Source organism: Chlamydotis macqueenii, chromosome 5 (genome assembly GCF_036417535.1).
Source record: "Chlamydotis macqueenii isolate bChlMac1 chromosome 5, bChlMac1.mat, whole genome shotgun sequence".
NCBI lineage: Eukaryota > Metazoa > Chordata > Aves > Otidiformes > Otididae > Chlamydotis > Chlamydotis macqueenii.
Genome location: NC_141560.1, coordinates 43,355,817 through 44,394,394, shown reverse-complemented (window position 1 = coordinate 44,394,394; position 1,038,578 = coordinate 43,355,817). Strand labels below are relative to the sequence as shown.

At 44.5% G+C, this 1,038,578-nt stretch overlaps 26 protein-coding genes, 1 long non-coding RNA gene, 1 other non-coding gene and 1 pseudogene across 96 annotated transcripts in view; 16 read left to right on the top strand and 13 right to left on the bottom strand.

Annotated features, from left to right (window-relative positions):
- CELF1 (CUGBP Elav-like family member 1) overlaps positions 1 to 19,826 on the top strand; it is a 66,988-nt gene extending 47,162 nt beyond the window's left edge. For 13 of the 17 annotated variants that reach the window (XM_086748069.1, XM_086748080.1, XM_086748078.1 and 10 more), the window contains 4 exons: positions 1 to 97; positions 270 to 455; positions 1,317 to 1,460; positions 3,182 to 4,566. The exon at positions 1 to 97 is cut by the window's left edge. In XM_086748069.1, the coding sequence (XP_086604195.1) occupies positions 1 to 97; positions 270 to 455; positions 1,317 to 1,460; positions 3,182 to 3,309 (555 nt within the window). In that variant the 3' untranslated portion in view covers positions 3,310 to 4,566. Of the gene's footprint in view, positions 98 to 269; positions 456 to 1,316; positions 1,461 to 3,181; positions 4,567 to 4,654; positions 6,547 to 9,453; positions 12,444 to 14,043; positions 14,207 to 19,721 lie in introns of those variants that run through there. The other 4 variants (XM_086748066.1, XM_086748067.1, XM_086748063.1 and 1 more) reach the window with 4 other exon arrangements.
- RAPSN (receptor associated protein of the synapse) lies at positions 16,689 to 27,059 on the top strand. 2 transcript variants are annotated; one of them, XR_015258611.1, is made up of 8 exons: positions 16,689 to 17,258; positions 19,722 to 20,060; positions 21,383 to 21,541; positions 21,884 to 21,982; positions 22,081 to 22,203; positions 25,139 to 25,192; positions 25,828 to 26,128; positions 26,751 to 26,854. XR_015258611.1 is itself a non-coding variant. In XM_086748081.1 (8 exons), exons 1-8 carry the CDS (start codon positions 17,043 to 17,045, stop codon positions 26,821 to 26,823), a joined length of 1,263 nt encoding a protein of 420 aa, XP_086604207.1. In that variant the 5' UTR covers positions 16,689 to 17,042; the 3' UTR covers positions 26,824 to 27,059. The 2 variants fall into 2 exon arrangements, 1 of the variants encoding a protein (XP_086604207.1); XM_086748081.1 differs by having other exon boundaries at positions 25,828 to 26,027; positions 26,751 to 27,059.
- A 172-nt stretch (positions 27,060 to 27,231) lies between these two features.
- Positions 27,232 to 35,785, top strand: PSMC3 (proteasome 26S subunit, ATPase 3). The gene is made up of 12 exons (XM_086748364.1): positions 27,232 to 27,465; positions 27,584 to 27,664; positions 31,357 to 31,482; positions 32,248 to 32,352; positions 32,434 to 32,496; positions 32,907 to 33,044; positions 33,162 to 33,305; positions 33,524 to 33,672; positions 34,181 to 34,277; positions 34,426 to 34,571; positions 34,766 to 34,847; positions 34,967 to 35,785. Exons 1-12 carry the CDS (start codon positions 27,439 to 27,441, stop codon positions 35,075 to 35,077), a joined length of 1,269 nt encoding a protein of 422 aa, XP_086604490.1. The 5' UTR covers positions 27,232 to 27,438; the 3' UTR covers positions 35,078 to 35,785.
- A 1,083-nt stretch (positions 35,786 to 36,868) lies between these two features.
- Positions 36,869 to 47,893, bottom strand: LOC104475390 (transmembrane protein 178B). Its single transcript, XM_086748365.1, has 4 exons — positions 47,500 to 47,893; positions 40,571 to 40,684; positions 39,190 to 39,327; positions 36,869 to 37,356 (listed from the first exon to the last, which is right to left on the bottom strand). Exons 1-4 carry the CDS (start codon positions 47,876 to 47,878, stop codon positions 37,112 to 37,114), a joined length of 876 nt encoding a protein of 291 aa, XP_086604491.1. The 5' UTR covers positions 47,879 to 47,893; the 3' UTR covers positions 36,869 to 37,111.
- Positions 47,894 to 52,715: 4,822 nt separating this feature from the next.
- SLC39A13 (solute carrier family 39 member 13) lies at positions 52,716 to 71,953 on the bottom strand. 3 transcript variants are annotated; one of them, XM_086749286.1, is made up of 11 exons: positions 71,884 to 71,931; positions 66,415 to 66,521; positions 64,908 to 65,207; positions 64,364 to 64,477; positions 62,543 to 62,664; positions 61,112 to 61,264; positions 55,350 to 55,439; positions 54,931 to 54,981; positions 54,569 to 54,701; positions 54,336 to 54,435; positions 52,716 to 52,874 (listed from the first exon to the last, which is right to left on the bottom strand). In XM_086749286.1, exons 3-11 carry the CDS (start codon positions 65,173 to 65,175, stop codon positions 52,799 to 52,801), a joined length of 1,107 nt encoding a protein of 368 aa, XP_086605412.1. In that variant the 5' UTR covers positions 65,176 to 65,207; positions 66,415 to 66,521; positions 71,884 to 71,931; the 3' UTR covers positions 52,716 to 52,798. The 3 variants fall into 3 exon arrangements, with proteins under 3 accessions (XP_086605412.1, XP_086605413.1, XP_086605411.1); XM_086749287.1 differs by lacking the exon at positions 66,415 to 66,521 and having other exon boundaries at positions 52,716 to 53,237; positions 71,884 to 71,953; XM_086749285.1 differs by lacking the exon at positions 66,415 to 66,521 and having other exon boundaries at positions 71,884 to 71,953.
- Positions 71,954 to 106,068: 34,115 nt separating this feature from the next.
- Positions 106,069 to 126,146, top strand: SPI1 (Spi-1 proto-oncogene). Its single transcript, XM_010125154.2, has 5 exons — positions 106,069 to 106,357; positions 112,753 to 112,846; positions 120,405 to 120,592; positions 124,499 to 124,655; positions 125,339 to 126,146. The coding sequence occupies exons 1-5, from the start codon at positions 106,313 to 106,315 to the stop codon at positions 125,653 to 125,655; spliced, it is 801 nt and encodes a 266-aa protein (XP_010123456.1). The 5' UTR covers positions 106,069 to 106,312; the 3' UTR covers positions 125,656 to 126,146.
- Positions 126,147 to 137,028: 10,882 nt separating this feature from the next.
- On the top strand, positions 137,029 to 201,347 carry MYBPC3 (myosin binding protein C3). The gene is made up of 35 exons (XM_086749894.1): positions 137,029 to 137,155; positions 146,094 to 146,360; positions 149,014 to 149,109; positions 149,369 to 149,455; positions 149,620 to 149,768; positions 150,682 to 150,799; positions 153,242 to 153,290; positions 154,549 to 154,593; positions 156,933 to 156,989; positions 157,366 to 157,368; positions 161,983 to 162,006; positions 162,758 to 162,924; positions 163,755 to 163,887; positions 164,119 to 164,121; positions 164,560 to 164,684; positions 165,308 to 165,413; positions 169,480 to 169,646; positions 170,035 to 170,200; positions 171,146 to 171,252; positions 171,571 to 171,600; positions 171,769 to 171,905; positions 173,506 to 173,583; positions 174,819 to 174,978; positions 175,721 to 175,825; positions 179,389 to 179,577; positions 181,629 to 181,763; positions 182,951 to 183,118; positions 184,470 to 184,558; positions 189,513 to 189,708; positions 193,326 to 193,465; positions 194,815 to 194,974; positions 195,528 to 195,664; positions 198,108 to 198,294; positions 199,413 to 199,455; positions 199,951 to 201,347. The coding sequence occupies exons 1-34, from the start codon at positions 137,131 to 137,133 to the stop codon at positions 199,421 to 199,423; spliced, it is 3,816 nt and encodes a 1,271-aa protein (XP_086606020.1). The 5' UTR covers positions 137,029 to 137,130; the 3' UTR covers positions 199,424 to 199,455; positions 199,951 to 201,347.
- A 9,965-nt stretch (positions 201,348 to 211,312) lies between these two features.
- On the bottom strand, positions 211,313 to 287,863 carry MADD (MAP kinase activating death domain). 14 transcript variants are annotated; one of them, XM_086749217.1, is made up of 37 exons: positions 287,828 to 287,862; positions 272,208 to 272,400; positions 269,983 to 270,597; positions 266,953 to 267,256; positions 266,519 to 266,650; positions 265,151 to 265,264; positions 264,337 to 264,417; positions 262,497 to 262,553; positions 261,574 to 261,752; positions 260,332 to 260,567; positions 259,802 to 259,958; positions 258,751 to 258,854; positions 257,687 to 257,880; positions 256,746 to 257,026; positions 255,935 to 256,074; positions 254,741 to 254,842; positions 252,755 to 252,814; positions 252,195 to 252,297; positions 250,978 to 251,164; positions 250,653 to 250,803; positions 247,994 to 248,200; positions 243,065 to 243,118; positions 239,887 to 239,984; positions 239,462 to 239,545; positions 238,202 to 238,360; positions 236,388 to 236,496; positions 235,771 to 235,833; positions 235,259 to 235,379; positions 233,982 to 234,087; positions 230,938 to 231,048; positions 229,676 to 229,783; positions 229,428 to 229,592; positions 228,211 to 228,283; positions 226,232 to 226,338; positions 219,580 to 219,649; positions 214,598 to 214,644; positions 211,313 to 212,860 (listed from the first exon to the last, which is right to left on the bottom strand). In XM_086749217.1, exons 2-37 carry the CDS (start codon positions 272,267 to 272,269, stop codon positions 212,753 to 212,755), a joined length of 5,049 nt encoding a protein of 1,682 aa, XP_086605343.1. In that variant the 5' UTR covers positions 272,270 to 272,400; positions 287,828 to 287,862; the 3' UTR covers positions 211,313 to 212,752. The 14 variants fall into 14 exon arrangements, with proteins under 14 accessions (XP_086605343.1, XP_086605356.1, XP_086605348.1 ...); XM_086749230.1 differs by lacking the exon at positions 219,580 to 219,649 and having other exon boundaries at positions 287,828 to 287,863; XM_086749222.1 differs by lacking the exon at positions 235,771 to 235,833.
- Positions 287,864 to 292,281: 4,418 nt separating this feature from the next.
- NR1H3 (nuclear receptor subfamily 1 group H member 3) lies at positions 292,282 to 322,821 on the bottom strand. 5 transcript variants are annotated; one of them, XM_086749888.1, is made up of 9 exons: positions 322,623 to 322,821; positions 304,306 to 304,553; positions 301,162 to 301,428; positions 298,047 to 298,255; positions 297,618 to 297,797; positions 297,113 to 297,212; positions 295,544 to 295,657; positions 294,618 to 294,712; positions 292,282 to 294,228 (listed from the first exon to the last, which is right to left on the bottom strand). In XM_086749888.1, the coding sequence occupies exons 2-9, from the start codon at positions 304,421 to 304,423 to the stop codon at positions 294,082 to 294,084; spliced, it is 1,230 nt and encodes a 409-aa protein (XP_086606014.1). In that variant the 5' UTR covers positions 304,424 to 304,553; positions 322,623 to 322,821; the 3' UTR covers positions 292,282 to 294,081. The 5 variants fall into 5 exon arrangements, with proteins under 5 accessions (XP_086606014.1, XP_086606015.1, XP_086606016.1 ...); XM_086749889.1 differs by lacking the exon at positions 322,623 to 322,821 and adding an exon at positions 321,974 to 322,079; XM_086749890.1 differs by lacking the exon at positions 322,623 to 322,821 and adding an exon at positions 320,820 to 320,916.
- Positions 322,822 to 323,176: 355 nt separating this feature from the next.
- Positions 323,177 to 332,907, top strand: ACP2 (acid phosphatase 2, lysosomal). 4 transcript variants are annotated; one of them, XM_086748921.1, is made up of 11 exons: positions 323,177 to 323,363; positions 323,448 to 323,543; positions 323,614 to 323,700; positions 325,865 to 326,017; positions 326,377 to 326,475; positions 326,635 to 326,724; positions 329,129 to 329,261; positions 329,337 to 329,425; positions 330,427 to 330,533; positions 330,752 to 330,927; positions 331,011 to 332,907. In XM_086748921.1, the coding sequence occupies exons 1-11, from the start codon at positions 323,253 to 323,255 to the stop codon at positions 331,145 to 331,147; spliced, it is 1,278 nt and encodes a 425-aa protein (XP_086605047.1). In that variant the 5' UTR covers positions 323,177 to 323,252; the 3' UTR covers positions 331,148 to 332,907. The 4 variants fall into 4 exon arrangements, with proteins under 4 accessions (XP_086605047.1, XP_086605050.1, XP_086605049.1 ...); XM_086748924.1 differs by lacking the exons at positions 323,177 to 323,363; positions 323,448 to 323,543; positions 323,614 to 323,700 and adding exons at positions 323,808 to 324,760; positions 325,109 to 325,178; XM_086748923.1 differs by lacking the exons at positions 323,177 to 323,363; positions 323,448 to 323,543; positions 323,614 to 323,700 and adding an exon at positions 323,808 to 324,760.
- Positions 332,908 to 333,242: 335 nt separating this feature from the next.
- On the bottom strand, positions 333,243 to 347,255 carry DDB2 (damage specific DNA binding protein 2). Of its 2 annotated transcripts, none has more exons than XM_086748916.1 (11): positions 347,120 to 347,255; positions 346,007 to 346,190; positions 343,030 to 343,160; positions 342,099 to 342,290; positions 341,097 to 341,242; positions 338,066 to 338,165; positions 336,510 to 336,687; positions 335,917 to 336,062; positions 335,484 to 335,648; positions 335,128 to 335,173; positions 333,243 to 334,451 (listed from the first exon to the last, which is right to left on the bottom strand). In XM_086748916.1, exons 1-11 carry the CDS (start codon positions 347,195 to 347,197, stop codon positions 334,207 to 334,209), a joined length of 1,611 nt encoding a protein of 536 aa, XP_086605042.1. In that variant the 5' UTR covers positions 347,198 to 347,255; the 3' UTR covers positions 333,243 to 334,206. The 2 variants fall into 2 exon arrangements, with proteins under 2 accessions (XP_086605042.1, XP_086605041.1); XM_086748915.1 differs by lacking the exon at positions 341,097 to 341,242 and adding an exon at positions 339,230 to 339,396.
- Positions 347,256 to 351,570: 4,315 nt separating this feature from the next.
- Positions 351,571 to 373,442, top strand: PACSIN3 (protein kinase C and casein kinase substrate in neurons 3). Of its 4 annotated transcripts, none has more exons than XM_086748918.1 (12): positions 351,571 to 351,987; positions 363,977 to 364,060; positions 365,552 to 365,652; positions 366,091 to 366,247; positions 367,018 to 367,253; positions 367,664 to 367,819; positions 368,483 to 368,658; positions 369,483 to 369,603; positions 370,071 to 370,207; positions 370,777 to 370,842; positions 371,351 to 371,511; positions 373,125 to 373,442. In XM_086748918.1, exons 3-12 carry the CDS (start codon positions 365,599 to 365,601, stop codon positions 373,238 to 373,240), a joined length of 1,380 nt encoding a protein of 459 aa, XP_086605044.1. In that variant the 5' UTR covers positions 351,571 to 351,987; positions 363,977 to 364,060; positions 365,552 to 365,598; the 3' UTR covers positions 373,241 to 373,442. The 4 variants fall into 4 exon arrangements, with proteins under 4 accessions (XP_086605044.1, XP_086605045.1, XP_086605043.1 ...); XM_086748919.1 differs by having other exon boundaries at positions 351,973 to 351,987; positions 363,977 to 364,056; positions 365,555 to 365,652; XM_086748917.1 differs by lacking the exon at positions 351,571 to 351,987 and adding an exon at positions 352,261 to 352,292.
- On the bottom strand, positions 356,395 to 384,194 carry LOC147600562 (uncharacterized). Its single transcript, XR_015258683.1, has 2 exons — positions 384,055 to 384,194; positions 356,395 to 357,196 (listed from the first exon to the last, which is right to left on the bottom strand). It is a non-coding gene; the product is annotated as an uncharacterized LOC147600562 (long non-coding RNA).
- On the top strand, positions 383,583 to 393,961 carry ARFGAP2 (ARF GTPase activating protein 2). 2 transcript variants are annotated; one of them, XM_086748912.1, is made up of 17 exons: positions 383,583 to 383,740; positions 384,004 to 384,122; positions 385,074 to 385,146; positions 385,670 to 385,801; positions 385,890 to 385,970; positions 386,808 to 386,910; positions 387,866 to 387,922; positions 388,504 to 388,548; positions 389,654 to 389,706; positions 390,144 to 390,280; positions 390,827 to 390,958; positions 391,447 to 391,575; positions 391,656 to 391,784; positions 392,166 to 392,292; positions 392,414 to 392,504; positions 392,623 to 392,741; positions 393,168 to 393,961. In XM_086748912.1, the coding sequence occupies exons 1-17, from the start codon at positions 383,609 to 383,611 to the stop codon at positions 393,186 to 393,188; spliced, it is 1,680 nt and encodes a 559-aa protein (XP_086605038.1). In that variant the 5' UTR covers positions 383,583 to 383,608; the 3' UTR covers positions 393,189 to 393,961. The 2 variants fall into 2 exon arrangements, with proteins under 2 accessions (XP_086605038.1, XP_086605040.1); XM_086748914.1 differs by lacking the exon at positions 388,504 to 388,548.
- A 585-nt stretch (positions 393,962 to 394,546) lies between these two features.
- CSTPP1 (centriolar satellite-associated tubulin polyglutamylase complex regulator 1) lies at positions 394,547 to 470,443 on the bottom strand. Its single transcript, XM_086748759.1, has 9 exons — positions 470,347 to 470,443; positions 465,905 to 466,007; positions 447,379 to 447,509; positions 409,602 to 409,686; positions 403,765 to 403,850; positions 401,061 to 401,256; positions 399,890 to 399,999; positions 396,590 to 396,653; positions 394,547 to 396,119 (listed from the first exon to the last, which is right to left on the bottom strand). The coding sequence occupies exons 1-9, from the start codon at positions 470,399 to 470,401 to the stop codon at positions 395,939 to 395,941; spliced, it is 1,011 nt and encodes a 336-aa protein (XP_086604885.1). The 5' UTR covers positions 470,402 to 470,443; the 3' UTR covers positions 394,547 to 395,938.
- Positions 470,444 to 490,413: 19,970 nt separating this feature from the next.
- On the top strand, positions 490,414 to 573,520 carry LRP4 (LDL receptor related protein 4). Its single transcript, XM_086749615.1, has 38 exons — positions 490,414 to 490,792; positions 530,521 to 530,667; positions 540,762 to 540,878; positions 542,926 to 543,039; positions 543,483 to 543,599; positions 546,049 to 546,177; positions 546,517 to 546,636; positions 546,768 to 546,893; positions 549,180 to 549,305; positions 549,752 to 549,886; positions 550,055 to 550,180; positions 551,317 to 551,547; positions 551,846 to 552,002; positions 552,371 to 552,588; positions 552,926 to 553,102; positions 553,624 to 553,746; positions 554,435 to 554,643; positions 555,277 to 555,358; positions 556,032 to 556,137; positions 557,117 to 557,318; positions 557,644 to 557,833; positions 558,085 to 558,216; positions 558,922 to 559,062; positions 559,812 to 559,898; positions 560,112 to 560,283; positions 560,366 to 560,528; positions 560,767 to 560,992; positions 562,403 to 562,706; positions 563,037 to 563,255; positions 563,565 to 563,699; positions 563,928 to 564,036; positions 564,361 to 564,505; positions 565,023 to 565,136; positions 565,438 to 565,561; positions 566,870 to 566,937; positions 567,567 to 567,654; positions 568,168 to 568,309; positions 570,112 to 573,520. The coding sequence occupies exons 1-38, from the start codon at positions 490,414 to 490,416 to the stop codon at positions 570,445 to 570,447; spliced, it is 6,036 nt and encodes a 2,011-aa protein (XP_086605741.1). The 3' UTR covers positions 570,448 to 573,520.
- A 364-nt stretch (positions 573,521 to 573,884) lies between these two features.
- Positions 573,885 to 629,177, top strand: CKAP5 (cytoskeleton associated protein 5). Of its 3 annotated transcripts, none has more exons than XM_086749518.1 (45): positions 573,885 to 574,899; positions 585,247 to 585,338; positions 585,878 to 586,071; positions 587,149 to 587,355; positions 589,869 to 590,040; positions 591,065 to 591,197; positions 591,543 to 591,646; positions 592,022 to 592,135; positions 592,370 to 592,474; positions 595,127 to 595,216; positions 595,324 to 595,488; positions 596,294 to 596,422; positions 597,341 to 597,523; positions 598,490 to 598,603; positions 599,810 to 599,920; positions 601,149 to 601,241; positions 601,851 to 602,036; positions 602,526 to 602,620; positions 604,026 to 604,083; positions 604,166 to 604,291; positions 604,634 to 604,770; positions 604,932 to 605,106; positions 605,639 to 605,752; positions 608,008 to 608,136; positions 608,786 to 608,980; positions 609,631 to 609,766; positions 610,546 to 610,634; positions 611,459 to 611,569; positions 611,850 to 611,975; positions 612,683 to 612,832; positions 613,283 to 613,486; positions 614,737 to 614,872; positions 615,700 to 615,893; positions 617,653 to 617,825; positions 618,965 to 619,138; positions 619,577 to 619,697; positions 620,376 to 620,555; positions 621,025 to 621,212; positions 621,615 to 621,690; positions 622,473 to 622,661; positions 622,751 to 622,888; positions 623,414 to 623,497; positions 623,590 to 623,749; positions 625,432 to 625,586; positions 626,759 to 629,177. In XM_086749518.1, exons 2-45 carry the CDS (start codon positions 585,282 to 585,284, stop codon positions 627,008 to 627,010), a joined length of 6,222 nt encoding a protein of 2,073 aa, XP_086605644.1. In that variant the 5' UTR covers positions 573,885 to 574,899; positions 585,247 to 585,281; the 3' UTR covers positions 627,011 to 629,177. The 3 variants fall into 3 exon arrangements, with proteins under 3 accessions (XP_086605644.1, XP_086605643.1, XP_086605645.1); XM_086749517.1 differs by having other exon boundaries at positions 573,886 to 574,899; positions 626,756 to 629,177; XM_086749519.1 differs by lacking the exon at positions 611,459 to 611,569 and having other exon boundaries at positions 573,886 to 574,899; positions 626,756 to 629,177.
- LOC147600561 (small nucleolar RNA SNORD67) lies at positions 619,747 to 619,857 on the top strand. Its single transcript, XR_015258854.1, has one exon. It is a non-coding gene; the product is annotated as a small nucleolar RNA SNORD67 (small nucleolar RNA).
- A 1,365-nt stretch (positions 629,178 to 630,542) lies between the features above and the next one.
- Positions 630,543 to 639,277, bottom strand: F2 (coagulation factor II, thrombin). 2 transcript variants are annotated; one of them, XM_010118141.2, is made up of 14 exons: positions 639,184 to 639,277; positions 638,085 to 638,248; positions 637,048 to 637,072; positions 636,790 to 636,840; positions 636,173 to 636,278; positions 635,963 to 636,093; positions 635,027 to 635,323; positions 634,548 to 634,661; positions 634,145 to 634,271; positions 633,474 to 633,641; positions 632,987 to 633,160; positions 632,642 to 632,820; positions 631,241 to 631,311; positions 630,543 to 630,828 (listed from the first exon to the last, which is right to left on the bottom strand). In XM_010118141.2, the coding sequence occupies exons 1-14, from the start codon at positions 639,260 to 639,262 to the stop codon at positions 630,685 to 630,687; spliced, it is 1,830 nt and encodes a 609-aa protein (XP_010116443.2). In that variant the 5' UTR covers positions 639,263 to 639,277; the 3' UTR covers positions 630,543 to 630,684. The 2 variants fall into 2 exon arrangements, with proteins under 2 accessions (XP_010116443.2, XP_086604848.1); XM_086748722.1 differs by having other exon boundaries at positions 638,085 to 638,251; positions 639,184 to 639,272.
- Positions 639,278 to 646,706: 7,429 nt separating this feature from the next.
- On the bottom strand, positions 646,707 to 649,753 carry ZNF408 (zinc finger protein 408). The gene is made up of 3 exons (XM_086750011.1): positions 649,488 to 649,753; positions 649,156 to 649,409; positions 646,707 to 648,695 (listed from the first exon to the last, which is right to left on the bottom strand). The coding sequence occupies exons 1-3, from the start codon at positions 649,727 to 649,729 to the stop codon at positions 646,771 to 646,773; spliced, it is 2,421 nt and encodes an 806-aa protein (XP_086606137.1). The 5' UTR covers positions 649,730 to 649,753; the 3' UTR covers positions 646,707 to 646,770.
- Positions 649,754 to 654,906: 5,153 nt separating this feature from the next.
- ARHGAP1 (Rho GTPase activating protein 1) lies at positions 654,907 to 679,828 on the top strand. Of its 2 annotated transcripts, XM_086748877.1 has the most exons (13): positions 654,907 to 654,928; positions 655,161 to 655,344; positions 656,161 to 656,253; positions 667,662 to 667,749; positions 667,986 to 668,117; positions 668,565 to 668,651; positions 669,284 to 669,382; positions 670,105 to 670,212; positions 671,444 to 671,520; positions 674,300 to 674,377; positions 674,918 to 675,046; positions 675,239 to 675,342; positions 676,019 to 679,828. In XM_086748877.1, exons 2-13 carry the CDS (start codon positions 655,206 to 655,208, stop codon positions 676,196 to 676,198), a joined length of 1,314 nt encoding a protein of 437 aa, XP_086605003.1. In that variant the 5' UTR covers positions 654,907 to 654,928; positions 655,161 to 655,205; the 3' UTR covers positions 676,199 to 679,828. The 2 variants fall into 2 exon arrangements, with proteins under 2 accessions (XP_086605003.1, XP_086605004.1); XM_086748878.1 differs by lacking the exon at positions 669,284 to 669,382.
- Positions 679,829 to 682,493: 2,665 nt separating this feature from the next.
- Positions 682,494 to 707,477, bottom strand: ATG13 (autophagy related 13). Of its 8 annotated transcripts, XM_086748832.1 has the most exons (19): positions 707,008 to 707,471; positions 706,267 to 706,385; positions 702,648 to 702,729; positions 701,753 to 701,833; positions 700,986 to 701,105; positions 699,230 to 699,276; positions 698,515 to 698,655; positions 697,400 to 697,440; positions 696,763 to 696,859; positions 696,315 to 696,413; positions 695,487 to 695,577; positions 692,958 to 693,056; positions 690,948 to 691,058; positions 689,587 to 689,720; positions 688,285 to 688,402; positions 687,463 to 687,540; positions 687,041 to 687,157; positions 686,456 to 686,584; positions 682,494 to 685,560 (listed from the first exon to the last, which is right to left on the bottom strand). In XM_086748832.1, exons 3-19 carry the CDS (start codon positions 702,714 to 702,716, stop codon positions 685,483 to 685,485), a joined length of 1,650 nt encoding a protein of 549 aa, XP_086604958.1. In that variant the 5' UTR covers positions 702,717 to 702,729; positions 706,267 to 706,385; positions 707,008 to 707,471; the 3' UTR covers positions 682,494 to 685,482. The 8 variants fall into 8 exon arrangements, with proteins under 8 accessions (XP_086604958.1, XP_086604957.1, XP_086604959.1 ...); XM_086748831.1 differs by lacking the exon at positions 706,267 to 706,385 and having other exon boundaries at positions 707,008 to 707,470; XM_086748833.1 differs by lacking the exon at positions 706,267 to 706,385 and having other exon boundaries at positions 690,948 to 691,031; positions 707,008 to 707,469.
- An 88-nt stretch (positions 707,478 to 707,565) lies between these two features.
- On the top strand, positions 707,566 to 712,395 carry HARBI1 (harbinger transposase derived 1). 2 transcript variants are annotated; one of them, XM_086748840.1, is made up of 3 exons: positions 707,566 to 707,714; positions 708,120 to 708,851; positions 709,441 to 712,395. In XM_086748840.1, exons 2-3 carry the CDS (start codon positions 708,182 to 708,184, stop codon positions 709,815 to 709,817), a joined length of 1,047 nt encoding a protein of 348 aa, XP_086604966.1. In that variant the 5' UTR covers positions 707,566 to 707,714; positions 708,120 to 708,181; the 3' UTR covers positions 709,818 to 712,395. The 2 variants fall into 2 exon arrangements, with proteins under 2 accessions (XP_086604966.1, XP_086604967.1); XM_086748841.1 differs by lacking the exon at positions 707,566 to 707,714 and adding an exon at positions 707,880 to 708,022.
- Positions 712,396 to 712,792: 397 nt separating this feature from the next.
- Positions 712,793 to 852,841, top strand: AMBRA1 (autophagy and beclin 1 regulator 1). 7 transcript variants are annotated; one of them, XM_086748498.1, is made up of 20 exons: positions 712,793 to 712,900; positions 715,713 to 715,875; positions 722,769 to 722,889; positions 724,106 to 724,361; positions 724,617 to 724,675; positions 725,412 to 725,595; positions 726,263 to 726,435; positions 727,214 to 727,280; positions 727,860 to 729,319; positions 747,157 to 747,243; positions 754,444 to 754,626; positions 770,325 to 770,408; positions 770,961 to 771,061; positions 799,254 to 799,364; positions 808,158 to 808,346; positions 808,769 to 808,923; positions 823,631 to 823,770; positions 840,819 to 840,911; positions 842,528 to 842,721; positions 851,250 to 852,841. In XM_086748498.1, the coding sequence occupies exons 4-20, from the start codon at positions 724,227 to 724,229 to the stop codon at positions 851,738 to 851,740; spliced, it is 3,906 nt and encodes a 1,301-aa protein (XP_086604624.1). In that variant the 5' UTR covers positions 712,793 to 712,900; positions 715,713 to 715,875; positions 722,769 to 722,889; positions 724,106 to 724,226; the 3' UTR covers positions 851,741 to 852,841. The 7 variants fall into 7 exon arrangements, with proteins under 7 accessions (XP_086604624.1, XP_086604623.1, XP_086604629.1 ...); XM_086748497.1 differs by lacking the exon at positions 722,769 to 722,889; XM_086748503.1 differs by lacking the exons at positions 715,713 to 715,875; positions 722,769 to 722,889 and having other exon boundaries at positions 712,804 to 712,900; positions 727,860 to 728,006; positions 729,165 to 729,319.
- Positions 852,842 to 869,186: 16,345 nt separating this feature from the next.
- Positions 869,187 to 884,233, top strand: CHRM4 (cholinergic receptor muscarinic 4). 2 transcript variants are annotated; one of them, XM_086748726.1, is made up of 4 exons: positions 869,187 to 869,296; positions 880,608 to 880,649; positions 881,194 to 883,626; positions 883,690 to 884,233. In XM_086748726.1, exons 1-3 carry the CDS (start codon positions 869,242 to 869,244, stop codon positions 882,669 to 882,671), a joined length of 1,575 nt encoding a protein of 524 aa, XP_086604852.1. In that variant the 5' UTR covers positions 869,187 to 869,241; the 3' UTR covers positions 882,672 to 883,626; positions 883,690 to 884,233. The 2 variants fall into 2 exon arrangements, with proteins under 2 accessions (XP_086604852.1, XP_086604853.1); XM_086748727.1 differs by lacking the exon at positions 869,187 to 869,296 and adding an exon at positions 875,719 to 875,796.
- Positions 884,234 to 884,528: 295 nt separating this feature from the next.
- On the bottom strand, positions 884,529 to 889,221 carry MDK (midkine). Its single transcript, XM_086748989.1, has 5 exons — positions 889,086 to 889,221; positions 886,152 to 886,235; positions 885,892 to 886,053; positions 885,621 to 885,782; positions 884,529 to 885,237 (listed from the first exon to the last, which is right to left on the bottom strand). The coding sequence occupies exons 2-5, from the start codon at positions 886,228 to 886,230 to the stop codon at positions 885,212 to 885,214; spliced, it is 429 nt and encodes a 142-aa protein (XP_086605115.1). The 5' UTR covers positions 886,231 to 886,235; positions 889,086 to 889,221; the 3' UTR covers positions 884,529 to 885,211.
- Positions 889,222 to 894,573: 5,352 nt separating this feature from the next.
- Positions 894,574 to 936,898, bottom strand: DGKZ (diacylglycerol kinase zeta). Of its 5 annotated transcripts, XM_086748399.1 has the most exons (33): positions 936,629 to 936,898; positions 929,190 to 929,288; positions 915,408 to 915,516; positions 914,605 to 914,700; positions 913,744 to 913,821; positions 913,341 to 913,397; positions 911,110 to 911,178; positions 910,591 to 910,662; positions 910,179 to 910,295; positions 910,015 to 910,086; positions 909,639 to 909,734; positions 909,278 to 909,360; positions 908,706 to 908,766; positions 908,185 to 908,298; positions 907,632 to 907,772; positions 907,048 to 907,126; positions 906,700 to 906,755; positions 905,535 to 905,597; positions 905,231 to 905,304; positions 905,035 to 905,146; positions 904,556 to 904,755; positions 904,165 to 904,265; positions 903,944 to 904,023; positions 903,253 to 903,297; positions 902,923 to 902,992; positions 901,041 to 901,081; positions 900,334 to 900,524; positions 899,749 to 899,780; positions 898,937 to 898,980; positions 898,433 to 898,553; positions 897,866 to 897,899; positions 897,474 to 897,573; positions 894,574 to 895,119 (listed from the first exon to the last, which is right to left on the bottom strand). In XM_086748399.1, the coding sequence occupies exons 1-33, from the start codon at positions 936,811 to 936,813 to the stop codon at positions 895,003 to 895,005; spliced, it is 3,009 nt and encodes a 1,002-aa protein (XP_086604525.1). In that variant the 5' UTR covers positions 936,814 to 936,898; the 3' UTR covers positions 894,574 to 895,002. The 5 variants fall into 5 exon arrangements, with proteins under 5 accessions (XP_086604525.1, XP_086604526.1, XP_086604523.1 ...); XM_086748400.1 differs by lacking the exon at positions 903,253 to 903,297; XM_086748397.1 differs by lacking the exons at positions 929,190 to 929,288; positions 936,629 to 936,898 and adding an exon at positions 916,328 to 917,398.
- A 12,187-nt stretch (positions 936,899 to 949,085) lies between these two features.
- On the bottom strand, positions 949,086 to 996,279 carry CREB3L1 (cAMP responsive element binding protein 3 like 1). 2 transcript variants are annotated; one of them, XM_086749843.1, is made up of 12 exons: positions 996,035 to 996,279; positions 971,730 to 971,958; positions 966,800 to 966,960; positions 965,054 to 965,132; positions 963,933 to 964,093; positions 963,185 to 963,334; positions 962,325 to 962,383; positions 960,348 to 960,416; positions 957,836 to 957,935; positions 952,505 to 952,625; positions 951,782 to 952,028; positions 949,086 to 951,389 (listed from the first exon to the last, which is right to left on the bottom strand). In XM_086749843.1, the coding sequence occupies exons 1-12, from the start codon at positions 996,140 to 996,142 to the stop codon at positions 951,353 to 951,355; spliced, it is 1,521 nt and encodes a 506-aa protein (XP_086605969.1). In that variant the 5' UTR covers positions 996,143 to 996,279; the 3' UTR covers positions 949,086 to 951,352. The 2 variants fall into 2 exon arrangements, with proteins under 2 accessions (XP_086605969.1, XP_086605970.1); XM_086749844.1 differs by having other exon boundaries at positions 963,933 to 964,090.
- A 9,161-nt stretch (positions 996,280 to 1,005,440) lies between these two features.
- LOC104476775 (adipocyte plasma membrane-associated protein pseudogene) lies at positions 1,005,441 to 1,006,670 on the top strand (annotated as a pseudogene).
- The last annotated feature ends 31,908 nt before the right edge of the window (positions 1,006,671 to 1,038,578 follow it).

Sequence of the window (1,038,578 nt, the reverse complement as noted above, 5' to 3'; positions counted from 1 at the left end):
TCCAGTAGCAGCTCCTCCGTTAATCCAATGGCTTCTCTTGGAGCATTGCAGACGCTGGCAGGGGCTACAGCAGGCCTCAACGTTAGCTCTTTAGCAGGTAAGCCACGTGTTGTGGTGGGCTGGAAGAATAGCTGATTATCATCCTCAGGCCATGCTAGTTCTAGAAGCAGCAGCTCCCTGCTTTTTGTAATAGTGCAGAGTATTTCAAAGGTGTTTGATCGGGCTCAGTGGAAGTACTCAATCATCTTTATTTCTTCTTTCTTGTACAGGAATGGCAGCCTTAAATGGAGGACTTGGCAGTGGTGGTCTCTCAAATGGGACAGGTAGCACAATGGAAGCCCTCACACAGGCTTATTCCGGAATCCAGCAATATGCTGCTGCTGCATTGCCCACACTCTATAACCAGAGTCTCTTAACACAGCAGAGTATTGGCGCAGCAGGAAGTCAAAAAGAAGGTAGGCAGAAAGTTGTAGGGACAACTTGAGAGGGGCTTTCTAAAGGGCAAGCTCAGCTCTTGCAGCTACCTTATCTGCAGAGCTTTTATTTAGCATCATTTTTTAGAATCCTAGAGTTACTAAAAATAAAGAAGGAAAACCTGTGAGGCCTTTCTGTTAAGGGCTGTCCAAAGTATTTTTGTACAGGAGGTTTCTCCCAGGATTTGTCTAGTCTTAAATTCTTAGCAGTCATACTCCTCCATTTTGTTAGAGGACAGGAGAGTAGGAGTCTGCAGCCTGATACATCCCACTGTCAGAGAATCAGTTGTGGTTTTGTTAATTTTGTTTTCTTGGTCCTTCACCTCTTCCCACAGATACTTAATGCTTCACTCTTCAGATTCAGATTTGATTTAACATGTAGTGTAAAGTAATGAAGAATGTAGGAGTAAGTTTTCAAGAGAATGTAGGATGATGCTTAGAAAAGAATCTGTCAGATTACAAGTAATGCAGTTACTTCGTATTTGTGTTGAGTTTCTTTGGGCCATGAGTTTTGCATAGCCATTTTTTTTTTCAGTCAGCATCTGGGGCTCAAACTTATTGTTCAGCTTTCATTACAGCAAAGATCTGTGAACCAGTTTTCACACAGCATGGAAATTACAAGCAAAAATGCTGAGAAACAGCTAGAATTATTTGAATAATCAATCCCAGCAAAGGGTCATGCTGATTTATTCTAGAATCAAGTACTCTGCAGAAGTGCAAACAGCAGTTTAATTGTTTTATGTAGAAAATTTGGCTTGAATGGCTCTTTAACCTTTTTTTTGTGAAGTAGGCCTATGTTATCCATGCTCTTTCTGAATTTGTATTCCTACTTGTTGTTTGAAGGTCCAGAAGGAGCCAATCTGTTTATCTACCATCTCCCCCAGGAGTTTGGGGATCAGGATCTCCTGCAGATGTTCATGCCATTTGGAAATGTCATCTCTGCCAAGGTTTTCATTGACAAGCAGACCAATCTAAGCAAGTGTTTTGGTACGTTACATCTAAAAATTACCTGTAGAAAAGTGGGAGAAGTATTAGAGATTCTGAGCATGTGTGTTTAAGATGCACGTGCACTTCCAGTGGGATCTACACTGAAGTATCCTCAAAGAAGAGCAAAGCTCATGTGGGGAGAAAAGTCTAGTCAGGAGGAAAGGAAAATGCACTCCACAGATGACATCTTTATAGTAATCCCTTTTCCAGTGTGTTGTCTAGTGTAACTTTTAAGTCAAGTAGTGACACTTGCTCTGTATTACTAAAAAATAAATAAATCAATCTGAACTGTTCCAGCAGTGAACTGTATTGTTCCGATTTTCATTGTGACTTTTTGCTTTTCCTGGTTTCATACTATTATGCCTCATTATACCGTTTTGGCCCTACATAATTCACTATGATTCGTGTTTGCAGACTGTAATCATGGTATAGTTTCTCCTCTTCCCCTTTTCTGTCTTTTCACTAATTGTTTATACACTGTATGTACTACTTACTACATTATGATTATGAATTATTTCTATTAATATTTTAATATGTAATTATTACAGCTACCATATAATAGAGTAACATTTGACTCTAATGTTCAGTAAGTGCTCTGAAGGCAATTTTTAAAGCTTCATCCTAATTATTGAAAATTTTGTAACGGTAAAACTGTTTTAGCTGTTGTTTACTACCTAACTTTGGTTGCCTCTCTTATCCTAATATTTCTCTGCTTGTTGTATAGACGGGAGGCACATCAGGAGGGAAGTGTATCCTAAGACTATAAATCAACCTGTAATGCTACTGTTCCTATCCAAATAGATTCTTTTCACTTAACTACTAAAGTCTATGATGCCAAAAGAGCAAAGAATGTATTTTTCCTTATTTTGTGTAGTATGAGGCTGTGCATGTGGACTGAAAGATTCATGGTTTTATCTTCCTCCCTTTGAAGCCCCAGTGCAAACAGTTGTAGCATTTTTGTAGTGCTGTGAGCTCTCGTGACTATTTTGTTAGATGGAGATTTATTGTGATGGAATAGGAGATGTGAGCCTTTCTCTATGGTTTTGATAGCTTTGTCCTATTATTTTTTAGTATTTCAGCCAAAAGATGTGGACAATCTATAAGAACACAAAAATATCAGACTGCAACACCTGCATGTGGAATGATCCCCCCAGGCACTGATGCCAGGCATTGACTTCAGTTATTTAAAATGGGTTCTTTCAAAACCCTGGAGAGGTTTATTTTATTTATCTTTCCCTGGAATGATATGCAACTTTTCATCCAAGAGAAATCTAAACATAATAGTGGTGCAAGTGCCACACTGCCTTGACAGCTACTTCAGTCCCAATAAATCTATTCCCATAATGTAAAGAGGGTGATTTCAGTCTTGTGTCTTTAATGAGCTGTCATATATAGATTAAAATTTTCTAGATTTGGTTTTCTCACAGGTATGAGCTCTTATGAAACAAAGAGCAGTAAACATTTTTGTTGTAAGACTAGAAAATGTTATTTTAATTTCCTGCATTTTGTATACCTTTTCTCTAAAGTTCCATACATCAGAAAGCAATGCTTTGAGAGCCCTTAGTAATAAGCGTTAATGAAGAGTCTAAAACAGTTGTGAGCTTTTGAAAATGGCATTTCATGCAAGCCTCTTTTACCTTCCAAATACCTGCATTTCCAATTGTGAGTATCTGTTCTGGACAGCTTTGGCATGGTGTAATTATGTATTTTCCTTTCTTCAGGTTTTGTAAGTTACGACAATCCTGTCTCTGCACAGGCTGCTATTCAGTCAATGAACGGCTTTCAGATTGGCATGAAGCGTCTGAAAGTACAGCTCAAGCGCTCTAAGAATGACAGCAAGCCATACTGAGCGCCCCTCCCCTCCGGGACTGGAGTGAGAAGGATCTTCTGGTAAGTTGGAGAGGAGCGCACTTAGTGATTCGAAGCCCTAAGGCTGTGTTTTTACAGTCCTGGAAGCTGATCCATGCCTTCTATCTGGCACATCTTCCCCTGAAGATTCGGCTGCAGCCTCTGCTGAGAATCCTGCTTCAGACGGAGGACAAGTTTGTGCTTTTGTTTCCAGTGTTTTACTTTGGAGTTTAGGTGCCATATCGCTGAGGTGTTTTGTTTTTTTTTTTTTTGGTTTGTTTTGTTCCCCCCCCCCCCCATTTGAAGTTTGCTGTGTTTGTAACCAGTGTGCGTTGAGAAGGACCAATGCCAGTTCCTTGGGGGTGGGGAGGGAAGGTTAAAGGGAGCAGCAGAAACTGACACCACACTGCCTTGGGGTAGAGAGGAGAAGGGGAAGCAGAACTGACACCACACCACCATGGGGGAGAGGAGAAGGAAAAGCAGAAGTAACACAGAACAGCTGATGAAAACAAAGTTGGAGAAGGAGAACTGAGTCCATCCAAGTTTGGGTGAGCAAAGAATCAACTCCATGTAGCCTTTGTCATGCCCGATCCACTCTTTGAAATTTTCTTAACTGTATGCCATGGTGGGGATTTAGTAAATAATCTCTAAAGCAGGAGACAGGTTAGAAGGGTGAACACATTAACAAGCCAAAGGAAAACTGCAGTGATTTTTTTTGCTGTATATAAAGTAGTGTTTATATAGCACTGTGAATGTACACAGCACTTTATAAAATTATTAGATAATGTCCCTGCCTAGAAAATTTCACTGTCCATTTACAGTTGCACATTAATGAGATGCAGTGAATTTCTCCATATTTAAGAAAACTTACCGTATGTACTTTATCTAGATTTTGTAGAAAGGTATAGAGAGAGACAGCTTCGTCTGGATGAATGCATCTGGGGCTGGAAACAAGTAACTCTTGGTCCTTGGTAACCTGCAGAATTTTTTTGACAATTTTTCTTCTTAAGAGTTCATCACATTCCCCATTTTTGTGGAATAATGTCCTTTTTGCAGAGTATTACTTTGAATTCATTCTGATAAGTATAATGTCAGTGCTGTTTGTTTCTCTATTAAAATGACTGTTAAATTGAGATACAAAGCCCAGAGTTACTGTAACACAACTCTTGAGGCTCCTGTTTCGTACATGTTCTCATAGGATTTGATTTCTCAATCTTGTCTCTGTTGCAAAGATAATTTCCCTTGTTGTGTTTTGTTTTTTGTTTTTGTTTTTTTTTTTTTTTTAAAAGAAACAACAATTTGTGCAGTGATTTGGTCTAGTAATTAGGTATTTCTTTATACTGCAGTTTTCCTTTAAGGTGGTGTGTACCAGTGCAAAACAGGCCAACACAGGAGCTGTGGAACCAGAGCAGAGCATTGAGCCATTCAGTCTTATTCTGCCTTCTGGTACTAGCTGTTACCTTATATATTGAAGGAAAATTGAAGACACCCCTTCAATGAACACACACTTTTTCTGCACACTTGTGAAATTGCTAATGTGTTGCTAAGGGACTTTGTTATACACTGGTTTTAGGGGGCTCAAAGGACTTTTGACACTCTGGCCTGAGTCATTTTAAAAAATCAGAGTAGAGTCCCATTTTATAACCATCAAAATCCACCTCTGTCACAGGAGGAAGTTTACAATTTCTGTGTGTCTTTAACAGAAGTTCCATTTACCTCATATTTTCTCATTTTCCTTGTTTTCTTTGTATTCCTGGTTTGTGATGCTGTTTCCCAGGGCACCAGCTAATACTTCAATCTGGGAGCCAGCTGCTAAATAATGAAGTGTGTGGGTCAGACATAGGGTTGGGACTTTCTGTTCTGCTCCAGCAGGAGGAGCACCAAACCCATCGAACCTGAGATCACGTTCAGAATCTGCCCCCATGTGCCGTGGTCTGTTGGGAATGTCGGGCGTTCCCAGGGACTGGGTCCCCTGGGATCTCAAACCTCAGAAGTACGAGGCCTGAACCGTAGCATGCAAGAAGAGCCCTTTCCTTTTTTAAATTGAAAATAAAAGAGTTAGTTGATGAAAGTCTGTCTATATTGATGGCAGACAGGTAAATCTATCAGTATTATGCAAATCATTTTGTTGTGGCAAAGGTTCAAAGGCCAGACTGCCAAATTTCCCAGTTACGCTGGCATGTGGTACCCTTCTATGTTAATTATTTGAATCTCTTTAGAAACATAAACATACACTTAAGTGAACCATGTACACTTGAATTCTGCACGATGGGAAAGATGTGTCCTGGTTTTCTGAGGAAAGAGTGTTGGAGTGTGAAGGCCTCCAGGGTGATAATGGGATTTTTTTTTTTTTTATAAATAATATACTTTTCAAAAAAAAAAAAAAGAAAAAAAAAGAAAAAAACATAGTTGGGAGCAACAGCTCCAAGTGCAACCTGCTGTAACCAAGAATGTTGTTTCTATTTTTATAGAAGTTTTATACCGCTCCAGGGTGGAGAATATTTATTATCTAAATTATTTCACTGGAAAAAAAGGCCAGGGTTTTGTAGAATCCTGAATGTGATTGTTTTACACACATAATGATGTGCATGATCGAAACTACTGATTTTCAGTGGCCTGTTTGCAGCCCAGCAACTGCTAAATGGGGAAGCCGAATGCTGTGAACCAGTGGAGGAGAGCACTGTGCTCTGGGGTCTCTACAGTCACTCTTACCTTCTTTGCATCCTACCCTACTGTACTATCTGAGACCTTTGTCCTGTTTTTCTTTTAGCGTGATGCTCTGGCCCTTTTACTAGCCATTCCAGTTGCCAAAATTAGGTATTTTATCTTCTGCATCCTATAGTGTGTCCTCAATACTGTAACTTATGGATCAAGCTTGGCATTGTTGCAAATAGGTGCAACTCCTATTGGCTTTAGGAGATTCACCAGTTTACACTGTGGCTTAGTTTGATCAGTGACTCCTCCCAGATATAATCACCTTAAGACACATAGGCTAGCTCTTGTGCCTTACTGGCATAATAAGTATTGCCGAAAAGAAAAAAAAAAATCTATGCAGGTTAAATTTTAAAAGATGTGATCCTCAGATGGTTTGAATCAGTGCAGTTCTACTCTCCTCAGTAGAGCTGCATAAACTTCCACCAGCTGAAGATGTTGCCCTTTTTGTGTACTTGTTTCAGATTTCCCTTTCTTGGTGTATAAATGTATATGTTGCCAAAGTTAATAAATGTATCAAGTTTGTGACTTGGGCAGATTTTTTTCTGATAACAGAACTGGTCAGATAAAGTCAACATTTCTGCGTCTGTTTGGCTGCTGCTGTTGACTCTGGAGATTTAGGCTCTTCTTCCCTTCCAGTCTTAAGCCAGTTTTCTTCCTCACTCATTGGCAGGAAAGTCTGGGATTCTGGGGACTTGGGGCTTTTAAATTTTTATTTTATTTTTAATTCCTATCATGCTCTCATTCAAGTGCAAATCAAATCAATGTCAAATGTTTTATTTCCTAGATAGTGTGATAAGATTTCAAACAAACTGCAGGAGGATTGGCTTAAGTAACTACATAGACAAAGTATTCTGTATGCTCATAAACCAAAGAATCTGAATTTTCTACAACAAAAGCTAGTAGGACTTCAGATGAAATGGAATTCCATATTACATGTGCCACCAGGAAGTACTTAAATATTTTTAGAAACAAGATGAAAATTGTCTACTTCATGGATTTATTTTTTTTCTCGGAAGACTTTTGAATTTACTAGGTATGCTATAACACTTGTAGTTTAGTTTTTTCCTTCCAGTAATACAAAGCTTGCATTATTAGAAAATGCTTTTGATATAAAGCAATTAAATTGTAATCATAAGCAGAATGAGGACTGGAATTTTTCAAAAGTATCTAAGTAATGATGTTGAATATCTTTATATTTTAATGGTGAGACAGTTTACTAGCTGTGGGCACTACTACCTGGAAAATAGGTGCCTCAGAAAATTTCTTACTGGCAAATACATCTCTAAGGAAAAAGCTTTTCACCTCAATACTGAAGGTCGTGTAGAATCATATAACAGTTTGGGTTGGAAGGGGCCCTAAAGATCATCTAATTACAGGGCAGGGACACCTTCCACTAGACCAGGTTGCTCAAAGCCCCATCCAACCTGTCTGTGAACACTTCCAGGGATGGGGCATAGCACAACAGATTCTGCTTGCATGATAGAATTAACTGTTAATAGTTGTGAGTTAGGGAAGAACAGCCAAGCAGAATGAAATTGTTCTTACTTCATTTGGAAATAACTTAAAAGCAACTCGAATAAAGCAAATTGCAAATGAAGGGTGCAACTATGAACACATAAAATGCTTTGAGAGCTTCTTGTTGCAAACATTTAAACATAGGGATGTTATACATCCCAGAGCATATCTACCAGAAAATATAAAACACAGAACGCAGCATTATCACAGTTGTGAAAATAAAACAAGGACAAATTGGAATAACTTTCCCCAAGTCATTAAGTTCTTATCCAGCATCTTGTGGCTCTGCTCTTGTAAGCCAGTCCTTCCTCAGAGCTTTAATTAAACTTAATCTTTCTCCTAAAAATTGCTGAGGGAAATATTTGAAAAATCTCTATCAAAAAAAACTCCAAACAAATCACATAAAGAATTTCTGTGGCACATGCTTAGATGTCACTTGCTTTCACACCTCCTCTTGTTTCTCATGCCGCAGTTCATGATGAACTTTCTAGTTTACGAGTGAAACCTTACAGCTATCTGCAAACTATCTAGAGTATTTCTAGAACTAACTGCAAGAGTTGCATTGTACTCTGTTTGCTGGAGTTGGTTTAAACTCCATACTAAGTCCTTTCCCTGAATTGGAAAGTATGAAGAGCAAATTAATGTCAGGAGTTTTAGTAAGTGGAGTGTTTCAGGTTTAGTGGACCATGTGTTTCTCGTTGCTTTAGAACTAGAATGCAACACTTACTGTTCTCAAACATGCTGTAAACGCCATGAGATAATATAATATGTGAGTCTCACTTTGCTCTAGTCTCTAACCAGCAGCTTTGAGATGTGCAGAAGAATAAGGCCACAAAGAGGAGATAAAGGGGAGTCGGAGGCAGGGTCAGGGAAGGAGGAAGAAAAAAAAGAAAAAACTTGCTGCTTCTCTCCTTTATCTCCCACATTCTTCCCAACATGTTTCTTGTCTCTTGCAGTTCACAAGCTGAGGGGAGGAAACACAGGTATTTATATCACTTAATTTAAAAATTATTTTAATTATAAACTGTTCAAGAAAGCTTCAGGAAACACATCTTTTCTGTTCATCAAACTGGCAACAGTGACTGTAGAGCTTCTCAGAGCTCAGAATCCCCTCCCCATGAAGTCAGGGAGCTGGGGGCTCTTTATATGAAAGTTTGGGAAAGGAAATCCCTGTGCAGGTCTGATGGTATGAAAAGTGCTCAGCTAGGACAAGTCTTAACTTGCAGTCAAGTCTTAAGGAATCCTTCCCTAATGTGTGGAGGTTTTGGTTCCACTTCTTTGTCTTGTATAATGTTCTTCCCCCTGCCCCCCCGTCGCAACTCACCCTCAGTTTCATGGGCTCCTAGGGAATGAGAAGGGACTGTAGCTGAAGGAAAGAACATGGGTTTCCTGGGCTACCACTGCCTAAGAACTTCCCATGTTAGGATGCAAGAGAAGTCTCTGCCATCAAACCACCTGTGAATCCCTTGTGTCCTCTGTCTTGTCTCTCATGATCTCGATCTCTGTGGGCAAATGTTAGCCCTGGAGCCATATTTTTTGGAGTCTGTCTCCTGCAGGGGGAGCTCGCTCTGTTCTCCTAAACAGAGCTAGTGGAGACACTGGGCACGGGCAAGGTGAATACATGCTATTCAATGTGTCACTAGGCTGTGGAATGCTCTACAGACTGGATGTTGAGAGGGTAATCCAGGCCTCTGCTTCCATTTGGTTTCTGGCAGTTTAATGTTTACTTGGTGTCCTTCATGTACTTCAACTTTTACTTGTCCATCGTTGGCATGTGCTGCCCTTCCCTGTCAACTCCCTTCCCTAGGAGATCTCATTGTACAGTGCCCATTCTTGTTCTCTCTCTCCGTGTTTGGATGTACTGCTCTGTGTAACTCAGTGGGTCTCCCTCTTTCTGGTTTGTTTTTTTTTCTAGATTCCTGCCGTTTGTTCATCGTTGTGCCTAAAGCATGTCGATGTGGCGTTCAAGTACATCGTCCAAATCCTTGTCTCTTCAGCTTCTCTGATGCTTGAACTCTCACCTTTGACCTTGTGTTGACCTTTGATGCTGATGTGTATTTTTATTATGTTTGTTTCTTTCTTTTTTTTTTTTCTTTTTGTGCTGCCAAATTGGTTTTGCTAGAAAGACTGCTGAAGGGGAATATTTAAACTTGCATTTGAATATAAAAGAATTTCTATTTTTCTAGACCTTCGTAAGATAACCACTTGATTTTGTGAATTTGATTCTTTGTAATTGTCTTCAGAGCAGCCTTGCTAGCATACCTTGTGGAGTATTTGTATTTCTGTGAACATACAGCCAATCACTTTCTAGGCTTAGTTTTTTTTTCTGTGTGCTTAGTTTTAAAAACACAGTTTCAAAGAAAAAGTCAATTATATGGTGTGACTCAATCTTTCAGGAGACTTCTTAGTCACATTTTGCTGATCTGGTTTCTGTGCTTGAGGAGACAGCATGTGTTTTTATGAGTTCAAACTTGTGACTTGAGTGGCATCAGCAGAAAACACTTGAACTACATTTTCTTCTGATTGTAGCTACATTTTTGCCCTGGCATTTCTTGATTTTTGTTGTTGTTGTTGTTGTTATTATTATTTTTATTTTTTCCCCTGCTTCCCTGTGTGATTATCAGTCTGCAGTGAAAATTTGATCAAAGTTGATGTTGTATTTTGTTAAGCCCCAGCATGCTTGGTTTTTTTTGTTACTACAATCTCCTCAGCAAAATGTGATGGTTTTGTTTTAATCTTTCAAACTAAGATAGTACCCAGAAATGTTCTGCATGTTTCCTGCTGTTTTCTTCACACCCTCGTATATATCACCTTCACCTCTCTGTTTTCTATAGTTTGTGCAAAAACTGAGCAATTTAATGGGTTTCAAAGGTATCCTTTAAATTGGTGTTTTTGGTATGACAAATATCTGACCAGAAGCCACCTGAGGGCATCTACCTGTGCACTTAGACTGTCTGCCTGACAGAGCACCTGGACCTTGTTCCATCTCTAGTGCTGTCAGAGGCTCCCTGGGGGCTTGGTTGCACTGTTCCTGTAGTGGAAGTTTTGGTGGAAAGGGATAGCTGGGAAGCAGGAAGGTGGGGGAACTTCACAGTATTTCTCTTTCCAAAGTTATCTGAAGCTAGGGCTCCTCTGAAACACTCTTTACGAGCATTTTCTATAATTCAGGGCACATTTTTGTGAAGTCCAGCCCCGGTTTAGTACCATCAGTCAGACATTGGTGGCAGGATCCTGAAAGGATCCTAGGTTAGCTCTTGAAAGAAGGTGTTTTAAATACCCCAGAGAAAGCATTTGTAAACCTGGTCCTACAACTGCTGGCTCTTTTCCCAAGTGAAAAGCACAATACAACAGCCTCTGAAGCTGTTACCTGAACAGGGTACCATCCCCAGCTCTCTTCTCAAGGGCCTTAGCTGGGGAATCTCTACGGAGATTTTTTAGTTTTTGTTTCGTTTTTAATTGGGTAATGAGCTAAGCAGTTTTTCTGGCTTGCAGGATGAACTAGAACAGGTTACTGCTTTCTGGGTAGCAGGCCTCCCCTATCCTACACACCATTTGCACAGGTAGAAACTGGGATGTAGCTGCTAGATGAAGGCACCTGAAGAGTGTGTGCCATGATGAAGTTTCCGTCAGAAGGAGAAGCAAGCTAGTGTAGGTATCTTAACAGTTGAAAATAATGTGAAATAAAATCCCAGAATAAGGAGTTTGGCTGAGAAAACAAATCATGTTTGATTGGATAGAAATCTTAACTCTGTCCAGTGTTTGGGACAATACAAAGATGCAAAAGGATTTTTTTCTATCCTACTCTTGAGTTGGCTGAGGATGCTATATTCTCAAGGCTAGACTTGTGTAGACAGTCCTTAATCTGCTTATAAGACAGAACGGATATGGAGTGAAGCGTAAGGCTGGATGAAAAAAGGACAGAGACTTATTTATTTGGGAGGTAGGGTTGTGGGCTGGCTGCTGTTAGTCCCACAGTCTGAATGCACAGGGCTGTGTGTCAGTGGGGGGCACTGATACCCTGCAGTGTATTGAGAACTGCCAGTACGTTTCTGTACATGCACATTTGGTTCCATAAGGAACTTTGGGGAAACCTGTGGAAAAATATCTGAAGAAAACCAAAATGCCAAACGTTGGATGTTTCTTTCCTTTCTTCTTTCCTTTTCTTCCTTTGGTTGTTTTAATTGTTCTGTGGTGGTTTTAATGGATTTGAGACAGTGGAGCAGCAGCTGCCTTTCTGATTTTTGGCTGCTTTTTGTGAATAATTTAAAAAGAAAATTTACATTTTGGAGACAAACCTGTGGGCTTTTTTATTGGTACAAACATTGTATTTAACACTAGGGGTTTTGTACAGTTTTTTGCCTTTTCTACTAGAAAACATGTAAAGTGATTCACAATGTGATGAGAAAACAAATTGCCACTATGACCAAATGTAGAGTCTGTTCTGCAGTAACGGGATTTAATCAACTCAAAAGTCGTGGTTCAGTCGTAGAAATGCTTTTCTTTACCTTGTTTGAGCTGTTCCTTTTTTTCTTGTTTTGATTTGCAAAACAAAATGTCTTTTTGTGTGGAATTGTGTTGTACTCTGTAGAGAAATACGGATTTTACTTTAATGGTTTAAAAAGCAGAGGAGCACGTGTTGCTTTTCTGATCTGATCGCAGAGTTTGTGTAGTGGATTTAAAAATGAAAAGATTTGTTACAAGTTTGGAACGAGCGAGTATGTGTTAAAGGAATTTTCTTCCTTTTGTGTGTGTGGGTTTTTTTTGTTTTTGTTTTTTTTTTTTTTTTGTCCCAAAGGGCAACTTAAAGCTGTTTTAATTGCACAGACACACCGACAACAAGTCATTTTGTATATGCCAAGTGTGGTACCTTCCTTTGTTTATTTGCTATTAAACTGTTTGAGAAGAGTCTTTGTGTGTTGTATTTGTGTCTTAAACTTGAGGTTCTTTTTGGGTCCAAATATGGGAAGATGAGGAGAGAGATGAGAGAACTATTTTCCAGTTTCTTAGCCGTGAGCCACAAAAATTTTCATGGCCCAATACCACTTGTCCTGTATGTACAATATAGCCCTGGATTTTTACCTCTATGTACATAAGCTACCTTGAGTAGAAATGGAAAAGGTTTTTTGGTTGTTTAGCCTCCATTTTGTATCATTTGGCATTCAGGTCCTCTTTAGACATTAGATGCAGAAAAGCTGGGAATCTTGAATAATGAAATATATGATACAGTGGGAAGTGAGGTGTAGGCATATCCAGCCTCACAGAATTGATGCTGCAAGCTGTTTGCCTGTCCATGGACTGTGCTTCATGGTGTTTCTAACTTTGACATAACACCAGATTTCAGCTATATAGGAACAGCATGTGTGCGTTGGTGGTGTGTGGGATTAGACAGGCGCCGGCTCATACCACTCCTGCAAGCCCCAAACCAGCCACTGCCTCCTTACCCCTTCCAGGAACACTGCCAAGCTTGCCAAACCTATCCTGGTTCTGCAACATGAAGGTATCTGCAGTCCCCAGTGCTCCTGGTCCTGGAAATACTACACAGGGAAACCCCAAAAGGGTTGGGATTACTTACTAGCTCAGATTTTGTGATAAGCAAAAGTTACCTGCTTTGTTTTTAGAACTAAGATATGTTAATCATTTGAAATAAAATGAGTTGGGGAAAAAAGGTGTAGGCAAAGTGTGATTCATTTAGAAACTTGCCATAAATTTGACATTAATATTGCCTCTCTCAGAAGGAAAGTACCACAATGGCCGTGACTTTGCCACATTTCTGAAAGCCCCTAAAATTTAGTGATGTTACTCCTTCTTTCTGCTGTCTTGCATCTCAGAGACTGCAAGCATTTTCAGGGCAGCTATGTTTCTCCTCTGTGTCCTTTTCCTCTGTTATTTGGCATACTCTGTTTCACCCCATTACTTCCTACATGATTGTAAATCTGAGAGCACTTGTAAGCATCAGGATTCAGTGCTGCATTCCTTTCCCTGCAGCACACCAATTGTGAAGTGAGGCACTGAGCCACCTGTTGCAGAGTATGCTGGGATCCCTGCAGTTAATTTGCAGCTGTTGAGGAGGGAGGCTGGTGAGATTTCAGTTCAGATATGTTTGAGGTGAAGGATGGAGACAAACAGTTGAATCACAAAAAAGGTTTGTTTAGGTGGCATGGAAGATTCCCGCTTGTGCGAAAAGTTGTCTAGCCTCATGCAATCAAAACTCTGTCAGTTGCATCTTATAGAGCTGATACTAGATCCCTCTGGGTAGGTGGCTTTTTTTAAAGGTTTTTTATTTAAATTTTAAAGGCCACCACCAATCAGTAGACAATTAAACTACTAATAAGAGCCAGTGTATTAGTCTCTGAAAATAATCAGCATTTCATAGGAGTTGTTATATTTATCAGCACCAACAGGAAATACACAAACCTGTAGATTAAGTCCTGATGTTGAATGTTTTAGGATGAATCTTTTTCCTCTCACATCCGCCTCCACATTTCACTACTTATTTTGACTCCAGTCTCCAATCTTCCTGACTTCACCAGCCATGTTCTGCTGCTGTCTTCATGTGGCCAGCACTCACCAGGGATACATTATGAAGAGCAGTGGTGACGAGGACAAGCAGCTCAGTGTGGTCACTCTGACGAAGTGACTGCATTATTAGCTACACTGCGTGTATAGCTTCACTGCATGACAGGTGAGATGCTGTGATTTGGTGTTTCCATGCACCTTGCAAGCTTGCCTATCTGCAATTCCTGAGAAGAAACTCTGGATCATTTACTCTGGAAGCTGTACCTGAGCCACAGACTCAAGCCTGCCATTGCTTTCTCAAAACAGCACAGGTAGTCAGTGTCTTGGTGATTCTACCCATGTACCCCTCCCTATTTAGGCAGCCGTATGGGGCTCAAAGTGGTATTTTCCATATCAGAGTATGTTTCTGCTTTTGAAAATCACCACTTTGAGCTTTATGGTTCTAGCCTGTGTTCTATTAGGATAAGTTTTTATCTTAGTACGTGAGTTTTGAGTTAATTCTTAGTGACTAAGCACTGTTTTGTAGGAGAACTCAAAAGCAAGGAAGTACCGTGTGATCAACAAAATGCAGGACAGATAATTTCCCTCCTGTTAGATGGGTTCTGTCAAACTGCAAGGCATTCTCTTCTCACTTTGCCTGTTCTTTCTGGGATATGAGAGTGAACATTGAGGGGAGGAGTGCTTTGGTGAAGTGATCCGAAAGCATCAGGATGAGTTTGAGTTACAGGCAGGTTACTTGTGGACGGTTAATTTTGCAAAGTAGTCTGTTCCAGCAAAGAATGATGTATTTTTGGTCTCCCTCTTCTTGACTCCTGGCTTGATTCTTTTATGTAGCAGACTCCAATGGTTGCTGTCCCTGGCCTCTTCTCCAAGTCCAGAAATCTGATGGCCTCACCATTATCAGTGCTCACTATGGGGATCTGCCTTCTGCATCTTGTGTCCATCCCACCACGCACCTCCACGGAAACATAATAATTACTGCAGGGAGGAGAGACTTCTAATTCCAAAACAGACTTTTATGGAAGCCCTAGAATCTATAAAGTACCTAGATAATAATTTTAACAGTGCTGCTAAAGTGACTTTTGCACATTAGCCAGCTATGCCTCAGCATTACTTTTCTTCAGCTTTCTCTTGATTTTTCTACAATTTCTATTTTAAAGTTTCAGAGTACACAGAGCCTGTGCTGAAACATCATCTAGCACATTACTGCTCCAAAAAACAATGCTAAATTAAATAATGCAAATATTATAGAGTATATAAGCTTTCAAAAGAGAATCAGTTTGATTGTAGCAAGACTTTTCTACTATTTAAAATGCTTTTCTTTTAAAAATACTTTTCTGAGGAAATTTTGGATAAAGATACGGATGGAATCTCTTAAGATCATGACTTCTATGATTTAAAGCCTCTGGGTAGACTGTGGTCCATTTTTCTTTTGTCTTGCTTTCCCTAGGGATATTACTTTAGGAAGGCTCCCTTGGGTTTGTGTTTCCTTAAGCAGCCATGACATAGGCCAGGGTGGTCCAAGTGGTGGCCCCCAAGATGATTCTGTTGGTATTTACCTTTGCTTGGGGAAGAGCTGCCACCAGCTTCACACAGAAGCAGAGAGGCAGCTGGAGACATGCCTGCTTCTGCATGTGGATCTGTTGTTAAAACTCTGAATTGCTGTTTCTTCTCTTTGGCCTATAAAAGGATTCTAAAACAGGTGTCTGGGACTTCTGTATCTGAAAAACATTAGGCTTCCCTGAGGTGTTCCCCTGCTAACCCTTGCCAAGTGTGGTATCTCTTCTTAGGGAGGACAGAGTAAATCTATAGATAACCAAGACTGGGCCCATTAAGAGTGCAGCACATCAGTGGGAGCATGAAACTTGACTCCTAGAGGAACGAGTCTAAGTTTTAGTCTTTCAAAGGTGTTTAGGAAAGTTAAAGCTATCTTCTAATTGGGCTAACAATCCCCTTATCAATCAGAAGGTGTAGAAATCTGTTGCTTTGGCTTATTATTGTCATTCATCATGAAAGATCAACAAGTTCTGGATGCAGAACTTCAGCAGAGCCTTTGACAACTTTTGGAAGACTGTCACAGGTATCCAATGGCAGTAAGCAACAGTCGGTGATGAACAAAATTTTTCAGGATGGTTAGCTTCTTGTTGTCCCTGAAATTAAGAAGTTAGTGCCATATTTGCAGTAAACCTGTGCCAGAGCTGACCTGTGTCCACAGAAACAGTCTGTATTGCCAGCTGAGATCCTCAAAAGGGAGGCTGAATTTTGTGCCTGGCAAAGTATCCGGCACATTGTTGCAAGTATAATACTGCAGATGTCTACATGCTGGAGCCTTCTAGTTTCATACCTTACTTTTTAAGGCATATATTGTTCCTAAAGCTACTATCCTAGCTGAGGCTGCTACCTCCCAGGCTAGTCCACCACCACCAGTGCTTGTAAAACGGGATGGCCAGAGAAAGAGGACAGAGACAACTGAGACATAGCTGTGACTGCAGCTGATTGTCTCTCCCTGAGGTATTTATAAGCTGCATACTGGTGGGCAGGGATGGGTAGTTGGCTCACCGTGACCTTGGGAGCTGGGGAGCCTGACTAGCATTCCTGGGAGCCACGTGAGCCAGACTGGCAGGCGCAGCTGTAACCAATGAGGAGGAGACCAACACTGGCAGCTCAGATTGAGTTTCACTCCTGTTGCTTGAGATTTTTCTCTTTCTCTCCCTGTTGTGCTTTTCCTCTTTGTTTACGGGATTGAACAGGCGAATGCACTGATGGAGTCCTAGCGAGCAAGACGTTTGCCTAGTGGATTTGGGATTCTGCCTTCAGTGCTGAGCAACCACTTCTTGCCATTGTCTACCACAACTGCAGCCCCCTGATATGGCTGGGCTTTTACGGCTCCAAGCCTTCTGAGCGCACAACCTGCCCTCCTCCATAAGGGCATTTTATGTTGTGTTCTCTTCTATGCACTTCCTTTTTCCTGTCCTTAGAGGTTAGTGTATGAGGCTTTTTAATGCATGGGAGATGGGTCAGGACCAGACAAAGCAACAGATAGAGAAAGGACTCCGTCTTTACCAGTCTAATCAGACCGAAAAGGCCCTGCAAGTCTGGATGAGGGTTTTGGAGAAGTCTGCGGATCCTGCTGGCAGGTTTCGGGTTTTGGGGTGCCTCATCACTGCTCATGCAGAGATGGGCAGATACAAAGATATGCTGAAGGTAAGGCGAACTGGAGATGAATGCATGCCATTGTGTCGCACCACTACAGAGAGTGGATGGAGACTAGAATGTGAAATCGGGGGTTTTATTTTGTATATAGTAGAACATAGCGGCTATTGAGTGCATTCTGTGGGCTGTCGTAATCACTGCGTTGACCAATAGCTCCAGCCCACAAGATACAGAGAATACTACTTTGCATTGAGTCTGGTCCCTCAGGATTCCCAGGTTACTGAGGTTCTCCAGTTAATCATGGAGACCTCTCCTGATTTATTCCCCACGTACAGACATACTGTGTTATCAGGCTTCAGAAAAAAGTATGAAAACGAGGCCTTTGCTCCGCTTAAAGCTGTTTATAGTGTGTATGTCAGTGTAAAAAGAGATCTCCACGTAGATTCTCTAGAATAAGCAGCAGTCTTCTGGGGACGTGTCTGTTATCTTGTTGTTCAACTGCTGTTTGATATTTAATACAGACCTTACATTGCTTTTAATTACAATTATTTGTTTGCAAGGGGGGTGATTAAGAGTGGAAAGAGCAAAAGAGGATGCTGTTTCTGGCAGGGGCATGTAGAGATGTTCCAGGAGGGGTCTGACAGTTGAGGAGAGAGAGGGGCTCCCAATTGCCAGAATGACATGGAAGAAAGACAGATATGGGGCTTGATGGAAGAGTCGTAAAAAGAAGCTGAAGTTACATTTCAAGAGCATGAGGATAAACACGTTTGATTAAATGAACAAAAAGAAGCTGACGTGTGGATCTGAGAAGTAACAGGATGCATATAGAGAACAGCAGACAGCGTTTGGGATACTGACTCAGTAATCTGGAAGGCGAGGCAAGAGGATGTTGTAATAGTCTTAAGAAACTATCTCAGCCTGAAATAGGGTCTTGCTAAAGGGTCTCGATATTCTTGTCCTGGTGGTTTTGGTTGCCTCTTACTAGACTGGTAATCATTCTGCATTTAGCACAAAACATGAAGGGGGTGCTCACATCTTTTTGAAAAGGTTTTGGTAGCTCTGCTTAGAATTGGGGTGGAAGGAGGGGCAGGGAGGACATCTTACTAGTAAACCCATGCACATGTCAAAGCCCTATCTTAAAACCACATACTTAGGATGAAGAAGAAAAGAGGGGTATTATTACACTTGGAAAACATTTGAAGGAAAAAAAATTCTGATAAGTGATGTGGAATTAGGTGGAGGGAGAAACAACAGGCTGATTACAGATGAGAGAAGCAAAAAAGGTAAGAAGGAAATGCTGAAGGCTTCACGTAACACGAGAAACAGGCAAAGGAGTGGGCTCAGTACACCTAAACCTTAATTTGTTATCTGAGAAGAGAGCAGAAAGTGGGATCACAGGAGGTGAATTTTAGTGCTTCCCACTATTAAGAAGCAAAAATGGCTTGAGTCAAACTGAAGATTTTACACCACAAGCGATCAAAGATAGAGGGAGAACTTCAGCAAAACTTTGAGAGAGGAAATAACAGGAGAAAAGGAGTCAGAATTAAAGGCATGAATTAACTGTGATTTAAGAAGGGTTATGATGCTCCAACCTGTTTTGGAGAGAAAAATTACTTCACACCAAGAAAAGAGGCTGTGGCAATCAGGAAATAATGAAGAACTTGTACACAGGTAAGGGAAAGTGGGGAAGCATGAGCTAATGCACATTACTGGGTCCACATAACAGCTTTCCTGAAGTGCTAAGGAAACTGAGAAACATACACAATTTATGGTTGGTTGGGGTTTTTTCATTATTATTTTGTGCAGAATGTAAAATGTTCTAGTAGCTTAAATTATTATGTGTTGCCATTATACAAAAAGGAAGCAATTGGTGCCTTTGGGAATTGTTATCCATAAACCTAACTGCTAATCTCTAATGAAAACACATTCTGACAAAATTTCTAAATATTTATCATCACAAAACACAGAGTCTCCGCTCATAAGAATTTGCCACCTAAAAGAAAAAGACTTCAAATCATTTAAGAGAACTGTATGCAATGAATCCTGAAGGTTACAGAACAAAAACTGTCAAGACTGCAATTTGTTAGAATAAAATTGGTGAAAGTAGTTTACTTACTTTCTTTTTAATAGAGTACTTTAAATCTTAAGAATTCCAAAGAAAGTGGAATAAATTGCACTGAGTGAAAGAAAACTGAGCTGCATTGTGTCAGATGTTTCCTGCTTCTCTTTAGGGCCATTTAACAGCTTTTTTGTGCTAATGGCCAGACTGGTTCATCTTCCTTGCCCCAGCGACTGTGTGGAGAGAGGGAGAGGTTTCTTCATACTGCTCATAGGCCTTTTAAACCACCAGATAACTGCTCAATGTATATGATAGTCCTCAGTCTGTGCTGCTGAGCTTCTCTGCCCTGCTGGCAGATGAGCCACTTCTCCAGTATAGGGTGCTACTCAGTGAGTGTTTGAGCTGTGTTTAAATAAACTACACACTCTTGTAAACACTGTCTTTTCTACTTGAAGTTTGCAGTGGTACAGATTGACACAGCACGGGAGCTGGAAGACCCGGATTACCTTACAGAGAGCTACCTAAACCTGGCTCGCAGCAATGAGAAACTGTGTGAATTCCAGAAAACAATCTCTTACTGTAAGACGTGCCTGAACATGCAGGGTACCACTGTAAGCCTGCAGCTGAATGGCCAGGTGAGCCTCAGCATGGGCAATGCCTTCTTAGGCCTCAGCATTTTCCAGAAGGCTCTGGAGTGCTTTGAGAAAGCTTTACGCTACGCACACAACAACGATGACAAGATGCTGGAGTGTCGGGTCTGCTGCAGCCTCGGAAATTTCTACGCCCAGATAAAGGTGCGGTAACCTAAGGGACGGAAGGGTGATTGTCTCATTATGGATTCAAGAAAGACATGGAAATGGTGTGAATTTCAGCTCATTTCTTTGCTTTAGAAAGTGAAGTACTGAGAGAGCGTTGTAAGCTAAAATCTCTTCTCTGTAAAATCATCGAGTACTCTCATTCACAGTAAGGACAGGAGGATTAGTATAATGTTTATATAGCATAGCAGAAGCAGCTGTGAATATTCCTGTGTGTTGAAAAGATCAAACTTGGCTTCAAAGACTATCACATCAGAGGAGGTCGTGTCTGCACACAGGGCTGGCAGCCAGAACTCATAGATTCTCTATTTCTACCACTATCTCAAATAGGCAAGTAATAGCAAAAAAGCTATAGGCAAATAGCTATTTATAGGAGCAAAATCAGGCAGGAACTGAGGATGAGGGTGATTTGCCAGTTCAAATTTGTATTACAAACAGCAACAAATATTTTTTTTCTCACAAAGTCTTGATATTTTTATTTTTATTTTTTTTTTACTAATGGAAGACTCACCAACTGAAGTGTTGAAAACTCTCAGTAAACTTCCCTCACAATACCAAAATTAAAGAAAATAACATTGTGGTGGATACTTTTAAGGTATGAAATAAGAAGAGAGAAAGGAAATTTTAAAGTTGTGGTTTCCTTCATGTATCTTGGAGAATTAGAAAATATGAGGACTTTTTCATTTGTGCAGTCTCATGTAACTTACTTGTGAATGGTTTTAGATATGTAGATAATAGTTTTTACATACTTATTGTAAAATAAGATTTCTTTCTAAAATGCTTTTAATGCAGAAACATGCTTAAAAATGAAAATATGTTGTATTATTACTTCTTGTGAACTTGGTGAGGCCATGATTTTTTTTATCCTGTTTCCTGCAATGATGGATAACTGGCCTCTTAGACATCGTGACTCGCCATATGGAGAACATAAGGGCTCCATGTAGATATTGAAAGCAGAGGTGATGTAAGAGCAGAGAAAGTTTTCAGCCTTTGGTTATAGAGGAGCGTAAATGGTTCCTGGAGATTAAAGCTGATGGCACACTATATAAAATTAATTTGCTGTGTCATTGTCCAAGTGTCCTGAACCTAGAGAGTAATATGAATTCAGTATATAGCAATTCCATCTTCCACAGCTCGACATCCAGTGAAATAGGGCATGTGGAAAAGGAGCAGCAGGGGTTGAAAGGTGTACAGTAATCTGCTAGCTGTTGCTGTGTTAGTAAATAAAAAATGGCTGGTTTGGGTTTTTTTCTTTTTGCTTTATTTTTGCTGTAACTGCTGTCCATTTGTCTGCCTTACAGGACTATGAGAAAGCCTTGTTCTTCCCATGTAAAGCAGCTGAGCTGGTGAATGATTATGGAAAGGGCTGGAGCTTGAAGTACCGTGCAATGAGCCAGTATCACATGGCAGTGGCCTATCGGAAGCTGGGGCGCTTGGCGGATGCTATGGACTGCTGTGAGGTATAGCCTGCAGGCAGATGCAGAGCTGTCAGAGGTCTCTGCAAGGGGATCTTGCCTACAGAACTGGGAGGAAGAGAGATACCATGGCATTCACGCTTGACTCTAGATGTTCTTGGTGCCTCCTGATCTTAGAGATGTGGTTTCAGTAGCCCAGGGATCCTCAAAAGTTTGGGTCTATGCATAGCCCTTGGCTGGGAACATGTGAACAAGACTTCACTTGCCTTAAAAAGACTGTGCCATTTCTTTGGAGCTGACCTTTCAGTGGCTGGAGTGCACAGTCCCGGCCCTGCTGTTTTGAACCAGGAACAAGCTCTTGCACTGACCAAAGACAATTTCTTTCAGGAGTCCATGAAGATTGCACTGCAGCATGGTGACCGGCCTCTGCAAGCACTGTGTCTGCTGTGCTTTGCAGATATCCATCGCAGTCGCAAAGATGTGCAGGTACAGCTCTTTCTTGCCAGGAAGAACAGAGGGTATAGCAAGAGGGTGTGAAAAGCGGGCCATGGCAAAACATTGTGTTTTCCTCCCTGCTTCTGCAGACAGCCTTTCCTCGGTATGATTCCTCCATGAGCATCATGACAGAGATTGGAAACCGTCTGGGCCTGATCCAGGTGTTGCTAGGAGTGACTAAGTGCTGGATGATCCAGAAGGATCTGGACAAGGTTAGTTACAAACTTGTTTCTACAGAAGTTTGTTAGACAGGATTGGAGCGTTCAGTCTTTTTCTGAACCGTACACCCATCAAAGTGCAGTAGAGACCTGTACCCTTTGGTTCTGCCAACAGGGTCTGTTGCTTGTACAGTTACGTTTCTATGAATGGTCCCTCTCAGCCAGGAATCTGTTACAGTATGAACATCCCTTCTGAGTCAGACTGCTAACTTACAAAATTGTCTCCTTAGTCAATCCTGATGACTTTAAACACTACACTGAGAAACCAGCACTGAGGGAAGGAAGCCTATTCCTGCCATTGTAGGCAATCAGCTTGTGCATATGCTCTGAAATAGATTCCACTGCCTACTTTTTAGCTATATGACCAAGCTCATCGTTGTGATAATGATGATGTGTAGATAGCGCTACAGCTCCACCATGTGCTTTGCAGACAATTGTGGCATCAAATTCCTGGAGAAACTTTGAAGGTATATAAATGGTGATGTGAAACAGAAATGAGAGCAGAAAATCTTTTGGGACAACCGCTCAATACAGTACAAGGGGGTGACATTAGTTGTTTTGAGAATGCTTAGGCAGTGTATGTGTGTTAAAATCCAGATTGCACTAGACACAGCAGACTGCACAGCAGGAACATTTCAGGGCTGCAGAATGAGATGGTCAAAGGTTAGGCTTGAACTAGTGCTGAACAACCTGGAATGCCTGCACAGGGCCATGTCAGGATGCTGCTTTGGGTGTAGATACAATGAAGATTCACTCTTATCACTCATATGAGACACAAAGAATTTTAGCTCAAACAAAGCATCCCAAGTATTAGGAAATCAAGTATATGTCTGTCAGAAAAGACAAGTTTAAGGTGTTGTCAGCATCTGACTTGCCTATAGCAGGGAATCAGTTGGGTGAGATACACTTTGCAAGCTTAGTAAGAAAACACTATATTTGCAATGGAAGAAGAAACTGTGGACTTAAAAACCTTGCTCAGTGTAATCCCTTCCCAGCCTTATATTTCATATTCAGAAGAATGGGACAGGACACAGCAGGTAGGCCTCTGCATAAAAGAATATTCAGAGCACTCATCAAACCCCTACATCCACTGACCCCACCTCCAGCCATTGCCACTCTGATTATCACAAGCAGTTCTCGCCTCTCAGAGCCTGGTGAGGGCTTTGCACAGAGCCCTAATCCTGCCAAAACCCACAAAAGAAGAGAACAAATAGATGAATTTTGTATTCTGTTCCACCCGTTAGAGGGAATTCTGCCCTGGTGGTCAGGGACTTTATGCCCATTGCCCCAGATGTGACCTCCTGAAATGTCACAGCCCTGAATATTCCCCCAAGCCTGCTTCTCAACCTCCCAGTCCCAGTTTCCATTTCTCGTGCTACTCATCCCAGTATCAGTCACCTAATAAAGCAGTTTGCTCACTTTCCACTTGCAGATTCCCTGTTTTTGTCCTAGCTTCCTCCATTTTCCCAGTCCCCTTGGTCAGTTAGTTAATTTCCTCTCATTTGCATGTATTTGATACTATTGCAGATCCTCCCAGGCTGCTGTCACAGCCTGCTTGCTCTTGTGCAGTCTCATATTCCTGTCAAAGACAAACTGTCCCCTGGACATCACAGCATTGCCTACAGAATCAGAATCACAGAAATATTATCAAGATTGGAAAAGACCTAAAAGATCATCCAGTCCAACCATCACCAATACTTCTCAGCTAAATCATATCCCTCAACACAACATCCAAACATTTCTTGAACACCCCCATGGTCGGTGACTCCACCACCTCCCTGGGCAGTGCATTCCAGTGCCTGACTACCCTTTCCGAGAAGTAATATTTCCTAATGTCCAGCCTAATGTCCAGCCTAATGTCCAGCATCTCTTCCCCCACCCCATATGCTTCACTTTGATTTGTAGTCCCAGTCCTTACTTTCAGGGTTTTCCAGTACACAGTCACTCTTCCTAGGCACAGTTCTCAGTTATGTTCTACGTGCTGGCCTTCAGTTCCCGCTTCCCTTGTCCTAGGCTGTTGTTGCCACCACAGGTCTAATGCCATCTCCTCCGCATTCAAAATTCATTCTTTCATCTCATCTGGTCCTCTTCTCCTGGAATAGCAGTAATGCCAAATTATAGGGTAGAAATTTTATAATGTTCCTCCTGAAAAATACTGCATCACGAAGGAGACCTCTTCTTCCCATTGGACAAATCTGAAGCAGATCTCGATGGTTCTGGAAAACAGAGACTGATGATCAGAACAGTTAGGAACACTATGGCATCTAGGGTGAATTAGGGACTCATTTGGTATAACAGCTGTTATGCTAAATACTTCCCTTCAGATTGAAAAAGATGGATAGCAGTACACTCCTACATCACACCATGTGTAAGTAGGACAAAGTGGATATATGAACAGCAGGGAAAAATGGAAGAGCGTGGTGCGTTGGTAGTGCTGATCCCTTTGCTCCCATCTTGTACAAGTGGAACTGCAGCTGCCCAATGATTATTGAGCCTTCAGGGTAGGATGGGGAGAAGGCTTGCTTTGCTTGTGCTTTATCCCAACCCTGATGACCATGTGTGACTGAGTTTAAATAAGTCTGTATTCTCTCTGCTTGGAAACACCAGCCTCTGCCATCATACCCCTACTCTGCACAGTGTGGCTGGAACAGAAACATAGCTCGTAGATTACTGGGGGTCTTTCAGAAGCCAAGCTTTTCTTATGGATGAACTTTTGGGACAGGAGGGAAATCTGCCAGACAGCTATCTTGCATCTCCAGAGTTGCAGAGATGCTTGTTTATTCAGGTTCTACTCTATACCTCTTTACCTCTTTTTTTTTTTTTTTTTTTTTTTTTTTTTTTTTTTTAAATAATTCCCATAGGGCATTCATACAAGTCTGGTTTTGATATATCAGACTGAGAACTGATGATGCATCCTCTCTGTTCACAGGCTCTGGAAAGCATTGAAAAGGCACAGGAGCTGGCAGAGGGACTAGGGAACAAGGTAGGATCCTACAGCTTCTCTTCAGCGCTGTCTGTAGTCTGTCAGGCAACTTAAGAAGCCAAGCGTTGAGGTATCCAGACTTACTATTGCTGATTAACGTCTCTATATTAACCAGCTGATGCTTGGGACTCGCTTTATGAAGCGCTTAGTTGTGGGCAGTTGAGCAGATGATTGTCAGTGTGCAAGTCTGAAAAGTGAGGGAGAAGTCACAGTGGGATAAACAAAGGGGAATTGGAAGAAGTAAAAATGGGAGTATGAAACAAGCAAAGAGCTAGACAATTAGTGGCCTCTTCCTGAAAAATATTACTGCCCTGAGCAGCAGCTGAACTGTGTGCTGGCTGGAGGCAAAAGGAAATAAAGTGCAATGTGTCTTGGATAGCTCAGTAAAACCACCTTGGTGAAAGAGCTGCAGAGTGCCTCAAACCTGGTGTCCGCCTTTGTGATACAGAGAAGTAGGGTTAATGGCAGGAAGTGCTGAGAGACCAAATGTCCTTATGACTGATACTGTCCCTCGGGCAACTTTCTGTGCTAATGCTTCTCTAGCTGGCTGATGGGGCTGTAGTGGTTTCTACTCCTCCTGTTACTCATCTGTCTTCACCTTGTTGTTCACTTTTGCTTCTGCTCTTCACCTGCAGCTTGGCCTGCTGAAGCTCCACTGCCTGTGTGAAAGGATCTATCGCACAAAGGGGCAGCAGAGAGAATTGCGTGACCATGTAGTGAAGTTCCATGAATGCGTGGAGGAGATGGAGCTGTACTGTGGCATGTGTGGAGAGTCCATTGGGGAGAAGAATAACCAGCTCCAGGCGCTGCCTTGCTCCCACTTCTTCCACTTAAAGTAATGAGCTGGAATTACTAAAGATCCTTGTCATGACATTAGCCATGGGAAGGAGCTGTTCATGCTCAGAGCAGGACTGTCCTATGCATGCTGCTCCCCAGGTACTTGTCCTGCTTAACCTGTGCCCTGCAGGATCCCATTGCACTGTCGTGAACCTCACGGCCTTGAATGGTGAGATTTAGCTGTAATATCCATCCAGCTCCCTCTTGTCCTCTAAATGATTGTTCACTGATACCCTCACTTTCTAGGTACTTAGCCCAGTTCACAGATTCTTATTTAATTCTTATTGGGGAGTCAGTTCTTACCTCCCAGGGGCAGTTTGGAACTTTCCCCTGAATCCCTCTACTTTCTGTCTTGTCTAGAGGTGCACTGAGGTGAAGGTGTTCAGTCTGTTACGGTGCTACTGCTATGAAAGAAGTTAGCTGTACCATCATTTTATTTTTAGAAGAAAAATGAGTGTAACAAAGCACTTAGTTCTGAAAACGAAGAATTTTAAAACAGAGCCTTGCAGTGGTGCCAAAATTAGTATCAAACTACTGGGCAGTCAGGGATGTCTCCAGAAGTACAGGACGTCATTTTGTAGAGGAACTTGCTGAAGTGCCTCCATAGAATGGGTGGAAAAGAGACGGGAGGGAGCTTTATCTTATGTTAGGTGGTTAATATAGAGAATGGCAAGGGCAATGGTGCGGAGTTCCCCCCGAAAACGACCTCCTCCCTTTGCAGGTGCCTCCAGACCAACGGGACCCGGGGCTGCCCCAACTGCCGCCGCTTGTCGGTGAAGCCTGGCTACGTCTGACCGCCCGAGGGGCCCGGCCTGCGCCGCTGGGACAGCTGGGCCGCGGGGCCCCCCGCCGCTCCCGGGGCCCTTCAGGCTGTGCCTGGCGGCCCCCGGCGGCCGCGGGTCTGGGGTGGGCGGTGGAGGCGTCCTCGGTTCCCCTCCACATGGCCGGCTCGGGCTCGGCTCGGCCCCCCCCTTCGTTCCTCTGTACGGGGATCGACTCTAATAAACGCTACTGGTACTGCCGGGAGAGCGACCCGCCTCTCTCCGACACCGGGCCCTGAAGTTGGGGGTGTGGGGAGAGGGTAATATTCGCCGGGCTCCGCCCCTGCCCCGCACCAAGATGGCGGCGGGGCCATCACTCAGCAGATTTGGCCGGCGGCACGTGACCTGCGCGGCGGCTTCCCCCTCGCCACCCCCCTGCGGCAGATTCGGCAGATCCGTCGGGACCCTGTCCGGGCGGTGGGGGCGGAGGGGTCGCGGCCGCGGCGGGGCGCCGAGGCAGAAGAGGGGTCGCGAGGCCCCCGGACCGCCTGCCCCGCTCCTTCCCGCCCTGCTGCCGGGGCGAGGAGCGCGGAATCTGCCGCCCGGAATCCACCGCCCTTGTGCGCTCGCTCGCTTCCTGGGGGAAAGATGGCGTCGGTGTGGGATGAGTCCGAGGTGAGGGGCCGGGGGCCGCGGGCCGGGCGCGGTGGCGGGGCTGGGGGAGCAGCCGAGCCGAGGCGAGGGGCGAAGCGCGGGTCGGGCCCAGGGTGACGCTGCCGTTGTGCCCCCCCAGGATGGCGTCGGCGAGGAAGTGCTGAAGATGTCCACGGAGGAGATCGTGCAGCGCACGCGCCTCCTCGACAGCGAGATCAAGGTACCGGTCGGGGCTGGGGCCGAGGAGTGGAGCCTGGCCCGGGGAGCGGGGCCTGGGCCGGGCCAGGCCGTCTGCCGGCAGCGGGGCCGCCCTCCGGAGCCCTGCGCTGCTGATGCTGGGTGGGGGCGGGCCTAACACATCCGTGGGGGCAGAAACGAGGGCAATGGAAAACAAGATGCAGTAGATTGGGTCGAGGTTTAGTAGGCTGAGGAACAGTAAGCCGCAAAGGTAGGGCAGAAATAGCAAGTAAAAGAGCTGTGGCCCGGGGAAGCCGAGGGGACGGTTGTTCTACAGAGCCTTAGTAGCTGGGAAGCTTTAGCTAAAGGTACACAAGTCATCCCCACTCTCCTAGGCACAGGGGAAGGGGGGAGCCTGTTCCATGGCCTGGGTGAAGTGGGATCATCAGGTAATTCATCTTGGAAGGGACTTCAGAAGATCTCTAGTCTGACCTGCTGCTCGAAGCCGTAACCCAGGCTGCTCTAGGCTTTATTTGGTTGGATCTTGAAAGCCTCTAAAGACAGAACGTCCACTTCTCTGGACATTCTGTGCCACTGCTTGACTGTCTCTGTGAGGATGGAGATTTGCCTTACACAGAGCCTGAACCTCTCTTGTTTCAGTCTTTGTTGTCTCATCTGCCCGCCACGCACTGCCGTGAAGTGTCTGGCTCTGTCTGCCTTATACCTTTCCTAGTGGTACTCTTCTCCAGCTGAACAAGCCCACTTCCCTCAGCTGCTTCTCACAGGGCCTGTGCTCCAGCCCCCTGAGCATCATAGTGGCCCTATGCTGAACTCAGTTCAGTTTATCAATGTCTTTGCTGTATAGGGGGGCCCAAAACTGAACAGATAGGATCTAACAAGTGCTGAGTAAAGGAGGCCGATCACTTCTCTCCAGCTAGTGGCTATACTCTTATTAGTACAACCTGCGATGCTGTTTGCCACCCTTCCTGTCTAGGTACGTTGCTGGCTTCTGTACAGTTTATTGTCCATGGAGATCCTCAGGTCCCTTTCCACTGAGCAGGTCCCCAGCCAGCCTACTGCCAGCCTGCGGCATTGCAAGGTGCTCTTCCTCCTCAGGTGCAGGGCTTTACATTTGTCCTTTAATTTTGTAAGGTTTCTGTATGCCTGTTCCTCTAGTCTCTCTTGAGTGTCAGCTCTGCCCTTGAGCACAGGGTCTGTGCCCACCAGTTTGGTATTATGTGCAAACATGATGAGAGTGCACTCCATCCTCTCATCTATGTCATTCATAAGGATGTTAAATAGGCCAGACCTGGGTAGACCTGTCCCAAGGTAGACCCATTTCACATAAAAGAGCACTTTCAACTTTAGTATAAGTTTGTCTCTACTGCTTGATGTTAGCAACATTGAGATAAATGATTTCATAAATTCTACGGAGCAACTTCATCCCACTGCTTCAGGTTTCACAAGTCATTCGGACTTATTAACATATTTTCTCGTTCTTTAAAGACAGCAAAGATAAATGTGTGTCTTGTTTTTAAATTGCAGAATACAGTAAGGAGTAAAAGCAGCCTTCTCTATTTTATAGTAAGAGCATCATAATTGAGAAGCATTTATTAGTGCTCTCCCTTCATGCAGTTTTCCTTGAATGTTTCCTAGACTGTGTTTATTAAATAAACTTATTAAATAAGATTTCTAAATTTTTTGCATTTTTAGGTAAGAGATTCTGTACTGGCTCCTGTAATAGTTCTGTCCTATGAATAAGTATGTGTTACAGCACAGTATTATGCCTAGGCATCAAGAGTTTTTAAAAGATAGTTTTTTAGAGAAGAGTGGATTTCCCCATTAGACAGAATCTCGTAAGCAAATTCAGATGTAGCCAGATCTCCTGAGACCGTTTGGTGCTACAGTCACTTCAGCGGGGATCACAAACTATGTGTTTTCAAACCGCATGACTAACCAGGAAAGGGGGGGAAACTGTGTGGGCATCAGCCAGACAGCACTGAGAAATACCTGTATTGGCCACGCTTCTTTTGATGCAGCCCAGGATGCGGCTGGCTTTCTGGGCTGCGAGCACACATTGCCAGCTCATCTCCAGCTTTTCATCCCCCAGTGCCCCCAAGTCCTTCTCCTCAGGGCTGCTCTCAATCCCTTCATCCCCCAACACGTATTGACCCCTGACCCATGTGCAGCACCTTGCACTTAGCCTTGTTGAACCTCATGAGGTTCACATGGGCTCACTTCTTGAGCTTGTCCAGGTCCCTCTGGATGGCATCCTGTCCCTCAGGCGTGTCAACCGCACCGCACAGCTTGGTGTTTTCGGCAAACTTGCTGAGGGTGCACTCTATCCCACCATCTGTCATTGATGAAAACATTCAACAGTACAGGTCCTGGTACGGACCCCTGAGGGGCAGCAGTCATCAGTGATCTCCATCTGGACATTGAGCTGTTGACCACAGTAGTAGTAAAAACTTCAGAAAAGTTGAAATTATATTAAGATGTAGGAATTTGAGCTTTCTGTCGTGCTACTAATATATGTTTGATTTGTTTCTTTTTTTTTCCTGTAGAAAGGTTTTATGTCTTAACGAAGCCTAGGCCAAGGTTAATTCAAACCATAAATTACTGGTCATAAATTGAAAAAAATTAGAGGTTTCACAGGGGTATGAAGGTGACCTTGTCACTGTGAGGGCAGTCTGACAGTGGAACAGGTTGTTCTGGAGAAATTGTATAGTCTCTTCCTTGGAAGTTTTCAAGATTCAGTTGGGCAAAGCCCTGAACAACCTAGGGAAAGCCCACAGCTGACTCTGTTCTCAGCAGGAGGTTGAACTAGGAGACCCTCCGAGGTCCTTCTCAACCTGAGTTGTCCTGTGAGTTCCGCTATTTCCCAGAGGACCTGGCTAACCTTTGTGGGCAACAAGTACTGGCTGTTACTCCAATGTTGAATGTTTTAAGGAAAAGAAAAAGTTTTTTTTCCCCTACAGAGGCAGTTAATAATGTTTGTTTCTCCTGTGTACGTCTCTGATCTGTGGTCTTGCAGAACAGAACAGTTTTACTAATATGGCACCTCTCTTTCTCTGTGTTCCAGTGGAAGCAGTGGTGGTACATCTCTTTGCAAAGGTGCTGCTAGTGCCACTGCTTTCAGTAGACATAAGCCTCAGTTCTGCTCATACTTTCAGTTTACTTTGATTCTGTACTGTGATACTTTCAGTACAGGGTTTTTCTGTTTGTTCCTGTGATATTGCATGTCATCACTTCAGTGTTCCAGCACACAATTCTTTTAACCCAGCAAAACATAACTTTAAAATAGGTGTGTGTATATGGATGCATCTAGATAGGCACATGTGTATGTATATCTAGTTACCTGTATATCTGTACATATTAAAAAATAAAAACCAAAACACGGGTGCCTTATCTAGGTCAAATCCTTATCTAGGTCATATTGCAGCCCTGTAAGCTGATGCGTTTATTAGGCTACGGTCATCCAGTGACACTGGGAACAAATTACTTAGGGATATTGATCAGTTGGAGACCAGAATGGACTGTGTAGCCTTGATTCATAACCAATTTGGGTTAATTTGCTGGCATTTCCTCTTTTTATATTATGTTTCCTGTTATACCCACTGTTTCCTCAGACATATGTTTTTATAACTGTTTTACTTTTGGAATAATGTATTAATTTTATCTTGCCTTAATCTTCTGATATTATTCCTATCTCTTTCTTCTGTGTATTGATACCAGATCATGAAGAGCGAAGTACTGAGAGTGACCCATGAGCTTCAGGCCATGAAAGACAAGATAAAAGAGAACAGTGAGAAGATCAAAGTGAACAAAACCCTGCCGTACCTTGTCTCTAATGTTATTGAGGTGAGTGCCACGTGCTCTTCTGCAGCAACATGAGAAGCATGCGCAATACATATCGGGAGGGAGAAGGGCAGGGGAGCTCATCAGTAATGTGAGACATGGCGTATTCTCAAACTACTGATGCTCCTGGAGCCAGGACTTTGAGGTTTTCCTGTTGGTTTTGTTTGTGACCTGGAAGTGCACATCACTTGCCCACTTCTTGTCTGGGTCTTTGCTTAGCTCTTGGCTGCTGTTCATCTGTGCGTAACACGGTCATCAGAGGGTGACACAGCCTTGCTTAGTGTAGACTTGGGGATGGGAAACCTGGTACGTGCTTTCTGAAACTTCTGACACAGCGAATGGAAAGCAGTGGCTCTATTACTGTATCACATTCTTTTTGTAATCCAGTAATTTTGCCAATAAGCCAAAAAATGCTGATAGTTTTCTATTTTTTTTTAAAAAAAAGGAGTTTGGTTTGTACTAGTCTTTTAAAACTTAATAAACTTAAGGCTTAATGTGAGCTACTGTAATGAGAGGAGAGATCGGTGCAATTAGCTACTACTTTGTTCTGAAGTTTATAGTGTCTTTCTGTGTGCTGTTGTGTGTTGTTTCATGAGGTAAGGAAGAAATGAATTTTTATAGGAGGGCTTTCATGCTTTCAGGATTCTGCTGCTGATGGATGGTGGGAAGTTTTATTTCTCCTACTGCATGTAATTTAGAAGCATTAATCCTGGGGTCATCCTGCTAGACTGGTTACATCGTCATGAAATCTCTCACTCTGGTTTTCAGCTGCTGGATGTTGACCCCAATGACCAGGAGGAGGATGGAGCAAACATTGACCTGGATTCCCAGAGAAAGGGCAAGTGTGCAGTGATCAAGACCTCTACGCGCCAGGTAAGATCCATGTGCCCAGCGAGGTGTGAGGAGCGCTGAAAAGTACGGCTGGTTTTGCTTACTTTGATTCCTTTCTTACAGACGTATTTCCTGCCTGTTATTGGGTTGGTTGATGCTGAGAAGTTGAAGCCTGGAGACCTAGTGGTGAGTGATGCTGTTGTGGCTGTTAGATACGATGTTGGCCAGAAAATTGTGTATGTCTTGCCCTTTAGAAAAGAGACAAATCTGTCCAGATTTCTCCAAGACCATCTCTACAATAAAATTTAAATTAAAAGATGTTATGGGTTCATATTTGTAGTACAGAAAAGTAGTTTGGGGTGTGTGTTCTTCGTACATACAATCATACAGTTAGGTGCTGAAACTGGACCCCTCTTTCTCTGAAATGTGCTAGGTTAGCTGTGACGTTCACTCTGCCAAGCTGTGGTGATTTGATGAGTGCCAGTTTCAAAGCTGGTTATTCAGGCATCCTTGAGGTCTAGTGAATCATCTTGGATTGTGTGTTTATTAATTGCTGTCTGAAGGGCCTGTTAAAACCAAAGGACTTGTGTTTACAGGGGGTGAACAAAGACTCTTACTTGATCCTGGAGACTCTACCTACTGAATACGATTCACGAGTGAAAGCCATGGAGGTGGATGAGAGACCCACAGAGCAGTACAGTGACATCGGGGGGCTGGATAAACAAATCCAAGAGGTGATACTTTATGTTTCGTTTCTGGTGTGACTGAGGACAACGGTCTTTAAACTTCAGCTCAAAGCAGATCTGTGGAGGAGAATGGGTTTATGTATTAATATTTTTCTTCTGCTGTAGCTCGTGGAGGCCATTGTCCTGCCAATGAATCATAAGGAGAAATTTGAAAACTTGGGTATACAGCCACCCAAAGGAGTCCTTATGTACGGGCCTCCAGGAACAGGGAAGACGCTTTTAGCTCGAGCATGTGCTGCCCAGACCAAGGTAAAAGGAACCTTTGAAAGCGAGAACTGCTGTAAAATAGTATCTGAAAAAGAATAAGAACACCTTCAAGGGGAGAAGTGTTATAACTGGTGTTATAAAGACTGGGATTTTCTTGTCTGTTTGCTTCCTTGGTTGTTTTAATTAATTAAGGACTTCTTGTAGTACTCAGAACTGACCCTATTGAGAAACAAGGCACAGGATTTTCTTTCACTTCCCAGGCTACGTTCCTGAAGCTTGCGGGTCCACAACTTGTGCAGATGTTTATTGGCGATGGAGCTAAGCTGGTACGTGATGCTTTTGCTTTAGCCAAAGAAAAAGCTCCTTCCATCATCTTTATTGACGAACTGGATGCCATTGGCACTAAAAGGTGAGGTGTAGGTCATGTTGTAAAGCTCTTGGGAGCTGCCTAGCAGCCCCCTTTGCCTGTGCTTATGAGGGAAGCCTATCTTAAAGCATGGCCTATTCAGAAACAGAGTGTAAAGCCAGTCACAGATAGATAGCAGTTGTCACAATCCTTGGGCTCCTGAGTGAAGTTCATGAGACTTAACATCTATCTGATGGTTTCCTGCTGTATAAAACTGTTTTCTGGTAACTGCATCAGGCACATGGAGATGTGCACCCTCATTTACCACTTGAGCCTGGACAACACTAGCCCCATTCAGCCCTAAGGACACAATAAGACTTTTAACTGCTGCTGACAGTTATTCTGGTCGCAGTCCTCATCAACATAGGTTTTCCTGTAGTTTCAAGGAGGAATCTAAGACCTTGGCCAAGGAGTGTGAGCTGCAGTCATTCTGTCTTTTTTTTGTGGTTAAAAGCATAGGGGTAGGGTGGTCAGGTTCACGTTGATAGTTTTCCTGTTGTTTCCTCCTCAGGTTTGACAGTGAGAAGGCTGGCGATCGAGAGGTGCAGAGGACCATGCTGGAGCTGCTTAATCAACTTGATGGTTTCCAGCCCAACACACAAGTCAAGGTTGGGATCTAGCAGAGAGTGCTACTGAGGTCCAGGGCGCTCTAGCAGGGGATGGAAAATAATGTCCAGGGAAGACACTTGGTGGATCCTTGAGGAGGGGAGGCCTGTCCTCCAGGTGCCTCATACTGATGACTCTGCTTCTACTTAGGTGATTGCTGCAACCAACCGGGTTGATATCTTGGACCCAGCTTTGCTCCGCTCTGGACGATTAGATCGCAAGATTGAGTTCCCAATGCCTAATGAGGAGGCCAGAGCCAGAATTATGCAGATCCATTCACGCAAAATGAATGTCAGGTATGGAAAAGGCATGGCCTTCTGGGGCTATGTTTGTCACTCACGACTGTAGCTCAGGGCTGTGGAGCGGTAGGCACTCCCTTTTGTTGAGAGCTCACTGTTGGGTTTTTAGAAGCTCCATACCTTGCTTTTTGTATTTGGTACATGTTCTCAGACTTCTTTCCCCCCCCACCCCCCTCTCCCACTCATATCAGCCCTGATGTGAACTATGAGGAACTGGCTCGCTGCACAGATGATTTCAATGGAGCCCAGTGCAAAGCTGTGTGCGTTGAAGCGGTAAGTTCCCTACATCAGCCAGCGCTGGTGGGAGGGAAATGGGAAAGCTAGCATGGAGTAACTACTTTGAACTGATGTGGTGCTCACATGCCCTCTCTAAATACTGTCTCGTTGGGCAGGGGATGATTGCCCTCCGCCGTGGAGCTACAGAGCTCACCCACGAGGACTACATGGAAGGAATTCTAGAGGTTCAAGCAAAGAAAAAAGCCAACCTGCAATACTATGCGTAATCTCTGCCCAGTCAAGGTTGTGGCCAGGACTAGACCGGACTTTACCAGTTATTTTCTGTCTGGAAAAAATAAAGCATTTTTTCCCTCTAAAAACAAATCTGTGATGTATTAGGGCTGTCACCCTTGCTTGGTGGTTCTACAAAAGGTTCTTACCTGCAAAAACGAAGGTGACAAGCTCCTGTCCACAGTGCCCATCACTCTGCCTTTGGAGCCTCCTCCTGCTAGAACTGGATTAAATCCTGCTCTGCTACTTCTGGATGAGGACCAACAGGTTATACTGCAGTAAGTATACTTTGAAACTGGTGAACTGTAGCTGACACAGCATCCCCTGTTTTTTACCTGTGCAGCCAGTGAACAGACTGTTCAGCTTTGTCAGAGTCTGTGAAACTTTTGAACTAATGCTCATTTTGCAAGGGAACAATGAACACGATTCACACGTGAATAAATGATGTTTTAACTTGGTCATTTAAACTCTGGGAGCTTTAACACCATGATACATATGTGAGCTCTCTGGTGAATCAGTCTGGTAATTAGTCAGAAAGAATGCAAGGTTTCATCCACTGAGCAAGTCTTTCAGTACTTTTAATGCCAGTTGAGAAGTACAACTTCCATTTAAAAATTACACTTTTCATAAATACACTGACTTTAGCATTAAATATCTTACATGCCACTGTATTGTATTTTAAATACAATGTAAACATCTCCAAATGCTGGCCATCTCATCTTTACCTGTGCAGTTTTTGGACACTTGGGAGAGGGGCGGGGATGTGAGGGAAGAAAGAATAGATGAATGAAAGAAAAATGCACCCCAAAGTACTGTGGCTGATGTTCCTGAGTTAGCCCTAGTACTTGCACTGGTTCCAAGGTCCTTACTGCTCATTTTGGAGAGGGAGCTTGTTCCAGCAGAGCACACGTGTTCACACCCTGTGCTCAGGGGGCATTTGACATGAGAAAGGGGTGAGTGGTGAAGTGAGCAGAAGCCACGCGTTCCTGAGGAAAATACACTGCGGTTCCTTTGGACGTTAGTATTAGAGGGGGCTGTATATCTGCCATTTTAGCCGTGTGGCTATTTCAGCTTAGGGAGAAATACTCATCTCCTTTCACAGAACAGAGGTTGCACCCACAAGTTAATTGGCGGGGGGGGAGAAAGTTGATCCCAGCAGCTCAAACTATGACGTGCTTTCAGAAATATACCCTGGCCTCGAGTGGAATAGTTATAAGCTGCACGTTGTATACATCTCTCCATTATATATGTTAGTTAGCCAAATGAGTACCCTTACCTGTATAAGAAGCTAAGGAAAACTTTCCCCTCCCTTCCTAAAGCCAGAAAGAGTTGGGTTTTTTGGTTTGTTTTTTTTGTTTGTTTTTTTTTGTTTTTTTTTTTTTTTTTTAGAGCCTGGCTGCTCAATTCCAGCAAGCTCTTTTTGGAAACAGCTTTAGTAGTGAGCAAATAGCTGATACCACAGCATGGAATAGCACAGATTCCCGATTTAAATGAATTAATACTAAGAATGGGCTAATTCTTTGGCCTAAACCTCGGCTTCGATCAAGGTTCTTTTGGGAAATGATGGCCTGAGCCAACACTAGACACGCCTGTTGCAAAAGTGTTCAAGCCAACTTCATGTAGCTCCTTACCCTAATTTGGGTCTGAATTGCACAGACCTGCAGCAATAGAGTTGGTGCGTAAACATCCCTTACAACTGGACAAGAACAGGACCATGGAGGTACAGTTCAAAAAACAGCACAAAAAGAAAAAAAGCCACAGCCTTGGACTTAATCCCTTGTAAACAGAAGAAAAAAAAAATTTAAAAGAACTGTCCCCCTTAAACCATCAGTGAGAAAATTGGCAATAATTCAAACCTGGAGTTACTTGCAATGTCTGTCCACGACTGGAGGCTGTAGCAGCATCCCATGGGCTGGTATTTCCACAGCGCTGGCACTGCTCTCCACACGCTGACATGCCACCTCTTCCTGGTGTTAACCCACAGCTCTGCCCAGGCTGCGCTTTCCAGAGTCTCTCCTCACTCCCTCAGGTCACACGGCCCCATTTTCTTGTCTGGGTTTTTGTACGGACGCCCGAGAAGTGTTGAGTGACGGGGCCAATGTGCAGAGGAACCCAGCCAGCAGGGTGAGGCCCAGGCCTCCCCAGGCACAGAACATGGACCAGCCATAGCCATGACTGATGTCCTCCGGCAGCCCGTAGACGTAGCGAGGATAGCGAGAGAGCTCAAAATTGATCCCAGCTACGCATGTGCAGAGTGAGATGATACAGCAGGTACCTGCAGGAGAAAAGCCAGAGGATTCTACACTGCCCTCAGACAGGTTAATTATGTGCTGGGTCCGCCCCCCCCCCCCCCCCCCCGATATTTTCAAAGTCATTAATTTTCAAAATCAAGAATTACTTTTTTTTTTTTTTTTGGTAGTCTTACCAGTCACTCTTCTTATACAACTGGGAAAGAAAAGGAAAAAAGAAAAGGCAAAATCTGTAGGACTACAGGATACCTCATTTCACAAATAACCAATATTGCCCTACCAGCCTCTGCTGCTATTTCAAATTCAGCCAGGTGTCGTTCATCATGCTTCAATTCTGCTGAGACTTCATTTATTTCCAATGACTAAAGTCATCGGGTTCCTGGCAGCACTTGGGCAGTCTCTCCTATGGAAGGTAAACAGCTGAAGCCCAGGGCTGCGAAGTGCAGCATTGCTTGGTTTCTACTAAGAACGTGCCGGCTCCTGCCAGCTGTAGCCTAGGCCTACAGAAAATGCCCAGGGTTTTTTTGTCATCTGCTATGCTTTCACTAAGCACCTCTACAGAGGAGCAAAAAAGCTGCAGAAACTTACACCACAAGGCACTCTAGAATGGCTAATACACGCTAGTACACTAGACTCAAGGTCAAGGTGACCACTTTCCAGCTCTGGATCTGTGTCTAAATACTAATGACAGCTCTTAACTGCTGCCAGCACGTCCATCATGGTAAGTGCAGAAGCACTCGAAGGGGATGCACTCTGCCTGTTCCACTTACACTACTCTCTTACTGCTGTGCTATAAAGAAATGAAAATGGTCCTAAAGGAAACTGGAGTTAAGCAGCATGTAAGATGATCATGCACAAGCCTAACTTCCAGCCTTTCTAGCATCACGTCATGTCAGCAGGGTGGTTTGCTGTGCAGCTCCTCAAAAAAAAAAAACAAACCACCCCACTCTTTGAGAAGGCTCACCTATGGCAAGGGACGATTCACCTCACCCTACTCCAACAAGCGGCACCGAACGAGTGTCACACCTACCTGTTTAATTGGTACTGATGCTGGTTTATCACCAGGTTCCTTGCTTGCAGCCATTACAGATGTTGACACTGGGCCTCTAGGGTACCAGCTCTGGCTTTTAAGCAGAGCCTTATTTCTTCTTCATAATTGAAAGTTGCCCATGTACTGCTTGCACTTTGAGAGTCCCCATCCTTGACGCATCTCAGTAGCTGACTCTTTTGGTGTGTTTGTTGCTAGTATGCCACTTTCAAATAAAAACAAAGCACTGCCCATTTTTGAGCTGAACCATCAAAGGTCAGAAGACCTTTAGCTACACAGAAAGTCTGCTCCTAGCCAGGGGGAACATATGTAACACATGAGCTCGGGTCCTTACTGCTGGGCCAGGGTTCTCCATGCTTGGCTAGGTTGGGACTTCGTTGTGACCCAAAGATGTGAGCATGTCTGAGCAGCAGCAAGGTGCTCTATACTGGTTTGTTTTTTTTTTTTTTTCTCTTTGTTAAGATTTGCTAGGGCAAACTGAGTTGAGCTGTCTGCAGGAGCTACAGGGTCCATATACTCAGAGCAGGCAAGGACTGTGCTCATCACACACATGGTCCCTGTGGCTACACACCAGCTCTCCAGAGCAGAAGGCTTGTGTACATTCAGCAGAGTCTACTCAGCAACATGCAAATACCCATGCCAGGACAGGTCCTGCTCGGTGCTGGAAGTGGTAACTGCACTCTGCTGATGGTTTGCTGCACTAAGAACTGCTTCACGTGTTTGCTACGGGCTGACTTCACTTTTAAAAGCACCTCCCCAGCCACCAGTGCTGACTGTGGTGACTTCAGGAGTAGAAGCAAAAGGCTCTCACCTCCCATTAGGAAGAGCAGCCCCGCCACATACTGCATGAGCTCCTGCTGCTTGCAGCAGCCCAGCACACCAATGATCCACCCAAACAGGATGATGGAGACCGCCATGCCAATGAAGCCAGCTGTCATCCTCCGAAGATCTGAGGAAAGAGAAAGGAGAAAAGAAAGAAGACCATGAACATGGCGGCACCCGACAGGACAGCTGGGGAGAGTCCAGATAGATTTAGATTTGCTGGTTCTAAAGTTTATACTTCACGCATGGATGACTCCTGTAGCTTCTCTGAGGCAGACACTTTGCCCATTACACTGAAACAAAGGGAATCCAGCTAACTTGACTCCCTCCTGCTGTACAACTAGTAAGCATTCCTGTCCCCATCAAGAGCACTACTGGCCAAATACTCCCCAACACGGGACAGAAGGGATGCATTATGAATTCGGCAACGATTTGTAAATGTTAGTACTGCACGGGCTTTTTCTTTTTTTTTCTGGCAGTGTGCTGCTTTGAGATGGGGTTTGTTGGGTGAGTGTCTGCTGAAAATAGAAATAAAAGAAGTGAGAGGGGACGCTGAAGAGAAGTAAAGGACTAGTGCATGGAAGGCAGGCAGTGTGAACTGGAAAGAGGAATGGTGGGAGGACCGAAGCAGACAGCAGATCAATACAGGATGATGGGGAAAAACTCCAGTAAAGCTCTAATAAAAAAGCTTGGGCTCCAGTGATACGAACAGCACTTTGCCATCCATAATACAAGTTCTGTGCTTGTCTCTTCCTAGTTCAGTCTCTAGCTGGGGTTCCTCAGCACTGAGGCTCGCATGACAGGGGCTCGGCAGAATTATGTGAGGCAACAGAACCAGAAAACAAACACAGAGAAAAGCAGGAGCAGAAAAAAAAAAACAATTAAATCACTGTCACTGACAGGCTACAAGTCAGTCATCTGTGCGGGAAGGACTTCCACATGAGGCAGCTTGTGGGACAAGAGCTGGTCACAGGAGGTTGCAAAGACAAACCAAGATGTTCCCTAAAAGAGCTGCACCACGTCACTGGTGTGCACGCAAAAAAATGCAACATGGTCTCCTATACAGGCTACACGGTGATGCAGCACCTTTGCTGTAAGCCAGCTAGGCATTGTCGGTCCCCAGATCCACAATATGATGACATTTGCAACACACTACACACACACCTGTATTCCTGAATTCACTGCTTAAGCCCCTCCAAATCTCATGGCCCCTTCCAATTACACCATCAGCTGCTTGCCCTTCCTCACTAACAAATAGGTATTTATGCTTAGAGCCCAGTGACGGCAAGCTGATTCAGAGCCCTCACCTGGCATTGCATTCAGGCATCAAGTAATCCATAGAATCTTGTACGCCGCTTGGGGTTACTTACGGAGCGCATGCCACTCGTCCTGCCGGATGGTGTTGGTGATGTTGATGGGTAAGTTGCGAGGCAGAGAGCTGGAAGTGTAGTGGTACTTCACAGCAGTGCAGCGCTGAATAACTCCTGTAAAAGAGACATCAGTGTGAAACAGCACGAAACCCCTGCGCCTTGCACTTGCTGCTGAATTCCTGGCCCAGCAGAGTTCACACAGAGGAAGCCTCAGTTCAGGAACAGAGCAAAGGGAACAAAAAAAGAGCTGTTCGCTTCAAAGTCTTCAGGCATTAGGAGAGGAGGGAGCCTTGCTACAAATAGACACCGTCAAGGAGGGAGCAAGGGGCTGACCCAGGCAGGCTCCAAGAAGGCAGAGCTGAAGTTAAACAATAACTGGCAGTCACCAAAAACGGCTCCAGAAGCTTCCCAAAGGAACTGGCATGATCTCTTTGGGATGACTGTGGAGACAAGAACACGGCCAAGTACCAACAGGACGGCTTTGTCTCTAAGAAGACAGAGTCCAATCACTTGAAATTTGGAATGAAAGCTGGGAAGTGAACTGCATGGGACAAAAGTCTGAATTCACCCGAGCAGTCATTGGCTCTTTGAATAATAGCACCCAAGTAGGTTTGTTTGCATTATAGCTTAAAGAAAGATGCACCCCAGATGCAAATGCTCACTCTTCTTGAAAGGGATTTTTAGATTAGAAAACAACTGATAACAGAGAAGACCCTAGAGGGTGAACGGAGAGGAAGGTGCCTTGCCCTCCCTGTTATGAATAAAGCCGGGGCCCAGCAGGAGAATAAACGTGGATGGTGGAGTGGAAGAGAATAGCCAGAAAGGTAAGAGAGCTAAAAAGCACAAAAAGTTCCCCTTAAACAATGGCTGTGTGCTCATTACTGCTATTTGAATGCTGGGGCAGAAGAACCATTCAGACACAATCAGGTGGCCAGTGAGCTGATTAAGAACAATCACTAGCAGGGAGCCGCAGAGGCAGTGACCAGCTCCGCAAAAGAGCTACAAAACCCAGGAGACAAATGGGCTTTATGCTGCCCCCGCAGCAATGGGAAGCATGGTTTAGTTCTCTGACAATGTTGGCTGGGACTGTACTGACCTGGTTCCCTCAAGGACCTGCGAAGAGGAAGCCCCTGCTTCACACGATGAGGAATTGCACTCGAGAAGCCGAGCCAATTCCAGCCATCAGGCCAGGGAGGGAAAGGTGATCTGAACTGACCCACACGAACAAAAGAATGACATTTATTTCCGAGTGGAACAAGCAGACATGTAACAAGTGTGCCCCAAAAGGGAGGAACTCAAAGCTAGAGTTCCAGAAGCCTCTGAGCAACAAAGCATTTCAAGTGGGTCCCTGTCCCTGTCTGCGCTTCCCACCACCTCCTTCAGTTCCCTGCCGCCTCCCCTGACACCACAGGGCGCTGGCAGCGATACACCCCTGACACACAGACTTGCTGCCCTTCATCTTCAGCCACTCGCCCCTGACCCTGCGGAGCAGCGCACGCTCTTTGTGGTTATTTCAGAACAAGCCTGCAGTTCTGCCTGAGCAAACGGATCAGCAAGACAACCCAGTATCAGAGGAGGCCAGCTCATTTGCAAAAGCTCCGTAAACATCTGAACTAAGAACTTAGGCCACATACAGCACATCACAATGTCTAACTAAATTTCACCTCTAACTGTTGACTGAATTAAATTTCAGTGTTGGCCTGACTTACGTGTGTTATTGAACATGTCTATGCTACAAACTAATGACATCAGACTTTAGATTACAATGCACTGGATTCATTAAAAGTCAGATCTATGCACTTACATATTCTGATGATAAGAGTACGATACATGAAGCAGTATTTCATATAAGAGCAAGGATTACTACTTTTACAGCTCATTAAAGAAAAATCAAAGACTAGAGATGTACATCCCTCATGATCAAAGCTATGGACTCCTCAGCTAAAACGTCACTGAGAAAATCTTTGCTCTGTCTTATTACAAGAGTTTAAATGGAGGCTAAAATAAAACCTCTCCACCTTCTTATACAAATTTGGTTATTTAGAAGTTTTCAAATATCAATTTGTTCTGCCTCTGGTTTAAAAACTTTACTCCTAATCCTTTCTTCCCCAGAGTTCAAAGTGCTAATTTTATGTAGGTGGCACATAAAGTTACAGTAAAACAGCAAGTTTGCAAAACTAATAGCTAAGGAGTTAGCTCATTTTAGGGTTTATGCTCAGCTCTGACCTCTAATCCATGGGCTTGGTGACAGCCTTTGATTACACCATAGCAAGCCATTTTTTTTGGATAAGATTCCCATTTCTCTGAGAGCACAGGCTGGACCTGCTCTGGTGTAAGCCACCGTAGGCTAAACAAGGGAGGTCTCTCTTGGTAGGTCTGCTAGAAAAGCTGAAACAGGTAGGCAAGGGGATGAGGGAAGCAGTGAGGGTGGCCTCTCAGCTGAATACCTCCCCACTTTCTCCCAGAAAATTATAACATGCACCCAGGCAATTCTGAGTAGCCAGATTTTGCATCTACAGCCACTTGTTCATGCTTCCCATTTCCCGAGTGAATCTCTAAGTCTAATTTGCAGAGAGACAATACACTCAAATATAGCCAGGTGCTCCATGAGGCTGCATTCAGAGTGATACAACACCTTGTTCTCTATGTACTCAAGAAAAAAAAAAAAAGATTAAAAAAAATCAAAATCAGGTTTGCAGTCTCAAAGTTATCACGAAGTCAAAGGTATCTCAGCGTTACTCCAGTAAGTCCTTTGTCCTAAGCCCTTACCTACCTTAAACCCCAGTCTATAAACAGGGGCAGCATCCAGCCCTCCAGTTCAGAAACCTGCTAGCAACGGGATTTCACTCTTCTTTGTGCACAAGCACCATTACGAAAGCTGGCCAAAATTAAAACCTTTGCTTTCAGGCAAGTGCTTGAACAGAACGGAGTCATGCAGTGAACAGCAAGTAAGCGAGCGTTATCTTTTTTGGCACGCGAGTAAGTTGAGAATACAGGACAGAAGGGGGCAGGTGCTCGTGTCATTAGCTTACCACGAAGCACGTGTACAAGAAAACGGTCGCACAGGCAGCCTGATCCGAGCATTTCTTAGGGAGTTTAAAAGAACACTGTGCAAGTTGCACCATGTGTGCAATTTTCTTGATTAAAAAAGAAACGTCAGAAGCAATGAACTGCATCTGGCAGTGTCACATTGACACGTTCATGGCCAAGCAACACGCCCTCCCACAGCCAACATTGTTGCTCACACCTTGTCCTCAGTGTGTTGGGTTTTTTTTTTCCCTCAGAATTGCAACTGCAGGTAGGTTCCCTCCCTGTACCCTCTCACAACCCTTGGGACACTGCATGTCAGTGTCCCTGGACAAGTCCTTTCTCCTGACTGAATATGAAGGCTGGGAACGATCAGAGGATGCTGGCTAGTAAGAGTTTCTGGACCTCCAGATACTCAGGCAGAGCACAGGCCCCTTGTGCCTGGGCTGCCAGACACCTGGAAACACAGATGCAGGCCTTCTGTAACACGTTCAGTCTGTAATCCTGGGCTCAGCACACCCTGAGGTCTGGCCCTCCCCTCTCTCATGCCCCAGGAACAAGCGGGCACGGAAGCTCCCTGGCCTATTCCCACCATTTCTGCCCAGGACTGTGGAGGGCATCACAGCTGTAGGATCACTCTGTCCACATCGTGACCTAAAGGCCACCAGAGCTGGTAAATCAACCCTCCTTTAAAACACCACAACAACTCTTACAGAGTGTATTTACTAAGAGATCGTACTTACCGATGGCCATGATCAACCAGACTGAGTTTATTAAATATGCCACTGCAATAGATGCCCTACAGACCTCACAGTCATTCCTGTAACTCTCCCAGTTTGTTATCACTTGGAAAGGATGGGAAGCACAGGCAGCAGGACTGAGCAGTTTTCCCTCAAGGGCCTCATTACTTCCACAAGCTGCTCTGCTCCTCTCCTTAAGCGTCCAGTCGTTCTTCTGCCCAGTATACGTGAGACCTACCAGTCCCAGCTCAGAGCCTTTTCAGAGCAAGCTTGAAAAGCAATAAAATGCCCAGTTCATGAACGGTCATAAACCTTTTCTTTTTTAACTCCTTCAATTTACCCACATTAAATGTGTGTTGTTCAAATGAACCCACCAAGCCACCCAAAGAAGTCTATTAGAACAGATCTTTCCCAATTAATCATTTTCTACTGTCACCACTTTGTAACACTTTTTTCATATTAATAGAGAAGACCACTAGACAGCATATAATAAATCCCGGCAGGACCACACTACTTAAGAATTCTCCATGCAAAATGTTTTCTGTGGCAGCATCAGTTACTCGATGTGTAACCCACACAGCACAGGCTCTGCAAGACAACGTACAGTGCTCAAATTCTTACGCTCACAGAGTCCCTCCCTCCACACACAGATCCTCTGTTTCCCTACCAAGTGCTTCAGTTCTTTAGCTGCTGTCTTCGACTGATTGCTAATCTCCATTTCCCCATTTGTTTAGTACATAATTTCTTCTTTTTCCTTCTTAATTGCATTTTTTAAATGAAACTATCTATTTTTTCACAGCTCCAAAATAGTGATTTTGCATTTTAAGAGAAATCCCACACATCATTCCCCTCTTAGATTTAAACATTTCCCACCTCTCAGTTTTGCTCTATATTTTTTATTCCTGCTTCTTTCTTTTAAATATATAAAGCAAATATATTTTACATATTTTTAAAAAATATATATCATATATAAATGTATGCATGCATATGCATCATCAGCTAAAATGCTCAAGTATGAAAGTTTCCACAGAACTTCTTTGGAATAGTAGCAGTAGATAAATACTGAATTAGAAATCCTTGGAATTATCTAAATGGATACAAGCACTTACGGACTTACTTAGTAATTTATTCAGAACTCAAGAGAGACCCAGAAAGGAAATAAATCTTATTCTAGAGGTATTAGAAAATGAAGAGTACAAACCCTAATCAAAATGATCACTAGACTCTCACCAAAAAAAAAAATCCCTATTTATTCCTCTGTCACTAAAAGTCTATAAAAATCTCTAGTTTCGGGAGTATTTGGAACATAAGAAAGCATCATACATCACTAAAGAGCTAGCTGAAAACTTACTGCAAATCGAGAAGAAAGAAGGACTTTCAGAGGTGCACAGCAGTAGTGATCTTCAGTTCACATTAGGAAAAAAAAAACCCCACCTATTTTTTCCTCTTTGGAAGCCCCAGATGTAGGATGGTGCTTGAGAGAACAGCTCTGCCCCAGCCACACCTGACCACTGGCCAGAAAAGGCTGCTTCATCACAGCTGGCAGAGCAAAGATAGACTCAGCGGGAACAAGGAAAGGCTGCTAGTAAAACAGGTCAGGGGAAGGGATACGAACAGAGCCATATCTATTTAAAGATCTGACTCTGTAAGAACTATTGTTAATAATTTCCCTCTAGAAGATAACGCATAAATCTCTGCAGTAGCAACTGCAGACCTAATGGGCAAAGAATATGAGGGAAGCAAGGCTCGTAGGGAAAGGCAAGCTCTTTTATTAGAACAGCTGAAGAAAAAAAAAAAGAATGTAGAAGGAAAACCTTTTGGATTCAGAGTCCCTCCCGTTTTATCCATCAGACGCTGAGGAAGATCATTCACCACCCTGTAACGCCCTCACGCATGCAAAATGCAGACTCTGGCCTCTCTGTCCGATCGTTGTAGTGTTGGGAAAATACCCCAGAAACAGAAGTACTGGAGACCAAACTAGTATTCTTCCCATCCCTTCCCCTAGCCTTCGCTAATCTCAACGGAAGCTGAAACCATCTGGCTTGATGTGAAGCAAAAAAAATAGATAAATATTTTACATGACAGGCACAATTAATAGAGAGAAATTAACGAGCAGCCTTTTAGTGAAATGAGATCAACACAGAAATAAAAATGAAAATGCATAAAATGGATCCTAGGAGACTAAACAGAAAAAGAAGCTAATCACACAGCACTAGAAATTCTAAAAGAGTCGCTGCCGTGCATGGGGAAGAACGGACAAAGACGAGCTGAGCTTCACAGTGCCAGTCTATCCATCCTCTGCTGTGCAGGACTGGCGTCACAGTTGGAAGCCACACTGAAGAACTGCTCCCACTTTCTTAAGATAGCATTTCCATTTTGTGCCTCAGTGGAAGCACTTCTCCCAACTCCTACTCTCCCTGTGCTAATATGTACCTGCTGGAACAGCGAGTCCTGTTATTTATCGTTAACCATACACGGCATTTCTTAGCCTAAGCTTGTTTTAGATGTCATTTATGTTGACTTAGTGGGTCAACCCGCTACATTATTTGTACCATCCGGTCCAGGAACTGTATTCCTACTTCGTGAACTGCTTAGCTTTGTGCTGTGCGCCACAACAGCGGAAGATCCGCAGCTTTCTCTCCTGTCACCCCCGGAACCCTGAATGACATCTGCCACCATGAAGGTCTGGCAATCCACTGCAGCAAGGGGAACTCCCCCACGCTAGAACACGAACAACAGGTCACTTTCCTCTTGCTGCAAGCATCGCAGAGCTACAAACAGCACTGAACGTTCCTCAGTGCTCAATAACAAGAAGGTGTCAGGGCTGGGAGAACGCCCACCAAGACCCTGCTCGAGTGTCGGGCCCCGCACCGAAGGGGCTCTCCCCGGCCGCGGTCCCACCCAGCACTGCAGCTTTTTAAGCGCCAGGGAGGCGCACGAGACCCCGGCATCGGGGAAGGGGCCACGGTCGCCGCTTCCCGCGGCCAGGGACACCCGAAGCCACCGAGGCCGCGGGGGGCTGCACCCGCGCCCTCCCCTCGTCCGCTTCACGCCGCCGCCGCGGCGGCCACGCTCAGCACCACGGACAGCGGCGAGGCCCCGCTGCCACCCCGCCGGGGCCGGGGCCGGGGCTCCCCCCCACCCCCAACTCCCCCGCCGCACCTTTCCGGATGAGCTCCTCGCTGTCCGGCTCGTAGCCCGCCCGGTGGCAGCGCCTCCAGAGCCCAGAGACGGTGGAGTTGAAGCGGCGGCCGCAGTGCGAGTCCAGAGCGGCGGCGGCGGCGGCCGGGGCGGGGGCCGGGGGCCGTCCGGGCAGCAGGGCCCGCGGGGGCCGGGCGCGGAGCGGCAGGTGCGAGCTGGGCGCCGACATGGAGCCGGGAGGGTCGCTGCGCTTGTGGCCGAAGCCGCGGCAGCGCTCACGGTGCCGCCGGGCGTCCGTCTCGTACCAGGAGTCGGTGCCGATGGCCACGGCCAGGAGGGCGAGGGCGGCGGCGGCCAGGAGCAGCCCGGAGCCGCTCAGCGCCTGAGCCGCAGCCGCCATCTTACCGCGCCGGGGGCGGCAGGGGCGGGCGCTTCCCCTGCAGCCCGGCTGGGGGCCTCCGCCCGCCGCGCCGCCCCCGGAAGGGAAACGGGGCCAGTGCCCCCCGATCCTCGACGGCTGGGGCCCAGCTGTGAGCTCGGTCCTGCAGGGGTCCCAGGGCCGCTCGCCGCCCCCCCGCCACAGCCGGGCAGCCGGGGGGCGGGGGTGCCCGCTCGTAGGGGCCCCTCCGACGCCAGAGCTGCCCTCCGGGGCCGGCCTGCCCGGAGGGGAGAAGGGCAGAGATCGGTCCCGCTAAGGGCGAGGGGCCGCGGGATCGAGCAGTTCTTAAAACGTGGATGAAACACAAACACCACTACCGGTCGCTTTTGTTGGCATTTTGCTTACAATTTCTCCTCAACCCTTCATTATCAGCTAATGGAAGATAAGGCCTGAATTGCTGAAAAATGTCACTCCATTTGATGCAATGAGAAGCAGGCTGAATCCAAGCCATTAGTTAAATGCAACATTTCCAAGGGCACAAAATCCCTTTTGATCCCGCGTGTTCATCAATGGGACTTGTGCCTCCAGCCGCAGCACTGTCAGGCCCCGCAGCCGGTTGCTGGGGCATTGGCTTTTCAATTCTGGCCTCCAGCTAAAATGATCTAGTGATATGGTAAGTCTAAACTACAAATTTAATGTCCAGCTTTAACATTCTTTGTTTGGATTGTTAAAAATACTTCAAATTGTCTCCCAGGAGCAACTCCTGAACTGTAGGAGCTTCGGATCCTTTCCCATCCCCCTTCTTGCTCCCGGCCACACCGAGCACAACCCAAACGCCCTCCCCAGCACTTCGCCCAGGCTCCCTGCCCAGAACAGAGTACTCCTGCTCTCCCCAGAGCACTACGCCTGGTGGAAGCGTGCAGCAACCACAGATAAAGCTTGTTTTAACCACATTTCAGCATGATCCCCTTCAGCAGTGCGCACTGGACAGATGGGATTACCATCCATGCAGCTGCGCATTAGTGCCTCCAAGGCAGGCAAACTGAAAGGGCTGCTGTCAAAAGAATTTTCTTACACATACCAGCTCAATTATGTCTTTCACATCAAGAATGAAAAATAATTTTCAAATACAGTCACTGCTCTAGATAACATGGAAAAATCCTTCAACTGGAACAGCGCTTTCCTGGAAACATACAAATATTCACATTTCCTAAATCTGCAATCCTTCTCTCTACATCAGTTCCTCAGGCTATAGTTTCAGAAGACATGGGCTTCGGCAAGACCATCACCTTAGAAAGCTCCCATGCACAAGATTCCTTCCAATTGTCCTCCCGTCTGTGCTACTGCAATTGCGCCAGAGCCACTCTTTGTGGAGCCTGTGAACCAGGCAGCTGATTTATCTATGCTACTTTTTTATTACTTTTGAGAAGGAAAAAGGGATGGGGGAAGGAGGCTCACAGCCCAGCCCCAGAGGCAGGGGTATCCGCACAACCAAAGAGAGCAGCATGACAAAGCCAGCGACAGAGACTCCAAAATGTACACTGCTGGCAAAGCTCCCAGACCATTAAATCACGCCCTTGATCACCTACCCATCTTCATCATCTGCCAGCTCTGGGGTTATGGTTTTCCTTCTTCTTAAAGAAGACTTCCGGTAAGAACTGGAGCCCTGTCCTAACATCAATATTTATAGGCTGAAAATCTTTCAAGTAAAGAATGGGATAAGACATGCTCTGAACTCGTGGTTTTGAAGGGTAGAGAAAATCCCAGCATCCTTTCTGGGCAATTCCTACATACAACGTTTGATGAGCTTGCCTTTGTCCCACACGGCAGGTAACCCCTGTAGTGTTAACTAATATCAGATAGGCCTTGAGGTTTTTAGATTAAAATAAATAAATAAATACATCACTAATCACAACAAAATATGGTTGCAAAACTCTCTGGACAGTTAGTTACCATACAAGCTCTCCCCTCCCTTTTATTTCAACTGTGAAAGCCTGAGGAGTAGAAAGGAGGGCAAGACAGAGCCCATACTTCTTTAGACCAACCCAGAGACATTGCTCTGTAATTCAAATGAAATTTGAATTGGATTTGTAATTTAATGAAAAGTAGTAGCTTCAACAAAAAAAAACCAAACACAAACCCACACAGAAAACCATTTATTTCATCTCTATTGTCTCCATGCAGAGCAGACCAATACAGATGAAGGGGGAAAATGCATAAGAGCAGCTGAAAAAATAGAGCTAGAAAATATGATTCTCTCTGCATTTCCAAAAGTGACGAATGTGGTGGAGTGATGCTCCATTTCCTCTCCATCCTCAGCCCTAGGGTTGACGTAGGGGAAAACTAATGAGCCCCTCCCTCCCACAAGCCCCGTGCTACCTCCTACCAGGGTATCTTCCCAAGAACCGCAGACTGTCCAGCCCTGTGGTAGCAGCCAAGAGAAACAACTCAGAAATTATTTCTTCGGTGTCATCCACTTTGCATTCCTGAATGCTGAGCACAAAATCCCGACTGTGGTTTTCAGTCTTGGCACGGCTCAGTGCTGATGCAACAATGCCAGCTCATGGGCGCGCTCACCTGGCAATGCCTCAACTCAAATGCCAGCCTCATTTTGAGAAAGACATCTTGGGAAACAGCAGGCACATCTTTCTGTGCAAACCCACTTCCCTCCAGAGCCCTACTGCAGGGTCTGCTTAGCTTCAGTTCCTGGGGAAGAGGTGGGGGGGGGAACACCCCAAAACTAGAACTAGAGGGTCAGCATACTCCCCAAGTCCCTGTAGGCTAATCAGATTAATCTTCCTTCCAGGAAAGCAGGAAGCAGATGCTACCTTCAGGCTTTGTGACAACTGAATGGTAAAGAGAATAGTTGGCAAAGGAAGGCAACTTTGTAAAGACGAATAAAAAAACTACACTAAGCCTCCCTCATTGTCGCAGTGAAACTAGTTACTGATGTAAGCCTGGGGTAAGGAAAGATGAAAAAAATTTAGACAACAGTTCCTGGGCAGAGAGAACAGCAAGCATGAGCTCTCCAGCACTCTCCGAAAAGTAGGACAGGAGCTGTCATAAAAAAAGAACTATGTCAACAGTTCAGGAATCTCTTAGGGAAGTAAATGCCTCTGCTGTGGGCAGCATACCTGCCTCCTTGCTCTGACCCAAATCGCCCTTCTCAAGGGACGAGCCCTCTTGATAAGGCCCTGTGCAGACTGGAAAGCTGAACTGATTTACAAAAGCTGTTTAAAGACAGAGCTGAGTTGGTGCAATTCACATTGTGGCATCTATTTTGTGTCCAATGACTCCGTTAGTTCAATCAGACCTGTTTTTAAACAGATTTGAGCAAAGCGAGGATAAGCTCTGCGGAAGGGATGATGTAGTGATTGTGCAGATCTCTGTGGCAACAAAACATCCCTGTGGAACGATGGCCTGGTTGGCCTCATAAACTGGGATGTGGGCACAGCACTAGAAATGCCATTTATTTTTATTGGTCTCAAATTGCCAAAAATTTTATCCCAAGCATCACACAACAGAAAATTCCTCTTAAAGCATACCTATGTCACCCTTTCATATCCCTTTATCTCCTTACTTAGCACACAGCTTTTCCAGACTCATTTAAAAAACAAACAAAAAAAAAAAAATCTTTTCACCAGCAGTTCCCATTTCAGCCCCTCTCCAGTACTCTTTGCTGCTGTGCCCCTTCCTTTAAAGGGCTGTCCGTATTATTTCTTATACAATCATCCCCAACAGACTAACTCCACTGTGAGGTAAGAAGCCCACAAATGGGCTACCATCTTTATTTTTGGTTATAGCATGCTCTTAAATAGTCTACACCAAACAGAGGAAGAGCTAACCAGGAGTTATCGGCTGCTGACCAGCCTGTAGTGTTCAACTATTGCCCAAACTGCCCAGACCTCTGCCATGACAGCCCAGGGCTGCTGCAGCATGCCAGGCACTGCTAACATGCTACACCCTCAAGAGAGCTCTGAAACGTGGTGTAGGGCAGATGGTGGGCAAGCTGGGTCTCGAGAGCAGGCTCAGAGCCATGTTCAGCTAATGGTTATGAGGAGAGGAAGCTCAGTCACAACAGCTACATGGCTTTCCTTCTTGATGTAGATGAGCTGGTAGTATGGCAACAGAATAAACATTTAACAACCATTTTTCAGATAAGAGTTAGCAACCATTTTTCAGATAACAGTTAGGCTGTGCTGGCTGTTGGAGTGGTTAGGACTGAGGCAAGTAATCTCCAAGTGGAGCCATTTAATTGCAGTGATCTATCCTAAAGTGCCTCAAACTTTTGGCTCCATTTCAACATAAAACAAATGCAAAATAGACCAAAGAGGTGGACTGCTGAGGCTATTACTACCTTTAGGAACAAGTGATGTCAATGAAAAGCCAGAGATCAAGTTGGAAAGGGTCCTCTCCCCTCTATCTCATAGCACCGTAACTTCTCACAGGTAGGGAGTTCTGGCTAAAGCTGTTAGTTTATTGTTGCTTTGCCATTCCTGTTCTGCCTCCAGCCCTTAAGAGTGATAGGAAAAGTCCTTCCTCTTCATCAGCTACAGGAATTGCTTCAGTTGTCTTCACACAAGAGCTTGGGAGGTGCAGTTCCATCAGAATGAACCAAATGAAACATTGTCCATTCGCTGTGGAGCAGGTGTTCAGTTCATTTCTGCTCACTGTATCTTTTGCTCCATAAAAAAAAGCCCCCAAAAAAAAAAAAAAAAAAAAAAAGACGAAGCCCTGATGTGTGGATTTTAGCAGAACAGGGATAGGAGAGCCAGGGAACAAAGTCCAGCACACCCAGACCTCTTTCTCACCTGCTTCTCATACTAGCAGCCAGATCTGCACGCACACACATGGGAAGTAACATTAGTGTTCCTTATTGCTTTGTAACAGCTCAGAGTCACTGCGGTGGCTCTGGGAGGTGTCATGAGGTCTGCGCAGAGGTCACTCAGTTGTGAGCGAGAGTAGCACCATGACTGTAATGCCCGTACACAGGAGCAGAATTTGCTGCAGGGAGTTCCTGGGAAAGAAACAGCAAAATTAGGAGGAGCCACAGACCAATCCCAACAGGCAGCAGTGTAGAGGCTCACAAATGGTTGGTTCTTTGCCCTTCCAAATTTACCACAAGGAGAACACCACAGCTGTATGAAGCCACCAACACAGCTGAGAAGACCCTTCTCCAGCAGCCCAGGGGAAGAAGTTGTCTGTAAACCGACAGGTGTTTGTTCCACTCAGCCGCAAGGCCCAACTTCAGGTTTCAAAATCAATTTTAAATGACTCGGTCATGCAGCTACCCGGATATATATTCCTGTCCTTTCTCTCACAAGACAGCCAGCACTTGTGCAGCATGTTCACAGATACTTTAGGGACCTCATCCAGCTAACTACACTTATGAGAGAAAAAAAGAAAAAAAAAAAATAATAAAAGAAAAGCTGATTAACTTGGCTGCTCTTTTAGCACCATCTGAGGTTTTTGCTGGATTGAAGCGACTATGCACCTACCACCTCTGCATACTCAGCCAACAGTTCTGCCAGTACAAGAAGTTACCAACCCAAAAGCAAGCTCCCAGCTGGTCATAAACATTTCTCCACCAGAGGTTCCTGCCTCCTCAGGTACAATTGTGGAGCTGTTTCAAGCACTTCCTTAACTGTTTCAGTCAAAATGAACTAGCTGAGCCACGGCCTCTTACTTAACCTACTGAAGTCACCTGTCTCATTACGACTGAAATAGGAGGGAACATTCAGGGGTAGCTCTGCCAGCAGATCTGAGACAGCCTTTACTGCGGTACAGCTCAGGAAACTAGAATAATACAGATGAGGGGAGGCCAAATATACCAGAATATATATGCACTAGTGTAAAAGAGAGATGACTGAGGTGGGACACAGTAACAGATGATGAAATGCTGAATGATAAAGAGAAGAAAACTATCATTTTCTACTCAGATAGCAACACAGCGGCATCTAATCAAAATTAATAAGCAAGAGGCTAAAAAATAAGTAATAAGAAGGATCATTTAACACAGTGCAGTCAAACTATGCAAACTTGCTGCCAAAAGGAGATCACAGAAGCCTGAAGGAATGGATACGGTCAAAAAGGGATGAGAGAAGCATGGGAAGGATAGATTCACATGTGGTTACCAGACACACACCCCTCTACAGGGCCCTGGTTCAGACAGTCCCTAAACCAGTACATGTCAGAAGCTGACAAGACAGACTGGGGAATGGGTCACCTTACTGGACATGTTTCTGAGCAACCTGCTCTATCTAGCTGCTCATGCCACATACTGCGCTAGCACAATCTTTGGGAATGACCCAGTTGAAGGTTTTCATGTTTCATAGGGTCTTTGTAGTCCCATAAACGCAATAGCTAGCACAGCAGTCTATCTAGATTCCAGCCTTGCCCATGCAATTTGGAAAGCTGCCATTCATGTGGTCCCAGAACAGGCATGGGGTTCTGCAGCAGAACAGGAGGGAGCACTTACCAAGGATTCTTTTCCTCCAGAAGATCAGGCACAACATTTACCAAGGCAATATATAGAAATCCTCCAGAAGTGAAAGGGAGGATCCAGGCTACGGTTTCCCCTGCATGAATACAGAAAGCTTTTTGTTATTACTGAGGCAAAGTCATGGAATAGACAGAGAAGGGAAAGAAGATACACACATGGAGACAAAAGGTCCCCTCTCCTATTCCTACAGAGGTCCCAGGGACCCTTACCTGCTCCTTTTGGTGACTGAGCACATATTGCAAAGCAGGCTCCTAGAATCCCCCCCAGAGCTGTGGAAAGCTGCATCTTGGCTGCGCTCCAGCGGTCAAAGCCAGCTCGAAGCAGGATTGCAAAGTCTCCAACCTAAAAAACACAAGAGTTGACAGTTAACAAATATGAGTATTCTCAGTCACAAAGGCCATCCATAACAAGATCAGTGCTTCAAGACTGTTTCTAGTTTTCCATGCTGCCAGTCTCCCAGAGGGAGCAGCTTTCAAAGGGACAAGAAAATGTTAACCACACCCAGACGACTTCTTAGTAGATGAAGCACCCTTGTAATCCCTAATGACAGCAGAATACAAAGCCCTCTCACCTCATGTGGGATTTCGTGCAGGAGAATGGCCATGGTGGTTAGGAACCCAACCTGTAGCAGAGGAGAGATGGTGATTAGGAAACAGTCCCTGCTCTGAGAGATGAGACTTTCATCAGCACGTCAAGGCCCCTTTCTCCAAGTTAAGACTTGTTACTCAGAGTTAAGAGCTATTCAAGAAAGGGTAGATGAGCTAACCCTTCCCCTACTGCCAGTACAAATGACTAACGTGTCCCAGGTTTGAAGAAGCTCTGCATTAGAGGGTTAGGATAGGGTTGCTTTTTATTGTAGTCTCCATTTTCTCAGGAACTTCCAGAAAACAGGAGGGAACTCCTGACATCTTTGGGTTTTTTTGGCACATTGCATCAGACTTGAGAACAGGTCTCTCCAGTTCAGTACACAGCTGGTGACAGAAACCTTACCTTTCTGCTGACCAGGAAGCTGGCTGCTACTGCCAGGCCATGTGTGAAGTTATCAATGGTGTTGGCCAACAGATTGAGGTATCCACTAATCTGCAAAGAGAAGGAAAGGTCTGTGATAAAGGAAGAGACATAACAAGATAAAAGAAAGCACATGGCTTAGACACAGGTTATACAGAGTCATGGTCAGATGGGAAAGGTCAGGACATATCCCTTTTCATTAAGACCTTAAACTATGTCAATGCACAAGTACAAATGAAATATTACGTTCAGTTTTAGAGTAAACTAGGTTTTAGGGTAGGCAAGCATATTCTGAAGATTAGGATAATCAGCTTATGCAAATGACAAAGAGCTCTAGAAACAGAAAAAGAGAAAGGAAAAAGAAGAAAGCCAAAATGCAAGAATATATCTGATTCTAAATGAAACTAATTTTAGATAACACTGACCAATTTACACAGACGACTGGTTTCAGGTATGCCCTGACCTTTTTTTCTAGTCGTGTACTTTAATATCCAACTGTTAAACATCTCTTCAAAAGTTGGCAAGAACAATGTAACAGAACAAATGCTGCTGACATTGCTTTTTATAACTAAACAAATCTTCAAGCATTGTACTAAAAAAGCTTGTGCTTGTGGGTTCACTTTCCCTTAACAAAGAATAAAAAGAGAAGATAGTGATGACAGTCACCAAAAAAACCACCTACTAGAAGGCTGGATAACATGTATATGCATTTGCATATAAACAGATTTCTAAAAATTATAAGCACCTTCCTTCCTCACAAGTCCATCTCCATATTAGACTTCCCTATCATGCAAATGATGATCATCTCCAGACAAATTCTGAGTGAACTGACCTAAAGTGATTTATGAAAGTACCACCCCAGCTCTCTTGCTTACAGGTTTTGGGGTTCTTTTCCACCAGATTTAACAAAAACTACTGCATGGAGGTCCTGAGATACTGCAGTTCACTATACAGCATTGCAGTTTAAATTATTATCAAACCAGATGTCAGTCAATACATCAGGCTGACTCTGGACTGCCAGAACTAAGCTGGCGCACATTCACTGCAGGTACAGGGCAGCATCCAGCGAGCTGAGAGGGGAGACTGTCTAGAAACTGTGAGGTATTAACCTCTTACTTTACCCCAGCATCAGGTGCCAAAGTTCACCTGGCAAAACACAAGTGCTGATGGGTTTCATGAGCTCTTCTTGGTCTTCTGCTCTTCCCTCTTTCTATCAAACTCTTGATAGAAAAAAGATGCTTGCAGCATCTTTTCTTCCTGTCATCTCTACGCCACAGCTCAGGTGGGCCTTTCTGTCAAGTCTCCCTCTCCAAACCATCACCTTTCTGCAGGGCACTTCTACTGCACTATCCCAGGACATCCCTACAGTTTCTAAACTTTTAAAAGTACATTCATGATTAAATATGAAAATAAACAATTAAGCAAATTCTAACTACAGATCACGTTTAAGTAATAATCTAAGTAGCATCTTCATAATGGATGCAGAAGTACCTCCCTGCATGTTTTTGTAAAAAGGGGAACAGAAAGGGATGCATGCAAGGAGACCCATAAACACAGCAGTTTTACTTCTCATTCCTCATTTCCAGACAAATATGACTGTTTAAAATTTCTCCTTTTCATGCTGGGATTTTATGTGATTGCATTTTCCCCATAGGCTAGTAATAATTATTTGCATAAGTTTTACACAAAAATGCTTTCCCGTAGCACTGTATAGGGAAAAAATAGACTTCATGATTAAAACATTATGACTTTTTCTTGTCAGTGGCTTGAGCAAAAGCTGTCACTGAATGAAGCAAAGCCTTGGAGTGCTCAGAAATAAATTGGGTTGATTTGACAGTTATGAGCCTCTGACATTTACATTCTGTGAATTCCTAATAGGATGTTCTCGTTGCTCATAAAGAGCACAGCCAGATGAAGTGTTTATGTTCATGCTTCAGAATTAATATCACAGTGCAATAAAACATACTTCTACAAATCAGCAAGGACCTCATGTGCCACAGGGAAAAAGAAAGAATAAGCTACAACGTTTTCACTTCTTGAGGGAACAAAGGCTGCAATGCAGGACAGAACTGATCTATGTTTGGGTGCAAAGGAAGCCTTCCACCTGCAGTTTTCAAATTATTGCAGCAGCAGCTGAAGAGCAGAAGTTCTAATATACATGGACAAAGGACGTCTGATGACAGCCTACTGTACTGTTAAGCCCTGAAGGGTGACTTTGTTTAAATAGTATCTTTCCCTTTTTTGTTTTCTGAAAAAAAGAGGAGTTACCGAGTGAATAGTAGAAACCAAGGAAGTCTGGCTTGCTGTGGCTTTCTCTTTTCTTTTTAAGCACCTACTTTGCTCACTTCCAGCAATGCGGTTTCCCTGCATGTCCCCTCCCCACTCTGCACTGCATGACAGCCACTTCCCCCCCAGGCAAGGGCAGTGGGACTCACCTGCTGACTGCCAGCCAGGCAGACCTCTCAAACACCATGCAGCATCTAAGTTTGGCCAGGGTTTTTCAACACAGCCTTAGTTTGCACTCCTCCTCTACCGCCACGCTGATTTTTATGGAACTTGCAGAAATTTGATTACCCTCAAGACTTCTATCCTCTCTTGAACTCGAGTAAAATTAATTACGGGTTCAAGAGTTATTGAAAATGAAGGGCAGAACAGATGGACAGACAGATGGAATGACTGCTTACATCGTTGCCTAAAGAAACAGGCTAACAACGCGGGAATATCTTGGTAGTTTTGGCAATTTCCCCCCTACCAGAAAGACTATTAAAATATTCAGATTATATGCTCAGAAAGTAGAAAGTTAAAACTACACACGTTAACTCATTAGCTTCTATTTCATGCATATTGACAACAGTCTATAAGACTGAACAGATGTGTTTGTTAGGATTTTAAAGCTAGAAGGGCTCTCCATGGTTGTCTAGACCTTCTACGTAACACAATCGAAAGAATCCCATTCAATTTCTGCACGAAGTTCATTGTTTAAGCTATAGCATACTTTGTAGAGAGCAGCCTAAATCACAGCTTAAAGCCCACAAGAGACAAAGGATCTACGACATCTCTAAGGTAAGTCGGGGCACTGGCAAGTTACTCTCAGTTACAGAGTTGTCCTTGATTTCTAGTCTGCTACTGTTTGGAATGGCTTTAACTATTCAAATTCAGCCGTGCCTCTTACATGGGCATTTGTATACTTTAAGTCATCCCTGTTCTGTCTTGTCTACAGAGCTAAAGATTAAAGAAAACCACTTCTTACCACATACTGCAAACCTAAAATAATTATCTCAGCTCTTTTCTGACCCCTTTACAAATTATCAGTACTATTTTGGATACTATGAAGAACACTACTGGAAAAAGGCAGACAGCTTTTTCATTACTGCTATATAGAAAGAAGAACATTTTCCTCTTCTCTTACACATTATTTCCTACTCACCCATCCTCCTGGCTGTAGCATCACAATGGAAGAATGTATTCAAACAATCTTCTACTGTGATTCTCATACCTTTTTCCAAGGCATTGACTTCCTAAAAACTGTCCCTATCTTGTAAATATGATCTGCATTCTTTCTTAATCTATTCCTTAATATTTACATGATCAAAACATGTTAAAAATTCAGCTCTTTTGATGAAGTTAGTTTAGCTGATATCACTGACCTCACACAGCCACAATGTGCCATTTAAGTAATACAGCAGTATCTTACAGTGGTCTTCCAGTACCTAAAGGGGGCTTCTAAGAAAGACAGGGAGAAACTCTTTAGCAGGGCCTGTTGTGAGAGGACGAAAGGTCATGGCTTTAAAATAGAGGGAGGCAGATTCAGACTTGATATAAGGAAAGACATTTTTACCATGAGGGTGGTGGAACACTGGAACAGGTTGCCCAGAGAGGTGGTGGATGCCCCGTCCCTGGAAACATTCAAGGCCAGGTTGGACGGGGCTCTGAGTGACCTGATCTGGTTGGAGATGTCCCTGCTCCTTGCAGGGGGGTTGGACTAGATGACCTTTAAAGGTCCCTTCCAACCCTAACCATTCTAGGATTCTGTGATCTACAGATGTGAACATATCCTGTTTATATAAACAATCACTTAGAAAAATCATAAGTCACCAGTGAACAGATTTGAGGGGGAGGCCTCATTAATCCAGTCCCTGTTGATAATATAGAATAACTGATTTTTAATACAGCTAGTATTAACAAAGTTGATTTAGTGCAGTACTAGTTTTATCAGAATGTGGGAGAAAGTTATGTTTTATATACATTTGCCAGTGTAATTACCTTTATCAAACAATGTTATGACCAATAAAAGGCAGGGAAAAAATGTCTTGTTGATAAGAATTTATCTTCCATAAGATCATATCAATTAGCATGAATACATTATTATTTTTTACATTAGGACCAGGCCCTGAGCAACTGTGTCCCCAATCAGTGTTTCATTTCTACTTGAAATCAGTGGTAGACTAAACATCTTCTAAGTCCAAAGTTCCTTATATAAAGCTTTCTAAAATAATGGCACAATGTTTCATAACCCAGTAATGCTGGTTTCTTCACCACTGTCACCTCTAGAAACACCAATGCGGCACTTTGCAGTTCGTACAGCGTTCTGTACATACTACATGAATGTGACAGATACCAAAAATATTCAGTGACCTCAGCATATCTTTCACATTGTTTAGTAAGAGCTATAAAGTTACAGCAAAACAAATTTAAAATAGAAAGACTGGAGAGCCTCTGACTGACCACATATGCAGGTTTGGGCTAGTTCATGCAGCCACACTGTGTTCATAGTTACTCTCCTACAATCTCGCACATTTCTATGGGCTTTCAAACTCAAATTATAGGTCCTCCTTCACCAAAGTGGTCCTTTGCTCTCTTGCTTGTAATGTTCACCCAGACAGGGGTTTCCGCAGTCCAAAGATAGTAATATAAAACTGAAAGCATAGCCAATCTAAAGGTTAGCCACTGCCCAATGGTACAGTACTCCTTTTCCCTCCTCCACCTCCAAGGCTATGAGCTTGCTGATCTCCTTTATCTCAGCATTACAGGCTGCCTGTCAACATGTCAAGCTGATTCTAGAAATTAAGTTAGGAGAGAAATAAACTAGGGGGGCAGGGTGCAGAGGGGAAGAAAAAAAAAAAAAGAAAGAAAGAAAAGTTAATTCTTTGCCTGTTTAGTTCCCTGAATAGGCTCACTGTGGGGTTACATGAGGTCCAGTGCAAATGAAGTGATGGCAAATACAGGTCTGGAAGCAGAAGTGAACAAGAAGCCCTTTTTGACAGCAGGTATACTGCTCATCTGAGAGACTGAACTTTTACAGCGGATAGCTTCAACTGTCAGAATGCTTCCAAGAGCTGCCTTAAAAGGAAACGTGCAGCTCACAATCAGTACAGTGCAGGCACTAAAGAATTGAGAAATCATGGCACAAAAATTTAGGCAAAGAAAGACATAATGACTATAAGATATAGAGTAACAAAATGTGACAGTACTGTACTTTGGTCTTAGGATTCAGCCAAAACACACATCATCACACTAGTGCCTTCACATTAGTGACTCTGCCTCTTTTCCATAAGCTGCAGCACAGTTTCTCTCCAAGTCCACTATGTCCTCCCTGCTGTGACCTGGACAGACACTTTGACAGAGCAAAATTAAGCACAACTCACTCAAACAGTTCTTTCCAGAGACAACTCACTCTCCTGCTGAATTTTAAAATATATGCCCCGTAAAGATAAGATGTGAAAGTCAGTTTGTGGGTCTCTTACCTTGATTCTGTTGTCTGTTGGACAAGACTGGAGAGACGAGCCATTACACTGAGTTGAATGTGTTCCTGCTCTTTGGGATTGGCCTGTCACCTTTGGCAGGGGGTAGCCACTTCCATTGGGAATCTTTCCAGCTGGTGGTTTGGAATCACAGCTCTAAATTAGTGGAAAACAACTTGTCACTGCCTTTTTGTCAGTGATGAATGAGCATGAATCAGAGTCAGAAATCCAGTCTTCACACTTAATCCTTTCGTCCTTACAATGCAAATCAGCAGCTTTGGTACCCTAGTTTAATAAGGACAACTGCCAGAAAGAGACAGATTTCAGAGAGCATTGTGACATTTGTACTGAGACAACAAGACTTCCCCAATCACCAAGATAAGGAAAGTAGAAAGAAAGAGGAGGACTTGCAGTCACACCCCCTTGGCATGAGCCAAGTTCTACTGGAAAGACGAGGGACTGGGCCTGCCACTTCTGCTGGCAGCTGCTTCCCAGAGAAACACAACTCTGTCTGGGCAGGGGATGGGGCAAAAAAGAGTATCTTGCTGTCCCCAATGAATCAGAACAACTAAGTCTAGAGAATTATTCTATAGCTGCAATTGTCAGCTTATAACAACAAAATGCTCATCTCAGACTTCAGCTTCACTATAAATTAGAAGATTACATTCCTTTCAGGCTTTAAAGTCTCATGTTGAGTCGAAGTAACACCTAATTGCTCTTACGCAGTGCCTGACCTGCAGTTTCTCTCAAAAGTCATGATACTGCAAGGACTGAACAGTCTTTAGGAGTTGCTGCTAGGAGTTGTGCAGATGTCTGAAGACTAGCTGCTCTCCTCTATCTTGGAATTACCTTCTCATACCTCTGTCTACACTGCCTCTTTGCAGCTGGGTGACCCTCCTCTGAACCATCACTTAGTATTACCTGGCCAATCATAAACCCCTTCTGCTACACAAAGTTACCCAAGCAAACACAAGGTATGGTCTAGGCCATAACCAAGAAGACTGGGCAGGGAGAGAAGGCTCGTCTTTGTCCCAACTGAGGACCCAGAAGGGGAGTGAGTCATGACAGCTCAGTGGAACATGCATCAGTGAGCTGTCATCCCTCAAAGCTTACTTGAGCAAAAGTCTCATCTGCAGAGTGCTCCAGTTACCAGTCACCGTAAGAGGGGAGCTCTCTTCTACACATACCACATCAAGAACAAAACCAGCCCAGAGGTGAGAAATCTGAGCTAAAACCACAAAACCAAAGCCTGGAGATTAAACACCTTCTTCTAGAGCCCAGTGTCAAAGAAGTGGCAAAAAGGTCATGAAGGGCATTGACAAGCTACTCACAGCTCCAGGATCATTTGCTGAGCCTGTCAGATAGGGCAGATGAGGTGTTTAGTACAGCTTTCCAAACATAACAGCACTCCCTCCCCTCTGGCTGCTAACTTACCACACCAGCACACGCCTTCTCTTCTTTCTCTAGGAAGATCTTCTCTAGCACCAGGAAGGTCAGGAAACCAATGATCACCCAGAGACCCAGAAGCTTCTGCTGCTGAAAGCTCTGCCCTTCTCCTGAGGGACAAGAGAGAAATCTTCATGTCACTATCAAATGCACGGTGTTTCCCACATGTGAATCCATGCCTGCCCCACAGTTTAAGGAGCAGTTCCAAGACAAAAACAAAAACAAAAACAACCAAGAAATGACAAAGGAAACACTTCCTGTGAGGAATAAGGAGAAATGTATCTCAAAGCAAATAAGTTTAACTTGCTCATTCTTGATCTAACAGATATCCTCATCTCAGGATACTCAGAGTAAGAGCCCCCACCCCTTTTGCTTCAATACGGCAATCCAGAATATTCCTGACAACACTGGGAATTCCCCTGAGCTCCAGAGGCAAGTGACATTTACATCAACAAAAATCCTGCAGCTGTATCTACTAAGCAGCAAGCCCTGACATGAAATCTGCCATTAATGGAGCTACAGACTCACCTTCCCCTTTCTGCCACACCTAGGCAAGTTATTAAGCCCAAAGCTATAAACTTTCTTTTCAATTACAGGCAACCTTGCGAGATAATGATCCATTCAGCCTGGCTGCAGAAATGGAGATTGCATTGCAGTGGAAGAGCAGAATGACTTTGTAATGGGTCAAGGAAACCTTTATGCTTCAGGACAGTCTGGCAGAAACAAACTAGAGCAGGAAGTCAGAGTCATTTAGGAACCGCTGTGGAACGGGGAAAAAAGGACAGCAGGTTTTGCTAGCAGTGCTAGAGCCATGAAGAAGAGGAGGACCAAAGGCCCAGCAGATCTGAAATCCCAGGACATAGGTGCAAGGAAGTCTGGGAAACCCAGGGCATCCTTTTCCCTCTCTGGCATTTTCAGCAGGGAAATGATTCATTGGTTTCTCAACAGGTCAGAGGGAGCAGCACTTGCCTTCTATGCTATCAGTTTGCTGAAGCAGAGAGATACAATCACAGGCTTCAACAGCTCTGGCTGTCTGAGGGGTGAAGGAGATACACTGACACCACAAGCTCTATCCCAACCTGACCAGTGTTTAGATTGCTGGCGAATACAGGTTTCTGTCACCTGCATTTCCTTTTTCTCCCCTTGCCTGCCACCCTGTCTGAGTCATGGCTCTATGGACAATTTTCCATGACTTCTCCTTGAGCAAAAACTGAGAGAGCAACCCATTTGGGCTCCCATAGATCAAAATACCCAGCAGAGGGGCCCCAGTTAGTCCCAAGAAAGAGACTCTAGGAGTAACACTGCTATTGGGACAGATTTATAGGCAAGATGCATCTGATGGGGCAGAATGTCCACCTGAGATGGTGCATATGTTCATGTACCAGACCACACACACATTCATAGCTTCCCATTAGGTTAAAGAAGCATTCCCTTTCCTTACAGGGAGGACTAAGGAAAATCAACAGAGATTTACAGGAGTTCAAAGCAAGATAGGAAAAGTTGACAGACAAGAAATCCATTGCAAGTTACCAAACATAAAGAAACCGTGGCCAATTCAGGAAGCCTCCAATCTCAAAATCTCTGAAAGACTGCAGAGTACAAAGATTAAGTAGTTCATGTGTTTTTATTGTTCTTATATACCTCCCTAGGCATTTGCTTTTACAAACTGTTTGAAAGAGAATACCAGCCTAGACCAGCTGTTGGGCTGACCAAGCCTGGCTGGTCTTGTGTTTTCAAGACAGAACGGACTCACAGTATGTAGCAGTAGGCATAGCATGGAGCGCTTCTAGGGACATAAGGCTTTCATACCTGTCGTTGCACTGCATGTGTAGGCCCAGGCTTCAGGAAGCAGGTGCAGAAATACGTTCCCCAGTAGTCCACCAATTGCAAAACTCAACAACTGCTTCAAACGATGTGATCCAGCTAAATAAAAAAAAAGAAACAAAAACTGATCACAACTCAGCCAGGAGCCAAAACATCTCCAGCTAGGATTTTGCACAAAGAGGCCTAAATTGGAAGCATCTCCAAAGCAAGATTTCAAAGGAGAGAGCACCAAACAAATAGCTGGAGTGCAAAAAAAGCCTTTGCACCACTTGGCTGTGAGAGCAATGTGTGGGAAGGTCCTGGACAAAGCACGGTGCGAAACAAACAATAGTCTGTACAAGCTCCATCCAGGGCTTGCATTTGTTCAAGGACTCCATATCAAACCAGCAGGTATGGACTAAAGCACTGGAAATGGACTGTCTATTTGAGAGGACAGAATTTCTGTGACAAGGTCCTGTTCATCAGTGTGCCATTCAGTCACAACCCAGGACTTTTGGCTTCAGAAAGGCTAATGCAGGTAGAGACTCACCTTCTGACCGCAGCGCGGCTCCTGTCTCAAATGGGATCACCAGCAAGGGGAAAACCCCACTCAGCCCCACCATCAATGAACCGATGAGGGAACAGATCCAGGCATCCAGCCGCTCGCTGCTGAAAAGGTTTCCCCAGGACTCTGCTTCCTTCTCACATAGTGGACCAGAACTAGCAGCAACATGACTTCTTGGGAGCTGCTGAGCTTCACAGGCCACGATCAGAAACAAGGAGAGTGTCCCATCAAGCAGAAGCTTTTGTTTTGTCATCGCTAAGTGGTCTCAGCCAGGCTGGCTGATCTCTGAAAAAAGCAGTGGAGAACAGTTCTGAGAGCATGTCCAAGACTTCCTCCCACCACCTCGGAGGAAAGGCCTCAGTCACACCATCCCCTCCTTCAGCATCTTAGCACAGGTATGTATCCCCACAAGGAACACCTGAAATTTTTCCTGATTTCAACAGAGCACTGAAAGACAGAGAGGCTGTTTATCATTGGGTGTATGAAACTGCACATGGGACATCTTGTGAAAGAGTCTGGATTTCAGCATCTCTCCTCAGGTGGGCTGGACAAGGACTCCAAGTATCCTTGTCCTTGCCCTTCAGTGTCCCGAGGTTTCAGAGAAAGATTATTGACCAGAGATGCTACCCAGATAAATCTTCTCTGCCGTGGAACGGCATCCATGTAACAAATTAGGATGCAAGATGGGCAACACGACAGAGGTCTGTAAAATCATGAGTGGTGTAAAGATGGTGAACAGGGGTAGATTATTCACCATCTCTTCAGACAGAAGTGCTAACAGCAATCACATGAAGCCAGTGAGGGTCAGCTTCAAAACAAACAAATGTGACTCTTCATCAGATGGTAACTTGTGTGGTAGTACTTCTCCAAAAACAATGGAAAATTTTACATGGATTCAACAAAAGACAGGACAGGTACTAGAAAGACAAATCTATTGATTGTTTAGGGTTAGACAGCTCATATTAGATTCAGGAAATCCCCTTATCTGAAAGGAGTTGGAGGTTGGAAGAGTAGTTGGAAAATACCATATAGACATGTCCTATTTTTATTCTTTCCTAGAAGGATACTGGGTTAGATGGTCTCTTAGTCAAAATCAGCACAGCTGTGACTAAAAACTCTTCAGTCACAAGAAAACTGGAGAGAAGCAGGCATGTTAGAAGGGGAAAATAAAGATAATTATGCTCTTATTGGCAAACAGGAAAGGAAAGCAAATGATGCAAAGGCTGGAGTGCAAATGCTCCTTCAGTCTCTAGATGAAAAAGTGAAATGTGACAAGCAAAATTAATTTGGAAATCGGAGAAAAGAGTAGGTTAGAAAAGAATGGCTTAACAAATGTTCACAAAATAGCTGTAGATTGAGAGGGAATAACAGCATTCACCTGAAAGCATGTAAGAAACCAAAGTAACCTGTGAAGCGTTAGTGACCATCTTTGAAAATTTACAGGAATATGGGAAGGCCACAGAAGGCTGGAGAAGCATCATGCCTCACCTACCTTTATAAAAAGAAAAAAAAAAGGTGGGAGAAGACTTAAGTTACAGACCAGTAACTTCAATCCTCTGAAAGATTCTTGATCAAGTTAAATGATCAGTTTGCAGTTACCTATAAGATAAGAAAGTGATAAAGATAGCAAAGCATTAAGTAACTGCCAGACAGAAAGGGGCTTGAAATTATCAAGACAAAATTCAGGGTATTGGAACCAATCTAAGGGCTCACTGCAGCTGAAAAGGACGGTGTTGGCCCTTGTTCCCCACCCCCTCACAAAGCATTCCCTCCCCATGCTCACTTCTGACTCAGTGACTGAGCAGGGTCAGAACAAACTAGCAATAAAACCTTTTTTTTTTTTTTAAGGCTGGCCCTTTTCCAATTTCCTGAACTAAACCACTGCAGGAGGAAGGTCCAGTTGCAGTGAGCAATCAAAAAAGAAAATTAAAGGACTGGGTCCCGTGGCTCCTGTGAAGCTCCAAGCACAGTGACCACGGACATAAGGAGCAGGGAGGATGCAAGAAGGAACCAGTGAAGACACTGCCTTGGCTTGGACAGCTGTGCAAGAACCACTAACACTTTTTGTAGCAAGATAACGTCTGATCAAGTGTAAACTCTACTGACCCATTAAAAAAAAAAAAAAAAAGTGATGGGTTTTGTAACAAGAAAAAAAATCCCTCAATATAGCAAGTTCAAACAGGCTCAGGATTTTGCGATGTTTTATTGCAGTGTTTTGATCTGACTGCAGGAACCCTAGACCTACCTATGGCACACTACCACACCAATCTCGCTAAAGATCAGTACAAAACAGTATACTAAGAGGGAAAACAAAAATCAAACAGACATGACCAAACAGTAACTCCGATGTGCCACAAAAAAAACCCCAACCAAACAAACAAATAAAATCAAAGGCATATATGCATTACATTGACTTAGAAATTAATTCCAAGCCAGCAGGCTTATGTTGCCACAAAGTAGACAAATGACATTCTGGGACACATTAGTAGCTACACTGTAGGTGTGACACAGAAGCAGTGATTCCATTCCACTCCACACACACGAGACTTTAGCCAAGGGACCGCACACAGCCTCGCATACTCTTCTTTATAAAACAGACGCAAAAATCAGAGCCAATGCAATGGAAAGAAACAAAAATTAGAATGTAGAAAGCATGACCTGGAAAAAAAGACTGAATGATCTGGGTGTGTTTAGTCTTAAAAAGATAACGCTGAAGGGAACAGAACAGTCTGCATACATTAAAAGTCACAAGAAAGGGGGAAAGTGCTCAACTCTTCTTCTACATTGTACCAGCCGCTCAAATGGTAAACAAGATTCAGCCTGGATATGAAGAAACAAATTTATATAGTGTCAAAATGGTGGTAACTGAAACAGGTTGTCTGTGATGCAGAATCTCCAGCACTGTTGTTTTTTCTTTTGAGAAAAAGAATAAACATCTGATGCTATTCGCTATTTCATTGCAAAGACCAGATCCCTTCTTGAAGTCCTTCCAGTCCTACACCTGTAATTTGATGTAAGCTGGTAAGATCCTTGTTCTACTGGCAGGACCCTAGGAAAGGGGGCTGGTTTTCAGCTGTAAATCACTACTGGCACAACCACTTCAAAACAATAGGGAAGGGGGGGAGGCAGCAAGGGACATTTTAATCTCTCACAGCACTCCATGCACCAATTCAACTTAGGCACCAAAGTGAAAAGGCCCTGGGCTGATGCTCAGAGCACTAGTAAAAACTGGGAGAAGAGCCTGATGGCCAGAGATGCTGCCCTCTCTCCAGCTCCACCGCACCAACGTACCTGGGACACTGCCAGGCCCTCAGGCTCCCCTCACTGGGATTCAGGCTGCCCCTGCAGCTATGCAAACAGACACACAACTATGGTAAAAATACAAAACAGAATCCCCTGAATTTCTCCGTGAAAACCACCACAACACAAAAAGACAGGAAGCTCTTAAAATGTTAGCTGCCCCCTAACTGAACAGAATTTCTTCTGTCCCGAGCACCCACACAGGCTGAAGCCATCAGCCACAGGGGCCCCTGCGCAGGGAGGTGATAGGACTCCAGGTAGGTTACACCAGCCACAGACTTCTCTCTGCTTACTAGCTGCTGCAGAACAACTTGCAGCTAGAGAATTTCCTGCTTTAAAAAGAACGGGCACCCCTTCCAACCCCAGAGCACATCTGACAGATGTCTTCTTCCTTTATGACAGGATTAGACCCATAAAATGTCTGATAACAGCTTTTTTTTTTTTTTTTTTGTGAGGAACAGAGAAAAAAAAATCAGGATTTATACAGCCATCATATGCCTGTGAAGAGGAAACAAACACACACAGCAAAACAACTGCTCTCCACAGCTCGGCAGTGATGGGAAGCGGCACAAACTGGCCCTTTCTGCAACACTGTCGTCACAGCTTTTGAGAATCAGTCTGGAAAAGTAATCACTGCAACTGATCCAACGGGTCCATTTCTTCCATCTCGTTCTCCACGTTCATGGACCTCATGTGCACCAAGGGACACTTGAAAGGGCCTTTGAGACTAAGTAACCAAAATCCTGGAGAGAGGCAGACAGAACAAAGGGCATGTCCAGGACTCTGAAAACAGGCTGCATACCTGGCTTCATTGTCCTTCTTCCAGCAGCAAAAGGGACCAGGTTCCTCCAAAAAGGGGTGGTGGTGGACAAAAAATGGGCATAAAGAGGTAGAAAAACTGATTCCACTAACTCACACCTGTGTCAGTCAACTGTCTGTGGTCCACAGGTCTTTCTGCTCTTGTTACTCACACAAGGGAAAACCAGTACATTTCTTTACACTTGTGCTGCCTGACTGTCGTTACCTTGTGGCTCAAGAACATCTCCCTATATCATGCAATAAATTCCATGCTTATAAAACATCTATGAGGAACTTGGTGCACCATCCAGGACATACCTGAACTGATCTTTGCGCCCGGCTAATTATTTAGAGTATATTCCCAGCATTTGCTTCTTCCTAACATGTCGAAACCACTTGCTCAAAAAAAAAAAAAAAAAAAAGGCACTTTCTATCTCTATAGCCCCTTCGCTACTCTCTCTCATTAGTACATGCTCCTCATGAGACATTAAGCTTACCTAATGTTTGTAAAGTCTCTAAATTCAAACTAGCTGCACCTAAGACAAATATTTAAGAGGAAGAAAAGGAGTAGTCAAGATGTAGTCTTAGAGAAAAAAAAGCTCAAGAGAGAAAATAATACCCTGCCACTACAGATGCAGAGGGTAGAAGAAGTCTTTACCCACCCCTAATTTTAGACAACAGTGTCTGTTTTAGGAATCCAGCTAGAGAAGGTCTTGAGAAATTTCTAGAGAAAACACCTGCAGGTTCTCAGAGAAGTCTGCGGTCACTATGAGGCAGAGGCATAACAAGGTTTATAGAGATGTGATTTCCTCAAGAAGGGTATATGACTTATTTAAGAACATGCATGGGAGAGAAATAGCCAGTGCATCATTTACTCGTCAGATTTGATGACAACATCATTTGGGATCACAGCTCCTAGTCGTGCGGGACCACAGCCTGGTCACTATTACCACTGGCAGCACTGTCCAGAGCTCCATGTGTCCCATGCAGGTCTCTAAGCCGAGCATTCAGGAGCCCGATTTGCTTAGCTCCTTCTGCAACAGCCTCAGGACTGAAATAACCAGGAGATCTTCCCAGCTCAGGAAGAACAAACAAATGAGAATTTGCCATTTACACACCCCTGAGCGGGGGCACGGGGAGGCTGCCCACCCAGCCAGGAGAAGAGCTCCTGCCCTCCTCCTGGGAGGCTCCCGGGGCCTCCCCCACCTCACAGTGCTCACTGAGCACCTCTGTAGCAGGCAGTGCCTGAGAAAACACGGACGAGCAAAAACCTATTGGAAAAGAGAAAATAAAATATTGACACAATGACAATTTCTGCAGCAACTCATCTCCTTCCCTCCTAGACACTGCCTTTTCAGACCACAAAGCTTCACCTCTGTCTTAGCACAACTGCTCATTGCCACACAATGATGTTTTAGATGTTGCCGGGGGAAAAAAAAATGAAAAATAAAAGGCTTTTTCACAAGTGTTTTCCCTGGAAGCCAGCTGCCTGGTTTTACAGCTGCAAAAGAGTACTGCATGGAATGGAAAAAAAAAAGAAGTTTTTTTTTCCAGGAGGAAGCATAATTTCCAGCCAAAAAAAAATTCTCAACAAGCCACCTCCCTCCATTAGCCCTGTGGAAAGCTTTAAATTCCTCCTGGAAGCCTTGACCTTGGCAGAGGCACAAAAGGTCTCCACTCTCCCGCCCTCACCCCGAGCACTCCCTTCTCTCTCAGTCACTGTCCCTCTTTAGGCAACGCACTGGTCTGGCGGGACCCTTCCCCTTTCCTCCATCCCTCTCCTAAAAACCCGCTTTGCACAGAGCCTCGCGTTTCTGCAAATCACGCACATGACAGCGTGCGCAGCTGAAAGCTGGAGATGCCCAGGATTAAGAACAATGGGGTGCTGCAGATCAGCACAGCTTACAGACCCCGGGCAACCGCACGAGCTGGCAAGGAAGGCAGCTCAAACGCACATCGAGCGCTGCCGTCGTTCGGGAGACACCGACTCCCTCCCCATCCCACCCAGGATGAAAGAGGAAAGTTTGCGGATCAGGTCACAGCGTTCACACCCTCGGGGCCAGGTGGGATTTCTATCCCCCTACCCCCCAGCCCCCTCACCGTGGCAGCCCGAGGGCGGGCAGACACACCCCTCCCCCCCCGCCCCCCGAGCAGTCGCTCGGTGCTGCAGCCCTGATGGGGCAGACAGCGCGGGTTTGCCGTTACTGGAATGCCGACCAACGCAAAGTGAGGCGTATTTGCGGGAGGAGGGACAGTAATTAACTCTGTTCACGCACCTTACCGGACCAGGACCTCAGTTGCCCCCCCGGGCCCATGTGCCACCGTAGCCGCGCAGACCCCCCCCCGCCCCAGCCCGGGAAGCCGAGCCCGGCCACCCCCTCGCGCCGCGCGTCCCCGCGGGGGAGGCAGGGAGCGGGGCAACCCCGGTGCCAGGACCTCCCTGCCGCATCAGCGACTTCCCAAACTTTCTCCGCTGAGTCCCAGAGAGGCTGAGCTCCCGCCTCGCTGAGCCGGGATGGACCGGGGGACGCCGGTCCCGGGAGCCCGGGGAAGGAGCCAGGGCCCCGGGAGCGGGCGGCGGGGAGCCCGCGGTCTCGCTGGGCCGGGGCATAGCTCCCCGGCCCGGCCCGGCGCTGCCCCTCGCGTCTTTCCCAAACTTGCTCCGCGCTCGGCTGAGCCGGGCAGGGCCCCGTCGGTATCGGACTCGGCTCCGCTGCGGGCAGCGCTGCCCGCCGCCGCCGGCCCCGCTCACCCCGTCCCGCCGCTGAGCTGCGCCGCCGCACCCGGCCCCCGCCGCCCACCCCTCGCCACCGCGACAGCGAGTCGAGTCCCACCGCGACCCCGGGCCCCGAGCCGTCGTTACCGTGCGCCGTCGCCGCCGCCGTGCCCCGGGCCGCCGCTGCCATCCAGCCGCAGCTCGGCGCGGGCCTGCCCCGCCCGGCGGCCCCTCAGCTCCGCCTCCCCCGGCCGGCCACGTCGGTCCCGGCCTCCTCGGCACCAGCGTCGCCGCCCCGGCGGGGATCCGCCGCCCCGCGTGCTTCCGGTCGCCGCGGGGAGCGGGGGGGGGCTGGCGTCCGGTGCGCTTCCTGCCGGACGGGGCGGAAGCGGGGCTCGCCGTGCCGGCCCGGGCCCCGCGCGGTTCCCCGCCCCGGAGGCCCCGGCCGAGGAGGAGCGGCCCGAACTCCGCCGCCGGGGCCCGCGGTGCCTCGGTGGCCTCCCGAGGGGCGCGTGCCGGGACAGAAACACGCGTGCTGCGGCAGACCTGGCCTTCCAGAATGTGCTTACCGAGAGCTTTTTACACTTTTTTTTTTTTTTAATCTGATTGGATCATAAATTCTTTGGGCTACCGGTGTGTAAAGATGGGCACAGTGGAAACCTGGTTTTACACATAATTTCTGGAAGTTGTTGGAATAGACCAAAGTACAGCAGCCTCCTCTAGGACTTACCTTCCGAATGGTTTTAAGAGACAGAATGACTTTTAAACACATTTTCCTCCTCCTCACAGGTTCATTACAGTCTTCCTGGTGAGCCTTAGGTAATCCCAGAGCTCCACAGGCACTGGGGTCCTGACTGTTAGTGGTGAAGAACACCCTCAGTTCTTAGACTGATGTGCAGAAACTGCATCTGTTCAAGAAACTAGGTCAGAAGAGAGCAAAGATGATTAACTTTTATACAAGCTGAGCTAGTTTGGAGCTATATGGGTTCCAATACAGGCACTTTCCAAAATGTACTGACGCACCTTTTACTTCCATCTCTTACCATTTTCCCTGAGACCCAGAACTTGTTTCTCACTCTAACTTTCGGAATGAATCCCGTTCCCCAAGGAGACGCTGCTGACGCTGACGCTTTCTGTGGTTTCGCCGTAGCCTCATTACATCATACCAATGTCATGCCCTGGAGCAGGAGTTAGGAATTAGGTCAGCCACAGTCGTCTGCACTGGTTTAGCTGCACTCTCTGCATTCATGTAACGGGAACACAACCCTACCTGCTGTGGCACTGCAAATGCAGTTTAAGAAAAAGTTTTATCTTTTTCACTTGCAAGCAGAATGTTCATATAGGAAGGTGAATTCTGAAAGTGAATTTTGAATGAAAAAGTGCTGTTATTTGGTTCTCAATTTGTAAGATTTATGGTTCCTGTGTCCAGAGCCACCTTCCTACTGCCTGAACAACTATCATCAGCCTTCCTGAGCCTTGCTCCAGTGGCACGGTTCCCTGCCCTGATGGATGATACCTGTGATATCTACAGCAGGCACCTCACCAGGCAAACCAAGCCACACTGAGAATTTCAGACTATTGCAATCAATAGCAGTATCGTGATTTCAGAGAAATGACCGGAAGTTTGCTTTTGACTTTAGTGGTGTAGGATTTCACTCCAAGACTCGGGTTTTATGACATTCTGCCGTAAACCAACACAGGAAGAATTCTGGACAAAATGTGCACTCAGTAGCTTGTGTCATCAGGTGGCAGCAGCTAATGCACTGTGCATCAAGTAGAGCTTTTTCATAGTTGGTGGCTGTATAATGAACTTTCAGTGATAGTCTAGAGATCAGTATGGCAAAATCAGAGTCCAGCATGCTGGGTCCAAAATGCTGGTATTTTGGCACAATAGCAACTAGGTGACTGGAGCAGGGATCGGGGACTTTCTCCTGCCTCCCCAAGCCACAGAGCCGCTTCAACCTGATTTCTCTGAAATTCTCTGTATTCTTTATGGAATTATTTCCTCAGCTGAGGAGAAAAAAAAAAAGCAGATCACTTTTGAAGGCAGACTAGCAAAACCACTCACCCTATATTCAGTTCTCTTAGACTCATAACTGATGTTCTTGCCTCTCTAACATCTTTACTTGGGTATCTCCCAATGCTTACCCTTCTTTACAATCTTTTTCGTCTCTTGTGTCTTTCTTATCAGAGTGGAGCAATGATGGAACTTGAGCAGCTTTCCAGAAAAAAAAAAAAAACAACTAAACCTGTTATAGCCCACTGGCACCCATGAAGACAGAGCCATGGGACGCACCTCATGCACAGCCCCTGAAGGCTGGGCTGTTGTGCACCCACAAAAGCTGAGAGATATCAGTGGAGCTTGGCACATCTTTTGTGCAAATAATTTGTTTACTGAAAAATTCAGTCACTCAAAAGTATTAATCAATTAGTGCCAAATGCTGCAAACAGATTGATTTTAAAAGCACTACTTTTTATTTTTGTGTTATTATTTTTTAAAGTCCTGCTTTGATTGATAAAGTAGTGTGTTACTGGCTGGGTCACCAATCTGAAAAATCCGTTTAGAGCATTCAGGCTGGGGGGGAAAAAAAAAAAAAAAGATGGAATAAACGTAAAAGGAAAAACGGGAAATCAGTTACTCTCTCACGCCTAATTGGTTCTGGAGGTTTCTGGAGCTCGTAGCCCGCACCGCCCGGGAGCAGGCTGCCGCCGCGCCGGGCTGTACTGCTGCAGAGACACCGCACGGAGGTGCTGCCTGCCCGCACAACGAGACCGCGGGGCCCGGACCCGCTTCCTCTTTCCCTGCCCGGGTTTGAGCTAAAAGCAAACAGGGAATCTCACCAGCGCCAGGGCGGGGAAGGAGATCTAACCTGGTAGATCTGATCTTTCACAGAGTTGCTGGGCACAGGCAGTTAAACCCACGGGTAATACTACAGGAGTGGCCTTTGTAAAATACCCAGATGCCGTGGGGAGTTCGGAACACGGCACCTTACAGGGAGAGCTCGGTAATGACTTGTTTTGCCACGGCAGTTTACAGCTCAGCACAGTACCTGGGCTTTGTGTGCAGCCAGGGTTGGAGAATGAAGCTGGGACTGCTGGTCACCTCTCCCCATGACGATGAGGGGGTGTGCTGGCAGGACAGGAACACCGCAAGCCCAGGGATGGTGCTAAACCTTCCCTCAGTCACTCTGGTGCTGTGGAAGACTTTCCTTTAGCCAGGCACAGCCTCAGTGGGAGTTAGGCCCCAAGTGTCTCATGAAAGCCCGGTGAGCATCTGCTTTGGTTGAAAGAGGGGACCTTCAGGAGAAGTCCAGATCCCTAGCTGCCACGGTGGGGGGGGGGTGGGGGGGGGGTGGGGTGTTCTTTCCTAGGAAGACATTTTGTCAGCTGAATTTCCACTATAAAACTTGCTACTAAAGGGAATCAGAGTGGCTTAGTAAATTCGTGTTTCCTCACACTCTGTCCCCAGATGTTCTCAAACATATCTTTTCTTGTACAGTCAGAAGCTCGCTTTTTGGGGAAAAAAAAAAATGGGACATGAATGGTGCCCTGAAAGTGCACTAACTGCAAAGAGAAGGTACCAGAGCCTCAGCAAAATCTCTGGAGAGCACATAAAAACATCTCTGGAGGGACCACATGTATAAAACTAGATGTTAAGCACTGACAGATGGGGCACGGGCAAGCAGAGAAACAGGGACAGACCATGAATGTGGATAAGACAGGAAGATTTTTAAAAGTTCTTCCCCATAAAGGCAGTCAGGTGCTGGAAGAGATGTCCAAGGTTGCTGTGGTCTGTGGTATCTCTTGGAGATTTTCAGTTCAGCTAGCCTCGGCCTTCAGCAAGCTGATCTACTTGTGAAGCTTTGAGCAGGAAACTGGACCAAGTGACCTCCAGAGGTCCTTTCCAACCTAATGTTTTCTATGATCCTACAACTCAGAAAAAATCAGTATCAAGGGGTAACAAGTGAATCAGAGGGAGAGTCCTCTAAGTGTACAAAAGTAGCTGTGAGGCCCCAGCAGTAGGCATTTTTGCCTGCTGTTTGGTGGGAGCCAAATGCAGTAATGCTACTGCCTGGAAGTCCTGCTCTGACTCATCCCAGGACACATTTCTGCAAGGCACGGCAGAAAAGGAGAAGTGACTGCTGAGCCCTGAATGGGGGGGAGGGGAGCTGGCCCCATGGAAGCTCAGAACAGGGAATTTTAGTCTTACTCATCATATTATTTTTATATTTGGTTTTTCAGATGTAAACCTCAGTGTTTCTGTCAGCATATTAACTCTGTGTGCTCCACAAGTTGGTCTGCTAGCCCCAGTGACTCCTTTATGCCTGCCTCCATGCACAGATGCACAACTTCCAGCTAGGAGTTCAGTCTGACCTGCTGCACTTTACTAGTGTTTGTAAGGAATAAATGCACTGCCTGGTGAGTGCTATTTAATTTGGGCAGATTTCAGTGTTGTGCTGCAGAAAGGAGGAAAAAGGTGGGTCTGGTCTGGGAAAGATACAGCCAGAGAGCAGATTAGGGCAGATGAGTGAAATATGGCAGGTGAGCCATAGAGGATTTACAGAAATTAGAACTGAGATTCATCCTGAAAAAAGTGCTCTGCCTAGTCTTACCAAGTGTGAGAAAAGGAAAGGAAATCTATATGATCATGAACAATGAATGGTGCTAGAAGGTCTAGCAGAATCTAGACCTCTAGCAGAAGACCAGCACAGGTTTGTTCTTTGCTAAGGTTTCAGACTTAAAAATAATCAGGCCACAATATAACCCTGCCAAGCTGGGTATCAGTATGTGTTACGTGTTTGATACATGGTCTTTGTCTTATAAGTAGATTTAGTTAATGCTGGGTTCAGACCATGAAAGAGGGTTTTCTTATGTTCTTCAGTAATGAAAACCCTGATTTCTACAACCTAATGCATCTTCTTCATATCTCCAGGGTACGCCCCAAATAACGGTTCCTGCCCTTCAGCTGACAGAGGACAGGCTGCAGTTCAGCATGCATGTTTCAATATCAGTGTTGCAGACATACCAGTACTTTATTACCAACACTCACACTTTCATTCTCTGCACAGAGGGAGATCTACATCCCTCCCTATCGAGGTCCATATTCTGAACAGTAGTCCCAAGATTCACACTCTCAGCTATTGCGAGTAGTGAGACCTGTGCTGCCACTCACCCTGAGTGCTGCAAAGCTCCAGACTGTACAGTGCTACACACTCTGTAAGTGGACTGGCCATCATTTGGCAGGGTTGTAAGATTAGTGTCTACACTCTAAGGCATGGAGTCCAGACAGGGTTAAATACCAGGCTCCTGTAATGAAGGGGTTTATGGAGTGCAAACGCATCTCCAAAGCAGTAATGCTGTGATTCAGAACAATACCCACCTCAGGCCATCAGAGACAGAATTAAATTCTCCAGCTTCTTAAATGCAGGAAGATCCATTATTAGTACTCCATTCTTGTGAGACCCCACCTGGAGTACTGCGTCCAGTTCTGAAGCCCCCAGCATAAGAAGGACACGGACTAGTTGGAGAGGGTCCAGAGGAGGCCACGAAGATGATCAGAGGGCTGGAGCACCTCTCCTATGAGGACAGGCTGAGAGAGTTGGGGCTGTTCAGCCTGGAGAAGAGAAGGCTCCGGGGAGACCTTATTGCAGCCTTCCCGCACCTAAAGGGGGCCTACAGGAAAGATGGGGAGAAACTCTTTAGCAGGGACTGTTGTGATAGGACAAGGGGTAATGGTTTTAAAATAGAGGGAGGCAGATTCAGACTTGATATAAGGAAAAAATTTTACAATGAGGGTGGTGGAACACTGGAACAGGTTGCCCAGAGAGGTGGTGGATGCCCCATCCCTGGAAACATTCAAGGCCAGGTTGAACGGGGCTCTGAGCGACCTGATCTGGGTGGAGATGTCCCTGCTTACTGCAGGGGGGTTGGACTAGATGACCTTTAAAAGTCCCTTCCAACCCAAACCATTCTATGATTCTGTGATTCACCATGCAAATTCTAAGACCAGGTATTAGAGCCTAGTCTGGTTTTCTTTTTATGAGGAGGCCACAATGGTGTAGAGGATCAGTAGTTTACAGTCTCCTTCCAAGACTCTTAATGAATCTATGCAGTCTCCATTTGGGTAAAATACAAAACTACTCAGCAGGTTGGTACAAATAATTCTGTAAGAATATCAAGGAGAACATCTCCTGCTATGTTTCCATCTGATGTGTTGCATTATGGAATACGTTCTCAAAGACGGAAGAAAACCGTGAGATTAGGGTTTTTCCATTTCTATTTGTCTAAGGTGACAGAAGTTGTATAAAGCTGGCACTAAATAAAGTGCAATTGATGGCAAAGTTCATCTGAGGTACTTCAAAGTAGGTGGGGGAAGCCCTTTTTATTTTCTTTTCTAGTTGACAAAGAGGCCCAGGACTGGAGCAATAGCAGGAGTGCCACAGGCAACACTGAAACTCAGTGGCAGACATTATTGTGGAGGAGGATTCAGAACAAGAATAACAAAAAGAATTGCCACTGAAGCTCAGCTAACACTCACTGTTACCAGTCCTCTGAGAAACTTGAAGTTTTGGTTAAACAGAACAATTCACACGCAACGTTCAAGATGAGCAATCCAGTGCAGAGTGATGGTTTCCTGGTGCTATGATCAGTGATGAAAAGTTGCAGACAGAAGTAAATTTAGCAGACGTCAAGAATGATAAGAAGGAACCAAGCAGCCTGCGGCAAGAAAGATTGTATAGGGATCAACTCAAAGTAAGTCTTAGGAGGAGAAAATTGGGATGCAGACATAGCATCTCAAATATGAGTTCTAGAAAACCTGATCTTAGTGTAGTTGGATATGGACGGTATCAAACACAACAGTTACAGAAAAAAAGATAACTGAGAAAAGTTGTGAGAGACAGTACTGCCAAATCTTTTTTTTTCCCCACAACTTGACACTGTTTTGTATTTTATCTTTTGTTTTGTGTTCTCAGAAGCCAAATCCCTCTGCACAGTGAAAGGTCCAGTGGAATCTCAGTTTCTCTTTCTTTCAGAATTTTTTTATCATCATGGTCAGGCAGCTTGAAAAAATTGAAAATGTGAAACTGACAAAATTGAAAAAATCTGCACACACACAAACACACACACACACACACAGAGAGAGAGAGAGAGCGCCCCAAATTAATATTGCAAGAGTTTAAAAATGTTTTAACCAACCATGACATTTTTAGGTTCATCCTGTATTTTTTAGCTTCACAAATTTTGCACTATCAGAAAAACAGGGTACACTCTGAACAGTGCATGTTTCCTTCAGCACAGGCATTTACTTAGACCGAGCAAATGCATCTGCTGGTTGGCAGAGCCAGTGGCTCCACAAAGATCACAGATCCTGAGTTTGAAAGCTTATCTACCACCCTCATTTCTTGCTATTGCCACAGACCTCTTCTCAGCAGTCTGGGGCTTTGCTCCCCTAATGCTGGGCTTGTCCTACACAGCTGCCCACCCCTGATAACACAGCTGAGGAGCCCAGAGGAAGTTGTACAAGATGCTTTTGTCAACACCCCTTCCCACATAGACCATCTCCCGTCTCCTTTGTTACTGTAAATTGATATCAGAGCTGCTGAATCATGATACGAGAGTCACAAATATGTTATTTATGCTGCAGAAACAAGGCCTCCTCCCTCTCATTGTTTCCTGCCTGTGTCAAAATGGAGTCACTGATTTTTGTCCTAGCTCCTCCTGCACAGGCGCGTTGGGTGAAGCAGGCTGAGTTTTCCTCATTCAGGCTAGAATCAAACACATGTACAGACACAACCAAGATTGGATTCTGGCCTGCTACAAAGCAGCCTTGCTGAGCAGACACTGTCTGGACAGTTCACCACGAAAAGCCATTTGGAACGAGTTGTTAAAAGATTTGCCTACAAGGTCAGAGCCCCAGGGGAGTTTTTCAAATGATACACTGCACATTTGAAAAGTTGGCCTCCCACACGGAAGGCTTATTTACACTGCAAAAATGTTTTGTTAAGGTGCTCAGTTACAATAGGCTTTATTCCTAAGCCTGTAGATGGAACTGAACTACAGTTCGCCTTTTCAGCAGTGTAACCGGATTCCTAACAAACCAGTGTTGAGGAGAGAAAATGGTGCGGTACCTGGAAAGGAATGGATGGAATAGAATGACTTGGAAAGCATTAGACAAGATAGAAAGACAAAAGAAGGACACAGGAAAGAGAATAAAGAGGCAGAGGGAGTAGCCATGCTTATAGTCAGGGAGACACTGATGCCCAGAGACAAGAAGTTACAGAGAAATGAAATACTAAAAATATACAGGGAATGAGGGTAAATTATGTCAAAGAGGAAGTCTGAGAGGCCTGGCAAAACACAAGGAAAGGAAGAGACTATTATCAAGCCATCCAAAAAATTTCATAATGATCAACATTTTCTATGTATAAAGTCATAAGTATTTAAAACTTTAATGTGCAGATAAATGCTTTTTGAAGCCATATTTTCATAGCCCAGTGAGGTTTAACTTTCCTACTTCAAGCTAATACATAGACTCCATATAGATTTGCTAAAGTATGCAGGAGAAACTTTCAGACTTTGACTGTCTAAACAAATTTATCAGGAAAAGATATCTATAGATCCCTTGCAGAAACTCAATTTAAAACTGTGACATCAGTTAGAAAAATCTAGTAAAATTCATAAATGTGAATAAACTAGTTTCATTCACAAATTAAAAGAAAGATGTATTTCACTGGAATACTGTTCCTCTGCTGTTCCAAATTCTTATTTTACAACCAGCTAACAAACAGAAAAAGCTGTACTCAAAAAGAAAATATGGAAAAGCAATAAAGATTTCAGTTCTTCATTTACTGACAATCTTCCCTACTAACTATGACTCACCCTAAAATTATAAAAATACATAATAAATTCAAAATAACAAGCTACTCTGGAATTAGGAAATAGTGTAGTTGATACAAACAATTTATTTCCAACACATTACAAAATTGTTATTTTTGCTATTATTTCAGTAGTAGCTGTGAACAACATTCAGATGAAATGATACATGTGTAAGAAAAGTCTTGTAACTTAACTTGAATCAAATGCAACAAATGAATGACAGAATCTGTAGAAGAAATTATTGGAGAGAAAAGAAGATAAATTTTAAAAAAATATGGCTAGTCACTTACATTAACTGTGTGACTTAGGTCATGTGAAAATTTTCTTTTTTAACAACAAATGAAATCATCTCCCTTGCTCAGTTCAACTATCATTGTTTGGCTCATAGCACACTAAACCAGAGTACAAAATTAAAAATCCTTACATAGTCATTACTAAGTGGTTAGTGAAAAACAGACCTTAAAACTCTGCATAAGCTTCCCTATCATGAATCTCATAGTTTCAAACATATCCATCCCAATTCTATTGAGAAAACAGCCTGCCGTACCACTATTACATGAAGGCTTCTAGAACTGTGCTGCAATAGGCTGTTGAACTGTCCTCCCTATGAAATCGTTAGCATATGCTTAGTAAAGACGACACCACTTTTGGCACTATATTTCCATTACATGTAGGGCAGATTCAAGACCAAGTAGGTTATTTATGCCCCAAAACTGATAGAGGGTAACAGCAGTAACAGTGGGAGGAAATCCTTCCCTGTATTTTTTTTTCCCACACCTATATGGATGTTACGCTCTGTAGCACAGTTTCAGCTGACTTTTCTTTGTGGTAGTAGCATTTAGTGCTTATATTGTTTCTTTTTTTTAATCGACAGATCTCAAAACACTTTACTCTTCTTAAGACACAGTATTTTACTTCAAGCAAGACACCAAACATCCATGATCAACAGGGAAAATAAAAGCGTAGGGTATGCAAGTTGCTGGCTAATGAGTCAAGGAGCCAGAAAATTAACCCAATATCCTAGAATACAAGCCAGACCCCAAACAGTGGATCATACTCTCCTATGTTAGCATTTGCAGTTCCATTTTCTTCTATGAAATCTACCTTTCCACAAAAAAAGTTATTTGGAGGTTACAGGTAATTAAAGTGACATTTTTGCAATATTTGAGGATTGAAAGAGAGCACCAAATGTAGTAGGATGACAAGAGGGAGGTGATGAGGAAAAGAGCATAGCAATGTGGCTTTAATAAAAAGACAGGTAAAGGCAAAGGAAAATTTTGGGAGTTTGGAGAGTGATATTATTGGAAGCGGCAGATTAGTGACCTTGCATGTTGGGGAGGAGTTATTTATAGCTCTTTGTTTTCCACATGGTTTGCTGTGGGACTTTGACAGAAAACACATGTTTTTCTATGTTTGACAAGATGGAGAAGATGACAGACTGGGCTTAAGAACCAGACGAGACTTCAGAGCTCTTATTTTGCCAATGCAATTAGCAGCTTTCCAGCTGTGGCTCTTCAAAAAACTTCCATTCAGTATCTTTAGTAGTTCGTAATAGGATAAAGTAAAATGTTTTAATTTTGCACAGAATATTCTTGGACACTGAATAGCCATAAATGTATCCAGTTACACATGGAACATTTACTTTGGATTTTTTTCCTCAGAATTAATTTGAAATTGGTCAGATTATCAGCGGAAAATCAGGATGACCCAAGTACAGACTTGTCTCTAAAATCTGAACTTGTGTTTATCAACCGTGTAATACTCGACATTCCTAAGGGACTGAGAGGATAAGCAGATGGTCTGCAAAGCAAAACTATAATATTTGAGGCTTGATGGGAAATGTGCATTTTGGACAAAAGGCATGTGCAATCTTGCCTGCAATTTATTTCCTCTATCATTTAAGACACACATCCATCACTCAACAAATTGGCTGCAAAATAGGTGTTCCTAGTCATCCTGTGCCTATCCCAGGATGGGCCTTGCCATGTAATTGAACTTGCTGTAGGACAACAAAGGAATAGTCAGTATTTGGATAATAGAGAGCAAACTGGTAGTTTGACAGGTCTTTCAAATACAGAGGATAAACCTATTGCTGTTGCAGGATGGACACAAGTTCAAATTAGAAAAGGTGAGGCAGAGACTGATATTTGAAAAGCCTTTTTCGCTGAGAGATTATTTAAGAAGCACAAAATCTTAAAGTCAGCCATATCTATCATGAAGGAGCCGCTTTTACAAAGTCTGCTAAAAGGGGGCTGGCCCTGCTAACAGGCGAGGAGATGGTCTCAATGCACTAATGGTTCTTTCCATCCAAATTTCCTGTGTGTGTCACAGCTGCTGGTCTGTGCAGCTGTCTCTGTTGGTTTGTGTTTTGTTTTTTTTCTTTTGCCTACCCCATCTTGCGTTTATAAATGGCTTACCATTTTATGTTGCAGATTAGGGAGACAAAGAGTAAGAAATACTATTCTGATTTCTGCAACATATTGATCACAAACCCTCAACAGGCAAACATCTGTCCTGTTTGTTAGTAATTCAATAGTAAATACAAACACATTCTTACTCAGACAGACTTTTACCCTTGGGCTTTAGATTTTCTTTTGTTTTCTTTTTGTTTTCCAGGCACACAGGCTCAGAGATTTATCTCCTGCTAAAGGCTTTAGAAGGCCTCACGCCTTGTGAGCTCCAGTAAGCACCAGTCTTCCATCTGTAGAGATGAATTACAGGAAACACAGAAAAGAGTACAACCAGTTTCCCTGCTTATTCAGGGGGTTCAACAAATTTCAAATCAGATGTGGGGTGATGTGACCTTTAGTGATGGAACCTTATGGGAGCTGCCGCCAACCTCTGGGTACAATGAATATATCCCCCTGGGGCATGGGGGACACTGGTTTTAGTCATGGGTGCCTTCCGGCAGTCTGAAGCAGGTGCTATCACCCTCTGATTTCTTCAGCTTTCTCTCATTTTATTCAGCAGTTGTTAGTCAAATTCGCTTCTCATCACCTAGAGGCAAAGACAACATCTTGAGACAAAAAGAAATGACTAATGACAAGCCCATCCCAGCCACTCCAAAGCTCACACATTGTGGCAGGTCATAGATTGGCACTAGTTTGTAAGAGTATTTCTCCATAATTGTTAGTCCTCATGCTGCCCACCCATCTTGTGTTCCTGTCATCCTCCTTTTCCCTTTCCATTCTTTGGACTGATAGACCTCAGTTGCTGAGTGTTGCTTCAGTGTAAAATAACACGTGGTGCTTGTGGTGTGGGAAGGAAGCTGGCTGTGAGAGATAAAGCTTGAGGTTAAGAGCAGACCGACTGTTATGCTCCTGGGGCTTTGTTGCTCTTTGTATAACCTTGGTGTGGCTGAGCGATACAAACCAGCACTACCTTTTCTGATAAAATCAATCTACCAGAGGCAAGCAGCAGCCATACCTCCACATCTTTTTGTAGTTTATTACAGCCCTGGTGTTCCAAAGGGTCTGGATGGGTCAAAGGTTAGTTTTCCATTATATTACTGAAAGAGGGTGACCAAGTTTGGTTGGGGCTCAGAGACTTAGGGAAGAAACTAAAGGAAAAAAATATATTAGAGGAGCTGCAAGACACAAAAGCTTTCTGGGAAATTCCAAGGTTGCTACAGAAAAGAACAGTCACTGAGAATGTTTGTGCAAAACCACCATCTTCTCCTTCCTTCCCACAAGGACTAGTGCAACTCACTTTGAAAGAGAAAGAATCAAGAGCGCAAGAAGCATTTCACCCAGCTGTCCCACTCTGCAAAGCTTTACTTCATCCAAACCAGCAGGCAGGCAGAAATGCAAAATCATGCCATTTCTGACCTACAAAAACAAAGTTCAGTGTTTGCATGGGTGGGGGAGAGATACAGTCAAGCTTATCACCAACTGGAAAAAACGCAGAGTAGAAATGTTCTGGTTGCTTCATCTTTTTTTCTTTTCCCTTTTTTTTTTTCCCTCCATGCAAACCTTAATTATTTATCTTCCTAGGAAATGCAAATCCTAAATGAAGCCCAGCTTTATTGCACATAATCATAGACAGCAAGATGGATGGGTTTGAAGGCTAGAGACTGAAACTAATGGTTCTGAAATATGCTGCACCAAAATCAATCTTTAGTGGAAAACAATAATTTTTTAAAAAGACAGGACGCATTGAAAAAAAAACCAGAGAGGATCTGAGCTGATCTCCTCAAAGTGGTCCTTAACCCATTTTAAGCAAAAATCTTCTACCTGATCTTCTGAAGTTTTATGCAGTAAGGGAAGTTCTGACATTCCTGAGGGCTATAGGATAAGCAACTGTGGATTTACCAGGCAGATCTTTGGCAGCTGCAATCTCTCACCCTGCAATGTCCAGAGCAGAACAAACATTGTCCTTGGACAACCTTGTCCAACCATTCCGTCATCTGATTCAGACTCAAGCTGTCTGCTCAAAGGAAAAAAGTACTGTGAGCATCACATACTTGAAACCTGGGACAAGCATAATTTTAAATAAGGATAAAACCACCAAAAAAAAATTCATGAAGAAGGGAAACAAAAATCTGCTCTTTCTCTGAGGTCAGCTCTATCCTGAAACCAGCTCTAACTCTGTCACATAATACTGACATAAGGAAGTTACTCCCTGTAAGAAAATTTGGTGGAACCAGAATGGAATTGGCAGGTAGAAATCCTCTGTCTTTGAAAATACACAATTTGCATATTTTAGATACCTATTTTATTAAAGCAGAGCTAAAGCATTTGCTTTAAGCAATAAAAAAAAAAAAAAGCTAATGATGCTTTATCATTTAAGGTCTCATTACATCAAGAAAAGCTTAAAGTATTTTTCTCCACTGGTTTAGCTTCAAAAGTACTACTGATCCTTTAAAATACTTTCTAGCTCATATACAGCTCTGAAGAAGATTAAATTATTTATTGGTAAAATACCTAATAGTCTAAATGTTTCAACAACTGCAATTGAAATCAAGAGAGCTCAGGACTTATGAAAATCAAGTCTGAAGTGTGTAAGAGGAGAACAAATTGTTTCCTTTCCACACTCTAGATCAGAGTTTTAATTAAACAAAATTATGCCTCAATTAATATAATAGAAATGTGTTTTTACCTAAGGTTGAAGTGAGAAATATAAAATATATGTTAGTTTCAAAGTGATGAAACTGTGTTTTGAGCTTTCAGCCTTCCTTTCATTTTTCCCCTTCTCCATCACTCCAATTCTTTTTTTGTCTGTCAGTTTGTCAGTTAATACAAGCAAACAAACAACAAAATAACCAAATAAACCTGAACCATAGTTCATGAAATCAGTTCCTAAGAGTTCTAGCTTAGCAAAATCAGGTTATGAAGTGCTAAAAGAAGCTGATGTCTGCTGAAAATACAGTAGAGATACAGAACAACAGAGTGATTACCTTGCCAGTGAATTTAAGAGAGCAAATGAAGGGACAGTGTGAAGTGTGCAGAATAATTTTCAAATTAAAAAAAAAAATCAAACCAGATGGTTCTGAAGTAAGAAATGTGTTTTATAGGATGGCTACTGGAGAAATTATGCTTCCCCTTGTTCTCAGTGAAGACCTAAAGCGACGCATTTATGGTCGTTACCTGCGGCCTTCTGTAATCTGGGTAACAACAGCTGAAAGGAAAACCAGAGGAGCCAGCCCAGAGACTGCCCAGGCAGAGTCATAGGCAGGAGGGATAACAGCAGCTTGGCATTTTGAAAAAGTTCTCTGAAAAAATAGTAAGAAATAATTGATTTAAATGTAATCAAACGTAACTAACCTAGCCTCCTGTAGGACAGATTTGGTTCTTCAAAACACTGACCATGCCCACATTTTAAAGACTGCTTTCCATTTTCCATTTTCAAATCTGCACCCATGTGATGCAGTTTAATACAAGTTACACCTTTGTTCACAGAGGGTGAATTTTCTAGCTTAAGGGCAATTTTGTACCTACTTAACTTGCAAAGGGCTATGCCAAATCCAACCAATCAATGCTTTCTCCTCCAAGAGGCACGGAAAAAGTCTTTCTGACTACAAGAACCTCACAGCTTCCTAAGCACTTAAAAGTCACTAGTCCTGAACACTTTCTGAATTCATTTGCATAAAATGCACCCCTTTCCTTCTATTTCTTGCCTCACACATTAGATTATTTTCATACTGCATATTAGACCACTAATAAGGTACAAAGTTCAGACAGCATGATCTAATGTAACAAGCACATAAAGTTTAAGAGGACTGAAAGCCCCTGGTTTCCCTGATCATCTTGATTGGCTCTGTGTTTTAGTGCAATGAAAATTAATGATAATGTGTGACTTTTTTTCCTCTCAGAACTTAAATTTTTGTCTGCAGAAGTTAATAATACTCAGTTTGGGTAGGTCATAAGGAAAAAAAATCAGTCTCAATAAATGTTAAGCTAGAAACAGGTTGAGACAAATCAGACCTCTGGAAAACATCTGAAAGCAAATTGTGAGTTGTGGTCAAAGTTGAATAAAGTAATTTAGGAAGAACTGGTGGAATAGTTTGTTTCTGAATGTTTGGTTTCCAAGTTGGATTTTCACAGTAACAGGCATGATAAGGACTTCTTCCTTGCCCAGGACAGGCTATTTTTCACATGTACATGGCCACGAGATGGAGTCCCAGAAGTCCAATCGTAAGTGCATGTACAATATTCCCAGAAGGACACAATTCTATGCAGACCTCAAATTTAATTGAGCTAGTGATTTTTTTGTGTGTGTGGATGCAGAGTGGTAAGACATATCTTGGAGTTTAAGGATATGATGATTTGTCCACCAAAAAAAAAAAACATTAAGCCCTCCATGGAAAATCTATGACAAGTGTGTGAATTGGGACATTTTACTAGAAACAAATAGGATCAGCCACATATTTTGCCTAGTCTACCACCAAGAGAAAAGGATAACTCTACCATAGTTTTCAGGAGAAAAGACATGAACAGCACAGCAGTATTCTATCCAGTAAACTTCATGATTTTATCAATACTTTTAGAACTTTAAAAACAGCCAACAGACAGAATAACCAGGAGGAAGAGTGAGATGGTAGATCAAAATGAAAGAGAATATGGATATGTTAATATTGGAACTAGTCATGTTGCTAATCTCTGCGCACACTTGAAATGAAAATGTATTTAATGGCAGGGAAAAAAAAAAGCAGTTATGAGCTTTAGAAAAATTCCGAAGTGTGTGCTGTTAAGAGCGTTAATGTAAGGAGGGGAGTTACAAGACAAACTGAAGTTGCCTGCTGAATGACTGTGCAAAACAGAAACAATCTGTATAGAATGTGTTACTTCAAAAGGAAGTATTATGAAGTTTTCATCTCAGATTAAGTATTTTCAAAAGTAAGCTGTGCCGAAAGTGTTATATACTCCATTCTAAAGCAACCTGGAGAACAGAAATCTGGATAGAAGACTCCCCATAGTAACAGCAGGAGGTAAAATATTCAGTTTATTTTTAGTAGAACTGCATTTCCATTTGCCGTAGAGTAAGACCAATTGCACTGCGACAGAGAAAGAAGACACTTAGGAGCTAGTGCCAAGAGACAAAGAGATAAAGCACTTATCCACTCTGCTGAATAAGATATATGTCTGTAATCCACAGCCAGGCAAGATCACTCAAAGATTCTATGTACAACTTCACTGCTTTAGTAATAATTGGGAATAATTGACTTTTACTGGCTGAATCAAAAAAGAGGAGGGGGTGAGGGGGTTGGGGGAAAGCTAGGGAATTAATTTTCACCCTAAATAATTTTTAGAATTTTCTTACAAAAATGGAAATCGCCCAAGATTTAATTATGAGTTGAATGAAATATTTATTTCAAAACAAAATTACATTGTTTTTCATGTCAATTTTTGTTAAATTTAGAAACACAAAAATTTCCAGCTTTCAAAAGTTTCAACTTTTGACAAAACAATTCAGAGAATTTAACTAGAATTTACAAATAGTTTGGTTTCCAGGACCAGATTCTCAAATCTGCATTTATTGGACAAATGAAACATCTAGCAGAAAAATAATGCTTAGGTCTAGTCTCAATAGCTAACATCATCTTACATTCCTGATCCTCTCCTGCTTTCTTACTATTGCACTTCTTTTGCAGCAGCTTCTCCAATTCACAAATCCTACTTTTTTTTTTAGTTTAAAAGCCTCTACTAAAATTTTACTTGCCCATCATCCAGCATACAAATTTGCATTTTTTCCCCTTTGATTTTGCAGAAGATTATTTTAGTACCCAAACACAATAAAAAACCTTCTCAAATTTCAAATCTTTTTGCATGTTGTATCTCTCTTGTCTCTTTTGCTTGTTGTGGAACATCCTGTTCTTCTCTTTCAGCCTTTCCTAGTTCTATTCCATGCCTCACAGGATCCCCAAGGAATGGAGTTTCCTACTTAGAGCAGTTTCACTGTGCTCCTCCTTTTATATGCAGAAGGCACCTCTGTTCTCTGAAATGTTATGGTACAGTCCTTTCTCTGCAACCATGAGAGTAAGAAATATTTTTTCTTGTCTAATATGAAAAACATCCAAATCACAAGATATACATATAAATCTCCACCCTAAAAACACCTGTTTTTTCCATGTTGTCAAGGAAATGAGTACATAGTTAATCATGATGAACTAAACAGTCCTCTCCACCTTCTCTATTTCTGTCTTTCAGTCTGTCGGCTGTCCAGACAAGAAGCTTCTTACTGCATTTCTGTACAAATTTTGTGGATGAAACAAAATAATTAAGAAAAATACTTCACATTCTGGGTAAGAGAATCCTACTGTAGGGGATTCAAACTGCAATGACTGAGAAACACAAGACATGTTGGTGACTGAATTAAGCTACAGGTCTGAGAAACCAAAGCCAGGAATTGCACAGGCACCCAAAGGTCAGCAGATTTCTCATCTCTTTCTCTGTGTACCCTGCAGTGTTCTGTTAACATTTTGCAATAGGTTCAGCAGCTAAGTTTTTGGGGTGGGTGTAAGAACGCACCACTTCCTGTGGTGGCCGTTGTGCTTCCTGTTTTCTCAAGGCTGATGGAGACGAGCTGGCGGGGCTGCTGATTTTGAAACAGGGGCAGCTGCATGATTGTCTTGTGAGAGCTCAGAATGAATCACCATCCCATCCTTATAGAAAAATCCCGAATCTTTCCAGAGTTGGAACTCTAACTCTGGTGGCGTTGTGCTACCTCCTTATGCATTTTGAAGAGGGTGGGGAATGCCCAGAATGCCAAACAGTCAAAAATCAAGAACCAGACCACAACAGATCATGAGATTGGTTCAAAAATCATACAACTTTTGGAAAAGATTTTTTCTGTTCACTTAATTTCTATTCTTTGAGATACAGCCCATTCTCTGCAGTAAGAGAAAGAAATATTTTCTTTTTTTAACAAGAAAAGCACAAAGTATCATGAGACTTTTAATAAAACCACAAGTCAGTAACAGTAGATGGACAGGAAGGTTACTGAAACACAGAACTGTCTTTACACAGACTTCTGACCAATAAACATTCAAACCATTGGAAGATTCAAGGATACACTAAATTCAGTTTGTTGGTAAAAGAAGGGAATTTTTTGGTAAAAGACAAAAAAGAAAGGGAAAATAAATTGACCAAAAAAATCTTCTAATGTAGGATAAAAGATGCAGAATAAATGTATCGTATTACAACTTTATCTAGTTATTATTAGTAAAACTTTCAGATCAATATGAGATATTCCCCATACCTATTTACAAATAACTATGATATAACTAGGATGATGGAACATGCTTCCCTGAACAGGACACTCTCAAAACTGAAATTAATATTTGAATAACCTGCTTGCAAGATTAAAAAACCCAACAAAAAAAAAAAACCCACAAAAAAAGTGGTTAAATTCATACTGTACTTTGAGCTTCAGATTCATATCGGCCCCTAGATTGTCTAGAAATCTGAGGCTAACACCTGTTATGCTAATAAATATGCTGGAGAAATCTTGCATAGACAAGGCAGTGTGTATTTTACCGTGCACTAAGCTCACTGAATTAAATATCAGGTTTTTCTCTATGATCTAAGTTACCCATTGCAGCACTAGACCTTTTTTAGCCAAAGTAACATGATTTTTTTTTAACCTGTTTCCATTCAGATCCAAGCTCCCTAGCCTGCTCCAGCTAGTTTCACGATGAAAGCCTTAATTCATTGCTGTTGTCTTCAGTGCCATGTCCACAAACAGCCCAGGTCTACATTTTGGAAGCAAGACCTATGCAAAATGAAAAGGAGACAGTGAGAAAATAAGAACCTAGAAAATCTCTCTTAAGGCAGAAGGAGCAGTGATAAAAAGAATGGGTGGGATCCTCCTGGGGAGATACGTGTGGTCACTCCTGACATTTGGAGCCAGCCCAGAGAGAAAGAGAGATGACGATTTAAACCAAATAGCTCTGTTACAACTTGATCTTATTGTAAGTCTTATGCCTCAAAGTGATTGTATGTTCAACCTGACTGACTGCCAAATGTTTATATTGTGCTGGATGCATTTACCACACATACTAGAGAATGCGTTTATATTCCATTATCTGTAGGCTAACACCTCTGCTTTTAACCATCTATTTGAATCATATGTTACATTGTTTAAGATACTCCAAAATATTTGCACATCATTTTCCACTTCCTGGACCTTCACACCCTCCTACTCTTTCCTGCTCCCCCATAATCTTAGACTGTGTTTTACATAAATATTCAATATGGATGAACGTCCCTTGGCTTTCTGAATTCTTGTCATGGGTCTGCCCTGAGTTTTCACAGAGAAGTGAATACGAAAGAGATTGAGTTCCTCTCCCCACACTACATTTGTTTCACTTTCTCCTCTTTTCACTCACTGATTTAATCTGAAGCGCTCTGAACTCAAGTGTAGAGTTCCTGAGTTTCTAGTTCATAGGATGAAGACATTGGTGCTGCTGGAAGATGCAAGAAATGAGGACACACTGTTAGATATCTTCCTGATCTGCCTCAATGGCTCTGCCTTCAAGTGTCCATTTCTTTACTGACGTTCTTTCCTGAAAATCTCATCAAGCCTGCTTAACAATATCTACACAGGGTTTTGCATAGAAAACACTCGAATAAGAAAGGGTACATCCCAGTTTCCCTACCATACCACTGAGCAAAACTCTTCTGAGAATCGGTCTATGGTGCATTATAAGATAACTTATTTATTTCTCCTTCCTGGGGATTGCAGAATGACTGCAATCTCCAATCACATACATCTTTGGCAGTCTGGCATGCAGGTCAGTTTGCAGCAATATGGAGCTAGTATGGTTCTTGCAGGGCAATTCTCTTATAACCTCAACTGAGCTGTTGACAAACTGGAGAAGCAGTGTAGAGAGGTGAAGATAGGTCTTGGAACTTGAAGGAAACACAATGCTAAAAGACGTGGAGGGTGGTAAAATGGACATGGATGGTGGTAAAAAAAAAGACAAAATCTAGGGATATGTCATCTAGGGATTTATCGGTGTCCATCACGTTGGGTGACATGATGAATGATACTAACTTTCCTAAAATGTCCAACAGTGTTTTCTGGAACTGAACTAACACAGATGATCAAATCATACATCACTTTGCAGTTACTGATGTACAACAGCAGCTCCAAAACTTCCGCATGAGGAAGCAGGCCTTTGCAGACCTGTGTGAGAAACCTGCCCAATCCTTTGGAACCACATGCCATGAGTGACAGAGCCCATACTGACCAGGGAGGCAGGCTGCTGTCTGGAAACTGGCTACCCAAGACTGCTACGAGTCCGTGGCTAACCATCAACTCAACTGTCAGACTGCTAGGTGGCGAGGGTGGGGAGGGGGGGAAGGGGGGTTGCAGTGTTGTTATGAAAGTTGGTTATCCACTGATTATCAGCAGCAAGAAATAACAGCAGGCTTTTACAGAAAGAGCCTCTAAATTGCATTATGGTAACAGATGATGCACTGCATCCATGGTTTGTGCTCTAGCAGAAGCCTGTGAATAAGTTAAGTAAAAACAATCCTTCTCCTCTCTCCTTCAAGGCTTGATAAACACAGAGTGATCAACACGAATGTGGACAGCACTAGCAAATTGTGGGATGTGACAGTTCCAGGGAAATAATACATATGCAATGTTGGGCAATCTGGAACCTTCTTCTTTCCCATAGAGATAGTTATCAACACAGTCCACTCCAGACACTGCTAGTCTGCAGTCTTGTCCTTTCACATAACATTGGTGTTTTCATTTCAGATGGTCAGCTGCTACTAGGCATGAATACAAGCTTGAGCTTGTAGCTATCAGTTAGATAAATCTTAAGTCTGTTACAGAGGAAAAGTTGCGGTGACAGAATTTCCCAGAATTTAACAAATTCATATCACTGCATAAAAGAACATATTTATGAGAAGTTGCAGGGCTGGGCTGGATGACAATTTAAAAAGACATATTCAGGAATTCAGGGCCCGATTCTGATTTTCCAGGTAACCTTTTTTCTCTGCTCAGGACTGAGACCATGTGTCTATATCAAAGCTACAATTTTTAACATTTTGATTAAATGGTACAGAGTATGGAAGAAGAACAAGAGCTTCTATTCTTATGTAAAAGACCTGTAAAAAGATACTACTACTTTTTAAAAGAAAAGTCCTTTTATTCATCTTGTTTTCACTCTTGCTTTTCAGGTTCCTTTCCTGATCAAACTCGGAGAACAAATAATATGCCCTCAACACTGTAATAAGAAACTACTAAAAAAAAACCCTAAACCTTTCCTAGCTTGGCTGAAACCTCTTTGACTCCCTTCTATGTGGAAGATTCTATATATGAGCATAATCATATGCTGGAGACAGATACAACCAAAGCCACTGAAAAATATGAAAGGCGTATCAACAAACTTGGAGCAACAAACTGTTCCAAGGTATGTTTTCTGATTGTTTTGTGAACAGTTTTATATGTAATTTGAAGAAACTGGACCCAGGGGAAAAATTACTAAAGAAATACTTAGTGGAAATTCCTTACATTTCCAGTGCAAATACAATCAACATGCTCCCCTGAAATATGTACACAAAATCTAAAGATAAGTCATCTATGGATTTATCAGTATTCAGAGAAGGAGAAGCTCTATTGTAAGAAAGAAAATTCCTCACCTGTGCAAGGCTGATGAACATAGATCATACTTGTGATGCATGTGTATGTGTGAGAGGTCTTAAAATTTGTGCCAGTAATTGGTACTGAATAGGATGTGTGCAGTTATACAGCTGGAAAAAAAAAATAAAGAAAAGTAGTACTGTGTCCTAATAGCCATACGTTCCACAACAAATTAAACTTCTCATTGGTAAAAGGCATATAACAAATGCAAAGGAAGAAAGTGGCTTGGGGATGTATGTGCTCAAAAGCAGAAGAACCACCAGACCCTGCAGAAGTACACAATCACTTTAAATCCACTTCAGGTACTTTGTTCATATTGATTTCACGTGGGTTCCTGTTGACAAATTAGCAATTTCTGGCTATGAGGAAGATGACCACTGGAATCTTCACTACAGATTCTGGAAGAGGTCTCCCGCAAATCTAATATCTAATCTGTCAGTCAGGTCACACAGTAATGTAATGCAAATGCAATACATCTAAGACAGGCTGAGAAAACAGTTTTAGCCTCAGTGGAGTGTGCTAAAATGCTAAAATAAGAGGAAGGTTCTGCTGGCTGACAGGATTTGTGCGAAAATTGTCCTAGGATTGAGACAAATTCATAGAATCATAGAATGGTTAGAGTTGGAAGGGACCTTCAAAAGTCATCTAGTCCAACCCCCCTGCAAGGAGCAGGGACGTTCCCCACTAGATCATGTTGCTCAGAGCCTTATCCAGCCCGGCCTTGAACGTTTCCAGGGATGGGGCATCCACCACCTCTCTGGGCAACCTGTTCCAGTGTTCTACAACTCGCATTGTAAAATTTTTTTTCCTAATATCCAATCTAAATCTACCTCCCTCTATTTTAAAACCATTACCCCTCATCCTATCACAACAGGCCCTACTGAACAGTCTCTCCCCATCTTTCTTGTAGGCCCTCTTGAGGTACTGGAAGGCTGCTATAAGGTCTCCCCGAAGCCTCCTCTTCTCCAGGCTGAACAGCCCCAACTCTCTCAGCCTGTCCTCATAGGAAAGGTGCTCCAGCCCTCTTATAATCTTCGTGGCCCTCCTCTGGACCTTCTCCAACTGGTCCATGTCCTTCTTGTGTTGGGGGCTCCAGAACGGGACACAGTACTCCAGGTGGGGTCTCACCAGGGCAGAGTAGAGGGGGAGAATCACCTCCCTCGACCTGCTGGCCACGCTCCTCTTGATGCAGCCCAGGATGCGGTTGGCCTTCCGGGCCACAAGAGCACATTGCTGGCTCCTGTTGGGCTTCTCGTCCACCAGCACTCCCAAGTCCTTCTCCTCAGGGCTGCTCTTGATCCATTCTCCGCCCAGCCTGTATTTGTGCCTGGGATTGCCATGACCCAGGTGCAGGACCTTGCACTTGGCCTGGTTGAACTTCATGAGGTTGGCACAGGCCCACCGTGCCCCAAATTCTCTGGGGGAGATTTTTTTTGGTGTGTTTTAAACAGTTACAAAGCATGTCTACCTTGAATAATATATTATTGTGGAGAGATCTTAAAACTTATGCATGGGGGAGATATGTAACATATGGTGGCATGGCCAGACCCATGTCTGAGCTGAAGTTTCTTCTTACTGCCTTACTATGTAGGTATACCAGTTTGTCTGGAGGATCTTGAAGATGCTGCTACTCTCTGGGGTGTGGATATTCCTACCGTGGCCCTCTAAACTAGCATTATTCTGAGAATAGAAGGCCCTCAATGTCTAAAGTGTGTGTTTAGCATCATAACACATAGGAATAAAGCTTAGGGAAAAATACTGAGAGATTGTAGACTCACTGGCATTGAAATTAGCAGCTATTTTAGTTATTCTTGTTTGAGGCTTTATTGTCACAAGATCACCCTGTAAGGAGGATCTGTCAAGACAGTGTATTTTCAGACAACTCATCTTTTCTGAAGTAACAGCAACAGTAAATAGTTTTTGATGAAAAGGTGGTAAACAAACAGACTATGACAGATTTGACAAAATTTGACTCATCAGGTCTTCAGGTTTCCAAAATGGAGGTGGTTCTCTATAGGAAAATAAACATGAATCAGACTTAAGAAGAATAAAATGTCTTTTAAACTTACAAGGACTACAAGCTAACATAACTCGTTTCAAAAGTTAAGTCTTGATAATTTCAAAAATATAAAGAATAAAGATTTTTAAAATTGATCTGGCATGGTTTAAGACTTGACTTGAAAAAAATACTGACAATGGTTTATATTTAATTTTCTTGAAACAGCATGATAATGACTTCCTGATTTGGGTTATTTTTTATACTCCAGTCAAGCATCTTTAATCAGTGATGTTCCAAACACCAAGCCAGATGTAGTCCTTCGAGGTCAAGAAAACTTGTCCTTGTTTCTTTGAAAGCGTATCTAGACCATTTGGTGATGACTAACCATGAAGGTGTTGAGGATCTGTTCACTATTCTTGTCTCAGGAATGATGATTTTACGGGTAACTACAACAGATGTATCCAGTTTTTATCTTTCTAAGAACTGATAGGATCAGGAGAATAAACATAAAAATATTTAGGAATCTTTATTTCCATGACAGCAGGAAGATGGCTGGGAGTAATCCTAGGCTTGTGCACATTGCAAAGGAACGAAGTGTATTTGTTGGATGGAAAGAGACACACAGTGTCTCTCTCCAAGCCTACACATACCAGCCATAAAGAAAAGCCTCATCTCTCCTGACCTCATGCAAAATGGGAATGGAGAGAAATGGGGAATATTCTCTGAAGGAGATTCTGAGGAAGAAAACATGTCCATTAGCCATCCTTTCATCATCAAGAGGTAACTTGTGAAAGGAAGTAATTTTAGTGTTGACTCTTTTGATGTTACTGTTTCAGCAAGAAAAAAAAAATAAAGAGCACTGCAGATCCCACTACAAACTCATAGCTGTTTGCTACATATAAAGGACTCCGGCAGCAGAGCTGAAAACACCTTGGTAGATACTGATATCTCAGGCACTACAAGCAAATATGCCAATAGATTTGGTGCCAAAAAGTCAATGATAAAGGGAAATGAATCATTATTATAAAGTCTGGGTGCTTAAATAACCATCTTGCAACTACGATCAGCATTTTAGCTGCTGGGAAGTCATGGGATTCACATGTTCTGTTACTGCCTTTTGCCTCCAGCTTACAGAGGTGAGTTGGCTAGTGTTGTGATCCCTACTGCAACAACACAGGTTGATTGCAGATTAAACATGTCCACCGTTTATCCTCAAGGATCGTGCCCAATTCTTTTAAGGCATGCCAATGGCAGCCCTCTTCCTATGACTAGCACAGCTACTGAAACAGATTGTGCCGTCTTTGTATGGTTTTCATTTCGATTCTTTGTGTTCAGATTCAGAGCAATGAACGTGCAGAGGGCCTCTGCCAGGTACTTCTTTCAGGGAGTTAACTACACAGTGTAACACAAAATGCAGTTAATCTGCAGAGCCCCTAAGGTCTTTCCCTCTGCAATATTTTCTTCTTCCTGAAGTCTTCTGACTAGTTCTACAAAAAGTTAATCCCATCTTAATTGAAATACACATAATCAAAGCTATGATCCCAGAAGGACACATAATAAAGGAGACTTTAATCCATCTAATTTTAATAATCAGCCTTTCTCACATTATTCTTCTGCTTTCTGAGTTTAGCTTTCCAGTTACACTCTTCCTTTGATGTAGAGCATCTTCCATCACCTGGCTTAGCACTGGTATTAAGACCCAAGATATAACCTCACAGGTGGCTTGCCTTCTGGCTAGAGAACTTCTGATCAGGTAGACTTCCTTCCCAAAGTGAAAGGAATCAGTCTGTGCCCCAGTCCCCAACTGAGCTCTTCAAGAGCACCCAGTACAAGACAATGCAGTCAATAGTGCCTTAAATGATTTCCTGCTCCTGGTAGTTTGAGGATGAGAAGCAATCTTTCACTTTTCATAGGACAAGAAGAATAATCAAGTAAATCCACAGTTTGAAGTGGATGACAACATTAGGAAACAATCTCAAGAGAACAGCTCAGTATATCGTGCAAAGGAGGAGTAAAATGGCAAAAGCTGTTCTAGTAAACTTCTATTTACTGGCATGCTATTGAGCAATAGTTTGGTAACACAGTGTGTATTCATACTTACATATACACAGATTCTCAGATGTATGCACAAAAACATACAGAAGTCCCTTAGAATGTGATTTGCAGGTGGTGTTCAGAATGCGATAAATATTGTGGGGCTCTCAGTTTGTGAGATTATCGCTGCTCTTCACAGCACCCTCAACAGCAACTTAGAGCCAAATCTATTTAAAAACAGTAAAGGCAGAGAAGTGAAGTTGCCTTTGGTTGTGCTTTTTTTTCTCTTTCCCGTTGTAGCTTCCTCTTTCTCTTCACCAGCTCAGCACTGCTGGCAGCTTTTTATAAACCACGATTCCTACTGCTGTCAGCTTGTTTGGAAACTACATGGTGAGCTCAGTCCAGCAGCTATTGCTGTGGGTTTGTGTTTAACTGCAGACCGGATTTGCTTTAAATTCTGTACCCAACACCATAATTTTCATTCCAAAACACTCAAAGAGCTCTGCATATTCAAGAATATTCAGTACAAAGCAGAATTTTGCACTAAACATGTGCAGTTATGCAGCATAAACTAAAAATTGAAATGCATTTCCATAAATAAGTAGTAAAGGACTTCTACACAATGCATCTGGGAGTGCTGGCCTCTAGAAGGTTAAACCATGGCAAGGCGGTGGGTAATGCTGGGTTATACTAGGTTGACAGTAATCTGCACTGAACACGCAGAGTGGTATCACGACCAGAACAATAGCTGTGAAGCAAAAAGCAATATTCAGAAGATCTTAATTTGCAGAGGAATCTTCTACAATACCTCAGACATCTTTAACACCAGGGACAGGGTGGATGGGTCAGTAGAGTGCTGTCCAGAAAGATCATTATTATATCAATGATTAGGCATAAAAGAGTGAAAAAGCTTAATCTAGCCATAGCATCAAGGAGAGATTACTAGGAAAGTAGGCAGAAGCAACAACAGAGAGGACCAGGAGCGGGACTGAGGAAACACTGTGGGCTGGGATAATGAGAAAAACAGCACCAGCATTCCTGAAGTCTTTGTCCTCAGCCTGCTGCTCCAAAGGCTAACTTTGTACTTGGTTTGGTGGAGACAAATGCTTGGGACAAACACTTTATATTTCTTCTTACCACAGTAGAAATCTTGCAGCCACTTAGGGACTGGGGTATGATGGCAAGATCTTGGATGCAGGCAAACAGGACTCAGAAGAAAAGCTATATAAAAAAAATAAAATCAGAGGTTCCTCTAGGTCACAGAGTTAAAATACTTTTTTACTTCCAGATCTCTAAAATGCTTCCATGTAGGTGCAGACATACATGCAATTTACATGCTCAGTTTAAGCCCACTAAATTTAATTTCTGTATTACTGAATTAAACGAGAACAATGGTAATAGCATCCTGCAGCTGTAAACACAGTTAAATTCAGTAACTGTTTAAACTACACAATCCAATATTTGAATTAAATTTTAAATAAACAGTTAAGGCTTTGTATGTAGGTGAGGTCTGTGACCAAAGAGGCAAAAAACTTCAGTAAGTCCAGGGGCATAGTAGTGGGAATAAGGTGACTGCAGAAGAGTTGAAGCTCCATTTATTAGGAGAGCACATTTTATCAGCAGCTTTGCCTGTATTTGCCCATGCTGTACAGAACTGCATGTAGCATTCCTAATAGCACTGTAACTATCTCAGCCCATTGTGTTATCAGTCACAATGGGTCACAATGGCTACTGGCAAGACCTCCCTCAACAGACAAAGCCATTGGGAAAGTCTGTCCCCTTCTCAGCTGGCAGGAATCCTGCAATTGGGGGACAGAGTCAGCTGAGTTATAAATACTCAGCCTTGGCTCTGTTTTGGTGTCTACTCCTCTGTCTCCTACCATCTCCTACTCAGAAAAGAACCATTTCCCTTTTCTTAATGACCACTAAAATCATTTAGGGAATTTCCAGCACACAGTGTACAGATTCTGATTCACTTTAACCCCAGAAAATGTTTAACTCCTTCTGCGAATTATTGTGAATTGATCCCGTCCTACAAACTAAGATATACAAAGTTCCTCCTTCCCTTTTTGCCTTTCAGCTGTACACAAGCACTTAGCATCCAAACTGTTCTGCTCCTCTGCACCCCTCTGTCACTGCAATGAAAGTCACGAGACCTTACACTCTCCACACTGTTAATTGGGTAAGATTTATGGAGGTCTATTCTCCTAAAATGGGAAGATAATTTCATTTTTCTCATTTTCTGAGATACATATATATACCTCTTAGCTTATTCTTCTGTAACGTGCTTTAAAATATTTCACTAACCTGGTCAAAACAAAACCTCTCTGTTTTCCTTCCCTTCTACCTCCTCCTTTTAGCAAAGCTATTCTTCTTACTCCCGCTGTCACATGGGTGCTGCCTCTGACACTATGCCAATCTATACAAGCAGGCTTTATCAAGGATGTGCAGCTTCCTCTTGCAGGACACCTGTAAAATCTTTTTTTTTTTTCTCCTTTCCTTTCATTGCCTAAACTCTTACCCACCATGGCCTGAACTAGAGCAGTGTCCTCTCTGGCCTTCCTGGCTTCAGATTCTTTTCCCTTTCTCTCCTTTCTCCAGTGTAAGGGGGGATCAAAATACTGTTCAAATGCTCTTTTTTGTATTTGTCCACTATATTCCTCTCAATTACCACATAAAAAACAAATTTTGAAGTCCTTTTAAGACCCTTCACACAACTGGTCCTCCATAGTCTTTGTTTGTTTAATGTATAATATAATACAGTAATGTAATTGTTTAATGTTTGATGTAATACCTCTGGCACAAGAAGGAGAGTTAAATACAGTCCAGTACAGTCAAATCCTGGACTGTAGGTTCAGAAAATTGCTTTTGTATTAAAAAAAACAAAGATTGCAAAATTGAAAGACCAATAACCACAGTTGTGAGAACAACAGGAGGGAGGAAATAAAGTATCAGCCCATATATTGTTAGCAGAACAACTTTGCAAAAAATAATAGTGACAAATATAGAGCAAAACAACTGCAGCCAAACAAAAATATCAACTCCTTTAATGGACCTGCAGTCTTTACATGGCTGGTGTAGCATTTGTCAAAGCAGTAAGCAAACTGTGCTTCTAAAAAATTGAACAACTTAAGATGGAGGTACTTATCTCTAGACTGTTCATTTTTTTTTCTACCAGATTAGTAAAAGATGTCAGCTTTTTACCAAATCCTGCAGATTTCAAGGCACCCTAAAAAACCCACAGGCAAGAAAGGAAAAATGAAGACTAAAGAATCTAACTGCATGTAACTTATGTAGTAAAGTATGTCTAAGGTTACAAAAGAATGAAACATAATTAATTCAAACACAATTTTTCTTATCAGTAACTACTTCTGTAAGAAAAAAAGTTTCTATAGATAATATACTACAGTGTGCCATACCTGTGTCACACCTGTCCTAGTCATACACATAAAGCTGTGACATAAGGCTTACATGCATGCTTCACCTCTTATACAGCCAAATGTCTACTGTGAGGATGCATAAAGAGCATAAGGATGCATACTTCAGTTCCTCTGTTTATCCAAAATTCCAGACACAAAGTCCTTGTGAAAGTGGTGGCAGAGAACAGGAAGCACAGTTAGTTGTAAACCCACTGGCTACCTAAAGAGATTCTTATTTGTGAATAATGTTTTTCTCTTTAGAATTCTGAGAGATTACTAAAAGATACAATCCTAATAAGGCACAAGTCTGGAAAGTATTATTTACATTAGGAGAGCAAGACTTCTTCCTAGATACAGCTGCACTCTCAAGAAAGAACTGCTGCCTAAATATCCAAATCAAACTCCATACAGCAGAGGTATTTGTGACACAGTTTGGCGGATGTCCCTACAGACCCAGGGAAAGAATCCTCTCTAATGGTGGGTGTAGATCAGCAGCTTAGTTCAGATCATAAGTGCACTTCTAAAATTAATCTCCTGATGCTCTGCACTTACTGTACTTTAATTTGCACCGCATAGCAGCATTAGAGCACACAAACGGGGTTCTTTTCAGATGAAACTGAAGATGTGGCTCAGGACTCCAGCTGCAAATGGGAATTCAGTCCATGGCATCAGACTAGAGCCAGTCTGAAGTGACACCTCCCAAAGGAAATACAGGGAGGTTGTCGAGCCTTCAGCAACAACAATTTTTTTTTTCTCTACAGGTACGCCGTTTCTGAGCCATATCTCAGATGCACCTCATCCTTATAGTTTAATTCCGACTATTAAAGTACCTGATTTGGGAGGAGGGACATACACCTCAATTGGGCTGCAGGTTCACAGCACAACTCTATGAAGGGGTCTGAGACAATATTCTTACATCTTACTGGTGCTACTGACTCTAGGATGTAGACTTCAAGAGTAGATGGCATTAGAACACTCTTCCATGTTAATTGCTTGAAATGATACAAAAGTTTTGAGAGATTGAATGACTGTAAATGAGCAATGTGTAAATTGAAAATCTATTGTCTGCAGAATCATAGAATCATAGAATAGTTTGGGCTGTAAGGGACCTCTAAAGGTCATCTAGTCCAACCCCCCTGCAGAAGATCATTAAAAACTGACATCAAATCTTACAGCTATTTGAACATGCCTTAAAGCCAAAACAAGTTTTTCCAAATACAGTCAAAAATAAAATGTAGCTGAGATGTAAACATGTAAATTGCTAAAGGGAGATTTTCTTTGCTGCATTCTGCTTTATGGATAGTTTAAAAGTTACAAATAAAATGAGAAATGAAGTGTTTTTCATTTCTGTAAGGGATTGTGTATCATAATGGTTCTTTAAAAATCTGCAAGGCTTTCTGGATTGGTACTGACTCCTCTTCCTCCTGGTGAAAATGATTGTCTTAATTCTGATATGGATTTAGTCTAGTCTACACTTGAAAATCTTTGCCAATATAGTGAAGTTAGTTAAGACTGTGATATTTTAATGACATTTCGCACTGGCAAAAGTCCTTGTACAGATGCCCTTACATAAAACTCAGGAATTCATGAAAGTTGGACTGTTAAAAGCACTTTTTTTTTACCACTAGGAACCTCATCAACTCTAGGAGGGGATGCAGACACAAGGAGGAATAGTCTTTGTTCAAATGTAGCCATGGCAATAAACCTGTGGGTATCACAGGAGAACATCAGTGAGTAATAACTTATCACAGTGGGAAGAGGAACACGTATTTCAGTGGAGTCTACATTCAGAGTGTTAAGGATCCTAATGTGAAGTTCCACATGAGAAAAAGTGGTAACAAATTATTCTCAGCCAGTAACTTGCAGCAGCCATTTTCTGGCTTCTACTCTCTCATGATGGAAAAAATGCAACAAAGATATTCCAACTCATAACTTCAACTCAGTAGCAGTATATATAACAAAGAGTTAAATGCAGAGGATTGTGCTCTAGAGCTCCAGACCCCACAGATTCCAGTCAGAGAGATCCATAGGCTCTCTTAAGAGAACAGATCAGACTCCCCCATGTTGCCTGAATGGATATTCAATGTTAAAAGATGGTATACAAGACCCACAAGTCATATTACCTCTAGATAAAACAAGTTCAATGAAAAACATAGCTCTGGGAAGAATATGGAACGTACAAGGGAATCCCTTGCTTAGAGGTCTTGTTTTACTGTTAGAAGAAAACTTGTTAGCAGAATCTATGTAAACACCTGTTTCTGATTAAAAGACTTCAGCATGAGTGATGTTGTTATGTGGTTTTAGTAGGGAGAAAAATTACCTTCCAAGCACCGAACAAGGTTTGAGGTAACGGGACCTCTCTGTGATGTGGCTGTGAGTTGAAACTCTTTTGCTTTGGTAGCTTGTGGTTAGAAATAGCTTGAAGAAAAAATGGGTAGAGGTAGGGGAAGCACTGTTTCAACAAACTGCACTCAGATTAATATGAATGCTAAGTGTTTTCTTCAGTAATCTTTCAGAAACTTAAGCTTTCAACTCAGCAGGTTTTTCTCTAGTTCTCCAGATTCCCATCATGGAGAAGGATCTCTACCCTACTTCAAAAGCCTTTCTGAAGGTCACATTACACTCTGTGAGTAGCAGTTCACATCATATGCCTCTGGAAATCAGTTCTCTACTATACAATTGTTTGGTAACTTCATCTCTTTACTGCATGTAAGTCATCTAATAAGGTACTGCAGGGATCTGGACCAAAAGTATCTTCTTCAGAAGACCTTCCTTAGGAGTGAGAAGATTCTGTGGTAACAAATACAGGATAAAACACCAGCTATATGCAACAGTGAGAAAGTAATCTATGTTGAATTTTATCAAGGTTGTTACTAGTGGTGTCCCTATACAAATATAATAGTGTAAACAAGTATTTAATTTTGCTTTTAGCATTTCCATTTATGGAGATACTCTCCTTCCTAGGAAGCTTATACAACTTCTGGACTTTCTGCTGGTCCTTAAGCTTCATGGCGTATTATTAGTTCAAATTCATCATACAGAGAATAAATATCATTATTTATATTGATAACCTTGGTGTGCTAATGATTACTCATACATTAAACATGGTTGATAATGTTGGTAATCTAGCATTCCCTGAGTGCAGTAAGGCTGGTGTAAAATATCTATCCTTATTAGGTAATGTCCTGTGCTAAGAGACAGAGCAGAAATATCCTCCAGCGTATGAAATATAGTTACATTCCACTGTAATAGAGGCCTTTCTGGGTAAAACACTACATTTTTTAACTTTCCAGTAGCTGCTTGATGTATCTTTCAGTGTACTATGACTCAGATAGCATATCTTCTTTGTTCTGAATAGGCTTTTAAACATACACACAATTCCCACAACTACTTTTATCACCCATTATCCAATTACCCACTTTAAGATTTGTGTATGCTATTGTTCACTCCCTTCTCCTCTGTTTGCACTGAATTTTATCATCAGGACTGTACTTTCCTTCTCTCCTTTTCCCCCAGGTTGTTCTGATGACCTTCAGGCTGGTATCCAAGGGAGACTTGAGAACCATCTCAGAGATACAACTGGGCTGTTTAGCAGCTTGCTTATTTCTAGGTTGAAGTAAAGATTTCACAGTGCGAATAAAATACGAATGAATATTTGTGTATACACTGATGCTGGTGAAATTCAGTTTGGGGCTTCAAGAGTTAATCTCCCATCATGTTCGTGATCTTATCCCATTGCTAATATGGTTTGCTTGTTGAGTTCCTTAGGGTGGAGAATGAGAGGAACTTGTGAGTGGCCTCTGGTTTTACCAGTGTACGAGGGAGGAAGTCCGTAGTGGCTGAAATTCCCCCTCACACATAGACCCAGGTGAGTGGTGAACAGGCTACTTTCAAAAGCAGAACCTGTGGCACATGGGCATAGATTGAAGGGGAACAACCCAGACAAAGAAACTTCACTTTTCCAAGACGTTACTAACTAACTGCAAAGCAAGAAGGCATTTTGCAGAATAAGAGCATTCTCCCCTTGTAGCAAGGCCTCACCCTCTACATCCTGCCCTGTGGCCCACTGACCCCTGCCCCTGCCTGAACCTCAGTATGAAGGGCACTTGTTCAGAGGAGGCAAATGCACATAAAACAGTGGGATAAAGAGAGGGGAGAACACCATGTGAAAAGAGCTGAAGCAAAGTCTCTACAAGAAATTTCAGCACCTGGCTGTTTAGATACAAGTCTACAAATCTTGTTCTCTGCTCACTGTTGAAGGCACTCTTCTGAGAGAACTGAAGTAATTTCATGGGACATGTAGTACTTTCTCCTTTTCCACACTTGCTTTCTCGTTGCAATAGCTAGGAAAAAAAAAAAAGAAATCACAAGAAACAATAAGAAGACTAAGTATCTTTCACTGAATCATATTGCTCTATTGCAAAGCTCATGAAGAAAATCTCATGGGCTTAACTTCAGTGTTTTGTAGAAACGTAAGACTGTATATTTGAAATTGCATACTCTTTTTTTTTCCTTTCTGTGAAGCATTGCCACCTAATTCCAACACAGGACTATTATTAAAGCAAGTCTGTGCCACTGCAGTGTCCTTATAGAAGTTGTCAGACTGTATCTTTATCTATGATACCTCATTAAACCAGAGAGCAGCACCTTTGCTATTGTTCATCTACAGTGGGAAGCACATAGTCTTCCACAGAGCACTGCACCCATATGCTTGTTTATTGGTAGCAGGCCCAGGCTCTGGGTTGCTGATTATACAGTAAGCACCTGCCCATGGCAGATCTGGCTGAGGGCAGACTTCCTGTTACAGCGCCGCAGCTCCCTGAAATGAGATTTATGCAAACTGTGATGTCACAGCGCACTGATAGACCCAAGGGCTATCTCCCTTCTACAGACATTTGATAAAATCAGGAACTTCACATACAACTCGGGAAGAAGTTCACCTCAGAACCTATTAGGGCAAACTATGAAAACTTGTTAGGGTCCTTCTCCTGTCCTGAGATCCATCACTGCAAAGGGACTTCACGGAGTCCGAGGATCTCACTTTTTTCTTTTTCTTCTTCCTTTTTTTTTTTTTTTTTAATGTGATTTTTTTCAAGTCAGTTATTCTGGATGTTTGAAAACTGAATTAAGAAAAATTCACTCAGAAGTTGGCTGAATGTTGCAAGCTTGCAAAATGGAAGGATTTCCCCTCATTCCCCCTGTGAGTATATGGGGTTTATTCCTAATATGGATCATTGGGTTCAGTAAAAAAAGGCAAAGTAAACTTGGTTTTCTTATTTGAGAATATCTCTGGTTTGGTCTGTAATTGTAATGCCAGGAAGCTGGGCTTAGGTCAATACATAAAGCTAGTGACAACATTGCAATGAATGGGAAATTAACATTTCCTCCCTAAACTTGTATCTGATTTTGATCTCCATTTGTTTTCACAGATTAAATGTATGGTATCTTTGTATAGTATGTGTATAGCAAGTCAGTACTTTTTTTTTTCTTCGATGCTGGCTTTGTGATATAAGGCCGAGTCTTTCCTGAGGTTGTAATTCTTAATAATCTGGAGTCTCTGACATAGTTTCTGTATTTAACTATCTATCAATTTGTGAGAGAAGAGTTGCTGAATGCTGATTTTACATGTTGCAGGTTTTAGGACTCTGTGCTCCTTGCAATGATGGCATTTTAGTTTCTAACTTCAGCTTTTCTTGAACTGAATTCTCTTGAATTCGCTTGCCATGAAAAAGCAATTGTCGAATGAGAAGAAAACCCCGTAGCCTTTAATTGGGTCTTTCAATGTTTACTCTAAGACACAATTTTTTTTTTGTATGCCTATGAGGCTGTTTCTATCCTTTCTTTAACTCTGAAGCATTGTTACACTGAGGTAATTTATCGTATGGTGAGTTTGGAAATTATTATTTATGAAGAATGTAATGTCACTAACCTATTGTTCAGAAACAAACCTTAATGGGAAATCTCTAGGCAGAATTGGTAAAGGAGGACCAAACTAGATTTTATTAAGTTCGCAGAACCTGAAGAGACTTTCTGCCACCCAGAAAGATGGCCCTTTGAATTCCTTTCACATTTGGTATCCGTGTTGATGGAAAAAATGTCTTCTTTTCAAGAGACCTTTTATTTTAGTAGTTTATCCTCAGTGTCCCTGAAATCCCCTATCTACCCAAAGGTTGAGAATACCGTAAAAATCTTTTTTCTTTTTCTTTTTCTTAAATACACCAAGTTGTCCAGTGGATCTACTGTAAATGCATCAGGATAGAAATCTGAAAAGAAATTGAGAAAATGAAAAAAGTACACAGAGATTTCTCAATACGTTACTCATTGGCCTTTAAAAAAAAATTTAAAAGAAACCCAAACCTTGTGCTCAACTACCCCAGAAACCAGTATCTCCATTTTAAAACATACATAAAATCGTTAATTTTCTATCCACTAATTCACTCATAGGCAAGTTTTCTAGACTCTTTTTTTTTCAGTATTGAATTCCAGTACATACATTTAATAAATGGAGTGAAAATCTAACACAGTCTGCACAATATTCTAAATTGTATTGTAGTTAATATTCTGGCTGAGCTCTGTGAGGATGAATGATACAACAGGCAGTGAGAATACAATTACATCTCACCGGAGCACTTGACAGGGCAATTTATTTTTATTTTTGTGATTAAAATGTCCAAATGTTAATAATTTTGTCGTCTGTACTTTCAAAACTGTTTTAAGTACTCTTAGAGCACTGACAGTTAGAGCCCCGCATAGCATGTCTGTGCCTCCTGGGACTTTTTCAGAGGGGAGACATGAGCCTGTTTCTAGACAGGGGGTTCTGTGAAGCAATACTTCCCTCCTCTGCCCCTCCCCTTTCAGTTGAGGGTGGGTCAGTAACTGCCCCCCTCCTGACTACGCTAGGAAACTCTTACCCTTCATTTGGAGAATGCTGCTCAAATGGTTTAGGAGAACTTCTCTGAAGATTAGGAATTTTGTATTGAAAGTTCTGAAACTGGGCGCATGTCTGTCAGTGCATGATAGAATCTAGTTGTGCTACAGGGCGAAAAATTAAGTCAAATCCTTTGCCTAAAGAGACCCTCAGTTATATGTGAATCCCTAAGTAGCCACCCGTAGAAATCACAGCTTTGAATGGAAGTGTATTTGTATATAATTATTTGTATATATAATTATGTATATATATTATAATACCCCACAGAAGCCCTCTGTTCTGTATAACTGCATTACTGGCATGGTCCAGTGAGGCTGGCCCAATGAGTGATCATGCTAATATTTGTACTTATCTTTTCTAAAATAGTTATACTGTAATTTTTTTCCAAGGAAATATGGTTAATCTCGGCCTTAAAACCTGTCTCAGCAGTATATCATTGGAAACTATGTGGAGTATTTTTGAATCACATGCCAGTGAATAGTTATGTCAGGATAACAAAAAGAGATCAGCATTTAGTGAATTTACAAGCACTTGGAGTCACCTGACAAAGTCTTGGTGAACAACAAGAATTTTCAGACTGCTATTCAGTTGAGTCCCCTATATGTATCTTAACCAATGCCAAACAAGCTTTCCTCCAAGTAGTTTTGTGGCTTTTCCCTTGATTTTCAGGGCAAAGAAGGAAGATGGAGGCAACTATCCATTTACCAAAGTCTGTGACAGATAAAGTATTGTTTGTTGACCTTTTGCTTGAGGTTGGAATATGGTTTTAGATAGCATACTGCACCTCATGGCATGTAGGAAAGGAGATATCAACTTCAGCCCACAGCTATGAGTTGCTAACAAAGCTTTCTGTCATTCTTTTACATGAAAGCAATTGATAGAACAAATGGCCATTGACATCAGTTAAATATTAAATTGTAATGTAAGCCATTCTTAGCTTTTTGTCAGGGGAAACAAAACAGTTCAGTGTCATGCAAGTGCTATTAGTAAGTAAGATGATGAAATGGGTGTGTGGGTGGGGATGTTCCAGAGAAGGATGGGGCAAGTGGGCAAAGACTGGTGCAAGAGGCAGCACCAGCACATGGTGAAACCTCTTCTCTCTAACTAGAGAAAAAGCTCTTAATAAAACCTAAAAAAAACCCAGAGAGAGATTAAAAACAGGTTCTTGGAAATAGTTTCTCTAATGAATAAAGGAAAATATACCTAATCAGAGAGAATCCATGCTTTACTATCTCCTTTGACCATCATCTGAGTAAGTTTATTATACATAAACTTTTAAATATTTAATATAAGTCTTCTCGTATTAGTTACTGTACCCTTGAAGATCAGACACCGAGATGGAAAGTGGTGCCAGTTTAAATCCTTTGTGTGGGTGGATTGGTTCAGGTTGCATGAATTATCAAGGATATACACATACATATTTTATCAATGGATCACTGAGCAGAAAACCAATTCAAGGAAGAAAATTCCCACAATCCATAACAAAAGAGATTTTTAAGTCCCAGACTTTCAAAACAAGAGTATGTAAAAAAACAATGCTATATATAAAAGCAGATGTTAAGCATCTGTAACTCACTCTGCAATCGGCCAGATCTGCAAATATTAAGGGAATCACTTTTTTAAGAGTCTATTTGACACACCTTCCTTTAGCTGTGGTTGTTGAATACACATCTGAACTTGTAAAACTAACTTTTGAATGGTAGAAGTTCTTCATTCTCAGCTCTTAAACTGTGAGACACTATTGCCTGTTACACTTTATTGGACCAAAATGGGGGAGTTTGGAAAATCTTAGGGAAAAAGAGACAACAAAGGAAGACTACAACTAGGAAAAATCAAACATTCTTTCCCATCCCTAAAATTTGTATTGTTTATCTGCTTTTGGACTGATGCTTGGCCTTCCTGCCAAGCTATACTTACGTAAAGAAGTGAGTGATAGAGCTTTTGTTGTAGCAGTGGAAATTTTATACACAGCAAACTAAGCCTATAGTGACAGGACACTGATTTCTTTGGAAAATTGTTTACTTTTGGCTAAATATTTATCAGAGCTACAACTTTTGATGTATTTGAATATAGAAAATTTTTATAATTTCAGTCAGTTTCTAGTATTTTAGGTGAAAGGAAACAAAGATTTTTGTTTCAAATTATATATATTTCTGTTACTTTTTAAACCATTTCCCCCAACTAGTATGATGCATTTTCCATTTTGTATGTGGCAGTCTCTCCTTTCACAGAATATGAATGTTTTCCTTTGAGTTATGACAGATTAACAATTCTGAATATGGAGGCAGAAAGTTCATACATAATTCAGGTTGACATGGTTTAACAGGACACATATATTTATGGAAAGGAAATGGAGGAGTGAGGTGAATTAATTTGCAAAGATAATGAAAAGTAGAAATTCCATTCAGGACTTTATCCTGGAGAAAGAAAAACACAGTCTCATTACTTTTTCTTGTCAGAGATTAGAATACACACCACAGGTTTAGGGAATGGGTATGAGTGAATGCATATAATCAGTCACAGTTAGACAGAACACAAATTAAATAAGTAGAGGAAAACCAGAAACATCGGAGAGAATCCATTCTGTACTGTCTCCTTTGACCACTCCTCTGAAATCTAGAAAATAGGTTAATATTTCCCGTTAAATCTCTGTGTAGATGAAGGGCAATTCTATTGGAATCATATTGATTTGGAAAGGAAGACTGTACCTACATCCTCTGGAGACCAGAAATAAGAGAAGTCCCTTCACTGATATCCCGGCTGCGGATACAATTAAATGATGATTTATTCCTTTTACTTAGTCTTTCCCTTAGATTGCCTTTATTGTGGGTTATCATTTTCTCAATATTTCCCCAAAACAATTATCCACCACTACAGATTGTATTGGGAACTGGCAGCCAGACAATGGATTTGCTCCCGAGGCTCTGAATATTCCATGGATGTGATGCCCACTTAGTGTATATTCTGGAAGTCATGACATTGTATGCAATCTTACCAGGGCATTTTAATATGATACGCTAATAAAGCACACAGCTGCTACTAAGAATCTAACAAGGTCCAAAGTAATTTCTAAAAGTATTTTCTGTTCTTTTGTGTTCTGATATCTTAAACCTCTGGGAATAAGTCCCTCTTTTTCTTTATTTTCTTCAATGTCATCATAGAAATCACATGCCTAGAAAAGGACAATCTTTAAATCCCAAAATTCAAACAAAATGAACTGAACAAGTTAACTAGAAGAATTAAAGAGTAGAGTTAATAAGCTCAGATGTAGTTTTCACCAGAAAAAAAAAAATCTTTTCCTTTTGCCAGCTGCTTCTCTACTAGCTCCATCTGGATTTTAATGGCAGCAGCTGCCTTAGGTTTCATGTTCTCGAGCAGTCCGAAGCAGGAAGAAAAAGAGAAGCTTGGCTGCATTTCTGGCATGCTGCCACCATATCCTAAGCTTACAAAATTCCGGTGTTTCAAAAATGAGAGGGAGATAAGGATTTGGGACATACAGATAGGCATATGAACATATAAACACGTGAATATAAAAAATACATCCCTCATGTAAGTTATTATGTTGTTTTAAATATTTATCCTTTTCGCTAAAGTTATTAACAGAAGAAAAATGTTTCTGTTAGTATCTTCTAGAACTAATTTCTGTTCAGAACAAACAGCAAGAAGGTATTTGAGTTCTACATTGCTATTGGCACTGTACAAATTTGTTCAGATTGGAAGAAAATATTGTAACGAACTTAATAGGACAAAAGTTGAGCAAAGCCCCGTGAAGGATGTTGCCCCGCTCTAACTCTTCATTCTGGAAAAAAACAACACCAAATGTTAAATGAAGCAACAGAATTGTGCACAACTAATAATAAACAGACCACCTTTATTGAAACAACATAAGACATTAAACAGTATTGACACTGGTAGTGGGGAGGGACAGTAGCAACATTGAAGTGGGGAGGAAGACAAGTGGGAAAGTTGCCCTATGTCACCTTGTTTAAGAAGGTTTTAAGAAGACAGAGAGGACTTTAATTCTACAGCTAAGGATGCAATAGGTCACAATTCAATATCTGCCCCACATCTGGACTTTTAAAGTCTTCTCTGTGCATACCTAACAGTCCTGTGCAGCTGATTTGAACCAACAAACTTTTGCAGTTCATCTTGGACAAAAACCGAGAAAGAAAACCTTTTTATGCCTTCTGTCAATGTCATTGCCACCACTTAGTGAGAAATATTCAGAATACCATGCTCAGGCAAGACAATCTTCTGCTTTCTCTTTTGTGTACAGGAGGAATAATAATAATAAATGTCTGGCACTAACAAAGAAAAGGTTTTCCTGCTGTGCTGGTGTGATGGCATCTTGGCTTGGGCCTGATGTCCAAGATGATAGCTCTCTGAGTAGTATCTGCAGAAGGTGGGAGGGCGGGATATCAAGAACTTGTGTAATACCACAGGAAAAGTTCTGCTACACAGACTGAGTCTAAGGAGATGTACCACTTTTTTTTTTTTTTCTTTTGCAAACCACTGCTTGGTGTCAAGCAACAAGAACTTGAAGCCTCCCCCTTCCTTTCCCTACACAATATAAAATATATTGGCATCTCCCCTTCACTAACTATATGAATAATTTTCAAGGGATTTGTGTAAGCTTACAGTTCTAAAAAATCGTCTTCTCTTTACAGCCCTCTGAAGACATGGTATCCTATGAGTCAGACCTCTACCGACAGCCTCATGACTATTACCAATATCTCAACAGTGATGGAGAGAGTCATGGTGGTAAGTTAAAAAATATCTCCTTGGAGTGTAAAGTCTCATGGGATACCATAGGAAAGAGATTTAGGACATTCAGGAAAAGAACAAACATGTTGCTGTGATCTATAATGTATAGGCACATACTTTCAAATCAGAAACAAACAATATTTTATTCTGCTTAATGGCACTGTTCCAACCCAGCAACTGCAACACCGTTTCTCAGAAAGAGAATTTTAGAAAGCACTAAATGATGCAAGGAGCTTCCAGGACATTCAGTGTACTGTCAGGAAGGTGAGATCTCATTATCTCTATCGTTCATTATCTTCACTGTATTTTTACTTTCCTCTGCAGATCAAAAGCACCCTGCCTGTTTCAGAATTCTTTGAGGGCATGGATTTGCAATGCTGTATTTCTCTTCTTGTGTTCCCATCTCCAATTCCTGTTTGACTTAGGTCCTAAATAGTTTATTTGTGCCATCATTTTAATTATATTTCTTTGCTGTTTGGCCTTTTAAAACTCCATATATTTCTATCTTTCTGTTGATCTCTTTTGCATGCTGCCACACCTAGCTTTAACTTTCACTCTTCCTCCAGTACACCCAAGTACTTCCTTTCTCTAAATCTATGTAAAACTTCCTTGTAGCTGTTTGTAAGTAAACCTAGCTTAATATAAAAACCCTGCATGATTATTTATTCCTTCAGTTTATCTGTGTGATTTCAAAGTCTTGATGTCTTTATATTTTCATGTCATCTGGGCATTGAACTCTAAATCAATGTAGAGGGGAGAGTCTTGTTTTATTAATTTTGTCTCCTGTGCAATACAATGGTCCAGCAACACCACCCTGGAAATATCAGAGTCAATATTGACTCAGGAAGGAAAAGCACCGTTCTACTGTATCACTCATGGCAGTCCCTTCAGATCCTGGAGTTTCCCTAAAAGACTCCCACTGATAGAGCAACTAGAGCCATCACTGCTTAATTTAAGACATCTAACAACTTCAGAGCATAGCACTGTTTTATCTGTGGCAGAAGCTACCTTAAGGGACAGCAAATTACAGAATAGGATTGTTCTGGGTGTTTAACTGAAAAATAGTCCTACCTAAATTTGTTCTCTACATTGCATTCAAGAAACACCTATGATATTCTTAACACCTGGAGACAAAGAACTAATTCAGTTTTTAGAAGTTATCTCATGGCATCTGTCAAGTCACATTAATCAAACCCAGCAAATTCCATGTGGAAATTCAGGGTTTTTACATTATAACCTGTACCTGTTTACACACCCATAAAATGAGGATAACATTTATGATCTCAAAAGGCAATTGTGACAATTAAACAATAAATATAAAAGATGCCATGTAGGAAAAAGCACTGGGAAATAACTTTTCTGTCATTAAATCTAGGCTACCTCAGGCAACAACATCCCTTTATCTTTCATAATTTTATCATCCCATCTGGTTTACTACCCATTTTTCTGTTGGAAGGCCGTTCCTAAGCTACACTGCTCAGACCATTAAAACGTTTTTACTCATCGTAATGAACATAACAAAAACTCAAAAGTCATCTAGGCTGGTAATGGCCTAAGTAGTACCTAAACACTCACTTTGAGCAGAATTTTGTCTCTTCCTAAATTTGTGTTGCACTTGTCCTAAAGACCCCAAACCTCATTGTTTAATGTTTTAACTCTTGCAGTAAGTGGTTATGGAAGAGGCAACTTAATCCCAGCCTGTACATTTCAATCAAATTTTTATTTATGAAAGCACTTGTGATGTAGCTGGTTGTGTCTGGTATGCCCTATGCTTTCCTGAATTGCTCACAGTCCAAAAGAGCAATGAACAACCAAAGAATACATAGGGAAGTGAAAAACACGAATTAAGACATTTTGCTTCTTTCCTACAAAAATTGAGAAACCCAACTTTGGCTTTTGTTTTGTTAACATGACAAAAGTAGTGGGTCTTGAGAAGAGGCGTGGAAGAGCAGGAAATGGATGTCACAAACTACTTTTAGAAATATGTACTAAGTGTTCAGAACAATGTGGATAAAAGCACAATGATTTAAAAATGACAGAGAAAATGGATAAATAAGGTGCTGCAGTGAAAGCAGTGAAGTGAAAGAGCTGAGAACATGATTAGATAAGAAAAAAGAAGAAATAAGTGGGACAGAATTGTGAGAGAAGAGTTCAGCTTGGGGTACAGTGAGATTACTGGCAATACATAAAAAAAAAACCAAACAATTTTGCAGGTCTACTCAATAACACTATGGACCTCAAAGAAAAGCTACCAGATAAAGCAAATAGATGCTACAAGACAGAATACTTCTGACTTTGCTGATAAGGGACTGCCGAAGAAGTAGAAAGTCTTGCTCATGTGTGAGACTACCTCTCTCTCACTGCTGGCAAATTAATTTTGTGAAAGGGAGATGGCAATAGCTTAATCTGTAAACCTGTGCTACATGCATTACGGTCAGTTTTTTAGAACATAATGCTGAAGGTAAGCCTTACTCCATGTTTACATGAGTAGGCAGTAAAGTGCACAGAACAGTGTGTCACTAATTTAATATGTAAGAGATCATTGTCAGTAAGTGAACACTAAATTTAAGAAGCAAAAAGACACCATAAAAATATCCATATGTTCATCACAACATGCATTGTTTGCATTTATTTTGCATACTGTAGTTTAACTATTTTGTAAATATTGTAATAAATACAGAGACACAGTCATCCAGGACAGAAGCTACTTCAGGAGATCATGCATCTGTCCATCACCCTTACCCTGAGCTTGTATGCTAGTAAGCCTGTAAATGTAATACAGCATATTTTGTAACACTAATGCAATCTTAGTAATTACAAAATCCCACTTTGCAGCTTTGTCTCTAAGTGATTACTAAACATTACTGGTTTAGTAAAAATCACTTTTTGTATGAAGCTGAATGTTGACCTTGTTAACTCTGTTGCTAGCCTCATGGAACTTACTAGATTTCATTATCTGGGATTTTATTTTCATCCTACCTTCTGGAGTAATACGATCATTTCAGAATCTCAACTTTGATTTTATTAGGATTTTAGCGCACATAAAAGTGGAGGAAAGTCCAAACATGTGAACCTTAGTCTTAAATGCTACATGGAAAATAGAAAGAACTCCAAACTTCATTTAAAAATCCCCTCACTTCAAAGCCATTCTTACGATTTGGTAGGGCCTGACTCATAGATTTTAAAACACTTAGCATTATTGAAATTTTGGAGGTTGTAAAGCGAGAGCTAATGAGATCCTACTGTCATGATAGAGAAGAGTGCTGCACTGCCTAGGAGCACAGCAATTCACTCAACAGAAGGTGATTCTGTAGGGAATCAAGACATACATTTTCCAGTGTCCAATATTTTTCTCATTTCCTCTGTGGGTTTTTTCTTGACTTCTTTTTTCAGGTGAGCGAAACAAAGTGGGAACATCTGAACTGTGCGATGTGGCACTGTGTAAGAAACCCTCTCCTAGTTCAAAATGAGTTGGAAAATCTGTACAGCACTGAGCAGAACCACTCTAGCTAGTGTCTGAGCTAGTGTCTAGAGACACTAGCTCAGACCTCACAAGTACAGCCATGTCAACACAGTCGTCTCCTTAGACTGGACAGTGTTGTGCTGACAGAGTGCTGGCTCATGAATTTCTGCATGGTTTTGCACGGCTTCTGCATGGTTTTGCATTGCATGATGCAGATGTAGTCTGTTACTCCACATTATTTATTTATTATTAAATACCTTCCTTAAGTCTATTTCATATTCTAACTGCTGGCTCTAACTTTATCCATCTATTAAAACACAAGCCAAGCCATTTACATTGGTCAGAAGATGACTGAGAAAGCTCAGTTTTGTTTTCCCACTTGTAGAGTGAGAATCTAGCTCCATGGAACAGTAACACAATGCCTTTAGGTCCATTATTGCTTCCCAACAGGCTAACATCCTCTCGGTCATGGGAGGGAGTTCAGAATTCGTGATTGTCCTTCCTCTAACCTTTCACTACATACAAGACCAAAACAAACATGATCTCCATGTCTCTATAGGAGAGAATTTTTTTCACATCCTCTTTCGCTTCACATGAAATTTCTCATAATGACTCCATTGTGAAGCTATAGCTTGGCTTTTAATGACATTTTTCTTTACCCAAAGAATAGACACTTTCCATTTCTAGAATTTTTCTCTCTTTTGTCTTCCTTCCACCTTTACATTTTGGAGACAAGAACAGAATTGCTATGTGTTACTCACATAACACTAACAAAGAACATTGCAGTAAATAGCTACTGCTTCAGTGGAAGAATACAGTACTTTTCCAGAGAAAAACCTTCCTAGCCCTCTTTTAATTATAGAGTGGTTTGGGTTGGAAGGGACCTTCAAAGGTCATCTCGTCCAACCCCCCTGCAAGGAGCAGGAAAATCTCCAACCAGATCAGGTTGCTCAGAGCCTCATCCAGCCTGGCCTTGAACGTTTCCAGGGATGGGACATCCACCACCTCTCTGGGCAACCTGTGCCAGTGTTCCACCACCCTCACTGTAAAAAATTTCTTCCTTAGATCAAGTCTGGATCTATGATAACTCTAATAACTGCAGACACAGATATTTAGATTTTTTTTCATATTTTATGTGCAATGACTTAGCCAGGATGGTTAACTGCAGAGGGGCTTGTGGAGACAGAATTTGGAATTTCTCTTTTAATGTAACTAAAACAATATTGTTTTTCCTAAGTATGTCTGTGAAATTATAGATAATTTTGAAAGAAATAAGGACTTTTCCTCCTGTCACAACTTGAATATTTGGACATAAGTTCATGTTGAAGTAATTTCTGACATAAATTTATTTTGTAATGTATTAGTATTATGTGGTCACTGTAAGTCCCTAAATGCTGTGCTATTAGTACTATTCTATTACAGCATTTTTACAGCAGCATCTAATTCCATAAAAAAGGAATTCAGTAGTGACTAGGCTAAATATTACATAGTGATTAACAGGAATATGCATAAATAGTGTTCCATAGGTTAATTTATTTGTCAAGAAAGAGTTTAAAAGAGCAGTTCTGGAGGCAGCAGGAATCTTGTCATAGGCTCCAAAAAACTAAAAGGTATCTTGAAGTATAAAAACATGAGTGCTGATAAAAAAAAATGTCAGAAGACTCAAAGGCAGACCAAATGCGCAAATACGTGTGTTGGAAATACACTGTGTTCTTTCTTGACCACCATAATTACTGCTAGTAAAAGCTGAAGACCTGCCAGTGACAGCCTCAGAGAGTTTTGCCTGGGCTTTGTCATCCTCACAATTATGCATTGATCTCATTTGCTGCAGTAGGTAATCAAAGACAAGGGGTCTTTAAGAATATACACTGCCATCTGACAGAGAATTTTCTGCACAAGGAGCAGAGTCAGATCATTCTAAAGAACAAGAGTATAAGTTACTCCCGCAATGTATTCTCAACAATTTATTATACAGGGCTGCCCATGGTATATGGGGCCTCCACGGTTGGCTCTACTTAGAGAAATCTGCAGTAATTTAACCCGGAAAAGGCATGAGTCACTGTGGCTCAGTCTTCCAACTAACCAAAAAAGTTTCAGATTGAAAGGGCCCAAAGCCTCCTACCAGGACACAGCCGTAGACGACCTGTGGATTCAAACTCACACACACTCTGCCATTTCCTGGGTTGGACCAGATGTGAATGTAAAAGTACCTGGGTACTTTGCACCCATAAAAACCACTTTTTTACCAAACCCAATTTTTTTTTCCCTAGCACTGCAACATGAAGAAGTGCTACTGTGCATTATAATTACAACTTTGGGCTATAAAATCCATACATAGCCCAGAGAAAGCGCTATACAAGGCAAAGAAATTACAAGGCAATGCAGCAGCTCCGTGGGTGCTTTTATAAGCACCTTTCCATTACTTTCACATGTAGTGACATGGTTTATCATGAAAATCAGAAAAGCAGGAAGGACAAAAAAAGTAAGCACTGGTGTAGTAAATAGTCTGAGAGAGCCTCCAAATAAATTTCCACAGTCCTGAGCCATAACAGCAGCTAAGAGAGCTAAGAGGTACAGTTATGTTTGGTATAAACATAACACTGAGTTCCTCTGAAGGAAGCCATATTGGAAGTCACTATCCCAGCTTTCAAATCCTCAATGAGATTAGACCTAATTGTTTGAAACATAGGTGGGGAAGAATGAGGAGATAGACACTGAGAGAAAGAATGAAACTGGTATCTGGAAAAAAATATTCACAGCACATTAGTATCCAGATAATGTTGTAGAGAATAACATCAGATTTCAGAATGAGACAATTGCTCCTCTATAAATTCAGTGCTACTACACTTGGAACATCATATTCAGTTCTGTCCATCGCATTATCGGAAGGATATCAACAGCTGGGAGGGAGCTTGGAGAAGTGCACAAGTATGATTAACGGAGTAAATATACTGATTTCTGTTGAAATACTGAGAGCTAAATACATGCAGCTGGGTTAAGTGATAATTAAGAGTAGGTTGTAAGGGTACATGATAGCAACCCGAAAACATGTGAAGGGTAGGACAGAAATGAGTTATAATAATACAAGGGAAGAAAACTTGGAATAGTAAGATATAAATTAGAACTGTTACACTGAATATCACAAAGAAATATTGGCCATGCATAGAAAGATACATGAAAAGTTAAACAATGGAAGATTAGTTCCTAGCTTGGTTAAAGCAGTGGATGTGATGTTGACTTTGATTTTAAAAAAACAGAGTGCACACAAATATGGAGGATTTTACTAAAAAAAAAAAAGAAATCTAAAACTAAGAATTACATGGACTTTAACTTCAAAAGTAAATGAATCAGGAAACAACATAATGGTTATCTGAGTACTTTTTTATGTTTTTGAAAAAATCTTAATTATCACAGACATTTCAAACATACTAAAGAGATTAAAAAGGTAGAGAAAGAGTCTACATCAGAATTTAGCTTCACTGTAAACAGTGAACACGACTGACGCAATAGTTTATCCTTCTATCCTCTAGTATTGGTACTGAAAAATGTGTGACATAACAACAGATGATTACAAGAAATATCTAGGAAATTGCCATGTCTTTTCTGCAGTATTCCTGAAATTTTGCTAGCAGATTAAAATAAAGACTGAAGATAATTGCAGAATGATCTATATATTTCCTTCATCTCCTCAGTTCCATGCCATGAGGAAGAGTGTAATGAGAATATGACACTATGTGAATCAGTAGAATTTGTTGCCTAAAGAAAGAAAATGTAAATTTGTTATGGTCTTTTCTTGAGAAAGGTACGAGCATGTCTTTTGCATCTTGTGCTAACTTATCATTGAAATCCATCTCTCCGTCTAAGAGTATTCTCCTAATTAAAGTGGCCTAAGTATTACTTTCCAGCCACAGGCATTTATGAGATTAGGAAAAGAAACTTTACAGGGCTCTATATAGATCGTCACCAGAGACAGACAGGGATGGTGTGGAGAGGGTGAAAGGACAGTGACAGGAGTAGGAACCAAGGAAAGACAAGTAAATGCCATGTTTCTTCATCCTGTAATGACAGATGATCTCTTTTTATTTTCTTTAGATCATTACTGGGAATATCATCCACATCACATGCACAGTGAGTTTGAGACCTTTGGAGACAATCACTTCACAGAACTGCAGAGTGTGCAGCCTCCCCAGCTGCAGCAGCTGTACAGGCACATGGAGATTGAACAAATGCATGTCTTGGATTCTGCAATCCCAACCACACACATCGGACTCAACCATCAGGTATGGTAACCAACCCTTACTCAGAATGTAGGATGATAGTTAAGGGTAAGGAAAATAATGCATCAGGGAATGCATACTCTTATATGAGAGAGGTTGCTGAAATGAATTATGCAAGTTCTCACTGCAGAAGCGTTAGATAGAAAACTCTTCATTCTCAGGACTATGTCATTTCTGCATTCTTCTTATCCGGATAATGAGGAGTCATGTTCTTCAAAGTGTGCCCAAAATGATAATTGCATTTTGTGGAGGTTGTTGAAATGTCAAAATTTTGTTTAATTTGGGATGAAAATCAACTGTTTTGAGATTCTGCAGAGGAACTGGACCTGAGAAGCTATGCATTGTCATGGCAAGGGTATCCAGGACTACTGGATAGCAGGGAAGTTTTTAAATATTTCCAGGCAACCCTGACAATTCTACATGACTCGTACAAGAAATGCTAACAAAGACAAGTCACTGGTAATTTTACCACAGTGAAACAGGCTGAGGACAACCTACTTGTATTTTTCCTGAAAGTAAATAAGCCATGAGCCAAAACACACTGTCTTGTCTATGCTCAGCTTTTACATGAAGCTAGTCATCTCCTTGAAAAAAAAAAAAAGATACTCCATTGTACAGTAATCACCAAAGTGCCAGTGAATTCTCACTAAAGCTGGAATTACAAGAGATTCCATGGTACTGCAAAGATACTAAGCAAAGTGGGTGTGGAGATTACTTTTAACTCTTGATCATACAAGAATATGCCCAAAGTCATTACTGGGAGCAATAAGAAAGCTAGCTGATCTTGTGCTAGGGAGTTTCCCAAGGCAGGCAAGCTACATACAATGTGCTGAATACAAGAAAGAGTTGCATTGAGGTCAGAGAAATAAGTGTTTGCTGATTACAGTGCTTATATAATGGTGCCATTCCTGAAGTTTTGTGAGAGAAACTGCATGCATAGAGTTGTCATTTTGGGCTTTTTTTTTGTTCAGAGCAAACTGAAATTTTATACAAATACTGTATTAATCAAAAAAAAAAAGATGGAAAAAAGAGAGTGAATAAATTAACACGTCAACAGGAAACTGACTGACTGCAAGCTATCAAACTTCTCACCTACTACTTAGAAAAAAATCAGGAATAGAATATAAGATGTAGATACAAACAAAGAATTAGGAACAGAAAGTTACAAGTATAAAAAAATGCTTCATGGAACAGCCGTCTGTGGGAAGCTTCAAGTTGTTTCAGTTGCTCACTGCAACTGCTAATACGTAATGACCAACTGTTACCTCCAACCAAAGGCAAAGAATAAGAATTAGCCCCATTATGGATGTCTTTGGAAGCATCACCAAAAAACAAGAGAGGGTGCTTCTGCTTATCCCGCTTCATCCTACTCAGTTATCATCTTTCATTTTAGGATGAAAGGCAGAGGATTAATTTTGTTGCAACTTTTGATAAAGAGCACTGTGCTCTCTCTGCCCCACCCCATACCAAGCTGCAGAAGATATTAGGAGGTAGAATTCACCACTACCCTCCTCTTCCTTCCTGGCTGGGGATCTTTGGCTTTTTGTTTTAACCTACAGTAGCTCATGCAAATGGTACTCAGCATGTTCTGAGGTTCAGGCTCTGGTGTTTCTCAGCCACAGTCCCAGGCAACACATTCTATTATTCAAGGCATTTTCAAAGAAAAAGAAGCAGGAAGCAAGCTTTAATCCTCTGCTGAATTTGCAAGTTACTAACTGCACCCATGCTTGCTGTGCAATATTAGAGTTATAGCTTGCAAATAAAGGAAGAACATGTACGTTCAGATATTTCTTCTGTTTTCTGTTGATACCACATTATTTTGTGAAATCAAATTTGAGGGTCAAGATGTCCAAATCTTGGACAGGATTTCTTTAAAAAAAATTGTTAGCTTGCCAACAGGTGGTCTCACCAAATAATAAATTAAGAAAAGAATAGTCATTCTGCAGGAAGAATGAAAGAAAAGGTTGAAAAACTGTGAAGAGCTCTAGGAAGAGGAAAATCGCAGATGGATGCCACAGACCCTGAGACAACATCAGAATATGGAGAGCAGCTAGCAGTTTCTCAAGCTTTCTCTCTCCAGAGGGAACTTTAACTGTGTGATAATGTATGTATTGACCTATGCTGAGTTTCAGGTGCAAAGCAAGTGCAAGCAAAAATACAGCAGATAGGGAAAGTGGGGACAGCATGGGGGAAGCTTACTCAACTCCCCAGGTTGGCCTCTGCAACTCCCTTTGTTTGTGAGACGCCATTCCCCCTCCCTGCTCCACAGCAGTCTCCCACCATCCCCCTCCAGCCCCAGAGGAATGGTTTCCTTACTCCCACATCACCCCCACAACGCACTACAAGTTTCCCCAACCTTTTTTTCCCTGCAGGGGCCCCCATCTCTGTTCCCCTCCCCTGTAAGACGTGGTCCCACCTTCTCATTCCCCTTCCCCCATGGCAGAGTCTCTCCCTTCCTTCCTACCCCTGAGGCCACAGCTTTCTTAACTGTAAAAGGCTAAAGGTGACTCTGTGGTGAGGGCTGAAGTTTCGGTCTTGGGGATCTGACAGGAAGCTTACACACTCTTACCCAATCCTGGCCTTCCTGCCAGATCGGCTCCAGCCAATCTGCCAGCTCATTAACCGCCAGCTGCTGCACCCCAAAACCAGCCCTTGGCACACTCCTCTTTGGGACATTTTAGGCTGGTCCGAAACTGATCTGAAAAGCACCACTCGGCAAAGCCCGACTTGGGGTGGGTGGTGTGACTCATGAAGTGAACACCCACTCCCCGCTTCAGCGCCTAAGGTCCCCTGGGAAGGGCGTCAGGCTCAAGACATCCTGTCTTGCTGGAGAGAAGGAAGAGCAATTTAAAAGGAGGTCACCTTCCAGGACTGTTGATCTCACCCATTTCATGAAAGCCATGTTCTATATGCTGCTGGGTTTGGGGGTTGTTGGTTGCTCTTTTTTTAATGTAGGAATTGGGTTCTTACTCCCTGCCCCCTCAGACAGATCTGTTTCTCATTCTTAAATAAGAAGCTGCAATAATTTGTGGCAACTGGTCATGATTCCTAACAAACTAGGCTGCAACTGAGCATTTACAGAGCTGCGGTATATTCCACACAGCTCCTGCCAAGACCTCTATAGAAGAGCAGGAGAATTTAGCACAAAAACTGGCTTGCTAGCTTTGCAGATGAGAAATCCCCATTAATGGGGAATTTTTAGATAGCCACTTAGGAAAAGAGAATGTGAGCCAATATAATGTATCCTTTATCTTAGTGCTAAGGCTATTCTCTTCCTCATGGCGGAGACTCAGGAGAGGAAGCCAACAGACCCACGTAACCCCATCTCCGGAGCTGGATCCAGTTCTGTAGGGATTCAATGCTGTCAGAAAGTACTGTGTCTGAGAAAGGAAGAGGACAACAGAGCCAAAGCCAGTCAAAGCAGCCATGCTAGGGCAGAACTGTTCAGCTTTTTCAAATTTGAAAGAGTAGTTCCAGAAGGTCTGTGTTAGAAAAAAAGTTGTTCTCAAAAGCAATTTTACACCCAGGACAGGCAACAGGGATCAGAAACTCATTAGGAAGGATGCTAGCTTTGGGGAGATACGGGGGAAGAGGGGCAATATCGCTTGCATAGTATATAACATATGGGAAAGTTCTGACTTTCACAACTTTATGCCTCCTTCCCTCTTGTAAAGATGCATCTTTGTACATGTGTAAGAGTTGACTGTTAGCTGGAAGTGTTTCTTAATGGCATAGTATTTATTATAAATGTCAACAGCTAAGTCACGCGGTATTGCCCTAAACAATCTCATATAACTCTTACTTTCTCCTCTCTTTTCTCTGTATCTCTCCCATGACGTTTCCTTCTTTTATCTCGATGCCTCACTCTCTACCACCTCCTCCTCCCTCTACTACTCTTTTCTCCCAAAGGTGTCCTATTTGCCCCGGATGTGCCTACAGTATTCCTCTCCACCGCAGCCGAGTTCTGATGAGGAGGACATAGAGAGGCAGAGCCCCCCACTGGAGGTATCAGATGGGGAGACTGATGGTGTGGACCCTGGGCCTGGAATTATACATGGAGAAACAGGTCAGTGAAGACAGAGGGACTTTGTCAAGCTGAGCAGTTATTACATTACCATGATCATAATTAATTGAACTGTAGAACTGCTGTGCTGGTATTTTATCCCACTGCCAAAGCTTCACTTTCCCTAACTCCTTGCACTCTCCTGTCCTCCGAATCATTTATGACCATAACTGTGTCCGTATCTCAAATCTCATTTCTTCATGTACTCCCATATCCTCCTTCTGCCTTGCCTATACAGGCTTCCTGAATGAAAATGGCTTTTGCCATTTCTACTCCAATTTCCAGTAACAGATAGAAAAACCAAGGCAAGAAGGTCAAGGAACTGATTTTTAAAAATATTTAGCTCCGTTTGCTCAGTACCTGAAAGTCAAGTTCTGTATAACCTGCCCAAATCAGATTAGTTTCAAATTAGCAATGTTTTTCAGTTAGCTTCAAATTAGCAAATTAATTTCAAAACAAGGCCTCTGAAATTGCTTATTCTTGTTTTTTCTTCTTGGTACGTCTATCCACATTATGTCCTCACAGTGTAACGCTGTCTATTGTTATAAGTGTTACAAACTGAAGAAGTTATGCGACTGACAAGCTAGCTGAAACATTTATATAAATTACATACATTCTGCTGTTTCACCAGGAATTACACTCTAATAGTAATGCTCCACTGCTTTTCTTCTCTGACTCTTACACAGGCAGCAAGAAAAAGATACGTCTGTATCAGTTCCTTCTGGACCTTCTTCGCAGTGGAGACATGAAGGACAGCATCTGGTGGGTGGACAAGGAAAAAGGCACTTTCCAGTTCTCCTCCAAACACAAAGAAGCATTGGCGCATCGCTGGGGCATCCAGAAAGGCAATCGCAAGAAAATGACCTACCAGAAGATGGCACGGGCTTTGAGAAACTATGGCAAGACAGGGGAGGTCAAGAAAGTAAAGAAGAAGCTGACCTACCAGTTTAGTGGAGAGGTGATGGGAAGGGGGGTCACTGATAGGAAGCATTATCCTCACTGAGGCCATGGGACCCTAAGCAAGAAAAATATTCAGACCTCCTGGCTGGATACCAGCAGAGGAGATGGACGCATCTTTCTCTTTGCTTCCTGTGCCCCCTTCTCTGCCTTTAAACAGCCTTTACCATCAGATGTTTCTGGTACGAATTCCCTTCTTCAGCATCTGAGAATCCTAAACGTGACAGAATTCTTTGCTTCCATCCTACAAGTTGGACAGAGTTGGGAAATTTAAACAATGTACAAATATATTATTGCCAGGAAATATTTCTGTGATTGTATTGTAACTAAAGAATACTGCTGATGAAGTTTTGCCTTCAAAGGTGGTGCTGTGTCATTCACAGTGACACTGCATTAGCTTACAGCTTTCAAACTAGCATTAATACAGGCTCTGCCGCAGCTCTCAAAGCTAGAGAGAAGTTTGCAGATCTTGGAATGATACTCGTTCTTTTAAATAGTAATAACATGTACATATTTAATAAAATTTGATATAATGAAGTTCTGGTGTTTGTATAATAAATGATTACTTCATAAACACATTTTGCATGCATTCAGTTATGCAGATACAGCTCATGTGGGGTACCTGAACAAAAAGCACACTGGGTTATGGGCTTTTATCCATCTGTCACTACTTTTTAATTTACTTAGAAACATCATCAATGCTGTCAAACTAAGTAACAAATATAATAGATGAGATACATTACTGTGAAAGAAACTACAGTTCTGAAGTAAATTTTAAAATACATATTTGTATCCACCATTATTTTTTCCTGTGCAAATGAAGCCCTGGCAGTTGAATAATTTCTATTCATTTATACCAAGAAAGGCATTTATAACTCTATCCAGTTTAGAACATAACAATTAAACATATTCTTTTGTGGTTGCACTCATTTTCCTGCTCCTGTTCTTTCCTCTTGCTTGCTTTCCTCCACAGTGATATCCTGATTTTAGCTTATGAACCTTTCATGTATTTAATCATGTCTTTGCAGAATTCTAGTACAAAAGGTTTTCAGGCTTTGAACTGTGGATTTTAGTCTCTACTGTAAAAGAATTAAGAGTAACGAATAACTGCATTGTATAGATTACACTCAAAATGCAAAATAAAAGATAATTCAGCACCTGAGATACCGTGGTAAAGTTACCCAGTACATCTAAACACAGAAAAGAAAGTCAAAGCCAATCAACACTAAGAAAATTAGCATTTTGACTTGTAATATTATTTAACATATCTCAGCTGTGTTCAGGCACTCAGAAATCAGGAAATATCATCATGACTCTTCCAAAATAGATGAGGTGAAATGAGATAGGTCTAGAATGAAGAGAAAAGTTTTGTTTAACAATACTATAATGTAGCAGAACATGCCAAATATGACAATTTGTTAGTCATAACTAACTAACTTGAAGCTTTTCAGAGCTTGCTCCTCACTGAAATCAGAAATAGTTAAAAATGATGGGCTTCTTACAGACCTGAGTTCTCAAAATTATGATAGAATCATAGAATAGTTTGGGTTTGAAGGCATCTTTAAAGGTCATCTTGTCCAACCCCCCTGCAAGGAGCAGGGACATCTTCAACTAGATCAGGTTGCTCAAAGCCTCATCAAATTATATTATACCTAAACATAGTCAGTTTTATCTACACTAACAATCTCACTATAGAAGTTAAAAGTCTGGGTACATCACCAGGCTACAGTGTCTCCGTGGAGCCAAAGAGAAAGAAGCTCCTGCTTAAAAAAGTCACAGTGTAGTACTTCCCAATTCTTCTTCCCAGTTTGTGAACATGATAAATAAATACATCAATCAATGCCAGAAATTAACTGAGAGTTAAAAGCAGGTGAAAGCTTCAGAACTTGCTCTACCCAAGACAAGAATAATAAAGATAAATTATCTTTCAGTCTTATAAAAAAATCTTGCAACCCAGCTTTTAGTTACTGTTCTTTGAGGATCTTGTATATCGTCCTAGTCAAATATTTTTTATTCAATTAGGGATACGTCAAAGCTTTAAAGCAATTTAAGAAGATATTTTGTTTCTAAAATTGTACTTTCTAGAATTTACTTGCTATAGGACACAATGTAATATTCACTAAATTAGATTCATAGAGCCTCCATCTGCATCCATATTGCAATTGTAGGATGGATGCAATGGTAGCTCTCAGAAGACTAGAACAACACTCAACACTGACATGATTAGGGTTTCTTCGGTGCTGAGCTAGAAACTCAATACTTTTCTGCTTGGCACTGATGAGGACTCTCCACTGCTGACTTGCTAGTAGAAAGAGATAAAATACATTTGCCCTTATCAGACTTGCAGACTTGATATACAAGAAAACTAGAGTATTAATTCCCCTCTCCATAAAAATATCTTTATCACAAACACAGCTTGAAAAGCAGAACTGATCATTCTCTGACACTGTAATTTGGAGAAGAAGGATTATTTCCTCTTGCAGGAAAACTATGATGACTGAAAAGAGCTAACTGGTGAGCTAATTGTGGAGATGTGAAGGATATCACCAAAGCCATTTCAAGCTTGTCAAAAAGCCTTCCTGGATCTCAGAGACCTAGTTTTCCATTTTCCTCCCAAGTTTTGCATAGAAAAGAATTATATACTGGAAAAATAACACAAAATTAAAATAAGCATTCAAACAGAAACAACATGAACCTTTACATGAGTCATTTGAGCACTGTATATTACTACAAAATATTATTTCAGAGCAGCTATTTGTACTTGAATTGAAAAATTTGCATTTTACAGTGGTTTTGACCACAAGTAATATGTAAACAGAAATGGAAGAATCTGAGGAAAAATATTTCTGGGGACAGTATTATTTAGAATCAAAACATTTTTAAAAATACTATTGAATATACTTTAACAATCAAGTTTAAAATTTTCTTTATCAACAAAGTTGAAATCTTTTTCTCTTCCTCTTGTTAATGCTTTGAAATACTGTTTCTAAAAATATTCACTCCCCATCTGTTTCTGGTTCGGTTTTTCATCTGTGGCATAGAGTCTGAATAATCATGTGTTGCAGCTGTGAAGGAGACCAAATGATGATGCTTCTCCACCACAGTACCGTTTGTATCCCATTCAGTCACACTGGTCTGGATAGCAAGCTGTCAAATCAAGCTCAATTATTGCCATTCAGTTGCACATGCAAACAGAAGCTCTTTGGCTGTTTCAGAGAATAATACCAAAATTAATGTGACAAAATCACAGGTTCAGGAAAATTACAGAGAAGCAAGCATTCGATTTTCTCTGGAAGTGGCCAAGTACCAGACAGGCAGACGTACTGGAAAAAGGTAGACTGGGTCACTATCTGGAGAGATGACCCATGATTAGCACAAATTTATTGGAACATTTTGCAGCCCACTGCTGTTAGAGATCATCAATTCTCTTTCAAAGCAAACATTCATACTACAGCTGGATATTCAAGTTACATATGACCTTTGCAGCCTGCTTTAAAAAAGCAACCACGTTTATTAGCTGCTGACTAGTTCCTAATCAACTATTGTGGAAGGATATTATTTCAGAAGACTATTGCTGAGCTAAATCCAAAATACTGAACCTCTGACAATATTTTAGACTCCTTACATCAGAGGTGTAGAAGGCAAAAAAATTGCACTGACTGTACTGAGGGATAATCTGCTTAAAATAATTTACAGAGATAGCATATATTTTTTCATTCTACCCAGTCAAAAAGAGTTTTAGACATTTCTAGATCTGAGCTCCTACTCACCTACATCAGACAGAACTGCAGTTAAAGGTGCTATCATTTGTTTTTGCCTGACAGTTCACATTTATCGAATCCCCCAAACTTCCTGAAAAATATATATGTACATATCCTAATATATTTACCATGTTTTTGTCTCCTCCTTCATTAGATTTTATCCCCACAGCCTCATTTTGAGATCTATACACTACCAGCGTCATAATCTGTTTTTGTCTTCATCTTTTATTACAGCAGAGCTTATGCTCTGAACTTCGCCAGGCTTTTTTGCCTCAGTAAACCTTCTGCCTCAGTTTACTTTTTCTACTTGTATCCCTTAATCTCTTTTTTTTTCTTCTATTTCTTTCCAGTTTTTTCTCCCTCGTTCAAATCTCTGCATCAAAGCTTAATTCAAACTACAGTGCCAACAAGTACATATATCACATGACAGTTCAGTTTATTTACTCTTTTGCTATTGTTTGATATTCTAACTGCACATTGTAATCTCATAGCAGAGACTTTATCACTGATGACAATACAATAAGTATTTTTTCTTTGGCAAAGCCCATAACAGCCCATAGAAATCCCACTGTTGTGTACTTAAAATGTATGATTACTGGTAGAAAAGACTATGATATGACACAGACTCCATGAGTACCAACTGCAAGAATTTGTATTTATTTCAAATTTATTTCGCGTGTTAATTTGCTATCTTACCACCTTTCCTTGTTCTAAGCAATATTCAAACCAGATTTACATAATTTCACATACCCATATACCTAAAACACTAAAAATGTAACGCTTGTAATAAACAAAGCTACTGTAACAAACCCACTAATCTCGTACTACAGTCAAGCAGACACAGAGCTTTGCTCTTCGAAGCAACTGTAACATAGCTAAAACTTCACCAAGTTTCATCTTTCCTCTCCAACAAATTTGCATGTTGCAATTCAGTTGGTTCAGTTGAGCCTGTGGTATTAGCAAGGTCTGTATACAACCCAAGTCATCCAAGTCCTGTTCCAAGAGCTGGAGAATGTGAACTTCCATGAAAACAGCAATAGGCTGCAGATATTCATTCTCATTTTCTCACTCATAACTCATCTGTGTCTGCTTTAGCCCCATTTATTTCTCTCACAATACCTCGTATCACCACACAGGATCACAGAATAACTTTGGTTGGAAGGGACCTTTGGAAGTCACCTCATCCAACCCCCTACTCAATTAGTAGGCCAATTAGATCAGGTTTCTCAGGGCAACTTTCTTTCCATTCTCTCCATTCATCCAGCCACATCCCCCTTCTTCATGCCTTCAGTTCCCCCCAGTGTTACTTTTTACTACTGGGGAGCCAAAGCAGTATGTGAGAATGAGCAGAGCAGTCTATGGACAGGAGGAGAATGAGGATGTGGTAGAGCAGATAAGGTTTAGCAGGAGGTGGTGGAGGAGAAGTAAGGGTGGGAGGAGGTGTTGGGGAGACCAAGGTTATGCAAAGGATTGGGGAAGCGGCTTTGTGGTAGGAAGGAATGCAGTTTCTGTGCTTTAAGGGCTCCCTCTGAGCTTTTGTTTTAACTCTCCAGCAGCAGAGCAGCAGTGCTCTTAATTTGAGAAGCCCTTTGACCACTGACACCTTTGTGCAAAATGCTCCGATGCCTCTGCCTTATGCAAAGTGAAGAATGTTTGGGTGTTGAGCCGGGTATTTGCATATACAAATCAGTTTGCATTTCTTTTAAATTTAACTAACTAATTTTCTGAGGTTTGAGTGTTTGCTTTTAGAAACATAATTCTGGAATTCTTCTTCAAGCATTTTCTCTTCAACTTTTTCCCACCCACCAATACTCTCTACTTTGTTCCTTTCTCAACCAGTCCTATCTATCCACTCCCAGCTCTTCATTTAGCTTTTCTCCATCTCTTGACTCAGCCACCAGACACCTCTATATTTAGTAGATCCCATTTGCTTTATTGTCAATGTCAGGTTTCAACTTTTGCCCAGCTAGTCTTATTTCTTCCTCTCAGACCAACTTTTCTCACATATGCCTCCAGTCAGCTTCTCTTTATGTGAATGGTTCTCAGTTCCAATATATTTGTTCAGCCATTTATAGTTTTCCCATCCCACATCCTCTTACAGTTTCAGTCTTATCACCTACTGACTCCCAGTTCTCTTCCCTCACTTCCATTTGTACCCCAGCTCCCCATTCAATATTCTTGTCCTTTGAGGATCTATTTCAAACCCCTCCCACAACCTTTAGCCTCAGTTTTCTTCTCCCCACTCATACCCTTCAATGACATAATTTTATTTCCTTGTCCCACTCTACTTGATGTGTCCCCTTCTCTCTCTGAAGGTCCAATTCTTTGCCCCTCACAGCTCTCTCCTCCATTTTGTATGCACCTGAGGGAGATGCTATTTGGAACACAGGACATCCATTCTGTTTGCACTTGGTTCAAGTGTGTGGATTCAGCCTAAGCCCCACAGTAGCCCAGAGAAAAACACAGAGAAAGTTCTGCTGACCCCTACATTGGACGCAACGGACACATTCAAAACTTCTTTAGAGGATAAAATCTAGAACATTGTCACTGAGCATATGTAGACTGCACTTTTTTCTATAGTCTAGAATGTGGAGCAACTCAGGTTGGTTATCATGAAGCCAGTTGAAAGCACATCCCTAAAATGAAAGTAAGCTAACTGTCTAATGTCCAGAAAGTTCCCAAATATGGAGTGTAAAGTGTAGGAACACAAAATGGTTGTGCAGAGGGAAGCTCAAATAAGCAGGATCAGTGCTACCCAGATCTCGTAAGCCCTTGTAACCTCAAGTTCTGTCAGTGAGGCCAAGTGCCTTTGCACTGTACACCCCAGAACTCCGTGTTTCAAAAGCACAAAGGAAACAGCCAGCCCAGTTTTGTGGGGTGCGGCACTTCAGTGTATGACTCCCACTGCCCTGTGCTCAGCACTGGGCCAGCTCAGCGATCCCACCATTCATACCAGTAAATCTGCAGCCCCTGGAACTGGGAGTTAATTATACTACCTTGTCCTCAGAAACTGCTGAATCATGGAAGTGGTGATATTTTCACAAAACAAAACTAAGAGGCAGAGAGACAAATAACCAGAGACAGAGACAAGAAATCAAATGGCATGACAGAAACTCAGGGCAAAAAAAAAGCCCAAAGTTGAAAAGTAATATAAGACTTTCCACCTGGATAGCTACATTTGGGCAAAGTCATAACCATCTAAAAACATAGCCTTTTAGTAGGAAGTTGGATAGTCTTACTAGAAGGAGGTGCTGCTAACTTTGTCTATAAGTAATAAATCCTTAGGTTTGTCTGTATAAGCCATGCTGCAACTATCCAAAATCAGGGACATACATCACACAGGCTGTCACTGCAGGCCACCTATTAGTGTCGTTTTTGAACTTGACTTTGAACTACATGATGAAAGCCACTGTCTGAGGCACCAAACAATAATTTCACACTTACAACATAATTTCTCTGACAAGGAAGGACACCTTTCCCCCCTCTTTCACTTTTTTAGCAAAGCCACAGGGACATTTATTACGTGTTACTTCGCTATGTTTGTACATCAAGTTCATTTGAATATAAGATGAAACTTCACACACTTTCTAAAAAATTGTCTAATGTTGCAGTGCACTGGTAAGTAGTTATCCACCACACATCTATTTTGAGCCAGTATAGCCATTGCTAACATATATTGCATTTGCATAGCAGTTTTGTTATTAAAAATGGCTACATTTAAAAAAATATAATTTAGAAAATGCTAGAAAAACATTTACTATTACAACAATGCTGCCACCTGGTAACCAGAAGTGTAATAGCAGAGAAAACATTAATTTTGCTCTGACTTGAACATACAGACACTATTTTAAATAACATTTAAAATCACAAAAGCTGCAAAATTATAACTGGAATAGGATCATTTCCTGCATGAGATTAAATCATTCTCGTGACTTTCAATGTGGGGAAGAAGTAACTCATACCCTCCCCAGAGTAAACTCGATTCTGAATCCTGGAAAGTATCTGTGGAGAATAACCAGCTAAGGGACTGACTTACTACAATACTTGAACTAAATATGCCTGATTTTGAGCACACATAGTCAGAATTAAGTTCACGTTTGAAGTTATTAATGAATTAAAACTATAACACTAAATGTTTACAGAGAGAATCAAATCTACAGTGAGAAAGATATGGAATAGATAAAACGAAATCGTGATAAAAGAGATTCAAAGAAAATAAGATGTCAGGTGTTGTCATAGGTGGAAAATCCATTCATGAAAAGGAAAATGCAACAACCACATTAAATAAGGAATACTTATTTAAACAGAGGAAAAAACATATCTTAAGGCTGGGAAACATTAAATGCATTGGGAAAAGGTTCCCAGTCACTTAAGAGAGTCCATAACTCTTCAAGTCTAAAATAGTTTCAAAGTATCTGTGATAAATAAGCAGGAGAGAGTAAACAGAATAAACTTATTTACATGATCCAAGCAAGCATTACTGCGATGAACTGCACACTGTACTTCCTCATTAATAAAGAAACGCAGAGTATATCGTCTAGCTTTCCTTTATAATACACTGTGCAAATGCTTCATCATTTTATTGTATATTTTTAGTGACCTATTATCCTAGCATATTAAATTTTTTAGATTAGCATAAACTTCTTTCAAATTCCCTAGGAGATAATGGCTCATAGACAGCTACTGAGATTATTACCCCCAAAAAACACACCCTTAGAATTCAATCTAATGAATGACTGTATCTCTTTTGAACGGTGACATGGTTTAGATAATCCCATAAATTTTGAGAGAAACATACGAATGCAATTATTCTGCAAGCCATGCGATGGCAGGATGAACTCCCCATTTGCCCTGGAGTAACCAGGACCCTTCCATTGCCATCAAAGTGATGGAAGTGACCTCTTACAGTCATATGTCATCAGACACATGCCTGACAATTTTACAGACAAATACCTGACAACAAGAAAGTGGCAAATAAAGGAAAATTCCATATATATCATCAAGTTTAGAAGTGCTTTAATGTAGATTTACACAGCTGTACTTTTTGTCCTAAAAAATTGGAGGTGGAGGAGGGCAAAAAGTATAGAAAACAATCAACATTCAGACACTGAATGGCAATTTCTGTTCTCCCAGAACAAGAAGATATTCAAATTAAAAGTTGGAAAATTCAGAATCAATAATAGAATTCCTATGTTTACAATGTGTATTTCAACAGTGGAATCAGCACTACTGGAAAGTATTGAGTCCAAGGAGTTAATGTCATTTTAGAGAGAAATGAGCATTTAGGTGAATCAATAATATTAAGAGTTCCAAGAACTTAGAAGTCTTTAAGATGTATTTAAGCTAATATCTATTAGCATTAAGAATTAGTTCTGTGTTAGATATGCATTATCTCATGTTTAATTATTCCAAGGTTCTCAATTCTTGCTTTGAAGCATCTCCTACAGGACACTCACAGAGAACAAACACAGGCTTGGAGTATACGATAAATACTACATGCTTGCATTTTAAAGAGTTTCTATATAAGTATGTATTTCCTTTAAACCCATAGAAATGGGTTTATTTCCACTTATGCTATTTTAGTTAATGGTAATAAAGGCCTATGGTGCTAACAGTAAAAAGAACTGCACAGAAATTCAGATTTGGAACTGAACAACCTTTTGAATCCAAACCTAACATAACATGTCAGCATGCTACGTATTTTATCAAACCAAGAACCTCAGAAGACAGCATATAGGCTTTCAGTAAAAATAATCATTTGCTAATAGGTGAGGGAGAAAGAATGAAGTGGCAAAACTAAATTCTCTAGGCAAAATGATTCCTGAGGAAGATTAGTATATTATGATGGCAATTACAAGAGGTTCATGTTTTAAATATTGCAGAAGTGGCTTCTGGTCAGTTTTCTTTGTAAACATTACTTCAAGGACACATACTAGAGAGGCAACTAGGTTGAGAAGCAGCGTGGTTCTGATCACAGTCCACCTCTGGATAATCTGCATAGATTTTTTCTTCTTTCTCCATATCAGTCTGTAGTAGCTCTGCCGCCTGTGGCTTCTATTGTCTAAGGGTGCAGGGGGACAACTCTCTTCCCGGAAGGGATCTGAATGCAATTCCAACAATGTGTTGGGGATCAGCTCTGGAGAGAAGGAGTTAATGGCAGCTCTGTAGCAGGGAGAAACATTTAAGAAAGGAATAATGATCTTCACTAGTCGAGTGACAGATTTTTCATACTGTAGGACCCAAGTCGTTTAAAAGAGTTGAGGCCAAAGCAAATAGCCGAGGTTTCCCGAGTCCCAGTGAAATGCCTCAGGCACAGGACAGTACGTTAAAAACATACAATGCTAACTAGAAACAGGCAATGGAAAATGTACGTAAGTCTCATCCTGCCCGTCTTCCTCACTCATATGTAAAAAATTCTTTCAGGGGAAGGGGAGGAAGTACTTGGCCCAAAATCAAGAGAGGTAGCAGCAGTCATTCTTCCATGTTCACATTTGTCCTACCAGTCAACCCAGAAAGTCAGATGCAAAAGACAGGCACAAAGTACAGTGACTGATGGGCTGCGTGCACACTCATCTATTCCGAGTTCCTTGCCAAAAGCAGAAATACTTTACATTGAGGTTTTTACAGGCTAGTAAAACTGGACAAATTGAAAACCACATTTTTTTTTAATTCTTTTTTCAATACTAATGGTAGCTAAAATGTGCTAAATGCTTGGCCTACAGAGTTTCTCTCAGAAAGCTCAAAACTCAAAATGAGACAGACAAAAGTGAGAGGAAATGCATACACCACCAAGTCAATAAGGAGATGATTGTCCACGGTTATTATTTTGACATATGCTAAATGTATGAATAAATAAGAAGCAATGACTGGAGCATGAAATGGAAATACCAGAGTAATTTTCTAGTGAGATTCCCCCCAGGCCTTTTCTATACAATTAAGCAGAATTAAAACTTCTAGAGGTATCAAATAAGAATGTTGGAATTATTTCTTAAATGGCACTTAAATGAAAAAAAAAAAAAAAAAAAAGACTTACTAGTTTCCAATAAATATATGTTCCAGATCAAGGGGGTGGATGGGGAGGGAGGACAGAAACTATTTAAGTAGTGTAATGCTTTCCAGTTGTGACTGCAAAAGTCAGTAACACATAAGTGTCTAGTTCTTTCCTGAAGATTCACTTTTAGTTCTACAAATATTGTCTTTGGTAGACAATAAAAAAAAAAAAGAAACAAGAAAAAAGCTCTCTGAGAAGCTGTTCAATTCTAACCAAATGACAACAATAACAAAGACTGAAATAGGTAGCTAGAATGCATCAGATACATACTTGGAGTAAATGCAGAACCAGCATTCAGGAGATGTAACTATCAGATGTAGTTTTCTGAATGTGCTATAAACATGGCAGTGTAGGAATTGTTAAAGCAATACACACATGAAGCTGGAAAATGTACTTTATGCATGTGCAACATCAAGTTGTGCTCTGCTTTGTACCAAGAGATCAGTGATAGCCAGACTTGGGTGGTTTGAGCTCTCTGGCTCCTGGAACTTGTCTATATTTATCCCAGCTGATGTAGCCTGTCAAGTGTCTCCTGCTGTTGATAAGGTGCCGTAGTTGACAACAGTGGGGGATCAAGGGGGAGGAGCAGGATGGGGGCTTCCACCAAGTGTTTCTTTAGGGGGTCAAAAAGCCCTGCAGTCTCATTCCTGTTTAGCTCAGACCCTGCTTTCTAGATACAACTGGGAGCTTCATCAAAAACAAAGTGAAGATGCCAGAGCCTGTAAAGAAAACAGGTAAGGATCATAACTGACAGACAAAATCTAAGAACAGCTTTAAAGAGAAAAATGTGAGTAGCTTTTGTATGCTAGAGAAATGAGATGCCTCTGTGGAAAAAAAAATAGAGAGGAAAAAGAGATAGTATTTTTTAAAGTTATAGATATAAGAGATGTTGAATGATCTTGCAGAGAAATCAGTAACTAGTTTGAGAACCCTCAGCCACAGAATTTTCTCAAGAGACTTTAGATGAGGAAAGAATAGAAGTGAAATGTGTTTAATTAGCAGATTCTTTTAATTCCCCATTTCCTTTCCCAGTCACCTTTAGGACTCTGGGGAAAAGTTTGTATAGGCAGTATAAACCTCTCCTGGTTTTGTTTTTTTCCCTGATGATTTCTAGGAAGAGTAAACGGCAAACTTTGATGGTATTTGGTGTTAGTGAAATCTCTGTGAAAATGAAAGCAAATGGCACCTGGTTCAGAGCTTACTCCTTCTAGTTCTTCCAGCCAGTGACAGTAGAGGTCTAAGAAAAAAGAAGACATTGTGCTGTAAAGAATATCTGTGTATTTCTTTTGACTCACCCCCCTCCATCCTTTTCCCTTGAGCTAGAAGATAACTAGCCATTTTCTGAAAGCCAAGGTCACAGAGCCTATTGCAAGTCCTGCCCCACTAGAAAAACATCAGGAAAATATTTTAGATTTAGGAAAGTTCTAATTTAAAATTGAGAAACAAGAAATCACTCAGAGGCTGCCCACATAGGAAAGAAGGGGATGCCTAGGATGGGGTGTAAGGTGCCATGAACCTCTTTGTCTGAAAAGGAGGAAGAAAGACTGGGAAGCAGACGTAGGGAGAGTTTAGGACGCTTGCGTGTGGGTATAGGAAGATGTCTCAGGAGCACTTTGTGTCCACAATTAAGTTTGGAGAAAAATATGTCAAAAGCTGAAGTTATGATTGCTTGAAAAGTGTGCACATACCTAATATACAAGGCTGGAGAAAATTGTACTAAATCTCAGATTCTTCACTTTTAGAACTCTCACTTCACTGATGTCAGTATACCCAGAATCACTACTACCTGAATGTACGGTACAAGGTGCATGCTTTTTTAATAATGTGCATTTTCCTGAGTTAGTCAATAATAGCTGTTGATACCTAGTAATGTAGGCCTTTGTGCTTTGCAAGGGACTGAACAGGCATCAGTCTCCTGTTAGGCTGGTCCATGGGAAAATCTCCTGTGGTCACTACAACAAAAGAAGAACTTATCAAGAAGAACTTTCATTTTGGTCAAAATATTTGAAATCGGCCACTGCCAGAGGCAGAGCATAAATCCAGGCTGTATCTCCCATTAACAACTGCAAAGTGCTAAACCACGATTAATTCCAACAAGATTCTCTAAGTTCCCTCTACACGGTAACTCTAAAGCAACAGTGGTGTCACCAATCCTTCAATTTTATCAGAACTATAACATCATTTGATGTTCTTAAAGCTCCAGTTTCTGAAATCAGATCGAAGTAAATTGTATATAAAAAAGAAGCCTATACCAGATTTTGTAATTGTAGTTAAAACCTTGAAAATATAAGCTGTAAAGGTTCAGCAATCACCCCAAAATAAGACATCCATAATTATATTCTATTTTTAAAGTCACATGACTTTTGAGATTCATTGAAATGTCTAATGCTTGTGATTGACAATGCTGGCAACAATAAAAATGATGGAGTAGACAAAATTTGTCCGTGTGATCATGTAGGCACTGTGACTTTTCATTTCTAATAGTTTAATTGCCTTTAAATTAACATTTTCAGTCTCTGTGGATGAGAAGCAACTTCTGTGTTTGTGAACATGCCCCTCTTTGCTAGATAATGGTGAAGAGAAACTCTATTCCAGATTATTTCTCCAGAGAAATCTAAAGGTGTCTAACATCACTAATTCTACACAATTCCTACGAACAAGCCAGCCCAAACACTGTGATTATCGCAGCAGGGGTAAGAAAACTCCGACTGAGACAGAACCAGTCACATGCCCCATAGCTTCTAGAGGGGATCTTCTCATTCTCCCAAGAGACATTAATCCCTTCGGGTTTCTATTTCATGTTGTTTATATAGCTCAAGTCATTTCAAGATGCTATAACGTTGAGCATAATCTCAGGAGGGCTGAATAATCATCTAGCAATTCACACAAAGGAAAATGCTTCATGCCAGAGAATGATCAGGGGTATTCTATCTATATCTGCTGTTTTAACAAACCTTTTAACATGTTAGTTAAAAAAAAACCAAAACCAAACAAAACCCAAAACAACAACCAAATAAAAACCCCATAAAACATGAAAGAGTGAAGTAGGTTTTCCAACAGACATTCTTTTACTTTCAGCTGTCTAACTAAAATATTTCAGAAAAAGGCACTGCCCTATTTACAGAATACCAAAACAACTGTCATACCTTTCCAGAAAATCTATACACTCCCTAAGAGCAACTGGATTTAGAAGATCTGTAGCAAGTTAGTGTCAGAGCAAAGAATCAAACATTGAAAAGCATCATTTTTTGCAGGGTTCTGTTGCAGAAACTTTATGTTCTTCTCCCTCAGATTTAAACATTTTGCAGTTAACCTCTGTTCAAAGGCTCGCTTTTTCAAAAGTTTTGATCACTTTTTTTTTGTTGTGAAAATTCAGAAAGGTTAAAGAAACCCCAGCCATTTCCCTAATAATATTTTGCGACGTTAAGAGGAAGCAGCTGAGCTTTTAAATACAAAATTTAGTACATAAATGGGACTTAATGGGAAACGCGTGCATTACTACATCTGGAAAAGAAGTCTGGTACTACTCTGAAAATCAGTCAGTTTTTATTCACATATTTTATAGATTGAGGAGTCTAGATTTTGCTGTTCAGGTTAGGAAATTTTGTCAAGGATTTATAAATAACCTGGCTTGCAAGTACGTAGAGGCTTTTGTCATTAATAATAATCATCAATGATGCATAATGAAGGGTAGACTGTAGATTTTTGGTTTGAATATAAGCTCATCATTTTACATTTGCAAGCACCTGGCACAGTAAAGTACAGCTCCATGATAATGAACTTCTGTGCAGTACAGTAGTACAAAAATAAATAATAATAATTCATATAGATATATTTTCCTCTTTTGCAAGTTAAGATTCAAAGCAAGCTAAATATTATTATCTCCATTTTATGGAAAGTATGATGGATGCATAGAAAGAGAGGTGACTACACTTAGTGAAACTATTCCTCGCCTGTTGCTCATGTTACAGGAATTTACAATCTCAGCTGCTGAAGTAGGCAAAGAATGATAAGATTGAGTCGTTCAATAGCTTTTGGATCACAGAATGATTAAGCTTGTAATTGCAAGAAGCCACTTAAGTCCTGACCAAGGAATGCGTAGCATCTTTATATAGTTCCTCAGCAAGGAATTTACAAGCTCTGTACTGGTCTGCTTATCCACAGTTTGGCAATGGAAGAGCAAAGGCTGTAAAAGGAAAACTAGATGCCAAGTGTAAGTACTAAAGCAGAGATAAATTTTCAACATGAAGACTTAACAAATTAAGGAACACCAAAAGCTAATACTACTTTTGTAATATTAATTCAATACATTGGCCAGATACATATTTTAGTACCAAATACACAGAATGTGCAGGAAGATAACTCAGCTTTCTGAGAGAAAACTTGTCACTTTATTTTTTCTAATTACACTAATCACAGATTTCTGCTGGAGTTTGTAGCATGTGCATTCAACCAGATATGTTAGCTTCTCCCTCCTAAAACATTTATACCTTTAACAGTTTTTTTTCAGAAAGACAGAAATATCATTTGAAAGCCTTATCTAACATGCATTCTCCTTCAGTTATTATCTCCCTCTCCTCCACGTACATATCACAAATAACAAATGATGAAGACCTGAAGTCAGAGCTACCACTCTGAAAAACAGGATGAAATAAAAAACAAAACAAAACAAAACAAAACAAAACAAAACCACAAGAGAATGACTGTCCTCTCTCATTCTATCTAGTTAAAATCACTCTTGTGGAATCCACACTTCTTCCTCACTTTCATTTCACATACTTCACGCATACTTGAAATTCAGTGTTTTCCGGAAAATTGTTTCACCTTATGCTTGTGATTCTTAACAAGCATAATTATTTAGAGAATGTGGCTAGGAACTGAAATTATTCAATTTTTTAAACATTATTTTAATATCCATCTCATCTCCATTTTTATTGACAATAATCAAATAGGAATGTCTCTTCTAGGTTCTCATACTAAATTTTATTCTTATTAGAGATATAACAGTACTTAGTAGCTACTTACTAACAATTTGATGCTGTACAAAGACAACAGAAAAACACTTACAAAATAAAAGCCCAGTAAACAGTTCAACAAGAGAGCAAAGAAAACAATGGTTAGTACAATTAATAGTGACCTGGGTGGTAGCTTAGCCATTTTCTAGGCTTTTGTGTAGGAGAGTGTGAAGAGGTTTTGAAGCAGAATAGCAAACTATTTTGATGATGGATATTAGGAGATTGCTTCAAAGCAGGTCAAAAAGTAAGGGAAAAAGCATGAAGGTGTTAGTATGAAGATTTAATAAATGGCAGCAGTAGGAAGGCAGAACACTAGTTTTATTATTTTATTTATTTTTTTATTATTATTATTTATTTTATTATTTAGGTGAAAAGTGAAGGAAATTGGTTTTGGAACTTAAATTATTTCATTCTAGTTTAATCTGGCCAAAAGCAAATTTATTTCATATTTCTTCAGCCTCCTGATTGAAAGACTTATTAATAAATTATTATCAAAATGCAATCTGATCATGGATCTCCAAATAGAGCTTTTTATTTCTAATTAATGAAGCTGTAACTCATATAACATGCATAACTGCACACCTGAGGTGTACATCTTCAGGTGTTACAAGACTTTTAAAGGATGGGTACTGCATGCAAGTTCCAGCAGCAGCAGCATTAGATACCAAAACTGCAAGACTACTGCAGACCACATACAGCCTGCTTCCTCTTCTGCCTGGGGTAGAAATTTGCTGGTTTACATTACTCAGAAGTTATATGAAGTTCTTTGCATTGTGGAAGCTAGAAATGCTTAGGAAGGTGTGAGATACGAGAAGTGAAGTGCTGAAAAATGAGGTTAGTACAAAGTGGCTCTAGCCTAATTTTCTTTCATTAGCTCCACATCCCTCTTTTCTCCCCATGTTAACTCCCCACAGCAATTCCAATTTCATCCCCACAAAACACACACGCGCGCGTGCACATACACACACACAGAGCACCCATTGCTCTCCTTCCCTTCAATAATTCCTGTCATCATGAGCACGGGTAACTCACGTGCACCTCTGCCCTCTCTCCAGAATTGCTATAGTATGTTAGTACTAATGTCATCTTTCTCTCCCTTTGCGCAGGGTAGGTTAGAATTTACTGGGAAGCAGAGAGTTAACAAAGTGGGCGGCAGAGGATGTGGGCTACTTGGTCATCAGGTGCCCCAGCCCAAGTGCGTGTTAGTCTGGAGTCTAGATAAACATGTGATAGTGCGTGAGATCTGTCAGTGCCTGACAGGCACAAGAGCTGTAAGACATTCCAAAACATCACATGAGAGGTGTCACAGTCGTTGGATTTTCCACAGCCTGATGGTGGTGGTTGTATTCAAGAGTGTTTTTAGTATGGGATGAATATATGGAACTCAGAGGGGCATATCTGGGTAGAGGCCAAATGTTGAAGTGAGAGAGATTGCCAGACGTGTTCCTGACAAAAGCAGACAAAAGCAAGGCTCTCAGGACAGACAAGGAGTTTTGAATGGTAGTGTTTAGGAACATTCCTAATGAGGAAAGAGCTGGATTAGACTGGTATAACCGCATGAGAAAGAAAAATCTGCTGGTGAATTTGGACTTATGTGTTACTTAAAGTAGCAGCTACAATGAAGGAGACCAGGAATATCTGATCTCTCACTTCTTGTTCTTCTGTTAAGCAGCCCATTTCTCCCTCAGAAGAAAAAATGATGGCATTCTCTTCACATGCTTGTTCAGCAATCTCTCTTCTGCCACAGAGTAATTTCCTGTAAAATCTCCAGCACTACATTGCTACTTTTCCTTTGCAAATATGAACGGTGAAAGACGAAAGGGAATATAGATGGGTACAGAGAGGCACTACCTTGGACACTGTCACCCACTGACTCACAATTTCAAGTGCAGGAAAATTATTCTTAGAATCTCCTTTACCTGTGAAAAAGTAGATTCTCAACAACTGTTCCTGCAGCCTTTAATCTCATGGAGATTTTGGGGTTTCCTGGTTTTATGCTTTAGTGAAAGTATTCACAATCATTTTAAGTCAGACAGAAAGGGAGAGAGAGGAAACAAAAGACGACGAGGCTTACTTGTAAATGTTTACTTATGTATTTAGTTTTCCCAAAAGTCAGAAATATTATGTGGTGGGGGAGATTTCTCATTGTGCATGTAGTTCTGGCCAACAATCTGTTTTTGTTGAGTCATCTGAAGTAAGTGTAAGAAACTTAATCACGTTGTAGGGTGTGCAGCAGATCAGAGAGTTACTTCCAATTATGCACGTCTTAAAATACTGCCATTTGCAGGCTGGAACCTTTACAGACCACATTACTGTTAAGTAACTAATATATTTATAGATTCTTTTGTGCTTAAATAGAAGAGTGATGATGATAGCACACAGAGACAAAAAAATACCCCATGTCTCTTAGCTGCTTTATCTGTAGCACCCAGGGAGAGGAGCCAGATAGTAGGTATTTCAGGAGCGGGTTCCAGAAGGGACCTGACTCCCCGGTGTGCAGTAGCTTGGCCACCTTTACATGTCTTTTGACTTCTGTACATCAAAACTGCTGTCTACAATAACTGTCTGTAATTATTCATGATACACTGCACCAAAGTATACCCTGCTGTGTTATTTACTGAAGTGCAATACCATATCAAAAGATGTGTAACTGGTAACAGGCATTTGAGTATTATGCTATAGTAGAGCCCTATATTCTACACAGTACTATGTTCTCTTTCAGAACAATTACATCACTTACAGGCCCGAGGTTAGAAATAAAATAAAAGCATGCAGGGACATTCCACTCCCAGGGGAAATTTCACACGCTTAGACCTTACCATGGAAGAAAAGCATGCAGAAGAATACAACAGGAGCTCAGTCAAGGCTACTATAGGCTCAGTGCCAACCAAAGTTGTTTTTTCATCAAATATATAAAATGTAGGGGAAAAAAGAATAAGAAAGAGAAAAATGTAATTTAGGTTTTTTATATAATCAAGAGAGGCAAAATACAATACATACTAAATTCTAGAAGTATTTGTAATTGATACTTTAATTGATGTTTAAGCAGCTTTGAATACTTTGCAAAACAATGCAAGAAACATGAACTCTATTATGACTAAAGTCCAAAGGCCATCAGATGAAATCTTTGCAGATGTAACTCCACTGAGGTCAATTAATTTATGAAGTCTGAGGACATGCTACAGGAATAGAGATTTTGTGCAATGAACAGATGGTATTATTAGTAATATAACCATTTATACTAACTAAAGCACCTGTTTGAATACGAATAGAAATAATTTCCTTTAAAGTATTTCTCTGCCATGTTCCCTTCATTTTTCTAAAGCAGAATCAAAAGTTTAAAAGCTAATTATAACCATTGTTGCAGTGTTTGGAAGAGTTCTTGTTGCTGCCCAAGTAGAAAAGCCATAGACAATTTGCCACAGAGGTGACAGATATAACTAAATGTGATGGAATTATTAATATTTTATAAAAGCGTGGTTATGCAGAGGTAAATCAATAAAAAGTTAACATAATGATGCACAAAACCATTAAGTGTATGAATCAGAATGTTAATTGCTAGTATTTTATACACGAACATAGCACATGGCAATTAGGAAAAGGTAACAGATATCATTAAGATCAAAACATGAGCATAAAATGAAAAACTTAATTCAAAATAAAGTTTAAGAAATCTAAATAAATAAAACAGGGTAAAGAAATCAGTAAAATAAGTTACTTTATTAAAAGCTAATGTTGAGAAAGATTAGGATACTCATGGACCAAAATCACAATATATTTCTTGCTTTCCAAATTCCTATCTTTTGTGCTTCTTTGATTACATGAGATCCAAGACAGATAATTTGGTTTATGCTCGATCACCCCATATATTAAGAACTTAATTAATTTTCATTATAAGCATCATAAGTGTTTCTTGACACATAGAGGAAACATTTTGATCCACCTTGTAATTAATTAGAAAGCTAGTTGTTGTAGAGTGCTACGTAGGCAAGTACTTTAATTTTTAATGCTGAACTAAACAGTTGAATGCAAACAGTAATTAATATTATTTTAGCTGGGATAAAATTACAGGGGCCATCATAAGAATGTGCATCTCTTTCCACTAAAGCCTTAATCAGTCAAAACAGAAGGGCTAAAGAGGAACCATTAATTAATTGTGGTATGTTAGGACACAGGTTACTGCACAAACTGCAGTTTTGTCGGACGAACCAATCCTGATCCTGTTTAACAAATATATTAAGAAAGTATTAGGACAGACCTAGTATTTCTAAATAAAACTGGATGGCAGATTAATGTAGAGAGCTTGATATGGAAGAATACATATCATACCATTTTGTCATAGATCAAAGCATTCACTTATGAAAAACCAGAGCTCATTACGGGGGAAAGAAAGAGGAAGACGGAAAATGAGATGAATTTGCTATCCATTCCATTTTATTTCACGACAATATGGAGAGGATATGATGTCTCAGTCAAAGACAGAACTCGATAAACACAAAGACAATTCCACAACTTCTCTGTGGAAAGTGTTGTAATTTATATCTTGCATGGGCAGATGGGAGAAAAAGGAGACAGCTGTTGCAGCCACAACAGCTGACTACGCCAGATATGCCATAATTGCAAACCAGATTTTAGCAAGCCCTCTCTCTTTTTTTAGTTTCTGCATTTACCAAGAAGCCAAAGACAACAGAGGTGACAGCCGGAAGCACAGCTGTGTTTGAAGCAGAGACAGAAAAAGCCGGCATCAAGGTGAAGTGGCAGCGAGCTGGCACAGAAATTACTGAAAGTGAGAAATATATCATCAAGGCAGAAGGAAACAAGCATTCACTGACGATCAATAATGTAGAAAAAGAAGATGATGTGACATATGCTGTAATAGCTGGAAGTTCCAAGGTCAAATTTGAACTCAAGGTCAAAGAACCAGGTACTGTGTTTCCTAAGCAATTCTAATTTCATCAGTATTTCCAGTCTCACATGCAAACTTCATGAATGAGGTCCATGGAAATCATCCTAACTTAACACGGTAAAATTTATCTACCAGCATTACACCTGTTTTGTGCAGTTATTTGAAGCTATTCATTAATATTAACTTGAGGAGAATCACAGAGAATCACAGAATCATTAAGGCTGGAAAAGACCTCCAAGATCATCAAGTCCAACCATCAGGAGTACCTTTCCTGTGGCCAAGACGTTCATTTCCAGATGTCAGAAGTCTATACAGTGGAGAGCACTGAGGAAATCTCAATGCACATCTTTTTCTGTCAAGCTTTTCAACTTAACTATTGAAAAGCAAAGAAAAGTTAGTCTAACCTAACCTGACCTAAACTAAGAGGCCTGCATCTTAGGTCTAGAATTCTAAAATTCTTATTATTTTATTTAAATACAAAATTGTAACAATCAATGAGAAATTTACAAGTTATGGTGTAATGTTTTTAGGAGCTCATACTTTCCCAAAACCTGTCTCAAAATGACTTGCTAATAAAATATATATTTCAAGAGGGACTTGAATACAAAGAGTAACCTTTGTATTATTTGTATATCATCTATCGTTACTACCTCTGTATGCATTAAAGGATCAGTTAGAAATTTCCTTTAGAAATTGAAAAACTTCCCCGGGCTTTTCTGGGGAAAAACTATAAAGAGCCAAATTCTCTGGAATTTTCTCAAGAAAAATGTCTGAAGATGCTGAGGACAGATGAAATCACTTGATTTTTGAAACATCTTGACCTTCCCGATCCCATTTTTCCCCTCCAAAATGGTCCCCATTTACTACTTCTGGTATCTTAATTTTCCTTTTTTATTTTGGTGAAAAGCCTTAAGGTTAGATACTTTATTAGCACCTCCTCTCCTCTCCTCTGCTATCACTGCTTATTCTAGTAACATGATGGCAGTGAGATATTCTAATCAGTTGAAAAGATACCGGTGAATATTTAACAGGAGACAAGACATCCTGCTCCAGAGGAAAAGACAGAGCATGACAGATAATGAGGAAGGGGAAATCCTAGTATGGATTAGGACAATTTAACAGCTGTCAGAGCATATAAATTATGATCCTTCTGACTGTCTTATCCTGAAAGTAAACAAGTACACATTATACTACTTATATCTTCCTCATTTTCTTTCAGGACAGTTCCACATAGAGCCTACTACAGGCAGACATCCTACAAATAACAGAGTTACTGAATTTGGAAGTGCAATCACTACCTAAAAGCAATAAAACTCTGACAAGCACACACTGGTGATGGAGATATTAGGATGCCAAAGGAGAGACAATTTTCCTGTATATATGATGTATTGATGCCTCAAAATAAGCCTCTTCTAAACAGCTACACGTCCAAGTTATGGGAGCATCTACACTACATTAGTTAGAATAAGGTCAATTCTTTCCAGTAAAAATTGAGTTGAACTTTATTTGGACAAGATTCAATGGGTTACCTTCTAACAATGGGAGTGGTAGAATTTGATACTTAAATATTAAAATAATACCAATTTAAAATCACATTGTTGTCTTTCAAGACACAAATACAGTTTGGGGCAAAAGGGATACATTTTCTGAGAGTGGGGTTGACTCATGTTCATACGTTCACAGATACTTTCATGTTTTTCAGACCTCACTAAGATTAGATTGTTAAAGAGTAACTGGATTACTCATTATTACTTTCACAAACAATAATAATTTCAGCTCTTCATTATAAAAAAAAAAAAGAAACTGACACCTAATGTGCCCAGATACAGCCACCTCCATTTGTGACAGAGGAGCCGCTCACATAAGTCATCACATGGTACAAGAGGGCCAAAAATCTCTGGTGGAAAAGACATTGCAAACAGCTGGAAAACTGCAGGTGGGACTTGTGTGAGAGGTAGGTGAGGCCCTTTGGAAGTGGCTCCACTACCAATGGAAAAAAAAAAAAATCTTTCTGATCTGTTTCAAGAAATTCTACCTCCCTCCATCTGCCCCAGTTGCTCATTCCTACTCCCCTTTCATACATTTCTATCTTCTCCATTGTGCCAAATGCATTTGCCTGAATTTGTTTGTGAGGTCATGGTTTAATTGAGATGCCTTAAACTTCCATGAGCCAGAGGAAGAAATGATAGATGGATTTTTAAAATACTTTCTCCATATTAGTTACTAGCAGTGTCTAGAACTTTTCCCAAGCTGCACACAACAATACCATTTGAAACATTACATTCAACAGCAGAGTTAAACAAAATCTAATGAATATGCAAATTGTTTACAATAAATAATTGCATAATTTTTCATTACCGTTTCTATTTAGGCCACTGACGTTAACATTAAATAATAGTGTTACTCATCAACTGACAAGTTGCTAAACATCAAGACTGCAGAATTTAAAAATCGAGGCATCAGTTCTTTCCAAGCTCAGTAAAAGAGCGAGCCTCATCATCCAGCTTCAGAAGGCCCCTTCTCCTTCCAGCACATCTTCTACGTTCTAGAAAACCACAGCTAATTTATCTGCATTTCCTAACAATACATTCAAAGCTGTTCTTTTGCAAACTTCCTTCAGAAATGAAGTAGAAACATGACTTTCTCTAATCTTGGCTTACATTCATTCCAGAAAAGAGTGAGACAGTCACTCCTGCTGAAGCTGTTCCAGCCCCAGCTGCCTCGGAGTCGCCTGCTCCAGCAGTAGAAAGCAGCCAGAACACAGAAGGTAATAGAGAACTAACACATTGTTAACTAACTCATTAACAGAAGGGAAGAACAGGAACAGGGAATCCTTAGAGTCAGTGAGGTAGAGACAGTAGCTGCAAGCAGACCACTAGTGATGAATGACAGACAATAAAAAGTAAGGAATCTCAGAGACGGAAGAAATATACTGAGATATTTTGAAATCACTTAACAACTTTACTATATAGGCTGTAACAGAAGCTGATGCAGAAAGTTCTAACTAGTAATTCTGTTTATTTCAGTTGCATCTGCTGACACTCAACCAGAAGAGCCTCTAGACCCTATAGGGCTCTTTGTGACACGACCCCAGGATGGAGAAGTTACCGTTGGTGAGTAAAAAATGTGAGTCAGGTGATATTTGTAAACTGTACCTGTTTCTAGACTATTTAGTTCTCCATGTACTGGACCACAGCAGTGATAGAACAGATAAACACAATATATAATCTTATTTTAATATTATTTTAATATTATTTTAACCTACTTCCCTTACAAGGTGGAAACATCACGTTCATTGCCAAAGTGGCAGGTGAGAGCCTGCTGAAGAAACCATCAGTGAAATGGTTCAAAGGAAAGTGGATGGACCTGGGAAGCAAAGTGGGGAAACACCTTCAGCTACATGACAGTTATGACCGAAATAACAAGGTACAATGGCAGAGTAACGTTCTCAGTCTTCTAGATACTAATCTTTAATCTGGGTGAAATAGAAGCTAATATAGGAAGATTTTGATATTAAGGTACTCAAAGCTACATACAATGCTATAGTTATGAATAGAAGTCTATGTTTTGACCATGCAGATAAGAGACAAGCACTACATACAGACTCTTGCATACCTTATCTATGATGAAATGAGAAAATGTCTGGAGGACTAGGGCAGCAGTCTATCTACTGCAGGATACCCTCCATCTTCCTCTCAAGTAATAGATGCTTGTTATATTTAAGAGAAAACAATAAATCAGACAGATATTTAAGTATGGTCTATCTTGGTTTTAATAGATATTCAGCTATTAGTGTTTGAATTTATTGTTTTCTTGCATTGTCTAGACTACTTAAAATAGTGGAGTAAGACTCATTTTTACCCTAAATGCATTCAAAGATACACAAACAGGAATACAAGAGCCTGCACCATGACTATTCATCCTGTGTGGTATACGAAACACTACTACCCTCTCCTGGATGGAACAGAACAGACTTGCTCACATTAGCCACTCCTTTTGCTGCATTTTCAGATGTACTGTATACATTCTGGGGAGAGGCTGTATTTGTTTAATGAAAGCTCTATTCTTGTTTCCAATGTACATGCAATTATTGTATGTGATGACTGCACACACCAGTACACCAGCACAGTTTGCTAATACAACATTTTATCCTCTGGAAGACCTGTACTGATAATACTCTTCAGCTGTTCCTACTGATCTGGGGGAGTATATGTAATTTTTATGACAGCAATGAGTTACACACTCAGGCGGTTCTCTCCATGCCTTAATATGTTGCATTCTCTCTATTTCACCATCTCATTTTCTAACTTATGAATTGTATCATTGGTGTCTGTTCTAGGTGTACACCTTTGAAATGGAAATCATAGAAGCAAACATGACTTTTGCAGGAGGGTACAGATGTGAGGTGTCTACCAAGGACAAGTTTGATAGTTCTAATTTCACCCTGACAGTCAATGGTAAGAGGAATTCCTGCCACCTTCTTTCTTCCTTTTATTATTTTGTTTTTACTTCCTGTATGCCCACCAACAATTCTTTCTGGTACATAGTGGCTACTGGACAAGCATAGATCTGAAGTACAGATCTGAAGAGCTACAGCTACACTTACAGAGGCCCATAGATGAGGACTGGGTTGGCAGATAGAGAGCATTAGAAGTAACACTTGGATGTCACTCAACTCAGAACTGTGATGCTCTTAAAGAAAGCGTACAGCAAGATGCAAATCAGCCCAACTTTTATCTGGCTTTATTCTGATTTCAGTTTCATTCCTTCATGATATTTAATGCCATTAGAATAAAAGAGAGGTCCATTCTTACTTTGGCAAAAGCGCAGTACTAAAAATGGATACTTGAAAATAAAAAAAAAAAGAGGGAGGAAATGGAAAGATTTAGACATCTGCCACTATTCCTTTCTTCCCCATAAATTCAAGTCATGTACACTTTGTGATATAAAATTGCTTTAAGATTAGATGACTCATTTTACATAATGCATGGTGCCAACCTCGTAACTGCTAAATAGAAAAGCTTATCAGCAATTGCAGGAAGTACATTTTAACATCAATTCCCCCCTAGTGTGGAAGAGTTAAAGTAAAATAGTATAAGCATGGACCACATGAAAGAGCTGAGCATTTGGACTGTTCTGTGTTTCAGTGGTTCTGTTGAAGGGACTGCAACATTAATTTGGGCCCAGTAACCAATGACCCCAAAATGCAAAGACAAAAGTTTATTGAATATACTCAATCAGCAGTGTTAATGTTTAAGTTTCGCTAGTTGTGGGACTCATAACACTTAGCAGCTGTGACTGAGAACAGTTTATCTCCCAGAAGTAGCAGTACACCTATTCATACCAACAGAAGCTTAGAACAGTGATAAAGTTCTGTCTATGCAACATCCTCGATGGTGCTTCTGTACATCTCTACATATTTAGAGGAATTTACCTTTGCTTTCAGAAGATGGTTAATTTATTAGCAGTATTAATATTCAGTTATATCCAGTGGTTTTCTCTTCTGGGTTTTGTTGCAGTTTAGCCCTTGCTGGGACCTAAGCACTAGGCAGCTGCTTGCTCACCCTCCCCAAGGCAGGGAGAGAAAATACAATGAAAAGCTCACGGGTTGAGATAAGGACAGGGAGGGGAGAGATCATTCAGCAGTTACCGTCATGGGCAAAACAGACTTAAATTGGGGAAAACTGTCTTAATTTATTAACAATCAAACCAGAGTAGAATACTGAGAGATAAAACCGTATCTTAAGAACACCGGCCCCCCACCACTCCCATCTTCCCAGGCTCAACTTCACTCCCAAATTCCCTACCTCCTCCCCACCAGTGGTGCAGGGGGATGGGGAATGGGCGTTGTGGTCAGTTCATGACACGTTTCTTCCGCTCCTTCTTCCTCAGGGGGAGGACTCTTCACATTCTTCCCCTGCTCTAGCATGGGGTCCCTCCCATAGGAGACAGTCCTTCACAAACTGTTCCAGTGTGAGTCCCTCCCACAGGCTACAGTCCTTCACAAATTGCTCCACTGTGGGTCATTTTCCACAAGGTGTAGTCCCTCAGGAACAGACTGCCTCAGAATGGGCTTCCCACAGGGCCACAGCTTCCTTTAGGCATCCGCCTGCCCTGACGTGGGGTCCTCCATGGGCTGCAGATGGATCTCTGTTCCTCTGTGGCCTCCATGGGTGGCACCACGGGGTGCAGGGGAACCTCTGCTTGGAGTGCCTTTACTCCTCTCCCTTCTTTTTCACTGACCTTGGTGTCTGCAGGGTTGTCTCTCTCACATCCTCTTGCTCCTTGCTCCTCTCCTCCACCAGGTCAAGCCAGACCTAGAGAGCTGCCTGGTGGGAGGCCACGGGTGAGGCCCGCATCTCCCACCTCTCTCCCTGTACTGATGCTTTGTTTTCCCTGTCTAAAACACGTTATCACAAAGGTGATACCACCATCACCGATGGGCTTAGCCCCAGCCAGCGGTGGGTGCACCCTGGAGCCGGCCAGGTCCACTGGACATGGGGGAAGCTTCTAGCAGCTTCTCACAGAAGCCACTGCTGTAGGCCCCCCACGACCAAAACCCAACGTAGGTTTAAATACTCTGTGAAGCTAGTATTGTAACTAAAATTTACCAGCAGGAGAACTGACAAACAAGAGATAAGTCGGATCATCATGCTGCAGGTTATTATGAAGCATGAGACAGAATTCAGTTATACACGAAACGCTGGATGTTGAAAGCCTATTAGTGAAGGCTACGTGTTTAAAGATGGTGCTTCAATCTTTCAATATGCAGTTGATCACAATATACAGTTTAAGAACTTTAGAACAGAAATGTCTGCAAAGGAAAAGCTTTAGAAATAGCACTTTCCATTATTTTGACTTACTCTCCCATTCTTGTTTCTCACCTTTTGTCACATCAGAAGCACCAATAACTGGAGACTTGGATATTCGTGCTGCCTTCCGACGCACGTGAGTATGTACAGTAGAAACTTATGTAGATCAGATTATACTTCTGTGCAAAATTTATTACTTTCCTAGACAAAACTAACTAAAGGCAAAGCTGGTGTACAAACAAGCACAAAGATAGGGATGTCTACTTAAAAATATTTCTATTAAGAAAGTATTTCTACTATTAAAATACTATACAACTAGAAATCACCTAGGAGAGTTTAGACTTCGGACTAGCATAACAATCATGCTTGTCTTCAGTTATGCAATTGATAATGTGTATAATTCTACCAAGAACTTCACCATTTTTTTCCCCAGACCTGTAAAGGGCACTCCAGACGTAGACCAATAAAGAAGGAAAAGATTCTGTGTAGTGCTCAGTCTTGACTTGGTCTGGCTTGAGGAACTACATGTACCTTAATACAAACATTTGCTAAACAAAGAACCAGAGTTTGATGTGAGCTCTTTAAGCAGCATATAACTGATAACATTAATACAAACACTGTGATTGTATTTGTTTTCATATTCTATAATTATCTTAATTGAATGAAGATGATACTGTAAGTGTCTGTGTAAAAACTCAGGTATATGTAGGTCTTAGATATTAAAGACTGCAAGGTATTGCACTGGTGTGACAAAGGCTCTTCTCCCCACACCTGTAATACCATCTGAATTGACATACGGCTTCATGGAATAATGGTCCCTTCTATTAGTAAAATCAGGTTTTTCAAATTATTTAGATATTAACAACATGTGGTTTTTCACTGTTGAGTATTTCTTCACCCTTCATGTAATTCAATTTCTGTTTCAGTTTTTATATATTTTTGCAAAGTTACTAGACCAAGAATATTCCAACAGACATCTATTTCTCTAACAGGAGGCAAATAATCTGTAGCAACTCCTTGAATTTTTCCCTATAAGTGCTATTTTTATATGAGATTGTTGGTTTTTTTTTTTTTTTTACATTGTATGACAAAGTACTCAAAAAGGCTTGCAGAATTTATCTACAGTCAAATCCATCTATAGGTAGCTGACCAGCCTCGCTGTGATGCCTATGAAATAGAGGACACTCAGTGCATAGCTGCATTGTGTTACTTCACTGGAGTGAATTTGGGCTTCAAGAGTTTCTCTTCTTTCTAGCACAACTGAAATAATTTAGAATCAGTTCAGAGTGAGCAGCTCTAGGCTGTCCAGATTTTCAGGCTTTTTGTAAGAAGGGAGCCAAATTTTCAACTCAACTGTTTAAATCTGAAGCTTTGTGTCTGATACCTTCACTCAGGAGCCTGGCAGGAGGAGGGAGACGGATGACTTCAGCCTTTCTCAGGTAGGCACTGTCTACGTCAGCAGACAAATCCAAGTCTAACAATGAACCATCTCTCTGATTAGGAAATGAAAGAAAAATCCACAGAACTTGGTGCAGCTTAAATTCCAAATAAATAATTGTTTATAGTATAGTATTTATATGAGATGAATACATACAAGTAAGTATTAATGTAAGATGAGTATAAATAATGAGTAGTTTGATAGTTCAGTGAGAGGCAGATACATCTACAAGAATGGCATGTGCTTGGCATCTTCTCACCACTGTTAGAAGAAAAAAAGTAACTTCAAATTATATGCATAATAATATGCTCTCTACTGAGCATATTCTGACTAAAATTGCCACTGCTCACAGAAATGTATCAACACACATATATACAAAAATCTGTTGTTTCCCAGCACTCTCTTTATCCTAGTATCATTAAATTTCTTACCCTATCCCTTTTGGTCCCAATGTCTTCTACCATAACGAAAATAGGAACTCTGAGATTAGACTTAACTCTAGGCATGTTAAAGCAATTATTAGGGTCTTATTCTTCAGAAAAGCTAGACATTGATTGCTGGGCTTTCCTAAAAATCTGATTTAAGTACCCACCTTGGAACCAATAAAGGTGACTAGTTATTCTCCTAGCTGTAAATTCTGATTTCCTGAATTCAAGAAGCCCTTTTCAAATTTGGCCTTATACTAGTGATTTTTTTGGTGCATTTTATGCCTGCAAACATTGCAAATACTCTGAAAGCAGGGGGAAAAAAGTGCCCAAAAATACACCTTCCTGTTTGAGCATTATACCCAGAAAATTATTCTTTCCAGTACTGTACTATCTTGAAAGTAATCATAGAAGTAAAAATAGTACTTCCTTAATAAAAAGATCTCTTCTTAAAACATATTCAAAATTACACTGATTCAAAACTTTTACTTATACTCACTCACCTTGCATTGTTAAGCAGCATAAGAATTTTGGCACTCATTTCTCTTCCTTTTTATTAATAGTACTGTTAAAATGCCCATCATTTATCTATTGATGCCGTTTTCTTACTTTTTAAAATTACTTACTTTTTCCTGCAATATTGAGTTTTCCTGACATTCTGGTTTACTCTTCTACAGACGGACTGATTTTCTCTGACGCAACTAGCACTGTGTATTGACAGCATTATGGGCTACCACTACTGCCAGTACAACCAAAAAGAATAATTTCTGTGTATAAAACAATAATTAAATGTAAGGTGTTGCTGCTGTAAGAATCGGAATGCTCTGAGATGGCATTACCAGATTCTTATACTTAAGAAAAGAGAGATGTCAAGGAGCAGCTGAACATTGACAATGGGAGCCTGACTGAGATGAAGAAAACCCATTTATACTTTCTAAACCCTGTCTGAATAAAAAAAAAAAAAAAAAGACCTTTTTTTTGGCTAAGTTGAATAATCAATAGTCATTGAATCCAGTGTGTCTCTCAATACTTTTATATCAAATCCCTGAAGTGATTTTTTAGGAATTAAATCCAAATAAGTTATTTTAGTGTTTTTATGCTAAGTTTTCAGAGTAGATCTGTACTTCAAGTGTTCAGAAGCACAGCTAAAACACATGTCATTCAGAACACCAAAAATAACACTGTGCATTCCATCTGAGTTCACCATATGTAACAGACAGAATTACATATCAAAAAACTCCTGCTTGTTGCTTCTTGTTCTCACAAATCAACTCATTGCAACATTGCTTGCCATGATGCTTGTTGAACAACTGCATACTGAACCTCATGTCAGAATCGAAGTCAGATTACAGAAGTCCTCCTTTAACTCTCCCAAGCACCAATGATGTGACATTTTTTTCAGTACAATGAATTCTGGAATCACAAAAGCCTTAAGAAACAAGTACAGCTGGGATAATACTAGGTTAAAAAAAAAAAGTTAGATTGTACTTTAGATTGTAAGAAGTCCCACAAAAAGGTTGGTTAAATACCATCCCACACTATAAACAGTATCCACATCCCTGGAACTACAGCTTTCCAAAAGCGCTAATGATTCTAAAGGAAAGCTTCTGCAACATCTTTATGATAATGAATACATTCCAGATCAATATGACTACCAAATTAATACCCTGTAAAACTTTATCCATAATCAGTACAGAAAAATACAAGTTCATTAAATATATTTCTTAAACCTAAATTAAGACCAATATGGATGAAGAGCCTAATTAACTCTCCTTCCATGTCAGTGCACATTCTAAGTCATTTTAAACCCATCTACTACTCCCCTACAAAAATATATCATCTACATAATTATATAGTCTAACAAGCTATTCAGATTTCTTTCTGAAACTAATTATAGTTTTCTGTTACTATACAGTGCTGAGGGACATGAAGAAGGTGGAGAGTTTAATTTTAGTGCCCTACTGAAAAAGAGGTGAGTAAAAATCCATAGACTTAGAGAAATAAAATAAGCAGCTTCTTTTGAACAACTCTGAAAACACTAGAACTAGAATAAGTGAAAGTTTCATAAAATCAGAATCCTTGTAGTTTTCATAAAGCAGCTCTAACTGGAAAAAGGATGACAGGTAATTATGGCAACTTCCTCAAATACTCAGCATTTCCTGTGTTTTTGCTAGGTTTATACTGAAGAGGAAAAAAAAGAAAAAAAAAATCAATCTTTCCATAGAAAAGGCTGGGACAAGGGTAATTACATGCTTCCACCAGCACTTTTCATCAATTTACAATACCTGTCTATAATGCTGCCTTATTAAGAATTTTCTGTCCTTAGTTTTCACAATACTTCACATCAGAGAGTTGAGAGGAAAAGTATTTTTATTAGATGTCTAAATGTTACAATTCTATTATACAACTATATATTATATAGCTGTTTATTATATATATAAAAGGATATTATATATTGTATAAATATTGTATAAATATTTTTTACTCTTCTGATTCTAATTCCTATTTCTTGCTTTCACTTTCTTTTTTTTTGGTGGAATTTTCTCTCTCATTCTCGTCCTTCCTTGTCACATCTGTTTCCATAACCTGTCTGCTTATGTTTTTCTCTTTTTACCACCATCTTAATTTGGATGTTCTGGATTCCACCGTTGCCAACAGAGAGTAAGATTTCTATTTCATTTTATTATAAATGCATGCAGCAGATTGAATTTAAGAACCATTTGGTTTTAAATAATGCATACATCTATATCTTTCTTTCGTGTAGCATGTGACAAAAATTAGATAGTATGAAAGAAAATTATCAGCTGCCAATTTCGAGACAGAAATGCTTTCAAACAATTAGTAGAAGTTAAGGGTGGACCATTCAATAAAAATCAATGTATTTCTCTGAACGTCCTTTGGTTTTCACCATCACTTTATTTTTTAAGCAGTTTAAAATTGTCCTTGAATTTCCAGATTTTCTCAATAACCTGCTGCTTTTAATTCCTATTGTTATAGAAATTAAAATCAGAAAAATAATATGTATAATATGCCTGCCGATGTCTACCAAATATGCTCTGAAGTTTTGTTCCATCCATCCTTAAACATGTTAAGTGAAGGTATTACTGAAGTAATTTATTCCATAAAGGTACAGTCTTCTCTGTTACAAAACATTTCTTTTTATTCCAAGTAAAGTTTCCATTGCTCATTACCATCCCATTATTCCAAGCACGCTTCTTTCTCTTTATGGCCCTTGGCCCCTCACTCTCTCTTTCCAGCTCCTGAAGTTACTCTAAAACCTTGTCACTAGACTCATGTTTTGCAAATCTAAACTTACTCAGTTTAAGTTTTCACAATCAACTCCTGGGTGAATGTTGTTGTGAATCTGGGTTCACTCTCTGATCAGGTATTGGTATCACAAAGTGTACAGGATCACATAGACATCTGAAGTAGCTTGATTACAGAAGGCAACAATAGCCTCATGTTTCACTCAAGTTAACTCACCCAAATTTCAGTGAGCAAAAGTCACATAGGTATACAAAGTCCTGTATAATGCAATCTGCAATGTATCCAACTAGAAGTGAATTCTGACTTTGCAGTAACACTACAACCAGAACTCTCAAGGGCGCCAGCTAGACAAGACAGAAAGTACACCTATCAGACTTTCTATAGCTGAAATTGGTATCAAAGTTTCTTGTTTCATCATGAATCCCAGAGAAGTCTGGAAAGAAAAGTGCATTAGAATTTTTTCGTAATTCTAAAGTAGGGAATATATGCTTTCTGAATAAGGGCAGTAATAAAAACTGTACGGGTTTGAGAGCTCAAATAGAGTAGTTGTATACACATTCTAATTTCTATAGAAAATGTACGGCAAAAAAAGAATTGTTGATATCTTTTTAAAAATTTCAAATAAATGGAAGTCAAAATGAAAATATTTGCATAATTTCATACAGGGACGGCAGCTGGAATGTAGTGCTAAGTACTATGAGCCCCTCTCCTAGTGCCTTTCTCTTCTGCTTTCATAATTAGTTTTGAGCAGTGACATAACTCTAACAAATAGTAAAGATTTTCAGCATTTCCAGAAACGTTCAATTTCTGGGTTTAACTATTCATTATTTGTTACACTAGAAATATAATTCATTAGAAGACGTTTATACATTTCGATACATTTTACCGTTTTGACCTTTCTTGACTTACAAATCTCTGTTTAGTGAATTTAAGCATACTGATAAATTCAGTGCTCCTGGCTGTTTTCACAGCCACTTTAGAAGTAATTTGTGGATCCTTCAGGCTTTGCACACCACAGGCTGAAGACCACTCCTACATTAATGAGAACAGATAGGTATAAAAACTCCTAATGGAATGAAAGTATACTTCATTAAAATAGAATAGAAAAAGGGACCTTATGCTGAGGAACTCTGAAGAGCTAGGCACAGTCAAATAGAATTGAAGATTATTCTTTTACCACTTCTGCTCTGTCTCACCTAATTTACAAGTGCCCCTCAATCCAGAGGTAATGAACATTCCCACTACAATAAAGACAGCTTAATTTAATACTGTATCTCCTATGGCTGTAATTTAATTAACTGGTGTTGACATGCAGATGTCATGGGCCAAGGAGAGGTCATTGAGAAGAGGAAGGGAACAGCTGTCACAGAACTATTAAACGGAATAGTGAGCAGAGACCTTGAAGGAGGTGACAGCTGACAGGGTCCAATCAGTTGACAGTAATGGGATAGGAAAGAACCATCTCTGGGATGTACAAAACTATTTTTAACCCCTCCACATATGTTTAAAACATATCAGCTGCATATTCCATTTACAGCAGGTTCACTAAGCTGCATCTTAATGCCCTCAAGTACATAGTTAACCTATGAGATGATCACTCTGAATAAGAATCCCCAACATCAAGGAGAGTAACATAAGGGTGGGAGAAACTTCACGAGTCCAAGTGCTCTGTTACTTTTCATACACTGCTTAGTTCCTGTTGGTAGTGAAAGAGTACAGCCTAACTGTGGAAACTCTGTGTCTTCACAGGATCAAAGTGACTGTTTTAACAAATACAAAATAACAAAAAGGAGTACTGGGATGGGAAAACCTTTGCTCAGAGGCAGAGATTTTTTTTTCTTTTCTGTTTCACAACTCAATTTTTAAAACTATACAAATTACAACCTTTAGCTTTTAGTAATATTTTACATGCAACTTATAAGTCTTTCCCTGTAATTAGAAAATATTTGTATTTCCAAGAAAGTGACTATACTCTTGCTTATGATCAACTTTCTTGTATTTCAGCTTGTATGCCCCAAAACAGTCTCACCAGATACAACAATGGGATGACACTGAGTAATGGAAAAGCTAACACAAAAATTAAGGAAGTCTTCTCAATAGTGAGATACAGTAGACTATGAAATTGCTTCCAAATTGGAAGATTTTTCTCGTTATGTATTTAAAAATAACTCAAAGTATTTTTAAAAAATCCATGAATAATCCTACTTGCAAATTTTCAGGTAAAGGCATGTATACAGATGAACATACAAGTAGGCAGATAGGCAGAAAGATCACTAATATTTATATAATGTCCAAGGGAAGATAATATTTGAAACTGTTAAGTCTTTCTTATTTCCTAAGATCTTGTATTTCCCTTTGAGACAAACTTTGCTCCACAGAACATTAACAGTACTAGTACAAAGAACTCAGTACATATTAGAAATATTATATATTCCTAGTTTTATATACTTATGTATCTATTTCAATTTATATGTATTTAGAAATATTTTAAAGTTGCTCATTGATATGATCAGAGCAACTAGCCCAAGAACTGCTTATGTTAAAAAAAATCTTGTTGTATTTGGCAAATTGGTTCAATTGTCCTGCCTTCTGCTAGGCAAAACTACAAACCATTTGTAGCTGCCTGAAACTAAATAATAGATATATAGAGAAGAGGAATCCTGATGAAATTTGTGGGTGATGTTGATGCACTGTTATGACAAAGAAAATACTCAGTAAGCTGCACTTATCACTAAGAGTCCAAACGTCAGATACCCCTATCAATTCAGTGAGCGCTAGCGAGGGCTTAGTGCTTAGTGAGTGCTAAAACACTCCAAAGATATAAGATATTGCATTCCATATTTCAGCTCAAATTTACTGAGCTGAAATCCTCTTCTCTCGCTTTCTTTCTGTTCAAGAGCTCCAAGGGTGTGGAAATCCCAAGTACTGCAGTACTTTAATAAACATAGCACTCTCTTTACAAGCAAGCCTTTTTTTGGGCAATAAGAGGAGTACCAGAAAGGTTTGGTTATACCTGCTGTCTAGACTGACTACAGTCATGCTTTTTAAGTAGTAATATTTCTCACAGACTAATAAAACTGTTCTTTTCCTGAAAAAAAAAAAATATGGAAATACACCAAATAATTCTCCACTTTTCTCTGCATTACCTGCTGCGTAACTTGTCTGCTTGTTGGGGTTTACCACTGAATATGGCTTCATTATAAGGGTGTGTTCTGCTGGACTGGAATCCGCTTGGTTCTGGTGATATCAGAAACAACAGCCACAGGAAGTTCCTCTTCCTAAGGAAATTTTTAAGCAAATGTTACTTCTTTCATCCTTTCTTTGTTTACCAAAAGGCAAACTATGACAGGCAACAACTCCATGACGACAGGGCAAAGTAGAGCTATTTGTTTCCCTGTAAGGCAACCAGCCATAATTAGGAAAAGCAAGAAGTGCTTACACTTATAAATGGCAGAGTGGAACTGTAAAAAGTGTGGGAGTGAGTTTGTTTTCAATATGGAACAGCATTTTTCTTAAGCCTGTTTCAGAGCTTTTACATGAGCTCCTTCATCTCCCTGCTGCTGAAGAACAGGCATGTTCTGCTAAAGGTGAAGATGACATTCATGGTTCTTTTGTATTAACACACAATGCCTTCTTTCTTGCCCATGGGGATGCTGCATGTTTTTCCAAACGGTTCTCTGCATCATTCTGGAGTACAGCAGCTTCTTGCGCTCAGTAAATCGGTAAGGTTATGCCAATTTCTTTTTCTATTTATGATCTTCTAAATAAAAAACACAATGATGGGAAAATAATGCCTTTCTCAAAGCCAGACAAACAAAGGTTCACTTGGTTTTGCTAAACCAAACATTAATTCTTCCATAATCACTAGTTCTTTGGTAGAACTGTAAAATAAGTAGCCCACTGTAAATATTGTCTTGTTCACCACTTCTCACCAGTCTATGTGGCTTTATGTTTTATAGATTACTATAGCAAACAATTGCCTTTACAACAGAAGATACATATTTTAATAATCCATGATTCATTTTAGTGAAAAGAAAAAATGTCCTGAGTAGAAAATGACTTGTTTCTTATTAACATAAACCCACTGCCTTGTTTCTAAGGTGTTCTCAGGATATCAGTTCAGTGCCTTGCTTTGCCACATGTTTTGTGTATGACCATGACAGGAAAATAAGTCTCCTCGTGTTTCCATTACCCATCATTAAAGGGAAGTTAATATTTATTTACTTTGGCTATTAGAAAGTAAAACCTTCAGGACGATTAGATTTTAATCACTGTATATATATAAATATAGGTAAAACTAGTCAACAGGTTTATTTCTTTATTTTTTTTTTGTAATAATATAGTAAAAAATTAGACTGATTTATTTTTTACTAAGAAATGGCTTCATCGAGGTAATACGTAGCTTGGCAAGCCTATGGCTGTTTTTAAATCCTCTCAATAGTGGCATTCAGATACTCTAATCCTTTTCTGCAGAGGTGAAGCAAAATCTGAATCACAGTCTGATGTTGATGTCTGGGAAATCCTGAGGAAAGCTCCTCCTTCTGAATATGAGAAAATTGCTTTTCAGTATGGTATCACAGATTTGCGTGGGATGCTGAAACGCCTCAAACGCATAAAGAAGGAAGAGAAAAAAAGTACAGGTTGGTGAGCTGCATTTATTCCAAATATATGTGTCGTCTTCTTTGGGAGTTCTTCAAATATTACCATCAACTGGACGGCAGACAGATACAAGAGCAAGAGAAACAGGAGTTTCCTACTCCAATTGTTACACAGTTTCTACATATGAAATGCTGATTACGGAAGAGTAAAGCTACACCTAAAGCTCTGAGCTACCTTGCTCTGAAACTCTGGTTATTCTGAACCAGCTCATTTTACTAGTTTCTTCTGCTCTGCCCCTTATCTTTCCCTGAGCGTAAAACACCATCACACCCTCCGCTACCTCCACCCCCAACACTGCTCAGTATGTCAGGCATCAGTGATATATCTAAAGAAATTAATTTCCATTGGGATGATACTTTTGGAATTCTTGAGCCTTTTCTAGTCTCATGAAGTATTAATTACCTAATTTTAACTAATTTGTTTTAGAAGTCTGAAACAGAGAAGGCAAATTGCCATTCATTAGTACTGAGAAGATCAGTATAATTTCCCTGCATAGGGAGACATAGCTGTAACTTTATTTAGGATATGTTGAAGTACATATTCACACCTGATTTAGAATATTCTACTTTGGTTTTTTAGTTTATATCCCATGCTTTTCATCCTGTGTTAAGGAAAAAACAGAAAACAGAACAGGATGAATAACAGACAGAAATGGTAAAAATGCAAACAGGGATGCAGAAAAGCGGGGAAGGTTTAAGATGATGGTAAACAACATAAAGATTTCTTTTCCTGACAGAGAATGTAAAACAAAATGTTAAGTACAACATGATTAAGATATTCTTTTTTTTTTTTAAATAATTCTTCATCATAGCATTCCTCAAGAAACTGGATCCCGCTTACCAAGTGGACAAAGGGCAAAAGATTAAATTAATGGTTGAAGTTGCCAATCCAGATGCTGATGTGAAATGGCTGAAGAACGGACAGGAGATCCAAGTGAGCGGCAGGTAAACTAGAAATATGGAAAATCCAAAAAGGAATGAGCTGTAGCTTGAACAAAGTGCAAAAACTAGCTTTTCTTAGAAAGAAAGGAATATAATGGGGAGAATTAGAGATGAGAAAGAATCTACATAGTGCTTCAGCTTAGGGTCAGTTTGCTGTTCTGATGACTTTTCTTTTTCTTCCCTCTGCTCTATGTATCCACACATTGGACTGGATGCTTACATCTACCTACTTAGCAAGTAAGTCCTCAGATTATATTCTGTTCTTTATGTGTATGTCCGGGGTTCAAAATTATTTTCTCGTGATACGGGATATACTTCAGTGTAGCTTGTTTGTAAACCAGTTTCCTATGATTTTTTGCTGAAGCCATGACAAAGAATTTTTAATGGTAGTCAGATTTGTTGTATGGGTAGATGTTAGAAAAACTTCCAACACCATTCACAGGAATTTTTATGTCTCACACTTGTATGAAGATTTCTCCATCATTTCCTACGCTAGTTTTCCAAACACTACTGCTGTTCACTGCACCAGGACAGGGATACAGGGCTTGAGTCTTAACAAACCTTGCCACTTGTCAGAAAAAATGTAGAAAACTTTTTCTCTGCCAGGCACAGGAAGACAGTGACTAGGACCAAAAGAGCTACTCTCTGATAATTACATTTAGATTCTCTTTTCAGATATATTTTTGAGGCCGTTGGGAATAAGAGAATACTGACCATAAACCACTGCTCTCTGGCCGACGATGCTGCATATGAATGTGTGGTAGGGGAGGAGAAGAGCTTCACAGAATTATTTGTAAAAGGTGAGCAATGGTAGCGAAAGGAAAGAGATCTCCCCTAACATTTAGCATTGAGTTACTGTCACCTTTTCTACTCTCAGATTAGTTAATCTTATAGGAAAGGAAATTCTCAAACATATGAGCAAATTCTGACATCTATTGAAGTAGGTATTTTTCTTACAGTTAAATGAAGGAAAGTTTTCTCTATAGCTGCAACTAAGAAAACACAGGAAAACAGCACCGTAATAATTACCATTAATTCTCATTTGGAAAGGGTTTTACATCTTCCCAACAACAGGGCTAGACACTTACTTTAAAAATTTTATTCCACTCAAGACAAACATGTGCCTCAAGTTCTACAAGCAGATCAAGTAGTACAGAAAACTAATGCCTCCAGTTTAGAATTTCAGAATATACATGAAAAATGATTAATCCTGTGTTTGTATTCTGTCTCATGAAGCAAAAACCAAAAGTCATTTGATAATATTGATAACTTGATCCAGCATAGCAAATTGAAAGTTCCAACATAGAGAGTATCATCATGTATTTGGCCAAGGGTTCTTCCCATGGAGTGCAGAGTGGTGAAATCTACCTCTGGTGTTCAGTCTTTCAGAATACTGTTTTAACAAAAGTCTCTTCATTTCCAGAACCTCCAATCCTGATCACTCGCCCACTGGAGGACCAGATGGTGATGGTTGGAGAGAGAGTGGAGTTTGAGTGTGAAGTGTCTGAGGAAGGAGCTACTGTGAAATGGTAAGGGAACAGAAAAGGGAAAAAAAAAACGCCAAACAACATGAAACCATATGGCTCAATGGGACATTATAGGACCAGTGTTTCTGGACAAGAGTTGTGGAATAAAAAGGCAGAAGGCATTTTACATGAATGTTTTCAAGAAAAGATTAATCCTCCTCCTATATGTCAAACACTGAGAAGCTAAAATATGGCAGAAAACAAATTAAGTATAGATATTTTAAGGTGCCTCTAGAATGTCTTGTTCAGTGCTTACAGGATGCTACTGACTGTACCGAGCTGTTAGCTTTAAAGTTTTCTAAAGAGTTGATAGTAATGTCTAACTATAGTCCAGATTAATCACATCTGTATTGTGATGAGTTTGCTGTACTTTATGGAAACTTCTGGTCTTCTCAAGTGCAGTGAAGTTGTTTTTTTAAAGTATAAAAGGTAAAAAGTTATTGTCTCTTGAGACAGAGAGGCAAGGTCATTGACTTGTTTTAGCATAGCTGTTGTGGTGATCCTGCAAAGCCGGTCATTATGCATATGCAGCAAGCAGGATTAAGATGACAAACATTTAGACCATAGACTCTATTTTATTGGGCATTCCAGCTGAGCGGAAGCTGGAAGGTTCATGCTGCTTGGGCAGACAGAGCAAGCAGCACTCACATACCAGGTCTTACACACACTGTTCTCACTTCATTTCTCTACCAGACGAATTTCCCTTTTGCTTGTTAACAGCTTCAGGCACGTGGTTATCAACTGTTCCCACAATGCCCATTACATTCCTGGAAAGTGCCAAGCACTCATCTGCTCTCCCAAAGGAAGGAACTGAGAATTTAAATAGAGCCCAAGAGCTAATACAGCGTATGCATTACACTATTAAAGCCACATGCACAGGCGCATGCATTTTATTGTTCAGGAACTGCTTACAGATGCCTGGTCAGAAAAAATGGGGACAACGAGATCTGTCCCCCAGAGCACAGTGCAGCTGCCACACTTTGATCCTATGCCTTTGAACAACTCCCATACATCTTGCAGAGCTGGTATCTGTGGGATGGGCATTTGGCGTGACAAGAGCAAACCAGCAGCTGTCTCATCCTGAAATGCAGCAAGTGGTCAGAGAAACTCTTCAAATCACAGCAACAGAAAACCGAGCAGTTAGACATTTACACTGTATTTTACTGGTTTTATTATGTGAGAATCAGTCGATGCTCTTTGACAACAAAGGGAGCATTTTGGACAACAGAGAGAAGTGCCCGGGGAAAACATGAAACATAGTGTGGAGAAAGAATTCCAGCTTTATGGCTCATCAGGGAAATGCTCAACAGTTTAATCTAAGTAACAGACACTAACTCAGGGCACCTGTTAGAGCTCTTGCACCCTTTAAACTTGAGATATGAAATCACAAGCACATGAACAAAAGCAACTATGTGACTTGCATGAGACAGAAATAAGGCTTACAGCCTCTTAGGCATGGCCATCAGATGAGGACTTGGAGAATTCATTATCTGGGTCTCTTCATCAGGAAAGAATGTTCTCTTGATCAGCCAGAAGAGTCTCACATTTTTATTATGCAGTATTATGGAATGGTTATTTCTAAACTTCAGATGGTCTTGAAATAACATAATCCTTGAAGAAAAAGATGTTATAAAATACACGGTTTTGACCTGATTTTTCCATCTCTGAATGCTGGAGGTATCATCTTCTCAGCTCCAAATGAAAGCAAACTATAGTAATGTAATAATAACAATAAACCTGTGTCCCCCTATCATCACAAAGTACCTATATCAGTGATATCTGAGAAGATGTTAACCAGTTTATCCTTAGAATCTAAATAGGAAATAGGAAAGCATTTCCAGACAGAGAAAAGAGGCAATGAGTGGCAAAGCTGAAGAAAGATATTTGCTCTTGCAGATGTTCAGGACTTGGATAGACTAAACCATGGCTGACCTACCAATTTTTGCACTAGTTCTGTTTCAAGTGTGAGGCTGGACCAGATCACTTCTAAACCAATACTTGTATGATTCTGTAAAATCCTCCACTTACACTTTAATATCAGCTGATTATTCTACTTTGTTGCTCTAGTTACCAAAGGAAGGCCTGTAATATTACCTTATACAAGGTTGTTCACTTTTCACTGCAGCAGTGTATTATTTTAAGAGAGTTCTTTTTTTGAAGTTTACAGTTTTATCACTCCACTATTTGTCAGTACACCCCTCTGCAAATACTCTACTCATACACAGCATCAGCAATGTGCTAGCGTCAATAAAATAAACACAATTTAAGTATGCTATTCCCTTCCCAGGGACTTAAGACACTAGTCATTGCAAATAGCCTATTTTCATTATTTCTCTTTCTTACCAATGACTGAATAGAACATTCAGATATCTTTCATGAGCCACATGCCAAAATACATCACCAAAAATAATTTAAAAGTCCAGCTTTGGAACACTAGCCACAGTGCATGTGCCTGGTTTTGCCATAGCAGCAAGTTGAACTTGTGGATTACAGTACATTCTCAGTAGTTCAGCAAAGGTTTACACATTGCATTGTAGCACTTGTTCCAGAATTAATCTGCATGAATGAGAATACCAGCCTTAGGAGAGCATCTTGCATGTGGCCTCAGACTCTTGCCCCCAGCAAGAAGAGGAAACATTATCCTGACAAAACACTAAGCGCTGTTTCATGTTCTTGTTACAGGCATCCTCTGTTTCCTCCCTTACCAGTGTTGTAGTCCTGTGATCTGGAAGGGAGGCCAGTGTTTTTCTAAACCAACTCTAAGTTCCAATAAGCTGTGCTGTAAAAAACAGTTAGGAAGGAGCAACCTGTAGGTACTTCGAAATGCAGTTGCAGGAGGTACATCTAAGTCACAAACTGTAGGATTCCTGTCTCTGCTTAAAGTTTTGATCTTGTGTTTTACTTCAGCAGACTCTAACAGAGGCAAAAGGGTTTCTTACACACATCTACTTAGAAATTAGAGCTATAGTATTTTAATTAGTCCCTAAGTAGGATTTCAATTTGCTATCCTGTAAACTCATTTGTTAAGCTGAATAGTCACTGGTGACAAATAAGGGAAATAACACAAGATAGAAATAAAATTCTTACTCCATTAAGAGCATAACATCTTTTCTATTTCTTTTTCCACATAAGTATCAAAGAGAAAAAAAAACTTTCATTTACAAACTGCAGCAGTATTCAAGTAACATAGTATAAATATATTCAAATAATAATAATAATGAAAAATATAAAATGCTACTAAAGAAGTAAGTTGAAAAATTACAAGTTATTTTCTTGTAGCCTATTTATGTTATTTAGGATTAGAAACAGAAAATCTTTAAAAAATCTTCTGTATTTTTGTGTGACCTTGACTAAACAGCATGAATCCTCTCTGCTCGTTTTCCCTTCATGATGACTGGGAATTACAATAATTAAATTTCCTCCCAAGCTCAATGGTGAAGCTTAATTTAGTAATGTCTTAAATATACTGTGGCATCCTTGAATGGAAAGGCCTACAAAATCCAAAATACATCTTTATTCAAATCTGTCCTAAAATATTCTTCTTTTACTGATGCCCACAAACCATGAATTTATAATAATTATAATTCACATCATAGAATCATAAAATAGTTTGCATTGGAAGGGACCTTCAAAGGTCATCTAGTCCAACCCTCCTGCAGTGAGTAGGGACATCTTCAACTAGATCATAAAAATTATGACTTTTAAGCCATTTCCCAGCAAGTACCATTTACATTTTAAGATAGTAAATTCCCTACTGGTGAAGTGTGTCTTCATCCCTGTATCTTCTACAGCGTTTTACATACTTATATGCTATAGATATATACATGAAAATAGTAACAATCAATTTCTTGTGAGTGAACCCGAAGTCAAATACCTAGTGAAAATTAATGATCGAGCTAGAAGCATTCTGATTCTGGTCCCATTAACATTTGTGCAATGGTCTCTTTTTTCTAATCTGAAATGCTACAAACATTGGATTTATCTTGTGTCTTTCAATCTCTAGTAACATTGATCTGACTCTTACTCTCCTCTTCCAACCATAGAAAAATGACACTATTTGGCATTGCAGGGAAAAGGATGGAATTGAGCTGACACGGGAAGAAACATTCAAGTATCGATTCAAGAAAGATGGAAAAAAGCAGTATCTAATTATTAATGAGTCAACCAAGGAGGATAGTGGACACTACACTGTGAAGACCAACGGTGGAGTATCAGTCGCTGAACTAATTGTACAAGGTAGGCACAGGTAATATTACAGAACCAGAGAAGCTGAAAAATTAAAACAGGCTGAAGGTAACCTTTGCCAGGATAGTGTATAAGGGTAGCATAATCCTCACGCCAGGGAAAAAGACAACTTAATAAGAGGCATTAGGTTTGATAATAAAGGCCTCAAGGAGAACCGAGACCTGTGTGCCGGATGTAACAGATACTCTGATACTAACAGGTGCTTAGCTATCGGTCCTGTTAAAGCCCTGCATGCTGCGGATTTCCCTTCATATTTCACCCTTTCACAAACAGCTTGCTCAGCTCTAGCCTTTTCTACTCAGTAAATCCACACCAACTCTTTACTTACAGAGCTATTCTGATCTGTTGATGTGTGTATCGATTATTCTCACAATATCAGAAAAAAAGCTGGAAGTTTATCAGAGCATTGCAGACCTGACAGTGAAGGCACGTGACCAGGCAGTCTTCAAGTGTGAAGTTTCTGATGAAAATGTGAAAGGAATCTGGTTGAAAAATGGAAAGGAGGTTGTTCCAGATGAAAGGATAAAGATCTCCCATATTGGCAGGTTAGTCTTGTTTCAGAAAGGAAGTACAGGCTTGGGTATTGCATTGCAATCCCCAGGAACTATTATCTGAGGAGACAGGAATATAAAACAAGACTTTGTCCTGGCTCCAGCTAAAAGGAAAAAAGTTTAAAATCTTCTCATACCAAATGAACATATAGTCACGGACTTGCTTTGGTATGCATGCAGTCTTTCTGTGTTGGTATGTTTTGCATGTACGGCATCAGTGGTATATAAGTAGAATTCATTCTCAATTTTCATTAGGATTTTATATTTTCTTGGTATTCAAACCATCTAGAAAGCACATTGTTGATAACTTTAAAATTAGCAGTAGTGTTTAGACAGATTAAGACAGCACATATGTATAAACCCCTTCAGAAAAACTAGGATTTATTTTAACACATACAGTTGTGCAATTCTGCGCTTAAGTTTCTTAGCAGTCTAACTACTACTGGAAATGGAGATTGAGAAGATTCAGAAGATATGTAAGCATTACAAGTCAGGTAAAGTCCTCCTTGGTACTCCCTTTCTGTATTCTGTTTTGAATTTACAATAATACAGGGATGGAGCATCAATTTTTAGCTTATTTTTCCAGAATTTATTGTAGTCACAATCTGATCAAATGAAACCAGTCAGCAGTGTTACAACTACACTTGTAATGGTAAAGGACTGGACTGAAGCAGAGAAACTGCTTTCTCTATTCGGACTAGACTACGCATCTACCTTGACAAGAAAAATCCATTCATAGACAACACGCTGGATTTATTTGAATACTGAAAGTAGGGCAGTCTACAGCCCTGGTGGTTGTTGACTTGATGTAAAGGAAAGGGGAGAAGAAATACTAATGTCTGTTAATACCCTGTAGCCTGCACCTTGTCTCTTGAGCTAGCCTTCTTTCTCCTGGAGAGGTAAGGTAAGAGAGTGGAATATATTTGTTCATATTTCCAGAATCCATAAGCTAACTATTGAGGATGTAACACCAGATGATGAGGCTGATTATTCCTTCATCCCCCAGGGATTTGCTTACAATCTTTCTGCCAAGCTTCAGTTTTTGGGTAAGTTATCTTAGAACATGTAATGGAAATTCCAAAAGATAAAATGATGGCATTAGTCATGGTTATACAAGGAAAGAGTAGGCAGAATCTCTTTCCTCAATACAAGCACATTGTTTTTCCCTGTTATTTTATATTCTCATTATCACATTGTTTTACAGAGTCTGCTTTCTAGTTTATTGCATTAATCTGTTGATGTGTATGCCTTATGAGGTTTTAATGATTAATAGTTTTAAAATTACTTTTTGGGTGTAAATGCTATGTAAATTCTGTTTTCTGATCTATTTCTCCTCCCCTTTTCCCCGCCCTTTTTTTCCCCAGAGGTCAAGATTGATTTTGTACCAAGAGAAGGTAAGAACAGCAGTCGTTATTTATATGCAAGTAAACATGTTTTCAATAGCAAAGGAAGCAGTGCTTTTTTTCATGTTTAATTTAATGCAGGAATATTCACCTTTTTTTTTTCTTCATACAGAATACTCAAACTATATTTAAAACTTATTTTCTCTGCCTTTGCTACAGAACCTCCCAAAATCCACCTTGACTGTCTGGGCCAATCTCCTGACACTATTGTCGTGGTGGCTGGGAACAAATTGAGATTGGATGTTCCCATATCAGGAGATCCAACACCGACTGTCATCTGGCAGAAAGTAAACAAGGTAATGTGTAACTTAACACAATGTCTGACACAAGGGAGTCTCAACAGGAAATTTATTTTCTTTCTCAAATCTTACTTTGACTTACAATTCTTAGTTACAAAGATTTTCATCTTCCTTTTAATTTTATTATTTTTAAACCTCAAGAAAAAAAAATAAATATCTGCAATGTAGCTGTTTGGGATTTAGCTGTTTTTGTAGGAGTCATCATGAACTGTTCTTTTTCTGAACTGTCACCTGTTTTTCTGTTCCAAAAAGACAGGGCTGAGTATATATGAGTAGACATACGTGCATGCAGACAGTAGGATACCATACACATTTATTCTGTTCTTACCTCAGAGAGGGAAAAAGAAAAAAAGAAAAAAGAAAAAAAAAAAAAGAAAAAAATAGATGAGTCATCCCCATTACCTTCACCTGATAGGATGGGCATGTTCTTGAGATGGCAGCTTCTTTTTTAATCTTTCTCAAGAATTCAACAGTCTGTGAAGAAAATGTCTTCTTTGCAGACTGCTGGGGTAAAACTTTATTTGGTATAATGAAAATAGAGGACACTTGCTGTTTGCCTTATCAAAGCAACTACAAAACATCAAAGAAAGAATTTAGAAGCTAGACACAAAATGTTAAATAAGCTTCCTTTCTGGCCATCTCAGATCATTTCCACCCCTCACCATCTGTGGGCTCTTGAACTGTAACTCAAGACACAGAAATACATTGTATAATATGCCACAGCATCATTACGCTTCCCGTAGGTGTAGATACAGACAAAACAATATTGCAAATTATATTAATTTACCCAATCTCATTTCTTCTTGATTCTGTGGCATTCTTTGTTCAGGTTAGTGTATTTAATAACCCTCAGGACTTTTTTCTGCAATGAAGAATTAGTATGGAAACAAACAAAAAAAACAAAAAAAACCCAAAACATTTGTCTCTCCTCTGGGAACCAAGATAAATTAACTCTCTCATACACAAGCATCTCTGATAAAATGACAACTGGGTATTAGACAAACCCTATACAGTGGTATTTCTAAGGTGTGAAGTTTCAACATATGAGTAAAAGAAGCCAGTCTTGATTTGAAGAATGTATAACATACACTTACTAATGAAATCCTAAACAAACAGTAGTACAGCTTCAGAATACATTGTTTGATGTGCGTTACAGACCTGCTGTATTTCTGAGTGTTTAAACACTTACATTGGCTTACTATCCCATTGTGACAGAAAGGAGTAATCCTTATTTTTGCGGTTACACAAGATGAGTAACTACTACCACAGGACACAGATTCACAACCAGTTACAATTCTACTGCAGGAATGTCATTCACCTTAGTTTGTTAAGCTGTAAATTTGGTTTTTGCTGACTTATCCTTCCCTTAATTCACTGCAGTGTGATACATCTATTTCCATTTCTGCTTTTTAGTTTTGTATCAGTTGATTTCCTTCCCAGGTCTGCTTGCTGCCTCATTTTGCTCTTCGCTTTTCTCACATCTCCTTATTCAATCCCCCTAACAAACCTATGGACTCTTCTCTGTCTTGCAGAAGCAGCTTTACTGCTCTGCTCGAAGAGGCTTAGCTGACTTCCTCTGGTTTCTTTGCTTGTCTAGAAAAGTGACCTTATTCGAAGCAATGATGATTCCATGACTCCCTCAGAAAACAGCAGTGATTTAAATACTGATAGTAAGGTAAGTTCCTTATTATTTAGGCAGACACACAAATTGTTTTCCAGATAAAAGGTCATATTCAGAAGGAAATAAAATTAAAAAGTCAGTAGATATTAAAATTGTTGAATCAGGCCCAACATCCTGCCTTACAATGGTAATTACCAAACACTTTGAATGGGCACAAGAGATCTGGTGAGTAATTTTAGAGTAAAATGTTGGTTGAGGAAATTTCTTTCTAATCACCATCACATGGTGGCTGGATTACAAGGAACCAAAGCAGTTATTTGAAAACTCTTTTTAATATATTTGTGAATATTTGTCCCTTTTTTCCCCCCACTAACCTGTAAGCTTCAACAATAACTAGAGGGAAAAAAACTAGCACAAAATCTTACAGGACACAGGGAAAGATTACAATGGGTCAAGAGAGAAGACTAAGTATGTACAAAACAGTGAAAGAGGAGTCATCTTCCAGCAAGTTTCCTTTTCATAATAAGCAACTTTTTTATTTTGATAGAGTAAAAAATATTTTACATTTATTATGGAACAATAAACCTTTTTAAGTGTTAAGATTCTGCTGTACCAGTCACTATTCAGGCACATATGCTTTCTAATGGTCCCTGTTCTAAGTCTACAGATAGGCTGGAACATGAAGAAAGGAGTGTCTTATAAGTGTATAGCAAAGTTGTGGTCATTATTTTGAGACCTCACCTCAGAGAGGGGCAGAAAGTTAGTGACAGAAATCACACTGATACCATTAATATTTAAAAGAAACATGGTAATTTTTTTAGAGGGAAATTGTTCAAATCCATGTTATCTGATGTCAAATGTAGATACTGTGGATCAGGAATGTTTGCTCAACCATCTGAATTTGAATTTGCAAACCTTCTTGACTTTACACAGTACCCAACTGATACCCATGAAACTCTTTAGATTTATACTAGCAGCTGTCTGAAGTAGGAATTTGTGGAAGTACTTAGCAACTTTTTTGAAATGTAACTGGGTATGTGTAACTAGCAACGAATCTTAACAACCAGCAGATTTTCAGAACCAGTTTTCCCAAATGTTATTTATGTGAGCCACTTAGTCTATATTTTCTCTCTTCTACATACAAATAGAACTTGAAAAACTTTATACCTTTTCAATAATTTTTAGAATATTCAATGACTTGAAGATTTTCACCAGCTTACATAAAGGCTCATTAGGTTGTCCCTGGCACAACTTAAAATGACTTTATCTGTTACTTTCACTGCCCACAGCTTCTGTTTGAATCTGAAGGCAGAGTTCGTGTGGAGATGCATGAAGACCACTGTGTCTTCATCATTGAAGGAGCAGAAAAGGACGATGAGGGAGTATACAGAGTTATAGTTAAGAACCCAGTGGGAGAAGATAAGGCTGATATCACAGTCAAAGTTATTGGTAAGTGAAGGAAGGAAACAACTAGAGCATGAAAGCCTCTTGAGTTCACTGAAACTCACCCTTCTCTAAAACTGAGGCAAGTGCTGACTTTATGATCCTTTTCTGTTTTTCTAAATGTAAAGACAGGAATACTCACAATCACAAAATTTGGCAGAATTATTTTTCACAGGTAGTTGCCTTCTGTGTGAAAAGGTAAGAGAACAACTCCCAGTAGAAATCCAGTTATTTCCTTTTTATGTGTTTCAAGTGATCCTGTCATTTTATAGATGATATTCCATTCCAAAGTATTTGCTTTATGCTTGTCTGAGATAAGAAAAACTTCCTGTCATTTTGTTGTGATTTATGTTTTTAAGCAAAGATTACTTCATTCTATGAACAGTAAAAGGTTAATGGAATAAAGAGACATAATGTATTGATATGAGATAAACAGATTGCCACTATGAGCTACAGAAGAGCTGGGGGGAAAGTGATTTTGAGTCATTCATTTTTATAAAATTGTTCATAATATTTAACTTATTTATAACCTGCCAGATATAAGAAAAAAAAAGTCAGGTTATAAACACAGTTAGAAATTATCAAATAAAATTGCTTTTAGATAATCATACAGTCTCAATTGTACATACTGTTGCTATCTGACAAAGCTGTATCAACATGATATGGAAAAAGTGTTAAAGAAAAATATTTCATTTACTAGTATACAGAATACTCTTGAAACTCTTATTCATGCTCACACTTTCTTCAGATGTTCCTGACCCTCCAGAAGCTCCCAAGATCAGCAACATCGGAGAAGACTACTGTACTGTGCAGTGGCAACCCCCTAAATATGATGGTGGGCAACCAGTACTTGGTAAGAAGTGTTAAAATATGAAGTCCCCAGCAACCTTCCCTGTATTTTTTGCTGCTCCTTTAAAACGGCACAGAAGAATTCTCCATGGTTATTCACTCTAGGAAGGCTGACCCTCAGAAACTAACTACTCTAATATGGCAGACCTTCAAACTGCTCCAGTCTGGCCATTCAATTTTAGGGACAGAGTGCCGCCTACCCATGCTGTTTGAATCAGAGAAACATTTCAGCGACTAAGTTACCAAAGCAGAAGAAGGTGATACCAAAAATAGTTAATGCTAAATATCCTCATTGAAGACTGAAATTCTAGGTCAGTATGCAGGCCTTTGGACTTACCTAGGAATACCAAAACAGATCTCTGGCCACCTCAGTCATCAACTGCAGTTGTCTGCAATCTCAAGCACTTATGCAATACACATTTCTTTTCAAAAACTTTTTCATAATTCTATTTCATTTACAACCATACACCATGAGTCACAAAACATTTTTCAGTCATTTTAATGACTTTAAAATTTGTACTAAAAACTAGAGGCCAAAGTTATAATGTGATACAGAAAATGAGCAGAAGCAATCAAGAATATCACTGATACCACTTTAAGTTCCTTGCAGAGCACGGTGGTTTTTAGATAAAACTCCCTGTGATCCTCAGAAAGAAAAGAAAATAATGCAAGGTGTTGTCCAGTTTTAGGGAAAAATTCCTCCAGACTCCAAATCTAGCAATTTGTTTAATAAAGATCACTGGAGTTTGAGTTTCTTTAAAAGAAAAAATAAATAAAAATACACTGGAAGCTATATGGACTCCCATGGGGATGCTAGGGCTAGAAATGTTCTAAAAATATTTTAACCACCTGTATAGTATCGAGAGGAGTTTTTAGTTGCTTTTGGGTATTTGGACTTCATTCACTTCCACAAGAACAGATTAATCTCATTTAAATCAACAGAAGTTATCTGTGCAGGAATAAATAAGATACTACTGGGCCAGTCCTCTGTGGTTTCATCTGTTCTGACAGGAAGCAAGCAAGAAGTTAACAATTTAAACGATTATGTGCAAAGATAGGTACCACCAGCTGTCCCATTACCACAGCCAAACCCCACCCTTGAGTACGCGAAGCCCATGATTTGGTTTTGTAGAGTTCTCAGGATGCATATTTTGAAAAGTTCTTCATTTTGTTTCACTATTAAAAGAACGATGTTGTTAATGTTCCACTAACAACCCTTTGCACTACATGAGGAGGTTTCTTCAGTTAGCACAGGACTGTACTACTAGTACAGCTAGAATAAAACGCTTGGCAGGGGGGAAGCCAAGATACAGCACTATTCAAACAAAGCTTTAAAGGCAAGTTAAAAAGGCAGGGGAAAGGGACATATGTATTCTTATTCGTCTTCATATTGTTACAGATGGCTTTGTAGGCAGTCTGCTACAGTCTTTATTAGCTATATCCACCAGATACAGAAAAGAAATTCACACTTCATCTTCACTGTTACACAAACCTTACATGGGGTCTCATGTATGTTTTATATTACTAAAGTAATATCTTTATCTATCACACATTCTGTGCATTTGGGGAAATAATCTGCTTTACCAAATGGCACCGATAGTACCAGTATTGTCTTTTTACCTTTTTTTTTTTTTTTTAATTGCAATTCTGGTATGCCACAGTGAAGAAGTGTCTCAGTTCTGACAGGAAACTATGCATATCTACAGTGGCAGAAAAACAGAAACTGAGATGCTAAAGCTTCACTCAGTCTCACAAACCCTAGTGAAGAGAGAAAAAAAAAAAAACAGGAACATGTCAAAGGAACCATAGGTTCTTCGCTACAGCATTTAATCCTGTTTAAAAGCTACTGAAAACAAGCATGCCAGGAGTAACTTTATACATTAGAAGTGATGATACAACCCATCAGCTCAAATGTCCATCAGCTCATTTCCCAAAACATTCTGCAGACTCCCATGCTCCTCTTGCAACTCAGTGTAAACAGGAGAGGGTGCTGATGCATGATGTCTGTGCGTATATTATGTCAGCAAAGATGCCTGTTGTTCTGCACCTCCCATCAGACAAAGTGTGAACTATACTTCCCAGGTATACCAAAGGGACATTTGCAAGCTTGATTGCCACGACCTTTGTGAGCAGCAGGTGACTGACCTATACAACTCAATTCATAAGTCTTTACAATGTGTTTACACTACTGTAGCTGACCACTGATACAGACATAGCCTCTGTAGACCATGGGTAGAAACAGACATACAATACACACAATGGTACGTGTAAATCACTATTCAGTGTATTTTCTGATTATTCACTCCATAGTTAAAAGATTAATAGCTTTTAAAACAAAGTCTGTTTAAAAGAAGTCCACATGCATCACATCCAGGCATACTATCTGCAACACGGAGAATGAGCAGAAATTTAATATAGCTTAGATGGAAAGAAACAGTTGATAACTCCTTTGTAGCAAGTCACTGGAAAATAACTTACACAAACATTTCCAATGTGATACGCAACCATCCTTCACATCAAGGATCAAGAATAACAGATTCCATTCCCAGTTTTGGGAAATGAGAAGTTCATCTTTTAAACTGACAACCCAGCCTGACTTAGTCATCCTGAAAAACAGCACGGTAGGGTGGGAAAGGCTGTGGATGTTGAAGGGGCAAGGGAGATTTACTAAAGACCTGGATTCCGGGCATACAGACTACATGTAAGCTATTCTACAGATCTGTTCTGCAGTGCATCCAGCTCTCTTGGTTCTCTGTAATCATACAGGTTCATTTTCCTTCCCAAGAGAATCAGAGCAAGAAAAATAGTGCGTGGCCAGGACTTCCTCCACTCTAGGGCCGAAGCAGACCTGGGATCTGCACTGTCTGGGAAGCACTCTGCAATTCTACCACTTAGCAATGGACACAGAGATCTAACATAAGTTCTTTGATAAATAATTTTTAAAAACAAAAACAAATTTAAAAAACCCAAAGGGAAGCATCAGACTGTTCTTCCAACTAATTTTTTGCTTTGGGATTTATGCTTTTAGTCAAGATTAGTGAGTTGCAGCAGAATATAAGAAAGAAATTATATATTTAACTCTGTGTTTCATCTTACACATTTAAAGGCAATTTCTCTTCCACTGAAAGGGCTTTCTGTTGAACTGCTGTCTCATGCATTTCTCTGCTATTAGGAGTGAATGACTGCATTCTCACCAAAAAGGATGTACCATTTAAACCAGCTCTGCTAGTATCTCTATTTTTCACACATCTAAATACCTTAATAGCACTGTATAGCATGCAAAATGTGCTTATAGCCTAATACCAGACATAGACAACTCTAAATAACTTCTACTCTAAAAAGTATAATTGTTCAGGTAAGAATGTCAGAGAGAAGGAAAGTAATACAAAAAGAAACCACAGGAAAATACCAAAGCTTCACACAATTCAGTTATATAGAATAATTCTGAATCACCTTTGGCTCTTTTATGCCCTTGGGGGGAAAAAAAAAAAAAGGCCATTTTCTTTTTTCCTGCATGTGAGATAATGATTCGTAGTTCTTTTCCACCATAAGAGCTATCCTTTTCAGGCTATATTTTAGAGAGGAAGAAGAAGAAGAGCTATCGATGGATGAGACTGAACTTTGACCTTTTAAAAGAGCTAACCTATGAAGCCAAGCGAATGATTGAAGGAGTAGTTTATGAGATGCGGATTTATGCTGTGAATTCTATTGGCATGTCCCGGCCAAGCCCTCCCTCGCAACCCTTCATGCCAATTGGTGAGTTTTACCACACTCTATATTATTACTAGGATAAAACCAAGACAGGACAATTTTCACCTCTTCTCTTCAACTGCCCTTATAACTAAAAACAACATATTATGAAAGAGGCTATCAACAATCTCTATATTCTGTATTTAATAAACTTTTTCCTTTGTAATCTTCCTCTTCTCTATCCCTCATTCCCCTTCCCGAGAAGCACAGAGGTTCCAGTTTCATGAAATTGCTGATGAATTTTTAGTTAGTATAATTAGAAGTGTGAGAGTCAAGCTGGATCTGGAAAGGAGGAGAACTAATTGAGAGAAATTTCCCTGTCCCTCTCCGCTTCTCCCATTCCCTCATGGGTGCAAATATCACAGTATCCCACCCAGTACTCCCTTAATCCTGGCCCTATCCACAGCTAACAGAATAGCTGATTAAGAAAATATTTGAGGAATGATTTTCTATAAATAATCCTTCCCAACACAGCAGTGCAGCATTTCCTGCAGTCCCTGAACAAGGAGCAAACTAAAGGAGTCCTCGGGAAGCCTGCCTGCTAAGAGCTTTAGAAAGAAGATCCACAAAAATACAAATAGCTGGAGATCAAAATGACTAGAGTTGATGAATCTACAAATATCAGTGAAGGGGGGCAGGCTGCTGAGGGAGATAATGTAAAAGCAGGTGATGCAGTGAAGGGGTCAGAAGGAAAGGATGAATTACAAGAAGGGTCTCTTAATTCTGGACTTCAAATACACAACGGCTGGTCTGCAACAAAAGAGGGCAAACGAAAACCATCAAGCGGAGCTACTGAAAAAAAAGGTCCAAAGTTTTCATAGGATAGGCAGAGTTTTACTTGATTAAGGATAAAGTTCATACTTACTGCTTCAGAGAAGAGGTTTGGGGTTTTGATTGTGTACTGTGTGGTTGTGTATGCTCTCAACTGCCTTTGCCTCCTGTGTGCTGTTCACAGTCCTTAGTGCCATTTGAATATGAAAAACTTTGATGCAGCTACAGAAAGGAAACTGGGTGATAACTTTTAAATTTTTGTTTGTTTGTTTTTACAGTTACTTTGGAATTAAGATTAATTTCAATCAGTTGCACAATTTATAAACTATATTTAACTTACTTTATATTTAATATTTCTAATACATAAAATCTGTTACATATATTCAAAAGATGTTCAGTTTATAATACATATACACAGAGGATGCCAAACACACATTTCTTTAACATGATTGCTTTAATGCCACATATACTAAATGTTATGTTCCAGTACTCTAAATGTTATTTTGGAAGAGTTATCTTTCTGTTTGCTTTTTGGAACCAATGATTTCACAGTAGCATTCGTGTGTATTTGAGATTCTCCAGTAAGGGCTTTTTTTGATCATTTCTTAATTAGTAGACAACAGTCATGCTTAAGATGACTGAATTTAGCTAGTGGTCTTTGTGAACTATGGATTTAAAAAGAGCCATGACACTCCTGTTCTGAGAAGATATGAAATAGCTATACCTAACTGAAGTGAAAGTTTTTCAGCCCCCAAAAATGTTTCTCAGGCATGTCTCTATAACAAATGCACAATTCAGAACTAGTGTTTCTGTAAACATATAGTTATAACTTTTGGTCATTTTCTCCACTGCTAGAGGAAAATGAGTGAAGTCAAATTTAGCCACTGATTAATTTGGTCTGTCATGTGACTTTTGTCTAATTACAAACAGGATGTAAGTACAGCATACAAATTGTATGCATTTTTATTTCTAAACTTTTCTGCAGGCTTCTGCTGACAATTTGACTCCCTTCTTTTTTCACTGGCTTTTACTCGTAAGGGAGCATAGGTGAACAGGAACTACTATTTTAACCTCTTGTTCCCCTCCCTGTTATAAGAATCTTATATTGCACTTCTATTACATGAAATATGAGGTGTTACATTTTGCAACTGAGTTTCAGCTAGATTTATTTTATTGAAATGGATAGTGGTATATAATTCAGCTGTTAATCACTCCTTCTATAGCCTTTGAATTCTCACAGTTATATTGCTATTTCTCAGAATTTACTTCTACGTATTTCCTTATAGCTCCTCCAAGTGAACCAACCCACTTTACAGTGGAAGATGTTTCTGACAGCACTGTTGCCTTGAAGTGGAGACCCCCTGAACGGATCGGAGCTGGGGGATTAGATGGTTATATTGTGGAATATTGCAAAGACGGATGTAAGTAAGCACAAATACTAGGCACCAACAACTGAACATTATTAAAATACTACAATTGCAATAGCTACACTGCAATATCACAATAAATTAAGCATATCCAGTATAATCAAATTTGAATTCTAATCTTTGACTAACATCCTTGCCGACCAACACCAGACTTACCATGACCTGACTGTAAAACCATAAAAGCCACATGCACCATAACATCATCTTCACAATCATCATAAACATTAACACAGAAAAGTACTACAAAAATAGCAGTCCTGTTCTATTGTCACTGCTGTACTTTCATAGCATTCACCAATTGTGTATTCCTTAAAACCAACAGAATAACATGACTGCAACAACAGTCAAACTTTCATTTAATACTTGTGGTCTGAAAATAAAGAGTATAACTAAACCACAGCTACAATACTCAATTTACTGTGATGCTACAACATAACATTTATGTCATAAAAATGAAACAATTTTGTAATCATTTCAATCATGAAATTTTCTCTGACACTAAGCTCATCTGCCATATAACCTAAACTATGGTTTTTACATGGTATAATTTATCCAGCAATAATTTATAGTCATTAATGAGATATTGTCATGGTATTACCAGAATCCCTATGGCATCATCACAGAAGAATTATTTTATAAGTCCTACTTCTGTGTCATTAGACTAAATAAGGAAACCCTAAGAACTCTGTTCTACAGTGTCAGTTGAGAAGCTAATAATAAATTCCAGCAGTTATGTACTCTACTATCGTTTTCAGCATATGTGGCTCTCAGCAATCCATTTGGAAACCCATATGAAATACAATTATTGCAAGAAAAAATTAAAGTTTCACTTTCTTGCTAAAAACACTTCCAAAATTCTCTCCCCCGCCTTGCTCATAAAAATAAATGCAGAGAAGCCCACAGCTCTAAGCTCTGTAAAACAGAATGTCAAAGGAACTACACAAAGATGATTCCCTTACCCTTAGCTATTTTGAATAAACAAAGTGTATACATTCCTTAATAAACTCCATGTGTAAACACATCTTCTAGATCCAGAGTTCTTTTCCCAGCTTAGTTTACTCCCTTTTAAGTGTGCAATTGCATGTTAAATTCGTTTTACCCCAACATAAATTTACTTTCAATTGTAGACAAGGCATCAGTTTGGAAAAATATATTACAATATGCAAATCCTGTACTTGCAGCTACAGAATGGATTCCAGCTCTTCCTGGTCTAACTGAGCGCACATCTGCACTGATTAAAGACCTGGTCACAGGGGACAAACTTCATTTCCGTATAAAGGCTATAAATTTGGCTGGTGAGAGTGGAGCAGCAATAATCAAAGAGCCCATTACTGTTCAAGAGATCCTACGTGAGTATCTAGACTGAATAAGTCTTTTTAATGTATTTCCTCTGGTCAAAATTCAAATCATGTACCCATACAGAGAAACTCTGAGACTGAAAAACCTACGCTGTCTTCTGAGAATAACACCCAAACAGCTCTTTCCCTTTGACCAAACGCCCAATATTTTCTGATTCTGAGAACATTACTATACTGTCCAGGTCTTAAATTTCTAAAGCATAGCTTTAATAACAAAATACTACTTCTTACTTTCAAAATATGGCCATTTCATCTCTTATAATGTCACTATCAGCATTTAAGAGACATATTTTTCAATATTTAGCTCTGTGCTGGAAAAGCTGTTATATTACTGCAAATTGACCACATTGGCTATGGCAAGAGATCCATCTAAATAAAAGCAGTTATCTGTACTTGACTGCCCTAGGTTATTAATTAACACCCTGTGTATCACCCAACAGCAATGGAGCCCAAAAGATATCAAGAGCTGCTAATAGTGGATTTCTCAACCTTGACTCACATGCAGTGTCTCCCAGAGTCTCACTGACAGTAAAATTACTCAGTGCAAATGAAACAAAGTTGTAGTACCTCTCAAAACCAAATGAAGACAGATACTCCAACTGTATGTTAATAAAACATTTCTGTAAATGACAGGGAAAAGAATAAGGCACACATGGAGAACATTGAAAGTGAGGTAGAGGAAAGCAAGGTCTAGATAAAAAAAAAAAACAACAACATGCACTAAGGTTGTCTTTTTGTTAGTGAAAAGTAAGCTGCTACAATGAGACTCCACACCTCAAAGAAAGAACTATTCATTCAGTTGAATGACTGTAGAAAGATAAAGGAAATTCATTGATTGCTGTGCTTTCTGAGTAAGTATGTATATATATATATTGCCATTTGGAGAGATATATATATATATATCCAAATAGCAATTTATAAGAAGCTGCAGTATCAATATAGCAATAATCATAGTCTATAATCACTCTTTTACTCCAATACAACCTTTGTCCCATCCCTTCTACTGAACTGATAAACTTCTCCAAAGAAACAAAGTCCACATAGAAGGAAGTCACCTAAATCTGGCATTTTAGATGCGACTGTTTCACTAATCCTGCTGTCATTGCAACCTGCTCAGTTGAAAATATGTAACTGAGATTTGTTACTAAATTTGTATCCAGTAGTCAAATATATTTGAAAGTTCTTAGAGAATTAACTACCCCTTAAGTGTCTAAACAGTGTTTGCACAATTTCCTTATGCTTACAAGTATCCAAGCCTTTGGTGTTTCGTCTTATTTGTGCTATAAGTAATATTTCAAATTATCAAAAGCTTTGTATTTAATGTATTAATGCTTAACTGCAGAGCGTCCCAAAATCTGGTTGCCACGCCATCTTAGACAGACTCTGGTGAAGAAAGTGGGTGAGACAATCAATATTGTGATCCCTTTTCAGGTATGTATTTGTTTCTATTTTGTCATGGTTATTTATCATTACTTACCTAAAGTAATTTCCCTTAAGCAAGTTCCCATTGCTTCACTGGTTAAGCAGTACTACATTAAAATGTGGCTGATGCTTTAAAAAACCCTCGCAAACATTAAAAAAAAAAAAAATCACTCTTCTTTCAGTCATAATTTTTTACAGTCACAGTTTCTTCCATAATTCCTCCCTTTGGGGAAAAAGTGTTGTAAGTGCATACAAGCCCATTCTTGCTTATTGACCATAGGATGCACCTTAAAGAGACAAGTACACAAAAGTTTAAGAATTCAACTAACTACTCTTCTGGAGCCAAGGTACATGATGTTACCGGGCAACTTCTTTACCAAAAATGTGTATGTTCATTTCTGAAAGGCTGACTACAAAAATTACAGTTTGTACATAAACAGAATATCATAATTGGCCTTATATAGAATCTGTGTGTATACAAAAAATAACTTGGGTATTACTGTACATGAGCTCAAGGTGTAAAAAACATAGCATGCCAAGGATTACCAAGAGTGCATGCACGTAACTACACGTGCTGCTATGACATGCACAAAATTGCTAAAATATACACACAGACTGACCGAACCAGTTACCCTCTCTTTGCATTTCCTACAGCTGTATGAGCAACTATAATGGCTATTTTTAAAACACCACATGCATTTTTTTCAGATGCAAGACTATAATATCAACACAGTGCATGAATTTGTGTCTGAAAGGAAAAGGTTTTCTGAGTGAGACATAGGAAAAGAAATTGTAAATTGCAGATTCTGGATCTGAGAGATATCCTCAGTAATAATAGATATACCATTTAATCTAATCCTCATTTATAATTTGAAGAAACTAAAATTGCTCTGCTGTCCAGGGTTGACACTAACGGAAATATAGTCACTGTTATTAGTGAAGAGTTTTTAAGTTCTCATGTAAAAGATGCTGGAGATATGCAAAACATTTTTTCAGCAAGGGAGACACATATGCACAAATTACCTATATTCTTTTGTTTAGACAGCACCAGCAGTGACAAAAAAAAACAAAACAAAAAAAACCCAAAAATCTATATGAGAGCAAAATCTATGTAAAATATAATGTCTTTAGCCCTGTGGTTACTGGGTTACACGAAAAGTTGCTTTTTCACTAAGATATATCTAATCAGTAAACAGTTGCAAACCAGTACATGGAGTAACTGCCTTGAATTGCGTGCTTGCACTACTTCAACGTAATCACATGCTTATTTTTTTCTTTCATGTTTCTTATCTCTAAAATTGCTAAAATGGCCCCTTCACTGAGGCCTAGCCACATGCAAAATTCAAGATTTTACATCTGATATTTCTGAGTTATGTAAGTCTTAAAAAAAAAAAAAAATGAAACAAACAGATATTGCTGCTGCTTTTATGTTTGAGTTGAAGAAAACGTGCACAAAATTGGCAAGCTGTCCCATCAGTAGAAGAACTTATAAAGTTTGGCATTTTATAGATTTGTGCCTTATGTCCCTATATCACCATTTTTCCAGCATAAAAACCCATCTCCTTTGCTTAGAGCAGCCTCATTGCAATATTCTGAGATTTGCCAGTTCTTTGCCCTGCTCCCCTAGGTAGTCCTAGCTGACACATCCTCAGTTTCCCGGGGACACAGAAAGTACATGTAGCAACTAATCCAGACCTTCACATATCCTGCCTGATCATTCAGCTGTTGCCAAATAAAATGGACAAAGATCAAGTCTTCCCTGACTTTTCCTCAGTGGGGACACTAACTGAGGTCTCAGTATTTCACCCTGTCATCAGTTTTCACAAAAATGTACTAAGGTAATCTTAAGGATTTCAAGTGCACTGTCAAATTAGCTGAAATGAACCAATTGATTCAAAACTCTTATCTCCTAAACGGTAAGGCTAACAAAAAAAAAAATGCTAAAATCTATTCACCAACACCAAATTTTAGCCTGAGAACAAAACCAGAGAATTTTAATTCAAGGGGTATTTTTTGAGTGAATTAAATTTGTAATAGTGTCGAATTGCAGTTATAGCTACAATTCTTAATACCGCAAAAGCTATTAGAATATGCAGAATATCTAGAAAAAGCAAAGGAAAAAGAACATTTCACTTTGTATTTTGAAAAAGTTTAAATCACTGACTATTTCTACTGAAGAAAAACACTCTAACTAGATATGACTGTAACCTTCAAACTGCAAAAAGGCAGAATATAATCTAACTAAAGTGTAAGTATTTACAGTTTCAGTGTTACCCTTCCAGTGACCTCTGTAGTCACTATTATGTCATTTAAACCTGAAATTCTATTAAATACCTTGTCAAGGTATCCTAGGCTAAATGCTATTTGCAAATCTATTCAAATCTTTAGATTAAAATGTACAGAAAAGAACAAGTACATTATTATTACTAACCCTTTTTCTATTGAGTGCATTAAGCAGGTGGGACATGGGACATTCTGCTGAAAGGAAGGCAATCAACACATTATTGTTTCAAAATTAACTACATATGCACACATATGCACAGGATTGAAGCGATATTATCTGCCATTAGTGGATAAAATTCACAGTATTACTGAGCAGTCTTCTTGCCCACCATGTATGTATGAATATAAGCATCTAAAAGCATTTAAATTCTTTCTTCCCTGGCAGTAAACTCTCTGAAATGTCTCTAGTGTGCTATTTACCCACTCTGTCACTCACTGTTCTTTCTCAGATTATCTATTACACATCGCAGAAATCCAATCCTCTTGAGATATGTATTAGGAACATGCTTTCTATCTGTTTATGCCTTTCACAGTCTATAAATACAAGAGTATATGAAAACCAACACTTCGAACACTTGCAGTCTTTCACTGGCACTTATAGCACCTCAAAAAAGGAGGTGCTGTGAGTGATCATGTCTGATCAACCACACTAGAACACTAGTAGTAGCAAAGCTTGATTTATAGTCAAGACATTTCTTATGATAAAGATAATGCTATGGTTTCTCATGCCCATTTTTGCCAAGATATTTAGGGCCAGATCCTTGATTCACCTCATTACTCAATCCATCAAGAACTATTAAATATTTTAATCAGTCTGAAAACCTAGCCAAGTATTTGCCTTGACAAAGTAGAAATTTAAATAAAATTTCCATATAATTATATCACTTTAAGTGGATTGTTTTTATTTTGAAAGCATTCCCCTAGCCAAAATTTTCAAGCAGAATCTTCATATAATTTTAAAATATACACATATTTGGAAAGTAAAATAGAATCAAATCTTGTCAAGTTCACCAATAACCAGACTTGGACATGGCGGGGGGTGGGGAGGGAATAAACCCAAGCCACCACGTCCTTTTACTTCTTCAAGAAGTTCTACTATACCTTCCAGATGAAGAAGGGAAGCTATGTCTTCCTCTAACAGGTTTTTGTAAGGGTTCTATGAAATGAGACCAGGGTGAAAGTACACTGGAACTGGACAAAATAATCTTGTCTCTAACATTTCAGAGCTACAGGCCTGAGGTGACTATATTCCTTGGCAGAGAGCAGTAAGAAAATCAGTTACCAGATGGGGAAAATGGAAGATCCAAACACATTCCTCATTCAAGGTTTAGTATGAGGCGTGTTGTAAAATCAATTATAATACATCCGATGGTTTAGATGCAAGAGAAAAGAGCACCTATTAAATAATAGCAATTTCTAGGCCTGACTCTTATAAAATAAGGGTTTTTTTCCAATACCACAGAAAAATGAAACTATGCTGCACAGACTTTCTGAGCAAATACCAGACAGATAAACCTGAAACACAGGTGCAGCAAAGCAAAAAGATTTATTTTTATTCTGCTTCCCTTTAGGCACCTAAACCAAGAGTCTGAGTATCCCAAGTTTCCTCTGTAGCCTAAGGAAATACATACAGTCTTACACAGTGTGTTCCAGACACCTACTGAATTGAAGCGCCTTCTAGAGGTGCTTTTTCTGCTGTTTACTGGAGGCGGAGGGCAGTATGTGTCCTAATTTCAGTGCCTGAGACTTCAGGTCCAGGGCAGTCTAAGCAAACCTGACTGCTGGACTGGATGGTCTTACTTTCCCTCCCCACCCATCTGAGCTGCTCCCGGCATCCACCTAGCCTTGTGCTTCAGTGTTCCACCATGTTCATCTGGCAGAAACCTAAAAACCCCACCAAGTTATTTTCTGCTAGATTGACTATAAATACAGTTAATAAACATGATATGGCCCTTTTCTGTTTTCTTGGTTGGGAGCTCTACTGTGGAAGTAGTACTCAAACAACTTTTGAAGAACTAAATATTATCTACCAGTTTTCCTGGAAATAGCTGAGTGACACTGATATAAACCACAGATATCTTACTGATTAAACAATGTCATCTTCCATGGGTGTAGCAACACTGACTGCTTAGGTTGACAGTCATCAAAACACTTTCTGCAATGCAGAAAGAATTATACGGTAAGTTTCACATCCCAAGACTTCAAGATTATAACAATTTTTCAAAAGAGCTTAGAAATGCCTGGGTACAGAGAATCAAATGTTTTATGAAAGGGATGAGAAGGGGAGGGGGAGTTAATAAACTCCTCAGATATTAAAGACTTCTGTTACTTAATAATAATCAGAGCAAGTCAGATCAACTGTTGGCTTCACAGATGCCTGGAAAGAGCACCAGACCATCACAAGTGTATTTTCTCTGGATTTCTTCTCAATATAATTTCAGTCTCTAACTATAACTAAATGGCATCCTCGGGGCATGGTGCCACTAAACCACACAGATGGGAGTGAATATTTGTCTGCAAGAAAATAGAAATTGGAAAGTATTTTGACAGTTTACTATCTCAACTCTGCATATTAAATTAGGCTTTCTAGACTTACAGATCACTAAAAACCAGAAAAATTAAAAAAGGAAATCTTTTCTAGCCTAAAAAAAAAAAAAGAATAATCCTGTTTTCTCTTCAGGGTAAACCAAGACCCAAAATCATTTGGATGAAAGATGGTCAAACTCTAGACTCCAAAGATGTGGGAATTCGGAACAGCAACACAGACACAATCCTTTTCATCAGAAAGGCAGAGCTTCATCACTCAGGAGCATATGAAGTCACTCTTCAGATAGAAAACATGACTGATAAAGTTGCAATAACAATACAAATCATAGGTAAGAACCTGACAACATAAAAACTAACCTTATACAAAACAAAATAGCGGCTATAATGAGGCAATCCGAAGATCCAGTTACCTCAGTATCCCTTCTCTGACAATGGCTGACAGCAGATGACTAGGACAAAGCTCAGAGCAGGGCTAGTGTGTCACTTTATTTTCCTAGTATATTTTCGCAGCTTGAAATGATCTGTGTCCTGCAGACTTTCGGAAGAAGAGGGATTATTTGTGTATCCATAGCTCTTGAGGGATTTTCATCCAGTCAGTTTTTTAATCTAGGTCTAGTTTCAGAATCCAAGCATCCTTTTGTATGGAATTTCAGTTTAAGTGCATGTACAACTACCTATTTGGTTTCTTTTAAGTCTTTCTCCTAATAATCTCATTTGATGGCCATACAGTTTTGTATCAGAAAAAAATAATAATAATCATGTATTGACCTTTTCCATGCTACTCATGATTTTATAGCCTTCAGTCACACTCCCCTCCTCAGTTAACTTCCTCAAGTTTTAGACTCTGTTTGTTTCTTTTCAAAAAGATGTCATTCCATGTCTTTGATCATCTTTATCACCCTTCTTTCTATCACTTTGGGAGTGACAGAAAGAATTTGAGACTTCTAGTGTTCTTGAGAATCACAGAATCATTAAGGCTGGAAAAGACCTCCAAGATCATCAAGTCCAACCATCAACTTAACACCACCATGTCTACTAAACCATGTCCTGAAGTGCCATGTCTACATGTTTTCTGAACACCTCCAGAGATGGTGACTCCATCACTTCCTTTGGCAGTCTGTTCCACTGCCTGACCACTCTTTCAGTCCTCTCATCCTATCACTAGTTACCTGGGAGATGAGACCAACACTTGCCTCCCTACACCTCTTGTCATGTAGTTGTAGAGAGCAATGAGGTCTCCCCTCAGCCTCTTCTCTAGACTAAACAATCTGCATTCCGTTAGCCAGTCCTCATAAGATTTGTTCTCCAGACCCTTCACCAACTTCATTGCCCTCCTCTGGACATGCTCCAGCAACTTAACATCTTTCTTGTACTGAGGGGCCCAAAACTGAAGACAGTATTCGAGGTACAGTCTCACCAAGTATACAGGGGCATAAGCACTTCCCTACTCCTGCTGGCCACATTGCTCCTGATACAAGCCAGAATGCTGTTGGCCTTCTTGGCCACCTGGGCACACTGCTGGCTCATATTCAGGCAGCTGTCTACCAGCACCCCTAGGTCCCTTTCTGCCAGGCAACTTTCCAGCCACTCTTCTCCAAGCCTGTAGTGTTGCATGGGATTGTTGTGACCAAAGTGCAGGACCCAGCACTTGGCCTTGTTGAACCTCATACAATTGACCTCGGCTCATCAATCCAGCCTGTCAAGATCCCTCTGCAGAGCCTTCCTACCCTTAAGCAGATCAACATTGTCCTCAACGAAGAAAATACAAACCCTGGAATGGATATACTCTTACTGGGTTTCTTCAGCAACTAAGGACAGTGAAGATAAAATCATTGCACTAATATACTCTACGCTTCCAAGAATTAGAAATGACAACAAGACACAGTCCTATGAATTTGGAAGATTCATATTTAATGCCTTAATCTGTTAAGAGTGTCTGGTTAGTTTGAGGCTTAGTGGAGGCTTATTCTCCATTATACAATTTCTAGTTTCTTTTCTAGTGTCATTTTGAAGGAATGACCTGCCGAAGTCTCAGTAACTTCGCTTGGGATATTGTGAGATATATTCTGAAGTCTTGCTTACTCAGATTTCATTACTGTTCAGCCAGAGATCTTCTATTTCTTCTCATTATAGCTCTATAAAACATTCTTGATAATTGTTTTTATTTCTCTTACCGTACACTTTCACACTGTCATCCCAAATTTCCTCCAATGTATCAACACATTTTTAGAATATTTTTTTTGGCACAAAAAGAGTACTTAAACATAACTCCTAATGCTTTGGAACTAAAGCTAAAATGCTGACTGTATTCTGCTTAAAATTTTACAAAATAATGTTGGCAGAATGGGTATGCAGTGGTGCCAACAGCAAAGAAGAAAGGCATAATAAATTGAAACAAATATATCTTAATACCACCAGCTGCTTCTGCTCAAGAAGATGCCTGCAGTACTGCAACAGCAAAATAAGTAAATGGCAGCTAAAACAGATTCAAGACAACCCCGAATACATTTCCACATCTTCATAAGCAAGGTTGTTCATTTGACAACACATTGCCATTCCCTACTTCAGAAACAGGGAAGAAAAAGAAAGAAGACTTTACTGTAAGTTGGCATCTCTTGAAAAACACAGAAGATGGCAGCTTTTTCTCCAAAGTGTTGCTCTAAGAGGAAGGAAGAGGCTGATAAATGGAATGAGAGCAATGCATTCCATATTCCTTATTGAACTTCATGTGGTGTTCTAGTTGATTCCAGTGTTTAGCAATCTGAAGGAGGATGAAAAGGGTTAAAGCTAATTATAAAGCAGTCTTTGATTCCAAAGTATGTCAGTGAAAAGAGAATTAGCACTTTACGCTTTGACATAGAAAGTCATAGTTCCTCTAATAATAGTCAAAGGCTTGGTTATTACTAGTTTGCATATTCTTCTTTAAGGAATTAAATTACAAGCAATCTATAATTACATTCCTTTGTGCTTTGCTCATCTCAAACCTACATCTGTCAGATTTTCTTCATTTTTCCAGCTTAGCTACAAAAAAAAAAAAAAAAAAAAAAAAAGGGGAGATAGTTTCCATTCAGCTATCTAGAATGATCCCAAACTATCCTTCACTTAATCACAAGACCATCTACCCAGGCCTAATGGTTGTCTCCCCAACAGGCCCTGTAATTGTGAGCAACAATCTAAAATATCAAAAAGGGGAACTAGCATCTTCAAGTTAAAACAGACATAAATATTACTTAATAAATCTAATCTTACTTAATAAATCTAATCAAATCAGCATTTGACTAAATAACATTGGTATAAATATGAATGATCCTTAAAAGAAGGAAAAAAGGAAATTATAATTTTGTAATATATATTCTTCTATACATATCCAGGTATCTTAAAATGGACATAGACTTCTTTACCTCTTTGAGAGTTTGTTCTTTTTCTAGTTATTACAGAGAAATGTCACTAGTGGGCAAGCTAACAAGCACCGAGGCAACAGGAAAGAGTCAGGTATATTCCCAAATGACTGTCCTTCCTTAGCTGAGAAGAATATATACCCAGTTGCCTTTGCTGTTTATATTACTCTAAGTGCATCTAAATGGCTGAGAAATTGCACTGGGGTAACAAAGCAAGTAATAAAACTGTAGTAAAGGAGTTAATCACACCCATCCAAACAACACAAACTTCTTACTCCATTTTAAGGAAGAGTTTGTCTGGTTCCTATGTTACTAATTCTACTGTGTTGTCTATTTCTCAGTAGGTTTCAGGCCTCTCAGAAGAGTATTAAGAAGGTATTTGAAAACTTCCCAACTTTCTGTTTACAGCTTCAACTTCACATAAATGAAGTGTATTACTATGGAATAGATTGCTATCAAGTTCTATTTTTTCCCTGCATGGAAGGAAATGACAAAGGTCTTAGATCTTAAACCAAAAGCTAAGGGTTTTTTTCACGTCTCCTCTGCAGACAAGCCTGGTCCTCCTCAGAATATAAAGCTTGTAGATGTTTGGGGATTTAATGCAGCCCTAGAGTGGACACCTCCACAAGATGATGGCAATGCACAGATATTGGGCTACACAGTCCAGAAAGCTGACAAAAAGACAATGGTAAGAAATTGCACTGAGTTAGTGACTTTGTATGAAGTTTAAACTACTACCTGCCCTGGGAGCACAGAGACTTGAGGAAAAGAGCTGAATTCAGGACTCTATTCTGTGTCCAAGGTGTCCTATGCTATATTGGCTGCAGTTAAACACTGAAGAACAGAACTTAATAAGAACCGAAAGGCTAAGTGTAGAACTGAATAAAATGCCCAGTAAAAAAATGTAAAAAGAGAGACCTAGTCTGTACCGTCTCTGGTGGTGACTGGAGAGACAGGTCTACTCAGAAGGTGGAATTATATATTTTTCATAAATGCAGGCAAAAACTGATGGGAAGGAAGAGTTAGACTTGAACTCAGATGCTGGGCATACTAGGGTATATACAGAGAGAGGTATGTATGCCAGTCAAACTGGAAAAACCTCTTTCTCGTGGAAGTTCCCATCAAGTAGTCATGTTTTGAGGACACATCTTGCATCAGGTTCCCTAGATATGAGTAGGGCTAAAATGTACAGAGGGTTTTTTTTCCTCAAAATGCATGTATTCATACATCTATCACACCAGTCAGAAAATAAAAGTAACAAAAATTAATCAGCTGATCTTCACAGGAAGTAACATAACATTCATTTTGCAGGCTAGTGTCAAATACCTGTCTACCTGTCTTTTCCTTGTAGCAAGAAGGATCTCTCCATACCAAAATTAGCTCCATGTATGTGGCCAGCAGGTCAAGGGAGGTGATTCTCCCCCTCTACTCTGCCCTGGTGAGACCCCACCTGGAGTACTGTGTCCAGTTCTGGAGCCCCCAGCACAAGAAGGACATGGACCAGTTGGAGAAGGTCCAGAGGAGGGCCACGAAGATGATAAAAGGGCTGGAGCACCTCTCTTATGAGGACAGGCTGAGAGAGTTGGGGCTGTTCAGCCTGCAGAAGAGGAGGCTCCAGGGAGACCTGATAGCGGTCTTCCAGTAGCTCAAGGGGGCCTACAAGAAAGATGGGGATAGGCTGTTTAGTAGGGCCTGTTGCGATAGGACGAGAGGTAATGGTTTTAAAATAGAGGGGGGTAGATTTAGATTGGAAATTAGGAAAAAATTTTTTACGATGCAGGTTATAGAACACTGGAACAGATTGCCCAGAAAGGTGGTGGAGGCCCCATCTCTGGAAGCGTTCAAGGCCAGGCTGGATGAGGCTCTGAGCAACCTGACCTAGTCAGGGATGTCCCTGCTCCTTGCAGGGGGGTTGGACTAGATGACCTTTGAAGGTCCCTTCCAACCCTAACCATTCTATAATGTATAGCATATTCCAGACTATCTTCTTCTATGACCTCTCATAGCATCTTTCTAAACAGTACAGTCTTCTTACAGGAATGGTATACTGTTTTTGATCACTATCGTCGCACAAACTGTGTAGTGTCAGACCTGATTATGGGAAATGAATATTTTTTTCGAATCTTCAGTGAAAATTTGTGTGGATTGAGTGAAACTGCTGCAGCCACTAAAAAACCTGCCTATATCCAAAAAACAGGTAATATATTCTTCAAAACAAAGATCACTAAAGCTGCTAATACCAGAAGTAATACATTGGCAAATGGAAAATACAGTACTACTAGATGTACCACTAGAGATATTTTCATTACTTAGTAACTAGCACTTATAAAGTATTTTATCATCAAAACCCCTTATCCTGTACTAACACAAATATTTTAAAAATATTTAATCACACAGTCTTCCTAAATGGTATTGTTTTCTTAAAATAATACAACTGGGGGATTATATTTACATTCTGAGGTTAAAAGTTTGAGTTGTCTGCGGTGAAGACTTCCCCTGTAGACATATGGTTTTTGTATTTTTTACAGAAGCTGAAAACCCAAACCCACAATTGTCAGGACCTTTTACTTTAAGTAAAGCACTAAACATGAAATGTGTTTTAGTATGAATTTAAAGATTTGTTACATTATAAATGCCACAGTTTTCAAGCTTCTCTAAATGATACAGGCAAATTAAATAGCAAATAGATTGTACATAAGTCAACAGAATTGAAAACATAGTGCTTACTATTTTGTTTCTTTGAATTGCAGGCACCACTTATAAGCCACCTAGTTATAAAGAACATGACTTCTCCGAACCTCCTAAATTCACTCACCCTTTAGTAAACCGTTCTGTGATTGCAGGATACAACACCACTCTCAGCTGTGCTGTAAGAGGAATACCCAAGGTACAGATTACATCAGCTGTCATTGATACCATTGCAACAAGCCAAGATGCTGCCTTAGAATTCATGCCAGTTCAGCATGACTGGAGTGTAACGTGATAATTATAGTAAGAAAAAGTAAAGGTCACCCAATTATCTCCCACCTCACTCTTAACTGATGCTCAATCAGAATGCATGGTGCAAGTGTTTGTGTGGTTGTGCGTAGAAACAGTGGGGCAATAGAGTAAAGGAAACAGAGGAAAGGACAGTCATTGCTTATGGTAACACTATGGCATTGAAAATGTACCTGTGTACATAAAATCTACTCACTGAAGAAAGTAAACAACAACAACAAAAGTACCTTCTCACATTATGTATTTTGTTCTCTTCAGCCTTTCAAGAAAACACTAGCTAATGTAATAGACTGTTACATTAACCTAAACAACAGATAGGAACACCAGTTTTTCTGTTTGTTGATACATCCACATAAATTTTTAAGAGTCTGAGTTATTTTACAAAATTAACTAAAATAAGACCTGCTGTTGTGTGTGATGTTTTGGGGCTTTTGTCTTTTATTTTTTTAAATCTCACAGGAATATTTTCTCAGTCTACATGTATTTGTTGAAGTATCTTCAAAGAGTACAAAAAGATGTACATTTTTGTTAGTCAGGAATAAGCAGTAAAAACAGTATCAGCTAGGAGCTAAATTTAGGTTTCTCAAAAAAGGGAAATAGGCTTTTTGTCTGCAGTGAAGGAATTTACCATATTATGACATAACCCCGTCATAAATTTAAATTAGTAAAATCATTAAAAATGCAGTAATGTTTGTCCTTCCCCTTCTGGATGCTTATTTCCAGCTCGTCTCCCTTCCTCATGCCTGCACAAGCATAGCTACACAACAGAACATGTAAGATAATTGTTCAAAGGTCAAATTAAGAAGAACAAGCACATTACAGAAGAAATACCAGCAACTGTAGGCAAAATCCATCCTCCAGTAGCCACTTCAGCTTAGATTCATCATGAAGGGACAGTGTTACTAATGATATCCCCTCTTGTTCAACTGACCTTTTTGTACACCTGTATCCACTTCATTCAATTTCCACAGTTTTAAGAAGATTCTAAGAAAAACTTTGTATTTTACAGCTGTCAAACACAGTAGTCGCAGGCTTTTTAATGTGAGCATGCTAGCTCTTCCTCCCACATTAGCCTGAAGGATACAAACAGTCCAAATCCTTCAGTACACCTGATACTCTTAAAGCAGATTTTTCAGATATATTTCTGTACTTGCATTGCCCAAATTAACCTTCACAAAAAGTTTCTGTACATACAGAAACTCTGCAACAGGTCTTTTTCACAGAGAATAGCTTAGGTTGATAGGGCTTTCCAATTCTGCATAAGCATAGATGACCAAGCACACCTCAGATACGATCTGCCTGGCATGCAAAAGTTGCCACTTCAAGCAGAGAAAATATTCATGCCCTGGTAGCAGCACTGAAATACAAGACACATACCCAGAAAGATAAAAATGCTATAGAAAAACAAAAAAAAAATTTGAAGTAGAAAAATCCAGTTGATATCTTTAAAGAAAATTAAGCACGGCAACTGGCATGCACCAAACTGTGTATCACAGGTCAAAGACACAACTGATTGAATAGATCTGAGTGCACTCTATAAAATGGTGCAGCAGGTTGGGTTTTTTAATGGACGAAGAAACAGATGATGTTAATTCTGAAAGTAAAACAGATGAATGCAGAGCTTGATCTTCTACTCTTAAAGCCTGTTTATTCACAATACTTATTAACAAGTTTGAAATAAGCAAAAGTAGCTCGCTTTATATCAGATTTTTCATTTTCAGAATTTCATTTATAAAAATTAAAGGCACATTTTCAGGTACTGGAAACAAAACACAATGGCTTGAATTGGTACAGAGCCAACCACTTTATTGCTCAGCTGAAGCCAACAGGAACTTTATTTTTAAATTCTTGAAGTTGCTAAAGGTACGCTAACTGGTTTGGAAAATCCTTCCCAGGCTCAAACCTTGGCATCCCAAGTTGGCCACTCAGCACCCACTGCTCTTTATAACACTTCTGCTCTAATAATCTGTGTGGTTTAATTCCCCTTCTGTAAGATATTTGAAGCATTCAAATATATTTTAATAAGCACAATTAAATAACTCCTGAAGGAAGGGATTTGTATTTGGTTTGTAAGTTGTTGGGTTTTTTTAAATTGCAATAAAATAGGGGACAGGCCTACATTCTCTACATGCTATTTGAGAGTTAAAGAAAATATGGAACATTTGAATTATTAGTTTCATAACTTTGTTCTGAGTGAGAGGTTCCTTGAAAAACTATTAACACTGCTATGTAATATACAGCCCTCATAATGCATAAATATTGGATGGCTAAATTAAAGCTGTAAGACCAGCTATAAGTCTTCCATTTAAAAATTCTTCTTTTGTGTTCTTCAGCCAAAGATATTCTGGTATAAAAACAAAATGGATCTCTCTGGGGATGCCAAATACCGCATGTTCAGTAAACAAGGTGTGTTGACTCTGGAGATCCGGAAACCCACTCCATTTGACAGCGGCTGTTATACCTGTAAAGCTGTTAATGAGTGTGGTGAAGCCGAAATAGAGTGCAGACTGGATGTCAGAGGTAATCAGATTAATCTTATGGATAACACTAATACTGCAATGAAGAAAGAGTAACCGATAGCTTAAAAAAAAAGTCATAGTTCTCCTTTATCTAATCTTGACTTCTTTGGTGTTATATAACAAGTTTGTTAATCACACGCACCAGCAAGACTGCGTTTTTCATTCTAAACTGTTATGATAGAATTAGGTTACTTGCTAGGTAATACATGTTTGAAGGTGGACAATTACTACACTTCTAACTTAATATTTCTAGAGAAGATACTTAACACAGTGATGGAGGTCTATCTACAAACACTGCATTGTGGGTAATTTTATTGTCCTTTGTGTCACACTCTGTAGTTTAAAGTTTTAAATTAAGTCATGAGCTGTTAGACATATGTAAAAGGTAGTGCATGTTACATCACAAACATTTTTCAAACATAAGTAATTTATTTCATTTGTCAAAAGCACCAGGGAAAAAAAAAGCCACGTGTTTATAACACAGTAAGAAATATTGACTGAGTATTTTTGGTAAAGCTGCTATTATTGTATCTATTTGTCAATACAAACCTAGATAGCAGGTTTACAGCAGCGTCACTTTAAATGCTCATTAAAATCAGAAAAAGCTATGGAACTAACTCCATAACAGCCATTGATGGAGATCTGTCTTCAGCACAGCAAGCCTGAAGGTATTTCTACACAACACAGAGTTCAATATTCCACTCCGTGCTAAGTCAGGAATGTGTTCACAGTAGGCCTTGCAGTGCTGGGCATGGATATCCTCACTGGGGTCTTTGCAGCAAGCCATTTAGCTGCATTAGCACGATGATGAACTCAGACTAAGAACTCTGAAATATCTAGCTGATCTATGCAGCAGCTAACTAAAACACACTATTTCCAGTTTGATGGCTAGCTCAAGTATTTCTGTTCAGTGCTATACTGTACAGTGTAGACATGGCTCAAAGCTTAATATTATCATCTTCTGAAGCTTGCTTTGGGAAGATTAAATCTCCTTGGAATCACCAGATAAAAGCAACTGCTATACAGCTTCCATATTTTACCTTCAGCACTAAGTCTCAATTTAAAATTAGCATCCTTAAATGTCTGATAATATCTTAATTTTTTTTTCCCATTCTCCAGCACCTCAGTAAAACCCTGAATCTCCATTCATCTGCAAGTCAAGGTATGAATCAAAATAATTCAGCTGGATAAAGGAGCAAAGGCTGTTTGCTTAGATATAAGATTAAACAGTCGTTAGATATTAATGTTAGAGAATTTCTGGAATTTTTATAATGGTGGGGAGGGCTTGCTTTGATTTATGTTTGTTTTTTCAATCATACCTAGATCATGTTCCTGCAAAGTGATTTATTTGGTTTATTTTAAAGTCAGGAATTCATGGATCTCAACTTTTAATACGCTGCGCCAGTGTAAAAATCTGTAAGGATAACAGAATACTTTGTTGACTTTTTTTCTTAACTCACTACAAGCACTCCCTCTAGGAGACTGCCATTTTTAATATAGAGCTAACTAGTATCAACAATCCATGTGCATTACTTTAACCAAGAAGCAGAGTTAAAATTACAATGCATCTAGAAGTGTAATGTACATTTTAGACTTAAAAAAAATAAATAGCTATAATAAACAATCAGTAAATCCTTCTCCCCATTCTCTGTCTCAGCATTGGAATGGAACTTGAAAAGAAGAAAGCTGAAGAAATTAATGAAGGATAATTTCAGTTACATTTAGGAGTCCTGCTCATCTTAAAAGTCATTTAGTATATGTGTACCCCAAGGCAGCAGTGTCCTGCTTACTCAGCATGTTTTCAGACATTATTTCCTCTTTTCATACATCTGTTTTAGTTACGTTGCCCCTGTCTCCATGTGAAGAAATTCAGTGAAATCAAGATAAAACCTTCTCCCATTACATACATAAGATACATCTGAAAAAAAAAAAAAAAAGTTACAATTACATGCAAATGCACTCCATTCCTAATGTCTGAAAGGAACATAAATTCCCCACTTCTACACTTCTCTCCATTTTCTCTTCTCAGAATTCTGACATTCTTCATAAAAAAAAAAAAAACAAGTAGCTCAGAATAACAAAACACTAACAAATTCTTTGTAATATTTAATCACCTTTGATTATACTGATCTCTGCACAAGACTAAGGAACTTTTATTCCTCCTGCTTTACTATCAGTGCTTGAAACATCCACTTCTGTGCTCTTGAGCAGATCTTTGCAGAACCGTGTCCAAAATACACCACTTGGGAATCTCTGCCTAAAGCTACTGTTCTGCTTTATATAGAAAATAGTTTCTTTGATAGTTACTCACAAGTAGTTTTCTAGCTTTTAAAAAGACACCAGCATAGAATTCCAGTTATTAGATGTTTCTGCAACCAATCATAGACAGCATACTAATCTACAGAGAAAATCTGGTATATCAGATGAAACAGTGAAAGATGTAGCAAGGAAGATTATTTGCACATAAATAAAAATTTTCAAAACAAAAAGCTTGTGAGGAATGCAATAAACTTACACTCATCAAATATTACTCAAGGCTTTTGAAAGTCTATGAATGGTATGTATGTAATTTTTGCAATTTTTTTTTCCTAATCAAATGACACAATAGCTTTTCTGGCTTCTCACGTACTAGTTTGAATAGTATTTGCGGTGGAGTTTTTTTGGGACCTGGCTGTTTCTGGCTGTAAAGTACTTCTTCATGATCACTGTACCAGAGAAGGTGGGAAGATGAAATTAATCCAGGAAGCATTGCTTTTTGGAAGAATCAGCCCTAGGAAACTGAAGTAATACTACTCTCCTGCCTGCAACATGCCAGTTGAGATGGGAAAGCATGGCTGACACAGCATGTTAGATGTACTAAAAAAACAAACACATCCTCGTAATAAAAACACTGATGATAAGAAGATGTGCATTTTAATTATTTTATGATAGTATCAGAACAAAGATGGATTCTCCTCTAAAACCAAAGTCAACTTATCCAAAGTCAACATTTGTCTGTTGCACATTGTCATTTTTCGACAATTAAATAAAACACAACAGAAAACATGCAAACAAGTTTACATTGTTTTGTACTTTTGTTTTCTGACCAACACTATTATTTAAAAAATAAGTCACATATCATACATAAAAGTGAGAGACGTTCTATATTATAAAGAGCCTATGACCAGAACACAGTGGACCGAGAGGATCATCCCAGTATCTGTGGGACAATGTCTGTTGAAAAGCAGAGACTGAATTGCAAGAGTTTAGATTACAAAGGACAGTTTACCCTAAAGAGAGTTAGGTGCTATACTAAATACATTCTGTTATCAGAAAGGTGTTTCACAAACAGAATAGACTTTCATGCTGTAACAGGATACAATACTGAAGGAGCACAGAAATAAATCAAGAGTCACTAAGAAAATGGCATTTTCTGCTCAATTCTGAGCTATTCAACATGAATACAACATTTCTGGGAAGAGCAGTGCTTTCACAAGTGAACATTTCTCTGGAGAGAAGAGGCTCCAGGGAGACCTTATAGAGGTCTTCCAGTACCTCAAGGGGGCCTACAAGAAAGATGGGGAGAGGCTGCTCAGTAGGGCCTGTTGTGATAGGATGAGGGGCAATGGTTTTAAAATAAAGGGAGGTAGATTTAGATTGGATATTAGAAAAAAAAAATTTACAATGAGAGTTGTAGAATACTGGAACAGATTACCCAGAGAGGTTGTGGATGCCCCTTCCGTGGAAACACTGAGGCTCTGAGCAACCTGATCTAGTTGGAAATGTCCCTGCTCCTTGCAGGGGGGTTGGACTAGATGACCTTTGAAGGTCCCTTCCAACCCTAACCATTCTATGATTTATTTCACCTCTCAGCTGTGAAAAGCAGAACACTGCAAACTGCTGTTTTCACTAGATGTTAGTCAATCATTTTTTTCATGAAATTTCATTGTTCAAATGGTCTTGTACGAACTTCTACCATATATATATAAAATAAATTTCCAGTGCTCATAAATTTACTTCCTATTGTTTTGAAATCCTCAAACTAATTATAATCAAAGAAATGCCTCCTCAAAAAAACTGGCTGAGGTACTGCTTCTGGAAGTACTTCATGCAGGGTACTGCCAAATAGTCAGAATCTAATTCTACAGTGACTTCAATGATAATGCTGTGCTTCTACATGAAAAACACAAATTAGTCTTAGCTTCGAGAACTTTCAACGACAAGGAGTGAACCAAATCAAAATCTGAATAGTTACCAAAAAAAAAAAAAAGTGACTTCTGAAAATTCAAACTGCTCACCCCTTCTCACACACTGAAAAGAGAAAAAGGAGGAAGGTGCACCTGCAAGATCTGAACTTTCTGTGATTAGTTCTAGAAGGGTCTTTAGAAAGTTGCAGGTACTTATTGCTGTTTTGCAAGAATATAGTATTGTCATTTATCTGTTCCATGGCTGATATTGATCTTGAATTTGCAGTACACTAATTCTCCATTAATTTCTTTTTTTTTTTTAATAAATCAATAAATTACTTTCATCCCAATCTACATAAACAGAACAGTTTCTCCCAAACCTAGCTGGCTAAGAATAACAAAGTACCTCACAACTGTTCCCCATCACATCTGAAAGACTACTTGACAAAAGAGGTTTTAACTATCTTTTCCCATGTGGGATCTTCTCTGATGTAAAAATCACACAAACTTATCGCTAAATGTCATGGCAAATGTTCTTACCTTGTAATTGTTAAGTACTGTCAGAAAGAAGTGTGCAAGGTAAAGATCAATAGTAAAAAAAAATACTAACATAGGCCACAAATTTAAGAAATTCTTATCTACTAGCATTCTCTTTCAGCATATTAAGTGCCTTTCACAGCTAACAGCAACTATCAAAAACAACAGACCTATTGATGTCCTTTTAGTAGTTTTCCCAATACAAAAAAAACCCCTCTGTTATTGCTTAAGTAGAAGATCCATCCATAACTCAGACAAATACAACCTCTTCAGGCCTATCATTTCTATTCAGTTGGGCAGGAAATTAACTTTTGATGCTACCACAATTTCAATTTAAAACCTATCAATTCAGCCTGCTTGCTGCCAGTTCAGCATATGTGCCTTTTCTTCAAAGCAATTACTACTAACTATATACTGGGAATTGAGACACTTAGATGCTTTAATTAACGTATGTAAGACTTAGCTGAAGTGCAAGGATGTTGCAGAGTATTACTAAAAACACAGTATCATGCAGCAGAGAAATGGTCAAGCTACCTCAGTGCTTCACTTGAGCCAAGATACCACTTACAAGAAACATCAACTAACCCAAAAATACTAAGACAACACATAACACTTCCAGTATTCCTGTTAGCTCAGTTCTCTCAGTGTGGTATTGCCTCCTAGCCAAATAAACCCTCTTCTGACACTTTAGCCCAGGGTAACACATATTTCACACCACGACATCAATTCTGCTGTATTTCATCCTGTATTTGAGCACTGTTGTGCAAATATTATAAGCAAGCAATGTTTACTTGCTCCTGGCAATGGGAAGCTTCAGTTAATGCTTTTTATAAAAGCCACAAGATGGAATTAAACTGTCAAATACAAGCAAACTATACCAGAACTCCTTATTTCTCTTAGTTTCTTGAGATTGCCTTGGTGCTCAAATCCTGGTCATTAGCCTATGGGCAAAAAACAATAGCAGAATGAGTTAATAGTTGACTAATACCTCTTAAAAACCAACAACAACAAAAAAATCAAACCTGTATCAAAACCAGCAGGAAAAAAAAATCAAAAGCTGAAGTGTAATGCATATTAAGAAAACAGTAATTTTCTTCAAATGTAATTATAAAATTGAGTAAACTTCTCAAAGAGGAAAGAACAGCTACATCAAGCCTATATCAATTATTTTCTTATTTACTAATCTGATTTTAAAACATTACCCAAATCTTACTTAAAAGGCACAAAACTGAGCTTCTCGTCAGGATGTCCACAGGCTGAACTTCAGAGCACTGATGGGTGGGGCTTGCCTTAAATGCCAACACCCGGATTTCGGGTACTGGCTGCGGCAGGCTTTGAGGAGGGTTTAAAATCCACTTTCTTCCAGGGCTAGAGGTGGTACTCGGTTCACTGCTGGCACAGCACTTTCACCTTATGTAGCCGCTGCCTGGTTTTGCCCCTGTCGGGGCCCAGGGATGCGGAGGGGGAACGAGGGAGGCCCCGGGGCCCGTTACCGGGCCCGTGAGGCGAGGGTGCCCCCGGCGCTGCGTGATGGCGGCGCCCGGGCACGGCCCTTCCCGCCCCAGAGGGACGCGGCCGCCGCGCGCCAGCCCCGCGGCCGTTGGGCCGTTGCAAAGGGCCGGCTCGCGCGTCGGCAGCAGCAGCGCTTCGGGCTGCGGGGTGAGCACAGGGGGTTAAGATAATGCGTGCTGGGTTTCATCCTGTGCCTCCTCCAGGTTTCACTCAGCGGGCTTGTGCAGAAGCTGTCGAAGTGAGTGAACTAATGGTTCCCCCCCGGAGATAACGAGCTCTTCTTAGTAACAATTAGAGGTGGATCAGTTAGAGCTGAAGGAGTGAGACATGCCCACACTGAAGTCACAACAGTGACTGCACTTGGTGGAGCCTCTCGGGTTGCAGCCTATTTTGTGTCTTGCTATCATAAATACGCGACTACTGGTTTAAAACTAGAAGGAATATCCACAGTAATGGTGGCAGAATAAACAGGCTTATTGTTTCTTTCCTGAGCATTTGACTTCTGCCTGGTTAATAAAAATGCAGGTAGGGTTTCATCCCCAAGCCACTGTAAATCAGGTACATGCTCCAGTACTAGAGCTGCTCTTGTGGAAAGGGTGCTAACTGCTAAATACATTTTTATATCCTCAGTGCAGGTGGATCCTTGTGTAAGCAAGCAAACGTAACCTGTGTAATAAGAACCTATGTTTCCATCCATGTATGTCGTTGGAGATTAGGTACTGATGCATTTTATTTAGATATTCAACTTAGGATTAACTACACCAATCAATACCCATTGTTGTTACTGAAGGTGCACTAGCATAGTTATGCTGATGCCAATATCCTAAAATGAAAAAGTCCTACATTTTCACACATTCGCAGGTTTGCTAATAAATCATTGCTTGGAAGATCATTCTAATGCTAGGCAGAAATCAAAGTAACACAATGAAAACGACTCTCGTTCAGTAACGTAGAAAAACCTTGCTTTCCTTAGTAGCTTGTAAACTCTAAACGTTGTCCTTGAAGGATTGTTTCAGTGTAGATGATCACTTCAGTCAATCCATGATCTGGCTTTAGCACAAGCTGATGGGCACCTCTCCTATGAGGACAGGCTGAGAGAGTTGGGGCTGTTCAGCCCGGAGAAGAGAAGGCTCCAGGGAGACCTTATAGCAGTCTTCCAGTACCTAAAGGGGGCCTACGGGAAAGATGGGGAGAAACTCTTTAGCAGGGCCTGTAGTGGTAGGCAAAGCATAATGGTTTTAAACTAAAAGAGGGTAGATTTAGGCTAGATAAAAGGAAGAAATTTTTTACCATGGGGGTGGTGGAACAGTAGAACAGGTTGCCCAGAGAGGTGGTGGATGCCCAATCCCTGGAAACATTCAAGGCCAGGTTGGACGGGGCTCTGAGCAACCTGGCAACCTGAGATGTCCCTGCTTCTTGCAGGGGGATGCGACTAGATGACCCTTAAAGGTCCCCTCCAACCCTAACTATTCTAGAATTCTATGATCTGTACCCCTGCTTTGCTGTTTAAGTTGCCATACTTAAGTGATACAGTGGGGCGAGATGAAAATTAGACAGATTAAGCTCAAACTGTCCCAACAGAATATTTAAAATGGTATAAAGTGCCTTACCTGTCATGAGCTTATCTTCCTGTTCCCTCCAAAAGAGGGAACAGTTATCTTTATTGACTTTTTCAGATAAGTCTAAGCTTATTATATAAAATTACATGTAACATTAAATTCTACTTGTTGAAAATTACAGTGAAAGGTCAAGAGGTTCCCATGTATTATTGTAACAAAGCTTTTCAATTCAGGGCAAGATAGATATTTAAGATAGCTTCAGTACACCTCACCTGCAGGTTTAATTCCTTCTAAAATGCATTGTTGTGCTAGCTATTCCAAGGGAGATCTGCAATTGAGTAGAATGAATAAAAATACAAGAAAATAGTAGTTGATAGCATTTTTTCCTTAATTTAGTTATACAATGGCCATTCAAATGTATGACAGCAACGGAAAAGAAGTTTCTGGAAATCAGAAAAGTAATTTATGTTGCTTTTATCAGAGAATTTCTTTGAAATAAAATCTTTGTATGTGTTTAGGAGAGAGGTTTGCCCCTAACATATTGTCTTGGAGCAGGTTTAGAAAAACAAGCCATTCCTATCTCCTTACGAATGAATTTTGTAAGAACAGTCTGGTGAGATTAAAAATAGCTGCACTGATACCTTTCAAGTGCTTCTGAACTACAGAACTCTATTTTAGGGAAACAAAAGCTGTCAGTGAGATATCCTTTACTTGTCTTTGGGCAGGGTCCACACAGCAGTCTGCATAAGCAACACATCCTAAAACAGGTTGAACTGGTGAAAGTTTAAAAGAAACAGATAAGAACAGCTTCATTTATTAGGTGTTGATATGGAAAAAATAGTCTAGCATCTGCTTTCTCTGCCAGACAGGAATGTTGACAATAAGCAGCCCTAAAATCACAGATTACTGTCATAGCTGTATAAATGTTTCAGTCATAATTCTGTATTAGAATAGCTTTACAAAAGATAAATAATAAAAAAAAAGTTACTAATCCAATATATATTAAATATCAGTGGATACGAAAATGTCTCAAAATGAGATAAAGCGGAAAAATGAGTGGTAAGTGTGCCCCCTTTTTCACCATGGATAATAATCTGAACTTGGTTTTATATTCATTATGGTTTATTTAACAAACATAAAAATACCCTACATTGTTTCCATTGTTTTGCTTGGAAGTACAGGTTGTGGGACCCAAATATATGAACCTAGGACACAGGTGAAAGTAATGTAACCTTCAGTGAGATTGCATTTGCTTGATATCTGTCATAATGCTAATAATTGCCCCAGTAATCCAGAACTACTCCAGGAAAGTATGACCAGAAAAAGACAAATTAGTAATATAACTCTCAAATACAGTTTTGTTGTTTACTGCTGCTTTTCATATACCAAACCCAGAAAAAAGTGGCGGAAAATCCAAGCTTTTCTTCTGCTTTGTAGGTCAGTTCATGTATATGTTGCCTTAAAAAACCCCAAGTATAGTAGATTTTGATAATTGGAAAGTCCTCAAAAATTTCCACCTGGAAACAGGACTTGTTCTTCCCCAGAGCTGTAAGGGAGGCTAACAGTACTGTGTATTTACAGACCATGGTATTTCCTTTTATGCTTTTTTTTTTTGTTTCCTGCAGCACTCAAAACTTTAACAATTTAGACAATTTGTTAGGTTACAAGTCTAGTTTAGATGAACTTATTTATTTTGAATATCAGATTAAATGGTTAAGCCATTTCTAGCAAGGAATGTAGGGAAGAGCTTCTGCTGGGAGCTATCACAGAACAGCAGAACTAAGATTAGAAATCTTTCCTGTTCTCTCTATAGCACTCTTCAGCACTCTACCAAAAATAATTGTATTTAAATGCAAAAGGAGCAAGAGTGGAATGAGGCTGAGGGATGAATGAAGATGACAGAGAGCTTGGTAAGAACAGGAGAGAGGAAGATGACAATGACTGGAAGCAGGAAGGGAACAGAGACTGGTCGAGCAGGAGGGAGACTGGGAAGGAGCAGAGGTCTGAACTGTTTGGGCAAAGAGGCTGGAAAATGATGATGGTCAGAGAGGTGACAAGAACATATTAAAAAATGCTAAGGGAAACAGATGGAGATATCTCATGAGAAACTGAGGTGCAGAACTGAGCCTGACTGGCTGAAGAGAGTGTAGGCCAAGGAACTATGAGAAAACAGTGAGAAATACAAGCAGGGAGCCAGGTAAAAAGGGAAGAAGAGAGCACTTTGATACCAAGAGCACTGTGGATAGACTGGCACTCACTGGAGTTAATAAGAGAAACTGAAAAGGCCAAAAAGAGTGGAAGGAATGGAAATACAGAACTAGAGTTTTCGTACACTTGAAGGAAGCAACTGTTTAGAGTTTTACTGCTGGTGTTCCTGCCACCGTTTGTTCCTTTTTATGTACAGCTATTTTGGGAGAAGGGGATTTCTATTTCTATGTAGGTTCCTAAACCACGTTTATCACTATAGTAACTGCTGCAAATAGAAGCAGTACTGTTTGCCCCTTGCTGTTGTATAAATAATTATTTGTTGCACGAATGCTTTCAAACAAAATTAGTCAATGCTAGAACTACTATGCCGCAGAAGTTTCCAAACATTGTACACAAGTAAACATAAAATTAAGTTACAACTGACAGTTATACTGAGCACATATAAACAGAAATTTCACTTACAATTTTACTAACCGGGGTATAAACGTTGAGCTGATTTTTATCATATCTGAGCACAGAATCTGCCTCACCTCAGAGGCAACATCTTCTGACTTTCATCCATTTGGTAATCAAGGGGACCTGGGATGTAAATATTGCTTTGTGAGAAGCTTAGCTTCTGTTTTCTGTTTATTTCTGAATTCAGTGGGAACAGGAGCCTATGCCTGACACGGGGGCAAGTAACTGGTTTGTTCCCATTCTAGGCAACTGCTTCCTCATTAACAATACACACTCAATGAGAACCATGGCATAAGCAGCATGGTTCTAGAAATATCTTGAGTATCTTTGCAACATAAAGGTTCCTAAGAAGGCTTAGGATCATAGCCACATTTTTCCATCCACTCTGATCACTAAGAACTTCAGTTGAAATAAAAATTATTCTTGATTTACATTTACTAGCAATTTAGCTTTTGAATGCCCAGACGAAATTTTATCTTACAAACTCTGCTGTCCTGAAAGTGTCAAAGTAGGAGGGTAAGGATTATCTGAAGCTAGTAATCAGGGTGTAGGAAATTTTTACAATGTTTTTCTTAAAGTAATGAACCTGTTCCTTCAACGGACATCTTCAAAGTTTTTTCCAGAGATACCTTTAATAAATATCACTTAATTAGTACCATTGTTGTGACACTCACTGATGTTAAAACCTTTAACCTTTAAAATGTGGATCCACTCATATTAGAAACTGACGCTGCATTCACAAACAAAACAAAGGCATTTTTTTGGAACATCACAATGAAGATCTGTGATCTAGAAGACATAAATTAGTAACCTTGGTTTCACTTTGAAAACTGCCAATAAGACTAGTCACAAACCACAGTGTTTGCGGAGAACACCTAATGGTCATTTTGAAAACCAACTTCCACAAACAAGGAATTGTAGCAGAAAAGGAAACTTGTTCAGGATAAGCAAATACTTTAAGTTTTAAGGCAAGTTCATGAATCTTTATCACAGTTGTTTAAGTGCCTTGGAAATATCATAAGGGTTAAATTAAAAAGGTTGTCATCTTGAAATACTTAAAAACTAAGACACAGGCTCCTCCTAGTGGTAAATATGGAAGGATTATTCATTTTGTTTTAAGAATCTTCTAGCATTATTTATTATTACCAATTATTCTCAGTTAGTCTTACATTTGGTTTTGGAAGGTTTAGAAGCCTCTAAATTCTTACTGCTGTTAAGGAATTCTTATCTAAAGATCAAAGTAAGTGGGACATGACAAAACACATGCAAATCACTGTAATTTTTTTTTTACCCCCTCAAATTAAAGTTTATGTACCTATCACTGTTCAAGAGTGATGAAGTGAGGGTGGAAGGGATGGAAGACTGCATTCCAAAAGACTTATGCTTTTATACCCATTTTAAATCCAACCTCCAGATATGCATTTGGCATCCAGAGAACAGCCCTGTGTATTTAGCACTGCATGGCATGCATTTGTCTCAGATGAATATGCTACATTCCCACAGTTAGCAGAACACAGAACACCTGCCAAGTCGCCATCATCAAGTACAAGAAAGATTCTGTACATTTCAAAAATTTCTTCAATTTTGAAGCCAACTCAGTTGTTCTGAACTAAGGAGCAGAAAGCCCAGTATCTGAGGTTGTTACTGATTCTTCCCTGGCATTGAACATCAAGTGCTCTAACTATTTAGCCACACCTGTTCTTAAAAAAAAAAAAAAAAAAAAAAAAAAAAAAAAAATTTAAAAACGGACAGAGGGTCATTTTTATTATCAGGTCCTTTAAAAATCTTGTTCTGGACTGAAGTTTCTCAGCAGTCTAGAGCGTGCAGCACTTTACATAATTTATTATTTTAAGTCACAGAAAAAGATACTTGCAAAAATATAGCTTCTACAGGCAGGGGAAAAAAGGAGCTATATTTAATTATTTTAAACTCTAATCTTCCCCTTAAAATTTTAAGTTAGCTGGTTTGAATACATTAATAGGCCTGCTAACATAATATTTACAATTTAAAAGTTAATATTGTCTACTTGAGTGGGACTCGGTATTGCAATAAACGGAAAATCTATTGTAGACCCAAGTGTTTTCAGTCTTAATTGTACTTGTAGTATAGTAGTATCAAGAATAGTACAATTGCTAAACATTCAGATATTGCTGTAAGAAAATTTACATTTTCAGAAGATGAAAGAAAATAAATTAAGTAAGTACAAAACAGGCTAATTTCAGCATTTGCCAATTTCAGTTTTGCCTTTACATTACGAAAGGATGAAAAAATCCTTTATTTTTTGCTTCTATTTGCATGTGTGCAAAAAAATTTCAGTATTTCAGATGCCTGTTTTCCCTATTGATGTTTTTCAGACAGTTGCGTTTTTTTTTTTAAGACAAATTACATGGATGTTATGATAGAAGAAAAAAAAAAACAAAAATCAGTTTCAACTGCTTATGTGGAAAGAAATGTAGATTTTCCATTGATAGTCTTCTCTTTTTCATTATTTCATATATATGTATGATGTATTTTGTGTATAGCTACATTAATTTTCAGAATAAATTGCATCAATAGAAAAGCACAGGAGGATGAAAACCAGTTGCTGGTTGAATGACATTTTATTTTCACATTCAGACAGCTGTACAGTTTCTATAAATAGATGTAGTACTATAATATTTACATCATTTCCTCACCTATTACTAGTGTATTTCATTCAAAACGGTAGACACCCTGACCAATCCAAAACCAGGGTTATTTCTGGGTGCATTTACTCAGAATTCTATGTCAAAACATACAATACATCAGTTTGCATCAGAGCATTTTTCCCAGTATTTTACATGTAACATTATTTTCTCTAGACAGTCTCTCCTCCTAGCATCCTAAGAGCTTTCCAGACAAGTGCAGTACAGTTCAAGAACAAAAACAGGATGCAAAAAAACATTCATATTCGGCCTACTTAAATAAGGAATGTGATGAATAGTTTTAGCTGTGGGAATTTCATTATATGTTAGCACAATATTTGCAAGATTACTTGATATACAAGTACAGATTGGAAAAAAAAGCAATAGCTTAAAAAATTTGAAGACAGCATAATCTTTTGGGCTTCTGAACATGTTCTACAGATTGCTATAGAAATATCCTGTGTATAGTTACAGACCCAAAAAGACATGGATCTTCTGTGTGCTTCTGCCCAAAATGTTTCCAAGTTCTACATTTCCTTACTCATGTTCTAATCTCTGTGATTAACTGCTTTAAGTAGTGCTCATATGTATCTGTTAACTCTACTGCTGGGATATCTACAAAAGTTACCTGAACTCCCACTTGAAAATCCACACAATCCATGAGGTGTCAGGGTTTTTTCACAATATACTGTGAAGTTTCTCTCTCCACTTCTTTTCCCACTTGAGAAGCAGTTGTCTCCCCAGATGGACCAATTTAATAGCCAAATTTCAACTGTTGCATGATATTTTAAGACTATGGTAGCTAAACTGTTCATCTCTGCCAAAAGGGTCTGAAGAACTAGGTGACAAGAACACCATATTAATGGGTAAAAATGAACAACGCAGAAGGAAAACAATAAAAACACTACGTTTAAACAACGTGCAAGACCAGACTGCTTCCACTGTGCACATACCAGAGAATTTGAAAGCAGAAGCCTGCAGTTGCAAAGTGATTAATCTGTAACAAGTACCACCAGAAACAAACAAAAAAAAAAAACAAAAAAACACAACTGAACTCAAGCTGTTAGTCATCTTAAGAAAAAAAGGAATTCCAAAGGAATGGCCGGAGTAGGTCACTCACAGCTGGATGCTGATGCTCAAAACTGTCTGATTAACAGCTCATATAAAAACTCCATTAAGGATGAATTCAGGAGACTGAGCAGTGAAGTCTTAAGTTTTTCTATGGGGAAAGACTTGCAGGGTCATACATGAATAATCAAGTTCTCAAAGAAGACAGTAAAGTGAGCTCCAGTAACTGCAGTAAAAATAGGAGTACTGCACATCAACGTGCAAAGGGTAGGTATTTCCCAATATTGTGATCAACTGGAAACTGGTCTAGGTGGCTTGCTTTTGTTTTCGGCCTCTTTTCCACGAATGGCAGCCACATAAGAGAAGAGACACAGCACGGAGTAGCAGATCTCATGAGCCTGTAAGAATTTAGAAAAGGAGATAATGAAATTCAGATGATTTCGTATTTTACAAAATCCACAGCACATTTTGTATTTTGCTGCATGGGATAACTACTCTGGCTACCGACAAAATGAGGAAAAAGTGTCCCATACAACCTCACAACTGAGATGGCTAGAGAAGAAAAAGCCTTATAACAAATAAAAAACCTCCTGTGGGATAAAAACAGTAGTTGCTCGATAGTATGATTCTAATAATTTTTTAAGGTCAGTATGCTAAGCTAGAAAGTTGGCTAGCTGGCTTTAGAAAAAAAAAAAAACATCCTACGTATTTGCTTTTGGTCTGTTGTATGAAGTTACAAGAAATTTTCTGGGAGGGGCTGAAAGACCTAAAAAGACTGAAACTAAACATCCAGTACTGTACCTTGACTATTCAGATGGTGGGATTCTTCCTTATTCACAGCTATCTTTTTATGCTCAAAAGTATAAGGACTGGTAATCCTTGCAATTTTTAACCAACACTAGTGAATCCACAGATAATATAAGCTCTTTTTTTTTTTCTTTTTTTTTTTCTTTAATTAAAAAAAAAAAAAACCACAACCCAGCATTGCATGTTTCTTATTTTTGTCACTAGCTTAAAGCAGAGGGTTTCACATAGCATTAGCAAGATTTACAGCTATTCCTTTTACCGATTAAGTGCGCTATTATTTAACAGAAAATCCTCTTTTAGCATGGGACTGGCAGCGCAATTCAGTGAAGGTAAGACTTAAAGTTAGTTTGTATCCTAGTTCTAATACTGGCTATTCTAGTGATCTTAAAAGTTCTTGTCCTGTAAATTTCTAATCTTTGTACAGGTAATAAGCATAACAACAGGTTTTGTTATATTTCGGTACAAGCTAAAAACACTTATGTAAAATATAATTAATTTTCATTAAACTGGCTTTTCTTATTAAAAGATAGAGCCATCTGTTTCTTAAATGACACATATTCTAAGCATTTTGTTTCTAAAACATTTCTAGCTTCTTCAAATAATTTCTCTCTCTCTCTCCTCTTGAAGGACTGTGAGTTTCCATGCAATCACCAATGTACACACTGCACTTCAGACATAAAATAACTGAAGAAATTTATGTTCTGATGATAATCATTGGCTTCCATTTCTTCCTCATACATGCATATAAGCCTGATCATTGAACTATTATGTGTAAAAGTGCTAAGTATCATTATCAACTGGTATTCAAAAAACGTTACAAAAGCTGAACACTAAACCACAGCAATACCTCACCTATATGGCAGGAATCAGTACTTAACACTGTTCTCTTGCATCTCACTGCTCACTTTCATGAGGAAATGGGAATTTTTCATAAACTCAGTTAGCAATCATCTTATGCCCAGGAACTAGTCTCCCTTTCCATCTGTTCTGTGGATTAAGGATTTTCTGCACTGTCTTAAATTTAACAGTTCCACTAGCTCTTATTGTGCTAAAGTTCATGCCAAACCAGCTACCTTGCATCTTTATCTATCTTAACAAAAGAGACCATGCTTTCTGCACTACTTGTGAGTTCCTCTTGTTTCACAGAAACAACAATCACCAAGTTTTGTTGTCTTCCCTTAAGGAAAACTATCATAAAGGAGCAGCTGGTGTTTCACTGCAGTATTAGCATTGCAAATCCTGCAATCTCAATGTAATTCTTTTTGCCACGTGAAAATGTAAAGATATATCCTCTAAAGAACTACCAGAAGGCATCACAGTTGACTCACCATTGGCGTCTTGTACTTGTGGCTCACCACTTCTTTAGTTTCAGGAACTAAAACCGGACGGGCAAGAGACAAAACAAAAAGTTCAAAAAACGAGAGGAAAAGGGGAAAGAAATAGCACAATGTTCCCATAGGAAAGGGAAGGGATGCACACAGACAGCAGGTGCAGGTACAGGACACCTCACTATCCCTCACTTCTAGATACTCTTCATTCCCTTCATTTACATTACCTATGTCCTTGAAGATACTGGTAACATCATAATAAATTACTCAGATTGGCAAAAATATTTCATGGCCTCTGGAAAACCACAGTAGATATTTGATGGCTCTTAGTGACTCTGGCTGTTCTCATACTACTTATCCCTGCTAAACAGCAAAATTAATTACAAAATATGGTTAATGACAAAATATGCCCAATGTCTACTACGGTAAAACATAAATCAATAATTCCATAGGAATTTGTCAGTATGCGATTCCCAAAGATTTTAAAGATTTTCTCCTTTACATGTTTGAATCCTTCTCTAATGAAAAACAGATCTCAAAAGAACTGTTGCACACACTGCAGTAAGTTAGTGAAATCCAGGGGGAAGAAAAAAAAAAAAAAAAAAAGGAGTTGAGGGTGAAAATTTTCTAAACTGGAGGACTGTTTCCCAGTTCTATTTCAATAGTTTCTCAAGACATTCTTTCTCCTGTCTAGAATGTGTGTGATGGTATTTACTTGATATACTCACTGAAAACATTAATTGCTTTTGAAAAAGTTGCCTTAAAATAAAATACTGATTTTAGTTGCATATATTCTTAAAATAACAAGCTTGCTGATTTCTAGAAGATTTTATATATAAAGAGGATTAGAGCACTGATAAAAAAAAAATATCTAATATCCAGAAAATTTCATTTTGCTCCCTTGCACTGCCTCAAACTAAGAGAAAGGAAACGGGGGTAATATAGCTAAAGAAAATTTGGCTTTTGTTCTCATTGTGGAATGCATAAAAAAGCAAGCTGTAGCCATCCCATTAGTGTGCATTGCATCTGAACTGTGCCTTTGACCCACACTTGGTCTACAAATATTGTTGTGAACAGATACCATGAGAAATCACCAGGAGAGAACAAAGACCACACTAAGAACATGCAAATGGCAAATTTAAAATGTTAAGATCAGTCAAATACCAAGACCAACTTTGAATACTTCCCTTCCAGAATAGCTGAAATTTGCCATGGAATTTCTGTGTCACAACAAAAAGATTTAGAAGCAGCAATACAGAAATAATGCAAAACCAAGTCATACTAGGTTCAGAGAGGAAGGGTAAATGTTTTATTACAGGTAGTACTAGTGACAAGAAAAGAAACAGAGGTAGATGAGTTCAGTATGAATAACTAGGAAAAGTCCACAACAAAACCTATCCATGCAGATGTCATCTTTTCAACTATGATATGACACAGCTAAACGCTGGAGAGGGAGACGGATCACACTCTAAGGGGCCGAAAGTAGGCAGTGCAGACTGGGTTTGAGAAAGTACTCTAAATAGAAACCAGTGCCTACTGATTCTTGGATGTCATGATACTGTCATTCTTGAAAAAAAAAATCTACTGAAAAGTAGAGAATATTATTTTTAAAAGTAATGTCATGTTTTTGTTTATTTTTTCAATTCTCTCTTTTCTTGGAGTTGGCAGTTATATTACGGTCTGAGAAACAGGGGAAGTGCACACCCAGGCTGCACTGCCCCAGTGATACCAGTGACTAGAGTCACTGGTGACTAGAGTTGGGGAGATAAGGAGGTGCACATCCAAGCTGCCTTACCCGTTGGCACCAGATGTTCCAAATTAACTCCATGTCACCAGGGGATAAGGGTGGGAGTGAGGCTAGTGCACAGCCAAATAGGGTAGGACTTTTACAGCTGTGTAAGTCTCACTGCCCACTGGATAACATACACCTGTTCATATGGTCTTCAAAAAGCAGGAAGGGAAAGCTGTAAGGACCTTGTGCCACAATGGAAGGAGAGAAGGGAAGCTGTAAAGTCCTGTATCACAATTGAGAATAGAAAGAGAGGGAACAGGAGAGCACCTATGCAAGGTACTGTCTCCCCACTTCACAGTCAGTAAGGTGCCTTGTCTTTAAGTAAAGTTCTCCTTCACAGTCTTTCCAATGGGGAAAATTCTCCCGAGAGGACTGAGTTAGAAAGAGTAAAGAGAGTGGTTTTGGATTTCCACTCAGAGAAGTCAAAGCACTACCACTGCAGAATACAAAGGAAAAAAAAAAAAAGAAAAAAGAACAAATAAAAAAAAGGAAGGAAAAAAGACCCAAGCCTCAAATTAAGAGATTAGCAGAAGCACTTTTCTTCTAACATTAAAAGTTAGTCCTGATGCTGTTGAACTAAGTGGATGAAGGAAGCAAATTATTGAGCACCATCCTGCAGCCTTTGGTCCTGTGAATGAAAATATGGCGCTAGCATAGAATGAGTTTAGGGGACATCACTTTACCTGCTGGAGAATGAAGGTTTTCATAGCAGCGGCGGTGAAGGGGCCACAAGAAAGTAAAGCACAAGTACACAGCAGTAACTCAAATTCCAGAGGAAAGAGCCTTACAGTTCCTCACTTACTTAAATCTCCACTTCCATTTCTGGGCAACAATTCCTGAACTTCTGCTTGCATCCTGCTCTGAAATCACAATTCCAACTTTCATGCTGCCATCTAAACCCAGCGTTAAGACAAACACATCTTTAATTTCCTGCTGCAATAATACTATATCACTGAACTTGGAGCACTCATGCTTGACAAAATCAAATAAACAAAACTTGCATTGAAGTATTTCCCATCAGAATGGGGTATGCACGCTTACCACTCTCTACCTTTCTAAGAGGAGACAGTACTTCAGTATACTCCCTCTATAAGGAATCTGATTGCAAGGTTCACAATGTTTAACATAGCTAAATAACTTCATTCTTAAGAAGTCCATGCAAGGTTTTGGTGAATGCTGTTAGTTTACTATTAACAAATTAATATGTTAATTTCTCTTGAACAGGAGAGACTTCTCATCTTTATAACAATTTAAACAGCAGCTCTGGGCAGTCTCTCATCTCCACACAAGAAGAAAGGTTAGCTCCCCTGCAACATCTTTCTTCCTTTCTTCTTTATTAGCTGGATGGGCAAATTGTAAATCTCATTTGGTACACTTTAATTGGTTCTTGTCTGTGACCTCTACTTTGGGAGGAGGGTATTTTTAATTTAATTGGTTTAATTTCTCAGTTTTTGCTTGTAGTGTCCAACTCCCAGTTTATTTTAATTACTTCTTAAAACTACCCTTCCTTTCATAAGTTCCACATCACAATTCTAGCTTTTGCAATATGCCTTTGATTACAAAATTTTCTGTTAAAAAAGTTATTTTCCTTAGAGTTATTACAGTCATTATTTAGGGGCTAAATGCTGTATTACAGAGTCATCAATAGCAGTTGAGTGGAAATAACTAAGTTAAACACTGTCTTTCTTCTTGTGCAATATAAACAAACTATTAAAATAAATACTATCAGTTAAAACCTCTCAAAAAATGATCCAAAATTCATTTCTGAACCAAGTAATTTCTTTTATGTTAAAGATTTCAGAAGATTAAGCCATTCTTTAAGGTAATTTTATTGTTTCTGAACTCTCATCTTTGTAAAACTCATCAGTAATCTTTTACAGCCTTAAGCAATTTCTGTAAGTAGTAAAATGAATCATGCTCACAAGGGTGAAAACATGGGATCAAAGGAATATATAACCATAAAGTGCAGACAACTTCTGAACATCTAAACTATTAGAAATTTTTCAGGGTTTAAATACACTGATCTGATTATGAACAACATTTTCAGAAAATGGGAAAAAAAATTGTTCACAAATTCAAATCCTAACTTCTGGGAGATTAATTTTTTGCAAACAACAAGCAAACTGCAGTAGTCAGAAGGGCTTTATCATTTTAATACCTTATAACTTGTATCACTGAAAGGAGACAACACATTATTATGGACAAAGTCATTAATTTCAGCAATCTCATATGAATTGTCTTTTCTATTCTAAGAGAGAATCACTCAGCCAGATCATTCTATTCACAACACCAAAGAACAATGAGAGTCCTGGTAAAGGGAGCTGCTGATTTAGATTAACAGCCAAAGTATGGATGCTGATCTACTATAAAAAGAATCTTGTAAATTTTATGTTCCTCTTAAATGTTTCATACATACACTTAAGACCTAGACAAATGTCTCACAGATGGGTGAAAGAATAAACCAATATGAGTTTAGGGACTATTTCAAGAGAAACATGTGGATCACACTTCTGGAGAGCTGCATCTGAAGTTACACATTTTTTTTCAGAGACTAGTTAAGTATAGTGTGACTGACACTAACACTGAATAGTAACCTAGCGCTCTCCCAAAACTAGAGTGTAGGCAAATTATCTAATAGCAATAACTGACCAAAATAGCACAAATTCCCTATTCTCCTTAACCTTTACTTTTCCTCTCTTTACCAGTGATGCTCTGAAACAAAAACCACAGGATAAATAAAGTGCCACCTGACAAAACATCTTCTGTTCCATACAATAAAAATGAAATTCCACATAGAGCAAGGAGGAAACCTTGCAATTAACAGCAATTTTTTGTAATGAAAGCATCAACTCTAAGTCCTGCTTAAACATGTGGTTCCTCAAATGAAGAGGAACATACCAAGCAAAATTCCTACACACATCCAAGTTTAACTGTTGTTTTGTTTGCTTCAGAAGACTCAGAACATCATCTTTGTCTAACAAAAAGCACCTAGGCCACAAATCTTAGTATGATGAAAACTGATGTGTAAATTTTTATGCCAAGTCACCCATCTCTCAGTTAGGCAACTTCTCACATGCAATCTACGTTTCTCTCCCATCTTTGAAACTGCAGTGCAACTCTGAATCTGAAGACTGGAAATTTGAGTTACTGTCATGTGAGTACAGACCTAATATCAAAATAATGTAATTACCAAATTCCTCCAGGACAAAGACTCCTCGCACAGTATTGCACTTTTTAATGTGATTCAGCTCTATGAAAACCTACAAAAACAGGAGGAAAAGCAACATAAAATTAGTCAGGTTTTTTTTTTAAACTAAAAACCAAAATGAAACAAAAACATCATCACAGCAGATACAACCTGAACTGTTGTAGCATACACTACCAGTTTATTTACAGTTTAATATATAAATAAAGGGTGAAATAAATATTTGAAAGACAAACTTGCCACAATGCTAGAAATCAACAAATAACTTAAAAGTGCTAAGAAGCGAAGACAGCAGAAGATGAAGTACCTTCCGCTCCTTGCAGGAGGAGAAAGCATGGAAGAGAAACGAAGGAGTTAGTAACTCTGACATATCCAACATTGCTACCCCTTCAGGCACTCAAATGAGTTATTGCAAAAAGAATACCAACACACCTGAAATACAACAGAAGAGGGGGACAAGGCAACAGCTGGCTCCCAAATTTGGCATGATTTATAGCTTCTGATCCATCCCAGTTAGTTTCTGCCCCTCCATGCATCCTCCTCCAGCACAGAGGGCAGGTAAGGGGCACTACACTTCCCACCCTGACACTGATCCTCCTAACCTGTCCAGTAGTTGAATTTAATGCAGGGAGGAACCACCAATCATCCTTCTCCCTGAGAGCCTTGCCGTTTAAGATTTTACTGAAGTTTGTGATACATAATCTGCATACTTACTCTTGGAGCTGTCTCCTTTAACAGTCAGTATCAGTTTTCCGCTTTAAGCAGGATGGGAGAGTTCAGACTCTTCTCTATTTTTTACTCACTTCACATATGGCTGCTGCCAGCTGAGCAGTCACTTAGAAAATGAAACTGCTTTAAACCCATGTTTTTACATACGTGAATCCCAAAAGACAAAACAGTTGAACTACATTACTTTTTTTGGTCCAGAACCAAGATGCCAAGATTGCATGAATAAAAAAGTTCTCTGAGTACAAGGAGTTTGTTCAATATCCAATATATTTCAAGACCAAAACAGTCCCTTCTTATACGCACATCTCCAAGAGTACATAGACAGTACATAGTCAGTACATAGACATAAGAATCTGTCGAAAGTGCTATAGGAATCAATTCCATATTCCAGTTTCTAATATACTTGCTTTTTCAAGGCAAGAGAAACACTAAGAGTAACGTTGCCCTAATATTCAGAGTAAGTCTACGTCCGGTACCTTGCAGACCCTTGCAAGATTATATTACAATATCCTGGATTGGTATTTTCAGTGCCTATACACTTATGACACTGAGATCTCGGGATCTTTTTAAAAAAAAAATGTTACTAGAGAAACTTCATTGTCTTGGAAAGAAGGAAAGGAAATCTCTGCAACTCTTTTGAATCCAATACTAGCAACACCCATGTAATCATAGATGATATGCTACCCAAGAAAGGCATAGGAAGTCAACACCAGAAATCGTCATGTTTTTTTTTTTAAGAAACAGGCTTATCTGTATCAACAGAGATCAGTAAATGCACTGTACATCTGAGAGAAGTCACGTTGACCTTCAAGTCAAAGGGGTTTTATTATTATTTCTATTAGCAGAGAACTAACAAACAGACCCAGGATATCTTTTTGCTCAGTAAAAAAGCTAAAACTTCCACTTAATCAGAAAATCTGAAGCTTGCTTTCTGCACTCAAGGAAAGGAGATTTAATCACCTCTTTTTTGTTTGCCTGTTTTCGCCCATATTCTATGTCATTGAGACAGTTAAAAATATTTTATTTTTTGAGGAACAGTTACAGAGTAAACAAGTCAATAACAGAACACTTTATTGCACTTAGTTTCCTTTTTCTGTAGTATTTTCTATGAAAAGTTTTTGCTACAAGTCTAAAGTACAAAATTGAGAAAGTCAATAGAAAGGCTCAGGCGAAGCATTGGTTGTTTTATATGGTAACAGTAAAGCTGCCTAAAAGACGACTGCCTCAGTTGCTCATGATCTGAGTATAATGTTAAGGAGTGCTGCATTTCCACACGAGTTATGAGTGAGATGAGAATTTATCGAGTTTGTCACGATTACAGTAAGTTATCAATTTTCAGTAGACATACGAGTCTATGGGCAATTTCTTGTTCTATCGTTTAAGGGAAAGAGATGCTCTTCTCTCACTCAATCAGAAAACAAGTGTAAAGGAAATAACAGTTACTTACCCTAGGAAAATTGGTTCTTCAAGACAGAGCATTCAGTGTGGATCCTACTGTAGATGGGGCATGTGCCTGCTGCATTTTATTAAACTTCCATCTATTTTTAACACAGATGAATTCATAATGGGGACAGAGTTACTGAGGCCCAATATTATAATTTGTAGATGTAAACTCAGAATAGTCTGCCAATGCCACAGGTACACTTGATTCCTACCTGTTTCAAAGGACTTCCTCTGACCTGCTAGGCACAGATGGACTTGAACATTTTTTATTCTTAAACTGACACACGCTGGCAGCATGGTGAGACAATTTGTGAACACTAAAGACGACTCTCGCGTTATCACTAATAGGTTGGCCCACCATACATCCAAGACATTTCCTGAGGAATACACATTGCAAATCAAGAGCTTTCAAAAACAAGTTTCATGAAAACAAGCACCATTCTAACACTGAAGCAGTATGTTTAGTCTTCTCAGGTAGGACAGAATAGACTCCACTTGTCTTTTTTTTTTTTTTTTTAAAAAAAAAAAAAAAAAAGTGGAAACCTCTCTTCCTATATTCTAAATGAATTATTTCTATGATGTCCAACCAAACAGAGCAACATAAATCTCTTCTTTTAGTAAGCTGCATTGCTGAAAAGAGTACTTGGAAAGAGGGCCAAGAACAGAGCCTGTATATGTAGTGAGGAAGGGAAGATGAAGAGAAGCTGTCCATTCTACACAGACTCTCAAATGACAGACTTTTGATATCTACCTAGTGCTCTGTTTTGATGTGGGGGGAGCGCTATGGTGGTAGCTTCTGTAAGAAGGTGCTAGAAGTTGTTCTCCTTGGTCCAGTGCACTCACCCGGGCCTAGGACAGACCCGCTGCTGGCCAAGGCCAAGCCAATTGGTAGCAGAATGTTCCCTGATAACGCCTCAGCGATAACGTATTTAAGAAGGGGAAAACAGAAGAAAAAAAAAAAAAAAAAAAAAAGATGTGAAGGTGCGAGCCTTGTGGGCCCTGCAGGCCTCACCCTCTGGCCTCCCGCTGGGTGGCCGACTGGGCCCGGCCCGGCTGCAAGAAGTGGAGAGGAGATGAGATGTGAAGAGATTCTGAGAGGCGTCTGCCAGCCTGTTGTGAAGAACTTTTCTTGTGAGAGGAACGGCTGCAGTCGCCAAGGTCAGTTCAGAAGGAGGGGGAGGAGTAATGCGGCTCCTGGCCAAGATTCCCCTGCAGCCCATGGTGAAGACCATGGTGGAGCAGGCTGTCCCCCTGCAGCCCATGGAGGTCCACGGAGGAGCAGAGATCCACCTGCAGCCCGTGGAGGACCCCACGCTGGGGCAGACAGATTCCTGAAGGAGGCTGTGGCCTGTGGAGGGTCCGCTGGGGCAACTGTTCCGGAGTGACTGCACCCTGTGGAAGAGATGACCCACGCCAGAGCAGTTTCACGAAGGACTGTGGCCCATGGGAGGGACCCCACGCTGGAGCAGGGGAGGAATGCGAGGAGTTCTTCCCCTGATGATGAAGCAGCGGCGTAAAACAACGTGTGATGGACTGACTGCAACCCCCATTCCCTCTTCCCCCCTGTGCCGCTCAGGGGGAAGGTAGCAGAGATAATGTTAAACTCGGGAAGAGGGAGGGGTGGGGGGAAGTTATCTTGTTCTCATTATCGTGCTTTGGTTTTAGTAATGAATAGTTTTACCCAAGTTGAGTCTGTTTTGCCCGTAACGGTAACTTCAAGGATTCCTCCCTGTCCTTATCTCAAACTTCGAGCCATTTTTCCTTATATTATCTCCTCCTATTCTCTCGGAGGGTGGGGGGAGTGAGAGTGAGACTGCGTAGTCTCGTCCCAATCTGGGCTAAACTACGACATCTAGACACTGTTTTGAGAAGGAAAACAAGGATATGTCTTAAATCCACATGGTACTGAATGCCTCTGCCAGCTAGCAATGTAAATCTAACAGACCAAGAATTAAATATATTGAATAAATTAAGTATATTTGCCAGAACTGTACTTGTTTCAATATCTATCTTAAGTAATGCAAACTGCTCTGGCTACAGCCTCATTGGAAAGGTGATGAAGAGGAGGAACAATCTTTCAGGTGAGGAAGACAGCTGGCATATTTTCTGGGTCTGACCTGCACAGACTGTCTTCCAGAAAAGATGTAGTAATTTTCACCATGGATAGCAAATTACAATACCATTCTCTGTAAGGAAGGACATGATAAAGCTGGTACTCTAGGAGTGCTAGTGGTAACACAGGACTCAGTATCTGTGGTACAAAATTCAACTGGTAATAGTCTGACAGTCATAGAATCATAGAATCATAGAATCACATGGTTGGATGGGACCTATAAGATCATCTAGTCCAACCGTCTTCCCACTACCATTGCTGCCACAGCTACTAAACCATATCCTGTAGCTTCTCATCAAGCCGCCTCTTGAACACTGCCAGGGACGGAGACTCCACCACCTCCCTGGGCAGGCCGTTCCAGTGCCTTACCACTCTTTGAGAGAAAAAGTTTTTCCTCAAGTCCAATCTAAACCTCCTCTGGTACAACTTGTGGCCATTTCCTCGGGTCCTGCTTGTTGCCTGGAAGAAGAGGCCAAACCCCTGTTCATCACAACCTGCCTTCAGGAAGCTATAGAGTGCAATGAGGTCTCCCCTGAGCCTCCTCTTCTCCAGACTAAACAATCCCAACTCTCTCAGCCGCTCCTCATAAGACTTGTGCTCCAGACCCCAGTCATGTAACAACAACCAGTACTAGGTTTCTTTCAGAATGTCATTCCAGTCTTTCAGGGGGGGAAAAAAAAAAAAAAAAAAGAAGGCTTGAATTTAAGGACAAGGATATGTTCTAGGATTTGGAGTTTTTATTTTGGACAGACGCATATGTGCTCACTATGTGCTTAACACTGAGTATCTTTGTCTTGTGAAGATGCTTGTTACTCTTAAGAAACCATAATGATGATGATGTGGCCACCTTCTTATCTATCTGTTCTTACTGCAAATGCACATATGCCTGGGTGTTCTTTTATGAAATAGAGTCATCTCCATAGACTGTTAAAGAGCAGTGTGAGCTCAACATCTTTTTGGACTTCCGTCAGAAGAAGAAAAAGAAGGAAACAGAACATTCCCTATGGTGTGTCCTTACCTTAGGGCAAATTAATTTCTATTACATCTGTCTAATGATATCAAACTGTTGCTTTGAGAGTGGGGTTTAATTTTCAAAGTCTGTAGACCTGTCATTTCCAGTAACTATGAAAATTCATTCTGTACTACTAATGAGTTCCTCTTGCAGTTCTTCATATTTTGGCGTATCCAATAAAAAGTTAAAACCTGAAACTAAGTCATACAGGTAGACTGTTCCATCATGGAATAGGTTTGAAATAGTACAGCAGTAAGCTGCAGTCCAAGTTCTACCCTGGTAATAGACAGGAAGGAAACTGAAGGAGATTCACAACTCTCCACTCCTTGTACTGGCACATACAAACTCAGAGGCACATGGTGCTGCTGTGACCTTGGGAGAAGTATTAGAGATTCTGAGCATGTGTGTTTAAGATGCACGTGCACTTCCAGTGGGATCTACACTGACGTATCCTCAAAGAAGAGCAAAGCTCACGTGGGGAGAAAAGTCTAGTCAGGAGGAAAGGAAAATGCACTCCACAGACGACTGACAGAAGCTTTTCTTTCTCTCTCTCTCTCACACACACACACTTTCTCTCTTTCTCTCTCCCTTAAAAATCAATTCTACTGTCTAGCACAGCATGCGTTTAATATCATATGCAAAACAAATAAACACAAAGCAAAATAAAAAACAAGAATCAAAGGAAGCAACAGAAATAACATTCAGAGAAAGGAAGAAATGACAATTCTAGTTGTGTTTCCTCTATGCCCGTAAGATCGACTACTTGGAAGGAAAAAAGAATCAGTAATTTTTTCTTATTTTTGTGAATTATAGGAAGAGTCACTTTCCCATTTTATTTTCATACTAAATTCTACAGATGATTTCTCAAATTCTAAAACAAGACATTAAATAGATGCAGAAAGTTGCCCTCTGTACGTGCATTATTCAAACACTGTATCCTTAAGGTTGACTGCTTATGCCATCAGCACAGATTCACAGTGTGATGCTTTATACCAGTTTTAAATTACTATTGATCACTTTTTCTGCCCCTTAAGATACTGGCTACCATTTTTTTTTTGTGCTTAAACATATCAGACCAACAGAAACAAGAGGCTGAAACTTGTATTCTTGTTTTCTTCAGGTGATTATAGTTTTCCTGAGGATATTTAATTTCAGTGCATTTTTACATACATATATATATATATATATTCCTGTGTGTTTGTGTGTAAATATACGTATGTTTTTTTACCCCCATCACACTATTCCTTGTCCTTGTTGATATTCTGGGAAGAGGAAACACACATATAGGCATGCTGCAAAAAGCTTCATGCTCACAGTCTTCTCACAGATTTCCCTCATACCTGACTGTGCATAAATTTCAGGTTAATTCCTTCCAGCGTGACCTGAAGAAGACCTCCTTCACCAGTTTTCATATCTTGCACAGGGAACTCGCCACCCAACTCAGGGCCTGTGACATGTTAATTAAAAAAAAAAAAAAAAATCAGAGAGAGAGGGAGAAAGAACAGAAAGCAGTCAGGCAAGTTATGATATGTGGAAGAGAAATATAAAACAATAAAAACATAATTTCCATTTGATGTGCATAGCAAGAGGACACTACTAAGAACAGCAGGCCACATTTCAGTAGAGTCCCCTCACTAATGACAGAGAACCACTAGACTTTTAAGTATCCTAACAAATTTCAGGCTGGCCACATGAAGAGACATCAATGTCAGCTCAGTCTGTATTCATCGTAATTCATATCGGGGTTTTGTTGGTTTGTTTTAAATGCCACATTTCATTTCTGCATGGTAAGACACTGCAGTTACGTAACACCACAGATGGCATAGTCTTATGTACAAACACATAAGCAAGTAGAAACTAAGCTTGCATTTGTGAGCTTGATGATTTTGTATGGCATTGTTTTTTGCTTTCAAAAATGAAAAAGTCAGCATGATTACAACAGTGATAATTTAATAGAAGACATTAATAGATTAAAATCTAGACATTTTTATCTAGTTTCTTTTATATCATTCAGTTCAGCTAGAAAATGCTTTCTTATAATTTTTTTTTTGAATTATCATTTGTGCAGAACCACTGAACTCTAGAGAATGGCTTTCAAACACATTTTTAATACTATGTTATTGCCCAATTCTTAAAACAGCTTTCAAAGACACTTTTGCCTCCTCTACCCTCAGTGAAAGTCCAGTCCTTCCTCCCTCTCCTCAATTAAATTGGATTAATGGTATGAGGATGAAAACGGTGGCTCTTCCAAGCTCCAACAGCTAGCCGAGGGTTGAACACTTAGGATGCTAGATTTAAACAGAAGTCATTTTCTCTGTCACGCTGATGCCAGTTATCAGTATAAAATGTAGATCCCTTAGATTTGGCATTAAAACACACCTAAAATAGGCTTGTACCTCAAAGCATGGCTCCAAGAGTCCTAGTATCCACTTGAAAACAAAGAAGTAGTTGCAACAGAAATCAAACTTGAAAACATGAAACCACAGTGATGTTACCCTGAACCTACAGACAGACTTCAGCAAGGGAGAAACAACCGTCTTATGAAAGTATAAAATAAGCCACCTTCATGTTTGTTACCCAGGTACATACAGCACCTGCTGCTCTCTGGGGACTAAGAAAAATGGAAAATTGCCTTCTCAAGAATTCGGTCTCCCAAAACTGCAAATCCACTTTTCTAGGTTTTTTGACTCAACAGGAAGAGGAAAGGGGTGTTTGCCAAGACAAGCTTCACCAGTATAATTATACTATCCTGCCCCAGATGATGATGCTCAACTCAGAAGAACCTCTACACCAGAGAAGTTATACTGATATAAGGACACTGGGTTAACTCCACCTTTTGACTTGCACCAGTACGAGACTTTGCAATATAGAAAAGGTTTGTGCATTAAAAGTCTGCAGGAAGCTGCAGATTCATCACTGTAAATTCACTAAGACAAACAAGCATATTTATTAGCCTCCATTCTCAACACAAATTGGACAACATAGTTCTGCATCTCAGTCGGGAATATAACAAGTGGCTAGCCAACCATGAACAGAAAGTAAAGCTGAAGTTTCATAGCCTTTTCTTAGTTATTATTTTACTGGCAGCTAGTTCTCCTTACATATAGCGCTTCTTTATACAGGTGTTTTCGATTTTGTTTTTAGAGTGAGGTATATGGGGTAAGATAATGATAACACTATGTCTGCTACATACACATGGATGTACAAAGCTACCCTCAGATTTCCAAGTAAAAGGAGATTGTGTTAAAAGTTACTAATAAAAACATTTTGTTGATTGCAGATTAAAGAACAAATGTTCCCAACAAGCAAAATCTTGTACCTGGTTTAATGCTTTGCTGTCTTGCTGCTGCTCGCTCCATACTGTCTTTTACACAGTAGTATAATTCCCGACACTAACATATAACAGAAGAGTAATACAATGTTATTTTTCCAAATTACTAAGTGAAAAGAACAGCAAGATTCTAAGATTCTACAAAAACAAGTCCCTTGTGGTGCATAGTGAAAAGAAGCTTATAAAAGTTCAACCACAGCTAATTATGAGATGGTATTTGTATTTATTTTTCAAGTTGACCATTTCATGTCACTTCATAGCACAAACTAGTGAAGAATTACGGCTTGGCACATGCTCATGAGCAATCTAACCAAGTTTACTCAGTTTCCTAGTGTAGAAAAGGCCTCAAAACAATATTACAATCCCTCTCTTTCTTTTTACTTCCAGCAATCAACATCACTGGTCGTGCGCAGATGATCTATCTTATCATATCAATTTCCTTATGCCATATTCTTCTATTCGTCTTCCTCTCTAAATGAAAAAAATGTTAAACTGTAATCTCAGAGTAAAATTTAAGAAAATTTTCTATCTGAAGCCCAAGATACACACAATTAGTTTTCCCAGTAACTTCTGTAGCACACTGCTTTTGTCCTCCTTCCCTTTGTAGTACACCTGCATTCTGATGACCTCATCTATGTAAAATGAATTTTTTGAAGCAGGAATCCAATCCCTTTATATATCTCAAAGAATATAACCTTTCCATATTTGCTATTAATCATAAGGAGAGGAAAAGGGCTTTCATATTAATGGGGAATGTAGGCATATAGGCAATAAAACCCAAACATGGGCCCATGGAGAAAAATTTTTATCTATTTTGTCAGTTTGCGTTTGCCATTTAAAAAACTACACAATTAACTCAATTACTAAGACATAGTTTTATTTAGGTTTTTCCCCATGAATCTGCTACAATATTTTTACTACCTTTATAAGCCTGCAAGATAATGCAATATTTTGTAATACTGATGCTTTCCTCCTTCTAACCAAAAAAAAAAAGTAAAAGCTACTACATGTAATTTCTTAAATTACATCCTGTTATACTGTCTTCAGGTAAATAACAAAGCATAATGCCAGCCTCAGATGTCAGTGCTGTTACACAGCCATTGCGGTTCAGTAACCAGTGCTGGAGAGAGAAAACGACACACCAGGGATTTGTTTGTTCTATGCAGTTTTCCCTCGGTATTGTGTGTGTTAGACAAGATGCATACCTTCTTTGTGTAGAACTTGTTCAGTTGTGTCTCCTGACCATTCCTCCGCCAGAGGCACAGCACTTTTGTTTTGGGACAGTAAGTCATGTTGATGAGTTTCTCATACCACCAACGTTCATAAACAGTTCCAATGTTGCTTCTCAGCACAATGCAATCATCACATACCTGGGATCACAAAACATTATATAAGATATCTAATATTATTTATTGAATGCTACTAGTTGGCTTAATATTATTCTTGTCTCTACCTCCATGAAAAATATGTCTCCTGTTGTGTCTGTCCCAGCATGTACCACAAAAGTCTGCTTCTTGATGTGGCGGCTGCCACTTGGTCTCACAGGGAGCTCCCGTCCATTCTAGAGGGAAAAAAAAAGAAAAGCAATCATTAATGAACTTTGAAAGCAATTCCTCCTGGTTTATTGAAAAGAAAAAAAAAACAGCAGCCCATTAGGTGACACTAGAAGCATTTTCAACATACGAAAGAAAAAAAGTATTTTTAATACAGCTGATTGGAGGCAATTTTGGATAAAGTCTTAAGCAAGATAGTCTAGTAAATTTAGTTTCAACAACATGACAAGTTTAGTTTCAACAAGTATGACTACGAGTGTTATCAGAGTATACAATAACAGTCATGCTGGTCCCATACTCATTATGGGATAATGAGGTATCTGGGTTCCAGTAACATTGCAGTAAATTGGTCTGCTTTTTCCCAATTAATTGTAAGATAATTTTCTGTACTTTCTGTGCATAAAACTAAGTTTCAAATGTAAAATGCTTTGAAAAATTAGGTTTCAAAGGGCCTAAGTTGTATCCACCCTGGTGATGATTGTGTTAAAAGCTAGCTAGTTTTATTAATTTCAGTGTTAGCCTACGTTCTTAATAAGCATTATAGGATGTAGAATCATAGAATAGTTTGGGTTGGAAGGGACCTTTAAGGGTCATCTAGTCCCATCCCCCTGCAAGAAGCAGGGACATCTCCAACCAGATCAGGTTGCTCAGAGCCCTGTCCAACCTGGCCTTGAATGTTTCCAGGGATGGGGCATTCACCACCTCTCTGGGCAACCTGTGCCAGTGTTCCACCACCCTCTCATTGTAAAGTTTTATTCCTCCTGGCAGCTGACAGTGGAAACAGTTTTGTATAGAAAGTGATTGCTACAAGTCTTATAATGACCTAGAAACCAATGGAAAACTCCTTACTGTCATTGTCAGAATAAAGGTTCCTGCCCACAAAAGTGATGTTACAAAACCATTAGGGTAGCATAGAACTGTGGTACTGAAGTGTCGTGTTTATACGTATTTGTATTGCAGTTCTAATTGATAACTGCATAATACTGTAAACAGGGTCATACAATCACAGTCTTTGTTCAATACCTGTGAAGGCAGTGTTTAATAATGCAATTTAATTATTTTTAATATTTTCAAACTAGTGTTGCAGAGCATTTATAGAAGAATTTTCAGATAATTTTTTCTTCCACTGTAGCTCCCACAGGTACATCACTGTTTTACTTACCAGATTGGCAAGTTTGTCTAGAACATCATTTATTTGCTGGCTGTGTACCAACCCAATATGCGATTTTCCCATTAGACGACGCACCTTCTTCCTAATATCATTCTTGTTCACCTAGAAAGCAGATATCAAGACAGTTACATACTCTTCTCTATTCACAGGGAGCAACTCCTATCTCCCAAAATCAACATAACTTGCTTTCCATTGCTAAGACAGCAAAACAAGTGATCTCCAGCTCAGTCATGCTAGGACCTCTTTAGCCCAGCAGTACAACCAGAAGTTCATAGAATCACAGAATCATAGAATGGTTAGGGTTGGAAGGGACCTTCAAAGGTCATCCAGTCCAAGGAGCAGGGACGTGTCTGACTAGATCAGGTTGCTCAGAGCCTCATCCAGCCTGGCCTTGAAAGTTTCCAGGGATGAGGCTTCCACCACCTCTCTGGGCAACCTGTTCCAGTGTTCTACAAGCCTCAGTGTAAAAAATTTTTTCCTAATATCCAATCTAAATCTACTTCCCTCTATTTTAAAACCATTACCCCTTGTCCTATCGCAACAGGCCCTACTGAGCAGCCTCTCCCCATCTTTCTTGTAGGCCCCCTTGAGGTACTGGAAGACCGCTATCAGGTCTCCCTGGAGCCTCTTCTTCTCCAGGCTGAACAGCCCCAACTCTCTCATAGCCTGTCCTCGTAGGAAAGGCGCTCCAGCCCTTTTATCATCTTCATGGCCCTCCTCTGTTGGCCTTTTCCAACTGGTTGCACATATGCCATTTTTCCCAGCTACTGGGCAAATGACACTGCACACAAATGACACTGCTTATTCCTGCACAACAGAGCAGCAATTCTACTACCCTCCACTTCCAGCTACTGACATCAAAAGCCTCAGTTCTCCATGTTGCCGCTTATGTGATGGGTCTCATCTGCCAGTTTCTCCACCTCTTCCTCTGCAAAGAGTTGGTTTAGTCAACTGTGGAGCCCTCAACACAAAAAAATATTAACACAATCTTTCAGAATCCTCAGTCTTTCATGACCTGTTTCCTGGTCACTAGGCCAGGGCTCTAAGACATTTCCAGACAGTCCTCAAATAGCAGCAGGTTCCTCCTGAAGAGGAACTACGAGGAAGCTCAGAAGCAAAACATTTCTGCCCCAGGTGCTGTTTCAAAATACTGTTATAGATGTCAGCCATTGATACTAAAGGCTTCAAGATGGTACACTCATGCTTGAGCACTGACTTCAAGCTAGAACAGACATTCTTTTTCATCATATTGCAATTGTGATCTTAGTGCTAGGGAGCATTCAAAACAAACTCAACCTGCCTCCTTCCTTTGGTAAGAATTCTTTGAACTTGAAAGAAAGTATTGTATTTTTCAATCATTTTTTAGTTAAAACTACTAGGCCCTGCCATCCCAAAACAAGAAAATAAATTAAAATATGAAGATGTTGGGTTTGGAGGATTATGCTTCCCGTGACAGCTCAGAATTCACCTCCCTAGTAACAGACGGCCTTCCAACTTTTCCGTTTCTACTAGAAGCTGCCCTAAGATGAAATACCTTGGTACAGTCTTTAGTCTCTTTAAGCCTTCACTCTAACTGCTTGAAAAAAATCCTGTATACAAATAATATATACCAAATTCTAGATCCAGCATCTTTTATCCCAAAAGCGATAAATGGTGGGGGATCAGGGGGGGAAGTAAGCACATAAATAATGAAAAAAACCCCGACATCCCACAACTCTTCTTTTGCCCAGTTCTTCATCCCGTCCTCACTCTTAGCATCTCTGAAAATGCACTGAAAGTAACAAGATTTTTATCACAACTCTCAGATCCCCTGTGTTCCCTTTTCATCTATATAACCCATAGGCCCAGAGTGATATAAGTTTCAAAGGCATAATATCCTGTTTGGCTTCTTATCCCTTTCTCACAGGAAACTGTTTTCTTGGGGATCTGATTATTTTCACCACACCAAAAGACACTCTTCTCCTCTAGGACTAACTCTGTCAACATCTGCCATGAGATAGCCTTTTGAAACCAATATTATTTCATCTCCTCTTTTGCATCCTGTGATGAAAGCTACTGCACTCATTATTATTACTTCAAGTATTGCAACAATGCATGTCCTAATGGCCAAATTCCACAGTCTTCTGAAATAAACTCATTCCAAATATACTCAAATCCCATTTGAAAACTTACCTTCACATTGCATTTATGTCAGGAAAAATCAATACCTCCTTTCTCTCTCACGACTCACTCTCACACCCACCCCCTGCCTAAAAATAACCACTACACCCCACATTACATACAGTAACTTCTTCCACTGGTTGGGTATCAGACATTCTTTATCTGTGGAATGATGTCTCACGTCCAAGTTACCAAACTATCACCTGCGTACAGCTATTCTTACTGTCAAGCTGTTGCACTGGACAGCACAGTGTGTCAAGTCTGTTCCAGGTAACACCATGCACCTAAGCTGGTTCTAAACATGACAAATGTTTTAGAAGATTGATTTTCCAGTGACTTTGAGGAAGGATTTGTACTATCTTAGAAATTCTTCAGACTAAAAGAAAGATAATGCTGTAGGTGGCTACCAGCAATAAGGTGCATGCAGACAGCTCACTGAATGAGAAAAAAAAGGGTTGCTTATTACTAATGGCAATTTTCATGTTAAGTTATTAATATGCATATTCAGCCTGTCCATGTTTGGAACTGGCAGCTGTCAGAAAATCAGATTAGAAGACACTCTCTACTTCATTTATAACCCATACTTTGAAAAATATGAATGTCCTCTAAACTTTCTAGTACAAATAGTAAATTTCTATTTTAAAGGGCAAGGTATATGCATACCCATGGCACAGAACTGTGTAAACTCAGACAATATCTCTCAAAGAAACTCCAGGTACTGAAACAATTTTTTAATTAAGATAAGGAGATGTTTTATAGCAATTTTATATGTTGCTGTTCTCAGCTCTGTGAAGAGATGTATGGTTTCAAGACAATAACAACAAAATATTTATGCTTAAATCTGAGCAGTGATCTATTAAAAAGAAAAAAGTCACCTTTATCATAAGCATATAAGCAATCATATTATGCAGCAGTGTAGCCAACAAGCGGTCCTCATCATCCTCCAAACGCTTTCGATCATGTTCTCCAAGGGAAAGATACCTGCAAGAAGAGCTACATCTGAAGCAGACTCACAGACATTCTTCATCCCGCTCACTAAAGCACTAGCAGAGGACTGATCACTATTTGTAAAGCGTACAGCAAATAAAACCTCCAACAACACTAAGCCAAATGGACATTTTCCAGTAAAACACTGTGATTGCTAATTAAACATTGCCATTAATCATTAACTAGCTGAAGTAAATAACATCTGCTCAGTGGGAAAGTTCTCGGTGGTCCACGAGGCTTATCCATGTCCTCTTCTCTGCACTCACAGCTCCATGAGAATTACAACTGCCAGAAGAGGAACGTATAACTCAGTACAAGAGCTACCCGCCTTTAGAGCTTAAATGTAGCTGCAAGGCAGAAGTAAACTGATGAAGGAAGTGCACAGGCACCCTCTTTTTCCAGAAAGGTAGGTAGTTTCTGGAAAAAGAAACAGTTTTCAAACTAGCATCCCACAAACGAGTTCTTATTTTGGCTACCAGATCCCACGTTACATGATAGTATGGGTGTAGGTGGTACGGCTGTACGTGGCAGACAGAAGAGAGAATGATCAGATATTAACAGAGCTGAGGAGAGGAAAAAAAAAAAAAAAAAAAGTGAGCAGGTAGTGAAGACTGACATCTTACAAGCAGTCTAGCTTTAGGCAACCATGCAGATATTTCTACATACATGGTTCCCTCATGTTTGTTTCTTTTAACTACAAACTGTAAAGTAAAAACACCTGTAAGTGACTTTGCATTTTGAGAAGGCTCAAAATGAAGTTTCTGAAGACTTATAATTCTTTCACTTTATGCAATCACACTTATATCTTCCTTTATTCCAGAATATAATCATTTTACCACAGAAATCTCTTGCTTTATTACTCATCTAGCCTATTCCATCTGTTCACACTGTGATTATGCTTATGTTACCCATTTCTCTGGAAATATCACCTTTCCACAAGAGTTAAAAAAAAAAAAAAAAGTCACAACTGAATACAGTATTTCAGTATCAGGGGACACTGGCCAGTACAGAGACAAAAGGCTCACTTTGGAACAGTCAGGTATAGTAACAAGGTTTACAAAGTGACAGCAGCATGTTCAGCAGAACTAAAATAATTTTTTTTTTTTTACTATTTCAGCCTCAGGTGAACCAATGAAGATGAAAGAGGTCTGTTAAAGAACTTTACCTGTCAATCATCTCCTGAGGTCCCTGGTCCATTCCCATTCCTTCTCTCTCTAACATCACAGCATCCAAAAAAGCGTCTTCCCAGAACTGCATCTGGTCCCACAGAGTTGAACGCTCTTTGCCTATGCAATGTATATAAAAATTGAACATTTATTCCATTTATTCCAGTCAAATACGTCAAGATTAATTCCTGTTCCTTCCCACTCCTTGAAAATACCACAAGCCATCACACAATCCATATTAAAAAAAAAAAAATTAAAAAAAGGTTACTTTTAAAGAACAAGCAATATCACAACTGAAGAAAAGTGTAAAATAGAAGAGAAGACATAGCTCTAATTCTAATTCATGGCATAATCTCTTCAAACCCTTACACAAAAATACCTCTCATCTCTATTCTTTAAGGAGTATATCTTCTTCCATATACTGTTAACACTGCCCAATAGAGACAGGAATATCTCACACAAACACAGATCATGGCAAACACACAGAGAAGTGGAAAGATAAGATTATTACTCAGAGAGAAGGTTTCCATTGCAGCATCCTCTAACTGGTCCCAGACAGATCCTTTATCCCTACCTGCACCATTCCAAGCAGGTGGGAACGATAATTGGAAAGGATGAAAAACACAGGAAGAGAGCTCTTGATTAACAGCCAGATAAATACATTTAAAAAAAAGCCAATATACTCCTAATTCAAGGATATAGTTGAAGGCCGGTAGTATTATCAGTTTAGTAGCCCTCTGTTTAATGACTTAAACTTCAGGATCTTTTCTCAAGATCTGTGATACATTTTAGCACTCCACACATAGGTAAGAAAGTTCCTTCTCCTCTTTTTCTAACAGTTTAAAGAACTTAATTCAAGAACAGCAAGAGACTTGGACAAACAACATTTTATGCAAACTACACCACTCTCGCCCATCTCCTCTTACTCTTATTCAATCTCCCCAGCAAATATTTGGCTTTATTCAGAATGGCCTGACGTGCTCCCCTATTCTACCAATATGGACAACAGTAAGTGGTTAAAAACAGTCTCTGCGAATATAAAAATTGCAGTCTGCCCCAGACATGACTCCAGCTAAACTTCAGGCTAAAAGATCCCCTCCCATTAAAAAAAAAAAAAAAAAAGTTTACCCAAAAGTCCTTCATAGAGATAGACACGTTGGTTCCCATCCTCTGGGCCTCTCCCTGGAGTACTGCCTTTGCTATCCTTCACACTCTGCTTCAGGTTGTGAGACTTGGCCTGAAAACAAGACAAGAGGTGTCAGAAAATTTAACTCTGCACCCTGCAGGGCTGTTTCTTGCAGTTCACTGTTGTACTTAACATATGCAGTTTGCAAGCTATACTTCATAGATGTTTCTCCCATAAATGTTCACAAAACAAATAAATTACTCTGTTCAAAGAGCAAGGGAATAACAAAGGGAAAACAGACAAATGGAGAAGCTGAAACACTGAGAAAGATAAATGCTTCCCCATAGGAAAACTGAGACAAAACAAAAAATGCAAATCACAGACTAAAGGAAAGCACAGTTAAACCTTCTCTGTCATCCCCCACATTTCATGTTTATGCATAAGTTTGCCCAAATTACAACAGTAAATCTTTCCCACTGTTTAGGAAATAGCTGAATATCGCTGTCATTGTACCAACTATGAGGAATGGAAGAAGAAATATGCAGCCTTCTCAGGACTACACAGAAAATGAATATTCACAAGCAGAAACAGATTACCTGAGCTCTATCTTACATTCAGACTTTACAGGTTTTTCTTTAATTTACCATTCATAAAAGGTCTGACATTAAGCAAATGATTACATATCATCTGGTCTGAAGAGCTGTGTGCTGCTTCCAGCCAGCAGGAACTGTGATAATAAAGGTGGCCCATCTGTTCTCTACCACCAGGTAAACTATGGTGCGATACTTGACATTCATTGTACATCATGTACATTCATCATGTTTGTTCTGAATCTGTTGCAAGGGTTCTTAAAACTCCATTTAGTTTCATTAATCAAGTAGAAAAATGCAGAAAACTAAGCGTTTGGAAAAAAAAAAAGTCTAACTCTTTAGTAACTGAAAAGACACCCTCTTGCAGTTAAATATGCAGACGTGGTTACAGTCATTTTCATGCTTTTAGAACAAATCTGCAATGAAGCACTACGATTTTGTTTGCTGCTTAAAATTAGATGTAGAAGCCTTGTAAAGGTTTTTACAATCGTATCAGAATTATAAAATAATGAACACAGTGAGACCAATCTTAAGGCATTGCAAGTTGTTTTCATATTTGGCTGACAGTTTGATTTAGTCAAATTGAATATATAATTATTGTCTTCGTAAGATGTGTATTAGATGTTATACCCAATAATCAAGGACTTTAAAAAACAAAATTAACAAGAATGCTCTCAGATCATTTGAATTTTACTGCATACAGATCTTCCAACTAGGAAAATATATTTAAAAGTTATGATTACCCTTCAAATAGGATTAAAGTAATATTTTAAAGAAACAGAACAGCTGCTAAATTGAAAATGGGTCATCTCTTTCCTGTATCAAACAGCTGCTCCTACGAAACAGAGGAATCCATTCCTTTTGGTTAGGTAAGGTCAAACAATGCCCATGGATGTTGGTTTTGGCTCTGAAGGGCAATTAAATGTCCATTTGGTTGAGAGAAATACTGAATGAGGGGAAATTAAATATTGCTAGAGCCTGAAACATGGTGCAATATGTGAATCTACTATTCTCAAAGAACCATGTATTGTACAGGAAATGAAGAAAAGTATGCGGATCCATACAAAGTTATATCTTTAATATTTTAATGTTGTAAGTTATCACTGAGTAACTCTTAGAAAAGAATCAGAGATCCTCTTCCACACACATTGAAATGATTACTGGACAAGATTTAATTTAAAAAAAAAAAAAAGAAAAATAAAAAAGGAAGTCTGCAATGCCCTTACAAAAATAGAGCTAGTAGCAGAGTTTGTCTCGATTTCACTGTCTGACACAGTGCCTCTGGATCCTGTCAAATTGCCACCATTTTCCACACTCGGGCCATCACCAGCATTGCTACTCAAGTCACTGTCTGCTCCTAATGTCTCTCCAGAACTGTTACTAACCTGTGGAGAAAAATAAAGCAGTTACTTTCAATAAAGACACTGTGGAGAGAAAAGTTGTAAAATTTTTCTTAAGGCACAAAATAAGAAGCAGTACAACTGAAGGCCACATTTGCCTTTTCTCCTTCAGTAACATTATCTTTTGCATCAAATCCTACTCTGCAGAAAAAGATTAAAGAGAGACCCAAGAAGCCCTTCAGAACAATCACAGAACTGTTTAGGTTTGAATGGATCTGTTAAGATCATCTATAGACAAGCCTCCCCGCTCAAGAGCGTCAGCTGGACAACATTGCGGAGGATCATGTCCAGGCAGGTTTTTAAAATCTCCACGGAGGGAGAATCCACAACCTCTCTGGGCAAACTGCTCTAGTGTTTGACCACTCTCAAACTAGAAAGTGTATTCTTGTGTTCAGATGAAATTTGCTGTGCGGATACTACTGAGAAGAGTCTGGCTCCCTTGCCCTCATTCCCTCTCACCTGGTATTTATACCCATTGATAAGATCCCCCCTGAGACTTCTCTTCTCCACACTGAAGAGTCCCAGCTCTCAGTCTCTCTTCTCATGAAAGATGCTCCAGGGCCTTAATCCTGATTGTAGCCCTAAGCTGGACTCACTCCAGCAAGTCCTTATCCTTCTTGTACCGGGGAGCCCAGAACTGGACAGATGCAGCCTCACTGGTGCTGAGTGAAGCAGAAGGATCACCTCTCAACCTTCCGACAATGCTCTTGCTAATACAGCCCAAAATATGGTTGGCCTTTTCTTACATTTTTAAGCTTCTGTTCTTTATAGATGGTCTATACACAGCCAAGGCACATTTATACAATTATTGCAATCCATGAGTTCCATAAATACACCAATATATAGGAATATGTAACAGCAACAAGCACCATACATGAAGGATACATTCTGCTAATAAAGCGCTATGTATGTTCTGTCAGACACACATGCTTGCCACTCAGAGGCTCTGAAGAGAGAACTCATTGACATACATTATGCATGCATGACAATATGCAGCCATACCTCCTAAAATTTAGGCATAAAATGCCCTCCCCGATTTTATGAAGCAGTGAATCACATCAAGATTTCACTTTCAGCATATCCTACCACTGTGCTAACTTCAGAGTCCTGGCTTGTACTTCGGACCATAACTGCTGGTCCTCCGCTGGGAATGGAGTCGAAATCGCTCTTCTGTAATCAAGACATATAAAGGACAGGAAGAAAAGTCACATTAGCTTTTATCATAAGAAGAGAAAATCACTTCCCATTCCTTTGGGATCTTGAATTACAGACTTATGCTTCCTTGGTCTATTTAGGCAGCCAAATAGAAACTACTGCCTGCATATCAAGATCATGGGGTCATGCAATTAAGCAGTTCGCAAAGATCAGTCCCCTACAGGAAGGGGGGAAGAAATTTTACTGAATGAGCCTTTCAAGAATGCTCAAACCCTAGAAGTCTTTCCACAATTAAGTAGTGAATAGAAGAATCCTCTCGCTACCATATACATAAAGCAAGCATAGGAGCTACTGACCTGAGAACCTGAGGCCAAACTGAGGCCACTGTCTGCACTGATTTGAGATTTTTTCTCATCCGTTTCTCCCAAATCAAAGTGTTTCACACCTTCTGGCCCTGAACAAAGGAAAAAAGTAAATCATTATTGTACCAAGAAAAAACACTATGGCAGAAAGCGGATCACAGACTGAAAGCAGGAACAGTACCAAGCAAACAAATTTGCTTTCTCATTCCTTTGATTTTTTTTTAATTCCTTGGTACTGTAAACAACAAGGACAGCAGGACACCTCTGCCATTCTTCAAATGTTAGTTTGAATTTCACATACTCCAAAGGCATAGTCCAGGAGTGACTATCACTAAACAGTACATTTGTTAGCCATTTAAGAGAGAAAAGAGGACAGACAAAGGTCAAGTAGCTTCCAGTTACAATAACACATGCAGAGCAGTTGCCATTGAACTCTAGGAAGCCACTTCCTTTATTTTTGGTAAAATACAGGATAGCTATTTGCATAAAGTGAGAATCCTTTTTTTGAACAGCTTGTTTGTTCAAAGTCTTGGACTGAGTTTGTTAGGTTGCCCGCAGCAACTATTCAGGCAAAAATCAGGCAACACATTACAAGAACATAAACAGTGACAATTGGTGTTACACCAGTAGGAATTTCAAGGAAGAAGCTTGTATGATGCTGTACTTCACAACACTCCCCATTTACATCAACAAATGGCTCTCCAGAGTTGGCAATCACATAGGTCAGTAGTGAGAGAGGGAATCAGCATTAAGTCATGCATTCATTAACCCGCCAATTTGAAAACAAAAAAGAGGGGGGAAAAGGACAAAGAACTTTATGTTAAATTTCCCATGCAGTTCTAGAATCATATAATCTATTGTTCTCTGATGGGATGGCAGAAGGAAAAGAGAATGATGGAGAGGTAGAGCCTGAAAAGAAATTTGGATAAGCACTGAATGAGGTAAATAACGAGGCAAGAAAAGAATGTGTTATAGACCATACACAGAATGTCACTGCTCTCAGAACAGGGAAGAGACTGAATGCAACACTTCTGCCATATCCATATCTGCCAACTATTCAGTAACAGGAAGACATGATCAGCAGCCAGAATATTCACACTATATACCCTTGACTCTATCCAGTATCTCTAAGCAAACAATGCCACTATCTCTTATAACCACTGATCACAACAACCTGGGAATTATGAACATGTTTGTATTTTATGTAATATTAGAGAGGGTAAGACAGTGAAAAGGATAGAAAAAGGGAAGGGAGGAGAGAGAGAGAGAAGGATAATATACAAAGATTTGTGGGAGTGAGTTTGAGATGGTATGTAAACTCATGAATAGCAAAGCCATAAGCAGGCTGTGCAGATCATCCCACCTTACTATTCAACCACCAATTCTCCATGTGAAGTGTTTTACAGAAAGTGTTCTTCATTTGTTATAGGATTCTGCCTCTAAATCCAAATGCCTTAATTACCATATATCAAATCATCAAAGATTCTAACAAAGAGAAAGTATAAACAAAATTTCCAAAAAAGAAAGTTAACTAAAAATACCCTTTTAAGAATTTGGAGTCTTATTTTTCACTGAAGTATACACTGCTCACTTCTAGGGGTCTACTTCCACTCGTTCAAATGGCCACCATTTCTAGTTCTGAATAATGATGCAGCAAAAACTTTCGTATCTCATTACTACAGCAAGAATACTAAACTTTAGCTATGTGTTTTAAGCAATTTAAGAGCTGCCTGTCCCAACACATAATTCAGATATATTTCTGGCAATTTGACTTTTAAGGCAAGTGAAACTGACTGAAGCAGTTCAAGTATTTGATGGCTGTGGGCAATATTGGTAACTGAGTTTAAGGAGCACAATAACCACAATCACATTGTTGTCACTAATAATTTACAGGCACTTAAAAACCTCCCCTTCCCTTCTTTATGGAATTGTATGTGTAATACACATCTACCACTAAAACCTCAATTTATCCCTCCCAATGTAGGCACGTACCTGAAAGGCCCAGTTTCGGAGAGCAGGTGCGTGCATGTGCTATATGTCTGTCTCACACATACTTCTACCTCAGCAGAAAGCAATTAAAATCTTAAATGTAGTAAGCTGTACTGCAGAGATGCCCCATTTGCCCCTTTCTCCCTGACCTAACTGCAGATGCTCGCTTATACTTTGCTAATTATTTAACTGAGGAGCCCAAAACTAATGTAGCAAACACAGACCTAGTCAGAATGTCAGGAATTTTCACACATTCATTTTAGTTATTAATCCTCCCCAACCTTCAGTCTGTAAAAGGGGCATCAGCTCTGCAAGGTAGAAACCATACTTACGGTTAGGAAACACCTACCACATCATGGTTATTATAAACTAGCTATTGTCCTTATGTCATACATCCCTATTTACAGCAGTGGCAATCAAAAGAGCAAAACCTTGTACTACACCTGCAGACAGTATATATTCAATATTTTATTCAGTTATCATATTTCAATAGATGTTAAGATTTGTGTAGGTTTAGACTTCTATTTAGATTCTGCAAACAGCCTCAGACTATTTCAATTTATTAACATGGGATATAAAAACCAAAATCAGGTTGACTCCGTATTATAAGGCTATTCTGTACAGCCACCACTAAATACAATTCTTCACATACACCTTCTCTCTCCCCCTCAAAAGCATTGCTTGTTGCAGACTGAATGCAGTCATAAACTGTTCATGGTTGACTCCAGGTAACAAAATTTGCCATACTACATCTTGAAAGAACAGAGAATTCTTCATTCTAGTAACATTCAATCAATCAATGTATTCATATCAATGACTTGTTAAGCAAAATTGGTATTTAACTTTTAAGAAAGGAGATGGAATATCTTAAAATCCTTTCATATATATCTGATATGGTGATGATGCAGAATATCTGCTTCCCCTTCTTTGAAGGAGGCAAAACTCAGGGGTGGAAAAAAAGGAATTAAAAAAAAAAAAAAAAAAAAAGATACACTTGAACACTATTTCCCCAAGGCAAATTGATCTGTTTGGTCTCTTCTACAATGCAGGTTTTCTTGATAGACCTTTGTTCTTGTGGGCATAGAAACTGTGTGCCATAGATGCAAGCTCACTCTGCACCTGGGGAGTTGGCAGTTATGGGGAGGCTGGAGGACTCAGTTTCTATGTTTTTTAATATCCTTACTCGTTTTTTCCAAAGCTTTTTGCTTTTTCACTTCCTCGTGCTTGTTCCACAATTCTACCCAAGATGCATTGGAAGCAGGAGAGAAAGAGAAAGAGTCAGTGGCTGGTCAGACAGGTGAAAATTGGGGAAAAAAAAAAATTGAAACAAAAAACCCACCCCTTCAACTCAAAAAAAAAAAAAAGCAGAAATCTATGACAACTACTGAGTGAAGGGTTAATTAACACCACTTTACAAGAAATCAATGTTAGGAATCGAGCACTGCAGCATCTCTCATATACGGAATTCAAAATGTTAGAGAGGACGTCATACAGTGATCCAACTAAGGAAAAACAGCTATTGTGAACACATATAATGCAATCAATCACCTTTCCTGAGAAAAGCCTTTAAGACTGTCAGGTATTTATTCCTCCAAAACGTAAGCATCACAGAAGCTCTAATTAACAGAAACATTTTAATGTCTCTAGTTTATATAATTGAAAGGAAAAGGCATAAAAACATCACCAGCAATTCCAAGAAAATGAAAACTGTAGGTTAGCACAATATTTAACCAATATTGTATCTTAAAAATTATCACAAAGTTTACAAATACAACAAGTTATTTTTGACCTGACAGCATTCTCAGTAAATGCTTGTCTCTGCCTATCAACCAAGCCTACACGCAAAAAGCTGAACTTCTCTGCATCCACTTGTTTCTATCAGGGTATAAAGAATGGAAAATAGGGAAGAAGAAGAAAAATGAGCAGTATATCAGTCATGCTTAATGCCAACTTCCAAAATGCAAATTAGGTCACAGCACTCAAAGTCACAGAATTCCATAAGAGGACACAATGCAGAGAAAAGGAAAAATGTCTGAAGTCTGCATGGACTCTTTTCACTTGAAGCTTAGCCCTCAGACAAAATAGTGATGAGGCACTTGCATTTCTGTATCACTCACATTCCTCAACCATCTGAAATGCAGTCATCTTTTCTGCTCAAAAACATCAGATCATTCCAGGTGCTGGAATGTACGCCAAAGGATACATTACAAGCTGACATACTGAACTGACTCTGAAGGCTGGGCACGGTCCTCCCTCACTAGCATGGTTAAAGCTGGGAATGCTACAGAGGAAGATACTCTTAGAAAAGCAGCAAAGGCAAAGGGAAGGAAAAAAGAAGTACAATGTTCTTCTACTGCTCTTCAAGGATACTTGCTAAGCAACTACAAGGCCACTTGAAGTGTGTCAGAAACCCATCCCACCCTGTAAATGGCAGAAATTAGGGCAAGACATGCTGTAAAAAAAGTTCTATTTAGCAAAACGTCTACTGAAAAAAAAAATTTAAAAAGATAGTGCTACAATTGAGGAGGAAGGCTCCAAAGTATGATCATTAAATGTATCAGGAGCAAAGCAAATGCTGCAAGGGAGAAAAAGCTAGAAAGACAGCTGCTAACCAACTGATTTCTATATCTGCTTCATGATTGATGGATGTTCCTTCAACTTTTATAAGTACACAGATGGAGAGGCTAAAATTGCTTATGGATCCAAACAGCATCCTATAGGCTTATCTAGCCAAGCACACAGTGACACAGATAACAGTCTCTAAGATTTCCTGAATTTGTTTGTTAAAGGGCTTTGAAAACACCTGGCCTCTTCAGTGCTCGGTCTATATGGCTTTACTTTAAAAACCACCAGGCCGAAAGCTACAATACCTGCCGTTAAATCACTTTTAGCTGACTCGCCTGTTAATTCAGGGTAGAGTATATCCTAGCACATTAAAAACAGCCTAGATTTTACTCTCAACTACTTTGTCAAAGAAGGAAAACCTCAAATAAACTCAAGGGGCATAAAAATAGTATGCTTATGACTTTGTAACATGAGCCTGAACTAAACTGGGCAGCAGGTCCAGAAAGGATCTGATGCAGACCAAGTAAGTAGCACAACCTTTTCTACTTCAAAAAACAGTCAAAATAAAATGATCTGCCAGCATTAAACAACTATTCTAGAACTAGTAATGGAAACTTCATTAAGGAGTGACTTTTTCATCAACGGTTACTGCAAGTTTGCAATAAAACCAAACTAACCACAAATGTAAAGGGGGCAAATTCTTAACTATCAACTTTAAAGCCACCAGTGTCCTAACAAAAAGGCCAACACTACAGGTCATGACCTTGGACTCTGGAAAATAAGAGCCCCAGGAATAAGCAAATAATTGTGGATCTTTTAGGAAACAAAGTATCAGAAGCATCATCTTCACAATTAATTTCTTAGCTAAGCAATTAGGTATTAAAGCACAGCAAAGATCAATCTTCAACCGATAAAAATCCATCACTCTTCACCTCAGAAATAAGAATTTTGAATCCAAACAGCCTTCCCTATTACAAGAGAGCATCCTACATACTTCAGAGGTACAAAAGAAACAATAAACTTTCTTAAAAGTGAACAAGAAAAGTGGGTCAAGCAGGAACACAGCCACTCTGAACTTTGGAAGACTGTGAACCTCTAGCCATTGTTCCTGTAGTACAAGAAAACTGCACACATTCAGCTACCATGCCTCTAGATCTCGGAAATGCAGTTTAAACGCCATACTAACATACACTTTATGCACGGCTACTGCAAACAGAGCCGTACATTATTTCACTCCATCATGCTGATTATTTACTTTTCATTCCGGTATCTTCTCTTGTAACTTTTCTCTTCCACCTTCCAAATTTCATAGAATCAAGGAACTGCTGAGGTTCAAAGGGACCTCTGGAGATCATCTAGTCAAATCTCTCTGCTCAAAGAAAGGTCAACTAGAATAGGCTGCCACAGGACCATATCCAGTCAGGTGTTTACTGTCTCCACAGATGGAGAATCCATAATCTTTCCAGACAACCTGTTCCAGTGTTGGATCATCGTCACATAAAAACATTTTTTTTCTCATGTTTAAATGCAAATACTTAAAAATACTTTGTTATTGCAGCACCATGTAAATATTTACCAAATGCTTCTTCCCTAAATAAGTTTCTTTGAACGAGAAAGTCTGCATTTCACTACCGAAGGAGTTTCAGCCTAGCCACGACTAACTCTGGTCCTCTATATCCAAAGTATTCTCTTATACTGAATCTTCCATAACAGAACATAAAGGAAGTATAAAAGCCAAGCAGCTCTAAATTATCTTCCTGCAACACAAGAGAAATTCCCTTTACTTCTAGATCTCAAGAGTTAGATGAACATGGATACTACATTCTTTTTACAGCAATTTCTTAAAGACTGACTTGCATACTAGCTCATGGTTCTTGGTGACAGACAAAACCAGTTAGAAAAAAAAGTCTTCAGAAAAATATATTAAATTATTTTGAACTTTAATCAGCTTTGGAGACACCATATCCTTTTTGTAACTTAGTTCCACAGAAGACAAATGGAATCATTAGAGCATCAGAACCACCAATAAGAATTTACCTGTTGCCTGCCCTTGAACATTGTGCATTGTTTAAGGCTAATATTCTCACAACAGTAGTTAACAGTAGTTAACAACTACAACAACATATTCTTATGATGCTTCACAAACATAAATTGTCTGATCTCTATCATTTCTGTTTCTTTGAGGCTTTAATGTCATCTGAGGGAAAGGAGCAGTCTCAGCAATCCAATCAAAAGATCTCTCTCCATTCTCTAAAAGAACACTGGCCTAGCATCTGTTTTATTCTTAGTTGTGTCAGAAGCACACTTTCCTTTCTCTCTTTTCTACAGAAAAGAAATTAACTACCCAGAGCAAACCAAACCACTAAACTGAAATGCTAGAAATCGGAATCTCTTTTAGCTCCCTCATAGTTTTCAAATAGAGTGCAAGACTGGTTTCTGAGCAACAGCCTCCATAGATTACCTCTTGAAACAAGAAAGCAAATCAAGCCAGAGGGGTCCAGTATCAGTTCAGAAGGACTCGACGCCACTCAGCCTGCAGCTGCTGTGTGGGTATAAGAATAAATGCCTGCACTCCTGCCACAGAACTGCCTAATACACACATTCCCTTGTCTTATGGTACATACTGCAGGTACAGCCTCACAGTAGCACACTGCTTTCAGATGATTAATCTTTCATACAATTATTCCATTAAAAACTTATTTTAAACAGGCTATGAGAAGCAATGGCTAAAATTTAACATGACGTATTTTTGGAGTTGACAAAGAATTTCTCTCATATGCCGATGGTACTTTTCTCTTGTTTACAACTCAAAGCAGGTTGGATCCAATGAACACATTTTTTTCTTTCCCTTTTTCCCCCCCCTTAAAAAAATCTGTAAAGCCCTTTTTAGGTAAAACAGTTTAAAGCCTACCTCTAACTTTTCCCCAGAAATCGGGAAAAGCTATAGCAGCTAAGAAATTAGACTTGGAAAGTTTCCAGCGACTAGCCTAGCAGATGCTGTTTAGAAGGGCACTCGTTCTATTTGCTGTTGCATAGAAGGAAGATCCATCAGTCCTGCTCACTGAAACTGTAACACTACAACTGATATCTCTTTGGCAGTTTTTATTACTAACAATCAGCAGGTCCTGGGAGCCACTTCTATCAGGATGCAATCTAGATAATCCACAGGTAGTCAGCAATGATTAGAAAACTTTTGTTTCACATAGTACCTTCCACAGTTGCCCTTCCCAAAGTCCTGCTGGCCCTGTATCCCTTTTGCCATTTCCTGTTGCTTGAAAACATCAAGCACAGAACATAAAGTAAAAGTTGTTTAAAGCATAATGAAGTTCAGAAACAATTAAGATTAGAAAGCTTCTGGGAGAAAACTGCCCTGGATAGTTTATCCAAGCATACAGTGAGAACATATATGATTGTTCCTTGTGATCCAAAGGGTAAATGAAGCATGTTACAGCAGCAATGTAGTGTGTCAAAAATGGAGAGAATGCAAATAGACCCTAATGCCAATCTAGAAGTCCCTCCTGCACTTCACATGCACCTCAATACACACCAATGGAAGCAATAAAATTTTCTTCTTTTAGACTCCTTGTGTCAAACTCTCTTGGCCCTTTGTCTGCAGGGCTCGGTGCCTTTGGCATCAGCTGAGGTACTGGCAGCTGCATCGCAGGTTTTAGCTCCACTCTTGGGGATGATGCAGGATCCTTGCCAACTGGGGTGATAGATCCATCTGTTGGACTTCGTCTTCTCTTTTCTGGTTCTTTAAACAACAACAAAAAAAAAGTGTTGGGAAAAAAAAGAAGAGAAAAAAGAAAACATAAGGAAAAAGGAAATGAAAGCAAGAAAAGGAAGATGAGACAGATGGTCTCATATAAATCATTAAGCCAGGACAGAAACAGCTCAGTCTCACATTTGTTCCTATAGGTCACCATGGCTTGCAGTTAGTCTGACACACTGGTGGGAACAGTAGAGGAGAAAGCCAGAGTGCTGGTTTTGGGATACTCAGATTATCTCCTTCCTGTATATTTGAAACCTAGGAATCTTCTTTGACACAGTAACTGTAGTATCTCCTCTGCTGAGTTACGCAAGATTAAATAATTCTGCCTTAAACTACCAAGAATGTCACTTCTAGAATTTAAGCAAGCTCCTCTTACAGTGAAAAGATGACAATCATCTTTGATGGGTAACACTAAATAAAACTTCATTTAGGAAAAGAAATCAAACGCCTATCAGCTATAGCTCTTCCATCTTTCTCTTCCTATAATCATACGTCTCAAATGGCAGTTTGGATTATTTCTCTCTATCAAACTCCACAGTTTGAATTACAGCAAAACCTTCAGAATTGAATAATTAAAATTAGGTTTTCTGTAAAGAACGTCCTGCTATCCTGCACGAACTGTTCCAATAGCCGATGAGGCTAACAGTCAAAATTTCATATCCTAACATCTAAATTTGTTGTACCACTACACCTTGTGATACCTTTGACCAGTAGATTAAAGATTCTGCTATCAGCAACACCTTTCCATTTAGATAATAACTGAAAACAATCAACACCTAACATTCAACAGACTGAACATCTCCATCCTTCAGAGCAAAAGTGTTTTCCCAATTCCTTGTAGGTCTTTTCAGAAACGTAAGTTTTTCAAGATGTGATGAAGCACTACCTTAGCTGTGGGTCCTGTTAATGACATATCCAGAGACAATACAATAGCTGCATCCTAGATCTGTATTGCCAGGTTTACACAGTGTCCCCCTCTCCAGTTTTTACAGACACACAGTGGGAAGTTCACACACAGTTGCCATTTTCAGAGACAGTGCTTCCTAGAGCATAGTTCCCAATCCTGCTATTATTGCCAACTGTCATAAACACAAGTCCTTAGTTTGGCCATATTAAAATAAATTAATCACAACCATGCTTTATTAACATTCAGCTTTCTCTAGACAAATAACCTATATCCATCATGTCCTGTTCAAACAGTATGCATCAAATGCAAACTGAACAATTTTAGGATTACTAGGTAATTATTATATGTTAAATAACATGAAGATAAGCACTAACCTCTAGAAAACATTTCGAGAAATATCTAGATCAATTAATTGAAAACAGGTAAAATATACTAAACAGCTAAAATTTGACTACAAATCAAGATGTCATGCAATAATGAGAGAAGTCCTTTGGAGATGTATCAAAGCTTTAAAAGTTGATAGCAAATTTTGTCTACTGTGACCATAATTAATTTACTGGGTACACTCTACCACTCTGCTTACCATCAAATTATGTTATCTGGCATTACATTAGCAAGATTTCACCCTAAAACCATTGAGTTTTACATCAGCCACTCTATAATTTTGCTTAGGATCAGCGTCAGACTAAAAGGCTTATAATTACCAAGATCAGCCTATTCTCCACATTCAGGACTGTTACTCTAGCACAGCCTTCCTCATCTTCCTAAGCATTCTAACAACAATTGGAAATGAACACCTGAAACCCACAGGGCATCTAAGCCAACTCATAAAATCCCTGATGCAAGCCACCCAGAACATCAACTATAAAGTGTTTAGCAGATGTTACTCCTCTGCTACAATGAAATAAATAGCTTTTCATCATTTAAGATTACAGCTGAGTCAGATATTAAGCAGACAGGTAGCTTTTTGTCATCCTTTGCTCTTTTTCCTTATGCACGCATTTTCTTATTTTGCATTAAGAATCAGATTTTATGGAAAAGCTGAAAAAGAAAGAGGTATTTTCAGACTTTCCTCTCCAAGAGTATTTAGTGATATAAGAATCATTGTGTAATGCAAGGTGGTTGCTGAGGTATCAGTCTCATATGGTTCCACATTAGAAATATTTCCCTCCCTATCCGGGTTGTCTGCAATAACTTTCCAAAACCGTGGCTGGGATTGTGTTAGCAGAAGGTCCCCACTCTCAGAATTTCCACCTCATCTGTAAAAGTCCCAGGTTTTGTATCTTGCTGCACAGTTTCCACTTTCAATCAAATATCAGTATGGCTATTATTTTGCTTTGGTCCAGTTACAAGTGTGCAAGGGAATGGTTTCAACTTTGTATGGTTTCAGTAACAATGGTACAGTTCTCACCTGTTTTGAAAGTGTCATAAAACCCCTGAAATATCAGAAGCCACAAAACAGCTACCTTCACAATAAGGATCTTGTCTGGTTCATAAACGTTGTATTCTCATAAACACTTTTCTTACCTTTGTTGTAATAGTGAGTATGTGCTATCTCTAGCAGGCCAAAAACACTGGCCATGCCTCCTAGGCCAGCATTTGCATATGACTGCTCCAGGCTCAACACGGTGCACTTCAGCAAGTCCAACATGCCTTTATAAACCTTGCGGCTGATCTCCTGCAATTAAAATCCTGTTAGTGTCACTGTTTCAGAAGTGAGAAAGTAATTCAAGAAGATAAATTCCAAAACTGCTGTAACATCAGCTTTTAGACGGCAATTTAACAAAAATTTTCTATGAATAGAGCCTCAGCAGACGCCAGGTACGAGGACCCTGCTGAGTTCAGCACTGACCACATCCTGTATGACATCCTGTCGAGCATCTTCTTCTGACTGGATTGCGCGATTCAGCTTGCTTAGTACAAAGACACGGAGCTGCTCACTCTCCAGCAGTCGTCGGACTCTCTTCATGTTCAGCCAGCCAACACCTTGCCCATCGAGAACATTGTGTACCACCTCCTTCAGGAACTGCTGGTTCTCACTGATGGATTTAAGAGGAAGCAGGTAAAAGTCAGCCCCCTGCTTACCTCAGCTTGCATGGGAAGAAAGGTATGGCCAGAACACACACAGAAATTCATTTCCTATCAAAGCTGGGTTTACAAGAAAGGAAGTTCAAATACAGCTATGCCTGCTGCTAACATAACTGCACACAGCCCAAGATCTGTTCTAGGTTCTTTTGTCTGTTATTTCCTACAGTAAGCCATAAGCAGATTTTCCTCCAGTCTCTCTAGCTACCGCTGTACTCACCTTCACAGCACTCCTCAGAATCCATAGGAATCCTCTACACCACAACCTTCTCCCACACTCGCCTTGCCTGACCTGTAGGCTTTCCTTAAAAGAGGAAGAGCTGCACTACTAATAGCACTACTACAGCAACCTTGGATGTGTACTGCTTCAGCTTGTTTTGCCACAGGGGAGGGAATGGTAAGAGGGGATCTCCTGTGCAATCTGTTGCATTCTCCAGTCTGAACTGCAGTTATTGTTCTTGTCTCCCAACTCAAGTAGCTCAAAGTAAATTTCACTCTACTCATGACTGCTACGTAAGAAAGGGAAGAAAAAGCACAGGCACAGGTCAGGTAATGTTTACTTGCACCGTTCTGAGTCCCTTCCTAAGGCTGAGAAAAGCATTTCACATGAATTCATGGAATCAAACCACTTCATATGACTCAGCTGATCTCCTACATGGTGTATTAAAACGCTGCTGGCTAGATGACCTTGCTCAGAACAGAGTCAATTACAAAGAATAAATACTGAGTTAAAGTAGGGACTTAGAATTTTTTTTATCTCAGATAGAAAGAGGATACATTTCAGATCACAAAAAAAAAATACATGTGTGCTACTCTCTGTAAGACCATCCACACTGAATCTTCTCAGACAAAAATACGTGCAAGCTTAGGTCTGTAGAAAATTACTATTTAGATTTCAGCAGCTAGACTTCTGAGGAAACATTGGCTAAGTATGAGACCACTCTAACAACACTTTATACTTAAAAAGCAATGAAAAAATATTACCTGGAATTGCTAGTTCGTCCCTGAGGCGACGGAGATTCTCTCTTCACTGTTGGGCTGTGCTTAATGACTGAAGACTTTTGATCCACAAGGGCTCGTCTGTTTCCTAAACAAGTGAGGAAACAGGATGAGAGGGAGGGGTGGGAGGAAAACAGTCTGATCTCAGGACAGCTACAAGCAACGCTAAGGTTGGCTAATACACCTATTTGGATTACAGGTAACAGACTTCAAACAAAATGGAAAACTCCAAAAAAGCAGCAGCATATATCATATTCTAGCATCACACATCGGCAGAAAACAGTAATGGGAGTAACGCAGAGAGAAAAAGAGATGGTAATGGGAGCAGGAGGTGAAAGGCAGGAAAAGTTTGGCTGCTCTGCATGCAGTTCCATGACAAGAACCATCTTCAAATTAGTCACTATATGTAAAAGCATAATGTATTGGGGGTGACTAGTATAGATCATGTGGTACTGGTTACCCAGTGAGAAAGGTAGCCCAAAGTCAGGCATAGGGAATGCTGGAAATTGTTGTATCATGCACAGCTCATGCTGTAGGGAACCCACCTTCATTGCTTACTGGGCCAGCTTCAGTAATAATCTCCATTATAGTATTTAACCCAAATACTGGGACACAAAATATACAATTAGTAGGTGTACTACAATATCTACACTCCCCACCATCAGCATCAAAAAAATCCAACTACTGTCTTCTTCCCAGCCCTCCCTCAAAAGAAAACCCAAATGACGCTAGAGCAGGAAGGATGCTTGAAAGCCCAAGACAACAAGGGCCAGTATAATTAATCTCAGAGATAGTGCTTGACTTGAAATTTGGCACCATGGAACCAATGTACTGTATCTTCAAGGACATTATGGCACATACTGTATTTCAAGGGCACTATCAAAAACACCTGGATCACTGAGGAAAAAATATCAATGGATGTGCATGAAATAAAAATTAAAAAGGAAGATGGAAAGTGGTCAAACAGCAGCAATGAGATGGAGTCCCAGCATCATTTCCCATTACAGTTAGAAACACAGGGTACTACACACACTTGGTAAGAACAAGTTAATACAGCAATTTTATACCTGTACAACAGAGACAAAAACGTTTAAAAAACAGTGAAGTGCCCAGTGGGAATCCCAGTGAGCCAGCGTGCACACGTAAATGAACACAAACCACACACACACTTGCACATGCATAAAACAGACTGAGCTACTCCACAGAAATTCCATCCTCATATCTGCATAGTAACATTAAAGGCTCCTACAGGATTAGTCAAGAAAAGAAAACTAAAGTGCAGAAGATGAGGCGCAAAGCATGAACGTGGAATGGCAAACCCCATCACTGTTTTCTTCCAATGCATGGAATCAGTCATTACGTTTACCCATGGAAATAACCCTGACACGAAGCATGTTTCTTATCCAGTACAACTGGACATGAAAACATAACCAACTGGTAAAAGGTTGTCAAAAACAGCTGTGCAGAGTCTCTGCTAGTGTTTTCACCATACCAGTCCTGTTCCTCCTCATTTTACACACAGGGAATTATTACTTGTCTCCTAAACAAAGTCCAAAGCAGAAACACAAAAACTAGCTTTTGGCCTTTGTTTCTACAAGGTCAAAGGTCAGCAAAACATCATACCAACCTTCATCCACATCCCTTCCCACTTCCAGATTAAAGTAATCTTTACCGATGAAAATGATGAGGAGGAAAAAATAAATGAAAAAAAAAAATCAACATATTAAAACAAAAGTAGAAAGTTCTAATCAGATAGAATAACTCAAAAGGAAAATAAAACGTTTCCACAGTTTAGCAACTGAAGAAATCTCAACACTAAAACATCAGCACGTGCTCAGTCACCTTTCTGTTATTACATCTGGTACAAGGACGACCAGGCTGCCTAACTCCCCACAGTAAGAGGGTCATTTCTCTACTGTCCATTCAGACATATTATCTAATGATACTCCAGACAAACAGGAATTTCCAATGAAAACACTGTGCACGTAAGTTAGGGATCGATCTTCACTCTGAATGAGCTCAAGTATGATTATAATTTGATTTTGATCAGAAATTTTCTATTTAGTGAACTGAAAAGACTATAAACACTTTTGAAATCCACATAAGCTGCTGTCTTAATGGGAGGTTGGCGTTATCCCCACTTACAAATGCAGCATCATTTCTCTAACAAGCTACCTAAGGCTAATCATTAAAATAGTGGCAGTACAAAAGTAGGACCTACCTCTTGGTTCCCAATTCTTTACATTAAATACTTAAAAATAAAACAAAACAAAACACAAAACAAAACCAACATTCACAGTATATCCATTAACACAGTCTAGACTAGCCAGTCTCCCATCCCAACTCAGTCCAATTGCTGGTAAGAAATCTTACTGAGAGACATCAAGACAATTAATTTACTGTCAGTATTTGGGTATTACCCGAACTACCAAAATGTGTCACCCCCAGGATTCCTGTTAGAGATTAGATCTCAGACTGCCAAGTCACAAGAACTGTAAAGGCTGTTAGAAGACAAAGGGAAAAACAATTACCTTTCAGGCTGGGAAAAGGAGTATTCTTGTCTCTCCCAACTTTGGTCGGCAGAGCTAAGTTGGACAGACTGAAACTTGTGCTGTGGTTTCTGTACAGGCTGCCTATGACAGAAGAAGAAAACAATTAAGTGCCTATGCTCACTGCACACACCTGAACTTACTAAACTTCCTGTAATTCACCTTCTTATTCCAGATCCTTAATGATTAAGTCCTTCTTTATTACCCAAAAGTCTCACAAGCATAACATCATGTCATTTACATAGCAACCACATTTGTAACCAGATTATTCTAAACTGTATAAAAACATATGTTGCAACCACTGCTGTTGTATCTGTGAGTCTTAAATGTAACAGCAATATCACCTGTCTTCCTGCACTTGTGAAACACTAAGTCTGCCACAGAAGTGTGCTTTAAAATAGAATCTTTCCATTTATCAGGAGAAAACAAAAGTTCTTCCTAATACAGACAGATCTTAAGAACACAATAACATCGTCATCTGGTTAAGCCCATAGACAGCCTGAAAGCACCTCATGTAGATCAACGAGCTGATTAAGACTTCAAGATGTTAATTTAAAATGTCAGCATACTATTTCAATTTGCTTTGGTTCTTTTTTTTTGCGGCCTTCTTTCAGTAACAACCATTTTACCAGAAACATCCAATATCCCTTCCCCACTGCTGCAAAATTCTTACACTGCTCCCCACTATAGTGCAAGACTCAACTGCCCATATGTTCTTTCACTCACTAAAAACTCTAGATTAGTTTTCCACACCTGTGGATTTTATTATTAAAATACAATTGAAAGTAGGTGAGAACAGACCAGAAACTGAATTTAGCACCTAAATAGACAATATGATTTTTATAGATATAGGAAAGACTTTTACATAAAGTTCATGAAATTGCACAATTTTTTGTTTAAATGAAACTGAAAGAATTTCTGATCTGTGTCCTAAAGTGCCGTATAATTCAAGGGCTTAACCACATAACCAAAGTCCCTCTTACTGAAAAATACATAAAGCAGTAGTTATCAGCAGTGTAAGTTAAATAGGTCCTGTGGCTCCCAACGTAACTTCTGGAGAGCTGGTAACAATTTGCCGACCAAGTCATTCTCTTGACTAGCCATCCCTCTATTGTATATCTCTGTAAACTCTAATATAATAAATAAAACTAGTTTAATGAATGCATTAGTACGTACTTGCAAAAGACATGATGCCTCCAAAACCTTCACTGCTGTTGTTGGAGACAGTAGAGTTTGGGGAGCTGGCCCTGGAATCTGAATCTGCATCAGAATCATTGGCCAGCTTTAAACTGTTTGGACGAAGTAACTTCTGAGACCTTTAAAGAAATTAAGAACAACTGTTATTAGCTTTCCCCCTTCCCGAACCAAATCAACACATTGTATGATTGTGTAAGATCGATACTGGTCTCATTCCTCATCAGTTTCCACGATGCTACCCTTATCTTGTGGGAAAGAAAAAAAAAAAAAGAAAAAGAAAAAAGGAAAGAATTTAAGCATCTTTACATTCAGGCTTTTATTACTTTTCAGGGTATGCTGAAAATTTGTCTGTAAAAGGGCATTGGTGGATTTGAGGGTGAAAGGGGTCTGCTTTGAGAGCAATAACAAGAAAACCCAAGGTCAATCACTATAGTATCTTTTCCCCAAAAGACAATGCTTCACAAAAAAATCGTTCAAAAGTTTCCAGAAATCAGTAGGTGACACACTAGAATGTTTCTAGGAAGAAATAATAATAATAATAATAATAATAAATAATAATAATAATGATAATAATAATAATAATTCTGTTGGCTCCTACTGCTTACATAAAAGCAAGGAACACAGGGACTGAGCAAGTGCCATTTCCCAAATTGAAAGGTTTACAGGATTTCAGTATTAAATGGAAGTGATCAACAATATATTTCATGAAATGAATGAACATTAAACTACATGAAGAAGACAGAAACCCCAACAGTGCTATACAGAAGGACAGGAGACAAGGAGGACTCACCTGCTTCCATTGAGATTCTGATTAAATCTTGGGGTGTAGCTCTCTTCCTGCTCATCATCTTCATCCTCTGTAGGAAAACCATACTGTGGTTCGAAGTACGGATTGTCATACTCTCGCTTCCTCACCATACCTTCTGAGGAGCTCATGCTGCCAGCTGCGCTGTCACTCTCACGACGATCCAAGCTTATCTTGGGAAAGCTTGGTTGCAGTGGCAAGGAAGTGAGATGGTTTGAAAATCCAGCAACCAACTTCTCTTCCATTTCTGCTGAATCTGCTGACTCCTGTGGACCAGTCAAATCATTGATCTGCTCGCTAATTTGCTTTACATACAACTGAAGGGCAGGACAATAACAATTATTTCAATCTGGGAAGTCTGCAGGGTCCTTGCTGTTTCTTACCGGGCCCCCAAACCCATCCCCACTATCCATGACTGCAATCTAGGATTTTATATAGGCTGCAGCATTTCTGCATTGTTCTAGGGACTTACTCCCCTGTAAAACAGATCTTACTGACAAGTCTTAGCTCAGAATAACAGCTCTCCATTACCCTGTTTTGTGGTTATGCAAGCAACTCCTGTTCTTCCTAAATGACCACAGACTCTTAAGCTTCCCCTCCCCACTCCCTGTTCCTCTAATGCATCAGGTTTTTCCAGACTCTGTAAAAGCAATTCCTGCAGTCACAACTTAGACCACTGCTCTCTGTTAATGCCGCATTTTTCAATGAGTGGGAGCTTTTATGTACAAGAATGCTCTATCCCAGCATAAGAGGGTACCGGTAAATTCCACTTTGCTCAGAAAGTCCAGAAACAGCATGTAATTTAATCTGTGCATGGTTTCACAGTCCTATTAGCTTTTGCACTTCTCAGAAAGAACCACGAGCATTCTCCCATTCTTTATATCCTAACACGCTGATCTTGGGGCTGAACTCATCTCAGTACACACATGATTCACTCCATGGATGACAGTGCTGGGGCTGCTACTGGCTGTAGTACTGGAACTTGAACGAGGCTGGTTGTTCTCCTGGGAGTTTTCACTGTCCATGGCCTGTTCATCCGGATCCCCTGAATATTCTTGAAAATCATCAAATTCCACTTCACTAGCATCACCAAGGGCTGCGTGAGTCAGGGGGTCAACACCTGCAAACACATCATTTTGCATTAGAGAACACTGCCTTCCTCAGCCTATCTAAATAAATATCCCTACCAGATGAGGAATGCTCAGTAGAACAAATTTGCATAAAAAAAATTTAAGTTGTAAAGGGCTTTTGGAGGTCATCTATTCCAATTCTCTGCTCAAAGTAGATATAACTTCACAGTTAAAGCAGGTTGCTCGGGGCCTTGTCCCTCTGAGTTTTGAAAGTCTCCAAGGCCTGACAATTCACTGTGATCCTGGGAACTTGTTTAACTACAGGAACCATGAAGACCTTCTCCTCATGTCCAAGCAGAATTTATTTTCTTGCAACTTATGATTATTACCTCTTGTCCTGGGGACATCGGAAATGTGTTGGCCTTCCTAGATTTAGTTTATTGAAGAAAGTGAGACTTTCCCACTCTCACAAGAGAAGTTATTGCTGCAGCCTACATATAAGCCACAGAGAACGTATTTTCCTGTCCCCACTAGGATACAGTGACTCATTAAAGCTAGCACTGAGAACCGATACGCAGGGACAGGAGAAACCTTGTACTCTGCTGCCCATATTGCACAGTATCTACTGGCAGCAGCAGGTTGTTTCCAGATCTAGTGAGTTAGTTTTGTTCATCAGCACCTATTTCTGTTCTTCCTCCTCCAGTATCCTTTGGAGGACATTGTTTATAAGCAGGAGAAATGTCTTTTTTCAGTCTATCCCTGGATATTGAAGAGGGAGTATAGAAGACACTTTTACCTCAGAGCAAGACTACTTTGCTCTGATTCAGGGACTTGGGGGAGGCATTTTTTCCCACAATGCAAATGAATAGGCAAGAGGAACCTATGTGGACCTTGTGAAAGTACAGCTCAAAATTACTCACTTGGGGTATCGCCATTAATGTCACATTTCATCATCTCACTGACAAAGTCACCAAGGGAGGAGTAGGAGGAACTTGAGTCGTCATAGTCGACGCTGTCACTGCCACTGCCACAACAGGTGAGAGAGAGAGATGAGTGGCAGCATCAAAGCAACAGCAGAGCCTGATGTTTCAAAGAGGTGAATCAGCACTGTTTTCATGGGCCTTTTAAAAAATCTCATGACATTACAGTTTCTACAAACAAATTTCTGGTGAGTCAGAAGTCAGCTTCATGAAAGGTCAGAGCAAATGAAAAAACTTTGTGGTACGTCAGGAGACATATGGGAAGACATTTAAAGGCTCTCAGCAAAGTTAATGAGGTCAAGCATAAGTGAGCAGGGAGAGTGAGTGAGTGCATGTGTGTGTGCGTGCGTGTCTGGAAGTCACAAATAAAATAATTCCCTTTTTATAATAATAATAAATCCTGCTCTGTTAGGAACACTGGTGCTGTCTAGAACGTAAAAGTTGTGCAAGTCCAGGCCTGAAAGAAGGAAAATAAAACTAGATGCAAAACTCTGGGAGATATGGCCAAAACTACTATAACAAAAAATTTTATATTCTCATTTTACTGAACAGACAAGGAGGTTTCAGGCAGTGGGTAGTACTAACAAGCTTTGCATAACTACGTGCACTGAGTAGAAATTTGAAGAGTGGTAGGATGGGTGGGAGTACTTGTAGTACTGCAACAGAAATAACCAGAAAAAGAACAGCATGGAAGAAAAATGCATTAAGGTGGGAGGAAATACCGAATGTCAAGTGGCACACAAGTAGCAAAAGAAAACAGAAAAAAACAAATGGAGATTCACATTAAATGAAGACTTAAGAAACAGGGTTAAGAGGTTGCTGTGATGACAGAGCAGTGAGACAAATTTACTTCACCATCAGTATTCTGCCCAGAGAGAAGAAATGAAACAGCAACCTGGCAGGCTAGAGAAAAAGGCTGCAAACAAGAAGCAGGAGAGGCCCAGCAATCTGAAGTAACTGCCATGTGACTAGGGTTATGCCCCACACTAACCTGTCATCAGTGGGATCAGAGTCTGTTTCTTTCTCTACTGGGACATTCAGCGCTTCAGCCAGCTGTGAATTACTGTCATAGACACGATAGTGGATGGGCTGCAGCTGGTGAGCATACCACTTCGGTTTGTCACCAATCAGTGCTGGGTCAAACATGTCTGCATAACAAAACAAGGAGAGAGTTAACTGAACTCATTTACTGGCGTCAAAGGCTTCGTCCACAGTGAGGCTATTCCCTGCTAAGTCTTGCACAAAGGAAGGGACAGTCTCTGCTCTAAGAAGCCTACAAGACTACTTCGCCATAACCAAACAAGACAAGAGGTAAAATTAACTGGAGGAGTGAGTGGCTAAGAGCAGGGCTAACTTGGTAGAAACAAGTACATACATAAAAACAGAACAATGTTCCTTGAACTGGATTTCCCTCCCCAGCAGGAATACTATGGTATAAAACTAAGTCCTTCCCCAGAATCCCTCTGTTTTCAAAGTTCCTGCATTACACCCAAGTGCAGGAAAGACAAGACCAAAACTTACTGTTATGAATTCTTTGGAAAGCATAGTTAGTAGGGTTGAGTGACCATTCTCCAAAGTATTCTACTGCCTGTGTCCTGGAAAGCTTATCGGCAAAAGGTGTTTGCTTCGGCCTAGAAGCAAGGAAAGAATTTGCCTGGAAGGCCACCACTGGTCGTGGGAAGAGACGAAGAGTGCGAGTATGCATCTGGAAACCTTGCAAAACATTTGGCGAGTTGAAGAATCTCACCATAGCAACCCTAAAAAGAAATAGAAGACAATACATCAGATAAAAACATAGAACCCAACAGAAAAGAAGACTGAGAGCCTTTAAAAGGTATACAGTAGGCAATGTTTCAAAACTTTGAAGAATGGTATCTCAGCATGAAAAACTACATCTTCTTAGAAAATAGCTGTCTTTAAAAAGAAAGAAAAGAAAAAAAAAAACCACAAAAAATCGCTTTGTTTTAATTTACCACCTCAACAACAAGACCCACTCAATGAGGGACATTGTTATCATATCTGCTAGCTGAGGTGATGACTAAGTCTCCAGCTTTTTTTGTAGTTCAAGGCTTGTGCTTTAAGCTAAGGATACAATATCAGACTGACAAGTCCAGGTAAAGTGGATAATTTACAGGCTCAGAGAGCTGGGGCTGTTCAGTCTGGAGAAGAGAAGGCTCCAGGGAGACCTTATAGCAGTCTTACAATACCTAAGGGGGCTTACAGGAAAGATGGGGAGAAACTCTTTATCAGGGCCTATTGTGATCAGACATGAGGGGTAATGGTTTTAAAACAAAGGGAGGCTGGACATAAGGAAAAAATTTTTTACAATGAGGGTGATAGAATGCTGGCACAGGTTGCTCAGAGAGCTGGTGGATGACCCATTCCCTGAAAATCTTCAAGGTCAGGCTGGACAGGGCTCTGAGCAACCTGATCTAGTCAGGGATATCCCTGCTCCTTGCGGGGGGGTTGGACTAGATAGCCTTTAAAGGTCCCTTCCAACCTAAACTATTCTATGATCCTACGATCTACAGGAAAATGCAAGAAATAAAACACCTCCTCAAGATACATAGTTACATTCATGCAGTTAACAGATCCGAGATAATCACTGTAAATTTCTGCGCTTTTTTTCCCCATGATGTAAAGTAGAATCTGCAGTAGAACCTGGAAGATGCTGCTTCCACCACAGGACCCGCAGAAGTGTCTGTGCTGCCTTCAAGTGCAAACTTTATGAAGATTCAACACTACCTTCCTGTTCAGCCTCACCTGGTAGCCACATCCACAGAGTCCACATCATTTCCATAGATCAGAGGGTTGAATTCTGTGGAGGGAGTAGACTGCAAATCATTCTGCGGTCTTCCCAGCAGCAGTGGTACCTCCTGCCCCTCATGGAACTTCTCTAAATTAAGAATGGGCTGAGTATTCAGACTCATGCTGGCCAGTGCCTAATGAAGGACAACATCATGTACACATTCAGCAAGTTATTCAAAGAACAAGAGTGAGATCAGAGCTACCCTGCCCTCTAGGCAATTACAACAATTCTGCATGCTCCATCAGTTTGTCTTAAACCATCTCCTACCTATGCTGAGTCAACAAATAGCTCCAGGCCATCCTTTATGTGGATTGTTAAAACGATCTCCTCAGTGCTGAAACAGTCCTGAAGGCAGACAAGGGGTAGTACAAATGTCTGCTTTGCCAGATCATATATGACAGGAAAACAGATAGTTCAATGAACCACTAGTAGTACAGCACTATGTACAACTTACTGTAGAGTTATTCCCATGTGTAATTTGAATATATCTTGGGACCTAGAGGCCTTGAAACTTGCCTTGCAACTTGGCCATTCAACCAGTGAGTTTGATATCCTAGGACTATGTGGAGACACCTTTACGCATACATCTGGCTGTATCCCTGCAAACCTACCCTTCCCATCTGAATGAGGTCTTCATCCAAGCTACCATCCTCTTCAACCCTCCTAACGTCTTCAAGGATATGCACTGGAGCAGTGCAAGTGGTAAATCAGTCCTGGACACCCAGACCTATACTAAATCTTCCTCATTTCTCCCATTTGCCCACTGAGTCTTCATCTTTTTATTTAAAAAACAAATATAGAAAACAAAATAAAAACCAAAATTCCAAAGGAAAAGGGTAAAATGGAAAATTCTGGGGAAAAGAATAAAATAAAGAACCTTGTTGTCAGGAGTGAGCAGCTTTTTCTGAGTGATTGCAGTCATGCTAACCAGACACTGGAGGCAAGATAGAAGATCATATGATAACACCAGCAGCCCATCAGAGCCAAGACGAACACATGACCACAGAGAAACAGATGGAAGGAAAAAAAAAATCTATTACTACAAAATATCACAAATGACAGGAAATAAAAGGGACCACAAAATAGGCACATCTTGGGAGAAAGGTGTAACTGCCCCACCCCCAAACATTCACATCTGGCCACTCTGGAAAGTGGAAAGGCTGCTGTCCTTATTGATGCAGCTAAGAACTTTCTAGTGCAGTTTAAGAGCAGATATCCTGAATTTTATTCATTGTCACTAAGACCCAAAGGCACACAGGAGTGTTACCCTTAGTGACAAGGGCCACAATTTAGTCTTCTCTACTTTGTACAGCAACCAATAGCACTCCTTCTCTTTTGCCAACGGTCAACTCTTGGTGATAATGTGTACAGGAACAAACGGGGATGTAACCTGAATTTGGTTGAACTCTCTGAGAATTTTAAATATGTCTTCAAGGAAATCACAAATTGTTGTCTGATATCTAACTTCGCCCTAGTGAGAGAGTTTTGCTGAATAGTGCTTGAAATTGCAAGGGGGTGAGGCAGAAGTGGGGGGAAGGTGGATGTAACGAAACTCCAAGCAACCCATCGCTTCTATCTGTGCTGAGAGCAGGTACTGGGGTATCAGAGGTTACACACTTTGCTCTCCCGGTCTACAAGGAGAGAGAAAGAGCGGAACCCATCATACAAATAACACACTTTACCTTTAGATACTGCATGCAGCGTGCATAAGGAAAACAGAAATAAAGAGATAAAACCTGCTTGACATGATCAGCCAGGATGACCCAAGCTGATTAATGGCTTAGCAAGACCTGACAGGAAAGACTGAGACCTCACACACAGATCTGTGAATGGAGGGGAAATAAAGATGATCATAGCTTGATGGATCAAATCAGAGTTTAAAGCCCACATGGCAAATGTAAAGGAGGAATCTAGAACTTCCTACATCAACTGGAAAAAAGTTAGTTTCTGATTTTTACTGTTACTTGGGGCTGTCGCGTCCTGGAGCATTTCAAATTAACCCTCACTTGACTAAGAAATTAACTGCAGTTACAAGCCTCAGTGACTGCTTACTTTTCCGAATTAACTCTCTCCATTAACATAGAAAAGCAGCAACTGGATACCTACCACTTGACATCTGTATCAACTGATACTGCTTTTCAAGCTCAAAATACTGCTGTACTCTAACATGGGGGATGTCCTAACTGGTCAACTATATGAAAAAGGCATCTTAAAAAGGTTGACAGAAAATTCCTAGTCCTGTGCTTCCCCTATAAATGACAAAGCTGGAAGCAGCAGAGATAGCGAAAGATGAAACAGGTAACAAAAATTACAATGAAGTCCTCTGGAGAAACTACCGAGATCTGAAACAAGATGAAAGTCTCAGATTTACCTTAGTCAGACAATGTTAGAAAGTCATACAGCTAAGGGAGCTCAAAAGAAGACACCCCTATAACAGTGTTTAATCAGCCACTCTATTGATTAGCCCATCTCCACATTCAGAGAAGTAGAACTCTCCATCACAGATCAAGGGGCACTTTCTTGAACAAAAGTGTTCTAGTAGTCTGGTGCGTTTTCACATCCATTGGATGTGCCAGGATACACACCCGCTTTTAACTTATTGTGCTTTACAGTGCAAGAATGACTTGCATTCTTGTCCAGTATAGCAGAAGAGCTGTGCAAGACTACATCTGCTAAGTTCTACTGAATCTGAGTCCTTTCCCCAAAGTGCTTATTACCTGTTTCAGATGCTTTTTCAGCTCTGAAGCTTCTGGTTCTGGCAGTGCTGGCAAAGATTCTGCATTTGTGGGAACGATCACCTGGAATTAAGCACAGCAACAGACTAAAAATTTCCCAGCTGTAGTAATTTTCAAAACAGAATCTCCTGCATCTCCACCACTCCAGAGACTGATTAATGAAAACCATAAAGTAAAACAATTAATTTAAGAAATCCCACAACACAACCCCCACACACAGACACCTGCATCAATACTTTGATTTGCACTTTTTTATGGTTGTTATTGTTTACAATATCACAAACAGTGGGTTTGTGGAGGAGTTACTTGATCATTTATCACAAAAAAAAAAAAACCAAGAGAAGTCTGAATGAACCAACACTCATCCTTTGGAATTTCCATCAAGTAGAAGATGTTATACACATTTCCCTTTAAATAGCCTTGCTCATGCCCCATTAGAAAGTGGGATTCATAGTCCCATTTGAATCATGACAACCAATGCTGCTGGAAGGCTCTTATCTGATTCTTACATAGGGCTGTAAGAGACAGGGTCACAATTACTCAAAAAAGACAGCTTTATAATTTGTTTGAGGATTTATCTCTTAATGATACAGCCAGATGGATTAACTGAAACAGAATGTCTTATGAGCAAAAGAAATGGGGATCTTGAGACACAATGAGGAACGGAATCCTAAAGTGTAAGACAGTAGTGGCAAAGGCAGGCTGAGGCCAGGCATTCTTAAATTCTCAGTGGTTACATTGATGACAGTGCACAGTTGCCTGGAAACAGACACAAGTTCTTATGGGCACCACTTACCCTATTGGTATCCAGGTCAATAAGCCATACATCATCGGGCATTTTAAAATCCAGTTTGTAAAGGAAGAAACTTGCTGGAACACCAATGATATAGGGTGTAGGGGCTAGAAGCAACTGAGAGAAAGAGAGACTTTAATAAGGACAAGATCTGCCTTTGATATCACCATGCTCTTTCCAAATACTTATTAACTACAGTATGTTTATAGCAGAGGAGGCAACATACAAGCATTGATAAATAAATAATTAATTCCATACAATATAAACTTCTTTTTTTTTTTTAGGAGAAAAAAAAAAGAAGAATAAGAGCTCCTGCTCAGAGAGCTTCAGTTTTCATCTAGAAGAAAACAAATTTCTGCCTCCCGTGCCCTTCCCCCAGGGATGTAACTTATATGGCTGCATGGCTCTTTGGAAAATACTTAGCTAATCTAACAGCTTGCCACATCTATCATGGACCAAGAAAAAAGATATTCAAAAGAGCATAACTAGAGAAGCAGCAAGTCACACATGAACATACTCTCAGCTCAAACTGAGTCTGTGCCATTGTAAAAATGGCTTTACCCTTGCAAGGGCTTTACACTTACCCTTGTAATGGTAATTTGGTTTCAAAACAATAACATCTCTAGGAAGCAGAAGAAATAGACAGTTTTTTTCAAACGTAAGTGGAAAACCTAAGGAGAAATTCAGGTTGTTTCCAATAAGGGAATCAGCAGAGAAAAAAGGTTTAAATCAGTAAGGCATGCAGCAGCTTGCGATCAGTGGCTTGGGAGGCTAATTTGTTCTTTAAATCTGGAACAGTTGGTCACCTCCAAGGGGCAGTACAAGAACAAACCTGCAGCATCAGCTGCAGGATAGCACTGTAGTAAAATGGCCTGAATTCTATCTATTCAAGCAAAATAATGAGCTCCTGTAGAGAGCTGACTATTGGTAAAACCCAGGTCCCAGCTGAAGTAACTCAACACTTCATATTTCTGAGGAGAATAAATTGCAGTCAATAGTTTCTAAACTCTGAATCAAGAGCCCTCAAGCATCCTAAATATTACCCTGGACCCTCCCCAACAAACCTTAATACTCAGTTAGGGTGAGGGGGTAAATATCATCATAATATTGTGGATCTATGGCCTTTCTGTCCATTGCTTGTGAACTACTGCTTTGAATCACACTATTCACTAAGCATACTTTGAAAATATCCTACATAAGTGGTGTCACCAACAATTTAAACAGTGGTGCTCAAAGCATGTTCTTTGCAAGGCAGACTTTGCTACAATCCATGAGGAAACAGCGGGAAAGGAAACAAGAATTATTCTTATATAAGTTTCAGACATCACAGAAACATCCTTCGCAAAAGACCAGCAAAGGGAAAATACGTACCTGTTCTGCAGAGGCCATACAGGTAGGAAGCAGAGGGATCACTGGAAACATGTACTCTAATGGGTAGATCATAGCCACAAAGGCCATCACAGACATTGAGAGTGCATTATAATCTCGGGACTGCAATACAACCTGCAATCAAAGAAACTCAGGTTAGCACTGCAGCACCTATTCACTTCTAATACTCCCCCCAAGAGTACGCAAAGATCACAGCCTGCAGGCCTCTGATTTGATGGCTCTGAACTGAACGCTTTTTTGAGTGAGAGCAAAAGTTTTCAAAACAGAAAGCTCAGAAGGAGCTATTCCTTCCCCCCACAGACAAATTGATTCCAGGCAGTGCAGGAGAAAGCTGTTCTACACATCCAGCCTACCCTGGTTTCAAAGAGGGCAGAGCTTCCTACGTACCTATCAAAGATCAACTCTTCGCTTCTCACCTTGTGCTCCAAAAGTATGCAGGTCAGCACCTGCAGGCAGGCATCCACCCCCAACAACTCCAAAGGCAGATGTAATGGAAAATCCACCAAGGTGAAGCGGGATGGATCAGGAAGAGCAAAGGTCAAAGCTGGCTGCAACTCATGCGGCAAGACTTCCACATCCACCCTCTTCTGACCAGCAACAGGCATCGGTGAACGGAGCAGCCGGTATATCCAGGCTTCAATCTCCCGCAAATCGTGTAGCAATGCGCTAGACTTTTCTTCCACCAGGAGGGAGCCTGTGAAAATCCGCCACATTGTATCCCTGTACAGGAAGAACAACGAGGTCAGTACTCCAAGAGCTTCACTTGACAGCTGTTCCACAAGGCTCTTCCACGGAAAGAGCAAATCCACCCAGAATTAAAGATACTGCTAACAAACATTTGGTCATAGAGAGGAATGGAAGGTAGGGATTCGGGCTTACTGAAACAACTACTGTGGGGAAGTATAAATCTGTCTGTGGCAGGAATCAACACAAGGATGCCGCTGTCGGGAATCAACACAAGTATGTTGCTTCCACCTGGGAGCTCATTCATTCATTTAAAGAGTTCAGTTAGGTCCAGATCTCTGAAGATCTCTCCTTGCTCTGGTGAGTGAAATTCAGCACACACATAGGATACTCTCATATCCCATTCAGAACTGTGGCAGACTGATTGATCGTAAGATTCTGCTTCCAGCAGTCCTACAAACCTCTGCAAGAATAGGAACTAAATCTGAGATAATAAACATATGCCACACCAAGAACTCCCAGATGTTTTGGCATGATAAAATACTCTTTTTCATCCTATCCTAAACTGCATTGTATCATTCTTAAGAGCTGAATAACCCATGGCACAAGTGGATGCATTTAGCTGAGAATATAAATTTCTGAAAGCTGTCTAGAAAACTGTACCTTAGCAAAATAAGCAATTTTTCCATGCCCTAAGCTAGCAATCTGCAAATTGGTAGCTCAGACAGGCTGGCCCAAACACATGTACAGCATTGCTGAGGGCCTTCAGAGCTTCAGAACTTGAAACTGGGTCGGACAAGGGAAGCAAAGTGGCTTGTACACTTCAGCCCTTAATGTTGTAGCAGAGTGAAGGCTGCAAACTTGCTGAAGCCATTCTGCAAAAAAACTTCAGCCTGATAAACATCATCTGTTACTGTAACAGATCCCTTAGAATGGTAGAGGTTCAAATTCAAGGTTCTATCTTAAAGTTCACAACTTAAAAAGAAAAAAAAATTAAAGAAAAAAATATTATGACACTGAAGGCTTCAGAAAGGAAGGGAAAAAAAAAAGAGAAATTTGCAAGCGTCAAAAGAAGGGCAATTTGAGATTATGCTGGGTAAGTGATAACCTGTCAGGAACAGGGATGCTTCTCATCCTCCATGCTTCCTTGAGCCATTTGTAATGCACAGGACAGAAGGTTGTTAACAGGCATGCTCACCATTTTGCAAGCTGTAAGGATTCAGTTTCACCTTTATTCTGCCACACTTCAAAACTATTCTACTTTTCCAGGTCACGCCTTGCAAAACACATGGTACTTCAAACCTCCTGCTTTACTTTTCCCAGAGGTGTACGCTCAGCATTCCTTCTCTTGCCCTCCATCTGTTACTCAGTTCTTCTCTTTAAGCATTATGACCAACAGGAGCAATTTTTTCAAATACCATACGCCATTCAAACGTTGGAACACTTCAGCACTCCTTTCAAAAATCAGATGAGCTCACGGAGTTAAGGAAAATCATGCAAGGCTTTTTTTCTGCGTCTAATTATCAGACTAAACCAAGTGACAAAATAAGCTCCCTTAATATATACTTCCAATACTTCCATAGGGAAGATTAAAAAAAAAAGTTTTGCTCCAACATAATATTTCTTCCCCAACAGTCAGTGGACTTAGGTAGTAAATCTGCTAATGCAGGAGTCAGTCATAAGCCCAGGACACTCCCCTAGAACTATTCCAGGGCAGTAACCCAAGAAGTAGGCTACTGCTCTCTGAATGGGATAGATTTCCTCTTTCATGCAAAATGTAAAAAGCTTATAAAGATGAAAATTATAGATGTCCTGTCATTTTTTTTGCTTTTGACAAGTTTAATTTGGAATGTACTAAGCTACTTAACTCACATTATGAGCTATCTCACAGCCCCATCTCTCTTACTACTGAGATAATCCCCTCCTCCTCCAGAGATTCATTTTGTATTTTCTCTTCTCAGTTAATGTATTGGAAAGGAAAATATCATCCTGGAATGTAGGTGTCAGGCACAATAGCACAAATATACATCCACAACTGATATACATAAAGACATTGTTCCTTCTGTACCCTACAGTGCAACTGCTTTTGTTACACACCCAACATTCTAATAGCAGATATGTAAGATTACTACATTAAAAATACACCAAGTTCCTGTTAATTTGCTATTACCAATCCCCAGTCCCATATGCTTCTTAGACAACTCCTCTGTTTTCTACTTCTCCTCCCTCTCCCCTTCAAATATTGTACTTTGATCTCTTTCAGCCGTTTCTGCTTCTCTAGTCTTTTCTCTCCCACGCTGTAGTTCAGATTGTTTCATAAGCTCATTAAGCACACTTTCATCACTTCCTTCTTGCCCCAAGTGGAAATTCTCTCTGTTATTTCTTGGCCGTTTCTAATTTGCCAGAGAATCAGTCCTGACATACACTGCCATGGAGCTTATATGCCAAAGCAACAATAACAGCATCAGTGCTCAGCTTCAGAAAAGATCATGCTCAGCCAGTTGTTAGCAGGAGAGTGCCTCCTTAGGCCTATCACAAATGAAAATCATAACATGTTACAGAACCACACAGAAGTTTTAAAGAAATAATCACAAAAATTTCCTTTTCCTACTGTGATCCTGGGTTAAAACAGCAAAAAGGCCAATCGTTGGTGTCGGCTGCTTCTGCAACCACACCTGTAGCCACAATTTACCATGCAGACAATTGCAGACCTGGACACAAACGGTGGTAGGAAAGAGGTTCTTTCTTCCCTCTCAACATACCTCTGCACCCCACGAGGAATCCCCAACTTCTTGCCCAACAATCTCTCACTACAGCAGTCCACAAGTCTCTTGAGGGTGTAGAGACACTCACGAAAGGTGGAAAAGAAGGGATAATGACTAAGGATGCACAGAGAAGTCAGAGTGCTGTTCCGAGAGCGATGGCTGCCTCTGGCCAGACGCTTACTGCGCGGTGATCGATTCACATCTGGGGTAGACTCTGTACTCGGAGCCTGCAGTGAAGAACCACTCTCCGAACTCTCCGTGCCCACTTCCTCTTGGGGTACAGATGAATCCCCAGATTTAGGGATTTTCTGTCCCTCCCGAGCTCGATGCCCTCCTGTGCCTTCTGCCTTCTCCTTGGGTACTCGCTTCTGGAAGGAGCGGTAGAAGTTGACACAGATTCCATAGCGAATGACACCGGTATCCTTGTCTGTGAGCGTGAAGACAAAAGAAGTGTCATCACGGAAGCTCATACGCTTTTGCCGCACGCTCAGGCATCCTTCTGGCTGGCAGAAGAATACAACATCAGGTGGTAGAGGAAAGTCCACGTGGTCTTCTAGAGGGTACCGTCGCAGCAGTTCAGGAGTTTGAGCAACGCTATCACTACTTGGCTGCCTACAAAAAAAAAGCAAACAAAAAAACCATGCATAATTGACTAATGCCAATAAAAATCTTTCGTATAACCCTACTAACATGTCGGGAGCCTGTGGGCTCAGCTTCATCCTTGTTTCTTCTCTCCCCTACTACCCAGGGAAAGCACAGCTTCTCAGTCACTAGTCACAATGCTCAATCACTAGCACAAGGCCACAACTGCAGAAAGGTTAAATAAAAAAAGTCTATACCATAATTATCAAAGCCCAACAAGGAGTCAGTTCAAATTTGACCAAGAGAAGGACTTTCAGGAGTATATTGTTCCCAGTAGAACTTTGTATTGTCATGTTTCTCTGACTTTGATTTCCAAAATGAATTTAACCGCGCAGGTCTCTGGGCAACACTTGGGTAGGAAATACACTGTCCTCTGCAAATATACAGTCAGACGAAAACCTTCTGGAATTCACCTATTTATGAACAAGATGAAATATTACATGAGGAAACCCAGTGTCAATTCCTAACTGGGAAAACCAATAATTTAGTAGCAAAGGACTCAGACAAATGGTGGAATGATATGGACTTAATCCTGTAAAATATTCACTAAAAAGTTCTGGCAACCATATATATATATATATATTTTTTTTTTTTTTTTTTTTTTTCCTAGCCAGTGACACACACATGGAAAATCAGGTTATTTTTCTACAGACAATAAGTAATTAAACTACTAAATCATTCTGTCCATAACATAAAATAATAAAAATAGTTATTACTTAGGACAATGTCATTTCCTCCACTTAGCCTATTTAAATATTGCACTCAAAGTATTCTGAAAAGAAAGCGGGAGGTAAAGCAACAGGTTGATGCACATAAACCACTGATATTTAGAAATGAAAGTAAAATACACTTTGGAATACACCCATTAAATAGACTAGCACAAAGTTACTGCACAAACTTTGAATAAAGAAAAATAACATTTACTAAGCACCTGTGTATTTGGTAAACAGCACAGGTATCAACCCCACATTTCATATATGCTTTAGGTAAACAGGCATAGCATTTTATCTGTTGATAGTCAATAAGACTTTTTCTTTTTAAAAAAAAAAAAAAGAGCTTTCCTGTCCTTCCTATGAGGATAAATGAGTATTAGAGGGAGAATAAGTCAAGTAAGGCAAGTTCCAGATTGTTTTTTTTAATTGAGCTTACAGACTTAAATAGCTAGAAAAGTAACCCCAAAGTAGTATTTTAGTTGCATGTGGCTTTCAGTATTTTCAGTTCATGAATCCCTCTATCCTGATGCCAGTAGAAGCAAAGAATTCAGATACATAGGCTACCAGGGAGTCATACATAAATCGGCTATTCTTAGCCACCCTTTGCAGACACTTGAAAAGGAGTCTAAAGACTGCAAGTTAAAAATCTTTGCCTGCACTACTGTCGTGGTTTTGTTAGTGAGGGGGGGGCTAAGTTGAACTATGACAACTACTATCTTTCAAAAAGTGCCCTGGCCAAAGTAGATGCTCCCATTACGGTAGCATTCCAGACAGCGCTTCCTCAGCACTAAGCAAGACTTCATCAAGGCTATTTATCCCCACTCTACTGCCCAAGCAAAAGCAGAGCTGAGACTATTTTTACATTACCTGGCTCCAATGATCACAAGATAGTCGAGTAACCGAGGGCAGATTTTCTTTTTCTGCACCATTGTCCTTGACACCCCTCCCTATGTCATCTCAGTGAATTTCTGTTCATTCATCCACTGGTCAGTTATCGAGTCAGCCGTGATTGACTGCCTTGGAGAACAGAATCTGCTTGGAACTGTCTGGCAAGACCAACCTACGATGAAAAAAAGCAAGAGTGTCAAAGGCACAATCAGGAATATCAAACACATACAAGCAACGTCATGATCTTAATTACATTCCCAAAACGCCTCAGTGTTCTTTGCAGTCATGGCCATACACAGATCTCTCTCTTCATCAGTATAAAACCACAACCTCATGCCCACAAAAGCGGAAAGAGCAGCAAAATACACAAAAAAGTACAAGAGAACCTCAAGAAAGACCACAAACAAAGCAGCGTATCACTGGCAAAGAACTATTCATGAAATGGGTTGAGGGAAAAGTATTGCTTCAGCAAATGCCTGGCACTCCTACAGTGCTTGGGAAAGCAGCCTTAATTGGCAATTCTGTACCGTTAAACATGACTGAAGAAAAAAATGCAACCTGAACTTTATCTGTCTGATAAACAGAATAACTAAAGAAGGGGTAATACCCAGAGAAGTCCAATTTGATATAACGCACGTCACCCTCCCAAACCTGGATGTGGCCTAGAACAAGAATGACCTTCACCATCCCAAATAACTGCAATCTCTAACCCTTTTTCTGTGAAGATACAGAACTGCAGTTCTATAGAATTACAGTTTGCAATAGCAAAAGTGCTTCTTGTAAATCATACTGTTTCTTTCACTTATTTAATTCAATTCCGTCTATACTGTGTATCTTCACCATTTACTCTTGATACCCATGCCTCCTACAGCTACTTTCTCTGCCTATTTTGTCATAGAAAAATCCTCTTGGCACAACTGGTATTTTACTGCAGCATTACTAGCTGTAAAATTGTTCTTTCCAATCTCATCATTCATACTTCATTGAATTCACGAAAGAGAGAAAAGAAATAATCTTAAAAAGTAGTCAAGTTCTACATGTCAAGGTTTCCTACCTACATTTGAAAACAACATTAAAGCAGAAATTTTCTGAAACAAGAAGTTCTCGGAAGTTCTAAAATCAGAGATGCTCAAACTGTACTACATGCTTAATGAGCATCCCAATGAAAGAATTAATAAAGTTATTTTATATTAAAGAAAATTAACCGCTTGCCTTTTGGGGCATATTCAGAGTAAGGTTTCTATTTCAGTTCATGTTTGCATCCTAAAGCTACCACAGAATTCAGAGAATGATTATTACTGTACTAAAATCTTTCCGTTCTGCAGCATAAAGTTTAGGTTTTATTTATATAAAAGTATAACAGACTTACTAACGATTTGTAAATCTCAGCAAAATTAGGTAAATTTCTTGATGTTTCTCTCATTACTTCACAACCAGAAGTTAGTTAAAGGCACTGTAATCATCAGCATCTTGCAACCACGTTCAAAATCTAGCAACATATTTGCTTTTTTTCCCAGCCCTTCACATTCCAGGTACAGAGTTGGGGAATTTTATTCATCAGCACTCCAAACACCACTAAAAACATAAATGCACAAAAAAAAGTATGCATACAATTTATCAAAAAAAAAAAAAAGGAAAATCATACTAGTCAGTAAGTATTAATTATTAAATCATAAACTGAAAGGAACCTTAACCCTCACACACACAAACCCCCACATTTTGAAAGACTTTGTGGCACGGTTTTAGAGGATCCTCAACTACAGTCGCGGTAGGTTCCCAAGTGACAGCACTATGAATCACCTTCTCTGAGCAGCAATACTTGTATCAGTTATCATCTCTGAACAACAAAGAAAATACAGACATAGGAAGTAAAGCTCCTGTTTCTTCGTTTTAATGATATTGTTGAAAACATTGTAGAATCTGTCCTGCAACAGCTCTCGATCCAATATATTCTGCAAATATCTTGGCGCGGATAAACTTGAGAGGAACAAGATGAAGTTGGGATGATCAAATGTATCTTTTTTACTTCCGTTCGAAGAAATACTTTATCTGTTTTCTTTTCAAATAGCTTTACCCAGAACTCTTTTAAGGAACTCACTGTTCAGTTACAGATATGGGCATAGAAGAAGTAACCACGAGGTAACCTAGAAGTATGACTTCGAGGAACTTCTGCTACTCAGTGGTAACCAAACATGCAGAGACTATCCCACCATCTCAGTGAAGGCACAGAAAGTAAACTGCATTTCCAATGGAATAAAAACATACGCAATGACTACAACAGTAACTGAGAGGCTACAAGACTACAACCTTAGCTTACTTTTCAGTAATTTGTCCATATCCTGTGGTTTTTCTCTAGCCTGGAGAACATCTCTTATGACTGCAATTCACTACACATCTTTCCCACAGTTCTGCAAAGGAGCTAGGCAAGGAATGCAATATGAAGACCTCCATCAAAACCATAAAATTTTCAAAAGAGTATCCGAGCAGACCCATACAAGGAAGACATGCAGGGCTTCCAATGTCTCTGGAATAGCTGAAGCTGCATCCCAGTGATGCCATACATCAAAGTTTGTCCGTTTTTTTAAAAAAAAGATCTGAGTGCTTTCCAAGATTTCTGATTTCTACTGCAACACAGGGAGACCAGATTGATGCAGTTATTCTGCAGGGGCTTCTAGAGTCTCCTTTACTTGCTTACTTATTCTTAACAAGGCCATAGTTACAGTGAGACATAAGAGGATAAAGGCTTAATTTTGGCAGATAAAGTTTTGTTGGACTGGAGCAAGAGGTAGAAAAACTAAAACCAAGTTCAGGTTTTTTGCCTTCCTCTATTCAATCTCTTGCTTCTTCAGAGCTCTAGTAATGGCTGATGACAGTAATGAAAGAGCATTACATCAATAGTTGCTGGAACTCACCTTCATAATCCTGGCTGGAATCAGACACCACAGTTGATAATCTGTACAAACCAATACAAAGAGGCATTACAGTCCTGCCTCTCTCTCCCTATCTGCCAAAAGCTTGCCTTCAGGCCAGTGTCATCCCCTCCTCCGTGCTGGCAGAAGTGCTCGAGCACTTACATGGTGAACCAGATGACGGAAATGATATGAACTAAAACTAACACCTCTCTTCTCCTCCCTTGCCACTTTTGTTTCTACTAGGTAATTTCTATGACTTGGTTCACCAAATGGCCACACAAATACTTATGCAGGCACAAAGAAAAGGTAGGAGAGAGCAGCTAAAGGAATTTGGAAAATTGAACATAATACGATCACAGAACTACAGATGACAGCTTCTCTACAGGCAATAGAGGTAAAGTAGTTTGTTTCTCAGAGATTTGCTATCGTCCTTCCTCTAAGCTCCTACTTTTTACAGACTAAGTACGTTAGAACAGAAGGAGAACAAACAACCAAGAGACACTTCCATTTCTCCTCTTTCATAGAATCATAGAACCATATAATAGTTTGGGTTGGAAGGGACCTTCAAAGGTCATCTAGTTCAACCCCTCTGCAAGGAGCAGGGACATCTCCAACCAGATCAGGTCGCTCAGAGCCCCATCTAACCTGGCCTTGAAGGTTTCCAGGAATGGGGCACCTACCACCCCTCTCTGGGCAACCTATTCCAGTGTTTCACCACCCTCATTTAAAAAATTTCTTCCTTATATCCATTCTGAATCCTTCTATTTCAAAACCAATACCCTTCATCCTATCACAACATGTCTTCCTAGAGAGTTTCTCTTCGTTTCTCCCATAGGCTCCCTTTAGGTACTGGAAGGCTGCTATAAGGTCTCCCTGGAGCCTTCTCTTCTCCAGGCTGAACAGCCCCAACTCTCTCAGCCTGTCCTCATAGGAGAGGTGCGCCAGCCCCCTGATCATCTTCATGGCCCTGTTGGCAGTTGGGCCTGAACTGAGAAATTATCTTGACTCCGAGATGGTACAGGTTTTGACATTGATGGCCTCTTCTCTCTCTCAAGCTGCTTTAACTTCAGGTTGCTTTTCCTGAAGAGGTCTTCTGCAGTGTGTGTTCTCTTTGCAAACGTCTTGAAACCAGCCCTTTGAAGGTTGAATCCTCAAGCAGTACTTAAGAAAATACTTCCTATAACTTCAGCTCAAGAAAAGAAGAAAAATAAAGAAGTGAAGGCCACCACAGAATCATACTGCACAAACATATCACATATTAGAGAACACCATAATTCAAACAAGCACTCATATGGATGGTGAACAGGTTGGTGAGAAATAACACTACCCACGTACTGTAGCAACTGTCAGCAGTACTCACGAACTGGTAGAAATTGGCACAGTAGCCTAAATGCAAAGACAAAGGCCAGAGCCAGCACTAACCCACGGCCTAACAGTAACTGAAGACAGAGAAGTGTTCAAAATAACACTTCTATTACTGGCACTACTCTACATTTCAAAATCCCCCAAACACCCACATTTCAGCTTGTAGCACAACCTCTTAGAGGACAATCTGCATAGTATTCTGAAATGTAAAGTCCTCCCAGAAATAAAAGTCTGTATAAACAGACACACTCATGAAGAGCACCACAACACAGAATGGATATAGTAGCGTGAAAAAAACTGCAGCACTTTTTATCAGTTTAAAGCCATTTGTGTCAGACTAACAGCCAGCATTAGTCCTGAGAGACATGAATTGTGCCACATCCCTGTCTCATCTACCCCTCGGAGTCTTCAGTCTTTTTTTTCTAGACACAAAGCTACAGGAAAAAAGTCATTCAGTCAAAGAATAACTTGAACATAACCAACTGATAACCCAACTTAGCTCACTTACAGTTGTTCTCCTCACACAGAAACTTCCAGCTTTGATAGGCCAGCCTTACACTCAACTCTACAACAGTCAGCAAGTATCTAAATCATTGCTTGAAAAAATGATATGAAGACAGTACAAGGTTTTTTTCCAACAGGCAGATGTTAAGCCCTGCTTCCCTTGCTACTCTTCCATAGTTTAGGATGGTACCAGAACGAGGCCTCTCCTTCCATTACCTCCAGCTTTTATGTGGTACAAGGATCATATTGCACTTTTCAACAACGCATGGGTACCTTTAGAAAACAAATCAGTGTCATGCAATTAAATTTAGTGACTGAGCAAAAAGCATACAATAGGACATTAATCTCTAAGAGAAAAAAAGAGGAAGTCACAAAGGAGATAGCAAGAATCACAGGTCAGAAGCCACACGAATTCTGGTTCACTGAAATCTCACCTTGTGAAAGACCAGATTTACAGCCATGTCCAAAAGGAACTAAATTTTCGGTTCTAAAATGTCCTTGGAACATCTTGAATTTCTATTTATTCTCAGCCAAGACAGTCTGTACTTAGTTCAGATCTATAGCCACTATGCCTGACCTCAGTGCATTCTTTTCTGTGAACTCAAGATCCATACCAATCAGACTAAACTGAAAGCTGAAACAAACACAAATAGAGCCAGGAGTTTCAATGGTCACGTTTTGGTTGATTTATGTTTCCTTTCCTCACATTACACACCTTGAGTATGCTGAGACAGTTATCTGCTGAGCTATGAGAAATACGTGCAAGTACCTCAGGACCAGCCAACCTCACTCGTGTGGTCAGGAACCCCACTCAAGTCACTGCAGAACTGGAATCAACACAGTCTGAAGCACAATATAAACTATGCATGGTAGCTTTGACCCATCTTCATACATTTTAATAATCTTTATGTGATCTTTACCACTACAATTTTGGTTACTTCTTTTTCTGAGTCTGGTTCAAGTGATTCCAGCCATTATCTCTGGTGTAGCACATACTATTGGATCACCTTCTCCAAGCTCAGGATGCACTTCCAACAAAGAAGAAGACAGGCAAAAATGCCAGGAGGCCTGCATGGACAAACAAGGATCTCCGAGACAAACTCAAACACAAAAAGGAAGTCTACAGAGGATGGAAATAAGGGCAGGCAGCCTGGGAGGAATACAGAGAAATTGTCTGAGCAGCCAGGGATCAGGTTAGGAAAGCCATAGTCCTGATAGAATTAAATATGGCCAGAGATGTCAAGAGCAACAAGAAAAGCTTCTATAGGTATGTCAGGGATAAAAAGAAGACTAGGGAAAATGCAGGCCCTCTCCAGAAGGAAAAGGGAGACCTGGCTACCCGGGATATGGAGAAGGCTGAGGTACTCAATGACTTCTTTGCCTCAGTCTTCACCAGCAAGCGCTCTAGTCACACTGCCCAAATCACAGAAGGCAAAGGCAGGAACTGGGAGAATGAAGAACTGCGCACTGTAGGAGAAGATCAGGTTCAAGACCATTTGAGGAAGCTGAAGGTGCACAAGTCCTTGGGACCTGTTGGGGTGCATCTGCAGGTCCTGAGAGAACTGGCAGATGAAACTGCTAAGCCACTGTCCATCATATTTGAGAAGTCGTGACAGGCTAGTGAGGTTCCCACTGGCTGGAAAAGGGGAAACATAACCCCATTTTTAAAAAGGAAAAGAAAGGAAGACCTGGGGAACCACAGGCCAGTCAGTCTCACCTCTGTGCCTGGCAAGATCATGGAGGACATCCTCCTGGAAACCATGCTAAGGCACATGGAAAGGAAGAAGGTGATTGGTGACAGCCAACATGGCTTCACTTAGGGCAAATCACGCTTAACAAACTTGGTGGCTTTCTGTGATGGAGTTACAGTGTTGGTGGATAAGGAACAAGCAATTGACATATCTATCTGGACTTGTGCAAACCAGTTGGCACTTCCTGCACGACATCCTTGTCTCTAAACTGGACAGGCATGCATTTGACCACTCAATGGATAAGGAAGTGGTTGAATGGTCAATGACTTGATGTCTAAGTGACTCAGTGACGAGTGGCTTTCCTGAGGGGTCAGTTTTGGGACCAGTGCGGTTTAACAACTTTGTTGGTGACATGGACAGTGGGACGAAGTGCACCCTCAGCAAGTTTACCAACGACACCAAGCTGTGTGGTGCAGTCAACATGCTGGAGGGAAGGGATGCCATCCAGAGGGACCTTGACAGGTGGGCACATGCAAACTTCGTGAAGTTCAACAGGGCCAAGTGCAAGGTCCTGCACATGGGACTGGGCAATCCCAAGCACAAAGACAGGCTAGGCGGAGAATGGACTGCAAGCAGCCCTGAGGAGAAGGACTTGGGGGTACTGGCAGATGACCTCAAGAAAGCTCAACATAAGCTGGCAATGTGGGCTTGCGAACCTCATCCTGGGCTGCATTAGAAGAAGTGTGGCCAGCAGGTTAAGGGAGGTGATTCTCCCCCTCTACTCTGCCCTGGTGAGACCCCACCTGGAGTACTGTGTCCAGCTCTGGAGCCCCCAACATAAGAAGTGCATGGATGTGTTGGAGCAAGTCCAGAGGAGGGCCACGAAGATGATAAGAGGGCTGGAGCACCTCTCCTATGAGGACAGGCTGAGAGAGCTGGAGTTGTTCAGCCTGGAGAAGAGAAGGCTCCAGGGAGACCTTATAGCAGCCTCCCAGTACCTCAAGGGGGTCTACAAGAAAGTTGGAGAGGGACTTTTGACAAGGGCAGGTAGTGATAGGACAAGGAGTAATGGCTTTAAACTGGAAAAGGGTAGATTTAGATTAGATATAAGGAATAATTTCTTCACTGTGAGGGTGGTGAGGCACTGGAATAGGTTCCCAGAGAAGATGTGGATGCCTCATCCCTGGAAGTGTTCAAGGCCAGGTTGGATGGGGCTTTGAGCAATCTGGTGTAGTGGAAGGTGTCCCTGCCCAGGGCAGGTGGGTTGGAACTAGATGATCTTTAAGGTCCCTTCCAACCCAAACCATTCTATGAGACTTTTATTCTATTTTGCTTGTAATAAGCTTTTAAAGAAGCAGAAAAGTAGTCTCCTTTTCACATGAGCCATTTTACACTTTCTCTGCTTAACAGCTATATTAGCATTAAACACTGCTAGTAGTTTTATACTTTAAAATAAGCAACATTCTTGGAAGCCCATTATCCCCATTATCCAGATACTACAGCCATTCTACTAACACAAGAAACACAGATGACTGTGCAGACGAGTTGAGAACACCCTCCCTTCTCCAGACCTTCACGGAAGAGCTTGACAGAACATGGAACAATTTCTGAAGTCAGATCTGGATGGACTTGCTATACTGGTGCAGCTGCTTTCTGTGTTACCATCCATCTTGACAAGGCTGCAGTGCATGCCAATGCTGTGACTGCTAAAAAGATACCAGTACTTTGGCACAAAAAAAAAAAAAAAAGGGAGGCATTTTCAAAGCATTGCAAGCATGCCTAAAACAGACATCTATCTAGTATGGTTAGTCTGTAATATAGATGTGGTTCTGCGAAATGCCTAGAGATAATTCCAAGCATAAGAAATCACCCAGTAGAGAACAAGACTGCAGGCAGGTTCTGAAAGCATCCTCCCTGGAGCACACACACATCACTTGAGTCAGTAACAGTTCCTTACGGATAAAACAGAAGATGCTTCCCAACTGCTTCCACTTTCCACCTATCCATTTCCCACAAAAAGGGAAATGACAGACTAAATCAGATTAAAGAAAATTAGAGAATGGATTGTAAAAACAGTTTTTGGCAATACAAAATGATATCCTTGGGAGCCCTTCTGAAGAATGGCAATAATGTAAAGATTTGTTCCTTTCCTACTGCGGAATATTATCATCTCTTTCCTTTCTGGAAGCAGTACTGACACAGCCAAACACCTTTAGCCTCCACATCTGTTTTCCAGAGCAAAATGGAGGTAACACGGACAGGGATGCCGACAGACAGACTAAACAGGACCAGAGTCAGTATACAAACAGAAGTACGCCACACTGACAGGAATCTTTTTGCAGCATCACAGAGTGAAGCTGGACTGATTCAGGTTCTCGGTTGCTATAGGAACAGATTTCCTGGTCCTTGTCATATGCTGGCCCTTCAGCCTTGCCTCCTCTCTCCCCCCTGCTTCAGCCAAATGCTTGGCTAAAGCAGCCTGCCATACATGCAAGACCATGCAGCCGCCACACATGCACATGCTGTGAAAACAGACCCACAGGTAATCTGATTCAGATCAATCTCCATAGCAACCCAATCTTTAGTCCCTAGATCTTAGCCTGTCGGCTCTATTTATAGAGCAGCTGCAGCGCTCCACCTCCTCCGCTCCACCACCAAAGTTCCCAGCACTGCCCACACTACAAACAAGCTTCACCCAGGCACAAGGACTGCCTGCAGCCAACACCGAAACTCACCCCTCCTGGCACCTGCCGGCCCCGAGCTAGATGACAGCGTAGTATCTGCAACATGTCAAACGCCTCCCAGTCAGTGAGGTTTTCCATATCCATGAATGCTGCAAATATCAGATGTTGTTACTGCTCGTGGAAAGCTGAGTACCAACGGCAGCTGACAAAATCCGCTTATCCAGCTACCTGCAGGATGCTTCCACAGACATCCGCTGCAGCAGACATTCAGTTTTGCGCCAAAAGGATGTGCAAGCTGTGCTAACACAATCCTAACGGGAACTTTCAGGCAGTGGAAAATGCAAAAGAGTGGTCCCGGCAATGCCTGTCCCAAAGCTGTACCCACCAGTAAATATTTGAAAAGCAGGTGGCTTGGACATTCATCTAGTGATTGGGTTTTGGTTTTGTTTTGGTTGGTTTTTTTTTTTTTTTTAAAAAAAAAAAAAAGAGAAACAAAAAGAAAAATCAAGACCTTGAATAAGCTATGAAAGATAAGCATGTGAGAAAGACCAGTATGCGAACACTGTTATCCATTTTATTCTACTACACTCCTGGGGAAAACCATCAACAACAAACTAACGCAGGAGAAGCACACACTTTCACAGCACTCTACTTGCTAATAGGAAGGAGATGGCAGATTTTAGCCTCAGCCCCAGTTCATTTCACACTTCAATTTAGGTTAAAGACCTTTTTCTCTTCCTCTCCTTCATGGCCTGAAAACACCTCTCTCGTGATCCTCCCTGCAGCTCCTTATAGCGCAGGGCACGCAGAGCACCACTCACCAGCTTCTCACAGAACATAAATTCCAGCTTAAAAACCCTTTGCCAACCTGGCCAGCTCTCCTGCTCTACACTGTTCAAATTTAAATTAATCTTTTACTTAAAAATAATCTCCAGAGATTTGCATGAGAGAACAGTAACACAGGAGCTTTGACTCCCTGCCCTTCACTCTTTTCAAGTCTGTCCTTTTTTCCCGTACCTTGTGCAACATCACCATCACAAAATACAAGAGCCTTCTCAGCAATTTCAACTTTGTCAGCTTTTCATCAACCCTCAAAACTCCAGCAGCAGCCGCTCATACACTTTGCACAGGGGGGAAGGCAACCCAAAACCTCAGAACCAACACAACGCCCCCAAACTGAACTAGCCTCACTTCCTGCACCCACTCTGGCAGTACATTCTTTTCCAAACCAGACCTGCTTTCAGCTCAAGTTTTGAGCCAAGAAACTTTCTCTCTCCTTTAGAGAGAAGCCTAGACCCCAGCACCCATGAGATGCTCCCATTCTCAGCCCTCTGCCCAGTTCCCGTCTGAGAAGCAGGCCAGAGTTCCAATAACACGGGCACCAGCAGGCTTTGGTTTTTGGTTGTTTTTTTTTTCAAAAAGCCAAACAATGCAAACAAAAAGCCATAAAAAATTAACAAGAAAGCAACAAAGCATGTGACATTTAAATGGAGGGAACTGCTGGATGCAGCTGCAACTGCTAAATTATTCAGTGCTCTGCTCTGCTGCGGCAAGCAGCTCCCAGCCAGGAGCTCAGAGAAGAGACTGGTACGAGAGGACCCCAGGTAGAAAAGACACAAAGCAGGCCAACAGTGACGCACGCGTCAGCAACAAGCGGCTTCCTCTCTCACATAGGTTTCAAGCTATTCACCGACTCATTTAATGGGTGACCACTCACAGCACCACCACCACCAAATACAGGCACATTCAACTCTCTCTCCTGGAGATGGGCCGCACAGGGACAAACGACAGGCTCGCTGGGATCCCGACAATAAATCCCAGACATTTGTAAGGCAGAAAAGGGGGCCACTCACAGCCGGTGTTGAAACACTGAAACATTGCTCAGGATAATGAGAACTGGAAAATAAAGAGAAGTATTTTAAATAATCCAGTTATTGGGCTGTTGTTAGCACCACAGAGCTGATACTCAGAGCCTCACATCTGTTTTGCCTCATCTTAGAAACACTCAGCCTGCTCCCCATGTTGGCCACTTGCCTTGTTATCCCATCTCTCTCCATTACTTCCCTTTCTCTTCATCAACACTGTAGAAGATCAGAAATTTCTACTCCCAAACTGATCCTACTATTAATTTTGGTGGTAAATCATAGTAGCAGCTGGTGGAAACTGAAAGGAAAGTAAAGCAAAAAGCCCGTTTTTTCCCTTGCTAGAGCTCAGGGACGTGGGAAGCGTGTGTTTGGCAGACTCACCCACACGTAAACACTTGGGGAAGCAAGCTCAGAGTGAAGAAGGGATAAGAACCACCTCCAGCGAGCATCAGGGCCAGCGAGTGACAGAACAAGGGGTCCTGAGAGGATCTTCCAGACAACGGCAGTCACCACAGCAAAGGAGAGAGGGAAGACACAACACTTGCAGGGTACATCTGAAAACTAATGAGGGAAAGAAGCGAAAGAGCAAGCACATCCAGCTTGCAGCTCTACCAGACCCCAGTTCAACCACTATCAAGCGGAAACACAGACAGACACGGCAGCAGAGTGGCTCAGTGCTCTTGGGTGAAGTGATTTTGGTGAATACCAGTTTCAACTCTTAATCATCTCTATCACAAAAAGCACTCCTCCTGCTATCTGATGCAGAGGCAAAACTCTCCATCTCCTGTCACAAGGGCCTTTCCAGAGCCAGTACAATAGATCTGGGCAAGCAGAAGTCCAGGGAAGCTGGTGTCAGAGCTATGGGCAAGAAGACGATTAAACATTTGATACTGGCAGTGGTAAATTGTTCGATCGTAAAGGGAAGCAGGACACAACCACGGCACTGAACTCAGAGACATGGCAGAGGAAAGGAACAGATTAAGAAAAAAAGGCTGCTCTGCTTGTAAGATAACGCACAGTTTCTGCAGGTTATCAGATGCCCAGACTGACAGCAATGTATCTTTGTCCCCTGAGTAAAAAAAACAAAGTTGATTTCCTGATTCTCACAAACACCACTTAGAACAGCTGGTTAGAAATTAGTTACAAACGAAACCAAAAGGAGACATCTGACAAACACTACGGGATACATCAAAGGCAACGTGATGACCAGCCCTTTTTTGAAGGCTGCTGCTGCTATGAAACATTGAAGGCGATGGAAGAAACAGAAAACCATGAAACTTTGTTCCTTGCTGCTACACTGATGCATTATTTCTCACATTGACCTGGAAACACAACAGTTTCTCATTTAACTGCAACGCCTAGGAAGACTGCACAAGAACTGCCTCAGCACAGGTAATTTAGGCATATGCGAGCAGCACTTCTTACTTTTAAATCACTGCAAGGGTCCTGCCAGTAGCAGTGACAAGAAGTAAACACAGCCTCCCACAATGCAGTGGCTTCTGGGTACCAAAGCCACAGCCTCTCCATTTGGGAGTTCTCTGCTATGAAGAGATTTTAGAGCTCCTGGTAGTATGTGGGTCATTTCTTCAGAGTTTCACTGGGTTTGGGGCTTCAGTTGGTTCTTCTGGTTCCAAGAGACAAATCAGGAGCATGTTTCTCCATCATCAACAGTAATTTTCATGTGGTCGTGACAGGTTTAAAGGCCTCCAGTGACAGATAATCTAATCAGTCTAAAATTATTTTCTAGCTCAGACAGTAGAGCAAAGACCAGCTGAATTATACAGGCTCAGTTACAGAGAGTGACCAGTAGGTCATTGTAACAGTTTTTCATAGCTTGTGAGATGGAGAAGGAAAAGCAGCAAACCCTTCCGTCACCAAAAGAAATATCACAATTATTACACAGATTAACAGATTATCCCACTAAAGAACATTCCCTTCTAATTGATGCCTCATCCTGCTCATTTTTATTTCATTTTGCTGTCTCATTAGGTCACTGACAATGCTCTTCCTTCATGAAAATTTATACCTTGAGATAGACGGAGACTGCTTAAACCAGGGAAGTTATATTAATCGTGCGTATCAAGCTCTTTCACTCTTGTTTCTAAATCCTTTCCTCATTGCTGCAAATCCCCAATCAGTAGCTACATGCTGTATTTTCTATTGCACTGACTAACTACGTCAAAGCCTTTCTGCTAAGGGGCTGCCCAGAAATTTAATGCACTATATCTTAAATGCAGGCACAATAGGGCCAAAGGACATTTGAAGGAATTAATCTGGGTTGTAACACATGCATCGCCTGTCTCCGATTCCCTCCTAATGGAAAGTAAGTGAAATATTCAACTCTGTACTTGGTTTTAATCAAAAAAAGTATCAATTTCAATCTTGTAAGCATGATGGCACTACCCACCTAGTTAAAAAGCTACAGTGTGATATGACAGCCAGGTCACTAAATGTTGCACCATTTGTTATCCGCTTTCATGTACTAAATCTCTAACAGTATTTTTTTTCTCCAAAAGAAGAAAATTGCTTCTCTAACAAACATATCTGGGAAGAAGAGAAAATCTGTTAGCTCAAGTGCTGTAAACTAAAAACTGTGAACAGATTTGTTCTCTTAGAATTCAGCAGTACTTGTGACTCGCTAATTTAATACCAGAAATTTTCTGAAATATTTGATTTTTCAACTGACTCAGTGCAACAGACATTAAATAGACCAGACTGAAGATCTTTCCAGAGGTATGTCTAGTATAACCTGTCTATACGTAACTTGAATATTTGATACAGCTTGAGGTGAGAGGGGAAAAAGCTAGAAATGATGAGCCTCTGTGACCCTCGTCCTAAGGCAGAAAAAAATCAAAGCCAACATTAATTTAATTAATTTAGGAAGATGATCTGAACAAGTGTTTTAGTAAGATGCACTAATGCCTCTACTATTTCTACTGAACCACCAATCCTGATACACTAAAAATGAAAAACCTACTTTGGCTAGGTGGGCAAGGCTTACTGTTAAAATTCCTTGAAACTTTTATTTCTCCAGTTCCAAAATCCTTCTGAAACAGACTGAAGTTGGATACCCTGTCTGCTTTGCAAAGAATTACAGAATGGTATCAAGGTTGGAGAAGAGGTTTGCCCTCCAGGACATTTACTTTAGGTTTTTCCATGAAAACTTTAAACTGGATGACCTATTTTTTTGCCGCTTGCCACGCAGCCTTTGGTTCATCACCATTCACGGCTTTGGCACATAACACATACACAATCAAAATATATCTTGGCCATATTACACATTTTGTATGGAAAACATTCTTTCAGCACGGACATTATTTTCCTTTTTGCAATCCCGTAAAACTAGAACTGTTTTAAAAGTAGCAATGATGTGGAAACTGATGCTGTAGGGCTCTGAAGCATAAGGCTTGCAAGCTGTTAATTTGGCAAAAACACAGAAGTCCAGCCTTGCAATACAACTGCAGCACTGCTGGACAGGCACGAGCAAGATCTTTTAGTGTGGACAAGGCTATACTATTTTCCAAACAAAAGTGTTCTAGAGACTTGCTGGTAATTTTGCATGTTATTAAACACACAGCAAGATGCTTAATTAGTGTATAATTAATTCCAGGGTATATTAAATTGGGCCCAATAGCTATGCATTTTCTAACAATACAACACTAAAGCAAAATAACTATTTTCTAGCTAGAATGATCGACCACTTCAGTATTGCATAACATGCTATGAGGCGATGGCCAGATTAGGTCCTGCCAAAACTGCATTTTAGCTATGTTTGATGTCTGAGGTGCTCTCTCTGATGTGTTAGAATTGCTGTTTTCAGCACTAACGAAAATCTGCAAGTACTTCTTGTGCCCATCCAAAACAGTTCTCAAGGTTCAAGCAATGTGAAGTCCAAAAATGGAGACACTTCCCAAATAACCTATATTTGGATGACTTTGTTTGGGTTATGTCACCCTCAGGATACCACAATGCATCTTCCCTCCCCTTGCTTCTGTCTACCAGTAACATCCTTTTTGCAGATAAGTGATGCTGCAAAGAGCACAGCAAGGACACCAAAAGAAACGCTGACGGAGAGTTGCACTGAATATAGAGAAAATGGCTGGCTTGCCTAGGAAAAGCACAACGTATTGCCAGATTCATGGCTCTACCCCATCCCCGTGGGGCTCAGAATTTAGAACACATGCTATTTTGTGTACGTGTGAAAATAGTGTGGCATACAAGCGCGTCTGGGGGCGGGGGGAAGGGAGAGAAGTAAGCCAGACCACAAATCAATTTCTTCCAAGGCTTATCATTTCTCCAAGCACTTCTTTATCATGATTCCATACAAACCGTAAGGCAGACCAAGCTTTCGTCCCCTCCTCCGCCCGAAAATAAAAGTGAGCTACACAGTAAGGCGATGACTCCCATTTCCAAGAGGCAAATGCTCCCGATTTATAGGTTACTTCGTAATAAATTGCCTAGTACGAGGTGGATTTCCTATTCTATTGTCTCGGGGAGTAACAGGATCTGCTGTTTACCAACCAAGGAGTACAAGCACCTCTCCAGTCACATTTCCGCCGCAGCCCCTTCACACCTCACCTCTCCAGACGGGATCCGTCCGTCCTGCGCCTCCCTTCCACCTGTCCTGACTGTCCTGCCCGCTTCCTCCCGGCCGGCAGCCAGGAAAACCCGCTGGGAGGCCCGGGCCCGGCCCTGCCCGCCGGGCCCCGCGCCCTCGCACCCGCCGCCGGCCGAGCCCCCTCCCCGGACGGCCCCGCCGCCATTTCCAGGGCCAGCCAGCCCCGGCGCGCCGCGGCCCCCGGCTCCGCTGCAAACCCGCAAACGACACCCCTCGCCCCTCCCCGCTCCCGGGGCTGCCGCCCGCTCCCGCCCCGGGGACCGCTCCGCCACCGGCCGGCAGAGCTCCGCGGCGCACAGCGGGCAGCCCAGGCGAGCGGTTCCGCGCAGCCCCGTAGCCAAGAGCCCCCGGAGGGGCTCGGCCGGGCCACCGCCTCCGCCCCCTCCTGCAGTGACCTTGCGGAAGGGCTCGCCGTACCCCGGCATCACCGCAGCGCCCAGCCGGGCGGCGGCAAAACCGGGGGCAGAGCGGGGGGGCTCCCGCCAGCTGTCAGAGTGCGGGTCGCCCCGGGCAGCGCGGGCCGGGCTCCGCGCTCCTCTCCCCGCTGGGGCACGGTCCCCGCTTTTGACACGTGCAACACGCACACGCGCCCCGCCGCCTGTGTCCTGCGTGCCGCTTCCCGCACAGGGACCGGCATCCGCGCCGCTCTCCCGCCCGCACGCACCTTCCCCGCCGCTGCCGCCGCCGCCGCCGCCACCGCCCCCCGGCCGCTCTGCGCCGCCCGGCCAGTTCCGCATCGAGCGCCACGAGCGGAACGCGCCACCGCCACCAGGCAGGGAAGCGAGGGGAGGAGCAGAGCGAACCATTTGCAGCCACGGCGGGGGGAGCCGCCGCACCAGCCTCCCCGCCAGGGGGCGCTGCAGCCGCTTAGTGCGAGAGGAGGGAGCGGGAGGCGGCTCGCGCCCCGCGGGTCTGCCCCGTCCCGCCGCGCTGACGGGAGCGCCGGTCGCGGCTCCGGGCCGGGCCTGCGGGACACGCGAGGCCTAGGCCTCCCCCAGGTCCCAACCGCCACCCCGGTGCTGTCACCCTCCGCTGTTACCCGGGCCGGCGAGGGGCAGGCGGCTGGCTCAGGGCAAGATGGCAGGAGGGGAGAAAAAGCTGCGAAGGCACAGGTGTGCAGATCGGGCTGCGGCCGGCCCGGGCTGGGTAAAGATAACCTGGGTTCTGCAATTCCAACGTTTCTGCCACATGAAGCGTGGAAGTTGCCAAGCCACTGGCCATCATATTTGAGAAATCGTGGCAGTCCAGTGAGGTCCCCAGTGACTGGAAGAGAGGGAACATAACCCCCATTTTTAAAAAGGGGAACAAGGAGGACCCGGGCAACTACAGGCCGGTCAGCCTCACTTCTGTGCCTGGCAAGGTCACGGAGCAGATTCTTCTGGAAACCATGCTAAGGCACATGGAGAGCAAGGAGGTGGTTGGTGACAGCCAACATGGCTTCACCAAGGGCAGATCGTGCCTGACCAATTTGGCGGCCTTCTATGATGGGGTGACGGCATCGGTGGACAAGGGACAAGCAACGGATTTCATCTACCTGGACTTGTGCAAAGCTTTTGACACTGTCCTGCACGACATCCTTCTCTCTAAACTAGAGAGACATGGGTTTGATGGACGGACCACTCGGTGGATAAGGAGCTGGCTGGATGGCCGCACTCAGAGAGTGGTGGTCAACAGCTCAATGTCCAAGTGGAGATCAGTCACGAGTGGCATCCCTCAGGAGTCTGTGTTGGGCCCGGCCCCGTTCAACATATTTGTCGGCAACATGGACAGTGGGATAGAGTGCACCCTCAGCAAGTTCACTGATGACACCAAGCTGTGTGGTGCCATCGACACGCTGGAAGGGAGGGATGCCATCCAGAGGGACCTTGACAGGCTGGAGAGGTGGGCCTGTGCCAACCTCATGAAGTTCAACCAGGCCAAGTGCAAGGTCCTGCACCTGGGTCATGGCAATCCCAGGCACAAATACAGGCTGGGCGGGGAATGGATCGAGAGCAGCCCTGAGGAGAAGGACTTGGGAGTGCTGGTGGACGAGAAGCTCAACATGAGCAGGCAATGCGCCCTTGCAGCCCAGAAGGCTGCATCAAGAGAAGCGTGGCCAGCAGATTCAAGGGAGGTGATTCTCCCCCTCTACTCTGCCCTGGTGAGACCCCACCTGGAGTACTGTGTCCAGTTCTGGAGCCCCCAACACAAGAAGGACATGGACCAGTTGGAGAAGGTCCAGAGGAGGGCCACGAAGATTATCAGAGGGCTGGAGCACCTCTCTTATGAGAACAGGCTGAGAGAGTTGGGGCTGTTCAGCCTGGAGAAGAGAAGGCTCCAGGGAGACCTTATAGCGGTCTTCCAGTACCTCAAGGGGGCCTACAAGAAAGATGGGGAGAGGCTGCTCAGTAGGGCCTGTTGTGATAGGACGAGGGGCAATGGTTTTAAAAGAGAGGGAGGTAGATTTAGATTGGATATTAGGAAAAAAATTTTTACAATGCGAGTTGTAGAACACTGGAACAGGTTGCCCAGAGAGGTGGTGGATGCCCCATCCCTGGAAACATTCAAGGCCAGGTTGGATGAGGCTCTGAGCAACCTGATCTAGTCAGACATGTCCCTGCTCCTTGCGGGGGGGGAACTGGATGACCTTTGAAGGTCCCTTCCAACTCTAACCATTCTATGATTCTATGAATTACCACTTTCCAACCTCGTCCTGGCAAGCAGAAGGTGAAGCCTCTCAGCAAAGCTGGGCTGCAGGCAAGCGAGACCCTCGTGGGTAAGGAAACGCTGCCTTACAACAAGGAGATGCAGTGCTGGGTACTTTCACCCTGGACGTATCGAGCTACTTGCTGATTTGCTACTGGCTTCATAAGATTACAAAAGAATTTGGTTATTAAAAGCTTGAGAAACAGCTTTTTAAATTCCTTCCAAGCTCCTATAAACCAGTATGCTGCACAACCAGATCCAGCTGTTAACAAAACCAAAAGAACTAAAATAAACAAAAAATGCAACCAAAACTACCACAAGTATCCTAATGTTTTGAAAAAAAATACAAGGTACAAAATAGTAAAATACTTGATTTGATATTCTACAGCTATACTCCCTACCCATTGTAGAGGAATTGGGATTTCAGAAATTCAGAAAATCTTTTCTTCCTCCTCCTGTTGATCTGGATAGATTGTGAGCAAAGACAGCTGTTGCATGTGAGTAGAGCCAACAGGGATCACCACCTGAGATTGTAGTTCAAGCACCTCACAATTTCTCCAGTGGCCAAGTTAGCAAAATTAAATTGAAACAGATCAGGTACAGAGACTTGGAGAGACACGACTGAGTCTCAAGCCAAGGTAGCATTTTGCAAATACTAAAAGCGGGGAAAGAACTTTCCTTGAGAGCAGTGGCCCTTTGTACTTTTAATAATGATTACATAATGAAAAGGGATGGAGAAGCCGGAGCCAAGGAAAGTGATCATTTTCACAGCTGCCATCAACAGTAACATTACGGGTTGTGCCTTGAAAATTCCTCAAGTTTACATGCAGTTTTTCTCTTCAAATTAATAAAAGTGAGATGCAGCTCAAAAGGAAGACAATGAAGCTAAAAATGAAGCTGCAGCTTCATTGCCACTGCCTCTTCTGACTGTTGACAGCCTCATTCTTTAGTAAGTCCTTGGAGTAGGGCCCAGCCACTCTTTAATCCACCCAGGGCTGGCCTGATCTCTCAAGCTCTGCTCATTACTCCCCACCCCGTATCCCGCTGCAGTCTCCTATAAGCCTATTCCTATTCCCTCTTCCTCTAGTTTAGTAGTTTTCAATTTAAATTTTATACTCTGAAGTAATGCAGAGGTTTCACCAGAATAGGCTGTGGTGCCTTGCTGAATCGACAATTGGTTTTGTTTCCTTTCCCGTCGTAGCAGGAATTTTCAAGTGCTTAGGAAGCAGCTAATGCTGGACAGCTCTCTGCTTCCCCTGGCTGACCATTCCTATTCCCGTTGCTTCTCCTACGCAGATCACTTCTGATGTAGTCGTACCAGGTATCAGCTAGGAACCTGCTGAAACTGCACACTGGACTCCTATTTCAATTTTGGTGAGCCACAACATGCAGAAAATGGAGTAGAGCACATGGAATAAAAGGGGTGAATTCTGAATGTAGCTGTACAAATCAAGGTGAGGTGTCTATGGATAATTAATTCATGGTCTTCATGACATGCACTTAATCTGCTTCACCTGTTTGCCAGCTCTGGCACACAGCAAGCTGCAAAGCAAGCTAAAATCTCATTCTAGGGACCCATAGGAAGTGCCTGGGGTTGCACTGCTATCTCTTTTTCACCATTTCTTGCTTCTCCCCAATCTATACACTCACTTTCATATCACCTCTGAGCTTATTACATCAAAAACTTATTCCACTTTCCTCCAGTCTAATGACAGCACATCAGAAAATGTCAAAATCCTGTATTAGGCTTTATTCTTTTATATAAACATTAACATTTCTCAAACAGATTAGTTAAAAATACAGATTTAAACAAGAATTTTTGCAATTGCAATGAGTTATAAAAAACAACAGATTATTTTACAGATTGTTACAAGTGCTTTACAAAGGTGCAGAGTGAAGGCCAGTGGCAGGGGACCAACCTCAAGTGCAAAATGGACACGATACCCTCACCACGGGCATAGCGCTCAGATACACAGCCAAAAAAAAAAACCAACCAAATAAACAAACAAACAAAAAACTGAGCCATGTGAACTTAGGCTCTTGGGATGCTCACCGGGCAAGCAAACATAGACCCCTACGACAGAGAAGACTCATGAGACCAAGCTACCAGGATACTTAAGGTTACATCTCTGAGATCAGCTGTAAGATGTTGTTTTTGGAAAATAAGGAACATATTTTACAATAGTATATTTCTCTTCTGTCAGACAAAATATTGCTGTAACTCCTAGAATACTTATGGATGTCAATACTTAAGAACTTGAGGCATAAATCCAGTGTGGATCTCACAGTGCCCAAAGTGAAGAAAGGATACAAGACCCAAGTGTCCTTCTAAAGCAGCTGGCACTCCTCATACAGGAGGGACCTCCACATCCCATGACCATCACTAAAACCTTGAGCAAGTACCTTGGAAAGACTTTGGCAAAAGGAAGAAGACGCAAGTGGATCTGGTTACACCCAATATTCCTGTAGCCCGTGATCTGAGAGTTGTGCAGCCCATAGCTTACGCAATGCCCACCTATTTCACTAAATGCAGTGTGTCCTCTCTCCTTGACCGATACATCTTCACGCTCACTTTGGAAAACATGCCACATGCTCCAAATTCTTGGAAGTTTTTGAGATCCTTCCACCACACCTACCTTGCTTAGGTAACAGTCCTTCCCACCTATCTTTCTTCTATTCCACGCCTAAAGATAAAATCTATGCCCTGATTTGTTTTGAACTAAAGTTTTCCAGCTGTTATCAAATCCAAGGTAAAGCAAACTGGCTGAGAACGACCATGAGATAAAACTGCAATGTATGACATTAAAAATACCACTAATTTATGCCTGACATCTTTCTGATGTACTAATGTTCCCTACCCAGACAGCCTCCTTGTTAGACAAAGGGCACTACACATTAGAGGAATTCTTTCTCCAAAGGAGGGCCAGAATGAAAGGGCAGCTCTAGAGATGAAGTCTCATAATAAAGTAATAACAGCTACTTCTCTTGGAATTGTTGTAAAGGGCAGCACATACAAGAGATTTTATTTATAGGAAACCCAGTGAAACCCCTAGAACATCCACATTGACTTCCCTGAGCTCCTCAGATCCAGGTATACTGGGGACCCTGCAGAAGCCTTTTGAGCTGGGTTACTCTCAATAGAGAGAGTTTGGCAAGTTCCTGCAAATTCATTTTCGTAATCAACAAGAGAGAAGATCAATGGGCAAGCCCTCAGGACATGCTTAGAGAAGAGAAAGACTCTGGAGAAAGAGGTGTACATGTGTGTGGGGAAGGTCTTCATTTCTACCGTTTGCAGATGTTTCACGTTATTCCTCTGGGGTATGGGCACTACATCAAAACCAACCCCCCCATCTGATCTACCCCAGCTGCCTCCTGCATAGTCTCATGACAACATTGAAATTCCAGGCTCATCACTCCCTGCACTGCCTAGCCCAGAGTTCAGTGCTTTAGAGAGGGAAGGCTGGCTTCTCGTTAGCAAAGGCTGGGAGGTGGCATTATGTCAGCACGTCAGTGCTCTGGGAGCATGCGGTCACTCATGCACATCCCAGATTTCTGAGAGCAGGGGAGGGAGTTTCTTGTCCTGCAGCCGCAGGGCAAACACCTGTTCAGAGTGGACACTACTTAGTGTCCGAAGACTGACCAGCTTCATTAACATCCGTGGAAACATCAGGCGGTCCTGCAGAGTCAGACAAATAGACAGTTGTTAAAGTCACACTAAAACTTTGTTAAAAAAAAAAAAAAAAAAATACTGCACCAGATGACGTTGTAACCACAATCCTGACTTCCTCTAAACTTGTATTCTCCAGGAGGCGGCAGTGTGGAGAAAGACAAATACCACGTCCCAAAACTCTTAAGACTTTCCACGCTGGCTAAACTATGGGGCATGATACAGGACAGCAGGCTGTGACAGCTCACAAATCCTGCATTTACAGCTGCTACCAAACAGCCACAGAAGGGAAGAGCATGACAGTACAGGCAGCAAGAGACCATACTGCAAGAACCACGCCTGCGTAAACACAAAATCAATTTGTATCATTGCTGGGCATTTTCTGGTCAGGCACTTACATTTGGTCTGTTGATGCAAATGTAAGAATGAAGGGCTTCCACATAGGTGTGCTGCAGCCTCTCCACCAAGGACTGGTCCTGCACATTCGGTCGGTCTGCCAAAAAGCAGGTTAGAAGTAAGCAGACTGCCACAGGCAGCTTCACTGGACTCGATATCTCCCCCATCCTTCAGTATAGTCTCTCCCCAAAACTTTATCTAGTATTCACCCAGCAGAGCTGGCAGAGTTATCCATGACTGCAGCAGCTACATCAGTTTTCTGTAACTGTTCTTCTCAGTGACGTCTACTGCACATTGGGAGTCTGATCTGACTCCTAGGGAGGTGGAAGGTCAGAGAGTCCAAACAGCACACTAAGGGTGCTTGGTCTCACATATCTGCCCCAGTGAAGATGAGAAGCTGCCTATTCAGGAGGGAATGGGAAAGTCCCTTCAGCACCTGAGCCAGTTCGAAAACAGGAACAAAGTTGGGTGGAAATAATCTTTTAGGTCACAAGACAGAAAACAGAAGTAAAGAGTAGAGGTGGCTTCTTCGCAAAGCCCTGTCCAGGCCCAGAGCCATGCTGGTTCTCACATCCAGAGGATCTTTACAAGGCCACTAGGTGTCCATCGTGCTGCATGACCAGCATAGCACCGGAGACATGCCAAGTGCTAATGCAGTAAAACAGCAATTTCTAAGTGAGGAGGATAAATACTGGCTGATTTTTCTTTACACTTTTCCAGCAGTAGGGAATCCAATTTCCTCTGGAGGTGGCACTAGAAGACTCAGAATATAATGAATACTCTAAGCAGAAGTAGTAACACACTCCCCTTTATCACCAGACCCTATACATCCTCTATTACTCCTCTTCAGCTTGTGACCTTCCTTAACTCTACTTTCTCTGCCCTTTGACTCACTGCTGCAGCTCTTCAGATCTCCCTGGCTTTTTACCTGCAGAGAAAATGTTGATGGCAATTAAAAGTGCATATTCAGCATCGTTGAGCTGTAGCTCATTCATTCCCTTTGAGAACTCAAAGATGGGGTTAATGAACTCAAACTGCAGACCTGCAACAAACAGAAGAGAACAGGGTGAGGCAATGACTCTGTCTCCCTCCCTCTCATGGAATAAGCTGCCAGAAACCCACTGCAGTACACCATGGAATAGGGAAGACAGGCAGGGAAAAACCCTTACATTATCTTCCAAGCGTGGCTGAAACCTCACTTTACATACCAGCACTACTGGTGAGCACCAGCAACAGTGGCTGAGGAGTTGGGCTCTAACCGTAAAATGACACTACTTCTGGGTATTCTTAGAGCCTTAAATGCCCCACAGCACATTAATAGGCAATAGCTAAAGGAACACAACATCAGCTATCAGATAAGTCCGTGGAACAGTCAGAAGCCCACAGCTACACTTTCCACTCTCTCACTATCACCTTCTTCAAACCCAGCAGCCCTCTTGCTTCCAAAGAAAGCTTTAATCCCACACTCCAGATTCATCTAAGTCTGTCTGAGTTGAAAATATATAGTCCCAAGAAGTCTGAACTACACAATTTCCTTCAGCTTAAAAAGCTTGGAAAGCTGAGGCAGAGCCTGACTTAGGCTTCCAAACACCTCCTTTGAGAAATGCAGGCAAGCAGAAATGCGTTGATATTTATTGTCATAACATAGAGAGGCCACTGTCAAATCAAATCTCTTTGTGCTATGTGCTATTCAATCATGCTGAAAACTTTAGGCCTTTCCCCCAAAACAGTATCTGAGTTTCTACTTTCCAGCAGTACAACTGCATCTCAGAAACAGCCATATCAAGCATAAATGGTTAAACAGTTACCCAAGGAATTTTAAAAATAAAAATAAAAACTGCAGTCAAATGAAGGACAGTCAAAGTCTCGTTTTCAGAGATGCTGAAGATAGACACTTCCTGTTACTTCATCTGAAATTACAGATCCTCATTGCTTCTGGAAAAATAGACTTCAGAAATCACACCACCACAGACCATCATATACTGAGCTGATGACATGGCTAAAGCACTCTGTGGGGATCTTCAGTGCACAGTATAGACTTCATGCCAACTGCAATGTAACCTCGCTAATGTCATCGCTCAAAGCATGCATCTAGATTAGCAAGTTATATACTTGCAAATGAGAGAAGGCTGGAGTTTGATTTGTTGTGATACAATAAGTCTCTAAGACCACATGACCACGTCAGATCCCTACCACCAGAGAAGTTCACACCAGCTGCTAGCCCTACATGCACTCTTACCAGTAGGATTTTCATGTTGTAAGAGTCCAAATTTTCCAAAGCAAGTTCATATCTAAAAAAAAGGCATGAACTGAGCTAGTATCACATGTTAAAAGCAAAAACACATTTGTGGAGCACTTAGTCTGGTCCTATTCTAACCCTCTCACCTGACTTCAGCTGTAAGGTTCCACATATTATTCCCAGCAGCCCATATTAAAAAGGAAAGGATGAAAGAACACAAGACACAGGGAAGGAAGAAACACCTGTCTAGTGCACCACCTGCTTTGGCGAAGTCATCCCGGTTATAGCTCAGGTCCTTAAGAAAGGTGATGCTCTCAACCTCTGGATTGTAGCGCCGAGATGTCTCCAACAACATCACCTGAAACCAGAAACAGATATATTTGATTTGAAAACAGGAAAGAACGTCACAACAGTAGTAATTTGCTGAGTGTCAGAGCATCTCTGAAAAAAAAAAAAAACCCAAAAAAGCCCCTCCCAGCAGTTTCTCTTAGAGGGCTTAAAAATTCCAAGGTAAATTCTGCTGCATCCTTTGCAGTGTCTGCTTCTGGGAAGGGCAAAAATACCTGCTTGCCACTACCAAGGCTCTTGCCTCATTCTCCTCCACAGTCCTTTGCCATTATAGCCTGGCACTGCAGTAATGGTCCCATAGCTGAGGTCCTTCAGCCTGCCATCCCAAAAAAAGGGATGGAACCAGTTCTCCAGGTGGGTACTCCAAATTCTTTCATCTCTGCTACCACGTATTGTGGTGGAGCCAAACTCTCACCTCTATGGTAGATGTCTTCAATAAAGCAATCTGATCTTCCCTGGTGAGCTCCAGGAAGCCAGGTAGTTGCTTGGCAAAGTCCACAATCTCTTGCACAGACATAATTGCGAGTTCTGTAAAGTGAGCAAAACGCTGCTGCCTTGCTTCACGGTTATTGGGGTCAGGAACTTGGGGCCATGGCTGTGGAAATGGGAAGAGAGAGTGTATGTATGTGAAAGATGGAGCCAGGGCAGAAAGATGAGAAGATGAAGTCAACAGAGAAAGAAAACTAGATACAATGGAACATCATCCTTTGCTATTCTTTACAGAACTTCAGCCCAAGGTACAGTGCCTAAAGTATCTCTGTTCTCCCAAATAATTTACCCACAACCTCAACTCCCCAAACTTCAGTTTTTCTTTTTTCTTTGGGTACACTGGTAGAGTTTTTACCGTCACTTTGAGCCTGTCTGTGAATGAGCGCTGGTTGCACTGCTGCTGAGCGGCCACAAGCTTTTCTATCATGCTCAACTGTTCAGGCGTCAGTTTGTGGGAAGGGCTTGGTGGATTCGGAGGGGTTGGATGCACCACAACTGTCCGAGCCTGATCATCTTCCTGCTTCTTCAGTTTCTTCAGTCGGATCTGTTCTTCAGACAGAACATCTAAAGCAGGAATAGCCAGAGATCAATCATGACATAGGAGCACACTGGAAACCACACTAAACACAGGGTAACGTGCTGTGGATGAAGAGGCAGGGATCACAGCTGCCTGTATCTGGTGTATCAGAGTGTACACAACATAGACAGCAGACAGTGATACTTATCATTTGTTTCTCTGTCTTTTCCCCCCTTTAAGTTGTTCCACTGCCTTTCTTTTAATCATAGTGTCATGCAAAGAAGCTCCCTTCATGATGACCTGCAGGCCTCAAAGACAATAGCAACTTTCCCCAATGAGCAATTTCCCAAAATGTCATGTTATAACAGATTCCAACAGGTGCTCTCTTCACGTGCCATGGTCCATCCATTGTATTTTATATTATCCTGCTGTTGTGTCTTTTTTTGATATTGCTAAATTAACAGCTTGTGTCATTTCATCTTCCTCTTGAGCGGTCAGAGTCAGTACCAGACAAAGTTAGAAAGTGAAAGGACAATCCTCTACACAGCCCACCTGCAGCGGACTGTACAGTAGTAACATATCACAAGATGAATAATGAAATAATAGCTTTGCATAACATGTACTGAGGACTGCAAGTCCTTCAGGAGAAGGGCTAGAAGTCTTCAGTTGTGAAGTCAAAGGATATGCCATTTAGATGTAACCTCATAAGGAATAAAACAACTCTGAGGCACGTGTTGTGAAAAATATTGGACCAACTGCTCATTGAAATACAAAAAACCTGTTAACAACTAAGTTAACTGAATAATTCACTGATTTGAATGTAGAGGAGGGTTGTTGTTTCCTTAAGTCAAAGCTGAAAAAAAAAAAAAAAACAAAAAAAAAAAAAAACAAAAAAACACTATCTGCAAGTTGCATCCAAAAAAACTACCAGACATACGTAGATTCCAGGATTATCTTCAAGAGAATCATCCTGTGAGTTAGTGATGAACAAACAAAAAGTGGAAGAGGGACTGACTGGAGAAGAATCTTTATCTTCAGGAACAAAGATTTAAAAAAATAAAGCTTCACTTTGCACACAGGATTTAAGAAGTGCTGAAAGATTCTTCGGTCCTTTTTTATGCACAGGTAAAAAGGAAACATAGCTGCTACACAGGAAGGCAGGCCCCAAGACTGAACAAATATATACTTGCACTTCTCAAAAGAATCATGTTAAACATGAAGACAAGAAATGGAGAGCTACTGTGAGAAAGCGTTCTGAAATGGACAGTCCACAGGACTGGAGGGAAAGATTAAGAACACAGCACTTTCCAGCTGAGAGTAACCTTTATCCCTCACTTCCAACAGGGAGGACGCATGCACAGGTACACACACAAAAATTACAATTCTAACAGCAACGACATTCAATACAATTACCAAATTAAGGGGGACCTGTAAGATTAGACAATGCCAGTCACAGTGGCAGTTTAAGAAGGGAAGTAAGCGATCCAGGCGATTACAGTCCCTCATGTTGGGACTTAGGTGCACGCAGAATTTATTGCCGAGTAACAAGTTACCAGATACTACTGAATCTTGAGAACTGCTTATGTGCAAGCTTCTAAACCATGCTAAATTCAAAGCGATCCAAGTTACTCAGTTTACCATGAAGAAATGATTTAACCTCATGGCTCACACTGGCTTAAGAGCAATAAACTGGCCATGAATAACTTCAGTCTGGGAATGAGAAGAATGTTTCCAACAATTAGTAGAGGGAAGTTCTGGAATGACCTTCCAAGTGAAACCACTGTAAGAAAAAGCCCTCAGTTTCCGTCAAGATTAACAAGGCAAATTTGCAGTGGGGATTACAGTGTCAACAAGAATCACCAAGCACTTGATCATAACAACCCAAAGATTCATTTTGGCCTAATTTTCCTGAGCTGTCTTCAACATAAGACGAGTAAATGCAGAAACACATTGAGGCTCTCTAGTATCTACCAACAGAAGAGTAGCAAGTGGACAGGTAGCCTTGCTATGCAGCTTTTCAAATACATCTGTTTTGTAGCTCTCAGGAGCAGAGGGAAACGGGGCAAAGACAGCATAGGTAATGCTGATGTAAATCAGCGTGACAAAGATACTGATTACATACGTTAGGTGTGTCATGTTTCACACTGAAAAAACTGAACATATTTCCTTGATGCAACTCAGTAGGACTTACTTTTTGCAGAAGTATTTTTATACGATGTTTCTGAAATACCCTCTGTTCCTCACTGTTTTGAGTGCTGCATGTCAGAAAAGGAGACTTCACACAGATTTAATGTTAACTGAGCATCCACTCGGTCAGTCTTGGCCAGCAAAGGGAAGAAACCCAGATGCTGTGGCAGAGGAGGGCTGTTTCTGCTATGTGAGCAGGAACATTGTTGAATATTCAGAAACAGCAGTCTTATGGCTTCTGTGAGAAAAATAGCAGAATTCACTAAAGCGAGCAACAAGACTGGGTCTGCACAAACACAGCTGCAGTACTGTGGTGCTGCCCTTGACCTCTATGACAAGCTCACAGCATAAGGCAAAGGAAAGCGCCTGTTGTTGAAGCAGCACGGTGACCAACCTTGCAGTCCTGATCACAAGACAGGCAGAAGCCCAAGTTTACTGATACAGTTGACAGCATACTGAGGAAAACATAAATGTTAGATGAGAGTCTTTCCTCTGATGTCATATTCCACGAGTTCTTACAAAACAGCATGTTCAAGGAATACAGCAGGGCTAGAGCTCTCAGCACACCAGTGTTGTTCCAGTAACAGCCTCACCTCTCCACATGATCCCTGCTAAGCTCTCTGTGACTTCCCACACACATTCCAGCATGCAGCCTGCATGGCTCACACGTGAGCCCCAAGCACTGACATTGCCCCCTTCCTTACATCCATCAGCCCCCAGCCACCCCCCACACTCCTCCTGTCCCAGCACCATTTCCTGCACTCACACTGCTCCCGCATGCCCGCCTCCTGGCACTTGCGCAGCCGGCACTCCTGACACTTGCGACGCATGTACATGTCCATCTCACACTTGCCACCATTCTTGCAGACGTACTGTGCACCCTTGATGACGCTGCGGCGGAAGAAGCCTTTGCAGCCTTCACAGCTCAGCACGTTGTAGTGGAAGCCGGACGCCTTGTCCCCACACACGCTGCATACTTCATTTCCCAGCATCTTAGGGGCTGGGCCCTTTTTCCGCTTCAAGGGGGGATTTTCTAACAGAACAAACAGAAAAAAAAAAATCCACACACATGAGGGAAGCACGGTGTTTGCAGCTGACTGCCCCATTCCTTACAAGGACCGATGTCCTCATTCAAACCCACTATCTCCCAAACACACACGGATGAAAAGATAAAGTCTCCAATTTCACAGACATCCTCCTTCTGGGCAAGCATATCTTCTGCAACAAACCAACTATTGACATAATCCAGAAAGCTTCAACTTAACTATATAAGTAGATATAGCTTCATGCTTGTTCCCCTCGAAAATAGTGTGAAAGAGCTAAAACACACTCAAGGCCAGGTGTTATTCTGCACTTCCCATCAGCAGGAGTGACAGTTAAGTCAGGAATGTGAGAAAGAGCTGCAAAAGTGTTGAGCTGAACTCCAAAATTGCGCAGAAAGTAATTTTCTTCAGAATTAACTCCAGTGCTTTTACTTCTATTCTCTGCCATACTCACACACAAGGATAAGGAAAAAATGGTTCAGCAGTCAAATAGTGACAGAAAAACAGTGCTGAAACGGTGACCCTACAAAAAGCAGACTGAGTAGGCAATCCTTGTAACTGGAACACTTGGGGAAACTATCAAGATAGAAGACAGCAGTTTTGTGGAGTTAGAGGCATACACAGGCAAGCAGCACACTGTACAAGCTCTGTGAACTTCTGGATCCCTGAAGCCACCATTTCTTCAAGAAAAGCGCTCCCCACTCATAAAACTGAAGCACTCTTGTACTGACAGTTCATTTACTAAACCTTGTTATGCCACCTGAAACACTGGGCCTTCACTATTGCCTCACACTTCAGATGGTCTTTTGTAGCACCTCCGAGTTCTTCCTATGTCATTCTGACAGATCATAATCCTGTTACTGGCTGTGGGTTCTGAAAACACTTTTAGTTTGCTCCAACGCATGTCACCACCTTAGGCATTCCAGCAAAATGCTTGCCAATGTTATTTGTATATTTGCCATCTCGCTTTTCATTCCATTACTTCTAGCCATGTTGCCATCTGACACCTCCTTCTGCACACTTCAGAGTGCAAATATTCTTCTGTATGTCAGATATTATGGATTCTTCTATGGCAGCTGTTCCCAAAGATTACTAACAGCGTATCTTGATAAATCTCCAGATTATGTTTAGATATTACTGGAAAGCCTTTATACTGGAGTTATTTCATAGGGATTGGTTTGCAGTACAAGGCTGCGGCATTTCCTGATCAGCATCAGGGTTACAATGGCACATGTCATTTTCATATGTATGGTTTTAATACTTCTATCTTTACCCCCAGTTACATTTACTATTCTGCCCAAGTTCCTGGATTGGTAATCAGTTTTAGGCCAGTCTCAGAAATTATTATTAGTGTTCTTCACTACGTATTGGTTTTCACAGTCTTAAGTGTCTTGGTGTTGATTTTCAGTCCCATTGACTTTACAGAGGTCTGGAGGTCACTCGTTTTGGCCTGCACTTCTCATTGCAGATCGGACAGCAGGAAAATGTCATCACAAAGGTTAAGTCTCAGATATCCCCCTCTCTTGTTCTACTGTATTTCTCTTCACACAATCTATTACCAACAGGAACTTATGCAATGTCTACAGTTATTTTAAATTACTTAAGTCTGCCACTACATATACATTAACTGATACAACAACTTTGCGGAAGCTGCAAGTGACATTCCTATGATTTTGAGGGACAGCAGAGTAATCCAATGACTTCCACAAGATGGATCTGTCCACCTTGTGGATTTCTTAACTGTCCTTAAGAAGTTACACAATGGTCTGATTACCATTCCTATTACTGTTTTATTGAAACAGATAGGCTTATCCTTTGATCTATGCAAATTATTTTCCATCTCTGAACACTAACTGTTTTAGTTATATAGCTTATTGTTTTAATTTTCTGTAGTCAAAGATAACACAGAAATAATCTGAGATGTATCAAGCATGAACGCCATCTTTGCACCTTTAGCTCTCAGTAGGGTCCTTCTCCTTTGGTAGATCCTGTACTCGGGTTTTTTTTTCCATATTTGGTGTATTTTTTCCATGATTTTTGTAAGGCATTTATCAATTGTTTTCTTCTCCTGTCCTCAACTCTGTTTTAAGGACTTTTATTGGGTAAAATCTCTTCACCTTTCAACTACTCTCTTGGTAGATTGCCCATTGCCTCCCTGTTCAACAAATACATTTATTTGTCATATTTTCATTAAGTTGCTGATACTACACTAGACACCTCACTTATGTTTTCCTTTTTTCCTATTACCTGTTCAGAGGTGTTATACTACATCTTCTTACAGTTTGAAAGTGTAGGATTGTGTATGTCAGCAGCAATTATACCTGCAAGATCTCAATTGTATTTCCTAATATCCTTTTAACCTCAGTTCTCTGTGGCAGATTACTCTAAGTTTGATTCTGCTGCTTGTCGTCTTTTTTTACTGCATGTAGCTTCAGAATATCACGACAGAATATGCCTCATTATTGTGGACATATACATTCTGGAAAACAAATTGTGTAGAGGAAACTTCCACTGTCTTTCCATTATATGTATCCACAAGAATCTATTATTTCCTTCCATCACTAATCCCTGTTGGATTGTCACCTGTAGTAAAACTTTATTGTTCAGGAGCTTTTGATAAGGCTAACAAAAAGAAATTCATTTTACTGCCGTGAAGCTACCCTTCAAATAAGTCCAATATTCAATACATTTATCGCTTGGATAAACCCAGTCATCTTCAACTATCAGTAACTGATTCTATTCTTAGACATTCTCTCTGGGTGCCTCAAGCACAGCAGAACTCACCCTAAATTTTTGCCAAGTATCAATTCTGCTTGCAGCTGAAAAAACGGATAGCTTACACGGATTTAGTAATAATTTTTCCATACCTGCATGCTCAGGGGGGTTCTCTGAGCCAGGGAAGAGCGAAAGCCCTTCCTCCTCCATCTCAAATACACTTGCCACCCTCTTCCCATGATCCTGTGTGCTGAGTTGAGTGGGACCCATGGAGGCCACACAGGAAGGGCTCACTATAATCTCATCGCTGCAGCATTGTTACTGCCAAGCAAGGGGCTGAAGGCGTCTTTCTTCAAGGTCTTCAGTTTCTCTCTGCTACTGAAAGTCAGAAAGGAAGTATCTGTGCAGGAGAGAGGGGAGAAAAAAAAAAAAACCCACACACATGTAAGAGAGGCAAGAGTGAAACTACTGAGGTTATCAGCTCCCAAAATCTGTTACAAGCTGTATCACAATTTGGGTAAATTAACCCCAGCTGTTAGCTAATTAGTTAATTATCCCAGCTGGGTGCCCCAGCCATAGGGGCTACCAGCTCAGGTGAATATTAACTCTATCCTAGCCAGAACCAGAACAACAAGAAAGCTTCAAGACTTTGTTCCCTTATTGATTAAAAGGGACAATTAACTTTGTTTTATCAATGTTTACTCTCTCGAAACAGAGTATTTTAACAAACTGTGGTAAAAGGTACAAGATTAGCACACCCAGGCACAAAACTGTCTTTTTATTGCCAAAATATTTATCAAAGCAGGACTAGTCTTCATTACTGCTAACACCACCTGGGGACTTCACCCTTGACCTCTTCAAGTGCATAAGAGGGAAATTCCAGACTTTACAACTGGTGGCCTTTGTTAAAGCTTCCAGTAACAAATAGCTCATTGCTGCCAGCTGCCCTGGATTTTGTGGCATGTACTTCACAGCACACAGAAAATTGTAAAAGACAATTTTGATACAACGATTCAGCAAAGACTACAAAACACCTAATTTCCCTAATAATATCAGTAGCTGTGCCAAAGATAAATGATGTATCATAGATGAGGATTACAAATCCTCCTCACCTACAGCAAGAAATGGAAAGCCAGCATCATACCTATGGGAAACAACAGTTATGCCACCCTTAGGTAATAGATTGATCACCCTGAGGATACCCTTCTCTATAATCTGGAAGTCATACTGAAAACCAACTTTATTATACAGCACTAACTCCACTACACAACCCGAACCTTGAAAGCAAATCAAATCACTTCTTCCAAGAAGTCCCACCTGTACAAAAAAAGGCCTGACTGGTTTGATCGCATAGACCTAGTGAAACTGATGCAAACTGCTAAGGTAAACACCTCTAATCTGATTGAACACGCATTTGATCAGTTGATCTTAACTTAGTGATCTACCAATGCAAGCTAAAGGCATTAACTGATTTAAAAAGTAACTGCGTTCAAGGCCTGTACCAGTTTAACTTGAGCGACCGAGTTCAGAATTGGAAGCCTGCCACTCTCTGAAAGACAGGAGGTGACAGAAAGCTGTGCAGCAGTCCAGGTACAAAGCATCCAGGTAAGCATGGGCATGCCTCACACGCTGCAGTGCTGACTGGGAAGAAGCAGAGGACCAGAGTCTCAAGTTCCTTCTTCCCTCCTGGGTATTTGGACCAGACTGTGCAACTTTTCTTAGAGTGCCAAAGATGAAAGCAAGACTTCCACAAACCACCCCCCTCCCAGTACTCTGAAACAGTCATCAAGCATAAATGCAGTCATACTGTCAAGCCTGCTGAGCTCCTGCCATCTCCCATTACGTTGTGGCAGGTAGTAGATGCAGGTGTTAAAAACCACAGGGCATATTAATTCATGTGACCTTTGGAAACACAGCCTCAGACTGTTTAAGGAATTCAGAGCTCCCTTGCCTTTGGTGCACGCAGTCACTGAATTGCTGGAGAAGCAGACTATTGAGGATAAAAGGAGTGACAGCAAATATTAAACTCAAAGCCATGAAGTCCTGTTGTGGGAGTCTACAGCCTAACTGATGTGATTTGCAACCAATTCAAAGAGACTCTCAGCTCTCAAAGGAACAACATGGCTATCACAATCAGCTTTTTTAAGTTTCCACAGTACATCCTGCAGCAACTGAAAATTTTGTGGAGAGGCATAGAGCACCAGATGGAACTACACTGAAACAACCCCAAACTCTACTTCTATTCCTAGTCCCATGTTAAGCTCTTCAGTGATGCCAGTATCGGATGTCTCTGGACATGTTTGGGCATGAAACAAGAAAGCTAAGTGTAGTGTCTCAGTGTACCTCCACATTCCTTTAAACCACGCAAAAGACTCACTCAAACATTAATTATTGTGCAGAATGAATCACCAGCAGCAGCATCACGGTAATTTTTCAAAGGAAAAGTTTGATCTCCCAGCTGAGGGACTGAGTGACAGTGCTTAGGCCCCGCTACCTACCAGTCACCCAAACTTGCTGCATCCCAGCCACAACTGCAATGTATTCCGGAAAGCAAAAGAGGAGGGTACAGTCTGACAGGACTTTAAAACTGTGTCATCCGCCCAACCATGACTGACATTGCAAGAGCAAAACTCGCTGTCAGCAAGACATCTGGAGCCCAAAGGGGAGCTTCTAAGAGAGTGCAGACGTCCTGGCAATGTCTGAGAAGTCTGCAGCTACCAACAGGGAGGGTTGTATAAATCCATGTGCACAGCCAGGACACAGCAAGGGGTAAGGCCTACCAGCCTCTCTTCGCATTGTAAAACCAACTCACATGTTCCTACTTTGTGCACCAGCCCCGAGCCTTCCCAAAGTAGAATAGGAGATAGGAGAGGCCTTTTCTTGTCTGCTTCTAAGACCTAGCATGTTTTAGCTTTGTAGATCCAGCAACAGTTGCAGGCTGTGGAAAACTGACCTAACTACAAATAGCAGCACTGTGATGCTAGGTGAAGAAACCTAAACTAGCACTTTCCCCACAGGCACACAGGTGAGAAGCTGTATGACTAGGCCTGGGAGTTAATTTTCACAGAAATACATGAGGATTGTTTTCAAGCAACTAAAAATCTTGTTGAGTTTTGTACTAATCATCATGTCAGAGGTTCACATCTTCTGATTTGCATCACCACTTCAACTAAAAATGTAGAAGACTGACGCAAACTGCAACTGCAAGAGGGAACAGTGTCTTCTTGACATAATCTGCTGTGCTGCCTCCCACTGTCTGAACTCTGTCAGTTTTAGAAAGCAGGACCTGCCAAGCAATAAACGATGAAGCAATCACATCTCTCTAACACGGCATCTAGAACAGAGCAATCTGATGAGCAGACATATGCCAGTGAGGATGCACATATAGATGAAAGGCTAAGGGAAACTTTTTTCTACCAGCCCTTGCCACCCATGTCTCAAATGAGACACTAAACACTTCTGAAACATGTTGCCACCAGCTTCGCCCTACTCCACTTCTTCCCTCTCCCATTATTTTCTGAAATAATGGAACCAACTCTGATACCGACGGTCTCAAGATCAGTGTTTATACAACAGAAAGTACTGTTAACAGCGACTAGAGGTGGCAGCCCTGGCTCTTGCACCTCATGCTAAGTGCCAGAAACCTTCATCACTTCCTCCAGCAATGATCTCATCTCATCCCATTCCCTCAGCTGAGTCCTCTTCCAAGCCCAGCTGAAGCACTTATGCACTCTTCTGGAAGCCTTTGATCTGAACTGTCATCAACCGACACAAAGCTACAGAATATGCCTAATTTCTGTCCCATATTCATTGAGGACAAGTAAAGGAGATGGCATTGGGCAGCACAGCACATAAAGAAACGAAATGAGCAGGATGCAGTTACTGTGACAATTCTGCTAAACAGGTATTCCTTGTTTGGTGCTTTCTGTGAGAAGTTTAAGGATCAGGAACCAGACCAGATGCAAGTACATTTCTGAAGAAACTGTACTGTGGAGTGCAGGAATAACCAGAGGAATAGCACAAGCAGCCCTTTACGTCCACATACTGGATGTTCAGATGAAACGGTAGCTTTTTAGGAAGTTTGCACAAGTCTCTGGGATCTTTCAAAACAGGATTTATTGGTCAGAGTTCTGATCCTGTAAATTACAAAATCCTACAGCCTTCTGCCAAGGGAAAATATACGGTTATGTTTCAGTTCCGTAGTGAATCACAAGCATGCACTCTGCAGCACATCAGCATCAGCAGAAGAGACCTTAGATTCATTTACTTATGTTAACATGACTGTGCTCACGTGTTACAGCTGTGTGCCAACACAACGGTGCCTTTGTGCATAGGCCTAACAGGCTGTTGGTGAATGTATCTGATAGGAAGGGCAATCTTTCAGAAGTATCTGAAGTGGGGATATAATTTGGTATTTCAGCTTCTAAATCTGTTCTGACATGCAATACCAGTGCCAGTACTCTATTGGAATCCACCTCTGAAAGCTGGTCTCACAACAGTCTAAATGCACAACTCACATAGAAGTGATGCTACCTTGGGTGTCAAAAGCTGGCTGCAGATCTAACTGGTCAAGAAAAAAAAAAGAATAATAAAAAAAAAAAACCCACACAAAAAAAGCTGTTGGACTGAGATTTCACAGGACTCTACAGCACCAGCAAAGAACTAAGCCACTTAGGAGACATCACTGTTCCAAACCGTTCGTAAGGAGTAATCAGCATTTTGTGACCTAATGCTCTTCCTATACCATCTCTGGTGTTAGCAGCCAGAGTATTTTCACACAAACCTCCCCAAGGGACTTGGTACTACCTTGTACCTGTTTCAGAGAAACAAAGGTTATTCCTAGCTCATGTTGGCTCATTCCTCTTCCTTCCCTCTGCATCATCACATTTCTAAAGATGTGCTGGAGCAGCTAGTAGGTCTGCAAGCGGGACAGAAGTACACATATAACAGGTTTCAATTAGGAAAAAGTTGAAAGAGATGCTTGTACCTTTCAGGGCAGAAAAAAAATAATCCATTTCCTGGTTTCAGCTAGGATAGATTTAATTTTATTCCTAGTAGCTGGTATAATGCTGTGTTTTGCATTTAGTGTGAGAACAATGTTTATAACACACTGACGTTTTAGTTGTTGCTAAGTAGTGCTTACCCTAAGTCAAGGACTTTTTCAGCTTCTCGTGTTCTGCCAGCAAGAATGCTGGAGGTACACTAGAACCTGGGAGGGGGCACAGCCAGCACAGCTGACCCAAACTGGCCAAAGGGATATTCCACACCAGATGATATCATGCTCAGCATACAAAGCTGGGGGAATAAGAAGGAAGAGGGGGACGTTCAGAGTGATGGAGTTTCATCTTCCCAAGTAACTATTATGCACGATGGAGCCCCACTTTCCTGGTGATGGTTGAACACCTGCCTGCGAATAGGAATGAATTCCTTGTTTTGCTTTGTTTGCATGCATGGCTTTTGCTTCACCTACCAAACTGTCTTTATCTCAACCCATGAGTTTTCTCACTTTTACTCTTCAGATTCTCTTCCCCATCCCATTGGGGGGAAGTGAGTGAGCAGCTGTGAGGTGCTTAGTTGTCAGCTGGCATTAAACCAGAACACCTATGGAAATCTGTCACTTTGAAAATGAAGTAATGTTACATGTGAAAACTGTGAAAACTGTTAAAACTCATGAGGAAAAATAATCAACTTCAAATTGTCAATGGGAGGGACAAACCATGAAAATGAAAGGTGGGAAAAACAGTGCACCAGGACAGCATAAAGAATGATTCTGAACAGTATGTTTACAAAGAATGGAAAGAACTGTTCTGTAACTCAGGGAACGGAGACTAGCTCTGTGCCCCTGCTGTAAATCTGTGTCTACAGAGACCTGCAGGGATATGGTTTGAAGTCATATTATCCATTTTGATCTCTCAGAAGCATAAAGACAACCACCGGAAGGAGTTTGCAAGTCACAGTTAGTCCCAAGCTGATTTTAAAAAAGCTACAGCCTCCTGATTGCTTTCATTTTCAAGTGTGCAGCAGAGTCCTGCCAGTCACTCCTGGCTGCACAGCCTGCTCCTCAGGGATGGGCAGCTGCACTCTGGTCTCTTCCCTCTGAGTTAAGGGTCTTGTTCCCACCTCTGCCTCTCTAGCTCTGAGTTTTAGAGCACCCCACCTCCTCTTACTTTGGCTTTTACTCCTGCTGTTGACCCACTCTTTTATTACCCATGACTGCTGACTTCTGGCATGGCCTACACATTTGTCTCTTCCTTTGAACTGGTGCATCCCTGAGCTTAACTGGGTTCTCACTGCAGCACCCAGCTCTCACTGTGAAGACTTCCTTTGGCTTTAGTCTGGTTTCAGCACACAAGGTACTGTCTCCTGCCCAGGTCAGGTATGGATGCCATGGAGGAGTTCAGAGAACAACAGCAAAAGCAACTAACAACTGAACAGATTAAAATAAACAAACATGCGTCACTTGGCTGAAAGAGTACTGGGAAGAGAAGCAGGAGGTGTAATGATGGCACACAGCAGGATTAAAGGCATCATTCTGGAAGATGGTACACCTAAAAGGAAGAGAAGGAAACAGAGGAAGGAAAAATCAGGCTATTACAGAAAAACAACCTAAAGGTGAGTTCTGGGAGATGGAAGGGCAGCCTCTAATTTTCCTTCCAAAATGCGACTATATTACAACAGAAATGCAAAGAGGTCTGCAGACATTTCTGAATCTGAACCTAATAAGACTTAGATGCTCTTGACCCACTGAATATGCTATTATAAACAAACAATGGCAGCAACAGAAATTCCAAGCCAGTTCCACCTTACCTCAGATAAGAAGGAATAGAGGACTGAAACAAAAAAAAGAAGTCTCTCTCCACTGAAGAAATTGGTTAGCAAAGTGAATTAGGATCATAAGGCACAACTGTACTACCAAACAGAATGCAATAATTCAGGGCAGAATCAGCCCAAAGTACTTTTGCTTTGCTCCACATAAAAAACACAACCAAATTCACTCCTTGGCTATGATCTTCAGAGCAGGATTCATTTCTTTCCTACACAGCCTGTGGATTCCTCTGTTTTGGGAATAGGGCTGCCCAAATTGTACATCAGATGAAGACAGAATGCGCTGACTCCAGTCCCACCCAAGAACCTACAAGCTCCGCAAAGGAACTCCTCATTCCAACAGTAACTGTTTTGCAAGAAGTCAGCTCTTCTGTTCACATGCCTCATCCAGCAGGAGATGCTCCCGCACCTCTCACCTGCCTCTCATTAGTCCTTGCCTGTCAAAGGCTGAAGTTTTGGCTTTGCCGTTGTCTTCACCTCCTGGTTTCTGGCTGATCAGAGTGCCATGTGAACACAAGAAGCAAGAGGAAAATAGAGTGCGACCACTTTTCAGGGTAGGCAAGATCCTGAAATGTGCTGTGTCTTTCTTTTTCTCCCTCCCAACTGCCAGATCCTGCAACTGAAAGGAGGAGAAAGGAGACGAGGTTACTGGAGTTCACTCACACTGCACACAGGGCTGCTCTCGCCTCCCTTCCTGTTTGCATGGAAGTATCAGCCCTTCTGACAACAGAAGAGAGAGAAGAAAGAGGCAGAGAGGGAGGAGATGATGGTAAGAGAGGATAGACTTTTCCCTGGTTAACGAACTGAAAATGAGTAAAAAATGATATCAGGAGTGATGTGGCTACCTTGCTGTCATGAAATTCCTTTAAAGGTCATTGACACAAGTTCCCTTGAACTCTGGAAAACAGCACAAGCCAGGTCTGCGTAACAAAGCTCCAGTCCCTTCCAGGCTTTCTACTATCACCTCAGCTTTCAAGTTTCTGGCTAACTTACAATATAACCACCTCAGGAAAGGCAAAAACTAGGGCATGCACTGGGTTACAGCAAGGAAGATGCTACAGTAGAAGCATCCCTCCACCTTTCCTTCCAAGTTGTTTTGTAAAATGACAAGTCATCCTTTCTCAGCTCTGTCTGGCCAGATAAGCTGTGAAGCCAGTGGCCTGACATGGGGAGCAGACAGAGCACAGCCACTTTGGAGTGACACCAACTTCTGCAGCACCATGGGGATGAACACGAGCAGAACTTGCCGTTTGTAGCTGAACTGCAATAATCCCCCGAGCTTGATGCTGCTATCAGCACCGACCTTCAGATGGCAGGAAGCACAACTGCGGTTTTGACAGGGGCTTCCAACAGGAAAAATTCCATCTGTGCTCCTCCCAGGAGGATGAAACACACAAAGCAGAGCAGCTGCCCCCTACTGCTAGCAGAGGAGCAAAGGCCACTCATTGCCACTCTTTGGGAAGAAGGGGAAGGGACAAGATCCAGCCCGGAGCCTTGTCTACAGAATACGTTTGTCAGCATCAGCTATAATAGCAAACTCTTCCTATGGAAACTCACTTCAAAACAGCAACAGCATTCTTTTGCCAATACCACTCACAGTTTTCCCAAGCAAATTAAGCTATCCTACCAGTAAGTCTTTTTGCCCTTGCACATCTAAATGTGTCTACGCAAAGGTGGCTTGGGTTTGCACGATTGTTTTTATTCCTGGGGTCTCTGTACTGGCTAATGGTGTACTTTTTTCACACTTCTAACCACACCACCAGACACACATACACACACACAAAAAAATCAAATGTGAAAAGTGTTCAAGCAACCTAGAAAACTTCCTACTGCAAAATAACCTGCTAACTAGTAAGACTCTGCTTTGGAAAAATAAAGTTGAGATGTTTGCAGCTCATTATTCCTGCTGCTGTACTGGCTCTTACACAGCCTACGTGCAGCAACAGCTCATCACGTCCTACCTGAAGGCTGAAAATGAGATCTGACCCCACCACCTTAGTTTCCTCATAAATGCCACTGCATGGCAGCATGGGAAACATGCCCACAGACTCCATTTCTTTCTGCATTTCTTCTCTAGCTTCACTCAGCCATCAATACCTTGTTCTATATAATTATACATAGCTATCCGAAACATAATAGCCAGCCATTCTTTGAAGCAACAGTTCTAAGACCCAGAGCTTCTTTAGTCTTCCCAGAGAACAGGGTTTAAAAAAAGACAGGCAATGCACAGTGTCATACAGAGCAGAGGTAATGGCAATAACCAGCTAGGTTAAAAAAAAAGCTGGTTTTTTTTTTTAAAAAAGGGGCTTGCATGGAAGGGCGGGGGGGGTCGGGGTGGGGGGCATGGGGAAGAAGTTAAGCAAGCCTCTCTTCAATCACTGAGGACTTCCACGGGGGCACCACATTACAGAACAAAAGAAAACTCTGCCTTGGATCATACATCCCTCCTTTATGATCCTCAGTCCCACAGATGTTACAGCCCTGCTTCAGGGAACACAAGTCTGACTCATGGTGGACTTGACATGTCATCCCAATGCCATCTCCAAACTGAAGAGAGAGATCAGAACTTAAAAAAAAAAAAAAACCAAACCAAAAAAAACCCAAACAGTATGAGTACCCAAAATAATGTACTGATAGTGGAGATTCCAGGGAAAAGAGTTATACCTAGTCTGTGAGCAATAAGAGAAACAACTAGACAATGCCTAGACAAATAGCACTGCAGGCCTTTTTTCTGCATGTAGAAAGTGATAAATAATCACACAACATACTGTTTACCACGTTTTTTCATTGAAAAATAATTTAAGCTCCACAACATTATGCAGTCAGGGAATAACATTTCATGACCCATGCCTATTCTAGCCAAGTGTCTTTATCAGCTAGCATCACGAAACAGAAATCTGCTTAGCTCCCCAGGTTGTCTCAGGTCATCTCTTCAGCATCAGTTTCACAAACTGCTGTTTACTCCTCTAAGCAAGAACACAGCCCAATCCACTGTCAGCACTGAACTACTGAAAGAGGTAAAAGCAGTAAGAAGCAGCAGCTGTATTTCACCAGCAAGACAACATGACAAAGGACATGTAAAGCCTTAGGATGTATCACAGCAAAGCCAGAAAGAGAACTTAAGAGCCTTCAACTCCTAGCCCTTGTCCAGACCACCTTCCCTTTCAAATTGGTCTTCTCTATCCTCTAGCAGCTATGAAAAAAAAAAGAAAAAGAACATGAAGACTAGAGGCAAAAGAGAAAAAAGAGAATAAAGAGGAGGGCTGTTTATGGCACAATTGTTCCTTCATTTTTCCAATTTCCTTCTTTTCTCCCACTCAAAGAGTACTTTCATCAGCATGCTGCATATCACCATAACTAAAACAACACTGTTTCTGGAAAATAGCCTTTTTATAATATATCTATATAGCACTCAGTATACAAGCATTATCCCACCTAAAAGCATCAATCAAAGCAAATACTACTGCTCACAAGCAAAACAGAAATACAGTACTGGATTGCAAAACAGGCAGGAAACTCATTAAGATTCCCTTAATGGCAGTAGGGGAAAAGTACGAGTTCCCATTCATAGAAATATCATCCCTAGATGTAGCACAGAGGTCAAGAAGAACACATCAGAAGGATACTGGAATGGAGTTTTAAATTGCTTCAAAGTACGCCTGACTGTTAGTCTATTCCCTGCTCGTCCATTACCAGGGATATATTTTGGCAGGTTTTGCTACCACTGCGCTTAGAAGAAGAGGAGAAGAGAGGCTGGGATTCCCAGCCTGCAGCATATGTATCTAAAGCTAGATCGGCCAGAAGACTGCAGCAGAGCAAGAGGAGAGATCAAAAGAGCTGCCAAGAAATACAGAGAATACTGGCAAAGAGGTGCAGGTCAGAATAAAGGACTATTAAGAGCTCTGTTACAAAGTAAATTTGCCCTGCTTTTGACTTTACTATTCTGGATCCTGGCCTGTATGGTCTATTCCTGCTTTGGAGGTCATTGCAACTGAACACTTAGAAGGTACAATAACAGCAAAATAAGGAGGAGGGATTTTTCTTTTTTTTTTTTTTTTTTTTTATATACACTCACAGTGTAGAAGCTAAGAGGGAAGGGTTAAAGGTCTAAAAATGAGAGAAAGAGGATCTGTGTGACAGGAAGGGAGCATGTGAGAGGGCGTGTGACAGGCTGTGCAGCAGAATGTGTGTGTAGATCTCATTCCCTCCGAGGCTCTTGGCCAAATGTGGAGCTGAACTTTCTGCAGACTTTGTCCTGCCAAGTCATGTTCCCTTCTCACACTGCTTGACATCACCACAAATACTCAGCTGGAAAACAGTCCAGAGCCGGACAGAGTCCACTGCTCAAACACCAGCCAGTGAAATGGCTGCACTCACGGCACACCCACCAGATGGGAAACCAGAGCCATCAACTCTCCTTGCAGGTCATCTCCAAGTGCCCAGGAGGCCGCACTCTCGTCCATCCAGAAAGAGTCCTAACAAGGCACAAAGATCAGAGGTGCTAACAGACAAATGCTTTTCTATTGCTCAAATAACATAGCCCAGAACTGATTTAAATTCTGCACAAAGGCTCCAACAGAAAAAAAGCAAAGGAACGGAACCATGAGATTGTCAGGGTTTGTCACAATCAACGTGCTGCAAGGAGGCCACTCCATTCCTAACTCCAGCGCAACCTTGCCACGAGAAGGAACCCATCACACACGACCCAGGGACAAACAAGGAGCCAGTGGTTGTGCAAAGACTGACACTCCAGCATAGTCTGCATGAAACAAGCAAGCAAACATTATATTGTCAGAGAGCTCCTGTCACCTGACTTCTAAGAGATAGTTGCGAACCCAAGATCAGTGCTGAAAAATGCAAGCACACGTACAGTGTGTGGGAGTGGGCAATGGGGTTAAGTTAACAACTGTCTGGATTTCTTATTTTGATCCTTGTATCACGGGAGAAGGGTGGGGATGGACCGTCGATTCTGGGACACTGCTAAAGGCACCACCCAGAGCAAGTATCAGGGAGTAGCAGTTGGAGGTGATACTGAAAACAAGGGAGGACAAAGTCTGCAGTCTCTTCTTGGTTTTTTCTTCAGCCTTCATCCTCAGCCTCTGCTTAATGGCAGCATGATGGAAAACGCCCTCAAAGTACAGGTGATAGGGAGAAAATTCATGTTTTCTTCAGGCAAAGGTTTCTGCTTTCTCCACTCCTGTTCTATTTCTAGGAAAAGAAACAGCAACTTGAGAGCTTTCTGCAGACCAAGGGGAAAATTTTTCTTCAGTCCCACATAGCCCAGAAAGTTAAGTTCCCTCTTCTCAGATGCACCTAGATAATGGAAGCTACATTACATGATCTATGCTTATCAGTATTTTACATTTTAAAAACACTCCTCACAACAAAAGTTCCCTCTTCCTTCGATAAGAAAGGGAGCCTGACACTTTTGTTAAAGGTCTAGCAGTGCAACCTTGCCTGTCCGCATGCTATATGGACCTTAAATCATATCCTTAGGGATTCCTGCCCAGACCCGCAGATGCCTGAGAATCTGTCCCCTGCACAAGCTGTAAACATGGACGCCATCTTTTTAACTTCTTTCTGGCCCCTTCACAGAAACCAGAATAAAACTTCTCTCCTACAGAAAACAGCCAAGGGTGGGAAGCAGGCAATCAGAAGACCAGATTCACAAAGCTGGCATTTAAAGACAAGGTGACAGCTTGTCCTTCTACTCTCAGAGCACGCAGCCGGGATGAGCTGCCCTGCCTTAGTGGCAGTACTCATGCAAGCTAAAACACGCTGGTGAGGAGGGCTAGCCACGGGACTCTGTGTGTGTGCACGCATGTCAAGGCAAGCGCCCTCAGAGCAAGTCTCAAAGGCTGTTCCAGTGCAACTTCATGTGCCCAAACAGTTGCACATGGGTTCCTGCTGCTAAGTGCGCAAGAAGCCACCACACGTGCTTATCAAACAGCCTGACTGTGTAAAATCCTTCAGGAAAATTGACTGGCGTGGTATGTGGCATCCTTTGAGGGCTGGCACATTTCTGCATGTATGTCCCTGGTAACCGAGATACACTACAGAGCTGTTGCAGAAGCCTGCCTCTTTGCCCTCATTTCATAAGGGCCCTAGATAGACTACTTAAATTCCAAACATCTTCCTTTAAATGGATTTAACACACATTTTTCAAGATTGCACTCATTAAATTTATTTTCTAAGTTAATGACAATTTATGATAAAGCCTAAACCAGTCACTTAGACAAGCAAACACACACCCTATCCAAGCAGCACATGGTTGCTAGAAAATGTTTAAAGAGTACAATTCCTAAACTCGGGAAAGTCACTAAGTCTGCAGAATCAGAATCCACTGAAGTATCAAAGAAAGATTTCTTAAAAAGGCAGAAGGATTAGTTTCTTCAATTCACTTATTACATTAGTTCAGTTCACTCAAAGCTGGGGGAGGCAGCATAACATGGGAGGGAGGTGTTTCTCTCTTCCAATCTCTGAGTAAAAACAAGACAATGGAGGATGAGTTATGCTTATTCTAAGATCTAGAAGGACGCAATGACCAAAAACCACCAGTTCATTTTGACAAGTACAGATAACACTACCTTGTTAAAATAAGTCAGTTTTCATAGCACACACTCCAGCAAGCATATTTTTTCTTATGTATCCAGTGTATAATTGTAGTCCAATTATTAGCATATTTAATGTGACCTTTTTATTCAAGTGTAGTTTTGTACAAGTCATGAGGAAAGAAGTTATTCACCTAGTAAATATAAAAGACCATTCTCTAACGTAAACATTTACTGGGATAGATCACCATAAATGAGTGTATGTAGATACACTGTATCGCCCTGTTTAGCAAGTAGTAATAGATGAGCCTAACCAATTAGAATAAACTTCCTTTTAAGAAAATATCAAACACAAAACAAAGCTTAAATGAATTAGTTAAATCACCAACTTTAATCATTATTTAAAACAGCAAGTGGGAAGCCTTGATTTAAACCAACCAACCTTGTTTGTTTCATAGTTGTGGCAGGACCAGCGGGCCAAGACTGCCCCTCTCCCTGGAGGGAAAGAGGATACAACTTCCGTGCCCAGGCCCTTTCAAGAAATTTTACTGGTTTGTTTGCCAATTTTTTTTTTTAAACCTTAAAGCAAACTAGAAAGCCTTACATGCCAGGAGACACCTACTCTCTTGTCAGTCATCTGCTTTAGCAATCAGTCTGATACTCGCCTAACGTCTCTTATTTACATCTCAGAGAGGTTTCTGTGCATACACAGTACAACCTGACTCTGCAGCACAGCTTTTAAATTGCTTCAGTCCTCGCATCCCACGAGATAGTTCTGCTGCTTAATCCTACAGACACTGGTTTTGGTCTGTTCAAAACAAAATTAGATTTGTCATTCTCTAACGTTGTTCTCTTCATTTCTTCATCAGCTTCCCACTAAATAAATATTTATCTTTTCCCCTCCCTTAAACACACTGGAAGGTCTGCAGTGCTCTGCTCTCTCCTCTGTGCACTATCCTAATCAGCCTCTGTCCTCCCCAAATAAGATACTTTAATGCTTGACAGTGTTTACTTCAAAGCTATTTATGAAATTATACAGAGATTGAGTACATCACCTTAACATTTTCTTTTGGACGCTCAATAAAGCAAGTAATTTTACTTTACAGGAAATTTAGTTTTGAGATCTCCAGATCTAAAAGTGCAAGCTACACTGGGTCCAGGGGTGTCTCCTTTTTAGTGAGGACACAAGAAAGGAATTTGTCTGTGCTCCAAAAATGGAAAAAGGTATTTTGTCCTGAGCAGGAAGTCACAGAACAACAACAACAACAAAATCACATAGGAGTACTAAAGTAATCCATCGTACCACTTCTAACAGAGAAATTTTTAAGTTCTGCAAGAACATGGACAGCCTCATCTAATTTAACAACACTACACACATCTCAAACCCAAACTGACTACAACACAGCTCCTAGCTGCAATAACTGCAACGAAAATGCTAAGTCAAATGTTGTGCTTGTATATCAGCAGAAGTATGATCTAATGATCAAGTTCAACCTATTTGCAAGTCTAAATGCAGACCTGTACCTGTCAGCAGGAAGCATTCCCCTGAATTCCCTCCTAAGGTGAAGTTCCTTTCCACCAAGACAGTTTCCACAGGCAAGAGGATGTGATTCTGCCTTCCTAAATTATTCCACTGGGACAAAAACAAGGTAACACATCCTACCGCAGACCAGCAGAACATTCTCCCCCAGTGAAACAAGGTATCTTCGTATAGAATCACAGAATGGCTTGCCTTGCAATAGGCAGGCAAACCTATGACAGGTTTTCACTTCAGTTCTGAAACACTGTTTTTTCTCCAAGCTTGTCAGGTCTGCGAATCTTATTACTTGGAGAGGGGGTGTGGGGGAAGGGAAGGAGAGTGACATACAATCTGATAAGCTTTCCTATTCAATAGGCAAAGACCCACACATCTGCAACAATGAGACTTTCACAGCAGCTGCTTCCAGAGCAGAAAGCAGAATCACCCTTCCAGACAAAGCACATCATATTCTATACTCTTCCCTAGGCAGATGGGAACATGACTTCTGAAAAACAGCAACAGTTAAAGACCTTAAATTCAAAACTCAACATTTTAAAAACTGTCAATCTTGATAGTCATACAATCACAGACCAGATCTAATTACAAGAGACATGACTTTTGAGGTCTGAGACGATCACCACTGGATCAAACATTTAACAGCAAAAAATTCATCCTTCTGTTTACCACAAAATGAGCATGCTGAGTTGTGAAGATTAATCCTAGAGAAAGCATCTTTCTTGGAAAAAAAAAAGTCATAGCAATCAAATGCACTTTAAAGCACTGGAAACATGGCTCTTCCTCTGGGTGTGAGATCAGGAGAAGGCAGCAAACTCACGCTCTGTACTCGTACGGCTGCATGCCTGTTCTTCCGCACACCCTCTGCCTGCCTCCTCACTGCACAGCCAGCTGGTAAAGGAAACATGCTGACAAGGTGCAGAGAGCTGCGGCAGCAGTAACTGGAAACAACCCACGACGGTAACCCAAGGCACACAGCCAGGACACACTAATTCTGCGATAAAGTTTCCTGTTTCTTATTTTTCAGATTTGGCAATTTATATATACAGTCCCTGCTATGGTACTTCTCCTTGCATCCTTCACAATAAATGTAGCTGCAAGTTTCCTCCAACAGCTGCAGAGCTCCCAAGGAGCTCCATAAGAGCTCATGTTCTGTCCTGCCCGAGGCTGGTTTCCATTTATTGCCCCCACCTTTTACTTCGGGGGGTAGGAGGGAGGAGGCTGTTAATTATTTTCACCCCTGCTTTTCTCCTGCAAAAGCTGGCCTCCTTGTAAGAAGGAGGATGCATGGGCGCATACACACATGAGAAAGAAATATCACTGAACACATTGCTACATTTCAAAAATTTCAAAAATCTACACTAGGAAGTCAGTCTGCCCTCACAGATCTTGCAGCAGTGCTAATCTGGCAAACGTGCCACAGGTGTGATAGCAGAGAAGCATGGCAAGGCCAAACTGCCTCATCCTGGCACAACGCCTACGCTCTCTTTCCACAGCTCAAAGGAAAGAAGGGCTGAGCTCAGCAACACTTGGTTGAAATTTTCAAGCTGCATTTGCTTCCCTAGCTAAAAGCTAAGACATTTTTTCTGTTTCTCCCTCAGCAGGGGCATTATGTCTTGATTAAGACTCACTCACTCCACAAACCAAGTCCACCACTCACAAAAGGAAGTGGAAACCATATTTTCCTTTTCCTTCTGTCTGTTCTCAGGTATAGCCTTCTCCCTGACACCTGGGGAACAGCAGATACTCCACATACCTTGGAACATGCAGCAGAGCTGAGAAGACTCTTCCCTACAGACAAACATAACCTGCAGTCATAGCCAGAAACTGGCTGGCACACAGTGATCCAAACGGTTAGTCAGAAACGTGACTCAGTGTCGGAGACTCCCTCAAAAAAGCCTTGCAGTGAAGAGCCCAGCTGTGCCTTTAGGAAAAAGAAAAGGAGGGGAGGAAGTTTCAGCAGACAAAGTCTCTCTCTTTCACTGGTGATCCAAGGTTTGCTTCTGGCCCATAATTAAATACTTGTTGTGACAGATCTGTGGACCTTCGCACAATGAGCAGTAGTGAAATGGCACAATGAAGAGTCATCACCAGTGTAAGCAAAGTTACCTTTTACCAGCACCACGCAAACTGATAGCTGTGCAGACAAGTCTGTGTCCTAGAAAGCTCGCGATCTGGGTTGACAGGATGCAACAGGTGAATGAGACAGAGAAACGCAGAGCAGAGGAGACAAGGGAAGACGAAAGCTAACAAGTTACCACAAAGTAAGTAAACATCTCCACGCTGCACCTGACAGTATCTCCGGAGACAGCAAACAGAGATCCGGGCTCTTTGGATGCACAACAGCCGTGAGTAACCGACATCCCCTCCCTAAGCGCCTGCTTTAACGTGCCCGGTCCCTCCATTTGCCGTTGCTGCCTATCCCCCTCCTCCTTACCGGGGGGACCATCTCCCACGGCGCCGCTGCGCAACCGCTGCCCGCAACACCGGCAAAACACGGCCGCCAGCCCTCGGCTCCCCATCCTCGCAGGAACGCGGCCCCCGCCCGCCGGGTCCCGCGGAGCCCCCGCGAGAAACGCGCCGCCGCCAGCCCGGCCCGCACCCCCGCCAGGCCCCGGGCGGGGGCCCCTCTTCCTTCCAGCGCAGCTCAGCTCCGCTCGGCCCGGCCGGCAGGACCAGGCGGGCGGCGCTGGGCCGCCGGCACCGGGTCCCGGGAAGCGCCGCAGCGGCTCGGGCCGGCTCGGCCCGCGGGGCCGCAAAGCCGCTGGGCGGGAAAGAGCGGCCGCGTCCCCGTCCTCCGCCGTGAGTCACGGACACGCGGGGCGGCCGGCCCGACCCTGCGGGCAGCGAGGAGGAGGCGGCGGCGCCCGCCCCACCGCCCCCACAGCCAGAACGGAGGAGAAAAGTTACCGGCAGGGCCCAGCCCGACCCGCGGCGATGTGCTGCGGCCGCCGCCCGTGGCGGAGGTGCCGGCGCCGGCGGGAGGGGCGGCCCGGCCCGGCGCTGTTCCCGGCGGGGCGCCGCGGCGGAGTTACCGTGATGTCACGCGCGGCGCGGCCCCGGGTCACGTGCAGGCGCCGCCCGCCCCGCCCCGCCTCCCGTTTCCCGGTCCCGCCCCCGCGAACCCGGTGGGAGGCGGAGACCAGCGGGCACCCTGCGGGGTCAGACCCGGCCCGTTACTTACCTACGGCAGCCCCGAAACGGCGGCGGGATTCAGCCCCGTGCCCCCCTGCGCGGACGTAACCCCGCTCTTTCCTAAGCAGCTCGGCACCCTCAGACGCCGGGCACCCAGCTCCCGAACGCTGCGAACCACGAAGTTCCCAGCAAACAAACGGGCAGACTTTCGAGCCTCTGGGCTTCGCGACTCTAACATTTCTTTGCAGACGGGAGAGCCGCGTTTCCTTTTTTTTTTTTTTTTTTTTTTATTAAGAAAGCGAAAGGCGAGAACCCCGTGCAGTCACCTGTCCCTACGCCCCGGTAGTCGGGGAGGGGGGGGGGCACTACCGACAACATTCGTTTAACCGCCCGTGATTTTTCGCTCCGCGTACGGGGCACCTACCAGGCCCTCGCGGGCGATCCGGCAGACGCGCACCCGGCCCCGGGCGCCGGGTTTCCTCAGGCACCGGCGCGAATTCCGCCGAGGCTTGTAAGGAGCGGCCAAATCTGGGGACGACCCGCCAACGACAGCCGCTCCGTCACAGAGGCGGCGGCAGCAGATGTCCGTTTACCACACCGGTGCCCTTAGGCTGACCCAGCGACCGCGGGCCTGGGACAGAGGGTTCGGGTTCCCCACGCCGTGACACGGCCGGACCCTCGCGCTCTCCACCCCGCGGGGACGCCCCCGCACAGCCGCCCAGCGCAGGCCGCCGTTACCCGGCCGGGCCCGGCCCGGTTTTATGCGGCTTCTCCACGGGCACAGGCGCTCCCGCGGGAGGCCGGCGGGCTCAGCGAGCCTCCCCGCCCCGCCTCTGCCGTGTCAGGAGGCGGGAGCAGCAGCGGCGCCCGGCCCTCACCTTCGCCTCTTCCCGCCCCAGCGCGGCCGGGCCGCGCACGCGCCCTGCGCCGGGAGTGGCGGCCGCCCGAACCCGGCCGCGGCTCTTTCCGGTGTGCGCAGGAAAACTGTGTCCGTGCCGGGGCCCGCCGTCGGCGGCGGCTGGGTTCCGCGTAGCGGGGGTGAGGGGGGAGCGCCATGGCGGCCGATCCGGCGAGGTGCGGCTGGGGAGGCGCCGTCCTGCTCCTCCTGGCGCTCTGCCTGCAGCCGCCGCCCGCCCGGCCCCGCAGCCTCCGCTTCGTAACGCTGGTGAGGGGCAAAGGGGGCGGCGGGAGGGGGCCGGGCCGGGCCGCGGTGGCGGGCCGGGCCGGTGTGACGCGGTGCCGCCCGCAGGTGTACCGGCACGGAGACCGCTCGCCCATCAAGGCCTACCCGCGGGACCCCTTCCAGGAGGGCGCCTGGCCCCAGGGCTTCGGGCAGCTCACGCAGGTGCGTGCGGGGCCGCGGCGGGCGGGGGCCGGGGGGCCGGGGCTGTCGGTAACGCCCGGTGCCGTTGCAGGTGGGGATGCAGCAGCAGTGGGAGCTGGGCCAGGCCCTGCGGCGGCGCTACCGCGGCTTCCTCAGCGACAGGTACCGGCGGCTGGAGGTCAGTGCCGGCACCGCGGTTCGGTGCGCGGAGCGGCGCGCTCTGCCGCCCGCGGGCCGCGGCGGGGAACGCTGCCGGGCGGGGGCTGCGGGAAGCGCGGCCCTCGCCGCGGGTGGCTTCGTTCGGGGAGGGCGGTGCTGGGTCTCCTCAAAGTGTTTTTGTTTCCTGCGCTCCCCAGTGCGCTTCAGGTGCGATCTCATGGCAGCCTGCACGTACAAGCGGTAGTTACTAACCAGAAGTGACCTTCTTGTCTGGTTCCACCTGTAAAGTATCGACGGCTTCGGTCCCCCAAAGCTATTGATTTTCCTCTCTCTCTCTGTCTCCAGGATGTTGCCACACTTTATAATAGTTCTTGAGAAACTGGTAGGTTTCCTGTGTGAAAAGTTACGGAGCCCGTGTGGAACCATGTGCTAAACACGGGGGGGAAACTGAAACATGAAAAAAAAGTAAGGAAATAGAAAATCCCTCCAAATACCCCTGCGGGTTGATCAAAGAGGTGTGAGTCAACTGGAACATGAGCAAGCGTCAAGATGAGAAGCGTGCTGTTGCGTGGTCCAGATGGAGAGTGGGCAGTCAAGACCCCCTTGTCCCACTACCGGCTCTGCATCAGTTACTTTGTCTGAGCTCACTTACGGTGACTGCCCAGGTGGGGCAAACTGAGGGTCCCCATACAATTTTCTGTCTTTGTTTCCCCCTTTTTTGGGCTCCCTAGTAAACACCCAGCTTGCCATAGTTCAGATTACATCCCTTCTTTGACATTTGCTTCATCAACAAAACTTCCAGTATCAGCTCAAGCACAGATCCTTTAACCTTCCTCAGTAGTTCCTTTCCAAACACACTTCACTCTTATAAAGCTTTTACCAGCTGAAACTGTTTTCCTTCTCTTGCTTGAGAGGAAAAAACAAACCAAGGCATATGCAAACAAAAGCTGTTCTGCTAACCAAGCCCGAACCTCTGGTCGAGTTGAGCAACCTCCCTCTTATAAGAAGTGTTGCCTCTGGGTGACACCATATGACTGTCTGTCACCTGACTCAGCGACAAGCTGGAGCCCTGGCAAAAGGTACTGAAGAAAGCATGTCTGCTCAGGGCTTAGATCCTTCTCTTTTGAGATATTTTCTTTCTATTTCTTCGGAGCTTACTGAAGATGAAAGCAATCCTGTCTAATGAGTACAGAATCAATTGTTTTCAAGCCACAGTTAAGAAGTAAAAGTGGTTAGAAATTGTCAGATAAAAGACAACTTTTTTTCCCTTCCTTATGACTGTCAAGTTTTGAGATACACATGGGAGATGCTATACAGAATGAGCATATGTATTTTTCCTTCTGTTTCTCCTCATTTAACATGTAAAAAAATATCCAGATCTTGACATTGTATTTCATTCTTCTGGCTTTTTATTCTTGTTGTTTCAGATTCAATATGCTGTTCATGATTTCCTGTGTGTTCCTCTTGTTTTATCACTAGTTTCTCTTTCGTCTCCCCGTAAGTGTTTTCAATACACAGATACCAGAATACCAAAGTTTTGCCATTTTGACCTTCTGAACTCTCTTCTGCATTTTTCTCATTTTTCTTTTTTCTGACTCGGATCTCTCTGAGGTCTGGCATGCTAAGTCTTGGCCCGTTAATTCCAAGAGCCCACAGTGATCAAATAAAATCCCAGCTCGCCCTTTTCTTCCTCTCCTGTTACATCACTTTTGTCTTCATTTCTCAGATGGAAAATGTGAGGCTCAGAGAAGCTGGTTTTTTTTTTCACGAGCACAGCAGGTCCTTCCTAGAACTGAGAACTAAATGCAGGAGTTTGCCCCAGCCCTGTCCTGTAAATATATTGCATTTCCTATCTGTGCCCATTGTTATCTGCATCTCTGTCTTGCATTTCTCTGACTCTTCCTCATATTCAGACTCCTTTCTGTCTTTAATCTCTGCATGGTGCATCTGGCTTTTCCACTGATCCAAAACAGACCGCTCTAGTATTACATGCCAAATTGTCTTTGGGTCCATCCTTACAGTTTTGTCCAGGCTGACATCAGCAGGCTTGGTCACTTCAATTCCTGTTGTCTGTGAGCAGCTGCAGGGACTTGGCAATGTTCCTCAGTGAGTGCATCATCCTGTGCCCAAGCATCGCTGCTTACGGTAACATTACTAATGGTGTCCCATCCCTGTCCTGGCAGATCTTCACCCGCAGCACAGACTGTGATCGGACGCTGATGAGCGCAGAGGCAAATCTGGCAGGCATGTATCCCCCAGAGGGACAGCAGATATTCAACCCTAACATCTCCTGGCAGCCTATCCCTGTGCACACAGTGCCCGAGTCTGAGGAACGGGTAAGTTTTTCTCAAGGGTTTGTATTGTACTGACTACTCAAGGAGTGTGTTACACTGACTTCTCCAAAAGTCTTCGCTTTGGTCTCAGTTCAGATTGTCTTGAACTTCTCCTGGGACCTGCTTAGGAAAGGTTCTTCTGTTCTCAGAACAAGACGAGAATTCAGGACTGTGTTCACTCAACGCATTAGCTGTGCCACCTCAGCAGACCCCACACGATCTGGAGCATGTTAGAAGGCAGTACTTGAGGCTGTTTACAGATGCGTCCCGCTAGTCAGGGTTTCATTACAGTTGCGCGTGTTAAGCAAATTCTGTTCTTCAGTGTTCCTGATGTCCTAGCTGCTCTTCTTGTCTCTGCCCAGCTACTGAAGTTTCCTTTGACCCCCTGTCCACGGTATGAACAGCTACAGAATGAAACACGGCACTCAGCAGAATACATAAATAAGACCAAAGAGAATTGGGTAAGTGATTGTTTGCATGAGGTAAGGTCTTAGGCTTGTAGTTAAAGTTCTATCACCTCTATATAATCAGAGCTCTGAGGAGACGGTAGGAATGCCTGTGCATGTGATATAGTATGAGATTAGAACACTGAAGGCCTTTCTCTTTTCTCATACCTACAGCAATTCCTGCAGATGGTGGCAAACGAGACTGGGATCCGGGATGTCTCTCTCGAGAGTGTTTGGAGTGTCTATGATACGCTGTTCTGTGAAGTAAGTTTAGCCATCATGTTACAGCTGCAGGAATTTGGTCTTTAGGGCTCCCTGCGTTTGGGAGAATACTATTTTGGAAAATCCCATGAAACAACTGTTCACCATTCCCACCCTACAGTTAGAAGTAATGTTTTAATTTAGGAATAATAACAGTTCCTACTCACTAGAGGCATGTGCCAAGAATTACCTGCTTTTGCACCCTATAACCTTCTGCTTTGTAGCTTAGATATATATCGTGCCAGAGCCAGAAAAAGTCCCACTTGCATAATAAATACCTCTTTTGAAAGTCACTAGAAAGTAACTGCGATTTGAAATCTTTCTAACTCTTTGGACAAGTCTGAGTTAAGTAAGGTAGAAATGAGATCTCTGGAAACTGAAGCCACATTAACTTAAAGCATAAAGTTTGGAGCTTAAATTAGGATTATTCCTGGTTTTACCTCTCTGTTACTTTAGATCAATCACATTTTCTGTGCTTCTGTTTGTGCCATCTCTGAAAGAAAATAATACTCTTCTAGGTTAAGTAGAGTTCACCTGTCTCTGTTTTTTGACCTGTTATAAGGTCCTTTGTCAGAGAAAGACTAGAGACAGATGTTACCCTTTTACTGTCTGGAGTGAGGCACCAAACTCTGTATTCATGTGGAGTTTTGTTGAAAGCACATCTCATGAAGGCTTAAACAAAATAAAAAATCAGGTTGGCTGTGCTGTGATAATGCTGAAGTACAGGTCACGTATCCGGAGACTTACAGTTTTTGCACACAAGTTCACGTATGTATAACTATTGAACAGTGAAGTAAATTACAGAGATCTTTCATGTCAAACTAGCTAATTGTGGAAGAAACAGTAAACCCAAGCATTTTGACACTGTGTCATGCTAATTCTATGGAGGTGCAAGGCTACTTGGCTTGCTCGCAGTCGTATACAGTGGTGTGCACTATTTTGGGGATGTAAAAGATAAATCTCCATGGAATTGCACTTTGCTGTGTAAACCAAAGCAGCTTTTGTTGCTGCAAGCTGAAAATATTCCAATCCAGAGCCGCATTGCACTATGTAAATTTGCCCTTTGTATCACAGACCCAATCTCCTGTCCTGTAACAATCACAGTGAAGCAACTTCTGTCAGTAACAAAAAATCCTTTGGTCAGAGAGATCAAGAATTTCAGATCTTCTTCATTTTCAAGACTCAATGAGCTGGCAAGTTGGGCCCAGAAGGCCATCTGGCAACCAGTATAATCCCCAAGAACTTGGCAAATAGCTCACTATCCCAAAATAAAACCAGAACGTTTTGACGAAGGGGAGTTTCACTCTCAAAACTGTACCTTCAGGCTGATCAGCCTCTTCAGCTGCTTTGGGCTTCCTCCTTTTTTCTCGCTCTCACAAACAGCGCCCTGAAGAGAAGGATTGTTTTTCTCCCCTGACCCAGTAGATTCATTCTGCCATCTGGATGGACGGTAGAAACGAATGAATTAGATGGTAACAATTTTTTTACAATGAGCGTTGTAGAACACTGGCACAGGTTGCCCAGAGAGGTGGTGGATGCCTCATCCCTGGAAACATTCAAGGCCAGGTTGGATGGGGCTCTGAGCAACCTGATCTGGTTGGAGATGTCCCTGCTTCCTGTAGGGAGGTTGGACTAGATGACCTTTAAAGATCCCTTCCAACCCAAACTATTCTGTGATTCTATGATATTCAGCCTCATCTTCTGCCTGTTCAATGGGATGTGGCATAGCAAATTGCTCTGAGTAGGGCCAGGAAACCACAACTGCTGTTTGTCTGCCAACATAACTAATCTTTTTGTGTAACGGGTTGGCTGCAAAGCAAATTCTTCTCTTGGTTCCCAGATCTGTGTATTCTGTGTTTGAGTACTAGGCTTTGTCAGTGGAGCATCCCAGTATTGCGTCTGCAGAGTGCTTGTTAACTTTCGTCAGTATCCTTCAGCGGCCTTCAGAACCTCCGGGGAAATTGTACTGCAGACGCACCAGAAACCTTGAGTTTGTGCTTCCTCAGTTTCCTCAGTTTTTTTGGGTTTGTTTTTTTTTTTTTTTCTTTTGACTGTGTGCCATCTGCAGGGCAGAATCAGCCACACGTAAATGCCTTAAGATTATTGTATCAGTGTTACGACATAACCCTGCGCTCCAGTTGTGCTTTCACAGAAATGTAGCTCCTAGACTTTAATCTTTATGTTCCTCATTATTAGTTTCTGAAACAACATTAAAACCCACATATATTCTTTGTCTGCAGCACAGCAGTGTGAGGACAGAAGCATAAATAGAAAAGGGGCATATTTAAAATAATATAGGAAATCAGCGGCAGTATGGGCAGGACTCCAGACACCCTGACTCCCATTCTCTGATTAATCTGCCGTTAATGCTACCTGCAGATAAGTATTCTGTTGTTTCTCTTTCTAGCAAGCACACAAAATGGATTTGCCTGTGTGGGTGACAACAGATGTCATGGCTCAGTTGAAGCAACTAAAAGACTTTGGTTTTGAATTTCTGTTTGGGATCCACAGACGGGTAGAAAAAGCTCGTTTGCAAGGAGGTGAGTGCACCAGGGAGGGAGCTTCATACTGCTGTGTCTAGTTTTTGTCTCTTACCAGCTGTTCCCTTTCCTCAGGGGTCCTGCTGGATCACATAAGGAAAAACCTGACCAAAGCAGCAAATGTTTCTGCCCACCGGAACCTGAAATTACTTGCCTATTCAGCGGTAAGTCAGAGCTTGGGGGCTAGCTTTTATCCATCTCATCCTCCTCACAGGGGACTGGTACTTTTAACCCTTTCTGGCTTCTCTACAGCCCGTGCAGTGATCAGGACATGCGTCTTTGCCTCTGGTTGGCTGGGATGTGCAGTATCTGGCATCATTCCTCTGGGGCCCCTGAGGAAGATTCCCAGCCTGTGCTTTGTTCCTGTTAACTCAGGCTTGTGGATGAAACTGGCAGACTTTGGGGAGCCATGGCTGTGTTTATTTGATAGATGGGTTGATGCTGCTCAGATCATAGAACCATAGAATCATAGAACAGTTTGGGTTGGAAGGGACCTTTAAAGGTCATCTAGTCCAACCCCCCTGCAAGATGCAGGGACATCTCCAACCACATCAGGTTGCTCAGAGCCTGATCCAACCTGGCCTTGAATGTTTCCAGGAATGAGGCATCCACCAGCTCTCTGGGCAACCTGTGCAAGTGTTCCACCACCTTTATTGTAAAAATTTTTTTCTTTATATCAAGTCTGAATCTGCCTCCCTCTATTTTAAAGCCATGACCCCTTGTACTCTCACAGCAGGCCCTACTAAAGAGTTTCTCCCCATCTTTCTTATAAGCCCTCTTTAGGTACTGGAAGGCCCCCGCTCTCTCAGCCTGTCTTCCGAGGAGAGGTGCTCTAGATACGGTGTTTCAGCAGTGTAGATAGAGAGTCATCCCCTGTTTCCAGCAGTCTACTGACTGGAAAATCGAGTATCTCTCCCAGATTACTCCCTAGAGATTAATTCTTAAAGAACAATACAGGATATATATGGTTGTGTTTCATTTCCTCCCCTTCTCTGGCACCATCACGGATCACTATTCTAGCAGTACAGTTCCTCTCCCTTCTTCCAGATGGAAGTTACAAAGGTGACATCCCCTCAGCACTGCCCTGTCTGTTACTGGGATGGTCTGAGCTGCCCTGACGCATCCATAAGGGTAACTGATTCGGTTTTTTTTCCCTCTTCCTCAGCATGACACCACGCTTGTGGCACTGCAGATGGCTCTAGATGTCTACAACAAGATTCAAGCACCATACGCCTCATGTCATCTATTTGAGCTGTACCAAGAGGATGATGGGTGAGGGCTGCAGTAAAGACGTCTGTTGTGATTTCACCTCAAGGGTTAGGTACCGAGGCTAGGCTCCACCCTAGGGGGATGCAATCTTGCTCCTAGTGGCACTCTTCAGAGGAAAACTACCACCAGAATAAAGGAAAGGGTGTGCACACTGAGTTCTTGGGAGGGGATGACTTTAGCTGGAGAAGGAAAACCCACATCTAGCTGTGTTTTGTTTTCAGTAACTTCTCTGTGGAGATGTTTTTCCGAAACGAGAGTGGGAAGGAACCTTTCCCACTAACAATCCCTGGCTGTCAGCATAAATGCCCACTGCAAAGATTCTTGGAACTCACAGATCCTGTTGTTACCCAGAACTGGGAGCAAGAATGCCAGGTAGCAAGCAGTATCCATGACACAGGTGAGCCCAGGCTGAACCAGAGCGTGGCAGAAGGGGAAAGCCTGGATGATACCATGCTGACCACTTGTTTTTTTCCCTTGCAGAACTGTTTGTAGGTCTGGCTGTGTGTGGATCCATTCTCCTTCTCCTTATAATCCTCCTCTTGACTGTAATCTTTCGCATACAGTCTCAGCCCCCCGGCTACCGGCATGTTTCCAATGAGGGAGAAGAGCAGGCCTGACAGTTGCTTCAACTCCTTCCCAGGCAGTAGAGGAGGGAGCAGTGTTGCCCCTAAGGATGATTGGGCACCTTCAGTTACTGAGCGTTCTTCTGCTTGGGCCATTGCTTCCCAGAAGGAAGCTAGACTTGATTTTTGGATGCTTTCTAAAGGTGACGTCCCAGAGATGACTGAGCTACTCAAATGGAAATGACACCTTAATTCTGAAGCCAGTATACTGTGTGGTGCCCCAGTCCTCATACAGCTTACCTAGTCTGGGATTCCCAACGTGGCCAGTTGGAGCTGGTCAAGAATTTTCCTCATTTCAAGTGATTATGAATGTTACCACTCACCATGACTATGGGAGCTGCGACATCCTGTGCAGCCAGGAGTTCCATCTCTCTTCAGGGTCAACCTGCTTTGAGTGCTTTTCTCTCAAGCCATTGGGCTGATGATGGCAGGAAGGCTGGGCTTGGAGCAGAGGGCCCACCTCACCAACAATGCACAGAGACTCATCTACTGTCCATGGAGAGGGAACTGCTGCAGATGATGGCAGCCAGTGAAAAGTGTTTCTTGATGTCGCTGCTAAGTAGTTGCTGCTGGCAACTGGTCTTTTTTCCCCTCCTCACATTGTGGTTCAAGAGAGAACTGTCCTGGAATCAGGACAAGACTGAAAACCAGGCTGTAGTTTCTAGGATTCAACTCAGAGTAGGTTACATGTGATCCAAAGAAGCTCCAAGAGCTTCATTAGAGAGATGAATTCCTGTGACCATAGCAGAACCGCACCCAATTTCTTGTGCCGTGTTGGCTCTAGAAAGGAGAGTCCCCATAGATAAGAAACTTGGGCCCTGTCTAAACGTTCAGCTTCTGAATTTGACTTCCCGACCTCTGAACTTCAAAGTACCTACTACAGGGAATACCCAGTACTGTAGGCAGTCCAGATTTCAGCTGTGAGCCCAAGGAATATGCTGTACCAGCAGAACGTTTTTATGCTGTAATTAAAAAGATGTAGCAGAGCTGTTTACCTAAGACTAGATTGAATGCAAAGTTATGTAGTTTTTCTTCCTATCTTCCCTACTGGATGGACAACAAAGAGCCCCCAAGGATGAGAGTTTGCAGGTGACTGTGGATCCCCTTATTTGCCACGCTTTGGCATTTTGTCCAAAGTGCGATTCTTTCTCCAGGCTGGCCTCTGTGTGCACTGCAGCTGCTGCAGGGAACTTCACGCCAAGTGCTCACCACCTGTCGTGGCGTTTTTGGCAGAAAACGAGACTGCAGCAGAGACCAGAAGCACAGGCTTTTCACATGGTGATGCTGCACATTCACTTCCCGCTTTTACTTCCTTTTCTGGTGCAGTTCCCTTCCCCTCTTGGCGGCAAAAGCCAGTCGTTAGTTACAGACATTTCCTTTTCTTCCCCTATGGAGTACCGTGGGGACTTTTCCCTACACCATAGTCGGCATCTGCTAGCCTGGGAACTCTTAAATCAGCAGTAGCAGCTTGCTGTTCTCAGCATCTTCCTCACCTTTTTGTCCTCTGAAGATCTGACTAGGTCCTCTGCACAGCAAGACAGTCATAAAGGAAAAGCTACTGCCTGTGAGAACAGGCACAAGAAAGAGGTAACAGTGCATTTAGGAGGACCAGACCTGTTATTTTTAAAGGCAGCAAATTTTGCACACACAGAGGAAAGGTTTCTATGATGATTTAGACATTTTGACTGTGAATGACTTTCTGTAATTGTGCCAATACATTTCCTTTTCATTATTAAAATCAAATTCGCACTGAACTCTACTTTTCTTCTCCAAGAGTTCACAGGGCTAGCACCAGTGTGCTCAGTGTTGGAAAAAGAAAGCAGAACTTACCGCACTATACCCCCACTATCCCACTTATATGAGAGTGAAAATTGAGATAAACTCTTTTTTGACTGCAGCAACCACGCGGAGAAACAGGTTACAATGCAACCCATCCAACTTGGAAGGGTCTGTTGTGGACACAGGACTATGACTGATGTCTCCACCGCTGTTCTAGGTCTCTTAGCCCTCCTGCAGAAAGGTCAATAACTTCTTCCCCCAGACAAAAGCAGTTGAGCAGAATGTTCAAAGCAGCCACTGTATCAAAGAATTTCAGTTTAGTACAAAACTTTATTAATATCAATGCTGCGAAACTATAAAAGTGAACATAGAGAATCTGAGCAGGCCTGGAGCCTGTCCCATCCATCAACCTCTGGGACAGCAGCAAGGCCCCAGGCAGCCTTGTAAACAAACTAGAAAAAGCAAAACTTTTCAGTTTAACAGCAGTCAAGATTTGTCTCCGAGCAGAGGTGTTTGGAAGAAATTCCTCATTTCTGCTCTACAGCACTTTTAATCCAACTTTCTGAAGCAAGTAGGCATGAGTGAAAAAAACTGCCTAATCAGTGGCAAGAAAAAGCCTAGAGCTCTGAAAACAGAAACCACAGAATCAGTAGGTTCCCAGCTCCATACCGCCCTTGCATCCCACGAGGCAGGTAAAGAGCTCTGGCATTATCATGTTCGTAGTCTAAATAGCTGCAAGCACAGAATAGGCTAAGCCTGAGGTCTTGATAGATGCACATTTTCCAAGCCGCTTGCACACGGGAGAGGTTGGTGTTCCCTAGGCTACCCAAGCTACCCATCGCCTCACCCCCGTGAACATTCTACCTTTCCAGGATGTTAACCTTGTTAGCCAAGGCTTTCTCAGCTCAGTTAAGTACAACAGGCTGGGCACCCTGTCACGAGCTGCTCCACAGCAGAGTACAGGAGATGGTAACCTCTGACAAGTGATGACAAGCAGCTGTGGCAAGCTGGAAGCAGTAACTTCAGCGGGGTCTGAGAACATCTTTGAAGTTTTCCTAGTGCCTAGGAAAATGAGTGGTAACTCCACCTGGAGGAGGAACCGCGTACTGACACAACTTTCTTGAAGGGGAAGCAATGGGAATCAGGGAAGCAAGAACAGATCCAGGGAGGAAGGACAAAATAGAAGTCTAATGCCCTGCATGGCTTATACTGCCCATTGCCAACTCTGAATTTGTACCCTGTGATCCAGAAAGGATCAAAATAGTAAATCAGTTCTATAGGTCCTTCCCTTTTCGGTTCCTTCCTTGTGACTTTGAACCGCTGCTTTTTGTTCTCATCTCCTCCAGCTCCCAAGACAGTAAGTTAGCTTTGAGTTTGCTTGTCCCAGGGTTTGCCTGCCTCTGCCCTCCACGTCTGGACAAACTCCAGCTACCAATTCCCTGTTCTGTCATGGCTTTCAAAAGATGTTCTTGCTTCTTGGCCACCATCTCCTCCCGGCTCCAGATCAGAATATTAAAGCCTGAGAGGAAAAATTAAACACTGTGCATTAGAAACTCTAAATCAAATATACCTTAGGCTATGTCACTTAAATGCCAGAAATTCAAAATATTTTGTGTGTTCTAAGGTATTTCCAAGGTACAGAAGATGCAAAGATATTTATTGCAGACGTTATCTCCACACAGCCATGGAAATTTGATCTAATTAAGAAACAAGTAATTCCTAATCTCATCTGTTACAGGTCTAAGACCTAAATCTATAGCCAGTTCCCTTAATCCAGTATATCCTGCAAAAAAACGGAGTAATCTTGGCTCCACAGCCTAGGAAGTGAGGTAAATTAAATGGTGAGGGTACGGCCTAGCAGGAAAAGGCCCGCCCCCCCGCCACCGTTTCCTGCTGCTGCCACAGGGCCGGCAGATGGCAGCAGCTCCCTGCTGCGGGGAGGCTTCTCCCTCCGCCGGACTCCGCGCTCTCGGGAATGTTAGGCAGGAGACCACCAGCAAGCAACCTGTTTTCTAACCGCAAAGGTGGAAGACTGAAAAGAAGGTCTTGATCTCTTTCACAGAAGTAGGAAATTATAGGGGACCACTAGCAAGTGGGATTTGGGAAACCGGCACTCACAACTTGCTTTAGTCTGGAGAAACAAGCCTGTGACTGGAACCCACCCGTGCTTAGTGCCCCAGGTTTGCTTTACTTACCCATGCCAGAAGCCAGGGTGTCTCCCATAGGGTTAAATTTATTGAGCTGAAAATGGAAACACAATCGGAGTTTGTCATAGCATCACTGCTTATATAACAGAGTCATAAGAGCACCATGGCTTATGTAACAGCAAAAAACCATCTGGAAAACCCAGTGTTCCCTAAAGAGCATCCCAGAAAACCCATGGATGACCACAGACCAGCTCTGCTCGAGTCAGCAGCGTTAGCCAGCAGCCATAGCCCCACGAAAGCATGAGTCGGTCACAAGTAAAGCGGATACTCCTATTGTTCTAGTCCCTAACCCGTATCCCTTGGCCGCGGTTCAGTACGCAGCAGTCCTTTTAACACCAGCTCACCGAGATAATACCAGAAGCATTTGGATCATGGAGCTGACAAACCATCTCCCCGGTGTTTCCATCGAACACATCAACAGTTCGTAGCTCATTCACCGTGTACCCTGGGAACTTAGGGTCTGGGTAGCGACCTGCTACAATGAGGTCATAGCGAGGATGCCACGTTGCCTAGATATAGAGCAGAGTCACGGGGAGTTAAAATAAAGGGACAGAGCTCACAGTGACACACACAACAGACAAATTACAGTGCGAGCAACAGTTTGTACATCCCACCCACAACCTGAGGAACATGGGTATCCTCAGAACAGTGCTCTGCTGGGAGTTGCAGCAGCGTGAACATCCACGCACCAATGTAGTATCCTGACTGTAGTATCCTACAGCCGGGCTGCTAGCACCAACCGTGATACTCCTCTCACGCTGCACTGGCTTAACTCACCTTAATAGGTGTGAGGTGCTGAAACTGCCGGTGTGGATGTGGGATCACGTGCTGTGGCTTGGTCCAGTCTGAAGAGGAATAAACCCTGATTTGACTGCGCTGGTCTGTGCTCAGGAGCTTGGCACCATCTGTTGGGCTGAAGTAAGCTAGGAGCAGGGGACGATAAGGCAAAGAAAAGATCACAATGCTGTGAGTGACAAGAAACATAGAAGTCACTTTTCTCTGCTGTCTGGACTTCCATGAAATGGTAAAACTGCACTCAAGAAACAGAGGTTTGAGTCCCATGCTCTGCTTTTGTCAAAGGAACCGCCCCAATAAATTTATTTTTCTAATCTCAGCCATTGCTGATGCTTCCACATGCACCTCTTGAGGCACACTGCCACCATTCTTACGGCAAGTCTAAGACTGTGCGGCAGCTGCCCTATCCACCCCCCTGCCTCTGGCCACACATTCCCACTGCCTTCCTTGCTTCAACACTAGCTACTGCGCAACTTTGAATCTGAGCAAAAATTAATATTACCACAACAATAAAAGCTGAGCTGAGTAGACTCTCTGCAGACATCCATGCAGAAAAAATCCTTATCTCAACTCACCTGCATTGACAGGTTTGTCATGCGGAAGCAAATGAAGAAAATTCATTTTGTTTTTGATGTTTCTGAGGTCCCAGATTTTGACTGTCTGATCCACAGACGCTGTGGCCAACAACCACTCACATCGGGAGTTAAACTCCACATGAGTCACTTTCTTCTTGTGCAATTTTAGCTTCCAAATCTGCAGCAGAGGAAACAGAAAATCACACAGAAAAAAAAATAATCACGGTCTGAAGCAAAGAAATGGAAAAAAAATCTACTAGTGCAGAATAAAGAGGTCAAGCATTTGCAGAGTAACAGAACTCCTAAAATACACCAAGAATTTATCCACTGGAAACAAGAAAGAAAAAGAATGACCTTGGGAACTATTTAATTCTAGGAGAACTCTGATCTACCAATTTATTACAGCTATGAGAAAGGAAAACGCAATCCCTGGTTCATGGAGGGAAGTATTAGTACCACTGTACAAAGCAAGATCACATTTGGAATACTTTATGCAGTGCCAGTCTTCCACCTGCAGACCAAACTGCAATAGGCACAGAAAATGCGCTGCCAAGATAAAAATAAGAAAGAAGGACCTGTTTTGTGAGAGAAGACCAAAACAGTTTGCTATTTTTATCTTAGTGGAAAAGGTGAGAGGAGATATAATTGGCTTCTAGAAATACATCAGCAAAGAAACATGAGGGTAGGAGAAATATTTCAATTAACTAGAACAAATGGATACAAACTGGCCATGAATAAATTTCTATCCAAAGCCAGATTATTTCCAATCAGAAAGGTGAAGCTGGCCCACCCTCCACAATAACGGGTATCTCCCAAGTGCAATAAAGACTGTCACATTCTTTCAGGAGAAGAAAATGAAAGGAAGCAATTAACCTTGGATAAGCACAGATCATTTGGAGGACTCCTGACTCTGCTCACTAATTTACACAGCTGCTCTGGCCACAGCTCATTGGGTGCAAACTCATACAGATGTTACCCTTACAGGCAGGAGAAACGGTAATTCTGGCATGACGGTAGAGCACGCTCTGGAAAGCAGGGCTGACTCCCACTGCTCTCTGTATGTTTCTGTACTACCTCAGGCTCGAAGCCTGCCTTTGCCTGCCCTCTCCTGTCTAATGGCAGCAGTGCAATTTCTGTCCCAACTTTCGCTGAATAACTGGACCTACTCCAAGGTCACGGAAGGGTATACAGCAAAGCAGTGTCTCCAAAATTACTCCTGTCAGTGCGCTAAGTTTCTGGAAGCGTGAAGGTTGTTGGCAGAGGGTGCTCACATCTTCAGGTTACCCAATAATTACTCTGGCCAGTACCAAATACTCTTAAGGCAGCAGTAGCACACAACACAGAACTCGTCTGGGAATTTTTACTGTTACGCACAACAATGTGAAAATGTCTAATGAATGGCAGAAGCAGAGGACTTCTCACCACCTAGACAATGGGTGGACTCATCTCCTGAGCTGCAAGGTACTTGCTCCTCTTTTCAGGGTCCTTGTAGTGCAGGAAAGCACATGAAGCATGAAGATTCCCATAGAGGAGATGCTGCATGGAGCCATACAAACCTCTTCACCAGAAGTGCTGAGCAGGACCACGTTGCCCACATTATCACCTGTCACCACTGCACGGCTGCTTGCAGAAACATCAACACTGCAGTACCAGCAACTAGAGGGAAAGACACAAAAATCAGTGCTGCCTCCCACAGGCAAGTGAAGGCAGTGGAGCTCTGGTCCACATCTCGTCCCCCACAAAGGAGACTGCCACAGATTGTAACTGCAGTCTCCTGCCTGACGGTGCGGGCCCGAGTATCAGGAAGGGAGACTGCTTATCAGCAATGCTTTCTGTTGGTGACTGAATATGAAATAACTTCCTAGTCATTTGTGAAATGCTTATGGGACATAATAGAGGCTGAAAAGCCACTTGCTGCCTGCAGATGGACACACCTTGGGAAAGATCAGAACACCCCTGTGACATTGACAAATGTACAAAAACAGCTTTAAAATTATGTTTTCCACAAAACACTGAAGCAGCAGTAAAGAAAATACACAAGCTTTGGACTGGAAAGTTGCACATCAAACTGTCTCAACTTCATGCTCCAGGAAACAAAACTGAATAGGGACTTATCTGATAAAGACATACGTCTTAACCCCAGCTCTGCTGGGAGGGGAAGGGCAGTGAGAATAAAGCTGGGGTCATTTGGAAACTTGTTGGGAAAGTTTCACTTGTGAAGATAAATTATTCTAGAATTCAAGGTCATGGAAATTAGCATGGTGAGCCTGAAGCCTCCAGAAGGGCAGCAGGGTAAACTCAATAACCTGAAATTCAGATTGTGTAGGAATGTTTTGTGGATTTCCTATGCTACCTGAGCTGCTACAGACAAAACAGAACACTGATGACAAGTTATCCTGCTCTTCTGACCTCACACTTTATGAAGTGAAAAGCTGTCATAAGCAAGATAAGAGATGGCATCACCAGAAAGCAACACCAGAAGCTGCAGGCAGCACGCTCAGCTACTGTAAAAGCTAAGTGCCCTGTGGCTGCCTAGCTTGTCATCCACCCTGCAGTGCTACAGTCTGGACCAGGAGCCTGTCTCTAAGCTCCCTCACAGGACCAATTCATACCAAGCGTGTCCTAAGACTGGCAAAGATGAAGATGCTAGAGAGCACAACAAGCAGCACAGCATTAATGCGAAGGAACATAAAATCAACTTTGCGGTGCTCCCTTCTCACCAAACATTATGGTACTCATGGCCACAGTCCGGGGCACGGGAGATCACTTGCACTGCTCTGCCCTCAAGGTCCTGCAGACTTAGGGTGCCATCCCCTGATGCCACATAAAGCTTCACTGCCTCATAAGGACTGAACTTCATGTCTCCGAGAGAATCTCCTGGCCCTTTCTGCAATACACACAAAGCCAAGAGGCATCAAGGTTAGAGCAAAAGACAAAATCTTAATACAACATTCATGTCCTGGAGCACACTGCCGGTTTCCCTAGGTACAACGCACCACTTTCTGACAGGGCACGGACGTAACTCTATTTTTCTAATCTGTTTCCAATCTGAGCACCTATATTCTGAGCCTGCAAGTTCAACACCAGCACTTTGTGCTGCAAACCTCAGCAGCAGCATTGCTGCTTCTGCTACGGGGCTAGGACTAATTTGCAGTGAACCACCTGGCTCAGACCAGGCTTAGGAGATCACAAGCAAAACCAGCACCATTCCATGCAGAAAACGTAAAATCTCATGACAGCCCTGCACCAAGCTTTTCTTACAGAGACTTCATTCACCAGTTCCCTACAGGCTGCTTCCAGTGCTGTATCTGGTCTTTCTCAAGATACCAGCAGGCAGGACAAGAGCGGTGCAAGGAGAAATCCTACTGCTCACCCCATAGCACGGGAATCTTATGTTCTGTGTTATATCATTGTTATGTTAATGTTGTTTTGTTGTTTTTCCCCAGTCTATCTACTGAGGAAACACAGAAACTCTACACAAAGACAGAAAAGAAGGATGCTAGGTGGGAGTCCCCAAACTCTTTGATACTCAAGTGCATTCCATCTGCTGTTCACAGAGCAACTGCTTAATAAAGTCTTACTGTAAATACTAGATTTGAAGATGCCAATGAAGAAAAAAAAAAAGTCCCACCCATAGAGCCTGCCTGTCCTCACAGCAGTAGGAGGATGGTATGCCCCTTCAAATCCAGGCATCATTGCTGTGACAGGCATCCCCCTGGGATACGAGATCCTCATGTCCCAGGACCAAGTCTATCCCTCCTTGCTCACCTGGCCAGTCATCCCAGCACTACTTGGGTTCACCTTCTGCCCTATTACAAGGTTGCAGCTGGATCAGCCAGTTTGGAAACCAACCATGAAAGCTGCCACCCGGAAAGAATCAGGTGGGGAAAAGTAAAGAGGAGGCTAACTCAGATTCCTTCACTTACCTTTAAGCACTGAACTGAAGTAACTAATTGAAGAGCTCAGGCTTCCTCATAAATCCACAGAAAAAGCAACTCTGAGAGGGGATTCTGAGCACAGGCAGAGTTGCCTCTAGCAATTCATCTCCTCTTTCCGCTCATTACTGAAGGAGCCCAGACTCTTAATTTTCTTATTTTAGATAAGCCCTAAAAGTTAGGCGGGATGAACTGGGGTGATCCTTATGACACACACCACTTGAAGTCAGTGGCATTTGTGGAGAAGCACTGAGGGGACTATAAATTGTCCTGTAAAAAACATCTGACAATGAGCAGCACTGCTAACAGGTGAAGAGGTTAGAAGGTCCCTGGGGCACAGAGGTTTAAGAAGAGACAGCTGAAAAAAAATCCACTGGCACCCCCACACTCTCCCATATATAACAGGAAATAAGCAGCATCAAAGAGCCCCTCCCCTTCATGAAGAAAAACTCTCTCCTACCCATCACCCTATTTCAGGGAAAAATAAAAAGGTTGAGCCTCCCTGGAAGAGAGAGGATCCCTGAAATTCAGAGGATGTGAAGAAGAGGAAACCCAGCTCCCACAAATCAGACACAAACATCTCTCTCTCTCTCTCTCTGTAGCGTTCCTGCCAGCAGGACACAGAGGCCCAAAGCATTACTGTATTTCTTACTCCCAGTCCTCGGTGCTGGTGAAGACCCGGACCATATTGCCATTAAAATCCTGCAGGGTGGTAGTGCCGGCAACTGACGAAGTGTACAGCTGACTAGGGTTAAAAGGGTTAAACTTCATTCCTGTGATGGCCCCTCCAGCTCCCATCTACAAGGAAGGGGATGAACAAAAGAAAAATCCACTGAGTGATGGGGAAGGAGAAAAGTGTGTTCTCTAAGTCTGCATTCACTGCTATGTCCTTAACAGCAACAGTGAAACACACCACAGCCCTTCGAGGACGCAAAGATAACCATGACTTCCCACAAGATGGCCGTCTAGACAGCTGCCCTCCTGGCGGACAAAACTGCAACTCCTTCAGTCCCCAGGCAATGTATTCCCTGGCTGGCTGACACCGCACTGTTTACAAGAAGGGAAAGATGACTGGAATTTCTGGAGGACAGACCTCCTCCCAGTGTATATCTATGTTAATTTAGAAAGGGGATGAACGTTACAGAGTCTTTGAGCCCCTGTTGGAATGGGCGTGGCTGAATACAGCAACAAGGGGCCGTGCCAGCTATATCAACCGTTCATCCTACCTTAGTTTCTCACTTTAGATAAAGGGACTTTGTTTCTCCCCACTCAAAGATGTTTCCTCATCTGACACAGAATAAAAGGTGAGCAGAGAAAGATCAAGACCTAAAACAGACAGACCTTCTCTGCCTACTTTTTTCTGGCATCCCTTTAAGATAACTGTTTTGCCAGTTGCTGTATTATCTTTCCACTGAGCACACACCAAGTACTGCTTCATTATAAACTTAATCAACGCGCCTCAGTTCTCCCCACGCTAGAACCGTCTGGGACTTGGGAAGAGACATCCTATTGCATCTCAGTACTGCCCCATAGCTGGCTACTCCGCAATCCAAGACCCTTATGTGCTTCTTACAACAGACCTCAGTTTTGATCTGCAGTATTTGGTGGTACTCCAGGTTTCCCTCCCACCCATTCCACGCACCCAGAGGCTTACCCCTTTTATGAAGCAGGTTTTAGTAAGTACTTCATAGTCCCAAAGGATGATGTCTCCACCTTTAGAACCAACAGCTACAGTACTGGGGTGTGTTGGATGCCATTCCAGGCATGTTACTCTCCTGTCAAAGGGACTTGCTGTTCGAAACAGGCGGTATGAGGCGAGAGAACGCAGAAAGGGCAGCTGCAGACACTGTTCAAAAGATAAAGAGAATTATGATTTTTGCAGGGATCCACGAGATTCTCTGAATGAGGAGACTGCCATCAGTGTTAGTACATTCACACAAAATTCTAAGCCTCTCTGTAGAATGAAGGGAACACACTGTCCCCAAGGGAAATAACCTATGACCAACAAATCCGTATCAGCCACCGCACTCAGAAAGCAACAGAGAACTGAGAGATATCACATTTCAAATGATGTACAGGGAGTTCAGCCTCGTGGGCTGAGCTAAGAAGGCAGGATAATTAACATTAACAAGCAAGGAGAACATGCTTCCATACCAGTAAAAGGTACTTATGACCACCTATGTCTTTACTGAGCATTCCAAAATGTTACACATCATCCAGAGATACAGTATTATGGTCCTCCATCCAAACTGCCTGCAGCTCAGCTAAACAGCATAAGAGTGAACAGAGCATTCGAAATAGTGAATGAGAAACCATGGCATGATTGCATTGTTACTCAGCTGAGGAAGCATAGAATTAACAGAGAATAAAATGCAGAGTTACAGGGCCAGGTCAACCGAAAGGGAAAGCCATCTCAGCTCTTGCATTTGACAGAATTAAAAAACATAAGGATGCGCCAGACTTGGAGCCACAAACTGTGCCCATGAGGAACTTTAAGCCCCTTTAAAATTTCCCTGCTTGTGTTGAAGATGTTTTTACGTAGGGACATGAGGTGTCGAACAGGTCATGAAGGAGAAACTCCTCACCTGCCTGAGCTGTGCCCGAATGGAGCCTCCCAGCATGTTCTGGTAGACATAATGAACAATGCTGCACTGCCGCTCCAGCTGATGAAAAAGGACTCCGTTGTTTCTCACCACAGACCCACCTCGATTCCAACCTGCCAGAGAGAAAAAAAACCAGTAAAACTTACTAAGAGCCACCACCTGTCATGCTCATCCAATAAAACACATGGCAAGACATCTGCATTTGCTGCCACATCCATGAAAAGCTTCAGCCCCAAGATAAAAATCTCTAAATTATTCTTACACGTCTAAGGTGCACCAGCCTCTGCAAGCTCCAATGCTTCCTATAGTATGACAGAGCTTTGCGTATGCTTCCTCTTGTTAAACCTTCCTTCTCCTTGCCAAAGACTTATCAAAAAGACAACAGGAGAGGACTAAAGCAATGCCACAGGTGGTGCATCTCTTGGACAGCGTACAATTTGTACACTTCATACTCAGAATACAATAAAGCTATCCAAAGCCCCAACAACTCGGAAATACACCATGGGAGGTGGTAAGCCCCTGGGTACAGCAAAGGGAAAGTCAGACATGTGACTAGCAGAAATGTTAACACCTGAAAATTCCCCAAGCGTGGCAACATGAGTTCCCACACAGCTCCTGAAATGCTTGCTTGTGAATCAGAATTTTCGATCTGCTTGTGCTTTAGCCCGTACAGTCCGCCTACCGCACCGCGAGTTTTGTTTTTGATAATAGACCTGCTGACGCCTCATCGCCTGAAAACCTTTCTGTTCAGAGTGATTTTTGCTGAGAGTACAGCATGCTTCTACGTTTTGTTCATGTTCCAAGTTTTTATCTTCAGGGACCTTTACATAAAAAACGGATCTGTTTAGTCCCGCGTCTGTGATCTAATCAGCCCCACGGCAATGGTATGTAACACTCCAGGGGATCTAGACATCAAATGGGAAACAAGCATTTCTTAAGAAACAGAAGAACTATTTTCATTTAAGAATATTTAGAAAAAAAAAACCAGAAAACTGAAAACATAGCGATCACTCTATATGATCAGAATCTAAACAGAATCTTTCTTTAATGCAACGCTGAAGCCTAAAATGCATAAGTGTGAAACTAAACATGTCTACATAGTGCCAAGACTCGTCATACCTGTTGAAATAGGTAAAAAAGTATTTATGTTTCAATTCCTTTTTTTCACAGAAGAATTAGCATCCACAGTTCCTTATTCAGACTGGATAGAAATGGAGGTATTTTTCCCAAATTCCGTTTTATTACAGAGGATAATTTATTAAGAAACAAACTTTAGGCCTTTTTAGAATCTGCTGGAAGAAATCCTTTTAAAAGATCTTTCAATTGCAAGAAACTGAACCCATCCTGTACACCTCAGGAGAAAAAAAAAATTTTTTTCAAAACATATAAATATCAAAACTGGAACACAGAATGGAAAAGCTCAAATACAAAAGTCTTCATCTTAAAAAAAAAAAAATTAAGGGAAGAATATGATTGGTCTCATTTTTCCGAAGTATTAGCTCTATCCAGCTCCCTCTGAATCTTACAAGAACTGCAGATGCTCACCAAAGCTGGAAATCAGGCCATGAAGTTACTATGAAAATCATGCAGCTAAATTAACTACAGAAGATGCTTTAACTATCCACAATTATCCACAGGCCTCCTTTCAAACAGTATTTTGCCTCCATGTCCACTGTTCACACTGCCAACTGCTCCAGGTTTGGAGTTATACGCCAGACAACGGAAACAAACAAAACTGTAGAATTTGTGTACTGCTGAAAAACACTTCAGTAATTTCTGGATCCTTAAAGCCAAAATTGTATGGAAAGTGTGTAGTATTTCCACACACAAGGCAGTAACGCCAGTGACCTCTTAAACAACCAATGGAATTAAAGGTTTTAGCTGAGAAAACGAGGCTAAGCGGAGACCTTGTCAGTCTCTACAACTACCAGAAAGGAGGTAGTAGCAAAGTGGGTGTCAGTCTCTTCTCCCAAGTAACAAGCAATAGGATGAGAGGAAATGGCCTAAAATTGTGCCAGAGCAGGTTTAGATTGGGTATTAGAAAAAATTTCTTCAGGAAAGGGTTATCAAACATTTGAACAGGCTGCCCAGGGACGTGGTTGAGTCACCATCCCTGAAGGCACTTAAGAGATGGGTAGATGCGGTGCTTACAGACATGGTTTAGGGGTGGAGTTGGCAGTGCTAGCTTAATGGTAGGATCTGATGATCTTAAGGGTCTTTTCGAACATAAATCATTCTGTGATTCTATGAAAATAGTCCTTACTGCAGCTGAAGCCTACCCAGCTTTCTTGATAATGCAAAGCATTAGCCTTTCCAGTATCTTAGAACTTAATCACCTCTCCTTATTATATCAAAAACCTTTAAGGGATTTTTTTTTAAGTTACATATTAAAGGAAAAAAAATGCACATGAGGAGAAGTGATTTGTGGAAAGTCTGACTAGTCTAGTCTAAACATAGAGGGAGAAAGTATTCTCGCTTACTGTCGCAAAAGTTAGAACATGCAAAGAATTGGGTGGAAATGCCACTTTAGACTGCACGCTGTAGGACACCAACCTTACAACTATGAAACTGCATTAAGAATTGCATGGGAGAAAAAACAATGTATTACCCTGACTGGTCCTACAATAAAGCACATGTCTGGTAATTCAGGAATTCCACAAAATTTAAAAACCCTCAAATGAGCTGTGACAGTGTCTTCAGTGAGCAGGCTTCTGCCAAGGGGTGCGGAGTCTCAGAAATGAAACACGCATGCATGCGCACACACGCACACTCTCCAGACACGTAACTGAAGGATGTACTACCCCAATACATGCCTGCGTATCACTTCAATATATAACCCCATCTGAACACTCTCATGTCTGAACACGCTTCTTGACATTCCCCCTCTTCAACTAGTTGATGTCTGTCACTTAGGGTAAATCTGATTGGGAGAAACAGTAAGGATCTGAGGAAATGTTACCGATTTTCTCAAGGGGTTTGGATGTTTTTCTCACAAACAACCTCTTTGCTTGTGGCTCATTCCCTAGTTCCTCGTAGTCTGGTTTCCTCTTGCCAGCTGATTTTGCCTCTTCTGGCCAATGCTCATGAGCCCTCTCACGCTCCTTGCTCTTTGGCTGGTTCACTGGAGCCATTCTGTCTGACCACTAAAAGCAAACAAAGCATGGAAGGTAAGACTGTCATATGCTTTTAACTAGAAGACAGAGAGGAAAACGGGAATGACATATTCCAGTGGTGTGAAAGTAGTGATTATACCTGTACCCTCTTTCATCAGCATGACTCTAGCTTTTTGTTGTGTGCTGCTGGAGAGGGAAACAGGTTCAATAAACTCTTCTTTGTTCCCGTATGAAAATGGACGTATCCTAAAGCATTAGAATATGTTTAGACAGATGTGCTTCTACAGAACTTTAAAGCTTAAAACCCACATATCTGCATAAAGCACATCTGTGAAACCACATAATACCCTAACTGTTTCTGCAGCAGCTCACACTGAGCTCTTTAGATTCAGCTAAGAAAAAGGTCAGAGCTTTTACAACGACAGCCAGGGCTGACTGGTCTTCTACCAAATACGCTCTGAAGGTACTTCCTATTTAACGGCCACTTTTCCTCACAACCACCACCTGGTATTTGGATTGCGCTCCCACACTGGCTGGCAACCACACTTGAACTGCTCTTCCGACCAGGGGCGGGACGCAGCCACTCGTGTCTCGCCTCACGACCACCAAACGGCTGCCCAGCCCCCGCGGGCAGACGCGGGCCTGGCAGGGCCTGCCCGGCGCGGGCGGGCGGTGCGCCAGGCGCCGCTGGCAGCAACGGAGTGCCCCCCAGAAGATCCTCCGCCAAGAGCCTCGTACAGGCTGATCCCGTGCTAGCGCTGAACTTATTTATAATTCGTGAATGCCTCTCACGGATATCTGTCCGGGTTAAATATAGCTCAGCAGGCACGGCGCAAGCTGCCCCAAAGAGCGCCCGCTCCGCGCCTCCGGGCTTCACCCGGCCCCGCGGCCGCGGCCGCGGCCCCGGCCCCGGCCCGGCTGCCCCGCGGCCTGGGCGGGAACGGCCGCCCCGCTCTCACCTGCGCTCCAGCGGCCTCCGCTCCCCCGCCGCGGCCGAGGACGGCGGGCGGCAGCCGGCCCCTCCCCCACGGTTTCATAACCGGGGCGGGAAGCGGCGCGGGGGGAGCAGCGGCACCCGGCGCGGCCCCGCGGGAAGGCCCGGCCGCCCCTGGGAAGCGGTGCCCAGCCCGCGGGCGGCGCGTGCCATGGCCGCCGCCGCAGCCCCTTCGCCACCGAGGGGCAGCGGCCGGGGGAGACCAGGCAGGGCCAGGGGTGCCTCCCCCCGCCGTGCTTACCCCTGCCGGGCTCCCCAACGGCGATCAGCAGGAGCAGTAGCCCCGGCTCCGCTGGTGCGGGAGGGGCACGGGATGCGGCGGCAAGGCTCACGCTCTGCTGCGCCGGTGGCCTGGCCCGAAACACAGAAAGTCTCTGCTGTGTCCTTTGGCAGCTTACTGTTGTTGGGTTTTTGGCACAGGACTTATACTCTTACGTACTTTATTAGTTTCCAGAGCACTAAACTGGCATATTAAAGCTGTGTGATAATGGCCCAAAATACATCAACCAAGTGGCAACCAAAAAAAAACCCCACCAAAACTATTTCAAAACCCAACTTCCACAAGATGCACCTGGTGTTGGAACTCAACAGAAAAAAAAAACAAAACACACTTTAATGGCTGATAAAAAAGTCACAGCAAGCTCAGAAACTACCAGCTCTTACGCGATGAAGCAGATGAGAATGGGGAAGGAAGAGCCCTGCCACCACAGCTGGGGGCACCAGCGCATCCCCCTTCACCTGCGAAGGAGGCCACTCTGCCGGCCATGTCGTGTGAGGAACCTTCTCTGCGGAGCAGCTGGGTCCCGTGCTTCAGAAGGCCTACCAGTAACTGTGCTGAGTAACTAAGGTCCAGTCATCCACACGGCTGGCTATGAACACAGGTCCTAAAATATCTATACATAACCACTCTTGAACTGTGGGGCTTTAGGGGTTTGGTTTTGGGTGGGTTTTTTGGGGTTGTTTTTTTTTTTTTCAGTTTATAGTTACCTCTGCATTTTCTTACATAGTAAGAAATGCATAGAAAAGCTACTAAGAAAAACAACAAAGACCCAGACTCTATGCTTTTCTCCTGAACTGTAACAACACTGTATTAGTTGCTGCCGTCCTGCATATCAGAATGACATACACAAAAATCATAACCACTGACAGACAACACGGTCTGGTCTGAACACACACGTCAACTTCATTAGCAAATCTGAAAGTCTTATCAACCACTTCTGTAATACGCTACATTCTTCTTAGAACTGCACCCATTAGTAAAAAATAGCAAGAGGAATAATTGAACGTAGCACTTCCCTTCTTCCCCCTGAAGCCTGGAAGGCTTGATTTCCAGGGAAACTACTACAGAAAAAGATCCTTCTTGACAGTGATCAACAGGTTCGTCTATAGGTCTGCAGAAGTCATCATCACTGGAGACAGAATATATGCAGCTCATCAGGAATCACCAACAAAACACCAAATTACATAAATCTTAATATATTTTGTTTTTCATATGCTTTAAAAGGAGTACATTTCTAAATTTGTAACTGAAAAGGGGGCCCTGATACCAATGTTCTTAAACTAGACTGACAGATTTGTATTGATTCAATGTTCTATGTATTAATCCTAAAGAAAACTCTGACACTGTTATCCAAGTTATCTCCAGCAAAGATAAGCACTTTTGTCCCTGCTCCGTTCATCTCCCAGCAGTATCGTCCCTGTGCAGAGCACAGGCACATCCACCTACGTGTTTCCCTCTTGGAACTATCACGCTTGGCATTTGAATAGAATAGAATATTTCAATTGTAAGCGACCTACAACAATTATCTAATCCAACTGCCTGACCACTCAGGGCTTGTCAAAAGTTAAAACACATTATTAAGGGCATTATCCAAATGCCTCTTAAACAGACTTGGGGGATCAACCACTTCTCTAGGAAGCTTGTTCCAGTGTCTGACCACCCTCTTGGTAAAGAAATGCTTCCTAGTGTCCAGTCTAAACCTCCCCTGGCACAGCTTTGAACTGTTCCTGTGCATCCTATCACTGGAGACCAGGGAGAAGAGATCAGCACCTCTCCACTTCCCCTGTGCTTGCACCTCAGCCTCCTTTTCCCCAAACTAGACAAACCCAGAGTCCTCAGCCTTTCCTCACAGGACATTCCTTCCAGCCCCTTCACCAGCTTTGTTGTCCTCCTCCAGACGCATTCAAGGACCTTCACATCCTTCTTAAATTGTGAGGCTCAGAACTGCACACAGTACTTCAGGGGAGGCCGCACCAACACTGAATACAGTGCTAAATACAGTATGGTAAATACCGTAATGTTATCAATTACTAACACCAAGTTTGATTTCCCTCTAGAGAATCACCAGATATTTTTAAAATTATTATTCACTAAAGACAAGAATAGCTGATAGTGCACAGATCATGCACAGAAGAAATGCCACTGCCCTGGGGTGCCACAGCTCAGTGTCTGAGCAAGCCAGAGAAAAAACAATTTGAAAAAAATATTCTTGTATGTATTTATAGTCTCACATTCTTCGAACTACAGTATGCAGCGAAGTCAGAGGAGTATAATTATGCATGGCCAGGATATTAGGCTTATTTTTATGATGCCTTTTGTCTGATGTACAATTATGTTGAGGCTCTGCCTTAGTTACGGGGTGTGGTTCTCCACTGCAGAAAAAAAGCTGTCTTGTCACCGGGACTGGTAAAGCTATATTGTGACTAAGACCATCATCAGCTTCACGGTATTTGTAATACCATTACGTATTCTGCCTCCTTGTCACCAGGATCTTTTTCCAAAGCATGAGTATTTTTGGCTACTTTAGTCTGACGACTGATGTAAGGAGTACCATTACAGCAACTAGAGTTTGGCCTGCCTGCATATGAAAACAAGCCTATATTCCACTAAAAAGTAGGAAAAAAATAAATAATCCTAAAGAGATAAAAGAGAAAGAGTAAATATGCTGTTTGACCTCCTATCCCATGACCATTACTAAGCTGCCCTGCACCAGGAAAATGAACAAAAATAGCACTATTGTAAGGACCTTCTTTACCTGAACACCCCATTTTCCCTAAGCCATTCCAGCCTTGGAGGAAGGGATTGCAGCAGTCATGCTATGCAGTACTCTCACCTTGCAAGCAGTATTGGGGGCAGCCAGGTCCCCAGTGGAAAGCACCTACCTAGGATGCTCAGCACGTGGGACATCAACATCAAAATCAGCAGGAAAACATAATACAGGGCAAATGGTGCATATAGAATATTAATATATGACAGATGTTTGCCTTCTCTGTACTTCATTAACATACATTAATTTGACAACGGAATTAAAAATCTCAGAATTGAATTGAATTAGCGAGTATCTATGCCAAAGAGTCAGGTTTGGTTTTGTTTTAGTAAATTCAGAGTTGAAGCTTATACTCTTAACTATGATTAACCTTGAGGACAAGATAAGCATCTTGCATCACTTTTTGAAAGGATGTTCACAGTAACACCACACCCAGTGACCTGTCATGGGTGCCCACCTTCCAGGGTCTCCATGCAGGTAAAAGTAAACAGAGGACTGGTCCCAAAACAAATTAAGTGGAATGGTTTCTAACATCTGCCTTCCAACACAGCAATTCATCGTATCTGAAGAGTATCAGTACAGTTATTTTTCTAGCTCCTATGAAACCTGAAGCAGTTGTAAACAGACAGAAAACATCCTCATACTGCTCCAGAAAAGTGGGAGCACAGATTTACAGCATGCTCTTTCCTCTCTTCCTCCTGCAAGGCTCTCAGTCTTTCCTTTCTTCAGCGACTGAATAAACATCACTGCAAACCCACAGCTGGTCCTTGGAGTTGTGTCCCAAGTCACCTGGAGACAGTCAAGAGGAGACAGGCCAGTGAGGCCTCTCAGCTCTCCTCCTGCGAGCCCTGCCCCAGCGTCACGGGGAATCATACCCGGGGCCTGGCATTAGAAATGGAAACTCTGGCAGCCAAACTTCTTGGCATTTAGAAAAAGCTGGTTTCAACTAAGAGACTCTGAGGACTTAAAGATAAGGCCTGGATTATTCAGCTAAAGGTTTTCAGAGGAAAGGGAGAGTGACGGAACAGAGTCAGTGGGATCTGGGTGAAAGACACCAAGCCGAGGCAAGGTGAAGCTGCTCCCGAACCCCAGGGAGTGACCGATGCCATGCTCAAAAGCGAGGGCGCAGCTCTCTGTTTGGTGGGAGTGGGGCTTGGGGAACCTGCTGGGCCTCCTGCTCCAGCACAGCAGGCTGGGCCCGGGCCCCGCTGGCCGGTATAGCACACAAAATAACTTAACTAAAAACTAACTAAAGCCCTAAACCCAGTGGGCAACATGGAGAAGAGCCCAGCTCCTCCGGGCTGGGCGGAGCATCGCCCGGGCGGGAAGCTCCTCTCAGGGCCGCCTCCCTCCCCCTGCCGGCGCCCGCCATGACGGGGGGCGACCCGGCCAGGCAGGCCTCCCCCCGGGAGAGGGCAGCCCCCAGCCCCCTCCTCGCTGTTTAGAAACGGCGCTCCGCGCCTCAGGCTCGACCCCAGGCTCCCGCCGTGGAGGAGAAACGGCGGCGGGAGCCGGCACTGACCCCCCAGTCCCCCCTGCCTGGGCAAAGCCCGCTCGGTGGCGGCGGCCGCCCGTTAATTGGATCAAGAGCCAGGCGGAGGGGGGCGGGGAGCTGCCCCGCCGCCACCGGAGTGCCCCGAGCGCCTGGGCCGGGCCCGCCCCGCCTCCAGCAGCTCCCGGCGGGGCGGGAGCCCCTGTGTCCCCCGGCTGAAATAGGGGGAGGGCCCGGCCCGCTCCGCTTCGCTCCCAACCCAGGTGGCCGTTGCCGTGCTGAGCCGCCTGCGAGGTAAGCGGCGGGGTCATCTCTGCTAGGGCTGTGGGCTTGGCTCCCCCGGGCCGAGCGCCCCCTCTGCTGCCGGGACGCCTTTCGAACCTGTTCCCCGTGGGGTGCTGGGGGTCCCGGCGGCACAGCCCAGCCCGCTCCCGCCGCCGCGGGCAGCGCGGCTCGAGCGGCGCTGGCGGTTGCGAGGGAAAAGTTTCCTCATGGAAAGGGGGCGGGTGGGGGAGGCGGTGCCCGGCCGGGTGCTGTCTGTGGGCAGAAGGGGCTCGGGAGGCGGCTCGGCGCGGTTCGGTGTGGAGCGGAGACCCCCGGTAGGCGCGGGGGACCGGCGGTGCTGCGGGACCGGGATGGGCGGCGGGTCCGCGGTCCCCGGCAGATTGTTCGCGGGGGGCTGGGGGAAGCTCCCGGGAGATCTCCGGTCCCCTCGCGTCCCTAGCAGCCCGGCCACCAGCCTGACCTTCACCGAGTGCCCCCCCGCCGGCCTCCCTGGAGCCAGCCTACCGCCGTCGCTGGGGGCTGCGGAGGCTCCCCCTCCCTCCGGGGCCAGCGCCCCCGCTCCGCAGCGGGGACAGGGGCCCCTTTGTGCCGGATTCGTCTTGAGCCGCTTCCCACTCTGAAACCGGAGCCGCGGGGGCTGGCACCGCTGCTGCTTGAGGGGGGTCAAGCGGCTTCCCAGGACCCCCCTGGGCGAAGGGGCCTCGCTGGGGCCCAGGCTCGGGGGGCTGCACCCCCTTGTTTCAGGAGGTCCATGTTGTCGGTCTATCAGCACGACTCCCGACGACCGGAGTGAGGAGTAGGGCAAACGGGACAGTCCTGGCTTTGCTCGTCCTCTTCCTCTCTTCTGGCCGCCGACAGCAGCCTTGGTATCGGGGAGGGGAGAGCAGGGTATGGGGCAGGCCGAGGGGTGCTGCCTGCGGCCGTGTCGCCTGGCCCCGGCAGGCTGCTGGGGTTACCGTGTCCTCTCCGTCCCAGGGCAGGAACAAGCTGATAAACGTGGAGGGTATTAGAAGGCCTGAACATCCAGTGCTTGAGAAGATATTCTATGATTTGTCACTGTGCGGGAGGAGGGATCTGCGATCTCCGCAAAGCTATCGATAAGCGAAGCTAGCGTGGCCCAAACGCGTTAACCAGTTTCACCACTTTTTGTGCCAGCTATGCGTTCTTTGCTTGCCTCAGTTCTTCAGGCCTGCTGAAGGCTCAGAGCTTGGTGGTGAGGGGTAGGTTAGCTGACCTCTGGGCACTTGCTCCTGGCATTTGGAAGTAGTCTGGCCTTTTTATTCACTATGTAAACCTCCATACCCAACTGGTGCTCCCTGCCTCCTGAAACAGGAGATGAGCTCTTCCCCTTCAAATACACTGCCAGTCTAATTTGTACAAAATAATTTCTGATCCGATGGTAACTGATGGCAGTACAGAACCCTAGCAGAGCCTCCCACTCCTCCCTGGAATTCAAATGTCACCAAGAAGTCAGAGCCTTACGACAGCTTAAGTCATTCTCAGTGCGTAATGGGAGCAGAATGCACAACTGTAGTGTGTGGGCTAAAATGACAGGGTCCACGTACTCCTTGCTCCAGGTGTGAGCTGGTCTCTGGGTGGAGTCGAAGTGGAGCTTCTCCCCATGCATTGCATAACTGAGCACATTCTTTCGGGCAAGGATTCACCTTTCTGTGAAGTGCACAACATGTTATGTGTGAGACAGTCTGTTCTGCTCTGACAGTGTTTTGTGTTATTAATGGTATTTCACTAGAAGTTTCCTGAAATATTGACTAGATTGTCCTTCAGCTTGTGGCTTGGAACAGGATGAATGTGTGAGCTGCATCAGCTGCTTGCTGCCTTCCCTATTCTGTGCCTGCTGTATTGTATTGCTTTATTGGCGCTTCTTCTTCTGTTTGTTTCTTTTGACCTAAGAGTTTGAGCTTCTCTGGCTTGCCTGTGCTTGTTCAAGTGAAGACTGTCATCTTCTTGGGCTGCAGAAAGTGGTAACTTCACTGTGTCAGCTGGGTATAGGCCTGAGAATGACTGCCCACCTGGAACTCCATTATCAAATGTCAGTGAGTAAATAAGGGTTGTGCGTGACTGGGCTGTGCCAAAATGCCACAGGTCCTTGGCACACTGTGTGTGTAACCAAGTTATAATAGCCTGAAAAATCTTATGGACCCAAATTAATTTCTTTACAGGGCAATGACTGGTGCTTTTAGTCATTTTAGATTATTGTGGATTATAAAAGAACTAGCCTGAATCTTCTGGGCTTTGCCTGGATGAATGTGAGTTTTAAATAAATACATACGTTTATCTTTTTGTATTCAACAATACAGTCAGGTATATTTTAATGTGACTGCTTTCTTAGGAGATGATTGCAAAAATGTGAAAACACATTAGTCACTGCACCAGGGGCAACATGAGCTTCTGTTAGAAACTCATATGATATCACTGAGTGTGGCAAATACTGTATATTCTTTATTCTGGCCATCTTGAAGGCTGGAAATTATTCAGTTGTTTGAACTATTTGGTCTGTATGATGGCTGGCATCCAGGGATTGAACTGGGGACCTCAAAAGCGAAAAGTATCTGCCCGTAGCCTGAGTGGAAAAACCTATGCTCTTGATTGGAGAGCATTAATAAACTGTCTCTATTTTTGCCGTCAGCTGATCAGTGATGTGTGAATTTGGACTGCTCATGAGAGTTCATGGGGAAGTACCTCAACAATAGGAGAGCTGTTTAAGCCCTTTGAGGGACTCTTATCTTTTTTAAAACAGACTTTCTGATCAGGCAAGCTATTTTATCACTAGTTACTCAGAGTGATGAGTGTAGAGGGTACTGTATGATAGGGAACTGTGTCAGATAGATTAAAAAAAAGAAAAAGCCTTAATATCTTAGTCTAGGGCCTTAGTGGGTGGGACAGAAAACAGCGACTACTGTATCTGGAAGTTTCAATGAAGAATTTGGGATTTTGCTCTTTGAAGAGTAACAAAAGAACTTTGCATCTTTGGAGCAGTTAAGAAGCTGTTCAAGAGGTAGCTTTTTGCTGCTACCTCGCAGCATGATGACCACTGTAATTTAACATCCAAATGCGCTCTGACTGTTTGGGCACACATTTTTCCAGCAGCAGAAAGTGTAACGTCAATGCAAAGAGCCTGGTGCATCCTCTGCTGTAATCATCCAGCTTTGTTTCAGTGACTGGTACAATAGTTTCATGTTCCTTCAAGCTGAAATGTGGGCTGAAGCTGGGCACTGCTATAAGGCAGTATGTGTGACTGGAATCCTAATCATATTTCAGCCTTCAGTGGTTTCTCCTTGCTGTGAATGGCACGATGGGAAAGAGCCTTTCAGACTTGCGATAGTCAGATTTTGTGTGTTAAATCTAGTGGTTGTCGCTGAGCATTGCAGTTTGAATAGGCATGTGAGAAGTCTCCGTGGTACTGGGGGCTTGGATCCAGAGGCATTAGGCTTGTGTGGGATTTTATGCTTGCTTAGTAGGTGACTATACTAGGACTCTGTTTATCATGACCTGTCAGTAAGGTGGGGTTTTTTTGTTGTTTTGTTCTGGGTTTTTTTCAGGCTAGAGGAGTTAGAATTGCTGCAGGCAACCCATAACTAGCAATGTTAGCAAGTCTTCAGCCTCCTCAGTCCTGTCCATGCTATGAGCTTGCCTAAGCTGTGTCCCTTCTGTTTGCAGGAAGGGATGGTATTTACCTCCTGGGCTGTTGAGGACATGGTCAGTCTTCTCAGTCACCTATATGTGATTATCTGTTGGCAGTAACTTCCTTTTCCTTCAGTATCTCTGCTGCTGAGCCAAACCTCTCCCGCTCCCGCGTGTGCTGAGCTGTACCAGCTGCAGTACTGCAGTGTAGAGCTCTGAGGTGGGCTTGCTGCCTGTCTCTAACAAGGGCAAGAGGCTTTCATGGAGGATTGAGAGAAGATGCAGCATATTTAAGTTTTTTAATTACTCTAGATATTTTTTTTTTTTTTGCTTCATGGTGTTTTCAGTCAGCTCTTCCTTGTACTACGACTGCTCACCTGTGGAAACGTGTGAAAGCTTGCTGTAGAGTCCAGCAGGCTTCTTCCCCAGTGCAAACAAAAAAATAGGGTTTCGAGGTGTGGGATAGGAGCTGCTTCAGGAAGCCATTGGGGGGAAATAAAGCCCATTGGATTGCTCTGTTTGTGCTTTCTGTTTTTAAAAAGCCTGCCAGTGTTCTTTCCTCTCATGTCAGGTTGAGTCCTGAGGATCAGAAACTGAGATCATTGCTTTGGGCAATGGGCTGAGAAAGCAAATGACATTCCAGTGATGCTGAACAGTTAAAATCTGTTCTGTAATGTGTGCCCTTTGGGCTGGCTGCCCCATTTGCTTGTGTTCTCCTGGACTCCTGTGGATAACACCTGGGATATCAAGTAATTTATATTAATAGTCCTGCTCTTCAGCTTGAGATCCAAAAATTTATTTAAGAGGCACTATTGTTACCAAAGAGCAGATTCTGTGCATAGTATGAAAGTAGATAAAAGTTGCTCTGTGACATACAGGATAATAAACTTCAAGAAGAATGTGTGAGGTATGAATATTCATGGAGCAGGCCAGTTCCTAATGGCTGCCCTACTTCAACCTTGTTATCTGTGTGTATCTCTGGGAAATATGTCAGAAAGGCATGTGGCTGTCTTTAGGAATGAAGTACCTACAAGAGTAATTGAATCTGCCAAACTCCTTTTTGAACCAGGAGATGCCACAAAGGGAATCTTAAATTACTGAATATTCTCTCTAGTCCACAGAGCAAACGATGCTTTCTTGTTACATGCCTGGTGCTATAAAAGACAGTGCAAAATGACGCTATGTAAAATCTGGTCTACAGTCCTGCCGGTTTGTATGGCACTGAAGTCTGTCTTACAGTTGCAGTTGTTGTTGATGTTGTTTAGATTTTCCTGTGAGGAAGCAAATGAGTAAACCTAGCTCTGGTGACTGAAGGATGGCAAGGCTCTTTGTTGACAAAGTGGAGGAACCGACCACAACGTGGAACAGAAGCAGTGGCTGTGATGCTTTATCTCGTTCTTCTTTACCATAAGAGATGTCCTAGCAGTCAATCTTACCTTATTCAGCTCTCATTTCAAGCTTCGTTGTACTACCTTCTGCAGCCTGTTCAGGACTCAGAATTGTGCAGGGAACTGGATGAAGTTCAGAAACACCTTGATGATCTTCTTTCAGGTTCTTGTCTGCATTAGATGAATATCTGGAAGGAAAGTATTCACATAATAAACAGTTTTAGTATATCAGCTTTTACCAAGTAAAACCAGAAACCTGTTTGATCCAGCCAGAGGTAAAGAAATGCAGTACTTTGAATTCATTGGCCATATGATTGTTACACACTTGGTCTGAATACTGACAAAATACTTGCCAACTCTTATCTCCCATTCCCCCTCCCTCAAAAGCCAGCTAATGGAAAAGACAACTATTGGTAAAGTAAAGGCAGAAGTGCAGCTGAGTTAAAAAACCACTGTGACTTCCAAATGGGAGAAAGGGGCAGAGAAGGCTGATTGGAGACATCTGACTCCTGTGCAGTCTAGTGAAGCAAGAAGCCACTAGAAGCTCAGTGTTAGTGGGGCTCACTGGCTTATGGCTCCTCTAAAGGTTGTTTGCATTGATTGCAGTCTGCTCCCGTAAGATTTCTTAATGCATTCAAGTAAACTTGATCCCTGCTGTGCAGGTTACAAGGTGATTCAATCACAGAAGGAGAATATTCCATTGGCAGGGACCTACATGAGTTTGCTGCCTTTCTTCACACTGTGCCCCCCCCTCCCCAACCTCCATTACTTCTTTCTTCTTTGCTCAGGGCTGGATGCGGCTGGGGTATTTTCTTCTGTTTGGATCACTGCTGTTCATATAAAGACCAGAACAAAACAACCTTCTTTACTCAAAGCCCGGTTGGAAGTGGGTGGACTGGCTCAGCCTGCTGTTGTGATGACTTACCTTTACTAAGGTATAGCAACTGTGTTACAGGATGGACTACTGATTTTGTCTTGCCAGTCACGGAGTTCAGAAAAAAAGTGACCAGTTGAAATGTAGATTAAATCTTGGAAAAAACTATTTGCATTCAGTGCAGATTGAGACTGCTGAGGAGGAGTATAATGGCTTTGGCTGGAGCTTTAAATACCTATTTATCAATGATTTACAACGAAATAGCTTCCAGTTGTTTGGCATCCCTTCTGATTAAAAGGGAAGTGCTGATTGCATGTATTTGCTGGCAAGCTTGGTGTTTATTTGCAGAGACTGATGCACAGGGTAGGAAGTACCCTGGGAAGTACCCAGCATGGAAGCAAGCAAGTGAAGAGGCTCAGGGAGCAGGACAGTAGAGATTATAGGATCTCAACATCTGCATGGGGTAAACAAAGGAGGGTGAGAACTGGGAAGTGGGCACACTGACTGGTGTGTGGAACAAGAGCTATGCTATTCACAGAGCTAAGAAAGGAGGCTGGTGCAGTGCTGTTCCTTTTTGTAGCTGCCTGTTAAATACATAGACAAAACACAGATGTCAAGATTATTCCAGCAACCATCTTGAATATACCTGTTCAAGGGCCTGTTGGCCTCTTAGAGTATGATGCCCCATAGTCCAGAACTAATTTCCTTCCTCCTTTAGCTATGTGGATATTTGAGATTATAATAAAAATTTTCATAGGAAGAACAAGTAGAGAAAAACTAACAGACCTTGAAAGCCCAATATATTTCTTCAACATTCTCATTGTTGTGCTATCCAGGATAGATCTGTGTTCCTGTAATACTAAAGACCTCCTACATCACATTGGAAAAGAAAGCAGAAATTTTCCTTTTCTTTATGAAACAATTTCTGTCTGGTAAGCTGTGTCAGTCAGGAATCCTAACTCTTAGATCAGCAGCAATGTGTTGGTAGAACCCTGTCCTGTAGCCTTAACCTCTGAGAACCTGACAAGGAGTAGCTAATGTGGAAAGTATTTAATTCTGAACGAATGTTTTGAAAACAACCTGGGGTAATGCATAGGGAGATGTCTGTCTTCAGTATGTTAGCTTGGTCTGAAGGTGAAGATGACCAATATAAAGAAGCTGTGATCTGAAATAAGAGAGAACAGTGAAGCAGCACATAGACTCAGGAGGTCAGCCCTTCTAAGTGGAACAGGATTTTGTCTGTACTTTAGTATAATCATGGAGAATTTTGCTAGTGGGCAGCCACAGATCTCTAGAGAATCACTGTCTGGGAGACAGGCTTCTGTTACAGGCTTGCATGCAGCTGAAGTGACCTTTGTGTGTAGTTACTGTTCTGCCTGATGTCTCCCTGACCTCTCCCTGGCTGGAGAGATAGCTGAAATCTTTCTCGAAACTGTGTAAGGCAGCCCTGGCAGGCTTCCGTCCTTAGGGAGCGGCTGGGAAACACTGTTGCTTAGTCCCTTTCCCAGTCAGATGACTACTGAGGGTGTGACCAGAGCAATAAGATAAATATCTCTAAGGGAAGTTTTGGAGGATCTTCATGTTACTTGACATCCTCTCTAGCTGTAGAGAAGAACTAGCCCCTCTTCAGAAAGGAGAGTACATCTGTAATATTGGTCCTCCTATATAATGGCAGTGGAGAGCACGTTACTGGGCATCATTAGTCACTAGCATTAGAGCTATTAGATGTGCACTGCCAGAGATGGTGAGGCTGGAAGGGACACTGTGTCCCATGTCCCATTTCATTCTCTCCATCAGGGACCTTCCCAGCACTGCTGTACAAGCAGCAGTACAGTTCATTACACTGCTGGAGTCATGTGGAACCTCCTGGCTCTAGCTCTCTAGTTCCATTCTGACAACAAGTTAACAGAAGAAAAAAAAAAAAAAAAATTAAGAGTTTTCACATCCCTTGTTCTGTAAGGGGAGGGAGGCTGTCATCCTTTTGTGTATTTGGATTGTTCCCATTGAAATGTTTATCTGCAACCTATACCAGAAGTACCCTGGAGTGAAAAAAATACCTTCACCACTGCCTGCTGTACAGAAGAGTGACTCTAGGAATCAAACAAATTGGTCACAGAAATCTCACATTGCTGCCTTGTGGTGTTAGTTGTTGTCTTGAGGTGGATATCACCTAGTAGCAGCCCATTCCTGATTAGAACTCTTGCTTAGCTTGGCTTTAAAACCTATATAGAAATTGGTCCATAATAGAAATGTGCCTCCACCAAAGCCCCAGTTACTATTACTAGATAAATGTAACTCAACTTGTTCCTACATGTGTCTGCATCCAGTATGTGGAGGCTGGAAGTATTGGAGTGTGGTGTAGAGGGAAGATCCCTGTGGCTTACCTGCCTTAGGGAAAGGTTTCTGAACATCAGACAAGGCCCAAGTGTACAAGCTCTGTTTCCGTGGATGAATTCCTGCAGGGCTGCATGCACCAGCCCTTTGAACATTTGTCAAGTTCAGAGGCTTGTTCTTGGCAAAATTAGGAAAACAATTGCTCACAAGGAGTTTGAAGAGGCAGTCGAGCAGTGCACAGAAGTGATGCCTTAGGCATTTGGAGGCTGGAAGTATTGGAGTGTGGTGTAGAGGGAAGAAGATCCCTGTGGCTTACCTGCCTTAGGGAAAGGTTTCTGAAGTGGAGAAGAGCGATTGCTGCTATCAGGTCTAAAAGTTTTATCTGTGGATCAGGACCCTGTTGTACTCATGTTGTGCAAACAGGAAACAAAAAGCCATACCTTGTAGCGTGTTGCCAGATTCACACGTGCTTTGAAAGGGAATGTTTTAGCCTGACATCTTGGCCTGAGGGCAGGGATCTGTGCTCTGAGATGCGTGACTGACTAGAGCAGGGGTGAGATTAACAACATGGTTAAAGGGGGAAACAGCTCTGCCATGACAAGCCCTGTGGCATTTCCCTGAGTGGAGCTCGGTACCAGTGAGGCAGTCATGAGCAGTTCTACCTTTCTGCAGCTGAAGAGCAAGAGCCATTTTTTGATAACCTGATAGGGAGTTGATAGCAGGTGTGGCCTAATAACTATGTTGGTCATAAGTGGGAGCAGGTATTTAGGGGGAAGGAGGTGAGTACCTTTTCAACACTACTAGCAGAAAGGGTTGTAGCTGTGCAGAAACCTCATTTGCCTGGTTCAGTTTATCTACTGGACACTGGTGGTTATAGTGGTGTCTGTGATGCCTTTGTCCGTAGTCCTGTGGAGGTGTGAAGTGAATAGAGGTGCAGTCACTCTCTCCCTCATTCTTCAGAGAGCTTGTCTTGCAGGAGCTGCAGTGAGGTCTCGCGTAGCTCTTAGCTGTGATAGCTGAAAGAGGAAGGCGGGAGGAAGGTAGGAATAAACATTCCTTTGCTCTGCAAATACAGTTTTTGAGATAGCCTCCTCTTAGCAGAAGTGGCAGTGGCATCGAAGTCTTGTATGTGGTGCTGACCCACATATAGCTCCAGTTGACCCAGTACAACTCCAGCTATATTGCTCACACTGTGCAGGCTCTGACAGCCCTCTGCAGTCATGTGGTGGCTCTTGCTACGTCAGGCTGTCCACAGGGTAGCCCTGTCATCTCTACTTTGCTGTAAAAAAACCTCCAGGCTTTGGCATGTATAACGCATATATTTGCTTTTCCTGGCAAACTCGAGTTTCCCCTGGTCTTAAGCTCTTGGTGGCTCACAACACATGCCATGTTTTGGGAATAACTAGGCATGAGGGGGTGGAGTAGCAATCTATTTGCTCTTCTAGGGCTCAGGGTGACAGCAGCAGCTGTTCTTCAGCCCCTCTGTGCTGTACTAAGTACCTTCCCTATGTCTGCGTGCAGATCCAATTTGATCTGCTGACTGACACGGACTCATGGAGTATGTAAAGTCCAGAAAAAGCCTGGCAGAAAAGGGTCCTTCTTATTCTTTGACCTTTTTGCTTCTACAGGCTAGTTTTTTTTCTGGACTTCTATAAAGTCTATACAACTGCTATGGAAATACGTACTCGACTGGCTGCTACTCAGGTCATGGAGATTAGCTTGTAGAAATATTATACTACTTAGTTTTCTCCCACCTAGCCACTGTGCCGATGGCTACAGTATAGCCTTAAGCTGTGGGATGCTTTGCCACATGATACTGTGGATGCTGAAAGCTCATGTGGGTTCAAAAGTAGATTGGAGAAATTAATGGAAGAGAGATCCACTGAGTGTTACTAAATTCATAGGTGCCACATCCAGCTCAGGAAGTTCCTGTCAATAAATGGTTAGGGGCTTGGAGAGCACGCATGTATGCTTGCTCTGTTCTCAAATGAGGGAAGGTATCTGCTTTTGGCTGCTGTCTGCAGAGGCTATGAGGACCCTTAGTCTGATCCAGAACTGCTACTATTATATTTCAGAGACTGTTGATCTTAGTGATAGTAAATAAAGTTATTTAGGTTTGTAACACCAGAGAAAATAAGTAGGTATAGCTCAAATTTAATGTGGAAACTGCAGAAAGAATGGATTTAGTGTGGTTTTTTGGTTTGTTGTTTGTTTGTTCGTTTTTTTTTGCTTGACTGTCCCTCAAATGAACAAGCACACTCTCACACACAAGAGTTTTCCACATTTGACCCCAAATTCTAGCACTCTGTAGTCAGCCTGAATTGGAAACCCGAGATGGGAGGCATGTTTGTGATTCATTGCTTCCTGATAGAGTGAGGATGGGAGTGTGGGGTGGAAAAAGTGATATAGCCTTCATCTGTCATATTTAATTGATCTATATCTTAATCAGGAGAAAGAAAGGAATAATATGGGGCAGGTTTAAGTATATTTTTACGTAACTATTCATGAACTTTTTTATTCTTAGCAATTTCAGGAATGTGTAGTCTGGTTTTACTGGGAACCACGGGGAAGTCTTTGAAGGTTTATGATGAGCTATAGCTTTTTAAGCAGTGACCTGGATCATGACTCTTCCCATTCAAAGGTCCCTGGACTGTTTGCAGTAACCCAATCTGCTTTTTTTTTCTTTCCTCCTGTTTTCCTAATGTATTTCACTCCTTCTCCAAATCTTAATATCTGGCTAAAAATCCCACTTCCTCACAAGTTTTGCAGTTTCTGCACTCAGCTGTATTAACTCTCAGTTGCCTTAACCTTCCAGCCTCAGCTGAGTGGATATTGATGACTGAGCAGAAGGGTTTTTTTGCTGGTCTGTCTTTTGAATAAATAGACTTTTGACATTGAAGTAAATCTTCAGGGAAGTGAATGTGAGGTAAACAAAAATGCCTCTTTCTGCCCTCACTTCCCTTAGTTTCTGCAGGTTTTTTACTTCCCTTTCCTCTGTGGAAAGTTGATGATGGCTACCTATACCATAACGGCAAAATAAAGTATTTCTGAGAATGTGATGGGGACAACTTACAGAATCAAGGGACAAAAACCACTCTACTGATAGAGAGCCACATCCCACGAGGGGAGTGCTAGTTGCTCTGCTCCTAAAAGGACTTGAGGCCTCTAGACCAGAACATGCATTCTTGTGAGTTTTGGGTTTTTTTTTTTTTTTTATATGTAGAGTTATCAAGTCCTTTGTCTTGTATATAAATCATCTTCATTTTCAGTAAAGAGACTGGAGAAAGTGTGTTTGTGTCCTTCCCTTTTTCTCCCAATGCCAGCTGTGTGCAAAAGTGTGGGCAGCAGTGCCTGGAGGTAGTGGGGTTTGCTAAACCGAACACTACAGTGAAAGGGGAGTCCAGGCCCCACATATGGTGCCTGGGGACCGTGCTTATTTTAGGCCTTTCTGGCCCGAGTTGTTTCCTTTGCTCAGCTGTTGTGATGCTACCTTTCCCGCACAGTGCTGTCATACCGCCCCAGTGTTCCTATTTTAACTCTCTCTGGGGCTAGATCTTGTGACACAGGGATTTGGCATCTCTCCTACGTGCTGGAACGTGGCATCTCAGGAGGCACAGTGGCTGCAGCTGCTATATCAGAGGGTGCCCCTCCTAGTAGCTGGCATAAGGGGAACACCCCTAGGATTGCAGTGCATCAGAACAGGCAGCATCCCCATAAAGGAGCGGCAGTGTCTAACTGTGCCCATCTCTGTCTCCTCCAGTCTTTTTCAGGCAGTTTGAAGAGCTTGGGACACACTTGCCAGCTGCCTGCTGCTCCCCTGCGGCATCTCGCTTTCAGCTTTCAGGTATGTAGTTACTGGGGACAAGAGTAGAGTTGTGTGCCCTGGAGGCACATAAGATAGCTTTGCAGCTTGCTGAGAAATGGTGGGGAGGGAGGACAAGGATAGCTGGTGGCATGGGTGGAGGTATTCTTCAGGTTTTTGGGTTCATCACCCTGAGCGTCATGTCCCATTTAACAACTTGCTTCTGCGACTGGAATTCAGCACTTTCAATCTTCTGGAGAAACCCAGAGGAACAGCATTAACATACTCATGATAGTATCCATGCGATGGAACTGGGCAAACAGAGCCAAATTGTTTCAAGAAGAAATGGAGGAAACTCCTGTAGTCTGTGTTGGGGTGCTTCACCATGTGGCTCTTGCCACTGAGAACTTGCAGGAGGTGGGAGATGTGACTCTTGACCTGATCTTCATCTCTGCTGTGTGCTCTGTGGGCTGGCAGAATGAGCAGATACCTCTCTGGGGCGTGAGGGAAGCTTTTTATAACTAGGAATGTGCAAGAGGAGAAGTGGCAGCAAAGGACATCTATGCTGTGTTAACCCAGGCTTGCCTAGAATGGAGTGGGTTTGTGTGTGAGTGGCTGGGCTTGGGCCTTTTTCCGTGACTCCCTCTCTCATTCCTGCACAAGAGCAACCCTGAACCTCTCCCTAAGGAATTTGTAGTGCCACACCATGTCAGGAACAAACTGGCAGCGCAGACTAGCGGAGGGGAATGGGCAAAAGTTGTGGGACAACAGAGGATGAGGTGAACCTTTTACCTTCTAGCCTAGATTTTGAGCCTAATGCAGTGCGAGAGTTGAGTGTAACGAGAACACCAGCTCTACAGGGATGTTTCTAGGGAAGGGGTGCTGCTGGGTAACTGGCACTTGCGCTGCAGTGCCGTTTGGCTGGGGATGCCCCAGCGTGTTTCTGTAGTTCTGCTCAAGCCCAGCTCAGCTGGTGGGCAGCTTATAGGGCTCCTCCCCATTCAAGACATGCCTGCCTGCTGACTGCTCAGCCTTGTTTTCTCCTGCCAGTTGTTGTAATCCCATAATCTTGAGTCATACTGGGAAGCTGGAGTCATCTCCATTGACAGAAGACTTATTTGAAGTCTTTCAAGGCAGATTTCAAATAGCTTTAGCTACGTCAGTTTCTGTAGCTTTTGCTACCCTCTTGAGGGCCTTGGTTAAGAAAGGAACCTCTACAGAGATGTCTGGTGCTGCTGAAGGGTGCTGGATTCACTAGCATCTCCAGTATCTGTACAGCTGAGGTTTGGCAAGATTCTTCTACAACGTCCTTTTCCATCGTGCTGCAGGTCTGTCTGCAGGGAGGGAGGAGGCAGGTTCAGTCCTGGGCATCTCTGCTGGATCTAGCCATCTACTGCTGGAGGTGCAGCGATGCCAGTACTTGCCTGCAGGGCAGTAAATTGGGCTCCTCCAGCTCCAAGAGTCATGGAGAACTGTGCCATCTGTGAAGGTGCAACCAGTGCTATGCTAGAAATCACTTTTCTCTCTTCTCAGCTTAACTGAAATCTGCAAAAATTCTCTGCTGCAAGAAAACAGGAGTGATGTCATCAGAAGATGATGCTGGCGGGGAGTCTCCTGGAGGCAGTTTCTGGGAGGTAAGGAAGGATAATCAGAGTGTGAGGGAGGTAGGAATGTCTTCTTACCTCCCGCCTGTGGAATTAGAGGATTGAGTTTCAGGTTCCTGGGTGACATGTTGCTCTTGGGGAGTGGAAGGGAGGAACTGTGGGGAGGTTCAGTAACACGCTCTGTGTTACTTCAGGGAGGAGGTGACCCTTTCCTCTACAGATGCTGTGGAATGAGAGTTCCTTGTTCAGCTGACACTGGTCTGAGCTGTGAGAGAGGCAAGCCAAGCATCTTGGCTTCTTCCTTCCACTGCTGTGCCTGCCTGAGAGAGTGCCAGAGGAGGGTCTGAGCCCAGCTGCTGGCTTCAGAAGGGCCTGTGCTCCCCCCTGTGCAATGACTGACCTGCTGCTTTCTGTTCTGAAGGAACACAAAAGTCAGTACAATATAAATGATGATGTGTGACATTTCAGGCTGGAAACTACAGGCGGACAGTGAAGCGTGTGGATGATGGGTACCGGCTCTGCAATGACTTAATCTCCTGCTTCCAGGAGCGAGCCAAGATAGAGAAGAACTATGCCCAGCAGCTAACAGAGTGGTCCCGTAAGTGGAGGACCAATGTTGAGAAAGGTAAAATTGGCAGGTTGGACGGGGAACAGGATGCATTCATAGTGCCCCTTACTGAGGGGATGCTGTTTCCTTTGGGGGCAGGCTTCCCTTCTCCAGGAAGGGGGTGACTTTCTTGGGTGTCTTTGTGTGTGTGTTTTTGTAGCCAGTCCTCTGATTCCCTTGGAGAGGTGTTCTCTGCTTTGCTGGGTGTTTGGTTACAAAAAAAAAAATTATATCTATTTGTTTAGTTTGGCAAGTCCTTGGGCAGTCTTAAGTCTTAAATCAAGCTGCAGATCTCCCTTTTTAAGGGTGATTTGGCTATCTCTCCTCCTCCTCCAGTCAGAGAATAACTACTAATGCTGTGATTTAGTGCCAGTGGGCTCAAACTGATAGTGGCTTATGTAGTAATGGGAAACACTGGGACAGATGTCCCAAAAGACCTACTGGTCTGTGAAACAGAAGCGTAGCCTCAGTCATGAAACAGTATTTCTATCTCTCCTGAAGCTCAGGTCAGAGCTGTGAAGAGAATTTTCTACAGGAACCTTTTCCTAGCAGGCACCATCTAGGGCAGAGAAGGCTGCCCAGAAGAAATGCCCATCTTGGCCAGCTGTTACAGCTGGCCTAGATGCTGCCTGTTGGGATTGTGTGGAGACCAGTAGATGCTGACTTGTGTGATGAGGGAGAGTTAAGGAAGTGACTCCATACTGATAGATGTATGTAGGAGGAAAAGAATCTGCCTTCCCTTCTGTAGGCAGGAGGTGTAAGAGCCCCTCTGGTGCTTGTTCCTGCAGGTCCACAGTACGGTACTCTGGAGAAGGCCTGGCATGCTTTCCTGACAGCTGCAGACAAACTGAGTGAAATTCACTTAGCTGTCCGGAACCACCTGGCTGGCGAAGACTCGGATAAGATCAAGGCCTGGCAGAAGGATGCCTACCACAAGCAGATGATTGGAGGCTTCAAGGAGACAAAGGAGGCAGAGGATGGCTTCCGCAAGGCCCAGAAACCCTGGGTGAAGAAGATGAAAGACGTGAGCAAAGCATGAATGGGGAAGGAGGGATAAGGACAGTCAAGTGGCTGCCTGCTTGTGAGAGCCACTGGTCAAACAACCTGTGTTTAGCCAAAGTAGCAGAGAATGCCAGAGAGGGCAGGATGTCCTCATGGTCTCTTGTTCTTGGTGGGTTTGTAGCTTCCTTCCCATGTGGGAAGACTTTGGTAACAGGCTCTGTATTCCTGCATGGCAGGTGAGCACTGATAAAGAGATCATTTGGAGGTACCTCTTCCCTTTGGAGCATGGTTTGCTAAAGGCCAAGCTGGCATTCCTGTTAGGTTGTCCTGAGATAATTGGTGCTGACTGTAACAGATGTTAACATGCCATCTCTGAGTAATTGAGGATCAATTGGTCAGGATCATGGCTTTCTCTGCATCTTCCTCTTACAGGTGGAGACTTCTAAGAAAAACTATCATGCTGCCCGAAAGGAGGAGAAAACAGCACATACAAGGGAGAACCATGCCAAGGCAGACTCGTCTGTCTCCCAGGAGCAGCTGCGCAAGTTGCAGGAGCGTGTAGAGAAGTGTACTCAGGAGGCTGAGAAGGTGAGTGTGTTGTATGGATGTGGGTCACAGATACTTCCCTTGAGGAAAAGGCACTGGTTATAGTGTCACCTAGTGAAATGGCTCCTGCTGAAGCCTGTAAGAAAGCGTGAGATCCCATTGTCTGAGGTTTTAGTGAGTTAGACTGAGATTTCAGTAACTAAGCCAGTCTAGATGCTGCCTGTTGGGATTGTATGGAGACCAGTTGATGCTGACTTGTGTGATGGAGAGAGTTAAGGAAGTGACTCCATACTGATAGATGTATGTAGGAGGAAAAGGTCTCTCTATCTTTGGTGTTGAGTAAGATCTGATTTATAAGTAAATTAAAAAAAAAAAGGGGGGAGGAGAAACTTGGTAGAGGGAGTGGGAGCTGCAGAGTTGAAGACTTGGCTACCGAAAGTGCCTGGTTTGCCTGCCCACAAGAGTGAAAGTGTGGAAGGTCCTCTATGGAAGAGAGTGGCAAGGAAGAACAAGAAACTTGCAAGAATATTAGAAGAGCAATGGACTGGGATACCAGCTGTGGGATTTCTTCTTTCTGTGGTGTATTTGTTCAGCAGTGCAAGGGGGGAAAAAACTTGTCAGTCCCAAGCTAGAACAGGTGGAATGTCACTGGTTTGACATCAAGGCAACACATCTCACCATTGCTGTCCTTCTGGGTTGATACAGTGCAAGGATCAATATGAGAAGATGCTGGAAGAGCTGAACCGCTACAATCCCCGGTACATGGAGGACATGGAGCAAGTGTTTGAGGGCTGTCAGGAAGCAGAGCGCAAGCGACTGTGCTTCTTTAAGGAGATGTTCCTGAATCTGCACCAGCACCTCAACCTCTCCACCAGTGAAAGGTACCGGCCCTGACGCAGGAGGGAGGTCTGCCAGCCTGGGACGCCCTTGGCTCTGGTGAGGGGTACTGATTCTGGAGTCTGTGAAAGGGAGCTGCCTGGTTGCATCAGGCACATCTCACTCCTCCCCCTCCCAAGTGTCTTTAGAACTGGCATTTGGTCCCTTTAGGCTGAGCAGTGCTGGTGTCTCTGATCTTGGACAGTGCCAGGCTCCTCAGAGAGGATTCTTTCTGCCTCTGAACCCTTCTTCCACTACTGTCCAGTACTGTCCTGTGGGTGTGTTTCAATTCTGTGAAATGCCTCCATGTTGCTGTATGTAATCCCAGTCTGAGGAATGTGGCTCTGTTGCCTTCTAGTATCTATAGCTATTACACCCCATTCTGCCCTCAGTGAAGAGATCTTTTGTGAAATAATGATAACTGTAAGTCCACAAGTAGCACTTAAGTAGGAGTCACCTGGGGGAAATGGGTGCAGCCAAAAATCTTCTGTGGTCCTATACTTCAAGGTGGAGGCAAGAAATCTGAGCCACCTCCCTGTATGCATGCAAGAATGTGCCAGGCTCTTTTCAGTGCTCATTTGATGAGCTGTGCTGAGAGCTGGCAGATGTTAGCCACTGCCACTTCAAACAAGCCTGTCCTGTTTGCCAGGCTGACCCTTCTGTAAGGGTGTTTCTGTTTTTCTAGGGCTGAACACATGCTGCTCTAGCATCCTTAATCCTGTGGGACTTTCAATCTTATGTAATTGGGCATGAGTTTATGCTCTTCCTTCCTGCTTGGCTTTTGTGAAACTGCTGAGGACTTGATGGTTCTGTCTGTTTCTGGTCATAGCTTTCAAGCATTGTATCGAGATCTCTACCAAGTCATCATGGCTGCAGACAACCAGGAGGACCTGAAGTGGTGGCGCAACACTCATGGACCAGGCATGGTGATGAACTGGCCTCAGTTTGAGGTGAAGTAGCATTCTAGAGTGTATTACTATTTCCAGACATTTAGCTGTTTCACTGAAATCGGTGGATTGCTAGTCTTGTGTTGGAAAGACCATGTCTTTGGTTGGCAGGCTCAGGATGTTAGGGTCTTCTAAAATTTTTGTTGTATGGCAAGGTCTTTGGTGCCCAAAGGGACATGTGCAGCCCTGCCAAACTGCAAATACTCCAGCCATCCAGCTGCAAGGCTGAAGAACAGGAGCTGGTGGTCAGGGCCTTGGGACAAGTTCTTGTTATAATTTTCTTGCAGCTCCTCTTGTATCTTGGGTCTCAACAGGAGTGAGCCTGCTGTGCTAGCAAGGCCATTTGGCTGACCTGCGTAGCCACAGCTGAAGTATGTCTTGGTGTTCTGTCTTTCTATGTTGGTCAGAAAAGATGCACAGAACTCTTGTATCTGAGTGGCTTGATGGTGTTACTGCTTTTCCCTGAACAGGAATGGTCCCTCGAAACACAGCGGCCAATCACCAAGAAGGAGAAGAGTGGCAAGGTGGCTGACGATGTCATGCTGACCAGCATTTTGCCTGCACGGGATGGTGTTGTCTCACAGACTCCTCTGCAGACAAGGCAAAGGTAAGGGCTGAAGTGTGGGATACATCAGGTTAGGAAAAGTGCAGTCCTGCCTAGGGAATGAGTTGGATTAATAGGAGTGATCTCTTCCTTAACTTCCTATCTTGCCTGTGCCACTCTGGAGAAGACCATAGAAAAGGGGAGTTTAGGCTAAGGTAGCTGCATTTTTTTCTTTCCTCTTCCCTAGCATGCACTGCCTCACAAGGTGCCTTCCCTGTAAAGATCCTTCTAGTGATATCTGGCCCAGTCAGACTAATGCTGTGTGAGATTCTGGCACGCATTCATTTTCTTCCCAGACAGGGTGAGGGGAGTTGGGAACTGGTAGCTTTGCCAGTTAGCTGTACTGTTCCCTAAATGCAGGCATCAGATTTTTTCCTTGCCAGGAAGCAAGCGGGGGAATAGGGAGAGGCTGAAGATGCTCATGTCCTGCAGTTCCAGTAGCCGTCCTGCCTTAAAAGGTGAACTCTGGCCTAAGTGAACTGGGCAGAAAAGAATGAGGATATAGAGGTGTCTCAAGGCTGCTACTGTATTTCAGTCTACTGGATTCAGGGGCCCTATTTGCCAATCCACAGGTTTTCCTATGAAGAGGAGCAGAGCAGCCTCTTCTATGACAGCCTGAGGGCACCCAGCCATGTGAAGTTAGTATGGAACATAGCCTCCTCAGGGACTTTTGGGTTCCAGGTGCCTGTCCTCTGCTGTTCTTCCTCTCTGCTCTTGTTCCTGACTTGGAAAATGGCATTCCAGACATGGTTCTTTGGGATGGGAGACGTGGCTTCTCCTGTTTGTCTTACTTTTGGCTGGAATAACTCTGGACACAGCTCTCCAGTTAGGACTGGCCTTCCTTGTGTGAGAGGATCTGCTAGAGTAGGATGACGTCATGAAGAGTGTGCATGTGTGAAAATACTCTGAGAATGAGTTACCCTCCTGGCCCTCAGGGCTCTAATGCTTGGGTGCTTTCAACCAAATCTGGTCTCCTGGGACCTCTCTTCCGTGTTCACCCTCACTTGGCTGTTGGGCCTCTTGCACCTTGTTCTATAGCATAGCAGTCTCGGGGGGAGTCAGGGTGGTGCATGATTCAGGAGGAGGTGGATGAGAGTTGAGTCTCCTAACAACCATCTTGTCCCCTCTCTCCTTCCACGTGCAAAGCGGAGGGAAGGAAGACATTTCGGAGTGGTCAGACGAGGACACTCCCAAGAAGTGCCTGGATGCCAATGGGCACGAGGAGGACATAAAGGTACCAGGTGTACGGGTACGAGCGCTGTATGATTACACAGGACAGGAGGCTGATGAGCTGAGCTTTAAAGCAGGTACAGAAGCACTAATCTCTTACTAACCTTTTGCTGTCCTCACTTGTGCTGACTGCATGATTGAAACACTCTTTAAGAACTGGATGTCCTCTTGAAAAGTGATCCTTATTCTTCTTCCCCTGCTCTGATCCATTGAGGTGGATGATACACTGGGCAGTCCAACCTGTGCTAGACTAAGAGCCACTGAGGCCACATAAAAAGAGACTGCCTAGGCCTTGGTCACAGGGAGAGCAGACCCCAAGTAGTAAAACAGATTCTTCCTGCCTCCTCCTAAGGCATTTATTCTGCATTGTATCTTGAAACTTTATTAAATGCTTCTCCCTTGTGCCATTGATACAAAAATTATATAGGTGGTCTGGGTTGTCCTTTGAAGTCACCAGAAGATAGATGTTTTGGGAGAAAATTCAGCTGACTGACATGCACTACTGAAGGCAGAGTTCAACTGGCAAAAAACAGCTATGCAGACTGTTGCTCAAAATGGGTGTCTTGAGAGTGGAGATCCTGGCTTGCAGCAGAGGACTGAGAGAGAATGCTGGAGCAGACAGACCCTTCCCCTTTTCTTCCTTCAGTTAAATTTAGTTTGCATGTGCCATCTTTTCCACCTCCAAGAGGACATCTGGATCTTGACAGTGTCTCTAATCTTGCTTGTTTAGAGTCTTACATGGTATCTCTGTGCTATACCTCTCCAAAATACACGCATTTTAAAAAGTCACTGAAGGCCTTCAGTAGCAGGGCTTGTGCCTGAGGCCAATATCTATGCAGCAGTGTTACTGCACTAGTAAACTTCCTAAAACTAACTTGCTGCTTTGAAATATCTTACGATATGGGTGCTCTAGAACTTGACTCTTTGCACTCTCTTTCCTTCCACCCAGCAGATGAAATGAGGCATGACTGGTTAGCTTCAGTCATCTCCTTTTTTTTATTCTCCTCTGAGCAGCATGCAGCAGTAGGGCTTAAGCTTAACAGCGGATAACTTTCTGAGCCTCTGCCGGTGTGGGATGTGCCTGTTGATGCAGTGAGACCTCCCTCTCTGGCAGAAGTATGACCTTCTACTGGTGGAGAAAAGGACCCTTCTGCCCTTTCCCAAAGTAGATGTGGGAAAGTTAAAAGCCTTTCCTGGTCATAGTCTTGAGATTCCATGGCTTGCTGGCCAAACCAGACACTCCATCATGGAATAGTCATTTTGGGTCCTAACAGCCAACCCAGAGCTTAGCAACCTCTTACATGTTCTTCCCACCTGCTCCAGAGAAGCCACTAAAGAAGAAATCTGCGATCCTTCTGATCTGTCTGGTTTGTAAGCATGTTTCTCTGGGGGCAGGAAAGCAGGCAGAAATATAGGGCACAAAAATATTTCTGGTGTTGAACAGCAAAAGTGAAGGTTTGTCTCTAAGTTCCTTGGCCTAGAGGATGGTACTGAGCATAGATACTGCAGAGGTCAGTACCTCTGGCTTTGATCCAAACTGTGCAGTATGATACAGAGTGTGATAAGGGGAGAAAAGTGTGGTGATTCAGACCCCTCGGTCTTGCTTTTTTATCAGCTCTTCTCAGGTGGGGAAAAATGCCATGCTGCATTTCCCACGGCTGCTTCCTAATGACTGTTTTTGCTTTTTTAGGTGAAGAACTAATGAAGATTAGTGAGGAAGATGAGCAGGGCTGGTGCAAGGGCCGGCTTCTCACTGGCCAAGTTGGACTGTATCCTGCTAACTATGTCGAGAAGGTTGGATCATGATTGCTACTGCCCTGCTGGTGTCTCACAGCCATACCAGCATCTCCTGCAGAGGTCACTGGGTCACTGCTGGCCCCAATGCACCTTTGCAGTATATCCAGCAACTTCTGGACTTTGAGGGCACGTATTCCATGTAACTAATGCTTCATTTTAAATGCCTAGGCCTGTAGGGATTTTCTAATAAATAAACAAGGATGAGTAAAGACTTCTCTGACTGTGAGCACTATAGGAGTGTAGGAGTGCAGAAAAGAGTGGATCCTCTTGACTTGCACTCAGTGAAGGGAGATAAGTGGCACATGCAACTAACTCTTCAGAACAGAGAAAGGAGGCTTCCTTAGCCTCAGTGCACATGGATCCATAGGGTGCTGGGGTCTGCCCTGCCCCCAGGCTTCCTGTTCAAGGAACTTTGGATGTGCAGGGCAATAGGGAACTTGTAGTAGTGCTTCCCCTTTTTTTGCTCAATCAGGCTGACTGGCGGAAATCTATTTATTCTCCCACATCTTTTAGAAGTGTTCAGTATGCTTCACCTGCAGGCTTGTTGGCTTCCCTGGTAAAGCAGCTGGTATAAGTGATACAGCTTCAACAACCTGGATGTCCCCTTCCACTGCCCTCAGATTTACTGGGATAACACCAGGACTTAATGATGGTATAGCTTGGAGACAGGAGAAAGAGGCTTCTGTCTTGCAGGATGTAGAGGCTCAGACTAACAGGTTGGGAAGAAAACTATTTGGCAGCAGGTTGGAGTTCACTCAGTGTTCCCTGAGGTAGAATGGGCACTGACACACACTGAAGGCTGGTATTAACAAAGGCAGCCACATTCCAGTGTTGTTCTACTTAGGACCCCTAAATGCACTAGTATTTGTTGGAGTTTCTAATGCTTCTAGGTCACTCTGGCTGTACTTTTCTCCGGGGACACTCAGTGCACAGCAGAGACCATCTTTTTCCTTCTCTTACATCTTCTTGACTTCTGGATCCTAGAAGTGCACTCCCTGCTTTGCCAAAGACCACTGACACTGTGATTGAAGGGGAGCAGAGTGTGGAAGCAACCTGCTTGTTGTCACATTAGCCATAGAGGGATGACTCTTCTTTTGGTCCTGAATTGCTGCAGGTGTACATCTGTGCAGTTAAGTGCCATTCAGCAGGGAGGACCTGTCAAGCCTCTTTATCTGGTCTGTCTTTCTGCCCTTGAAAGCCTGAGGGTGCTGAGACAAAGTGAGGCCTTGATCCTAGTGCTCTGTGTATTCAAACATGAGGACTGATAGACATGTTCTGTATAGGATAAGCCCAAGAGCTTGAGGGAACAAAAAAAGGCAAGCTTCCATTTTTGGAAAAACAGGAAAGCTCAAACAATAGTTTAAAACCTGTTTACTTACTACATATGTCTAAAACCATTGTTGAGATGCACTCTGAGTTTATAGTAGCCTTCTGTAGTGCAATTCTTATTCTGGGTCTGCACATGTGAGGAACTTGGTTAAGCCACACTCACAAAAATCAGTCAAGCCTCCACCAACCACACCGAGGTGAACTGCTCCAGAGCTGTTTGGAAAAGGGGTGATACAGATAAAGAAGTCTGAAGTCATAGGTGAGTGCGTGGGATTAAGTGACTGCAGAATGTTAACGGCAGCTAGTGAACCAAAATGGATGTTTACCGATTGTAGGCTGAAAAGGAGGGGGGATGGACAGATTCAAACACTGTTACCTCATGAGAGATTAAAGTACCACAAACATCTTGTTGCCTGCCTGCCAGAGAAAGCAGAAATTAACCTTTTACAGCACACTGGATGCCTTGAAATGTAGTCAGTCACAGACAGATCTGAGACTAATGCTATTTAGTGCTCTTGTAAGAGCACAGAAATACACAGAAATGCATCAGCTGTTGATATCCTCAGCACTGTGCTTCATGAATGGGTGAGGGGGTTGCAAACAAAAAAACCAAGGCTGAAGCATTTTGTTCTGAATCAGTAATGTCATTTCTCAAGAAAAGAGAAAGTATTTCCAAAAGGCAATTAAAGGTCTAAGCCAGAGACATTAAAAATGCCTGAATTTAGCTATGAATTTACCTATTATTCTAAGTCTAAGACTTGAATAAACCTCTAAGCTTATGCCATGCAATTAGAAGTGTTGGTGTATAAGCACTTGGATTTATTTAAAGATCTAGTCTCAGCTTTTAGTGCTATGGTCCAGGTGAGGGACCACAGCACTAAAACCAGTGTTGTACAGTAATTGCAAGTGTTCCATTTGCTGACCCACAACTCAATTGTTTGTGGTTGCTTTGTCTTTACACACATGAATGTGAAGAGAGCATGCTTGCCAGGCTTATGAAATAACAGACAAAAACAGTCAATGATAAAATGACCCGAGATGTGCTATAATCAATACCGAAATTTCCCTTGCTAGCCCGGGTATTTTCAAACACTAACACTAGCCTTTCACATAAGGTAAAAAAATTCTAGAAGGGAGTTACGAAGGATAACATGGAGGCTTAGCTTCAATTCCTCTTCTGAGCTCTAGTCAGGCTGTAATTAGGGATGGAGTTAGGTGTGGACAGAACCTGCTCTGAGGACAGAAATGTTCAGTGGACAGAACCTCTGATTACAGTACAAACAACCTGAAATTCCACAGGACAAAGTCTGTTCAGGCTTGTTTGTCCTGGGAAAACACGACCACCTGATCATAATGGGCTGCTTGAAGGTTTCCAGAAATAAGTGACATACTGCAGCTTATGTGAACAAGTTCTCAAAAGGAATGTTTGCACATCAGAAATTATTGCCAAGAGCTGAAGGAGACAACACATTGAGAATGAAGAATTGCTTGGCTGGACTGTACCTCATAAATTTTGGCATGGCACTTCATCCTGGCTACCCAAACCCAAATGGATTAGTAAAAGAGAGCCTGTGTAGTAAAGAACCAGCTGGGGGGGGGGGGAGGGGGAGGGAACAACCCACACTCATCTAATGATCTTATATTAAACTAATAGCTCTGCCTGGAGACTTAGTTTTCCATAGAAGCAAATGAGGCTTTGTTAACCGCAAAGGCTCTAGTTGAAACTTGTCATCTATTCCATGCCAAAAGTTTTGTGTGTGAACAGAGATGCACACATGAACCAAATGCTGTGCCTGAATTCCAGAAGGCTAGCAAAGCCTGTTCTTTCTCCGTGGCTTCTGTAAAAACATCTAGATGCGTCTTTGCCTGATGGGCAGCACAGTGAAAACTTTATCTAGTCATATGTTATTTTTTTAATAAAGCCGTTCCTTGTGGAAAGCTTGTACATCTGTGGTTGGCAGATAATGAATTTGGTTCTGGCATCTTCCTGGAAAAGAATTTCTAAAGCATCATGTAAAGCTTGGATTTCCTGTTGATAACGAGCTTTCTAGGAAGAGGAAGTTAAAAGATTCTCTATGATGGATCACACCCATTTCCCCAAAGCAGCAGCTGAGCTTGCTCAGCCCATTAATGATGTTTCTGCCTGTTAGGCAAAATCTGGGTCGCAAAGCCCACATAACAGCTGTGCTCTCTGATGGCAGCTGAGAGTTGTGGCTAGCAGCTAACTCTTGGTGGCACTTCCACAGCCCTGCGTGGAGTCTGCGGCCATTGGTTCTTCAGTTTACTTTCCATCCCACTTCCCTATCCCATGCGTTCTTGTTGGGGCTGGTTTGCTTGGCACGAAGCCTGGAGGCAGGTGCGAGTATGTGGCAATCCTGCAGAGAGACCCCTCAGTGCTGTTACAAACTGTCCTGCGCTCCCTTTGCTCCTGCCCTGTTTGCAGATCCAGCCCCAGGCCACGGCTGTGCAGAGATCAACTCTGGTGTTTCAGGCAGGTTCTCCCTCACTGACGTGCAGGCTGTGCATGAACTGGGGCTGCCTCAGCTGCATTTCTAGAGCTGCAGCATTACGCTTCTGGGCAGCGGGCTGCAAAATTCCCCTCTGCTTGTGAAGAAAGCTGGTGCTAGAGTTCAAATGGGCTTCAACACTCCACTCAGACTGGTCGGTGATTGCTTCTAGGGGTAACTGCATAGAGACTGGCTGCAGACTGGTCGTGGGGCTGAACCCGAGCCAAAGCTAGTGCCACATACTCCATCTTGATCTATGGAAATGTGGTTGGAAAATACCCGCTACAGGCTGGCAGAAAAGGTTGTGCAAAACAAGCAAGAACAGTGAGGCTACGTGATATGAGGCAAAGTGTCTTCACAGGGACCTTGCATCAAAAAAAAAAAAAAAAAAAAGGAGAAACAAAAAAAGACTTACAACCAAGTTTTGCACTGCTGCCCAGGTCCAGCCTACAAGGAGCTGGAAAACTCAGGGGCTGCAAGGGAGTGAGACTGCTTACCAAGCTCCCTAAGTTCTTAGAAGATCAAAGAGGATGAATATGAGACGATGTTTCTGGAGAAGATTAACAAATCCTTACTGAAAGGGGAGGAGGGGGCAATGAGGTAGGCTCTGTAACTGGAAGAAATGGGCTGGTTTTCTGTTGGAACATCTTGACTAAGCAACGTGGCTCCAGTGAACTTTTCCAAACCAAATTTCAGGTCAAATCACCACAGCTGCTTTCAGCACATCCATTTTACTGGCTGTGTCCTCCTGTTTTTCATCATCCAGTAACTCTGCTTGCAGAGGTTCCTGGTTTGTCAGTCTCTCTGCTTAAGGCAATTACAGCTGCAGCCTGAGACTTCCTTTTTCTGCAAGCAGTGTAGTGGTGGTCAGCACCTCTTTCCCCCAGTGTGGGGGCCCATAATCTTCCCCTCTTCAGTCTCAGCACTCCCACTGGGTACAGCTATTTACAGATCCTGTGGCCCCTTCCTCCCCCAGTTTCCTTTCTATCCTACCAGTGCTCTCCCTCTTGACTTCACTACCTCTTTCCTTCCTGAATGTATTGTTCCTGCTTTCAGCAGGAGGCTGACACCAAAACAGTCACAGCCCCCAGCTGTGGCAATGGATGTTTGTCTCACCAGTGGCCCTGCATCCCCTCTTATATGAGCTGAAGCACTGCTACCTACTCCCTCTGCACCCAAATCCCTCATAATAACCTGTTTGACAGTGGTGCTTGCACTCCGATCATCATATGTTTTCAAAAGACCTTCACAGTAAACAAACAGCTTTCTCATCTTGCCTTGCTTACCTTGCCTTTCCTTAGCTCAGCCTGCCCTGCTTTCAAGGGTCACTGACTTCTGCTTTAGGGATGCTCCCTACGCGTGTTGTAGGGGCTGCAGGCAGCTGGTTCCTGCACTAGTGGGGTTCAGTTTAGAAAACTCTGGAGAGTGGGGTGATATGCAGGGAAGGGATTACATGTCTGCTGGAAAATGTGGAAGGGTCACGTGTGATAGGAGGACAGCCCTGCCAGCTCTGACTCCAAGCGAGTGCCTGTGCTGTGGACTGCCCTCGAAGCAAGGTGAGGTAGCTCGGGGCCAGCTCCCTGCCCAGTCTCTCCACTTTGCTTCCACACGGTGTGATAAACATGACTTGAAGCTATACCTCACTTGAGAGACTGTCCCCTGCTAAACAGCCTGCTCCTGGCAGGGACACCTGTAACATCTCCAAAGTGACCATTACAGCAAGGTCTAAAACTTGTCCTCAGATGTGGGAAACCCTAGGGCTCATCTGCCAGCTCACCCCTGCTTTGGGGTATCCCCAAAACTTCCCAAGTCTCGAGCACCTGCCAGGCCAGTCAGAGGTGATGTTACCAGACGTTTGAAAATAAACATTTGATTGTAATATTGGAAATGGAGTTACAAAAGAAAAGCCTGAACGTATACACATGCACAGACTCACTTAACGACTACTCAGAAGCAACCGGGAGCAGTATGCTCCTTCCCTGGCCCCACCCTCCAGTTACACTTTCCAGCAAACCTCAGTAGTTTTGCCTGACAGCCCAGCAACATCAGCTGGCACACCTGAAAGGGACAGTCCTCTCTTCCCCCTTTCAAGCCTTCCCAGCCCCTCCCTGACTTGCTTCAGCAATTGCACAAGCAGGAGGAGACCAACTCAGCAATGCAATGACAATCAGCATTTGAGTGGGGCTAGGGACGTGACTTGGCCCACGGCTGCCACTTCCCAAAGTGGGTGCAAAGAACAGCATGCACAGCAGGACCAGCCTTTCGGCTGCAACACAACCCCAAATTGGATCAAGCCAGCCATGACTGCGCTCCTCAGTATCTCTCGGGTTACCCATCTGTTGTGTTCCTTAATATGTATGTTCCTTCCACCTTTGCTGGCTTTTCTCCAAACCACAACATTTGTAAGACTGCAGGAAAATTGTGTAAGTTGTAAACCTGAACACAATATTCACTCTGCACGTAGTGTATTAGCTCCTTATCTTAGATCTTGCTGGAAGCATTGCACGGCGTCAGCGTGTGACGTGGCTGCCTGCCTCAGTGCTATACTTTTTCCTAGTGAGGCAGCTACTCATTACACTCCATCTGTCACACTGGGAGGCTGGTCACCCACGACCCTCAGCTGGCTGCTCCCCTTGCATCAACCCTAGCAAATACACGGCCCTGTGGGAAGCAAGCTGCCCTGACAGAAACCTAACTCACCCAAGGAAAAGTTTTCTATATGATCCATGAAACAACAGGCAATTGGAAGCACCTTCTTACACACTCCAGGAAGGGACATACATGCTGAGAACCTGTTCCTTGCTCTAATGCGAGGGAGAATGCTTTCTATCTGATTCTCCTTTCCTCCTCTCTTCCATCTGTGGTTATGCTTGCTCTTTCGACCACTGAAAACAGCCAGGCTGCCCTGAAATATTGAGCAGAGCTCTCTCCCACGGTTACTGCCTATCCCAGGGCAAATAATGTGGATTAGTTAGTGTTTGTAAACTGCTTCGTAAGAAAAGAAAAAAAAATATTAATAGACTTGTGGTAGAAATTACTCCTCTCCCCAAGGCATCATTGTAGATTCCTGGTACCCCACGACTCACACTGTGATCCATTGGAAACTGTATCTTCCAGCTATTTTTCAGGTAGTTTACTGAATTTGCCAGCCCCCTTCCCTAATCTTCTCTTTCAGGAAAAGCACAAAGCCAACAGGTCTGAGTAGGAGAGCAGGACTCAGCCACCTCATCCCTCTCCTGCACAGTCCTTTCAGTCGCTCAACCTCATGCCCTCAGACAACAAGATTTCTGTACTGAAAATGTGTCCCCAGTGGTATGGCAGACTCCAAAAACAATCCTGGTCACCATCCTTTGCTTTCCTTTGCTCTCTTGAGTGATGCTGGGGACTGTCTTTTACTGACAGAGGTGGGTAACTGCAAGTCAATCTCTGATTAGGAGGCTACATCGGGCTCAGGGTCTGGTGTCACAGCAGTCAGGAGGAGAGAGGCAGACCTCAGATGTGGTGTAGATGGACAGGGAAGCTGAGGGCCAAAGAACAGGCTGCCAGCTCAGAGCTCAGAAATTCAGCACCAAAGCACATGAGATGCAAAAGAAACAGATGCAGGAAATAGCAAGAACTGTGCAGTGACAGCACGCGCTCGCAGGGAACAGTCAGCAGCAGGAGGTCTTTCCTGTACTGACAAAGGCAACAAAAAGAAGCTGACTATTTCTCACACCAGCAGCATGCGCTTCCTGCTGCTTTTATGTAAAACTGATGGACAGGATCAGCAGCCTTGCCAGGACTTGGAGCAACTAGCATGGGCTGGAAGGCCTGCAAGGGACCCAGCTGAGGCAGAGAAGCTTGAGCAACCCTGCTGTAGCAAGCCTTCCTAAGATACAGCACAGTGGACAAAAACTGTGCACCCTCCGCGGAGGAGAGGAGCCTGCACTGTATCTCCCCACGTCTCTTAGCACAGACAGGCAGAGACAAAGTGTGATACTGACCTGTTGGCCTCTGAGGCTGCCTTGGCTCCACGGGCACATGCCATGTCTCTCTCACAAGCCCCAGCAAGAACAGATTCTGTCCCTCCTGACCCCTGCACAACATCTCCATTACACAGATCTGTAATGATCACATCTGCCAAACACAGATCTAGTGAGAACAAAGCCAGCAGAGGAGGGGAGCAGCACCGCACAACAGATGGTGACAAGGCAGGAACAAGCAACTCATGTTGAGACTGTTCGAGCCAACATGAACACCACCACCTGCGAGGCACGCTCATTGCCTGAACTTGCTCCTCTACAGGACAAGATGCAGCTTACACACCCTCCACCCTGCCACCATACATTACCTTTCCCATTCCTCTGTCTAGCTTCAGCTGTCAGGGCCCTGAACGCACTAACAGGCCTTAATTGTCCTGAGCAGCCTCACCTGGGGCTCTATCCACAGCCCCTGCCCATGGGTGTGAGGGTGGGTGTATTTTCATTTAAGCTCAGCCCAGAGCTACCAGTCCATATCCAAGCAAAGCTGGATGAGTAGTGTTCTCTAGCTGTGCCTTGTTGATCCTGATCTGAAGGCTGGCTTACCAGCCTGACCTCAGAGTTGCTTTGCTTTGCTTTGCCTTGTCACTGCAGACATGCAATCACTGGGCCTGGTCCTGACCTGTGGATTGACTTCCTAGCTTGACTGCTGACTGCCTCATCACCCTGAGCTTACCTGGTTATGTCAATTCTTGGTCAAAGATGGCCACCACCCTGGGCCTGCCTGGCTCTCCTTGCTCAGGTATTGTGGGGATGGACCACGGCTGATGAGGGCCCAGGCCTGCTGGCCTTGGGACACCCCCCTGCTCCCCCTGACAAAGCTCCCCTTCTCCTAGGGTGTAGCCAGCCCTTGCTGCAGCCTGACATCAGCTCTCCTGGTACGACTGCCAGGACAGCTGCACCATGAATGGGATGAGGGAAGTCAACTGTTTTAAAAATAGCTGTGAGGAAGAAGGTATCGGTTACTTTTACCTGAATTGATTCCCCAATACTGTTTGTGCAATCTCAGAAATGAACATACAGGTACAATTAAGGTAGCAGCATAAGAGCAAGAGATACCAGGGGCTACTTAAGACAAGACTACTGCCAAGAATGAGCCCCGGCAGGGTGGATAAGGCTTCACTACCCAGTTCAGAAGCTCATCCTGGAGCTTGAATCAGATGCGTCAGCCGGAAGCCTCTCATCTTACTGTAAGGCAATGTGCCTCTCATATCAGGTCTCACTCTGACCATGTAGTTAGAGCTTTGCTGATTCCCAGAACCCAAGACTTCATACGCCTGCTAAACCTGCAGTGGTTTTTCTCCAGGGTTTTTTTTTGCCCAACGTCTCAGTTGGTTTTGATTGCATGTGTATGTCCCAAAACTTTATGGATCTTGCTAAGATCATGGGTCCTACGTTCCCATTGCAATGAATTCTACAGTCCACCTGTAGCTTTTAAATTTAAACTGAAAGTTGTCTTGTCCAGACATTAGTACATTTAACTGTTTATTTTAGTGACAAACTGGTGCTACAGAGCAATCTCCCTTCGGGGGTAAGGACACCCTTTGGGGATAAGGACATCTCGATCTATTCCATCTCGGTAGTACCATGCTACTGATTAGCTTTTGTTGTTGTTGCCCTTCTGAACCACTCATTGCTCTGCAGTCACTGCTTTTTTTTTTTGGGCTAAAGCATGAAACAGGCTATATGCCGTTGACACTTAGTTCAAAGCACAACCATATCTTTTCCTGTTTTTCTTGCATTATAACTGAATGACTTTCTAGTCCATTCCCTCCTGCTTCCAGGCAGGTGATATAGCACTTTAAGGCCCTGACACCATGTTTAGTCTGAAGTAACAACTTCCCTACCTTGATCACTGCACAGGGTTAGGCAGTGCTGCTTGCTGCTCTTGAGAAGTCTCCAGCTGACTAAATAATTTCTAAATCTGTTCACTTGTGCTAGTGTACCAGGCCCGCTGTCCTTAGGTCCAGCTGCTGCAGCAGCCTGTAAGCCCTCATCTGAGCTTTTTCTCAGGCAGCAGCTGACTCGAGGTGGGCATTGCCCCTTCGCTGCTCTACAAAGGCTCTCTCTGCCCAGGCCCACGGAGGCCCCTCAAGAGGCAGGGCCCAGCCTCCCCTGCTGCCTGCGCCGTGAAGGGGCTGAGGGAGCACCGCCAGCAGCCAGAGCTGACGGGGGTCTCGAGCGTGGAGACGTCCCCGTTCCTGTGTAGACTCAGGGGGCGGTTTGCAGGGGACGATGCCGCGAAACCAGAGAAGCGGCGGGGCCGGTAGGCCGGAGCTGTGGAGGGAGTGATGGTGGGGTTGCCGCAGGGCGCCGAGGTGGGGCCCTGACCCGAAACGCCCACCCCTGGGCGCGGGGGCCGCCCCTGGGCCCGGGGAAGGCGGGGACTCGCGGCCCCCAGCTCGGCGAGCAGCCCGGCAGGGTGCGGCGGTTAACGGCCGAGCGGTCCCGCGCCCCCGCCGTCATGGCGACGGGGCCGGCAGTGGCTGAGCCCAGCGGGGACCCGTACCGCGGCCCGGCCCATGCGCAGATTGGGCCCGGCCGGCACCCGTCGCCGCAGTGGTGTCTGGGAAGGAGAGATCATGGCGGCAGAGCCCAGCAAGACCGAGATTCAGACTCTCTTCAAGCGGCTCCGGGCAGCTCCAGCGAACAAGGTAGCGGGGCGGCGGCGGGCGGCCTCACACCCTTTCGAGCGGGGCTGCTTCCCTGCGGCCGCTGCCTGGGCTTGGGCCGGGCCCCGCTGGGCTCCAGGCCGCGCTGCGGCGGCGGGGCGGCCGGGTAGGGGACTCCGGGGGCGCGGGGAGGGCCCGGGGAGAGCGGCCAGGCCACGGGGGACGGGACCTCCGGGTTGCGGCAGGGGCTGGAGGAGCCGCAGAGCCGCCGCCTCAGCCCGGCCATGCCTCTGCCTTCGCTTTAGTCGTGCTTCGACTGCGGCGCCAAGAACCCGAGCTGGGCCAGCGTCACTTACGGGGTCTTCCTGTGCATCGACTGCTCCGGCGTCCACCGGTCCCTGGGCGTGCACCTCAGCTTCATCAGGTGCGTGCGGCCCGGGAGCGTGTGCGGTGGGGAGCGGGGGGCTCCGGCCCGTGGGTGGCCACCGGGCAGGCCTGGAGCAGCTGTGCCCCCTCGGTGTGGGAACACGCAGGCACTTGGCGAGAAGCGTTATCGCGGAGCGATTGCCTCGGGTTTTGTGCGGTTGGCTCGCTGGAGGTTGTAGGTCACTCAGCCCTTCTAAGATGGAGTTGCCAGAGCATCTCAGTGGAACATCAACATGTTACTTTTGCCAACCTTGCAGAAATGCTGTCTGGACTCTCAGTTGTAGAAGCTGAGAGTGTGGTGCCTGAATCTTGCCAGTAAAGCAGCAATATGGAAGGCTTTCTTGTAATGCTAAGCAAGGCAAAAAGAGGAATGTGATTTAGTCTTTTCTGTATCAGCCTAGTGGGAAAGATGATGTTGGTTTTTCAGCCCACTGTTCGTACTTTCAGTACTTGTAAAAGGTAGCATTTTAAGTAACAGTGACCTTTATTTATTCAGAGATAAGTTGAGTAATTGGTATGAGACATGCTCTGTCACCTAGCTTTACTTGGCTGTTTTCTCAGTTGCTTCGTCATGTGTTCTGGCCGGATCGGTGGGACGGGCTAAATACGAGTGTCTCATGTTGCAGTGAGATCACGTATAGAACGAAGGTTGTTGGCTGTGCCTTCCTAGCTCGAGCTCTGTTCTCTTAAGCAATACAAGTGAGAGATCCTCTAAGTTTGGACACTGTTATTTGCTGTGAAGCTGAAACTAGCTTTTTTCCCTCACTTTAAGAGTTCAAAATTTTTTTAGGGAAGGAAAGGAAAGGAAAGTTACCAAGATGTTCTTTCCCCTTTTACCTCCGACATTCTGGGATAGTACTGGGATATCTGACCGTTCTAGCTCAGAGATTGCTTTTGGAATTTGGCACGCCTGCACATGATTAATAGAAAAAAATTTGTTCTTGCACAGGTCCACAGAGTTGGATTCTAACTGGAACTGGTTTCAGCTGAGGTGTATGCAAGTGGGCAGCAATGCCAACGCGGTGAGGAGCCTCTGTAGGCATTTTGCTTGCTTTCCCTCTTGCTCTGTTTCTTGTCCCTTTTTTCTGTGTGGCTTTCTGGGTACCAACCTCTCCATCTTTTTTGAAAATGTGTGAAAAAGGGCAGGTGTTTGTCAGGTGTGCTTGGAAGTCAGACTATGACTTTTGAATGCATTGGTTTCTGATGTGCAGATCTGGCATTTCCTTACATCTCATTTAAATGAGAGAGAGAGTTCCCTTAAAGGAAAGGAATTAGTAATACTGATCAGTTTGAAAGCTCATGCTCAGCACTGTGACTCAGAAGCATCCTTCTGTGGGGGACAGGGATGGTTTTCTTAGCCCTCTGGAGTCTGGAGTGAGACTTCCTGGAGAAAGCTGATCAGTGAATGGTTGGTTCACGCTGTGTGCTCAGTATTATATCCTCTGTCTCTGGGAAGTTTCTCATTTCTGTTGAGTTTGAGTTATGTCTAAAGCTTGCTTGAGGGTCATCTAGCAGTCAGGAGACTGAATAGTCTTCTCTTTCCAGACTGCTTTCTTCCGCCAGCATGGCTGCACTACCACAGATGCCAATGCCAAGTATAACAGCCGAGCTGCCCAGATGTACAGGGAGAAGATCCGGCAGCTTGCAAGCGCTGCCATGGCCAAGTATGGCACTGATGTAAGTCTGAGCTGCTCTGTACTGTTAGACGTATAGCGCTGGATGCTGAGTCTTGTAGAATATCTCATTTTTTTCCCCCTCTCTTCAGCTGCTTATAGATGGACTGAGTGGAGCCCCTGGGCACTCCCCTGACAAGAGTGATGCTGATTTCTTCATGGAGCACACACAGGTGAGAAGAACTATCTAAACCAGACAGCCTTAACAGCTCTCGAGTAGCCAGCTGTTCAGCCAGGAGCAGTCCCACGTAGTTTGGAAGGACTCTAAGTTGTATACGCATTCAGTACTGACATGGAAGACATAGTCACAGGTCTAAACAGTTCCTCGTGAGGCCTGTAATATCTATGTCCTTTGTTTTTGAGACCATCTTTATCTTCAAGGAATACTCAGAGCTACCAGCTTCTCCCTGGCAAACGCTTTGTGTACTGCATTAATGCATAGTCTCTTTGTACCGTTAAAGCAAGGACCGGTTATTACTTTGAACTTCTGGTTTAGTCAGCTTTTCACTGCCTAGACTCTGGTAAAGTGGATTTTGGCAACTGTTTGCACAATGCTAGGCAGGCTTTCTCAAGTGAATAGAGTAATGTGAGCATTGGCTGTTTGGAAATAAAGACAGTGGAAGCAAAGAGGTTTTGGGTTTTTTTTTTGTTTTTTTTTTTTTTTCCCCAGGGAAACTCATTCACACTCTTTCTCCCAGATTTGAGCTCCTCTCCTTAACCTGGGAAGTCCTCACAGTAGCCAACTCTTGACACTACTGTCGAGTGATCATGTTGTTCCTCCTGGTCTTCCATTCAGCTTAGCTTCTGGTTTCTTTCTTTAATTTTAGTTCCTGCTGAGGGAATGTGGACTTGTCCATATGTTGCCTTATCTTCAACTAAGGCATAGTCTGGAGTTTGGAAACCATTTCCCTTGGCATAAAACTGAATACAGATCACTAAGCCTGAAGTAAGTTCAGGATTGTTGAGTTCATTCATCTTCTGCAAATCACTGGAATGAGATCTCCTTGCAGTCTTCCAGTACCTGGGATGTAGCAGATGCCAGCCAGAATCCTACGCAGTCTTCCCCGGAGGTGGAAAAAGCAGCAAAGTCATCAGAAGACAGTGAAGTGCTGAGTGAGTTCCCTGCTGAATAATTTTCCCAAGAACCTGCCTTTGTTTCCAGGAGCATACACTTCTGTACCGCAGTTGGAAGGGCTGAGCTTTTCCTTTGTTTGGTTCAGGCCTGAAGGAGTGGAAGTTCTGTGCACTGTGTGGTGTTTAGTTAAATTAGTGGACACTTCTAAAAACACTGCTCTGTTTAGGATCAGTTCTCTGCCTTTCCTGAAATGCACACAAAACTGTGTTGGGGCTTAGCCGCCCCATTTCTCTACTTCCAGACATAATTATTTGTTTAAAGACTCTTTTCTATCCCTTGAATTTGGGTCTGGAAATGATCTATGAATATAAAGTAAAAAAACCTGTTTCTAGGGTGAATGACAAGGAAAGCAACAATCTAGGGGCACTGCTGTAATTTGCAACAGCTTTGTGTATTCCCCTGCAGAGTGTTTGTGGTTTTTTTTAATGTGTTAAGGACACTGCAGAGGGAATAGAATCATCATAGAATCATAGAATCACATGGTTGGATGGGACCTATAAGATCATCTAGTCCAACCGTCTTCCCACTACCATTGCTGCCACAGCTACTAAACCATATCCTGTAGCTTCTCATCAAGCCGCCTCTTGAACACTGCCAGGGACGGAGACTCCACCACCTCCCTGGGCAGGCCGTTCCAGTGCCTTACCACTCTTTGAGAGAAAAAGTTTTTCCTCAAGTCCAATCTAAACCTCCTCTGGTACAACTTGTGGCCATTTCCTCGGGTCCTGCTTGTTGCCTGTGGAGATAATAATTTGCTCTGTGAAGATGTAAAGTCATTGTGCTTGGGAAACTGCATGTTTCAAACTGCAATTTATCTTGTTTAGGGTAGGGGCAGAGGATGTAAAAGAGATGCAGTGGAACTGTGAACACACTGAAAAGAAAGGGGTTAAGAATCTCTCAGCTGAATGTCCTCTTCTGGTTTTGTGCCCACAGATTCCAGCCAGGGCCCCTCTATTGACTTGTTGAGCACATCTCCTAAAGCTCCTCTAGGTAAGTAAAACTTTTCTCTATCTCTTAGATCACTCTTACTCTGTTCAGTAGTGAGCTCAGTGGAGCTGGAACTGATGAGCCAATTTCCAGAATGTCTAAAGGAGCTTACCTTCCTGTGGAGCCAGTACTGAGAATCTCCCTGAACCCACAAACCAAGCCACAGTTTACTGGAGGTTTTCTCCTGCTTTGGATGATCGAGTTCAAAGCTGTCACCTTTCCAAAAGCTTGTTTTCATTTTTTTGAGCTTTGGACATAACTTGGCATTTGCCTACCTTGCACTTGGCTGGTCGAGGCCATGTGGCTGTGGTGGTTGTTTTTTGGTGTTAGGTTTTTTCCCTTCCTCCCCCTCCCTCGCCCCCCACCCCCAACCTTTGGAGGTAAATTAATTTTTAGCTCCCAGAGTAATAGGGATTTGTATCTGATTCTCCCCTGCCGTCACTGTCCTGGCGGCCCACAGAGCATCTAGCTGGAACTTCTTTCCTTACTGTGAGTGTTCCTAGCCCACAGTGTCTTCATCTTGGGTGGAAAGCCTGTGTCCTCAAGCGTCTATTCATTCCCCGTGTTTTATATCTCTTCCTCAGACATGTCCATGTATCTGTCAACACAAGTGCCTGCTCCTGCCAGAGGTAACTGGCTAACAGCTGGCCTGCGCTGGCTGCTTGTGACAGCTCTGCTTGCCCCTTCTGTGATTCTGCCTTCAACTCTAGCTTCCTGTGCTTGGAAGGAGAGAATGAGCCAAAGCTTACATGTACCATACTGGGATCTAAACCAGCCATTGCTTCTCTGGAAAGGGATCTCCTTGTCATTTCTGTTAAATGTTTCCTGACAGTAATTTAAAAAAAAAGCCAACCAAACAACCCAGAATCAAATGCTAGGAACAGCAAGCTGAAAACAATTTTGGATAGTGTGAATGTTTGAATGCCCCTATTTCAAAAACATATGGTAAGACTAGAAAAGATACAGGAAAGGCTGTCAAGAATGATAGAAAGTATGGGTTGACAAAAGTTATGTGGGTGTAAAAAGTAAGGAGACAATTCTGTGGAAGAAAAGCCCAACAAGGATGATAAAAAATTTTGGAGCTACATGTTTGGAGGCTGGGAAAATGAGCAGTCCCTCTCTGCTCTGTTCTTACGCTTTTCCCCAGGCATCTGCTGCTTGGCTGGACCTTGGCTGGTTTTGCAAGTGTGGCATGCTTCATGCCCTCAGAGTGACAGGTTCCTGGTGCAAGGTGTTGGGGAACCTGTTGCTTTTACAGCTTGCTGCACTCTAGGTCCATTTTGTCATTGATCTGTTCATGTAAACATGACTTTAGAGTTCTTGCTTCTTTGTCCCTAAGGCATTGGTGAGGCACTGACCTTCATATGGCTCTGAAGCTGCATTTTCTTGGATTTATGTATGGAATAAATCTAGTCTTTCTCTAGCTACCCTGATCCCTACTGGATAGGGTTACCAGCTGCATGACACTTGCAGTTATTCAAAGGTCTTTATTCACTTACAAGTGTCTCCAGCGATAGACATGCTTCTCTAGGCCACCAGCCTGCAATTGTGGAGCTTCTAAGTGCATCTTTCTTAGCTGGGTGAAGTCACACAGGCTTCTGATGTGAAACTGCATGGTGTGCCCTGGACTCTATAGCAGCTGGTCTGGGGTGGATGTTTGTGTGGGTTGCTGACTAATTTTGGCTTCTCAAATTAATTAACTTCTGCTTAATTGCTGCTTCCCTTCTCTTGTAGAACTTAAATCCTCCCTCATTGGAAAGAAGAAGCCAGGAGCTGCCAAGAAAGGGGTATGTCTGAGCTCTTGTTTTATGGAGAGAAGGTAGAGCATGTCTCATTACTGCTGTCCTTTTCCTGGCCCTTGCTTTCCGCCCTTAACCAAGCTGCGTACTGAAAGATCCAGTTCTGGGGAAGAGAGAGCTTTATTATATCGCTGCTTATTTTGAAAGACAGATTGTATATTAATGCACAAAAGCAATTAGGCTTTGGATCATTACTCGTTATGGTCTGAAGTGTATGTGGCTGATCTCTTAGCACTGGCCACTGGTGGGTTAGCTCTTGAGTGTTCTGTGTACTCTGTTGCAAGCTCTATTTGGTCTGTAGGTTGTGACTACACAGGGAGACTGAAGGCTTAATCAGTGCAGCAGGAAGTAGAATTCTGGCCTTCTTCTAAGATGAACAATATAAGGTGAAGAAATTACAATTTTTTTGGTTTTTGTTTTTCAAGTTGGGTGCGAAAAAAGGTCTTGGAGCCCAGAAAGTGAGCAGCCAGAGCTTCAGTGAGATTGAGCGGCAAGCTCAGGTGGCAGAGCAGCTGAGGGAGCAGCAAGCAGTGGAGTCCAGGAAACAAGCTGAGGAGTCCATGTAAGTGCCCTGTTTGGGCTGAATACCTTGCATCATACATAAGGCAGAAGTAGCGAGGTAAATGCTGTTCACCCTGGGACCCCCTAATGTGAGTACAGAACATCTTGCCCAATAGGATGAGCAGTAGCTATAAGCCAGTATGGCCCTTAAGCAGGGCAGAAGTTAAACTCCTGTATTTTATTCAAGTGAGCATTCCTGGAAGAGTTTAAGGTGCAGATATGGGAGTATTTTGTGTTTCTGTTGACCTTTGGACAGAACTGAGAAAAGCCAAAGGCTGAACTGGATGGGGCATTCGTGTACTTCTGTCTGAGGGATGGGGAGGCAGTACGTCCAGTATGGAAATCATGATTAGCCAAAGAGAACTGAATCCCAGTGGAGGCGAGATGGGAGTACAAACAGTAGGTTCTACGCAAGGATTTTTGGCAGACCTGTTGTGGAAATGGGTGTTTTGATGGGTTGTCAGGGTTACTCCCCGCTTTGTACTTCCACAGCATGGTCTGCTGGGGAGGGTAATGAGCTGGTACCCACCACAGTTCTTTTCTTTAGAGTCACCTCAATGCGACTGGCTTATCAGGAACTGCAGCTTGATCGGAAGAAGGAAGAGAAGAAACTTCAGAACCTTGAAGGGAAGAAGCGTGAACAAGCCGAGAGGCTGGGCATGGGCTTGGTGTCCAGAAGGTACTTGGCTGTGGATAGCATAGGATAGACAGGTGCCTTGGAAGCACCGTGCTCTGGGAAGGTGTCCCAAAGGCAGTAGCTTGCTGCTTTTGTAATGGATAAGGAGCTGATTTAAAGCGCTGGTATGCTGGACTATATCTAAAAATGCTTCAAGTCCCAGAAGGAATGGGCACTCTGTTCAGAGGTTCTAGTTCTCACCTGAGCTTTTCCGAAGATGTGTGTGGCCTGAGAGTGTCTAGCCCTAGAGCCCTGCTGCTTGACAGATGTCCTCCTGCAGAATACTTCCCTTAAGGAGGTAGCTCAAGGCTTCTGAGGGAGTCAGAATAAGCTAGATAAGAGGTGAAGGGGTCTGGCACCCCAGCACTCTCCCTCAAGACTTGTGGCATCTGCCCTGCCTGTGAAGGCCAGCTTCAGTTTTGAGGCAGACTGGTTGTGGGGGCTGGGTGCTGTCAGACCCCTTGTCCCTGACTGCCTGTTTGTTGTGCTAGTTCTGTTTCACACTCAGTGATGTCTGAGATGCAAGTAATTGAGCAGGAGACACCACTGGCTGCAAAATCTTCCCGCTCCCAACTGGACTTGTTTGAAGATGCTGGAGGCTTCACATCTGGACCCCCCAAGTAAGACTCAGCTTCAGTGTGGTCTTTGACTTATTCCTGAATTTAACATCTGGCCTAAAGTACCTATTTTTGGTACCTAGGTACAAATATAGTCCCTTCTCATTCGAAGATGCATTTGGCTCACGATGGGAAACGGACTCTTCATGGGGTATGGACAAAGAGGAGGAACCTGAGGTGACCATTTCCAGTATTCGGCCCATTTCAGAGAGGTAAAGTGCCTGCCACTGCTACTGTACCTTCCTTGTGTGGGAGACAAAGGGGATAGGCCTAGGAGCTGTGGGGAGGGATGTTGCTGTGTTATGACAAGAGCCATGTGCTGCAGAAGATAGCTTGCACGTACAAGTCCAAGAAAAAGGGCCTTCAGTGAAAGAGGTCTCAGGCCCTTCCTTGCCTGTTCTGTCCCTAAGTTTGATACAGCCTTTATGGTCATCAGGCGCTGGCTGTCCTGAGGTGGGGAGAGGAGAACCCTGATGGTAGCTAGCACTTGAGGATTTGTTGCTTTCCTTTGATCAGATGGGATCTGAGAGAGAAGTCTGTTTCCTTCCTGTGTTGGTGAGCTTAAGCTGAGATGTCTCCTCTCCTTTCCTCAGACCCACCAGTAAGCGGGAGACAGAGAACAGGACATCAGTTGTGGAATCCAATGAAGCTCGTCAGAAGTTTGCAGGGGCTAAAGCCATCTCTTCAGATATGTTCTTTGGGCGGGAAGCAGATGCTGAGGTAGATGCATTCTGCAGTGCTTAAGCTGGTGCAGCTCTGGCTTCATCTCCTCCTGTTTGCTCAGGTCCTGCTTTGTCTCTTCCTTTATAACCTTTCTGTTTGGTTTTGTTTTCTGCTGCAGTATGAAGCCAGATCCCGACTGCAGCAGCTCTCAGGCAGCAGTGCCATCAGCTCTGCAGACCTGTTTGGAGAGACTGAGAATGCACATTCAGGTTTGTTAACACTCAACAGGTTGCGGAAGGGGGCAGCTTTGGAGGGCCTAGACTGGAGGGGGTCAGGGTGCTCTCTGGAGCGGGGGGACTCTGGGCTAACTGCTGCTGGTTCTCATAGGTGGTGTGTCAATTGGAAATGTCCTGCCTGCAGCTGACATTGCACAGTTCAAGCAAGGAGTGAAATCAGTTGCTGGCAAGATGGCTGTCCTAGCCAACGGGGTGATGAACTCCCTCCAGGTGAGGTTACACTATGGCACCTTCAGACAGGATATCGTCAGGGACTCAGGGACTTTCACCATATCCTGGCTTCTGCTGGAATTATCGTCTCCTCAAATTTTGTGGAAAGTCCCAGGTAGAGACTTGTCTTTTGTAGCTGATGACTACGCTACAATAGCTGAGCAATTCCAGGTGGCCAGTGAACTCTACTTGGCCAACCTTAGTCTCCTGCTGAACAGGACATCTTGTTATGTCAGATAGGATTTGTGGGAAAAAGCCTAAGTAAACTTAAACTTTAAGGCCATTTTACTTCCTACCTTTGCATGGTGTACTGACTAGGTAACCTCACACTGCATTCCAATCCCTGACACCCCAAGACCTTGTTATCTGTCTCTGGAGTTTGCATGAAGTGTTGTAGCGTGACGTCTTGGTGTGTTTCCTCCTCAGGATCGTTACGGCTCATATTGATGACGCAGGGACTGCAGCTCGCAGGGAAGCCAGCAAGAGGCACTGATGCCACCTTTGCCTGGAGTAAACTCTGCAGGATTGTCTTAGTTGGTCTGTGGTGGGTGGGAAGGGGAGGAGGTAAGCAGAGGGGGTCAGGACATGGCTCTGCCCAGGCTGCTTTCCAAATATCTCTGGATTCCACTCTATTAAAATTCAGTGTGCCCTCATACCCACTGCTATTTACTAGCCAGTGGAGACAAACCTTCTCGCAGGGTTAACCTCACTGCTGTAAAAGACGTGACAGGAACTTCCGGGCTGCCCTCATCAGTGCTCCTGTCCTTCTTGGCCCATGCATCAGCTCACGCGTGACAGAGGATCGGGAATGCTGTTTTTCTGAACATCATGTTACCTGGTTCCCATGGACATGACTGGTTGGTTTTGTTCTGCTCAGTGCTCCCAATCCATGGTGCTGTGGAGTCCTGTATTTGCAGGGTCTGACTTTTACCATGGGATAATCCTTTTTACTGTCTTGTAAACCAGCATATATTGATGCAGGAGAAAAAAAATCAAACAAAGATTATTTTTTTAGCTTCCAATTACAACATCAGCGAAAAAGGCCCAGGTAAAGAAGTACTGTAAAAATATTGACTGCATCCATGGTTATTTTCTTGCCTGGCTTTGGGCCGAGGTCAAAGTCCTGAACCTCAGGCTTCACCATGACGTGAACTTCTGCTATGCAGCAGTGAGGGATGCCTGTCGGGTTAGTCCTGTTCACCTTGGCTCTCTGCTCCTGACCGTGGTTTTAACAAGAGTGTGTTTTTTCTCTTCCCTGGGCGCTGGGGTTGAGGACGCGGCAGTAAGAAGTAGGGGAGAAGGGCTGGTTTCACACTAACTGTTACCAGGAAGAAGCTTCTCTGCGGCTGTCAGCAGGCTGGCGCTGCTCCTGTTCCGCCGGCGGGGCCAGGGGAGGAAGGGTTACGGTGCTGCTGGACGCAGATGTCCCCCCCGCACCGGGCGCTGGAGGCGGCGGGGGCGGGGGTAACGGCTGGGCCTTCCCGTAGCTTTACCGCGCTGCGGCTGCGCCGTAACGGCCCGCGCGCCGCCGGGGCGCTCAGAGAACGGCGCGCGGGGACGCAGCGCGCCCGTGCCGCGAGGCGGCCATCTGCCCCGGAAGCCGTACCCCGGGGCGGGGGGAGCTGCCCCTGCGCAGGCGCAGTGCGGGAACCCTTTGGGGGGCGCGCCTCCGCGTTCCGCGTCCGAGGCTGGCGAGCAGGGCTCGCGCCTTGCCCGTGCCCGCCAGGTAGCGCGCCCAGGGCCGTGACCCCCGGCAGCGGCCTGAGGAGGGGCCGCGGCAGCCCAGAACACCCCAGACGCAGCGGTGGCCTTAGGCGGCGTGCTTTATTGCCGGGCTGTCCCAGTCACTCACTGACCGGGAGAGAAAGCGCAGTTAGCCAGCACGTTAATAAATAAAATAACTTACAATAAGTAAGTAACCCCTCCCCTGCCTCCGCAGGTGGGGCTGTGGTGCAGACTCAGCAGCAGTTACGGGATGAGGCTTGAAACAGCGCCAGCATGGGTTGGATCCACTCAGCGCAGGGCTGCCGTGAGCTCTGGGCTACGAGCAGGCAGTAGCCCATGCTGCAGCATTTTACGAAAAGAATCAATAGAAACTAAAGTTCCCCAGGAGGGAGGGGAAAAAAAAAAAACCAAACCACTAGTCCATGCAAGCTGAGGCAGAGGAGCTGAGCTAGACAAAAAATTTTCAGGGCTGTGGAAGCCAAACTGTGTCAGTTACTGTTAGCGCAATGAGACATTACTGCTTTCTGTAGTTGTAAGGGCCACTCTGTGACACTACAGCAATGCCAATATTTAAAAAAAAAAAAAATACCTGGGACATCTTTGATAACTGCTTCCTCCTCCCTTAGTGCTTCTGCCCACCCAGCCCCAGCAGATGCGCTATACGTTTGCAAGCCACACCACCTGTGGCCAAGGAACTTAAAGACTCTCTCTCTCCTCCAACTTCTCCTTCTGAAGCTTGCTTCTCCAAAGGACCTTACCGAGCTGTTGGAGCAATGGGAGGCCTCACAGAAGGGAACTCAGTACAGCAGAGGAGTCAGACAGCACTATGCAGTACTTACTGCATTCTAGCTTATTTATTTGCTTTGGCAAGTCTTGGGCACATGGAGAAGGAAGCAGAGACAGGTGGCATGGCAATATCTAAGCCCTTCTTTTCTAGGAACTTTCTCTACGTTTGATCATATGCAGGTGCGGCTTTACCAGGAGTAATTACAATGGAGCACAAGCGAAGAGCTGCTGCTGGCAATTTATCCCCTGTGCCGCCTAGGCCGAGCCCGAACACAGCCACACCACAAAACACTGGCAAGCAGCCTGCGCTAGCCCTCCCACTGCGCCAGCACCTGCTGAACCGTGAGGGAGAGCCCCGGCGAGAGAACACCCGGCTCTTTCCAAGGGGAGGCAGAGCTAGCGCCTGCTGGTTTGGCTGGCGTGCCAGCAGAGGGTAGCACAACTCCGCAGCTGGAAATAGCTTCTGCGGGGGAGCTGTTCCCGCACGAATTTGGAGCTAGGAAAAAGGCAAGAGTTCTTCCTGGGAAGAGACGGGTGGACCTGGCAACCGGAACTGGCACAGCCACACACACACTGGTGATGTGGACAGAACCCACCGTCGGAGCAGATGCTCTGGGAGGTGAGGCTGTTCCCTCCGTGGGTTCTGGGGAAACGCAAGATGGGAATGGTGCCCACCCTCACAACCTTCAGTTTTCAGAGGAGTCTGTCTCTTCATTGGAGCCTTCACTCTCAGCATCCATTTTTCGCCGATGGTGTAGAGGTTTCCAGGGAGAGTTAATCCTGGGTGAATTACGGACAGGAAAATTAGCTGTCTCCCCACTGGAGCTGGTGCGACCAGAGACGGAAAGCCCTGAAACCTGAGCTACCCTGAAAGAGAAAAAAGACAAATGCTAGGCAGCCTAACTTATCATCTCAAACCTTTCCTGTAGCAGTTTTGGAGTGAATCTGGGAGGACTTATTCACAACTAGCTCAAGGATGCAAAGATGTTCATGGCACAGGGTGGGACCACCTTGCACTAGTACCTACCAGACTCAGTGTGTGAATTTTTCTTCCTGTTTAAACAGATCTTTCTTCTGGGCTGAGCCTGTCTCCTCCAACACTCCTAGTTTTCACCATCCAAACAAAATTTCCTTGTTCATTAGAGACTGCTGCTTCCTCTAGATCCCTCTTTGAGGCACCCCAAAGAAAGAGGCCCACTCTGCTCAGGCTGCTCTGTTAGCTCCTCTATTGTTTCATAATAGAGCAAACAAATAGGGACAGTACTTTACTAAAGTCTTCCTTAGCATGCTTCCTTTAATCTGTTGCTTTACCTTCTACTTTAGGCAACTCCACTTACAATTTCTCAAGTTCCTGATCCATGGCAGGGTCCAGAAACAAGTCTCCTTTATCTGGCAAAGCCCCTGGAAAAAAAACCCGAAGGAAAGTATCAGAGCAGAGTTAGGTTATTAATTCTTAAAGAAAAGCGCTCAAGCCATATCAGCATCCAAAATCTGTCCTGCACGACAGAGGAGACTCCTCCTTATACCTATTAGAGAAACAGACACTGAATGTTGAGGATCATGGACAGATAAAGAATGATGTTCCATATTCTGTGTCCTTCACATAGGCTGTGGCTGAGCTCAGACTAAACGGGAGGCACTCTTAGTACTCTCACTTCTCAGACTACTTAAAGAGCCCTAAGGATTGGCAGTTTCCATTCACTATACAAAACTAATGAGTACTGACTGTCAGGGAGATGACAGATAATCTGTCAGCTCTGCTAGTTGCCTTATATAGTCACCAGTCCCAGATCCTATCAGAGCAATAGATATGTTGTTGCCTCTGCCACAACTTGAAGCGTGTGCTATACCACCCAAGGAGATGTATACTTCTGTGCCACCTGCCTCTCTTGTGGTGCACTGAGCTTGGGGATCAAAACTCCCCACAGATGCAATACCATTGCTTTCCTTGCAATTCAGGAAAGTCAGGCCTGACTCTGGTGCACATGAAGTCTACAGGAGTAAGTGTGGATGGACTGTGCTCTAGGATTCCTTGCTGTCTGGGTGAGAGTGTGAAAGGCTGGGCTGGTAATTGGGTACCCTCTCTCAGTATAAGTCAGCATGCTCCTTTTCATGTTTGAAACCCTATTCAGCATGAAGGACATGGTGTAGTTCAGGACTGGAACAGCTGGTTGATCATCCTTGCCATTCTCTGAAAGGACACCGGCACCTTAGGAAGAGCCCAGAAAGGAAGATGGGACTCTCAGGAAAGCCCTCTTTCCTAATTCAGTAACAAACTCCACCTTGTACAGGGGTCATGGGAGGGTGTGATCAGCAGGCACAGAGATGACAGGAATTGCCTACCAGCCTGGATAGTGCCACTGCACACCAGGAAAAATAGACCTGGAAATCTGTAGCAACAGTGCAGTGAGAAGTGCTCTTCTTTTTCAGGAGACCCAAGTGCTACATTCAGTATCTTTGAGAAGGGGCTCTGTATTCACTTTGGGGACAAAAAATCTGATTTCTGGCCCTGGCACCTTGCTCCTGAAGGAGGGGCTGGAGGCAAGCTGGCAGCAGTCATCAAAAACATATCAATTACTGCCTAAAAATTAGAAGCACTTTAGACCAGAACTACCTCTGCCACTTCTTCCAGTTCTGGTCTTCCCCTCCTGCAAATGAACAGGAAAGCCTACCACCACAACTCAGAGTGTCAGGAGCTCCAGAGAAGTGCCCTAGTCTGCTCCCTTTCATGGCCTTAATTAAAATAAGAAGCAGCTAAAGCTTAACTTGTTTCAGCATTTGTAGAATGCACAGTGAGGTCTCTAGGGCATAAGAATTACTTGTGAGAGTCAGTAAATAACACTTAAAGGATTCATGAATCAACAGTGGCACTGGAGTTAGGCTGCAGATTCCAGTCTGCCTGACAAAATCATCAGCGCTGCCCCAGCCTGAATGAGCCACTCTGATCCCTACCCCTGTTCCTCAAGGAGGGGTACTGGCTTTGTGAGACCAGAGAGAAGACAAGCATCCTGACTGAAAGCTCCTTTGCCTGAAACTGCTCTTGCTGAAGGGCTTTGGGGAACTTGTGATTCACTATAGACCAAAGACTATTGAAATCACCCTTCAGGAGAGATTAAAAGACACCAGGAAAAGAATCCTCCTTTCCTTGCCAAGATGTGAGCACCTGTCAGACTTGTGGCTGCTGCCCCTCCTCTGAGAGAGGCCTCAGCAGGAGGCTGGCAGAGGGCCAGGGGATGAGCCCACATTAATGGAAACGAAACCCCACACACTTTGTAGATGGCACAATGGAAGCTGTGGGCAGGATTTTTTTCCCCGCCCATCTGTTTTTGCACTTGACTGGAAGTGGATTTCGTAGAAAGATTTTGCTTGGTGCAATCCAGGCATCACCTTCCCCAGTGAATACACTGCTTCCTAAGCCTGTTTGCCGAGGGGATTGCAGGGCTGTATTCATGCACCTTTGATATATAATCTCCATCTTGCTGCATAAGCAGCCCTGCCCCAGAGCAGCATTAGCAGCTTAAATGGTTTGCTGTAAGAAGGGGCTCAGCCAGGGAGGGGACACTTTTACTCTACTATGACACACACCTGTGCAAAAGAACAAGTCCTCAGGCAAGGTACACCTTTTCACTGAGGATTGTCTTTGTAATACCGGGACTGGCAGATACTCAAGCCTAGAAGCAGTGGGAGAGGATACCTACCCAAAGATAGAAATAGCCTGCTCTCACTGGCCAGATGATTTGCCAAGTGGAGGTGAGTGTTTGGGCCTCCACACGTTTAAACGTACCTCCTGGATACAGCCTTGTCAAACACAAAAAGCCACTTCTGTTCCTCTTTGCAAAAGAAGAAAGAGCACAAGCAAGGCATATGGGGGCAATATCTAATTGGGAGTCTGAATTATGTATGGATTACATACTGTCCTTTGTCCATGCAACACTTTGCCTCCCTGTTGTACAACAATATTGACCAGCATGACATAGAAACAAGCAATGAGATACTGCTTGGTAACCCCTCTGGTTTCCAGAGCAGTCTGGTACAGAATTTTGTAGCAGTTTGTGTTTTATGACACCACCAGATTTTCAGTAGGCCACAGATTAATATACTAGTGAGATCACATTGCCTTGGGGGAAGATGGGGAAGAGGTGGGAAAGACTGGGCTTTAAGTCTTTGAGCCAAGGAGGCAGCAGAGCTTTTCCCATTAGGTGTGCCTCCTTTTCTTGCGGATGAGAGCAGTCACTTACAATCTGTGGGAGAATGAAGGGCTAAAACATAGGATGGGACTTAAATTCATTACCATCCAGAGCAGTCAGCCACCTTACCTGTCTCTTGGCCACCTCTGTCCAACCTGTATAGCCAAACATGTTAAAATGACAGCTCTGCTAAAATGATCAGCTATTGAAGAGGTAAAACATTGCTATCTTAGGGCAGCACTTCATATCTAATTTTAGGGTTGAAGACACTTCAAGCAGACAGTAAGGCAGTGTTATGTTTTTAAAGTTTAATTCATCAACAAAAAGATGAAAAACTTTCCCTCACTCTCTTCCTGATGGTATAAAATCTGGGGCATAACTACAGAGGAAATTTCACAGTAATGCAGAATGACTGAAACTCTAGAGCTGTAACACTCATAGGAGTCTTACCTAGGGCTCTATTGATCCCCTGATCCTTTGCAAGTGCCATAAGGAATCCATAGAAGGTGAGTCTCTGTGCACTACTCAACATTTCTTTCACAAGAGCAGAAGGTGGACAGCTAGGAAAAGAGAGACAAAGAGGTCATCTTGTCTTTTAATTTTTCTTTTTCCAAGATCCAGCTCAAACCGGAGAAATAAGCCCTTTTACATGGTTTAACACTGTCAAGTTGCCCTCACTCAGTCTAAAACAAATAGCTTCCAGCTTGCTTATTTAGCTTTGCATCTGCTCCTCATTCGCTAAGCAAGATTGAGCTGGGGCACATCCCTAGGAGCACTCTTACCTACCTCCATTCCAAGGACAGGAAGAAAAGCCTAGATTCATACACATGCCAAATCTTAGCATATTCTTTAAAAAATCAAGTGGGAAATCCTTTCTTTTAGAATAGATAAACTTTCATGAGGGTTGTTACGTTGTCATCATCCTTTTATCAGCGACAGTCATCCAAGGGGCAGGAAAACCTCTCCAATGATAGCCTAAATTTGTCAGAAAACAATATTTAGGTCAGGACTAAACTGACATGTGCCCTTCTTTTACACTCACCTTAACCCCTAGCCCTGACTTCTAAGCAATAACATCACAGTGATACTTGCTCTTGCCTAATACTCCTTAAAGGATTTCATGCAAAATAAAACTGCCTCATAAAGAGGAAGTGTTGAACAGTCTATGGTGTAGTGGCACCCCTGGGAGATGTGGGTGTAGGCTGGTGGTCCCTCAAGCAAAGGTGGTTACCAAAGCCTGGCTGACTATTGAGCTACTGGATGAAAGGCTGGGAATGGCTCCCCTCACAGTGCTGTGCAGAGCTTGACCTACCAAATGGCTTCATAATATCCTTCCCAGCTGAAGCTCTCGGGACATGCAGATGGTAAGAAGGAAAGCAGAGACCCAAATCAATTAATTACTTCAAGAATCAGCTCAAACCTTGTGCTTCTTAGGTCTATGAAATCGTTTATCCCCTTTGGTTAAAGCAGTTTGGTTATGATCTTGCCCTTCATACTTCTCCAATAAGATCCACTTGGGAGTTACAGCTTGTTCAAAGTCCTGTACTTCTTCACAGCCCCAACCTTACAAAGGGTCTCCAAAGACACAGCTTCAGATCTGTGCTTTGAACTCTGTTCATACCTGTATTTTGATCTGTCACACAAGGACTCTAGGCACTGGTAGAAGAGAGATGCCTCTACCCCATCAAGTGGGCTGCAGTCATTTGGGGGTTGGCGCTGCCGATGTTGCCCAGAGGATGACGTTGGCACAATCACAGTATTTGGATTCTTACCAGCCAGTAGATCTTGATAAATGGCAGCCACACTTTCCAGGAACTCTGAAAAAAAACAGAAAGCGACTTAAAACTCAGGGCTATAACCAGCAAAGCATCCTCCTGACCTACCAGACCTGGGATTAAACTGTCATTCCCTGCTCTGTGCTGTACGTAGCACCAACAGGAAACAAGCACAACACTACGGCATCCTGCATATTCCAATCAGATATTATGCAGGCACAAACAGCTATTTCCATATAAGTTGCTGGCTTCTTCCTGTCACGATGATTATGAGAGGCCACTCAACTCGGCTGAACAAGATTCTTCAGGGAACAGAGGCTAGCTAGCACACCGATGAAACAGTGGAGCATGAAAGCTAACGTCAAATACAAAACCAGTTAGCAAAGTCTAAAAAGTTTTCCTTCTCCATCTAAGCTCATCCAAGTTGGGAACAAACTATATGGAACTGCAACAGGAGCAAAGGGAGCAAGTTAGTCAGGCCTCTAGGCCGTATCCCGGCTTGTCTCTGTGCTGCTCCAAAGTAAATATAACACGGGATCTAGAGGAAGGGCCAGGGCAGGTCAGGGCTAGAGTTGGCAGAAAGCCTCTCCCCAGGCTCCTCATACTACCCACTGTTTACTGCAAGAATCTAATTTTAAACAAGTTTGTTTATGGATGTGGTCAGCAGTTTACAAATCTAGATTCCATGTGGAGTGGTTTGCATGTGTGTGGGTTGGTGGGAGAGCGTACGACAGGCTGCGTGTGTGTGCTGGGCCTGGGTGAACAGGACAGAGATGGGATGTTTGAGCGTGTGTACACAAGGGTGGGCTTGCGAAGACTCCAGTGGCATTAAAGTCCTGAGTGAATGGAAGTGTAACGCTGTGCGTGAGGCGGGTAGAGAGGAAAGGCAGGATGTCAGCAGGCCCTGAGGCTGTGCTGAGGTTCTGCAGCTCAGTGGAAATATTTGTTTTATCAAATAAAAACTTTCCAAACACATTTTCTGTCCCTGGCTAAAGGCATGACAAGCCTGATTCTGCCCAATCCAAAAATCACCATTTTGAACTGTTTTTCTTTGATGAACTGTCATGGATAATGTTGTGATATGCACAGAGGAATTACAGGGGAAGTATACACAGAAAAGTACTGAAAAAAAGAGACTTTCATATTAGCGATAGCAGTTGACTCTTAACTGCTAGAAAGATGGGAACTGACAGGTTGGATGAGAGCAGCAGGCCACCCAAGTCTACTCTGTGACCACAGACTATGCTCCACCACAGCTTCTTGCCGCTGTCTCCTGGTATCCAAACCTGGCCCCTTTTGCCTGGTCGAGGCCAATTGTGAGCTATGTCCATCAGAGGGAGCTACATAAGTGTGAGTGGACAGAGATCCATGAGCTTACGTTGCCTTTAGAAAGTGCTCTGTGCTGGGAGATGATTAAGCGGCATCCAGCAGTCTCCAGTGCTTAGGGCATATCTAACTTTAATAAAGGAAATGCTTCCCTCTTTTTGCCCACTTAAGCAGTTCCCTGAATGAGATTCCCTTTCCTCAACCACATTTTAGGGGGGCTAGGACAAACAGGTCAATGTATTTTAAAGCTGTCTCCCTGTACGGAACAAGCACCTAAATGCTCATCCAAGTTTCTCCCCCTTGTCACCTGAACTTCAGTTTACAAATAACCTGGGGATTTTTGCAGAGGTATATGTATGGGTGAGCATATGTAAACATACACACACACAAATGAATATTATTTGATTTGTACTTTTCTTGTCAAGAATTTTAAAAGAAGTACCCCATCTAGTTAAAAATCAAACTGGGGGAGAGGAGTAGAATATGATAAATGACCAATAATATGAAAAAAGTAGATGGGGATTAACTGCTCGATTTGCCTTCCAACTAAGGGCTCTCAAATCAAAGAAGAGAGGTTGTTCTTAACAGGGCAGGTGTCAGACCTGTGCAACTCCTTGCCAAAAGGTGTTGTGGAGGTTACAAGTGTACGTGATTTCAAGGGGAGGCTGGAGAAGTTCCTGGAAGAGCAGTCCACTGGGGGTTCCTAAACTCATGGAAACTATACCCAGTTCTGAAACTCCTTGAGCTGAAACCAGCTCAGTTGGGTGAGTATTAGGAGGAAGAATTGTATCCGTTTGCCCTGTCTATTTTCCTTTCAAGGCACCAACTGGTGGGCTTTTCTTATCCTGTCTCCAGCAAGGACCAATACTTTAGAGGCAGAAATGCTGTATTAAGGAAAGGAAAAAAAATATTCTGGTAAAAGTTAATTGTTAGATGCTAGCATACTCTGGATAAAGCTGGAAATTTAAGTCTCAAGACTAAGACAAATACATGCATAAGCCATAAAGTTACAGGTATCTTATTATTCACAAAAATTTGGAACCTCCTTATGAAACCTCCTAATCTCTTGGCATCAGTGATGCCTTTCATTAGTAGATTCTATTGTCTATATATTTTCTGTGAAAAACCATATCCTTACAAGTTTCAAAAAAGTGCAGGGATTGGGAAGTGGTAAAGTTGTAAGGCTAGACTAGTGGGTGAAGTCAGCAGCTTCCCAGCATTTACCTGAGTAGTAGAACTGGATCTGGAAAGCAAAGAGGAAATCAGAAAAAGACATCAGGCAATCCATAGCATCATCCATTAGCACAATCCTAGAATAAAAGGAGAGAAAAAGTTTAGCATCTGCAAAAAACCTAAAGTCTGTAACCAGGAACGCCAGATCTAGAGAAAGTGCAGCTAGGGAGCTACGTGCAACTGAGGATTGCTAGTGGCTTGGTCCAGTATAAGAGGTTAGGAGAGAGGAATAGGAACACCCACTGCTACATGGATGTGGACACCCTAATATCAAATGAAGGCAACTTAAGAACATGCAGCGAGAAAATCCTGAATGTCAATGTTATCATACACTTCAGCTACAGTGTGAACAGAGCAATGTGACACAGATGTCAAGCATTCAAAGCCTCGTGGACATGATGGAACAAACACTGGCATAAAAACTGCAAGGCTGCCTCACAAGGCTATACAAAAAGTGCCACAGACAAGACAGTTACAGGAGTATTAAACTGGTGTAAGCAGAATGAGACTTATGCTATTTCTCTGTATAGAATCATAGAATATTTTGGGTTGGAAGGGACCTTCAAAGGTCATCTAGCCCAACTCCCCTGCAGTGAGCAGAAACATCTCCAACCAGATCAGGTTGCTCAGAGCCTCATCCAACCTGGCCTTGAATGTCTCCAGGGCTGGGGCATCCACCACCTCTCTGGGCGACTTGTTTCAGTGTTCCACCACCCTCATTGTAAAAATTTTTTAAAATGATGTCTAGTCTGAATCTACCTCCTTCTACTTTAAAACCATTACCCCTCATCCTTTCACAACAGGCCTGGCTGAAGAGTATACCAGAGTTCATTAAACTAGGATATTTTCAGATTTGTAAGGATAACAACAGTTATTAATTCCCAATCTATACTCAAACAATCTCCACTTGACTACAGAGGAAATAACATTGCACCAACAATCAGCTTTCTAATTACACGTTGTGAACATCATATCCTCCCTTCCCAACGATCAAATCAGTGTCTTTTCATATCTATCATGTCTCTCCTTTGACTAGGAGGTCAAATTTCACTGAAACAGAAGACTTATTGGGCCAGGGATAATGTCTTCTTTCTCTCTGCTAAGCCCCAGGTGCACGTAGTGAGCAACATGCATCCCTGTTTTGAAGCATACTTCATGAATATGGAAAGTATCAGCCACAGGACATAAAGATGAAGCAGAAGTGATTGCAAAGTCCAACTCCTCATTTCATGAAAAAACTCTGGATTTCAAAAGTAAGTTAGGGCAAAAATATTCATAAAAATGAAAACAAACCAAATGCTCTGGTCACTGCCACTACCTAAGGATGAAACAGTCAGTCTCTGAAGTAGGGAAGATCAGACTTTGGCTGATCAATGACAGCTCAGACTGGAAAACAGAAGGAACTACTCTGCTTTGATGGGAAAGAACAAAGTATTTGGATAATGCTAAAGAAAGGTAGTTGGTACTTCATTTCAGCTGTGTGCGGGTCTACTGACCCTGTACAGTCAGTATCTGGCACATCATGTCAGATGAGAAGGATTATGAGTTCATTATAGCCAAAGTATGGGTCAGCCTGTAGGACCCTTTTGAACACAGGGCCAAATGCAATCCACAGACAACTCCTGCAGCATCAACGCTCTAAACACATTGCTGGGGAAACACTGTTCTGTCTCATGTAAAAGACTCCAGGGAGCTGTGTGGGAGGCTGACCTAGAAGAGTTATAGGATCTTGCAAGACTTCCCTGCCACTCAGACCAGTTCTGTTCACTGTGGCAAAATCAAACATGCAGAGCAGCTTGAATTAATTATCTCGAAGAAGAAAGACTGGGGCTAAGAGGGTCCCCAGGAGAAAAGCCAGTATTTAAAACAAAACCCTTTGAAGATGTCAAAGTGCTTCTGATTTATTTATTATGTTCCAGAAGCCGCCTCCTCCTCCTGTCTAAAGAAGCAGTAGCTTCAGTTCTTAATTCTCACTAATAAGCATGTTACTGAGATTGTCAGTGGCCACATCAAGGAAATGGCTTTGAAGCTGGCAGGCAGAGCATCTTCATCTCTCAGGCAATACTGCTCAGCCACTGGTGTTTCCAACCACTATTTAAGCACTGGAAATGCAATGGGCCACATCACTGATGAGCTGCACTCCCTCCTTTGAAATAATGGTCTATCTCCCAGATACCCTCAAAGGACAAGCTCCAAAGCTTTTGCTAGTGCATTTCTCCATCCTGGAGATGCAGAACAACAGCAGGGAGGGGTTTTTTTTTACGTATTTGTTATGCAGAGAGACACCATTACATCACCTTCATAAAAATCAACTAATTTAACTTGTTAAATCTAAACTATGGTCAATGGCTTTGCTCTGCAGCACCAAGTCCCAGACTCTTACTTAGAGGAGAGCACAAGGAAGTAGGCAGAGTTCTGAGAACTCGCGGGACATTTCTTGCTGTTCAAGACAGCAAGGAGCCTCTAAGGAAGACTGTACAGCACATATGTGACAGAGGAGTGTCTAAACAGAAGCAGGTGCACTCTGGTGCTGGGTTACTGACTCCACTTGGCCCAGGAGTCTGCACTCCGGAAATGCTGAGAAGTCTTTAAATCCGATACAATCATTTAGGAGGAGATTGACTGCAGCTGGCTATTTCCCCACATAGCCAGCTGACTGAGGAGTCAAGGAAGCTGGGAGAGCATCATATACAACGTATCTGCCCCTTTTCCCTGAAATATCTGGCAAGGAGATAAGCCTAGCGATGGACAGCAACCCAGACAGCAGGACCAAAATTCAGGACAAAATCTGAAAGTCTGAACTCCAACTCAAAGGAGTTTTTCAGGTAGCTGATATTTCAAGGGATTCTTCATTCATTCTTTCTTGTCCAAATTAGACTTCAAGCCCTGAGGGGCACAGACTTATTTACAAAGTTAGTAGTCAGCACTCAATGAATAATGAAAATCAAGGAGAAACTTTGGAAAGGAATGAAGAAAGATGCCTACACTTGAGGGACTCTGGTAAAGGGTGTCGTGGTCTTTCAGGGTTCAAGTGGGTTTGGCTGGCAGGAAAGCCTTGCTACTGTGCCAATGGGGAAATGTTATGCTGATTGCTGTTAGAATTTCAGAAACACAAACTAGACAGGATGTCCCCAGGACAAACTCTAGACCAGGCAAGTTGAAAGGACTTTTATTGTTCTCTGCTATCATTAAAGGCTAACTGACACAATCTGTATTAAGGCCAGGCTGGCTCAAATGAGTCTTCAGAGACTTGGTTTGTTTACTGGTATATGGGAGACAAAAATAAGCGGAACATACAAAAAGGGCAAGATCTGCACTCTCAGGCAATCTTTTAACAACAGGGGTACAGACTTGCTAGCCCCACTTCCGTTAGCACTGATCAGTGCAACATGAGCTCCCATACCACATAAAACAGCACAGGATCTGTGAACTACTCAGCCCTCACTACTCAAATGCGGCAGCGAGTTCTTTGCGTTTCTGTTACAAGAGAAAAGGCACTGCTCAGGTACAGATCTTGAAATCATGGCATCAAACCAGAAAAATCCTTTCATTTTCTGTCCTGCAATTTCAAGATTCAGAAAGCCAAAAGGTGCCTCTAAAGATCAAAGGCACCTCTGTAGATTAAAATCTTCAATCTGCTAATAGCTATAGCCCTTTGAAGAAAAAAACATCCAAGAAATCTCACAGACACAGATAGCCTAGTTCTTTTTTGGGTATGACACTGCATTTGTGTGGCACCATGAACAGAAAAACTGAGTTCTCTGGTGTCATGCGAATAAACCCTATATTGTTGTAGTCTCTGTTCTACTCTGACATTTCCTGATCTTACTCCCAGTGTTTGTTATCAGTGCATAGCAACAGCTCCTGGATGAGTGGAGCGCACCATGCTGTGAGATCATCTCAGTCATGCAGCACTGAGACTACAACTACGACTGCTCTCTATCGAAGAGCACCAATAATTATACAGGTCCTGGCTGTATCAGTGAATGCTGTGGCTACTCCTGCCGCTACTTTATTTAATTCCTTTCCCAAGCACATTAGCAACAAATCTGCTGGGGGTGTACAGGCTGAAGGAGGAACAGTTTGCATGGGACATTCAGGCTCTGCAAGGATTCAATCAACCGGTGCTGGAAGACAGCCTACAGACTTCAGCCTTCTAATTGGCAGAGACCAAGGAGGACAATGGGAAGTAGAGACCAGAAAAAGGAAAAAAGAGTGAGAAACAGTTGGAAGGAAAGAGAAAGACTGTTTAGAAATATGACAGGTTTTATTAAAATTGTCCAACCAGATTAGCTTGCAACAGAATAATAGCAATGTGAAAGTAAATCTCTAGCCAGCCAGAAGTAGGAGTGAGGTCATCCCCACCTGAGCCCGGGTGCCTCTGACAGAGATCTCATTTCTCTACAACACCTGCTTCCAAAGCCTGCTCGTCTGTCTCTACAGCACACGCAAAACAGCGCAGCCGGCCCCTGAATGGGGCCTCGAGTTTACAACAGCCTTGTGGATTAAATTCCTTGACAGAAACATCATAACATGTGTAGATATGCTGAAGTCTCCTTTCATGCACCATCACAAATTCCTGCTCAGCTCAGCTGGAACCCTAAGAACGCACGGGACTGGTGCTTTTGTACCTCCGTGAACAGAAGCAGAGATATATTCCTGCTACAGGGTTAGCATTCTTTCTTAGTCTGGCATTGGAGGCCAAGCAACTGTACTCTGTGGAGCCCCAAAGGCCCACCGATGAGCCAGAGGGAAAAGTGGCACTCAACTTTTAGTTTTAATTGAAACAAAACAGCTTTAACTGTTTTTTGTCCAAATTGAACTGCAGTTCAATTTGGACAGCAGCACATAGGAGCCAGGGAAGAATTCAGAGAACTGGTCAAGTGGAAGTCCTAGCAGATGGATAACACTTCTCTTTTTTACCTTCTTAATATAATTTCCGTGTAGCTCTGATGCTAAAGACAGACAACAGAATGACAGATAGAAAATCAGGATCTTTTCATTATTTAGGTCCTGAACAACATAGGCAGCAGCTAATATCCTAATAATATGTCTGGATCCTGTTTCCAAATATCATATCTAGGTCCATGAAAACAATTAAATTTCCATGCCCGCTCTGCTGAGATGGCTAGGAATTAGAGCATTTATTCAGTAACCTTGCTGTGGTTCTGTATGTGTGTGTGTGCACGCACTCCTACTGAGATCTGAACTGACCCCCCACCCGAACAGATGCATATACCTTATTAACATTTTCACTATCAGATAGTTAATAATCAACTACCTGCGCCGGACTGGAACCAGCAAGCACTATCAGTAAAAACATTCATATCACATTATCAGTGCCATCTATCTGCTTTAGGCCTTGCCTAGATTAAAATAAATTTCAAACAGATTAGTTACCATGTTCTTAGCTAACATACTTTAAAACACTGGCAATCCTTCAGAGGTTAGTACCTTTCAAATGTGATCAACCATAGGAAGCTGGGGTGAGGGGGAACACATTTTAAAGACAGTAAACAGTATTTGAAATAGAGTTTCAAATCATGGCAGTTAAAAACAATTGGCTAACATTCATTTATACACAACTCATCTTCTAAACGTAAAGCCAGCAGCAGCATTCTGCACTGATATTTCAGTCCCTGTATACTTAAATATAAACTCTTTCTCATTGCTACAAAAACACTCTGTTCTTAACCTCAAAACATGATATCTTTTTTCCCCAAAATCTTAAAAGCTGAAGGTCCCTGTCCATACCTTTACCTACAGATCTAGTTCCGAAGTATGTGTGTAGGACTGATCTTGCCTTAAAAGAGAGGATGAGGACCCACCTTGCTGCTTTCTGAGTGAGTTCCATTGGGAAGTCAGGGCAGAGCAGCTGCAGCAGGCAGTGGTATTCCTGTACTGTCAGCAAATCTGCAGGAAAAGAGAGGTGAGAACATCGTAATTCTTTTACAGGCTGTTCCCTCCCTTTGGTACCCCCCTAGGAAAAAAACCTAATATTCCATTCTACTCTCAATTCAAGTAGACTGGACACTAATGATGATATAACTGCTCACTAGACCCTGAGAGCTGGGCTGCTTAGATGGGGTCTCCAGGAAAGAGAGAAAGAAACTTGGATAAAGGGGAAATCCTATTGAAGAGGCTGCTGCAGAGAAACCGGTAACAGGTAGTAATTGAAGAAATTCCCGCAGAGAAACTGGTAACAGGTAGTGATTCAATGTGAAAAAGAGGTAACAAAAACAGGGCAGTTTCAAGTGAGAACACAGTTTGGTTGGACCTGAATATAACAATGTGGAAAAAGGAATCAGTTCAAAGTTGCTTAAATTTGCTGATATTCACTGGCATAATGACATTCACCACAATATGCCTGAAAACCATCCACAGAACATCTGGCAGCAGTAACAAAGGCAAACAACGTTTTTGGGTTGTGTATGGAAGGCTACAGAGTATAAACCACAAACGATATTACTTTGACATTTGGTAAGGCAGCTGGATGGTCTCTTCTAGAATAATGTGTACAAATCTGGTCACTGTATTACAGGAAGCACAGAACGAAGATCCAAAAAACACAAGAAAACAAATAAAATTATTCAGAGAGCAGCTTTGTGAAAGACTGGTCAAGAAAGGCCTCTGTGGTTCAGCAGAAGGAGTCTAAAAGAGGTGACTCTTAGGGAAGCTTATAGGATCCCAAGGGAATGGAAACATACTGATGTCAAAAAGCCCTGCATGATTGTATGTTTGTAGTCCAAAAGGCTGTGGACAGGAGTTAAGGAGAAGACTAGCTGAACAGCAGCAATTTTGTAGTACTTCTATATACAGAAGAATGCAAAGTATGGAAGAAAGAGCCAGGGGTGGAAGTAGAGCCAAGCAGTATTCAGGGAGGGGATCCAAAGGGCACAGGCATTAGGACTGAGGTAGAGAGCATGAGTTCTTTTGCCATAGGTTCTTTCGCTTAATGCCACATCTTAGCCTTCCTCAGGCTCCAGTCCAAATAATCAACCTTCTCACAGGAGATAGCCACAACTTCTCCCTATCTCCACAACTCCACAGCCTGTGCAGAACTACACCACCATTGCAGGGATTTGTGCAACATATTCCACTGTAGGGATAAATACATCAGAATCTCCCTTCTTCCAAAACTTGAATGCTGCACTGAATTAAATTTTTGTGACTGCACTGAAATCACAGATGTCTGGGAGAATATGGGGAGCACTGTAACTGTTTTTGTATTGCCATTTCTTACTAAAACACAAATCAGAGGCTGCTCTCTATTGCAGATACCACCTTGGTCCTTAAGACAGTGTATATGTGAGCCTGGGTTAGTGATGGTATCCAGTGGAATGGTGGGCTTTTCTCCCATAATGTTAGCTATTCAGTTCCTTGAATGTCATCAAGGAAAGTATCACCAAATTTTATGTATAACTGCAAAAGCACTGCAGAGGAAAGAAAATTTTCTTCTCTGTTATTTTGTTAGATCAACAGTCATTTACAGCAATAGAGATTTTGGTCCTAAATTCTTAAGAAAACTATCTGATCATGTAAGGTACATGCAAGTTTCATTAAATTATATTCAACAGGCTCAGCATAGGAAGCAGGTTACAGGAAAACAGAGAAGTTGAGCATAAAAAGGCTCTTTCAAAACAGACACTTTTTCATAATGGAACCTCTTACAACTCTCCAAGGCTTTCTAAATCTAGCTTTGAATAATGCTGTACATTGAAGTTCCAATCTTTGTCTTTAAAGTCTACTTGTTGGTCTGAAGGAGTCACACCATTTGGAAGCTTTATACAATACTAATTTTACATTTTTTGTTTGCTTAAGTTCAAATTCCTATTTATGCATCCTTATGCCACTTTCTCTCCATTATTTCTTCCTTTCATTTGTCAGCAGATCCATATAATAACCTTCTCTTCATACTGTATCTTATTCAATCTATTTAACTGATAACTATATTTATTTAAAGTTAAATCTGTTTATCTTACCCTCTGCATCCCTCCCTACCTAGCCCAGTCATATCTGTTGCTTTGCTTTGATCGTCCTTAGATTTTCACAGCGTGGTGTCCAGCAGCATACGAAGCATCACTCATGCACTCAGAACAGACAGGCTCTAGGAGGATAATCTGCTCACTTTCATCAGCAAAGCCCTTTTTCATTAATTCTGAATCTTAGCTTTCTCTTTTCTCCCCCTGAAGGTGAAGGAGTTTAAATTTTTTTGAAGGATGAGGTTTCCTGAGGAAGCTGGGTTTTGTTCACAGTCCCTGTCAGGTTGCTAGGGAAAAGCAGCCTGAGAGGGTAACTAGGCCCTAAGCAAGCATTAGTTTTGAGGCATAAATAGAGATCTCACTTGCTGGAAATAATACACTTTTAAAACATCTAATAATTTACCCTGTCTTTTTCTCCTTCCTCTTTGTAACAACTGACAGCATCATCCTTACTCCTCCGTCACAAAACATAGAGCAAGAGCAGAAGTCTGCTTAAAAATACTTGGGGAATGGGTGGCAAAGATCCTCTCCAGCCAGCACATCAGGGGGTGAAGTTCATTCTCAAAAAAAGTGGAATTAATTACAGTTTCAGTCTTTGAGCAAATGGTCTATTTAGAAGGGAACTGCACACAAAGCTGAAGTGGTGCAGAGAAGTTCCTTCTCTAAAGAAAGAAGCCCTTTGCTTCTTATGCCTGGAGAAACAGCATCAAATCGGTCACTTCAGTATGCAGGCAGGCTCTCTTAGGCCATAACACAACTCAGCCTGTAGACACCCCAGGCGCCTAACCAATAAATCATATCAATTTCTCAGACTACAGATGGGTACCTATTACACAGGAAGAAGGATCGCCGCAGACCCTAGGAGGTGTCTACAGTTCGCTGTGATGACTGTTTTCCTATTCCCTGTAGCAAGGTCAGTGAAGACCATGCAGAAAATTACATTTGCCCATGCACCATATTGTCTGCCAAGAGCTGCTTGGAATAAACAAGGGCAGTTTTGGTGCATGACCACATTGCTCCTTCCTGTCTCCAGGCCACAGCTGAGTAAATAGTGTTCAACGCTGCACGATGAAGAAAGAAATAAAAGAAGGAAGGTACCAGTCAGAATGAGTGAAAACTGGAATCCACAACTGCTACTTCGGTTGCTACCACAAATTACTGCATCTCAAGTTCCAGTAACAAATGAAGCAAATCACGGAGAGTTTAAATCTGACCCCATAGCATAGGGCAGTGAGCTACACGCACTCTACCATGCTGTCGCAGTGGAACAAACTCGATCATACCATGTGCTTAAGGATGGAGAGAGACTGAGTGCAATCTGCATGTTAACCATGTTTGTTTACAGCTGAGCATAACACTTTGCTCTTCTCCTGCAAAGTTGCTAATAACAAATTCCACAGTGATCTTAAAACAGCAGTACACTAAGGAGGGGCTGGGAGGCTTCCTAGAATAAGTACAGAAAATTAAAGTGGGATGGCTAGAGTTGCAGAAGTAGTAGGTTAACTGTTCAGTCACAATTTTTGCTGTACTGGTCTTCAAACTCCTGTCCAGTCTGTACTGCTACCCTGCCACTAGCAAAATCCAAACCCTTCTCTACAGATATCACCGTCTGTGAGTAGTTTATTGTCATTTAGTGCCTGAGGCAGACTTCCTCATGCTTCAGAGGCATAGTGGAGAGGGAAGTTTGTGCATGTGGTACAGTCTTAGAAAACAAACACCATGTTCTGGATAAAAATGGCCTACCTTTGAGAAGCATGAAGGCAGCTGCTTCATATTTCCTTGGCTTTTAAAATACAGATTGTTTCTACCAGCTTCATTTCTGGTTTGCATGTGGTTGATGGGTGGCACCTGACGTGAAGTGACACAAACTCTAGGAATGTTAAATGATGCATTTATGTGGCTGTCAGTGTCATGAGTGAAGTGTAGAGGCACCTGACCTATCTTCAAACTCGCTATCTTTCATGCCGACAGCAGCCTAGCCACAGGAGCCTGGAGCTCAGTGAAGGCTGTAAAACCTACCCAGGAAGCTAATAAATATTTAGGACTTAGCCTGAATTGCAGTCATTGCTGCTGTATCTAGGCTGCTTTCAGCAAAAGAAGTAGCTATATACAAAGCTGTCACAAAACTGTGACAACTATAAATATGCCCAAAGCGGTAGGAGAATATTTACTGCAGTTGGTATATGAAATCTGCCCCAAAAGGTCATATAGTAACTCCTCAGAAACACAAGGACTGCTTTGATGAATATACATTAAAGTTCCCTATTCCCATCATCTTTTATGCACAACCACAGGCTGGAGCCCTGGGGAGTGCAGTCTTCCACTTTGGATTATGGTAGGACACACAATTTCCACAGGTTGCTTTTCTACCACAGTCATGAAGTCATTCAAGAATCATAAAGTCATAGAGCTGTAAATCAGCCTCCTGGAAATATAACAGAGAACAGCTTAATAAATAATATTTTAAAAAAAAATGTTGGGACAGTTTTTCTTGGCCTTTAGTTTTTAAGGTTTCTGGTATAAGTATCACATCCACAGGATTCTCTCTATATCCATGCAAGCTTGCAACCTTGTAGAAAAGAACAAAAACAAACAAAAGACCCTAAAAAAAAAAAGTCTAGGTGTTCTTGTGCTGTCTATAGGAGCTGCAATTTAAAAAAAAAAAAAATTAATATAAACTTGAGTATTGATAATACTGCAACTTCACAACTCACATCTGTCTAATAGGCTATGTTCTGCACATGCCTTGTTCACAAGATACCATGAGATATTAGCCTCATTTCCTCATCTCTCCCTGTATCTAGTGCTAGTAACAAACAGAAACCCAAGAATTGTAGAAAAACTAATCCATGTGTAGGACCTAAACAGCAATATACAGCTGTGTGAAAAACCCATTTCTTCCTCATAAAACATTCTACTCTTAAAAAAAAAAATCTTCCTTTTCAATTAATAATTTATAAAATTTTGCATTGAGAGATTTTATGACCTGTCCTGAAAAAGATCTGTTCCTGTTACTTGAGAGAATGGTTGTTTAAATAAGAATTTGAAACAAAATAAAAACGTTCAAGAGCTGTTTCTTTGACTAATTAGCTTTTTCCACTGACAAGAAGATATATAAATAAACAGAAAACAGATCCAGAATGTGCATTTGTCTAATTTCAAAAATTGATTTTCCTTATTTTTCAACAAACAAAAAGCGAAACAGCAGGTCACATAATTATCCCCATAATTTGAGACGGAATGTTAAATAAATTAAACAATAAAGAATAAGCACTCACACACTTTCCCTTTACGTGAACATGCTTATACAACTTAAGATGTGTACAGCAGGACTCATTCTGCTCTTGAAGTGTACAGACAACTCCCACAATCATTAGAAAAGAGGCTGACGAGCACAGGATAATAGGAAGAAAGCTGAGACACCCCTAGTTGTTACTTTTAAGCAACAGGAAAATGCATCAGAAGTCAAATATTTCTGCCAGGTTAGCTCTAAACCAACTTCATTTTTTAAAGGAAGGTTTTCTAGTTAATAGTTTAAAGAGGGTAATGGTCAAATCTGTTTCATGGATCAACATAAGATCCTGTGCTTTACATGGAGTCTTGGACATAAGTAGCTTTAAAAGACTATGTGGCTTTGTACCAACATTTGGCTCAATCTCATTAGATACTAACAAAAAAAATTATTTTCTTAGTTTTAATATCTGGATGCATTACCTCTGCCTTCATGATGGTGAAGTTCAACAAGCAGCTAACAAACTTTATTTACTACATGTGCACCAATTTTGTCCATGCAGCTTTCTTTAACATTTGCAAAGATAATTCTGTCCATATTCTGAAGCATACGTAATCCTAAAGATATGCTCAGCTCACTGAGCATGATCCAAAAGGACACCTAGCCTTCTCCAAAGGACAGAGGCCTAAAGCAAAAAGAGGCTAGTTTTGTGGACTACAGTATGAACATGACTTCCCCTCATGTTTCAGAGGCATTAAAAAGCCTCTGAAGTAGGCTTAAGTAAGAAACGTTAAGTAAGAAACGTTAAGAATGTCCTAACATCTGAAGTTAAGTGTGATTATAAATATGCTGTACATTCTTGGGTAACCCTAAGCCTGCGGAAGAGCAGAGATCACTCCTGGGAATCTTTAGTCTGTAGGTAGCTATAAAGGAAATTACATCAAATAATAAGAGGCACTTTAATCTACCAGATATAGGCATAGCAAAACCAAACCAAAACAACACAACACAAGACTGGCTCTTAAAGACAGATAAACTAGAAAACTTGAATTAAGGTCCAATTTCAGAGTACGAGTAATTTATAGCTGAAATGCTGTGACACTTGACGTTCTTCATATGTGTCGACTATGAAACTGTTTTTTACTTTCACTGTAACATCACCAAAGGTGTAACTAGCCGATCTTCCGTGCAGTAGGTGAACTAATAGATTTAGATGGCTTCTATCTTGTTCAACAGTTGTTTTTTTCCGACTTCAAGGAGTTTTCAGTCACTCATTGAGAAAACAATCAATCCAATGCCAGAGCTAATTGGTCATGTAAACAATAAGGAGTAAAAATTCCTGTTGGAGTTTTGGCCATCTGGGGGGCAGACTGCTCAACCACTTGAAACAGGACCCACAGCAATCTTAATAGTGAAATACAGGAATGCCGGCAACACTTGACTGGAGGGGACCATCAACATTTCCCCAAGCTCTCAAACAGCAGCAGTAATCTTTAGACAAGATGTGGATCAGCCTCTATTCAAGAAAACAAGTTGTCATTAAGCTTAAGATCTTCAAAACAACTAAAGAATTCATAGCTACGCGTCACGAGATGGGCAGAGTAAATGGGCAGGTGGTATGCAGCTGCATCTCATGCAGTACAGGACCTTACATACAACCCCTCCTCCCTCAGATATGTACTAAGTCTAGTGTCAATAATGGGACTATGGCCAGGGAGAGGCACACAGTCTTCAGTCACTGTTTGGTATTTCCTTTCTGCTTTGGGAGCCCCAAGAAATACAGTTAGCTGGCAGACAGCTCATCTGTGTCATGCACACAGGGTCAGGGAGCAGAAGAAAGCTATGACATTGGTCTAAAAAGAAAAGGAGGTAGAGGTCAAGGAGGACATACAATGAACTATGGAAATGCTATGAATGAGGACATACAATGAACTATGAATTGCTGTAGCAACCTCTGATCAAAGATCTCCTTGACTTCCAGTTTCTTTCTAGCCTGACTTTTCCAGAAAATATCAATCAAAGGTTCCAGTGAACCAGTTCCAGTAGAACTGGGTATTTTCAAATGCCTTGAATCTCCCAAGTGTTTCACACTTCAATGTGTCATGTAAAAACATAAAGTGCAATGGTCAACAATTTTCTCAGAACAATGAATGAAACAGAAATGTTTTGGACTTCTCTCTTTTAACAACTGGTTTGGATCAGGCTTTCAAGAAACAGCATAGTTGCTACAAACACTCCATGGAAAACAGACAAAACATTTCAGCATAATTTAGGTAACGATCAAGGATAGCTTTCTGTCTCCACCTGTCCCTGCTTCACTTCAACTCTTAAATAATCGACTACAAAGTTTTGAACAGTTAATTGCACTTTCATCAACAGCTGTCATCACAGCAGGCACTCTGATACTGCTTCTCTGAAATGTGTCCATCATGAGCCCAACCATCCAAGAGACAAGTCCAGGCTTGTGAAGAATGGAGAATCCCACATGCCACCAAGAGTGACACCAGCATGCAATTACGCAAAGCAGTCAACTCCTGTGACTGAAACTCAAGAAGCTGGTTGTGGTCCACAAAGCACTGAATGGACTAGCACATCTTTCTCTGTGCACTTGTGTTCACCTGGAACAATTTGACTACCAGACTTAAACATGAATCTTTCAAGAACTGAAAGCCATTCATTATCCTGGCCATTCTTTGACTTTACTGCACAGTGTATTTATATATAGGTTTATATACAGGCTATGCAGTATAATCCTAAGAACCCAGACTGTAGGCTAGTTTTCTCCAATTTTCTTTTACAAACTGTAATGCTGAGGAAAGTCTGAAAGGAAAGGACATTGGTTTTAGGAGCCTTTTAGTCAACAGTTAAAGCCTCTATTCATAAAAATAAGTACTGCAGTATCCGGACCTATGCTTGGGCAGTGTTGTTCGGTCACGTAAAATGCTCTCAAACACACCGATCCTGAGTCTCTGAGCGTAAAAACTGAAGGAGGAAACTAACCTCAAAGCAAGCAAATCAATAACAGAACTGGCTGAAGGAAGGTAATCTGGTTAATGACAAGACTGAAGAAGTCATCATTAGTTATTTAGAAGGAAATGCAGTGGAGCATGTAAGCTCCACAGAGAAGGTTTGGAGCCCATTACAATATCAATGAACTAGATTAATGATTATAAATGACCACCACTACAGAACTGGTCTGAATGCAGAACAGAATGAATGCACTAAGCAAAACCTGAAACAACAAGGCATCCAACTATCCCTTTTAAGGGTATGCTTTTGGCTAAAGTTCTGTAATGGCTCTTGATTTTAACTCTTACAATACCGTAAGTTCTAAAAATAATAATTTCTTAAAAGACTGAGAAGCAGAGAAAGAAGAAAATAAGTTAGTTTTCTCCGTATTTTACGTGGAGAAATAAATGTTTAACAAGAATTTAACACCAACATTCAGTTCTAAAAAATGAAACAAAGCCATTTATTTTACATTCTTTAAACTTCAGCCCATCTTCAGATGTCCATTAATCCTGGAAGTTTCTCATGGACATCATGCATCTTTGTCAAAGTTTAACTTAAATAACACCTATTTAACAGCTAAATACACTTCCACGGACTATCTACCATGAACCACAAGTTAAGAATATTTTCGTGGATGAAAGTTCAGGCAAATGCCCTAAATCCTCCAGCATTATGCACTATGCCCTAACGCTGATGGTATGCATATATTATGGTAATCAGGGAAGTGTAAGAAACTAGACAAAAGAGCAACTCTTGCTGTGGAAGGAAAAAGGACACTTTTTTTTTGTTGCTGCATAGAGCTTTCTAGAGGAGGGGAAAAAAGGCCATCTACTGGAGGACAAATGTAGAGAAGAACCCATACTGTAATCCTTGCTTGTAGAAAGTGAAAGTAGATAGAGTTCCGTTGTTTAATCTTTTTCAGCCTCATTTCATAATGAGGTCTCTTCAGGACCTTTGTAAGGATCATTATGGCAGGAGCAATAAAAAGGAGTATCACTTAACTGATTACTGGTGGGATGACAATTTAGCATAGTGAGCAAATTATTTTGACCAGATATGACATGCAAGTGATTTCTCCTAAAGGAAGCATGATCAGTATTCTGTGGAAACTCCTGGATGGATTGGTGCTGTGATGTAGGCTACTGAGAAGACAATAAAAGAAAAAAACAAAATACAACCTCTAAGAGATGTAGGACTGTCCTTGCTTGGAATAAAAGATGGCAGGAGTGCTAAAACCCCAAATACAGTTACTGCTGACTAACCCGTTAACAACAACAGTGAGTCGTCCATAGTGAGATCATCCATAGTGCGTAACACTGTATTAACCTCTACTAGCAGCTGGGGTCTCAGCTACCTTGTTTTAACACAACTGTACTCTTTGTGGTTTCAGTTACATTTTTCATCTCCTATGCAATAATATCCTGACTGTTCAGCAAAAAAACCATCATGGAAATGCAAGTATGATACACCCTCAGAGTGGGAGTCAAGATGAAAGCTGCTCTTTAAGCATCTCCAGCCATTGAAGACTCACAAAACACATGTTCCTTTTATTTGCCGCACCATTTGCCCTTATTTTCCCATTCGATGTTGAGACTTATGGAGCAAGTCTGAAAATCAGATGGTGCAAACCATACAGCAATAGAGCTTTAAGAAGTACTTAAATGTAATGTATTTCAGCATATGTTCTTGACTTAAAGGAAATGCGCCGGATCTTTCAAAGCAAAGCTTAAAAGCTGAGGTCCTATTTGCTCCATGCAATTATAAATGTTTCTTAATGCTGCCCTGTTGGGAAAAGAATTGCTTCCTGGTGTTTCTGGCAAAAGAACTGTATCTAAATTCACTACATCAGATGTAGCTGCATTCTAGTAGTACTCTATGTGAAGTGGATGCTATAGAAATGTATTAATTCATATTCCCCTCACTTTCATAACAGGTTTAAAGGTAACATCCATCCTTACAGTTGTCTTTCACATGAGTTATTTCCTGTCTGGATCTGTTTCAGGCTCTGCTGTTCCAAGTCCCCACCTACATGCAATACTAAAGGCTCTGAAACTAGTAATGCTAGCTCTTAAGAGATTCAAGATTAAATAAAATTATTAACATACAGGGGATCCCAAAGGAAAGCAGAAAATATCTCACCTCCAAAAAAGCTCTGAGGTCTTCAGCAGACAAACACAAGAAACAGCTCTTCAGTCGTTACAGAAATAGAGAAGTGACTTTCTGGACTTGAGATCTGGGTCCATGTGCCAAAACAAGACTTTACTTACCAGCTTCTGGAATCAGAAACTCTGACATGAAAAATAGGGGCCTCGAGGATCCATGCTGGTGGGCAACAAACAATGCTGAAGTTCAAAGTTTCTAAATTATCTCCACTAAATAGGATATGTTCGGAAAGTCACTTTACATGACATGTTTATCAAGGGAAAAAACAAATCTTCTCATTATTTACTTTTGCTCTTTCCTTTTAGAAGGATGTTTTCTGGGGTTTGGTAAAGAACAAACAGATGAGAGCTGCAAAGGGAAATAGACTGAGAGCCTTTATGTGTACAGTTCATTTTCACTTGCAGCTTTGTATACACAGCTGTGACCAGAACAGACTTCTGCTGAATGAAGGACACGCAGTTCTGTGCCCACTGCCACAGCAAAAGGAAGATCATCATTACTTGCTTTGCCGTTAATGTTTGAAATAACAAATCAGTGAATTATTTGGGAATGTAGCGATCTTTTCTTCCAATTTCCTTCTGTTTTTGAACTGCTCTCTGTATCACTCTGAAGTCTTTCAACAAATACAGTGTAGATTTGAAAGCTTTTCAGTGCTAGATAGATTAGAATCTAAATTTCAATGTCTGCCTATTCTAGATGTTAAAATACTTTCTAGTATACCTATTAGGAAATCAAAAGAAAACTGCACTACTAGAAGTCCCTGCTATAGCAAGAATATGTGGAGATGCAGGAGTGGAGTTTGTGGCTGCAATAATGTGCCTTTGGATGCTGAACAGGAATAGGGACAGAAGAGTTTTGACTAGATAGAACTTATGCTTTTTAAAACAAGTATAATTTATTATTAATCTTTCCAGTATTTTAATTTTTGTAAATGCAAATACTGCTGCTCAGCAGCATAAACAAGATTAGTATTTAGTGATATCAGCAAATGGCCATATCTGACTTAAAAACATCAGACCCAAAGGAATGTTCTAATTCAGGGAAAGGGATTGCAAAATCAGGAACCCAGCATGCATTGAGAAAAATCCTGATTATTCCATCCCGCATCAGGACTGAAGAAGAATAATACCTACTATTACACAAGGAAAGTTCAGCAGTTTGGCCAGTCTGGTAACTGTGACACTGCTTACTTCCCACTGTGCACCTGGTGATGCTGGTGTGTAGCATACAATAGAGGTCTTCTCATTTCTTTACGTGATGAATCACAGAACTGAGCATGCAGTTTTACCTTTCTTGCTCTCAACGTCAGCTAGAGCTGAAGTACAACCTATAAGGCAAAGCAACTTCTTTCCTCTTATTTACATAAGACAGGCACAAGCTCATCCTCTTCTCTTAAATTATGTCCCCCAGACTTTTGACTTTCAAAGCAGGAGGCCTTGGGTCAAGAGAGGCTCTTCTGTCACAGAATGCCAAGGGAATTAGAGGACCTAATGTAATCAGAGACTCAGAGATACACTATTGTCCTTTCGGTACAGAACATCCACGGGACAGTCATGCATTCAGTCAGCTACCCAACTCTAGCTAAATCCTTTAGTTATGGGTCTAGTCTAAAAATCATGTTGAATATTTTCTTCATTAATTTGGCTGGGTAGATTATCACTGAAGGCCTAATTGTGCATTATTGCTAACTGAATGGACGAGAAACAAATTAACAAAATCCCCAATGAAGAGATCTGAGAGCACTGTGAAGCAGACAGTCACTAGTGTTCTAAACAAAACCTCTCTTTATTAAACTCGTGAATATTTACATTTTTAAAATATAAGGACATATGTGTTTCTATTTCTAGGGTTTTCCTTGTTTGTTCCAAGACAGACCATCCTGTGAAATTGGAGCCAAACATCAGCTGTACAGAAGGAAGGTCTTTAAGTGATAGTACATGATACCACATTTAACAGTGTTCCTGTGCCAGTCTGCATAATGAGTGGGGGATGAAAAGAAATCGTTTTTCTTCATGTACAGCTCAGTGAGGACAGTTCCAAGCCTGCCACACAAAACTTCTTTAATAATGCAATTCAGTGCCTTTGATTTGAGGAACACGCAAAAGAATAAACAACCTATTAATCTAAATTTTCTCGTTTGCTTGAAAGTACAAAGCGGCAATGAACAAACCTCTTGGCTACATCAAGTGTACTGAAATGCAAAACTGCTTCTTTTCTCACCCTACAGTTACTCAGGAAAAAGGAGGGGGGAGAAGAGGGAAAGGAGAGAACAGGGAAGGGAAGCAGAAATAGTTTTAATATAAATTGCTCAGTCAAAACATCGGGCACAATGAATTCTTAAGAAGGCTTTCAAGTATTGCCACACGAAGGCACTTTAATACAAGTGGATATGCTCAGAAGATGAGTGCAAGAGATAGCATTACTTAGTAAAGAGCAAGAATCCTCAGGCTAACCAGATCTCAATTGAGCTGGTACTGTCAAGACGAAGGAACCACTGCTAGTAGCTTGATGAATGTTTTCAGTGGTTTTGTTTGTTTTGGGAAGCTTCAATACAAAATACAGATGAACACCTTGATTAATGTTAGCCTCCTGAATGTCTGCAGTGGTTTGCTTAGCTCTATTATTCTAATGTACTTGCAGTCAGCGCAGGTGCTTTCATTATCCATCCACAGAGTTTAACATCTGAAACAGAATTATTCTAGAAGCACTGTCAGTCTGACTCAGACCGAGTCTGCTGTGCCCGAGCACTACGAGTGTGGTTGGAGGGTATGTTTAGGTATTTGGCTAAACAGATTTGGCAAATGTTCTTGGTTCCCCTACAGCCTTTTTCACAGCTTGAGAAGGGCAGAGAGATATTAAAGTTGCTTGTCAAAGCAGCTTCACTACATCTATGATTCAAGTAAAACACGCATAGTTTCTCTCAAACTGCTCTCTGTATGTATATCAAATTATAATGTACCTCAGAGAGTTAGGAAAAAGGAAAAAGCTACTTCATTGGCTGTAACATAAGAGGGCTTTTGGAAAAAGTCGAAAAAATATCCTGACAACTTTGGGATGAGCAGAAGAATCATAAACTGAGAATGGGATAGGATCTATACCATAGAGAAATTAATATCTGTGGGTTAAGCATCCATAATACTTTTTGTATTGAAAGTTCAGGAAAAGGCTTGTAATACCTGCAACCAGGCTATTTTCAGTAAAATGTTATTTGAGTCAATATACTAGTCATCCTTCTGCTTTGGCGCCCACTCTTCAGCACATAGTTAAAACCAGACATGACAAATTTAGCAAGCTGTTGATAGCTTATGCTACAGTTGTAAACAAGAGATCTGAAGTTATATATAAAATTGTTTTCAGTGGAAGAGAAGTCTTATGGTGCTAAGAGCAAGTTTGGCCTGCTAGGCCCTTTATATCACCACCAAGTAAAGCTGTAATGCAAACACAGATTTTATACTTGGTCATCTACTGAAAAGGGGAGTCTTACTCTCCTCCCTACGTTTCATTCCTATCTTCTCCATTGTGCCAGCACAGCTGCCTGTACAGCCCTGTTGTGAGTGGGACAAGAAACTGATTAAACTGCAAAGTACCTTCTTTTTTTCAAGGTTATTTTTTGTTTGGATCGGCTCTGTGCTGTCTTCACTACACAGCCAGCTGCACCCCCACAAAGAAAGAGAAGAAAATTAGGAGCAGAGAAGAGGCCCAGAACTACTCCTTCCCTCACCAGTGCCAACCTAAAAGTGCTTATCTAGCCACAGGCTTAGTTGTCTTCCTTGGAAAGAAGCAGTTTCCTTGCAAGCCACCTTGTAGAACAGCTGGCCACAGGACTCTCAGTAAAAATCTCTTCTTCTTTCTCCAGCATCTGAAAGAAACGCACCGCCTTCCTCAGAATGCAGTTCACAAAATGTCCCTACCTTCACAGCAAACAGAACAGAGTCACAGGCAATATTTTACAAATTATAGTACCTGTGATTAGAAAAGGCAAATGAAATCCACAATATTCCTGGGTGTTTTTTTTTTAAAAAAAGTCAACACTAGTGAAAAAGCAGGAAATTAATATCTTAGAGAGTAAGTTTAACTATCTCCTGCATCACGCAATTCTAAATCATTCAGGAAATAGCTTATGGTTATTAAAGCTAGAGAATTAAAGGGATAAATCATTCTGAATTTATCTACTGAAGAATCTCTCACAAGAGTAAATTCTTGAACTAAAGTTAGTGAACAAGTGCCATGTGCCTCTAATTATATTCTCCAGTAGCCACCATCTGAAGAAATTTAGGGTCATTTTAATTAACGACAAATGAATCTTTAACCAGTCACTTTAATCCTCAGCAATGGTGTATGAGCCTCTGTTTTGTAGCATTCAGAGGCTGCATTTTAAACATTTTTATTAAACAAGATAGGAACATCCCTTGCTCTGGGCAAAAAAGTCATTAGATGCAGCTAGTTCCACCCTGTTTCTCTCATGCGTTTGTATTTGACTTGGAAAGGTGCATCTTCTTCAGAAGTGCCATGTCTGCCTTAAGGTTTTCCAACCAAGTCAATTTTCTTTCCTAGTCATGGGAGTACCTACCCTTTTGAAGTTGTAGGGTTTTTGGGGTTTTTTTTGGGTTTGTTTTTTTTAAGAATTATTCATGATTATCAGGTGGTTGAGAAAGTAATAATTAATTTTAAAATTTCCAGATTAGACTTCTCTGCAGAGAGCAGGTTATTAACAGCCAAAGAGTTCAAAATTCAGAAAATGCACGCACACTTGGACTGACATGCCAACATAAGGCATATTTTGCCTTTGCTGTCAGTTTCTATCACTGTTCAGAAGATTTACTATTCAGCTTTATGAACAGCAAACAGCATTACAGCAAACACTCTAACTTGAGTAAACTGAAAGACTTGCTTTGGATCTTCAGTTTAAAAATCTGTTTTTCCACTCTGTAGCATAAAATCAGGATGACCAGGGATCAATCTATTTATAGACAACAACCCTTTCAGAAACTTTACAGCATTGCTTAACCATTGAAATTTTCAGCCTATGTTACAATGTCCTGTTTCAAACTGAAATTTTCCCTGTGTACGCCTTCAGATGTTTTAAAAGTCAGGCAAAGAATATAACAAGGGTTTGTCCAAGCTGTTACCTAATTTCATACACAGGTTATAAAATGAACAAAGAAGGACTGCCTGCTATGGAATTTGTTCACTACATGGAATAGGAAGGCAGTTGGTATTAATGAGTTATTTCAGAAGTGTGAGATCTTGTTTATCTCAAAAGACGCAAAGGAAAAGCCATTTAAAAACATGACAGTAATACAGCATTATTTTTGTATGGTTAAGCATTGTAAACGTCATAAAATGCTAAAATTAAGAATGTGTAGAAAACTTTGTCTACCTCAAATCTATATATCATCATTTCCTCCATTATGCGATACTACTCTTAAACATTATAGTATTATAGCATTTTTCCCAGTTTCTTCATAACATCTACCATTCTTGCATACTTCATACAAATTTCTTTGTCACACTGGTGCCAAACATCTTTATTGATGGATTTTTGTATTATTCTTTATTTGAATGGAATACCACATATTTTCCTTTCCAAAAGGTGCACACAGCCTATCCAAGATGAAATTCAGATAATAAGAGAGATTAAGTTCTCTGCCACACAGTGACAATATTTTAACTACCTTTCTAATATATTTCAACAGGAAGATTCAAAACTCATCCAGTATCAGCATAGATATCTCTCAGACTCCTCAGCAGTATAAAAATAAATAATACAATGTAAAAGAGTCTGACAGCAGTGAATAATAGTAAGAAGCCAGGAACCTCCAGAAAACTGAAAAGAGAAACAAAATGAAATAGGTAAAAAAAAAAAAAATCAGGGGATAAAAAGACAAAGATAATGATATGCATATCAGGAGAAAACTGTAGTAATGATAATCCTCTTGACATTTTGCTCCATGGGGGAAAAATAAAGTAGTGTTCAGAAAAAGCGTATGCTATATTTAATATAGAACGTATCATCCTTCTTTTTCTGCATAATCCAAACCATTTTCCATTTCAGTGATAATTTGGGAAGATGTCAGTAGTGGAGTGGTACTTAACATATTAAAAAATTAAAAGCAGATGTTCATAATTTCTGTCAGAATATTGAAGAGGGTTGGCTCACAAGCTCTCAGCACTGCTGAGAATTGATTTTCAGAGTCTGAAGCACCTGGGAAATTTGATAGGACTAGAAAAAAAGCTGAAGTCGCATTAGCACTTTAAAATTATAAGATCAGAGACTTACTCTGACTGAAGAGTCAAGTCAACAAGACCATGCAGTATACCAATGAGTGGAAGGATGGGGTTGAAATAAGGCCTAAAGTGCTACCATCGGTTAAGATAACCTACGCATCTGCACCATGGCCAGCTTGACGGTATTCCCAAACAAAATATTCAAACAGGAAATACTGGACTTCATTGGTTAATTACTAATAGCTATCAACCATGAAAAAAAATTCTTGGTGAATTAAGTAATCTTTTCAAATGGGAACACAAGTCTAGAGGTAAAAAGCATCAAATAACAGTTAGGCTTTGAGAGATACTACACTTTCTAGCGAACAGTGCTGAAATTTAAAAATTTGAATTATTCAAAACAACCACCAAACACGTTAATAGGATAACTGTTACATCTCAAAATGAGGAATCACTACTTAGAAGGTGTATTTCTCCTGGGATCCCCAAGAATACCCCCTTAGTTCTACATCCTGAAGCAATTTTTCAATTAATGGCCTAGAAAACAACAAGAATTAATGATAACATTTGTGAGCCATACAGAAATTAAGAAAACACTAAAAAATTGAAAGGAATTAGTATTGACACAGAAAAACCTCATTGACACAGTTGGCTCACAGCTACCTTAGAGTATCCTCATATATTAAACAGTATATCTCTAGAAACAAAGAATGCAGAGGGCTCCACCTGGGTAAACAGTTTCTATGAAGACAAGTGGAAAGGACGGTGACCACAAACGCTCAGAATAATGTAATCAGGAGAATAATATGGTCCTCAGATAAGTAAACACAGCAACGTCAAGTAGAGAGGCTGAGTTACCAGCATTCGACCAATCTGAAATACCTGCAACTCAGGAATGATGGTGAGAATTGAAAAGGAGTCAGAAGTGCTGCAAGAATGATCATGTGCTTGCAAAATATGCCTCACAGAAAGAGGCTCAAGGTGATAATTTACTAGGTTTATCAAACAGAATGATAAGAAATTTACTTCAAAATACAATTCAAATACTTAAAATAACATAATTTTCATACACTTTTAAAAAATATTTTTTTAAGGTGAAGATAATCATATCGTTAATGACTGCCACAAGTTGAGATTGTAGTAGCGTGTTCAGGATTCTGATTTCAGTAGCCCCTAACGATACTTTCAACTTCAAAATCAAGTAAGTCTTTGTAAATTCTGACCTCCAACAAAACAAAAGGTATCAAATAAACAACCTTCCTCCCCTGTCAGGACAGTTTCTTTTTCACCTGGCCCTTCTGTCTTCACAAGCAACCGTTTTCTCAGCAGCAGCAGTGTGGAGCGTGCACACAGGCCACCCTACCGCATGCCTGCAGAACTACTACCCATCGGTCAGGCCTCCTGCCTGTGTGCTAAAGCACGTGCGAGCACACAGGAAGGTTTCCAAGAGCAGGCTATTTCTAGCAGCCCTTCTTCCCATGAAAACTCAGGACTGCATGGGGACCAGGCTGCAGGCCAGCCTAATTGCTCTGGCAGCACCGACAGCTGACTGCTTCCTCCCACTATTTTTCCCAGGGGCCCTTCGGCCCCTTCAGGCTCACATGACTTAATCAAACCTGAATACGCTTCTGGAAGATATGCAAATTATTTTTCAGTTGGACAAAAGTGTTTTGGCTCAATACTGGTGTTACTAAGTGAAGTTTAATGATGTGCTATACAGGTCAGACTACACAGCCTAATGGAACTTTGCGGCTATAAAATCAACAAGTGTATGACTCTCTAAAGGAGGTTTAAAAACAAAGTGTTAGTATATTGCATGATATTATGTAATTAGACTGGGTCAAGTGTCAATACGATGCAGTATGATCTGTACTTTAGGGCCAAGTTTGTCAGCACTGGGATTTTTGCACTTACAAACTGCTGGGCGGTTTGAGTTCGGCCATGGTTGCAGAGTACCACACTCTGCAGCCTGCCTCTCGTGTGACCTCGCACTGGCGCGTTTCAATGTGCTATGCTGGCAGAAAACTAACTCAACCAGCAGTGGTACTGAATAGTTTTCCACCAGTTTAGTGTGCCGAGACAGATCAGCACGAGATCAGACAAGTGCCGGAGCTGCCCCAAGAAGGATGTGAGAAGGCAGTATCTCACTAGCCAGCAATTAGATCAGGTTATGCTGGCATGGAACTGCAGCTTTAATTAAGGCATTAGTGAAGTCTTGGATGCACTCAGGGAAGACAACAGCTTCGCTTTATGATTTATCCTAGGCATATGACCAGAAACAGGTGTCTCTCTCCTGTTACGCTCTTACCACAAGAACTGTATCACTAGGATATCCTTCTCTTAAATATCCAGCTGAAGCTTTTTCCACTGCAAAGTAAGATAAACCAACTATGAGTGTTTCACAGCCACGTGAAGCACGGCAGTCAGGTTTTGAAGACATTTTAAAACATTGTGAGGAAGACAAATTATGTTGCTTTCAAGGCAATGAAAGTACAATGTCTGAAAGAACAGGTTTCAACTTGCACTATTCCATCTTGCCCCGGGCAACCCATCCACACTGCATGGTGGAGCATACAGTCTTGTGTATTTCCTTTATTTATACTAAAGATACAGCATGGGTTCAAAAAATGCGTTATAGGTGACAGCACGTAAATGAATATTGGACAGCTCCACAGGACACATGTACTTTCTTCGTTCTCTTTCACCTGTTAAGGTCAACTCAAAAAATCAAGGACACTACAGGCAATGCTAAGATAAAGGTAGTATCAGTTGTTCTGTTATAATCAGGCTTCCGGGATAAAGTGGCAAGCATATCACTGGGTGCAGGGATCAGTTCTTTCTAAACAATAATGGTGTCTCTACCTTATCCAGCCAGCTGCATGTCCTTGAAATTACTGGAATTAATACTACACAGAACTCCACATAATTTGTTGTTTATTTACAACCGCTCTTCTCACATGCTAATGAGTGACACCAGCTCTTCAGAGGGAGAATTTGCTTTTCTTGCCAATGCACCCTTGGCAGACTCTGCCCTTGAAACAGAAGATTTCAGGGAGGAACTGAAGCCAACAAAGGGGAATGCAAGGGAGGATAGTATGATATCAGAAGAATGTCTGCAGTTTTGCAGGGAGAATACCCAGCTGCCAGTTACTCAGATGTTTCAACTCACACACAGATACTAAGCTGTTCCATCAGCAAAAGGTACACACTTACATACTTAACTGCCAGAAAATGCTAGGGAACAGGTGCTCCCCTGTGCTCTAACCTGCTTACATATTTATAATTGAAGATGCCTGCATTAAGAAATAATGCACCATAACATGCTTTCTCCCACTCCCTACAACAAGGAAAACATCTCTACTACAACATCTTCATCTCCATGCCAGACAAAGCCTACACAGATAATGTAGTTGGTTACCAGGCAGCTTCTTCAAAATGACCTGTGACTCAGGTAAAACATGCTGGGGTTGGGACTTTACTTATCTATGAGCAAAAACTTGAAATCCCTCATAATTTTGAAACTCCTTCAAAAACAATGAAGTCATTTGCCTCATTTTTTTGTCTTCCTATCAACCCATAATTGTGCTTTTGGCTCTTTCCAAATCACTTGACACTACTTGGAAGCAAGGGAATTGCATGCTCTAGTTTTATAAGGATATATCTGTTCAGTGCATCCAAAGCATCCAGTAAAGTGCGTACATAATTGAGTTTAAAAGCAATTGAACTATCCTGATGTTTTAGTGGTCCCTAGACTTTTTTTTTTTGGCATTCAAACATGGAAGTCACATGCTAAAACTGTAATAGAAGAGAACCAAAGGATTTCTTGTAGAAGTAAATTCCAGACCAAGCTAAAACTGCAGAACACAGTATGTCTCCTGTACACTAGCATGATTCGGAAAAAAAAAAAAAACCAAAAACAAAAGTATAGTTACACATGCAGAAACAGGAGAACAAAATCTGCAAAAAACGTCAAAGCTGCTGAGCATATAACATATTAACTGTAGTGGAATTTGAGGTACTTCAGTTAAAGCCCAAACTGAATTTTGCAAAAATTCACCCAACTGATTTTGAACTCATCCCATTCATCCAGTGGAGTCTGATCCACTGCAAGATTCAAGAGAAGTATGTGTACACACTGATCATCTTCTGGTGGTTTTAAAAGAAAGAATGGTAGTGTGAGGAGCTTGTTCGTATTGGTAGCCCACCCAAAATCCAGCTTGTGAAGCACCACACCACACAAGTATTCCCTCCCCAATTTATTAATTTTCATTTCAGCATTATGAATTAGTCAGTAACATTTACTGCCACTTATGCCGAAACCTCCTCAGTTTCTGTCACAATCATCTTTATAATGAACAAGCTAATTGTATTTTAGACATCCATCAAAAGCTACTTAGCCTAGTCTGGTAGGCAGAGGGGAGTTGTAAACCAGAATTAGTTTTAATTTATAACTATCATAGCAAGGAGAGGTAGAGTATGTTGGTTAAAATAACTGAATGATGTTTTAAAAAGTATTAATTAAAATCACATTTGTATTTTGCTGCCTGCTTTTATATTAAGGTACACAGGCATCAGGACCAGAGACAAGTATGAAATTTCATACAAATACTTTTTGTTTGTTTTAAAAAAAATCAGCCAAGAAATGCAAACAACCATGTTTATATTCTAACAAGAATGAGCTGAAACACACATGGCATTCAGTAGAACAAAAGTGTGCCTATTTCATCAGGTAGATTTCAGTTTGTACACTGAAGGTGGAATATCAATATTTATTTCTTCGGTAGCAAAATTGACAATTTGTTGCCTCCACTTGATCCCATCATAGTTCACTGCTCTTTCAGTTTGACAAATCAATTGTTTGAGGGGTTGTGTTATAGATCTGATTACTGAAGTGATCAGAGTTAAAAATAATCTTAAAAAAATTCAGTACAGCTGTGAAAGTATAGAAGGAGAACACTGTACAGAGTATATCTGGATAATCCCTCAGTTCGCAAAGGGAAAACAAATACTTGTGCAGAAAAATCAGCAGCCTGCATGCTGCTCTAGTTGCATTCAATGTCCCACGTTCTGCACTGCATTTCCTATTACAGCAGATGGGAGCTGGTTTCAGAGGCTAAAACTAAGGTATTTTCTGTGAGTTGTTTTTCCTTACAATTATTTCTCAGTGTTGTTGCTTCTACTTATTTGGTTTTGTTTCTCCTCCATATCATCACAGAAAGCAACTAGAATGCTAATTTTTGTTGTATCGGAATCTACCTTGAAACCATTTCAAGTTCAAAGTTATCTGAACAAGGCTCTTGAAAAGTAGAAAAGTCACTCCTGGATATCTCAGTAAGTTAGAAACTCAGTATTTTGAAGAAAACTCTCTTGATATTTTCTTTAAATCATCTCTTCTGCAGACATACAAGCTACTGCATCCTGGATTTATTTATTTTTGCTTGTATTTTCTCAAAAAGCTACTATAGTCTGAAAACAAGATTTTAGAATAACTTCTGGTTATAACTTGAACAATGATGTTCCTCACAGGTTAGGTTGTAAGGAATATGTTGGATGACACAGTTAAATCCCTGATAATTCACGGTCCTCTACAATTAATTACTACTACACTCTGGTTTCAAATGGACCATTGCTGTGGAACTTTAGGAGTTCCATAAATTCCTTTTGCTATGTTGTGTGCAAATGGTCTTACGAGTCAAATAAATAATTTTCTAAGGAGACTTAACTTAGCAGCAAGCAAATATCCAGTGTTTTGAGGCCACTTAAAACACTAGATTAACATAATACTTACATAAGCCTCTTCTCAAAATACCTTAGAGCCATTCCTTAGATGTGATTGAATATTGATGTCTGTGCCCGGCAGAGTAGTCATAAGTCAGTAAAAAGTAAAATTATTCCCTACCTATATCCACGTTACATAAAAAATGCTCAAAACATAAAAGGCAATTAAGAAAATCGATTTGCTTGTACAATGTGACTTTCATAATGAGCTTTTATGTTTTTAATATGTTCCATTTGTAACAATCAGAAATAGAATCATACAAATACCCACAAATTATCAGATGTATTTGACCAACACCTAATGTTTTATGAAACATTTATCAAATGCTCAAATACAAAGAGACTATGAAAAGTGTCAAGGCGAGGCAACAAATTTTAACTATCTGCCTAAAATCAATGGTCCACCCCACCTCTGCTGAAACTATGCTAAGTCTGAAAGAGTTCAAGATGATTGTGTACATCGCACTTGATAAACTTCTGCAACCAAACCGCAACAAACAGAGCTGCCACTTTCAGATTTCCTCTCTGCAGGCTTGGTTATTTTTCACATAAATAGATACAGCTCTTGAAATCCAGTTCTATCATGAAGTCTTTCCTTCCTTCCTCCAGAACTGATTTTAGTATCATCCAAAGAACTGTTAAAAGACAGAAAAATTCCCACAGGAAAAAACTTCTGAGTTTGAATTGGCAAAGGGAGGGTGGGGAAAGAAGAGAAGGAAGATTGATATTAAAGGTTTTTAAATTTCAAATGCTTATACTGTTTTACTTACTCTTTTTGTGTATTTAAAGAAGATCTAAATTATTTTAATGGAAAGAAGCTTCAAGGAAGTTTATATGCATCTGTCTAAAATTAACTGCTTACCACTAACAAAAAAGTGAGAGTTCATTAAAGCCTTGATTCCATCAAATTTTATCTATACGGGTATCTAAGTAGTCTCAGTTTTACCTATGCAGCCAAAACTGGTATGTCTAAAAACTACTTAATTTAATCCAACAGGTGGAACTGCAGGTTATAAATAGAAAAATAAAGGTACACTGAGATTAAGTGATTTGCCCAAGACACAGATTAACAGGATTAGGATTCGGGAGTTGCCAGTTTGAATTTCTTTGCTTGTCTCACATTTGCTGCAGCAGACTAAGCACAACAAGGAGCGTGGAGAAGGGATGAAAATGCTTAAATCTTTCACTTCGCATCAACAAAAAAATGCCAAAACCCTATTCAGTATCAGCTAATTGCCTACAGATTCACTTTGCATACACCTAAAGCGTGCCTATTATAAGAAATACTATTTTGAGTACGCAAGAACTAATCAAATTTATTTAAAATCAGCATAAGATCTTATAAACAAAGCTCCAGACTCTGTGCATGCAAGAGTGTGTAGAGGGATGTTGTAAATGCATTCTTCTAACACAGAAAGCCAAAAAAAATATGAACAAATTTTTCAGTAGCTGTATTACTACTTAAAAATCCTGCTTCCCTTAGTAGCCATGTTTAATGGCTGCATCTGCTAAAGCTGGCAGTGTTTACTTTCTGAGAAACAGATAAATAAGATTTAACTAGTTTTTTTTTCCTTTAAAATTTGTTCTGCAAGATGTCTTAGGTAGGATTCAAAGGAAATACAGAGACTACAAATTTTATTTCAGTGACTATTGATTTGTTTCTTAACTCCTCTAGTCAATAAGATTTAATATGGTATTAACTTTCCTTTGCTTTGGGGATACTTCCGATACAAAAGTTGTGGAAGGTTTGTAAGCAAAGAAAAGCATCATGGAATAAAATCTTTCCTACTTTTGTAAAAGGTTTATTCATTAGCATTACAGAATAGTGAGTGCCAAACTAAAATGAACTAACACAGCATTGTTGGAAAGACACATATTGCTAAGAGTTTAATGTATTAATCTGGAAAACAGCACATGTTTGAAGCGCAGTGGAAGGGTAATTTTTATGCTGCCTAACTTCAGGCACCAAACTTAAGTCCTCAATGAAAATGCTGCCCTACCTAAACACCCAGTATATTCAATGCAGAGACACATTACCAGATAGAGATTCATGGCTAGGATCCCATCTGAACTGTTCAAAACTGTCCTGTGGATCAGACACTCTCTACTGACTATGAAGAAGAAGCCTATGAAAACTAGATTTCTAGTTTGGGCATCAAACTTGTATACTCATAGGACAAGACATGATGGACACAAGCTTCAACACAGGACAAGCTCCAGCAGTTACTCTTTAGCTTTGGCTTTAGCTACACCAGTGCACGTACTCAACTTTCCCTTCCAGCAGGCTCTTTAAAGCAAATGCCAAAATCCCACTTTGCTGGGTTTGAGATCCAAAGCTCGGCTTTTAAGCCTGTATTTCCAGATAATAGCAAGGCATAACATAGCCAAATCAGGTTCTAGGCTTCTGCATTTCATTACTTAAATAAAAGAACTCAGAAGATGGCGCATCACAGAACAGATGTGTTTAGGAAATCTTTCACTAGACATGTGGAACTCGCCTGGCAGACCGGACCTAAGGGAAAAGAACAGTGTACTATTTTATAAGGTGGTCCCTTGAAGAACAACATGTTTGAACAGGACTCTACTAGATAGTACTTTGAAGCTACAGGACAACAGCAAAAGACTGCAACCTCTATATAAAAGGGAAATATTCTGAATTTACAATGAGGGAAGATGAATAAAGAAGATACTCCAGCATATAAAGTAGTTTCTATTTTGAGCTCCTTCAAAAGGGAAAATCTCTTGCCAATTTTACATTAGAAGCTAGCAACTTCTATACATGGTGATTGGCTTTCTAAGGGATACAGTTACCAGCTAAATACCGGAACACTTATGAGCCAAGGTACTTTCAGAGAGGGTATACATTACTAAGGCACACACAAGAAATTACCTCCCCCTTCCCAAAGAGGGAAGGATTGTTGTGGAAGTGGTGCTGAGCATGTGGTTCTACATGATGACAAATGTTAACTAATCTGACTTCTATGTTGTGCTAGAGACTTTGGCTAGAAAAGCAAGTAGTGAAGGGGGTTAGAACATCAAACTTAAAAAGAACTAAAAATACATCCTACATCACTCCATGTAGGTCATGCACAGTGATCTACTATTCTGAGTAAGGCAATGATTACTCTCAAAGCTTTTAAAAAGAAAAAAAAAAAGAAGACAGATTCTTACAAATAATTTATCTAAACAATATTGCTGTATACTAACATATGTGTGTTTTCCTACTTGTCTCATGGTAAAAGAAACCTGTATCTGTAAGAGAAATACAATTTTAGCATATAAAATTGAATTCACAATACCAAAAGGCCAGACATCTCGATTTTACCTCTGACTCTGTGAACTTCAGCTAGTCACTTCATTTCTTTCTCACATTCTGCAAATGTAAAGTGAAAATAGAATTGTCAAGGTTTTTGGGAAGCTTCATTCCTTAACAGCTGTAAAATACCTGGAGATCCTCAGAAAGCAGGGACAGAAAAATGTCACCATTAACCACCATTCTGAATTTAAGACATCACATTTGAGGTTCTGTTCACCACAGAAGAAAGCTATGATACACTTCCCAGTACTTTAAGGACAATTACACTTGCTCAGTCACTTCAAGCGTTTGATAAAAGAAGTTTCCAATCAGAGCAGACACAGAAATTAAAATTCTTTCAGGAAGAAGCTGCAATATTAACTGTTTGGTATCCTAATAATGTTGACTAGTATCTGCTTTGCATTGTAACTTTGCACAGCACAACAATCCCTCTGCCACCGTTGGCAGAAACGAAGACATTATTAGCAGCATGAAGAGTGGGGATGAGAAAGAGGAAAGCTTTGCTTCTGACATAAGATAGCGATGCAGAGATAGCTTCACACCAAAAGCACTGGCAGCTTGATTTTCTTTCAGATAGTGTATAAGTTATTCTGGGAATTATATAAAGGAAGTTTGACTGGAAGGTAGATGAGAACTTTGAATATGCAATAACTTAACTCCAGCAGAGACTAAGAAGAAAAGTAGTAATACATAACCAGACACCACGGCTAGAAGGAAGCAAATATTTGAAAAATGGATGATCAAAACAGGTAAGCTCAGGACAAGGATAGTATAATGATACAAAATAATAAAAACATAGGCAGGTAAAGAGCTCACTAGAGGAGGGGGTGAATATAGGGCACAAATGAACAAAAGAGGAAGGGTTGAAATTCTATTGTCTGTAGCTTTTGGCTAACTAAAATTAACTGAAGTCTAGGAAAGTGTGAACTTCCATGGAAGCTTTTCCTGTGCCTGAAGCATTTCTAAGGTCTTTATCTTTATACCTGAAAAAACATTTCATGAAACTTTTAGGAGTATCTACCTGGCAAAAAGCAAGACCATAGCTCTGGATTTCAGGAGAGCAGACTTCAGTCTCTCCAGATATCTGCTTGGAAGAATCCCATGGGATATGGTTCTAGAGAGAAAAATGGGTCTAGAAGAGCTCATTGATATTCAAGTATCTCCTCCTCCAAGCTCAAGAAAGTTCCATTGTGCTAATGGAAGTGATGAGATTCATGCTTAGTAAGAGCGTGGAATGCAAATCACTCTCAGATCAGCTTATAGAATCATAGAATGGTTAGGGTTGGAAGGGACCTTCAAAGGTCATCTAGTCCAACCCCCCTGCAAGGAGCAGGGACATCCCTGACTAGGTCAGGTTGCTCAGAGCCTCATCCAACCTGGCCTTAAACGTTTCCAGAGATGGGGCCTCCACCACCTTTCTGGGCAACCTGTGCCAGTGTTCTATAACTCGCATCGTAAAAAATTTTTTCCTAATTTCTAATCTAAATCTACCCCCCTCTATTTTAAAACCATTACCTCTCGTCCTATCGCAACAGGCCCTACTAAACAGCCTTTCCCCATCTTTCTTGTAGGCCCCCTTGAGGTACTGGAAGACCGCTATCAGGTCTCCCCGGAGCCTCCTCTTCTCCAGGCTGAACAGCCCCAACTCTCTCAGCCTGTTCTCATAAGAGAGGTGCTCCAGCCCTCTGATCATCTTCGTGGCCCTCCTCTGGACCTTCTCCAACTGGTCCATGTCCTTCTTGTGTTGGGGGCTTCAGAACTGGACACAGCACTCCAGGTGGGGTCTCACCAGAGCAGAGTAGAGGGGGAGAATCACCTCCCTCGACCTGCTGGCCATGCTTCTCTTGATGCAGCCCAGGATGCGGTTGGCCTTCTGGGCCGCAAGGGCGCATTGCCTGCTCATGTTAAGCTTCTCATCCACCAGCACTCCCAAGTCCTTCTCCTCAGGGCTGCTCTCAATCCATTCCCCGACCAGCCTGTATTTGTGCCTGGGATTGCCACCACCCAGGTACAGGACCTTGCACTTGGCCTCGTTGAACTTCATGAGGTTGGCACGGGCCCACCTCTCCAGCCTGTCAAGGTCCCTCTGGATGGCATCCCTCCCTTCCAGCGTGTCGACGGCACCACACAGCTTGGTGTCGTCGGCGAACTTGCTGAGGGTGCACTCTATCCCACTGTCCATGTCGCTGACAAAGATGTTGAGCAGGGCTGGGCCCAGCACGGACCCCTGAGGGACTCCACTCGTGACCGGTCTCCACGTGGACATTGAGCCGTTGACCACCACTCTCTGAGTGTGGCCATCCAGCCAACTCCTTATCCACTGAGTGGTCCGTCCATCAAACCCATGTCTCTCTAGTTTAGAGAGAAGGATATTGTGCGGGACAGTGTCAAAAGCTTTGCACAAGTCCAGGTAGACAATATCCATTGCTAGTCCCTTGTCCACCGATGCCGTCACCCCGTCATAGAAGGCCACCAAATTGGTCAGGCACGATCTGCCCTTGGTGAAGCCGTGCTGGCTGTCACCAACCACCTCCTTGCTCTCCATGTGCCTTAGCATGGTTTCCAGGAGAATCTGCTCCATGACCTTGCCAGGCACAGAGGTGAGGCTGACCGGCCTGTAGTTACCTGGGTCTTCCTTATTCCCCTTTTTAAAAATGGGGGTTATGTTCCCTCTCTTCCAGTCATCAGGGACCTCTTATGAAGGAAGGTATCAGACTGTACATTATCAGAATCATGTACCTGCGACAAATTCAAAGTGGATCAAGCCTAATTTATAAATATTACCAACTACATCTCCTAACTCATTTACAGATTACAGATTTTCCATAGCACTACCTTATCCCATTTCACAAAGCAGTAGTAGCATATCAAAGTACTAATCATGCATGGAGATAACTTCTACTAGATATTCATCCAGTATTTAACATCTTTGTTGATGACATGGACAGTGGGACTGAGTGGACCCTCAGCAAGTTCGCTGACAACACCAAGCTGTGTGGTGTCATTGACAGACTGGAGAGAAGGGATGCCATCCAGAGGGACCCTGACAGGCTGGAGAGTGGGCCCGTGCCAACCTCATGAAGTTCAACCAGGCCAAGTCCAAGGTCCTGCACATGGGCTGGGGCAATCCCAAGCACAAAGACAGGCTGGGCGGAGAATAGATCGAGAGCAGCCCTGAACAGAAGGGTGTGCTGCTGGTAGATGAGAAGCTCAACATGAGCCGGCAATGTATGCTTGCAGCCCAGAAAACCAACTGCATCCTGGGCTGCATCAAAAGAAGAGTGGTCAGCAGGTTGAGGGAGGCAATTCTTCTACTCTGCTCACGTGAGACTCCACCTGGAGTACTGTGTCCAGCTCTGGAGCCCCTAGTACATAAGAAAGACATGGATCTGTTGGAGAGGGTCCAGAGAGCCACGAAGATGATCAGAGGGCTGGAGCACCTCTCCTATGAGGACAGGCTGAGAGAGTTCAGCCTGGAGAAGAGAAGGCTCACTGGAAGACTGCTATAAGGTCTCCCTGATCTGAAGGGGACTTATAGGAAACATGAGGAGAAACTCTTTAGCAGGAGCCTGTTGTGAGTGGATAAGGGATAATGGTTTTAAAATAGAGGCAGGTAAGTTTAGACTGGATATAAGGCAAAAATTTTTCACAGTGAGAGCGGTGGAACACTGGAACAGGTTGCCCAGAGAGGTGGTGGATGCCCCATTCCTGGAAACCTTCAAGGCCAGGTTGGATGGGGCTCTGAACAACCAGACCTGGTTGGAGATGTCCCTGCTCCTTGCAGGGGGGTTGGACTAGATGACCTTTGAAGGTCCCTCCCATTACCATTCTATGATTCTAAGATAATGCTTTCCTCAGTTCAGACATTTTCATGTCTCAGGCAGGTTAAGAGTCAACAGTGGGTTGGAAGCAGACATGGGCTTCACACTTACTTTCCTACAACCTCTTTGCAGAAAGTCACAGTATAAGAAATCACAAGAAAACAAGATTTTAACCCTCTTTCTCTACCTCTCTCCCTTTCATCATCTTCACTGCTGAAGAGTAGACCAGAAATATCAGAGCACATACTGGTTAATAAAGCTAATGCTTCATAGACCTTCTTCTGGATGATTGCCTATGCATATATAGCATGCAGATCATCTCTCAAGACTTGTCACAAGTGAGAGGACAGACCAAGTTCATTCAATGTAAGAAACATGGAGCATTCAGAATCCCAGCCCAGACCACACAACTTACAACTAATTTTATTCCAGAGAACTTCCCCATAATTTGGAATACTAACTCTTCAGGCCCATATTGGAATGTAAATAACTCTTAATTGAAAAAAATACATTTCAATTGGTTTCAGTAAGAATGCTGTCATAGGGATAGGAAACTTGCCAAAACACTGCAAAGCAATGGTAATAGTAACCACCAGTTGAAATTTGGATAATTGCTTAGCAGAATGCAACAATGACCACTGTACATAAGCTTATTTAAATGTTTCACTCAACTGGGACAAAGAGTAAAGAATATATTAATTTAATTTGCGAATGACACAACCAGTGAAGAACTGTCAAAAGACACAAAATAGCCAGAAAACATTAGAAAACAAACACAAATGCTTATTAGTGTTCCAAAAAAAGTTCATTTAGAGAGATATAAATCTAGAGTATGAAGTTGAAAAACCATTTGGAAATTAAGATGAGCTGGTGCATGTTCAGAGATATAGCTGAAAAGGAAATGCAATACTGGTCGGGGGGGAACACCCCAAACCAGATTAGATAAGGAGGACTTCCAGTGTACTCTATTTAATTTCACAAACTGCATTGACAGAATAGTATGAACTAAATTCTGGGATAGGCTAGGTGAAGACTCCATCACTGACCCACATGCTACTACTACAAATGATTACTGCAATGCATTTTAGATTTATGTAATGCAGGTGCTTTAACTTATAATGCTTGCAGATATAGAATCATAGAACTGTTTGGGTTGGAAGGGACCTTCAAAGGCCATCTAGTCCAACCCCCCTGCAAGGAACAGGGACATCCCCCACTAGATCAGGTTGCTCAGAGCCTCATCCAACCTGGCCTTGAACTTTTCCAGGGATGGGGCATCCACCACCTCTCTGGGCAACCTGTTCCAGTGTTTCACCACCCTCACTGTAAACAATTTTTTCCTAATATCAAATCTAAATCTTCATCCCTCTATTTTGAAACTATTACCCCTAGTCCTGTCACAACATGCCCTACTGAACAGTCTCTCCCCATCTCTCTTGTAGGCCCCCTTGAGGTATACTTCACCATCTCTAAAATGTAATCCTCTATTTCTGCCCAGCTTAAGAAATCCTTTGTCCTGATATTCCAGAGCCATCAGTGGTTCCAGGGAGAGCTACGTTGATAAATTATAAATAGCAACAGGTATAACTGTAGGACAAAGGAACTGCGAAGTGAAAAAACGCTGGAGATCAATCATTTCAGCCAAGGCTATTTCACTGCAGAAGGAGCTTCCAGAGAACACTGTATTAAAATCCATAGCTTACTTATCTTTAAGACATACTGAGAGACCTTACTGATTCATAAAAACTTTCCTACAATAACATAGTATAAAGATCTGGTTTGGTTTTAATAACAAAATTGAAAGGGCAAAAGATTCTGACATTTGCTGTGATCATCACTGTATTGTCCATGCATTTCACTAAACAGAGATCAGCTAAGCTACAAATGGAGATAGCGTAACAGCTTACAAGGGAGGGAGTCAAAAAAAGAGGGAGAAATTTAATATAGAGAGTTACATGTGGAAGCATTAGAATGACAATAGTGAAAGAAGGAGTTTTGAAACCTCAAGAAACCAGTTTTGTCAGTAAAATGCATTAAAATAGCATCTTTCAAAAAAGAACTGGGAGGACAGTGGTCCTTCTACCTCTCCTCAGTCTCCAAGTTATATGAATCATATGGATATGGCATTTTAAAAATGTTTGTAAGGAATCTAGCCTTCCTGGCTAAGTCAAGAAGAACTAGTCAGAGAGACATACCAGTCTTCTCATTGCGTGACACAGCTTGTGTACTATGTTGTGATAAGCCTTCCTTCCACAAGCTCCAAGGGTAGTTAAGACTTCAAATTTCCTAATTCAAATGTGCAGAAGCAAAGAGGCAGCCATTACACCACGCAACGAATGTGAAAGACACAAGACAAGTTTATAAGATATGGATCCTTACCCAATATAGCCCAACACACTTTCTCCAGCAGTTCTATGCTTCTGTGGTGTGGGCATCTAAATAAAGTAACAATCAACCCTGAGTGGAAGGAAAAGATCCTGTATCTGGTGTTGGACCTTTCCAGGGCTATATCTAAGCTATCAAATAGCAGCTATTTTTACCAGAAGCAATTTTAAATTGAGGGGAGAGGGGAAAAAAAAAAAAAAAGGGGGGAAGAAAAAAAAAAAGAAAAGCTGTTGAAAAGCACCACAGAAAGCTAGGGCTCTAGAAAAAAGTGCCAAGAGTCCTAACTGAACTTTCTATTCACTTCTCAATACATCAGGCCTGGAACAAGTTTCTCGGTGCAAAATTTCCCTAATTGGCTGGAAAGCATTTAAGAAAAAAATCTTTTTAATTAAAAACAGAGAACCAACAAGACATGAAAGCCGTGGGGGTTGGGAGAGGCATATGTTGACCTTATGAAGCTTCACAGCAGAACTCTGCAGGGGCTGTTTAAACTGAGAAAGCACAGTTTTAATTAAAGAGTCCTGAGGAACAGACAATTCAAAAGAGCAGGTCAACTAGATTCCAAGAGGTCAATTTAAACATAAGCAGAGGGAAAAACAAGACTTCTGGTCATTTTGCCTTCCTCTGGAAGAAATCTGTTGCTAACTGAGCATTATGCTCTGTGCTTCTCAACACACAAGCTAGCTGTCCTCTAACCACCTCTATGGGTGTTGTGTATCATTGGTGTTTAAGGGAGGGAAGAAATTTTGTGAACTCCACCTCAGTTTCTTGACAGTGGATTACATTCTAAAATAAACCTCTTTTTTTCCCCCAGTGCATGGAATCCCAGATACTTGAAAACAGAACACTGCATTTTGCTAAGCTTCTAAAAACAGCAGCAAATCCTGTAAAAAAATAGATGCAGCATATCACCAAATAGAATTTATCTTTAAAAAACAAACAAAAAAGCTAGTCATTATTCCTTGCTATTTGGAGACAAAAGGAAAAATAAATCTAGCCTCCAAACAAAGGAGTTATGAAGGGCAATATAACCAGAACCCATCAAGTAGCAGGGCTAACATAGAAAAATGTAACATAAAAACTGCTGCATTTCTCCATGAAGAACTACTTTCCAGTAATTCAAAAGGTTAAGGAGTTAAGTAGAAAAGTAATATCTACAGTAATTTCCCAAGAGAAATAGTAACGTTAGCGCACTTCAATTAGTGTATACATGGTTCCGCACATATATTGATTGTTACGTGTAAGTATTACTTCTGTTCAGATAGATTTCTCTCTTATTGGCCCTTTGAGAACTCATGGTTAGATGCATCTGCGAACAAGGTGCATATTCCAAGTCAAGGCACAGTTATTTCAAGACTAACAGGCAAAGCAGTAGATTTCCCCATATGAAGGGGGAGCAACTAGCAGCCAGATTAAGCAATCAGTCCATTCATTTGTGAGAAATTGTCTACTTTTCTAAAATCCCAGTGAAACACACAGAAGTGGAAAGGTGGGGGGTTTTGTCTGTTTGGGGTTTTTTGAGTTTGTATAAGCTTGGAAATTGCATTGTCTTACATCTTTAATTTTATTCTCCCTTGCTTCCTCCAGCCAGGGTGCAAGCTTTGATGCAAGTTCTCATTAATTACGTTGACCTATATCCTCACAGTGCTGGCTTTTATACAGTTTATCAGAGATATCCTCCACAGATGGACAAAACTAAGAAAAAGCCATCACTCACTCCTAAAACAGAAATTCAAATCTAGAATGAAACTTAAAGTAAATGAGACAGGAAAATGGCAGTAAACACTTTTATGACAAAGGAATAAATAAAAACAAGAACATACTGGGAGACACGGAAGCTAGTGAATGTAATACTTTTGATAAAGGAAGACAAAAGATGCCTTTATAGTTCTTCCCAGACATAAATCAATGACAATACTGAAGCATGGAGCAATCCCTGGCCAAAAACAAACCCAGGAGATAAAATTGGGACACAGGAGAATCTTGCTGTAGAAGGTAAAGGGCACATTTTCACCCCTTTCTGCACACAGAAATTCTCTTGAAATAAAAAGGGCGTTCGATGAATAACTCTCCATACACCTGACATAGGGTACCAAATGCAGAAAGATACTAGTTCAGGTCTCAAAAGCAGTATGCTAACATTAATCCAAGCTATAATGCTTCTGCTTTCAGAAGCAGAAGGTTGTTTGTCCCATGCTCTATTGCACAGGTAGGATAACCAGAATTTCTTACCAGGACTCTGTAACTTACCTACCTCCCTGTGGCAGGCTGACCTTGGCTGGACACCAGCTGCCCACCAGGCCACTCTATCACTCCCTCTCCTCAGCTGCACAGAGGGAGAAAAAATATAAAGAAAGGTTCGTGGCTCGAGATAAGGGCAGGGCGATCACTCAGCAACTACTGACTCAACTTGGGAAAATCAGTTTAATTTACTGCCAATCAAATCAGAATAGGATAATAATAAATAAAGTCAAATCTTAAAGCACCTTTCCCCCACCCCTCCCTTTTGCCCAGGTTTAACTTTACTCCCAGTTTCTCTACCTCCTCCCGCTGAGTGGTGCGGGGGGACGGGGAATAGGAGTTGCAGTCAATTCATCATATGTTGTCTCTGCTGCTCCTTCCTCCTCAGTCTCCTCCCCTGCTCCAGCACGGGGTCCCTCCCATGGGAGACAGCCTTTCACAAACTGCTCCAGCTCGAGTCCTTTCCATGAGTTGCAGCCCTTCAGGAAAGGGTTGCTCCAGCACAGGCTTCTCCATCCAAAGGGTCACAGGTCATGCCAGGAGCCTGCTGCAGCGCAGGCTTCCGACGGGGTCACAGCCTCCTTTGAGTGCATCCATCTGCTCTGGCATCAGGTCCTCCATGGGCTGTAGGGGGATATCTGCCTCACCATTAACCTCCATGGGCTGTAGAGGGACAGCCTGCCTCACCATGGGCTGCACAAGAATCTCTTCTCTGTCTTCACTGACCTTGCTGTCTGCAGAGTTGTTTCTCTCACATATTCTCACTCCTCTCTTCTGGCACGTGTTGTGCAGCAGTTTTTCTCCCTGTTGTTAAATATGTTATCACAGAGGTGCTACCACCATTGCTGATTGCCTCAGCTTTGGCCAGTGGTGCGTCCGTCTTGGAGGTGCTGGCATTGGCTCTATCGGACATGGGGAAAACTTCTAGCAGCTTCTCACAGAAGCCACCCTTGTACCCCACCACTACCAAAACCTTGCCACGCAAATCCAATACACTCCTGCACATACAATGTTCCAATACAATGTTTAAATTATATCATCATAAAATGAGATGCTGTAGCAACAAACTATCTGTAGGTAGAGTCATGATTCCATGCAAGCTTATATAACTGTTTTTAATGTGATAAGTACATATTGTCTTGGGTTCTAGTGCAGTGATGATAAAGAAACAACTTAAAACTAATTTCCGGAATAATCCAATGAAAAGATGTACCACCAGCCACATTTCTAAAGAAAGCTCTAAGTTGAGAGTCTTACTTGCTTTGGGCATCACTTAGTCTGACTTTTTCTGTTGTTAAGAGGCTCATTGTGTAGTTCAGATCACCAGTGATCTCACTTCTGATTGCTGCTATTTGTTGTGTAACGTGACTTCTTCCCACATTCATCTAAAAGCAATGTATTTCAAGGAAAGAAATCCAGGTCCAGTCTATGCCTGAGTGTGGTAATGACCATATTTCACTCACCACGTTGCACAGTTTCAGCTTAGCAAATGAGTTTAGTTCTTAAGAGATCATGAATTTTCCAAGTTCCCCTATGACCAAGTAGAGCAGAAAAATCCTATAGCAAATAAAAATGAAATTAATAAAATCAAAGTTCTAGTCTGTAATTACTGCTAGAGAATCAGAGAAATTGGACTGAGTGGATGAAAAGTAGCAAGTTCTCTAAAGTAATGCATTTCTGCTTCTAGTTAACGTAAAAAGAAAATCTATACAAATATATAAATGTATAGGTAAGCATGTCATATTTGCTTAGACTAAGAAGTGCAGCCACTGGACTTTAAAGTAAAAAAAAAAAAAAAAAAAAAAAAAAAAATTGAACTCTTAAGACCACAACCAAAGCATAGTAACATCCACCTGAGCTTTTGTTCCTATGCTCCCCCTTCCCCTTCAAAGTACCTTGGTGACTACATTTTCTTCCACAACCTTTTCTATATTCACATAAAACTGCTAAAAGTAAGAGAGAAGGGAGATATGTAGCCAAAACTTTTTGGGTCTTTCCAACAAATCCAGGTACTCATCATCTGGCTGCAGTCAGATGCTAGATAGAGGAAGTCTGATGAAAACTTGCATTGAAAAATATAGCAGTGGGTATTTTCCATCAGACAGTTGCTTCTCAGTTTGTCAACAAGGTTCACCACTGCCAGCTGCAGTTCTGGTGGATGACTTCTTCACTATAACCCTCTTACAGAAATATGTTCTAGGAGTCTACACTTTATCTTTCCTGACTATGACCTGACCTCAAATTAGATAGGTCCTCACTGCTTACTGGTTAGGTTAGTACCATACAGTTAACATGAAAACTTAAAAATATAATCCCTGAACTAATATAAATTATTTGGAATGCAACAAAATACCTATTACTGGGAAGAAGGTGTTACAGACAGCGTAGTCAGTCACTCCAGCAGCTAATTACAGATTTTGTCATGTTTAACTGCAAGTGTCTAATTTCCAAGGATCTAAATGGCATACGTCAAAACCGTAAACTTGTTATGCATAGCCTTGCAAACTCTGTTCATCATGAGTGGAAGTGTGGCAAAGCTTAGCCAGAAGGTCAGGTTTTATCTAGGTTCTAGTCTTCCCTGCAACAAGAAGGGAGGCTGAACAGCCTGAAACAAGTGAGGCTTATAGTACAAAAAAACACCAAAATTCGTGTTTGTACAGCAACATTCAGTGTATTTGCCTAAAATACTAAATTAAAACTAAAATAAAATATAGTTTTAGTTGCATGTAGTTACATAAGTTTATTTTGAACTCTGGCCAGTTCTGTAATACCTACCACACCAAGTGCAGTATAAGAATAGCTAGACAAGATAGTACAGTGCTGAATAGTTATTTTGGCATTGGAGCTTTTTCCTTGTGGGCAGGGTTGGAGAAGAGGTCATGTAGTTGTCAGTTGTCAGATCCCTTCCACAGCCATAAGGATCCTGCAACATCATCTACGAGATGTGCACAGTTTGGGTGGCAGCATTCACCACCCTACAGCCCAACACTGCTATATACTCTACTTCCTGCACAGCTCCTAGTCGAAGCACTCGGTATCTTAACTGTCTGATAATCTCAGCACCTACTTCCCTCATGCTCCATACCCTATATTCTAACCATCTCTAGGTCTGCTACCCTGCTCACATCCAGTGATGCCAGCACTTTTTTTTGTTTTTCCCCTATCCATCCCTATGCATAGGCCCACAAATGTCCACCTTCTGATGTATTGTTGCTTGACATGCTGTCCTGTAATGGAAGTAGCACTGACAATAAGGAGCTCCTATGCTACTTTATGCTGAGAGCATTTTTTAAATATTCCACAGGCAACTGTGATGGTGCCTCCCCATTAACAATGTTAGAACATCAGAACACAGTGTGAAGCATCAGTATTTGTACACCATTAATAGCCTGGCTAATTATTTTAATGACAAGGTAACAGGACAGCAGCAGATGCTGGAATACTTGCCTCCATTTTTCCCCACTGTTCGGAAACACCTCCAGAAGGTCCGAAGAAAAGATGCCCTGTTATGAGGGGTAGCTTGAACAAAGCTGAACTCACGGAACAAGATGTGTGTCCCTTGACGCACGCTGTTAAAACTGTAGAGAAAAAGTCAAAACAAGAGAACGTTAGAAAGCTGAACCGATATGAATGTTCTGGGGCCAGCTGGAACAGTAACAAGAAAACCACTGGCAGTTATATTTTGTGAAACCAAATCTCCAAAGTCTATACCCATCTGTTCTCTAGAGAGAAGACTATTTGCAAAAACCACACATTGGAACTTAATTATAGGAATTAAAGGTTTGTGAAAATAAAATTCATTCTAAAGAATCCCAGCAAGGGGTGTCCAAGAGCCACTTATTTGAAACCAATCCATTGGAAATTGCCTGGCCAACAGTAACTGTTGTTTATCTGACCAGAATATGCCCTTTCTTTTAGTACCATTTGAACTTCACTGCTATTCTCACCACAGTTTTCTGTGAAACCACAAAATGAAACAAAAAAAAAAAAATCCTCTTTAAGAGAAGCCTCAAGATTTCATTTCTAGGTTACTGAAACTTGACTGTATTAGATGTATAAAATCTACTTCAGTTGTCACGAAAAGCAGATTGACACCTCACTAAACCACACTTTGCACTAGCGCATTTTGGAAAGAGTAGTTGGTTACTATGATGAATAGCGAATTTGATATTCACATTCTTGTATTTTAGTACAATTTTCTTATATCTGAGTTATAAGCAGTTTAGGCTAAATTGTTACAGTAAACATTTGTCTTAAAAACGTTCCTCTAAAGTGCAAGAAGCTCTCCTTTGGGCATGGTAAAGCTCCACGTGCAAGAACAATAGAAATGCAAATACAAACCTTATATACCAAAACGTATGACAGGGTTGCCTCAAAGATAGATTTTGTGCATTTCACTCTGCATCACGCAAGTGGGACAAAGCTTTCAAACACTCCAGAGAGATCATTAAAAACATTCACTTGGGACAGCAGCTTAACACTCCCGCATAAGAGAGAATTAATGAAAAGATAAAAGTTTACTTTCATCACAGCAGAACCTCTCCATAGGTAGCATCTCTACAACAGTCAAAATCCAGTGGTCAGTGTAAATCCTCTCAGTTTGCAATTTTAAATAATCTCTTTAAATATAAGTAGTTTAAATCACTTTGTCCTTCATAGTATATGGAAAAGGGTCTCTCATTTGAAAGAAAATTATACCAGACAGAGTTAAGCAAAATTAAAAGATCATGTAACAACTGCAGGGTGTGTGGAGAAAAGCCAATTCATTTTTTTTTTTCCAGAAAATAATCACAATTTCTGTTTTTTAATGTCCTGATTCTCAAAGACAAGTTAATAAATGATTTTTTTTTTTTGTCATGTGTTGAAAGCTAGGTGCAGAACATTGTTTCTAGTCCTCTTACCCAGGAGGAAATGCAACTCAAATAAAATAAGTACAATAACTTATGATTAAGAAACACTCATGACTCTTGAATCCTGGAATTAGAGGCATTCTTTCTGTAAATATAATGGACAAATATTTTGTATTTATGAAACCATATTCATAAATTAGTGCTGCACAAACCAGAAGAAAGCACAGACATTGCCCCAAGAGATTAAAGTAAATAAATAAATCATGTGCCAGATCAAAATACACCAAAATTACAGGAAAGGGCTCCCATGACTATCATTGTACGTAAAGAGTATTCATTACAAAGTGCTGTAGCTCACTGCCTTAGACTGAATGCATTCACAATAAGGGAAAGTAACTTGCATAAAGTCCAACAAGATGCCTGTGACAAAGCTGGAAGTGGGATTTCAGATCTTCTCATCCCAAACCATAGCTTGTAAGACTTTTTTCATTTCTGATTTGCATTAAGTTTGGTGATGATTTGACAGGGTGATGGAGAAGAGAGGGATATGAATGAAAAAGAAATTTGGTGTAATAGGAGAAGGCAGCTTTCAGAAAGTTGGCACATATAAGAGAGATGTTTAGGAAGAGCAACAAGATGAAGGCACAATGATTCAACTAAAGGCACCAAATTATTTTGCTCAGAACTACAGCACATGCAACATCTGGAAGCAGATCCTGGCAGAACTGTAATGGAAAGGTCCAGACATGAAGCTAATATACTATTAATTCACAGCAGACAGCCCTACTATATTACTCCATACTTTTAACAAGCAAAAACTCAAGGCACTTCCATTTTCAGCATGGGATGGCTCTAAACCTAGCAGTTAGAAGGGTATGATATCATTTGTTGTTGCTTACTCAGTTAAAAGAGTGGGTGGATGTGCTGGAACATCAGCACACCTGGATGTGCTGACAGCCAAGTGCCTCCAGCTAGCTGAGTAACAGAGGTACAATATTTCTTTCATTCCTCATTTTTTTGCAATAAGATTTTGTTTAACTATACAATGGAAGGATTTTTTCCCCAAAAGCTCAAGACTGCAAGCATGGGAGTCAGAATTTTATCCCAGTTAAGATGCTGCATTTCAGAGACTCTACTTCATAAATTCCTTTTTGTAAGTTGTAAACATTCAGCTCAAAGAAACCAGCCCATGATGGAGCTATCCAGCAAGCAGCCCAATGACAAATCAACAGATTTATTCTCAGGCAGGGTCAAGATCACTACAAGACAGGAACACTATACATTTTGAACTGACTATGTATTTTGAAGTTACTTTATCACATGTAGATAGGCAGTACAAAAATAAGTTGGCCACCTTTTCCGTAATAATTGCCCAGAGGTGATGTTGCCATTAATGTGGCAAGTAGTAATGGTTTGCAGGTAAACCTTTCTGGAAGAAAAAGAAAAAGAAATGGTGATGGCCCAAAGCTGTTGCAGGTATTCCAACAGCACGTAGGGAGTATGACCAACATCTTACCTATGATTTTTATATACATGCAAACAGATGTCTTTTCCAGTTTCTTTTGAATGCAAAAATAAAACAAGGTGCAGACTTAGAGAAATGGCTTAAGTAAGCAAGATATCGTCAACAGCAAAGCAACAAACTTATCCCAAACATTCTCAGCAAGTTTAACAGCTGCTGAGATTCTTCCCTTAGGATTGCTCAGTCTTCCCTTTATCTGTCCTTCTCTCACTGTACAACTTACATCCTTAGGAAAGTTAGGTGGCCAGAGCTTATCAGCACATTTGCAGGAGAAAGACTTACGAACAAACTAGGGTATCTCAACAAGGAATTAGGTTGTCCTCAATCATTTACAAATGGGTTTGTGAACCTAGAAGCAGGGAAAATAATTTTTCATTTCTCTGGTTAACTTCTCCTTTCCTCCGTTTAGGCGTTTAGTGCAGCCATCTGCAAGAGATTCCTTAAAGAAGAAAGTTTTCAGCAACTCTAGAAAAGTCTCCTATTGCAGACCTAATGGTTGCTCTGGCCCTCTACCTTACCAGTAAATAGACAGGCAAACTAGAACATTAACTAAAGTTACTAATGGCGTGATTTTTTTTTTATTGGTCTTGCTGAAACTGAGACTAGAAATTAAACTGAATGTTCATTAGTTAACACCAGTTCACCGAAAACACTCATATTTCACACAAGAATTGTTACACAACTGGATACTCTGTTAACAAAACAGCTTTTCCCATTCACTGTGAAAATATTCTAAAGAAAGATGAGAGAAAGATAAAGCAGTGTTCTTGCTTCATGGGAAGGTCTAAAGAAACTTTTGCAGTAGAGACTTCAAAATGCCTCCTTTTTCACTCCTTTCCTTTACATGCCCCAGAGCAGCCAAACTACAGAGCAGAGTCTCTTCCAGTGCCACTGCTGAGAAAATTGCGTCTTGCAGGACATCCAGTCTACACTTGTTGGATGTCATGTGCACAAGAGAGGAAGACAAAAAGTTTTGGGAGGACACTGTGATAAACCAGCCGCAGCTCTCAGAAATGGCAATCTTGGGAACTCTAGCACTCAGGTGCTGCTTCTCTGAAGAGAGCTGCTTTCAGTACGGCTTTGTCTTTTGTGTAATTACATTTCGGCAACTTGCCAGAGTTCAGAAACTTTCAAGCACTCTTTTCAAACCTTTGGACTTCTAAATAGATTGTAAAAGTCCCAGGATGCTATGGTAACATCCCAACTGAAACTCACTATAGCACTTAGCCTCTGCCTGCTGAACTTTGGCAAAGCCAAAATATGCACAATGCAGAGAGAGCCCCAAGTCCCTGAGAAGGACAAAAGAGTGCCACAAACCTGCTGCCCTCCTAGCAGGTGCCTCCTTTGGTTACCATCCAAAGAGCTGAACGAGTTCACAGGACCCCTCCTCTACTAAATGGGAAACAGAGAACAAGGACTGTTATTCTTTAACTTACAGCATTACTGCCTTAATTTTCCATCAATAGCATGAAGAAAAACTGAATTTGAAGGCTTATGCTGCTTCTCCAGTGTGAACAATTTACACACAGACAAACACCCCCTTTTCTTCGCAGTTACAGAGGTATCTAAGTCATTAAAACACAACTGAGTGTCTTAAGCAAAAATAAGTTAGTCTCAAATGCAAAGTTGCCATCAGAGGCTATGTCTAGACTGACTGAAACTTCTGTACAGAGAAACAGCGCAGAGGACGTGATGTCAACATTATGGGTATCTCAGGGTCTGTTTTTCTTGAAACACACTCTGGACTAGCTCTAGTCTGGTCCCATGGGCTGAATGTTCATTTGCAGTTAGAACACATATTCCAGTTTAGTTTCATCTGAAAGGAACCCAAGTCGCAAGCTCCAAGACTGCTTCATGGTGTGAACCAAAGCACAGTAAGTAAGTAGGGATAATCAGGAGTATTAGGATTAGAGACTGTTGTACAATGGGTAACAAAGAACTAGCTCTAGCAATAGAAAACACTGACATTCAAAAGGCTTTAAAACCCAGGCAATTTCTGTTGTTAAATAACTCATCCACACACAAAGCATCCCCAAGCGACTAATCACACTTACTCCAAGGCTATGCTCTGAAATAGCAAAGTCAGGCTTACCTAGCTTGGAACAAGCCCCGAGAGGGAACACTTAAACCTGTAGGGACTATTGGGAAAAAAATACCAGTTCCACTGCTGTGATGAATAAATTAGTGCTGCATGAATGTAGTTTAATTTAAGATCATTCTATTCTTCACTTATTGGTTTAAGTGTACTACACTACTTGCAATATTCAGACCAATTATTGGATTGTTTCTTTAGCTATCCCCCTCGGAAGGTAAAGTAAGAGCATTAGCATTCCTCAATTTGAAGCTGTTATATCAAGTGCTTTTTAAAATTCCATGCATATTAACATTTGGGACAATGAAGTCAGCCTCAAGGAAATCACCACCTTCCTCTAATGAAATTAGCAGTGCCTTTTAGGCACTTCCTCTGAAATGCGTTAGCAGTGTTAAGACAAAACAGATGCTGAAAGTTATTCCTGATGACTGGCTGGAAGGAAAAATCCTTTTGTAACAACCAGGCAGATAGGAAATCATTAACACTCAACATTTTGGCAAGACTGGGTGATGTAACATCGCAAACACAGCGGCTGGATTTTTTGAGATCCTTTCTATCTCAGCCACTCAAGTTTATTTCAGCTGGAGGGTGTGGAAAAAGGGAAAGGAGTAACACAAATTTGAATTATTTGTTTTCAAACTTCTTGGTACAGGCTCCAGAATCTCTGTATTCACGGCAGAGTTAGTACAGGTGGTGCAGAGATTATCCCAAGTACTGGTTGAAAGGAAATGAACCACAGCACCTGTGACAGCTCAGGGCAGGCAGCGAGGAAGCTTCTTATGCTGCTTTGTAGCAAATCAAACCCTCTGAGACCAGTCTACAGATTCTGGAGAAGGAAAGGATTAAAGGAGTTGCTGTGCTTGCTCTTTGTTACTCAGAATCCCTTTATCTTTTTTAGAGTCCCTCTCCCTTGATTTTTCCTATGCTAGGTCAGTAATTTAACACCTTGAAGCTTTCAAATCAAAAGCTAAAATGACCCTACCGTGTTGAATTATTAGCCCAGGATTAAATTAGGAAAAAAAAAAAAAAAAAAAGCTGCAAACAGGGCGGGGGAGAATCTGTAAAAACAGAGGCCTTTTGATCAGAGCAGCATCCTGCAGTTTGCTGTAACTCAAGCTGGCCATTCTTATATAGTAGGAATTACGGACTCCCCCTGCCAGGCAGGGCCCTATTAAAACACAATAGCTGTTTGAAAAGGGTAAGCAAGTTGATATGGATATAATAGGCCACATATTGGGGCCCCTTTCTACTCTGAAATAAAGCTTCCCCTTAGAGTTATGAGCTGGGAAACCTAGATGGGAAAGGGCATACAATGGAAGACGGTAAACAGCCCTGCAGAAACCCTCCAAGGTGCTTAAGGGAAAAGTAAAGAAGCCTTCAGAGATAAGCATCAGTCAGCCAGGACTAGCTCTTTCAGTCTCATCAGGTGCTATTTCAGATCACATGGTGTTTCAGTGAGTCTGGAAAGGCCTTGCTGATCTAAACAGAAATTTAGTTTTTACAGTAGAAAACACAGCGAGTTGCGCACTCCAGAGACAGCTGCACGAATACTATTATAACTAGTTTTATGGAGACCATTGCAAGTTGTTACCCAGCTTCCCTCAAAAACCCTGGCCCTTTTCCCCTCAAACCTAAAATAAATAAATAATTAGATAAAACAATCCAGAACTATAGCTACACAAACCAAGTTGCTAACTCTCCAGCTAATGTGTTCAGTATTTGTTCAAACTGGTCCAACTAGACATTTTGGGGCAAGAAGCAAATTCATTACTGAACTGCTCTATAGCCTCCTGTATGCTGAGGGAAGGGAGATTCAAGTCCTGTACTGTCACACAGACAAGATCTCTGTTTTTTGGCTTCCTTTATTAACCAACAGATGTATTCACAACAGATGTATTTCATGGACGGACCTCTCGGTGGATAAGGAGTTGGCTGGATGGCCGCACTCAGAGAGAGGTGGTCAACAGCTCGATGTCCAAGTGGAGACTGGTCACAAGTGGAGTCCCTCAGGGGTCCGTGCTGGGCCCAGCCCTGCTCAACATCTTTGTCGGCAACATGGACAGTGGGATAGAGTGCACCCTCAGCAAGTTCGCCTATGACACCAAGTTGTGTGGTGCCATCGACACGCTGGAAGGGAGGGATGCCATCCAGAGGGACCTTGACAGGCTGGAGAGGTGGGCCCGTGCCAACCTCATGAAGTTCAACCAGGCCAAGTGCAAGGTCCTGCACCTGGGTCATGGCAATCCCAGGCACAAATACAGGCTGTGCAGAGAATGGTTCGAGGCGAGCCCTGAGGAAAGGGACTTGGGAGTGCTGGTGGACAAGAAGCTCAACATGAGCCGGCAATAGGCCCTTGCGGCCCAGAAGGCCAACCGCATCCTGGGTTGCATCAAGAGAACCATGGCCAGCAGGTCGAGGGAGGTGATTCTCCCCCTCTACTCTGCTCTGGTGAGACCCCACCTGGAGTACTGTGTCCAGTTCTGGAGCCCCCAACATAAGAAGGACATGGACCAGTTGGAGAAGGTCCAGAGGAGGGCCATGAAGATGATAAGAGGGCTGGAGCACCTCTCCTATGAGGACAGGCTGAGAGAGTTGGGGCTGTTCAGCCTGGAGAAGAGAAGGCTCCGGGGAGACCTGATAGCGGTCTTCCAGTACCTCAAGGGGGCCTACAAGAAAGATGGGGAGAGACTGTTCAGTAGGGCCTGTTGTGACAGGACTAGGGGCAATGGTTTTAAAATAGAGGGAGGTAGATTTAGATTAGATATTAGGAAAAATTTTTTTACAATGAGGGTGGTAGAACACTGGCACAGGTTGCCCAGAAAGGTGGTGGAGGCCCCATCCCTGGAAATGTTCAAGGCCAGGTTGGATGAGGCTCTGAGCAACCTGATCTAGTGGGGGATGTCCCTGTTCCTTGCAGGGGGGTTGGACTAGATGGCCTTTGAAGGTCCTTTCCAACCCTAACCATTCTATGATTCTCATTCTTGGCCCTCCTTGTCATGCTGTGGAATTCATTCACCAGCTGAAAGATGCAACGGAAACCATATAGTGAACCTGTGGCGAGAGCGAGAGGATGGCAAAAAGAAGAGAAATCTTATTAAAAATACAAGCAATAGAAGGTAGTGTTCAGATTTCCTCTAGTCTAACAACAACTCTGGAAGTAGCTATGGAATCGACAAAATGTCAATGTCCACTGAGGGAGGAATATGAATTTGAAAATTCAAATTCAAAATTCAGCCTGCTTGCTCCATTCTGCATGTAGTCTCCTATATCTTTTATTGAAAGACTATTCCATGTTTCATAAATTAGACTTTTAATTATTTTAAAAGGTAGCAGCACAATCACATTATGACTGTGATGATCCGGGAACTGCTGAAATATAGCTGACTGTTCCAAAGAGATTCAATACTGGTGCCATGCATGCAGCTCCCATATTTGCTCTTTTCAGTCTTTGTTAGATTGGAGAATTTCAGAAGAAGAAAAAAAGTATTTACAACTAATACTCTCTCACCTATTCAGTTGCCTTGGCAAGAACTACAGCAGATCAAAAACTGAGCAGCTTCCAGTATTTCCATCATGGCAACAAATGAACCTTGCCAAAATTCTTTAACATAGATGAAGCTTCATCATTTGACATTAGTGCTAACTCTGCATTTAGAGATTGCTTAGCCAAACCACTTCGTGCTCAGTACAACTGCTTGGCTACAGCATTGACCAGCTACAGTTTGTCTAATTTATCTGAAGACACGCAATATGATTAATTTTGCAGGACATGAGGTTACTGCAAGTCTCTAACACAAAAGTATTCTGGATTCTGTACAGTTTCAATGATACACAGCATAGAAAGTCTCAGGTTCTCCGGAGACATCTAGATTTCTAGAAATTAGACTTTGTTTTTTTTTTTAAAAAAAAAAAAAAAACAAAAAAAAAAAGGAAGATAAACCCAGTTTTAAAAATGCATTTTTCAGGCAAGCTACAAGACTTTCAGCAGTTTGCTACTCATGAGGATGCAGAGACAGTTAAGGGATTTTATCCTGTAAAGGATAAGGAATCCTATTATGGGATCTTATCACATTCATTGCTGCGGGTATTTGCTGATTTTCACAGCTTGGCATATCCAATTTAGGAGAAATTTTACATTTGTTAGCCTTGTCCACATTGGAACATATGTATTCTTAGCAAGGCAATTAGAAATGCTCAAGATTTTCTGTGACACCACAACATTTTACAGCCTAAGAATGAATACAAAACTTGTTCCAACACCACAAAATTCCCCAAAAACCCAACCTCAATTCTGATGTATCTTTTCTTAAAGATCTTTCTGGGAAAAATAAAGCATTCCTCAAACTTACACTACTTTATTCCAATTTAATACGAAGTCTTATAAGCTTAGACAGATGGAAGCCAAGATCTCCTCTGTAATTGATCTCCTATATGCATATAATAGTCTAGACTTACACGAAAATGCCTAATTAAAACCAGAACTAAACCATATGAGTTAGTAATACAGAGAAAGGTATAGGTATTGATGAAGCTATCATGTATTCAACAACGGTTCTCTTACAGCTTAAGACATCAAAAACTTTACTAGAGGAAATAGTATGTCAAAAAAAAAAATCCCAACAGAGTAGGATAAAACCATGCTTTGTAATTCTTAAAAATAAAAACCCCATATATTAAGGGGAAAAATACCAATGGGTACCAAACTTCCTAGGTTATTATGTTTTTCTAAAGCTGCTGTTCTCTAGTGCATTTCTACTGAATTCCAGGTGCCAATTTCACATTAGTAAAACCATTTTCTTCAAAACATTTACAGCAGCTGCAGGAAATCAAATCCTTACGGCATGTGACCAAGCATGAAAACATATTATTGCTTTATACACACATTGCAGATTGTATGCAAAAGACTGTAGATAGTCTCATTCTATCTGTTGTGGATATGTTACCATTTATCTTTCTCATTTTTTCCTGCATATTCCAACACACTGACTCAGCAAGCACAGTTGAGCTGTTTTCCAGAAGGGTGGAGAAAGATGCTTGTGAAACAGCGATCTCAGCATCAAATATCTATTTTGCATCATAGCAAGCTCTACTACAGACCTTTCCTCAGTGGAAGACAGACAGTATAAGATTGCCAGAGTTCACCAATTCTGACTCGAGGGCCCTTTCACTTCTGCAAGAATACAAACTAGAACAGGTCAGAGATTTGTGATCAGCAATGCAAGAACAGGGATAATGAAGTAACTACCCAATACCACAGATATTAAGAACAAGTAGACTGATGGAGAAACTAAAATTAAACAAAAGATCCTGTGGCATCCCAAAAAGGATATGATGAGCACTATGAAATACTCAACTGATGACATCAGTTATGGCAAAATAACCGCAAAGAGCATACATACAGGAGGCTCCTTAAAGACTTTCTTAGGAACAACAGTGACTTGTGTACCTATTTTGTTGTACTGCCAAATGCAGACGGTGCAATGGACTGGGGAGAAGGAAAACTCTATCAGAAATGCACACAACCAAGAAAAATTACTTCTCTCTGACCTCCTAATCAAGATCACAGAGATCAGTTTTCAGCAAACCCTAGGATTTTGTCCTTTTCCTTCTCTCCCTAAACTATCTAGGCTTGTTTCAATAATAAATTTACACATTTGAAGTGCGTCACAAAAGTCTGATTTTAACTCTCAGCTGGGGTCACATATACATCTCCAAATCTGTAGTAGTAACATTAACAACTATAATGAAAAGCAATAAAAAAAATGGGAAGCATAAACAGAATTACACTAGACCTATGAACTAAGAGTAGACAGCGGATAGTACATTCAGCTCTAGCCCAGAGAAACAGCACAAACACAGTTAACTGGGATACATATAGTTCTAACACTTCTACCATTTGCCAGGCTTCTGGACTTGGGCTTTCGGAAAATTTCAAATGTCTGTTTTCCAGTTTTATTAGCTATTAACACTGTCTATACAGAATTGGTTTTAACCATCGTTAAAGGAAGCTCAACTTCATGGCAAATGTGTTGCATTTCAACAGTCAAGGCTGTAAGAAGGAATACAAATATACCCAACTACATAATGTCTCCATAAAGTAGTCAGTCCACTTCTGCTGCAACGGTTCTGACAAAGATCACAAATAAATATGTAGTTTCCATGATGTAAAGAAACAGGAAAAAAGTGGGCAAAGACTGCACTGCTACACCACTGAATACATACTAGAAACATCATAATCTGACCACACTGCATATAAAAGTTGTGATTAACAGCAAAAGCACACTACAGCTCAAGTCAGCGTATAGGCAAGTGAAGGGTTATCTATGGACAACTATGCTGTGCTGACAAGGTGCTGATATCAACTGCTAACATTCATATGCTATGGCAAGTTCTCTAGATTTTTGTGTCACCAAAACAGTATTATAAGATTCCTGCATGGAGTATATTATTGCACGCAGTATTAATGGTAAACGTTATCTTTCATGTTCAATTCTATGTTGCTGCTTTAGCTATAAACCTTCTGAGTTTGTTCTGCTTACCAAAAAGCTTCTTTACCTTTTCCCTCCTCCTGTATTTCTTTGCAAGAGTTTGGATTAATCTGAGTATCCACTCACCTGCAAGATTCTCAAGTACGTGGGAAGAAAACATTACGTTTTCTAATATATTGGCAACATGTACAAACTACAGTGGGAATCAGTGTTATTTCCATTAATATATGCATTTTTCCAGCTGTTTACTCAACAGCAGTCATCCCAATCAGCATATTTGTCAGGCTAGGACTTGTTGCAATTTCTTTGTTACGAAGAAACAACTCTGGGAAAATGAGGAATTCATAGATCCTACCTGTCAGATGAAGATACTACACTGTTTCTGCTGTCAAGCAATTCTATAACAAAAACATCGTGTTTCAGGTGGCAGATCTGCAGGTTCTGGACAAGATTCACATAATTTTAATCACAAATAAATCAAATTATCCACATGCTGAAAATCTTCCGTAGCTCTCATGCAAAATGCATACCCCATGCACAGTAGACAAGGGGTACTGAAATTCCATTTCTAATATGGGTTAGAAAAACTTAGATTACAAAGAAGAGACTTCCCCACTCTGACAACTCTTCCGTGTAGAGGTAAAACCGGAAGGCAACAAATAGACTTTAACAGAAAGGCTTTGTTTCCATTAGCAACACTCTAAGTGGAGAAATAGGTTCCCCAGAAAGATTTATCAACAAATTCAGTCCTGCAAATGCATCTACTCTGTGGAGAGAGACTTTGGAAATGGCTCTCTCATAGCAACTTATTCACATTAGCTGCAAAATCTACTCCTCGGAGCTTCTGGCACAAGTGCTGCATCTGAGTCCATATATTCATTCTCTTTTCGCTGACCACTGAGGAGCAAAGGAGAGGCAGCAGTGTTCTAAGGATCAAGGAATCTCAAGTAAGAGCCTGTCAGGAACCATCAAGCACATTATCCCAGCTGAAATTTTCAGCCCAAAGGACTGCTTCACAGCTAGGTCACTGACAGCAGCAGCTTCATACTGATGGCTCAGTATGGCATTGAATGTGATAATTTTATCCTTTTCTCTCCAGAGCAGAAGATACGTAGGAATCCTGACAGTATTTGAGGAACACATGAAATATTATTTTTGCAAATGCTCGTAAGATTATATCAGAGATAATATCAACATTTTTTTGTTAAGAATCTGAAAGTATTGTTACTTCCCAGAGGCTACTGAGTTGCTCAAAACCAACACACACAGAACTAACACTAAAAAAAAAAAAAACAACCCCCAAAGAGTCTTACTGAGAAATTCTAATGAATAGCTCCGTCTCTCAGAAAGGGAATCTGACACAACCTGTTAAAGCCCTAAGGACCTTCTCACTGCTATTTGTGCTGTATATACTACAGTTGTATAACGCACAGAGACAACATTCTACAATGCTAGATGCTGTAAAGTACATGCAGTACAATATCATTTCTGTCTGGAAGAGTTTACACTAGCCTTGCAAACAAGACAGAACAAGTTACTGTGAAGAGGGGAAAGATGCAAAGTAGATGACAGCAAGATGACGACAATGATAAAGGCCTACATAACACAAAGATTAAAAAAAAAAAAAAAAAACAAAACAAAAAATAAATTGATGGCTCTAAGCTAGCTCTAAGAATCTCTCCTCTTTATAAGCAGATAATTCAGCACATTTCCAGTTGCCAATTAAGGCTGTCTTCAGTGAGTGGATTATTTCTCATGGGTATCCCATCTGTCTCGTTCCTGGCCCTTCCTCCCTACCCTCCCCCACAAGGGTACTGAGGCCATTTTAAAAAGGAGGACATTGTTTACTCTACAGATTTATTTAGGTAATATTGCACAGCAGTACAGGACTGAACAAGCCAAAAGTTTTTCTGATACCAAAGCCTGTGTCACTGCTATTGCCAGAGAAAGCCAAGAGAGTAGTATCATATTTGTCCCGAAGGAATGAATTGAGCAAATTGTTCCAGCCAATTCAGACTGCAAGAGAAAATGAGGTACTTTCATTGCTAGAAGTTGATACTTCTCACCACGATAACATCTTCCTATCCAAGGATCTCAAACTATATAGCACTGGCAGCCCCATTACTCTGAACAAAGCAAACGTTCCTTTGGGTAAAACAGGGCTCTACACTGCGCAGACCTGGTATTTTGAATGGCGAGGCACACAAGAGATCTAAAAGCTGTGTCCGACCCTTGATCCCGCCCAAACACACAAATCACAGACACTTTCTCAGATAAATATTATCCTACTGTGACACAAGGTCCAGCAGGGGCACTACAAGTTAGAGCCAGAAGAAACAGCCTTTACAGAAAAAAAAAGAGATCTTAGACACCAGTTTGCAGAGCCCAGTGGAAGTAGTGCTGCACCTGCAAGCTGAAAGTAAGATGTCTTTCTCAAACATGCTCCAGCTGGCAGGTGGTCAGAGAGATATTTCACCAGAAACAAAAGAAAACAAGAAGTGTTCTGGGAGGAGAACATGGACCAAAAAAAAAAAAAAAAAAAGCACACCTTTTCCTGTGTCTCCAGTTCACTTGTGTTTGTTTTATCAAACAAACTATAGAAGTGATAGGAAGAAGTTTCCTGTCCAAGGTAAGTTATCACTGGTTAATATTTCTGAACTTTCCACATAGTCTTGAACAGAGCAGCACATCTAATTGCCAGCTGAAAGAGAAAGTTTCAAGCAAAGGGTTAGCCCAGAAGAAAAGCACAAATTACTATTAGTAAAGTCTCTTGGTCAATCTTTTTTCGCTGCTTCTTCCAGCTGAAGTGAAAAAAAAGCCACACAGACTCCCTTCAAGATCCCAGAAAATACAAAAGGGGATGCTATGCACATTCCCTCTGCGTGATCAAATGCATTAGCATGGGGGCCCTGTTCTTCTTCAGTACAGGAAAGATCACGAAAACAGAATGATAAATAATGTATAGGAGGAACATGTCCCTTTAAGATATGTTGGCACAGAAGTTAGGCTGGAAGAAGTAAAGCAGCATTAGTGTGTAATTACACAGAGGGCTTTCAAGAGTCTGCATTTCATGGAGATTCAAACGCAGAGCAGAGATTTCTTGGGTTTGTAATGAACAAATAGCAGTAGCATTTCAGCGTATCTATAAAATCAAGCCTAGTCCTAAGAGAGGCATAATTTTACTCATTTAGCTAAAACATGTGGATTAATTGGCAGTAGAGTGATTGATCCCCATTCCTGTAAGAGTCAGGAGTGAGTCAGATGAGGGGAGCCTCAAGGAACTCCCAAGATTGAAAGCAGATGTCCACATGATTTGGACAAATGAACAATGGAATAAAGTGGGAGAAAAATATCCTTGAAGACCAAAAATATTCTGTAAGGAGGCCTGTCGCAACGAAGGTCAGCCCTCTGCAATCAGCAATCCCGGTGATAGGCTGTGGACAGCAGTGGAATACATACCCAGTTTCATTTCCTAGAAACACTCATTGCCCACAAAACACTTACTGCTTGATCCATACAGAGCTACATGACCACACAGTTTTCAGGTCTGAAATTTCACTCAGGTAAGCTAAACCCCCACAAAATTTTCTTAATTACCCATAAAAGTAGTTGTTGTAACTGGTGCAAAGACTTCAAGTGACTCACGGTGAGTGGGGCATTGCAACACATGACGGAAAGGCCGTGATTGCTCGTCGGTGCTGAATCCAGTGAGAGAGGTCTATGGAACACCACTCTACTGTATTGAACTAGATGACCCTTGCAACCGAAGCTATTCTGTGATTCTATGAAAACTGTGCCCTCTGAGAAGACTTTGGAGAATATCTAACACTCATCCATAACACAGTAACTTCATTATTTCTGAAAACTGACAGAAGCAATTATTTTATCCCATATGCACTTAAAAAAAAAAAAAAAACAAAACAACAACTCATTTGCTTGGTCCTACCTGCTAGCTTTATAAACCCTGGGCTTGGTCTTTAATTTTAAGTGAGCATAAATAGGGAAAGCACAATGTGAAAAACTGGACACCCTAATATACCAAGTCCCTTCATCTCAAAACATTGCATCAAACTCCAAAATATGCACATTATCAGTCCTCTCACTTAGAATAACCTGGAACCAGGAAAACACTGGGAGAGTGCACACAAACTTTCTGGAATGTCACAAGTTATCTTTGAGTTAGAAGATACTGAGATTAAAAATGAAAATCAAGATCAGGCTTATTTGCCTGGCAGAGCAATACAAAGGCAATGTAGCCTTCAAAGCACAGCCTGAACAAATGCGGACATTTGTGTGGATGGACAGAAATCTACTGGCTAGTGAGGGTTCACCACTAAGCCCTGGGAGCCAGGACGTATGACACTTTCATAACAGGAAACTTCATATTCTGAGTCTACCTACACAGCCATACTGCTGATCATTTATTCTCCACTTTAAATAAATAATCCCACATTTCAAATCTTAAGAGTTTCACAGCTCTCAAAATTACTACGCCTGTTTGTGCTTTGGTACAGGGACACAGTTTGATCTACTAATCTCCAGACACACTATAAGAGAACAAAAATAAAAAGAAAAGAGGGAAAAAAAAAGAAAATAAGAGATAATAACTAGTTCTATATTACTCACAGAAAAAAAAAAAGAACATGCAGCCTTTTCCTGTCTTTCAAGACATCAGAAATTCCACAGAACACTCAGTGTGAACAAAAAGCCACTGTAGAAATTCACATCTTTCTTTGAAAGTAAATAGGAAAAACATGATCTCCAACACCTAAGTCAACCAGAGGGTTGTGCTCTATGGTGACAGGTTTTTTTGTGTTATAATGATCTTGAATTACTATTTTTTCTTTCAAAGGTAGAAGAGGAATAGGAAGTTAAAAGAAGGTGGTTATCATGTCATGATGAAGAAATACTACAGAGAAGCAACATGAGTAGTTTCAAAAAGTGTGGAAGAGCTCTTTGCTCGCCATTTAATTTTTTAAGTATATATGATCAGAAGTTTAGAAAAGGATCTAGGGTGTCAGCTTGAAAACAGGTGCAAACCAAATCCAGTCTGGAGAGATGCCTGAACAATGATTTCAGCTGCGTATTTCAGAGCCACCTTGCCTTCAACCCTGGTAAAGAAATCCTGTTGGTGGGTGGAGGTCATTGTAGTCACAGTCTTTATCTTTCCTCAGCTCTTGTTCATTGACTATTTGTTCAGCTGACTAACCTCAGCATTACTTTCTGTGGAAACTCATCTATATCAGATGGAGTATCATGATTCCCAGTCACATCAAGCGCATAGGTTGTAGCTTCATTTGTCCCAATACTGACTCTCAGTGATTAATCCCCAGCAACCCTCACTTAACAATGACCACTGCAACTTGCTCAGAATGTGGAAGTATACCTCCATGTTCATTGATTTGAATAGTAAGAGTTTCATTCCTGATACTATGCATTTTTTCAACTTTGGTAGTCTACAAAAGTTAATATATTTTGAAAGTTTAAGCTACTTTATAGATAACAACAAAAAATATCGATCTCCTTATAAAGTCCGTGTCGTACCAAGTATTATTTGCTTCTGAAACAGATTTCTGAGGTCTTTTAAAGTCAGTATTCATTCTAGTTACACTAAGCTACAGAGAAAGGTTAACAGTAAAACTAAACAGCCTTGATAAACTCTTTGATTCTTCTAACAAAATTGCCTTTATATTGTCTTGCATTGGTCTTCCAGATTTTGCAACATGGATGATTCACGCCAAGTGAAAGCTGGAAGTACTTTGTTGAGAGCAAAAGAGATAAGGTACTATCAATAAACCATATTTTCTTGTTACAATGCCATCTACCCAAAAGATCTGTTATATAAACAGATGTAGCAAGGTGGCCCATATTTTACCTCCTCTGCCAAGACAGTCAAAACCACGCTAGCATTGAACTGCTTGTTAGTCTATCTCTAAAAAAAAAAAAAAAAAAAAAAAGCTTTACGAATTTCCCCGTAGACTTGCTGCTGTATTTATCTTAGCTACTCATTTACCAGTGAGAATCTCAATTGCTTAAAAGCTGAAAATGTACATGGGGCAAGGAAATATAATGCAAATTGTCCAATCAAACCACCAAGTTAGATCTCATTTGGAGATTAGATGGGCACTGATGTGCAGAAAAAACAAAACAAAACAAAACAAAACAAAACCCACAAAAAAAAAACCTGAAAGTGTGGTCAACCAAGAAAGCAAGCTACTCCCATGCTTTGAGATCCCCTTCCACTGCTGTAGTACAGAAATTGTTGTGAAATACTCTGCACATTGATTTGCCTCAGAACAAGATAACAGGAAAGGAAGCAAGCAAGGAAAGATTTTCAAATCTGCATCAAAAGACAGAAATATAACCACTGCAAGCACATGCATTACCAACAGATCTTTAATGACACTGCCTGGAAGAGTTTTAGACATTGTGCAAGATATCATCAAGTTGGCAAAACATACAGCAATCGGCTGAGTCAACATCAACAATACTGAAGACCAGCACACAGTTTTTCTCCCCTAAAAATCTCTTCAAATTAGTAGGAAGAGATTATCTGTATCAATTATTACATTCATTATGTAAGGACTTAGGCAGGCTATAAGGGAGGAAGAGGTATTCTATTCAAGCATTCAACAGGACAACAATGACATAAGGAGACAAAACAGTTCAAATTCACACTCAGAAAAGAGAAGAATGAGTGCTGCTGAAACCAGAAGCAGTCTCTGCTTTTGATACCAATAGCCCTGATTAAGGGAAGCAGAATTTGTTTTTCTATACGCTTTTAAAAGCTCTGCTCCCCAAAGTGACTGCTCCACATGAATGTTTATAATAGGAGAGGTACTAAACTGTATGAAACCCTTGCACGTTTCTGAAGCATGCTCAGGCAGCCTTTGGCTAACCCAGTGAAATCCAGCATTTACAACATAATCACCATGTGTCCAGCTCCATTCTCCATGTACCCTGCCTGTTTCCAAAAGCCCCCCTCAGACTGGCCCTATTGGCAGCATCCTGATGTACTTACTATTCAGTGAAGAACCTGGCAATGCCATACTGACTAATATCTTCTCTGTTCTCCAGCAGCTGGCTCACTGCATCCTCCATATACGTGAGGACATGTCTTTGAGCTGCAAATAAAAGACAGCAAGAGACAGAAATTAGAATACAAGGGGCCTGCAAAGCCTAGAGCCAGACCAGCCTAGTTCTGTGCCCTACACCACAAGCCAACAAGCATTTGCTCCCTAAGTTAGAGAGTAGAGGTTTCATTCTCCCAGATATGGATAGTAAAATTCCTCACCTAAATCCTGCTTTCTTTCCTGGCTACACAGAGTAAGTCATTAACAGTGCTGACCCTTTTTCAAAAGCCCCTGAGATTCTGGAAGTGAAGGAAGATGAGAGGGAGCTGTGAGACTGCCTCACTGGAAAATGCTTACTCGAGGAGTTCCCGATCTCTGTTCTGAGTCACAACCATCTTTCATTACAGATGGCCAATGCTGTATCCATGGAGCTGTTGCAGAGCTTTAGGTGTTCCCTGCCCTTCCCTCCTTACTAAAGCCAAGTAGCATTAAGGTTGTTCCGTAAAGTTGTTTTTTTTTTTTCCCCTAAAGGGGCAAATAAGAGTACATCTGTTTCCACACAAGCATCAGTGAATGTTCTTGGAGTGGCAGGTGGGGAACAGGTCTCAATGCCAAGAGAGATTTATATTGCTCAACAATCATTCTCAAATAACTGCCTAAACAAAAAATTTCAGAAGTGGTGGATCTGCCAGTACCCAACCACAGAATGTCACTCACTTATAAGACTTCTGAGTAAAGATAGTTTGGTATGACACAAACCATTTTGCTGCTTCTACAGGGGGCAGGATCTGTACAAATCAAGCATTTGCCAAGGAGGAAGCAGCACAGATTTGCCACTGAGCCCTTTTGATGTTTTTGGCTAGAAACCAAGTTGGAGCCATAAAGAGCTGAGTCTGGGGTGATGCGCCAGCTACCAAGCAGTAGACTTTCCAAATTTACAAGTTCAACAATCAGAAGACAAGTCACAACGAATTCAGGAAAATCATTCCTAACCTGGAAAGCACACAAACCTTGTTCCCAAAGCATACACCTCCATCCTAAACACATACGCTACTGCACCTTTGCAAGTAGTGTCGTGTCCTAAAAGGAGCAGGAGAAAACCCTTAGGGAATATAGGAAAGGCAAAGGCTGTTCTTGCTCCTTGCCAATCTGCTCCAGACTTGGCAGGATCATCTTCTCACCAGCAACTGGCCAACCTCAGATCCACATCAACATTCTTCAAAACATTTTAATTTGTGCTTAATATCCTGGTAAGCACCAAGCCTGCACCACTTGATACACAGTATGGAAGTCCCTTTCATCTTAGTGTGGGGCAGGTGGACTTCAAGAGAGGCCTGGAAATGATTATTCCCAGTGGATACAGTGATTAAAAGTATGTATGAACATTGATTGCTATCAGGGGATTTCTCTGCCTAGAACACTTTTCAGGACAATGGTAAAATTGGTTAAGCACACCCTGGAAAATACCTTGCAGCTGATAGCAAAATGGTGAGCCAAAGGTTCAAAGATATTATCTGGCACTAAAAGATACAGGGTGTAGCTTTATTTAATTATTTTAATGCAAAGGAATAAATTTAATTTATGTGAGTGATTAAAGAAAAATAGCTCTGCGCACCTGTGTCCCCTGAGGGAGGAATGAGTCGTGCAGCTCAGTCACAGGCTCGATAACAGCAATTGGGTAACTTTTTTTTCAGCCCATCCTTCCTCCTTGTTCATTATGCAGCCCATCTTGCACTCAGAAACCATCTTCCCAGGCCCCTCTTGAGCTGCCAGCGTACAGTACCAGCAGGCAGGCTTCCACTTACCTCAGCCTGCAATAAACTTCTGCTCAACTGCAAAACCATTCTCAAAATTTTGTAGGGAAGTATACACTTCTTTCATAGAATAGCTCCTATCAATGAAACATATTTGTGTTATTTTGCTTCTTTAGAACCATCAACCTCTCCCCTAAAAGCCTACAGGAATAGACAGTCATGGTCTCACAGTGCTACACGGTACAATGTGGCTGACCTCTATAAGAAACGCCTTTGAGTCTGTTCCTGGAGAACACATTAACTTTCAACACAGAGTTTCAGAAATTTCTGTCACCCTTAAAAATATACACAAATAGATATGGGTCACTGCTGAATACAGTTGCTGGTAAAAGGATATTTCCGGTAAGCTTTGTGTTGCGTGGCCTAAGGATCCTGGCAAAGAACCTCTCTCTCTATTTCCCAGAAGATAGGTAGAGGTGTGGGGGAGGGAAGAAATTGGTGAGTGGAAAAGCTGACAGAAAATAGCACTTCCAATTTCCTTCAGAAGTCTCTCTCTTTGGCTCTTTGGCTGCTGTGCTGTTTTCCAGGTAGCAGAGTTCACACTGCCAAACCAATTTCCAGCTCTACCTTCCTGTCACTGGATGCCCAGTTCCATGGAATGGTACAAGTTGTATGTTTTATAACCCACCCAACTGTACCCTACACAGAAAAATTACAGAATAAAATTTAATTTGCAGGCAGGTTCTAGCAGGCCAGAGAGGCAAAATAAAGTGCCAGGAGTCTAGTTATAGCAAAACAGTAGTTCCAAAATTTCTACAAATGGTACTTTCCATAACAAACACTGGAATCATACTGGAACATTCACTATTTATGCAAGTAGTTAAATATCCATGAGGTCCTGTGCAAAACAAATAGGACGATTCAAATGTTTTTAACAGTTTCAATCTCTTTGAAAATTCAGGGAGATAATAGTGTATTGCTATACATGTTGCTCATATTTTTGAGGCTCACCTTGCAATAATAAGGCAGCAAGTCCAATTCAGAATGTAAAGCCCAAACGCTCACGCAACTGTGCTATTACAGCCTGCTGTGTCTACTCATTTTCTTCCTGATAGAATTTCAGTATACTGCAGCTTCCACACAGGAGATACTACAACAGGTTATCATCCTCAGCATTTATTTGTTTATGGCTTATTGCAACAAAGGCTCTCCTCCCTACTCATACACAACCTTCCAACATGGTTCATGCAACCCACCTTTGCTAAACTCTTCCCTGAAATTCCATGCAACTACTCCAAACAGTGAGTAGCTGTGCCTGCCACAGTAATTTGGCAGGTGCTACCCTTTGCTGTCAGGCAAGCTTTGCTTCCAGGCCCCTTTCACAGAAAGATCTAACAGTGCAAGTTCACAGAGGAGTCTCTGGCAGCCCATAACCTGAGGTTAAGTAGATACCTTCACACAGAGCATCTTAATTCTTATCACTAAACCACTAACAATGATGTTACACTTGCAGCCTCTGTCCAGTGGTAGCAATGTGTACCACAGAGCTCCTCCAAAGTCAGCTACTGCAGCACTGGAGTCACCATCCCCGGAGGCGTTCAAAGAACGTGTAGATGTGGCACTCCAGGACATGGTTTAGCAGGCATGGTGGTGTTAGGTTGACGGCTGGACTTGATGATCTTGGAGGTCTCTTCCAACCTTAAGATTCTATGATTCTATGGTATTACCACCATGTTCACAATCCAAGCATGGCCAGACCAGGTCATATAAATCTGTAAGTACTTACATATGAAAGGCAAAATGAAGATTGCATCTGCAGTCAATGCACGATCTCTAAAGACTTCACTACAGCAGATTAGACAATCATAACTAAGTCCATTTAGCCATAACTGCATCACATAATCTTGCATGTGTATTTAAAACAGTAAAAATAGTCCTTTTATGAGTCACTGAATGACTACTTTAAATATTATTATGAGAAAAAACAATCTGCTAATTCATAGGTTTGATATTAAATATTGGAAGAATAAGCCCTGATATTTGAAAAAACTTAAAGGAAAAGGAAAATTTCATGTAAATAATACCACTGCATGAAACAGGATACATGCACAGAACTTCTCAAAGCCAGAAATTCAGGAGGAAGGAAGGAAATACATGTCACCTTTAAGTAATTATATAGCATATATGTAACATTTTTATTATCAGCAGTGCTCAGGAATGGAGACGATTAAGAACTTGGAAGTGCCACAGTACTGTATATGTCAGCTACACGATACCTACTTCAGGACATACTGGCAAGCCAATCACATTAACCATAATATTTTTGCATAGTAGTTCCCTAGTTTTACAACTTAGATGCATCTCCCTAATACTACACTGATAAGAAGCTTCTCTTTCCACCAAGTTTGCCTTTTCTAAAGGCAGAGAAGAAAACCTGAAGATCAGTATATCAGCACACTTACAAAGAAGTGATGCTGCATGTCATACTTTAATGGAATGGCAAATATGGGATGGCCAGAAGATGCTATAAAAATGGCAGCAGATGCTGCAAAAGAAAAATAAGTGCACCAAACGAAGTGAAGAAAGAATATGATTGGAATAAATTGCTACACGATAGCAAAACACGTATCACATACCTTGCTCAAGGAAGTAGCAGAACAGAGCTCTACAGCAGAGGCAAGTCTTTATCATATTATTGTCAAATCAGCTAGCTACATTGTTGCTCAACTCTTCATGAGGGATGACTTCTGGAACATGAGCTGTCTACCAAAACAATTTGTATTGTACGCACATAAGAGGGCTTTATTTTATTTTATTTTTTTTTTTTTTTAATGGCTGGTTCATTCCTGGCATAACTGAATATGTTAAAAAATCAGGAGTGGGAATTCCTGGATAAGACGACCAGCTTTTGTTAATTATTTGCCTCCTCCTCAACTGGAGTGCTGAAAATACACACTATTTGATGCAATTAACATTATAATTCACTTCAGTTATCAGAAGTTCAAGAGCATAATCAGCTTTAATGTATTTGGAATATTTCTGGCATTTTTTAATCTCCCAGAGTGTATAAAGTAGCAGCTAAATACCCTTTCAGTATTTATTCTAAATTGGAGCTTAACTAAGGACACTGCTATATTACGCACAATGAAAAGACACATCTATAGTAACACAAAATCAATTTCATGCAAATATTACCAAAACAATTAATGATGTGAGAGGAAATTAGTAAGAATACCAACTGCAAGAACAAAGTCATGTAAACTCTGGAAGTTTTTCCAGCATTAATGGTCTTTCAGGATGCTCTTTTTAATATTTTTAGATATCATTAGGGATTTAATCTCTTCAGATATCTTTAAGGAATAGCCTGAGCAAGAGAAGTATGTAAACAAAACAATCAATTTAAAAGCTAAATCACTGTACAGCTGTAGTTTCTTCCAGCTCTGCACAACTTAACAGTGTGATTTCCTATTAACCCTCAAAAATATTTTTTTGAGGGACAGAACATGTAATGAAGTACAAGCAGACCTTCTCATACCAGAGATAACACTATGATGCGAGCCACGCACTGTAACTCAGGAACACATGCTAAGTGGCCACGCAGCACAACTGTATCGTATTTTGTATGTTCACAGTTTCAAAACTGCTTGCAACAAAAAATTTAAGAAATGTTTCAGTTTATAATTTAATCTTGACCATAACTGAAAATTTGTTTCAAACAATTAATCAGCATATTAATCACAAACCACGACAGAGTGCTCTTTCAGTTTGCACTCCTGAGGCTGCACACAGACAGACTTAATTGTCCAAGTCCCTTCAGCAGACCGCTTCCTGCTAGATGCCATACAGCTGCTAGAAATCACCACCTCGCTAATGCAAAATTGTTGAGGTTTTTAGAAAAAAATAATAATCTGAATTTATGCAGTGTATTAGCATTGTGGAAATAATTGTCATTCAATCTTATTTTAAGGGTAATAAGTAGCCCAATGGTTCCCTACCTATTAACACTCAAACACAGAAGGTCTGTGTACTCTCCAGTTCTGGAAATCTAGCTAGATCAGGCTCAAATGTTACCCATTACCTTCAAGTTAAGGTGGAAGTCCTGTAGTGCAACAGCATGTGTGGGGATGAAATCTCCATCTTTTGGAGGAAGTACTAGACTGAGTCTAAGAAGTCTCAAACATACCTAATATTTCTACAAGCAAACTCTTACACATCAGTAAGTCATTCATATTCCACATTATAGTTCTCCTATCTGTACAACTAAAAAATAAATAAAATTAAAAAAAAAAAAAGAAAAAGGCATTCTCTTCTCTTTTTAGACCATAAGCTCTTTCAGCTGGAGTGCCTCACAGAAGCTCATCAAATATCTAGACTACCAGGAGACTCAGTGTCAGCTGAGATGTCTGGATAGCAATGTAACCTAATGTTCTGGTTTTGTTTAGCGAGGTGGGGCCTAAGGTGGTAGCTTCTGTAGGAAACTGCTAGAAGTCGCTCCCCTTTGTTCAGTGGACTCGGCCGGGCCTAGGGCGGATCTGCTGCTGGCCAAGGCCAAGCCAATTGGTAGCAGAATATTCCCTGATAACGCCTCTGCGATAACATATTTAAGAAGGGGAAAAACAGAAAAAAAAAAGATGATGTGAAGAAGCTGAGTGGGAACAGGGAGGGGGAGGGGAGGTGCAAGCCTCGTGGGCTTTGCAGGCCTCACCCTCTGGCCTCCCGCCCGACTGGGCCCGGCCTGGCTGCAAGAAGTGGAGAGGAGATGAGATGTAAAGAGATCGTGAGAGGCGTCTGCCAGCCTGTTGTGAAGAATTTTGCTTGTGAGAGGAATGGCTGCAGACACCAAGGTCAGTTCAGAAGGAGGTGCAGTAATGCTGTTCCTGGCCAAGATTCCCCTGCAGCCCGTGGTGAGGTAGGCTGTCCCCCTGCAGCCCATGGAGGCCCACGGAGGGGCAGAGATCCACCTGCAGCCCATGGAGGACCCCACGCTGGGGCAGGTGGATGCCTGAAGCAGGCTGTGGCCCATGGAGGGCCCACTGGGGCAGCTGTTCTGGAGGGATGCACCCTGTGGAAGAGATGACCCACGCCGGAGCAGTGCCACAGAGGACTGTGGCCCGGGGGAGGGACCCCACGAAGGCACAGGGAAGGATGTGAGGAATTCTTCCCCTGATGACGAAGCAGCAGCGTAAAACAACGTGTGATAAACTGACTGTAACCCCCATTTCCTCTTCCCCCCTGTGCTGCTCAGGGGGGTGAAGGTGGTAGAGATAAAGTTAAGCCTCGGAAGAGGGAGGGGTGGGGGGAGGTTATCTTGCTCTCTTTCTCATTATCCTGCTAGTTTTAGTAATAAATGAATAGTTTTCCCCAAGTCGAGTCTGTTTTGCCCGTAACGGTAACTTTAAGGATTTCTTCCAGTCCTTATCTCGAGCCTTAAACCTTTTTTTTCCTTATATCATCTCCCCCTATTCTCTCAGAGGGTGGGGGGAGTGAGAGAGAGACTGCGTAGTCTGGTCCCGATCGGGGCTGAACTACGACAGCTATACATTGATTATGCTGTTACAGAAAATGACTGCACTTGGACATTCCAACTCAGTATTTCTTAAGACTGTTCAGAAGAAGAGTAAATCCTAGGTATCTGCAAAGTGTCTACACAACTGAAGTTATCTGCTGGAAGCGACTCAGTTTTGTAAAAGCACCACCACCATGAATGTTCTTTCTAATCACGAAGCTCAAGACTTCTTACAAGAGAGATGAAGAAACATGACCACATTTCTGGCACTTAATAGCCCCCTGCTTTACTGATAAGGCACTTCTCTAACAGAGTATTTGTGTCCTTACATGTCTTACATTGGCAAAGGAAGAAAAGAAAGTATATCCTGGTGTTGGGGAGTAGAGGGTAGGAGAATCCAGAGAGAAATAAAATTTGCAATCATCTACTGTTTTTTCTCCGTAACAGGAAAGGGAGTAGAGGGAATACAATTTGAAGCTTCAGAGGACAGCTGCACGAGCAGAACAATACACCAAGTGCTCCATTGCCTGCTATAAATAACTGAGCAATCACCAGTTATTAAACCATAATGAGGAAGGCATGGCAAAGTGTCTCAAATAGGCCTCATTTTGCCTACTGTAGTTCCAGTCTCATCCATCAAATGAGAAACACATTTTCATCGCTATCCCCAAACACTAGATGTTGTTTATTCAGTGAAAATGCTGTTTAAAACGTCCTGCTTGTGACAACATCTTCACTGTAGCCTTTCTGCCAACTCTGCAGACCTCGTCTCCTCTCCTGTTCACTAAGTATCAGTCAGCTCTGCTCTTCGACCTACTGTCTCACAATCACTGTGGCATGAGACATATTGCCTTGATTTTTATTTTCCAGGAACTCTCCTGTACCAAAGCTTTGCAATTACTTTTCATCTTAAGCGAATGCTTAATTCTCTTCCTTTTCACTTCTATTTTAACTCACAACTGCTTTTATTTCCCTCTTAGGATCCAAAACTGGACGTGGAAGAATCATCTCAAACAGGAAAAAAAAAGAAAACAAAATGCAGCAAGTAGATGTAATGTTATTTTGGCCACACGTTTTATTTGTTGACCTGTTTTTTATCTTTAAAAAGGAAAAGGGGAAAAATAGGTTAGGTGAATCTTTCCCATTCCAGGTTAGGGAAGACAGTGCCATATGAACTGGGAGACTCAGAGAATACCTTCTGTGGCAGCCTGGGGCAACACAACTTCAGAATGAAATTACAGAAAGTGAAACTTATCACAGTTGCTTACAACTCCACATCAGACAATGACGTTAACAAGACTTTGAGGCCCACAATAGAACAAATTCAAATAATGGTGATTTCAGAATGACAGGTCAATTTAGAAAACATAAAAGCATCTTATATGAAAATGTGTGGGGAGGTGTGTTTATTTAGGGGGGAGGGAGTTAGGGTTTTGGTTGGCTGGTTTTTCACCACTTTCTTATTGCTAATGCACAATTCATTCAGTGTGATCTATGAGCAGCTTGGTAAGTTACAAAGTCTCATGAAGACAAAAACATCCTTATTGGTAACATTTACGGGTAATAACAATACCATCATGTAGCACACACTTTTTCTCCTCTAATAGACAACAGATATTGCAACCTAAACAGGAGGCTATACCAAGTGATCAACAGAACAGGCTCTTACCCAAGTTATTGCTCAGCCTGACATGCTCACACCTGTGTCTTTTTCTGACCCCAATGCCAGAATAATTTAGGAGGTTTTACAAAATGAAAAGGGAATGGTAGATCAGCATTAAAAGGAGGCTCACTTTAAGTCAGCTCATAAAGCTGCTTGTACCTAACAATCTTGCACATCTCTCAGAAGTCTCACTTCTCAAATTCAGATATGAAACAGAAAACTAGTTTATTCTTACACTTTAAGAATTTTTATTCTGCTTCCTAGATTGTTTTGAGTGATTCAGTCCTTACTGACAAGTTTCACACAACTAAAAGTTAAGTGCCTGTTTCATTAAAAACAATTAAATGAACCTAAAACCAAGTTGGCTCATTAAAAAAAGAAATTTTGCAAGTTTCAGCCTAGAGCAACTCTGGAAAAGTTATGAGTCTCTCTATTAACGCGTAGGTTGAAAATGCTGACGTAGTGTGACAGAGTAGCACAAAACCAAAGGGTGTACCTACATGGCACACTGCAATACTGTTCTCGATACCTGAACTAGCTCCAGAATTTAAATCGGCAACAAGAACTTCAGCAAAGTGAGCCTCCTGAGAATCACCTCAAACAGAGCACTAAACAAACTCTAATTTCTGCCTTCAGTTTCCTTACCATGGAATAGCATCACAGTTACACAGCTATGCACATAGTATCCTACCAGCAGCCTAGCAGCAACAGCACAGAGATTCTACTCTAAAATGAATTAGATCACTCCTTTGCTTAAATACTTCATCTCTCTTTAGTCCTATGACGTGCTTGAAAGAACAGTCAGGTCCCTCCTCATTGACACTACTCCTAGGCTAAATCAACTAAGCTCCTTCAGCCTCCTCCCCGCAAGGCAGGTTTTCCATTTACTAGAAGCCAGCAGTGTTTTTCTAGTCTTGTTCCATTTTGACTTACCAAAGAAGCCAAAGTCATGGTGGAACAAGCAGCACAAACCAATTCATGCCATTTCTGACCTGTCCTTATATAAGAAAGCCACAGTAAATATATATGTATACCTTTATAACAGTTATTACCAAACAACCTCTTGGGCCTAGAAAATAATGGCTGAAGAGTTTAACTTCAAAAATACTGTCTTTAACACATTCCAAAAGCTTACTACGTGTAAGTAATCTCCTCTTCAGCAATTAAATGATATTGTTAAAGTCATATTGACTTTATTCCATCCTAATTATTTTTATTTGACACATTAACACCACACCACTTTGCTCCTTAGCTTCCTGGAACATCAAGCAGTAAGACAAACTGTTAGAGCCAGCTTGAGAGGATGTAGTCTGCAAGACAGTGGCTGCTTTATAAGTTAAAAGATTTCCATTTTATGTGGGAAACATTACTAACATTACCTTATTTCAAAAGAAAAGCTGACATTGGAACCACCTCACAACGTAAGAACAGCACTCCTTCCAGTGTCAGCAAGTGAGCATAAAATAAGGTTGCTCACAAAGACGTGTGAGCAAAACAGGTTGGTAACAGGCTAAATGAGGTTACACTCTGCCTTTGAGCAGCTTTACCTTGCTTGCTACTACTCACACCGTGCAAATGAGGCAAGGCCGCAGATCACCCTCCTCAGGCCAGTACTGCTTCCACGGAGACCAGAGCTAAAGGCACCGGAGGGGAGCACCAGAGGGCCCAAAAGGGCCCCGCAGCACCCCTGCCTCAGGGGAGCACCCCGAGAAGCGACGCCCTACAACACTGACCTGCAGCCCCCTCCCCAGCCGAGAAGGCGAACAGGGAATCACTCCGACCTGCCTCGGCCCGGCCCGGCCCGGCCCAGCCGAGGGACGCGCCGCAGGCCTGAGGCCGCTCGCCCCTGTCCCCGGGAAGGCCGGGCCAGGCCGCACCCACCCCCGGCCCCCCCAAGCCAGCCCCATGCCGGGCCGCAGCATCACACAGGAGACAGGGCCGGCGGGACCCTCGGAGCGCTGCCCTGCCGCGTCACCCCCGCTCCTCACCCAGGTACTCGGGCCCCGGCAGCGAGAGCCGCTCGGGGCTCAGCATCCTCCCGCCGCCGCCGCCGCCGCCGCCGCCGCTCCCTCCCGGCTTCCGTCCGTTTCCAAGGCGCCCGACGCTCCCAGCGCTCAGGGCCCGGAGCTGCTCGGCCGCTCGCCCCGGCTGGGAACACGCCCCTCCGCCACCAGCGTTCCGCGCTGAAAACCGCCCGGGCGGGCGCGCCTGCCAGGCCTCAGCCTCCGCCCTGCCCCGCTGCCTCCGGGCAGCGTCACGGCAGCCTTCCGCCGTCAGCCCGGTCGCTTGGGTTGCGGGCAAGGCAGGGAGGCCGTGAGTGACCTCGTGGGAAGGGTCTTTGGAGGAGCGTGGTGGTGTGGCAGCCTGGCCTTGAGAAAGGGGCTGTGGGCAGCATGGTGGCCTGGCTGTGAGGAACGGGCAGTGGGTGACGCCCTGAGCAGTGTCCTCCAGGGCCAAGGGACACCTGAGAGGGAGAAGAGCTTGTGAAGCTAAAGAACCAAAATGCTATGAGGAGATGCATGTGTAAAGTCATTCTGGTTGGATTTAGGTTGGGAATCAGAAGGTGCCTAATGCCAGGAGCTGTTGGGACTACAGCTGTGGAGGAATGACCCTAATTTTGAGGTGAATGGTAATAAGTTAATGAAGAACATTGCATAACACTCTTCTCCCAAGGAGCAAGGACTGAACAGGCTGACCAAGGATGTCCTCTAAAGCTGTGCCCTTCTGTCTGTTCCACTCCTCTGTTTTTTTTTTTTTTGCTCTGGAGAGGAAGGCATGAGGAGCATCAGGAATCATCCTTTGTTCACATGAAAGTAGAAAATAGCAGAAAAATCCTGAGCCACAGGGCTCTTTCTGGGAGCTTTTCTGGGAATGGCCCTTGTCCTGGGGGTGTAGGAGAGGCAGAGCTCTTTGCATGGCTGGAAGCAGCCCTGCTGGGCTCCTCTTCCTCAAGAGCTGATGAGGCTAAAATTCCCAAATTCTTTGCAGTTTCTTGCATCACGATTAGAAAAATTCCAGCCCAGGATATAATACCAGAGTTAAAAAAGAGAGGAAAGAGATAAGTGTGACTGTTGGCAACTCAACTTTAACCTATACTGAAAGGACAGCTACAGTTAAGAAGGGCAAAGAGGATGTTATAAGTTACCTATTCATATCCCCTAACTCCCCCCAAATGGCCTGGACCATTCCACTGGTTCTGTCTTCAAAAGAATGTAGCTCAGACATAAAGATTTCAGAGATTAGTAGTGAGAATAAATTAAGAAGCAGACAATGAGACACTCCCGTGTGAAGAATGATTGAAAAAAATCTAAGATTGTCTTAAAGAGGGTAGGCATATCGTATAAAATTATGTTATCTAAAATTATTTGTGCTACAATGAATCTCCTTAAAAAAAAACTAGTTTATTTGTTTGGTTTTGCAGTTCGTGCATTTGGATATAGGCTATAAATTTAAAGAAGGGCATTTTTTGCTAGCAGATACAATTAGATTGTAGAATACGTTGACACAAGATATTTTTGAGGCCAGGAATTCAGCAGAATTTAGAAAGGAAATAGATAGTTTCATGCAGAATGAGAAAACACAGGATTATGTTGTTACATATGAAAGCACAGGGAAAAAAGAGCAGAACAGCTGTAGGAATATGAACTATCCTGCTTCACAGTGAAGCCAATTATCTGCCTAATGGAGTTTTGGGGAACATTTTTCATAATATGATGTCTATTACGGAACTGCTCACTTTAGGGTTTCTGGTACTTTTCAGTGAGGTTCTTGGCCACTGTTGGAGAGGAGACATGGAATTTGATAGGTTCAAGAGCACAGTTCTTGTGCTTTTCAAACTAGTGTCAAGATCTGTATTTTCACAAGCAATCCTTTACTATCAGCCAGGCAGTTTCACTGGTGTTTAAGGGACAAATCTGAAAGCCTTTCCTCTCCCATATTGCTGGTCAGCTGAACAGGTAGGAGCCTTCCATAGGTAGTGAACTGTTTCTTTTTTGTTGTTTAAACCGTTTCTGTAAACAACAATTTATCCTTGATCAGTATCTGGAGCACTCGTTTACAAGAAGCCTTTAAAGTCCAGTTTTAAATACTACATTCTAATATTTCTATTTTTCATTCTCTCTGGTTTTTTTTTTTTTCTTGTTGCTATCTGGTCTCTATGGGTTGGACTTTGTTATTTCTTTTAAACCAGCTAAGGGAATCCTTTTGGACACTGAACCCATTTGTGGTTGTAATAATGATAAGTTTCAGTAGTAGTGGCGCCTGACTGTTAACGACTCAAAGAAAACTATATAAAAACAAGATGTCATTTCTGGAGCCATTTATAGACTTCCCTGTTTACTATTATTTCTCTCTGGGCTTGCCAGAGCCAGGATTAGGTGACATAACAGATCAGCTGCAGCACTCTACCTTTTCTCTCATACTCGTGACCTGAAAAGGGAGAAATGCTGCCAGTGTGGGCATAGGTATTAAGTTTGTTTTCCCATATTGATTTTAGAACCTTAAACCAGTGCATTTTAATCGATTGAGAAGGGTTTTCTGGGTCACTGGAAAACATCTGCAAGTTTAATAGCTGCCCCAAGAGGGGCAAATCAAACAGGGGCTTAATGTTCTTTCGGACTCAGCTGGAAGAATGATGGTGAAAAAAATGTATTTTTCTCTGTCACAACCCCTTGGTAGATTATCAGAGGTACAGGTCTCACTTTAGGGCAAGCCTATGGAGTACACTTTTAGGGTCACCATCTGCCCTGGTAATCATGGTGGTGCTTACATCTCTTAACTGAAATTGTTGAGTTTGTCCACCAGGTACATTTGGGAATCCAAATCAGTCTTTCAAGAAGGATCAGTTGGACTACATTGATACATTTTGTGCACACCCTCTTTCAGAGTTAAAGTGACCTTGATTTTATTTAGCTTAATTCACTGCTAAGTGTGGTTTAAGTAGTCTTTCAAAAATCATACTTTTAGGTAAACTGGGCTAAGTTGCTTGTATAAGAGTCTATGTGAGCACAAATAGTCAGTGGTGTAATTTAAATTATATGATGCATGGACCAAAAAACTAATTTCTATGTCAGTTTTATACGTGTTTCTCAGCAGTTTAGCTTAAATCAGATTTTTGTTTTCTGCCGTTCCCACACACTTTGCTCCCACTATGTTAATTGCTTAGCTTACTCTTTACTGGTTTCATATTCACCCTCCTAAATGATACTATCAATGCTGAGCTGAAATATTTTCCTTTTATTAGCCAAAGTTCTCCTGAGAAACGGCTTCTCTTTCAGAGAGAGTATTATATAGAATAATAAACAGGACATATCAAGCAACAAATTCCAGAGGAAATGCCTTGTTTTAAAAAATCCATTTTGTCTGGCTTCTATTACTTTTTATTGGAATTAAATATTTTATTTGCTTAGAATTTTAACAATTATTACTAAAGTAGTTACAATAAAGTCTAGACATATTGGAGGAAACTTAACTTTTCTTTTTTCTTTTTTCTTCAGGTGGCACTTGGAAATGCTATTGCTTTAAGCATTACAGCTATACCGTACAAAGAACTAGGCTGTGGGCAGTCTTCAGTCCTGTTCCGTCTGATTTCTATGGAATTAATGTAAGCTAGTTCCACAGAAACACTAGGAAACGGTCTCTAGCCTTTCTTGTTCATCCTTTGAGTGTCCAAAGCCTCGTCCTGTTTTAAAACAGTTAGCTAAGAGCTTCTCTTGTGCAAGACTTTTAGATTTTTGGGCTTTGGTGATGCTTTGTATTTTTTGAGGCTTCCCACACGTTTGCCAGCTGAGCTTTACCTTGTTCATGAGAACTAATAAAATTGCAGATGTGATAACAAAATGTGTTTATCTTAAGACACCTGAAAAACAAATCATACCGAGAGGAGAAAAACATTGAGTTAAAGCAAACAACTGTCAGTCTTTATTGATAATCCGTTATTTTGTGCACCATAGCAGAGATATGTTTTGAGGAGAGATCTGAAGAAATGGAGAATAAAAGCTTCACATGCTATTATTTATGTAAATTATTGGAAATCTTGTAAATGGAATTAGGATTCTATTATGCAAGACATTGTAAAAATCAATGGTGCTGAAGCGGGATGATTCATTTATGAGTCAGTTGCAAACCTATAAAAACCTCCCATTAAATTTCTGATTTAATAATTATTTTTATGAATTATGACCAAAGTCTCTAAACACATGCACTAAAAATAAGATTATCTTAGATAAAAAGGTCAGCCAAAATCACAATGAAATTATTTGATGAAATCCGTATTTTCATGTTGTTGATTCCTCAGGAGACATTTACAGAGAAAGATCCAGTGCTTCTACTGCTTATCCTAGTCTGAGCCTTCTCAAGCTGAATGAAGTGTTCTTCTGGTTCACATGCAGCACGGTGGTTTTGCACAACAAGTAGACCAGTCATTTTCCTCTAATAATGCAGTATTAATACTGGTTTACCTCTTCAGGTAAAACCTAGACAAACAGATAAGACGTACCTTGTTCTTTAAGCTCAATGGACTTAAGAGAAATAAGGTTCACAAAGTTTCTCACTCCTAACATCTGCCACAAGATGAAGTCTAGAAGCAACTATATGTTTTCCAGCTGGTGGTAGGACATGATGACAGGAGCAGCTCTCTTAAGTAGCTGGTATTTGTACCATTAAAGGGCTTAAATTTGACACCTGTACCTGTAAGTCTTAAGGCAAGAATATACTTAACTGATAAGATGTCATAAACATGCAGAAAACTGTGCTGTGAATATTATGCCATCATTATTTATTTTTTATTTACTAGTTTAGCTGCATTTTAACCTGGATTGCTGAGATTTTCTTTTCCCGCTTGAATTGGTGGACAGAAAGAAAGTAAGCAGAGATCTGATCTAATTTTGAGGTCTCTCTATAGTCATGAACTTTATGTTCACCTGAGGATTTACGTCTAATCAAGTTCACAGATCCTTGTATTCTAAATATAAGTTGTTAGGAAAAAAAATTGAAACATTCTTCTACTCCTCAGTCAAAAGAGTACTTCTAAACTCTGGGTGATCTGCTTATGAGAAGAAATAATATTGTTATTGCAGGTTCTGTGGCTTATGGAGGCCACATCTTCATTTTAAAATCAAGGATAGCTGTAAGTTGTATGATAGATTCCTGGCATGTATTAAATGCACTGTCCAAATTCTGGTCGGTTTTGAACTTAGTGTTAGCAAGCAAAGTTGTCTTTTTTGTAACAGCAAACTGTTGGAAGACTCTCCTTCAGTTTTTGTTCCCATTATCTCGTCAGGAAGGAAAGGACAACATCTTTTAAAGTACTTAAGTACCAAGCGAGTGACCCTTCGCTGCTGGAATGCCGCCCTGCTAATGATGCAGAGAAGAAAAACAGCCATTTCTGGCAGAGTTTGCAGGATCTCTCATGCCAAATGAAAAAGTCTAAAATGCCTGGTAAAAATAAATATCACTATGAAATTCTGGCATGGGAAACATTTCTGACAGCCAAGGCTTAGCTCATCCTGGGGGGTAACCCAAGAAGGCCTGCAATTTTCATTCTTCATTCCTACTCATCGAATGTTCCTTGCAAAGTTAATCTGCCAGACCGTGTTATCTATTAGACCAGGTGTCTATGTGAGAAAATTATAATAAGTAGATGGTTCTGTGGGTGTGCCAGAGAGTAGGCAAATCTGCGTGGGAGTGAGCTATTGCTTCTTGGACTGAAGTGAAGCAGTAACTCTGATGGCCAGCTCTTGCAGGGAAGTTACACAATTTTCTCTGTGCAGTATAGAGATTTAGCACATTCAAAATAGCCTGGAAGTATTTTGTCTTATAACATCTACAGGGAAAAGCAAATGACGGAAGCAAGGAAAAAAAAAAGAAAGAAAGAGAACATCACAGATTCATTAGAATTACGTAATTCTTGCAAAATTCTTCTTAGTTCTGCTTACTAGGTACACAAAAGAGAGCCTGAGTATTTATTAGGGCTATTGTGAGAGAGCACAGTGGAACCCTGCAGCTATGCAAAGCTGAAGTCAGTATTTTTTTCTTAGTGCAGGCACACATTGGTATCCCAGTTACTCACTCAGTAATATAAGCGGACAAAGTGATGAATGTTCTTTCCACTACAAAATACTCAAGGTGTTTTCAAGAGTAACATCTTTGTGGAGTCACTTGAAGAGAAGATAGAGACCAGAAAGATAATATAATGGTTGGATTACTTAGGAAGAGAAGTTGAGGAGTAGTGGATGGGAGATGGAAAGGGTAGTATGCAATTCACTTACTGAGAGAGAAGGTAAGCCAGGGGAGACTGAAACAGCAAATGAAGATCATGGCAATTAATTCTAAACAGAACGGAGGGAACATGGAACATTTTCCTGAATATAGAAGCAAATGAAGACATTAATTACATTTTTTTTTCTGAGGAATGTATTTAAATTTCTCTTTTGGTTTGTTAACTTTATCTTGTTAGTTTCCAAACCACAGCAAAATGGATTGACTATTCCACATTTTAAACAGATAATAACACGTTAGATAGTAAGAAAATGTCCTTAAGATTCCAACTCTTTATGTGTTAAACTTTACATGGTGTTAGTGAAAGAAGAGTTGTTCCTTGAACCCTTAAAGTTTAGATATGGATCAGAGTTTCTCTCAAACTCTGTGACTAGAGTCCATTTCTCATATTTACTAAGCTTACTCAGTGTGCTCTAAGTTATGTGAAACAGAAACCTGCAGTCTCTGTGACAAAGTTTTCACTGTGCATTAAAAGCATGATTTTGTGCTTGCTGAAGTTACCGATAAAGTTTGCATCAATTCTGCTGACCTAGAATGAAGCATAGATAGAAATGCAATACAAAAACCTGCCTTACCTTGAGCTCTCATATTACGGATATGTTAATGTGCTTTAGTATCCTAAAATTGCAATGACATGGGCACAAGTATATGTGGCTAGGAGGGAGGTTAGATGTGTGTGCGTACGCGTGGGTGGCTGATCTCAGACTCATGTGGAGGGTGTGTGCAACTCTGGATCTTGCTCCCCCCCTGTGCTTTTATTCAAGTCTCATTTAGTGCTGGTAAGAAGCAATTAATTTGTTCTCTTATTCACGTTTATCAAGAGCTGATATGAGAGAGGGAGAGGTGTTAAGAAGCATCTCTGATTCAGCCACCTGATAGAAAAGCAGATGGTTGACATGCCGTATCTCTTATCAGAAAGACTCAAGGGTTGTATCTTGTGTGTGCTGGCAGTACTTGCCTAACCCATCATGCCAGTAAAGTATTAGAACTGAATCATCTTCAAGAAAGAAAACAATCTTTATCTGTCTGTCTACATTTTTACATGTCACTCATCTCCATAGTGGCAGGGCTCCTGCAGACAAGATGGGTTTGTGAGCTGAGGGAAAGATATGTTTATGTCTTTCAGATCTATTCCCATTAGTACTTGTTTCTCTTACGGGCCCAATTCATATATTCTAGTTTTTTGAGAAAGGAAAACTCAGCCCATCAGAGATATTCCAGACACCGAGACATAAGGTCACCTTTCTTTCTAATTGTGTCATTGATTTCTACCACAAACTTTTTATACAGAGACTATTGATCACAAACTACATTAATAGCTTGAAGCCAAAGAAAGACACAAGTCTTAGGTCTTCAGTTCTTTGGAAAATGCTTCTCTCTGAAGTAAAAAATTAATTTAGGAGCCACAACTTGCTACTTACCCATTTGAATGTGTTTGGAAAATAAAGGTGGTGAGGCTTCTGTCTTCAAACTGAATTCTTCTACAGCTAGCTTTTAAAAGAACATTTTCCTTTTATGCTCTTCCTTTTTTCTCTTCTTTTTTTTCTGTGCCAGAGTCAAGGTATTAAACTGTGCTCTTCCTAAGGCTAGGCCACAGGCTACCTTTGCAATGTAGACATTGTGCAAGGCCTGGGTAATTGCCATTTCACTGCAGGGAGGAGTCTCATCAGGAATAGAAGAAGGTGTATTTGCATTATTTTTACATAAAGGATGTAAGAAAACTGACAAAAGAAGGAGTAGAACCAGCTTGCAAGACACCCAGGAAGAGCTACCATCTCAAAAAAAATATGAAGAAAGGTTTGGTTGGGGTTTTTTAGTTGTTTTTGTTTTGGGTTTTTTTTTTTCTCCCTTGTTTGAGAGTCAATTTACTTAGAGTTTTTTTTTTCCCCAGAGTGGAAGGTTGAACAGCCTGGCAGGTGGGCTTCAGTCCCACCTTTCAAACACAAAAAAAAAAGGAGGAAGTGTCAAATGAATCTGCACTTTGGTCATTAAATTACACAGGGCCTTTTGCAAGGTTCTTCATATCTCAGCTTCTGAATGTAGCCATTTAATGTAATCTTTAGTTTTTGCTGTTCTGCACTGCAGGGTAGAATTAGTGGTGGTCCATGAGATTATCACAAAGTTTCTCCAAATAAATGTGCAATTGGAATGCTTCGAAGGCAGCAGATAAATTAAAGGTGAAGAAAATGAAGTAACACATACGCTCTGACTTGTTAACCTAAATTTTCTTTTGTTGTGAATTAAAACAGTTGTGGTAACACTGCAGAAGATGGCACATGGATTATTGTTTTCTTAACAGTAAGTGGGTAGTTACTTAAGAAACACTGTAAAGGACAATACTGACAGGATTTGAATGTTTATGACACCTATGAACACAGTTGGGTATACAGTAGTAGTGGCACTGCTTAGAAAACTTAAGGGAAAGCACCAAGGGAAAAAGCGACAGTATAAAATATAAATCAGTGCTAAAAATGTATTTAACATAAAGACCATAATTTACAAACTAGGTCACCAGCTGTGGAAGCTATAGGTCCCTGAGCTCTCCAGAAAATTAAACTGTTTCTTTACATGTCCAACGGTGAATTTGGAGGCCCAACTGTATAACTGCATCTTCCTATGTATGCGTAAAATCTTTTAACTTGCCTGGCATTCCAAGCTACCACATCTTTGGTTCGCTGGTGATAGTGAAGAGGGAACCGATGTGGGTAATGTAGCAGTGGAATGATGATAGAAATTAAAAGAGCCATTGGAAAATCTCGTAGTCTGATAGCGCGGAACCTGTGATTTTATCTGGAACAGAGAGATCTGTTGGGAATAACTTGCTATTTTCCTGGCTTTTCTGTTTAGTTGGTGGAGCTCACTAATAATTCAGAATTTGATTAACCGGAGTGCTGAGCCTGTAATGATCTTTCCAGTTAGAATTTTCTGAATTGCATCCCTTGCAGAACTTAGGTTTGGAAGGGGTCCCAAAAGATCACCTAGTCCAGCCTGCACTGCATCAAGACTAAATATATCGAGGCTAGTACCAGCATGCTTATCAAACTTTGTTCTTTAAAAATTCCAGTGGAAGAGATTGCACAGTCCCCCTAGACAGTCTGCTCTAGCATTAAAAAATCCTTAGTTGGAATGCTGATCAGCAAAATCTTTTAAGCATTTCTTGTAACAAATCTAGTTGACTCTTTTAATGTCTTTCTACTGGAGCCATAGAGAAAAGCTGATCAACATCTCTCTAATGAGCTTGTATGTATTGAAAAGCTGCATCTCACTTAAAGCTTTTATTTTCTTGACTAGGCAAGAACCCTTTTTCTCAAAGGGTTTGTTTTCTAAACTTCTTGTTGTTATTTTCTTGTTTCTCTTCTGCTGTGTTTCTGTTTATAAGGTGTTCAGCCAGGACCAGACCCAGTACACCACTCAGGGCTTCAGTACCATGCAAAGTTAAGAAATCAGACAAATTGTCTTGTATATGACACACCTGTTTAACACATTCCGGAATTAAATGCATTTTTTTGGCAGCGGCACTGCACTGTTGATTTATATTGTTCGTTATCTCTACAACCCTAAGATCTGGTTTTGGTGTATTTCTGTCTAGTCAGGAATTCATTGTTTATTGATGTCTGTTTCCTAAGAATAATATATTTCTCATTACTGATTTTTTCCTTGTTGGTTTTTGGACAACCTGTCCAATTTGTCAATAGCATTTGTGGTGTCTGATCTAATCCTTCCTAGTCTTTGCAGCATTCCCTGCCATTGTTTTGAGGTTTTTTAGCACATATTTTACAAGCATAAATATTGCGATATCTGAGTTGTCAGTGAACATACTAAACGAAACAGAGCTTAGGACAGACCCTGCAAAGTGTCTTTCTCAGGTGCTTTTGCATTTTGATGAATAACCACTAATGACCACTATGGTTTTCTTTTATCAGATGCCTGTACACCTTCCACTAGTTGTATTTAAAATATCGTTCTGTGGCAGTGTCTTGTGAGACAGTGCCAACAGCCATGCAAGATGTATCATGTTCATTCCCTTCTGTTTACCCAGTGAGTTTAACATTACTTAAAAAAAGGGAACTGCATTTAGCACAAATGCATTTTGCCCATTTTCAATGTGCTTTTTTCATTCTATTAAATTAATTCATTCTATCTCAAATATTTAGAACACCATTGTTCCAAACCTTTCTGAACATAGCAGTTAGGCTATGTGATCTGTCATTCTCTTCTAGGAAACTTCAGGTGTGGAGAAGCATCTTCCCAGGGGAGGACCCATTTGAATGCATTAAAAATACTTTGACAGGTAAGACAGAAACTGCCCATTCCTTTTTTTTTTTTTTTTTAACATCTTCTTAAAGTCTTTGCTGTTTTAAAATAGTTAAAGTGCATTTTCCCTAGGAATCCTACCTTGTTCTGGTTCCTTTCTTTTTTCTTTTTCCAATGACACCATTTCTTTTGTTCTATTTTTCCTGACAGAGTGTTGCTATTTAAAATCACTCTGAAAATGATGCTAACTTTTAGTATTATTTCATATTAGTTATTTTCTGTCGTTGAATTGATTTATTTCTCCAATGTGTCTGTTTGGAGGGGAGGGGGGAGAATTATGTCCCAAAATGGTTATTATGATAGTAATTTTCTCCCTGCTCCCTTTATAATGTCTGGCATGTCTTTTTTTAGTTAAGCATGCTGTCATGTAAATTAATTGATAATTATATTTTAATTACTTCTCTCTCATCTTTCTTACAATATTTGTGTTATATATCACTTATCAGTGATCTATAAATTACTACAAGTTACTTAATAATGTTCTTCATAGCTGTGGGTAAAGGGAGTACCTACCTTCTGCATGGGTTGAAGTGCATTCTGGTATTTACACAGTCTTTTTTGGAGTTATTTGGTCTGAAAGAGGCAAGTCCTAAGCATATGGTTCAATTTTACCAGCATTATTTAGCAACCCTTCTAGTTTTCTTTCAAGAAAAATATCTATTTTACATCGCATAATTATATTTTGCAGTTGTTCCCCAAAGATCCCCCGTGGAATCAGGGCTGTATTCATAGCATTGTATCAACAGGTAGGTAACTGAGAGGTTTATAATATAAATTTCCATCTGCTCAACTGCAACCTATTTAGGAGATTGTTGTGAAAGACAGTACTATGTGCTTCTCTAACATTTCACTGGGGGATTTCAAAATGATTTATAAGACAGAGATATAACTATAGGGAAGTTGAGCTTGGAGAGGAAAGTGATTTGCCAGAATGCAGTGCAAGATGCAGAGGACAAGTAAACACACTTTGACGAATACAAGTGGGTAAAAACATTTGTTCCCTGGGGAGAGAAGGACTAAAAAGCTAACGAGTGAATTTATTTGTGTTTAGGACAATATTTTCAAGAGGCTTTTGTTTCAAACACAGGAAAATAGTCATCTCAACTGCTGGAAGACTGTTCCATGACCTAAGTATATAATTATCAGGAAGTTCTGGGCCCTGTGTCTGTGCTTTATCACGTTCAGTACTTCGGCATCTAGACTTCTTACGAGCTTCTGTGAGCCTGAAGTCAGCAGGGCTCCTCTGATTTATATTACCTGAGGATCTAGCCTCAGTAGAGGATATAAACTTAAATGAATCCCCCCTGCATTTTAGGGGGATGCAGTAAGGGGTTTGCATGCTAGCCAGTCAGCCAGCCCGGTCACAGTGATGTTAATGTTTTCTCTCCCTTAACTTCAACACACTGTTCCCAACTGTTCCACTTCACTCATCTTAAACTCTGGTATCTTGGAGTTTATTCCTTTACAATAATTGCATATTCTTGCTGTGCTGCATTCTGTCACTGCTTCAGAGTCAATGTTAGCAGAGAGAGGTTTTTTAATCTCTCGACCTCAATCAGTCCCTCTCGGCTACCTGCGTTCATTGTTATCTTCTGCAGCTTTGTACACTTGTCTATCAAATGCCTGGAGCTCAATGCCACAGTCTACGTGCTATTGCACTTGTGCTATGTAAAGTGGATCTATTCCTATCTCGGAGCAATGATTCTGCATATAAAGCAAAAAGTCTGTTTTTTTTTTTTTTAGTTTGGGGGCCATATATTGTAAATTTATGCATTATTTGCTGCTCACTGTTTCTTAGGGTGTTCCTGCTCTTGGGAGTTCTCCTCCTGAGTTAAGCTCTGTGTTGAATTATTTCTTTCTTTACATTAAGCTCAATTTGTCAAGAGTCAGTCTTTGCTTTAATTTTATGTTGACATTTTTAATAATATCCCTTGTCTTCACTATTTTACACATAATTAGTAGGAACAGCAGAATTGGCTCAGTCGCATGTTGTGCTGTTTACTTGCTCTTGTGACTCTTTAAAGGAGAGGGTTAATTGCAGCTTCCTCTGGGTTCATCTACGTGAAAGCTTTAAGTAAGACCGTTCCTTATCACTGGTCCTTTGGTGTCAGTTTGACAAAATTCCTATCTTCCCCTGTGGTCCAGGGTTCAGGCTATCTGAATCAGGTTTCCATTCAAGTTAATACTTTGAAATCAACCGAGATTAATTATTTAACAACAGTTTCTTGCATTGCCAACCCTATGTATTAAAATGTCAGATCATGCCACAGAGGATCGTAAAATTGGCTTTAACGATGATGTCCAGTGAAAGCCTGTCAGCTTTTTAATGCAGCTCAGAGACCAGAAGGCGCATAAAACAATTGCCCAAGTGTTAATTTCTACTCCTACAGGCAACGACCCTGGCTCTTTTTTTAGGGTAGCCGAGATTCATACATAATCAGCTGTCTCCGGACACGGTGGCTATAAAGAAAACAGCAAATATCAGAACGTTTGTCATGAACGGAGGGGAAAATCAGACGTTTCTCTTAGATAGCAACATGTATGCTGGGCGAAAGACTCGGGAATGAGGTGCTTAGAGGCTTTTAGTTTCTGAAGGGTGTTTGGCAAACAGGGATGGGACAGGGAGAAGGGGCTCTGCCATTTGTCCTGGGTACAGGACAGCCGGCACAAGCCGGGAACCGGTGGCAGCGAACCGGGGAACCACTCAGCCACCAGAGGATACCGGGTAGGCCGGGGCGATGCTGCAGGGGCCGGGACAGCGAGAGCGGGCACTGACAGCGGGAGCCCCGAGGACCGGGACCGCTTTGGGAAGGGCTTCCCCGCCCGCAAAGAGGGAGCTGCACCCGCTGCAAGGGCGAAGAGGGGCCGGGGGCTCGGGGCGAGCCCGGGAATCTCGGTGCGATGCCGGGCAGCAGCCCGAGGGGGTGGTAAAGGAGGAGGGGGATGAGGGGAGGGGGTCTCGCTGCGGAGCCGCGGCCCCGGGACCGCCTCTGCCGCGCCGAAAGTTTGCGAAGCGCCTCGGCGCTGGGGGGAGCGGGGCGGGGGCTGCCCCGGCGGGGCTCCTCCTCCGGGGCCGGGCCTGGGCCGGGGCCGGGCGGAGCGGGGAGCGAGCCCCCAGCCCCGGAGCTGCCGCGGCTGCGGAGGGAGCGAGCAGCGGCGGGGCCGGGGTGCTGCGCGCAGGAGGAGCCCGGGACGTGGCTGCGGGCGGCCCGGGCGCGGGGCCGGGGCGCTGCCACCATGAGGCGGCGCGGCGGGGGCTGCCTCTTGCCTGCGCCTCCCCAGCTCCTGCTGCTGCTTCTGGGAGCGCTGCTCCGCGCTAGAGGTAAGCGGCTGCCGCGGCGGAGGGGTGGTCCGGTCGCCGTCCCGGGCTCGGCGGCGAGGAGCCTTGACCCGGGCGGAGAGCCCTGCCCCGCCGCGCCGCTCACCTGCCCGCGCCCGCCAGGCGGGGAGCCCTGCCCTGCCCTGCCGCTGGACAAAGCTCCGTGCCCCGTGCCGCGCCCGGCCGCGGGGCTCTCGCCTTCTCCCCACCCCGGTCGCGGCGGGCAGGAGCCGGCGGGGTCCCCCGGCAGGCCGGGGGCGCGGGTCCCGGGGCGGCCGCTGCCCCGGCCGGGCGGCAGCGGAGGGTCCCCGCCGCCCACGCGGCCGCTGCCCCCCGCGGAAGTTTGGCGGCGGCGGGCGCGGGCTTTGTTCCCGCGGTGCGAGCGGCGGGCCGGGCCGGGGCGGGCGCGCAGGTTGCCTCGGAGGCTGCCGTGCCCGGCGTGTCGGGACAGCCGCCGCTCCGGAGCAGGAATGCAGCCGCGCACCCGCCGCCACGGGCCCCTTAAAGGTACAGCCCGGCTCGGCGGCGGCGCCCCGGGCTACCTGCCTCGCCTCGGCGGGGAGCGGGAGTCCTCCCGCAGCGCCCTGGCAAGAGGGGGGCCGAGGCAGGAGTGGTACCAAAAATAGTGGCGAGGGGACGAGGGGAGGGGCTGGCTGCCGTCTTCGCGAGCAGGGCAGCAGTTCCATGAAGTCTCGGCGGTGAAAACTTAGCTTTGTGGTTGCTCTGTCAACTGAAAAGCAATCGTCGTTTCTTCCTCTGGTGCGGCAGTGCTTTATTTCACAAGTGCGCCCGGTGGAGGGAAAAACATCTAAAGGCTTCGCGGAATTGTTTATAAAGAGTTGGAAGGCTTTTGGGGGAGGGGTGTGGAGAGGAGATGCGTACCTCGTTTCTCTCCTTTCGCTCCTTTGGCAGCTGCTGTATAATTTCACCCATTCGTTTTCTTGTATGCTACTCTGAAATTACAGGAAGCGTTTGCAGTAGTGCTGCTGACCTCCATCATTCTACAAATATTGCCTCTGGGGCACAATCACATGGGGCTTGGGTTTCAAGTAATATTATTTCTTTTCTAACAAGAAACCTAGTTGCAGGCAGCCAGCTTTTTGAGTTGGTGCTCAACCAGCTTGGAAAGGCTGAGTAGAGGGCTGCAGTTCTGGGTATCAGAAAATCTTAGAAACCAGAAGTACTCTTAAGTTCCCAAATGCCACACAGCTACTTAGCTGCAGTCTAGGAGCGACAAGGATCTAAGGCACAGATCTTAGTGTAGTTGCAGATCTGGATGTGTTTTATTTTGGCTGTTACCCAGGTGCTTCTAGTTAATGTGTCTGGGCTGTTAACAGCCATGTGGGGGACGTCTGATTGTAAAGTGCAGGTTTGCTCATAGGTGGTTGTGCCTTGATGTCTCCGGGACACTTTTTATGACGGTTTGTCTCTCTTTCAAGTAGTTTTCCCATCAGGGCACTTTCCTGTATCCTCTTGTCAAGTGAACGTGAGTTTATGATTGGATGTGCCAGCTGCTTCCAGAGTGAGCAGAAAGATAGCTTTGCAATGAGAACACAATTCCTGAGCGATGTTTGTCCTGTTTGAAGCAAGGAAAAGCATGGGGAAGTGGCAGAGAAGATGCCAAAGTTTGTGATGTGTTGAGGTGTTCTTCCCCTGAGCTAGAAATTTTTCACCATTGTCCCTTAGAAGTACCTACGGGGATGGTGTGCAGCTTAACAGCCATAAAGCAACCACGGCCACAGGACTCACAATGCCAGACAGGTAGATTGTTAGAAGCACTTGGTCATTTACCACTGTACCTCAGTGCAGGAGCAGGTAAAGCAAACAAGTCTGCAAGGTTGACCTTTGACCCTCTTTTGGTGGATAGTGTCAGTTAAAACTGGAGAAGTCTGCCAGAAAAAAAGGTCTGCAAGTTTGTTGAGCTCTTGGAAAAGTGTGTTGCAGGTAAAAACAGGTATATAGAGATAATTTAAAGCTAATGGCATGCACTGCTGGTGCATGGTGATGAAGAAGGGCCTGATGTTACAGTGGTCTATGTTAGCATAAATACAGAATGTCACAGAACCTGTCTGGGTGATGTGATTGCCTTTCTGGCTCCTGGAGCTCTGCCAGAAAAATACATGGCTAGTATCAGAGTTTCACTCCCCAAACATCTTGACTACATTTTAGAGTCACAAACTTGAACATGATACCTCTATAGAAGTATAGTTTGCAGTGGGAATCACAATCTCCGCTACGTGTACCTGGCATTGCTGTTGGTTCTGTAGGTCTCAGACAAGTGCAAAATGCTCATTTTCTTTCAGCTTGAAGCTGATAATGTTCTGCTTCCTGGGTGTGCTGAGAGCGCCTGGGTTTACTGTTGATCAGGTGGATGATATTCACAGATCTCAGGATCACTCGGAGTAATCTTGACTGTTTGTTTTTGTCAGAGTGGTGACAGCACTGAGTAACATCCCCACTCTTCTAAAATGAAGACTAAGATGCTGCAGGAGGCTGACAAGTGATGGTGTTGTGGGTTTTTTTTGTTTGTTTTGGTTTTTTTTAAACAATTCCGTGTATACTAAAACATAGTAATATGTTATTATAATTATAATATCTAATTATAATTTCATTTATTTAGTGTAGATAAGCAATTTTCTTTTATATTCTTTTTTTCAAAAGCTTTCAGTTCTATGCTTCAGCACTGTTTTCTGCAGAAGAGAATCTCTTCTTGCAACCTGGGACTGTGGGTGTATGCAGCAATCAAATTAATAGGTGCTTAGTTACGTAAAGTGCTTGCATTTCCAGAGTGTCCTGTGAACCTTCAAGAGGTATATGCTGTTCACGTGGGCCACAGAATGGGATTTCAGAAAACTTGGAACTGTTTCTCTACATTCTGTTCATTGAAGTTACAGAAGAAAATGTGGTTGGAAATAAACATTATCCAGTTGTTTGTAGTTCAAACCAGAAGGCAGTACTTGCTATGTGTTAACCAGAAAAAGAAATTGAAGTGATTTGTATTTGTTTTTACTCTTAAAAACCTGTAGTTCTCCAGACTGATGAAATTAACATTAAAAAAAGAATTAAAACAGTCATTCTATGAGAATGATCTGTAGTCTGATAGTCCTCTTGAATCTTCCTGCACTCTTGTGAAATAGGCAAATATTATCCTTGTTTTGTAAATGTGGGAAGTGAAGTAGAAATTGTCTTGCCCAAGGCCAACTCCATTTGCCCTAGAATGCAACTTACCATTGAACACAATAGAATATATACTTCATAACACTTATAAAAGCTGATAAAGAGATATTATCTTGAAAACCAGTCAAGGTTTTAAAAATAGATTTAAAAAGTAAGTGCATGTCCTACACCTTCCTTGAATTCCTCTGCTGCTTGTGACTTTTGTAGCTATTTCTCTTTTTAATAACACTTCTATTTCTCTTGGTGATGATCAAAAGGTTCATAAAAACCACAGAAATTTTACTGGCTCTCTGTTTTAAAGGGTGACTCGGTAAGTAAAGTATTGTTAAATACATAAGAAAAGCGGATACTTTACATCTCTAGTCCTCTGTTATTTCCACCTTGGCTATCTGTGGTGTTATCTCAAAGGGGTTTACATGGTAAGGTTATATGTATGCCCACACACATAAACGGACCAGTTTCTAAGACGTCTGGCTTTACCTGACACAACATCCAGAGCTGGAGCTCTGGCATGCAGCAAACCCACTCCATTAATTGGCATACTGTATTTAGTGGCTGTCTGTGTTTCACACAGATCATGGCAGAGAACGCTAATTGTAACTGTCGTCCATGAATCCAGTGTGCTTGATGCTTACACCCTTGCTTTTTGCGTCTGTAGTGCCTGTGGTTCTTTGCCATGGCTGTTATGTTAGGCATTACTCCTTTATGGGATTTTGTTCTCTATTCTGTGTGAAGACTGGGCACTGTAATGCTTCTTGAATCTCTTATTTCTGTATCATCTTCCCTGTAGATTTCCATTTCCCTGTAATAAGGATAGGTACTATATGGATCCAGGGGCGTGTGATTCTGTAGGCTTGTGGTTTAGTCATGCTGTGTATCTGGTCGCTCTGGGACTGTTACCTTGGGAGTATTTGGCTGCCATCTTGTTGTGGATGAGTTCGTGTTCAGGTTTTTCAGCTTTTCAGGCTTTTTTTTTTTTTTTTTTTTTTTTGCCTCTGTTAGCAGAACTGCCTGTTAAATGCTGAAGTATTCCAGCCTGTGTATTTAGTGTGAAAGACTCTTGAGCTGCAGTCACTGTTTCGGTGAGGAGCAGAACTCCTTCTTGGCTGCCATGAGCCTGGATGAAAGGAGACCCACTATGCAAGAACGCAAAAATAGGTTTTCATAAAGACTTTATTAACATCAAACGGAGTGGATGTTTGTAGACTTTTGCCCTCCTAAATTGTGGATGACTGATACTCCCTACATCAAGGGATTATGTTTGTTGTTTAAAGTAGAAAAAGAAAAAAAGGAGGTTGGACAGTTGGGAGCCCGATTCTGATGGTGTGGGATACATGCCTATAGCAGGATGCTTAATGTTAGCACAGCTCTGGGTTGTGAAAAGTAATAACAGAAGCTTCTGTTTTTCATGGGGTTCTTCTTAACTCATTAGATTTTTCTGTATTCAGCCACTAGTCAGCAAGTCACAAACCATTAAGATTAATGCACAGTATTTTATATGCATATTGTTTGTACTGCAAACTGCAGTTTTGTAAAAAAGTGTGTCAGAAGACAGTGTAGACTGTTGTTTCAAGTTGCTGTAGGTCAGTAGCAACTTTCTGATGTTGCCATACTCAGAACTAAGAAGCACCAGGTATTCCCCCTGAATGGGTTGGGATGAGAATGTAATTCACCTCCCTGTGCTGTAGCGATGAGGTTGTTTAAAGAAATATTGTTTGGCAAAGCTTCCAACAGAGAACGTGTTAGCCTGAAAACGGATCCCATATTCTGTAGTGTCAAGGTGAAGTTTTACTCCTGGAGTTAAATTTAGCAGCAGTGAGACCTTATCGTGACTCCAGGCAAGGAGAACCCCTCTCCTGGCTACCAGCATGGTGACTTCCTCCGTATGCCCTAGCAGGGCATAGTCTTCTGTGTCTCTTTGTTACTGCCTGACAGCCCCTCCCGACTGCTGGAGCTTTCTGTTTCTATTGCATAGCAGCAGTTCTTTAATCAGAAATCTTGTTAGTATTCAAGGATAATTGATCCGACTCTCTGGTAGGGGGTGGGGACCCAGCCTTGCATCCTTCTCCCACTTGCCACCCCCAGTTTGACCCCTGTTGTCTCTTTGTTTTCTCCTGTTAGGTTTGTGCCAGTGATGTGTGTGTGTGCTGTTTTTCCAAGCAGCCTGAAGTTGGCCGTAACCAAGAGCAGCAGTTAAATAGAGCCCGATTTCCCCGCTTCCTGGCGTTTAGTTGTTCAGCTCCATTTTCTGGTCTTCTGTGTTTTTGATTTGCAGAGAAGGAACTTACTTGGTGCCCCCGGGCATCTCTTAAACCCATTAGAACAAACTCCATTATTTCACTGTACTTAGAAATCCTCCTCCTTTAGTCCCAGCATCCATAAAAATAATGTATTCTCTGTAAGGCCCTCTGGAAAATGTTTAATAGGATCTTTTCAGACTCAAGGAGAGTTCCAGTTGGGAAGGGGGAGGGGAGAAGGCTAATGGAAGATCTGACTGCGACTCGCAGTAAGCCTGAACTTGGCCTGTGTCAGCTCTCCTTTCACCTCCATGCTGAGGGAGTGCTGAACAGAGCGGATCCAACACTGGGATCAAAGCTGGAAACAAAAGACTTTGGGAGAAAAATTTCCCGTCTGGCCAAGAGGCAGCCACACAAAGGTGGTGCATAATTTATCATTCGAGGTTTATTTCTGCTGTGTTTCTTCTTGGAGAGGGAACGAAAAAAGAAGTGACTCTCCTGCTGTTTTGAAGGGGATAAGTGATGGCTTTGGAGACTTGAGGCAGGAAGGGGATAGAGATACCATGGAAAAACTTTTTCAGTGCAGTCTGTACCCAGCTCCTCTCTTCTCAGACGTGGTCAGACATTATTTCTTCTGGGGAGGAACTCTATTCTTGCCTTTTGAAGTTTCAAAGAGTGAGTACTTTTAACTTCTGTGGTCATTCCCAAGTCTCATCATATGGAGTGGCGCTGCTCTTGGCAAACTCAAGTTCCTTGAATTTCTGAGTTATTTTTCTTACCTTAAGGATCGATCTAAGTGCTGTGGCTCTGTGTAACATGGAGGAAGAGGCTATGTTTGCCCCAGAGGGTTTGTAGTCTAAATTAGGCATCTGACATCTGATAAGGATTAGGAATGTGATAATTCTGGTGGGACAGATAAGGTCCAATATTAAAATAGCATAGCCTTCTAATTAAATTTCCTTTAGCTTTGGTTTAATGGGAAAAGCTTCTGAAAGTTTTTCCTTCCAATCGCTTCTTAGTCAAGGATAGAGAGGGGTTTTGGGGTAGGAGCTGGCCTCAAAGACTACTGAAAGCTGGTAACTGGGGGAATAAGGATGAGGAAGCAGATGCAAGGGTGGTGTAAACCATGAGAAGAAGGGAAGGGGATATAGGAGTACAGGTATTAACAGAAGCAAAGATAGGCATTTTGGAAATGAGAGCCAAAGACCTGGGCTGGCAAAGGAACAGAAGAGCCGTGTAAGGAGATCCAAGTGGAGTAATTATATGAGATCTGATGGCAGGAGGAGTTGTTAATTAGGTAGTATAAAAGATGAAGTTTTGAAAGTGAAGATGAGCACTGAGCAGAATTTAACTGCTGAGAGAGGGAAATAATTATTTTAGTAATGCTTCAAAGGAGAAGCAGAAGGAGAATGTGACAACTTGTTAGGGACACTCAACAGTAGAGTCCCTGACCTAGTGGACTGACTTTATGAAATATCAGGAGTTCAGCAATGGGGCCAGAGGTGGAACGGGAAACTCATACTGGCGTAGTGCTGAGATGCTGAGCCCGTAAGATCAAGGTGGTGGTGATGGAGCTATTTGCAATGGTGGAATGTGGGACCTGTCAGGCTTAGGAGCACATACAGCCAGAAGGATTTTTGAGTGAGATGTCTGGGAAGATATTTTGGAGGACAGTCCTGTCTGGAAAACTTTATGAAAAGGGTATGAAATGGGAGGGCAGAATTGAGGAGAGAAGCTAGGAAGTTGGAGATGATTGCCTGGAAAAAGGCGTAATGTGGGAATAGGAGGTTACTCTGGGTTTGGACAGGAGTCTGGGTACAGAAGCAACAAGACTGGTGGCAGAATATAACACCTTTCCTGGAAAAGAAGGCTACTTTTCTTTCTCTTCTCTATTAAGAATTGCTATGTGAAGGAGTGTTACTGGTGAGAAGTGTTAAACAAGTGATGGTCTCAGCCTCCTCTCTGAAAGGCTCCTGGGAAGCATTGTGTGACTAGGGAAGAAAGTTAGAGGGAAATATGCACTCTGCTCCTTCAGCCTGAATCTCCAGCTCCGTCGGTTCATTTGACTTGGTGACAGCTGGTAGTGTCTGGGAGAGGTTCTTGCCTAAGGTGTAGCCATTCACTGTAGCAGAACCGTGTCTTATGGGATCTAGGATTAGAATAAAATAAAGGCACACCTTCATTTTTTTTCCCTTAGTGCTCCCACCCAATTTTAGTTCTGAATTTGCATAAGTGCTGAATAGTCAAATCCTTTCTTTGCAACTCTGAGGGCAGGGAAAAAAAAAAAGAGAAGTCTCAGGATTGTAATTTCCTGCTTCTGTTCCAAGCTCCTGAGGATGAACCAGGAGGTGGGATAATTTTCTGAATTAAAATTGCATTTGTTAAGAGCAAGCCAGCTTTACTGCTGTCCTTTCTTTGTGATTCAGAGTTTGCAACTTCTTCAAGCTTGACAAATTTAGGAAATGAGGTTTTTGAAATCGTGTTCTTCTCACTGTGATTTTTGAAGCCTGTTACTCTTGAAAAGCCTGAGTTGAGTTTCTTTCTTACGGCTGGAGGACATGCCCCTAATTTGTGCGGCCTTTTTAAAAGGGCCTTGATCAGCATAGCACCTATTATGGTGAGGAAAAACATAATGGGTCTGGCTGTGAGAGAAAACTGGAGAGTTTGTGGCATAGGAAAGGGAGATAGATTGGAGGCTGCTATTCTGGAGGCTTTAATAGCCAAGGAGCAGGAGAGGATAGTCATTGGCAAACAGAAATGCTAGTGGCCTATCTGCGTTTTTTGTCAGAGATCTCAAGCAGAGGTATTTGGTGTCTAAATCTTAGCATGATGTGGGAGTAGGTGGGAGACTAGGTCGGGTCTCCTGACAAGGGCACTAGTCATTGCCGTGCAGACAGGCAGTTTAGTACAAGGGCAGAGCAGGTTGAATTGAGAGCTGTATCCATGTGGAGTCAAAATGGGGATTTTTCTTGCGCTTTGACTTGGAAACAGGGAAGGACTGAACTGGGCTGGTTGGTGAGGTTACTGCCCTTTGCTATCTTTGCTAGACCTTAGGGAAGGCTGCCCCTGGGTCTGACTTCCTTGCTGTACCAGTGAACAGCAGCTGCAAGAGGGTGTTGACTCATGAACAGCTGATTCATGAGTGGTTAAGATGTCTGCACCGCAGGAGTGGTAACCTCGTGTGTTGTCCCAGTTCAGACTGTCACTGCTCATGAATCAACACCGTCCGTAGGCCTTTGTTCACGGCATTTTTGAGTGCGAGGAAAATTTCAGACCTGCAGTCAGCATTACCATAAACAACAGAAGGTATTTAGGCCTTTTGGGTGTTTTTGGTTTGGTTGATTTTTTTGTGTTGTTTTTTGGTTTTGGTTTTTTCCCCAGGCCCAGGGTTCTTTTATCCGTAGAGCAGGTGGATGGCCTGCCTGTGCCTCAACTCCTCCAGAAGGGCAGATTTGTCAGTTTTGCATCTTTGGCAGTTACGTTGGGTAATTTCTATGCTACCAGTACTCTAGCAGGAAAAAAACAACCTTGCTGATCCCTGCCTTCTGCAGCCTTCCACTGCAAACTTCTTTGACTTGAAGTGGCTCATACCATCACAAGAGAACTCCATTGTTTCTCTAAGGTTTCTCTTGTTTGTGACCTGCTTCCTGTGAACTGGAAGCTGAGGAGCTGTAATCTTCTGTAGCTTAGTGCAAATTCCAGACGAGAACAAAATAAACTAATTCCTTAGGTTAAGTTTTCATGTCAGTCATCCCTAGAAAATGTTTTTTCATACTTTCTTGCTTGTTATGGTTAGTTCTTCAACTAGAAGTCTTCAGAAGTCTGAGATCAAACACTGAAGCTGGAAAGCAATGTCAAAAAAAAAAGTGATAATTCCTATGATACTTTGTAGTAACTTATTGTTGGTTGGTTGTGATGGAGAAGCAGACTCTTGATGATGGTAATATGTATACAGGAGGAAGAAGAGAAGCTCAGATTATTACTTTCAGAGAAATGACCCATGAGCAATTTTTGTGATGCAGATGCTTTAGAACAGACTGGCAGGGAAGAGGGGGTGGCAGGCACTTGCCTGCTTTAAACGCTTGGCAAAACCCTCTGATTAGCTTAATCAGGTATGTGAGGCCAAATACAACACAGTCACAGTATAGAATGAATGGGAGATACAGGGCAAATTAAACCTATGTATACTCTATCAATTGTAGGATAAAACCAAACAGTACTCAGACAGAAGCCTTTGAGCAAGGAAGGGAGTGAGGCAGAGATGACAGCTTTGGTGTGTACATCTTGACTTACCCGCTCAGGCGAAACAGCCTCTGAGCTCAGGTGTCCGATTGACTGGGACAGCTGCCAAAACACCTACATTTGCTAGCTAATATATGCAGTGCGTTGGTCCTGCAGGTTAATCTGGGAAAGGGATGGAGTGATACCTGGGTTTGTTTTGGGCTTTTTCTTGAACAATGTCATAACTACATGCTTTGCATCCTGTGTGTCAAGCTCTTAAAAATAAACATGGTGGGGATGCTAAAACTACCTATTACAATGTTGTGAGGAAAGAGGGCCGTTGGAGTTGTGCCACAGAAGACCAGATATGCCTAGGGAGCCAGCTTTTCTGACCTTGCTGGCTGCATCCCAAAGTCTTTAAGGTATGTGCTGCATGGCTCTGTGCCCTTTAGAGACAGGCAAAAGGGGAGTGGCTCACAGGAGGGAAATGACAGTAACTCCATTGGGAGAGAATTATTCTATGGCAAGATGGGGCTGGACTGAGGTGGGCATGCAGCAAGATCCCTTTACAGCCCCACACTCACCAGCGTCAGCACCCCTTTGCATGCCTAAGGCACTGTGCCAGTGTGGCTGTGCTGGCTATGCAGTGGCACTAGCAAGTAAGACACATTTTGACTACTTAGACCATGAATATAACACTGAGATTTTCCTTCTATACTATTTGGCGGCAAACTGAACAGTTGACTCCCACAAGAATGAACTGCAGAGCTCTGTATGTTCTTACATTGTCACCAGAACAAAGTTACATTTTTATTTTTAGATGTGCAAAGGCATGATAGAACTACATCTATGAAATCTTTGTAGTGATGGCTGCAGTGTAGAACTGGAAGGATTTCCATTGCTGATCTTTGCATAAAAAGAATTGGTTTTGGTGCTATCTCAGCCAAAGCAGGAAAAGCTCTCTCCATCTAAAAGTACTAGAGAACTGTAGACTGAAACCAAATGAAAATGCTGTCCATTCCTACTAGCCAACTAGACTGCCACAAGTTATTGCACCAAGTTATTATGCTGGCAGATAGTACCAAATGAAATGTGCAAAATCAAGTCAGACTCTTACCAGATACTGAACTGGCATGTGCAACTTTGAGCTGGATACAGGGAGAACACCATAAATCAAACAGTAAATGTCTAGGAAAGAGAAGTAAAAGGAGAGACTGATGAGGAGATTTTGTAATCCTGTGAGTAAAATATAAAAGAAGGTTAGAGAGAGCAAGAAAGAACTTATCTTGCTAGAAATAAAACATTATTCCTTGGAATATTTTCATTTCTGTTGTTGGACTCCATGCCATTTAGCCTTCTCTGTTGAAACCTCTGTGGAGGCAGGCGCTTCATATGTTGAAGCCATGTCTGGGAGAAACTCAAGTGTGCTGTCTCTTACATGTGGGTAACACTTGCAGAGCTTGTTTTGCCAATAAAAGCCTCTTTGAATTGGCTGTGGTGGGATGTGGTGCAAGTTATGATGCAACATGAGGCTCTTTGTAAGTGCAGATTTTGATGAGAACTTGTCTCTAAAATCTAGTAATTTTATTTTCTTGTTGCTGTTGTGAACTGGCTCCTTCCTTTCTGTGGTCCATTGTTGTATGGTTGATGTTTGAAAATGAAATGTCTTCCATCTGGTTAAGAAATTTGATTTATCCTTGGAGGCCCAAACTACTGCTTTTCCTAGTAGGAAATAAACAATGTTCCAACTGTCCTTAATTATCACCCACTTGCCTTCCTGCAGATCCATGTCTCTTGCAAGGGCACTAGAAGAAATGACTTATGGATCATGAATTGCACTTTTCCTGTCCTCTTATTCTTTCATCTCTATCAACTTAGTCCTCTCCTCCTGTTTAAACTATGTAAATTAAACATACTACTTGAAACAATTAAACAGTGGGCTAGACAGTGGAGATGTGGCTTGCCTGGAACACAGTCGGCGGCTTGTTTCAGGTGACATTAGGAATATGACTTAGAAGGACATGTTACTGATTCACGGGAAATGGCTTCAAAATACAGTTTTAGAATAATAGAAAGCCCGTGTTTTGGTATATCAGAACGAGAGGAATTTTTGTTCTTGCTGCCTTGTGCTTTCAGTAGACTTGATATCTCTCTGAGAGAGAGAAATTTTTTTGGTGAGGGTGCTAGGATGTTGTCACTGCTGAGGATTGCTCTCTGCCCGCAATATATTTGGCTTGGCCTCTGGCTGCAGGGCTTCCTTGACGCATGGGGTGTGGTTTCATGTTAAGCCTAATCTAGTGTAACTCTGGGTTGCCTCACAGGAGCGGTCTCGCCCCCTTGTCCCTTTGATAGGTCTGTATGTGTGTCTGCTGGATGAATCGGTTCAGCTTGTTGATCTGTCACGGAACCGGCCTGCAAAATGGCGAAACCAGTGACACCATGGGTTGTGTGGTATTGGCAAGCTGAAGAGAATTGCTCTTCAGTGAGCTGATCAGTATACACCTGATAGAAAGATGGAGGGAGGCAAGACCAACCTTCTTTTGGCACTGGCTTGCTGCTGCTTTGCTTTCCCTTAACAGTAATTTGGAAAGACTTTCCTGGAAACAAGGGGAGGTAAGAATTCAAGCCCAAGATTCAGTTTCTGTAGCTTATGTAAGCATAGGCCTCTTTATTCTGTATGTCAGTCTTAGTGTGCATTAGTGTCAAAGTGTGGTGAAAGATCAACCTACAGATGTTGCAACTAGTGCAGTACATTAATTGGTGATGCCTTTTGTGGTGGAAACTTCTGTTCATTAAGACTGGAAGTGAACACCTACTATCTTGTTTTACTTGGGCTAATGCAGACATATGTTCTGATTTGTTGCCAGAGAAATTGTCAATCTAAATATGAAAAGCTTTATCCCCTTGCTAGTGCCTTGACTCTCCTTCCTTAATCTTGCCTTTTAAATGACTGATGTCTAGCAAAGAGTTGTTTTTTAACCCTTATTTGCAGAATCTGAATCTGAGTTTTGCTTGCTCTCCCCACCTCTCTCCACTGATGCAGTGGTGCGTCGTGGTTTGACAAGCCTGACCTGGGCATGCACACAAAAGGAGGCACGATCCCACCCTCCTCCAGAGCTGATGCACAAATGGCCGCGCTGATGCTAAGTGTCTGGTTAGTCAAAGGAAGACAGAGCTAGCTGTTTGGAAACATAAGCTGCCTAAATGGCCATTCCTGTTTCTCCCTGAATGAATATGTGGCAGGCTGACGGGGAAGATCTACATGGGGTGAATGTCACACATGAATTGTCAATTGGATCATGTAATGATTCACTCTGATGGAAATCAAAGCTTCACAGTGTTACATGCAGTGTGTGCATACAGTAAGGACACTCCCTACTCTGAAGAGTTCAGAATTTCTGCGTGTAATAAATTGACAGATGTATCAAATAACAAGATAAAAAGCTGCAATAAAATACTGGTTAACATCATAAATAGGGGCTCCACTTAAATGCTTTGCCTTTTAGTCTTTGTGTTGATACTTCTTGTCCTGTCCTCTCCATCCCCAAAATATCTTTCTGTCGAAGCTGCCTTTCTCTAATTATTTTTTCCCCTCTGACATGCTGCATGCAATATTATCACAATTAAGTGGACACATTTTGTTGTGTCTGGGGTCTGATACTGGGAGAGTGGAAATTGTTCTCAGATGTAATGCCCTTCTAAGAGGATCTAGTTGTTGTTTTCATCCTAGATAGTGCATGTTCCTGTTATCTGCCAGCATGCTCATTAAATAGTTAGCATTAGTCTAATGAAGGGTGTCATATCTGAATCCAGCTCACAAAGATCTCTTCTACCTTTGTGACTTTTCCACCCTTTCCTCCATCCTGCCCATAGCAGCTCTTAGGGTGGACTGCAAATGGATATTTAACCATGTAAATCTATGATTCTAACCACAAAGGTCAAGAAATTTGAGCACAGAAGCATAACTTGGACTTGGTTAGGAATCCAAGTGTTAAAACCTGGATTCCTGACTTGGGATAGTTTAGCTGTGGCCAACTTTAAATAATTATTGTTGAATGTTCCTTTTTGCTGCTTTATAGCAGCAAGCTAAATTGCTGGGTAGAATTCTGTAAATACGTAATTAGCTTCAGTGGCCATATTTACTCAATAGCTTAAGTGTTTTAGTGTTTTTTCCCCATAACCTTTGGAGATCATTTTAAGAATTTAACTTGGGAGTGGTTTTTTTTGCAAGCTGTGACATAAAGGTTCCTTACGATTGTTGGGCCAGATGTCATAATGTTTAGGTCTTTTTTTTTTTTTTTTTTCTCTTCTCTCTGTTTCTCTAAGGATTGTTGACAACTTGGTTTTGGAGTCTACAGAATTTTTTCTTGCAAAGGTAAAGAACTGAACCATGATGACTGGTTGCTTAGGAGCTGTTTTTTTTTTCTGTGTACTGAAATGAGTGGCTTTTTTCCCAGATTAGAATGTTACATTTTTAAAAACACTTACTGTGCTCAAGTGTAGAATGATCTAATTCACCATGTGTATTCCTTGTCATAAGAATTTTCAGCACAGTAGCATGCCTATCCTATTTCTAAATGTACAAACACTTGGTAAACAGACTGTAAGCAGAAAATAACTCTTCAGCCGCTGTAGTGTGTCTGTAAGGCTTAAACAGGAAATGACCCCAGCTTCTTCTGTCAGTTTGGCTCTGAGGCCGTGGCTCTGCAAGCAGTGAAGGAAAGGGAGCACTCAAACTGGGCTGGGTGAGAAGGAGTTGGAAGATCCTTCAAATTTGCATCTTTTCATTGCTCATCGCCCACTGGACCACTTTCCCTGATCTGTTTTTTACAAGGCTGCACAAAGCTGTGCCAGCTCACAGGGGTCATGGGACTGGGAGAAGGGGAAGGAGGGCTGGGAGCTCTTTAAGCTAGCACTGCTGATGAATGTGAAACCACAGTGTTAACGTTTCTTTCCCATTTTGAGTAAGTATCAGTGTGTTTCTGAAGGACCCGAGAGCTGTATTATCACTTAAACAGTCAAATCAAGGCTGCTTCCTATTTCTTGCTTATCGTGCACAGAAGAAGGTTTGTTTTGGGAGGATATCTGGCAAAGAAATCAAGAAACTAGGTTAGAGCATGAAGGGCAGAAGATTTTATCTTCCCCATGGAAAACAGTCATGCTCTTCTGAGGACATGATACCTAAATCATCTTGTATGTGTTTCAGTTTGCCAAGTGTTTGTGCGGTCATAAGGAGGGACATGGGAACGATTTCCAGAATGCTGTTGCTATTTGTAATTCCACATTGTTTGATAGTGTACAATAAAGAAAATGGAGGGAGGGGAATGAACCTCCAAGCACAGTTCTCAGAATCTGGAATTAATGGACCACATTCAGCCTTGGAATAAAGGACCAGGAAATGGGAAAGCTAACTGAGCTCAGCCTCTGAGGTTGAGATGTATACTGTCATGACTGTAATGGTGTGTAGCTTAGTGGTGTACTGTGACTTCAGTAGATCTGATCTTGACTCATCAAGGCTTGTTGGCTGAAGGTCCAGATGTACCAGATGTTCTTACTTAGAGAATAATCTGTAGAAATAAATGTTATGTTCTTACAGTATCTGGGAATGGCAGTGTATGGTACCAGAAATATTTAGCAAATTTAGTCAAGATACAAACTGCACACTAAGGCCTTTTTCCCCACCACAGAAATACTTTTTTTTTCCTCCGAACTTAAAAAAAAAAAAAAAAAATTATTTTACTGCACAATCATTAAAATGGATTGCTACATTACTCTTCCACTTAGGAGTGAAAAAAGAGGAAAAAGGTCTGTGTCCAACTGAAAAAACCTCCCAGGAACTTCTCAAAGTAGATTGTAATTACTGGAAATAAAATTCAACTATGAATAGAAGTATCTAGATGAGTAGCCCTGGGTTCTGCTGCATCTTTACTGCTATCCAGTCATTTTAGGTAGCATTTATAGCACTGATGGGCTTGGGTCGTTCTTTGATCAGAGGAAGTACTCTATACTTGGTGAGTAACATCACTTCTTGCAATGCCCACAAATCGCCTCAAAAGCTTGGTTCAACTTGATTTGCCTGTTGTATCCTACTTCCCAAAGTACAGTGGAATAACAGAAGGAAAATGGCTCTTGAGTCATCGCAGTAAATGTATTTGTAAGACTGAACAGAAGACGCCACACTGTCTTGTCATGGTTTTTGGTCCTGAGATCATGGTTCTAGCAAAAGGCAGTATGCCTGCATGTAGGCTGAACTTTTCCTCTGTAGGCAGAAGAGTTTAAAAGGCTTTTAAAAAGTGTCAAAAATTCTTCTTCTGGGGCTGAATGATGTGTCTGCTGAAATGGTTTGTGGGTGTTGTGAGGAATCTGTGTCTTTTGTCTAGATATGCACTTTGGATCCTGGAACTTGGTCCAGGATGTAGTATCAGCAGCAGTTTTTAACAATATTGTTAATACAGACTTTTCATGAGAAAAATTAGCAGACATTTTTAGCCTGCTTTTGTATGGAAGCAATGGTTATTTCAATATACATGCATATCTTCTCACCCGGAAAACTGGTCCCAGAGAATAAAAGTTTGGTGAAAATGGGCAGCACAATAAAGGGAAGGCACCACAGAAGCAACTTGGCTGTGAGTTAAGATTCCTCGTGAGTTTGCATTTTGTTAAGACATGAAAGAACTGCCTCCCTCCATTTGGCAACAGATGCACCAGAATTGATTATTAGAGATAAATTCATCTGAAACTGGATTTGTTAGTTCTGCTTCTCATGTAGCTATTGAGAGTAATCAGATGTGCAAGCTGGAGTCTTGCTGGACATAAGCCTATTTCCAGGTTCCCAAGTAGTGACAGTGGTCCAAGCAGTTAGTTCACCAAGCTCAGGAGATACTTAGTCCTCTCTGGTTAGGATGCAGAAGTCTTCAATGGGCTTTAATGGGGTTGCACTTTAGGACTGCTCAAAAGCTTTGGCTGGTTTAGTATGTGGCCACTTGGCTGCAGAGTGGTATTGCTGGCGAGAAACATGTTAAACTCGTGTTCTGAGCTAACTGGCTGCTGGATGGCTCTCAAAGACGAATGAGAGGTTTAGGGTGGGGTTTTGTTTTTTTTTTTTTTTTTTTTTTTGGTTTAAACTCGTGAAATTTTTGGACTGGATGTTATTTGTTAAAGTTCTGATATTGTGCTCATCCCCAGCTTAAGGGTCCATGGAGGTTGTGCTCTTTTGTGTAGCAAGAAATTTTAACTAGGATATCTGAAACTGCTCCCAGTGATCTGCCCTGTGCCTCTGAATGGCTGATTATGAAGTAAAATATTGCTGAATGTCACAGTTTACACCCTGGCAACTTCCATTTATTTTAGCCTGCTGGATTATAAACTGGTGCTTTAGGAGCTGTGCACAACTGTCCTGAGGTAATATGTTGCCAGATAGATCCTCTGGATTGCTGGGTCTAGTTTGATTGAACTGGAAGGAAGCTGCAGGCGTGATGCTCTTTTCCCTCTAGAGACTTGAATCTTTTGGTCTTCAGGCTGTGTGCCACAGCCTTAGCCTGGCCAGGGTAGAAGCTAGCTGAGGGCAGGGAAAGGAAGGAACGATGTCCTGTGTGCTTCCAAACCTCCTCAGCGTCTTGGAGCATAAAAGAGACATTTTTTAATGCAAGTTGAACCAGTTCTGATGGTCTTCCCTAATTAGTTACATCAGAAAGGCCAAGGATCTTTACTTCTTTTACTAATTTTTTTTTTCTCCTGCCTTTTTTTTTTTTTTGGTTGTGTGTGGATTTTATTTTTGGTTTTTTTTTTTCCCCCTTTTGTCTTGCTTTCAGTTCATCCATCTGCATCTGGTCTTGCCCAGGCAGCTGCTCCTCTATTTGTATGTTCCCTGGGGGAGCTCTGGTGCTCCTTTAAGATCTCCTGTTGCTTTGGGAATTCACCTTTTAGCCATGGTGCTTCATTAGCCTCTCATTTATTTAGTAGTGTGAGAAAAGATTTCCCCTCCCAAAAAGCAGAAGAACGAGTTTCCAGCAACATCTGCCCGAAAGAAGAGCGTCTCTATGTAAATAGAGCAGGTTTTAAAGCCTCTTGCTATTGGCAAAGGAGCGGCTGGGGAGTTTTTGAAGGAATATTGTTTGACTGGGTTGGCACTAGGAGGCCCTTTGGAGACGAGGGCTGAAGAATTCCCCCATGCTCTTTCTCAGCCAGGGAAGGTTCGCACGTCAGCGAGTGGACGCGCTGGCCCTGTGCATCGTTGTCCTCCTCCGCTGCCTCGATGTCGGCACAGTCGCTCCTTTTTTTGTTGCTGCTCGTGAGACAAAAAGAGCCATTTGGGATTTTTCGACCCATCGAGTTCTGCCTTTCCTCGTGTTTGCCTGCCAGGCATTGTGGGAGAGTCGTCCCCTCTGCAGGCGATGGTGGGAACGGCCCCAGCCTCACTTATCACCAGTGACAAATCAATGGCAGCCTTCAGAAAGCTGGGCCCCAGGATCCCCGCTCAGCCCAGCTCTGGAGCAGTGGGAGGCTTCCCTGGCAGATAAAGGGCTCCTTGCAGCTCTGACTTGTTGCCTTAAATCTAACTGAGGAAACCTTTTCATTCTCTTCGGCAGCGGCCCCCTCCCCTCTCAATTTGTCTTGGGGAAGGTAGTGGCTGGTGGAAGGGGGGCACTTGGGGAGGCGGGGGAGACAGGACTGGGGGAGCATTGGAGTTTGTAACGGTTTTTCTGTTTCCCTTTCACAATGGTCTGGCTAGTGCATGCAGAGCTGGGCTCACAAAGCCTCCCCGAAGTGCCCGGAGTCCCGCAGGGCTCCTCACAGTGCAAGTTTGCTGTGTGTATTCCTACCAACAATACGGCTAGGACCAGCAACAGGCTCCAGCTTTGGGCAAATATTTCTGCAGCTTTTCTTAATTGCTTTTGAGGGGAAGAAGTTGAGATGGGTTTGAGAGGTAGGAGGGGGAAAGAAAATTTGTATGTGCAAGGGAGAGGAAAATAGATGGTTAGAGGGATTTATCTCTGGATTCTGTGGTCCAGGCTTCTAAGCGAGCCTTTGTCAGCATTCAACATCCATGCTAAAGCTAGAGAGGGTTTGGGGGGCATCAGTGTTGGATCTGAGGGAGGAGGGAGATTTAGGCAGACAACACACAATGGTTTGGGCTCAGCCAGTCTGCTTTTTTTTTTGTTTTTCTTTTAGTAGAAGACATTAGCTGACAAGCCCCTTCTGGGTGGTTTCATCCAAAGCATTGGTGTAGGCTGAAAGCACAGCCTTTTCTTGTGCTAAGTATGTGTAGCTTATTTCTGCTTAACTGTTGTGTATGTTTTTATTCTTCAGATGTTCCCTCTACTACCTGTGAATGATCTCTCAATTTCTAGTTCATTTGATCTGGGTCCCAGCTGCAGGTGTGGAAGAAATCAGAGAAGTGATGTCTCTTTTAAAGCAAACTATTGCAACTTGACCGTCTGATAGGTTTTGGCCTTGGGAGTTCCCTGAGCCTGTTACTGTAGTCTTGGGATAGTTGGGTTAGCTTGTATCTATGTGCTGGTTCCTCTCCCCCCACCCCCTTACCCCCTACCCGTTCTAAAGGTGCAGTGGAGCTATCTAAACAGCATGAAACTGCTTGATTGTATCAACAAGAGATCATATGAGCCCACTTCTCTCTAGCATTATAGAGAAAAAGTAACGAGGCCACCTCCTTTAAACATTCCATTCCATCCCTGCAGGACTGGCAGCAAGCTTGGCATGGCCACAGTTTGGGGCTAAGTTCTTATGTTGGCTAAGCAGTGTTACATGCATTATTTGCTGTGTATTAAAGACTGAAATGTCATCTTAGACGTGGTGCTCTTGTTATAGTAGGAATGATGCCAGAAGCATCATCCTTGTTCCAGATGTATCATGTCAGAAAGAAAATTTGGGCAGGAGATGCTTACCTGTGTCAGTATTCTCCCAGAGCAGGGAGTACTTTTGCTTTAAGGTCATAGTTCCACAGATGCTTTATGCTGAGTGTAGCTACGGGCAGCACATATGGAGACTGGACTTCCTAAACTCTCTGGCCAAGACTCTGGCTCATCTTCCATTTCCAGTCAGTTAAATCCCAGCAAAATTTCTAGATTGAAGCCAGTCTCTAGGTGATCAGCAGAACTTACTCTCTGTCAGTGTGTGGGAGAATACACAGGATGAGGGCAGGCAAGACTGTTGTGCTATAGTAAAGCTCGCAGTAAAGTTCTTAGCGTGCGTATAGTAAATGCTTTTAAACAAGGGACATCCTTGCCTCTCATTTAGAGATGAAGGTAGAATAAGATTCCTTCTTTGTAGGAAGAAATTACTAATATTCCAAATACAGACCTGGGTCAAAAGAATGTACATAACTGTCTTCATGGAGATTTTCAACCATGCTTATCCTCACTGGTATCTGGTGACTGGCCCTTTCTCCTCTATTATTAATGATATAATATTTGTAGAAGCGTTCTATCCTTAGAGCATCACAACTACAAGCGAGGCAAGGTTTGTAGGGAGAGAGAACAACTTCAGTTACACCGGCTAATATGGCTGGAAAAAACAGACAAGCTTTCAGGAGCACTCTTTCCTGAAAATTAAAATAGAAGCCCAAGTCTTTAAATTAAAGTGCAAGTTGAGAGCAGTTACTGTGAGTTCAGCTTGACTGTGTTAGTGAATTAGAAATTCAAGAGAAGGTTCCTAATACCCCTGGAGTAGAAGGGGATGATGTGCGGGAAAGGAGTGGTGCCACAGGGGCCAAGCCTACGCCAATCCCTACCTGATTTTCGCTTTCTTTTCGATTTATTAAAATTTGGCCAATTTCTAACTTTCCAGGCTGAAAGTTGAGGGAGAGAGAGAAGAGTTTCTGCTTAAAACTGTCTATGAAAGTTTAGGTAGAAATTATTCATTGAGTTCGGAGAGATAAGGTTAGAGAGAAAATGGTTTTAGTTGGGTTATTTTTCTTTTTCTTTTTCCTCTTCAATGTTTAACATCTTGCCATCATACAGAAAAGGTTGAGAATGTTTGTTAAGCCTCTCATGTTCCAAAAATACAAAAATGCAGAAGGCGCTTAAAGATTGTTTGGTTTCTTTGAAATTCACCTATGCATGGTGGAGTTGTAAATATTTGAAAATTGGTACTTGTATGTGCTGAGTAGGAGTTAAAAAGCCTGACTGCAAAAGCCTTTTTGACTGTCCCTGCAAGGGACATTGACTGTCCAGTGTCAGGCTTGAATTGAACTGGAGCTCTGCTCCGCTTGTTCCCCCAAGCGAAGGGCTGCAGAGGAACTGTAGTCTAGATAATGCTTTCTGAAAGGCTGCCCTCTGGGCTGAGTGCCCCTTTGCTGGCCTGCAGGCGGTGAGGAGGAGGAGGAGAAGAAGGCTATTTCTGCATGATGCGGTGCAGTGTTGAAGATGGTGTCGAGTCTGTCATCCCACAAGGCCGTAAAGTGGGTGCGCGCAAGCAGTGCAGCTGTGTGATGCCAAATACTGAATAGTACAACCTGTCTGCCTGTTCAGATTCTTCCAGGTAATTTTGAAGGGTTAAGTTTTTGCTAGCTCTTTTCCATCTGGATCTCTTAGCACCTGGCTTAAACTTGGGTATGTTGCTCAATGGGAATAGAGAGAAAGGTGACTGTGTTTGCAGCTGATTTGGATTAAGTTTGAATTTCTGGACATTTTTTTGTGAGGGGAAGGAAGACAAAAGTTCAGGAGGAAAGAGTAGCAGAAGAGAATTGGATTATGGAAGTAGGGAAGCTTGTTAAGAGACAGAAGATAGATGAGGGAATGCGGGCAGGTGGAAGGAGGGTTCTGGGTAGCAGGTGTGAGATGGGAGACTCTGCCTTGCACTTTCTTTTTCTACATCTAGCCTGTCCATCTTGCTCCCAAGTCTCACTTCTCTGTGGTGGCTCACCCACAAAGCAACCTGTGTCTTTCAGATTCTTTTCTGTTGCCTTTTCTTAGAAAAAAGAGACATGGAAGTTTGAGAGGCTGGAGGCCCATCTGTTTGGCATGGTGTTTTATACCACCTGTGTTGCTCCCCCTTCCTTCTGCTGTGTTTTACGAGCATCCAACACTTCAGCAAACCATTCCTTGGCTCTTCAGGGTGGACACCTAGGAACAGAGGTTTCTGGCTTGAGACTCTGGCTGTCTGAGAACTACAAAATGTGTGTGATGAAACCATTCACAGCAGTAGGATGTGAAGATAAATGAATCGGTGTTTAAGGACTGCTCGACTGTTATGGTGATGAATACCCTGTAATAAGTTTACATTCATTTCAGGACTTTGTGCTGCAAGTAATGTGGAGATTGTGTGGTGTCATAAAGTGCAAAACAGGCCTATTAAAAGCTGTGCAGGTGAATTTAATTCCGGGATTTCATTAAATCTTTTTTAAACTTATAATAGATTCTAAATGTTCTGTGTAATCAATAGCAGCTGGATTTATTTTCTTCTGAGGCACGCTGTGTAAGATCCTATCTTTGCCAGACTGTTGCTCAGTTCTGCGTAGCAGGAAGCAACGCTTGTAAATTCACACCTATAAAAGTAAATTTACTAAGATCTTCCAGGTTCTGTAATACCAGACCTGGTCCCTTGTTTCTCTTTCTGAGAGAGCTGATGTTGGGGAGTCACAGTGTGTCTTTTAGCGTACTGTTTACTGCTACCTCTGTGGTTAACCTGTTCCGCATGGACCTGACGCATTTCCCACTCTGGCGGGGAATATACGCGTGCGCGTGTGTGTGTATATATATGTATATGCTGCAATATTATTTTTTCTTTGGAGTTGTCCCACAGCATGTCCCTTCTATATCTGCTCCTTCAGGAAGAGGAGTCTCTCCTAACACTGTGCTTACAGCCTCTTTCAGCCTCTTTTGACCCATTCCCCGGTGAATGAGAACATCGAGTAAAGGCCACGGGTCTGCACACAAAAAACACGGGAACATGAGTTGAGATCCATGTTAATTTCCCCCCGGAAACTGCCTCTCTGTAATTACAGTTCCAACATCCTCCAGAAGAAAAGGGGACTGTCCCCCCTGCAGCCCCCCTGGCAAATTCGATGCTCCTTGCGGCAGGGAAACCAGGCGTGGAGCGGAGCAGGTCAGCTGGGGCCTGAGAACGCTCCTCTTCTGTGTCTTCATGGCAGGAGGGGGGTGGGGCCTGTTCCTCTCCCCAGCCCCCTTCTTGTGCCTTCCCCCAAATCTCCCAAGTAAATACAATTTTATTTTATTATATTGCTGCTGATCTGCTGTTGTTTTTCATACAAAAAAGGTGGAAGGGGCAAGAAGGAACGAAAGAGTCTGGCGACACGAAGAGATGAATTGCTGAAGAATGACACTGGCAGGGACTATTGTTCATTTTAACGCTGGAGCAGGAGCAGAGAGAAACGTTCACACGCCATTCTTGGGTATCCTGCTGGGCAGGCAAGGAAAGGGGCATTCCAGCTGGTCATGAGATTTGGCCAGACAGATTGAATTGGGCTGAATAGAGTGCGCGCTGTTTTTTATTATTATTTTTTTTTTCTTATAAAGAAACTCACTGATTAATTGCAATGGAACCTGATTGAAGGGAGAGCCTGAAACCCACATAGACATTACAGACTTAAAGCTATCAGCCTACCAGCATGAGATAACTGGGCCTTAACCCTTTACGAGGCTCACGGGGGAGGGACACGTTCACCGGAGTCAGCATCACCCAGTCCGTGTTTACATGTTTGTGTGAGAGGGGGCTTCTGTCATTTGGGGAAGGAGTTGTGTGCACAGCAGGAGACTTGTAAACAGATTGTATCTCATGAAAGACAAGTGCCTGAAGAATGAAAATAAGGTTTAGGGGTATTTTGTTTGTGGAGAGGTTGTATGGGGATTTGCTCAAATGCTGTTGGCTGTATTTTAGTAGTTTTGCAGAATTTACCAGCCCTTGTCCGTATCTTTCTCCTTCTGTGCAATCCTGAATACAATAGGAAAAATCTGCGAAGAGAACTGTAAAGTTCCACAGGCTCCTTGAGGATTGTTGCAAACAAACTCAGTAAAAACATTAAATACCCCTGTAGTGGCTATAACATTAAAAAGGAGGTAAGTATTTAAAAGAATGCTGTAATCTGTGTGAGAACAAAGCTGTAGTTCAGCTGAACTTGGAGACTGATTTGGAGATTGAATGTGGATGGACAACTTGAACGTACGTTATCTCAGCAGTGATAGGATGGAATTTCAAGATGCTTAGAGACCTCTTCCTATGAGTGAAAACCCTCATTTTTATTACGTGTTGGTTTAATTTCAAATTTGTAGGTAAAAAAGTCCATGTTATGATACTTTTGCTTTTCTTTAACCTATTTTTTTACTCAGCTGATTTAGTGTCTGGACATGGTTGAGTGCCCTGTGCCCACTCTTGCTTCTTTAACATCATATTTGTCATTTACTTCCTCTGTTGAGAAGCACAGATGATTTATTCAAACAGACTCTTCAAGCTTTGAAAGGGGTTACTGTGTCGCAGTGTGAGGAGATTGGGGGGGGCAGTAAACACTTTTGCCCCCCAGCAATGTTCGGCTTCAAGTGTGACACAGTAAAGAATGACATGTAAATCTCTAATGAGTATGCTCTCCAGTCATTTTATCATGTTCTATAGCACTCTGCGCACATGTGCGCCCACTGGCTTGGAAATGTTTCTGTAGAGAGGTGGAAAGAGCGGAGATACGGTTGGAGGAAACAAAGGTCCTTTGTGGACCCTGGGAAGATGATAGAGGGATTGCTTTTTCCTATCTGAAGTTCCTCATTCCTTACAATACATCTCTCCAAGTGAGAAGGGTTTGTGGAGGCAGTAGGAGCTTTCTGAGATGGAATTTGCTGATGTTCCTTTTTGTTGTCCTGCATCTCTGGTTGCTTCCATCAAAAGCTACCAATGCAGGTTGTGTCCTCACTGGCTTGGCTTCACAGGAAGCAACTGTCAAATGAGGGAGTCTTCATGGTCAACTCCTTCCTATTGGGAAAAGGAGAGAAAAGAAAAGTAAAAATGGGAATATCTTTAAACTCTCTCTGCATAGACATTTGTATTTAAGTGTTTTAGTATTAATGGGAAGAAGGGCATCGTGCTAAGTTCCTAAAATTCATCAGTAAAATGGAGAACAGCGTGAACAGGTAGGACCTTGCACTGTTTTCACTGCATCCTCTTAATGAAAAGACAGCCTGCTCCTGCAGGCAGCTATGTACTGCTCCCTCCAAGTACATGGGATCTGTCGAGATCCCAGCCAAGGAGACTGGAAATACCTGGCTGCTCTTAGCTGACCAAGGGTGAGAATAGAGTTTCATGGTAACTCGGCATTGACATAGCCAGCGACTCAGGAATAACAGTTTCCTGAGATTCTCATTCTGTATTTTGAACGCAGAGAGAGGAAGGTAGATGACAACCACTGTAGCTGCAAAAAAACCTGTGAGCAAGTGGGACCTAAAAAGTCTGCTGTTCACACAGCTAAGTGGGAGTTGGATGGGAGAGTCACTTCTGCGCAAAAATCTTCTTACTTGTTGCTCACTTCCCATGTCTTGCTTCTTCTGTTTGTGGCTTCCTCTCCTTCCTCCCTGCCACCTACTAGCCCTGCTGTAGTCCTTTCCTGCAGCTCTGTTAACGTTTAACAAATTTCCCTCCAGTTCCTATGTTTCTTTTGGCTGTAGCTCAAGGCAAACTCCCCAGATCCAAAACTAATTTAGGGCTCTGAGCAACAGTAGCATTTAAATGTTGGCTTTGTGCCATCAGGCAGGCAGCCTCTTCACTGAGAAGAAATCTAATTCCAGTGTTTATTAGATCAACAGTGGCCTCAGGGCTGGACTTCCTTTAATGTTGGCCTTTTAATAACTGTAAGGCTAATACAGGAACTTGGGACCCCCAGGATGGTCTCAGGAGCCTGGCTCTGACCTTTTTTTTTTTGGGAAGCAGGACTTGGATCCAACTTAATTTGGGTCAGGGAGCACAGGGGAGCAAACTGGTGAAGTGGAGCAGGAGGTGTTATTTTGACTTCCTAAGCAGTGTGTGTAAATCCTTCCACATTTGTGCAGTAGTGACTTTGATTTCCTGCAAGTTTGTTTTAACGAGCTCTCTGGGGCAAGGACCTAGGTAGGGCTGGGCAAATTGTGCCCTGGTTAAGAAGTGGATGGGGACCGTGTAGGATCTGCATTAATTTCTCAGTTTGGCCACAAGCTCTTTGGGAAGTCACTTAGGGCTCAGGTTTCCAAGTATGAAGAGTGCCTGTGGTGGGAGGTATGAGTACTTTGTAATACTGAGAGTCAGGTCTAAATCTGTTTGGCCAGATGTGTAATGATAGTTAAATGTCTAATTTTCCACTGATTTTAAATGACTTAGGCACACAAGTACTCACAGATCTGTGCTGTTGGGCTTCCATTTTCAGCTTCTGAATTGAAGATAATACTTTCCAGCTTTTAAGAGGTGCTGAAATTGTTCATTAGTAGAAAAAAAACCACACTCTGACACTGTAGTGGTGGAGGCCACACACATATCTAGAAAGATGTGGTTCCATAATTAGGCCATTTTGCTTTCTGTGTATCTTCCTCCCCCTGCCTCAGTGCTGTTGCTGTTATTTCATTGAAGGTGAAGGTGGAACCCAATGTGAACAACATGAAATTGGCTGTAAGAGACCCTCTGGTGCTTTTCACTGTTGTGGTTAATTTTTCTGGGATATGAGTATGAATGAACTGTGGAGCTTGCAGGTTTGTAGAAGCAGCACCTGAGATTTCCAGTTGAAGCAGAAGAATTTTGTGACCACTTTTTAAATGTTGCAAAGGAGTCTGAAGTCCAGGTGCTATGGGAGGTGTTGGTTGGTGCTTCGTGAGCTGCCTAGAAAGCAAACGAATGTGGGTGGGCTGAATAGGGTCTGATGTACAACATAGCTGCCTTGCAGTAATCCCAACCCTGATGTTCTTGTTTCTCCTGTTGGCAGTTCTACTGGAAAGAACTTATCCCATCTGAGCCCATAAAACGTATTTGCATTAAGTTTGTGTTTTTGAATGCACTTGTATGTATGTATATATATGTGTGCATGTGTGTATATATGTAAAAAACTAAAAAAAATGTTACTGGTAAAGTCTTCTTTTTTTTACTTTTAAGTTAATACTGTTCTCTGGTAAGGCTGCACAGTCGCTGTGATGTCTCTGTGGTTGTGTGGTACATCTCTATTTGCCAGCCCAGCCCTGTTCTTCCAGCTTAGTCTGGCCAGTTAATAATTGCCCCTTTGCTGCTCATCGTCTGAGGGCAACATAATATCATATGTAGGGTTATTTTTTAGAAAACAACATACAGAACAACTTTCTTTGTCCCAAGATAGCTCCGTTTATCTTGTGGTTTGTGCTTTTGAAGTCCTCCTGCCTGTGGGATTGCAAAAACAAGCTTCTACCTCCTTATTGCCACAAAACCACATTGTGTATCCTATCCCTTCCCTGGAGAACTCCTCTGCTAAGCAGAGCTGTTGTGCTTGGCTTCACAGTCTCTTGTGTGGCAGAGAGCTGGAAAGCTACAAAGCTCTGATGCTCCACCGCTAACATGATGGCCTTTATAGAAGACTAAAATAAACTCCTTAAATTGACTCTGTAAAAGAACATTCTCTGTTTTGTCCAGGAACCTGGCCTTTTCTGTATCATGCCATAATGATGGGAAGAATCTGACTGCAGCCCACAAAAGCCAAAATGGGCTTTTTTGGAGGCAGAACTCATCTCCTTTCACTATGTGCTTGGACAACTGCAGTTCAATTAGAACATTAAGTTCCCTGAAAAGGAGGACTTTACAACACTTGCATTTTTTAGCTGCTGAAAAGAAGTATATGACTATCCATGTTGATGTGTTCTTGGACTGATCAAGACAGAGGGACTTGGCTTTTCTCTTGAATGGGTTAAATGAACAAAAGAATGCTCTGGGTTCTGGTTTGGGAGAAAAGTTGGGCATATGTTCTGAAGGGCAGAATGTCCTTACAGCTAGTCTAGTGCCTGGAGCATCTGAAATATGAAAGAGGCTGGCTGATAATTTCCTGTGGGACAAACTTACTTAGCATGTTTTGGAGGGCCAGTGCAGGGTGAAACCTTGAAGGCCAGGTCAAAAATGGCTTCCAGATGTGTTGTGAGCAAGGTAATAGGTGCTTTGTAAATTCAGAGAAGAGTGGGCATGCACTGATGCAGTAATTAATTAACAAAGATCATAAGTGGTGTGGGAGAGGAAGCTAAAGCACAAGAAGCTTCTGAATCTAAAAAGAAAGGAGAGAATTTCTTAGACAATCTGTGGTAAGGAGGTGGCTGGATAGGATCCTTTGTGTTCTGAATTTCCCTAAGTACATTTTCCAGGTTTTAATCCTTGCAACCAAGATTAAAAAAATTGCGCTTTCGGTTTTTCTTGATTCCCTAAAGCCTCTGGGCACTATTTTTCAAGCAAAGATGTCAGTAGTGTTTCTTCATCTTAGCTGTCCTCTTCTGACCACTCAATTTTCTTAGCCTGCTTTCCCCTCACCTCAAGACAGCTTAGCTTCTTGTGAAGCTGCAATTAAACAAGTGCAGTTCACAGACAGTAGATTAAAATAAATTGGCATTAATTTCACTTTTCTTTAATATTGCGACCTGTAACTAGTTCTTCAGTAGCATTTGCCAGAGTTGAAAGCCATTACTGTTCAAGAGTATATGCAGACAGGATGATGTATAGCTATCCTAGATGAAACTGAAAACAGTAGGTTTTTGTTTGCTTATTTTTTAGCCCGAGTCCATGCACAGTGAGATGACAACTATGTCTTTCTTAGATGTTAATCAAGGGATTTGGTGAAATCCCAAAGATGCTGGCAGCTTGGAAGAGGACATGACAGGAATGGGTACAGAAACAGAGTGAATATTGGAAAAGTACTGAAAGTTTGTTAGCCTTAAAAGTTAATACTTGGGTTACTTAAATTAAGGGAAGTGAAGTAGAAGAGGGAGGAATACATGGATGCAAATTAAACCTATTTTCAGTTACGAGTGACATTAGGTGTTGTAGGCTGCTTGCATTCTCTATTCAATAAAGGGGAAGGATTGCAAAGCTTCAGAATTTCTGAAATAGCTCTGACTTTTGATTATTCCAGGTCATTTCCCAGAAGTGACAGAGCATATCCATGCTGTGACCGTTGTAAATTTTGGGTGCTCCTGTAGCTGAGGCTTACTGTAGGATAGTTGCTTCAAGTATTTACTCTGCTGCTTTTGTTGACTTTTGCAGGTGGATTGCAGCTCTGTGCTTTTGTGATCTACTGCCACCAAAGCCCAAGTTAGCTAGTTTAAAGCTAACTTGAGTAGATTGATGGTACGTTTTAGGGACAGCAGCAATTGAAGCAAACCTTTTGCAAAACACTGGCTGTAGCAGCAAGAGTAGGGGTCTGTTTGTAGGGACTTAGTGAGAGCCTGCTTTGCCCAAATTCTTCCTTCTGAAGGCTGTAAGTAACAGCATTTGATTAAAGTGGCGCTTTGCCTTTAGGGGAGTAGGTACACTTTGGTTGTCCAAATTTTTTAAAGCATGGATATGGATCTCATAGTTGCCCCAAATTTATACATCAACAACTGTCACAGAAATATCCTCTAAGATGCATATGAATTAAAGCTGCTTACATTTTTCCTTTTGGACCATTCCTTGTATTCTTCAACAAATGCTGATAATGTTCATATGCCTCTGTGCCTCTTTCCTTTTGTTTCCTCGTTTTAATTTATTTGCAGAAGAGAAGAATGGGAGAAATCCCTCTGTCTATGAAGTAATTGAAAAGTTAAAGGAAAGCTTAGGAAGTTAAAATAACAACATTTTCTGTCCTGTAAGTGGGAAAACAAACTCCAGTGTTTCACTAGTCCTGATCAATGTCCGTAGCTTCTCTGCATGAACTTTGATACAGCAGAAGGATTTCTGACTGCTCAGTAAGCTTCATTCTCAAGAACTGTCATGCTGGTGAAACTCTTTGGTGACTGAAGTAGGTGAAATAACTCAGAACTAGCGTTTTTTTATGGATTATCTCTTTAAAACAGCAGGCTGCTTCTCTAGCTGGCACTTAGCAATCGTCTGGTATTGTGAAGGTCGTCTGGCAACGTTTCTGCTGGTGTGCCATTATTTTGTAAATTTTAGTGTCTACTGTGTGATTCATGATAAATTAGCAGTAAATTGTTCACAATCCTTATGAGACAGGAAAGGATAGAGGTTGTTAGTGTGTGGTTTAAAAAAAGATACAGTGAAAGAAGTGGGAAGCTATGTGTGTCATGTTGCTGAGGTGACAAATTCTTGCAAAACATGATGTAGGCTTAAGGTAGTATTTTTAAAGTGTTCAGTGTGTTTGTATTCTGAAAGGGTTTGAGTCGCGTAGTTCTGCCTGCCAGGCCCTGGTGGTCCAGCTAAACATTCCGCACTGTTCTAGAGCAGATGATGATACATCTGAATGACGTTATGGAACAGCAACCTTTTATTATTCTGTCCGTTGCTGAGTAGTATTTCATTTCTGTTTAATGTACTTGAGTGGAATGGTCTTGCATGACAAGTAATTTAGTGTGTGGTTGAGCGCTTTATATCAGTCCCTTGGATTCTTCACTGCAGTTCTCTATTGACGTGCAGTTGCACAGGAGCTTGCAGCCACATAAGGAAGCGGCGCTCCAGGCTAAAATCAGCAAAGCATGTTTCTTGATGGCATCCTTCAGGCATCACTCTGCACTTCATAATACAACATGGATTAAATGCTCTCTGCTTAAGAGAGAAAATCTACAGATAATGAAATGCCAAGGCTGAAGGAATACTTTTAACAGTAACAGGAAGGAAATTTCACGAGGTGGGAAGCATAATACTCTTGGTCCTTGGAATCCAAGTTTATATGTAGGAAAAATTAATTAGTCCACAGAGAACATGTAAATACATGGGTTAAAAGGATTTAGGAGGCTGAATCTCTTCCAGTAAGGGCCTTGGAGGTGAGAAGCAGAACGTCAGAGATGCAGCTCATCTCTGCAGCTCATGACTTTCTGTGGTCTCTGTTTTACCAAGAGTCTCTGAAGGTGAAAACAGATGCTCCCACTATGTAATGGTTTTGAACACACTTGTAGAGAGATTGGGAGAACCACTCTCTCGAATTGTGATATTTTGAAAGGCTCAAAACCCTTTCTAAAAGATGTCTATTTGTATTGATACTGGACATGACACCAGAAGCAGGCTGATAGGATGCCTGGTTTCTTGGACGACAGCAGTGACTGGCAGGCATGCGGAGGTGCAGAACAAAACCTGCATTTTTAACTCCTCTGCCAGCTGCTAATGTTTCAGGGAATCTTGTAGTTAGGGAAAGCGGGCCATTTGCCATTTAATGGCAAGCAAATATGCAAAAAGCAGGACAATATGGTCACATTTCAGTCAAAAGACCTAGAGTCAAGGTGTTTTACCAGGTTATTACAGAGTAGTTCTGGTGTTACCAGGAAAGAGCCGCATAGCAATCTGGAGAGAGGGTCCATGGGGAAAGTCACTGGGATATGGTTTTCTCCTCTCTGGCCTTGCCTGATAGGATTCCTCAGCTGTTTGGAAATAGTTGTCATCTATCTGATACTTCTTGTCTGCCTTTAGACAAGGACTTAGAACTGATATTTTTATGTGTTTGACATCAAAAAGATCGTTGAAAGGTTCCTGTTTCTATACTGGGACTTCAGGGGTTGTCCCCCATGAGCTATTTCCATAGGCAACTGAAGGGTTGCTCAGGAAACAGGGTAATAAAAATCCTGGGTTGTTTTTTTTTTTTTTTTCCCTAAAAACAAAATCACAGAATTGATGGTCATTCCCTTTTGTCTGATTTCAAGAACTAAGTAGTCAGCAGGGGTAAAAAAAAAAAAAAGCCATGTTGATTCAGACTTTGAATAGAATCTGTTTGAAGTCCTGAGGGCGCCGTGTGCCCTAACACACCTTTGATAAACACTTTGTTGCTGTGGTAGAATATGTTGCTTAGTTTCTGTATCAATCTCAGTGTGGAACTCAATCTTATACCTCAGTTCTGCACAGTCTTCCTCCATGATGTGACATTTATGCATATTTGGCCTAAGGTAGTTTTTTGGCTGCCATCTTGTGTCATAACATAAACCAATGGCTAGCTTGTCTTTTATTATTGCTCCTTGATTTCTCCAGGCATTGCTGCATCCCAGATTTTTCTTTACATTTGAGTATCTGTTCCAAATTGTTTTCCACCAGATGCACTAGCTTTAAAAAAAAAAAAATAAAAAATTTTAAAGATTGAATCTTAATTTCCTGTCCATAATTCTAATATTCTAAGATCCCTTCTATATTATTTTTTTCCTCTGTGGTGTTTGTAGAAGAGTATTTCCTATTTTGGTATCATTTGCAGGCACCTTTAATATGATACTTATTTTCTCTTCCAGATCATTAATAAAGTTATTTAATGGGACTGGATCTAATGCTTATCCCTATGATACCTACTAGCCATCTCTACCCCTCCAGCTTGGCTTGCTGCCGTTTCTCATTATCTTTTGCTTATGGTCCTTCAGCTGACTTTTTTTTTTTTTTTTTTTTTTTTTTTAAATCTGTGTGTGCTGGTAGCCAAGCCAATCTGAATTAGTTTTTGAGTGGGATTTCGTGGCAATAATACTGTCCTTTCAGCTGTACCTTCTGTTAAAGACTCTGGATATATAGAAACATACATTAAACCTTAATACACTGTGCCGACATGATAGCAGTATCCTCAGTTCTAGAAGGGGAGGAGTAATTTTGTCAAATGCTGTAGAAGATACAGACAGAGTTAGGATGAGTATCTAGAGACCTCGGTTATAGTCACGTGGTTTATTGCAAGGTGTTCATTTATGACTTGAAGGATTTGGGAGAAGGAACTGTAACAATTCCTTCTTGATCCTCGAGTCTTTTTATGTTCAAATCAAATCCTTCTTCAATATTTCTTTTTCAATACTTGTTTCTATAAATGCTTTCCTATTCCCTGGGTGCAAGGTGAGGTTTTCAGTGGGGTTGATAGTCTTTACTTCTGTGGGATCAGAATCGAGCAAATATGTTTTCAAAGGCCTTGTATCTCTTGCCCCTTGCAGTATTTCTGAAAGTATGGCTTCTGTTCCTGTCTCCCTCTACCTTGTGCATACACCCATTGCACCAAACACTTAACTCAGTTTGCACTTTTGTTGCACCCCTTATTTTCTTTACGTCCTAATTAGCAGACGCCCTTTGGAGTTTCTCTTCCTTATGGTTGAATACAACCATATGGTTGAATACAACCATTCCATGTGGTTGTATCAAGTGTAACACGTTTTCAGGTCTAACCTGTGTAGCTGTGCGGTTTAATATGAGTACTGAAGGGCTGTTGTGCTTGGTAGCGCGCCTCTTCATAGAACTTTGTTCAGCCACATGTTTAGTTGAGAACCAGCTGGTTCAGGACTGAGATATCCCTCCTTTTGCAAATTGAGAGGGTGGGTGTCCTCTAAGCCTGGAAAATTTTCATCCTTGCTTGGAAACTGCCAAAGTAGACACAGTAGAGAATTACCAGAAAGCTGTGACATCTTTGACCTCTCTTCTCTGGCTGGTGTGGTTTTAGAATCGTAAAACAGTTTTGGTTGGAAGGGACCTTTAAAGGTAATTTAGGCCAACCCCCTGATAAGGAGCAGGGACATCTCCAACCAGATCAGGTTGCTCAGAGGCCTCATCCAACCTGGCCTTGAATGTTTCCAGGGATGGGGCATCCACCCCTCTCTGGGCAACCTGTTCCAGTGCTTCACCATCCTCATTGTTTCTGGGTTGTTTGTTTAGGGTTTTTTTACCTTTTTTTTTTTTTTTTTTTTTTTTTTTCCCCCAAACTTAATACTGTCAGATTCTTCCTCAAACAAAACTTGAAACGGTTCTGTTTAAAGCTTTGAAAACTTTTGGATTGCTCTTCCTAGTAAGGTTAATTTTACTCTGTGCAGCCGTCAAATACTTGGAGATCATGTGGGTATCCGGTCAGAGCTGCTTCAGGTACTTCCATAATGGGAGTAAAAAAAGAAAAAACCCTGTTGGCTTTTATCAGTGTGTGGTGCCCCTTCTGACATCAGACTGTTATGCTGTAATGTTGCCTTTGCTGTGTCTGCCAGCAAAGCTCTAGGCTTAAACAATGGTCAGCAAATCCCTCTTCTAAAGCTGGATTAACTGTACTTTCCTTCAGTGGAAACTGCTATTTGGGTAAGAGAAGTCCAAAATTTTCATTTTCCCTCAAGATAGGCAAGCAAAGAAAGCTGAGCTGCTTTCTTATAGAAACACTCCAGGAAGTACTGGATGAAGAAGGAAAATGTATCAACTCTGAACCGTGTTCAAGGTTTGACCTCATCAAGGTGTGTATGTGATGGGAATGCAAAAGTGAATCTGGCCTGGAAGTGGAGAAAAGAGAGCAGATGGTATCTGACACGGACCTTCTAACAATGTGTGTGCAAGTTGTTAAAGATGCTATTGAAGGCTATGCTGCAGAATTCACTAATTTTAACCCTGAATAAAGAGTCAGATGCTCATGGGTTCTTAAAATACAGAAATAAGAAATGAAGTGCGTCTGTTGAAGCCAGGGTAAGATATTCTGATGCTTAGTCCAAATTTGTTCAAGAGTGCTTCTGGTGATACCCTTCCACAGTTCCTCTGAGGAGAAAAAAAAAATCATAGCCTATACCTGTCACTATTAGGACTTTCTTTCTCTCATTTTTCATTTACTTCCATTATTCATATTCCAGTTCTTCCACACAGTCCTGGATTTCTTAATCTTTGTCACTGTAACTGTCACATATTTAGATTGTATTTTCAGACCTGTTCAATATCCACTTAAACCTTCTGTCCTCTGCCAGGGATTTTATATGGTAGGATTAAAATTATAAAAGCTAGTACTGTCATATTTTTTATAGTCTGCTGTAGTAATGAGGTTGCAGAACGATCTGTGCCTTCCATTGAAGGTCTTCTGTAGGCCATGGAATGTAGAGTTAGGTGCCTGTCCATGGAGGGGAAGGAACCCAGATCCATGTATTACTCAGTCCTGGACCAAAAGAGTGATTGTTCTTTCCAGAGGCTTCTGTTTCTGAACTGAACAGTCTACAACTGTAAATCATGCCAAATATTTGCGTAGTTCTGGGTTTTCTAAACCTATTGTTGCTATTTTCCTTGCAGTATAGAAGAACTAAATGGACACTCAGCTGTGGTTAGCTACGCTACCCCGTGTTATAGGAAGGGAAAAGATGCAACTGACAGGGTGGCATGGAGTGGAAGAGTCTCTTATATAGTCCCTTCTTGGTACCTGGAAAGAAAGAAAATGTGGAAAGACAGCATGATGTTGACCATAGATGCCAGGATCTTTGGCAGTTGTTGAAATTTTTTTACAATAAGAACAATCATTCACTGGAACTACCTGCCCAGAGACTTGATAGCATCCCCATCAATGTAGATTTTCAACTGAACGGGGTACTAGATAATCTCATCTAGGCTCCCTTTCCCATGAAAGATTCGACCAGGTGATCTTTTGAGGTCCCTTCCAAATTGGGCTGTTATGTGATTCCATGTTGAAGCAACAGCCTGTAGAAGGTTGAATGAGCTGCCATCTGTCATTATTTTAACTGAAAATAGAATAACTTCTCTCCTTTCAGAAAAAAAAAAGCATGCCATTAGGACTTAAAAGAACAGTGTTTTCACTCTCGCCTAGAAATCTGCTGTCCCTAGCCAAACAAAGGCGGTGGAGTTCAGTTTGGTAATTATTCTGTCTACTTAAGCTTCATTTATAACGTCAATGTTTCTGTGAATCTGTAGCAAATATAGGACTGTTATGTAATAGCTCTGAGGGTTGCAAGTGACCTCATCAGCAAAATGTAGTTTTGTATATTAGGTTTTTCTTTATGGGCTATATTATTTGGCCTAATGAAGAGTTGCGAAGGCGAACTGGGGTGGGAGGGAAGCAGAGTAACAACTTATTGTTATCCCACCCACCCCTTCAAAAAAGATGTGCAGAAATAACAGGATGATTGTTGACTTTTGCTTGTCAGGCAGAAATGATGTAACTGTTTTGCCAATTTTAGACATAAAATTACAAAGATACTAACTGTCATTTTCAGGGTGGTGGGGGGGAACCCACCCTCCCCACCTCCCTTGGCAGATGTTTCATTTTTCAGATAGACATGAAAATGGGGAGGGTGTTTGGAGGCAATCTGAAGAAACTGAGCATACCATGCTAAAGTTAAGGTGATGGCAGAGGTTAACTATGAGGCGTGTGTTTAGACTGACTTGCTGTTTTTAAAATGTGGGGGCTGTTTGTATAATACTTTGCAATGAAAACTGTTTGGTTACTGGATCCTGCTGCTGTTGCATCTGGAGGGAACCAAACTGCAGACAGTGAATATGATTTTTTTTGGTTGCTTGTACCCGTGAGCAAGTGAGACAGTAGGAAACTTGTGTGGTGGTCACATGAGATATCAGGAGAGGCCAGGGAAGTTGAGTAATGTCAGCTTGGCACCTGTCCATACCTTTAGCTTTTGTGTATTTTTTTGTATATATTGCAGTGTTAAAATATGTCAAGTTTTTGCCTCCTGCATAAGTTAGATGACTTGAATATAGAGGGTTGGTAAAATGTCCAACTCTGCAGTGTGATGAAAAGTTTTAGGAAAAATGTTTTGTGATGACTAAGCCTAGAGGTACCCATCATTGTTCCTGCTCCAGAAGAATGTGCAGAAGTGTAAGTAGATATGTCTGCTTTGATTGCTGGTCCAGTTGCCTGAACAGCAAGTGCTGACTTCCTTCTTCTTCCTGGACCCATGACTAACTGGGATTGAAACGTGACACTGGAGGTTTATGTTCCACCCTCATGAGCGCTTGGTTAGTCTTCTGTCTCATACTCCCTATGTTTAATGAGAACTCGATGTTAAAGAGTAAGTCTTCCATTAAGACTTCTCACACCAAATGCACTACTTCCGCTTGTCTTCGAGGGAGCTGGAGAAAAAATGCTTCTCATCCTTCCTGGCCCTCTGCTGTTACAGATACAGTTACAGGGTAATGCCATCGGAACTCTGAGCACTGGGAAATAATCATGGGATGCCAAGGGTGAAATACTATCCCCATCGAAATCATTGAGAAAATTCCTGCTGTCTGCAGGGGGTCCCAGATTTCATTCAACCTGTTCTTTTTGTTGGATAAAGACTATTCCTCCAGGATTGGTTCTTCTGATACTGTTTATAGGTTGGAATTAGTGTGCTCTCTGAACAGTAATGTGCTTTGCTTGTCCAAATGTAAGACTAGGGTAAATGATGGTTTGTAAAATGCATCATTATAATAATGAGGTTAGTTACCCTAAAGGTCACAAATCACAAAGGTTATAATTTGGACCAGTTAAGCAAAGTGTGCTTACATAGTAGTGCTACAGATACAGGATAGCGCATATGAGAGTGTGTTGGTATCTGGGTCGTAACATATCCTTTAGCTTCCAGCAGTTTCTATAGCATGCTAAAAACACAAGCCAGAGGTTGAACATAGCAACTTTAATGAGGTGGGAAGAATAAATTTAATACGCACGTGTGTGTGTGTATATATAACCTGATGTTAGTAGCAGCTTTTGAAGATAACTTGTGTGTGTGACAACACAGCAGATTAAGTTGCAGTTTGGGACAGCTGCGCTAATTCTCTCTGCTGTTGCAGCACTGTACCTCCGTGCTGCTATTGAGGAGCTAAAATAACTTGCTGTTACTTTTCTTCCCTGACTATCTCATTTGTGCTTATCTGGAACCAAATTATTAAATATATTCCCCGAGTTTAAGAATTGGGTGCCTTGATGTTTGATTCTTTCCTGTTGGTGACCCTAAGACACGGTGGAGCCTGGGCAAGATAGACCCAGTCACTAGTACTCTCCTATTTGTCTTTTTCTGGAGGTGATGAGGATGACTATCATCTTGGTGTGCTCCAACAGGAAGGGATCTTGGAGCTGAAAGCAGTTGGAATAAGTGCTTTGGGGTACTGTGGAGGAATATGGTAGAAAAATTGCTTTGGAGAAGGTGATTTAAACAGCGGCTACCTTGCGTACAAGATACAGATAGTTCTGCCTTTCTAAATAGCGGTAGGCAGCAGCACAAGGTGGTTTGTCCTGCATGTCCTGTGCTACCAGTTTGAAGGAGCCTGTTTGATTTTTTGGGGAGGTTTGTGGTTCTTGTGAATTTCCTTGTGTTTATTTCTAATAGTCAGATATGTTACATAGGTGATGCATTGCTTTTCCTTAAGGATGTCTGCTGCTTTTTTTTTTGCCCTCTGACTCTACATCACCCACTTGCTGTCTTTTTGGGTCAGCCTTTGCCCTGCCCATACCTGGTAAGTCCTTTGAGACACTCTGCTCCCTTTCATTTGACTTTGCTTCTTTCTGTTTTTTGTTCACTGTATTTTCTTCCTGCCTCTATCCCTTGTTGCACCAGATACTGGCTACATTCTCTAGTGTCTACAGTAGTGTCTTGAGATGCACTTTATCTACTAAACCTTTTAAAGATAACTTGTAGTGGAGATGGTGGAAAGAATGAAAAGCTCATTGCACCCATGGCAGTCTGTGAAGGGAGATACAGCAACTGGTTTGGTTGTCCCAATTTAGCAGCTTGTGGATGTGCTTGGAACATAGTTTGTTGCAAGGCAGAGTAGCAATGGGAGCAGACAGCAGAGGCTGGCAAAAACCTCCTCAGCCAATTTTGTTGCAGAAGATACTTACCATGGAATTGCTTCTCAAGGAAGAAGAGCATCCCCTATAAACTTAAATCTTAGTTTAACTTGGACAAGTGGATATCTTCACTGGAGGGAATTCTGCTGTTGAGAGAGCCTGTAGAACAGTTGCATAAAATCTTTGAGAAGCTGCTTTTCTCAATTAGAATGGAAAATAATGAAATTATGAGACTTTTTTTGTTCTTTTTTTTTTTTTTTTTTCCCTTTATAATTTTGTGGCTAGGTTGCTACAGCTCATGGTTCATCACAGATATACTAGGTGTATCACCTAGATCAGAAAGTCTGCAGATAGTTCAGGATGTATGTAAGTACTACTTGGGGCAAGTATCCCTCTGTACTTCTTTCTTTATGATCTATTGTTTAATCTGATGGCTTTAGAAAATTGCAGAAAGAGGGAACCATGCAGAAAAAGAATCCAGTCACAGTCTAGCCTGAGGGCATTGTTGATTGATAGAATAATAATTTGTTTAACAGTGATATTGATTATATAAATTGTCTAGATAACATCAAAAGAAGTTCAGGCATGGCCTTTTCCCTTTTGAGAGGTGGGCTGTTGCCTGTTCTCTCTCAAGGCAGAGATTTCCTAAGAGATTGTGTGGGGTAACATCGTAAATAGTTGCATTTGCACCGTGCTGAGAGTCAGAGTTGTGCAGAGTATTGTTCTGTAGCTGTGAGAGGGGAGCTCCTTAAGGCTAACTTTAAGGCTGGAAAAAAAAAATGTTCTTATCAGATCATATATTGAAATTTGAAATTCATTTTCTTGTGGTCAGTTTGTAGTATTGAAAATCCTCTTCTGCTTTCATGAACGTCTGTTATGCACAGGATAATGTCACAGTTTAATCTCTACAGATAAAAAAGGATTTTTTTTTTTTTCCCCCCCTTTTGCTGGAGTCTGAGATGTCTAAAGCAGTGACGTGTAAAAGCTATGCACCTAGAAAGTTCAGGATCTGCATAAGGCCCCAGATAATTCTCTGAAGTAGAATCTTTTCTGTCCCTTCTGCTGTGGTGGCAGAACTGAGTAGAGCAGCAGCAGCACCGTGCTCTAGAAGAAGACTGAGTTTGTAAAATAAGACAAATTTTCTGATACCTGGGATTCCTTGAATTTGATTGTGAATAGTGCTGAGTTACTTTTCAGCTAACTGACTCCCAAGTCTCTTTTTGGCAGGTTACTATTTGCTGTTGCCTTCAAATAGCCCCATTCCAGGAAACTGTGCATAGTACTTGATCTCCTATTTCGGGGGGGGGGAGTGGGGGGGGTGTGAATGTTTTCCTTTGCAGTATAGTATGTGTTCATACGTGTAATGTGTACATGGAGAAAAATTGTGATGTCACTTTGTATTTAATGCATTTACCCTAAAACAAACAGTCTTCAAAATACCTTTTTTTTTTTTTTTTTTTTTTCTTTCTTTCTTTGTTCCTTTACAGGTGTTACAGGTAGCACGGAATGCTCCTGTGGACGTAATCATTTTACGTGTGCTGTCAGTGCTTTTGGTGAATGCACCTGCATCCCTGCTCAGTGGCAATGTGATGGAGACAATGACTGTGGGGACCACAGTGATGAAGATGGTTGCAGTAAGAATACCATTCTTGACTTGTGTTTTTGAAAACTGAATGTCTTAGCTTTTTCTCTGCAGGTCCTTCTTTGTTTTACAGGCACATCCTAGTTTTTGTATGACAAATGTTTAAGACTGTAGATGACGTACTTTTGACTGACTTCAGTACTCAGAGTCTAACAGATCCAGTGGTCTACTGACATAAAGCACAGTGAAAGCCTGGCTCTGCCTTTCGCAGTTGGTTTTAGATGGCTGTTAGTTGAGAATGTTTTAGAGGAAGAGGGACAGAGAGAAGTACTGCTTTGTTTCCCACCCTTGCAAAAGTGCTCTCTGTGAACTAAATTATATGATTTTGCTATAAATATTAATGGAAAATAAATAAGCAGTGTGAAGAAGAGTATTGGGGGTGTCTGCCCTCTTAAGTAACATTCTAATTTCTGTCCTGGCTGTCCTATGAAGGTAGGCAAGATACGCACTGTAATCAGCATTCATTGGTCTTGGGAGCACGTTGAGAGAGTTGAGAGCAGTTGCCTTGCAGCTACTGTGTATCTGCAGAGTGTCAGCATCTGTGTGGCTGAGCCCACCTACATGAGAACTGGTAAGAAGTGTCACTCTTAGTGGGTTTAGCACGATACAGATGAATAGAGAAGGCCTCTTTCCCTGGAGCCACAAGTAAGTTGCTTTCTTACCTCATCTCTTTGGATTCCACAGACGCTGGTAGAATTGAAGGGTGGGAAAAAAGGCCTGTTTTCTTGCAACTCCTTTCCTGAAAGTTTCCCTAGAGCTGAAGATTTAAGGTTCCTGTCAGTGAACATGACTGAGGAATTTATCTTCCTCTGTTGGATGTTTTTCTAGCCTTCCCTGGATTCCACTGTTGACTACTGTAAGGAAAGGAGCTTTCCTCATCTTTGAAATATTGTTTTGGAGAATGTCTTCATCCTTAAGTGTAGAAGATCTCAACCTAGCTTTGTGAAATTTGTTTCCTTCCCACTTCTTGTTTCTCATAATTTTGCAAATAGTGAGCAACGTGGAAGACCTTGGGTGAAAAACGGAGTTTTGAAAAATAGGTTACGTGCACACTGAGGTGATCAGTGTTTGGTTTAAAGACGATTAGTGAAAGGGTTATTGGGCAAAGAAGTGACCTTAAGTGAAGAAATCGAAGAAAGTGGAAGGAAACCCTGCATCTTTACATTCAGTGATGAAAAGTGCAAATTGAGAACTTGCCATGCTCAAGAAAGAGGAGATGAGGATCTGGGAACTGAAGAAATAGTATTAAAAGAGCGGGAGAGAGTACTCAACTGCACAGGCTGAAAAAGGAGAAGTTGAGCAGGAATAAGGGGCTTGGGGAGGTAAGGCATATCCAATAACTAAACTGGTTTTGCTGGTTTCTTACTGAGCACAGAGGAAGATGATTGATTTTTTTGGTGGGTTTTTGCAGGGTGGGAGAGGTTGGGTGGTTGTGTTTTTCTTTTTAGGGAGAGGGTGTTGATGTGTTGTTTTGGTTTTGGGAGGGGGGTTGTTTGTAAGGGGAAGTCATGCTTCACAAATCTATTGGAACACTGTGGAAGAGTCAGTAACAATTCAGACAAGAGATACTTGTTGGTAAGGTCTACTTTGTACTTCAACAAAATCCAGCAATGAAGGTTTTTAAACTAAGTAGACAGTGGTAGGATTGGGAGGGGGAGGGGCAAGACCTTCCATAGGAACTAGCAGCAGATGGTTCAGAGCTAAAAAGAGTTGCTTGTTCATACAACATGTGCTTAAGCTGTGGGTCTCCTTGCCACAAAACATTGATTCTGAAATTTCAAACGTTCTCAGAAAGCAAGCTGACAAGTTTATGGATGTGAAATCCACTGAGGGCTGTTACAGATGAATATGCCACCTCTTGTTTGGGAAGCCTTTGTGTCACAAATAGAGGCAGACTTTGTCTTCTGAGGAAGAATGCCTACTTGCATGCTATGATCTTAACACTCTTCTCTTGGCATCTGCTGTCACATCGTGTCTCTCTCTGTGGCCCAGGTGAGAGGAACCTTTTGGTTTTGCACAGTAAAGCTGTGGTTATGGAGTATCCCTAACATATAAAGGAAATCTGGCCCATATGGATTTGAACGGAAGCTGCGCAAAATAGGGAGTATTAGTGAACTGTGATCCATCTGCTGATGCTCTCAGGCACTGGAGGTTGAGAAGTATGTAAAGTAGAGGCAGACCACCAAGTGAGGCAGAGAATGTAGGAACTGGGTTTAACTTCTGCTTTCTTTAATTTACAGTTTCTAACAAGGCAAAAGGAGGAATAAGACTGAAGCAAAGGAAACTGTGTAGAAAACAGCATGTTTAAGATGGCAATGTTTAAACATCTCATTCAGAATACAACTAGTGCTGTAGGTCTCTGCAATTTAGTGAGAAAGGCGAGCTTGCGTGTACAGAGAAGGAGAGTAGATTAGACAAGATGTGAGGGCAGACAAAGAGCTGAATTTATACAGAGTAGAAAAGTAACTCAAGGGGAAGGACTAGAATATGAGCTGCCTTTTTAAATATTGCGCTGTAGTAGAATAAATACGAAGAGGAGAACTTTTTCAGCTGACAGCCAGACGTTCTTGGAGTGCAATTTAGTGGAAAGAAGAAAGGCAAAATAAAAGCTAAGCGATGGGGTTAAGAACTCTATAGAAATGTTAAATGCATGGCTTCAGCACGAGATTGCAGTGGAGGGACCCTAGGAATACTTATTGCATTAAGTCTGCTGAATCTTGCTCCGAGTAGCTGCTCATTACGAGTTCAAGTACGTGATGCTTGCACATAGTACATGAGAATGGTCAGTTCACAGAACCTTGGGTCCTCAGATTAAAGTCTAATGATCTTCTGACTGATCTAGCCAGGCCCCTTTGAGCCCCGCAGTGGGTGTCAAAAAGACTGTTGTGGTTTAGCTCTAGTCACCACACAGTTGCTCACTCTTCCTCCCCCTCTCCAGTGGGATGGAGGAGAGAATTGGAGAGAAAGGAAAACTTGCGGGTTGAGATGAAGACAGTTTACTAGAATAACAAATGAAAATGACAATAATAACAAAATATAAGGATACTAAAATAGACAAAACAAATTATGCACAATTTCTCACCACCCGATGTCTCAATACGAGTACAGTCTGTCCCGAGCAGCAATCCCCAAAATGAAACTGAGCAGCAAGCAAAGGAGCAAGAGGAAAAGATACCCTGCCCTGGCCAACCCCCACTTATATACTGAGTGTGATGTTTATGGAATGGAATACTCTCTTTGGACAGTTTGGGTCAACTGTTCTGGCTATACCATTCCCAGCTTCTTGCACCTGCACATCAGTGAGACTTGGAAAGTTGGGCAGTGTCCTTGGTCTCATTAGCAACAACTCATAACATCTGTGTGTTTATCAACATTCTTCACATGGGAAATCCAAACCACTCCAGCTACTGAGAGGAAAATTAACTCCATCCCTGCTGAAACCAGGACAGTTGTCCTGATGAAATAATACTACAAGCCTCAGATATATTAAAGGCCTAGTTAAAAAACTAGTGAGATTCCTCAAAAACCTTGGGGCTGGTCTTCATGCTGAAGTGAGCCCAGTGGTTTGTTCTCACTCATGAGCCTAAGTCTGTGCAACCACTTATATGGACCCTTCTGAGATGCTAAAGCTGTCAAGATTCTTTTTCAGCAATGTATGGAAGTACAGCTCTGAGTTTTAAAGAGAGGAATTATAATATCATCAAGTAGATGTCTGTGATCCGAAGAATGAACAAAAGTGATTGCAAGGAATCCCACATTTCCACTGGTCTACTGCAAGCTAGTTTTACAGAGTTACAGGATTTTCTCTCTTCTCCTGTGAATGTCGTAACTTTCCAGAGAAATAAAGCTGCAACCATGCTGGTTTTAAGGTCTACTTTTCCTTCAGTGTATCTGCTCGTATGTATATTGTAAGCTGATACAATGACAAGAATGAGTTCCTGAGAGAGTTCTGTCTACTTCCTTGAGAAAGGGAGAGAAGAATAGGAAGACAATGAACTGCTGGACTTCTAATAAAGCAAGAGAGTGAAACCTGAGGTGAGGGGAAAGGTGAAAATTACTTCAGCAAGTCAAGATTCAGTCTTGCCTCTGTGTCTGTATAGCACTGCATGGGCTTGAGTAGTTGATTGGAATTTACTACATTTTATATTAATGGAATTTTCTAGCCTTAAAGTGTAATCATTTCAAAGAATGACAGACAACTTGAAATGCACTGTGTGTTTAAAAAAAAAAAAAAAAGCAAGATACTTGGCAGTGAGTGAGAGGAGGAGTTGAAGCTATGAAAAACAAGAGCAGACGCAGGGAACATTTCTTCCTTTTGAGAGAGATTTTCAGTTTTGAGATAAATTCTTAAGATATTGTATGTTTGGGGTTTTGAAAGGTTTTATTACGAACTATAACAAATTCCCACTTTTTGAGTCAGTTGCACTAAGTTTTTTCCTCAACAGTTACCCTTTCTGCACACCCCAGACATTTTCCACTTGTATTGGTTTCCTTGGAATGTCTGCCTCTCATAGGTATTTTCCCATAGTTTCAGGGAGGGCCCTGCCTCTGCTTACCTGGCTGTGACAGCAACTGTTTTCCTTGCAAATCTGAAGCCCCGCTGTGATGGGAGCCAGTTATTCCGTGACATGTTTGCTTCCTGCTCTGGATCATGTTTACAAGCCAGAGTGCTGTAGTAATAGTAGTAATAAGCAACCTCCCAGCTGTCGTGCCAGCTTCATAGACTTTCTCTGGTGTCAGCTCTCTGGCTTGCTGACAGTGTCTGGCTTGGAAGCCCTTGCTACACAGGCACAGAGTAGCTCAGCTGCCTTCCTGCCTCATGCCAACAGAGGCTGCTTTGGACTGTCCCTAACGAAAGCCGCATGCAAGCGGAGGAATGGTTTTCATTCTGCCCTCCTGCATGCACTTTGAAGTCCACCGTGGTGTGAATGAGTCTTACTTCCTGTGGCAAGGGTGAAAGGACAACTGAGTAAACTTGGCCTGAGGATTGATAAATAGTTCTGTTTCTTGTAAGATCTGCCAAATCCCCTCGTAACCATCCCCCAGTAGAGCCTTCTTACTCTGAATTGTGCATCTGTATGATACCTAATCAGCTTGTAGATGTATAGCCCCTTGGGACACAGTCTTGCTTGCTTAGCTCCGTGCACTGTTGTACAATACTTTTTCATTTAAAGGAACTGAGGAAGAATCTACTCCTTTTACCTTGCAGCTTACTGAAAGTGGTCTGCTGTTCCTGTCTTATCAGGAAACTTAGGCGGTTCCTGTTGAGCTACAACCCATTCAAGCCCAGGAGAGGGTATCTTCTTTACCAGGAACAGGGCTATCAGTATAGCCTGCTTATCAGGATCACAACAAAAATTTTTGAGGTTATGTGAGGACAAAAATCTCACAAGTCTTCTGCTAAAGTTAATGGAAGCTTTAAAAGATTCATCTTTCCTCTGCCCTTCACTTAATCACCAGTGTTGAGCTCAGGTGAAGCTTCAGTTTTAAACTTAAAGTTTTACTAATTAGGAACTCCTGACAAGAATTTTAGTTTCTCTTGAAAAGACACCTGTTCCCTATCTGGAATCATATTTCATCATTTTATTGATGTGTATGTGTTTCCTTTAAAAGGTATGAGAATTAATGCAGTGCCCCCTCAGGCAGAGCAGTTGTGATCAAAGGACTGTGAAAGATTGGATGCCAATACTCTTTTGAAAAATTTATTTATTTGTTTTTTGTCTTTTGCCCAGCAACATCCTTAAATACAGTTCAGCAGTGCCACTGGAAACATTTGACGTTATTCTGGAAATAGATTTTTCTGAAATGTCATTAGTAAAATGGAGTGTGTCCTGTTTCTTCCTGAGAGTGGACTAACGTCCTTCATTCCTGTTTCTGGACTATCTGCCCACTGTGCTACGGACCTCAGCAAACAGATCGATGTTTGTGTGTATGCATGCGCTCATACATATGCATTGGTGTGGACATAGCTGGGGATCAGTTTGCAGTTGTCTGTAATGTAGATAGCATTAATTTTTTTTTTTTTTTTAGTTTATTTTTTTTAAATTAGCTTCTCATTCTTCACATGACTGAGAGTTTATGTAATTAAACAAGCAGTATTGTTCAAACAACTGCACTCCAGAGCTCTGGACACCATTTGCTTGCTGTCCTTGGGTACAAAGCAACCTGCTCACTGCAGGCAACAGGGATAAAGTGTTCAAAGGACAGTAGGACGTGATTCAGTCTGCATTTCACCTTATAAACTTCCCTTTTCCCCCCGCCCTCCCCCTTCCCCTTCTGCTCAGCCATAAAAGAGCGCCCTGTGTAATAGGAGTTGGGAGAGGGGGAGGAACAGCAGGCTTATGATAGACCTAGCTTTACTGAAACCTTGGATGATGTCCAGTGTGACTTGTGCAGAGGGATGAGCTCAGGGAAATGGTTGGAAGTTCAAAGGCCTTTTTGTATTGCTCGCTGTCAGTTGACAGATGTGCTCTCTTGCCCAGCCTGGCTCTTCCCACCAGCTCCCCTTCCTTGGGCTTGTTCCCCATCCTGCATCTCTGCTCTGCCTAGAGAGACAGGCTAGTCCCTGTCTGTCTGGGCATTTGTCTGTCTTCAGCTCCATCCTAGCACTTGCCTTTGCTCATCTCTTTTAGGAAAATATGTGTCTTTGCACAGATATGGAGAGAACAAGCTGGAATTGAGCAGCGAGGCAGGGGATGAGGCTTAACAGTGTTTACTGTTGCATTACCTAATATTGCTATGAGTAGTGGTGAAAGCATGTTAGTGCAATCTGTGATTACTTTCTCGTCAGTGGAAACTGTGCCTGTGAAGGACTTGAAGCTTCCTTTGGAAGTAATAAATATCCTTCATTTCACAGGTTGGGGAAGTAAGGTTAAAGAGACAGAACTGTCCCATCGTCATGTAAGCATCCATATCAAGCTGGGAAGAGAATATATAGGGATTCTGTTTCTAGTCTTCAAGATGCTAATCCAGCTTCTCTAGAGAGGTCTTGCTCCATCTCTGACAGCAGAAGGAGTTCTTACTGCTTGATTTGTATTGCCACGTACTCTTCTTAAGACTGTTGTTGGAATAACATGGAAGTGTGGCTTTTAAAATGAGTTGAAACAATAAAGTATGCTTACCAAATTGTATAGCTGCTCCATGTCAGCACAAAATATAGCAGAGGTTGTCTGAATGTCCGAAGTGTGACCTATTAACTTTTGAATTTCCTCTTAACTTTAAATTTCCAAACACTTCGGGTATATTTACAATGATACTAAACATTACCTCTGGGCTAGTGGTATGCCCTCAGCTTTAATTCCATAGGAATAAAACTCATCAAAATACAAAATATAAAGGACCAACAGAAGGGCTGAATAGCAACAACCCTGAAGCAAAGGGCTGTAGGATGGAACTGAAGCCTGGTGTATTTACAATGAATAGAAGGAAACACAAGAATGTTTCTATGTAGGCTTTTTAATGGGGACCAAGGGATCGTGGTCTGGGAGGGCACAGCTGGGAAGACGGGGTTAGGAAGGGACTGCCCCCGTGTGAAAGATGCTACCAGAATCTCTTGCATTTTCCTTTCAGGCTTCTGTTTGTGACCATTATTAGATTCAGGTTATGAGTTTACATAGATCCCTGCCCTGATCCCATTGGCAATTCCTCTGCTCTAGGAGACATCAGTCTTCATTCATTAGTTTGGGGGCTTTTTTTTTTTTTGTCTTAAGTGGGTTTGTGTTTTTTCTTCCTCCTTTAAAGGAGAGCTCCTGTAGAGGGGATTTATCTCCCCCCTGGTGTTGTCTGGGTTGGCACACACTTGCTGTCTGCTGGGGTGGGAATTAGGTCCTCTTTTGTATGTGGCAGTTTCTCCCTCTTCCCCCTGCTCCCCCTCCCCATGCTTGAAGCTCAATTTTTATATTTAGGGGGAGTATGAAATTGGCTGAACTGCTCCCTGTAGGGGTGGAATTTCATTTTGTGTCGTTACCTCATGAAAGGGATGCAGCAGTTCAGTGGGATAATGGTATCGGCTCTGAACCAGCGCTAATGGCCTAACCCTCCGGGAGCCTGAAGTATTCTCCCCTGGAGAGTCAGCATGCAAATTCCCTTCCAGGCGGCTCCTGTGCAGTCCTTTGGTGATTAGTCACGCTGGGACTGAGGAGAGCAGGCAGAAAAGCATATGCTGGGGGGATGGTCTTCGTCCTGAAACTGCAGCTGAGGCCGGGGAAGGTTTGCTCAGCGCACAACGTATGGACGTTGTGCCTGGGGGAGAGAGGGCTGGTCTGTAGAATGGACCCTCTGAATCAAAAAATCTGTCTTGGTTTTGTGTGGGAACTGGACTGTTTTCGCCTTCTGGCTGCCCTGGGGAAGAAGGGGAAGCTCCCTCTCTGTTTTGTTGCAGCAGCACAGGGGTGCTCAGAGACAGTGCAGTGTAAGGAAATGGGTCAGCCATTGAAAGACCAGGGTGCTGTCAAACCTATGGGGTGAAAATACAGATTTGTATGCTTCCATCTCCTTCATACTTCTCTGGGGCCTAGAAGTGGCTGGATCTGACCTGGATGTATATCTGCATGGGGCATCTTGAACATGATAGGAAGAACCTTTTCCAAGGGCCAGTGACAGATTCTGTATTTTGTAACGTAGTGCAGGGTTCAGCATTCAGAGCAGTGACATCTGCAGTGATATCCTCTCAGATACAGAGATGCCTACACCTGACATGGTGCAGGAATGGCCAAGAAGATGATCTGAATTTGTGGTTAGGAAAAGAGATGTTAGAGAAAGTCTGAATTTAACTGCACTATTATGTGCTTAGGATAGGGGGCTTTTAGGACAGGAGGCCCTTGGTGAGAAATGGTGGAGTACTTGGTGTAGAGAGCTGTGAATGATTCTGTGTAGCGCAATCCATGCTGCTTTCACAGGACATTGGCAGCAGTCCTCAGCCAAGGGGAAATGGAGGGTTGAAGAAGCTGGAAAAGCTGAAAATGTGACTATTTGTCCTTATTAAATCCTCCTCCTTGTGTATGTGGCTGCTGTCTTCACCTTCTTCTTTTACCCCCTCCCCCCCACCCTCCCCTCCCTTCACGCTCCCACCTCCAGGATAGCGTTGGCAAGGGAAGAAGTAGCAGTATAGCAGAAGAGGGCTGGCCTGCGTGGTGACAGATGGGAGATACTGTCGGCAGGCTGGGCTGGGATGAAAGGGTTTTGAGCAGTAGCCTCTCCAGCCCTTGTCCCTTTGCATTGCTGAGCTAACCTTATTCTTTCAAGAACACACCTGTCAGGAACAGCCTTGTACAGCCCCTTCCCTACCACAGCTGGCAGCACTTAAAAGCATGAACCTCCCAGGGCTGAGTGTTCCTCTCATCTGTTGGGGTGAAGGACAGGGCTGATGCTCCTCCTTGAATTCCAGCTTTGTGGCTCCAGGCCTCTTTGAACACTATGGATTTGTGGTTCCACTCCATTGGCAGCAGGCTCCTGTGTAGGCAAGCATCATTTGATGTCTGCCCCCTTCCTCTGTCCCTTCTGGAGACTTCTAGCAGGGTTTAGACTCTGTTGCCCATACCTGAGGCACAGTGGATTATCCCCAGCAGTGGATTGCTGCCTCTAAGCTTCTCCTTGCAGGTGTTTTAGACAAAAATACTGGCAGAGTCCCCATGCTGGAGCACACACTGTAGCATGTACCTTGCAAAATCTTGTTCCCAAAAACATTGCTTCTGATAGTTCTCACTCTAAAGAACTCACTATGTGATAGAAACAGGATGGACTGTACTGGGAAGCATGCTGGAAAGATGTTGATAATGAAATTTTGCTTGTTATGAAACAAGTGCAGTTATGGGAGGACAGCAGCTCTGGGATGAAAGAGAAAAAAGGAACTCAGTGGGGGCATTGTGGCAGCTACTTTGTTGTGGAAAGGTCAGTGCTTCTCTGGGGAGGAGAAGCTGCCAAGCTACAGATCTACCCTGGGCCCCCATCTAAGGGACAGCTCTTCCTCATGACTTTAAACTTTGTCTTTTGTTTCTAAGATGTGTAGCCCTCCTCCCTCAGGAGGGAACTTCACTTTCAGGAAGGAAGCTGGCTGCAGCTCCATGAGGTGTTTCTTTGCTATTGCAGTGTTGCCCACTTGCTCCCCGTTGGACTTCCACTGCGACAACGGGAAGTGTATCCGCCGGTCCTGGGTCTGCGATGGAGACAATGACTGTGAGGATGATTCTGATGAACAGGACTGCCGTAAGTCACCTCTCTGAGAGGAAAGGGTGGGTGCAGTGCCTGCCTGCCACGCTCGGGGAAAGTTGACCCTTTTTATTACAGGAATGCAAGAGTGTATCCACTGAATCAGACCTTTGGCTTGTAATAAGATATATCCTGCCTCTGACAGAGGTGTGTACCTGATGTCAGTAAGCCCTGCCGCCTTGGCACCTGGCTTGCGCTTCAGCTGCCTGTCCTGGGGGAGGGGATGCTTCTCTGCAGCTGGAGAACCGTTTATGCCCTGCAGCCTTGTAAGTTAATGTCCCATAAAGCACTTCCCTGAGCTGAGCTCTTTGTGTCCTCGCCTGTTCGTGGAAACACCTAACCTCTGCCAAATCCTACTGAACTGCCTGTCTGGCTGACTTCCTGTGGCCTCAGGTTCCACTGTCTGACTTTACTGCTGTCCCCAGCATCCTCTCCCTTCAAACAGGAGAGGGAGGTGCTGTAGGGATGCTGCCCATACAGAAACAAGTTACCCTGAAAGGTGACTCTTTGCTGCCATGTGAGGCATCATCTTCAGAACAGCTGCCATGGCAGGCTGCTAGCTGTGAGCACTGCCGTTGTGCCTCTGCAGATTATTACAATGGAGAGAATTTCGCCTGAGTCTTTGGAGTTCGGTCCCCTCCTTTCCCTTTGTGTTGAGGACAAGGGTTACTTGTGGTTGGCTTCCATTAGGCAAAAGGTATTCAGGGATACAGTTTTCCTTCTCCACCACAATTTGTCAGGTCCATACTTCGCAGCACATGCGAGAGAACCAGCGTGTTATGTGGCACTGGAGCTTCAGCTTCTCTGAAACGATACTTGCTTCTAGGGCTGGCATCAGGCTGCAGTCAGGAGTAGAACTGTTTTGCTGTCTGGTTGAGATGGTTGCAGCTGCTTAATAAGCATCAGTCTACAGCCCTTGAATTCTACAAAAGTTGTGTGTGTGGTGCTCCGGAGTGGCTCTGATGGAAGAACCACATCTCAAGAAATGCAAAAATAAAGCTCTTGGCTGTAAAGTATTCCATGTGCAATACTTGTGGGAAAATGAATTCACTTTTTGATCAGTATGCTCCTGATCTTTGCCTGCCCTTTTGGGCAAAGGGCTGGGAAGCAAGGTTCAGGAGTTTAACATCCTATGTGATGCTCTAGATCACAGGACTAAGCGCAGTTTTCCAGTCTCTATTCAAAAATTTTCATGAAAGAAAAGGTAGGTCTTGATCTGTTTGGTCTTCTGTTTGTCAGAAAAAGTTGGAATGCCCTCATATCGAAGACAACAATGGAGAAGGGCGTGATCAAAAGATTTGGAGGCTAATGAAAGGAGAAACACAAGATTCTGTGAACAAGAGACTCCTAGGAGGTTGTTCAGACTAACGCATAACCATAGGAGGATTTCTGTTGGATTGAGGTCCTCAGGTGCTAATTTTGCAGTCCATTTCCTTTCCTCACTAGTCTGCAGATGAGCTTCCTTAGAAGACTGGCAAAGAGAGTGGAACGAGGCTGCAAATTACTGAGGCGTTTGGAAGAGGAAGTTTAAATTTTCTCTCTCCTCTTTCAATGAACTTTTCCTTTCCTTTGAAGGTAGCTTTGGCATTGTTGTGAAAAGAAGGTGGAGATATAATTCTGTAATTCTACCGGTAATTATTTTTTAAATGATGATAGAGCCTATTAATTCCTTTGAAAAGGGACCTGGGTTGCTTTTTTTTTTTTTTTTCTGTGCAGGGATTTCTTGAGCCTGGCTTCGGGCTGTGCTAGAATACCAGCACAGGGTAGTTGGCTCCATCTCATTGTTGCAGGTACTTCCTCCAACCCATGTTCTCAAGTTTCAGTGTGCTATGCTATTGACTTGCAGATGGAGTGGAAGAGAGAGACTCAAGAAATCTCACAGTGGCCATCCTGCTATTGTTAGAGGAAGGGAAATCAGCTCTCCAGTATTGCAGGTGTCCTTGGAGGACAATGTTGCTTGATTTGTAACACATCACAGTTTTGGTGTCCTGCAAGGTAAATCTTCTTGCCTTGCCTTCACCTTATCTCCATTATGTCCCTGTAGCTCCACGGGAGTGTGAGGAAGATGAGTTCTCATGTCAGAATGGATACTGCATCCGCAGCCTGTGGCACTGTGATGGTGACAACGACTGTGGTGACAACAGTGATGAGCAGTGTGGTGAGTGATGTGGCCCTACAAATACTGCCCTGCCAGTGCTTTAAAAGTGGTTGCACAGGCTCCCACCTGTGGAGTTTTAGGATCACCTGCATGGCAAGGGCTTCCAGCTGGCTTGTCTGGGCTGGGCTTGTGTGATATCCCATTCCTGGGGCTGGTTGCTTGGGATCTCAGGCTGTGTGGCCTACCTGCCAGGCAAAAATCACTTGAGCCCTGTTATTCCTTGACATGCCGTTGTGAAGTCTTGTAGATCTATTTTGAATCCAGTGTGCTGTGTCAGTTAAATGAACAATGATGATTTTGTTCAGGCGCTGCTGACATGCACATGTATGGTTTAATGAGCAGTCTTGTTTGTGGGTACCCTAGGAGCTTCAGGAGTATGGTGCAGTTGTTTCCTGTGTACGCTGAAAAAAGCCAAGGCTTTGTTTGCATTGCTGTCCCTGCAGATATGAGAAAGTGCTCGGAGAAGGAGTTTCGTTGCAGTGACGGTAGCTGTATAGCTGAACACTGGTTCTGTGATGGTGACACAGACTGCAAGGATGGCTCGGATGAAGAGAATTGCCGTAAGTGCTCTCCTTGCTTTCAACCACAGGAAATAGCCTTTTGGACCTGCTCCTGTCTTGGAGTTTGGCACATTTTCTGCAGCAGAGATCAAAAAACAAGTTAGTCCTGCCTGTACTGGCAGCTGTGTTGCCTACCCCAGAGGGCACAAGAGGATGGTGTATCTCTTGTGTTACCTCACAGGCATATGTTGTCAGTGCCTGGCTGCCTCTCTGTTCCTTCCCATGGCTGTGTGACCTTGAGTCAAAGCAGGAGGCTTATGCTTCACTGAATACAGCTCTATATAAAACTGTAGGAGTTGGGGGAAGGGGAGAAAACTATTCCCTTCTTTTTCGTTTTGTCTGATTCCTTTCTGAAATTTCTGGGGAGCTCTGCCCACTGACAGCGTCCTCAGGAACTGCACGTCCCCAGCTGGAACACTGCAGGGGCTGCCTCCCTGACCAACCTCTCTTCACTCGGTTGCTTTATGTAGGACGTCGTGCAAAAAGGGTTGATAGGATAAGTTAGCTGGAAGCTGATTTGACTGACGAGGAACGGGGACCATAAGAGACCACAACAGTTGTTTTCTTCTCCACCTTCTCACAGACTTGTAGCAAGTGGGGCAGGAGTCTATTATGTCCCTTCCTGACCCCCACCTCCTCTCTCCTGTGTCTGTGAGTGCTGTTGGTGTCTGTGGAAGTTGCAGCGGTCCCTTCCCCCACCCTGCTCTCAAAGGCATTTTGCAGAATTTGTTCTAGATAGCAGGAAACTTCTGGGAGGGGGATCAGGGCTGCCAGCTCCTGAAGGGCAGGGGGAGTGGATGCATGGGGGAGTTGTCTTTTTATCTCTCCAGATAATGAGAGTTGGCAGAGAGCCAAGGGCTGCAAATGTTTCTAAGCCAGGAAAGGGCTCTAAGAGGAAGCCAGCCTCTCTCTTCCTTTCTCCCTCTCCCTTTCTCGCTCCCTCGCTTGGTGCTTCCCTGCAGGCCATGAATAGGCCTGGGGAAGGCAGGGGAGATGTTTCAACCTTGCCTCCTATGGGAGTGAAGGGGCTCCCAGAACTGATGCCCCTGCTTCTCTGAGCTGGAATGCTTCTCCAGTCCTCTCTGGCAGTTGTCTCTATAAGGCATTTTGAGTAACTCACTAAGAAGCTCAGTTTGGCTGCTTCCTTTTCTCTTATCTTCTTGCATGTGGTTGTCATCTTTTCCTTATCTCCAGCCCTGCTTGTCATTTATCTAGGACAAGGTGGGACTACATTGGTTTGTTTTTTGTTTTTGTTTGTTTGTTTGTTTATTTTTAATTTTTTTTGTATGTTTCTTCTGGGGGGTGTGTTATAGCTGAATCACACTACATGAGAATTTAAGTCACTGACTTCATTTTTTCCTCAAGGAGATCCAAACACTGCTTTCAGGTTCCTTTGGTGAGGCACACATTTATACACATTTTAGTATCCAGCCACTGGATACTCACTGAACTAAAGCTCTTACTGCATGCCTGCAGGCTATGCCCACTACATCAGGTTGGAGAGGCAGACATAATTCACTTCCCAGACTGTCACTCTTTCTTTTCCCTTTTGTTTAATGGATTTATTTTCAGAGCTTCTCAGCTGGAAGACTGATATCCTTCTCTGGGCAGTATGAGAAGAGGTGTCAGATTCTGTTGTGTGAGACTCAAAATATTTTCCATCCCTTTCTACATAGTGTACTGTTGAACAGAGAACAGTGGACAAATCCTTAACTATAAGTTCGTCGGGTTTTGCCCAGGGTCATATATCTGGTAGTGCTCCTTGCTGATAAGGCACACTTTGTTTTGGTGACAACTTGAGAGGAAAGGGAGCGGGGAATCCTCAAAGGTCGGATGCAGACCTGGGCAACCTTGCTGCTTGCTTGCTTCCTTTGGTCTTCAAGTGCTTATTTTTGTGAAAATCTTGAAGAAATCATTCCATACTTTAACCTTGCATTCTGACATGCCTCAATCCTTAGTATAGAGCTACCCCAAATGGTATCTTTATTTTTCCATCTGGTTTTGTATCTACTTTTTTCATGTTTAATAAACAATTTAAACACTTTCTAGAGGGCACTAAGACATAATGTCTCAAACATAAGACAGGGGTGACACTCTTGGATCCTTTTTGTTGCTTTCCTGTCAACCCTTCCTTTTTTGTATCTGTTTCCATCTCTAGAACTTAATTACTCTTGAAAAGTTAGTGCTTATAGACTAACGTTCTATGTATTTTTTAAAAAAATATTTTATTTTTAGTGGATTGTCTGCACAAGTGTCTTTATATATATAGCTTTAGCCTGCCCCTCAGTGAAGTTCCTCTCAGTAATACAAGTCATGCAGAGACAGGCAGCAGTAGCTAGTAATTTCCAACATTGAGTACTTGCTAGTCCATTATTAGACTGAGAAGGTTGCATCTAAACTGGATTATGCCCTGTCACTTCAAGCATTTTTTCTTTGATTCACTTGTTAGCATCAGATGTTCCAGCTGCCACCTGCAGCTTGGAGGAGTTCCAGTGTGCATATGGACGCTGCATCTTGGACATCTACCACTGTGATGGCGACGATGACTGTGGGGACTGGTCTGATGAATCTGACTGCTGTAAGTTAGTGCAGGGTGATACACTGATTCAAGCAAACTTAGATGGATTTTGCATTGGCTGGAGACAGGTTGTAGGGTAGACAGCAATCTAATTGTTCACATGTAAGCGGACTCTTTCATGTTTTTATTATTTCTTTTTTTAACTTGGGAAAATGAGAATGGTGATGGGAGTCACTGTGTAGTCAGCACATTCCTGCATACCGAAATTAAAGCAGTTTGCAGGAGAAACCTATTCAGGATGAAGTTCCACAATAGTGGAGTGTAAGGGTAGTGGTGAGGGGCTTTGGGGATGTTATTTTGGTCTGAGATTGCTCTTTATGTTCTTTATCATCTCTGCAGCATCTCACCAGCCTTGTCGCTCTGGAGAGTTCATGTGCAACAGTGGCTTGTGCATTAACGCTGGCTGGAGGTGTGATGGAGATTTTGACTGTGATGACCAGTCAGATGAGAGGAACTGCAGTGAGTGCTGGGAACTGGTGCAAGTGTTCAGTTTCTGTGGATGCAAAAGAATGTTTGGGACTGTTAGATTTGAAACTGGATCTCTTCTGATACTTCTTGCTCATCTAATATTCTGGTTTTTGGTCCCTCAGCTACATCTATGTGCACAGCTGACCAGTTCCGCTGTAAATCAGGGCGCTGTGTCCGTTTGTCCTGGCGTTGTGATGGGGAAGATGACTGCTCTGACAACAGTGATGAGGAGAACTGTGAGAACACAGGTTTGGCCTGCTGCCTTGCTGCTTATAACTAATGTTTCCAGCCTGGAGATAATAGGTAGTGAAGTTTCTTTTGGATTACTTCACTGAGTTCAGCCTAGAGTTTCTGTCCTTCCCAAAGAATGGGATCTATAGAGTCTTACATGGTTGCAAACAGGTGCAGGTGTGTGTGCTTAAACTAACTTAAGTGATGGTGTTTTCTCGTCAAATATCAGATCTCTGTATCTTCCTATCCTATCCCTACACTATGAATTACCAGAGAGCTCTGAGACGATTCCATTCAGACTTGGAAACATTAATAGTGTGCAAAGTTGCTACCTTTGTCAAATGGACTATGTAGAACTCATGCCTTCTAGATAGTTCTGGATAGCTTTCACATTGCCTTGTGAAATTGCCAAGCAGTTCTAGAAGACAGCGGAATCAAAAACGGCATTTTGTGGAAGTGAAGGACAAAGCCTTTGTTTTAGAAGTTAAGGGTGTAATCTTCCCCTTAGATATTTGCTGGGAGTCTCTCTTTCTAGTAATAATTTTCCAAATAACCACTCTTCTCGGTAATATTGCTTATGGGGAAGAGGAGGGTTTCAACAGTCCTTAGTGTTATGGTAGGATTCAAGGAACGTCTAGAATCTTCTGTTTTCCTTAAACCCTTTAGGATGTCTGTAGGCCTTGTTGAGGAATACTGTGTACTGGTCCATTAATTCTTCTCAGTGAGTGGAGCCCAGCTGTGTATACTCACCCTTCTGGATCAGTGTATTTTAAATAGTGGGTTTAGGAGTGACAAAAGGGATTTATGAAACTGTACCACTTGTGTGAGTCTGTTGAGGAGGAGAGAGTGGGTGTTCTACAAGGACAGATGAGCTCAGAGGACCTTTGTAGCCACTTGAGAGCAGCTGCTCTAGGTTCATCAGTGTAGTGTGCAGAGATGGTGGTGATCCTGAAAAAAGCAGTTGTACTTAAAGACAAGCCGGTAACCCTGCTTCCTCATCCTGATAACAAAGATATTTGGAGGTATTGAAAGAACAGTTGTCACCCAGAAGCCAAACTTCCAGACCCACTGAAATTCCTCAAATCTCCACCTCAAACCAAACCCAAGGTGGTTGAGTTATAGCTTTTGTTACTGTGAGGTTGGTTGTGCAGTTCAGCATTAGGTCTATGGTGATAGTCAGCAGGTAAAAATTAACTCAGGGGTTCCAAGCAGAATGTGTACCGGCTTGTCTAAGTGAAGTAGTGTGTTGTCTCACTGTCTGTAGCAAGAGTTAAAATTTTGTGTCACCTCTTGGATTTAGAGCAGAATTATGTTTTTATTGGCCATAGATAGAAGATTCCTGGAATACTAGGAGATCAGCTGATATAAGGATCTTTGTTTCATATGACAAATGCAGTGTAAGTTTTAGAATCCTTCATAAAAAGCATTCCTGTGCTTTGAAAAGTGAATCTGCGTGTCATTTGGCTTTATGTTCCCAGTTGGTGTGTCTATTAGTTCTTATTTGTACTTCTTGTCAATCTCACAACTACCCTTTTCCATGCTGCTTATAGGCAATCTGCCAATCTAATTGTTTCTTTGCTGATAACTGTATTGTCCTGTTGTATTCCTAGGATTATCAGAGGGTGATAATTTGAAAACCTCTAACCAATTCAGCTTAAGAGGTACAAGACATAAGAGGCAACAGGACAGTGCAGTTATTGCTGAAGAAAAAAAATCAGATTGGCAAAGTCCCTACAAACAGCATTACTTTACTTACAAGAATTCTGTAGAGCCTCCCTGCCAACAGCAGTAGTTGAAGCGTGTAGCTCATGTGTGAAATCCTGTTGCCTGAGCTCAGATTTCAAGGATGGATGTAAATCTCATTCCAAGTCCATCACTGTGCAGTTAGGGCTGGACAAGGCGCCCATTCCTAGGCAGGTTTAAGATCCATAGCCATACTTGGATGACATATCAGATGATTAAAGTGAGGAACTGACTCCTCTCTTGCACTTACTGAGTAGGGTTGTGGAATCTGGAGCCAGTACCTTCCAGTCATTCTGAGAGAAACTAAATAGCTGAACTTCCCAATAAAGCAGCGTTGGACTCAGTCTGGTGGAGAGTTCACAAGCTGCCAAATCAGCATAAAGATATGTGGAGCAGTAAAGAGTGCAAGATGAGCTGAACTCAGTGAAAGAGTCGTGGATTTGTGCTCATATGTAAAGTTTGTAACAAATCTTTAGAAAATGTTCTGTATCCATTTCTTCACCATGACTTGTTCCATCAGTAAGCTGTGGTGTGCTTACTTTCTCCTTCTTCTATTGCAGGGACTCCTCAGTGTGCCCCCGACCAGTTCCTGTGTGGGAATGGGCGTTGTATTGGCCAGAGGAAGCTGTGCAATGGTGCAAATGATTGTGGAGATGGCAGTGATGAGAGCCCGCATCAAAACTGCCGTAAGTTCTCCAAGCTCAGTCTTAAACATAAATAGAGGAAGTGATGTGTGGGAATCTATCTGGTATTGCTGAAGCATGTGTGTAAGGAAGAAAGCCTGAGTTGTGATAACGGGAGAGAGTTGAAGACTGAGGAAAATTACCTTGGTAGTTTTGTTAGTTAGACACTGCAGACAAAGAATAATGAGGAGAGGATTATAATCTCAGGTGTCAAAGTTTGTCTGCAGAGATAGTGAATCCTAAAAGCACGTTATTTGGAGTTCTGTTGTTCAGTTTGGTTGTGGCCTGTAGTGGAGAGTTCTAACTGCAAAGAGGCAGCTTCCAGCGCAGCCTCTGTCCTCCCGCTCTTGCTCAACCTGTTCTGAAGGGCAACTGCCGCCTAACAGCTGAGGACACAAGCAGCTGCCTTGTGGTTTCAGCTCAGTTATCTTCACGTGTTCCGTTCGCAGGTCCACGAACAGGGGAGGAGAACTGCAATGTCAACAATGGTGGTTGTGCTCAGAAGTGCCAGATGGTACGAGGGATGGTGCAGTGCACCTGCCACACAGGTTACAGGCTCCTGGAAGATGGCCGATCGTGCCAAGGTGAGTTTTTGGAGCAGTAGCATCCTCCCTGCTGTTTTGATGTACTTGAAGTTGATGGCTATGATAGGGTGCAAATCAGAGCAAGAAAGCAGAAGCAAACCATCAGTGAGATTGCCTGGCTTGTTGATGATCTAATGGTAACTTTCTCCCTTTGTCGGTAATGTGCAGATGTAAATGAATGTGCTGAGGAAGGTTACTGCAGCCAAGGCTGCACCAACAGTGAAGGAGGTTTCCAGTGCTGGTGTGAGCAAGGCTACGAGCTGCGACCTGACAAGCGTAGCTGCAAAGCTCTAGGTAAAGAAGAGTTCAGCCTTATTCTAGTGTGTATGTGTTGGTCCGGTTCTCATAATTTTGTCTCAAATGCTTCATTAGCAGCATTATGTTGTTCACCGAGCCAACATGAGGAAAGGGAAATACTTGGATTTGTATTAGATATGCTCAGGTTGTTGGAGAATGCTTGTGAAAATTTTGTGTGATATCTTTTTACCGTGGGGAAGATACTTCAGTGTTTCCTTTCCCTGCCAAGGGCAGCCCTTGCCTTCTTTTCCTAGTCCCATGCCATTCCTGGTGACCCAGACCCGGAGACAAAACCAGTTGCTTGCCTCTGTCTCTGTTCAGGAGGTGTCTTAACCTTTCCAGTTGGTGAGGTTGTATCACATCTCCCTGTAGTTTGATCCTTGGTGCTGGTCACCAGTCCTGGATGCTGTGAGTGGCTACTGTATGGACATCTGCTGTTTCTTAAGGGCATCTATACACTTGCTTAACTTTATTCCTCATCTCCTCTAATGTGGGAGCTGAGGAGTTAGAAATTCCATTTAAAGAATTAAGATTTCATTAGGAATTCCCCTAATGAAATCCATAAAGGATACTGATACTGGGGAGATTTTGTTGGGTTGTGTGTTTTTTTTATTTTTTATTTTTTATTTTTTTGTGGTGGTGGTGTGGTTTGTTTTGTGTGTGTTTGGTTTTGTGGGTTTGGTTTTTTTTTTTTCCCTCTCCTCCCCTCTGCGCTGGAAGTGCCTACTGAGTTTGTATCTGGCTGAGGCAGATTTTAACTGTGTCTTGTCTGTGATAGAAGATGTGGTAGAACATGTGTGTTTGTATGGCTGAGAGATGGATATAGGAAAAGGAAACTATAGTCTGGCTGCCTACTGGTATGGTTTCAGAGGCTGAGATGAGGCAGGCTTAGGTGGGGCCTGGAATAATAACTTCTTGCTGAGTGAATGTTTGCTAGGAGGTTTAAAACTGCTCATCTTTGAGTTAGGACTGTGTATTGAGGATGTGAAAACAGCTCTCTGAAGTGTTTTACACTTGGGAGTTGATTTCTTACTGCCAGTACTGCAAAACTGTGTTCTAGGACTTGGTGCAGAGGGAATAGTAGGCAGAACCCTGTCAAAGTATTGAAATGCTGTCTTCCCCTATATTCTCAGGGCCAGAGCCAGTGCTGCTGTTTGCCAATCGAATTGATATCCGACAAGTGTTGCCTCATCGCTCCGAATATACGCTGCTCCTGAACAACCTGGAAAATGCCATTGCCCTTGACTTCCACCACAGCAAGGAACTGGTGTTTTGGTCTGATGTCACTCTTGATCGCATAATGAGGGCCAATCTGAATGGTAGCAATGTGGAAGAGGTGGTTTCCACAGGGCTGGAGAGCCCAGGTGCGTCACCACAAAAAAGGCAAAAGCCTGGGGACTGACCATGGTGTTAGAATAGGGGTGGGTGAGTGGAGAAAAGTGGGTACCCAGAATTCAAAATGGAGTGCATCTCCCTAAGCAAGGGGATGAGTTGGATGGAATGGCTATGGGATCAGTGGCCCCCTGGAATTAATTGTGGCTGATGGGGGAAGAGACAGGACTGAACTGGGCCTCTCCTGGGGCTGAGGGGGAAAGAGAACTATTTTTATGAGCAGATCCTGCTCCTGGTTTCATTCTGTGCTTAATTCTCCCCTGGAGATAGGTGGACTTGCTATTGACTGGATCCATGACAAATTATACTGGACAGACTCTGGGACATCTCGAATTGAAGTAGCAAACTTGGATGGCACTCACAGGAAAGTGCTTTTGTGGCAGAACCTGGAGAAGCCCCGAGCAATTGCCCTGCATCCTATGGAGGGGTGAGTGAAAACTTAGAACTCCGGTGTGCTCTCCATGCAAGTGCTTCCAGGTGAACATTAAAAAAAACCCCGTCCTTGGTCACAAAGGCTGCCTCTGGGCTCAAGCCTTCATTTGGTACTGCCAGTTTGGGGAACCTGGCAATGCTAGAGACCTTCAGAGCCTTAATCTTATTCTGGGGTCTTCAGGTTTCACCAGCCTGAAAGTGCTGGGTGTAACCTTGTTGGCTCTCACTTCTCCCATGGCTGAGACCCAGTCTAATGCTCGAGGTCACAGGACTGATATTGTTTTGCCCTGATAGGGAGTGATGCATGTGAGTGTAGTATGTGAGGCATGAGTTTTCTAGCCTGTCTTTCCCTGCCTCCTCCAGCACTATCTACTGGACCGACTGGGGCAACACTCCCCGCATTGAGTATTCTAACATGGATGGCTCTAATCGGCGCATCATTGCGGATACTCACCTCTTCTGGCCCAATGGACTGACCATTGACTATGCAGGACATCGAATGTACTGGGTGGATGCCAAACATCATGTCATTGAGAGGGCTGATCTCGATGGGCGGAATAGGAAGGCTGTTATTAGCCAAGGTGAGTAACAGGGCTATGTACAGGGAGTGCTCTCTGCAGTAAAGAAGACAGAGTAGCACAGTGCTGCTCTTGAGTTTCAGAGACACTGGCTATTGCTTCTGTGCTTGTCTCATGTTCTTTCACTGGGGGATGAATTCTGCCACCACTGAGGGATGGGGTTTGCTACCCAGTCTTCAGTGAACAGCAGAAAGGAATTGTCTGTTACATTAGTGTAAGGTGGGTTTGAGCAGGTTGACTGTGGCAAGGCCTAAGGGGCAAAAAGAGCTTTCCCTTGTTTCCCTGCTAGCCTGAGTCCTCCTGGACCTGATTATATCCCTGTATTGGATGTCTGTTACAGGCCTCCCGCACCCATTTGCTATCACCGTATTTGAGGACAGTTTGTACTGGACAGACTGGCACACCAAGAGCATCAACAGTGCCAACAAATTCACAGGCAAGAACCAAGAGATCATCCGCAACAAACTCCACTTTCCTATGGACATCCACACACTGCATCCTCAGCGCCAGCCAGCAGGTAACTGCAGGATGGGTAGAGACCCGTTTGAGCCAGTAGAAGACCTCCTACCACCTCCACCTCCGTCCGCAGCTGCCACAGAACTTGCTCCATCTGGCAGTTCAGTTTGGGTTCCTCAGCCCCGGTAACCGGGTGTTAGATGTTACCACAGCTCCCCCTGCTGACACCTGGGAGTGGAGACTTTTCAGTGAGAAATACTTCTGGCTTGTTCGTGCAAGAGCTGTTTCTTGGGAGGGGTGGGAAAAAAAAATCGTAAGTGATCCCTGGTAATGACTGACACCTCCTTTATTCCTCTTCAGTTGCCATAATCTGCTCTAGAAGTGGATTTAGTTATATGCTTTATGTTAAAATTGAGTCCTACAAAAGGAATTAGTGCTTTAGTTTGTACGTTTCCTTATTCTCAATTAACTTTTAGCTAGACAAATTCTTATCCATGTGGGTCTTGACACCTTGGCTGGTGTTTTTCCTTTTCTTTACTCTGCTTTATGCGTGGTTGTTTTTGTCTTTGGCTACTTGAGCAGGGAGAAACCGTTGCGGGGCCAACAACGGGGGCTGTACTCACCTCTGCCTGCCAAGCAGCAAGGATTACACCTGCGCTTGCCCCACGGGCTTCCGCAAGACTAGCAGCCATGCCTGTGCCCAGAGTAAGTGAGGTGGGACCACAGCCTGCGCGCTCAGATGTTCAGCGGGTGGCAGAGGGTTGGCAGTGGGAGTAAGCAGCAGCAGTTGCTTCCAAGGAGATGGATAGACTCAGTTAGTGGTATTAAGGGGTCTGCCAGAGGATGCTTGACCTTTTTAATGCATTCCCCTGTTCTGCGTTCCCATTGCCCTCGCTAGGCTTGATGGGTGGGAATACAGAGAAAGTCCATCCTTGGGCCCTTATTTCAGGGCTGCTGGTGGTGCCGTGCTGCCTGTCATAGCTGATTGTTTCCCTAAAGCTCCCACAGGAGCTGTGTCAGTGGTGAAAAAAAAATTCAGTCCTCTTGATTGCCACAGTTTCTCTTGGTTTGCAACCATGTGGAAGTATTAGGCCAACTGACTCCTAAATTCTCAAAGAGATGTCATACTTACTTGATTTGGAGCAAGACCTATGCCATTCTTTGAATAATATGGTTGAATTTGTTCCCTCAGACAACTCCCTATTACTCTTTTCCCCCTTGCCCACCCACCCCCCTCGGTAATATTTTCCTACCAATAAAATCCTGGGCTGTGACCTGCCAGTGAGAGATTATGTAAGTGGTTAAGGCTGGATGTAGCAGGGAATTGTCTGTGTCTATCATTGTGTTGTTGAACTTAGAGAAATTAAAAGAAGACCTTTCGACCTTTGATCAGGTCTTGACAAGTTCCTGCTTTTTGCCCGAAGGATGGACATCCGTCGGATCAGCTTTGACACAGATGACCTGTCAGATGATGTCATCCCCCTTGCTGATGTTCGCAGCGCTGTGGCTCTAGACTGGGACTCAAAGGATGATTATGTCTACTGGACAGATGTTAGCACTGACTCAATCAGCCGAGCAAAATGGGATGGATCGAGTCAGGAGGTACTATGTTAACTGTGTGTGGAGGTCATCTGGCCAGGAGACTCCTTGAGCATCAGATTTGAGGCCCCTGGGATACGGTGGCCTTCTAAGGAGTTGTAGTTCATGCTGGGTTTGTAGTTCATTAGTTTGCCTAGTTCTGACTTAGAAGAGCCCTGAGATCACTAAACACTTCATACACAAGTTTGGTGTATGTTCGTGCTTGCATGAAAAACCTTGAATTGGGACGCGAAGCACGTTGATTTATAAGCTGTGGTCAATTCCTGTGTTATAGCCCTAAAATCTGAAAGGGAGAAATATGAAATTTTCTGTTATGTAGTACGTTTGGAACAGGAGCCGTGCTCCATTGGAATGCTTTTTGTATGTGCTGTTAGGTTAATGTTGCCATAAATGAGGGGAACAGAGTTCAAAGTTTGGAGTTGCTATTTGAACAGACATGAAAAATAGATATTTCTCTATATGTAATATCTATTTGAACTTCTAAGTCAGTAATGCTCTCACTTGTGTTGCATTGCTCTGCTTGGACTTTTACTCTTTGAAAGTTAGCTTTGTTTGTGAATGGGTAGTGCATTGGGCAAGTGCTTTCCCTTTAAGGTGTAACCTCACTAAGAATTTTTTCTTTTTGTTTTTATTTAGGTTGTGGTGGACACTAGCCTGGAAAGTCCAGCTGGACTGGCAATTGACTGGGTCACCAACAAGCTATACTGGACTGATGCAGGTACTGGGATCCACTGCTTTACATAGGCTTCTGTGTTCCTTATTAGTCATGAAAATGGAAAAGCAGCTGGGTAGTTCTATCTGCCTCATTCAAAATTTGTCTGTTTCTGTCTAGCAAAAAATGGAGGTTCATCTCATGTGCTTCTAACAAAGTGGGAGTTGAGGTGAAATCCTTGGTTTAATTCTCTTTGCAGTATCCCCAGTACGAATTCTGTAGAAAGGTTCATAGTAGGAGTCAAGCACCACGGTTGTCTTGCCACAGAGCTTGTGATCGTGGGTGTTTACATATCTTCAAACAGTGTATCTTGGGGTGCAGCAGGTAGGATGGATTGGAGGATGTTCCCTCCCGGAGGATCATAGTTCAGAAAGATGTAAGGAAAGTGATTCTTTTCTAGCTATTCCCTCATGCCTACGGAGATACCTTGGGAGCTTAGGAAGGAGCTGGTTTGTGTTCATACAGGACTCAGCACCAGTGACAGACACAGGGGTGACTTGAGAGATCTAATGGAAGGTGACACTTTAAGCCACATTTCATACCTATTTTCCAGCTTGAACAGAGATGGACAGAGGGGAAGAATACATTGTTGTATGGATGTTTTTTTTTTTTTTGCCTTAGCTCTTGTGATTCCAGAGATCTTCAATCTCTCTTTCATTCTTTCTCTTGACTTTTGTAGGAACAGATCGGATAGAGGTCTCCAACACAGATGGGACCATGAGAACTGTTCTAATCTGGGAGAACCTAGACAGACCTAGAGATATCGTGGTGGACCCTGTTGGAGGGTGAGAGGTTCTTTCTTCTGAGATGACATGGCCATTCTTCCACATCTAAAGATGTTTAGGTTCTTTGGTTTTGTGCAACTGTCTTTCTCTTGGGTGCCGTTGTTCTACATCCTGCCAAAGACTGAAATTAGAGACCTGATTTTGGATGCTAGTGGAACAAGATAAGCAGGGATAATTGCCTGTTGTGCTGTAGAGCTTGCAGGAGCTGGCTGGTGTTTTCATTTGTTTATCCTGGGGACATAATAATTGAAGATGTGATTTAAAAAACATTGAGAATGAGGCCATCTAGATCTTTTCTATTTCTTTATTTCACATCCATGTTGAATTTGTATTGAAGCTTTCTGCTTCTCAGCCACAGTTCAGTCAGGAGGGTCTCCTTTGGTAAATTACCGCTGGTCTCAAGCAAGCTGTGATGTTGTGGTCTCTTGACTTCAAAGCATTGTGTCAGGATATTGAGGGATCAACTGTGCCATGGAAAGAAGACCTGAGTAGAGTAACAGAAACAAATTGTTTCAATAATGGGTTTTGCTTCTGAATCATAAGACTGTGTGGAGCTGAGGATAGTGTGGACCTGAATAAGCTTGCCAGCCATTGCTTTAGAAGCATTTAGAAGGTCTTGCATAAAGCTGTGCAATTCTTTTTTTGAGTAGATTACTGGAAGACCACTGCAGCAAGAGTATAAAGGGCCAATGGTGGAGACTGGTAAATAATTGTTTAATTTTTAGACCTTGAACTGTTACCTTGAACTTTTTGTTCCATGTTGTAATTAAGCCAACACATGCGCAGTAGAAGGTACATAAATCTGAGTATGATCTTGGGTACATTACAAGAACCCAAGACTGGACATGAGTACAATGTTAGTCTAAATCTACTTCCTACTAGGGCCTGAAGGCACCAGATTCTCTTGCTTCTCTGTAATGCTGCCTGGCTGTAGTGGCAGTGAAGGAGTGTGAGCATTCATTTCTCTGCTTGTGTACAGGTTCATGTACTGGACTGACTGGGGAGCCAGCCCAAAGATTGAACGTGCTGGTATGGATGCCTCAAACCGCTTGGTGATAATTTCCTCCAACCTGACATGGCCTAATGGCTTGGCCATTGAGTATGAGTCACAGCGCTTGTACTGGGCAGATGCAGGCATGAAGACCATCGAGTATGCCAGTCTGGATGGAAGCAACAGAAAGGTAAGGAAGCCGTCTTTGAGGAGGGGGTCTGGGAGCCTGACGTGTGAGTCCTAGAGCACAGAGTGCTGATGGCCCCTGCCTCTCTTTCCAGTTGAAAGTGAAATCTCCAAATCAAGAAATACTGAGCTGCTTTCACTGGGAGAGAACTCCCTTTCAGTTACAAACTGTGTATGAGGGAACCTCCTTTTGCGGGCTAACATTGCCCTATCACTCTCCTTTGGCTGTGACTGTACATTGTGATGTTGAGAAGGGGGCAAGGGAAGCCTCTTCTCCTTAGTGACTTCTTAGTAATGTTTTTTGGGGGGGCTGGGGGTAATCTGACCAGGTGCTGATTGGGAGCAATCTGCCTCACCCCTTTGGACTTACTCTTTATGGCGAGAGAATCTACTGGACAGACTGGCAGGCCAAAAGCATCCAGAGCGCAGATAGAAGGACTGGGCAGGCTCGGGAAACGCTGCAGGACAATCTGGAGAATCTTATGGATATTCATGTTTTCCACCGGCACAGGCCACCAGGTACAGAGCTCGCCCCAAGCCGCGCTGAGCTGAGAGCTTGCTCAGGCTCTGGTGTGTGGCACAGCTCTCCTGCAAGGAGCTGACCTATCTGTCAGCTCTCACTGCCTTAAATCTCAGGATTGCGTATGAGAGCATAAGAATAACTCTCAGCTCGGTATTTAAGGGCATTCTAGAATGCATTTCTATAGCTGTTGCACCTCTTTTTTGTGCCTATGCTACTAGCTTACAGATTTCTCACCTCTTTCCTGTAGTACGTACAGCGTGTGAAGTTAGCAATGGAGGCTGCAGTCACCTGTGCCTTTTGGCACCTCTTCCAAAAGGTTACAGCTGTACCTGCCCTACTGGGATCAACCTTCAATCTGATGGCAAGACCTGCTCCCCTGGTGAGTCCTCTCTGTAGGATCCTCTTTGCGGTTTTGTATCGTTAACTAACAAGTATCACAGCTGCTCTTTGCTCTTGCCTTGTTAGAGAACAAAATTCACTTTTATGTACTCATTTATGTACTTACCTGCTCTACACTTTGAAAAAACTATTGGATGCCTGTACATTCAATTTGAGTAGCAATTACTGTGAAAAAACTTACTGATAACTGGTATATATATATTTTATTTTTTTTTAATTATGTTGGGCGCTAAACCAGATGTCACATTTTTCCCCATACTTTTGCCTTAATCTTGAGGTAGATTGTTTTTAACTATGAAGTGCCAAATTCTTTAATAAGTCTGTACACACTCCTCCTGTGGACTCTCTTTTTGAGGATTGTGGAAGGCACTCGGCTTCACGCCATGGTACATCTACTTTTTCTCCTTATCAGGAAAAAACCTGACTCCTAATTCCCATTTCCCACACATATTAGCAGAAGTAACTCTTCTGTGAGTGCGCTCCTTTTTGACTCGGATGTAAAGAAGCATTAAATAACGGTCAGTAAAGCTTTTGTACCCAGACTCACCATAAGCCACGATCTGCCTGAGGCTTCCCCTTTTCCACTGAAGTGGATGTCATCTCCAGAGTGTTCAATAAATGATACCTACAGTTGGCTGAACTTGTTCCTCACTGATATGTGTTCACTTTCAACTTTTTTTTTCAGGAATGACCAGCTTTCTGATTTTTGCCAGAAGGACTGACATCCGAATGGTCTCTCTGGATATTCCCTACTTTGCAGATGTTGTTGTTTCAGTCAATGTCACCATGAAGAACACCATTGCAATTGGAGTAGATCCTCTTGAAGGTCTGAACTTCTTAATGTATCCAATTGTCTGGTTGAAAGGCAATAAATGACTTCATATCTAAATGTTTAAGTAAAGACCCAGATGCAGATCTTGCTGTAGTTTGTGAATCTGGGTAGATTTTTTTTTTTTTTTTTTTTTTTCCTAATATGTGCGGCAAATATTCCTTTCCAGTCAGGAAAGGAATATCCTCACAGGAAAGCAGAGAACCCCTACTATGTGCCTGCTATACTGACTGAGCTTCCTGTGTGTTTTGTATTTAAGAAAGCTTTCCTCCTGCTGAAGCCTTTTACAGCCGTAGACCTGAGACTCTGGCTGTTCATGTATAATAAAGATCTGGTGCTGTGCTGAATGTAAACCCACAGGTAGATAATTTGATTGCTGTTCTGTAGGACATTTTGAGAAATCAGATGTGGGACTCTATGCTACTAGCTGATAATGTGTTATGTGTTCTCTGGCCTTGTATAAAGGTCAGAGTGCCAGTGCTCCTGCATATTTTGTGGAGGATTGGAACAAGATAATTTGTGCTGTTTTATCACTCTAACTCAGTAGTCTCGTGTTGCTGTTATTCCTGTGCAGTCAGATCTATTTTAAATGGTGTCACTGGTAGTCGGAGACCTGAATCTGTTTTTTAAGGATTTTGCTCTTTGGTTGTTGGAGTTTGTGTTGGTTTGGTTTTATTGTAAGCTTTTTAAAAGTAAGTTTGTTTGTTTGTTTTATTATTATTTTTATTTTTTGTTCTTCCATCCAGGAAAGGTTTACTGGTCAGACAGCACACTGCGGAAAATCAGCCGGGCTGCCCTTGATGGCTCACAATTTGAGGACATCGTCACTACAGGTAAGAGCAATTTTGGCCTGGGAGCCTCTTGCCTCCATGCAACATGAAAAGAGAGATTTTTCCATACCCTGGTAGAAGAACCTTTAGATTTTTGGAGGAAGGGCAAGCAAAGCCTAAAGCAACTACCTGATGAGGTACACAAGGGGAATACCAGGAGTTCCTGACTAAGCTGGGAGGATGTACAGTGACCGATACACCTTTCTGTTTTCTCAGGTCTGTTGACTACAGATGGGCTGGCGGTGGATGCTATTGGCAGGAAGATATATTGGACAGATACAGGAACAAACCGGATTGAAGTGGGCAACCTTGATGGCTCCATGAGGAAAGTCTTGGTCTGGCAGAACCTGGACAGCCCTCGGGCAATAGCTTTATACCATGAGATGGGGTTAGTGTTGTCAGCAGGCTATCTAGAGGTTAAAACAGGACTTCTGACCTCATGTCCATAATACTTACTGGCTTTTCCCTAGGTATATGTACTGGACGGACTGGGGTGAGAATGCCAAGCTAGAACGCTCTGGAATGGATGGCTCGGGACGTGCAGTGTTGATCAGCAATAACCTGGGCTGGCCTAATGGACTGGCAGTGGATAAGGCTGGGTCCCAGCTGCTCTGGGCTGATGCACACACTGAGGTCTGATTCTGTTCTTGTTTGTTATTTGGTCTTTGGTAGCCTGGAGACTATTTTGAAGCTCTTGAGCAAGCTATCAAAAGGGCAGGGGGAACATAAGCTTTTCTGAGCATATGGGCTATGGGGAGGGTGGACTTGAATAACATCACTTGCTTAGGCTCTGTTTCCAACTTAATATAGTAGTTGATAGCAAGGAGAACAGTGTCTTGAGTGTGGGGCTGATGTTTACTTCTTTCTTCAGCGTATTGAGGCTGCAGATCTCAATGGTGCTAACCGCCGCACCCTGCTGTCTCCAGTGCAACATCCCTATGGCCTCACTTTGCTGGACTCTTACATCTACTGGACTGACTGGCAAACTCGCAGCATTCACAGGGCTGACAAGGACACTGGTGCCAATGTCATCTTGGTGAGGGCAAACCTGCCTGGCCTCATGGACATTCAAGCTGTTGATAGGGCACGGCCTCTGGGTGAGTTGCTAGGCTGGTCCCAAATCAGCGGGTGTCTGTGGTGACTAGGGAAGCCCTTCAGGGCTATCATTGAAAAGAGTCCTTTGGTGTAAATCGTGAGTGATAGAGTAACTTCTTAAAAATCAGCTTTTTCTTTTCTTCCCTCTTGTTTAAGTATTTTTGCACTTCTCCCTGTTTACCCAGCTCCATAGGTCTGTTTTATTTTTTATTACTGCATGCCTTTTGACCCCCTTCGTCCCATTTCCTTCACTGGATTGCACTGACAACCTCATTCTCACACACATCAGAGCCACTTTCTTAGAAGGACTGAATGAGTTATGCCCTATTAGACTTCAGCAGAGTTTACTGGCATTTGACAGTTTCCCTTTTTTGACTCCAGAAGGTACTAATTCCTCTTAAGCTAGCTGCTGAAACTTTATTTCAAGTTCTAGTTGGTTTTTTTTTTTTTTCCCAACTATTGCAAGCTTTGCCTTCCTGTCTACCACTTTGCTCTACAAAACCTCTGTTTCTTTAGTTGCTCTTAATATATCATGCTCTCAAACTATTCTGTGCCAGAGTCAGATTCCTTATGTTACTCTTTGGGGATCCTATACAATGTCATCTTGCCTCCTTTCTCTTCAATGGGAGTTGTTGCTTTTGCTGTGGCTTTGTTTTCATGGAATTTCCCCAATACATACTTCTACAGAAAACTCTGTGCTGCTTCTTCTGTGGTTACTAACAGAACTTTGCTCTTGACGGTATAACTTTACAATATAACTTAAAGCTAACCAAATCTCTAGCCGTCATATCTCCGTTGTCTTCTTCCCACTCCCTGCACCTGTCTTCTGGGCTTATTCCCTCCTAATAAATATATGCTGATTTTTTCAACTTTTTTTTTTTTTTTTTTTAAAATGACCCTAATATGTCAGGCACTTTCAGCAGGCTTCTCTGATGCCTTTGTTTACTTGCTACTGTGTGCAGCTAAGTTGAAACAGAAGCTTCTTTGTCAGCCTGGCCTCTGGTGAACTGTCGCATTGCTTCCCCACAGGGCTGAATCTTTCCATCAGCGTTACCATTTGCAGCAATAATAAAGTTAAACTGCAGTTGTGTAAATCTATCAGCATTTGGCTGTTCCTTTTTCCATGGGAAAACTATGATTATCAAGGAATGCAGATCAAGATTTTGCTCCTAATGCTCCCCATTCTTCTGTGCCTTCCTGTTCTCTTTGCCCCAACCATGCCCATAACCCCCCTGAATCTTGGAAGGGAAGGAGGTAGTCTCTGTATGAACAGCTGTAGATCCCCAGCAAGGCTGGGATGGTAAGGATGAACTCAGCTGTTAGCAAGTTGTGCATGTATGTAGCCTTTAAAATAAAGCTTTGGTCTGTGGGACCACCCTGATCCTTAAACTATACTTTCCCTATTTCTGAAGGCTTCAATAAATGTAGAATTCGTAATGGTGGCTGCTCCCACCTTTGCTTGCCTCACCCCACTGGCTTCTCCTGTGCCTGCCCCACTGGCATCCAGTTGAAGAGAGATGAGCAGACGTGTGACTCTTCTCCAGAGACCTACCTGCTTTTCTCTAGCCGTGCTTCCATCCGTCGTATCTCGCTGGACACCAGTGACCACACAGATGTGCACATACCTGTCCCCGAGCTGAACAACGTCATTTCTCTGGACTATGATAGTGTGGATGGCAAGATTTACTACACAGATGTATTTCTTGATGTCATCAGGTGGGTGCCAGTCATCTGCTTGGCCAGTGCCCAAGTCACCTGGCTACTTTTGCTGGTTGTGTCACAGTGAGCTATGGAGTGTGCCAGTAAGTTGGGGAGACTGAGATGCTGTCAATAAACCACTGCTTACACCTTGTCTTTGGTACACACCATCATATGTATCACTGAACTAAATGCTTAAGGCGTGTTTAACCTGTTGGAGACTATGGGGAAAAAGGTATTAGGGAGGTAGCAGTATGAAGCGACCCTGTGGTTGATGAGAATGGAGGTGTGAAGGCTTTCTGGGAGCTACCTATTCCTCACTGCCATTTGTCATTGATTTCCATCCAGGAGGTCTGATCTGAATGGCAGCAACATGGAAACTGTTATTGGTCAGGGTCTGAAGACTACAGATGGCCTAGCAGTGGACTGGGTTGCCAGGAACCTCTACTGGACAGACACAGGACGCAATACCATAGAAGTAGCTAGACTGGATGGAAGCTCCAGGAAAGTGCTGATAAATAACAGCCTGGATGAGCCCCGAGCCATTGCTGTCTTTCCCAAGAAGGGGTAGGTATGGAGTATTGGTGGCAGGGAGAAGGGCTGTGCAGGGGCAGATTGGATGAGGAGGTTGTGGGAGGAAGAAGAGATGTGCCATGTGAATCTGCAAGGGTACCGGCAAGGGGCTGACTGTAAGTAACAGATGTAATAAGGCAGACAGTGAATTTGAAGGTTGTGCAGATAGCTGGGAGAAGCAAGTTACAGACCACATGATCTTTTTTGAACCTGAATAATCTGGCAGTTTAATTCATAACTAAAACTTTCATTAGGCTAAACGAAATGTTCTTTTCTTCTTACACTTGCCTTTTATCTCTTCAGATACCTCTTCTGGACAGATTGGGGTCACATTGCTAAAATTGAACGTGCCAACTTGGATGGCTCTGAACGTAAAATCCTCATTAACACTGACCTAGGATGGCCCAATGGCTTGACTTTGGATTATGACACCAGGAGGTCAGTGACAGATTTTCTTACAGTTGCACAGGGCTAAGGGATATAATGAATCTTTTAGCCTTCTTAGCTTGATTTATTGGAGTAGCATTGTGGGCTTGGGTTGGGTGTGGGTTTGTTTTTTTGGTTTGTTTTTTTTTTTTTTTTTCTGATCCATCTTGGCTAGAGAATGAATAGAAAGTAAAGAGAGATTGTATGGATGGAAGCTCACCTCTTTCCCTGTTCCTCCAGGATTTACTGGGTGGATGCGCATCTTGATCGCATAGAGAGTTGTGATCTCAATGGGAAGCTGCGGCAAGTGTTGGTCAGCCAAGTGTCTCATCCCTTTGCTCTGACACAGGTAAGATTATTTTCCTGCTGCTACTGTTCTCCCTGGTGTGTTGATGAGTTTGGACAGTGGAGCCTGGGGACAGGGAAATTTTAATAGTCTGAGGAAACCAAGATGGCTGGGAGGATAGTACTTAACTCTTCTGAGGAGCTAACAAAGGAAGTTTCTCTGAACTCCTCAGTGGGGTGTAGACAGTCATCTTCTTATGGAGAAGGCGTTGAAAAGGCCTTTGTTTGGGTCCTTCTGCCACTGCGATGTGGTTTTTATGGGTATCCTGTGTCTACATGGCTAAACATGCTAATGGCTGTGATTTTTCTTTGCTGTCTCCCTGAGCAGCAGGATAGGTGGATATACTGGACTGACTGGCAAACAAAATCTATCCAGAGAGTGGACAAATACTCTGGGCGGAACAAAGAGACAGTCCTGGCCAATGTTGAGGGACTGATGGATATCATTGTGGTTTCCCCTCAGAGACAGACAGGTAAATAGGAGGACCTTAATTCAGGCAAGTGCTAATTGTAGACAAAAAGAACTCTGGAACCACTCTGTTACTGTAGATGGCAAGTGAGGTTGGCATCCTTTCTTATACTCAGACTGTTAATGCATCATTCTTTGTCTGTGGCATTTCAGTCAAGTATGTCTTAACAGTGTTCTGTTACAGCTTTGATTAGCAAATGTCACTTTCTGTGTTGTATGTCTGACGTTGTGTTAAAACAGAAGAATGTGAGCTTTTTGTTTTTTAATCTGTGCAGCTTTGTTGACTGGGCAACAAAACAATCTAATGATTTCCAGTACCTTCCTTTTAGGACTGCCCTAATTCTACCAGTGTCTGGCTATTGCCATCACTTTCTTAGCAGTCAAATGAAGGGTGTGTGCCAGAGCGTAGTAACTTGCTGGATTTCTAGGAAAGTATCTGTCTGAGCAGGAAAAAAGGTTGTTGCTCTGAGCTCCTACCTGGTCAGCTGCAACGTATTTAGAAAATTGCTTGTTCCTTTCAGGTACTAATGCTTGTGGAGTGAACAATGGAGGCTGCACGCACCTCTGCTTTGCCAGAGCTTCTGACTTCGTCTGTGCGTGTCCAGATGAACCAGATGGACGACCCTGTTCTACTAGTGAGTTTACTGAGTGTCGCTTGCATAGTATCTTCCATAAGTGAGCCACTACCGATACTTATCCAGTGGCAGTGGCAACCAGAGCATCTGAAGCTCTCCAGTGTATAAAAACTTACGCAGAGCAGTATACTGAAAGTAAGGTGGTTGTGAGTCATAAAGCCTTCTTCTGTCCTTTCTGCTGACAGACTGGGTTTGAGATGGGAAAGCTGCTCGTAAAGGCCATTTCAGAAACTCTTTATAGCAGACTTTTTCGTCTGCCCCACAAAGTTGGAGTCCTGCTTATTTTTCTCTATTGTTCTAGTTCCTGGTGTGGTGCCCCCTGGTCCTGAGCCCACCACTGTAAGTGAGAGAAGTCAGGCACCACCTGGCAGAGTAGGTACCTCAACAACCAAACCCCTCACATCTCCGGAAGCAGTGGAAGGAAAGTAAGTACTCTTGTTCTTTTGGAATTTGGATGCGAAGGTTACAGCTTGTGCAAGGTGCAACATGCAAGCCTCCTCTGGTTGTAGTCATGCAAATGTACCTCTCCCTAGCCAAAAGAGGCTATTCCAGCTTCATGTTCATAATGGGGAAAACAATTTTGACAAAGAACGCAGAACACTGTTGAGCTCGCAAGAAAGAGCTGCAGAGATCTTTCCATCTGTTCTATTGAAAAGTGTGTCTAGGCTGGCCGTGCTGAAGTGTAAAAATCCTCCTGAGGCCATGTCACTCATATGACTGACTTTGAACTCCTAATTTTCAGAACTTCTGAGAGGAGGAGGGGGAAGTCTGTTCCTTTAATTCACTGAGCCATCTCAGACCTGACCCAGACATCTGAGGAGAGGGGTAGCTTGTTTGGGGCAGAACAGAACCTTTGCAGCACTGACATTTAAATTACAATGCAGGGAGTAAGAGACTTTTTTTTTTTTCTGATAATTTCCTGCAGAACTGCTATTCCTTCTGCCCGCCCCCCCCCCCCCCCCCAAAGTATATTCTATAATACATGGCTGGGTTACTTACAAGGCAAAACTTCCACTTTGTTGGAAGTTTTCCCTACAGGAAAGACAGAGAAACCCTACAGGAAAGACAGAGAAAAACTCTTCAGTAGGCCCTGTTGCAGTAGGATTAGGGGTAATGGTTTTAAAATAGAGGGAGGTAGATTCAGATTAGATATTAGGAAAAGAATTTTTACAATGAGGGTGATGGAACACTGGCACAGGTTGCCCAGAGAGGTGGTGGATGCCCCATCCCTGGAAACATTCAAGGCCAGGTTGGATGAGGCTCTGAGCACCCTGATCTAATGGAAGATGTCCCTGCTCCTTGCAGGGGGGTTGGACTAGATGACCTTTAAAGGTCCCTTTCAGCCCAAACTATTCTATGATTCTATGATATGTTGGACAGAAAGATCTTTGTGCAGACTTTAGGATGTTCCGATATTTGCTTCAGCACTGATGCCGAAATTTGTGTTCTGACGGATAGATATATGTGTGGACTTGTGTACCTGAGAGGTGAATCTAGAATGCCCCAGATACAAAGATACTGCAGACCTATAATTGATATATACATACACACACCCCATATATGTGTGTATGGTCCTCTCTCTTCTGGATATGGCATACTGAGGAGGAGAAAGGAAGGCTCCTGTTGTTGAACTGGCAATAGAAGGGAAATCAGTGCTAGCCTGTCTCGTCCTGTCTTTTAATACCTTTGATACTGTTGATACTACTTTCAGTAACTGTCTTTCTGTCATTCAGCTGCTCTGCCAAAGATGCTAGGCAAGGCTTGTGTACCCATGCCAATGAGGCAGTGTTGGCAACCATGGGTGAGTTCCTTTTCTTTAACTCTTCTCCACCAGGGTTGTTCCTCCAGATGTGCCCGGGGCACTCCAGTCTGTAGTGCTTGAAACTCAAATTTCTAAAACTCAGACTTGAATTACTCAAATTCTCTCTGAGCAGAACGAAGTGTAGCTAAGGATGAACATCAGTCATACGCATTTAGTAGCCTATGTGGGGAGTTTCCCAAATGATGCTTTGGTCTGAAGAATAATTCTGTTTTCTTTCATCCCATACTTCATCCACTGGGCTCTTCCCATGAATTATACTGTTCTTCACCATCCCCTTTGTGTTTAGTTGAAGGTGGTTGACTAGGGTAATTGTTTCCCACTGCAGGAGTAACCTGTCAGCAAGGGGGTCTAACTCATCTTTATCCAACCTCGTTACAAAGATCTTGATGCTCCTTGGTTTGCTGGGGCCTGGGTGGGAGGAAGTATTATCATATGTTTGGTTTCATGTGAAGCCAAAAAATCCCTCTGCTAAACCTTGGTGTGCTGACATTTTACTTTACATACTTCTGTATGGTGGAAGACCTCTGTATTAGGCGTTACACTGAGGTCAGTATTATCCAGTGGAAGTTAAGGAGAGTGCATAAATTATCCTTGCTGTTCATTTTCAGGAGAAGGACTGCATGTCAGCTACATTATTGGAGGTCTTCTCAGCATCTTGTTTATTTTGCTGCTTATTGCTGCTTTAATTATATATCGGTAAGTGATCTTCTTCCCCCTCTTCTTGGACAATAGTAAAATCTAGGGTTGTAGGAGAAAAAAACTCCTGAAAGTACTTCATCTGTCTTCATTGTCATTAACAATCCCTTTGTTCTCCATTGGAAGCAGTGTGTGATTATTTTATTTGCCTTTGAAGGGCTGAGCATGCAACTCTATTATTTGAAACCTTGTTGGCTAAATTTCTGCAAAGAGCTGATGTGTTATGGACAAGGGTGTGAGATATGAAATATCTCAATAAATGTGTGAGCTCATGTGCTTTCTGCTAGATAGCTTTACCAGTTAGCTGACAGTATAGCTTTTGTGGTTACATGACAGTGCCTTGCGGTACTGGTAGCTGGTGAAGGTACTGGTAGCTGAAGAGCCAGGTGAAGCCAGCATTCTCTCTGTGAGGGACAGTGAAGATTGCTGGAGCTTTACACTTGCTGAGCACTCGGGAACTTTGGATCCTGGCAGCAGGGCCCTGTGTCTCTTCTGACAGCTCTGTCCCTCTAGGCATAATAAGTCCAAGTTCACGGACTCTGGCTTGGGGAACCTAACCTACAGTAATCCCTCATATCGGACATCTACCCAGGAGGTGAAGATTGAAGCGATTCCCAAACCAACCATGTACAACCAGTTGTGCTATAAGAAAGAGGTAAGAGCTGCTACTAAGGATATGGGAGCCCAGCTCAAGCTGCTCTTGAGTATTGCAGGCATTAGTATGTGAAAACGTTGCAACTCGTCACTGTTTACTTCTAGGACATAGGAGGACATCTTCAGTGAGTTGCTCAGGTTCCTATGGAGATAAACCAGCAGCACTTCTTCCCCAGTGTGCTGTAGTGAATTAGACCTGTCTTTAGCTCTCTGCTTCTTCCCTGCTCCCACGGTGTCTTGTATTTCATTTGCATTGGGTGCTGGCCCTCAAAGTACAGGTGTCAAAGGGAATTGTCTTCCCTGGACACAGTCCTGGTTAGTGACTGTTGCACCAAGGTTGCTTTGGACAGTCACCAGGGGAACCAGTCAGCCAGAAGAGATTTGGTAACAAGAACGTGGCTCCTGGCTGTGCACTGCCTGGAAGGGGTGGGATAGAGAGAGAACTGGAACACTTATTAAATGCAGCATTGTTAAGGCCGTGCAGAGGTCCACCCTGCATGCCACAGGATGGAGAGGGTTTAATATGATATCTTGCAGCACTTAGTTTCTCCTCTGTTTTCTCCTCAGAAGCTTTCTTATCACTCAGATAGCTTCTCATCTTCCCTCTTCTGATTTCCGTCCACATCCTCACGTCAGGTATCACTAGTGTATGTTATGTATGTGTTTGATCCTGCCTCCCTCACTCAAGCTCTGTTGCGTGGCTCAAGCGCTGTCCCATACTAATTGCTCTTTCTTGTTTTTTCCCCTGCTTTTATGTCCTTAAACCAGCTCTACTGTCTGTCAAGAAAGAATAGGTAACTTCCCGTGGCAGATCCTTTGGTCTTGGCTTTGGCTACTCATACTCAGTATGTGAGATTTGAAAAAGATAATTTCCATAGGACTATTTATGATAATCTGTTAGATCACCTAGTTCCTCTAGCAGGGATCACAGCAAGACTTGTGCAGAGGAGAGTTTTCCTGGGCTTTGTTTTTCAAAGGTACTATCCAATAGATTTCCCAAACTTTCTTGCCATTTTAGCCTTATTTACTAAGGATAAGCCAGGATTATTTATCTGGGTATCTAAATCCTTTCTACTTTACTCTTAATTCTGCTTCTCCTAGATACATCCAGATGTATATTTCCCTGCCCTCCCTCTACTTTCTCCTCAGGGATAGATCAGATGTTCTAATGCTCTTTATTTGTCAGTAAGCCAAGTTAGACAGATTTCACTACTTTAATCTCAGTGTGGTCCCTTTAGCCTCTGATCATTTCCGTTGTTTCCCTGTAATCTCCTTCCCCTGTATCACTGTGGGATTTGGACTCAACGGTGGTATTCCAGCTGTGCTTTCCTGAAAGGCGAATTTAGAATGACTCAGAGAGGAAGGTATTGCAGACCTAGAATCAATTCCCTGCCTACTTTTTACCATAAAATCTTCTGGCTCTTACTGCTTCCCATTTTGGTGGTGTTTTTTTTTTCCCCCCTTCCTTTTTAGGCTCAATGTTGTTCTTGCTCCCTGCTGTCAGGGAATATATATATATAGTTGAATTAGAAGAGCCAGCTCATCCTCATTCCTCTTCCATGATTTGAAGGCTCCTGGAGTTTGGAATGAGAGCTCTTACAGGGAGGATTATCTAGGGGTGGTGAAGAACTGAAGGGAAACTTAGAATGGGATCTGCCATTGTGACAGTCAAAGCCAGTGGCTGTTTACATGGAGATCCAGCCTTTTGTCTGCTTCACTGTCTACATTCCAGCTCTGCTTTGCTCTTTGCCATATTTTTCCACAGATGTATTGTTTTTTTAAATTCATCTGTCTGCTCCGTAGGCTGGTCCTGACCACAGCTACACCAAGGAGAAGATCAAGATTGTGGAGGGGATATGCCTCTTGTCCAGTGATGATTCCAAGTGGGATGACCTTAAGCAGATTCGGAGCTCCCGAGGAGGGATTCTCCGGGACCACGTCTGCATGAAAACAGACACGGTCTCTATCCAGGCTAGTTCTGGTTCACTGGATGACACCGAGACTGAGCAGCTGCTACAGGAAGAACAGTCTGAATGCAGCAGTGTTAACATAGCAGCAGCCACTCCTGAGCGGCGTGGCTCACTCCCAGACACAGGCTGGAAACATCAACGCAAGCCCTCCACGGAGAGCGAGGTCTAAAGTACATGGGACTTTGGAAATGCTCGTACCCTCCCTAGTCTCTGCTCTGCACAAAAAAGACAGGACTCTGCCTGCCAGGCAAGGAAGGGCACAGAAACCAGCCTCTTGCGAGAGGCCCAGAGACTGTGACAGCCTTTCAGCAAGGAGCTTGGGCAGCTGTGCTGTTGTGATTGGAGAGGGAGGATGGTGGGTTGGAACCCAGAGACCCTTTTGGCTCATTTTCACTGTCTGTGGTTTATTTATATGTTCCTTTTTCCTGGAAGCTGTCACGTTAACTTTTGCAGTGACTCCTCTGGCCTGAATCTGATTCAGATTCTGTGTTCTCTGGCACCCTGCAAGTCCAGTGCCACCCAGCTCATGGTTGATGCCCATGAAGAGAGCAGAGCTGCCTCATTACTAGCTCCTGGTCACAGAAGTTCCCCTAGTCATTCCAGCACTAGCAGCGCACTTTGAGACTGTGTTGAGGGGTCGCTGACTTGAGAGAGGTCTTGGAATAGATGGGGTATATTTTGGGGCTCAAGGGGATGCTGACACAGCATCAGGGTCACCTTTCAAGGGCATAAAGAGGGTAACCACACTTGCCATGATTCGCTTCATGAGAGGATCACTGCTTACTTTCCCATCTGCTAGTAAAAACTTTAAGGAATGCTCAAATCAGAGCACTGTGTCTGTTGCTGGCAGTGGACACTGCTCCTGTTCTCTTTCCTGTTAAAACATGTTTCTACTCTGGAAAAACAAGAGTCAGCAAATGGCGCTTTCAGAACTGCTCCTTGTGAGTACTGGAGTCAGAGTGTTGTACTTGAGGAAAGAAGAGATTGGTATTGTTCTTAGCTCTCCAGAGCTAATGGGAGGAAATTGATCTCAGCAAGACCTACATTTTACTCTTGTCTTTGCATAACTGACATACAAAAAAAAAAAGAAAAAGAAAATTTGCTAAGTCCCCACCAGTCCTGATTTTGCAAGATCCCAATTCTCTTGGCCTTTAGGACCTTTGATTACTGTAATGAGGGAAAAGAGAGAATTCCTAGGTCAAGTCATTCTCGTGGGAACGCTCAGTTAGGAACTGCTTTATTACTAGGCTCAGCCCATTTGACCTAGAATAGGAGACAATAATCGTGGAGCTGTAAGGGCCATTTTTAAATAGTTGTTTATCAGATAGAATTGCACTTAAAGTTCTTCTATTACCACTAAACAGCTCTCCTTGCAAAGTCATTTTTCCCATCAGCTGCATGAGCTTTAGTTGTTCTCTGGCCTCCAAGGCCTTTTCCCTCCAGGGGTGTAATCCTACCCTTGCAGTTACACCCCAGCAGCATCTGGAGGAGCTAGGGCTTGCATGCTCCCATATTCTTCATATTCTCTTGACTTCTCTTGTCAACTATTTGTTCAGAGGGAAAAAAGAGAGAGACAAAATATCTCTTGATGTTTCTTCAAAAATAAGATTTATATTGACCCCTCAAGTCATATGGATACCATCATGGTAAAATATTAAGTGTTAAGACAGATACTTGGAAGCAGAACTTTCCAGTGAAGAATTTCTCATGGCAAACTCTGTAACCTCTTTATCTCCTGGGAAGAGGTCAAGTACATTCCCATCTGTGGTGTAAAGAGAGCAAAGAATACACTAAGAGTATGGCATAGAGGTGTGCAGAGGGTGCATCTCATATGTGATATTTTTCCAGCTAGTTAAAAAAAAAAAGCCACCAAAAGGAAAATCCGTCCTACTCTGCTCTAACCTTGTTCATATACTAACAGTCCTGCTACCCCTGAAAAACATGACAGTTGCCAGCGGGTCGGCTGTGCTTTTAAGAGCAGAGGCAGCTTTGCAGAAAGGGGAAAGTTGCCACTTTGACCTGGGTAGGTGGCTTGAACCTCTGTCTGTAACGGCACCATTGGGCTGACTGGTGTATATTCCTGTGGAAAATGAACTGGAGCTAAGGCTTGGAAATTTCACTGTGTTAATGTGGGACTCTTCCCTACTCCCAGGGGGATGGTTTTTTAATTTTTAATTTTTTTTTTAAATTAGATTTTTATTTAATTATTTATTTGATTGACTCCAGCCTGGGAAGCATTGTTTTTGTTGGGCAGAGGCACTTTTGGATTGAGGCGTGGACCCAGCTGAGAACTGAGAAAGGAGGGCGTATCATTGACATGGACCCTGCCTGTCTAAGCTGCCTCCTGCAGGGATGACACCGGAGGACTCAAGCATAGGAAAGAGAACAGATTTGAACAGAAACCACCTGTAGGGGCAGCGGCATCAGAGCTGGGGGTGGGTGGATAGGGGAAGAAGGCCCTGACTTCTAGGAGAGCAGGGTTTCTTTGGGTTTCGGGGTTTGTTTTGTAGTCGGGGGGGGGGGGTGGTTTTGTTTGTTTGGTTTGGTTTGGTTTGGTTTTTTTCCCCAATCACTTATGTGAGTGTGCACCAAAATCCTGTGCTGGGACAGGGGTGAAGGGAAACATCTGCCCAGACCTGTCACTTGAGGTTCAGTCAGCCTGCCAAAATAATCCCTGTCCAAGTCGCAAGTGCAGAATAGAAAGGAAAACCCAGTCAGTCTTTTCAACAACTCGTGGTGCTTGCAATCTCCACCTTGATAAAAATTCTCTGCTGCTTCTCAGGAGGGACCCTACATACTGCAGCCTAACAAACATTCAGAACTGCTCTCTGCTCTCTTCCTCAAATGATTGTGGTGAAAAGGAGCAACAAAATGTCCCACGGCCTCTCCTCTAGCAGTGAGGTGGGCAGAAATTGGTTTCTTTTTCCTAGAGACAGCCCCAGTGAGATGCTGCCTGGGGGCTGCATCAAGGTTCCCCGTTCTGGGGAAGACCCTCATTGCACTTAGGGTGTTAAGAATGTAGAAAGGCCACTGGAGGATGATCTCTTGAGCACTGATTTACTATGTAAAAAGCAAACCTCTCTCCTGTCTGTCCCGAGCTAACGTCAGTGATTTCCGTGTGTTCCTGTGTAATGGTTTTAACGTTACTCACTGGAGACATTGGACTTTCTGGAGTTATTTAACCACTGTGTTCAGTATTTTAGGGGTTTATAATTTAATATAAATTTAGCTTTTCTTAACCACTCTGTCTGGCTTGTGGTTGTGAATCCTGCATGTTACTTGGACTCCTTTGAAAGAGGAGCTCCCAGACCTCAACTTTGCTTCATTTGAGAGGAGCAAGAAGGTAGGAATGGATCTGGGTTCTTGGTAATCTGATTGTAACACATGCTGCTTCTGCCACTACAGCTTTGAATCAAGGGCCAAATTTACACACTCACACAGTTTTACAAATTCCTGCACACACATAATACCTCTCACTCTGCCCCCACCTTGCTGTTTTTCCCTTTTTATTACCATTTTAACATGGCAACAGCAGAAGAGGATGTTCCTCTTTTTTAAGGACTAGGACTACAGCAGGCTCAAGCCTCTGTCTAGTGGAAAATAAGTGAAAAAGAGGTGGTTTTCTTGTCTGTACGGGGTTTTATTCAATATTCTGTGGCATTTTTTGGTAACAGTTTAAACGGTGCAAAAGGCTGAAAATGAAACATTCAGTAATAGCTGACACTGCAGTACTGGTGCTAATCTCATACCCCATTCTCTCCCTTTCTGGGGAAAGAAGTGCCAAAAACCTCCAAAACATTTTTGCTTTATTCCTGCTTATTTCACAGCTGAAGCACAGTGCAGAATTATTTCACTGAGGTCATGTAAAAAAAATATAATCACCTCACTTTAAAAAAAAAAAAAAAAATCTGTGAGGCTTACACAGTGTGAGGGGGAGTGATGACAGTGTAAGATGAATTGCAGCTGTGCCCATGGCACCTTCCTGTCCCTTGTCTTCTCTTCTGCTTACCCCTAAGAACTGCGCTTGCTTCAGCTGAAGCGAAGAAACAAAGGATGGTAAACGCGCTGTACTCCAACTCCACACAGCTACTGCTGGCACACTCAGTGCTCGCATTGAAGACGCTAGAGAAGAGAAGGCCCCTTCTCCTGTAACGGGACGTTCCCGAAAGCCGAGCGCAGCCAGCTCGGAGCTGCCTCAGCCCACAGCGAAAGGCGGCAGGTTCAGCGGCCCAGCGCGGCTGCCACCGGCGCCAGGCGTAGCGGCCTCCTCCTCCGGCACGCCTCGGTGGTCATCGAGCCGGAGTGGGCCAGGCCGCGGGGGCCGGGACGGTGCTGCCAGAGGCCGCTCCCGTCGCGGTGCGCTCTCCCCGCGGCCTGGGCAGACCCCCGGTACCGGTAGCGCCCAGCGCGGCCTAGCAGCGGGCGCCTCAGGAGAGCGCGGAGCACGCGTCGTAGCTGCCGGATTCAAACGGACCAATAAAATGAGCGGGTGCGGGCGTGGGTGGGGCCGGCGCCGGCCAATGGGCAGTGAGGACACTGGGAGGTGCGGGCGGTGTTAGTGATTTCAAACCCCGCCGAGGAGCGGCCGGACACTCGCCGCGCCCGACCCGCCGGGGCCCAGGTGAGAGTCGCTGTCTCTTTTTCGGTGGGGGCTCTATCCCTTCCTCCGCTCTGCTGCGGCTCCTCGGGCCCGCGGGAAGGCGGGGTAGGCCTCCCTCCGGCGCTGGGCCTCAGCCTCTCCCGCCTCTCCTGGGGACTGGGCGGAGGCGCGGTCCCGAGCGGCGCTGACACCTCTCTACGGGAGTCGCCCGCATTCGCGGTCTTCGCCTGAAGCCGTTCCTGTGGCTGCGAGGGGGGCGGGCGCTGCGACCGGTAACGGTGAGAGGCCGCGGCCTAGCACCGCGCCGCGCTGTAGAAGCTTAAGGGGCGCCGCTCGCCTAGGCCGCCTGCAGGGCGGGGGGGGGTCTCGGGGCCTGCAGGGAGCCGCAGCTCGGGCTGCTCTGCCGCGGTCGACTTCGTGTCATCGCTGTGGGCCCGGGCGCGGCTGGGAGCTGCTGGGGCTTTGCCTGGGAGGCGGCCAGCTGAGTGGGCCCGGAGCCGGTGAGGAAGCCGAGCTCGGCCCCTTCCTGACGCCCCTCGTCGGGCCTGGCGTCTTCTGTGCCCTGAGCGTGCGTTTCGGGAGGCTGCGTGCGGGATTGGTTTCTCCTCTAAAATGACTTAGGGAAAATGTTCCCTGAGGGGATTCCGATTTTGAAGCGAAAGGCGTGAGCTCATCTCCATTTCTACAGCTCTGCTGTTGGGCGCAGGTGTTAGTCTTGGATCTCCAGGGTCCCTCACCAGGAGGTGCTTTGCTTCCCGTTGAATCTTCTCTAGTGTGTGTGAAGAGGGTCTGGACAGGAACGTGGGTGCCATCGTCCCCCCGCCCCTTTCTATTTCATTTGACTCTGTTTCTGAATCAGAGTCTTGTGATCCTTCTTAAGATAGTAGCTTTTAGGTTGGCGTGTATGGGGTTTTCTTCCTGAATTTGGAACCCTATCAGTGAGATACCCAAAGTGTGTGTAGCAGAGGCTGAGGAACAAAACTTCTGTGCATCTTAAGCTGACGTGGTCTCTTTTCTAAAAATTAAAAAAAAAAATCATAAACTGATGTGCTGTAACTTTGTAACTGATTTGTGTTTGGTGTGTATCAGCTATTCAGTTATGCTGCATTTTTCTCTTTTGCTGATTTATTATTTTGTGTTTAGTGTTACATCTTCCTATACTATTGCTAAACTGCAGTGCTGTTGAAGTTGCTGTCTGCAGATGAGAAAGGGATGAGTAGTTTTCAGGATGCTGGGCTGCCAGCTGTGAGAGGCTTTCCTTATTTATTACTTCTGTATGCTTTAGTATTGCTATAGACTTCCAGTGAGCACATCTGCTAGTTTGAAACTGTAAAGATGCATATTTCCAAATACTGAGAGTTTGAAATATTGAAGTATTCTAAAAGGCTAATCATAAAAACTTAGAGATGCTTCCCCCCCCCACTTCAAGAGTTGTAATAGGGTTGAACTTTTAAAGCAAGATCGAGTGTGATGTGTCAAAGCAGAATCCATGCAAAATGGCCTTCATGTACAATGAACTGGTTCTAAACAAATTGTGGCAGATGTATTGAAGGTGATTCTCAAAAATACAAAGTTGGGAACATTAATTAGGGGACTTGCTGTAGAAAAAATATTTGTGATACCTGCATAGAAATAAATGAGACTTGGATCTCAGAAGCATTGGAAATTAGTCAGACTGCTTTACATCTGTACTGATGCAAGACTTCTCATTCGATATTCTAATATTAAAAAAGTGAATGTGTGGTAATGGAACATGATTCCTGATTCTTGTACGTGTGTGACTTGTATCTGATGGCACTTAACTTCCACGCTGGCTCTTGTCCTTTCCCTGATAGGGACCAGTTATGTAACCTGGGCCTGTGTTTCTGAAAACCTGCTTTGCCACGCTGGAGCTGATAATCTCGTACCGATGTCTGTTAAATCAGTACGGTCCTGTTCCCATTTCATAGTCAGTTCAGCAAACCTGACTTCCAGTGTAATGTTAAAAGTTGTTTCTCTCTTCTGCATCACTGGGTGTGTTAGGTGATAAATTTACAGCTGAAATTCACTTGGTGTGTTTTAGGTCTTTCAGTCAAATTTTTTTTTTCCTTCTTGCTACCCTGATTGTGTCATCTGCAAACTGTAATACCTCTGTTCACTCCTTACAGATCACTTATGAGCATCTTGAACAGTATGTACAATTAGAACTGCTCTGAATGTTTTGTGGAGTAGAGGTAACTGTCTCTCAATCTTGACTCTAATTTTTAAGATTTTGTTGTGTAGGATGTATGACTGGAAGGACTCTTGAATGTAAATACTCGTAACCTGTCTGAGTAGGATTTTCAAAATCATGGTCAGTGATCATCTGACCCGTCCTCCCACCACCGCCACCCTCCCTCCTAGCTCGCCTCTGTTCCATGGTACTGGTCAGATGTCCTTTTCTGGTTTTTAAAAGAAATGTATAAACTTGTATTGCTAATTTGTTTGTAAACTATTTAATGTAAATGGTTTGTGAAGTCTCTGCCAGAGTAGGATGGCATTAAAGCCGTTTGCATGTGTAACGTAATGGTTGGTATCAAGACAGCATAGTCCAAGAGTAATATGGTGTTGCTGCTGTTGCTGATGCTTTATTGCAGACTGTTCATCAGTGGTTCATCGTACAGGGATTCTGAAGTGTGACATGGGAAAGCCTTGTGCCCTTGTGTTTAGCAATGTTGTTGTGGTTTGATTGAATAAAGAGTCTCTTGACCTGAGCAGCTGCGTGTCGTTTGGGGTTGTCTCTGTGACAGCTTGGTTGCTGTGAATGTCAAAACACTGAAAAGCAGAAGCTGTTGTGCATGTTCATGCCTCCCTGGTGTGGAGGGGAGGGTTGAGATGGTAGAAAAAGTAACCTGGACAATTATTCGGTGGGGAGCGTGGCTGGTGCTGCAGTGCCTAGAAGAGGTTTCTTTCTTCAGCTAGCTAAAAAGATGTCTGAAGAAACACAGCCTTGCATCATATGGCTTGATGCTTTTCTCAGGAGGAAGCTATTGACACCTGGTTTCCACCATATGAGCTTCTTCGGTTGCTATTGTCACTGTAGAAAAGACATCTCAAAATGTCAGGCGATGGGCTAGAGAGATTGCTGATGGATCAGCTGTGCCGGAGCACTGTCATTGCACATCTTGCAGCAGAACGTAAAATGCAACGATGGTATGGTGCCGGGCTATTAATTCATACCTCCTTTGGTATGAAGGTGAAGGTATTGCGTTTCCTGTTCTTCACGGCAGGCCTTGTTCCTCCTGTCCGGTTTCAGAGCTGCTCCCTTCTTCAGTTAGGGATCGCTGCGTGATGGTGGCCTGGGGTAATGTCGTCTCCATGCTCAAATATGACCGCGGCTACCTCAGTTACAAGGATAATTGTTCTGACGGGGACGGGCGTTCAGAGCTGTGACTCATAAGAACAGCAGGCCTGCCCGGCCACCGCGCTCCGGCGGCCCCTGCCCAGCCGCAGGGCCGGGCGGCACCGGCGGCGCTGCGGGGGAGGGAAGGGGGGGTGGGATGTGCCCGGGGCTCCCGCGGGGGAGCGCGGCGGGGCCGGGAGCCCGGCGCTGCCCTGCCCTGCCCGCCTTTGTCTGGCCCCGGCGCGGTCCGGCTCCCCCGCCCAGGTGCGGCCGCGGCGCCCCGAGCCCCGCCCGCCGGCGGGGAGGGGTTTGGCCCGGCCCAGCCCGCCCCGCCGCTTCCCGCCCGCTGTCGCCGCGGAGCCGGGCCCGGAGCTGTCAGGGTGAGTGTCCGGCGAGGCGCGGCGGAGGCGGGCGGTGCGCGGCGGCGCTGGCGGGGCCCGGTCCAGCCCGGCCCTCGGGCGGGGGCGGCGGGCAGAAACAATGCCGGGCGAGCGGCCTGTTCCACCGCGGCCTGTACCAGATTCCCGTTCCGTGGCGGCACCGGCAGCTGGTAACCTCTCCGGGCTGCGGCGTGAGGGGGAGGAGGACGACATCTGGGGCAGGGGAGCGGGCAGGAGTGGAGGGGTGCCCTTCTGGAAGGTGCGGGGGTGGGAGGGGAGGGAGGGCTGTGCTGGGGGTGCTTCCCTTGGAGGAGGGAGCTGGTGGTCGGTCCTGGGGTGTGATGTCTGCGCGGGAGCTCTCCATCAGCAGTTCAGGCCATCCTTTTAAAGAGCATCATATGAGCCTTTCCATGTCTCAGTTTTGTAAACACCGTGAGGGATGGAGGAATTTGCAGCTAATAAGTACGGCCTCGCTGACATTTTTCACTCCAGCTGGCCACCCTTAGAATTATGTCAGTGCATGCAAACTTGCCCGTGGGTTGCCCTTTTCCCTCTCGCCCCTCTCTGCTCTGTAAGACTGGCTTTGCTCCAGGCTTAGCCATGCAGTAAGAAATAGCTTTTGCTCTTAGGTGCAGCAGAAGGTCAGTTTATTTTGCATTGTCTCTCTATTTTAGGTGCATGGAAAAGGACAGCCTTGGTTACTTTCAGAGGCCATGTATTAAAACATATTCTCACAGAGAAATTAAGTAGCTGTCTCCCTTACCAACACTTGCCATTTGTGCTATTAAGATGTCACTGAGCAGAGTTAGGACATGTGAGTTAGAGCAGAACTTAATGCTGTTTATTCTTGAATGCCATTTCATTGCTGCTGAAGCAGTACCCTCTTTCAGCTACCATCTACTCCACAACCTGCAAAACAATTCTTTTTTAGCATGCATTTCTCCTGTTTCTTTTTTGTTATTCTGAAGCCCTGCTTTCCTTTCATCAAGAGTCTGTGTATCTCACAACTTCTAATTAATCTTTTAATTGAAAATGCCAGCCTTTAAATCCTAGGAAATCTTTATTGCCTAAGCAGTAAACTATCTTCTGTGGGTTTTTAACCTCTCTTTCTTTTTTCTGTCATCAAAAGATATGTGGACTGAAGCTGGAAAACGTGTTTACAGTCTGACTGAAACTTCTTCTGACTCTTGCTAGTTTTGCAGGTATCTGTAGTTCACGATTGTTAGCTGGACTTCAATTTTCATTTTGATTATGTGGAATTTACTAAAACAATGGCCTTATTTCACTGACTGATTAGGCTATAGTTCTTAGATTTGTGTACTCTTCCAAACACTTAGTGTGTCTAGGTGTTGTTTAAAATAAAAATTTAACTACTTTATGATTACTTGAATTTTTCAACCTTTTTTCTGAGCTAATTTGTTGTATCTAATGAGAAGGTTTAGCTGGCAAATACTGAAAACATGCTGGGCTGAACTTCTAAGAAAGTAAAACTTCATATTTTCCAAGCCAAAGAGCAACTATGACCCAAAACTGCCATTAAACAAATTCATTAATACAAATTCTTTCTGCTAGGAAAACTGTGGGCTGCACTGACAGAGAACTGTCTACTGGGAAGTATAGTTTCATCTGAAATGTGACATACAACTATACCCTCTCCAAGTATGTGCCCTATTTCAAACATTTTTTTTTCCTTTAGAAAGGCCTGTCTTGCTTTCTCAGAACTTACTCTTTTGAGTAGTTTTTGAGAAGCTTTCAAAATACCAAAATGTTTGATGCTGTTCTTGTGCAATGGTGATGTTCGTTAGGTGGAAGTGAGTAGGGTGAAGTGAACAATCAATGTCCATAAACATCTGGTTTTGTTTAGCATAAAATGGCTTCCTTGTTTGCCATTGCCCACTTTCTGTAGAAAATAGTCTGGAAGCTGAAATTTCACAATAAAATATAGTGATAGGTGATAAATGTATGCTTCAAAATCAAACACATTTCAGGATGTTTACAATGAAAGGATTTTCTTTAGCAGTACCCCATACTATGAAGCTGTAAAGCTGGTGCTATTCAGCCTTCAAAAATTGTAGCAGAGAAAGCATTTATTTAGAAGCTGAGTAGGAACTGCTCAGAGCAGTGCGTGGTTAATCCAGACTTCCATGTATTGACACTTTCCCATAATCTCTTAACGTCTTGATAAATTTGTTTCCTAATTTTTTTTTTTAATATTCAGTGGGGAATTCTTACCCTTACATTTGCAATTCTTGAATTTCTGCTGCCTTGTAAATATTTTTTGCTTTTGCTGCTGTTGTGTGATCTCCCTTTGAAAGTCATCCTAGTCTTCTTTCCTTGATGGTCTTCGTTTTCTTACTACTCCATAATATAAGAACTTGTCCTGCCAAGAACGGTCAGGGAGGATTTGTTACTCATCTCCATTGCAGATTCCTCAGCTGTCTTGCTTTCGGAAATGTTATATTGACCAGGTTAATAACAAGCCTCTCTCACAAACCTTGCTTTGGTGGTTCAGTCACTTCGGAGGTCTTGTTTTCTGGATTCTACCAAAATAAATATTTGTTACTGAAAGACTTAAATCTGTTTGTTCTGAGTTGTGGTAACAAGCAAGCTATGTAGGTCAAACACTTCATTGCTGCAAATTCACTAGTAATAACATAGTTTAGCTGCATTATTGTATAATGAGACTACTTGCTATTGGGATGTTGAGAAGTAGTAGCTGGAGGTTTACATGTCTTTGCAAAATAAGCTTTTTTTTTTTTTTTTTTTTTTAGAGAAAACTTTTTCTCAAATGTGGGATATTCTATGAACATACAGAACGTAGTGACTTAATTGAAGGGAGAAACAACAGTCTTTTTATTATGGTAAATGCAAGATGTAGACAGTACATTAGACATTAGGACAGGCATGAGCAGTGATGAAGTGAGAAAGAAGGGATATTTAAGGAGCTCTCCCTCTGTGGCTGTGGAATACTTTCTGATAAACTGTCTGTTCTAAAGGGATTTGTAAGTTATTGGGGGGAAGGGGAGGGAAGTGTAATTTTATCACTATTTTTGGATGCCAGATTCGGCACAGAAGGCAACTTAACCCATTTTATAATTGAAGTAACCACTGTAGATGTTATAACTAAAAATAGTAGGAGAAATGACTTGACCAAACTGAAAAAATGGGTGAGAAAATAGACAGTTTCATTGTCGTCCATCTTCCCTCCCTGTGTCTGTCCTGTCACGTATTGTCTCCCTTCCTGTTCCCCTGCCACTGGCTGGGTGCATTGTGATGTTGGGAAAGGAAATCCTAGATCCTTTTCTTCTAGATTCTATGATGTACACTAGAGTATACAAACAAGATGTCACACTTTGTAGCAATGAACTGTTGGATACCTGTAAGGGTAAAAAAATATTTTAAATCAGTATCAGCCTTGCAATGGACAAGCCTTTTTAATAGAGTTGCTCCTGACTTCAGGGTTTGAACTGATTGTAGTGAGGTAGTCACTGTCCTATAATAAGATTTTCTTTGACAGAACAGATTTTTGTAAAGAAATGTTTCTTTTTGTTGTTGAAGTAGGAGGTTCATGCTACTGATCATTTTCTGAATGACCAGGGTGTAGATGGGGGTTTGTCTTAGTACAGGTGTCAAACCTCTTTATTCTGATATTTCTGCTGCTGGCAGATGTGTTACTGCTTTGCTTCTTTTTCTGTTTTCTTTGTGAATAACTGTTGTCCTTGTATTGGTTCCTTATGTTTTACTTAACAAAATGATATAGACGTGTAATGGCTTGAATTACCTCCAAGTTTCTGAGCAAGATTTGGAACTACCTAATTTCCTATTAGGTTCACTTTGCTTGTTCTTGGCAAAGGCATGTGTGAGTTTGAGAAGAGATCGCTGTATCTGTTTGTCATCTGCATCCACAGTGGGGAAATACCCCATTATTTCTGTAGCGGTGCCTTAAGGTGAAGATATTTCTAATGCAAACACAGCTTATACTGGCAAAGCTCTGTCTTTCCTGATGGCACTTGGGTACAGAACTAACTTGAGTGACAGAAGGAAGTCTGCTGCTGCAAGTGTGTTCACATTAGGGCAGTCACGCATCCTTCACTAGGTGAACTATGTGAAAAGTTTTTATTATGAATGCAGTCTCATTTTTGCTTTTGAAGAGGAATCATCACAGTCATAAAACCAGATATAGTTTTACCCCCCGCTTCCATGTTTGCAGTGAGTGTCTTGCTTTTGTGCGTGGGATGACTTTTTTTGGTTGGTTGTTTGGGAGTGTATCTGCTTTTGTTTTTTAAATAGGTAAAGTGCACTGAATTTGAACCAGGAGGCTGTTGATTTGTATAATTTTGAACTGTCTCTTTCAGTAGGCTGAAGGAAGGGATAAGAGAACAAATGAGAGATTTGGGCAGAGAAAAAGAAAGCAGGAGAGTTTTGGAAGAGTTTGAATAGATGAAAGCAGGCTCTGTTGCAAAAGGCTGGTGGGCCTTTGCTTGCCCTGTTGATCTGTTATGATTGGGTTTGGTATGGCATTTTAAAGCTTGAGTTTTACTTTCATTGTAACTTTTAAATCAGAGTACTTTTTGTCTTGTCAATTCCGAACATGGAAGAACAGTTTGACCAGCTATGGAAAACCATAGCTTTTTTTTTTTCCATTTCAGCAAGTTGTACGCTTAGAAAGATAGTACATCAGAGTTAACAGTTCAGTAGAAGGGGCTTTAGATAGCCTAATTTCTGTATACTTCGTTTCTTGCATAATGAGCAACGTAGTCCTTTAATTCTCAATGGTTTATAGTTCTGGGGGTTAATTAAGTCCTCATCTTTGTCCCTCTTAATGATTTTTTTTTTTTCTCCTCCCCGCCTGCCACCTGAAACAGCAGACTTTTCAGTACCACTGTGCTGATGTCAAGAAACTGTGCACATCACTGTTAGTGAAATAAGGACAAACGATAATAATGCTTGAATACCTTTGTTTATATGCGTAGTCAACTTCTGTCCTGAAGTTAACTTTCTTTATCTTGCCATTGGGCAAGTCAGTAAGTTTATGCAATTGTAGGGAGATCACTATTAACATCCATAGGAATGTATTGATATTTAAGGTAAGTTTAGTGTAGTTTGGTGGGGACATCTGTGTTTGTTGGTAGGTGGTGGGGATTTGGGGCTTGCTTTTCTTTTTAAAATTTTTTTAATATTTTTTTTTAATTATGCGGGATTTGGGTTGTTCTTTTTCTAAGTATCTTCTAACTAATCCAGGAAGGAAGGAAAAAAAAAGATTGTTTTTACTGTAGACTGTTACTGGACTTATTTTGCTGTCAGGTTAGCTGTATATTAGTGTTATGTGGCTGTCAGAAGGCTTTGGATAACTTGCTTATATTAACTCACACCAGTGAAATTACACCCCTGATTCTAGGGGTTAATTTTCTGCAGAGAATCTCTGTGCGTTAGGTGAAATACTTTAATCTACAAAGTATGCAGCTTTGCTGGCATACACTGAATTTGCATTGGGAATATTCTGTTAGTATGGTGTATTTATGTGCCTGTAGTAATAAATTATTGTATATACTGGCCAGTTTTTAGAGTTTTGGTCATCTTTGCCTATGCATTTGAACTGGTATGCTGGAATGAGTTATTCCTTATCTGGTTTAATTTTGTTTGTTAAATAACGTTGGGAGGCTTCTCATTACTGCTGCTGCTATTTTAATTTTGCTGATCTCCCTGCTTCAGGCATATTCTTTTGTTATTCTCTGAGCAGTCAGGTTACTTGTACAATATATCTGAGATGGGCATCGAGCCTGAGGTCTCATCTCTCATACCCTAATGGTCAGTATTTCTGTTTTAATAAAAAGGAAAAGAGAGGGGGGACAGGAGGAAAACACTTAAGAACTTGAATGAGTAAGTATTTGAGCCCTACATGTGGTAAGAAATTGATCTCTTGTTGACAATTGCTGACGCTAGCTCCCTTAGAATTAGGGCATAAAGTGGCCAGCTTGCAAAAATGGGTTTTGTTCCTCTTGCAGTACTGTTGATTTCAATTGTGCTGTTTGTAAAGTTGTTAAAATGGCTGTCCTTACACTGGCACCCGATTATTTTTCAGCACTGATTCATGGCACCTGTTGCTGAAAGCATGTGTCAGTAGAAGTCAGTTTTCCATTGTTGATGGGTACTCCTTTCATTTTAGCACCTTAGCTGTAGTATGTTCTTCCTCAGGCTTAGATGAGGCTATGTTCTGTATGCCACCTTTACTTGCTAGAAATGTCACAGATCAAGACTTCTGGTGTCTGAAATATTACGAATTGCTCTCTTCTTTAATCTTTAATGGCTTCTGGTAGCCTTCCAGGGCTAATAGAATAGTGGTTGGGTCTTAGTGCAGATCTGAATATAAGTACGAGCTTGAGAGAGCACATTGCACGTTAGCAATAGAACTACTGCAGAACTGTCTGTCTTTTGTTTGGTGTGGAGTTTTTGTTGTTGTGTGTTTGGGGTTTTTTTTTTTGTTTGTTTTTTGTTGTTGGTTTTGGGGGGGGTTGGTGTGTTGTGTGGGGTTTTTTTTCTTTTTTTTCTTTTTTTTTTTTTAGTAGAAGTATGTTGTAGGTAGCACCTCATGTATTTCTGTGTTCTAACTTGTCTCGCTCTCCACAGGAATTTCTGTAATTATAGAGAGAACCTGAATTACAATGGGGGATGACAGTGAATGGATGAAACTGCCCATTGACCAGAAATGTGAACACAAGGTAAGAGATCTTGTATTTGGGTTAGGCTTGCTGTGTATCTCTGCTGTGGTGATTCTGTGGGACTCCTCTAAGTACATCATAGTTAAGTAATTGCGACAGCTGCATGATGTGCATATAATTGGTCTGAAACTGCATCTATTCTGGCCAATCTAGAGGCTTAATAGTATTTATTAAGCAGAATTTAGTAGCATGATAGTCTGTATGGTGTAAGCTTGTGCGCTGAAAGATCAGGGCACTCATTCATTTGGAGAAATTACTCATCTGTAGCTGAAACTATTGTTGGGCTCCCACCTATTCATCAATGATTGTTAGAGCTTATGAAGAGCAGCGGCGAAGACTAGCATCCCTCTATCCACATCACTTTTGGCAGGAGAAGCGTAAGTATTTTGTCCTGTTGCACAATATTTTTATAGTCATTGAAGAGAAATCTTGCAGATGCCAACTGCAGGCACACTTTAAATTATGTTGAAGAATTTTGGAAAATTAGGGAGTTAAGATTGTACTACCACAACACTTAAATGTCTGATTTCTGCTTCCAGCTGTGGAAAGCCAGATTAAATGGTTATGAAGAAGCTCTTAAGCTCTTCCAGAAGATAGATGATGAAAAGAGTCCCGAATGGTCCAAGTATCTTGGATTGATAAAAAAATTTGTGACAGACTCCAATGCAGTGGCTCAGTTGAAAGGACTGGAAGCAGCACTCGCTTACGTTGAAAATGCTCATGTAGCTGGGAAGTAAGTATCCTTTACTTGCTATTAGTAGCCTGCTATGACAGTTTAATGTGCTTCTCTGAGAAAAGCTGCAGATAAATTGTACAGTGGCCACCAGCAATTCTGATCTTTACTGTTGGGAGCAGAACTTGCTTTCTAATTTAGAGAATTTGGTTGTAGATAGCCTTCATGTGCGTATTAACTTAACAGAAATTGCCGATAATGTTCAAAGAAACTATTAAAGGCAGTAGTAAAGACTTCTGAAATGGCAGAGAAAGTGAATCAGTAATTTGGTGGCATAGCTGCTGTGAACTGGAATCCTTGTTCTTGTTTGACCGAAACAGTACATACAGGGAGCCTTTTTTTTCAGGGAGACATTAGCGTAATTCATTCATGTAATAAAATGTAGTTATGTTTATGTGGTCTTGCATCCAGCTTAACCAATATGAATCTTCATACCTGCAAATTTCTTCACAAGGTGTTTGTTAGTATTTCACTGATGTCTAGCCCATAAAATAGCCTGTACTCCCAAAGATAAAATAAAAGCACCTAAAGGACCAGATCAGTGCATTGGTCCACTGACTTTGTGACTTGATGAATAAGTCTTATTTAAAACAAACAAACAAACTGAAGGCTTTGTTTGAAAAATCTAACAGCCTTCTAAAACCCTTGATTTAAAAGTGGTGTAGATTTAGTTGACTGGAAGTGTGTGTGTGTGTGTATATATATATATAGATGTATATATAGATAGATATATAGATAGATACATAGATATATATAGATATAGATATATACTAATGTATATTAATGAATACCCTTTTGAGAAAATGTCTACTATATCCTATCTGGTGTAGTCCAGTATTAGGAACAAGTTAACTAACACTTAGTCTGCAGGAGTTCTTTTGATTAAACTAGAGGTTTAAGTCACTTCTTACAAAAGGTTGTTACCTTCAAAGTTAACTTAGAATTTAGTCCCTGTTGTATGAAGACTTGCTGAGTTTTTAATATTTTGGGTGTTGTGTGTGCTTTTGTCTGTGGATAATAGTGTAGAACACCTAATTCACTTAAATGCTCCAAAAGTAACACTCTCTCGTCTTTCAGGACAACAGGAGAAGTAGCGTCTGGAGTTGTAAATAAAGTGTTCAATCAGCCAAAAGCCAGAGCAAAAGAGCTGGGTCTAGATATATGTCTAATGTACATAGAGATTGAGAAAGGGGAGGCAGTACAAGAAGAATTACTGAAGGGTCTGGACAACAAAAACCCAAAAATCATAGTAGCATGTATAGAGACACTGAGAAAAGCACTAAGGTAAGCTTTTAGTTTTCAGTTTGTGGTTTGGTTTTTTGTTTTGGTTCCCCTTTCCCTGCCCCTCACCCCAGCCAGCAGTATGTAGAGCCTGATTTGTTGCTTAAGTCTTTTTAGCAGGCCCTTGTTATTGTTGGATAGAATATGTCTTATTGAACTGGTATTTTTTGACACCAACAGTTGAGAGTATCATGGGATTTGTTAGATGTGAGAGATGCCTTTGTTGTACAAGCCTCATCTGGATCACTTTAGTTCATGGCAACTGTTTACCAAACTTCCATTTTCACAATGGACCTCTAAAAGAAGGATTAGTATGTCTTGTTCCAGACTGTGGAGCTTCTCTTCTGAATAGCTGAAATAAACTCACTGATGGGAAAACTAAAATGTAGTCCTTCTTTTAAAAAAGCTTTTTTTTCTTCACTGTTGTGAGCATCTTTAATTTGGTACACTGTATGTGGTTTTCGAAGAAAGGAAAAAAGAAAAAAGCTAATTGCACAGTAAGTTTCCATTGTCCATATAATAATTTCTGTATTAAAAAGAAAAGCTGATAACTCTCCCTAAAAATCAAATCCAATTTAATTAAGATGGAGTAGTTTGTTTCAAGATTAGATTTGGAACTTTTTTTATATTCTCCTTCAAGTATGTTTGCCACTTTTGAGTTAAGTGGAAAATGCTGGGGTTTTGTTAAATTCTTATACTTGGTCTATGTCTAATTCACTGTCCATTAGATGTGGTGGGGGTTTTTTTAAAGGAAAGATAATTTTGGTATTAATGGACGGAATACTCTTTTGTGAGAAAAGTGGTTCATGTGGCAACTCTATAATATGGATGGAAGGTGTCTTATGCTCGGTATTTTTTAGAGAACTTGCTGAAGCATGTGGGTAGATGATCCTTGTTAAACTAATTGTTTTGGGCTTCTGTTATAGAAGTCAAAATAAAGCATTGGGTTTAGCACACTAACAGGGCTTCTATTAAGTGAAACTACTGCCCCACATTTAAGAATGTACTTTAGCTGTTTTAAATTGCCTTATCTAATCAAATGCTCTTTTAACAGTACAGTGTAATTAGAAACCTGCATAACCTTCCTTAATATCTTTCAACTAACCATGTCTATAAAATGTGCCACATCCGCCTATTTCTTTTTTTATATGCAGTATTTTATTATCTTTGAAATAGCAAGATCAAATTCTTTCATGGAGCCCTATTGACTTAACCTTCATCTTCTGCTTCTGGGCTGTGTTGCAACCTAAATTGGTCTTGTGCTTTGACAAGGTTTCTGCATTGGTAAAAGAAATTGTCTATGTTGTATCCAGGTAGATAGCTTGAGTGCAACAACTAGCTTAGCTTCTTGTGTTTCTTGTGCTAAGGTTTCTGTTCTTTCTTGTGTTGCTGCATGATCTAGATAATATTATATGAATTAGATAAGTATAAGAGAATTTGCATAGGCATTTTTCCTAATAACGCCCTTTCTTGAGTAATGGTAGAAAAATAAAAATCTTGGGCAACTCATTTGTTATATTCTGGTTTTAAATTGTGTTATTTCTAAGACTGGAGCCTCTTTTGCAGGTTTTAATAGTTAGTATTTCTCAAAGTAATCTTGGCAATAAAATGCTTAGTATTAGAATTTTTATCAAGTGAGACATGTAAACTTTCGTTCCTGAGCAGCCATTTTTAGCTTTTTCATGTGGTACTTGACTGGAGGGAAGCAAAAAAAAAAAGTGTGATTGGAAAGGTTAATTCAGAATTCCCAAGGAAAAGAAATGTTTTTGAATTAAAAAAAAAATTATGGCTTCTGAGGTGATTTAGATATGCTTTAAGAACTGTAGCAGTTAACTTTACAATGAGTATGAAAAGAAAGGTCTCATGTTCTCATTCAGGAGTTATTGAAAAAGGAAGTTTAGTCTATTAAGTTCAACAAGATGTAGAATCTGCTGATGGGGAAGGGTGATTGGCTGGGGAAACTTGTTTTGTGTGTGCTTTCAGGAGCACATATTTCAACACATGTATTTTCTGTGAAGATGATCCAGGCTCACTATAATTATCTGGTCCAACAAGTGGAAAAGTGACTAATGCTTTTACTGCAGTTTGCCTCCAAGGATAGACAAAGGAGATTCTATTCTGATAAAAAAAAAAAAAGTAGGTCATACAAGTTTTGGTCTAAGGACACTTTCTTTTTCTCTTCTCCACTCCTCCCACTACAGCAAGGGAACAGATTTAAGCAGCAGATTGGATTAAGTGCTTTGAAGTAATTTCAGAGGCCTGATTTTGTAATTTCAAGCTGGGTGTGGAGGGTAATCGTGATAGGGCAAATATTCTTTAAATTTTACAGTAGCTTGGTAGTTTCACAAAATACTAGCTATAATAATGATTTGGGTAAATGACACAATCTCTAAATGTACACTAGAAGCATTTCACAGACTATTTTTGTTTTGTTTTTAAAATAAATCGGTTGTTATTTTTTGATCACTCTGGTTTCTACCTGGGCACTGATGATGTTCCATGTCTTTAACTTTCAGTGAATTTGGTTCAAAAATAATCTCACTGAAGCCAATCATTAAAGTATTGCCAAAACTTTTTGAGTCTCGGGAAAAGGCTGTTCGAGATGAAGCCAAACTTCTTGCTGTGGAGATCTACCGTTGGATAAGGGATGCTCTGAGACCTCCATTACAGAACATAAATTCTGTTCAGGTAAGCAGAATGTAATTTTGTATCCAAACATTTGAGAAAACGTTTCCCTGATCCTCACCCTCCCTGATCCTATGGTGTTGGGCATTCCAGTCAAAGCTGTAATTTTTCAGTAACAGCAACATCATTTTTTTAACTTCCTGTAACTTTACCTAAAATGTTAGTCCCCCTTTGTTATTTCTAAAGAAACTGTGACAGTGTTCTGTTGCTCTGAATATATGTGAACTTGCAGGGGGAAGTATCATACTGAAACTGAGGAGGGGATTTGAGAATAGAATATTTCTTGGAGACCTAATCCTAGGGCACGTGGTTACCCTTATAAAAGATCCCTGTGTTCAAAGTCTTCCAGTTGACTATTTTCCTGCTTAGTTTTCGTTTTTCCTGAAGCTTTTTCTTCTACACAGACCTTCAGACTTGTTCTGGTAGTGCTCAGGGTGTGACTGTTACACTTCAGGAAGTGGCATTACATTATGATAAATAACGATGCTGTTGGAGATGGTACATTCTGTTACTTTAAAACCTTATAAGTTATTTATACATCCTTCCCTCCTACCCACTTGAGTTAATTGTGTTCAGGTGGAAAGCAGTTACTTGCTGGTAAAAGACATGATTTAAAAAAAAAAAACTGTCTCATAAAACAAGCATGGTGAACTACATTTGATTTTAGTTTCAGTGTGTAATAATAGCATGGCTGTAACAAAAAGATCTTCCTTCATGCTCAGCCTTTTTTTGTTTTAAAGCCTCTATAGAGGGGACACATGATCCTGCTATAGTTTTGTTGTTATGTAAATGCTTTGCATTGGTACTTTTGTTGGTGATATTCTGTTCTGTGGATATACTTGGTCAAAAGCTTCTGAACAGTGAATGTGAAGAGGAAGTCACTACTTTGGTGGCAGAAAAATAACTTGAAAGGTACCGCTACCTTGGCTTTAAAGCGGGGAAAATTCCATTGCTTTCTATGAAGCATTGCTTATCTTGGGGTATGTCTGAAATGTCTCTAATACAATGGTTCTTTTCCCTTTGGCAGCTAAAAGAACTGGAAGAAGAGTGGGTCAAAGTGTCATCAGCTGCTCCTAAGCAGACCAGGTTCCTGCGTTCCCAACAGGAGCTGAAAGCAAAATTTGAGCAGCAGCAGGCAGTTGGAGGAGATGCAGATGGAGGTAAATTATTTAATCTCTGAACTCCACTGGAAAGTATATCACTGGTATATCACTTGTGAAGGAATGCATTAAATTGTAAAGGTGCTTTTACTTAAACTGGTGGAAAACATGTGGGCTGGAGTACACAACAAGAAAATGTGACTGGGGCAAAAACTTTATATCAAAGAGTGTCTGTCCTTTGAATAGCAAAATCACAACTGCTGACTTTTTTAAAAGCTACTTTTTAAACAATGAGGTGGTGGTGTGGTCAAAATTTCAGTTGTGACTCTGCTTTTATATATATATATATATATATATATAAAATATATATATATATATTTTTTTTTCCCTCTCTTCTGGTTGCAGGAGGTGATGATGAGGAAGAGGCAGTACCACAAGTAGATGCGTATGAGTTGCTTGAAGCTGTAGAAATTCTCTCCAAGCTTCCCAAAGACTTCTATGAGAAAATAGTAAGCATAGACCTAAAAACTAACAATTAGTTCTATGACATGTGGAGCTAATGAATCTTAAGACTTACTGGTGTTCTGCAATGTGTGCTTTACACTAGTCTGTTATTATCCATGTACTAGTAAGTAAAATGCAGACTATCATAAATAAGTCTCAAAACCTGATTTGCCAGCAAGAAGGCTTTTATTTTAAGGAGCTGAGATGTGTCCTGGGAAAGGACTGTATTTCATATTGCGTTGCTGTTACTGGTGTTTAACTGTAGGGTAACTTTGGCTCTCTCAGGATAGAATTAAGTTTAAAAATCTATGATTTGTGGCAAATATGCTTCTGTGGAACTGTTTGCATTTATAAATGAATGTAAATTACTCACTCTGCAGGAAGCAAAAAAGTGGCAAGAGAGGAAAGAAGCTCTAGAAGCTGTTGAACTACTGGTGAAAAATCCCAAATTGGAATCAGGCGACTATGCAGACTTGGTGAAAGTTCTCAAAAAGGTAATAAATAAAACCTAGAGTGCACACACGTTTTAATATTTTTGTCTTTTATTTGTATTATACTTCAAAAGTTACACCTGAGATAATACTCATGAGTAGAAAATTATTAGCTGGAACGGTGGTGGAAATAACCCTATCTGTCACCTTTTCTTTCTAAGAAATTCTTCCAGGTCTCTGAAACTTGGATTTTCAGTCTTTAACATTGTTTTGTTTGTTTGGTTTTTTTCTCTTCAGGTTGTTGGAAAGGATACAAATGTTATGTTAGTTGCTTTGGCTGCCAAATGCCTTGCTGGACTAGCCACTGGCCTCCGAAAGAAATTTGGACAGTATGCAGGGCATGTAAGTAAGAGTATGTTTCTGTTTTTATTGATGCTGGACACCAGGAAATACCATACTTTTTTTTTCTTTTTCCCCCTCCTCCCTGTCAAACATCAGTATTTTTCAAAGGTATTCTTAGTACAATTATGAATACTTGCCTACCCCTTAATGGAATAAGCAGTGAAATATCTGCCAAGATCTCTTGCAGCTTAAGGTTGAAAGGACCTTGTTTATTCACATTCGGCAACATGAAGCTTACTATTGCAATAAATTTTCTGTACTAAGACAACTCTGAATTACTGTGCTGTGAAATGAACTTTATCTGCATTACCTCATCCTGGAGATACACCCACAGAAACACGTTTGTAGGCCACAGGGGAAAAATAGCTTCTGAACCTCAATTCTGCTTAGCAGCTCCATGATGTATGGTTTGGGTTGGTTAGGTTTTTTGAATGTTGGAGGATTGGTGGCAGATTTTTTGTTTATTTGTTGTCTGAGGTTTGTGGGTTTTTGGTCTGCTTTATATAGCCAAGCAACTTAGATTTTTGGTACCAAGATGTTCTGATGATGTAGTTTAAAGCTCTTCTCTGTTTTTCTTTGCTACTCTTCTCTTATTAACAGCTAATATCAAGGAATATGAGGAAGCTGAACAAATCTCTGTAAAGAAAGGGAGCTTTTAATTAGTTGCAGTTACATAATTTGTTTCTCAAGCTGCTGTTGCTGTTCTTTAAGCTGCTCAATCAATTTTTTTTCTTGCAAGAGTGATAGTAGAGCTTAGAAATGAGACAACTGATGTATTTGTCTGCCAGTACTGTTGTTTATTCTGGTGAATTGGGAAGATACTGAATCTCACTGCTTCAGAAACATTCACGTCTCCTGAGCTCTGAACAACAGTTCGGACAAAGCATCTTGCGTTCTGAAAGCTGTCTGTAGTTGTGAGAAGCATTCTTACAACTGTTCATACTTGATTTTTAGTTTAAAGATTAGACTTCGTAGCTACAGAGTTAATATTGAAAAAGCTGAGCTTCTCTGAAGTAAGGGTGTAGCTCCATGATTGCCAAGCAAATGGCATTGAGAAAATGACTTTTTCAGTACTGTAATGGCAGCTATGAATTGCATAATCTCAGCACTCATTTCACCAGTTCACTTGATTTGTTTGCTGGATTTATTTAGTAGTGAGGAAGATGTAGATTTCTCCTGAGAGCAGGCACTTGAAGTGTTATAAAACAGATTGTTGCTAGGATTGTGGGGTTATTACAAACTCTTAGGTACATCTAGGACTGTAATGTTACAGTCTGAAGACTGTGTTAAAACAAGAGTGATGAAATCAAGCGTAGAACCATGCTACTCACTGTAATTGAGTGCATGTGACCCAATTTCGCCTCTAACTGCCTTTGGAGCCCTGGACTGACTTTTCTGCCTTCCCTCCCTTTCACATAGGATGTGACTTCTGATTTCCATTTTAAAAAAAAATATTAATTGTAGCTGTCAGCATTTTCTAAAATGGACTTAAAGATTTTAACTATCTCCTTTCTATGAGTTTGTTCTCTGTAGGGTTTATGGGTGTCTAGCACCTGCAGTAGCATGTATGAAGGTCTTTATGGTGCCATTTTATTTTAATTGAAGGGATTTTTAGGGCTAAAGTGTATGTGAACAGGGAATTTCCTAGTTGCAGCCCAGCAAAGGATACCAGCTGAGCCTAGGTCACTGTGTGTTGCAAGGGGTTGGGATCTCATAGTTGGCTTCTGAGTAGGAAGCATTACTTTGTGGAAAATCTGTTTTGTATTATATGAGAGTTTAGAACTTCTATAAGGCCTCAGACTGCTTTCAAACTATGAACTACATTATGTTTATGAAAATCTTGAAAATAGCCTCCTTTCCATAGTTAAAAGCCCTGCATGTTTCTGGCTCACTGACAGGAGCTCCTTAAATGGAGCTGCTCATATTACTGGCACATGAGAATGTCTGCTGATTTTATTTATTTATTTTAATTTTAAAAAAAAAAAAAAAAAAAAACAAAAAAAACAAAAAAAACCCACCTATTTGTTTTCTTTTTCACCAGTGACTGGCTGAGCAGCTAGATTGGTTATAAATTGCTGTGAAATTCCAGTATGGCATAGTTTAATGTCAGGTGTGCGTTTTCAAGGTGATAGATCTGAAAAATACTGCTCCTGGAAGGATTCAGGTTACTCTAGAACCATAGTCTGTCAGCTGTGGGTCAAATAAAGGCTTCTTAATAAGCCATGCTGAGTACTGTCAGGAAACTGGGAAAGAGGATTATACACACCTTCTAGGATTCTTATAGTAAGAGCACAGCAGTCTGTACTGTGAAATTGTTTAATTTCTGTTCTACTGCTCTGTGATCCAGACCAGTAGAGCTGGAATATTCATCTGTAATTTTATGAATTTGTATATCTGCCTTTTGTTTAGCTTTTCTGTGAAATTGCTCAAAAAACCTATATTTGTTGACGGATTGGCTGAAATGAATTTAATATTGGAGATAAGCTAGAACAAACTAGTTCATACTGCTCTTGTGTGCTCCTGGAGGGGTGAGCAGTGATGTTTGCGTTATTTATTTCTCTGCAAAATACTAGGGAGCAGACTGTCAAGCTTTCCAGTTATATTAATGAAGAGTGGATTGACTTTTTGTTTCTTTTTTTCCCTTTTCCTTAGGTTGTTCCAACAATCTTGGAGAAATTTAAAGAAAAGAAGCCTCAGGTAGTGCAGGCACTGCAAGAGGCCATTGATGCAATCTTTCTTACAGTAAGTAAGAGTGACAGTTTTCGCATTGTTTGAGAATTAGTCTCTAATTTTGATTTGCCTTTTTCTTGCTTTATTGAAATGAATAACTTCTTTATCTAACACTGTAGACGACATTGCAGAACATTAGTGAAGATGTGTTGGCAGTGATGGACAACAAAAACCCAACAATTAAGCAACAAACATCCCTTTTCATTGCAAGAAGCTTCCGTCACTGCACACCTTCTACTCTGCCAAAAAGCCTGCTGAAACCTTTCTGTGCTGCGCTTCTCAAGGTAAAGCAGGAGGAGTTAGTACTTCTTTGGGATTGACTCGAGCACTGTTGTTGTGAAGTGTTAAATTGCTTTGGGAGAAAGACCATTCTGGTAGTGCAAGCACTAAGGAGTTCTTGTGTACTATGAAGCCATCAGAATCAATTTTGACTGATGTCAAACTTGAATATGACTGTTAGTCATGGGAACAGTTTAGTCTCCTTTTTCTTGTTTTCTTTGAAACTGAAGACTCACCAAGTTTATAATAAATTAAGACAGTGATTTATAGCTATTAAACTTCTGGGCACTATGCCACTTGCTTCTTGGAGACACCTCTAGCAAGCTTTTGTAGGAATACTACATATCATTTGCCGTTAATAAAAGAACCATCATTGATTCGTACACTGCAGTTACACTAGAGTGTAAATGATAATCTTGTATACTTTTTTCTCACTGCAAAATAGCCCTTTTCTTGTTATGGGGAGTATCACTGTCTTCAAAAATTGAGATTTGAACAGAATTGCAGAACTCCAAACTCCTTGTGAACTTCTGTGGTGTTGCAGTATTTATTAAAGCATGAGTGTTTTCCTCCTTGTGTGAAAGATCCAAGGATGCGAAACTGCATATGTCTGAGAAACAGACAGGATCAGTACATAGGAAAACAGAAGTGAAAACCAAGCTTTTTATTTCTGCAGTGGAATGTTAAGGATTATTCTGTAGCAGATGTAGATTTTTAAAAAGGGGAGGGAATTTATACAGAAGATGGATTTAAAAAACCTGTTTAGATATGAGCTGCAAGTCGTATGATACAAGTTGTCTTTCTCTGCAGCATATCAATGATTCTGCCCCTGAAGTAAGAGATGCTGGATTTGAAGCATTAGGCACTGCCTTGAAAGTGGCTGGGGAGAAAGCTGTGAATCCTTTTCTAGCAGATGTAGACAAACTAAAGCTTGATCGGGTAAGTTTGTTGTTGTAAATGTTGTAAAAAATGCTCCGTTATCTGTTTAAGATGCACCTTAGGCTAGAGAAGACTAACAAAAATGCTTTACTTTAGGTAGTGACTTTCAGCACAGACTTCTGAAAAATTTTTTTTTTTGTTAAGTACTACTGATGTTGCAGGGAATCTGAAAATCTCTTATATCTTGCTATGTTATCAAACACTTTCTTTTACTTCCATTACCTAAAATACATTAGTATGCACCTTACCGTTGCACCTTTTCATTATGTAAAGTATTTGGCTTCAAGGCTCTATTATCTATGATGTGGGTTGTGAGGTTTGAATTACTTTTTTTGGTGGTGGTTGGTTGTGTATGAGGCTTTGTTTCATTGTGCTTTGAACACTTTCTCTGTCTGAAACAAAATTTAGTGTTTTCAGGTCACAACCACATGGTCTGATTCTATATTACTAGAAAGGATTTGTTATTAAAGACTTACTTTGCAGTAACAAACTTTTAATGCTTTTGCATAAGCTGACAGGCTTGTTTGAGTGATCATTTTATAATTTAAGATGCTAAGAATTAGCCTTTAGAGCATTTATAAGTGTCGGGGAGCAGTGTCAATGCTTTCTATGTGTGTAAATGCACTTCGTTTTGAACTAAGAAAATGATTCTAGCAATATAATGATGACTGTAACATTCCTACTGTAAGGAGCACAGGATAACAAAGGTTTATGAAGTAAACAACTTAAACTCTTCACTTTTTTTCCAGAGTAGTCAACTTTGAGCCACTGCTGTTGAAGGGACACTCTGTATCCCCTTGTGGTAGCTAAATAGCTTTCTTCTTTTTCCCCTGCTTTTCTTTCTCTCTCTTTTCTTTTTTTTTTTTTTTTTTTTTTTTTTTTTTTCCTTTTTTTTTCCCCTTCCTAACTGCTTATTAGATTAAAGAGTGTGCTGAGAAGGTGGAACTGGTTTATGGTAAAAAGACAGGAGGAGCTGCTGAGAAAAAAGAAGGCAAGCCTGTTACTGGAAAGACCCCTGCTCTTTCAGGGACTGGTGGAGATAAAGAAACAAAAGATGCAGCAGCCAAACCAGGACCACTGAAAAAAGCACCTGCTGTGAAGGTAAGGGAGGTTGCCAAGAGATTGTCTGTCTGACAATTAGTTGTCTGTGATTGCATTGAATAGTTACTTATTGAAGATCAAAGGTGACGTGGTGAACATCTTCCCCTGAGGAATTGCTGTCCTTCTGTAGGAGTAGGTGAGCCCAACAACAAAAAGTCTGGGACTTTCTGAGAATGTACTTGATGAAATCTCAGTTTTCAGTAATAAAAACTGTCTTGTCACTTATATCAATATCAGATTTTGATATTGAAATAGCAATAGACCACTGTAGGCATTCAGAAGAGCCTCAGCTATTGCAACATTTGTGTGCTTTGTGGTGGTAGAGTAATATTTGCCTGAAGTCAACATCGCTTCTTAAAACTAGCAAGGTTACCAGTTAAGCACTGAGTATTCTCTTCAGTGTTATTTTTAGTTTGTTACCATAAATAATTTGAACCATTAGCCTGTATTACTTTAAAAATCATTATTTGGATTTTAAAAATTGACTTAAGTAGCACAATAGATGGTCTTTGTAATACCCTACTTATTTCTCCAGGTGGGAAACCTGGAAGTGAATAGTAGAGTGGATTTTTTTTTTTTTCCCCTCCTATTGGTACTCTGGTAGCCTGGGAAAGAGATGCCAATCGCAAGTTGAATATCTAATCAGTATCCATAGCAGACCATAAGGATGAACTCATTATTCCCTGAACCTTCACAAATACATGCATTCTTTCCTTTTTCATCATTCGTTGTCTTGCGTATCCCTGTTACTGTATGTGTCTTAGAAAATGTGGTAACCTGAAAGCAACATATTTATTAAATAAGCTCTAGTAGAAATCTATTTATTTACCTGCAGCTGTTATGGTACTAGAGATATGTATTTTTTTTACATTAGAATGTCAAAGAGTGGAAAAATGACAGTTCTTTTGGTATCTGATGAACTAGAGACCTGTTTGATCTTGATTAACTTGTCCATTTCCTTTCTAGGCTGGGGGCCCACCCAAGAAAGGCAAACCAGCTGCAGCCGCAGGTATGGGAGGTGCTGGGGCTAAAGGCAAGAAGGGTCCCGAGACCAAAGAAATATTTGAATCAGAGCTGTCAGTGAGTATTCTGCTGTTCTCTGAAGTACAAAATCCTCTCTATTAGTAACTTCAGTTAATCAGTTCTTCAGCTACTCGAGAGGTTTTCACTGCAGTTGGTTTAGTTTGTGGAGGTTTTTTTGTTAGGACAAGGGAAAGCAATGCATTTAAATAAACGGAATTCGTAACTGATGAAATGGATGTTTGACATATTCTGGTAAATACACCTGTTCTTCAGGCTGTTGTTGGTACTGTGCCATATAAGACAGTAAACAATAAATCATGCTCATGTAGTAAGGTATATCATATTGTCCTTGATCTGGGAACAAATGAAAAAAGTAACAATTTGACTACTTCTTATGTAATGCGTGATTTGCTGAAGGTGTCTGGTGTTAAAAGCCTGAGAATACAATATTCGGGAGTTTACATTGAAGTCTGAAGTAGAATACAGTAATAATTAAATGAACTAATGCAGGTTTATTCTATGCTGTTCATATTAAGTTACACTTCAAGAGAATGACTGAATTCTGAATGTTAATTGAGCATCTACCTGTCTTCTTGGTAGGGAACAAGGTAAACTAAACTATCTATAGGTCAAAAGCAACCAAAAACTGTTAAAGCTTTACTGGATGTCTCTGCAAGTATTGTGAACTGTTAATTATCTTTAGTGTTGCTTAGAGTGAATAGTTTCCATTATGTATCCAGTTTATATTGCTTGTGGAAAATGAGTATACGCTTCCTGAATGTAATACAACCACCGCTGAAACAAGGGAAGTTTTTATCACTTTTGATATGCTAAATAACTTTAATTCTTCATTTTGCTAAAATGGATGCAAATGATATGTCTTCTCCCATCCAGCATTACCAACCACTGATTCATTTCTGTGAATGTTTATTCAGACTTCGTACAAAATTATCTTGCAATTTTTAGATTACTTCTGCTTGACTCTAAGTAGATAGTGGCTACTCAGGTTTGGTTTTGACTGCACAACTTACCATACTTTTTAGAGATTGTTTTTCTGTTGCAGTACAATTTAGCAACTTCCTAAATTCGTAAGGCCCCTGAACTATAATCCATACAAAATCTTTCAACCTACAGGAGAAAACATTTTGTATTTTGTGAATGCACCACAGTGCAAGGGTCGTTCCGGTATATTACCTGTCCTTAAGACTACCCTCCTCCAAAGGGATACAGTGGTATGTAAACCTTGTTTTGATCTATTTGCAGATAGAAGTATGTGAAGAGAAAGCTGCTGCTGTCCTTCCAGCATCTTGTATCCAGCAGTTGGACAGTGGTAACTGGAAAGAGAGGCTTGCCTGCATGGAGGAGTTTCAGAAGGTATGTTTTCAGCAGCTCACAAGAATAGAGGCAGGTAGGGAAAGAGAAAATAAAGCAATAATGTATCTTGCTTTTTAGGCCTCATAACTCTTTAAAAGAGTTACCAGTAGTAGTGATATGTCAGTCCTTCAGATGAATTAAACAATACTTGCAAAAGACCAGTGGCTTGTGTGGTTTAAATTGACCCTTATTTCACAGTAGTGGAGTAAGTAGTTTAATGTAGATAGTTACGCTGTTGTAAAAAATATTTGTATGTGGATTGAGGATGCGTCGAGGTCTTTTTAAAACACTGAGCTTAATCAACAGCATTTAAAACACATAAAGCTTAATCTCAAAGATAACTAGGTTTAACCAAAAAGTTTTGCAATGACTGTGCAAAAACAGTTGCAAGTAATCTGTGCTAATTGCATGTTAGGCAGCAATTGATTATAGTACTAAAATTTCAGTTGGCAAATAGCTCATGTTTGAAGCCTTATACAATACCAGCAGTCTTCACAGCTGGTGGTGAGTGCTTCATGTAGTCACAAACAAAAAAAAGCATCATGTGTCACTCAGATGTGAAGCCTGGCTTTCTTCCCATGGTATCTGTCATAAGACCTTTGAGAGTTCACATCCAAAAAGGCATCAGCTGTAGATGTACAAATAGTTCATACTGATACACCATTACAGTTGCAACTGAGTTTTAGTATTTTAGTGGAAAAAGTGACTAATTAAAATTATGAAATGGTGATGGGCTGCACTGACATGCTGCTGCAGAAGCCAGCTTTATTCAAGTGTGAAGATGTTAGAGTTTCAGAGAAATGGATAAGCCTAACAACAAGTAAAAGCAGTAATTTAGGTTACATTCAGGCTTAATCTGTGCTGTGTAGTCAGCATTCCAATGTGAAAGTTGCACAGAATATTTATTCTTAAAGGCAGCTTGGCCCTTTTTTTAAGTCAAGTCTTAAATTCCCAGGGCTGGAATTGGCTAATAGTGGTTTTAAAGGATACTTGTTAAAGGACACACGAAGCATAGCAATATGAATGATGTAGTTGAAATGTTGGCTCAGTACCTGTAAAAGTGGATCTTGTAGTAAGGTTCTTCAGGTAAATTTTCTTATGCTGGGAGTTTCTGCAACTTAATTCAATAGTAAGAAAATATTTACAGGACAGTTGAGGTAACTTCTGTTTGTATTGTGAGTTTTGTATCACTTGTGACCCACTGGCTAACTTAATGTTTATCCTTTAGGCTGTTGAGCTTATGGAGAGAAGTGAAATGCCTTGTCAAGCTCTAGTAAGAATGCTGGCCAAGAAACCTGGTTGGAAGGAAACAAATTTTCAGGTAATACATTATTGTTCAGTAACTAACTGTCTATTTTTGTTACTTAATGTAAGCTGTGTTTCCAACTAAAATGCTGTAGGTGCATATGTCATTGACAGTCCTAGCACCGTGACCACAGTTGTCTGTAGTCAGTGAGCATATAAACTCTGAAATTAGATTTTATTTCTGCTGATGGTTGAGACTTAGAGACAACATTTGAAGATACCTAGATGTACATGTATGTGTATACATGTGCAGATATGTATATGCATGTGTATATATAAATTCTAAAAGTAGATAACGGTTGCCCAGTACTGTTGATTGTGTATGTGTATATTCATATAGATATGAAAATATGTATTTCTGTGTATACGCACAAACCGTATGTATACAAATGTGTGTATATAAAGTATATTTGTGTACACAAACATTGTGTTTGTATGAACTCAAACACTCGTATATTTGAATGTATATATACATTTGTGTGTATGTGTACATGTTTTATGTATATGTTTGTGTTTACCCACAAACCCATATTTTTTTAATATATCTATAAATACACAGACTAAAAAATCTGGTCTAAAATACACGAAAATGTGAGTAACTTCCTTGCTGTTATGGACGTTCCAGGTGATGCAGATGAAACTGCATATAGTTGCATTGGTTGCACAGAAAGGAAACTTCTCCAAAACTTCAGCCCAGGTTGTGCTGGATGGTCTTGTAGACAAAGTTGGTGATGTGAAATGTGGGAGTAATGCGAAAGAAGCTATGACAGCAATAGCTGAGGCTTGTCAGTTGCCGTGGACTGCTGAGCAGGTGAGTGAGCAGCAAAGGTATTATTTCTGATTTTAATTACTGAAATATTATGTGATATGTTCTTTCAGTCTGAGGAGTAAATTCTAAATCTTTGTGGGTTTTTTTTTTGGTTGTTTTTTTTTCCCCCTCTATTACCTTGTGAGCAAACAAATAACTTTCAGGCATTTCCTGAGGCAGAAGTTAAATACAAGTTCCTCCAAAAGAGGAAATAACGGGTAGTAAATCAGTATTCTCCTGAAATGCCGCCAAAGCAGGTACACATCTGTAACAGAGGTATCTCTTTAAGTACTTCAGGAACTTCTGGTTCACTTCAGTTACAATCATATTCTACTACAGTGACACAACAAGTTTTTCCTCCTATATTACCCCAGCTGTTTTTGTTTACTTGCAGTGCCCTGTGTTTTTTGCAGATGTCTTCACTCCTTTTTTACAGTGCTTTGTCACCTGGCTTGCCAGTGAAAATTTACACTTAATTCTCTTTTCTTCCAGGTTGTGGCTATGGCTTTCTCTCAAAAGAATCCTAAAAACCAGTCAGAAACTTTGAACTGGCTTTCAAATGCAATTAAAGAGTTTGGCTTTTCTGGGTATGTCTCTTAAGTAAATTGCTAAGAGAAACTTGAACTCAAATATTTCTGATCTAGGACTAAGAATCTGTTCTTTGTCTAATTGGTCTGAAGAGAGTCGCTGCAAGGGCATTTGAACTCTTGTTCCATAAACTCTGATGCTAGTTCTGTCAGGTGCTTTTCTAGCTCTACATGTGTAAATGAAAGTATCTGGCATTACTAATAGGATGGGATAGTATTACATTACTAGATGCTTTATTCATCACTTGGCCTTCTCGAAAGAGCATTTTCTTAAACCCTTTATGCTATAGGAGCGAGCTGGGCAAGGGGCTGTGGTATTGCATGTCTGTTGTTCCTATTCTACTTGGATACACCTGCGCCAATGTGGATCACTGTATTTTTATAGTTTAAAGAAACAAAACCTGACAGCTTGCAGAAGAGTACATACCAGCATGCTTATTACTTGGGAGAGATTTTGAGGCTGGTTACAGAATGAAGTTTTAGCCAACAAAATAGCCATCATTGCATCTGGTGCTCTGAGGGTAAGAAATGGATTCTCAGTCAGAACCGCAGATAGCCTTCCTTAATTTTTAATCAGCAATCTCTTCACTGAGTTATAGTCAAGCATATGTAATATGGCTTGCTCCTGAGAACAACATTTCTAAGCAGTGAAGACTTGAAATATTAATTTATTTGACTACTTGGGCAGCTACTATGGCCTGTCCAAGTTGCTTCACAACTATTAGATAGTAACATTGATTAGGTCTGGGAAGTAAAGTCTCTCCTTCAGCAAATTCCCCAAAAAGTCTATGTTTCCAGTAGGGTAATCTCTGTGTAGATATGACACTAGAATGGTGTTTGAGGCTGCACAAAGGAAGTTTCCGTGATTGCCTGTTTTCTCTTCTGTTGAATTCAGTGGTGGTATAGAAGATTTTTGTAATCTAAAGCTTCCTTTCTTTCTCTTATAAATTTCTTTTTGACATTTCTGCCTTTTTCTGGAAGATCCTGACAGGGGCTAACAAAAATAACCCACTCACCTTTATTTTGTAGCCATATATGTAAGTGCTTAAAACGATTCTAGACTCATCCCTTAGGATTTCAGTCCTGACAATCATGTGGGTCATGTAGTTTAAGAAACTTTTCAGCTGTAATAACAGCAGTCTTTGATATAAATTATCTTATGTTTACTGTATTGATTTTCATAGTAGATTTTCAAACTTATCTCTTTTAGTAGTTATTTAAATAGCTACCATCTCCACTGTACCTGTGATACTATTTTATAAATGCAAATGTCTTCTGCTTGTAAGTTGTACGAATCTGTTCTCAGCGCTTTTTTTTTTTTTCTTTAGCATATTGTGATGATCTTGTTTCTTGTTGGTGCTTCCTGTGTTTTATTTTACTTATGGGGGGTATCTTTTTCCTGCAGACTGAATGTCAAAGCTTTCATCAGTAATGTGAAGACAGCTCTTGCTGCAACTAACCCAGTGAGTAAACTTAGAATTTTAGTCCAGAATTGTTATTGCTCTTTAATTTGAAGACTGAGTGCTTTTATCCTCTTTCTGGCAGGCTGTAAGGACTTCTGCTATTACCTTGCTGGGAGTCATGTATCTCTATGTGGGACCTCCTTTGCGAATGTTTTTTGAGGATGAGAAGCCAGCCCTTCTCTCCCAGATAGATGCAGAATTTGAAAAGGTATGAAGTGTAGCTCTATTACTACTGAGCATCACTAAAACTACTTGGAAACTTCAGTAGCTGGAATCTGTAGTAATACTGTGATCTAACCTGTGTTTTTGTAAGTGAACCAGATTTTTTAAGACAGCTCACCAACGTGGCTCCAACCTCATTATGTTTAAACTATGTCAATAGTCAGTTTTTTCATTATGAACTTCAAAAGTTTCTGGGTTTGTTTGAGTAGCTTAATGTTTTAGAAGTCTGTTGGCCTGAGAAAATGCATTCATATCATGCAAGCGCTTCTATTTTTCATGTCAAATAAAAAACTGTACAATAGCTGTTTCTAACTTGTGTTGCTTGCAGATGCAAGGGCAGACAGCACCAGCCCCAACTCGTGGCATTTCCAGACACACTGTGGGAGGTGGGGATGATGGTGAGGAAGAGGAACAGGAGGATGTTGGGAATGATGTTGTGGATCTCTTGCCAAGAGCAGATATTAGGTAGGTTTGGATTCTACAACCTGAAGACATACTTTCACTACAATTCAAAACTTTGTGTTTATAAACACTTTCTGAGCAGAAATCTGTGGTGTTCAGCACTCAAATACCAAAAGATACATAACAAAGAAAATTTACTTTTTACCTTTTTGTTTCTCTTACAGTGATAAGATCACAGCTGAACTAGTGTCCAAGATTGGGGACAAAAACTGGAAGATCAGAAAGGAAGGTCTAGATGAAGTGACAAGCATAATAAATGATGCTAAGTTCATACAACCAAACATAGGAGAACTTCCAGCTGCTTTGAAGAGTCGTCTCAATGACTCCAATAAAATCTTGGTAAGTTATAAAATCCTGTTTCAGCTGTTTCAAGCTTAGAACTTGAGGCAAACTATGATTTCTGAACCTTGCTTATTGCTGAGTCTGTTAGAATGTCATGAAATCAATAGCTGGAAAACAGTGAACTGTCTATTTCTAGATCATATATTTGCCTATTTTTATAGATATTTGTGTTTGCTTTGTATTTTAAAAAAGCCTTCAAAACAGGGAAAATCTATCTACTATCTTTACTCTGAATATAATGTAAGGGAACCTAAAAAAAACTAACCAACAAAAAGTTTGAATCCGCTTAAGACAAAAAGGAAGTGTCCCTTGTTTGAAAATATTTTTGGTTGAACTTTAATTTACTCAGATAAATTATTTCTGTATTCTATCTGTGTGATGAATTTGAAGTCTGGAATAGATATCACTGAGTAGACATTCTAAAGTAAAAGCTTAGGCCTACAGCAGTGTTACTTTTCCCATATGACTTGGAGTTCTGTGTACTTGGTTGTAACAGTGTCTTGTTTAAAGCCTTTCTGTTTATGTGCAGGTGCAACAAACACTAAGCATTCTTCAGCAGCTAGCAACAGCAATGGGCCCCAATATCAAACAGCATGTGAAAAATTTGGGTATTCCTGTCATTACAGTCCTAGGAGACAGTAAGGTAGGACACTCATCAAGATACCTTTCCTTTTCTGCTGCTCAGCCTGAGAGTAACTGTTGCTGTTTGGACTTGCTTTTGAGAGGTAGATGGTAGTTACAAATTTTTTGAAAGGTTCTTGCCTACTTGTTATCCAAATATGAATATGTGCCTGAATACATATTCTGGCTGAGATGTATTCTGCTGCTTGTAAATAAACCTAGTCATTGTCATAATTCAGCTTTTAAATTAAATGTAGTGATTGTATGCATATTTCTAATTCTGAAAATATACTACTTTAGATGCTAATCAGGTTTGCTTGGTACAGTTGCTTGTAGAGCTTTTGTTCTTTTAGCATATCAGTGTGGATTCCGGTGTACACTGGAATGTTGTCTTTGTGTCACTGTGTAGGAGACCTTTGAACTGTATGTAGAAATTTTTTCCTAATATCCGATCTAAATCCATCTCCCTCAGAATAGAGGGAGATGGATTTAGATCGGATATTAGGAAAAAAAATTTTACAATAAGTATGGTGGAACACTGGCACAGGTTGCCCAGAGAGGTGGTGGAGGCCCCATCCCTGGAAACGTTCAAGGCCAGGCTGGATGGGGCTCTGAGCAACCTGATCTGGTTGGGAATGTCCCTGCATCTTGCAGGGGGTTGGACTAGATGACCTTTAAAGGTCCCTTCCAACTCAAACTGTTCTATGATTCTATGAAATAGGACACTCACAACTGACACTGAAGCTTGTATAATGTCAGTATCAAGCTTGTTGAGATGCTGTGTCAAAATCAAAGCTAAGACCACAAGAAAGAGCTATTTGAAGCAATGGGGGAAGGACACTTGGGAAGATGCCAATGCCCCGTGCCAGAAGTCACAGGCAGTTATCAGAGGTGACATACTTCAGGTGTCTGTATTCCGAATGTGAGTAGGAAAAAGAGCAAAACTGGATCTATGTCCCAAGCAATGGAAAGACTAGGACTGGTCCTAGGGCTAGATAAAAACTTATTATTTTCTCATTAAGAGTCTTAAAGAACTGATGATTAAGTTGAATTCTTTTATTAACCAATTATCTTGAGGAAACAGCAAGCTCCTTTCAGTTCCACGTACATGGTTTAAGGATAAGACTGACTGATATTAACTTGTACTGTTACTAAAATGCATAATACTGGTGTTACATGTAAGTGTTGTAATACTGACAGAGGATTGTATGCTTATTTAAACATTGTTACAGTAGTAACTTCTTTGATGTACTACAAAATTCACCCAGCTTATCTAATTGCTGGGGTTTTTGAAGATGAGGGTCCTTTCTGGGCTCTCCTTCAAAATGTTGATAGTGGACCCACTGAGCAGTTGAGGAAAATCAACAGCTTGTAGCATGAGCAAAGACTAAGTTTTGGGTGATGGGAACCGAAGTCTCATCAGAGAGGCTGATGAGCATCTATTAACCTGCAGCGTATGATTTGTTTCTTTTCTTCAACGAGATAAAGATGGGACAAGTTATTTGCAAGGGTGCTAACTTTTTGTTTAGATACATGCCTGGATGTTACCTTTGCATTTAAAATTGACTTATACTAGAGCTAAATTAGTCTGTTAACGTTATCAGCTTGCCTCAGAAATTCAGCCTACAAGAGAGTCATGTCTATACTGATGATGTTTTAAAGAATGATGGCTCTTAAGTATTCCATCTGACTTCTTGTAACTTCACATAGCTGCTTCAAAAAAGGTGCTGTACTGAATTTTGCTTGGAAAAAAAAACGACTAAAGATTGAAGTTGGTAGGAGTTAGAGAGTTCCCCTGTTCCTGACTTGACTTTTGCTCATATGTGTCCTGAGTAAGAGAGCATTAATAACAGGCTCCATAACACACTTGCCTTGATTTATGACTGTGCCAATCTATATGAAGCATTACATAAATCATTAACCTCATTCCTTAGCTTGTTTGAGAGTTGAGACTCCCAAAATTCTCCTCAATGAATGGCAGCAGATACAAAGTGCTTTTAAAGATATCCTTTCTTCCTCTGTATTAAACTTAGTTTTTTAAAATTATAGTAGATAAATTTAGTGTCTGATTTGGTGATTTCGGCAGCTGATACCATCACTAAAACTAAATTCTTCTGAATCTTAGGCTTCTCAAGCAGTGAATAAAAATAGTTATTTTGAAACCTGTGATGTTGAAGCTTTTTGCTTTCATGGGAAGGATGAATCTATTGTCTATTCTGTTGTAATCTTCTGACCCCACTTTAGGACTATTCTTCTTAAATCTTGTTCTTGCTGCAGAATAATGTTCGTGCTGCTGCACTAGCAACTGTGAACGCCTGGGCTGAACAAACGGGCATGAAAGAGTGGTTGGAAGGGGAAGACCTGTCTGAGGAGCTCAAAAAAGAAAATCCTTTCCTAAGACAAGAGGTAGGTTTCTCTTAAGTAAACTTCTCCTTATGTGTATCTAATCAAAATAACCTTACCTGCTATGGACTATGGTTATCTACGCAGACTGAAATGACACAATGCTACTATTACATGAGTAAACAAGTAGCTGTATCTTCATACTGACATTAAATTGTTAAACCTCAAAAGGCTAATAACGAGCTTTCTTCCTGCATGATAGCTGTCACTCAGACTTCAGTACGTCCGAAATGAAACTTTTGTCTACTTTGATCAGTATTTTAAGAGCTATTGTGTTTTCCTTCAAATTAACCACATGGTAATGAAGATCAGAAGTGAAGTGAAGGCATTAATATGTTTGAAGTTGATAAAAGTGCAGCTGAAATCTGATCTTACTTTTAAAAGGAAGAAACAGCCTGTGCAGTCTTCAGAGCCCAGGCTCCAACTTCTAAGATAGCTGTCTGTTAACATACTGTACCTAATTTAAAAAATTTTTTAATTGCTGACAGAACAGTTGATGTTGGTTGAGAATATTTGTCTGAACAAAGATTGGGATGGGATTTTTTTCCTGCTTACATAGAAATATGTGAAGGACTACTATTCAGGCTCTCGTGGCCTGACAGAGCACTTTGAGTGCTGATTAAAAAACTCTTGTTTTAAAACTTCATTTCAGCTTCTTGGTTGGTTGGCTGAAAAGTTACCTACCCTGCGTTCTGTTCCTTCTGATCTACTCTTGTGTGTGCCTCACCTCTACTCTTGCCTCGAAGATCGTAATGGAGATGTGCGTAAAAAGGCACAGGATGCCCTGCCATTCTTTATGATGCATCTTGGTTTTGAGAAGATGGCAAAAGCCACCAGCAAGCTGAAGGTATCTGTTGCTAAGATTAGATAATATGACCTTGAATGAGTGGATATTAACAAGTCACACTCATAATCTCATGATATGCTGTCTCGAATCATGTAAGCTTGTCTGCATTGAATATTTTCAGAGGGCCTGAAAATAGCGTCAGGAGGCTGAGTTAGTCTTTCTGAAGTAGAGTGAGCTCTATGGCTGCCACAGATTTATCACTTCAGGAGCTTGACATTTATTCACTCTGCTTTTCTTCTGAAAAAATCTACTTGCGGATAGCTTCCATGCTAGTTACTGTCCAACTGTATGCCTTTGAAGACAAGCTTTAAGATGGCCTCTAGCAATTTGGTGTATCTTATGGACTGTTGAGTGCTGAATCACTATTAGGGCACTCCATTAATGTCATAGGGCTGCTCACCTGGAACAGATTGCTGGTTCACATGTTTCCCATAGGTCTAGCAGAGAAACTTAATGGAAATCTGTTTTATCTTAGAATGAGAAATATGTGAAAACATTGATGTTTTAAGATAAGCATGCTGGAAGATGCTAAGCAGAGAATAGCTTGTTTCAAACTACTGTTATTTTCCTTGTCTGTGGCATGTGTTAGTAACCAGTATCGCTAATCTTTCCAAATTTATCACTTCTTTTTTTCCTTTTCTATTCTCTAGCCAACTTCCAAAGACCAGGTACTGGCCATGCTTGAGAAAGCCAAAGCCAACATGCCAGCCAAACCAGCTCCTCCTGCTAAAACATCTTCCAGAGTGGTAGGGGGAGCAGCTCCAAACAAATTCCAACCTGCATCAGGTAACCTCTCTTATGTTCTGGGAAATTACTGAGAAAAGGGTGAATTTCGAAGCTATTTGATATGCCAGAGGAAGAAGCATACTTAGCAGGAGGAAAGGAATTCAGCATAGTTAGGGTTACACATAGCTGTGTGATCTACTGACTTCTGTCTGCAGTTCTGGTCTTACTTGCAGTTGAGTCAGCTTCCAATGTAGGAGGGTTTTTCCTTTCCACGCAATCTGTCAGCTCCCCTTTGAAAATACCTGCTTGGTGTTTAAGCTAAAACCCAGGGACTAGCAGGGTTTTATTTTTTTGTAATGCTAATCTGATTTTAACGTAACACTTCTTAATGTTTTCACATTAATTTTTATCTGGACTGTTTCCTCAATATAGTTCACTGTGGGGCTACCAGAATGCTTGTGCTGACACAAAAGAGGGTAACGGGATTAAGGGACAAGTGGTTTGAAGACAGTCCTGCCTTATCTCTCTGCTGGGCCTAGTCTGCATGTTCAAACTGGGTGCAACTACGGCTCTAGACATTAGCCTGCACGGTGTATGTGTGTGTACATTTTTAAATTGTTTTGATAATGACAAATTTGCTAACATTCTGATCTTAATTATGAAAAATTTGTATGCGAACTTGGAATTTAAGGAATTCCTTATATTCATCAAAAATCCTCAGACATCTGTGTGATGTGTATAGCATCCTTGAACAGTTTTTCTTCTATGCTAAGAATGGAGAACTGTGCTGACCTAAAATGGGCTTACTGGTAGTTTGAAATGGTCTACTGTTTCTCCAGCACTTGCTGAAGATTCAGGGTCCAGTACCATGGAATCCAAGCCGGATCCCAAAAAAGCTAAAGCAGGAGGGGCGTCCTCTAAAGCTAAGGTATGTAGATTTCACTTCATATAAAATCAGTTATTTGGAGTTAATAGCTATTGTTTGTTAATGTATTATAGGTAGAAGAATATAGCCCTTGCTAGAGACTGCTTTTACTGAGAATCTTTGCCATCTGAAATGGCAAGTGTTCCCATGTGACTGACTTAACCAATACTTTATTCATTACCTATTTAATTCTTAGTCTTTGTTGTCAAAAATGCAGTCTTGTGAGCAGCTCAGTCCATGTTGTAAATCTACTTGGCCTCCTTGATTTTTGTGCTGTTGAGAATTCATTTTTACCTTTGTATTTCCAATGTTATACTTTGAACGGTAATTTTGAACCCATGTATCAAAAGAAATTAATCTCTTCTTTACAGTATGAAGGGTAAAATATTCTCAATTCACAAGTGCAAAAAGAAGGAAGATGCTTAAATGTATAATAATAATCTCAACTGGTTACACTTGAATTTGTGGTTAGGTTTTTTCTATTGTTTTGTGTTACAGTAATTGTTTTTGCTCTTAACTTTAAAATTTGTCCTGTGTATATAACTAAAAAAAAAAAAGAAACCCCAAATTGTTATACAGTCCCACTGCCTCTGTCTAAAGTACTGCTGTAACAAGAACAGTTGGTGTACGTCCAAATTCATGACAGGAATAAGTGAAATAAACCTTGAAGGATGTTGTAGATTTACCGAAGTCAATGTATTCTTCTGTCAAAACTCTGATGCTAGAGTTAATGCCTTTGCTGTGAATACATTAAAAGGTTTGGAATGGTAACTCTTAAGAGTAAATAGCTGTCTAACAACAAAGCCTTTTCTGTGGCTTGTTTACAGCAGTCAGATGTTAATAGCAGTATGTCCAAGGGCAATGCCAGCCTGTCCAAAGCTAATACAAGCCTCACCAAAGGCAGTACCAGTCTGACAAAAAGCAAATCTATCAAACAGGTACCACACTGGGTTTTAGGGATGTGTGTGGATGACTAGCACACTGGTTGAGAGTGATGTGTCATATTTCACAGGGTACTACTGTGCACACTTGTCATGGGGTATTGCTTTCACAGCAGCAGAGCACATACTTCTAAAATTCTAATTGACATTATTCTTCCAGCTTCTCTCTGGCTCTTTTACACATAGGCAGCATGAGGTTGGCTGGTATCTAACGCTTGCAATTGCTGGAACTGACACATGTGTCTTGTGTTGCCTGTTAATACCTTGCTTTTTTCAGGGTGTACAGGGGAAGAAAGTGATAAGCAAGCCGAATTTGAAGGAAGATGATGATAAATCAGGTCCTATTTTTATCATAGTCCCAAATGGGAAAGAACAGAGGATGAAAGATGAAAAAGGTCTAAAGGTGAGAAAAATCTGAATATATTCAAAAGTTTTGAAGGAGTGCAATTTTAATGCATTCTTTTGGTTTTTAATTTAGAATTAAACATGCTGTGGCATGAAATTCCTAGTCTCTGTCCATCCCTTGGATTGATTACCTAGTTCTTCAGTTTACTTTCACAGGCCAATATCTGGTTTACTGTGGTGTTTTTCTTCTGATTTCCAAGTCTTGTGCATTTATACACTCTCATAAAAGCCAAAGGCCTTCTTAGAACTTCCAGGAGATGGTCGTCAGTTGTGAAGTATCATCGAGTTTTTACCTGAAAACAGTTGACTAATTTCAGAGTTCTGGGATGCGTTGTAAATGCTTTAATGTACTTACTTTGAATAGGCCTGCTTATCTAGCTTGTCTTTCGTAGGGAAATTCTATTACTGAAAACATGGATGTTATTTGTAACTTGATAGTAAATAGGCCCACCTATAGCTTAAAAACAACCATTTTAAGTGATAATAGTTAAGAGAATGGCCTAAAGATAACCACTTCACATAGAGGAAAATTTTTCATGTAAGCTGAGGTGAGCAAACACCACTGAATTTTTCCCATTACTTATTGATAATGAGAAGACTTTGAAAACAGATTCTAAAGCAGAATTGAAAGTGATGCAATTTGCAAATTCTTTCAGGAAAAAAAAGGTATTGCTTGCTTTGAGTTCCAAATGCTGCTTTTTACAGGTGTTAAAGTGGAATTTCACTACTCCCCGTGATGAATATATTGAGCAGCTAAAAACTCAAATGTCCAGTTGTGTGGCCAAATGGCTACAGGATGAGATGTTTCACGCAGACTTTCAGCACCATAACAAAGCACTGGCTGTTATGATTGAGGTGAGTTTAACATTTGAGGTAGATGACGTTGTATTAGAATTCTCTGCTATGAGAGATTCTGCTTGAATTAAAATAAAATAAGAATTCTCTGAGGAGCCAGGGTCTCATTGTTCTGTGAAGCTGAAACATTTAATATGTGTAGAAAATATTTTCAGAGGAATGATGATATTGGTATTAATATTATTTCTTGGGAGAAGGGAGAACTTCCTCACTAGAGACTTTTTTTTTTTTTTTAAATTTCAGAAAGCTATATAAGTTAAGAGTGAGTACTTCTGATTCTAGGAATCAGCCAATAAATGTAGATTATCTTGTCAGGCATAGCTTTCGTTTATTCCCTGTTCTTTTCTTGTGCAAAATGAAACACACTGATTAACCCCCTGACCCCCTTTTTCTTTTTCTTTTTCTTTTTTTTTTTTTTTCTTTTGTTTGTTTCCTCCCATCCTCTTAAAGCACTTGGAGAGTGAAAAAGATGGAGTCATCAGCTGCCTGGATCTGATCTTAAAATGGCTTACTCTGCGGTTCTTTGATACCAACACAAGTGTTTTGATGAAAACACTTGAATACCTTAAACTGCTTTTCAATTTGCTGAGTCAAGAAGAATATCACCTTACTGAAAATGAAGCATCCTCTTTCATTCCATACCTTATCCTAAAGGTACAGTTCACTTTGCAGAAACTATCCTTATTTTTCCTGAGGAATATAGCAGGACACTGTCAAACACTGTAACATGTTCATTCCAAATACGTTGTGAATGGCATTAAATCCAGTTGGTGACCAGTCAAAAGTGGTGTTCCCCAGGGCTCAGTACCAGGGCCAGTTTTGTTCGATATCTTTATCAATGATCTGGATGAGGCGATCAAGTGCGCTCTCAGTAAGTTTGCAGACAACACCAAATTGAGCAGGAGTGTTGATCTAGCTGAGAGGAGGAAGGCGCTACAGAGGGATCTGGACAGGCTGGATTGATGGGCTGAGGCCAGTTGTACAAGGTTCAACAAGGCCAAGTGCCAGGTCCTACACTTGGGTCACAGCAGCCCTGTGCAACGCTACAGGCTTGGGAAAGAGTGATTGGAAAGCTGCCTGGCGGAAAAGGACCTGGGGGTGTTGGTTGACAGCCAGCTGGATAGGAGCCAGCAGTGTGCCTAGGTGGCAAAGGCAACCAGCAGCGTTCTGGCTTGTATCAGAAATAGTGTGGCCAGCAAACCTAGGGAAGTGATTGTCCTCCTGGCACTGGTGAGGTCACACCTCAAATACTGTGTTCAGTTCTGGGCCCTTCACTTACAAGATAGACATTGAGGTGCTGGAGTGTCGCCAGAGAGGGGCAATGAAGCTGGTGAAGGGTCTAGAGCACAAGCCTTTTGAGGAGCTGCTGAGAGAATTGGCGTTATTTAGTCTGGAGAAAAAGAGGCTGAGGGGAGACTTTACCATTCTCTACAAATACCTGAAAGGAGGTTGCAATGAAGTGGGTGTTGGTCACTTTTCTCAAGCAATAGGACAAGAGGAAATGGCTTCTAGTTGTTGCAAGGGAGGTTTAGATTGGCTACTAGGAAAAATTTCTTTACCAGAAGGGCTATCAAGCACTGGAACAGGCTGCCCAGGGAACTGGTGGAGTCACCATCCCTGAGGCTACTTAAAAGATGTGTAGACGTGGTCCTTAGGGACATGGTTTACTGGTGGACTTGGCAGTGTTAGGTTGACAGTTGGACTTGATCTTAAAGGTCTTTTCCAACCTAAACGATTCTATAATTCTCTGTTGCATATTTGACTTTAAAAGCCGTTTACAAAAAAGGATTCTTGCATTGAGAAAAACTGTCTTTCCTAACATATAGACTAATTAACGGTATCATGAGACTGTTGAAAATAGTCTGTATTTCTTCCCTTTTTATTTTTTTTTCCCCTTACATTAGGTAGGAGAACCCAAAGATGTAATCCGCAAGGATGTACGTGCCATTCTGAACAGGATGTGTCTTATCTATCCAGCCAGCAAGATGTTCACATTCATCATGGAGGGAACAAAATCCAAAAACTCAAAACAACGTGCAGGTGGGAAATGGCATGATGAATTGGGCAGTTGCAAAGTACTTGAAATTGGTTTGGCTTGCATCTTGAAAACCCCAGCATAATAATGTTTAGTGGAATGTGAGATTTGCCTATGTATAGCATTTTATGCAAATGCTTGTAAGTGTTTGAAGGATTGTTTTTTAAAGCAGTGTCATCTTTTTATTTTTGGTGTCTATGTACCTTCCAAAGATGAGCAATCTGCTAAATTGCTGTCAGCATTAAGATTATGAGTAGGCTTGTTGTCTTAGTGAAACAGCACTGGGGAGAACAGTGACAATACTGTTGTCCAAGTGACTAAGGGAATTGGTTAATCTCATCAAGACTTTGGAAAGAAATGTCTCTATGCTGTACATCTGTCTCAGTTTTATTATAGAAATTATTTGTGGTGTGGTGCTGGTAGTTCAAACAACTCCCTACTCAGCTTGAGAATATCTCATTCTAATATAATCAGAAAGTTAAATTATATATGTAGTACAGCATTGCGAGCTCACAACTGTCTAAACCTTACCTAGATGTGAAGTTAACCGTAACATTGCTCATACATGGTAGTGGGAAATCTTTCGAAGAGTATAGGGGTGACTGACAGCTTTTAGATGCTGTATCTATGAAATTTCACTATCTGTGAAATAGTCTGAACCTTTAGTTTACTCTTCATCCTGTAAATCACCTGGAGTACAGCTGTCATCAGCATTGTGATTGACACTTTTGTACAGTGAATGTTCAAGTTATGCAAGCAACACGGAAATAGGGAGGGCTCTCTTCCTAGCAGCTTTGAACTTGAATGTGCACGTGTCATTTTCTTTCTGTAGAATGCCTGGAAGAGCTTGGATGTCTGGTTGAATCATACGGCATGAATGTATGCCAGCCAACTCCAGGGAAAGCCTTAAAAGAAATGGCAACTCATATTGGTGATAGGGACAACACTGTGCGCAATGCTGCACTGAACACCATTGTGACTGTCTATAATGTTCATGGCGACCAAGTGTTCAAGCTGATTGGAAATGTGAGTGTAACTGGAAATAAGATTTATTTATTTATTCCTCCAATTTCTTAACACTTTTGTGGGAGATTAGCACTGTTCTTCTTGTGATTGGTCATGGTACATCTTGCTGTTGGTGTCAAGAGCACTTTATAGTGTTGAAAATAACTTGTTAAACCATAGATACGCTAAAAGTTAGTTGATTAATTCCTGATTGTGGGATATATACTTTTTATGTAGTATGTATATATTTCATGAATGAAAATCTAAATCGGAAGAAATGCGCAAAACACTGACTTCAAAGGGGATTAAATTATTTACTAAGAGTAACTTGCTTTGAAGTCAACCGCATAGGTAACACTTGTGATTTGTAATGGTATTTGGATAACTTGGCCAAAAAAGGTTAGTTGTTTAGACTCCAAGTACTCCTGGGGTTTGTTTGTTTTTTTTTTATGCCCATCTCCTCCAACTGCTTTGCAGTTGAGGTCTGGTAAGTGTGGTTTGTTTGCTTTATCTTATTGCACTCCACTGCTAAAGGTCTGTGTCAGTACTGTGTTGCTTTTTATTGCTTCTGTTTTGTTCTCTGGAAATCAGACTTAGCAGTGTAATCTAAAATGCAGTAAAAGTTAAAGGTGGCAAAACTCAGTTTCCAGACTCCAGCAGCAGAAAGCTAGTTCACTGTTTTGTCTACAATTACTGTGTCTAACAGACTGGGTATACTGAATTCTAACCTGAATCAAGAACTTCCTCCTGTTCTGTTCTATGAATGTGTCGTCTTGGTAATGTTTCTAGCAGCACTTAAACTGATCGGCGTACAATAAGTATATTAATGCCTGCACTAATTTTTTGTGTTGTTACATGCAGGGATGAGCGGGGAAGCAAGGCTGCGTTTTTTAATTTCCAACTTCCTGAAATGTTGAAATTTAATTCTCATGGAGTTAGTTATCAGAGAAAATAAGAGTCGCACTAATGCTGCATTTTCATTAACATTTTGGATTCCCATCTTATTTTAAGTATTGTTCAGAGTGCAATCTGCCTTCCCCTCTGTGTTTCGTAGTACATTTGCTTTTGGATTTTCAAGGTTAAGAAAAAAACTGTAGCACCTGAACCATTCAGCCCCTTCTAACCATGGCTTTCCTGAGCTTCAGTATGGTCCGTCTAGTCCCAAAATTTTTGGCGTTTTAGGAAGGTTTCCAAATTATAGAGATGCTGGAGAGCACTTCCCACAAAATTGGCATGGCTACTTTTACTAAAAGGTAGTTATTGATAACCTTCAGTCCTGTAGGTAAGCAGGTTATTGTGATTCTTTTCACTGTGTGAGTTGGGGTGTTCAGTTGGCTTGCCTTGTGTTCAGGATGAATTATGGGTACATTGAACAGATCGACTGTGACAAGGTCCGTAGTGTTAAAGCATTACCTAGACAGGGGATATAGAAAGGTGGGTGGGGATTTTTTGTTTGGGTTTTTTCAGCAACACAAGCAACAACTAGAAACACATCATAGTACTATAGCTTGAATTCAACTTGTTTCTTGGAAATTATGTGGGCTAGAAGTAGCTGTATTCAGTATTACAGCTTGTCAATATGGGGTCAATTAGCTCCTGAAGTAGCATCTGGCAGTCCAGAGTGGCCCTGTTAGATTGCTGCTGGATGGTATTATTGACACTTCCTACTGTGCTATCGGAGGACTTCAGTCTGCAGTAATAAGTGGTATACCTTCTGTAGGTGATAGAGATTTCTAAAATCCATACAGCTTGAATTGAGTGAAAGCATTGTGTGTTACAGCTTTCTGAGAAAGACATGAGCATGCTGGAGGAAAGAATAAAACGATCAGCCAAGAGACCATCTGCTGCTCCAGTGAGACAGGCAGAGGAGAAACCTCAGCGTACTCAGAACATCAGTGCTAATGCTAGCATGCTGCGGAAGGGACCAGCTGAGGACATGTCCTCCAAACTTAAGTATGTAAATGATATGTTCTGGCCTGTAGCCTGCATGGTGTATGTGCTAATATCATGTCTGGCGATGTTATTTTAGTTCTTGTATCATCATCTTTGCATGTTTTGAAAATTGGCCAAATAATATAAAACAAAATGTCTGAACTTTTTTTTGTCCTGTCTGTCTTGAAATCTTTCTAAATGGTCTTGTGCCTTTTTTCACTGCTTCTCCATGGACAGAATTATGTATCGCACTTATAGGATGTAAGTACTGCCCACTAACTCCTTGGTAGGAAGGCTCTTGTATCTTTCAATTTCTATCCTAGTCATCCTTTCCTGAGGGTGACAGGTTTACCATGGCCAGTTCTAGGTTATTTACAGGTCTCTGCCTTAAAGCAAAGAAAGAAACCAAAAATACGGGTTTCTGCCAAGGCGACTGTAGATCAAACTGCAGGCAGGCATGGCACTTCCACGTTAGGTAGCTGTTAGCAATATTGGGAGAACATTAAACTTGGTGTCGATTGGACCCTGTTCTTGTTAGGGCAGATATACAGCACAGAACTGGATGAGCATATGTGAATCGTAGAGCTTGGGGCAACAGTACCAGAAAGAAAAAGCTCCGAAACAGTATTTCTTGCCACTTGCTCATTGTCTTGGAATAAAAGTCCCTGTTGAGAGCTGTGTATTTGAACATTTCATTGGAAAAGCTAATATGCAGCACAAGTCATGTGAAGTGCTGGGAGTCCTAAGGTTCAGATGAGTTTGCAAGGTTGCTATGTACTTATGCATTCTGTCCATCATTTTAAAAGAAAAAAAGCCACTTATGAGCTTTAACACTTATTCTATTAATGCTATTTTAACCTGTGCTAGATATCTCAAAATTGAGCCAGTGCGTACCTATCACAGATGCAGGGGGTCTTGTGGTGGGTTATAAGAGAAACTAGGAAGGCAAGTAACTAGCAGCTGCTCTTCTGGCCTATAAAAGCTTGTTTTACTAATGAGTAGGGGAAAGGCAAAGGGGATTTTTAGGGGGCTTGAATAAAATCAGAACTCAAATCTATGCTATTCTATTATGAGAGCTTTAGGGCTACCAGTGGATGCTAGTGCTAGTACTCTTGCTTCTTGTGTTTGTATAATAAACATCTCTCCCCTGGTTTCTACAGCCAAAATCGCAACATGGGCGGTCACTCTGAGACAGCACATACAGTTCCACGGGAATTTCAGCTGGATCTTGATGAAATTGAAAATGACAACAGTACTGTCAGATGTGAGATGCCAGCACTTGTACAGCACAAGCTAGATGACATCTTTGAGCCAGTCTTGATTCCTGAGCCCAAGTAAGTCTAGTTTTAACTCCTAAGTGAAACTCGTAGGGCTACTTGAATCCTATTTTTAGAAGCTGAGTTGACAATGCTAATTTCTACATTCAGACTTGTTTACCCAAGAAGGTAGTGTCAGCTAATTTGAAGAGATGTCAAAGTGATGGTCTGTTGTACTGTTCTGGAATCTAGAGAATAGTTATTTCTAATGAAAAACCTGACTTCTGCTTATGTGTTTTTAGTAAAAGAATCTTGAGTTTGTAAATGCATCATCAGTGTCTTTACAAGTAGTGCAATAGACATGTTAAAGGGAATTATTCCTTCCTTTGAGTATCCTCTGTGAAGAATGAAATCCTTTTCACTTGTCTCTAAACCATCATCGAAATACAGCAGTTCAGTGTAAATTAGAGCTCTCTCTCCAAAGAGTAATGAATCCTGTTTCCTTCAACTGTTTAGAATCCGTGCTGTGTCCCCACACTTTGATGATATGCACAGTAACACAGCTTCTACTATCAACTTTGTCATTTCCCAAGTAGCCAGTGGTGATATAAATACAAGCATCCAGGCTCTGGCACAGGTAAGAGAATTACAGTAGCAGCTATCCACACTGTACTAAACTACTTGTCTGCGAGGGTGATGAGTTGCACTGTGGTAGAGCAATCATGTCAGGTGACATGGACTCTGCTCAGAATCTCCCTGATGACAAAATCAAGTGCACAGGGGCCATCTGACTCGCTTTAGCAATAGAAATTCCACTTGGATTATGTAGAATAGACTCTTAACACAAAAGCTCTGAGGGGAAAAAACTTCATCAACTATCTTGCTACAAGTTTGAAAAAGCCAGTTAAATCAGTGAGACTTCTAAATATAAACAGTTTTACAGACCCTCAGCAAAAGAATTGTCTTGCCTCATAGGTTTTACATGTTTCTAGGGTGGCTTTAACTACTACACATATTTTATCCAGAAGGTTATATAAAGCTATTCATTCCAGAATTCATAATGCAGCATTTCATGTTTTCATTTGTGTATGGGATAGGATTACTGCTCTCAAAAAGATCAATAATTGGTTGTATTGGGACTAGCAATAGAAGTCTGTGGCTACTGGTTTCAAGTGAAAGCTTAGAATACAAGTGCCTTGGCAAATGGATTGGTCAGGGCAAGATCTTTCTTATATAAAAGTTTTTAAATTTATTGTTGTTGTGCACTATTTGCATTACGTTGACTTTACTTGGGTGTTTTGTTTTTAAATCTTAGATTGATGAGGTTCTCAGACAGGAAGACAAAGCAGAAGCTATGTCTGGCCACATTGACCAATTCCTAATAGCTACCTTTATGCAGCTTCGGCTGATCTACAATACGCACATGGCAGATGAGAAGCTAGACAAAGATGAGATAGTCAAACTTTACAGCTGTATTATTGGGAGCATGATCTCGGTAAGACTTTGACCTAAAAGTTAGTGAAGAGCAAATAATTTCTGTACAGAAGTTGCAGGAGAATGTCCGTCCAGAGCTGACCTGTACCTAGGTTACCTTACTATTGTGTCTTATTTACGAAGATTCGTTACTAATTGTCTGCTCACCAATGCACCTTTAGTGAAGGAGTGGGGCATGAGAAATTGGGGAAGGGAAAAAGGTCTATTTATTGTTTCTACAGAATACAGCCACTCTAACACTTTTATTAAGCTCTGTTTTAATATTTCTTACCTTTTGAGTGCTTAGTTGGTGGTCTAAGTGTTTTCAGAGGTCACTCAGTAGAAATAACTTTCTTCCCACGTGCATTTTCATTGTTTAGTGCTGGGGGGGAGGGAAATGGTAAATGGTTTGACACTGTAGTCTAGAGAGATCCCTATATTAAAGCATTTTGTATAGGGAGAACTTCTAATATACTATCTTCAATATGTAGCTATTTCAGATAGAGAGTCTGGCTCGAGAAGCCTCCACTGGTGTGCTGAAGGACCTAATGCATGGTCTTATTACACTAATGCTGGATCCTCGGGTTGAAGACCTTGAGGAGGGTGAGCAGGTCATCCGATCAGTCAACCTCTTGGTAGTGAGAGTCCTGGAAAAGTCTGACCAGACCAACATCTTGAGGTATATAATGAAAATCACACAGTTACTGCTTCTTTTCACCTGTTCTTGAGTGGCTGAGTTTGTTCATTAGTTATTCTGTAAGGAAAAAACTACCTCTGTAGAGTTGTTTAGCTGGCTAATGAAGAATTGTTACTGATTGCCAGTGGTGGTCACAATTTGACTGCACAATCTACACAGCTGGAAGCAGGCTAAATGAACCAGCTTAGTATGATTCTGCATCCTTTGTAGTTCAGCACACAGCTGCTTAAACTCTTGTAACATACTAGAAAGAAAGAAAGAGCTGTTACACCACATGATGTAAACTGCTGGGCTAGTCTCTGGTGTGGTATTCTGTGGAGGGTGAGCATCTTTTTTGTATGTCGTGCTTTTCCTGTGTAACTATTACAAATATATTCCTTCTAGTGCTCTGCTTGTTCTGCTCCAAGACAGCCTGCTAGCAACAGCCAGCTCTCCTAAATTTTCAGAACTTGTCATGAAGGTGAGCTTGTAGTAGAAGTTTTGAACTTACTTGGTTTATCTGAATTAACTTAGCTGAAAGAACAGATAAGTGGGTTTGTTTGTTTTTTTTTTTTTTTTCTAAAGTGATCATAGCTTGAAATATTTCTTAACTCTCATAATTGGATGTTGCATATAGTGACTTCATGTATGCCAGGAGGGAGTCTAACACCTGCCAATAGTTTACAGAAGCTCGTGAGTGCTAATACAATCTCCATACAGAGATGAGCAGTTACCTGCTGAGCTTATTTGCTTAGGCATAGCACTGTACTATGGATTCAAATAGTCTCAGGCTGGAGCTGGCTTGTCTTCTGTCATCTCTAAGGACAGACAGAGTGAACATGCAAATGTCTGCATTTAAAGCATAGGTGCAGTCTTTTTTTATAATACAACACACTTCTGTAACTGGCATGATTTAGATACAACTTAGGCATTCTTAATGAGGTTAAACCTAAAGAACTTGTGGTATGTGGAGGTGTACGTAGCATATATGCATTATCTGCTGAAACTTCTTCACACAAAGGATTCGGTCTCTTGTTATTGATAGAGAAATGAGCAATACTTTTATGCATCAGCTCTGAAGAAGGATCTGGATACAGTACAGCTAGTTACAAAGAGAAAGTATATACCAGTGGAAGTATAACTTGAGCAGGCAGACAGTGTGTGTCTGTATGTAATAGCAGAGTAAAAAGACTTGATGATTGTGTGTATCATTCAATGCTTCTTCCTTGAGTTGTCTTGCTTTAAGTCAGCCTCTTGTTCCAGTGTCTGTGGAGAATGGTGCGTCTTCTTCCGGAAACCATTAATAGCATTAATCTGGATCGGATTCTACTGGATATCCATATTTTCATGAAGGTCTTTCCCAAAGAGAAGCTGAAGCAATGTAAGAGTGAGTTTCCTATAAGGACACTGAAGACTCTACTTCACACCCTGTGCAAGCTGAAAGGGCCCAAGGTCAGAGCAGTCACTAGTCATGTACTTTTAAATTGGATGTTCATGCAGTCTCTAAAGCTTTTTTTTTCCTTTTTTTTTTTCTCTCTTAGATCTTGGATCATTTAACAATGATAGACAACAAAAATGAGTCTGAGCTGGAGGCTCACCTGTGTAGAGTAATGAAACACTCCATGGACCAGACTGGAAGCAAAGCCGATAAGGATACAGAAAAAGGGGCTTCTCGCATAGTAAGTAATGTGAATGTATTGGTACAGAGAGGGAATGTTAGGCAATTTTTTTAAGAAATAAGCTTAATTTTGTGATTGTGGAGTATAAAGTAGTAATTACATTTCCAACACATGCAGTGTTGGAAATATTCTTCTAGTTTCACTTTTATTTATGGCTGTTTTGGGAACTTGCAGTTTGTTTCTATCATTACATGAATATGCTGTGCGTATCCCAGGATGAAGTGCTCTCCAGGACATTCAGGCGTGCAGCACAGGTTTTATGCTGTCTGCTACTGCATTTGATCTACTAGAAGTTAACCCAAAACAGATTTTAAACACTGGCTTCTCAGGAGTCCTACAGCTTGATAATGTCCTTACTTTTGTTCTGTGTCAGCAGTGGCTATGTAAAACTGTGTTTGCTTCAAGGTTTTCTCCATCTTGGAAGCTCTAAACAGCTAGCAAGTCTGAGGGCACTGTGTATTTGTCTAACTTCCCTTCGTTTTTATTCACTTTGGTTTAGAGGTCTCCTTTTATTTATTTATTTAGGAGGAAAAGGCTTCGAAGGCCAAAGTTAACGATATTTTGGCAGAAATATTTAAGAAGATTGGCTCAAAGGAAAACACTAAGGAGGTAAGTATTCCCTTCCTGCAAGGAAGAGGGCATGATACATTAGAATGTGTATGCAGCAGTTGTAATAATGCACAGGAACTCTTCCCTCTCAGGGTCTGGCAGAGCTGTATGAATACAAAAAGAAATACTCTGATGCAGACATTGAGCCCTTCCTGAAAAACTCCTCACAGTTCTTCCAGAGCTATGTGGAAAGAGGGCTCCGTCTGATAGAAACAGAACGGGAGGGGAAAGGACGCATTGCTACTTCTACAGGTATGTGTCATAGCAGAACTGATTGATTTATGGGAAGCAGAAATATAACGAGAGCAGTTACATATCCCCTGGTAGAAACTAATATTTGCAGATGCTTATAGATTTCCAAAGCAAGTCAAGTATTTTCTTGGCGCTTATGTTACTTCATGAGACACCCTTTGCTGCAGGGACTATGCATTCTTTGCTTACAAAAAAGATGTTACAAGGATTGTCACAATAAATGTAGAAAATATCTGAAACGCTTGGTAAACAAGTGGTTCTAATTCATCTCTTGTAAGTGAACATTAGCCTATGCTTCATGTCTCTAGTATCGGGAATTGTATACAGCTAGTTTATAACAGCAGCAACTGTCAGGTTTTTGTTTTACCTTTTGGCTACTAAAATGGTGCAGGAGATTTTTTGGTAGTATTGTTTACTGTGAAATCGAAAAGTTTATTTAAAATAACTTGATCTGTTTCTGTACTGTCTTTGTGATGACCCCTTTTCAATAAATCAGCTTTTCAATTGGATAAATTACTGTAAAACACTTAATTTGTTAACGAGTCTTTTAATTGCAGATAAGCACAAATAGGTACTTAATGCAATATTAGAGAGGGAATGTGACAAAGTTAGCCAACAGTAAGAACTGATACGCAGTCTGGCAAACCTAACTTTAACTTTCATTTATTTCACATTTTATAGTGTCCTGTGAGACTTCTAGCTTTTTCTTCTGCTACTGTTCCTTCTCCTATCCCTGTATTGTAAATTACTTCGGTAAAACAGTATAAGTTTCTTTCAGAACTCTCCTAAATCTGTCTGACTAGCTAGGACAGAAAATTCTACCTTTCATCCTAACAGCCTGTACAACCAAGAAGTGTTAGTTAAACAATTACATATTTCAAAACAGAATTTCCATGCCCCAGTTTTGTCTTTTTTTTTCTCCATAAGTATGATAGTTTGATATAATGTTCCATCTTGCAACTGTGCTTTATTTAGACTAACGTATAAGCACCTAACTTTACTTCTCCTTTTATCTATTTTAAATATCTTTGCAGTAAACTAGTGAAAACAAATCCCTATCCACGTTAAGTCTTAGAACTTGCCATTCATTTCAGAATGGGAAGTTTTTTCATAATGTAAATTCCTTTTCTAGTCTTTTGGTAGACAAGCTTTAAAAACCTTGCTACATGCCTTCCAGAAATCACTATTTCAGATTGAATTGGAAGAAGCAGCAACTTTAAGTTACCTGAAGAAGAGGTAAATAGGGGTTAGAATCAGTTGGGAGATCTGCCCACGAGTACTACCAAACTTAGAAAAAAAGACGGAAGACTCCACATATTTCCCATCCTGCCAGTTGCTGATTTCTCTCTGTTGGACAATCATGCTGACACACATCAGCATCTTCCTCTCCACCCCACAGTCGTCTTCAGCTGTCAGCCTCGGCACTACTTCTGGAGCTGCTCTGCTGCCACTTAAATGTCTCAATTTTTTTTTTTTCCCTAGGTTTTCAGTTGTCACTTTTGCAAGGAAATGAAAGCACTGATATGCCTATACTAGCAAATGCAAATAGTTTCATAGTTTATAGGTTGGTTTATGCTTCATCCATTGCATCTTATTTCAAGGAACTGACTAAGAGGCTTACACTCTTTTGATGTTTTTTAACCTTTGGTTTTTACTTTTTTTTTTTCTCCACCCTCCTCCAGGAATTTCTCCTCAGATGGAAGGAACATGTGTTCCTGCTTCTACCCACACTGTATCTTCATCTATAGGAAACACAAATGGGGAGGAAGTGGGGCCTTCAGTTTACTTGGAAAGATTAAAAATCCTCAGGCAGCGTTGTGGCCTTGACAATGCAAAGGTATTGTACTTTACAACACTTGTAAATCCCTAGGGAGGCACTTCATTTGCACTTTTTTAAGAATTCCAGTGATCGGTTCTTTGGTGCCAAAGGCAGATTCCACTCAGAATTTATGATCTTTCATTATACTGCATGTCACCATGCCTGGTATAAATGGCTTTAAACTAATTTCTTGGCCAAGTAGGGTTATGTTTCAGTCCACTGTGTCTGCAGTACTGGTGTATGTGCAGGTTGTTTCTACAGCGCTGTAGTTGGCTATCTTCCCTTGCCATGTAGTTGAGTCTCAGAAAGGTTCGAACAACTTAACTACTGTTCTCTAAAAGTTAACGTATATTGACCTCTGAGTTGAATCATGTGGAAATTCTAGAACTTTCTGCTCTGAAACAACCATAAGAGCTGAAAAGTCTTTGAATGAAATTTTATATATTTTGAGTGTATGGAGACTGAGGCACAGATATGCTGAATGAGCTTAGTATTGGAAACCTGTCGGCCAAAACTTCTAACAGCCCAGTGATCTGTGTTAGGAATCTTGTGCCAATTACAGAAGTTTGTGCTCAGCCACATGAGAAGTGGTGACCCTAGGAATGTGTCATCCAGGCACATTGCATATCAGCTCGCAGCTCTGGGGAGAGGAAATGTTTCCTAGATGATAGTAACAAGTAATTAACACAGATGGACGTATCAGATTCGTAAAAGAACAGTGAATTGACATTGTAAGTCTTTGGCAGGGTGGATCTTGTCAACCAATCCAAGTTTCCTCTTCTCATTACTCCAGAAAACTCATTGGCTATTGATGCTGCACGTAGGCATGGGCTTGCCTCTTGTGTTCTAATTCAGGCTATTCGAGACTGCAGCAGGCCATCTCAGTAAAAGCGCTGCTCCACTGTGAATTTTGCATCTTTAAAGATGGTAGTTCCTTTGTGTCCCTACTGACGTCAAGCTAAACATGAACTACTTGAATGATAGGAACTGAGTTTGTAGTTAGCTTTGCATTGTTGTGACTCTGACAACTGACTTTATCCCTCCAGATCATCTGTGTTGTATTGCTCCTTTGCTTTCCTCTGGTTTTAGTGTTTCTTGTGAAGATGAAAAGCCATTGATTATGGTTTGTACTTATTGCATGGCTTTTGCCACTATCTGTCTTAACGCTTTACTTTGCTCCCCCGTAGCAGGAAGACAGACCACCTCTGACGTCTCTGCTCTCTAAACCAGCAGTCCCTACAGTTGCATCCTCTACAGATATGCTTCACAGTAAGCTCTCCCAGCTCCGTGAGTCACGGGAGCAGTACCAACATCTGGACCTGGACTCCAATCAGACTCATTCCTCTGGCATTGGAACTAGCCTGGCTTCACCCTCTTCTGCAGCAGCTAATATTGATGACTTGAAAAAAAGATTGGAGAGAATAAAAAGCAGTCGTAAATAGAGATGTGAGAGAGACAGCATCACTGTTGCTTGGGCTGTCTTCAGCTTTAGTTTACTAAACTAGAAGTCTTCATAGCTAAATGGCCTCATTTAGGCCTAATGTATACAAACTGATTTATGTATAATACAGTGGATTTTGGGGGGTTGAGTCATTGTGGCACAAGTATTTGTACATACTCTGCTTCTCAGTGAGCATCTCTTTGACAATAGAAGGCTGTCTGTGTGTTAGTTTTAGTGTACAGACCTGTAAACAACCATCCTCTTGCTCAGACTAGTTTCTCATAACTTTGTTTTTTTATTTGTAAAATTGTCTTTAAGATCTTTTCCTAGTTCTTAACTCTTAGAAGATCTTTAGTGACTTCACTTTTAATTTTGTGAATTCTTCTCCATGTAATCCTTGAACTGTTGATTCTGTATGGACACATGGCATGAAGTAACTAATTTAAGTGTCTTTTGTAAATAAAGTTTGCATTAACTATACCAGCCTCTGTAGGAAGAGCAGTGACTGCTGGTTAGAGAAGTCGCTCTATTTCTGAATGTTAGTGACTGGGCATCTAGAAACTGAACTAGCTATTCTTGACATGAACCTTGGGGTTTGGCTATATTATGAGGAAGATGAGTGAATATATACTATTTCTTGGTGCAGTCCTGAGACTTTGCACTCTTACTTCTATGAGCAGTAGTGCATTTTTCATGTAGTTGCTTTTTTTGTTTTGTTTTGGAATATGTTTCTGTAACTTGAGAGTAAGTTGAGAATATTTTGTTTGCTGAAATATTTTAAATTATCTAGTCCTTGTGATGCCTTTACCCAGATTAAGCATAATCCCATCTGTGTATAAATGCTTTTTTTGAGGGAGCCTCCTGCTGTTGATATGGAATAGATGAGTAATGATGTCAGTGGACTCATTTATCTTGAACTCATTTGGTTAAGCAGTCTTCCTCCTGCAGTTTTCAAGTGCAGGTAGACCTTGCTATCATATTCTTTTTTTCTCTTAAACATCTGATGACAGCAAACTCTACTGTTTTGTATAGCTAAGATACCTGGTAGTGCTAGTCACTGAAAGCTGTTGCCACAGCTTTTTTTGATAAGAGTGTCTTCTGATTAGCCTTTTTCAGAAGCTGTAAGTATGAAGATTAAGACATACACTGTGTAGCCTTTCTATCCCTTTCATCTCCAGGGAGGTGTGATGTGTTTTCACCCTACTACTGCACTTCCATGTGAGAGCATAAACTGCACATCTGTTCCATAGCTAGAACAGAGTTACTGAAGAGTTGGGCAGACAGGCTTAAAATAGCACAGGTCTAGATTTTAATCTGCTCCATGTAATTGCTGCTTTTGTTCTTTGCTCTGTGGACCAGCAGTCTGCATTAGGGCTGTTACTGGACCTATCTTGCCTGATTACAGTAAAAATGTTGCTTTAAATTAGTATTTGTACAACAGATCTATGCCAGAGCTTCTGCAAATGGCTGAAATCTTCCTTTTACAGGACCCCTAGGCTGGGGTTGCACTTGACGTAATACTGCTTGGTGCTTATAGTGAGTTTGTACGCTGTGATAGCAGGTGACTCGCAAGTGTTCTCCATCCTGTGTTAATTTATGCCATTCATTGCTCCACCACCTTGATTTTGTAGTCACTTTCCTATCCTAACCTGAAATGGGCATGCACTTTCTTGTGGAATAGAGCTGTCTGGCAAGTGGAAGTTTGGCCCTTATTGGTAAGTGCTGAGGTTTTGCGCACTTAAACTGCGGCTGTTTGTGAATAGTTTGTCTTGGCTGGCACTAGAGTTACTGCCACTACCTCTCCTCAGTTACTAGCTGCTTTTTGAAACTTCATGACAAATTAATCCATATGTTCCTTTACAGTGTCCAGCAAACATTCTGAACAGCTATTTGTTAATTAGCTCAGGATGTTGAAAAAGCAATGCCTGCAAACCTGCATACAGCTGTTTTAAATTTTAAGCTGAATTGGCAGTGAAGTACAGGAATAACTGAGTAGCAGAAGATACAGTTGCTTACTATGAATGAGTTTTTGCCCTGTGTCTCTGTAGTATTTGGTTGGACTCAATACCTTGGGACTTCTGAACTGAAACTTGTGCACATAAATTAATAAAGCCTAATCTTTAGTCCAGACGATATTTAAATAACATTAAACTGAATTTAAAAAATGATTCCTCTGTATTGTTTGTAACAAGTCAGTATTAACAGTGACTTACTCCAGAAACTATATAGTCCTGGTTCACCTCTTAGAAATGCAGTTTCTCACAGGTTATTAGATAGTAGTGAAATGGTGAGGCTAAAAACTTAAGCATTAGAAGGGCTAAGCATTTTGAGTGTTCAGTGCCTGTGGTTATCAATGACTTCAAAGTGTTGTGGAACTTGAGCTCTTGAGGGTTCTTTCTTCAGAGATCTTAGGTTGTTTTTATGCTTTCTTTGGGCAATCAAATTGGGCTGTCTTCAGGTTGGTTTCCAAATTGAGCCATCTTCAAGGAGGTGGCCAGACAGTAATTGATCAGTAACTTTATTTATATCTAGCTAATTTTAGATAGTTGCCTCTACTGCCACTTTTTCAATGGAGTCACTGTGCTTCCCTATACTCTGTATGAAGCACAACAAAACTTCACTGTTGCCTGTTTCTGTGACTTGATGGCACTGTGAATGAGGAGTTCAGAAATATGGTGTCATTGGAAGCAAGGATAGTTTCCAAATCTCATTATTACTTTAAGAGGCAATTGGGCTGAACGAATTGGCTAGTCAATAAGTGTTTGCTGCTGTACTGCCAGGTCCTCAGTGGTCCACAAATTGCTGTGAAAGAGGAGTTCATGAAAGAACTGAAGCTTTTTTTGAGAATGATCCCTAAACAGGCTTTATAAGACAACCAAACAGGTATAGTGCAGGATGCTTCCATTGGAGGCCCTTTGACAATGAATGTGCATTAATTGCTTCCTTCTGAATCTTGCTATGCAGGTGGAAAATACACTTTGAGAACCCAGCACCACCTACCATACAGTAATGAAAGCGCTACTTAATGCGTGCAAGCCTGTTTTCCTCTGTAGGATGAGTTGCATACAGCTGGTATCTGTAACTTCTTATGATGCTGACATTGCAAACAGTGATGCTGGTATTTGTCTGCTTTTGTAGCTGAGAACAATGTCTTAGCAAAACTGGTTGTAGTTGCTTTACTTTTGACATTGGTATCGATGTTTTGTGTAATGTCACAGTTACTGTAGAGTGATTATTTCCAGTTTCCAGTACATTCTTGGCTCAATTTCTAGAACAGAAAATGAGTTGACTTGAAGGGAGGAAATGGACAGTACCTGAGGGCACAGTTGTGCTTATTGTGACTGACATAAGGCTGTCATATGAGGCCTGAAATCTGAGATCTGTTGATGATTATAGCTGATAGAAGGGAGAAGAATTTGTTTGAAGCAGAACAGGTAATTAGCAGTACAATTAGTGCCATTCTGTTGGTACTCTTGGCTACTGTGGCTTAAATTTATGTGCAACTAAACAAAGCATGAACAAAAGGAAGAAGATGGCTTTGAGAATTTTTATTTTCAAGGGAGAACACTTTGACAAGTTGTAAGAATATAACTTTTACTTCAGGAACTTCTATACTTAGGTTTTTAAGAAGTGGAGCATTGTAGCAAAACAGAGCAAGTAAGATAAATGCTTTCTCTATCGCCCATATTTTTCTATGGCTTTTCGCATCCACTTTTTCAGGCGGAATACATGAGTATAAAATCCATATTTGCCATCTCGGTCACAGCCTTCTCCCCATGAAACTATTCCCACTTGATACCAACGGTTGTCGTCTGGGTTCTAAAACAAAGAAAAATTGAATTGGCACAAAGAGCAAGATGCTTTCAGATCTAAGCCTTGTATACACCCCAGCCTGTTCTGTGATGGATACTGCTTTGGAATGCAGGCTGGCATCTACTAGATAACATAGTGTGGAATAATTTTGTCTCTACTCTTAAATCTCTAAGTGAGAACTGGCCATCACTCGAAGCATTCTGCAACTGATCTCTGCATGTGCTGAGAACTCAGTACAGAAATGAGACTGGATGATTGCAGGATTCATCCCAGGTGCTCAGCTTGGGCATAAGATGGGTTTGCTTCAGCCACTTGGCACTCCCTTGTATCTGCTGTTGTTTTTTAGACTATTATGAAAGTTGAGCATAGCACAAATCTAGCTCCATATGTTTTATGAGCTTTAACTTTTTGAACATACCTTCATTACAAAAGGTCCCCCACTGTCCCCTTCACAGGCATCTCCTCTCTTTGAGTCTTCAGGACTGTAACCTACAGACAAGAAGTCAGACGTTTGACTGTAGGGAGAGTGGGTGGTGTTGGCCATCTTTTCCTTGAAGTATTGCTGCATAAATTTTGAGAGCCATGAGATAGCAGAAGTGATAAGCAAACTATTGGACTTAAATTTAGAAAATTGCTTTGGTTTTTATGTGTAAAACTGATAACTCTGCTTCTGTCACTGCAACATTCCTGAGTCCACCATATTCTTCCACCCTCTGTTCTCTCATTCCTGTTTTCTTTCATCAGAATTGCTGTTAACTGTCAGCTGCCACTCTGTTCACAGGTGTAGCTTGAGCTACTGTGCCTTTCTCCTGTCTTAGAAACTTGTGTGTGTGTAATGCTCCATGTACCTTGTTCTTTCATTCTGTTTACTATGGAGAGCCATTGCCATCCTCGCTTTCACCTCCCTGTCGTTCTGCAGGCCTGCTCGCTCTTTCCCCTGACTGATTGTCTTCCTACAGTCTTGCTATGAAGAGGAAAGTGATTTCACTTTAATTCCTGATGAACTAGACAATATCTTTGCATTTTCTCATCACCTGTCTCCCCTTTCCTTCTGTATGTCTGCATCTCAGCTATTTTTCAAGACTGTTTTCTAGAAAAAGAAGACATAAGAACACTATTGTCAGTATACTCATGGAAGTGGCTTCCATCCAGTATCTTGACTTCTGTGTTTGCTTCTGTTCTCTCTCAAAAAGGATATAGTGCCAGAAGAGATTTAGGAAGCTACAACAAGGATTGTCAGAAGTACAGAATACCTTCTATATTAGGAAATAGTAAATAAGTGCTTCTCAGCTTGGAGGAGAAATGACAGAGCTGTAAATGGTCCATAAAATAGCATATGACATGGAGAAGAAATCTTTTTTTCTTAAGTTACCAGCATAGATGTTTACCTCTTCAAATTTATTAGGAAATTTAACAGAACATGAGGTTGAGACAGCTAGTAGAAGAGACGGGGTTATTTGTCTACTGAACAGGATATGTGTGCAGCCTTTAGGAAGTCACTGAACTGTTCCATATACTGATGAAAAGATAATCTTAGATGTGCTCAGTTCTTAAACAGCTCTGGCTGCTGTCTGGCAGAGTGGTGCCATTAGGCTAGCTAACCTGACATAGCATGGTGTTACAAACTTTATTCATAGCTTTAAGTTCTCCAGCCTCCATGTTTTCTGAAAGCTAAAAAGTTCTTATCATAGGAAAGTTATTCTTTATGGCGGGCATTTGCAAATTTATCAGAAAGTAGCCCTACTGTGTGAGCCCCACCAGGAGCTCAGAGCCCTTGTCTTCTGTGGCAAGTTGGCCTTGTATGGTCAGTGCTACTTACCTGCACAGAACATGTTGTCAGTGACTTTAACTTTGGTGGATGCCTTGCAGGTATCTTGGTCTACGATTGGCACATTGAGCTGTTGCAGAACTGTGGGGAGGTTGCTTGGGCTAGTGCCCCATGTTTCTTTCAAGTTTCCCCAACCAGTTACTCGACCTTTGTAACCTGCCAGCATGAGCCTGTGGAAGAAAGCGTGAGTATAATCAAATGTATTGTAACAGCTTTCTCCTGCCTGGCTCTCTTGCTGCAAATAGCATGAATAAGGCATATTTTTCTGTCTTTTTTGATGGCCTAAAGGAGGCTTTTGTAGCCTGTAATTTTAGGACTGTGGGGTAGTCTCCTCACCTCTGCACAACCTCTTTGGTAGGCAGGCAGACAGGATGGATGTAGTCACTGAAGATGATGGGTCTCTTCAAGTGCATGAGTGCAATGTCTCTGTCCATGTTCTCTTTCCAGTTGTACTTGGGGTGGATGATGATTTTATCCAACAGAGCAATCTTCTCTTGATTCTTTTCATATCTGAAATAGTCATGAAGGAAAGAACTCGCTGTACAGTAGCAACTGAGAGTCTTCTGGGGTTCATGATACTCTCGGGTGCTTTGTATGCTCTGAGACAATACTGTCTCTACACTGGAGTACCCTTTTAGACTTCCCATGCTTCTGCCCTCCCTTTCACTTTAGGATCAGCAAGAGCAGGAAATGACGGCTCCGTTAGATCCCATTATTGAGAGGCATGTGACATTAGCTATGTATGTTTCCTTGGATACTGAATGACAGCCCAAACTCATTGTATTTCATTACTATTTCACTCTCACTTCATCCAGGCTCTTACTTTGCCCTTATGTGCTTGCCAATCCGCACCAAGATGTCATTTGTAGTTAAGTTCTTGTCCCAGGGTGGATAATAAAGACAATGAGCAGCAGTCAAGACCCAGCTGTCACTGATGAGACTGGCACCACACAGCAGCTCTTGAGGATTCTTTTTGTAGAGCATCACCTGCCTGAGAGATACAGAAGTAGGGGGACTTAGCAGGACTACAGGCATGGCTGGCTGGCTGAGTCTTGATGTCATGCAGAAAGAGCAGAATCTGCAGTGAGCGGGGAAGAGCGTTGTGCTATACTGACAAAGGCAACTGCATAGGTGGCTCTTCAGCAAAAGTCTTTCCTGGGCATGTACATTCTATGTAGTAGGCCATTTACCCTATTTCCTTCGCCTGAAGAGGTTTCTCATCCTCTCTGCTCCAGCAAAGCTGGAAAGAGGAAGAGAAAAAGATTAAACACACCAGCACTCTTGCTTCCCTAGATAGTTGTGTACTTGGCTCAAGAAGAGGGCTTCCTTCCAGCTCTTTTAGTACTGCCCTGTCAACCACTGGGAGAAGCTTTGATCAGAACTCATAATGCCTGCATGCTGCCTGAGATGGGAGAGCCCTTTTACTTCCCCTTACTTGAACTGAAGAGAGGGGAGAGAATTCCCCACGAAGGACTATAAAAAGGTAACACTCACCAGGGAGAACTGCCAATCTCTGCATCATCCCCGTGCACAACTCTGCCTCTTATGTAGGACTCCAGCAGTTCCTTCTCACTTTTGTCTGTTACCTTTTTCTTCTCGAATAAAGGACGAGTGCCACAGTCTGAAAAAATAGGCAATTGGGCTTTGTCACTCTACCTCATTCACAGTAGAAAAATGTCCGCATGCTAAGCTGGAAGAGCCTAGGAAGGAAGTGCTTACTAGCTCCATGATCATAACTAGATCTTGACTTCTGAGGATCCTTCAAGGAATTTAAATATCTCCCCCTGCTTTTGACAGTAGTTGTCAAGCTGGTGTTTCTGAAGAACAGTGACGGTCCTGGGGGAAGATGCTACAGCCTTTCTATGAACTGTGATGCTGTACTTAAAGTTTTGCTCACCTGCTTCACCTGAACCAAAAGTCTTGTCATTGAAGAAGGTTTTGAACTCTTGAGGAAGGACAGTACGTCCTGATATTCCCTCTGACTGTTCGTTCCCATCCTCTAGCAAGCTGTCTGAGAGAGACAAAAAAAACAAACAAGGTTTGTCTTTCTGCCTCGCTGCAGTTTCCAGAATTACCAGCAATGTAGATATTCCTTTCCGTACACGGCAGCTCTGATGAAGGAATGAAGTTTTAAAACCACTGCTCTTTTTAATGGTCCTGTCAACCATTGTAAGTTTTCAGGGAGAACACCTCAGAGCTGTAACAGCTATGTATGTGTACGGCATGGTACTTGGACAAAGACTACTTCCATGTATACGGTGTGCCTACTTCCTTGTCTATGCCTCCCAGGCCAAGCACTTCATCCTTGTCATACATATTGCTTTTGTTTGCCACTGCCTCACAAGCATGCCTCCCCAAACCAAGCAGGCTTCTCACCGCAGTAGTGCAGATGACAGTATTCAAAGTTGGGTAGTTCATCTATGACACACCAGACACCCTCATCATCTCCGTCGGGATTTCGACAGTAATTCTCCAGCAGCTTCACGTCTGGGTCGATGTGTTTTCCGTGGAGCACGTCTTTGGCTTTCTCAGAGTTCCACGGCAGGCACTTAGCCCCAGACACAGTGACTGAGAGGGTCCCAGTGTAAAGCATGCCTTTCTGTTGTTCACAGGGCTCCACTGGGGCTGGTGGTGTGACCCGTGGAGTAAATTCAACTGTTGTCCTTTCTTCACCTGAAAAGACAGAGCTGTGATTTAAGTCATAGCTTTGCACTCAGAGGTTCTGCTACCAAATAGCACCAGAGCCCCTTTACTAAAGCCTGGAGTTCCATGGGGCAACCCATGGTGTTTGGGAGCTCCCACTGTACTCCCGTGCATGTGATGGCCCTCTACAGTATCGCAGTGTAGAGGTGGTCCTTTCAATGGAAGGTTAGGTGAGGCTGGCACTACTCATCGTGCTTCTCTTTGTCACTAAGATGGGAGGGACAGGATTGTGTTCCTTTCTGGAGTATCTTTGAGAACCAGCTCAAGGGCTGGGTAGGTGCCTTGGGCATCATAATGCTGCCGTGTTAGAGCCTCCAATGCCTTTTTCTCAAATGTCACTAGACCATATTTGGAGGAGCCTTTTACCATGATATGCTACTAAAATAGCATATTTAACTTTTGCCAATGTTTCTATGTCTAATGATATGAGAAAATTTTTCCTCCTTAGCTTCTTTACCATTTAAGACACAGCTCCTCTATAACTGACCTCTGTTCATGTAAGATCCCTCCCTCCTAACCCTCTTCCCTTCCTTGACCCATTTAATATCCATCTCTGTGCAGTGTTCCCTGACCGTGAAAGGCTTGCTGGGATGTAGTGCTGAGGCATACCACACACTGGGATGGGACACTCCTCCCGTTCCACTGTTGGGTCTCGCGTGTAGCACCATGGGCCTTCCGAGTTGTTGTCTGGGTTCCTGCAGTAGTTCTCAATGAGGTTGGGATAAATGGTGGCATTAAATCTGTGAGAAAACGCTGGTTAGGCGAGGAAGGAAGGACGTGCTACAGAACACTTTAGGAGTATGCAGGAGATGAACTTACTTAGGTATATGTGGATATTTGCTTGTCCACACTTGACATTCAATCCCTGATTTGGTGTGGCTAATTGCCCCCTGATAGTTCTGGCCCAGCCCAACAGCGCAGTCACCTGTCAAAATCCCAACACGGTGTAAGCCAGAGCCAGGGGAAATGAATGTTGCATTTTTCAAGGTCTGAGGTACCATCCTACAAAATCCCTTTAACTTTTGCTGTAGGTATGAGCCTGCACAAGCACAGGCATTCTCTTCGTGGGGTGGGAAGAGCACACAGCTCGGGCTCTCCCTGCCCCATCAGACAGAGCTCGCTGTGAGGCTCTGTGCTTTGCTTTGGCTGAAGGTGCAGATTGAGCCATTCAGAGAGGCTGCACTCAGCGACACTTGAGTGTCACAAGAAGGGTATCTGCCCCATGCTGTTTCAGTGGGGCAGTTAGGCTGTTTGCGAAATAGTTAGTGGGGAAATAAAGAAGAAGAAAGGCATTTCAAGCTCCCCTTGTGCTGTTTTTCCTTCTAATCTGACGGCTTCACCAACTTTAGGTTTTTTTTTTCCTTACAACCTCTGCAGGAAGGAAGTTTTTGGCACTCGCTGTATCTGGAAGATTGAGGTCAACAGGAATTTCTTACCTTCTAAACAAGTATCCAGAACTGTCCTGGACTTTCTCAGGCCCTGACATACTAGCAAAATAAGAAGAAAGAAACATATTACATGCAAGGAGTCCAAATAAGCATCATAGTCTGAACCATTTTATCATCTAGGAACAAAACACAAGTGCTTTGTCCCGGAAAGGGAGCTCTTGGAAGAGGGTAGGGAGCCACCTCTCCAGGATGGGACAGAGCATCCTAAGGGATAGCAGAGCACCTGCATTTCCTGAAGCAACTTACCTTGATACTTTGACCAAAATGCCTCCTGTTAAAAAAAAAAAATAAAATAACAATAAGAACAAAACATATTTAAGAGAGGCACAGACCATCAGACCTTGTTTAGGTGCTGCAACTGAAACCAGTAGGAGAATTCCCAAACTAACCTATCTTTGTTGATATCAATTACTATGGAGTCCAATAAAGCAAAAAAAAATCTGCTATAAAACCATATTCCCACTCGTCACACTCAGGAACCAAGAGGAGAGTACTGGGTTTTTTTTCTAAAAAAACCAGAGATGCTTACAACATTCATCAATTTGCAGAGGAAGCGGAGCCTGTGCTACCGTACAGAAGTCTAGGGAGTTGAACCTAGAACTTCTCAGGCCACAGACCATATGTGGATATTGCTGAGTGATTTGGATCTACATCTCTGCTGTGCAGCCTGTGGGTGATGGTTTTAGAAATGCTCCACAGAGGTTGTATCTTGCTGGCTTGGACTCCTAATTGTTTATCTGTTTAGTATTGTATTCCTGGGTGTGGAATTCAGCAGGGATGCTGGTCTTGGGGCTATGAGCAAATCCCAAAAGGATGTAGAACAAATTTAGCAGAGTGAGTGAGGCTGTAAGCCAGAAAAAGGGAGGGACTGTGCAAAATCTTCAGCTCAAAGGAGCTTGAGGCACCTGCCTTCAGTATTTGGTTGCTAAGCCAGCTCTTCTGTGAGTGTCTGGAACTGTGGCAGTTGAATGTGTGCAGCACCATGTTGAACTAGTGGAAGATGCAATTCAGAACTGATGGGAAGACTCTCTCCTTTTCAATTCACTTTGAAGATAGAGAGGGAGGGAAAAGAAACTGAGCTTTGAGCTGTGTTCCCTGGAGTGGCTCTAGGAAGGAAACTCCCTAAGAAAGCCTGAGCTCTCTTGGGGCCACGTACATATCAGCCTCATCTTTGGCTCACAGCATTGAGTTTTACAACTCCAGCCCCTGGCTGTGTGCAACCTGCTGGTCCCTCACTACAGGGGTCAGCTGAGGGAATGTTTCCTGGGAACACCTGTACGTACCGTCTGAACGGTGGATTCAAGGGCTTCAAAAGCCTCCTCGTAACTGCATATCTCCTCCAGGCACTCTCGCTCCAGGTTTCCCTTAAGCATCTCTTCCAGAAATCCCTTGTTGGCACGTCGTGGGCGCTTGAGCAGTGACAGTGCCTGCCCCTTTTCCAGGAAAACTACTGGGTCAGAACACCACCAGTCAAAGCGGTGCTTGTAGCGGAAGCGCCCCTTTGTCTCCCTTTGCAGTTTCCAAAAATCCCACACAGCTGATGTGATGGTCCCACATCCCAGCCTCCCCCAGTGCACCATACAGAGAAAAGAAGCCCTGTCAGGCCTACACCTGATGATCAGAGCAGGTTCTCTATAATTCATCCCTCGGGACTCGTATCACTTAGGCATTAGAAGTGACAGGAATCCTCTGCTATCCTTGGCCAAGCTGCTCTGCTCATTTGCGGTTAGGTAGAGGCTTGTTTGCTTGGAGCCTGCTGCTGCTCCCTGCCAGCCACTGTATTGCCAACTTCAGACCACTGCGACAGACACAGCTTGGTTCCATCTTCACGTTCAGAGACCCTGATTTGAGACCTGTCAACAGGTCTTCCCCACACAGTGGAGGGTCAGAGAACACCTAACCTCATATTAAGAAAAGACAGATGAATTAGAGGCTCTGATAAGAGAAAAGGAGCAGGGAGCAGGAAGGCCGCATACTGTGTATGACCTAAAGTTTAGATAAGGGACAGCTGGGGAGGCAATGGAGAATTGCAGCTGCCCAGATCAACCGAGGAACTCCAGCCCAAACAAGGCCCACAACTGGGTTACACGTGGTCCTGGACTGAGCCACATTCTCCTTCCCCACTATCTCTCAGGTGACCCACAAAATCCACTGAGCTGTTGTCTCCAGCTGCTGGATGCTGCTGCATCCTCCTGTGCAGGAAAGCCCTGTGCTCATTCCACTCTCAGCACCCTTTCACTCCCAAGTTCAAGCTTTTAGAAGCTCCTCCTGCCTTACCACAAAAACCTGCCACCGCCTTTATCCCCAAAAATAAATAACCCTGTCTTTCTTCTTCCTGTCACCCACTGGTACTGTGCTTCTCCCTGTGCCGCTGAGTCTTACCTCCGGCATGGCTCAGTGTGAGGTGCAGAAGGCTGGAAAAGAGCAGGCCCCTCAGCACGCTGGTTTTGTTGTGTGCCATGCTGAACAGCCCTGGCTGCAGGGGAAATGCGAAGGGAGCAGAATAAGCAGAGTCACAGCCCCGCTGGGTTAATATTGAACCAAAATGAAGAAACAGGGCTCCAGAGGTCGTGATGTGTCAGGGACAGTGGGACTGAGGCTCCTATTATCCCTCCTCTCTTGGCATCTCTCCCTCCTTTCAGGGCATCTCTATTTTCTTACTTAATTGCTGGAAGCCAAGCAAAATGTCTCTGATTCCCACAGGACTAAAATTAGCAGCTCATATCATAACGGGACAGATGGCACGAGGAGCGCAAGGACAAGCTTGTCGCAGGGCACACGGAGAACACGGGCTGGCACGGAGGGGTCTCTGCCAGCTCACAGCCACCCCAGCTACAGCAGCCTGCTCCGTTTCCCTCAGTGCCACCCTGCTCCCGTGCAGCTCTTGGCACCATCACTGCCTCCGCACCGTGCTGGCTCGGGTCCCTGCCACTGACTCTTCTTGGGAGCTGTACTCCAGTAGCCTCGCACGCAGCAAGACTTTGAGAGCTCCTTAGCCATTCCCAGTCCTTCTCCTCTTTTTAGCTGCAAGCCCCCCTGGCTTTTTGCCCCAGAATCTTTTCTCCTGCAGTTATCAGCAAGCTCAGCCCCAGCTACTTTGGCACCAGAACACACAGTTCAAGCCTCCCCTTTCTCCCTCGCCCATGGCAAGGAGCAGAAGGGGTGCCTGCGAGAGCCCATGTGGAATTTAAATTTTCCTCCCGGTTAGGTCAGCAATGCCACTGGCAGTGCATACTTCCCGTTGCATTACAATTCCCGGCGGAATGGAGGAGGGTGAAGCAGCATGAAGTTTGGGCTCCCTCTTTTATTCCCACCCCAGTGGAACAGATGGAAGTATATCCAAAAGGAAATAGAAGCTCTGATAAGGAGGGACCTAGCATGCCCAAAACCAGCCAGGAAAACAAGGGTTTCCAGGAAAAGGGAGGCAGGAATGCAGGAATAGGCTGGATGTCGTGACATCAGCTAATAAGTCAAGAACTGGGCTACTAGAGCTGGGAAAGCTCTAATCATTCCTACCGCAAGCAGAAAATTGGCAGAGTGAGAAACCAGCAAAAAGCAGGGCAGGGTGGGAGTAGTCTCAGGAGCTGCTGCCACATGGCACAAAAGCGCTTTCTGCCAGCAGGCAGCATGTGTTGCGCTGTGCCTCCGTGCAGCAGATACATCTGTAATGTTTATCTCCATAGAAGGAGTGCAAATATTAGCATTAGGGTGGCTGAGGAATGACTCTGTGGCCGCTGGTACAAAGAGCAATTGCAGAGGCTCCCTCCCTCATTTGAGAGTATTCTCTGTTTCCACCCACACACCCCCCTGGATTTTGGAGAGATACCTTTAGGAATGGCTGGGATGCCCTGGGTGGAGATGGCCTGGGTGGAGGAGCGTGTGCCTTCAGGATTAGGCACAACCCTAGAAACACCCCGTCTTACTTAGCAGAGGGAAGCAGCATTTAGGAAGGACATGCAGGCAGGAACAGGAAGGAGGCATCAGGGCACAAATAGGTTTTGGAAGAGTGGTGAAATCAGAGCTGCTCTGTCCCACGCAGCAGCCACCACCGCTCCTCACCGTGGGAGGAGGCATAAACAGCCCACATTTGTGTCAGCCCAGCTAGTAAGCCAAGGGTGCTCAGCTGACGGGGAGAAGAAGATAGCACAGTTTCTTTACTCTCTACGTGATAATTTGGTTTTGGTCTCATATTGCAAGTGGGATGAGTGACCTCAGGGCTGCTTTCACCAGGCACAACTGAGCAAGCCCAGATGGATGTGAAGGCAGGGAAGAAATACCACTGCAGGAAGACTGCTGCCCACCCCTCCAGTTGTAGTGAGGAGAGAGACAGATGCTGCTGTGTTTTATGGAGGTGTAATGCACCTGTGCAAGTGTTCATTATGGATCTCAATAAGAAAGGCACCCAGACTCTGTAAAGTATTGATTAAAATACCATTTGCTGGGGATAACATTAGAAGGCCAAATGGGAAAGCATTAGATAATCTTACAGCCCTTCAGATTCAGGGAACACCAAGCAGTAGAGCATCAGCCCATGCCACGCTGCACAGATGGTGTCTGCTGAAGTTCACCAGCGTCATGGTCTTCAGGGTTTTTATAGAATTTCCTTGGAAGTAAAGAACTCTGTTTGTCATTTCTGCTGTCAGTCAAAAGGATGTTCACATAAGAATACGCTGCTTCACTCTAAGATAAAGTCAAGGACACAGTGGCGGCATCATCACCAGGTGCCAAGCGGCAGAAGCAACCTGCAGGCTCCCCAGTTGGGTTTAGCCAGTTAGGTTTGTCCTGCAGCCACGCAGCATGTGCAACACTGGCCTGCACCTTCTCATGTCAGCTTGTTATGTGGATCACCAGAGTATTTCCCTTCGTAAGAGCTTCCAATATTCTCAAGTCACTTTTTTCTTCATTCCTCCATCTCTCTGTCTGTTCTTTATAACGACCAGGCAGCCTTTATGCTGCAGCTTAACTCAACGCTGTTCTATTTATGCATAGATTTTTACTATCTTCTTGTCTTTCCTTCAAATGAAAGGTGTTAGCACCTTCCATGGCATCATACATTATATAGGGTTAACTTTAAGCAACGCTAGAACACAGCAGTTAAGCTTGGTTATCAGACAGGTAAGAATATCCTCTAATACTTACCTATGCCATCTTCCTTTAACGTCACTTCTGTTCTGATTCCTACATTCATTCTGTTGCTTAAGCACTTGTTTAAAAAAACCTTACTGAAACCAACCATTCTGTTTCTATGTCTGGCTGCTTCTTTTCCAGTTGCCATTCTTCTTTCCTTCTGTGAAAGAGGACAAACCCATCTACCAGGATCATTAGGTTGTTAACGGTAACTGCTGAATCCTTTTATCTCAAGATTACTCAAGGTTACATCCATCACTTAAGTTTCCAGTATTGCTTTACATTAGTTTTGCTTATAATTGGAGATTTTCACTACATCCTGGGACATTTTCCCGCCCCTTCTGGTATCCTACAACAATGTTAAGAATTAAAGATGCTGGCTCCTCACATTATGGCCTTTTCTTGTTCTGTAATGTGCTTCTAGGGCTCCTCTCTGTTTCTCCCATTCTTGTGGTTAGCCTCTGCAGCAGGACAGCGTGCATCAACTAATATCTCTCCCAGGGCTTTGACTTCCATCTGTTGAACATTTAACTCTTCCATCTGTTCACCGTTCCTGTAAGCAACTTTTAATAATTTCATTTTCTTTCTGCCTTCACCTACCCATGAGTGATGGATGCTATTTTCTTTTTTAGGATAAAAAAGTTGAAAGTCATACATTTACCCTCCCAGAGTCAGGGCTTTCAACACAGCTGGGAGTTTGATCTCTTTCCCTCTGCTTTTTAAGTGAAGAGAGCCTTTGACAATTGTTTCCTATGTAACTGTTTTTCCAACTTCCAGGGAGCAGAGTATAGAGGGCTTGGCCTTGCCCTGTTTTCTTGGACCTTTATCTGCTCTGTGGTGGATACAGTTTGCTTGTTCAATAACTGAGGTATCTCTGAATATGCTCCTGAAGTGAGTATCATGTCCCACCAAGAAGGATTTCTTACCATTTTTCTTGCTGCCACACTGGCACCTGATTAACTTCCCACTGGCTTTGTTCCCCAAATGGGAGCCATTGGGTACATCCCTCGAACACAGCATATGAATTGGTGTAAATAAATATTGGTTCTTTGCTCTCTGCTTCACTAATAATCACACTGCATATGGCTACCAGTTTTCCTACCTGAGCGCTTCCTTCCCCTTCTGTTATTATCCAGTCCCCTTTATCACCATGCAGTGCTACTGCTCGGTGTTTCCATACCTTACCCTCTCTTCTAGAGGGCGCGTCAGTGACCCATACATTCTTTAGGTGGGATTCAAATGGAAGAGCTGGTTTTATATAGGAAGGAGGAGGCTCCTGGTCTGGGTGATAGCAGGACAGATCCTATATCTGAAGCAGCTTGGCTGTTCCTCCCTCTGCCTGGCGTGCATGGCAGTAGTGGTCTAACTCTGCACACCACTTCCTCACTGTTTCTCGGTGCGCCACTCCCACAGGTGCAGGGGTTCCGAGTGATACTGGTTTCAAAACCTTAAAAAATTCTCTTAAAATTATTCGTTGTTGCTGTATGATTTTCTGACCTTCCTGTAAAGCTAGGTGAACCACAAAGAGGTGCGTCTGCCAAACCTTTCTCTGCGTCTTTAAAACTGCACGAGTAGAATCGTATGGGATGAGTCGGACCTTCAGGCCCGCATTGCCACATATGTATAGATGGTCCGTGAATCACAAAACCCCATTTGATACAGAGTGGATCTGTTGGGTGTATTGGCCTTGAGGTTTGATACACTCCAGCTTAAAAAATTAGCAACTTTAAGGCTTCTGCATGGATGAGGGTCCAGCTCCGGGTGGCTTTCTTGCGTGTCAAATCATATAAGGGGCGCACTATGAGTTACACAGGTTGATCACCAATTGTAACACTTCGGATACAATCACAAAGGACAAATCCCCCGTTCCCTCACACAGGGGTCCCCTTGTCCCTGAGGACAGGGGACCTGCAGAGCAGGGAGGACTTCAGGACCCAGAGAATCATCCCCTTGCCTTGCAACCTGCTGCCACCTTTTCATTCAAACACCCTGCTCAGGTTTAAGCCAGTTTACACGCTGGCTGAGGGTTGAACCCTGGTTGTGGTGTAAGGTTTAAGGTGTAATTCTTAAGTTTATGTGCATGCCTGATATGTGGTGAGGCCCTGCCAGCATAAAGGACCCCAGCCATCTGACAGACTTGTGCACTTGTCACCCCGGAGTGTTGCAGCAGCACCCCGAAGCCCTGGTGAAGCTCTGCCAGCACGGTGGAGCCCCACCAGCCAGGAGACTCATGTGCTTGCTGCCTGATGCTGTAAGGGCCACAGGTGCACGAGATCTCCAGCCAGCCAGGTGATCCATCTGTCTGCTGCCCTGAAGCTTCATGATTATCAGCATTATAATGCAGCATACTGTGTGACTGGTCCTCATGCCAGCGTACAGGACAAGGCAGGCATCCATCCTTTTCCTCACCGGGATCCTGCCAGCTACACCAAATGTAATGCACTGGTGCAGGTGTTTGTTATGGATCCCAGTAAGAAAGGCGCTCACAGCCCATAATGTATTAATTAAAATACCGCTTAAGGAACATCACACAAGAAAGTGTATAGCATTAGATAATCCTACACCCCTTCAGATGCTGCAAACACCAACGTACAGCATCAGACAGATATCTAGTCAGGCTATGGCACGCTGCACAGATCCCATCCATGTTGAGGTTCATCAGCATCGCGGTCTTCAGGGTTTTTATGGGAATTTCTTAGGAGTAAACCTTTATTCATCATTTTGCTGTCAAGAAAAAGGTTGTTCACGTAAGAATGTGCTGCTTCTAAGATAAAGAGAGGCATGGTGGTGGCATGATCACCAGGTGCCTCCAGTAGGAGCCACCTCTGGGCTCCTCTGTCAGGATTAGCCAGCTAAGTTTATCCTGCAGCCAAGTGATACGTGCAGCACAGCACAGACCTGCCCCTACCTACTCAGATCAACTGTGAGGTGAATAATGTTTCAGTGAAGACCTCCTAATTCATAATTGCTCCTATTTTTTCTCTCCTGTTATCTCTGAATAAAGAAGGTAGTCACAGGTCAGCAGATTAAGCAAAAATAGACCCGGATTCTCCCCCTCCCTCCCTTTCTCTCCGGGCTGTGCTGTGACAGAGGCCACGTGCTTCCAACACTGCGCACGAGCCCAGCTCCAGCAGGAACACTTTGCAGCTGTGTCAATATTTGAAAACTGCAAGAGTTAGGATGGGCACCAAGAGGAGAGCAGTAGGAAGCACTGCAGCTTCAAGCCCCCCTCATAGGCCTGTGCTCCCACTGGTCTGTTTTCAAGCACTCAGGGCAAAGACTGAGCCCATCTGCTCCCTGACTTTAAGGAAAACAGCTGAAAATGACACTCAAAGGTTTATTAGCTGAATTCACCTTCCATCCGCACTTCACATCAAAGTGTCGTGGATCTTACTCTAGCACCTTGTCTACAAACTGGCCGTAAATGTTTATGGAAAAAGTTGAATGTAGAAAACACACAGAGCAGCTCTTCAGATTGTCACATTTTTGCGTTCATAGCACCCCAATAGAGAACCATGCTACTGATGATTCCCCGGTGGCACTCTACCTTCCTCTTGTGCAGTGAGCATAAAAAGCCCAGAGAATTTAAGCCCCTAAACAAAACTTTTTTGGGGACATGCAGATGTTAGAGAGGCACAAGACAGAGAGCAAGAACAGCTAAAACCGAGGGCACAGCAAATGAAAGTGGTTGCATAACATGTGAAGAGAGTGCAGGGCGGGCAAGTCTGAAAGGTCTCTGTTAGGGCTGGTATTGTTGGTCTCTTCTTATGACCTCAAGTTCACGTAGCATTTGGAACTGTGCACATCCTTCCTGAAACGGGACCGATTTCCTTCAGCATCCCTCAGTTGGCAAATGGGCGCTGAAGAAGAGGGAGCAATGGGAATACTGGGGTCTAGTTTTGACAGTGCTGTCTGTTAGCTTTTTGGTACAGGAGCAGGAAAGAAGTGGGAGAGAGGAAGCAAGAATGTGAGAAAAAGAACAAGGGAAACAGATTAATGAACCCAATTTGAATGTGGAGGGGAAAGGCAAAATCTTCTGAGCATACTGAGATGAACTGTTGAACCCTGACCTGGAGAGGTGAGGAGCCTCTCAGCTGGAGAAAGTGAAAATTGCACTGGACAATGCTATTTGCACAGCGAGACAGGAAGCTATCCTCTCTTGTCCTCAGACAGATCATCCAGCCACTGTTAAGGCCAGGAAATCGAGAGCAAGGTGACAGTGGAGAAGGAACACAGCCGTAGCTCCAAGGCAGGACTTTGCTTCTGCTAACTGTGAAAAATGCTCTTCAAAAAACCTACAACAGAGACACCTTGTAAACACTTGCGAAGCTGCTTCCCAGCAATGTCTGGCATCAGCATCACCTTCAAATGATCAGAAGTGCTGCTGAGCTCCAAGAGTAAAACCCCAGGAAAGTGCCTGAATAGCAACAATTAATTAGAGAAAGAAAAACTTGAAAGGCAGGCGCTGTTCAAAGCCGCTCCCTTGAAACTTTTCCTGCCTTCCCCACAGTGCAGTGTCACCCACTGACAGCGTAACAGAGGCAGAGCAGAAGCACTGCTCATTAATGCTGTGGGTGTCTTCTCTTAAGAAGTGTTTCCCATCAACAGCCAATGCCTTCCCTGCACCGGGCCTGGCACGTGCAGGCTCACAGCTCCAAGGGGCAGCTACCAAAAAGACCCAGGCCTACACAGGCAGTTACCTCCAGGACTGCTAATTCTGCCTGGGGCTGAGCCACAGGGCCTTCCTGCCACAGAGAGACAAGAGAGACAGCTTTTTTGTTGTTTTTTTTAACCTCATTTTAATAAGTACAGAAGCAGATCAGCCAGGGCAGGCTGGGATAGTCAGGCCCCAGTCTCAACCTCCACCACTTCTGCCACTGCTCCGAAGCCCATCCCCTCCTGGATGATGACCATGTCACTCGGCGAGCCCTCATCCTGCACTACAATGCATTTGTCCTCATGCTTGGAGATGGTGATTTCAAAGTCATCCTTTGTCGATGGCAAATGCCTGGGGGGGCTCCTGTGTGCCCCAGCATCCGAGGAGCTGCCTCGAGACTGGTTAGTAGCAATGCAGTGATTGCTGGCTGTGATCAGCAGCTCAGCCTCACTTGCTGGCCCTGGCACCTCTGGCCCTGGCACCATGAGCAAGGTGGGCTCTGCCCCAAGCTCCTCCTGGCTGCCCTTCCTCTGACACTTTTTCCTTGCTGCCTGGGGTAGGTCCACAGCAAGTGAGGCCACTGCAGTGGTGAGTTCCTCAGGGTCCTTTTCTGCCTTGTGGGCGAGCACATGGCGCGCAAGGCTCTGGGGAAGGGTGTAGCCCATGCCACAGAGCTTGCATTTGTAGGGCTTGTCAGCCAGATGGGATTTCTGGTGGCGCCGCAGCTTCGTGGCCAGGGTGTAGGACTTGCCACACTGCTCGCAGCGGAAAGGGCGCTCACCTGTGTGCAAGCGCTCGTGGGCACGCAGTGTGTGGGGGTCCCGCAGCGCCTTGCCGCACACAGTGCACAGGTGGGCCTCACCCGTGTGGGAGATGAGATGTCGCCGCAGCTCTGGCAGCTTGGGGAAGGCGTCGCCGCAGAAGCGGCACTTGTAGGGCTTCTCGCCTGTGTGCAGCCGGAGGTGCTCGCGCAGGTTGCTCTGCTGCCGGAAGTCCTTGCTGCAGTACAGACAGGCGTAAGGGCGCTCCCCCGTGTGCAGGCGCATGTGGTTGCGCAAGGAGCTGGGGTTGGCCAGGTAGCGTCCACATATGGCACACTGGCATCCCTTGGGACCGGCCGGGCCAGTCCCAGCGGCCAGGTGGATCTTCCTGTGAATGCGGAGAGAGGGCCGGCGCGCAAAGGCCTTGCCACACTGCTCGCAGGAGAAGGGGCGCTGGCCGGTGTGCAGGACCTGGTGCTCCTGCAAGTCTCGTTTGGTGCAGTAAGCCTTGTCGCACTGGCTGCACTGGAAAGGCCGCATGCCCTGGTGGGCCAACACATGGGCCTTGAAGCTCTCCTCTGAACTATAGCTCTTGCCACACTCTGTGCACAGGAAGGGCTTGTGGCCAGCATGGACAAAGTGGTGTTTCTTGAGGTGGCAGAGCTGCAGGAAGGCTTTACCACACTCCCCGCAGCAGTATCTGCGCTTCATCACCGCCTTCTGGGACAGAGCTTTTGGTGGGGGGCCTGGGCTGCCAGAATGACCCTCCACCCGCTCCATATACTCCTCCTGCCCCTCAGGCCCCTCCAGCGGGCCCTTTCCCCCATGCTCTGGGGATGCTAGTCTGCAGTCTTTGGAAGCTTTGCTCTCTTTCTCACAAGTCTCTACACTCTCTTCTTCAGAAGGACTGGGCTGCTGGGATTCCTGCCCAGCTGTCCTGCCACCACAGTCCTGCAGGCAATTCTGGAGCTGGCTGGCTGGAGCATGCACCTCGCATGGCTTGCCAACCAAGCCAGCACTGAGTTGAACCCTGCTTGAGTGTGACAACAAATCCAGGTCCCCTGGACGTGCCTCTTTATGTCCCATCTCTACTCTTTCTGCTGCAGATCCAGGATCCACACCCTCCTCCAATTCTTCCTGGAACTTACCACTGGCCTTAACGGTTGAGACGGTCTCGAGGCGCTGATTCTCAGTCCTCAGCACCTTGGTTTGCCACGACTCATATTTGGAAGCTGTGCTTTCCTCTTCTCGCAGTCTGTGGAAATGCTTGCTGGCTGGCCTGCTAACCTCAGAAGGCACACCAAGGACTGTGGTCTCATCAGCTGACACCTTCTCCAAGGCTGGATCGTCTGCACAAACACAAAAGCATGGTGGGTGAATTAACTCTGGCTGTTGTTATACGACATGATTGCTGCTGGATCAGAGGAACATGAACATTGGAGACAGAGCCTCTGCTATGCAGCAATCCTGAGGCTCTAGCATGAAAACCATTACTTTTATGACCTTTTTTATTTTAAACTGGGGAAGATGGGGGAATCTCTTCTCTCCCTGCAGACAGTACCCGTGCAGCATTTCTACTATTTCATAGGCGGTATTTCTAGGAGATCATGACTGGCATAAAACAGGGCGGCACACTCCCTTCTCGGCTGGCAGCCCTTAAAAGTGACGTGAGGTCAGGACAGCCATCTCGGAGGGGCTGCCGGGCGAACCGGCCAGCGCCCAGACGCCGGGCCCAGCCGACGGCACCCGGCAAGGCCAGGCCGCTCGCCTCCCCCGGGCTGCGACGCGCGTCCCCGGCGCGGCACCTACCTGCCAGGGGCTCCGCCGCCGCCCCGCCGGGAGAGGCCCCGTCCCCCGCCACCGCCAGCCGCCCCCTCGCCGCCGCGATCCCCTCGCCTCCGTCCGGCCGCCGCTCCTCCGCCGCGGCCCCGCCGGCCTCCTCGGGCCAGTAGAGCAGCTCCGCGCCCGCCGCGACGGGCCGCCGCGCCCGCAGCTGCAGCCGGCCGCCCGCCAGGCCCAGCGCCACGTTGGCCTCCGCCTCCTTCGGGCTCCGCTGCACCAGGCTGCAAAGGCACGGCCACAGCGTCGGCTGCGGGCACGGCCGCCTCCCCGCCGGTCCCCTCGCCGCCGGCGGTACTCACCTCCTCCAGCCCGGCCCCGCCGCCTCCTCCCCGGCCCCGTCGGGCGGCCCCAGGAGCGCCCCGGCCGGCAGGGCCCGGCCCACGCACCACACGCCCGTGGCCCGCGGCCGGCACAGCGACGGCCCCAGCGCCAGCCCGGGCGGCAAGCTCCGCAGCAGCGGGCAGGCGGCTCCAGGCAGCTCCGCGGGACCCGGCCCGCCGCCACAGCCCGTGGGGGTCACGGCGGCGCCGGGGGGCTCCATGCCGCCGGAACGGTGCGAGGGGGCGGCGGGAGCGCCCGGACGCCGTCCGTCGGCGGACGGAGCGGGGCGGGACGGCGTTTCCCCGGCGACGGGCCGCGCTTCCGGCGGGCGGCGGATGCCGGCGGGAGGCTGACAAGCGGGCGGGGCGGGCGGCGGCGACGGCGACAGGTACCGGCGGCGGGCAGGGTGTGGTGTGGTGTCCGGCGAGCGCAGCCAGGCCTTCCGTGCAGCGGCGGCGGGCCGCGGGGCCTCTGCTGGCGCTACCGGGGCGCGGCGGGGAAGGGGCCCGGCGGCGGGGCTGAGGCTGGGCCCGGAGCCTCAAGCCCCGACCCGCCTGCCCGGGGGTTGCGGAGGCCCAGGAGCTTACGGGCTTACCCCGTACGGGAAGGCGCCGGGCCCAGGTGCTCGCTGATCGCCCCGGGGGAGTCTGCGGGGCGCGGCGGGGACAGCCCGTCCGGTAAAGCGCCACGGGCAGCGTTTCGGTCCCGGTGCCCGGGCAGGGAGAACAAGGGCTCGGAGGCCGCGGGGTTGTAGTCGCTCCCGGGCGCTGGCTGTGTGGCTGACGGCCGGGGCCGGGCCGGGCTCCAGCCCCGCTGGCGGCTGGGCGCGGCCCCGGCGGCGGGCAGCGGCCGGTGGCTGCAGAAGGCGGTGTGAGGGTGCTGAGGTGGGGCGGAGGGTCGCTGGCCTTCCCTCTTGGTGCCTGACGGCAGGGGCTGTTACTGTCCCTCTGGTACACAGTTGGCACCTACTACGGGAACTGGGGGTTGTCTTTTAACAGTGTAACGTGCGACTCTTTGAGTCTTGTATTTGGATCTCGCAGTCGGCTCTGGGTGGTCGCAGAAGCTCAGTTTAAAGGGAACGGCAGAGACTCAGACGTATGGTGGAGAGGAGAGGTGCAGCCCCGGTAGAGCTGCGCGTGCCCTCGTTTCCTCATGTGCTCTGGGTGTGGATCCCGTGCAGCACCGGTAGCAGCTTCTGTACTTTGTGCTGCAGCTCCGAGGCAGGAAGCTGAGCTCTGCGCTTTTGCTCTCCGACTCGGCAGAGAACCGCTAAGAGGAGGACTTCCAGCGGGCATGGAGGTGGCCCTCAGCACAGGGTTTGAAATGACTGGAGAAGGAAGGCTGCTCATTTAAAAAGCTGTTACGATAACGAAGGGCCAAAAAGTTTCCCCAATCAATAGTGTGTTTGTCCTGAGTTAGTTGGTCATGGTGCACCAGACAACGCCAGTCTGGCTCTTGGCTCTGCTATTCTTTCAGAGCAGTGCTGGGGTAGTGATGCTCTCGGTGGTATCACCTCTCTTGATGTACAAGGCTGGACTTTCTCAGTGAGTCTCAGTCCTGGGGCTCATTCACGCAAGCGAGTACTTTGAAGGTCTGCTGCTGAGCAACTGCTTCCTTTTTTTTTTGTGAAGTGCTTGATATTAAGACTGTAGCAAAGTACAGGCACTTGATTAATATATCCAGAAAAACAGACACTTGTGCAAACAAAACAAAACTGGGAGGAGGTGTAGATGGCAGCAGAGTCAGAAAAATAATAGAGTCACCCCAGAACTGGGATTCCTTTGGGTCTGAGCATTGCTTGTTCATCGGGCAGGGAAGAAGAGGCCACTTGGCTTTTGCAATTCTTTATTGTGTGTAAGTACAGGTCCAAGGCGTGGTAATGCATGCATGGACATATTTTGATGTGTAGGTTTACCTCTGAATTAATAGTACATCTGGAAGAAAAACAGGATAAGGAAACTGCTGAGTAGGTGCAGCTTAGAAATAAGTGGCAGTAAAGTAGTGAAACTGGAGTTGAAAAAAAAAAACAAACCAGTATGTGTGAACAGCAACTCCCAAGAGTTCACAGATACAAGTAAACTGTCTTCCCTGGGTAAGTTCTGGTGGGGTCTTGTATAAAGAGTCTCCAGCTCAGAATTTGTGCGAAAATTGCATTTTAAAAGGCTGAGATTTCTCTCTGTCAGCAGAACATGCTGTTCTACAGCACATCTCTCTGTTATCAGGAAAGTAAATTTTTCTTAGACAGCAAGTGTTCAGGTCAACCAGTGTAGGTGCAGAAATGCTTGGAAAAATGGAAACAGTTGGCTGTTTAGAGCCTGGCAGTAAGCAAATGCTTCTGATGTCAAGTGTGATTCTTTAGTTTTTAAATGTTTGACTAGGCTTTTTACTTTTTAAATCTAGGTACATCGTTTTTCTTACCTTATGATTGGCTATACAGGATCTATTACTTGCATCTTGTAATGATGTTTACCTAAAACAAGTGGAGCTCTCAAATTGTTATGTCTGGTGAGATGCTGTTTTTTGACAACTGTTTCACCCTTATACTGATACAGGATGGACTTTCTGTTTAATGACAGGTCCTGCTTATGGGTCATTTTTGAATACATGGGGAAAAATCTCATGCAGCTGCACTGTCAGGAAGTAAAATGTACTTATACTAAGATCCCCAGGTAGTTTCTTACATCCTGACTCCAGGTCTCTCCTTCTTAGTGCCTGCTAGTTCCGTTCCTAGGCATTCAGAGGATTGTATTTCTCTAAACTGTTCTAGGGTTACCTGATGTGAGACCCCGTGCTTTTGTCTTTTGCACTGTTTGGGAAATTCTGCAAAAGCCTTCTAGAGCTCTCTGGGAGCTACAGTCTGTTTCACAAGAAGAGGCAATGGTTTCAAAATAGACGAAGATAGATTTAGATTAGATATTAGGAAAAATATTTTTTACAATGAGGGTGGTGGAACACTGGCACAGGTTGCCCAGAGAGGTGGTGGATGCCCCATCCCTGGAAACATTCAAGGCCAGGTTGGATGAGGCTCTGAGGAACCTGATCTGGCTGGAGATGTCCCTGCTCCTTGCAGGGGGGTTGGACTAGATGGCCTTTAAAGATCCCTTCCAACTCTACATTGTTCTATGATTCTAAGTCTTCTGCTCTGGATCTTCCTTCCATCAACATTTCTGCCATGGAGCAATAACCTAGAGCCAAGGAATGGAGCTGCCTGCCTGGCTGTGAAAAGCACGTGGAGGCATCTGGGGAGTCTGGTCTGCCTTTCCAAGGGGTAAGGAAGGTTTTGGCAAGAGCACTATCCACTGGGCTTTTTTTCCAGTGTGGAACTGTAAGGATCCTACTAACGACTTCCTTCTTCTACACGGTGCCACACTAGGATTAATTTTATGCCTATGAGCACTTCTGCCTCTGACCAAGTGCTGCAGGTTGATGGTGAAGCCAAGTCGTGATCCATGTAAGGACAAGTGAGGATGCTTGGTGTCTTCCTGGTCCAGTGGCAGTACCATCACTGCTCTGTGGGAACATTTGGGTTTGGTCCATAAGCGCTTCAGGACTTCACTTTGGGGACACTGTTGCTACTGGGCATCCCCAAAAATCTCACATGAAAGGCATCTCAGTGGATGGCAGCAGTTGAACGTAGGTCTTCTGTCCCCATCAAGGCTGGGAAGTCCGTGGGAGCTGAGGATGCTGGGGGGCTGCCCCGGGGGCCGTGCTGCTGGGTTGTGGGACTGCTGAGCTGCAGCGGGGAATGCTTTAAGCACACTGAGTCAGAAGAGTTGTTGCCTGGCGTTACCATAGAAATTGGATCAGCTGCTAGGGGTGGGGAGTCCTTGTCCCTTGGCTCTGCTGCTGCGTGGTTCTAGCATGAGCTCACGGTGCAGGGGAACCTGGTTTCTTGCTCCTTGTCCCTTTGAGATCAGAGGAGGTCAGACAGCTCTCGCAGCCCTCACTGGAGGGCAGGAAATAATTTTCCCTGGCTCTCTGTTTGGCTGCAGTGGTCAGACCCTGTGTGTTTGCCGTGCTGCCTTGGTGATCCCCTGCCCTTTTATGTCTTGCTCTTTCCTATTTTGGGAATCTAATTTCATTTGCTTAGCAACAGCTCCCAGCCCTTTGGGAGCCCCAGAGAGGTGAAAACTGGTTGTAAACTGGTAGACAGATAAGGGAGGACATGAAGTAGTAAGTGTGGAGTGATCTAGAGGGAGAGAACAAACACTGAATATCCAATTTCCCGTACTCTCAAAATGCATCCCCAAGCTTGGTTGTGAGTGTTGCCCCAAGCATGGACGTGGCCCCTTCCCATGCTCAGTCTCTCACAGTTTTTGTTCTCTGTGCTCGCATCCAAGTAACTGTTTCATCATCTTCTCTGGATAAATATACACATTCAAGCTCTAGGGATGGAAGATGCAAAACATTGCTGCCCCCTCTCCGTTATGCTAATTATGCTCTGTTACTGTGAATATAGTCCTTCCACACAAAGGCATTGTGCCTCCTCGTGCATCTTTGAACCCTTTCCTCCCCTCATAATGCAAAACAAGCACAAGCCTGTCTCAGAAACAGCGTTACAGAGAATCTTGCTGATGCAAGGTGTCATTTTGTTTTGCTACAGTTCCTCTTGGCTTGCTGCCTCTTGGCCGCTGAATTACTGTCCGTGTGGTCTGTGTGAGCAATCCAAGTCTACGTACTTGTCCTTTCTAGTTTTTCCTTGCTTATTTCCAGGACACTGGCATTAGATGCTAACAGCTGTTTCCTAGGGGTTATCCCTAAGAATTGGAACCCTTAGGAGGTGCTGTTTGCTGTGCTAGCTCAGTCCTGGGTTTGACATAGCTTCTGCTCCAGGTGAGAGTGAGAAATATTTGCAGGCAGCAGCAAACACGCTGAGCTGTCTGTTTCTTAGACTCTCTTAATGCCTTGGTCTCCTCAGTATTATGGCATGCTTGGTGAAAAATACCCATCCTAGCAATATGGCTTTAAATTAAAGAGATGATTCCTTGCTCCTTGTTGTCATGTAGGAGAAAGGATTTGCTGGGTGATGCTGAAAAGATACTAGGGATGTGTGTGTATTTTTCTCCGTTTCTTACTAGCTCAGCCTACGAAATCCTGTTTTAAGAAGCTGTTCACTTCTATGTTCAGATCTCAGCATACTGAAGCACCCACTTCAGTTTTGTTGAGAGCTCTGGCCCTCCCTTATGGGGAGAAGGAGGGGTGATTCCTGGGAAAGCTTCCAGCACTGGGCCAACTGTGGAAACAGCTGGGCTTTGTGCCAGCTCTTCGGAAGGAGGGGGAGCTCAGAGCTGATACAGTGAGTGTATCAGGCAGGGGCTGGTGTAGCCTGTCGCCTTCCTCAGCCTCTTGCTGCTGCTCCTGTTTCAGGAGAGAAACTGCTCTGGACAGAGCTGTGGTCAAGCAGAGTCTCGCTGGGAGGGTTGGTACAGGCTCCCGATGGCCTTTCAATAGCAGTTTGCATTAAAGAATCTGACATAGGTTGGTGCTCCTGGCTTGGAGGAGGAGGAGGAGTTCCTGCCTGTGTTAAGGGGAAGGGATAGTCTCTGGATAAGTAAAGATAAGGGGGGATTTGGGAAAGATCAATGAGAAGAGGAAGAGCCTCTGTGGGGAGGTAAACGTGATCTCTGTGTCTCACCTAGAAACCTCTGCAGTTCTTGTTCTAGACGCTGCAAAATAAACTGTGGTATTTGGGGACCATGGCTACAGACCCACTCTCAGAGCTTCAGGATGACCTGAACTTGGATGATACCAACCAGTCTCTCAGCCAGCTCAAACTGACCTCCATAGATGATAAGAACTGGCCAGCAGATGAAGCCCCTGCTTTTCCCAAATCAGGTAAGTATCCTGCTTGTTTGGGGTCTGGGTTTTGGCCAAAAAGGAATTGTTTGTCCTGCAGCATTGTGGTCATATCTACATATACAGAGAGCCCTAGCTCCACTTAAAAGCTTTATAGACACGTTAATCTTGCACCACACCCAAGTGAATTAGCTCTGCTGTTGAACAGCACTAAAAAGCTCAGAGCCAGCTGATGTAAATATACTCTTCTCAGTCTTGTGGCTGGCTGTACTTTGGTGCTGACAATACAGACATGCTGTAAGTCCTTGAGTGTCCTCTATTATGGTCTCTTGGAGGATAGTTAGGCTTTCCTGAGTGGAAGGGTCTTGAACTTCCATGTGGGAGGTAGGGCTGGAGATCTGAGTTGTTGCTCTGAAATCCTGTGCTATGGACTGCTGCCCAAAGAGGTCAGGGGAGTTAGCTCAAGGGCATATAGGACAGCCATCCATCAAGGGATGATGTTAAGATATTCCTGCTCTTAAAAGCCATGATGGTGCTTTTGGCACTTGGGTTTTGGTCTTTGTGACTGTTTGTGATGTATCTGAACAGTCGTTTTTGAGAGGGTGTACAGGTCTGAGGGACATGTTTGGACTTCATACGATTGACAGGTCTCTTCTGAAGTAATTGCTGCCCTTCAGCAGCAATTTCAGAGAATTTCAGAATTTCAAAGGTGGGTTTCCGAGGTGGACAGGTGCATACATTAGTCCCTCCCATGTTGAAGAGACATTTTTTCTCTTCCCTCTACCTCTATTGTACCCCTTGCCAAGGTGCTCCAGATCCCTTCTTCTAACTGCTTGTTCCTTGTGTTTTGTGCAGAGGACTCCAAAGGCTCCCCTGAGCCCGTCACTCACTTGCAGTGGGATGATCCCTACTATGATATCGCCAGGCACCACATTGTGGAAGTAGCAGGTAGTGGTCTTTCTGTTTTACCCTTTGATGTCTTTGCAGCTGGGCTGAGGAAGGGTCTTTCTAATGGGGTTGCGGGGCCAGCTGCTATATGCCAGCCCCAAGTGGCAAGCTGGCATCATAAAGAGAAGGAGCACCAAACTTCTTGAATGTTTGTGATACATGTAATTTTACATTGATGTTGGCTAAACTTGCATTCCTTCTTGGCTCTTACCGTCTTGATTATATTATTAGCGGGACTTGGTTGATTTTGCTGAGTTGTTTTAGATGTAGCCCTTGACTATATCCAGAGCACAAGATGTGGTTTTTGCATGATAGTGCCACAGAAATTACCTAGTCGTGCAGTACAGCTGCAAGGTCCTCTGCTGACACAGTAATCCACAGTAGGTCTGTCAGCTCTCTTATATCTGAATTGCCAGGGCTTGCCGTCCTGTCCAGAAACAGCATTTGCAGAAATCTGAACTGGGGGAATAGGCCCATGTCCCACTGCAGGAAAAGACCTGATCATTCGGAGTCACAAGCATTTGGATTTTCTCTGTGTGGTTGTCATTTGTGGTTGTCATTTTTTAAATTACACTAACCCTCGGTGATTTCCTGCTGGAATCTCCATAAGAAAGAGTTTTGGGGGTAGTTTTTAGGTTGCTGTGGTAAGTCTGAGGGAAGGGTAATCCCAGTTTTGTCTTGTGTTCCTTGTTTTAAAAAAAAAAAAAAAAAAGCCTCTTCAACCTGTTGTGTGACTTGATTCACACTTCCTCCTTGATTATGTATAGCCACCTCCTACTGCAATTTCTCTGTACCTTGGTCCTTGCCCCACATGTGAATTTGCAGCAAAGCAGAGGCAGAAGCTGGAGTCCTCCTGATTCAGGATTGTTCTGCAGCACAGTTTGACCATAGAGAGAAGATTCTCAGGCACTTACCTTGGTAAGAGTTGTCCTGACGTCATTCTTTTCCAGGCTGTCTTCTAGAAAGAGCTTTCTTTCTCCTGTCCTCTCATGTCACATCTTTTGGGTAACAAAATATAAAGGCAAACTTAAAACTTTGTTGTCCTTTGTCTCCTAGGTGCCTCTGGCTGCTCAGGTTGACAGACCAGGTGTTTAGCATTTTGGCCATTATGTCTTGTAGATTTGCCATGAGTGCTTTCATTTGGGAATGTGTTACTAACCTTCTTTTCCATGGGGCTGGAGTTTTTAGGACTGGGGTTTATAGAGGTCTGCACGCTGGCCTCCCTGCTGCTGAAACTGGGAAGAGACAGATGTGTGGACTCCACCATTTCAGTGGTAATAGCTAGAATATTTGGAATGCGAATGGCAGAGGTAACTGGTGTTTCTGGACTCTGGGAGCTGATGAGTTAAATGAAACTGTTGTTCGCTTCAGACAAAGTGCTTAGCAGAGAGTTAGATCAGAGACATTGATAGGACTGGAATGTCAGCCCAAACCAAGGATACACTTTGTGTGCTGCCTCCTGACGTCAGCACCAGTCTTTCTGCGGGATTTCTGTTCTGGTTTTTTTTTTTTCCCAAGCTCTCTGAGTGGAGTATCACTCCAGTGGAGGTGTGTCTCGGTGGCTGTTGGAATGCAGCCATTTGACACGGTGTCTAGGATAGCAAATGAAGAATTATCTAATTTCCTGAAAGGATTTCAGGCTGGCATGAAGACTGTCTGGGAGGTGTGACTGCATTCTGAAAGAGATCTCTTCCCTGTCACAGTTTAAATTTGTCAGTGAGCACTCTGTCCCTGTTGTGTCTCTGTATAGTGCAGAAGCAGAGAAGTTTCTGATTTTGGCTGCTCCTGGCCAACTTTCACCAGAAGCTGGTTTGCTTGAAAGCCTGTGATGGTCCCACATGCAGAACATGGTGCAATGCCTTTCGTGGCATGAAGAGCTAGTAGCAGAGACCCAGAGAGTGAACTTGCTGCCCCGTAATTTTGAGGCTTGCTGATGTCTCATCTCCTGGAAGCAGGATTTATGATGTTGATCAAAGGGACCGAAGTTGTAATGTGGCTCTGGGGTGAAGCTGTTTGTTCAGTTTTCTTGGTCAATAATTAATAATGTTAACTGTTTGGAGAATCAGACAGGGTAATGTTCTCTGAGCTGTTGTTGGAGGCAAAAAATCTGGGAAAATCTGTAAAAATCCTGTTAGAAGTAGCCTGGAGAATCAAAATCTCACTGGAGGATTAAAATGAAACTGTTTGGATCTGGCTCTACTGACAAATTGTGCTTGTCAGCACCTTTAGGTGAAATGAATGCTCGCCATGCTGAGCTTCAAACAAAATAGCTCCACCCCGGTTCTCTTGTAAATGTTAGCAAATGGCAGCAAATCAAGGGTAGTTTTATCCATTCTGCTGATTTATGAGCTTTCTCTTCCGTGTCCTTCCCTGTTCTGCACTTCAGAGCAGAAAGCATATGGCTAATTCTGTTCCTGCCTTCCCTGAAATATGTTTTGGGATGACGATACTATTTTGGGACAAAAGCAGAAGGCTGGTTCCCATCCTCAAGCTGAACTCTGTGATCCCAGGGTTATTCTGTGTGGTCAGAAAAGTAACTGCTTCTTGTGGGATGGGTGCATGGTGTTAATAACTTATTAAAAGCCCAGTTTTGATGACAGAGTGTTAGCACACTCATTTTCTAGTTGATCTTAAGTTTTGATTCAGTACAAGGCACTCTGGATTTGAATATCCTGGCTATCTTGCCTAAAGAGAGAAAATATTAAACATTTTGCAGAATTTGCTAGAAAAAGAAGAGGTTTGGGGTTTTTTTTACTTAAAAATAGTGCAGCAGTTTCATAAGCATTTCCTTTGTGCCCTATGCTCCTGTCTCTTCTGGGGACCGGAATCTTTCTGGAAAGGGCTGTCCATGGGGAAGGAGCAGGCATGTCATTGCTGTCCTGTGTGGTTGTGTGTCACAGGAAGATGACAGCAAAAGGCATCCAGGCCACAGTTCTGAGGGAGTATCATGGCATTGTTATGAATCAGAATATTTTAGTTTTGGGAAGCCTTCTTTTGGTTCTGAGATCCAATGCTTTTCTGAAAGAACGGGATGATACTCCGCCTATCCTTTCAGATCCTGCCTTAATGTGTGTGTTTCTGGAGTGTTTTGCACAGGCCCTGGAGAGGTCTCTGCATGGTTGTGCTCTTTACTCCGAGTTCCTCTTTTTTGAGCATTATAGCAGAGAAATTTATCTTTACGTGTGGCTAGAAGTTGGAGCAGAGGCGGCTTAATTTCACTGCACAAACCACTTCTGCAAAGTGTGGGTTTTTTTCCTTGCTTACATCACAATGTGTTTGGAGGAAATGCAGGCTTCTGGTTGAAGACTGTTGAGGAACTGTCCCAAATTTCTGTTACGTTTAAGAGTTTCTCTGTCCTCCTGGTAATTCTTATATGGCAATGGTGCTGCTTCCTTATCCTTTGGGGTTGAGGCAGACTAGAGTGACATAATCTTGGCATTGAATTTCGGCAGAGGCTGAATTGCAAGAAAATGGCAGATAGTTAATAACAGTCTAAAGGAGGTCTCTGGAGATGGCAGTCCCTGCTGGAAACCTGGGGCTGTGTGGGAATAGCAGAGCTCTTGACAGCTCTCTGGCAATGTGTTCCTTCTTTGTTCTTCTGTCCAGTTTGAAATACTGGTCTCATCTTTGTGGTCAATATGCAAACCTATAGCTATGAGGTGCACCAGCATTCTCATTTTACACAATAACTGGCATTCTGCCTTTTGGGATAAGAAAATTAGGGCTTAACATATGATTGGCATATGAATTTTCCACTGCTGTGGAGGCCAGAAGCTGGTGTAGCAGTTGTCAGGGGTGTGACCATCACTATTTACTTCAGCTATATAGTCCCTGCCCAGTGACTTCAAAGATTTGCTGACGCTCAGAGTGTGTTTCTGTTAGGTTTTTTTTTTGGGAAATCTGCTGCCTCACACCATTAATTGGCAGTCTGCAGGGCTGCCTTCAAACAGAACTCTTGATGCTGGTGTGCTAAGACCTGCGATTGAAGTGGGAAAGCAAAGTGGAGACTGGGGGTGTACCTTTTGTATGTTACTATATTGAAACAGCAATTTCAACAGTGAATCTTTTTTTTCGATGGTGAATCTGGCACTAAACGTAACTGGAAAGCATTGTGCCTGGCTTTGGCTGCGGGTGCCAAAGTTGTAAGTAGTGCTGGTGATTTGCTGTTGCTGTCGGTCATTGACATGTGGAGGTAAAATCAATCTTGGAGCACCAGTAGTCATTTCGCTAAGCAGGCAAAGGTAGAAGCTGCAGACAAAACTTGTGTTGAAGGTATGTTGCAGTGTGTCTTCGGTGGCTAATGGGCTCAGGAAAGGCCTCTGATAACAAGAGTCCTCTTCCCTTCCAGTATGGTACTTTATTATCGGCTGCATTACTACAGGATACCTGCATTTCTGCTGCTTTTGGATGTAGTTTCTGGCTTTAACTTTTTTGGTTTTTAAAGAGTATTTGTATGATATGGAATGATGAGTTGCTTCTTTGGAATTTGGCCCATCCAAAGCAAGTCCAGCTTGTGCACCATGTTTTGACATGTGAGATCAACAGAATGGAGACTTTCTAAGGGAATCTAAGTTTCTAAGCAAGATCAAGGGAATGGAGAGTTTCTTTTGGAAAATGGATTGAGACATGGGGAGATGAGCCCTGGGGAGAAGGACTTGGTGGTTGATGACAAGCTCGACATGAGCTGGCAATGTGTGCTTGCAGCCCAGAAAGCCAACCACATCCTGGGCTGCATCAAAAGCAGCGTAGCCAGCAGGTCGAGGGAAGTGATTCTTCTCCTCTACTCTGCTCTGGTGAGACCCCACCTGGAGTACTGTGTCCAGTTCTGGAGCCCCCAACATTAGAAGGACATTGACTTGTTGAAGGGAGTCCAGAGGAGGCCACGAAGATGATGAGAAGGCTGGAGCACCTCTTCTATGAGGACAGGCTGAGAGAGTTGGGGCTGCTCTGGGGAGACCTTATAGCAGCCTTCCAGTACCTAAAGGGGGCTTGTAAGAAAGATGGGGAGAAACATTTGAGCAGGGCCTGTTGTGAAAGGACAAAGGGTAATGGTTTTAAACTAAAAAAGGGTAGATTTAGATTAGATGTAAGGAAAAAATCTTTTACAATGAGGGTGGTGGAACACTGGCACAGGTTGCCCAGAGAGGTGGTGGATGCCCCATCCCTGGAAACATTCAAGGCCAGGTTGGATGAGGCTCTGAGGAACCTGATCTGGTTGGAGATGTCCCTGCTTCTTGCAGGGGGGTTGGACTAGATGGCCTTTAAAGGTCTCTTACAACCCTGACTATTCTATTATATTTTTCTAGAGCCCTGCTCTGCTCAGACTCTTGTCTTCATAGGACCATGTTAGTCTGTTGAGTATAGAGCTGTAAGAGTGATGGAAAGGGGCTGGGCGTGGCAGTACATGCCTTTGTAGACCCTTCCCAGAGAAACCTGTTTTCTTTTTTCTAATTGGCAGTTTATTTTTTTTTCTAATTCAGAATCTATTGGTTTTTTTTGTTGTTTTGGTTTTTTGTTTTGTTTTTGTTTATTGGTTTTTTTTTTTTTTTTTAGAAGCTATGGGTGTGTTGAAGATCTAAATTGTCTGAATCTTCAGCTTTTTAGTGAAATTTAGCTTCTTGCAAAACAATCTGTTGGATGTGTTATTCATATGGTATGATGCCATTCTCTGTACACTTCTGAAGTTCTTCAAAGGATCTTGACATTCAGAATTAATTGCGTTTAACCTTTTTAAAAGTGGCAGCAGGACAGATGCCATTTTAGCAGTAGGGGAAGTGTAACAGTAAAGGCCATAAATTTGACTGTGATTATACAGAATTAGTTGCAAATTCAAGAAAGAGACGCAGGAATCGTGGGTTGCTGTTACCCATGTTAATTGGTAGGTAAGGCTGCTTTGGAGAGGAGCATGGGGGAAAGATGAAATAGAAGGAGCTTGACTGCCACAAGACAGCAACTAAATGCATCCCAGCAGCGATCTGGCTAGACTCAGAGACTTTATACTCAATATTACTTTATGGGAAAGGGTGGGAAGCTTGGCTTGCTATAACTTTGTTTCTGTTCCTCCAGACCAGGGTGCACTTGATGGGGCCCAACCAGGTAGGTAGATTTTTTGTGGCGCTACCATTTGGTACTGTAGATCGTGGTATTTCTTTAGCATGACCGTGGCCTGTAGCTGGATTGTCTCAGGGGAGCCCAGACTTTGCTCAGCCTTAGGCTGCTCTGGCAGCTTTTCAGGAGTCTGTAGGCTACACAAAACTGTCATCTGAGGGCTGCACCTCTGCCTCAGGCACAGCAGGATCATCTGAGCCAAATCTGGCGTGTGGGATATACTTTGGGCTTTGGGGCTCTTGGGTCTCAGTATAAATCCTGTTGCTCTTCTGTCATGGTGGTGGCCTGCTTGGACCAGTTCAACTTGAACTCAGATTTATCTTGTTGTCATGTGTACTTTGGAAGTTCATCCTAGGATTGCTTCCTGTTCCTTCATATGATCTGCTGCTGCACTCACGTGCTAAGCAGCTCGCACTTAACTGGATTCTCCAGCTGAAAGCAACTGTTATCTATTTCTGCTCCATTTGACTGTAAAGATTTTGTATTTTGGTAACTTGTTCCTCATTCTAGCCTGAAGCTGTGCTAGACTGCTCTGTGCTTGCTGAGCATTTGTTAATACTCTCTGGACTTCAGATTCAAGCCTTGAGAATTTGGCTGACAGTGCTTTCACACTTCTCAATGTAGATGAAAACTTCTTTTTCAGTGAGATTCTTTCTGCTGTTTCTGAATAGCAGGCAAAGGCCGCCTCACAGTCCATGGAAATGCTGATCCTCACTGCTTCATTACGTGGGCTCTTCTCCCCAATTTGCCGTGCTCTCAGGCATCCTCCCATTTTGCGTTCTTTAATGAGACCCTCTAGTATATTTTGTATCAGTTAGAGCTGTAGTCACTTGGCAGGGCTTTATGATTCTGACAGTGTTTGGATATTTGGTACATCTAGGTGGAAGATGTCATATATTAAAATATTTTTGCTTTGAGCTCCTTACCTTCTTTTCCTGAGGTGCTAAATTCACTTTGGAATTCAACAGACAACTAAAATCTGCTGTACTTAAACACTGCCTAGCTGCGTCATAAGCTTGGCAGGAACCTGAAATTAAATTAGAGAAGTTTTTTTACTGACAGTGGCTCTGATAAACATCCTAAGCTTTGTGAAACTTATGTGGTAATGTTCCAGAATTATGTAGTGGTGTCCTCTCCTTGACCCTGAACTCTGTTAGCTTTGGTGTTTTACCAGTCACACTAGCTTTTGGTGGCAAGTTTTATCCATCTGCATTCTCTCCATGTCAGTATACCAGGATATTCCCATTTGAATCTCTCACTGAGGGTACTGGTGAAGGTAGGAACGAGCAGGGTCCCTGGACTGCAGTTACGCTGTCAGGTGGTAGTATGACAGCCTGCAATCATGGCATAAAGGCTAATGGATATATTTCAGGAGAAATACCTAGAAATGCAGAACAGGATTTGCAAGTCAAGCATGTTTCCCCTGTTGGCTGTACAGATTGATTTAATAGAGAGTCCTGTCTTCAGGACAGTACTGCTACCTAGGTAGGAATTTCTGCTCAGATACGTTTGTGTTGCTGCAGGTTGCCATCTGAAACATTAGCTTCGGTATTTAAACTTCAGCCCTTTTAGAAGTATGGGCTTGCGCTGACGGCTTGGAACCACAGCAGTGATGTTCCTTGCCCCTTGTCTCAGAAGTGCACTGGAAATGCTGCTCTTTGGATGAGAGGAAAAACTGAGTATGGGCCTTAAAAGCACCATAATAATGGTCAGGAGAATTAGCATGTCCATCAGTGCCTCAAGTTAATGTCTCTTCAGATGAGCAGCTGTCTTGACTGGAGAGGCTTTGCATATTGGCTATTGTCTTGCTCTTTCTTGTTAAAAAAAAAAAAAAAAAAAAAAGAATATCTGAATTATATCCTATAGGGAGGTAGTTTAATTCCAGTGTAGACTGAAAATATTTTCAATGTATGAACTTACAAACGTATACACATTGTTGGGGTGCTCTGTGAGTGCTGATGGTATATAATTGCTTCTTTGTAGGTTTATTGTTAACTATTGAGCATTCCTTATCTGGGAGAGGTAGAAGAGCCTGAGAAGCTGAGGTTACTTCATAGTCTATAGTTGTGTTTAATGGAAAATTTAGCTATTTGCAATTGCAAACAAGGGGTGAAAACCTAGATACATAAGATTAATATTGCAAACAAGAAAGCAAACAGTAAAGGGATGGAGCATCTGGGAAAGATCAAACAGGATAAGAATCTGTTTGGTCTGAGGCAGACAGGCCACCTCCAGGCAGCTTCCTCTGACAGCCAAAAATGCATGGAATGGGCTTTAGGTTCTTGTTTATAAATTGGAACAACTGATTGTTCAGCTTTGATGCTGAATTGTGAATTTTTTAATGTCTGGAGACTGATCTGATCTATGTCAGGTGGAAACAAGACCAGCAGTTTTTTTTTTTTTTGCAAGTGTCTGTGTTGACATGCTGAGCTCAGTGTGATGAAACTGGAGTGAGACCCAGAACTCAGTAATGGGTGTGCTGGTTCCTGTGTAGATCTTACACATAAATTCATTCTGAATTGGAAGGCAAAATGGGCCACTCCTTTTTCAGTCATCCAGGGGACTATAGATTATCTTTTGGGGTACTTGTCCCTGGAAATTATCCAGGGGAAACGTGCCATTTCCCCTTTGGCAGATTCGTGGATTATCCATTTTTTCTTCTCCAGCAATCCCAGACCTTTTCACCAAGGCTATATAAGAAATGAGATTTTAGACTTTGCACAGGCCCTGCCATAGGCTTTCATGCCATTCCAGAGGAAGGTGTTTAAGCTGTGCTGTTCCTGACTTGTGACTTGTCAAGTGTGGAAATCAGTGCCCAGGAGCCTGAGCTGAGCGTGTGGCCACCTGCAACATCACATGAACATGATGCTGTACTGCAGTTCTTTGCAACCAAGGCCTGCCTTGATCAAGCTTGCAATCTGCTTCTGGCCCTCAGAACATCCACTGTGGTGTGAAATGCAGCCTCTCAGTTAACTGAAGATAGCACCTACTCTGACTTCAGCACAGAGCTAAGATCTGCAAAGATCTGTAGTCTTTCTGACCATTCTCTTTCATCACTACAAAACTCAGCAGATTCTTAGATACTACCATCTTCTTGCTGCTCTCTGCAGATATGACCCTTTGTCTTCCAGATGGAGTAGCTCAAGATCACTGGGAAGGGTCACAATATGCCATATTCCCTGCCCAGGACTTTGTAGCCTCCACCTTTGTTTAATAGACAGCTTACGTGCATTGGACCCAGCCCTAAAACTCGTAACAAGCTGTGGAAACTCTGGGCTAGGCAGAGAGTGGGCTGCCGTGGGATATGCAATGTGATGTTGGTCTTGTGGCCTGGCTGCGACTGCATCTGGTTGTTCCAGATGAGCCTTGCATCACTCTCTCCTAGTCCTGCATTCTGGGTAATGCGTCCTCCCTAATTGCCCCTTATCTCCGCATGTGTCTGTCAATGTGATGGCCTGTGCCACTCCTTTCCCGGTCTGTACCTAGTGCTGCCTCAGTGTCCCTAGCTTTTGTAGAGGTTCTGGCTTGTGTGCATCAGTAAATTCTGTCTCTTGTGTTGTCTGGTGAGTGACTTAAAAATGGGACTTGCGAGGGAAAAGTTTAAGTGAACAAGTAGCAAGAGAATCTGTTATTCTAGCCAGGATGGGGGAAAAAGAGGGTTTGTGGCATCCTAATGTCATGGCTAGTGTATGTGAGTTCTCTGGCTGCCGTTTGCAGATCAAGTGGTCATCTTTTCCTAACAGACAGTCTTTCCAGAAACCTCAACTTTGCTGTTCCAGGGTTCAATTTGAGATCTCAGTTGCTGCATGGCAAATGTAACCAAGTGGTAGTTGAGGGCCAGAGCCTATGCAGAGGTGAGAAAATGGCTGCGTGCTCTGAATATTGTAAATCAGTGTGGGGAAGAGGACGTCTTTCAAGAGGAATGATGTATTGCAGGGCTGTCCTGCATAAAGTAGCAATCCGTGCTGCTTTTCTGTGCTGTGGTCTGTATGGGATGGTTGTGCTGTAGGGAAGGAAGGAGGGTGTTGTTGAGTATAACCTCAGTAGCCCCTTCCACTGCTTCATGGTCCTTCTGCTTGACAAGAAAACATAGCTCTCGGAGCAGGATGAGTAGCAAGAAAGATGGGAAGACTTCAACCCTTCACACTAAAATAACCATTTCATCTCCACTGGTGCTAAAAAGCAAGTCATTCTTATGGAAATGAATTGGGTATTGTGTCTGGGAGAGAACCAGACTTTCCCTCAAACTCTGTATGTCCAAACGATTTGTGACCTGGTTGTTGCTTATCTAAATCTCTCAATTCCCCTAGCATGTCTGCTAAGCTTGTCCATGCCCATCTGCTTGGGTTTTGTTCATGGGGCTGAAATATCTGCTGGCAGAAGTCCACTGACATATAAAGACTTGCTTTGAGGAAAACTTGGCTTGTTGTCTCTTAAGCCTCAAGTGGTGGCTGGGAGTGTCCTCCCCGAGATAAGGGTCCTTCATGGGTTATTTGACTCCAATGTGATGGGGACAGTTTTCTGCTGGGTTTTACATAGAATGCTTTGTTGTGCTACATTTTGCGGCTCCTTCCAGCTCAGGCTGGAAAAATATCTCTGTGGATGGAAAATCTAGGAAGCAGTGAACAGCTTGTTCTGCAGTTCCCCTGGAGAATCCAGCAGCCCTACTTGGTCCATCTGTAGAAGAGGCTGATGATGATGCTTTCTTCTCATCACTGGGATACAGCTGGGACTGCCCCGTTTCTAGGGATTTCTTGGTTTCCAGGGTATGAAATGGCTTTGTTCTGTGTGCAGGACTAAGCCTCAGGTGAAGCAAGGAACAAATGCACCAGGTCACAAGCAGCTAATCTGGGACTGTGTGCAAGATGGAAGGAGTAGTTACTGTGCCTGTGAGAGGCAGTTTTCCCTGTGCCTCCCTGGGCACACGTCCATCAGGAGCGGTGCCCAGGGGCAGCATTGCAGGATTAATGCTCTGAGTACTCTGCTCTGTACTTGAGGCCTCAGTTCCTACATGCTGCGAGGCATCTGGGTTTCCAATCTTTCCTCTTCTTTCAGGGCTGGAGCATGGACTCTATTCTCCATTCACACTGTTGACTTGCCAGGCCCTTGGTGTTCAGGTTTCTGCTTCCATACTAGGCCTGTGGTAACTCTGCTGAAAATCAGGTTTAGCTTTGCTGGCAGCTGTGGCAATCCAGACTTCTGCCTTGTTATGGTGGTTTCCCATTCTCTGTTTACCTGTTGCTGCCAAGACCACAAAGTAGTCCTTAAACTCCCTGTAATCTCTGACATTTCACCTGCAGGTGATGACAAATATGGAAGGAAAGTCATTTTGTTCAGTGCCTGCCGGATGCCTCCAAGTCATCAACTTGATCATGTGAAACTGCTGGGGTAAGTAGGGTCTTAGGAGGCTGCTGTTAATTCTTAAGCCTGACATAATTCCCAGGTGCTGGATTCCTGGGGTCAGATCTATCTGCAGTAGCTTATTTAGCTGGATGTGTCCTCCCAAAGTGCTTACCTTCATTGCTGGGGATGCAAATCCTTTGTTATGGCACACAAAAATGAAGCCCAAAGGGAGGAAGACTGTGGCAGAACATGAAGTGAGTTCAGCAGTTGTCTCTTCTCAGGTACCTGAAATTCACACTGGACCAGTATGTGGAGAGTGATTACACACTAGTGTACCTGCACCATGGCCTGACCAGTGAGAACAAGCCATCCCTGAGCTGGCTGCGGGATGCCTACAGGGAATTTGATCGCAAGTGAGTAAGGCTGCAGCAAGCAAGGCTATAACGTGCTGTTCCGTAGCCTAACTATCACTTATTTCTGCTGCTTGTGGAGGTGGGTTGTTGTTTGATGCAAGCTCCATCATGGAAATAACAGCTCCTTCTGTAGTTACATCCTTTAGGCCAACAGGCAAGCCGCAAAACCAGGACCAAGCGCGTTAGTGTGTCAGCCCCGTGGTATAATTGCTGCTTCCTGGTGAGGCTGCTCACTGCTTTTCAGTGAATCCTGGAATATAATAGAGAGTGCCCTTAGGCTGCTGAGTGGCTTGACACAGCTACGAAGCATAGGAGAGCAGAGGCCATGGGTGCTGGGAAGTGGTGAGGCTCAGTGCAAAAGGAATGGGGCAGGGTGCCTTCATCTTGTGGAAAAGTTGGTTCCTCTGCTTAAAGTGCAGCTCATCCTTACTTAGCTTCTCTTGGCAGGTACAAGAAGAACATCAAAGCCTTGTATATTGTGCACCCAACCATGTTCATCAAGACCCTGCTGATTCTCTTCAAGCCTCTGATCAGGTAGGAAGCACTACAGGAGGTTCACGCACATCCTCACACTGCAGGGGAATAACGAGGCATTCTCAGTGGGGTACAAGATGAGCCCAGGCTGCTGAGTCCACCCTGGAGTCTCTCACCCTATGCTGTCTCCTGTTTCTGAGGTCAGAAATACTCAGGCACAAGAAGTACTGCTTTGGGAACCTACTGAGCTTCTAGCTCTGTGCTGCTGCCTTTCTGTCTGGCCAGGCAGAAGTAAAGTGTTGCAGGCTCTGCTAATAATGAAAAAGGGAGTGAGAGTATCAGTCCAAATTTTATATAACTTATTGTGTTGATGCTTAAATCCTAACTGTAAAATAATTGAAAACAAAACTTTCTCCAGCCTACTGCTGAACTTAGGAAGGAGAAATCCAGCATTTTAGGGAGCCTGCTGCTGCTGCTAGGGCTTCTAACATGACTTGGAAGGTCTTGGTATCTCCTGGTAAAATATACAGAGTTGGAGAGCTACATGGGCAACATCTCTGCTGCTCAGCCATACCTGCCCCTTTGCCTCATTGATGTCTCTTGCAGACTCCTGCTCTTCTTGCCTGTAAGAAGTCCGTTGTCACACTGGATTTCCCAATTCCTCACATACCTACTTTTCTCTTGTTTTTCAGCTTTAAGTTTGGACGAAAGATTTTTTATGTGAACTTCCTTAGTGAGCTGGAGGAGTATGTGAAGCTGGAACAGCTGGGGATCCCAAGCCAAGTGCTGAAGTGAGAATGCTGCCTGTCTCCCATTTGCTTAGGGCTCTGTGAGAGGGGACTTTTTTGAAGGAATGGCCATGAGAGGAAGAGATTGTTCCGCACAGGCAATGGTTTTGGAGGGAGTGGTGACAAATTGCCTTAAAGACTTATGTTTCTCTCCATACTCCTTCCTGTGTGTCCTTGACTTCAGTGCCCAGTTCTGTCCTCGAGTTCAAAATCCTCCTCCACTGGAGCACCAATCCTGTCTCTCCCACTCACCCCAAGGGGCCTTTCTGCAAGCCGCTGACCTGGAGCTCGTGGTGCACATCTGCTGCAGCTGGGCAACTTCTTTGCTCACTCTGCACAGTTCAGCTTGTCTTTGAGGCTCCCCAAAGTTGCCACAATCTCAGTCCTACCAGATTGATTCCCTGTCCCTTATGCAGACATGCAACTGTCTCATCACAAACAGTGCTGTCCCAGCCTCCTGTTCATGCTGTCTGTCATCCTTGGCTACTCTAGTTCCTGTTTCTAGATAGATATTCCTTTCTCCCTGCTTTTTTTTCTGGCAACTAGGTGTTTGTTTTTGTTGCCCCTGTGCTCCAGGGCTCCCCGTCCGGTTTTTGCATGGGGGAAATCAACCGCGCTGGGCTGGAGCTGTTACCAGTGGATGTGCAGTGGGTCATATACTGTGCTGGATTTATGCTATTTCTGGGAGGTGGAGTGGCTTTTTACCAGTCTGTGTTCTGCCACAGATACGATGAATATCTGAGATCCCTGCAGAAGCCTTCACAAGTGCCCCAGAAACCAACACCCCCGCGCCCACCGCTGCCAAACCAGCAGTTTGGAGTCTCACTCCAGCAGTGAGTATCTCTGAATTGTGCTTCATTTGCCCTGACTTGCTTGATATGAGGTCACTGTATTTATAACTGAACAGCAGCAAAAGTGGCTGTAAAATTTCTTGCAGTTCAGACTTCCTACAAAACTTTAATAATTTTTCTGAGGAACTCCGCGATCATGTCCACGTCCTGACTGACTCAGTTAAGTTCCACCCTCTTGAGTCCCTGGCTAGATTGTATCTAAATTAGGATGAGATGGTTTCTGCAGCTAAGGGTCACTAAGGGAGGAGCAAAATAAGGACCGTGGGGACGGCATTATGCCACTAGAAACTTCATTTAAGCAAAGGAAGTCTGTAGAAGACTGATGGAGGTGTCTTTAGGACTACGCTATTTTGATTGAGGAGTGCTGCAGATCTGTTTCTTAGTTTTTTTCCATATCATAAATTCTATTTTAAAAGCACTTCTATTCACCCTTGTACTGATTCCCACCCCCCATTCCTGCATGGTGACACAGGCAAACACAGACACTGGCAAGGACTAGTGATACTGGCTAAGTGTTTAAGGTATTTTTAACTTTGAGTGTGATTTTTCCCTGGGGAATGAGGAGGAGCCAGTATTGTGTGGCCAGACAGATCCTCTGAAACAGTCTGGGAACACATTCCTCAGTTTCAGCACAACATTTCCAAATGTAACCCTGGTCGTGCTGTGTGCCTTGGCTTGTAAGTAGCCTGAGAGGGCTGACCAGCTCCAGGTTGGTGGTGTAGACAATTGAACATGAGGGTGGCAGCAAACACCTTGGCATCGCTAGGTCTTCCCTGGCAACCATTGGGTTGATGTATCTTCTGTTACAGGAGTGGGGTGGGTAAACTTATCCTGTATGTATTTCTCTCATGTGTCAGCTTCTTTCTGCCCTTGCTGCTATGGGGAAGGGAAAAGGAAGCTTACCCCTTTTCACTTGATTCATAACTAACAGCCTTGCTTTGTGGGAACCCCTTTGCCCTGGCATCTACAGGTTATGATTTTTACAGAAGATAGAGAAATATTCCTGTGGTGTAGTAATGAATTCATACTTGCTCCAGTGAAGGATATAGCGTGATGGGTGAAGAGGAGAGAAGGCTGGAATAATGGCTGAACTAAGGACTGGGATAGCAGGATCCTATGTGGTAGGGCTTGTGGGGGCTAACTTCCAAGACTCAGCGGCTGCACACAGGACAGGGAGGACCAGTCATTTGTAACCTTTTGTCTCTTCCCACAGCCTCAGGGAGAAGAGCCCTGATCAGTCGCCTGTTCCTTTGGTGGTCAGAGACACCATTGCTCATTTGCAGCAGCATGGTAAGTGTTCAGGGGAAGCTGCAGCCCCGCTTAATTCCATTTCAGCGCACTCTCCTCCACCCAAGTTCCCATCCAGAGTGTGGTAAGATACAGAAGAACAGCAGCCTAGAATAAGGTGTAAAGGCCTGAACTAGGTGAGTTAGTCTTCAAGAGAGATTGTGCAGGGCTTAGGAGACCTCTTTCTTCCAGTCATCCATGCTCCCACTTGTATAAGAGTGGAAAAATGCTCCCTATATCCTTTACCTGTGCCATAGTTTAGCACTGCTCGCGGCCAAGCTACGTGGTCTCTCGCTCACTCTCCCCACCCTCTGAGGGGAAATAGGGGAGAGATATTATAACAAAGAGCTTGAGGTTTGAGATAAGGACAGGGAGGGATCGTTCAAGTTACCGTTATGGGCAAAACAGACTTGACGTGGGGAAAAGTATTTATTTATTATTATTAATAAAATCAAAGCAGGATAATGAGAAAGAGAACAAAAAATCAAGCCCCCACCCCTTCCTCTTTCCAGACTTAACTTAATTTCAAATTATCTATACCTCCTTCCTCAGCCCCCAAGCAGCACGGGGGGAATAGGGAATGGGGGTTACAGTCAGTTTATCACATGTTGTCTTCCACCGCTCCTTCCTCCTCGGGGAAAGAACTCCTCACATTCCTCCCCTGCTCCAGCATGGGGTCCCTCCCACAGGCTACAGTCCTTCATGAACTCCAATGTGAGGTCCTTTTCCACGGGGTGCAGTCCCTCAGGATCAGGCTGTTCCAGTGGGCCCTCCACGGGCCACAGCCTCCTCCAGGCATCCGCCTGCCCCGGTGTGGGGTCCTCCACAGGCTGCAGGTGGATCTCTGCTCCTCCGTGGGCCTCCATGGGCTGCAGGGGAATGTTGGCCAGGAGCAGCATTTCTCCTCCCCCTCCTTCTTCACTGACCTTGTTGTCTGCAGCCATTCCTCTCACAAAAAATTCTTCACCATCAGGCTCAGGCAGACGCCTCTCAGGTTTTCCTCCCTTCCCTTCTCTCGGCTGGGCTGAGTTGGGCCCAGACAGCCACCTGGCTGGAGGCCAGAGGGTGAGGGCTGCAAGGCCCACAAGACTCGAGCCTCCCCCTCTACCCCTGCTTCTGCTTCTTCACTCTTTTTTTAAAAAATTTTTTTTTTTTATTTTCCCCTTCTTAAATACATTATCAGAGAGGCATTATCACTGTAACCAATTGGCTTGGCTCTGGCCAGCAGCAGGTCCGCCCTAGACCCAGCCATGACCACTGAACAAAGGGGAAACTTCTATCAGCTTCTTACAGAAGCTGCCACTGTAGCCCCTCCTGCTACACAAAACCAGCACAGCCTGGTAGCAGAAGCAGAAAGAATTATAGAATCATAGAATGGTTACGGTTGGAAGGGACCTTCAAAGGTCATCTAGTCCAACCCCCCTGCAAGGAGCAGGGACATCTCCAGCCAGATCAGGTTCCTCAGAGCCTCATCCAGCCTGGCCTTGAACGGTTCCAGGGATGGGGCATCCACCACCTCTCTGGGCAACCTGTGCCAGTGTTCTACCACCCTCAGTGTAAACATTTTTTTCCTAATATGCAATCTAAATCTACCTCTCTCTATTTTAAAACCATTACCCCTCATCCTATCACAACAGGCCCTACAGAACAGCCTCTCCCCATCTTTCTTTTAGGCCCCATTTAGGTACTGGAAGACTGCTATAAGGTCTCCCCGGAGTATTCTCTTCTCCAGGCTGAACAGCCCCAACCCTCTCAGCCTGTCCTCATAGGAAGGGTGCTCCAGCCCTCTTATCATCTTCGTAGCCCTCCTCTGGACCTTCTCCGACTGGTCCATGTCCTTCTTATGTTGGGGACTCCAGAACTGGACACAGTACTCCAGGTGGGGTCTCACCAGGGCAGAGTAGAGGAGGAGAATCACCTCCCTCGACCTGCTGGCCACACTCCTCTTGATGCAGCCCAGGATGCGGTTGGCCTTCTGGGCCGCAAGGGCGCATTGCCTGCTCATGTTGAGCTTCTCGTCCACCAGCACTCCCAAGTCCTCCTCAGGGCTGCTCTCGATCCATTCCCCGCCCAGCCTGTATTTGTGCCTGGGATTGCCATGACCCAGGTGCAGGACCTTGCACTTGGCCTCGTTGAACTTCATGAGGTTGGCACGGGCCCACGTCTCCAGCCTGTCAAGGTCCCTCTGGATGGCATCCCTCCCTTCCAGCGTGTCGACGGCACCACACAACTTGGTGTCATCAGCGAACTTGCTGAGGGTGCACTCTATCCCACTGTCCATGTTGCCGACAAAGATGTTGAACAGGGCCGGGCCCAACACGGACCCCTGAGGGACTCCACTCGTGACCGGTCTGCACTTGGACATTGAGCTGTTGACCACCTCTCTCTGAGTGTGGCCATCCAGCCAACTCCTTACTCACCGAGTGGTCTGTCCATCAAACCCATGTCTCTCTAGTTTAGAGAGAAGGATGTCGTGCAGGACAGTGTCAAAAGCTTTGCACAAGTCCAGGTAGACAATATCCATTGCTCGTCCCTTGTCCACCGATGCCGTCACCCCGTCATAGAAGGCCACCAAATTGGTCAGGCACGATCTGCCCTTGGTGAAGCCATGTTGGCTGTCACCAACCACCTCCTTGCTCTCCATATGCCTTAGCATGGTTAAATTGCCATGGTCTTTAAAAAAGGGAGCGCCCCACTGCATGGATTTATGATTGCTAACACCAGCCTTTTTAGAGACCGTCACATGGCTGATCTTTCTTCTCTATCTGCTCTCACTTCACAGCTCTTGCTACGGAGGGGATTTTCCGGAGATCAGCAAATACCCAGGTTGTCAGGGAGGTCCAGCAAAAATACAACACGGGTAAGTGCCCAGACTCAGCAGAGCCACTGTCATTCCCTAACTACTACTGTCCAACTGGAACTGTGTTGGAACTAGTCCATCATGGCTCTTCTTCTCTGATAGGCCTCTAGGTGAGGCCCCGTCGGGGTATGACCTGAGTTGCAAGGGAGAAGCATCTGATACTTCTGCTGTGTGGAAAGCATATTCCTTCCCACTCATGTTTTCGTTACTGCCCTTTTCCTTCCTGAAAATTTTCCTGTTTCTCAGGGTGGGATATACCATCTTAGTCTGGTTATACTGGAGGGACTGAAGATGACCAGGAAGAAACTTGGTAATTTGTTTCGTTTGATGACTGGTAGTGTTGTATTCAGAAGTGTTTTGCATAGGCTTTTGGGACACGTTTTTCCACTCTGCTAGAGGATGTGGTGCTTCAGTACCCTCTCTGTGTTCTTTAAAATACTCCTTCCCTGGTTCTGGGCTCTGACCACCATGTCCCATTCTTTGTCTGGAGGAGGTCCTGCTTTGGCCAGTGAGCACTGAGTCTCTGCTCTACTTTCTCAGGTGTGCCTGTAGATTTCCAGCAGTATGAAGATGTCCACCTCCCTGCTGTGATTCTCAAGACCTTCTTGAGGGAGCTACCAGAGCCCCTCCTCACTTTTGGCCTTTACAGCCATGTTGTCAGCTTCCAGAGTGAGTTGTATCAAGAGTGTGCTACTCCCTGAACGTTGCATTGGCCAAAGGCAAAGACATCTTTGGTCAGGGGCGGGGGGGGGGGGTCACAGTGCTGCATGGGATACCCTGTGACTGCAAACAGGGCTTTTGTCAGGGTGGGTGCTGAGGATTTCTCATGGACCTGCTTGTCCTGTCTCTCTTGATTTTTAGATGTGGAGGAGGTGAATCGTGTGGATGTTGTTCGCAAAACACTCCAGACTCTGCCAGAAGAAAACTACCAAGTGCTCCATTTACTGACAGCCTTTCTGGTGCAGGTGAGCTGCTCCAAAGGTGGGAAGTCATATTCTAGTTCAGTTGCCAGTGCCTTGCAGCTGCTTTTTGACTGCCTGCTCCCTCTTTTTATTTTGAGAGGAAATAAGTCTCAAGCTAGGAAATGTCCTTTCTTTACCTTATGTTCTTGTTATACAGAGATCAAGAATGATCATGATGAACTAGCCTAAGCAGTTGCTTCTCACAATGCTGAGAGGTGCAGGTGGGCATTAAGCCCATGTGGTCTGTACCAGGAGGCTGAAAGCTCCCCAAGGTGGAGGTACAACTGCAAAATATCTGAGTAGATTAGACTAGAAGAGGAGTCTCAGATCCACCATACAGAACTTTCTGCTGCCAGGGAAGCGACGGCAAGGCAAGAGGGAAGATCGTTTTGTTTTGAGTGATGATCTGGACTGTAGAGATGTTGGCTGACAGTGCTCTGGGTCCTATTGTAATGATGTGGCCTGGCGGTTAAGCCATAGTGGCAAATGGCAAGATATTGCTCCTCACCTCCTGAAGGCTGGATGTGTATTTCCCCCACCTGTCTTCTGGTGTTGGGCCTTCAGCTTCTCTCCTCCCATTTTCTCTTGGGAGTCTGTCAGCTCTTGCTTTGGGTAGGGTAGAGAGCAGCTGCTGTGTTATTCTGTAGGATTCACAATGGTTTCTTTCCTTCCCACACAGGTCTCTGCTCACAGTGACACAAACAAGATGACAAACACCAACCTGGCAGTTGTGTTTGGCCCAAATCTACTGTGGGCCAAAGACGTAGCCATCACCCTAAAAGCCATCAACCCCATCAATACCTTTACCAAGTTCCTGCTGGACCACCAGAAGGAGCTCTTTGAGGATGTGGTGGCCTGAATCCAGGCCAGCCCACACCAACACACTGTGCCCACCTTCCCACCTTCTTTCCCACTTTGTCTTGGAGCTGTGACCAAGCTGTCTCCAGTGCAAAGGGACCATTGATCCTCTGGGTGATGAGCAGAGCGAGGGCTGTGGAGATGGTGGAGAAAGTGTTTAAAGAAGTGAGCAAGAGACCTGTTGCTCCGGATGAGGAGGGGAGCTGGTCTCCCAGCTGCTGAGTGGAGTCCTAACCCACTTATCAGTCTGTGCAGCTCCTTCAGGGCTCATCACCAGTCTGCTGCCCTATCAGATGACCTGCCTTCCTTTCCTCCTTCCCTCGCATGCAGTTTCTCTGCCCTCCTGGTCCCTTCCTCAGCAAAGATCTTTTTTGTTTAAGCTCCCAATAGTCCCAGCTCACCCCCCTTGCCTCAGCTGGGCTGTCTGGGCTAGGGCAGGCTTGCTGGGTTTTGTGGCAGAGATGTTCTTACAGCGAGTGCCATCTCCCAGCGCTACACGTGTACCCTGCCCTTCCCCAGAGGCACCCAAAGCAGGGAAGGGAGCCGGGCAGCCCTTGTGCTTCAGGCAGCAGCATGTCCTGCACTTGCAAACACCACTCTAGGCCCCATGATTTTGACAGGCAAGTGAAGGACAGACTCACAGCACATGGGCTGTTGTTACCTGTCAGACTCCAATACAAGGAAGCTGAATTTAGCCCAAACCCCTCTGGAGTCCCCCACTCCAGATTCTATTCAGTGTCTGCTGGGGCGTAGTGAGTGAGGTGCCTGCCATAGTTACCCAGCTCAGGCGTGTTTGTCCCTCCAGCAGCATTTCCAGCCTGGCTGGGAAGGTTCATGCCAGACCTGTCTGTGGCAGGTGAGCCTGAATGGCAGGGACGAGGTGCCCTGGTGGCACTGGACTGCTGAACACTATGAGGATCACTGCCTTTCCCTGTGGCAGCAGCACAAGGCCTCTTCTCCTCCGTCAGGCATGTGTATGTGTGCCAACTGGCACAGACCGCCTTGGCTAGTGGTCTTTTTTGAGCAGAACTTTTCCCCAGCAGAGTGTAACAAAGCATGGCCTTGAGGGAAGGTCTAGGGACTGGGGCTAACCCTCACCCTGGAGTGCACCAGGCCTGGATTACAAATTTCTGCCCAGGTGCTGAGCACTCATGTGCCAAAGCTGGGAGGAAACAGCTATTCCATGCCAAGGGCCTTTGCCTCGTCTGCTCCTTGGTTCATACTTTCCTTCCGTCCTACCATGGAAGCCTGGTGAGATGCATCCTGTATGCCCTGGGCACGGCTGGAGAGATCAGGTTGTCTGCAAGACAGGAGCAGAGTGGGCCTGGCACCTTCCCAAAGCAGCTGCAATACTGTTAGGGCATCACTGTTGGTTCTGGGTTGCAGCATTCCTATTACCTGGGCTAAAAGAAGTCCCTCTCCTTAGCCTGGGCCTGGCAGGGTGTTAGGAGGGAGTTTCTAGCCTTACTTCACTGGTGTGTTGTATTTTTATATCTTGTGCACTGTGTGCCTGGGCCAGTCCTCCCTGCTGCATCTGGCAACAGGGACAAATCTTTTGGACCAAGCAGAACTAATTTTTTTAAAGCTACTGGATGCTAAATAGAATTTGCTTTTTCATATATTTTAGTCTGCTTTTAAACACTGACCAAAGGTCTGTGCCCCAACTGTAATCAAAATAAGTGACATCTCTTGCAGGAATTATGGAAATTGCTCTTTCTGCTAAGCTCTGGAATGGGGATGGGTGCGAACATACATAGGCAGCTCTGCAGGACAGCGCAGATCCAGCCAGCTGGCTCGGAGGAGGCGCACCAACACGTGGGTGGGAACAGTGAGCAAGAAACTGAGCATCACTAAGGCTGGAGCAAGAGATATTCTAGGAGAGGGCTGAGTCTGATCTCCTAGATACTGGGGGACTTTGCTCTGTGGAGGCTAGAAGGCTGCTTTGTCTCCCTCTTCCAAGAGTAAGAGTCTTCCCTGTTTGGCCAGGATATGAATTGTTTCAGCCTGAACAATTCACAGCAGTAACCAAATAAATGTTTTGGAGGTAGAGATACTCAGCTCTTAATTCACCTGTGATCTCTGCTAAAGTTAGCGGGGTTGATGTGCTGCGGAGGAAGAATCTCCTGGGATGGACAGTGTGGAGAGAGGTGTACTTGCTCCAGTTTTAAGAGGCAAGGCTTTCCGGACAGCCTGGGAAGAGCACGGAGGCTGAGCGAGCTCAGTGCAGCCCCTCTTTCCCTGCAGGCGCCCTGCTCTGTGGAGGCTTCAGTATGGGAGGAGACTTGGTGTTCTCACTGTATCTGCAGGTGATATCCCCCGGCCTCGCTTATATTGCCCCAGAGGAAAGGCAATCCCAGCTTACTTCACCTGGGACAAACAAGCCCAAGGCTGGCAGCTTGGAACGGGAAGTGCCTGTATGCCGCGGCACGAGGCCTTGGCCTTACACGCAGCCCTGGCTCCCAGGGGAGCAGCAAGGAGTGTTCCCTGGTTCCCTGCCCGGTAGAGGAGCAGTGCTGGGGTGGTGGCTCCTCTTCAGGGAGAGAGCAGGGATTGCTGCAAGTGTCAGTGTTCTGGCTGGAGTTTGGTGAGTGGGTGCTTTTTTTTGTTTTTTAAACTGAATTATTGAAATCATGTTTCCTTTTTTTAGCAAAATGGAGCTTGGTGCATCCCCTGCAGGCAGGGATAAAAGCCTGCTCCAGTTCAGTGCCTGCAGGGAGCAGATTTGGAGGGTGTTCAGGAAGCTGCTACTGCTCATGGTGGGAAAGTGCTTGCAACTCCTGGAAGGGACCTAGTGTAAATATCCCCTTTCCTCTGCTGCTCCTCATCCTGAAGCTGCTGGGGGCCCTGGAGCAGGCACAGTAACCAGGGCTGCTTTTGCTTCTGCAGTCTGCTCTCCTGAATGCCTTGTATTGAAATATCCCTCCTGTGACTTGAGCAAGGAACTGGCCTAGGCTTGCCTGCAGCCTCCGCTGGCTGGGTGGCCACCAGACCCTGCATCTGCCAGGCCCAGGGGGTTAAATCCCCTCCTCAGGCAGTCAGGGTGCTGGCTGGGCTGGGTTTCTCTGCCACATGAAGGTGGGGGCCAGTATCTGATTAGAGTTCTGGTCTTTGTCAGTTTTCTCCTTGCTGTAGAGATGCCCAAGGGTCTTTTCCCTGGCTGTCTTTCAGGTTAGTTGTTAGCCATTTCTCCCTGTGGGGGTACGTCGTCCTCTTCATCCCTCTGCTTTTTAGCACCTAGACCCGTCCCCTCTGCTAAGCCTCACGCTGTCTTAATGGCGCCTGATCACTCCCTGGCCCAAGCTGTGTACTGACACCAGAGCTTTTGGGTGGTGCAGGGGAGCCGGGGCCGTCTGGATGCCTTGTGGCAATGTTTGCTAATTTGTGAGAGAGCTGAGGGCCAGATTGGTCCCTGTTTCCTCTTTTATGCGCGGGGGCTCCTGTGCAAAATTTTTGGCTTTGCTTTTGTTGCTGGTGTTCCCTGCCTCCTTTTCTGTTGATGTTCATCAGGTGCAGGGCTGGGGTTTTCACAGTGGTATTGGTTCACATTGTTTATTTCCTTTTAATCTGCACCAATGTTATATTTCACAGTTTGCACTTTTTGTATTTCAATAAAAATGAAAATGTAATCCCAGATCCAGGTGTGTCTGTCAAGTGGCAGCAGCTGTGGCACATCTACAAAAAACAGAAGTAAGGCTGGCTACGCTGCCAACCACAGCCATGCAGAGAGGGAGGAAAGTGAGTATGAAATGTCTCGTATGTGAGAAGCTCTGGGAAGAAATACTAGTTTGCAGGAGCCTCGGGCTGGAAACAGAATTTGAAAAAGAATTAAGTATTGCAAGTTTGGCTGTGTCCTGAACAGGGCTGGGCTTCCATGTTAGTCTCCCTGATGTGATGAGCAATCTGCCTAGGATTGCTCTTTCCCAGAGGTGGACCCAGGCAGCTGCACAGGTTGTGGTATCTCCAGCTGCCAAGTGGGAGCCACCTGCAGGCTCCCCAGTTAGCATTAGCCGGCTGAGTTTATCCTGTGGCCAGGTGATGTGTGCAGCGCAGGCCTGCACCTTCTCAAGTGGATCGCTAACTCCTCGATGTACAATAGTCTTCTGGTTAGGAGCACAACAGTCCACCCCTTCTGCCACATACAGTTAACTTTTACTGAAGTTGTAATTTGTTACATCAGTAAGAGTTTGGCTAGTAGAAAGGCTGTTATATGCAAAGTGATTACTACAATTAATAATACAAGTGTAGCAACAAGTGAACCAAATACTGGTTATGAATAGAACAGAGAGCACTGGAGCTAAAAGCATCACCATAGGGCAGCAGCCTGAGCCCTGGCTGCTCACCTTGTCCTTTGGATGATGTGTTAATGCTGATGTTAACACTTTCATTTCTACACCAGCATGCTGCTTCTCAGTTTTTATTACTGATAAGCTGTGCAATCTAGGGCATCACAGAGTTGCCAGTTCTTCTTCTGCATGTTGACATTATTCAGTGTGACTCGTGACAAGCTGTCAGCCATACACAAGAAGCCAGAGGTGTTTTATGGCATCTGTTCACAGGTAATACTTTGCATATGGCCCTTGCAGTCTGATTTATTAATTTGCTTACCTGCTGCAACTTACTGGGCAGTACTTCAGTTCTAGAGCTGAGAGGTTTGCTTATTTCTCTGGGGCTTTTTCACATGGATGGTGCTTTTGGCTGTAATCTGTGATTTTCCACCCTGTGGACTGTGGTGGCCCCCTGTAACGGGACGGATGTGGTTAATACGCTGACTATACAGCAGTATCTTAAACCTCCTGTGAGAGCAGCACGTGGTTAGAGTGACCTCCTGCTGCTGAGGCTGTGCTGTGGTAACGTCCGCCCTGGCCTCAGAGGAGCTGGGGAGCAGGTAGGTCTGTCCCTGACTGGGCGCTGTAGTTGGCAGGACATACGCTACGTGCAGCCCCACGGACGGTACTTAGCATAAACACCATTGCAACTGGATGTGTTTCTATGCGTAGCTGCTGTGTGGCCTTAAGGATGTTATTCTGAGAATATTTTTCATTCTTTAAATACGTATGATAGGCTCACAATTGCATGGTATTCAATTGTTCATGACCTCGGTGATTAACCGTCCGTCTATGACTGGTGGTTTTTCCAATCCCTTGTCTTACTGGTGACATGGTGAAGAGGGGAGATCCTGAAAGCCCCGCAGTAAGGCCCAGATCCCACAGGATGGTTTATGTGAGTTTGCCAGCAATTAATCTCTTCCCCACATTGTGCAGCGTCTTTTGTAAGAGCATGAAATGACTCAGAAGTACACACACGTAACACGCATGTAATGCAGACAGATACGGTTGCAATGGGATACTTCGTTTACTGTGTTACCTCCTGAAGATAAGTTTAAGAAAAGATTGGTTTTAATAGTTATTCTTGTTCCCCAAGCTGAAATATTTCCCTCCACAAACACTTCCAAAATACAGTCATTTTTCTTTTTTTTTGTTAATTCCTGCTATTTCATCCACTGTTGCTTCTTTATAATAACCAGACATCCTTTACACTGCAGCCAAAACCAGCAGTTGTTGTATTTACACGATTTTTTACCATCTTGTCTTTCCTTTAAAGGGAAGGTGTTAGCACTCTACATGGCACCATGTGTTATATAGGGTTAACTTCAAGCCCTCCTAGAATACAGCAGTTGAATTTGGTTATCAGACAGGCGTAACTACACGCTGCAAGTAGCACGTTGCAGCTTTCACCAGCATTCCTTGCTCCTGGGATAACCCACACTAGTTCTTTCCACATCGTGTGAGTCTCTTCTAACTCTTCTATCAGATCAAAACATTCCCACGCTCCTTTTAAGCATGTTAGTAACAACCAAGTACAAGGCAAATTCTGCTGGTGGGGACTGGTGATTTTTTTTTTTTTTCCTCCACTCCTTTCTTTCAGAGATAAGTTAATATTTCAGATGGGGTGGGACATCCAGATAATTCTGTTTCCCAGCTCACTGGGGAGGTCACCATGGCCAAACATTGTGTGACTGTTCCCCATGCCTGCATTTGGGACCAGCCAGGCACCAGTTCTGTCTCCTCCTCACCATCCTTCTTCCAGGAAGGTGGTCTCACCAGCACCCTACTGCCTACTCCAAGTGTAATGCATCAGTGCATTTTACCCTCTCTTGGAGGCAGCAACCTGCTCCATCCTGCACTCACTCACAGGCAGCTCTCTCTGACCATCCCGTTTCCTGGAGGAAAAAGATTGAAAGCCTGGGACTGTCCCAGACCTGTCAGCACATGTGGAGAAAAGCACAAAACAGATCGTTGCTTACGTAAAAGTTTTATTGGAAATTCTTTGAATACTTGAAGTACATTGGAGACTATTTCCAAAACAATACAATTTAGGAGTCTTCCCCTTAACCCAAAGTATCTGTAAATCAGCAGCTACCTACATACTGTCCTTAATACAGAACTGAGCAGACAGCTGCTAAAATAAACAGCCTTCATTACACAATCTGTGGCAGACCACAGGAGCAGCTAGATCTTTCCTGAAGCAAAGCGTTTGTGCAGTGGTCAGGGAACTCAGAGACTAGATGTAGCAACTATGTGTTAAAGCTGAGGAATGCCCAGAAGAGGCCCATAACTCAGCCCTAGAGAGTCTCTTTATTGCTATGGCCATCCAGCTCAACACTAGCAGCTTGTAGTGGCAAAATTCCAGCCTTTGGAAGTAGAAAAAAAACATGCCACTGATGTTCTGCCTTACGAGATGTGAGAGCTGTAGCCATGTTAGGAACTGCATCAACAAATGAGCTCTGGGGACCTTCTGGACAGGGGCAGCAACGATGGCTTGCATTCTGCCAGCTCCGCAGCTTGTCAGTGGGAGGACAGCAGTAGCACTGGCTGGAGGAAGTGCAACCCATTCTAGTCTTCTCCATGACTACAGTGTGAACCAGCACTTTACCCTATGTCTCCTGCTTTGCAGCCCAGATGACACCACTTTCTAAAGCACAGCCTGTACATGAAGAGAAGGGTGACAGCAACCACCTGTCTGGGAGCTACGTCCTACAAGGTGGCAGAGACCAACTTCCTGAGTAAAGGAGAGAGACGGCCGAGCCATTAATTCCTTGTGTTCCTGCACTCTTCTGCAACCCTTTCCACTTCTAAAACAAGGTGGCTTTAGCTGTGAGGATCAAGCATTTATTTGTTAAAACCCAGGTAACTTAAGCCTTCTTGTGAGCTGTTTCTCTGGGAAACTTTCTTAAATGTTTGTGCATCTTAATTTGCAAGAACTAAGCAATTTCTGTGTGAGGTTGCTGAAAAGTTGAATTGGTTGTGTAAGATAAAAAGCTTCTGGTGGGTATCTTTCCTTCACTGAAACTCTTACCTAGAGTTTTACAGCTCACATAGCCTCCCACCAAACACATCATTGAACAAAAAAAGCCTGTAAAGTTCAAAGTATTGTGTTGCTCTGACCTTAGAATAATCTCCGTGCTCAGGTTGGTTCCTTACTCTAGCAGTGGCACAGAAATAGTGTTCTAGAGAGGAGGTGGGGTTCCCAGTCATCTGCTAGCAATCTTTTTCAATTAAGACTGCAGCTAAGTTGAAGAAGCTACCACATTGCACTAACTGGAAGTTTAGTTACTCAGCCACTCTAAGGAAACAAAGATAGTTCCTCAGTTGTGAGGCAACACAACCCCACTTCTGGAGAAAGAAAGAAAAAAAGTGTTTTAGGACAGTAAGGGGTCTTGCAGTTGCTCACTCTAGTTGCACATGGGAGGAGCAGAGAGAGCCACAAGAAGACCTACCTTACCTAAGTTTCTGTTTAGTGTCACTGTTTCTCCTCCCATCCTTACATCAGGCAAAAGACGGAACAGCCAAACCAACCATGCAGCACTGCCAGCCAGTCACGCTGTTGATAGCCAGCTCATTACAAAAATAAAATTTCAGCTAATCAAAAGCCAGCTGATTAAAAAGTACCATAAGCCCCCCCCCCAAAATGTGCTTCTTTAAAGAGGCTGCCTTCTGAATGGCTGAAGAACACTGCAAATTCATCCATGCCTATCAGAATACAGCTTTTTGCCAAGTCCCTGGCACTCCACTCCACTGATGTGTGCATTTCCTTCTATCAATGGGCCCTGACTGGATGTAATGGACATACAGTCCCCAAAACAAAGTATTATATCAGAATAATCAAGTCTGTCTTTTAGAAAATAAATATCTTGGATATTTTCCTGCAAAGAGAGACCAGTCTCACTGGCCAGGGTTCCATGGCACACTTGCTGTCTGCAGTGGTCCAGGGCAGAATGGCCCACACTACTACACAAAAACAGAACATCTTTTCAATATAGGTTTCTTTAAAAGCAATAAATAGTTCTTAATTCTTAAGATCATCTATTAACCATAAAGCAGGAAGGTTTGCAAGGGTTAGAGGAAAGAATCTTGGACTAAGACTCCTAGTTACATAACCCTAAAGAAATAGGATTCCTAGTATTTACAGTTACATTTCAAAAGCAGAGACTATGAATTCAGCATCATCACAGCTGCTACGTGCAGGCGTGCCAACAGTCAACACTGGTAAACCCAGCATGGCCGAGTGTCGGTACACTCAGGAAGGAAACGTGGAAAGCACTTCTGTAGTTTGATTCATCAGCAAGCGTAACAGAAGGCCTCACACAAAATGACTGTGTGGAGACCCAGTTCCTCGGAAGCCGGAAAACAAAGGTAACTTGTATAACACGGGTCCCAAAGCTGATGCCTCTCCCCGGGCTCCAGGCACTCACACTGAAGTCAGGATGAAATGCCCCGTTCTGCGGAATGGATGTCTTGGACTTAAAACTGTTGAATCTGCTGAACTCACAGACCTTGGAAATGAGGCAAAGCTTTCTATGCTCTAACAGGATCAAAGACTGTAGGAAAAGTCTGTTAGCGAGAAGCTATACCTGGGGAACTTACACCTTTGGAGGAAGCATATGGCAACTTTTCACAAAGCTCCTCCACAGAGAACAGAGACTGAGGAGAAAAGAAGTTTCACACATTGGAGTTTGACTTCCCGTGTTCCTACTGAATTCTTAAATTCAAAACTGACTGTGAGCAGGAAAAGCAGTCCAGAACTATGTGGTGGTGTAGCTGAGGAAAATCAGCAGATGAGCTGTATCTGCTGTTGAAGAGAGCAATCAAAGAAAGCTCACTTGATGAAAGGAACTAGTCAAAGTGAGACAAAAGGCAGAGCAGGGGCAATAGAGATGTTTGTTGATGTCATTCTCCAGGATGCCTTGAGGAGGAAGAACTGCTACAGCAAAATTGGAAAACAGCTTCACTGCAAGGTTTCTACAAAGGCATCAAACTCTTTGACATTTTTCTCGTGGACGGCCAGCTTCTCTGGTAATGAGTCCTAGAAGGGTAAAGAAGGGTGCAGATCAGGGCTCACTCACAGCGGATAAAATGAAGCTTTAGACACACACTCGAAGGTAAAAATTCTGTTTCTGAGTCATGCAACCCCTCCCCACTGCTCTGGGCTCCCTTTCCCACATGCATAAAACCAGGAGTCCTCTGGCAGCAGGCAGCAAGTGACCCTGAGAAGGACACTCTGCCCAGAGCGTGTTTTTTCTGCACGAACAGTAGGTGCACCGGGGCCTCATCTTGTGCAATTCCCACCACCAGCTGCAGCACAATAACCTGCTCAGGTCACTGCCTTTATCAAGTCACTTGCAGCTCTTGGCCTTTGGTATTTTTTTTCCCACAACATGTTACAATGCTTCTGGGCCCAGTACTGCACTCCAGACATGACTTTCACCAGCCACATCAGGATTTTACCTCTGCTTGGGCTGCAAGATCAGGCCTAGCTTGCCACTGAGTTTGACATGCCAGAGGTAGGATTAATTTTGGGGGTTTCAATGACAGCCACAGCAAACATGTGGCAGCAGCTTTCAGCTTGAAGATAAACACACCAGTTTCAGAGGCTCAAGTGTGAGAGAGTAGATTTAGACTAGATAGAAGGAAGAATTTTTTTATGATGAGGGTGGTGGAACATTGGAACAGGTTGCCCAGAGCAGTGGTGGATGCCCCATCCCTGGAAACATTCAAGGCCAGGTTGGACGGGGCTCTGAGCAACCTGATCTGTTTGGAGATGTTCCTGCTCCTTGCAGGGGGGTTGGACTAGATGAGCTTTGAAGGTCCCGTCCAACCTAAACCATTCTGTGATTGTATGAAGATACAACTTTTTCAAACTAAGAATTCATGATAAAGAACACACAATTCCATCAAACAAAAATTTCAGGGTTCCATACCAAATCCTCTGCCATGGACTGCGCTCCTATCTCAATGGAGAGGCTGCTAAGTTGAGGGGGGTTCTGAAACTCACGGTAAAACGTCCCCAGGTCCATTGGAAGAATGTCATCTTTTGAAAATGCTGGTTTCTAGAATCAAACACACTGCTGTTAATTCCCATTCAGAGACATTGGCTTCCCTTTTGCCATAATCTCAGGTGAAGTCATTACCTGCTATCAGCAAACATCTTGGCATTACAATGTTGCTGCAATAATGCAGATTAAATAACTGAAGAACAGCCAAATTCTGTGCTTGCCTGAGCACTTGGAAGAGAGCATTTCCTTGGAGTCTGGCTCCTTTAGGCATTAGAGAGAGGATGCCAAGCCCAGGTGTTGGTAGGGAACTGAAAGAATATTTAATTTATGGCTGTTGGTTCCAAGTATTACTGTCTTTACAGTTTGGGGACTGTCAAGCTCTGCTTTGGAACTGTGAATCATGGGTCTTTTCCACCCCCACTGAAAACTCTTACATCATTTGCTGTTGTGCAGCAGCTGAAGCCCATCTAAGACGCAGGTTTCTGTGAGAGCAGTGAGGAGGGCACTTACAAAGTCAATCATAACAAAGTCATCATGGGTGTTCCCTGTGCTGCTGCCACTGGAGCCCTCTGAGTGTAAGCTGCCTTGTAGAGGAGATTCAGTTTCTGGGGAGTCAGGAGGATTGACCTGCCCAAGAAATCAAAGATGGTGAGTGCTTATCATATGATCGTGTCTGTCTCTGTATTATCAGTGTGGGGACAGTCAGGAGCTTGGACAATAAACACATGCTACAGCAGGGACAGCAAGCACATAACTGTTACTTGCATGTCTAGAGAGCCCAAGACTCAGCATGGGAAATTTCCTGAAGCCAAACAAGTCTGAATAGCTAGTTCTTTGCTCAAAACCCAGAGTGTATTCAAGGTAGGGAACAGCATGGATGTTGCATAAGGGATGCTGACAAGGCACATATTATACCTCTGGAAGAGGCTTACCATGGGGTCGTTATCTTCCAGCTCAACATTCTTGGGAGCAAACATGGCAAAAGGAATGTCTAAGTTGGCCATGGTCACCTGAGGAGATTCAGCAAACAGAATTTCACTAAGATGCTCTGCTTACCCAGCACAGAAAAGGATACTGAAAGTCTTTGTCAGGACTGCTAAAAATTGCCCTACATCACATCAGCAGTTAGGCAGGAGGTTGACAACCCCCTTTAAAAGGCATAAAATAGAGAGATTGTATTCAGCTGACCGAATGCAGACACATAGCCTGCTGTGTGACTGCTTATATACATCTTGTGTAATACAGGCAAGGATTAACAAGTTGCTACAAATTAAAACAACTCCCCTTCATCCATCCTAAAGGTGTAGAAGAGGGCTTAAAACCTTACTCAAGAGCAGCCCTAGGAACTGGGCAGATCTCTAAGCTGCCCTAGCTGAGCTTAGATGCTTGTTACTTGTGATGAACTGGTCTACTGCATGGCCCTTCAGGGAAGGGGGGCTTGCTACCAGCTTCCCCAGTTTATGAACCTGTGGTAGTGGTAGACCTTTGTGAGAGCCGAGTGGAGTATCAAGTCTTCCAGACCCAAATGAAGTGTTGGTAAAGCGGGGCAAATTTAGTGGCTGTCACATCCCAAAAAGATTTTATGAAAAACAAGCACGTGACAAGACCCTGTAGGGAAATGCAGCAGGCAGGAATATGCACTCTCAGCTTCTGGGGTTGCCCTGGCATTGGGGTGCCTTTTGCTCCTCTGTGTAGGAACAGATGGGAGAAGCAGGGTATTACAGGGTCCTCTGAGAAAATCTACTGCTAGTTACCTGGTTAATGGGTTTGTTGACAAAAGCTCCCACCTTCCGGATAAAGATGGTCTCCAGAAGGTCATGTGGGGAGCCACACTTTCCTTCGCTGCTGTTTGATACTGTTTCTGTGTCCTCGCTGGGGGTAGAAAATAGACTTAGTGATGCATGGCACAAACAATATAGACAAATCGCTTGTGTTACAAGACTCCTCATTTTTCTGGGTTTACTCCTAGTACTGGAAGAAGGACAACAGAAGTCTCTGTCCTTGTACCACACCTTCTTCCTCAGTCCTGACCACAAAAGGGGAGTGGGACACTTGTGGAATCAGATTTTTATTCAAAGCTGGATGTAAACTATTTAGCTGAATGAAAAGTTGCTGCCAAGTCCAGTAGGCTTTTCTTTTTGGAGACAGACTTTTAACTTCAGAATGTGCACATTCACAGCAGTTCTGTTCACTACTAGTATTTTTTTCAGTAACACAGTAATCAGAGATCTGCCAGGAGGTGAGGGCAAGAACCAGAATTACATCTGTCACCTGGGTTACAAAGGCAGCAGCGTCATACATCATAACAGCCGCTGCCAGTATGATTAATTCACTGCATTGGTTATTTCTATGACCCTTTTTTTTTCCTACCACAGGTATTCAGAACTTTAAAACAACAACAAAAAAAAGGTTGTCTCCTCTGGCAAGAGGACTACCTAGATAGCATACCTAGGAAAGTGCTAGTGCAACTACCATTTTCGGTTTCCTCTTCTCAAAATCTCTGCTTAAGATATCTAACTCAGAACTATGTGACCCCAAGCGAGACTTCACAAGAAATAAATATGGTCATCCAAAAAAAAGGAAGGATTTAATTAGCTGAGACGGAGATGATTTAGGACTGTTTGAGGTTGCATTGTTTCCTTTAAAGTAACTTTGTGCCTGAAGTTTCTTAATAAAATAGTTTAACAGATTGCAGTAGCTACAACTGGTTTTGCTAACAATTCACATTAAGTCTCTGGAGAATTTAAGACTCACTTATGAACTTGGTTCATCTTGTTTTACAATCAGCAAAAACAGTAGAGAGATTAAAAAAAAGGTAAAATTGATAATAAAGTTGACATATGAGAAGTTGTAAGGACGTTACAGTGACTAGATGGGTGAGATCATTGGAGAAAGGCTGAAAAAGCCCCATTCAGAGAAAGCTGCTAGTTGTTTTTGGGGATGCAAAGACAGTAGTTATGCTATAAACAATAGATAAAAAGGGGAAAACAAAGTTTTATCTTAACAGGATTATAAATGGGCTAGCACAACTGGTGGATCATCTAAAACCAACCTACCTACTAGAAGGAGTAGCTGCTGAGTAGTGGACTCCATCAAGTGGGGTGCACATCCTCTCTTGGTCAGCTTGAGTGCCGTGTGCTGGCTGGCTCGGAATTGGGGGAACTCCCCCCTCTTTGCCTGGACCAATCAACTGAGATAGAGAGGAACGGTCAGGTTAGAAATCTCAAAATCAGGCCAACACCACAGTGCAATACAGAGCAGATTCTGTCATATTGGGACTAAGTTGTGGGGTTTTTGGCTTACGACTCCCTGCTCCTTGTGGGGCGGGAGGGCAGGTCTTGGACTGGATGATCTTTAAAGGTCTCTTCCAACTCAAACTATTCAATGGTTCTATTCTATGACTGGGCTCAAGCCCCCATGACGCTGAGAGGTATGTCAAGTAGAAGGTGGTCACCACAATACAAACTCTTTTTTTTATTCCCTTCCTACTCCACTCCTCTCCAATTCAGGCCTACTTTACACTGTGGAGCTCTCTGGTCATAAGTTCTCTGCTTCAAGGAGAGGAGACGAGGGGGAGGAAAAAAATCTCTTTCTATGACCTCATTGCTCTGTACAGCTTCCTGAGGAGGGGAAGTGGAGAGGGAGTTGCTGATCTCTTCTCCCTGGTCTCCAGTGATAGGACGCATGGGAACGGTTCAAAGCTGTGCCAGGGGAGGTTTAGACTGGACACTAGGAAGCATTTCTTTACCAAGAGAGTGGTCAGACACTGGAACAGGCTTCCTAGAGAAGTGGTTGATTCCTCAAGCCTGTCAGTGTTTAAGAGGCATTTGGACAATGCCCTTAATAATGTGCTTTAACTCTTGATCAGCCCTGAAGTGGTCAGGCAGTTGGACTGGGTGATCGTTGTGAGTCTCTTCCAACTGAAACATTCTATTCTATTCTACCATCACTGTGTTAGCAAGACTCTGGCATAGCAGCAACATCACAGGCAGAAAAAGACTTCAGTCAGCTCCGCTTATTTTTCTGATGAACAGTTGCAAATATGCCAATATGGACTCTCAGCGTATCCGTATTTAGGCTACAGCGCTGTACTTGGACAGCTACAGGGGCAGCAGCTCCGTAAAACAGCCAGACTTTGGAATCACTGACCTGCTGGTGCAGACAAACAGGTCTGGTGCCTGCTCTCTAGGCATAGGTTACCAGATGACCCCTACCCCAGTGAAGTCAGGGATGCTGAGGAGCCAATTCCCAGCTCCTGTGCAAGCTGTGCTTTCTGTATATTTACCTTACATTCTTTTAATTCCTGACAGACCAGATACCAATGCATGCGCTAGTTTCAAGGCCCCTCTCAGATGTCCAAGTGACGCATAATGGTTGCAATACTAGTCATGCTGTTTCTCCTATCCTCTACAAGTACCTGGTGAGGGTGTGCAGCATTCAAGCCACCAGCAAAGAGTACAGGATACCCCATGTCAGCTGATCCAACTCCCAGGGCAGCAGGCTGATAGGAAAGACGAGAGCTGGAAAGCTAAGAAAGAAGAGAAAAAACAAGAGGGGCAACGGGAAAGGAGAGAGGAAGGGGAAGGGAAAGGGGAATGCCCCACAGTCTGAATAATCATCAGCCACTGAAGAAGGAACAGGAAAATTCAGAGGCACAGCATTTCAGGATGACAGAAGGATGCTAGATTATCATTAGAATTGATAATAAAGGTTATTACTCTAAAAAGTTCACATTTCAGGGGCCTAAGTCTGGGCCTTGACAAGAAAACAAGACTAGTTTCCTACACACTTAGGAGGAGGCTGTGCAAGGTATGACTGACATCCAGTCACGGGGAAGCTCTGCTCTACAGTCCTGTTTCACATACTGGGAAAAGCATGAATGCCATCATCACCTTACTGAAGAGCTAATATTTGATATTTTTTTCCTCAAAGCGACTGCATTATCAACTGTTTGAACCCATTCCCATTTCACACTAAAACAGCTGATCTTCAAACCCTGTTCAAATAGCTTCAGCCAAAGAACAGAGTCCCATAAATGTGCTAGATGAAGAGAACTGGGAAGCTAACCCTTGTGGGATTGCTTTAGGAATGAAGTGCTGGAAGCAGTGAAACCCAGGAGAAGTTCCTTACAGACCCCGGGTAGAAATCTAGCTGGTTGGATTAAATAGAACTTTCCTGTTCTTGTTTGATCTCAAGAGGAATGCTTCAGAGCTCTGCGTGTGATACTCCAGCAGCCCCAACGCTGACATCACTTGCAGGGGTCTGAATGATGAGCAGCACTTTCATTCATATGTCAAGCTGAATGGGGCACTAGTGACTGTTTTCTCTTAACAGCCGGTGTCCCTAGAACCTGCACAATCAGCACTGCGCCTGACTACTTGTGTTCTTCGCTAACAATCCTTGCAACAGCTGTTGCTTATTTAGGGGTGCTTGTCCTGTCTTTGGGACACCTTCATCTGCAAAGGCATTTAAGCAGCAGGGGTCTGAATGATGAACAGCACTTTTATTCAGATGAGGCAAGTTAAGGTGACTATAGCAATCTCTCCTTGGAGAAGAGCAGGTAAAATCGTTACATGGTTTGCTCCTAGAGGTATCCAGCCAACTTAACTCTTTTTGAAAAACTTGCATTGCTTTGAAGAATACTTTACACTCATCTTCCTGTAGAAATTCATTAAGGGATTTCTAGGGACTGCTGACACGGATACCACCTCTGTTTGAGAAATCTTCAGTATCTACAGCCATGCTTCATTCTTTAATAATTTTTTCCAAGTCTTGTCTTACAGTAATTGTTAGCATTAGAACTGTAAAACTTTTACCCTTAAAACTGCTTCATTCTCCACCTGCTTTTAAAAATCCTCTGACAATTTTCTGGTAGCAAAGTGTCCCTATTTTTTAAAAATACTTCTCTGTCCTCTGTTGTGAGAGACTTACACAAACATGAGGACCGTAACTTTAGACAAAACCCGTGAGATGTAAACAAAGAACAGTAATTCAGGCCTTCATAAGGTGTTACTTGTAACCAGGAAGACAGATGAAGTGAGATTTTTGTTTTATTTTTGTTTGTTTTTTTTTTTTCTCCTCCTTCAAATTTGTCCTCTGTTTTCACCCAGGGAAAGGTTTAGCTAATGACTGTGCAGGTTCTAGGCGCAGTGGCTGTTAACAGCACTGTGCCTTACCAATTGTGTCCTTCACTAACAATCATTGCAACAGCTGTTGTTTATTTAGGGTTGGTTGTCCTGTCTTTGAGAGACCTTAATCTGCAACGACATTTAAGCAGCCAGTCTCAATAACGTGCCTATTTTGGGTTCACCAGCCTTTCCCATGCACAACAAACGTTCCACATTGTCACATTTGTACTTTCCTGTATTTGTTCTGTCACACCAGAACTGTATCTGACCATACATAGCGTATTCTGTTGACAACTCACTTGATGTGAAAAGGCCAGTCCCATCACTGGGACCTTCAAGGTGTCCGTCACCACAGGAGGAGGGGTCTGAAAATGTGCCTTTGTGACAGTAAAAACACACTGTGCACAGACACAGACACACAGAGGGAACAAGGAAAAGAGAGAGTGAGAGAGGGAAAGAGAGAAAGAGAGAGAGAGAGAAGGACTTCAGAGAAGAACTATAAAGAGTTGGATGAACTGAATGCTAGTGAAGAGGTTTTGGCTGCAGCAGCCACACCTACACATAGAGCAGAAGTCTCACTATTGCCACAAGCACATTAATTTTGTAAAGAATTTACTGTTTTCCAATCTCTGTGAACCACTCAACATAGGTAATACTTTAGACTCCAGTGAACACTGACAGAAAGTAACTGCCAGAGACTCCGTTCCACAGCTAATTAGAATTGGTACCAGCCAATTAGCAAGGAGAAGGCTGAGCAGATGCCAGAAAAAGCCAAGAGTAATTTTTTTTTTCCAGAATGTTCAAATTACATATACTTCAATACTCTCCATCCATCCATATTCCTAATCTTCCAGCATTCTGAGGGATTGCATCTTGGCAGGTCTGTGCTGCACCCTTAGAATAAAGGGGACTCGGGCTAAGGTGCACTTCAAACACAGTGAGGTGAAGAGAGAACTCTGTCAACAGGAGCGATACTCCAGAAGTAAACTCTGTCTCACAGAGGGTACTAATGCAAAAAGGGCTATCCAAACCTTCTCCCAGTTCCATACCTTCTCCCAGTCCTTTTCCTACCAACAGTTTTCAGTTTTAGGAAAGCTTCATTTCTGGGTATTACCCAGGGCCAGACTTTCCCTGAGTTCTGGGCTGCTCCACAACACACACAGACATGCCATGCAAGCTCACAGGGAGAAGGTAACACCTGTTCCCTTGAATCACACAGGTTAGGCTTTGTTTCTCCTGGGAAAGCAGGCAGAGATTTGCACAATTTGCCTACAGAACCGCAGAGTTCCCAGCACTTTCCTACACATTAAGTTGTATATAGAAAGCTGGAGAAAGAAACTAACTTTTTTTTTCCGTTCTAATTTACTTTAGAGACCACTCTGCCAAGACAGCCTTACAATTCTAACTGTGGTAACAAAGACTGGCAGTTGCTTTATAAATAAACACACAGCATATGGCAACTATGAGCCACAGGAAAAGCAAGAATGTAGGCTTATACTTAATGTGAATCCTCAAGGTTCATCTGGTTTCATAAAGCTTTTCCCCTCAGTGACAGCAAAGCTTCACGTCCCCTGGGGAAATGTCAACTTCAATGTATTTACATACACTATTACTGTTAAGTAACGCTGGCGCGAGCAAGCCAATGGAAATTTCCTTATGAAACCTTTTGCATTTAACCCATTTTGCGAAAAGGCAGGACACAACTTGGCCACAAACTTATCTCCTGAGCTGTGTATTGCAGAATAGGAAAAGCTTTATTCCATCAGACTTTCCGTGAGTGTTGGTGGATTAGCTGAATATTGCCTGATGCTCTGTGACCCAAAATCCACTTGGCACAAAAATGCTCCCTAAGAAAAGCTCATTTCTAGCTCACTCACACAGTAGAATACTGCTAAACCAGTCATACTAATTCCTCTGAAGCAGTGGAAAGACCCATAGCCAATTCTTTCATTTTGGAACAGCATTCCAGTTATACTTCATTCTATGTTTCACATCGACAGCAAAAGAGATTTAGAGTCTTTAGATTGCCTTTAAAGTTCAGTAGAGCCATCTGCTTGGCTGGACAACAAGGCAGGACATTCCTGAATATTTAAAGCTATAGAACAACTGCAAATCTGGCTAACTCTTCAAAATACGGAATTGTGGAGTCAGATATATAATGACAGTAAAAGAAGGAGGAATTAGAGTTTCTGATTTTTTTTTATATTCAGAAGAAAATAATTATCTATTTATTTAAAATTTGAAACTTAAAATAAATTTGCCTGGGTAGGTGGGAGTACAGAGTATTAAGTCCCTAGTTCAATACTATGACCCAATTTGTTTGCTGATACTTATTCCTGCTGCCCCAACTAGTTTTAGATGGTCCAATAAATATGGCTTTTGTCTTCTTCCTGCTTTTCCACTCTGCAATGCAGAAAATATGACTGCTATAAGCATTTTCCTGATATTTCAGAGTTTCTTTCTCAATGTCAGTCCATTACCTCTTCTTATGCTGCCTGGCACCAATTTCTTGAATTCTGTTTCTTGCAGTATCAGTATGTGAATGTCTAAATACGCGGCTATCCTCTTCAAGCACATCTTGGCCCAGGCACAGGAGTAGGTTCTTTTAATCTTTCTTAGTAATTCAGTCTTTCTAGTCCCCTAGCATTTTGTTGAAATCAGTATCTAACTAGGTTTTACTCAGAGTGTAACGATATAAATAACCCACACATTAAATTTTAATTAGCAGCAGGAGGCTGCCTTTTTGCACAGTAGTTGATGTAGGAGTATGCACACTACCCTAACAGCTTTGTTCTGTCTAGGAGTAAAAAGAGCCTGGTTTCTCTCACCTGAGATGGAGGAGAGGTGGAAAAAGATGTGGTACACACTTCTTGGGAATCTTCTACTGAGGGGTATGCTGCACCACTATCCTCACCAGCTCTAAAGCAGCAAGAAAAGAAAAGTTTTCTAACTGGAAATATTCCTTAAAACAAACAAATAGTAAAACACACTGGGACAAACGCTGCAGGGAGGTTGAGAGTATTTGGGTGGAGTTGAAAGGAGAACTATGAAGGGCTCTCAACTACTTGGCAGAACTGAGGAAAACAAGGTATGAAAACAGTTATTTTCCCCAGGCAATCATCTTCTACCCCCAAATAGAAACAATATTCCCTCTGTCTTTTTAACTAAAGGTTTTGTTATACCAGCTAACGCTACCGACTTTGGTATTTACAGAACCATTGTCAAACAATACCACTGGTCCCAATCCGAGTGCCCTCACATGCATTTTAGAGAAGACAAACCTCTAATCTACAAAGAGAAATTAAGCTCTGATCTTTCCCCAATGGAAGTATCTGGAGATGCATGCCTCTGGACATGTTCTACCATGTGATCAACTGTTACGCTTTCAAACTCCCAAAGGCAGCCAAGGTTAAACATCATTTGTGTCCAAATGATGTAACAAATTTGGGAAAATACTGGGGCTTGCTGCACTCAGTATTCTAGATGTGAGGAAAAAAACATCACCTTTCCTCACATGCTCAACCATGTCAATATGACTGACACTAATCCTCCAGTGTCCCCTCCCATGCAGTCAGAAAACAGTGGAAAAGGCTCTGTATTTGGGCATAATTGATGCCTTCACCATGGCCTGTGACTTCAACTCAGTATTTCCTCACCTGTAATTGCAGGGGTGCATGGGTGAAGAGCTGGGATAGGGACGGTCCACAAAGTGATCAATGATAATCCCCATGATAGGAGGGGTCCTCTCAAACTGCCTGCAAGGCAACAAGCAATGGTGTTATTGGCTTTTTCTCTCTACTCTCATCCCAGTACCTGGTGTCCTCAAAGAAAACCTTTGCGTCTGTTAATGGGACCAGAGCATCTTTACAACTCAGCCCTGCAACTCCAAGCATGCATCAACAATTTGGAGTTCTAGAGTCTGGCTCAGGGCTACCCAAATACTCCCTTTGCTGCAAGACTTAAGCATAAGAGAGAGTATTCTCCATAAAGGAGAATCTCAGCAGGAAAGGACAAGCAGAAAGGAAAGATTTAGGGGCTCGTAGTATGAGGAGTTTAATAGTTCATTACTGTAAAACAGTTTCTGGGACAATCACATTTTCTCACCTGGTTGACATGAAAGCGAGGTTGATTCTGTAGGCACAAGACAAAGTGATGGTGCCCACTGGGGTACCCACTGTCCCAACACGGACTGTTTGGAAACCTATAAGGTTAAGGAATGATGATCAGCTTCACTGATAACTTACGTACCATACTTTTCTATTCTGAGGTTACATCATCTTATTTCTATAGTGTTTCTGTTATCCCTTGCAATCTGAGCTCCAAAAACACAGACAGAACGCATAATAAAGCAGCAGCACTATGTTGCCTTGCTGGTAGGCTTCCTCTACAAGACTTCTGGTGTTGCTTCCTATCTTAGTCTAAAATATTGCTCTGAAGTGCTTCTTGTTCCTGAGTTGAGTTCATGATCCCAAGGGAGTTCCTGATTTCCCTTATCAACATACCTCCGTATTCTTATTTCGGATCTGGATCACTAGAGACAATGGCGATCGCTCTAGAGTTTGTCAAAGTACCACCATTATACCTGTCACCTTATGACTCGACCCTTCACAGGTAGATCTAGATAAAAAGCATATGTAAATCTCAGACTTAATTTTCCTTGTGGCACTTAGGAATAGTAATAAATGGCTAGCCAGTAAGGAAAACAGTTCTGCTGTAGTTCATGTGTGTTGCTTAATCATACCTTCTCCCAAGCCACTCAGTTGCACTTCACCAAAATATATCCTGCAGGAAAAGGGAAAAGGTATTAGGTCCATTGGGGACATAATGCTACACCTTTCCTTATTCTTTATTTAATTTTATGAGATGAGAGGCTGGAACTACTTTTCCTCTTTAGGAAAAAAAAAAAAAAAAAAAAGTCATGGCTAGAATATACATCTCAAAAAACCTTCCAGCTACTTGAGAGGAAGATATATTACATAAAAGGAAAAAGGAAGAGAAAATGGTAGTCTAATCAGAAATTTCTCTTTAAGTTTTTTAAGCCTCTGTGGCAAGTCCAGAGTTCAGAGTGAAAAAGTGAAGTGATATAAACTTCACGGGCAGGTCTGATTTTAAAAGTTCATACTCATCACCCAACATAAAAGATTAACTGTGCTGTAAAGAGACCTGCTCTTAAGTATATACCAAACCAGTAATGGAGGCAAAAATGAAGAAATGGCTGGGATTTCATTTTAAGTTCTCAGCTGTGCAAATTATAACAAACCTGAGATACAGAATCATCTAAATTAGCTATGCAAACGTGTCAAAGACTTTTCGTAACGCCAAAACCAAAGACTGGAAGGTGATAAACACCAACCACGAGCCAGTCAGATCTCATAGGCTAAACAGAGTTAAACTCAATATTTGGATGAGTAAACCGCAAGAACTACAGGAAGTAGAGCTGAAGATGCATCTTTAAAATGGAATAGCAGGAGAGAGTCTGAACGTATACTGCAACAGTATGCATTGCAGTTATGTGCTACGCAGACAAACATTTAACAAATATAGGCCAGACACGGAACAACTGGATGCTAATAAGCAATTTAACCAGTGCTTGCATGCAGAATTTTTGTATTCTTCTCAACATGGTAGGCAAAACCAAATACTTCACAGCCTGTGCTTAGTTTTTCTTTCAGTGGCCCAGGTGGAGGCCATAAGGTGATACACAGCCCAAAGTTCTCACTGATCAGTAGTAGTTAAATCTGAATAATTTGAATTTATTATCACTCACCCCTTTTTACTATATTTGCAGCTGCACTATGCAAGTCTAGAATCTCTGTTGTTTGCATTTCAAATGGGGAATTTCATATTCTGCTTTACCTGTACAATATTACATATTCATGGCCTTGTTTCCGTGAGAGTCTGTAGGCTGGAGTTACCCTGGTTATAGCAAGCAAAGACTTCAGCAGTAGAGAAAGCCTGTTGTACACAGTGTATGAAACTTTGATTTCTTTGTCGCACCTATAGAGCACAAAGGAAAAAGTTAGCCTTTTGTTCCCAACTAAGTTGTGTGGTTTGGGGTTTTTTTTTTGTTTTGTTTTGTTTCTTAAATTTTTTAAAATCAGTCTGGGCCAGTTGTTTAATGTCAGTTTTATTGCCAAAATGACAAAATAAAGCCCCAGTGTGGCTACCTGTTATTGACCAACCAGCTAAGAGTCCTACTTCAATCTAGCCACCTGTTGTAGAAATAATTGCCGAAAAATGTCATGCCGCCTTCTATTAGACAGAAACATCTTTTCAGTATTAAAAACATTTGTCATTACTGAGTACATGGATTCTTGTATCTGAGGAAGCATACTAGTTGTAATGAAAGAATGAAGGAGGAATAAAACTACTAGTTTATTTTCTTGACACCAACATTAAACAGTTTGATTGCTGCACTAAACAAAGAGGGAGCTTCCCTTTGAAGGGTCCCTGGCCACACTGACAATCTGTCCTCATTCATCACCATGGATTGAGCATGCTTCCTCACTTCATCAGCTAAAACAAATACACACACACACACACACAAAGAAACTGCGAAGAATGCACTTACTTCTCATTCATTTCTAGACACCAAATTTCCAGCTCCATGGAGTCTCCCTGAACCAGAGAAAGAATGGCAAACAAAAACTCATTTCAGAACATAAATCTTTTCACATCTCACTTATAATCAGCAGCAGCCACACCTCTCAGTGAAGATGTTTCTCCTGGCTCCCACTTTCTTGTAATGCAACAATTACAAAAAGGTGCACTGGAAGTCTAACTGTGCAATTAGATCATCTGAGGGAATACCTTCCTCAGAACAGCTAAACTCTTCATGGTCTAAGAAATTAAATTTTACTGCTCTATCATTTGTGTGTTTGGCCTCAGATATTTGCAGTGAATTGCTTCTGTTAAACAATACGTTAGCATGCTACGTAACTTCACAGAATCACAGAATGGTTTGAGTGGGAAGGGACCTTTAAAGGTCACCTAGTCCAACTCCCCTGCAAGGAGCTGGGACATCTTCAGGTTGCTCAGAGCCCCATCCAACCTGACCTTGAATGTTTCCAGGGATGGGGCATCCACCACCTCTCTGGGCAACCTGTGCCAGTGTTCCACCACTTTCACTGTAAAAAAAAATTTCTTGATGTGTAGTCTGAATCTACCTCCCTCTATTTTAAAACCATTACCCCTTGTCCTATCACAACAAGCCCTACTAAAACGACTGTCTTCATCTTTCTTATAAGCCCCCTTTAAGTACTGGAAGGCTGCAATAAGGTCTCCCCAGAGCCTGCTCTTCTCCAGGCTGAACAACCCCAACCCTCTCAGCCTGTCCTCATAGGAAGGGTGCTCCAACCCTCTGATCATCTTCGTGGCCTCCTCTGGACTCTCTCTATCAGGTCCATGTCCTTCTTATGTTGCAGGCTCTGGAGCTGGATGCAGTACTGCAGGTGGAGTGTCACCAGAGCAGGGCAGAGGGGGAGAATCACCTCCCTTGACCTGCTGGCCATGCTTCTTTTGATGCAGCCCAGGATGCAGCTGGCTTTCTGGGCTGCAAGTGCAAACTGATGGCTCATGTTGAGCTTCTCATCCACCACTATCCCAAAGTGTTCCTCAGGGCTGCTACCAATCCATTCTCTGCCCAGCCTGTATTTGTGCTTGGGATTGTCACGACCCATGTACAGGACCTTGCACTTGGCCTGGTTGAACTTAATGAGGTTTCAATGGGCCCATCTCTCCAGCCTGTCAAGGTCCCTCTGGATGGCATCCCTTCCCTCCAGTGCGTTGACCGCACCACACAGCTTGGTGTCGTCAGTGAACTTGCTGAGGGTGCACTCTATTCCACTGTCCACATTGCTGACAAAGATGTTAAACAGGGCCGGTCCCAATACCGACCCCTGAGGAACACCACTGGTCTCCTCTTGGACATCGTGCTATTGACTGCAACTCTTTGCAGCCATCCAGCCAATTCCTTATCCACTGAGTGGCCCATCTGTGAAAACCATGTCTGTCCGGTTTAGAGACAAGGATGTTGTGTGGGACAGTGTCAAATGCTTTGCACAAGTCCAGGTAGATGATGTCAGTTGCTTGTCCCTTATCCACCAACACTGAAATGCCATTGCAGAAAGCCAGCAAATTGGTCAAGTACGACTTGTCCTTAGTGAAGCCATGTTGGCTGTCACTAATCTCCTCCTTATTTTTCATAAATGTCTCTCATAAATGAAGATATTTTCAAATTGTCTTAGACTAAAGGGCAGGAGCTCTGGTAGGTCACTTAAGATTCAAGTAAAAAAAAAAAATGGCATCTATTTTGACTCAGTTCTCACCTCTGAGGTTTTGAGAGAAATCTCCACGCACATAGACCGTCCAACAGCGGGTAGTTGTCCTGCCAGGGCTTTCTTTGCTTCATGAGTAACCTCTGGTATATCTTTGATTGCCAAATTGAACTGCAGGATGAAAGAGATGATTCAATTTTTTATTTATTTATTTAAAAAACCGCCTTATGGTACACTGCAGACAGACTCATAGACCCATATATAACATACTAGGTCAGTGTCTACTGAAATTTTTATGAAACAGAAAATTCCCAGATGGGCTCAGGCTTTTCATATCTGCAAACATTTCCCTGGCTGCTAATTTATATGTTTTTCTTGATCCTGCCATGTTCCTTTTCCCTCGCTTGAGTCCTACGTTCACCCACAGAGTATCTTGAGTCTTTTCAATTTTAATAAATCTTATTACTACAAACTCCTGAATTGCCAAGTTGCAAACTTCTGACAGAAGATAACTTATTACCCCACCCCCAGCAGACCTTGGAAATGTGCCTTAGCTGGCAGGACTTGCTGAGATTATCATTTATCACTCCTCTAATCAGCCCTTAAGAGCCCAGAGTGATGTGTTGCATATGAACAACAAAAAAACACCACACCACCAAAGAACATAACACAGTAGTTATTCACAAAACAGCTGTTATGCTCTGCATAAGACTGTAACAACCACATTGTGTTCTCAACATACATGCACGTGTGTGCACACATGCTCACACACAAAACCCCCAACACTTAAGGAGTTGCTTTGAAAAACATTACTTTACCCAGTCAGAGCCTGTTGGGGAGGACGATGATCGAGTACAGATTTTCTCTCCAAGTCGGGCCTGGACAATTACTTGTACCGTCTGGAATAGAAAGGAAAAGATACACACTCACGTTTTGAGCTCAGCCCTGAGTCAGAACCTGAGCTAGAAAAATTCCAAGCAAAAAAAAATGAAAGGCCTGACCAGGATGCAGAGAAGTAGAGTTTGCTAGGCTAATCTTCAGGTCTAATAAATTGAAATTATTACTTATAACAGGTAAATGTATTTCAGACAGAAAATTATTTTAAGCTGACTTTTCCCTTTAATAACATAAAGTGACTCCGTCAATTTTGTGATTAGGAGTTGCACAGGTTTTGGTAATACTGAAACAAAATTTGCAACTATATGCTGAACCTAGACACATAAATGAAAGTCAAGTGAATGTGTACATTTATAATATAGCCATTGTCAGAGGCCAAATTTTATAATTATGTAGCAACATAATTCAAAAGAAGGTTCTGGTATTATTGCTTTTGGATGCAATATAAAAATGTAGATAGGCTGAAAAGAGAGACTGAAGTCCAACAGAAGATACTACCTAAGAGCTGGATGGTTAGATGCCTTGATAGGAGCCCAAAGCTGACAGAGGTGTGAAGTGCCTATAACTGATTCTACAGCAGGAGACTTCTAGGGGAAGGAAGAGGATTTTAAGGTAGAAAAAGGGGGAAAAGATGGTATCCTAGTTATACTGGGGAATACCCTAAATTTAAATCAGCTTTTCTTGCTTTAGTCTTTAGTAAAAACAAACAAACAAAAAACCCAAACCCCAACCCCAACCTTCTTACTTAAGCCACAGCAAGTATGGCTTTTCTTAAACAAGAAAGAAGAAGCACTTGCTCACAGGAGGAAAAGTTACCTTTAAAGCAAAAAATTTGATGAACTTGTCCAGGTCTTTCCTGTCCTGCGAACTGAGATCAGTGTCCATTGCATATGGCAATCTGAAATACAGTACAAGTATGGGAATTAAGTCTTCCTTCAGCTTACTGTTTGAGTTCCAAAACGTTTTGCCTTTAGAGGCTACCTCAAAAAAAGTGATAAGCACCAAAGGCTGTCAAAATACTAACATGCTAAGAACTTTGAGGGGTATGCGAGGCGTAAATGTGCATGGATAGCTTATCTGGTCAGTGCAAAAGATACTGAAAAAGAAACAACAAAGGAGCTCACAATTAAAACTGGGTACAAGTTCTCCAATTTTGCTAGCCTAATTAAAAAAAAAAAACAAACAAAAAACCCCAAAACACCCAAACACCACACTGACTGGATTCTATACCAAGCTATCCATCACACATGGCAACCTCTGCTTCAGAAATAATGTATTGTCAGTTATCAGCACCGGTCAAAACCAAGCCAAATGGTTTTCTTGAGTCTGAAATTCTAAAAACAGTATTCCAGCGGTATTTCAGCAGATATTGACATCTATATAATAAGCCATTGCTGGAGCAAGCAATACTGCTTCTTTACTTCCAGCAAAAAGGGCTTGTAGTAAACCTGTACAGGTACAAATTTACCCACCACCAACTGCAAAGGTACACTTTTGCCAAGGGACGGGCTAAAATTCTCTGTTGACTCCTCTTGAAAGCTCTGACAACCAATACTTAGCTCCCACAATCACTCTGCCTTGTTTTTCAAAATATGACTGTTTCTAGCAAGACAATGAACTTGCCCAGCGCCCGAAGCGAGCCAGGCCAAGGCACTAATCAGATTTCTGCCACCATCGCGTCACATGGCCTGGGATAAACCACATTTTTTCAGTCTCTCAGTTTCTTCACATGTAAGTTAATAATAGTACAGAGAGCACGAGGAGGAAGGCCTCAATTAGCAGCATTAATTCTACTTTTTGCTCATAAGCCTTCAAAGTATTAATTCACTCTTAATTCCTGTTGCTGTTTCTGTTTTGAGACAGCTCATCAGCCTGAAGCAGCTTGTCAAACATCGCGTATTTACGGAGCACGCTGCTCATCACAGAAACGCTGGCGGTCGCGGGTCAGAGCGCACGTGCAGCTGCCGTGCACAAGGTTACTTTACTCTGCGGAATCTTTAAGCACAGACTGAACTTGCAGCAGGACTGTCCTATTGAGAGGGGCTGGGCACGTTATTTATACAAATTAAAGCTTAGCAGGACAGCAGCCCTGTTCACACAGAAAATATCACATAATCCTTAATGACTACACACATCCAGAACTTTTATTTAAATATCTTATTTAATAGCAGTAACGCTTTAGAAGCATCATCCAAGAGGGGCTGCAAACCAAGGGTACCACAACTTACAGCATTTTATAGAGAAAAGTGCTGCTTTCTGGATGATGTGATAAAAAGAAATCCGGACATCTAATATGGTCAAAAGTTTCTAGGCTGCATTCATGCTGCATCTCCTAGTGCTGTCCTGTTCTCATTACAAATTAAAACTTAATCTGAGAACTAACAATGTAAGCGATTCAACATTAGATGCATGATCAGCTTATTCTTTGGCTATTTTAACCTCCTTCTCAGAAGTATTATCCTTCCTTTCCCGGCCTTTACCTCCACTAGAAAGAGATGACAGATCTTTTCTACTGTGGGATGGGACGGATGCAGAAGGAAGTGAGCACTTAAAGCAGAACTGGGATTGTTAAGAAATTGCTAAGTAATCCCTTAAATAAACCAACACCTCACTGCTTTACCCTTACACCTAGACTGTTCACAGGTAAAAACGAGCATTTTGGCTGCACGGCTTTTTGCTTTGTCTCCCTCTTCCTGCAACACCCATTTTCACACTATGACCTTTATTTATACGCCTTTGCCTCCACTTTCCTCTAAACAGAAGCGTCAGAGACAGATATTAAGAGGAGAAATGCCACATGTGGTTTTATTTGGCTAAAGCCTTATTTTTTTCTTACAAGGTTATGAGGCAGAGAAGAATATTGGGCTTATCCAACAGTCTGACATGTAAGCATTGTGCCTTATGCGCTCTACTGGTATTGATATTCTCCTTCTCCAAGGAGAAGGACACATCAGCATGAGCTGACGGCACCCTATTTGCATGATGCAATGAACTGCAAGAGCCCTCTCCTTCATGCCCTGGTACAGCCCAGGGAAGCTACAGCACCAGCACGCCACGCTCCGGTCCGACAGCAGCAGCCCCGCTGCCGCCAGGCTCCCGTAACCAAGGCACACAGCGGGTGCACAGCAACACCTATGCACACTTGCATTACAGGACGCGTTTCATATGTGGGAATTTAGCGTGCGTGTCTGTTTGACACTCGCTTACGCAAACAGGAAAGGAGCAGAAGCACCTGACGCATACCAGGCACCGTCACTGCTGCTGGGGCTGCTCCCGTCACCTCCCTCCTCTGAGATTTCACTCTGAGCCATGGCTGCTACAACTTAAAGCCATCCCAAAGCCTTTCCTTTCAAACAGATATTTACCAATGCAAAATAATGACTCATGGTCCCTATCCCAGAGTGAAATTAAAAAGAGCAGAGGGAAAAACCAAGAAGTGCTGTCGCTGTAAGGAGAGGGCTGTGGTCAGCTCTCATCCCAGCTGTACGTTCCCCACTGCCTGACCGTGCCCCCAAGACCGGGCTCCTCGTCCCTACCCCTCTTTCAGAACGTCTTTGTTAATACAAGAGCCAAACCCAATCTCTGCACGTGTCCTATGTGAAGCTCCAGAAAAGCCTCGTTGCATCATGCAGGTAAACAAGACGCGCATGGAAGTTTTTGAAGCTTTTAATAGAGTGACTTTGATAAATAGGCTCGACTGCCAAGAACTCTTTCCTAGAACATCCCCTTCAACGACAAAGAAGCTTCACTGCAAGCAGGTATTTTGAGCACATTAATAAGCAACTATAAAAAGATCTCCATAAAGACAGAGCTCTGTTTCAAGGCTGGGCCTACAAGCCACGCTCCAGTATCCTACAATTAATTACAATTAATTTCCATTTCGCCTTCTTAGTAGGTTAGTCAGAAACCTGAGGAGAGGGAGGGAACAGTTCCAAATTTTAAGGTATACTACTCTCATTCTTTAAAGTTTATGGATTTTTTTAAGAAAAGACTAGAGTGGATTCTAGCTGAAAAACTCTTTCACATAACAAAAATATTCTGATGAAATCAAAGGCTCTGTAGTCCACTGTACAGTTAAGTTTTGACTGATAAAGAGGCAATTTTTCCTGCTGATCAGGAAACAGAGGTACTTCTTCACTGATAAATGACTTCCCAGCTTTGGAAATATCTTATTAAACCCAGCACCGCCAACTCCACCGGCTTAAAAACAAAATTAAGTAATTCCTGGTGACCGGCAGTTACATTCTGTACTTCCCTAAGGTCTGAAAATAGTGTCGGTTCAAAGGTCCATCCTCTCATTTTGTTTGTCAGGCCAAAGTACAGAGACCAAACCAGCATCTGTTTCTACGTACCCTGTACTACAACCACCAATACAATCACCAGGTCTCAACTTTTGCATGAATACGTGTTCAGAAAAGTTGAGATTACACAATACCATTTAAGCAAAATAAGGTGATCCTGTATGATCCTTCTGGACATTTAAATACAGCCTGGCTCGTCTGAATGGGTTATTTCTTGCCACAAGAATGAGGGTTCCACCAGGTCAGGCCACTCCTGCAAGAATTCGGAGATGCTCTAGACTTTATTTGCATACCCAACTAATTTTCAGCTAAGCCAGTAATTTACGGTGTTCATCCCCCTTACAACGTGCCTAGTCACGCCGCTTTTGAGCTTCGTCAGGCAGTTTGTAGGCTTAGTCCAGAATGTCCCTTTTCTACCTGTTCACTGACGGGAAAGGGGTCTCTGCTCCCACCGAATGGACGGGAATGACTGGCAGAGCCCTCAGCGCCACAGCTCTTGCAGGAGAGAAAGATGCGATGGTTTATAAACCCCTGATCTTTCCTAACAGACAGCAAGCTCGCATGTTACGGGAACACTACACAACACCCCGTGGGGTCTGAAGTCCTACGCCTTTCTAACAGGCTCTGAAGCACTTTGATTTTAAAAGACAGCATCCGGGAAGATTTCAGCGGGCCACATCCTTCCCGGCCTCCACCGCCGGCCACCGGCCCTCAGGAAAACACGGCCCAGCTGCCGCAAACCCCGACTTCGGCCGGCAGCGAAGCGAAAGCAAAACGCAGCCACGGAGCCGCAGCCACAGGCCCGGGACCCGCGTCCCGGCCCCCTCCCCTCGCAGGGCGGCCCGCAGCTCCCACCCCCGGCCCGGGCCCGGTACCTGCGCGGGCGGGGCAGTGCTGGCGGCGCGGCGGCTCATCCCGCGCCGAGGCCCGGCTGCCCGAGGGGGCCCCGCCGCCCCGCTCCCCCGCCGTCTCCTCAGCGCCCCGCCCGGGCACGGGGTGAGGGGGGGGAGAGGGGGGGTGTCCCTCCCCGCGGCCCCGGGCCCGCTCCCGGCGCCTCCAAGCCCCAGGGGTCCCGCGGCCGCCCCGGCCAGCGGCCTCTCCTCCTTCTCCGCCTCCTCCTCGGTCCGGGGCCCCGGCACCCGGGCCGGCGGGAGTCTCGCAGCCGGCCGGCTCCGCTGCGGGTGTCAGCGCCTGGGGGAGGGCGGGGGTCGGGCTGTCGCTGCCCTCAGAGCCGCGGCCTGCGCCGCGCCGCCGCCATCGCCGCCGCCGCTGTTTGTTTTCATCCGCTGCGGGCGGGCGGGGGGAGGGAGGCAGGCAGGGAGGTGCCTGCGTGTCCGCGGCGGCACTTTCCACACGGAGCCGTCGCCGCTGAATCTGCGCCAGCGAACCTGCGACCTCGGCGGGGCGGTGGTAACGGCGCCGCCCGCTGCAGGGGCCGGGCCGGGCCGGGGGGCGGTGCGGCGGCGGGGGCAGGGGGCTCCTCGGGCGCGGGGGCCGCCTGGGAGCGGCCGCAGGCCGGTAAGGGCCGGGTGGGCGCCCGGCGGGGTCCCTCCCCTGCCCCTCAGCTGCCCGGGGGCGTCCGGTAAGGCCCGTTTCACCCGCCCGACGGCGGCGGGGCGGGGGACGGGAGGGGGGGCACACGCAGAGCTAAGCGGCCGTTCGTGTCCCGGGTGCCATCCCGGGTGTGACCGTGGCCGGGTCGGCGGTGGCGGGGGACGGCTCCCAAGGCCGGGCGGCGGGCTGCTGTGTGCACCAGCCCCCTCCGCGTCACGGGAGGTAAATCCCTGTCAGCGCCAGGCCCCGTCCCGCCGGGCAGGGCTGGAGGGTGGTCAGCTCCGCACCGAGCCCCACCGCTTCGACCCCCCTGCTTCGATAAGCAGATGCAAAGAAGTAAAAGAATTTGTTGCATAACCAGAACGGTAACAGAATCTGAAAGGCTGACCGGTGAAAACCATCCTGAGTCTCCCTTCCCGTTTGGTTTATGCAGGTGGAGGCTCTGGGGAAAGCTCTGCAACCGAAGAGCCCCGGCGGACGCGGTGACCATTAGCCATGGCCGTACCCATTGCAGTTCTTGATTGCGATCTCTTGCTCTACGGCCGCGGCCACAGGACGTTGGATCGCTTCAAGCTGGAGGACGTCACGGATGAGTATCTAGTATCCACCTACGGCTTTCCTCGACAGTTCATTTACTACCTGGTGGATCTCCTGGGAGCCAGTCTCTCTCGCCCTACGCAGCGGTCCAGGGCCATCAGTCCAGAGACGCAGATACTTGCTGCGCTGGGTTTCTATACCTCCGGCTCCTTCCAGACTCGCATGGGGGATGCTATCGGCATTAGTCAAGCCTCCATGAGCCGCTGTGTTGCCAATGTAACCGAGGCATTGGTGGAAAGAGCCTCTCAGTTTATTCACTTTCCTGAGGATGAAGCTACCGTTCAAAGCCTGAAGGATGACTTCTATGGGCTGGCAGGCATGCCGGGCGTGCTGGGGGTGGTTGACTGCACCCATGTGGCAATCAAAGCGCCAAATGCTGAGAACATCTGCTATGTGAACCGAAAGGGTCTCCATTCTCTCAACTGCCTGATGGTGTGTGATGCCAGAGGAGTCCTCTTGAGTGCGGAAACACACTGGCCAGGCAGTCTGCCCGACTGGTCGGTGTTGCAGCAGGCAGCACTTACAAGCCAGTTTGAAACTGAGCTGCATAAAGATGGCTGGCTGCTTGGTAAGTCAATTTTTCATTGTTGTTTTCTGGGGAAAGTCTGTTGTATGTTGGCTCCTCTTTGAGTTTGTAGCCTCTGGGCTCAAGTGATGCGTTTGTGCCTGGTTTCTGGAAAATTCCTTGAGGTCTGTGATTCAGTTTGGACGATCCTTCTCTTAGAAGCCTAGAGCAGTAACTTCCAATCTGTGTTTTATACAGTCTGAATATTGTATGTATTAGTTTACATTCATTCTGTTAAGACCTTGTTTTCAGTATCCTACACCTTTCTAAGCCAGATTGTGGAATTTTTAGTTCTATGTATTGTCCTAGACCAGCTGTCTTTTACTGTATTACACAGTAAATTAATTCTCTTAAAACTCTTCCATATTCTTCCAAAATTTCCCTGTATAAAACAGAATGTCTTTGTTTTGTTGTTTGACATATTTGTAAACCTGAGTTATTGTTGCTCTTTTGTGTTTTCTTATGCCTTTTGTTTTAGCCAGAGAAATAAGTTACTCTGTATCTGCAGTACTAGAAAACCAAAGGTCAAGAGCTGAAATCTGCGGTTAACTGTAGGTATGTAACTTGTCCTCCTCCTTTTCACTGCTAACAGGTGACAGCTCCTTCTTTCTCCGAAGGTGGTTGATGACCCCTCTACATATCCCCGAGACACCTGCTGAATATCGTTACAACATGGCACATTCTGCCACTCACAATATCATTGAGCGGACGTTCAGAACCATTCGGTCGCGTTTCCGCTGCCTGGATGGGTCCAAAGGCACCCTGCAGTATTCTCCAGAGAAATCCAGCCACATCATTCTGGCCTGCTGTGTGCTTCATAACATCTCCCTGGAACATGGGCTGGACGTGTGGTCTTCCCCGACCACGGGACACATGGAACAACCAGAAGAAGAGTACGAGCAAATGGAATCAATGGACTCAGAAGCCTGTCATATTCGTCAGGAGCTTTTACTTACTCATTTCAGCTAATGCCGTAACGGTTCATCTGGGAAGATATACAGAGCAAATATGCCAGTTCCTCTTCTTTGAGTTTGTAAGGACTAAGCAGATGTGAGACGAGGAGAAATTTTACTCTCTTCATTCCAGGCAGTGTTCTGAACTTCCATCAATCTCTCCAATCTCTCCATTGAACTTTCCTCAGTGCCATTTAATTGCTGAATTTTTACTGTTTTGATGGTTATAGACTCCTCTTTCACCTGATTTAAAGAACAACAACTAATATGAGATCAGTGGAGAAAATTGGGAAATTGTCTTTGATAATTATGAGAATACTGTAAGCCTTGCACTGTTTTACAAAGCAACAATTCTATGTCACTTTGTAAGCCAAACCACTTACGATTGATTTTTAAACAGAATTTCACATAATTTAAACTTCCCTGTGGGCTCATGTCTACCCTGAGTTCATGAGCAGCAAAGCAAACTTTTAGTTTGCAGATATAAATTATTGCTAAATGCCATTTTGCAGTTTTGCACATCTCACAAAACCCAGCAGTTCCTCTGAAAGCTGACAGGTGTCTTCTGGGAAGGGTCTGGCTTTTTGCTGGGTACCCACTAGTGCTTGCACCTACTTAGAAGGTCAAGAAGGATTGAACGTTTTTTCTTTCCCAGACAGATGGGAGAAGATGGTACGCTATGGTTGACCCCATCAGTTACTTAACAGATATCAGGAAATGGGGTGGTGAATCTAAGTCCAGTTCTCCCTAGGTAGGTCTGCCAAAACAGAAGACTGTTGGCTGCTGTAAAAGAAGTGGCAAGGCCTGGCTGGCTCAGAAAAATTGAACTAATTGCAAAAGTTCTCCATTTAGATCAGAGTTGAGGTACAGAAGGGCTGCTCTGCCACTCCTGGCAATCTACCTATTCAGTGGAAAAAGACGACTAATGCACGCAGTTGTTGCTGGCACAAGACCGGGAAGTTCCCTGGCAATGTTCTCTTTCCAAAAGGTGCAAATATTTCCAAGGATCACTTGACAGCAGTCTGAGAAAATCTTGTTTCTTAGATTTTATTGTTTACTGGGCAGTAAGTGAAACCGAAGTGGTAGGGTATGCAGAACACTGCAAAAATGTAGCTACTTAAAGTAGCAGTGCAACTGCCTGGCGCAGCAGGTTGGTCTGTTCTGTGAGAGGAAGTGAGCACGGATCACGCCCTGCCTTTGAAGAATAAGAAAGTATGGAATGTGTTCCCAAGAGTAGGATTGAGGTGCAGGATTAGATGCAGTTCTGCCAGGTTTGCAATGGCAGTAAGCGTAGAGAAAACCAAGCATGCTTTATGATTTATAGGCAGCATATTTTCATAAGCCTTGATGAGAACTGTAAAATATTATGTACAACAGTCTGAGATGCAAGTCTATTTTCTTTGCACATCTTCCCATGAGGTATCACGTAAGAACTACTATTGCTCACTGTGGCAAAAACCCTACTCCTTTTACCTAGGAAGAAGCATACAAGCATTGTTTTTTTTTTAAAAAAAAGCATTTTTAGGGTGAGAGTTGCTGCTGCATATGGTGCCTGATGGCTCATAATCATATCTGACGGTCTGTGCTAAAAATACTGATCTTTAGGCCTAAACATCAGCAGACACTGAGTGAGCTGGTGACGCTAAGGTCAAGTGAGACTTGGACACGCGTAGGTACAAACACTGTCACGTAATAACGAGCTGGAGTTTCTCAACTTAAGCTATGAATAGCCCTTCACAGCGCGTGCCGAGTCCGGAGCGAACTCAGAGTGGAGGCACTTCCTAGAACACATCTGCTGCTGGGTTTTGTCTTCCTTCAGCCACTGTCACCTTCGGTAGAGTTTAATTTCAAAACTGATCTCACTGCTTATCAGTTTGCGCAAAAACTGCATCAGGCCACACCAGAGAAAGCCAATCCACTCAAAACTACTGTTCTTCCTTGAGTTAGACGTCAGTACCCTTCCGTTCGCTTGGGAAACGGGACGTCCTCATCTAGAGAACTGTTTGCTCCGTGTACTCCTGAGCAGCTTCCTTCAAAACAATTCATCTAGACTTTTCTCTTTTCCCTTGGCTTTAGACAATATTTAAATTTGACAGCTGAGATTCATGTTTCTTTCCTGCTTTCCGTCTCCTCTGTGCTGTCACCTCATTTTGCCAGCCGCAGGCCGCAGTACTTGCAAGTCTGTGCATTGGCAGAGCTTTGAAACGTGAGGTCGGCCCTGACCGTATAATGTCTGACCGATCTCCGGCATCCGTTGGCCCCAGACCTCACCTGTCCGGGCCTTTTGGCTCTTTCCCTTTGCGGACTCACTGGTGCAAGGTGTCCTGCCTTGCTCTGATTGCCCTCCCAACGTCCAGGTGTGTCCCCCCCCGCCCCAGCTCCTGCTTCTGGGGTACAGGGTGCGAGGTACAGCCGCTGCCCCCCCCAGGGCTTCTGGTGGCAGGGTGCCCCTCTTCCTTTTGGGGCTTCACCATCCGCGGTGCTGAATGCATAAACAAAAAATGTTAACGCCGTTTTATTTCAGAAAAAGGAATCTTTTCTGGCACGCCTGATCGGACACCCTTGTGCTTCACTAAAAGTGTTTCACCCCGATACATCCGTCTCTTCTCGCCTGCTTGTAATTACATTTTTTCCACTCTGTATCAGTCTTGAGGGGGGAAAAAAAAAAAAAAAAAGAGGCAGGGGGTGTGGAGAGGGCGCGGTAGGGTGCGATGTAAGACAAACAGCCCGCCCCGGCCCCAACAGCCCCCCCAGCCCCGGGGAGCGGCCCGCCACCCGCCGTGCCAGTGCTCCGCGCTCGACTGGTCTCGCCTGCCCTCCGTCGCCCCCGCCGGCGGCGCGCGGCCCCGCACAGCGCGGCGGTGGAAAAGCTCTACGCTCGGCTGGCGTGGCCTGGCGGCGTTCTAGCTTCGGCTGCTCGGGCCTTGGTACCGCTCTCGGCGCTGCTCTTCGGGTCTGGCTCGGCGCTCGGCTGGCTCGCCTGGCCGGAGGTCGGAGCGGCGGCGGCGGTGACGACCGAGCACTGGCGGCCGCTTCTTCCGGGCCCGGCCCTGGCCCCGGCCTCGCTCCGCCCGCCCGGCCCCGGCCCCTCCGCACCAGGTAGGCTCGGGGCCTTGGTCCTCGGCCCGGCTGCAGGGCAGGGCCGCCCCGCCGCCGCCGCCGCCGCTCCCCGGGCGGGCGGGCGGGCGGGCGCGGCCGTCCCCACGGCGGCGCCCCGGAAGGTGGCGGGCACCTGCCCGCGCGGAGCCGCCGGGCCGCGGCGGGCGGAGCGGGGCCGGGGAGAGAGACGGGGCTCGCTGCCGGGGCCTTTGTTCGGGAGCTCCGGGACTGCGGCCTGCGGGGGGGAGCGGGGAGGCCGGCCGCAGCCGGCGGAGGGCGAAACTCGCCGCGCTTGCCTCCCGCCGGCCGGTGGGGCCGGGGCCGGCGCCGGGGGCTGGGAGGGAGGGGAGGGCTTCGGGGAGAGCGGCTCCCGAGCCCCGGGGAGCTGCCTCGGCCCCGCGGCCGCCCGCCCCGCCTGGGCGCTCCTGAAAGCCGGGTTTTTACATCCGAGCTTGGGTGCCTTGAGCCTCCCGCTCCGTCGCCCCCTTCCCTCCCACAGAACGGGCCGGGGCTGCCGCGCACCCGCGGTCCGGGTGAGGTCAGGCTGCGTTTTGGGGCTGCTGTTTTTGAAGCAGTAAATATTTTTGTTGTTGTTGTTTTCCGGCCTCAGCCAAATAAGATGCGAGGTGAGGGTTGTCCTCTCTCTCTCTCCTTCCGGTTTTCATCGTGTGTTGCAGAACGCTTGCTTGTGTAAGTAGCGTTTTGCATCAAATGCGTTCGTGTGTGCCTCTAGGACGGTAATACGTGGTTGCCTCTTTTCTTGTGAGGGAGCTTACCCAATCAATTCGTTGGCTATAGAAATGGTTTTGTTTTCAGCTATGGTATTTCTCCAGACAACGTGTAAATTTCTGTAGTCTTTGTTGAGATTTTTGAGATTGCGTCTGATCCTGTCAGTACGATACTTTCTGCTGTCTTTGGAAAGTAGCACAATTCCTGCCCTAAACCAGCATTTCGTCTTTAGGAGAAACTCTTTAGCGGGGCTTGTTGTGATAGGACAAGGGGTAATGGTTTTATAATAGAAGGAGGGAGATTCAGACAGGACATCAGGAAGAAATTTTTTACAATGGGGTGGTGAAGCACTGGCACAGGTTGCCCAGAGAGGTGGTGAATGCCCCATCCCTGGAAACATTCAAGGCCAGGTTGGACGGGGCTCTGAGCAACCTGATCTGGTTGGGGATGTCCCTGCTCCTTGCAGGGGGGTTGGACCAAATGACCTTTAAGGTCCCTTCCAACCCTACACTGTTCTATGATTCTAAGAGCTGTTTTAGATGAATTCATACAGCTGATCTTCCCGAGGACTAGCTTACGCCTAGATAACAGCTATTCTGGAGTTGGTTTCTTGCAACAGAGAGTATACAGATAGACTGTAGAGTCCACATAAATATGTTCAGGAGGAGCGCTCAGTGCTGCTCCATTTTCTCCTCTGTATGAAATGTTCTTAGATCCTTATATAAAAACCCAGTGTGTTTTTCTATATTTGTCCTTGTTTACTGCTCCACCCAGTTTGGTGTCCTCTGCAAATGTCATCTGGCTTCTTTGCCACTCCCATCCTCTTTCAAATTGCTAATGGGAATGTTAAAATGGGACCTAAGAATGACCTGCTGGTAATGTACACTTGCTGCCAATCCATTACCAGACTGTTTAATTTTGTTGTTGGGTCAGTTTTCAGAATGTGGGATGGAGTTAAATCCAGGCAGATTTGAATGCCTTATGGGTGATGTAGGCAACAGTACCTGAAATTCTCTGCTAAATTTAAATGTCTTGTTTGTTCTAACATTCATAACTCTTCAGTATAGCTTACTTACTAGTTCTGTAGTCCACAATTGATGTTGCTGTAGATATATTTTTTTTAAATTGGCCCATTTCTGTTTTGACAGTAACAAATAAATATCTTGTACTTATCTGTTGATTTGTGGCAGCGTGGCTGTTAATGTGTACAGGAGTCCATTAGCATTTATATTTTTTCTAATACTTGGAATGAAGAAGGTATTTGGATCCGAATATCTGGACTCGCCTTTTCAGATTTTGTTGCTGAGGAGTTTACGCAGAATGTTTATTTTGCTAACAGCTTCTTAGTTTTCTTTCTTTTGCCCTTTTCTGAGTCATAACTGACCCTCTGGATTCTTGTTTGGTTGTTTCCTACTTTTCCATTTTCTGTGCAGCACTTTTAACTTTTATGCAGCTGTAACAGCCAGTTATAAAGAAGGCAAGTAATGATACTGTCTGCCAGTATCCCTTTGCCATAAGTAAGGGATTCCAATACTACTTTTTTTTTTGTGTCATAATTTTTAATGAAACATTTGGAAAGTAACTTTTGTATCCTTTATGCCATGGTTAGCAAGCTAACTGAATTCTTTACTATTACAAAGTTACTGTTGATGTTAATACTTCTTAGTACTACTAATACAAATAGCATTAAGGTACTTTCCCCCCCCCCCCCTTCAGTTTGTATTATTTGAGACCTGATAAAGGGTGTAGTGCATATTAATAGTTACTTTGTGCGTTTTGTGTAGTAGCCCTGCACTAACCTAGCAAGGAGTGTGATAGAAACAAAATATTAATGAGGTGAGGACAAAAGAATTGTGATTTTTTTTCCTAAGCAAATAATGAGGTGATGTACAGTGGAAGAGGATTAATATTAGAAATATTTTAATGGAAAGTTGTTAATTATATAGTAGTCGCTTAACGAAAGACCCATTGATTGGGTTGCTTAAACTAAGAGGAGACCTGCTTGTCTGCCTCTTGGGATTTAACATTGGTTGTTAAGAACTCTGACTAGAATTGTTGTCTAGTAACTGTTTGTTGTCTCCAGTTTTGGTAAACTGTTTGCTGAAGGCGCGCAGGATGATGAAGTGCCAGGCCTGAGCATGGAGAGAGGCGTCTTACTCTGTGTGCTTGCACAGCTCCACTTCGAATGCTCTCAGTGAGGTCTTTTGGGCTGTCCCGGCAAAGTGATTCCTGCTGCCTTCTTCCTGGTATGTAGCACTAATTCTCCACCTTGAGCAGCATAGAATTGCTGCGAAGATTCTCTGACCCATGTTCCAGACACCTTCCCCCCCTACAGTCTCAGTCCAAGGCCAAAAAGGGAAAGGGTGTCAAGAATTGGTTGTGTTTCTTTGTTCAAAGCCTAAATCTTCTTTGTCTCACATCTGTTCTTTAGTTCTGATACACCTGCGTGTGAAGACAGCTTCTGTGTAGGTCACCTTTGCTTTTTGGCTTGTTACCTTATTTGATTATTTCCATGTGAGCGGGAAATTAACTGAGTTTTTAAAAATATGTTCACACTTCCAGTTACATTTTCTTTATTACTTGGATAAGGGGCACATGCCTTAAGTGCAACCTTGAATGCATGAAATACTTTGTCTTCATCTTGTGGATACCCGATGCTGCCTCTGCTACTGTTGGTGCTCCCAAATTTCTCTTGCGTGTACAATGTCACTAGGGGGCACTTGGCTGTGGCTCTTGGGCTTAAGGAACCTTGATGTGACTTTTACTGTAAGTCCTGGGATGTTGAATTGAAAATTCCTTTACTTTCCTATCTAAATGAGAATAATTCTCTAAAGGGGTTAATCTGAATTCTGTTTTGCTCTGTTTCCCTCTCTATGTATCACTCTATTTGTCACTTTTCTCCCCTCATTTCCTACTGTGTACAAAACTTAGCAAAAGATGCCATGGGCTGAGTATAGAATTGGGAAACCAACTCTTCATCTTCTGGATGTCAGTTCTGCTGTTTGACTTACCTTACAGCTTTGTGAAATTATATTTATTCTCTTCCTGTCTTCTGGATTGGAACTAATATTTCTCTTCTCAAGAATTAATTAAGTTCATGTGGAAATGGTGATAGTAGTCATAAAAGTGCGCCATATTCTCATTGGTAAATGAAACTGTCGGGCTCCAGACACAGCTTATCTCTTACTTTTATGTTTATTACTTCCCTTCTTATATTTGCTATTCGTTTTCTAACCTTTAGGAGTTGATACCTACAAGTTTCTCTTCCACTTCCTCATCATTTTACTGTAAATAACTAGCAATTTAATGTACTTCTTTTTACTGAAAAGTTCTCTTAAGAGTATTGCAGCTCATTTAATCCAGACCAGGAAGAAAAAATTAAGATTCTAATGGCAGTCAGCTCCTTGCTGTAGTCATGTAGGATCTTGAAAGGATGATGTACTATTGACATCTTTGTAATGTCTTTGAGTTTCCTGAGCTGTTTGTAGTTTCAATTTAAAACATGGCACTGAATTTTTTTAATCATGAAGCAATAATACAAGCTATTTTTCTTTTGGAATCCTGTTCTGATTTATGTGGAAGCACTTAGAGCTGTGATACAACTTAGAGCAATTTATGTAGGGCATCTGGAGAAGATGTGCTTTGGAATTACTTTCCAGATCTCTCTGGCCTTAATCAAGGGAATACTTCAGCTTACAGAATAATGCTTTGGGGAATATCTTAAAAACTTTGAAGAGTCAAAACAGGGCCATATAATGAAAGTGCCTTCACGGTATTAGTTTTGGACTCTTGCATAGTTGCATCATAAACTCGTTTTCTCTCCTCTTAAGGCTTTTTTTTTTATGTGGTTTTTTTTTTTCATATTTAGGGGCACTTAGTTGAAGACTGGCTCTGTGTTCCAATGTCAGAAATCTACATGATTCTAGTGTCTTAAGCTGCTTTTGTTTTTTCAAAGCATAATCAAGGACACAGAAGTAGAAACAGAGTGAAAGAATGGGTTCTAGTTTTGCTTTTTTCATAGTTTTGATTAATCGTGCTTAAGGTAATTGTTTGTTATACATCTGTGGACTATTTATGTTTGTGGGCTAGCCTTGTTTAAAGATTCCAGTGCAATGTATCTTTATTTCCAATTTAACTTTTATTTCCACTTTTCTGTTCATTTAAACAGTGCTGCAAGATAACTTGAAGTTGTCTCAATGCAAAACATTTTTTGTTTTGTTTTTATTCCTGTTTTTAATCCAAGAAGAGCTAGAACCTCTGAGAATGGTCATAAAGGTCATGTGGAAGTACCACAAATAATGGAGTCAAGGGAAGGCAAATCATATTGTTAGAGGAAAATTTAAATATGTAGCTGATCAGGTACATTGTCAGAAATTCATATGGCCCTGTCACCTCATACTGAGTATAGTCTCGTTCCTCCAAAACTTGTCGTAAGTTTTCATCTGTGGAACTATTCTGGATATGAGTCATGTCACTCTTTTTTACTGATTTTGTTGTTGTTATGACATTGTTCAAATTCCAGTCCTACATAGTTCGATTACTTACCAAACTAGGACTCTTTGACTTGTCTTTTTTGTTTAGCTGAGTTGGTGCAGTACAAAGAGGGCAAACCGGCTTTTTTTTTTTTTTTTTGTTTGGTTTTGCATAAACTTTTAAAATTTTGCTTAGTCATTCAAGTGAAGGCATAAAAAGGCTGAGAGGGAATGGTGTGATGCTTCGTATGAGTCAAATCAATATTTTTAATAAAAACTCCTAGTAGACTTCAGGTCCTCTTCTATCTTAGATAGTGTTTCTGGGGCTTCTTACATGCTATTGTTCCGTGCGATTTAGGAAGATGTTGGTGACGTTACCCTCGTATTGCAGAGGGGGAAAGGTTGGAGTGTAAACAAGAAAGTGAGCTAGAAAGTCACTGAAGCTGTGTGATTGCTCACATATATTACAAGTAATGTTTTAGGTGTCTGGCTCATTCTTTGAGATCTCCTGTTTGCGGGTCTCAGAAGTTTCATTTCTTTGTCAGTGAGGCTCCTGTAAAAGAAGGAGCGGCTGTGTAGTCTGTAGTCAAGTTGGCAAGATGATTTCTGACTGTCTTCAGCATGCAGAATGTTTGCTTTTTTAAGCCTGTTAAAGACATGGGGGTCTTGATAAAACAGTTTGTCTCAAAATTGAACTGTGTAAAATAGAAGGGAAACTGGTTGTAGAAAGTACTTTGAGGAAATACTGTGTCTTGCGACTTCAGCCTATGTGAGGATCATTGTCCGTGAAGATAAAGCATTTGGGCTGTACCACCATGTACGCTGTTCTCATGCCTGTCTGATGATCTTCTCATCGTTCTTGGAGAACTCAGCCACATCTGCACTACTGGGACTGCTAAGTTATTACTTAGCAGTTATTACTTATTATTTATTAAATACAACAAAAATACTCTTGAACTCTTTAATATCTTGCTGATATTCAAACCCTGAGATGCTGCAGTTTAGTTTGGAATAAATGAAGTGGCATGCTTTATTGTTAGTGCTGGACACTTCTCCTGAGAACAGACACTTTGAAAACAGAAGTTACTGGCTTACGAGATAGGCAGGGCCACAGCCAGAGCTGAGGTAGTTCAGAGTACTAATAACCTGATTCTCTTCTTTCCTAGAGGTGAGTCCACTTGTGTTTTTGCAGGTCAGTGACATGCCTCATTGTTCGCGACAGTTTTGGTTTTGTTTCTGCTTTATGAGAGCTTTTGTGGTTGTATTGGTTCTCTCCCCCCCCCCCCCCCCCATCTGTGTTCTTGTAATACAAAGTATACAGCTTGCAGTGGCACATAACGTATGTGGATTGTGTCAATTTTACCATCAATGCCTTCTGGGAGTCTTAAAATTTGACAAAAGGACTTTGAGACAGAAACTACCAGTGCATGCTTTTTGCCTCTCTCATCTTTTCTAGGGAAGCTTCTGCATGCATTCTCTCTGTGGATCCCAGATTGTAAAGCCAGAGACAGCTTTTATATTTCACTTAATGTTGCCTCTTTCTTCATCAGTCACTTGAGACTTCTTTGGGCAGCAAAATTGTCTGAAATTATTTGGACACTTGTATATTTTGGATAGAACTTCTGTTACAAATAGCATTTACTGATTGCAGCTTTTTTCCTTTTATTTTTAAACACTGTTGGAGCTGTTTACACTGTTTCTGTATGCACACGTCAGGAAAGACTTTTAGTGTTGGGCTCAGCATGCAACCAAGAAGTCCTTAGGAGTGGTAATAGATTTGTAGTCTGAGAGCTGAAGGCCATGAGAAATAACTTTCTTTTTTTTCCCAATGGAGAAACGAGTAACATGAGGTAGTACTCTGATAAATTTTTTTGTATCAAAACCAGCTGTGCTCCCAGAACCGTGGTACTAGAGTCTCCACAAAATCAATAGTGCTAAAGATGTTGGGGGGGGCAGGGCATGTTAAGAGATGGGAGCATCTTCTCTATGAAGTGCTAAAGTTTCCAATTGGAATGGTTACTGACTACATAATCCATAAAATATCTTGACATCCTTTGTATATGGTGATTTGAATGTAATTTTTATTCCTCTTCGCTCCCTACCCTTTTGTCAGTGTTTCCATGGGGTCCCGTACTGCTATGAAGTATTACCAATTTGCTGCTTCGCTGTGGTTTTCTAGAGGTTTAGCATCTGTAAAAGTGACAATTACAAGCGAGCTTATATCGCTCTGAGGCTGGGAATTCTTAGGGCTTCTTTGAGGACTTGGAGGACAGCTGCGCAGAGCAAGAGCAAGTGAAAGGCTTGGGGCTGGGCTGTGTAATGCTCTTTGCAAAACTGTAAACAGCCCAGAATGCTGTCCTGAAATGCCCTGAAGGGAGAAAACTGTTAAGGAAACAAAGCTGCCAATTATAGAAAAATTTCTGACTCTCCACTTTCAGAATTTTTCTGGTGCCCTGGACCATATCCAGGGCATTAGCTAATCTTCCAGTTGTTGAACTCCAATTCTGGTTATCCTGATTAAACCCTCCAGCCCCCCAAAAAACCCCTGAAAACCAACCGACCAAGCAACAAAAAAATCCCCACCCCAACAGCAAGAAGAAAACTGAAGAATACCAATCCCCGAGCAGTTCCTTGATTTGGTGGTCAGCTGTTTATCAGTTGTGATAGCATGAGTATTTGTAATAGAAGCTGTTACTGAATCAGTTCACCACTGGCCTGGACAAGTTTGATTCAGTGAGGTGCAAGTTTTCTTTATGCTGAGGCCTGAGAAGTATTTTCAAACCTGCTGTGTTTCATTTAAACTTTTTTAGTCAGATGGCTACTGAGTAGCTAATAAATATGGTTGGTAGCTCCATGGTTTATCTACTAATGCTATTTAATAACATGCTGTCATTATTCAGCTTTTTATATGTGAGTGAAATGTTTGGAGTTGGTGGGTTTCTTTACTAGAGTAGAGAAGGAACTGGCTGCTTTAAACAAAACAAATCCAACAAAGAAAAAAAAACAAAACAAAACAAACCTGAACATATGATTAAATAATAAGGTTAAAGGCTTCCTGCTAAAGTGAGTGAAGGTAATACCCATGTCTACACTGCATCTATTTCTGTTTGAAGGCTCTAATTTTCTTTGCCACTCTGAAATGTTGCTGAAATGCGTCACCAGCTTGTGGAGAGCAGTTTCTGTATTCAAGCTCGTTCAGATAAAGGAGTAAACTTCCCCTTGTGAAGCACTGATAAAGCTTGGTCCCCAAAGGGATCCAGGGTAACACTGGAGTGCCAGCCCCACTCAAGAACGATGCATTCAGTGTTTTCTGAAGAGATCCCAGCTTTAAAAATGTTGAGCGGGTTAGGAGGGTGCTGCGTAGGCATTCGACCCGTGAGTTTCTTTTGTTTTCTTTTCAAATGGGATACAGAGGTGAGTCAGAAAAAGCTGAAAAAATAAGGGACAGTCCCTGAGGGACAATCATCAAGTTCAGACATGCTCAGGAGGCTCACATATGAAGTGTTTGTTATAGCCAAATTAGTTCAAGAAATTAGTACACATCTGCAAAGACTTAGATAAGCTGTCTTAAGGTAGGTACCTGGTTTTGTATAATGAAGGTGACTTGGTCTTTGAATAAAGTGAACCCAAGAGGTTCACTAACTGCAGTTATAGGTGTTATCTGTTTCTTTATTTTACAATGTGTAAACTTGTCCATGGCATAAATAAACATAAAGATGTTTGTTAAACTGCTTGATTTCCTTGTTGCTATTGTACTTCAGGGAACATCAGTTCTTCCAATAGGACTGAAATGTTCCCAAGTTGTCAGAGCTTGTTCTTTCTCATGAGTAATTGGATTATCTTGCTTATAAATTATCACGATCTCCTAAGTTGTTTAGGTTGTTTGTCCTTTGCAGCTATTGAAAGGCTATTCCAAAGCTTAACGTTTGAGATCTCTTAAAACTTCCAGCTTATTCCAGCTGCAAGTCTGGTCTTCCACTTGTGTCCGGTTTATATCTTTATTCTTGGGTTGTTTTAGTCCATACTCCTTGAGTACACACATATAGAATGTTCAGCAACTGTTTTCTTGATTTTATTAGATGAAACTAGACTTAGTTTCCTTCTGTAAAATAGGGTTTTTATTGCCTGCATTGTTCTGAGCTCTCCTTCCCCTCTGCGCTGCTTACCATCTGAATCCAGTCATTTCTAAACAGGGGTGACTGGTGCTGTTTGCAGAATCCAGATGAGGATTTATTAGCATTTAGTGAAAAAAAAGACTCGGTTTTTTTTGTTGTTGTTGTTGGGGTTTTTTTGTTTTTTTTTTGGTTTTTTTTTTTTTTTTTTTTTGTTTAATGATTCCTAAGCCAATGTGCTTTTGGCTGTATCTGCTGTGGTTATCCTTGTTGTAACTGTTTTTGGTCTGGGCTTTTTTCATTTGTACAGTTACTTTTAAAAATCTGCTTGCAGCATGATATCTTTAGTTTTTGTGTTGCTTTCCAGTAAGGCTTTTATTTTGTAGACTAATTCCTACCTAATGTTTGGCTGACTTTCATGAATTCTTGAAAGAAGGCTTGTTTTACACTGTGGAGTTCAGCTTCTTTAAAATAGATGATCCCCATGCTGTTCACATTAAACATCAGGGAATTTCCAGCCAGCTTGACTTTCTTTGTGGTGGATTTCTTTTCTAGGAAGATGGATGCCTTTACTTTTCATCACTTCAGTATCCTTTATTGTACTTTTACAAATGAAAACTGGTCTGCTTTATCAGAAGTCATTTTCCTGGCTTATCTCTTCAGACCACTCCTCCCTGTAAGCAGCAATTGCCTTAAATCATCTGCTCAGGAGGGGTTTTTTAGGGAGAGTGGGAGGAAAGAAAGGTTTCCTAATGACCATTCTGAGTTCTGTCATTTAACAATTCATCTCTTCTTGTGTACTTGAACCTTTTTTCCCTGTATGTGTGTTTTTTTTTCTTTTTTAAGTTGCTGCTTCCTTCTCTATTGAATATTGATGATTTTGTTCAGTGTAAGATGAACTGAGGAGGATTTGTCTTTAGATCTTTACATTCGAAAGAGATGACAGGGTAGTATGCACACGCTGCTGGGATCAAGTGGTAATAGCATTGCAGCAGCGTTTATTGGTTTATGTATTCTGAGAAATTTCTTGTTTCTGGAGAGATTTAGGTGGTCAACTCTGATGTATGAGGCCACTCAAAAGCTTTGTAGCTTGGTTGCTATTAGGGCTGCTATATTTAGTTCTTTCAAATAATTCACTTTTTTTTTTCCTAGAAAACGGGTACTAATGCTTTCCTTAGCAGCTCAAAGTGTACTTAAAGCATTAATTTTTACCATTGTGCGTTACTTGGGTGAGCTGTTGTTTTAAGAGCAATGTAGATGGAAAGATGATGTACAGACAGGCAAAATGAATCATCTTGATGGAGTTGGCCAAGATGCCACTGCAGTGTAAGACTTTGGTCCAATACATGGTTGTTTTCATACATTGTAAGCTATTGTGATGGAGTTGGAAGTAATCAGAACTTGAGGTCTATCAATCGTCTGACATTTGCAGTGATAATAATTCTTAGTACTGGAAGTTGAATAATTCCCCCGAGACTCCTGTATCATATTTTCATTTTTTTAACACTGTTCCTCTAGCTGTCAGTCACCTTTCCTAGATAGACTTGAATCTTCAAGGTGTAAAGACTGCCTCTTCATAAATCTTTTTTTTTCTTTATTATATACAGCAAGAGACAGAGGGAAGGGAAAGAGTTTCAAGGCCGATTTTTTAATTCTCTTTAGGTGTGGTATGCCTAGGGCATGTGTACAGGGAAAGGACTGGGTGCTTTCAAAAACCTTTCAAGTAATCTTTGACGGCAGAAATGTCAAAATTGGGCTTCAATAATGGAAGATGGTAGCAAAGGCTAGATAGATTGTTCTCTTAAGTCTAGTCTTTTGGTATTTAAAGCTGTTACTTCATCTGGACGGTCAAGGTAAAAGCTGCGTTCATTATCATTGTCTTCTCTTTCTAGATTTCCATCAAGATAAACAGTTGAAATGTGGATAACCTATTTGTAGCTTGGTGGTGGTTGTCATCTGGAACCTGCTGGTGTCTCCTCCCAGTAGCTGGTGTAACGTTGGCCACTGAGAGCCATGAAGGTTGTACCAGAGAAGAATGCTGTCCGCATCCTGTGGGGTAGGGAACGGGGTACCCAAGCCTTGGGTGCTCAGCGGCTCCTGCAGGAGTTGGTGGAGGATAAAACTCGATGGATGAAATGGGAGGGCAAGGTAAGGTTGTGGGATAGAGGTGCATAGCTTGATCTTGGAGGGGGGGAAGGGAGGCAGGGATTTGAAATAAATTGTCTTGTGACTGTACATTTGATGTGTTACACTTGATATGCTCTCTGGCTCTGTTCAGTTCCTGCAGTGATGTGATACTAGATATGTTCCTGCAGCGGGTTCCCCTTGTTTTCTGTGTGGCTTACAGTTAAAAGTATGATCATATGACACCTGCAACACTTCCTGCTTTGTTGGCTTTTTCAGAAAGTTGAGTTACCAGACAGTCCACGCTCCACCTTCTTGCTGGCGTTTAGTCCAGACAGGTAATTAACTCCTAGTTCGTTCCCTGTTTCAGCAGTCTCCTTACACTTACAAGAGTGATGGAGGCTTGTGCCTGTTCAGTTGTCCAGTCCTGAATAGCTGAGTGAAACTTCTGGTTCCTGACACGCATGGATGGAATGTGCGCACCTTCCTAATCTCACAGCTTCAAGCATAGTTGGTGTTTAATTTCTGAGGTACCGAAGTGATGCATAATTCTAAGGAAAAAGGATCTGTGTGGCCACCGTGGGATTTCCTAAGAAACTTGAGGAAATAAAGAGTATTTTAGCACAACATGCCAAGTGATGTGGCACGCCCACTGGGATATCTAGGACTAAAGAGCAGAGCAGAATGGTGCATCTATTTGAAGCAGAAATGGAGGTGGGGTCTCTGTTAGCGTCACTTGATTTGACAATGGTTGAGATGGTGTGGAGAAGTGGAAAGAGATATTTGCCCCAAGCTGTCACTCAGGAGTTCCTTCTGAGCTGCATGTTTGCTCTGACTTTGAAAGTCAAGCTTGTGCTTGCAGATCAGATGAGCTCATGTCTGCATGGACTCTGAAATCTGGCTACAGGAAGCTTTGTGGCCATTGTTGAAACAGTAGCCTCTTACCCTTTGAGCTCTGTGTGGGAGAGCTGCTGGGTTAGGTGTGAGTAGACCCTGTTGAGATGAAGCTGACCATGGTCTGGTTTTACTGTTCTCCTCTCATGTTAATATTTGTCCTACCTTCTGCATTCTCAGGACCCTAATGGCTTCCACACACGTGAACCACAACATCTACATCACAGAGGTGAAAACAGGCAAATGTGTTCATTCCTTGGTTGGACATCGCCGCACTCCCTGGTGTGTCACCTTCCATCCCACCATCCCAGGCCTCATTGCTTCAGGATGCCTAGATGGGGAGGTTAGAATTTGGGATTTACACGTAAGTCTTTCCATAAACATATGTGCCTTTGGTATTTGGTGGGTGGTGAGGTTTTTTTTGTCTGACTTTGTTTCCCAAATGTTGCCTGGTAAGAGAGCTGTTTGGAAGCTTTGCTGGGACCTGTCTCTAGAAACATAGAACAGGTCATAGCTGTCCTCTTCTGACTAAAGAGGAGGTGACAGATTCTTTGTTCAGTTCTGCCAGGTAGGTCATGCTCCTTATCTATGCCTGTTTATTTGATTAGAGTGGTACAGATAATGCTGGAGAACTTTGTGCAAGGTGCCTGTTTAGCTTGTGTGAAAGATGTGCCATTTTTATTCCACTGAGCATATTTGAACTCTTCATTAGAGAAACCACTGCTCTGCCAGTGGTTTGGCAGATTGGCACAGAGACAAAACACGTATACTTACTGGTTGCTTTGAAATGCAGCACCTTTACAGGCTGCTTGAGATGCGCTTAACTACAAAAATACATTTTTGATCCTTGTTGCAAATAGTTTTATATTCTAGACATGACACACAACCTCGTATGAGAGCAGCTGTTGTTGCCAAGAAAGCATGTCACTTCCATGCTCTAGGCAGACTCTTGGAGAGATAGCACATACATGGAAACCTAATGGTCTCAAACTTTGTGATAAACTGTTTGTGATTCTTGACTTCTCACTCAGGGTGGAAGTGAGAGCTGGTTCACAGATAGCAACAATGCCATTGCATCGCTTGCTTTTCATCCTACGGCTCAGCTCTTGCTGATTGCAACTGCCAATGAGATACATTTCTGGGACTGGAGTCGTCGGGAGCCTTTTGCAGTGGTGAAAACAGCTAGTGAAATGGAGCGGGTCAGGTGAGTTCCTGTTTCTGGGGGAAGAGAACACTCGTGTGTGAAAAATGGTCTGAGCTGGGGAATGTGGGGGTTCCTCTGGGATGCTGCACCCTCTGCACTGAGGCAGCAGAGAGAAGCGTTGCTTGCAGCTCCTTGACTCAGCTGGTAGAAGAACAGTTCTGTGAGCAGGTAAAAAAAACAATTGGAAATAATAGATCAGCATGGTTATTCATATTTGTAATCAGACAAGTGCCTGATAAATGCCCAGAATCTACTTCACATTAATTTGTAAGCTTAGTAATGAGACTTGTCAGCCATAAGTATGACAGAACCCAGAAGCTGCAGGAAGAGAGTGCTGAGCTATTATTTTGGTGCAGTTATAGAGGAAACTGCATTGCTAGATTCCTTCTTTTGAGCAATTTAAAATAAGACAATGATGTAACATTCAAGGCAAGTTAATCTCTCCCTTTGTACCAAATTCCAATTTGTGATATATACGTAGATATTCCTGGCTGTTTCAGTTGATACAGCAGTACTTGCTTCCAGCTTTTTACTTCTGTATAGTGTTGCTGTGGACCATAAAATAGCTGCAGTCTTCAGCTAGATAAGTATGTTTTCTTCATCTTAATACATAAGATTTTTGACATCCTTCAGAAGATTATGATGGTAATGCAGTAACGTTCTCATTGCACATATTTCATATGGGGTTTTCTTTCCTGCTGTGTACAGCTTCCTGTGTCAATATGGAATGTGAATTCCTTCAATATGGATTGATACTCTGGCTCTGCTTTTGTTTTAGGCTGGTACGGTTTGATCCCTTGGGACACTACTTGCTCACAGCAATTGTTAACCCTTCTAACCAGCAGGTAAGGGGAATGTCAGTACCTGTATTGACTGGCTAATTACAAGACGCTCTGCATACATTAACCCTAGTCTGTTCCGAAGCAGCCTTGTGCTCTTCTGAAAAACTGAAGTCTTTCTAAGCCGAGTTCTGTCTTGCCTTAACTGTTCACATAAATGTTCTTGTGTTATGTGCGAGGTCATTAAAGAACTCTCCAAAGTGTCTTTATTTTGCCCTCACTATCTCATTAGTGGTGGGACAGACGTCCCAATGCCCCAGCTCTTTCAGTTCTGTTGTGACACTGCTGGATTTGAAGCTACTTGAGGTGTTAACAATGCTTCCCACAGCTGCTGACCGTCAGATACTGATGCTTCTGTTTGTATGACCAGTGTATTGTCAACATTCACTGGGCTGTAGGAAGAGGTTGTCTGGATCCATAAAATGAACTTTGAAATAGTTTCAGCTGGTTTCCTGCAAGTCAAGGCTTCTAGGAAGGGACTTAGCACATCCTTTCATCTGCCTGGGATGGTAGCTGACTTTCTGATATTTATTTGGAGGTACAGGGATGTGCTGTGAAGTGACTGAACTTTGTTTTCTTTTGCAGAGTGATGAAGAAGTGGAAATATCCGTGGACAGCACAGAGATGCCACATTATCGCCAACGTGCTATCCTTCCGTCTCAGCCTGTGAGGCGCACACCTCTCCTCCACAACTTCCTGCATATGTTGTCCTCCCGCTCCTCTGGCATACAGGTGGGAGAGCAAAACAGTGTTCAAGACTCTGCTACCCCATCCCCTCCACCGCCTCCACCACCACCACCTCCGCCTCCAGCCAGTGAGAACACAAGGGCATCTGTCTATAACAGGCTCCGGGAGCGTGTCAGCTATCCCTCAGCAGAGTGCTGCCAGCACCTGGGGATGTTGTGCCTTTGCAGCCGATGCTCTAGTGCAAGACTTCCTTCTTCTCTCTTCCCACACCAGGAAAATGCACCTTCCACATCTTCTGGGGCCACTGGCACTTCCTTCTCCTCTGTGCAGACAGAGCCTTATCAACCCCCAGAGCAGGCATCCGTAGCGCAGGAGGAGCAGGGGATACTTAACAGACCCTCTGCTTTCAGCACTGTTCAGAGCAGCACTGCTGGCAACACCCTGCGCAACCTTAGCCTGGGCCCCACGCGGCGGTCCCTCAGCGGGCCCTTGGCAGGCCACCAGTCCCGGTACCAACAGTCTGCGAGAGAGATGGCTTCGGGCTTAGGCGGGTCTGACTGGTCCAGGACAGTGCTGAACATGAGCTCTCGGTCAGAGCTGGAAGCCATGCCTCCCCCTAGGACCAGTGCCTCCTCTGTGAGCTTGCTGTCGGTGCTGAGGCAGCAGGAGGGAGGTTCCCAGGCATCGGTCTATACCTCTGCAACAGAAGGGAGGGGATTTTTGGCCCCAGGGGCTGAGGCGGACAGTGGTAGTAGCGCTGGCCCGAGCAATCCGGCCAGCATCCGTAATGAGCTCCAGTGTGATTTGAGGCGATTCTTCCTGGAATATGACCGGCTTCAGGAGTTAGATCAGGGGATTGGTGGGGAGCCCAGCCAGTCGCAACAGGCTCAAGAAATGCTCAACAACAACATTGAGCCTGATCGGCCGGGTCCCTCCCATCAGCAAACTCCGCACAGCAGTGAAAACAATTCCAATTTGTCCCGGGGTCACCTGAACCGCTGTCGCGCTTGTCATAACCTGCTGACCTTTAACAATGACACGCTGCGCTGGGAAAGAAGCACGCCTAGCTACACACCAGGGCAGGTCCAAAGCACGTTTGAGGGTGTGCCTCCAAATACCAGCCAGGTGCAGCCTGCAGAGAGAACCGAGGGCAGAGCTCCTGCCTCTAGCAGGCTGCAGCTGGGCAGCTCTTCCACCCCGCAGGAGGAGAGGACCGTGGGAGTGGTCTTTAACCAGGAGACGGGGCACTGGGAAAGAGTTTACAGCCAGTCGGCTTCAAGCAGACCTGGGAATGTATCACAGGAGGCCTTAAACCAGGAAATGCCTGAGGAAAGCTCAGAGGAGGATTCACTCAGGAGGTAAGATATATACTTGGCCTTCCTCCTCTATTTTTTTCTTAAACCTTTCCCATCTAGTCAGAGGTTTTCAGTGTTTTCACAGTTAAAAACCTTTTCTCTGTGGTCATGTGCTGTTTATGTAGATGAAAATAGAGATGTGGCATTGATGTCTTTTGTAGTTGCTGTTGTCATGCTGCAGATAAGGTTCTGAGGGTGTCTGTAAGGACAAACACCAGGCCTCTCAATGGGAAATGAGAATGGTAGTATGGGCTCTGGCAGCAGATCTCTGGGGTGAGCTGTGCTCCTGGTGTTTCCCAGGGACTGCAGGAGGGTGGGAACACAGGATGTGCTATGCTGTCCTTTGTGCCCCATACCACGCACGTGCTATACACAGAGAATCTGCTCAGAGTAGGCATGGAAAATTGGGCACAAGTAGTGAGAATTGCTTTCTTAAGTGCTGTGTCTTGTTGACGTTGTAGTTGTTAAGTTGGAAGGGTTAACAATCATTTCCTTGGTGTTGCCGTATAGGGCAAAAAGAACCTCCAAGCTCCGTGTTAGTGGTTTGGGCATATACCTTAGTTACGAGTGTTCGGCCAAACTCACGCAGTTTACTTGCCTTTGATAAAGAGAAGTTTTGAAAGTGACTCCCGTTGACCTCAGTCTAGAGTGAGCTGACTGGGGGTATGTGCATCTCTGAAAATTTTAGGCTCTACTCTATTCTTGTTTTAAGAGGATGCTTCTTTTTTGGAAGGATTTTTTTTTTTTTTTTTTTTTTTTTAGTGCTTCAGATGCGCCAAATCAAACTTGTACCGGGAAGGACCTGTGCATTGTGTGAAAGTGTCTCCACTGGCCTGTATGGACAATTCAGCTACATTGGTACTTTGGATAAGGTTTCCCTACTGGGTTTCAGTTTGACATCCTCTCTGTCAGGTGGTTTGTGTGCTTGTCAGAGGAAATGTCCAGTCCTGCTGTTTCTCAGAAATGGATGCTTTGTGCTGTAGGAAAGCAAAGTTTCCAGGTTGGATGCAGGTGTAACAGACTGAGGAGGCTTTGTACATGGGAGTGCCTGAGGAAAGGGAATTCTTTCCTCCTTCCTGCAGATAAGCTGATTATACTTAGGCTGGAACAGTGGCTGCCTTATTGCTGTAGCTGCATAGCAAATAAGTGGTGGTGGTGGTCTTGAAATTATTCATCTGCTTTTAAATCCTTGCCCCAGTTTTTTTGTTTGGTTTTGGTTTGTTTGTTTGTTTGGTTTTGTTTTGTTTTTTTTTTTTTTTTACAGATTGCCATAATGAGTGTATCAGGCTGATTACATGGTAACTACTTCTTTCTTTCTTGAGCCTGGACTTACCTGCCATTAATTTAAATCAGATATCCTCTAGTCCCCTATTAAAAGGCAGAGAGGTGAGAAGGAGCTGACAAATTTAGCTTTAAAATGGCACTTGAGTATGTACATCTTGCATTATCTTTCTTTCGAAATAGCTGTACATGCTCCATTGTATTGCTTGTTCTCTGGATAGAGTCACTGTAGTGTCAGAAATAATGGGGGCAAATGACCTTTTTATTGATCAGGCGGTTGGCGCATATTTGGACAATGAGGTGTGGTGGGATCTGTAGATGTGATCTGTTCTGTGAGAGTTGTATAATTTAAAAATGCCCTGAGGCGTGTAATTCATTTCACCCCACTGTGCAGGAGCTGGATGGGTTGCTGCCTAACAGCTGGAGTCCTGTGAGTAAATCTCTGGGTCACTTGGCCTGTCGCCCGTGGTGGTTGCTGCTGCCTGCTGAGTGGCTGTAGCATCTGTGCAGGGTTAGTTGCTTACCTGGTTGCCTGTGCAAGCAGGTGCTTTTTGCTCAGACGTTAATTTGGAGTCTGTAGTTCAATGCGTGAGCTTAATTCCAGAGGAATTCCTGTGAGATGAAACCTGTAGTGAAACCCTTTTGACAGGTTGCTGAGAAGCTCCATAGGGACTTTTTTTGTTTTCCCAGTCTCCTTCTTCTGTTATCAGCCCTTTCTCCAGAACAAGCATGGCAGGGGCTTCTGCTTCTCTTCTAACTGAAGTTAACGTAACTGTAGAGTAGTGAGATAAGGAGGCTGAGAACAGTGAGCAGTCTGATATTAAATGCTCATGGCAATTTCCTTGAAGTAAAACTTCATTTCCTTTCCTGTTAAACACGTTGAGTGGACTTGCGGGGAGCTTTATGAAATCTTTCTCCTTAAAAGGAACGCTGCATGTGGGGATAGCTATATCCTGCAGGTGTATTTTTTTTTCCCCCTCTCAAACTAGCTGTTACATTTTTCCTTGTAGAGCAGTAACAAGTCAGCAAGCACCCTCTTAGCTGATTTTTGCATAGAATGTACATCCTCAGGTCCAGCCTTTTTGCCTCACAGACCTAGGGTGTGCTCCCACAATTGGAAGTGCTGGAACCACTCCTGCATAGTGGAGTCCAAAATGTCTGTTAACCTTTGCAGCTGCAGAGGCGTGCACAGATGGTGACTGAGCTTCACGAGACGTAAGCTGTGTAATGCTGAAAGTGCTGGGAAAACAGAGAAGGGAAGGTGAACCTTCAAGCCTGAGGGTGCAAGTGATAATTGCATATATGCTTTCAAAAGAGGTAATTTTGTGCCTATGGACCTCAGGTTAGTCCTTAGCATTGAGGGACATGCATAACTTGCCTGTAACCTGTTTTATAGTCTGTTCTTTCTTTCTCCGTTAGATGTCCTCATTGGGCAATTGAGCTCTGTATTCAAAGGCCAGCTGGAGAAATTAAGATAGAAATTGCATCTGTAAACTGTGTATATGTTCTGATTCCCTGTCCATGGGCAGGATCCATTCCTTGACCTGGCTGAGAAGTAGCTTGCTAGGACGATACTGCCATAGAAGGTCAATTAAGTTAATAGGTAGTTTAATGAAGGCTGTTCCTCTTTGAATTCTGTTGATGCAACTATGCCAGATAAGTAGGGGAGAGTTCTGCTCTTTCTGGTGGTGCTGGGCTAATTATCTTGGGCTGTTCATGAAGGGATTAATCAGCCTGTAATGAAGCTATTCCTGACTAACAGCTCTGGCACCTCTATTAGGAGGAATGTGTCACTGAGAGCCTCGGCAATACAGCAGTCCTGTCACATCCAGCTTGGCCTGAAAGCAGCATGGGTGTTCAGCTGTGTGCTTCTTGAAGCTGTGTCAGTGAGGTATGAAATTGGGGCAGGTTTATGGTCTACCTTAAGCAGAAGTTGGTGAGACTGAGCTTCATCTTTTCTGATGTTCTCCAGGCTGATCACATTAATTCAAATCTAGGTTTTTTTCCCCTGTGAATCTGTCTTTGCCTCACTAACATCAAAGTGAAAAGAGCCTCAGAAATCCCTGAAGTTGTCGTGTTAAATGTGCTGCGTAAAATTGGTGGTAGAAACTATTGGCAAGGTCTGGATGAAGGGAAGATAGTTGAGCAACAGATGATAGCTAGTTTCATTTTTTTGTAACTTCCTGTTAATTAAAAAATGGGTTGAGGAAGCATTGTGTTAATACTGTAATCTTAGTGAGGGAAAAGATACTGTAAGTAGTTTAAACCATTGTTGCTGTGTGGGCCAATTCAAGTTGATAATGAAAAGTTGAACAGGGAATGAAAGAGGATTATTCTAGTCAGCTGCTTGTTTGAGAGGAGCTAGTGCCACCTTCTTAAGAAAATGATACATAAAATCCTAGCAGTGATCTCCACTGAAATATATTTCATCTTGTCAGTTAATGACAGGTACAGTGCAATGCTGTCTAATAAAACTGATCCAGATCTTCAAATGCCACCTCTTTGGCTATTTTAAAATGACACAAGTAATATCTACAAGTGATATCTATAGAACTAGTGTGTTATTTCACAAAAAAGAAAATCTGCTGGTTTTAAATCTAGTGATGTTTCTTGGTTCTGACATGGCACTTCAGGCCACAGAGTTTCTAGAATAGATGAAAAGAGCAAGTAGTGCCATATGTGTCCCTGTTGACATATTTCAAACCTTATTCTGTGAAACAGTCCCTAGAAGGGGGAAAATAAATACACAAAGGGAAACTAAGCATTCAAGATTTAGCTGCTTGTAATATACTAAGGTGGCAATTCTGATGCTGTTAACCTGTCTGTTTTGACTAGAGATCTGAATGAATTACTGCAAATGAAAGATGATCCTTGTCCTATTGCCAGTCAGGTTTGCATGAAACCCATGTTTCCTGAGGAAACATTTATTATCCCTATTCTTCTGTGAAGAAGCTTTGTCTGGCAATTATGCTAAAATTCTCTAACCACTCCATTGCATTCATTCCAGAGGTCAAATTCTGTAGGCTATGGTATGAGTAACTCTGTGCCTGTGTCTTACGAATGCATAATGGTTTTTGCCTTGCCTCACCTATTTTATTTGGCAGACAAGATACACTATTGAAGCGATCTGAAAATCTGAGAAGGCTTTTGAACTGTTCTGGGTGATGGTTTTGCCACGCACACAAGTAGGAAGGAGTGTATGTGAGGCGGGGGAGTCAGTATTGTATAAACTCCTTTATTTTGCTTGTGAGTGTATAAAAGTGCAGAGTCCACAGTGCTGTGCAAAGAACTGTCCTGCTGAAGCTGCACAGCTGACCAAAGGCATTGCTTTTTGATGTGTTTTAGTCTGTTGGATGGAGTGTGCACAAGTGACACGAGCAGACTGGCCTCCCTGGAACCATGTAAAAGGGCCCAGGGTTAAATTTGTCTTTCATTTTGCCAGCTCTTGTCTAAGGATTGAGGTCTCTCCTGCCTACACTCTTGCTACACAGTGTGAACTCAGTCTTCTCTCCTGAGCTCAGATTGCATGGTACTTAGCCATTTAGGGTTTCTATCTCGATGAGATGAGGAAGCTATAGGATTACGAATGTGATCCAGTCATCAGCGCTGTACATTGTGAACGAGTTCGGCTGCGTTCCCTTTCCCTTAGAAAGGTGTAAATGCTCTACCTGTGGTTTCACCTGTTAGCCAAATGCAGACCTCTGTGCCTTGCTCTTCTCAGACCTGCGAAGGTCTGAAGTGACACCAGGGTGGGAGCGGTGGTACTGTTCTCGCCGGCCTGGGCAGTACAGTGACTCCAGCTCGTATCACGTCTTTATTCGGACTTGATGGCCTTTCTGGCAGCACGTAGCTCTCTATACATAAAACAAGTATGAAAAGAAACGCCTAGTCTATTTTCCTTTTAATTTCTCAGTTTATTTAATTTCCATATCTCCTTGTTGCCACAAGGGGGTAATGTTGCTTCTGCTCCTTGCTTTCCCCGGCTCCTTACCGAACTGGAAAGTTTCGGAGTTCTTGTGTAAAAAAAACAAGATAGCTTGAGGGACACCCTCCCCCGCCCCCCCCCCAAGTCCTGAATTGCAGCATATCTCCTTAGTTACTATATATTTACAAGTTCTTAAGAGTTTGGGGAAAGATGTGAATGGGGATCTTGAGGGGAAATGGCTCTGATACAGAAGGCAAGCAAAGGAGCAGCTTATCCTCCTGTCTTTTGTAAGGGTTTGAAAGGGACAGATGTGGATCTTGAGGTGAAGCAGGTATTTTGTCTTTCTGGCATGCAAATGACCATGAGTTGGAGCTGTAAAACACTAACTTTGCAGAATGTGGCTCGACTTCCTGCTCACTGCCTACCAAGCCTGGAGCACACCTTGCTCTGCAGACTGCCTTGCCAAAGGTTTTGTTTGCATGTAAATGGTTGCTCATCCCTCTTCAGAAGACTTCCATAATACTGGGTTTATTTTCTGAGGAATGCTTGGCAGGTTTTGACTGGAATCTGGGTGGTCACCTTTTCCACGGAGTTGTGTTTATTTTCTTGTTCAAGTATGCTGTGAGCTATTACTTACATTTTTGGCCTTTTCCATAAGAAGGCCACGAGCCACGAGTATGTTTGAGGTTGGTTGTTGGTTTTGTGTTTTTTTTTGTTGGTGCTGGTGGTGGTTTTTTTGTCTGGGTTTTCTTTTTTGTTTGTTTTGTTTTGTTTCTCTGATGCAAGTAGGCATGGCTTACTCATGACCGCGAGGGGATGCCTTTTCCTGGTCTAAATTGTACATATGGTGTTGACTTGTGGTCAAGCTGTGGTTAAAGTAGATTGACAGAGCAGGATCACTCCCATTCCTGCCCAGCAATGGTGAGTGCTGTATGTAAAATGGAAAAGAGTCTAGTGGCTTTTACAGCTTGTTCTTGAGATCCTGCTGGAGCCTGCACTTCTGATGTGCTGCTCTGGTTTTTTATTTAAATTACCAGGCTGCTCAGACCTCTGCCTATATTGGCTTCTGGTAGCTTTCTCACTGTGTAAAGCACTGAATGAGAAGGTACATGTCACTCATATCCTAGCCTTAAAAACAAAACAACCAGAACATTTCCTTGCCCCACCCCCCCCGCTGTGGGTAGAGTTGCCTACTAGGAGGGGCAGCTCCGTGAGTGAAATTTACCATCAAAACAAGAGAAGAGGGTAGCGCTACTCTCTTTACTTTCAGGGGAAAGGGAACTAAAGCAGGAGGGAGTTGCCTTACCTAAAACTACAAAATGTGTCTTGTGGTGGCGGCAGAACAGATACTTAGTGTATTCTGTCTTGTTTTGTTCTTTATTTCACAAAACCCGTGTTACTACTATTTTTTTCCTAATTGCTTAGAGCAGTTGTGGCTTGCTTATTCAAATATTGAATGTCTGTTGTGGCACTGTGTTGAGTTCACTGAAAAAGGGGGACTTGAGCAGGAGGAGGGCGTACCTCCTAGCTGTGGAGAAGAGAGGCAGCGAGCAGTACAGTGCTGGCTGCTCAGACTGCACATCGTTGGGAATGTGGCCTGTGCCAAATCCAAATGGACCTACCCAATATAATTTCTCCCCACCCCTTATGTTCAGACCCATTACTTGTGGAACCCTTGCTCCCATGGTATCCTGGCATTTGTAGTTTGGACTCAGCATTTTCTTTAAACATATGGTGTGTAGACCTTACCTATGCTGTGGAAAGAAGGATTTTCTGGCAGCCTTGTCACCTCCATGCGTAATGTGATAGTTTTGGAGAAGTTTATGCTGTGCTGTTTTTGGACTTGGTAAGAAATAATTCTAAAGATGCTTGTTACAATTCCTGAAAATGACAGAGATAAGTAATATTTCAGTAGTTAGTGAGGAACAGTGGGGTAAATAGATGTTATTAAGAGGTTTGCAAGCAGATACAAAAGGTTCAGGTTTGTAGTTGGGAAAAGGCCGAAGCTCTGGGATGGGGAAGGATTTCTGGAAATGTTAGCCTGGACACACAGGAATGAATGAAGACCTAATTTGTCAGTGCCAAACGTAAAGTGAGGTGATAATCTGAAGGTGACCTGAATATTTAGACATGATAATTAGCTGTGCTGCTGTGTGATATGTGCAGGCGGTGGACAGACTTGGCAAGTATTGTTTCTTTGGCCTTTTCTAAAAATGAAAAATAGAAATTAGTTTTATCATGAGAATGTAACCACAGCCTGAACTGTAGGAGAGGCTGCCATGATGTTTAAATAGCCATTTGATGTCTATATAAGCTCTGAGATTATTGCTGCCACCCTTCCAGCTTTGTGCTTTTTTCCAGACCAAGGCTGCTGTCTCTGTGTGGGCAGGAAAGACTTTGTTTTACTGATATAGTAGAAGTTTGAGCTCTTGAATGCTCTGGTAGTTGTTATGTAGAAGAGCAAGTGGAAGAGGTGCCTGTTTTCTTGCACAAGAGTTCCTCCCCCTGCCTTTGCTGGTTTCCTGATTCAAGAATAATGTAAGGTTGCTAGAGCTCTTTTACTTCATTACTGAGAGTTGGTGGGGGAAAAAATGATGCCTTATGCTTTCCCTCTTGCAGTGACTAATAGAGGTCACTGCCTGCTGCCGAGCTTCCCTGAGTACTTCGGAAAGTTGAACACATGCAGTCTTCACCAAACTTGCAGAAAGGCTTAAGCTGGCTTTTTTTTTTTTTTTCTCCCTTGGCCTGAATTTGAATATACAGCAATGTCTGTAGCACAAAAAAGAGATTATTTTCCCTGTATTACTCTTGCAGCAGCTTGGCTTGAAAATTAAGCAGGTATAGAAATAACTCTGCTTTCTCAAATACCTTCATGGTGTTTCCCCAGTCAAATCACTCCCCTTCTCTCACCTCTTTTTTTTTTTTTTTTTTTTTTTTTTTTGGTAGTCCAGGCCTAGCAATGAGGAGTTCACCTCTTAAGTTAAATAGGTAAACTTTGTTTCTCTGCAGTCTCTAGGAAGCAGAAACCTGTTTCCCCACAGGTGTCTGTCTGTGGGATTGTTTTAGGACTTTGCTTTGTGTTCACCTGCTCCAGCATGGCAGCAAGGGAACTTGTGGAAATTGGATTTTAGTGATGTTTCTGAATGAGGATGGAAGAGGTCCATGCTTACAAACTGGCTTGCTTTTTTGCTTCTGCTGAGGAGTGATGAGATCTAGAGTTGGGTGTGTTGTTTTTGTTTTGGGGGTGGGGTTTGTTGTTGTTTTGTAGGGTTGTTGTGTGGTTGTTTTTTTTTTTTCCTTTTGAAGAGGGCCTGTGTAAGATCAGCATACAAAAAATACATTGGATAAAGACAGATTGCTTAAAAGTTGAAAGACAGCTGACTTCAAACAGCTATCTGAGGATACCATAAAACATACCAGTTCTCAGCTTTCCTACAGATGGGGAAGAAGTGTGAATAGCTTCTTGAAAGCTGGCATTTGCTAGGTTATCTGTCTCCTGTGCTGTCCGCACATCACTTCCCTGTGGCCTCCTGATCCATCTGCTGCAGGGTGGGCAGCATGTCCAGACAAGCTCACTTAACCAGGAACAATTGCTTCCGTTCCCGTTTTTTACTTAGGTGCATTGAGTTCGTGTACTTGTACTCAGTCTAGGGGATGATGCTGAACTTATGATTAATGGTGGTCTTTGGCATGCTTTAACTGGCTAGCTGTGATTCCTAGAGCTTGTTGTCTAACTTCAGAGAAGTAACATTAAAACAGCCTCTAAGTTTTGTTTTGTTTTCCCTTTGCCAAGAAACAAGTTATGGGCAGGCCCTCAGACCTTCTATTTCAGGCCTGCTTGCTCAACTAAAAGCTCTGTGTAGTTTCCTTGAGTGTGGGGAGGAGATGGAGATGTTTGCAGTATCTGTGCCTCTTTCTAATGTCAATACAAGGCTTAAATTGTTAGACACACAATATATTGCATGTGTGCACTCATTTTTTACACTCTTTATAAATGCACACAGCGCAATGTGCCTGGGGACAAAGTGCCCTCATCCAATTATCCACTCCTTATTGCAGCATCTGGGCTGGAGAACTTGCAGAAGAGCAGCATGCATCTACTTTCTGTGTGTGGAGCAAGAGGAGAGAGAGGGACCTGTGATCTGACTCAATAATACAACTGTAACCAAAATAGTGATGATTCTAGATTTCTCCAGTTGAGCCGTTCTGGTCTGTTGAATAGCTAACATGCATTTTAAACATTTTCCACATGCATATTTAATTGATTGTGCCAAATGGCTGTTTGTCTGATGATGTAACTGACCCCCTCCCTTGCTCTTCTTGAGAAAGCACCTGCTGGAACTGAAGGCTGTGAATAAACAGGGTTCATTATCTGCCAGGAAACTGACTCATTTTTCTACTTGAAATGCATTAGTATTGAATCCTTCCCCAGTCTTCATAAAGTGGGAGGGCTGGGGTAAGTGGCTGAACTGCTCTGCCAGTCGTCTGTTGACCTGACTCTCTTCATTACTCCTGACTGAATAAGAGCATTTCAAAGGAAGTCATTGATGTGTGGTGGGACCTCAGTTTTCATAGCCTTAGAAGCCTATGGAGGTAACAGTACGGCTTCTGCCCCCTCAGGAAAGACACCTCCTCTCCAATTCCCTGTGGAGAAGCAGGAGCCCTATGTAATTATCCCAGAAGCTGACGCAGATCTACGTGTGTAGGTAAGCAGAGATTTCTGCTGTCCACACAATCTGTGGCATTGGGAACTCCCAGAACAAGGAGAATTTGAAGGAGACATTATACATATGAAGGTCAATAGAAGAGTACTCAGAAGAGCAGAGCTGTCTGCAGGCAGAGGGAGTTCACTGTGTTAGCTATGTTCTGGCCATACTTTCAAGCCTGTTTTCATAACCGTGATGACTAGGAACAGATTCCCTCTAGCTGAATTTCTGATATAATCGTGTGTTTTTAAGAATCTAGGTGGATGAATGCAATGTCTGTCTTCAGCTTGGTTGAGCTTCCTGCCACATTCTAAGAACTAGTATGAAACTGCCACTGTAGAGCAAAATACCACATGCAGTAGCTTGTGCTGATTTAAATTTCTTCTCCCCTTCCTGCCCTTTAAGTTTTGCCCCTACAAAATGAAAGTGAAAGATCTTTCATTGTTCTTTTCATGTTGGAGTTATTGCCAAACTAATCAGTGCTGCTTTTGACCTTTTTAATATCCATCATGGATGTGTGATTCCTCTTGCCTGTTGAAATGCATTAATCATTTCCTGAGTGCTGTATGACGAGGACCTCTGCATAATACTTGCTCATCTTTTGTTCTGATGCATGGCCTTTGTCAGCAGGTGAAGTAATAGATTAACAGTGTGACCTTGGGTCCACTTAAAAAAAATCTGTCATGTTCCTTGAGCCACTGACTTTCCCTATGATGACGTCCAAAAGCGCTGTGTAGCTCCTGCAGCATCAGGTGTAAATGGAAGCTGAAGTTCCTTGTTCAAGAGCAGAGGTGCAGCAATAGCAGAATTCATGTGGTATTACTTTCTAGTTAAACTGAAGCAGGTAAACTTTAAAGAGGTAACCATGTTCTTCCTGAAACTCTACTGCCTGCCTTGTGATTAGGAGAACTCAAATCCCAATGCTTGTTTCTGGTGGTTTGAACAGTTACAGACAGTTCTTTGTTTCATTTGATTGTGCTCCTTTTCCCTGTGCTCCTTCCCAAATGTACTCCTTCCCATCCTGGCTGAAGACCTGATGTGCTGTCTTTTCTGATTGAGAAATTCTTACAGGTTGTTTTCTATAGGATTCTGGCCCAGAATCACTGAAGGAGGAAAAATGTTTTTTGTGGTAACTTCTGTCTTATATCAAACCTGCTTCTCTGACAACTCCACACCTCTAGCTGCCAAGGATATCGTCTCTGTCCCTGGTTGCCCTTCAGAGTTAGCACAAGTTCTTTCTCACAAACAGGCCAAAGTGTTCTACAGAGGCATAGATCTATGTATCTGTGATCACTTATTGCGTATTTGCTGTCACTGCTTTCCCTAAAGAAAGGAAACTTTCTTGTGAAGGGCATTCATTATGTGGAATAACTAAAAAAAAAAAAAAAGTGATTAAAAGAATGCCTAACAGAACTTGGATACTCACAAAAAAGGCAGCCATCAACTCTCATTCCTCACTGAGGATGAGTTGTATGGCAAAGATGTGAACAAAGGGATGGAGGAGCTAACTCGGGAACTGCAAAAGTGAGTGTTGAGATTTTTGTCAGTAGTTAAATTCTCAGAATATTTGTTTATTTTAGATGGTTACAGCTGTCTTAAGAAAAGTTTGACCACTTTCTTTGACTGTTTCTTCTCTTCTAATCATGTGTTTCTGACCTGTCTTGACTCAAATATTGATGCTGGGCTAAATATGTCTGACCATAACCTTGTGAAAGCTGAAACAGTCTAGAAATGTTAGCTTAGAGGTATCAGAGTAGATTATGTTAGAACTTAATTTTAGAAATCGCCTTTTCAGGCAATCTTTAGAACTGCATACTGATTGCTCTTTTATTTTAAGCTTGAATATGGAACTGGTGATAGCAATAGTGTTTTTCTGTTTGACAAGAACTACAAAACTTTTATGGAAAATGAAGCTACGGAACAAAACATTTGATGGTTTCTCCTTACGTGATTTCAATTTGCTCCTTGAAAGTAGGCAACACAATACAGAGATGTCCGAAATAGTTTTTTCCCTATTCTTCTGAGAAAAGGGAAGAGGGGAAAAAAAAACCCCACAAGTCAGTGGATTAGATTGGTTGAGATTTGTGTTTAAAATAGTTTTCTAGCATTATGTTGAAGCTGTAATTGATCTCCAAGAACTAATGGGGTTTGTTAACAGTTAATAATTGAGCTTAGAATTTGAGGGAGGGTAGAAGTGCTATTGGGCAGCTGGAGAGCATTCAGCTGTCTTCATGCTTCAGCTTTCTTATTATCTTTAGGTTAAACATTGCCCTGCTGTAAGAGGAAGATGACTGAAGGGGATCTAATTTTAAACTGTTGCTATTCTTTACCTTCCTATGAGGAACCACAGGAGCACATCCATAGGGATGAGTGCTCAGGATAACGGACTGCTGGCTGTAATTTGGAGGTCTGAGAAAGGGATGTAATACGAAGTACTGTGATAATTGCACCTCCAAATGGGCAGTAGGAATATAAAAGCCTTTCCAGGGAATATATACAACCAGAGGAGAAAATTTCACAGAAGCTGCCAGAGCTGTCAATATACTTCAGCTTCAAAGAATAACGATGAATGGCTCTGTCTTAGGCCCTCTTCAGAGCTGAAGGCTGAAACTGTGGGAGAGGCAGGAGTGCTTGCTTCGTTTTACTGGTTTGCTCTGGTTGTTGATGTGCAGCAGCAGCTTAGGAGGATGGCAGCTGACTGAACACCCTTTTGATTTTTAAGGAAACTGAGCCTCAGTGCTGTTTGTTAGCGCCTCCCTTTCGGATGGGGAGGAGAGCCCTTCCCTCGGTGTCATGTGGAGTAGTGCTACCCAGTAACGCGCGTGCTGTGACAGCAAATCTAAGATGTGATATAGGAATGGCATATCATTAGAAACAGTTACTGAGAAGTTAAATTTGCTGCATTTAAGTATCTTCTCAAAGCCTGCTGAGATGAATCACTCTGTCCCAAGAGGCTTTTGGTGGTGATCCTCGCCCCCGTGGGAAGAGTGTGGTTATAGTCCAATGGCTGATGCGCTGTGAGGAGGTTGCTTCATGACTCCCCCCCCCCCCCCCCCCGCCCCCACCCTCAAGCTGCAGCTTCTGGCTTTGAGCTGCTTCATTCTGGAGAAATTTCCCTTTTTTGCCTGTAGCGTCTTGTACCTGTGCACTCTCTTTCTCTCTCCCTTGTCTAAAGGTGTCCTGTAACTTGGACGTTGCTTCCTTTCCACTTTTGCTAGCGATTCCTGCTGTTTGCAGACCGGAGGTACCAGAGCGAATGTAGAGCAGTGATTCCATAGCTACTGATGTCTGACAGAAAAGGAGTCTTCTGAGATCTCAGTGCTGCTAAACAGAGGCAATTTGTGTCTTCTTGTAGTAGTTTTAATAAAAAATAATAATAAAAAAGAAACAAACCCCCCAAAAAAACAACAAAACACCAAAAAAAAAAAAAAACCCACCCAAAAAACTACAATCCCCCTCCTCCTATTTTAGCAAGCTGGGCCAGGAGCATCTCTGAGTGAGCTGAGTTGATCTTCATTGCGGCATTGACTGACAACCTGGAGGATGATAATGTGTGATTTATTTTTTTTTCCTGGTGAGCGGAGGAGGAGAGTGGAAATTGCAGTTTCTCTGCTAATTGTACTTTAGATGTCATTTGTGACAATTTCATATTGTCTAGACAGAGAGAGTGGAGCAATTGCTTCCACAGAGCCTAGTGTTAGCTTGTTATGTATCTGAGTAGCAAAAATGGGGGGTGGGAGAGGAAGAGGATGCTGTAAGCTCCAGAAAGGATTCAGGAGTCAAGCATGATCTATTGAAATGTTTCAAAAGGAGATGCAAGCAATATGCATTTCTGTTCTCTCTTTGCATGCTTCTCTGTTGGAAACTTAGATGTTTAGAGGCTAGCAGTTCCCTGTAACAGAGCTGCTTCTCTTCATCTATGGATATGTTTATCTTCCTTAACAGAATTGCTCCCAACCTCAGCATTTACCACAGTAGGATGTTGGACTGCCTTTCACTTTGGGCTTAGTGCAAACAAATAGTCTGTGTCTCTTCTGGGACTTTGGGTGGCAAAAACTATGAATGTGGCATCTATGACTTGATAGAGTACTGCGTGACTTACTTTAAAAATGTTTATCTGCGCCTTTCTGGGGGATAGTAGGTTATACTACCAGTGTCACAGATGGGACACTTTATTGATGATTATAGCGGTGTATCTATTATTGAACCCATTTGTCAGTACCAAATGCATTCGGATCTGTAACTTGGGCCTCAAGGGCTCAGTCTAGAATGAGTTAGTTAAATAATAGATTTTATTTGTGTTTAGTACTCTGATTTCAGTACAGATATCGTTTTCCTCTGGAGCAGTAAGCACAGAGATGGTCCATCTGGGTCTCATGAGATTGCATGTTGCCTTGTTTCAGTTTTTTGCCTGCTATATGTATTTATATCCACCTGTTCATTGCTCTGTGATCTGGGAGGGCATAGTTGTAGGACAATTAAGAACTACCAATCAGGCTTAAAATAAACTATAGCTTTTAGTGGTTACCTTTAACTGAACTGTCTTTCTCCACCTGTTCTGAATGTGGCCCTAGGATGTGGCTGCAGCGTGAGAGCCAAGTTTGGTCTTGGCAGACTTGGAAAGCTCTACTGGAAAGGCTGTCTTAGCTGAGACCATTCAACTTGGACAGCGCAGCCTCCGAGAGAATGCTGGGGAGTGTGTTTAACAGAGTGCATTGGTCATCCTGCTCCCCGCAACCCCGTAACTACCTGGTCTTCCTAAAGAGCCCTTCTGGTGGAGGAGGTGCTCCTAAAGCAGCAGCAGCTCCTGTTGCTTCATGGAGTGGCGTTGCAGGCTGTACAAGTAAAATCACAGGGCCGTAAGGCCTATGAGAAGTCTGTTTACCTGGATACCTGACTGTCCTGCGACTCAGGCAATTGTTGGTTTACTAAAGTAACACATATCAGTTCTCATCTGAGGTGCCAGGTACCTGATGGAGCAAGGCTCTTCAAGTATTTATTTCAAGGACTGGATGGGATGTAGAGGTGAGAACTGTAGATTCCCTGAAGTGTGTTCCCGAGCCAAGCAGAGGGACCTTTGGCAGACCCACGCCAAGTTACTGTGATGTGTTCCTTGCTCCTGCTTCCACATCCTTCTGGTGCCCTCTGGTTGGTATATGTTTTGATTTCCTTTGGTGCAGCTGCTGGCTACTTTCTAAAGATGATCCCGCTAAGTCAATGCTCTTCTCAGGCAATTGGCAATCTTTCCAAAGGTGAGAAGAGAAATATGACTGGAGAATACCTGGAGGCTCCTTTCTAACAGAGCCTGCTGGGCTGTGCGGCATGTGCTGGTCATCTTCCCCTTGTGACTCTGATTTTGCTGTGTCATTTAGCGGGTAGATCTTGAAAGGCTGGGAGAGAGTGGCATGTGGAGTGTATAGGTGCCAAGACTTTGGACAGGGATGATGAGTTTGATTATTTGTGTGTGCACGCTATCAGGACACCGTAGACATTGCAGGGAAATGGCATCAAACAAGCCGCTTGCATTGTGTGTGGGTTGCTCCCGTCTGTAAGAAGGCAGCTGCTGTTTCTAGGGTTGTGGCCCTGCCAGCCTCTGCTTGCTGTGGGAGCTCTTTCTCCCTGATTAAGTCCAGTAATTAGTCAGAGTGGTCCAGTAGAGTGGCAGCCTTGGCACATCCAGGCTGCTTGCAAACTGCTGGTTTTGGAGTGCTCTGCATAAGCAGCTTGGAAGAGCAGACTTCTGAAAAGCATGTTGGCGTTGCAGTGGCAGTAACCCAGTCTCTGAACTCTGAGCCAGTAGTTTAGAAAGGGACCAGCTGACCAAATAGGGGCCTTCCAATACCTAAAGGGGGCTTATAGGAAAGGTGGGGAGAAACTCTTTAGCAGGGCCTGTTGTGATAGGACAAGGGGTAGTGGTTTTAAAATAGAGGGAGATAGATTCAGATTAGACATCAGGAAATTTTTTTTTTTACAGTGAGGGTGGAGGAACACTGGAAGAGGTTACCCAGAGAGGTGGTAGATGCCTCACCCCTGGAAATGTTCAAGGCCAGGTTGGATGAGGCTCTGAGCAACCTGATCTGTTTGGAGATGTCCCTGCTCACTGCAGTGGGGTTGGACTAGATGACCTTTAAAGGTCGCTTCTAACTCTAACAATTCTATGACTCTATTAATATCCCTTCTGCTAATTTTAATCTGTCTACCTTTCCCCTGCAGAAGGAATAAAAGCAGTTTATATATGATGCAGGTGATAAGTGTACCTCATAGGTTTAGGACTTCAGGAATACCTCATAAAGCTGTTGCACCATTTGTTCTGGTTTAGCTGTATTTGCATATATTGACTTACGTATTTGGAGCAGGAGAGAAGGTTTGGTAAGGCAGGATTGAAGTATGATAGCTTTATAGGGAGACAAGGGATTCTTAATATCTAGCAATGTTGAAGGTTAGAGCTTTTGACTCGGTAACCTAGGGAATTAATTAATCTCAAAGTTTAAGAGATTTAATAACTGTTCTTGAATAAGACAAATGGTTGCCAAGCAACTTTGTGCCAGAGAGGACAGGGTTTCTTGCTTTCTGTAGAGTCCTAGTGCTTTGCACCAAGTACTGAGTCTCTTGAGCTGACACGTGCCTTTCCAAGTTACTGGAGCGGCCTCTTACTGTTTTCAGTGTTCTAGATATATAATGTCAAATTTAAGCAATTTTAAATTTTTTTTTTAATTGCTGGAAAGGAGTGAGAAATTGTCTTGAGATACTGATGGGGGCCTGCTGCTGGAAAAACATTTCTCATTTGCATATCTACTGTCTTTATCTGGCTAGAAGTGGGAAGTTGGGCATGGATTATATCTGGTTCTTCTTCCTGTTTCCTGTGTTGGTGCTTGCTGTCTTGCATTGCAAATGCCAGTAGTGAATTAGGAATGTGAGGCTTAGACGTATAGGTTTAAATCTTTCTTGTGTGTGGGGGTGAATAGAACAAATGTGATGTTGGACCTCTCTGACTTCTGGACCACAGCGATTTTCATTAAGTTACAAAGACTGGAAAACAAAATTTAACAAGAGTTCTGAAGCAAAAAGACTTGAAAGGAAACTCAGCAGCCTTATAAACTTTGGCAGATGATTTTTCCACTTTCCACACCTGCCCTAAATCGCCTCTCTTATGTTAACCTAATGGCTGCAACAGGCTTGAATCAATTGGTCTTGAAATAATGCCAAGCTCTGCTTCATGACAAGAGGCTAGATAGAGATGCATGTAGAAGCCAGGATGGAGGACATGTTCCTGCTATATACTTTTGATTCTGCTGCCTTCATGACTCAGACTCGCTTCTCACATATTCAAGCTGTCTGGCTGTATTTGCATTCATTTACTTCTTGAGAGTATATTTGGTATCTCTCCCTGTGGCTGATTAAGATACAGAGGAAATTGATGTTTTTCTTTATAGCTAAAAACCTCTCTTTCTGAGCCTTGAGACTAAGATTGAATGTCTTACCATGAATAAACACCAGCAGTGCCCTTAGAGTCCACATGCTGAGGTGTGTTCTTTGTCTTGTGTTCCTTGGCCCATTCCCTGTGTAGCCACCTTGAGCAGGTAAGAATTTGACAGATGACCAATGCAGCGTTAGCATTTACAGGCCTGAAAAACTAGGATGGCTTATCTCCAAAGGTGAAGTAGCATCTTTTTCTTGAAACTCGAAAGCTGGTTTGGGACGACTCTTCTTTCTGACTCAAGGTGTTCTTTCTCCTATGTAGTGAGAATATTACACTTTGAGTAGCTATATGATGAAAACACTTACGGCATCAGTGAGTGGTTCAGTGTGTTGCAGAATTCTCTGTACTGATGATAGAAATAGTCTTAAGAGGTTTCAGAAAGTAGAGCATAAATAAGGGGGATGTTCCTGAATGACCTTTGACTTCATCATTTGTTTTTATGTTCTAGGAGGTTGCTGGAATCTTCCCTCATTTCATTATCTCGCTATGATGGAGCAGGGTCTCGGGAACATCCGATCTACCCAGATCCAGCCAGGTAAGAGCTGAATGCAATCTAAAGGCATTTAAGTTTCGTAGACAAAAGCATAACTTTGGTATAACTCACTGAAGCCTTTGGGAATGGTTCTAATATTTGGCCCATCTTCTCCTCAATGACTTGCCATGGGGGCAGGGTGCAAATCAAATGAGAAGATGCTGTTAAGACTAGGAGCGAATGAGGAAAAGAGGAAATTGCTGTTGAAGTAAGCACATGAGGATTCATGTCTCCATTTGGGATGGAGAACACTAGGTGGCAAGTAGCTCCAACAGTAAATGAAATTATATCAATAAATTTGAAATGTCTTTTGAAGAGAAGTGAAGAAAAAAAAAACAGATAATCTATTCAGAAGTAAGGGTGAATGCAGTAAAGGCAGTTAGGAGCTGGTGTGAGCAGACAATGTGCTTGGAAGAATGGAATGTCTCCATAAATGTGTCTGTATGAGAGAGAGCATAACCAGGATGATATGTATACTTAACTAAGAACAAAATAGTGACAACTATTTCTGAAGAGTCATGAATCATTGACATTAGACATAGAAACACCTGTAGTGCTGCTTAATTTCCAGAAGAGGTGGGAGTATTTCAGAGGACTAGAAAAAGCAAACATGGCAGATTTATCAAAAATGGAAAGGAATGATCTTCGCAGTTTCTACTTAGCGTATTAAGAAAGCAACAGATGGAATAATGTGACCCACAAACTCTGTCAGAAGAAATGATAAAATCGTGAACAGCAAGCAGCTTTAGAAGCTTTCAAAGAATAAATAGTGACAAAAAATCTTTCTTTAGATGAGTTTAACAAAGCTATGAATGAGGAAAATTCACTAAGTGTAGAATATATCTGATTTAACCTCTTAAGGAACCTCTGGTGTAGCTGCATGAATTGGAGGCTACTAGGATTGATCATAAAGGAGAGTACTGGAATACCAGTGTATGAAAATTCAATATCTAAGTAGCTGAAGGAGATTTGTTGTTTTGTTTTGTTTTTTTTTAATCTCGTTCTTTTTTACATCATTAACAACAAAATCTGTATTTTTATACAGATGATGCTCTAAGTACAGTAAGGTTGTGAAATAAAAGGCTGTGTTGAAAACTGGCCACATAGTATAATTATACTGGTAAATAACTTCTTGCTAACTATCTCTGTAGATAAAGCCTTGTAGAGGTGAAATTTTATATTAGGCTTTATTCCCATTTATTGTGAAGAAAGTTGCTTTGTAAAGATAATTCAAAGGCACAGGAATGATGTAAGTAAAACTGTTTCTAGTGAGGTGAAAGTAAGGTGGAGTGTGCTGCCTATACGTAAGGTCATTTGGAAACCAACCTAGGTAACTGCAGAAGGTCTTCACAACTGCGTGTCAGAATGATGCTGATAAATGTAAAAGCTTTCCAAATGGCAATTGATTAAATGACAAGTAAAGAGATTGATTTACCTGGAAAGATGAAAATGATATTTTGTAAATGTTAATTAAAAGGTATTACTACATTGAGGTCAATTTATGAATGCGAAGAGCTGCTAAATGACTGGAAGTGCACCATTTCTTAGTTCTGGAATGTGTAATCCGAAGCAGGCAGATTTATTGATCAGAGATTGTAAGAACTGATTCTGGATCTCTGGGAGCTGCCTTCTAAAAAAGACAAGGAGGAGGGCCTGCCTAGGTTACCAAATTCTTTTTTTTCCTTCTGTCAGATCTCTGCTATGATGAAGCTCAAAAAAAAAAAAATGTATTAAAAAGCATCAATGCCTGAGACATTTTCTAGCCTAAGGAGCATTGTCAAAAGTATTTTTCTACTCGAAGCCATTTTTTAATTGATAGGATGCTCTTCATTTCACAGTTTATAGAACCATAGAATAGTTTGGGTTGGAAGGGACCTTTAAAAGGCCATCTAGTCCAACCCCCCTGCAAGGAGCAGGGACATCTCCAACTAGATCAGGTAGCTCAGAGCCCCATCCAACCTGGCCTTGAATGTTTCCAGGGGTGAGGCATCCACCAGCTCTCTGGGCAACACTTAGCCTTGTTGAACTTCACAAGGTTTGCACGGGCCCACCTCTCCAGTCTGTCAAGGTCCCTCTGGATGGCATCCCTTCCCTCCAGCGTGTCAACGGCACCACACAGCTTGATATCATTGGCAAATTTGCTGAGGATGCACTCGAACCCACTGTCCACGTCACCAACAAAGATGTTAAACAGGGCTATTCCTAATCCCAACATTGAGCTGTTGACCACAACTCTTTGACTGTGGCCATCCAGCCAATTCCTTATCCATTGACTGATCTGTTCGTCAAATCTGTATCTGTCCAGTTTAGAGGATGTTGTGCGGGACAATGTCAAATGCTCTGCACAAGTCCAGGTAGATGACATCGGTTGGTCATTCCTTGTTCAAGTGTTTTTTTAGGTTGTGGTAGAAGCTCTAGTAGCTTGAGTTTATAAGGAGCTTTGGAAGAAAATTCCAGTGTTGAAATTTCTTCGAAGAGAGTTAATTTCTTCCAATAAGTGTCACTGTCCTTTTCAGAGGATGAGATTCACAGATGCATAATCAGCATGAACTGGAAGTTTGAGTGGAGTAAGATTAGAGTCATGCTCCATAAACTTCACTGGTGTGCTAGGCTAGTCGGATCTTTTTAACTCTTGCTTTAACTTATTAGAAATTGGGGATGTGATTAAAAGGAATGTTACTGTATTTTGAGGTTTTTTTGTAGCATTGTAAGTTTGTAAAGGGAAGTTTTGATTTTCAGATGTTCATACGTAACAAAGTGGAAAAGTGAAACAGGTGAAATAAACATAGATGCATGTATGTCTCTGTCTGTATGTTTAACTATATGGTAAAAAATATATCCTTAAGACCAAGTTGTCTCCAGTTGAGTCTGTTTGTTTGTTTTTAAACTGCATGATCTGGATTTATGTTTGAGAGTGCTGGTGTGTGTGTGTGTGTGTGTTAGTTTGTTTCTGTGTCTACTGTCTGTAATGGTGCTATATTTGAATAACCTAGCTCTGAAGTGAGGCAGGGAGAACATTTTTTGAAGTTCCCTTGGATTTAGGGTGAATATTTTGATGTAGACTGCAGCAGTCTTTCTCAGTGGCCTTGCTGAACTTCTCTAAGATCACCTTGGCTGTTCTGTCATTCTCCACAGTTTCCATATGTACCCATCTCAGAAAACAATCTGCAGAGGAATCAAATAAAGCTGCCATAAAAGAACACCTGTATTTTTATTATTTTTAAAAATATAAATACTCAAAGATGCTCCCAGACTGCATATATAAAGCATCACAAGGGTGTTTGGTAGGTACATCTGTAGAAAAAAAAAAATCTAAGCTCCTAGAAAGTTACTGGGAAAGAGACCTTCAGGCCAAGTGTTGCCTGTGAGTTGAAGGCTTAGGTGGAATGGAAGCAACCAAAAGTTGATGTCTGCTACCAGCATTGACTTCAGCTCGAGGACTGGTGGTGTGTATGCCACCATAGATACCACCAAGGAGATTAATGACACCAATCAGCTAACCCCTTTAAAACATATCTGCTATCTGAGACACATTTAGAGGTGTGAGCTGTAATAGTGTCAGTGAACATCTAGGCCATCAGCATTAAGGGAGGGTTGATGAGTGGCATAAGTACTTCTGAAATGTTAGGAAACTTTGGGGTCTGCACAGCTGTATCGTGCTCTTGGATGCAGATGTATCAATTGTTGTGACTGTCGTGGAAAACTGAGTCTAGACATTCTTCAGTTGATGTTCTTGTGATTTATTTATTTATTAAATTACTTCCTTAGAAGATACTAAAATAGGGGAGGGTGAAGAGAAGCAGCATTTGTGTAAAAAAAATTTCATATTGTACATAAATACAGCCAGCTGGTTTGGATATCTGTCCGTAGCTGAGGACACTGTGCTATGTAGTAGCTTGCTCTTTAGTACTCTTGATGCCATTTAGAGCAAGATATTTGGACTTTACTAATGCTAGCAAAACATTTCCTTCCCTCAGCTCCACTTCTCATTGGCCAGCCAGCAGCACTAGGTGCCTAGACAAGGCATTGCCTCTTGATAACATGGTTGTTGGATGAGACTGTTCAGTTCTGGTTTCTGCACTGCAGCTTTTCTCCCACTCAGTGTCTCCTTGTTCTGTGATGGTCACATGTGGCAGCGTAGCCTCTGTTCCTCTGAACCATCTGCTCCAGAAAATGGGGTCCAGTCACCTCAGAGACTAGGTTTGTTTAGCTCCTGTGATGTTGTCAAATACAGCCTGCTGTCCTGTGGATGCAAACGTGGTTTACAGATTGCTGGATAACCTCTGTCTGTGCTTTGCCGCTGAAGAACAGGTGAGAAACACACTAAGTAGGCAGCCTGCTGTGACTGGCGTGTATTTAGCCAGCTGATGGACTGACTTTTGTCAGGGGCTGATTTACAGTTGTGTTCAATAGCTGAATGAACTGAATCGATATGTTTAATGTTAACTGGTGTTTCTTATGCTGCTTTGCAGCTGCCTTCTCCCTTCAGGACAGCGAAATCTCTTAATGCTAGCCTGACAAATACAATTATATATTTTTTCCCTACATGCACTCATCTGCAAAGACTAATTCTTTATCTTATCACTTTGGATGTGTTTCTCCCCTGACCTTTTGTATTTTATCCCTTGCACTTTTCTCTCTGTGTATCAGCTTCTTATCTTCTCTTTGGAAATATTTTTCACAGTCTGTCCAGTGTACATACCATGTGCTGTCAGGAAGCTGAATCTGGCATCTCATCATCCCTTATGGCCAGTTTATTGCCTACTCTTTCTTGTTCTTCTAACAAGCAGCATTGTGGTTTTTTTTTTTCTTGTGATGTGCTGCATAATTTAAGGCGACCAGGTGTCTGCAAAACTCATTCTTCACGTCTTTCAGTAAAACTCTCCCTTGGTGTGATATTAGCAAAGAAAAAAGTTTCAATGGTTACACTGCTGGACTGCTGAGATCACTGTTCATGTTTTCCAGTGTTGCCTTGTTTCCGTGTTCCTTTCTGTCTCTATGTGCACATATTATGCTGCAGACTTATTTTTAGGCATACACAGAGGCTTTGGCTTATGGAAAAGGCCAAAGAAGAGAACAGCTCCTCATTTATAAGCGCGCTGCTGTAATGCCTTGATTTTTTTATACTTGGCCTATTAAGTCTTCAGGGGAGTAGAGAGAAATGCTGTGTTTGAACAGCAAAGCCTTCTACATTATGTAAGCATGAACAACTTTAACTCATCAAACAGTGCATAAAAGATCCAGGAGGAATCCAGAACAAACTGAGTGTGTGGTTCCCCTCACCCTTTTGCTGCTTATTGACTAAGTTTTTAGAACCCTGAGCCTCTTTACCAAGATGGCAGCCTAGCAGGGTACAGGTAGTTTACCTTGGGGAAGGTGCTGTCTCTTTGTGTCTACATAACTTCTAATTCCTTCTCTTGCCCTGAATGTAGGGTGGAATGGGAGATTGAATGTCCTTGATGAATGTCTGCAGCCAAAACAGCATTAATACAATCTATCCTTTGAAGAATTAATACTTTTTCTCTTTTGTGCTACTCTAGGGAGCAATCTCTAGAAATACTATTAAATGTAGTTTTCCATTGAAATATGACTTAAGGGATAGTGGCAGAGCACTTTATCAGACCTGGTCTGATTGTTTGCTGCTCATGCTGTTGTGGGTGTGAAACTTATCTGTATATAAGCAAATTATATAAAATATAAGTATATAAAAATATACTTATTCCCAGTACATTCCCATAGAATCAGCACAACTCTGGAAGGGAGGGGGGGAAAAAAGTCTTCTAACGGTCATATCAGAGATGATTATGGAGTTGCATTTTTGTTGCTGTTGTAGTGTAACACAGTGAAACTGTGTAGTATTGGTCACTGTAAAGTTAAACGTATCCGAAAGAGTCTTCATGGCTGATGGCAAGGTCCACTGTAAAATGGATTTAGCTTGAACCTGTTCTGAAGATGGGTAGCATTCCTATAAGGCAGACAGACCACCTCTCTTTGTGATTACAAATGAGTATATTTTCATCTCTAGACTGTTCCCTGTAATTCACTGTTCATTTGAGGTTTTTTGTTTTATTTTTCTTTGTTTAAAGCTGTTCACACTTTCATTTGTAGATAAAAATTAGGGTTGCTCTCTCCATTATTGGTCTCTTGCCTGTGGTGCCTTTGTAGGAAATGAAGTTATATTTTCATGACGCTGGAAAGTACCAGTCTGGTAACTTGAACTGAATAAAAAAGAGCAAAATCAAACACATGCATGGAATGGGAGGAGGAGCTAGAAGTTAAAGGAATAGACATCTTAATGTCTCATTACTTGGGCAAGAGTGGTTGTCATCTTCCCCTCCTCCCCGCAGATTAGTGTTCAAGTCTAATCCCAATAAGGCTAAAGAAATGGTTATTCAAGCATCTGAGGTGTCTGGACTTTAGCACTGAGTAACTGTGCCACAGAAAGCGTGTGCTAGGAGCTGTGGATATATGCGGGGTAGGAGAAGAGCGTATGTTTTTACCTGTCTAGCATCAAGGAAGAGGGTAATATTGGTGTGTGATAGCTGATGCAAAGGCCAAGTTATGCGTGAAAGACAATTAAGAGTTAACTGCAGAGGAAGATTTTCCTTTCAGGTGGGATGCAAGCCTTTTGACACTCCTCTTAACATACATCTAGTAGATCTGATGACATTATCATTATATGAAATCCATACCATTTGGATTACAAAGTAGTTAAACAAAACTGTTAAACTTTTTTTTTTTTTTTTCCCTGCTGCTTGATACTTTATAGTACTCCGTAAGTACCCTCAAAACAACAGCACCTTCCTTCAGTATTGTATTTGAACAATGCTGATGTTTGGCATTGCAAGCAGAGTTCACATTGGGAGTGGGCTTGGCTCTTAATCAGAGGTGGTTGCTGGGATCAGTTGTGTGAACTGGTAATACATGAAACAATGAGCTCCAAAGAATCCTGAGAAGCAAACGTCTCTGTGCTGTGGATGAGCTTTTTGTCTGTAGGTGCTGTGTATTGCTTCTGTTTGCCCAACAAGGGAATCACGTGGGAGTGTAGTGTAGCTTTATTTACTTTGTCTCACAGATAAAATACAAACAGCCCATTTCCTGATACACTGTTACTGACCTGACACTTAGAGATCAAAAGGAAGAGTAGGACTGGCTGTCATTCTGTACTTGTGTAACAAGTGTCTGTGTATCTCTCTTGCTCAGGTTGTCTCCTGCTGCATATTATGCTCAGAGGATGATCCAGTATCTTTCCCGGAGGGACAGTATTCGGCAACGCTCTATGCGATACCAACAAAACCGTCTCCGCTCTTCCTCCTCCTCTTCTTCCACTTCAGAGAACTCAAGCCCGTCTGTAGAGGGAAATGATCTGGAATTTGAAGATTTTGAGTAAGTGTGCATGCTGCCTTGCCCTCTTGCTTCATTCTGTTGTCAGCACAAGACTGGTTTGTGGCTTCCTATTGTTTAACATCTCAGACTTCCTGTAGGAAGAGGTTAAGTCAAGTCATTCAGTCAATAATTGTAGCAGTGATTACTACAAGTGGGTCATGGAATTTCTGTTATGAAAATTAAGGATACTTTATGCTACCTTCAACACGTCAGGCTATGACAACGACACTTAAAAGGCTGGTTAAATAAAGAAAATGAGAATCTTTTTCTCCCATGGAATAGGTGGGGAGCCAAGAGTTTATTAGTGCCTTCAAATCTTGAGACAGAACAGGAATTACTAAGAGACTTTGCAGGACTTAGTTCTTTGGTCAAAGGCTGTGGGAGACAGCCAGATATGTTCTGTTACTTTTACTTGCTCTATCTGTACAACTTTGTCAAATTATCTGAAGTTTCTGGGTTATTTTTTTCTTTTTTTTGGTTGGTTTGGGGTTTGTTTGTTTGCTTGTTTTCTTTCTTTCTTTTTTTTTTTTTTTTTTTTTTTAAGATCTGATGATTGTGAATTTGTGTTTCCTGTAAGGACAGCACATGGCCACTTGTGTCAAAGTGAGGAAAGACTCTGCATTCAGACCTTAGAAAAGCACTCCTGTAAGCCACTGTATTTCCTTCTGAGTGGTTCTCCTGATGAACTGCTCTCTAGCATCTGCTTTTGGACTTCTAGTGATACCCAGAGTAGTCCCAGCAAAAAATTTATTGCAAACCCTTTCCAATAACTGGGAGTATAGTAATGGATTGTTTAGATGGCTTGGAGACTAAAAGCTCAGGAATTTAGATTAAAATCTATTTAGCAGAAAAGGGAATGTGACCTTTCTAGTCTGTTTTCAGTAATTTCCTTTTAAATACGGGATTTTTCCCTGGATACTTTAAATATTTCACTGAATTTCCCCCCTTTGCCTATCCTGTGACTAAAACAGAAGATGATTCAGAGCATGGTCATAGTCTATGGTGGTAGTGTAGTAGGGAGGTGTGTTTGATGGGAGCTGTGAATTCCTCAAAAATGCGGGCTTTTATGTTGCTTCTGCCAGCAGAGGATGCTGTCAACTTTAATACTACCATAACTGTCTTGTTCACTTGCTGCAGTGGCACATACTTGAGATGTCATGTTAAAGCTCCGTATCCTTTGTGTCTGGGTGAAGTCTCTTTATGAAGGACACTGGTTACACTAGCTATTCCCAGAAAAGCAAGATATTAATACCTTTCTGACTTTTTAAGTGGTAGTAGACTTCCTCCCCTGCCTTAGAATGTTGTTTTGTGAAGCTGTCATTTCATGCACCCAGCAATTAAATATTTAGAAGTACAGGGAGAGTGAATATCTGCCCCTGTCACTGTGGTCTCATGTGTGTAAGATGTAAATGAAGGGAGATAATGCAGAAGAGTAGCTGCCTGGTAGCTTTTTCCAAGTAGTTTCAAGATCTGGAAGAGCAGAAATATGGTGGCTGCTGGGCCCATTTTATGAGGCGGGTGCATTGCAAGCATAGACCTTAATATTTCCATTATTCCATTTAATTTGTCTGGAGTGGCTTGTTCTGCTGCTAAAAGAAAAGATGGTAAGTTCTTCATTTACAGAGCCAGGCAAAAGCCTACAGAGAAGTGTGTTCCCCTGCAGATAATGTTCACGCAGTAAGAGCACCCAGTTAGGGAAACAATTCAATCAGCCATGCTAAGGTTGTCTTTCATTTCATACTGAGCAAAAAGAAGTGTTTATTCCTTACTGTGCAGTGGCTGAATTTGGTTGTTGAATATTTCATATTGAATTCTAGTCTGTGCATTCAAGACATGCTGTCTTTTTCTTTCTCTGCTTCATTATTTCTCCTGACTGATTAGAGGGAGCTGCAGTGTGGGGGTCCTTAGAGCTGGAACTTGTCTTGTGACTCATTTGATTTCTTCTGCTGACACTTGGCAATGAAATCTCTTATATGGAGTTCTTGCTTCTCCTTCTGGCTCCTCTATCCCTCCTTCTTTCCTTGCTCACCTGACCAGAGTCATGTATTTCTTAGTGTATTTCTTTATAGCTCTGATCTAGATCCTCTGGCTTCCCTGCTTCTCTGGATCAGGGAGTTGCTATTGTGTCTAGCTGTCTGCAGCTCATGCTTTTCTCCTGGAATCCAGTGATTTTTTTTTTTTTTTTTTTTTTTTTTTTTTTTTTTTTTTAATCTAAACACCAGTCAGTTTTATTATACATAGAGCTCTGGTCGAGGAGAGAGCCCTGTGCTTCTGCAGGGTGCCTAGGAGACAAGACTTCCTCAGCTCTCATCTTTTGTGGAATTCTGAGGCTTTTTTTTTCTCCTATAAGATTCATTGTGTATTTTCAGCTTTACTTACGTAGTAAGTGGCTATGCATCTAGTAAGGTGCATGAAAAACTTAGTCTCTGCACTATCTGTGTGCATATGGCCTCTAAATTTAAGCTAAATCCTCTCCTCTTCTCTGCCAGTCTAATGGTTTTGTTTTCTCTATATAGTTTCTCCAGAATCTCATTTGAATCCATTCATAAATACATTTAATTTGCGGTAGCAATAGCAGTAGTGTTGGTTTAAGAATGTGAAGTAGAGTATTTTTTGTAGGTATTAATAATATCCTTCTATTACACCAGCTTTTATGGACAGGGGAGGAGGAGGGAAACACAAATTGTGCCTGTTATTTGGTCTAATAAGATGTTATCTCTCTACATGTGCTGCCTGTGTTTAACCTGTCACTATTATCATCTTACTGCTTATTCAGTACAACTGACAACTGTAAACTTAGACATGTCAGCATGAAAGCATTTACTAGAGTTTCTAATATATATACAGATTGTAATATTAGGTTATTAACAGATAAATTGATATGAGTGGGTTTTAAGGTTAGCTTTAGCAGAATCCTAACCGAAAATGAAAAGGCATCTTGTATTCGGAGATAAGAATCTCTGAATGGAGAATGATGTCACTTTTGTCTTCCAGAATAACTGGTCAAAATAGATATTTATAGACAAGCAATACATGTTGAACTTCCTAATTTCAAGGTCTTTTTAAAATGTCTTATGTTTGGATCACATAATAAATTTAGATTTTTAGAGCTAAACTATCCTTTTGACTTCTTCAGCAGGTTTGGGTCTCTTCTGAAGACATTCTTTAGTCTAGAATAGCTCTGATGCTGGGGACTGTAGGTGATGCTTCTAGGATTCCTTGGATAGTGCAAGCTCATTTTTTTTTCATGTGTAATTCTAAATCTGTCACCATAATCAGAACACGATGGTGTTTCTGAATGGATTCTGGCCATCTATGTCCCTTTTGTTCCCATGCTTACTGCAGACAAAATACATTTTATCTCTCAGACTGAGGAGCAGATATATAGGACAGTGCACCAGCTTGCTGTCTGAAAGCCTTGCTCAAATCCTTCACTACAGTTCTATAAAAGCTTTCAAGCCAAGGCTAAAGGTGTGACTGTGGCTGACTCCTCTGTCTGCTTTTGAGACTGGGCTGCCTGGAGGAATATAGATATGAAGGAGCTTGGAGTTCACGCTCTTTTCACGTCCCCAGTTTTTCCCCTTTCTAACCTCTCCTTTTTCTTTCCTCTCAGGAGGATCTGTGCTGGGGTGGATCCATTCAGTTGTGCCATTGTCACAAAGGTCTTCATTGTGTCTCTGCAGCAAGAAGGGCTTTATCTCACAGGCCTGAAATCTTTATCTGCTTTATCTTTTTAATTTCTTTTGAAAAGAGCACCCAGACAGAAAATGTGAGCACTGTAGACACTGTTTTACTGAGACCATAACAGGCATTGTGGTTTTTGTGGAGGCAGGCACTTGCTTTGCAGAGGTGATGAAGCACTTATGGAAAGCTTACAAGATTCAAGGTGACATTATTTGGCTTTGTCAACTTAAAATCCTTCCGTTTAGGGCATGTTCTGGACCAAGACTTGTGGTTTCTCAGATGGGCATCTTGCAGAGGTCTCTTCATAAGTGCGTAAGATACGTGAGTGTCCACCGAGCCTGTCTTCTGCCATTTTTGGTTGCTTTATTGACACTGTCATGGCAACAACTGCCAAATCTAGGTTCCTCCAATAGCCTTTTGCCTTAAAAGCTTCTGAGATTGCAGCCTGCCAGCTGACTGCCACTGCATTAAAACTGTAAGTCTGACTTCTGGTTTCTTGAATATGATGTTCATTTAATTCAGAGAATAGTACGGTAGAGTCTTTTTGGCCTCTTCCATAGGTGAAGTGTCTAGTTTGGGAGTCTGTGTCATAGTCAGTGCTCCACTTCAAGCTGGCATTTTGGTTTAACTTTGTGTATTAAGGAGACAAATGCATGACTGATTAGCCGTTGATGCAAGATACAAGGACAATCACCCTTCTTTCGGAATGTCTTTACAGCATCTTTTCTTGTTAGCTTCTTTAAGAACCTTGACTTGTGCATTGGTACCTGAAGATATTAATTAGGAACTGGCTGGAAGCGATTGTGTCTGAACTAACATGATACAAGGAGAGAAAGAAGGGGAGACAGTGGCTGTGGCAGTGTGCTTACGCAGTAGTGTGCACTTGGGTAGTAGGTTTGCTTTTGGATTCTGTTCTCCCTATTACTTCTCAAGTGGAATGGTGGAAGTGGCTTTTGGGGAGGGAGTTGTGTGCCATGGTGACAATAAGCAGGTGGTTTGCTTAATGGCTGAGACAGAAGGAGATTTTGGAAAGTGTGAGTGAGGGGAGAGAAAGGTTGGAGATTACCAGTTACTGAAATAACTTCTTCCTTACCCTTGTGAAGGAATTCCTTACTGGTGCTTAAATCCAGTCTCTACCTTTTCAGTCTGACTCTTTGAATTGTTTGCTAGAGACACTGAGCAATGGGAGCACTAATCTGCAGAATGCAATCAATTCACAATGCACCTGCTGTTTTCCCTTAGCACACCAACTACGAAGAGCACATGGGTAGAACTCAGAGTCTTTGTACAGCCAGTCTTGGTCTTTACTGCCCTCCTTCCCAGCTGTTCACTCTGCATTTGTGTGTTTCACAGTGTTTTTTCCTTCCTGTGACAACCTTCAACTTCTGGAAAAAAAAAAAAACCCGCTTCAATAGGAGCCAGGTTTTCTTGGCAGGAGAAAGGAGAGATTGGAATGGCTAAAGTTTTTTGTGAGGCTTTAAATAAGTACAGGGCTTTTGATCTATGGCTCCCGAACAGTGAGACGAGTTCTGTCATCATGGAGAGAGAAGCATAGGGAATCCCAGAGGTAAGGAAAGAGGTTGACTTGTAAGATGACTATAGTTTAAGTTGACTCCTTAGAATGGATGAGATGCCAGGTGCTGAGTTCTGATAGGACATAGTGAAGGTGGGTAAGAGAGATGACTTGATCAATGGTAGCCTTTTGGTGTAGTGGTAGAAAGGTAGCATATCTGAACCACAAGGTTTCTGAAAGCAATTAGGCTAGGTTTTTTTTGTTTTCTCCTCACTGTCCTGATGTTTATGTTTGAGATAAACAAAAGACATGGTAGAAGATGTGAGAATCTGTATGGGTTCTTCATGTCACTTAAATGCTGATAGAAATGGGTTTTTAGGATCCATGATACATCAGTATGCTGCACAAAAAGCAGCAGTTTCTTTCCAGTAGTCTTAGATTGGATAGTTTGTTATCTATCTCTCTTACCTGAGAAGCTACATAAGCTACAAACTGTTAGCAATTTGGTATTTGAGTTCAGATAAAGATATTAAAAGCAGGATTGCTATTTGTTGTACATACAAATGTTATACCTTGTTTTTTTCCCAGAACCCCTTTATAGAATCATAGAATGGTTTGGGTTGGAAGGGGCCTTCAAAGGTCATGTAGTCCAACCCCGCTGCAAGGAGCAGGGACATGCCTGACTAGATCAGGTTGCTCAGAGCCTCATCCAACCTGGCCTTGAATGTTTCCAGGGATGGGGCATCCACCACCTCTCTGGGCAACCTGTTCCAGTGTTCCACCATCCTCATTGTAAAAAATTTCTTCCTAAATCTAAATCTATCTCCCTGTATTTTAAAACCATTATCCGTGGTTTTGATGCTGTTTCCTCTGCCTCTGTTTCTTGGCTCATATGGCGCTGCGTCATTGTTTTTGATGAAGATGGACCTTCTCAAAACTGACTTTCAAGGCAAACCTGAATTTTGTGGGACTTGATGGTCGCTTTCTGTTGTTTTGTTGGTTTTTTTTGGTTTTGTTTTTTTTTTTCCCATCTCTGTTACAGGTTTCTGGAGCAGTTAGCACTGGGATGTTGCTTCCAGATACATAGCAATTTATGTTAATTATATTCATCATCTTAACCACAGTTGCAGGCTAAGAATGCTAACAAGTCCTGGATGAATGGGAATGATATTGAATCTACTCTTTGAACTTCATTTTTCAGGGATTAGTGAGAGTCTTAGCTTGGCTTGTGATCTACTCATAGTAGCCTGCAGCTTCATTTTCCCTATTCTTTTTATCTTTATCTTTTGTGACAGTCTTTTATATTCCCCTTATCTTGGTCTTAATGTCTAATAATACTGCCTGGATGCAGTGACAGGCAGTGACTATTTCCTTGCAGCAGTGCTGCAGGATATTGCTAACCTCTTCAGCATAATGCTGTTTTACCACTAAGTCGCATTCCAGCAACGCAAGTGTCTTCATAGCAGGGCGGTGAAAGAATGAGTGCCTTTTGAAAGATGACAGTTGCCAGAAAAGCTCACATCATATTCCATACTGTCGGTTGCCTGGGCCTGTAGAAACAGTTTTGATGTCAAGATGGCACATCTGAGTTTTTCTGCTACTTGTGAACTGCATTCCTTGTTTTCCTTTTGCTTTTGTTTTGTGTCTGTGAAACTCTGAAGTCAAGCTAGGTCACCTGCTAGGTGATGTCTGGTGTTAAGGAGGGTGATTAGGAAGCAAGCTGTTAATAGTTTGTGGCTGGCCACGCAGAGCATGCAGTGGTAAGCGTTCCTCAAGTCTAACAGATCAGTGTTGTTTGTGCAGTTATTTTTTCATTCCTGTTTGCCTTGAAAGCGCAGTAGCATAACAGTGCAACATATTTAAAAAAAAAAAAAAGGTTGGTGCTTGCTTTTGACACTTTGTTTCAGTATTGAAGCCTGATGGGGCAGCCAATTTTACGTTTGTGCTATGAACTGTGTTCAGTGAGCACCAGTTGTGAAGTTTCTAAGTGATCAGGATTAGCCATAGTGATGTTTTCCCTGGTCATGCTCATGTTTTGATGAATGTTTGAAAATGGCTAACTAAGGAGTCTCAAAGGAAGGGTAGTTGTAGTGCTGGATACCCTGGTTTTTTTTTTTGGTTTTTTTTTTTTTTTTTTTTTTTTTTGTTGTTGTTGTTTTTTTACAAAAAGCTGAATACAGTGATTTCCTTAGTACGCATGTACCAGGTCTAGGCTGGGGAGTAGGGATTCTCTACCTTCTGACTTCTGATGTCTCTTTTTCAAATGATTCACTATACCTCTGGAGTGTATCAGTCTTATTTTAAAACATATCAATTTGTGAGCCCACCACACAGTGAGGTGATTGAAATAGAGACAACTGGATACTGCACCTAGATAACAGTGAGCTTCATTCTGGCTCCAAATCAGTATTTTTCTGAAGCAATTAATCCTTGGCATTTAATGGGCACGTACTGCTGTTTCTCTTGACCAGGTGATAAACCCTCTCTTATGTGATGCTTCTGAAACACTTGATCATCTGAAGTGGCATTTTTAATCTCGTAAATACATTTCCCCTGAACAGCCCTCTGAGAGATTATCAAGGCTGGGAGGTTGTTTCTCTCCGGTCAGGAGAGCCATTAGTAACTGAGCAGTCTGCTGTTTTATAGGAAACTTTAGCTAATAAATACGTATCAGTTTTCCCTGGTGTTCCTTTGAAAAAGCTGCTAGTGAAAGACTGGCATCTTATCCTTCAAAAGAACATGGGAAGATGGAAGGACACCATGTCTTGGGTGACTTACTTAACTTCTTTATCATTTACTGTGTTGAGTAGCTATGTTAAAAATATAATCTTCTAGTTCCTGTCTCTCCAGCTAGGCAGCGTTACTCTTTGCAGTTTCTGTAATAATTTTATTCTTCAATTTTGTTTGGTTTCCAGTGTTACACTTGGGATTTTACTCCATGATCCTAATACGTTTAGTGCCAGGAAAGGCTTTTTGTGTACCAGATGCTTCTTTTTGCTTAAATTTTCTTGCTTCTCATTGTCTCCTTCTGTTCTACCCTAAGTACTTCTCCTTCATTAGCGGTCGTAGCCTTCAAAAATGTGTAGATAAATTTATACACTTAATCTAGTAAAAATGAAAGTATTACTTTAAATCAATGTTTTTGTCATGTTAATGTCTGTAGATGTCAATACTTGTACCATTTTTGACAGAACCAGTGCTTTTGAATTGCTTATTTGTGTTTGCTTCTGGAAAAAAGTCGTTGCTCAGAGATGAGTCAGTTATCATGAATCTTGTATCTTAAACATAATCCTAGTTTTAGGTGAGATACCTTTTGTCCTAAGAGCCATAAGTAGGATGATCCCTTCTTAGGTTGAGTTTACAACTTCTTCAAGACTTAAGGGCTGTGAGTAAAGTAGCATATACTGGATGGAACCTGTATTTTTTGGTTAAGACACTAGTCCTACTGATCGAGGAGATGTTATTCCAGCTACTATGCAAAGCATAGCATAGTAGCATACTGTGCTACTGTGCAAAGCATTTGACTCTGTCCCACGTGACATCTTTATCTCTGAACTGGAAAGACTTGGATCTGATGGATGGACCACTTAGTGGTTAAGGAACTGGCTGGATGGCTGCACTTAGATAGTTGTGGTCAACGGCTCAGTGTCCAAATGGAGACTGGTGAAGTGTGGTGTTCCTCAGGGTTCCATGTTGGGACTGGCCCTGTTTAATGTCTTTGTCGGCGACTTGGACAGTGGAGTGGAGTGCCCCCTCAGCAAGTTTGCTAACAACACCAAGCTGTATGGTGCAGTCAACATGCTAGAGGGAAGGGATGCCATCCAGAGGGACCTTGACAGACTGGAGAGGTGGGCCCATGCAAACCTCATGAAGTTCGACAAGGCCAAGTGCATGGTCCTGCACATGGGCTGGGGCAATCCCAAGCACAAATACAGGCTGGGCGGAGAATGAATTGCTAGCACCTCTGAGGAGAAGGACTTGGGGCTACTGGTGGACAAGAAACACAACATAGCCACCAGTGTGCACTTGCAGCCCAGAAAGCCAATCGCATCCCAGGCTGCATCAGAAGTAGTGTGGCCAGCAGGCTGAGGGAGATGATTCTCACTGTATTGTCTGCTCTCATGAGACCCCAGTACTGCATCCAGCTCTGGAGCCCTCAACATAAGAAGGACGTGGACCTGTTGGGGTGAGTCCAGAGGAGGGCCATGAAGATAAGAGGGCTGCAATGCCTCTGCTATGAGGACAGGCTGAGAGAGTTGGGGCTGTTCAGCCTGGCAAAGAGAAGGCTCCGGGAAGACCTTGTAGCAGCCTTCCAGTACCTAAAGGGGCCCTGCAAGAAAGTTGGAGAGAGACTTTTGACAAGGGCGTGTAGTGATAGGACAAGGAGTAATGGCTTTAAACTGGAAGAGGGTAGATTGAGATTAGATATAAGGAAGAAATCCTTCACTATGAGAGTGGTGAGGCACTGGAACAGGTTACCCAGGGATGTGATAGATGTCCCATACCTGGAAGTGTTCATGGCCAGGCTGGATGGGGCTTTGAGCGAACTGGTCTAGTGGAAGATGTCCCTGCCCAAGGCAGGTGGCTTAGAACTAGGTGATCTTTAAGGTCCCTTCCAACCCAAGCCATTCTATGATTCTATGTCTCTCTACAGAGTTGTTGTAGTTCAGCCTCAGCCGGGGCCAGACTACGCAGTCTCTCTCTCACTCCCCCCACCCTCCAAGAGAATAGGGGGGAGATGATATAAGAAAAACAGCTCAAGGTTTGAGATAAGGACGGGGAGAAATCCTTAAAGTCACCGTTACGGGCAAAACAGACTCGACTTGGGGAAAACTATTCATTTATTACTAAAACCAGCAGGATAATGAGAGAGAGAACAAGATAACCTTCCCCCACCCCTCCCTCTTCCCGAGCTTAACATTATCTCTACCACCTCCCCCCCACCACGAGCAGCACAGGGGGGAAGAGGAAATGGGGTTACAGTCAGTCCATCACACGTTGTTTTACGCTGCTGCTTCATGGTTGGGGGAAGAACTCCTCACGTTCCTCCCTTGTTCCAGCGTGGGGTCCCTCCCACGGGCCACAGTCCTTTGTGAAACTGCTCCGGCGTGGGTCATCTCTTCCACGGGGTGCAGTCCCTCCAGAACAGCTGCCCCAGTGGGCCCTCCACGGGCCACAGCCTCCTTCAGGCATCTGTCTGCCCCGACATGGGGTCCTCCACGGGCTGCAGGTGGATCTCTGCTCCTCTGTGGACCTCCATGGGCTGCAGGGGGACAACCTGCTTCACCATGGTCTTCACCACTGGCTGCAGGGGAATCTTGGCCAGGAGCAGTATTATTCCCCATCCTTCACTGACCTTGGTGTCTGCAGCTGTACCTCTCACAAGAAAAATTCTTCACAACAGGCTGGCAGACGCCTCTCAGGATCTTTTACATCTCATTTACATCTCATCTCCTCTCCACTTCTTGCAGCCAGGCCGGGCCCAGTCGGCTGCCCGGTGGGAGGCCAGAGGGTGAGGCCTGCAAGGCCCACAAGGCTCGTGCCTCCCCCTCTCTGCCCCCGCTCAGCTCCTTCACATCTTCTCTTTTTTTTTTTTTTTTTTTTTTTTCCTGTTTTCCCCTTCTTAAATATGTTATTGCAGAGGCGTTATTAGGGAACATTCTGCTACCAATCAGCTCAGCCTTGGCCAGCAGTGGGTCCGCCCTAGGCCCAGCCAAGTCCACTGGACAAAGGGGAGCGACTTCTAGCAGTTTCCTACAGAAGCTACCACCTTAGGCCCCCCCTCACTAAACAAAACCAGAATAAGAGTTAAAACCAGCTTGCAGCGGGGCTTTTCCTTTTGTCTTCTAGGATACTTGTATATCACTGAAATATTCAGAATGTCAAAGTTTTATTTATGTTGTGTTTACTTCTCTGTTTTGAGAGGCTTATTTCCTAGAAACGCTCCCAGTTTTCCCTGACTTCATTTGTAGGAGATGCTCAGGATCTTGCAGCATCAGACAGAGGAAGAACTAAGGTTTAACATATTCTGGTATTTGCTGCTCCTCTCTGTTGTAAAGCTAGTACTTAAGTTTCTATCATCGTGCTCCCAAATCTGTGTGTTCCTTACTCATCAGGATGGTGCTGAAAAGTGATCAACATGTAGTTAGAATCACCAGCAACCGTAATATTCCCTTCACCACCTTTTTTCCTGCTGCTATACCCTTTGTAAAACATAGTACACACTTTGTCTTGTAGTCCTATGCAGCTCTTGTGAATACACCCTTCTTAAGTTATGTGTCACCTGTTTTCATCTAAATCGGCAGTGAATCCTGTGAAGGGAATTGCAGTATCTGTTTCTTCTTTGGCCAGTTTAATATGACATTCTCCAGGTGTGCTCTTTAGAGGACCTGGGGTTAGACTTGGATCAGACCCTAAAGCCAAATAAATCTGCATTTTCTGGTAGCCTCCTCTGAGCTCCTTATATGATCTTTGTGTTACTCCTGCCCTTTGTGCTGTCTCCTCTAAAGTAACCTCTTGCAGTCTTAAAAAGTTGATAGCGAGTAAGTGGAGATAGTTTATGTTTGAAGTACTGAGAAAATGTTAGTTTGTTTTTTTTTTCTGTTACATCAACCCTTAAGGGTATTAGTAAATGCTACTTAACCATTTATTTAGCATTTCTATTGTATATAAGTGTCTAACCTCTGCAATAGAAATTGATTTAGCAATTTAAATTGGATTGCATGAAACATGATAAAATGCTGAAAATACAGAACAATTGGCTTGGTCTGATATAATTTGATTCTTATGAACTTGCATGGCTTACTGGTGCTGTCTCTGATAATTAAATGGCTTTTCAAAATGGTTGTTGTTGACCTAATTCTATTGGCAGTGTAGTCAGTGGGAGTTTTAATATTGACTACAATGGGAACAGTTAGACCAACAGATTGCATTAGAAATCCCATGCTGTGTGTTTAATTTCACTTCCTGATACAACAATCTCTAAATATTAAAGAGAATTCTTGCCAAGATAGAAAAGCAGAACATAGCTTTTTTCCTTTCTGACAATCTTGACTATCTTCTATATCCATTCAGTTATTAGTGCAGTAGCCAAGTTACCAGATGAAAAAGAATTGCCTTTTTCTCCAAACTTTAGGATGCAAAGTTTTGGATCTCCCTCTCTCTTTTCAGAACTGGTTTTGCCACTCTGTTATATTTACAATGGTCAACTTTTCTCTCAACAAGCAAACAAGAAAAGCAGAAAAATCCAAGGAGGTTTGACTGTCTTACCCGGTTTTAGGATAAACTCTCATCCTTCTTATGCCCTATTAAAGGTCCATAAATCTCCTGACTGTTTGGGAGTTGCTTTCTTTTCCAACTCCAATCCGTGTTAGTGTTAATACTATTTTCCCCCTGCCAACTCTTATTCTCCCATTTGTTGGTTCTTGCAGTTTTCCTCCTGAGACAAATTAGTCTGTTAATAATTACAGTATTGACTCTTCCTTGTCACCTTACGTGCTGATGACTTCTGGTTCTCTCCCTGCATCTTGCTCAATGGGTTGCTGAGTTCCTTCATTATTATTGTTTCACTGCAGAAGTTTCCCTGTGCCGTTAGTATTTGCAGGTGCACTGAAAGGGCATCGCAGGACACCTTTTTAGCCCTGTTACAGCACTTGCTGTGGCATATTTTTGTTTCATTTGCTTTTGTGAGTTTATTGAGTTGCTTTACAGAAGAGGCTTTCTTAATGTAGACACACACGCACTCAGGGACTTGCTTTTTCAGGTTATGTTAATGAAACTGCGAAGCATTAGCTAATGAGTCTGTAGGTAGTTGACACTAAATAGAAAGTAGAGCATTAGATCTTCAGCAGTACTTTAGAGAACTTTGGAAACTCTTCATTTCTTGCCGGAATGCTTCACACTGGCACTGCAGACGTGCTAACATCTGCTCTCCTCCCCCTGTCAGCAGGCTGTATGTGGTACAGAAATAATACGAAGTGCCACCCATCTTCACTGATCTGTTGGGTTTTGTGTGGTGTTTTTTTTCCTTTTTTTTTTTTTCTTTTTGTTTTTAGAAGGTGCAGAAATAGTCTTCAGCTGGCACCAGGGTAATATCAGCTGTTCTATCTTTTCAGCACTAGATGCTTAAAAACACTCTTGTATGTAGTTGAGCATGGGAGTTTAGATATAAATGAGTCTGTAAATTAGTGATTCAGAGTAATGTTTAGTAATATTCCTCTTTAGCTCAAGGGGAGTGTACCTCACACTTCCATTACAGTAAATAGGAATTCCAACACTCTCAAATGGTAGTCACTGTTTCTCATTCCCAATTCTGCTGTTTGAATTATAGAGCAATGGCAGTTGGGGTGTGGTGCTTTTTAGTTTTTTTTTTTAAGGAAATATTAAAAATAGATTGCTGTGTCTGTCATGGTGAAAACGGAAGAAAAGTCTAGTCTGTATTTTTTTTTTTTTTTTCCTTTTAGCCTTTTTGTAGTAGGGGAGGGTTGTATGCACAGTGAATGGGACAGTACAGGATGGCATTCTCACATCAGTAAGTCTCACTGATTAGAAATTTTTTATCCTGAAATGTTTTTGTGGATGCTAAGAACAATGGCTAGTGGCATTTAAAAAAACTTGAACAATTAGTTACTTTTAGGTCCCTTGATTTTAACTGTAGAGACTTCGCACCTTTTATTTTCTTTTGTTTGCTGGAGCTAATTCCTCATTCCTTTTGAAACCTGCTGCAAAGATTCTCTTCAACTGGAGAGTTCTGCAGGGTGTAGTCCTGCTGTTGGTCCCCTTGCTGATATTTGTCCCTTTCAAAAGCATCTTGTAGTTCTGGTAAATGTCCAAAGCAAATATAAACCCTGAAGACCATTTTTCTGCTTTTCTCCCAGGGCTGCATATCAGCATTGTTTCAAAAACTGCTACATGGACTTTTTAAAAGTGTATTTCTTGTCTGACTTTCTCTAGCTCTTGCTGTGTGTGGCAAGATCTGGAACATGACACTTCTTTTTCCCTTTGGCCTTTTCTCTTTAGCAGGGAAAGTTGGTATGTCAGCACTCCAAGCTCTGCAGGATTCCTTCTGTTATTGATTGGTATCTTAATAGGCTGGAGGCCTCTGATAAAAGAACAGCAGGAGCTTTTATGTTGTCTGATTTTCAGGAACCCTGCTAGTTAGACAGAAACCTCAGGGCAAGGTGCGGCTTTGGCTGTGAACTGCAAATGCTGCGTCTGCAGTGGGAGGAGAAATGGAAGCTTTCAGCTTCGATTTAGATTTGATTTTGGTGAAATAGCTTGAAATGCTAACAAGCCTTGCAGAACAACCTCTGCTCTTGTGTTCCTGGTTCCTCAAGTGTGTGGGAAACAGCCACGTAATGGACTTTCTTCTCAGCCCACGTTTCTTGCTCACTGACTTTAAAAAAGCGAAACAAAAAAAAAAAATTATTAAATGCACAGCTTGCTGGAGTGGGTTAGGAATGTGCTGCTAGTGTGTTGCATAAGGAGTATTTAGCTTCCTAGTGATTCCAAGGCTCTGCAAGTAATATTCTCCCCACAACTGCCTGGGAAGGAGGCACGTAGAGCTGCAATTACAAATGAGGATCTGGAATCCAGTTTTAGTGCTGTATATTTACAGGTCCTCTTGTAACCTATGAATGCAGTATCAGGAATTTTGTTTGCTGGGGACTCTGGAGGTCCTCCAGTTTGACATTCTCCTTGTTGTAGCATTGTTATTGCCAAAATTGGACTTGGACAGCAATTGCTTTGTCTAGCTTCTGTTTTGAGACTTCCAAGGATGACAGGTCCACAGCCTTTCTGGGTAACCTGTTCAGTGTTGCACTGCACTAGTGGGGAAGAAGCCTTTCCTGTTTCTTCTGTAGGACAATAGATGCTAGACCCTTTCCCCTCATTCCCCAAGGCTCAGATATTTATTGTGAAACAGAATGAGAGATTTTTGAGGAGGTATGGTTTTGTCTGATACCACCTAACATTTCTGATTTCACTGGAAAAGTTTGTGAAAGGTGAGATTATCTTAAACTCTGACCTTGAGGGAAGGAGCACAAAAGAATAGTCTGCAGATTATACTCTTTTGCCTGCACTTCTGTGAACAAAAAAGTGAAACTTAACAGTTCTCTCTGACTAACAGAAAGTTCTCATCGGGGTTGTGGTGTGCTTACTTTTGCTCTCCCAGTCCAAATTCTAAGGTTTCTCCTTCATTTGCTTAGGTGCTGACATTGATTAATTGACTCTATGGTTTTGTTGATACTTTTGAGACATTGTCAAACAATGAAGAAAGTGGACATTAGGCTATCCATATGTAAAACTGTTAGGAGTCTTTGGTACAGTAAGTTCTATGAATTTGGAAGATTAGAAGCATGTGACTTATGCAAGAGAGCCATTATATCTCAATCTCAATTACATACTCAGGATGACTACATGATTTTCTTGGATTATTCTTTTCTTGGAGAATACTTTATTATATAGTGTTTTTAATATAGAGTGATTTTTTTTTCTTTTGCTGAAGGGACAATGGAGACCGATCCAGGCACCGAGCTCCCCGAAATGCCCGTATGTCTGCACCATCACTGGGGCGCTTTGTCCCAAGGTAAGGCTTGTACATGTAAGAGTAAAAGAGTATAGAAATCCTGGAGATACCAGTTGCAGTACAGCTGTCTGGTGCTTTTCAGATAGACTCCTTTTCTTGCACAGGGCTGATGTGTTCTTGGTTTGCAATTTCTGGGACCCCTGAGTTGGCATGCTAGTATGATGAGTTCATTCTGTGATGTTTGAAGGACAGCATGGTCTTAGTGCTTCTTACCTGCAAGTTGGGGCTATGGTGTGAAAGCAGAAGAGGAGGAGAAAAGAATCTCATTGGAGATTTTCAGCACAACGTGCTGGTTTGAGATTAGGAAGCTATCGTGGGAGGTATGGGATTTGCTTAATGCTCATCTTCACAGCCACATTGACAGTCTAATCTGTAACTTGCCTTTTGTTTGAAGCAGTGAAGTGGTTGGTTAAGCAGAGGAGTCCAGCCTTCTCTCCACTATAGTCTGCTGGAATATAGTCATGTTTCCTCAAAGTAATTGCAGTTGCTGACTAGGGCTGTAGTGTACTGTGATGTCTTTCTCCATGTAAACTTACTCTCTTTGTTTTGCAGACGCTTCTTGCTGCCAGAGTACTTGCCTTATGCTGGGATTTTCCACGAACGGGGACAGCCTGGCTTGGCCACCCATTCCTCTGTCAACAGGGTTTTGGCAGGTAATGAGATTTCCTTATTTGCAGTAGTCATGTGTATTAGTGTGTTTTTTTTTTTTTTTTCTCGTGAATCTGAGTAGAGGAGGATTGATAAGGAAAAATCTAATTCCAACTTTTGAAGTTCTATTTAAGTAGCCTGAAACAAGAGAAAGGACTGTTGAAGTGATGTGGTGAGCTGTCATTCAAGTGCTTGGGCATTGCAGATTCCACACTTCAAGTATGTGTATGGGAGTCTGCATGAATTGAAGAGGGGTGCTGTTAACAGTTCTCCCTTTGTTTAACTTCCTTCACTATTCCTGGATGTCTTTGTCTTAACAACCTGACAGACTAATGATCAGCTTGCTGCAGGTCCTTCTAATTGAATTATAGGGTGCCTTGTTCGTATTCTGGCTGGCAAGATGCACGCAAGGCAATGTGGGATTCATTTAGGATCTTAATAAGTGCATATTAAAAAATTCAGCTGCCACCACATACAGCACACAGGCATTTGGGAGCATTAAAGGGCAGGCGGAGGTGGGAAGGGAGGTGGGGGGAAGAGGAGTGTAGCACTCTGGCAGTTCATGAATGAGATGGTTTTAGGTGACGCATATCTTGAGGATGGATCTCTTTTGACTGGGTCTAAGTTGCTCTGTAATTAACCCCAGTGCAGGGTTGTCATCTTGGAGCTTGCAGGAAAATGAGGAATGATGTATGGACACGTAGGTTGGGATCTGGTTCTCTTCCTTCCTGTAGATAATCACAGGAACTATCAGTGAAAGGACAGGATTTATCTAACCTGTTCTTAAGAGTCTTCATTGGAGCTTTCCCAACCGTTTTGGGGTGGAACTGTTGTTGGTTTTGCATGATTGATTTAGTATGGCAGTGGTCTTGTCTTTGATAACAGATTTTGGGCATCTCCTGAACTTCTGTCTCCCTGGACATTTTGGTTTGAGTGCGTGATTCATAGACCTTGTTGTTGCAGTAATAGTAAGAGCTCAGCCAAAGGTTAGCCTTCAAAGCACCTCTGCTTTTTTTCCTTAGGAAGGAGTGGAGCTAGCCGGTAGCTTTAGCTGACACGCATACTTTCCTGTGCTTGCTGCCTGTGTGGGCTTTGGCTGTTGGCACGTGGAAACAGCACACTGACAGATAATTACTTGCTGCCAGGCAACACTGCAGAACTCGTGTGGCCCCACTTTGCTGGAGACACCTGCCTTCAACTCTCTTCTTGCTTTCCTTGCAGTTTGCCTGTTACTTAGTGGCTAGGAAACAGCCTGGCTTTTTCTCCTTGCACGTTTTAGGGAATTTGAGCCCTAAAATACACGTGCTTGCTGTTTGTTGTGTGTATGCTAAGATTAACAAAAGAAGCCAGAAACTGTAATCATGGGACTTTCAAAAAACAAGATCAATCTTTTCTGTATGGTGCTGTGCTGAGCCTACTTAAAGCAAGGCTTGTTGGCTCCTACGGTGTCAGGGAACCTCACACTGGAATGGCTGGGACTCCAGAGTAAAGGCTTTTATTGACTTAAATACAAAATTAATTCTCCTAATGCAGCAGCTGCTTGTGATATGTTTTTAATATTCTGTTTATTTTAGTTTATATCTACACTTCCAGCTTTTAAAATGCTTTTTACATTTGTGCTTAAAAACATGTTAATGTGTTGCAGAAACCAGGAGAGTTGAAGCTGTAAATACTAGGTGGAAGCATGAAAGATGAGAACTAGAAAATTAGATTGCAGGTGTGGAATAGAGAATGTCTTGTTTGTTATGTTGGTCAACAGCATTGTAATTTTCAGTATTATATTTCAGAGCCATTGGAAGTTGCAATGCTAATAGTATGTTTTCCTTTTTAGTTAGCCTGTGCCAAAGCTTGTGGTAGTTCTTTCTTCACTATCATAGTGGAAGAACCTCTACTCAAGCTCGAAAGTACTTTAACCTTGGGCTGGTAGTTATGGGTGAGGTTGCCAGCCTTGACTGAGGGAAAAATCAATCATCTGTCTTCCTATTAACACAGACTAATCTAAGCTTGAGTGCCTTAAATTGCTTCATCCTACCATGTACCCAGACTGTCATTTTTGAATTATGTTTAAATACATAAGTGCCAAATGTATTTCTTACGTAACCTCTACAGCATTTGAGAGAAGATGCCAAAAATTTCCCATATTTCTAACCTGACAGCTTTCTAAAAACTAACAATAGACTTCTGTGATCAAGTATGACTGAGAGCTGTTTTTTGGTGAAATACACCCTATTACACTTATGCTCCTGGCCCCTGCCCCACTTGCTGCTCTATGTGGAGAGGAAAACGAAGCAGCAGACAGAGACCTTATGGATGTGTGAATTGCTTTGGTGTGCTGGCTGTGTTTCTTAATGTCAAAGCTCTTGCTGTCAGATTCTGTCCACGTTTACTTTTAGCTCTCTGTTTTATATGAACAACTTTCTGTTGTTTAAGTGTCGTTCTCATGCAACTGTTGCAGACAATAGCTTCATGATAGGGAAGACTGCTTTGTGAATAAATTCTTAGAGCAGTCTGGTTTAATGAACCACTAAAAATTGCAGGTTCTCTAAGCAGATGGGCTAGTACAGCAACACAGTAGGTCTGGCAGAATAACTCTGACATGCTAGGCAGGGCTTAGGTCAGGATTAGAGTCCTTTGTACTAGTCAGGGTCTGGTGGCCATCCCTGTGCCAAGGCAATTCCAGGCGAAGTACAGGAAAGGGGGCGACAGATGGGTAGAGTAGGTGGGAGTTCAGAGGGAGAACGAAGCCATACTAGTCAATATGACAGACAGAGATATCTCCATGCCAGCAGCCTAATTTGCATGTAGCAGTGGAACAACAACGAGTCCCAGTAGCACCTTCCTACCTGACTCCTTATCTACTGGTGCAGTTTAGACCTATCAGCTGATACAATACACTACATCACCGTGCTTTCTGGTACCAGGTAAAACACCATGTGAAAATATGTTACATCAACATCGTTACCTTTAGCATTCAAACTGGTAATCACACCAAGAAGTGTTGGTAGTTTGACAAGTTATATTTCCCTGTAAAGCCTATGTTGATTGGCAGTAATTACACTGTCCTCCTCTAATCCTTTATTACCTGAGTCTTATATCAGCTTTTCCATTATTTTGTCTGGAATCAATGTCAGGCTGACAAGACTGACATGTCTCATCCTATTTCAACCTTTTAAAATACTAGTATAACACTAGCATATTTTTCAATCTTCCACATTCCTCTTTTATTTCAAGACTCATCAAAAAACCTGAGAGTTCATTTGGTAGCTCTTCTAAGACTCTTGGTAGTGTGGGCTGTAAGCTGCCCTCTGGACTCTCTTCTCCTTGGTGAACTGCCATAAGGGATGGGGTTGTGATCTCCAAGGAAACATCCGTACAAGGAAAGGTAGTTGAACTGCTAAAGTGATGATGAAAGCGGTAAATGCTGTTTTGACTTCTCACTCCATAGGTCTAATTGCATCTGGCAGTACAAGTGGAATACTGTGTCTTGGGGCCATTTTGGTCTTCTAGCCTCTTGGGTTCTCTGCCATTTGCAAGCTAACAGAGTGGGGTTTTTTTCTTCTTTCTTCCCACCCCACCCCCCCCCTCTGCCTTGTGCTTCTCAGGAGATATCAAAGAGCTATTCTGTGGGACGAGATTACACCTTTTGTAGTGGGAATTAGTACTGCTGCAAAGTTCAGCAGTGTTAACGTGCCTGGATGTGGATCCATAGCTCTATATTGTGTTTACCAATTTCTACTTCTTTGTTTTGGATTGTTTGGTTGTTTTGTTTTTTTTTAATACTGAATGTTTCTGCCCATTGCCTGTTGGGTTTGTTGTTGTTGTTGTTTGTTTGATTCCCTTTGGTTTGTTTGTTGGTTTTGGTTTGTGTTTTTAAAATAAATTTCTCTCTGTCCTAAGTCTAATTATGAGCAGGACACTGCTAAGTAATTTGAGGGCCAAGTCATGGACATTTTTTTTGCATCTGGAGTAGACAGACATACCTTTTAATATCTTTTTAAAAATGAGTAAATACATTTTAAAAAAAGATCCACTTCATTGCCACTGAAGTGTTTATGACCTCTTGTTTGCCTATGTGAACTTTTCCTTTAGGTTTTATAGTAATTGACTACTCAGGATGGACAGAGATGTGCTAGCGGTATAGTGGAACAAAGGCAGATTTAGTTTCAGTTCAGTGGAAGCTCAGAGGAAGAAGGAGCCAAGGAGCTTTACAGGAGGCTTTAAAAATTGACACAGATGCCAGTTTGTTTACATTTCTGTTACTAGTCAGGAGACTTGCAGATGAAAGTTTTTACTGATTTATGATAGAATTACTTAGCTCTGTGAAATGCTTCTGTCTCACCTCACTTTGTTTTAATAGGGATCTATGCAGTTATGTGCATCTCAACAAACAAAATATTTTTCTTTGCATGAACACAGATCGTGTTTGTCTGTTCTGGCTTTGCTGCCAGACTTTATCTGTTTAAATGCACTCCAGCACAGTTGCTCTGAGTCCTCCACCTCATGGGGAGATCCAGACTCAACATGGCTTAAGGTCTGAGTGATACAACACTCTACATTTACAGTTTGAGTTATTTCATTGCTACTTCAGGGTAATAGATTCAGACCAGAGACTGAACACTTACACATATTCAAAGAATGAGCTTGATCTTACAGATTTTTCTGTAGCCCATGCCTATTCAGAGTATGACCTGCTACCAGAGTAATAATGATGCAACTTTGGATATTTCTGCTGGGGTTGCCAAGCAAAGGTCTCTGTGGCCTTGTGGCACTGGGATAGGGCTGAGGCTATAGGTGAAGCTAAGAATCAGTTGGTAGCCTGCCTTTAATTGGGATCTAGGACTTCAAAGTATGATGTTCAGTTGCTGTTTTCCCAAAATCACATAAGGTATCCCATTCTTCAAAGCCTGACTCCCTGAGAGAATTCTAGGTCATGTGTCTTCAAGTGAATTTCTATACTTCATCCAGAAACTGCTAGTGTGCCGTTGTTAAAGCATTTGAAGTTTCATCAGAATGAAAATTAGCTAAGATAGTGGATAAACCTTGTCCTCCTCCTGTGACAGGAAGATTTATTTGAGCATGTGATAGGTTTCCTAATAAGAACTAGGGTGATGACCTCTCACCAGTAAAATTTTTGAATGAGACCCAATAGCTAAGGTGCCTCCTTGTGCATGTTCCCAATCTGTTGATCACTCTAGCTGTGTTTAAGGTTAATGTTCAAATACAAGTGAATGGCTCTAACCTAAAGCCAGTTAAAATGGGTATTGATGGTTGCTGCTGCAACTAGAATTAGCTGAGTAACCTTTCACTTCTGCTCTAATGATGAAAGTGGTCTTGATAACAGGCTGCTTTGGTTGCCTTGGAAACTGTATTGCAGGCAGATTCTCCAGTTCCTCTGGCATTGCAGGTGTGATTGCCTCCTGTTGCTCAAGTCTTCTTGACCTAATCCTGTTCTGTCTCATACAGTGTCAGTGAGCTGTGAATTCTGTTCTGAGATGCCCCCCGTCCTTCAAATGTGCTTGCAGTGATGCAGAACTGTACAGAGTAGGACTAAGGTGACTTGAGAGCTCCAGAAGGCCAGCAAGAGTTGATGGGAAAACACATTCCAGTTGTCTCTGACGTACTCATGTTTTTCCTCACTATTAGAAGATACATTAGAAGATACGGCCAGCAGGTCGAGGGAGGTGATTCTCCCCCTCTACTCTGCCCTGGTGAGACCCCACCTGGAGTACTGTGTCCAGTTCTGGAGCCCCCAACACAAGAAGGACATGGACCAGTTGGAGAAGGTCCAGAGGAGGGCCACAAAGATGATAAAAGGGCTGGAGCACCTCTCTTATGAGGCCAGGCTGAGAGAGTTGGGGCTGTTCAGCCTGGAGAAGAGAAGGCTCTGGGGAGACCTGATAGCGGTCTTCCAGTACCTCAAGGGGGCCTACAAGAAAGATGGGGAGAGGCTGTTTAGTAGGGCCTGTTGCAATAGGACAAGGAGTAATGGTTTTAAAATAGAGGGAGGTAGATTTAGATTGCATATTAGGAAAAAATTTTTTACAATGTGAGTTATAGAACACTGGCACAGGTTGCCCAGAAAGGTGGTGGAAGCCCCATCCCTGGAAATGTTCAAGGCCAGGCTGGATGAGGCTTTGAGCAACCTGATCTGGTTGGGGATGTCCCTGCTCCTTGCAGGGGGGTTGGACTAGATGACCTTTGAAGGTCCCTTCCAACCCTAACCATTCTATGATTCTATATTCTCTGGCGAGACTTTCTGTACAGTTGCCTGAGACTTGAGTCTGTACCTTCAGTTGTCTATCATTGGCTTTTTGATATTAACTTGCTTCTGCCTTTTCATCTAAGACAACTGCATGAATTTGGATTAGTATCCTGATCTAATCCTGCTTTTCACAATAAACAGATCTGTAGAGTAAGACAATCAATAAACATAACTGTGTGGCCTTCTATGCAGTGTGTTTCTGTTAGAAGTCTGTTGGGCGCTGCTTAAAATGGAAAGATGTGAGCCTTTGAGTAACCTCATTCTCTGGTCTTCATGATCTATGTCCGTGGACACTGAATGACATGAGAGACTTAAAATATGCCTCAGGTTGAACTATAGATATCTGTCACTTTCATCACAGACCTGAGAACTGTTTATAATTTCTGTGAAAGTGCAGCCTTTCATGCAGAAATGTAAGGAAGAAAAGAGGCTCTAGTGCTGAATTGCAAATGCACAAACCCATTACAGCAGGGAGTGGAAAGTATGCCTTTATGGAATTGGTGAGAAGTATCCTAGGAGGAGTTGATGTCCTCAGTATGGTACTTAAGCTTCTGAAGACAGGATTTTGGAAGTGTGGAGAAGACTGTAATAGTGTGACATCCTCTTGTTTAAGTGTTCACTTACAAACTTGCTTCATGTGTTCTAATAACACACTTGCAGCACATCAGCTTTCGCAAAGGTTAGCTGCTGGACCTCAGCTCTTGTTTGCCTTTGCCTCTCTCCAACTGCTACTTTCCTAGAGCAGCTTTCAGCTATGAAAGTTTTTAATGTTGCTCCTCGATCATAGTAGAGTATATTAAAAAAAAAAACCAAAATCTCCTGATAGTTTGGTGTCATAGATGGATTAGGTAAAGGCAGAATAAAGTCATATACTGTGGGTTAACTTTATCTTAGTATTAGATCTGTTGTTGACTTCTACTTCATAGATTCTATAGCTGCGGCTACAGGGTTATACCACATCAGGACTGTTGTCAGAAGGTGAGCTTCTTAGCAAACAGTCTTCAAGTGAAATCCCTCTCTCAGAAGGTAGAAATCAGTTTGTTCATGCTAAAAAAAAAAGCAAACCTAGAAACTGACTGGTAATACATAACTTCTTATGGCTCCACAGGGATGGGATAGCTGACCCACAGGTACTACATTCTCCCTAGCAGGTCCATCTTTATAGCACATCAGTCATTTTTCACTGTATTGCAAGACACTAGTAAGTTTTTTCGGGCTCTGTGCTTTAATTTGCTGCCCCTTTTTCTGCTGTAATCTGTGTCATCCTGTAGCATTGTACCTTGGCACAATGAAGGCTCATAGCTAGTTGATGTCTTCGGCATTAGAATGACCCACAGGACATCTCTTCTGAATAACGAGTCTTGTGCAAAGAGCCCACAGTTCCTGAGCTGGTGGCATTGGTTTTGATGCGGATAAATGCTCCTCTAAGCTAAAGGGGGTTTAGTTCTTCTGTCTAGCTAGATGTCTCCTGCAAGTGGATGGTAGGTAGTGTTGAGAGAAAGTCACTAATACAGGCATTTATGTGATGGAAAAGGTTGTGTGTATTGTTTCCAGTTAGCCTTTCCTTCCCATCCAAAAGATCAAATCCTGCAGTGAGAATCTGTGTGATTCCTCGTTATCATTTTGATGTTGGCTCCTGCTGTACACTGTTGTCTACAAAAAGCATAGATAGCTAGAAAGTGTGGGGTACTTTGTGTGGAATGGGAGAATGTTACTCTGGCTGTGTGCTTATAATGCCCTGCTTATTCTATGCCTCTGGTCACTTGCTTCTTCCATTTGGTAGCAAAGGTGCTCTGTGGGCACAAACACTTCTCTATGTGAGCTGTGAACAGATCCAGTTTGAATTCTTTGATTGGGACATTTAGGGTGTAAAGCACTAGAGACTGAAGGGGAGAAGGAATGAACTTGCATCAGAACCCTTATAAGATGCTGTCCCCTATTTGATTCCAGAGACTAGAGTACTCTCAAGGCTTGAGTGACTCCAAAAACAGTTTAATTGTTAAAATAAACTTGTAATAGTATTTTGTGTATCAATGTCTTTCTATGGAAAGAGCTGAGAGCTAGAGATGGTCCAAAAGTCTCATAAATATTCCACAGTAAAGGTGAACTGGAGTCAAAATAGTGCTCTTAGCGCTTTAAAGCCTGCTCTTGCTCAGTCCTTTTTGTTCTTGTCTTTCCTCTATGCTTTTGCAGCTCAAGCCATAGTTCATCTCAAGCTAAGTCTGGGAATGTGTTGCTTGAGTGGGATGTGAGTCAACGGGAATTAAGAATCCACAGTCATCTGCACTATGGAGGGTATTTACACTGTAATTTTTGGGACATCTGACTTGGGAGGCTAAGCTTCCTGTATAGTTAGCAGAGGAAAAGAAGCTCCTGCTCTGATTGATCACCTGAAGTGAGCTGAACTTGGGTGCTTTGACTGTTCTGTGGAGCTGCCAGTTTATTTATCACTGATTATAATAGGGAGCTTTGGAAGAGTACCTTTCTGCTGTGGATATCTTAAATGTCTAAAATTAGGCAGGTTGCATCCTGCTCTGATATCTGAGTGCAGAAAGGATGATATGTAGAAGAGGAGCCTGAGCAGAAGGGATGAAATGAAAGTAGCAAAGGTGGTATAAGAAACTAAGAAAGCAGAAACTGAGGGGAGGAAAAGCAACAGCTGTTTGGTTTGTATGGAGGGTGTTCTTTCACGTGTTCCAGAAGTAAACAGTGCTCGGCAGAGTGGCAGGGACAAGGTAGAATCCAGCTTTACTTTTGATCTGTGCTGCTTACCTGCTTTCTTTATTTTCTACATTTATTCACTGAAAAAGTGGAGTTGCTCTCCACCTGCCCCCACTCCCAGTACAGAAATCCTACCAGTATTTGCAGCAGGTAATCAAGTTTTCTTAGGAGGGGTTATACCCTTTCTCTGTTTCTGCAGTTTTTTGTCTGTTTTGTTTTGTTGTTGGTTTGGTTTGGTTTTTTTGAGGTGTGGCGTTTGTTTGGTGTTTGTTTTTGGTTTTTTGGTTTTTTTTTTTAAATATCTTTTTTTGGACTGCAAGTATTAATGGATGTTTTGATACCAGTCAGACTGTGCACGCTTAACTCACTGCTCAAGATAAATGAGCCTTGTGTGATAGGGATTTTTTTTTTCTTGTTTCCGCCTGTGCAATTTGAGGCTGATACTGCAACCGTCATTTGGTGTGCAGCACTGTTGCAAATGTTATTCTGGTAGCCAGGAGTCTGGAACCTGATTTTAGAGTGTGAATAAGTGTGCCTGATGCAGGAGCCCTTTCTCAGACCATATCAGTTTCAGATACTCAATAAAGACTCATGTGACTTCCTCCTGTGTTATGCTGCTTGACGTTTATCCTTTCTGTGTAGCACAGTGCTGTGATCTGTTTATTAATTTCTTCCCCTTCCTATTCCATGTTCCTTCTTGCTGTGTGTTGTGCACTGATGTGACAGACTGCGGACCTGTCAACGACCTGTATTTAACGAAGTAGGCAAGAAGCTCTGGTACTTGATCAGAAGCTATACAAGATGTGATACAAGGAGACTCGTTGTAGGCACGCTCCTGTTGCTGCTTGGTACTGTGTCTTTTCCACATTTTATACTCAAAAGATGGCTACAGGACTCAGCAGGTGGGGTTTTGATGTTACAAGAAACAAAACGTAATATCTTGATTTCATGAATGTAGGAGGATAATGCAGCAGTTTTGTTGATGATGCTGCAGAGCTTTTTCCAACTGTTTTGCAGCTCCTGGATGTGTTTAACACGTTTCTTGTGCCTCACAAGCTAACTGTTAGTTAAGTGAGTGCACAAGTAACGTAATCAAGTTTCATTTGTAAGTGAATTAGCTTTATGTCCCGTAACAGGATGTTTTCTGGATCTTTCATGATGCCTTGCTCTTTTGATTTCATGCCTCAAAATGGGAAAAAGGGGCCCACTTTGAGCATATGAAGATAAATAAGGAACTATCTACAGGACAGCATTGTGGGAAAAACTTTTCAGGAAAGCAGACTTTGGCCTGTTCAGGGATCTGCTTGGGGCCAGTACATACTGTTTAACATCTTCATTCATCACCTGGATGATGGTTGGAGTGCACCCTCAGCAAAACTGAGAGGAGTAGGTGATGAACTGGTAACTTGTGCTGTTATTCAAAGGGACTTTCATAGGCGGGGAAATAGGCCAACAAATCTCATGAAGTTCGGAGAAGAGAAATGTCAAGTCCTGTACCTGGGGAGGAATAACCTCATCCACCAGTACAGGCTGTGGACCTGCTGGCTGGAAGGCAACTTTTCAGAAAAGGACCTACAGGTCCTGGTGGGCAACAAGTTGAACATGAGCCAACAAATGTGCCTTGCAGAAAATAAGGTCAACAATGTACTGCATTGAATTGAGAAGAGCACTGCCAGCAGATTGAGGTGAGTGATCCTTCTCTTCAGCCCTGATAAATCCACATTTGGAGTGCTTTGTCCAGTTATGGGCCCCCAGTGCAAGAAGAGTGTGGACATACTGGAGTGGGTGCAGCAAAGGGCCACAAAGGTGAGTAAGGGATTGGCGACTGTGACTTGAGAGGAGAGCTGGGACTGTTCAGCCTGGAGAAGAGACAGGTTGATGATGTTTAGGTTCAGAGTAGATGAGAATGGAGTTTGTTTTAGCTAAAACTGTGTTAAACGCTGTATTTCAGCAGTAGGTACAGCTGCTTCTGATTGCATCTATTGGCATTGTCCGCGAAGCCCATTGTAAAACCTTATGATGGCTGTTACTGGAGAATGCTTTGTTACTAGCTTTCCATGAGGATACTTATTTTGTACCAAGAATCTCTCATCTTCAGTTCCTTTTGGTAGCCTGAACCAAAAGCTGAAAATCCCTCGGTTGCCTACTTGTGTAGCATAAGTGCCCACAGAAGGAGTTGGTGTGGCTTAGCGGCTCTATGTTTTGAGCATAATTTACAAGTTTATTTGCAGTGAGATTAGAATGAGCGCAACTTTTCCAATCAGAGTGAGTGCAGACCACTTTGTTTTACAGGATATACTTGATGAGGCCTGAGGTGTCAGGGGATTTTTGGCTAGTATCTGGAAAAGTGACTGCACTGAGATTAGCAGTGGTTGGAAAGATCTGCGTTTACTCAAGTGCGCCAGACACTGTCTGTGACTGGCTGCATTTCAGGAGTTGTGGAGGTGTTTGTGGTATGTTGACTTGGTTATGCTGCCCCTTGAGAGAAGTTTGTTAGAGAAATGTGTATGACTTTGTCCTTCACATGAGGAAAGTCCTATTAAAGGGTTAAGAGGTCCCAAATACAGAGCCTTGAAGTGCTAATTACACTTTTACCATCATTTTTCCCAGAAGAGATGATGGTGCAATTGCAGGGTTATTGTTACCAGCTTTGGTACATAGGTTTCCATATGCATTTGTGGAATAGGGTTCAAATGGGAACAGAGTGGTATTCAAAGCCTTAAATTAGGCTGAAACAATAGGGAAGATTTTGGACAGTTAAAGGAAGAAGTTTTATGGAATGACTCGGGGCCAGAGGCAAGATGTATTTCAAACAAGCCAGCTGTTGAGCACTCTTAAGAGCCTAGAGTTTAGAGTTACCAGTCTATTCCTGTTGGCCTTTCAAAGAACCAGGTGTTTGGGGTCTGGGATCAATCCACTTATGTATGTAGACAGTAAAATATACAGTGTGGCAGTGGCAATCTCCATCTGTTTACTTGGAGGGCAAATCTGTGCTGCAGTCACTTCATTCCCAGTGATGATCCAAGCAATGGTAGATTATGGGTAAGTGGATATTATTACAGCTCAGAGTGAGATTAGATACTTCAGGATGAGTAATCTGTATTCAGTTTACAGTTTCTGAAAGTTTGTTTTGGGCAAAGTAGCGACTCTGAAAACGTCTTCAGGAAGTTGCATGTGAACCAAGGGATCATGAATTCCCGTCATGATGACACAGCTCTAAGACCTTATATAGGCGGGCAATATCAGGGAGTATGAAGCTGCTGTTATCTTTTTATATGGTCTTACTAACACCATTCCGGATGGTGTGCAGATCCATGTGCCACTCCTGTGTCTGCAATTCAGGAAGGGCTCAAAGTAGCTGAAGGAAGAATCAGCTGAGGGAAAATTCAGCTGTAGAATGACATAAGCTTAAAGTACTTAACTAATCGAAGTAGTAGGTAGTTGTTGTTACCTGACTGGTCTAGATATAGCTGTATCTATGTGGGGGAAAGATTTCTGATAGAGCACCCTTTAATGCAGTAGATAAAAAGCATAGAAAGATACAGAAGCTGTTATCAGGCCAATTTAAACTGGAAACATATGGTAGATATTTGAGTGTTGTTAGGGATTTTTTTTTTTTTTTTTTTTTTTCTTGAAGTGCTGCATAAAGTTCACCACTTACCTTATGGTAGCTAATTCTGAAACAGGTGAGGGTTTTTTTTTTTAAGAATGGAGTGTTTAAACTAACAAAATTCTTTCCTGGGCTCAAGGGGAAGTTTGAGCGTCGTACTGATCCCACAGTTCCTGGTATATGTATGGGAGTCTTGATGGGATGTCTTCAGTGGTCCTAGCAGGAGAGGTCCCTCTAGCTGTTTGCATCATGTCTCAAGCTGTGGTCTGCTGGAAGCCACATGATGGAAGTGAGCACTGAATCTGGGAAAGCTTGTGTATTGTATTTGCTGATGCAGACTATCCCGATCAATAAGGCTTTCTTTGAATTGGTGGCTGGGAAGCTAAAGCTGGCTTTGAGATTCAGAGGCGTTGGAGAGATGATGATGTTCTTAAAAGTGAAGGGTGCAGGCTAATTCCTTTTGTGTGCATTGTTAAAGTGATTAATTTCTAGATATCATTATATTAGAAGGGGTGAGGCTTCGCAGAAGTGCTCATCTTTTTGTGGGCGGTGAGGGCCCCTTGGGGACCTGTCTCTTTGTGGGTGGTAAAGCTCACTTAGCCGTAAAAGTATTTTCCCACAGCTTGCTGCCTCCTTTTTAAAGGGAGAAAAAAATAATAAAAAAATTACCCACGCTTCAGAGTGCAGAAGGAAGGCAGGGACCTATGCGATATACCGTGTGGAGGGGTAGGAATTCTCAGTGGCCTGCCATGTTTGGCTGTCGTCTTTGAAGAGAATAGTCATGACTTTTGCTTACGTGTTTTATATGGTGGGGGAACCAACCACCACAAAGCAAACCCTGAGCTGGATTTGCTACACTCAAAGTAGATTGTCTATGTAGACATTTTTATAGCCACCCTGGCACGAAGATGGAGAAAGCTCTTGCTATGGTAACATAGCTGTATGTTGTATAAGGGATCTGATAAGGATGCTGTGTACTGATCTCCAGTTCCTTTCCCAGGTAGACAGGATTGTAACATTGGATACTTGTGCTTCCTAACCTGGAGGCTGTGGTTTGGTTTGTGGTTTGGTTTTTTTTTTGGTGTTTTGTTGTTTTATAATTGAGCATTTATGTATCAATCTGTTATCACTTAACGTATACAACTGAAGGTTGTTGCTAGCTATTAGATTCTGCAGTGATCGTTTTCCCCTCCAGACAGTATCATTACCTCAGCTTGCTCTGTTGGTTTGATGCTTCTGGCCCATTGGCTTCCCTTGATTATGGGGGAATATATATGGGAAGGTTTTGTAAGGTTAGTCACAACTTGCTTACCTTTTTGGAGTTACTTGTGAGTTTGTTTATCCCAGAAAGGGCTTACCTTACCTGTGTGGTTTGCTGTAACATGAGCCATACTGAGAAATCCCCCTCCCTAAGTGGAGGCTGGAGGATTTTTAGAACATGCTCTTGGCAAGGACAGAGCCTAGAGATGTAAATTTATGCTGTGGACTTTTCACAGAACATAGAAGCAGTGTTTGTTGGTGGTTTTGGGGTGTTAGACATGTGGAAGTTGGTATGTGTCCTGCATGAGACAGGAAAATTCTTAAAGAAAACCAAGCAAAGGATCCATATGGCATTTGTGCAGTAGCAAACACAGGCCTTAGTTGGGATGAGACCACTGTATGAACTTATACCTGCTTTTTAACTCGTTGCCTTAGAACTCAATCAAAAGTAAATGCGCATAGCAGGAGATTTTATACACAGACATAAACAGGAACCAAGAGTAGAGGTGTACTGCATATGTCTTCCCTCACCACTCCCTGTTTGTTTTTTTTTTAAATTAGTATACCACCACCTCTGGAGTGGAGCAGAAGAGGGAGTGATCTCCAGTGTCTGCAGGAGCTCTGAGAGTTGATTTTGAACTAAGCAGGAGCTACAAGTCAGTGCCAGTAAAGGAAGCTGTATTTTGCTCTCTTGAGCAGTAGGTTGACACACTCTCCTGCTGTGCTTGGTGTGGGCTGTAATCTAGCAGCACTGGCACGCAGGAGTTACCATGTTTCTGAGAGTTCAAAATCAGTGGGAGCTGTGAGCCAGCCTCTACTGTTGTAATTGCTCTGGGGTCTCAAGTCCTGCTGTGTTCCCTAGTAGCCTGGCTTCGGAGTCCTGCTCTTGCTGATCAGGGAACCAAGCTCACACCTCTCTCAGGCTTCAAGTGCTGCCTGAAACTATGTACAATTTCAGCTGCTTCAGCCCACCTGTTTTTGCAGCAATGGGTGGGAAGAAGTATGTAGGTGTGGCTTAAAACCCATTAGATAACTTCAGAGCTGGCAGCAAGCAGAGAGATCAATGTGGAAGAAGTTGCGGTGATGTTCGTAATTGCTCATTTGTCTCCTTCAGCATCTTTGGGGGTGGTGAGAGTGATAGCAGTGGAAGTCATTTACAGAAGGCAATAGAGAAGCAATCCAAGCATCAAATATGTCACCAGCTTTGCTAAGTAAGAGATAATGATGATGGTTGGGCTACTAGTCCTGAGCTTTGACCAGGAAGGGAGTCACTAGAAGTAGAGCAGCTTTAGTAGTATTTGAGAGACGCAAGGTAGACTGGAGAGGGTCCAAATGGGACCTGTCAGAAAAAGAAAAGTGACTGCTGAGGGGTGACATGATGCAGGTTGAGAGCTACAGATGAGGAAAGTATGGGTATGAATGCATTTCTGCTTCTCAGCCTAGACATCCAAACTGTAACCCGGAGTCTGAGGAATTTAGAAATGCAAAAAGTTAATGCATATTTGTGTTGTGAGAGGAAAGAGAAGAACATAAAAATGTATACTGTCAAATGGCAAGGGATGGAAATTGGCACAAAATAGGGAGATTGGGATAAAGTCAGAGGCAGGTGGAGTGCTTTAGAAGGGTTGGGAAGATGCTTCTGTATGTGACGGGAGGAATTGCAGGAGGGGAAGGGGAGGTTGAAAGGATGGAGGAAGTAATGCCACTTTGTAATTTTCTTATAAGCAACTGAGATTTTGCACAGAGAGAAATGGAGGCTGGAGGAGGGGAGGGTTTGAAGAATGAGTCAAAGGTGGTGATGAGGCAGCTGAGATTGCAGGCGTGGGTTTCAGTTAAGCTGGAGAAGCACTTTGTCTTTTTTCAAACAATTGTTCATATTAGCATTCATGGTGTGGGCATGCATGCACCCAGCCATGTGATGTCTCCTGGTGTGTTGCACACAGAAGTTGTTTGAGGATCTGTCTTTTGGTTCATGACAAACCGGCCCAGTCAGATCTCTGTCTTCCCTGAGGTGCCATAGTAGAAGTAGAAGAGAAAAGTTGTGTAGTGGAGGTAATTGATCTGGTGATAGTTTTCATCAGAGCTATCTTGCAATAGATGGTGGAATGGGACCTGGTATCATGGGTGGGTCAGATTCAAAAGCTGATGGGGAGCATGAGTAGGGGAAGAAGGCAAACACACACATGTAAACACCCCGTACCCTCATTATAAGGACACTGAAAAGCATTAAGGAAATCCAAAACTGCTTTGACAGAGTGGAAGGGGAAGAAGACACAGAAAAAAAAAGAGGTCTGAGGGCAGACAAACAACTAACAGTGCTTCTAGACTGGAAATCACAGGAAGATGGAATGAGAGAGAAGGACTGATGATGCTGGAAGATACTAAGTTGTGGGAAGGGAGTCAGAAAGTTCAGAGAAAGAGCTTGTAGGCTACAAGGAATGAAGAGATTTGCAAAGACTTTGAAAGGTGAGGTGAGAAAGCATGTTGCTAAGGTCTTGATTGGGTTCTTTATGTGGAAGGCATGGAAGGGGTGCAAAGGGAGTGTTTTTCTATCTTTTCCTGTCCCAGCTTGACCGCTGAGGTTGCATAGAAGACCCCTCGTTCACTAGGTATATGTGTGTCTATTGACAGAGGAAATGGTGAAAGCTGAAGGCAAAGCGCTGTTGTAACTACTCTGCTTGTAAAGAAACTAGCTGTAACTGAATGTCAGTCTCCCCACTCCTGTGATTTTAGTGAGCTACTGCCTAATTTCTGCTGTCCTCTGACTTGACAGGCCTAATAAAATTGTCTTTTGGGAATGTCATTTTACACTGAGTCCTAGGACTGAGAGGCTGACCTGGAGTGCTCATCATCTTCTAGGCTGTACCAATGTTGATTCTTTGATCTGGTAAGAGCTGGACCTCTGGCTGTGCTGCTGTGAGGATAGGATCTTGGAGCTTCTTTTTAGTTTGTGACCCCTGCCTCCAGTAAAGCATGGTCTGCTACAGATTTTGATTGTGTATAATCTAAAATCTTACAGCAAACCAATACATTGTGATTGTCCTATTTTCATTGTCTGAATTTCCCTTCACTCTTGCTTATAAATGCTGTGTGGAGTAGCTATGGTGGTTATATTGTACAGCAGCTTTTTGGACTGGTCTGCTTAGTATCCTCTGGAAGTAGTATGAGCTAATTCAAGCTGGATTAAGGTCAGGTCTGCCCTAAAAAGAAATAAAACCCATCTGAAGTATCCATCCGTTGTGCAGTGCAGGGCCTGCATGCTGAGTAGCTAGCATGTACTTCTGCTGCCTTGAGCTTAGGTCTTAGTTTTTATGTGTGTGGCTTCGAGTTTGACTTTTAATAGTCCTTAAAATAATGGGATAAAGCGTTAGTCTATTTTCATCTTGTAGTTGCTTTTGTAATTGCAGTGGATTGGACCTGTCTGGGTTGAACTCAGCCATGGCTCTGATTTACAGAAGTCACTGCTTGCCTGAACTCCTTTGGAGTCCTGCTGCCCTCTGGAAGCTCTGACGCTGCGTCACTGTTCTGAGTGTCGCACCATTACTTTCACGTTGTTGCACAGTGATCCCTCAGGGTGTGGACCAGCATGCTTCGTCAGTCGTGCTCCACATACTCTGGGATTTGGGTCACCCCTTGAGCCTGAATCTCTGCATTGACTCTATGTGGAGATCCCTGTGGACTTGCTGAGGTGCTGGAACCTGCTTTGTGCGTTAAAGCTAGGGGTGATAAGGAATGAGTCTTGTTTCCATTGCTGTCATCTGGATAATTCCAAACCGCCCTCAAAACTTCCTCCATCAGAAAGTATTCAAAACATTGCAACAGCCAAGTACTTTATTTGCTGTAGGCTTCTTTTACTTTGTTCTTTTCCAGTTGGAAAAAATGTGGTCTCCCTGTTGTTTTCTTCCAGCCTGGGCTTCCTTCTTTCCATCTCATTGTGCTTTAAATTTAAACTACCTTCCCATTAGTTAAGCTATTGTTAGATTTTGTGTTTTCCCAGCTTGCTCCTTTTCTGCTTTTTTTTTTTTGTTGTTGTTGTCTCCTGGTTCACTGCTTTACCCAGAAAACAACGAGCCCAACTGCTTAATTCCCAGTTGCTGTCCTGCCTTCTCTTATTTTTCTCATCAGATTGGGGATACCTCATCAACTGTTCCTTTAGTGGTGTCTTTTCAGCTTTGTGTTCCCTAGACAAGGTTAGTGCCTATTTTCTTTGCAGACACAGCGACTATGCAGGACCCACCGGTCTGAGAAGAGGCTCTTAATGACTACAGTGCACCCTTAAAATACATTTAATAAATGCCACCTGTCAGCTCTTCATTTACTCTAAAATACTTTATTAGTTTATTATATTGAGTTTACTTAAGTTGTCAGGACCTGCATTGTTATTAATGGAGATGCGTTTCTTTCTGAGACCATGTGACTTCATCTTAAGCTCCCTGTATGAGTACAGATTCAGGACAGACAAGTATTTCCTGAACAGACCTATCCTGCTCACAGGATATTATGCCTGTGAAATGTAATTAACCGTTGAGCGTGTTTAGCTTAGTGCTCTGTGTTGTGGTGGTAGCTCAGTCTGTGTCGCTAAGCTGACACAGCATTTTCATTGCAGGTTTGGATAAACAGGGCTTGTGCTGTAATATACCAGTCCTGAAATGTTTTTAAGGATTGTAAGAATTTTTTCAGATCTTCCATTCACCAGCAAGTACAAGGCTTTGAATGTGTTTCTTTGCTTCTTAATACTGCGTACGTCTAATTTTACAATGAAAAGCAGCTGCAGTGTGGAAGCTTGGTGTTGTACTGATACACAGTTAAATCTCAGGAATTCAGACCCGTCTAGGGAACATACTGCTTCTTGGGTTAGCGAAAGTTTGTATTATTGCAATGTGGTGGATGATAAGGCATGCGTGTGCTCTGTGAAGATACTGCTGAGGTTTTTTTCCACTGCAGATGAGTGTTTTGGCATAGGACAAGCACATTTAAAGTTGCGCTAAGCACATATTCTTGCAGAAAGAGCTGCAGAGGCAGTAGCAGGCGTTTGGCTTGATGATTTGTTTGAATTAATAGGATTTAATGTAGTTAAAATGTATACTCACAATGAAAAGGGCTCTTCTGTGTAAAAGCAATTTCACTCATTATTTTTGCATCTCTTCTGCATCTATGTTGGCGTAGCTGTATAGATGGGATGGGAGTGCTGTTACATTACTATTTGAGCCTCTGATCAGAAGAAAAATTACTTGGTGTGAACTGAAACTGTGACCACGCTAATTTGTGAGCTATGGAGTTGAGGCAAAGTGTAAGCTGTGTGGAATATGGGCTAAAGTTGGCAAGTGCCTTGGCAAACAGTCCCTGTGAGAAAATACCAAGAAATTGAAGGAACTCTGAATTATCTAAAACTAAATACAGCAGTTTTGGGAAGGCTGGATTAGTCTGATACTGTGTTAGTGTCTATGTTAGAAGAGTGAACTGCAGTGGACCTACTAGACTGTGTGAGCGGTGTGACAACTGGGGAGGACAAAAGCATTAGCCTTGGGTGGTAAGGATGTTCTGGTTAGGCAACAACAGCAACCCTGTGAAGGAGTTTTTTGTTGCTGCAGTGGAAATATTCCTCTGAATCAGACAAACTCTATTAGACCAGAAAGTTAACTTACTTAATGATTGTTGGAGGCAAACGTGTCTTAATACCATAATGATTCAGTTTCTCAGTGCCTGTGTTACTGGCTGAAGCACTGCTAATGGAAAGGCCAGCTGTGGACGTGCCGGTGGGACCTTGCAAACTTCTTGTTTGTTAAGAGAGTTGGCACTGGGATGCAGACAGGCAAATGACCCTTAAAAGTTGGATGTTTAGCTTCTTTACTTTCACATATAGCAGCAATATTTGAGGAGACTGCCCAGCCAGTGCCTGAGTTATGTCACACAATGAGCTCAGATTGGCTCTTGCTCTCAGAGAGCCGTTTAAGCGGGGAAGGGGAAGTCCGGGAAGAGAAATCCCTCTTCCCAGCAGAGCTACTTGGAGAAGTTTGTCCTTGCGTTCTTCAGAAATGCAGCACAGTGAGATGTGATCTCTGGAGACTAGAGAGCTTAAGTCTGCTGATGCCTGTTCGCAGCTCCTTAGTGGAAGGCTGCCCTCTTTGTCTAGTCTCTGCAAGACTCTCCATCTGAGGCAATTAGGATTAGCAGGCACATTTCATGCTCTGAAAAGTCAGAAAGGGAAAGAAGAAGGAGTTTTATGAAAAGAAATGCCTTCCAGGCACAGATTTTGCTCTGTTTTTGTGCAGAGAATAAACACAGAAGTGAAGCTTAAAAAGCAGACTTCCAACAGCATTTAATGAAGGGCTTGGAAATGATGCAGGGAACCTAGTGATGGGAGAGAGCAGAGACGTTGCAAGGGGCAGAGTTGGCAGAGGGAGGAGCCTGAGTGACACACTGCACAGATTAACTATTGAGACTTTCCTAGGGGTTTCATGAAACTCAAACTCTGGCAGGAGAGTTGTGGCATTTTGATTTGGAGAGCTGTTTCTGGAAGCTTAGAAAGGAGGAGGGCTGTGAACATGCCCTCGTGTGTGGGTTCAACCAGAGGTGAAGGAAGAGAATACACGTTTCTTCAGAGACTGTGAAGTTCAACTTTCTTCTGCCTTTTCATCTAGCACTGCTTCCTGGCCTCATTTGCTTTCCCCTCCAGTTTAATTCTGACAAACACTTTTCTCTTGCAGTGTCAGTTGCTTGGGAGCTGATTTGAAGAGTATTATCTTACTGATTTTGTAGTAGATTGATACGGAACTCCAGATGGAGAAATGAATGTAACCCAGATCATTGTTTCTCCTCGCACTGACGAGGTAAATTGTCTTCATCCCCTCAGTATTTTCCAATAAATAGGTTTCTGACTCCCATGCCAGGGCAGTAACTGATGGCTTTTATAGCTCATTCTGTAAGTATCAGAGGATTTTATGGTGTATGGAATAACAGAAATTAGGAAGAAGGCATATAAACCCTTTTCTCCAACCCTCTACTCACTGCTTTTTGCTAGGGCTTCTTTATGCATAGAGACAAAATCATCTAAAAGGCTGAAAATATGCAGAAAAGGTTGAAACAAACAGTAGTTAAATAAAATGCAGATTGGAATGTATTTTTAGTGCTTGAATATTTTCCCTAAAAGGCTATACTGTAGGAAACATGTTTTACTCCTTGAATCATATGGTAGTATGTGGCATTCTTTTAACACATGCCGCTGTCATATGGAAATAAAGAAACGGTCTCAAAACAAGCAGCAATGTCTGCAGAAGCTTCCTTTAACAGCTCCAGCAGTTAGCTAATTGGAAAACTCCAGCCTTGGCTCCCCTTCCCAGCAAGGGGCCCAAATGAGAGGAGAGAAAGTTTGTTTGCCCACCCATTTCTCAAACAGCTTATGAGTTGTTTCAGCCAATGGTAACAGATGTTTGTTTCTGTTTGCATAACCTTTTACTGTTAAGCTCTTTTAATGATACAGCATTTTCATTTGCAGGAAGATTTCTCTTGACTGCCTAGCCTGATAACATTTATTTTCACCTGTGTGCTTCATGGAGCACCTCCATCTCTTTACACACCATTCCGGTACTGTACCCAGTATCGGAATTCCAGGAGTCTCACGTTAGTCCCTAAACAGATGGAGTTTTGCTGTTTAAAACGTGTATGCATGCCTGCCATTACATAGTGTAAAGCAACCAATATAGTGGAGCCTTCCCACAGAGCTTCCCATCCACTGCAGCTAAAAGCGTCAGCAGTGACTGATGATAAAACAAACAACTGAGCCTAAACAGTCCTTGTTCATAAAGGTTTTCTTATAAATAAGTAAATTGCACTTACCAACTTCAATTGCGTTGTACAAATGTAAGAGCAACGCTAAGACTTGCAGCTGTGCTTCTTTTGCGAGCCGGTTTTGAGGCTTCTGTTCTCTGGTGAATTGTACATACTAGCCTGCATCAATGAACTTTTAAACTATGCAAACGAAGTATCCTCTGAAGCACAAGCTAAATAATTACATATCAGTTACAAGATACAACTATTACTTTGTGTTCAGTTGCCAAAGTTAGGCTCTCACTTGTCTCATTCATCCATCCTGCTCTCCAGCAGCGTTGAGCAGTTATGTTGCTCTCCACTCATCAGTAAGGTAGGGCTTGAGTGGCACGCTCTGGTATGCCCAGGGTTCAGATGGGATTTCTCTTTATTTTTTTTTTTTTTTTTTTTGTGATACAAGAAATTATGAAACTTCCAGATTAAAAAAATAGCGTGGAAAAATAGTTTTAATCCTGTCAGACTTTCATTGTGGCAAAGCTGTACTTGAGATGGTGATTGGAAAGAAGGAAGTCCTTTCAATTTATTTATGTTGGTTTTTTTTCTGTTCAACGGTGCACTTCCGATATAGGGTGGTTGCAGAAATGTCTTGGCAAGTTGGAGACTTAGGCCATGATCTGTCCCTGACTGTAGCTGAGAGAGTTGAGGTAGCTACAGCAAGGAAATGGAAGTGCCTGTTCTATATTGGTCACCCTGAGTAGGATAAGGACTTTCTAAATAGTGATATATGCTTACTCCAATGTGTGAAAGCAAACACTGATAAGATACTGTATTTGTCACCCAGGAGAGTACAGGTTTTTTTTCTGGTCTGAGAGGTTTTATGTGAATATTGGTGGCTCAGCTCTTACTGATTCTGAAAACTCTCCAAGCTGTTTCATAGCTGATTTTCCAGCTTGCCTGTGTGGCAGGGTGACATGAGCAGGGGGCATCTCTTTGGAGTGAACAACAGCAGAGAAGCCAGGATAATTTTTCTGCTTAAGAAAGAGAATCAGCTTGCTTGGTGAAGTGCAAACAATTCAAACAAGAGGGGAATGCACTTGAAAAAAAAAAAAAAAAGGACCTTAACCTCTTCTGGTTTCCCTGAGGGAAAACTGGACCCTGCCATCAAAGACAAATGCTTCCCATATGCATTTCTGCATCAATTGTTACATGGTCAGACAAAGGACGATCTCTAACATCAGGAAGGTAAGATGTCAAGGAGCCATCATGAGCATACTGGGGGTGGAGGTTTTGAGCAGGACATCTGTTCTTTTATTGTTTGTGTTTCTTGCAGATAAACGATTTTCTTTTGAAACCTGAAACTTGCAGCTGGAAAATTCCCTTTCCTATGTCATGTTTACATTGCTCACAATGTGAGTGAAGCCCTTGGGCACTTGGCTGAGCTCCTATTAGGACAGTCATCTTCATTACCTGCACGAGGCCTGTTCAAATTCCCATAGCTGATAGGACTGTGGAACGGGGCTTGCTAAGCGTTGCCCCTTTTAAAAGGAAATTTTGCAGTAGGAATGAGCATGAATGGGAAATTGCATTTCTTCTTATTTTGTACATCTAGGGTAAAGGAAAAATAATAGCCTTTTGAAGGGTTCAGCCTTAAGAGAGCATAGACCTCTTTGGGGCTTTCTCAGTTAACATCGAATCTAAAATCCCTTCAGTGCTTAACATATGCTGAGTAACGTTTTTGTGCATCCATTCATGAAAATAATTTTTGCCCGTTTCCTATTTACAGCTTGCTGTTACATTTAAAAAACGAGCAAAATGAATCCTTGAAAATAACCAGGCTGTTATGCATACTGTTTCAAGAGCGTTAGCCTGGTTTTTGAGTTAGCTTGACCACTTCCAAAGACAGTGTCTTCATGGTAGCATGGAACAGAGACTTGCTGGAACTTGTCAAGATCATATTCAGGATTTAATATATTTACTGTGATCAAAGGTAGTCCCCAAAACCAGGCTGCGCCATGAAACACTTTAGGGTCGGAGACATGCAGGAACCCGTTACATTTCCACCAGGCTTCAGAGATCAGTAGTCACATTTCAGCTGAATTCAAATTGCTTCACAACTGGTTGAAATAATCTGGTGTATTCTTGCAGCAAAGAGCTTTATCCTTGGTTTGTCAGGTAGATTTGTCCTGTGTTTTGGGCTTCCTTGAGCTTGGATTATAGTAAATCTAGGACTAGTAAACGTAAAACTCATCAGCTTGTCGTGCGCAAGTGTAGGATAACCTCAGTTTCATTAACTACAGTTACAAACGGGCTTATAAAGAGGTAATTACTTTTCAAAGGTACTCATGCTTAAAGATGCAAGTACAAATCTAGGGGGAATTTTATACCAGGGCCTAATCACTGTCTCAAATTGAGTCACAAATTAGCTCAGGGACTTCTACAGCTTCCTCAAGCTTATCTGTAAGCATCTTAATAAATTTTTCTCTTACTATGAGGGGACCTGCCAGACACTAAAAACTTAAAAGATCTGGTCTAGAAAGAAAATTAACCTCTGGTTTCTGTTAAATATGTGGGAAGTAAATTCCTGTAATAGGTGGATGTTCCGTGTTTTTGAAACTTGTACCCCAAAGCCTGTGTAGCTCTACTGTGTTAGCTCTTCCTTTGAGAGTGTGATAGTAGTAATGTGGAATTATCCTGCTCTTAACTGAAGGAGTGCTGGAGTGCCATGGGAAGTTATTTTGCACCAGTTTTTTTTCCCTTCCAGTCTCAGCTCAGGCGGTGGCTTGCATGGCTTGATTCATAAATGAGCAATAGCTGACTTGCAAAGGTTCATTTCTCCACATGCCAAGATGAGTTGGACCCTCTGAGGGGATTGAGACTGACGGATAAATATCTGTCACATGTAGGTGGCCTATAAGAAAAGATTGGAGGATTTTATTTTTTTTTTTTTAAGTCTTTGTTAAGACTTTTTTCCCCCCACTCTTTAAACTCTCTTGTCATGTGCTGAGTGGGGGTGGATGGAGATCGGGGTGATGGGGGGAGAAGGGGGGGCTGCTGAAAGCATTTATCTTCATTTCTGCCATCACCCAGTGTTTATTACGCAGTGATAGACAGACGCAGGAAAGCTGCCAATCAAACCTACATTCGCTGCATTTCATTTGGCCTTCGCTTTGGATTTCAGCATTTTGAAATCTACATCATCTCTACAGTAAAAGGTCGTTCTGTTCGTGGGGATGACAAGCCCGAGACCCTCGGGTACCCACTGCAGTCACTTGTGATCCCATCAAACAGTGGAAGACCCAGGAATCGGGACAGACTGTCAAGTGCTTGGTGAGAACTGCTGCTTCTAAGAGCTGATTTGCTGCGGCCTGCATTTAAGAAGCTGAAGTGTGTTGTTTGCCTCCAGGTTACACTAGAACTTAAGAGGCAAGAGCACCTTCTTCTGCTCTCACCCAGGCTGAAACCCTGACTGAGCAAAGCCAGCTGAGAGTGAGTTCTCATGTTGCACGGTGAAAAAAAGCTCTGTAGTGAGGATTTTAACTTTGAGTTTTCCACCCATGGTCTCAAATCTTTCCTATCAACCAATGGAAAAAGCGAATAACAAAGGTTAGGACAGCATAGTTGTGTACTGGATGGTGTTTTCCTCCCTAAATTGAGTATCTGAAATGTTTGCATGCTTTTACATCTTTACTGTAGGGACAGTACATGCATGCATGTGGGAGGCTTCTGGAAGGACTTGTGATACAAATATTATTCCACTTTGTTATATGTAGCTAGATCTAATTTAATAATTACACTTCTCAATTACATAATTGTATAAGTAGAGGCAATCACTTAATAAAAACATGTAGATCATGGATTTGTCATTAGTCTTAGGCACACTGATTTTGGAGCCTTTGAGAAATGAACCAAATCTTTCTGAACATGCACCTTTCACTCCACGAACCTTGTTCCCTGTGTCCTATTCTTTTTGATAAAGGTATCTGTTTCCGGAAGCACTAGCATTAGTTGACAGCTTTTGTTAGCTTTGAAATTTGTGCAGGGCTGTCCTGTAGATGGGGAGATACTACTTTTTTCCATTGTTAGCTTTTCCATATAGGATTTGACTGCCTTTTGGAGGAAAGGGAACATGAGATTTAAATGAACACTATAACTAACCTGAAGGTTCAGGGCAAAGGGATGAGAAGACCAGAATCTTTACAGAAAAAAAATTCCAAACTGTTTGCCGGCAGATTTTTTTTTTTTGTGGTACTGGTAGCAGTGGGTGGAACAATTGTATGAACCAGATGAATTTGCCGTTTGTGGGGCAGTTAGTGATGTTGCTAGGCTTCTCTGATGCAGAGGGAACACAGGATTACTCTGCTAGGGTATGTTTTTCTCCAGTTTATATATTGCTATGCCTTTGAAGATTGTTCTCATTGCAAAACAGGGGATGACTTTGTAATGTTCATCTGTAGTAAGATGAATATTCTGGAATTACGTGCCCTGAGTAGTACTTCTGTTCCTTGTCTTTGCATAGTGTTTCCTTGTCTGACTCGGCCCTCTAAGGCAGTTGCTACCTAGTTGATGGTGATAGTTACTGTTTCCCTGCAGCAAGTCCCACTGCTTGAAATTTGCACAGAAACTAGCTTTCTATTCTCCACCTGGTGTCTGGAGGCAAGAGAGCAGAAGAGCTGCCGTTGTGTACCAAACCTGAGCTCGCAATGAGGAGACTTTTAAAGATGAAGCAATATAAAATTTAACTGTTGTTCTTCCACTTCTGGTTGCAAAATGTAATTTTATTAATGCATTGAATCTGCTTTCTGCAGTGCATATCTTTTGTTCAGAGACACCTTATGTTTCGGGGGCTATGGAGAGCAAGGCCTTGGGCATATGTAGGACCAACGGAAATATTCTTAATTCTGCTCTCCAAGTGATATGTGCATGTCTGACAGAGGCAGATACAGACAGGGAGCAAACACACGGTGGAGGTTTCTCAGTTGCTGGAGGCCTGGAGCAGCTGAGTACAGAGTGTAAGGCTGGCTGCTCAGGAGTCTTGCTCGTGGCGTATTTCTGAGCCTTCTCCAGAATCAAAAATCGGGACTCGGGACAACTTATTGATGAAAAGAGGACTAGCAGCAGCTTTCTTGGTGTGTTTCTCTTTATTTATCAGCATCCGTCTCTAATTTGCTTCCCTACTTTGCACTACCTGCCCCCCTACCTTGTTCTTTAAAGTGGAAACATAAACTCTATTTGTGTGCGTGTGCATATATGTTTTCAGGACTTTTTTTTTTTTTTTTTTTTTTTTTTTTTTTTTACAAGCTTAAGTATTCTGCTGGGATTTGATAGGAAAAGTAAAAATCCAGCCACTCGAGTCTCATCATCTTCCTCCACACCTCTTTCATTTACTAGCAGTTAGCAAGCTTTTCGCTCTCTGCACAGGCAGCTGGCCTGCTGTGTACAGGACACAGAGTTGTCAAAGTGATGTCCCTTCCGCTGTGGCTGCTGTGGCAGGGAGTCCTCAGCCAGCCCTCCTGGGAGAGTGAAGCCACTGACTTTTCTGTGTGCCTCCCACTGGAGACAGTGTGGAGATGCTGAATTCCAGACTGTGTAGACTCCTGAGGCTGTGCTTTTCCTCATTTGTGCTTGTGGATGATCTTGTTTTACTCTCCCACATCAAATTCTATTACCTTGAGTTTCTGTGGGGGACAGCATGTGTGTGTAGTACAAGGGCTGTATGTATATGAAGGCCTTAAAGACTACCATGAGGTTTTTGACTCTAGTACTGTTATGGGAGAACTGTTTCTTCTCTTCAATTGCTTCCCTAGGGATTGCATTTAATTCCTCTTTAGCTTTCTCAAATGTATGCCAACTTGAGTTACCAGTGGCAGTTGCTTTCTGCCTGAAAAATTATGTTATTTTTGCTAGTTTCTGAAGTATTCTGCTTAGCCACCTGCTTTGGACTGTTGCCCAAATCCTTGGGTGGTTAGCAAGTGTCCTGTCATTTGCCTGGAGTCAGGGCAGCCCCTGCCTGCTGTAGGTTGGGCCACCCGGAGCAGCAAATGGCCAGCTTGTAGGTCCTCCTTGCTCATATTTTGTTACAAACATTGCTGCGTGGCAAATATTGTAGGCAACCGGTATCTTCTGAGTGGAGTTTACAGTAGTAGCAGGGATTATGTCATCAAATATGTGATTTGCCAGGGCAACTCTTTTCCTTAATACATATTCTGATCAGCTTTCATAGCTGTACTAGAAAATTTAGAGTCTGTGAAAATAGAGCTTCACTAGTACTGATAAGTAGAATGCATTTGCACCAAATTAATTGATTAGGACTTGTGCCTTGTGAGTCTGGGCAAATCTTATCTCTCATCAACTCTCTTTTCTTTCAGAAATGTGTTGCAGGGAGGTGTTTTTATATTAATTTCCTGTACTCTGTGGCTTATTTAGGAGATGTTGCCATTTCTGTAAATAAGGTTTCTTTAAGAATCTAGAGGTTTGTGTATTGGATTTTGAAAGGTTTTTTTAATGGTTTTGTCTCCCCAGCTCTCTTCTGGATATCTTCTGGAGGTTAAATTGCTAATTATTTCACTCTTTTCTGTAGGTGCTGTGATTGGGGATGGACAGTCGGCTGTGGCCAGCAACATTGCCAACACCACCTACCGGCTCCAGTGGTGGGACTTCACTAAGTTTGACTTGCCTGAAATCAGCAATGGTAAGCTGTAAAGGACACCAGTACTTTCTTTTTAAGTCTGTACCAACCAGGGCTACCATTAGCTCTAGGATCTTCCAAAGGTAGCTGTATGTTGCAGACCTTGGATTACTTGATTGTCTTGTTGCATTGTGAACTGTAAAAGGCTCGGCCTTTTAAGAAGGTTGACTAAAAGCATGCAGGGTTGTTCCTAATCTGTCTAGCCTTGTGTATTCTTGCTGTCAGCAAATCCATGCATCAATGGGGCGCTTTTGTGAGCGTTCGCATGGGAATATACGATCCTCTTGGAAGAATTCTGTACCCAACCTCCTCATTCTCTTACCAAGTTTCTAGAGGGATATTGTCTTTATACCTTTACGTTAGAACCTGGTAATAAATTGGGTCTGAATTGTTCAAGTTATTGACATTAGTGTGCATTCAAGTGTTGCAATATGTTTTGGGAATCGTGGTCCAGGTATGTTGCTTACCACCGTGTTGCAAGCCAGGGGAAGTAGATATAGCTTCTAGCCATTTGCAAACGCAGTGGTTCGTCCTGTATCTCAGGTGAAGGCTGCTTCTGGGTCAAGAATAGGAGCAATATTGCTGATTTTATTCTCTTCTTCATGAAAATTAGACCATAGTTTTACATGTATTTTATGGCATAAGCTAGTTCTTGCACTGAAAGATAATTCCTTATGCAGGCACAAGCATATTTGATGCTTGTGGTCAGCTGATCAAGGAATGACTTTTTCCAGGGCTAAAACAAACTTGACTAGAAAGGCTATTTTTAACCCAGAGTGGTATCCTGATATAGCTTGCTGCACAGCTGCAGAAATATTTGTGGCAGCCTGGAATGAAAGGAGGTAGATATTCATGCATGTTTCTTTGTACAGTGATTTTTAGCTTAGGCCATCTTTGTGCATATTTGCAACTCATTGTTTGACTTCTTAGCAAAAACAGATTGGGTTCTGCTTTAAGGAACTGGCTTTAGGGAGAACGGGGATTCTGTTTTCAGAAAGACTTCTGCTTTCACAGGTAGCCATTGAAATGAATTAAGAAAAAATTTCTCCCAGTCCCAGCCCAGTCTGTTCTGCAATTCTTGAAATTACATATCTGACAATAGAGGTCTCTGAGATACTGTCCTGTTGCTTAAAGAACCCACAAAAGGAGTACATGTAGTGACACCTTAGCAGCAAAGATGTGGGGAATTGAAGTCATAGAATCACAGAATGGTTCGGTTGGAAAGGACCTTCACAGATCATAGAATCATAGAATATTTTGGGTTGGAAGGGACTTTTAAAGGTCATCTAGTCCAACCCCCTTGCAAAGAGCAGGGACATCTCCAACCAGATCAGGTTGCTCAGAGCCCCGTCCAACCTGGCCTTGAATGTTTCCAGGGATGGGGCGTCCACCACCTCTCTGGGCAACCTGTTCCAATGTTCCATGACCCTCATTGTAAAAGAATTTTTCCTAATATCTAATCTGAATCTCCCTCATTCTATTTTAAAACCATTACCCCTTGTCCTATCACAACAGGGCCCACTGCAGAGTTTTTCCCCATCTTTCTTGTAGGCCCCCTTTAGGTACCGGAAGGCTGCTGTAAGGTCTGCCCGGAGCCTTCTCTTCTTGAGGCTGAAGAGCACCAACTCTCTCAGCCTGTCCTCATAGGAGAGGTGGTCCATCCCTCAGATCATCTTCATGGCCCACCTCTGGACCCTCTTCAACAGGTCCATGTCCTTCTTCTGTTGGGGGCTCCAGAGCTGGACGCAGTACTCCAGGTGGGGTCTCACCAGAGCAGAGTAGAGGGGCAGAATCACCTCCCTCAACCTGCTAGTCGAGATCTAGTCCACCCCCCCGCCTTGCTGTGGGCAGGGACATCTTTCAATGGATGGGGTTGCTCAAAGTTCCGTCCAATCTGACCTTGAACACTTCCAGTGATCGTGCATCCACAGCTTCTCTGGGCAGCCTGTATGGAGCCGTTTACCTCTCAGTCCCTGGAAAATCAGAAGAGCTGGGGGAAAGCCACCAGTAGCCCATTCCATTACAAAAAGCTTTCTTACTGAGTCATTCCTACAGATAAAGTATCTGGTGTTTCTATCTCATCTTTCCTACACATTGTATAGATTATTGTGGTATGGTGTTTATAGCGTGGTGGGAAATAAAAGCCCTGCTTCTAGATAGTAGACCCAGACATTGTAAAGTGGGAAGATGCTTTGTATTTTGTCCTTGAGAACCATTCTGTCTTTTGGGAGGGAGCACACAGTATCATCTTGAAAGTAGAATACTATGTTGAACTCAGGTGCCAGTGATTTGACCTGTTTTGTTAAGTGCCAGACTTTGTAGGCTGAGGATCAGTGCTCAAGGTGAGGTTTTGCCACGTGGTGGCAATAGTTTCTGTGGTCCAACCAGACTCTGGAACAGAATAAAGATGAAGTCAGAGGGGGAAGCATCTTGCTGCTGACTTAAATTTGAAGAGTGCTACAGCTGCTAATAGCCTTTTTTTGTTGTTGTTGGTTTGTGGGTTTTTTTGATTGGGGTTTTTTTTTTTTTTTTTGGCCTCATCTGGCTGCTGATTTTTTTTTTTTTTTTTTTTTAAGCATGAGATGTTTGTTTATAATTTATGGAATCCCATAGAAAATAAGAACCATCTGCTCCTCAAGACATCAATATTTCAATCTTCTCGCACTCTTCTACCAGGATACTTCCGTTCTGAAGTAGCTTCCAATTAGTTGGAAATTGAGCTACAGTTTCTGTTGTCACTGTGCACTTCTTACAAGCAAGGTTTCTGCTACAAACCCATCCCCAGCCCTTCTGACTCTCACTTTGTGCTTCATAGTACTTGGCTTGTCCATCTTGATTAATTACCATTTGGAAATCAATTTTACTCTGCTTCTTCCTTTTTACATGCTGAGCCCAACTCTGGCATTTCTAGATCATTAGCCGTATCTCCTTCTGCTAAGTCTAGTGGGGATGTATGAAGATGTAGCAGCTGCACTCATCCTAAAACAGGTATTTGCCAAGCTTGCCTAGGCACAGAACAAAGGCAAGCTGCAAGTTTGCCAAGGTGCACAAATTCATAGGGCTATTGTGAAGCTAAATGTGTAACAGTCAAGTGGTGGGTTGGAGGAGGTTTTTTTTTTGACTTTTCATGATCTAGGAAATAAACTGTCTTCCTGGTAAAGCATGTGACCTCAATAGCTCTTTTTTTTTCCCATCATTTCTTATAAATTTCTCATGTGAGAGTCCACTTATACAGAGGGGGCTATCGCACTTCCTGGGACTGACTTGAGCCACAAGTGGTTTGGGAGTTCAGGCAGGTGAAATGATGCAGCTGAAGTTTGGAACCGCCTGCCAGCTCCACTCTCCATCAAAGAAATTACTCTGTGGCCAACCTCCATCTCTGAGCAGCTCTTCTTCCTGTTATAATTAAACAAAGAGAAGATAGTTTGGAAGTAGGATGTTTTCCACTGAAGCAAATGCATCTGAGCAAGTGACAGCAGCGGGATCAGCGCAGTCTTGTGTTCTCAGCAGCTGGGCCCCAGCACCTTTCAAAGCCTTGGGTTCAGGACTCAGATCCGTGGCAGCAACCTCGCTAATGCTCAGTCCAGCAAGCACATGAAAGAGGACTCTGGCAGTCTTGGGGAAATGGCTTTTCAGGGCCTTGTGGGATTTTAGTCTCTGCCCTGTCTTTCTCTATTAATTGCAAAATGAAAGAAGATGGCTTCAGATTTCTTCTCTCCTCTTGCCAGTTTTGCTTTTAATAACTCTGAAATGAGCATGACCTGGTCTTAAACTGTAATTGTCAATCGTATCAGCATTGGGGTGGGGAATTTATTTGGCAGCAAATTCAATGCTATCTCTGGCATTTATTTAATATTCTTCTAGTAAGTGTTGCATATCCTTAAAATTTCCCGCAGCTAACAGGTAAGTATTGAATCCATGAACAGTGTAGAATATAGCGTTTCCAAGGTAAAATATTTGAAGGTTTTATCTCTGTGTATATCTATTGAATATAGTTTCTCTCATGCTACTCACTGCTCCTTATTTAATTTTCTAGCCATTGTGGCTGAACTGGTCTAGTTCTTCTACATTTAGTCACGCATCATGAATTTGTCCTGTTCTAACACTAGCTGGGACGTGAAGAAGGTGATTTGATCAATACTTAGATCCACAATGGGATGCAGAAGAGCTTAAAAGAAGAAAAGGAAAAAAAAAAGGCATACTAAGGAGCATATAAATCAGAGCAGCTGTTTAAGAAAATGTCATCCTTTAGGTGGGCTAGGAGTGGATGGTGCACCCAGCACTATTTTCCTTTGGCAAACAGTGCTGCTGCTGCTGGCTTTCCAGACCTTCCCCAGGTTCAAACATAGCTATGCTGTAGGTGTAAGCACTCCAAGTTGGCACAACAGCTTGATTAATTTGTTCTCTGATGTTTCTTTTGATCTCTTCTGTCAGCTCGGTGGCTGCATTAACAACAAAAGAAAATAAGAGATGAAAGGGCAGCCTTGTTGTAAATGATTTTCCAAAAATAGCAATTTTTTTTCCCCTAAAATCTTCTGTATTGACTTCGTTTTCATAGATCAGGCCTCAGACTCAAAGAAATCAAATAGCCTGTGGCTTTGTCAAATACATGGATATCTTCATCCTTCCCATGTCTTGGGAATCTCTTCGATGCTATTCTTTAAAACGAAACCTTGTTGAGATCTCCACCTCTCACATTTAGAATTTTTCTGCTGGCACAGTAGGCTCCTTTGGTTCTAGGAGTAAATGCTCCCTGAGTCCCTCATCCTTTGTAAATGGGGGAAGAGCAAAGAACCATAATGCTAGTGTGAATCAGGTATTGAAAGACAGAAATAACAGGTGCTCTTTCTTGTTCAGCGCGACTTGCATCTGTGATGTTTTATGTTTCAGGCACACATCAAGGGGAAAAGACAGTTCACTTCTGTCAGGGGAGCTCACAGTCTGTTTTGCTAAGAGGCATTCACCATATGCAACAAACTTTAAAAAGAAGATGACGTGCAGTCGTGTTGGCCATTATTGTGGACTGCTCACCAAAAACTTCCGTGCTGTGCTGAAGGAGGGGGGGAAAAAAAAAAGGAAGAACATGTGTTATATGAATCTGTTGCTGACCTTCTTGCTGGACTCTGTTTTAAGTGGTTGACTCTGGTTTGGCTGGCAGAGTCCCATTGTTCACCTGTTCAATAAGTTCCCATTCTGCTCTCATACTTTTTTTTACAATTTTTTATATCACTGCTGATTACAGTGCAACTACAAAGGTACTGGTGAGAAAGGACCCTCTTAGCCACTGAGTCTAGCTCCCTGCTGTCTTAGGCAGGCACATCCTGTATTTCCTCTTACTCTGACTTGAAATTGGTTACATTCTTTGCCCCTTTCACTTCTGTTGAAAGACTATTCTAGAATCTTGCAATTCTGGAAGAAATCTTCTAATTTCCAAACTTAATGGCTGCTTTTACCCAGTTACTCACCTGTCAACATTATTTGTGAAGAGAAATTATGTTTTTCTGGCACTTACTTTCTGCTGGTTTTTTGTACATACAATCCCATTTCCTTGCAATCATTTTTTTGTTGTTGTTTTTGACCATAAAATAGATGTTTCATTTTCTCCAGTCATCTTCTCAGCTGTTTGCTGGACTTGTTACCATTTGTCCTGCTTTTGGCTGGAATGGAGATAATTTTCTTCTCAGTAGTTGCCATGTTTTGAATTTAGTATGGGATTTGGTATGTGAAGAATGTTACTGATGTTATGAGTTGTTGCTAAAGAGACCAAGGACACTCCAGCTTCCCAGCTTTCACTAATGTGCAGGTGCAAGAACTGGGAGGGGTATAGTCAGTACAGTTGACCCAAACTTGCCAAAGAGAGTATTCCATGCCATAGATGTCATGCTCGTTATATAAGTGGGAGTGGTTATCAGTCGTCGGTTGGTGAGAAATTGTGCATCATTTGTTTTGTAATTTTTTATTATTCCTGTTATTATTATTATCATCATTATTTTATATAAGTTTACTATCCTAGTAAACTATCTTTATCTCAACCCACAAGTTTTCTTTTCTTCCCAATTCTGTCCCCCAACCCCTGGGGAGGGGGAGTGAGCAGCTGTGTGGTACTTAATTGCTGACTGAAGTTAAACCATGACACCATTTAGGGTTTGATCCTTATTGAACATGGCTGACCAAAACTGTGCCCAGTATCCTGCATGTGGTCTCAGCACAAAGTTGTCTATTAGCACTGATAATTCTATTGTAAGTGTGCTCCCTAGTGCAGTTTAGGGTGGCCATCTCTTTCACTGTTATGCCAGGTGGATGGCTCAGTCTTTGCTATCGTCACCAAAGTTGATTCTCTCTTTTTTTTCCGACTGAGAAGCTCCTAGGTAAAGCAGAAATGTATAAATGTTAACACACTCTAGAATTCTTTCATGTCACTTCTGTTGTGTCTCTGTGTACTTCAGTTCACTGTGTGGTCTGATCATGTTATGTTAATGAAATTACCCAACTTTATCAACAGAATTCAGCAAGCAGCTCCACTGTGTGCCTAGATCATTGATAAAGCTAATAAATAGGACTGGGTTTGAAATGAATCACTGAAGAACTCTGAGAGAATCCTCCCAGTTTGGGGATTACAATAGTGCAACCTGTTGTCAAGTTTCCTTTAGCTAGTTCACAGCATATACTGCAGTTCCTGTGTTGATGCCCATCTTTTCTTGTGAAGACATAATGAGTACTTGAGTGAAGCCTAGGTTATAAAAAAAAAAAAAGAGCAAATGTTAATTCTACCTTTTCAAAAATGAGGTAGTGTAGTCTTTAATCTTTATACTGTTGTCTTTCTGTTCAACTAGCTTCAGACTAAGCACTCAGGAATGTTATAATCTTTTGGACCGTCTGTTCTTTGAAGGGCCATGTGTATTTTAGATTCTGTTATGACAGTGACTACCATTATTTACCTTTCTTCTGTTCAGCACCTTTCTGTTTATACTGGGCTGAAAATTAATGGTTTTAGCAGCTTCAGGACTGAAAAAAAATTGTTGAATAAATTTAGAGTACAGATGTAGGTGGTTTGGTACAGAATGTAATTCTGTAGTCCACTTTTTATCCTCATCTTCTTTTTCATTGGAATTTCTTAAATGGAGCAGTAGAAATTGATTCTCAGCCATGTAGGAAAGCAGTTCCAGGAAAAAACATCTTTGAGACCAGAAGAGCTAGAGAGGAGATTCAGCAAGCACTTTAAATCAGCAATGCTGGAAGAAAGAGCAGTCCTGTCTGCTTCCCTGTGATGACTTCTTTTTCTGCTGCTGCAAGTGTCTATGTGGCCATGTAGTGTACCAGGTTGGGGAACTGTTCTGGCTGAAAAGTGACTTAGATAACAGCCAGTAATTTCTCAGCCGTATCAGTTCCCTGATGTAGCTGTCTTTCCATAGAAGTGTTGGAAACAAAGGACAGGGATTGTTTCTCCTGGCAGCAGTGCCAGTTTGTTAAAGCATGGAGTTACAGCCTTAATTTGATTTGGAAGTTCAGACTTTCAGAAGTGTGTACAATGCATGCTTGGCACTGTTCTTTTGTTAAAATAAGGAATCTAGCCCAAGAAGTGCCTTCATAAACTCATCTGCGATTTTACCTGAACAAATCAAAGGTCTGAAGGTTTAGAAGAGAATTCCTGTGCTGTAGAAGTTGACATAGTTCTCCACATGATGCTGTAACTTCAAGCATGTGAGATGGGGTGTTCAGTCTTCTAGCATGAAAAGCTTCTGTACTGCAAATGTGGGATTTATTTCTATTTTTTTTATATTTCTATCCCCTTGAATTTGAAAATACTACGATCTGAAATTCTCCCATCCCTGAAATAGCCTATGCAGTTTCAGCTTCAAACCTTCTGCAATAATTGTAGCAGTTCTGGTGAAACATTGGAGCACATATAGGTTAGGCTGAGGGAGCGAATATAACTCCAGCCTTGTGTTATCAAGCCGCCGTTGAACTGTTGGTGATGATGATGCTAAAAGGCCTTGCAACCTCATTTTACTAGGAATGGCACAAGTGCATAGTAAGATTCAGTAGCCCAAAGAGCTTATGGGCTGTGTATGCAAGGCACTGGAGGGGAAAAGTTTTGTACAAGATCACCCAGCAACTCACCAGCAGAGATTAAAGTAAAAGTTACATTTTCTGAATTGCTGCTCTCTATCTTGTCTGCTAAACAGTTACTTCACTGATTGCATGAGGGTCTCGGATACTGGAGTAATGAAATGGAGGACTGGCTGGAGAAGTCTCTACCCTTTCTCACTTGCTTTATCCAAGATTGGTATAAAAATCAGCTGTCAGAAATGGATGTCTGTATCTGCAGGGAGGAATTTTTCTCTCATCTCCTGTTTATAGGAGATAAGGGGAGTTGGAACTAGGAGCTCCGCAAGAGAAGGGGAAGTGAATTAAGGTGTAGTGTTTCCAATGATACCACTTCTGGAGTTTGTCAGAGTCACGATTTGGGACTTGTTTAAACTGTGCTGTCCTTTAGAAAGGATGGTGTTACGCTCAACAACAGAGGGGTTAGATAAAGTGCAGTTGGCACTATTTCTTGGCAGAAGGCTCCAGGAGGTAAGTAGATTTTATTCCCTGGACTCATTGCAGTGTCCGTTTTGGAGCAAGTTTTACATTAATCAGAGTATTAATATTTCGTAAACTTTTGGAGGAAGCTAAATGACTTGAGTGTCTTCTACACGTACTGTCCGGTCTCCAGCATTATGTTTAAATCTTACTTTATTCTCTGTTGAACCTGAGTGTTTTAATCACTGTTCCTTTCTTTCTTCTTTGCAGCCTCTGTGAACGTGCTTGTTCAAAACTGCAAGATATACAATGATGCTAGCTGTGATATCTCTGCCGATGGGCAGCTGCTGGCAGCCTTCATTCCCAGCAGTCAAAGAGGCTTCCCTGATGAGGGAATACTGGCCGTATATTCTCTGGCACCCCACAACTTGGGCGAGATGCTTTACACAAAGCGATTTGGTAAGCATGCAGCAAGAGGTCGGGGGGGTAGGAGTGTCAGAAGTTACCTCAGAACTCAGCATTCGGTGTGAAATGCAATAGCCTGAATATCTATGATGGTAGTAACAGGAAATATTTTGTTGATCTTCCAACCAGCCACAAATCTCATACTGCTGGGGAGGAGCTTGTGATAGGTTCTGGAATAGTCTTTTATTCCTTAAAGAACTTCATTATATTAGTGAGAGTACACTTGCTGCAAGGCAACATCTTGCAAAATTTGTTCCTGTGAAGGCCTCCATATTCTTCTCTACCCTTTATAAGGATGAGCTTAGCATGCCGTACATTATGGCAATGCTGGAAGGAAATTAAGAAGCTGTGAGGATGAGGCATGGGGAGGGATGGATGTCAACCTGTGAGAGAAATAACTCCTCTTCTCTTTATAGGCCCTAATGCCATTTCTGTGAGCCTGTCTCCAATGGGCAGATACGTAATGGTGGGACTGGCTTCCCGACGAATCCTCTTGCACCCCTCCACAGAACACATGGTTGCTCAGGTCTTCAGACTGCAACAGCCCCACGGTGGAGAAACCTCTATGAGGGTGAGTGTATGTGTATTCTGTTTCTGTGTGTTTTCACCAGTAATTTTGTGTTATTTTGGCTCTAGAATAGTAGGTGGTTGCTGGGTTATGATAGCAAAGAGATAGCATGCTTCAGGCCTACTTGAATAATAAACTCGTGAAGGAATTTATTACAGCAGTATGCAAACATGGCAGGAGAACATAAGGACAACAGAATTATGAAACTTTTACTCTGGTTTCAATTCTATGTCATGTGTGATATCCTAAGTCTAGATAGCCCTCATACACAGTACCTAGTAGGTCTTTCATACTTCTTAGGGTAATACGTATATTGTTTGTGGTGCTACAGTTGGCTTTACTGAGAGAGTTTTTCAGCTGAGCTTTGCTAAAGGCAACTAACCTCTAGCAGAGCGGCCACCAGCAGTTTCAGGAAGGGTAGGAGCCAAGCTTTACATCTTACTCACAGACTGAATGTGAGACTTACCCTATTTTTGCCAAATAGACTTTTGTGGCTATTTTTTAAATGAGTTTTCTGTATACATGTAGACCTATTTTGGCAATGGAATTATCTTTCTGTACTTCTGCGTTGCAGAAGAACTGAATTATGACCCATGCTGACTCATTTAGTAGGTGAGGAAAAGCCTTCATCTTTTTACAAACTGGCAAATAGTTAAGAGGACATGTGTGTCTTGCTTTGTTCGTCAGTGGTGTACAACAGCTCTTCAGTGATAGTTTGGGATGGAAAAAGCTGTGTCCAGTTGATAGTGCACAAAGAGAGTTGAGGAGGGAGAACTAGATAATTTCTAAAGCTGAAATTTGGGCTGGATTTAAGTTTTTTAGGCCAGGTGACTTGTGGCTGGAGATGAAAAATAGCTATTCAAGCCTTTTCACTTTAAGGAATAACTTGATCATAGTGGAATTCATTCCATGGGCAGCTTTTTTCCTTTGTCTATCTCTCTTTTTTTTTTTTTTTTTTTTCCCTCCTTTTAAAAAAAATATTTTATAAAGGCCCCTCTGATTATTATTACTTTTGGCAGAGCTTTCTCAGTGTAAAAGGGTTGCACTGAGCCATTCATCTAGTGGCCTAACACTGGGGAGAGACTTGTCTCGGGGAGAAATTTCTTGATTCACCTTCCGACTGAGTAGTTGCTCTCCAGACTGCTTGTGATTCAGAGGGGGTCATCCCAGCTGCGTCGTTACATGGACTGCTTTATCAGCTGATATAAGACTCTTGTTTGTCATCGTCATCTGCTTCATGTTATAATGCAAGGGAAAATCAATGATGAGGATATTCTTTGTTGCACTAATCAGCATTTTTTCAGACTGGTTCTGAGCTACTATTCTGGTATGAGCCTCTTAAGGTAAGAGGCAGAAATTAATAAGTATTTATGAGAAAAGCACAACTTGGTTAGCAGGTGGTTGGTGAAAGCTGTGTGGATATGATAAGATCACCGATTACATGGATTCAGTATCCTGTTAGATCCTCTTAAAAGGTTTGCCCTGGTACTATTTCTTTTTTTCAGTTATTTCAAGATCCTAGTGAAGTACATAGCTTTTACTGCCAGATACAGGAGTATTCCTTCCTACAGTCTTTTTATCATATCATAGTAAGTTAAAATTGAGAAGTCATATTAGCTAAAATTGTGTCTCTTCCCGTAAAGATTCCCTTGGCAGGATTCTTTCCTCTCATCCATTCTTTACATTTGCTCTAAATTCCAGTTGCTATGGCTTCTATCTAGCCCTTCCTTTTGGAGACATTTTTTTTTGTAGCCAGCTGAATCTGTAAGCTTCTGTCTAAATCTTCCATTTATATTTCTTCATCTCCATTTCAAACATATCTTCTTTCCCTATGGTGTGTTACACTCTTCAAGTGCTTGTACCCTTGCTCTTAGTCACCATTTAGTGAAGTAATGCTTTGTATTCCCTTAATCTTTTCTTGTAATTCAATCTTCCAGCTTTCATTTTTTCTCTTCTGAATTCTCTCCAAAATACCCTTCACCCCCCGCCCCCATTCTGGGATGTGTTTAAATGTATGTAATGTGGTAAGCATAGTCTTACCAGAAGCCCACAGAGGGTATTTTTTTCTGCTTTTCTTGGACTACAGAGCTTTACTTACGCAGTTGAAAACTGTTGGGTTTTTTTTCTTTCTTTGCTGTTATGGTGCATTGAAAATTTTGTACAATTTTCGCACTCTTACTTTCAGACTTGCTCCACATCACTGCACTCCTGTCTTTATCATCTGCTGTAGTTCTGGATTATTTTTCTCCAGATGGATTCCATGTATTCTGAAGGTTGCTTTTTTCATCTTTCTTGCACATGTATTTTTAGCTTCCAAAAACCTTTCCCCCACGTTTTCAAATCTATCCCGTCTAGCAGGATTTGCTAACTAATTTGCTGTTTTCCCCTTTCCCACATTATGTTTAAAGATGTTAAAAATGTCTCGTTTCTTACTGCATTGAACTTTCAGCTTTCTGCCTATGTGACAGGGTCACAACTAGACCAGTTTGAATTAATTTGGTTAAAGAGCCTTCCTGTCGGATGATGTTGAGTGTTGTTTCAACGTTCTGGTGTGGTTTTGGTCATCTTTGTGCATTCTGTAGGACCAAGCTTGGAAAACATAAAACTGTTAATCTGATTGTAAATATTATTCCTTCGTCTAGTTATAAAAATTAGTATATCAAGTACAGGTATTTCTTCTGTCTTAAATTTCGCAATAAGACTGCTCCATAAGTTTGTAATACTTTTCAGGACATGCAAAATAAAAATAGAACGTTATGTAGGAAACTTTATAATATTCTTAGCACACGGTCTTAACAGTGGCTGCTGTATTCATATTCAGTTGAGTAAAAAACCTGTTTGCAACTTGGCCAGCATGCAGTAGAAAAAGGTTTAGGAAACCTGATGGAACTGTATTTTTCCATCTCTAATGTGCCAGTTAAAAAGAATCAGAAAGCATCCTCTGCCAACAGCTTGTAATACAAAGCAATTGTTACTCAACTTCTTAATTAAAAATAAGTCATAGCCATGTTTTGAAGGAAAGCTTTGTGGATATTTTAATTTTACATTACTTCCAAAACTCCCAAGAGAGAAATTAAAGAGAAATGCCCCATCAGATTCTATGAAAACTTAGAGTTGTCTCATGATTGTTCCTTCCTTCCCTGATGCCTTTTGATTTGCAATCGATGAACCAGGAGAGTAGGGCTTGGCATTGTGGCCTGCAAGTCACTGCAGAAGCGTGACAACCTGCTGAGGAGTGAAATGCAGTGATTATTTCTGCTTCCAATTAAAGTAGAAAAGACCCTTCCTCCACATCCCTGACTAGCAGTCAGTAGAATGCAGGTTTCTATTCCTCCGAGACATTCCTCCATCTTGCTGTTGAAACAGAGGTTTTGAAAATGCAATTAATTAGTCTTGTTAAGTGAAATTCTAATACATTTAGTTGCACCTAAAAATCCACTGGCTGCTGGTGTAACTTTCAGAGTTGGGGATAAATGTTCTTTCTGCGAACTACATTTTCGGGTTTTACTAAGGAGCATCTCGATCATACAAGTGTGCATTGTCTGTGCACATCTAGCTCTACAAGCAGAGAGATTGAGTAGAGTTCTACAGGGTAGGGCTGACATAATTTGACAGTTATGAATTGTACTCAGAAATGGAGTAAAAGTAGTGAATTGTCATCAAATATGGTAGACTTGCGAGCTCTTTCTCTTCACTGCCTTAAGGTTGATCAGCTTTGCATTTCAGATGGAAACCTGGCTTTGCTAAGAATAAGTTTGTTTTCCAGACTGAGGCTTAAAAAGCTCTCTAATCATGTTGACTTTTAACAAGAGTGGTATGCATAAGCTTCACTTTTTGTTGTTTGTATTTGTGGTTTGGTTAACAAAGCTGTCTTATGTATCTTTGGAGTTTATTCGGAGATGGAGAGTGCGGAGAAGGAATTGCTTTTAGCAGATCTTTAGCTTGGAGTGGTACTGGTAGCAGTGGTATTGGGAATTGTCTGGAAATACTTGAGTTTCAGAGATGGAACATTTGGAGAAAGGACTCCAAATATGGCGTAAGAATAGGTTTTTCAGCCTATTCTGAAAGTATAAGTGGAGCAGGTCTCCAAATACAGAGCATCTGTTTTCAAGCTGCTTTGGGTATACGGAGGTTAAAGAACTTAGAAGAACATGAAATTAGAAACTTGATTGGAGCTGTAGTTCCTTAGAAACATGGAAGAGTAAGGGATCATACGTTGCCCTGGATCTGTTAGCAGTGGATATTAGAGAGAAAAAAAGCCCTGGAGGTAGTTTTATTTCTGGCATTGACAAATTCTGATGCCCTTGCAATGTTTAATGTTTTTCATTTTACACAGAGGAAGCTAATTCTAAATATCAGAAAAACATGATTTCTATAATCCAAATTAAAATAAAACTCAGAAAGAGGCTTTTAAGCTGAGGATACAAAAAGTGAGTTAGGTGATAGAAAAGTCTAATTGACATGAAGCAAAAGAGCAAATTTGTGCAATTTGTTGGAGATAAGGTAACTTAACTAAGCCACATCTCAAATACTGCATTATGCTTTGAATCTGGAAGGAAATTCAGGCTGTGGAGTTCTGAAAATAGCTTTTGACAAGACTACTGGCATTTGGGAAGCATCCCACTGAAGTAGTCAGTCAGTAGCATGGATGGAACGGAGTATGTATACACTTCCGTTGTAAACAGATGGAGAATTCCAAATACTGCAGGAAGAAGGGCCTGAAGCAGAAAGGCACACAAAGTTTTAGCAAAGAGCCAGGCTTTTTTCCAGCATATTAACTCTTAAGGAGGACAATGCACAGAATATGAGAGAAGATGCACAATTTTGAGTGCTGTTGTCTTCTGAGCTCCATGCAAGTGTCAGTAGAACATATGCAATATGATCTGCAGTGGTCACTGCCAGACCTCATTGACTCACTGGATGAGTTGTGAATGCTCCTGCAGCCATAAACAAAGGGGCTTTAAGCCTTAAAGCAAGTGGTTGTGCACATTTGTTTCACTGGGGTGCAAGTTAGTTTTGTCAGAACCCTTGATATTGTGAAAAGAAAATTGATTAAGAGAATATGTGGAGATGACTTACTGTAACACGTTACCTCCGGTGGAAGAGTTCGTGTGACCTAACCAGCTTCTGAAAGCAAGAGTAGCTTGCAAGAAAGAGAGTACCAACCTCTTGCTGTGGTATTGAAAAAGCATGCTTGTTGATGTGGTCCCTTGTGTCTCCTTTTGAGAGACATTTTGACATCTTCAGGTCGACAGGGGGAGCATCTGACCACACTGAGTAGAACTGCAAATAACACAGTTACTGCCCAAATAAATTTTTCACTGTTGGCAGAAGTTAAACCAGGTAGAAGTTTCTCAAACTCTACCAAAAGTCCAAGCAGAGTCACAAACTGCGTGTACTTGTTGATACTAGGAAGAGGCAATGGAGACAGAACCCTTTTCTCACTGATATGGGAAATCCATCCTTTTAATAAAAAGTGGAGCACAATGGTGTGGTTGAGGCTAAATAGCTTTATATGCTTTGTGTGTTGGCAGATTCTGGCAGGTATCTTTAGAAAAAACAGTGCATATCCAAAACCCATGTTGGTAAGCACTGCTTGTGTGGGGTGCTGTAAGAAAGAGCTGTATTCAGCATCATTGGAAAGTGCAACACCATGTGGGTGTTGCAGGTGTCATGAAGATTTGCATAGATGTGCACATCTGAGTATAGGTGCAGGAGTGGTATGTTGTAAGAGTTAGTTAAACTGCTGTCTTGACTGATTCACCCATGTCTGCATGAAGGCTGCCGAGACAGAATTTACAAGAAACTGTATACACTTAAAACTCATTAGGATCCCTTCATAAAATACCATGTTAATATCTCGTGCAATGGTTAAATATGAGAGCAGTGTCAATTTTAGCAAACTGGTGTGGAGAAAAGGCGAATGACAACTATTCAGGATGTTTTTGTTTCATGGGATGTGAAGCTGAGAGCCAAGACCTTTTGTTTAATATGGGGTCCAGTGTTAGGAGTGCTGAGCTCTTTACAGTTCAGGTAAGGCCTTGAACCCATTTGCCCCACAGCAGCCACTGTTAGCTTTGGTGTAGTTGGGTACATAGTTTTAACTAGATAGAAAAAATTATGGCAAAGATGGTTCCATGTCTGAGGTTATTTATGTGCAGTCATCTTGCCCAAGTCAGGTAAGGGGAAGGGAGCGAGGGCGAATTATTACCAGTTCTGCACTAACCTGGGCTGAGAAGAGGTTTGCAATTTCACGAAGACTTCTTTTTTGGTACTTCTTCCTACCATCTTTTTTATATTAAATTTAAGCCAACTCTTTCCTCCAGTATTTATTTCCTCCAGACGTGTAGGCAGCTGGATGACAGCCTCTTTTCACCTAGATGAGGGTGCATGTAGCTCTGTCATCAACATACTGTTGACACTTGATCTTGTGTGCCGTTCTATTCAGGCTCAGCAGACGGAGAGCGGGATGGAATGGCAGCTGTGTGCGAATCCTTTGCTCTTGTCATTAGATCTTTAACATATTGTAGATTTTGCTGTTGCAGTCTCAGCGTGACATTTAATGGGAAATTCACAGGTACTGCTTTTGGTTTGCAGGCAGAGTTAAAGGCAAAAAAAGAAGCAGCTTGTCATTCCTTTTGCCATAGAAGTGACCATATTTTTGTTAGATTGTTCCAGCATTGAGAGCTGTCCATGATTTTTGCAAGAGATAGCAATAGCTGGGGGCATAGTTCTGTTTGCACACTTCAGTTCACTTGTGCATCTGCACTGAGTATATATGTATCTATCATCTGTCACGCTAACACCCCCTTTGGCATTCCCATTTCTCTCCTTTCATCTGTTCCAACCACACACATGCACAATTGAAAGGACAATTGTTTTGTTTAGCTATTTCTTGCTTACTCAGCCCTAGTTTTCAGGCCTGGGCTTAGACCAGTCCCCTGAAGGGCTCTTTGGACATATTGCCCTGGTTTTGCAGCCTTTGGGAGGCGGGTAGTAAATTAATGAGCCGCTTCACTCCAAATGTGTTGTTTTCCTGAGTGAGAGCTTTGTTACCTGAGATGATCCGTTTCTTCATAAGACCTAGTTCTTGTTAATGTTTTGAAGTTTTCCACTAGTTATTTTAAAGCTCTTTCTCATGTAGTTGTTGCGTGGCAGGCTTGTGAGATGAAGTGCCAGCTGGTAATGCCAAGAGCTAGCCTAGAGAAAGTAAGGGTTAGGTGTGCTGTAATGAGACTTCTGATTTGAAGGATCAGCAATGAATTGTGATCAAGTATGGTCAGGAAGAACCAGTAATGTTTTACCTTGCAGAAAGTTTCTCAGTCCATCCAACAGAAACTTCTGGTGCTGACCTGGTTTAGGAATTGGATCAGGTGTCCTCAGTTAAGGTTTCCATTGTTGCTGAAAATTAAGGGTTAGTTCTCATTTAATTCACTGTGGCTGAGACAGCAAAGCTAGAATTTTCTGCACTGACAACAGGTGCACAGAAAGGCAGAAAGGGATTTGTTGTTTTGGTAAAGACTAAAGAAGACTTTCATATATGATCCTATTGCATTTGAGGAAGATAAATGGAGTTGAAAGAAATTTTATTTGTACTGAGCATTGGATCATAAGATCCATTTGAGGATAAGACCGACAAATCCAAAAAGATAAGTGCATTATTTTTGCTGCTTCAGTTTTAACAGAGAAGATCTAATGGAAAGGCGTGTATGTTGTTGGCAGGAATTGGCTGTGGGGGAGGGCTTGAGAGCAGCATAGACCAACTTGCCTATTAAGGGGAGACTGGGAGAAAAAAGCTATTTTTTTTTTTTTAATTATTTTTTTTTTCTTTCCCCTCTGTCTGATCATGGGAAATGCGTGCCTTTTTCTTTACATCTGCGTATAGCAACTGAAAGAATACTTCTTCCAAACAAAGGGAAGACTTGCCTTGTTTCAAAATACTGATGTATATTTTCTGATGAATACATGTATTGAGCCATTGGTCAGTTATTCCAAAGAGTGTTTGTTTTGCTTTGCATTCAAAGCCCCCTGCTTTAGACAAGCTAGACTTCAATTTTGCTGCAGAGGGCTCTGGGATTTGTGGCAGTGTAAGGCATAAACCTGAATTTCAGCAGCTTTTGTGAAATTCATAAATGGAAGGCAGAGTACAGAATGTAATCTAAGCAAAAACAGGATAGTGTTATTTATTAAGGAGATCAGGTTAGGATGTCTTATTATCCTTCTGGACCTTACAAAGCCACAGACTTGTTTAAAATAATTGGCAGCACTGTAGAAGTCAATGATGCAGGTGGCTTCCTGGCAGCTAAGCAAAGGACACACAGTGCTTTCAGTAGAGTGGTAGGTGCTTCATAGCAACTTAACTGATATCTTGGTGTCAGAGGTGAACTAGTTAACAGTGACATTAAAAAAAAGCACCAAGGTGAGATCTTTCAGTGGCAATGCCCTATTAGGATGAGTAGGGGGGGGGGGAAATATTCAGGGGCTGTTCAGTCTCAGTAAGGTACTTGCAATCAAAAATGGTGAAGTGAAACTTCTGAAACTTCAAGTTCTTGTTCCAGGTCAGATTATGGAACAGAAGATGAAAGGGCAGATGGGGAAGTGCAAAATGTGTGCAGCCCTAGTTGAACTGCTGTTGTTTTTGCTCTGCTTGTGCCTTCATCCTGTCACTGCACCTCGTCTGCTCCCCTGCAAATAAATACAACTACACTTTGTAGTTTTCTGCATTTCTGAATATTCTTTGAGTAGTTTCATACTGTACATAGGCTTTATTTTGAGGTGTGCTTTCATTGAACTTAATATTGTGGATCGGCTGTGATTTTAGGGCTACATCCGTATTACATAGTTCGTGTAGCTTAGTTTGTTAGGGCATCACAAAATGAGGTGCCTGCACTGACCAGAAGCTCCGATACAGCTGCAGTTACACTGGCGAAGCTGTGCAGCCTCCACAGTTACTTTGGTGTTATAACCTGTATCGATATGAAGAACACTTTGTTTACCATAAACTTTAGATCTAAGCCAACACAAGATAAAAATATTGGCTGCCAATACAGCTATACATATCCAGCAGAGATCAACACTCCTTCTGAAGCACTTTTCTCTACAACCCAGGTCAGAGTGGCCATGAAGCTGTGGATTTTACCAGTCCTCCCAGTAAGAGGTTTCTGTTGGATTTAGCATGTTAGATTTTTCTCTTCCTGGTGTGTTTTTACGGTCAGTCAGCCTCTGGTGACAGCATCGATTCAGTTGAAAATTAATAATTAAATTTTAGGCTGGTGCCTGATAAACCCACCTGGTCTGCTCCAGCCTTTCCTCTCCCTTTACCTGTCAGGATGGAGCTTCACGGATAACAAGACTTCCCAACGTAAACAAGAAAGCAGCTGCATCCCCTCCCCATGCAGTCTTTATCAAGGCTGATCTAAAAGCCCAGTTTACTGCTTGGGCTAAGCAAAGGTAATAGCTTGAATTTTATTGGTATCTTGAAAGGCAATGCATCTAGTAGAGAGCAGCAATGTCTTTATTGAATTAAAACAGATAAAAAGCAAAGAGTTCCTGCTGAGTTTCCCTACCCGCTTGTGCCAACATTCTCTTCTCCTCTAGCTTCAAAACATATCTCTTCTGTTTTGAGTGCCCAGAGAGGAGAAGAAAGGTCCCACCCTGCCAAACAAGTAGTATTGAGCACTCCTCTGCCTTCCATTGCTCTCCTTAGAGGTGGGAAGGCCTTGAGCAAAGAGGCGGCTGCGCAGGTGACATGGTGCCTCTGATGTGGTCAGGCACGCATCAGGCAAGCAGTGCAGTACTGTTGCCAACTGGCAGGAGTAGCACAGGCTTGGGACAGCCTACTGCTACTCTGATGACTGACAGGATCCTGGCGATAGCCCTGTCCAGTTTTTTAATGTTTGCACACCCCAGAAACGGAGGGGGAAAATGGAATTTGAAGAGTGTTATTAAATAGCAGCAGCTTCCCTGACACAGAATGGGAAGGGAAGAGGGAAGCACTAGGTCAATAACTAGGGCTTTGCAGAGCAGAGGCTTTTAGCAAAAAGTTTTCTTACCCCTCCAGGGCAGGTACAAATTAACTGTCTAGCTCTGTGCTTACGTGTTGTGCCCTGAGCCCCCTTCTTCCCACATAAGTGCAGCAGCTTGACGGCGGTGAAGAGATCATTGGAAAAGATTCCTTGAGGCTGTTGATTGTCATGCAGCCTCTCCTGGCTCTCTGCCGTAAGTAAATATTTAGTTTAATACCTAAGTGGTGGCTGTGACAGGTGCTGCAGTATAGATGTGCCAGCACTGACAGGTTGGAGGGGGAGCAGCAGTGGTGGACTTGAGGTGGTCTTTGCACTCCGTTATACAGCTTGTTTGCTGAACACTTTGAAGGTCTTTTTTCTTTTTTTTTTTTTTTTTTTTCTTTTCCTCGTGCCTTACAACCGTACTTTCTCTAAACCGTCTTCTCCCCTGCTGAATTCAACATTGAAGAAGTGGCTGTGAAGTGATGAAAGGAGCTTTAGGGAGTTCAGTAGATGATGTGTGTGCCCACTCTGGTTCAGGGAGGATGGAAAAAGCACACCAAAGAGATAAGTAGTTGCTTCTAGTGTGGTCTTTGAAAACAGAGGAGTGCAGATATATATTACTCAGTCAAATCTTTCCCCACACCTCATGGTTAGAGGGATGTAGAATGGAAGCAACCACCTGTTTCTTGAGTGAGTGTGGCTTTCCCTTTGTATGAGAGTCGCCTTTTGTGTGGAAGCTCAGCTACACAGACAGTTTTGGTATTTCTAGAGGAAGACTCTTTATCTTGCTGACATTCCCTGAACTCAGAGGAGAGTTGGAGTCCCTGAAATGACAGAATGCTTCTGGAATTGCCTGTGATGTGTGGGAAGATCACATCAGACAAGGTTTTCTACAAACAGAAGCACAGGTCAAGCAACTGTGTCATCTGGACTGGGTTGTGTGGCACTAAAGGGAAGGGGTAGGACCTTTTTTTGCCTACTAAAATGACATTTACATGTTTATACTATTGTCAAGAAGAGAATAGTTTGCTATACTTTGTGTGTTTGGACTTAAGCTTCCCTAGGGAAGTTTCCCTGAAGCTTTCCTGAAGCTCCTGCCCCTCAGACTTTACACCGTTTGTAGTTGAAGAAGCATACCATTCAAAACTCTGTTTCAGAGCAGCATCTGGAAACAAATGCAACTGCCAACTTCATAAAGTGCTGAATTGCCACATCTAATGGTGTGGCTGTGTATTACTGAATTAGTAGTGTAGTGATGCTAAGAGCAAGTTTAACATTTGTTATGGGGAAGAGCCTGGAAGCTTTCTGTGACCACTGACAGTGATTATGGGCTGTTAAAGTAGGCTGCAATATAATATCTGTCCTAAATGAAAATTCCATCCTATTAAAAATAAACTCTCTGGAGGCTGTGGTAGAGTGTGGTGGGCATCTTAAAGATCGGTGGACTTTTACAACAGTGGTTCTAAACTGGTTCCTGAATCATTGACCATGATAGCTGTTACACCTGACCTGCAGCAAGGCTGTGGACCGGACCTAATGAAAGGGAACTGGCGAATTATCAACTTAATGCATTTGTACTGCTAGTTTTAAGAGTGTTGGAGGGTTGGCAGCAATCTTTTGATATAGAAGCTGTTAGCATAGAATTCCTGTAACAACTTGAATATTATTCATAGAAGTTCAGAACTACAAAGCATGGACAATCCTACTGGAAAACGGTGTGGTCACTGTGTGGTATCTTTTCAGGCTGGCTGCTTTGGTTGAAATATCTCAGTAACTTTTAATGAGATTTAGCAGTGGAAACAAGAAGAAGAAGAAGAAGGGAAAAAAAAAAATAAATGAATTAGCTGTGATCTACGGAGAATAATGCTTCCTGGCAGGCTTCTGACCTTCTTTGAAGAGAGGGACCTCCCGGTGTTGAAGGAACTTGAAATTTTTTTTTCCCGACTCTGTGGGTAGATTAGGGGGTCTTGCTAATGGATGCAATTGCAACAGCCAGTCTGTATGACTGCATCAGATTGATTAGCTGGGTCCTGGTTACTGCTGCGAGTGGTGATTATGCCAGTACAGCTGCTTTCTCTTTTTATGTACTAATTACCACACGCACGGATGTCATCACCCTTAACACTGCATGGAGTTGTCCCATTAGTGTGGGAGTGGGAAGCAGCAGGGGAGGGGGGAGCTCTTCAGCGTGACAAGCTGTTTAGAAGTGAATGGAGTGGAGTGATGAAGCAACTATTCTTACTTTAAGCCATCTTGTCTTTGAGATTCTGCCCTCAGCCAGAGTTTTTGCAGCTTGTCAGAACCAGACTCATGTCCTTGGCAGCACTTTCCATGAGGTGCTATTTACTGCAAAGCACCTGGATGCTCAGCTCTAGCTAGCAAGGCTCCCCACTTGGCGTGGCTGGTTGCAGAGGCTGGGACAGCGGCTGTGGAACTGACCTGCCAGTGGAGGAGAGCTTGCGGCTAGCCCAGGAATGCAGCTTCTGTAGCTGCAAAGCCATTGTCAGGAGAAGAGAAACTGTTTGTTTCTGACTTGCTGAAGAAGGATATGATGGAAAACACTTGCGGTTCTTGAGAGATTTGAAATGCTTATTTTATAAATTTATGCTCCCGGCTCTGGTGGACCCCTCCTTTTCCCCCCCTCCTTCCTGCTCTAAATCAAGTCTTCCCATCTCAGAGTGCACCATAATCTCCATGGTAACAGGTGTTACCATTGTAAGTTTGATTCCCCCCCTCCTCTTCTTTTTCTCCCCCTGCCCTGCCCCCCTTGCAAGTAAGGCAGGGAGGGAAAGGGACAGAGATGAATAAGAGCTAGGTAAACCCCGAAGGGCCTGTTCCTTCCATCCAAACACTGAGCTTCTCTGAATACACTAACTGCTTTGTGATAGCCAGGGTGAGGAGTGATCAGCTTCTCTCATAAGAGAAATCCTTAAGGACATTATGTCTTCTAATGTGGCCTCCTTAGAAGAGAGGTTAAATGTGTTACTGATGATGGGAAGTAACGTAGCTATATGGTTTTACTCCAACTTTGTTTGCGTTATGATGGGCCAAGATGAAGGTTCTGGATACTAGCTATTGGAGGGCGTACACTGAAGTGGTCTCTGCCTCAGACTTCTCAAGTTAAATTGTCAGACAGACAAGATGTGGGGTGGGCAGTAGAGCTACAGAGAAAACCAACACCGGTTTGTTATGCTAACTGATGAGTCCCACCCTAATGAATTCTAATTATTATTTTGGGCCACCTCAGCAGTGCAGTAGTGGTTGATTTGCATTCCCATCTACGTTTATCCTGTTCCAGTGCATCCTAATTCTCTTTCCTACTTCCTGGTCCAGTACCATCCCCTTTTTTGGGGAGTCTGGAAGAAAGGTTTTGTGATGGATGAATGGTTGCCCTCAAGAAAATCTAATGAAAACGTATCTTTCACCTGGGAGTTATCCCACTGGAAATCTAGATTCGAAGTCTGTGTTACCTGCAGTGATTACAGTTTTAAATCCTAGGTAAATTTCTGCAGAAATTCTGTTAAAGGATTTGGACTCGTAAACACAGTCTTCAGTCCTACCTTTCTGAAGCTGTGACAGAACATGCTCTGATGGCCCAGTACACTGAAGAAGCTTGTCCCTCTTTGTTCCTCGTAGCCAAATCAACTCATTTATTCTTTCGCCACTTCCCATGCCTTTGTTTTTATGATATACGTGTGTCATATTTTCTGGCTAGATGGAGTATTGTCAGTATACCCACTTCTGGTGGCTGGATGGCAGGGTGCGGGAAAGCATTGTGCTGTACAAAAGACATTAGCTTCTTGGAGTAGGAGGAGAGTATCTGTGTAGGTATAATCTGTTCCACTTCATTGCTCTTGCTTTTCAAGCTAATACGCTTCAGAAACCAAGCCTAGTGCAAACCAGAAAGCAGAGCTTGCTATTGGTCCTTTGTGTGCACAGAGTTTTCATTCACCTGCATTAATGCTGCATTTGGGAAGCACTGGCTTGCAGCCCTGCTAACTACCTGCAGTCTTAGAAGCTCTTCAGCTTCTTACCTTACTGCAGGTAAAATAGATGGTGTTGGAAGGGGATCTGAACTGACAGATTTGTTACTTGTCTTATTCTCATAATCTCTGGATTTTTATTTTTTCCTTTGTGCAGTGTTGGTGTGGGGGTTGATCAAACTCTGAAACGTTTTTCAGGAGGCTGTTTAAATGTTTAAACAAGGAGATAATTGTTTGTTATTTTTGCATAAAGTTTGCTTTGCTTAATAAAAACAACAAACTTTTGATGCTGAAAGCCCATGTACTTGCCAGTTTCCTGTTCCACCCAGTGAGTTAAGATGAGAGGTGAAGGCTAGAAGAGTCCCAGTTGTCCTGCTTTCTAATGACAACACCACTTGTCCCATTCACTTTGTTTAATTAGTTTGAATAGAAGGACTGTGCAGCCCACTGAGTGACATGCGGATTCTCCTGGAGGCAGATTTTTTTCTGCTCCACAGCTGTGTGTCAGTAAGTCTATTAAACACTTAGGGGTACATGTATGTGCATTTCTAGCAGCTGCTTACTCTCGCTGCTGGATTAGTGGTTTCTTGCAATATCCTGTAAAGTGACATGTCTCCTCGGCCAGCTGCACTGCTGCAGGGAGATTGAACATTTGTTTGAGCCTCCTTGGCTCTCTTGCCTTTTATTGTCCTGTCAAGTAATCTCCTGTTATTGTTTCAGAGAGTTTTCAACGTTCTGTACCCAATGCCTGCCGACCAGAGAAGACATGTCAGCATAAATTCTGCTCGCTGGCTGCCTGAGCCAGGCCTGGGATTGGCGTATGGCACCAACAAAGGGGACCTGGTGATCTGCCGACCAGAGTAAGTGCTTGCTTTACATGGAGATATCACTGCTTTGGCCATTCTGTTCATAGGGCAGTGGGGATAAGATGACTTTTCACTGCCTGGCCATTGTGCTTGAGGGACCCAGAAAACCCAACTCCTAACACTTCTTTTGGACTGCCACAGTGTTTACCCAAGCCTCTTGCAACCAGTGGTTTTTTTTTTTTGTTGACTATAAACTTCTGGGGCAGTTTGAAGTGCATCTCATTAGCTCATTTTATTTCCCGTATTTTTCTAGGCTTTCTGGATCGTTTGTATCACTTTGTCTAGTGCAGTGTCTTTCAGTCTTTCTGGACTTCTAAAAGTTTCCAGTGAGAACAGCAAATTTGAGCTGTCAATGATAGGCTTGCTTTCCTCAGCTTTCCTGTACCCCTTGGAGGGTTGGAGTCCACCAACCAAGTTGAAAGCTGCTGACCTGGAGTTACCAGATACTTGTTACAGTATTGTTGTGGTTTGCCCCTAGTCACCACACAGTTGCTCACTCTCCCTCCCCTTCCCCAGCAGGATGGAGGAAAGAATTGGGAAGAAAGGAAAACCTCTGGGCTGAGATGAAGACAGTTTACTAGAATAGCAAAGGAAAATGACAATAATAACAGAATAAAGGGATACTAAAATACACTAAATGAACAATGCACGATTTGTCACCACCTGACGTCCCAGTGACTGGTGCAGCCCATCTCGAGCAGTGATCACGGAAATGAAAACGAGCAGCAAGCAAAGAAGTGAGAGAGAGAGATAGTGCCCCCTGACCAACCCCCACTTACTGAGCGTGACGTTTATGGCATGGATACTTCCTTTGGCCAGTTTGGGTCAACTATTCTGGCTATATCCCTCCCAGCTTCCTGCCAACTGCACATTAGCAAAACTTGGGAAGCTAAACAGTGTCCTTTGTCTCTTTAGGAGCGACTCATAACATCAGTGTGTTTGTCAACATTCCTCAAATACAAAATCCAAAACATATCAGCTACCGAGAGCTCCATCTCAGCCAAAACTGGGACAAGTATTCAAACGTGAGATTCTATGAACTGCAAAGATTTTTTTGTCATGATTATGAGCAAGCCAGTGAATTGTTCTGGTGCTCAGTTGAAAGCCCAGTGGTATGACGTGTAGACTTTAGCTCTCTTTTGTATGTACAGTACCATGAAGAGTGCAACTGTCCCTTTATAAACTTGCAATTAAACAGAAGCTAATTTAGATGTTGTGTGACACAGCTAATGACTGAGTGTCTAAGCAGTGGAACAAGTATTGCTTTCAGTGTTCTTGGGGAGCCTCTGCACCATACTTTGTTGAGACCCTTTTCTCCATTGTGCTGTGCAAGTGCTTCTTTTGGACCAGTGTTTCTTTTACGCTGCAGGAACACTTCAGGGATTTCTCCGCTTCTGTTATTTCCTGGTATTAAACTACCTTGGTATTCTTTTGGGTTATGCTTCACATGTTGAAGTTCCTTGTAGCTTAAAAGCTGGCAGCTAGAAACTTGCAGCACTGCTGGTGATCTTACCACATGCATGTGGACTCCATCTGTTGTGCATGAGATCAGACATGTGGTGCTTGAGGGGAGTCATATGGTCAGTGTAGAACCATTATCTTAAATCAGAATAAATATGTACAATTGTAATAGTGACTAAGTCAGTACAGCCTTCTGGTGAAATCTGTGGTCAGAATTCAGATTGGAGCAATTTCAGTAGTACGGAATGCCAGCGTTCTTCAAACAGCCCTCTTGTTCTCTTGAACATAATCTTTCATCAAGGCCTTATTTATACATGAAGTTCTACAAGATATTATTATGGAATAAGCTATAATCACTCTCTTCCAGGATAAGTGGCTTTCTTCAAGAATAGTTGCTGTACTTTCTAAGCAGAAGAATTATTCAGGGATAATGGCTCTCTTCTTCTCGAACTCGAGAGTTATTCTAAGTTATTTTCAGTATAGAGAAGTGATAAGATCTAGTCTACTCATTATGGCTCATGAGATGAACTTGGACAAGAATCCAGGGAAATGAAGTCTCCCTGAGGGTGGATGCTTTGCTTGAATGCTGCAGAGTTGAGCTTGGTCTGACTATCCTGGCTTGCTGCACCCTATGTTAGGTATCCATTCTGGTGCTTGCAGTAGCCCCAAGCTAAGTGTCTCATCTTGGCACCTCACTAATTAAAGACCCAACAGGATGGTATGTTGTGGAAGCACTATCAGTCCTCTGCAGCATCTCTGTGAAACCTTAGCTCGTCCTGTTGCTAGAGCACTATACTATCTCCTTACTTCTGTCCCAGCAACAATCATACACAATTCCACTAAAAATAAACTTTCTGCATACAAACATGAAACAAGGTGGCTGTAAAGGTGGGAGATTTATTGGTGATTTTACAGGAATGCTTCAACAGGTTTCCTGCTGGTGGATTGGAGTGACTGATGCTTCTGGTGATTATTGCAGACTTCACATGGTCTGGTGGGTTCTTTTTGGAGCAGCACACCTGATACGTTCTGTTCTCAACTGCACCATTTTATAGACCAATAACAGACAGAGTGTCTTAGAAACCTCTGCTGGAAGGAGTAGATATTCACTGAGCTGAATAATTTGTGTTGAGGCTCTGACATCAGAACACATGAATGACTGAGGCTCTATTGCAGCAGAAGTGGCTTATGGCCGTGATGTCTGCCCCAGACCTACTTAGAAGATCCTCAGAGAAAGAAAAAATCCTGACATGTCATCTCTGTAGTTCTTAGCTTAATAGACTTGGTTTGAAGTTGGCATATCTGTTGACTTTAACTTAAAAAGTGAGGGAGAAAAGTGAAAAATACTTATGTAGTTCCCATACACAGTAATACAGAAGAAGAGAAATATTAAATAAAGAATCTGGCAATTGATAGAGTACTGTATAGGGGATAGCGTAGCAAACAGCAGGGAGCAAGAAAACACTGTACTGCTGAAAACACCCCCACTGTTCTAATTTGGTAAAGAAAACTGTGGTCAGTAGCAAGCAATGGAGATGGTTATAATTCCCTGGGTCTTTATTCCCATGTACAATGGAGGCATTTGAAACAAAGTACTACAGGGATCACATAAACAGGTTGAAATAGCAGCTGTGCCTCAAATACAGGATTTGAAAAGCGTGTGCTTAGGGAAAATGAGATGAGTAGACTGGAATTACAAGCTGGCCCAAAAAAAAAAGGCATAACTTGAAGCTCCGTGGGCTCATAATGAGAGGCTGTGCAAGTACTCCTTCCAGAATTCTAAAGAAATTAAAAGTAATTAAAATCAAATGTTTTGGGCTATACTGCTAAGTTACTATACTGCTAAGTTGGAGTAGTACTGGTGGCGGTTTTTCTTGCAGATGGAAATGGGGAAGGTCAGGTTATGTTGGCAATCTATAAAGTGAACTTGGTACAGAGATTTAAGAGGTATATCTTGAGGTAAAGGAAAATTAAAACCCTGGAAAGCAGGATAGAAAGCATTGTGATTTGACTAAGGTGAAGTACAACAGGTTGGGTGCTTGTCCTTGAGAAACTTATGTATTTATTTTTCATTAAAGGGTCAACTGAGGACTTGCTTCAGATCTAATACCTCTGTGTTTTAGTAAGACAGTTCCCATGTTGGAACTACAATAAGTCTAGTTAATTTGTAAAGAATTAGGATTAGAACAAGATCTGGTAACGGGCAGGTGAAGACCTGGCTCAAGAAAAGAATGCAGCATGATTGAGAGCCGACTCTGTCACAAAAGAGGTCATTGATGGACTTCCTTAAGAACCTGTTCTGGCGCTAGTTATTAACACTGTTTACACTAATGCGTTGTAAGGGTGTTGTGAATAAATTTGCAGAGGATGTGACATTAGCCTTGTCATTGCAGAGGAAGATCAGAGTGTTGCACAAGAATTGGATTACTTTGAAAGTGACTGGAGTTATAGAAATGAGGACTTAATAGTACAAACTGCACTTAGTGACTAATAACACTGAGCTCAGTAGTTAAAATGACAGAGGAGAAGAAAGACCTGAGGTTTTAGCTGATCGTAAGTGATTAAGCCATCAATACATGAGGCTGTAAAAACAATAAATTCAGTGCTAGGATGAGACACAAGATGCTTAACAGCAGAGATAGCAAAATGTTGTTATCACTGTAGAAGAAACTAGATACATAAGCTGGAGCAGCTTAAAATCTGCATATCCATATGCAGCACTGCCTTTGAACAGGTACAGTAGTTAAGAGCTGCTGGTGGAGCATTTTTATCTAAGAAAACCTGCAGCTAGTGGTCTTTAGCGGGCTAAAAAGGAGGGGTAAGGAGGGGGTTATATAGCCTTCCATGAATCTCCAGGAAAGGAGAACTATTTAGATTTCTATACTTTTTATTAGAGGACAAAGAGGCATAAATTGACTATGACTGGCTTGTGGCTGTGAACTAGAGAAAGGTGACTAACCAGCAGATTTCTGCAGTAGGCTGTATATTGGTTGGGTGGATGTAAAAGGCTTAGCTGTTTGGAGATGCGCCTTGGCTGGCTTGCAGAGACAAGTGTATGACTGGAATACTTGTGACTGGAGGTGGGACTGGACTGCTGACCCGTGAGGCAGTTTTCAGTATTTTAAACCCAAGATCCATGTCTAAACAGGTGTTGACAAGTTGGCTCTCAGAGCTGTTGTGCTGCAGGGAGGTGAGGTGGTGACAGCAGTGTTCATCCGCACTTGGAAATGCACCTGATGGACCTGAAAGAAGCCTGTAAGCGACTGGAATTCGTGAGCCAGTAGAGTAGCTATGAGGATAGAATAAATGTTTTTATTAGCCAAAGATGTAACTGCTAGCAGGGTTGCATTCTGGTGAGTAAAGGAAAAAAAGGATATTGTGTACCCGTTTCCTTAGATTTCGGGGTGACACCCAGCTCACTAAATTGTGCTATTAAAAAGCATTTTTATGTTATTAAATTGGAAGAAACTTTTAATGTAATGTCAGGAAAGTTCTTCCTTTCCCAAATGCTCAAAGGCCAACCAGCTTACATTGTTTACTAATCTGCTAGTTTGAACATGCAGTATTAGATACAGATTTGTATTGGAAACCTGGAATACATACTATTCTGAGAAAGGATGATAAATAGCAAAGATGGTGGAGCTGGTGTTCAGCAGTGCCTGCCTGTCCTTCATATGTTCTTTTCTTTTGCTTATTTAGCTGTTGGTTTCACTTGCTTGCAAGTAAACTATCCATCTTAGAACAGATCTCTATGACCTGTTTAAAACTTTGTCTACTTTTCCTGCTGAAGTCCTTTTGAGGAAAGATGTATGTGAAAGAATCCAGAGTTTCCTGTCCCAAAGGAACCCAGCTTTTGGAAACAACTTCCTCTGCAAGTGACCAGCCGGACAAGCAATTTACTTTTCATGAGTCTGATCTTTCATTTTTGTTTGAAAAAAAAATCATTAGCCACCATGTAAGAGAAAAAGTCACTGGAAGAAGGTTCATGGAAGTGACCGCTGTGGACAGAGCACAAAGTGCAGGAAGCTAATACAAAGAAAGACATCTGCAAGTTTTAAAGATGCATAGAGTAATGAATGGAATTCAGTAGATCATAGGCAGTGTAAATGTCTTTGGGGAGTCCTTCATGCTTGTCTTGTTTTTTAACCAATTGCAGGCTGCAGCAAGGGTACTCAGGTCTGTGGTTCACAGAGGAGTCCTACTGATACGAGAGTTTTGGCCCTCAGATGTGAACTGGAAACAGGTTGCAGTCTGTTTGAGGTTGTGGCAGCCTGTTCCTTTTTTGAAGGTCCTGTAGTTAGTTCACTCTTGTCATGGTTCAGTGTATAGACGGTTGCCAACTGATAGACTTGCATACATATTAGATCAGAAGTCTGCTGTCTGCTTGCACATTACCGCATGGTAGTCTGTGCTTTTCGGATGTAAGATGAGTATGTTCAGTCCAGGAGTGTGGTATTGAAAGGCTCTGAGGCTGCCACTTTTTAAAGGGTGGGCACCATTGAGCTAAATCAAGATACTGAATTCATGACACTAATGTTCGTTGGGAGAGCCATGCCACATGAAAACAGGAATCCCTTTAACCACTACATGAGGTAGCGCATTCCACTTAGTAAATGAAGTGAGCTACTACGTCCTACTCACTGTGGCCTGGAGTTCTGTCACAGAGGGTGGTACAGAGCTGTGTGAATTCCCCTCATCTCTCCGGTATCCTGCTGCACACTGGCTTCTGTGTGGCTATAAATGCCTTTTTAGCTTCCCCAAGGCTGCTTCTCCCTCACCACATGCTGCCTGACATCCTTTGTAGCTGACCAGTGCTAATGCTCACTCAAGTTTTGTACATCTTTCTTGGCGCTGCATCAGTCAAGGTTTGATTCACTCCCTGAATCTTTGGGTTTTGTAGTGTGGAATGAAATCCACAGTGTCTTGGACAGTAGAAATACCTCTACTGAATTAAAGGAATTTGGCTTTTAGTGCTCATAACCTTTCCTATCATGTCACATTGTAATGAGAGCTTTCCCATTCAGAAACACCCCTGGTGGGGCTTCTCAAACATTAATTGCCTTGTAGAACACGAACAGCTGAGACGAAAGTGAGGAGGGGCAGACTGCATGTTGCTTTTTATCCTTTGCTGGCTGCTCTTGTGGACTACTGCCATGGGAGAAAGGCAGGGGGTCCAAATATCAGTTATTTGTCACTTCATCTTGAGTGCTTTCCTCCCCACCCGCAATGCTCAGAGGCAGGTTCTGGAAAGGCTCAGTGCTCACATGCCTTTGAAAGTACTAATCCAAAAAACCTCAATGTTCTAAGAAAAGTGTTTCAAAACCAAGCACTCAAAGCACCTTGTCTAGGGCTAGCTGTGTAATGCAGACTTCCACAACAGAGGAAGGATTTCTTCAGCAGACAGAGCCTCTGGTAATGGAATTAAAATACCCCCTGAAAATGCATATGATTCAGAGGCAGCATCCCTTGGAATTCTGTCACTGGGAAGTAGATGTGGAGAGTCTCAAACTGATTCAGTGCTACGCAGTATGCATATTTTAATTCCTTGTGGTGAGATCTGCCTCTAATGTGAAATTTTGAGGAAGAGAATTTTCCCAGAATAAATTCCTATGCTTTGCAGAGGATCATTGCAATTGTCTATCCATGCCAATCCAGTTTTTTTTTTTCCTCTGAGAACTTCATATCCTCTCGTCTAGTGGTGGGGTCAGTGTGTCTGCATCTAGTTATCAGTGTTGGTAAAGAGACAGTAATCTATCCAGCTGCCTGGCACACCGTGTCTCTGCTGACTGGATCCATTCGTCAGGCTCTTCAGCCTCTACCAATGATGCCCCTCAGCAGCATAAGCCCTGCTGCCTGGTTTGCCTTTCAAGAGTAGCTTCTTGAGGATGGAGTAAACAAAGAGACAGACGGAGGAGCCCTCTTCCAACTAAGGGATGTTAGCAACCCTGCACAGGGAATGTTCTCACAACTGTTAACTGGAGCAGCTAGAGATACTGATTATGTCTGAGTCCTCCCTGCAAATAGCCTCTTGAAAGGCAGCATCTGTACAGTGGGCTTTGACCATGGCCAAGTAAGTGAATGCATGTCCTGGACTTTTGCTGCCTGTTAACCACAATTGAATTTTCTAAATTATGGTGAAAGATTATTTTGATTGATAAAAGGACTGAAAAAGGGGGAAGATGGCCAATTTTGCACTAAAGATACATCCTGTAATTTATATTTGGATTTTGTTATTCATCCATTAAAAAAAAAAAAAAAACCTGAAATTAATTATTTCCAGATTGTGCAGGAAGCCTTAGGTATCCTGAGTGCCGAGAGGCTCAGTCATTGCAGATGCAAGAGAAGCAGAGTGGTAATATGGAGGCTTGAAACAGTATCTCCATTCTGATATTGGTTTTTTTATTCCATTTCTATTTCTGTTTCTATATGTGAATTTGATATCCAGGATGAATGATGGCAATAGGTGGAAGATGCCCTCATAAAATTCTATTTAATATGTCTATGAATCCTAGAGATAAATTTTGAGAGCTGTTTTAAGTCTTCAGTTATTAGCAAGTTCATTTCCCTCACCAGTTCTTCAAGATATGCTGAAGCACTGACTAGTTAGGGACACTTATTTTCTACCATGAGAAAGGAAACTTGGTGAAGAGCTTAGTGTTAAAAAGAAACTTAGCCTGCTGCTTACCGGTTTGGGTACTATTTCACTGGGCTTCTGCAGATCCTTACTGGTTCTCATATTTGGTAGCAATCTTTCTTAAAAGCATGACTGCATGCTCTAAGAACAGTTACCAAATGCTTCACTTATGTCTATTCAGATCACACCTGCCACCTTTTCTTCCTTTACATTTTTCTTATTCTATCTACAAAAGCAGTTTAATTTCATGCAAGCAATTATTTGACGTACTGCCTATTGCCTGTGGCTCACTCTTTCATTGTTTTCATGTATCTTCCTTTTTTCTCTTTGTTATATTACTGTCTTTAAGGATAAAAGTTACACTTAGGAGAGAGTAATTGTCAATTTAAGTATGGCTTTCTTTTTGAAGACTGCTGCTAAGTTGGCTTTTTTGGCCTTTTGTCACTTCCTCACTTTTTTGTAACACTAAAAATCAGATGTGAATGGCTCAAAAAAGTTAACTTCTTAATTATTTCTTTTTTAAAAAAAAATTTCTTGAGTGCAACTAGCTGCTATGTCTGGCTTCTTTTCTTACTCCCTAATTGCATAAGTACCCTTGGGTATATTTTAAGTGGAGACTTCAGAGAGAAAATTCAGTATCTTAGCCACTTTGAGTAGTTATTGATTTTTGTCCTTATCCTCACTGATGAGTAGACGTGTTTTGTTTTTTTTTTTTTCATTCCAGTGCCATTTTCTTGCTGTTTATTTTTAGAATGTCTTTCCCCTCTTTGGCAGCACCAGTCCATCCTGCTTTATTATAATCTTTCTTTTCGCCGCAGGTCTATACTAGACCTTCCTTGTTCAGTTGTTTACTCCCTTGGCTTTCCAATAAGATAATCTTTCATTTTGCAGTCTTTGATCCAGTTTATTTGTGAACTTTTCTTTGTTGTCCCTTATGCCTATGTTTTCTAGCAGGACTGTAGTGAATCCAGCTAGCAAATAAAACAAACTTTTCCTTCACCTTCTTTCCATTTTTTAAATCCTCAAGCTATCTGGTTCTGTAAATGGTCTCAACCAAATGTCTAAAAACTGTGAGTAATTGCAGTAATTGTGAATTTGGGTTTTTTTGTAGATCTTTTTTTTTTCCTTTCTTTTCTTTGAGCAGGTTTCCCCTGTGTGCTAACAGAATACTTTTTAGTTGGTTAATTTCAAAGCTTGCCCTGTGGTTCTCATTGAAATTAGACCAAGCCAAGATCTTGGTTCTGGAGCTTGGCAACTTTGTGTGTGCACATCACAATGTTCTATTAAAAAAAAAAAAAAAAAAAGGGCTTGCTATGCTTGCTAATTTCAGAAGTTTATTTTGAAGTTAATTTCTGCTATTCTAAATACATTTTCCTGGTTTTGTTTGTTGGCAGAAGATCTACAAAACAAGCCTACTGAAGTCGCCTTTGAATCAATGTAAATACTAGCTTCTGCTAAAACACTAGTGAAAGTTCAAAGACTAAAGAGTGACTTTGGCTCTCAAGACTTGTAGCAGTTTAAGATGTTTAAGGCCTTAGAAGACTTAAGCAATTTGCACTCCCCCAAAGACTGCTAACATCCTAAATTGTCTAAGCCACTGGAAGAGCTGATAGATCATAAACAGCTTAAGATATTCTGAGGGTTCAAAGCTGTAATCACTTTAAGCAATTAACAAGCCTTTAGGTTTTTAGAGGACTTTAAGCAAGTTATCCATCTTTAGAGCTTGGTTTAAGGTGATACCAAGCTAAATTGTTCTTATTTAAGGAACTTAAAGCTCTGCTTTCTGGAATCTGTACTTAGCCTTCCAGATGATCCTTACATGCTACCTGGTGTGATTGGAGCCACGTTAAGTAAAGGATATAATTGAATACTGGCAAGATTTTGGGTGAGAAGCAGATCAGTCAAAATTCAGGAAATTCTTATTTGATTTATTTCTACCTTGTTTATTCCAGGCTATTTCACATGGATGGTACGTTCTTATTCACATAAACATGCATTTTTTAAAATAGTGCTAAAAATAGTGTGTAGAACAGTAATTTGTATGCAAAAATCTTCTCAGTGTTGTAGGGACCCACCGTGCTTGAGTGTTTTGTCCATCTGCTTACTGATATTTTGCATTTAATGATGGCCTCAGTATGCCCCCTCCAAATGGGAATATATTCTTTCTATATGTCGAAAGTACCTGATGTCTAGTTACAACGTGAGTATTACTGGAGTCAGTTCAGGACTAAAAGGGTTCCTCTTGTTCTCTCAGGCACGAATTACAACTTCCTATGTCACACTGAGTGTGGTATGGAAAAGCTGATTTTAAAAACTGTTGTGGCATTTTGGTAGAATTGGCGTGAACGTGAAGGCTGTCTCTGAGGGACTTTTCTTGTCCTTATTCTCAACATGGGTTTTGCTGTGTGGCTTCGTGTCTCTTAAGGGCAGCACTCTCAACCTCAGTACTAATTCTTGAGTCCCAAGATAATCGAACATCCAAAGTTTCATACAAAACTCTCTCCTGCTCTGTCATTGTCTTGGTGCTTAATTTCCATTTGTCACTCGTTGAATGTGTTGGAAGACTGATTCTTAATTTAAGGCTTTCTCCCTTAGAACGTAAGACAAATTCCTCTTAAGCTCTCTGTTGGTGTGTCCTTCATGTCATGAGTCTGCTCATCTGCTAGATGCAAACTGCTAGGCAGGCAGGTCACAAATGTTGGCTCCTGGAAGTCACTTGAGTTTTAGCTGTAGTGACCCTGTGGTTCAGAAGAAACCATCATGTTTTGTGTTCTTCCTACTGTGTTATCTCTCCTCTCTCTCTCTGTGTGTCTCGGAGATATCTAACAGCTTAGCTGGCAAATGACTCTCTTCCTTAGCTGCGAAGTCACATTTTTGCCCAGGGAAGATGACTGTTAGAGGTGTGCCTTCTATCTAAGTCTTATCCACTGGCTGCAAGTGCCTGGACTGTGTCCAGCTTTAGTTGCCTACTGGTGGGCAGAACAAACTTGTGCATGTTCGCACTGTTGAGACATAACAGTGTTATTAGCGATTATCACCTCCAGATTTATAAGGCTAACCTCATTTAAATGGTGTGAGTTTGAATAGAGCCTCTTCAAAAATCCCACTAGTTAACCTAGCTGGCAGGACTGCACAATCGAATAAACGGAGCCAGTCATCTTGCATAGTGTTCTGAGCTGAGCTGGCAGCCTCCCTGAAGCAGGCACACAGCTATCAGCTGCACCAAGCTGCTTGCTGTCCTGCTTCTGCAGCACCTTTGGCAATTCGAGTGTCAGGATGTGTTTCTACATGGTTGCTGGTTTCCAGGCAGGCAAAACTTGCAGGATTCTGGAAAATTAGCAGACTGTATCAGTAGAGAGAGTAAAAATGCACCTGCTGCTAGTTGTGGAGAAGGGATGACCTTTCCATTGTTCCTCTGAACATGATGAATAGGATCATTTCATATATCGCTTAAATGTCTGTGTGGTTGTTAAATCGTAAACTGCAGATCTTGTGTTCTGTACGACTTAGCATGTTAGCCATTCTTATACTTGGTGTCATGCTCTTCCCCTGGCTAGTCATACATGGGCTGTACTCCCAGGGTATGCTCTGAAATAGTCCGGTCCCAGTGAAGCTGCCACCTCTTCCTTGGTCCAACGGAATTACTGCCCAGCAGAGCTACTTCAAGAATCCCATTTGCTGGTTCCACACAGTTTGCACTGCAGCCAGTTTTCACTTGGATTTGTCTCTGCAGGTGGTTCATCACCTGCACAGAGCGCTAAATATTTATGAAGTAGAGTGTTAGAAATGATTGTTTTCCTATCCAGGCAGCTGCTGGGAGTGCCAAACTTTGCCTTGTACTGACAATACCATTGCCTAGCTAATCATGGGAGCCAGGGATGGGCTTGCCGTGCTGATCATCACACGCTGGCAGAAGAGATAATGAGCTGCTGACAAGGATGCATCTGGAATCTGGCTGAGCATTGCATTGCGTGAGATACATGTGCTGCTTCTTCCTTCCCAAACAAGGACAATGGATTCCAGTTCCTTAGTGTAGTGTCACCTGGCTCTCTATAGCTCGCTCTGTATTTTCTTGGTACAGTTTGAGTGGTTTAAGAATGACAAGTTTACACAAAGGGAGGAGAGCACATCTTGGGGGATTCGGGTCCTTTGTAAACTAATCTGGTTTTGTATGCTTGCTCTTAGTGATCTTGAATGGACAGTATATTTGAGAAATCAGCTTTAAAGAGTAATTTCTTCTGTGGATAAAGTGAACGTTGGCAGTAGGGAAATCGGATATTCACCTAGCTGTGTGCTGCGTGGCATCACTTTGCAGCTAGTCTTCTCCATGTTGGGCTTGTCACGATCTTCATGTTAGTAGTGGGGTTGTGCTGATATTTTTAGACGGGATTGCAGGCAACGATGTCTTAATCAAAATTTAATTCAGTGCTGTAGCAGACAAGTGTGCTACTGTTGGGCCTTTCCATGTTCCAGGATTTGAAGGAGGAGGTCAGTGCATTTGCCTATTGCTGCTACCTTCTTCAGTATTTGGGATGGTTTAAGTGAAAAGACAGTCAGTGTTATTGATGCCTTCCTGGACATGCATACCCTACTTGTAAATTATTTTTTTTGTCTTATTGTCTTGCTACAGAGCTCCATTGTTAGGCAGAGTTGGGGAACTTTTGTCCTAATCCCTCCTCCTCTTCAACTCCCAATTTTGGATATGTTAACTGGGGGCTTACCCAGATGCCTAAGTCATTTTGTGCTGACCTGTGCTTTGTCAGATTACTTTCCAAACACTGGTTAAGCCAATGCAGTAAATCATATTTCAACTTTCTTGTCACGTATGAATAATTTTGTCATTAGTTCTTAGAGCTTGCTCCTGTTTTTTTTCAGGGGGATGTACCTGAGTTGTGTAAGGAATAGCTCCATGCAGAGGGAGAGGCTGTGCTGCTTAAGTTGTTGGCTCTCGGGGTACTTAACAGGCTCCGCTCTGAATCCTTATTTGACTTTCAGCAAAGCATGCAAGTCTGTGCCCTTCATCCTCTCCAAGCTTGTTAATAATGTGAGCTGGACACAGGCGTGAAGGAAAAGTCCATCTCGGAACAGATCCCTGCTGGGAAAGCTAGGCTGTGAGCAGCTCTGCGTTTAACAAAGCTAATGGAAATTTCCAGGGAGGGCTTAGAGAGCTTAGTGACAGCCATAAAAAGGAAGAAAATAAGAATTTGACTGAGTGGACTTCACTGTCCATGACTGACGCAGTGTGGAGAATTGCAATTTTTCACCCTGAAGCCCTGGGCAACAAATGTCCTCCTTGCTGCATCCACATCCAAGTGGCAACATGCTCCATGCTACACAGAGCTTCTACCTTATGCCTTGGAAAATGTGAAGTGCTTCCAGCATTTCCATTTCTAGAGTTTGATGGAGCAAAAGTTAAATGCTTACATTACCTGAAAAATATTCATTTCTCCAGTGTAAGCTCTGCTTCTGTGAAATGAAAAGTCAGGCCTTGATTTGCAAATCTCCTGGGAAACGTGCTGGGAAAGGCTTGCTAATTTACAAAATTCAAGCAATATTTTGCAATGGGCGTTAAAAAATCTTTAGGCTTTCTGAAAAGGGAGGTTGTACTGTTTTAAATAAGTGTGCTTAAACCAGTGCAAATCTTTAAGCTTAATTGAAAATCTGATTTAAACCAAGGTAATTGTGGTTGTCACACACATCTTGTTTTGTACTGAAGTTGGTTTAAGGTGTGATTACGTGATCAAGTTTTTAATTCAGGCATGGTCTTAAAACTGGCACTTAACTCGTACAATAGCAGCATTTCTTTGATGAAATCTTTGGTTATTAAGAAGGGAAGTTAGGCTCTTCGCATAAAAGATAGTGCCCAACCAGTTCCCTTTGTTAAGTTCAGACATTTGTTTTCTCCAGTGTGCCTTGATGCAATCTGAAACATCTCTTCTTTACCCTCAAACAGTCATCCAAAGGCTGGAAGACCTAACTGGGAGCCAGCTGGATACTGGTCTTAGGGCTGTGGAGAGGCAGATGAGATGCAGGTCAGAGAGATGCAGATGCATGCAAAAGAGAACAAAGATCATGCTGAGGGTTTTATTGCTCCAAGTCTTTTCCAAGAGGTGGAGTTGGGAGAGGGTAAGTTGGTTAGCTGGCCCTGGTGAGGGATGAATCTGCTGAAGAGTAGCTGTGAGGATGCTTGCTACTGCGGTAGGGAGTGCTAGCTGTTTCTTCTGAGCCATTTTTCTGGCCATGCGGGCAGACACACACAGTCCAGTTTAAATAGCCAGGTTAAAGTGGTGCTGAGGATGTTGAACTCCCATCGTGGCCAAGTCTAGTGACCTTGGCTTAAGCCAGTTCATCAGTGTTCCCCGAGTCAGCAACGGGAGCAGTGGAACCAGCTGCTACAGGTTCTTCTTCTGGGAAAGGAGAGTAAAGTCCTCGAATCTCTGGCAGTAAATTAGTAGCTAATAGGACCCTGGCAGTGAAACTCAGGTGATAAATGGCAGTATTTAAAACCAATGTGCAAAGTCATGTGTTAAATGGAATAGCTATTGATTTCACTGTCCAGGGAAAGGTACAAATTGACAGCACGGAGTTAGAACGAACTTTACTGTCCAGCAACCTGAGTGAACAGAAGTGAGTTCTGCAGAATGAGTAGGAGCAAGGCCGGGAGTTTTTAACTTGGTGTACTGCATGTCAGCCTGGTACCGTCGTGCTTTTGTAGAAGTGAGATGAATCAGACTCAAAAGACACGTGTGTGTGTGTGTGCGTGCGCATGTGCAGGAGCTAAGCTTTTTGTGTAGTACAAGAAAACAGTGTTTGGGGGAAGAGAGGAAACACAGTATTTCCGACTCACGTTTTGGCCTAGGAGGAGCTTTGCAATCTTATGGTTCCTAGAGCTGGGAGCTGGCAAAGACAAGTAGGGCACATGGAGCGCCTTGACAAGGAATACTGGTCATGTAGGTGGCTGTGGGGACCATGCCTGTGCTTTGGAAAGCATGAAGAAGTGTGGAAGGAGGGGGAAAAGTTTAGTTCTGTTGGATAATAGCTGCAGATGCCAAGTAAACTAGCCTTTTTCTGGAAATTTTGCCTACCAGGTCAGAAAGTCTCACTTGCCTAGGGAGTGTGCTACTTTGTAGATAGCAAAGTGTGACAGCTAAAGTATATTAGGCAGGGGATGGAACAGCCAGAGGGCCTGGCACAATTTTAGTGACAGGTTGCCATCTGTCAATAAACTCTGAAGCCTTTGTACATCAGCATCTCCCTGGCAGCTGCTTTCATGGGGTATAATGCAGCGCAGTGCTAGCTCAGCACAAAAAAAAAAAAAAAAAGAGGTTAGGGGGGGAGTGATGACAAATTACTTCCTATAGACTCCATGCGTGATTTTGTTGACCTAATTTTCTCCAGCTTTTGCCCTTGGTCCCCAGCAGCCTAGCCCCAGGCCTCCAGCACACACAGCTCTCCCCTTGCAGCACATCCAACCTGCAGCAGCCTCTGAGCTGGGGTTCTTGCCAGTTCTGCTGAGGCATCTCATTACAGGGACAACAGCTATTATGTATACACAAAGCACCGTGTTTGTGCCGGCGCCACACCCAGTTCCCATCTATTTACCCTGGCTCCTTCCTTCACATTGTGGGACTGTCCTTAGTTCATGCTCTAGGACTGCCTACAGTGTGATGCAAGTCCAGCTCTTCAGACACAATTCCCTTCTCTCTGCACAGGACCATTTTTTTGTTGTTGTTGTTTTCTTTTCTTCTTTCTCTCCTCCTTTTTACTTGCCTTGTGATGACCACTGCACAGCACTGTTAACTCCACCTAGCACCATCAGGGGCAAATCTGCAGTCCAGGAGCTGTGTGGTGGTACACAGCAGCGTTTTGAAGCCCCCAGGCCAGCTGACAGGGAGCTGGTGTGTCAGCATGGCATGGCAAACACACTACAGAAAGTCTCTTCCATGGCAGTGCAGCCCATAGTGCTTCTGGAGGCCGGACACAGCAGTAGGTGGGAGATCTCCATACTGCCTTGGACTGCACAGTGTGTACCTGTCCTCTGACACTTCTGTATGGCACAGAGTAAGCTGGATTCTTATCCTCTTCCAATCTAAGAGCTGTTGGGCCTTGGAAATGGTGGGAGATGCACTTACAGCATCGTGGTTATGGTGGTTTCGTTTCTGTGATTGCCCGTAGTCTTCAGCAATGATGTGAGGATTAGCAGTACATTGCTAACCTTGCCTGTTCCTGTTAAGTGATTAGCCAGTCCTGACTTCACGTATCTTTTTGGGAAATGCAGTGTGAAAGATTGCAAGATCATTGGCTGTTCTGTTAAACTTAGCAGCGTTAGCTGTAAAATTCCAGTTTTGGACTTTCCAGACACACACGTAGTTGATCCAGTACAAACTCTTTTGTGGAAACTTATTAAAATATCCTCTACATCTGCCCTTGCTCCACAGTGACTGCCAGTGAGAGGGCTGTACAGAGATTTATTTATAGGTAGAATGAGAACTGTTTGTGAAGAAACTAAATGTCAAATAAGAGCAGTGTTTTCCTTAGCATTACCTAGTGCAGGAAATGCTGGCAGGCACCACAGAGAGAACTGGCCTTCCCATTCCAATTCTTTAAATTTTCTTCTCTTGGAGTTAGGGTAACCTGATTTTATACACACAGTTGTATGTCTTCATTTCCTGAAAATCTCTCTGCTCCTGTTGCTGTGCCTCAGTGCTAATGCTGAATTGAAATGAACAGAATATTCCAGAGCAATCTGGGTAATACAGCGCTCCATGTTTGCAAGGCTGTTTATGGCAGTGAACACTTTTAATGAAAATGTGAACTGAGCTAGATCTGCAGTTTCCATAGGGCAGGAATCAACAATGTCCTTCATGTGGTGGGGACGTAATGTGCGCTGGCTGGAATAGTGTCCTGTCATGCTAATATTTTTTTTTTCCTTCTTTGGTGTTTTAAGGGCCTTAAACTCTGGAGTTGAGTACCACTGGGACCAGCTGAATGAGAATGTCTTCGCTGTGCATTCCAGCAGCAGGAACACTGAGCGGCCTGGGTGAGTCTCCTGGGTGTGAGTTAGAGAGACCTGACCTTTTCTGCTGTTGTTGTTACATCTGACAGCATCACCACTTCTTTGTTCTCTTAGCACTGGCAGCTTTAATTATGCAATTTTTTCCACCTTTGCTGCTGCTAGTTGGACCACCCAGCCCACTTCCAGTAAGCGACATTCAGTGCCCAGAAGTGCGGTCAGTGATAGTCAAGTACGTGTGTCATCCGTGGCCTCAGTAAAATCCCTGAGCAAGCTGCAGGAGGAACATGTGGGGCTTGATGCTTCAAAAACACCATGAAAAGTAAATGGACTTTGAAGGATAACTGAAGTACAGGGGGTTTCACAGAGATGAGTGCAAATCCATTGGGCGGTCCTGGTGACTGATGTTCATCCCTTTGGTTTCTGGTCATCAGACAGTTGTTGCTCAGCAATAAACTCTAAAAATAAAGCTAAATCCCTTGACAGCCCTATTGGCTGCTTCATCCAGTCTGTCTGGTCATGCACACATTAGTTATTCAAAACACGAGGGTGATGCTGCAGTCCCTTGCTTCATGTCCCACTGAAGAGTACTTCTCCTTAAGCCTACTATTCTCAGCAAGAGAGCGGCAGTCCTGTTTCTGAATTGTGAACACCAGGATTCCAAGGAAGTTTGGAGCTGGTGTAGAAGGCAATGTCTGTGCTGTCCTACAGCCTTAGACTGATTGAGGGTGAAAAATAAACAGAGATTCTTTACTCTGCCATGTGGGTGGATATTGCCACTACTTAGTTTTTTTGACAGCACATATCCATCTTGCATGATGGGCTTAGGAGCAGCTTGAAAGCAGAAATACTGCTTAAGAATGAACTAGCTCAATGAGAGAGCAAGAAAAGTGTGGCAGGTTTCAAAACCTTATGAAAAAAGGTTGTGAATGAGGCAGTCTTTCCTAGAATCTCTTTACCATTCCCAGCACTTACAGCCAGAGGTCAGTTTTGGAAAGAGCATCGAAGCATTGTCAGGGTTCAGCTCTTGTAGGGTTCAGCTGTTCAATTCTGAGAAGAAGCTAGTGAGCCTTGAGGCAGTTCCTGTTGTTTGCTCTTGAGAGCAGAGAATTTCTCTTGTCCAACTGGAATGGGCACAAATGTCTGCTGGAATGCACTCATGTGTGATGCTGACAAACTAGGAGGTCCAGAGGAGGGAAGGGTTACAGGCTGCATTTTTGGGAGTTAAAACCGCTCTGCCGACCTGCAGAAGGAGGTTGTGTGTGTGTTTGTGGTCCGGCACTGCGTGTCGTGTTGCCTCCCTGACTCAGTTGACCCCAAGACAAAGTTGTTCTCCAGGCTTAGTGATGCTGCAGGGATATCTATCTGTGCCTATCAGACACACTGCTTCTGTGGAAGGGTGAGTGGACTGTAAGTCTTTGTTGACTTAAAACTCAAGAGATCAGCCAGATGAGTCTGGAGAGGGGTGTTTATTTGTGTGTAAATAAGTGCAGGTTGCACTTCCCTCCAGCCCCATCTGCATGGTGGGCTAGCAGATGCCTGGCTGGAGTGGAGGCAGGAAGAGGCTCAGGTGGATGCTTCAATCTTGCTGGGGCATGTTGCCTCCAGTGCTCCTGGTCTTATTTGTTTTTCTCTCTTTTCAGAACCAGCAGAGCCACATGGAGGACAGACAGGGACATGGGCCTGATGAATGCCATAGGCCTGCAACCCCGAAACCCCCCCACATCTGTGACTTCGCAGGGTACCCAGACCTTGGCACCTCAGCTGCAGAATGCCGAGACTCAGACAGAGAGGGAGGTACAGGAGCAGGAATCCGCCTCTGCAGGGACTGGGGAAGGTAGGAGCTCAAGCAATGATTTATCTGACAGAGCTTACCTGGTGAGTGAGGAGTTTCCACATAGGTTCCAGTCCTATCAGTGCATTTGGACATTCCTGTTACCTCTTCAGCAAAGATTTCTCCAGCTTAATTTGCCTGTAGCCAGGCCAAGATGATCAGGAAAATGAATCTCTGTCCATATGAATAGAGAAGTTGTCTTTCACATGTTTTTAGAGGGAAAAATGAACTCTTCTCCAGATCGTTGTGTCTTTGTAGAATCAGTGGACTGGCATCACTCATCACAAATTTCCTGAATGCTAACCCATCGGGAAGGCTGCAAACTGCTAAGAATTATCCTTTCTGCCTTTATTAGAGCTTAGCTTGGTCCTTCAACCTCTGCATCTAAAACCTTTGCAGGCTTCACAAGCTCAGCATCTGGATACAAAATGATACTGTAAATCACTCCTCACAAAGCAGGTATCAGTATTCTGTTTAGACTGATCAATTAAGGCTGTGATGAGTGTCCAGCTCAGCTATTCAAAAAATTTCTTTGGTGTTTTCCAGTCCAGGAGAACTTACCAACATGTGAAGAGCTGGAAGCAGCTCACGTGCAATTCATACATGATGATAAAATGACTGATCTTTTGAAAGCATGGTGATTTTGTCCAGGCTTCTTGTCTCTATACTGTAGCATTGTGCTTGAATCCCACTCTGAAGGCTGGGCTAGGAAGCAGTTGGGCAGTATATACATAAGAAAGACAGAGAAGATCAAGGAGACTGTTTTGAAGATGTTGATTTATGGTGAACCCACTTGGCTTTGGGAAGCCGCTCATGACATGCCTGTTTGTGCCTGTATGCTTAACCTGTGCTCTGTCACTCTGAAAGATGCTTTTTGCCATGTCGCTCTTCCACAGTTTCTGTTGTGCAGCATCCAGCATTTGTGATAAGGCTTTGTGTTTCTCTGATCTTGGCCTTCCTGCTCAAAGTTAGGTGGCAAATTCTTGACCTCTGTGGGGTTTCCTGTCTGCTTATCTCAGCGGAGCTGGGATTAACCTCTCTGGAAAGCTAGTAGAGTTGAGGGCATGTGAATAAGGCTGGAACATAGCATGCCTGGACAAATGGTGAACTTGTGGGAACTGGTTCTTCCACTGAACATGGTATGTAGACTGAGAACAGAGTATAGTGTGGGACCTTCTTGCATCAAGGCCATGATAGCTGATGCTGCAGGTTTGAGGGTCTTTCTCTGCTCTCTTAAACCAGTGGTGTTTTCCAGTGCAGCTTCTCTCTGTTGCTATTCTGCAGTCATCTGAAGGTTCATTATCTCGTTCTTTCTAATTAACCTTTCAATTTTCAGATCTAGATCATGGTTCTTAAGTAGACCATTAATGAGATGGGGAAGGGTTGTCCTTGGGCTCTCTACAAAGGAGCAAAACATGTAGCATTTGGAAGAAAAGGAGTGTAGATAACAGGCCTAGGACAGAGAATTCTCTTTGTCTCCCTTTCTGGCTTGGAAGAAAATTGGTGTAATTTCTGGCTCAGATGCTGACTTATCACATGTCCCCTTGCAAGTGACTTCACCTGCAAAATGGGCTGTCACACTCTTATCTACTATATAAGGATCTTTAGAACAGAGGAGTTATTCCAATATGGATGTATGAGCTGGAGGTGAGCCAAGCAGTCTTACCCTGTAGTTGACCAGTTCTTATGCCAGTTTCATCCTCAGTGGAAATTCCTGTGCAAAGGCTCAAGAGCAGCTCTAAACAGGGAGCTGTCAAGAGATTAACTGTCAGGAGCATGTAGGATCCAAAAAACCAACTGTAATCCATGACAGAGGAATGGTACAGGGACCGGTCGTGATGCAGAAAGACAAATTTTCAGCTGCTGTTGCCAAGACCTCAACCAGTCAGCCAGAAGCTGATGGCAACAGTCCGTTTCATCCAGGAGTCTTCGTCCTTCACATTGTTCTTGAGCCCCATTGCACTGCTTGTGGCATTAAGGTTACTGTTTTTCCAGCATCATAAACTTCTGTGATGCTCATCCAATGTGTTCAGGCAGGCTGGATTTAGATGCTGTGATGCTTTTCTGATGGTTAATTTGCCCACTGTATCTACTGTAACTCTGCCTGTTGAAAAGGAAACAGTGTTTCTTAGTAGCAGGATCTATATATCAGGGACACGAAGGAGGCGGGAGAAGGGAGGCCGTGGAAGGAAAAAATGTGTTACCACTAACTTGGTGTGTGACCTGGGGCAAATTATTAATCATCTACCAAATGGGAATAAATCTTCCCCTAGTACAGTACACCAGGGGCTGTGAAGATTAATTAGTGTTTTGTATGGGGCTTTGAAGATGTAAATCACTACGTAATGGCTTAGCAGTATTATCAGTAGCAGAATGGATAAATCGGATGTGATTCTGAGTAATGTAAAGGAAAGTGTTTTAGCTATCACCTCATCATGAGGGGACAAAAACTAAACAAAAAAAAAAAAAACACCACTCTTGATGTCTCAAAAAAAAAAAAAAGAAGAAGAAAGAAAAGCTAGTGCTACCCCCAAGAGTGAGTTTCTGGCCTGTGTCCTGTCAGCCCCGATGTTGTGGGGAATTCTGGTTCAGGGCATTTCTTTTAGATATGTGCTTGCTACACAAAAAGGAAAAAAAAGTATGCAGAATTGCATCAGAAATCTAATTAGCTCTGTGTGGGTATAAATAGTTTCCTTTTCTCATGCAAAGCTCTGCAGGGACTTTGCTGTTCTGATTATCTTTCTGCCTCCTTTGGAGGAATGAGTATATGATGACTTTATTGGAAGTGAATCCCTCTAATGTCTGTATGTTTTTGTTTTGCAGCAGTTGATAGCTGCCTTGTGAACTCTGCTCCCAAGCCACACCTAAATGAAAGGAAGTTAGAGTTGAGAAAAAAACTAGGAGAGGTACCAAGAAATGCCTAAAATGGTATTTCAGCTGTCTCCTACTTTCTTTTAAGGTGACAAACATAGTGGAAATCGTGATGGAGTTGTAACTTTGAGGCACTCTTAATTAGAAACAATCTGTTGGGAGTGATACTATGCTTTCCTTTGCAAATGGACAGGCATGATAGGGGAGGGATCTGTGTTCAACTGGCAAATCAAATATCACTTAAAAAACAACAAAAATTCCTAATGAGATTTAATGACCCAAAGCTTTAACCTCTAGAAATTGTAATTCCCAGTTCAGACTGGGTCAAGCTGTGGCTTGTTCAGGCTGCTGGTTCTGTGGAGCAGCACGCAAGTGGGAGTAACTGCAGCTGCACAAAAGGTACTGCAGGCTGATGGGAAGGGACCTTTGCAGAGCTGCAGGACACTTGTCTGTGCGCCCATGCTGTCCCTTGACTATCGATAATATATCAGTACATCTTTCAGGTAATCCTGTTGTTTAAAAAGAAAAAAAAATAACCCACACTCAAAAAAACTTGATGGAAATAACTGAAAAGCAGTTGTCATTTCAGTTCCTATCATCTCCATTGTCTTTGGGGCTTAAAATTCAGAGAGCTAGCTCAATGCTCATTGTGCAAGGAGCCACGTGTTATGAACTACAGAAATTGTAGCTGTTGGAAGACTTGCTGTCGCTGAATTGCTACCTGGCCTGTCTTTGAGGGAGCAACATATTGACTTCTGCCATGCCGTACACAGTTTTTTAACCGATTTGGTTGAAGTGTTTCTCACCAGCCCGTACAAATTTCCATCCTGTCCAACTGCTTTCAGAGGTTGCAGCAGATACTTTTGGGAGGGGAAAAGGTTGTAAAAAGAAGACTTGGGTTCGTGGGATTCAGTCTGTTCAAACTGTTAGTAGTGAAAAGATAGCACATGCAAGTGAAACTTTGCTTGTATAAGCAAAGCATCCTGAGGATGCCTAAGGAGCACTTATAAGCGGTGTCAGTGTATCTGCGTGTGATGTAACTTATTTAATCTAAGACATTAGGAACGTGTGTCAGGAGGCTGCATAGGCAGGAATAACCTGTCCCAGCTGAGCCTCATGAATACTGAAAAGCAGCATGTTGTTTTACAGCAGCTGAACATGTTCTTGCAGTGCTGTTGTCGGATGTGACATGACTTCTGTGCAGTTAGTGTGGAACTGGGAAAGAGGACACCAGGGAACAGCTTCCAGATCTACCTCTCATTCTCCAAGTAGAAACACTGGTAGATCCTTTAGCCTTTCATCTGCCATCCGTCGTAAAATGTGCGTCTCATGTCCTACAGAACTGCAAATTTTGGTTTCTCTTTAAAGCACTCTGAAAAGCACTATCTGAAAAATAGCATCAGGTTCTCGGAGCGTGTACTACGCAAGCCTTTACAGTGTGAGCTGCTCCAAGTACCTGTCTCTCTTGGGATTAGATTATGGGGGCTACTTTTAAACTCCCATTACAAAAATAAATTTCACTCATACAAATCACCAAGGTGAGATATTGCTAAGAAATTTGTGACAAGTCAAAGCAGTTGTGTCTTCTGAGTTCTATGGAGTTGTTTGGATTAGCTATTTCAGAAAGGAAATGTGAACATACTTCGAGCTTGATTGGGGAGAAAAGTAACTGGTAGTATTTCTTCTGGCACTGAGGGAGATCTGATTATTTATAGCTGGTTATGCTGTGTTGTGACCCTCCCTTTCCTATTCTTATGCAAGGAGTGAATTAATTTAAAAATGGTGATATTTTTATCTTTGAGCATCTGAATTAGTGGGTCAGCTCACACCTCAGAGCTATTACTCAGTGTTCTCTGAAGACTTGGTTATCTCTGTAGTGCTTACTCTTAGTTCTAATTTTGAAGCTTTGTTTGCAAGCGTGGCTACTAACCACTGCTTGTTTTAGAAAGAGGAAAGCTGAAAACTGGAAAAAAAATTCAAGAGCAACATCAGTATATCGCACAGCCACAGAGGAGCCTGATCTCATCCTTGCTTCTGTGGGCTTTGCTCTTTGTGTGTGCCATCCATGCCCAGAGATAAACAAGTTGTACTGCCTGTAAGTACTGCAGAAACCACTTCATTTACAAGTGGAAGTGCTCTTATGCCCAGCTCCATCAAAAGTTTGCCAGATGTTTCACCTTTGTAGTCTTCCGTGTCAAACTCTTGTCTTGCTGGAGTAGCATGACAGTAGGATTTCTATAGACAGATGCATTAGCTGGAGAGTTTTTAATTAAATATTGGAGCCAGTCTGCTAGATTAACAGAAATCCACTGGGTTTTTGGATAATTACTCTCAAGAGTAATGTTCTGTGTCTGTGTTTGGCATAGATGGGGTTTTGGACCTCTGAAAAGGTGACTTCAGTTAGAGTAGAAAAGGTTAGTAGAACACAGCACTGTGGACACAACACTAATACTTACTTGTATTGCAGAAGGCAACCCTGGGTGATGCTTTTCTGTCCTGCCAGGCACAGAACTTTTGTCCTTGTCCAGAAAAAGATGGAGACTCTGTATCATATTGCTTCCTGCTCTGTGATGGAATCTGATACAGGGATAGCCTAGGTGGACGACAAATTGACAGTTGTTCTGCTTACACTGGTACTGCACACTGCAGTTGGAGCTAGTTAGCTCAGTTTTCCAGATTTTGTCTGTAGTATTATGTGAGGTTTTTCTGTTTTTGTGACTCTAGAAGGTAGACTTAGAAGAGTGAGAGCTTAAGATAAAGCATTTTACAGAGCCTGGGAGATCAGAATGTAGTTTTGAGCATAAAGTGAGAGAAGAGGAATTGCCATCTCTGTATGGAGAATTAGATGTATTGTCACTTGACTTACTCCTGCACGAGCTCAGGTTCATGCTGTGGATATGCCTAAACCCTTTGGAGTCTGAAAAAGATGTGACAAGCGTGGGGTTTCTCTCTGTCCTGGTTTTGTTGAGCTGGTGGCGCAGGGAATGGGATTTGGCAACTGCAGCAAGCTGAACCTTCTAGCAGTCTGAGGTGTGGGGTTTACAGCATTGCTCTTGTTTTGGGTAAGCGCCTGTGTGCACACTCTGAACCTCCACCAAATGGAAGTTAGCTTATTTCTCTTGCACTGAGTACTAATGTAGTCTGCATTGGCAGCCTGGTGAAAGAACGTGTGTGGGAGTCACTAGGCAGTGGAAACGGGCTGTATGTGAATCTGTGCTGTAGCTCAGCTCAAGGCAGATCACACAGGAAGCTTTGCTCTGAACCAGTCAGCCAAAGTTATTGTCAAAACCTGAGGCGGGGAGAGGGCAGGACAACCCCCAAAGCAGAGGTGCTTGTTGGCTGCTTGAATGGTGAGGCTCGCCTCTGGCCCTTGGCAGGCTGTCTTTCTGGAATTTCCAACACTGCGGTATCTCTGTGCTTGTGATCTGAAGGCTCATGACTTGTGATTTCTGCTGTGGCATCAGCCCTTGCCTATTTTCTGAGCAAGCAGCTGCCTCAACTGGAAATTCAGCCATGGCACGTGGTAATTAAGGGACAGGGAAGAGCAGGGGGTGCTGTGGTGTGCGCTGCCTGCATGGACTGCTTTGGTGAAGCACGTTTGTAGTGCTGAGGAGAATTGGCTGGGGATCCTTGCTGATTCACTGTTCCAGTGCTCCTCTGCTGGGCTAGTTTATAGTAAGTGATCTGTCAAGAGCACAGTACCTGCTGTTTCAGGACTTGTGTAGATAGGGCTGGTGGCATGTCTCTAAGCCAGGTTACCCATCTTGGCTTTCTCAAGCTTCCTCTCTGGCCAGATGGTTGGTAAAAAGGGCCTATGCCCTCAGAACAAAGTGATGACTGAATCCAAAACCATGCTTCTCAAACATTCCACTTACTTCTGCCCATGATTAACGCTTCAATATCCTCTGGCATGCTTGTTTTTCACAGTGAAGTTTGCAGTCTAATAGCTGCCTCTGCTCTCAGTCTTCCTGCTGGTCAGCTGGGTTCCTAGTTCATGCATCAACCACTTCCTAATTCATGCATCAGCCACATGCTGAACAGGATTTCTCTGCTAGAGCTATGGGTCTGGCTCTGCCCAGCAAATTTTCTTACTCGCTTGTCTAGGCTCTGCTTCAGATTCTCATGTGGTTACTGGTTTCTCTGTGGTCTGACTGACGCTCTAATCAAGGAGCTATGTAATTGCTGGATGTATAGTGGATATAGCAGGCTTACTACATTCCTAGCAGAAAGGGACTGATTCTACTTGTGAGAATTAAATTTGCCCTTCAAGTCCATAGTATTTCTACATCAGGACAGTATGTCAGCAGTCTTGCTTGAAGATGAAATTAGCCATACCCTCTGGTGGAGGAAGCTGGTGATATTGCATGCAAGTACCACTGAGCCCATGAGGAAAGGGAATAGGCTGCATAACATGTTAACAGCTTTAGCTATCTTGCTTTAAAAAAAAAAAAAAACTCTGCAGTGGCATGGTGTAGACTGTGCTGAATACCCCAGCTCCCATGTTGGATACATGATCTCTACCTCACAGCCCCAAGCGGTTTTGTCTTCCTAGCCAGTGTGGCATTTTGGTTTTTATTGTGTTTTAACTCCTGCGTACGTCTAACCTTGTTAACATTTGTGTTCACTTCCTTGGTGCCAGGAGAGCTCATGGCTTTCTCCTCTCCTCTAATCAGCACTGCAATAGCTTCATGGAGCTGGGAGTGAGATTTATCTCTTTAATAAGAATCGTCAGGATTCCACGGTGGAATGATTCTAGCAGTTTATGATTACAGATTGTTTTCCCCTGAATGGTCTGGGTAAGGTTTGTAGCAAAAAGAGGATGCTGGGAAACAGTACTGGACTAGACTTTCCTGCCATGGGGATTTAATCTCCTATGTGAACCATTTTTCTGTGAGATTTTGTTCTGCAAAAGTAATTTTCAGCAACCAAGGCATCTGGCGATGGTTCCCTCAGAGCTCAGTACAGCCTGACTATGAAGGGAAGGCTCCGAGATAGAGTAGACAAAGACTTCAGATCTTAAGAAATGGTTTTTGCATTCCTCAAAAGACACCAGGCAAGAGGAGCAGGAGCCTACACACTTCATCTTTCCTTGATCATCGGTGATGTGGAAGAACAGACTATGTTCTGTAGCTGCTGTCTGCTCTTGGCCAGCTGCCTGTGTCCTCCCTGATACCAGGGAGATTGCCATCGTGTCATCTGCCTGGGGTGAAGTAGGAAAGGCCATAGGACTCTTTAACACCATGGTGAAATGTTTGGCTTATTGCAGTGCAAACTGAGATTGTCTTTTTTTTTTTTTTTTTTTTTTTTTTTTTTTTTCTGCCCCTGTGGGACTGACTGGACTGTCTCTGCAGCGCTGAGAAAACACGCTGCCTCTTTGACTCCTCTTTTTTCCCCACCTGTGTGGCTAGATCAGAGCTGCTTCCCCAAGGCTTGGACATGCAAGTCTGTGATGGATACCTGTGGGAGTGGCCAAGATTTTCTTGACAGAGTTCAGTGCACTTCACTGAAAGTTACAGAGATAAAATGTTGGGTTCCCTCTGGAACAAAACCCACCTTCTGTCACAGCACATGCGCACTGTGTGATGCACCTACCCAGCATGCTTTCTCCTTGTGTTGTAGTTTGTCTTGTGCGCTAAAGTTCTTTCTGCTTTCTGTTGCAGGTGAAGGTCCAGAATATGGGGCCAGTGGGGAGGATGCCCTGAGTAGGATCCAAAGGCTGATGGCAGAAGGTGGCATGACTGCCGTGGTCCAGCGGGAGCAGAGCACCACCATGGCGTCCATGGGCGGCTTTGGCAATAACATCATTGTGAGCCACCGGATCCACCGCAGCTCTCAGACTGGTGCAGAGTCCACCGGAGTTGAGGGCACATCAGCACAGCAGTCCACCTCGCAGCAGCTGGCAGCTGAGCTGGAGGGACGGATCCTTTCAGAGTCTATGCAGCTGTCAGAGCATGGCCTGAGCCCGCGGACAGCCCCTAGTGGGAGTGAAGGACAAAGCGCTGGTGATCTGGACCTGCCAGAGCAGGCCCAGTCCTCCATGGACACTGAGGGACCAATTGAATACAGTGACCTAACTAATAATAACCATCTTCCTGACAGTACCAACTTCTATAGTAATGACAGCACCAGTGGGGAGTCGCGGAACAGGTAGAGATTGAGTTGTGTGTTGGTGCTACCCTTGTACTGCTCAGCAGAGACCTGTACCTCACAGCTGGCCAGGAGCTGGAAGAGTAGGGACGTGTGGCTCTGATAGGATACTGGTGGTTCAGAGGGCTTCTCTGTCCTGGGTGAGTGGGAAGGGATAAAGACTGGGAAGCCATGGGGAAGAAAGCATTCTTAACTTCCAACATTCCCATTGCTGAAGAGTTAACAGAAATATGAACCATACTGGCTGCACATCATGCAGATTTTGAAGCCCCATGGGATCCCCTGAGCTGAGCCCTAACCCTGCAATTTGGTCAGTGTCATCCTTTGTAAAGCTTCTTCCCTTTCCTCTGTCCTGCTGTTCTATGCCCAGGGGCTGACCAGTACAGTGAAGAAAGGGAGGGGGGCCTGCAGCATCCCTCTGGAGACAGGCAGTCCTACTGGGCAAACCTGACCGTGATGCTCCAGCTCGGTTGATGGAGTGGAGGAGTCTTCCAGGCCACAGTCCTGGCACAGGACTGCTTCCCCCTCAGAGTGTGGTATTCTGAGACCCATCCTGCCTGCACTGTGGTCTTTTTCCAGGAAGAACTGGGCTTTGCCAAAACCCGCGTGGCTCAGAATCTGCGCCCAAGTGGGGATCTTTCCTTTTTGAAGAGTTAGTTTAGTACTTGGCAGGAACATAAGCAGGGCCGCTGTATAGATGGGTAGAGGAACAGGGGCTGCTGCTCCCTAGTCAGGATGCAGTTCACACGAGGGTGTGCTAAGCTGTGCCAATGTTAACAAGAACGAGCCATCCCAGTGGTTTCATGGTGCCAGGACCGAGCTACACCTCCTTGGCAGGGGGCAGGAAATGTCTTTCAGCTCCAGGCCAGGGTGTGAGGTATGAGTCTGTGATGTAAGGTGTTGCATGTGAAATCTTGACCTTGTACATGTAGTTTCTAGTGGAGAAATCAAGGCTCTGATATTTTGTTTTTAGTCTCAAATGTGATTTTCCTTTTCGTTTGTAACTCTCCATCCCTAGCAGGCTTGTGGAGGAAGGACGGGGAGAGCGTGAGTGCTAACGAGGGAAACACCAAAGATCAATGTCATTAAAACATGACGAACCCTTGCTTGACCTACTGTCTTCATTTGTGTGATGGTTATCTCTCTGTTTGGCCTTGGAATACGTACATGCAGCTCAGAAGCTCAAGGCAGCTTATGAATGTCAGATGATGACAACCCCCTTTCCAGGAGGAAAGCAAGCCCAGCCTTGGAGCTGGAAGCCCAAAACTGGGAAACAGAGAGGAGCATGTGGGAGTCTTGATTGCAAATGGCCTTTTAACCAGTCTGGAGATGAGTGAGCACTTCTGTGTTTCCCATCGTTCAAGTACTGCATTAGGGGGAAAGGGGAGTGTTTCTACTGTCCCACTTAAAAAGCCATGTAGAGATGGGGCACTGTCCAAGGCGAGCAGAGAGTGGTCTGTCTTGCTGACCTCTCAAAGCAGAAAAGGGGTGCAGTATGCGGCTGTTGTGGATAAAGGAATGCATACCCCAGTGTTACCACTCTGCGGTGAGGAATGCTTCCCCTGCTGTCTTGAGCACCTGCCGGCAGCTGCTGCGCTCCTGCCCGGCTCCTCTAGACTCTGTGCCGCAAAGACGTTACAATAAATAAGGCTGTCATTAGGCAGCACTCAAGCTCCCAGTCAGAGGAGTCTGTTAGAGAACATTAAGCAAATCTTCTCTTAAATCACAGCCTGGAAATGAACCTTAAATCAAATCAGCTGCTGCCAGGCCTCATTGCAGAGTGTTAATGAGGCTCTAAAACCTGCCCTAAGCCAACCACATCCCTGATCTGACAGGAGAGCAGCCTGAAAAATGGGATTCCCTTGTGTGGTGAGGAAGGTTTCATGCATCCCTGTATTGCCTCAGCGCTGAGTGGCCTGAGGATGTGCTGGCACTTGGGAGCCAGAGGAGCTATGTCTCATCTGAAGGCTTGGGCAGACAGGGTGGTGCAGGTCTAGGCAGAGCTATTTACTGCTCTGCTTGAAAACAAACTAAAACAGAGCCTGGAAAAAAAAAACTGCTGCTGCTTCAGCTTAGCCTGGCATCTCTTCTTCCCTCCATCTGCATGATTCCTGGAAGAGTCTTGAGACCCGTTCTTGGTAGATGTGTTGCAGGGCATTTACAGATGTCCATTTCCGTAGCCAGAGCCAAGCTGCCTACAGAAGAACTTCCATCATGGTTGGACAAAGGTTTTTCTGGAATGCCTCACTCCAGTGTTGGCAGATTCTCAAAGGCCTGGTGTGCACCATTGCTGGGCACTGTGGCCAGACTGCTGGGCAGGAGCCTGAAGCCTCCTCTGCTAAGGACTTTCCCTTGGTCCATATCCTGTTGAAGATGGTGGCACAGCGGGTAGTCAGAGTGGGAGCAGGAGCAAACCACAGCTGCTGTCTTTGACATCAACTCAGGACATCTCTGAAGCTGCAAAGCAGCTTTTCTGCCTTGGAATACACTGTTCTGGCCCAGCAGTCTTCCGTGGTTGGTGTGGGCGGGGCTGAGCTGACCTATACCCTCGAACAACATGCCTGAATCTGCACAATGACCTGAAGCCTGGAGCCCTGTGCAAAACAGGAGGTGGTGGGATTGCCCACGTCCAGGACAAACGCAGCAGGAGCACAGGGCTCCTTCCCCAAACCTCGCAGCTTACCTGCTCACAGCAGTGTGCTAACACAGTGCTGAGGCAAATGCCCTGCCAGGAGCAGTGTGGAAATTCAACTAGAGCTGCCTGAGGAAACCAAACCAGAACTGTGCGTGCTTGCTGGCCCGATTTAGGAGGTAAAATGAGAGCTTTGCTGCTTAGGAGCAGGAAATAATCTTAAAAACGTAAAGCTTTTCTCAGCCTTAGCCTGTCAGAAGCCTTTAAATGTGTTAACAAAATCCTGGGGAAAGGAGAAGTATGGTGCAGAGAATTTTATTTAGCTTTCAAAAAGCTTTTGATAAAGTCCTTCACAAGAGGCTATTAAAGCAACTTAGTCACCTCAAGGGTGAGGGGTAGAGTCCTCCTGGAGATGGAAGCTGTTTGAGGTGGGAATTGGAGTCAAAAGTAACAGCCAATTCTTGGCGTGCAAAGAGGTTAATGGTGGGTTGGTTGGGTTCGGTAGGAGCCAGTGTTCTCTAAAAGCCATAATGAGCTGGAAGAGGAGGGGAACAGCTGAAGATACAGGATTATTTAGGTTAGTTAGGAAGAGAGAAGGCGCCAGAAGCCTGGAGAAGCAGGAGGAGGTAATGGTTGTTGCTGCTGAGCTGGGAGCGGGCTTTTGTATGAATCCTTCGCAGCACTAACCTGCGTGGGCGCTGCTGCAGCCGGTGAGTGCTCTGGCACCCTTGTGCCTGGGACCAAGCCAGCTGGTGAGCGCTGCCTGGAGGGGAGACCTGGGCTCCCACAGGGGGTTGCCAAAGCCCTGGCATGTGGTACAGCACAGTGGTGAGACCTGCTTGTCCCTGTGTGTCCTGTATTTTCTACCCCCTCTCCTTTACTGGCCTATTGCTCCATCTCCAGCACCTCTGTTTCACTCCTCCTGGAAACCCCACACCATACCTACATGTGGCGGGCATGGGGTGTACGTGGGGTGGCCCTAAAGCTGGGTGATGCTGGGACCTCAGTTGTACGTGACAGCCAGGAGCTGTGCTGGGCAGGAAGGAGAGGGCAGGGACCAGGTCACAGCTGGGTGCACGGGGAATCTCTCCTCCAGCGTTACGGGTGCTGAAGCCGAGCCCCATAGCCAGCCCTTCTGCCCACCACTTGGGCTGCCGGTCGGGGAGCAGCTGCCCTCTCCGCTCAGTCCCAATCTGTCAGAGAAGCTGTTCTCCAACAGGAAAAGGCAAATTAATTAAAGTATGCAGCATGTGAGCCATCCGCCTCTAATTGGGATCTTGGTGTGCAGCCCATAAATGTCATGCCGCTGCCACCTCTGCCTGGAGGGGGCCCTCGGCACACGAGGGGGCCGGGGGGGGCACAGCAGCCTTTCATTTCCAGCTGCCACCCTCTGCCAGCCAATTAATGTCAGTGCCCCTTTCTCCTCGCTCCCAGAAGCAGAGGCCTCTCCCCTCCCTGTCCTGCTGCTGCTGCGTGGTAATGGGCAGGAGGCTCGTTACGGCCCGCGCGGTGCACTCCAGCAAGCGCAGGGATTTGTTTCCCCACAGCATCTCGAACACAAGCGCCTCTCATCTGTTCTTGGCTGGCTCCCTTGGCTCCTGTTTGTTTTGCTTTTCCAGTGGTTGTTGCTGGTGCGCAGTGCCGGTGGGAGCTGGCAGGGATCAAGCTGTCCTCCCCAGAACGCTGGCATCGGGCATCAGCTCCCTCCCAGCCAGGAGCCGGTGTCCTGGAGAGGCTTCCTTTCTGCCTCCTATCCCAAAATCAACATGCTGTTGCTTGGCTTCCAATTATCCACTCTCCGTGGCAGAGTCTTATCTGCTGATTCGCGCCAGGCTTCTCCAGCTTGGTGGTGCTGTGTTGGGGTTTAACTGCAAGGCCCAGGCGCTGAATGGGCAGGGCTCAGGTGACTCAGTGGGACAGCGATGGGAGCTGTGAGCCCAGCAGGTAGCAAATGTCACCGCTGGAAGAGGGATCCAGACACTGAGGTTTCCAGGAGGACCCACTGCTGCAACTGGACCAACATGTGTGGAAAGCTGGCTCTGCTGCCCTGCTGAGCCTTCGCTTCAGCTGTGGCTGGCGGGACGGTGAGCTCTGGGCTGGCACACGGGTTTTGGCAGCTGCTGAGGTTTCTCTTTCTGTCCTTACGCCCAGCCCTGCTCCAGCTTGGCTAGTGGAGTTGGACTCTGAAGTCTCTGCTCTTTCCAAGCTCAGGGAACACCTGAGGCTCCCCGGCCCTCCACCTCTGCCCGCCAAGCTCCTAACCACAGCTTTACAGTGGCTGGGGTAAGTAGCAGACACTGTGCAAAACCACAAGCTGTCATGGTGCTTTAGGCTTGGTCCTCTCTATTTCTTCAGCTCAGCTATGTCTCCAGCCCAGTATTCCTACCCACGTGGGTGCCGTGGGTGCACCACTGCTACAGCTTTCCCCAAACCCTTTCTCCGTGCCACGCGAATGGCAGACCAGCAGAGCTCCAGGGTAGGTGCTTGTCCCTTGGAGCGTTGCATGGCTCACGTGGCAAGTGCTGTCTACGCTGGTCCCTGCAGCAGCTGGGGAGAGGAACGTCTGGAACACCGGGAGAAAACAGGAGACCGGGACAGGTTGTGGTGGGGCTCTGTAGCTGCTCTGCTCTGAGAAAACTGGGGAAAAGAAGCAATAGGGTAAATGGAGCAATGGGGGTTAAGCAGTTAAGCCAACAGTTCCTCATGTGCAAGGGGCCCGGCACAAACATGGCCGTGGGGCTGGTGCTCTCCAGCACTCACTGATGAGTTAAATGAGCTTCATCATCCTGTACCAACACACATGAGGTATCTGTGTCGAGCCCTACCTTAAACTGGTGTGTTACCCTTTTTCTCCGAGTCCAGATCAGGTTGCCTGGAGTTGGACACCTGCTGCAAGATGGAGTGCTGCTGTCCTGCCTCTGCCCTGCCAGCAGTGCCCCAGCCTGGGGCACAGGGGAGCAGAGCCAGGGCCCAGGTTTGGCCCCTTCCCACGTGTCCGTGTGACTGAGTGCAGTGGTGGGCTCCAGGGTTGCTCTAGGCCGGCAGCTGCTGGGGTGATTTCCAGGCGGAGAGGAGTGTGCTCCCCCGGGAGCAGCCCTGTGCTGCTGGGGCTCTCCCATGAACCAAAAAGTACAGGCGCCCAAGGGCAAGGGTGCTCGGCAAACATGGGCTTATGCCCCCCGCTGACGGCTTTTGTGTATGAATCCGGGTTAATCCAGTGCAGAGACAAAAATATTTTTATGCTCGACAACTTTGTGGCATGCGATTGCTGCCTCAGAGCAGGGAAAGTAGGCGAAGCCATGGCCCTTCCCGGAGTTTGATGCTAGGCCCCTGATACCATCGCAGCCATTAAAGCCTGTCCCTCAATCCCCAGTTCAATAATACAGTAATATCCCGATAGGATCAGGGGCTGGCTCTGATGGCAGATGGGCTCCAGTCCCGCCTCCGGCGCAGCGCAGGCCACTACCACCCCATCGCAGGGAAACTTTAATTCAGATTATTTGTTTTCGCGGTAGGCTTTGGAGAGGGGGGTGAGCGAGTTCCCGTTATCAGGGTGGTGGCTGCTGGCTGCTGCCCAGGCCCTGCTCAAAGCCAGAGCCCTTTGCTGGGCCCTGTCGCGCTTGGCTAGCTGCTACCCAAACCCGGCATCTCTCCTTCCCCAGGGTCCTCGCCAAACCTTGCCAGGGCCCTGCGGCCGTGGCTCTACCCTTTCCTTGGGGTTGTTACACCTGGATTTACTCGTTCCTGACAGGCGGGGCTGTACCCTCACCGAGGGGGGCATCTGCCCGCAACGTCCCCTGCCTGTGCTGCAAACTCCATCCCGCTTCAGCTGCGGGCAGAATTGGAAAAGGCTCAGCGGGGCTAATGAAGACTGACTGGCAGCTACTGGGGAGGCTGGTATTAAAGCACTTAAACTGGCAGCACAGAGGGCTGCACTTGTCTGTCTGCCCGCTGCAAAAGTTCCCAAGGAAGCCCTGCCAGCAGCCCCCTCTGCTAATCACCTACATCAAAGCAAATGCTAATTAAAACAATTATTTGGGGAGTCCTGCTGCATTGCTGAGGTGGGGGCGAGCACAGCCATGAAACAGCAGCTTTTGGGCTGCGGGACCCCGTGTGGCAGGCAATGACAAGCAGTGCTGGCAAGGACAAGGTGGTTTTTTAACACCTGGGCCGTGGAGCGCAGCCTGCCTGAGGAGGAGGAGAGCTGAGCGGTGACCTCTTTGCCTGCTCTGCTTTCACCTGGCCAGAGGTGCTGCCCTGCACCCAGCCTTTCCCACCCCGTTCCATCTCCTGTGGCTGCTTACAGTGGAAGGAGCAAGGATACAGCACTGGGCACCCTTTATTTCCAAATCACGCCAGCTCCTCTGCGGTGGCACCAGCTCTGGGTAGGGGGGCTCAGGCTGCTCCCCGCAGAGCTGCAGCCCTGGGCTGAGTGGTCGGCAGCGCTCGGGGTGCGGTGACCCAGGAGAAGCCCCGGAGATGGGTTTGCTCTGGAGGCACTGAGGATGGCTAAAGCCAGCATTGTTTTTTTGATGAGACCTCAGATTTGGTTGACAAAGGTAGCTGCGTCGGCACAATATGCTTAGGCTCCTGTAAGGTATTTGACATAACACTTCCTGACAGCCGGATCGGAAATTAGCCCTATACAGCACTCCGTGGGTTTAATGCAACTGAGTGCAGGGCTGTATGTTTGGGGATGGAGAATGTAGGTCGCAGCAGGGAGATGGAGCTGCAGGCAGCCAGGCGAGGGTCGGCATGGCCGCAGCAGGCACCTGGGATGGCTGAGGGGATGGGGGTACGAGCAGCACTGGCGGGTCCCATCCTGCAGAGGTGCTGAGCTCGTTTCTAGAGGTTACTTTGGAAATCAAAGTTGGGGAATAGCTCAGTTAAAACCCCACTGGGACTCTGAGGTGCCACAAAAGAGCGGGCTCAGGGGCAGCAGCAGTCAGTAAACCACCAGAGAGTGAGATTCCCGTCCATGTTCCATGCGGCTCCCTGCCTCGGTGTTGTCTCGGCTTGTGCTTGCTCCCTGCAGTCCTTTGCTATGGGCACAGCAGAATGGGGCATCTCGCCTCCTGTCCCCTGCCACCTTCCCTACCCCTTGCCTCTTACCCCTGCCCAGGTGATTTTCTCTGGTGATCTCCTCCTGCTCTTTTCCACCCCCCCACTCTGGAGCGTTAGGAATCATGCTCATCAGCCTGCACGGGCTTTCCTTCCCAGAAGAACTGCCTCTCCATAGTTGATGGGGAGGGGGATGGTTTGGAGATGACGCTCGCTACGGCCAGGGCTTGTATCCATCCACGGGGACACCCCAGGGTGGCGCAGATTCGTGGGCTTTGCCGGCAGAGAGCAGAGCCAGGCTGCAAGCACCCATGTCCTGTCCACACCACGGTGGGGGGCACGTGTCGACCATCCAAAGCGTTGCCTTTGGGCAGACTTGTTCTGCACAGACCCACCCTGGGGCTGCTGGCCCCAGCCTCGCTGCCTGCACAAATATTAGGTTAAGGGGTGGCGAATGGCCCTGAAACTGCCGAGATTCCTCCTGCCTCAAGCAGCCCCTGCTCCATCTTCATCAAGGCTGTTTAAGGCCATCCAGATGGCCTAATGGACCTCATCAAAGTACAATCTGTATCGCAGTGCGCAGCTATTTGAAGCATCCCAGCTCAAGGCTAGTGGTAAAGCTTCAGCTGGGCCAGTGGTATGTCTGCCTCAATTCGTCGAGGAGATGATGGATGGAGGGACCGTGCTCTGTGGCCTGGCATGAGGAGGCTCGCCCAGCACCTAGGGGGTGAGGAGGGACCTGGGGGCTCTCACATGGAGGCTGGTGCTGGTAGGTCCTCCTGAGGGGTGGCACCCACTGCTGGGGGGGGATGCAGATGCGAGGTCACATCCTTTAGGAAACAGCTGGAAAAACCCTTTGAGCACATGCAGGAGCGCAGGATCTGCCTTGCCAGCTGCCCTGTCCCAAGCTCACAGCCTCGCCGGTTTGGTGCTGGCTCTTTGTGGTCCCGAGGGGTTGCTCCTCCCCACCAGTGCCTTTAGCTCTTTGGGGGGATCTTGTTAAGTGCTGCTTTGCTTCGCTCTGTGCTTGCTGGGCAGGCTCTGTGTGCTGCAAGGATCCTCTGGCACCATCACCTGCAAGGGTGACACACTCCTGCCCCGCTGCCAAGGTGGGATCCCCCTGTGCCGGGGATGCTGCCAGCTTTCCAGGCAAGGTCCCAGTCCCTGAGCAGGTGGAATAAATACATAAAATCGTTCTGGCCTCCAAACAAATAAGACCCTGGCTGTTTATTTTCTTCTTTTGAAATATTGCCACTAAGATGACGTATTTTTTAATTTCAGTGATAAAACCCATTTAGGGTGAGGTACTCAACTGGGTATGAATTAATTTGTCTCATCAGAGTGCAGTGTCCCTCCATAGTAAATCTGCCCTTGAAATGTGTTGCTCTCACTCAGGTAGCTCTGAAAAATCTATGAAAATATATTTTCCCCGCTTTGCAGTAGTGAGAGGGGAGCCTACCTGTTTTTTTCACTGTATTATGGGAGCACTGCCATCCCGCTCCACGGCAGCACCTGGGGATGCTGGCACGCTGTGGGAGCTGGAGGGAGAGCAGCGCAGGCCGAGCGACTGCAGGGGCAGATGCACAAAGAGAGACTGGAGGAGCTGGGTAAGGGTGGCTGGGCCAAGTACCTGCTAAGCGACGATGAAACGAGGAGAGGCTGGCAGAGAGACCAGAGCATGGGGAGAGGGGGGGAGATATCTCCCCTGCAGTCTGAAGCCCCCCAGCTTCTGTGGTGACCTCAGTCAGATCCCTGTTGAGCAATGGTGGCTCTTAACACCCCGTCTGCAGCAAGGCAGCTGGAAGCACTTACTCTGTAGAGGTGTTGGCAGCTCCTGTCCTTGCACTCCAGGTTGCAAGGCCACGCTCCCGCTCCCCCTTTGGGAGAGGCTCCTGGTCTCTCGCTGGCCCTGGCTCTGTCTGGCCACCCGGCCATATTCCCTGCTACAGCTCTGTCCTCCAGCCTAATCACCCAGGGGCTGGAAATTAAGTCCCATCACAGGCTTATTTTTGTTAATAAAAACACCAGGCTGGGCTAGGATTTTTATTTATTTTGCTGATGCGATTAATGGCCTCTCAGCCGTGGCTCCCCCAGACCCTGCTCAGTGAGGAGGTGGATGCTCCACGCGGGTGAACGGGCTCCCACAGGCACCTTTGCTCCACACCATGCCCAAAAAACCTGCAAACCTCCGTCACCCCAGCCCTGGGCAGCTCCTCAGTGGGACCTGACTCCGGCCACTGGGAAGGCAAGCTGCTGTGCTGGCACTTGCCCCCCGCCGCGGGCAAGGGTCTCGGTGCCAGATCCCCTGTCAGAGATTCTTTGCCGCCTGCCCAGTCGAGGCTCACCAGCCAAATTACTGGCTGGGGGCTGGTGTGGGGCCAGGGCCTGGGCAGAGCAGGAGCTGGCCTGGCTGCTGTGGTGAGGATGAGGAGGAATATGCGTGCATATGTGTGCTTGTGCAAAGGAGTGGATAGGAGAGGGGCTACAGCCTGGACAGACAGACAAACAGAGCTAGGCTGGTGGCCTCCTGCCCCCCTCCTCTTCCTCCTCCCCCTCCTCCTCCTCCTTCTCCTCCTCCTGTGCTCTCTGCTCCAAGAAGCCTCGTTCAAATATATGATGCAATTACTGGGAATTAAGGGGAGGTGAGAGATCAATGCCAAAAAAGAGGCTGCTCATTTCCAACTTCTCTGCATCCTCCAGGTTTTTCTGGGCGCCCTCTCCCCGTCTGTCGAGGTTTGTCTTCCTCCCAGTGAAGTCGTTGGAGGGATTGAGACCAGCCTGGCTGGCGGCTGGTTCCCTCCTCCCTCCATGTCTTCTCTGACCTCACTGGCTCTTTTGGCGACTTTTTGACTTTCAAATCCCCTTGCGGGGGCTTGTGCCCTCGTGCCCCCACTTTCCCTGGGGTCCTCAGCTGCAGGGTGAGTGGTCTGGGGCCTGCAGGGCTGTGCTTTGCAGGCGGCTCCAGCCCCACTGCCCTTCTGCTCCGCAGCAGCCCCCTGCTCTCCTCCCAATTCCCCGGCAGACGCGGTAGTGAGATTATCGTAATGATGCCCGACAAGGCAATATCAGGAATTACACTGATAAATCTAAACAGACAGCTTATATAAAAAAAAAAACAACCACAACTGAACCCAGGCCTGTAATTTAATACAGGGTTATTAGCCTGGCCGGCAGAGAACAGAGCTCGCATCCTGCAGCCTCGAGTCTCCCTGGCTCTGCCTTGCGAAATGGCCTCGTGCCATAATGAAGGAGTCCAGCCAGGTTTTGGGGTAGGGGAGTCTCCTTGGCAAGTGCTGTGGCTGGGTGGGGGGTACAGACAAGCAACCCTGACGGCAGCAGGCTGCCTTCGTCCCCACAAGCGTGCGGCAGCTCAGTGCCCATCAGCAGCCCGTGCTGGACCCTGATGTGGGGTGAATGTCGGTGGGAAGAGGCTGGGGAGTGGGGATGAGGAGGGGGATAGCCATGCGCGTGGGGGTGTGGGTGCTGGGGCAGTGCCCACTGTCATGCTTGCTGCCCCCCCACAAGAAAGCAAGTGACTGGTGGCAGGGTCCCTGCCGGGGGTTGGAGGGGGTGCAGGGCAAGGGCAGCATCTTCTTTGGGAAATAAGGGATCTGCTTGGCTCTGGCTGTGTTAAATCTCTCATTGGCACAGCCACTGCTGGCTGGGTTTTTTACCTGCTGTGGTTTTCGCACGCTTGCTGTGTTCCTCTTGGTTTCCTTCCCCGTGAAGGGGCCTGCAGGTGGCATGAACATTAATGGGGGCTCTGTGTGAGGTGAATGTGGGGGTGAGGTAAAAATGGGGAGCACAAATATTGTCCAAACCAGGGGCTGAGCTGGGCTGCCTGAGGTGAGACGCGCGCACACAGAGCTCTTTGTCCCCCAGCAGCACTAGCAATTGCCTCAAACCGACGGAAATGTCCCTTTTTAATAGAGACCTTTCAGAGAGTGAGTGCATTAAAGCCAATAAATATTTTTTGGGCTGTGTGTGTATTAGAAGGCAGGCTCCACCAAGCTGCTTGGTGAATTCAACCGGATGGCTGAGCGACAGGGCTGCAGGCAGGGCTGCTGACTCTCTGCCCTGGGGTAGGGAGAACCATAAGGGGCTCCAGGGAAGCCCCCGAAGGGGCTCAGGTTTGCCTCTGTGCCCTGGGCACAGAGAGGCTGGCTGTGTGGGGCTTGGTCTCACCTCCCCGTTCGGGATGAGTTCCCCCTCCAGCGAGCGGCTGCCTGTGTCAGGGTTGAGTTTGGCTCCATGAAGTTCGTAGGGTTCAGGAGCTCCGTCCCCCTGTAACCCGGGGGCTAGTGGACCTGTGTCTTCTGCTGCCAGCCTCTCCTGCAGCTCTGCAACAGTCGCTGGGACCTTCTACAGAACCTGCCAGCTTGTATAAACAGTGGAGACCAACCTCCGGAGCTGGGAGGCATCAACACAGCAACAGCGCAAGACTACATTTCCACTTTCTTTTTTTTTGTTGTTTTTGCCCTTTTTTTTTTGGATAATAGGTATGAAAGAAGTGATTCAGAAGTGCTTTCCCCCTTCCGTTACCCAGAAAGCAGATAAGAGTTGCAAGAATGGGGACTGCAACCAAACAATTGTACTGAAATATTCAAAGTCGTGCTTGTATGGCAAATGTGACAAAATTGAGCGCAGCCTTAAAATAGCAGCAGCAGTTTTAAAACACAAAAAGCAGATGATTATTGACTGAAGAGGCTGCAGCACACCAGGCCGGGTGGCAGGCTGTTGTGTTTAACTCTCTCCAGAGGTGCGTGCTCCCTGTGCCTCCCCGAAAGCTGCAGTGGGCGCAGGCTGCGACTGCCCTCCCGCTTTCATGAGCTTGAGCAATCAGCAATGCCCAGCGACCAGCTTTCCCAAGGCTCACATCAGGTGAGATGAAGTCCAATGTTTCGCCTGCCATGCCCCCTCACGTGAGTTAAGGCACCCATATTTGTGGTCAAGGCGGGAGCACGGGTGCCTGGTGGTCCCTGGCATTTCAAGGATGCTCACGGGCTGGTGTGAATTGCATCAGTGTGCACTAGCCAGGGGTGGGAGGGTGACTTTCTACATCAGTCAAAAAAATCTTCATGCTCACCTGGCTTCCCCACATGGATCGGAGTGGCCATACCCCACTTTCCTGGCTGTGCCCTGCCAGGGACCTCAGAGCAGGTGGGGGCCTCTGGTGCCACCGTCACCCTGGCCACTGGGGCCACACCTGCTGCGTGGCTAAATATAGTGACCCGCTCCCTGGGGCTATGGCTCTGGCATCCTTCACTGGTGCTAAAAATGACATTTTTCCAAATAATGAAAGAATCTTTCATTACTCTGTCTCTCCAAGCAGCCTGGGAGGCTGGGAAACAGCTGGGTACTAAGTGATGTGGCTAACGCAGCTTCAGCATCGGTGGTTTTGTTCCTCCATCTCTGGTCCAGGCACGCTGTGAAGCATGAGGAGATGTGGCTGTGGATGCCTGCTGGGGGTTAGGCTGAGGTAGTGGAGTGCAGCCCCACTCCTCCCCAGGCCCCACGAGTCCTCCTGCCCTGCTCCCCGGCAGCATCGTTTGCTGTCTGCGGTGCAGCTCTGCCCCAGCACGTTCTGGGTCCCGGCTTGCCCCGCACCCATGGGCCACCGCGCTCCCCCAGCGCTCATGCCCAGGGTGCTCACGGGGCAGTACATGCCCGCTGCAGCCCTGGGGACTGCTGGGATGAGGGGGAAAGGCTGCGTGCCAGGGGGCTCGCCGTGCTCCCCGGCAATCGCACCGGGATTCCCTGGGGTGTCTCCTTGTTTGGCCAAGAGCAGGCAGAGAGGCTCCCACTCCCTGTGCTGATGCTCTAACACTCTCACTGATGGCCGGAGGAGGCCTTCACGCTCGTCTCCCTTGGCGGGGTGGTGCTTGAGAGTGTTGAGCCTCGATCACTGGTTTTTCTCTCTCTACCTCTCCTCTTCTGAGCTGGGTTTATTTTGTTGTTGGGCCGATAGACGGATTAGCATTTCTCACCAGGCTGACTACCGGAGGGTTATTAAAAGTGATTTGCAATGTAAATACTTTCATCATCAACCACGTTTTCTTTAGACTAGGGTTGACTTTTATGAATATTAAAGCCGCGTGGATGAGTTCAGTGGGTTTGTGGGAGTACGTCTGCCGGAGGGAGGGGGGCTGGCTGCCTGCGCTGTGCTGGGAGAGGTGATCCGGATCCGCCTGAGGGCAAGGGGATCTGGTGCCAGAGGGAGGGAAGTGAGGCGTGAAAGGGAGTGTGTGAGGCAGAAAATCTGAGCGCCCTGGAGAGGGAGAGAGGGGAAGAAGAGGGAGCAGGCGAGCAAATGCATGAGGGTGATGAGCAGGATGGGAGGACAAGCTGGGGCCAGGGCGTTTTTGCTGGAGGCTGGTGGGGGCTGCCAGGCTGGGGAAGGGTGAAGTCTGGCCGGAGCTGGCGGTGAGTGGGCAGGGATGGGCGGTAGCTGCTTCTTCACCTGCCTCTGGAGCCTTGGCCATGAGCACGGGGCTGCAGGACCAGGGGCAATTCACCCCAATCCTCCAGCAGCCACAGGCTGGCATTAAGTTGTGCACTGGGAGCGGGTGCTGGCTGCTGCCGAGGCTGCTGCGCACTTTATGTGTGCGTTACTGGGAATCTCTCAGGGATGTGGATGTTCCCAGGCCTGTGCGGGAGGCCAGAGTAAATGACTTGTAACTGCCTTCAAGGCCAGGTGGGATGTGGCTCTGAGCAACCTGATCTGGTTGAAGATGTCCCTGCTCCTTGCAGGGAGGTTGGGCTAGGTGATGCTTAAAGGTCCCTTCCAACCCAAACCATTCTAGGATTCTATGATTCCCTGCTCTTCAAACCACCCATCTCCTGAGCGCCCGCTCAGTGGCGTAACCATTCCTCTGCTTCAGGGTGGTTATGGACGGGAGCTTTAAGAAGCCAAGATGCTGCATGAAGGTGGCCACTTGCTGCTGGCCCCTGCATCTCCCGCCTCAGGGGCAGAGGGGAGAGGAGTGGCTTTGCCTGTAGAAACAGGTGTTTGTGTTGTTCTTGGTGTGAGGGCAATTTTTGAGATGGAGTAGCCTGATGGAGCATTGCCAACTGATAATGGAAGAGCAGAGGCTGCTGATTAGACATCAGGCACAGCAAAGCTCATGGACATGGCTAGGAAGAAGAAGAAGAAAAAAAAAAAAAGGCGAAGAAGCCATACAAAAATGGAGAGTGGAAATACAGAGATGAAAAGAAGGGAGATGTGTAGTTAGATGAAACACAGCCAGCTCCAAGAGTATCCTGGACCCCTGCAACGTAATGTGTGCTGGCCTCCACTCCCAAGGTACCTGCCAGGCCGAGCTGCGTCAGTCAAGCAGGGTGGCAGGAGACAGACGAACACAGGTCCTAATCCTGAAAGAGAATAAGGCAGGCCCGCCCTTTGCTTGGGCCACTGAAGGTAAAGGCAGGTTAGCCTCTGGCTTCCGACATGGGGCAACCGCAAGTCCCTCATGTCCCACCCAACAGCCTGGCACAACGTATCTGGCCAGGGGAATGGTCGGAGCTGGGGTTAGATTCTGGAGTCAAGGTGTTGTTGTTTTGGCCAGTGCCTACATGGCCTAAGAAGGAAGGTGATGTCACCTTGGTGATAGCAAGAGGGGCTGGTGAAACCTGCCGGCAGCCCATAAGCAGGCAATGTGCGAATATGTCAAGGCAAGAGAAGCAAGTGCTATCTTTAATTGGAATATGTATGAGGAGTCTCGCTTTTGGAAACTCTGCTTCTTCTAACTAATGAGAATGAATAAAGCTAGGCTAAGAGAACTTGAGAAGTTTTGTATTCAGTTTGGTTACACGTTTTTATCTCCATGACTGATCAGCTTTGGAAGAAGACTTCTTGCTGCTCATTACAGTGTTTTGTCTATCCATGGGGAGTTGCAGTTCAAAACAAGAATCCAATCAAATAACCCAACTCCAGCCCAGTCAAATTGTGTTTGAAGCAGGCGTTTCCTCAGTCTGATGAGTTCACCCAGAGCGTGGCAAAGGTTTTTTCACATTAATTTTTTTTTAGGGGAGGAGAAGGAGGAGGAGAGGGTGGTATTTGAGGTCAAGGCTTTGGGGCGAGGCAAGAGTCTCCAATTAACTGACTGGAGCCTTTGACAGGTTTTGATCGGTGACTGTAAAAATGGTGTGGGCAGATATTAGGCTGGCAAAAGTCAATGAAGCCTTACTAGGGCCAGTGTAATCGCATGGCTCCGTACCAGCTGGTGCTGGAAAAGCTTTGCCTTCTCGCTCCTCAAAGAAGGCAGGAAAGAAAATGAATAGCAGTTGACTGAACACTCACTAAAGAGATGCCAGGATCTGGCCTAGGGTGACTGAAACACAGACAGCGTGTCTGCCTGGCTGCTGTGGCAGGGGCCTCTTGGTGTGCAAAGGCAGCAGCTCAGCTGCAGATGCAAGCGCCGAGAGGCTTTAACCTTTCCAGGGTTTAGAGTGAAGCACTTGGAGCTGGAGATGTGTCATCAGAGAAAATTGTCTGAATTACCTCACAATGTTCTCTCTGCTGGGATTCAGGAATGTGTCTTCATCTCCAGGGAGAAGGTACCGGATTGCAGGATCTGGGGAAGAGAGAGGTTGCATCTGTGAACTGAGCACGTCTGGCTAACATTTTACATGAGATGTTGGCATCAAACATCGGCATTTGGTTAAGTGTTACCTGCCAGAGCAAGGTGTGCAAGGGCAGCAGCTCAGCTGCGGATGTAAGAGAGGAGGTGAAGGAGTGGATGGTGGGAACTCGCCTAAGACTGTAATCACTCAACGGAGGGAGAAAGTGGGGCGTTTATTTGTTTTTGTGTATTTCTGTACGTATGTGTGAGAGCCGAGCAGATGGGGAGATGATGCCCATGTGTTTCTGTGAGACAGCACAAGTGCGAGGCAGTGGGTGGGTGAGCGCTAGGGGTAAGCAGAGAGGGGGGAAAGGTGCAGAGGGAAGGGATGACTTTTTTTCCCGCAACTGATTTCTTCTGCTTGATGCTTTCTCGTAACTGCAAATCAAGGAGAATCTGTGGGGCAGCCAACTGCTGGTGACACCGCCTGTGGGTAATTTGTTCCTGGGGGAAAACCCCAACACCGGACGTTGGGTGACAACCCGGCAGAGAGGTCACGGTGGGGGTCAGGTTTGCCGATGTGTGCGCCAGGACCGGATTTTAACCAGTTTTGGGAGGCCGTGGAGCGCCCCCAGGACTCCCTTTGCCCGCGGGCTGTGCGGGTCCCCGCTCCGCCTCTCCCGGCTCCCCGCTCTCTCCCGCCTCGGGGTCCCACTGCCCCCGGCGCTGCCGGTTGTAGCAGAGGGGGGCTCCCCCGACCCCCGGCGGGGCGAGGGGGTGCGGGGGGAGGCAGCAGGGGCTCCCGGTCCCGGGGCGCGCGGGCGGCGCTGTCCGCGGTGCTGCAGCTCCCGCCGGCCCGACGGGGCGGGGTGGGGGGGAGCACAGCTGCCCGGTACCGCCCCCCTCAACATCTGTCTGGCGGGGGGCGGCGAGCCACATCTGGGGGCAGGGAGGGGGTAGAACAACTGCGTGGGGATTGGCCGCGGCTCCCTGACGTCGCGGTGCCTCCCTCCTCGCCCCAATGCGTCTTTTCTGGAGGAGGGGGGGCACACATCTGGAGGCGGCACATCTGGGAGCCGGGGAGGGAGGGGGCGGGGGAAGGACCAAGCCGAGCCGGCAGCGCCGGGCCCTCCCCTCCCGCCGCCCCTTCCCGCCCCTCCGCCGCGCACGGCGCCGCCGGGAGCCGGCAGCCGGCCGGGGCCATGCGTGGCGGAGCCCCCGACGGGGCGGCGGCGCGCTCGGCGCGGCACCATGGCCGCTGAGAACCGCTCGGCGGCGGGGGGCGGCGCGGCCTGGGGGCTGCCTGGTGAGTGGCTGTTCGGGGACTCCGAGGGCCGGGGGCGGGGGGCAGGGCATCCCCGCGGGCCCCCTCGGAGAGTCCCTGCCGGGGGTGGGGGCAGCATGGCTTGAGGGTGCATGGGGAGGGGATGCGCACCCCCGAGGGATGTCGCGCTGGGAGTGGGGGGGTGTCCTCTCCGCCAACTTTCCCGCACTCCTGCGTCCCTCCGGGAACCCCAAGGGTTCCCCGCGGGTCGGGACTCCCGCACTGGTTCACGGCTTCGGGGTATGTGGAGTCGTCCAGGGCTGTAGCCCTGCCGGGGCACCGGGACGAGGTCTGGTACCCCCCCCTTCCCTGCTCCCATCCAAACCAACGCTGCTCCCCGGGTCCAAGGCACCTCGGGTCCAAGGCACCTCGGGTCCCTCTGATCACCGAGGAACCGGCCCTGCCTGCACCTCACCACGGGCGTATGGTGTCCCGGGGGCAGGCACCCCACCAGCAGGGAGCCCCGGGCAGGGGTTATTGGCTCCCCTGGTACCTGCTTTTGGAAGGAGATCTGTTTTCTGGGCAGGAAACTACCCACATGGTTTATTTTCTTCCGTCTGTTTTCCACAAGAGTAGCAGGGACAAGATCCTGTGTCTTTTGGATACTTTGTCCCTAGGCTGGATGAAGCTGCTCTGGCCCCTGTGGCCCCCTCCCAGGACATGACTAGGCAGAAGTCCCCCCACCCCCCTGCAGAGCCCTTTGCCAGGTTGGACATTGCAAGGGGAACAGATCTTACCCCCTCACTCCCGAGGTGGGGCCCCCATTGGCCCTTCAGCCCTTGCTGGCCCTGCTGCACCCTCCCCGCTGGTAACGGCAGAGCTGCCCTGGCTGTCCATGGCCATGGTGGCCAAGAGCTGGGCAGCCCCACCCTTCTTTTCTCCCCAGATGATGACACTGACTTCAAATTAAAGAACAGTTCTTGTCTTTTTTTTTTTTTTTTTTAATAGAAGCACCGCTGGCTTCTCTTCTGTCCTGCTTTCAACCCCTCTGACTGTGCTGCGGCCACATTTTCTGGCTGGTCTTTGCAAAACCCAAAGCTAGGGAGATATCTGAGGAACAGGTAGTGTTCCTCTGTGCCCTGCGGGCATCTGGCAAAGGTGGTGGGCTCTGTCTGGGTATCTGGAGGCTCCTTCCTCTTGTCACAGTGCCTTGAGTGACCTCTGAAGGCAGCTTGGCTTCTCCTGTCACTACTTTTGGGAGGGCTGGTACCCACCCAGTGGGGTGGCTTGTTGATGCTGGCACTGTCTATTGAAATACTCAGATGCCAAGGTCCTAGATCCCAGGCTTTTGGTGAAACATCACCAGTGACAATGCTCACGTTGAAATCACAGGTGACAACAAGATGTTTTTCGCTCTCACTACTGCTGGGCATCACCTCCTGCTTCCCAAAGCCTTGCCTTCTGTGACCTGAGCACCTGCTTCTGCTCTTCAGCCTGGACGAGGCCCCTGTGAGGCGTCCCAACAAGAGCAGAGCATCCAAGGGGGCGATTTCACCTGTAGAGAGATCCTAAGAAACAGCGACCCATCCTCAGTTCACTGCTCAGCCGAGCTGGTGGCCAGCAGGCAGAGCCCCTGGGTGGGGAAAGTGGGGATGGGAGCAGGTATCTGGGAGGGGTTGGTGTCCCTGTGTGCAGCAGCCCCCAGTTCCTGCAGGACCTGAGTCAAGGCGCCCTTGCTCCAAGCTGGCAGCAGGTTCCCAGGTCTGCCGGACGGAGGGGTAGCGGCCCCAGGAGCGAGCGGGTGAGTGGGCAGCAGGAAGCTGGCAGGAGAAGGAGGAGGAGGGCTACCAGTAAAAGCGATTTGTTTATTCACACGAGGGGCATACCCCCAGCTCAGCAGGTCTGTCTGTTTTCTTTCATGGAAGAGAAATGAACTGAAATGATTAATTAATGCTGTGATCCAATTACTCTGAGTTTGCAGAAGGAGCATGGTTTTTCTCTTTAAACTGTCCCCACGAGGATCCTGTTGGTATCAGGTTTTGTCATGGTTGGATTATTGTTGGTTTTTTTAAAAATTAAAATGACAAACATCTCAGAAAAAAAAAAAAAAGACAAAACCAGGGAATAAAAATAGTGAGACCAGGATGAGCGGCTGAGGCAGAGCTGTCCCCAGCACGCCTTCGCTGTGGAGTCCTTCTCTGCCTGCCGCTCCAAGCCTCGGCCAGCAGCACCCATGGGGTGGAGAGGCTGGTGAGTGCCCAGCTGAGGTGGCAAGGCAGGCACAGCTCCGCAAAGACGGTGGGGAGAGCAACAGTGAGCGGAGAGAGAAATGGAGGCTGCTTGCAAGGGGCTGCAGCTTTCTGCACAAACGCGGCTCCTCTTTCCGCGTGCATGTACACGCGGCAGGGGTTTCATGTGTGCAAGCTGACCCTTCCCCTTGGCACGCTGCTGCAGGGCTTTGATGGGCATCTTCTGGAAGAGCAGGCGTCATCCTTGGGCTGGTCTCCACTCCGTCTGACACGGGGCTATGCCCTTGTCACTCTCCGGTGATCCAAGGGAGGTTTGCTTTGCATTTCGGCATCCGTCCTGAACTGGCTCTAAAACTGCGCGTTCAAAGGACGTGTGTTTTGGGGAGAATGCAAGGGTGCAGGACCTGGTGCAGCCAAGAAGTGAAAGTTCGGAGCAGATTGTTCCCATCTACCTTCCCCTCCTCTCTTCATGCCTCTGCCAGCGTTCCCCGCTGACCGCTCCTTAGCACACCTCAGCACCAGCACCCAGTGTGCCGGGGCCCATGGTGGTGGGGGGAGCTCAGCACCTGGGCTGCCTTGAAGCCCCTTGCACTGTATTCAAACAAAATCATTTGCTGAAGCTTCAAGGGGCAGATAGGCATTTCCTAGCCAAATGAACCTGGGCTTGCCTGCTACACCAGTATTTTGCCTGTGCGCATGTTGGCATCCCACCTTCCCTGCGGATGGATGTGCTGGTCCTGCTGGGCCTTGATGCTGGGCTAGGACACCATTGTATGACCTGGCTTCAGACCTTGTGTCCCCTGGCACAGTGAGCATTGGCAAGCGAGGCTCTGCTGGAGATGTTCCCCATCCCGACCCCTCCTGCGCCGGGCATGGCTGCTCATGCCTTCGCCCTGGGGCTGCTTCTGGGACCCTCCAAAGATGCCTTCAGCCCAGAGGCTGCGCTGCATGGAGGAGGAACTCAAACAAAGACTCAGTTTATACCTTGTAAGATGTAAGTTCACTGAGAAAATTAACTTCACCAGCTGGTCCAAGCCTCCAAATGCTGCAGCCACAGGCACAGAGCCTCGTCCCTCTGACTGTCCCTGAAACTGTTGCTGGATGTCCTGCAAATCAGAGCCGTGGGAGTGACACTGACCCTCCTGTCTTGCTCTGACCCTGTCCCCATCACCCCTGGTGTCCTGTGCTACACTCAGGGCAGCAGCAGAGATGCCCACGTGCCCCGTCCTCTCACGCCCCAGCGTTAGGCAGGCAGAGATGTGCTGGTGCAGAGGACCCGCACCCACCCCGGGCGCTGTTTCCGTGACTTGGAGAGGGCTGGAGAGGAACATGGGGCTGTTTGCTTGTCTTCAAGAGCCTCACAGAGGAGTTTCATCCTAGGTCAGCTGACACAGGAAGAGCAGCAGCTGGGAAGCTTGTCCTTTAAAGGCAGGACTGACTCCATGTAAACCACGGAGCTCCTCAGATGCAGCGGCTGGGCCGGAGCTACCAGTGTGGTACCGAGCTGTGCAGGCTGCGCTCCGCTAGCCAAGAAAGCCAGGCAGAGGAGCAGCCTCCCTGCACCACTAGCATGACCACTGTCAAATCGAATTTATTTTATGGCACCTTGCAGCTTGCAGGTCGCAGCAGCAGCACGTCTTGGCACTGCTGAGGCTGGACAGGAGGCAGCGGGGGCTGGCACCAAGCTCCTCAGCTGGAGGTGTCTGCAGGATGGGGGGGAAGTGTCGTCCGCATGTTTAAGGCTGGCGGCAGAGCTGGTTTGCATTGGCTGGCTAACGGGTTAACGGCTTTAGGCTCTTTAAGCAGAGTTAGATTGTTTCGTCTGTGGGAAACTCAAAGCTTCAGTTGTGCAACACCAGAGTCTGAAAACATCACTCTGCAAACACGATGTCCTGGCCTTGGAGGCCACTTAAGTCAGGGGTCGGCTCTCTGGAGGCAGGCATGGCGCCTTGCTTCAGTGACCATCACTCGCAACCCCTTCCGATGTCGGTGTCAGCTGGGCCCCCCGCCCGGGCAGCGCGACGGGCTGGCTCTGCCGCAGAGGGACAGGCGTCCTTGTGGGATCCTTGCATGACTGAGACAGGAAAGAGCGTGTCCTGCATCTTGCTGTCTCTAGTGCCTTCAGGGTAGTTTCGACCCCGGCTCCACCAGCAGTTACACCATGTGCAGTCCTAGTTCAAGCCAAAAAAAAAGGGTGCGTGTGTGCAGAGAGGAGCGGAGTGCAATGAAACCTTACTGGCGTCAGCCTTTGCCTGACAACAGGCGTGGATTGCCTGGGCTTGGGTTTGCCTTTCTGCAGCACTTACGTGCAGCGTCTGGACGTCTCCAGGCTGTTTGCTGAGCTCAGGTCATCCACCATGGCCCATAAGTGATGTCCAACTCATGAAACTTCCTACCACGATATGCAGTGACAGGCAATCAGGTGGTTAAAGCCCCTGCCCAGTTCTGTGGGTGCTGCCTGCAGTGGTAGTGTAGGGCCAGGACAGGCTGGGGACCGCTGTCCTGCAGTGAGAGAGGTGACTCCTCAGCAGAGCTGGGCTGCCCGAGCAGAAGAGCTGCAGCCCATAAAGGCTTCCAGCCCCAGCACAGCTCCCAGTCTGCTGGTGGGAGCCTCCAGAGAAGGTAGCAGGGTGAGATTTGCAGGCAGGGTCTCTACGTGAGGTCTCTCCCTCTCGGAATAATTTCTTAGGGCTCTTCTGTGGGGGGATGTGTAAACCCACTCTGGCAGCCTGAAGCTACTCCCACCTCCTTCTCCATCCCTCCCCTCCTCTGGGCCATTGCTCTTGCCTAATTTTCTCCCTTTGCCTCAGGACATGAGCTCTGTTTTCTCTTACCCGTTGCTTAGCAGCTTTATTTGTCCTTTCAAAGCCTCACAGAGCCTCGCCCTGCTCCATGGGGCAAGGAGGTCTTGCCCACTCTTTAAAATTTCAGATGAGTACCTCAGTGCTTTCCCTCTGCGGCCCTTGGCTTTGGGAGGAGTTGCTTATGGAGAAACGGCCCACCCCTGCCCTCCTAACAGCTCTGCTCTGCCTGGGGCAAACATGAGGTCCCTGATGCACAGCACCCAGCGTCTGGCCATCCCTCCACCTGCCCTGGGCTCCTCCACTGCCACCTGTAGCCATTCAGTGCTTCTGGAGCCTTTTCCCTCTGCAGAGCTCGGGAGAAAGGTAGCTGATCAAAATCCTTTAGTACTGTTGTGGAGGGGATGATTGCCCGGGGTGCCACATCCTCCCATGTAGTAGGTGGGGAAGGTGAGAGGGTCTTTCCCAACTGGTCTGACTGGAGGGCATCTCCTGGCTGGAGCCCTCCAGGAGAGCCCAGCACCCCACAGCTCCCTCCTGGTGAGCCCCTTGCCTCCTCAGTGAGATGCAGTCTTGTGGAAGCAGCCCCCATTCCCAGTTCGCACTGGGTGCTTTGCCCAAGCTGCGTCCCCACCCCATGGCCCATGGGGATCCCAGGACGACAAGGAGGGTGGGTGCAGGGTGCTGTGGCCCTCTGTGTGGGGGTCAGCTCCCCCCTTGCCCAGTGCCAGCCCCGGGTGGCCAGCATGGGTGACTGTGCCGGGCAGTGGCAGGGTGAGAGGGCTCCACTACAATGGGCTCCCCACTTTCCGTCCCCAGGCAAGGCCTGTCCTTGTCCCTGGGGCAGGGAGAGCCTCTCTTCTAAGCAACCAGATCTGGGGTCTTGCAACTCCCGGCTCTCTTCCCCCATTCTGGTCCCTCTTCCAGCACCATCTCTCCTGTAGGCGCCTGATCCCAGCCGCTAACCACTCCCTGGGGAGAGCCCAGCTGATCCAGGCAGCCACTTGTTGCTGTGATCTGCTGTCATCGTTGTCCTCCTCGCCCTCTGCCTCCTTCCCCTCTCCACCAGCTGAGACCAAAGCCCTTCCTGGCAGTAGGACGTGTAGCTGCAGCCGGGTTATTTCTGTTGTGCTGCCTTGAAACAGCTGGGTCCTGTTAAAGCTTCAGCCCAGAGATATAAAAGAACGTGAGCATCTCTCTGAGGCAGAGAGCATTAGTGCAGTAGATGGGAGAGGAGAAATGTGGCTCTAGCCCGGGCTCAGCTGAAAGCCGAGCACCTTCCCTGCTCACCAGCACGGGCTGAGCTCTGCAGCCCTGGGAGAGCCAAGGCGGAGGGCACAGGAGTGAGGGGACGGTGGCCCCCCAGCCCCACTGTGGGATGGTGTCGTGGTGAGCCTCCTCCACCCATGATGTTTCCCATTGGAGCTGCCACCGGCGTGGGAGCTGCTGGGGAGCCACCGGTGCCCAGGAGCTGTGGACTGGGTGCAGCAGGGTAAGGCTGGGGTTGGCTTGCATGGTGTTTGCTGGGCATGCTTGCTATGGGCTTTCCACAGATAGGTTATTTATTGGGCCTAATAACTGGGTGACAGATGGTTAATTAATTGTCAGAGCGACCAGCGTGCTGGAAGGTTATTTATAGGAGTGACTCTTAACCACTTAAACCCGCTTTCTTGCCAATTTGCTTCTTGCCTGGTAATGCTGGGGCTAGATGGTGGGCGGCTCCGTACGAGCTGCGTATGATACAGGGCACATTAGGGATACAGGCAAGCATCAGGGGAGGGGTGCGCAGCTTAGGCAGAGGGGTGCAATTGTGCCAGTTGTGGGGTGCTGTGGGCTTGCTTGGGTTGGGTGGTCAGGCTAGGAGGCTGCTTCTGTCAACAGCTACAGGAAATCTTCAAAACCTGATGCCATGAACATGTGCTGAGCACAGGGGGGATTATCCAGCCCCCTCACTTCCCCCCAAAAAGCTGCCAGCTCCTGTGCTGCTGCTTCTCTGGTGGCTCTGGGAAAAGCTGTCAGACTCCCAGCTTGCGGGGATGGAGGAATTTGCTTTGTCTCATCAGAACCAGTTAAATAGCACCAGAAGAAAAAAAGAATAAATTGTTTAATGGAAAAATAAAATGCCCAGATCAACCCCATACATTACTGGCAAGGAGCAGTTCCTCCAGCACAACGGCTCCGATCTCCTCTGGAGCAGGATAAGGGCTTGTGGGGCCCGTCAACCCTCGCCCTGCTGCAGGGGTGCCAGCGCAGCTGCCGACTGGAGCCGGGAGGGCAGAGGGAGCCCTGCCATCTTAACGCAGCAAATCCCACTGGCTCCTCATCTCCCGTCTGGTTTATTGCCTTCATCACTGGCGATGCGGAGACCCAGGAGCAGCCTGATACCAGCCTGGCAGAGCTCTCCCGACCAGCAAACCCCAGCTAATCTCCCTGCCAGGCACAGGGCTCCCCGGGATTTTCTCCCCATACATTGTGTTTCTAAGGTGCCTGTTCCTGCTATACAGGAGCTTTCTTTTTGCACTCTTTGAGGGATGTGAATCTGTCAGCCAGAACAAACCCTCACTCCATGGGAACTGGGTGCCATGACTCAGGGACTAATTAATGGCTATTAGCTAACGCAATTAGCACCACAAACTGTCATCCCTTAGCAGAGCGTCACCCCTTTCCTTTATGTCACAGACACGCATGAGCCATGAACACAAGCATCCCTTCAGCATCTCCTATCCCTCCCCTCCTCTTTCTCTCTCTCCCTCCTGCCTCTCCCAGGGCCGGTTATGGCTGCGCTGGCTGCCTAGCCCCACATCACGTCAGCAGTTTGACGTGACGGAACAAATCCCATTAAGATTTTCACCCTCTTGGCGCTTTTAGGAAGGCCGAGAAAAGCAGGGGGCTGGCAGCGGGGCTGGGAGGGCTGGCCTGGCTCTTTCCAGCAGTGACGCCAGAGCTGATGCATCCTGGCCACGGCCAGAGCAGGGGGTGATGTGTGCCTTCCCCTGGGATGCCCCAACTTCCCTCCCTCCCAGAGCCAGGCAGCGCCCAGAGCCCAGCACAGCGCCCAGCTGGGATCTGGCCGCCCCAACCATCTCATCCCTGCTGGGGCAGAAGCCCTTTGGGCTCAGGGTTTCTTCAGCATTGCACTCGAAAGGGCTGATGGCACCCGTGCAGGGCAAAAACCTGTCTGCTCTGGGAGCAGCTCACACCCGGAAGCCTCTGCGAAAGTAACGGTTTCTCTAATTCCTGTCCCTCCCCTATGAACATCTTCCTCCTCTGAGAGGCACGGGGAATGGTTTCTGGTGGCGATGCTTGCTGAGCATCCTGGGTACATGCACAGCCCTGCTCGTTCTCAGACACCTCATGTTGATCCACACCTGGACTAGCTGTGACCCTGTCTCCCCCAGCCCAGAGGATGAGGATGGGTCTGGGATGGGGGCAGTGACAGAGCAGGTCAGGGGGCAGCTGGCAGTGGCATGAGGGTCAGGGGTTGTGGAGGGGCACAGGGAGGCTGTGTGCAACAGGGAGCGGAGGCATGGGCCACGGGGGTAGGGGGGCTGTTTTGAGGACACAATTGCTGAGCTCTGCAGGGGCCATGGAAAGCCTTAGACTGAAAGATGCTATTGGTGAGGAGCTGGAGGCTCCCAATGGCTTAGACGGAGAGGAGAAAACCAGCCAGAAATCACTGCCCAGAAGTCCTAGGGAGGGAGGAGGCCGGTGATGGAGTTTGCTGTAGCTGGCTGGCGAGAGCAGATCTGGGAGAGCACCCACTGAGCACCGCAGACAAGGGACGGTGTGTGCAGGGAGCAAGTTTGTGCTGAGGCGGGCTGGCAAAGCAGCCCAAAGGCGAGTGGCAAGATTTATGCACAGTGCCTACACAGGTATGACGCATGGCTTGGTCAGCTGCTTTGACACCTGGCAAATTCATAGCATCCTCCGCCTGCTCCCGGATCCGGTCTGACTTGCCTGCCCGGCTCAGGGGGGCAAAGGCAGCACTGGGCTGTCCCAGCGAGCTCAGCAAGGGTGTCTGGGGCAGAAGAGAGAGACAGTGGGTTGGAGAAAGCAGAAGATGGGGAAAGAGAAGATGCCTGATGGGCCAGGGCATGGCGGAAAACAGTCAGGGTGTTGGCGGCAAGGATGCGTGGTGTGCATCTCTTCTGGCGTGTATGTGTTGCTGTGTGTCTGCGTTGTACATAACTTCACACCCTCAGCCATTTCCAGCCTCCCTCCTACCCTCAAAGAGGAAATCGCTTTATTTTTGCCCTCCAGTGAAGGCTCGTTTTCAAAACACGCCTCGAAGTCCTCCTTCCCCCTGAGGCTGCAGTTCCTTCTGTCTCAGCCCACCAGTTTCCAGCGTGGCCTCTGGGTGGCATCCAAAGACACGCGAGTGGGGCCGCGCCGGCATTCTCCTCCCTCCTGCTGACCGGTACGAAGGGTGCTACTGAGTGGGACGAGCTGGGCTGTTCTTACTTCGGGCAACTGGGAACATAAGCCTCTGTCAAGGCTGGTAATGAATTAAAAGCGCTTAGAAGAGGGTGCCGGTTCACAAATTAAAGTGAAAAACTGAAGCCCTCATTTAGCGGAGATGAAGGAAAAGTTTATTTCCAAGATTTTCAAATTCCTCCTGGAAGAGCCGGGGTAGGTGTCTGGTTGACTGCTAGCTTGTCTGATGGGTTTGATTAGCTGACACAAGAATGACAGTGAAAGCTCCCCATCTCATCAGTGAACAATTTAAAACCCATTTCAGTTGTACTGAAACCAACCCCCAAACTGCAACGATTATATATCTCTTAAGTCATTTTACACACTTACCGCTCCTTCTTGCGTCCCTGGCTGGGTGCCTGGGAAGGACGGCAGCAGAAACCACTTTTCCTCTCCCTCCGTGCCTCCCTTGTGTGCACAGCTCGGCGCAAAGCCAGGCAGTGCTGCCAGGCTTCCTCGCCCCATCACTATTTCGCATTCCGTATCTACCAAAGGGTGTTGCTTTCTTTTCAGAGCACTTCATCTTCGTGGGCCGCGTGAAGCAGGCCCGGAGGATAACAGTACAGAGGTGTTTCTCTGGCCCTTGCCCACTTCTTTCCCCTGCGCGAGTGAGACAACCCCAGCCGCCGTCGCAGCTGTAGCCTTGCGAATGCAGGAGCTGCCTTAATGGCTGTGTTGGTTCCCTAGCTTTAACATCTCCGTAGCCGTGTTTCCATTTTCTCCCACCTGCATCTCTTTAAAAAGCGGTTATATTAAAATCTTGGCTGTTTGCTGATGGTAGAAATCTCCTACACTCACCACAAATGACAGGCAAGGGCATTTCTTTTAAAAGATTTTAAAAATACGAACCAATACCAAACCCTGTTTTGGAGAGGAGCGCGTTTATGGTGTGTTTATACATTTAGCAAAATCAGCTTCAGGAGTCCCAGGCGTTTGGAGCCAGTGCCGTTACCCACGGCAGCTTGCAGAGGCGTGCTGTGCCAAGCGCTCCCGCTGCGTGCGCCGGCGTGGACGCCCGCCCGCCGTGCCGGCTCCTGCTGGGCTACCGGCAGCGGCACCCGTGGGGCTGTGTGGGCAGCCTGGCAGGATCCCCCTACCCTGTGTAGAGCTGCTGGAGAGGCTGTCCTTCCTGGGCTGGTGGGGTCGGGATGACCCTGGCACCCAGGGTGATGGCCCAGCAGGTTTTGGGGGCCTGGGTGATGTGGGAAAGGCAGGAAGCTTTTCCTGCAGGGAAAGGTGCAGGGAAGGATGGGAAGCTCCTCTGTCCAGCCCACCTCCCCCAGCATCTTTGCTTGTCCTTTCTCTTCCAGGAAACTCCCCTCGTCCCAACACATCAATTTCAGTCCATTGATTTTCTTTTTTTTAAAGGTCCATTCTCCTCTTACCTTGGGAGGTTAACTATGGGCATCTTGATTTGGATGAAGGCAGTCTTTCTCTCCATAATTCTTGCTGCCTTTCACAAATAACTCCATGTAGCAGGCTGAGATGGTTGGGTTCATGCTGTATATCTCCACGGCCATGTGGCTGCAGCTGCAGGGTGATGTGGGACTCGGGGAAGGGACCAGTATTTCCCAGCATCAAAGGCTGATGGCACTCGTGCGGCCCCTTCCCTCTCCTGCACCTGTCAGGGCTGGGCTGTGAACCAGGTCAAGCCAAATTACCCGGTTTCAGCCTTGTTGGGGTTTTTAACATCTGCCTCCGAGCAGCGTCAACCCTTTGCAAGGCCACCTCTGATGCAAAGGTTGGTGTCCCCCAGTAAGATGTTGGGGGACTTGCACGAACTCCTTGGGGCTGAAGCTGTAGTGTAACCTGCTGTTTTCCCTGTCCCAGATTTCATCTTCCAGAAGGAGGTGTTCACTGCCAGAGACACAGGTGAGCTAAGCAGATGATGGCACAGGCTTTGCGGGGTAGCCCATTCTTTGGGAGGTGCTCTGAGGAGGCCAGCAGGACGTACCTGGGGTGTACCACAGACCTGCTCTTGTCCCTGGGGCAGGGCGTGGACTCCACCCCATGCTGTCCTTGCGGCGAGCGCTGTACATCACCGCTCAGCTCTGCAGCCCCCTTCCTCCTGCAGCCCCTCGGCCTCTGTGCACCTCCTCGGGACATATAGGGCTGTGCTGCTGCTGCTGGGAGGTGTTCCTGGCCCTGCAGAGAGGGGACCGTCGCACCCTGGCCAAAGTGCTGTCACCAGCCCCATCCCTGCTCCTCTCCCTGCAGCCCCATGTGTCTCCTCCATTGCTAAATGGGGACACAAAAAGTGCTGCCGGGAGAAGGCTGCAATGGCAGAGTAACACAGGAGATTTTTGGGCACCAGCCAAGAGCAGTGCTGGCCTGGGGAACTGAGGAGGCAGCAAACGCTGCCAGCACAGGCCGGCAGGTATGATATTCTCTCTTTCTGTCCTCACTGCCCTTGCAGACCCCATGCACAACTTCTCTGCGCAGCCCTGGCAGGCGAAGATGGCCAACCTGACCTATGACAACTTCACCCTGGGCAACCGCTCCGAGGTGGCCATCCAGCCTCCCACCAACTATAAGACGGTGGAGCTGGTTTTCATCGCCACAGTCACTGGCTCTCTCAGCCTCGTCACTGTGGTGGGGAACATCCTGGTGATGCTGTCCATCAAGGTGAACCGCCAGCTTCAGACTGTCAACAACTACTTCCTCTTCAGCCTGGCCTGTGCGGACCTCATCATTGGGGTCTTCTCCATGAACCTCTACACGGTCTACATCATCAAAGGGTACTGGCCGCTGGGGGCCGTGGTGTGTGACCTGTGGCTGGCCCTGGACTATGTGGTAAGCAATGCCTCTGTCATGAATTTACTCATCATCAGCTTTGACCGGTACTTCTGTGTCACCAAGCCCCTGACGTACCCAGCCAGGAGGACCACCAAGATGGCGGGGCTAATGATCGCAGCTGCATGGATATTGTCCTTCATTCTCTGGGCCCCTGCCATCTTGTTCTGGCAGTTCATTGTGGGCAAGAGGACAGTCCCTGAGAGGGAATGCTACATCCAGTTCCTCTCCAACCCAGCAGTGACCTTTGGCACAGCCATTGCTGCTTTCTACCTGCCCGTGGTCATCATGACAGTGCTGTACATCCACATCTCTCTGGCCAGCAGGAGCAGGGTGAGGAGGCACAAGCCCGAAAGCAGGAAAGAGAGGAAAGGCAAGTCCCTCAGCTTCTTCAAGGGCCCCCTGATCAAACAGAACAACAACAACTCCCCCAAGAAGGCTGTGGAGGTGAAGGAGGAGGTAAGGAACGGGAAAGTGGATGACCAGCCCTCAGCACAGACAGAGGCCACTGGCCATCAGGAGGAGAAGGAGACTTCCAACGAGTCCAGCACGGTCAGCATGACCCAGACCACAAAAGACAAGCCTACGGCAGAAATCTTGCCAGCAGGGCAAGGACAGAGCCCGTCCCACCCCCGGGTGAACCCGTCTTCCAAGTGGTCCAAGATTAAAATCGTCACCAAGCAGACTGGGACCGAATGTGTCACTGCCATTGAGATTGTCCCAGCTAAGGCAGGAGCCTCTGACCACAACTCCCTGGCTAACAGCCGCCCAGTCAACGTTGCCAGGAAGTTCGCCAGCATCGCCAGGAGCCAAGTACGGAAGAAGCGCCAGATGGCAGCCCGGGAGAAGAAAGTCACCCGGACCATATTTGCTATCCTGCTAGCCTTCATACTCACATGGACTCCATACAACGTGATGGTCCTCATTAACACCTTCTGTGAAACCTGCGTACCTGAAACAGTATGGTCTATTGGCTACTGGCTCTGCTACGTTAACAGTACCATAAACCCAGCCTGCTACGCCCTCTGCAATGCCACTTTCAAGAAAACCTTCAAGCACCTTCTCATGTGCCAGTACAGGAACATTGGCACAGCCAGATAAACTGGCACTCAGGGACCACTTCAGCAACGTTATGGAAGCCCTTCGCTTTGCTTCCTTTGCTGGGGGGGGAGGTCCTCTGCTTCCCGCTCACAACAGTGCAGACTGTGCAGATGGTGGCCTTCATCCAATGCTGACAAAGGTCCAAGGCATCACTGGGCTGCAGCTCCTTCCAGTCACCCTGGGCCTGGAGACTAGCTTGGGGAGCCAGCAGGAAAGCTGGAGGCAAGAGGAGGAGATGTAGTCACCAGTAGCCCTCCCCAGCTCCCTGCTCTTGAGAGGTTGGACAAGTATTTGTCCTAAGACTGGATGCCTCTTCTCCTCCTGGCTGACCGTCTCCAGGGCATCAGAGCTTGTCTGCATGCAGACAGCCTAGTGCTAGATGCTTTCAACAGGCTTTTAAACAATTTGTTACCTAGAAATGAAAGAAACCGTGGCCAAACATTTGTCAGCCATCTTGGACCAGGCTGGCTCAGGCACGCTCACACGATGTTCTGCCGGCCCAGCCAGGCCTCCTCCCGAGGCAGTGACGATTGCACCCTAGCAGACGTGGCAAGCTCCTTCCTTTCGCTTGAGTGATGCCATCAGACATCCTCACCCAGGGACCTGGGAGGGGCAGGAAATTTTCCCTGGGCTTCGGCTCCGCTCTCCCCTTCGTGCCCTTTGTGCTCTCAGCCAGCGTTTGGCTGGACGGACAGACAGACACACCAAACACCTCACTCCTGAGTGAGGAGTGTGAAACCCAGTTGCCTCCTGCAACGATGGAAACCAAAACTGCAAAGAAAAGCGGCGGTGTGGTGCAGGACTTCTCTCTGTGGCCCTGGGGGAAGGAGGCCCCTGAGACATGGGCAGCAGGGACAGTGAAAATAACTGTCCTGGGGAGGGATGGAGGGGCTGGGGGGTCTCAGAGGGGGGGCGGGGAGAGGGTCTGCAAAGTGGCTGAAGTGCCCTGTGTCTCGTCTGGGCCATGAGCAAGACCCCGCTCTCCCCGTGGCAGGTGCAGGCTCTGGGAGCGGGAGAGGATGGTGCCCCCACAGCCTCGCTCCTGCCCTGGGTGCAGGGAGACGCCCCAGGGAGGCCGAAGGAGCCGGCTGCTGAGCTTTGTAAATGGACGTAACCCTGTCGTCGGTGTTGTGGCCAAGCCCTCAGCATGCGGGCTTCAGCCAGCGTCTCCAGCCCCCTCCCAGCGCACCCGAGCGAACAGCCTCCACCACCCCGGGGCTGCTCCTCAGCTTCTCCTGAAGCTAGAGCTCCACAAGCCTTGGCAGGCACAGCCAAAAGACGGGACGGGGCCACACTGGCACTGGCAAACGCTGCGTCCCTATGCCCTTCCAGTCCCCACGCCTGGGCGATGCTGTGCAACCTGGAGAAAGGCCACCCCAGGGCAGATAGGGATCCCCCCCCCGTCTGCCACTGCCTTTAGAATAATTCACATTGTGGTGCCCAAAATGCCTGGTGGGCCCTTTTTTTTTAAAAAAAAACAAAAACAAAAACAAAAAACCAAACTGTTACAACCACAGCCCAACCCACCCTGAGACAAATAAAGACCTGGGACCAGAAACCAAGGGCTATGGCGTGAGGAGTGAATGAGTCGTCACTTGGTCCTCCCCAGCTTCCCAGTGTCGCCCACTGGTGACATTTCCTGCAGCAGGCCGGTGGCAGCCCCATCCTCCTTCTGAGAGGGAGGCAGGGAGCCCGCAGCACTGCCGAAAAGAGGCGGCGAGGTCTGACCCCACGCCTCAAGACTGTGTGTGGTGGCACCCAGGCCACTGCCACCAGCTGCAGGTCAAGTTTGCTGCTGGTCTCGGTGGGGTCCATAGAGCACAACAGCACCTCGTGGGGACGACAGGTGGGATCCTATTTTTTTTTTTTTTTTAAGATTTTTATTGGAAAAGAAAACAAACCCCATTTTCCAAAAGAAGTGAGAGCTCCCACCCTGCACCGTGTTGGCGTGTCGCAGGCAGAGGGGCTGCAGCCCCGGCATGGACCACAGTTAGAAGTGATGTAGGAGAGGGGACGTGGTGGTTCCTGGGAGTGGTGGCTTTGTTTCCCGCAGACGAAGGGACATTGGAAGAAGCCTCTCGAGCTGAGAGCAGTCCTCACGTGAGTAGGGGGCACAAGTGATGGGGCCAGCTTTTCCTTCCGGCACTGGTACCCGGCAGAGGAGCGAGGAGGCTCCCAGGCTTGCCCAAGGATGTGCTAAAGGCAACTTGTTTGTGCTGGAGGGTGGAAAAATGTGTGTTCCCATCCCAGCTCTCCAGGTGCATCCCAGTGAACCTCAACACCAGCTGAGAGGAAGCACGTGGGATGCACCAGCAGCGGTGGCAGGGCAGCAGGGAGGGGGGCAGCCCCTCCTGCGGGGCAGGTGGGTTTGCTCTCTACAACGCTAGTGATTAAAACAAGGCATCTCAGTGAAAGAGGAGGTCATGGAAAGGAGGAAGGAGAGGAGGAGGAGGAGGACTGGAGCGTGGGCCAGCTGCAGCTGGGCATCCAGCCCCGAGGGCACTGTGTTGAGGGGCCGAAGAGGATGCTGGCTTCCTGCTCTAGTCCTTCCCCTTGCCCTTCTTTGCTGTGTTCAAGAAGCACAGGAGACAAGAGTTAGTGCATCCCTGACAGCTCACTGATCCCCCCCTGCATCCCTCTAGGCAGCTTCCCCCCACCATGCAAAGCCACATTTTGCACCAGCCCCACTGAGGAGAGGGGGAAATCCCCGTCCCATTGAAGCTGGTGGTCACTCGTGGGGGAGACATTTTTTCCTAGCAGCACCTGCATCCCACCCAGCCAGCAGCGGGACTTCGGGGCTGTCACATGTGCGGATGCAGAGGGAAGAGCACTCTACGTGATCCCCCACACCATCAGCAAAGCCCAACCCCAATGGGCCAAGGTGCCCCTGGAGAGCCCGTGCCTGAGGTCCCAGCAGGACTCTTCTGGGGACAAGCAGTGGGGACTGACCTTTGGACTTCGACTTGATCTTGGAAGAGCAGGGCTTGGTCACATAGACGATCTCCTCGCACTGGGCATTGTACAGGGCTTTCTTCAGGACGCCAGAGCGAGTCTTCACGCCCGTCTGAGTGCTACACCCCCCCCAGCTCTCAAATTTGTACTTACAGTCAGCTGGAAGAGAGGGGAGAGGCATCAGAGCTGGCCAGGACACGGCGTGATCACCAGCCCCAGCCGCCCCGCCCAAGCGTGGTCCCCAGCCACCCCACTGCCATGTACCCACCTCCAAACTTCTTCTTCCAGTTGCAGGGGATCTTGCACTTGAGCTTCTTAGTCTCGTCCTTGCAAGTCCCTTCGCGGTAGCCTAGGCCACAGTCCTTGCTGTTGGGGACACAGGGACCCCAGCGCCAGTCCTCGCACTCGGAGCCATCCTTCTTTGCCTTCTCTGCAAGGGAAGGGGGAGTGGGTGCTTGCTGCAGGGGTACGGGAGCACACCCCGGGCTGTCGCTGGCTCTTAGCCCCCTGCCCTGGGTTGTCCCTCACCTTTCTTGTTCTTGCCAGCCTCGGCGGTGGCAGCCAGCAGAATCAGCGCCAGGAGGAGAAGAAGGCCCCGGACCTGCATCCTGCCTGGGGAGGAAGGAAAGGGTGAGGCAGGCGAGAGGTCCGAGGACAACGCAGCAGCAAGGAGGGGGCATGGTGGGCTGCAGGCAGCCCGCCTGGGAGTGAGACAGCACTGCCTCCATTGCACGCATGCACCTGTGCATGTATGTACACATGCGTACCCTCATACCCTGCTTGTTGCCACCCATTAGACCGCGTCTATTAATTGCAACAGCAACTGCCTCTGGCCAGGCAGCTGTTGGGCTGGGGGCTTGTTCCCATCCCTGCAGCTCCCCATTGCCCTGCATGTGGTCAAAATGCTCTCCGTGGGGACCCCTGCACCCCGCACAGCAGCTGGGGAAGGTCCTTTGGTTGGGTGCACCCAGCACGTTGCTGCCCCCAGGGCCCGTGCTGTTCCTGCTCCAGTAAAGCAAAGCATCCCTTGCCTCCATGCTGGCAGCGGGGGTCTTGCTTGGTGCTGATTCCCAGCCCCTACCCTCTGTATTTCTCCATGGGTCCTTTATCCAGCACCCAGTAGGCTGCTGCCCCCCACTACAGAGCCCCGGGGCCAGGGGAGTTCAGCTCCATGGTACCTTTCTCCAGCTCCAGAGAAATCCAGGAGGGAGAAAGAAAAAAAACACAGCAAAACCAAACCCGCTGCCAGGAGAGGTCTGAGAGCTAAACCGGTGGATTAAACACCAAAAAAAATAAAGTCCCTACAGCGTGGGAGCTCGCGGGAGATGGAGTGCGAGAGCTGCGCCCACTGCTGGCACCACGGACGCCAGCAGAGCACCCGCACGCATGGGGGAGCGCGCACGCGTGTGCACGCATATGCATGCGTGTGCACAGATCTGAAAGCAGGTCAGGCAGGAGGGTGCATGCACAAGACAAAGATGCAGCTCCTGGCACCTGCCTCCTCACCACCACGGTGGCCTTGGGCCAGGCAATGGCTCCCCTCCAGCTGCCACCACGAGCCTCAGTGGGACACTGCTGCCAGCACTGGGGTCTCACCAGCTCCTGCTCCCAGCAGGAGCGCAGAGCTGGCGTCTCAAGTCTGGTGGCCCCTTCCCTGCTCCCCTAAAGCCTTTTAGGGTGGTGCCCATAACTGCCTGGCAGCAGCCAGCCAGCAAATACATTGCGCTGGCTCTTGCTCCATGATGGGCTCGGTGGGATTGGGCTGTGAAGGTCAGGAGACACCATGTGCCTCCAGGGATGTCAGTGCTGGGAAGAGCCCGGGGTTGGTGTTTGCTCCCTGCCCCCAGGCTCCCCAGGCAGCATGGCGGAGAGAGAGCAGCTCCCCGCATTATCCAGGCTCCAGTGCGCTCACCTTTCATGCATCCGCTGCAGCTTCGCTTTGCATTGACCTGTCACAGGGAATTACACAGCCTGGCTGGCTGAAGGCGCAGCCGAGGGGCTGAGAGCCGCCTTCCCCCTCGCCCAGCCCAACTGGGAGCCATCCTGCCAACACGGCACGGCTCAGCTCCCTTCCCACCCAGCTGCATTCAAAGGGAGCAAGAGCTCAGCCCGGACGGGCCGGTTACAGACGGGTCCCATCCCGCTTTCTGCAGCAGCTCAGATGGGGCAGTGCTTCCGACACTCGCACTATTCACAGCATCCCCCTGCTTTCAAGTGCTCTGTAAACTTCTTCCATCCTTCGCTGCAGAGCGTTTCCCTGTGCTCCTGCACCCACCTCCCAGCCCAGCGCTTTCCAGCTCAGGTCCGGTGGTCACGGCCTCAGAGTGCCTGGGGCAGCCATCCCCAGCTGCTCACCCCTGCCTCGCCTCCAGGCATGGACCCTCTCCGCTCCCCACCGCACAGGTGCCGTGGGGCCCTGCCCGTGCGTACGCTGGGATGGTGGGAGGTTCCGTGAGGCAGCCCAGCTACAGCCCCAGTAACTCCTGGATCTGCTCCCAGGCTCTGACCGGCATCACGTCCCCCAGGCAAAGGTCTGCAAGGACCCTCAGCCGTGGCTCATCCTAAAGCATTCAGAAGGGAAAGGGAACACAGTTTTCCAACTGGGTTCCAAACAGCCCGATCCCTTCTTTGCCAGCCAAACAAGAGCCGCTCCCGGTCGGGCTGCCGGCGCCTTCAGGCGTGTTCACACAGCCCAGCTCCTCCCGCACCCCTGCGGGGCCCTGGCTCAGGTCCCGTTCAGATCCCGACTGGCTCTCACGCCGCGTCCGTCTCTCCCAGGAACGGGCTGCACGAGTGGAGCAGTCTGCAGCCCAGTCCCCATCTCCCCTTCCCCCTCCGCCCTGGGTTTGAATAATCTAGGATTACCTCTATTAAAAAAAATAAAAATCATCGCCTGGTGAAGCTGAAGCAGAGCCCAAATACCCATCACCGCAATGGGAGAGCCTGGACCCCTCTCCGGACACCGATCAGGGCCAGGCGGGGCCACGCCGTCCTCCATGGCTCCCGTCCCCTCGCTGCCACCTCGACGCTCGCATGGAAGCGGGGCTGTCAGCCCCCTCGCAGCCCCCCTCTCTTCCTGCCGCTGCTCCCCGGTCTTCAGGCAGAGACCCCAGTGTCTTGGGGTACCCAGAATCCCGCCAGTAGGAACGTCCCTGCTGCCAGGAGAGGGGCACAGCCCCGCTGGCCGGTCGCCTCTCGCCGGCGAGCCCGCACCCGGGGGGCTGCCGCCCCGGGGACCCTTGCCCCACGGGCCCTTCCTGCAGCCCCTCCCCAGCCAGGGCCGCGTCCCCCACCCCGGCACAGCCCCTTCCCCCCGCGCCGGGGAGCCCTCAGCCCGGATCCCCGCCGCCGCCCCCCCCCCCTTCCCCCGGGGTGGCCGCTCGCCGTTGCCAGGGGCGCCCATCCCCGTGGCGTCGGGTCCGACCCCGAGCGCCGGGAGGGGAAGGGCCAGCGCTCACTCACCTGCGGGGCGGTGCGGTGCGGTGCGGTGCGGTGCGGTGCGCGGAGCCGCTGCCTTTGTGTGGCGGCCGCGTGCGGAGCCCCCGCGCAGCGCACAGCGGCCCCTGACGTCGGGCTCGGCTGGCAGCAAAAAGGTGGGTTTTTTAGCCCAAAACTTTTCGCAAGCTCCTCCTCCGTCGTGTCGTTTCCCCCCCCTCCCCGTCCAGGCACAAAGGCAGGCCGGGGCAGGCTGGACCTTCCCCCTCTCCTCCACCTCCCCGCCGACGGGGAGTGGGGGGGCGCCGGGCCGGCGGCGGGCCCTGCTCGGTCGGTCAGCGTGGCGGGGAGCGGGGCCCGGGCGGGGAGGGAGCGCCGGGCCCGCGCGTCCCCCCGTGTCTCACCTTCCTCCGGGCTCTGCGGCGTGGTACCAGCGAAGCCGGGGGGGCTCAGCTGGCCGCGCACCCCGCCATGCCCGAGGGGCTGAAGGGGTGCGAGCTGAACGGCCAGGTAGGGCCAGGGCTCCCCTGGGGCCCGCCGCTCTGGGACCGACTGGAAGGTGGCCCCTGGGGCACCCCGGGTGTAGGCGAGGGAAGGGAACCAGCCCGTGTCACCCCCAGCTCCTTGGATGCCTCCATCTCCATCAAGGCCACTGCCACTGGTGGACTGATCTTTCCTGGTCTCAGCCCTTTTCACCCTTCTCCACTTGCTCTGCCCCTCACGGGAGGTGCTGGGGAGGGGGCACCTGAAGCAGCACATCACATCCGTGCTGGCCCGGGTATGTCCCCAGCTCTGTCCCCCCGTCACCAGCCTGTCCCCAGCTCGGCTGTGCTGCAGCCCTTCTCGGACCGAGCAGCTAGATGAGATCAGGCTGCTGGTTGGGGATGAAAGGACCTTGCAGACATGACTTCTCCCTTTCCCCCATCCACCCCCTTTTCTTAGGAGGTGAGGAGAGGCAGGGGCCAAGCCAACTCTCTTCTGGAGTTAGCGGCCAGGAAGGTGAGTGTCATGCCAGAAGAATGGGGCTGTGGTGGGGAACGGAGCCATTTTTCCACCCCTTACGCTGGAAGAAGGCTGCAGGGCCGCCACAGGTGGGATTGAGGGGGCAGGGAGCAGTTTTTATGAGCTGCTCCACAACCAGGAATCACTTTCTGAGAGTTTCACGCATTTAACTCGCACTCTGCCGGCGGTTTCCTGAACATCTGCAGAGGTTTAGAGGAGGGCTGGCAACCGTGGGAGCGCGTCATCCCCCCATGGCCCCTGCACATGTAGCAATGGGTGCTGCTCTGGGTGGCGAGGGGTCCAGACGTGCTGGGCTGTACCTTTGAGTGAAGGGTGCTGCCTTCTGACAGCTGGGCAGGTAGCACAGCCAGTAAGTCCCCACAGCCGCCCATCATTGGGCCTTTAAACCAAAGCTGAAGAAAGCTGCGGAGACAAAATTCACGGTCAAAAAGAAGGGGAGGGGCCTAGGTGTGCTGCTTTTGGCTGGGGTTCAGTGGCATCAGGTTTGTAAGTTTGAGTTATGGGAGCGTGATGAGCAAACCAGGGCCTGGTGGAGCTGTGGAAGAGCTGGGTGTGGGGCAAACGCTTGCTGCTTTTCTTCAGCCATCTCTGGCCAGGAGCCAGAGACCCCGCTGAGGTCCCCAGGACAGAGCAGCCCGAGGTAGGGTGAAGCCCTATGCAATTTTCCACGCCTTCCTCCATTTCCAGCCGTTCCCATTCCCCTCCCGTTGCCTCCTCGGGCTGGGGACCAGGAGACAGGTGCCGGCCACATAGGAGAGCAGAGATGCACTGGTGCACGTTGCCTTCAGCAGTGCCCGCGCTTGGTCCCTTGGGGCGCTTCCTGAGGGATGCCGGGGGAACGGCTCCTTCCCCAGCTTGGACAAGCAGCAGAAGGCTGTGTTTGCAGAAAGGGGCCTCATACCGAGGGAAGAGAGGGAGCGTGACCAACCCAGGTGTGTTTCGCTGCAGTTGCTTAGCTCAAGCTTTTTACCTCTAAAAACATCATGAGATCATTCACAGCATGTCGGCTCCACGTTTTCCATCTCCAGTGGAAGCCTGGTCCTTGGGGCACTGTTACCGCACGGTGCAGCAGTGCCAGCACAGGGACACAGCTGCGCGCGGGGCAGAGGGGGGAGTTTTCCCCGTTCGGACTTGCGGAGGTGGGCGTGCAGCAGGCAATCATTCACATGGCCAACTGCTGTCACCCCAGCTCTGTTTAGGTGGGGCTGGGGCTTGCACGGCCTTCCCTGCCTGCCCGGGTGCCCCCTCGTGCACACACCCCCAGGTGTGTTTCCATCCCATGGGAGGCCAGACGGACCTCCGATGCCCGGCTGCGAGGGAGAAATGGGGGATGCTGAAGCCCTGCGGAGAGAAGGGCAGGGCTGACTGCTCCTTTCCTAACACCCCTCATCACAGCCATCCCATTTGGGATCACTTCTCTCCCTCACCATAAATTTGACACCGGGGTGGCTGGAAAACTCTTATTGCCATGGTTACTGCTGGGCCTCGCAGCCCAGCTGTGGGCCAAGCGCCAATGCGCTGGGGTCTGGGCACTGAAGCAGAGCGGGCCCCCTCCTCCCAGTCACACGTCTGCCTGGTCCCTGGGCAGCGGCCCAGGGAGGCCGGGACAATTTGGTGTGCCTTACACCCGCTACAGACCCCCACTGTTAGCTCTGGGCAGGAGCTGAAAGGCAGAAGGCGATGAAAGAGAGGCGCGGGGTTGGGGGGAAGGTGGAAGGGACAACGCAGCCGGGGAAGGAGGCTGCTTCTCCAGGCGGGGAGGGGGTAGCAGGAGCGACAGGCAGGCTGCCAAGCTGCCCTCAGGAATCCAAGTTGAAGGTACGATCAGTATAGCTCCCCATCACCCACCGTGTCCATCCCGGGCTCCCTCACCAGCGCGTTATCGGCCGGACTGATTACCTCCCTTTTGCAAAGGAAACTGCAGGAGGGATGGCGTTGGCCGCAATCATCCTTACGAGTCCAGAGCTGGAAGCAGAAGCGTCCCTAATCCTCCGCTTTTGTAATTGGAGAGCAGTCCTCCAGCCGGAGATAATCCCAGCTCTCAACGCTGCTGCAGCCCCAGTGCTCAGCACTGGAAGCAGGACCACAAGGCTCCCCTCTGGAACTGGGAATGAATGGGAAAAGCCCCCAAGCAAGCTCGCCCCCTAAAGAGCAGCGTGGCTGGGGACAGATCACCACAAACAGGGCTGACAAACATTTTAAAATCCAGAGGCTGGATGCTGCTGTAGTACCCACCAACAGCTGTGTGGCTGCATGGGGCAGGGCAGGCCTGATGCCAGAGCTGCTGCCCCTCGCCCCAGCGAGGAGCTGGAGCAGGGCAGGAACAGTAGGCTGCCAGCTTCTGACTCACAATTCCAAACCCTTCTGGATCACTTGGGACGGTGGTGGACTTCCTGCCTGTTCCACGTTACACCGAATATCCATGTATAACACAGAGTGGGGGAGAAGGTCCCTCAGGACAATATCCCTGTATCCAGCAACTGTCCCAGAGGGATGCTGTGCAGGGAAGCGGGCAAGGACCTGGCCCAGCAGGGAACTCCTCCAAGTACCCCAGTTAGGACAGGGGCAGAAGCCTCAGGGTACAGCCTTGAGGGCTGTCACTCGTGCAGCAGCTGCCACATTCTCATGGATGCAGCTGGAGACAGGACCTAAAACATCCATCTCTTTATTTCAGTGGCAAGAAACAACAACATCCAAACAGTCGAAGTTGAAAAGCGATGGGAACACGGGCTCAGGCCAGACCCTTGGCCTGCTGGAGCCAGCACCCTCACAGAGTTACAAAAATACAGTCCTACGACAGCATCTAGAAAACACAGACCCAGGTATTGCACAGAACCCCTGCCCTCCACGGGCAGGGCGACCAACACCCCCTCCGCCTTTGCCGAAATACAAGCCAGGCTTGGAATTGCACAGCAACTCAGCTCACACGCACATGGAGGGGCCAGGCGGGGAGGGGGACAGTGTGTCTCTCAACTACCTGTACAAAAACTATAAGGGAAGATACAAAACCAGGGAAAAAGGGGAAAGCGAGGGCTGTAAACGCCTGTGGGCCGGGCTGGGCGTCCCAGCCTGGGGGCAGCAGTTTGCACCTTTGAGAAGATGACAGCGCCTCGTCTGTCAGTGGGCAATGCTGATGGGAACTCTGGGCGCTGCTGGAGCATCCCAGTGTGTTGGGACACTTGTTATTAATGGTCAATACTGCCGCTGGCCCCTGGCACTCTGCTCCGCACCACAGCATCCCCCGTCCTCCAAGGAGACTCTGCCCCTGGCTAAAAAGCCTGAAGGGTATTCTTGTCTCCACGGTATCCTCACACCCATTTTTTGGTATCGGCATTAGGAGAGATTCAAACGGTGCCACCCAGCACCTACCCAGCGGGGGCAGCTGGCTGTGAGTGCAGGTGGGACTGCACAGACCCCACGCGGCAGCAGCATCCTCTCTTGGGACCCAGGCTGCGAGCAGCAAACTACTTCACATCTGCCACCCACCCAAAGGGGCCAAGCAGGCCTGCAAGGCCCAGAGGCATCAGCTCTCCTCCTCTGCTGGCTCCTCCTGGTCCCAAAGCCTGTGAGTGCTGCAAAAGCCCTGCCAAAGGGCTGGCCTGATGCCTCTGTGCATGCTCAGCACCCACAGGGGAGATGGGTCGCGGTGCCTCATGCCCCATGGCAGGCAGTAGGTGAGATGCCATCCCATGGCAGGCGTGACTCGGGGCTGGTAGCCCTGATGCTTCCTACGCATCCAAATCCCTCTTTCTGCTAAAACAGGAGAAGGTGAACTGATGGCCTGCCCAGGGAACTTGTGTCTGAGCTGGGCGAGCTCCCAAGTTTTCCCTGCAAAGCCCTGCACCCAGTTTGGGGGATGGCAGGAGTCAGACTCAGAGGATGCATACTGACGTTCTGGGGGACATGGGGGGAATCCCTGAGAGCAGCACTGACCCTCCAGCCCAGTGCAACATCTAGCATGGGGGGGATGAGCTGAAGCAGGGAGGGCAGCCAGATCCAAGTCAGCATTTGGGAAATGTAACAGGCTCCACTGCAGCCACTGCCCAGGCCAAGCACAGCTCTCCACCACGGCTACGTGCTGCAGTAGGCGCACGTGGAGATGCCCAGCAGCCACCCAGCCCTGTGGAGGGAAGGAAGGACGTGGGAGGGCTTGGTAGCCTTCCTCCATGCTGTCCCTGCCCTGGGCCTGACTGCTGACTGGCTGAGCACTGAAGGCAACCAGGAGTGCGGCAGCTGCTCTGCTTCCAGCCCCAGATGCTCTGAGGAAAAGCTGGATGCACCAGGGACTTCCCTCCTGCCACAGAAGGCCTCAGTAGGACAACGGAGAGACCTGAGGCAGCCCCAAACTGATAGGAGGGAGGAGGAAGCGGGGCAAAAAGTCATGGTGCTTCCCTTGGGGCAAAGTCTGAGGCTCATGGCCTCTGCTGTCTGCCTGCACAGCCTGTGCCTCCCACAGCTGTGCCAGACAGGAGAGGAGGAACAGGACACAAACCTAGCCAAGCGTCTAAAGGAGGGGCACTGCCGGCAAGGAGAGGGGACGAGCAATGATATCCCACAAGGATCATAGGTAGGAGCCTGCGGAGGGGGCACCGGCATTGCTCCTGTGCACAAGGGTGACCCAGGGCTTCAGCATGGCCTGCCCCAACAGGGCTGCGGGATGGAGCCCGTCCATGGCAGGGAACGTGGTAGATGAGAGGGGAAGGGGGACACACACACAAAGAGCCAGGCTTCAAGTCCCAAATACCCATTGTCCTCATAAACAGAGTCCCAGCCCAGCCTGGGGCAGAGCTCTGCTGTCTCCATCTCCTCGGGAGACCAGGTTGACATCTAGGAAGGGCTAGGCCAGACTCACAGTTCTGCCAGTTGCCATCGTCCTCTTCTCATCCTGCCCGAGCTGGCTTGGGCTAAGGCACACCGAGCACTACACAGCTGTCTCCTGGTCCTCCCGCTGGATCATCTGGTAGTGCTGTCGGTTCTCGAGGTAGGCAGCTAAGTCGGGGTCGTTGGCTTTCTCAGCCCGGTGCTTGGGGGTGTCTCCCTGCATAGGGGAGGCAAAAGATGTCGGGGGCTGACTGCTGCCTAAGCGCTGCCTCGGCACCCAAGGGTGCCCCCATTCCCCCTCTGAAAAGGTGGCTGCGGTTGGGTCCAGCAGAGCCCACAGCCAAGCCTCGAGGCGGGCAGTAGCCGAATGCCCATGTGCCCACCACGGAGTGAAAGCGTGCTCCTGAGGAGACTGACTTTGCTGCAGGGCTGGAAGGTGTCCCCTGAAGGGCCATCAGACAGAAACCGGCCCCAATCCTCACCAGCCCCCCGAGAGGAGATAAAGGTTGGTCCCCATGACCTGCTCTTCCCCGGCGCTGGGGAGGCAGGCAGGAGAGGGTGAGGAATGAGGGGTATGTCTGGGGAATGCCCGGGAATACCAACCCCCCTTCCCTTCTCGCAGCCTGGCGAGCGCTCCGGCTCCCGGAGGAGGATCACATTTCACCAGCTTATTGCAGCCATCTGGACTGTGTCCACTAATGAACTCCCGCACTCCATAAAAAGCAAATCTGTTAACAGCTCCCAGCTCCGTCTCCTCTCCCCGTTCCCTCCCCCTGGCTCCTTGCTCCTCCTTGCCAAAGGCCCGGGCTCTGCCGAGCCGCTGAGAAAGGCCACGGAAATCTGGTCCTCTGCCGTAGCCATTGAAAACCGGCCCCAGAAAGGATGCCCAGCCTGCCCACCTCGTCCCCTGGTGCACAGGGGAGCACGGGCGGCTGTGGCGGGGCCTCCAGGACGACCCACAGCGTATTTCTCCAGCGGGAACAATGGTCAGACACGCAGGGCCTGGGCGCGGCTGTGGACAAAAGCCAACCTGCACCCAGCTGCGGAGAGGTACGATGCACCAAGAAACCCCCTCTTCTGCACATGCATCCCAAGACCCGGGGACAGCCCACAGTCCCCCCCGCAGACACGCAGGCAGGGGTATGGAGACCAGTCCATGCTTCAGTGCCAGCTCTCCTCAGGGGCCTCCTCTCCACAGCCCCTGAACGCAAGCCCTCATTTAACCAAGTCAGGGGAAAAACCAGAGGAGGAATTGAGTTTCTTTTCCGTCCCCCTGCAGAAGCCCCACTGCAGCGCTGCCTGCCCGCAGCCTGAAACCGGAGCTGCCAGGGCCCCTCTGCCCAGCCGGGCTGAGGCACGCCAACTGATAAGGCTCAGCTCCCCTCACCGCTGCAGGGTGTGGGGTCAGCCTGCTCCGAATCCCTGCCGCAGGTCTGATGCTGCAGCTTCTAACGATGTGGTTTCGTGCCTGTGCAGGCAGGCTGTGACCCAGGGCCCAGGCGAGGTCAGCGCAGCGGTGCAGAGGGGTCCCCAGACAGCTACAAACCCAGACACGCGTTCACACAGGCACGTGCAAGCCCCATTCCCTGGGGGCAGCCCGTCATGCCTCAGCTTTTTGCTGGCAGGTTGGGGGCTGGTCCCCTCCTTCAGGCAGTTGAGGGGGCTGGGGGCAGAGAGGGACCATGCCCCCAGAGCTGCCCTCTTCCCAGTCACCGCCTCACCTGGGCATTGGTATCTCATTCTGCAGCTGAGCCTCCAACCAGGTCAGCCCCACTCTGGGTGCTGTGCAAGGCCCAAGGCTTGGCCAGCACCAAGGAGGAGCGATGGGGAGCCAGAGATTGTCTGTACAGCATCTCCCTGGCAGCTGGCAAGGGGGCTGCACATTGTCTGATGCGGCCCCCAAGCTCCACCGGCCCCAGCAAGTTTGCACCCCACAGCTGGGCTCCTGCCCTGTGTCCCAGACCCACAGACTTGGCTTGTTCTTACATCTCCTCTGCTACAGCCCATCGCTATGAGCCTCTGCCAGACGGACACGACCATGACCCCCTCACCGCACGTCCACCCTGAGAACCTCCCGTACCAAAACATGGCCTCAAGTCCCCTCCCCACGACTCCTCTGCTGGGGCTGGCACAGCTCCCCGGCACCAAGGCACGTCTCAATTAACTGGCATGTGAAGGAATGGACTGCCACTGCCTGCTCCTGCTCCCCACGGACCAGCTTCACCCGCCGAGAGGAGCTCCCTGCATCCCCATCACGGCTGCCTGCGGGGGAGAGAGGGGGGAGCCCTGCAGCTGGGAGGGAGCTCACAGTGAGACTGTCCTTGCTCTGACCCCGGAGGGTGGGAAGGGGGAGATGGGGATGAGACATTCCAGCCTCTCGCTTCTAATTTAATAAAACAACAGGGAGAGAAGCGCAGGGAGGAGAGGGATTTAACCCCTCCGCAGCTGGGCTCCGCTCTGACTGGCAAAGACCCCAGCCAAAGCACACTTGCTCCATGCTCCTGCTGACCCCGCTCCTGCCAGCCTCCCGGTCCCCCAAAAAAGCCCCAGTGCCAGCCCTCCCCCTGTCACCTGCAGGTCTGTCTTCATGAGTGAAGCCCCGGCCTCCACAATGTAGTGGCAGATAGTGCGCTGGCGTAAGGCTGCAGCCTGGTGCAAGCTGGTTTCGCCGCTGGGGAGGAGAAAGCGGGAGATGTGAGATGTCACCCTTGAACGGGGACACACAGCAGGTGTGGGTGGCAGTGAGGGACAGCAATTTGGCTGCAGCAGAAGCTTGTGGTGGGTGGCAGGCTTGTCCAGGCAGCCCTGGCAGAGGAGTGGGTGCTGCCTGGGAAGGGTCAGTCCAGAGTGGACTGGGAACCACGGCTGGTAATTAGAGCAAGGGCGGCTGCTAAGCGCCCAGACAACCGGTCACCTTGCAGAGGGTCTGGCCAACAGGTAACACAAGTCAGTCAGCAACTTACTTCTCCTCCGTGGCATCGAGGATTTCTGAAGGTGCTGTGGAGAGAAAGACAGTGCAGGGTGAGTGAGATTCGGCTGTGGGGCAGAGACAGACCCACCTATTCCCCTGTCGCACTCTGCATCTTTCCATAGGGGCTGCTACTTCTACGCTGCCTGCAAAGGTCCCGGCTCCAAAGTGCTCGGGCCAGCAACAGCATCTGAGCCCAGCGGAGACCAGGGAAGAAGAGGTGTTGTGGACTCATTACAGAGAACTATCCAAATAAAAATAAAGCAGCCTGTATTTCAGTGGGAGCTGCCAAAAGCAACAGGTCAGCTGCCCTGAAGGCACAAGCAGGACACTGAGAAATGTTTCTCTGAGACATGCTGGTCCCTGCCAGGATACGGCAACAGCCACGGGGGCACCCCAGCGCTGGCAGACAGATGCCAGGGCAAGCCCATACGCCAGAAGGAGGATGTAGCAAACCCAGAGGGAAGGGATCTAAGCCCACAGGCACCCCTCTGAGCAGAGGGCTGGGCTTTTTCGGCTGCTGGGCTCCTTTGCTAAGGGTGGCACCCTGGCCCCAGCTCACCATTCTCGATGATGTATTTGACGATGTCCTTGCTCCCTGATTTGACGGCATGGTGGAGGACAGTCTGGCCCGAGGAGTCTCGCACCATCAGGTCTCTTCCAGCCCGATGCAGCTCTTGGAACTACAGGATTGTCAGATTGCTCAGGATGAGCTGCCTTTCCCAGCACCAAGCCCCAAGCCCCACCATTGTGTCCCCGGGGTGCCCAGCAGGTTGTGTGGATATCCAGGGTCTGGCAGGGAGCTTTGTCCAGCTCAGCCACGTCATCAAGTCCCTGCCCTCCATGTCCCTCAGGAGAGAAACAAGGCTTCTTGCCAAGAGTCTGCCTGGTTTCCAGCCACTGCTCCTGGAGGAAGGCCCTTGACAGGAGCTGCTCCAGGGCAATTGTGGAGTGTGGCTGGCAGGGCTTCCCACAGCCCGAGGAGCACGCCAGCTGAGCAAATTGCCGGGCGAGCACCCAGAGCCAGCCCTGGCCGCACATGGCAGCAGGCAGTGGGAGCGCCTACCTTGCTGAAGTTGCCGCTCTTGGCAGCTTCTATCAGAAGGTCGTCTGCAAAGAAAGGAGATGGGTTGGGGTGAGAAAAGCCAAGCTGTAATGCCATCTACCTAACTAGAGAGCCAAGGGTTGGGCACCGGAGACTCAGCAGTCAGCTGGAGCTCCTCCAGGTGCTAACCCCTTGGTCAGACTGGTTTACATGGCTTCCTCACCTTCAGGGACGTAGGGGACGAGCCAGGGGAAGAAGGGAGACCCCACATAGCTGGGGGTGCACCCAGATCTCAGCCCCAGGGAGGTGCGCATGCAGGGGGAGCAGTCTCTGCCCATGGGATGACTTAAGATGGGAGCAGATCACCTGGGCGTCAGCCAGAGGTTGAGACGCCTCTCACTCATGACTCACTCACACTTCCAGGCACTGGGCTCCACTCAAGCTCCAGGAAACTCCTTCAATTTGCTCAGCTCGGTGAGGCCCCTGACCTTGTGCTCCCACCTCGTGAGCTCCCCAGCTGCCTGGCAGAGACAGCCTCCCAACCCAGCCCACAGCACTCAGCTCCACAGGTGGGGGATTAACCCCCCAGCCATGCCATTTCCCGCACGGCACAGCCAGGGAGGCGCCTGGCCGGGCGCTCCACAAATCACTGTCAAGTCTCTCCTGCCCACTTCTGGGGTCACCTGCGTGCAGGGCTCTGTGCTCCCACCTAGCACACAGACAGCTGGGCTCCTGCCTGCATGTCAGGGAAAGGACAGGCCAAAAACCACATGGTAGGGACCCAAACCAGCATGATTTGCGAGGGGGTGTGATGGGGGTGGGACAGGACTCACCTTTGTGCAGAAGACAGTGCTCAGGCTCAGCGCTGGAAGGGAAGAAAACGCATAACTAACCCTGTCAGTCCTGGCAGCAGGTCACCCTAAAGGCCACACTGTGGGTAGAGGGATGGCTGTGGAGAAGTATGCCCATGGCACTCCTTCAGCAGGCAGGAGCAGAGGCAGGCCAAGGGATTTTGCTGCAATTTGGCCATGCCATCTTCTTCTTCCCTGATCTGGGTTCTTTCCCATTCCCACTCCCATTTCTCCTGCTGCTCCCAGCTCTGTTGCTAACCCATACCTGAGGCTGGCCTCAGTTTGGCCAAAAGACACCCATGCCCTTCACCCTATGGGCCAGGCACTGGAGCTTGGCCCCACAGCTGAGCCACCTGGTGATGCCCCACTGCTTCCAGCAGCGCTGGAAGAGGAGTAGGGAAGACAGGATGGCATCTCACCCTTTGGTCTAACTCAGCACTGAATTCCTGCTCACTTCCAGGGAGCTCCCCTGTAACGTGGCCCAGAGATCAATGCTGTGAAGCCAATCCTGGCTCTCCCATCACTGCCCATCCTTCCTGAGGTCCAGGACCCCCATTCCAGGCTCACCTGGGGGCAGGAGAGCAGGGTGGAGAAGAGGAAGAGGAGGGGAATGCAAAATGGTGTCCAGAGGGTGAGGCAGACAAGTCGACAAGGTCAGGCATGGCTGGAGAGGTGCCCACGGTATGGGTGATCACCAGCTCTGGGTCCAGCACATAGAGCTCATCTTGAGAGATCTCTGTCACATAGTTGAGGTGCTCCTGAAAGACACAAGTCAACCCTCCTCAGAAGCAAGGTCTACTTCTCCATAGTTCCATCCCCTCATATCCCATGCCTTGTAGCCCACCCACTTGCAATGGTGGCTTGAAGAGTCCTGGGACGTGTGCCTGGGAAGCCTCTGTCTCCCTGTCCTTTTCAGGCTTCTCTCCTGCTAACTTAGCAGATGATTCATATATCTCATCTCCATGTCCCCCTCATTAAGATGACCCCAGTCAGTGGGTGCCTCGCCAGCTTTGCTACGTTGCTATTCCTTACCCCTTCTGCTACAGGGTCCTGCAGGCAGCTTCCAACCCAAGTCTCTGTGCTCCCACCCACGCTTCCTCCCTTTCCACAGGAACCTCCAGGTTCACACCATCCCTCAGGGGATGCCACAGGGCAGGGCAGCAGTGCGAGACCTGCACGTCCCAGAGGCTAGGCCTGTCAGTTCGTGAGAATGCGGGACATGCAAGCACCTCCCCAGAAGATGCCAGGACAGTGGAGGAAAAGGCTGCACCCACCTGTGCGCGGTCTATCCTGTAGAACCGATCAGCTGTGGTTGCTGTAAGACAGAGACAGAACGAGACATGGTGATTCTTGGCATGGGATGAGGAAGACAGACACTTTCCACCACTGAGCAATAGTGAATGATCCAGCCATTCGTGGCATGCACAGAGAGCACAGCAAAGTGAAAAGCAGCTCCTGACCAGGAGCAGCCCCCTCCCCTTTGAGACCCTGCTGTTCTCTTTACCATTGGGCCTGCAGACCACCATGCTCCTGCGCAACGTGCCTTTGCTTGCTATCTCCTCCTCAATGACTCCTGGCAGGGAGCCACAAGGAAGGGAAAGAACACACCTAGCTGATGCTGTCACCTTTCTGGGGGCTTTTTCTGGGCAGATGAAGCTTGGGGCTGTGCAGTGCATGTCTCAGCACTCACTTGCACCAGGCGAGGAACTGCTCCAATTCAACATGATGCACCTCGTTGCAGAGCACTGAGAAACGGGGGCACTAAGGAGGGCTGGGAGAAAAGGAAACTCAGCATGCCGCTGACTTGACTGAGTAACGTCCCACAGACCACTGCAAGCCCACAACAGAGGTTGTGACTGCCAGATACAATGGAGCATGCCACCAGCAGTTGTAGATCCAAGCCCCTGTCTCCTAGGATAGCAGGAGAGCTTCAAACCAGCCTCCCGCCTGTTGCTGGCAGCAGCCTGTCTGAGTGCATCCCTCTGCTCATCCCTCTTCCTTGGAGGAGAGAACCCCAGAGTAGGAGAGGATCTCCTTCAACACCAACTGAGCAAGTAGCCACCACCCCAAGGGGAGCAGGGAGGGGCTGGGGACTTACAGCATCATAGGGGAGAGCAGGACAAACAAAAGCACAGCACCAGGACAACTGGGTCCTCATGCATAGTGGCACTTCCCCTGTTTCCCACCAGGCTGCTGGTGCCTGCCCAGGCAAGGTTGCTGTGGTGGGACCCTTGGGGACCCAGGGAATTCTCTCCACAAACAGAGCAAGGAAGGGCCAGAGCAGATGAGAGCAGTGAAAGAGCTCCATTTATCCTGTCGTGGCTGGAGATTTACAGCCAGGGACCTGCTGCTGAAGGCTTGCAATTCAGCTGCTTGAATGAGCCTATGCTGTCTTGAATGAGGCTCTGGCCTTTTTCCTGACACATTTTCCTGAGCCCAGAACCTGCTGCTGGGAGACTGGCAGGAGGAGGGAAATTGATCCTGGTACCGCAGTCCTGGCAGTGACACCTGGGATCAGCAGCACCAGCAGCCCCACACACAGAGCTGGAGCCCCAAAGGGAGATGCTGCGTCTTTTCTGCCTAGCGCGAGGCTTCCCAGGCCCACTCTGCAACCCACGGCTGTGCTCTGCAGCGCTCGACAGCCTGCTACTGGGAAGTCAGGGAGATGAAGTGCCACCAGCAGTCATTTGTCTCAGCCATCTTCCAGGTACAGAGGGAGAGCTCTGGAGCCTCTTGGTCAGTGACAGCAAAAGGAGAGGAGAAAGCTACTTTCAGACAGGGGAGAAGCAGCTGAAGCCCAGTGGGGAACCTGCTCCCATACCACTGGGACGCTCATGGTGAGCCTTCCTCCCCGTGTGCTGGAGCAGGGGGGCCCCCTGCCTGCACGACACAGGAGAGCAACCGCAGCAGTCCTGCAGCGAGAGGACACACACCGCCAAGCTGCCTTCAGCTCTGAGAGTAGACCAGCACACACCCGTCACTCCACTCCTGGTCAGCAGCCTGGGGCAAAGCACTGCTGCACTTGGCCACAAAGACCCCAGCATCCACGAGTCCCAAGTCCCACGTGGTTCTCAGTGGTTTGTCACTAAGGGTCTGTCCCCTCACCCCTGCCAAATTCAGACACAGTCAGCTCGCCCAGGGGAAGACGACACTTACAGTCCAGGAAGCACCACTTTGGTGAGAGCTTCTGGTTTGACAGTGTCTTCGGTTTGGCTCCATCTCCCTCCTGCACAAAAGAAAAAGAGAAGATAAAGTCATGTCTCTTGGCCTCCCCATCTCTCCCCAGAGCATCCCTCCTGCTTCGGGAGGCCCCTACAGACATGGAAAGGGAAACTTGAACACAGGCACAGCACACAGCGACGGGGAGCAGCATGGAACAGACTGGACCTGACACACACCAGCGCACTGGAGAGAGGTGCCACAAAACAAGCCCACAAGACCAGCACGATGCACATGACAGATGAGATGGAGCAAGGCCATACACACCTGAAAGAGCAGGCGCTCTAAAGCAGAGGGCTGTGGAGGGAAATCCTGCAGAAAGGCAAGGTGTGCTGTTACAGCCTTTGTCTGGGCTGCCCCCCAGCCTCTCTCTTGTCCCATTAGTGTTGCTTAATGTGCTGACATATCTGGCTTTACACACGGCCTGGCCAAGGTCCCTGCTCTGACGCCAGAGCAGAGTGGTTGACCGAGGAACACCAGCCTCAGTGCACAGCTTTAGAAGTGCAGGAGATTGCACAGGCACCCATCTACCGGGTTGACACTGTAGGAGAGCGTCACCCTCCGAGCCCTGGGAAAGGCAGAGCTGTGCCAAGAAACATGGAGCCCCCAGAGGGCTGAAGGAACACAGCACAGCAAACAAAGGGACAAAGGAAAGGCATCCCCGAACACCCAAGGGGTGACAGGCCCCGCTAGGATGTATGCCGGCTTTTTCCACTGTCCCATAATTTTTCTGGGCCACTGACACTCTGGGCCTGGAGAACAAGGTCAGAACAACACTGAGAAAGAAGCGGTCAAAGAGCAGGGAGCAACAAGCCGTCCAGCATGGGTGAAGGCAAATCCTACCAGAAGCAGGAGTGTGTGTGTTGGTGTGTGCAGGTCAAACAGGCTTAGAAATCCCTTCCCTGAGCCCCTCCATCCTTGGCATCCAGCCATGACCACTTCCCAGGCAAAGCCTCACCTCCTGCAGCCTCTCGATTTGGGTCCGGCACAACTCCAGGTCGCTGTCTCCTGGAACCACAATGATCCCCAGCGGCACAGCTGCAAAACAGGGCACAGACTGGAGCAGTCTCAGGGAGCAGCCCGTGCCCCATCCCTAACACATCATGCAGCTGAGTTGAGGGCACTGCTGGACTCAACGACTGTGGCTCCCACCCCCTGGTCACTCATCTGGTCACTCACAGGCTTCCTTGAGCTTTTCCTTGTCATAGTGCAGTGCCTCGTAGTCACACATGCTGATTCGGCTCACCCGGATCCGCAGTCGCTCGGGCACTGGCTGCTGGCTGCGTGCAGGAGGGAAGGAAAGGGGAAGGGATCAGAAAGTGACAGCCCGCTTTCTTCTTATCCCACTCACCCCTCCAAAACAAGCAAAGCACAGACTGGGGTCAGGAGCTTGGCACCAGCAGCTTCTCCAGCATCAGGGTCTAGCCATACTTCTGTGACCTGATCCCTTCCCAAGCCCTTCTTGAGAGAGGATAAAAATGCTTCTGGGAGTGATGGATCAGTCCCATCCCTTCCCCCTCCATCCCTTCTGTTTTGGAGAAGAGGTGGTGGATTGCTCTGAGGAACCTACTCATTGAGCAGAGGCATGGAGTTGCGCCGCTTGGTCTTCTGCACCATGTTGGCTTGGTTGCGCAGGGAGATGTGGATGCAGGAAGCTGCCAGCTTGCAGGGCTCTCCATCTACCTGCATGGGGATGGCCTTGAACGTGGTGAGAATCACCTGCCGGCACTGGCACAGCCGCTCCCCGTGGCCACCGACCTGCAAGGCCGCCTGTGAAAGGGTCCAGAGTGAGACCAGAGGATGGACTGAGGGTTGGATGCGGGGAGCACCCATTGATGCCACTAGTGAACCAAGTTCTGGAAGGGATCTACAGAGACCAGGGCATGACAGCACCTCATCTAAATCTCAGAGAGCAGACACTGTCACACAGGCCAGGACTACAGCTCCTCAAGAGGGAAGCTGGGGAGCTGAGGGGGTGGCTGATGCCTGGTCAATGGGACCAGTTGCTCCCCTCATTGCTAGCTACAAACGGCAACAGGACCAGCTCACCAGGGATGTCATGGTGAAGCCAATAACTTCAATACAGCCATCATCGTGGCGCTGTGGCTCGAAGTCATGGTGCTCCCCAGGGTTGCCCCAGGGCATGGTGCCAGCACAGTACCTGTGAAGGGATAGCAAGCAATGCATGGACAGGCCCCTCCAAACCCAGGTAAGGATCTGTGGCTGAGGTCCTGGGGCTGCTAACCTGGGGATGTTCAGGAAGACCAGGCACTGGGGCTTCAGGTCCTGGATCTTGGAGGTCAAGTCTGTGCCATCGCACTGGAGACAACACAGGGGCGTTCAGGCTGCTGTAAGTTGGGAGCTTGGCGCACCCTACCCACCTCCCCCTCCGCTCCCCACAGTGACTGTCCGTCAAGCCAGGGGAAGTCAATCTCCCCAAGGAACACATCCTCTCCCCAATCCTGAGATACCCAGTGTGCCAAGGGACTGCTCCTTGCCCCTCAGCAGCTCAACCCCCTCCCTGGCCCAGAGCACCCCTGCACACTCACAACCAACTTGACGTGCTTCGCTAAGTCTTTGGAGCTCCCTGTGAGGAAGTCGGAGAAAGCCGTCTGCCAAGGCAAGAGACAACATTAGTGCCCACACATTCACCGAAACGGGCAGCCCACACATTCACCAAAACGGGCAGCTAGGAAGCCTGCCACCAACCTTCAGACCTCAGCTGCTGAGAGCAGCAAACCCTTCCTTGTCCATTGGGGCTTGGCAGAAGCTCTTGCTTCTCCCCTTCCAAAACAACCTGATCCATTCCTCTGGCCGTTTTGCCTGCCAAAAACTATGGGGCACCTTTAGTAATACCCTCCAGTACTCCCTTGCCAGCCCAGTTCCAGCTTTAGGGAAGAGCTGGCAAAGTGTGTCTCCTCTTGCAAGAGACTTGAGCCACAAGAGAGAAATCCAGTCTCAAGCTGCAATAAAGTACCATAAAACAGAGCTGATGTCACCCCATCTAGAGACACCAGGAGTGACAGCACGGCCTCCATTACACTGACCCTAGGGTCCCCTTTGGGTTTAACTGTACCGAGAGGAGAGGAGACACAAACAGGAGAGATGTGAGATGGTACAGAGCAGTACTTGGCCTTTAGCACCGCTCAGATACTGGTTACCCAAGCACATGAGTAGGGAGGTATATTGAGGATGGGAGGATGGACGAACAAAGACAACAAAGACAACACTGAAACACAAAGCTCTACAGGTGAGGTACAGGAGGGTGGTGCAATGAGCTGTAACTGGCCCAAGGTATAAAATAAAAGACCAAAGCAGTGTGGGGATTCTATGGAAAGGCTTCCCGTTCCTCTGCAGCGGGGACAGCCTGCCTCCCCACAGCTCCGGGGAGGTCCTGCCTGGGTGACCAACCGTGAGCTGGAGAACAAGAACAATAGTGGCAGGAGATCAAGACAGCAACTGTACCGCAGACCAAAGAGCAAGCTGTACCGCCCAGCAGCACTCGCAGCCAAAGAGGAGCTACGACTCCCAGGGCTGCAGCCTTTCTCCAGCACCTCTCCAGCTTTGGGGGAGGCTCAGCTTGGGTACACGTGAAGGCCCATATAACTCGGATGAGTGAGCTGAGGGTGTGGACAGGAGCCGAGGCCATGCCTGTGCTCCAGCTGATGCTAAGGCTGCTATGAAGGCATGCCCAGATATCCTCCACACACTCACCCCAGCATAGAACATTTTATTCCGAAACCGGCTGTTGAACTTCTCTGGGTTGGCCTCTAGGGAAAAGAGAAAAAAGTCCAGGTCATCGGCCTGCACAGGCAAATACTTCACTTGCCAGCTGTCCCCAGACACAGTTCTCCAGCCAGCCTTGGCCAGGAGGCAGCCCCCAGGTCTCTTCCTATGCAGGCACCTCTCTTCTCCCTCTGCAGCCTCCACCTGCTCCTCAGGTTTCACCTCCAGCCCTGTCCCTGGGGCAATCCTCTTGTTCACTTTCCCGAGGAGCATTTTATGGGGCCACCTTTGACCCCATCACTACAGACTCTGCCCCAGCTCTGCCATCCCCTGTACCTCGGGATTCGTGGAACTCCAGCGTCACCCGTGCATCAAAGCCAAGGCTGAAATAGTTATTAAAGACATCCAAGGGGAGCTGAAATGGAAAGAAGGAAGAAAGATGAGACTGCCAGCATGTGGGCATGGCAAAGAGGAGGTCAGGCTGTAGCAGAGCCATGCACGGTGCCCACGAGGCTGCGCAAGCGGAGGCTTGCCTCTCCCCCAAGAAAATACAGAGGTCATCAGCCTGAGATGATGGATCCCAGCTCCGAGGGGTAAGGGACGTGGCCCAAGGGGCCACACGCTGCTCTCCCAAGATACCTGCAATCACCCACGTTTCTGCTAAATAAAGTCTCAGAGAGGACTGGGGTTATACCTGTTGCAAGCTGTTGTTAAAAACCTCTGGTGGACACATAGTTCTGATCTCTACAGGCCTTGCCATGAGTGCCATGGGTTAGAGTCATGAGGAGAGGAGTGGAATTCCAGCAGGGCTATGTCAGCCCAACACTATGGCCCCAGGTGCTGGGGCTGCCTGAGCCAGTGGGAGAAGGAGAACGCAGACCCCCAGCACAGGGAACCAACGTGAAGAGGAGGTGTCCCACCTTGTCAGCGGCTGCCTCATCCTTTTCCTCAGGGTTCGCATCAGGGTTTGGCTCCACATGGAGGTTCCAGCGATCGAGCTGCACAATGTTCCCATCTTCCACATGCGACAGGATCTTGGACAGAGGCTCATCTGTGTAACCCTGGTGAAGAGCCGGACTCGCTGAGACTCCTACCTGCCTCCCGCAGAGATGCCCCAGAGACAGTGGGCTTTGGGAAGACATCCCAGAGCAAAAGATGCGGAAAAGATTGATTCTACTTGAATGCACAACAATGTGGGACTTCAAATTTAAAACAATACATCTTTCTTCTAAAAACCTCCCAAAGTTTGAAATAAAGATTGCTTTTGTTAGTGTCCTAATAGATTATAATCTGAAGCAGAATAACTTAAATGTCAGAAGAACAGTAACATCCAAATGGCACTTATTTGTTGGCCTATATTTAGGGAAAGTCAAAACATCCAGCCCATGCAAATCCCCACCCATGTGTCTGGAACTAGAATCGAAGTGCTAAGCCCCCCTCTGCCAGCAGCAGACTCTTATGCCTGTCACTTACCCCACCCCAGTTCAGCGTCCTGGCCAAGTCGTTCCCTGTCCCCAAAGGTAGGATGGCCACAGGAGGAGGTGGGTTGAGGCGTAACTGGTCCAGAATGGAGAGTATCCAGCCCACCTGCTCGAGCAAGAGAGCACAAAGAAACAGTTGGTTATTTCAGGGACTGGCAGGCAGGTGGAGGTGACTTGGAGCACAACTGACGGCAGAAGGGTGAAGACGGGGTCCCCTTAGCCACCACCAAGGCTATTCACAGTCTCTAATGCTCCAAATGGGTGCTGCAGGAGATACCAGTAACCCCAGTGAGGAGACTGGCCCTCAAAAGGGCTACAAATGCAGACATGCCACAGACTAGCACTCCCTGCAGCAGCGCATGAGGAGACCCACAGTATCCAGTGCCACTAGCTGTACCACGGACACAGCGCCACATTTTGTCCCATTTTGGATTACAGCGAAGAGGGCTGCTGCAGGCATTGGAAAGGCCTGAGACGAAGGGGACTGCAGGCACGAAGGCGCTGGGGTCTCACCGTGCCATCTCCCCCACACGCCAGGATCCGGAGGTTGTGGACCTTGCGGTACAGCTCCAGCCTGCAGGGAACAGCAAGGGTGAGAAGGGGAGGGAAGAGGCACCGAAGGTGTTACACTGTGGCTGCAGGGGTCCCTGCCCTCGACATTCACAAAGTCACATGTGTGTCTTCCTCTCCATCACCACAGCAATGGACAAAGCCACAGTAACTTTGGCTTCAACTTTAGCTTGAGGAGGAAGAGTAGGGTGTCCAGTCTGTGTACACACAGATAAACTGAAATGCAGCAAGCGGACAAGACTCACATGACATTAACTGCACATCAAGAACTAGGTCTGGGAATCTCACCCCACAGCTGGTCTTTTTGCTACCAGCTTTAAGATTAGATCAGCCCTCTGGCAGGAAACACTAACTGACCACAAGGTATCCTAGAGAGGCCTCTCAAAGCACGAACTCATTGGAAGTCTCTTTGGTATGGTACATTAGGCCTCTGCCAGGCATGGGAAGAGCTCTGGGGAGGAATCTCTGGGGCAGGGATGGGGGAAGAGAAGGGTGGTGCCACCATGAGTACTCACGCCTCCTTGGGTCCGCCCTGGCTGAGGTCAAAAACTTGCCGTGGGTTGAGATACCACATGAAGGACTGGATGATCTTGGCTCCCTATGGGGAGAAGAAAGACTTCAGGTAACATGGAGATCCCAGTGGACGGCAGAAGAAGGCATCTGGTCCTGAGGACAGGCCAAGACAATGTCGTTCTGGGGGGACTCAGGCAAAGCCTGGCCAAGGTGGCAATTGCCAGGCAGCAAACTGGCATTGTGGGGGTTGCCTTGCCTCTTCTGCAGCTGAGACATCACCAAAACTATGATGAGACCTCAGCAGCCAAATGGCAATGCCCTCACAGAGCTGCCTTCTCAGAGAGATGTAGGACAAGGCCATACCTGATTCCCACCGCTCTTGGGGTTCACAAACACCAGCAAGGGCTTCATGAGAGGAGCTGGCATGGGCTTGATGACAAAGGGTTTCCACCTCCCTTCCTGCAAGAGACACCACTGATCCTTCAATAAACTCGGGGAAATGCAAACTCCCACCTCCAGCTGATCCCTAATATCACGTAGATAAGGAGCAGGAGGAAGAGAATGTTCCAGCCACCCCACAGGCCTTATAGCTGGCATTTGCCCTGCTAGCAGGCACCATCCCTCCACCTCACCCTCCTTAACCTCAGTGCAAGCCCCTTTGTTTCCCAGTCTGGCTCCTTACTCCCCAGTTCCTCCACCCTTCCAAGACAAGGTCGTTCCCTGTCCCCTCATCTCTTACCTCGGCCCCCTTTTTGCTGGATTTCCGCTTGAACGATGTCCTCTTCTTCTTCTTACTAGATTTCAGTGGATTCTAGAGAGAAAAGAAACAAACTCAAAAACTCCATGAGGAGCTGCTGGGCAAGCAGGAGTCATGAAAGATCCCCAAGAGCTGAGATGACTTACCTGGGGCCGACGGACCCGCAGAATCCAGGTAGGAGGAACAACGACAGCAGCGTGAGCCCCCAGCGAGCAGGGCTCTTCAATGTGTTGCAGCATGAAACATGACACTTTGCTGTGATACTGGGGAAGGAGAAGACAGAAAAAATCAGCTACTCAGTTTGCTGGCGACAGCCACCTTCTCCTCCCAGCTCCCCCACGACAGTGCAGGGAGTGCTGGAGGAAATCATGCAGGAATTTTGTAATGGAGAGGCAATGACGAGAAAGTTTCTCATAGAGGCTCACACTATCACAGTACAACCTCTCCCAGTAAGAGGAGATGTTAAGGACAGGCTGCAGAGAAGCAGCTTGGGGAGTCCCAGCAGAAACCAGAGGTGCAGAACAGGCTGGTAAGACATTCAATGGGGGCTTTGCTCACCGCTTGCTTGCACCAGGAACAGCTGATAGCTACAATCTCTTTACTGTGGAAGGCAAACTTCTGCTGGAAACCCTATGGAGGGAAGGATAAGAGGCTTAGGGAATTCCCTTGCAGCTTTCTACCATCCAACAAGACTTTCCCACCACCAAGAGAGACGTGAACAAAAAGAGCGTGCCTGCAGCTGGAGCCCTCTGGATCCCTGCCAGATAGCCCCAACGATCACTATGGCACCAGGGAGACCACTGTGCTCTGCAGGGGTGTCTCTACTGCTCAGGGAAAGCGTGCCAGGAAGATACTCCGCTTCAGGATTGATTGGGCCCAGGGGAAGAACAACGCTACGTGGGAAGCACTTATGTAGTGATTCACAGTGCAAAACAGGGCACGCGCCTTCATTTTGCTGTAGGCTGCTGCTGCCAAACAGGAATGGTGGGATGGCCCTGGTCCCCAACCCTGTTCTTGCCTCTGGTTTGACCTTAGCTTTCCTTCAGGCTGAGAAAAAAACCCAAGATGCTCTCTCACCTTGCCACACTGCCGGCATTTCCCTTCCTGCCGCCTCCGGTGTACCCAGTGATGCCGGACAACGATGGGCTAAAGGGAAAAGAAAAAAAAAATTAAAAAAAAAAGGGGGGAATGAAGGCCCAGTGTGTGAGGGAATGCAGGAACAGGAAAGAGGAATGGACCCAGGCCAGCCAGGATCTCTGCTCTTGCAGCAAGCCCACTGCTCACACGCACCAGCCCCAACCCTCTGGGAGAAGGCAAAGCCGAAGAATCAGGGGGCAAGAGGCCAAATTAAGCTGCTCAGAGAACAGGGTATTAAAACAAAAAAAAAAAAAAGAAGGAGGGGGAAGGAAACTGAAGACTGAGAATCACACAAAGCAAACCCAATGGAGAGTTGGCAAGCAGTAGTGTGGAGTGCTACTCTGGCCATAAATCACATCTCTGTCCCTTAACATCTTTGCCCAGATGCCCCAGCGCCAGGTGAAAAACATGCTAGTGGAAGGTGTGAAAATTCCCACGGAGACACCGTTTGTTCCCACAGCAGGAAGATGGAAGCGCTCGGAGCTGAGCAGCAAACTGCCCAGCTCCATGTTCCTAGAGGACAGCAGCAGCCCCAAAGGCCCACACACCCTCTTCACACTGTTCTTCGCCCCAGGACAAGCCCTGCCAGCCTGTCTCAGCCCCTGCCCGCCTGCCCACGGGGAGGGTGGCAAGGCTGCTTGCAGGCGCCTTCTCCCTGCCTGCAGGCTTGCAGTGGGTGAGGGCTGGGACTTGCAGGAGCGACTGTGAGGGGGCCAGAAGTTTTGTAGTGAAGCACCACATTTCCTATATCCCACCCTTCTCTTCCAGCTCTGGACTGGGAACGGCATTGCAGGGAGGGCAGCAAAAAGAGAAGAGGGAGTGCGAGTTCACAGCCCAGCGCGGTAGGGCCCAACACTCTGCCCCTGACAGCTTTTGGGATCATCACAATGATAAAGGCAGAAACTGGCAGGAGATTTGGGTCAGCTCCAGTGTTGCCTGTTCTGAGTGCAACACATGGGAAAGGACAAAGTGTCCTGTTGGCTTTAGCAGACATTAATCCAGTGGGAGCAGAAGGCGGGCTATGCCCTGAGCTCGGCTCTGGGTCCCAGCAGGCACATCTAGAGAAAGGCTGACCCTGAAGGGGATCTGCGGCAGCACAAAAGCCAGAAGAGCACCTTTCTAGGGTAAGAGGAGGGAAGAGCCCTTGGAGGAACTGAAGAGGATTAGAAAGACAGGATGGAGAAGCAGGGTTTCTGAGAAAAAGGAGGAAAACCAGGAAAGGGGAGGCAGAGAAAATTTGTAGAAGTGGGAGAAAAGGAAAATAGAGACAGAAGAGCGAGTAGAGGCAGAGAACTGTCAGCAGAAACCAGAGTAAGTGAAGGACCAATAGGGGAGCTGGGTTAAGACTGATATGGGAAGGAGGCATGGCTGGAAAAGCAAAGGAAGAAAGGAAGGTTTAAAGTGATGCTGAAAGCTTTCCCTGACTAGGTCACATCGGTATTTCTCAGCAGGCAGCCCTGTGTTTGAGTACCCTTCCCCTATCACATCTGCTGTGCCAGCACAAATACGGTGTGGGGGCAGCAGCCATGTTACCAAAATGGCCCATCCACACCCACTCCAGAGCACTGCACAGGTGACACTGGCTCCACAGGCTGGAGGGTGAAGCATGAAGGCTGATAGGTGCTTCCACCAGTGCAGCTCAGCAGACAGGTGCCAGGCCACCACTTACGCCCAGTGCATTAAAACACGGGCTGAAAGGGTCTGACAGCACCACTGTGGGCATCTTCCACTGCTACCTGGAGTAGCTGTGGCACCCAGGTCAGGGCTGAGCAAGAAAGCCAGAAATGAGCCCCTGCTCCCTTCCAAATTGTGGGAGACTTGGGGAACTGCCAGAGCCTCCTCTATGTGCTTGGGGACCAGCACAAGGGGGAAAAAATTCTCCCACAAAACACTGTTTGCAGGTTTCCCCCATGAATATGCAGGAGCTTCAGAACATGCAAACCAGCGGATGCTTTGCATTTGCTGCCTGTGAGCTCCTCACACCTCACACCCAGTCTGTGCTGCTGCCTTACAAAGAAACATCCTTTCCACTGCACCACCTGCTTCGAGCCGGGAGGCAGCACAATGCCTTGCATTCTGATGCACAACGTGCTGGCAGCATCTGACATCTCTGCCACCAAACTGGAAAAACAAGGGGCAGACGTGGGTGGCGTCCGAGGCACATCTCTCACCTCCCGTACGTTCCGGGATCCTGACTCCCTGAAGGAAGGTTTGCAGCGGAAATTTATCTGTAGATTGAACACACATGAGAGAAATCAGTAAAACCACCGTAGCCAAAGGAAAACTACTGGAGTTTACTTTACTTTACTACAGCAGGCCCAGAGCCTATGGGAATGTTCAGTGCTTGCTGTGAAACCCCTCACATCTCTGTTACTGAACAAAATAGGGCCTGGGGTCCCAATCATGTCACTAGATGTTCCTTTTGGTATTGTCTTCTCAGAAGACCTCTCTTTGCAATGACACATTGCAGTTCCCCAATCTTCTTGTGTTTTACTACCCAAGAGGAAGGGCTGCCCAGGAAAAGGCTGTTACAGCTTTGCGAGCCACAGAGAGAGCTTAACAGTCTCTACTCACTTTCTCCAGCTGCTCGATGCAGGGTGTGTGCACTACGATCTTGCAGGCTGCACACTTACGCCTGGAGAGAGGTTTTTGCTGGAGGGTGAGAGAAGGGGAGGAAAAACAAGTATGTGAATAGCAGTGTTCAGAGGCCGGCAAGCTCAGCCTCCCATCACGCCTCCTTTGTGCATTTCAGGATGTGGAACAAGTCGTGTAGGAAAATTAGGCACCATCTAGGCTCCTTGCAAGTGAAGGGATCTAAGCACATGCCTAGAGCAGGTGGTCTCAAGCCTGGGGCAGAGCAGGGAGGTGCTCTCCCACTGTCCTGTCCCGCAGTCCTTGGCCTCTTCTGGAGAGAGCACCATGGAAGCTGGTCTGGGAGGCACCTGCAGGGCTCCCATGGCAAAGCCCGTGGGCAGGCACAGGATGGCATCAGTGCTCCATGTCGTGCACCACAGCAGGACTGAGCCTGAGAGCTGGGAGAGAGGACTGCAGCAAACCCACAAGACCAGTGCTGCCTGCAGGGTCAGGAGGCAGCAGGCCTGGGTCTCCGGCGCTCATTTTTCTCCTCTATTGAAAGGTCTTGGATTCAGATTGACCCTCTAAGGGTGTGGGATCCCAACAGCCTCTCCCTGGAATATCACTGTGTTGCCTCCGGGCAAGCAGCAAACCTGTGTCAGGTTTCTGCACTGGCAGAAATTGGGGAGGCAGCCCCACAGCATGCAGACGTAGGAGGGACACACTCCCCACCTTGGCAGCCCCCCAGACACCCGCATGTCCCCCAGCAGCAGCAGGGCCTTGGTGGTCTTCCAGCTGGGTGGCAGCACTACCCGCACCTGCGGCCCTTGCCGGGGAGGTGGGTGACCCCAGGTGACTCACCAGCAGCTTTGCCATGCAGTTCTGCTCCCCAACGTAGCAAAAGTCCCCAGAGACATTGGTCTCAAACCAGATGTGCTCCCCATAAACTGCAGTCTCCTGAAAGGCACAATACAACAGGTTCCTCTGTGAGCACCCCAGATGAGCATCTGAGCCTCTAAAACAGTTTGTGTGAGGGACAAGATATTGGGCAGCCCTGGGGCTGGGAGGTTGGAGCTAGGTGTAGGCCAGGAGACAAGATGCACAGAACAACCAGGGCCAAAATCTGGACAGAGGACACCTCATGAAACTAGTGGCATGGTCCACCTGTTGGAAACAAGAGGGTCCCAGGAAACCACCTCCAAGGCCTACAGCCCAGTCGCAGTGTCCCACACAGGGGAGCTGCTTCCATCACTCCCTGAGAGAAGGCAAATTCAATGCAGGGGACTCTCCTGAAACAGCTTCTGTTCTACAACCTCAGGGTGCAGCTTGAAACCTTCCAGGCTTTGCCCGTGAAGGAGCAGGGCCTTGCTCCTGCTGCTTGGCCCCAGCCACCAGAAGACCTCGGCTGCCAGGAGCAGAAGAGCTGTCAGTGGAGTAGCTATGCCATCCTCCCAGGAACCACCTGTGCCTGCACAGCCTCTCCTTGCAGCATCAAGAAGCGCTGCCAGCAGCACAGATGCTGACACCAGCTGGTGGAAATGGTGGAGGCCATAAATGTGTCAAAGCTGAAGTCACCTGGGAAGCCTCTGCCTGGGAAGGGCCTGCTGCTTCTTGGCTGGGAGCCCATGCCATGCAAACACCCAGCAAAACGGGCTACAACTTACGCTCCAGTCCACAGTGGTGCGTATCTGCCTCTCCGAGTCGCTCCTCAGGGCTAGTGCAGGGTTCGGCTGGGCTACCATGTGCTGGAGGCTGGACTTGGCAATAGCTTTCCTGGAAGACACAGGAAGGCTGACTATTAAACCAGGAGAGGAGGAATACGCACAAAGCACAACCTGCTTCTAGGACGGACAGCAAGGCTGGAGCAGAAAAGCATCCTCAGGACCGAGTGGCTGGAAATGAGATGAATCTTCAGCACCGCCGGCCGAGGAGCACCCACTTCTGTGAGGTAGACCCATGGGACGAAGAGGCACTGGCCACGTTGCTGACGGCTCACTAGACACCCTGCACCCAGCAAAAGGCACAGCCTGGGCCTGCTAGGTCAAAGCCCTCGGGGATGACTGCTCATTGCAAAACAGATGCTGGGACGCTCCACCAAGCTGTGTTGGTGGGGCTGCCTTTGCAGGGACGACCCAGAGCCCTTGCCCCGCAGAGGCTCCTCTCACCTCTCCCGCACCAAGGCACCTCAGAGCCTGGGCCGTTTTCAGAGACCAGTAAAATCAGCTGGAAAAAAAGCAGCTGTTTGTCTGGGGCTAGCGAGCTTCTCCTAGATATTCTATAATGGAAGAAAGGAGCAGCAGAGCAGGCCAGCTGGAGAAAGTGTGTGTCTCCAGCCCACAAGCAGGGCTGCCACCTCCCTCCGGCCCTGGGCTGGCAGGAGGGGACACCTGCAAGCCACAGGAGCTGCACTGAGAGCATCAGAAGCAGTGCTGGCCTGAGTGGGAGATGCTCAAGGGACTTGAGCAGCACTGCAAGACACTGATGGCAGCCAGGGCCTTCCCTCCTGCCCCGCCAGGCCTGGGTCTGCACCCAGCCTCCCCTCTTCCCTTGGCATTGCCCGCTTGGATGCCACCACCATACATACAGCAACCGGGGGCTCCAGCCATCCGAGGCGGTGTGGCAGGCAGGCTCCGGTCCCAAACACTCAAGGAGGGTGGCAGAGGGGTGCCCAGCTCCAGCTGCCTCCGCACAATGCTGGGCCAGCAGCTGCGGGTGGCCAGAGGGGAGCAGGCCGTGCCAGGGGGCATCGCTGGAACGCCGGCGCTGGCTGAGGCGGCGGTAGCGTCCCGGCAAGCCATAGGTGGCCCAGCCGTACATGAACTCGGTGGGCAGGCAGTGGGAAGAGACACGCCGCAGGCAGCGGGGACCCCGTGACAGCAGCCCAGCCTGGAGTGGCCGCAGCTGGGGCAGCATGGCCAGCCACCTCTCCTCGACCCAACGCTCGTGCCGGCCTCGCTCGGCTCCTGCCACCGCAGCGACGCCGACATCCTCCAGAGATTCGGATTCAGAGCTGTCTGTGTGGAGCACCCTGTGCCCCTTCTGTCCAGTGGGGATAAGGCTGGCCAGAAGGATGGAGGGACCCATCAGCTGGGCATCAACGGCTCGTGCACGGCCCCCGCGCTTCTTCTGCACAGTGAACCTGGGGCTGAGGCAGGGCGGCGTGGTGCTGGAGCGGCGGCGGGGGCCGGGGCGCTGCGGCAGGCCCAGGCAAGAGAGGGCTGGCAGTGGGGTGCCTGAGCCACGGCGGCGCTGGGCCAGAGAGGCAGAGGGCAGCCCGGCCTGGGAGCGTCGCCTGGCCTTGCCTGTGGGCACAGCAACTGCACTGGCACGCCGCAGCCCCTTCCTTCCGAAGTGACGCCTAAAAAAGGTTTCCATCACACCCAGACGGTGGCTGTTAACACAGAGACCAGCAATTAAATAGGCTCCCCTGTGAGTCCACAGACGGGGCTGCAGGGGTCAGGGCAGGGTGACAGGGGGCAGGGTGACAAGAGAGCAGGAGCAGGGAGCCAGGGACACGGTGATGCCATCTGGGGTGTATGGCAGGGCTGGGACCCACTCGCTGGGTAGATGCACCACTGGGTCTCCCAGTCCCCACAGATCCCCCGCTCCTCGAGTTTCATGGCCCAGCTGAGGTGCTGTCATGGCAGGGCGGGTGTCGCTGCCTGGCTGGGACCCTCTGAACCCCTTGCTCACGCTGTGGGATCGGCAGAACCCCTGGCGACTACCCCCACCACTCTCCTGGTTTCCCCATGGGAACCGTTCTGGCTAAGCACCAGCCCTGCCAAATTTGCTGCAAATTGAAACCAGGCCTTTGCGAATCCTAAAGAAGAAAACCAACTGGGCAAGTAAAAGCAGGGCAGGCAGATTTGGTAGAAGTTGGCTGCGAGAGCTTGAGGCTGGGAGGGCTGGAGTAGTGCAGAGGAGAGCTAGGAAAATCATCCCATCCGTCCTGTGCAAAACTTCCCTCTCCTGGTAGAAAGAGCTTTATTGGGGCTCTCGAGCTTTCCCTGCCCAGCTCTCAAAGCCTGACAGGCTGCCCAGACATTGCAGCAGTCTGTGGAAAGCCCCGAGCCACAGGTGGAAGGTGCTGCAGCAGTTTCAGCGCTGGCAGCTTGGCATGCAAAGGCTGAATCTGGCCACCTCCAGCGCCATCCTCCTCCAGAACTAGTGCTTCACATTCACCCTCCAGCCACCGCCTCTCTTCGGCCGCTAAATAGAGAGGATTTATTCAAGGGCAACTCAAAGAAATCACCAAGGCCCACAGTTTGGTAGAAGCAAACTTTCGGCTCTTCAATTGCTTCCAAGGCAGGGGACTCTGGATCACGGCAGCCTGTAGGCACACACAAGCCACCACCCTCACTCTCAACCATTTCCATGCCGTACAAGGCGGCTCCCCTACCCGTCACCAGAATACGGGCACATCGCTCACCACTGCACTAAGGCTGGCACCTGTTGCACTTGCATCTGCCTTCCTCCCTTCTCATGCTCTTTTATGCACTTGCTTGCAGGTCAGCAACACCAGAGGCCCTTCAGAAGAACACCCTGGCCTGAACTTCCACTGCCCCGAGGTCCACGCAAACAGGCAAACTTGTCAGAAGCTTCCCTTTTTGTTTGAGATATGCATGTATGATGGGACATACGTGTTATTTCCTGAACCGCAAACTGGAGCTTTTCCTTAGTGCTTGCACCACAAGCAACCCATTGGCCCTCTGTTTCTTTTGGTGGAGTACAAAGCCGAGTTTGTATTTTTGGAGAAGGTCAGGTTTGCTTCACTCTCCTCCAGCCTGCAGGAAAGCCAGCTTTTTCTACAGTCTTGTTGCTATGTCTGCACTTAGTAATGTAGCACAAGGAGGGAAGGAAGGACAGTGATGCCCTCCAGAGGAATCTGCAGCTCAAGAGCAGCATCACAGCAGCTAAAGCCTGGTTGAAACAAAAGGAAATGCTATGTGCCACCTCCTCAGAGGGATTTCTCAGCACCCACCACAGAGAGCAACGCAGGTACACCCAGCGCTACCTGGTCACCAGCAGGTTACCTACCATACCACCAAGGCCCGTGTAGCTTTGCGGAGGGAAAAAGCACATTTTGTTGGTCATCCTGCTTTCAGCCCATCCCTGACCCTGCAGTGCTCCATTCCTGTTCCTTCTCCCCATCATCTGTCTGCAGGATGATGCACAGTAAATGATGATGCACAGTAAACTGCATCATAACCAACAGGTGTTAAAAATTGTCTGAACAAATAAAACATTAAAACTGCCAAGAGAGAACCCTGCCTGGGTTTGGCACACCACAGCAGACCCTTCTTGGCCAGCTTTAGCTGCTGGCAGGGATGTACTGTTCAACTACATCCCGAATGAGCTGAACAGATGCTCCCTCCTGCCCCACATATTCCACCAGCATGAAGCTGCTGTACCGCTTGCTGAGCTGCTGCTATGGGCAGGAAGATCTCTCAACATAGCTTCCTTCCTTTTTGTACCACATTCTCGTGAGGAAATCTGCTAGAACAACCTTGGCTTGACATTTATGCTTGGGTACTAGCTGATTATGGCCCTTTTTATCTTCAGGGCTGTCTGCAAGTGGCACATGGACTCACGCTGCAGCCACCAGTGGTGAAGGTTATTACCAGGCAACCATCTGACAGCCCACAACAGCACCACGTGGCAGCTCAGATACGATGGTGAAGATATCCCCGTTCCTCGCAACTTACTTCCCACCAAGCTCCACATGGTGTATGGCAGGTGTTGAGAGCTGCTGCTGGCGGAGTAGACTGACTGACTGCCAGGAGTGCCCAGGGTGGATGTGTACCAACAGGGCTGCATGCAGAGCAGCCGAGGAACCACGAACTGGGTGGAGAAGAGCCTGAGAGGAGCTAAGTCCTGGAAGCTGCTGGCCTAACACCAGCAGATCTCTGGGATCTCCGCTGTTTGTCACTGAGACAAAACGGAGAACAGGCAGCGCACGTGGCTGCTTTGCAGACTGCATGGCTCAGGTAAGGAGGCTGGATGGAGGCAGCCTGGCATTTGCAAGGTGGGAGGGAAAGGAAGTACTGCTGCACGCACTAAGATATCAGCTCTACTGACAAGCAGCTTTGCACTATCATTTCAATCTCCTTTTGTGAATGAGGAAGAAGCAAGCAGCTCTGGTCTGCTCACGATCTGCAGCTGGAGATTTTGGGAGGTTTGGTTTTGTTTTGGTTTTTTATAATCAGACCCCTCAGAGTTCCTCAGCCTCCTATGCTCCCCACCTGGCGTGGATGGGCAGAGGTGCTGCTGAAGCAGGAGCGTGGGCAGGCCGCAGGGCTGTCCTTGAGGGCCAGGGGAAGAGGGGGCTGCTGCAGGAAGCTCCCTGGACACTCAGAATCTAAGGACAGAGCTAACCTTGGCAGCAGGATCTAAATGCCCTTGGAAAGTCAAGCAGGGATCAAAGAGGAAAAACTTGCATCTTGTAATTTCAGTGGACACAGAGCTTGTGGATCAGCTGATAGGGAAACCCTGCTCTCTGGACAGCCAGCAGCTGTCCCTCCTGCAGTGGCGGTAGCTACAAAACCAGACAGGCTGGCTCCTAGGGCTAAACATGCAGTGTCCCACAAGGCATGGGCTCTGCCCACATCAGGAAGAGCTTCTTTGATATTCAGCTCCGTTATTCTGCTTTGCTTCACTAGCCTCAGGCAAACTCCCATGTACCATACTAACAGGCCCTCTCTGCCCTTAGACACATAGAGGGACACTGTGCCACACACCTGCTTCACCCTTCCTACCCGTTATTATTCCCTCTGTCCCTCCAGCAGCCTGGTCTCTCCTTGCCAGCACCCCGAAGCAAGAGATCCCAGGCAGCCCTCATACAATGCCAAACCTGGCACCCCTCTCCTGGCATCAAAAGTGGCAAGAGGACCCGACTGCAGGACACCACCAGCAGCACAACACACAAGCCTTGAGCCCTAGAGAAGTCTGGACTTGAGAAACACCATCAGTTCCTCCCAGCCTTTCAGCAAACCTCCAGTTAGTTGACTTGAAAGCATTTTTTTTCCAGCCACGGGGCTACAGCAAGGGAAACAAGCCCAAGAGTTTTGCCCTGCTCCGTGACAAGCGCCTGTCCTGACAGCGGCTGGCTGCGTCCCGGCTTGTCAAGGGTGCTGGGGAGCTGCTGCAGCACCGGAGCTGGCAGTGTGCAAGCAGGAGCCTATTTCAGTTTACAAGCCTTCCCCTGGCAAGGACACTTGACTTGCACAGGTCAACCACAGGGAAAGTGTGTTATTAATAGCCACCTCTGCATGACACCAAGATCTCCCGGGCTTCTCCTGCTCTGTCTCCTCCCTGCCAGGACACCAGAGGGACTGAGGGACAAGAGCCTGGGACCCCATCCAGGGAGCTGCTGCTCATCCCCGCCCTGCTGACATACCACTCCTTGCCTTCAGCCTCGATTTCCATCACAAACTCGCACCCTGCCCCGTCCTTTCAGTGCTCTGATACTCAATATCCCACATATGCTGCTGTCCCCAAACCAGCCCTGCTGAGATCCTGTCCCTGCTCTCCTGTCCTGCTCCCAGGCATCAGTCACCGCCCTCTCCTCTCCTTCGAGCCCCTCAGCTAGCCCTCTCCCATGTGCCACGAAGGCCAGCTGGCACGGATGAGGTCTGCTGAGAAAGGTGCCCCCATGCCAGATGGGGAAGGGAGCACTCTGGTCAAGACGGGGCCTTGTTTGCAGTAGATGCGAGCAGCGATCTGCGCAGTTTATTTCTACCCAAAATTCCCATTCCAGCAGTAATCTCTCCTGTATCATGCAAATAAAACGGTCAGGAGCTCCCCTGTGCTGGGTCCAGCCTGAGCAAGGAGATGCAGCTCCCCCCAGCACAGGGATAGGAAGGCTCTGTCCAAACCACCAGTCCTTCAAAGCATCATGAAAGGTGAACTTCAGGCTGTGTTCACCTTCTGTTTTAGGATTCATTCATTTGATCTACTGCAACAAGTGCCACCGCCTACACAGACCACAGCAGCTCGCTCCCAGGCTCCTGAGCTATAAGAGCATGGCATTCCCAGGGCAAACAGTGGCCAAGGATATCCTCAGTTGTACTGTCACCCTCATACCGAGGAGGAGAAGATTACTGCTGCAACCTTGAGGCTGCCTCTCCAGGCTGCAGAAGGCAGTTTCTGGTCTTTGCAGGCCACTTGGAGGGGAGCAGGTCCCCACCTCTCTCTCAGTGAGCCCTGGGGTTGATCCAGAGGACTTTAGACCTCCCTCCTAGCAAGAGAAAGCAAGGCAAGGGCTCAGAAACCAGCTGTGGTCACACGCACGCAGCTGCAGAGGATCTCCTCCCAGCCTTGAGGTCTCTGCACGTGCAGCCCCAGCATCCCTCTCTGCAGGGAGCTGCGTAGAGGCCCTTGCCAGGGCTATTGGGCACGGACAGCGAGCGCAAGGCACCCCTGGCAACACCTATGGGCTTTGGTAACTTGCTCGGAAACCTCCCAGTGCTACCACGCACTTTGGCTGACCAACTTGGAGGCCCTGGGACCACGCTGCTTTCACAAGGGACAGACAGCAATGTCAGTTTGGCCTCTTTGTACCCATCTTGCGTGTGGCCAAGCAAGACCACAACTCACAGCCTCCTGCTCCCACACATGCACACCTCTGCTCTACGGCGTTGCAGCAGTGCCGGCGGGTGGACCTGATGCAAATACCCTGACACACCCCAGACACGAAAGGGCGATGGGATCCCTGCACAAGATGGCCAGAAGCAAAACTCGCCCACGGGGTTTATTTCACGGGACAGGAATTTCAGGGCACACTGCAGGCTGGCAGTGACAGCTCAGCATCACTAGTTCAGCATCACTTCTGACTGAGGGTGCCCTGGGCAGGTCACCACGCAGCTCACACCAGGGATGAGACACAGCCACTAACTCTAACCTCGCACCACTTCCAGAGTACTCGCACTCCGTTAGGAGCTGGGGAAGATGCCACAGGGAGGAGATGCAGCCTCTAAGCCGCCTTCTTTGAAGGAGCAAGACAGGGGAATGGATGCAGGGAGAGGCACCAGCAGCCCCTTGCCGAGGGTTGTAGGGAAGGCAAAGAAACAAAACACTGCAGCCTTGCAGTTCCTCATGGGACGCTTCTCCAAGGGGCAAAGCCAGGGGGAAGTAACTGCCCACAGCCATGCAGCAACCTGAGCGCGGTCCCCACTGACTGGCCTTGCCTCAGCCATCCCACCCTCCTGCCTGGCCCTTCACAACAAAATGCTCTCAAGTTTGGCTCGCTGGGAGAACAGGGGCCACGAGCAGAAGGGCCTGAGACATTTTTACAGTTCCTAGCATAACCTTCTGGTGGCAGCTCCATCCTGCCTCTCCCCAAGCTCTGCATGACGCCCTGCTGCCACCTCCCCTTCACCACCTTCTCAGGGTGAACCTAAGGGGTGTTTAAGGCACATCTGCCAGACTGGCTCAGACCCTCCACTGACGCTTCATAAAGTCAAGAGTTTGCCAGCCCTAAGGCTCAGAGTAATGTTCCCATTACAACAATGTGATTTCCTTCCCAAAATCCATGGAAGACAGTGTTTTGTCTTAATTTAAACCAAAGCTGTCTCCTTGGAGGCTCCTGGGCTGACTCTGGGCGTTCATATCCCTTGACAACTTTCCACCATCATAACATTATGAAGTTTATTTGCCACTACAGTAAATAATCTGCCTCCCGGTTATCAAGAAACCCGACAGCCCTGATTTAAACAATCTGTCGCTGTGTTTGGCTGGGGAGCCAAACAGCAAGACTGACGGCCTCGGGCTGCAGATTAATCCGGGATGAAACACAAAGGGTGAGCAACCACCATCAGCGTGCTGGGGCCGAGGCAGAGCAGGGGTCGGGGGAGAGGCCAGCCGTGCCGTTTCTATTTTGGTCCCATCAGCAGGACCAGCGACGCAGGCTGAGGAGGACTTTGAGAGTTTCCTCTGTCTCTGAGCTCCCTTTGCAGAGCCACACGCACGAAGCAAAGCAGTGGGGAGCGCAGCCCAGCCTGTAGTTTCTTTAGTAGATTTCCATCGTCCTCCCCAGGGGTGGTCCCCTCCTTCAGGACACACAGCTCTGTGCCTCCCGTAGAGCAGGGATGTGCTTTTTAAAGGGAGGCTAGTCCCACAGCCCAGCTGTCTGATTCAAACTCTCCAAGCAGCCCCAGAGTTTTCCTCCTGCACCTGGGGATGACACCCAGGCATGGTGCCACCGCAACACGCAGCATCTGCCAGGGCAGCAGCCCCCGGGAGGAGCCAATGAACCTGGCGTAAAGATAAAGCTGCAGCAGGGCAGATGCAGAGCACAGACAGCGATTCCCAGGACTGGGAAATCTTTGGATCTCCCAAAGGCATGCAAAGACCTTTTCACCTCCCAAAGGAAAGCCAAGAGAGGCTCAGCTGCAGGCACTGATAAGAGAAAGACGGGAGCCACATGCCTCCCTCCAGCCCACAGCAGGGATCAGGAAGGGTATCCCACTGCTCCCAGACACAGCCGGACACCTCACTGCCACCAGCTCCAGGGGAGATGCCAGGAGCCCACAAGTCTGTCCTGATTCCCTAAACTATCCCAGGGCAAAGCAGCCGGGGTCCGGGGGTGCCGGCACGGCACGGCACAGGCTGGCTCCCCATGCCGCCGCGCTCTGCCACCTGCAGATTTCCCACTGCCATCCCCACGCCACGCAGGCTGGCAGGATGCAGCCGGTGCCGTAACGGGCAGCAGACTGGGTGGCTGGAAACGCACCTCCGGCAGGGAAAACCTCTGCCCTCCTTCCAAAGGGGAAACAACAGCCAGGTGCCACCAACTGCCACAGCAGCTGTGTTTCACAGAATCCCTGCCTCAACCCCGCAAACGGCTCATTGCCCTACAGGCTTGCTCCAGCCCCCGGAGCAAACACAGCTTACCAAGGCTGAGGGTCTTGGGGATGACTCCCGGGTCTGCTTTCCCAGCGGGACAGGACCCCAGTACCTGCTCAGACCATGCCCACGAAATACTGGCTGGCTCCCTCGGTCCCCTCCCATCCCCCACGCACACAAACACATGCAGCGGAACGTAGGGGACGAGGAGGAAGAAGAGGAGAAGGAGAGAAGGGGAGAGCGTGGGGAAAAGCCCCCGTGACCTGATCCGGAGCGGCGCGGGGGTCCCTGCGGGTGCTGAGCGGGTGGCGGTGGCCGCGCAGCAGCAGCAGCTGGCCAAGCCCTCCCCAGCCAAGTCCTAGTTTGGAGAGCGAGCGCTCGGCTTCTCCCTCCGCCTCCTCCCCGCGCTGCAAACCCTGACAGCGCTCGTTAAAATAACCAACTGCACTTCCTCTCCCAGCAGACCCGAGGCCAGCTCGCCCCGAGCCAGAGGCGCATGCACCAGAGGGGACTCGGAAAGAAAGGGGTCCCCTCTGGACACCCAGCCATCCTCCGAGCACCCAACTGCAGCTAAGGGATGCCACCGCTTCCCTTGGAGAAGGGGAGGAAACCGGCAACAAGACGATTGTCTCCCACCTCCTCGGGACCTCGGGTTTGCATGGCTGATGAGAGCCGAGCTGCCTGCCGTAGAGAGCCTATGTTTGCGCACAAGATATAACTTGCTCCTGAGTTACAGACAGTGTCTGGTCCAGGCTGGTTCCACAGACGTGTAGGGAGCTTTTTACCTTCCCTTGTTGCTGCAACTGCCCCCAGGGGACATCTCACAGCCAGGCTGGGGACTTCCCTGTAACGCTTCACCGCTATCCAGGTCCCCCAGCTGCCCCCAGGGACCTGCTGCTGGCCAAAGACAACCCAGCGCCGTTCTGGGGCCACAAAACCCATTTCTGCTTTGGCTTTTGCAGAGATGGGAAGGGGGGGTCATGCAGAAGGCCAGCTCACTCCATGATGCCTGCAAGGCGTGAGTCACCAGCTATTGTTGTTTTGGTCATTTACCCAGAGATGGGAGCCGATGGCCAGGCGTGTGGCTGTAGTGAGTCAGCAGGAGCGGCTGCAGCTGGGACATTGTCCTTTCACACCCTGCCTGCCCCTTCCCCTTGCCTACATGTCACATCTAAAATTAGATGGGGAGCTCTTTTCCTCAGTGCGTGGGAGCATGTGTGCGTGCATTTGGACTGTGCCCAGTGCTTCTTGGGGCCTGGAGAGAGACAACAGTAAAACCATCATAACAAAGCATCACAGGAGACTGCTGCCAGCACGGCGAAGGCGGCCAGCTGCCTTCCCCGATGGGTATCTTGAAAGCGGTTCACAGGAAACCATTAACCAGAGGGGAGCCAGGCCCAAAGGCTGAGCTACCGCCATCACCGCCGTCTCTGTCACAGCAGAAGGAGCGAGCGGCCTTTGTGAAGCAGTGGGAGCCAAGAATGGGTGAGGACACGTGAACAAGCCTCTCCATCGCCAAAGCTGCTGTGGGGATTGAGTTTGGCCCTTTTGTCACTGCCAGCGGCGAAGGGGAGCTGGAGATGCCGAGGGCAGGCAGGAGATGTTCACTGCTGCTCAGCCCTCTCTCACCTCAAACTCAGCAGCTGCCAAAGGATGGAGGGCTCTGTTCATTTCCCTACACAGGGTACGCATCCTTTGGACTTCCCTTCCCAGTGCCAGGAAAGGGCCAGCTGCCACCAGCAGCCAAGCAGGTCCTGGTGTCCACACAGCCCCAAGGCCGCCATGGTGGCGGCTGTGACCACAGGAGGAGGAGAGGCTGCAGACGGGCCCCTAGGAACAGTTCCCAGTCCATCACTGTGAAGACCCATTTGCTGGGACTGGCAGAATGTTTTTATCAAAGAGGAAATTAAAATCATGCTAGAGCTGGCCGCCCACTCAGAGTAAAGAAGCCTGGTAAGAGATATGTGCAGTTCCTCCCCAGCCCGATCTCCAGCCAAGGGAGCCTCTCTCTGACTGCCCTGTGCCCACCCTGCTCTCCCTGTCCCCTGCAGCCTGCGCACAGCAGAGACCCCCGCTGACACCACCTGCTGCTCCTCACCCCCGCTACTGTCGCACCTCCCTCCTGGGCCAGCAGGACCCAGACTTACAAACCGGAACAGTCCGAAGGGACGCCCGGGGTGGATTCTAGCTGGCCCCAAAATCCCTTCCAAGTCAAGCAGACCAGCAAGAGACCAGGTCACTGGTTCTCCAAGTCCCTTTCCCTGGAAGCAGCGGAACGGGAAGCCCAAGAGCCCTCTCCTCAAGCCAGCCAGGCAAACCTTCCTGCTGCCATTCTCCTTCCTCCCACGACTTATCTCTCACCCTGCAAACACGCACACGGACGAATGGGCGGCAAGGGAGACCTTCGGCTCACCACGTTGCTGTCACAGGTTTCAGTCTGCTGCATTCAAGTAGAAACCGCTGCTCCAAGCCGAGAGACTCCCCAGCCCCACGTAGCCCTGAGCAAGGCTTTCCAAGCGAGGAGACCCTGGTCCCACGCACCTGAAACCACACCACAGGCGGCAGCCCCTGCAGGTGTCTGTAAGGGGGGTACTGCTCAGCATCCCTGAGAAACCCGGTCCCCAGTGATCTCCCCGTCCCTGCAAAGCCGGAGGGTCAGACAGGAAAGAAGCCTCCCATTTGTGCGTCCCAAGCCTCCATCGTGACCCCGTGACTAAGCAAAGCACATGCCGACTTGCCACCTCAAAGGCATTTGTTGGTTTAACTGTGACCCTGTTACTGGTATCAAGTCTAATCTTTGGTTTCACTTTTTCACCTCGTGGCATTGAGTCTTTTTCTCCCCACCTCACGTCAAAATTAAAGTAACTCCTTTTAGTAATGTTAAATCTACCACTTCTTGGTTTTGCTAAATATCAGCTTGTCCCTCTGCTACAAATGGGACGGGACAAGTTGATTTTTTTTTCTCCTCTACCCTTTTTATTCTAGATGCCCTCAGCATATCTGCTCTTATCTTCTTCCTTTTCTTCTCTCATCCTAACATCCCCATGTCTGCCAGCTCCTGCAGCCTCACTGATGGGCTCTTTTCTCCTGCCATCCTTCGGAGAGGGGAACAGGCGCCACTGGTGCAGAGAACAGACCACTCTCCCCCTTCCCAGTGTGGGCTAACACTTCACTGAAGACCAGTAGCTCACGGCTAACGCTTCACTGAAGACCGCTAGCCCATGGCTGCCTTACTCTGCTACCCCAGTTTCTCTGCTCCCACTCCCACAGGGTGACACCACATCCTTCTGAGACCACCAGAGCGGGCAGATGCAGAGTTTGGGTGGGTGCTGTTGTGTGGCCCCGAGTGCTACCAGGACACGCAAGCCCGTGCAGCGGCGAGCTGGCCAACAGCTGCCTTGGCTGGAAGTTTGCCCCTGAGCATCAGCCAGCCCACGGCAGCAGCTGGCAAGTCTAACCCAGCAAGCTCACTGGCCACTCCACCCACGGCAACACACAAAAAGTTCTGCGGGGACGGTTGCAAAGGTCTTCCTTGCAGAAGAGAGGAAACAAGGCCAGTGACGCTGCAGAGAGGACATGCCACAAGACCCAGCTGAAGCCAGCCCCAGGGAGAGGGCCTGGAGCTGCACAGCAGAGCAAGGAAGAGTGACCGTGCCCTCTGGTGTTCAACCCATGGCAATCTGAGCCTCTACAAACCCCATCCACCTCCCCTCTGCAGAGCATTAGTCAGTCACCCTGCCTCTCGCCCCTAACACCTCTAAGCGCGGGATTCCCAAGCAGCACGGGGATGCTAGACTTTTTTGGTCTACAAGGTCAGGCAAGCTGGAGACCGAGCGAGAAACTCTGAAAGGCCCAGGATGCCGCGCAGATGGGGCGATACCCAGAGAAACCATTTAGAAGCCAGGAAGCAGCAGTCCTCAGTGGGGGTCTTCCACCGCAATGCTTCTGCACAGCACTCACACAAACGCTGACAAATCCTGATGAGGTTGACGTGCTGCTCCACAAAGGCCACGGCGCAGGGAGCCCGGGAACGAGGCCTGGGGCTTGTCCCTACCTCCACATCTCCTCAGGAGGACTGGTGAGCCTCCGACACCACGGCTAGCCTAGGTATTGGCATCCACAGCAGCCACCTCCCAGCAACCATGACTGCCTTTCAGGTCCTGGCTTCCCACCGTGTCTGGCAGCCCCAGCCCTACTGAATTTCAGGCTGCTTCAGTCATTTGGCTAAACCACCCTCTCAGCCTTGTCATCTGAGGTCTTCAAAGCACTCAGCATGCAGAGGGTCTAGGTGCTATGGCCCACACGCCCACAACAGCTAGGCCATGGAGGAGAAAGACCTCAACTGACTTTCAGCCCAAACACCAGCACAACGGGGGCTGCCATGTTAGCCAACGAAAGTCTGGTGGCAAGCTGCCCTCTAGGACAAGGTTAGTGACACAGGCAGCAGGCAGGCAGCCTGGCTTTGGGTGGCCTTGGTTAGTGCAGACACAAGAGGGTGACGTGGGGCAAGGCGTGGGTGGGAGGGTGGAGAGCTCTTGAGCAGGAAGGTTGCAGCAGCTGCTGGGACTGCACAGGCCGTGCAAGCCAATAAAAATACCACGTACTTATACACCGCTGGCCGGTGCTTTATCCTCCTGGATCCCCATCGGACGGGCTGGCTGCCCTGGAGACAAAGGAAGACACCTTTGTGGGGCAGGTGGAGTCTAGGGACACAAAAAGAGTGGTCAGCAAGCCCTCCCCATAAAGACACCTGGCTGCCTGGGGCACAGCACCGTCCTTCCCCTCCACATCTTTGCTGCCCTGGTGCCATTCCTCCCCCCAGCACGGTCTCCCCACAGCCTTGGTGTTTGCAGACCCCAGGGGCCCCAATGGCACCCAGGCCACTGCCCCTGCCCCTGCTGTCAGCCATGGCGGTCAATGCAGGCAACATATCCATGGAGCTGAGGTCAGCAAGGCTGCTTTCTCCCTTTGGAGCCAGGCAGCAAACACTCCAGCTCCTGGGATACTAACCCATCCCAGTCCAGAGTCACCTCCAGCCTGACCCAGGTGACTGCAGGAGCCCAAGGGTGCCCAGGCCCTGCACTTCTATGGGGTGCAGGGCTCAGGGACTGGGGCCAGGTTGGCATGGAGAGGGAGCCCTGCTCCCCTCCCTCCTCCTCTGTGCCAGCCCGGCTCCTGGCAGCCTGCACCTCGACCGCTGGATCCAGGCATGGATTTGAATTTCAAATAAATCATGAAGGCACTCGCCAAGCCTTGCATGGAGAGGCATTGTTTGGGCAGGGCAGGGCAGCTCACCTGCTCCCAGCCCTCCGGCCCCTGCACACGGGCACCGAGAGCCTTGGGAACCCCAATCCACTGCCACCCAGGGGCTGGGGAGCAAAGGTCTGGGTGACCCCGTGCAGAGGGGAAGCACCTCTCTTGGGACCCCTCCGACAGCCACCCCCACCACATCTGCTTCCTCCCATCATTTAAACGGCAAGAAAACTCAAGAAAACTCGTGGGCGGGTATCGCCGTTGTTCAAGCCCAGGTGGGGGTTCCTCGCTGGCAGCCTCTGCCGGAGTATCTCCTGGCCCGAGGCCAACCCATAGCCCCACCAGCAGCCGGGCTGGGGACCGGGGTGCCTCCAATCGTGCACCCCGGCAGCTCCCACAGGACAGGAGCCTCGCTGCTTCCTAATCCCGCCATCTGCCAGCTTCCGATGGGTGCAAAATCCCTGTAGAAAACACCCCCCCCCCCAACGGCACGTCACATTTCAGCTGCGGCAGCTGCCCGGCGCCTGCTGCCAGAGTGCCCTGCGCCACGTCCCCTTGCGTGGTGACCTCGCGCTTGGGCGGTAAGAGGCTTAGCGCTGGATCCGAGCGGCTCCCAGCCAGGGCCCGAGTAGCAAGGCAGGACGAGATACAGATAATCTGATTGAGGGGGAACTTTCACACGCAGGGGCCAGCACATGGCTGGCCGCACAGACCCCCGCTGCCTCTCAGGGCTGGCTATGGGTCGTGCCTGGATGCCGGGAGCTTGGGAAGAAGCTCTGAGCTGTCTTCTGCCCCATGACTCTCCATCCTCTCCATCCTCATCCCACCTGGGCGAGCCCTGCCCCAGAGAAGAGGTGGAAGGAGTGCCCCCCGCTCTCTGCACCCAGATCCACACCTGGGCTGCCAACGGTAAGCAAGGGACGGGGCTGTTCCGGCACCCACGTTTCCTGTGGGAGCTGAGCTGCGCCAAAACGAGGGGAAAACCCTCTGCAACGAGCCTCTTCGTTAGCTGCCCTGACTTCCTGGGACAGGCAGCCAGCAGGGCCACGTGACTTTCTGCAAAGCCACAGCGTGTTTTGTGTTTCAGAACTGAGACCGCTCCCACCTCACAGAGAGCCGAGCTGCAGCTGGCGAGCGGGAAAAGGGAGATGGGGTGAGCGGAGCCAGGGAAGGGGCGAACATTGAGCTTTTCCCTGCCGGCTGGGATCTTCACGCCTCTCTGGCTGGGAGCTCCCTCGTGAGGCTGGGACCAGGCTGTGGTGCGGCTGGAGACCGCCACGAGCTGGCATCCTGCAGTAACGCCAGGGGAGCGGCAGCGACAGCTCAGCCATGCCTGCCGGCAGCAGCCCGTGAGGCACGCCGAAAGCATCTCCCAGTGACTCAGGGCACGCAGAGGACGGGGCGGCAGCCGAAGGTGGGAATACCTCTGTCTGCCCCCAGAGAGGGGCTTCCCATACCAGTGCCACGTACCTACCGCTCTGCACCCGTATCTTGGGTGGCATCTCCCAATCCCCCAGAAACAGGTCCCCAGCTCCCACCGGTCCCTGCCAGCTGGGCAGGGTCCTCCAAGATGGGGGAGGCTTAGCCTGTTTCCCCAGGTGAAAGGCTGAGAGCCGTGAGATGGGCAAAGCTGGGGCAGGCTGTTCCCAGGTGCGGGCGCAACGGCTGCAGGTAGAAACTGGAATCGGCAGCCTAACCCAGACAGCACAACCTGCCCGGCAGGCAGGAGGCCCATTAATGCCTACTGTCTGGGAGGGCAGGGACTGGGAAGAGGTCCTCTCCGTTAGTCCCTGGTGCAACGAGCAAGAGTTTCCCCTGGGGGCAGAGCTCAGGGTTAACTACAAAGTTAACACCCCCAGGCATCAATCCCTAAACCACAGGCAAGAGGAGAGCAGCACTGGGTCTAACACAGGCATTCGGCACAGATCGGAGGACTCCATCCCGCCCTGGGCACCGGCCTGGCCAGTGCAGTCTCATTGCTCGCCTTGGCAGAGCTTCACCCTCCACCTAATGTCCTGATGGGGAGAAGAGAGCCTCCCAGCTCCCACTGACTGCAGCTGCTGCCAGGCCTGCCAGTTGCAATAGAAACATGGGACGTTACTTTTGTAATGCTGGAGAGCTGGCCCAGGGAAAGCTCCCAGACTCAGGATCACAGAGGCACTTATTCCCTCAGAACCCGGTGCCAGCTCCAGAACCAGCAGGACAGGTTTCCCCTATTTCCACGCCTTGTCCGTGTCCCAGAGTAGGTCCCGCACCAGAGTCCCCACCTCTAAAAATATCCAGCAGAAGCAATTCACCTCCTGCCAGTCCCCGTCTCTTCTGAAAAGGATGGTTCATGGGCCCAAGGGTCAAGGCTAAGCCTCAGCCTGCAGCCCTAACTCTGCTCCTGAGCTCAGCACCTCAAAGTCAGCATGCGTTTACGGGAGCCAGCAAGCAAGTGAACACGTGGCTGAAAGCTAACTCAGGAGCTTCAGCTCACGGAGTCACCTGGGAAAAAGAAACCAGAGCTCCACCGAGAGCGGAGCTGAAAGTTATATTTAGAGGCTTTGCCAAGTCTCTGGGGAGACTGTCTGCTCCCCAGGCACGACACCTGGGGAAATCCTACACTGTATCCCCCACCCCTTGTGGAAGCTCTGGTTGCCTTCCACGACAGCATCCCCCCAACCCAGAGGGCTGGCCTCGCCCTACCAGCATCTGCTCTTAGCCCCCAGGAGGACCCATGCAACCAAACATCCCCTAAACTCTCCCCCCTTGTAACATCCATGGCTGTGCCTCTCCCCTCTCAACCCTGTCTTCTTGCAAAGCCCCATGCCTGCTCCCAGTGCCCCCTACCCCTCTGCTGCCCTTCTCTCTTCCCATCGTTTTTGCTCAAAGGAGGGAAGAGGTTCCTTGTCCTCCCTCCTCTCAGACCCTTGAGGAGATTACAGGGTTTCCTGGAAGGGATGCTCCAACTCCTAAGCAGATTAGAGGTCCTGCCACCATCGCCAGGGTGGGTGCACGGCACTGTGGCAGCCCCTCTGATCTCGGGAGGGCAGTGGAGCCTCGGGTGGGTGCCGAGGGCTGGAGAGAGGAGGCAGGTGGCAGGCAGGAACCATGCTAAGGAGGGCCCCAGCCTCCGGGAGCAGCCAGACCCCCCTGCATCTCTGATCCCTCCCTGCCCCATCCCAGCAGCCTCACTGGGAGGCTGCATTGGCAGCCAACAGGCAGGGCTGCTCAGTGGGCCCAGTGCTTTTTATTCTTTTTTCCCCTAGCAAGATCAAAAGTCCTCGAGCCACATCACGGGAGGTCAGGCCCGGAGCAGAGAGTGCAGAGCAAACACAGCAGCAGGAGCAGCTCTCCTGGCATGTCCCACCTGCCCTTCAAACAAGCCCCGGTGTCGCTGTAGGGGACAGCTGGGGACAGACTCCCACGGGTGTCACCGGTCCGGGCCCAGTTAGTGCCACCCATCACCTGTGAGCTGGATGGGGAGCAGAGGGTGGAAGGTTTCAGAGCCAGAGGCGTGCAAAATGTGCATGCATGGCAGAAGAGGAGGATTGCTCAACAGTTAGCTGGCAGCAAGAAGCGTTGTGAAAAAGCCTGTCCCGAGGTAAGCGCTGCTCTCAGCCTGCCAGCGTGGAGATCACAAACTTCAGGCTCCTCACCCCTTCTGGCCTTCCTTCAGGGTGCCTGGGGCTCACCCCACCGCACAGCCCCTCTACCACACCTGTGCCAAGAGAAAGCGGACCAAAAGCCCTGCACCCTGGCTGGACCTGCTAGCTGGCCAAGGGCCAGGAGGCTCGAGAGGACGCGGTGGTACCTGCCCAAGCAGTGGGGATGAGGAAGGCTGGGCTGCCGTCCCAGTGGCACATCTCCCCCAGCTTTCACATGGGCGTGCGTGTCAAGCTGCAAGAAAGACAGTGACAAGCGACGTCCCAGAAAGATGTAGGCGGGTGCTAGGCTCAGTTTCTCGAGTGCCGTTTACCCACACGCCATACCACCCACAGATCTTCCCTGGGGCAATGGCAGGCGCCCCTGGGCTTGCGTGCAAGCTCCAGCACCGGGCCTGTCAAAGGACCACAGCCAAAAACTCAGTTCCACGCTCTCTAAAGGGCAACCGTCCACTGGTTACCCCGATGGTGGCTAGGCTCCCTGCTTATGATGCCACAGCAGAACCAGCCATCCCATGTAGCTCCTCTGAAGGGAGATGTGTAAAAGACCCTAAAGCCCACAGGGAAGACCCATTTCAGCACCCCACCTCCCTGATACAGGGGAGAGCAAGAAAGGGGCTTCATCCCCAGCACTTGCACTCCCTCCCCAGGTTCCCCCTGGAAAGGGTAAACTGTGCTGTTCATTCACAGCACAAGAAATGGGGCACCTAGGAAGGAAATTTAATCCTAACCACCCATTATCTGATCAGCCCCAATCTCTTTATCAGCCCAATTAAAAGAATTACCCATCCATGGCCCGGATGCACGTATTGTGCACTTGTCTCTGCCAGCTCTGGAGCCAATTACTCCACCCTCCTGTAAGGCAATTACAAGGCACAGAAATAAGCCCGCTTGCAAAACACAGGGGACTAATGTGCCATCAGAGGCCAGACCTCGGGGGCTCACTCCTCGTTTGCTTCAAATCCCCTGGGGGCTCACCTGCCCTGTGGACAAGACAGGCTTTCTTGCCATTTTGCGGCTCCGTCCCTCGCCTGGCCACGGCCATGCCTCCTGGCATCACTGTTGGCAGAGCCCAGCAGTGCCTGCCCACCTCAAGAGACCTCTCTCCTTGAAGTCTGGGCTCTCCAGAGTCTCACTGCTGCTAGCGAGCAAGCTCCTGCCCGTTACCTAAGTTTCCTCTAGACCCGCTTCCCAGCCACATGCGCTTTGGCTGAAGCTCAGAATTGCAGTGGGTGCAAATTTCCTCACCATGGCTGTTGGAAAGCATTTGGGGAGTAGGGGCTTACTGTACTTCTAGCCGAAAGAAAGTGCAGCGAAGCCTTCCCCCGCAATTCCCTCAGAGGAGATGAAACTTCATGCCGCTCTCTGCTTCAACGCTCATGTGGGCACAAATTCGGTGGCGTGCAGCCAATTATCCTGCACGGCTTCCCACTGAGCCCACCTCCCACGGGTGCTCGTGGGAGCCCCTTCCTTCTTGGAGGCCCATGGGAATCTCTCCTCACTCCCCCGCAGCTCCAGGTGCTGCATTCGCCACCCCGAGATGCAGGAAATTGGGTCCCTCTCTCAGCAGAAGAAGAGCAAGAGAAGCATCCACACACCAAACAACCTGACAGGCATTTCCAGCTGTCCCAGCGGGTGTGCTGGCGCCCTCCAGCTTGGCACCTCCTGCCTGTCCCATTTGGCTTCTCCCCTACTCGTCCATGCTGCAGAAGGTTGTTCACACACGGAGAACCTCTCCTCGGTGTAGGCTCTGATATGCTTTGCAGGAACGGCACCCCAAACCCCTGGGAGCCAGAGAGAGATGCCACACATTACCAGGGATAAGCCAGGGACTGCCAGGAGCTCCAGGCAGCCACTGCCACCAGCTCTGAAACCAGAGCAGAGGAAAGCACAGCTCCACAGTGGGCTGACCTTGCAGGTCCTCCCCTCCCGGCTCCAGCTTTGGCTGTGGGGGTTGAAATTGGGGCCTTTCCCCTCCATCCAGCACCTGTGACACCACCTGGGAGCAGTGCATCCTGCTTCAGGCCTTCACAGAAGCCAAAAATGCTGGGGCAGGTTTCAGCACAGGGTCACCGAGATGGCTGGGGATAGGAGTTACCAGATACAAGGGGAGGCTGGGATAATGGGGGTGGTTTGGCCTGCAGAAGAGAAGGTTAAGGGGGAATATTATTACTGTCTACAGCTACCTGATGAGAAGGCACAGAGAAGATGGAGCCAGATGCCGCCCAGAGATGCACAGTGACAACATGAGAGACAACGGGTGCAGGTTGCAACAAGGGAAACTCTGAATGGGTATCAGGGAAAAGAAAAAAATCCCTGGGAGCTGAAGCAGGGGAGCAGGTGCCCAGGGAGGCTGTGCAGCCTCCAGCCCGGTGACACTCAAAGCTCAGCATCAGCAGCCTGGTCAAATTTGGCCCTGCTTTGAGGCAGCGGGGTGGGACAGCTGACCTCCAGAGGTCCCCTCAGACCTCCGTCATTCCATGTTTTCACACACCCCCGGATGGCAGGGTGTGTGCCATCCCTTCGCTTAGGCAGGTGGAGAATCCCCCAAATCCCACCAGGCCGACTTCAAGGCTGTGGGGAGGCGTGAGGGGTCCGGCTGACTCCGGGGACGAAGCGAGAGAAGCCGGGATCCCGGCAGTTGGAAGCCAGGATTCTGGCAGGTGGCACAGCCATCTCCCCGGCGCTGCAGGGCTACCAGTCTCGCAGCCGAAGCACGGGACGGGTGTGTGGGGCTGGAGCCTTCGGTTCCGAGCCGGGGGGAAACGAATCCTCCAGAGATGCGGCTCTGACCTCCCCGGGAAGGAAAGCAGGCACAGCCAGGGCGACGCTTCCCAACTTCCCATCGCTCGTGTCAAACGCTCCAGAGGAGGAACGCACACAACTCGCTCCCCTCCATCCCCACACCACATCCCGCATCCCTCAGCCTTTGCGGCCGGGGTCAGCCGCCTCCGCGGGGCCTGGTCCGGAGGGGTCGGGGCGCGGGGGCCGCTGACAGCTGCCCGGCGGCGAGAGGCTCCCCGGGGCGAGGAAGCGGCTCCGCAGCCGCCGTTCAGGATGCTCCAGCCGCCCGCGGCCAGCCCTGGCCCCGGGGAACCGGCCCCCTCCCCGTCCCGTCCCGTCCCGTCCCGCCCGGTGCTCACCTGCGCCCGAAGAGCTTGAGGCCGGTGAAGCGCTTGTTGCTGTGCCGGCGGCCCAGCGGCGGCGGCCCCCGCTCGGGCTCGGCGCCGCCCGACGCCCCGGAGGAAGAGGCGGCGGTGGCGGCGGCAGAGGAGGAGGAAGAGGCGGAGGGCGATCCGCCGGACGGCGGGGACCGCGCCGCCTCCATGGCCGAGCTACGGGGCTCGGCGCCGCCGCTACCGCCGCCCCGCGCCAGGGGAGGGGAGCGGAGGCGGGCGGCGGGGCGGTGCGGCCGGCTGGGCCTCCCGCCCCGCCGGGCAGGAAGTGCGGCCGCGCACCGGGGTCGCGCCGAGACGACAGCGCCCCCTGCCGGCGCCCGGGCCGCGCGGCGGAGCGGTGCGGGGGGGGCGCCCGGCAGCGGCGGCGGTGGCGGCAGCGGGCCCAGCGCCGTGGCGCGGTGCCCGGCTCTGCCGGCTCAGGAAGCCGAGCGTCAGCCCCGCCGCCGCCCCGCGCTCGGGAAGAGGCTCAGCGGCAGCAGCGGAGCCTCACCCCCCCTCCCGTCCTCCTCCTCCTCCTCCGCCTCCCATTGTTCACCACCGGACGGGGGTGGGGGACGGAGCCGCCGCCGCCCTCTCTGGGGACCGGGAGCCACCGCCGACCTTGCTGTTGGGGCGGACGCTGCGTCTCCCTGCCCGTGTCCTCGCCAGCCCGGCCGGCCGCCTGCCCCGCTTCTCCTCCCCGTCTCCCAGGCCGGCGGTGCCTTTGGCAGGAGCCACCGGCACCCCTCTTTTGCGTGGAAGACGAGTCGGCCGTGATGGCTGCTTTCCCCTGCTCCCCAAAAAGTGCCAAGCCAGGCCTGCCCCGGGCAGGGTCCCAGCTGCCAACCCGGCCGCCGCTTGTGCTGACCCCTGACACCCTCGCTGCAGGTCCCACTCGCCGCTGGGAGCACCAAGCGTTCCCAGTTGGGCTGGTGGGGATGGGGATGCACCTTGCAGCTCCCACCGGCTGCGGGAGGAACCTGGCAGCCCAGGCGAAGCCCTGCTGACCCCGTGTGCTCGCAGGCTCAGCGTCAAGAGCACCCACGCGGTCCTCCGACATCCCCGCTGGGGAGAGCCTGGTGCTGGCACCAGGAGAAGAGCAATCGGTGAGACAGTGGGAAAGCACGGGAAAGCACGGGAAGCCTTTCCCCACCCCCCAAAGCATGAGCCGTCCAGCGCCTCGTCCCTCCAAAGAGCAAGAGGAAGGCGGCCAAGCCCCACTCGGCAGGTACCTCGTATCGACGTCCCCCGGAGGGCTCTGGGGAACATCCCAGGAGCGGTGCCGCCACATCTGCCGCAGCACGAGCTGATGCGCTCAGCCGGCCCGGGGTTCACTCTCGCTCTTCCTCTCTCGGCGGCCGCTTTCCGGAGTCATCCCGAGGGCAGGTCCCTGGCAGCGCTCCTCCGCCCGGCCGCCCGGCCGGGGGCCCGGCTTTGTTTGCGCCCTCCACCTGGTTCCTCTCGCTGCACTTCCTGGAAGTGTGAGGGCGGCTGTCATCGCAGCCGGCTGCGCCGCACTCTTCCCTCGGTATGGGGCCACCTCCTCTGCCGGGCCCTCTCTGGAGAAGCCTCGCACGCGCCCTCAGCAAGCGGGAGCACGCCCTGGCGCGCCGGGCTGCACGCCGAGGAGACACACCTCCCTTGCAGGGCGGCTTTTCAAAAGCCCCTGGGCTCGAGGCAGCCCCCTCTCCCAAAGCTGCCCCAGCACCACCGTGCCAATGGGGCCATGACAACAAGGTTGTTGAAAAACCGCCCGAGTGAGAGAGACGTGGGGACTGCGGGAAGCGCAAGCAACTGGGAGATGCGGGAGAGCCTCCAAAGAGTGAAGAGACAGACTGGCACCCATCACCTGTCCCCTGGTGTGGGTCTGCGGGGTGCAGCATGAGCCTGCTTTTGTTATCACCACCGAAAGGCTTCGTCAGCCCGGCTGCTGCTGTGTTTGCTCCCTGCCTGCAGACATTTCCCTTTCTGCCCCGCGGCGCTGACATCCAGTCCTCTCACCTGGGAGCACTGGGGCTTGGTGAGGCGGCCCCGGGACCTTCACCCTCCTCTCTGTGCCGTGTCCGCATGTCCTTGCACAGTCATGTCCCTTGGGCTTGGTGCAAAACCACGGGGGATTGCATAGAGAGCCCAGTTCTGGCTATTTTTGGTCAGGGGAGCAGAGGGGACGATGCTGCTGGCACTGGCTTCTCTGCAGGCAGCACTGGAGAGGGACAGAGGTCACCGTGCTGGGTGGTTTTGTGATCCAGCATGCCGCTGTCTCTGCGCTAGTGTGCGCAGTCCCCTGGCGAGGAAAGGGTTAAGCTGCCTGCTTGGCCCAGACCTGGCAGGATACCTGCCTGTGGGATTCGTTGTGAGCTGGGATCAGATAAGGGAGGGGATCGCCAAGGGAGCGGGTGGCCACTACTGCAATTTGGGTTCTGGGATCCCAGCTCTCACCCGACAGGAGTGTGCGGCTGTGGGGCAACCAGGGAAGGCTACTGGTGTCTTCTGCTGCCTCAGGGAGCATGCCTGGAAAAACACCAGCAAGAGGGAGGACGAGAGCAGCCCCTCTGGCAGCAGCATGGTCTTGGGTCAGCTTAAACCAGGGAGCGTGTTTGGTTTAAGATGGGGGCTTTGGGGCTGCGTTATGCTGCCCTGCCCTGGCACTGCTGCAGGCATGTCCCTGCACAGCCAGGCTCTGCCCACAGCCTCCCAGTTTCTCCAAAACTGCCTCTTGGGATGTTTCCATCTCTTGTTACGCACAGCCCAGTCCCCAGTTCACCACTGCCTCGCACCTAGGAGCGTCCAGGATGAGAGCACCAGTGCTGCTGACCCCAAACCCATCCCACCCCTGTGCCTGACCACCAGCAGTGGGACTGCCATGACGGGACCACTGCGACGGGACTGCTGTGGCACCCAGGAGTGCTCACACGTGCTGTGCCCCGCAAGCAGAGCTTGCCTCTGGCTCTAGAGAGGGTCAGGGCAGGGGGGGGTGAGACACCTGCTTGTCACCCCCTGAACCAAGGCCTGTGAGGAGCTCATTAGGACTTCCCAGCGCTGTGAGCTTCCCTCTGGCCGTGCCATGGGGTGCCAGCCGTCTCCTTTCCCCAGCTGCGGAGAGGGATGCAGAGACAGATGTCTCTGTCAGAGCAGGGCGGGCTTGGCTCGCTGGGAAGGAATGGGAATTTGATTATGCTGCTCTGCACAGCCTGGCTAACACGATTAAAAGGCAGGACCCGCAGGAAGGAGGCCCCTCTCTGCCCCGCTCTCCTCGCAGCTGAGCGCCCTCCTTTCCTCCCTCCCCAGCCCCTGCCCTGCCCAGCTGGGATGGAGGAGCTGTGCACCCTCTGCCCCGGGGACTTGACAAAAACCCAGAGCCCAGCCAGATCCGAAGGCAGAAGGAAGCGAAGATGGCAGAGAGCCGCAACCAGCTCCCCTGGTCCCCAGCAGGCCCCGCCAGCTCTCCCCTCTCCCTGCCCTCCCTGTGCCCGCGACCAAGCTCCCTTGCTATTTCTATGACGAAGCAGCCCCCTCCGCTCCGCTCTCTGGGTTATATTTAGCTGCTCCCCTGCACAGAACAGCCTGAGACACATTAGCTGAGCCCTATCCGCCAGCTGGGGACCGCACCGTGCAGCCGAGGTGCCCTGCATCCCGCTAGCAGGGGATGGGAGCTGGCAGAGGGATGCCCCACATTGCTCGGTGGGTAACAGTGGGTGAGGGGGCACAGAGGGCCACAGGGACCCCTCTTCCCCATGCTGCAAGATGCCTGTGAGGAGGGTGCGTGGGCTGTGCTGGGAAGGGGACTGGTCTGACTCTTGACACATCCCTCGTCCCATCAACAGCCTGCGGGGAGCCCGTGCAGCGAGCTTTCGTGCACTTTGTGGTTTCCTTTCTGGGTGAACACCCCTGCGGGCCAGGTTGCTGGGAGCGGTGGCAGTGACAAAGGCTACCGCTGCAAGTGCCACTCTGAAAGCAACCGAGAAAACGTTGAAGATGAGAGAGAGCCCAGAACTGCACAGATCCCGAGCCCCGCTGGAGACGCCACTGCACCTCTCCCAGGCCTCCTCAGCTCCAGGTCACAGACAGGGCTTCTTCTACAGCAAAGTTCCCCCATCCTGACTCATTTATTGCCACTGGGACTGGCCAATGCAGGGAGCTAGAGATGCTCCTGCCCCACAGCAAAACTGTGGTGGAGGCACCCGAAGCTGGAAGGAGCCGACTCTCGACTCCCCTTGGCCGCAGTGACTCTCCAGGAGCAAAGCACAAAGCCCTGGTGCTTGCTCAGGGTTTACTGGGGTGACAGAGAGCACGGGGTCCTTCTGGCGTTTGCAGAAGCACCTCCCTACTGGGAAAATTGTCCCAGAATGTGCAAATCTGGTGCACAAGCCAGCATCATTAATAAGCTTGGCACGAAACTGCTACTCAAAGCCCTAAATATAACCTGAGTGCTGAGCTCTCTGCCACCCGCCCAAGGCGCCTCCATACACCGCGGCAGCTATTTATGGAAGGAACTTTATTTCCATGGGCTTAATATCATTTCTGCTTATTTCAAAACCTTTATATAGCAGCTGATGCCGTCTGCCCCTTGCGATGACTAACGGGTCCCAGCAGGAACAGGCAGGTTGGCAGCAGGAGGACCAGGGCCTCCAACCTTTCCTTGACATTGAGGACACCTGTGATGCCCACAGCCCAGGGAGGAGACCCTCCAAATTCCATACTGGGGTTCGGTGAGTGCCCCCAGAGCCAGGCGGCATGGCAAGGGGATTTCTGTCAGCCCCTCCAGGGCTTCTGGTGCTGCAGGAGGGGCACCTGATGGAAGGTTAGCCCACCTCTGGGCAACGGCTCCATCACCGCCTGACCTGCCTCGGGGAGCAGCCAGACCCAACCTCGCACGGGTGTTGCAGGACAGCACAACCAAATTTCTACCCCCAGATGCTTCCTATCTTGTTTCCCTTTCCCTTTGCTCAGCTGCCCAAAACGGAGGATGGAGGAAGCTCATCTCAAACACCCCCTCCTCCCCGCTACTGGCCTGCAGGTAGCTGCGGCATCCCCTTCGGCCCACCCAGGCTCCTCTCTTCTGCAAAGCCCATGTTGGATGGAGCAATGCCTCTTGTAAAGAGACCCCTTTGTGAGGGTCGAGGGGGACAGAGGTGCTTTGCGGAATGGCAGCATGGGCTGGAGCGTGTCAGCAAAGCCACCTGGCTAGGGCGGCTGAGGTAGGGCAAGCAGGATGTAAACAATCTCCAGCAACCTTAAACGATTCTGGAGCAATTTCAGGCTGATCAAATTAGGCTGCAAGATGCTCCCTTCCTCCCCTGGGGAGGCTGGATAATGGCAGTTGGCTAATCCATTTGCAAAAGGCGCTGTGCACATCTGCAGGAAGACAGCTAAGAGGAGAAAATCCTGCTCTGCCCACTCCGCTCGGCACCGTAATCCCTCATCCTTGGCTGCATCAGGGCAGAGACCCTCCCAGCTCTGCCTGGTACCTGAGAGAGCAGCCCAGCCCCAGGTACCGAATGAGGGCCAGGAGGGCTGCGTGCTGCCCAGCTCACGGCAAGGCTCGGGGATGTGGGACTTTCTCGGGGAGGATTCTGCCACCCCAGCTCCCGCTCGCCACCCACTGCAGGAATAATAAGTGCTCAAGATGAGTCAGCTCTGGGGCCCCTCCTGCTCTGCAGGCGCTAATATGCTTTCCCATAAGTTTCCATTACCGCAGTATTAGAGAGCAATTTGCTCACGGTTTGCACCACAGCCCGTGCAAGGGGGGAGAAGGGCTGCTGGTCGCGTGCGAGCGCAGCCGGGGAGTGACCACAGATAGATCCTGACCGAAATCTGCCCTCCAGCAGTGCTCTGCGCCCTGTAGTCCCCAGGTCGCTGGCTGGCGGCAGGAGAACCCATCCAGCCTCTGCCCGCCACAGCTGCAGGCTTGGCACCAAGATCCTCCATGCCAGTTTTCCACCCGCTTGTAAGCCACCCAGCGCTTGCTCAGCACCGCGTGACATGGTGACCTTGAGCCCAGGAGGACACAGAGACATCCCCAGGGCCAAGCCAGCTCAGAAGGGTAAGGCAGTGGCTCTTGCCTTCTCCTCACTGCTTGGTCCCAGACCCTCCCAGCTGCCCAGGGTCAGTCCTGCAAAACGTTTGCTTTCACTCCAGGCAGGCGCAGGGTCAAAGGATTTCTCCTCACACCTGAGAGCCATTCTGCAAAGTGCGGGGGTACTACATGGTAGAAGGGCTTAAGCGGTGAAGGAAAGGGGAGGGTGAGACACCAGACCTTATTTGCTGTGAAAGAAAGAAGAGAGCTGAGCTCCTGGAGGTACTGACCCAAGAAGGGTTTCAGGCAGCATGGCTGGAGCTGGGAATAGGAGCTCACCTGAGCATCAGCAGGCAACAACTCCCATAAAAACTCCATGGGAGCTATGAAATCCACTCCTTGCCTCCTTTTGCTTGGCTATAGCAGGGGTAGGTGAGTCCTAAGAAGAGCAGTCCCAGCAGAAGAGCCACACCAAGAGCCAGGACAGACTCTCCTCTTGCTGCAAGGTGCCCACAAACAGCGCATTTCCAGCCTAAGCCCCAACCCCAGCCCATTCGTCTTTGCACCACTGCTTGGTCTCCCCAGGTGGGACCAAGCTTTCTGGACCTGGGAATCAAGTGAGGGGACATTTGCCTTGGGGCAGAGGAGGAAGATGGGAATTGATGTTACCAGACATCTCTTGTATCCAGCGCACTGAACAGCGATAAGCCAGCACTGCGGGGAAAGAGGGAAATGTCCAGCCCACAGCCCTGGCCCGTGCCAGAGCTCGTGGGAGGCCGTTGGGCACGGAACACCTGGAGAGGGGCCTGGGAGGCATCACAGCCCTGGGATGGGGAAGGGGAGCTGGGTAGAAGGAAAAATAAGGATGCCTGCGAGCGAGACAAAAGGACTGCCACCGGGGAGAGGGCTGTTGCATGAGTGGGGAGGGAAGGGGCTAACTGGTCCCCTTCTCTCTGTGCTCACATGGTTTCAGGTGGGAAGGCACCAGTGGCCACCAGGAACAGCTAGCCCTGACTCACAGGAGGAAGATGCCCCCCAGGACAGGGCACTCCTCCGCCCCAGCCCAGCCCCAGTGCTCGGGGACCCAGGAGCTCCTACCTGTAAGAGACCTGCTTTCTGACGGCCAAGTGCAGGAACTGCTCCTCCACCTCTGCCACCGCCACTGCCCCTCTCATCTCCTCCCAAGCTGGATCCACGCCGCAGAGGCCAGGGTGTTGCACTCGCCCGGCGCTCTCTGCATCTGTCGCTCCCCGGAGGCTTGCTGTGGCCCCCCTGACCACCTCACCATTGCGCCTGGTCGGGGTGAAGTCGCTCCAGCTCCTGGGACCTTCAGCCATGCTGGGGTCAGGTCTCTCTCCAGGCGAGCAGTCCTGCTCTGTCCCCACAAACCTCTCAGACAGCTCGGTCCAGCCCCGTGGGGTCACGATGCTGCTCCGCTTCGCTTCCCCAGGGCCACAGGGTGATCTCGGCGAGGCTCAATGACCTGGAGGAGCACGAGGATGGAGAAAAAGCAGTGTCCAACTTTTTGCAGTGGTATTTATCAGCCTCTCGGTAGCGGTTTGGGCAGCTCAGGCGCTGCAAGCTCAGCCTCCCTCTGTCTTCCACTGCCCTGCCACGGGGAAGAGGAGGAAGAGCTGACAGAAACCCGGAGACGTCGGTGGAGCCGAGGGACTGGGAAACACGGCACTCGCCGGAGAAGGGGTCTTAGGAGAGAGAGCGTGTCCAGTGATGATGATGCTCCCAGCAGGTGAAGGACACCCGTGGGTGCCTTCAGTGAGGGCCCATGCGTCCCTCAGCGTCCCTGGCAGCAGCAGCCGAGCGGGAGAGGCAGGCAGAGGTAGGAAGGTGCCTGTGCACCGATCCTGCAGCAGCCTTCAAAAGACAAAGCAGAAAGAGAGAGTGAGCGTGTGCTGCGTGGGGAGGGGGCTGCGGAGAGCTGCACAGAGAGAGGCAGCCTGGTGTCACCTTAGAGACACTCGGAAACTGGCACTTAACCCTTCGGAGGCCGGGGAGGCAGAGGAGGGTGACAACTCAGCCACTGCTCACTGGTTGCTCGTAGCCCAGCTGGCGTCTGCCTGCCTGCAAGGAATGCTCGGGGAGCTGGGTTTCTTTTACCAGACATGCAGTCAGTTAAAGCCAGGCAGCCTGAAAAACCGTGTGACAGCAGCCCCAGCAGAGCAAAGTACTGGCTGCTCTGGCCGACTCTCCAACACAGGTGAGATCTGTCCAGGGATGGGGTCCCCAGCTTTGGGCAGGGGTACCCAGGGTGAGGTACAGCCGTAGTGCGGCTTCCCTCCTCCCAGCAGGCTCGCTCAGCTCCTTGCCACTTGGGCATGGGCATTTTTTTTTTTCTCCAATCCTGGCATCCAGAGGTAGAAAGGCCTTTCTGTCCTCTGCCCACATCTGTCAGGAGTGTTGCATCATCTGGCTGTCCTGGGCTGGGACTGGACTTGGTGGCCCCAGTCCCAGCTCTGGCTTGCCTCAGCCTTGCCCTACGGGTGCTGTGGATGCCAGCTGGAGTGAGAGATCCCCACAAAGCTCCCATGTGTGCCTGGCTGCTTGTTTTGAATTTGTGCTGCCCCAGATCCACACGTTGAGGCTTTACCTGCTGGGCACTGGGAAATTTGAGGTTTGGGTCTATAAGAGCCACCCCCTGTATCAGTTGCACATAGCAAGGTCCTACAGTCACTTATTACATGGAAAACACATTGCCATCACTCCTAATCCCAGTGTCTTCCCATGATGGGCTGGCATGATGGGAGCTGGAACGTGTCCTCAGCATGTTCTGACTGTTTTGTCACCCTGGGAGCCGTCAGGAGCAGCTCATCCCTCTCGCCCGTGCTCCACATCATTTCGGCGTGGCCCTGTGGCACCTCTGCTGCTGGCTGTCCTGGCAAGGCACATTCCCATGTCACTCCTCACCCTAACCTGGGAAGCAGCAGGGACTGGAGAAGGGCTGTGCCTTTCTCTGGGAACCACAGCCCACCGGCATCTCCAGTTCAAGATATGGAACCATTGTCTGGCCCTAAATGTCATGGTGACATCTTCCCCGTGTCCTTCGCCTGCCGGGGATTTGTGCCTCTCAGGGCACAGCAGCCCCCGAGCCCACTCCTCTGCACAGTCGTGACTCAAAGGGAGCCCTGCACCCCGCTCGCCGCATGACTCAGCCTCTCCAGCCCCCACAGGGGTTTTGTTCCCCTTGAAAGCAGATGTGCCGCTGGGTGAGCCCTCCTCGTGGGCAGAGCTGGCCCCAAGGAAGCCCCTTCACCCTCACTTGCTGGGACGGAGACCTGCCTGGGAGCTTGCCACGACATGTGGCCCTGTTCCCTGTCCTCCTGCTGCCCACGGGCATGGCAGAGGTTGGGAGCGGGCTGTGGGAAGGAAGAGGCAGCGGGTCCTCAGCTGGTGCAGAGGGACCTGTGGCAGCTCATGGCTTTTCACCACCTGCAGTGCAATGCCTCTCTTCCTGCCCTGGGGGTGCCCATGTTGGCCATGCGCTATGAAAGCCACCTTCCCCCACGCTGGCCCAGCTGATCCTGCCCTACAGAAAGCCTCTCTGAGGGGAGGAGCAGCGAGCTAAGTGTTTTGCCCCTTTCTACCCATGTGCCAAACTGCATGCCTGCCACACAGGCATTGTGTGTCTGGAAAAGAGGAGACATCACGGGCTGTGCCTGTGTGAGGGGAGGTAAAGGACCGTGCAGGCTTCCGCATCTCTCTCCACAGGACATTTCACGGGTCTGTCACTAACAGGGTCATCCTTCTGTTAGAGGATGCCATCAGAACTCCCTGAGGACCTGGGAAGAACAAGCAGATGCTGGCTGGGGACAGCATGTCAGGGCAGTGGGGCTGGGTTCTGTCCTCCTGGCACCACAGGCACCCTCCAGCGGAGCCAGGTCACCCGCTTACCCAGGGCACAGGCAGGAGACGGCCTCTCCTGCTCCTGGGGTAGAGATATCCTTCTGCATGAGCACGTGGGACGGTGCAGGGGCAGCTTGGTGTTGCCATACAGACCCCATCCTCCCTTTTGCAGCCAGAGGCAGGGCACAGGCTCTCTAGGAAGCAGCATTTTGAGTGAGTGAAGCTCTGGGAGGGCACAGTCTCCTTCCCTGATCGCAAGAAGAGGAACCTGCACCCTGCTCACCCATAAGCCCTGTCTCAGCCACCAGGTTAGAAAATAAACACGGATTTGGTTGGGTCGGTACCTGCCAGGTGCCACGACTATTAACAAGCCCTCAGCACCTGGGGGGTGTCAGGAGGTGCAACAAACTCATTCTTCCCAGAAGGTGTCCAAAAGCCCGGGCTCCTTGTGAAGCAGCAGGACCAAAGCCTGTCGATGCTGTGACGGAGCCTTATGAGAACTGCTAGCAGCATTTAGTGACAGCAAGAGTGATCATGCTGGACTTGGAGAGTGGGGACGCTCTCCTGAGGGCCCTAATAGCACACGTCCTTCTGTAACAAACCCAATGTACCCGCCAGGCTGCCGCCATGCACCGCCAGCAGCCCACTTGGCAGCGGCGAGCTGCAAAAGCCAATTCTTTTCTCTTTTTTTTTTTTTTTTTTTCAAGTTGGCCTGGTAACAGAGAGTGGTTGGGAATAATTTCTCTCTGAAAAATGAAGCCCGTGTTCTGTTAGCGCTCTTTTGTTCAGGGCTTGTACGTATTGACAGTGCACAGGCTCGTTAGAAATGTGACCCTAAAAGGGCAAAAGCCCGGCTTGGCGTGGCAGAACTTGGCTGGGGGCATTTGGAGCAGACCCAGCATAACTGAGTGAGGCTGAAGGTGACTTGTAAAGAAGGTGCCCTCTTGCTTTGCTAATTCTCTCATTCTGCTCTAATTAGTCACTGCAGCCAAATTGGTAGGTGTGATTGGCTGGCAGTATTTCGGGGGGCATAGCGGGGAATCAAAAGATCCTAATGTGCCTGTTTTGAGCAGCTCAGAGTTATCTGGTGGACTGCAGAACTAGGAGGATTTGTCAAGATGAAGGGAAATTTGCTCCTGATGGATGGTTCTGGTAGCTCCGGCCTCATCAGTGTTAAAGGAGCCAAAGCCTGAGAAATCATCCTTTTAAGAGCTCCCCTCTTGCACCTGTTTCCCTTGACATTCTGGGGCATACACAAAGGACACAAGCAAGAATATCCCTGGAAGGCAATGCCCAAAGAGCTGGGTGATGTTTCACAGGGGTGGGCAAAGCCGGAGCCCTTCCCTTTGCTGAAATCTGGTGGGAGCAGGGAGAAGCCTGGCCACACGGCGGGGGAAGGTACATCACACTGACGCATGGGTAGGAGGCTGCTTTTGGATGAGGTGCTGCAGGGAAAACGTCAGACCCTCGGCTTAAAACTTATTCTAGCCCAGTACACAAAGTGCAGGGCAAGGTTAGGCATTTCATTGCATTTGTGGGAGTGGTAGGGGAAGGGACCTCTGCAGGGGTCTGTGAAACCCCTGTCAGACTCCCCTGCCATGGATGCGAGGTCAGACCCTCTCTGGGCAGTACAGACCCATCCGAGAAAAGAGAGCTCCCCTCTCTCCCAGCCACTGTTCAACAGCCAGCCCTGTCACAACAGGTTGGCAACAGCTCAGTGCTGTACTCCTCTCCACAGAGAAATCGTATCACATAGAGAGGGATCTTCACAAGCCCCCACCTCATCTCCTCCTCCTGCGGCAGAGAGCGAGCCCTGCCGTACAGCCCAGCCAGAGGCGGGAGATGGAGCCACGCTTCACCAGCTCTGAGAGGGGCTCCTGCCTGCGCTGCCTTCCAGCCCCGGAGGGGCTGATTGCAAGAAGGAGTCATTTCAATGGCCAAATTCTAACGAACCCACTTGGACCTTTCTAGAAAATGAATATTAATTTTATAGAGCCCCTGTTGCCTTGTGTTTCACACAAAATTGGGACAAAACCGATCAGTTTTAGTGGACGTAAATGGGCTATCAGGGGTACAGGCTGATAGCCAGCCAGGTCCCAAGTCCTCACCGATCTGAGCACGCAGCTGTTCTGCTTTTACAGTTAACTGAGGGATTTAAGTATTTTTTCAGACGGGATGGAACCAGAGCCATGGTGCTGCTAGCAATGTCTTTGTTTTACAGACTCCCGCGCAGCCCCTTCATCGGAGGAGCTCATTGCACCTCATAAACTTTCTTCCATGATCTTCCTCCTTCCGAAAGGATGATGTTAGCTGTATTTTGGAGGGGGAGAAGAAACTGAGGGAGAACAGTTCTGACTTGCTCAGAACTGCAGAAGAAATCACAGTGCTGCTAGAAATAAAATGTGCAAGTTTGCTTCTAGCCCCCGCCATCAAACACGTGGTCCCAGCACTGAACCAATTCTGCACGTGGCCAGGGACCGGGACAGTCAGGGAGCAGGAGGTGAGGAGCTGTGCATGTGGGCTGGCGTGACAACCATGCCTCAATGAAAGGACCCATCAACCCAGGGCTGATGCTGCATCTTTTTATTTTGTTTTTATTTTGCTTCACTAAGCAAATGCAGAGCAAGTGATAGGAGGAGGGGAAAAGGTGGCTTGAAAAAAACAAAACAAAAACCCAACCAAAAAACAAACAGGAGGGAAGAGGCAGCTGCTGGAGTATAAGGGGAAAGTGAGCTGCTAACAAGAAAGAAGTTCATAGATGCCAAGCCCGCACTAATTCTTAATAAAATACAATACTGAAAATAGGATCTGAGAGTCTCCAAAATACAATATCTTAAGGGATCGGCAATAATACAAAATAAGGTTCATTATGTACAAACGCGTTCTGCTCTTGGTCTCTGTACAACGTTGGGAGTGGGAGGCACGGGGACATGCTCAGTGGAAGTGTTGGGGTGGAGGAGGGCGTGCTTGGACCCGGCAGTGGTTCTTTGTGCTGGGGTGGAGGCGGAGGACGGGGAATGCAGTGGTATCTGGTGACCAGCGGGGTCCTGTGTGAACCTCGAGAAGAGCAGAGCTATGCTGAAGGCCTTCCTCTTCCTCACCCCACTGGCCACACAAGTATGGTTGCAGCTAGCTGTGTCCAAATTTGTCCTAAATGGCTTCAGAGGGCAAAACCAGTTTCCGAAAGGGAGAAAAGAGGGATGTGAGGGCCCTTCCCTCACTTCTCCCAGTCCTTGAGCAAGAGCCATCCCATCCTTCCTCTCCAGTGAGCCCTCTCCACTCCCAGCCTGGGGGGAGAGGAGAGGCTGGGGCAGTGCAGAGTGAGTCCAGGGTGCTTGAGGAGAAGCAAGCCAAAGAGGAGACCTGGCAGAGTGCACAGGGACTCCCACGTACGAACATGGGGCAGCCTGCCACATCCCAGATCTCCGACACTCAAGTCCCACATTGTCCTTCCATCAAATGGCAGCTGAGGCAACAGAGCGAGGAGACACGAGCCTTTCAGCAGGGCTTTTGCCAGGGAGGAAGAAAGGTCAGAAATGGGTGCCTGGGTGCTAAAGAGGATGGCATAGGCTTGAGATGAGGTCATTTCAGCACCAAACTTGGCAAGTCTGGCCTGAAGGGTGGTATGGCAAGAGTTTGCTACCTTTGGTGCGAGTACTTTGAAGGAAGAGGTCTAAAACAGTCTTTGGTGACTCTGGCCAATTCCAACATGCCACCTCTTCCCTGACAGACATACCTGTCACCAGAGATGCCAGTTTGTCCTCAGTGGCTTTCACAACACTGCTGTGCACACAGAGGATACGAGGGGAACTGTGGCTATCTGGCAGCCCTCCAAGGGGCTGCAGAGCTCTCCTTGGTGGTTCCTAGGAAGACCCCATTCGGCATGAAGCAGAACTGGGGATGGAGAGCTAGGACGGGGATCACATTATGGGAGCGGGTTTCTCTCACTCACTCTCAAAGGGGGAAGCTTGCAGAATGGAAAGTGAGAAGGCCACTGACCTGGTTAGCACTGCACTGTAGGGCCCAAGCTGGGAACAGAAAGGGAAATACCACCCCTGCCAAAGCAAGGGTGCCGAGGGTGGGGAGAAGTGGGTTGTAGGGGAAAATTTTTCTCTATTTCAGAGCTCTGGTTGCCCAGAAGCTGCTGGTTAATTTTTACTGCTGTTTATCTGTGTGGAATCTATCTCCCCCACTCCGTTTGTGTGCAGATCTTTGCAGATAGTTGGTGTGGAAGTTATGTAGGCATGTCCATCAAGAGAAAACTAGAGCAAGGAAGAACTAAGTTTTCTCTCAATGGAAGCAAAAGTATACTAACAGATGGAGGGGAAGGAATGAGCTCAAACTCTCCAGAGCCATCTCTCCAGCACCAGTTTCACCCACTCCTAAGCCCCCCAGGCAGGTTAGTAAATCCAGCACTCTCTCTCTCTCTCCTTCAGGTGCATCTGATGTAGCCAAGGGGTACACGCCCGGGGACAGCCCCCTTGGTCTGGAGGCTTTGGGGAGTGAGCTGAATGGTTTGGGGGCTTCCCGTGGCCTTCCTCCACTCCAAGGTGAGCCCACACCCATAGGGTAGTGCTCATTCAAGCAGGAGGTAAGGCCAGGAGAAGAGGGTGTCTCAGGGCTTCGCCAGACATTTATTGCTGGTTTTTGCAGTCCTGTGACTCCCCTCAGAGAGATCAGTACTAACGGGGGAGCATAGGGAAGGGGAGGAGCTGAACCCAAGGCCAGTTTAGGAGTGTCTGAATGCAGTTCCCTCTTCCGCCAAGTTCCCTCAGTTGCTCGGTGAGGAGGGAATCCTGCAATCAGACAGATGAGGCCTTGAGGTCCAGCAGCTGCTACAAGTATTCAGCTGTCTCACTGGAGCTTGTCTCCCTGAAGAAAAGAAAAGACAATGCATCAGTCAAGGTTCATTGTAGCCTCCTATGCAAATTCACCTCTCTGTGTGCCCGGTGGGTTTGTTCTGCCCAGGATGGAGCCCTTCCCCAGGGCACTGAATGACCAGTGGGACCGCCTGAATCACCCAGTCCTCAGCTTTATGCCAGTGGGACACTGCTTTATGGAGTCCCAAACTTCTGCTCTAGAAAATAAACTTGGTCTTATTCTCCCTGCCAGGATTGCCCTCCTCCAGCCACTGCTCTTTAGCTAATTGCATGTCCCAGGCAGCTCAGCTGTCCTTAGCTTGCAGCAGAGAAGACATGCCTGCTGCTCTCTCCCAGACACCATGGTGTGTTTTGGGGCTCAGAGGGTGGCCCCCACCTGCTTACCTCTCATGGAATTGCTCTTTGAGGTGGGCGAGAGTCGGGTCAGTTCGGTTCTGGTCAGGACCCTCTAGCTGGGATTTGCTCAGATATTTGGCTGTCTCATGTGTCCTGGCCAGATGAGGCCTTCCCTCCTCAGACTGCCCTTTTTCAGCTTCCCATCCCTCGGGATGGTCCATGGTTAGGAACGAGCTATAGCTCTCTTCTAAGGAGCCAGCACCCTCATCATAGAAAAGGAGGCTCCGTGACTGAACTGGAAAAAAGGAGAGCATTGGTTAACAATGAGGACAAGGTCTCTTACAATGGGTGTGGGTCACAGTGGTGGTTTCAGCACATGCTCATACAGCTATGACCTCCATGTGTAACGGTGCAGGAGGCCTGCTCTGCAGGATACCCACCTCCCCCCAGCTTCTGGAAGCAAATGCCTCCCTGGGCACACAACCTCTTCAGAAGGCAACCAATCTGCCCTGGGACTTTTTCCTCACGGTCCTTCCTTTGACACTTGTCAGGTTTTGGGCCAATGGTTGGCAGAGAATGACAACAGGCCCAAACAAAGTGCTGTTATCAGAGTTTGTACCACTGACAGGGCAGCAATCTGCCCTTGCCAGAGCCCCAGCATATGGGGTAGGTAGGCACTGAAGGAAGGACACTACCCTTGAACTAGGAGTGTCGAGAGAAGAGCTGGAAATGGTCTGACAGGGTGAAATGGAGGAACCATGTTAGACTCACTCTTACTAGTTGTGTAAATGTCTGGTGCTGGTGTTGCTTTCACTGTCTGTGATGCTGAAGAGAACTCAGGGAGACAGGGCATCAGGGATCCCAGGACCAGAACGAAACAGAGTGCCAGCACCTAGAGAAGAAATCAGCACGGAGTTAGTGCCCCTAGCCATGACGAAACACTCCCTCTGCAGCATATAAACATGAGGCTGTGTAAGAGCATGTGGTCAGGCTGACAACTGGGTCGCTGTGGTCACCCAGGGAGGGAAAGGGCTTGCTCTGCTAGTCTCTACTGCAAATCTAAGAAGGGAAGTCCGAAACTTCCTCGTATTTTATTTGAAGTATTTCTGCTTCAGTCGTGAAAACTTGCCTGTCCAGTTGATGAGAGATGGTGGAAGGCATAGCTGAGGAACAAGCTGAGAAAGAGGGAGACTCAACAGAAGGGATGAACTCTGCCTTGACCAAAGGGAACCTAACCGCTGGCTCAGCAGGAGCTGTAACAGGCTGTAAGAAAACAAGGTCACTGGGAGAAATCTGTGTGGTACCACAGCACATAGCAAAGTGAAGCTACTGTACATGCCAGGACAGAAATGACAGCAGAACTGCAGCCGCCTAATACCTGATAGCAAGGATGGAGAGTCCAAGGAAAGGGTTACATTTATGCTTGACACGCACTTTTGCAGGACCATGTGTCCATGCCTGCTACTGTCAGGCAGACCAGTCAGAGCTACTGGGCAGTGATAAAAGGAGAGATGCAGATGAAAGCTCCCTGGAAATCTCCCTCTGGCAGGTCTGCACCTGTCTGTAAATTCTGCCAGAATAGTAAACCTTCAGAGTGAGATGCCAGTGCTAATCGTAAGTGACTCTGTAGAGTTTAGGGAACTACCAATATAGCACAAGAGGAGACATATGGGAAATGATATGGAGCCAAATCCTTACTACCTGATCACCCACGTGCCACGGCCGGTATATAACTAGGTGCTGCCAGCTCAGTGCTCAGATTGAGCACATCGAAGAGGTAATGCATCTGTTGGTGATTTCTACACCCTATGTATAAACTAGCTACGTTTGATCTGTGGGGACAGCCAGCTATTTTTGCTTGACTGCTTTTCAGAATAGCCATCTATTTCAGAACAGCCACGCCTAAGTAATGGACAGAAGCTGGTGCAACAAGAGATAATTTTGATGACCAGTGGATTCCAGGAGAGGTGGAAGATCAAATAATATGCTATTGTTCTGGTTTTATTTAGTGAGGGGGGGCTATAGTGGCAGCTTCTGTAAGAAGCTGCTAGAAGTTGTTCCCCTTTGTTCAGTGAACTCATCTGGGCCTACGGTGAACCTGCTGCTGGCCAAGGCTGAGCCAATTGGTAGCAGAATGTTCCCTGATAACGCCTCTGTGGTAATGTATTTAAGAAGGGGAAAAACAGGAAGAAAAAAAAAAGAAGAAGAGAAGATGTGAAAAAGCTGGAGCAGGGACAGAGAGGGGGAGGCACAAGCCTCGTGGGCCTTGCAGGCCTCACCCTCTGGCCTCTCACCAGGCAGCCGACTGGGCCTGGCCCGGCTGCAAGAAGTGGAGAGGAGATGAGATGTGAAGAGAACCTGAGAGGCATCTGCCAGCCTGTTGTGAAGAATTTTTCTTGTGAGAGGAATGCCTGCAGACGCCAAGGTCAGTGAAGAAGGAGGTGGAGTAATGCTGCTCCTGGCCAAGATTCCCCTGCAGCCTGTTGTGACGACCATGGTGGAGCAGGTTGTCCCCCTGTAGCCCATGGAGGTCCATGGAGGAGCAGAGATCCACCTGCAGCCCATGAAGGACCCCAGATCGGGGCAGGCAGATTCCTGAAGGAGGCTGTGGCCCGTGGAGGGCCCACTGGGGCAGCTGTTCTGGAGGGACTGCACCCTGTGGAAGAGATGACCCACGCCAGAGCAGTTTCACAAAGGACTGTGGCTCGTGGGAGGGACCCTACGATGGAGCAGGGAAGGAATGCGAGGAGTTCTTCCCCAGAGGAGGAAGGAGGGATGTAAAGCGATGTATGATGAACTGACCTTAACCCCCATTCCCTCTTCCCCCCTGTGCCGCTCAAGGCAGGAAGGTGGTAGAGATGATGTTAAGCCCGGGAAGAGGAAGGGGTGGGGGGAGGTTATCTTGTTCCCTGTCTCATTCTCCTGCTTTGTTTTTAATAATAAACAAATAGTTTTCCCCAAGTCAAGTCTGTTTTGCCCTTAACGGTAACTTCAAGGATTTCTCCCCGTCCTTATCTCAAACCTTGAGCCATTTTTCTTATATCATCTCCCCCTATTCTCTCAGAGGGTGGGGGGAGTGAGAGAGAGTCTACGTAGTCTGATCCCGAATGGGGATAAACTTCAACAGCTATGTAAAGGGTGATTTTAATTGTCCAGACTCTTCATGGCTACTTTTAAAGTAAGGAAATTAAATGGGGACAGCATAGATGCTGTCTAAGCACATCATGTCACGCACACAAAGCATTTAGAACCCTTATTCCACAAACATAGGGGGAAAAAATAAATTCTGGATAGATGTTACTTGTAATTATCACAGCCAAACACACAACTTGCAGAAAGGGGAGACAGCCCCGTGAAGCCTGTTTTTCTCTTCTAAAACAAATAGGCTCTATGGGCTGGGAAAGAGCAGTATACTTAACATACTGCTTTAATATGGCTTTCAACTGTGGCTTTGCAAACCAGCATTGTGTTTGCTCTGTTTTGTTTCAGGTTAACTCTGATCAACGCTCTGATTCAGTTCCAGTTCAAAGTCTGTAACACTTAATAACAATAACTCCTGGTTTGACTCTGAGTACCATTAATCTCACAGCTTTTGGACCATCTTACCATTTTGACCTCTTAAAAAGTAAGGGAAACTAAGCTAGAGGAAACTATTGCAAAACCAATTGGAAAGGTGAAGGCAAAATTAATTAAAAGAAAAGACATCCTGAGAGCATAGTTATCAAACCGTTCACTGTCAAACTAGGAAGAAGTAGCAGATGGAGTAGCAGAGAGATTCATGATGGCTCTGGCAAGATTCAACATTTTTAAGCTTGACTTGGATGATGGACTGTATCAAATCTGCAGATGGGAGAGACTACAAGCAGACTGGCTTTTGGTCAGGATTCAAATTCAGAATGATCTTGACCATGGGGAGAAGTGGTCCAAGAGGACAGAGGGCAAACCAATACAGACAAATGCCAAGACCTGCTGAGACCTATGAGGTGGCAGGATTGATTAGTAGAGGAAACACATCAGTGACTATGTAGCTAGGCAGCTGTTCTACAGAAGAGGATCTGGGAGTTACACTGGAGCACAAGGTGGACTCAAGTTTGTGTCGCTTTGCAAAGGGCAAATCTTGGCCTAGGCAGTATGAACAGACTCGCTGGCTGGCTGGCTCTGTACCAGCCTTCAGGTGGAACACTGTGTGCAGCTTTGGGCACTGTACTTCCAAAAAGAGGTGGGGCAATCAGAGAAAGTCTGTAAGAGAGGCCTGGGAACAAGCAGTGATTCAACCACTCAGCCTACAAGGGAAGACTGAAGAAATCTTAGTGATCTAGCAGAGCAGACTGAAGGGAGTTGCTTGAAAACAGTAGTTTTCAAATATGTAAAATGCAGCTGCACAAAGGGAGGGTAAATTGATCTTGTTTACAGTGGGCAGAAGAACTTGTAATAAGCTTAAGCTGTTGCAAGGAAGATTGAGATAAGATAATAAGAAAGTTTTATCTGGGGAAGATAACAAAGCACTGGAATGGTTTGCCTGAGGAGGCTGAGGACTGCTCATCACTGGAGGCCTTCAAGAACTGGCTCGAAAAATATCCAGCAGCAATGACAGAGGGCTAAAAAAGAAGGGTACTCTGCTCCACTCCCATGCTGCAAAGCATGATGATTTTACATATCTGTCATGATAAGAAGTGCTATATTTGAAAATGGAAAATGGGAACTATGAGAGGAACTGGCTGAAGATAGGAAAGCAAATTACAAATTCTTGAAATGCTTCAAAGCTAGGAAGCCTGAGAGAGTTGGTGTGTGGGCTGGGATGCCATGGAACAAAGGGAGCAGCAAGGAGAGATAAGACATTGTTGGGAAGCTAAATTAGGTATTTTATCAGCCTATAGCACAGGGGATCTCTGGAAGGCACCTCTCCTGGGTTTGCTCATTCCAGGTAGTAGTGATGAAGAATTGCTGGAACCAGGGGTGCTCTGATTGAGCTGCTGCATTAAGGAGCAATGAGTCACTGGGCCCAGCTGGGTCACACCCAAAAATGTGGAAAGAACTTGGGAATGAAGCCACAGAGCAGCCAACAGAAAAAAGAGTAAATCATTAAAATCTGGTCTGACATGGGGCCAGCAAAGCGTAGCAAAAGTCTGAGCAGATTTTGAAAGGAGAAAAGTGCTGAAAATTACAGAGCAGGGGCTCTGGAAGCAAGGAAACTGATTGAACCGAGAGTGAAAAACAACCCCTCAGGACAGTGAGGGTGCTGAGAAAGTGGGGCAAGCACCTAATCATCTGTTTGTATTTCATGACTGTTAACAGTACCGAAGTGATAACTAGATATAGATAACTAACTTTGACAAATTTGTCTCAAGCAGCTACTACGACAATCCTGCAAAGACATCACAGGGTTGAAGGTTATATTTTTATCATGGATCAGAAATTTTCCCCTGGCAAAGAATGAGCTGAAGAATAAGCAATTGATTCTATTTATGGCCACACAAAGGCATTCTCCAAAGCCCCACAGTGAAGCTAATATTGCTTAACTATGATCCTCCACTATGAGAAATGAGAGGCAAACAGGGGTTACTACAACCAACAGACAACCCCGAATCATTTTGGTTAGTCAAAAGGGCAAACAAAGAGAATTCCAGCTGGATTTAACAAAGCCTGATGTGCTTGCCTATAGCAAGAACAGATGGCATTTCTCGCTGATAAACACAAGGTAATGCTCACTGGGAGTAATTCTTGAACTGTTCATCTGCCCTGCTGAGTTAAACAATAAGCATTACCAACTCAGCAAAAGAAAACTCTACCCATTACAGTGGAAGCTCATTGAAGATTTTTGCTGAATGTCCCATAGCTAATGAAAAGCAAATAAAGTGCTGTTTTGACCAAAGAACAAGACAGTGAAAAGGCAGGAATTATTCTAATGCTGTTGCATGAACAACTGATACTACCGACATATGTATGACACAGGGCCCAGTTCTGGTGACTCTTAACGCAAAAGGAGAGAGCAGAGGTAACTGGCAACAGAGTTTGGCAGCAGGGAAGAAGGCAGAGACAGGCAATTGACAAAGCTGTCTAGGGAAGCATGGCCAACAAGGAAGATGGAAATGAAGCTCCTACCATTAGGCAGGTCCCAGTCTGGGTGGAAGCCATTTTGTAAGGTCTGGAGACTTTCCCAGCTACCAGAGCTTGCAGCTTCTGTAACTGCTGGAGCAGAGTCCTATGATAGGAAACAACCCAAATCAAAACTTGATAAGGCCGTAACAGCCAGTAAGTGATGTAAGAATACCACTAGCCCTTTCATATTTTATCCTGATTTTCCCTTCTTGTGAAAACAAGTATCTCCCCCTCGCTGTATCTTGCCCAAGTTCTCTTACCAAACAGGCCTGGGAAGCATGAAACAAAAAAGGGTGAGTTTGAGATATGAAGCGTGTAGGAACTGTGGGAGGTGCAGCCCCAAGGTGCCATTACACTGCAGTAACCCCCTGCAGCACCTTCCCTTAGTCTCCTCACCAGTAGATCCACCACAACCTTCACTGCAGCTACGCACCATTATGAATGTCCCACTCATCTAGGAGTCCTGGGTGCCTCAAAGCCCAGCCAGTCATCTCTGAATGCAATGGAGAGAAAGGCTACCATGAAAACCAAGCTATGGGTCAGGGGCTGAACTTTGTAGTCAGGTCAGACAATGAGCACAGGCCCACCTGCTCCCACTTCACTCAGAGGCACATACTCTGCAGCTCAGCCTCTGCCGCGAACCATATGGTGGAAAGAGAAACAAAAAACGGTTTTGATTCCTTCCAGCTTCTTCAGTCCTGGCAAACTCTGCAGAGGGGATGTGGGCAAAGCCAAATCTTGAGTTCAGCAACTAATTCATTCTCTGGCTGCCCCAGCTGGATCACGTGCTAAGGTCTCTCTGCCCCATTTAACTGAACACGGGCATCGGCACACATAAGCACAGAACAGTGGTAGGTGTGTTACTAAGCCACTGAGCCCTCCACTGGGCTAGTGAAGAAATCGGCGATCAGGGAGACCGCAGAGCACACAGTTCACAAGGGCTGCAAATTACTGAAATGCAGACTACTGAGTGTTTCCCCCTGGGAGAGCTGACTGTTTTACACAAATATGTTTGAGCTTTTATAAAATGCCAGGTCTTCGAGCCAGGAGATCGCAGGAGAATCCCAGCTTTATCTGTTTCCAGCTCCTCTTTTGCTCCTTGTACATGTGGAGAGAAGCACAGAGCGTCCCACTGCCAGTGCTCAAAAAATGAGCCCAATTAGAAAGAACACAATGTGTATTTTGAAAAAAAAATCTCCTGGCTTTTAGGCCAATCTTCTGATTTTGCAGGGTGGGGCTCATGCTTTTTCAGCAGCAGTGGCTGCCTGCACTCCCAGCAAGGCAGGCTACGCCTCGTGGATCAGAGTGGCTCAGCAGCCGTGTCTCTGTCAAATGGGAGACTCCAGTGGCTCGCACACCTCAGCCGGTCCATGCCTGACAGTCCCTGGTCCCAGCACCAGTGTCTGGCCTGGAAGCCGGGACCACAGCACTCATGTCACAGGTGGGAGGAAGGAGTGCGGCAGAGCCTCAAGGAGTACCACACAAGCTGTAGTGGCAGCAGAGAGGTGTGTGGGGGGGAACTGGCTCTCTGGCTGTGGTTCTTCCTTTCAATTTGGGCTGAGGGTGATAGAAACGGGGCTATAGAAATGAGCTTCCCCCTCACTAGCCCTGCAGCAGGCTCTGCCCTTGCTCATACCTACTGCACCCAGTAAGAGGGAGCTCTGAGCCAGGCTGTCCTCCAGCTCCTGCTCCCCATGCTCACTGCAGGGGTGGGAATCTTCATTATTTGCTTCTGAGGAAGCAAATTCCCCATGTGATCAGTCAGCCAGCTCTGCGTATGAGGAACACAAGCGCTCACCACATTCTTGGGTGAGGGAGCCAGGGTCCTGCTTTGGGGCTATGGGAGCAGTTTGCTTCTTTCAGGTGAACAGGAGTGGGAGCAGACGGGAGGGAGATCCTTCAGGCTTGTTTTGCAATAGGAAGCTGCAAGGCTGGGCAAGGGCTGGGGTACCACATGCAGAGGGAGTTGCCCTGGATTTGATAGGAGCTGGGATCTCTACCTTTATTAGAGAAATAGGCTTTCCCTGTATTCAAAAAGTCTGTTCAGCTCTTCTCAAAAGAAACCTGAAAGAGCCATATTATGCCCAGGGCCATGAATTCCTCCAAAGAGCCCAAGAGCAGAAACAGTGGGTCTGAGAGGCTGGTGTGAGGGTCCTCCCTCAGAGCAGCTGCCCTGGAGACAGCCAGAGGCCTGAAGGGCAATGGGGAGAGTGGCATGAGCCCAAAGGCCTTCAGAAAGAAGGAGGAAGAGATGTGAGAAATGCGCCTTCCCTCCCTCCTTTTGCTGCGGTGCAGCCTGGCCGTCCCAACACAAACATTCCAGGCTCACTAACCAAACCCAGCTGCCTCACTGCTGCCACAGGCCGAAAACCAGCGCCTCACTGAGCAGCGCCCATCCTGCCAGTAGCTGGGGGAGCCTGCCTTTCTCTTCTCACCTCCCTGCCCCGGCGCTCTCCTGGTTGCTCTTCCTGCCCACCCACCCTACCCACAGAGGATCAGGTCTAGCCCCTCTTACCTGTTTGCATTTTCTAAGGTCTCTACTTTTTTCCAGAGTTCATTGTTTTCTGTTGTGTATGTCTCAACTCTGTGGGAATAAAACCCATAACTGGTTAGTTACAAAGGCAGACAGATCAAGCAAACATATTCCTTGCCTCCCTTGGGGTGTGGAGGCTCAGTGGCCCCATCCATCCTGGCAGATATGGTCCAGGAGCCAAATGTCCCTCTCATGTCTAGATGTCTGGCTGCAGCCAGCCCCAGTGGACCAGGGATGAGATTGCAGGTGGACAGTTACATGTGACATTTCCCAGTTCAGGCTTTCCTGAAGGCTGGGAAAGCCAGTAGCAGCCAGTTACTAGCAGGTCAAGTCTGGACAGACCCAAAGTTATGCAGGCATTTCCATCACTTCCAAACCCCTCTAAGGAGCACGGAAAAGGAACAGAGGGACAAATTCAAACCTGTCCCACTCAGACTGAAAACCTGCCCTGGCTCTGCGCCTTGCATATGAAAACCAGGCAGTTCTGTGCAAATGCTGGGCCACCTCCGACTGTAGGCACTTGAGGGCAGCAAAGAACCTGCAGGCTCCTTCCCACTGCTTCGGAAGGGAAAGCGGTTAGGCTGCGCTTGGGGCGAGGGAAGGGGAATGACTCCAGGGCCGGAGGAAGGCAGGCCAGGGACACAGCTTGATCCTGGTGGAGGTTTCCAGCACTGCCTCCGAACCAGGCGTTCCGTGTAAAAACTGGGCTTGCAGCAAAGGTGTCAAACTGAATGGTGAAGGGCCCAAGTACAGGTTTTGACAAACCAGCTCCTACAGAAAGCCAAGCTGACCAAAGACTTGTTGCATTACAAAATTCACTGAATGCTGCTTTTGGTTCACATTTAAACCTGGCATTGTTTGAAAGCCATCTGTCACAACAATGCACTAGCATAACAAACCGCTGAGTACGTACAGGCACCACAGCCACGTCTGGGGAAGGGGCCCCAGCAGAGAAAGCCCTGGACCTGCCACTTGAGTGAGACCAGCCAACCCCCCAGCCCTGGCTTGAAGGATCTGGGTGTCAATGTGGGACATCATTAGCCAGAGGTGATGTGCTCTGATACCTGGACACACATGCACAACAAGGTGCTGCTTATGGAAGCGTATGAGAACTTGAAGGTGCCTTGAGTCATCTGTTTTCATTCAGCTTTCTGTGCACTTAGAGAACACAAACAAATAGCATCAAGGAGAAGAGTTAATTAAGGTTGGGTTTGGGGGTTGTTTTTTTTCCCTTTTGCTGATCTCAAGTAGTGTTAATAACAGGGGAAAAGATGGTATTCAAACAGAAATGCGAATTTGCACCGGGTTCTCAGCATTCTTTGCCTGGGAATGCCCATTAAGTGCTGCTAGTACAGAGAGGATCACAAGATCAGGCCCTCAAGAGTTATTTTCTGCCCTGTCACTATCATGTGATATCATCACCTTAGGCTTATGCCTGCCACATGTGCAGGACCTCAGGGCTGCAAGGAGAAAAACAAAGCTCATGTAGGCAACGGTGGAAGGGGAGGGAGTGTGGGAAATAACTGTAGTGCAAGGTTTTTCTTGCTATCAGATACTTGTGTGTCCACCCGCATGGGAAGAGAGGGGGAAAAGCCATGATTAGTGCACTCAGAGGGCCTGCTGCTTATGGGACAGACAAAATAGAAGCAACTTCTAGTGGGGAAACACAACTCTTACCCAAAATCTCACCTTGTTGGCAGCCAAAATGGCCTGTGGTCTGCAAGGGACCAGCCAAACTAAGCAGTTGGAAGCACAAGGTTTTTAGAGCAATCTTTATTCTGCAAGAGGATTTCTAGGAAGGAGGGGAGTAGGGGCAGGATCCCAAACCAAACTTCTGTGCAGCCAGCCTTGCAAGGAATTGTATTTTTTGAGCAGTTCAGAAACAAAAACATTAGAAAGGGGGACTGTGCATGGACAGGGCTCCTTTTTCAAAGGTAAGACTGAGAAAAAGAAACTTACTTTTTCTCTAGACACTCCACATATTCTTTCTTCTTCCTGCGACTCTCCTGAGCAGAGATCTGTGAGGGGTCAGCCATCAGAAAGGAGTCAGTATCATAAGCCTCTAGACATTTCTTTGTGGCTCCCTCATCTTGTCAGTTCCCTGCACACACAGCACCCTAGATGTAAATGGGGCCTTCCAGCTTGCCATTCCTACTGGTCTCCAGGCCAAAACTGGGAGGGATGGATGCTGTAGGTGTGCAGCCTCCTTTGGCCTGTAGGCCACAACCGTTTTTTGCAGTGTGCCTGATCCCCTTGCTGCTGAGAGCATCTTTAGGGTTGCTTTGAACTCCTCTGACTCACATGGGTAAGTGGTGTGGTCATCTGGGCAGATTCTGCCCCAGACCACTTCTGAGTCATTGAGTGACTAATTCAGGGTCTCAAAATTTCTCCCACAGGATGCTTTCTAATCAGAGTCTAAAGCCTCACAGCCTCTGCCTGGCTAATGAGCTCCGTGCATCACTCGCCCTGCACCATGCAATGGCTCTTGTTTCCCTGCCCCCACAGCAAGGCCTGACCAGGTCAGTTTGTCTGATCCATGATGCCTTAGCTTGTGGGCCCCATCTCAGGCCACACACTCCCAGGAGCTGCGCTGGAAGCCACACTCCCCAGATATGGCTGCATGCACAACATTCATGAAGAGATGCCCCACGGCACCATTTCTGTGGGTTGGGAAGCTCGTGCCAGTGCACCACAGGCAGGACTCCACCTTTTCTGAGCTGCACTGCAGCTGAGGAGGTGAGAGTAATTATAGCATTGGTCAGCTGAGGATGCTGTGGAATCATGGAAACTGCATGGTTACTGCAGTTTTTTGCAGTCACCTTGTTCTTGATTTTCCTCCTGACCCTCTTCAGTGCTTTCTCCTCTGCTTTGGTGAGGGGCAGCTTGGTAGGAATGGGGTAGCCCTCGGCAATCAAGGTGCGTTTCTCCTCTTCAGTCAAGAGCAGCGGGCCAGAGGTCCCTTGTAACTTCTGAAACACACAGAGAGCAGCCATCAGTGTCAGCAAGGAGTTCTATCCCAGTGATACCCCTTAAAGCCTTGCAGAGACAGCTAGGGGCTCAGTACCAATAGGTGCAGGGCTGTGCTCTTTCCTGCTCTCAACCTGATCCTGGGGGCACAGCTCAGCAGCTGCCTTCCTCTTTTATGTGGGAGGGCATCTGCCCCTTCGTGGCGAGGCTGGCTACACACTCGCACTGCAAGACCCCGCCAAAGAACTTTTGAGCGATGGTTAAAAAACAGTCTGGCTATGGGAATTCTTGGTTATTCCTTTCTCTCCCATGAACCTCCTCACAAAGTCCTCCAGTGTCCAGGCCACTTCCCAAAGTATGGGGTGAAAGACAATGCTTGCTAAAACAAAATAGCTGCTGGTAGGCATTATGCACCTCACCTCACTCCTGTGAGCACCATCCTGTCCCCACACCCCTACGTTAGGACATCACATTGCCTTGCCTTGCCAGAGCATTTCAGTTTGGAGACCTTAACAAGGGCAAGATCCCCCACATAAGCCTCCACCCCACTCTGAGCACCAAGGAGCCCTGTGTCCCAGTGATGTCCTGCTGCCTTCTTACGTGTGGTGCTGTGAGGAGAGGTGAGGAGGAAATGGCAGTAGAAGAGCGAGCAGCAGGACGGGCTGGGCTAGAGGGAGGCAGGGACCGGGGGCTCTGGGATCCGTCGCTGTCACTGCCATGGCTGCTGGGTGGAGTTGGAGGCATCTGTACCAGGTCATCTACTGAGAAATAAGGAGATTAAGTCAATGGCTGATCAGGTCAGACCATGTCGGCCTGTTCATGCAGGTATAGGGCCCTGAGTAACAACAGGAAAAGGCACTGCCATAACAGAGGACTGAAAGGAGAGGGTGATGAATCTCACAAGATGCAGTGGGTCTGAGAAAAAGGCTGGACTGAACGCTGCCTCAGATAGAGATGAGGGTGACCTCAAATGTGCTAAACTAGGAACTGCAGGAGTCAGAGCTGGCAGGGGCTTTGCCAAGACACTGAAGGTATTCACAAAGCAATACGATGCTCCGATGTCAACTAAAATGGAGTACAAAGCCTGTGATGTTTTGGTCCATAGCCTGTTCACAAGTATAGGAAGCTCTGTAAGCAAAGAGCTCTTCCAAAAGCACCACAGGGCTCACACACTTGCCAGCACACTTGATCCAAAGGGGCTCTGGTCACTCAGTTGGTTGCCAAGCACTTTAAAACTGTCCCCACTTTGTACTGGAGAGCCCTGGGGGCCTTAATGGAGGTGGGAATATGCCTAAGGAATGTCTCTCTGCAGCAGTGGGTGTTCCTATACTGCTTTCATTTGTGCATCGGCAGATTTTCAGATGCTTGGGTTTCTTTCAAATTAAACTGGATCTTGAATTTCCTGAATTTCAGATGGTTGTTTTTGGATAACACTACAGTCCCACTGAGGATTTTAAAGGCACTCTTGCCTATTTCCAACTCTGAGGTAGCCTGTTTTGCCTGGGAGTCCCTGTTTGAACAATTCTGTGCATGGCTGCTGTTCCAGACACTCATCTGAGTTGAAACAGTGCAGCACTTACTCCTCTGTTGGTCTGTGCCCCAGAATTACCTTGTATGCATGGCTCTGCTCTCAGGTTTTATCTTTCCTTCCTGTATAGTAATGATCTATACCTGAGTAACATAGAGGGTTGTAAGTTGACCAGCAAATTCTATCTTCTTACCTGCACGTACATTTAGAAACTGGTTCACCTCTTTGGGTTCAGCTTTGATCACAGGTGCTGGAGTCATTTCTATGGGAGTCTGTGGAAGAGAAGCAGAAAGAGCTCTTGGGCACTGCCACCTCGCCTGCCCAGAGGGCTCCCACCATTTCTGTTCATAGCTGCTGCTCCTCTGCTCTCTGTACTGTCCCATCTCACAGCTCTGCCCCAAAACAACCTCTTGCCACATGTAATAGAAACCAGGAGTCCAAAGATAAGCCTCCTGAAGTCTGTCTCACTGGGACACAGAGTGCAAACACATATTTGCAGAGGAAGAGGCAGTGGCAGATGGATATGCTGCCAAGCCGTGCACTGAGTACCTTTGAAAGGGAGATGACTTTTATCCTTAGCAATTCTTCCCTTGATAGACCTAGACAGTGCAATTTAAACCAACCTCTGCATTACCATGGGAAGTCCCTCTTTGATCTGCCTTTATTAGAAATGGGAGTATAGAGGTTGTACAGAAACAGAAACAAAACAGACTCCCTGTCCTGCTCACATGATTTTCACCAGGGTGACTGGGCAGCTGTTCCCAGTCAGAGGGGACTGAGAGTTAAATAAAGAGTAGATTTATTCCCATCTGGGCTATGCTGCCCCACAGCTCCCTTGCTTACCAGCCCCCAGCCCACTATAAGCTGTGGGAGTTTTGACACCAAACAGACACACTGCAAACTGCTCCAGACTGTAAACACAGTTGAGAGAGCACCATGGTATGGCTGCTGAGCACACACAGCAGAGCTTCGAGGGCACAGCAAGTTCAAGCTGTGTAAATAATGCAGTAAGTTTGTGCACAGTTTTGGCTGGAAGTACCCATTTGTTTTGGATGGTTGTTTAAATGGGAAGATGCTCAGCATGAGGGAAAAAAGGAAGTGAACCCCAGAGATGCTCTACTGTTATCTACTGAGCTGCTACAGTGAAGGTCTGTGTGAGACTAGTCAAACCTTCCCATCCAACATGGCTGGACTAAAGGCCAGCTGAACTGAGCCCCCAGCTTACACCCATGTACCAGTGGCATAAGTGAACCTCCTTCAGACAAACGGACTTCTTAAGAACTTAGATATGACCAAAAGACTTGGCCTCTTGTTTCTTAGAGATAATAATTCCTGCTGCTTCATAGGAAAAAACCAAGCAGAACCTGGAGTGGGACCTCTATTTCCAGTTAGCAGCTGAGGAAAGTGAGAGACTGACACGAAAAAGACAGTGGCAGAGCAGGGGTCTATACTCACAGGTAGTGGGGTCCTTGGCATCACATTAATTGACACTGTTCTCCAGAAAAATGAAAATAAGCCAAGAGTGGCTATAGAAATACTGGCAGATTGGAGGGGACAGGCCTCTAGCATCTGCAAGCTTAAAAGCCTTTGGCTTTTTTTTTTTTACAAGGAAACACACTTGTATTTAACTGGAATTGTAGAGCCTCCGGTGCTGGACAAAACCTTCCTTCCATCCTCTGGAAGGATAAGCTGTCTTGTAGCTTCGCTGCAAGAATCAAGAACACAGTTCTAGCTAGCATCAGGTGTGCTGCTTCTCTGACTGCCATTTCAAGACGAGAATTACAAATAGTGCAGTCTCTGGGCTTTATATCACCTTCCCCTGTCCATCCAGCAGCTAAACCACCTAGCAGGACTCTGCAGTCACATGGCTGGGTCCGCATCACCAGGGGTGCCGCTGTGTGAGAGCCCGGGTTTCCCGATGGATCGTAGATGGGCTCACCTCCTCGGGGACTGGCAGTCTCTGCAGAGGGTTGAGGTTCAGCACTGGTATGGAGCTGGCAGCTAGCTGGGACTCTGGTAGGTCTAGAGCCAGGTTCTGTTCCTGTTTCACCATGATGGAGCAGAGCTTGGGCCCCAGTGACCACACTCCATTCTCCAGCTCTGAAACATGCACAATGTGAGAGTCAAACTCCAGCAAGAACAGGACAAGAAAAAAAAATCCATGCAGACAGCTTCCCCCCATCTGGGGAGGCTGCCTTTCCAAGTTTAGCACTGTCACCACACAAGCATGTGCAAGCCCACAACATAGAATACAAAAGGGAATGAACCCCAAGCGTGCAGGGAGCAGACAGGACAGAGCTAGAGGGATTGTGTCTCTGCTCTGCTCTGACTGTGCAGCCCAAGCGCTGGAGGACAGCTGCAGGGTTTCTTCCCCAGTGGTGTCTCAGATTTATATCTAGAGTTCAGTGAGAGGAGGACGCTGGGCTGTTGCTCCTTAGGCAGCATGGTCAGCATCACAGAGCTGCCAGGTGTGTTACCAAGAATAGTTCCATCTCTGTGCTAGAAAGCTGGCGAGAAGGCAAGCGTGATGACAGTGAAAGGCTGACAGGCGACTGTACATGCTGCTTTGGCCTCCCACCAATGTTGTGCCAAGTACCAGAGCTTTGTTGCATGACAGGAGAGGAGGAAGGTCCATTTCTGTGGAAGGAAGTCCAATGTGGCACCTGCTTGTGAAGCTGCTCCCGTGGCTGCTCCCCTCAGTCTGACCTGTGAGGCTCCTTCCTCCACCCTGCACTGCTCAAGGGGACTGCTGCCTAGAGTCGTATTCTGCTGCCATCACTGGCAGGGACCGAAGCAGCAGTGAAGGAAAGGAAGTGTCTTAAGAGAACCGAATGGAGCTGGGTGGGGACGCTCCCCTCGGCCCCTGCCTGCTCTGTCCTCTGCACATCTGTGGTGTGATCCTGGCTTGTCACTGGAAGCAAAGATCCTGGGAGCTGGGATTCAGGCAGTGGTGGATAAGCTGCAGCTCAGGTGGGGAAAAAAACCTGTTAGGCAGGTGAGCTACCTGGGCTCTGCTCTGAGGTTTTGGTTCCCCCATTGCTGTTCAAATACTTCAGCCTGACAAAAAGCTACTACTCCTAGTTGGCCTGGAGCCTGCATCCTCCTCCCTAATCCTCATCCCTTCCCCTTTTTATCTGACAACTAGAAATGCATTTGTCTTGACACAGGACAGACTGTTGCTAAGTGTGTCACCAGATAGTGCCCCAGTTGGCTCAACATGAGGCCACAGTCGGGCTCACGCCCTGACTACACTGCTCTCTGCATAGAGCACTCACAGACCCAGGGGTGATGCCTAGCTGTCTGGTGTCCAAAGCAGCTCCACAGTGCAGGTCTCAGTCTAGAAGATACTCTGGAAAGAGGGGGAGAAGGGTCCTTCTCAGCTCCAGAAAAGCCTGCACAAAGAAGGATACAAGCAAGCAGTTGTTCATGTGGGAGCTGCTAGGTGAACTAAACTTAAGGTGGCCTAATGTCTTATTTGCCCAACTCAGGCTCTTTTGCCCTCAGGAGAGGACAGGGCAGAATCCTGCCTCTGGCTTTTTTGTGGACACAGTGGTGTTAAAGCTTGGGCAAGAATTATAGCAGTTAACACAGTGTTGCCCTTGCCAGTGGATTATGTTGTCTTCCTGTCTTTTGTTTGGCACCTCTTATTTTGCTATCTGGATAGGTCTCTCTAGCAAATGCTTGTTCCTTCCAGCTCCTCGTGTGACTGGACATCTTCTAGCACAAATGAGTTGCTGTAGCTGCTCCATGTGCCTATCAGCTGTGTGCACTGCTCTCAGTGCTGCTGGATCACTTCCTAGAGCTTCCCACAATGCAGCAGGCCCAGCGTCTCAGGCAGCGTCTCAGGCATGGCTGCGTAGCAGTGACAATGGAGAGGCTGCTGAGCAGACACTGAATTGCCTTTTTTTCTGTCCTGCTAAGGACACCAAAGCCGCAGCTGGTAGTGAAGTCCCAATTACCCCCAGTATGCAAACGAGCCTTTTCTGATGGAAGGAGGCAAGGTGTGACACAGCCACAAGTGTCTGCAGCCAGAAAACTCGGACTGAATTCTTCTGACTTACTATAGCCTGTAACAGAGATGAGGGACCTTGAGAGGTCTTCCAGTCTATCCCGCTGTTCCAGGCAAGTTCAACTAAACTTGTGTCAGTCCTGACAGATGGTTGTCTGACTTGACCTTACCCCTGTGCAAAGTGAAGAAGAATCTGCAGCTTTCCACATTAAATCTCTTCTACGGTTTCACTATGCCTACTCTGGGAAGGTTTTGCCTTCTGGCTCATCTGAAGTTCCCTCACTGTGATTTTAAGCCTCATCTTCCTCATCCTCCCTTTCTGTTGCAAAGATCTGCATTTCTCTTTTTCTCAGAGGCCTAGGGGATCCTCTGTCTGGGAGGGCTGCTGCTGAAGCAAATTACCAGACAGGGGAGAGCAGACCACCAAGGGCTCTCCTCGTTCAGACTTGACCCAGTGAGAGAGCAGCCCCCAGTGCTATCAGTCCAGACAGTCCAAGGAACAGACGTCCAAATAAGTACGCGCTGTCCTCCCATTTCCTGTCTACATTCTGACCCTGCTTTCTTTCCCACCCTTGGAGATTTATCTGGGGAGTGATTGGGTTACAGAATCAGAAACATATAAGCCATCAGAGGGTCAATGAGGGACTGAGGAGAAGGCATTTTGTGTGGATACATCTATGTTCTGCTGCCTCAGAGGATGTTTCAGAGGTATGGCTAGTCTGTAACCACTGCAGATTTCACTGTATGTTGCTGGGTGAGGCATGCCAGGAAGCTTATCCTCTGCTCTAGATACTCTGTACATGATGGGAAGAAGTGTTGCTAAGCGATATCCATAGCTGCCCTGTGTTGAGGAGGTGAGGCAAAGAGCAGTGAGGAAGCAGGACCTGTACAGGAGTGCAGGCACTAGCCCGAGGCTGGTCCAGCAGCAGCTGTTCTGCACAACTCTGGCTCCCCGTGCTCCTGGCATCAAATCATGCCCTGCAGAACTGAGGGCTGCTACTAGGAACCAAAGCAGCCAGTCTGTATGTGCAAACCATCTGGAAAGCAGACTCCACTGATAAGCAGGGTCACAATGCACCCAGTGACTTGTCCTAGCTGAACCTCTGTTAGTGGGAACCATGTGGGAAGGGGCAGGATTTGGAAGTGTTTTGTAGATCTGCAGAAAAGCTGGGAGAAAGCTGATAAATAGCAAGTCTCAGCCAGCTCCAAGCCTAGACAGACCCTGGGCACTCCTGAGGAGCTCTGCAGACCAAGCAGAGCTTGCTTAATGCTAAAGAAAAGCCATTCCTGGGTAATTAATTTGAAGTGAATGTCTAAAAGGACTGAGACTGGATGGAGCTGTGCCAAAAGGACTGCACAGTGTTGCAAATACTGGACCTCACTCAGGGCTACACTAGAATATGACTCACATCCCATTACAAGCCAAGATAGCCTTGGAAAGATGGGTTGAATTATTCCACTGCAGGACTGGGTGCATAGATACCCCTGTTCCTGCGACATTAATACTAGGCCTTACTCCCAGTATAGAGCTGGTCTGCACTCTCAGAGAGCGAATGCCAGGTCCACCTCAAGCTCTCCTGGATAATGTGCTGTACACCCTGTGCTGGCCTCTGCCCAAGGATCAGAGTCACACTCCATTCAGGAGTCTTGCCTTGGAGACACCGCAGCTGAAGCAGGGGCATGTCCAGACAAAGAGGAGAGGAGCAGAAGTGGTGACAGGTCTCTGAGAAAGGAGTCGTCCCTGAGGTAGCTTCATGCAGGTAGACTTCATTTCACTGTTTTCCACAAACTCATGATTTTTGCTTCCTCATCTCCTCCTATTCATTTGCAGGGGCAAAATAAAGATGTGTCCATGCGCTCATTCTGGTTTGTTTTTTGGTTAGTCACTCAGTTGCCTGTTTGGGCTGAGTGCCCGCCAAGATTATACTGGGGTTAAAGCTAAGGAAAAAGCAATGTAAATTGAAAGCTTTTTTGATCCTAAGGCAGAGCTTGCTTGGCCTGCCATGAGCCCCTCCCAGCACCTCTCTTAGTGAGCACTAAGGAATGAGGCAGAAACGGCTGCACCCTTTGTAAGGACCATAGGAGCAGCGGAGGCTAGCTCCTCTCCTCCTGCCTTGGTGTTTGTACCAGAGAGCTGGGATCATTCCTGGCCATGAGAGGGAAGTCTCTGTCCCAGGTCTCACTCTCCCTCAAAGGAATGGCTTTCTTCTGTGTATACTGAGCCTATGCCACTGCTTTTTCAGGCAGCCTGGTGTCCATCAGCTGTTGGGACACCCACGCAGTCCCACAAATTATAGGACTCTCTGCAAGGACGGCTCTAAAAATATCCAGCCATCATAAATTATCCTGAAATGAATTGTTTTAAAAATAGGTTTTGAAATGACTGTTCCTCTCTGTCTCCTGCTAAAAGATCTGCTGGTAAAGAAGCCACTTAGCTTTCCACATCCACCAGCACTGGTTGCAGCCAGAAACTCATGCTTCCTATACTCAAGCCAAAACCCTGCTGCCTGATGCCAAAACAGACCTGGATGTAGGGCATCCACACCCAGGTTTGCAGAGTCCTAAAGAGACATTGCCTGTTTCTTGCCAGAAGCTGGCAGCACAGCGAACCACAACCAATTACCATTCTTGTAAATAACAGTTAGCCCGGCAAAGGAGCAATGTGACTGTCAGAGCACAAACTGAAGGAAAAAAATGTCGGTTGTATTTGACAACAGAAGATCAAATTCTTCCCTGGATTAGCCATGCACAAGGCCAGGGAATAGCCAAGGAATAAGTTTGTCCTTATATATGGAAGCCAGCCAGAGCCTCTGCTAACAGATGTGCCTGAAGCTGTGCAGTGTGCACGTCTCATGCTCACCGTTAGCATTATCTTCAGTCTTGACAGGCACGAGGGGGCTCTGGGGAGCCGAGTCTCCACTGAGGGAGTAGCTGTGCTCTGCCTGGATGCCTGGAGTGGGTGGATCCAGGTCCATGTCCAGCAGCGGGTTCTTCTCAGCCAGTACTGGGTCATCGAAGAAACTGCTGAAGAGGTCATTGGAGAAATCCTCCATGTTGTCAGAGAAGTGATCCAGATTCTCTGAGAAATGCTGAGGAAAGACAAAGGGAGAAAGAGCATAAGTGTCAACTCCAAGAGGGATGTGAGAGCCTTCCACTGCTTTGAGAGCCAAACCTCAACAACAGCCCTTTTTGGATGGGAAAAAAAAAGAAGTTCCTATCCCTTGCCTGCATCAGTTTGATAAAAACGCCTTGAATTAAGATAGAAAGCGTTGTGGTGCTGTACATCTTCTCTGCTTGTTTATCTACAGTGCAAACACTCACGAAACCTTCTATATTCTCACATCTCCCCCTTCCTCTGTGGTTACCTATCTTCGGCTTCCTAGCATCATCTCAGTGTGACAACGAGCTGAATAGAGCACAAGGCAAGAAATCCCTGTGATGACAAAATGCAAGGCAGACTGTGGCAGAAAGTCACAGTCTTCAAGACCTGTTCTTGGTGACAGACACTTTTTCATGTCCTCTGCCAGCAGCAATAGGCACTCTGATGCCCCAGAGAACATCAACCCAGCTGCTGATTTCTATCAGAGAAAAAAAGATCAGTTGGATCAACATAACAGGAAGGCCCCCTGTTGTATTTAATTTCCTCTGGGATTTCACAGACCCTCTGTGGACCATATGAGGCTGTCCTCCAGCCAGATAATGCCTGTGAAATTCTGCTCCCCGATTGAGTTTAAACACTACAGATGGGCTGTTAACAACAAACAATCATTCCACTAATCATTCCAGTAACAGTCAGTAAATCTGGCCAGTGCTGCTGCAGAGCTGGGCTCCTGATGCTGCAGGGAACCTGCTTCCTTTGAGGCATATCCTCCTATTCAGAAGTCAAATCGCTAACTTTTCCATTTGCTACAACAAAGCATTGGTTGGGCACGGAGAAAAATTATGGTTGCCAAACACCAGCTGAAAAATTATCCCATTTGTTGGCAGATTGAGGCTTCTGGCTCAGGGAGAGGAAAGAAAAGGCAGATACATTCAAGTGACTATATTACACAGACGGAACTGTGTAACTTAAATGAACTGGAGAGAGCTCAGCAGAGTCAGACTGGGTCCCCTCCCCTGCCTGGAAAAGCATCTGGGTGGGCAGAACAGCATTGAAAGCAGCATACTGAAATACCAAGAGCAACAGGGTATGGATGAGGGAGAGTGGGAGAGAGCATGCAGGTCCTAGAGTGGAGACATGAATGCCAATGAATTCCAGTGTGAGAGCTGAGCTCAGGAAGGAGCCCGGCTCCTAGAGGAGCATGGCGTGCGTGCAGTCCTTTCCCCAGCGCTAGAACTGAGGGAGGAGTTGGCCAGAGGACCCCGGATGCTGGAGCCTGCTGGTTCCTGCTCATACAGGAAGGTATATTTGTTTTACCTTAGCACAATATCACTCTGTCAACATTATGCTGGCTGACGGAGCATTGGGGTGAGGCTAGGGAGTGAAGGAGGCTCCAGCTGAACAGACCCACACTTCCCACCAAGCTGAGGAGGGAGACAGTGAGCTGCAGCAACACCCAACATGCCAGTGCCCTTCACCCTCCAACATCCACCCTCAATCACTCAGTTTAAAAACTCAGATGCTCACAGACCATGCTGGAAGTGGGGGTGAGTCCCTGCTGCCTACATTCTGCCTGACACAAGGTTTCTCTCCCTTCACTTCCTTCCCACTTGTCCTGTTCTCCCACTGCCTGGAGTGCAGCCTAACATACCACCATCCAGGGCTCCCCTGGGAGAACAGGCAGTGTATATGCAGGTAAGGCAGAGAAGGCACACTCATGCTAAATTCCGGTGTTGAGGCCCTCCCTGGGATGTCTGGGCTGAAGTTTTCTCCACTTGTTCCCATGCTGGAAACGGAGCTGGCGGAGTAGCTGGGTAAAATCTACCCAGCCATTTCCAAGTTGCCTAGAAGCATTTCTGCACTTAAATCAAGTGACAGAAAACACCTCCCATCTGTGCTGAGCATAACCGTTCTTTAGAGGGAGCTGAGTCAGCAGATGGAACTGGGTTAGATATTTATCTAAAAAGCACTAGAAAACCAGATTTTGTCCTATCCTACAGCATGGAGGGGTAAAGAGTTTGCAGTCCTGAGCATTAACCCCAGAGAGTGCCTGCTCATGTAACAGCTGTTCCTTCTCTTGCTTTCTCTAAACAACGCAAGCAAACACAGGATATGAACACGATAGCCTTACGGTAAGGGTGAGAATGTAATCACAAAGAAGTGGAGGGCTTCAGAGTTCTGGCTGCCAAAGCACCATGACAGCAAAGCAGAGCCAGGATCCAACAAGAGGCACTCAAATCGTATACACTGTTGTAACCATCAAAACTAGAACCACCACGTAACCCTGGAAGAGAAGCAGGGCTGGATGGACAGCTACAGGAAGAACTGTCTGTGCCTCTGCCACGTGCTTCAAATTTCTTTCACAACTGTGCATTAACAAAGGCAGAGGTGGGAGTGAAGAGAGTCAAAAAGAAGCATTTATGCAGTAGTTCCACACGCTATCTTTTAGCGGCATCCCACCCACGCTTAGTACAAGGATCTCTTGGTCAGTCAACAGTCTTCCCATTGTAGGACAAACCTACCCGGAGGGAAGAGGCAGAGATGTGCTTCTGGTTTTATTCTGAAACCAAAAAATCTCCCCAGCAGTGGCTAAGGGGTGAGAGATGAGTAATGAGTGTGAGGCGTTGAGTATCAGAGCCTTAACATGCGCACCAACACTGGCAGGAGTAATTGCAGATTTCTGCTTCTTCTTCTAGACACCACACAGCAGGCTTGCTGCGGGACCTCCCTGCTTGGAAGTGAGGATGAAGGCAACACTGTTCTCCCAGAGACGCAAAAATTCAGGTCCCCAGGAGCCCATTCCCTCCTGAGAGACAGAGACCTAATGCACAGTATGGGAAAAACATGAGTGATAAGCAGAGAATGAAACTCATACCCTCCCTGGGAATTCAGAAATGCTGGGGCACGTACCCCTCTCTGGGCTCTCGAGTCTTATCCTCCAGCACAACTGAGTACTGGCAAAGCCTTCTCATCAAAGCAGCCCCTTTTCAGCTCTCGCTGATCATATATATACCAGTCCAAGATCTCCAGACACAGATGATGGAAAGAAGGGAGCTAGCCTATGAGATTGGGAACAACTATGGCTATTTTCAAAGAGGGCACCAAGGATCAGACACCCTCAAAGAGGGAGAGCACCCAGAGCTGTCAAAGAGCTGGAGATTGCTATTTTACTCAAAGGCGGCGGCAAGAGGCAGAGGAAAGCAGAAGAAGGGAGGGTAAAGCAAACAATGATAATGACATGGCTTTGTAGCTGGCTATATCCACAACGGAGACTACAGGACAAGCAGGAAGCTAAGCCACCACGTCCCAGGAAGACTGCTGTGTCTCTTGGGTTGGGTCTGTTCTCTCCTGACACCAACAGGTATTGTTAACTTCAGGACAGATTCCTCAGTAGTAAAGACAGCCATGCATACAACCACAGGGTAACAGGGAAAAGTGTCCTCCTGTCCAGATCCAACTGTGATGGGCATAGTGAGGAGTAGCCCAGAGCTCAGTTTGGATAGATGACATCAAAACCACTGCTAGTTAGCTTAGATCTAGCCTGCTAACCCACAATATGCAAACTCTATCCCACCCAGCCTTGGTGTGGGAGCTCCACCTATTTGGCAAAACTCAAAGAAGGCTTTAGCCATACTCTCCCTCAACACATGAGAGAGCAGGCTGTGGGGAACTGCAGGTCCCAGAGTGTGGGATCTCATGGCTGTGTGGATCATGAAAGAGCATGGCAGGGTCGTTGCTCCGAGTTTCCGAGCGATAAACAGAAGCAGGTTTATCACCTGACCTAATGGACGTAGCTTTACCCTGGCTGGAAGGTCACACGCCAAAGTAGGTGCTGGGCTGCTCCTAGCCCTCCCTTCCCACCCAGACTGGGGCCAGCACAGCTGAAGGCCTGCATGTGCTGCCACTAAATGAAATGACTGTGCTGGGCTTTGGAGAGACTTTTGCCAATGCTGTGGCAATGAAGATGTCAGCAAAGTAGAGGCACGTGTCAGTGGAAGGTCCAAGGAAGGGTCCACAGGATTTGGACGTGAATGAATGTGGGATGTACAGAGATGCATGATCAGAGGAGTCTGATCCTCTCACAGCGTCTTCAAGGCCTAGACTCTCTTCTAGAGAGCACCCTCCAGCCAGGCTGAGATGGGCCAGCTCCTCAGAGAATTGTCCAAGAATTTCTAATTCTGACAATGAAGGACACTCCAACTTTGCTGAGATTCTCCTTTAAGATATCTCAAGTAGCTTTCATGCAGATGGGCCTGGCTTGAGCAAGGGGAACCAGTCAACTGGGAAATGTGATCCTTACCATCCTGGCCCAGAGGGAGTGGGTGTGAAGTGTACTGGGGGAAAACAGCTTCCAGATGGGATATGAAGCTCACAGCACAGTCTCATTTTGCATTATTCGCTCCTGCTATCTCCCCCTCCCTTTCACACCCTCCTTCCTTCTCCTTCTAACTATGCTCCAAAGCCAAGAAATAGGACGAGATGTGTTTCCAAAGCTGTATTACCAGTGAGCGGTCAGGGAGGGGGCAGCCAAGGGACAGAAACGCGATGGCGAGGATGTGCTGGATTTCCTGATCCAAGCCCGATTTCTGGCTGCCCGTCCCCCCACTGCTGTTCTAGGAGGACAGGGAGGCAGTGCCCAAAGGGAATGAGCCAGTGTGCACAGGTACCAGGGCGGCAATGACCGCTGCATCTCCAGGCCCAACAGAGAGCCTTAAGCTGTTCTGGTGCCACAGGAGAATCTGCTCAGGCTGAGGCCACCTCAGCCATTGGGAGAGAGTGTGAATCTGTCAGCTGCAGGCTCCTGCTCCCTCCCACTCCTGGTGACCGACATAGGCACTGACTCTTCCAAACATATTTCCACCACATGTTTTCACCCTGACCTCATGCTTAGGGTTGTCTAAATAGCACACTGTATGTGCGTGCGTGCACTTCTCATTCGAACACCCTTTCCTGTTGAACAACAGTTATCTTGGGAATTAATGTAAAGCATCCAGACATCCAAATGCAAGCTCTCTATTTCCCCCCACCCAGAGCTGGTGAAAGACCTCTGGGAGCCCCAAGCAGAAACAGAGGCATTAAGCCCTTTCTTCTGCCTGGTTGCACATAGGATGCCTAGAGGGGCCACTCTTGTAGTCCAGCGGCACCACACACACCTGAGGAGGGGAACGGTTTCCTCTCCCTGGATCCACTTCTCCTCTGTGGTCACCCCGGCTGCATCTGTCCCTCCCGTTCCCTTTCACACTTCCATCCTTTGACTGTGACGTTCCCCTTCCCAAATCCAGCTGAGTTGTTTGGAGACAATCTCCCTTCAAGATCAGCCTGGTTCTCACAGCCTCCCTGCTCCCACCATAATGGTCTCACTCCAAAGAGAAAGCGGCAAGGGGCTAATCCAGCTGGGCGGCAGCCCAGGCCCAGGAGACGAAGGGCCTTTGCAGGTTGGAGGTTCTGCTCATGCTGGCAAGCAGTGCAGATGGGGAGGGGATTCTTCTGAGTTTTCTCTTTTCTTTTTGAAAGTATTTTTCCTCTTTGCTTGCCAAGATAAATCTCCTGTCCCAGCTGTGACATCTGCATTTCCCTTCTCTGCTTTCACTAAGGAATGAAGCCCCCTGCACTCCAGCTTCACAGCCGAGGTTTCCTTTACATTCCAGGAAAGAAGAGCCCATACACTCCAGACAGTCCTTCTGCTCTCTTTAAAATGCAGTGAATTTTAGACCTTATGGAAGTGAAGGTCTTGACAGCAGTAACGAGATCCAGGCAGGATGGACAGACGCTGTGCACACTTCTCCTCACAGCCTAGTTGGTGTATCTCCACCCCAAGGGGCACAAGTGATTATCCCACCGCCTCCCAGCTCTCTTAAACCCCTCTGGTGCCCCTCCATCCTGACTTATATCGCTCTTGGTCTCTCCTCTCACATACCACAGCTCCCTGCTCCTCCATGCCTGGTCTGCCCAGACCCCTGGTCTGCCCGGATAGCTTGCCAGTCACCTGTGACTCCCTTCCTGTTCCTGCTTCTCTGCATGGCACCACCGAAGCACCTCAGGCCAAACCATCTGCAAAGCCCACTGCTGTTTCCCTCCAGCAGCAGGACAGCATCTCAACCAGTAGCACCCTTCAGTCTTTTTCAGGGACTGCCAGCAATGCCCAAGTCACCTGTGATTATTTTCAGCATTATGACCTTGGGCTGTATGGTGAACCAAACGCTTCCCTGACACTGACTCCCAAGTGGTGAGGGCTTGACTGAACCTGCTCTGAAGCTGGGCCCAGAATTTATTGCTGTCAGTAGAATAACGCAAAATGACAGAAAGAGGGGGATTTAGGGACACTGAAAGCAAGGCAGGTGACCTGCTTCCCTACCAGAGAGCTGTGCCATCAGACCAAAGGTGCTACAAGCTGTTACTCGTTGGCGACAGCAGCCACCGCCATGTCCCCAGTGCCTTGTGAAGTCCCAGCGAGGCTCAGGCACGCTCTGGAAACCTCCTTCCACCGCACATCCGTGCCAAGGACCTGGATTTACCATTTCCAGCGCTAGGCGCCACAAGACCTAGGAGGGACCACAGAAGCTCAAGATACAATCAGGGGAAGGCGATTGAGGGAGTGGCGCCAAAGCAAGGAGCTAACCCGAAGCGAGGGAGCAGCAGCCACCCAGGCAGCCGAGGTCCCCGCCTGGTCCCCGGGTACTCGCAGCCGCTTCACCGCCCCTCGTCACCTCAACGGCTCGAAGCTCCCGGCCGGAGCGGGACCCGGGAGGGGCGGCCGGCGGGTGCGGGAAGCCACCCGCCCTTCCCCCAGCGCCGCCGCCGGCGGTTAACGGTCGCCGCGGCACGCGTCCAACGGCCGGCAGCAGCGGCCGCCCCATTGGCCGGCGCAGCCGAGCGGCGGCCAATGGGGAGGAGGCGGCTGCCAGCGGAGCCGTGCGAGGCGGGCGGGAGGAGTGCAGGGTTAGGACGGAGCGGTCCGCGGCCGCGACGGGTACCGGCTGCGGGCCTGCGCCGGCTCCCCCTCGCCGTGCCCGGCTGCCGCAGGGCCCGGATGGACGCTGAGGCCGGAGGGGACACTGAGGTCGAGGGGTAGAGCCCCTCCGCGGGCGAGGGGCTCTGCCCCTCAAGGAGGCCTCGCTTTTGCCCCTTCACGGCTGTTTTTCATCCTGGGATGTTTTAGTGAGTGCCTCAGCCATCGTCCCAGCCTCTCCTGGAGACATACCCCTTCAGGTAGAAACCTCTATGGCAGACATAAAGGTTTTGTGTGTCCCCCTCCCTCCACAACCCCACTAAAGGGGGGAAAAAAACCCCACATCAGCTGACGGAATGGGTGATGTTGTGATGAAATCTGCCACCCTGTGACTGGGTTTCCCAGTGGCCCCGAAGGCACCTGCTGCTGCTGTGGCAGAGGAGTCATGGACACTGGTCACCCAGCCCACACCTGGGTTTAGCGTGCTCAGCATAAATGGGATCAGCAGCCAGTGTGGACAGTGGTGATATGGAAGCACCCTGTGAGGGGAATGAGGTGAATCAAAAGATAAGTGGCATCATGGTGCCTGGCAGATGCCAGGGTGCAGAGCAGGTATGTGTGTGCTAGGGAGGAAGGGGAACATGTCAGACTCCACTGGGGCAAATCAGGCTCCCCTAGCCAGGTGTGGAAAGCAGCTACAGTACGAGTTTGCCTCCTGCACGAGACTTGCTGAGTCTGCAGAGGCAGGAGCACCTCTCCTACCAGCAGCAGCACCCTGGAGGATAAAGAGGAATGCCTCTGCTTTCCAGCGAGCTTTTGCTGCGTGTATGCTACATATGCAACGAACGTCCCAAATTTCCTTTGGCTTACAACTCCCTTGCAGTCAACTCTGATAAAAAAAAAAATTAGAGCAGGACTTAAACCATACGCAGAAGTGGACACAACCCACTCAGGATGAAACATGTAGATCAGCTGCTCTTAACTCTCATTTGGCAGAAGATTTTGAGGCTATTTCTAGGAGTCTGTGAAAGGTAAATAAAAAGTTTGTCCTTCAAGGCTTTTCTTGAGCTTGGAGAACTGAAGACACCTGCTTGCTACGAAAGAAAGCTGCCTTTATTTCTGAGCCATCATGATGGCAGCCGGGCCGCCTTTGAACGGAGATGCGTGGGAGGTGTTCTCTGTGGGAAGGCAGGTACCCCTGGGCAAGCTGGCAGGGGTCTCTTCCTCTTCTTTGCCCCTTCCCAAGCTGAGGTCAGCACAGTCTCCTGGCAGCGACTTCACATGAGCAGTAGCTCTCAGAGAACGAAACTGTATCATCCTCACTGCCCCCAGGTCTCTGCCTTCTTGTCTGAACTGGTGCTTTACCTCTTTGTGGTTACTTGGCAGCCTCAGCTGAGTTTGCAGTGGGCTCCCAAAGACACCCTAACTCCCCACCATTACAAGGGGACAGGGTTAATGCGAAGTTCTTCTCGCTACGTGTGAAAATACAATCTGTCATCTTTGGGAAGGCCCTATCTGCTATGTCACCCAGATCCACCTCCACCCAGGCCTGCCCTTTGCAGAGCCCAAACACATCCATCCCTTCGCAGTCTCCACAGAGGCACACCAGCCAGAACGCAACTGGGTTTCTGCAGCTATGCCTCTTGGCGTGTGGCACCCCTGCACAACCTAGGGGCGCAGCTCCAGGCCCAGCCCTGCAAATCTACAGGCATATCTACCCTGGAAAAGCCTACACAGATTTAATTTTGTGTGGCACATCTGCCTGCATGGTTTAGCGAAAAAATTCTGCTTCATGGAGAGGGACACACAGTGCAACAAAAGGCAGCAGGCACAGTAAATGAAATAAAATACTGCTTTACTCTGTGTGACTCTCTGTGAACTACACTGCATGCTGCAGTGAAGCTGAGGTCACAGTATCCCCAAAAGACATGAAATACAGCATGAACATTCAATACAATTAAAAATAAATTAGAGAGGTGCAACTGCTCAAGCCAGTTGCCAGTGGGATGGGGAAGTTTATTCAATAACCGAAATAAACTGGAATAAAAGCCACTCCACCGCTTCTTCCATCTTTCTTGGAAGGTTCTGGCCCTGCCTGATACGGGGTTGGAGGCACCAGAGTCGGCAGATCTCTGCTCTTACACAGCTTGTCACCCCCATGACATTATGGGCCTTTTTTCTGCATCTTGCAAGAAAGGCGATCTAAGCAACGAGAAAGGCACCCTGGGAGAGAGAGGAAATCTGCTCTGGGAGATATCCAGAGCAGGAGGAAAGGCCTGTATTATCTTATAATCAGCTTCACTTGTCTCATTGAAACTGTTTCTTTTTAGCACTCAGAGAGCAAAATCAGAGATAATTCACATTTTGTCCCCTGGCAGGTCCCTGGAGATCCATAAAGAAAAGCAGGCTTGGAAGAGGAAGATAGCTGTACTCTGTTCAAGTCCGAAAGCTGAGGCATGTATCTAATACCAAACATTACTGGTGGCTTTCATTCCTTGGGCCTTTGTAAAGGGCAATTACAGAACAACTAAGCCTGGACCAGCTGATTTGTGATTCAAGGATGTGAGGGATTTTCACCCAAAATCTAGAGAGAGCAAGAGCTGGAACACTCTTCAGCGGCTAGGCTGGGCAAGAGCTGGGTTTTGCAACCAGCAGACTTAATGGGGTCCTGCACTAGGACTGTTTTCAAAGCAATTCAGCTTGGAATGCAGATTTCTGACCTGCTGCCAATATCCCAGTGGAAAATCTGTGCCCTGAGCAGCAGATAGGAAATTAAACTTCAGCTCCAACGCTGAGGGTATAATTTTCACCTCAGTGGTGGAGCTGCAGAAACCAGAGTCTCTGGAGAATGGGGAAATCCTTCCTAGCCCGCAAAGGGCAGTAACACCTCTCAGACCATTCGTGACAGCCTGGATTAACACCATCCTGAGGGAGAACGAAGGTGTGATGTTCATGAACGAACAAGGGGTCAAAGCCCTGTGTTTTCAAAGCTGAGGATGGAGATCTGACTGGTCAGAGATAAAGCAGTCACTTCAGCCACAGGATGAAGATCAAGGCTGAAGGAGAAAGACAGCCTGTGCAAACCCTTTCCCAACACGTGGCTCTCCAGCTATCCCCTCTCCAAGCCATACTTCTCCATGACAAGGCCCAGCAGCCGAGTACCCTGTAGCTGGTGAAAAGAAGTAGAAAAGGAAAGATACCTGGGATCATGTGCTCAAGTAAAGTCAGAAGCTTCTGGGAAGAAAAGATCCCCTGTTCCTTTGAAGACAAGAAACCTGTTATGCCCTAGAGACCTGCCCTGAAAGCTCCTGTGCCTGAGATCATGCAGCCCTCTACACCCCAGCATCAGAGGAGTGTCCACAGAAACCAGTGGATTTGGGAATCCATTCTCTGGATATCCCTGGAGTGGCATGAGGAGACAATGGATGGCTTCATGGGTTTTAGGGCCTGGAGGAACCAATTTGGTAATCAAATACGGTTCCTTACGTAGCTGAATTCATGCCTCCTGCTTCAAACTCATAATTGCAACTGAGCTTCACAGAAACACCTCATCTCAGTTTAAAGGCTTCAGATAAATCCACCCCTTTCTAAAAAAGAAACTGTTGTAGAAGCTTAACTACAGTCACCAAACATATGAGTCATTGCAAAGAGGGACTCTAGCTTAAGCCTCCAAAGTATTTTCTCAGGCTTTTTGCTCTCAGATGAACAAGTCCTCACTACCAGAGGTCTTCCTGAGAACAAAACCAAGTCACCTTTTAATCTCTGGAGTGTGTATGGCATGGCCACCATACCGGATTATTATGCAGACAGCAGAAAAAACACTGGTCTCATTGCAGGCAGGGAGAACTTGAGGACTTACTTAATGATGGCAGGTTGTGGACAAGTAACACCACATTAGCAGCAGATTCAAAGATTAAATTATCTTTCTGTATAATTAATTGCTAAATTTTAACATAATCAAATCACAGATGGAAGCGAGTGATTCCTGTGGCAAAAGGAGTTACAGCCCTGCTGTTGTGGCCAGTGCTGCAAAGCAATAATGAAGGCTGTGTGAGCCCTAGAAAATCAAGATAAAATCTACAGTGGTTTGGCTTCTGGGCATCCTTTCAGACTTGGCCTTATTATGCAGGTATATAATCCAGGACCAGAAGCTACAATAACCTCTTAGTATTTACAATGGGTTTACGTGCAACGAAAGAGAAAAACCGTCAGCAAGATCTTCTCCTTCTGTCCCTTAATCCTGATGCCAAGTGACTTTTCCTAAGTATGGAGTTCTTCATATATATGTAATCCTTCCCAAGTGCCCAGTGTGTGTCCCAGCATGGACACACCCAGCCCCTGTTCCTGCCTGGATGCTCGCAGAACCAGACCTTCTCGTACCACCCTCATGCCTCTGCTGCCTGGTTCTCCTCTGCTTTGCTCCTCTGTTGCCTTCCTCCTTGTCTCCTCTCTCTGAAAGGGTGCACACATCGGGCTTGCCTTTATTGTGCGATAAATCTCACCCTGCATCTTGGGTTCATTTTCTGAAAGTTTTGAATGGTGTCTTGGAAATGCTGTTGGACAATAGGAGCTCTTTGAACCCAGGCCAGCTGGACGGGACTCCTTGCATTGCAGCTGACATGCAGGCCTTGGCAGTCTTTCTCGACTCTTTCCTCTCTTCTCTTTTCTGTACAGCATTTGAATTGTCCTCAGACTTTATTTTTGGAGTGGGCAGTGCATTTCTGAATCTTTTCATCATTATATTATTATTAATTATGGTCATGGCTATTTCGCTTTCTGCTGGCACTCCTGGGTGGATCTCTCCTCTCTCGCTTAATGTCTTGGGTAAGACTACCTTGGCTGAAACTCACTTCAGCAGTGACTCAGAATCCCTGGCCCACTCCCAGGAGAGATGCAAGAGTTTTGCCAGTCGGTTTATAAAGAGGCCATGGTTTTCCTCAGCTACTCTCTTGCTCAGCAGAGCTGAGTCGGGTGGAAAAGCTCAGCTCTGTGGTTCCAGGGAGTCCATCCCTCATGGACAGGCCATCCCTGGGGTATTATGAAAGCAGAGCCCTGCTCCTGCTGGGTGCAACCAGGAAAACTTCTGAACCAGACAGTAGGATTCTCTGCCAAACAAAATTTTGCTCTCTGGGGGTCACTGTGCTCAGTTTCCCTGCTCCCAAGCCTCTGGAGGAAACAAAGTTAAGCGGGGCATGTGGGCAGGATTAGGCATTGTGAAGGAGGGAGTACTATATGCTCATGTCAAACTGCTGCTTAATGGCTCATCACACAGCTACCCACATCTCTTGAGTCAGAGCAGAGAATGGCATACTCTCAAGCAAGCCCCTTGTATCGCTGGGCTCGAGGTTTGCTTGCAGCAGTGGTATGCTGTAGAGAAATCCCATCTTCGTCCTCTAGGCATCTCAGACCTTTCCAGCCATGTGGGAGGGTAGGAGTTGCTCAGTTTCTGAAGGCAGGAAGGGACCTATGGCTCTACTGTTTGCCCCTCTACACATTGAATTTATGTAGTGAAGAACACCACTTTGCTCGTGTGTGGCTCCTGTAACTTAAAGACGTTCAGTGTGTTTTTATAGAGGCAGATGTGCAAACCCTCTTAATTTCATGTCCTGGGAAAGACTCAAGAAAAAAAGAGATGGCTGGTCTTGGTGAGGCATGGCTGTCTCCCATAGACCACGGAGAGAACACAAGTCTGAATCCTTCCTATTAGACTGCACTGCCTCCTATAAATTGCACTGTCTGATGGAGGGAAAGAGATCACAGGTTTTCTCCTAGCAAGGATGGGCGCTTGGCAGCATCAGACTACGTCCTCCCCAGCTCCCCTTCCCACCTGCTGGGAAGCCGACCTACTTCACATGGCAGCTGAGAGCCCTGATGCTCCCCGGTGCTGGCGTTAGCAAGGGAGAGGGACTGAGATCATTGGTGCTTTTTACTTACACCTACCAAAGGGAGGAACAGGTCTTGAGCCAAATAAAATTCTTCTTCCTCCTATTCTGCTCCAAGACCCAGCAGGGCAGGGAAGCCCTGGGAGCTGGGAAGGGGGGTCCCACCAGCCCTGGTATTGAAGGTATTGAAGGCTGAGCAGACTCCTGAGATCAGCTGCAGCAGCCCAGGCGCCAGGCAGAGGGGTCACCCTCTCTCCAGGCACGGCACGGTGTAAACCACAAACGGTTCCCCGTGCGGGGCTGCTCCTCCCCGGCCAGCAGACTGGCTGCGGCTGGCCTCCGCTCTGCTCTGTGCCGGTGGGGTGGCATTGCTTCATCAGCTTGAGGAATGCAAACCGCCCAAGCTGCTCCTGAGGATTGGCCAGGAAAAGTCCACAAATAGCAACAGGAAATCAAAATGCCCGCTCCAGACATGCACCAGATACAAGGCCATCCAGCACAAAGAGAAAAATCAAACCCTGGACGAAGGAGATTACATCATGCTCTGGATAAACCTGTGAGCCCATCCAGCTGGGGCCATGCCAACAGGTCCAGATGGCTCAGGAATGCTAACTGCATAGCTACCTCTCTCTTGTTTTTTGCTTTTTCTTCCCTCTATTTCTTCCCTCTATTCTCCATCCCTCCTGGCCTCCTTCCCTCTTTCTTTTCCCAGAGTAAACAAATAAATCCTCTGGCAACTCTACATAATCCAATTTCATCGAATATCAGAAAGGGATCTGAGATCATTGGATGAGGCACTGGTCTGTACATGGGTCTCTGGCATTTACTCATAGATATCGAGGCTGCCGGGTAACCTCACCACACTGCGTAGCTGCTGGGGTTGACATTGTAATGTGTGCCTTCATCTCACCTGGGACTTCAGCCCCTGGCTACAAAGGAGGAGGTTGCCAGGGCTGCTCTTCTGGATCCTGAAGTACGCAGGAAAATGAAGAAATTATCGTTGCTCCCGCTCTGCCACAGCTCACCCCAGCTGCTTACAGCTGCCACCAACTGTTTGCCATGGCTGCAGTTACAAGGGGAGGAAGAAAACAGCTTTGCTCTCACAGCCAGTAGCCTTCAGCTACCACCCCAGTACTAATTAGCACCAAAGAAAGGAGTGCAGCACCCTCTGTTCTGTCCCCAGTGCTAACCAGAGCTCAGCTCTCTCCCAGTGTGATAAAAACAGAGCTCGAAGACATGTAAAAAAAGAATGAAAGGTGCGTGCTTCACCGAATCTGAAAAAGGGCTGCAGGCCATTGCTCATTATTTAATGCTAATCCAGCTGCTGGACTGCTGCCAGCTGTATCTGACAAATCCTGAAGAGCAGAAGAGGTGTGTTAGAGAACGGGAAAGCAAACTTTGGACGGTGTCAATCCTAACTTTACAACAGGCCAGGCAGACTTACTGTAGGGAAAAGGCTCCAAAGAGAAAGGGAAAGCACAAAACCATGCACAGAGCAGCAGGAGAAACTCATGTGGATCCTGAATGCCCTGCTAGGGGACTGAGAAAACCATGGCACTCCAGTACTTTCAGCTTGTTGCCTCTTCCTCAGATACAAACCAGATGAGACATCCTTTGTGAGCCTGGGAGCTCAGCACAGCCCTGACCATGCAGCAATTTCAGGCAGAAATGTAATGGGGTGCCCTCAGCAAGTTGCACCAAACCCAGGGAAAAGTTAGAGTTTGTGACTGAGCGAGGATCTGGTTGTGCGGCGGAGGATGAGGTATGAGTACAGCCCATTCACTGGATTTATAAAGCACAAATTGTTTGGTTTTCAGTAAGGCCCAAAGAGGTCAGGCCAGAAACAGCATGGGCCAAGTACTTCAGTTTAAATCCTGATGCTGACCAACGCAGTCATCCACACTGACACAGAAAGATTACTCTGGATTAGCTTGAAGTATCTGAGGTCAGAATCAGACGTGCAGTCCCTGGGGGTAACGAACAAGAGAGGGGCAAAGGATAGCTGGGACATCAGCGGAGGGTGGATCTGCCAACTGAAGATGTTGCAAATACAATCTATAGCTGCAATTCAAAGAGACTAACTGTGGAAGCAAAGTAGTAGCCCCTATGGACCTTTCCTGGCAAGTATCTGCTAGCAAAACCCCACCCCTGTCTAACTTTTCATTAATCTGCTTCACCCATTGATGGCACTGCCCCACACCAGTAAGCATAAGCATGTGCACCATTTATAGTCAGCAAAAGCTGCGTTGCTGTAGGTGACACCCTGAGGATCACACGCAAAGTAACTGGCAGAGCTGGGACAAAAATACAGTTTTCCCGTTCCCGACACCTCACTGCATCACTGTCCAAAAGGAGAGAAAAAAAAAAAACACAACAAAAACAAACCCAGCATCATTCAATTGGCAATTCAGTATTTGTGGTTCAGCAGCACCTCATCAACTCTCAGAGTCTGCCACAGTTGCTTGGAAAGAAGAGCCAGATTTCCAGCACTCCCTGGGCAAAGAGCTCTCAGATGAGAGACTGAAAAAGGCTTTGAAAGAAACCTTCCATCAACGGTCTTTACAAATGTCAGAGCTGGTTTCCTCCTCCCTGAGCTGCCTGGCTTGCAGTCCCTCCCCCAGGGCAGCAAGCAGCTCAGCCAAAAGCACCTGCCCAGCTCCTTCCTTCATCTGTCATGAATTTACTTACAGGACTCATTTAACATCAAGCTGCTCCGACATGCAACGATTGACTATCAAGGCTCTGGACCTGGGTCCTGTTCTTCATCCTGCTCTCCCTCTGCCTCAGCTACTCCTCCTGGAGGGAAAAGCTCTCCTCCCAGGAGAGGGAGGGCTGCAAATACTGCAGAACCAGGAGCAGGTTTGCCAGGTAGACTCCCTGCGTCTGGGCCAGCAGAGATGTGTTGTTCTTGAGCTGTAGTGCTCCCACCTGGATATGCCATGGCTTCAGGAGGAGAAGCCAGTGCCCCTCGTGATGCTGCAGTAAGGGAGCCCAGCAGGGGGAAGTTCTTTGGGCATCAGTCTCAGGAAGCTCACCTGCAGGAGGGATGCTGACAATCCAACATGAGTGTCCAAAACCAATGTTGTTTCCAGTTCCCTCCTGTGTAACGTGCTTGGTGTCAGGCCCAAGCTGTATTTCTCCTCCAGCCTCGGCTGCCAGGTTCCTCCCAAGGGAGCCCAGACATTCCTGTTGCAGGGGAACTCCTGACACAGATTGCTGAGCTGAAGGCATTACGTTGCATCTATTCTAGGAGAAATGTTAACTGCGTTTTAAGCAGGCTTTGCTAATCAGGTCAGCCAGACTGACCTAAACAAACATTTTTCCTAATCAAGACAAAGTCACAGTGTAAAGAAGCCAAAATCAACTTTGCTGAGGTAGTCAGGGGTGACTTTCCTCTGGAACAGGCTGGACAATGGTCGTAATGAATGACCTCATTTAAGGCATCACCTTTGAGCCCTAAAGATGGTATTAATTACCCCAGCACTGTTTTAAATTATATACTCGTTTCAGGGAGAATAGCCATGCACATTGCTTCCATCCTGTACAAGGAATTTTTGCAATCTTATAAAGTGAGAAGATAAAATAGGAAAAGAAAGAAAGGAGTGAAAGAACGTGTGGGTGTCTGCAGTTCCAGCCTTCACGAGACCTTGTTCTGGCTGAACGATGTGTCAAGATCAGTGGCAAGCATCTATCGCTTGGACACTGAGCAGAGCAGAGCAGCTCCACGTGATTTCAAAGGCACACAGCCCTGGAGAAATTTAAGAAAACAGGAGTAGAAGGAGAGATGCAAAGAAAGAGAAGACAAGGTGGGTAAAGAGGTCAGAAAGGGATGGGTGAGAGGGGAAGGCTGGGGTGTTCAGGTTGGCTCAGGAGACTACAGGAAAGGAAAACCTTAAATGATGTGACCCTACAGGAAAGCAGAAGCAAAAAAAAATTGTTTTCTTGAGCAGCTGAGAGTGAGTTAGACAGATGTAAACACTGCATGGCAGACATGTGGGGAGCAACTGGGTCGAAAGACACAGCCTGCCTTTCAGCACGCTACCTGCAGTCTCCTGCTGCTCTGGCCATGCCCTTGGCTCCTCACACCCTTTCAGCTATTTCTGCTCTGAGGGATGATGCAGAACATGCAGGCATCAGCCCAAGAAAACACCTAACAACTCACAAGTTAAGCTCCAAAGACAGGAAGGAGTAAGAAAAGGGCTCCATGCAAGCACCCACTCTGTCCTATTGCCAGGCTGAAAACACGATTGATTATTTCAGCCAGAGGATACCAAACTACATTAAAGTTGCACATACAGAAGTCATTGGCTGCAGTGGGACAGCCATGGTGTCAGCATGGGGGTCAGTGGAGAAACACAGCTTTGGTTACACCCTTGCTCTAACTTCTCATCTCTCATGTGGAGATATGAAGTCCCAGGAGTTCACATGTGTGAAGAAGGATAAATACAGTCCCCAGCAGAAAGCTGGATGTGGTAATCCCAGGACTGAGATTGGCCTGGAAGTGACGAATAACACACTTGGCTCTTCCAACAGACACCTCTCCTGAAGAAGAATAAGGTTGGCTGTGACGCATTGGTGACTGCACCCGACCTTGCAGCACAGACCTGGAATTCCCAGCTAAATCAGGCCAAGAGACAGCTCTTGCCCATTTCTTAGTTAACCTGTAATGGTCCACTTCATCCCTGGTGCCCTACCCGTTCCCCTGTAACTCTGCAGCAAGGAGACTCACCAACTGGCTTTTGCATCCCATTTGATTTCTTGCAGCAGGCTGTCCACAAGAGGACAAGGATGCACAGGCTTTAGAGGGTTGACTCATCTCTTCCCTAAAATGCACTGTTAAAGTCAGCCTTGAGAATCAAATCTTCATACCGAGCACAATCCTACCTGTGGCTATGAGAAGAGAAAATGCCATGAGGCCATCACAGACAACTCCAGAGAGTGAAGTGTTTTCATTCACTTCCTTTAACAGTGAGAATTTTTAAGTAGTAAATCAGTAATATACTAAATGCTAATTAAAGACTATAGTCTGAAAACCTACCGGGAAGTGCTGAGAAAAAAAAAAAAGAGTGAGCCCGGGAGCAGACTGTTCTCAGAGGGAACACAGGAGCACATCGCAGAGGTGTCATCCTGACCACATTTTTAGTAGCAGGGCTGCATCTGTGGCTGTGAAATCCCTACTTCTAAAATTTCCCTTTAAGGGGCTGCTTCAGAAAATGCTCTTCTTTCCAAATTCCCCTCTCTACCAGAGACAGCTCCATTCTAGGCTTCAGCAAGACCACTGCAGCGCCAGATGGGACCAGCACAGTGCTGGATGAGACCACGCAGTGCCAGATGAGACCAGTGCAGCATGGGATGGGACCCCAGATGGGTCAGCACCAGATGGGCTCCTGAGCAGCAGGAGGTACTTTGCATTGATGAAGTCAACACTTGTAATGGGATTCAGAAGCCAGCAGGCACCATGCTTAGGCACTCGTACTGGTACCGGGAAGAGGTCCAATGGAACAGCCTCAGAGGCTTTCTATAGCCTGGTCTGTACAGATGAGACCCTGCGGTTTCCTCCTGTCTGAAAGCAATGGTGGCATTGAATGGCTGCCTTAGGCCAGAGGGATGGGGGTCACCTGACAGACATGGCCTGAGCTGTACACAACTCCAGCATCTCCCAGCTGGTGCTGCTGACACTTCCTCAGCGAGAGTGGACTGTATGCACAGATGTGCTTCCACCCCTTGCCAAACGCTCCCTTTGTTTACTCTGCAAGCACTTCACCAAAGTCCTTCCTGCTGCTCCCCACCAAGACGATGGATCTGTCTCCACTGTTTAACCCTGTTTTGGACACGTGCCTTCCCACACTCCTGCTCTGAGTTGCAACCTCCCTCTGAGGTCTGGCCTAGCAGCACAATTAAAGAGTTCTCCCACTTCAGCTGAGATGAGTGTTTAGGCCAGTGGATTCCCAGCACATGCAGGCAGTTGTCCAACAGATGAATGTTTTTATTGATTAAGGTATCCCAAATGTTTGTCAGTCCCTTGGCAGCTAGGACGGATACATGAATGATTCCCAGTCTATCTGGATGAAGTATTCACCTGGAATGCTCTAAGGAAAATTAAAATCTCACCCCCTCTTCATTACCTAGAAACGTATTTCCTGGTGATGACTCTGTGGTGATGATGCTGTAGGCTCAGAGACACATGAACTGCTGTGTTCAACTCTGGTTTCATCCTGCTGCTAGCACTTCTGCAGGTGTAAGTCTGGCTATGAGACAGTGAGGAGTGGCACGGACAGGAAGTGGAGGAACCATGTGATAGATCCAAAGAGACTAATGAAAGAGGAAAATCTGGGAGCTGTTATTTTAGGATTCATTTCATTTCCATCAGGCCAGGTCTAATGGCCCCACCAGGTCTCTCTGTATCTGTGCTTCAGATCCCACAGGACTCTGACTGCCAAGTTCCAACCAAAATTTAAAGAAAAAAAAAGTCTTGCCTTGCCTAGTATTTGGCTGACTAACTAGAGATGTGTTGCTGACCAAATTTTACGAGGCATGGGAATAGAGGGACAAAATGCTTGTTGCATGTGTCCCCATGAGGGACTATCACCCATCCCAGAGACCCAGCCTCCCATTACAGCAGAGCTCCCCTCTCTAGCACCTGGAAGGAATAAGAAGTGGATAACCAAATCTGCCTGAGCTCTTCATCCTCGCTGTGTGCAGAGATGGTGGGAGGGAATTTACCATAGCATGAAGCTCACTCAGACCAAAGGTCATTCCAAGACATAAGCACTGCTTAAGCACAATTTATGTCCCTGTAGTAGGCATAAGAGGAATAGAAGTGTGTACAGGCTTCTCACAAGAGTGGTGGTCATCCACGGTGAGTAGCCTCTCTTTATCTGCAGGGGAAGCTCCCCTTATGAGTTGCACCAGCACTCAACCTCCTCACTACTCACAGTCCTGCTACGTTTGTTCCTTTCTGAGGGCCTGAACAAATATTAAAGGAAAGAGCACACAGTAGGCACAAAACCCAGCTTGCACTCAAGGAGCAACTCACAGGGACGAGCAGTTCCTCTCCCATTCTGCTGTCTCCCAGCAGGCTCCAGAAGATGCCGCTTGTCACACTGCCTGGGCATACAGGATCGTGCAGTGAAAGAGCGCGTTACCATGCGTTCCCCAAAGGAGCTGGGCTAGCACTACCGACACAGCCTGAATCACCATTTTGCAACTTTGAATAGTGGAGAGACCTCGACTAGCATGTGGGATATTTTTTGCCTTTGATGTCCTCCTTTTAGAAGGCAGTAAAGAATATGCTTTGAAAAGCATAGAGTCAAAATGGAGCTGTGTTTGCATGAACATCCAAAGTGATCTCTGAAGGTATTTTTTGTACTATAAAATACAGAAGCGTAGGGAAAAACAGACCCACTGGGTTACTGAGTTAAAAAGAAACACAGGCCTGCTGTTTTGCTGGTTTATTCTGGCTTCAGTCTGACACTAGAGTGTCACAAACCCAGTAAAGCACAGTGGTCAATCTGACTCAAAAGAGAAGGCGTTTGCAGAGTTTCAAAGCACTGATAAGAGCTGAGGAAGCCAGAGCTCTCAGAGTGCAGCTGTAATAGACTGTAAGTGAGTAGATGGGTGCTCGCAGGAACGACCAGAAATGCTGGGCTAGGCAGGAGACAGACAGGTGAAATTGTTAAGCAGAGACTGCAAGAAGGATTAGCCTCATTTATGGTGGGTCCTTCTGGCAGAAGAAGATGAGCAAAGTTGCCTAAGTTCAAGAGCAGTAGGTGGCCTCCTGAGCAAAAGGAGACTGATAGTGCTGTTAGTAGTCATTGTATGCAAGTCTGGTTAGCAGAAGATAAGTGAAGTAAAAATAAGCATTTTGTGCTCCTTGGAGATTTCCCCTCCACTCTCCTTAAGATTTGAAAAAAAAACAACCCCAACCTCCATCATATAATCACAGACTCGTGCGTGCTGGGCGGATCTCAGGAGGTCTCTGATCCAACTTCCTGCTCAGAGCAGGGCCAACACAAAATGCAGACCAGGTTGCTCAGGGCTTTGTCCAGATAGGTTTTAGAAACCTCCAAGAAAGGAGCTTCCCCCGTGTCTCTGGGCAGCCTCGTCCAGTCTTAATTGTCCTTGCAGTGAGAAACTGTTGCCTTACACCCAGTCTAAACCTTTCCTGTTCCAATTTATGACCACTCATCCTCCTGCCATGCACTTAAGTAAAGAGCCTGGCTCCATCTTCTCAGTAAGTTCCTCACCAGTGCAGGCAGGCCGCTGCTGGGTCCCCCTGGAGCTGCCTCTCCTCCAGCTGAGCAAGCCCAGCTCCTTCAGCCTCTCCTCACAGAAGTGCCCCAGCCCCCGAGTATCTTGGCGACCATCCCCTCCATGCACTCAGATTTATTGACATCTTTCTGGTACCAGGCAGTCCAAAACTGGACACTCTGTTGTAGGCAGTTTTATGACTGTCAAGAAAAGGGGGATAATCACATCCCTCTGTTCATCTACCGCTGCCCTCCTGTTGCTAGCTGCCAGCTGCCTTTGCCACTAGGACACAGCACTGCTCCATCAGCCCTGGTGGGTCAGTCCACCCATCCTACAGGCAGAAGACAGTATTTGGCCTTGCTGAATTTCATGAGGTTTCTGGTGGCCCATTCCTCCCAAATGTCTAGGTCTTTCTGAATGGCACCCCGACACTTATTCAATTTTTTCCCCCCTGTTTCAAGCACACAGATCTTTTAAAGGATGCATCTACAGACATTCCTTCATTACTTTGTCAGAACTTTAGATTAACAATACCAAAGGTCAAGGGAATAATTTTTTAAAGATCAAGATGACTCATTAGGAGTGCCAAGGTTCAGGAAAGGAGAGGAGTTTAGGGACACGTAATTCTTGCCCCAGAGGAGCACAGCCTCTGCAGTAAGGTTCATCCATCTTTTCTTTCGGCTTCCTTTCTGAACAGAAGAAATCACCCGCAGAAAAAAAAGTTTCATACTGGCATTTTATGGACAAAATTCCTGGCCTGCTCTAAGAAAAATGCTTGCTGAACAATATCTGGAAAAGTTTGCCCATCTTTGAAGCAAAGGCACTGGCAACTTTGCGAGCTATTGTGCACGGTGATGCTTTGCACAGTTTCGTATAAAAAGAACTTCTCAACACATCTCAAGATCCCAGGAGATTTGCTGGGTTTAGTAAGAAAATGTAAGTGTATTGCTTCCCCCCATGTTGTCACGCAGAGTGAGAACAAAGAGGGTGACATATTATGTTCTGACTCTTCTATCACCAACAGATTTGGTAGGCGAGAAGTGGCTACAGAATCTCTTGCACTTATCGTCTGCAGGAAGAAGAGGTATCAGCTTGACTCTCACACTCCAGAAGTTTGTGGTGCTGGCAGTTGGGAAAAAAATCCACAAAAGCATTTCTTTTTCTACTTGTAAGCTGAGTACAATCATGCCTGAGTCACCGCAACATAGTTAATGTCAAGGCAAGGGTAGGCTACTTCGAGAAGCAGCTTTCCAAGCAGAAAGGCCATTTAAATGAGTCAAGACAGAGCCAGCCTGCACACGGCCACTGCACGCTTTAAAGCCACTGTCCTGGCAGGTGGCACCAGGTGGCACTCTTGCACAAAAGCTTCTTTTTCACAGGGTCTGCTTGCAGGCAGAAGTTGTATTTAAGCTATAAAGAGGTGCCACCTGTATTGGTTAGGGGTTCCCTGCCTTCCGACTGCAGCCAACATTGCACCTAAGTAAAAGGGCTGGTGCCAAATATATATTGTTTTCAATTCAGTAAGGAACAAATGGTCCTGGCATAAAGCACTTGGTATCAGCTCTGTCCACGCTAGATCTATATGGAATTAGGAAAACCACAAGACTCTTAATAACAGGTCTCTCGGATACAAGCAGGCAAGGCCTCAGAGTGTGAACGAGTGTTTAGAAGGGAAATTTTAGAAGTAGGGATTTCACAGCCACAGATGCAGCCCTGCTACTAAAAATGTGGTCAGGATGACACCTCTGCGATGTGCTCCTGTGCTCCCTCTGAGAACAGTCTGCTCCCGGGCTCACTCTTTTTTTTTTTCTCGGGGTGACATGCCGTTGGAAGGTCTGCCTGGACACAGCAGGACTCTGCTGCCTCCCACAGAGCCGGACCGGAGGCAGTCCTTGAGGCACAGTAGTATCTGGGAAACTGGGAGCTAGTGAGATTTGAAGATATGGGGCTGCCTGCAGAATCTCTTTCCCAGACCCAGTGTGCCTCCACACAGCAAGTGTGGTGCACTTAACATACAGGCAAATTCTGCATCTCTACGTTCTTCTCTGCAAGGAAAGCGGCATGAAAGGCTTTGGATATCTCCTGCATAGCAGAGCAGAAGAGGATTCATCAGGTGTTCAACGGCTGCAGCTCTCCTCTCTCTGTCCCCTGCTTCTGTGTATCATGACAGGGGAGTAACAAGCTGCAGCTAAAATCTCTCTGTCTGAGGCAGGCACACTGTCCCACTGCTGCAGCGGCTCTGAGGCTGGCCGAGCCCCCAGTGCAGGCAGTGCCCTGCTGCCCGACGTCAGATGATACCCTCACCCCAAACCACCTCTGGGGTGTGACCCTTCCCCCTTCTCCCTCAGGGTTGGATCCTCCCCAAGATTCACAGCACAAACCCCCACGGAAAGCTCGGGCAGGACAGCAAGGGAGCTGCTGGATGGGGGGGTACTCACACGCCAGGCAGTTTCCCTAGAGGTGAACAAGGCCCCTTTGGTTTTTTGGGACCGGCAACACGTTTTCCTCCCCAGTCACTCTTCCCCCTCACCCTTCTCTCCAAAGTAAATCAGCCCAGCCTTAACGCCGAGTGGGAGATGCTTCATCTCCCAAATGCCTCCCGGAGGAAAAGTTCAAAGCAAATGAGAGCAGAGGGGCCGAGCCCCGAGGTCTCCCGACGGCACCCGGCCGTGGCCCCGCTGCTGCCGGGGCAGGTTGTGCGCTCCCCGCCAGGACCGCACGCTTCTGCCCCAGCCATCAGCCTCCAAAAAAAAAAGAAAAAAAACAAGAAAAAAACCCCAACCCTGCGCTTCCCCAGCGGGGTCTCCTCGGGATGCCCGCGGCCGATCTGGCATCCCGGCGCGGCGAGGGGCACCCGGGCACCTGCACCTCCCCGGGGCACCCCCCAGCATAGGCAGTCCCGGGGCAGGCGGGGCGCAGGCCAACACTGCCGGCGGAGGGGAGGTGGGAGGGGGCACACGACGGGGCTGCCGGCGGTCCCTTACCACATTGCTGAGGAAGTCCGCCTCGCTGAAGTCGCCCAGGTCGAGGAAGCCGGTGCCCGCGGCGGGGAAGAGCCGCTCGGCGGGGAAGGGCTCCAGGATACTGTCCATGGTGCCCGCGGCGCGGGGGCTCGGCCGCCCCCCGCGCTCCGCCGGCCGGTCTCACAGCGGCCGCACGCTCCCGCCCGCCCCCCGGCGGCGGCGGCGGAGCATGGGGCGGCGGGGAGCGAGCCGCCGCGCCGGGTGCCCGCTCGGGGCAGCTGTCAGTGCCCCGCTGCCGAGGGGCCGGGCCCCGCCCGCGCACCGGGAGCCGCCGGGGGGCGGGGCTCCCCTCGCCCACACCCCCTTAAGGCAGCGCGGCCGTGGCGGGGAGCCCCCGGCACCGCCGGGGAGGCCGAGCCGTCGGAGCTGCCGGCGGATCCCCGGCAGAGCGATTGCAGTCTGTGGGAGCCGACAGCCGCCCCCCCCCCCCCCCAACTCCTTCAGGCGGTGGCAGGCCTTGGTGGCCCCCCTGCTCCCCGCCTCGGGGGGCAGGGCCGGGGAAGGGCCCGAAGGGGAGATCGCCTTGTCCCTGCCCTCCGCGACGGGCTCGCAGGCAGGCCTGCTCTGTAATTAAAGAGTTGGGCACCATTAAAGAGCTTCAGGAAGATTATATGGCTTCAGATAAATAGGATTATGGATCCCTGTCCTCTCTGATCTTTACTCCGACCAACACTCAGGAAAACCACTTATAATAATCCTGTTGAAGAAGCCCTGATGTTTTATTAATCTGTCCCTGCATGCATGGCCCCACAGGGAATGGACAGGAGTTCCAGCTCCCGGCAGCGGCTTTCTTGCTCGCGGGCGTATGAAGAAAAAGAGAAGACAGAGGAGCATCTCTCCTGGGAGAAACCTGTCTGAAAGTTACCAACAGTGAGGGTCCTGGCGGGCAAGTGCGGGTTTGAGGCTGGCCGGAGCCTGTGTTTGAACCAGAGACCGGCTTTCCACCCGTATGGCCGTCACAGGATACGTATCCTGTGCTCCATGCTCCCTGCGGTCTGGGGACTAACAGCGCAACCAAGGTGCTCCTTGGCTACTGGCAGCACGAGCAGCCGCACGCTACCTCCCACACACAAAAGCCTTTATACCTGCACACACAATGGGCTCTTTCAGTTACATTTACTTGTACCTTATGTTTCAGTCAAGTGTAAAGAGCCTTTGGGTAAAAGGGTCAGAGACATAAATTCAGCCAGGATGGAGCTGCGCTGGGAAAACAACACTGTTCCTCCTTCCTTAATGGTAAAGAAAACTCTTTGTCAATGTGGGTGCCAGCGGGTTTAAAGGGGGGGACACAGAAACCTTTGCCACTATAAGATGGGGAGAAGAAATATGGCCAGACTCTTTGGCAGGAAGGAAACCTCTATCTCCAAGCAAGGGGAAAGACCTATTTCCTTTAACATCCCAGTCGGCAGTGTTCCCAGCTGCACGGGGCAGAAGGACAGAGCCCTGCGATAGCAGCAAGGCGACAGCCCAGGGTCACGGCGCACGGGCAGAGCCGCAGCAGGGGCAGCATCACCTCCCTCCTCTAGCCAAACCCGGATATTGCTTCCCTAACTGCCAAGACCTGCTGATGAAACCAGGAGTTTCTGGTTCAGTGCCTCGCCCAGGTTAACAGAAGGAAGCCTCTTCTCAGGACGCACACGGTATTTATCCTCAGCGCCAGGCCAAGGAAGCGGAGATGGTGTCAGCTCCAGCGACTGTTTGCACAGCACGGGTGGCAGTGTCATCAGAAAAGGTCAAGCAAAGTAAACCTCGCTTGTTTGTCTGCACTCTGAAGGAAAAATGCTTTGGCACATTCAGATAGGGATTGTGAAGATCAAAATATCTCGGAAAAAAATGAAATTGCCTGCTCTGAGACCCTGCTTCTACTTAATACTTTTAGTACTGAGCATAACTGTCAGGATGCAGCTCCCCTGGCTGTCGATGCTGCACCTCTGCAGCCAAGGAAGGATTATAACAAATCCCCCTCCGCTATCACGCTGCGAAGCTGCTCTGTCCTGAGCTCTGGTAGGGACCCCCATCCGTAGCAGTTGTGCGGAGCTTTGAAATGGACAGAAGGAGAGGTATTTCTGCAGGCAAGCAGTTTTGTGCTCCAAAAGAGACCTGAGGACAGGGCAAAGTGTTGATGGGGTGAGGGGAGGTGATCGCAGTTCAGAGAGACTCAGACGTGCTGCTGCAGCTGGGAAGGGATGCCCGCAGCGAGGGGGGAAAGGATGGGCTGAGCGGCAGAAGAGGCCTGACACCTGCAGTGCTTCCAACACTCGAACGGTATTAGTGGCGTCACAGGGCTGTGAAAAAGGCAAATGCCACACTGGGTTATAAATGCCAGAATCCCCCTACAAAACCCTTATGATACGAGGTCTCCCTTCGGCTCTGCAGAGGACCAGTGCAGAATAGGGTGTTAGCCAAAATACCGCATGCCCACCTGGGCATCTCAAGCAGAGCAGTCAGAATGACTGGAGAAAAAGGGGACCCTAGAAAAGGACTGAGGGAATTTGGCTTCTTTGGTCTAAGGAGAAGACTTTCATGCCAACAGTCTTTAGGCACTCAAAGAGCTACAGGGAATAGCAAGGCAAGAATTGCTCTCTGTTGCCACGGAATGAGGAGACAGGCAGCCCAACGAGGTGCCTGGGAAGTGGCAATGCTGCTCTCACCAGAGCATCTTTAAATCCAAGCTCTGCAGCCATCTCTTGGGACATGGATACGGCTGATCAGGAGGCAACCTTGTGGCAGGGCCTCAGCCGCATGATTGCTCAAATCCCTTTTCAGCCTCATTTTCTCTGAAGTTATATTTAGATTTATTTGCAATCTGATCACAGCAGGAGATCGAAAGAGCAACCAAGTACGTTTAGATCGAACAAGTCTCCAACTGACAGCAGATAAGCCTTCCTGGCCCCACAGCATTTGATACTACCAACACACATGCAGGACCAAGCTCGTTTTATCAGCGATGAGAAGTGAATCATCAACTCCGTTCCTGTAAGAAAGGGATCCCGCTCTCCTGCGCTCCATCCTGCCTGGTCTCGTGGTCTCTGCCTTCCTTTATACCCACAGAGACAGAACTGCAAGTCCCTCATCATGCCACCGTTCATGCACTTTGCCTTCACCCTGCACTGTTGCGAGCCAGATGTGCAAGAGGAGGGAAGCAGCCCCTGGGCCTGAACACGCGCACAGCAATCCAGGCCCTTTTGTTGCAGCCTACAAAGCTGAAGCTTTTGTTCCCCCCCTGCCCAGAGTGAGCCTGGAGGTTTCACAGACTCATCAAGGATGAGTGTTTCTTGAGGAATGTGGGGCGAATTGCCTACGTCAGTGATTTTTGGTTTGCTGCATGCAGGCTCTGTTGTTACAGGAGGGGTCATCTGCCTGGGGTTTGCCCTCATTTGCAGCCTGGAGAGCTGATACGGGAACGATTCATGCTGGTAGAGCTGCTTGCTTTGGGGGCCAGGCTGGCCCTTTTGCACTGCCACCACAGCAGAGCTTTCACTTCCAGTCTGGCAAAAGATACCATTTGTAGTGTTTATTTTTCCAGCTTTGGTGTTCATATGGATGGAACAGCTGGTTTTTGCCACAAGCCATCTTCCTAGCCATGAAGGCTTTCTCGAGATGTGCAGGCTCCATCCTTTGGCCCTTTGGTAGCTCTTTATAGCAGTCCTGCCTTTATTTCTCTCCAGCTTTTCTCTGGATTCGATTACCTCTCAATATATTGCTCAGGGGTGGTTTCGCTCAGTGTTTTACGCAACACAGACAGAGGCAGCGATTGCTGTGTTGTAGGCCCTCTCTGCTCCTGAAGTCTCCTTGAGAACAAGGTGAGGATGGAAACGGGACTTTCAACTTAGCCCAAAGAAGAGGGACTGCAGTCCCTTAGGAATCGGGCCGTGTGTGATGGCACAAGTAGTTATGCATCCAACACTTGGACTGTGATTTCTTCATTTAGGTTTTGTGAGAACAATTCAAAACCCATGAAAAAGTAATAAAGGGGAGGAATCCAGCGAAAACCCTGCCCCAGGGAGGGGAGGAATCCAGCAAAACACCCTATAGCAAAAGGTGACTTTCGAGGAAGGCTTTGCAAATACTGGAGCCTTTCTCTGGCCTCTGTTCCACAGCCTCACCTCATCCGGGAAATCCGGCTCCCTTTTGATTTCCTTCCAGCGCCTCTAAATGCTCTCTCACACAGACTTGTCCCTTCAGCCAGCTCCATCTGCCTTCCATTTCCTCCTTCCTCTTGGGCGCTGTCTCCCAGCCAGGTGCCCAGCACACCTGCTCCCGCTGCCAGTGAGCATCACTGGGACAGGGAGGGGAGCCAGCAAGGAAATCACACCTACCTCGCTCAGCTCCCTGCTAAAACCAGAGAAGGCAGGGACACCTGTGAAACCAGGGTGTTCATAAATCTGCCGCCACAGCTGAAAGAGGGAAGGCGTTGTGTTCGGCGTGTCACTTTGCACGCGACACAGAACGGGTGCTGCATCAAATTAAATATCTGCCTGCAAGCAGACACCTTTCACCGGTAACCACCAAGTCCAGATCGGTGTGAGCCACTCTGGAGCACTCGAGTGAGGTGCGGACACACACGTGTGTGTGTGCTAAGGGAACGTACACCACGACTTGGACTTTTTTTCCCCCTCTTGCTTGGGAAGTAGAGGGGCAGTGAAGAGCGTATTAATTGCATGTTTGCATATGGCAGCGATCCATGAATGCTGTGGTTTCAATGAGCACCCTAATGCTATGTGGGGAATGAAAGAGAAGCCACAGAGCTCAGCGCTGCAATTATTATTCTATCTGGGGTGAACTTAGGACCCCTGGATAGATCTAAATCGGCCTTGCAAACAAGGAGTGAGTGACAGGCAGGGAAGCGGGCAATGCAAGACCTCAGGAAAGGAAAGCCTTGAATGCAAGACACCAGACCCTAGGAATGTCTCTCCATGGAACCCCTTCAGCCTTCTGGGAATGCTGCTGAGCTGCCTGCAGCACCATTAGCTACGCTGGAAAGCAAAGCCCCAAAATAGTAAATGGGAAAATAACAAAGGGTGAGAGCTGAGAACTCGTCACTTTAAAGGTAACTGATAAAGGGGGAAAAAATAACTTTGTACCTCCTTCACTCCTTCGTGGCAGTCTAAGAATGTTTCTTTGCCTTGTCACACACCACCTGCCCTCCCTGGTCTATACCTTGGGAAGAGCAGAGACTCTCTCTTTTCTTCTGCTGACAGTCTCCCTGGAGAACTAGACAATTTTGAAGGTGACTAGCTGAATGAAGAGTAACCCCAATACAAATGCATCTCCTTCCAGCAGTTTGTTAGCATTTGAAGACACTGTAAATAACTCCCTTTCAGGAAACTCAGATGAACAGGAAGTTACAGGACAGCAGAGGAGGATGGCTGCCTCAGTTTCCAAAGTGTTAATTTTTATTTGCTCTAACCAGCTTCTAGCCAGCATGGTTGCAGGGGTAGCTTGCAAAAGGGACCCAGGCATAAGCTTTCATGGAGCTGCAGACAACATAAAGAGTCATTCTGAGGGGGCTGTATTGCCTCACTTCTCTTAACCATTTCCTACATTTCTAACCTTTTCCCAGGAAGGATAAGGAGTATATCTGCACACCCCATTTGACTGAATTTTACCCCAAGGAGACACCTTGCATCAAGGAGCAGGAAGCAGACAGCTTTGGTGCAGGAGGAAGCTGAAGAGCTGCTCAATGAGGACTAGGTGAGTCAGGGTATGGAGACTGTGACAGCTCTGCTTTGACACACTGCATGCACCACACAGAGTCAACTCCAAGACCCCAGCTGCCCATGTGATGACTACGGGGCAATCCCCATTGATTCCTGCCACTTGACCCCTCGAGGATGGTGGAGACGTTGGACACTCACATCTTGGCTGCATCCAACAGGATCTGCCCCGATCAGATTCAAGCAGATCCGGCGCATGCAGGCTGCTTGAGGGACAGGGCGGGCAGTGTTCCCTGCCCTCCCAAGGGTTAAAAGCAAGGCTCAGATCCACAAGTAGTCCTGCAGAGGAGAAAAGCACAACCCAGCAATTCAGGCATGTCTCACCCCCGTTCAAATGACATTGTTCCAGTGCTGTCTGCCTCGCCCCTCAGTGGTAATTACAGACTTTCACTATGGGGGAAAGAGAGATACAGCAGAGGAAACCTTCATTACAGACTTACCTCCCAGAGCAAAAGCAACCCCAGTGTAAAGTCTGGGGCACACTGCCAGGATCAGCCACCAAAGCAAAACACTTACATTTAGGACAAAAATAAAAGAGGGAGAAGTGTTAAGTGATTTGGGAAGATCAGAAGCCCACCAGGTTGGCTGCTGTACAGCGCTGGGTGTGGGGAGCACTCTGGAGGAACTGGAAAGCCACCCTGGCTTTAAATGGTGTGGTTTGCATCTTAGAGTCTTCCTTCCTCCTCCTCCGCATGCTCATGTCCCCTGATGTCTGCTTGTGTCCCTTTGTCACCCCTGGCAAACACCAGTGGGCCAGGAAGGGATGGTTTCCCTAGGCTTCCTGGCTTGATGTTCCTCAAAGGGGCAGGTAGGATTCAGGAGGGTTTTTCTCCCCAGCAGGACACTCTTCTGTTACAGCACACAACCATTCCCTGTTGCTGTGGTGCATCTTCCAGGGTTGGGGAGATGTACACAGGTGGCTGACACCTTCTCTGGCAAACACGGTCTCATTCCCGCTGCTTTCATCTTCAAATTTCTGTTGGCAAGTGACGTAGGTCCAAGCTAAGTTGCTCTTCTTACCATTCACATGTGTGAAACTGGGAGCCGCTGTCATGGCATGGTAAGCTCACTGTTTGTGGGAGAGCTCATTTCAGCGACAGCGAGTTTTCCTGCAGAGCCTATTTTCATTGCTGGTGGTAACACCTTGTTCTTTCAGGATCTGGGGTTTGATGCTGCATTACAAAGATCCCTTAAACCCAGACGCCCTGTCCCCAGGCAGCTAACGGCAGGGATGGGAGAGGACGGGGAGGAGAAAAGCGTTCAATCAGATTGCTATTAAGATGTATCCGGAGAACTGGCTGAATTTTAATTGTTCTTTCCTACTTGGTGAGTGAGCACAGGAAAAGATTTACCTTCTGGCCTTTCCATTTGGGCATGTTGACATTTCCAGGCGGCACTTTCCTCTGATGGAGAGGTTTGACGTCAGGTGGGCTGATTAAAGCCTGCAGTGCCTCTGACTCATTTGACTGTGGCCTGCGCAAGGGGATTTGTAACGTGTCTCTTCTCTTTCTATCACTTGTTATGGTTGGTTTTAAATAAATAAAGCCAAGCTCAATTCACAACTTTGGGGAAGATGCAGCTTGACTCAGGCTCAAATACACATTGCCATGGCAACAGATGCTATCAGGTGCACGCAGACACGTCACTCTCCATAGCAAACCTCCCTGCCCGGCTCTCCCTGCCCAGGCACCACATGGGGCAGAGGCTGGCCGCAGGAAAAAAGGATGAAGCTGGCACTGCCCACATCACTTGGGCATGCAGCTGCATTTGGGAGCAGCCTGGCGCTGGCCTTGCTGCCCTCCCCACCTCAGAAGAGCTCACCTGAGCCAGCCAGCCACCCTCTTGCTGAGCAAGAACCGCTTTGGGGGAAGCCCTGGCAAGCGGGGTTTGCAGAGTTCCCTGCTTGACCAGCATTTCCAGACTGAAAAGCGCTAGTATGGCTTTTTCAACCTGCAAAAAAGGGAGAGAGGGACTTCCTGGGTCAACAAGTCTCTTACAGCTGCAGCCAAGTGTGTAATGCAACCCTCTTTATGCACTGGTTGAGCTTCAAAGTAAAGAGATAAGAGTTATCAGTTGCCTTCCAGAAGCCCCACTGAGCAAACCTCTCGTGCTTGCTAGATAGATGCCCAGCAAGGAAACAGAGATGCAGAGAGATGTGGTTTCTCCAGCTGACATGGGGGTAGATAGGTTGGGCAAGGCAGGGTAGAAAGGTCCCTGGCTCCTCTGTCCCAAACTCTCCTTGGCATGCTGAGCATGGTCCCTTTGGTGCTGCCGTGTCCTGTACAGCTCTTGATTCATTGAGAGCAGCAGCTGCATTGAATGGCAGCAGCCCAAAATGTGAAGCATGAAATATGCCCAAGGAAGCAGCACGAAGGAACTCACTCAAGAACTCACCACCCGCAGCACTGCGCCTGTGCATCTCTAACATCCACTGTTGTACAAGAGAAATGAGCAGTTCTGGTCTGTGTGGCAAACGGGGCTAACAGTGTTGCCAGATCTTTCTTTCTCCTGGTTCCTCAGGACATTTGGTGGTTTTCTTAAAGCCTGAGCACCTGGAGTCCTGGAAACGTGGAAGCTTCTCACCTTCCCTGCTCTTTTCTTAGGTGACTTCTGATGGTTGCCCGGAGCTGGCTGAAAATGCACCCCCTGGCTACGATGCAGGCGGGCAAACCTAAAAAACCATCATTTACTGGTTTCAGTCCTATTATTTTTAGACCACCCCCATTGACTGAGCTCTGAATTACAGTTTTCTTTTTGGATTGTGGGGGAGCACAATGCACGTGGGGAGGTACTTGAGTGCTCTCTCACTGACCTGAGCTGCACCAAGAGGCAGCGTGTACCCCCCTGGACACTTTGGAAGGGGCAGAAAACAACTTGAGCCGAAAGTCTAGTCTTCTCACATCGCTAAGACTGGGGAATGGTTTCTAGGTTAATCCTAATTTTGTACATTTCATGTTTCCCCAGCTGGGGAGCCAAGTCTGTTTTCTAGCACAGCTGATTTGAAATTAACCTTTCCTCCTAGAGTCACTCTACCTTGCCACATCAGGGAAGTTAACAGTATGAGAAGAGCTTGAACATGTGAAATATTTTTGTAACTGCATAGACTGAGCCACATTTCCATGACAAATCACTGAAATCTGAGAAATCTAATTTACAACACAAATTCCTTTCTTTTGTGTGTATTTTCCAACTCAAATTCAAGTCAGAAACTCTCTGGGTTCTGCAGTAACTCTCATCTAGCAAAACTGTGGGTGTAAGACAGAGGAAAAACAATTGCATGAGGTCTCCAGGGCTGGTCCACAATGACTCCAAACCCTAAATTGCTCGTCCCTTGAGCGTGGTTTACAACTGCAATGGATCCTGGTGGAGCTCTGTAACCAGCACTTAAATAAAGGGGAGGCAGCAAGCCCTCCTGAATCAGTGGCATCTGTTCTGGGAAAGGCTGAGCCAGAGGCAACCACAGCAAGAAGGTACTGAAACCCACTGTCTCCTCCTGGAAAGAGAATTGAAGGTCACAAAGTAAAGACCCCTGCAACCAGTGCTGGTCTCTGATTAAAAATAAATCCCTTTCATGCACAGACAGTGATTTGAGAAGGGGAAATACTGAACGGTGGTGAAAGCTTGGAGAGCTGATAGCTGGGCATCTTGGAATGGAAACACAAGTGGCATCTGTTCAGGTACAGCTCTATACCCCCAGCCATTGGCATCAACGTACAGGTGTGTTCCCTCCTCTTACACTTAACTTCTTTCACAGTAAAACTGATTTTTGTGGTGCTTTCATCTGGGAGGAAATGTGAAAGCAACTCAGACTTAGGAACGACAGAGATGAAAGGCTGCTTGCTGTCCTACCCACGCCACTTCTGGAGCCAGGAAAATCACAGTACTTTGTGGACAGCGGGTGCTTTGCCCCAGTACCAGAACTGGCATCACTATTTGCAAGTGATGGGGACTGTCACTGTCTCTCACCAGAACAATAAACAAAACCAGCAATGTGGTGTGGTCCTCCTACCCCCTGTATTGTACTCTCAGGGCTAGCAGACAGCAGAGATACTTGGGCACTTAAAAGGGTCACTTCATTTAATGGAAATACTGGTAAAATACACTGTATGATCAGCCCACATAACTTACTGCTCTCAGTTGTAACTGAGGAAAGGATCCAACATTTATAGAGGTGAAAACATCCTCCCTTACACCAGACAAGGGAAGGAGGTCAGAAATTGTCATTTGTAAAAAATCTTACAGTGACCCGGGATGGGAGGAGAATCTACTCTACTGACTCCAGTAGCAAATGGCAAAGATGGGACTACATATTCTTGATTATGGAAGGCACAGATGATGGGTGCCTGCTTGAATATGACACAGTAACAGAAGAAGTGAAAGTCTTAATGGCGGGGCTGAGGTTTCCCAGTGGTGTCCAGCTCTCTCCTGCGGAAAACTTTGTCCTGGTGCAGGAGATAACCATTGCTAGAATCAGGAGGTATTATGTGTCTGGGCTGATGAAAGGTGGAGCAGGTATGTTTGTTGAGAATATGCCTGGTCTTCCAGATAATATCAGGTTAAGCAGCTCTGGATGATATTGGGTAGCTATGTCAGCTGTCTGGCCCAATTCTGGATTTTCTTTGTTGGATTTCTTCCCTGAAAAACCATGGATTAAAAGGTTGATACTTAAGTTGCTGAGTCAGGAAACGGTAACAAAACTTGTGTCCTGATATAGCCTTGTTGTTGAACTTAGTGAGATGGGATCCTACAGAAGCAGCTTTCACAATCCCAGTGGAGTGACGGTAGCTTCTGTTAGTGAGGCACTCGAGCACAATGGGTATCTTTACCTGGGCTCCTTCCGGTCTTCATTTATTTGCAGACTTAATCTTCAGCACGTTTAACTGACCATCCATGATAAAGTGCCGCTGTCCTATAATACTCCAGAAGTACAAAGGAAGCATGTGGGGTTGGACGAGATGACCTTTAAAGGTTCCTTCCAACCCAAACCATTCTATGGTTCTGTGATTCTATGACGTGTCTTGCAGCCCCATGAACCCTTTGAGGAAGATAGATTTTCATAAAGTAACTGAAGCAAGGGATTGAAAATGGAGAACCGTTAAAAAACCGCAACACCTTAAACTCCAGACCAAACCAGAAAAGTTCCTCAGAGGCAGGGCTACAGACCAAGAGAGGCTGTGACCCAGAACAGCAGCTCTTACAATCCCATCACAGACAGAAAATCTTGCAATATCCTACACAAATGTTAGTCCTGGTGCCAGTGAGTAGCTTTGCCTGGTCTTTTGCTGTCTGATCAATCCCATGTAAGTCATTCTTCCTTCACTGCAGGCTGCCACCCTCTCCTCCTTGACCAGATACCCAGTGGATTATTTTTGTCTTGGATCACACAGTCCCAATGTTACAATTATACGCTGACCTCAAAGACTTACTTTTAAAATTACCCTTCTTTAGCAAACCCTCTGTCTAGTGGGTTAGGTGGTTTTCTTATTTTTTATTTTTATATCTAAATGGTTAAATAGTGGGTGTGGTTGAGGAGAGAGGAAAAGAAGAAAGAGACAGAGCAAGCAGCAGTAGCAAGGAGGGTTGTGAGGGTCACAAGTGTCCTTCTCAGGACGGGGAAGTCCATGGCTTTCACTCTTTCCTCAGCAGCATCTTCTTCTGGAGGGTCAGTTCTCCTTGCTGACAAATGTCATTTCAGCACAGAGACAGTGGCAGTCCCTCTTCCTCATAGCTACACCTACAGACTTAATTCTACCTTGCAGCCGCTACCTAAACCCAGAGACCCAACAAACCAGTGTCCTTCAAACATGGCGTGAAAATTGGTACTTGCCTGTAAATGCTCACTAATGTTAAACATTTTCTAAACAGAAGAGACAGAAAAGCAACTCAGAAGTGCCCTGAAGGGCCTAAAGGTGAACAGGCTTAGGACAACAATAGGCAGACATGAGCGAAAGAGTGAAAACCCATGTAGGATAGGTGTCACCTGTCCATGTTGTTGCTCAGCTGACACCTCCATCAAATCCCTGCAAAACTTTACAGAATGCACAGAAATCTCTTCAGAAGAGGAGAGATGAGCATCTTTTCTGAGGATGGGGAGTAGGAGGGAATAGGACATCAGTCTGTCCTAGTGAGGAAAAAAAGGGAAGCAAGTCACAGGCTGACAGGAGAAACTTCAAATCTGCAGGAACATCTCACACCCAGGGTGCTCATACAACTTTTTCAGTTTGCTACACACTAGGGCTTTCCCTCTGTGCTCTAAATAGCTTTAAAGCCCAGCTGAAGTGGTTTTAAGGCTGATCAGAGCCAAAGTGAATTGGCTGCAAGTGATACAAGGAGCTTTGCTTGGGCTGGTGGTGAAAGCTGGCCTTTTAACAGCCTTCTGTCACCCGGTCAGTGACTACTCTTCCAGCCATCTGGTCCTTGTGACAGTCTCCTTCATCTTCAGGCACGCATATCGCTTCCACACTGTCCTGCACACCGTATCTTCCTGTAGCCTCTTCCACACACTGGCTATGTCTCAGTCCTGACAGGGGAGCTTTCATTGTGTCAAACCTCACCAACAAAAAAGCCAAGAGTAGTACTTGCAGAGGAGACCTGCAAAGAGTGCCTCAAGCTGCAGGCATTTGAGAAGAAGGCATCTGTCACTCAGCCTGAATCTGAACCTCTGCTCTGGGTGGGATTCAGTTGTGTAAGACAATGAACACCATCAGACTGGAAATTATCTCAGCATTTTTGGTAAAGTTGATGTCCCAGACATTTGGGATGGGATGGTCCTCTTCCCTTCATTCCTCCAGCAGCTCCCCTTGCACACGGCATCTTTTCCCCTTCTCCATGTTCTGCACAGTTGTGTTGGGGTGTCGTCCTGTGCTGTCGCAGAGCTGGCCTCACCCATGCCTGCAGGGGCTGCATTCTACGGTGAGTGAACTGATTTTTTGTTTGGAGTGGGGTTTTTTTGTCAGTTTTGTGAAATGCTTTTGAAGCCTGTGAAACTGAAATGCTGAAAGAGACTACAGGCTGGTTAGCACAGCCCGGCTGGGGCAGAACGTAGTGTCAGAGCGATACCTATAAAGGGTGGGAAGGCACATGATGATGATGAACAGGCATGTGATGATTCACCATTTCTCTCATTTGGTTTTAAAAGGCCAAGTCCACCTACCAACATTTGCTGCGTAGTGTTTGCTTCACTGGTATCAGTCAGCAAGACATCAGTCAAAGGTGTTCATCTCTGAAATAAAAAAATTCAAATTCCAAACTCTGCTCTTCTAACGAGCTCCAGTAAATTTGCTCCCTTTTGCAGTCCTGGGGTCAATCAATTAGCAACTGCCTAGGGAGAAGCTTAATTAAGCTCAGATAACACCACAGAGGTTTCACCCCCTTGCCCTCCCTCTAGACACATCCTCCTTTACACATCTGGATAAAAGCTTCGCTGCAAAGCCTGGAGAGAGCAATCACTTCAAGCAGAGAGTCCCTGAGAGCACGTCTGAGCTCCCAAAAAGCATTGCAAACTCTTGCATCATGCAGAGGCAGGAGAAGCCAGAGCGGCTAGGAAGTGAGAAGATCCACTCTGGCAGCTGCTGCCACGGGGATAGGGTGTCACTGGGAACAACAAAAGGTGTTTTTACTGAGGAAGCGTGGTGCCACAAGTTATTAATCTTCTAGCAGAGGCAGGAATCCTAGCGCTGCTCTGATGGTGCTGCTCTTGCAGCAGGAGCGAGCCAGCCGTTCAGGACAAGTCTGACAAATCTGGCTCCAGCTGCTTGGCTTTATTAACGACAGAAACCCTCGAGGGGTGGGATCCAGAGGCATCACAGAGATTTTTTTTTTCCCCTTTCCTAAGCACAAAAGACAGAAGTGGAATGTAGCTGAGGAATGCTTCGCCCTTGGACGGGATGTAATAAATCTCCTTGGATGTGATATTTGTTTTATTTTGTGGGAGTCATTCAAAAGGAAAATGCAGATTGTGGGGCTTAGCGCTCAGCCTATGCTGGCAAAGGATCCCGGACAAAGAATGTCCATTGGCAGGGAATTTCCTGACTTTGCAAGTGAGCAAACGCCTCTTTTTCGTTTACTCTAAAAGCTGTCTTGCTATTATATAAAAGGCTGCTATAAGGCAGACTGTGATCGGTTCTTCTCCAGATACACCAGAAGAGGGACAAATAATAACTGTCCTGATTTGCAGGAGGAAAGATTTGTGCTGGGCTCAAGAAAGTGCTTTCTTCCCAGGAAGGTCTCCTGGGCCGCAGGGGGCTGCTGGGGCGGCTGCCGCATCCCGATCACTAGAAGCATTTCAGTCAGGCACTGCTCCTGAGTGACTCCACCTCAGAGAGGGGGGGACGGCTTCAGAGACTTCCTGAAGTCCCTGCCAGCCCTCTGGTCACTATTACTGTATGATTATTATTTAACAGGGGGCGTGCCGCCTTTGGGACAGGCGCTTAAGGAGGATTCTTCCTGCGCTGGAGGTCACTGCACCTAGGGATAAGTTAGCAGGCAGAGGTCAGGGAAGAAGAAAATAGAGGGGAACTGATGTGCAGATGGACTTGATTTACCGCAGAAGCAAGGCAAAGAAAAAGCCCAGAGGTGACGGTGGACCTACCACCAAGCAAGACGAGGCCACTGAGGGAAGTCAGGCTCGCTGGCAGAGGTGGGCAGGGAGGAGGGGAGGGATTACTTCTGGGGTCTCACATCTATCAGTGAACTCCTTGGGGAGGTCATGACAGAGGCCAGTTGGAAGCCTAAACCAGGATTAAAGAGGACCTGGTGGAAGAGGAGCAGACTGCATGGAGCCAACCACAGCTGCCTGCAGCGGTTCTGTCCTTAAGGGAATCACCACAGTGGAAGGCGGAGGGGAAAGGAGAGCTGCAGGATGCCTGGGCAGAGATGGAAGTGTGATCCCAACACACACTCAGTGACTCCTGCTGTAAACGCCAGAAACTGCCCAGGCTGTGCCCTACTAAAAGCAGCTGAGTGGTGGCATCACTGATGGATGCCAGAGCTCAGAGGGGTCAGCCCAGCAACAGAAGCCATCATCTCATCGCTCTGTCCCCCTTCCAGAAGTGCAATTTTGCTCTGTCAGGTTACTGGAGATTCCCCTTTCTCGTGTACTTGTGAGAAGAGATGAAAAAAAGGATACAATTAATGAGATGTTTGCTAAGATTTTAATTTCCTAGAAGAGGAAGTGTGTGTTTGCAGCCTTCAGTGGAGGGGCTAAGGCCCTCACAACAGATTTTAAGAGAGTCCTTCAGGTCATCACCTGCTGAAAATCACACGTTTTCAGTGACTCCTTTCTTGTCAGGGAACACAAGTATTTTCTGTTCTGCTCCCCATGTTTTCACATGGAGAGGAGGTGCCTGTGTAAAGCAAGTGGCCTTATCAAGAAGTTCGCAGTCTTGGGTTATCAGCAGAGCTGGACTAAGCACTTTGCTGCTGTTATCATTGCTATTGATTTTACATTTATAGAGAGCTGCAAATTTACACAGTGCTTAATAAACACAAAGTTTCCTGGACTGCAACTAGTGACAGGAGAATTGGGAGGCCTTTTAAAAAAAAAAAAATAATAAAATTACCTGATATTTCTATAGTATTTTTTCCACTACAACAATAGACTGAAGATCAGAGGAGTTGCTGCCACACTCCTGTACAGCCACACACAGGGAGAGCAAACAGATCTAACATCCTCCCAGACAGAACAGCAATTTTATACCACTTATCCCACTAATGTCATCCAAAGTTTTGGACCGAGAAGTCTAAAATGTGCTGGGTAACAGTGAACCAGCAGAAGGCCTTGGGTTCTACTCCTGCTGTGCCACTAAAAATTTCTCCCAGCTTTTCCAAAGATGCAACATTTTCCTCCTGCAAGAGTGAGGCTGTGGGTCTCGGACCAGGATGCAGTGTGGGATACCTCTGGACTGAGATATCTGTGAACAGGAAAGTCCAGTGATACAAGAGAGGCAAATGAACTCCCTTAGGGCACAGCACCATTATCAGCACAAATATTTTGACTCTGGACAAATTATTTGTTCATCAGCTTAAAAATGAAAACCTTTTGCCTTAAATCTTTGTGGGTGTTTAAAGAAAGTTTTTTTCTAAAAGGACCTCGGAGAGCAGGATTAATGTCCCCTGTCCCCTCCACCAAACATCCCAAAGTATCCCTTTGTGCAACACTTTCTGGCAGAGAGACTCAAAAGAAGGAAAAGGAACAGCAAAAAAAAAACCATGGGGACAGGGAGGTTGGAAGTTGCAAGGAAAGAGTGGAAGTCATGCGGCCTTGAAGAAAGGGAAAGGAGTACATGCTCAATCCAAATAATCTCCACCAAATTAAAGAGGTGGGTTGAACGATTCCCGGATGAAAGCACTGGGTTAGGCCTCAGGAGATCGGCGTCATCACATAATGGTGCTCAAAGGGGACTAGAGGCAGCAGGGAGGTTAAACCCAGTGTTTGGAAAGCACTAGGGTAAGTGAAAACAAATACCTGAGGGGTGGTTTTTTTTGGAGGGCGGGGGTAAGGCTTTAAATGCAAAGATTACACAGCCAAGGCTGTGCTATGGCAGAAACTCTGACAGGAAACCCCACGAGACACATGCTCCCTGCAAGTGGGAATATCCTCCATGAGCTTGGGTCCTCTGCCGCAAGTTCTGTCTTCAGCTCCTCACAATGAGTTAAAAATTCTGTCTCTTTTCACTCGCTGCTTTTGCTCTAGAGATCTGGCTATAAATCGAGGCATACCGCTTACGCAGTTTACCTTGGCAGGCTGTGAACGTCCGACTGCTGGCTACAGGGTGTGGCCGAGTGTGCCCAGGCCCTTTTTGCACAGCTTCTCCGTATCCTCTGAGGCTGGCATGGACGAATGACCCAGCCTTGGAAAATATTATCATCTCCCAGAGAAGGCTGTTTCTGAGCTGTACCCAAAGGAGGCCAGACTGCACTCAGGGAAAACTGGGATCCTTAATGAATGGCTGGGTCAATCTCCCTGGGCTCTCCACATGGAGACAAGCAGAGACCTCGGCTTCTGAGAAGTTCACCTGAGAACATTTCCTTACACTTTAGCCCTGAGACTGTGCTTTCAGCCTGGCATCTGCCTGCGTGCCATTCTGTCCCCTGATTTTTATTTTCAGAGTGCTGGGCACATGTGGATGTAGCATATTTATTTGTCTGCCTCTTCCACTAGGCTATCCAAAAATACCTGACAAGGCATCGACGGCTTGAGACTCTGAGGTCCTACAATAGTCTTCTCCCACCAACTATTGCTTCTAGTGAGCAGGACCCTGAAGCAGGTTTGAAGCTCCTTGGCCTTACTTCAGGCACACTCAAGTGCAGCTCTGCAAGGCTGACTGTCCAGGTATCTTCCTGTAGCTCTCACATAGAGGCCAAAGGCATTCTGTCCAGTTCCAAATCACAATCACACAGGGAATTACAAATTGTTCTAACTATGAACTTTTCCTCTGTATGCTACCGCAGATCTCAGCAAAACAATCGTGAGGGCTAAGCCACAGTGGTTCTGCTGTGCACAATGTTATTGCGGAGTCCTTGCCAGCGCTCTGCACAGAACATTTCCACTTCACTTTAACCCACCATTGCTCCATCTGTACATCTCAATGCATCTGGCAGGCACATACAATGTGATTCAATTTGATCTCAGAGTTTTTCTACATGGGCCCGTAGATATCAGAGTCTGAGTATATGAGTTATTTTCAGCTCATCTGTGACATCTAATTCCACCCACCAGGCTTGCAGAGATATATAAATCATGGAGGTGTCTAAAATAACAGGCCCCGAGGAAACATCTGTCACCTACAGAAGCTTGTGAGGTAGGAGGATGAAGCATTCAACTCCACAACATACTGAATTTTCTTTTAGCTCCAAGACCGCAGAGAGCAGCAAGTCTTTCTGACACAGCCCAGATGCCTTGGCAGTTAGATTTTCATATTGCCTCCACGCTGCATTTGACCTATGAACGCAATGCAGGCAATACAGAGATGCTCAGCAACTTGGATGACATTGGTGTCACCTCACCTTTATCTTCAAAAAGAACGGATTGCTTCAATTCCTTTTTGTTTCTGGATTCTTTCCCAAAAATTGACTGGCTGGTTGGCCCTTTGCACCCAATTTCGTTAATCAAAGGAACACGGAACTCACTGTGCTGGAACCTACAGATGGCAGCTCTAGTCCTGAAACCTGCCACCCTCTGTGCTGGTGAAGCACGTGGGGCCAGAGCCCAGCATAGCCTACGGCTATTAACATTTTAACATAAAAAATCATGAAGAGAGCTGAATTGTATGTTTTGCTCTCTCCCTCCTCTTTTTTTGAAGTGATCTGATGTTCGCTCTTGGACCCCAACTCCACTCATTCTCTGCTGCTCTTTGTGGTGGGGAAAACAGCAATGGCAGCAGCGGAAGATGGAAAGAAAGGGGGAAAAAAAGCAAATTACACTGTATGGAGTGCTACTTATAGGGTGAATGCTGGCAATTTGTGAAGCATGTAGGTTTCGGGGAGAGCAGAAGACAGATGCTGCTGCTCTCCTTATGCTGGCAGCCACTGGAGAGGAAACGGGGCCAGGCCGGGCTCACAGGACGGGCCCACGGCTCGGGGCAGGCCGGGGGATCCATCTCGGCCTGCCGCGCTCGCCTGCCTCCGCACCAGGCACCTGTTCGCGCCGCCTCAGGGGTGCAAATCCGGGAACGGGCTGGCCCAGGCCTCTCCCACCTCACCTGCCAAATATTTACGTTACGGTGGGTGGGTGCATGGCAGCGGGCGGGCGGGCCTGATCCCAAGGAAGCGATCGCTTCGCCTGGGCCTGAGGAACCGCCGGGCCGGCAGCACCACTCGCCCCTGCGCAGCCCCGGCCACCTCCCCGCCGCCTCCCGCAGCCCCCGGGCCGCCATGATGGGAAGCACCACCCCCTCCCCCCCCCTCAGGATGCGCTGACGCTAACGCGGCGCCGCGCGCGCATCGCCCGGCCCGGCCCGCGGCGGCGCTGCCCCCTGGCGGCGGGCGGGCGGCGCTGCCGTGTCCGTGTGCGCTGAGCGCGGCCGCCCTGCCACCGCCGAGGTCGTTTCGAGGGACCGAGCTGCACGAAGGAGCCGCTTTCCCTGATGGTGAAGGAAAGCGGAATATTCCCTCCTTCGCTGTCATTTCACGTCCCCGGACGATACTGGTGGTGGCTTTTGGGAGAGTCTGCGCAATCTCCCGTGGAACCTGCTGGCGTTAAACGTCACTTTTACCCGGGGAAAAACACCCCGCTCCTCCCCGCCGTACCGCGGCCCCGTGGAGCCGCTGCCTGGAGGGCCCGGGCCCGCCCGCACCCGCCGCGGCCGCCAGGGGGCGCCGCCGCCGCGGCCACGGCGGAGGAGGGCGGAGCCGCGGCAGCCGCCATGAGCCACGGCCCTGCTGCACTCGATGGCTTCGCTCCTACGGTAAAGGCGGGGGTGGGTTACCGTGTTGTTTTTTTTGTTTTTTGTTTTTGTTTTTTTTTTTTTTTGCAAGAGGAGAGACAGTGTAAAGATTCGCCACCTGTGTAAGGCTGGGAATAGCAGGTTTCCTCCGGCTGCTGCGCTGTGAAGCCCTCAAATGCTTACTCACGCTTTAGAGGCCAACCCTTCATCTCCAGCTTGAAACTTATTGGTTTTCCTCAGCCATCCAAGAGGAAAATTTTCCTTGGGGGACATAGGACAGAGGCGATCCTAAAGCTGCCTCGTGTAGCAAGAGGTCTTTGCATAGGGCATGCTGTACATCTTTGTATCGCTGCACTGATACATGAGCACCAGTCTCATCCAAATGTCAAGATGGGTCCAAGATGGAGGAAGATCTTGAAGGAAGAGATAACTGAGGATGCAGATGAGTTAGTATTTAAGAATTAAAATACACACACATCAACAAACAAACAAACAAACCCAAGAAGAATTCCCCACACCAAAATCAAAATAGTATCCTCATAACACCAAACGGAAGTGGACAATTTGCACACAATTCACCACTTGTGTCTTCACCGCAATTAGAACATAAATTCCCCATAATCATTTCTCTCTTTTATCGAGTTCAGTCCCTGTTTTGCCCATTACTGCTCCCAATTAATATCCTTATCCCAAATTCCTCGAGCCCCATGTTGGGCGTGAAAATAACCCACCCCTACAAGGGAGTTCTTCCCCCGAGGAGGAAGGAGCGGCGCAAGGCAACATGTGATGAACTGACCGTAACCCTCGTCCCCTCTTCCCCCCTGTGCCACTCAGGGAAGGAGATAGAGATAATGTTAAGCCCGGGAAGAGGGAGGGGTGGGGGGAAGTTATCTTGCTCTCTTTCTCATTATCCTGCTTTGATTTTAATAATAAACAGATAGTTTTCCCCAAGTCGAGTCTGTTTTGCCCATAACGGTAACTTTAAAGATTTTCCCCCTGTCCTTATCTCAAACCTCGAGCCATTTTCCTTATGTTATCTCTCCCTATTCTCTCGGAGGGTGGGGGGAGTGAGAGAGAGACTGCGTAGTCTGGTCCTGAGCGGGGATAAACTACGACACAGCCCTAGCTGGCTGTTTCCTACCGAATAAAGCTGGGTCTATAACTCAGATGTAGCAGCGGTTCATATGGTAGAGCTGGTTTACTGACAGCTGGGCTGCTAACCGGTGTGTTGTGAGCAGCGTGACGTTTCATGCCTACTACAAACTCACCGAGAGGCTGGAGAAAGACCCTGGGTGCTGAACCCCCAGTAGCTATGGCTATACTGGTGGGAGTTGCTAGCTGGCAGCTGGCTCTGGTCTGTGTCTCCACCACCCTGGCAGCAAGGTGGTCGTGCAGTGAGCAGCGCTCACGGCGCGCTGGTTTGTTGGTGTTGTCACGTCATCCGTTCCCTGCAGGAGCCTGGGGTCGCAGTGCAGAAGGATGGGATAAGTGAGGAATTAATTCTTTCCACTTTCGCAGCCTTTTGACTTGTGTTCTGAATCACATAAAAACATCTGCCTTTTGAAAAAACACCTAGTATTTAAAACAAAATCCAAACACATGTAGGAAACAAAAGATAGGCACAGAGTTAACCCGAGTTACCTCCTTGCCCTCGTAAAAAACAGGATTTATAAGAGGTTCATAGCACATGGCTAAAGGGAAACTTGATATTCAAGAAGTGATCAAACTTATAACAGGTAGTGGATAACTATAAGAACCTGGAAACTTTCACAGACATTAAATGTTCTTGGTGACAGCAGACCGAACTGACAAATATATATACTTTTGGCAAAGTGATGTAAATGGTAGCAGATCATCTTAATCAGATGGATAGAAGGAGGAGGTGCATAAGGACATCCTTACAGATTCTTCACACGTGCAAGAGCTGATCGCCAGTGCCATTGCTGTGTCGGTATCTTTAATGTTTTATCTTTGATGTTGGCTCAGCACACTCTAGGACCTGTGGTCTCTGCATAGAAGCAGCTTCTTAGGCTGCCTCAGGCTGCCAAGCAGTCTCCAGGTCACACAGAGGAAGGAACATCCACAGAAACAGGAGTGGAAATCAGTGGAGAATCTATAAAGGGATGATAACTTATGAAAGATCTGCTAGAAAAAGGGGTTCAAAATGTGCCAGCAAAGCTGAGCATGCTAATTTTTTTTGTATTGCATTTGGTAGGAAACTGCTGAAAATTGTCTGTGGATTGAAAGCACAAAAATATAAAGGATTATAAAAGGCATGCTCAGCTGTCTGCTCCACGGAGGGCACGGGCAGAGCTTTCCCAGCCACAAGGCACTGCTGAGACTGCAGCAAACTGCAGCAAGCAGAGCATCAGACACAGAAGACTTCGGTCTGAAGTCCAAATCATGGACACATGAGCTGATGATGTGAAAGAACGAACCAGGAAGCTGCTCAGGAGCAGCTTATCCTGGAAGAGTTCGCCAAGCATCTCATCCCTTTCACCAGATATTCCACGAGCACTTTCCCTCTCATAAATAGTGCATGCTTATTTAAAGGGGGAAATATCTGGATGATCAGCCAGTTCTTCAAGAGATGGCAGCTAAGTTCAAACAAATTAAATACTGAATAAAGACATGCATTCCACTGAGCTTCTATCATGTGCAGATTTTTATTTGATTAAAAAGTAGTCAGAACCAGAGTCTGGAGATATTTAGCCCTGGAAGTTTTGGGGTTTTTTTTCTGTCTAGCACAGTACCTGATTACTATTTCTGATATTATCATCTGCTTTAATAAGCAAATTCCCTCAAACAGCAGTCGGCCCTAATATATCCCTCTTCTGTTCCCATCTCCTTGGCCACATATTGCTTACTGTGCTAAGTGCTAAATGGCCCTTGGAAAGTGCTAAGAGGGCGTTGTGAAAGGGCTGAGTTTCACAAGCAGCTGCCTGTACAGATAAATAGTCCTATTGGTAGGTGGTGCCAGGAGGCTCAGCAGCACTCTGTTTGAAGACCCTTGTTTTGACAGTGCTGGAAAACTGAACTTCACAGTTGCCTTCTTAAGAAAACTTTAATGAGATATTTTCACCTTGTGGAAGTGAAGTTTTTCTGACCCTAACTGAAATGAAACCACTGGATACTTCATCAGAAATATTTGACAAGATCAGTATGTTCCTGCTAACCAGGTCAAGTTCACCCACTCTGCCTGCTCCACCAGAAACCATCTCAGCCAACAGTCTCGGCACTCGATAATTCTCAGAAGTGAAGACTGGTTCCTGGAAGATGATGGGAACAAAGCCTCAGGCCCACCTGCCCTGGTGTAAAATTGGCCTCTGAAGCCCCAGCCAAAATCAGGATGAAACCCAGAGCAGCCATCCTGCAGAGACGCTGAGCCGCCAACGCCAATTCAAACATTCCCCAACTAATCGCCATTGTCTGGGCATGGGCAGAAAGTAAAACATCCAGTATTTTTTATCTTCTCCAACAAGTCACAGCATATTGGGGCCACCAAAAAGCATTGACCAGTGTATAAACTTCAACCTGCAAGTAGAGGGAAAGCTTCATTGTACAAGAAGTCACTTACTTGCCAGAACGTTTCAAGAAAGGAGGGTGGATGAGGTCTTTTAAGCTGAGCCACTTCCTGGGTGAACCAGCTCAGTCTGTGCTCTCACCGTGTTTAACTGTTGGAAGATGTGGGTCTTGCCCTCCGTGCACAGGAACTGGGATCACAAGACACCTCTTTGCCACTTGGGGGATCTCTGCTACACTGGGCTGTGGCATGGGTTTTGATCCAGTGAGTGCTGGCATGGACTGGCTTCTGGCCCAAGTAAGCAGTCACTCTGTGACTAATGGATAAAGTTACTTGATTTATCTCTAAACCAACAGGTCTGCAAAAAAAAAACCAACCTGTCTTTAGTTAGTAATTACTTTGTTTATCTTATAGGGTGGTTCAGATACTATCAATTTCTGTGTAAAATAGATGTAGTATCAGGAACATTGAGGGCTGCCTTGCTAATTGTTTTAATTTTGCAATTAAATTTTTGCAATTAAATTACTGCAAGTTGGATGCTAGCTAATACATTTAAATCAACCCAATGAATTGTTGTCTTATACTAACAACAAATTTTGAAAGCACATGTTTCCCTTAAGAAAAATAGCATCTGCAACTGTTTTACTGAGCTATTTGGGTTCTGAAATGTGTTTATTACAAAAAAATGCCACAGAGCCTGTTATGTCCTATATAGTGTTTGCCATGTAAGCTATTTATAAGGCAAGTTATTTATAAGGAAAGTCATTCATAAGGAAAGTTAGTTTAAGTTATTTATAAGGAAAAGTCAGGCTCATTATCTCATTTTATAGATGTTGTGGCACAGGGACAGGTGAAAGTTTCCCCAGTGTCATGCAGCAAGTCCGATTGGTGCCAGCTCCTGCTGCTTGCCCATCCAGCCATCTGCCTGCTGAGCCACGTGCTCCTCCATGGTGCTATTTTTCTTCTCCCCCTGACTCCACAGCAAACAGGATAGTTCAGTTTTGTTCCATCCTTCCAGCTACAGGTCTACTGCAGAGGATACAGCTTCCTAAGTAATGATGGATCTCCAGAGCTTCGCAACTTCTCAACTTTTACTAGAACCCTAAGTTTCTTGATTGATTTTCAAGACCAATATACATCTGCTAATCCCATTTCATCCAAAAGAAAGGAGACATTACTCACTAAATTTGGCTGGTGGAGGATACCAAACCCATATTTGCTACTCGCCATTGGCTATGCTTTGCTTCTCATGGTTGAGAAACAGGGTGAAAAACTCAGTGGGTTCCAGGATTGTTCTGTGGTTTTGGTTGGTTTTGTTTTCTCAATGAAATTCAAAGCTCCAGGATTCAAAGAAACTGCAGCCAGCTCTAGGGAGAATTGAAAATGTGGAGGAAAATATTGTCAATTTTTTCCCCAGTTAAGTCACAACAGAGACTAACAGCTACTGAAAGGCAAAATGTCCACATGGACGTAGGCAAGACACAGCTGACAAGCAGAGACTGCCTGCACTGACAAGGGCTTAGGCACTTTATATTGCCTCCTGGAAGCCTCCAGGGATCTCCTCACCAAGGTGTTCAGAAACGGCTTAACAGGAGAGGTCGGGGACATAATTCATGGTCTTTTTCCATCAGCTGCCATAGGGTTTCTCTGCAACTTGGTACGTAGGAGGAAGTTGCTCTGCTTTTACTGTCAAACTGAATGTTGGCATCTTGGGGGTTTACAGCAAAATAAGTCATCTTGTCTTAATTTCTGAGGTGTCACAGTTCAGCTGTGGCCACCCTGTGCAGATGCCTTGAGCTTGTTGTCATCTACATCCTACATCTGCTGCCCACTGGCAGGCCTGGGCATACCTACAGCATTCCTGGAGAAAGCTGGTCACAACGTGTTGAAGGACAACTGTGCATGGCCACCTCGGTAGCTCCACAACTTCATTCCCTCACGCCTAAATGGCAGGGGTTTTCATACCTTTCTGAGGTCTCAGTTTTGAAGCAGAAATGTTTTCTTGTCCCGCTCTTAGCGGTTGGTGAGAACATTTCATCTTTACAAGCCAACAATTACCACATAATTCTCTAGTCTTGCCCTTCTTAAACAAACCTCCTTAATATTTTTTCATGGGATGTGCTTTCAAAGCCTCTTCTCGGGTTTACTGCTCAGCGGTGAAACCTTCAGTTTGTGTCTGGCCGTCCCCATGACAGGAAGAGCAAACCAGTCACCTCCTGTGTTGTGCACCCAACAACCCGCATTCGCTCTGCCTTTTTTTTTGGAACAGCATCATCCTGTTGACTCCTGTTCAGTTCATGGCTCACACCCCGAGCTGCCTTTCTGCAGTACTGCTGCCCGGCCACTTATTCCCCATTTTCTCTTTGTGCTTTTGATTTCCTCCTCTTAAGTGTAGCACTTTGCACTTTTCTTTACTGAGTCGTTGATTTTCTCCAATTCAGCAAGATCATTTTGAATTCTCAGTCCATCCGCCAAACTGTTTGCATCCTCTCCCAGCTAGATGATGTCTGCAGATTTTATGAGTACTCTTTATTCCCTCGTCACAGGTTGTTAATGAAAATACTGCATAAAATGGATTCCACACAGATGTTGGAAGGATCCCGTTTGAACATTCCTCTACATCTGACAGAAAGCAATTGATAACTGGGGTTTAAAGCTGTTTTTTTCACCAGCCATGCGTCTACTTTATGAGGATTTCATCTAAACTATATTTTCTTTGTTTGCTTAGGAGAATGCCATTTGGAATGGTGTCAAAACCTTCTAAGAATCAAGATGTATGACAACTATTACTTCCTCCTTGCCTGTGAAGAAGGCCCACACTGACTGAAGCCGAGAAAGGTATTTCTGTACAGGCTTGAACTGCTTTATCAGTTTCCAATCTTCAGTTCAAGCGCTGCAATTTTGTGTGTAGCCATAACCTGAGTAATTGTCTCCAGTATCTCAGTGATTAAAGCTCATTCAGAATTCTAGCAAGCTTCAATAAAGCATTTTCCTCCCTCACTAGGACAATATATAGTCAGAGATCAAAGACCTTTTTAAAATCCCAAATCCAGCAAGGGTGAAGTTGGCACTAACACACACATAGCAGTGAAAAACTCCTTTGGAAAACCACAAAGATGTAGGCAGATTCTTGAAGATATTTCCTACTTCATAAAATCCACATTCAAGGAAGCACACTGATGTGTGCTAACAGTTGTGTATCCCATCAGTCTAATGATTTTAATTTATGTACTGTTCTGCACTAGTATGAAATTCCTGATGCAATCAGTATCATTGCAAGAAAGTAAAGCTGTTCTTACAGATGAGTTACAAATCCTTGTTAGCCATCAGATGCTACATTAGACAAGCGTTTGCTGTATCCTCAATATATTATACAGTTTTTTGTACTGTTTATTGGTCAACTCTGTACTTAATAGCCTCCATCACCCTAGTATCTAAGAAACTTGATCCTGCATAACCTTGTGTCAAATAGTGGCCCACCTCTAAGGGTCACTTTTATTTTTGGGGAAACTAGTACTTCATCCGAAGGAATGAATGGCTGTGATTCTGTAACATTGGAAGTGACTAATCCGGTGTTGTAAATGGGATAAAGGGAAACGGAATGTATTTTGAGAACAAACAGTAATCATTGACAGAGTAATTTGCATCCCTAGATGTTATAATAATGACTAAGTATCACTTCCCCTTGTTTGCATAAGGAAGAGTAGGCAGAGAAATCCAGTGATTTGGCTAGCACACCACCAGCAAGCTACTGAAGAAGAGAAGATCTGAAAGTAGATTGCTTTTCTTGCAGCTTGTTCTCCTGTAATCTGCTACACGTTTGAAATACAGCATTTCAAAAGGTGTGATCTCTTCCAGTACTAAAAACTCTGTGAGGATTTCACTAGTTCATGCCAGAAACAACCAACAAGAGTTGGTCAAGGCTTGTGGCGGATTTGAGAGACAAGGCATAGTGCATTGCCTTCAGAAGAGCTGGTTTGGACGGGTGACTTAGGATTCCTGACAACTTACATATATTAAGTGCCAACAGCTTCAATCTGTGCTGTCTTGCTGATGGAGCGAACATATTTTTGCTGCCTGAGGAAACTTTCTGCTCTTCAGAAAGTGACTGCAATTGTAAGGACCAAAGTATATTCCGTGACCCTTCTGCTTCACAACCAACTTACATGGATTTAAACAGGGAGTACTTGCTAAGAGTGGATCCTAAAGGTGTATTTGTACAGTGAGCAGCTCTGCACAAACATTGCTAGATAGGCAGTCCCCAGGAAGTCAGAACCACAGCATCAGAGGGATGGAGTGTTCACAAGCTGAAAAGCAAATATGTTTAATGTCTTAATTTTTTGAGAAGAAAATCAAGCAGCTGGGGTATGATTCGCTTTGAACTAAATAAAAGGAATGCAAAATACCATCGGTAGGACTGGTGATAGCATTCTAAATTGTCTTTGAATTTCACACTGGCTACATGCCACAGGACCAGGGCAAACAGCAGTTAATACAACCTTTACTTAGCTTCTCCTGACAAATATAAAGTAAAGGATGAGGCAGTCTCACACAGACATATGGCCAGACATAGGCAAGACATACCTGGAAAAAGTGATCACTTTTATTATAATTATTTATTTTCATGTGGTCATGGGTCCAACGGGAAGAGCCAAATGGGTAGATCTTACAAACTTCACTGTCCAAAAATAGGATAATTCTTAACAAGGGTCAGTCTAGCACTTCTCTCTAGTTTGTATATCTAAACAGTGATCAGGCTTTCCTGAATACGTGAGGTAAGAGTTACTGGGAGCATGTGGAATTCAGTTACGGGAAGCAAAGAACAGAGGAGCAGAGTATCTAGCTGCTGGACATCTCTTCAGGCCAAAGAGGAGTGCCAGAGCTGGTGAGGGCCGGGCTGTCCTGCCAGAGGGGTGATCCTGGCTCATCTGTGGGCAAGCATCTTCATGTATTTCAGGTTTGCCGGAAAAAAAACCCAACCAAATCCCAACCAGTTATTAACCCCCCTGCCTGACACCCACCTGACAGCTTTTCCGGCGTGCTGTACCTTCCTTTCTGCTCTTTGCCTTTGCGTTACAGCAAAAGTGCTCTCGAGGTTGCAAGGTCTCTCATGTGCGAACAACCCTGCCGTGCTGTGGGCTGATTAGCACCCTTTGGGCACCACTGCAATACAGATGAAAAAATATCTGTTTACATTTGAATAGGAGATCGGAAACTCAGTGATTCTGACTCACTGCCACAGCACCAGATAACTAGGAACACCCTTATCTTTTCTGCTGCGTTTTCCAGCTGGGCTTTTTTTTTTTGTCTCTCTCTCTCCCTACTGTGTCCGAGTGTTTTCATGACTCTTAGTTCTTCTCTCTGGTTTTGCCTCCTTGATCTCATTTCACTTCCTTTACTTTCTTCCTACGCGCTTTGCTTCCTTTCCAGCTTTCCTCGTGGCTTGTTCCTCTTGAGTTCTCATTTGAAGTGCGTCATTTCAGGCTTCTCCCTCTCACAGGCTATCCCAAGCCCGTCTTTCCACAAGGAGAAGGAGAGATGGAGACATATGAGCTGGAGCACGGCACTGGCAGCAAGGGAAAGCTGGGGGCCAGGGGAGTTGCAAGTGAGCAAGGAAGAGGATGGACAGAGAGGAAGGCAGGGAGGGATGCTCAATGTGATAGAGGCAGGAACAAGGAGAGGAAAGAAAATGTCAAGGAAGGAAGGGGAAAAAAAGATGGAAAGCTAGGGAAGAGCATACACAGGAGCAAGGGGAAGTAGAAGGATATGAGAGAGAATGGGCATTAGGAGGCAAGAGAGAAGGGAGATTTCATGGAGGGCAGTAATTAAAGGTAGAATTACATTTACAGTGAGGAAAGTACTTGCAGCTGAAGGGAAAGAAGGAAAGAGAATAAATAAATTCAAATCTTAGAACAGATGAAGGAGAGTTCATGAGGGGGAAAAGGGAGCTAGAAAACATAAGACAACAGTAATCCTAAAACATAGCGTGAAAAAAGGTGAAGATTGTTTGAATCTTGGGGGAAGACAGAAACACAGGAAGAAAGGAGAAGCGCCTCAGAGTATTCAGAATTCCTCCCTAAAACAGCTCTGAATGGAATATTTATTAAAAAAAATCACAACAACAATCTGAACACATAGTTTCTTAAGTATTAAAACCTTTTCAAGCACACTCAGTCACCTTCCCTGGTCCCAGCCCTTTCCGCCCTCACTTCACTATAAAATCCTTGCCGTAGTGTAGAGCCCGTCCCTGTACAATGGACATAATGTAAAGCCACACACTTGTTACTGAGACAGCAGTAGGGAGGCAAGAAGATCCCTCCATGTGTAAACCCCATTATCCTCCCCATTATTTAACATAATTTCCCTCAGGCAGCAAGTCAAATCCTCCAAATATTCGCTGCAGTGAGAGATAGGGAGTGAGGAACTCACTTATCTTTTCAGGTGGATTTCACAGTCTGGTTTTCTCTCTTTGTTCTCACTTTCTCCCTGGTTCTGTTGTTTTTCTTTTATCTTTCCCTTTCACGTTTTTCAGCCCAATTTCACTTTCTGCCTACTGTTCTCAAACAACTTACTCTGTTTCGGATTGTATTTTCCTCAGCCACCCTATTCTGATGCCCTCTGGGGGTCCTTCTGGTGCTGATGCCTCCTCTTCACGTCTCTCCCTCTCTCTCTGCAGGTGCTTACCTCAGAAGCCATTTCCTACCTACCCCTGCCCAAAGCACGTGCCCTGCATGTGTCACCAACTGGGTACTCTCCCTGATCATCTCATGCAACTTCCCAGGGTACTGCCAGTATTTCATTCCTCCTCATGAAAGACAAATATCTAAAACATTACAGTTCCTCTTTGAGCACCAGTGTAAAGGAAAATCCCCCTCCACCAAGTGTAGGCCCATCACACGTCTATTATCTATTCGCTTTCAGCACTTGACCTCATGGTCTCTGGTCCTCTCTGCTTCATATTCAAACATCCCTAATCTCTTTTGACCTTCTGTTCTGATCCAAATATTTGATCTGAATTAGGAAAAAGTGCAGGTTCCTTTTTCTCTTTTTACCCCATTATTGCTGGCAGGCCTTCCCCCATCCTGGGGTGCTCTGCCATGCTTTTAACTTCAATGAATGGTAAGGCTGGAAGATCAGGAGCCAGGCAGGAATGACAGTGCCTCATGGGGACACTTTCTGAGCCTCACCCTAGTTTGCAATGCAAGCCCCCACCTTGCTCTGCAGCACAGGGACTAATGCACAGCAACCACCCTCTTGGCTTTGACCATGGAGGTGCTTGCCATTCCCAAGAGTGCTGCTCAGCCCTGTGTTTCCATCCCACTCCTTAGCCAACCCCCGTCGCTAGGCCCAGGTGTAGACATGGGAAGCCCATATAAATTTGGACTTGGGTATTTTCCTACACTCCTCCCATCAACTGCATAAAGGTTGCTGGAAGTACTGTTTGGACTGTGGGTTTCACAGGGGATGAAGGCACAATGGATCCTCCCAAATTAAGAAGCCAACGACACAGTGGACATGGTGCTCAGCACCATGCATGCCTTCCAGCTGAGTTTCCTGGTATCCTCCCAAATCCAGACACCCAGAGATCTCCAAGTTCTGCTCTTCTGACACCTACCCACCGTACTCAGGAGGTTGTCTGGTCCCCTCTATGTCACACAGTCCTGCACTCCAAAAACTGGTGTACCTTGAGCTAACTCCCCATCTAGATGATTGTATCCTAACCCTCATTATGGGCATATTGAGGCCAATGGACTGAGGTCTGGGGACCTCCATGAATGTCGAGTGCCCCTTGCATGCCCCTCAGAATCAGTGCACTGCAGCAAATCTGAGGTGTCCTGTCAATGCCAAACGAGATGTCCCACATCACCCCAAATGGAGGCTTAAGGGACACTTCTGAATTATGGCAGTCTGGGGTCTCTTTCTTGAGGCATCATCCATATCCCTGGGACTGAGGAACCTGAGGTGGTCCAAAAGCAAGCATCTCAGTCCCTTTGTAATTGAGGTGACCAGTCTTCACCTTAAAAGGCTGAGGAATCTCAGCTTCCAAATTACTCTCTTCTGGGCTCCACTGCCCAGCAGCGCCCTGGACCACTCCAGATGCAGGTGTACTCCCAGACACCACCCTGCCCTAGTCCACACACTGCTGAGATATCCCAGACCCCCACGGACGCAGGTGTCACAGAGACCTTCCTCACCCCACACCACTTGAAGTCTCCCTCAGAGTGACACATCCTGAGATACCCCCAGCTGAAGTCAACACGAAGGATCTTTGTGTGTCCACTAAGCTGTGGCAACACGGAAAGAAGCAGCCAGCAGTGGTAGAGGACTCATTACTGCATTCAGTTTCTTCATCCAGGTGGAGATGAGGACCATATCTGAATAATCCTAATGCTGCATGGTCTGTTCTGGCACAGGCATATCCCCTCTGCAGATATCCAGCCCAGGGTTAGGGGTGGCAGTAGCAGTAACACAGGCAATGGCATTTTCTCTCTGCATGCAGTTTCAGACTGAGATAAGGACTGGAGCTTGTAAATGCCAATGTCATATGTTACATTTTTTGGAGATGGAAATAGTTTACTTAACTGCACAGTGCTCAAAAACCAGGGTTCTTGTCTGAATCAGATATTGGTCGCCAGCAGGTTGAGGCCAGCAGGTCAAGGGAGGTGATTCTCCCCCTCTGCACTGCTCTTGTGAGACCCCACCTGGAGTACTGCATCCAGCTCTGGAAGCCCCAGCATAAGAAGGACATGGACCTGTTGGAGCAGGTCCAGAGGAGGGCCACAAAGATGATCAGAGGGCTGGAGCAGCTCTCCTATGAGGACAGGCTGAGAGAGTTGGGGCTTTCAGCCTGGAGAAGGCTCCAGGGTGACCTTATAGCGGCCTTTCTAAGGGGGGCCTACAGGAAAGATGGGGAAAAACTCTTCAGCAGGGCCTGTAGTGGTGGGATGAGGGCTAATGGTTTCAAAATAGAGGGAGATAGATTCAGATTAGACATAAGGAAAAATTTTTTTACAATGGGGGTGATGAAGCACTGGAACAGGTTGCCCAGGGAGGTGGTGGATGCCCCATCCCTGGAAACATTCAGGGCCAGGTTGGACAGTGCTCTGAGCAACCTGATCTGATTGGAGATGTCCCTGCTCCTTGCAGGGGGGGTTGGATTAGATGGCCTTTAAAGGTCCCTTCCAACCCAAACTATTCTTTGATTTTATGATGGGTGCTGCTGTACCATGACAAGAATTGCACATCTGGGACAATCCCCACCTTGCAGTGGAGAATCCCCCTGCTTCCCAACATGCATTCCTGGGCCTGTATCGTTTCAAAGCACATCTAGGGGGCAGCTGTATCTTGAGCCAGAGGATGCAAAATGACACTATTGTTTGTCTATCTAATCACATCATTTTAGCCTCAATACTGAAACAAAGAAGGAGCCTCTAAACTTTTCAGATGTGTAGCAGAGAAGCAGGACAGCCTGGCCTCAGAAGCAGATTCCTCACCAAGCAGTTCACAGCAGCAACCAAAGGGAGAGACACGTTGGACTAGGAAGCCAAAAATCAGAAAAAAAGTCTCTGCTTCTTCTGCAGCTGCCTGATGGTGAAAAGGAGCCATCTCAATGCCAGAAGGAGATAATCCGCTGACAGCCGGTTATGCTAGTAAAGATAAATAAACACAAGCTATTTGATCCCCTCTAAGGACTCTACGGTAGGAGGAGTGTAACTTCTATCCCTTAGCTCTTTACAAATAGCAGAGAAACATTTGTTTCTGGGAAATAATTAATTTCTTTCAGGTCTGAGTGAAAGTTGAATTGCAGAGGGGCATGGTGGGCTGGAAATGGTGTTTTAGCACCTTTATGTCTTTGGACATTTTCCTTAAATTTCTCTCTAAATCCATAGAGGAGGCATTTCTTCTTCAAGAGGGCAAGCAGAGTTTGAGGTCTCTCATTTTATCCATTGAGGTTAATATTCCTCAGTCAGTCCTCTCATCTCTGCCAAGAGGGATTCCCTAAAGAATTTCAAACTTTGGAATGAATTCCCGAGAAATATCCATTGATATAATTACTCCCTGGTGCTGTAAGTTCAGCTTTGCTCACGCCGAAGCCCTAGAAAGCAGCAAGCATCCCATGCAAGTGAGGAAAGACATGGTTCATGTGAAACTAGGAAGTTAAAAATATATTTTGCCAAGTCTCAATATTATATTTAGGAGTGCTCAATATTATATTTAGTTGCCATGGTCTAAGAATAAAGAAGGGCAAGTCTTGAAGGTAATATATATATATATATTAGCAGATCAGCCAGCATCGCTGGAAAACACAAACAAGCTTTTAGGCACACAAGCCTTTCTTTAAGTCCAAACTGAAAGCAGCAAATTTCATATAGATATTTGTAAATATAACTTCATTGTTGTTCTAGCAGGCATTGCTTCCTCTCTGAAGTGCTGTTGCATAGGACATTTCACCTCCTTGACCCCAGATGTCCCTTCAGGAACGAGGGATCCACTGCTCCTCTTAAGTTCTCATGATGCAGGGAGAAGTGTTTGGACAGAGGGGTGACTTCTCAGTGACACCTGAGGTGGAAACGAACCAGCCCTTGCAGCTCCCAGCAGCCAATCCTTTTCTCTTGTGTGTCTCAACAGAAGTAGTAGGACTTCATACGCATTTGCCAAGTGGTTTACAAACAGATATCCTCATGCTTGGAAATAAAACCTCAAGACTGCAGTGCTTTCTGAACTCTTCCCTCTGCTCTTCCTCCTTCTCCTCCTCCTCTATGTAGCAGTGGCCTCTAGCGGAAGCTGCTGGGTGGGTTGACCCTCGTCTCCATCTCTCCAGGGAAGAGGTTGGCTGGGATGGATGTGTGCCAGTGGCTGACTGCAAACCCACCGCAGGGGCCCAGCAGAGCCACACTGGGCACCACCGGGCACCACCTGGCAGTCCCCCGGCTGGCTCCTGCCTAGCGCCAGCTGCCTGCAAAGAGTATTTCAAGAGTCAGGATGCTGTTTTGGTTTGTAGGGACGTGTAGCACACTTCCTCCCAGACCTCCAAACAGCCCCCTACATAATTCCCGTTTGAACAATCTATTTTTATTAAAAGATAAACTGCCTCTCATTCCAATAAATGTGATATGAATGACAATGTAAGGCCTGTTTTCATTCTGAGAAGAAAAAAAAACCAACCCATGGTACAAAAAGTTTCACTCTATTCAAGTAAAGAGCAAAGTCTACATACCATCAGCACAAAAGAATAGAGAAGCCTCTTGCACTGATTATTTTTCTCCTCCACCAAAATATTACTACTTCCTTTATTCCTGAATTTGTAAAAGTGACAATACTGAAGGAGACCAAAGATGCACCATCTAGCCCAGCCTTTCTCTGATAATGTCCTGACTCGGATACTGAGGTAGGACTGTAAGAAATGAGGTGCATCCACAAGGATCTCCCTCTTGGAAGCCTCTGGCAGTCAGTGGTAAAGGGGCAGAGTCAGATGTGGCATCCTTCACTAGATTTGTTCCGTGCCTTTCTGAACACATATCTACTTTCAGGCTCCACTAAATCTTGCAGCGATAAGTTCCAAAAGTAATTATGCATTGAGTGAAAAAGTATTGCCTTTTGTTTGTTCTAAACATAGTCTAATCATTTCACTCAGTGCCACTTACTCTTGCATCTTGAGAAATGGTGAACAATCACTCCCTGTTCTCCTTCCCCATGCTGCTCACCACCTAGCAGGCCTCTTATGTTGCCTCTCAGTTTTCTCTCACTTCAGCTGAGAAGTCCTAGTCCCCACGTGTGGTTTGGTTTTTTTCTTTTTTCTCAAGGTGAAAGTTATTCCCTATCCCTTCTGTTGCCTTTCTAATTTTAGCGTATCGTTTTTGAAACAACGTCCTTCAGCTTGCTCTGAGGGGGTGGGCATGCAATGGCTTTGTAAATAGGCAAAATACAAGCTTCCATTGAATTTTATAGACTATGGGTAGCTTCCAACTCCTTGTTTAACTATCTGGCTGATGGCAAGCACTGAGTCGATGCTTTCAGGAGCCCCACTGATCTTCCAGTGAGACTATGCAATGTTTTCAAACTATCATAGGCTTTTATTCAAATTCACCATGGTGTTTCCAAGTCCACTGTGAGAGAAACTAATCAAATTATGTCATATTTCCACTTGATTGCCTAATAGACTTTTGAAGGAAACAACCTTTTTATTCCGTCCCTCCTAGTGAGAGAAAGAGATGTTTATGCTTACATGTACTATTCATATAGGGAAGCGATGCCAATGAGATTTGTGAATATATTGACATTATCTAACTGTCTTTTAGCTGAAAACCATAATGTCTGTGAATCTTACTGTTATTAATCAATTTTGAACACAAAGAATGCACAAACAGGCTTAATTGCTGAATACCCTAAGTCTTGAGTGATATATTTTGCAACTTGCCTATCACTCAAACAACAGAAGACTTGAGTGGAAGATATTAAAATAAATTATAAATAAAATATTTGTGTAGACCTCTCTTGACATACATGTGTTTGAGTTTCTGATGCAGTAGCTGTATTGTAAGACATGACTTACAAAAAGGCATCGTCTCGCTGTGTAGATGCCTTCCATGTCCGTCAGGTTTATTGACTCTTTTTTTGATCTTTACTTTGCCCCTTCCCGCTCCGTTCAAAATGCAGCCACATTCAACTCCGGGTTATCCGAGAAAGCAGCAAGACAGGGTAACGCAGCCAAAGCAGAACCCCAGAAATAGCCAGAACTGCCCAGGAAGCTCGGAAAAGAGGGTGTCACACCATTGGGAAGGACTGGTGACCCCAGGGGCTGTGAATGGCAGAGGGGCCACAGCTCCTCAGAAGATGCAATGCTGTGTGGCACGGTGCTGTGTGAGCATGGTAGTGCTCCCACGAGCCCACGCTGGTTCAGCACCGGTCACCTTGGGGGTATCTGCACTCACGATACACTTAATCCCAGATAATCCAGAGTTGACTAACTATTTATTGTTAGGCCATGAAAACCCACTCTGAATCCCTGCACTGGCACTGACCTCTCTCTCCACTGAGTCATTGTTAACTCTCTTATTCTTGCATGCAAAGCTAGGCACAGCTCCGCTCCTGGATTCCCCTTCCCCATCCCTCCTTCCTAACAGTTTTTACACAGCTCCTCTCCCCTCCCCTGTCACTGTGCCTATGCTGGGCTACTTGTCAGGACAAGTCAGGACAACACGTAATAAATACACAAGATTCCAGTAGTTTAATATTTCCAAAGCTTACTACTTCTGCACTGCTTCCAAACACTGATATTCTTCTTGTTACATCATTCTATAGGAGATGCTGCTCAGCTGATAGTCCCAAACTGGCAGCTCAAATGTATGCCTAGTTAAAGAGAACTTAATTGCTTTTTGGGTGGTCCATCTACTCAAACCCCGGGCTCTTTATGTATCTAATGACATGGAAGGATTCAGGGGCCAAATTTATGCAAATATTTTTGAAAACCACAATCAGTGTTTGTATTTGAAGTACTTAACATTCTGAAATTATCATCATCACCTAGTTTTCCTAAGGCACCTTGGTTCCCCACCTCTCCCCTTTGGGGACCCTTTAAATCGTATGTTCCTTGGGGCAGGCTCTGCTTTCTCCCATCTCTCCTGCAGGGTGCCAAAATGACCATTAACATCTAAAAGAACTAAAAAGAATTGACTACTGGTGGTGTACTGTTTAGAGGACTGGACATTTTTTGTGGATGCTGTTTGCTGCAATGCCTGATTTCCGTGCAAGTGGGAGGTTACCTGTCGAGGTGTCTATACGCCTGTTTTACAACCTGGTAGTAGCTGTCACGGTCTATGGCTTGTGCCCTTGGTGTGCCACTCTGCACTTCTATTTGCTTATCAGGTTAGTGACACACTGAAATGCTCTGTTACAAAAGTTGTCATTTCTTCTCAGTGGGTCCTTGAAAACTTACTCAGTGGCTCCATTTCCATCCACAGCTTTCCAATTCTACTAAAGTTTCTGAGTCTCTCAAAAATAAAAGTGAGAGAATTCTGCTGAAGGCATCTGCAAAAGGGTATTTTGATGGAGACTGGATATTCCTAATCACCAGTGGTCCAACAATCTCCAGCTGAAAAATTTAGTGGGGTAACCAACGTTACAATAAATCAGCCTGAATTAGGGGGCATTACGTTGTTTAACAAGAACAGTAATCAGCTAAACCCAGCTTCTTTTACCTGATAAGGGAGCTGCAATTGCTCCTAGGATACTTCATACGGCTGGCTTAAAAATGAGAAACTGTTCCCTGGACCGTTTGCATCTTGGCACACAATTTCTGGCTCATTGTGATTCTAAAGAGTGCACAGGATCCGTAAGCGTGCTTAGTCAGCCTAGCCAGCCACCTGAGAGCCGTGAGCAATGTCCCCTTTATGACTGCTCACATCTCCTTAAAGAGAAAAGATAAAAAAAGGTGCAAGGAAACCCATTCCTCTTGATTCCCAGAGACAGTATCACTGATCAGATCTTCCTTCAATCTGAAAGCGGCCAGACCACCAGACTCTCTGCAGCTCCAGAAATGGAGAGCAATGCCTTGTGAAGGGTAGGATACACTCTGGCCTCCCCAAATCGCAGATCTGACATAGAATTGCTTGTTGAAATAGCCAGCATTTTGCTGGAGGTCAGATTAGATAAGGAGCCGCCAACCTTCCTGACCAAAGCCATAACATGACTGAAGCCCTAAAAGGGGAGCCAGGGAAGAAGAGCTGTGGGAGCTGCTGGCAGTACGAGACGATGGTGGGACCTCACAGGTCCCCCCTGCTCTCTGGTGCAATAGGCCAGGCTACCTGCTCTGAGGTACAGTCCTCTACTTTCTGTGCAAAATCACCAGTATCTCTGGCAAGCTAAACAGCAAGGGATCAGGCAAAGAGAAAGCAAGACAGAGTCGTGGAAGAGCTTGCAACCAATCCCGCTGCAGACAGGATGCTGCGCTGCGCTGGCAGGCCTTCCCGGGCTCTGCTGCTGAGGGGCAGCCAGGAGAACATGAATTTTTGCAACAGGAACAGGGGAGCCCGAAGGCTGAATTACCTTTCCTGGAATGTAGATCCCAGGCAATGCGCTCCTATGACCGTTTTTAGCTCACCCAGTCAAGCACTGCCTCCCATCAGAAGAGCGAGATTTGCGGGTGCACTGCTCCCGGTTGGACCCACCAACAGCTGCTGAGCGAGCTAGTGCTTTCGGATGGGTCAGGGCAAGCAGGGGTCTCCTTCGCTGGCTGCTGTAAGCAACAGCTCCTATGTAAGGCAATAATCCGTGGTGGAAGTCGGAGGCTGTTACATTAAGCCACACGGTTCGCACTGAGGCTGATGTCCTTAATGGCCAGTGTCTCGCGTGTGTCCTGTTTTCAGGCTCTGGCCCCAACCGGTGGTCTAAACCGTCTGTTTAAATTTCCTTATCGTCTGGAAGTGAGTGATGCCCTATCCTTCCCTGACCCTGGGAAAGAGGAAGGTATTTGCTTGTAGAAGGATCTCTTTGCCTGGATCCTGCTGGAGAGATAACCCCACGCTCAAACACCAATGAGAAAAACAGGCAGGTTCCTGACTGTTTTCTTAGGCTGGGGTCTGTCTTGCCTGAAATGCTCTTGTGGCTTTTCTCTTCTAAGCACGGCTGCACAGGCTATCTCCCCTCTTATTTGCAGCCATCTCGCATCCCTGCCAAAAGGACAGTGAAAAACAGCAATAGGCAAGTGACTAACTCATAGTTTACTTTTTAAGGTAGTTTTGTTGCCAAAAAGCAGGGCTGCTCTGCTGTCAACCTAATCCGTGACCTGTAGCTTAGGAGCCTTTGCGCTTGCTGCTAATTCCTTTTAGCATGAGTTGCTACAAGACTGCTTCTGTACGTTAATTAATGTATTCTCGGATTTTGCTGCAAGTATTCTCAAAACAGCATTGTGAGATGGGCTGGATACAGCAAAGCTAGGATGTTACGATGAAACTTTGGAACGCTCGTTACAATAATTGTCAATAATGACAACTGATTACTCTTGAGATGCCCCTGCATTAATACTTGACGCAGACTGTGCTTCTGTCTCTTAAATTCACCCAAACTGGTGAAATAACATTCAATGAGAAGAACCATCATTGAGCAGCTGCTTGCAAATTCTCATCAAAAGCCCGTTGATTTTTGTGAGTCTTCCACTCACTTTGGAAAGGCTTCGGATTTGCCTTGTACTTGAAGGTGCTCTTAGGAAACAAACTTGGCAAAGGGGACTGGGTGAGCATCCAGGGTGATGTGATCAGGCAGAAGGTGGAAAATCTGGACAAACTGAACTATGACTTTTGGTGAGCAGCATGAACACCATAGTTGGAGGCAGAGATGCAGAGGGCAACGTTGTGCACAAAGGCTCAGAAAGCAAAGGAGGGAAATTTTTCCCTAGGCTCCTAGCAAGACCTCCTTTCACTGCAAGGAAAGCGCGCTAGGTATCTCTGTACAAAGCCAACAAACAAAACCAGCCAGTTCATTCAAGCATTTAGCTGTGCACCTGATGGTACCATTTCATACACTTCTAATGCGACTGGAAGGTGCATGGTACACATACACCTGTGGAGTCCCGTTTTGCTGACGTGGAAGTGAAGCTAAGCAGCACAGAGGCTGGGACCACTCCTGTTTATCATCACAAGTCTGAACAAAGGAATGGTGTATGTGTGCTGTTTTTAAAGGAAAAACTTTCAGCATGTTTGTGATAATCAGGATCTATGGCTTAAACTAGTTCAGGATATAAAATGGTCTGAGCCACGCCACCCACCTGTGACCTGAAGATCACTGTGGGCAGTGTGCACCAAATGCAACCGGTGTTGCGAGATAGCCACCACGGTCTGAGTTCTAAGACAAACCATGTAAAATTTCTTTGCACATCTAAGGTAACAGCTAATGATTATTTTTTTCTTTGAACGTTGTCCAAAGTTCATCTCTAAAACAAACTGTAGTCAAACTGCGTGTATTGACTCCTCAGCAGAATAAACATGCCGAATCTCTAATAACACTTAATCACTCATTCTAGCTTCTTTTAACTTGCTTGTTAACCAGAAAGATAAAAAACAGTGAAATAAACAGGCTTTACTCAGTATTTGTTTTTCTGATGCCTCTATCAAAAACTCTGAAGGACAAAAGCAACTCTGGTTGATTGTTTTCAGAGTAAGCTGACTTCTCTTCTTGTTTCAAACCCTAACTGAAGGTAAAATTAAAATCCGGGCCACGAACTCCACGACTTGAGCTGCTGATAGTAAAAGTTTATATGAAGGGGGGAAAAATCTGGATATTTGGGCTGGGATTTTCAGAGGGGTTTAAAAATTGGTTATGAACTCAGGACTGGAGGGGTGAGAGGAGGGAGGGGGCTGGATGGTCCCCCAGCCCCAGGAGAAATCTCAGTAAACTAATATGCAGATCTGACAGTAATCGACCTGATCCCCGTATTGTTTCATCTATGCAGCAGCTGTGGAAATAAAGCAGAAAGAAGTATAAAAAGCAAATACACATTTATTTAAAATTGTGTAATATTGTTATTATACTAACCATAACACTTCTTGGCACAGTTGGACACGTTAGAAAGCCTACTGCGACTGCTGTTGGATTTTTTTTGGTAGTCCCAGGCACATGACCTTACCTGTTCACCAGTGAACTCTGCACCTATCAGTAACAATTTGATGAGCACACTGATATTTTCAGTGGTTTTATTTTTTTTAGTACTCCATCAACTCTGCTTTTCAGAACCATGCCTGTCTTAACAACAACAACAACAAAATAAAAAAAAAAAAGAGAGGGGAGGAGAGACTGCCTCAAAAAGCCAAACAATGTGACATTAAAAGAAAAAAAAAAAGGCATTTTTGGATGACTGTATTTGCTTTGCACCTTTTCCTTTTTGTGCCTTTAAGGTTTGTGTTTTCAAGCTCCTATCTACAAACCCACAGGCTAGAAACTTAATTAAAAAAAAAAATAAACCCGAGTTTCTTGCATAATTGCATCCGTCCAGCATCTACAGCTTTAAGGAAGGCACCAAACGTTGTAAAGTTCACAATTAAATCACACACAACTTGGCAACCACCTGATGGAAAAAGAACTGGAAAATTAACAGTAATTAAATAAACAATGGCTTGGTAGCCCGATTTTTTTTTTTTTTTTTTTGACAGTTGAGAGGGAACCTTGCTGTAAATCGCGGCTCGGGCTGAGCACAGCAGAATCCTGCCCCGTTCCGACCAGTCCCCCCCGTTACTCATTGAGCTCCACAACAGAATAATGAGTTCATCGAGGTTTCCTGAAGCATCTGCAGAGATAATGCCAACGCTTACTGTTCTTCTTTTTTGAAGAAATAAAGCGATGCGAGAAGCTATTAAAAATATATATATATATATATATCTCGTTTTTGCATTGCATCAAACGCCGGCTTTCTGTGAGAGCTCAGGCAAGCCCCGCAGCGCCCAGGACATGTCCCACTCCTTCGGCAATGGTGGCTCCGAGGTAGAGGCGGGTTTTTCGGTATTTCTGAGACTTTGGGCAGCCGGCGACGCGGGAGGGGTGCGGGCCGTGCCCGTGACTCGGGCTGGCTCACGGCAGGTGAGGAGGGGTCCCGGCACGGCTCGGGGCGGGCAGGGGGGGACACACGACACGGGGGACAGTGCCCCAACTGCCTTCTTGCGGGGACCCAGACACGTCCGTGGGTCCCAGTGAGCGAGGAGCCTTCCTTGCTGGGGCGTTTTGATCCTAACGCTCCCCCCCCGCCCCCCCCCGGAGGAAAAGTGGTGTTTATGTGCCTTTCGGAGCAACGGGCACCGCAGAAACGTTAGAATTCATGGTACGTAACTTCGCTGCTTTGAACCTGCCCGTAAAACTTTCTGACTCGCTACGGGTTTGGTTTTGTTTTTGTTTTGGTTTTTTTTTCTTCTTTTGGGAGGGGAATTAAATGAGGAAGGGAAAAAAAAACACAAACAACAACAAAAAAAAACCAAACCAAAAAACCAAAACCCAAACACCCCAATCCAGGCAGGGAAAGCTGACGCGCTGCCGTTCCCCGCTGCTCGCAGGAAAGCAAATGGCAGCATCACCCGGCACTGGAGCCGCGAGTTAATAAATAAATAAGCGAACCCCACTGCATGGGCGGCGAGCAGAGCGGGAAAGCCTGGCCCGGCCGCGCGGCGAGCGGCTGCGCTATTTCTGCGAAGAACATGGCAGGGCCGGCGATGCGCCGGGGAGGGAGGGGAGGGCGGCTCTTCCTGGGCGCCCGCGCTCCGCCGTGGGCGCGGGCCCGGGCCCAGCCGCGGGGCACCAGCCAGGCCCCATCTGCGGGGAGGAGGGGGCCGCGGTACGCTCCCCCGCCCGCCCCTCCGCCATCGCCGCCGCGGCGGCAGCTTCCTGCGCGCGCCCCCCGCCCGCCCCGCGGCCCTGTTGCATCAACTTCCTGTGCGGAGCCCCTCGCGGCGGGGCCCCGCGCGGCTCCTCCCGCCCGCCCCAGCTTCCTGCGCGCGGCCCCGCGCGCGCGCCCGCGCGCCGCCCGCCCGGCCGCGAGCTCGCGCGCGCGCCCGCCCCCGCCGAGCCCCGCGCGCCGGCCGGGCGGGGGGAGGGGAGGCGGCGGCGGGGATGGGGGGGGGGGAGGGAAGTGTGGGGGGGCGCGCGCCGGCCGAGGTTCCCCCCCCCTTTGCTCCCTCCCGCATCGGCGCCCCCCCACCCCCCCCGTCCGGTAGCGGCAGGGCGGTGCGGTGCGGCCGCCCGGTGCCCCCCCGCCGCCGCGGCCGGCGGCGCCGCTCCGGCAGAGTTTGGTGCCCTACTTCACTCTACTTTAGTTTCACTCACTTTACATCCGGGCTTTTTCCCTAGGCAATGGGGGCCGCAGCACAGCCCGTTCCTTAGGCAAAGGGAAATAAATTCGCCGC

What these genes read in the sequence shown, in the direction of transcription:
- CSTPP1 (XM_086748759.1), bottom strand. Translation starts at nt 470,401, where the DNA reads ATGATAAAGACTTGCCTCTGCTGTAGAGCTCTGTTCTGCTACTTCCTT. An exon ending in CTGCTACTTCCTTGAGCAAG is followed by an intron (nt 466,008 to 470,346) that starts GTATGTGATACG and finishes TTTTATTTGCAG; the next exon opens with CTCAAAGACATGTCCTCACG. An exon ending in AACAGTGGGGAAAAATGGAG is followed by an intron (nt 409,687 to 447,378) that starts GCAAGTATTCCA and finishes CTTTTCCTGCAG; the next exon opens with ATTTGCTGACAGTACAGGAA.
- CREB3L1 (XM_086749843.1), bottom strand. Translation starts at nt 996,142, where the DNA reads ATGGACAGTATCCTGGAGCCCTTCCCCGCCGAGCGGCTCTTCCCCGCC. An exon ending in GGAGGAAAATCAAGAACAAG is followed by an intron (nt 962,384 to 963,184) that starts GTGACTGCAAAA and finishes GACCCCTCACAG; the next exon opens with ATCTCTGCTCAGGAGAGTCG. An exon ending in GTGGAGTGTCTAGAGAAAAA is followed by an intron (nt 960,417 to 962,324) that starts GTAAGTTTCTTT and finishes TTATTCCCACAG; the next exon opens with AGTTGAGACATACACAACAG.
- ZNF408 (XM_086750011.1), bottom strand. Translation starts at nt 649,729, where the DNA reads ATGGAGCCCCCCGGCGCCGCCGTGACCCCCACGGGCTGTGGCGGCGGG. An exon ending in GCGGGGCCGGGCTGGAGGAG is followed by an intron (nt 649,410 to 649,487) that starts GTGAGTACCGCC and finishes GTGCCTTTGCAG; the next exon opens with CCTGGTGCAGCGGAGCCCGA. An exon ending in GGCGGCGGAGCCCCTGGCAG is followed by an intron (nt 648,696 to 649,155) that starts GTAGGTGCCGCG and finishes GTGTTTGTGCAG; the next exon opens with ACGATCCAGCCTTGGAGAAG.
- PACSIN3 (XM_086748918.1), top strand. Translation starts at nt 365,599, where the DNA reads ATGTCATCAGAAGATGATGCTGGCGGGGAGTCTCCTGGAGGCAGTTTC. An exon ending in CTGGAGGCAGTTTCTGGGAG is followed by an intron (nt 365,653 to 366,090) that starts GTAAGGAAGGAT and finishes GTGACATTTCAG; the next exon opens with GCTGGAAACTACAGGCGGAC. An exon ending in GGGTGAAGAAGATGAAAGAC is followed by an intron (nt 367,254 to 367,663) that starts GTGAGCAAAGCA and finishes TTCCTCTTACAG; the next exon opens with GTGGAGACTTCTAAGAAAAA.
- DDB2 (XM_086748915.1), bottom strand. Translation starts at nt 347,197, where the DNA reads ATGAAACCGTGGGGGAGGGGCCGGCTGCCGCCCGCCGTCCTCGGCCGC. An exon ending in AAACCTGCTTCATAAAAGGG is followed by an intron (nt 339,397 to 342,098) that starts GTAAGCCTCTGG and finishes TGTGTATTGCAG; the next exon opens with AAAGGGCCAGGAGATTCTCT. An exon ending in AGCACCTCACACCTATTAAG is followed by an intron (nt 335,649 to 335,916) that starts GTGAGTTAAGCC and finishes CTCTATATCTAG; the next exon opens with GCAACGTGGCATCCTCGCTA.
- LRP4 (XM_086749615.1), top strand. Translation starts at nt 490,414, where the DNA reads ATGAGGGGAGGGGGTCTCGCTGCGGAGCCGCGGCCCCGGGACCGCCTC. An exon ending in GGAGAACTGTGAGAACACAG is followed by an intron (nt 546,894 to 549,179) that starts GTTTGGCCTGCT and finishes CTTCTATTGCAG; the next exon opens with GGACTCCTCAGTGTGCCCCC. An exon ending in GCGTAGCTGCAAAGCTCTAG is followed by an intron (nt 550,181 to 551,316) that starts GTAAAGAAGAGT and finishes CTATATTCTCAG; the next exon opens with GGCCAGAGCCAGTGCTGCTG.
- DGKZ (XM_086748397.1), bottom strand. Translation starts at nt 917,118, where the DNA reads ATGGAAACCTTTTTTAGGCGTCACTTCGGAAGGAAGGGGCTGCGGCGT. An exon ending in GCATCGAGCAGCTGGAGAAA is followed by an intron (nt 913,398 to 913,743) that starts GTGAGTAGAGAC and finishes TTCAATCTACAG; the next exon opens with ATAAATTTCCGCTGCAAACC. An exon ending in TCATGAAGACAGACCTGCAG is followed by an intron (nt 895,120 to 897,473) that starts GTGACAGGGGGA and finishes TCCCCTATGCAG; the next exon opens with GGAGACACCCCCAAGCACCG.
- MYBPC3 (XM_086749894.1), top strand. Translation starts at nt 137,131, where the DNA reads ATGCCAGAGCCTGTAAAGAAAACAG. An exon ending in AGAGCCTGTAAAGAAAACAG is followed by an intron (nt 137,156 to 146,093) that starts GTAAGGATCATA and finishes CTCTTTTTTTAG; the next exon opens with TTTCTGCATTTACCAAGAAG. An exon ending in ATATTGTGATCCCTTTTCAG is followed by an intron (nt 184,559 to 189,512) that starts GTATGTATTTGT and finishes TTTTCTCTTCAG; the next exon opens with GGTAAACCAAGACCCAAAAT.
- SPI1 (XM_010125154.2), top strand. Translation starts at nt 106,313, where the DNA reads ATGTTGCAAGCTTGCAAAATGGAAGGATTTCCCCTCATTCCCCCT. An exon ending in GATTTCCCCTCATTCCCCCT is followed by an intron (nt 106,358 to 112,752) that starts GTGAGTATATGG and finishes TTCTCTTTACAG; the next exon opens with CCCTCTGAAGACATGGTATC. An exon ending in ACATCGGACTCAACCATCAG is followed by an intron (nt 120,593 to 124,498) that starts GTATGGTAACCA and finishes TTTCTCCCAAAG; the next exon opens with GTGTCCTATTTGCCCCGGAT.
- MDK (XM_086748989.1), bottom strand. Translation starts at nt 886,230, where the DNA reads ATGCAGGTCCGGGGCCTTCTTCTCCTCCTGGCGCTGATTCTGCTGGCT. An exon ending in GGCTGGCAAGAACAAGAAAG is followed by an intron (nt 886,054 to 886,151) that starts GTGAGGGACAAC and finishes CTTCCCTTGCAG; the next exon opens with AGAAGGCAAAGAAGGATGGC. An exon ending in GATCAAGTCGAAGTCCAAAG is followed by an intron (nt 885,238 to 885,620) that starts GTCAGTCCCCAC and finishes TCTTGAACACAG; the next exon opens with CAAAGAAGGGCAAGGGGAAG.
- CHRM4 (XM_086748726.1), top strand. Translation starts at nt 869,242, where the DNA reads ATGGCCGCTGAGAACCGCTCGGCGGCGGGGGGCGGCGCGGCCTGGGGG. An exon ending in CGCGGCCTGGGGGCTGCCTG is followed by an intron (nt 869,297 to 880,607) that starts GTGAGTGGCTGT and finishes TCCCTGTCCCAG; the next exon opens with ATTTCATCTTCCAGAAGGAG. An exon ending in GTTCACTGCCAGAGACACAG is followed by an intron (nt 880,650 to 881,193) that starts GTGAGCTAAGCA and finishes CTGCCCTTGCAG; the next exon opens with ACCCCATGCACAACTTCTCT.
- RAPSN (XM_086748081.1), top strand. Translation starts at nt 17,043, where the DNA reads ATGAGGCTTTTTAATGCATGGGAGATGGGTCAGGACCAGACAAAGCAA. An exon ending in ATGCTATGGACTGCTGTGAG is followed by an intron (nt 21,542 to 21,883) that starts GTATAGCCTGCA and finishes AATTTCTTTCAG; the next exon opens with GAGTCCATGAAGATTGCACT. An exon ending in TCCCACTTCTTCCACTTAAA is followed by an intron (nt 26,028 to 26,750) that starts GTAATGAGCTGG and finishes CTCCCTTTGCAG; the next exon opens with GTGCCTCCAGACCAACGGGA.
- ARFGAP2 (XM_086748912.1), top strand. Translation starts at nt 383,609, where the DNA reads ATGCGCAGATTGGGCCCGGCCGGCACCCGTCGCCGCAGTGGTGTCTGG. An exon ending in GTGCACCTCAGCTTCATCAG is followed by an intron (nt 384,123 to 385,073) that starts GTGCGTGCGGCC and finishes GTTCTTGCACAG; the next exon opens with GTCCACAGAGTTGGATTCTA. An exon ending in ATTCGGCCCATTTCAGAGAG is followed by an intron (nt 391,785 to 392,165) that starts GTAAAGTGCCTG and finishes TCCTTTCCTCAG; the next exon opens with ACCCACCAGTAAGCGGGAGA.
- ARHGAP1 (XM_086748877.1), top strand. Translation starts at nt 655,206, where the DNA reads ATGGCTACAGACCCACTCTCAGAGCTTCAGGATGACCTGAACTTGGAT. An exon ending in TACAGGGAATTTGATCGCAA is followed by an intron (nt 668,118 to 668,564) that starts GTGAGTAAGGCT and finishes TTCTCTTGGCAG; the next exon opens with GTACAAGAAGAACATCAAAG. An exon ending in ATCCCAAGCCAAGTGCTGAA is followed by an intron (nt 669,383 to 670,104) that starts GTGAGAATGCTG and finishes GTTCTGCCACAG; the next exon opens with ATACGATGAATATCTGAGAT.
- AMBRA1 (XM_086748497.1), top strand. Translation starts at nt 724,227, where the DNA reads ATGAAGGTTGTACCAGAGAAGAATGCTGTCCGCATCCTGTGGGGTAGG. An exon ending in ATCTACCCAGATCCAGCCAG is followed by an intron (nt 747,244 to 754,443) that starts GTAAGAGCTGAA and finishes TCTCTTGCTCAG; the next exon opens with GTTGTCTCCTGCTGCATATT. An exon ending in CTCTGCAGGGACTGGGGAAG is followed by an intron (nt 842,722 to 851,249) that starts GTAGGAGCTCAA and finishes TTTCTGTTGCAG; the next exon opens with GTGAAGGTCCAGAATATGGG.
- LOC104475390 (XM_086748365.1), bottom strand. Translation starts at nt 47,878, where the DNA reads ATGGCGGCTGCGGCTCAGGCGCTGAGCGGCTCCGGGCTGCTCCTGGCC. An exon ending in CGAGGAGCTCATCCGGAAAG is followed by an intron (nt 40,685 to 47,499) that starts GTGCGGCGGGGG and finishes TCTCTTTTACAG; the next exon opens with GAGTTATTCAGCGCTGCACT. An exon ending in GCTGCTCTTCCTAATGGGAG is followed by an intron (nt 37,357 to 39,189) that starts GTGAGAGCCTTT and finishes TTTCTCCTGCAG; the next exon opens with GTACCTGCTGTATCATCTCA.
- CKAP5 (XM_086749517.1), top strand. Translation starts at nt 585,282, where the DNA reads ATGGGGGATGACAGTGAATGGATGAAACTGCCCATTGACCAGAAATGT. An exon ending in TTCCATACCTTATCCTAAAG is followed by an intron (nt 613,487 to 614,736) that starts GTACAGTTCACT and finishes CCCTTACATTAG; the next exon opens with GTAGGAGAACCCAAAGATGT. An exon ending in AAACTCAAAACAACGTGCAG is followed by an intron (nt 614,873 to 615,699) that starts GTGGGAAATGGC and finishes TTCTTTCTGTAG; the next exon opens with AATGCCTGGAAGAGCTTGGA.
- ACP2 (XM_086748921.1), top strand. Translation starts at nt 323,253, where the DNA reads ATGGCGGCCGATCCGGCGAGGTGCGGCTGGGGAGGCGCCGTCCTGCTC. An exon ending in GCCTCCGCTTCGTAACGCTG is followed by an intron (nt 323,364 to 323,447) that starts GTGAGGGGCAAA and finishes TGCCGCCCGCAG; the next exon opens with GTGTACCGGCACGGAGACCG. An exon ending in AATTACTTGCCTATTCAGCG is followed by an intron (nt 329,426 to 330,426) that starts GTAAGTCAGAGC and finishes CCTCTTCCTCAG; the next exon opens with CATGACACCACGCTTGTGGC.
- F2 (XM_086748722.1), bottom strand. Translation starts at nt 639,262, where the DNA reads ATGGCACACAACAAAACCAGCGTGCTGAGGGGCCTGCTCTTTTCCAGC. An exon ending in ACCAAAGAGGTTGTGCAGAG is followed by an intron (nt 632,821 to 632,986) that starts GTGAGGAGACTA and finishes TTTCTTCCACAG; the next exon opens with GCTCATGCTGGCAGGTTACA. An exon ending in GGGGACCTTTTGTAATGAAG is followed by an intron (nt 630,829 to 631,240) that starts GTATGTTCAAAA and finishes TCTTTGTTTTAG; the next exon opens with AACCCAGACGACAACCGTTG.
- ATG13 (XM_086748832.1), bottom strand. Translation starts at nt 702,716, where the DNA reads ATGGACACTGATCTCAGTTCGCAGGACAGGAAAGACCTGGACAAGTTC. An exon ending in ATGCACCCCTGCAATTACAG is followed by an intron (nt 695,578 to 696,314) that starts GTGAGGAAATAC and finishes TTGCTGCTTTAG; the next exon opens with AGCTGGTGAGGATAGTGGTG. An exon ending in ACTTTGTTATGATTGACTTT is followed by an intron (nt 686,585 to 687,040) that starts GTAAGTGCCCTC and finishes GTTTGATTCTAG; the next exon opens with AAACCAGCATTTTCAAAAGA.
- HARBI1 (XM_086748840.1), top strand. Translation starts at nt 708,182, where the DNA reads ATGGCCGTACCCATTGCAGTTCTTGATTGCGATCTCTTGCTCTACGGC. An exon ending in TAAAGATGGCTGGCTGCTTG is followed by an intron (nt 708,852 to 709,440) that starts GTAAGTCAATTT and finishes CACTGCTAACAG; the next exon opens with GTGACAGCTCCTTCTTTCTC.
- PSMC3 (XM_086748364.1), top strand. Translation starts at nt 27,439, where the DNA reads ATGGCGTCGGTGTGGGATGAGTCCGAG. An exon ending in GATGCCATTGGCACTAAAAG is followed by an intron (nt 33,673 to 34,180) that starts GTGAGGTGTAGG and finishes TTTCCTCCTCAG; the next exon opens with GTTTGACAGTGAGAAGGCTG. An exon ending in AAGCTGTGTGCGTTGAAGCG is followed by an intron (nt 34,848 to 34,966) that starts GTAAGTTCCCTA and finishes CTCGTTGGGCAG; the next exon opens with GGGATGATTGCCCTCCGCCG.
- SLC39A13 (XM_086749285.1), bottom strand. Translation starts at nt 65,175, where the DNA reads ATGACAAAACAAAAGCTTCTGCTTGATGGGACACTCTCCTTGTTTCTG. An exon ending in AGCCGCGCTGCGGTCAGAAG is followed by an intron (nt 64,478 to 64,907) that starts GTGAGTCTCTAC and finishes TTTTTTATTTAG; the next exon opens with CTGGATCACATCGTTTGAAG. An exon ending in TCAGTCACCAAAAGGAGCAG is followed by an intron (nt 54,436 to 54,568) that starts GTAAGGGTCCCT and finishes GTATTCATGCAG; the next exon opens with GGGAAACCGTAGCCTGGATC.
- MADD (XM_086749217.1), bottom strand. Translation starts at nt 272,269, where the DNA reads ATGGTGCAGAAAAAGAAAATCTGCCCTCGGTTACTCGACTATCTTGTG. An exon ending in AGGCATCATGTCTTTTGCAA is followed by an intron (nt 254,843 to 255,934) that starts GTACGTACTAAT and finishes CTTCTGTCATAG; the next exon opens with GCAGCCTGTACAGAAACCAC. An exon ending in TCTCTATGAAGGACTTTTGG is followed by an intron (nt 235,834 to 236,387) that starts GTAAACTTTTTT and finishes GGAATGGTGCAG; the next exon opens with GTAGGGATAAAGGATCTGTC.
- NR1H3 (XM_086749888.1), bottom strand. Translation starts at nt 304,423, where the DNA reads ATGGGTCCCACTCAACTCAGCACACAGGATCATGGGAAGAGGGTGGCA. An exon ending in TGAAGACATCTACCATAGAG is followed by an intron (nt 297,213 to 297,617) that starts GTGAGAGTTTGG and finishes TTCTGGTTTCAG; the next exon opens with GTGATGTTGTTGGAGACATC. An exon ending in TTTGCATCAACAGACCAAAT is followed by an intron (nt 294,229 to 294,617) that starts GTAAGTGCCTGA and finishes CTGACTCTGCAG; the next exon opens with GACCGCCTGATGTTTCCACG.